The 1151867-nt window shown below is 36.8% G+C and overlaps 2 protein-coding genes and 1 non-coding gene across 3 annotated transcripts; 2 read left to right on the top strand and 1 right to left on the bottom strand.

The window, feature by feature from the left end:
* Positions 1-47657: 47657 nt before the first annotated feature.
* Positions 47658-47764, bottom strand: LOC118255467 (U6 spliceosomal RNA). Its single transcript, XR_004780949.1, has one exon. It is a non-coding gene; the product is annotated as a U6 spliceosomal RNA (small nuclear RNA).
* Positions 47765-270219: 222455 nt separating this feature from the next.
* LOC126913177 (uncharacterized) lies at positions 270220-785007 on the top strand. Its single transcript, XM_050708765.1, has 3 exons — positions 270220-270879; positions 700250-700581; positions 784615-785007. The coding sequence occupies exons 1-3, from the start codon at positions 270540-270542 to the stop codon at positions 785005-785007; spliced, it is 1065 nt and encodes a 354-aa protein (XP_050564722.1). The 5' UTR covers positions 270220-270539.
* Positions 785008-1014165: 229158 nt separating this feature from the next.
* LOC118255462 (cadherin-10) lies at positions 1014166-1067633 on the top strand. Its single transcript, XM_035561668.1, has 11 exons — positions 1014166-1014396; positions 1034554-1034848; positions 1042927-1043046; positions 1043693-1043860; positions 1047246-1047433; positions 1050373-1050626; positions 1053918-1054054; positions 1056269-1056390; positions 1064404-1064512; positions 1066023-1066274; positions 1067140-1067633. Exons 1-11 carry the CDS (start codon positions 1014166-1014168, stop codon positions 1067631-1067633), a joined length of 2370 nt encoding a protein of 789 aa, XP_035417561.1.
* Positions 1067634-1151867: the final 84234 nt, after the last annotated feature.

Genomic DNA, 1151867 nt, shown 5'->3' with positions numbered 1-1151867 from the left:
TTCTGACCAATGGGGAAATTTGGTCTTTTCCAAAGTAATGGCAGTGTCCTTTCCTCTGTGCCATGGCTGAAAGATTTCAGGCATGCTGTCTGATAGTGCCACAGTATTTGTTGTCACTGGTGCATGGCCAGCCCTGCTGTGTTTTACAGACAATTTTTTGCAGTGATACCAGTGAGGGCCAGATTTCACCCACTGCATTTTTCTTCCAGTCCATGACTTGATGGTGTACTTCCCAACACAAAAATCATTGCACACTACTATGACAAATCAAACACTATAATTTGTTAGAGGAAACAAAACCCTCATATTAGTGGCCTTCTTTATCTTGGTTTTCTGAAAATTCCTTTAAAAATGAAATAAAAATAAATTGTGCATTGCATCATTAATACTAACAGATGTATGAAGAGTTGATGTAATCTGACACAATTTACATATGTTTTGGGTTTATGGATGCCTTCATTAGGACCATGAAAGACTAGAAAATCTCCAATGCCACCATATAGTGTAAGATTTTTAAGTCCAAATGGAAAATTATTTTTAAATTGTTTAATAGAAGTTCTCACTTATAAATTGCAAATGTTGAGTATTTTTGTAAGGCAATTTTTCATAAAGTATACATGCTGACATGCCTTATAACTATGTTTAAGGAGATCTGGCAGTTAGTACTTTTCTCATTTCAACTCACTTTTAACTTATGTCCATAAGTCAGTTTATGAGAGAATGGTAGAATGACGTCCCAAGCTTGATGGGACCCACCAGGATCATCAAGAACAATCTTCTTACCTCACTTTTCACCCAGTAGGGCAACACACTGCCCGAATTTTGTAGTACAGGACCATTAGCACACACATGGAGGCAGAAGAGTGGAGTTTCAAAGCAGCTGGTTTGAAATTAAGAGATAAATCAGTTTGCAACAAAGTTGCACAGTACACACTTCATGTGTAATACATACATATTCTAAATATATTTTACTATATAATTAAATAGCAATTTATCCTGTGGGTCTTGTACAATATGCAGTTCTTTAAAGTATAACATACAACTTTTTTCAAGCCAGTACATTGAAGCATCCAGGTGTTGGATTACAGGAAAGTAATAGAAACATAGAATGGCTCGGGTTGGAAGGGACCTTAAAGATCAAGTAACTCTAACCGCTCTGCCATAAGCAGGGATGCCACCAACTAGATAAGGTTGGCCAAGGCCCCATCCAGTCTGGCCTTGAACACCTCCAGGGATGGGGCATCCACAACTTCTCTGGGCAGTCTGTTCCAGTGCCTCACTACCCTTACCGTGAAGAATTTCCTCTTAATGTCTAATCTAAATCTATCCTCTTTTAGTTTAAGACCATTCCCCCTGGTCCTATCATTATCTACCGAAGTGAAGTGTTCTTCTCCTTTTTTTTATACGACCCATTTAAGTATTGAAAGGCTGCAATGAGGTCTCCCCAGAGCCTTTTCTTCTCTAGGCTGAATACCCCCAGCTCTCTTAGCCTTTCTTCACAGGAGAGGTGCTCCAGCCCTCTAATCATTTTTGTGGCCCTCCTCTAGACAAACTCTAACAGATCCACACCTTTCTTGTGCTGGAGGCCCCAAACCTGGACATAGTACTCCAGGTGGGACCTCAAGAGGGCAGAGTAGAGGGGGACAATCACGTCCCTCGACCTGCTGGTCACAACTCTTTTGATGCAGCCCAGGATGATGTTGGCCTTCTGGCTGCAAGCTTGTACTGCTGGCTTATGTTTAGCCTTTCATCTTGCCAGAACCCCCAAGTCCTCCGCAGGGCTGCTGTCAATGAATTATTTTCCCAGTCTGTACTCTTGTCTGGGATTGCCCTGAGCCAGGTGCAATACCTGGAACTTGGACTTGTTGAACCTCATGCAGTTCACGCTGGCCCACTTCTCCAGCCTGTCCAGGTCCTTTGGATGGCATCTCTTCCTTCATTGGTATGAACCACACCACTCAGCTTGGTGTCATCTGCAAACTTGCTGAGGGTGCACTCAATCCCATCGTCTATGCTATTGATGAAGATATTGAAAAGCACCAGTAGCAAGACAGAACCCTGAGGGACACCACTCATCACCACTCTCCAGCAGGACATAGAACCATTGACCACTACTCAATGCCTGCCATGTCATGGCTATCCTGCCAAAGATGGAAACCCTGGATGAAGGAGATAAAAAAGATGCAAAAGATGTTGCAGGCCTGGATGACAAAAATCAAAAGCAAATATATAACATTCAACTCCAAACCTTCATTCTTCCAAACTCAATTACTTTTCTGATTCAATAAGGATTGCATGTAAATCAAAGTTTTGCTTCCCAGCAACGGTCCAATATGGAATACCATTAGAGGCAAATCTCTCAATCTGCAACACCATCATGGAATTACATCCAAATGATTTTATGGTTCCCTGCAATTCCATTTAGTGATGATAATGTTCTAAATATCCTAGTGAACCAGGACACTGCAGACCTGGGTGAGTGCACATGTAGAAATTAAAGTTCATTGATAGAGTGGTTTCCAGTTTTGAGAGGCACACAGTAAAGTGATTATCACATTATACTAAGCTGCTCCAGATTTTATTTTGTACTCCTTCCAGAGCAAATTATTCAGGACTCAGACAGAGCATTTAGCCATTGGTCCCATAGCACCATATCCTTTCCTTACAAAATGTGCTGAAAGTGCATGATGTCATGTAGAACCTGTACAAATTTCCTTAGATAGAAAACATACACTGTTTAAGAGTATAAATTTAGGCCTCACATGCTGCATAAGCCTTTCAGCCTATACAGTGCCTATCAACAGGTCTGAACAAAACAGTCATACCTTATCAAGTTCAAGAATAAACTGAAAAAAACTTTCATCTCTTACCAAGTTCAAGAACAAATTCATCTTCACCTGAGTTTCTTTTCCACTGCTACCTCTTCCCCATCTTTTGCCATTAACCCCAAGACTTTTGCCTACAGTCTCTGAGTATAAAAGCAGTGATTCACTGTTGCATATTGCCTTGTGCATCCACACACATTAGTGTTCCATGGACCCAGAATTAAGTCTACTATTTTTGTAGTATTAATTTGTTCATTGAATAAACTGCACAAGCAATCTTGGATGGGTCTTTGCTCTCCAGAATATTGTTGCTGGTGATGATTTCCTACTAATAGTTTGTTCAAGTAAGCAGTCAAACTTCCAGTCTCTGAATAGAGCAGGCTGAGAAAAGAAACGTTCTTTCTGCCTTCCTCCTGACATGGAAAAATTCCTTCAGCAGTTTAGCTCTTTTGGGTTGGTTTTGATATTGGGGACCTAGTATTTTTCATAAAAGATGCCTTATTGGACAATAATGGAATTATCTTAAATGTTTCAATTTCAATAAAAATAATTTTCAATATTCAATAAAATTCCATTTCAATAAAAAAAAAATATGAAAAACCAACTCATTCTCATTTCAAGACTGTAAAGAATGTTTATAGCTTTTCTCTCTCTCTTTTTTTTTTTTTTTTTTTTCCTGGGGTGTGAAGGATGTTCTGTCTTCTGCATAACTCTAACATCAGTAAGCTAATAATAAGCAGCCTCTATAAGTGAAAGGAGAGGAGAATTTGGTTCAATACCCATCCTGAACTGTTCTGGACCATCATTTTAATAGCCGTTAACAGATCTATCTACCATAAAGCTTTTAATTTCTTTTGATTCCATTCGAACCTTGAATAACTCCTATTTAATCATGATCTATGCTTCCTTTAAGTCTGCTACCTGATTTTCTAAAGAAACTATGAGATCAGTTGAACAGGTTTTTTTTAAATTCATTTGTTTTTTGAAGTTATTTGAATATCTTTACATACATAGTTTTGAATAGTTAATTTGAAAAAAAAAATCTGGAGGTTAAATGGCACTGGCAACTTGCTGAAGTTCTGAAGGTTATCATTTGATTTGCAGATGATTAAAGTAATGTTGTTTCAGTTTCCTGAAAAACTACATATGCTCATCAGAAGCTATAAAGCATCCTTGTGGTAACTAATTGCTTAAGAATGAAAAATTAATAGAAAATAGATATATATTTTTTTAATTTTTATTTTTACTTTCATACAACAAATGGAGTATTGTAGAAAGAGAGGGAAAAGAGGAGAATGTTCGCATACAAGTAGACAACATATCTCATAATGTAGACAACAGATCTCTTTTGAATTTGGGAGACATCAAAATATAACATGAAAGATATACAGATATCAGAACAATAATGTGAACGGAGTTACATGTACAGGAGAATGAAAGAGAAATTTGGAAGCAAAAATTGGAATAAAGCATTCTGATCACATTTCAAATAACACGAGCATCACAGAATGTAGCCAGACTGATAAAGGGCCATATAGCAATCTGTCAGAGATGTGACCAAGAACAGGAACTGTCTATACAGAAGCCTATGGGCCTACATTATGCTGTCAGTTTCAGTAGTGAGGAGAAGCAGAGAACTGTAAAAGGATACATTGGTAGATTGTTGTTGTTGGGTTTTGTTTGTTGTTTTTTTGTTTGCTTGTTTTTTAATCATTGTATCAACAGTGATGGCTTTCAAACCTTTCTCAAACTAATATTTATATCACTTGTATTCAAAAGACACATAATTCGCAAACTTGACTTTTATTTTTTAAACCAGTTTGTTCATATTATAAGAACTCTGTGTAGCATCCTCAATATAATTTGAGGTACTATTTCTAAGATGTAAATTTACATACATATTTTTGTTGCTAACAGACAATACAGTCCTAGAACAGTAAATAGCTTAGCAAAAACAGGTGTTCCAAATGTATTAACTGCCAGTGACTTCAATATCATATTTGCTCTGTTTTCTAGTAAAAATGTTGTTTTGATTCTTAGCAGTGTCTTAAAAACAGCATGGGAGCAGGAAGTCAAGCTGTGTCCCTTTTCTGCTCATGCATCACCCACAGTTCTGCAATTAGAACTTACAGAGGGAAAAGGGAAACAGAAGGAAGGAGAATAGTTTCAGGTATCAAAAAAATTTTAAAGTTAAAACTTCTTGCAATATCACATAAGTAATATAACAAGTAATCCAGCAAGTACCCCAGGTGTGAACTACAGGATGATTTCAAAAAAAAAACAAAACAAAACAAAACAACAACAACAACAAAACCACAACCAAACACCACTACCACCAAACAAACAAACAAACAAACAAAAGGCAGGATGAAGTGTCTTTTGAAAAAAATAATAATAAAAAAAAAGCAGTTTCCCATGATAGAGATGCACCATGCTAGGTATAGTCGACAACACATTTGTCTTCAAAACCACAGGGTTTTCCATTTAAAATTATAAATAGGGACGTATAGACTGACTATGATGAGATCGATATCCAAGCACTGACATCTTTTAGACAGGAGAATTATCTCCCTAGGACAAATGTAGAAGCTTGTTTACTTGATACAATTTAAATTAACTAAGAGAAGAACAAACACTAATATAGTAGAGAAGCATTATGCTAAAGCGTAAGGGATGGAAGGAGAACGAAGGGGTAATCACTAAAACAATAGTCCTTTTTTACAACAGCAGCATCTGCAATATTAAATAGTTGTACATATATCCCCTTTCTTTTGACACAGTATTGAGATACTGAACCTAGACCTGCAGAGCTTCTCCACTGGCAAACCTTTGTATATTTGCAAAATAACTCTATCAAGTTGTCTTTATATGGCAAAATCCTATTTTTTTTGGAAGAAGTTCTCATTTCCTAACACTGCTATATAAGCATAAGCCCTTTGGGGCATGGTAATGCCAAATTTACAATCCTGCTGTGCTTTTTATGCATGTGTTATCAAAAAGAAATGTTTATGCTAATACAGAAAAATGCTTGAATCAGCCCACACTGTGTCATTTACATGTTCCCATTTCTTAGGAATATATAATAAAATATATATACATATATATATAAAGGTGCTTCACCAGTCTTAATTTCAGCATTATACAGAAGAAACCAGAAGAAAATATTAAATATTTTTGTTGTATTTGAAAATTATTAAACATGACATTCAATGCATCAGCTGTTAACAGCATACATTTCTTGTGTTGCTTCTCAGGATGTAATCAAAGAAAAACAAATCACCAACATGTCAGATATGGAAATTTAAATCTCAGTAGCATATAAACATTTTGTATGCTATATTCATATATAAATATTAGCCTTCCCATGTGGAACTTTTCTTTATTCTTTCCCATTTATTGTATAATACAGCTCTGAAGTATATTTGATATACTGCCATTATCATAGTGGGATACACGCAGAACAAAAAAATGTTTATTAAAAAAAAATAAGAAAAAGAAAAGCAGGAAGAGTAATTTGCTGTTCTCTGTAGGAAATACCAGCTGGCAGTAGGCTTCTCAGACTGGTTCTCTGATTGGCTTCTATCTTTCCTGCCCCACTTCCTCTGCCACTCAGAAGGCTACCAAAACAGCACCCTCAGGCAGAACTGCCAACCTTCACAGCAAGCAAGGGTAGGTTTCTGCACACAAAGAAAGAGAGTCAGGGCTCTTTGTGTGCCCTGAATCACAGTCTGCTAAACATAAAGCTGAACCTAAAAGGTGTGCTTAGGAATATGGGTTAGTTCTTCACTATGGACCTTTGCACCTTGAAAACTGGGGGAAAAATGCAGGTTGTCATTTCAGTATATAAGCCCCAAGAGGCCATGAAGCTGATCTCACGCACAATTTTGTTGCTCTTATCTTGTACTGAAACCAAAATATTTCAGGGAAAAAAAAAAAAAAATCCTTGACTTTGAAGCCTACTTCATGTTTCATTTTGAGTACTTAGTAGCTTCAAGAAATTTACCAGTAGAACAACACTGAACATCTTAATTTTCATCAAATTTATTCCACCTAGAAAAAAGGTCACTAAAACTGACATGGCAGAATATAAAATTAAGCTCAATTATAAAAATTAAGCCTGACCTATTGGAAATGTTTTTTAAATTATCTCCATTAATTCTGGAAGTAAAAATTCTTGCAGAATATAAATCTTCTATTTGATTACTAAGCCATATCATAACAAGTTAAAAACGTGCTGTATAAAGAAGATTAGTAAATTTTGTTAAAAACACACATTTCTTCAAAAGTTTATTTTAATGAAGAACAGAACAAATAAAGCTATAGATAAATATTTGTGTTTTTTGTCGTTGTTGTTGCTGTTGTTGTTTTTGTTGTTGTTGTTGTCTGCTTCTTTTTATATTTAATACATCCTTAAGCATAACAAAGAAGATAATTGAAGTTTTCTTAATGCTATGCTTTTTTAACCTGGCCCTGAAAATGCTCTTCAAAGAAGCAACAAAATTAGTTCAACTGTATTATGTATTTCTAAACTTAATTCTTAGCAGTATAAGATTTTTAAATAGTTGTGATGAAAACTCTGGAGTAATTTGTCACAGAACATCACTGAATAACAGTACGATTTCTGTAGACTTGGTTAACTGGTTAAGAAGTAGACGTAGACATGTAGTAGTAGACATCTGTAGACATGGTTAACATGGTTAAGAAAAACAAGTGTTGAACTCTGCACTGCATGCTTGCAAACTTGCCATTGTCAAATACATTAATGAAACTGACATACAGAAAAATATAATCAAGGCCTGAAATCCCACCTTCAAACTGTATTGAATGTATTTAGGTTATTCCAATGAGCTGCTGTTTTAACTGAGTTTCAAGTCAAGTCTATCAACTTCTCAGCCCTTCTCCATTTTTTCTTTTTATTGTCTTATTTTTTCCCCGCACTTTTCTTACCGGAATCCATACTGGAATCTCTGGTATTGTACCCCAGTACCACTTCACAGTTGAACAAATGTTTAGATAACAAAGCTACCTCAGAAATACCCTGCAGAACCCACTGTGCCCACTCAGAGACATTTGGCAGAGTATGACTTTCCTTGATGCCAGCTCCCTATCTCAGTGGAAAGGGACGTACTTGCTGGTAGGGCTCTCCTGTCCGCCTGAAGCAGCTTGTGTGAACGTGAGGATACAAGCCAACAAGGCCACTAGATAGTACCATGCAACATAAACAAACAGAATATACTTGGCCAATTTACAGTTTGGTTACCTCTTTTCAGCTTGCTAGTTCAATACTGTTGCCTAACTCTGTGATTCTCGGGTCAGTTCAAGACAAGATTTTAGAGTTAATAATCAGTGGAAGACTGGTGTGAATGGGATATTCAAACTCATAGTCTACAAGACACTCAGATTTTCCATCATAAGACAGCATACTTTCACAATAAGATTATCACAACTAAACATTCATGGATAGCTTTGATGCAGAGAGCTTAACTTTTCACAGTACCTCATCTATGATAACTTATTTTGTGGGAAATTTATGTTAAAATATGTTGCAGTTTAGCCTGTATTCATCTGAATTGCAGGTTTCAGCATCTTTCATTGAAAAGATTTTTTTTTTTAGTTCAATAACGATATGTCAGAATACATGTTTTGGTTATGTCAGCTTTGGAGATCTGAAATGAATGTCTATTTTTACCCTTATTTCAAAGATAAATTGTGTCCATGCTTTGACTGAAAGACGATACTTCTCAATTCTCCTTATTAATCATACTTTCTATTTCATTTATCTGTATTAAAATATGTTAAGCTTTGTCATTAAGATTCCATCTAATTAATCAGTTATGCTCACAGAATAGCTAATAGTTTAGAAGCAATGTCAAAGGATATTGAAATGCAAATATCCATATGTCAACCATAGGCATGCTCTGAATCTTCACTAAATTATAGTTAAGATTTTGTTATTTTTCAGCTACAGTTAATTGTGCTACATACCTTGCTTATTCTTCGGGGGGGAGGGGGGGAGGGGGAAGGAGAAGAGAAAGTACAGTCTATATTTCTTGAGAAAAGTCTGAATCTAGGTTCTGTTTTTCTGTGAAGTCTTTCTGCACTAATCTCTAGAAAAGAGCAACATCCTTCTGCACACTCATCATGAGGACAAAACCCTCCAAGTCTTTATGCAGTATAGCTTTAGACTAGCTTTACTGTTAAAGGAAATCAAATTTTATTCTCTGGTGAAAAGGATAGTGACTCCCTGTACATTGGGAAAAGCTTGTAGATGTAAGGATGCACTAATAATTTTGTTAGTCTTTATTGGTTCAGCAATAATTCCCCCAGCCTCCCTAGTGATTTTGTACCACTGCCAAGAGTTGTTCACTCAGCCACTGATAATACTAACTCAGTGCTATCATAAATGTTACTGCCAGATACAGCTCATTCTAAAGAGCAGTATTACTAATAATTATATCCTTTCACAGCAAATCGATGTATCTAGTCAAAAAACAGAAAGCACATCTTGGTTTGCAACCATCATTTAAATACAGCTATGCTAAAACCATTGTTTTCCTTTCCATCTGCTAAAAAAAAAAAAAAAAAAAAAAAACTAAATAACTGCCTTTTATACAGTTATTTGACATTATCTGTGTATTCATTCACAATGATGCCAATCTTTTTCATGAAGTGATGCCTTAATAATAATTCTAATGCCAGCAATTAAAACCTTAACCTGCTATTCCTCTCATTAAAACATGTAACAGAAACAATTTAAAATTTATTATTGTAAAATGATATCAGAAACCTATTTAGTGTAGACAAGGAAACAGAGGAAGACTGTACAGTTAAGCATACAAAATGGAAGATCATGAGTCTAATCTTTTTATTTTATAGGCAGAAGTTTTATCAACACAAATTTACCAAAATTTGAAAGACAAAAATGAGTTAGATTTGTAGAAAAGTAACTGCGTGACAACTAGAATTGCTATGGAGATAGTTCAGAAGATGGGATTATTAACAGTGTCAAGTATTGAAATGAGGTTGAGGACTCTTCATTAGCCAAGAATAAGAGGACACTAACTACTTCAGGGAAAGTGGTTTCTATGGAAGCCACAGCAGAACCTACACTGAGATGGAGCTCTAAGAGAGAGCTTACTTCCACATTACATTGTTTTCTTCTTGACCTTCTCTGTCTTGTCCAGAATCAAATGTATATGCATTCTGGGAAGGGTATCTGCAGGGGAGGAAAGATATTCTTAAGTTAAAAATAAATAAATAAAAAGAAAGAGAAGAAGAGATAAGAAGGAGAAGTAAGGTGGGGGAGTAAAAGGATGCAAGCTCCTTATATCTGTCTGGAAGGTGAAGCTGTGGAGGAAAGGCAGGGAAAGAAATAAGCCACAAGCAGGCAGGATGTTTCATTTCTTTTTTTTTTTTCGAAGACTTGTAACCTAGATTTTGTAGTTCACAGTGTATACCTGTGGGAGATTCTGGTAAAACAACCCACATTGCTGTCCGAAGGTAGTCGTTTTATGACAGTATGAAAAACTAAAGGTCACAAAAGCCATATACATAAAATACATTAAATGCGTATTACCAATATGCAAAGCATGACACAAGGGAAGTCAATTCGCACCTGAGTATATAATTAGCAAAGTTACACATTTTTTATTTACAGTTTAATATTTACCCTTTAAAAGGCTATGAAAGTTTAGAATTGCTATGTCAAAAAATGCCTTTGGTTTCACGCTCAAGTTCTTTTGTGCACTGAATAAGGGTGTAGAATATATGTAGTGCTGGATTACTGGTAAATCACCATTCTCAGATATTGTGAAAACTTAAATTATGTTTTGCAGTTGAAGGGCACAGTCTGTATTTGCGGAGATCGATCACAATATGAAGTTTTGTTTCATTATCATTAATATTATTATTGGCTAGAAGAAGAAGAGGAAAAAAAAACAATAAAAATATGAAAGAAAATCTGCTACACTTCTGAAACCACAGATAAAAGACTTACTTTGTTGTTGCTTCTTCTGTTAAGTAACACATTAAAAATGACTAAAAAATATATACAGCAAAACAGGATCTAATTTTCTGGGCTACTCTGCTAAGTGGCAACAATTTTACTGATGTTTCTGATTAAACTACGACCAGTGTTGCTGACAGATGTAAAACTGAATAAAGACTTTAACATTGCACTTCATTTGTAGTTGTTTTTAATGAATTAAGCAGTTTTGCTTTAACAATAAATGAAAAAAATATATATATACCAGCACAGATTTGATTGAATTTTCATATTTATGTTAAGAGACATTCCACCATTAAATTGAACAGTCGGTAGGTTCAGATTTCATACAATTTTAAATCTAAAGATTTAAAGGATTTTAGAAACATATAATTACCCGGAAAACAATTTTGTCATAATCAATACGCAGTTTTGATTGTCCCTGTGAATATTAAATTCTCTCGGGTTTTGTTTAAAATCATTAATCTGGCAAAAATTTGTTGTTGACATTTAACAAAATTAATGATTTTGTTAAACAGCCGTCATCAATAGTACGTTTTTGAGCAAGCTCTTCCCTCTTTTTCTTACATACACATTATAAAGCCAGCAAACACAGACATTTATTTGGCTTTTTAGCAAAATACATTCTGAAAACTAAGAACAAAAGACATTGTGAAACTATTCTAAAACTAGATGTACATAGAAGCATCTGTACCACCTTGAAAAAATATATATATTTTAACAGAACTAGTTTGACTTCAGAGACAATACAAAGACAACTGCTGTTTAATTGGTTTTACTCCACCATTATCCTCTTTAATAAAATGAAGGCAAATCTACTATGTTAAAAATAAAACTATTTTAGATTGCTCTATTATATATATGATATCCTCTAACCATACAGTGACAGAGAACTCCATTAACTGATAAATACTGTGTAGGCAGTAATATCTATAATTTTATTTCATAAATAATAACAGCATATAGTCAATAATCCATATATTTTTGTGGATTTTTCTTTTGGTATTTTCTACTACAGTTTATTCATTCTATGATTTATTCCGTCTTAGGGTTTGAATTTTTGTTTTGAGGGGAGGGAGCTGGTTTTTGTTTGTTTGTTTGTTTGTTTGTTTTAAAACAATTTCTATGTTGTTTTATTGCCTCTGATATTTTGTAGGTATGGAACAAAAATATTTTCCCTATTTCCCAGAGAGCAAGCTATTTCTATTTTTTCAAACTATTATTTCAAACTATTTCTATTCTGTGGAATAGAAAAAGAAAATGAGTATCTAAATCATTTGTTGTATTTGTTAAGAGATTTGATTTTGAAGTCGAATTTCATCACCGTCCATACCTTTCTTCTAAATTCAGTTTTACCACAATTTCAGTATCATGTGCTCTTAATTTTAAGTTTTATTTATATGGAAGCTTCAACTTTGAATTTAATTATTCAACTTAAATATAATGGTTAAAAGCTACTCACTAAACCTTATACAATTGTATGGCTAACCAAATGCTTTTCAACATCCAGTCCCACTGAGCATTCTTCAACAAACCCTAATTTCTGAACATTATTACTGTGTTTGTAAGCATTCATAAAGGATAAAATGTATCCCATTGAAGCATGAGGACTCTGAATAATAGTGAATCTCATAACCAGCAGCTTAAGTAAGCACCTTTCTGTCTGCAGGTCATCATCAGACATTTACTTTGTTTTTTCAACAGTTATATCATGTACTTTGTTGTCAACTTTGCTTTTTGTTTTCCCTATGTTGACGAAAAAGAGAGAACACAGCGCTAGGGGGTGGGGTGGAGGATAGAGATTGGGAATCATTAACTGTGCCCAGCCTGCAATCACAACCAATTTATGCCTGATTCTAAGGGCCCGCAGAACATTGCTCCACATGCTACCCTACACCATGGGACACAAGATGATTTGCAGATCCTTATGATAAACCCAAGTCAGGACACTAATCATCAGTACTACAGCATGCCATAGGAAGAAAAAAGACATGAAGGGCACAAAGTCTTACATTCATGCAACAGTAACAAAATTAAATGATTTAGCACTGTTCCTGGTCTTTGACTGATTGCAGCTTACTGAAACAGAAGAATAATAAACAGAAAAGAACAAATGACATTTCAGACGTTTACATAAAGCCTTTCTCTTATTGAGGTACAGATGCATTCTGAATAGTAGTAGGTTAAAACTGTTTGTGCAGGTAAAAATGTGGAGAAAGTGTTCGTAAATATGCCTGAAGTGGGAACAATCAGAATCAAAATTCTGATTAATATTCAGGTACAATTTTTGCAGTATTGATTACCTTTAGTTGGCAGTTTAGCATTTTGTGTGCAGTTCTGTGCTCCACAGTATAAAAAAGATATTAAGATACTTCAAAGTGTCCAGAGGAGGGCAACAAAGCTAGTAAAAGGGCTGCAAATCATGTCCTATAAGAACAGGCTGAGGACATTTGGGTTGTCTCATCTGGAGAAGAGGAGGCTGAGAGGTGGCCTCATAGATCTCTGCAACCTCCTGAGGAGGGGAAGCACAGAGGGAGGCGTCAGTCTCTGCTCCTAGTCACCAAAGACAGGACAGGTGGGATTGGCAAAAAGCTGCATCAAGGGAAGTTCAGACTGGACAAGAGGAAAAAAGTCTTTACTATGAGGGTGGTCAAAAACTGCAACGGGCTTCCTAGGAAGGTGATTGATGCCCCGTACCTGTCAGTGTTCAAGAGGTGTTTCGACAATGCCCCCAATAATATGCTTTTTCTTTTTATTAGCTCTAAAGAGGTCAGGCAGTCAGACTAGATGATCTTTGTGGGCTCCTCCCAATTGAACTATTCTGTTCTATAGTGGTACCACAGAATGCACAAAAACACTGTATTGAAGAGCTGCTCAGCCAGGTAGCGGAGCTTTGGGAGGAGGTGAGCAGGCTCAGGAGCATCAGGGAGTCAGAGAGGGAAATTGACTGGTGGAGGTGTACTCTACCCTCTCTGAGACAGACTCACGAGCCTGCCATAGCACAAATGTCTCCTGCTACACAGAAGACAAAAGTTCCCTCCAGGCAGTAGGAGGAGACCTAGGCCAAGGGGTGGAATGGAGGCAGATTCCTGTTTGGGGTGGTAGGCGAGCCCTGTCCCTGCCCACCTCACCTTCCCAGCTACCCTTATATAACAGATATGAGGCTCTAGAACACGACAGTCAAAACAACGATGTAGACGAAAGCCCATCCCAGTTGGAAGGGGTGCCTAAGGCAAGGCAATCTAACCCCCACATCACTACATCTTCTGTCAAGAAAGAAGGGTTATTGTCATGGGGGACTCCCTTCTGAAAGGGACAGAGGGACCAATATGCCATCCAGACCCAACCCACAGGGAAGTCTGCTGCCTCCCTGGGGCTCGGGTGAGAGACTTCGCTAAGAAAGTCAAGTGCCTGGTATGGCCCACCGACTACTACCCGTTACTGGTCTTTCAGGCTGGTAACGACGAGGTAGCAACGAGAAGTCCAAGAGCGATCAAAAGGGACTTTAGGGCTTTGGGGCGACTACTTAAAGGATCAGGGGCACAGGTTGTGTTTGCCTCTGTCCTTCCAATAGGGGGGATCGATGCTGACAAACAGACTCATCACATTAACACATGGCTCAGGACTGGTGCAACCGGCAGAATTTCAGGTTTTTCGATCACGGGAAGGTCTACGCGACACCGGGCCTGCTGGCACCAGATGGAATGTGCCTCTCTCAGAGAGGGGTGAGGATTTTTGCTCACGAGTTGGCAGGGCTGATAGATAGGGCTTTAAACTAGAGTCGAAGGGGGAAAGGGATAGAACCAGGCACGCCGGTGATGAGCTAAGGGATGATGTGCTACAATCAGAGGGACTGTGTGCTAGTGAGGCCCTTCGGTCGGCTCCACAAGGTGCTGCGTGTAGGGAGGCGAATTTGAAGTGCTTCTACACAAACGCACGCAGTATGAAGAATAAAATGGATGAGCTGGAAGTCTTGGCCCAGTCCCGCAGCTACAACATCATCGGCATAAGCGAAACCTTGTGGGATGAGTCCTGTGGCTGGTGTGTTGCAATAGATGGTTACAGGCTCTTCAAGAGGGACAGGCAGGGTAGGCGAGGTGGCAGGGTGGCAATGTATGTGAAACATGGGCTGGACTGTGTGGAACTTCAAGTTGGAGATGGCAAAGTTGAGAGCCTCTGGGTAAGGATTAAGGGATGAACAAATGAAGGGGATGTTGTTGTGGGAGTCTATTACAGACCACCTGGCCAGGACGACAACGCCGATAAATTATTCTTTGCAGAACTAAGAGATGCTTCGAGATCAACTCCCCTTGTCCTAATGGGGGATTTTAACTTGCCAAACGTCAACTGGGATCACCACACGGCTGACACGAGCAAGTCCAGGAGGTTCATAAAGCACCTAGATGATAACTTCTTGGTGCAGGTGCTAAGAAAGCCAACTAGGAAAGGTGCCCTCCTAGATCTGCTGCTGGAGAACAGAGAGGGTCTCATGGGAGACATGGCAATTGGTGGCCGTCTCAGACATAGTGACCATGAAGTGGTTGAGTTTAGAATTTATGGTGACAGAAGGAAAACTGCCACCAAAACTTCAGCCCTGGATGTGGGGAAAGCAGACTTCAGGCTGCTCAGGGAACTAGTCAGCAAGGTCCCCTGGGAAACTGCTTTTGAAGGCATAGGCGTCCATCAGTGCCGGTTAATCTTTAAGCACTGCCTCCTAGTTTCCTCCTAGGAAAAAACCTATATTTTTTCCCCTAGTCTATATGCATTCTAATACAGTCTTAAATGGCTGTTTACATATTCCCTCCCCAGAAGACCCTCCCTAGCCTCCCATTCCATGCACAGTGTGGCAGACTTCATAAAGGGAGAGTTACTTCACAGTTTGCTGTACTGTCGTTACTTAATGTTTGTCACATAAATTATTTACTGCACACTGCAGACAAAACACTGAACACAGTTATCAATTTTCTCCCTATAGCTCTATTGAGAGAGAGATGGCACATCCATCTGATACCTTTATTCAAGAATTCTTCCAGAGTAGGAACCAATCCTATAGGGTACAATAGACAAATGATATATATTGCACATATTACACCCTTTTCTATCTATAGCATACTAATTGTAGTCTACTTCAGGTGTAGAAATGACCTTGTCAAGTGCCTTTGCGTAAGTACTGGCGAATACAGAAAAAAAATGCATTACTACAGGATGCTGCTGTGAATTTGTGCAATATGGCAGGTAGATTGTGTTTTAGTCATTCAGGGATACAAAATCATGAGCCCTGTAAAGAGAGAGAAAAAAAGGAACTTAGGTATTGCCAGATATTTTGCAAGGCTTCCCGACTGCAAAGGTGTTAAAGCCTATGATGACGAAGTCCATTCCCTAATATAAGGATATTTTTTCATGACTTACCTGAAACAATATTTGGGGGGAACGGGGGTGGAATGGTTCTGAGAGCACAGAACGGAATCCGCATTTCCTTTGACTCATACAAGTGCTGTAAAAAGTAGGTTACCAAAACTATATTCACTTCAGAGCTTTCTTCCCATCTCAGCAAACTTACTATTGTGTTTTTGTTTGTTTTTGTTTTGTTTTCATTTTTGGTTGTTTGTTTTTGTTTCAGTTTTTTTTTTCAACCTTTACTGACTTTTAATGAGAAAAATGAAGCATTCCCATTCAATCTACTGTTTCCATCTTCTCTCATCTTCCCTTTCTACCTCTGCAATAGTTTTGTGGTTAGAGCAAGAGGTAAAAGATACTGATTTGTTTCACTACCAGCAATTATCAGAAGCAGAGACCTCAACTGACCTTGCAGCCTGGGAAAATTCTCTATTAGCTTAAAAATATATATAAAAATATATATAAAAAACACCATTAGTTTTCTTTCAGGAAATAACTGGGTACTCTGTTCAGTTCTTTAAAAGAGAGTTTAACAGGTGCCTGCCTTCCCAAGAGAGGCAGAGGAAGCTGAAACTTCCTTACTAAATATTTACTGTAGCTGTGCAGTGTCTTCGTGCTGTGGTCGTCAGAGCTTCTGCACATGCAGTGCATGGTCAATGAACACAGGCACACCAAGCTCTCTGTGCATGAACAGATCTGGGGCATGCAGGAAATAAACATGGGATTTAACTGTTATTCACCAGAATGCTCAAAATGACTGCTTCTATGGGAAATCCGTTTTCCAAGAATCACTCAAAACAGAAAACAGGACGCTACCAAAGTGAAATAAAGGAGCTGACAACGTCTCAATAAAGTTCTGGGATAATAACCTAAATATCAGACCCCTAAAAATTGTGACATTTAACAGGAAGGTGTCCAAGTCCTTCATGAGATACTGTCCCAAAGTACGTACCCTCAAACTGTAATGCAGAGCTTTTGAACACCTGAGAAGCAGGACTACTGTCTCTGCTATAAAAAGTTCTTTATTCTTTGTAAGTGCTATTAAGTAGAGAGTCTCATTATTCAAAGCATATGATAGTTTTTATTTTTATTTCCATGACTACACACTAATGTAACAGTTATCACTATTGATTTTTTTCATTTATGTATGTTGGAAAAATATAAAAATTAAAAAATCTGGTGTATTCAGATAAGGCGACAGATTAATTGTTCAGTAAATAAATAAATAAATAAATAGACCATTCACTTGGCAGTTCCTTTACCCTAATCAGTGGTGGATACAAAGTCAAAAGGACAAAAGAGTAAAGTGTGCAAACACAAGTGGAGACTAACAGCCAAACCATGCACTTAAAATAGATTGTTCATTTGGAATGATTGAAATCATCATCACAGGATTCTGTCTGTAAAACTACAGCGGTTTTCTTGTATTTTTATGGCATGACATACATCAAAGAAATAACTGAGATTTCTTAGCATGCTTGTCGGGCAGGAAATTTTAGCACACATCTGAAAAGCTTATATGAATAAAACTGTTGGATTTGCCCTACTTCCTACCTCATTTAGTGTTATTACAGAACTACACGTTCCACAATATTTTAGCGATCCCCTCCCTTACCCCCAACATAATACATTTAATGTAGTGAACACTTAAGCTTTTGTTACTTTTTCCTTAAAAACAAAGGAAAATGTATGTAATAGCAAAACTTCCCTTCACATTTTCTGATTTTTTTTTTTCCAAATTGATTAGCATCCATTGGTGTCATATAACACTAGCTGGCATTATAGAACTCTGCAAATTGTCATGCAATTTATTGCACTAATAGAGTTCAAACATCCTCCATTATCTTTCACTCTCCATATGCAGTTAAAGGATATTACTTGCAGGAATTTGGCTTGATAAATGTTTCATGAGTGAAAGCCAAAGTCTCCTTATCCTTCCTAACCACTAGACTACCTTTCACCTAACAAGAGTTTGTTATTCTGGCTCTCACTGGTAGGAAGGCTGCTAATCTGCTGTCCCCTGGAGGGAGCAGGGGAAGAAAAACAGCCATCCAGGTTGTCTTCTTGCTGCAACAATGTTATGAACCTTTCAATTTGCCATATGCCAAGAGGAAAAGCTCTGAGCAGCTATTCAATACTTCTCCAAAACTGATTGTAATGTTTAATTCTCCCCACCCCCCCGTGATGCTGTTGCCTACAGCAACTAACCATTCTGATCTAGTGAAGCCAAAATTGGTTTCAGAATTCAAAACATTTCAATAGCTTTTGTTTCAGTATTGCATTTTGACTTTGCACGGTTAGCAAACTGAATAAATATTTAAGCCAGAACCCTATGTGGACACAGTAAACAAGCAAATGGTAAACTTGGGTCTGACAGGAATCTCTGTTGGTAATTAGGACATTCAGCAAGGAAAAGCACTTACCTAAACCCAAACACAAGTGAGCATATCTGGCATGGCTGCTTCATAACACTGGTCTAGCTGAAGACACACCTTGACACAGGGAGTATTTTCTTCCTTTGTTCTACTCATTTGTTTACAGACACCATCTCCTTTTTGTGCTAGAAGTCATCTTATTCCTATTTTTTGAGAAATACAGTGAGAAGTAAACAGGCTTGCTTATGCAGAGGCTTACTGGTCATTGCACACCTTTTCTACTGCAACGCTATTGCTTACAGACTTAAAACTTGACTAACTTTTAAAGGCAACAATAAGTATTTCCTCTGCATCCCCTGGCTTGGTCTGTAACAAGAAATATTCACTTTGAGTAGGAGTCTTCATTCCTTGTGAAAGTAACATGCTTGATAGCTTCAGTGGGAGTCTTAGTTGTAGAAAGAATTCAAGACAGAGCTTATAAATATGATGTGCAACTTTTCTGTGTGCTTCACAGGGCAGACAGAAATATAGATCTCCACATGCACATACCTATTTTAAGAGAATACTTAAAAGGATTATTGTGAGTTTAAACAAATTCAAAGTATTCAGTAATTGCTAAACAGTTTGTAAAATATGTTGGTATCATCCACAGGGATAAATACTGTATTTTTATATAAGATAAGGAGGGAAGGAGGGAGAGGAACTACACAGTAATGAAAGGTCTAACATTGTGAGACAATGCACCCCTGTTGGAAGACTTGAGTAGGTCATAAAGAGCTTCACGAACAACACAGTATATAGCAGTCACATATATAAGGTGCCTGGCCACCTTAATAAGCATAGTTACTCATCTGTATGCTCTGGTAATATTAAAAAATTGAAATATGACTCTTGAAGACAAATGAATTTTACCCTTCAGGAGTTTCAAACTGAGACAGTGGAGACAACCATTTTATGTATCCTTTGCATTTACTTAAAATTTCATATTGATTAAAAAAAAAATACTAGGTAAGCAGTCCTTTAGCTAACAGAGTTGGCTCCACAAAAGAACAATAAACATTTTTAGACTGTTCCTGGCTCCACATTATGGGCCAGGAAAGGAACCAGGCTCAAAAACAGCTATCATAGCCAAACTGGAAGGCCTGTCACCCTCAAACTGCAGTGCATGGTAACAGCCACTGTGCCACTTCATGTGCCAAAGGCAGAGGGAGAAGAGGCACCCCACCAACATCCCCTGTGTGCTTTGCAGAAAAAGCCCTGTTCTGACGAAAATGCAGCATGCAGGTGCAGGAGAGCTAGTATAGCAAGATGGAAAGTGCTAAGAAGCAGGAATGATAATGGTTTAGGGGGTGAGAGTGACTTTAACAGAAGAAAGACTTGCACATGGCACCATTTGTGGTTGAGATGGAATTAATTTTGTTGGGTCAAGAATTGAATATGTCTCTGGAGAAGAAGATAAGCTGGAGTTAAAATCGTTTTGACTGAGAAAAAAAGCACCAATGGTTATGGAAAAAAAACATGAAGATCTACAAAATGGAAGTGAAGCAGCAAGCAGAAATTACCTAAAATAAGCAATGGAGCAATTGACTGACTTTTTTTTTGGGGGGGGGTAGTTATATCCATCTGCTTGGACAATGAATGAAAAAATTGCAAACAGTTGCAAACACAAGAACATAAAAAGAAGTAAAGTTATTGTTTTCTGTCATATTAATGATATATATATTTATATTGGGGGTGGGGTGTGGAGAAGCTTTTTAAACTTAAAACGTGAACTAAATTTAACCTGACATCAACTCTTAAAGAGGGGTGGGATGAGGAGTGGAGAAGGAATGATCAAAAGGTACAATCTTAATGAATATCACCTAGAATGTTCTGGAAGATGTTGTAATTGCTTAGAAGTGGAGGGTACTTCAATCTTAGATTTGGAAGCTTACTTGCCATGGTAAAGCCAAAGGAACTCTTTGAGCTGTCAAGTACCACTGTTCAAGCCTCTTGCAATATGTTGTATGCAATATTTATAAAAGGCCCTTTAGAACAGGCCTAAATTTCACATATGGTTTTAGCCTAAAGGCAAAGAGTGTTCTGTTGTTTCTTTTAATGTCACACCACATCAAATGCAAGTTATAGGTACATATCAACATCTTGCATTGTATAATCCCACCATACTTCACTGAAATGTTAAGCTTTCAGCACTCTCGCCCACAATATGATAATTAGAGCCATTCAAGCACTAAAGCTGGCACATTTCTTTTCCACAGAATATCATGGGTTATTCAGACATTTCACACCCCACCTCCTTCTACAATTTTCTAAGTAGCACTCAGATAGATATTAAAGTGAAGATGGCAAATAGTGTGCGCCAGATAAGACTGTGAAAAGCATACCTTTATCCTTAGTTCTGTTCTTCACCTGTAACACAGAACACCAGACACTTGTTTGCTCTCCTCCCTCCCTTCTCCTTCCCCCACCATATGATAATGTAAGATATTCTTCTTTGATCTTTCCAAATATATTTCAAGCTCTTTTGAAGACAGTGTATATATAGTTTTTATAAACCCTTTTAAATTTTTTATAGTTTTAAAAGCTTCCTAAAGTATAAAGGGCTTTTAAAATTTAATATTCACACAGCCCATCCTCTCGTGTGCATCTTCAAGAAAGCTGTGAAAACCATGCTGAGTGCCCTTGTTCTTTGCGTTACCCTCCTGGAATTTCTTGGTTCCCTGCATGAGCAGTCATACAAATTTGGTTAGCATGGAACACCTTGAATATTTCTTGCTAGGAGCTCTCCTTCTGCTTGACTCTGATTTTAGGAAGAATCAAGGAAAGAATGTGTTCTTTCTATTTTTATGACAGCAGTTCCATGGTTTTATGGGATTTTTTCTTCCTTTCTTAAAAATAATAGTAATAACAATAATAATAATAAAAATGTATAGCTTTTATGAAGTGCTAACGAGTAGCTGGAATTGAAAAAATTCTAGGAAGTACTAAAAGCTTAAAGAAAATTTTACAAAGAGTAATTACAATAGCCCACTCTTAGCTTAGCTACCTATTTCAGTTCGAATTATATATTTAAGTGCTTTTAGTTACACACAACTGTATATTCACAGGGATTCATGTCCTACTAAAAAAGTCAGTCTTAAAATGTAAAAAAAAAAAAAATAATAAAATAATCTATGGTGTTTTTTTGATGTTCCCAAGGCTGGGGAACTGAGGTTAGGGAACAAATGAATTGGCAGTTATATGTTTTTTCAAAATTCAGGCAGATTCACCAATTAAAATTTTGTCATGATGCTTCAAAAATACATCAGTCATGCATCTGATATGAGCAGTTGTTCACAGCCCGGAATTCACAACCTACGCAGAACAGCACAGTGATGTTTCTCCCCTGCTCTGCAGCTAAAGGGACAGACATATGTGAAAGTTGCTATAATCACAGTACAGGTGAATTCTGTAACATCATTCCTACGTATTGATTTAGATCGAGGGAGCCACATCCAAATGAAATGTAGCTCAGTGGACTTGGATAACTGTATTTGAGATGAATGGAAACAATGGAGGCTTTCATGAATCCTGTGTTATGTTTTTATATTTCACTATTCAGTAAGGAGTTGTTATTATGATAATTAACAAAACTGAATTTAAAAGTTAGAAAGAAATCACTATGCAATGAAGAAACTAATGGCTGTGATAAGAGAATGGAGGGATGATTTGCTGTTTCTCTTAAGAACACCTTATTAGGGTCATTTAGTTATTCAGTAGAAGCACACAGAAAGCATACAAAGATTCAACATAAGAGCAACTGTTTCTGAACAGTATCTTCTCTATGCAATTAACAGAAATGCCACAGAGGTAAAGGGACTTTAAAAGAGAGTCTTAAGTACTTACACTCCAAGAGAAAATCATCATGCACTTTAAACAAATTTTAAAAAATGCTGAGATATATTTGCAATTTAATATTCAAAAGCAGTGCAGGACATTCATTTATAGCTGTAAATGGAGCATAAACTTTAATGGATGAACACGAGTAATAGGTAAAGGAAGTGACCAGGGGTGACCTTGTGCTACACTGTTATCAGGGAATGCTTCTGATACCATATGCGAAAGCTAGGTAACAGTCATTTCTTATTTTCATGGGATATGTCTGAAATGTTTTATGCCATACATTTATACCATTACTTTGCTCTTATGAATTGCTGTCTGCCTTTATGAGTCCTGACTCTCAACTCTGTACACAGATATTTTTAATGTAACTATTGCTCCATTACATGCAGGCCATGCCAACACCAGCAATAAGGAAAGTAGAAGTGGTAGGATTTTCCTTCTCAAGCTTGGCAGCATCAGAATTGCAGGCATGAGCTCTCTCTATTAAAATAGCTTCTCTTTTGTGCTGAGAATCCAAGCAGCATTTGTCACTAGAGTAACACAGAGACAGGAGCTGCTGCTTTGTTGCTGAACATTCAAAGGTATCTATTTTATTCTTGATAGCTCTAGCAACTCACACTAAAATCAATGAGGCTTAAACAGAGCCTCAGGATTTTGTTCTAAGACCAGTACCATTTCTTAACTGGCCCACAGAAGAGGTGGCTTCCTTTGTGTTCATTTCTTACAACAATTCTTAATAAAGTATTTGAGTCGGTCTTGATCAAATGATAAAGTTATAGACTATATTTTTTAAGCGTATTACCCCACAAAAACTAGTAAGTAGCTATTTACAGCCATAATTATTGCTTTTTAATTAAATGCTGTCTCCATTACATGGTATTAAGATGACCAGGACATATAATAATTTTAAGATGATTCTTTTTTTGTTGTTATTGTTTATTTTAATAAAAACAAAAAGAATAATACATTATTTAAAGGAAAAGTAAATTTATTTGAGTCCTGGAAGAATTACCTTGCTCCATGTAGGTTAGGAATTTTGTCCCTCATGAAGCTGTATAAACAAGACTGGACCCCAAGATCTATGAAGAATGAGAAATTAAAATTAGTTACTGATATAAGAGGATATTAGAACTCCATATTTTGCCTGTTTCCCCTATTCCTGATCCATATTTCCTTTTTAGGTCCAGCATAGGAAAACATAGGTGATAAATTTAAGTAAATGTTTATTAATTTAGAAGGTTTTATTCTTGTTTGTTTGTTTAGTTATATTATTCTCTAGGCCAATTCCTGAACTAATTTTTATTTACTTGTGGCCATTCGCCATGAGACTTGAATATATTTGAGACTGCCTCAAGAGAGGTACGAATAATAAACAAGCAGAGAATAGTACTGTGTAGAGGAGGGAAATAAATAAATAAGACAGAAGAGAGAAAAGGATCTAGAGAGAAAGAAAAAAAAAATTTAATTCTGAACCTACCGTGGGAGAAAATAAAAAGAATTCCTGTCAATTACTTATAGACAAGAGTGAAACATGGGAAATATTCTCTTAAGATGAACAAGAAGAACAAATGTTTTTCTTCATATGTCTACTCCTTAAAGGCAACATTTGCATACTTTGAGAATCATACTGAATAATTTTGTGATCTGTTTTCTAAGTCCATGCAAATACTTTGCAAGCCTGGCAGAAATTTTTCGTAAGGATTCAGCTGGCTCTGTTGTTGGCTTAGAACATTTCAGGCTTGTTCAAAATATATTGAATTCAATTTTCTCAGTGGGAAAAAAACATATATATATATATACACACACACATATACACACATACACACACACAATAAAGCCTGTATACTATCAGGAGGCTTTTTGCCCAAAAAGACAAGCAGCATTATATTTCAGGAATAGTTAGGGACATGATAAATTTACATAAGTCCATTGATCAAAATATGCAATCAATACAATTTGATCTTCACAAACTGACAGAAGAAAATTACTGGATGGAAATGGAGTAGTCAAAACTGATGCAAAGCTGGCAAAGACTGGAGCTGAGAAGGAGGACTTACAGAAATACGTACTATAAAAATAAAGATATATAGAAAAGGAAAGTATCTAGAATCTATAGCAAAGAAAGATGTAGAGTGGAAAAATTTGAAAAAAAAATCATTCAACAGATGAAGCTTGTTTCTTCTTCCTCATTCTTATTTCCCAGCACTTTAGCTTTAATTTTTCTTATTTTTTTTTATACCCAGAGGCAAGGAACAACATGGTCTTCCAGAGATAGACATGCCATGGCTTGTGGGAAGAACAGTGTTGTCAGTTGTCATGACAAATACTCAGCATTTTTAGCAAAAGTTAATTGCCAAAAATAATACCTGCTTTCTACTTCCTCCACCTAATCGCATTCAAAGTTTGGTTACAATTAAGAGTTCAAAACTTACTGACAGATTAGCTGTGAGCAGATAACCTTATTGCCTTAGGAAGCTATGTTTAAAACCCCTTTGGGCACACACACACACACAAAAAAAAAAAACACTGCACAGGACTTAACATTGTACAGTGCGGTTGAAATGATCTTCCTCTAATGTATATAAACAACAACACATACCAAACTTGCATATGCAAAGTATAAACAAGTAAAATGCTTAAGAGTTTATAATCAGGGCCATTGCATTATGTAGAAATCTTGACACAGGCTTTTTAAGGATACCTGGAACAGGAATTAAAAAATGAACAAAACCTGTGAGAAGATGAAATATAATAACTCTGTGGGAGACAAGGAGTACTTAAGGTTATATGGCAATTAACTTTACGATTTGCCGTTTCTCTTCTTCTATCTTCAATTGTGTGCCTACAATATTGGATGTTCATCTTCAAGTTATGTATCATTATAAGGATTGTATGATTTTTCTCCCCAGTATGTTTCATTTTCAATTGACAGACTGGTAAACTGAGGCAGCATTATTTGAATCTACATAAGGCTGTCTCACAGACTGCAAAGGGAGCTAAACACTCCGATCACAATTTTGTGCCGCACTATGTTGCGGGCTACCTTGACCAAAAGGCTTCATTAAAAAAGTAACAAGAAAAACAAGACATTTCACATCAAGACAGCACTTAGAACATAAATGTGAGGGGAAAATGATCAACAAAGAACAGATAGGTAGACTCTTCCAAGCCAGGAAGAACTGGCCTCCTTCCAACATGTTATTATCCCTTTCCAATGAAAGGGAGCTGTTTTACCTTTGCTCTCGGTGTCCTCAGCTGGTCTTCTAGTAATAACTGTGGCAATAAGCCACCGTCTCTCTCTCTCTCCATAGCAAGGAAACATCACTTGAAAACTCCTGTCCCCAGAAGGCTACAGTCCGAACATGCAAAAACAAAAGAAAATGAAAGACAACATAAAGAAACCTCAGATATTACACTCATATCATGCACCTTTGTCCCAGTATTGTATTTTCTTTTGCAGCCAATAGACCATCAGGGATAATTTCTATCCCATGCTATCTGCAAAATATATATATACATATTTATATTTATTTATTTATTTTTGTTATTATTATTATTATTTTTTAGGAAAGCTTGACCTTCTCTTTGATGTCCTTTCATGTATAGATGTCCAAATGGATCTTGCCCTGGAAAAAAGAGAGAGTTGGCCTATATCAGTTGCCGTAATGAAGCAGAAAGAAGAAAAAAAAAAAAGTCTTATTGAGCCCAAATGGTGGGAGGAGAGAGGATTTGTCTTCCCTTGTGAAAAAGGGGTTACACTAACAAAACTCAGCAAACAAGTGCACAAACTTTCTTCAAATTACCCTTCAAAGTACAAATCAGCACTGCATTTCAATCGGGAATGTATCTGCCACAAATTACATTAATGCCACTGCTTATTTCAGCTGCTCTAAAAAAATGAATTTTTCATCTCTGGGAAAGACTAGGATTAAAGTGGTTGTGTTTTGCTTTCACTGTTACAGAATTGCAGATAAGCATTGCTGCTGAAATTTTTCTCATGGAATAGAAATTACAAAACATTTAATTTGGAGCTATTAAAATACAGTAGTGTCAGAACACAATCCTAACGAAACTTAAATAGAATCAATTACTTAAAATAAAGCATTACCGTTTCCTCCATTGATGGGATAATTTGCAGAAAAGCCAGCACATATGCACCAAATAGAAACTCTCATGCTATTTACTCTCAGAAACGTAAGGGTAAGACCCCATGTGAATCAATTTACACGCACAAAGGGAAAACCCTGAGCATGCCCTGCATTTTGAAGTGCATACTGTTACTTGCCATCTAGGTAGGTTTCCAGCAGGCATTATCATGTACTATCCATCTCTTCTGACACCTTCATGTGATCAATATGAAACAGACAAACAGTCTGAAGCCCTTCCTGTAAAGTCCCCAACCTCATTTGTTGCAAGGGCAAATAGGATTTCCATCTTTTTGCAAGAGCAATACTGACAGTTGGAGCTGCATCTTGGGAGCATGGTGGGGCTGTGAATCCCAGAGTCATTATAGGTATAGCCACTTCTACTTTGTAAGCAAACGTTTGCTTACATACAATAACAGTATAGTTTTTAAAACTAACAACTAAAATACAGTTAGCCACTCTTTCTGGGATGGTGGTACTTGAAACAGGATAAGGGTAGAGCAGAGAGAAACATATGCTGCATTGCAGTGACCATTCCAAGCAATGTTTCACAGTGTAAACAGAACAATGCACAGTGTAATTTACCTACAGTTAATATATTTACTGGAAAAATAATGCTATATTTCATCTTATTATATAGGCTAGCTCTTCTCCCAAGGTATGTCACTGAATGCACACACATGCAGTGCAGGAATTGCACAGCATTTCAAATAAGCAGAAAGGACACCATGAGTCTGAACAGATGACATAAAAGTTTTGATAGAGATTTGGGAGAAAACAAACAAATACAGTATTTAACCTTTCACCCTTAGTGTATGGACAACCATATTACTACTGCCATTGACACGGAAAAATACACAGCTTTCATCTCAGTCTTGGAAGTGAATCTTCAAGTACATTATTGCACTTCAAATCAATATCGCACAGTTACTAAACCTTCATATGATGTAGCTTGAAGTGGAGTAAAAAGAAAGAGAGCAGCTTTAACAAGACTGAAAAGAAATTGTGTTTAACTCTACTTTGAACTGAATATTTTTGCAGTTGCTCCCTGATGATGAACTGTCATCCTTCAACTCATTATGCAAGGTCTGAATGTGAATCCAGTGGACAGAAATAGGAATAACAGACGTGTTGAATGCCGAGATGCCATAGCCACCGAGAGCCACAGGCAGCCCAACCCCAGCAGCAAGTTGAGAGGGAAGACTGGAGTGTAGCAGAGTAACAGTGTGATCACAAATTATATAAAACTGTGGCCACCAACACAAAGCAATTGTCAGGGGTGTGTAAACTGTGGTTTCAGTTAAAAATGGCTGCATATATGTCTGAATGAATTGGGGGAATGGAACTTTAAAATAAATAAATAAATAGAAAGGTTCAATACCCCTTGCTAAATGGAAAATGCCTTGAGAGAACTATTTATTCCTTTAAGTTCCATGGGAAGATAAACAAATGCAACTAACTGGAAAACAGAAATTTGGTTCTCAAAAATCATCCACAACTTGAAATCCCTTTTTTCTCCTTGTGAAACATAGAGGACAAACATACAAGAAAAACAGAAATACCCCTACACACTGAACACATCCACTTTCAGTATTCATTTGCACTGTTCTTTTTGTTATGGGGAAGGGGAAGAAAAAGAGGTTGAAAATGAGAAAACATTTTATTTCCACCCTAAAATCCCAAAATACATTAGGGAATTGGCAAACACAGATTAAAACTTTGAATACAGCAGAACTTGTTTTATCCACCCTAGTGCATGACTTAGCCCACATAGTATTGGATTACTTCAAGAGAATGAGTGAGTTTTTCCACTTCCTTTCTGACAGTATCTTCATTGTGAATGACATTGCCACAGATGGTGATATTTCTGTTTATGATCATATTTAACTAGAAAACTGATAATGTTAGAGTTAAAAGGCAATTGTTTGGCACAGAGCCAAAATTTTAACTCAGACAAAAGATTCAGGGCATTTGAAATGTGCTCAAGTTAATTTAAAAAAAAAAGAGAGAAAAGTGGTGTTTTTTACTATCATAAGACAATAACTTTGTTTCTCACAACACAACTACTTTTGCTACCTTCTGCTATGTCTCATAACACCCTTCTTTTTGTTAAATTCTTGTACTGTCGTTTAAATTGCAAATAAAAAACATATACTGCTTCTTTAAGTCTATTGCAGGTCTCAGGTGAGAAAAGGAAAGAGGGACAAAAGAGGAAACTCTTCTATGGGGCCATAAGGAGCTTTAGAAATAATGCTACATTTACTAGCAGAGAACCCCTCTCATTCTTCAACACCAAAGTGCATTGAGAAGTTGTCATTTCTGATTTCGTGTATGCTGTATATTTGCTGCATACTTGACAGAAGCTGTGGACTACATTTGGACCTGACTACAATATCAACAATTCTGAAAATTATACTGCAAGTCTCAAAATATTTGGGTTCTTCCTCAGAAGAACTCAGCTCACTGGACCAGAATGTTTACAAGAGAGTTTAATTTAAAACCAAAAAAAAAAAAAAAAAAAGTTTCTAGTCCTAATGTTTGCAGAGGAAAAGCTTCAAGACATGATTAGAAACTAGTATAAAACTTCCAAATAAGCAACTAGGAAAAAAAAAAAAGCATGTCAAAAAACATTTAACATTTTTTTAATAGTTTTCTATGTTGAGATTTTTATCATACCCTGCTTACTTTCAGCTCACTAGATATGTAACTACGCTTTAAATTTAGTGTGACAGCAATAGTCATTAAAAATGACTAATTTAGTTATTTGACTTTGATGTTCTTATTTTTGTAGGGACTTTTCCATTTGGCAGAATAGTTTCCCCCAAGTTAACATCAAAGGTGTGGAGGGCATTTTCAGTGAAGAAGTGCTAGGAGAGTCTGAAAGATACCATGTATTATCTTTCATCAGCCATTTTAGAATGTAGTTGTGTGCATATGTGTGTGGGGAGAGTCAATTAAATAATAGGTATTGTTGCTATTTCACAGATTAACATCTTATTCATGATGTGGGAAATGACCAATACTGCAGGCCCTCTCTAGTTATGGAAATCTGATGCTGCAAAAGATGGAGGAAAAGATGCCATATATTCAGTCAGCAAAATGTACCAATATTGTAGCAGAATGAAAGGTGCATTCTTTGAGACTGAACATAGAGTAAGCAGTTCAGCAATCTGATCCATCAACTTCTGTTTATGAGGAGTTATGTAAAATTGGAACGCTGTGAAAATCAAGGGGAATTAAGATATTTAAAATCTTACAGAATCGGGCTCTTATATTAGAACAGTTTTTACAGGTGGGCTTAATCAGCAGAAGACTGCCAGGACCTCTAAACACAGAGGTTGTCAGAGATTCATTGCTGGGTCAGCTTTCTTGACTCCTCATCTTAATCAAGAAAAAATGCCCCATACCATTTTGAATGACAAGTCTTTTTATAATCTTTGCTAACAGGGATTTATTGTGAAAGCAGAATAATGAATTGAACAATTCTGAAGTCAGTTGTAAGCACAAAGACCTGTAATTAGTGCTTCCAACATCTGACTCTAAAAAATTTAGTCATTGAGGTGGTATTCAAGCTTTCATGACTGAATTAAGATTAAACATATACAATGAGGTTGTTTTGCATGTAAGGCAAAAATTGAAGTTTCTTTAAAAAAATCTTTTTACTTGTAAAATGGAAGAAATAAAATGGAAGAAACCATAACACAATTTCTTATAGACTATCACTCTAGATTTTTCATAATGGATGTACAATTGGCCTCTACCCGCATGATAAAGACCTTCTGTGGCTATGTTGCCAGAAAGATACAGTAATGGCTTAACATCCCTAGCAAAATGAGTAATACAGAAAACAAACAGACACAAAAAATAAAGTATATATATATTTTTTTTTCAATAAAATAGTATTTTTTTCAGATTATGTAAATATTTTTTGCCATTATTACAGCCTCTATTTAGGACTATCATAAGGAACATCATCTTTTACACACATAAGTATGTATGCAACATCTGTATGCCAGCACAAGTTTAGAACAAACTGCATTAATGTTATTCTCTCATGATATCAAAATAAACAAAACAACAACCAAAAAACAAAATCACTAGGTCATAAATTATGTTCAGCTTGTGAAGTATGTTGATGCATGCAAAATTTCAGAAGTCTTTGAAAATGAGACGCATTAAGGTTTGGTATAGAACCAAGAATAAAACTGGCCTTGGGATAATGGTGATGAAGATATAGTATTTAAACGATCTTTACAAAAGACAAAGTAATAGAAGCATTATCAACCTAGTAAAAGAAACTAAACAGAACTGTTTGATAAGCAAAACCATTGTCTCTATTTTTTAGTGCAGCTGTCAGACAGAAGAGTCTAAGCATTACCACCTTTGATAACAGCAAAACAGGAGGCAATGACTGTCTCAGAGACAGATATCAAAACAAGAGGAGATGAACTAAAAATTTCCATGATAAACATGCTCTCCTTAGCCTTCTCACCTCCACTCTACTATGTGAAAACAATAAACAAGAAGTTTCTTCAAGGGGATTTCTTAATGTTTTTGTATGTATGGAAAACTCAAAAACAAGGTTTTCACCCACCTCCAAGAGCAGCCAAATACACATGAAAACTCCTTATGAATATTCTTCTAAAAGCTCATGACATCTGCCATTAACAAACAACTTCTCTATGGGCCCAACCACCAACTAGTTTGGAATCACAACCTAGAGTATTTGACTCATTAAACAGTTCACTGTACTCAGTAAAATGTAATATTTTTTAGAATCATAGAATCATTCAGGCTGGAAAAGACCTCTAAGATTATCTAGTCCAAGCTTTAACCTAGCACATTTCTGAAATTTGAACAACAAAAAAAGCCAACACAAAAATATTTAAAAGACTCCCTTTGCGAATTAACCAATAAATCCAAAGGAGGCGCATATAAGTACCCTGTAAGTTATCCAGCAGAAAGTCTAAAGAAAAAGCCTGAATAAGTAAATTTTATCAAGTAAAATTGTCAAGCTAGAGATTCAATTTCCAAAGTGATAGCCTGTAACACAGTCAAATTGCCCCTTCCACAAATTAATTTGACATTTTGAAATATAGCTACCATTTTTTGCTGACTACTGGTATCTTGATAAGACAGATTGAAATATTTTCTCATGTAATGGGATCCTGAACACAGTTCTACTGTATAGATCATATGCATCAACTCAGTTTCCTAACATCTAAAGGAAAAGAGCCATTCCATATTAATTTACATTTACTGAATTATTCAAAATATGCTCTAGATTATGGAATTGCATAGTATAAATATGAGGACACGTCTACTTTAATATTTACTTCTATATTGTCTAGAATACCATTTTACTGCAAAGAGCTCAGTATACTAATAAGCTAATAGATTTATGTGCCAATAACATTAACAAGAATCAACACAGAGTAGTACACTGCTTCAGAGAAAATAGTTCAGAAATCAGATGCAAAAATAAAATGAAGCTTCATAATATCTGACCCAAAAGAAATTAGCACTTTCTTTGTGATGGCATTCAAACTTCATGATTGAATATAACATATAGATATATACAATACATCATTTTTTATACTACATAAATATACTGATGCAGTTTTACCCACACCACCAAAAAAAACAACCAGCACCACCAACAAAAAAATCCTCACAAAACCACACCTAACAGACCTATGCTTGTCTTGCTTCTCATCGCCTTTACTCTGGGGAAGACAGGCAAGCTGTGAGACATTCCAACTACAGAGAAAGTGCAGGGAATGCTGGAAGCTGCCTGTGATACTCCTGAACTCATATCACCACATATTCTCTATAAAGTGAGATGAATCAACTCAGTGCAAGCAGAAGAAGGTAACCATAAGGCAGATGAAACTGGGTGAGATGACAGTGAAGAAATGTCCCCTCTGGGGAAACCAGGTGCTCATTCTGTCTCAAAATTCAGAGATAATATCTTTTAAAAATTTCTTTCACCCTAAGGCGCTTTTTCATATACACTGGAAAGTTCTCAATTGCTCATGTCTCAGGTAATTGCACTGAATCAAAAGATTCAGTGAAATGAGATCTCTCCCCACTCTTTGAAATATACAACCTTAATAGTAAAGTATTATATATTTATGTATAATATGTATTTTTAACTCAATTTTAACTGTGAATTTCTGTCACCTTGGAAAAGAAGTCTTCCCCAAAATGCTGCAGACATAATTTTATTCATTCAAAGTCTTCAGCTACTTCACACCAATGTGCTGAAGCATAAGCATGGTACATCATGAGCATGATGAATTTAAACTCAGGTCACCTAAATGAATGCAAGAACCTACATGTCAATCTCAAAACCAACAGGAAAAAAGAGCAGTTTTCCAGACAGCTGAATTATCAGCAAAATTTCTTCCTGGCTCACAGAATAAAACAAAGACTCCTTGACCAACATTCCTGTGTGATCTTCAATGTTCATTAAAGTGATGATACGGACTTGGGATATGACCTGGATCACACCTTTACGAAGGTTTTCACAGAACTGGTACACCTTAGGAAAAAGTGAGGCAGGATCAATGTCTTGTTTCATCTCCACATTCCTACATTCCTGCTTTTGAGGGCTCTCTTTATAACAAACTTTTTTTTTTTTTTCCCTAACCAAATATAATAGCTTTAACTTTTACTAAATAATTTCACTATAATTTCTAGAAACACCCTTTCAATCTCATCATGTTGCTGGGTTAGGTTTGGTAAATGCAATAAAACCAAAATCATGTATGCCAATTCTCTTCTCTACCTTTCATCTTTCCCTGCACCAGTGTCCTTGAGCTCTTCTGCATTTCTTTTTCCTTATTCTTCCAAATGTAAAGCAAGATGCTTTATTTTTTATTTAGCGGTCATGAAAACATAATTTCCTGTAACTGCATAGCAATGTATGAACATATACTTTAGCTAAGGCAAGGCAGCTATTTGGTCTGTGTTACTTGATTAATTCTTTATCACATAAGATGGACTAGGCACCTCCATAAGAGAAATATCTTGTAAAGCATATTATACTACACTTCTCTTGCTATATTAGTAAAGTATGTATGTTATACATCTTTGCTGCCAAGAACATCTTTGATATAACACAAACTATGCTGAATAGGAGAGACTAATGAAGTATGTTTGGACTGTGATTTGTACAGTAAGTTCCTTCAGGAATCACTCAAGAGTTTAAAATTGCTTTTCCTAATATAAAGGGGCTTATGGTACTGTCATGGGGTTAATGGCTTTTACTGGCAGGTAATGTCATGTCATTAAAATATTTCTGTATAAGTCCCACAGTTCATATGGGATTGCTTTATTTTAGGTTCATACAGCCTGAGGTTAATCTTTGATGATCCTCTTTTTCTATCTGCCTATACACACTCAAAATTCTGTCTGTGATTATTGCTAACTTTTTCAGAAAAAGAGAACAATCATACTTCCCAATTAATTATTTTAACCAAAAAAAAAACAAAAACAAAAACAAAAAAAAATCAAGAAAGGATAAGGACATACCATTGAAAGGAGAGAAATCTGTTTGTCTCAGTTTTCCATAGATTTCTGAACACACATCGCTATAAAATCTAAATAGCTCACAGATTTTAACAGGTGCTTCACAGCACCATTGTGAAGCCAAACAGTGATATTATTCCCATTTTACAGTTTGGGAACTAGAGCAAAGAGAAAATCTGTATGACTTTGACATACCACCACAACAGAATAGGAGAGAATTCAAGTCGTTATAGCCATTGGTAAGTGCCCACCCGGATATCTAGCAAACTAGTTATTTGCCTTACCACATAGAAGTAGGTGGAATCTTAAAGCAAATCCCACAGAATGCCAGGCAAGAAATGAAACCTCACACATACAATCGTTAATTTTACAATAAAAGCTTTCTGAAGAGGTGTTTTATTGCCAAGGCTCCACAACTTTTACAGAAAAGAGTGCGTAAACATATTACTTAAGCCAAAGAATAAACATGTACTTTACCACACATTCAGTTTCTCTCATACACCTACCTCCTTTTCTTTAAGTCTTCAGTACATAAACAGAACATACAGTGAAGACTGGGAAGCTTGCAGTTTTTAAGAGACATTGAGACCAGATCAAAAGCAGTCAGTTATGTATGCAGACATAAATCACCAACACCAACAAAAACCACAGGAACTGCTCTGTATCATAGGGCCCTAAAACCCTGCTAATAGACACTGAGGATAAAAGAAAAAAAAAATGTATCAGTTAAGGGAGGCTGCCTTTTTTTTAATCAGAGCTCATAATCCTAGACTTTTATTTTAATTTAAATTGCAATACTGCATACAATCAGCAACAGATCTTCCATCTACATGTCATCAGGAGCCCCTTGACATGGCTGTTGCAACCCTTAGTTTTCAAGAATAAGAACAACACTAAAAAGCTGCAAGTGATTCATCTTCCTACGTAACCTAGGATAATTTTAGTGTTCTGTCCATTACACTATGAACATTAAACTGTTTCTTCACTGACCACTAAATAAAATTTAGATTTTTAAATTTGATTTGGAGACTTGTAACTCCTAAAACTTGCACAAGTAATCCCTGTATGTTAAGACACAGACTCAGAAAAAAATATATTACTCTGTTTATCTCTTCTGTAAGTCAATGAGAGAAAGAATGAATATAGTGCTCTTGAACAAAATAAATGTTTCCTACCAAAAAAAAAAAAAGTAGAAAATCCAAATTTCTTCTGAGAGAAAAGGTTTGAGTGAAAACTTCTGTATTTTCTAATCTATTTTATATGAATGCTTCCACGTGCTAAAGTATTAAGTCTTAAACATTGAATGCTTTTTAATTTTGAAAATGGTATCAGTAATAACTACTGTTGAAATGACTGTGAACCTGATATATCTTTCTGTCTAGCATAACTCATTTTAGGTAACATTCAGCATAACATGGTCCATAAAGATATCCCCATTTTGAATTTAATACACTTTGTTCTAGAAAGGCACAAACAAACAGGGCAAAGAAGTCTGAAAGACAGCTGAGGAAAGAAAGCATTTTACTGAGGAGCTATCCTGACCCCTGGAGAAGAGCCCTTTATCTACAGGTTATTGTTTCACCCTTTACATCAGCAATAAAAGCCACAGCTTCTTCTTCCTCTTAGGCAACACTTACCCCCCCAAAAAAATTTGCACAAACAGTACATGAAAAGTTTAGTGCATCCAAGGTAAGCCCTCATCCAGGAGGCCTGAAAATGAGACAAATTTCTTGTGCTTTGTCTCTTACATCCCATGAACCTACAGAAAGCAAAGCCACAATCTGTTACTCCTTTGGGAGGAAGTTTAAAAGTCAACTTCAAACTTCAGTGGAAAGCACCTGTTGTGTTTTTGCTCTAAAACACTTACCACATGAAAACAGTTTCATTGGATTGATGTTTAAGGTGTAAGCACACCGAGTAGAAACAATTCATGGCCATGTTTATTTTTGCTTAAACTTCTGATTACTTTTGCTCAATACAAAATTGGACTGTATTGCTCCTTGTGACAACCTGTTCTGTTATTCTTAGTGTATTAATCTGATTCATTTTTTGAACAAACTAAATTTTCCATTTGTGCCAAATTAGTGGCAAGATTTACCCTCTTTTTTACACATCATTGGGAAACATTTTCTTTGCCCCAATTCTAAAAAAAGGCCTAAACTCCAAAACAGATTCTTCGTTATATGACACCTGTATAACTGTTCCCATGTTGCCATGGCAAACTCAGTCTCTGATACCTTTGAAATAATCAGGACTGAAGCTTATCATAAGGCCTGGCTGAATAATGCTTTAGAAACAATTTGATGAATTATGCTACAATAATCATTTTCATGAGCTTGGGGTTGCTGGATTTTTCATTTGTCGAAATGTGACAAACTATTCATTATTATACTACAAACAATTATGATAATGTCTTGTGCAATAATTTAGAATAGGGAGGAATTTAGAATATTTAGAATGTTTAGAATAAATAATTTAAAATAGATAATTTAGATAGATAATTTAAATAGATAATTTAGAATAGATAATAGATAATAATAGATAATAATTTAGAATAGAAAAGAAGACAAAGTAGTGCCAAGGGGTGGTGAGAGAGTTAAAAAAAAAAAAAAAAAAAGGTTTTAATTTGTATTTTGAGATTATATAACAAAATATTACTATAAAAAGACAAAAAGTGTGATGCTGAAAAAAATAAATTGAGGGCTATGTCTTCTCAAAAGCTCTGTAAGACTTACATACTCCATTCTAAAGGAGGTAAGTCAGGGAGAGCACATGTCTAGCTTCCTTACTTCGTCTTTGAAAACACCACCTGTACCTTAACCACAAAATCAATAGTTTCATTGCCATGCAGTCATGAATCTGACCAGAGTGCATTGATGTGATTTGACCTGTCCCTCTAGAAGCTCTGAATGTTCTCTTGTAAAATCATAAAATTTGATTACACAGTCTTTTTGTCTTTGGACTTTTTTATTTTTTTTCACTGTTGAACATTTACAGTCATGATTGGTTTTTACCACTGATTCTACGAAGATGATCTGGAGGTTGCAGGACCCATGCTTTGCATCAATGTAGTAAGCGACCTCTCCACAAGTTAAACTAGCCCTGGAAGTATAAGAACAATATGGGCTCAGCTGCCTTAATAATTCCTCAGGATATCTGGAAGATTTTGTAGCTCCAATCAATACCCACTGAAATTGAAATAAAGATACAGGTTCAATCCCTGGTTTTGAAATCAAGGAAGCAGTTTCATTCTGTCTGTTCACACTTCCTTGTGAAATCAAGGAAGCAGTTTCATTCTGTCTGTTCAACAGTTCTTCATCCGCAAGTGGGAGGGATATATCCCGATCATATGAGTTTACTGTTTGTTTCTTATTATACTACACCTAAAGCAACTGAACACTTTGAATGCTAGGTTTACATGGCTAATCTTACAATAGTATTAATGACATCATTTTCATTATTCAAATAACTCCGTTGGAGCAACTACAACTTCAGTTTTTGGAATTGTTAATCAAGAGCTTTTCACCAACATTAAATTAATGAAGAAAAAAGAATCTAAATATAACGAGAATCCTTACTCTCTTATTGAAGGTAACATGAATCTAGGCTGTTTTCTTTCACTAGGTCTACTGAAAGTAGCTCAAACATTTATCATCCACCCTGACAAATCTTAGAGGAAATCATAGGAATTCAAATATATATGCAGCCTTGTTTTTGAACACCCAAGATTGCCTTTTAAGAAAAGCAAAGAGAGGATATGCTTCAAATACTAAAGATTTACAGAGATTACTATACTAGCTTATTTATTACTCAACTAAAGATTTTTACCTGGTCTGCTGTAAGGGTTCAAAAAGGACTTAAAACCAAAGTTAATCTAAAATACAGACAACAAACTTGAGTGGAAGAAAAAGAGGTAGACTAAAGCATAAAAAGTATGTGGATGAAGAAAAATGATCAGGGAGGTTTATGCAATCAAAATCTCAGAAGAGAACCCTCCATTATATAGAGTATATATATATGCTCTAGTCAAAGTCAATGTTAATAATATCTGAAAACTTTAGCCTGGTTTTGAGGTTTTGATCTTCCTTTTCATTCCTGTTTTGGTATCATTTGTCTCACAAGACAATACCCTCTCTCTCTCTCCCCCTTCCCCCTCCCCCCTCCTCTCCCCCCCCCTCCCCCCCCCCCAAGTAGACAGCTAAGGGACCCTTTTGAGAGCAAATTTTGTAGTCAGTAGAGTGGGTCAGAAGATGTATGACAGGAATATTGAATGCCTATTTTATTGAATAATACAATCAAACAAAGCAGTAATGAAATGAAATAATATCAAGGAACAAGAATAGAGTCTTGGAGTTCACCCTTCTCCTTCAGCAGAGGAAAAGACTAATCTTCCTCACTTTGACTTAAAAAGTGAGGTAGGCTGGGCAAATTGTTGTCCCAAACGTACCAGACTGCATCAAAAGAAAGAAAGATGTTCAAAGTCACATTTTTGCTCTAGATATAGCTGAACCTTAATCCTGAATGTTACACTGCTTGGTTCTGCAGTTTAAATTTTTTCCATTGGCTTTTACTGATATGAAGTACAAAAAGAAAAATTACTCAGGCTTCACAATTCTTCCTAAGTTTTTACACATAGTCGCCATTTGCATATAAATGATTATTTTATCAATTACCATAAGTTTAGAAATCTTAAAAGCTTCCTTAGACCAAAAAAATAAAAATAAGTAAAAAAAATAAACACTATAAAGCTCAATAAAGACTGAAAATCTGAGTTAATAGCTGGACATCAAGACAAGATAGACAGTTAAAAAGATAAAGGTGTCTTTGATCTCAGTGTAATCTTTATACATTTACACTGAACCATTCAGGACATAGATGGTTTAGTACTGTGGGCCAACTTTTTAGCTGAATCACAGGTTTATTTCATGATTTAAAGAAAAAAAAAAATATTAGTTGTGTGTTGTAAGTTTCATATTTCTCTGGGATTTTTTTTTCAGCTTTATTCAATGAGTACTATTTTTTTTTCTTGTTTTGCATTTAAAGAGTCTTTCTGCTTTCTAGCTTTTTAAGATATTCATTCATAATTGCATATATTTTTTCCCATTTATGGTTGTGCTGTTGTTCATAGCTGGAGTGTGTTTTCTTCTTTGGCTAATATCTGTTTATCTGTTGCTCTTATGCTGGCTCATTGTTGATGAGATTTTCTTTCTCCCTTTCTTGTGGCCTATTTTCAGTGCAACATGCACTTGTTAAAAATTTACATATTTAGCAATCCTTATATTGCATAAATATTTATGAGTTAAATCCTCAAAAATGCTGTGGGCTTACGGAAAGAACATATGAAGGGGTGCTTTTTGCCAGTATCCTTACCATTCAGGCCAATTAATGCCAGAGAAGTGAAGAAAATGTGGAAGTTCTTCAAGCATTTCATTGTCTGGAACTGGGGAGCCTCAAAGACCCGAATAAGTTAAGGCCAACTTTTGCAATACCTAACTGGAGAATATATATTTTTCTTTCTAGGATTTCCCAAGGTTTCCTACTTGAATTTTTTTTTTTAATTATCTATGAAAAGGAAGAACATAATGAACCTGCAGAATTAGTCTTGGGAACAGATTATGCTGTGGGAAAGAGAAATGCAAATTCTTTCTAAGAAATATACTACTTTCCGAAATAAGAAATAGTGAATATTATGCAGCTATATAGAGCTTAGTGACATGGTTTAATGGTGGACTTGGCAGTCCTATGTTAAAGGTTGGCCTAGATGATCTTAGGGGTCTTTTCCAACCTAAATGATTCTATGATTTTATGATTCTAGTTCAAATTATTGGAGATGTCTAAGAACTGAATCCAAATTGCCCCTTCCCAAAGTAGTATCATAATTATAGATTACGTTTTGGTGTATGGGACACTACCATTCCCTTTTCTTAGATGCAGTTCCACTTTTCATGGAATACATGAATATTTTTGCCAAAGGTCAAACTCTATAACCTAATCAATAAGACATTTACCTAACTGGACATCTGAACTTTATGTCCTGCTTTAAAGAGGTAGTGAAGTATTCCTGAAAAAAAAATTCAACAAAATATATGGAAAGTATCCCAACTCCATATTACTCAAAAGCGTTCTAATTTAAGCTAAGAGGGTGGACATAAAAGATGTCTTCCACAACCTGAGTGAGTTTCCAAGCTACTAGACTAGTAGGTAAAATCCAGTAACTGATATAAAGCTGATGAAGTTCTAATAAAGTCTTCATTTCCTTTGCCTTTCCTTCTACTGAAATTGGGAGAAACAAAATGTGCAATCCTCACCTTAAATAAAACCTATTTTCTGTATAAGGCTAGTAAATATATATATATACTTTCTTTACAGTAGAAACATCCCCTTCCTGCCCAGAATTCTTCACTTATGAGCTCACTCTCACAGAAAACTATATCCATCCTGTAGTCCTAGTTAGAGGGACCAGAACTGAGTTTGGTTCAGCAATTGTCAAAGAGAGAGAGTTTTATAGATCGCTACTGCTCTTTGTCTCCGCAATGGTTAGGTTGTGTTCTTTGATGGTTAACAGCACATCAAACAACAGGTTTGACATGTTATACTCAGCATTCTGTCTATTTCTTCTGCTCATTTTCACTCCTTTACTGCTCTCTCATGCTGCAGTCACATTTCTCATACAGCCCAATCTACATGACTGTGAACACAACGTATTTTCATGTGCAGTAGTACACACTGATGCTGTGTCAGCTCTAAGCCCAAAAAAACAAGCATTAGAATATTAATTTATTTACACATGTTTCTGACCATTATTTCACAAGAAGAACATACATTGAAATAGCATACTCAGCTGAGAAGGGATTCCAGACAAAATGGGTATGCAACAGTCTACACCAAAAATTGAGTACTGAGTTGAGACAAATTTTTATTATTATTAATATTTTTTGTTTTGTTTTGTTTTCATTTTTGTTTTATTTTTCATTTTTGGAAGGAAAAGATGGGTAGAAAACTGAAAAAAAACCAAAACTTATCACATCTGTGTTGCTCTTCTTCCTTCTGTGTTCCTAGTGAAAGAAATTGAATGTCCCAGTACTATTTGTGGTGCTCAGGGCTCAGAGCTACTTTTTTATTCTTGTTCTGTGCTTCCTACTCACTGCCACTTTAGATGTTAATTCTGTACAATTTTTTAATAAAAAAAATCGTGTTCTCTATCAAACATAGCTGTTCAATACTGAATGCGCAAATTCAAAGAAATGAGTTAAATACCTTCACTTTTCGTCTCTCTAGAAGAGATGACTGTTAAATTGGCAGTGATAGAATGATGGCATATCATACGCATACATTTATTCAGTGAAAAGATCTGGCATACCATTTGGTGAGAAAGTAACTACAATCTATGTTAACACAATATGCATGGTATACCACTGATTGAACGCTGAGTTATGTTTGATGTCAGTCATTTCTGGATTTTTTTCCCCTTTACTGACTGCTTATATTACCAAACTGTTGGGGAGACAATAAAATAAAATAAAAATAAAAATAAAAAGATGATGGCAAGGATTTATTTATTAATTTATTTGACTGTTTTGTGGTTCTTTTCTTCAGATTACCTAATTGAAGTCAGGGAGAAACAGTGCTGTTAACAGTGGTAATAAGTTAAGTAGTACTGAAAAATTTGCTCTGGAGATTTTAAGAAAAAAAAAAAAAAGCATTCCTAAAAAGATATTGCCCCAGTGGAGGAGGCATTCCCACTGTGAGGCACTCTAATACCTTTTGTTTCCCAAGCACGATATGTGGCAAGGGCTTGTAGCTAGGACACATTGCAATAATTCTGTGTATCCTGGGACCAAGGCTGAAGGAGTAAATTTCAAGCTTTTTTTTTTTTTTTTTTTTTTTTTTTACAGTGAATATGCTTTTAAAATAAATAAAATAAAAAATTAAATGATGGAGAAAAAAAATATCACCAAAACCCAAAGCATCTGTCAGTTTATTTCAACTGGGTTCATACATATTTGTAACAGATGGGAACGTTTAATACTATGTACCTTTTCAAGTTTTATATTGCTTAGACCAGCCAAGTCTCTTTAGAGATTTCAAGGTTATAGTTACTTTCTTAAGTATTATCAATAACTTCGTGGCTAACTGACTCTCAGGGGATGTGCTGAGAGTAAATGTAGTAAAAGGTATGCATAGTGATCACTGAGCTAGTGGCATGGTTTATGGTAATATGCACAAAAAAAAAAAATCTGGTAATACTGGATTTTTTTTGTCCCTACATATAGATTTTTTTTTCCTCTAATTTTTTTTTTTTTTTTTTTTTTTTAGAAAATCATCCTTTGGAAACTAGGAAACTGTCTGAAACTCTGTACAAAATTCTTATTTCTTTATGTACTGTCAATAATGTGACTTTTAAGCAACCAGCCCCAACCTCCTACCACTTGGAAGGTCCTTCAAGAATCCCTGGCCCATTGTTGGTTTTCCCATATAATGATGTTTCTTGCATATCACCAAATTCCACATTCCTTAAGAGGATCTTACGGAACACAGCCACCTTTCTGTCTTTTTTTTTTTTTTCCCCCCTATAACTAGGCATTTTTCCAAATATCTAGCATCTAGCAATTTTTTATTTTTTACTTTTATTTTTTTTAACTTCCTGGAAAACAGCTACTGATCACATGTGCATATTTTCATAACATTGTTGAACATTTGTAGAACATACAGCAACACCAAATGTACTTTCGCACTTTCTTTTCACATATCATATAGCTCATCTATCCTGTGCAGAGAATCAGAGAACAGAAGTCCCAGTGCTGTGTCCAGGACAACCAAAATAAAATTCTTGAAATAAAATTCATAAGATAGGTTTGCTTCCTTTTCAACAATTAAAAATTACAAAGTCTTAAGTGCACATGAACCATCATTTGTGTAGTGTATGAATATGTATTTGAATTTCATTTGCTGTTGTGTCTGTAAAAGTGGTGGTATTTCTTATTATCCACAAAATAAAGGCCCACAAAGTTTACTGAAAGGCAGCACAAGAATCCATTTGTATCAACTTTATAAATTCAGATGATTTAGATAATAAAAGACTTCCTTCAGCTGATCAGTTAGTAGACAGAAATGGATCTGAAAAGGCTCATTATGAAAAAATCCCTTTAGCACAATATAACGTCAATACCAATGAAATATTCTTATCAAAGATCTACATTTCAAATAGTAACATCTCTTTGTGCTACACTTATAAAATACAGTAGCAACAACTATTATGATTTTTTAAAATATTATTTCCATACATTTCTTTTTTTATTTGTGATAACATTCTGCCTGACCCCTGTGTTTGGAATTCTATCACATTTCCTCTTGAAATTTGTAATAATCTAGGATGGCTTTTTGAGCAAGGAACCTAACAATTGACTGTGTAAATTCATAGCTCACTTACCTGTAAGTAAGTTTTAGGACAAGCCACAGAAAAGTAGGTGTATTTGCAAACAGTAGAACAATGTTGGTTCTTTTGTGTTTTGAGAAGTATGGATATGTCAGTAGTGGTTGATCAGTATGTTATCGATTCCGATTACTTCACTTATTCAGAAGAAAACAGCTAAAATGAAGAAAATCAAAAGCAGATAAAATAATAATAATAATAAAGCCTTTTACTTCATTCAGTACCTCTATTTGTGCAAAGTGATGATAAAAATTGTCAATTTCAGTGTGGGTGGGCACACAAATCATGATGACTTCATAGGCTACAAAGTGGTTGTCTGGCATTTTCCTTGTTTTTCAAAAATAATGATGGGGGTAACATAGGTGAGGGGGTAACATAGATATTATATTTGAAATTTTTGTTTATATCTGGATTTTATCCAACCATTCTTGTCAAAAGCTTGATTGTCTCAGCTAGTGCTCATCTAATTTAACCACAGTGTTAAAACTGTCAGTGGTACCCTTTGTGCAGTAATTGAATGGTGTTAAGGAGCTTCATGACCTTTGAAAATGCCAGCTCCCAACCAGGACCTGATGTAAAGTCTTTGCCCGCACACACATCCTTGTACAAGAAGTAACTGTTGCAGCTGTCACACTCAATTTTTTCTAATGTCAAACTCAGTTTGTTTTGTGTTTGGCATATTGAATTCTGTGCATACTGATAGATGACAAGTCTTTTATTTATTTTATTTAATGTTTTTTAGACAATCAAAACCTTAGTACTGAAAAGCTTTTTTTTTTTTTTTCCTAGATTGTGAAGGATAATGTCTTATTTCTGACTACCTCCTAAGGTTTATGTATCAGTGGTCATCCCCTGAAATGTCTGAGAGTTTCCACTTCCTATTAGAATGTTACTTCACCTGTAGAATTTTCAGTATTTATTTCACAACATGTAATAGAATAGGTTATCTGTTTCCTACAATGGTTTAAATTTTTTTTTATAATGAAATTCAAGAGGGCTTTTTTTATAGTGCAGAGGTGTTACAGTGAAAAAGGTATCTATCCAATCCTATTTTATTAGTATCATCTCCATATGATTCTCTGCATTACATACATTAATGCTTCCACTCAGAGAGTAAAAAAAAAAAAAAAGTTAAGAAAGAATATGTGGCACAGATAAAAGGAGGTGGTACTGTGCACCAGATTCTGAGCTCAGTCAGAATTTTTTTAGCTAGTTCTCAGGAAGAGTGAAGAAGGAGTCAATGCCTATTCTTAAACATCTGATTCCTCTGGCAAAAATTATAATTCACCCTTAAGAAAGAATGAAAGCAAACGTGCATTTAACAACTATATACATTAACAAGAGAAAGCTTCTGGCAGCAGAAGAGAGAGACTGGAATGGAGACAGAAATATATACAAACAGAGCTATAAGAACAGAGCTAGAGAAGAGCTACTCTTTTTCAAAATTATGTACATTATATATATATAACTATATTATATATATATAGGTCTAGCTTCTGCATCACAAATAGTGAAAATAATATTAATTAAAATCAAATTTAATTTCATTTTTCTAGTTTGTTGTTTGTTTTCTAGTTGAAATGATGAAATGATTTATTAACAATATTTCAAATCTATTTTCTTGCCAGGTCAGTAGATAATATTTGCACACAAGCATATTTTATCAGATTTTGGGTATTCAAAACAGATTCTTCCTCAGTCTCTTCACATGGACCTAAGTTATATTACCTAAAGTACTTTCATTCAGTTGAGAGGAGAGATCATAACCTTAGAATTAAGCCAATAGTTTGAAAATATTTCAAAGCCAGATGGTGGTGCATTATCAATTCATGCAAAAGAGCCAGAATTGGAATGAATACTTCATCGTGAACACCTTGTCATATGGGTTTAGAACACTTCCCCTGGAAAGCAGGAACTATGGGCTCAGATTCCCTGAGGAGAGGAGATAAGTTTCTGAGCTTTTGAGTAGATAGGAAAGAATGTCACAGAATTATCAGTTCGTTGCAAAGATCAAAGTATGGAGAAGAAATGTTTTTTCTTGAAAAGTATTATTCAGTAATTTTTTTTCCATACCTGTGATGAATGTTGGGACTACTGAAAACTTCTTTTCCAGAAATTGATTGTGTTTATGATTTCAGGAGTTTGTTTCATCATCTGATTTTGAAATGTTTGGTGATTTCTATTAGGAAAAACTCTAAAGCAGATCAGTACTAACATTTTTACATCAGGAATGAAATAGAGTATAAAACATTTTACTATAAAATAAAATACTAAATACAATCTCCTTCTAAAACCCTATATATTTGATAACCCAAGTGCAATTCATTGTGCAATTCATTGTAAAAGTAGATAAGGACGAGGAACTTTTCCCTTTCTTCTCCAACCTATTAGCTAAAATACTTAATGTGTGTGATGTTCAGCATTCTTAAATTCTTAAACTTAGGTCAAAGTCTTAAACTGAGGTCAAATAGGACCTCAGTTTGTCTTATGACCATGACCTAGAATTTCAACAGCATTTCACAAATCTCCAAAATACATTATAATCTATGTAAAAGTTTCTATTTTTTTTCCACCATACCTCTCATATATCTGTTCAATTCTAATCTTGAAAACTACAGTTCTTATGTATTCTTACTATCATATTGTTTTTTGTCTGTTTTGTCTAAGACTATTTTTGTCTAAAAAGATTATTATTCACTCTTTAAAAATAAATAGATTTGTGTTTTCCTTTCTTCCTTATTGACAGAGGTTGAGTCTTTGAATTATATTACCCATCAATGATCTATCCATGTTCATCTAAATTTTACTGACAGCAGTATTGTTTCTTAAAAGTATTAAAAACCTATATTGAGCTGTTCTGAAGACTGTCTTAAACAGAAATCATGAAGTCCTTTTCATCTTGAACAAAACCAACAAAGACTGCAAAGCATTTAGAGAAATGCTTTCAAGTCAAGAAATTATGTGACCTTTATCTAAGCAATCCATGCCACACTAGCAGTAACAGTTTTCTTTAGGCAAGCAGGTTTTTGGCTGAGATTTCTATTATGTTGTCCTCGGCTGGGTTAGATGTGCCTGATTAAAGTTTCCTTGAGGAACCAACTCATACATCTTCTAACTTCCACACATATTTTCTACATTACCTGGATGTTAGATATAGGTACAAATGTCATCTATATTTATCTGATCAGTTTCAAGCTAAATGACAACCTTTTTTTTTTTTTTTTTTTTTTAATTCTTATTATTTTGTCAGACTGACACTATACAGCCACATATCAGAGTATCTTAGTCATGATGTAAAAAAGCGTGTTATTCTGTGGTCAAAAGAAGGGAGAGCTCACTCTGGAACTCTGGAATTGTACACCATCCAAGAAAGTTGTTTGGCCCCAGATGGAAACTGAATCCTTTGTAATCAACACCTCCTCATTTCTTACGCTTGTATTTTTCATTATGCAACAAGGGTGTGGAAGAACCTTGCTAGCAGAGGTCTTCAACTGTACTAAATATGTGTTCGAAATAAAGCCAACACACAATGAGCTCAGGAACTGGAAAAAAATAAAAAAATAAAAATTGTTCAGCTAAAATCAGGGCAAATCTGAAGCACCATCAACACATGCAGGGTACAGAGCAGAGAGAGAGGGAATGATGCAAGGTCACTCACAGGCAGAAAGGCAAGGAGAAGAGACCTGGCTCTGAGGTTTTATTTATTGCATTTTCTGGCAAGGAAACTGCACATATGATGTACATAGAGGCTTGTGGTCTGTATTGATCTCACAGATAGGTAGGTGTACCAAAACCATCTATTACTATCACAGAATCACAGAATCATCTAGGTTGGAAGAGACCTCCAAGACCACCTAGTCCAACCTCTGACCTAACACTAACAAGTCCTCCACTAAACCATATCACTAAGTTCTACAACTAAACATCTAAATTTTAAAGACTTCCAGGGATGGTGACTCAACCACTTCCCTGGGCAGCCCATTCTCCAGAACCCTCACCGGCTTTGTTGCCCTTCTCTGGACTCGCTCAAGCACCTCGATGTCCTTCTTGTAGTGAGGGGCCCAAAATATGGAACACTTCATGAATTTGCATGTCATCCTTGTGCAGGGGCCATACTAATCTTCTCTGTATCGTTCCAATTTTAGTATATGTGCTGCCAAAGTGAGCACAAATGATAGCATGCATCCTAACTTTTCCCCTGGATTCTAGTACCTGATATTCCCCTAGATATTTCCCTAGTTTCTTCATTATAGCCATCAGGGCTCAAGAACAAATAAAAGCTTAAATCTCCACTGCAGGACTTGAACACTGAGAATATCATTTTGTTCATGTATTCTGACCTATTATGAACAAAATAACCTGTATAATTTTAATATTCTTAAGAACATGAATGTAGCTCAAATCCAGGAGTCCATAATGATGCATATCACTCTTATTTCCAGTAGGCAATTCTTTGAAATTATTTTATTTCACTTATGAAAAGCCAAAAAGAAAGTTAGCAGTTTTATACACAAAAATGTAAAATTGCAATATGAAAATCAGTGGTCCAAGGTACAGTAAAGTTTTTCATGGGTTAAAATCATTTTCTGTGCATTAACAAAACAAATCTGTGAATTAACAGTGCAGCAAAAATTATTTAAATCTGTGACTGTACAGGCCTGATCAAAAATCCACTAAAGTCAATCTAAAGGCACCAATTGACCTGAGTGGGTTTTGGGTTAGTCCCATTGTTTATATAGGTAATGCTCAAATAGTTTTGCTGCTAGTCTTTTGAAGGGTACTTTGCCTGTTATTTATCACAAAAGTTGATATATTAAAATTACTAGTTTCTGACATGGTAATTTAGTCTGTAAGATTTTATGAACAGTAAAATGTTGTATCACTGCTAATTCTTCACAAATGTCACATTTTAGTGTAAGATTTGCCTGGAATATAGTGCAAATGATGCTTTCTGGGCCTGAATTATTTCACTGTAAGATTTGGGCATTTAGTAAATCATAGAACTTAATTCTGCTTCTGTAGTTTTGCAAAAATGTTATTGTATTTCCTACAGCAGTGCTTGATTTCTTGTGTGCTGTACATTAAGCAACATCTCTGGGAAAAAGAAATATATATATGTATATATTTCTAAGGAAAGACTTTTATATTTCAGAGCATTTTAGAAATAAATTTGCATTCCCATATCACCTTAGTGACCATTTTCTGTAAAACACACTTGACAATCAAGAATGCCCTCTGAACACAGTCACATTGCACTGCTAGTGGTCTGAGAGCCACAGTGCTGAGTGGAAGTACAAATTACCTTTTTTAAGGGATTGTCCCTGTGGAGTTCATAGATAAACATCATACCACTGAGGATTTCTTCAGAGGTGACTACTGAGGCAAACCTGCTATTGAAGATTTAGTTTCCTTGAACTTGAATTTCCCTGATATATTGTTTCTTCCTCACAAGTTTAGAGTGGTACAATTTTACACCGATTCATACTTCAATCCCTGACTTACAGACCTGATCTAGATTTAAATGGTTCAAAATAAAATAAAATGAAAAACAAAACAAAACAAAATAAATAAATTAAAATAAAATAAAACAAATAAAATAAAATAAAATAAAATTTGTGGCCTTCTATCAGTACGTCAGGAAGTAGTATTAAACCCACTAAATGCAAGCTGTGTAATACTCAAATGGTGCTGGTTCTGGGGATCAAAGTCACATTAACTTGTGTAAGAATAATGGCTAGTATTAGGCTCCCTACTCCTGCTTTTTTTTTTTTTTTCAGTGGGCTTATGGGAAAAAATAAAAATAAAAAGAAATTCCAAAGTAACACCTCTAAACAGGACAGGGAGAAAACCTTTCTCAATGACAAATGACACACAGTATAATTGCCTCATGGTGCACATTTAAAATTCTAGATGAAACACAGACATTTTTGAATAATAAAGGACAAGTTTCTAACATTTATTGTACACTTTTTACACTTTTCCCGTAAAGTGTTTTTCCAGGATAAGGCAGCAATCCTGAGCAGGATACTAAGTAATTGTAACAGCTGAGCATCGTATAAATCATTGCAAAATGAGCAATTCTTGGCTGCCTCAGCAAAGTGTATTTCAAAATGGAGTTCCATACAATGGTTTGCACATCTGAGATCAAAACAATTCTTCCAACTCTACCTTGAAACAGACAGTTTCTTAAAACTCTCACCCATCCTTGAACAAACTAAAGGCCAATGTTAATCTGGCTTAATGAATATGAGATGCAGATGTAGCAGAAAAATAAACCAAGTGCACTAAAACAGGGACTGTAACTGTTTCAGAATAAGAAAATGTCACCAAGTTAAAATCATTAGTCACCTATCTGGTTATTATACCTTCAAATCTGTTAAAAATACATATAGATGGGCTGACTACAGTGATGATAAAGATGATTCTATTCTTTCCTTACCTTATCATCACCATGTTTACTATATCTGACCTTACACTCTCTGCTGAGAATTAATCTCGCTTCACTACAGAAAGTCATTTGGGGCCACTGATCTTCACAAAAGAGTGTTAATCAACAGCAAAGGTATACCACATTTATCAGTGTTCACATTGCACCGCAGAAAACATAGTCAGTCATTTGTGGTGTTATTTGTTGTTGTTGTTGTTGTTGTTGTTGCTGTTGGTTGTTTGTTTGTTTTATCAGTTACTTATTTGTATGTATTTTTCTGCGCACTTAAGACATGAAGTTTTAGGAGTTCTGAGCAAAATCATATTGTTTTGTTTTGGAATGACATAAGGTTGACTGAATTAGTATAATTAGTAGCATCCAACTCAAATTCTTAATTTATTTTGCATAGTCCATTATGGAGGAGGGTCACAATCAAGTTGTATTGCAGTTCTAAGGCATAACAATATTTGACAGAAAGCAACAAAGGATACACAAGGTTTGACTGAAAGTAGCTAAGAAACATAAAACCCATGTTTTTTGAACTTTCTTGGAAGTGTGGAAATTGCTTGGTTTCTGTAAAGGTAACAGAAGATGAATGTTTGTATGCATACTCAAAGTGCAAACCTTCTTATACTGATGTGCTTATGGTTGTTAGCTGGCATATTAGTGTGAAAGCACTGTCCAACATCCAAGCCAATTTCTTCACAAACAGCTGCACTGAGCAAGAAGAGGTAATACCGTCACTCATAATATTAATTTTCTGGTATAGAGAAACTGCTCATTATGTTTGAACAGAGCTCACCATATATTTAGAAGATTTTGCTGCTATAATGGGGGAGATGAGGAAGAGGATCAGGTAAGAGAGAGAACAGGGAAGAAGATAGAGGTAGGGAAGAAAATAAATAAATAAAAAAGCTGTCTCTCCCTCCCTCTCTCTCCATTAAAACAAACAAAAAAAAAAAGGAAAGGAAAGGAAGAAAAAAATAACTTCCAACACAGGTACTAATTAGTGTAAAGTCATGTCCATAATGTTAATCTACCTCAAAGCCTTACTTTGAAGGATGAACATGCAAAATTAAATGATACTGGTAGTCATCCATTTAAAACTTTATTTCTCTTTTAAACTTTTTTTTTTTTCTTAACATTTAAACTCACAAGTGTAGTTCCTGATTTTGAAATAAACAGTTTCAGATTGAAAATACTCTCTTGGAAGGCTGCCTGATGAAAAACACCAGCAGAATGGTATAGGTCAACACAAGTATGACCTATATTCAAACTGTGACTTAGGGATAAGTAGATCTTATCTCCCCTTACAATCTTAAGCAGCAGAGAGAAATCCAGCAAACTGGCTTCCTGGCTTTCCTATTTTAACTGAAAATAATTGTAAGAAAATCCAGAAATCTATAGCAATAACAGATGAATACATAACATTCCCAGTAAATACTCTACCCATTATTCAGAAAATGATTTCTCTTTCTGGAAAAGCCAGTCAAGTCAAAGTGTTTATACACCATTTTATATGCACACACAGAAGCAAATGCACACATGCACACTTCAGAGAGTAGATACAGGGTTATGGACAGTGCTTTGGATCTTTCTTTATCCTGAATTTAAAGTACAAATGGGAGCAAGCTAGAAAGCTCTTCCAGCCTTGGCTTTATCTCAAGTGACACGTGATATATATAAAACCTGTTAAGTAGGTTTCATTATGTTGAGGTGTTTTCTATTTCTTGCCAAAAATCATAATCTACTATATTTCTGCTACTTTTTTGTAACCAGTTCTTATTATTTATTCTAATGAATAAATGTATCTTTGTTAGTGTTTTATTTGAAGGCAGTTATAAATTTCCTGAAATATATATATTATACATTAAATATTGCACAACTCTGAGACTATGGAATTATCCATATATCAGCACCAAAAAAAATACTCCCCCTAATTTGAAAAGTAAATTAGATACTTTTTATTTATTTATTTATTTTGAGTTGGAAGGGGAAGAATAAAAGTATCCCAGTTTGTCAATTCTTTAAATGATTTTTATTCCTTCCATAAAGAATGAATAATATATCTTGACTGAATTAAAAATAATAATAATAATAAAAAAGTAAACAAAAAGAGGAAAAAAATGCTCACTAAAAGTGTTGGCAGGAATTTTACAGGAATGTACCAGAGAATATTATAGCTTCTGTAATAGTCTGTTTAACACGCACCACTGAATGTCAGCAATAAAATTCCTTTTGTCATTTACCACTACACTGGTCCCATGCAGTCTGAAGGATCTTTATGTGAACACATAATTGGTAAAGGGGATTAGAAGAAAGACCTTTTGTTTTATTAGGTGGTTTTGTTAACTATAGCATAGAAAAAAAAAAAAATATTTTGATACCTGGAAGTCTAAGGTCTCAATAGAATAGGATTTCTGTAGTTATATGAAAAACAGCTGAAAAGAATATGCATCTTTTAGTTGAAAATAGATACATCACCCTAAAATGGAGAAAAATAAGATATAATATCATTAATTATTTGTTTACAGAAAACCTTCAAAATCAGTTTGAAAGAACCAAAACAAAGAACATTCAAAAAAAAAAAAAAAAGGGGGTGGGGGTGGGGAAGGAGGACGTGGAATGGAAGAGAAAACACACATTAAGGACATGTATTTCCAAGCCTTTAGAAATGTATTCAATTGCTTATGGTGAAAACTAACTTTATGATACTGGTAGGAGTATAAAGCTGGGACATAGAAGTCATAACTGCAAATGTCAACCTTTAACCTTCTCAGCTGAAATGACTTCAGTGTAAGTATTCACTTGACTGATGCATAACCTGAAAGCTAAATGGGTTGAGATCATTCTGGCTCTGATGACCTAAAAGGGACATGCAGGTTTTGCTTCAACACTCATTTATTAGTAAAGCATTTTAATACACACGAAACTGTGAGTACTGAAATCTTCATCTCAAAAAGAATTTTTAAAATTCCCCAAGCTGGATGAGTTTCTATGGCTCATTTACTCTGCTCCCTAGTTCTGTGCGAAGAGAGACAAATAGGCAGAATTCATGCAGAACTGTGCTGTGCTATCAAGGAAAAAGTGACTCCCTGGGACAGGCAGAATACTTTCCTTTATGGTTTTAAAAGCCAAATGCATTTTTACAGTCAGTAAAGATCCCCCGCCATAGCATAGCCCCCATTAACCCCTCTACTTGGCAGAACACATGAGTGGGGGAGGAGGGCCTGGAGGGAAGATCAGAGTATGACCTAAAGCAAGTGAGATCATCTGCTTTCTTATCTGAGACTGTTCTGGTGTTGGCTTCATATGTTACTGATGCTTCTGGCTGCATTAAATTATACTGTTTGTTCCCTAACCTCTTAAGTGAAGCCAGTGGAATTAAGAGGCTGAAAAATGGATTCGTGGCAGCAGAGAGAAACCTTAGTTTATGGGTACAAGCCTGCAGGAACTCTGGTGTTATGGTGTCATATTCTGAGTAGCACCAATGTAGGGGCACCTGAGACCCCATACTAAAAGTCACCTACACATGTAACACATTTCTCCTGGGAGAGCATTTTTTTTTCTTTTTAAACAGTCTTTCAGGAACCAGTAGTGCAATTCTTATTCTAGAGGTCCAGCTGTATGTGAGCTGTATGTGAGCCCAGTTTTGATACAGGTTAAGCTTAGGTAACTTTGGCTCAGCCTTTTGAGGAACTGCTAAATTGTTAGAAAGAGCTGCGAAAAAGATCAGAGATATCAAGATAAGAAAGGTAAGACTGCAGAAAGACTGATTTGAGACAGCGATAGTTAGCAGTACAAGGATTTAACAGGATGGAACACTGACATAAGGAGGTATTAAAATCCTAAGGAAAAAAAGAAAAAAAAAACAGGGTTGTTATAAAATGGCATCTCTGCAGCACTGAGGATGAGCCCATTCCAAGCAGTAGTGGAAGTTGACCCTTACTATTGGATTGATGATTGTTTGGACAGCAAAGACTCATCTTTAATATTAATGACTACTGTAATAGCTCATTATCTCTAACTACCTGTTCTATGATTTTAACCATTAAATAATCACTCTGCAATTTAAGCTATGTATGTCCTGGTTGCAGAGGCACTTTGCTCATGTTAAATGTCTTCTGAGCAAAATGACTCAGAGAGGAAGTGTTACAGTGGTCTTACATAAGTCTAAGTTGACATAGCAAAGAGCAATGTCTATTCTGCCTTGGGACATTTAGTTTAGACATTAAGAGAAAAGTTCTACCTTCCATACTGGAACACTAATGAAGTGCTGGAACAGGCTATGCATAGAAGCTGCAGGATGTATTTTGAAGTTGACTGCCGCCTACCAACTTGCCGATCAGAATGAAAGCTTGGTAATGACACCGTTGGAACTAACCACTCCTGATCTGAAGCTCTTCTTCCAGCAGGCAGGATTTCACAGCATGTATATTAGATTTAGTCTTTCCATTCCACCCTCTTTTTTTATAATAGCGTCCTTCATGCCTTAATCCTTTCTGACTTTATTCTGTCCTTCCAAATCAAATAATGATACTAGAAGGTTGGCTTCAAAGCATACTGATTTCTAAACTGTTTTCTCAACACAGAAGCTTCACCTGAATGTCACAAACATTGTAACTCTGCAATTAAGAAAATTTGTATTTGTTTACTTATTTGAAAGTTGCCTGACAATAGTGAAAGCTATATATATATATGCACTGTGATCTTCTTTAAAATGGCAGCAGAAGAAAAAAATAAATAAAATTTAAAATTAAAAAAACAGCATTCTAGAATATTTATCATTCACAAGTCTGTCACAGAATTGAACATGTGAGCTTGATTCTGAAAGGCCTGACCTACAACATCAAGAGGCACAAATTTTCAAGATCACCCCACAAGGTAATAATACTGTTGTAAAGCCTACTCTCTACAATATCATTGATAACAAAGAGAAAACAACTTTATTACAATTTTAAACACTTCTCAATAGTTTGAACACTACATTGTTAGCAACCTTTCCGGAATATTTTATGTTGCATTTTTCTTTTCCAAATTACATGTGATTGACACTGTGATGCCTAATCCACCAGGTCTCAGACTGTTGATTTGAATTAAGAGTGAATTATGAAGAGACAATGGTTAACAGGATGCCAGTCTGTCATTTTTTCAGTAAGAAACAATTAACTTTTTTTCCCCCTAGTATTATATATCTTCCCTTTTGGAATTTCTCCAGTAACTGAGGGAATATTATGAGAAAAAATTCTTCCAGACGTGATTCACAATTCATAAGAAAGGTTTTCATACACTAATATCAAGTTAACTTTTATTACCATCACAATCATCTTTGGCCCAGAACAATAAACTGCATGGTCACTAGCACAATCCTTTTTTCTTTACAGTAGTTCAAATGCTCAAGTGCTCAGCAAGAGTTAAAAAGGCCCAGTTTTCATATTGTTATGAAATTTCAATATCATGCATCCCCTTGATTCAAAATAAATCCAGCCAGTAAGAATAAAGAATATCTAAAATCTCAGTTTCTTATGAAATATTAAACAGATTAAACAAGTTATAGAACTGTAAATCACAGTTACCTTTGTGATTCCATTTAAGTTTCAGCCATTCTCTGTTTGACAGAGGGCTTACTAATCTCATTAAATATGATAAGCATGTCACTCACAGGAGCATTTAGATGGTACACATCCTGAAAACCGAGTTTAGACTTCAGGATCAATTTTTAGTCAAACTGGAGTCTCCTTTGAACTGCATTTCACTGACTTTATTGAGTGGAGATTTTACAACAAATATGTTGTAGAACAAACATATAGCAAGCCAGTTTTAATAAAAAAATGTAGTTTATTATTTTGTGTTGTCCATATATATGCTCTAAGCAGTAACATAATGTTATTTTTAACAATCAGATTTCCGTCAAAATCCCAGAAGTTCAGTGGTAAATACTAAAGCCAACTTTGTAACTTATTTAACTAAATTTAAAATAGCAATGCGTACAGTTCTCTCATTTGAATCAGTTTCCCATTGTTACTTAAATATTTAACACAAGACTTTTTTTAAAACCATTATATAAATTTCCCTTAAATTCACTCTTCTTCCCCAAATTACATATATATGATATATGTATTTAAGACAGCGGTCTGAGCTCACAAACAAGATCAGAAAGGTTCAGTAAAATTTAACTACTTAGTTATGGATCTTGATAACTTAGTAAAATCCTGAGCAGGAGGATGACAGAAAACTTTCCCCACTTTCACACATACACACACACTTTGGAAATAAATAAATAAATAAATAAATAGACATAGCTAAGAAACAAGGCAAAATACTCTCAAAAGTTCAATCCAAGATCCATCCCTGAAATTTATGCTTCAGGCTGTGTGAAGAGAATAAATTTCAGCCAAACTCTCACCAGCACACAAAGCAGGGAATGGGTAAAAGAAAGCTCTAGTCACTTCTCATCCCAGAACACAGGGAGTGGCTTAAGCCACTACTTTTGCCTCCATCTGCTCCTGTTGGTGTAATCAGCACTTTGGTGTCATTTACTTGGAGGGAAGGATGGTCAAACAGAGGGCAGGAGAATGAGACAGACTGATACCCTGTACACCTACCCTTCCTTTGGCCTCTTGGAGTATCTTGTGATTCCTGCAGCTGAACACCACCTGGTCTAGATGACACATTGCAGGTGTTGCCCACTGGATAACCTAGGACTGATCTATGCTTGCAAGGAGCTGATTTTCAGTTGCTACAGCTGAAGTGTCCCTTAAAGTAGGAAGAGTGTTATTGATACAGTAAATGATTTGTGCACAATCTGCAATGCAACCCAATACACTGGAGATGAGCTTTTGAACGGAACATCTTACCAGCCTGTGATTACTTGAAAGAGCAAAAATAACCATGTTCATAATAAGAAGTCAAGGGAATTAGTTGTTGGCTCAAGTTAGTTGCTAGAGGATGGAAAGAGTGAAAATGCTTGTGTTAAGTTTACCCTGTGAAGTAGGACTTATCGATAATAAAGTAATTCTATTCTTTGCCCTACGCACACAGAAATGCTGCTGCAGAACTTAAACAAATATATAAAGCACTTTTCAGCAAATCATGCTAAGAGTCAAGAAAAGAAACGTCATGGATGTCCACTTCCATAAATCTTCCCTATGAGGATTCTGGAATATCTAAATCATCTATCAGTCATTCAGTGCAGGATCTTATATCGACGTTATTACACTAGTTCCTAAGTGTTTTTTGTTTGTTTGTTTGTTCGTTTTTGCTTTTTTTCTCAGATAAATGCTTAACATAAGCACATTTTCATGGTAAGGAACATAAAACTAACCAGAAGGGATAAATTATTTAATAAATGTGGAATTTACATTATAAGCAGGAAGCTTTGTCATCTCTGCAGCTTGGAAGACTACATTGTCTTTGTAGCTAACAGTCCCAGAAGGTAAAACCAACACTCAAGAGCAGAATGACTTAGGATGTGATGAACTCAAATGCTGTCCTACAAGTAATTTTGTTCACTCTTACTAAAAATATTCCATGTCGTGTCCCCTTCTTGATCCTCCCCTCCCCCCCCCTTCCTTTTTTTTTTTTTTGAACATGCATACAACAATCCCCTTCAGTACTGGAGGAAACCAAGGTATGTTTCTGTGCTGAACTGTACTGTCTCTTAAGGTACAGGGAGAATAAATGTAAAGATGAAAGAGAGTTACCCCCGTTGGGTAAAGCATACAATTAGCAGATGAAGTTGTAAAATGGCTGTTTAAAACTGTTTAAGAATCTGTCAGATTTCAATGCCCAAATTAAGAAATATAAACAAAAAAAAAATCAAAAAGAAAATCTACATGAGGAGAGTATTGCAGCAAAGAGAGGAAGAGGTCAACAAAGGAGCATGTTCCTGGGAAAAGGGCTGCCCCCTATGGCTGTGTGCTGCCATCATCCACACTGTTCTTTGACTTCATTCCTCCTGCTCAATGTGTCTCACAGGTGTATTTATAATCCCTGTGGCAGTCTTGTGTTTTGTCCCTGGTGTTAAAGAAACTTGTGCAGGTATAAAAAGGATGTCAACTGTATGTTAAAAAAAAAAAAAAAAAAAAAAAAAAAAAAAGGCCAAAAATAAGCAAGGGCTGAAAAGCCTTCAATCCCAAACTGCAGATGGTGCAATGAAGTTGGCTGAATACACAGTCATGCCCTATCAGCCTGCAGAACAAGCATTCCCACTTTCAGCACGCAGATACAAGGATGCTGAGGACACCTGCTTTGCCCTCCCCCTACCCCCCTTCCCCCTTTTTCCTTATTTATGGTCTTATATGTTCCTAATATACAAACCAAAAGAAAGCAGTATGCAAGACATAGGTGTCATATTTTCTTTAAATTCCTGTAAACCACAGTGGAAATATTTTGATATTTTAATCATATAATTAGAAAAAGAGCCAGAACAACTCTGTTCATTTAATCTGAAGAACTAAAATCCAAAGGACTGATTCAAGCACATTGAGGCGTATTGCATGGCAGACACTGTGCACACCAATACTGAGGCTCTTTGAGGTGCTGACTTGCAATAGAAACTCGGTGATGGTCACGGTTTCTGTCTGACAGTCTGTTCAGCACAACATAGTTAGATTAATCCCCATAGAAGACGACATCTCAGCTTCTTTTTCAGAACATTTCATAAAAAATAACTTTTCCCCTTTTAGTTCTACCCTTAATTTTTTGAAACTGTATGGGGTGCAGACATCCATGGGTGCGGATGGGTGGCTGCATTGTTGCTGCATGTGGCGATGCTGGGGCTGCCCCGTGCCAGCCCCAATGGCCCCACCACAGGGCACAGCTAGACCCAGCAGCCAAGATGGCGGCGCCTCACCTCAGGGACAGCCTGGGGAAGAGGGCACAGCACTGCCCGGCAGCCAGCAGAAAGAAAGGAAGAAAGGAGGAGAAACAGCCCTGCTGGCACCCAGGGGAGAGGAGGAGGGGGGCAGGAGAGGCTCCAGGCACCGGAGCAGAGATCCCTCTGTGGCCCCTGGGCAGGAGGCTGTGCTGGAGCAGGGCATGGTGTGAGGAGGAAGGGGCGGCAGAGAGGGGCTCTCAGGGACTGACCCCAGCCCTGTACCCACTCAGGGGCAGGAAGTGGAGGGGCAGGGGATGAAGGGATTCCCCCCCCCCTAAGCCTGGGAAAAAGGGGTAGGGGTGGGAAATATTGTTTTAATTTGTCTTTATTTCTCACTATTCAACTCTATTTTAATTGACAATAAATTTAATCAATTTTCCTTATGTTGGGTCCGTTTTGCCTGTGAATGCCACAGAATGCAATTGCAAACTCCTTTTATCCAGCCTTTTAAGTCCACTGAAACAATGTCAGAATTGCCACAACTAGCCAATAAATACCAGGAGCCACGCAAATGTTAAAAGGCATGGCTGAATTTATAAAAAGAAAAAAGAAAAAAGAAAAAAAAAAAACATGAAAGGGAAAACATTACAATTGGCCCAATTCCTGGGAACAGATATTGAACAGCTGTAATTCCTAGGCCCTGCTGATGACTTTTGGTCAGCTGAAGCACTGCCTACATCAGTTCTTAGGAATGATGCAGAAAACAATATTATCTTGTTTGGTTACTGGCCAGTCAGATGACAGGAGAGCTCTCAGGAGGCAGAATGGGAAGCGGATGAGAATATAGCCAAAGAAAAAAGCATGAGTGAAGGGTGAGCACGTAGTCTGAGGCAGTGAGAACAAGGAATGAATGCAATACGAAGGGAACGAGAAAGAAAAGTGTGGGCAAAGTGGTTGGAGAGGTTTTCCCTAAACATTACAGAAGCAGTGTTCCTGTTGACAGTCAGGAATGCTGCATCATGCACATTAGTAGTTGAGTTCCACAGGGAACAGAAAGTGAAAGGAAAGCCCGTCAGTATATCACAGTCCAGACATGACATTTCTGTAACTGAGGGCACACAAGGGAGCAATACTACTGGAAACATATTTCTACTACTTTCAGTATTGAAGGGGCCATATTCCATTTTGTATGTGACTGGTTAAAATAAGGAGAGGAAGGGAGAACTCTTGAGTTTAAGCTTGGCATGACTTTCAAAATCATCAATGAGATTAGTGCCAAGCTGTCTGACAATACTTTGTGATCACATCCCCCAAAACACATTCTTGAATATATATAACACTTTCAGACAAAATGTTTCCAAGGTTTTCAAGACTGCTACCAAAGAAAACAAAATAATCCTATTAAATGTTTTCTGTCTGCCCTTGTTGTTGTACAGCAAGAGAGTTCTCAAGCAATACCATTTTCTCCAAACTCTGTAATGAGCCATTACCAGCTTTTGTGCAGCTGCCACTGCTGTGACTGGCCTTCGTATGAAAAAGTCATTGACAATTTCTTATTTTACCCTGCATTTCCCAGGGTAAGAGCATTTACACAGAAAAGATTCTGAAGCTGGTCATCTTAGCTGTCACAGTTCATATTGGAAGCTGGCCTATTTGCAAGAAATGACTACGACATCTGAGGATCCATTACCAGTTTATGGAAACTTTGGGGAGTTAAGATAGCTGAACTCAGGCTTTGACTAAATCAGGAAAAAAAAAAAAAAAAAAAAATGGTACAGGGGCTGAGGAATTAATTGCTTTAAGTTCTGTTGAGACCTGAAGGTGGAGAATGAGCAGAAAGTGAATGAGTGCACTGTAAATCCGAAGTAACTCCAAGTATCTCAGTTAATTCCACACAGTCCTTCACTTTTCAGTATTACTCATCATGCCTTAACCATGCATTTGTTTTACTAGGCTGCTCCCTCCTTGTTATGCAATTGGACAACTGGTAATGTATTTTGAAAGACCTCTTGCCAACTTGCCTTAAGCTTCAAATTAGAAGTGACCCTGCTTTTTATCTACGATGCTCAGGTTTAGCGTTACTGTTCATGTTCACGTTACATTATTTGCATTAGGAGTGATGTCTGTCTTAGTAGAATTAGGGTATCTGATTGTAGAGAGACTGTGCAACAGCAGAGCAAAATTACCATCTGAAAATAAAATACAACTACAATTGGATTTGTGCTTATTATTTTAAAAAGAACATTTCAAGTATCTAAAAGTTACAACTCAGTAGGAATATAGCTTAATTTAAAATGCTAAGGCCCTGATTTGTTGCAATTACAGCAGCACATCAATTTGGCCTTTTATTTTTAAGAAAAACAACTGCAGCTCTTGAGGCTTTCAGCAGAGCTAGGAAATTTACGGGTAACCAAAAACTAATGGAGGGCTTGATCTTACATGGTTTTGGTTTGCAGGAGGGAACAGAAAGCCCCACTGCATAACCTCTCAATGTCCTGCCTATCAAAAATAAATAAATAAATAAATAAATCTACAACCAGAAGAGAGAAGCAGAAGCTAAGCACATTGTTTGTGATTTTTGCTTCTGTCTTTAAATTGTTAGGAGGAGCTGAGTTTATACAGTGATGAATGTTTAGACAAGCATAGTATTTCCAAAATGAACACTGCAAAGAAGTAGGAAGTTCAATATGTATGTTAACTGTAAATAAACCTGCTCCAGACTAGAAGCAGCCTAGCTGTAGAAGCACAGAGCATTGCTCAGGCAACCTTAGCTTGCTTCTCAAGTAGCTTAGCTCCTTCGTGGCAAGTCGGAAATGGGAACTGTAGAAGTATAGAGATATCATTCTTAGGAGACCAGCATTTGACCCATGTCTTTTTTCTTAGTTTAGTTATTGCTATCCCTCTCTTGCCCTGTGATTCAGAGAAAGGATCTATAAAATGGACTTATTTCTGTTTGGAAACAACACTGAAAAACAAAAAACGGCCATTTCTAATGCCATTTTCTTAACATAATACACAAAGACTCTCAGGTTAAAGTAATCTTGCCCAGGAGATGTATCTAATTTTTACCAATTCCATTTAATAGCAACAAAACACATATTAAATGGAACACTTACCCATGTCTTTTGCCTTTATTTCTATATGGTATATCAAATTAGTCATTAAGATTCTGAAGTGCTTAGACTGAACATATTTTTACTTTCACAAAATATATCAGGCAACAGCTTTGGTCTTTAGACAAGAGCAGTATCAATTTTTATTTCTTTCTAAACCTTCTGATGTTTATCTTGCCTGAGATACTCTAGTGTGCATTTTAGTTTTATGCTGCATACCAGTGTTTGAATGTCTCTGGTTGCGGAGGAGTGGTCAAAGACACTAGTTAACCTGCTCATACAGCCTGATCAAAGGTCATAAAACATTTGGTTCTCTTGTGAGTGATGATAAGAGGGGTCTTAAAAAAGAATGTAAGAATTCAAATGTAAGTTAACACTGTCCAAAGCAGCACCACTTTCCCAAAATTATGATCTCATTTACTAATGGCATGGCTAATAATTAAACATAAGAAAAATGAAATGTAGGATTTTATGGGAGATGAATACTCAAGCCTATAGTTAATATCCAAAACCATTTCAACAAGCAAATGGCCATATATAGAATATCAGTGACTGGAGTTAGTCAAAAGATCAAAATGTGAACTATGAATATTCCTCACATTCATGTTCTTCATGATGCATCCATCACTGTCTCAGGATGATAGAATTGTAGAACATCCCAAGTTGGAAGGGACCCACAAGGATCATCGAGTCCAACTCCAGGCTCCACAGAGGACCACCCAAAAATCAAACCATATGTCTGAGAATGTTGTCCAAATACTTCTTGAACTCTGGTGGGCTTGGTGACATGACCACTTCCGTGGGGAACCTCTTCCAGTGCCTGACCACCATCTTGGTGAATAACCTTCTCCTGATATCCAACCTGAACCTCCCCTGACACAACGTAATGCAATTCCCTCAGGTCCTATCTCTGGTCACCAGAGAGAAGAGATCAGTGTCTGCTTCTTTGCTCCCATTGTAAGGATTCTGTAGGCCATTATGAGGTCTCTCCTCAGTCCCTCTTCTTTAGGCTGATCAAACCAAGTGACCTCAGCCACTCCTCTAACGTCTTCCCCTCTAGACTCCGCTATCTTTGTAGCCCTCCTTTGGATGCCCTCTAATAGTTTTATATAGTTCTTATTTTGTGGTGCCCAGAGCTGCACACAGTACTCAAGGTGAGGCCATACCAGTGCAGAGCAGAGCGGGTCAATCCCTTCTCTCAGAATGTTAGCCTGATGCACCCCAAGATGTGGTTGGCCCTTTTGGTTGCCATGGCATACTGCTGGCTCATGTTGAACTTGCCATCAACCAAAAGCCCCAGAGCTCTTTCTGCAGGGCTGTTCTCCAGTCTCTTGTTCCCCAGTCTGTGAATATATCCAGGTTTGCCACATGCCAGGTACAGAATCCAACACTTGCTCTTGTTAAACTTGTTTGGTGATTGCCCAGATCTCTAATTTGTTAAGACCTCTTCAAGGCCTCTTTACCCTTGAGGGAGTAAACAGCTCCTCCCAATTTAGTGTTGTCTGCAAACTTACTTAGTATACCCTCAAGCCCTTCATCCAAGTAATTTATGAAAACATTGAAGAAAACTGGCCCTAAAATGGAGTCCTGGGGAACCCCAATAGTGACTTGCTGCCAGCCCAATGTAACCCCATTTGTTATAACCCTTTGATTTTGACCCATCAGCCAGTTGTTCACCCATTGTATTATATATTTATCTAGATGTGTGCTCGACTTTTTTTCCAGAAGGATATTGTGAGAAACAGTATCAAAAGCTTTGCTGAAATGCAAAATGATCACATCAGCTGGCTTCCACTCATCAGCTAGGTAGGTAATCTTGTCATAAAAGGAAAGTAAGTCATTAAACAAAACTTTCCCCTCATGAGCTTGTATTGGCTGCAAAGACTGCACTCTTTTGGATGTTTTTGAATAACTTGCAGAATAATCTCCATAATTTTGCCAGGGACTGAAGTTGAGACTGACAGACCTGTAATTACCAGGATCTTCTTTCTTGTCCTTCTTGAAAATTGGGATAATATTTGCCAGCTTTCAGTTGACTGGGACCACTCGAGATTCAGAAGACTGTTGAAAAATAATTGAGAGAGGTCTCATGATGACATCAGCCAGCACTTCTGAGAACTCTGGGATGAATCCCATTGGTCCCCATAGACTTATATCATGCTGGAGCAGCAAATTCCCCACAACTTTGCTAATCAAAGTCTTTATCAGGGAGTGTAGTGATAGGACAAGGGGTAATAACTGTAAAGTAAAAGAGGGTAGATTTAGGTTAGATATTCAGAAGAAATTGTTTACTCTGAGGGTAACAAGGCACTGGAACAGGTTGCCCAGAGAAGCTGTGGATGCCCCATCCCTGGAAGTATTTAAGGTAAGGTTGGATGGGGCTTTGAGCAACCTGGTCTAGTGTCCCTGCCCATGGCAGGGGGTTGGAATTAGATGATCTTTAATATCCCTTCCAACTCAGACCATTGTATAATAGTATGATTCTATAAAATATTTATTAAGTCAGAGTGTTCTGGCTAAAAGGATTTTCATAGGAAAACTGAGAAATTAAAGCAGGCTTCCACTGAGGTAGAGAGAGCAAGGAGAAAGGAAGAGATTGAAGAGAAGGGGAAAAAGAAGAATCATACTGTATGCTGGAAAATAAGTAGAAATGATATATAGAGAGATAAAGATGAGGGAAGGAGTTACATGAAGCAAGTAAAGAATAGGTGGAAAAATAGCAAAGTACGAGGATATGGAAATCAATGTAATTAAAATAATACAACATTGAAGAAGCAACATTGAAAGAGGTATGAACAAAGTATGTTTTTTCTCACAGTTTGTTTTTTCGTTTGTTTTTTTTTTTTTTGTTTTTTGTTTTTTCTCTCTGGGTGTTGATGTGAAGGAGTTCTGTAAGTGCAAGGAAAGATGACAGTAGGAATTACCAGTTTCTCAAAATAAATTTTTAAAGAGAAAAAAAGATGAAAGTCAAGACAGTGAATAGTTAATTATAACAGGAATCAGCCACATCAATGGAAATAAAGCCAGAGTGAGGAGGAGATTGAAAGAAAACAAGTCACAAGTATTGCTGTATCAAAGAACAGTGAGAAACCGAGTGTGATGGAAGCCCATCTCTTAAATGTGTAGGGGATGGTGTTTCAGAGAATACTGTTTCCATTTTGACAAGTGCCACGCTGGCATGCATCAGTAAAAGGAAAGACTACAAATTAAATGATGACTTTTTAAACTTTGATTAAAATATGTTATGGTAACCTGATTTTATTTTTGCTCAGCAACAGTTTTTAAAGTGTTACTTTAAAAAAAAGAGTAATTCAAAAGATGACTCAGTGGGAAACACAGAAAGAACTTAACTGGTGGTCTAGAAGGACCAAGTATTGGAGACATTATAAAGAGATTCATGTTTATCAAAGATGAGGTTAAGTGCGCAGCTACTGGAGCAAAGGAAAGCTAGAAGAAGACAGACCTAGGAAGTACACAGCTAACGATTCCACCACACAGAAAGTGGGCCAACCAGCCGTGTAGTAGGTTGAGTAGAGAATAAGAAAACACATGACAGTGCAGAGTCAGTATAAAGAAAGGGTGATGGAAGGAGGAAAAGGGTTAGTGCAGTACATTTTAAAAGAGATTGGAAAGTAATAACGTGAAATAAATCAAGTGAGCAGGAACAAGGCAAAAGAACTTCTCTAAGTGAACAAGGAGAGTCAAAACCAAAGAGCAATGATTGCCTTGTTTGTATTGAGGCTTTCTTAATGTGGTTTGTTTGGGTTTCAATAACTGGAACTTATCACAAGGATACAGGTTGGGTGGCATTTGAAATGCTTTGGACTTGCAGTCAGATATGGCTCCTGTTACAAATTCCGCCACACTTTCTGTGTGACTTTAAGCAAGTAATTTCATTGTTAGAGGGTCCATGTGAGATTCAATTATATTTTATGATATGCCATATGATTCTTAGTTCATGGATGAAGAATGCAATAATATTTATTGTATTTAGCTGTTTCACTGAGGCTGTGAAGGACTGTTTAACTGTTTTATTTGTTGCTTGGAAAAGCGTTCACTCATAAGTTTCGTAATATGTAAACAGAAGAAGCAGGTGGGAGAGGCTGGCAGTAGGCTTAGCCACATGGAACAATTATCACATTTTAAAGTGTAAACACAAGATAATTAAAGTCAGCTCAAATTTTACCAGACACTATAATTACTGGTTGGAAATAACAGATTATGTTCTTATCCATAAAAGGAAAAATAGGTAATCAACAATACAGACATTCCAAAGCAGATAATCTTAAAGAATCAAGGACTAAATTTTGTTCATATTTATATTACTGTGAATCAAACGATACTGAAGACAAAAGTAAAGGCCAGTTTTAGCTTGTCATTAATGAGCTAAAAAAACATCCTGTTCACCCTTCCCTCTCCTTACAGCCACAGAGTTCTTGGGATTTTTGCAAACCAGCAGTTAACTATCTTTTCCAATTCTTGAAGATGACTACCCAAATGAGAGATTTAGTATTAACTTCCACATGAATGGAGAAGATACTTCTACACTATCTTTGGCTGAAATGAGATAGTGGGAAGTTGACTGCATTTTCCATGTGTTTAACACACTCTTCTTAAATCAGTTTTTAATAATGTGAAGTAAAACAAAACAAACAAAAAAGAAACTTTTAAAAATGCACATCTTTACTTTGCAGATAAGAAATTATGTCATACATGTGTGACCTAAAAATTTCATTTTGCATGTCCTTGCATGTCCTCATAAATCTCATAAATATGTATTCATATCTAATATCTATTCAGCACTAAGTACTCCTGATTAAATTACTATTACCACAGATTTAGAACTCATTAAACAAGTGCAATAATTAGAGACTTTTTTTTATAAAAACCATAGCTTAAAAGTGACTTAATTTATATGGCAGAAATATTTAGGGGCTTGAGGTGGAAACCTACACAATGCAGATTTTTTAGAATTATCTTAATTTGACAGTTACTCATGTTTTCCTGCATCTACAGTATAATAAAATTTTAAAATTAATTAGTAAACATTCTAATAAGAAATGTATAATGATTAGGAATACATAATGATCTGTATCACAGAACAAATATTCATAATTTCATTCTTCAGTGTATATATTAAATGACTAATGTGATGTTGAAAGGCTGCTAGAAGTATATATACCTAGTCAAGGCAATACAGTCAGATTGACACCAAATACCTAGAAAACAGGGCTAAAGATGAAACAAGCCAAAATTCACTTTCATCCACATTTCTACAAATATACATGCATACAATAGGTGAAAATGTACTTTTGTGCAAATTTAACTAACACAAATTACAATCCTATTTCTGCCTGTGTAGATATTAAAGAAGAGAGAGGGTCAACATACATCTGGCTTTCTCCTTACAGGCTTTAACTTTTTGTGAAACACAGTGGCTAATATCATTATAAGGATTTTGCCTTGGATTAGTAACTATGTAGTTATTTAACATTAGTTAGTTAATAGCTAATAACAGATCATCCCTGTTTTCTATGATGTCAGGCTTACCTATTAGCTTGCTTCTGCTGGTGGAGTCGTCACATGGTTCACTACAAAATAAATCAATTCATCTGGCTTTTTGCAAATCAATACCAATTTATCAGAACCTTCTCTTAACTTTAAATACATGTTAAACCATTTGACAATCGAACTGTGCCCTGTAGACTGTTTGCATCTAGTTTGTTATGGCTTTTGGCTACTCGTTTCTTATGCTATGATTACTCATTGCATTGTACAATTCTGCTGCTTGGGCTGCTCAGTCAAGGAAGTAGAACTAAGAAATAAATGCTGATTTTTCTTTTTTTAATCATACCTAAAATTTCACCTGACTTCAGATTCAAAAAGACTTTTAAATAATTCATCCCTAATCATCTTAATATAGATGTGTATCAAACGCTATAGCTCTACAAATAACAGAATAACAAATCTTGTGCATAAAAATTATTTACTATTTCACTTCCCCTTAACTCATAATCCCTGATTTATCAGTGGTACAACTATACAAATGCTATTTAATAAACATATTTGTATAGTTATATAGTTTTGTGAGTTTATATAGGACTTTCTTCATCTGCTTAGCCAGTTGCAGCTAATGGCTGCAGCAGTCTTTGTTATCAAAGTGTTTAGAAACCACTCTCATACCAAGTAATTTTCTATCCCATCCTAAAATTAATTAGTACATAACAGCTTAGTTATGAGTGCTACTTATAGGACTGTCACAACTGAATGGTGCCAATCATGGAAGTCTGTTAAAAACATCTAAAACTGGATAGTAGTGTTGAAGACTAAAAACACTAGAATGCAGCTGACTTACAGAAATAGCTTCTTGTACAAAAATTGTGTGAATGTACAGGGATGGAGTTACACCCCTGCACGTACTATTGCAGTTAATACACATTCTTGGTATTTTTAATGTATCTCCATTTTATCACTGAATCTGCACAAATAGAATCCAAATGAAGAACAGCTAGTGCAGCAGAGTTTAGAAGAACTTTTATAAGTTGGAAGTGACGTATTTAAAGTGTATTTAAAGACTTCAGTATTTACTGAAATTTGTTTTCACGTAAAAAACCTTCCTGTTATAAATAAAATGTCAGTATGATTTTTGACTTTAGTTATTCAAACACAGTTGCATCCTTAAAGGCATTATTAAAAGAATTCAAGGTTGCTTGATACATATTTACCATAGCATACCCTTCAGAAGCTTTAACATTTTTTTTTTTTTTGAATTAGCTCAAATGTAATTTTTTGCTCTTAGAAAAAAAAAAAAAAGATGTGGCTTGGATGTTGCTCCCTTTCAGAGGATTTCAATTCCAGAAGCAGTTCATAGAAAGCAAATATTTTATAATTCCCTGAGCTGCTTTTTTTTTTTTTTTTTTTCCTGGGTGAAGAGGAAGTGTCTACAAGCACAGCTGAAATCAATAAGTTAGGGAAAAAATATATTAACATTAGTTTAATATCAGTTGTGTTGGGAGCTGACTCTCTTCTGCTGCTGATTGGAGGCTGAGTTAGAGCTGTCTGGATTCTGCAGCGATATTGGAGCTTTGGACATATGCTGGTCTTGCAGGAGCTAAGAGACTGTGTCTGACTTTCTTGGAGGGTCTTTCCTTTGCTGGGTTTTATGACCTTTCCAGGGATGTCCCTCTCCTATTTGGGTAGGATGCTAAGCATGGTCTTTTTGGAAGTGAGGCTTATGCCTGTGGCTGGTGCTGTTCTATATACGTGCAGTGCAGGCCATGGTCTCCTGGTGTGCCTTGGGGAGAGAGGCAGCACTGAGCTTAGGATCACAACTTCTTCCCCTGTTTGTAGGATGGAGAAGTTGAGGTGGGGGTTCAGCCAAGGTGTCCCCATGGGTAGAGGCAGATGGGATGGATCCTGCAGATTTTGTGAAGGAAAAAAGGAGAGAGCAGCTCCCAAGGAGGATGAGTCTTCAGTTGAGCAATAGCCCTGGATACAGTTGTGGAAGCAGGACCCTGCCAATATTGGAGGTATGATGGTAGGTGATCTGGAGCTGCTTCCCCTGTGCATGTCTGCCAGCTGTGTCCTGGAAGTAGATAATGCACAGACCTGCAGCTCCATCTCTGTCCAAGAAGTCTCCTGGTCTGAGGGGACACAGCGGACTGGGGAAAGTGCCACACACCCAGCTATGTCCAGGAGGCAGAAGAGGTGAGCACCTCATCATGTCCTGTGAGGAGGCAGAGGCACATGTGTAGAACTACAGGCAAGGGCTTTGGCCCAGCAAGTGCCCACACTGCCTGGGACCAGATACTTTCTTTTTGAAGTTGAGTGACATTTGTTTTCTTACAGTAACAAGAAACCTTCGCAAACCACCATGATTTTTCAAACATTACTGAAACTGACCTTGCAATGATATCAGCCAGCTCCCTTTGCATTTATGTTGCATCCCAGCAGATTCCATGGCCTTATGTAGGTCAAGTGTGTTTATATGTTCCTTAATGGTGCTCTGTCAAGAAAGATAGAAGGATGCAAAAATTTATTAGAAGCAAACTGCTTCATCGCACACAATTTCTAAAGCAATGTTTTAACTTTTTACCCCCAGAAAGATGTAAGTAGTTAAAACTGAGACTTTTTTTTTTCAACATGGAACTAATTTTTTTGTGGGTGTGCAGGTTTTCATTGTGCATGATATTTCCCACAGAAATCAGTAGTTGCTGGTGGATATTTTTATATCAAACTCTTTCTGTATATATTTAAATTTTTTATCTTTATCATCTGTTTTTAATAGAGTTGACAAAATGAAATATCTTTGGTTATTGCAATAGGAAACCAAATAAGAATAAAAAGGCTAGCTGAAATCTTATAAGCTGTAGATCAGAGAAATCAAATCATAAGAAAATGCATTTGTTTTTCAGGTTTTCACAAGTTAATTATTTTCATTTTTTTACCTATGTGAAAAAAAAATCCATATGATATATTAGATATTAAAGTAATAATTCTTTGAAGCACACCAGAAAAGGCAAAGAGAACAGTGTTACTTCTCATTTTCATCCCTAGTGTTACAGCCAACAGCTTCTGTGATTAATCACTAGACTATCAGCATTAAGGTGTGTTTGTAAGTATATGTCTTCAGCTAGCTGTGAATATATGATTAAAATTGATAGCTCAAATAGACAACTGGTCAGCATTAAGGCTAACATAACTTACTTTTGAGGATGGAGAGACTACAATGTACCTTACTAGAGTAAGGATGTTATATCAGGTGTAAGAGGTGACATAAGTGAAGTTGCAAAGTTAGTATTGTGTTAACATATGTTATACTGATATGCTTTTCCTAAATGAATCTATTGTGGACTGGAGTAAATAAGGTCATGTAAATATTACATGTACTTTACATTACATTCTGATGTTGTCTCAATGTAATGTCTATGTATATAAATGCATGTACACAACACAGCATATTTAAAATGTTCTTAGGCTTAGACTTCTAGAACAGGAAAAAATGAGGTTTGTAACTGAGTGTTGTTACTGTGTGTTTTTTGTTTGTTTGTTTGTTTGTTTTGTTTTGTTTCCCTCCTTACAGTTGACCTTGAAATGGCTTGCAGGTGACTAACAATCAAGTAGAGCAACTAAACAATAATTATGTTCTGGAAGGAACATTGGAAAATAGGATGTGACTGGTTGAAAGTAATGTTTAGAACAACTTCACTTTTTAGACAGAATGCTCCTCCCTCCCCCAGCCCCCCCTGCATTGTCTTTTTTTTTTTTTTTCTAGATGGAAGAATTTTTGAATGGGAGTACCAGTGCAGTTGTCTTATAGGAAAATAATTTCCTTGATAACATTTGAAATAATTAAAAAAAAAATCAAATATAAAATACACTAATAATAGTTCTCAGATTTACAGTACATTTTTAATGTGCTATGCTACATTATAACAAACTTTTCTGAAAGCCTTTCTTACAAGGAAGTGGCAGAGGAAAGAAGAGTAGACATCTAATGTAATTAATGCTATCATCGTTGAGTTTTGGCTCCTCAGTAATTTGTATCTTACATATTTTCTGTAATCAAAATGTTTCCATAATATTAAAATACTCCCCCCAATAGGGGGGTTAACTATTTTAGCTATAAAATACATTTAATATTAATATTTCACTTTCATGGAAGACTATATCAGGTAAGCAGAACAGCATAAGCTATATAAAATTAGTGCATATATATTATGATAGATGTATGCTGGCTTCAACAATTTTTTTTGAAAATACAGGTAATAGGTATCTGCTTTATTTATTTATTTATTTATTTGGAGTTACTGGGTGGGCAGTCCATTACCAGGTACATTGCAGATGGTACGCATCTTAAATGGATGGTACGCATCTTAAATGGAGCAGATGCTTGCAGATAGACCGTGACTACAATCACCAAGCTGAAAGTACACACTTGTCCAGCAGATCTAATGGGCATCATCAGCTGGGAAGAGTCCATGTTCAAATCAAGTTGTTCTGATAATCTCCATCTGAAGATAGGGAGGCTGGAAATAAACCTTTAAAAGCATCTCAGCAGTGATTCTAATGGATTTGTCATAGAAAATTTAGAGAGAGGTTAAAATTGGCTGTCACTCCACAGCATTTGAAAAGGGAAAGAGGTGCTTTGGAAGGATGATATGGTTTTGTTCAAAAATAACTCAGCTATTAGCTTTTTAAAAAGTTTGTCCGCAACACTTAACTTAATATTTATATAAAATCAATTTTGTAATATTTAAACTTTAGGACAGGAAACATTAGAAGGTGGCATGACTTGTTTTTTTTTAATCATTTCTGTGTTATATTATTTACTTGATTAATTTACACATCTTCAAAATGAAGGCATACAGGTAAAAGGAACAGCTATGACAATACTATACTTACTGGACACAATGTCTTTTTTTTTTTTTTTTTAAGGAAATGTAAAGGACTTAAACTAATAACAATAATGAAAGCCTTGAAATTGTATAAAAATTAATAGCATTGTTCAGCTTTGTATTTTTTTCAGTTGTACCAAAAAAGCCTGTCCCAGATTCATATTTTTTCTATTTTGTTAGATTTAAGAATAAAAAAAAAAAAAAAAACACTATGGAATGTAACAGAAAACAATTTTTCTACCAGAGGCATTCTGAAGTTTACTCTGTGACAGCTTTCCCAGCTGGGACTCCAGGTGGATCTACGTATGACATAACAGTAATAATGCAGGCTGCAGTTTCCCACATAAGCTCTGATCTTGAACACATATTTAAAGCCCAACTTTCTAAAGGATACATGTAAATACTTTGTTGTATTTCTCTTTAAATTTACACACAGGAAGAGCTACACTAATATTATATCCACAGGAATTATTTTTCTTGAATTCAGTAAAATAAATAAATAATAACGGTTTACTAAAGCATGGGTACAGTGGTTCTCTAACAAGCAATTCATAAATAAAAGATGGGTTTCTACGAAAGTCAAAGCAAATGAAAACGATCCTGCTATTGAAAACATTTTTTTTTTACTATTTCGAATGATCAGTTTCTTTCCCGCATTTCCCAAAGTTTCATTTACATAAAAACTTGCTCTTCTTTTTATTTCAAAATTTGGTTACACTTCTAACTTTATTGTCACTTTCATTAAGCTGATAAGTATTATTATCTTAAATAATAGCTGTCTTCTATCTAGAACCATAGGAAAAAAATGAGTATATATTTCTAAATGAAGTTACAGCGATTTTATTTTCCAAGCAATTATGTAGAAGCTAAAATAAATCATTCTTTCTACTACAAAAAGTTATAATAAATCATGTTCTCTGATTAAAGGAAAAAGTAAAGCAAATTAAGCCATAATTTATTCTAATATTTTGTCCTAGAGGGATGAAAGGAGCTTTCTTATGAAATCAGAAGGATCCCTACTGTAGATGCAATGTATTATCATGAGGAAGGAAAAAAAGAAAAAGGTAACAACATATAAAGCATTCATTTGTTCTAAGTACCAAATTGTGGCATAAGAATATGTCAAAACTTAATCAGCAAGTAGTGTTGCATTCAATGTTCATTGTGATCTGATGTTGATTGACATAAAATTTGGTTCTCTGCAGAGATCACTGTAATAGAGGAAGTGTGGTAGCAAGTTCCATTACGATATTAATGTATCTCCTTAAACACCAGTATTTATCTCAATGTTGCTTTAAAGTAGTTATTTCTCTTTAGTAATGATTTATGTGAACTCAAAAGTATCATATTGCAGAAGATTCATAGACTTGCAAGATACAATATTCAGGTCATTAAATCCTTGGTGGGATACTTTAAACACTAAAACATTTTGAAAAACATTTTTTATTTCATCCTTAGATGAGAAACTGAGTCAAAAGTTACTAACAATAACTAACATTTTTCTAAACTTTTCTAATGTTCCACAACTCAGATTCATTAAAGGTATTCCTACCTGAATTTGTCAGATTTACTCCTCTCTTCCTAATTTTTGTTGTTGTTTCAGTAGGTTAAGTATGCAGCCTCTCCCTCCACTGGACATAAATCTTGTTGGTGAACTGCACTGCTTGCTGTTAAGTTCAAAACGGAAAATATGTTTAATACTTTCCATGATGTAGACTGTACTTTCAAGGGATTATTCACATAGTACTCATTTCTTTTGCCCATTTTATGATCTTACATAAAGAGCATAAAATGCTCTTTATACCTTTTTTTTTTTTTTTTTTTTTTCTTCCCTGAGCTGGGAACTGATACAGTCAGTTCTGTTTCTCTTCACAAGTGCATTCATATTTGGTGAATAAAAAAAAACAGAATTTTGTAAGGACTCTTTTGATGTGTGATGAAAAATAGAATATTTTTTCAGTAACACCTCTGAGAAACAGTGTGCTTCATATAATCTCTTACTGGGCTAGGTTTTGTTTCCCTAGAGTATATTTATTTATACACAATTTTATATACAAATATGGAACAAATGAACAAATATGAACCTTGCATATGAGGGTACACTTCAAATGACAAGCAAATTTTCAGTGACAGGACTACTTCTGAGAAAAGATTTTGACCTTCTAAGTTATTAATCATTTTAAATACACCAAACCAAAGGCAAATTTCCTCTGACAATCAGATCCTATTAAGCTTTCTCAAAGACAATCTGTTTGACATTTTCTAAAATTCTGTTTTTTCAGTTTGTCATTTAGTGACACTGAGGCAGAAAATACCAATGGCAGTTGGGGAAGGTAAAGACTGTCAGGCAATAGGAAGAGAGAGCATATCTGTAGTGGTATAGCACCACGTAGATATTTCCAACCTTGTTTACAACTGTAGCAACGTATCTGCATAAGTGACTATAATTCAAGACCTAAACCAATGCTTGGGGCTGACCAGCCTTGGCATGGCTTTTGTCTCTCAGACTTCAGAGCTATAGGGAAGATATAAGAACTATAAAGCTATGCTGCTGTGCAAGTATGGGAAATTATGTAACTCTCCCAAAAAAATTCAACTTGAAAATCCACACCCCTATTTGACTCAAAAAGGGGCACAACCCTATTGTCACTTGTGTCAAGGCTGAAGTCTCCTGTGATGCAGCTGTAGCAGCCTGCTACAAGAATTCAGGTAGCTCGTGGAAGAATCTCGGACACAGAAATACACTGTGTCAAAATGACATGCCCTGAATTTCAATTTCTGGGCTATTTTGGAATACGTGAAACTTCCAAAATGCACACTGCAAAGTATAAAATCTGAAAGAACTGCAGATTGCAGTCAGCCATTAAATGTGCAATTCTCCATCACAGAAGTAAATCTACAATTCTATATTGGTATAAAGTTTTATTTACTGTTATAGTTAACAGCTGTCCTAATTAAAATGACAACTCTGCTGGTATTTTGTTCACATTAAAATTAATAGCAGCAGAATAAAATATGCCAAATAAAAGGTAGTGAATAAATAACACAGAACACAAAAGTGCACAACCATTCTTGGAACTGCAGTGAAGATCGAAATGGAATACAAAACTTTGCTCAGCAATCTGCCAGTCAGGCAAAGTCACTGAAAGACATTTGATTGAAGACATGCAGTGATCACCAGAAACCTTCTAGAACCTCTGTATTGCTCCAGTGACTTATTAAAAAAGCTATTGTTTTAATTTCTTTGCATACTTTTTAGTCTCTGACTGCTATCCTGTTTTCTCTTCCATTGGCTGCACAGGGCACTTGACAAGTTCAGACACAGAAGTAAGAAGATTAGGCTTCTAGTGCTTTTCCATGGAAGGTACAAGTCTGCAATACTTTATTCTCTTTTTCTCTTTCTTTTTTTCTCTTTCTTCTTTTCTTTTCTTTTCTTTTCTTTTCTTTTCTTTTCTTTTCTTTTCTTTTCTTTTCTTTTCTTTTCTTTTCTTTTCTTTTCTTTTCTTTTTTCTTTTCTTTTCTTTTCTTTTCTTTCTTTTTCTTTTTCTTTTTTTCTTTTTCTTTTTCTTTTTCTTTTTCTTTTTCTTTTTCTTTTTCTTTTTCTTTTTCTTTTTCTTTCTTTTTCTTTTTCTTTTTCTTTTTCTTTTTCTTTTTCTTTTTCTTTTTCTTTTTCTTTTTTTCTTTTTCTTTTTCTTTCTTTTTTTTTCTTTTTCTTTCTTCTTCTTTTTTCTTCTTTTTTTTTCTTTCTTTCTTTTTCTTCTTTTTCTTTTTCTTTTTTCCCTTTTCCTTTTCTTTTTCCTTTTCCTTTTCCTCTTTTTCTTTTTCTTTTTCTTTTTCTTTTTCTTTTTCTTTTTCTTTTTCTTTTTCTTTTTCTTTTTTTCTTTTTCTTCTTCTTTCTTTTTCTTTTTCTTTCTTCTTCTTCTTTTTTTTTCTTCTTCTTTTTCTTTCTTTCTTTTTCTTCTTTTTCTTTTTCTTTTTTCCCTTTTCCTTTTTTTTTCCTTTTTCTTTTCCTCTTTTTCTTTTTCTTTTCTTTTTCTTTTTCTTTTTCTTTTTCTTTTTCTTTTTCTTTTTCTTTTTCTTTTTCTTTTTCTTTTTCTTTTTCTTTTTCTTTTTCTTTTTCTTTTTCTTTCTTTCTTTTTCTTTTTCTTTTTCTTTTTCTTTTCTTTCTTTTTCTTTTTCTTTTTCTTTTTCTTTTTCTTTTTCTTTTTCTTTTTCTTTTTCTTTTTCTTTTTCTTTTTCTTTTTCTTTTTCTTTTTCTTTTTCTTCTTTTTTCCTTTCAGTGATGGTTTATGTCTTCATAGTTTGCTGAGTCAGCAGATGTAGTTCTACCATGAGTCACACATTATCCCAGAGTTTTTTAATCAACTGGTATGTAAATGTACCAGTACATTTGCAGTACAAATGTGGGTGCATTTTTAATACTATTTTTCTGACAGCCAGATTATGTTGGGGAGAGGTGGGAAAAGAGATAGATTGAGAGAGAGAGATGGAATACGATGAAAACAGCTGAGAGAAGATAGTTTATTAGACACCTTTTGTTTTCTTTATTCTATAGCATGGTATATGATAGAGTATTTGGAGGATCCTCCAAAGAGCATTTGGAGGATCAACAGAGAGAAACACCTAAAAGCTCAGATTTTAAGCTTATAGAATTGAATTTGGTGTTGTATTGAGTGACAGTAAGTTTCCAGCACAATAGTTTAACCAGAGAAGGGAATGGGAAACCATCAACTGATCAAGGTTATCATACTGGGTCTGGCTGGGATTGAGATAGCTTTCTTCACAGCAGCCCGTAGGCTGCTGTGTTTTATGTTGGTGACCAAAACAATGTTCATAAGACACCACACTTTTCGCTATTGCTGAACAGTGTTTATACAGCTTCAAGACCTTCTCTGTAGTAGTCTTGGGGTTAGCAAGAGTTTGGGAAGGGACACAGTCAGGACAGCTGACCCAAACTGACCAAAGCAATATTCTACACTCATTGATGCTCAGCAGTAAAAACTGGGGAGATTTTTTTCAAAGTAGCTGTTGCTTGACAAGAGGCTTGACATCAGTCAGCTGGTGGTGAGTGGTTGCATTCCTTACTTTTTCTTTCTTTTTTTTTTTTCTTTTACCATTCACTTACTTATCTCTCCTTAACTCAGTCCATGAAAGCTTTTTTTTTTTTTCCTTTTCATTCTCTCTACCATTCTGATGAAGAAGAGTGACTTGAGCAACTGGATGGGGGCTTACCTGGCAGATGGAGTCAACCCACCACAATTATTCAAATTATATGTGCCAAGAGTGAGAAGTCAAAATTACCAGGTTATAACAATCCCAACCCTGCCAATGCCTTCAATTTTTTCTTAATTTAGTCAGTAATCCTACCCTGCCTCTGTTTCCTACCTGCAAACTTATAATAGACATCAAGCCCATCTTCAAAGACTGCAAGGTTCAGGGAACTGGAGAGTGCTAGTCAGCCTTACCCCAGCAGTGCACCCCTATGACAAAGAAAAATAACTACATAGTGGAATGTCCTAGCAGGACCATGGGCAGCAGGTCAAAGAAAATGACCCTCTTCCCCTTTATCTGACCCTTATGAAACCAGGTGGAATATTATGCCCCATTTTAGGCTTCCATCTACAAGAAACACATTGACATCTTGATGCAAAATGACTAAGATGGTCAGGGCTGGAGCACCTGGGATGAAAGAGTGAGAGAACAGGGCTTGTCCAGACTCAAGAAGAGAGAACCATGGGAGCAACTCTTGTTATCTACAACTGCCAAAGCTGAAGACAGAGCCAGAGTAGCACATCCACTTTCTGGAGGTGCACTGTAATAGGGCAACAGGCAATAGACATCATCTGCAACATGAAAGATTCTGTCTAGAAATAATGTGGATAGTGAGGGTGGTCAAGCACTGAACCAGCTGCCCAGAAAGACTGGAGATATAAACTTGATTAGGTGATAATCCAAGTAGCTTGATTAATGGTGGCCCCACTGTATGTGGGGGATTGGACCACATGACTTCCAGAAGTCCCTTCTGATCTAAATTATTCTAGAATTCTAATAATATACATGAAACTCAAAATGGTGTAGTGGCATTAACAAAATACAATTAAATGTAGTATTGAAGGTAGTTAGGAATTTCTGAATGCAAGCTACAAGAAGAATTCCAGGAATAGCTGGAAATAGGAATCTTGAAAGCATGTACATGTCTTGAAAATGGACTAAACTACTTTCTTGAAGACTTAATTAAGGGTTTTAACTATGGGTTTAATGTAAGTTTAATTAAACTTTAATTTAATCTGAACTAGTTTACCATGATTTTGTCCTGAGAAACTTTACAAGTGAACACCCAGAATGTGTATACACTTGCACAACATACTATTTCTTAATATGGGCCCCATGTGTTTTCTTCAGACATAACATAAGAAACACGTTCTGAATAATTTGCCCCCATTCAGTAGCTTAAAAGTATACAAAGACTATTGGTAGATGTGAAAGTATAGGGTAGGGATATTCATTAACAAAAGTGCTACAGAAATAAATATGTTTTTTTTCTCTCATTACTTTCTATTCACAGTATTTCTTGCAGCCTTCAGAGAACTATCATCTCTTTTGACTGTTCTGTATCTAATTCTCCATCCTAACCCTGTGCCTTATCTCTTTCAAACAACAGAACTGTCATTACGTTTACTGAATTCACTGCTTGCATCTTGAAGTTGGAAAATCCCAACCATTCCTACTTCAGAATCATTTTCTACTGGGAAAAGTTACTCCCTTTCCCTTCTCTGCTAATTATTTTACCAGAGGAGTGTCAAACAAACAGAAAAACAAACAAACAAACAAACAAACAAACCCAACAACAACAAAGCAACAGAAAACACCAACAATAAAACCAAAACAATATCTTGAAGATATATCTTTGTATGCACCTTTGAGGAACCCCTTAATGACAGTTTATTCTATCTATGTAGTTACTTAAAACCAGTTCCTATGGGAAGAGATTATAAGACATTTCCTTTTCCTTGCCCGCCTCCCCCCCCCCTCTCCCCCCCCCACACATTTTTTTTCTGCTATAATGTTAATTGGGGAGTAAAAAGCACAATAAGTAATAAAACATCCATGAAATTATTTGATTTCTTTGTTCATCAAATAATGCTATGGTCATTTATGACAGTCATGTAAGTTTATATGTTTACCTTTGCAAATTCTTAAGCATCTTGCCTTTTTTCTAGCTTCCTAATAAACAGGAAAAAAAAATCTAACCAGCTGTTTATATTTACTAAGGCCAGAGGGTACCTCAGATGGGGCCCATGGACGTGGATGCATCTGACAATGTACATTCTTCCCATCATGAAAATAAAACACACCCATATGGCAAATGAGTACTTTAGGAAGGTATGTCTCACAGCAGGGAACATCTGTTTATACTTTTTTTTTTCAATGCATATAAAAATAAAATAATATATTCTAGAGAACATGCTCTGTTGCTTAGATAAACGTATCTGACTGGAGTTGAAAATTCTTTATGTGAAGCACTGATTAGAAGCACTAAAAATGCCTTGTTTATGAAAAGAATTGTAAATAAATAGTGATAATTGTATCAGCAGATATAACTAGTTTTATACTCGATATATTGGTATAGGAAGCAGCCAAGAATTTATAGCTAGTCTAATTATAACAATCTAAGCAAAACCTGACAAAGTTTTTATTAATCCAATTGCTATAGTGCTATCCTATCACTCATAGTCCAGACTGATAATGAAAAGCCTCTGTATAACAATAGCCTTAATTGTTATACAGAAAGTCCTTCCACAGTGAACCAACACTATGCCAAGCTCTTCACCTGGGGGCATTCTCTGTCAGTGGTGGGGAATGTTTCCTCTTCGGTCCTGAGCCCACTGAGGTTTATTTTCATACCCTTCCTAAACATGGCCCACACCAACGATGGTACCACACAGCCCCATCTCAGCCCTTGGAGGCAGGAGTCACCCATCCCCAGGCAGCAGGGTTGGCCAGCACCACCCAGACTAGGCCAATCCCACACCCCAGACCCTGCACCCTGCAGTGCCCTGTGGCTTCTCTAGGAGTGGTAGAAATAGTATTGACTGGGCTGCAGTAAGACTGAACAGCAAACAAAATTGAAAATCCTTCTGTTTTGAAACATAAAAAAATTTGCAAAATCAGATATTTATTAATATCTGTAGATAGACCCTCATGCAAAATACCTTTTTTATATACTTAAATTACACATTCATGAGAGAAATTCCATATACAATTTAACAATACCACTTTTCTATTAATCTGTAGAATATCATGAGTGCTACAGAAATTTTTCTCTCTATTTAGATCTACAAAATCCTAAAGGCAAGTTTATCAATTGTTTTGGTTTTATCCAAAATCCTTTAAAATTCCACAACTTTTGCAAAAGGAAAGTTTTCTGAATCTAAGCATTCTGGAGTTAGTGGATTATTGCTTTGCATTATACCAAACCTGTGCAGTCTATATTTTATTCCTATGTGTGCAAGATCTGAATTCAATTTTACAACAGCTGGGAAAAATTGTTACTTCATCAGGACAGTATATTTTTATGTTCCCTGAGATAGACAGAATAACTTCAATTAGAACACCTAAATCTGATTTATTGAGACCTGACTTTCTGAGGTTTAGAACTGTAGTGATATTTCACCTCACTAAACTTTGAATTATTTGGAACATCAAGAAATTCATTTTCTGAAATGTAACTGAAACTCAGAACCTGCCAACATGAGAAAAGTCTGCTACTTCAACTATTATTTGTACAAGGAAGTTAGTGTGTACTAGGCTACACTGACTTTTTACCAGCCAGAGGAAGGAACTATAGGTTTGTGGATATTTTTAATGATGGTTGTTCTCCACTATTTATATTGAAACAGAAATATATATATATAGTGTACATATATACTTAGCAAAATGTAGCACCCCTATATATATATGAAATCCCCAACAGATTTTTCTTCCATGAACTCTCCTAGTCTCCCTCCCTCTCTACAGTCAGGTGCTTTTTGGCGTCTAGAATGGGAGTCCCTTACCCCAATTACCTTCTGTATGCTAAAACATCTCCTAGCATATACATTATTAACAGGGACCATAAAGAAGTCTTAAGACCTCATGCAATTTGGACAGGACAATAAAATTGTGCTAACTGATCTTTAAATTCCAGTTTGTGGCAAGACAGAAAAAAATGAAGGTGCTTTGTATGAAGTCATTAGGCTAAAACATTGTACATTTTGTTTCCAGATTTGGCTGTAGACTTCTAGTTATTATTGGAGTAAATGTTTATTTTCTGATTCCACCAGTTCTCCCTCCATAAAAACGCTATGCATTTTGTTTGCTTTATCTGGAAACATTTTAGGCAGGTATTTGCTTTTAACTGTCTTCTGCAGTGCCTAGCAGTATGGAATTGTAAATTTTACCAAGTTTCTGTGGAACCATGCAAAACTAACAGCTTAGAAATATATCTGTTTTAAAGAAGAAGATGAGAGACCAAAATTTAGAATCAATGTAGCATTAGCATTCTTTTGCTGTTGTAAGACTTTCCACTTTTCAGAAGAGTAATTTAACTTTCTTTAAACAGAATCATAGGTAATGGTGAAATCCAGTAGGGAACACCCATTTATTAACTCATCAGGAAGGAAATTTTACTTCTATAAGACACAGAATTTTATCATGATAAATTGCAGTACTTTGATTAAGTCATTTTGCACTTTTATGACTGGTTTGTGCATAGTAAATCCTGTTGAAAAACAAAACAAATAAAAGTACTGCCTCTAAATTCTATATACTTTGAAGAAAAACACATCTCCACAGATTATTTTTTTTTAATATGAAACATCTCAAAATTATTTTTCCTGTAAAATTCAAAAGAAAAAACACAGTGAAACTGTTGTGGTTTAACCCAGCAGGCAGCTAAGAACCATGCAGCCATTCACTCACTCCCCGTCAGTGGGATGGGGCGAGAATTGGAAAAAATGTAAACCTTGAGATAAAGACAATTTAATCGGACAGAGAAATGAAGGGGAAATAATAATAATGATATAAGAATATCAATTTTTTTAAACCCTTTTTTTCTTCTCTTCTGATATTATCCCCTATCCCACTGTGTGTGTGTGTGTGTGTGTGTGTGTGAACAAGTGTCTGTGTGATGTTTAGCTGCTTGCCAGGTTAAACTACAACAACCACCTATCTGTCTTGAGCTGAATCATCACTCTTTGTGAGATCAAAACAGAGGTGGAAGAAAGTAGTACATAAAGGAGTATCCTTTATGCTCTCCTTTCTGACACTGCTTTTGCAGACCTCCATTCTACAAGCCCAAAGAGCTCCAGTTCCCCAGTCCTTCACTCAGGAAGACATGAATAAATATCAGCATGTTTAATGCATTCCATACCTAAAATTAAAGAAAAAAAAAAGAAAAAAAAAAAGATTATTGCATTTTTTAAGATTAGAAAGTGTATACAGTAAAAGCAGACATTATAAAGACAGATATTATTGCTCTTCTTCATGAGGTAGTCACAGTATTACTGTAGAGTAGCTGGGTATTTCCATTTTAAAGAACCTCAAATTATCAACTTGATCAGCAAATGCTATGATCTCAAGAGTGTTCTTTGCCTGTGGGCCTGAGCCATCTATCACAGGTGGATAAGTCTGCAGTTTGTGTTTCTGGAGAATGGTAGAGCTGTTAATGAGTTTGGAAGTGAAGACTAGAATAACTGTCTTGAAGCTTGTGACATTACAAACACAATACAGCTCTCTCAGTTTAACTAACAGGCCATACATATTGTTCATGTACAAAAGCACGGCACACATCAAATGTGTTCTAAAATCCCCAATGATTACAATAATATGCTAAGTACTTGTCAGCAAACTCAGACAAATTGCTGCTATGCATCACGTTTATTTGTTAAACCACAGTAGAAAGACAAGAGACTAACTTCCGGTGAACCCTCAGAGGTTGTTCAAAAGACTCTGGGCCACAATAAGCTATCAGTTATAGCTTCCTAAATATGGATACATTGATTTTCTTTAGAATAAAATCTAAATAAGCCAGATCAGAATCAGACCTTTCAAATATAAAGAGAAAATCTGAGATACAGAAAAGGGAAATATCCCCCTGAGGATAAACAACTGACTATCTATAATGAAAATCAGAAAGCTTTGTTGTTGGGTTGTGGAGAAAAGGATTCATTGTCTGTAGAAATACCATTCCTGTTCATTACACTTTCAACAATGCAATCACATTTATAAAAATTTGCTTACATGCTCACTAGTATAGTCCAACCCTCTGCAATTAATACACTAATTGTTTGATACAGATAGCTATAAAGTACTCTAATTACACAGATTGTTTGATGAGAAAAGGAAATGATTTCATTCTGCAGCAAATGTGAAAAAAGATGCTTAAATTGATGGCTTTGCTCAGTACAGAACATAATAGGCAAAAAACTGTTCACATTTTGAAAAGCAGGAAAGTACAAGAGTAATAAAAGCAGATGTTCACACAATTGTATGAAAGTGCCACAAAGTTCACACTGCAGTAGCTGCAGTAACTAGTCTGTGTTAGCTGTGCTGCAACCTGCCTGACGCTACTGCTATAATCGATTATAACAAGAGGTGTGTTCAATTTTCACGAGAGAACTGAGAAAGGTTCTCAGGTTTTCTTATGTCAGTAGCTCAGCAAAATATCCCTGGGAGCCTGTGGGACAGAGAACATACACATATTATGTCTTGTACAGTGCTTTACCAAGTTGCAGTCATTCAGGCTAGATGACATGTTTGTGGAAATATGACATAAAATTGAGATGAATTTTTAACAATTTGTCCAAATTTTTGAAATTTATTACTTTGGTATCAAAATAGACAAAACAGGAGTTTTGGTGGGAAGACTGGTTGGAGTTTTCCTTCCTTCCTTCCTTCCTTCCTTCCTTCCTTCCTTCCTTCCTTCCTTCCTTCCTCCCTCCCTCCCTCCCTCCCTCCCTTCCTTCCTTCCTTCCTTCCTTATTTGTTCATTCCTATCTATATTTAAAAGTCTTAATATAGTACTCAAAGAATTATTCTTATTTACATAATATAATAGAAAAAAATCATACTCTCTTCAGGATTGTTTCATGTAATATCACTTTCTCTATATTCTGTATTTTTAAAGCAAGTTCTGTGGACCTCCATTGACTTTTTAGAGGCTTCTATTTACCACCTTTTCTCCTGGAGAAGTTGGTCAGATCATAAGGGTCACAACCAAGGACAGCATGGCCCTTAAAGAAATTCTGCAACTGATGGGAGAAAATAAAGATGAAAGGGATGTTCTTTAGTAAGGTTAGCTTAGGGTTTCTGTGAATCTGCAGAGGGCGCCTATTGGAACTGAAGGATTACCGTTAATACTATCCTCTCTGCTGCTAGTTGTGCAAACAGTCTGTTAAATTTTTGTTTCTTGCTTTCAGTCCCTGTATTGAAAGCTAGCACAATAGAAGTGCAAACTCAGGACAAAAGCTAAGGCATTAAAGTAAAATAAAATATTTTGTATAGGTAAGTCATACACAGTCTACTAAAAGTATGAGCTGTTTATTATCCATATGGTTTATACAATTTCCTGCTCTGAATTGTGTAGGACACTGGGTTTACTGCAGTGTAATTCATATATTTTAAATGGATTTACTTCTGATTTATCAAATTGTAAATGGCAGGTGCTCTACTTTAATTGTAATATTTTAATGAACATACTGTATGAAGTAACATAGAGTTCATCTTTTGAACTTGATTTAATTCATTACAAATCAAAGAGAATAAATAAATAACTGACAAAGTATTATGTGTGTGATCTTGATTGTCTTTGCAGACAGACATAGATAATAATAATTCCGTGAGGAATGGTACTGAAGAGTTTTTTGTTTTTGGCAGCCTTCTATATTAGAAAAGAAATCTGACTCAATCTGTTAAATTTAAAATACCTGATAAAAGATTGGATAGTGAACATTTAACCCAAATGGGGCTGAGTGCCCTGTGGATCAGGTTGGAAAGCCCATTTTCGATAGAAGGAAAACTAATGAATTCCCAGCTTCTTAAAACAAACAAACAAACAGAAACAAACAAACAACAACAAAAAATGCAGATCATATTTAATATAGCATTTGTAGGTTAATTAGTCATATGCTTTATCTTAATTCTTTGAATCATAGAATCATTAAGGTTGGAAAAGACCTTCAAGATCATCTGGTCCAACCATCTCCCTACCACCAATATCACACACTAAACCATGCCCTAAGCACCACGTCCAACCTTTCTTTAAACAGTAAAGGTTGTCCTCAGAAAGATGCAATCTAGAGCTTTGGAAGCAAAGCTGATGGAAGGTAACACTTTCCCACGACTATAATGGAGATATTCTTAAATCCTTTTAGAATTACTTCTCTACTCTTCTCTCTTATTCAAAACTTAATATCCACTGGAAAGTCACATCAGAAGTTTGAAAATCAGATTGGATACAAAAAGTTTATGTTATTCCCTGCCATTTATTCTGGCCTGAAATTATCTGATTTTTATGCTTACATATTTAGAGTCAATTAATGTACTTGGAGCCATGAAATACTAACAATTTTCTGAAAAACTAAAAAGTTATTTTAGCTAATTAAGCAAGAATATCTTTCCCTCCTTTATGAAACTTTCAGGAAAATCATCAACCATTCACAATCAAAACAAACAACCAAACCAACCAACCAAAACTCAGAGTGCACAAAATCTTATTACAGATTTCTCACTTCAGTCTCTGAATGGCAATAAGAAAAAGATGCATCAACAAGTTTAACACCATAATCTGATCTAAGATAGTCTGCAAATTGTCCATCTGAGAAAACAAAACCATCCTGCACTGGCATCTTAACACTTGATTGGTATGGAAAGCTTTCCGTTAGTACCATTAGCAAATGCATGTTGCAGTAGAAATATTTTGTCATTTATCTTCTTGTATGGAGATTGCAGTAAATCAGAATTGCACACATTATCTTGAAGTTTTAAAATTATTTGGGCCAAGAAGTTCTCTGAAATGTTCACAAACATTTTTACACTGTAGAGACAGTAAGACCTAGAATCACAAAGTTATGTTTTATTTTATTAAACTAATCAACCAAATATATAAAGCCTCAAAGTAAAACATTTCTTTCTTCTGCCAAAAAAAAAAAAAAAACACTTTTCAAACATGGATTAACATGAACCACTTCATATTGTCAGAAAAGATTTTTTGTTTATTCAACGTTTCAGAGGACCAGAGTGTTCTCTTGCATGCAAGATATTTTTTGATGCAATTTAAAATTATCATCATCTGAAATGTCTGCCAGAGATAGATACTTTGGACACTGCTAATTGCTAAATCATGTGCAGCTGTACACATTCTTGATAGCCCTTATAGCTCACAAATCTGCTTCAACAGCCACAAATCTCAACCATTCCCTCTATTATAATCAGTCTTATCATGTTTTTATACACAAAACCAATGCTTGCAGGTTCAGATGCAAAAATGAAAAAAAAGCTTCTCTTTATTAGACTACATCTATTTTAAGATAAAATGATTTTCTTTTTCTTTTTTTTTTTTGTCTTGAAATTATAATAATAAGAAAAACACTAGGAAAAAAATAGATCAATCAATCTTTTTCTTCTGTGAAAAATAACAACCTCTTTGCAACCATTTCTAGAAAATGACAAGGAAGAAACTGCTTTGAAATGTCAAAGGACTTGAGATTTTTATAGATTGAGAAGAGCTAGATATTGTTTTGTGCTTCTTTGTATCCCGGTAGCAAAGGAGTAACTCAAATGACCATGAAATAATAGATTTAACCAATAGGAGATGTAGAAACAAAGACCTGTGACCAGGGGGGAAGGAAACTAATGGTGTGGTCTCCACTGAAATAATTTGTTGGTCTACTGGGATTTCTGCAGCTATAAAAGATGTGAGGAAGGTTAGGATCACTTAAGAGGTGGTCACCTGCATGGATCTGGGCATCTGCACTTTCAGAGTTGTTTAGAAAGTTTGAGAAATTTGAGAACTCATATCACTCATGAAGTCTTTTAGCTGTTCATCTTGTTTATCACACACAATCTGTAGGCTGATACCAAATTTTGAATTCCTGCCTTATTTTGTGAATTGAATGTGAAGTACTCAGAGATGAGTAAGGACTGTAGAGAAAATGAAGGTGGATCACCTGCTCCTTTATGGAAGACACTGGAAAATGGGAAATACGTGAAGCAGAGGAATGAAGACAAGCAAACAAACAAACAAACAAACAAACAAAAAAAGACCACCAGTCAACATCAGGATTGAGTGCTGTCATGAAAATCTGAATTTAACCTTTGTTTGTTTTACATTATCATGCCAAATCATTTAAATAGTCTTTCACACATGATTTGATAATGATGTTTGTACTTTCTGGGTGCTCACTTCCACATAACCAGATTCAGACTTTCGTGTTCTACAGATCATGTGAACACATGTGAACAAAGTAAAAAGATTTTTTTTTTTGATAGAAATGTCATCATTTACATATGTTTTATTTTATCATGGTTTTTAATTTGGTTTCACTTTGAATTGGACAGAAGTAATTTTTCAGTGAACTAGAAACTCCTTGGATACTGCAAATGCTCTGTGAAATTGAAGATCATGTCAGTTCTGTTGCTAATAACAGAGGTTAAGGTGACAAGAGCATCCACCAGGCCATGTGTTATGCACAACAGGTGTGCTATGCATATTAGTAGACAGGTAGGTATAGACAACTTTGTTTCAATGACACAAAATATTTTCCTTTTCCCATTGAGGGAAAGGCAATTTTCAGAAATCAGTTATGAAATCCATTGTTTTGTACTTCTTTGGGACTCCACCAGCAAAAGAGTGAAAGTCAATTTTGAGAAATCAAACTTCATTTTCTGGACATACATTTTAACATTCAGATTTGACATTGTTGACCTGAAGCCTTAACATAAAAATCATGTTTAGAACATGTTCTGCTATTATCCAAGTACAGCTGGTACTAAATACTGATCTTTTGCATTTAAATATAGCTTACAATGGTTTTGTCCTAAGGTACACAGTACCTTGCAGTAGTAGTTGCCATGCAGTAGTTTCTTGGCTAATTCTAAATAAGACAGACTGGTGCTAGAAGCAGAACAGCTACATTACAGCAATTTTCTACTTGTTCTAATTTACCACACTTCAGCATTTCACAATTGGGTCAATGAACAATAGTACAGGAAGAAGAATTCTTTAAGATGCCAGTGATTAGGTTGCAGTTTATTTCCATTAAGGAAGAAATTGAATGTGGAGTCAGGTGTTTTTGGAACTGTTTTTGTTTGTTATTTTCAATTCAATCCAATGTATTTGCAAAGAATTTAAAGTTCTTTTTCCTTGAACATGTCACAAAGGAAACAATATGAAGCAGCTTCTTTGCTCAGAGTTTCAGGAACCTTTTCAGTCAACACATATCCCCAAAACGTTTGCTCTCATACAACTGCACTCAGAAAAGAAAAATTAAAGAAGTCATTCATTTTAAAGGAATGATAGGGTCAAGTCTCTGGCTGGATTATTGAAGAGAACAAACACTCTTCAGGCGCATCAAAAGACATCATGAATCACAAAAGCAGTATGTTCCCTAAGATTTTTTTTTTTTGAAATATTGATTGCTTCCTACTATGCTATTCTGAAAAGAATGGCAGTTACCTTGTCTGAACGCAAACTACGGAAAAAAATACCATGTAAAAGGGGAAACATCACAGCTGAATTGCCTGACACAAGTCAGACCTTTGCCTTTCTCAATGAGAGAATTAGATCTGTGAAAAACCCTTGCAGAGACAGAATGTAAAGAATTACCTTTGCTTTTGTGTCATAAATACTGTTCTCTGTTGTGGCAGTGCAATTACAATATTGGATCATTACCGCATTTTGTCAACATTTTAACAAAACAAGTGGTTTGCATTGTTCCCACTTTATTCTAACATTGAAGCACATTTAGCAGAATAATAAAGTTCCAAGTGAAAAGGAAGAATTACTCAATTTCAATGATAAAAACACAACAGATTTTATACAAAATCTCTTTTTTTTTTCTTCTTCTTTCTACAATATTATGATTTCTTCACTTAGCTTTCTGGTTAATATATGAATAAACTGCAGTAATGGTAAGAACAGTGCTTTCTAGCTCCTTGGATCATTGATATGTTATGAGAAAGCTGAATATATTAAAAAAGAAAAAAAAAGCATATTGACAGGACTTATTCTTGTCACTAGCTTGGTATGTATTCTTGGCTAAATCCTTGGCTTAGAATGAAAATCTAAAAAGATCCTACATGATTTTCAAAAGTTGTTAAATTCTGATTTTTGGAGCCACTATTCTGTCTCTCAGTTAAACTAACTGCAATATGAAAAATAAAATAAAATCAGATGCTAGCTATCTTTGGCTAAAAACAAAAGCAAATAATGTAAGTAAAACCAGTAATCAAAATACTGCAAATACTGCATAACATTTTCACATTTTGAATGTTACTTTTCCTGTGACTTGAGTCATACAGGGCCAAATTCTCTCAACACCCTACATTCAACTTTTCCAGTAGGCATGCCTGTCAGGAAAATTCTGTTTTTGTGATCTTATTTATTTATTTATTTATTGGTATCGACATTGATATATTTCAAACCAGCCTACAGTGTCCATAGATTGGCAGCTCCTACATCATCCTGTATTGGATAAAGCAAAGGCTACACAGTGGAAGGAAAGGGTAGAGAGAAGTTTTAGGCAGTTTTTCTCTTCTTTTCCACTGTTGAAGAACTTCAAAGGGAACCACAAAGTAGGATCAAGAAACTGTTCCAAGCAGCCACCATCTATGAAACTGGCATTTCAGTACCTGCTAATCAGATAAAGTATTCTGAAGGAAAAGTGTACTTCCAAGAATGACTACGCAAAATGCATGGCATTAAGTGTAAAGTGCAATTAGTTACATGCAACAACGCATGTTGAAACAGTTCCGGGATCTCGCTGAAGAAAATCAGGGAGTGTTTCTGGCAATAAAGCTGGTTATAGAGTTGAAGAACAAATGTGTAATTCATTTGGCAATACATTTTCAGGTTCTTAAGTGCTTGATTCTATGCTGAATCATTGCTACACAAACAGGTAGGAAAATTTAAAAACATGGGGGAAAAAACAAAGAACAATCAAGAAACATTAAATCTGGATTTGGGCTTATGCTGCTCCTACTCAAGAATTTAAAACACTGTGTCAATGTAATTGTGCAAAAAGAAGTGTCCCTTGTTCCCCCAATAGTCTCATTTCCTAATCTTGTATTTGTCACTATCAGCATTCCACCATCTTCCTTAAGTTCTGCTTCTTTATAAGCCTGCATGTTTTCCTGCCAGCTGAATAAGTACCTTATTTTGCACAAACTATCCTGTATACTCTGATGAATACTGATTGTGTAATTTACGAGACCTCACCTGTTTTTTTCTGAGAAAAAAATACTTTAAAGCAATCATGTAAATGTTTTTACTTGTTACTTAACTATGGTGGGATAATGTAGCATTAAAAGAACAAAATACATCATGCTTATCTGTATAGCTAAAAAAAATAAAAATAAAATAGCTTAGCACTTATTTATTTAATATAAGCCATGATATATATACTCACAAATACGACTTTCAGTGCTAGTAACAATTTTTACTGCAGAGGTCAGAGCATTCATTCGGTAGTCTATAACAGTCTACTGCAGACTGGTTGAAAAACATATCCAAATGTTGGCATCCTACTAATAAAATACTCTTTATGCTGATATTGTGGGTGTTTGTCAAAGAATCTGAACAAACTCTTGTTGTCTTACTACTAAATCCTCTTTGCAGTATTGCACTCATATTCACCTGAGAACTCTGTCCTGACTTTTGCCTCCTTACTGAGAGGTAGACTGAGAAGGGGAGCATAAGAAATTACAGTGGTTGGTTTAGGAACAGCACCTTTGAAGGCCATGCATTTAAATAGAACATATTTGACCAAAAAAAATGATGTCTGCTAAGACAAACTATTTCTTTCAAATTAACTAGATGAAGACAAGCTCCAATGAGGTAGTAAAATCATTTAAAAGTCACCTGACTGAAACAGGAGATACAAAAGAAAGGGTACCTCTCTGATCATTGTCTGAGTATACACGTTGTTTTCTCTTTTAGCAGGAAAGAAAGTATATATTGACGAACATAACTGTGTGCTTTCCAACTTTTTTTTTTTCCAGAATATGGAGCTAATCAAGGAAGAAGTGAAACAGTTGGCTAGGCAAAGAATGAATGAAAGATTTATGTGTTACTTGAATAAGTAGCCACAGGGGAATTCTGCATTCCCTGAGAAATTCTTACCTGAACTAAGGAGTATAGATGAACATGTTGCAGGGAAAAGCTGATCTCTTTCTTGTGATGATAATAATTACAAAGATTTTAAAAAGCATTTATAATTGTTGCATGCAAGTCCAATTTCAGACTTCCACAAAGTGAACTGCATGCCAAAGCTCAAGATAGCTGTTGAGAGCACCTTTGACCTGGAGGACTACAGAAAATATGATTGCCCTACTTGGTCCACAAGATTAGTGCAAGAGTAGTGAGAAAACGCTTCTTTATTTGTGTTTCATCACCCAAAGATGTTGTGCATGTACGTATGTAAACATGGTTCAGTCGTCTGTTTTATATAAGCTCAGGTAACTAGTGAATTTGAATTTTCTTGGTTACATCCAGCTGTCCTCAAAACAAGATGCTATTTTCACACTTAAAAACCGGGACGTTGTACAGCAGACCTGGTTTAACAGGACAAGTAATTTGACTAGTCCTGTTCATTCACTTTCTCTTTGCCCCATTTGTACCCAGTTAAGCATGAGGAGGTTGCAACTTTGTCAGGGAAGTCCTGTCTTGCTAAGGTTTACACCAGAAAATAGTCCACAGACACAACTAATTTACTGCATTTTCAAATATCACTGCAGAAAACAGATCACAGGGTTTGGGGCATTATCTTTACATTTCTGCCTGATAAGTATTCTTGCTCCATTGACTTTCAAAAAGATTTTTCCAGCAAAAATGTGTAGCTGAGTGAATATCTTTAGCAGAAAGTACACAGGGAGGAAGAATATGAATTAGTATGAGAAACAAATTATATTTTCAAAGGTCTCAAAATAAACTGCAAATATGTTATCATCTCTGCAAGCTTCCTTGTGACAACTATTTTTACTCCTTTTAAAGAGAATGAAACAAAAGGACAAGGAAACTAAATGACTTGAAATTATCAGTGGCAAATCTGGAAGCAGAATATATTCAGTATGCTCTTGTCAATGAGTGAGACACTTGAACAAGTTTTCAAACTGAAGTTTAGCTAAAGGGCTTCTGAAATCCATTGTGTTTCCTAAACAGGAAAAATAGATTATTTGAGTGCCATGGATTTTAAGCGATGCATCTACTTGTGTGCTGAGTACACGGTGGTTTCCATGGTTCATATTTTTTTAACTTTCCTCTTTAACAGGCTTTGTAGGGCAGATATCAAAACAGGGATTCGGTATAGCTTAGTTGCTTCCATAGTGCTGGTTTGTGTCTATAGCAAATTCTGCCTAGTCACACAACATAAGAAATTTTAATGGTACATTGACCAAAAGTCAATTTTTTCACATTTCAGTTTTGGTGAATACATGTATCGACAATCAAGTGCACTCCTCCTACTACCTATACAGGAGTAGCCCAAGTTGTTGCTTCCTACTTGATAACAAAATCATACTGATGGTAGAGGACCTAATCTGACAAGATTCTAATGATTGGAAAAAAAATTATTAATAATAAAAAAAAAGTTAATCCCTTAAGTACCTTTGAGTGTCCAGGTCTAAATGACCTCAATTTCCTCTGACTTCAGTATGAATTGAAGCTTCACAGTCCCTCATAGAGTATTTAGCACTTGAATTATTATACAACCTCAGAAATTCTGGTCATTATGTTGATCTCCCTGGGTCAGAGATTACATTTTGTCATAAACCCAGCTGACTCAGCCTTTGCCTTGAATCACATTAATTGCTTTTGATGGGTCAAAGTCCATAACGTTGCAGCTCATTCTACAATACCTTTTGGCCATCCACATAAATCTCTGTCAGATAAATAACTAATTTCTTCAGTACATCATATTCTTTTATTCCTTCTATTCTACTTGTAATTGTCTCACTCATTTTTATCTGACAGTCCAGCAAATCATTTACTTCTAAATTCATGAAGTTTATTGAGCTTGTATTTATTTTTTGAAAAGAAATCCCCATGAAAATTTTACTGCCTACCTAATTCAAATGTAGCTAAGCTGTGAACACTAGAACATTTCAGAAATAGAATTGTCTTCTCCTTAGAACATGTGCTATTTTCTGCATAACTGGATGGGAGTGCACAGAGCTGGAGAGCATATACTGCCTGAAGCGAGGGGCTTCACTTTTTGCAGCATATCTGAAACAGGCTGCAGACTGCAGGTTGGGTGGTGCTCAGCTGGCTCACAGCTTGGTCCTTGCATCCTCTTTTTGTACGAAGGCAGTAATCAGCTACTTCTGTTGGCCAAGAGTACGGATCCTCACTGTTGGCGATAACAGAGGGCACCACGCACCAAGATGGAATATTCATCCTATGGGAAGTCTGCAGGAAGCTACAACAACTGTGCTCTGCTTGCCATGCTCTTTATAATTTGACCAAAATATCCAGATATTGTGTGCAAGCTAACAAAAAGAATATACATACATACTGTTCTTGTCTGAGTTGGCTGAGCAAAATAAGGGTTTTGAGATAAAAGATTGCATGGCTTCTGATTTCATTAATGGGGTTTCATTCTTTTCTTTTTCTTTTTATTTTTTTTATTTCCTCTGTGTGTGTGTGTGTGTGTGTGTGTGTGTGTGTCCACTTTTTTTATACCATAACTGTGGAAGCTCAATAATAGTTGAGACAACTAAGTTTGTGATCCTAATTGTCTTTGACAATCAGGAGGACAATGCTAATTCTTTCTTTTGAGCTAATGGACAGATGCCACAGAAAGTTATGTTGGCAGTGTATCATTTACCAAATAACACATATTTTATTTTATTTTTTCCTGAAGGGAAAACAATCCAGAGACTCAATAATATTTTTGCTTGAAATGCAAATCAAATCCTAGATTTATTGAGGGAACAGCATGAAGCACATTGTATTTAAAATAACTGATTGACTTCTAGCACTACAAATTAATCAAATTAATTAATATTTATGAATGAAATTAAGCATTATTTACAATAAACATTAATTAAGGTTAGTATTCTTGTGCTAGACTTCATGATAAAGTGTATTTTTGAAGTGTTTTTCAAGATACATTTTCCACTTTTCTAAAAACAAAGTTCAGATAGTGTAATTCTATAAACATAATCGTTTCACACATTCTGCTGCCTAATGGCTCAATTTTATTTCAAAGAACACAAATATTAAAATGAAAGAGGAATAAAATTTTCAATGACCACTTGAGTCATCAGTAGACAATTCTGAGACGAGGTTAAAGTATCTGAAAAAGTACTGCAGAGCAGCAAGGAATACACTTGAGTATCATTAACATAATGGGATATATTACCTGTTCTGTTGCCTGTGTATCATTATTAACATTGAGCTTATCAGGTGATGTTAGCCCATTTCAGCTCTTAAGAGGAGTTAAAGGCACAAAAGTTACAGTGGATCCGGAAGATGGATATAGCTTGAAGTTCACTTGTCCTTTGGCAAGTCTTTTGCCAAAACCATGTATCTGTAACTGTGGATGAAACTGAGCAAGAGAGCTTTCCATTTCATTTACAGACAAGATGACATTTCAGGGCAGGAGGTATTACAGCCTTTCTCTTTTCCTCCATTCAAGAAGGAAGTTCAAGGCAGATAGTGGTTGAGGCAGAAGAAGTCAATTTTCTGCCTTTTAAAAGACAGGCAGGTTTTGTTCAGGAAGAAAAGAAAAAACTAACAATGTTAGGGCTACTCAAGCTACCAGTAAGGTAACCTTGAAATCAAATATGCTCAAGAATCAGACAGTAGCTCTCGAAGATAAACCTCTTCATATTCTGTCTTTATTTTTCCTCTGGCACAACCAGCATCAGAACAATAGAAAAATCTCCTTCCTGCTTTGAAAGAAAGGGGTCTTACCAGTCTTCAGCTGTACTCATTAACATTTCAGATCTCAGTGATAGTCCCACTTATTTTACCTGATGTTGATTTTTCCTTTATTTTGTACCAATTGTACTGTGACAGGTGAATGGACAGACTTTGGAGGACAGCATTAAAAACATAAAGAGTATTTCTAGCCTAATGCAACTGGAGACTGGCTTCACGGTGTCCAGACCTTGATTAGAATTTCTTCTTCCTCTTTTATTCCATTCTTTTTCATAGAAGAACTACTCTGAATAACTAGTATTGGTGTAGTGTAGGTAATTAAAACTTGTAGAACTGATATTTCCTTACCATATTTTCTTGGTCTTTTTTTTTTGTTGTTGTTCTTATTTAATGGTCATTTTTGAATAATTGCTTTTATTCTCCCATGTTCACAAAGTTGTTACCTTGTGCTAGTGTTTAACAAAAGTACTATACACAGAAGTGTGTAGAGGTGAATGTTGTTGCTTCTTCTTTATCAAGTGCCCAAGTGCTTCTTGTGTGGTTGCAGCCCAGAAAGCTAACCATATGCTGGGCTTCATCAAAAATGCATGTCCTCCCAGGTCAAGGGAGATGCTCCACCCCTTCTGCTCTGCTCTCACCTGAAGCACTGCATTCAGCTCTGGGACCCCTAGCACAAGAAGAGCATGGAAGTATTAGAACAAGTCCAGACGAGTGCTACGAGGATGATCAGAGGGCTGGAGCACCTCTCCTATGTGGATAGGCTGAGGGAGTTGGGGTTGTTCAGCCTGGAAAAGAACAGGCTCCAGAGAGACCTTATGCCAGCCAATGCAAAAAGTACATTAGGAAGAGTCTGCAAATAACAGTATTCATACTGTATATATACTATATATATACTATATATATATAAGCCTATTATAAAGACTACCTAAAGCCAAGAAGGCAAGGAGAGACTGAAATATAAGCATACAGTAGTTCATCCTCTATTATGTATACACATGTCAAACTGTATACTAATTTTTATGTATTGGTGGAGTTAGCAGGAGAGCTGGAAGCTGTTTTGTGTTTCTGCTGGTCTCTCTTTAGTCTTCCAGTAGCCTTGATGTCCAGCACTCCTTATAGTGCATGAGCTCAGTCATTCACTCCCTACCCACCATACTTTTCTGTCCAGCTCAATCCCACACACCAAGCACAGGAATCTGAACAAGCTGCCACAGGGTGTATGACATAAAATGTAGGGGTTCTAGCTGCTGCTAGAGCTGTATTCTCCACAATGTTGTGGGTCCCAACACAGGAATATACTACCTTTATTTACCAGAAAGGAGAATGTATGTATGTTCAGGGCTAACAGTTTCTATTTCATGTAATAGGATTGCAGCCACCATCTCTCTTCACAGTCCATTCCCTTCCATTCACACAGGGACAGAGACCTTTCTTTGATGTTGGTAGTTTAGCCTGAAGATAATGAATCGATATGGAGTCTGCAACATGAAAGTAATTTTTCCAGGACTGCAGACTCAAAGTAAAAATGAGCCTCAAGTAAGACCTATGTACTTTACAACTCTTGTCTGGATAAGTGGGACTTAACTGGCATATATATAATGTCTGATTTTTTGGTGTAGGGATAAATTCTATTCTAACAGCAACTTTGTAAAGCAGGTTAAAAAGAAGTATTAGATTATACTCTGTTCCCCAATGTATGAATTTATTGCCTTGCCTATGTTTCAAGAATTACCTTGTGTTCCAAGTAAAATAAAAAGTCAGGAAAGGAGAAACAAGTCTAAATCATGGAAGGAAAGAGTTTTATCAAGCAGCTATAGGGGCTAGAAAATTTAGTCCCAGAATGCTTAATTGATGCTTTTGGGATGCTATTATTTATGATCTTAAAGTTTTGAACAGTAATACTGTGCTTAATTGGAGCACAAGCTGTGCACTGATTAAGTAGTTGTATCTTACCTTTTACATTCTGATTCTCAGGACTTTCCATTTGCAGCCTGTAGCAATTCACTTGTTAAACTGCAAACTAGGTGTGTTTTGTACAGTTGTGCTTAACAGCTTCTTGGAAAGCTTTTCTATCACTGTTCCTATCAATGATGCACATTTTTTGCATACTATTTAGTAAACTGTAATCTCTTATTAAAATGCTTTTGTTTCTTACAATGTCCAAGCACACCTGCATAATATTTTTCTGTTGAAATATTATAATCAAGCTGTGTTATTTGACCCTACATGAATAGCATCAATGACTGAATGTGCATTTTGTTTAGAACTGAAACTATAGATATTCATTCATATGCCCAGAAATACTAGATTCTACATTGTTCTGGTTTCCAACAGTCATGAACAGTCTTTAATGGGTCAAATTCACAGGCCTGTGATGTCAATTTACTGAAGACTTTTCATGTAATCAGTGAAAAAATGATTAGACTTTAAGTTCGGTCTAAAGAAATAAATTTAATAATTAGTGCTGGTTTAATAAAAGTTAGTCATTCTTTAACTATTCAGTTCCCTCACTGCTGTCCACATGCATGAAATCCACAAGATGCTAGTGAGACACGCAAAATATTACTCAATGCTTATGCCAGAGCTGAAAAAAAGTCAGGAAGGTTTTTGAAAATAATGGAAAGGTTATAAAAATACTGGTGAAAGTGAAACAAATAAACTGATGCAAAATTACTAGGCACTAGACCAAACAAAGGATTATTTTTGGTATTTTATTTGCTGCTAAAGACTGTATCTTGGAGAAGCCAATTTTTTATTGTGAAGTGGCTACAATCAAGATTAAATTGTTAATTTGGTCCTGTCATAAATATATCACAGACTCTCAGTTTGGAAATTAAAAGGATCACCTTTCTTGGACAGTGAGCCTTCACAAAATCCATTGCAAAAATAACACATTTTGGCATTCACAAGTTCATAATCACATGACTTTTAACATTGGTTTTGATAATCATGAGGAAAAAAATCTGACAGCAACTGTATGTATGAGTGTTTTCATTTGATGTTTTGCAGAGTGGAAGTGAGATGCCAAACCAGTTTGTACTGCATTTCAGTTGTTTATTCACTATATGGATTTCAGAGGTGGAAAACTAAAGTTACTAATTAACACATGCTTCTAGGTTTTTGTTGCTCTGTAAGCAGTTCTCTGATTCACTCTTCTTTTCTCTATGTATTTGTGGAAAATATTCTTAAAGGAAAACTGTGAGTGACGATGATTTTATGTTCAGACAACACATTTCATGAAAAAGAAAAACAAACAAAAAAAACTTTGTCAGCTAGGTACTATCAAAGTATAAATAAGTATTGTTTCATCAAGTAAAAGGTAGGAATATCTGGAATGATTCACAATAACTGATGCAGTATTTAGCATACAATATTTAAGGCAAAGAAATGTAAAACCTCTCATGCACTTGCAATAGGATTTATGTGTGAAAAATGAGGTAGACGGGTGGTATAATTCTATCTAATCAGGATTTGTGCAACAGGTCATGTTTGTTAGCCTTTCCCTTAACATTTCATTCATTTATTTATTCATTTATTTATTTTCAACCAAATCATCATGGAACACAACTAGACTTTTAAACTTTGCTTCTCATGAGGACAAAAATTTTCTCCTCAAGAAACTGGCTGCTCGTGGCTTGGAATGGCGTACACTTCGTTGGGTTAAAAACTGGCTGGATGGCCGGGCCCAAAGAGTTGTGGTGAATGGAGTCAAATCCAGTTGGAGGCCGGTTACTAGTGGAGTCCCCCAGGGCTCAGTACTAGGGCCTCTTTAATATCTTTATTGATGACCTGGACGAGGGGATCGAGTGCACCCTCAGTAAGTTTGCAGATGACACCAAGTTAGGTGCGTGTGTCGATCTGCTCGAGGGAAGGAAGGCTCTGCAGGAGGATCTGGATAGGCTGGACCGATGGGCTGAGGTCAACTGTATGAAGTTCAACAAGGCCAAGTGCCGGGTCCTGCACCTGGGGCGCAACAACCCCAAGCAGAGCTACAGGCTGGGAGATGAGTGGTTGGAAAGCTGCCTGGCCAAGAAGGACCTGGGAATACTGGTTGATAGTTGGCTGAATATGAGCAAGCAGTGTGCTCAGGTGGCCAAGAAGGCCAACAGCATCCTGGCTTGTATAAGAAGCAGTGTGGCCAGCAGGTCTAGGGAGGTGATTGTCCCCCTGTACTCGGCTCTGGTGAGGCCGCACCTCGAGTACTGTGTTCAGTTTTGGGCCCCTCACTACAAGAAGGACATGGAGGTGCTCGAGAGAGTCCACAGAAGGGCGACGAGGCTGGTGTGGGGTCTGGAGAACAAGTCTTACGAGGAGCGGCTGAGGGAGCTGGGGTTGTTCAGCCTGGAGAAGAGGAGGCTCAGGGGAGACCTCATCGCTCTCTATAGGTACCTTAAAGGAGGCTGTAGCGAGGTGGGGGTTGGTCTATTCTCCCACATGCCTGGTGGCAGGACGAGGGGGAATGGGCTAAAGTTGCACCAGGGGAGGTTTAGGTTGGATATTAGGAAGAACTTCTTTACTGAAAGGGTTGTTAGGCATTGGAATGGACTGCCCAGGGAAGTGGTTGAGTCGCCATCCCTGGAGGTCTTTAAAAGATGTTTAGATGTAGTCCTTAGTGATATGGTTTAGTGGAGGTCTTGTTGGTGTTAGGGCAGAGGTTGGACTAGATGATCTTGGAGGTCTCTTCCAACCTAGACGATTCTGTGATTCTGTGAAAAATCTCCACAAAGGGCAGTACCTTCTTAGGTTACTGTAAGCATTTTTTCACTATCAACCTTGGCCTGTTGCTATAGAATCTCCTGCAGAATTCTGGCAGAGTTGTAGCATTTGCAATAAACAGCTAAGTCATTTTAGAAATATACTTCTACAAAATAATATGAAGAGCGCTGGAATCTAGAAATTGGAATGTATCCATTTGCACTGTAACTGTATATATCCTCTGTTGTCAGCTGGTGAGGAGGGGTCTGGAGAACAAGTCTTATGAGGAGCAGCTGAGGAAGCTGGGATTGTTCAGCCTGGAGAAGAGGAGGCTCAGGGGTGACCTTATCGCTCTCTACAGGTACCTTAAAGGAGCCTGTAGCAAGGTGGGGATTGGTCTATTCTCCCACGTGCCCAGTGATAGGATGAAAGGTAATGGGCTAAGGTTGCGCCAGGGGAGGTTTAGGTTGGATATTAGGAAAAACTTCTTTACCGAAAGAGATTGTTAGGCACTGGAGTGGGCTGCCCAGGGAAGTGGTTGAGTCACCATCCCTGGAGGTCTTTAAAAGATGTTAAGATGTTGAACTTAGTGATATGGTTTAGTGGAGGACTTGTTAGTGTTAGGTCAGAGGTTGGACTAGGTGATCTTGGAGGTCTCTTCCAACCTAGATGATTCTGTGATTCTGTTATGTACATGTACCTTGCCATAGAAATGTTTATGGCATTTTTTAGTATCAAACCAAATATCCCTGTTCAGAGCAATAATCCTACGTAAAGTCCTAAGCATTGTTGATAGCATGTTGTGTAATTCCACTCACAGCGAACTAGAAAGCCAGACTAAGTTTTAACTGACAGAAAGAAAATGGAGTCACATTTTGTCCTTATTTATACAATATTGTTCTCAAATCTTGTTTATGAGTTTCAAAAATCACACACCTTTTGTGTTGAGCATGTGACTGACTTCACACCTTGGAAAACATCTTGTTCAAACTTCAGTTCAAGGACTAAAATCCATATGTGTTCTTCTGGCTAGAATGGTGAGCTAGAAATAACAAGATCTGCTGTGGACTCAGGCTGCACAGTGACTTTTGGGTCACTTTGAACATGCACATTCCCTGTCTATGAATCTATCAGAGGATTTTGTTTGTTTGTTTTACAAATACCTTCTCCTATTTCACAAACTTATTTTATCTAATTTGAATAAATAAGCTGTCTGAGATACATAGTGACTCTCAGCATGGATTAGGCAAATAGGGGGATTTTAATGTATCTGGTGGGATATCTAGTCACTATATAAATCAAAATAATTAACATCACAGTGATCTACTAACACTGTAAAAAGAAATAAAAATGTTACTTTAAATGCAAAGAGTGGCACAGAACATGTCTCGTGAAAAGACCACTGAAATAAAGAGGCTATTGTCAGTGAATGTTCAGGCAAGGGCATTTGAATGTTTGTCAATAACATTCCTCCATCTGCCCAATGGCTGAAGCAAACTTTGACATTGTAGATGTGCAGTAAAGCTTAATTGACTAAAATGTTTTAGACAGCTTCAGATGGAGAGCGATAGATATTATAGAGAAGTAATACTACTGTGTCTGATCCCAGGGTAAAACAAATATTAAACTGTAGCATTCTCTTTAATCTTTGAATATTAAGTTGTGATTTTGATGAGAACATATTTCTAACAAGTCATTGTAACTTCACATCTTATGGCAATCAGCAAGATAAAGCATTCAATTTGCATCACATTTATCTTTTTTGCTTTCTATTTTTGCATTTTCTATAAGCAGAAGCATTTTGTTGTATGGCACTTTGTTTTGCTTTGCAACATCACAGCTGTAACAGCCAAATATATAGAAACAATGAAGCCTCTTTTTCAAAGAATAAAGGAAACATCAGGAGAGATCTATAGTTCCACCCTAATGAACCAATTCAACACATGTTTATTCATCATGCTAACAGCTCACATGGGATTGCCAGAAACACTAGCGGTGAGAAGAAAATGGAGACTTTGATACTTTATTTTACTTTGTGCCATAGTGGGTTTCAAATTTTTGTGGCTAATGGGAGGTTAAATCAAGTAATTTTATACTGTATTAATAGTAATGAAATGAAAACTGACGATAAAAAGATGATATGGCAACAAACAAATAAACAAAACATGGAAAGAAAAACAATTCACAGAACCGTGTACTGCAAAAGATGATGGAAATGAAATTGCTTTATTTTGGCAGAAAAGGATTTTTAGTTACTTTGAGTTAGGCCCATTTTCAGTTATGCTGTGTTTTTTTTTTTTTAATGGTAAAAGATACAAATTCAGCACTCAGTAAAGGTGAGGCTGTGGAGGTATTTGTCCTTTGCAAAATCTGGTACATTACAAAACTTTCCATACTCTCCATTTAGACTCTGGGAAGTGTGGTGAATCTCAGATGTCCAGAAGTCCTGGTAATGTGGCCCTGTTCCCTACAGAGCAGGCTGCTTTAATGGCCTAGAAGCAGCTCCACATGGGATGAAAGCCTTAAACTGATCTCATTAACACATGGATACTTCATGTTTATTTCAGACTCTTTCATGTTTCCAGAGCATTGTGGATTATCCAATATTACTTGGGACTTCTCAGACTTCTTCCCATTATACAACTATTATTCAGTATTGACCATCAGCAGGTAAAGCTTGTTACTCCTGGTAAAACATCAGTCTGAGATTCAGTTCCATGAGGGTATATTATCTGAACGCATTCAGCTCAGCTCAGTTCTCAAACACTGATTTCCCACCATCATTCCTTTCTATATTGCTCCTTAGAGGAATATAGAAAACAGTCTTTGCACCAGCTTCAACTCAAAAAGCCCTGCAGGAGAATCTCTGTGCATGCATGGACCATGGTCTTGAAATACCCACATTTTCCTAGCTGCCATGAAGTCAGAGGCACACAGAAGGGAAATTATCCATAACTGCCACTATGGCTAAAAGAAGTGTGAAATCAGTAAAGTAAGCATTATCCTTTTTCCAAAAGAAATGCTTCAAGTTCTGTTGAGTAGTGCTCATGGGGTGTAATTTTAATTTCAGTACAGCCAAGACAACTTGTAATTACTAAAAATATCAATAGTTTTTTGAACTTGCCATGTAATGCTTCTAGATCAGTGGGTTCAGAGGGACCAGAGGTTTCTGCTTTCTGTACCACTAGTATCACAATGAGACACGTTGCATAACCCAGTTCCCCTTATCCCCACCAATATAGAAGTACAACAAAACCTTCTGTCCCATTTTTTGAACTCCCATCTTTGGAGTAAATAAGCCAAATCTATTCCACTGAGTGGCCCAGGAAGAAAGGATAATCTTATTCTCTCTCTCTTACTTTTTTTATTTTATTTTTTTTAAGGTCTCACCATCTTCTGCTGGTTTAAAATTGTAAGCAGACATCTTACGTTATATGTTATATCAATGTTATATCAAGGAAGTTCCCTAGAAGACAGAATAGAAACATACACTGAAACCTTCCTTGTACACTTTTTGAAAAATTCTTTACTGTCTGACATCTCTTGGTATCCAATGTCCTGAAGAATTTAATCCCAAAGCATCTTTTCTGGTTTCACCTTGGGTGAGTAGTGAAGAGGTGTGTGTACAAAATGTGTTAAAAAATAAGAATTTGTTGAACCACAGACTGGTCTCTTCTAGAGAAAATTTTGGGTGGTTTGAATTTGCAATCCACGCACGAAAGATGGATAAAAGAGATGGTGGCAATGCAAAAAAATGTCAAAAAGTAGTTATGAAAGCTTTATTTTCCCCTCTTCTGGTTTGGGTACTAGCCACTTTTGATAAGCCCCATGGTTTTGAAAACCCCCACAGGTTACTGATCACAGGATAGCTTAAATGAGATAACCCTTGCGGCAAGTTGTATGAAGTATGTGCTTCACTGTCAGACAAGACAGCATAAAGCTTTGTCTTGTTCTGATAAAAGTTCTATCCAATGGGAAACACAATTTTAGAAATGGATCTTAGGACACCATCATATTTAAAGACCTTTTTTCTGGCTTTCTCTCCTTTGAGACAGACTGACAGGCAAATTTGAAAGTGTGTCTTTTCCTCTGAGTTTTGGAAGGTTATCTTTTAGGCTGATTTTAGGTTCTGTGAAACACTGATAACAACCTGCCAAAGCTGATGTGTTTACATTGACTTTTCAGTCATACGTATCTTATGAACTGCGAGGGTCTTAAAATAAAATCATGATGGATTTCAGTAAATATCAATTTATTATAAATAATCAGAACTAAAAACTCACACAGAATTGGCATTCTGAAAGCTTTTTCTGCATATAAAGTCCTTACTCTACCTAGATGTTGAATTTTGTTCTGTTTAATTAAAAAATAAGAAAGTGTCTAGGTATTTCAGTTTGCTAGAATTTTGGCCTTTACTTTGTTAAAGAAGTCAGTGCCCTGAGCCTGGAGTGGGGAAGGGAACAGGGAAAGTGAACATGAAATAAAGAATAAAGAGCTCGGTGTTTTTCATATGTGCAGAGAATCTGTAACTGAACATTTACAACCCTTTCTAAAAAAGCTACTTATAGAAAATGCCATGTCTGACATCGGGCCTTACAATGCAAGGCCACAGATGTTCAGTAGTTATCTCAAATGTAAAACTGGATGCGAGTGAAATTTCAAGCACATACAAGGAAGATTCTGTACTAGCCTAAATGAAACTGCACATGCATAAGGAAATAGGAGCTAGTTAAATTTAAAGCTACATTTATACTTTTTTATCAGCCTAGTCTGCTTCCCCTGTGACCATATACCTTCAACAATCCTGATGCTCATCTCTGCTATACAAGCCTCTTCAGGGGGCTAAGTGGCACAAGACATTACTTGGACTGTCCGATGAGAATCCTTTATGCCAGCGCATTCCTTTAAAAACACCTAACATCACATGTTGGTAGAACTTTGTGGGTTGTTAGAAAGCAGATAAGTACATTTTTTCCCTATACTGCTTGTACTGCAGAAGTGCAGACAGAGTATTAAAGCTTCATTTTGACTGCTTTTTGTACTAACTTACATGGCATGCATATTTGATCTAGAAATATTTATTAGAAGCTTTGCACGCACATGTATAACAAATGTTTAAAATTGTACTGAACATCAATGCAAAGATTGTAGTTGAGAGAGTGTAGAGGGAAAGGACAGCTCTTCTTAAAGCAGGTTTGCCATATTGGCATTACTTGCTGGACGTACCTCCCATGAAGTTGTCCACAGTATCATTTCTAAACAAGGTCCTACAGGGATGTGCTGAGGAAAGACAAGATGTACAAAGGTCTTTTTTTCAGTTCTGCAAATCCACAAACAAATCAGAGTGGTTAAAAGAAAATCAAGCTACTCAAATAAGCACTTGAAAGGGTCGTGGATCAAGTGTACACTTAGCCTTTCCTTTATATATGGTTGTATTGGCAGCTTTGAGATCATACTCTTTTATAAGAATGCAAGTGCAAAGAGTCTCCTGGTGATACCAGACCAAGTTTACGAATTCCTCCTTTAATGTTTTTACCAGTTTCTCTGCCCTCCTTCTCATTGACTCTGTCATCTGAGTTTCTTTCAAAATGTCATCTTGATATTCTAATAATCCATTCCAGTTTTCTAATTGGTTCATTTTATATATATATATATACATATACATATATAACCTTCTCTTTCAGAAAGCTTCAAATCTGTGCTTTGATTTTTCATGTAGAAAACTCTTCCCGCAGCACTAAGACAGTTTTGGTGTTAACAATTTCTATAGATTGTGGCTAGGAACGATCATCTTTTTAGCATCACACTGGTATGACATCTCTATCATCTTGCTGAAATTGTATGTGCTCTCTTGTCTGTTTCTGTGACAACTGCTGAGTACGTTGGTATAAAGAAAGCTGAAATATGGGTTGAAGTTTCCATCACTATACTACATCTGCGAGAGCTGATAGATCTTAATGGCTTTGTCACATTCCTTCAAAGCAACTTTTTTTTTTCCTATCAAACAGTTCTTTGCCTAATTCAAAGAGCTCTTTCTTTTATAGCATAAAAAAGTGGTATCTTTCATAGATATTTCCTTTGTTTTTCTCTTTAAGTGTAGGAAATTTCCCATGGAATTTTCTTGACAACACAGTTTGGATTTTACAAGACCTCTGTAAGTAAATCACCTGCCTCTAAAACATCCATGTATTTATCCTGTGATCAGAAGTTCTTTTACTATGAAGCAAGTAATCTGCTAACATTAGTGCTCCATATTAAGGCAATTCACTTTCCATCTTCTTGAGATTCTTATTAATTTGGGGCTAGGTCAGAAGTTTCCTACTGGTTTTCAGTTACTTTTGTGCTTAACTGTTTTCTTCCGCTTTCATTTTCTCCTGTCTGCATTTTTTATAACTTTGTATTTCCGTAAGTCAATATATACATTATTTTTAATATTATATTTTGACTGGCTCTTGCAAGCCTGCTCAGGTAAGATTTCTGGCCTATTTTACAGGGTTAGGAGGAAGTATGGCAAATCTGGACATCTTGCATCTGAACTTAACCAAAACAGCACATATTCTGAGGCTGCCCATCGCTTACCATAACATAACTAATGTCTAGCCACCATCTGTGCCTGCAAAACGATTCTCAAAGACAAGAGAACATTACAATAATTTTGAAATCACTTGAAAATGAGAATTTAAGAGCAAGCTATATACAGTCACCCCTTCATTTTGGTAATAGTACTGATCCATCTTTAGATATGCAAAAATATTTTGAAAGCTTAAGAGATTTACCAGTTTACTTTTTTTTTTTCTTTTTCTCTTGCCACAGAAATAATACATTATAGCAATTGGCATGTTCCCACAATATCTCTACTTGATTGCTTTTCCTCATGTAACCCTACTGTTCCTTCCTCTGTGTAGCTGGGAATATTGCAATAACCATCCTCTTATTAAAAACATGTTCTCTTTACCAGATGTCTTCCCTCCTCACGCTATCAGTACAGACCTAAAGCTACAAGAAAGGGTGTGGGAGAAAAAGGCATGTGAGATTCCTCCTCAGTAGCTGTGACAGGTGCCTTGTCACATTGTCCTGGGGAACTGGTGACCTTGGACATGGGCAGCTGCCGGCACACTTGGTGCCAGCCTGTGCTGCATGCTGGCAGGTGTCACAGCAGACATGGCATCCTCACCCACCAGGAAACTTCTGGTGGCTGAACAGCTCACTACTACACTCTGCAACTTATAATGTCTCTGGGAACGCTAAACTCCACACAGATCGATGGGTACAATGCAGTCATCCCTCCTGGGAGACCACTGTGCACAGAGGATTTGCTGGCCTGAGGAGGTGCAGTGGGCCCAGGCTGGCCCACAGGCTGCGTGTGCTGCGCCTGGCCTGGGCCGCCGGCCAGGCTCCACCAACTCCTGGTACCAGAGGGGAGCTCCCCCATCACCACCTCGCCTCACCTCTATCCAGCAGTGCAGCAGGAGGCTCCCCTGTCAACATCCTTTCTGTTGGATAGTAGAAATGACAAACAGAGTTGCTTTCTTGTAAGAAAATTACATGCAATAGCTCAAATGACCAAAAAGGAGGACACTTCTCTGTGGACATGATGTATGCAGCATGCCACAGGGAAACCTGTGATTGACAATAAGAATGTTTGTTCATTATTTTGCTACATTAAGAAGGGAACAAAGGGAGTTGCTCAAACAGTGGTTGAAATGCTGAGACATCCCCCAGAAACAGGATGTCTCGGATACATGGCTAAGGGAACATTGTATAAATAGTAGATTGCTAAACCGATAACCTACTTCCCTGTCTTGAGGACTAACATAACCAAATAGAGATGAGAGAGAGAAATGAGGAAAACTACTACTACTGCCTTCATCTGTGCGACCACCAGAGGGACAGAGACGACTCCCTAGCAACAATTGATGCAGCCGCGTAGAAGAAAGCCACGTAACCCCAGAAGAGCCTGATGATAAAAGGGGACTGCAAAAGGGGGAAGTCGCGCGCCGTTTGGAGGAGCATGAGCTCCCCGGCCACCCAGCGCTGTTTTGCTTGCTATCGCTTACTCAATAAACTAATTGACTTAATTCAAATTCTCTCTGACTAAGAGTAATTTATAACAAATTTGGTGCCGTGACTCGGATAAAGGCAATTTGATTGGGAAGACTCATCGAAGGGGTTGCCCCGCCTATTTCGGCGGCCTTTGCCGGGATTATTCCCATTCGAAACCTTTACCGATGAACCCTAAATTTGGGCAGCAAGCAAATAAAGCCGGCAAAACCCCTAGGTAATCTTTGTGCACGAAGGCTGAACGAAGACCCACGGGGTGGGTAAGTATAGGCTGGTGATCCATTCGGTTGGGGTTGGTGATCCCGGAGTGCGCCTGTGTGAGACGTCCAATTGCGGACGAAGCGAGTGCGGACCCCTCAGTAGTGCGGTTCCCACATCCCGCGAGGGACTGGGCCACAACAAGGGGGAAGCGGCTGTGTGTGTGTGTGAAGGTGCTCGGGAAGATGAGACAGAAGAAGAGTAAGCCTTCTGGTCCCATGGGTGGGGGAATGCCTAGTGTTAGGTTGCCCCCTATTCCCCCGGAAAGCCCGCTGGGGTTAATGATTAAGAATTGGAGTGATTCCCCTTCTAGGCGGGGAAAGAATAAAGTAAAAATGATTCATTATTGTGTTGAAGTCTGGGGAGGTAAGCAAATTCGAGGTGACAACCTTTATTGGCCCATATTTGGATCATTTGAAGACTGGGTTTGCTAAGCCTTAAACGTTTATGTAAACACAAAGGAACCATTTTGTCTAGAGGAGAGTGAGTATGCGAGCTTTTGGATTGGCTCGGGGAATCGAGTTAACTTGTACCCTTTAAAAGAAAAAGGAGGGGAGGAAAAACGTAAGAAAAAGAACCGGGAATTGGAGGTCCCGACATCACCACCTCCCTATATCCTGCCCACAGTCCCTCCAGGGCCCTCTAACTCACAGTCCTCAGGGGAATCGGACAGTGAGGCTGATCCAGTTATCCAGGGACCAGTAACTAGAAGCCGAACGAGAAGACAAAAATCTGAGAGTGTGGGGGGGGCTTTATCCATTGAGAGAAATATCTATGGGAGGCCCGCAACCTGAAATGGGATATGTGGCGGTCCCCATTAATTCTGGGGATGTCCGCGATTTTAAAAAAGAAATGGGGAATTTATTGGAAGACCCCCTTGGGGTGGCAGAACGAGTAGATCAATTCCTGGGGCCCAACGTGTATACCTGGGAGGAGGTGCAATCCATATTGGGGATTTTATCTAGCTCGGAAGAGAGGAGAATGATTAGGAGAGCAGGGATGCGAATCTGGGATCAAGAGCACCAACAAGGTCCAGCTGCAGATATTAAATGGCCACTGCAGAGACCTAATTGGAATAATCAGGACCCCGTACACCGTGGTCACATGCAAGATTTAAGAACTATCATTATACAAGGAATTAGGGAATCAGTCCCGAGAGGTCAGAACATCAACAAAGCTTTTAGCGAACAACAGAAAAAGGATGAAACCCTGACGGAATGGCTAGAGAGGCTGCGTAAAAGCCTGCAGCTATATTCAGGGGTGGACCTGGGGACTCCTGTGGGAGAGGCCCTGCTGAAAACTCAATTCGTAGCGAAATCCTGGATGGATATTAGGAAGAAATTAGAGAAGATAGAAGATTGGCAGGATCGGGGTTTGGATGAATTGTTAAGAGAAGCGCAATAGGTGTTTGTTAGAAGGGAAGATGAGAAGGAGAGAAAGCAGGTGCGAATGATGGTGGCAGCGGTCAGGGAAGGACAGAAGAGAATTGAGTATAAAAAGGGGTCTGGAAGGGGTCATCGGCGGCCGGTGGGAGAAGACAGACCAACTGACCGAAGACTGAGGGATATGACCTGTTTTTATTGTAATAAGAAGGGTCACATGAAAAGGGAATGCCGACAGAGGATGCAAGACGAAAGGATGTTTAAGGAAGATTAGGGGTGTCAGGGGCTCTATTTGCTGGGGACCCAGAAAAAGACTGAGCCTTGACAAAATTAAAAGTAGGTCCTCAGCGAGAGGAGGTGGAGTTTCTTATAGATACAGGTGCTGAAAAATCTACGGTCCAAGTTCTGCCTCGGGGGTGTAAAATATCGAAGGAGAAGGTACAGGTAATTGGAGCAAAGGGGAACCGTTTGGGGTCCCCGTTATAAAAGAAGTGCTAATTGAATCACATTCGAAACTGGGAATAGGGTCTTTACTTTTAGTACCTGAGGCAGATTATAATTTGCTAGGTAGGGACTTGATAATAGAATTAGGTATAAGTCTGGAAGTAGTAGATAAGGAATTGAAGGTTAAATTGTGCCCTCTGAGAGTAGAGGATGAGCAAGATATAAATCTGGAAGTTTGGTATACCCCAGAAAGTGTAGGGAGATTAGATATTACACCTTTCAAGGTAACTATAACCAACCCAGGTGTGCCAATACGAATTAAACAATACCCCCTGTCTGAGGAAGGCAGACGAGGGTTAAAACCTGAGATCGAAAGATTGCTACAGCAGGGGTTGTTAGAACCCTGTATGTCCCCCTTTAATACTCCGATTTTGCCAGTGAAGAAAAAAAGATGGTAAATATCAATTGGTTCATGATTTAAGAGAAATTAATAAGAGAACAGTAACTAGATTTCCAGTGGTAGCCAACCCCCATACCCTGCTAAGTCATTTACATCCAGACGATCGATGGTATAGTGTGATAGACTTGAAGGATGCGTTTTGGGCGTGCCCCTTGGAAGAAACGAGCAGAGACTATTTTGCTTTCGAATGGGAAGATCCGGATACCCACCGAAAACAACAATTGCGGTGGACAGTACTTCCCCAGGGGTTTACCGAATCCCCCAATTTATTTGGACAAGCATTAGAACGAATTCTGCAAGATTATGACAGGGTTCTAATTAAAACATGGAAGGAAACGTCTTTAACGCCACAATGGGAAGGCCCCTATGTTGTTTTACTTACTACAGAGACGGTTATCCGGACGGCTGAGAGGGGGTGGACGCATGCCAGTCGTGTGAAAGGACTGATCCAGAAAAGCGAATGGAAAGTGGTCGCAGGCCCTGATGACTTAAAGCTCATGTTGAAACGAACCCAATAAGTATAATTTGACTGTCTATGTATCGTAAAAAGAGGGAGTGGGGACCTTGATCGGAGAAAGGTTGCGGTTACAGGGAAAAATCCCCTGAAGAACACCACTGCTGCCGAGAAGAACCTGCACCTTGTAGTTCGCTGCAACTGAACTGACAAGCAAGGCAGAGAGTGAAACAGTGGGGAATTACATGGTCAGGTAAAGAACTCCGAAAGATGGGCCCTAGCCACTTTTTGCGATACATAGTAATGGGTGCGATAGTCTCCCCTGTCTCTGGGTCTGAGCACCCTCACAAACCCTTTAAATGGAGCCTGATTAGATGGGAAGATCACCACGTTATTCAGCAGATAACCACTACTGGAGGCCCTAGCTTCAATGTCTCACTATGTGATCTGGTGACGTGGGGCCACGACGGGACAAGCATGTGTTCTAATCGATCGAGTTTTTATTTATGCCCAAGCTCTAACCCCGGAAAAAAACATACTGTAATTACCCAAATCAATACTATTGTGCTCACTGGGGATGTGAGACTATTGCCACAGATTGGGAGACTGGTGGAGATCTAAGGGTAGGATATGGGCTGTCAGGATGTAAACGCCTGAATAATGGCGGGCATACTTTGCAATTAGGTAGAAGGGCTAACCCAGGCTACTCAGGAAATTGTAGCTTTTTGTATATCAATGTAACTCAACCAGACAATCAAAGATGGGTTCTAGGACAACAGTGGGGAATCAGATTTTACGAAATTGGAGCTGACAGGGGAGGCATAGTTTATATAAAAAAGGAAGAGACTAAAAGTCCCCAACGGGTGGGACCTAATCAGGAGTTGTCGGGGAATGTTTTGGGGATTCGGCCTACACAAGCTTTTAGAATATTAACGCCTAATAACCCTGAACCACTGGAGACTGCTAGTAAATCTACGGATTCGGAGTACGAGGCAGGAAATGAGGGGATGACCGGAAATAACGTGGAGAATCATGAATGCTAGTTATCAATTGTTGAACCAAACAAACCCAGACGTGCCTAGACCTTGCTGGTTATGCCTTGATATAAGGCCCCCATATTACGATGCTATTGGGGATCTGGGAGAGACCACCCGTTCGAACGAAACTGACCCCCCACAATGCAATTGGGGAAGGGACATAGGAATAACGTTGACACAAGTAACCGGGAATGGCAGGTGTGTAGGTATGGTCCCTAGTAAGAAGCTCCATCTATGTAGTATTATAGAAAATGTTACACAATTAGACAAAGGGGAATGGTTAATACCAGCGAATAACACTAGATGGGTCTGTTCGTCGATGGGTGTTACTCCTTGCTTATCACTCAAGCTTTTTAACATATCTAAAGATTTCTGTGTACAGGTAATAATTGTACCAAGAATTCTGTACCATTCTGAGGAATATGTGTATACACAACACACGGTAGCGGATTATCACTTAAAAAAAAAGAGAACCAGTTACGGCTGTGACCCTGGCTACGTTGATAATTTTGGGAGGTACCGGGGTGGGTACTAGAGTTGCCTCTTTGGTTAGACAAAGCCAGGAGTTTACCTCCCTATGTGTGGCTGTAGATGACGAATCTAACTCGGATTGAACGATCCATTACTGCCTTAGAAAAGTCTGTAAGGTCATTATCGGAGGTTGTCTTACAAAATCACAGAGGGATAGATCTGGTATTTTTACAACAACGCGGACTGTGTGCAGCCTTAAAGGAAGAGTGTTGTGTATATGCAGACCACACTGGAGTAGTAAGAGATACAATGGCAAAACTTAGGGAAGGACTGGAAAAGAGAAAAAGAGAAAATTAAGCCAGACAGAATTGGTAAGAATCTTGGTTTAATTATTCACCTTGGCTTACAACCTTACTATCAACAATAGCAGGACCTCTACTGATGTTAGTGTTAGGGTTAATCCTTTGGACCATGTATTTTTAATAAGGTAATCGCAATTGTAAAAAGCCGTTTAGAGGCAGCGCATTTGATGCTTATCCGTGCTAAATATGAGCCTGTAAATACAGACGAGGACGCAGAAACTTTAATGCTCAGCCACCAGGCATACATAGAATTAATGAACAAAATAAGCAACTAAAAGAAAAAGGAGGGATTGTGATTGACAATAAGAATGTTTGTTCATTATTTTGCTACATTAAGAAGGGAACAAAGGGAGTTGCTCAAACAGTGGTTGAAATGCTGAGACATCCCCCAGAAACAGGATGTCTCGGATACATGGCTAAGGGAACATTGTATAAATAGTAGATTGCTAAACCGATAACCTACTTCCCTGTCTTGAGGACTAACATAACCAAATAGAGATGAGAGAGAGAAATGAGGAAAACTACTACTACTGCCTTCATCTGTGCGACCACCAGAGGGACAGAGACGACTCCCTAGCAACAATTGATGCAGCCGCGTAGAAGAAAGCCACGTAACCCCCGGAAGAGCCTGATGATAAAAGGGGACTGCAAAAGGGGGAAGTTGCGCGCCGTTTGGAGGAGCATGAGCTCCCCAGCCGCCCAGCGCTGTTTTGCTTGCTGATCGCTTACTCAATAAACTAATTGACTTAATTCAAATTCTCTCTGACTAAGAGTAATTTATAACAAAACCCATCTGTGGTCTGTTTCATGCTGCACAAACACAGGGTGCCCAGTATCTGAAGGGGTGTATGATTTACTTGATATCTATATTCCTCTTTTTTATTCTATTAAAAAAGCTTCTTTCTTAAGCTGTTTGCTGTCAGGCCTTTCTTACCAAGATCCAGAAAGCCATGCACCATCTCTCATCTCACCACCTCCCAGGTCAGAACAGTGGGACAGTAAGAAACCAGGATTTTCCTCGAGAAAGGATTCAAAAAACAAGACAAAGAAAATGTGCTGGGGTGAAACTGTAGGTTGGAGAATTTGGCCAACGATCATTATAAACCAGAAAATATCACCAAGCTTCAGCATCAAGCAAATATCAGCTTAACTTTCTACAAAACAGTTTTTACTCTTTGTGTTAATATAAAAGCTTTTAAAAAAAATGTGTTCAGAGTAGGATAAATTCTTTAATTTGGCAAAACATGGCTGGTAACTTGCAACACAGCCAAAGGTATAGGAACAGCTTTAACCCTTACAGGAGTGGCACTCAATTTATCTGCAAATGGAGACTAAAAATTGAGCTGAGAAGAAAATTACATTCAATGCAGAAGGATCAGAAGATTCAGTGTAAAAGGGGGAGAGCCTGAGACAGCTATCTCACCTGCTATTTGTCTGCAAGTCACAAACCAAGATATTACAGAACATTTCCAGTACTTGTTGCTACATGAACAGCAAGCTAATAGGCTTTAAAGAAGCTACCCATGCTTGCAAGACTAACTGAACATTGTCTTGGAACAGCATTAAAAAAAAAAAAAAAAGAGTTTTAACTGTTCACAGACTTACTGTAAGTCAGTTTCACAGACCTAATGGAAAATTATTGTTAAATCCTTGGCTTAAAAGTAAATCACAGGAGAAAGTGAAGGTTATCAGTACAGCTTCCCCATCACCACAGACTTTAAGAATCATGTCTTGGGGATGGGCAGTTACAATCATAAGGTAATACTAGCTGGAGTAGGAGTTGCTTTACAGATTCAAATCTTAGTGATGTACACAGTGATCAAGTAGAAAGCTAAAAATGATTCAGTGCTACCTGTAGTTTGGGATACTGTAATTAATGAATCTATTAATATTTTCAGATTTTTTTTTAAGGATCATACAAAATTACACATCAAGAAAGTTTTTTGAGTATCCCTTGACACCCCTCACCCCCTCGCCCCCTTTTTTTTTTCCTACATAAATCAACCAAGAGCCCAATGATTATTAAATTTTCTTTCAAAGTGTTAAAAAATGAGCATTTCTTAGAGTTGTATTTGGTAGTAGGTACACAAATAAGGAAAATTGTGAAATGATGTTGAAATTTTCAACAAATTAAACATATAAAAATATTTTTTCAGCATATTTAAAATTATTATCTTACATAAAATAACCTTCATTTACCACTTATTGGATGGGCATCTACTGTAGTCAAAAATGCCCACAAATAATATATGAGTTAATTTAGTTTGGTACAGAGAGTAGAAGTTTTGGAATACCTCCTTTCCCTTGACTTCTGGTGTTTGCAGAAATACTCCTACAAAACTTCAAGTACACATTTGTCATTTTACTATTAAATAATTTATTATAAACTAAAGATTTAAAAATAATACACCACAATTTATGTGCATTAGAAAAGAATATGTTAGTAAACTTAGTATTAGTATAACAATAAATAAATAAATATACTTCATAGCAGATTATTTTGTAAACAAGGGGATGTATTTAAGTCACAATTAAACCCAAGCAATTTAGGGAGGAAAAACCTGATAAATTTCTAGGAGTGACCTATATCACTAACAGCAAGATTTTCCTCTTAACTCTAAGTACCTACACAGACAATTAAGCAGAACTTCCAGCCCCACCATAATCACACCATCTGGAAACACCTATGAGCTTTTTCACAATGTGTATTTATTGCTGGTTTACACTCTCTGCTATGGGCCGTAAGATCTGCCATACCCTATTAAGTTCCGAACAGATCACCTTGGGATTGCTCTAATTTTCTCTGTTTGGTTGTTACACTAAACATTTGTAACTACTCAACTTAAATAGCCACTGCATTAATATGTACCCATGTTTTCAAAGAAGTACAATATTTCTATTCTGTGCATAAAAATTTGTAAAGTATCGTTTGTATACTTCTAATGCTACCTGTAAATTACTTTCTTATGCTATTAAAATTCCAAGCAGTGATGAGGAACTGATACCCATGCTTCAAAAATGCCTGATAATTTTCTAGCGATCTGTAAAAAAATGTTAACATTCTTTCAGTTGAATTTGTTATCTGAAGCATGGTAAGATAACCACATTTCCAGGAGATAGAACAGATGAGTAAAGGAAACTCAGTACACAGCAGTACCAACAGAAAACGTAGGCACATAAAAGATGACAACCCTCTTAGAAAATTGTTTTACAGATTTCTTTGCAGCAGGTCACAGCTGAAGCCCAAAAACAGTTGTGTCAACTTGCAAAGAAGAACATCCTTCAATCACACTTTTTCAATTCTGCCTAATAAAGTCAAGTCATTTTGCAAAACTAAAGCAGGTAAGTCCAAACTGATTGAGTTAATTTTGACAGAAACTCTGGTCACTAAAGTGTAAGATCTTTTACAGATGAGATCTGATAATATTTGCAGTAGTTTAAGACAATGCTGAATCTCTGTAAAAAAAAAAAATCATCTTACAGAAGAACTCAGCATACACTAACCCTGAAGCAATTTCTATTCTCAGCCCAGACTTTTGGCCCAAGTCATTTAATCAAAAATTAAAGCTAATTTGCTGAGCTAAACTGGAACAGCTGAAGCACCCCCACGTACTCCATTCTGCTGACTCTGCAGTAGAACAGTAACATCTGGAAAAGGGGCAATAATAAATGCCTGGGAGCTGCCTTAAAAAGCAGCAGTTGCTTGCTCAGTGAAGGTGAATCAAAGCTGTGAATAAATGGTATGCATTTTTTTTAACAACAAAATAAGGGTATTTATTTTTGTATGTCAATAGTTGCAAAACAGAGAAAATATTTAAAGTTATTTGATGTTTTCTGCTAATAAAACATAACTGAATATTCTAGTAAGATTTATTACAAAATATTAAAAATAAATAAAGCCCTTAAATAAATAAACCAACTAATTAGTCCAAAGCAATGTATCGCCAGCTTTGTCTCTCACCTTAGGATCTTTAATTAAAAAAGCCAAGTTCTCTTTATCACTTTACAGAGGAAGAAAAACTATCTCTAGTTTATCAGAAAAGCTCTTATCCAGCTCTAATTTCACTCAGCAGTAAACAAAGATTTAATCTTATTTTGATTACATACTGACTGCATACTGGAATAACATAGGGGCCATTTAAGGTTTCAGTCTTTATTTGTAGACATGGATTTTCACCTTAGTAGATCACTGGGGGACGTAAATTTTCTTAAAAGTCCTTTTCTGTAGACTGCTGGTAGGTTAAGATCCAGCAGGTTGGATGCATTCCTAATTAGGAAAACTATACTAACTGAAACTCTTCCAGAATGTCTCTCACAGGAAAATTTGGACAGAGCAGCCACAAGAGCATAACCACACCACTCCATAACATATAATCCCTTTCCATTTGTTAAGCAGAATAAATGTAAAAGGGGGATAGCAATAGCTAATATATTTTTTTTTCTGATTTATATCAGATAGCATTAATCCATTTCTTAAAACAAAACGCTAGGCAAAAAAACTGACCCCAGCAGGTCCAGCCCAGTTTAGACCACCTCAACATCTCCATGCTCTGGTTGGCAGCCCAGGGCAGTTTCACATCAGGTAATGCAACCTCCCCTCCACAAAGGGGCTGCTTTTTCAATTATTACTGTTTTTTTTATTATTATTATTTTATTTTTTTTCTTCAAATAGAGTGTCAACATAAACCACAAACAGCCCTGCTATCCAATGTAGTCCCAGCATAATCTCTGCGAGTTTCCTCATATCTAAGGCCAACTAGCAGCTCTTATTTGGATTACTATTGCCCTCTGGCCTCCCACCCCTGCTATATTACAGGAAAGTAAAGATGCTAACATTTATTTAACAAAGTTCATCCCTGCTACTTTCTTTTATTATTATTATTATTTGTATTTATTTATTTCCTCTACTTACTGGAGGAATACTAACCATGGGCCAATGTAGTCCATGCCCCATACAAGCATTGCTTTTGGATAGGCTTCACCTCTTGGCAATGTCATAAGCGTTTGTATTTTCCCATAATGTCTTGTAGTTACAGCTACCTGGAATTAATGAGGAAAGTATCAGAATCCAATTAAAAATGTCATTAAATGATTTTGAGAGAAAGAGAAGGAGAGCAGGAAATGTGAAGACAGAACTAAAAGTTTCCAGAAGAAAAAGAAACAAAGGCTGATTTGAAAAATATTTATGTTTTGCTTTGCAACATTCAGCAAAATGTCAGAAGGAATGGACATATCAAATAATAAAAGATGAGATCTTTTGATGATGACCTCTTGAACAAAATTGTGTGGAATGTAATTCCCTGAGACTTATTCACTAGAATTCTGCATGAACATTGAAGACCATGTTAATAAATCACTTTGGAAAGAAAGGTGGAATTATGTTTCCATGAAAATATGTAGCCTTCCTTTATGAAGTTTTCTTATGTTAGGAAAGGCACAAATGAAAATGCAGTTAGCCTCTCTTATTAACGCAGACATCACACTTAACATGATTGATTTTTTAATTTTGTGAATAAATAATAGGAACGTGCTTATGTGGCTTTCACATGGAAGAATTCATTTCAGATTACTACTGAAAAATGTACAGTCCTGCTTGTTGTCAAATCAACCTACACACATAATTATACTACTTAAAAAAAATAAAAATTGTCAGAGTAAAAATATTTCCTGTATTTTAACCGTCAGATATTTTCTTGAGAATAAACTATGCAAAAGAGATTCAGATAACCTGAATAGTGAAAATATGCATTAAAAAGAGGAAATTAAAAATGTCTCTTCAATGAATATAGATCTGTTTTCAAAGCAGTCTTAATGCATGCGTTTTTGTAAGAGCTAGCAGATTTTAAACTGGAACTGGATAGAGTTCATCAGTGAAATAACAGACATTTCATTGAGCTTAAAATGTATTTAAAGCACTTAGCTTTACTAATTTTCTGCTTATTGAGCCCTAATTTATGTCATTGTAAATCTGAAATAACTCTGTTGATGTCAAATGCTGTTACATAGGTTTCATATCAATTTAAACGATAGCAAAATCAATCCATAAGTTTGTTCTAGTTCTGCTTCATCATTAGTATGTTATGGGTGGGACTTAATAGATAATTTGTTGCAGAAAAGCAAATGATTTGAATTACAATGCATTCAGTTTCACAGCACTATTTCCATCTGCCTAGCTTCTCTGGAGGGTTAGTTCTGTTTGACATATCATTATATTTTTAGTTATAATCTTTTATTAACAGCAAGCAAATCTGTTGACAGTGCAAAACATTCTTTCATGAGCAGTAAAAGATAGACAAACACTACTTATAAAATAGAAGAAGTATATGACAGAGTTGAGGTAATACAAATTATAGGTTACGCTGAACATAAATACTGTCAGAAGCATTAGATCAAAGTCCTGTTTCTAATTAACTCATCCAATTCTAATGTTTCCCTAAGTAATATTGTTCTGTTGTTACATGTTGCTAGCATTATTTTTACTCCAACTCTCCTGTGTCTTTATTGCAGTAATCATATTCCTTTAGGGCTCAATTCTGCGGTCTTCACTCAATCTAAATTTCCAGTTTAGTCTAAGGGCAGGATTTGCTTGAACAAGGACAAAAGAATTTAGTCTCTAGGTTGTAGTTATATATGTATTCTCAAAGCCTAAATAAGTTTTATTTTAGCAGTCTAGAATTTAACATGGATCAGAATAGTCTTAAATTCTACCCCATTTTCTGGTTCTGAATTTTGTATGATATTATATTAGCTTCCTTTTTCCATTAACATTACCACCAATAAGATAGGTATAATAATGAGCATTAAGTTTCTCTGACAGTTAATTTGATTAAAGGCTCTGCATACCTATTGTAGGTCAGGTGTTGAGAGAAATCTCTCACACAGTATAAAGCTCAGATCACCCACTTAACATCTTCCTTATTATATGATTAGGAAGGGATTCCAGAGCAAAATCTACTTGGGTAATTTGGAGTCAATCAGGAAGTGCTTAAAAACTAGCAGTAAGTTGTAGCTGAAGGACAAGTTAGTCCACAGGAAACCGTGACATTTTGAGTGCAGAAAAGTGGCATGCAACTATCTTTGCTTCTCACTCTCCAGCCATACCACACAGACAACAATTACATTCTGCAGGCAAACAAATGTTATTAGTTTATTTTTCCAAGGTCTCATACATATTTCAAACTCTACTGCTTGGCACGTTTTATACAAGTCAAACAGCTACCCTGCATATCAGAAAAGTGTCATATCTCAACTTCTCAAAGTCAAACAGGATATAAAACAACGCACATTGTTCAGTCCCAAATATGCAACCAGGGGACAAATTAACCATCTGTAAGAATATAAGCAATTCTCTTGTCCCAACAGAATTGCGCCATCTACTTTGAACTCTCACAGAAAATGTTCTCTAAATAAACTGCATCTTGATAATAATAACTTCTAAATAATATTGGAAGGACTAAAACATATATTGATGTAGACAATATATGTGATTTTATATAACAGTTGGAGTTCAGATATAGATTTTATGCTGCTACAGAGCACAAATACAGATTCCCTGAGAGAGCATACAAAGCTTTCTAAAGGGATGGAAAACGTGAACTCTTGCCCCACATTACACTGCCCTGCAGGTTTCACAGCATCTGTCTTTAGATAACTCTTGCATCTGCCCTTAGCAAAACATTCCTTGTACATGAATCTAATGTATATTTATTGAGAGGAGTGTGCTGGAGAAAGGCCTGAGCTTTAAATCATGTGCACTATGATCTGAAATCTGGGTCACCAATGACTTCAAAAGCCATCACTGAAATGCCTTTTTTACCTTCATCTGCATTTATACAGTTGTACACTATTTTCTTTACGACCAAAACAAATAAAAATATTTTTTCTGACATATTCATTTACATCATATATTCCATTTTGCTAACCTGCTTTTCCTTCACATGGATCACTTCACTTTTCCTTCACATGCATCCCAGTTTTAACACCTCCATCCTGCCAACCCCCAACATCTTTAATTTGCTTAGATTTCTGTAATACAGCATTCTTGTTATTATTTATATATCTATATTACTACATGTATGCCTTCACTTCTGTGAAGTTAAACTCACAAGTTACAATTGAGTAAAAACTTTTTTTTTAATGTAATGAGCTAATGTAACTCTTTCCTCTAGGCACGTCATCAAAAATACCTGTGCCCTGACTTACCCATTTTGTAAGAAGGCTATTATGATGTTTCTAAAAATATTGTTTCTATAAACCTGAACATAAAATTATTTGATTAAAAAAAAGAACAAAAAGCTTTGATCAAGGAAAAGAAAATTGATCCCAACTGAATTAATTAGATAAGGATTAATATACTCTTTTCAATCTGTAATTTTCATTATGGGTTAACATCTCCGAAGATGTTAATTGAGTTGTGAAAGTTAACACTGCCTTCATAACAGTGGTCAGAGTTCAAATACAGCATTTTAATTTTTGGAGGTGAAAATATTTCTTATGTTTTGTTCTTCCTGTAAGAATAAAACTAATATTTTATAATCAAGCTGGATTATCCATGTGTGAGGATTATGTATCATATGGACAAAAGTGACTGTTTCATTAACAAAAACCTCCTAGTCAAGCATTAGGGGACGCTAATGAATATAAAGCAACCTCTATAATTTTCTAATGGATACATTTTTTTTCCAATCTGAGCACTCTATATATCCTTAATAACGATTTATTTTTCAAGGTTCTAGTCATGATATCACTCTCCATATCTGAGACCGGAAATAGCTGTTTGGAGATCATTAAGTCCTACGCTAACTTCTACCTCCAGCTTAATTATTGCAAACTATCTCTAGCTCACATAAAAGCCAATTAAGAGGCACCATGAGTAGCCATATTTGATATAAATAGTATCAATGGCTCACATTCTCTCAGCATGATTTGGTTTCAACACTTAAAGCATGAGTAACTATAGAAAAAAAATGTATTACTCCTGAGGTAGAATAAAGTTCTTAAAAGGGGACTTCTTCAGGCTGTAAAAGCTGGTAAGTTTATCTAGCCTTTATTAGTCTTTCTAAGTTGCAGGTAGCATACTCTCCACTCTAACAGCTAAAGATCTCTGTGAAACTCTGGTGAATCTGAAACACATGAATGCCTGTAACAGTGGTGCTAACCACTGGATAAGATGAGGCTGTTTTACTAAAAAAAAAAAAAAAAAATAAAAAAAAATAAAAAAAACACACCAACCAACGAAGCATACCAAAATAAACAAACAAATCAATAAATCAGAAGGATAGTTATTGAAATAACCACAAAAAGTATTTTTTCTACATGTTACCATAATGTTTAATGTCCTACTTGTTACTCAGTAAGATCAGACAACTTTGTGCTGTAACTGAATCCATATAGGTACACAAAGAGAACACTTTCTGCCATTTAGTTTCTGCCCTCCATTTCAAAGATGTCTACCTTTTTAGCATTTTTGCATTACTGGAGCTCCAAATTTTCTCCTAAGTAACCTGCCTGTGCAAAATCCTACAGCAGTCAGGACAGGAGGATCTTCAGAGGACTGAGCTAGGATTACCTGTCAAAAGTGCTAGCTTCAAATGTTCTTGGAACACTGTAATAAGATGTTTAAATCAAAACATTTATGCTTTCAAAGGTACCGTTTCCATAGATATAATGGTAAATCATGAAGAAGCAGTAGGCCAAGGGCTTTGCCTTTGCAAAGCAGTTCCTTTCAACCCACTGCATACACAGCAATATGCAGACAAACTCACATAAAAACAAAAGCCTTAAAGATTCTATAATAGTCTCTGTCAAGGAGTGAGGGAGGAGCTGACAGTGATGGGTGTACCCTTTTACTGTGCTCAGCATGCTCCTGAAGGCCACCTTAAGTCAAGGGATGTCCTCTCCTGTCCTGGCTAAGTCATCCTCACACATAGAGGGTAGTTCAGCTGCTGGAACTGAAATACTCTGTCCACTGAACACTGATGTTGCTGGGCGCAACTGCAGGTAAAAATGACAACATTATCTGTACATCAGCTGATGTTCCTTCTACAACTGAAAAATACCTCTATCCTGGACTGGAAAAGCAGCATCAAGCAGCTATAAGATACTCAATATCTGTGCTAAATTCAGATTTTTTTTCCCTTGAGAAATTATTGCATCTAGATTTATATAGAAAGAAAAAAGAAAAAAAGCTTGCTTATTGTCTTTCCCTCAACTATTAAGATGGTGATATGCAAGCTCTCTAGTCTATGTACATCTTTGTGATTTAAGGAGAGGATCCAAAGTCCAGTGAAGAAGAATTTTCTGCTTCTGAAGCACACGTACCCTCTGCATAAAAACTGCAACAAAAATGTAATTAAAAAGTAACCTAACATGGCTTCAACGATTCCAGTCTAATGAGAATTAATCCCTGATTTAAGTAAATTAACTCTCAGGTCTTAATTTGCTAAGATAAATAAGGAACACTGTAAGGGAATCTAAGAAAAGAATAGTGTGCTAGAATGTTTCAGCCTTCTAGGTGGCTTCATCCCCTAAATTTTTGACTAAAAAGGAAAAATATGTTTAATTTCCAGTATCTTCTGTATTGAATAACAAGGTGTTGGTTTTTTTTTGCAAAGTGAATAGCATCCAAAACACTGTATATGTGGGTGTTCATGCACATATGCATCTTTGTCCTACATTCCCAATTCGGTTGTCTTAGACTGGTCACATTAGATGTGAGTGAAATATTTTAAATAAATGAGTTAGGACCACTTCATATCATAACACACAGTAAGACAAGAGTCTACCATCTCATGGAAGCTCTGAATCACAGCAAGACACTCTAACAAGATGTAGTCGTGTTTGTCTGTAGCACTGAAAAATGCTATAGAAGGTTAGAAATTAACAATGCTGCTTCTGACTTCTGCTTAACATGTAAAAACATCCGGGATTTCTGAAGATGTGCCTGATTTCAGAGGATGTTCATAATTAATTGAGTATTCATTATTCCTAATTTACCATTATTTGTTCTGTTTCTCCATTTTCAGGGTCTGGTTTACTGTCATAAATGACATTTAACTTATCAACTATAGTTGGTGGTAATCAAAGCTATTTTTAAACCCCTTCATAGGCGAAAATCGTTTTTAAGAGTTACTAGCTGAAACCACACAAACAACATATGTATTAGAAGAAATAGAAACAGTTTGAAAATGACTGGCACATATGAAGAAAACAAACAAATAAAACTAATCAGATTTACATCTAAAATATGTGACAGATTATCTTCACTACAGTTTTGCCTATTTGGAACTACCAGTATCTGAACCATATGAGATAGAGAACAAAAACCAGAGTGACTTGATACTTGATAGCTTATACACATATACATCTAATAGAAGAATATTAATCTCCTGACATCATAGTCAACACATAAAATGCTCATACACAGTTGCAAAAATTGTTTTTAAATTAGTAGGGTACCTAAGGACACTGAGAATCAAGAAGGTATAGAAATAGCATACATACGATGGGTATTTAAGATCATGTTTAGAAAGAATGAAATATTTTGCTCTGTTTAATATAAAAGAAATGCACAAGTGATGTAAGTCTATCAGTAATTTATTTTATTATTATTTTGAATCAAGTTCTGTCCTTGAAGCGGTCTGTGGCTTCTCATTTTTCAGAGCTGGTCACAAGAGGGCAACATAGTTACATATGTATGGAGCAGTTCTGACATTCCACCCAATGGAAATCAGTAGTACAACCAAAAATAAGTATTAAAATTGCTTATTGATCACTGTTTCTAGAGGAGTAAATAGATTAAAATTTCAACAGGTAACCTTAACTTCTATACAGGTTTTACAGCACTATCTGCACAGAGTATAACATGGTATTTTCAAACAACATGTAGAAGTTGCATACAATTTTCACCACATTCTTAGAGGATGTGACTGCTGTCTTTGGAAAACCATACAACTTTTGCCAGATCTACACAAGCACAGAAAAAAAAAAAAAAAAAAAAAGTAAAGTAGAGAGTAGTCTGAAAATGCCAATGTTGTTGGAATTTTATCATCTCTGTTTTTCTGATGTCCTCTTTTAACTCTTTGATTGCATACTATTTTTATCTGTAGGAGCCCTGCCTCACTTGCAGAAACTAAAACAGGTAGTTTAGTGACTTGGGAATATGAGATGTTTGGGTAGAATATTGATAATGCATTCAACCTTATTTTCCTCATTATTTTCTTAATAAGATCAACAGTATCAACATAAACCCTTAAGTGAGACATAAAGAAATATTTTGTTTGAATATAAATATTCTCCTTGATAAGCACTGGAAAGCCTTCCAATAATTTCAAAGTAAGTTTTTATTCAGATCTAGCATCACATCTAGCTCTTATAGACAAAGCTTTGTATATCTGATACTCCGAAAAGACAATTTTATTTTCACAGTGCTGATTATCACCTTCAAGGTTATTCACTATGCTTCATATTAGATATAAGTCATAGAACACACAAAAGAGCCAACAGAATTCCCAGTATAGGTGCAATGCTTGATCAGCAATATTTTCATTATTAATTACCACAACAACATCTCAAATTGTGTATATGAAATCAACTGGAACAAGACTTCCAAGGACTCTTTGACAATGTCAGACAAAAATAAGTTACAATTACTATAGTATCAGATGTGAACAACCTTCTTGTTGTACTGCAGTCAATGGTAAACTCCCACAAACATCAGAAAGACCTGAAGTTCATTTTGTGACAGTCATCTATGAGCCACACAACTACCACTGCCATTTTAGATGTAAAGTAAAAACAATTAGTCTTTCTACAACATGCTTGTAAATGGACGCATATTCATTGTCTAGAGTGCCTGAATGCCTAACCTATATATTGAAAACTCTGTAAAGCCAAAGTCCAGACTTCCTAGAGAACAGACTTAAATATGCAGATACGTTACTTGCTTAATGCATTTCTGAAAAATATGTGTACACTTGTTTTTCACAGAAATTGAGTATTTTGTTAGGTTTTCATGTCAAAGTAAGCCTGCCACTCTTCCCTTGTACATTCCAAAATTTTAAAGTTGTTCTTTTATCTGGAGTTAAAGTAAGCTGGTAAGAGGAAAAAGAGAGGATACAAAGAAGATAAAAAATAAAATTAAAAAAAAACAAATTCCAGAAAGAAAATTATTCATAAACCAAATGCTATATTAAAAGGCAAAATCATAAACATAGAATAAACAAAAAGGGTATGAATATTTTAAGTTAACTGAAGTTTGATGATTTTTATTCTGTGGGAAACAAAAAAAAAAATCTTTTTTTTTTTTTTTTGGACATATTTTTCATTTCTAACCAAAGCAAAATTAGGCTCGGTGACTTCTCTTACATTATATTGTTTATGGAGGGACTTAACGAAATCCTAATTTAATGTGAAATTTGTTTTGAAAATGCGGTCTGTAACATTTAATCCCAGACTTTTAAATGTCAAGATCCTTCTCTATATCAAAATCTCATAGTGGGGAGGCAGAGACAAGGTGTTAGTCATATTTATTGATCATGTCCTCACAGTCTCTCGTTGCTTTTCTTCTTCCTACTTAAACTTTCATAGCACACAAGGCCCATGATCTGACTCTCTTAAAGCTGTCCTGAATGAGATCATCTTATTACGTTAACAGTTCTTCACAGATTTCAGCATCCTATCTCCTCTTCACTTCTTGTTGTTCATTGTGATCCAGATCCTTATGTCAGAATCTAGTCACACTTCTTTCTAGATCTTTAACCTCCACAAACACACACACCTTAATGTCTTGAGACTTCACAGAATCTATACTGCAGAGTTAATATATGTTATCTATTCTCAGATAATCTCATGAAGAGCAAGCCTAGGTTTTATGGAGAAGATATGCTGGACAGTTACTGAATTGATGCATAAAATAATTATGTTAACAGCTGAAGGGCTGTTAAACTACAGTCTTCGTAGACCACCTAAGATGAGCTAAAAATACTGCCACATTAATGGTAACTCAGGGGAAATACAGGCATGTCACACATGATCAGTCCTACTGACTGTCATGTATGTATCTACGAAATCTATACTTGACTTGTGTGGGGAAAAAAGTAGGTGATGCACAGAAGAATACAAGCAAACAAAAACACATGCCTTGGTGACTGCCATCTAAAGGAAGAGAAAAATCTGCTGAAGTCTTTTAAAACAAAATTCTTTATTAAGATGTAGGATGTAGAGAGAATTTAATCCCAAGGTAATGTAAAATTATACCTGTATAAAATTGTATGAAGAACAAAGCAAAGCAGTGGAACAACGTGAATTCCTCTATGGCTGCAGAGCAGAAAACTGAGGAGCTGATTTTTCTTAGTAGTTATAAGAAATAGTAATTGGAAGGAGCCACCGAGTGCAATAATCAGACCAAGCTTCACTGTTTGAACTGATATACCCTTTTAACCTACAAGAAATCTGTAGGTAGATGATCTCAAAGAGATCATTTCTAATGTTATTTCTGTAATTTTACCTGACTGTGTATCTCACAAAAAAAAAAAAAAAAATCACAGCAAAATATACAATAAGGTTTAAGAATGGTAGTGGGCTGTGAAAAATAAGTGCATGAGGTATTCAGTTTTCCATATACTGCAGAGATTTATTTTAATCCTTATATATTCATTTTCACTACTTCTGGGATAATTCTTTGTGCATTCCCCTGTGGAACACAAGCCATTCTCCAAGAAGAGGTCAGCTACCTGAAAACTCCCTCCACTTCCTTCTTCAATAAACCCAACATGAGTGAATAATTAAGGAGATTTCAACAAGCAAGCCTTTCCTATCTCCTACTGGTCAGGTCTTTTAAAGGTATTATTATCCCCTAATGACCTGTAAAATCTCAGAAAGAAAGGCAACACATAAAAGTCCAGCTGCTTTCTTTCTCTGCTTAGCTTCAGCATGATGGAAATCTGGAACCCTGACTGTATTATGGCCCTGTGTCAACTCCTCTGCTACTGTCACCCATGGTAGCTCTCTTTTCATGACAAGTTCCTCCTCCTCACTAGCTTTTGCTTTCTTACTGCCGGTGAAATTCACACACATTCTGTTGTACAGCTGCATTTCAGGCTGTCACTCAGGACCTCATCCAAAGTCCAGTGAATCTTCCCAAAATTTTATGATGTTTTGAATCTGATCTGGATGTCAAAAATAATAAAGGACTTGATTAACTGGCCTTTTATGTTTCCTGCTTTCACCTTATTCAAGACTATTTTGACACTCCCTTCAAAGTGCAAAAGAAATTCAAGAACCTTCTTCCCATGTGGCACGTTCACAAAAAAATGTGAATTCCTTTCAATAGAAAAACACAGCAGAAATTTCACTGTAGGAGTACTGTGAGGGATGAATAAGTGCTGTGGGCTGCACTAAATCCTGTGGAAAGTGCTAACCCAGTACCTAGTTAGAATACTTCCCTATGAAAGAGACTGTCCTACTCTCTCAGTCTTTAAATAACAAAGATAAATATAAAATAGGGAGAAGAAGAAATTCAGAAAGCTTTGAAACCGATGTCCATTTACTAATATTCTGACAAAGGGAAGACAAAAAATTCAGACCACCTGTGGTGGACTGACCTGGGCTGGCTGCCGATGTCCCACCCAGCTGCTCTCTCACTCCTCCCTCCTCAGCAGGACAGGGGGAGAAAATTAGATGGAAAACCTCATGGGCTGAGATAAAGCCTGAAGACTGCTCATCAGTTACATTTAGGTACAAACCAGACTCAACTAGGGGAAGATTAATTTAATTTGCTCCCAATTAAAAACAGAGTTGGATTGTGTGAAACAAAGACAAAAACTAAAACACCTTCCCACCACATCTTCCCAGCTCAGCTTCACTCCTCCACCCTCACTCCTCCACCCTCAGTGGAAGGGGCACTCACGCCTTTCCTCTGCTCCAGCACCGCCTCCTGCCCAGGGGCCACAGGGGGATCTTTGCTCAGCCCCTCCTGCCCTCCTCCTCCTCTCCCCCAGGTGCTGGCAGGGCTGTTTCTCCTCCTTTCCTCCTTTCTTTCTGCCGGCTGCCGGGCAGCGCTGTGCCCTCCTTTCTTCCCCAAGCTGTCCCTGAGGTGAAACGCCGCCATCTTGGCTGCTTCGCCCAGCCGTGCCCTGCCGTGGGGCCCCGGCCTACTGCACCCAGCAGCACCACAGCGACCCAGGGGCCTTGGGTGAAATACATACGCCACCTCCAACACATTAGTTCGGGAAAGTCATAAATTAAAAATAAGAGTGGACCAGAAGTTTTTTGATCAAATTATTTGACAGCATGTAGTCAGCTGTGGAAATTAAAAATTTACATTCAAAATGCAACCTATATAGTAGCTTAAAAAAAAAAAAATACCCTGCAAATGAAGCTTTCCAAATTGAACAATGCTCCTGGAAACTAAATCACTCTAGGAAGTTAATTTAAAAGAGAAGTCTGAAGCCAGCAAGGAGGAATGCATAGTTGCTAATGCAGTGTATAAGCTCTGGTATTTAAAAATGTGGGACATTTGTGTTTATTATTATTATTATTGTTGTTGTTGTTGTTGTTATTATTATTTTTAACCACAGTTTATTCAGCCTGTCATTTGTCGTTTCTTCTGTATGGAATAGTTGTTTGGCCATTCTGAAATATAAAATAACATGTTCAAAGTATTGGTAGGGCTGGTCCCATTTTAAAACATGTTTGTCTTGTAGTACATTTCTACTGAGAAAATTAATGGTATGCAAAAATAATTAACAACTGGATTTCACTCAGATTTTTGAGTGATGAGTTTTGTGGTAATTCTTTTAGAAAGTCTGAAATGCCAGCAAAATATTTGTGTGAGCAGGAAGCTTTTCCCACAAGGGACATAGCAGGGCAGAACCTCCTACTCAGAATTCACTAATCCAAAGAGCTGAGCCAAATACTAACCTGGTGTTGCTTCTGCAAGAATTTCTGTTCTACACAAGTTAAAAAGCTACCGTCTCCTTTCTTTTATCTCCTATCAATATACTCATTTTCAATAAAAGGAACAATTCAATAATTGGTATGAGAAATATCTTCTCAATGTTAGCAACCACCACATCATAGCAATAGGGATTTTCACTAACCTGAAGAATAATAGTCAGTCTTCAGAAGCATTTGAATCAGTAAGATTTATTTCTGTGCTGGAGTTAAAAATGTTTATCTGGCTACAAATAAGCCTTGATAATTTGATCTACCACATTCTGAGTCAGAAGTTCAGGATTTAGTCCAAATGGCTTTGGCAGGTTCCATACTTTATTATCTTGTACATGTACTTTGGATTGATTGGGGGAAATAGGCAAGAAAAAGTTTATTTTTCTTTTATTAGTTGTAACACACACAGACAACAGGTAGGTAGCTCCTCTAGCTATACTATTTGCTGTTGTTGCACTTTGGTAAAGACAACAGAATTCAATCACAAAATACTATAACTCTTCCTCATACGAAGGGGAAGAGGTGAGCAATGCCTGTCTGTAATTCCTCTGTCTTCAAGAGATTTTAAATCTATTCATTATCAGACTGAAGACATTCTGCATACGTCAACAAAAATAATAGTACCCATTGTCAGATGAACTGCATTTCCACAGCCTTTTTTTTTTTTTTGACGGAAAAGACAAGTAAATAACCCCCAATTTCTCTCTACTTTGCTTAATTTGTTTCTGCTATCTTGAAACAGACAATTATTGTGTTTGTAAATCAAAGCATAATGCTTCTCAACTTCATGACAATCTCAAATGGGCTGAACAATTTAGGGGACTACAAACTGCACACACATCTGCTGGTGATGAACAAAGATCTGGAAATATACAAAACTGGCAATCTTGAGATTCCCACATGCTTCCCTATCATAAACACTGTAGTCAGTGTTATGGTGATACAATAATAAAAAACACATCGAAGTTGAGAAGCAAGCTAATACCAAAACCTAAGACTTTCCTAAATAGGATTAAATCATTCAACCTCAGCAATGGGACTGCAGTACTGAGGAGAACCTTAAATCAGTTAAGTGAAGGGAAAGAAGACACATTTGAAGACACTGAGGATACTGTGGATTAAGAAGCGCTATAAGAGTAGATTGCATCCCTTGTAAAGTTGACACACTTCATGAGACCGGATTAGAGTATTCCAACATAAGGCAAACAGACACACGTAGGAAAATCTTCAGCAACAGTTAGGACATTTCTCATTAAGCCCTGGCACACCTGATGGAAAGCCTGGATTTGCTCTAATGCATGCTAGCAAGCCTTTGAACCAGTTCTTTCCCCTAATCCCCACTCCAAGGGGATAATCCTTTACATCTGGCATAACTCCAAGATTTATATGTCTGCAAATCAGCTTAGCTCCTTGATCAGTAAGTATGGGTGTAATTATGACTGCAAAAGTCCATGTCCATCTTTGCCTTTAGTGGCAAGATGTTAGTAAGGAATAACCCCACAGGCAAAAACTTCCTTAGACTACAGATTGTAATTCAGTATTTGGATAGATCCTTACTCCCCTCTTCCAAGGGATTTGTTCTTTGACTCCTGTGTTTAGCCTGAAAGTCACATTCTAGTCCTTAAAATCTTGCATTTAAGATCCATATGATACAACATTTTATTTTTGATTTATCTGACACAAAAAAAAAGGCAATTAAAGCAGAAATAAGAACTTTCAGTAGATGGAGACAGTTGCTGATATCAAGGAGAAATTTAATGGGTTTACTGGTTTTATGCCAATCTGTAGGCAAGAATTATTTACAGCACAATATTCATTCAGGCCTTCCAAATTTTGTTCAAGGAAAACAGACTTTGGATACAGCCAGCAAAAAATATTCCAAGTACTTTTGCAGTCAATTGAAGAATGAAGCTGCTTGACTAAAAGTGGAAAATGGAATATATTATCATATGATATTACTTCAAAAATTGAAAACTGTTGTTTGAAAACATTTTTCTTCTTTACAAGTGTCACTTCCTTTACATTTCAGTTGCACAGCAAAGATAAACTTTCCCCTCCTCTCCCCAAGAAAAAGAAAATAAAGGAAGGTGAAGAGTTTGGTATCAAGCTATCAACGAATCCATTCTAAATTAAAATTTTCTGGAAGGCAACTGCATGATCTTTCTATTAAAGATTTATGTTCTTGATAATCCTGTTAGTTCTGTATTCCATAGTAAATAATTTCATAATTGATAATTAATTATCCCAATTAATTATTAAATAATTAATATTAATTAATATTAAATAATTATCCTAACTATCCTTATAAACTATAAGGATACTCAATAACTTCTCCAGCACAGCATAGTTTAGATTCTTGTTTACTTCAATATGTTGATTGCAATTTATAAATGAAAGACAATGTAAAACTGCTAGAACAGGATGCACAATTTCTATAACAAGACAATTCTGAAAGTGTTAATCTATTTAGGACTTAATTTTTTAAAAAAATCAGTTTGATATGCACTGACATTAAAAAGATTTAGGAACTCTTCTGACAGAAATATCTAAATGCTTTATTACAGGAACTCCTATTTAATCTTTTGACTAAAATTGGGCCTTCCAAAACTAGTAAAAGCTTACAGTTTGGAATTTCCAACTCCAGTAAGCAAGAAAACGGGAAAAGTTTAGTTTTGTTATACTCTCCCACAGACAATATAATTATTGAAGGAGAGAAATATTTAACACCTTACTATTATTGTAAACAAAATTTTTATTATATCAATGATATGTTTGACTCACAAAACCCGTGCTCATATCCAGAGCCCTGTTGTCTTGTGAAAGTATTTTCTTACTTTGAAAAAGAACTGTAATGAAATACTAATCCAAATGCATGAAACTATATGTGGACATTTTTTAGATGGTGACTGATATTAAACAAAACAAGATTTAACTCTATTCTATGAATAATAGGAATTATTCATAATTTCTATTTACTGAAAAAATAGTATTTCATTCTTATTTATTTTGTCACAGGAATCTTAACTTTGGTAGCTAAAGATTAGGGGATATAATACATTAATTGAACGTATGTTTTCATGTTAGATACATGGAATAGGTAAGGAGAAGCAATACTTTATTAACTCAGCTTTTATAAGCAAACCTTGTGAAAGCAAATTTTAACCTAATGACCTGGTGCAAATACCCTGGAATTATGGAAGGCTAGCTATTGATTTTAATGGTTACCAAGTGATCACAGACTTCATGGAGACTTTGTTGAAGTCTCTGGTTGTGGAGTACCCATTAAAATCCTGACCATTAAATCTGTGATTTCACTGTGATAAATTAAAACTTAGGCTGGTTTACTAAAGTTGACTGATGTTTCTGTATTTTATACCTCAAACACATTCATCGTTTACTTTCAAGAATTCTCTATTTGTCAAATAAAGCAGGGTGCTTCAAGAACAGTGGGGAAGACAGACTAGCTTTGATCATATTTTGTTCTATGTGTGTGTTTGTTACAAAGCACTTCTGCTTACATTCTTTATGAGTCAGGGCCCTGAAAAATGGATTCAGCCTTTTCTCTGTTTTGTGCTGTGGGAATCCAGGAAATGTGCACAACAGATTTTCAACTGGGCAAGCTTTTCTGGGGTTTGTTGATTTTGCAGTTTGCTCTCAAATACAGCAGGAATTTTTGGCTGATGTTTTCAGAGTTGCCTAAGGGATTTTGATGACCAGTTCCTATTAAAATTAATGAGAACTGAGCATATAAATCTCATTGGTAATCTCACCCTTTATGTTATTAAAGCAATAAAATTTGGAGAAGAGTGACATGTAAAATAAAATTTATGTTGCATTAAAAAGGAAAGTCTTGATATCTATAAAACCATTCAGCAATCTCTTTCCCCTCTACCTTCACTGAAATCCTTTACACAAACTCCACAAAAGAACTTTTATCATAACTCTAGAGGGTCATACTTGGTCCTTGCTTTACATTAGTTGACTGATATTTATTTTGTATTCCAGTATATTTCTGATTCTGGCCTCTAATTTATTACAGGAACATGCCACAGTAATAATAGCAGGAGTGATAATAATAATAGTAATAGTAATAATAATAATGATAGCAAGAAGACTTTGAGTTTTTAAAAATTTAACTGATTATTTACATCTTTCACACTGCACTTTCATTGACTTATTGAGAGTTTCTGAGCACTAGGCATACCTGTGTTCTAAACATTTAGGAATCAGTCCTGCATGAGGTAGTCTTAGAAATAGAAAGTATGAATAAAACACTTGACACACTGGAGTGCTACCAGCAAAACCTTAGTTGCATGCTGAAGGAAAGATTCAGTGTTGATACCACAGAAGACTGAGAATTTAAGAGGTATACTGATAAAGCACAAATGTATTTAAAAGGTTTCTCAGGATTAGGATAGACCTGAAAACCTTTTTAGCGTCCACCTCAATAAGGCATTGACCAGATTGTAAAGTCATATAATATAAGAAATGGCTGGAAAATGAAATCCATTCTCATGAAATAAAATGAAACAAAACAACAACAGAATGAGAAAAAAAAAATCATCCAACTCTTACATGAAAAGTTGAAAACATCCAGAAAATCTTGGGGTTTCTTTTTGTCTGTCATTTATTTGATAGAAAGGATCTTCCTAATGTCACTTTCTCCAGTAGGAAGCAAAACTGACGTGAGTCTTCAAGAAAAGCAATCAAAAAACTAGCATTTCATTTTTTTGATGGGGTTGGCAAATTTTTGAGAACAGAGACATATTATGTGGAAAATTAATGAGACTAAAATTATTCAACAATGGAATGTATGTTCAAATACAGAGTAGTTCATACAACTTATTCCATACTTTTGTAAATCATTAATAAATACCATACTTAATAATTCTGTCTTGACTCTTACTTACATTTTGTTTTTGAGCTACTAGCACAGAGATTTTAGGATTATCTTTAAAAAACTATACGCTAAAAGGTTTAGAAAACTTCAGGTTCTCTGTGTCTACTTCTTCCTGTTCTCCCTTGTTTTTAAGAGAAGTTGTATGTTTGCTTTGCAGAAAAGTCCTCATGGACAATTTGAACATGAGTCAGCAGTCTGTCCTTGCATTGAAGAGGTTCAACCACACATACATGGGGAGGGGTTCATAGATTAAGCTGGAAGGGACCTGTGGTTGTGTGGCTCTCCCCAGGTTAGTCTGTGAAGTCAGGATAAACCAACGTTATGTTCTTAGAAGTGCGGTGAGTTGAGACAATCAGGCACTCCCTGACCATACACAGGACTCCTGTGGCCTGGATTTTAGCCTGATCTGGACAGTACCACAACTGCAAACTGGAAAGCACATGAGTTGTGTGGCTGGTAGAAAAATACCAGAATTGCCTAACATGAATCGTGGGCAATGGTAAAATACTGACTAAAAGTCCATCATCTCGTGATCCTGTAAATAGAAATCCTAAACGAGAACCCCTTGAGTTCTCCAGGATTGCAGCCTGCTGTGACCTAGAAACTCCACCTGAGCTGGGATGGCTCACAGGGCAGACTCCTGAAGGTTCAAAGATTGCCCATTGACAGATGGTGACAAAAAGGAAAGGGTGCGTAATTCACTAATAAGGAAAATCCTAGATATAAGGTTAGCCTACACAGTTGTGAGAACATACCCTGCAGTGAATCCTAATGACGCTTTGCATGCTTTGTTAAGTAGTAATCCAGATTGATTGAATTGATATGTGCATAACCTCTTCAGATGTAAACCACTAAGTCTGGGGCTGGGGATAGATCTAGCCGTACCTAGAGTTCAGTGTAGGAGTTTAGAATGCAAGAAGGCATCTGTTCTGCACCTTGTGATTCAACGGGAGGGTGTCCTGACAGTCTGCTTGACCCTGTCCTCTATGCAGTAGATATCCAAAGTGTACCTTGGATACTCTTGAATCTTGTTAAGTTGCTGTCTTATTTATGCTTAAACTTTGTTAGATCATTACATTATATCAATTATATCAATTTATCAAACTATCAGTTCATCAAAGGGGCAGGATTTGACTTTGCCCTTGTTGCATTTCATGAGGTTCCTATTGGCCTGTTCCTCCAGCTTCTCTAGATCTCACTGGATTGCAGTCCTGCCCTCCAGTGTATTGACTGGTCCCCCACTTGGTATCATCTCTAATCTTGATGAGAGTGCCCACCATCACTTCCACGAAGTCACAGATAAAGATTCTGAACAGAACCAGTTGCATGGCAGACTCCTGAAGTACTTCACTTCTTACCAGACTCCTCTTAGAGTCAAACCGATTAACCTCCACCACTCTCAGCCCAAACACACAACCCATATTTTACCCAACTAGTTGTTCACCCATCCAGATGGTTATATGCAAATTTGGATAGAAGAATATTATGGGAGATGGTGATGGAAGCCTTGCAAAGTCAAGGAAAGTGACACCCACTGCAATGGATTCTACAGTGGAGGGCCACTAAGATGGTCAGTGACTGGAAAACACAGCATAAAAGGACAGGCTTGAAAGAACTGTTTTTCTTCAGCTATAATAGTAAAAGTCTAAAGGATAATTTTATTGCTGGACAGCTCCAGAGTGGGGTTACGTGACAAGATGGAACCAGACTCTTCTTGGAGGTGCACAGTGAAAGCAGAAGAGGAAACAGGCCCAAGCTTCAACACAGGAAATTTCAACTAGAAAAAGGGAAAAGGCTTTTCACTGTCAGATGAGCAAATACTGGAAAAAGTGTCACAAGAGGATGTAGGACTTCCATCCTTGCAGGCATTCAAGACTCAGCTGGACAACATGACTTCTAGCAGTCTCTTCCAACCTAAGTAATTTAATGATTCTTTGATTTTTCTATCCCCAACAATTTCCCTAACACAAAATTATGAATAACATTTCAACAGTCCTGTAACTATTATGTAGCAGATCTCAACAGTCAAAATTATGTAAGTCACCTCTAATGTATTTTTTCATCTTTGTACCTTTCAAAGTTGATTGCATTCATCTTGGCCATCTGCTTATAAGAAAGCATTTAAAATAAAGACTAATAATAATAGATAGCATTCTTGACTGCTCTTGTATCATTTCCTACACATAATGAGGCGACTATTTCCTCAACCTTTTACTCACTCCAAGCATGCATACAAAATCCTCCTCTTGATATACTTTCTATGCCTTGTTTGTTGCATTACATTTTATGCTTCAGCTTTCTGATTCTGTCATTTCACAGTTGCATTCTTCCTTAGTTTTTATCCTCAGTAATTTGACGTAGTAGTCACATCTTGTGACATTCTTTCTTCAATCTCTGTCCATTGAAAAGCTTATAGATTGGTGAAGTTGATACATCTTGAAACTGACTTTTCCTTTATTTATGACCTTTCAGAAACTAAGTTTATAGATGAGTTTTTAACAGCAGTAAAGCGTCCAGTTTTGCTAAGGTATGCTTATACAATGTTTAGGACAGTTTCAGAAATATCTTTTTCTCTGAGTTCTAAGATTATTAAGCTAGCACACCAGTTTATAATTTTACAGGCAAATCCTGCATGTCTGTTCCTTTCTAAGAAATCCCAGTGGCTATGACATTGTCAAGCCTAGTAGAAATTATAAATGACAGCTCCATATCTTTTTTTTTTTTGTTACTGCATTTGTATATGTAACATAAGAATACTATTCACATTTCTCTCTCACTTCAGCACACAGTTTTTTTGGCATGAACTTCTCACCCTCTGAGATACTATTTTGTAGACATCTGCCAAATTAAAATGAATAGGCCTTTTTGCCTTTAGCAGTGCTACAGTGATATAAGCTTTCTGAGGCAAGAAGGAATAACAAAAAATCCTGGGAAACAATTTGTATATTTTAATGTTATTTTGGTGTTTTCTTTTACTCTGATAAAATTCCACATCTAGGTAGGCCAAGAAGTACATCTGCATCACTTTTGAATGAAAATCCAACAGCCAGTCCAAAACATTAAGATTGGATGAGATTATTAGAACACATGCTATAATCAGAGCGATAAGGTCGCCCCTGAGCCTCCTCTTTTCCAGGCTGAACAAGCCCAGCTCCCTCAGCGCTCCTCGTAAGACTTGTTCTCCAGACCCCTCACCAGCTTGGTCGCCTTCTCTGGACTCGCTCGAGCACCTCCATGTCCTTCCTGTAGCGAGGGGCCCAAAACTGAACACAGTACTCGAGGTGTGGCCTCACCAGAGCCGAGTACAGGGGGACAATCACCTCCCTAGACCTGCTGGCCACACTGCTTCTTATACAGGCCAGGATGCTGTTGGCCTTCTTGGCCACCTGAGCACACTGCTGGCTCATATTCAGCCGACTATCAACCAATACTCCCAGGTCCTTCTCGGCCAGGCAGCTTTCCAGCCACTCATCTCCCAGCCTGTAGCTCTGCTTGGGGTTGTTGCGCCCCAGGTGCAGGACCCGGCACTTGGCCTTGTTGAACTTCATACAGTTGACCTCAGCCTGCTGATATATCCTAAGACTTTTCACATCTTTACAATATGCTTTATTATAATGCTGCCCCATCATTCAACATGTTCTGTTTATGTACACAAATAATTTCTCAGATTTCAAGGTGCAGTCTGTACACTCAGATTTGCCCTACCTGAGTTTTGAGGTGTGCTTATCAAAGTGCCAAATTCAATCCAGTAGCATTGAACCCTCATCAACTTATTCTGAATCTCAACGTAGTTTATAAAGCTCAAACTTGACTCTTTACTTCCAGAATTCACACATCTGTGCAAATGTGAAAAGAAAAAAAAAAGAGGGGGGGGTCAGACATCCTCAGACTCTCATACTAGGAGAAAATCTTGTTATTTTTGTCTTCTCCTAATTTTTTTTTCTTTTTTCCTTGATAACAAAAGGAAATAGAGACATAGACCAGTCCCAAAATCTGCAAATTATATATAACACAGAATATGGAAATGGACAGTATGTGACTACCAGCATGTATCAATTTCAGCTGAAAATGAAAGAGAAAGGTTTAGTCAACAATAGACAACAATTTTTATTCTAGTAAAATGAGCCATAAGTATTCTGGCCAAAGGTCAGAATGTATTCTTGTTCACAAAACTGTTAAAATCAAACTTTCAAGTGTTGGCCTTCTGAAAAACGGTTATTAAATATTCAGGAAATGCTACAGTGGAAAACTTGGCAGGTAACTTTTGCTACTGTCACTGTCACAGTTGTTTCACAGAGTTTCTTAAGGAACCAGTTAGAGGCTGTGTTTTTTCTTTAATTAAGCAAAGAACACATATGAATGAAAACATACCACCTTTCCCAAACTGCTGAGATTTTAAAATAGATAAGGTAGAAAAATGTAGATTGGAAAGGAGTTTTTGAGATCAGCAATGCCCTGTTCAAAGCAGAATGAACTTCAAAGTCAAAAGATGCTTAATGCCGTGACCACTTGAGTTTGAAATATCTCCAAGGATGGATATCTGCTGGGCACTCGCACCAGTGTTTGATGACCTTCACAGTGAGAAACTTTTTTCTTATGTTGTTTAGACACTCAGGACGGAGTGTTTGTTAACAAAAATAGCAATAACAACAACAACATTTTGGATGTTAGCAAAAGGGAACACTTGCATATGAAATCAAATTTCTAGAACAGGATGATAAGTCACTGTCGTGCTGGCAACGGGAGTCCTTGCAGCGACATCTTCAGCTGGATCAGATGAGACTCCCTGAATCATTGTTCTACTGTTATAATAATACAGCTGTCCCATGGTCCTGCCCACCCACTCTGGCACATGCATAATTAATCACTATTTGTTATCTTAATGTCATACAAAATATCTACCAATAATAGACTGTCTTACCTAACCATTAGTTCAGGTAAAGTTTCTGTTGACTATCAACAACAGTCCAAATTGGATCATTTTTTCAGCAGCAACAACCTAAGAGAGTATCTAGAGGGAAGGGCCAAATTCTCCATCCAGATTGCTAACCAACTGAAATATACAAAATGGACTAAACACAGTAGGAGCTGTGGGGAACTTCTAGAGTTCCTGTAAGTCAGTTAAATACTTAATTGTGAATGTGTTCAGCCAACCATCTAGTTTCAAGTCAGCTTGTTCTCTCAAACCAGTTCATTATCTCATCTATGCAGATGACTAGTGAGACTGTCCATGATATTATGAAGGCTGGTGCATGCTCCTCTCTGCCACTTTCTGCTCCAAACAGAAGGAGGCCCAACAAAAGACAATTAAAATTGATGAAGAAATTTCACATTTCCTGTATTTATCGTCAGTGACCTGACTGCAAACAACCCCACTTCACCTCAAGAAGTTTGGCTACCCAGGCTCAGGGCCAGTGAACCTTGTGGCTTTGAGTCAAGATGAGACAAGTGAGTCCACCCTGTGAGAAGTGGGGACTTGGGACTTGGGACTATGCCTGTTTGTGGCCATGCAACTCACTCATCCTGCCCTGGCACCTGTCTTATCACAACAGTTTCACCTGGTGATTGCCAGCATATGACTGCCCCTGGGATCCTGGCCCTGGCCCTAGCCCAGCCCAGCTTGTGGGGGCTCAGCTTTCGTTAGGGTGAGTGGGACTGCATTCTGCCTGAGAGGGAAGGGAAAGGGCTCTGCCAGCCAGCAGGCACCCACACTGGCCCTGGGCAAATATACAGATGTATAATACTCAACTGATAACTCACTGTAGTCCAGAACATCTCTCTTCCTGTCCCCTAGCATCTATTTCTGTTCAGTTTTCCTGAAAATATTCAATTGGTGGTATGGGTACAGGGTTACAAGTTCTTCCAAAACTCTTCAATAAATATTAAAAAGATAAAACATGATTGTACTCCAAATATCTAGTGTTAAAAACAGCAACTGGTCCTGAACGCCCTTCCTTTTAAAGATGAGAAGAGGTTGTGCTTGTGAATCATTTATTCTAAATCTTTTACACACACCCTTCCAGAAATAAGATATATATAAAAAAGGGAAAATATATTAATAAAAAATTTACAAGATTTATCATAAGTGTTATAACTATTCAATGTTTTACCAGATCCTTCAGTTGTGCTGAAGAATCAGGCTACATTAGGACTATCTGTATTTTATTACATTTATCACAAAACTACAATAAATACCGCATATATTTCAATTGATTAATGAATCACAGATCTGTTATCTCATTCCTCCTTTTCCCCCCAGTTTACAGAAAGATACCTGTGTTTGGAAATTGTAAAATACGTTCAGTAGTAGAAATAGATCTGAATGTTCTCTGTTGTTCAGTCCTTGGAGATTTCCTGTCAATTTTCTCATATAAAATCAATCATTTCTTAGTCATTTATTAATGAGCAAACAACACCAGTTTTTAATACATTAACACCATTTATAGTTATTAGCAGCTTATTTAAGTGTTGACCTTGACCTTTTTTTTTGCTTTTGCTTCAAAACATTGCAGACCTTTCCAATTACCTCTAAAGTTATCAAAGTATTTCCATTTCTTGGCCACAGATAAGTGGAGTAACACTGCTTATTGCCACAGTGGGACTCCTTCAGACATTGTAGCCTATCTACAATTTGGTTTTAAATGATCTTAACTAGGGGATGAATGGATGGAGAGCAGCCCTGAGGAGAAGGACTTGGGGATATGGGTGGATGAAAAATTGGATATAAGCTGGCAGTGTGTGCTTGCAGCCTAGAAAGCCAATAACATCCTGAACTGCATAATAAAAAAAATAAAAAAAAGTGTGACCAGCAGGTCAGTAGAGGTGATTCTGCACCTCTACTCCACTCTCATCAGACTCTACCTGGAGTACTGTGGTCAGCTCTGGGGCCCCTATTGCAAGAGAGACATGGATGTGTCAGACTGGGTCCTGAGGAGGGCCACAAAAATGACTGGAGGGCTCTCATACAAAGAAAGGTTGAAATAACTGTTTGTTTAGCCCAGAGAAGAGAAGGCATCAAGGAGACCTTATTGCAGCCTTTCAATGCATAAAGGGGTCTTATAAGAAAGACACTAAGAGACTTTTAACAAGGGCATGTAGTGATAGGACAAGGGGTAACGGCTTTAAAGTAAAAGAAGGTAGATGTAGATTTAGATTAGATATACGGAAGAAATTCTTTATTGTGAAGGTGGTGAGGCACTGGAACAGTTTTCCTAAAGAAGTAGTGGATGCCCCATCCCCAGATGTCATGGTCAGTCTGGATGGGGCTGTGAGCAATCTGACTGAATGAAAGATGTTCCTGGCCATGGCAGAGGGCTTGAACTAGATGTTCTTTAAAGGTCCCTTCCAACCCAAACCATTCTGTGAGTCTGTGATTCTATGACCTTGAAGTTTTTGTTGTTGTTTTGTTGTGTTTGATTTTATGTGTACTTTACATAAAGGAAAAAAATGCCCAGGTCACACAAATAGAGCTGAGGATAGTCACCAGATCAGTGAAAATTACCTAAAGAAACAAATTTCACTTTCTATTAGATTTAGTAAACAAGAGCAAAAGAGAGGCAGTAAATTTACAGTAATTCCTTTTTTTCTGATTGTTACATGATTTACTAAGAAAGATGCTCCTGTTATATAGTAATCACGTTGTCATGGGATAAAGTGCTCGCTAATTTCATTTCTTAGTCAATGAAAAGCTGATCAATTCTAACTCTTGTAGAAGAAAAGATGAAGTTAAAAAAGAAGTGCAAGCAGTGGGCATAGTCCTACTGAGTGGCTCCCCACTGGAACCAATTAAATCCCAGCACAAATAGGCTATAATATACTCATTTTATTGGAATAAATCTTGCTTCTTACAAAGCAAGGCAGGGACTACTTAGATGCAGAACTAAAAGCAGAGAGTGATTTGGAGCATGCCAATATAATGGTATGTAAATATACCCCAATGTCCTGGTTTCAGTTAGGACAGAGTTAATTTTCCTCCTAGTAGCTGGTAGGGTGCTATGTTTTGGATTAGGATGAGAAGAGTGCTGATAACATGCTGATGTTTTAATTGTTGTAGAGCAGTGCTTACACCAAGCCAAGGACTTTTCAGCTTCTCGCTCTGTCCTGCTAGCGAGCAGGCTAGGGGTGCAGCAGGAGCTGGGAGGGGACAGACCCAGGACAGCTGACCCAAACTGGCCAAAGGGGTATTCCATACCATCTGACGTCATGCTGAACAATATATAGGGGTGGCTAGCCGGGGTGGGGGGCCGGCTGCTCGGGGATAGGCTGGGCATCGGTCAGCGGGTGGTGAGCAATTGCATTGTGCATCACTTGTTTCGTACACATTATTATTAGTAATATTATTATTATTATTATTATTATTATTATTATTATTGTTGTTGTTGTTGTTGTTATTATTATTTTCCTGTCTTAATAAACTGTCTTTATCTCAGCTCACAGGCTTCACTTTCCCGTTTCTCTCCCCCATCCCAGAGAGGGAGGGGGGAAGGTGAGCGAACGGCTGTGTGGTGTTTAGCTGCCGGCCGGGTTAAACCACAACAGTCCTTTTGGCGCCCAACGTGGGGCCCGAAGGGTTGAGATAACGACAGATTTGACCAGAGTGTGTTAAACTAAAATTGGTATAAGTATTGGACCTGCTTAATAGTTGCTAGTCACAATGTTGATTGCCTTCATCTCAAGTCTGCTGTGCCTGTTTCCCAAATTGAGTTTTATAGCACGTTACTTTCTGTATGTGCTCCCTGTCGCGCTGTTCATCCTTTCCGGGCCCTGGTTTAAGATTGTTATGGTACTGTGCGGTGTAACGATGGCTTATGAAATGATGAGATATCTGGTCATGACTCTAACCTGGTATTTGTACTCAGCACTGTCGTCTACTCTATACTTTGGAAACCATATCTCGGAAACTATTAGCAATTACACCTATTGCCTTTTTTCATCAGCGAGTCAATCTGTGGAGGGGACAGGGGAAGATATTTTTTCCTACCTGTTCACTCTCCCTTTCTCCTTCACCACCCTCTTATCCCCCGAGCTAGTTATGATAGTTCTCCAAGATGTTGAATATCCTTGGGATACTCAGACCAGCATGTTCTTGTTGTTATGTCTCCTGAATGCGCTTCAGGTTTTGTTTAAGGTTAAACAACTACTTAGGAATCTCATCCGGAAATCTGTCTTGAGGCAAGATAGTTGCAAGTGGCAGGGATTGTGGGAGGATATGGGCAGGTTTCTAGAGCAGCGGGCACCTCCAGTGTTTTGGACATTCACCTCTGAACAACTGCAAAATCCTAAAAAACCGGTAGAATGCTTGAAAAAAGGGTGTCATGACTCTGGCAGTTCCAAAGTGACACAAATCACTGTAGCATGCTGGGGTCTGGCTTGTGCCTATCGAGCTGCAATTGATGCTACTATCAACCTAGTGACAGACCCTGCAGCCGTTCCAGCTCCTGCAGCCACTCCAGCTCCCGCAGCCGCTCCAGCTCCACCTCCCGCAGCCGTTCCAGTTCCAGCTCCTGCAGCCGTTCCAGTTCCAGCTCCCGCAGCCGTTCCAGTTCCAGCTCCCACAGCCGTTCCAGTTCCAGCTCCCGCAGCCGTTCCAGTTCCAGCTCCCGCAGCCACTCCAGCTCCTGCAGCCGTTCCAGTTTCTGCTCCTGCAGCCACTCCAGCCCCTGCAGCCGCTCCAGCCCCTGCAGCTGCTCCAGCTCCTGCAGCCGCTCCCGCTCCTGTGGCTGGGTCAGAGAAATGAGCTGTAGCAGTGCAAGTTGCCCCTGCAGAGGGTATTCCTACCCCTGTGGCAGACCCTGTGGCTGGGTCAGAGAAACGAGCTGTAGCAGTGCAAGTTGCCCCTGTAGAAAAGGTGAAAAAATGGTATAGAGACTCAGGTCGTTTAGAATGCAGACAGTCTTCTGCTAGGTCTAGGTACGGAGAAGACAGGGCTGGGCCATCAAATGTGCAGGAGGATGAAGATGAAGATGAGGATGTCGAAAAATCAACAGTAACTACCCGAACCCTATACCAGCATGAGCTACGAGATGTGCGAAAAGATTTTGGTCGCTGCATAGGTGAGCAGCTTGTCACCTGGCTGCTCCTGTGCTGGGACACCAGAGCCAATTGTGTGGAATTAGAGGGCAGGGAAGCCAGGCGGCTGGGATCCCTTGCTAGAGACGCAGGCATTGACAAAGCAATTGGAGATGGAGCATGATCTCACAACCTCTGGAGGCATCTCCTGTTAGCTGTGAAGGAAAGGTATCCCTTTAAGGAAGAACTTGTATGTCTACCAGGCAAGTGGACCACCATGGAGAAGGGAATTCAGTACCTAAGGGAATTAGCCATACGGGAGGTGATTTATAAGGACCTAGACGATGCACAAATATCCACAGATCCAGATGAAGTCCAGTGTACTCGACCCACGTGGCGGAAGTTTGTACAGAATGCACCATCAACTTGGGCCAGCACATTGTCAATAATAACCTGGAAAAACGGTGAAGATCCCACAGTGGGTGACATGGCTAAACAACTCCGGGAGTATGAAGGAAATCTCTCCTCTTCCCTACAGGCCTGCGTCTCGGCTGTGGAGAAACTCTCTGAAGAGTTCCACCAACTTAAAGAGAATTTATCTTCCCCCCCACCTGAACAAACCAGTGGCCACCAACTAAAAGAGAATACTTTGGAGAAACTTTTTGAAGAGGTCCACCAACTTAAAGAGAGTTTATTTTCTTCCCCACCTGTACAAACCAGTGTCTCAGCTATTAGGGGTAAGTCTTCATCCGTGCAAAGACAATATGGTTGGTACACACCCCGCGCCAGCCTGTGGTTTTACCTACGTGACCATGGAGAGGACATGAGAAAATGGGATGGAAAATCTATCGCGACCCTAGAGGCATGGGTACGTGAGTTGCAAAAGAAAACAATCGGGAAAAAGGGGTTCTCTGAAAAGTTTGCTGCTCCAACTTCCAGCAGGCAGTCCTTTAAACACAGAAACGAAGATTCTGACCAGGACTAGAGGGGCCCTACCTCCAGCCAGGGGGAGGAAAGGGACAACCGAGTTTATTGGACTGTGTGGATTCAATGGCCTGGCACGTCTGACGCACAGAAGTATAAGGCTTTAGAAGACACCGGTGCACAATGTACTCTAATGCCATCAAGCTGTAAAGGGCCAGAGCCCATCTGTATTTATGGCGTGACAGGGGGATCCCAGCAGTTAACTGTATTGGAGGCTGAAGTGAGTCTAACCGGAAATGAGTGGCAAAAGCACCGTATTGTGACTGGCCCGGATGCTCCATGCATCCTTGGCATAGACTATCTTAGAAGAGGATATTTCAAGGACCCAAAAGGGTTCCGCTGGGCTTTTGGCATAGCTGCCTTAGAGACAGAGGACATTAAACAGTTGTCTGCCGTGCCCGGTCTCTCAGAGGACCCTTCTGTTGTGGGGTTGCTGAGGGTTGAAGAACAGCAAGTGCCAATCGCTACCACAACTGTGCACCGGCGGCAATATCGCACCAACCGAGACTCCCTGATTCCCATCCACGAGCTAATTCGTCAACTGGAGAGCCAAGGAGTGATCAGCAAGACCCATTCACCTTTTAATAGTCCCATATGGCCAGTGCGAAAGTCTAATGGTGAGTGGAGACTAACAGTGGACTATCGTGGCCTGAACGAAGTCACGCCACCACTGAGTGCTGCAGTGCCGGACATGCTAGAACTCCAGTACGAACTGGAATCAAAGGCAGCCAAGTGGTATGCCACAATTGATATTGCTAATGCATTTTTCTCCATCACTCTAGCAGCAGAGTGCAGGCCACAGTTTGCTTTCACTTGGAGGGGAGTCCAATATACTTGGAATCGGTTGCCCCAGGGGTGGAAACACAACCCTAGCATTTGCCATGGACTGATCCAGTCTGCACTGGAGCAGGGGGAAGCTCCTGAACACCTGCAGTACATCGATGACATCATTGTGTGGGGTGACGCTGCAGAGGAAGTTTTCGAGAAAGGGAAGAAAATAGTCCAAATCCTTCTGAAGGCCGGTTTTGCCATAAAACAAAACAAAGTTAAAGGACCTGCATGAGAGAGATCCAGTTTTTAGGAATAAAATGGCAAGATGGACATCATCAAATCCCAATGGATGTGATCAACAAAATAACAGCTATGTCTCCACCAACTAGCAAAAAAGAAACACAAACTTTCCTAGGTGGGGTTTTGGAGAATGCATATTCCAAATCACAGTCTGATTGTAAACCCGCTCTACCAAATAACCCGTAAGAAGAATGCTTTTGAATGGGGCCCTGAGCAACGACAAGCCTTTGAACAAATTAAGCAGGAAATAGTTCATGGCCCTTGGGCCAGTCCGAACAGGACCAGATGTAAAGAATGTGCTCTACACCGCAGCCGGGGAGAATGGTCCCACCTGGAGCCTCTGGCAGAAAGAACCTGGGGAAACTCGAGGTCGACCCCTGGGGTTTTGGAGTCGGGGATACAGAGGATCTGAGGCCCTCTACACTCCAACCGAAAAGGAGATATTAGCAGCATATGAAGGAGTTCGATCTGCTTCAGAAGTGGTCGGTACTGAAGCGCAGCTCCTCCTGGCACCCCGACTGCCAGTACTAAGCTGGATGTTCAAAGGAAGGGTCCCCTCTACACATCATGCAACTGATGCTACATGGAGCAAGTAGGTTGCACTGATTACTCAGCGGGCTCGAATAGGAAACCCCAGTCGCCCAGGAATCTTGGAAGTGATTATGGACTGGCCAGAAGGCAAGTACTTTGGGATATCATCAGAGGAGGAGGTGGTCCGTGCTGAAGAAGCCCCACTGTACAACAAGCTACCAGAAAATGAGAAGAAATATGCCCTGTTCACTGATGGGTCCTGTCGTATTGTGGGAAAGCATCGGAGATGGAAAGCTGCTGTATGGAGTCCTACACGACGAGTTGCAGAAGCTGCTGAGGGAGAAGGTGAATCGAGTCAGTTTGCAGAAGTGAAAGCCATTCAGCTGGCTTTAGATATTGCTGAACGAGAAAAGTGGCCAGTTCTCTATCTCTATACTGATTCATGGATGGTAGCAAATGCCCTGTGGGGGTGGTTACAGTAATGGAAGCAGAACAACTGGGAACGCAGGGGCAAACCCATCTGGGCTGCTGCATTGTGGCAAGATATTGCTGCCCGGGTAGAGAACCTGGTTGTAAAGGCACGCCATGTAGATGCTCATGTGCCCAAGAATCGGGCTACTGAAGAACATCAAAACAACCAGCAGGTGGATCACGCTGCTAAGATTGAAGTGGCTCAGGTGGACCTGGACTGGCAACATAAAGGTGAATTATTTATAGCCCGATGGGCCCATGACACCTCAGGCCATCAAGGTAGAGATGCAACATACAGATGGGCTCGTGATCGAGGGGTGGACCTGACCATGGACACTATAGCACAGGTTATTCATGATTGTGAAACATGTGCTGCAATCAAGCAATCCAAACGGTCCAAGCCTCTTTGGTATGGAGGACAATGGCTGAAATATAAATATGGAGAGGCCTGGCAGATTGATTACATCACACTCCCTCAAACCCGCAACGGCAAGCGCCACGTACTTACAATGGTGGAAGCAACCACCGGATGGCTGGAAACATATCCTGTGCCCCATGCCACCGCCCGGAACACTATCCTGGGCCTTGAAAAGCAAGTCCTATGGCGACATGGCACCCCAGAAAGAATTGAGTCAGACAATGGGACTCATTTCCGAAACAACCTTATAGACACTTGGGCCAAAGAACATGGTATTGAGTGGGTGTATCACATCCCCTATCATGCACCAGCCTCCGGGAAAGTTGAACGATACAATGGACTGTTAAAGACTACACTGAAAGCAATGGGTGCTGGGACATTCAAAAATTGGGAAACACATTTGGCAAAGGACACCTGGTTAGTCAATACTAGGGGATCTGCCAACCGAGCTGGACCTGCCCAATCAAACCTGTTACGCACTGTAGAAGGGGATAAAGTTCCTGTAGTGCACGTAAGAAACATGCTGGGTAAGACAGTCTGGGCTACTCCTGCCTCAGGAAAAGGCAAACCCATGCGTGGGATTGCTTTTGCTCAGGGACCTGGATGCACTTGGTGGGTAATGCAAAAGAATGGGGAGGTCCGGCGTGTACCTCAAGGGGATTTAATACTGGGTGAGAATAGCCCATGAGTTGAACTGTAGTATGTTAATTATTATATAATACTGTATGTCATCTCTACCATGATTGCTATATACCATAGATGAAAATGGTGATTAATTAGAATGTATTGGAAAGAGTGTAACCTGAGCATGACATAAATGGTGTGGAATAAGGGGTGGATATCTGTCCTGGTTTCAGTTAGGACAGAGTTAATTTTCCTCCTAGTAGCTGGTAGGGTGCTATGTTTTGGATTAGGATGAGAAGAGTGCTGATAACATGCTGATGTTTTAATTGTTGCAGAGCAGTGCTTACACCAAGCCAAGGACTTTTCAGCTTCTCGCTCTGTCCTGCTAGCGAGCAGGCTAGGGGTGCAGCAGGAGCTGGGAGGGGACAGACCCAGGACAGCTGACCCAAACTGGCCAAAGGGGTATTCCATACCATCTGACGTCATGCTGAACAATATATAGGGGTGGCTAGCTGGGGTGGGGGGCCGGCTGCTCGGGGATAGGCTGGGCATTGGTCAGCGGGTGGTGAGCAATTGCATTGTGCATCACTTGTTTCGTACACATTATTATTAGTAATACTATTATCATTATTATTATTATTATTGTTATTATTATTATTATTTTCCTGTCTTAATAAACTGTCTTTATCTCAACTCACAGACTTCACTTTCCCGTGTCTCTCCCCCATCCCAGAGGGGGAGGGGGGGGAGGGTGAGCAAACAGCTGTGTGGTGTTTAGCTGCCGGCCAGGTTAAACCACAACACCCAAGCACTGAATCTCTTTAATGAGACAATTTTCATAAAATTACTAGGATTACATTGAGTAGACACAAAGGAAAGCAACAAAAACAATATGAAAGCCTCATCGGAAAAATTCATATTTCTCGCTTCCCTTTAAAAATAAATAAATAAATAAAATAAAATAAAATAAAATAAAAGGAAATAAAAACTGCTCATTTAAATTTAACAAACATAACACATTAAAAATATATATACTTAAATGTTCAGTAATCATTGGTCTAGGCAAACCATGTACTCCCACAAATCATATTAGTCACATAAATCCTCACTTTTATCAACTGATATTTTTCATGAAGAAATCTTAACTGATAGTAACTGGGATAAATTGTATATGAATATATAGAGACACATTAAAAAAAAACACCTGGACACACTTGTAAATCAAATCCAATGATATTCCAGTGTGATATATGTCACACTAGGTAAAACAATTTAGTTCTTTGTTTCCCTCTGTTTCCCACTGTTTTCATTTAGGTATGGTATATTGACTATTTATTAATCATGAGATCAGATAAAGAAATAACAAAGTCTGATTGTATAAGTCATGTGGAAAATAATAAGTTTTAATTTGCTTGTGACCCCACAGCAAATTTCATTTTATTTTCATATTGTTTTTAGCTAGGGAGGTTTAACTGCATGTGATCTATCACTTTCAAATCCTTTCCAGTCAATACTTCTTTCCTTTTCCACTTTCAATCAGAAAATACCATTCATTAGAGCTCTTCATTGCTCTAAAACACAGAGAGAAATTTAGATGCATTCAGTTTTTGCCAAGATTCTCTGTTTAATATTGAAGACTGTATGTTTTTTAAACCTCTTAGATCTTTACTTCTAGTTTGTTTGTTTTGTTTTGTTTTGCTTTGTTTTAGATAAAACATATTCACTGGCATGGTTGAAGTTTACTAGTAGCTTAATGTTTTCTGGTGATTTTGAACCAGAAAGACCATGGTAATATGAGCAAGATCAAGACTCTATTTACTGTTCATGGCCTACACCTTAGTTGCCTAACCACAGCTGGCCCGTCTGACTTGCATTTACAGTTCTGTGCTAGGCCTGTGAAAGCTAACAAGACAGCCCTAAACAAAGGTTCTGCTGAGTTGCCTGTCCACACTGAAAGTCTGAGACTAACAGTTCACCTTTTTTGCCTTCTACTTCTCTTATTTTAGTCTTGAGGAGGATTGTATGATTTATTACTTTTTTCTTGGGATTTCAGAGCCTAATTTTCTTCAACAGGAAGAAATTCAGGAGTTGTGAGGTTATATAAACCATAAACTATATATGCCCATTGCCTAACTAGAAGGCATTTCTTACAGGTTTTTTTGTGTTTTTTTTTTTTCATTAGATAAGTCATGTATAAGTCATGTGAGGACCCCACAGAATGCAATGGTTTTCTGTGAGTTTCCTGGTTTACTGTAAAGCTGCTTTACGTCATAAAGGATATGAGCTCAGCTTCACCTGTTACATTCTGCTACATCTGTGTCACCTGAGTGGCCAGTTAGTATAGCATTTCTTTTTCTGGACTTTTATAATATGAAGTCCAGCCTTAAATCGATCATCCAAAACTGGATAAACTTAATATTGCATTGCAGTTCTTCTTCCCTTTCCTTCCATGAAGAGTAGTGAGGCAACAGTGACAGAAATATGGCAAGGAACTTGCAAAGAGAAGTAATTTATCATAATGATAATAATCATAAAGATTAACAGAGAAATACAGTGCAATATAAATTATTAAAATTGATATGATACTATGATATAGTATTTACCCAATACTAACTTGTTTGATTTGGCATTAAAAAGTTTGATTAAAAATGTCTACTCCAAAAATTCTTACATGTACCCAGAGTAGTAAATGGAGACTCTTCCTTCAGAGATATAAATGCTTTGTTAAATAGATTGTTCATGCTCACCTCACAGATTACATTTAGTAATAAACTCATGTGGAAGCAGTATAATTTCATCTATCTGAATTGTTACTGTATCTTCATTTTCTCTAGCTGTTTTGCATAATACCCATAAAAGTATTTAGAAATTATAATATACTGTTCAAGACTTCTACAGAACCCACAAATTTTTTTTTTTTTAAAGTTGCAAGGAACCTTTCACAATGTCAAATAATAAAATAGCTTTGAACTGTGCTTTCTTGCAGATTATATAGCTTGGAGAAAATGATTGCTTTTAAAAAAGTAAAATTCCTATCTAGAGGCTTGTATTGGGTTTTCATGGAAAGGTTTCAGTAGCAGGGGCTCTGCAGGGGTGGCCTCTGTGAGCAGAGACCAGCAGCTGCCCCATGTCAGATCAGAGCCAGCTCCAGCCAGCTCCAAAAGGGACTCACTGTTGGCCAGAGCCAAGCCAGGGAGCAACACTGGGTGGGCCTCTGGGAGAGCAGATTGAAGAAAGGGGGAAAAAGAGCTGCACAACAGCAGCAGGGAGAGAGGAGTGAGAAAATGGGAGAGAACCATCCCTGCAGACAGCAAGGTCAGTGCAGAAGGAGGGCAGGAGGTGCTCCAGGCACGGAGCAGCAGTTCCCCTGAGGCCTGTGGAGAGGCCCCTGGTGGAGCAGGCTGTCCCCCTGCAGCCCGTGGGTCCCATGGCAGAGCACGTCTCCATGCTGCAGCCCATGGAAGGCTCATGATTTCATGGTGGACAGCAGGTTCCCGGCAGGAACTGCAGCCTATGGGGAACCCATACCACACTAGAGCAGTCTTTTCCGGAAGGATTGCACCACATGGAAAGGACCCATGCTGGAGCAGTTTGCAAAGGACTGCTGCCTGTCGGGTGGCCATTGTTAGCAGGAGAGAGGTGTCCTGACGGAGGAGTGGCAGAGAGGGGTTGTTAGGGACTGGCCCCAGCCCGTGTGCCCCCTGTACTGTTCAGGGGCAGGAGGGAGAGGTGTAGGAGATGGAGGCCTGAGGCTGGGCCTGGGAAGAAGGTTTTTTAATTTTGTTTTTGTTTTCACAATCTTACTGTATTTTTAATTGCAATAAATTAAATTAATCTTCCCCATCCCTTTTGCCCCTGATAGTAACTGGTGAGTGGTCCCCCTGTCCCTATCTCGACCCATGAGCTTTTCCATCTTACTTTCTCTCCGTCCTGTTGTGGAGGGAAAGTGAGGGAGCGGCTGGGTGGGCTTCTGTCAGCCAGCACAGGTCAACCCACAACAAGGCTTACCTTTGCATCTAGTAGATGCAAGAATATGAGAAAATCAAAGTAGAGGAAGGAATTGTCCTAAAGCAATTGTCCTAAATCATTGTTCTTAAGCAATGATTTTCTTCTCTTATCCATTCCCTTCAAATGTTAAACTCTACTGCTTTAAAAAAAGAATAGAACCAGAGGTGTTTTGGACTGACTGGATGTCCTTTTAAAAATTAGCATACAATCATGACTAAGGAATTGCAAATATTTGTTTCACAAATAACTGGTTTGCTTCCTTAAAAAAAAAAAAAAAAAAAAAAAACAGAAACAAAAAAGTTCCTTCTCAATGTATAAACAGCTATTCACTTCCTCTGCTGTATATCTATATATCTGAATATTTATATATAGCAATAAGAATATGAGTCAAATTATTTCAGTGTTTAGGGAATGCAGTATATATGGGATCCTTTCTCCAATGTACTTACACCAAATGAATAAGAATAGTTCAAAGAAGTTGAAATGTTTTTGAAATCTTTCCGTTAGAAATAGTAGGAAAACAAACACAATAAACAAAAACCCTGTGAGCTGTACGCTCAGGGTTAAAATGGATGGAGCTAGAAGCTTAACCTAGTTACTCAAGTCCCAGATTAGCTCTCTGGCCATGACACTACTTTTGCTCTCCAGAAGACTGTAGCATTTGCATTGGGAGGAGTTTCCCAAGAGATGAAATTACCAGGTGACTGATAGAGTAAAGAAAACCATTAACAGAAATTTGCAGTGATCAGTCTGGGGAGCCGTCTCCCTCTGACACAATATCAAATAGCCATGAATAAGTGCAGGCTACTCAGTGAAGTGCTAATGTGTTTGAATTATTTGTCTTTTGGTGAAAAGGCTGTTTGTTTCTCCCTGTATCATATTACAGCTGCCTGAGAGAAAAATAATTCAATGAAAAAACTTTTACTTGATGAGTGTAACCCATTTGCTTCTGAATGAAAATTTGTCAAGAAAACAAACAAAAAAAAAGATATTGTCATCTCCTAGTGGATGGTAATGTATCCTTTATTCTCTTTCCCAGTCTATTTTCTGTTTTGAAACTGACCCTGTCATTTGTAATACATTGAATTTCTATAAACGGGTTCTATCTAGTGTTTTTTAAATGAAAGCTTTAGTATGCCATAAACTACTCCTTTCTCATCCTTATTAAGTGTTTCACGACTAAAACTTTTTAAACAGAGTATCTGTTGCTGCATGACACAATATGTAAATTAAATCTAGATCTAGAAAAAAAAAAAAAAAGACTATTAGTCCCATCAGTTGCTTGGTTGAACAACCCGTGCAATATTTAGATGATCTTTATAAAAATGCAAAATTGAAATTGCCTTATACTGGAGTCCACTCTTCACAAAAGTGTTCTCTAATAGTAACATAAAATTGCCATACCAGAAAGCATTAGCCTATATTCATTCCAGGATCATCACCAGACCAGGAAGCTTTAAGGAAATATTATTCCCAAACAAAGCACAATGAGATATGCAGGGAGACAGTGTACCTCCGCAGTGGCTGCTTATGCTGTCTCAATGTAAAGAATTTCAGGAACAAAACAGGTGGATCCAAGCAAAGTGTCTTAAACTGATACTCTCTACTTTGATAGATATTTTCATGGAAAAGAAAATTAGAAGGAAACCAGATTAATTAATAATGTTTCATCCAAAATAGACCATCAGGTGCACCAGGAATTTCTGACAAGAAGTACACTTTCTTTCTGAAAGTTGCACTGGCTCTGGGAATCCTGACAACTGGATACTATCTTTAGAAGTGCTGTAATTATTTTAACTTTTAATTTGTTATTGCACTGCTTAAAAACTGTCAGTTACACAGTTCTCCTAAACAGTCAAATAATCAATAACAAAACATCTGATGAAACCAATTACACACCACAAATAATGGATAAAATACAGTCAGTGGGCAATTCACATATACCCCCCAGACTGCAAACTGCTATCTAAACTATTCAGACTACAGTTATGCATAAAAATCACATTTAAGGCATGAAGCTCATTTGATAAACAATTGTCTAACAGAATAAAAAGGCGTAATTGCTTAGATAATTTATTTTCACAGGGAAACAATTCAACCAGTTCTAGAGAATATATCATCAACCTCCTAGAGCTTGACAGCCCACTAATTCTCCTGATAGCAATTCTGAAATCAAATGTCTTACCTACCACTACAAGCATATCTGAATAAAACAGTATGTTTTATAAAATTAGCAAAAGCTTTCTATCCACCTTATTTTGGGATAATAGAACTTTTTTTTCTTGATTTTGTTTGAGAAAACAAAACCTGTCAACAATGAGAAAAGGCAATTAAGGAAAATGTTCCTGAACCTGTGCTATTATGTCAACAGTATATAACACTTATAAATGAGTTTGTCAGGGGCCATTACACTCCTAAATCAGCAATATGCTTCCCTAAAGTTAACTCACTACTTTTGTCTCTGACAGCATCTGCAGTGACAACATGTCCTAAACTCTCTACATGTATACAGCACAGTCCAATGCTCAAGTAATTAATTGAACATAACCATATGTCCATTCACTGAATTCATGTTGTTATTACAGTCACTGCAACTGTTGGACAGTTTGTAGACCAATTATTATTATATATACTTTTTTAATGCAATAATAATTTGAAAGCACAATCATCCCTGTGAATCATAATGAATCTTACAGATAGCAGTTTTGAAAATATATAAGGTTCCTATGGACGTGCATGAAATGCATGGTGAATACAGCTGCAGCCCCTAGTGAGGGGGCTATCCTGCTATGTTCAATCAAGATGAGGAACATTTTTACATATTTCTTCAAAAAAGAGATATACAACATAAATACATGTTCTTTTGTAACAATAAAAATAATTAAGTTTCTCAAACAGCTCATGTCTTCTAGATACTATTAAAAATTGTAACTCAGTACACTCAACTTACTGTGCCAAATTATAACTGGCAGAACAGGAAAAACAAACAAACAAAAAGAAAACAAACAACAACAAAATTACCCTTAGGTTCCTGAAATTTACAGAATAATATTATCAGAGTAAGCTATTAGTGTTCATACTTCTGCCAAAGGTCAACTATCATACCTTTTAAAAAGGCTTACAGAAGCAAAACAAACAACAAACAAACAAACAAACAAAAAGCTATGCATTGAACCCTAAAAGTCAGTAACACCAGATCTTCCTAGGTCAAGGTCAAGGTTAGTGTAATAATAACCAACTAAATGTTTTTATCAATGCTCTCTTTTTATATCAAAGTAGATTTATGACAAACATCCCAAGTGCTTTTGTCTCCCACAGAGCAGGAAAAAAAGAGCTTCAGTACTCAAGTACTCTACTTTTATACCTTAGGCCGTATATTTCTTCCAGTTTTCACCTCCATGAGACAAAGCTATTAGTATGTGAAGGTGATCTAAGTAGTTCAGAGACATTGTTTTCTTATAGGGAAATTCATCATTCAAACTGGAAGTGAAAGAAGACTGTGGCAGAGCAAAGGATCCAAACTGCAGCACCAATTAAAGGTCCACTAGCTTGCCTAGTTTTAGCAGCTCTACCAAGTTCTCTTTGCCTAAAAAAAAAATAAAAATAAAAATCCTAGGAGAAACTACAGTCAATATGCTTGGATAAAGGCTGTTCTTCCAAATCAAAAGCTTTTCTTTTGCATAACTTACACCTTTCTCTCCCTGATCATCCCCCAGTTAATCAAGAGCAAGAGTAATGTCTACAACCCAGTACTTTACAGTGGAAGTATACAGTGACACCTGTTAGAAGCAATTCCCGATATATTGCAATATATTAACAGTAGTCAAGGTTGACCACCTCGGAGCCGGCCCAGCTGCAGCCGCAGCACCCAACCACGAGTTACAGGGGTATTTCTGGCCCTTGCTTCACCAGGGGTGGCCCGGAACAGCAGCATGACCAGGCCGCACCTGCCAGCTCTCCTGAGAGAGGCTAATGGGGAGTGGGCGCTGCCAGGGCAACAGCGTCTGCGCCCACACCCTCTGCCTAGAAAAAGACTCTGGGAGGGCGGCGACACGCGGTGCCCACCGCAAGCAGGGAGGGGCCATCACCACGTGTGCACTGGTGTGCAGCTGGCATGGCAGTGTGCAGGAGCTCTGCACCAACTCTTGGCAGTCTGCGAGATCACCCACATACCATGGTGTCCACCAGGCAGAAAGCTCACTCCAAAAAGGCTGTGGCAACCCAGACGAAGGGCCTTACCAGAGACGTGGCTGTTCAGGCCTCTGGCTGCAGGGAGTGCCTGAGCCTGCCACTGCTAGTGGAGGGCAGCAGGGAAACCACCAGTGCTCAGGTGGAAGGTCTGCTCACCATGGTTGCTGAGCTCAAGGAAGAGGTGGAGAGACTAAGGAATATCAGGGCATGTGAGCAGGAGATTGACTGGTGGAGTAACTCCCTGGCGCGCCAGAGGGAAGGGTGCTGGGGGTATGTCCCCAGAGGGTGGTGGAGCCCCTGCCCTGTTGCTATCGGGCAGAGGGAGGGGACCAAAATGACAAGTAGGGTTGGAAGTGAGTCCCACTTTGGCGTCACAGGCAACCCCCTTCCCTCCCTACCTCGCTTCCCCAGGTGCCCCTCTGTAATAGGTTTGAGGCACTGGATCTTGAAGGAGAGTTAGGTGAGGATGTGGTGGAAGGCCCGCCTATGAGGTCACATCAGAAGAGGCAGCTGACACCACACCTCAAGATTGCCACCAAAAAGAGAGAAAGAAGGGTAATTGTACTAGGAGATTCCCTTCTGAGAGGAACAGAGGGCCCTATATGAAGACTTGACCCTCACTGAAGGGAAGTCTGCAGTCTACCTGGAGCCCGGATCAGGGATATCAACAGGACATTCCCCAACCTGGTGCGCTAGACAGACTACTGCCCACTACTGATCTTCCAGATAGGTGGGGAGGAAGCTGCGTGCCGTAGTCTGAGGGGAATGAAGAAAGACTTCAAGGCCTTGGGAAGGTTGGTGAAAGAGTCTGGGGTGCAAGTCATTTTCTCTTCCCTCCTTCCATTCTGGGGTGATGACGTGGGACAGAATAGAAGGATCCAGCCCATAAATGATCGGCTCTGTGACTGGTGGTACAGGCTGGTTGGGTTCTTTGATAATGGCTGTTTTTTTAAGACACCGGGCCTGACAGTAATACGTGGGAAAGGTTTATCTCACAGGGGCAGAAGGGTTCTGGGACAGGAATTAGCAGGGCTCATTTGGAAAGCTTTAAACTAGATCCAAAGGGGGAGGGGGTTGTAGCCGGGCTTGCACCGGTGGGGCAGCACCCTAGCAGTGATGAAGACCGGGAAACCTCCCACTCCCCTAGGGTGAAATCGTCATGCTCATCTTGCACCCTGAAATGCCTGTACACCAATGCATGTAGCATGGGGAATAAGCCGGAGGAGTTAGAAATCCATGTTTGGTCAGGAGACTGTGATCTAGTGGCAATTACAGAGACATGGTGGGACAGCTCACATGACTGGAATGTCGTCATGGATGGGTATGTCCTTCTCAGGAAAGACAGGCCAGCAAGGCGAAGGTGGCAGAGTTGCTCTTTATGTGAAAGAGCAACTACATTTTATTGAGTACTGTCCAGGGGCAGATGAGGAGCAAGTTGAGAGTCTGTGGGTGAGAATTAAGGGGCAGGCTGGCATGGAGGATACTGTTATGGGTGTCTATTACAGGCCACCAGATCAGGATGAGGAAGTTGATGAGGCCTTCTATAGGCAGCTGATAGCAGCCTCACAAACATAGGCCCTGGTTATTGTGGGGGATTTTAACTACCCTGACATTTGCTGGAAGGCCTACTGAGCCAGCCATCCTCAGTCCAGTAGGTTCCTTCAGTGTAGTGATGATAACTTCCTGATGCAAAAGGTGGATGTGCCAACTAGGAGAGGAGCACTGCTGGATCTTGTCCTCACTAACAAGGAGGGGTTCGTTGAAGTGGTGAAGGTTGAGGGCAGCCTTGATTGCAGCGACCATGAGATGGTGGAGTTTAGAATCTCATGTGGCAGGAACAGAATACCAAGCAGACTCGCAACCCTAGACTTCAGTAGGGCCGACATTAGCCTTTTCAAGCATTTGCTAGGGAAAATCCCATGGGACAAGGTACTTGAAGGAAAAGCGTTCAAGGACTGCTTCTTCTCAGGTCAAGAACAGAGCATCCCAACAAGTAGGAAGTCAGGAAGGAGAGCCAGGAGACTTGCATGGTTAAACAGGGAATTGCTGGGCAAACTCAAGTGGAAGAGGAGAATCTACAGATCGTGGAAGGAGGGGCTGGCCACTTGGGAGGAATATAAGGCTGTTGTCAGAGGATGTAGGGAGGCAACTAGTAAAACTAAGGCCTCCCTAGAATTAAACCTTGCAAGAGGGGTCAGGGACAACAGAAAGGGCTTCTTCAAATACACTGCAGATAAAACTAACACTAGAGGCAATGTCAGCCCATGAGTAAATGAGGTGGGTGCCCTGCAGACAGAAGAGAAGGTGGAGTTACTGAATGCCTTCTTTGTCTCTGTCTATAATGCCAGAGGCTCTCCTGAGGAGCCCCATAACCCTGGGGCCCCAGACAAAGTCAGAAAAAAGGAGGTGTTTGCCTTAGTTGATGAAGGCTGAGTTAAGGACTGATTAAGCAAGATGGACATTTCCAAGTCCATTGGTCGTGATGGGATGCATCCGCAGGTGCTGAGGGACCTGGCGGAAGTCATTGCTAGACCACTCTCTCCTCTCTATCCTCTCTCCTATTTGGCACTTTGGGGCCTGTGTGCGGGCTCGTCTCCCCTTCTGACTGTGGGAGCCCTGCTGTGCCATCCGCCAGCCCTCCTGAAGAAGTGGCATCTTTTCTTGGTTTTGGCTGGGATATTGGTAATTTTCTTCACAGTGGCTGCTGTGGTGCTGTGGTGCTGTGTTTTGGATTTTGGATGAGAATAATGCTGATAATACCCCGATGGTTTAGTTGTGGCAGAGCAGTGCATACCCAGAGCCAAGGACTTTTCAGCTTCTCGTGCTGCCCTGCCAGCGAGGAGGCTGGGGTGCAGCAGGAGCTGGGAGGGGACAGAGCCCAGACAGGTGACTCAGACTGGCCGATGGGATATACACTGCTAGGCTACTCTCCATCATCTTTGGTAAGTCATGGGCATCAGGAAAGGTGCCTGAGCACTGGAGGAAAGCAAATGGCACTCCAGCCATCAAAAAGGGCAAGAAGGAGGACCCTGCTATCTATAGACCAGTCAGCCTTACGTCCATCACTGGTAAGGTGATGGAACAATTTATCCTTGGCATTGTCTTTAGACATATCGAGGATAAAAGGGTCATTAGGGGCAGTCAACATGGCTTCACCAAGGGAAAGAGTCCTGCATCTGGGCAAGAAGAACCCCAGACACCAGTATAAGTTGGGGACTGCCCTGCTGGAGTGCAGTGAAGGGGAGAGGGACCTGGGGGTCCTGGTGAACGGCCGGATGACCATGAGCCAGCACTGTGCCGTTGTGGCCAAGAAGGCTGATGGCATCCTGGGGTGTATGAGAAGGGGTGTGCTTAGTAGGTCGAGAGAGGTTTCTCCTCCCCCTCTACTCTGCCCTGGTGAGATCACGTCTAGAATATTACATCCCATTCTGGGCCCCTCAGTTCAAGAAAGACAGGGAACTGCTTGAGAGAGTCCAGCGCAGAGCCACAAGGATGATTAAGGCTGAGGGAGCTGGGTCTCTTTAGCTTGGAGAAGAGGAGACAGAGGGGTGACCTTATGAATGTTTATAAATATGTAAAGGGCGAGTGTCAGGAGGATGGAGCCAGGCTCTTTTTGGTAACATCCAATGATGGGACAAGGGGCAATGGGTGCAAGCTGGAATATAGGAGGTTCTGCTTAAATATGAGACAGAACTTTCCTTATGGTGCATCTGACAGAGCACTGGAACAGGCTGCCCAGAGGGGTTGTGGAGTCTCCTTCTCTGGAGACATTCAAAACCCGCCTGGACGTGTTCCTGTGTGACATGATTTAGGTGATCCTGCTCCGGCAGGGGGATTGGACTGGACGATCTTCCAAGGTCCCTTCCAGTCCCTAACATTCTGTGATTCTGTGATATTCCAGACCATATGGCATCTTGCTGAACAATAAATATGGGGGGATTTGGCCAGGGAGGTGGGGCTACTACTTGGGATCTGGCGCGTCGGTCAGCAGGAGGTGAACCATTGCATTGGGCATCACTTGCTTTGTATTTCCATTTTTTTTGTTCTTCTTCCTCTTCTTCTCCCTTCCTTTTCTGTCCTATCAGACTGTCTTTATCTCAACCCACGAGTTTTTACCTTCTTGTTTTCCAGTTCTCTCCCCTATCCCACTGTGGGGGGGTGGAGGGCAGTGCAGTGAGTGAACAGCTCTGTGGGGTTTAGCTGCCTGCCCGGTTCCACCATGATGGCTTCCGAAGCAGTGTCCGCTTTTGGAGTTCCTGATTAGCGTACTACCAACGTGCCTCTCAGTAGGGCACAATTCTTTGCCTTTAAACTTCTCTTGCAACTTTCCCCTCCTCTGGGCCAGCGCAACAGAGGGAGTCTGTTGGAGGGCCCCCAAGGTCCTCGGGGTCTGGAGGGGGGAGGCCATAAGGCTGAAGCTCCTTCCCATGGCAACACAGCCATGTTTGGCTACTGGTGTGGGCCACCGTCACAATGGCCATCACAGCGGCCTGCTTATGTCACAGTAGCCACCATCACCCTACCTTTCCTTCTGGGCCCTATAAAAACAGGAGCCTGGCAGCTGGCCCACCACTTGCCAGGCTTCAAGGCTTTCTAGTGCCAACCGTGCGTGAAAGCAACAGGAAGCAGAGCAGGGAGACGGGTGGCTGCCCATCTTGTAGGGAGGTGATGAGGAGACTGGCTCGGTTGTCAACATCCAAGAAGACGACGAGGCCATGCCATGGGCAGACAAAGCAGAACGAGAGGAGGAAGACTTGCTTTGTCACGAGAGCGATGGCCAACATTCATATCAGCAGTGGCATGCAGAGCATGGCTTTGAAGCCAGGAGTGAGCAGCACAAGGCTGCAATGTGTCCTTTAGCCAAAGAATGGTGTGGGACCACAGCATGCAAATCGTCGTGTGAATGACCAGGGGCACAGACTGCCAGACAGCAGGGAGGAGCCCATGGAGGTGGATCCACCACGAGATGAGGGAGAGCTTATGGAGGTGGATTCACAAGCAGAGGAGGCAGAACCCATGGAGGTTGATCCACCGCTGACAGAGCAGGCATGGAGCTACCCTGGCATGCCTTTGCTGTCCACCATAAGAGCACAGCAAGCTCGTCGCAGGAGTGCCCGACCAGCTCCCTACGTGGAGCGTAGCCTCCATACCCACCATTTACTTGGGCAGAACCACTGCTCTGGACGTCTTGTGGGCTCGCCTGCAAGACATTGCAGAAATAAATAATTCATTTGTTGATTGTTGAGGGTTGTGTGATCCCTTCTTTCCCAACCCCTGTCCCTCTTGAAGAATTGGCATCTCTTCTTTGTCGACCCCCAAGGGAGAGGGGAGGAGAAGATGTGGCTGCTGTACTGGTGTTACAGGAGTCCCTCAGAGGACCATCGTGGGCCTGAGGAGGGGGGATGCTGGGAGGTGTCTCAGTCTGTGGATGAGGAAGCTAAAGAGAGGGTGCTTGAAGATGGAGCCAGAGCCTCCATGGCAGTGCTGAAAGCATAGCAGCAGACTGAGCAAAGAAGTGAGAGGGGCAGCAGTTCCCCTGGAGAAGGAAAAGGCTTCAGGTCTGCCAGGAAGGAGTGCTGGAATTCAGTGTTGGGGTCCCTTTGAGATGTTTCATGAGGAGCTCATCCCAAGACAGGGCAATAAACAAGAAAACAACCACCACCATCACCACCTGGTAAAAATGCTCTCCTCTCCTATCTGGCACTTTGGGGACTGCGCATGGGCTTGTCTCCCGTTCTGGTTGTAGGAGCCCTGCTGATCCATCCTCCAGCCCTCATGAAGAAGTGGCATCTTGTCCTGGTTTTGGTTGGGATCTTGGTAATTTTCTTCACAGTGGCTGCTGTGGTGCTGTGTTTTGGATTTTGAATGAGAATAATGCTGATAACACCCCGATGGTTTAGTTGTGGCAGAGCAGCGCATACCCAGAGCCAAGGACTTTTCAGCTTCTCATGCTGCCTTGCCAGCGAGGAGGCTGGGGGGTGCAGCAGGAGCTGGGAGGGGACAGAGCCCAGACAGGTGACCCAGACTGGTCAAAGGGATATACACTGCTAGGCTACTCTCCATCATCTTTGGTAAGTCATGGGCATTGGGAGAGGTGCCTGAGGACCAGAGGAAAGCAAATGTCACTCCGGTCTTCAAAAAGGGCAAGAAGAAGAACCCTGTTAACTATAGACCGGTGAGCCTCACCTCCATCCCTGGTAAGGTGATGGAACAACTTGTCCTTGGCATTGTCTCTAGTCATATCAAGGATAAAAGGGTCATTAGGGGCAGTTAACATGGCTTCACCAAGGGAAGTCATGCTTGACCAAGCTGATAGCGTTTTATGAGGATATAACTGGGTAGATAGATGATGAAGGCAGCAGATGTGGTGTATCCTGATTTCAGTAAAGCCTTTGACACCATCTCCCACAGCATCCTCACAGCTAAACTGAGGAAGTATGGTCTGGATGATCGGGTAGTGAGATGGACTGTAAACTGGCTGAAGGGAAGAAGCCAGAGGGTTGTGGTTAATGGGATGGAGTCGAGTTGGTGTCCTGTATCTAGTGGAGTCCCTCAAAGGTCGGTACTGGGACCAGTATTTTTCACTGTATTCATCGATGACTTGGATGAGGGAATGGAGTGCACCATCAGCAAGTTTGCTGATGACACTAAACTGGGAGGAGTGGCTGACGTGCCTGAAGGCTGTGCTGCCATCCAGCAGGACCTCGGCAGGTTGGAGAATTGGGTGGGGAGAAACTTAATGAAATATAACGAGGGCAAGTGTAGAATCCTGCATCTGGGCAAGAAGAACCCCAGACATCAGTATAAGTTGGGGACTGCCCTGCTGGAGTGCAGTGAAGGGGAGAGGGACCTGGGGGTCCTGGTGAACGGCCGGATGACCATGAGCCAGCACTGTGCCCTTGTGGCCAAGAAGGCTGATGGCATCCTGGGGTGTATGAGAAGGGGTGTGCTTAGTAGGTCGAGAGAGGTTCTCCTCCCCCTCTACTCTGCCCTGGTGAGATCACGTCTAGAATATTACATCCCATTCTGGGCCCCTCAGTTCAAGGACAGGGAACTGCTTGAGAGAGTCCAGCACAGAGCCACGAGGATGATTAAGGGAGTGGAGCATCTCCCTTATGCAGAAAGGCTGAGGGAGCTGGGTCTCTTTAGCTTGGAGGAGACTGAGAGGTGACCTTAGGAATATTTATAAATATGTAAAGGGCAAGTGTCAGGAGGACGGAGCCAGGCTCTTCTCGGTGACATCCAATGATAGGACAAGGGGCAATGGGTGCAAGCTGGAACATAAGAGGTTCCACTTAAATATGAGACAAAACGTTTTTATGGTGAGGGTAACAGAGCACTGGAACAGGCTGCCCAGAGGGGTTGTGGAGTCTTCTTCTCTGGAGACATTCCAAACCCACCTGGATGCATTCCTGTGTGATATGACTTAGATATTCCTGCTCTAGCAGGGAGATTGGAGTAGAGGATCTTTCAAGGTCCCTCCCAATCCCTAATAATATTCTGTGAACTGGACTGCCTTTAGTGGCTGTTTTTACAGCCACAAGGCCAGCCATGAGGCCAGCCTTTTATTTATTTTATTTTATTTTATTTTATTTTATTTTGTTATTTTTTATTTTTATTTTTATTTTATTTATTTTATTTATTTTATTTTATTTTATTACTTTATTTATTTATTTTTCTTCTTTCAGGAAACAAGATATGAGCTCATCAAGTTCTCAACACTCATGCAGTACTAAGCAGGATACACACTGCACTCAGTTACAGCATTTTATTGTACAGGAAAAAAATGCCTTTTTCTATTATGTCAATCTAGTCAACATTGGATTAATGAGATAACTCACACAGGAATAAAAGAAAGAGGGTAAGAGACAGGCTTTTATTCACTTTCAGATGTGCCCAGGGTCAAATCTTTCCTGGATCAGAATAGTGTTTATCCAATTGGTCCTTCTTGGCTCAGGTGTTATATAAAAATGGTAACAATCACACAGCTATTATAATACCTTAAACCTAAAATATTACAATAGGCTTTATAATCTTAACATCAACACTAATTTTGACAGCATTTAACTCCTTCATCCCAACAGTTACCAGATTTAACTGCTTACTGTAGGAGGTCTGATAAAGGGAAGTTGCAGGAAGGTTACTGGTAGCAGATGGTAAAGTTTCTTTATTAAATTGTCTGCTAACAGGTTATTGTCCAGAAAGATCTTTTTAAACTGTGCTTAAAGAACCTGGAGTCAGCTCTTTCAAGAAAATTACTAAAAGTTTTCAAGAGCTTTTGAGGTGCAAGGATCCGATTTCTTATTATTTTACTACACTCCTTTGATTGAAAGACATAGATCAGGCAAACACCCTTCCCTTACCAGCAAAAAACCTGATCAAATCTAAAGTGAATATGAACTATGATTTTAAAATTACAATTTGTTCCAATCTCATGCTAGCCTTCATATGGGCACCCATCTATCTTAGGAAATACCCAACAGTTAGGCATTCACTGCTCACTTTCCTGATCCCAAAATCACATCTTTTCCTGCTTTTGACAATTTTCAGTCACACAGTAATAGTGTTTACAGGATTTCTTATCAGTTTTCCATGCATTAATTTTTCTATTCACTTTCAAGAAGGATAAATTTCTGTATAGGCAGAAACAACAGATACATGGAGTAAATATAACAGTCATTAAAAACCTAGTCTTCCACATTTTTACCTGCTCAGCTCTGTCTGGTGCTTAATAAACAAAACTTTTCTATGAGTAGACTGTTGAATAATAATTTTATTCATGAATGTTTGAGACATACTTTCACCTCCTCCAAAGACATGACAGAAAAAGGGCAGAAAAAAAAATAGAAATGTACTGTGAAGGAGACCACAGAGAAGAAAAAAAAAAAAAAAAAAACAATTATTATTTCAGCAAAATAAGTTCCTGTAGCTATAATGCTGCATTCAGGATATATCTCAAAAAAAAAAAATTTCCAAGTCATTATTTTTCCAGTTTCTTTCTAACAGTAATGCTAAGGAATCAATTTCCCTTTATTTTTCCTTGTCAAATCAAGTCAAAACCAAAGCTAGAACAAAATGATTTGGTAAATCCTATAACAAACATTGTTTATTTTGTTTAATTCTCCAATTCTCCCACTTCCCCCTGCCCCCCCCCCCAAAAAAAAAAAAAAATTAACAAAAAGGCTTCCAAACCCTTTAAATGTCTATTTATTTATTTTTTCTTAATTCTCAGGATTCTCTGGCAAAAATTATGTATATTTCTGAAACAGGTCATTTCAAGTCTTCAGAATTTTTGGTAAAAATACTGTTTATAAATTATTTTACTGAGATCTATGACATGACTGTAACAACGAGGTTATTTTAGGGTTTCCTATTTTACTACTTTTTTCTGGGCCCAACAAAAAGTAAGATCCAGCAGAAAATCTACTTAATATGCATGTAAGAAAAAACACCAGAGAAAGATGGTGGTAGTGGTGGTGGAAAAGATTCAGTCTTTCAAGAATTCAAGAAGGAATAACATTTGTCTACATATTTTAAATCTCTTTCATCATTTATTACTTCTCTACAACCCTGGGCTTCCTGTTTCCAATTGAACTAAAATAAGATATGTTGAAACACCCAGAAAAAAGTCTGTTTGGTTATTCTGCTTTCCTTAAGCAGACACAGGAGACAAGAGTAGTCTGTAGTGGAAAAAAAAAAATCTTAAAAGCTGTAGAAAAGGTCTATGTTCCAGAAAGTTTTACCAAAGTGAATAATGTATAGTTTGCTTCTGATTCTTTAGAGGTTAAAACTACAGCAGATTTTGCCTGCTATGACAGCTTTACAGGCTAAATTATAGTATACCCATGCAATCAGCAACATTCCAGCTTACAAGAAGAATAAAATTAGATACAGTGGGAGGAAACGTTCCAAAACCTAATGAAATTTCCAATATTATTATTTACTTTTTTTTTAAATTCAAACTATTATCACAGAAAGGACATAATGGCCCTGAGGGAACTGACAGCCTTACTGGCCCTGCCTGGGCTCCTCCAAACTACTACTACTACTACTACTACTACTACTACTAATACAACTACTACAGCAGGGCTGGGCTCCAGCTCCCCACAGCCCTGCCCTGCCCTGACCATGGCTCATTTCCATTCCTATCCCCATCCTCATCCCTGTCCCCATGGCCGTGAGTGCCATCTTAGTGCTCCCTGAACCTGTTTCCTCCCACCAGACCTGATCCTGACACCCATCTGCAGGATGACATCCACACCCAGTCTCAGCCCTGCCACATCCCCATGCCTGATGTTTGAGAGGAAGGGCGCCAACACTGACACCTGGGGAACACACTCGTGACTCGTCACCAGCTGGATTTAATTCTATTCACCACCACTCTTTGGGCCTGGCCATTCAGCCAGTTTTCAACCCAGCAAAGCGTATAACTGTCCATGCCATGGGCTGCCAGCTTCTCCAGAAGAATACTGTGGAAGACCATGGCTTTGTTGAAGTCTAGGTAGACTACGTCAACAGCCTTTCCCTCATTCATCAGGTGGGTTACTTGGTCATAGAAGGAGATGAGGTTGGTCAGGAAGGACTTGCCTTTCATGAACCCATGCTGACTGGGCCTGGTTCCCCTGGTTGTCCTGCATGTGCTGTGTGACTGCATCCAAGATGACTTTTCCCATCACCTTTCCTGGCACCGAGGCCAGAATCACAAACATCTTTATAGAAATAAATTAAGCCAAAAGCTTACTTGTTAATAATAATAATAATAATAATGAAGTAAAGTAAAAAATTCCTTGTATATTTTGTATAAAACTAATGTATCTTCAACTGACAATCTTCACAGTATTAATAAAACTGATTTGGCTTAAGTCCATTTAATTTTAATAAACTATTACATAAGCAACTTGTTAATTAATTGACAGATAAGAGAACCTCACAAAAAATATTGAACTAAATGTTTTTCTACAGAAATCCAGTTTTCTACTTGAAACATTTTATGCGGATATCTCAATTTTGATTAAATTTGACAGTAAAGGTAAATTTGTTTTGACGCTTTTGAAGTTGAACAGTTTTAATCTATTAGTGTTCCATTTCCATAGTGTTCAAATGTGAAATAATTGTTCAGATTATATGAATGGTAGTGCCTGAATGCTAAGTGATTAAAAATACAAATATATAGCAAGAGCAAGCAAAAAATTAACTGTTCTGATCTTCCCAGTGGCAAGAACTCCGTAATGTTTTTCAATGGTAAATTTGGCATTCTACTCTAGTTCAAAATGGGAAAATGGGAACGATATTCTTTGTTCTTTTTGGAATGGAAATTCTCATTCCAAATAATCAAAAATAAGACTTATGAATAATAGCCTAAACTTAGGAGTATTGCCAAATGCATTCTGAATAAAAGTTAGTTTTCTTTATACATGTATGCATATCAATATGCAAGCAGTCAACTTCTGTACAAATATATTTATTTAAAAAAGACATGCATATACACACAGAAGCATATGAAGTTTGTTGACTTCTATATAGATTTATAGAACTCTATGTAGATATATAGCCACCAGGAAACAAGGCGGGTGTTCTACAGTCAAAGGAAAAGAGAAAGTCCCTCTACCACCAAATTTATATTTGCTTTATCTTGGGTGTCAGAAACAGTGCAAACAGCATCAAAATCTTTGCATGGAATAATTTACTCTTTGTGTAAATTATCCACTTGTAGTGTTTTCAGTGCAAGGTAAACTACTTCCAATACAAGAGTTGTATACATAAGGCAAGTCACAGGAATACTTTGGCTTTCTTTGTGAAACCCATGGTTTGTCATTAGTGACTCTCTTAGCTTTTTTTTTTTTTTTTTTTTTTTTTTTTTTAGCTGGGAACATTTACAGCAGCAAATTGAAAGGGCAAGATCAAACTGATTCAGCATATAAAGCACATAGTGTACTCCATAGTGTACTCCATAGTGTACTCCATAGTGTACTCCAGTAGACCCCACACATACTTTATCATAGAATCATTAAGGTTGGAAAAGACCTCCAAGCTCATCTGGTCCAACCGACCCCCAACCACCAATGTCATCCACTAAACCTAAGTCCCTAAAGCACCAAGTCCAACCTTGAACGCCCCCATGGATGGTGACTCCACCACCTCCCTGGGCAACCCATTACAATATCTGACTACTCTTTCTGAGAAAAAATGTGTCCTAATTTCCAACCAGAACCTCACCTGGCGCAACTTGAGGCCATTCCCTCTAGTCCTACCACTAGTTATCTGCAAGAGGAGGCTGACCCCCAGCTCCCCACACCTCCCTTTCAGGTAGTTGTAGAGAGAATAAGGTCTCCCCTGAGCCTCCTCTTCCCCAGAGTAAACAACCCCAGTTTCTTCAGCCTCTCCTCATAAGACTTGTGTTCCAGGCCCTTCACCACCTTTGTAGCCCTTCTCTGGACATGTTGCAGGGCCTCGATGTCTTTCTTGTAGTGAGGGGCCCAAACACAGTACTTGAGGTGTGGCCTCACCAGAACTGAGTATGGGGATACGATAACCTTCCTGGTCCTGCTGGCTACACCATTCCTGATACAAGCCAGGATGCCATTGGCCTTCTTGGCCACCTGGGCACACTGCTGGATCATGTTCAGGCAGGCATCAACAAACACCCTCAGATCCTTTTTCTCTGCACAGCTTTCGAGCCACTCTGCCCCAAGCCTGTAGCGTAGCATGGGGTTGTTGTGACCAAAGTGCAGGGCCTGGCACTTAGCCGTGTTAAACCCCCATTAGTCTCTGCCCATCGACCCATCCTGTTCAGGTCCCTCTGCAGGGCCTTCCTACCTCCCTACCTATCCTGGCAGATCGACACTTCCCCCCAATTTGGTGTCATCTTCAAACTTACTGAGGGTGCACTTAATTCCCTTATCCAAATCATTGATAAAGATATTAAAGAGGATGGGCCCCAACACCAACCCCTGGGGAGCACCACTCCTGACTCGTCACCAGCTGGATTTAACTCCATCCTATTTAATCCTTCCTATTCTTATGTAAACCACTTCCTGCCTATATGTCTATATGTAAGTTTTGGACATCCTATCTCACCATAAATTTTGTATTTGTTTAATGCTTTACACATCTTGAATTTCAGTTCTGAAAACCACTGGATTTTTCGTGTCCCCAGGACAGAGATATAGACCTTTTAGAGGGAAGGAACCAAATGATAACCATTTCATATGTCCTTACCTCAACATCCTTTCCCATCATTTCATAAGCCTCTAATACCTCTCATCCTCCTAACAGGTAACTTATTATTATACTAGACTATCTATCCTTTATCTTTCACATTTAGCCTGTTACTAAGTCCTGCCACTTTTTTCTTTAAGACATCTCCAAAATCTAGCCTTTCCATTTAATTTGTGTCTTCAGAAAGAAGTAGTCATTCAGGAAATAACTGAGGCATAAAAAGGGTACTGACATGTCTATCATGTACTTCTCTTAGAACTTCAACTGTTCCCTTCTTCTGGCTGTAATTCACCTTCTTTCACCATTCTTTGACCCCTGCTCTGGAGGCTTTATCTTACTGTGTCCAATAGTAGTCAGTTATTACTTCAACATTCAAATCCTTTTAAAAGTGCTTTGGTGTCATGTTATATTACTTCCTTTCTAGGTTTAGGGAGGACACCTCCTGTTCTTTTAGGCAGAACTTCTTGTCTCTACAGGCCTTTAAACAATGAAGACAAAGTAAGTACAATTTTTAAAGTTGTATTTTTTTTCTGATATGAGTATTTTTCAGATTTTTTTTTTACTGCTGTTTATTGGTCACTAGAAACATTGACTATTTTAGCAATAAAATTAGTAGTAAAATAATACAAAAATAGATCAGTCTAATGTTCACTACATGTTCAACAGTTTTCACCTCTGATTATCCATTTCATATAATGTATACAGTGCAACCAGTGCCCTTTTACTAATCGTTATAAAAAGCACAAAATGTGTCCAGACAATGGGTCCAATTATACTATTTACTGTGTTCACATAGATTTAGAGTAGCTGTACTGACTTCAAAAGTTTGCATTGATCAAAAAAAGGAATATCTTTGTATGAACACCTCTGGAATAAAAAACATTCTGTATCGTGTATTTTGCAGAACTGCTGAGATGACTGTAAAGTCGGAAAAGGTATAGGTGATGTTATCTCGCTACTGGATCAGTATCCCTACTCTTAAACTGAAGTGGATTAAAGAGGATAGAGAAATAAGAAGATTCATGAAAATTTTTTGTGTTTGGAATGTGTGATACACCCTAGAGGTGAGAAGTTAGATAATCATGAATTTTTAATTGGAAAAATATCTTATATTGCTGCTCTTTTTTTAATGCTCAAAAAGTAATTTTTGGTCCAGTATTTGATGCGATGAACTAATGAAGCTGGGACAGAGCTAACTAAGGAGAGTCTTAGGTTGAAGTCTTCCCCAAAGGGGAAGAGAAGCCAACTTTTGTTATCCAGTTAGATAGATAGATGCATGTAAACATAATGACTACCATTTGCTCCTTTTCTTCCCTTACAAATTTCTGCATGTATAAGACAAAGGATTTTTGCAAGACAAAAAAGAACTGCTCCTAAATTGTTTAGGACCTCATGCTATATTTTCTGAAATAGAAGGGCAAAGGAACCATGAAGAAAGAGAAATACAGTTACCACTGAACTTTGTCAGAGAACAAAAAACAGCACTGGATTTTGTTTTGGGTGACTCTGTCACTCTGTTGGATGTACATATACTCCTCAGAATGGTAAAGAATCCTAGGTATAATTACTACCTGTACACAAAAATCATGTGAAGAGTTAAACAATTTTAAAGATAGACATGGTGTTACCCCTAAAGACGAACATACCCATCTAGTGTTCTTTGCAGAAATTAACCAGTTATGTGACTGATACCCATTTTCAGTAATATTACATAAATCCTTTTTCCCTTTTGGAACTGTCCCTACACATCTACCTTTTCCCGTAACCTGAGTTAGCGTTATCCCAACCTCCTGTCCCCAGCTACATTTGTAGGGACTAGTTTCATTCGAATACTCAGGGGTCCCCATATCCCCTATTGCTTCGTAGTACGGAGGCCTAATACTAACACATAGCCAACACCCTCTTGTTACGTCTGGGTTGGTTTGATTAAGCACTTGGAAACTAGCATTTATGACTTTTCACATGCCACTTATAGAGGCAACCATATCTCCCTCTGTAACACTAGGGAATTGGGTCAGAGAGGATGTTGTTTCGGTCACACTCATGCTTTTGCTAGATTGTGTGGGGTGGGACACCGTATAAAGTGGTCCCAAACTTCGGTTGGACCCCACGGGTCACGGTGCCTCTGGTAACCTATTTTTCTTAATTAGAATAAATCTTCCTCTGTCGCCCCCATGCTCATAATATCGTATTCCCCAAGTTCTTCCAAAAATCCATCCCTGATCCATAGGGTTAGTTACATTTATCCATAAAAATGTGCAATTTCCCCCAACGAGGGGAGCCCCACGAATCCCCCTTGTCACTCTGCGGTTTATACAGCCCTTAGGTCCAAATTGGACAGCTAAATATTTGTCTTTTTCCCCACCTGGATTCCATGCTGAGGCAATAGTCTCACATCCCCAGGAAGCGCAAAAATACTGAGCTGGGGCATTACAGTAACCTTTTCCTGGATGGGAGGCTGGACAAAGATAGAAATCTGATCGATTATTGCACGGTTCTACGGTTGTTATTTTGCAAAGGTCTGTCTTAAAACTGGGGGCACCAGCCGTAATGATTTGTTGTACCATAGTGGTGTCTTCCCCTCTTATCAGACTCCACTGGAAAGGCTGGTGTGGGTGGTGTTGAGTCGCTATGCAGGAGGTGATCACTGCGAGGACCCCTAAATACCAATAGGAATGGCCGAGACCCATTTTTCCCCACTAATTCACTCCTCTGCCTTGCTCGTCAGTTGGGTTGCAACCAACTACGAGGTCTTAGTTCTTCTCGGCAGCAGTAGTGTTCTTCAGGGGAGGGCCTTTGCCTTAACCCACAATACTTATCGGGTCCATCGCAAGGTGAGCTTCAGATCCTCAGTTCCCGGAGTAACCTCCCACTTTTCATCGCGGATGGGTCCCTTAATGCGGCTGGCGTGTGTCCATCCCTTTTCTGCAGTTCGAACAGCAGTTTCTGTAGTGAGCAGAACAACATAGGGACCTTCCCATTGTGGTGTCAGTGAAACTTCTTTCCATGTCTTTACCAGGACTTTATCTCCCAGTCGTATTTTATGTATTGTCATGTCCAGCGGGGGACGCTGTGCAACTAGGCCCTTTTTCTGCAGTTCCTTGCGCCTATTCATTAATTGTATTAGATAGGGTTTTAATTGGGCATCTTGCAAATGGGGGTGATCAGGGGGTACTTCCAAATCATAAGACATGCCATACAGCATTTCAAAGGGCGAGATTCCCAGATCGGTCCTGGGTTGGGTGCGTATATTTAGCAAAGCTAGTGGCAAGCATTTTATCCAGGAAGCCTTTGTTTCTAGCATCAGCTTAGTCAGTTGCCTTTTAATTTCCCCATTCATTCGTTCTACTTTTCCTGAACTTTGAGGATGCCAGGGAGTATGATATTCCCAATTGATTCCCAAAGCTTTCATAGTATCACGGGATATCTTAGATACAAAATGTGGTCCCCTGTCAGAGTCAATTGTTTCCACAATCCCATATCGGGGAATTATATTTTCTAACAATATTCTCACCACGGTTTGCACAGTAGCTCTTACCGCAGGAAATGCTTCAACAAAATTAGTGAAGTGGTCTATAATGACCAATAAATATTTATATCTTCCTGTTTTTGGAAGTTCAGTGAAGTCCAATTGAATTTTTGCAAAAGGTCGGTGAGCCAATTCCCGTCCACCGGGAACTCTTCTCCGCATGTGCTGAGCATTTACCCTCTGGCAAGTTATGCAGTCATTCACAATTCTTTTTGCTATGTTATATACCCCTATACACATGTAATTTGTAGCAAATTGATCTACCAACACCTGAGTACCCCAGTGTGTACGCTCATGTAGTCTCCGTAGCACCCTCAGAGCCATTGCTTTCGGTATTACCTTACGCCCATCGGTAAGGACCCATTCTCCTTTTTCAGTTTCCCTTATTCCCATCTGTTTCATTTTCTGCTTTTCTGCAGCAGTAAAGCAGAGCAATGGGAGCGGAATAGGCCCGTTCGACCACAGCGATTGAGCCGGTCCACGCTTGTAACAATTTTTATAAGGAGGTGTTTCTTTTTCAGAGCAGTTGCACTCTATTCCCTCGACTCCCCACTCACTCCAGCAATCATAGCAGGGGAATTTCTTTAAATCCTTCCCCCTGCCGCAACTCGGACAGTCCGTCCTCTTAGCTATTTCATATACACACATGAGTGCTGCTCGTTTTGCCTACTGGTCTGCCAAATTATTTCCCCTAATTTGAGGATTTGTTCCCTTCTGATGTCCCTTGACATGTACCACAGCAATGTTTTTTGGTTCCCTTACAGCTTGTAAAACTTGGATAATTAGTTCCTCGTGAATCAGTCCTTTTCCTTGAGAATTAATTAGTCCCCTTTCTTCCCATATTTTTCCAAATGTATGGATTATTCCATATGCATATTTTGAATCTGTATATATTGTTCCGCTTTTATTTTTTAACAACTTTAGAGCCCTTAACATAGCATACAACTCGCAGGCCTGTGCTGACCAACTCGGACTCAAAGGGCCTGATTCTATTACCTCGAATGTTTTTCCATTAACCAATGCGTATCCCGATTTTCTTTTACCTTCAGTTACCCTTGAGGATCCATCCACGTATATCTGCTCCCCTGAGGGTAATTCTACATCTTCTAAGTTAGGTCTTAATTTTACCTGTTCTTCTATATTTCTAAGACAATCATGTTCGAGCTTCTCTCTCGATTCACCATGAAGAAATTGAGCAGGGGTCTGTACTGAGGTTGTTTCTAGTGTTAATTTGGGTGAAGATATCAAAATTCCTTCATATTTCAGCAGCCTTGCATCTGTGATCCACTTTTCAGCTTTTTGTTGCAGCACTCCATGTATATTGTGGGGGGATATAACCCTGATTTCTCCCCCAAACGTAATCTTTTGAGCTTCCTCCACTAATAGGGCAGCTGCCACCACAACTTGCAAACAGCTAGGCCAACCTCTACTAAAGGGGTCTAGCAGTTTGGATAAATAGGCCACTGGTTTTTTACTGTCTGCCCACTCTTGGGCAAGCACACCGTAGGCAGTCCCTTCGGTGCTATTCACAAACAGGAAAAATGGTTTCTTTAACTCTGGAAAACTCAAAACTGGTGGATGCATAAGTTCTTCCTTTAATTTCTCTAATTGCTCCTCATCATCTTTTGTCCATTTGAGTAATCCGTCCTTATTCAGCTTATTGTACAAAAATTTAACCTTCCCACTATAATCTTCTATCCATTGTCTACAGTATCCGGTCAGCCCTAGCAATTGTCGTACCTGTTCTTTAGTAGTTGGAGCTTTTATTCCTAGAATTCCTTTAACCCTTTCAGGATCTAATTTCTTCGTCCCTTTATTTAATAAATGACCTAAGTATTTTACTTCCTCTTCTACAAACTGCAACTTTGACTTTGAAACCTTTAATCCTTGTGACCCCAGAAAATTCAGCAAGCTGATACTTGCTTGTCTTACAGTATCCTCATCTTTTCATGCTAGTAGCAGATCGTCCACATATTGAATCATTGTTGTGCCAGGTGTCCTGTTAAACTCTTGTAAAATTTGCTCCAGGGCCTGCCCAAACAGGTTTGGAGATTCCGTAAAACCCTGAGGCAAAACTGTCCACCTTAATTGTTGTTTTCTATGTGTATCTGGGTCTTCCCATTCGAATGCAAAATAGTCCCTAGATTTTTCGTCCAGGGGGCATGCCCAAAATGCATCTTTCAGATCGATTACGCTATACCATCGGTCGTCTGGATGCAGTTGGCTTAACAGGGTGTGTGGGTTTGCCACCACTGGGAACCTGGTAACGGTTCTTTTATTAATTTCCCTTAAGTCATGTACTAATCTATATTTACCGTCTTTCTTCTTTACTGGTAAGATGGGAGTGTTGAAAGAGGACATACAGGGCTCCAATAGCCCTTGCTGTAATAACCTTTGGATTTCGGGTTTTAACCCTCTCCTACCTTCTTCTGAAAGGGGGTATTGTTTCACCCTAACTGGTATTTCTGGTTTGTTTATGGTCACTTTGAAAGGTCTAATATTTAATTTTCCCACGCTCTCTGAGGTATACCAGACCCCAGGATCAATATTTGCTTTGTCTTCCACTCGAAGCGGGCACAGCTTAATTTCTAACCTTCTACTTATCACTTCTAACCCTATCCCTAACTCTATTATTAAGTCCCTACCTAACAAATATATTCGGCCTCTGGTACTAGGAGCAGAGATCCCTCACTCACTTTAGAATCAGATTCGATGGTTACTTCTTTTATAACAGGGACCCCAAAAGGCTCCCCCTTTGCTCCAATCACTTGTACTTTTTCTGCAGAGGCCCTACATCCAGTGGGTAAGGTTTGGACTGTTGATCTTTCAGCCCCTGTATCTATGAGGAATTCTACTTCCTCACGCTGGGGACCTACTTTCAGTTTTATCAAGGGCTCGCTTTTATCTCGGGTCCCCAGCAAATAGAGCCCCTGACACCCCTATTCACTCTTAAACATCTTCTCATCTTCCTTTCTTTGTCTGCACTCCCTTTTCATGTGACCCCTTTTATTACAGTAAAAGCAGATCACATTTCTTTGTTCCTGGCCACTCTTCTCTTCCTTTCTGAATTTTCCATTCGTGGGACCGAACCCTCGATTCGGACCGACTCCTCTCTGTCCCTCTCGTACCACGACTCCTCTCTGTCCCTCTCGTACCACTGCCACCATCATACGTACTCGTTTCTGCTCCTTCTCATCCTCCCTACGAACATATGCCTTCTGTGCTTCCCTCAGGAGTTCATCCAACCCTTTGTCCTGCCAATCCTCTATTTTTTCTAATTTTCTCCTAATGTCTATCCATGATTTTGCTACAAACTGGGCCTTGAGCAACGCCTCCCCAACCGGGGTTCCAGGATCTAAGCCACTGTATAACTGCAAGTTTTTTCGCAGTCTTTCTAACCATTCTGTCGGGGTTTCATCCTTCTTTTGTTGCTCATTGAAGGCTTTATTTATATTTTGTCCTGTAGGGACCGATTCCCGTATTCCTTGAATTATGATAGTTCTCAGGTCTTGCATATGACCTCTATGTACGGGATCTTGATTATTCCAATTTGGCGGCTGCACTGGCCATTTAATATCTGCAGCCGGGCCTTGTTGGTGCTGCTGATCCCAAATTTGCATACCAGCACGCCTAACCATTCCTCTCTCCTCTGATGTAAAGAGGATTCCCAGGATAGATTGTAATTCTTCCCAAGTATATATATTTGGACCCAAGAATTGATCCACTTTCTCGGCTACTCCCAGTAGGTCCTCTAATAAATTTCCCATCTCCTTCTTAAAATCTCTGACATCCCCTGAATTAAGGGGAACAGCCACATACCCCATTCCTGGCGGGGGTCCTCCCATTGCTATTTCCCGCAGGGGATATAATCCTTCCTTTAGGTCAGATTTTTGACTTCTTGTCCTGCTTCTTGTTACTGGCCCTTGTGCTTCATGATCTGATTCTGATTCTCCTGATACTGTTGACTCAGAGGGTCCATTAAGGACGGGGGCCATCGGTGCAGGCGGTGGAACATAGGGCGGGGGTGGTGCTGGAACTTCTAAATCTTTCCTCTTTTTATCCCGCCCTCCTTTTTCTTTTAGAGGGTATAATTGCGTCCTTGTATCTGAATTTATCCAGAGGTGCTCATACTCGCTTTCCTCCGGGCTAAAGGGCTCCTTGGAGTTTACGTAAATATTTAAGGCTTGGCATATCCAATCCTCGAAAGAGCCAAATGGGGGCCAGAAAACGCTGTCCCCTTTTATGGGCTTATTGCCCCATACTTCAATACAATAATAAATCATTTTAACTTTGCTCTTTCCCCGCCTAGAAGGGGAATCACTCCAATGTTTAATCATTACTCCTAACGGACTATCAGAGGGAATAGAGGGTATCCCTATACCACTAGATTCCCTTCCCATGAGGCCAGAAGGCTTACTTTTCTTCTGCCCCATCTTCCGGAACACCTTCACTCACACACACACAAAACGCTTCCCCCTTTTCGTGGCCCAGTCCCTCGCGGGATATGGGAACCGCACTACCGAGGGGTCCACACTCGCTTCGTCCGCACTTGGACGTCTCATATGTCGTGTTCCGGGATTCCCAACCCCAACCGAACGGATCACCGGCCTATACTTACCCACCCTGTGGGTCTTCGTTCGGTCTTCGTGCACAAAGATTGCTTGGGGTTACCGGTTTTTATTTGCTTGTGCCTAATTTTAGGATTCGTCAGTGAAGGACTCGAGTGAGGCTTTCCGTTCCAGGGGCCGCCGAAACCGGCGGGGCACCTCCCCCAAAAGGATCCCCAGTCAATCCGCCTTCATCCGAGTCACGGCACCAAAATTGTCATAAGTGAGACCACGCAATTTTCTGGTCTATCAAAAATATTTTATTAATTAAGTAAGCAGGCACAAGCAAAACAGCGCTGGGCGGCCAGGGAGTCTCCGCTCCGCAACGGCACGCAACTTTCCTTTTTTCGTGTCGCTGTTTTATAGCATCCAAGTTCCTGTTGAATCTCTTGAGGCTGCGCAGTCCATTGTTGGGGGGTCGTCGCTCCTCTCTCAGTGTTCATGCGTTATGCTCGTGCTCAGGAAAGGGGGTAGTGAAGCGATGCCTTGCGATCACAGAGTCTTTATTTCATCAAGGATGTTTGCCCAGCACCCCCTTCCCCACTATCTACTTTCTTAATCCTCCCCCTTAACAAGGCCATAAATTGTGAAACCTTATCTTCTCAGTATATTCTCTGCATTCCTTTTAGAGACAATGAACAAACACCCGCTAATTTATCACAGTCTTGAGAGGTGTCAGGTATCCATCCTCTATGTTCTCCTACACAGTGAAGGGCACTAGAAAGGCTACAGAATTAATTAATATTTTGTTTTGAATAGGTCAAAAAATAAATAAATAAATAAAACCACACAACTTCGTGATGGAACTCCTACTGCAAAACCATAAGTTCATACAAACACTAACTGCTACTACTCCTTTATATATTATATGCAGTAATATAACTTACACATTCAAATCAAAATATGTGTTAGTAGAAGTCAGTGCTTAGAGATACTATCTTTCTGTTTCCAATACTAAAGAAAACTTATATAATAATATTTATTAATATTTATTTATTATCAGATAATTCACTTGTTACATGGATTTTTCATCCTTTTAGACATAATGCTGTCTATGGCTATATCTTTTCTGCCAATTTCTACAGAACCTAGCAAATCTAATTTGCTAAGTATTTCTTTACAAATCATCTCAGAGAGACACGCCATGTACTTGTTTTTTAATTTTCTTCTACACCTGATTTCAAGTGTCATGTAGAGAGAGATAAGTGTGTAAAGAATGAGAGACCTCCACACCTTAGGTTGACATTTACAAGATTGTTCATAATATTTGCTGCTCTGCAAAGGGGAAGACAGGGCTGAACGTCTTTCTGTGATTTATTTATTTTTTTATTTTTTCAGGCAACATATTCACCCTGTACTTGAACATTCGAGCAGACCCAGATAATCATAGCAAATATGGCCAAGGAAAGACTAAAATACTGTTTTGCCACTTCCAATCATTTCTTCTTCTGGTGCCCAAGAAGGTACTAGTTGCCATAAGAGCCTGGAGACTGGGTATAGACAGAAGCTGCTTTCTGAGAATGCTCTGATATAACTATGGGATGAGGGGCAACAATTCCAGATAGATGTAAAGATCAGAGCAATCAAACCAAGGAAGCCTACACAGAAAACAAGATTCTACCTTAGTCAGCGAGGGACATTCTTGGGAGGGTGAGAAAAGGAGAACATCCTGAAGGTAAGTGTGTATATATATATATATATATACATATATATATGTACATATGTACATATATGTACATATATATATATATATATAAAAAAAGGCAAGATACAAAAATGTATAATATTAATTTATATTTGTACTTATATTTACATTCAGCATTTCTAACAGTGAAAGAAGTGTGAAATTAGTGAGGGTTTTTTGCCTTTTTTTTTTTTTTAGGCATACCATCCATATCAGGCACACATACTGATAAAGTAATGGATATTGATGGACTCTTGCTGTTGTACATTTTGGGACTTTCAGACTCCAAAAGATTGTATTTATTTGTGCAGCAAAGGCAGGACAATAAAAGGCTCCTGTTTCACAGGTAACCCTGAATAAGAACAGGATAGCTGCTAGCAGCATGGCTGTTTGTTCTTTGCAAGAATTTTGGGTGAGGCCAATTATGATGGGAGTAAATAGCAGGTGGTACCATTCTAAATTCTAATTGCTACTTGTAAAGTAGGTTATGTAAACTTCCTGGAAAGTATTTTGGTCAGAATTACTGTAATTATTGCTCTGATTCTTTATCTCGTTATAAAGAAGTCCTCAGAGACAGATTTGGCCCTATGCCTTTGGATTCTACTTCTTTTAAACACAGCCACAAATGCATCTTTCTTGCTCAATTGGCATTTATTGAGGTTTTGTTTCAAATTGTTGAGATGGTATTCCATTATTTCAACCTAAGTAATGGTCATTTTATTTGTTTCTTTGAAGAAAAGAAGCTTTTAGAGCAGCAATGTGGCCAATGATGCTTGTGAAGATGAAAATACATATAAATCTTTTAATGGGAAATGAGAATAAAAGTAAATTCCAAAATTTATTTTACTGGCAATGGAGTGGAGGAACCAAAGGAAAATGGATGTAGGTATCATGTTAGCAATGATCTGTTGGAATACGTGATTAAAGAAGTCTCTGGATAGAGATAGTTTACATCTCTAGTTTTATAACTATATTGATAAGAATGCCAAGAAAATATTAGAACAATATTATGCACTTTCATCTCTTGCAGGATTGTCTATGTGCCTTTCATTTTCTGTGTATTTCTCAGTTGCTTTGATTGTGCTGAAGGTGAAGAATCACATCCTACCTAAGCACATGGTGTCATATTTTTCAGGTTTTTGTCCCTTACAACATGATACCTGTTCTGTTTCCCTTAGCTCTTTTTCTTGTTTTTGTTGTTGCTATTGTTATGGTTGTTGACTGTTCTTTTGTATTTAGTGATTTAGACACAAATATTCATCAGTGTCATGAGAGCAGTTGTCCTTGAAGTGAAGCTAACAAAAAGACTAATCTTCCTGCCCCTAAGTTGCCTTGCAGTACATAAACATATCTCTCAGGTATTGACTCCTGGATGCCAGGCAATGTCTTGAAATGTCTCAACTTGATTTGAATGAAGATTCTTTCATTGGCCTTCCATATTTCCTTGGGGCTTTTTTTCTTGCCTACTAATCACTAATTTTAATGGCAGCCTAGTTATTCTATCACTGTCATTGCACTTTTTTTTTAACTAGGCATACTTTCTTCCTAGATGAACAATAAGTATCTCAACTATACTATCTAGCTATTTTTTCATTTAAGATTTCATTTAAGCTGAAATTTCTCCAGTTACAGGTAACCATTTGCAACGTGATATATTCAGTTATGATTATGTTAATCTATTGTATTTTGTTAATTTTCAAGTGTTCCTTGTACAAAAGCTTTTCTAATTTCAAACACAAATAATAGAAACAACAAACTGGGATCTAGAAGAAAAAGCATGTAGGAACCCTGGTGGGTTGACCTTGGCTAGGGGCCAGACACCCACGCAGCCAGTCTCACTCCCCTTCTTCACCAGGATAGGGGAAGAAAATACTATGAAAAAGTGTGTGTCAAAGACATACCAGTGAACATCACAGCCAAAACAGGCTCAGCTTTGGGAAGATTAACTTAATTTGTTGTCAGTTAAAAATAGAACGGTGGATGGTGGGAAACAGGTAGAAAATAAGACACCTTCCCATGTTCCCCCCCATTTTCTCAGGCTCAACTTCATATTCCCTCAACTCCTCTACCTCTTATCCTCCTGAATGGCACAGAGGGTTGGGGAATAGGGGTTGGATCCTTCCAACAGGCAGCAGCTTCCTTCATGGCACATCTTCCTGCTTGTGGTCTTCCAAGGGCTGTAGTATTGACATCTGTGCTCATGTAGTTTCTCCATGGGCTGCAGGGAAGTAGATGCTCCACAGTAAAAAGGCTGAAAATTAAAAAGGCAGAAAACATGATTCTGCTATCCTATAAAACCATATATCTCCATAACCTTAATCAAATCCATGACTACTTATGGTGGTATATGACAAGGCTTGAGGTCTTTTAAATTTTGGATTGACAAAGCTGGTTCTCAAATGCATACAGGATTATTAATCTAGTTTAAAGTTTCTGCAATAGAGTGAAGTATTAGTCCTGTAATCTGTTGCAAAGTTAAGAAGAATTGAATGAAAACAGAGTATCTGAAAGTATACATAGCATATAATATATTATTATAATCATATAGCAGTAATCCCAATGGAAAATTGACAAAAGTAAATTCAAGCACAGTCTCATCACAGAAACAATGAGGATGCTTCAGGGAATAATAGAACATTGTATTTTGCATAGGCAGTGTGCCTATTTGACAGGACCTGCTTATTTCCTGTTAAACACAAGTACATATGTGGGAATAAAATGTTGTTTTTGCAGAGTTACATTGTTTAAAGGTAAGGAATGGGGTATTGAGATATGCTTGCAGTGATAAGAAAACTTAGCAGGCGACCTTGTAAAATGCAGACAATCAGACTCCTTAGGACAAGTAGGTGAAAATCACGGTGTTAAGTCAAGTCAGATAAGTGAAGAAACATTACCACTTCAAACAGCAAAAAAAAGTCAAAAGAAATTTGAAATTTAACAGGCCAGCAACTGAAGGCCATGCATTGTCTGTGAAGCATCAGATAGATTGTGAACCTGGATTACCCACTCCAGTGGGGAAACAGGGGAGGGTTCTGTCATCAAAAAGTATATAAACTGTGTTTTGGAACCAGTAGGTGCGCTCCTGCTTGTGGGACGCCCGTCATTGCAATCGTGAATAAATTACTACTTCACTGAGATCCTCGCCTGAGCCTAAGTTATTGGCTACGGAGTGTTTCTCACAGGTATTATATGGTTTACAACAACCTAGAAATCTGACTTCAGGTGACACATATATATCTGCCTTAAACTTCAATAAAACTATTACGGGTATGATGAAAATACAGGAATCCAGATCCTGACATGCACTGTTTCCTAATATTTGCCAGAGCAGCACTGACTGTCCTTGCAGACTCCCCAAATGCCTGTGAGGAGCTTTTAATGATACATATAAATGCTCTCTTTGCCTTTGTGTGAGGAGAAGGAAACAAACAAAACACACAAGCGCAAGGCTTCAGGCTTGCGTTACACTTCCACAGCCCCTAAAGCCTTCTGCTGGATTCTTTTGCCAAGAAGCAGACACTATAGGCCATCCCAAGTGTTGCTAAACATCAGGCAACATGCAAGAACAGGAAAGGGAGATCAGCACCAAAACAACACCATTTTATGCATTGTTTCTTTACCAGATTATTCTTGTAATTCCCTACACTTAGGGGAAAAAAGAAGAAGAAAAGTTTTTATTTTATTTCAGGAGAAATACATTAAGTAAAATAAGCCCAATAACTTACCAAACTATACTACATTTCCATATTGATCCTCATATGAGAGATATTATCAGCTGTAATTTTGGTATTCATGAGCAAACAAAACCTCTTCTGCATCCGTATTTGCATTTAGTATTTCTTCCCACATGGAATTAATTTCTAGATTTAAAATGTACTACTTAACATGCTTATGTTTATATAGCATAGAAATAATAAGGAGAAAGCATCTGAATTTTATGTAGTGTGAGAAACACTCCGTAGCCAATAACTTAGGCTCAGGCGAGGATCTCAGTGAAGTAGTAATTTACTCGCGATTGCAATGGCGGGCGCCCCACAAGCAGGAGAGCGCGCCTACTAGTTCCAAAACACAGTTTATATACTTTTTGATGACAGGACCCTCCCCTGTTTCCCCACTGGAGTGGGTAATCCAGGTTCACAATCTATCTGATGCTTCACAGACAATGCCTGGCCTTCAGTTGCCGGCCTGTTTTTGAGGTGGTAATGTTTTCTCCCCTTATCTGGCTTGACTTAACATAATGATTTTCACCTGATTGCTCTGAGGAGTCTGGTTGTCTGCAGTTACGAGGTCACCTGCTGAGCTTTCTTATCACTGTAAGCATATCTCGATATCACATTCCTTCCTTCTAAACAGTGTAACACTGCAAAAACAACATTTCTATTCCCACAGTAGTCATGTTGCTTGGGAAATACCTTTTGTGCAATTTCTTCTCCTAAACCATTTTTATCGCTCCGTCTCCAAGTGTTGGGGAATGACAGAAAGGAAATATTAAAATTATTTCACATTTGTATAAGATATGTCTATTCTATTTTTCTTACCAAACCTCTTTTTCAAAAGAAGAAGACAGAACTCCTCCTGGAAAAAAAAAAAAAAAAATCTGGGTCACTGCAAACGCATCTCAGTCATTCATGTATCGTCTTTGTTGTAGTTAGTCAGGGTAAAGGAAAGAAGGAGGGAACAAGCCTATCAACTAACAAAAGCCAACAGCCAATTTAAAAGCTTGCAGCATTAAGGGACCAAAATTAATGACCACCTTTCCCAGGTAATTATTGTTCCATTGTATATTTCACTGCCTTCATAAGCTACAACTCCCTCCCTTTAAATGGAGGCTACTGAAATCAGTAACATGGTAGATCCATAACTTAGTTCCCAGTCAGTAAGTCACAGTGCCCTCAAGAAAGGAACTCCTTCATTTAAGTAGTCATCTATGTTCTCTGTGAAACGCAGTTACTCATAAATATGTAACTGACTGGTGTATTGTGCTATGTATCTTTCTGTGAGCACCTGGTCCACTGTGATAACCACTTATTTCTGTTGCCACCTGTGATAATTATAACTCTATAGCTTTAGTGGAAGAGATTTATGCTACAAAACTGAAAGTCCACTGTTTAGATGCAGACAGTGATGACTGAGGAGGCATAAATATACTTTCACAAAACAAAGACAAAAACAAAAGCCAGGATATGTGAATTTTAATCTGGAGCAGTGCATGTGAATACTCAGCTGTTAAAATAAGCAATCAAGATTTAAAAAATATAAAATCACAAAAATCAGAAACAGGTTTCTATTTATTAAGTTAACTCTGTCCCATTCTATTATGATGATGGGTTCTTCTTCTTCTTCAAAAAAAATCCAATCTTTCTAAAACCTTAGTTTTACTCTAGATTATATCCATTTACATTATATCCATAAAACAACAAAAACAAACAAAAAAAACCACCCACATTTTCTTTCTTAAGAGAAATAGTGCTAAATCTTTGCATTCATTTGGAAGCCTATGGGTTCTTAATTATTCTGTAAAGCAAACAACCAGGTGCCCTTGCAGCCTATCCATTTTGCTCTGTGCATGTGTAAGCTTCTCTGACAAATAAACAAATATACCCAGCTAGTTCTTTTTGTACTTAGCATACTAATAAGCAGTGAATCAAGATATCTTGGTTAAATCAAATTGCAAATGATCAGTGGCACCACATTTGTTTCATACTCAGTGTTCTATACAATTAATGCATTTTTCAGTTGTTTGCAATACTTCCACAATTTTGCATATCTGATAACAATAATTATATTGGGTTTGCTTTTTAACCATTGCACTTGCTTAATTATTTTTAGCTAGATAAAATTATATCCCTGCTACTATAACACTATAAAGTGACTACGACTAGATAAGTTAAGAGGTGACAGCTTACCATATAGGTGGGGGATAATTTGGAGGAGTTTGATCAGTATGCATAAATATAGCTATTTTTGCTTCTGTGGGGATTATTAAAATGCTTCAAAACTGCAGTAAAGTGCATTTAAGAATACCAAATTCACCAAAATATTGACAATACTAGTTAAGTCACACTCCATTCTGTGCACGGTGCTAGACAGAATAGACACAAGCTGCTATGATGAATTGTTTGATACATTTTAGATTAATCTCATATATATATATATATATATATATTTTAACATTATCTCCTTTCTTTGTGGTACTCTAAGCAATTGCTTTGTTTATCATTCCTGCTTATTTTGGTATTTCTCAGGATTTGGAACCAAAGGAGCAGATAAAAAGAAAACCCCAAATATCTTCAAACTCATATTTCAATAACCAGCAGACCTTGTTCAGGTACAAATTAAATCAATAAATGGTTGTAAATTTTCTAAAGAATTAAACTAGAAACTTTCCAAGACTCTTTTTAAAGATTGGTAAAGGCTGTTCCCTGAGAGGCTGGCAGAGAAACACCCAGCTTAGCCTTCATTCCTCACTGTCAAGTTTTTGAAGGATGAAATTTGTAATCAACATAAAATATAGACATCTCTGAACTGTCCCTTACTATATGTTCTTTACTTGGAAAATAGCAGGGAGCAAGAAAAAAAAAATGTAATACTGAAGTTGGAACCTTAAGAATGAAAATAGCAGAAAATATCTTGGAAAATCTACTCTCAAAAGTCATTGTGTACTGAAGGACTCCATAGTGGATGTTAGCCCTCATTCATTTCTAGAAGAAGGAAAGAGTGAATGAGGTTTTACAGGAAGAAGTGCATATCTTCCATGAGACCCATCCTTGTTTGTAAGAAATCTATGTAAAAATTTTAAGGTACTGCATGATCAGAAAAAATAAGCCATATCATGTCCAGTAGGACTATATTTGTGATGTTCAGTATGGCACTTTGTTTGCACTTGTTTGTGTGGAGAAACAGTAGGTCATATGTTCAGCAGTATTCAAGAAGCCCAGAGGAGCACAGGTTCGTGCTGTCCCCAGGTACAGGAGGGCTGTGTGCTGAGCATGCACAATGCATGGATGCACTGAGGCTGCTGGGTTCTGAGCACATCTGCCCTGCTCCTGTGGGTTTCGCTCCCAGGGCACAGGACCAACTTGGAAACTTTTTTTTTTTTTTTTAACAGATAGTAACATGGATAATTTGTAATATCTCTCCGTGACTCATTTATCTAGAAGTATAACTTAGAAAGGATAGATAAGACTATGACACATTCATACAAGAAGTAAATATAATTGGCCATAACAGCTGTAACATTTGGTTTCTGCTTGGCAAAGCACAGACAGTGCTGTCATCAGACAACTGGCCACAGATGGACAGCTTTTTTGTGAAAGAAAACATAGTGGTGGGTGGACAAAACAGCAGTTGTTGGATAAGGAACTCTTTTCAGTGACAGAGAGACTGGTTCAAATCTCTCCTCTAAATAACACTGAGGTTTGATTTTTAATTGTCTCCTGTGCTCCAACTGACTGTCCCAACCATTGCTTAGACCTAGAGGGCCTTCTTTTCTTTTTATATTGAAACGCGGGTTTTGTTTCTACATTTTCTATGACTTAAAATTGACCTGAAAATGGAATTGATTTAATGAAAAGAAAATTAATTATTTCTTCAAACAAAAATTCAAACCAAGTACTTTACTTCAGTGAAAACTCTGGGAAAATGTTTGATTTTGAGTTGATGAAAACTAGTAATTTATTTATTGTTCAATTTCCTGGTCTCACTATGGAACTGAGAACACACGTGCCTTCTTTATGTGGGAATAGAAATGTTGTTTTTGCAGTGTTACATTGTTTAGAAGGAAGGAATGTGATATCGAGATATGCTTACAGTGATAAGAAAGCTCAGCAGGTGACCTCGTAACTGCAGACAACCAGACTCCTTAGAGCAATCAGGTGAAAATCACTATGTTAAGTCAAGCCAGATAAGGGGAGAAAACATTACCACCTCAAAAACAGGCCGGCAACTGAAGGCCAGGCATTGTCTGTGAAGCATCAGATAGATTGTGAACCTGGATTACCCACTCCAGTGGGGAAACAGGGGAGGGTCCTGTCATCAAAAAGTATATAAACTGTGTTTTGGAACTAGTAGGCGCGCTCTCCTGCTTGTGGGGCGCCCGCCATTGCAATCGCGAATAAATTACTACTTCACTGAGATCCTCGCCTGAGCCTAAGTTATTGGCTACGGAGTGTTTCTCACATTTACCCTTCCTAATTTTCTGAGAAGTCTTAAACAAATTGATCAACACTAAACAATAGTTCCTCAAGATGACAGCACACCAGCCACACATTCCCGTGGTGTTTTTTTTTTTTTTTTCCTTTTATTGCAAACAAAGCAAAGAAAAAGTTGAGCCAAGTATTGCTCTGATTCAGTAACTGTAACTGAATCTAGGAAACACTGACTGAAGCAAAAATCTGAAAGTAAGAAAGAAAAAGCAGCAGCCATTGTCAAAAGCATGCCTTGTATATTGAAAAATTCTTCTGTACTTTTTAAGCACGTCCTCTTTCGAAGAGTGTAGGAGTTGTTGCTCTTGGACTTAGTACATATCTGTAGTTCACAAATCCTAGAGCATATGGACATAGTCTATACATCTGGAACCATAGTTCTCATTTTCCCTTTTCCCTTTCCCTTCTCAACCAGTGTATGTTCATTCACAGCCAGGAGTTTCACGTTTTTGTTTTACTTCTCTTTTTATTTCTCCTTTTTTCTTTTAAATTGCACAGTGAAAAACAATATAGCAACACAAATATAAAGGCTAATTACAATAGTGGTCTTCAAAAAGGATGAACTATTTTTATTAGAGATTCTTGGCAGCAAGAAGAGATGAAGAAAAGAAACAGTGGAGATAACAAGAGGTTAACGATCAGAATAATGCCAATCTCCGAAATTAATTCATTATTATTTGTTAGTACTATCTTTTTTAGAAGATACGCCTGCTTCTAAGGGCTACTATCACCATTTTTTTGTGAGGGTTGATCTAAGATAATGAGTTTTTTTCCATTGCACATGCTTTGTTGGTATATTGCAGATGACATTTAAAAGTGTCTTGGCCAAGAAAGCATTCATTTCTTACGTCTTAATCTAAATCTCACAGAGGAATAGCAGATTGTTTGTGATAGATACTCATCTTGACGTAAGTTCTATTAGTGGCATAAAACCTAATAGAAGAGCTGTGTCATGTAGGAGTTGTTCATAGAGCTTCTAGTTTTACCCCTTGCAGAAGTAAATTTGGTTCCATAATTTCATCTGAATTTCATGCAATATAGAGTCATGCACTATACAAAATACAGTGAAATATATATTTCTCATGAAATATATATCCACTGCCTACAGATAGTAGGTTCATGAGATAAGACTGATAAGAGGTACAATTTTTCCCATTTTGCTTTTTTTCTTAGAGTGGTTATAATACACAGATTAAGACAAAAGGAACACTGACAATGCCAATCAGAAGCAACATTAATAGCAGCAGCACCCTTGTACACTAATTTATCAAAGGTTTATGCTGCAACACTCTCCTGCAAGATTAACAGCTGTTGGTTTACTTTAATTACAGAATAACTGATCTGAAAGTCCCCATTTATGCATCTTCATTTAACCCTTCTTAACTAGTATAGCATTTTTTTCTTTTTGTATCACAACAGGCATTATTTTTTGATAAGACAAAGTTTTCTTCCTGTATCTACAACTTCAACCGGCATCATAACATTCATGCAGTAGTTTTGGAGTTATAAAATTCATTATTATAGATGTGTTACATGAAAGAGACAAAAACAAAACAAACAGCACAAGCACAGCCCTGGTTGATATAAAAAATTTTGATAATTCAGGTAACCGTTTCTAGGCAAGATCCATGAAAGAGCACAGGAACCTAAGTATCACCAAGCTGTCTTTGTAGACTCTTCTGTTAAAGCAACAGAGCAACCTCCTACTCCCTAGTGGAAAAGCTATCAAAAAGATCCTAGGAATACCTCTGTTTCAAGCCATGACCAGAACTGTCTATGTGTACTGCCATACACAAGCTGGGCATTCTTACTTAAAAAAAACTTAATTAAGAATTAAGCAGCCAGAGTACTTTTCAAAGAATTGATAATCACATGTAAAACTTTTTTTTTTTTTCTATAGAGCAGGAGGCAGCAGTGACAATTGCAGTGTTTTATAATTTTGTTACCATGCATTCAGAGGGCTCACCCAGCTTGTGCACTTGGTGAGTGAACTGAACTGTGATGCTTGATCAATCTGACGGGTATACCTCATTCTCCCCACGGGTCAAGCAATTATTGAACAGGCCTATGGTACCCTAAAAGCTATGCTTCTAAAACAACAAAAAAAGGGAATAGGGGTGTGACCCCCAGGAAAAGATAGCTAAAGCATGCTATGTTCTTAAATTTTTAAATCGATGGACGGAGGAAGGTCCTCGCATCTGTTCATGCAGGAGAAAAGGCAACAGACAGATCTGGGAGACAGACAGATCTGGGAGAAACTCAGTTAAAGAAAGGGCACAAGTCACGGTAAAAAATTTAAGCGCCAATCACTGGGAAGGGCCCTACACTCTAATAACTTGGGGCCGAGGTTGTGCTTGTGTTTTAACAGGAGCCGGTCCTAGATGGGTGTCAGCACGACGGGTCCGTCCGGCAGTCTCATCATCTGCCTTAACGTGATCCCAGCACTCTCCTCCGCGGTTTGAACTCCAGCTCAAACAAAAAACAACGTATGGGAGGGTCCCGCTGGCATATGCAGGACCCACAAACAAGGACTCCAGGAGTTGGAGGGGCAGCCAGAGCCCCTCCCAGGCTGGGCAGCACTCAGTGCCTGCCTCTCCTAGGGATGTGGTTACAAAGTTTGTTAAAGATCGAATTAGCATTAAAGATCGAATTAGCATTAGTTTTTCTCTGTTTTAGTTTGTGTTAATCGTCCTTTCTTAATTTGTGTTAATCGCGCTTTTTTGTGTTAATAAAGAAGGGAGAGATGTGGGAGTGTGGCCATGGGGTTTGACAAGCCCCATGGTTGGTGATAACATCGGGCTCTTAACGATGATGCCATCAGGAATGTAAAGAGTTTAGAGGGAACAAAGAAGGGTGATTCAGGAGACGCCATGCCGTCTCGGGTTGCTTGTTCTCCAGCCGTTAAGGCATGGAAGTTGCTGGGTGTTTGCTGTTGCCGGGCAAAGTTGTTGACCAATGAAGAGTTAGTGGAAAAGGACTGCTGTGGGGCAAATAGTATAAGAAGGGAGCCTGTCCTCAATATGGGGATGCAACAGGAATAATGAAGTTATGCCCTCGATATGAGAGATGAAGTTAGGCCCTCAGTAAGAGAGAAGGAAGTTATGTCATCAATAAAGAAGGAACAGTTACTGATCCTAAAAGAACCCTGGTGTCCATGGGGTTGTTTTGCAACAGTAGGTCTCTAAGTTTACTCCCTTTATCGGCTATGGAATAGATTGGTATTTTCTTAGAAGCAGTTTGTATGTGTTTCTTTTGCAAAGACAGCTTTCTACTAGAAATGGGTCAGATGAAACCCTCTACAAGGAGGGAAAAAAAAAAAAAAAAAGCAATCCCTCCCTTGGGACACAGACTTGAAAGATAGACTGGAAGAGGAAGAAATAGAAAAGATTGTCATAGTGTGACACTGAGTAGCAGGGAATAGGAAGCTAGGTCTCGAAGGAGACTGAAGGGACTAGACGGAGCATTCTGTCTGACCCAGTGAGTGAATTCTCTCTCCTTAAAAAGTTGTCTTGTTTACATTCTGCTAAAAACTGGCTTGTGATTAAACTTTTTTTTTTTTTTTTTAAATCTAGTTTGGGGAACACACAAGCCTAAGCAAATCCAAGTCCATACTGTGGATGACACAGGCTGCTATCAGACATACCTCTGATAGCTCCTCACCTACAGTACTGCTATTTTCACTTCCACTCTTATTTTCATGTGTTGTTTAGAATAACGCTAACAAATGAGGTCTTGACACCTCATTTCAGGTGGTGGATTTCTCAAAGGTGAAAAGAAAAGAAGGGGAAAAATACACCACTAGTACACACTAGAGAGGAAGAATCACCTTGCAACTACTGTGGTTTGACTTAAATGATGCTTGACTCAGAGAATAAGCAGTTATTGGCAGGGAAGCCAAGTTTTATGGTAAAAAGGTGAAAAAGATGACTGGCACAAATGGAACAGCTACTAATGTTCACCTGAGTACTTTGATTAATGGATGTGATTTGACACTGTTGTTTCTGCTATGTAGCTTCAGATACCACAAAAAAATCCTGTTGGCTTTGAGGGCATTTTGTGAATTAAGTATTACTCAACATGAGCCTGTAAAATAAATGCCAAACTTCCTGAATACCATTAATATTTAATAAAATGTATGTCATATTCTGATTGTTATTCAGATATATCATGAGCAATAATCCTTTTACTCTTACTACACCTATATAAAATCAACTGAAAGCTACAGCACCTGGCATATGCAATCAATCAGTTCGTTTTAAAATAGGGGGAGGGAACAGTAGCACTTATTCTTTTCTTACTAGTGTGAGAAACACTCCGTAGCCAATAACTTGGGCTCAGGCGAGGATCTCAGTGAAGTAGTAATTTATTCGCGATTGCAATGGCGGGCGCCCCACAAGCAGGAGAGCGCGCCTACTAGTTCCAAAACACAGTTTATATACTTTTTGATGACAGGACCCTCCCCTGTTTCCCCACTGGAGTGGGTAATCCAGGTTCACAATCTATCTGATGCTTCACAGACAATGCCTGGCCTTCAGTTGCCGGCCTGTTTTTGAGGTGGTAATGTTTTCTCCCCTTATCTGGCTTGACTTAACATAGTGATTTTCACCTGATTGCTCTAAGGAGTCTGGTTGTCTGCAGTTACGAGGTCACCTGCTGAGCTTTCTTATCACTGTAAGCATATCTCGATATCACATTCCTTCCTTCTAAACAGTGTAACACTGCAAAAACAACATTTCTATTCCCACAGTTCCCCCCTTTTCTCTTTTTATAATTTGTTGATTTTTGCAAAATTTTTCTCTAAGGTGTAATTTGGTAGATGTCTTCCTCTTCTTCACTTTGTTTGCTTTCCATTTCCTCCAATATCATCATCTTATCTGAGTAGGGTGGTGGATCCATGGTCATTTGTTTCAAAAGTGCAGTTTCAATTAACCGCTGGACAAGTCCCCTTACACAGGGGATAATGCAACAACCAATGGCTGTCAAAACTCCTGCTACTACAATCAAGGATGTAAATATGGACACTACCATCCCTTTCCATTTACCAAACCAAGATTCCAACCATCCTGTGATGGAAGTGTCTGCTCCTGAGTTTTCTGCCAATTCATTGGCAAGGGTGGTAAGCCCTTGCCATGCTCTAGTTACTGTGCAATCTGGGGCAGTATTGTGAGGGATAAAAGTACAACAACGGTTGCCCAGCATCACACACACACCACCTTTCTCCGCAAGAATCATATCTAATGCTATTCTGTTTTCCCAAGCCATTTTGCTGGTGGCATCTAGTTGTTCAGCGATTCCTCTTATCGCATCTCTTGTATAGTTTATGAATCTCTGCTGATTATAATAGATATAATTAATCCAATCCACATTTTTATTAATTGTTACCCACCAGAACAGTGACTCAAACCCTGCAGCAATTTGATTCCTGGCTTTATGTTCATCAGGAACTCCTCTAGGCACCCCTATAGAATCTATGTATACTCTATCATCAAATGATATTCCTAAGCCTCTTTTACTTCTTCTGGGTATTTGTGATGTTTCTCTTTCAAATGCCAGGGTGAAGGGTATAGCTAATTGAACAAGTGCACAAGTGCCTCCCCAGTTAGATGGTAGGGTGGACCGTAAGATCTTCCTTCTACAGTACCACCAGAGATCTGCTCTGGGGATCTCAAGTCTTGAGCAGTTTCCCATCAAGTCCTTGGTAGCATTCAAGGTCCTCGTGCACAAAGCAAATTCTCCCAGATGACGGGTAGCACTCACACCCTGCCGTGAGAGGCAAGCTGTATGGTTACCTGTAGCTGTAGAGAATGCAGGGGGAACCCTGATATTGCTGTCACGCAAGGAAGGGAACAGCAAAGAGAGAGACTTACAGGCCTCATTTCCCCAGGCAGCCTTTTCTTGGTACAATGCACTCATACATCGCATCCCCTGGGAATCCTTGGTCCACCTCAATGGGCAGGGCACTATCTGGGCAATCAGTCATCCCGAGGCACAAGCATAGCAATTGCTATGGTTGAGACTCTGGACAGTGTATTTGACCCATTCTATCCAGGCATTCACATCCCCATACCCTGTTTCAATCTCAAATGTTTGCCTAAGATCTTTTATTTCTTTAACTGTGACAACTGCCGCATTTCAAAGAGGTTCTCCTGTTTTCTCTCCTGTTTTCTCCTTGAGTTTCTCTCTTTCTCTGATGGCAAGAGAATATCGTTCCCTTACAACTATTCTCAATCTGGCTGTTGGGTCTCGCCCAGTTACATCTGCTCCGAGACCATAAGTATGGTTTGTGAGGTAATCAGCCTGACTAATTGTTATAGTTATTGGATTACATTGTAGATGCTGACAATTGGGCTGAACAGTTCCTTTAAATATGTTAATGTGTTTCTTTAACCTCATGAAGTAAACACTTGAGGTGGGTGTATGTGACCACCCTTTATGATTGGTCGTCCACCATACATCAGTCCATGCTGGGCAAGGGGGTCCTTCAAACATACTGCTAGTCTTAGGTTCAGGACAGAGATATTTGTGCTCTTTGCTCAATTGTCGTTGAGCATTTAAATCTCCACAAGTTAACACTTCACAAGCATCAAACATGATGGACTGTGGTTCATAACTCTGTCACATTCACCCATATTTTTATGGGGTATCCCGTCTTACTATTGTCTGGTCATACCTTTTCCAAGTTGCCAATTGACCAAGGCTTTCTCTGAGGCCTACAATCACTAAAAACAAAATTAATAATTGATTTTTCCCTGTCATTATTTTTAAACCTTAGGTTTCCAAATAATTATCAATACAAAGAATAAGATGTACACTACTACTATAACAAACCCCCCTTGGGAGCACTTCAATTCACTATAGGTCTGTCCTTTCTCTCAATCACAAGTCACACTCATTAGCTACCTGTGAAAATAAAAGGTTAGTTTACAATTGTAAGCTTTTATCCAGCTCAGAGTCCAGTATGAGATTTTTTTCTCTTCGATTTCAGCTTCCAACAAGTCTTCTGTAGGAACAGCTTCCCAGGTACTAGGGTCGACGGATGCCTTCACTCGAGTATAGTGAGTCCAACCTTTTTCCACAGTTCCTATGGCTGTTTCAGTGGTTAGTAGTACTTGGAAGTGTCCTTCCCATTCAGGCCAGAGTTGATCTTTTCCAGGTCTGAATCAGGACCCAATTTCCCACGGGTCCTGAGAGATGACAAAGAAGAGGACAACCCCAGAATACAGTTCTTAAGAAAACTCTCTTGTTTCGAATTGTGGTATCTCATCCCTTCTGCCCAGATAGGGTAATCCGAACAGCATCTCATACGGTGAAACTCCTATATCGTTTCTTGGTGCTGTTTGAACCTGTAGGAGTGCTAAAGGTAAGCATTTTATCCAAGGAAGTTGGGTTTCTAACACTAATTTAGTTAATTGCTTCTTTAATGTCTGGTTCATTCGCTTTACCTTCCCAGAAGAGGAGGGGTGCCAGGGGGTGTAAAAATCCCACTCAATCTCTAAGGCCTGCATTAACCCTTGCAGTACTTGTGAAGTGAAATGACTTCCTTGATCTGAATCAATGTTTTCAGCTATCCCATATCTAGGGACTATTTGCTCCAGTGATACCTTAGTCACCGTGTTTGCAGTGGCAGATACGGAGGGGAAAGCTTACACCCATCCAGTTACGTGGTCAATTAGGACAAACAAGTACTTAAGTCTCCCTGCTTTAGGTAACTCAGTAAAGTCTACCTGTATACTTTGGAAAGGTCGAATCCCTGGCTCCCGTCCCCCTCTAGGTGAGTTACGGATGACCTTTTTATTTGCCTTTTGACATATGGTACATCCTCTGCATATTTGCTTCACTAAAGTGTATATTCCTACGCAGACATACTTAGCACAACATCACACATTGCTTGCACCTCCCAATGACTGTCTTGATGTAAAACAGTTAATATTTGCCTCATTGGTGCTTTATTCAGCATTTCTCTCCCATCAGGGGGTATCCATTTTCCCTCAGACTTCGTGGCTCCTGATTCCTTAAAAAAATCTTTCTCTTAAAACTTTTTAGTTTTTTTTCTTAGTTTTCAACAATTCCGTGAATCCTCTCTGGATTTATTCTCTGTTTTCCCTCAGACATTATATGCCTTAAATACCTGACTTCTCTTTCTACATATTGTAATTTATTTTTCAATACTCCCAAGCCCTGCTTTCCCAGAAAGTTGAGTAGCTTGTTAGTAGCTTCCTTCACAACTGTTTTCTCCTGTCCTGACAATAAACGATCATCCACATATTTGTAACAGTAATTCCTCCTTTGGAGGTTATAATTGCTCCAAAATCTGTTCTAGAACTTTGCCCAAATAAATCAGTGGCCCTGTAAACCCCTGAGGTAAAACTGTCCATATGGATTGTTGCTTCCGCCCCGATTTCAGGGTCTTTCCAGTCAGAGGTAAATATATCTTTGCTCTCAGGGCCTGAGAGCACTCCATTAATAACACTGTTATTCCAGTCTAACAATTTACTATTTGAATGCCCAATTTCATCATCAAATCCCTTCCCAACAAGTTAGTCCCTGCCTTGGGTACATACAATAATTGCCCAGAGATCATTTTATCCCCTAGTCTCAGCTTGGTATCCCCCAAAGGTGGCACTGTTATCCCAGTCCCTTCTACCCCCATCACTTTTAGGATTTCATTAGTTAATTTAATCCCTGATACTTTACAGGCCAGTAATGACCTAGCTGCCCCAGTGTATTGGGTTTGATGGCAAGGTTCTGGGGGGGCTGCAGTGGCAGCCCCCACGAGAGGAGAATCCAGAAACCGCCCCGTGGCAGATAAGGGACAATTTCATCCGGCCCCAAAGGGGCCCACCGCTGCCCAGAGACAAGCCATGAGCAGCACAGTCCGTGCCTCTGTGAGAGCACATCCACGAAGACAAACAAACAAACAAAAAGCTGCTGCTCAACAGCAGCTGGGAGAGCGAGGAGAGAGAAACCTCCCCGCAGACACCAAAGTCAGCACAGAAAGAGGGGGTGGAGGCGCTCCAGGTGCCAGAGCCTGAAGCCCCCTGCGGCCTGTGGAGAGGCCCCTGGTGGAGCAGGCCCCCCGTCCCCCCCCCCCTTCTCGATACTTGGGAAACTGACCAAACACCACAGCAAATACACCAAAACTTCTAGACTGTTACTTAGACAATGCCTACATCCTCTTTCCCTGCTCATCCAACTTTCCAACTCATTCAAAAAACAGCTCTGTCAAACACTACATACCACACCTTTAACACCTTCAACAACCCCTTTTAACACTTCTTTTTATCTTTCTCCAGCCTGTACTTTCACCAAAGTCTCAGTCATTGGCCAACCTAATTCCATACCCTTCTCCCTCCAGGATGCTGAAACAACACATCAGTACAACATATTTCATCCCACTTTCCTTCTCTCCTCCTTCTTCCACTCCGGATATTCCTACCTGAAGTGGCCAGCCTGGCCACACTTAAAACATCCCATCAAAGCCTGTCCCTGCTAAGATTCAGGCCGCAACACGGGTAGCTTTCCTTGCCTGCCATTCCTTCATCTCTCTTCCTCTCCTTTCCATCCTGGCCCTGACTCCCCCTGAAGATTTTCTTCCTCTTTCTCCAACCCTCTGCCTGACTACCTGCTACACTGTCAATACCATTAGTTTCACTCTCTGCTTTTCCTTCTCATCTCCCCTCCTGACACACACCTTCAGGGCCTCCTGCAGGAGGGCCCCCCAGTGAATGTTCACTACATCCCCCCACCTTCTGGAGCATTTTCTGTGTATCTTGCCAGGCTTTAATTGCAAAATGAACTTTCAAGAGCCCTTGGGATACCGGGTCCTCAGGATTCATCCCCAAGTACTTTCTCATTCTGACCTCAAGTCTCTCATATGATTTCTGTGTTGCACACTATTATTATTCCAGCCAGGATCGGCAAGTGGTTATTTCTGCCCTGCCGGTATTACCCCTGGTCCTGGAGGATGAGCTCTTTCCCATTTTTGTATAGCAGCTCTCCTCCTGATCATTCCCATTTCTTTCCCTGTAAACAACATATTTATATACATAATTCCACCCCCCCCCCCAAGAGTATAAGTTAGGTCCTAGGAACTGGTCTAATAGTTCAGCTAGCCTGTTGGGGTCCTCAATTAAAGACTTCATCTCCTTAAAACTCCTAACCTCTCTGCTGGTAAGGAGGGGGGAAGTTCACTTAAGAGGATACACAGTGTTAGTACTGTTAGTATCAGGGAAGGCAAAATTCTCAGTACCTCTTCTACCTTGTTCTAATTCTTGCCAGAGCCTAGAGTACGCTCTTCTCTAGGGACAGTGTTAATTGCAGTCCCTGTCTCCCTTCCTGGAGCGACTGCTGCTGCCACCGGTGCAATATTAGGATTATAGGGAGCATAATTTGGCTCCTCCTCTGAAAAAAAAGGAATTTTATTGTTTACACATAAATTTAAAACCTGAATTTTCATCAGGCCCGTATTTTGGCCAAAATACTGCTGTTTCCTTAATTGGTTCTTTTGTCCAGACTAATACAAAATATTTAAACATTTTTTTTTTCTTTTATCATCTCCTCTAATTTTGAGATTATTTTTCCAATTTCTTATAATTCTTCAGGAAGAACTTTTGGTAGGCACTCCCCCAGAGATATCTCCCTGTCCCCTGGAACTCATATTTCCCATTTTTCCTATTCTGGAAAATGGGGGTGTACTGCCAAGCACTTCCCCGTGCAAGGGGTACCGCACACCTGTGAGTTTACCAGATTCCCTGGTGTACTTCCAAGCACTTCCCCGTGCAAGGATTACTGTACACCAAATTTCCCTGGTGTGCTGCCAAGCACTTCCCCGTGCAAGGACTACCGCACACCAAATTTCCCTGGTGTACTGCCAAGCACTTCCCTGTGCAAGGACTTACCATACACCAAATTTCCCGAGACTCTTCCTTTCTCTCCCTTATCTCACGCTTCGTCCGTCTCCGGCCGCGCCCCTCGCGGAGTTACGGAACCGCGGATCAGGACTCCACACTCGCTTCGTACAAAAGTACGTCTCAAGCACACATCACACAGAGTCTCACCCGACCCCCAAGGCAATACTTAATATTTCTTACCTTGGTCTGTGCACAGAGTTACCGGATCAATTCTTAAAACCCGGAGTGCCTACCTTCTTCCCTTCCCCACTACTTCATGGATCCTGCCTCTTTAATCAGTCTCGGGCCCTCTGTCAGCTCTCCGCAGAACCGCCACCGTCGATGCACAGGACCGCTGAAATCAGCGGGGCATGCCTTCCTGCTGCTGCGGCGGTGGGGCTCCCCGGTAGGTGACTGGCTCCCGGACGAGCCCCCAAATTGTGAGAAACACTCCGTAGCCAATAACTTAGGCTCAGGCGAGGATCTCAGTGAAGTAGTAATTTATTCGCGATTGCAATGGCGGGCGCCCCACAAGCAGGAGAGCGCGCCTACTAGTTCCAAAACACAGTTTATATACTTTTTGATGACAGGACCCTCCCCTGTTTCCCCACTGGAGTGGGTAATCCAGGTTCACAATCTATCTGATGCTTCACAGACAATGCCTGGCCTTCAGTTGCCGGCCTGTTTTTGAGGTGGTAATGTTTTCTCCCCTTATCTGGCTTGACTTAACATAGTGATTTTCACCTGATTGCTCTAAGGAGTCTGGTTGTCTGCAGTTACGAGGTCACCTGCTGAGCTTTCTTATCACTGTAAGCATATCTCGATATCACATTCCTTCCTTCTAAACAATGTAACACTGCAAAAACAACATTTCTATTCCCACAATTAGTAAATTTAAGCTTTGTGTTGCCACTGTTACAGTAACATCAGTTCTGAGCTACCTGTAGTTCTATATTATTCATGCAGAGATTTTATTTTGCAACGTCCTTAAGCATGCAAACTGCACTGTAGTTACATACACAGAGATACATCGCGATCTTCTTTTTTTTTTTTTTTGTTGGCCAGGCTAGAATTTCAGGTCAAAATCACAAATCTGTAACATTTAGCAGTTCATTGTCAAACAGATATAGCTCCAATTGCAGTGTCATTAAAAAAAAAAAAAGACAAGGCCCCCATATCCCAGATAGTTAATTTTAAGATTGAGCTCATTGACTCATGAAAGGGTTGGAATAATGTTGTTGCCTGTGATAGCACAATACTGAATTTGATGACCCTGGAGGTCTCTTACAGTCCTGTGTTCTGACAATGAAAAAAGCTGATAAGGAATAAAAATTGTATACATCAGGGAGATCTAGCTTCTAAATGTTATATGGGTTTCAGACAAAGAATTATATTGTATACTTAATGGAAATTACTGAAAATCCTCTTTGGGATTTTTCCATAAATAACAGAATAGAGAAAGGGAGCTTTGTTTATCTAAGTTTTAGTGTTTCAGGCTCAAAATTCAGAGACAAAAAGGAAGACAGAGAAGTGGGAGTGGGGTGAGTAAAGAGAGAAAGAAAAAAAATTTAAAATAACTCCTTTGATTGCACAAGTTCAATGACTTTTTACAAAAATATTTTTGATTATTATTTAGTTAAGTCTGCACTACAGGAAAACATGGGAGAGGAGTACAGAAATTTCAGTTTCATGACAGAGTCCTTGTTCAGTTGGAAGAAAAAAATTTTTAAAGTAAAATAGTATTCCTCTTGGAGACATAGCTGAAAGTTTCCGCTTCTCAGATGCATAGTTTGGCCACATCAGTTACACTGCTCCAAAATGATCACATCATCACATCTTTCAAGGTATATGAAAAAGCCTGATTCTATATTGTCTTGTACTAGTTTTCATTTATAAATACATTGCCAACTGGCTAAAAAAATAAACTCGTGCAGAGATTATTTATTGCATGTGGCTTCACTATATGAAGATGACCATACAGGACAAAAGAGAACTTATTCAAAATATTTCAAAACTTCTTAGTTTATTGGTGTCTTAAGTACTTACTCTCAGGCCTATGTCTGACATTTATACTTTATGCAAAATGTGACCAAATAAAAGTGACAGGATTCTGCAGCCAGTTCATACTGAGTGGCCCACGCAATTAATTACTGGAGTCAGGCAAGTTGATTTACAGGGGAAGCAAATCCCCACTTTGACACATAATCAATCATTTTCATGTTCAATTTTTGGATCAGCAATTGCAGTTATAAGAATTACAGGGCCTACTATAGCACATATACTTCTTGGGTTTTGCATCTCAGGCTTTGAGAAAGCCTAGCAAAAAATTACCAAATAAAGTGGAGTATGTTTATTTATCCCTTCCCCTTACTGTCAGAACACAATACTTAGCAGCAGAAAAATTATTTTACTTATTATTTTATCTACATAAGTATTAATCAGGGGGAGTTGAACCCTTAAAACCCCTGTCAAATAGCATTAGAAGCACTCTCTTTACTAGATACTAAAAACAGATCTTCCAGATACAGACATGCATACACGACTATCTGCCTTTTCAGTCACAGAGTCATAGAATGCTTTGGGTTGGAAGGGACCTTAAAGATCATCTAATTCCAAGCCCCTTCCACGGGCAGGGACACTTCCCACTAGTCCAGGTTGCTCAAAGCCCCATCCAACCTGGCCTTGAACACTTCCAGGGATGGGGCATCCACAGCTTCTCTGGGCAGCCTGTGCCACTGCCTCACCACTCCTTGAGTAAGGAATTACCTGCTAACAGCTAAACTAAATCTCCCCTCTTTTAGTTTAAAATTATTCCCCCTTGTCCTATCACTATCTGTCTGAGTAAAATGTCTCTCCATCCCCTCAAATCCCCCTTTAAGTATTGAGAGGCTACAGTGCGGTCATCCCTGAGCCTTCTCTTCCTCAAACTTAACATCCCCAGCTGTCTTACCTTTCTTTATAGGAGAGGTGCTCCAGCCCTCTGATCATCTCCGTGGCCCTCCTCTGGACCCACTCTAACAGGTCCTCATCCTTTTTGCACTGGGGACCTCAGACCCGAATGCGGTACTCTAACTTCAGTCTCTACTTTCTCCACCATGTCACAACTGCCTCCAGTCTAGGACTTTTAAAGGTAGCTATGTAGCACAGAACTCATTACATATAGGCCATATAAGCTTTTAGCTTCAACTACAGAGATTTTGTGGAATAGTGAGCTTTGCAAAGATTGTCTGAAATTATTTATTTATTTATTTATTTATTTTTCCCACAGATAACAGAAGGAGTTATTTTTAAGGGGAACAAAACATCGCTATCACCAAGATATATTTATTTGTGAAATTGTCTACTAAAGAGTTGAATGGGTATGAACAACTGATTTATTATGCTGTCTAAAGTTATCTGATATTTTTATGTATATAAAGAAATTCAGAGAATGTACAAAAACACCATTCAGGCTGCAGTCAACAGGAGATACCAGAGCAATGCTGAAAGTAGATATTTCAAGGTTTATTCTCACATATAGAAGATTTCCTAATCAGAGTTAGGGGCCACATATGTAGTAGGTTTACATGGCAAAGTTTTGGTAGCGGGGGGCTGCATGGGGTGGCCTCTCTGAGAAGAGTCCAGTAGCTGCCCCATGTTAGATAAGGGCCAGTTTCAGCTGGCTCCAAAGGGACCTGCTGCTGGACAGAGCCGAGCCAGTAAGCAATGTTGTTTGCACCTCTAGGAGAGCAGATTTAAGAAAGGGGAAAACAAAAACAAACAAACAAACAAAAACATGCTGTACAATAGCAGCTGGGAGAGAAAGGAGTGAGAACCATCCCTGCAGACCCCAAGGTCAGTGCAGAAGAGGGCAGGAGGTGCTCCAGGCACTGGAGCAGAAGTTCCCCTGTGGCCTGTGGAGAGGCCACAGTGGTGGAGCAGGCTGTCCCCCTGCAGCCCATGGGTCCCACATGGAGCAGATCTCCACACTGCAGCCGGTGGAGGAACCCCTGGTGGAGCAGGTGGATGTGGCCTGGAGGAGGCTGCAGACCATGGAGAGCCCCCACAGGAGCAGGCCCCAGGCCGGAGCTGCAGCCCGTGGAGAGGAGCCTACGCAGGAGCAGGGAGTCTGGTGGGAGCTGCTGCCCGTGGGGGGCCCGTGCTGGAGCAGTTTGCTCCTGACGGATCGACCCTGTGGTACGGACCTGTGTTTGGAGCAGTTCTTGAAGAGCTGCTATCTGTGGGAAAACCACACAGGATCAGTTCCAGAAGGACGGCATCCTGTGGGAGGGACCCCACGTGGAGCAGGGGCAGAGAATGTCTGTGAGGGAGCTGCGCATATGAAGCATTAGGGACTGACTGCAGCCGCCTTTCCCTTTTCCCCAGCTTGGAGGGAGGAGGTGGAAGAGGGTGGATAGAAGGAAGGTGGTTTTAGTTTGCTTTCTTTGTTTCTCACTGCTCTAGTCTGTTATTAACAGGCAATATTTTTTTCTAATCTCCCTACAGTGAATCTGTTTTGCCCATAACAATAATTGTTGAGTGATCTCCCTGTTCTTATCTCAACCCGTAAGCCCTTTTCATCATATTTTCTCCCCTTCCCTTTGAGGAGGGGGAATGAGAGAGTGGTTGTGGTGGAGCTTGGCTGCCCACCTGAGTAAAACCACTGCAACATATTATTTAACAGAGTTGCTGACAATATAAAATCAATTCAGTAGAAAAGGGACTGACATTGAATTTTTGTATGTGTGGTGCTTACTAGACTTTTTAACTGATTTTAAAACTGGAGTTTGCATTTGCAACATAGAGAATGTTACTTTTTTTTTTTTGTGGCCTTTTATATATATAATCAAATTTGGAAACTGGAAGTTATATGTTCTGTTGAAGTGGATGATCTGGGGTTTTTGGTTTAATTTATTTTCTATTGATTTTTCTAACTTGTGTTTGCTTTAATACTTTATTACAATGATTTTGTCACCAAATTCTATTCATGATTTGAAACTTTTTGACTACAAAAGAGTGTGTAACACTTTATAAATGAAATCACAAACTTAAGATATTTTTTATTGTTTGCTTTGAAGAGGTGTTTTACTAAGGTTCTGATAATTTGACTCTTATATATGTGGTTTTAGGTTATATTTATTATAAATGATGTTTTTATTCAGCGATTTTGAATTGCTGGGAAGAGGAGGAACAACAGATAAGAATATTCAGAACTTGCTATTGCTTATATCTGATGAAGATCAAATGCAAAGTACTACAAAGTTTTTCCATGTTGGTCTTGTAACAGTGGGCATCCTCCTTGTATTAGTATGCATGACTATAGAAAATGCAGGAAAGGAGAAAATTTGAATCCTTAGCTGGATAGGTCAGTTAATTATGAAAAAGCCTATTAAAATAGTCTGTGGATTACTAAGCAATAACAGTCTTAGAGATTACTAACCATCCATTTATTAGGAAGAGAAAAGGTAAGGAATGGAAGCATCCCGATCCTTCCATATGTGGAAGGATTAGGATACAAATGGTGATAATAAAGACAGAAGGAGTGAAAGACAATGAAAAAGACAAGTGAGAGCAGAAGAGCTTGGCAGAGAAGGTGAAAATAAGATGTGCATGGGAAAAAAATATGACAAAGACCCAGCAGGTCTCTGGTCAAAAGCAAAACGTATCAGACAAGCAGTGAGCCATTAGACTGCAAAGATACTGAAAGACATGAAAGGTCTAAAGTATATAAGTAACAGGAAAGTGATATTGTCAACGTGACGAGTTTTATTTCAATAAGACTTTTCCTGAACTCATTCATTTTGGAAAGAAACTGATTTTATACAATTAATTTCAAATCCAAAATTATTCATTTCCCAACTGCCTTAACAAAAAAGGAGAATTTTCAGTCTCATAAAGTGATGCTTTCAGGTGGCAAAAACACTTACCTGCTATAAAAATATTCACATATTTATGTTTCTTACCAAGAAATTCTAGACAGAGATCAAAGACCATATTTCAGATTTCCATTCAGTAACCCTTCATAAGAGCATGGACAATGCTAACCTTGCGTCTTGCCATCAGCTTTGCTGCAACACCATTGGATCTATGTAGTGAGCTTCCTTAGGGCTCAAACAAGGTTCATTTCAGTAGAGCTTAGAGATATAAGAGGAATGAAGAAAAATACAATTAAAATTAGGATCAAGTACTTTCATGACAATCCCTTACATTGACCAATATGTAAGTGGACTTTTAAAAAGTATAGAAAAGAAAAAAAAGTGCATCTACACACACATGTGTACTGCAGCATGTATATAAGAAAGCAGCAACATATGAATTGATATCAGCAAGTCTAAATGACAATGAAAACACTGTTTCTTGCTGTTTGGTTGTTATAGATAGATAATAATACAGTTTTGTTACCATAAAGGTGAGTGGTTTCTTCTTCTGCAATGGCCTTGCATGCCATAATGAATAGTCAGTTTTGAGTATTAGTCATGAAAGAGAAAAGATAAGCTATAGTAAAGGAACTGCACTGTGACAAAATGTTTATTTTATTTTTGTTTGTTTGTTTGTTTTGTTTATCTATTTATTTATTTTACAGAGTATTCCACAACCAAACCTTTATGGAGCAGCACCTTCAACAAGAGTTAGGTAGTGAAATACTGTTGAAAACAATATACCTACTCCATCGGTATAATTTCTATCATATTAGAAATAATGTGACAACATATATAGGCCTTCGGCACATCTAGAATTGGTCAGTTTCTAATACTTTTAAATGAATTAAAATCTTACTCTAATGCACTTCAATAACTGCAAATCTAATTTTTCTTTATATAAATATAACACATTGCTGTGGGTGCATTTGGAGCACTGTATAATTCTGGTTTCTATGTTATAAAAGAAAAAAAAAAGACATCATTACAGTAGAAAGAAAGACAACGAAAGTGTTGAAAGTTTTAGAAAACATGACCTATGGAGGGAGGTTAAGAGGACAGCATTTGTACAACCTACAGAGAAAACAAGCAAGTAGCGATAAAATAAATATAGAATCACTGAATCATAGAATATCCCGAGTTGGAAGGGACCCACAAGGATCATCGAGTCCAACTCCTGGCATCACACAGGTCTACCCAAAAAATCAGACCATATGAGTAAGAGCATAATCCAAACACTTCCTAAACTCCGACAGGCTTGGTGACATGACTATGTCCCAGGGGAGTATGAGTGCGCGACGACCCTCTCAGTGAAGAATCTTTTCCTGATATCCAGGAAATAATATCTAATATCTATAAGTACCTTCCAGGAATTACCAAAAAAAAAAAAGAGTTTTAGTTTAATTTGCCATTCTAAATAAAAGGAGAATTAATGCCCTGAAATTAAGAAAATGGAGGCCAAAAAATAAAAAGCACTTTATAACAATGAGGTCAATTAGAAAATGGAATAACCTGAAAAAGTAGCTATTATCATTGAAAATATTCAAGGCATGCCACAGAGAGAAATGCTGGGCGAACCTATAAAAAAATTCTAAGTGTAATCCTAAAAAGATGGGCCAGATGACCCAACAGGTCATTCTTAACCCTAATATCTATGATTTAAGGATAACACAAAATAATAAATCACCAGTAACAGAAATAGCAATGAATACTGGTAGGATTTTTTTTGGCTGTTCATAAGAAATACATTTATATGTAAATTGCAGGTTTTTAAAAGAAAATTGGTACTACAAACTTGGAGTCATTTCCCCATATCAGTTCCCTCAGGGTTTAGGAAGTACTGTGGATTTATTTTTTTTTTCCCTTTAAATCTAAATAAAGGTCTCAAAAGTACATTTATAGTTATTAGCTAGTGCCATACAGAGACTGAGAAATTAGTTAGGCTGAAGTTGTTTAAAAATAACATAGCATCAAGTATTCCTGCAAGTTTAAGGAGGTTTAATCTTGTGCAAAATGATCTATTAGCTAGCTCCATGCTCAAACTTACATTGCTTTTATTCTGAATGCAAGCAATTTTTCAGTTTGATATACAATACCATTAAGTACTTTTAAGTCCTCATTTAAGAACATTTATATATTAACATTCTGAGAACAATGTTTCCCAAAAGCATAAATATTTTGTCATTGATACTAGTCTATTTTCTTTTTTCTTATTTTCTTATTTTCCCCCCTCACTTTTTGAACCTTTCTAAGACAATCAGGAAAAGAAACCTCTCTACTTTGAGAAAGCAAATTGAAAGACAGCTTGGTGGGTTTAAAGGCAGCTTATTTTAAAATTAAGGTAAATAGATTCTGTTAATGGGAGATCTATGCTCTATCAATGTATAATTGCCATGCAAATTACAAAGAATTAGAAGTATGCTCCTTCAATGAAGGAAAATTTAAAATATGCCTGAACTGAAGTTACTTGGAATACAATTGTTAATAAATAAATAAATAAATAAAACATTTTATTAATTCACACAAAAGGCAGACCAGGACATGAAAAAAGGCCTCTGTGACACACTAGATCATAATTCAATATTATGTTTTCCCCGCCTGCTGCCCATTAAATCTGATGACAGTAGCACACACCATGAAAAAGTCATGAGATCAGCCCATAAAGCAAAGAGAAAACAACAGCAAAAACAACAACCCCCCTAAACTTAAAAAGGGTTGTTATAGACTCTTTTAGTTACCATTTTCTGATGTTTTTAGAGATCAGTTTTCAGTGTTGTTTTGCAAGTCTGAGAGATTCAAAGCCTTTTGAAAGTAATATGAAAGGCGAGAAATTTCTGTACATCAGCTGAATACAAAACTGGGCAGTTTTCAGCTGCTATTTTCTTTAAAAAAATACTAATCTCACCTCTTCAACACTAGGTGTGATGTTTGGCAAACTCATTCATTTGAGATTTTCTCAGATCCTTGCAGTCAAGTTGGGAATTATTCCAACTTAATGATAATATTTAATATATATTTTAAGCAGAAGATATTTGGGACTGCAGAATGAGAAGAAAAGCACTAATTATATACAATCATTAAACAACAGACATAATACATGAAACATAATCTAATCCTTGGAGATCACCATTATTTTTTTTCCCTTTAAATAATGACATAGCAGAACCAGTGTGATTTATTTATGTCTTCATTAATTGTGAATGAGGTAGTTCACAGCACACTTTCTGACAATTCCCCTACTCCTAACATGACGAGTTAAAAGAGCCAGTTGCATAATAAATTTAGATATATCCTCATGATTTTTTTCTTGTAAAATAGATTGATACTGATATATATATACTTAACAGCAGGCATTCATCATTTTAGATGCGCAGAACATGACATACATAGCTGACAGAAAATGTACAATAGTTCTTTCTCTCATATTATATACATTTTATTCCAGCAAATATTCTGCTAGATAATTCAATCATTTCCAAGATAAGTGTTTTAGAAAAGGGATGCTTTATAAACATCCCCACATTTTTTTAGTGTGAATATATCTGAAAATCCAAAGAAAACATGCAAACAAAACAAAACATAGACAAAAACAAACAAAAAAACACAAAGGAACAGTAGGTTGAGCCACAAAAGAGAGGTGTGAATATAAGACTTTATGTCAACATAATTAGAAGAAAGCATAACATAGCAATAACGAAAGGTCTGAATAGAAGACTTACCTAGTGACCAGATCTTACAGCTCCCAGTTGCAGCTGTAACTTTTTTGATTTTAGAGCTGCTGTTAGGATTTAAACTTTTGTTAGAGATCAGAACCTAGTCCACAGCAAACTTCACGTTCTGGAAAAAAAAAATAATTTTTTTAGAGAAAGTTCTATTTTGTGTGGTAGAGCTAAGGAATGGGATTGATTTATTTTCTAGACCATAAAGACAGTGCAAGGAAACAGTGCAGCTTCTCTAGAGCTGACACAGCAGATCAGGCTGTATATTGACTTCCTTATCTTTGAACAATAATTACATCTATTTTGGATTCATATCTTCTACATATTTCTCTGAGTATGTTTTACTGTTGTATTGACTGATAATATTCATGCAATTTTGCCTTGCAGATTTGAGATAACATATCCATTTCCTTAACATGCAATTTCTGTTGCTGTACTATTGCTCTCATTCTCAGTTCATGCACTGATTGATTTTTCTCACCAGGTGCTGATAAAAAGGCACTACAAGTACCTATTTGGGGGAAAAAAAAATATATTCTCATTGAAAAATGCAAGAAATATGTATTTCAAAAACATACATGTGAGTATTTTAGCCATCTACCCCTGTACTCCGTAGTATTTTATCCTGCTTTACCTCTAGGAGCTGCATGAAAGGAAACTGTTAAAGAATAATACTGTGTTAAATTAAATAAGACTGACTAGGTTCCTTGGGAAGCAATGGTGATGTCTCTGGTTTGGGATGTTTCTATCTGCCCCTGACTACTCAGTGGAAGTATGCCTGGAGTACTGGTAGGGAAATACTCATACTGAACCTACAAAAAGACACATGAATAAGCACAAGTAGGGTAGAGACATACAGCCAGAGACAGTGAATATGTAGCACCATGTTTGCCTGTGCTACCTTCTTTTCCTTGATAATGCATTTTTTCCCCAGTGATTTCATTCAATTTTGTTCTGAAGACCATTCCAGAGTTATCTTAATCAGGTCCTCAAAGTGGAAAGGCAAACAAATACTGGATTGATATGTTTGGGAAACAGGAAGGCTGGAGTCCAGAGAACCTTTCAATTTGTTGGAGAGTCCTTCCCGTAGAGAAGTGCAGTTTGCCAGGTCTCTTATTCTATGAGTGTATTCAAGAAAAGATTTAAAGAGTTTATACCACATTCACCTGCTAAACATGCTACTTATACAAATAAATACCTGTTAAAACATAATTAAAAATAAAAATGGAGGCTTTCCTTCAGGAAAAGACATTAAGGCAAGCTAATCTAAAATCGCAATTCTAAAGTATAATCCCTCCTACACTCATATATTTGTTTTGTCTATACTGACAGTTTCATAAGTATCTCAGTGAAACAGAAGACAGAGGAAGGAGCTGACAATTACTGTCAGTAATTGCCAATTATAAGCCTCTAGGAACTGTATGATGATATTGAAGCTCTCTGCAGTTTCTACACAAACTAACAGAGACTGTTTTTGTACCCAACAGCTTTCTTACCTGACTAATCGTAATTTCAGAATTATGGAAAGACAAAGAGATCAAATCTGGCTTTACTCACACAGTTAATTTCAGTTAACTCAATTAAATGAACAAAGTTGTTTAACTTCCAGTTGGGTAAATGTCCTCTTGCATTTCATTTTTTCCTGGAGAAATCACTTGAAAGATTAAATTCACCAGAAAGCAGTATTTCAGGAGATTTCTTCATCACAAACATGATTAATGTTATTTGAAATTTAAGAGGAACCGTTTGATTGTGACATATCTGAACACTAGTGTTTAAGAATTTAATTTTATCAGTCCCATGTTTCCAATTCCAATTCCAATCCAATTGTTTTCAAAGGGATTAAGCCTTTTCAACCTCTGCCTCCATTAGGAGACTACCAAATTTGTGAATTCCACTTATGCTGGGTTTTAACTGCTCATCTGCTCATGGCTCAGCCCTTAAATTAGCAGTTTTCAGAATTTATTTTTATTTCCAGTAAAGGTAAATACTTTTGAAACATTTTAATTTTTTAAGAAAACTACTCATAGAAATGCAATGGCTCTTTGTAGACAAAATTGTAAATCCCCAAAGCTCATGAGCAACTTTTTTCTTTGAATTTCACCCTCCCCACCCAGCCACCCCCCCCCCACCTCCTCCCCCGCCAGAAAAAGGAAGAAAAATAATTGAACCTCAAAATCCAAAAAACAATGCTAAAGAGATTTCAGGACTCTTTCAGTGCTGCCATTGCATGGGTAAATACTGTGCATTATGTTAGAAAACCTGCACTGAGAATTTTCTTCTTCTAACAGTTCTTTGTATTGTTAAGATATAAATAATTAAGTACTCCAAAGTAAGTAGTTACATTTAAGAAATGGCTACAGGCTACTCAGCCACAGACTGTCCATGACTATTTCTTTTCACACATACTTTTATTAAATATAGGCATGGTGATCATCTTCATTTACCAAATTCATTAGAAATATGGATCATTTATTCCTGAAATGATGCATAATCCTGATTAAATATATATATACACCTTTTCCATAAATGAAAATCATAGTAAGTAAAGATTCTGAAGTGAGGAGGTATACAGAAGCAGATCATATATGAACCGTAGTACCAATGACATTGTTCACAAGTAAAATCACAGAAGATGATACTTATAAAATCAGACATTTGTCCTATGCATTATTATAGTGTTCCTAAGGCACAGATTTTCTTGCCATGATCAGAAAGTAAAGAACTGTGTTTATTTTTCTTTATTTTATTATCTGGGAATAGAAAATGATTGTCAAAAGGTTATTTTTGCCCCTACATTTTCTTAAATATATATATATATATATATACTTTCAGTTAAAAGGAAAAAAAAAAAAAAGAAACCTTCAAAACAAACATCCACAAACTCCCAGCACTTACAGTTGAGAGAAAAGACAAAAAATAATATTAATCTGATACAATCCAGAGTTAAATGAAGCTACATTAAGATTAAGAATTAAGATCAGTCCTGTATGCAGTCTTGTGTAAATTCAGATCTTTGGTAACATTTCCTTTTACCTCACTGGAGCGGTCTCTTCATTATTTTCTCCAGGTTATGATTTTTGTGGTGAACTTCCTATATTTTTAGGATTGCCTCAATGTTTCAATACTTCTTTTAGAAATATTTATGCAACTTCTACAAATGCAAGGCTAGTGTGCATTCTCTTAACATTCAATACATTTGACAGTCAAAATGAAAAACGACTGAATATAGCTAAAATAAATAATAATAATAAAAATATTGAATACTTCATCTTATCTCACCAGTTACACCTTTGGCATGAAATTACTCCTTGGATGTGAAGTACTGTTAGGGCACTTTGCTTAACTAATAACAGTTTATTTGAAGTCTAAGCGGAAGAACTATATTGGATCTAATAAGCCAGGCGATAATGACTTGCAGCACTTATATTAAAATACCACACATTTTTGCAATTGTGGATTTCCATGATCTTTCAGAAAGTTTCTTCTCTAAAACATATTGAATAGTGTCACATAAGTAACCTGAATAAGTGCATATGATGAAGTTTTATGTGGGCTTTTTTATTATTGTGAGGTCATTTTATTTATTTCCTCCCCACTCCTCCTTTAACCACAGTCTATTTGCCAGCATCAGGTAAAGAATTCTATGCAACACTTAGACAGTGTTGTATTACTCTGAATTCTGATTAACCAAAGGGGTCAACTTGCATTAGAAACTGCATAAAACTCAGTCCATTAAATTGTCTGTTTCAAGCTCACAGTAATGGCTTATGGTTTTGATTACATTAATTAGTGCACCTACTACATTGCCAGGCTCAATGCTTATTGTAAAGAACACAGAGAGTTCTTCTGGCATAGAACTAGTTTGTAGGGAAGAAACAGTGGAGGATGGTAGACTTAAAATTAAATAGATTAATGTTATGACAGGTAAATTATTGTATCAAAAAGTTGGAATTCTATATCAACTACGGTAAAAAAAAATCATTGTTTTTTACATATTTAAATTTGTGATATCTTATTTTACTGCTTTAGGTCACATAAGGCACATTAGCTGTTCATAAGACAGTGCCCAAAAGAAAGTTTTTATCTTCATAAGAACATAAATATATGGAAAGTTTTTCTAGGCCCTGCTCTGGTCTAAAATTGTCTTTATTTCCACTGCAGCAGTTGATAGTACGAAACATATATCACTGGATCAAGCTGTTGATCTAACCAGATTGATAATAGAATCATAGAATCATCAAGGTTGGAAAAGACCTCCAAGATCGTCTGGTCCAACCATCACCCTACCACCAATATCACCCACTAAACCATGTCCCGAAGCACCATGTCCAACCTTTCCTTAAACACGCCCAGGGACGGTGACTCCACCACCTCCCTGGGCAACCCCTTCCAATGCCTGACTACTCTTCCTGAGACGAAATGTCTCGTAATTTCCAACCTAAACCTCCCCTGGCACAACTTGAGACCTTTCCCTCTAGTCCTATCACTGGTTCTATGGAACTGGTTAAACACTTCCAGGTAAACACTGGAAGAGATTCCCAGGGAAGGCTTTAGATACGCTGCTGCTGACAGTCTTTTAAAAGCCATTTAGACAAACATTTGTCGGGAAGGACATACCTTCGCATCTTTCTGTGACTGAAGGAGGCCATTCCCCACTTACAGGCAGGCTCCTACACAAAATAATAAATACTTAGCATTTTGGAGAATATCTAAATTATTCTCTATAACTCCTTTATTCAGTCAGTCAATGTTCAAATCAGACCAAGAAAAGGGCAAAAGTAGTAAATGTTCCTGATTCTAGAAGGCATGTGGAAAAATCTCAAAACAGACTGATCTGCCCCATGCTAGGACACCACAAATACAAAAGTATTGCACTTATGGGCCTATAGCCACTGATGAGGCAGTGATAGCCTTCTGCTTAGCACTGTGAAGGATGTCACACATGTTCCTGCATCATGCAGCATGGTCACAGATAGTCTTCTGCACGGGACCACTCATGGATCAGATGACAGCAGAGTCAGCTGCTGTGGGAAAAGGGGCTCTAATTCATTCCTTGCACAAGAAGCCCAGCCAGCAAGCTACTTCATTGATTAATCTGGTGTTAATAGTGAAATATATCTCAGAAGCCTTAAACTAGGAGCAACTCTTCCTGAAAGGAATAGAAAAAAAAGTGATATATATATATACATACATATATATAATTGTGAGAATTGTATTAATCTCACCAGTCACACATTCCAGGCTTTCATCAGGAAGAGGCACAGGGTCGGCTTCACCTCTCTTCTAGGAAGGTGCAATAACTCATCAGCCAAAAGTTGAATGAACCAATGGTACTAATATTGGCAGTAGTATTCCTGACATTAATCTCCCTCTATTATTTCTGGGCCTCCAATGTCTCTTTCCTTGTCTAAGCAACATCACCGTGTTATGTCTGTGTTAAGGCCCTGTGTCTTTTAGCTTCCCTGACCTCCTCATATCTAAGATGCATACATAACTTGAAAGAACAAAGAAGGAAAGCTGAAATTGCATCATCTAAGCTTCTCCCCATAACAAGTTCTCCCCATCCTTTAAAGTTCTTGGTATGACTTTCTGTCCTTGCCACAAAGGTAAAGGTCTACACATAGATGCTAAAGAGGTATGCCATTGAAGTAGCATGTCTTTTCCATCTTAGAATCATAGAATTATTAGGGTTGGAAAAAACCTCCAAGATCATCTGGTCCTTCACTGCCCTCCACACCTTTTCTACCTGTGAACTATAGCTGCCTTTCCTCCATTCAGAAGTATAATTTCAGTTAATGTTACTGCCTAGGTCAGGTGGCTAGTTACAGAGAATTCCTACATAATCCATAGGTGCAGAAACTTCCTAGAGCTGGTTCAGAGCAGACGATAGCTTGAGTACTCTGGTCTCTCACTGTAGAAAGTTAGTTCTCGCTGAACACATAGCCTCTTACATCACGACTATTTATGTTTTTTTTTTTTTTTTTTTTTTTTTCCCAGTCTTTCCTTCCCCTCCAGTTTTCAAAACTCATTCTTTAGTTAACATAACCAATATTTTATTGCTTCGTTGCTTAAGGTAAGAGTGAAGGTGAGGGTGACACTGCCACTGATTTTGTAATACCACCCTCACAGAAAAACAAACAAACAAACAAAAAACATACCATACACACAAACAAAACAAAAAAAAATTAAAAAAGATAGAGCCCTGGAAACAGGACTCCTTGCTCTTTAAAAAGAGTTTTTACCTTGCTTTGCGTAACTACCTGTTACAACATCAAAGTTCAGGACAGAAATTTTTTCTTTTTTCCTCTTCTAATGATTTTTGATTACATTTGCCCTTGGCAAAAGTTTCCAAACGATCAGTGCAGGACTGAAATGGGCAGCAGTTGTGTAAACTTGCTATGCAGTATGCCAAAGCAGCACTCGCAATGTCTGAAAGATTCAGGGCTGGAAAAATAATGAGAAAAAAAAAAGAAAGTATACATACAGCTGTACAGCTGGGCTAGCATAACCTGACCATACTAACAGGGTCATAAGTGCTCCACACTACATGAGGATGTTTAGTCACCAGAACTGAGGGGCATAGATCTCCCTAACCCTAGCTATTCCTACCCTAAACTCTTTGACAGTAAATTCATGCCAGAGAACAGTTTTTTGTTTTTGTTTTTGTTTTTTTTAGATTCCTTCAATTTTGGCTTCTCTATCCAAAGCAGTCATGAAGATATGTACCTTTCAAAGCATTGTTCTTATCATATGATATAAGCTTGCTCTGACTACAGGAGTATGTAAGAAATAGTTTTGCTTTTTTTTTTTTTTCTTTTTTTAGTTTCAAATCAGAAATAATATAGATCTAACATAAGTTTGGATAGGCTGCATTAAATTACATTGATTTTGCAAAGCTATAAGAAGATCTTAAATTAGAGTCTGTCAGGCTTACTAGTTTTTCTCAAAATTGCTCTGATATATTTTTTAGAATCAATAGCTTTGATCTAGGTAAGTAGAATACACAGATTTTAAAAAGTTAAGCAGAGTTCTAAAGTCCTAAAGAACTTTTTGTGTACAGAGAACAAACATCTGTAATTACACCTTGGGCAAAACAGACTGGGAGTTCTGGACTGTTGAGACAATTTCTCTTGGTAGATGAAATTAAAACCAGATGAAAAAATCTCAGAATGGAAGTTTTAAAAATGCAGTTTGGTATGTATTTTAAAGCTTTTTGTCAATTTCAAAAAAAAAAAAAAAGTTAGAAAATGATGAGAAAACATTTCATTTCAGCAAGATAGAATAAAAAAGAAAAAAATGCCTCTTTTTTAAACTTGCATATTAGGGAGTTTTACTGATTTTAACACATTAATACACCAACAGCCAAAATTGATACATTTCCAATATATTGGAAAAAAAAACACCACCACCAACAAAACACAATAAAAGTATATCAGAACAATGCAAACTAAAATGGTGTTTAACCTTATCCAAACAAATAATTCTACATTACACGAAATATACGTATACAAGATAATTAATTTCCTTGTCTTACTTCTCAACAAAAAATATTAAAACTATACCATAATATACTGTATATAAGGTAATTAATTTTGTTGTCTTTCTTCTCAACAAAAAGTATTAAAAATATAACATTTTCATATTTCTTTTTATTTCAGATTAAACAAAAATAACTATTAGAATTTCCCAGAGAATGGATGTTAAGTTAGCTGGTTTCAAGTTAGATGTTATCCAATATTTTAGATGGCAAATGTGTTTACTCTAAACTATGGAAATACATATATTCTACTCCATCTCATTTGTTGTCAGAAGGTTAACTACAACGATGAAACTGATACTCTTTTTTATGAAATTCTGAGAATGGAAATCTCTGTTTCTGTAAAGTGATGCAACTCCAGTAAAATCAAAGGATTGTTGCCCATCTGTATTTGTACTAGCAAAAGATATGATGTCCAAGTTTTTTTATATTTTGGTATAATATGGATACTTGGAAAGATTTACCATCATATAAAAAGGAGAGCCAGAAAGTTTATTTGTTCTTGTTAAGGCTAGGGTTATTGTTGTGGAACACATTTGCATAGTCATTAGTAGAGGTGATATAAGCATTATACCAATTACATCAAAAACCTTCTTTGATATCATTTCTCAAAGGCAATTTTATGTTGATGCTAAGAATCTGTGGAGCTCTGTTAATTTCAAGTATGTTCGTATTCACTATTAATAGCAATACAATAGACCACTAGCTTTTATTCAAAGTCAGATGTATATTATCTTTCCAAGTTCTGTTTCATAGATCTGTGAAGATTTCATATGTTGATAGAATATGAAATATAGAATGCCTGCCCTATCCAGATGGCATCTCAGTTTTTATTCTAGAAAAAATATATGTATATACTGACCTATAAAAATGTCCCATATATATTTCTCCTGTGGTATGAAAGAAACAAAAGAACACTTTTTCTGGTAGATATGATACCAGGCACCGTAGCAGATTTGATAAATGTCAATGTGCCATGGCAGCCAAAAGGGCCATCCACATCCTGAGGTGCATCAAGCATGGTATTGCTCCGTGGTCGAGGGAAGTGATTGTCCTGCTCTGCGCTGGTGCAACCTTGCCTTGAGTACTGTGTACAGTTTTGGGTGCCACAAGATAAGGACATAAAACTATTAGAGAGCATCTGAAGGAGGACTATGAAGATGGTGAAAGGTCTAGAGGGCAAGACATACTGAGGAATGGCTGAGGTCTCTCAGTTTGTTCAAACCAGAGCAGAGGAGGCTGAGGGGAGGCCTCATGGCAGCCTGCAGCTTCCTCATGAGGGGTGCAGAGGGGCAGGCGCTGAGCTCTGCTCTCTGGGAACAGCAACAGGACCAGAGGGAACGGCATGGAGCTGGGACAGGGGAGGGTCAGGCTGGGTGTTAGGGAAAGGTTCTTCACTGTGAGGGTGGTCAGGCACTGGGACAGGCTCCCCAGGGCAGTGGTCACGGCACCAAGCCTGCCAGAGTTCAAGAAGCATTTGGACAACGCTCTCAGACACAGGGTTTGATTTTTGGGTGGTCCTGTGTGGAGGCAGATGATTCTGTACTTGGGTGGGGGTAATCCCAAGCACAAATACAGGCTGGGTGCAGAATGGATTGAGAGCAGCACCCTTGAGAAAAAGGACCTGGGGGTGCGAGTTGATAGGAAGCTCAACATGAGCCAGCACTGTGCACCTGCAGCCCAGAAAGCCAACTGTATCCTGGGCTACATCCAGAGCAGCATGGCCAACAGGGTGAGGGAGGTGATTCTCCCCCCTCTGCTTTGCTTTGTGAGATCCCACCTGAGTCCTGTGTTCAGCTCTGGGGCCCCCAACACAAGAAGGACATGGATGTATTAGAACAAGTCCAGAGGAAGGCCACAAAGATGATCAGGGGGCTGGAGCACCTCTCTTATGAGGACAGACTGAGGGAGTTGGGGGTGTTCAGTGAAGGGAAAGCTCCAGAGAGACCTCATAGCAGCCTTTCAGTACCTAAAGGGAGCCTACAAGAAAACAGGAGAGGGGCTCTTTTTCATGATTTGTAGTGATAGTTTAGTAATGGTTTTAAAGTAAGAAAGGGCAGATTTAGATTAGATATAAGGAAGAAATTATTTACCATGAGGGTGGTGAGGCACTGGAACAAGTTGCCCAGAGAAGCTGTGGATGCCCCATCCCAGGAAGTGTTCGAGGCCAGAGTGGATGGAGCTTTGAGCAACCTGGTCTAGTGGGAGGGGTCCATGCCCATGGCAGGAGGTTCAAACTAGACAATCTTTAATGTCTCTTCCAATCCAAACCATTCTTTGACACTATGATTCTATGATCCCTGTGGGTCCCTTCCAACTCAGGATAGTCTATGATACTCTGACTGATAATCACATTAGAATTTGAAATCAAAGGGGAAATAGAAGCTTGGATGAAAAATAAAGGGTTTTGCCTTTTTGCTCACGTGGACAAGACTATAAGCAATATTTCTCCTGAATATCTGAATATCCTGAATATCCTGAATCTCCTCTGATCTTACATGTTCATAATTCAATAACTTATAACTTCAAGCAAGAGGCAATGATTTTGAGAGAGAAATCAAAATCAATCTTTCAGATCATACTCCAAAATGATTTTGTCTTTATACATTTCTCAGCTTAAAGAGTCTCTGATAAGGAAAATATTAACTAACTGAAAAAAAAAAAGTAATTCAGGTATTAAAACTACCATTCTTGTATATTTCCAAAATAACAGAACTCTGTCTACTTCTATCAGATACAGATGTGAAGTGAATAAACAGGTTCACTTTTTTTTTTCTTCATGCTAAAAGGATATCTTCTGAGTTAAATGGATGTAGATGCATATATATATATATTTATGTGTATATATATATTTAGATGAAGCAAGAGATTACATACATGGTCTGAAAGAGGTCAGAACCCAACTAAACAATCCACAAAAAAAATCAAATGCCCAGAATATACACACAGTACAATTACTTCATACTTTTACATATAGAAAAAACAAACAAACAACCAAACAAAAACCTACACTCATATACAGCAGCCTACATCCTTCCTACTCTGACAGTGAAATAAATTACCAAAATGCAAGTGAACAGGTATATTTAAATGACAAATAGATACTCTCTCTGAAACTCTAAGTAGTGTGAAATGAGAAGTCACAGCAGATTAAAAAACAAATGAGAAGCACAGTTTCAGATTGCCATCAAAGATAAGAAAGTTCTAAGAGAAGATAGTGTTCTCCCAAGCTGTTTCATGCTCTTAACACCCTTTTCCTCACAGTGGATAAAAGAATTGCAAGCACTGACTTCTGCAACACTATAGCAAGGAAGAGACAAAATGCAACTGACATTGACAAGGACAGGAAGTTTGACGACAGCTGGCATAGTTAGCTATGTATAAAGACAGCGCCATGATTTTGAAGGCTGGAGTCTGAGGCAATGCTCTAGCCTCCTTTTATTTCACTACTGAAATTAATGGCCACTTCTGAAATACTCATGCATCTGAATGTAGTTTGTTCACTGTACCTACAACATTCTTTTTTCTGACTTTGGCCACAAAGCAATCTGGCTTTTATTCTAACCTCTGGAGCCATGCTATACTTCCAAATATCAGTCGATTGGAAACTGCTTGCAGATCACATAAGTGTTTAATTGAAATGGTAAATCATGGGATGCAGAATTACAGATAAGGGGATGCAGAAGGACAGCAAGTTAAAAAAAAAAAAAAGTCTATCCAAACAAAATACTTTTTTTTTCCCACAACATAATAGCATTTTAAATACTTTTGTTCCTAGCCTCCTTCACCTGCCTTTGCTAACGTAAGACTAACACCCAGGAATAAGACCACTTTGAATGTCTCTCTCTCCTTTGGTTGTCTGAATAGTTTTCAAACAAAAGATTTAAAGTAGAAGCAGAAAAGATGTGGACGTTGGGTTATGTGATTAAAAGCTCAACCACACACATGAAGGTGCACAGAGGCACAGCATCAGGAAGGAGAACTCCAATAAACCTATCGGAGAAATGAACCCTGGCTTTTCCCACAGCTGTCCCAGGAGAACCTCAGCCCCAAGCATGACACCCATCACCATGGGTCAGTGCAGCACGTCTGGAGATCACCTTTCCTACTGAGGGGGATCACTGTCCACAAGTATGGGACATGTTATGGGATGCAGGGAAAGAACCTTCTAGGATTGCACAGGGTGTTATAGGCTGTTTAGGGGAAGAACCAAAGGTGAAGAAAGGGAGTGATCAAGGTGCTTTGGGGAGGAAAAAGGGGGTGGGAGAAATAGAAGGATAAGGGGATAAAAAGGGCTGTTCTGTGCCAGTGGGCAGGTTGAGTGTCTGAGCCCAGCTGCTGGAGGGATCCAAATTACATATACATGTGTGCATGTGCATATATGTGTGCATATGTTTCCCACTAATGGACCTTCCTTTTAACTGGCTGTTGAGGGGAACAGTATAAAGCCATTGACACACTGATGTTGGTCTGTGTGGCCAGATGTATAATGTTTGTGTTTTCTTATGTACCTATTGGGAATCCTTCCTTGGCTTTGCTACTACTTGGACCTGGGCAGGGAGCTGCAGCAGCCTCACCTCTAGCAGGCTATGAGATTCAGCAACTCCCTAACACTGGGAACCATAGTATGTGCTTAGGAGATATGAAAAGCGTACTAAAATCATAAGGAGAGGTGCATGTATGAATTTAGATAGAAGGACAGATAGACAAATTGAGAAAGAAAATATTTCTAAAATGGAATACCCAATTACTTTCTGTCATAACATGACAGACTTTTAGGATTTAATCTGTGATATGTTTAATTTCCTCATACCAGCAAATCAAGGATGAATATGTATTAGCCAAGTGACCTAAGGCCTAAGAAAGATCAATAGGTCACCTGGCTCTAGAATAATCTCTGGAAGGAAAGTAGCTCTGGAAGGAAACCCCAAACTGGTGCAAAGAAAGGGATTTGAATGAAAGGGACTTTGGGGCAAACCTTTATTTTAAGGGAATGTGTCAGCTGGCAGATTTAGGACACTAAAGTCCTAAGTAAACAAAATGCCACTTGTGAAATCTGTAGATAGCAGGCTGCATGGGGTCCAGTATTCTGTGTTATTCTTTAATAAAACAAACAAACAATCACTGAAAAGTGCCCTGCTTCCAACCATGGGAAGGAATGGGGAGACTGGTGGTGGCTGACTGATCTGTCTACTGCTCCTACTGCTTACAGTGTAGGCAAGGCTGGGGCTGCTTACAGCAATGTTGTACAAGGCAGAATCCAGCTACTCAACAGTTTCTCCACAATAAAAAATAAAGAAGACATTGAATTAGTATAATTTGGGAAAACAGATAATATCATGTCATACATTTATCTTTCTCTCTTTTCTTTTTGTTTCTCCCTCAACAACAGGTCATCATTATTTGACTGACTGGTTGTGAAGAGAGAGAAGAGAGCACTGAGCAGTCAATGTGGTCATGTCTTCATGACCACATGACCACATTTCAGATTTGGGGGTAGAACTCAGGCCAGTGTTTAACTACGACACTCTGAAATTGAAGCTTCTGTTGCTAATGAGGGCATGGTAAATCAACTATGTATATACAGGAATAACATCTGCATATATGAACATGTATAGGTAGTCCAAAACAGATAACTACCCTTAGGAAGAAAGATACATTACACATGCTCTCTGTGCATATACAGATATATAAATATATATAAAATACATGCCTTCTGTTTGATTAAGTTCTCATCTTGAAAATAATGTATTAATTCAAAAAGACAGTTACTTATGAAAGACCCATGACAGTACTTCAGCTTCTGTTTTCAGAACATACAATATTTGCTTGTGTCTCAGATATCCCTGAACACCTAATTAAATTAATATTTCCCTTTATCTTAGCATGGTAATCTTTCTACTAGGACTGCAGAGGTATTCTATCTCTAAGACAACTGGTCTTACTGAAGAATTGGAAATAAGAGACACTTATCATTGACTGGATTTTAAAATTTGCCTTCATTAGCCAGCTAAGCTGTGCATATTATGAAGTGAACAATAATAATTAAAGCCCTGAATTTCCATTCTGGAAGAAATTCTAGAATTTTTAAAAACATTTTAGCTTGCAAGAAAAACTGCAAGTGACAGAATTCCTCTTGGAAGGAAAACTTATTTCAGAGGGAAACGAAACAAAACAAAACAAAAAAAAAACACATATGTAGTCTGGCTTAGCTTTTCTGAAAACTAAACAAAGCCTGACCCAACTGGGACCCTGTAGTCTGCCTCTAGCTGTGGTAAAAGCCTAGCAAAGTATTGAAGAAGAAACATAAGAATGTTCACGTTCTTAAGAACATTGTTTCATGATATTACAACTGAGGTTTCTTTATACTGAATCATACCACAGGGACACCAGGTTTAATATTCAACTTCCAGCAGCTGGCATCTGCTGCTTTAGAGAAAGAGGAACAAAATAATTCTCCTAATTATCTGAATCATTATTCTTCTTACTTCATATACTATGTCTGCCTCCTAGGTCTTTTTTATACTGATCTCAATTTCCACCAGTTGTCTGGAAATCATTACCAAAATCTTGTCCTTTTCTTCAGGCCTTGTTCCTCCTCTTTCTTTGAGAACCAAACATGGCAGGTGAGCATATTTAATATCCTTTTGGTTGCACCCTTGACAGATTTATATTTATTCCTCAGCAAACTTACCCTTTGGATCTCTGCTCGTAATGCTCACATAGCCTTTTAAAACTCTCAAGACTTTCTCTCAGAAGTCTCAGGATGCTTTTTCTATTTGTTGCTTCTTTTGCTTATAAATTTAAGACTTAGATGTCAACATTTTGCTGCATTGGAGAATATTTCTAACTCTACAATATCCATGTTAAATATATTACTGTACATCCTGTTAAATACATTACTGTACATAGAGGTATCTTCAGTAAGTTTTCCATTAATGTAGGTGCTTGCATGTGTAGAATGTCTTCCTTTATCATCACCAGCACTGCTACAGCATTTCTTGACTAAACACTTAGGCACACACACTTTCCCATGTACTTTCTGTGGAGTAAGGCAATGTCTGGTACACTTAAAGAGGTCAAAAAATCATTCAGGGTAGCGTGTAACAGTGTGTTTATATCTTCAAACTGTACTGCTAATTAAAAAGTTCCAACAAAAACAGATTTGGAATGGAAGCTTTTCAAACAAGGAGCGTGGCTTTGCTCCTGCCAACCCAAAGATCCTGCTATACTCAATGCAATCCATGGTGATCTGAATATATTAATAAATAAATAAACAAATAAAATGTTACTTTCCATTCTGCTGATCAAACTGCTACTGAGCAGTTAGAAACTAGATTATCATATTTATCCACACCTTTAATCCTCTATCATACACTCTGATATAGTTTGGGAATAATTTCTAGATGAAAAATAGGACATTGGCCATACCTGTGAAAATTCCAATAGTACAGCTCCAGGGAAGGTTATTTGTCAAGTAATTCAACCACACTCTCAAAAGCCATTTACATCACCTGAGAATCTTCTAAATGTTATGGAGAAGAGTTCAAGATCCTTTATCTCATGATAAGAGGTGAGCATGTAAAATAAACACATTACATTTTGGAGGATCGAGGTATATAATGTTTTCAACCTCTTTTTTGTTTTGTTTTGTTTTTTGAATTAATAGATTATCAATGACTATTAAAAGGCCATTTTAATCAGCCTTCTGCCTTCAGCATTGAAAGATCCTTACACTTGGTTTTCTTAATAGCATGTACAGAAGGATGTGCATATCATGCTCTAATTCATCTTTACTACTGTGATCTCAAGCAAGGATGTACTCAGGATAACCTCTCCACTCCAGATAAATTTGATTGGCTGGTCATCCATCAGCAAAAAAATGTACATAACTTCAAGAAAAATGAAAAGCAAAAATGAGTATATAAATATATATTTAAATACACAGGATTTCAAGCACATTGTAAGTGCTGGCAGGTATTTTAGTAGAGAAAATTATGAATATTGTGAATTTTGAACAATACCATTGAGATTATAGGGAATGGAGAAATGAAATATTTTAAAAAATCTACAGAAAGCAGGAAAGCAAAAAGGATTTGGCCAAACAAGCACAGCAGGAATACTAACTTAAAATTTGAAAACTAAATGCTAAAAATAAAAGTACATGCTGGGTCTATTTTGAATTGGCAGGTGTTCAAAGTGTTTTACAGATTAGCTATTTTCCCTGGAACAGGTACAAAATTTTAGGTACAAAGCCTATATTATTAATATACTGTGAGAAGAATACCTCAGTTTGAATACCAAATTAGCATAATCTGCACTGGGTTTGAATCACACTGTGGATATTGCTGTTTATCAAAAAATGTAACACTAACAGTGGCTGCAGACTCTGTTACTCTAATAATTACAGTGAATTCTTCTAATGATAATGGTAATGGTAGCAATAGAAGCAGTAGCTTATATTTCTCATAGACTTTCACTGAGTCCTGAATAAAGTTAAAAAGAATCCTTTGTGTAAGTTATCAGACTATTTATCAGATAGCCAAATTTAGTAATACATTTGAAATTCTTCAGCAGAAACAAAAAACAGACTAGTTTAGCAAGTTTCTTGGGGGAAGAAACCAAACCAAACCAACCAACCAAAAAACAACAGAAGGAGTGTGTTTCTTTCTTTCCAATAAGATACATCAGGAGAGTCGAAGACCCTCATCTCAGTCCTGGTTACTGCCAAACTGCCTGTACTTTCCAGGGACACTGGGTTTCCTCACCATCTTGCCTCAGCTCCTCAATGGGATGCAGTGTATGTAGAGTGTGTCTGCAAGGCATTCTGCAGCAACCACACAGCCTCCTCCCAGCTGTGTCTTGTTTGTGTATTTCACAAAGTATTTTAGTCTGCTAAGAATTAGATTCAACTCTGCATTGTATTTACTTCATTTAGCTAGTTTTTAACGTGTTAGATAACCTTTCCTATCCTTCTGCCAGGTAGATTTGCTCTTGAGACATCAGCACTGTGGGTATTTATGGCAGAGCAGAAGCAAGATTTTTGCTTTAAATTTTGGTACCTGTTTGACCATTTTATATAAACAGATTTGTTTATCTCAATCAGAATTGTGTTCTAATTCATGTTTTACATTTCAATATCTGTGAAAAAATGTGCTTTGTCGGAAAACATCTGGAGACAGATTTTAAATGGATGTTAGTATATAAATGTTGAGAAAGATAAATACTGAGATCATCAGAAAATAGACCTAAACCAATCTTATATTTAACTCCTATTAATTTCATTGCCAATTGAGTTTTGAAACCTTCTGGAAATCCTATTAAGCGAATAACCACATCTTAATAAAATATTGTGTCCATTGACATCTACAAATTTTCATACAAAAGTTTTTGCAAATATTTTGTTATCTGAAAGACTATGTTTGGTACCAAAAAAGAGAGAAACGACATTTTACCCCCATCACATTTTAAATGAACAAAACCAAGTCAGAGTACCATTTTCAGTTGTGATCTCAATATTTGGTCCTGATGCCATTTCTTCTACCTCCATCATAACAAAGGATTGTTGTTTAACTTCAGTAAGTAGGAAAGCCTTCACTGAAGTCAAAATAGCTAGAGATTTTAAAATTTTTTTTCCTCCCTCCCTCCCTCCCTCCCTCCTTTCTCTCTTTGTTTCTTATTTTCTGAGGAGGTTCAGGTCATAAATGATAGATTCTTTATTACTTGTTCTGGTCTTTATCCTACTGACATGACCTACTTCCAACATCATTTAAAAATTACTGTTACAGTTCAAGGGCCCAGCTTTATTCTGCTCTGGATAACAGAGAATAGGATACAACATGTAAGAGCTTTGACAAAGACTTGTCTTGCAATTAAGATCACAGAAAGTGGGTCCTCTTACTGGTCATACCATTTCAAACCTTACATTTTTAAAATTATTTAAGTATTTTCATAAATAAAGCAGTGAGACTACAAAATCTGCTGTATAACTGTGCTGGAAACATTGGGTGAAACATGCAAAATTGATTTCCAAAGTATAGCAAAGCTTTTGCTCATGAATGAATTTGCTCCTCAGAGAATGAAAAGTAAGGAGAGAAAAACCTGGTTCATTAAGTTGTCTTACAGTCAAAAGTAGAAACATCTGCTAAAATTATGAGCAAACTGATGGTTAGACACTGTACAGGAAATGAAGACGTAGGTGTGCATTTCAATATGTTTTAAGTTTCATAGACTTACAGGAGGAATACTCTTTAAAATACTATTCTTAATGTATATATATATATATATATATATACACATTTGATCTGAAATACAGGCAAGGGAAGTTGTATGGGGTTCATCATAATAAACACTTCTAAATAGCCATATTTGTTAAGCTACTGTTCTGTTTACACTTGACTATTTGCTCTACAACATGTAGAAAGTTCAGGAAAGGAAAGGAAAGGAAAGTTCAGGAAAGGAAAGGAAAGTTCAGGAAAGTTCAGGAAGGGAAAGGAAAGTTCAGGAAAGGAAAGGAAAGGAAAGTTCAGGAAAGGAAAGGAAAGTTCAGGAAAGGAAAGTTCAGGAAAGGAAAGGAAAGGAAAGGAAAGTTCAGGAAAGTTCAGGAAAGGAAAGGAAAGTTCAGGAAAGGAAAGTTCAGGAAAGTTCAGGAAAGGAAAGGAAAGTTCAGGAAAGGAAAGTTCAGGAAAGGAAAGTTCAGGAAAGTTCAGGAAAGGAAAGGAAAGTTCAGGAAAGGAAAGTTCAGGAAAGGAAAGTTCAGGAAAGGAAAGGAAAGGAAAGGAAAGTTCAGGAAAGGAAAGGAAAGGAAAGGAAAGGAAAGGAAAGTTCAGGAAAGTTCAGGAAAGGAAAGGAAAGGAAAGGAAAGGAAAGGAAAGGAAAGGAAAGGAAAGGAAAGGAAAGGAAAGGAAAGGAAAGGAAAGGAAAGGAAAGGAAAGGAAAGGAAAGGAAAGGAAAGGAAAGGAAAGGAAAGGAAAGGAAAAGAAAGGAAAGGAAAGGAAAGGAAAGGAGCTTGGTCACTTTTAGCATGTTTAACAAACATTTTAATTTCCCTGTCAGAGAAGAAACAAAACAAACAAGCAAACAAACAAAAACACCTTAAAATAGATCCTAGAGAAAATATGTCCAAAAATGCAGGTAGAAACACTGGAAAACTATCATCATTTATGATGATATTAGCTATGAGTGAGTATTAGGTACTAGCTATGAGTGAGCCTGAGAAAAGGCAGGACATTTGCACGCCTTACAAGTTATCATTCCTTCAGCAAGAAAAAGCTACTTACTACAGAAAATATTATTTTCTAAGTTGTGGTGGTTTTACCAAGCTGGGCAGCTGAGCTCTACCACAACTACTCTCTTATTCCCTCTCAAAGTGAAAGAGGGCTCAAGGATTGAGATAAGGACAGGGAGATCAGTCTACAATTATTGTCACAGGCAAAACAAACTCAGCATAGGGAGAATAATGTAATTTATTACCCATTACTAACAAGCTAGACCAGTGAGAAACAAAACAAACTAACTAAATAAAAACACCTTCCCTCTATCTGCCCTATTCTATGTCCTCCCACTGAGCAGAGCAGGGGAATGGGGGCTGCAGTCAGTCCCTAACACTTCGTCTCCACAGCTCCTTCACGGTCACTCTCTACCCCTGCTCCACGTGGGGTCCCTCCCACGGGATGCCGTCCTTCCCGAACTGATCCTGTGTGGTTTTCCCACAGGTAGCAGCTCTTCAAGAACTGCTCCAAACACAGGTCCGTACCACAGGGTCAATCCGTCAGGAGCAAACTGCTCCAGCACGGGCCCCCCACGGGCAGCAGCTCCCACCAGACTCCCTGCTCCTGTGTAGGCTCCTCTCCACGGGCTGCAGCTCCAGCCCGGGGCCTGCTCCTGTGGGGGCTCTCCATGGTCCGCAGCCTCCTCCAGGCCACATCCACCTGCTCCACCAGGGGTTCCTCCACCGGCTGCAGTGTGGAGATCTGCTCCATGTGGGACCCATGGGCTGCAGGGGGACAGCCTGCTCCACCACTGTGGCCTCTCCACAGGCCACAGGGGAACTTCTGCTCCAGTGCCTGGAGCACCTCCTGCCCTCTTCTGCACTGACCTTGGGGTCTGCAGGGATGGTTCTCACTCCTTTCTCTCCCAGCTGCTGTTGCACAGCATTTTTTTTTCCCCTTTCTTAAATATGCTTTCCTAGAGGTGCAAACATCGCTTATTGGCTCAGCTCTGCCCAGCAGCAGGCCCCTTTGGAGCCAGCTGAAACTGACCCTTATCTAACTTGGGGCAGCTTCTGGATTCTTCTCACAGAGGCCACTTCTGTAGCACCCCACTACCAAAATCTTGCCATGTAAACCCAATACATAAGTATGGATAAAAACTTTGAAATTAGTAGGATTTCAGAAGTTGAAAACATAAACTACTAATGTAGTATATCATACTGAACTAGAATACAGGAAAAAAACCTCACAAACCTAAATCACATAACCTGCAGTTTCAGATTACCCAGTGGTAAGATTCTTCATAAGCATTATTTCTTCAAATGAAAACTGCTGTGGTGCTTATCACCTTGATTCCCTAAATTCTGCATACATATTACATACTTTGCTATGACATGGACTAACTAAAATGGTTAAATGACACAAGTTATGTCATCTTCTTTCTGGATAATATTACATTGCAGCATACACCTTTGCAAGGAATGGTCCAGCAATTCGTGCCACTAAGGGATTTGAAGGGTTAACATTGAGGCCTGGGTTTAGGTGATAAGAGAACAAAGGGATTTCTTCAGAGAAAAACTGCTGACTCTTGACGGATGTGCAGTAACTTCTGACATCTGGCCAAGAGACCACTAGATAAGGAGGAAGAATATCAGCCTCCCCGTCCGAGCGGCCTCCGAGAGACTAACAGAGACTGATAAGCAGGCGCACCTGGGAGGACTTCGGATTCGGGAAACCAATTATAATAACCCTGCCTCTTCTAGAAGTAGTAATGAATATGTATTAGCCTAGGAGCATAAAAACCAGCCGCCTTATGTAACAGGTGTGCGTCCTGGTGGAGCAGAGACTCCCGGCGTACCCAGCGCTGTTTGCTTGCCTGTATTTGTTTAATAAATTGTAAACTTTGATTGTAATCCTATTTGGGACTCAGTCATTTATAACACCTTTATAAAGGATTTGGTAGGGTCTACTGGGGATGCCTACAAAAGCAGTTAATCAGTGTCAGGTATTTTGCAAGTCGTTAAGTTTGCATCATAGAAGATGATTATTTATTAAATGTTCATGCAGAAAGCAACAAGTTCCAAAGGAAACTTGCCGAGGCGATCGGCTCCAGGGCAGACCGGTTCTGCAGCGGAGCGGCGTGATCAGGACAGGCAGAGCTTTTTTTCCGGCATCGAGGCCACTGGAGGGACCCGCCAAGACCCGGCAGCCCTCGTGAGGGAGGCTGACGAGGCGTAGGAGGAGCTGGCAGCGCCCCCTCCCCGGCCGTTCAAAAGCAGCCCCTAGGGCGAACGAGCGATCAGGAGCGTGGCAAACAGAGCAGGTAAACAGGGCGGGGTGCGGCAGTTCGGGCAGGGAGGGTAGAGCGTTCCCCCCTGCCCATACGAACAACTCTAACGGCTGTCGACTGCTAGCTAGGCTGCAATGGTCTACACCAGGCAGAGCGCTCTCACTAGAAAGTCTGTAACCACCCAGACTGACTGCCTGCTCAACAAAGCAGCAGTTCAGGTCTCTGGGTGCAGGGAGTGCCTGAGCCTGTTGCTGCCATCTGAGGGAGGCAGAGGCACTGTGTGTGTGAGGTGTGAGCAGGTGGATGATCTGGTCCGCCTGGTAGCAGAGCTCAGGGAGGAGGTGGATAGGTTGAGGGCTATCAGGGAGTGTGAGCGGGAGATAGACTGGTGGAGCGACTCCCTGCAGGGCCTGAAGGAGAGGTACCGGGGTGAGACACCCCAAATGGGGGTGGACCCCCTGACCTGTTGCTGTCAGGCAGAGGGAGGCGACCTAGGAGTTGAGGAGGAATGGAGACAGGTCCCTGCTCGACCTCGCAGGCAATGCCCCCACTTCCGGCCCCACCTTCCCAGGTGCCCTTACATAACAGATTTGAGGCCCTGGAGCTTGAGAGACCGGTGGGTGAGGATGAGGTAGAAAGCCTACCCAGGAGGATGCTTAGGGCGAGGAAGCCGACTCCACGCCTCAGGACTGCCTCCACCAAGAAAGACAGAAGGGTGATCATTGTAGGTGACTCCCTTCTCAGGGGAACAGAGGGCCCTATTTGTCGGCCTGACCTTAACTGTAGGGAAGTCTGCTGCCTCCCTGGGGCCAGGGTCAGGGATGCTGCCAGAAAGCTTCCCAACCTGGTCAGCCCCTCTGACTACTACCCTCTTTTGATAGTCCAGGCTGGCAGTGACAATAGCCTGAACGCTATCAGACGGGACTTTAGGGGACTGGGACGGTTAGTGGATGGAGCGGGAGTACAGGTGGTGTTTTCGTCTATCCCTACAGTGGCATGGGGGGGTGCAGAGAGGACACGGAAAGCCCACGTGATTAACACGTGGCTCAGAGGCTGGTGCCAACACAGAAATTTTTTTTTTGACCATGGGGCGCTTTACTCGGCACCCGGCCTGATGGCCGCAGACGGGTCCCTATCTCTAAGGGGAAAATGGATCCTAGCCCAGGAGCTGGCAGGGCTCATAGAGAGAGGGCTTTAAACTAGGTAAGAAGGGGGACGGGGCTGAAATAGGGCTTGTTGGAGCTGTGCCAGGGGGAACAATGGCAAGGCCTGGAGAGAAGGCAATGGCCCAACTGCAGTGCGTCTACACTAATGCATGCAGCATGGGTAACAAACGAGAGGAGCTGGAAGTCATCGTGCAGCAGGCAGGCTATGACTTGGTCGCCATCATGGAAGCGTGGTGGGACCACTCTCATGACTGGAGTGCTGTAATGTCTGGCTATAGGTTCTTCAGAAGGGACAGGCAGCACAGAAGGGGTGGTGGTGTGGCTCTCTATATTAGAGAGTGTTTTGATGTTGTGGAACTTGAGGCTGGGAATGATAAGGTTGAGTCCCTATGGGTTAGGATCAGCGGGAAGGCCAACAAGGCAAGCATCCTGGTGGGGGTCTGTATAGACCGCCGAACCAGGATGAGGAGATGGATGAGGAGTTCTACAGGCATCTGGCAGAAGTTACGAAATTGTCAGCGCTTTTTCTCATTGGGGACTTCAACTTCCCAGACATATCCTGGAAGCACAACACAGCCCAGAGAAAGCAGTCTAGGGGGTTTCTGGAGAGCGTGGGAGAGAGCTTCCTGACAGCTCGTTAGAGAGCCTACTAGGGGAGGTGTCCCGCTAGACCTTCTGTTCACAAACAGAGAAGGACTGGTGGGAGATGTGGTGGTGTTGTGGTTTAGCCCGGCTGGCAGCCAAACACCACACAGCCGTTCGCTCACCCTCCCCCCTCCCTCTCCAGGATGGGGGAGAGAAACAGGAAAGTGAAGTCTGTGAGTTGAGATAAAGACAGTTTATTAAGACAGGGAAAAGAATAACAATAATAATAATAATAATAGTAATAATGTGTACGAAATAAGTGATGCACAATGCAATTGCTCACCACCCGTTGACCGATGCCCAGCCTATCCCCGAGCAGCCGGCCCCCCCCTCCACCCCAGCTAGCCACCCCTATATATTGTTCAGCATGACGTCAGATGGTATGGAATACCCCTTTGGCCAGTTTGGGTCAGCTGTCCTGGGTCTGTCCCCTCCCAGCTCCTGCTGCATCCCTAGCCTGCTCGCTAGCAGGACAGAGAGAGGCTGAAAAGTCCTTGGCTTGGTGTAAGCACTGCTCTGCAACAATTAAAACATCAGCATGTTATCAGCGCTCTTCTCATTCTAATCCAAAACATAACACCCTGCCAGCTACTAGGAGGAAAATTAACTCTGTCCTAACTGAAACCAGGACAGATATCCACCCCTTATTCCATACCATTTATGTCATGCTCAGGTTACACTCTTTCCAATACCTTCTAATTAGTCACCATTTTCATCTATGATATATAGCAACCATGGTAGTGATGACATACAGTGTTATATGATAATTAACATACTACAATTCAACTCATGGGCTATTCTCACCCAGTATTAGGTCCCCTTGAGGTACACACCGAACCTCCCCATTCTTTTGCATTACCCACCAAGTGCATCCAGGTCCCTGGGCAAAAGCAATCCCACGAATGGGCTTGCCTTTTCCTGAGGCAGGAGTAGCCCAGACTGTCTTACCCAGCATGTTTCTTACGTGCACTACAGGAACTTTATCCCCTTCTACAGTGCGTAACAGGTTTGATTGGGCAGGTCCAGCTCGGTTGGCAGATCCCCTAGTATTGACTAACCAGGTGTCCTTTGCCAAATGTGTTTCCCAATTTTTGAATGTCCCAGCACCCATTGCTTTCAGTGTAGTCTTTAACAGTCCATTGTATCGTTCAACTTTCCCGGATGCTGGTGCATGACAGGGGATGTGATACACCCACTCAATACCATGTTCTTTGGCCCAAGTGTCTATAAGGTTGTTTCGGAAATGAGTCCCATTGTCTGACTCAATTCTTTCTGGGGTGCCATGTCGCCATAGGACTTGCTTTTCAAGGCCCAGGATAGTGTTCCGGGCGGTGGCATGGGGCACAGGATATGTTTCCAGCCATCCGGTGGTTGCTTCCACCATTGTAAGTACGTGGCGCTTGCCGTTGCGGGTTTGGGGGAGTGTGATGTAATCAATCTGCCAGGCCTCTCCATATTTGTATTTCAGCCATCGTCCTCCATACCAGAGAGGCTTTGACCATTTGGCTTGTTTAATTGCAGCACATGTTTCACAATCATGAATAACCTGTGCTATAGTGTCCATGGTCAGGTCCACCCCTCGATCACGAGCCCATCTGTATGTTGCATCTCTACCTTGATGGCCTGAGGTGTCATGGGCCCATCGGGCTATAAATAATTCACCTTTATGTTGCCAGTCCAGGTCCACCTGAGCCACTTCAATCTTAGCAGCCTGATCCACCTGCTGGTTGTTTTGATGTTCTTCAGTAGCCCGATTCTTGGGCACAGGAGCATCTACATGGCGTACCTTTACAACCAGGTTCTCTACCCGGGCAGCAATATCTTGCCACAATGCAGCAGCCCAGATGGGTTTGCCCCTGCGTTCCCAGTTGTTCTGCTTCCATTGCTGTAACCACCCCCACAGGGCATTTGCTACCATCCATGAATCAGTATAGAGATAGAGAACTGGCCACTTTTCTCGTTCAGCAATATCTAAGGCCAGCTGAACGGCTTTCACTTCTGCAAACTGACTCGATTCACCTTCTCCCTCAGCAGCTTCTGCAACTCGTCGTGTAGGACTCCATACAGCAGCTTTCCATCTCCGATGCTTTCCCACAATACGACAGGACCCATCAGTGAACAGGGCATATTTCTTCTCATTCTCTGGTAGCTTGTTGTACAGTGGGGCTTCTTCAGCACGGACCACCTCCTCCTCTGATGATATCCCAAAGTACTTGCCTTCTGGCCAGTCCATAATCACTTCCAGGATTCCTGGGCGACTGGGGTTTCCTATTCGAGCCCGCTGAGTAATCAGTGCAACCCACTTGCTCCATGTAGCATCAGTTGCATGATGTGTAGAGGGGACCCTTCCTTTGAACATCCAACCCAGTACCGGCAGTCGGGGTGCCAGGAGGAGCTGCGCTTCAGTACCGACCACTTCCGAAGCAGATCGAACTCCCTCATATGCTGCTAATATCTCCTTTTCGGTTGGAGTGTAGAGGGCCTCAGATCCTCTGTATCCCCGACTCCAAAACCCCAGGGGTCGACCTCGAGTTTCCCCAGGTTCTTTCTGCCAGAGGCTCCAGGTGGGACCATTCTCCCCGGCTGCGGTGTAGAGCACATTCTTTACAGTCTGGTCCTGTTCGGACTGGCCCAAGGGCTACTGCATGAACTATTTCCTCTTAATTTGTTCAAAGGCTTGTCGTTGCTCAGGGCCCCATTCAAAAGCATTCTTCTTACGAGTTACTTGGTAGAGCGGGTTTACAATCAGACTGTAATTCGGAATGTGCATTCTCCAAAACCCACGACACCTAGGAAAGTTTGTGTTTCCTTTTTGCTAGTTGGTGGAGACATAGCTGTTATTTTGTTGATCACATCCATTGGGATTTGATGACGTCCATCTTGCCATTTTATTCCTAAAAACTGGATCTCTCTCATGCAGGTCCTTTAACTTTGTCTTGTTTTATGGCAAAACCGGCCTTCAGAAGGATTTGGACTATTTTCTTCCCTTTCTCGAAAACTTCCTCTGCAGCGTCACCCCACACAATGATGTCATCGATGTACTGCAGGTGTTCAGGAGCTTCCCCCTGCTCCAGTGCAGACTGGATCAGTCCATGGCAAATGCTAGGGTTGTGTTTCCACCCCTGGGGCAAGCCGATTCCAAGTATATTGGACACCCCTCCAAGTGAAAGCAAACTGTGGCCTGCACTCTGCTGCTAGAGGGATGGAGAAAAATGCATTAGCAATATCAATTGTGGCATACCACTTGGCTGCGTTTGATTCCAGTTCAGTACTGGAGTTCTAGCATGTCCGGCACTGCAGCACTCAGTGGTGGCGTGACTTCGTTCAGGCCACGATAGTCCACTGTTAGTCTCCACTCACCATTAGACTTTCGCACTGGCCATATGGGACTATTAAAAGGTGAATGGGTCTTGCTGATCACTCCTTGGCTCTCCAGTTGACGAATTAGCTTGTGGATGGGAATCAGGGAGTCTCGGTTGGTGCGATATTGCCGCCGGTGCACAGTTGTGGTAGTGATTGGCACTTGCTGTTCTTCAACCCTCAGCAACCCCACAACAGAAGGGTCCTCTGAGAGACCGGGCACGGCAGACAACTGTTTAATGTCCTCTGTCCTCTAAGGCAGCTATGCCAAAAGCCCAGCGGAACCCTTTTGGGTCCTTGAAATATCCTCTTCTAAGATAGTCTATGCCAAGGATGCACGGAGCATCCGGGCCAGTCACAATACGGTGCTTTTGCCACTCATTTCCAGTTAGACTCACTTCAGCTTCCAATACAGTTAACTGCTGGGATCCCCCTGTCACGCCATAAATACAGATGGGCTCTGGCCCTTTACAGCTTGATGGCATTAGAGTACATTGTGCACCGGTGTCTACTAAAGCCTTATACTTCTGTGCGTCAGACGTGCCAGGCCATTGAATCCACACAGTCCAATAAACTCGATTGTCCCTTTCCTCCCCCTGGCTGGAGGTAGGGCCCCTCTAGTCCTGGTCAGAATCTTCGTTTCTGTGTTTAAAGGACTGCCTGCTAGAAGCTTGGAGCAGCAAACTTTTCAGAGAACCCCTTTTTCCCGATTGTTTTCTTTTGCAACTCACGTACCCATGCCTCTAGGGTCGCGATAGATTTTCCATCCCATTTTCTCATGTCCTCTCCATGGTCACGTAGGTAAAACCACAGGGCTGGCGCAGGGGTGTGTACCAACCATATTGTCTTTGCACGGATGAAGACTTACTTACCCCTAATAGCTGAGACACTGGTTTGTACAGGTGGGGAAGAAAATAAACTCTCTTTAAGTTGGTGGACCTCTTCAAAAAGTTTCTCCAAAGTATTCTCTTTTAGTTGGTGGCCACTGGTTTGTTCAGGTGGGGGGGAAGATAAATTCTCTTTAAGTTGGTGGAACTCTTCAGAGAGTTTCTCCACAGCCGAGACTGCAGGCCTGTAGGGAAGAGGAGAGATTTCCTTCATACTGCCGGAGTTGTTTAGCCATGTCACCCACTGTGGGATCTTCACCGTTTTTCCAGGTTATTATTGACAATGTGCTGGCCCAAGTTGATGGTGCATTCTGTACAAACTTCCGCCACGTGGGTCGAGTACACTGGACTTCATCTGGATCTATGGATGTTTGTGCGTCGTCTAGGTCCTTATAAATTACTTCCCGTACGGCTAATTCCCTCAGGTACTGAATTCCCTTCTCCATGGTGGTCCACTTGCCTGGTAGACATACAAGTTCTTCCTTGTAGGGATACCTTCCCTTCACAGCTAACAGGAGACGCCTCCAGAGGCTGTGAGATCGTGCTCCATCTCCAATTGCTTTGTCAATGCTTGCATCTCTAGCAAGGGATCCCAACCGCTTGGCTTCCCTGCCCTCTAATTCCACACCATTGGCTCCAGGTGTCCCAGCACCGGAGCAGCCAGGTGACAAGCTGTTCACCTATACAGCGACCAAAATCTTTTCGTACATCTCGTAGCTCACGCTGGTATAGGGTTCGGGTAGTTACTGTTGATTTTCTGACATCCTCATCCTCATCTTCATCCTCCTGCACACTTGATGGCCCAGCCTCGTCTTCTCCACGCCCAGACTTAGCAGAAGACTTTCTGCGTTCTAAACGACCTGAGTCTCTATACCATTTTTTCACCTTTTCTTCAGGGGCAACTTGCACTGCTACAGCTCGCCTCTCCGACCCAGCCACAGGGTCTGCCACAGGGGTTGGAATACCCTCTGCAGGGGCAACTTGCACTGCTACAGTTCGTTTCTCTGACCCAGCCACAGGGTCTGCCACAGGGGTTGGAGTACCTTCTGCAGGGGCAACTTGCACTGCTACAGTTCGTTTCTCTGACCCAGCCACAGGAGTGGGAACGGCTGCGGGAGCTGGAACAGCTGCAGGAGCTGGAACGGCTGCGGGAGCTGGTGCCGGGACGGCTGCGGGAGCTGGAGCTGTAACGGCTGTGGGAGCTGGAACGGCTGCGGGAGCTGGAGCCGGGACGGCTGCGGGAGCTGGAGCTGTAACGGCTGCAGGAGCTGGAACGGCTGCGGGAGCTGGAACGGCTGTACGGGAGCCGGAAGCCTGGAACGGCTGCGGGAGCTGGAACTGGAATGGCTGCGGGAGCTGGAACTGGAATGGCTGCGGGAGCTGGAACTGGAACGGCTGCAGGAGCTGGAGCAGGAACGGCTGCGGGAGCTGTCACTAGGTTGATAGTAGCATCAATTGCAGCTCGATAGGCACAAGCCAGACCCCAGCATGCCACAGTGATTTGTGTCACTTTGGAACTGCCAGAGTCATGACACCTTTTTTTCAAGCATTCTACCGTTTTTTTTGGATTTTGCAGTTGTTCAGGGGTGAATGTCCAAAATACTGGAGGTGCCCACTGCCCTAGAAACCTGCCCATATCCTACCACACTCCCTGCCACTCGCAAATATCCCGCGTCAAGACAGATCTCCAGGATGAGATTCCTAAGTAGTTGTTTAACCTTAAACAAAACCTGAAGCGCATTCAGGAGACATAACAACAAGAACATGCTGGTCTGAGTATCCCAAGGATATTCAACATCTTGGAGAGCTACCGTAACTAGCTCGGGGGATAAGAGGGTGGTGAAGGAGGAAGGGAGAGTGAACAGGTAGGAAAAAATATCTTCCCCTGTCCCCTCCACAGATTGACTCCCTGATGAAAAAAGGCAATAGGTGTAATTGCTAATAGTTTCTGAGATATGGTTTCCGAAGTATAGAGTCGACGACAGTGCTGAGTACAAATACCAGGTTAGAGTCATGACCAGATATCTCATCATTTCATAAGCCATCGTTACACCACACAGTACCATAACAATCTTAAACCAGGGCCCGGAGAGGATAAACAGCACGACAGGGAGCACATACAGAAAGTAACTTGCTATAAAACTCAATTTGGGAAACAGGTACAGCAGGACTTGAGATTAAGGCAATCAACATTGTGACTAGCAACTATTAAGCAGGTCCGAATACTTATACCAATTTTAGTTTAACACACTCTGGTCAAATCTGTCGTTATCTCAACCCTTCGGGCCCCACGTTGGGCGCCAAATGGACTGTTGTGGTTTAGCCCGGCTGGCAGCCAAACACCACACAGCCGTTCGCTCACCCTCCCCCCTCCCTCTCCAGGATGGGGGAGAGAAACAGGAAAGTGAAGTCTGTGAGTTGAGATAAAGACAGTTTATTAAGACAGGGAAAAGAATAACAATAATAATAATAATAATAATAATAATAATAATAGTAATAATGTGTACGAAATAAGTGATGCACAATGCAATTGCTCACCACCCGTTGACCGATGCCCAGCCTATCCCCGAGCAGCCGGCCCCCCCCTCCACCCCAGCTAGCCACCCCTATATATTGTTCAGCATGATGTCAGATGGTATGGAATACCCCTTTGGCCAGTTTGGGTCAGCTGTCCTGGGTCTGTCCCCTCCCAGCTCCTGCTGCATCCCTAGCCTGCTCGCTAGCAGGACAGAGAGAGGCTGAAAAGTCCTTGGCTTGGTGTAAGCACTGCTCTACAACAATTAAAACATCAGCATGTTATCAGCGCTCTTCTCATTCTAATCCAAAACATAGCACCCTGCCAGCTACTAGGAGGAAAATTAACTCTGTCCTAACTGAAACCAGGACAGGTGGTTGGGAGCTGTCTTGGGCAGAGTGACCATGAAATGGTTCAGTTCTCTATTCTTGGCGAAGTCAGGAAGGGGACCAGTAAAACCGCTGTCTTGGACTTCCGGAGGGCTGACTTTGAGCTGTTCAGGACACTGGTTGACAGAGTCCCTTGGGAGGAGGTTCTGAAGGGCAGAGGAGTCCAGGAAGGCTGGGCACTCTTCAAGAAGGAAATCTTAATGGCTCAGGAGCAGTCCGTCCCCACGTGCCCAAAGACGAGCCGGTGCGGAAGAAGACCGGCCTATCTGAACAGAGAGCTGTGGCTCGAGCTTAGGAGAAAAGAGGGTTTATAATCTTTGGAAAAGAGGGCGGGCAACTCAGGAGGACTATAAGGATGTTGCAAGGCTGTGCAGGGACAAAATTAGAAAGGCCAAAGCTCATCTGGAGCTCAATCTGGCTACTGCCGTTAAAGATAACAAAAAACGTTTTTACAAATACATCAACACAAAAAGGAGGACTAAGGAGAATCTCCATCCTTTACTGGATGCGGGGGGAAACTTAGTGATGAGAGATGAGGAAAAGGCTGAGGTGCTTAATGCCTTCTTTGCCTCAGTCTTTAGCGGCAAAACCGGTTGTTCTCTGGATACCCACTACCCTGAGCTGGTGGAAGGGGGCAGGGAGCAGGATGTGGCCCTCATAATCCATGAGGAAATGGTTGGCGACCTGCTACAGCACTTGGATGTACGCAAGTCGATGGGGCCGGATGGGATCCACCCGAGGGTACTGGGAGAACTGGCAGAGGAGCTGGCCAAGCCGCTTTCCATCATTTATCGGTAGTCCTGGCTATCAGGGGAGGTCGCAGTCAACTGGCGGCTAGCAAATGTGATGCCCATCTACAAGAAGGGCCGGAGGGTAGACCTGGGGAACTATAGGCCTGTTAGTTTGATCTCAGTGGCAGGGAAGCTCATGGAGCAGATTATCTTGCAGATTATCTTGATATATCACGCAGCACTTGCAGGGTAACCAGGCAATCAGGCCCAGTCAGCATGGGTTTATGAAAGGCAGGTCCTGCTTGACGAACCTGATCTCCTTCTATGACAAAGTGACGCGCTTAGTGGATGAGGGAAAGGCTGTGGATGTGGTCTACCTTGACTACAGTAAGGCTTTTGACACTATTTCTCACAACATTCTCCTCAAGAAGCTGGCTGCTCGTGGCTTGGACTGGCAAATGCTTCGTTGGGTTAAAAACTGGCTGGATGGCCGGGCCCAAAGAGTTGTGGTGAATGGAGTCAAATCCAGTTGGAGGCCGGTCACTAGTGGAGTCCCCCAGGGCTCAGTACTGGGGCCAGTCCTCTTTAATATCTTTATCGATGATCTGGATGAGGGAATCGAGTGCACCCTCAGTAAGTTTCCAGATGACACCAAGTTAGGTGTGTGTGTCAATCTGCTCGAGGGTAGGAAGGCTCTGCAGGAGGATCTGGATAGGCTGGACCGATGGGCTGAGGCCAGCTGTATGAAGTTCAACAAGGCCAAGTGCCGGGTCCTGCACCTGGGGCACAACAACCCCAAGCAGAGCTACAGGCTGGGAGATGAGTGGTTGGAAAGCTGCCTGGCCGAGAAGGACCTGGGAGTACTGGTTGATAGTTGGCTGAATATGAGCAAGCAGTGTGCTCAGGTGGCCAAGAAGGCCAACAGCATCCTGGCTTGTATAAGAAACAGCGTGGCCAGCAGGGCTAGGGAAGTGATTGTCCCCCTGTACTCGGCTCTGGTGAGGCCGCACTTCGAGTACTGTGTTCAGTTTTGGGCCCCTCGCTACAAGAAGGACATGGAGGTGCTCGAGAGAGTCCAGAGAAGGGCAATGAAGCTGGTGAGGGGTCTGGAGAACAAGTCTTATGGGAGCGGCTGAGGGAGCTGGGATTGTTCAGTTTGGAGAAGAGGAGGCTCAGGGGTGACCTTATCGCTCTCTACAGGTACCTTAAAGGAGGCTGTAGCGAGGTGGGGGTTGGTCTATTCTCCCACGTGCCTGGTGACAGGACGAGGGGGAATGGGCTAAAGGTGCACCAGGGGAGGTTTAGGTTGGATATTAGGAGGAACTTCTTTACCGAAAGGGTTGTTAGGCATTGGAATGGGCTGCCCAGGGAAGTGGTTGAGTCACCATCCCTGGAGGTCTTTAAGAGACGTCTAGATGTAGTCCTTAGTGATATGGTTTAGTGGAGGACTTGTTAGTGTTAGGTCAGAGGTTGGACTAGGTGATCTTGGAGGTCTCTTCCAACCTAGATGATTCTGTGATTCTGTGTGTTTCCCATTTAATGTTATCCATGTTTGCAGTTTTAAACACTATGTGCACATACGCTGTCAGATATGGCTGTCTTCTAGATCTAATACCGAGGATCTGAAGAAGAAGCAAAACTGTAGAAAATATTGCACATTTATACCTCTTTTTCTTGTAACTCCTGCATTTTCAGGTCTGCATTATTGCTTGTTCAGGAAGACTGAAGATTCAGTTTACACATTTGCTATCCCACTGAAAAGTACATTTTAGGGGTCATGATAGATTACTGTGATGGTTGAGAGGGTACATAGAACTTCAGATGAAATTTCAGCAAGCAAATACGTGACTCTGCATAAATCTATTTGATCATATGATGGGAATTTAGTGGGGTTTACACTTCTGCCGATGTTGCTCCTTGATTACAAAATCACAGCACCACCACAATGATTGTGGTGACTCTTCAAATAAACAGACATTTCTACAAATCCCTCGATGCCTTGAGGAATTATTAGGGAAAACAGAGCCTCATATAAACAAATTGGAAAGGGAATAGCTAAGAGAAAGAAAATTGTGAAAAGGCTTGTTTTCTTTCTAGAGAGATTTTGCTACATTTGTGTATTTTTAATTGTGGCTTTATAATTTGTAACAGGCCCTTACTCAGCCACAACACTGAGCTACAGTTGGCTCAACATTTACCTTGTCATAAGTTCTCAAACCCCAAAAGCTTTCACACACACCTCAAAAAAAAAAAAAGGGGGGGGGAGGGGAGGCAGAAGGGGGGAGCTTTTGCTTCCATCTAAAACCAATTAGTTTTTTAAGAAAGTTCAAAATAGCAAGGTCAGAACAGATATAAGAAAAATGTGTATATATCTTTTCTACTGCAACCATGAAAAGCAGTTTCTTGCTCTTAGACTTAGTCTAGGTTAACTCAATATCTCTCAGATATTGAGAGTTTACAGAAAATCCAGATTACATCTACATTACATAAATCTACATTACAGAAAATCCTTTCCAAAGTTCATTCTTCTTTTGATGTTTTACTTTTGTTGTGGTGTAACCTGACAGGTAAATAAGCACCACACAGCCATTTGCTCACTTCCCCTCCAGGTGGATTCAGGAAGAAGGATGGGAAAAAAAAGTAAAAGAAACCTCATGGGTTGAGATAAAGACAGTTTAACAGGAGAGAAAATACCATTCCCTTAGTCTATGGGCCATCCCTCAAAAATGTCTATTTAGTTTGTATAGTCCATGGTTTTGGGCTCCATCTGTCATAACCGTTCTTCAAGGCAGGAGGTGTGTGGTGTTGGATTGTTGCATGCTGAGGCCAGCCTGTTAGGAGCCTTGGAAGGCCCTGGCCCTGTGAGGAGCCTTCGAAGGCCCTGTGAGAAGCCTTCGAATTCCCTGGCCCCGTGAGGAGCCTTCAAAGGCCCTGTGATGTACTTTTACAGCCAGGTTTTCTACTTGGGTGACTTATCTTGCCACAGTGTGGCAGCCCAGAAGGGTTTGACTCTGCACTGCCAGTTGCTCTGCTTCCATTGCTGTAGCCACCCCCACAAGGCATTTGCCACCATCCATCCATGAGTTAGTATAGAGAGAGCACTGGCCATTTTTCTTGTTTATCAATATCTAAAGCCAGCTGGATGGCCTTCACCACACACAACACTTAGAAAATCTTGCATTTCCTTTGTGCTAGTTGGTGCAGGCATAGCTGTTAATTTGTTGATCACTTCCATTGGGATCTGATGACATCCATCTTGCCATTTTATTCCTAAAAACTGGATCTCCTATGCCAGTCCTTTGACTTTTATTCCCTATTTTTATTTCCCTTTTATTTCCCTATTTTTTCCCAGTTTTATTTCAAAACTGTCTTTCAGAAGGATTTGGACCGTTTTCCTCCCTTTCTCAAAAACTCCTGCTGTGTTGGCCCACACAATGCTGCCGTAAATGTCCTGCAGGTGTTCAGGAGCTTCCCCCTGTTCCAATGGAGCCTCGATCAGTCCATGGCAAATGGTAGGGCTGTGTTTCTACATTTTGGGGCAGTTGATTCCAGGTGTATTGGATGCCCCGCCAAGTGAAAGCAAACTGTGGACCTTACTCTGCTGCCAAAGGGATTGAAAAAAATGCTTTATTGATCTCACTTGTGGCATACCGCTAGGTTGCCTGTGACTCCAGTTTGTATTGAAGTTCCAGCATGTCTGGCACTGCAACACTCATCACTGGCGTGACTTCATTCAGGCCACCATTGTCCTCCATTAGTCTCCACTCTCCATTAGAATTTTGCACTGGCCATGTGGGACTATTAAAGGGTGAGTGTGTGAGAAATAAAGTTGTGTTTTTGCAGTGGAAAATTCCACTAACCTTGCATATTCAAAAGTGATTGTGCAGATATAACAGTGGCTTAACAGTGGGGAGTATGTTAAGCAGACAAAGGGAAAGTTCCACTGTCCCAAAATAAGGAAGATAGCTAAGAAGAACAAGACAAGAGGTGCAAAATCAGTAAAAAACAAAAAATCATGGGCCCTCTAGTCATGAGAGACGAAGGAAAAAAAAAAAAGAAAAGGAAAGGAGAAATTAACAGTTGGTCAAATAAAATTGTACATATATGGTATAGTAATAAGTGTTGAGTAGTCTGTGAACCTGTAGTATTCAGACAATGAGGAAACAGGGGAGGAATCAAGTTTTGCGTAATAGGGAATATAAGGTTATGATATACTTTTGCTGTGTACTCCTGCTTGCAGGACGCCCACCATTGCAATCGTGAATAAAAACGCTACTTCACTGAGATCCTCACCTGAGTCTGTGTTATTGGCTACAGATTGTTTCTCACAAACTGGAGGCTAGTCTGGGATCCAGTCACCTTCTGGGGAGTCCCCTTACCACTGCAGCAGGAAGACATGCTGATCACTCCTTGGCTCTCCGGTTGATGAACGAGCTCATGGATGGGAATTAGGGAATCTCCGATACTGAGATATTGCTGCTGGAGGTGCACTATTGTGGTAGCAATCGGTACCTACTGTTCTTTGACCCTCAGCTTTTGACTCTCAGTGCCTTTGCCACTCATTCCCAGCCAGGCTCAATTCAGCGTCCCATACAGTAAGCTGTTGGGATCCCCCTGTCACTCTAGAAATACAGTTGGGTTCTCCTCCTCTATAGCTAGATGACATTAGAGTACACTGTGCACCAGTGTCCACTAGAGCCTTATACTCCTGTGGGTCTGGTGTGCCAAGCCATTAAATCCACACAGTCCAATAAATTTGATTATTCCTTTCCTCCAACTGACTGGAGGCAGGGCCCCTGTAGTCGTGGTCATTACTCTGTCTGAGACACTGCCCAATGGAAACTGGAGCAACAACTGTCCTGGAAGAACACCCTTTTTCCATTGTTTTTTTCTTACAACTCGTGAAACCATTTCCTCACATCCTCTCAGTGGTCACAGGTAAAACCACAGGGTGGCATATTGTGTGTACCCACTATATCCTCTCTCTTGAGCAGAGGAACACTTACTCTTAATAGCTGAGGTACTGTTTTGTACAGATGGGGAGGAAGGATATATTTGGTTGATGAGAAGCTCAGCATGAGCTAGCAATGTGAGCTTGCAGCCCAGAAAGCCAAACATATCCTGGGCTGCATCAAAAGAAGCATGGCCAGCAGGTTGAGAGAGGTGATTCTCCCCATCTTAGGGAAGTGATTCTTTCCCATCATCCCAGGGGACTTATCAGAGTACAGTATTTGGCTGTTTCAGAGCCATGCTAAGGGCTTTTACTGAGACAGTCTCACAAAGTTGAACATTGAAAGTAGTTGCAGTCCAACATTTGCCTGTTTCAGAGACCTGCCAAGGACTTTCACTGAGAGTCTCACAAAGTTGAACTTATTTAATAAGGTGACAGATATAACAGATTTGGAGTTGTCGTTGTCATACACTTACTTCAACAGCACTAATATATGATAATAATGCAAGCAAAATGCTATCCCAAGTATTCCTTACCAAAGAGAGAAGGCACAGAGCTTACTGAGAAGTCTTGGTGGAGGAGAAAGAGCACAGCCCCTTGCAGGTTTCCAGTTTCTTCTTTTCTCCTCAGCTTTTCTTTTTCTTTTTGTTTTTTTCTTCCTCACTCTAATTTCATCTTCTTCTTTCTTCTCATTTATTTATTTATTTGTTTTACACTACCTCCTAACACTCTTTTATATCCTAACCTTATCTGTTCCCTCCACTGGGGTGATGTTTAGCATGATTCTGGAGAAGAGTTGAGTATTATATATCTTTAGCAGGTACTTCATTAGGCTCATTATCATATTTGGGGGCAAGAACTTTAATATTAAATTTAGACATAATTTACACAAAATGTTTCACTCAGGCACCATGGCCCTCAAAATTCTGTTCTGGCACCAAACAGGGATGTACCACCAACACAAGACTCCTTCCTTCAGCAACCTCTCATATCAAGCTTAAGGACCTCTGTCCACAAAGTTTGTATGAGAAATAGACAAGAACAAACTGCTCAATTCCCCTTTGCCCAAGACTGGTACTTAACAGTTAAGCTGACTGTTCTCCACAACTACCAGTTCTACCCTTCAACTACTAATTTTATGACCTTCTGAATAAACGCTATTCCACCTAAGCAAGACCAGCTGGATGCAAGGGAAGATACCAATTTGCCCCAAAGTTAATTATACTCAAACTACTCCCTTGCTTTAGAGAAATGTAAAGGAACTGAGATGAAACAAATCAACTACACTGTTCATTACATTATTATATTAATATTTGAAAATTCTTCACCACCCCTCCTTAACTATAACTGAACTCTGCAGAATATAAGTCAAGTTTGTTCTGCAGCTGTGGTTAAAATTTTACCATAGTACTGTTCAACCCCTGCTCTGTACATGAGCATTCATTATATCCTGTGCAATAGTCTAAGGATTACTCCAATTCACACCAGCGTCAATGACTCTCCTGCAATGAAATGCAGCTGTGGCTTAGCCTACAACGCAAACATTGTGATTATGTATTTTTCCTCTGTCAACACTCTTTACTTCTGCTGAACCAGGAAATTTAGAGGGGTTAAAGTCTCAGCATCAATTTTGATTTGAGAAAAGCACCTTTTCTCCATGATGTTTCCTGAGGCAAATAAATCAATGCGTTAGCCAAACTGTGCTAGCAACATGCTCACAACACTGTTATTCCAGAGGTGCTAACTGGGATGTTGTTTGCACTGGACTTTGCAAGGATTATTTAGCAAGGTAGTTCTTTAGGAAACAAAGAAAAAAATGCTTGGAAATGTTATATAAATATGGTTTTATTATAAGAATGTGAAAAGTGTCTCAAACAAAATAAAAGTAACCAAGTGGAAGTATTTAACAAATTAATGAAAGAGCTTTTAAAAAGATGCATGTAAACATAAGAGAAGACATCAGTTTTATTCTGATAGGGTCAAAAGTGAAGAGAATTTGCTTTATTAAAGGTGCAAACTGAAACTTTCAGGTTAAATAGTTCTCACCTGTCAAAAGAAAAGCAAACAAGAGAATAAAATAGATTTTAAAATATAAATAAATAAATACTTGAGGGAGTTTGACAGTGAAAACACCTGGCATTACACAAAATAAAAATAAAAATGGGTTCTCAAATTAAAAGACGGTGCTGCCGCACACCATCAAGCAGTGATCCCTGCTTACAGACCTTGCAGCTCCCCTCTGGGGCTGTGTCTTCTTATATTGGGCCCAGTGTAGGGGGTAAGTATGGGGAGGCTACCAAGTGATGGAAACCTGCAGTGATATGTGAAGTGCTGTGAACCCATGAGCCAAAAGGATGAGATTCTGAAAGAATCCAGAAATAAACCACATACAGGACAATACAGTGGCACTGCATCAAACCTTCAATTAGGTTCTCTTCTGCCCCAGTAGAAGACTTACTTTCCTCCTTGTATTTTAGTGGTATTAAAAAAAAAAAAAAAGCGCTAGTGACTTGAGCCAGCCATTCAACATCTCCCTCTCTACTTCTGGTTCATCTGTAACAGCTAACATGAGGTGGGAGAAAGAGGAACCATGACTGTAGCTTTTCTTCTTGTTCTCCAGCTTGAGTGAAGATGCAGCTCTTTCCTTGCTCATGAGCTGTGGCAGCAAAAACTCATGCAAAAAGTAAGATCTATGCCACTTAACCCCATGCATAGTTATAAGACTAAAAAAAACAAGAGCTTTCTTGGGGAGGGAACAGAAATAAGACTAATAACAGAAAATAAGAAATAAGAATAATAGCAGAGTTAGACTGGTTTGGGGATTCAGAAATTTTAAATCCTACACCAAATCATTCTTGTCCATTGTGAAGAAAACTTATTTTCACCCATGAATTCTTGATCAGAAAATTTACTATGGGTAGCTGACACATTGGCAAGTCCAATCTGGAAAAAAAAAAAAGTTTTTTTAATGTAATGGCATTTCAGTTTCTTGTCAAATCAGAAGAATGACTCACTGTGCATAAAGCCAAACCTGTACAAGTCCCTGTACAAGTCCCTGCAGGATTTGGGCCTAAAGTTATGAGAGAAGGATGAGATGGTACAATATTAAGGAGCTCTGCTTGCTCCTCTGACATGCTGTAAAGTTTGTTTTTCCCAAGAAGTAGAGAAATGCCTGGAGAATGCAATTCAGTGTTTCATTAACATACAATCTGAGCTCACAGCAATTAAGGAGAAGGTAGAAAATAGCATAATTCTCAACATTTTGACAGGACTTGTTTAGCTCATTTCTTCACATTTTGAAAAGGAAAATTACACTTTCATTTCAAAATTGCCATTGCCGCAGTTTCCGAGACTGATACCTACTGCCACTGTTCCTGTATATTGTTAGCAGTACTATAGCAGAAATGTTTCTGTCTGGTTTTATATCCTTGATTATCCAGGTCCTAAAAGCCATTTAGATGAGACTATCCTAGGTATGCATATAACTGAATTAGCGATTATTCATGCTTTTTTTTTTTTTTAATTTGTATAATTCTCTGTTAAACTGCCTTAATTTTAGCATTGGAAATATGCTTCCAATATACAGTAATGTAAATAATGTAGTAAGAAAAGACCACAGTAATGTGTCAAATTACTTCACGATATTCTGAGTCTTTTTTTTTTTTCCTATATTGGTCCTTTTTTCTATGAACTTGAACATAATTATTAAGAACTCTCTCCATATTGGCACACTTATAATTATAGGCAAGACAACTTGTATAACAAAATATTATTCTCCTACATTATGAAAATTATACAACAGAGCACTCAGTTAATGTTGCTGTAAAAGGAAACATTTGCTGAACGTGTAATGAGTCACGGCATCCTTTAAAAGTCTATGCAAGTTCTAGGAGTTAGTCATGAAAAAATATCCATTCTCTGCTTTCTTAGGTCTAGTTTATACTCTTGAGTCTCAAATTCAGGTCTCAGAAAGACTGATTAACATAGTCTGTACCAACTATTTGAAGAACTAATTGCAACTGATCAGGAGCTGGGAATTCTAATCCATGGGATACTTTAACTCATCAGTGTCTTTGATCTGATATTTTCTTCTATTCAGCTGATGACCATGGAGATAAGACAGCAATTAAAGACACTCAAAAGTTGGTTAATCCTGACAAATTTTATTATGTATGCATGCTACAGATTGGTATTTTTGCTCAAATAATGATAATGAGCAAAATATATAAAAGAAAGAGGAAAAAATGACAAAGTTGTCAGAAAAGATGAAAGTGGGATGTAGTGAGAGAACAAAAATTTGAAAGCTGGACAAAACATGTAAATGCCTCATAGGAAAACACTACAGAAATATATAATTGATCAGTCATACTGCTACTATGACCAGTTAAATTTTGTTATTTTTGAATAAAATATCTAATGTTGATAAAGGACAAAGAAAGCAGACATGCAGGTATCACAGAATATATCTTTAACCAGCACCTGTGGAATAGACTTTTATGTTCTTAATTCATACTCAATTACTTTTGCCATCCCTATACATACACACATCCCTGTAGTCTCTGCTTCACAGATACGAACTCCAGAAGCCAAGTGACTCCCTGAGGTCAGATCTGCAAACTGTCAGGGAGCTGAATACAGACCACCTGAACTTGGGGGAAGTGCACTACAGAAGCTACATCCTCAGTGGCTGTATGTGGTCATAGCTCAACTCACTTCAAGCTGTGAATTTGCCTTTACATTGTTTTTACTTCTGTTATGTTTTAGAAACTGATTCTAACTGGTATTAGGAGATTGAGAAATACTGAGGAAATTACTGGTTTAGAATAATAAGCTACCAGTCCCTAGGACATCTGTCTAAACAGGAAAGAGAGGAAAAATCTGATTGGTGCTGAAATCCAAAATCATAAAATGTTTTTAAAAATGGAATAAATAAGAACTATTCCAGTTTTCACTGCAATATTGAGTGCAATGAAGTTTGAGTTTATTTAGCAAACTAATCTGACAAAAAAGAAACAAGAAATGTCAGAAATTAAATATTGAAAATCATATACATTTTTAGATAAGTAGTTACTGGAAATAGTGCTATAACAGTTGCATAAGAAATCAATTAAATCAAGTTGGTATGCTCTGTATTATAGGCATAATGATTTCCCAAGGAATTTCCAGAAAATTACATGGGATAGAAAAGTCATTTTATGCTCACTGCCATAAAAATCGTAATATGCTGGGTTGCTTCACTTTGACATTATCGGAACTATTAGTTAGAAATGTATCTCAATAAATGTATTGCAAACCTCTTAAGGAATAACTCTCTGCTGCTTAAAGACTTACAAGTCTCTCTCTCCACAGGATATCAGGTAAAGAAAACAGACTAGTTTGAACCATCCATCTTCATTTGAAAGGTAACAAAACCAGATCTTTCTTTTAACACAGTAGTTGTCAGATTTGTCAAACATGTGAATATAAATGAGAAACTGTTAACCAAACAAGCAATATTTCCTTTTTATTCTGTAGCATACACCTGAAGTCTGTCAATTCTAATATCCCTGTCAGTAATTACAAAGGCCCTCAAGGCTATTTATTAGACGCCACATGATATGTTTTACAAAATAGCAGCTTTGGGGGATATTCATATTTTGCTTCAGAAAGGTAATAATTAGTTTTGCATAGTCTCATAACAGATCCTGTACAGGGTTCCTCATTTATACAAGGAGATAAAGAATGAAAGCTAAAAAATAAAGAATTTCTTCTTTCCAATGCTGTGTATAAAGAAAACAACTGGGTTGAATGCGAAGGTCTATTCTGAGTCTGCTTAATGTTTAGAATTTCATTAACATTTTATTGAACACTTCTTACACTTTAAATTGCATCTAACAAATTTATAATGCATTAGGTTATTTTATGCATAGCCCATGTAGTGCAAAAGGGACAATACTGTCCAGTTTTAGTGTTAATATAGAATGAAAAAGCAGTCTTCTTTCATTACGCATCCTGGGCAAAGGCCAAGTAAAAGCTATTTTTATGTTGCAATTGAGAGAAGCAATACTGTGAATGAAGGTACATCTGAGCAATCTCAATCCTTGAGAATCTACATTCTAAAAAATTTCCAGGATTAAAACCTTCAGTCTTTTGCTCTGCTTTCCACTGACCATGTTGAAGCCATGTGGGGGACACTAGTGACGTCAAGAGAGAAAGAAGAATTGGGACTTGCTGAGGTTGAATGATAGTGAACACTTTATATCAGTGGATTGTTTCTCCTCAAGGAAACGACAATCACAGTCTTATGATGAATTCATCCCCTTTCACCATCTCTCTTTCATCCCCAGGCAGAGCTTACCTGGCAGGCTCAGAATACCTAGGGTTTTATTTGCTTTTGAGCTGCCAATGTGTGGTGCTGACATGAATGGATGTCAGGAGGGGGCAGTGGATGGAAGCAAATCATAACCCTTTTAAGCACTACAAATAATTTTCCAAGCCTTTTTATCTTTAGACAAAATTAAAGCAATTATTAATGATACACCAATAAAAAAGGTCAAAAAATAGTCAGGTACACAGTTCCAGTTTTCAAAGATGGATGCCTTGGTGACTTCAAAGATCATGAGGTACTCTTAGAAATTAGGAGAAAGAAAATAATAGCATGAAAAATATGCTTGTGTTCACTTTGCCACACCAAAAATTAACTTGATGATCTTGAATCACAGTTCTGTGTGCTTTAGTTTTTCTCTTGTGAGCATATCCTTAACTCATAGAAGCATTATAAGAAAATACATTAATAATTTTCCTATAACCACTAGTTAAGTTGTTGAAAGTATGTCTGTATGGAAATGGAAATAAGGATGTAGATCAGTACCTGTGTGATTTCTACCGTATGAACACTTTTATGTTCTAGTAAGTGTTGATTAACTTTTTTGCTCAATAAATGTGAGTAAACTGCTATATCAAGAAATAGGATTTCAAAATCAGTTAATATTCCTGTAAAATATCTTTATTTATGATAGGTAGCTTGCTAGCCATGCCTTTGAAAAAAAAAATCAGGCCTGTGATTTCTTTAGTAGGAGAGAGATCCTCCATGCTCATGGTGTCATACGAACCTCTTACGAGTTATACAAAGACAAGACAAATAAGAGACTGTTGCACAGACTGTAGAAACTGTGTTTGGGAAAAAATCCTCTTCCTCTTGAATGAGAATATTCAAATCATCAGAGAGAATATTCAGGCCCTACTAAGTATTCTTAAGCTATGAAAGAAGGATAAATTACTGGATGCACATGATAGAATTAAATGATTCCTTAGAAATAAAATATATATTTTTTTTTCTATAGAGGAAAGAAAAAAGTAAGCATCATTTATTTAAACGTAAAATAGTCAGAAGTATATTACATAACTCTAAAAGTAATATTTTAATTTTCTAGAATATATACTGAGAGTAATAGCAGCAGTTTGCTGCTGCTGTTTGCAATTCGATAAATCCACTGTAACATGTTACATTAATTTTTATTTAAGGAGCAGGCGATCATCAGAAAAAGCATTTCAATTTCATTTATGACCCTCCATCAAACTGCACAGCTCTTTTACAAAGTCACCTTTCTATATGTGAACTCAAAGTGTAATTGTGCAAGTTAGTTCACTGGCAGTATATGAAGGGGAAAGAAAAAGGAAGACAGGGAGGTAGAAGGAGAAAGTGATATCAAAGTATAGAGGAGAAGAGGGAGAGATCTAACTTCATTTACTAAACAGATTACAGAGTACTGAGTGACAAATTAATAAAAACAAATATAATTAATAGATTCAGACCTGATGTGATTATTTATTACTACATAATCTCATATCTAAGTCTGCCCAAGATGTTACTAGAAAAACTTCAGGATTAAATACAGTAATCTTCTGTTGATTGCCCAACACCTACTTTAAAAGCAGAACACAGACTAGTAGTTGCATGTCTATTATTATCTAGGTATATATTTAAAAGAGGCTTAAAAACACTCTGTTCTTAAAAATATTGTGACAAAAAACAGCCAGAAACGCTTGATATTTGTGCAATATATGCTTATAAAAATAATTGCAAATGTTAAGTAAAGACTCTATCAGTAGTAGGTGGGAGGTTCTTGAATACTAGATTGTATAAAAACAAAACTAAACAAAACAAAGCAAGCAAACAAACAAACAAACAACAACAACAACAAAACAGTAAATTACCTGTCATAAAAAGGGACAAAGATGTTATGTTTATGTTAATCTGACAATGCCGGATCACTGTAAACCCTAAATTGTCAATGCAATCACTGCTGTTGGCTTCCTTATTTTCCCATATCTTGAACTGGAACGGGAAATATGCTTGTGTTTGTTTATGCATAGGAGCTTGTATGAGATCCGCTGTAGTTAACATATAGTGTTTGTCAATATTAGCCACAATTTGTAACATTTAACCTCTTCTGCAATGTTCACCCGAATTGAAATATGTATGTCTTGGCAACTGATGATGAAAGCTTTCTCAAGTACCTCAGAATTTCATTACTTCATAAAATCGTTCTTCAGAGCTGTTTAATACAGAGCTAAAAGCGCAAAAATTGATATACTTCTTAGTATGCTCAATTGCTGACATTTTCAATGAAAAAATGACAGCATCGATCTTCGCATCATCCTTCCATATCCTCAGAAAGGACACATAAATGTGTGTGTGCCAGTGAGCCCACAGACTGTTCCAGTCAGCTACCTGGTCTGAATGACTAGACATCCTCTAGGGTGCACTGTGGCATGTACCTATCCCATAACTTAGATGCAATATTACAGTAACAGAGTGCATAATCTTGTTATAATTTAATCTTTCTGTAATTTATGATAGGAAATTATTATTAAAAACAAGAGCTGCAAAACAGAGAATGCTAAAGACGTGAAGCTGTACTCTGACAGGCAGAAAGAACTGATGTTAATCTGATATGTAGAATACTACCTGCACCATATAATCTTCTTTTGATAAAATTATTATGATAAGTTTCTCAAACAACAAAATATTAAGAATATATACACATATATATGTTGATGGGTCAAACTTTCTCAAGGACTTCATTTTGGCCAATGAAAAAGTGCAAAAACCTATCATGAGCTCTTGCTGAACTGTTTCAATTGAATTTATGGGAAAGTGATGCTAGCTGAAAAACAAATAAATAAACAGTATATTAATAAAGAGAGAGCATAAAAAATAACTGAAACATAAAATTTCTAATAAAAGTATGAAAAGTGATGATTAAAATTATAATAACTTCATAGATTTAGTTTGTATATATAGAATTATAAAGAACAATTAATGTGCGCATCCCAAGTTTGGACTAAATATCACACTTATATGGTTAATGTTCAGTGTGTATAACAAGTACATAATTCATATACAAAAGTACAGGGTTAATATGGGTTTTAAAACCTTGTTACCATATTTCCTTGATATTTGAAATCTTAACTATGCAAACTTAATGTTACCTTAGAATAATTAAATAGATAAATAAATAAAGTGGTCAACAGTCAACAAGAGTCAACACACTTATGTGATTTATATATTTTATATCTATTGTATATGATATAGAAATTACTTACATTGATTATAATAAGTATACCTTTTCGTCTGTTACTCAGTCTTAATATCTGCTTGGCAATTGATGTAGTGAATTTAGTTAGAGAGACTGGGAGGATAGCATTCTTTTGAACAGACACCTGGCATGCATCAGTTGCTATGGTGATTACCCAGCTGTGCAAACAAGTAGAGGAAAAAATAATGATTCAATATTCCCATGATAAAAGAAACAGAATTTCTAATTGATAAACAGCAAAGTTATAGGAGGCAGTCTGTATTTTTAAACCACAAGGAAAAATGTAGCACTACCCTCCCTAAGTAGCACTAGAAGGCAACTGCAAGAGTTTCAGTTTGTGTTAGAGGAGTGAGTAATCTGCACCATCTAGTGCACTAGATTAGCATATGGTGCCCCGCTGTGCCAATGCCATTTCCCAGTCTGACTTGTAAAGGGGACAGGTCCTCTGAGAACACATCTGAGGATCAGATCAGCCTTCCTCTCTTCCTCTACCCCAGATTCTCAGCCTTGGTCTTATCATGACTGGGATATTACAAAGGAAATTGAAAAGAGAGAAGGGAAAGTTTTACTATTTCTCCTGCTCTGCAAGGACTATGTAAAACTGTTATGATTTTGTGTACAACCAGATTTTTAGTGTATGCATATGTCCAGCAGCAAACTGAACAAAAATAAATATTCCACTTACCAGTATTACACTGCAGTACTACCTCTATTTATGGTTCTCAGATGCCTATTTTGCTGCTCCTATGATGACATCTACAGCTGTCTCATGAGTTGTTGCATCACTTGCACAAATGCACAGAGAAGAAAAGGTCTTGAATATGAAATGAGATCTGTGAATCTTACCATTAAAGTATTTCACACTGTATCAGGACCTATTACAACAGCATACTTCTTGGGATTAAATCTAGGCTTGCCACTACAAAAGGCAAGATAACATTTTGCAAAGTGGGCATTGGAGCTAATTGGAACCTAATGATGTATAGTGAAAATAATTGCTTGCAAAATAAATTCTGTGAAGAAGACTGTTGTATTAAATGACATAGAAAGAATAACCCTAGCATTCTTTCTCCCTGGTTATTTTGAGATAAAGAAGGTGTGTATGCAAAAGCAACATTAATTGTACCACAGAGAAGAGTGCAGAGCCAGATAGGTATCCCTATGTTGAGCAACACCAGAAACCATCAGGGAAAGGAAGAAAGAGAAATTGAATGACTGTGGTTGAAAGTCTGAAGTTTCAAAACATCAAAACACCTCATTAACATTCCTTCCCCTGAACTCTATATAGTACTTCTTTTTTCCCTCTCTCTTTTCCACCACAGTAGTTTACTGATCTATCCTTGATTCTCAGATTCACTTTTCATAATAAAACCTGGAGAGATTCAATTAAAATGTGTCCTGCAATATTGCACAGCCATAATCTCTTATATGATATCTATTGCTAAAGTCACCTGTAATGGTTAACAGAAGCTTCCAGAAAGATAAAACTATCCATTATCTGCATGAACAATTACCTTATTGACAATATTCTGGTATCATCTAAGCCACATAGAGCACACTGACTGTCTTACTACATGCATTAACCTATATGACTCTCATATGAAAACCTCACTTCTTATTCTTGCAAATGACATAATTGTACAAGAAATACAGCAAGTAAATTAGGGATATAATATCTTACTATCTGAATGCTCAATTTTTAGCAAGTTCTTCAGCTGGAGATGCAAAGTGAGAGATTTCATATGTGTTGCATGCCACTGCCACACATATAAGTGGAGATTTCTAATTTCCCATTCTTTAGAAAGGTGTGATGAACGTATATTTCTGTCTTGGTTCCATCCTACCATTTGAAACAATCTAAAAGCCAGTTGTCCAAAAAAATCTCTCAAGGGTGGAAAATAAGACTGCTTATAACTAGCTTGGTAAGTTTGTTGAGTGAATGAATTTAAGTCATCCACTTCCCACAAGCAGATGATGACACCCACGTACAAACAGAGTTAAGTAAAATGAGACTTGAGATTCATTTAGGTCCATCCAAGGTCTCTTTTTACTCAGTAGTGTATACATATATATATAGTTAATATTATTAAAGAAAGGAAGGAAGATGTTAAGGAGAGGAGGTAGTGTACTAAGGAAGAATGGAGGAAGGAAGTGTTTGGTAGACTTTGATGTATGTGAGAAGCCTTTTCTGAAACCCTTCCCTTGAAACTTCATTTTGGAAACCCTTCTTCCAACAGCCAAACTGGGATACTTCAGGTTGAAGATGTGTTGATCTGCAACTTCTGTTCTTTATCCAAACCTTTTTACATTCAAGATTTTTCAAAGCCAAGATCTGGAGAAAATGCTAAATTATAGTTAAAATAGAAGGTAACCAATTCTTTAAAAAGTTAGCAGTATGACAGTGAATTTTTAGTTTTCTCTCTCCACACAGGTAAAGACTGTTAAAAGTCCTTAAAGCAATTTACTGGAAAGATGGAGGAAGGTATTTCTCTCAAAAAATCAGGAATTCATAATAACAGGAAGGGTTAATTTCACGGGGACATTGCAGTGACATTGACATGTTAGTTTATGTTTGTCACCATTCTGGCAATTGAAGAAATGCCTTCATTAAAAAAAAAAAAAAGAAGAAAAGGAAAAGAAAAGAAAAGAGAAATAAGAAAAGAGAAGAGGAGAAGAGAAGAGAAGAGAAGAGAAGAGAAGAGAAGAGAAGAGAAGAGAAGAGAAGAGAAAAAAAGAAAAAAGAAAAAAAAAGCAAAGCAAAGCAAAGAAAAGAAAAGAAAAAAGAAAAGCAAAGAAAAGCAAAGAAAAGAAAAGAGAAAAGCAAAGACAAAAGCAAAGCAAAGCAAAGTAAAGCAAAGAAAAGAAAATGACCAATTACAGATAACGGGCGACCCTAACTTTTATCTTAATCCTCAATTATTTTATGCATCAAAAGGCCACCATTTAGTGCCTATTTCCTGTTAAATTTGATCTGGTTCTTATCTCCTCAATGTATGTAATTGTTTTCTGTGCCCATTTTAAATGACTACTACTCTCTGAATCTTCTCCCACAAGAATAGCAATTATGCATTTGATTTTAGTAACTGGTATAGACCCATAAGTCTCCAGATACTTCCAAATAGTTGTACAGGGTTTTTAACTTTAAGTCTGTGGGTTGAAGAGAAGTATTTGAAAATTATTCTTGCTCAGGGACACACGGCTCATACATTTCGTTCTCAGAGGAGTAAGAAAGAGCCAGGGCTGAACCTTGCTTCTGTGATAGGATAAAGTTCGCTGGCAGCAGATGCAGGTAAGCTGTCAGGTACACAATAAGGACACAAACTCCCTAGTGTGGTGTTGAGATTCACTCTTGAAGGAATGACTGCTCTGCAAAGAGCAAATCTGTGGCAATGGCTAAGGCAAAGCTGGATAGAGTGCTATATGAATCCTCAAATCCTTCTCCCCACTTTGGGTATTTGGAATGCTACTTAAATCACAGAGCATCAGTAGCAAAAGTAGTTCCACCACTTAATGCAAAGAATAGGTTATTTTTTGTTTCTCCTGCTTTGTGCTGAAAGAATAGCTTACAGGAGGGACTAGCGCACATGCAGCTTCAGAAAAGCCACAGGATTTCACAGCACAGGATAGCAGGGACCAACAGGGACCAAAGCAGGAGCAGCCTTTTTTGCCTTTTTTTTTTTTCCCTAGTTTTCAGAGAGTGTTTGTATTGGTTTCAAGCTTAATAGCTGCTAGCCAGAATCTAATTCGAAGTATTTGTTCTCAAGAAAAGCTCAGGGCCAGTATTCAATTAGCAGTAGCCAGTGTGATGCCACTCTAAAACCGCTTTCAGGCTTTAGTGCAGACTTTTCATTTGAGGTACAACACGGGTTAACACTTTCTTTCTGCACAATGGCCTATATGAATATGTCAGTCTTTCATTTGTGTGCTTAGTAATAAATAAATAAATAAAAAATGAAGTGCTACATCCTGTGAGGTCAAGTAGCCTGCAGCTAGGTAGGTCATGGGAAGAGAAGATGACGGAGGAAACAACTGAAGAGATTGTGTAAAGGAGCACAATATGCAGGGAGCTAGAGTCTTATGTGAGAGAGGTAGGGGGAAATCGAAAATGAAAAAAAAAAAAAAAGGAAGAAAAATAAAGCACAAGGGAAACAAGGAATAAGGGAAGAATGAATGAAAGGAAGGGCAAAGAAAATAACTTGACTTCGGAAATCAAAAGGCAAACCATCTAGGATAAAGTAATAGCAAAGCAATTACTGAATGTTGTACCACCTATCTTTCAGATATGCCATTCTCTTTGATCTGTTATCAAAAATCTTCACTTCTGCTGTCTTGGTAGAGAATCCAGTTTTCCACTTGCTTGTCGTAGTTGTTGCTTTTTTTTTTTTTTTAAATAGCACTAGGAACAACAGGCCATATTTACTCCCATCACTATACAAACTCTACTCCGAGAATCAGATTTGGAATTAGGATGATTTAGCTACCATCATTTACCTATAGCATTAGCTACAGAAAACAGCTATTTAATTGAATTTCTTTTTAATTAATGAAATCATTCTTTCTCTGTGCATAAAAGAAGCTTTCTCTCCCTCCCAATAATCTCCATCAAAAGGAGTTAGTTACATGTATTTTAAGAAGTCAACTGAATTATCTCTCATTTCATTCAAAGGTTTGTAACTTTTAAAAGTGGAAATTACACTAGTTATCTGCTTACTTCGTGATGTTCATTGAAACAGTGTCCTCATATCACTTCAGATCTGCACAAAGACAAACTGTCAAAAACTTCATCTTTTTCCCAAAGCTGTATCTGAAACTTATTTTTACACATAGTTCTCTAGAATATATATTAATCAGGCCACAAAATTTTCTTTGAACCTTTTCTGCTGTTTATGTTTTAAGCACTGTTGGGTACTCCTAATTTTAATCATGAAGCTGTTGTCTTCATGTTAAGCTTACCTGACAGGAACCATCTTTAGTTTTTTGTGGGAGTGTGGCCATGGGGGTCGACAAGCCCCATGGTTGGTGATAACATCTGACTCTTAACGATGAGGCCATCAGGAATGTAAAGAGTTTAGAGGGAACAAAGAAGGGTGATTCAGGAGACGCCATGCCGTCTCGGGTTGCTTGTTCTCCAGCCGTTAAGGCATGGAAGTTGCTGGGTGTTTGCTGTTGCCGGGCTAAGTTGTTGACCAATGAAGAGTTAGTGGAAAAGGACTGTTGTGGGGTGAATGGTATAAGAAGGGAGCCTGTCCTCAATATGGGGATGCAACAGGAATAATGAAGTTATGCCCTCAATATGAGAGATGAAGTTAGGCCCTCAGTAAGAGAGAATGTAGTTATGTCATCAATAAAGTAGTAGTAGTTACTGATCCTAAAAGAACCCTGGTGTCGGTGTGGTCATTACACCACAGTTCTTGAAAACCATTTCAGTTAATTTGCTTCTCTGATTTGAACTCCACTTGTGCTAACCTGCTTGGTATTCTAAGTAACCTCTTGGGTTCTTCAGCAATTTATTTCTCCTGCTCCACCCCCCCCCCCCTTTTTTTTTTCCTTTTTTATATTTTACTTGAAATACTGTTTTTCTTTAAGCACCGAATTCTTTTATGGTCTTTTTTTTGTACCTTCAGATGATTTTCTATGTGTCCTTACAGAAACATAAGACTACTTTTCAGTGTAAATATTCCTTGTAGGTCTCACAGAAATATTTATAATCAAGCAAGTTTTAAAATATTTCCTCATTATTATTAACTCCTTCTGGTCATGTTCCTTGGACTATTTTTAAAGTGACAATCATTTCAATCAGGGCAACAACATGAAACACAGCTTACATCTAGAGGACCCATATGCTACAGTATTTTTAGCATGGATATAGTATGCCCAAAGGACACAAATGTGTCTATTGAAATTTCAGAACAAATTTCCTAGTGCTAGAGGAAACTATCAATTGCCTAGATTGTACCAATGTATTGTAGGACTTTTTAAAAGGTTGTTGAAATATAACATTTAAAATTTGTATATGATCATCTCAAAGTGTTTAAGATCATATGTATCTGGAAAATATTTAATATATTTGGACATGAATTTAGCAGGAAAGAGCAAGAATTCTCTGGTTTAAAATTATTATCGGCTAATAATTTTACCTTTTAAAAATAGTCTAGTTAGGAGCCTGTATCAATTTATTCTCTCTTTAGCTGATATACATGTTATAAATGAAGATACAACTCAATCTGAATTTAGTAATATTTATAAAAGGCAAGTAAACAGCGCTGGGTGCGCGGGGAGCCTACGCTCTACCAACACACACACACAACCGTCGAACTTTCTAAATATATAGAACATTGCTTTTACATATTCATAAGAAACCCGAGTACACCTATACATATGTACAATCAGAAAAGGTATCAATTGAAACATAAACATGGCAAAGTTTTCCGAATTCTGGAAAGTGTTTAACAAACAATCCTTTAAGTCTATTACTATTAATGTCCATGACTGGGGGAGCATAGTTGGAGTTGGTAATCCTGATTGAAGTGCTCCCGTATCTTCCATGACTTCATTAATTTTTCTCAGATCATATAACAGTCTCCATTTTCCATTCCTTTTCTTGATTACAAACACCGGAGAATTCCAGGACTAGTCGTGGGAACAATATGTCTCGCTTTAAGTTATTAAACAACTCGGCCTTCGGGCCTTATGTATCCTTTTCCTCCCGCATCGAAGGGAAACAGATCCGGCTCCTTTTCACGGCCTATAGGACCTGGATCAAAAGGAACGTCCAGGTCACCAGGGGGCATAACAGCAAAGGCCTGCGATGGCGGTAGCGGCGCGGGGGACCGATGGCGCAGCAGAAGGATCGGTGGAGGAGCCCGCAGTTTCCTCACTATCTGGCAAACCACACGTTTCTGATTGTGGTCGCACATGGCTCTTTAAGGCCTCAGAGATTGCTCAGCAGGTGCCGAGCAATCCCACCGCAACCTTGTCGTTTTTAGTAGCAGAGTCCCACACTTTGACCTCAATTTGGTCCCATGTTTCAGGATCATAAAATGTCTGATTGTTAATAAAGGGAATAAGCTGTAAGGTTACCCGGACAGTCTACGTTTTTAAGGACGTATGATTCCCCATAATGCGCAACTGCTTACCTTCGGCCAGCGAGGGGCAGTTGTGTGCACGGGTCCGCTTCTCTCAGCTTCAGCTTCCTTCCAGCTCCGGTGCGCCTATTTCCAGCGACTTTCTATACGAGCTTCTTTGAGCAGTTTGCTGAGTTTGGCCGAACCTATCTTCATTAGGCGATCAATGTCCCTGTTCCTGTCCTGGTCCCTGTTCTGTTAGCCTGTCCCTGTTCCTGTTGTTCATGTCCTTGTTTGTTTTCTTCATGTCCCTGGTTGTTTTCTTCAGGTCCCTGTTCGGGTGCTGTTTGTGGTGTAACGACCACACGGATACCAGGGTTCTTTTAAGATCAGTAACTGCTACTACTTTATTGATGACAGAACTTCATCATATCGTGTTGCACCCCATATTGAGGACAGGCTCCCTTCTTATACTATTCGCCCCACAGCAGTCCTTTTCCACTAACTTCATTGGTCAAACAACTTAGCCCGGCAACCAGCAAACCCCCAGCAACTTCCATGCCTTAACGGCTGGAGAACAAGCAACCCAAGCAACCCGAGACGGCATGGCGTCTCCTGGATCACCCTTCTTTGTTCCCTCTAAACTCTTTACATTCCTGATGGCCTCATCGTTAAGAGTCAGATGTTATCACCAACCATGGGGCTTGTCGACCCCCATGGCCACACTCCCAGATCTCCCCCTTCTTTATTAACATCAACCATCTTCTTGACACAAATTATTACTCCATATATCACATACATTTACCCCTATTTGAGGAAATATTACCTCCCTTTTAAGAGTACCCTCTTCCCTCTTCAAGAGGCTCACGTGAATATACAAAATTCCCTGTGACATTCAGTGCTTATCACTGATGGGATCCTGAGAGAGGCAGAAATACTTCTCTGTCCTACGTCATAACCTCTTTCTTACAGTATTGTTAGGAAAGTATAATTACAATATAATATTAATAATATATAACAATATAACATTAATGTCTAAAAGTGGTTAAAATTTCCAACTTCTCTCTCCTTATTCAACACTTATGAATAGTATGTCGTACCAAATGCTACTAAATCAAGATTTTGCACTCAGCTACCATACGCATAAGATAACAGATAAACAGAGATCTGCAACCTGCCTTCTTTATCCTTTGACTCTGCAAGCAAACATTAGAATTCTTGAATGCTCCAAATATCAGAATAGTTTCCCCCAACTCTGCACTTCACATACACGTAAGAAAAATGTTACATTGCCTTACACAAGGGTTTAGTTATTTAACACTTTTGAAAAATCATGCAACATTACTTGACATAGGGGAAGTGATAGGGGTAAGGAAATTTATTTAACGGTATCTTTCACACACTTACATTTGACTGTTTTTGAAGATAGTTTCACAACTGTTACATTTTCTTCCTCTCTAGTGCTGTGGTTTTGATTATAGTCCTTCAGTCTTCTGGAGAGAGAATATCGTGTCACTTTTTTCAGCTGGTGGTATTTTGATTTTTTCTATTATTCCTTCAATGAAAAAAATAAAAGCACTGTCCTTAATGCAACATGTCTATGCAATACTTCAAGACTGTTTTCCTCAATTTCCTTTAGACTGGAAGAAAACACTAATGCTAATATTCTCTCTCCCTACTCAACAGTATTTACAAAACGTCCATACTGCGGTGTCTTAGCAGCTTTTTCCTGAGTGCATTGGAGCTCTTGCCTATAATCTCTCTCCCCTCTCTAAGGCATCATAATGCTGGCCTTATTTTTATGCCATCAGTGACCATTTTGCTTTCCCTTCCCTTCCCTTTCTTTCTTTCTTTTTCTTGTTTTTTTTTTTTTTTTTCTTTTTTTCCAATTAAAGCCTGAATTGAGAGGCTTTTAATACTTCCTACTTAGTTGCTTTAAATAAAAACAAATGCTAAAACTGATGCATCAATGACATGCATTAATCATGACTAAAAGCTGTGGCCATGGCTACATGAATAAAACAAATATGTTGAGGTTTTCTGTGCTTCCCTTTTCTCTTTTCCTTCCTACAGACTCATTGATTGACTTTTTTTTTTTCCCCTTTCTTATTCTGTAGAGGTCACTTGGATTTCAGTTATGGTAAAGGCTTCAGTATTTCTTACTGCATGTACCTCGATTCATTTTTCCTTTGGCTCAACTTCTACTGAAAGAAGGTGTTCTTCTCTCCTTTATTGCAGATATGAGTTACAATAGAATATATTTGAATTAGTGACAAAAATAGGGTATGAGGGGGAAATAATCAGCAGTGTATCACTATTGCCCCATGATGAAGCTGTATGAAATGGTACTTCAGTACTTACCTGTGTGAAGACACATCTCTTCTACCTCCCTGAGCAAACACATTGTGCTATGCTATTTCAGTAAGGTAAAGAAAGGTATTTTCTTACTGATTAAATCAAAGAACGCAGAACTATTCCATGTTTTTTCCTCCTATATAGAAATTAGAATTCTGTCTTGTATTACCTCACCCAATACTTCACATCAATCATGTGTATGTGCAGAGGAAAATAAGATCCGGATAATCTTAGCATTGTGGCAAAAAGACTATTGCTTATATTTGGTATAGAAATCTTTTAGGTTTGCTAGAACGAGGAATGCAGTTTGAAAAGCACTGGAAATCTTTGACCTGTAGCTTTGTTTCTCAAGAATCAAATTCAGTCATACCAAAAAGATATGGGACAAACAGACATGTAATGCACTACCTCAAAACCATCCAAGCATGGGAAGAAAACGTATCTTCCAGGCCTCTGAAGAATACTAAATTTGAAAAATGAACGTAAACTTCCTCATACCTGGGAAATATAATGAGTTTCTTACTGAAAACCACTAAGGTTTTAGCCACCATATTGGTAGTAGGGACTCCTCTATGTTATATAACAAAAACAACAACAACAAAAATAATTTTAGAACTGTGAAACCTTTTAAAAGAGATTTTACAGTTCTTTCTTAGGGGACTTACTTGGAAGGTCAGACATTCCAGTTTCTGCCTCTGCCTAACTTGATGATCTGTACAGTTTAGTATCCACCTCATCCAACTAATCGTTTTGCATCCCAAAGCATCCTTTATTGACCAGAAATACCAGTATGAATTTTGGGAACTTCCAAATATGAAGTCATTGACAGTGATGTGTGCTTGCAAAAAAGTTTACTTATAATGAATTGGCATTTTCTGAGAGAAAAAACAAACAAACAAACAGCCAGAACATTCTGTCTGACAAATTCCACAGATCCTCCTGGTAGTACTATCCACACATGTTTTTTTTGGAGTGACCCGTGACTGTAAATGCAGGTTTGACTGGAAAGTATAAACAAGGACATTTCACTGAATTCAGTGTAGCAAAAACAATTTCTTGCAACTTCAAAATCAATTGGACTAACCAGGAGTGCATAATTACTGTTTGGAGAGATAAAACCAATCTTAATTTTGCTGTGTATATGATTTAAGTTACTGCTTGCATATGTGCCTAGACAGAGGACATAAACTGGGGCCTGACAGTTCCCACTATGGTACGAAATGGTATTATATGGGCATTAATTTTAATTTGCTATTAGGCTAGACAATCTAAAAGGAAGGAAAAGTGGTACACTTACATTTTCGTCTTTTATTTAGGGTTACTCTGATAAAGGTTTTGTAAATAGAAGTGCTGAATAGTTCAAATTCAAATAAGAGGTTTGCCACATGGATACATGCCTACTATTAACTGGAGTCAGGCTGTCAACAAAGCAACTCTTTGCTCACAGCAATGAGATTGATGGAATTATAGATCTCCGTCAAGTCTGACAGACTTGAATTACTGACCTAGAAAGGAAAATGTTTATATTCCTTTACTGATTCCCAAGGCCATTCCATCTTTCTTCATTATTATTATTATTAATATTATTTTTTCCTTCTTAAGTGTGGCTTAGTTTTAGATTCAATAGAACATATGGTTTATCAAAAGTTAGCCAACTTTTGATGAGTTTTATATTTATTTATTCAACAGCATTAATAGGGGTAGACACCACATAAAAGATATATATTAATGTGTGTTATTATCTTCTACAAAAGATATGCCTACAGAAACATCTACAGAAGGATGACCTAGAAGAGCAACACATAGCAGAATATTAAATATATTTAATAAGAAATTACATATTGTCCTGGTTTCAGGTAGGACAGAGTTAATTTTCCTCCTAGTAGCTGGCAGGGTGTTATGTTTTGGATTAGGATGAGAAGAGCGCTGATAACATGCTGATGTTTTAATTGTTGTAGAGCAATGCTTACACCAAGCCAAGGACTTCTCAGCTTCTCGCTCTGTCCTGCTAACGAGCAGGCTGGGGGTGCAGCAGGAGCTGGGAGGGGACAGACCCAGGACAGCTGACCCAAACTGGCCAAAGGGGTATTCCATACCATCTGACGTCATGCTGAACAATATATAGGGGTGGCTAGCCGGGGTGGGGGCGGGGGCGGCTGCTCGGGGATAGGCTGGGCATCGGTCAACGGGTGGTGAGCAATTGCATTGTGCATCACTTATTTTGTACACATTATTACTATTATTATTATTATTATTATTATTATTATTATTATTGTTATTATTTTTCCTGTCTTAATAAACTGTCGTTATCTCAACTCACAGGCTTCACTTTCCCGTTTCTCTCCCCCATCCCGGAGAGGGAGGGGGGAGGGTGAGCGAACGGCTGTGTGGTGTTTGGCTGCCAGCCGGGCTAAACCACAACAGTCAATTTGGCGCCCAACGTGGGGCACGAAGGGTTGAGATATCGACAGATTTGACCCGAGTGTGTTAAGCTAAAATTGATATAAGTATTCGACCTGCTTAATAGTTGCTAGTCACAATGTTGATTGCTTTCATCTCAGGTCTGCTGTACCTGTTTCCCAAATTGAGTTTTATAGCAAGTTACTTTCTGTATGTGCTCCCTGTCATGCTGTTTATCCTTTCCGGGCCCTGGTTCAAGATTGTTATGGTACTGTGCGGTGTAACGATGGCTTATGAAATGATGAGATATCTGGTCATGACTCTAACCTGGTATTTGTACTCAGCACTGTCGTCGACTCTATACTTCGGAAACCATATCTCAGAAACTATTAGCAATTACACCTATTGCCTTTTTTCATCAGGGAGTCAATCTCTGGAGGGGACAGGGGAAGATACTTTCTCCTACCTGTTCACTCTCCCTTCCTCCTTCACCACCCTCTTATCCCCCGAGCTAGTTACGGTAGCTCTCCAAGATGTTGAATATCCTTGGGATACTCAGACCAGCATGTTCTTGTTGTTATGTCTCCTGAATGCGCTTCAGGTTTTGTTTAAGGTTAAACAACTACTTAGGAATCTCATCCGGAGATCTGTCTTGAGGCGGGATATTTGCGAGTGGCAGGGAGTGTGGGAGGATATGGGCAGGTTTCTAGGGCAGTGGGCACCTCCAGTGTTTTGGACGTTCACCCCTGAACAACTGCAAAATCCTAAAAAACCGGTAGAATGCTTGAAAAAAAGGTGTCATGACTCTGGCAGTTCCGAAGTGACACAAATCACTGTGGCGTGCTGGGGTCTGGCCTGTGCCTATCGAGCTGCAATTGATGCTACTATCAACCTAGTGACAGCTCCCGCAGCCGTTCCAGCTCCAGCTCCCGCAGCCGTCCCGGTTCCGGCTCCCACAGCCGTTCCAGCTCCCGCAGCCGTTCCAGCTCCAGCTCCCACAGCCGTTCCAGCTCCAGCTCCCGCAGCCGTTCCAGCTCCAGCTCCCGCAGCCGTCCCGGTTTCGGCTCCTGCAGCCGTTCCAGCTCCCACAGCCGTTCCAGCTCCAGCTCCCACAGCCGTTCCAGCTCCAGCTCCCGCAGCCGTTCCAGCTCCAGCTCCCGCAGCCGTCCCGGTTCTGGCTCCTGCAGCTGTTCCAGCTCCCGCAGCCGTTCCAGCTCCAGCTCCCGCAGCCGTTCCAGCTCCCACAGCCGTTCCAGCTCCCATAGCCGTTCCAGCTCCAGCTCCCGCAGCCGTCCCGGCACCCACAGCCGTTCCAGCTCCCGCAGCCGTTCCAGCCCCTGCAGCTGCTCCAGCTCCTGCAGCCGCTCCCACTCCTGTGGCTGGGTCAGAGAAACGAACTGTAGCAGTGCAAGTTGCCCCTGCAGAGGGTACTCCAACCCCTGTGGCAGACCCTGTGGCTGGGTCGGAGAAACGAGCTGTAGCAGTGCAAGTTGCCCCTGCAGAGGGTATTCCAACCCCTGTGGCAGACTCTGTGGCTGGGTCGGAGAGGCGAGCTGTAGCAGTGCAAGTTGCCCCTGTAGAAAAGGTGAAAAAATGGTATAGAGACTCAGGTCGTTTAGAACGCAGAAAGTCTTCTGCTAAGTCTGGGCGTGGAGAAGACGAGGCTGGGCCATCAAGTGTGCAGGAGGATGAAGATGAGGATGAGGATGTCAGACAATCAACAGTAACTACCCGAACCCTATACCAGCGTGAGCTACGAGATGTGCGAAAAGATTTTGGTCGCTGTATAGGTGAACAGCTTGTCACCTGGCTGCTCCGGTGCTGGGACACTGGAGCCAATGGTGTGGAATTAGCGGGCAGGGAAGCCAAGCGGCTGGGATCCCTTGCTAGAGATGCAAGCATTGACAAAGCAATTGGAGATGGAACACGATCTCACAGCCTCTGGAGGCGTCTCCTGTTAGCTGTGAAGGGAAAGTATCCCTACAAGGAAGAACTTGTATGTCTACCAGTCAAGTGGACCACCATGGAGAAGGGAATCCAGTACCTGAGGGAATTAGCTGTACGGGAAGTAATTTATAAGGACCTAGACGACGCACAAACATCCACAGATCCAGATGAAGTCCAGTGTACTCGACCCATATGGCGGAAGTTTGTACAGAATGCACCATCAACATGGGCCAGCACATTGGCAATACTAACCTGGAAAGACGGTGAAGATCCCACAGTGGGTGACATGGCTAAACAACTCCGGGAGTATGAAGGAAATCTCTCCTCTTCCCTACAGGCCTGCATCTCGGCTGTGGAGAAACTCTCTGAAGAGTTCCACCAACTTAAAGAGAATTTATCTTCCCCCCCACCTGAACAAACCAGTGGCCACCAACTAAAAGAGAATACTTCGGAGAAACTTTTTGAAGAGGTCCACCAACTTAAAGAGAATTTATATTCCCCCCCACCTGAACAAACCAGTGGCCACCAACTAAAAGAGAATACTTTGGAGAAACTTTTTGAAGAGGTCCACCAACTTAAAGAGAGTGTATTTTCTTCCCCACCTGTACGAACCAGCGTCTCGGCTATTAGGGGTAAACGCGCATCCGTGCAAAGAAGACAATATGGTGGGTACACACCCCGCGCCACCCTGTGGTTCTACCTACGTGACCATGGAGAGGACATGAGAAAATGGGATGGAAAATCTACTGAGACCCTGGAGGCACGGGTACGTGAGTTGCAAAAGAAAACAATCGGGAGAAAGGGGTTCTCTGAAAAGTTTGCTGCTCCAACTTCTAGCAGGCAGTCTTTTAAACACAGAAACGAAGATTCTGACCAGGACTAGAGGGGCCCTGCCTCCAGCCAGGGGGAGGAAAGGGACAATCGAGTTTATTGGACTGTGTGGATTCGATGGCCTGGCACGTCTGACGCACAGAAGTATAAGGCTTTAGTAGACACCGGTGCACAATGTACTCTAATGCCATCAAGCTGTAAAGGGCCAGAGCCCATCTGTATTTATGGCGTGACAGGGGGATCCCAGCAGTTAACTGTATTGGAAGCTGAAGTGAGTCTAACTGGAAATGAGTGGCAAAAGCACCGTATTGTGACTGGCCCGGATGCTCCGTGCATCCTTGGCATAGACTATCTTAGAAGAGGATATTTCAAGGACCCAAAAGGGTTCCGCTGGGCTTTTGGCATAGCTGCCTTAGAGGCAGAGGACATTAAACAGTTGTCTACCTTGCCCGGTCTCTCAGAGGACCCTTCTGTTGTGGGGCTGCTGAGGGTTGAAGAACAGCAAGTGCCAATCACTACCACAACTGTGCACCGGCAGCAATATCGCACCAACCGAGACTCCCTGATTCCCATCCACGAGCTAATTCGTCAACTGGAGAGCCAAGGAGTGATCAGCAAGACCCATTCACCTTTTAATAGTCCCATATGGCCAGTGCGAAAGTCTAATGGTGAGTGGAGACTAACAGTGGACTATCGTGGCCTGAACGAAGTCACGCCACCACTGAGTGCTGCAGTGCCGGACATGCTAGAACTCCAGTACGAACTGGAATCAAAGGCAGCCAAGTGGTATGCCACAATTGATATTGCTAATGCATTTTTCTCCATCCCTCTAGCAGCAGAGTGCAGGCCACAGTTTGCTTTCACTTTGAGGGGTGTCCAATACACTTGGAATCGGCTGCCCCAGGGGTGGAAACATAGCCCTACCATTTGCCATGGACTGATCCAGTCTGCGCTGGAGCAGGGGGAGGCTCCTGAACACCTGCAGTACATCGATGACATCATTGTGTGGGGTGACACTGCAGAGGAAGTTTTCGAGAAAGGGAAGAAAATAGTCCAAATCCTTCTGAAGGCCGGTTTTGCCATAAAACAAAATAAAGTCAAAGGACCTGCACGAGAGATCCAGTTTTTAGGAATAAAATGGCAAGATGGACGTCGTCAAATCCCAATGGATGTGATCAACAAAATAACAGCTATGTCTCCACCAACTAGCAAAAAGGAAACACAAACTTTCCTAGGTGTCGTGGGGTTTTGGAGAATGCACATTCCGAATTACAGTCTGATTGTAAACCCGCTCTACCAAGTAACTCGTAAGAAGAATGCTTTTGAATGGGGCCCTGAGCAACGACAAGCCTTTGAACAAATTAAACAGGAAATAGTTCATGCAGTAGCCCTTGGGCCAGTCCGAACAGGACCAGACGTAAAGAATGTGCTCTACACCGCAGCCGGGGAGAATGGTCCCACCTGGAGCCTCTGGCAGAAAGAACCTGGGGAAACTCGAGGTCGACCCCTGGGGTTTTGGAGTCGGGGATACAGAGGATCTGAGGCCCGCTATACTCCAACCGAAAAGGAGATATTGGCAGCATATGAGGGAGTTCGATCTGCTTCGGAAGTGGTCGGTACTGAAGCGCAGCTCCTTCTGGCACCCCGACTGCCGGTACTGGGTTGGATGTTCAAAGGAAGGGTCCCCTCTACACATCATGCAACTGATGCTACATGGAGCAAGTGGGTTGCACTGATTACTCAGCGGGCTCGAATAGGAAACCCCAGTCGCCCAGGAATCCTGGAAGTGATTATGGACTGGCCAGAAGGCAAGTACTTTGGGATATCATCAGAGGAGGAGGTGGTCCGTGCTGAAGAAGCCCCACTGTACAACAAGCTACCAGAAAATGAGAAGAAATATGCCCTGTTCACTGATGGGTCCTGTCGTATTGTGGGAAAGCATCGGAGATGGAAAGCTGCTGTATGGAGTCCTACACGACGAGTTGCAGAAGCTGCTGAGGGAGAAGGTGAATTGAGTCAGTTTGCAGAAGTGAAAGCCGTTCAGCTGGCCTTAGATATTGCTGAACGAGAAAAGTGGCCAGTTCTCTATCTCTACACTGATTCATGGATGGTAGCAAATGCCCTGTGGGGGTGGCTACAGCAATGGAAGCAGAACAACTGGGAACGCCGGGGCAAACCCATCTGGGCTGCTGCATTGTGGCAAGATATTGCTGCCCGGGTAGAGAACCTGGTTGTAAAGGTACGCCATGTAGATGCTCATGTGCCCAAGAATCGGGCTACTGAAGAACATCAAAACAACCAGCAGGTGGATCAGGCTGCTAAGATTGAAGTGGCTCAGGTGGACCTGGACTGGCAACATAAAGGTGAATTATTTATAGCCCGATGGGCCCATGACACCTCAGGCCATCAAGGTAGAGATGCAACATACAGATGGGCTCGTGACCGAGGGGTGGACCTGACCACGGACACTATAGCACAGGTTATTCATGATTGTGAAACATGTGCTGCAATTAAACAAGCCAAATGGTCAAAGCCTCTCTGGTATGGAGGACGATGGCTGAAATACAAATATGGAGAGGTCTGGCAGATTGATTACATCACACTCCCCCAAACCCGCAACGACAAGCGCCACGTACTTACAATGGTGGAAGCAACCACCGGATGGCTGGAAACATATCCTGTGCCCCATGCCACCGCCCGGAACACTATCCTGGGCCTTGAAAAGCAAGTCCTATGGCGACATGGCACCCCAGAAAGAATTGAGTCAGACAATGGGACTCATTTCCGAAACAACCTTATAGACACTTGGGCCAAAGAACATGGTATTGAGTGGGTGTATCACATCCCTTATCATGCACCAGCCTCCGGGAAAGTTGAATGATACAATGGACTGTTAAAGACTACACTGAAAGCAATGGGTGCTGGGACATTCAAAAATTGGGAAACACATTTGGCAAAGGACACCTGGTTAGTCAATACTAGGGGATCTGCCAACCGAGCTGGACCTGCCCAATCAAACCTGTTACGCACTGTAGAAGGGGATAAAGTTCCTGTAGTGCACGTAAGAAACATGCTGGGTAAGACAGTCTGGGCTACTCCTGCCTCAGGAAAAGGCAAGCCCATTCGTGGGATTGCTTTTGCCCAGGGACCTGGATGCACTTGGTGGGTAATGCAAAAGAATGGGAAGGTTCGGTGTGTACCTCAAGGGGACCTAATACTGGGTGAGAATAGCCCATGAGTTGAATTGTAGTATGTTAATTATCATACAACACTGTATGTCATCACTACCATGGTTGCTATATATCATAGATGAAAATGGTGACTAATTAGAATGTATTGGAAAGAGTGTAACCTGAGCATGACATAAATGGTATGGAATAAGGGGTGGATATCTGTCCTGGTTTCAGGTAGGACAGAGTTAATTTTCCTCCTAGTAGCTGGCAGGGTGTTATGTTTTGGATTAGGATGAGAAGAGCGCTGATAACATGCTGATGTTTTAATTGTTGTAGAGCAATGCTTACACCAAGCCAAGGACTTTTCAGCTTCTCGCTCTGTCCTGCTAACGAGCAGGCTGGGGGTGCAGCAGGAGCTGGGAGGGGACAGACCCAGGACAGCTGACCCAAACTGGCCAAAGGGGTATTCCATACCATCTGACGTCATGCTGAACAATATATAGGGGTGGCTAGCCGGGGTGGGTGGGAGCCGGCTGCTCGGGGATAGGCTGGGCATCGGTCAACGGGTGGTGAGCAATTGCATTGTGCATCACTTATTTCGTACACATTATTACTATTATTATTATTATTATTATTATTATTATTGTTATTATTTTTCCTGTCTTAATAAACTGTCGTTATCTCAACTCACAGGCTTCACTTTCCCGTTTCTCTCCCCCATCCCGGAGAGGGAGGGGGGAGGGTGAGCGAACGGCTGTGTGGTGTTTGGCTGCCAGCCGGGCTAAACCACAACACATATCCGAAAATTTTAGAAAGCAAGCATAATGTGAACCTCCCATGGTAATACCTACTGAAGCCAACTGATGCCTACTGCTTCTTACTAAATTCCGCACAGTTTATGTCCATCTAATCGGGTTTTCTAGTGGTCAGTGAAGCTAATTCATTCTCTCTATCTTTAGTTACATTTGTGATATTCATGATGTCTTGCTCTATTCTCCCTTATTTTTGCAAACTAACAAAATATGAACTAAACTCTTGGAAAATTAGTAAAATTTGGGCAAAACCTCTTCATCAGATTTTTTTTATAGTTTATAGTTTAAAGTTTTAAAATAAGTATCAGCAAGTTTTAAAATAAATATAGCAAGGTTTACAAAAAAAAAAAAGACTAGTTGAGAATGTTTAATTTGGCAAATATTTGACAAATATATTCTAAAATGGGTAAAGTGACATATATACCTATATGTTTTGAAAATCCATCATTGGAGGGTGGTTAAAATAGAAAGCAAAAGAGTATTATGAAGAAAACCAAAATAGCAGTGATCTTTCATAATGGGGAACAGTATTAATTCACTAGAGATAAACAAATTATCTGCTTTTGCTTGAAATTCACGTTTTAGTAGTTGGTTAAAAATTTAAAGAAAAAACAAAAACAAACAAGCAAACAAACAAAAAAAACCAACTTGTTTTAGTAATATCACAATTATATGGCCAAGTAGTCCATTGGCATATTTTTTCTAGTTCACCAAAGGTGTTATGAATAACCTCACTAAAGGAGGTGGTTCTTTTACCAAGGAATATTCCATCTGCATGTACAGGCATAATAATGTTACTGATTTGTGGAAAATATTTAAACTTTATCCAGCTTATCTTTTTCACTTCCAATTGTATTAAAAATCATTTTTTTCTGATTACGACTAGTTAAAATAAACACAATATGTAGACTCTTTATAAATAAACACTCAAAATAGAAAAAACATTCTTTTTGTACCATGCATTAACATTTTACAAAGACGCTCCTGTTGTATGTAACTAAATATATATATATATATATATTCCAAACACAGATCCAGCTGTGTCTCCCTTCAACACTCTAGATGCCCACTCAGGCTGAGAATTCTTCTACCATGCCATTTGCTGTTTTTCTGAGTTCAAATTGATGGTAGAAGATGTGTTTGTGGGAATTCTCAATGCTTATTTTATGCCAGTGAAGCTCGACAAATAAAGGATTTCTGTGTTCTAGGAAATCCCACTTATAGAAAACATTTTCACCTTTAAACAGACATTTCTTTTAACAGAAGTATTTTTTTCATCTTAAAACATGGCTGGTTTTGCTACTTATTACTACTGTTTTCTTATTTTGTCCTATTTCGTCATTTAGAAATAAAACCAAAGTTATTTTGGAATGAAGTCTTGAGATGTGTCATTTAAAAAAACTTCAGATGAAAACAGTCAGAGTCTTTTGAAGAAGTTTAAACTGAACTATACCACCATCACTAAGCAGCAAAGATTCACCTAAAACTTAGGTGCTTAATCTATTTTACTCCTGTAATAAGGGGAAAGAGAGAGGCACCTCCAGAGACTGTAATCTGAAATAGGAGGGATGAGTTGCCTCTGGATGGGTTGAGTCACTTCACTGATTGTACACAGAGCCAAAGTACTTGCCTGGATAGTTGCTGAACTTGCGGGCGATTAACAATGAAAGCCTCAAACCTGTCTTTTTTCTGCCAAATTAAGTTTTGATACAACTTCCTTCTAGTTATCAGTAAACTGATTTGATTTTATATTCCCAAATTAATTTTATTTCACCAAACAGTCAAGACTGTTGCTCAAATATGTAATGGATGGTATCTCATTCTCAGTTTGTATGTTATGATGTTCGTACATTATCTCTGTATTCCTTTGTAAAGATAATGTCTGTGCTCCATGGAACAATTCCGTGGAAGGAAGAGATTACTTCTCTGGGAGCAGCCACACATGAGCCACAGCAGTGACATCCACACTGTTAGCTCTAGGAAAGGCATCAGGGAAGAAGCAGTCTCGGGGCACCTGTCACTTGTTTATCAGTGGTACCTAAACTCGTCTGCCATCTCTGAGGCAGGCCACAGAAATGATAGAAAGAGAAATTCTGCCAAGGCCAAAAGGGACCTGGACCAGAGTTTGCTGCAACTCAGAGCCACTGAACTGATAACAAAAAACTGGGAAGCAGGAATCCGGCTGAAAGACCTCAGCAGGAGAGTATCATATTAATTCTTGTCATTTCTATTCTATCTGACCAACCACTTGGGGCTTTCTTTGCTTAAAAGTTATGAAAAAGTTTTTCATTTACATTTTTTAAACTTTAAACTTTTGGAGAACTATCTACACAGGAAAGACCTGGACAAACTCAAAGCTCAGAATAACTTGGGGTCCAATCACAATAGACCCCCACAAAATAATTTCATTGCATTTCCTTAAGGAACTAAAGCTCTATTTACACTGATGTTCCTCTATTAGAAGTCCCCCCCCTCCACCCGCCCCCCCCCCCTTTTTTTTTTTAATGATCTAGAACATAAAAAATACAGGCAATGTAGTCCAAAGGCAGTAGTTTATTGACTTTGTGTTTTTAATTGTCGTTTTGGAAATAAGGAAAAGAGCTGGAAAAAAGATAGAAGTTAATATTTATTCGCTATGGTGGAGAGAGTACTTGAATGGTTTCTCAATTTGATCATAACCTTAGCAAAACTGACTCAAAGAGAGAAATGAAGAAATTTATATTTATACCTGATTAGATTGTGCAATCATATGCTGGTTTGAGCTATCAGTGAAGGTAAATAGAGCACTTCTGGAACGTTTAGTTACACACAGTTTGAATTCTATGAGATTTTTTTTTCTTTTCTTTTCTGAATGTCTAGCTACAGTCTACAATACTTTTAAAGTTATGCTTTAAAGTTATACAAGATTACAGGTCAAAAAGTTATGTATCTCTTCTCTAATAATAATAATAAATTAATAATAATTCTTTTTCCTTTTTTTTCCACTTTTTCTCATTCTACCACACACTTCCACACTTTACTGGGAGGCAGTTTATCTGTGAAAAATATTGAAAGTTTATATCTAAAATACATATTCATAATGCAAGATTTTAATAAATGTGACAGATATTTTTAAGCTGCCACTAACAAAACAAGTGAATTTAATTAAAAAAGAAGATGAAAGAGTGTGAATTGACATGAGCTTGTTTCATGCAGAGTGCCATAATAGATTCAAGAGCCACCAGAGTACAAGAAAAGGGGAGGGATGAGAACGGAAAGGAATTTTGCTGGAGGGAATCTTACTTGCTAGAATTGTAGAGCATGGGGAGGAAAACTAAAATAATATTAAAATAAGGTTCAGGAGCCTCTGTTGTAGATAAATGGTATAGATAAACTAGAGATTATTATTTTTTTATTTTTTTATTTTATTTTTAATTTTAATATTATTATATATTTTTTATTTATTTATTTTTTTTTTAAAGAAACACTAGCTGCCATGAATTTGCAACCATCTCCAGTTCCTTGTATTTTGTGTTGGCTTTTAACTCCACATCATAAAACACAGAATCCTCCCTTGGTTCATGTTTTTTTTTCTCTCTCTCTCTTTTTTTTTTTTCCTCATTTTCTCTCATGTAGAGAAAAGAGCCGAGCATCTGGTTTTGCAATTTGGAGTTGCGCCCTTGGCTCTCAATAAATTTCCGTATGATCCAACCCATTTGCACCTGTGCAAACTGGTAGTCTCTAGCCAACCCTATTTATTTTTTCAGTTGATTCTGCTAGATTTAGCTAAACTTTGAAAAATCATGTATAAAATTAAAGCAAAAATAAGTAGTCTAAATATTGACTTGTGGGTGTTTGTTGAATGCATGTCAATCCATAATTTTTCATCTATTTGCATTTTTGTAAACTTAAAAAAATAAAAACCAACACACACACACAAAAACAAACAAACAAACAAACAAACAAAACCTAACCAAATAGTTATAAGGGAACAATTGCATATTAATGATACATTCCTTTTTTCACAACCAAAAGATATGAATGTTGAGGGCATTAACCTTCTTAAACACTGAAGAGAGAACTTTTATAAGAAATAGGTAAGTCTCACAAAGCCTTTTACCCTCTACATTTAAAAGATTCTCTTGTGATCACAAATAAACACCACACCTTTGCTATACATTTCACAAAATTATAAAAATAGAACCATATAACCAAAACAATATTTTCTTTAATGCCAAAGCAATGCCTAAGACATTGCCATTCTTGCTTGAATTTAAAGACTAACAGGTGAGTCAGATATCGCAAGACAAAGTTTTGGATCATTAACATTAACAAAACAAATGTTACTGTTATCATAATTACACATCAAGAAGATTGTGGCTGCTACAAACTGCACTCAGGGCTTCGTTTTGGCTTGGATGTGTTTATAAACATTTCTTGAAAAGATTGTTTTTTAAAAGATCCACTTCCCATTTTCATTTTTAACCAAATTAAATGTGTATCTTTGTGTTTAGAAGCAAGCTACTGTAAATTGTACACAATCCATTAGTATCTATGCATCCATATCTACGGTAATTCTATATAAAACTTATTTACTTGCAGAAATGGTGTCTTGCAGCATACTGAAAATGGACTCAATCCAAAAATCAACACCATAAAAAGCAAAGATTTCCATCGTCTCTCTAAATTGGAAATCATTGGTCCATGGTGTGAAGTATACTTAAGAGCTTTTTCTTCAAACACTGCAAGACTAATAGCACACATTTTCTACAGCAAATACAAGTTTTCATTCTTTTTCTTCTTTTAGACACACAAATTCTCAATACATTTACTATGATGTACTTTGCAACCATGTGTTTTTAGCACTTCTTGTTCCATGTCTACGTCTTAAGTGGTCAGCTACTAAAATATTTGATTTTGATAAATCATTCAAGGAGCTTCCAGAAGTTTCAACATCTGCTTCTTACCTTTCAGCTTCCAAAAAGCTGCCTGGCCAGCCTAATAGCAATTTGTAGAACAGGGAAACTTAAAAAATGAAAACTAATCACTTCAACATGTTGCGAATCGTAAATTCCATGTTAATAATCATTTTCCCATGGGATGACAACAGCTGTCCCCAGATCTTTTATATCATAGAATGGCTTAGGTTGGAAGGGACCTTAAAGATCATCTAGATCATCTAAAGATCGTATTTTCAGTGATTCTAGTTTAACTGCCTGCCTTCTGACCACAAATAATCTTATTTTCCACTGTGAGTGACATAATCACAACTGTGTTGCTTGAAATAAGGCATTGGATTAAAGGCAAATGAGTTCATCTGAAAGGTCAAGACAAAGCTAAATGATGCTTAAGGCCCGCATCTACACTTAACTAAGCTGGTCAAGTCCCAGGAGAGACCTCAGACACAATCCTCTCACACTTTGCTGTTGTGGACAGGAAGATTTGGACACCAAATCTAGGGTTTAACACAGTTTGGCAAGGCTCTGGGAAAGTACTGTGAACGTCAGTAGAGGAGGAAAAAGCTTCAAGCATTTGGGAGGTAAAGAATTAAGTCTGATGAAACTTGGAAGGAGAGATGCAAATTTCAGGCTGATGTATGTATCTGAGATCCATAGAATAAGTTTTAACTTATTTTATGAGTTAAAGCTCATAACAAAAGAATAACACACACAAAATTAGAACTAAATTGTAAGCAATTATATGCCTAATTTTGCTGTTTCTGTTTTACAGATTGGACTTCATGAAAACAAACAAAAAGGGCAAGAACGAGGAGTGGAGAAAAAAATTTGAAAGATAGAGTAGGTTCTTCATAACATGTTAGTCTTTGGTTTTTTTTTTTTTAGATCAACTAATACAGTTGGAGAAAACATAAAAAATTATATGATGCCCAAAAGCCAAGACTTTTTTTCCCTTAATTTTATTAACTGTGTTAATTAATTAACTCTGTAATGAAAGATATTTTATTTCTTCTTTTTTCTTTTTTTTTCTATTGCATCGTTAGATCATTACACCTATGATAGTACAAATGATATGCAGAATTGTTACATGCTTTTGTCCATGAACATTACTGCAAATAGATTTGTTCGAAACAAAAGTTGTGTTGTATCATCTCCTTAGGGGGAATACCTGAGTTTGCATACGTATATTGATATGATATCTAAACTTCAAATGTTCTTTAATAAAGCTGCAGCCACGCAATCAGAGAGCAGTTGAGACTAGTGGTGGGGATCTGTAACAGACTGTGAATAATGAGCTTCAGACAGCTGAAGACATCTTCAAAGTGAACACATCAAACAACTTCTAGCCTAGCATATGTTTGTATCTAGTCTACAGGTAACAGCTGCAAAATAATAACTATCTGAATCTCCTTACATACAATTTACAGGAATAAAAGGGCTAAATAGTTGCCAGCTTCAGCTATGAAGAAACATTTAATGGACAAAAGCTAGTGGTTTTATAGTAAAGATTTCATTGACAGAGTCAGTGAATGGTCCAGAGATTTTATTTTATCTTTTAGCTGCAGTAGTTTTGTCTTACCAGACATCTCTTTTAAGACTACTCTTATTTGATAAATTAATAATAAAAATAAAATAATAAAAACTCTTGTCCTAGTTCATTTAATAAATCTGTTACTTTTCTGCCTCAGGATGCCCATTTTATATAAGTAGAATCTATACCTCCCAAATAAAAGACACTCATATAGAACAACTTCATAGAATGACGCACTGCAGCGCAACAGTTCTCGTATTAGTACCATGTCCTTCATCTTTTAAGTTGCCTTACAATCACATTTTTATGTCTTTATCTCCAACACCCTTGTAAATCTTTCAGTTCCTCTCCTGTAGCTTACTTCACAGCTGCCCCAGATGGACAAGTGACAGCATATGCTGTGGCTGATTGCAGCCTGCATGTGCTCCTGCTACCCAGCGTGCTGATAGACTTAACAGCTGGACAAACAAAACTGATAATTGCTGATCTCATGAAACTTGCTGGATTTTAATTATCGTCATGACCTTTAATCTTCTGTAAATTTGGCTGAAATTGATAAATACATTGGAAACTTCTTGGAGGACAGACCATATTATTACAGCATTGCCTTGTTTCTAAAAGAAATCCAGAGAAATACTTCTGAAGTGACTTAAGTCAAGTGCTGAAGTGACAGCAAGTCAGAAAATTAAGGATTAAAGTCACAATATTTTTTGAGTCATGAGAGGGATGTTGGTGCCAAAGTTCATCACAAATGCAAGTAAAATCTTGCAAGATAGATAGATAGATAGATAGATAGATAGTCTTTGGTACTGTGAACAACACAGGAAAAAATAAGACTAATGATAAACAAGTACATGGAAAGAGAAGCCAAAATGACTTTAGTATGAGGTTAGGACTCACAATCACAGTGACTGGTACTCAAATTCCCTGCTAACTCAGTCCATCGCTGGGACTACTGGAATCCAGCTGTTTGAGAAATGATGTATGATTGGGATATAAGTATAAGGAACAGATGGCAAAAGGAGAAGCAGATAGCAGCAGACCTTTAATTCATAGGAATTTTTATAGTCAAGAGTTCTGTGGAAGGTTCTTTTGGTAGGTTTTGCTTTAAGGTGTGGAAAAAATACAGCAAAAATAGAAAAGCACATACTAAGCCAAAGTAAATTGCTACCTGACTCAATGAGAGGAAAAATAGCTAAAATGTGTCCATAAACTATTTGTCAAATAATACCAAATAATGAACACACCTGTAAAAATCAAAGATGAGTAGAAAATTTGTAATGAACATTGGGTTATAGCTGTTGGAAAAAAAGTCTGCAAGATTAGTTCATCCATCTATAATTCTGAAAGGGATGAGAGAAAATCAATAGTCAAAATATTTAAATTATAATATTACTGAAAGATAGTTTTTAAAGGTGATAAAAATCAGCATATGGCATTTTTATTGAAGGTAGCTTGACTGCACCTGTTTCACCAGCTTTGAAACTACCACACTAAAAGTAACAGTCACCTCAAAGCCCTTAGAATGTCAAGATTTCCCTCCTATTTCTGTCGTGTCCCTCATTCTCAGTCTTTGTGACACATTCAAAAGTCTATGTCACACATTTTGAATCTTCAGATTTAGAATACAGCTTCCCAGAAATCAACACAAGAGGAATCTTTATCTGTCTTTCATTAATTCTCAGAAGACTTATTGGTGAGAATCTCTTTGCGGTCTATGTTGGTCTTACCCCCTTGGGAGACAAGCAAGCATGCTGGCCTCGAATCAGGGACATAAAAATACAGCAAAGATGTACTTCTCTGATCATTTAATGTGGCTCAGAAGGAGGTGTTCTTTCACACTGTCTAACAAATATCAAAGTAAGCTTGGCAGGAACATATTTTTCAGTAGCAGACAAATGAAAAGTATGCTCTGGCTGAGACAAGTGCTATTAATTATTCTGGCTTACTAATTCTCTTGCCTTCTCAAAAGAATGGGTAAATACTTAGGCTATTCAAAGAGCTCCAGTGAGAGGATTTTAAGTACAATACTTCTTACAGAACAGTTTAAATGTACGTTCAAGAGGGGAAGAAGAAAAAAAAAAAAAAAAAGAGAGAGATTTGTCCCACTGTTAATTTACAAAGTTCAGTGATTCTTCCTTGTAGGGCTAACATGATGCAAGATAAAATCATGTGTTATATAAAATAAGGTAAATGAATACACTTAGATGTAAATACAAACCAGCTTGAACACTGCACTTTAAGGAATGCAGACTGTTGAACTTCTCCTGGAATGTGGACACCAGAATCAGAAATACTACAACTAGCTGGTGAGATGTAGAAAGGCTTAACTGGGACATGTTTCTTCCTGTTATGACTCATAAGAAGGTTGAAAAGTTTGTAATGAAACTAACCTCAGATCTGTAGCAATATACCATGTGCCTGTTAAACAAAGGATTATAAAAAAGAAAGATGTAGCTAAAGGTGACAAACAACACTGTATTTTCACTTGTAAGGGAATCTCAGACAGAAGAAGATGCATATACTTGATAGAAACCTCTGAAGAGAGCAATGGATTTTCTTCCTACAGGCCAAGAATCTATATTTCCATCTAACAAAAAGTAAATAAGCCAAGTGATCATAACCAACAGAAATATTAAATAAAAACAATGAAATCAGTATCAGTGTCAAATTAACATAACTATAAATTGAGGTATAAAATCTGTTTAATATTTTGGGAGGATATCAATCCTGCATTAAAAAAAAAGAAAAATCCAAATAAATTAAAAGGAAACAAGTGTTCTTAGTGGATTAATATTTTTTTTCTAGATTTTCAGCTTTGAACTTTTTTTTTTTTCTCTTTTTTTTCCTCTCTCTCTTTTTTTTTTCTTTTTTTTCTTTTTTTTTTCTTTTTTTTTCTTTTTTTTTTTTCCCTTGGGTACAGGGAAATTTAATACATTTTTGCAGCATGTTAACTAAATCGTTAGTGGACATTCTAAACCTACACCCTTGATGTTTTATTTTGCAATGTGAAAGCACTGTGTACCAGCTTTCTACTGCGAGAATTAGGACACTGCAATCAAGTAGTGAATATATTTTCTCTGTGTTTCAGCTTTTTAAAGTCTATGCAGAAATAAGACAGCCTTGTTTTCTTGTATTCCTTATCATATTTGGATGAGACAAAACGACTGTGTTCCCTTTGGCTGTCTTTATGTAGATTGATTTCTTGTCACTTTATATTCATGATGTAACCCAATTTAGTGCGTGTTTTTATCAGATGTCTAAGAGGTGCAGGGAAGCAGATCACTGTCTAGGTCATTTGTGTAAGAAGCACCTTAACGTACAGAACAGTTATCTGGAGGGTAAAATAAAATATTAATAATTTCAGAGCTAGATCTAAATTAAACAGTCTTTTTATTGTTGTTTCACAACAAAATATAACAATATATATATATTTAATGCTACAGAAATTCTTCTTACTTTTGTTAAACTCTTTGTCGTGAAAAGTTTTTCAAACATGAATTGATGCTTGCATCTATGGTGGTTGGGATGAAATTAATAGTGAGTTAACATATAACCAAAAGGGAAAGATCCCTTGCCAATTCTCGCTATGTAAATTCCTGAAATTCTTCTTTAGTTTTGCTGCTATCAGAAGATACAAACCTCCTCATACTTTATTTCCCATGAGCCTCTCCTTTTTGATCTGTTCCTCCCTTGACCCTTTTTTTTTTTTTTAAATATTGGTTGTGATCAATCATATTAAGTTGGTGGAACAAACATATAATATTCTAATTAGAACATGTTTTGCCCTGATTTTGCTGATGGCAAAAATAAAAAAATAATAATAAAAAAAAATCTATCTACCTCACTTTATTTACATAGTAAATAAGTAGCAGTAGTTATAGTAGAATGGATATTGATATTTTAAAGTGAAATAAAGGAAATTAATTAAGGAAATTCAATATTAGTTTCTCTGTAAGTGTCATAATGATCATCCACATATTCTATGTGATATATATCTATATTTACTTTTTCATCTGTTTTAGCATTTCTAATTGACTTCTGAAAGCACTCAGTTTGAACTGAATTTTACTTTCATTGAAATTGATTTCTCTCATTACATTATCAGAAGATCATTATCAATCCATCAGAAACCTCAAGATCTCTATCTAAAATGAAAGGCAGAAGACTATGCACTATATACCACTCTTGGAGAACAAAACAGACAAACAAAAAAACAAAGCAACAACAACAAAATTCTTATACAGTGCTAGGAGAGCTCCAGAAGATGTCCACTGAGCTCCAGAAGATGTCCAGTGACAGACTGTCTGAGCTGCATGGCACCATTTCATTAAGAGAGAGCCATTTTCAATATTCTTGGAACTTTAACCTTGATGATATATTACTTCTATCTTCATATCTGTGGACAGTAGAGATAGAATGTTACTCTATTGGAAAGGTGCAATTTGGAGAAAGCACATCAGAAATGATGATCAGGTGCTGCATCTTCTGGAGTACCAGTATTAATTTTGTCTGTTTTCTTGATTTATTAATTGCTTACTTCAGTGTGAAATACATACAAAATAATGCAATGTGGGACCATTTAAAACTAAATATTATGACAATTTCAACTTATTCATTTAATGCATATTTTAGTCTCACAAAATTCAGTTATATTAAAAATGCTATGAACAAAACAAAAATAATGCAAGTGCCCAAATACAATAATATGTTAATATGATGCAATGCTCGTATTTCCTTTTTTTTTTTTTTAATGATTTATTTTTTATTTTTATTATGGAATCTCATTACATATGGGTGTTAACACTAGTATCCCCTACAAATCAACCATGAGATTTTTCATTAGTTTTTACTGCCTCCGTACCTATTCTAAGCACCAACATTACACAAATACTATGTGAATCTCATTTACTTTCAAAAGACCATTTCAGTATTGCTTGTGTTCTTTTTGGAAAGGACATGTGAGCTTGATCTGACTGTACACAGGATTAGTTGGAAGCTTTGCTGTTCAGTTCGTGATGGACTTAACTCAAGGTAGCAGTGTTAAGCCTGCTTCTCATTTGCATTTATTAGTTTCTGTTTGCTGCTATGCTAACTACCTTTCATGAAGCTACCTTTCAACATGGACTCAGTCAGAGCAAGCGTGTGATTTTTTGTCTTATTTTCCCAAAATATTGTATAGACAGTATTCTAAGCCACATGGGCAACAAATTAAACCCTTTCAAATCCCCTAACTTCTGGTGATCTGGAAGCTCCAAAGCTAATGAGGAAATAATCAGAGATCTTATTTAAACCAATTCATCCTGGACTTAGTTATTTCTAAGCTTTATGTTTTGCATTTAAAAAATATTAATGAGATCAACGTCTTATTTAAACAAAAGCACTATAAGATCATGGCAGTCTTAGCTGAGACTGTAAAATAGTAATGGCTTTGTAAGGTTTTATTTTAACAATGTAAATCATTTAACCTTTTTTTTTTTTTTTCCAAACCAAAATTTGTTACTTAATCAAACCTAAAATAGAAGGAAGGCCTGCTGTAGAAAACTGAATATCCTCATGTTAAGGTGTTCTGTTTTTTTAAATTCTTAAAAATAGTGTCAACTGACCCCAAAAGGTAGTTCACCAGGTAACTGAAATCATTCCAACAAAGCCAACTATCTGACTTCTTTAAAAACTTTGTCAGAGGAGGACTACATCTATTTGAAGACATGCTTTCAGATCAAAAGATTTTCAGAGAGAGGAAATGGAAGCCAAAATAATAGTTCCCATCAAGCAAGGAGGAAAGTGATTTTCTCCTCACCTCAGGAAGGAGATCTGTCCTATAGTAATAGATGATAATTTAGAATATAACTTACTCATGGCAATGTTTACCCATATGTCATTGTGCAAAGAAAAGGTGCAATTTGGTCCAGTAACAGATCTAACCTCAAAATCAGTAGGTGTGTTGACAGGAAGTCAGACAAGCACAAAAATGTCATCAGTTATATTATCTGCAGTTCCAGAACTAGCAGGGTCCCTGCCAGCTTCAGAGTTATCCTGTCTGCTCTACTGTATGCTATGGACGAGCTTAAAATCTACATTTGCCATTTAATAAGATTTTAAACATAAGTTTCACGATTGCTGCTGTTTTTCTGGAAGATCCTAAGGCAAATGTTCAAAACCCACATGAAGATATCAGCTTGCATATTAAAAATTATGCTTGTAATTCTTCAACTCAAAAAGCTTCAAAATTTCACTGAAGATGTACCCTAAAGGACACGAAATCTAAGGGAAATACAAATGCAAACCTCCAAGGCCCTTCTTTTGCCTCTCTCTCTCTCTCTTTTTTTTTTTTTTTTTTAATTTAAGTACTATTGATTGAAGATTATAATATCTTGAGATGTTTTTGGTTTCCAAGTACTGAAATAAAAATCCTAGTAAAGAGAGGAAAAACCAGCCAGGACAGAAGCAACATACTGTATATGCTTCTCCCACACATGACATGTCTATGGGACAACATAGAATATTTCTGGGAATATGCAACTCCCAAAGGATGACCTATCTTTACAACAACAAACACATGATATGTGTCTTTATTACAGTCTAACTTTTAAGAAGTCAGCAACAAATCTAAATGACACGGTTCTCCAAGCACAAGATCTACATTTCTGCAAACTACTTTTAGCATCCATTACACCTATTAATACTGGTACCAATAGATCATATTCTGAACATGCCTCTTAATATACATTTCATTAAAAAATCATTATTTTTTTATTATATGGCTGTGCCAAAGATGCACCATGAAAAGTATCTAACAATACTTTTAGCAGTAAAATTTTTCATTAAGAAGTCTGTTATTTAAAGGTTCAAAGTGCCTCCTCAGAGGTATAGAATGCTCTTGACTTTGCTAAATTCACTGGAAATTGAGGATACTCATCACTTTGTATGATGTTTTTAGCACTTACCAGGAGTGGAAATATAGCAAACAATTTTCTGACTAATTATATGCTGTTTTGTACATACTCTAGCAATGATACTTTCAAGGGTTGTCTTTACACATACTCAAAAAAGAGCAGTGTTGCAGTTCAGCCAATCAGTTTTATTTTTTTTTATTTAGTTTTGGTTTGACATAGCTCAAATACAGCACTGTTTTGTATATAAAAATGTGCTTCAAAACATAGGTGACATGGAATACAATGGCAAAAATCAGAAACCTTAGCTATCCTGAACTGATATTGCCCCAAAACACCTTCAGCCTTCCAAGTTTCAGTCTCTTATCAAGTTATATATTTGTCAGTCAAGTTTGAAAAGAAAAACACAAAACACACAAACAAAAAACAATAAAACAACAGCAACAAAACACAACAAACCAACCAAATTAAAAAAGGAACAAGAAACCAACCAACCAACAGTCCTTCTGATGACATCACAGCACCATTGACTGTGGTTCTTCACAGTCGTTGCTTGAGCAGTACACAAGATTTTTCAGTCCATTTTTCATAAGCTTTGTAGCTTTACACAAGCCACACAAGCCACCTCATCCTTTGGAAATGCTTAAATCCTGGTCCATCTTTTTTTTTTTTTTTTTTCTGAGGAGATTTGTGATGGAACCTCCAGTCATTCACAGCATATATGGTTCCCAAAAGACTTGAGAAAGACTTAAAAAAAAAAAAAAAAGAGAGAGAGAAAAGGACAAAAAAAAAAAAGTGTGTGGGGAGCACCAAGGTTTCAGTGAAGTATGAACAAAAATGCTTAACTTGGAGAATGATCAGAAAAAAAAAATCAAAATGATCAGGTAACTGAATAAAAATAAGAAGTTTTTAAGCAACTTTCATTCTACCCTATGTCCTTTCAGGCAGTTCATTGATTACAGGCTTATTTTCAAGTCAGTGGCTTTCTGAGATGCGTGAAACCTTGCAAGTACATTTTGGTCCTCCATGCAACACACTCTGGTTTCAAAACATCTCCTTGTGAGCATATGTATTTGATCCCCAGGAAAGCAACAATCTTCTCCATCCCTCTAACAGAGAGAAATTGCACACTCCACTTAGAAGACTGTGATATGCAAACCCTAGAAAAGTGAATAATGTCACCCAGTAAAAAGACATGCCTGCATGACTCAGTGCAAACAGTCATGAGCTCATGCTTCCAAGGTGTTTTTGTCATGGGAGCACAGGTCCATCTCTAGGCTAATAAATCCTTCCTCTCAGCAAAGTTTCTCCTCTCATGAGTTTGAGAATGTAGCTGCAGAACTTCTAATAGAGAATTTCCTTGCTTCAACCCAGGACGATATACAGACTGCACCTGCTACACTCTTTCTGCAAAAAGCAAAGTAAGCTTAGCCTTTCTTACTCTGAAATTGAATACCTCTTGGAGACTATAATGCGTTCAACTGATGCAGGTGTCTTCACTCTCTTAATGACAACAGAAGCAGTAGAAATATTAATATTTTCTCAGTATTATTTTATGTTTTCACATTCTTTATGAAATTTTGATCTAAATGTAATCCATCAGGGTCAAATAGTCTAGCAGACCAGCAGCAAGGAGTGTAAAATTACAGAAGAGAAAGAGAAAGTATGGTGGAAGTCTATAACTTCCTGATCTGTACCAAGGCTCATCACACTCAGTTTTTATTTTCATTACCCTATCAGTCACATATCATTATGCTCATTTGCTCAACTCTAACTCTTGATCAAAATAAGGCCACAATGCTCCTGTGTCAGGAGTCAAGGAAATTTTTTTTTTCCTTTTAGCTCACTCATTTATAATTACATTAAGAATCTTCCCGAAGAATCATTGTGCATATTTTCTCTCTTTTTAAGGAAGAAAATTAATAACCTTTCTTCATGGACCAGATGTTCAGGTGACATAAATCTTGGTAGCATGACTGACTCTAAACATATCTAGCTCCAGAGAAGGACCTGCTCTCATCCCTCAGTTTGAGTTTTTCCCACTCTATACATCTTCTGAATTTCATATCAGTTTGGCATATAGCATTCATCAAACATTAATGGTGATTTGATGTAAGATTAAACACTATTAGAACAACCAAATACCCTATCCTTGTTCAGAATTACTTGTTTGTTCAATCTGTCATTTTACTTCCAAGTCCCTTAATATACTCTACTGTCATAGCATCAGCTGATTTCCTCTGAAATGTAAAAATCTTTACAGTAATCTTTAAAAGCTTTCTTATAATTTCCTCTATTTGGATAAGCAATTTATACTTATTAATCCCTAGCAGATACTGTCATATTCTGACAGGCCTATTCAGATAGAACTGAGGAGCTAAAATTACATCTGCTGTATTTCCTTCTGTGGGCCAGATTCTTCTTTCAGTAACAATTCAAGTGTTCCAGACAAATAACATTGCTTTCACCTCCACTTTCAGGACTTTCAGGAAAACTTTCTGTGGTTTTTTGAACACTTTTTTACATAAGGTGTCGCAATGTGACTATGTTAATTCTTCAGATTTTTCTTGTGCTGCTTGTTTACTGCCTTTCATTTAAATGCTTAATTTATATATATATAGTGCATTTACAAAAAGTAAGAACCTAAGTAGAGTGTTGCATGACTTTTGATTTTGCACTTTTCCCTACCAGTACGATGTTCAATATAGTGTCACTTCCTCATTCTCAAAACAGCTTGCAGAAATTAAAATTACAGTAAAAATGAGTCCTACCCAGTGTAATTCCAGAGGAGGGACAATCTTAAAATGGACATTAACATTGTTGATTTTGGAGAAGGTATTCAAACGTGCTGGCAGGCAGCAGTATAAAAATAGCAAGATGAGTGGGATGCACATTTTCCAATGAATACATAATGTTTTCCATTGGTGAGATGAGTTAAATTAATAGTCATTGCAAAATTATTTTTTATGCTTCTTCATAACAGGAGAGCAGATAATATTAAACTGTTATAATTAATATTTTTAATACATTAATTTTCTCTCTTGCCCTGCAGCCAGTTCTCTTACTGTCTTTGCAGTATTTATGCTATAGCAAGGGCTTTTCATTTTTACTGTATAGGGCCAGACAACAATTTTGTCTTTGACAGCATGAATGAGGGCTAATTGTTCCTAACCACCTCACCTTTACAATTTTCAAAAGTGAACTAACCTGTCCTTCTTGAGAATCTTTAAAGAATTGTGATTTTTAGCAGACAAATGTTAAACCCTTTTTTGAAAACCAGGTTCTCAGTTACCTCAAAATTTGCCTTCCAGAAACAAAAGTATTGCAAACCACTTTTCATTTTGGAAAATGTAGGCTGCAACTCATGGGAAATGCCATTAAAAGGAGCTATTCATACACTGTCCATAAAATCAATGTGTAAAAAATGGAAAGTCTTGTTCTGTACAAGAATGAAAAAAAGGTAATACATTAAACAGTTAAACTTCCCTTCTGTATCCCTGCTGTGTGAGATGGTTTCTTATCTTTATCTGAGGACTATCCGATACATGCTGTTTTGTACTGGGAGTTTGAAAAAAAAAGGTTGAGTTGAATGTAAGAGATGGAAGTCTGACAAAGAATAAAGACATATTTCTGACTTCATTGAACATGACTTATACCATGCTTCTATCTTAAGTGATGTAAAAGTTCACCAGTGACAAATATTTCTTTCAATGTATTTATATGGACATCCCAAAGCTGTCCAACGTCCAATTATTTTTCACTGTTATTTTTGTAAGGCAAAGTGATCTATTCAGAAAAGAATTATGCCCCAGTACAAGGCTGAATGTAGTTTGTTTTTACTTTTTTTTTTTTTTAATGTATTCTTTTTAACTGAGCACTTAAACTAAATTGGCATTCTGAAACATGGCTTAGTCATCCTGTGACTCTTCTGCCACACAAGGATAGTAGGCAAATGCATGACAAAAGGGAGTTAATTAAACATTATGTAGAGTCATCTATAAACTAATAAGAAATAGGATTTATAACCTAAAAAGATGATATTTCAAAAATTTTGGTGTACAGAGGAGTAAAATTCAGAGGAATTGAAAGCTTACAGTACTTGCATATAACTAATGCCATGTTCTCTGCAGTATCATTGCTGTATATGCTATCGCTTTTTCAACATTCATATATATTTCATAAAGATTTAAAACTTAGTCACTGAGCAACCTCACATTAGTACTAAAAAAGGAAATAAAGATCTTAAAAAGGGAAGAAAAAACACAAAGACATATACAGATGCCCACAAATATTTTTTTTAAGATTAAAGAAATGTTTAAATACTGTACTGACACCATCAGCATGGGACCCCTTGCAAAAACAAGCAAACAAACAAACAAAGACAACAGACAATGTTGGTGACAGGTGGTGCATCCTGGTATCAGCAAGTCAGATTTCGCCTGTGGAAACCAAGGAAAATAAACTGTTGCTTGGTCATTTTCTTATCCTGAGGCACAAGGAAGACAACTGTAGTATCGCTCTCCTGACCTCTCAAGATAGTAAGAAATTATCCCAGTTAATTTTCTTTATTGAACTTAACTGCTCTTTCCCTGGAAAAATATCAACAGATGAACGACCAAGACTTTTCTCAAAGGAAATTCGATCTAGCTCTTGAATCTGCTCAAATAACCTATCAAAAGGCTGAATTGAAATTAGAAGATGACTGTATTTTATCACCCGAGAATGGTTTACAAGGCTAGATCTGAGGTTTTAAATAATTAATCAGAGGTCTATTTAAACTTCATAAAAGCATATGTTTCAGATGTAATTGATAAAAACCTACCCCTTTTCCAATTCTTTTCCCCAGTAAATTCTGGGAAAAAAAAATAAATCCTTCCTCTCCTCCTATTTTAATTTTGTATTTGGACATCTTGTAAGATTCTAGACAGGCAAGAAATGAAAACTATATAAGGCTTACATTTTTGGTTTAAATATCAAAACATGGATTTCTAGAATACCTTTAATCAAGGTGAAATTACATTTTCATTAGCAGGCAACAGCTAGCTCTTGAAAACATACCACAGAAGTTTTTTTATCAGGTAGACTCCTCTTGTTCCAAGTACATAATGATAACAAAACAAATATATTTATTATTGCTAACACAAGGAAAACTCTCTTTAACATGTTTTACTCTATTTCCCCTCACGTTCCTTATATTATTTAAACACATACCATTCACAGGATGAGGCTGACTTTACATCTTCATTACAATGTGTCTTTCTAGACAGTAGTCATGGATAAGTTTCTTTGGCTTTCATGAAAAGGAGCTACACATTTTCTGTAACATTTAACTTTCTTCTTCAGATCAGAGTCCTACAGAATTAGGTATAATAATTGTCCATACTAGGTAGCTGATGAGTAATTCCCAAAGAATAAAATGTCACCTAAGGACCAAAGTGTCTTAAACACATAACAGTAAGTATGTCTTTGTACATAAGTAGAATTGCACAATCATAGAACTGCAACATTGGAAGAGACCCTGAAGATCTTTTAGTCCAAGCCTCTGCTCAAAGCTGGGCCAACTACAACAGATTGCTCAGTGTTGTGTCCAGCCAGATTTCAATAACTGGAGACTCCACAAACTCTCTGAGTCCCTGTTCCCATGTTTGACTACCTTCAGAATGGAAAAGTCTTTCATTATATCTAAATGGAATTTCCCATATTGCAACTTATGTGTGTTGACTCTTCCTATCACTGTGCATCTCCAAGAATAATTTGTTTCTACACTCTCCCTTTAGATATTTGTAGACAATAATAATGTCTCATCTCACCTTTCTCTTCTCAAGGCTGAACAAATCCATCTATCTCAGAATTCTCATGCGTCATATTTTCTAGTCCAAAGACCATCTTGGTGGAACTCAAGTGGGATTTGCTCAATGTCGTAATTGTACTGGGAAGCCTCAAGATGGAGACTACTCCACATTCTGTCTCACATGAACCAAACAGAGAGAAAGAATCACCTTTCTTTACCTGGTGGCTATGGTATTCAGAGGGCAAACTGATGTGCAGTTAGATTTCACCACCAAAGAACGCTGCTCAACTTATTGTCAACAAGAGACTGCAAATCTCTGCAAAGAGATCTTCTCTGCAAAGGTGCTTTCTAGCCAGTCAACTGCTAGACTGTACTGTTGGATGGGGTTATTCCAACCTAGATGCAGGGCCTCATGCTTTCCCTTGCTAAATTCCTCGATGTTCTTGTCAGTCCATTTCTTGAGCCTGTTTAGGTCCCTCTGAATAACAGCCTTGTCCTCCAGTAAATTGACTAATCTCCCCGATTTGTTATTGTTATTGTTCACAGTGCAGAATGTGTTCTATCTCTATGTCCAGGTCATTAATAAAAAACATGAACACAGTATTAGTACTGATGCACTGATTCCCAATGGACATTACTAGCTACTAGCCACCAGCTGGACTTTGTACTGCTGACCACAATCTTTTGACAGCACAGGTCCTGACAAGTTTTCTACACACCTCATCATCCACTTCTCCAGTTCATATCTCACCAATTTGATGAAAAGAATGTTATAGGAGACTATCAGTGGGTTACTAAAGGCTTTCCATATATCAGCTGCTCTCCTCTTACCCACAGAGCCGACCATCTTGTCATACAAAAGAGCTGATGATTTGCCATTGGTAAATTCATGCTGACTGTTCTGAATCATCTTCGTGTCCATCACATGACTACAAATAGCTTCCAGGAGAATTTCCTCCACAACACTCCTAAGGACTGAGAAACAGTTGTCTGGCTTGTAGTTGCCACAGATGCTCCATCTTGCATTTCTTGAAGATATGTATAACAGTTTCCAAGTCATCAGAAACCTCCTCCAGTTGCTCTGACTTTTAGAAGACAGTGGTAGCCAAGCAATGATGTTCTTCAGTTCTGGGTGCATCCTACCTGGTTCTACTGACTTATGTATATACATTTATTTAAGCACTCTTTAATTCTGTCTTACACTACTGTGGATAATGTTGCAGAAGTATTGCTTCATTGTCCTACTTTGTGTTTGTAAGGTCAAGGACCTGACAGGATGGAGAGCAAGCCTTACGAGATGAAAAATGATGAAAAAATAAAAATAAAATAAAATAATAAAATAAAATAAAATAAAATAAATAAAAAATCCTACTGGTAGCTTCACTACCATGAAACTGTTTTCACATATAAGCAGAACAATGTTTACTTTGATTTCAAATTGTTACAAATGCCTTAAAAAGATTTAATTGATCTTTTACTGAGTACAGGAGATGCTGCTGTATTTGCTAGGCTGAATCACAGGCAGATGTGAGCCAAGAAATAATGGAAAATGTGAATAGCAAGCAAAAACCATTATTCTTTATAAGTTAAATGGAGAGGTTTCCTAGCATGACTAAATATACTCAAACACTATACTCATTCAGCATATTTATGTAAATAAAGCAATATTCATCTGCTATCATATTTCCATTGCCAATCAAAACAAGAAAAAATGTTAAACAGAAGCATGGATAATCACTGATAAGAACTTATATAATAATAGGGAACTAATTAGCCCTTTTCAGATTTGAGTTCACAGTTTCACATATTGGCATAATATTGTTAATGATTCAGAAGAACTGTACTCCATTTCATGGGGTATCTAGCATTAGTATATTTTATGTTTAAAAAAAAATCTGGAATAGAGTGTTTATTTATTTATTTATTTTTAAGAGAGAAACTTGTAAGTGCTAATGGTTTCAAAGAGATGCCATTTTTTGTGCTTTTTTTTTTTTTTTCATACTGAATAGACCATTCTATGACTCTGTGATTCTGTAGTTCAAAAAATAAGATTTCAAAGGTTCCCCTGCAACTTAGACTCCAGGTTCATGGAATAATGTTCCACCGGCAAATTGCTCACCACAAAAGAGAAGAGTTTTAGTCTTTGCCTTCCGTATTGTTACAATAGAAGACAGAATGACAGAATAAACCAAGATATTCATAACATACCTACATGACACAGCATAAATAGGCAAGTGGGCTAACAGTAAAATGACCATTTTTCCTCTCCTGTAGCAATAAAAACTTGGAAGGTGGTAAACATCCTCCTTTCAGAGGTCTCCTTGAAAGTCTCACAGGGATCTAAGTAGTTCTTCTCTTCAGAAGATCCAGTAGTGAACAAAGACATATTTCCTCTGCCTAATGGATTGAATTCATAAGGACTGGATGGATAAAGAGTTTGACAGAAGAGCTCCTGTGAAGGGTACATTCTTTATTTGCTTTAATAACAGCTGTACTTAATCTTTTGCTTTAAGAGGAGATGCATTTCATTTTTATCTTTTTACAGATTTTGTTTATTATATTTTATAGTCTCTTGAGTTTGATATAGTATGTTTCAATTGACTCAGCTTCATAGCAAAATAGGTTGAAAGTTCTGCTCAGTCATAATGCTGGAATACATGACATCCCATTTAGATGGTTCTCTCTACCAAAATAAATAAACAAACAAATAAATAAATAAACAAATAAATAAATAAATAAATTGTCGTTAACCATGATATTAATTTCAATTTTATTTCATTGTAGAGGCAAGCTTTTAAAAGTGTTTGTTTGTTTGTTTTTCAATGTCAGCAATTAATTATTATTACAGCAATATTTTCGTATCAATATTCATAGAAGCAGTGATTCATAAATATGGCACTTGTTTTTATGGAGTCACTTTTCAGAACAGAATTGTATTTCATTCTGATAAAGAGAACTCAAGGACGGTGATCTACTAATTATGCTTGAGTGATGATTTGACTGTCATTTGTATTGATACCCCGCTTGAACTTAGACAAATAACTTACACTCTTTGTCCTTCAGACTAATCACTTTAAAGATATGTATAATAATTCATAACAGTTCTACAAAGGTTTTGTAAACTTTAATTCATGTTTGTAAAGCACTTTGATGTCATTGCAAGAGCAATCGTAATCATCATAAAAGTGCAATGTATTTTTAGCTAAAGTACACACATTTTCACAGGACATACTTTCATAAAAAGTATGCTTGATGAAATGCTAACCATTGACATTCAATAAATCAGGAAGTGTATATGAATATTTAGTGACAAAAATGTACTCACAAAGAGAAATCTTTGAGGTTGTCTATCTATCACTGTGCAGAGAATATCCAGTCAAGTTTTAAATCAACAAATAGTCAACATGATAGAATATGTACCTTAGTAAAATGATACCTATCTTTTGGAGGAAGAAAAGAAACAGAATTGATTAAGCATTTTTCAGTACATTCACTTTAATATACCCACATACTTTTCAATCATATTAACTAAAGCTGAACTTAAAAGTATAGCTACATGTGCACAAATTATTTAAGGAAAGATGACTTTTAAGTCTTTAGCATGAAATCAGTCAGTTTAATGAAAGAAGACCAGGTAACAAAATACTATTCTTTTTATTACTTTTTAACCTTGTTAGCTTTTCTAAAGATCTAATATGCTGAACTTTCAAAAACCAGCTACTCAATTTCAGAAGATCGTAAGATTTTCTTTTGGCAGACATTGTAAATCAGGCTGCCAGCAACAAAATCTAAATAAGCTCAATAATCTTATAGGCATTATCAGTTGTCAGGCATTCTATACTTAATTGAGCTCAAATCCTTTATAAAACTGAGACCAGCAATGTGTCCAACACAGCAAAATATAGCCCAATATTTAATTAAGCCTGGATTTAATTAGGCAAATACACTACATATGAAAAATAATTTGACCACTGTGGCTTCAAAAGTATTTGATTCATTAGAAGGTGGTTTGTAAGCCTGAGGAATATTCCAGGCTCTTTCTCTCTTATTCAGAAGTCAAAAAGAGCTTCTATCTGCTGTCACAGACAGCAAAATTATATCTTCAAAGATTTTCCAAATGACAAACATTTTCCAGATGACAAACGTTGCAGAGTTAGTGACACATCCTCAAATACAAAAGAGAACTGCCTTCCGCCAGAATAAAGCAATGCTAAGATGATGATCAGGAGAGGTACTGTGATACTTCTGTGGTAAAGGTGAAAGGAAAAATGTTTGGCTGGTGGCCAACAGCATTGGCAAAGAAAATAGAATTGCTTTTTTACATAAATTCCTTCTGTAATTGAGTTTGGGCTTGTAACATTGTCTAACCACTTCTGACAACCCACCAAAATTGAAATGGCAAGATCTTATAATAAATTGTCACAAAATGTGACAGCTACTCTCGGTATGCATAATTTACCCCTCTTGTTTTCCAATTTTCCTAAACAGTTGAGATGGTCCTGATCATGTCCATAAATAAATAAATAAACAAGACAAGAAGAGCCAAGAAAAAGTCACAACTTTTTCATAACACAAAGAAGTATAGAATCAAAAGTTGCAGGCAAGTCACTGCCTATCACCCTCAATATTGCTTTTGTGTACCTGGGAATCCTATTAAAAGACTATTAAAACGTGCCATAGGCTATCCAATAAAAGAAGTCATGGCTGGAGAACTGTGTTTGGAATTACCATCCAGTAATCAAGCAATTTCAGTATCTACTACAGAGGCAATTTCCAGAAGCAACGCTTAGCAGTAAGTGTCTAAATATTCTCTCAGTCAGTCTTCAGTTCAAAGCATGAAAGCAGGGCTAATTTTTCTTGTATGTTCTGTTTGTTGTTAACTGAAAACAGAAATGCATCCATTTTCATCCATGATTTTGATACTGTTGCTCATACAGAACTCTCCCATCTACAGGAAACTACAATAATGAGAAGAAGGAACACCTTCCACTGATTTGGATTCTTCTTTTCAGGCTGAACCAAATGGCATCAAGCAAAAATGTTCCTTTCAATCTGCAAATCTTATTCAAAACAGCTTTTTTTACACAGCTTTTTATCATGACCCTTGGAGCTGTTTTATTTTCCTTACTACTTTGCTTCATCCCAGAGAACTTTCCTAGTTGCTACTCATCATTTTCTGCCTGTTCTTTACTTGAAGATTTAAAAAAGCGGGCTCACTGATGCACAGCCTGTCACCTTCAAGAACTTAGAAAAATAGATTGGAGCACAGGGCACGTGCTAGAAACATGATTTTTAAGTATCACAATCGCAAAGACACCAGTTATTAGCTAGTCATCTTGAAATTATACATAAATCAAATTAGGCTAACATAATACAAACAAAAATCAATTTACAACTTCTAAAATAAACAACACAGTTATGAAACTTCTAAGAGTTGAAGGTGAGAGTATTTACACAATTATAATTCCAGACTTTTATCATTTTGCATACTTCTTGTTTTCTATTTACAGATAGCGCTTCTGGTCATTTTTTTTTTCTTCCCTCAAATCCTCTAATTTTCTTCCACATACTCACTTAGCATTTATTAACTCAAGCAAGAGGAGAACACGTGTTTCTGTCTTAGATAAGGGAAAGATACTTTCCAAGTTGATTCACTGCATAAAATAAAGCACAAAATTTACCTGCCAACTGAACCTTATATTTCATATTTACATGTATTTTTGGCGTGAGTTTAACAAAACACAGTAAGTAGGGCTGGAGAAGGTAGAGAGGGCAACTGAAATTATGAAACGGGACAAAGCAGTTGCCATACAAGAAGACACTGAAAAGATTCAGATTCTTCAATCAGTGAATGAGAAGGCTGAGTGGAGATATGACTGAGGCTGACAAAATCAGGAGTGCAATGGACAACGAGAGTACAGAGCTGTCAGCAAATCTCAATAAAATTGCTGAGCAATTGATTTAAATCAGTTAAGAGGAAGGGTGGTTTTTTTTGTTTTGTTTTGTTTTAGAGTAATGAGTAGCTTTGGATCAGTAACTGGCTGCTACAGAAGATAGTACTATTAGGTTAAAAAAGTAAGACAAAGTCATGCAGAGCAGGTCTATAAAAAGTACTGAACAGAATAGGCAACAATTCTAATTCAACACTTGTGGGTGGTTGGGTGTCACAGGGAAAATACTGCTTTGTGCATGTTGTTTAAACCAAGTCAGGTTGAAAGCCATTTATTGATTTACTAATAACATGTAATTAACCAGCAATCACTGAACTATATAGTCAAAATCAATCACAGCAATACAACAGATAAACCATAACACTAGTTGCCTACAAAATGCTTTTACATTCCTTACTGGAGACACTAGGCTAGAATTTTGTACATCTCTTTAGCAGAAGAGTGAACTGATTAAAGAAAATTCACAGCTGAATGTTCTAACTTGATTATTTAAATTTTCTGTATTGGGAGAATCTGCAGTGTCATAAGCAGTTTATCAAAAGTGAAAAGTTTATGAAAAGTTGCAATAAGGTCATCCCTGAGCCTTCCCTTCTTCAGGCTGAACATCGCCATCTCTCTCAGTCTTTCTTCACAGAAGATGTGCTCCAGTCCTCAGATCATCTTTGTGGCCCTCCTCTGGACCCACTCTAGAAGATCAACATCCTTCTTGTGCTAGGGACACCAGACCTGGACGCAGCACTCCAAATTGGGCCTCAAAAGGGCAGAGTAGAGGGAGACAATCACCTCCCTCGACCTGCTGAACACCCCTCTTTTGATGCAGCCCAGGATGTAGTTGGCCTTCTGGGCTGCAAGCTTGCACTGCTAGCTCATGTCAAGCTTTTGATCTCTTAGAACTACCAAGTCTTTCTCTGCAGGGCTGCTCTCAATGAGTTCTTCTCCCAGTCTGTCCTCATGTCTGGGATTGCCCTGACCCAGGTGCAGCACCTTGTTGAACCTCATTAGGTTCACATGGGCCCGCTTCTCAAGCTTGTCCAGGTCCCTTTGGATGGCATCCCTTCCTTCTGTTGTATCAACTGCACCTCTCAGATTAGTGTAATCTGCAAACTTGCTGAGGGTGCACTCGATCCCATTGTCTATGTCATTGATAGAGATATTAAACAGTAGACAGACCCCTGAGGGACACTAATTGTTACCAGCCTCCACCTGGACATAGAGCCACCAACCAAAACTCTCTGGGTGAGACCTTCAAGCCAATTCCTTATCCACTGAATGGTCCACCCTTCAGATCCATATCTCTCCAATCTGTCGACCAGGATGTCACGTGGGACTGTGTCAAAGATCTTACAAAAAAGTCCAGGCAGATGATATCAGTTGGTCTCCCCTTATCAACTGATGCAGTCACTCCATCACAGAAGGCCACCAGGTTGGTCAAGCACAATTTGCCCTTGGTGAAGCCATGATGGCTGTATCAGATCACATCCTTGTGTTGCATGTGCCTTAAAGTTGCTTCCAGGTGGATCTGGTCCATGATCTTGACAGGCACAGAGGCTCCCTGGTCTGTAGTTCCCCAGGTACTCCCTTCTACCCTTTGTAAAAATAGGAGTGAATTTTCCATTTTTCCAGTCACCGGAAGACTTCACCTGATTGCCATGATTTTTCAAATGTGATGGAAAGTGGCTTGGCAACTCCATCATCCACTTCCCTCAGGACTCTGGGATGCATGTCAGTGGGCCCCATAAACTTGTACCTGTTCAGTTTCATCAGGTGACTTTGAACCTCCTCTTCGCTTACAGTGGAAGGGACTTTGTTCTCCCATCCCTCACCTAGAGGTTCAGGGGCCCGAGAGACATGGGAAGCCTAAGTGGCAGTGAAGATTGAGGCAAAAAATTTGTTGAGTACCTCAGCCTTCTCCATGTCTGACATTACCAGTTCTCCCTTCTTGTTTATCAGAGTGGGAACACTCTCATAGTCCTTTCTTTTCTGGCCAGAAACAGAAGGCCAGAAACCAGGTCAGAAAATAATTGCTTGGAAGATGTGTTACTGAATTTAGACTGATCCACAAGAGAAGAAAAGGCACAAAGTAAGTCAAAATACTCTGCAAAGTGCAAAAATGTACAGAGAAAAAAAAAGGTCATGATCTATTAAAACTTTGCAGAAATGCAAGGAGCATTTGGAAAGCACTGAAACAACGACATAAACATACCTCCTTTGAAAGATCTGATAATCACGGCAGTGGAAGGAAAAGCAATTCATTCTGATGAATTGCATGAGAAAAGAGGGAAAAGTGATCAAGAGAAATGCTCTGTAGACTTATCAGCAAAAGCAAAACCAATGGACCTTTCTTTGGAGACCACTAAAGTCATATACAAATGTTTGAACACTAGTGTGCAGATAAATATTACCTATGAAGATTCTGTAAAATGTGAGAAAGAAATCACAGTACACAGGGAAAGCTGAGTTGAATTGTGAATAATAATATGGAATTAATTCCTATTTAGAAGCAGTATGATCTAGAAAGTTAAGGATAAAATGGAATTTTTTAGGTTTGTTGTAGCTGATTGGAAAGAAAAAGTTGATACTGAATTTTAAAACATAGTAACATTTATGTTTACTTCCGAGGATGCTGTGTTTTACAGGGGAATCAAAAAAATAAAAGGAGAGCCTGTGGCCACAAATAAATATGAAGATAAATATAAAAGGTGGAAAAAAAAATCATGACATTCGTGAAAAGTCAGCTTTAGACAAATGAAAGTACAGGAAATACATGTTAGAGCACGTTGGGGTCCAGCAGCTCCCTGGGGCAGGGAGCTAAATGGGCCAGGCAGGTCATGGCAGGCAGGGCCTCTCCCAGTGACCCACTTAGGGGCAGGGCACTGGGGGCAACGGGGCAGCCCCGGGGATAACTGGGCAGAGCCTGGGGCTAGGGCCACGGCAAGGCCAGGCCATGGGCCTGTGGGTGGGCCCAGCTGGGTGGGGGACATGGGTGGGCAAGGCAGGGCTGTGGGGAGCTGGAGCCCAGCCCTACTGCGGCCTCAGTGGGGCAGAGGCAGGTGGCCCTGGGGCTTCCATGTGGCTGGGGCCTGGGCAGGGTAGCATAGCCCCCAGGGGCTGACATGGGGGCTAGGGATGTGGGGTCCGGACCAAAAGTTACGGATTTTCCAGTGTGAGATTCTGCTGAAGGCATTTTCAGGCAAATGGAGACTGCATGCTAGGAAATGTACCCAGGGCATTTACAAGCTGATTGCAAGAATATGGAGTCTAGAACAATTCCATACGTTGCTGTGCTGAATTTGGGTTTAGCATGTCCAGTAAGGACATGAACCAATTCCACCTGAATGTAACTAGCAGTTTGAGAATGAGTTTCTGAATTTAGTCAAAACTTTTAGGAAAAACAGAGTTGACCTGAATGCATATAAAAACTCAGACAAAAGGAAGAGCGGGTTAATGGTAAAACAGAGCTAAGCCCACGAAATCTGAAGATGAAAGTTCACAGAAATGAAAGTCTTTTGTGAGCTCAGACTACTATACTTGTGGGATTAACTGTTGCTTTTATGCCACATGAAACTTCTTGCAGGAAGCATTTTCAGCATATTACGTGAAAAAGGGGATTAGAGCAGCAACTTGCAGAGGTAACAACCAGGTGTCCTTTGGACATAGGGTTTTCCAGGTTTACGACAATGACAAGACAGCAACAATTATGGTAGAGAATGAAGTGCTGCTTGAGAAGTCAATACGAATATCAAAATCTATACAAAACTTAAATGTATTGAGAATGGTTAAAACAGCTTGTGAAGTTGAATGTGCTTTATCACTGTAAAATAAGTTGCACTATAATTTTCAACTTGTAAAAAGGGATGTAAGTAAGACTTTGGCTTTTAAAAGTTTTCATAACTAGGAGACTGGCAAACATTACTACGATAAAAATGTAAGTGCCAACAACAAGAGTGACTTTTTTATACAGATATAATAAATATTTTCTCTAATCCTCCTTATGATCACTTTCTTTAAGGATCTTAACTATTATACCATACACTTCAATAAACATTCAATAAATCCAACCTTCTTTTCCTTTTTTCCTCTTCATAGAATTAAAACCAAAAATGGAATTTGCTTGTCTTACTTATGACTTGTGACTTGTGTCTTAGTGTATTTCAAAGATATTGGGATAACTGAGACATCCATACTGTCTGGCAGATGTTACGTAGGACCTATGGAAGACCAGTGGCTTTCAGGAGGAGGAGCGGCAAGTGTAGAAGGATAAGCTAGCTTGCCTGAAATGTACCAGACATCCATGTGTAGGAAACTGATGGTCACACCATCCTAACTAAAAATGCTTCCCCCACTCTTACTATTTGTCACTATCTAATAAATAACTAAAAACAAGGAATCCAACTATTTTCTACATTTAAAATAACCCACTCAGTTTTCTTTATTTTATCTTTTCATCTTGAGTGTCCCAAAATAAAGCTGAAAGTGAGCTTTCAGTTAGCAAGAAGAAAAAAAAAAAAAAGAAAGAAAGAAAGAAAAAAGAGAGAGAGAGAGAGGGAGAGAGAGAGATGGCACTGATAATTGAAAACCACATAATAATTTCATAACAACTCAAACTTCAGGCTATAGTAAGTAGAAGGCAGTAAGTAGGATCATACCAAATTTGCTCGGTAACGTTTTAACTTCTCCCATGCCTCAAGGGAAAAATCTGAAAATGTATTTACCCTGAATTTTAAGTCAAACATCAGTAAATTAATTTTTAATATAAAATTAGTATTGCTCTTTCGAATGAGACACTCCTAGAAATCCATTGCATTAAATACTATCAAGCTGACTTTTTCTAAAATACTCCTGAGAGTGTGTACTGTGTATCTTTTTATTTATTTTATTACATATATATATATATATATTTTTTTTTTTTTTCATGGAGAAATTAAGTAGAAAATAAGCAGCAAGGACTTGGCATGAAAAATTACGCAGAAAGAGGGTGAGCAGCAAAACAGTTTCTGTTTGCAGTTTTGGCACTTTTTCTTCCTTCTGCAGAACACTCCAGCTCCAAACAAACAATCATGTAGGAATAACAAAGACAACCCCATCTCTGATTGTTCTGCCACTTGTACAGGAGTCTCCTCTCCTCCTGGGTCAAAACATCTTAATGTTAGCATGAATGGAAACAGTGTATTAACCCACAAGGACCTGGTGGAGGGCAGCCGATGCTGAATGACAATCCCAGAGCTTGGGAAAAGAGCAGGGCAACTCCCCAGAGCACTGCCACTCTCTGTGCCATGGAGAGGCCCCTTCTCTCTTTGGCGGCCCCATTGATGCTGCTTATAGTCGCTTTTTGTCACATCAGGTGGCTATTAGGACATTAGTACTGCTCACAAAACGAATATATTGTCACTGCTGCCTGATGATACATGTCCAGGTGTGGTGGCGATGAGGCAGGTGCTGCAGCAGGCCAGGCAGCCAGGGCAGGGCTGAGGCCGAGGGCCAGGACTCTGAGGGAGCTTCTGACTGTGGGGGGAGGCCCCTGCCCTGGCCTCTCCTGGCTCCCTTTTTTTTTTTTTTTTTTTTTTTTAAATTGGTTCCCAGTTGCAGTTTGACAGTTACTCACTATTGTTTAAAGTTATGTTTTTCCCTGGCCCAGTAAATAATGAGTATAGAAAAAGGCCTACTGTTTGCTAGGTAGTGATGACCAAGGTTAGTTTTGTCCATGCTTGGGGACAAACAGACTGCATAATATTCACCTGCTCCCTAGGCCCTGCACTGGTGACAAGTTCCTGGCAATGGAAAAATAATACCACATGACATTTCCTTTAATAAATACCTTTCAAAACCTATTCCTTGTATGAGACCTTAAAAATACACTGTTGATATGTCCTGGCAGCACTGTTGCCGCCCGTCATGTTTTGTTTCACTGTGGAGCCTGGGAGTGTGTTTAAGCACTTGGATGAAAGTGCCAGGCACGGTCCAAGGACACTATGCGACAGCCCCTGCATGAAAGAAACTCTAATCTGAATAAACACACCAAAGGAAACTGGGCACGCAGACTGACATTCATTAAAGGCATAGGAAACTCTCCCCAGCTTTACCAAGCAAGTCACAATAAATTAAGAAAGGTAGAGTCTCCTAATGCTGAGTATGCGACCAAAACCCTTCTAATTCTTCTTCTCCCTTTCTAGTCCCTCATGTCTCTCGTCTACCATACAGAGCATTTTATTTTTAATGCAGTACTTCCACACTTTAGCAAGTGCACTGAGAAAAGTAGAAGAAGCATATTAAAATTGAAATTATGTTGTGGCAGGGCAGAATCTTAAAGCAGCAGAGACAGTGCATCGCACTGCCATAGCCTTTTAAAAGCACAAAAGGAAAGGATTTGTCAATAAGGATGATCTTAGGATTTGTAATTCATCCAAATAATGACTACCATAATTAAAACTTTAACCACATATCTTAGTGCATCACTAGCATCACTGTGTTAGCAAGTTTGTTATTACTATGACTAATCTTTAATTTCACTTGTGATAGATCTCAGGGTTCCAGCTATGAGGGTCCGTTAAACAAAGCATCAACAGACTTCCAAAATGAAATGCTGTGTTTCCTGAGGTATTTAAAACTTGAGACATGGCATTAAAAGTTCCCTCTTAAGAAATATTTATAGATGTTTTGCAATAGACGACAAAAAGAAAAAAAATATAGAAAATATAGTATTTTAAAAATTATTACAAACTCTTAACATTCTAGGCTAAGAATAATCTTTTAAAAAGGATTGTACACTTGCACATATATGTCTATTAAAATACACACATACTTACCTGCCCTTGTGCAAATATTTATTTATTCTCCTTTTTGATTTTTTTTTCTTGACATTGTGCTATAGGATTTTTTTTTTCAAAATTATCTTAATATGCCTGTTATTTGCTCTGTCACAGAAAAATAATGCAGTTTTTCCAAATTCCAAACTAAATTATAGTCTGCTACAATGTGTTGGATAGTGCCAAGTGGGTATAGCAAATTAGATGATCTATCCCCTTGAGTCTGAATCATTTTGGTCATTTTGAAAGTTACTTGAAGCAAAGGAAATGCTGTGCAGATTTCTGAAAACAATTGTAAAAAAAGTAAAATGAAAAATTCCACATCATGTACAAACAATGTTATGGAAGTTTCCAGTGCCTTAAAACTGAACCTCTTTTTGAAGGTATTTTTTCACCATTTGTTATCTCACTTTACCCCCACTTTCAGTAGTTTTATGCTTCTGGGATCTATAAAGGAGACATTCCTGCTTATGTATGGAGAGAAAGAGATTTTTATGAATATCAAACAAGCATAATTTATGCAGAAGCTCTATTAAAAACTCTGTTTGGCACTTTTACTTGCATTAGTAATACAAGAACTCCATTAAAATGAATCTTACAAAAATGTGTTGGACCCCAATTCTCTCAACTCATTCCCATAGTTAATCTTAGTTTTCATCGCCCAAGGACTGTTAATGTATTAGTATTAACAATATATTCTTTATTACCTTGCATTCAGTTTCTTACATGTTCTCTTGTGTGAATATATTTACATTTATTTATACACACATATACTTGCAAATGCATTGACTGAAATCTTGGGCCCTCTGAAAGCAATTGTAAAAATCCTACTGTCTAAAGAAAGAATCAGAATCTTGTTCTATGATTCCTGTATGACAGCTTCAGTACTTTTAGCCTCAGAACAGCAGTTTAACCTCTTACAGGTTTATAGGTAGCCATTATAATCCTCAGATTCCCTCCTTGCATACAACCATGCTGACTAAAATTTGGTTACATTGGTTCAACTTATTTTTATTCTTTTATTATTATTCTCTCTGCATTTCCATTTATTTACTACTATGTTGCATACATTATACTATGTTACATATTCTGCACTGGCTTTATTCACAGGAAACATACTTTAATTTTTATCAGTTCATGTTTTTAATTTTTATCAGTTCATATTGTGGAGAGGCATGTAAAAGAATCTTTTTTTTTTTTTTGTCTTTTTAGCTTACACAAGCTGTTGCTAACAAGTTTCTAGAATGATATAGGAAACTATGCTAACTGATTAAATACCAGCTCTGCTCCAAGTTAAAAACAATTAGACCATCAGTATATTTTACTATCATATGAAATAAGATGTATCTTATCTTATCTTATCTTATCTTATCTTATCTTATCTTATCTTATCTTACCTTACCTTACCTTACCTTACCTTATCTTACCTTATCTTACCTTATCTTATCTATATTATGTCTTAGCAGTAGTTAGATCTTGTCAATTATCCTATTATCCGTAAGGTCGGATGCATTACTGAGTTGATGGAATTCCTATCATTTAAATTTATTACCAAAAAATACTTAAAACAAAATGGAATCAAAGAAAAAGAAGATGTAAATGTCACTTCAGAATATAATTTGGAAACCTTGAAATAGCCTAAGGGTGGATTTAGGAAATATACATATTTGGTTAGATACTGAACAATTCCCACAACATATGATTCATAAATCAAAGGAAATAGATGAAGCAGATGCTGAACTGAATGATTTCCTCTATTACACCCCTACTGTTTACTAGTGCAAGCTAGGAACACAGTTTATCTCTGTGGCAGTTCTAGTTCTGATATTAATCTGTATCTTCAACTTCTCAAGCTTAGAATATTTCTTTCTATTTTTATAATGAAATTGTGACATTATTCACAAATTAATTACTTACTAATTATGATCATAATTATGCATTAAAGATTCAGCTCTGTTATTGGTAGCTGTATTTATTTGCAGTCAAAGCAGTTACTTTGAAACATACTTCAGGGTGCGTGCATAATATTGAAAAGACAAAATTTATTTTCTCTTAAACTCCTGCTTGTCCTTTTTTTTTTTTTTTTTTTTTTTTTCTGGGTAAGCAAAGTCTTTCTCAAAATAGTCACTGCATTACTCATTTACTTATTTTTGAAGTGTACATACAAGGGTAAAAAAGCAGAAAGCAAAAAGGGTTGTTTTCTGCTAAGCAATGAATTATTCAAGCAGTTAATGATGGAAACAATGATTTCATTGAAGCCACAGCTCCCCACGGCAACACTTGGAAAAAAAAATGCACTGAAACAGAGCCATCCTTTAAGTTAAGAATCATAGCAGGTGCAAGCTTGTTGTCTGAGGGTTGTCACTACTAGCTGAATGGACCGTGTCTCAGCTTTGGCTGGCATGAGTAGGCAAAACTGTTCATTCATGCCCCAGAAAGGGTGATGGTGAAATGAGTTAATCTATGTATCAAAAGGCCCAGGAGCTGGATTTGGTTCTGCTGATACAGCCATAGGGAAAAGAATGCCAAAGCATGTATGTGCAATCGTTTCTAAAACACTTACGTGAAAGGCTGTCAACAGTGAAAGACATACAAAAACAGAATCCACACAGCCTTTAAGGACTATTTGTATTATTTTTATGATACAACATCCATGTGTTGCTAATGCTGTTGGAAGAACTAAGTGACTTGCACAGATTATATTTCTTCCTTATAATTACTTTTAAGTAAGAGAACATGCACCCATGAATCCTATTCATTCTTTTTGCAAAGTGTTATAGTTCCTGCAAGAAGAGTGCCCCTGAAAAGGCAACATCCAGCTGACTAGGGCACTTTTCTGACACAAGATGTGTAATTTTGTCTCATGTTGACGATTACTCTAAATTGAACTCCCCTGTGTTGAGAGAATGTTGTCTAGAGTATTGCCTCAATTAACCGTTGTCCAAATTTTCAAAAGAAACCTCACCTCAGCAGAAGATGTCAGCACAGAATCTTTCTCTGACAGAGATGAGCTCAAAGTTCTGGGGATCAGGTCTCAAGAGCACTAGTATTTAAGCTAAAACCTCTCATGGACATCCGGTTAGATAGTTTAGTGCAATCCTGTTGTGAATTCTGTTCTGAACTGATCAAGTGGGAGTGTTTAAATCAACTAACTTCAGCATTTAACTTAGTCAATGTAAATCAGACATACTTAATGAAGAGAGCTAACTCCTTCACAGAATAATTAGGAGCTCCAAAGGTTTCTTGTTCTTTGCTTTACTGCTTGTGTTTCAGAAAAGCTTATCTCTTACAACTGATAATAATGAAGAAGCCTAACTTGGTGGCTTAATTATGTGACTACTACCTAGCATTTCTGATTTAATATAGGAAAATTACTCTGTTTTGTTTCAGGAGTCTACATTGTCACTGCAATGACAAATATCACGGCTGTATGATATGGATCTATGGCTCTATGGATCATGGCTCTGTATGGATCTATTGCTTGATGCCAGGAATTGAGTCTTATCTTAATAATACTTTTGACTCTTTTTTTTTTTTTTTAATTAACAAATTAGGTCACAGTATTATTCCTAAGATATCCTATCCATTAGCCAGACTTACAGCTCTTTCTTTATCTGCTTGTAGAATCTTCTTAGATACATTCTTAAGACATATACCTTGGAGTTCTCCCAGATGTTTGCATCAGTACATAAACTTTGGTTTGTACAGAACTCAACTGCTGTGGTACCCTGTAAATGGAACCTACATAAACACTGAATTGATACTAAAACTGGAACATCAGCTTTCTGCTAAATGCTTAACTGATTTAAAGATACTTGTAGTGCACAGGCTTATAAAATTGAAACAGCTATGGCCTACACATTGAAATATTGATTGCAGTACTGTTTACATTTACCTGTGGTGTCATGGCTAAGGCTTCTGGATGTCCTCATAGTGTGAATTGATCATGAACACATAGTGATAAAATCTCTTCTTGGAGCCTAAAGCTCTTTCTTTTCCAAAACGCAGAAAAATTGAAAATATTCAGAGATTTCAGTCCTTATAAGCAGCTGCAATTAATGTAATTTGTGTAACTCCAAAGGTTTAAAGCAACCCTAAAGCTGCTTGAAAATTATCCAGTAAAGTATGGCTAAATAAGTTTTGTTATACTTGGAGATTACCCTCTCGTGTGCTTGACCTGATGGCCCCTCAGGACAATAAAAATTTAGAATAAACATATATACAGCAAGTTTCATTTTTTCTCACATTTGCTGAAGTTCTTGATCAATGCACCTGAAAACTTTCTAAGTAAGACTCCACTTACTATTTACCCTACCTGCTCCATTATACGAAGTTTCCAACTTTATTCTTTACGTAGTAGAGGGTATACTTTTTTGGGTGACCTTTTGTTCTGGGTCTGGATGGAATGGAGTTAATTCTCTTCCTAGCAGTCCATATGGCACTGTGTTTTGCATTTGTAGCTACGCTGTTGATAGCATAGGAGTGTTTTAGCTATTGCTGAACAGCGCTTGCACAGCTTCAAGGCCTTTCTATTTTTCAAAGTCTGCCCTTCCACTAAGTAGACTAGGGGCATGCAGGAGGTAGCACACAACCAGAAAAGATGACCCAAACTCACCAAAGGGATGTTCCATGCCATATAACATCTTGCACAGCAATAAAATGAAAGGGAGGGTTTTATTTGGGAAGGTTGCCATTGCTCAGAGACTGGCTCAGCATTGGTCTGCTTTTGGGATGTGGTGAGTGACTGCCTTCACATCATTTGCTTTTTATTTTTTATTCATCCCGTCCCCTCCCCTCCCCTCCCCTTCCTTCCCCTCCCCTTCCCTCCCCTCATTATAGTTCCCTCTGAGGCAGTACAGGTAAAATGTACTACAGAAAAAAAAAATAATCATCTGCATATAAGGAACATTTCTAACATCTTCCTGTAGCTTCCCTATAGAAAGTAGAAAGTGTTCCATTGATTAGGACATTTAATACCTAACTGGCTTTAACAAGAAAATATCCTAGCAGTGAAATCTTTGGCAGTTTGACAAAGTGAATTTATATTTATGTTTCTGTGACAGTTCTGTTTCTGTAGTTCTACGGAATCATTGAAAACCATGACATGATGGGAGAGGAGACAGCACCATCATTGCTGTTGGAGCTGTTAAGCACAGACCCTGTTGCTGCTTTAGTTGATTATAGCCTGCAAGGAAAATTTTATCAGAATAAAAATGATAATAACCAGAACAAACAAACTTTTTAGACCTTTTAGGCCAATCAGTTACATTGATCATAACTAAAATGAGCTGATGGAAGTGCTGACCAAGTTGCTTTCCATCATTTACCAGCAGTCCTGGCTATCAGGGGAAGTCCCAGGCGATTGGCAGCTAGCAAATGTGACGCCCATCTACAAGAAGGGCCAAAGGGAGGATCTGGGAAACTACAACCCTGTCAGGTCTGACCTCGGTGCTGGGGAAGCTCACAGAGCAGATTATCTTGAATGCCATCATGTAACACTTAGAGGACAACCAGATGATCAGGCCCAGTCAGCATGAGTTTATCAAAGGCAGGTCTTGCTTGATGAACCTGATCTCCTTCTACGACAAGGTAACACACTCAGTGGATGAGCGAAAGGCTGTGGATGTGGTCTACCTAGACTTTAGTAAGGCTTTTGACACTGTTTCCCACAGCACTCTCCTGAAGAAGCTGGCTACTGAAGACTTGGTAAGGTGTACGCTTTTTTGGGTTAAGAACTGGCTGGGTAGCCGGGCCCAAAGAGTCATGGTAAATGAAGTTAAATCCAGCTGGAGGCTGATTACTAGTGGTGTCCCCCAGGGCTCAGTACTGGGACCAGTTCTCTTCAATATCTTTATCAATGATCTGGATGAGGGGATCAAGTGCACCCTCAGTAGCTTTGCAGGGTGTTGATCTGCTCAAGGGTGGGAAGGCTCTGCAGAGGGATCTGGATAGGCTGGATAGATGGGCTGAGACCACTGTATGAAGTTCAGCAAGGCTAAGTGCCGGGTCCTGCACTTGGGGCACAATGATCCCATGCAATGCTGCAGGCTTGGGGCAGAGTGGCTGGAAAGCTGCCTGGCGGAAGGGGACCTGGGGGTATTGATTGATAGCTGGCTGAATATGAGCCAGCAGTGTGCTCAGGTGGCCAGGAAGGCCACAGCATCCTGGCTTGTATCAGAAATAGTGGAAGCGATTGTCCCTCTCTACTCAGCACTGGTGGGGCTGCACCTCGAATACTGTGTTCAGTTTTGGGTCTCTCACTACATGAATAACATCGAGGTGCTGGAGCATGTCCAGAGAAAGGCAACAAAGCTGGTGAAGGGTCTAGAGAACAAGTCTTAGGAGCAATGTCTGAGGGAGCTGGGGTTGTTTAGCCTAGAGAAAAGGAGGCTCAGGGAGGCCTTACCATGGTGTACAATTACCATAAAGGAGGTTGTAATGAAATGGGGATTGTGCTCTTCTCAGAAGCACCAAATGATAAGATGATGGGAAATGATGGCAGGTTCACCAGGGGAGGTTTTACTGAAAGGGTTGTGTGGTATTGGAATAGGCTGCCCAGGGAAGTGGTTGAGTCACCATCCCTCAAGGTATTCAAGAAACATATAGATTTAGAACTTAGTAGCATGGTATAGTGATGGAATTTAGTACTAGGTTAAAAGTTGGACTGAATGATCTTAGAGGTCTTTTCCAACCTGAATGTTTCTACGATTCTATGATCCTATGAAACACGTTGACCGTCTTGAAAGGAGTAGTACTGTTAACTTGAGTTTTTGACACAAAATCTAGCTCTTTTTTTTTTTTTTTCTTTCTGTCTCCTTAATAATGGCCTCTGAAAATTCATTTGGATGCCATATCTTTTTTCCCCCTTAAACTCTCTCTTCATGATTGAGGTCTTCACTTTACATTATATTGGATTATGTTCACAATATATTTCAGAATCCTTCAAAATGAGAATTGTTACAAGATAGCTATTGTTTATCCCAGTCTTAATGGCTGTACTATTACTGGAAAAGAACATGATTGGAGTGTTTTATTGGAATAGACAATGTTACAGTTAAAGAATAAAATAATTCAGCAGCTGTTTCTTAACTATCCATTGTGCATTTTTTAAACATACATATAAATCCCTTTTATTATTTTCACTGGTTGTAATCTATTTATTAGTAGCTCATTCTCAACATTTTTTAATGTTTCCTTCATAGTTTTCCAAGATTCATGTTTTTTTTTTTTTTTAATCTGAATGCATTCTGTTCAGCACTAATAGCTACTACACAGAATTAAAGGGAAAAACAAAACAAACAAACAAACACCTCTCAAGATACTCAGTTCCTCAGCATATGCACATACAAAGATTGTTCTAAACCTTTCTGTCTCACTGTAAGTTACCATATATTCCGCTACTGAGAGAATACCAAATCTATTATTGAGAAATAACATTTCCCATATCTCAGTGGAATATGTTTGGTTTATTATTATAGGAAAGATTTTTTCTTTATTTATTGATGGACAAGAGGGTGTTTCTTTTAGATTTATGTCTGTTCTCTGACTTTTTTTTTTATGTATATACCTTGTCTTCCGTATTAGCTACTGAATCCATCATATGGTTTCTTTCAATTGACAAGTGCCTCTTTTTTTTTTTTTTCTCATGCATCATATCCAATATAATAAGGTTACCCCCAAACAGTGATTTAAAATATGTATAACCTATGCAGCTACCTACAAATCTTGTCTGTGTCCCTCAAATCTAAAGGAATGGGAGGATGCTGTAAGCTCCAACAAGACAGTAACATTTCAGATAGACACTATCATACTCTTCAATAATGTTCTACAGAACATTACATTTAGCTAAAATTATCACAGGGCTATTATCTTAAACAATGTACAGTTAAATCTAATTGAGAACTCTATTTTGAGAATATGGAGCAGGTATCAAATACATCAGATAAATATATATTCTTAAAAAAAAAAAAGCAAGAACAAGCATTGTTAAAATTTGATTTGATATCTGTATAATGATCAAACTGAGTTCTGACAATGCTCAGATGTTGTGTCTATGAACATGACCATGGGCTCAGGCCCATCCTGACATGGGTAACATGTCATGAATGCTCTGGTGTGAATTTTCTGCACTTCCCCTAATGAATTCTCAGCAGAACTATAATTCTACTGGAATGTTCAGATTTCTGTCATACCTGTTATACATTTTTAATTATGTACGTTAGAAAAATAGAGTATATAGAGCTCAATAAGTATGAATTTTGTGCTAAAAAATAGGAGTGAGTGAAAGATATTGAAAACAAGATTAGAGGCTTACATGGCCAAGCAATAAGTTCAAAATAGTTTTATCTTGGTTGCACATTGGATAACTGGGAGAAAGGAATGGTACAGAGTTAGAACAGAAAATAGTCAGAGCATGAGGGAGAGACCAATGTATGTTCCAGGATTTTTACAGTTTGAAACTGATGTAAGAAATGGGATTTCAAAACATTACTAAGGATGAAATAATGAGATCTGGGAAGGCTTAGGGAAAGAAAAGCAGATAGCAAAAGATAACCATAAGATTGTGAGGAGAATGACAAGGTGACTGATTATTTGTGTGAAATGATAGAAAAGTGGCAAGTAAGAAGATTTTGGAAGCAAGATTCAAGATAAAAGAGCAGAGTAGCAGCAGGATTTCCCCAAGGATACATTACGGGCAGGGAGAAACAGAATACTGGACAGACTAGATGGTGAAAGCTAAAGAAGTATAATAGAGACTTGTTGGCACAGAAGATTGTAACACTGGAAGGATGAAATAATGTGTTTTGAAATGGAAGAACAGGGACAAAACTCTTCAGTCAACACCTTGAGAGAAGGTGAATGGAAAAAGGGTCCCTAGAAGATGTAATCAAAGGGTAATCATCAAAACAGAAGATGAACAACATACCAAGAATTCTAAGAAGAGAAGCTACCCAGACAAAGTGGATTGCAAAAGATAAAAAATCAAGAGTGTGTGTCTATGTCTGGAGAACAGATTCTTTGAGTTTCTGAAAAAGAGATTATTAGAAACTCTTGTAGGGACAATGTTATTGATAAATCTGTTTCAAGCTGGAGGGGATGGTACAGAAAAATCAAAGACAGCGAGAAACAGATGTCTCCAAAATATGATATGTCTTGTAAGAAAAAATATATGAACCTAAAACATTTACTGACTAGACTGATGAAAAAATCAATAAAGCAGGTGGTCATTTTGAAATGAGAAGTCTTGACTCTTTTGTAAGCATCTAACTTTAATGCCTGAATTTAGAAAGAGTCCACTTGAATACATAACAAAAATAGAAGGCTCACTTACCTGTAGGTTTTCTTTTATAACACCTTGCAGCCACTATCCTGATATTATTGACAGACCTCCCCAAAGCATCTTAACAACAGAGTATGAGGAGGTCATTGTAACAGTGGGCAACAGAATGGAAAAGAAAGACAAAGGTAATTGGAATAAATCATGTGAACAGAGTGAGATAGATTTGACCCACCCTGCCAAAGCAAAGTACAATGAGCTGCAATACTATGCAAGAGGCAAAGCTGGCTAAGTCAGATCTGATGTTTAAAACAAAACAAAACAAAACAAAACAAAACAAAGCAAAACAGTTAAGGAGAACAAGATAACAAAGTGGGGGAAAAAATAGACAGGGAGAGATAAAATCAAAATGTGGTCATGATCCAAGAAAAATTTAAAGTTTAAGGGAGAACAAGAAAATCACAGAGAATAAGAACACTCACAACCCCCAGTCAGTTAAAAAGAGGAAAAGAAATTAAACTAGTAAGAAAATATATTACTTATTTTCAAGTAGGGTCTTGAGTACATACAAGGTTAAAATATAGATCACAATTATATATTTTTTTGGTAAAAACATAACATTTTAGAAATATGTATATATATGTAATATTCTATATCAGTCCCTCTGAAATATTCTTTTGCAGATGATGTACCAGTATGAATGGTAAAAATACAGAAAAGTATCTCCCTTGTCAGGGGACATAATTCATGTCATCATTGCATTCAGTTGTAGTATAACCCTAAGTAAATAATCTTTGCTGACTATGATCTATGATGCAAATTTTGGTGCCTTCCACCATCTTTTCTTTTCCCTGAGCTGCAATAAACAGCTTTTGTCCTGTACAAGGCTTTGCATACTCTGAAGGCATAGACAAGGTAAAGCTTCAGCTTCCTTATTTTGCCTCTCAGTCAAATGCCTCTTAGTCAAATGCAGCCACACTCTGAAACATAAGAAGATTACATAGGATAATAATCTCATGAAGTCTGTGCCACAAAAGGTATAGGTTGTACAGTGAATCAGAATTCAGGAACTGTTTTCTGTTCCATAAGAGTTTTGTTGTGTAGCATTTGGGAATTATTTATTTTCTTTTACATTTTATTTTATCATTTGTTTTCCATGTTCAGTCATACCTATGACTGCGACTCATACCTATGACGCGACCGGCTCCGGGGCAGACGCGTGCTGCAGCGGAGCGCGGGATCGGGACAGGCAGGGCTATTTTTCGGGCATCGAGCCTACGTGAGGGAGCCGCCAGGCACCGGCAGCCCTCGTGAGGGAGGCTGACGAGGCGTAGGCGGAGCCAGCAGCGTCAGCGACAGCTCCTCCCCCCGGCCGTTCAAAGGCAGCCCTTAGGAAGCGCGAGCGACCAGGAGCGCAGCGACCAGGGCCGGCAAACAGGGAGTGACGCGGCAGTTAGCGAGGCAGTTAGGGCGGGCAGGGCGGGCAGGAAGGGCGGAGCGCTCACACCCGCCCATAGGGACACCTCCTCTAACGGCACTCTCCCGTCAGCTGGGCTGCAATGGTCTCCACCAGGCACGGTGCTTTCTCTAGGAAGTCAGTACACACCCAGACCGACTGCCCGTCCAAACATGCGGCAGTTCAGGTCTCCGGATGCGGGGAGTGTCTGAGCCTCTTGCTGCCATCGGCGGGAGGCAGAGGGACTGCTTGCGTGAGGTGCGAGCAGGTGGACGACCTGGTCCGCATGATGGCGGAACTCAAGGAGGAGGTGCAGAGGTTGAGGGATATCAGGGAGTGCGAGCGGGAGATAGACTGGTGGAGTGACTCCCTGCAGGACCGGAGGGAGAGGGACCGGGGTGAGACGCCCCAAAGGGGAGTGGACCCCCTGCCCTGTTGCCATCGGGCAGAGGGAGGGGACCTGCGAGTTGAGGAGGAATGGAGACAGGTCCCTGCTTGACCTCGCAGGAGATGCCCTCCCCTTCCAGCGCTGCCTTCCCAGGTGCCCTTGAACAATAGGTTTGAGGCCCTGGAGCTTGAGAGACCGGTGGGTGAGGACGAGGTAGGAAGCCTACCCAGGAGGATGCCTGAGGTGAGGAAGTTGACTCCACGCCTCAGGACTGCCTCCACCAAGAAAGAAAGAAGGGTGATTGTTGTGGGCGACTCCCTCCTCAGGGGAACGGAGGGCCCTATTTGTCGGCCTGACCCCACACATAGGGAAGTCTGCTGCCTCCCTGGGGCCAGGGTCAGAGACGTTACCAGGAAGCTTCCAAACCTGGTTCGCCCCTCTGACTACTACCCGCTTTTGATAGTCCAGGCTGGCAGTGATGATCTTGAAAAGAGAAGCCTGAAGGCTATCAAACAGGACTATAGGGGGCTGGGACGATTGGTGGAGGGAGCGGGAGTGCAGGTGGTGTTTTCGTCTATCCCTACGGGGGAAGGGAGAGGCACGGAGAGGACATGGAAAGCTCACGTGGTTAATAGGTGGCTCAGAGGCTGGTGCCAGCACAGAAATTTTGGGTTTTTTCACCATGGGGAGCTTTACTCGGCACCTGGCCTGATGGCCCCAGACGGGTCCCTATCTCCAAGGGGAAAACGGATCCTAGGCCAGGAGCTGGCGGGGCTCATAGAGAGAGCCTTAAACTAGTCAAGAAGGGGGACGGGACTCAAACAAGGCTTGTTGGAGCCGTGCCGGGGGAAACAATGGCTAGGCTGGGGAAGAAGGCGATGGCCCAGCTGAAGTGCATCTACACTAATGCACGCAGCATGGGTAACAAACAGGAGGAGCTGGAAGCCATCGTGCAGCAGGAAGGCTACGACTTGGTTGCCATCACGGAGACGTGGTGGGACCGCTCCCACGACTGGAGTGCTGCAATGCCTGGCTATCGGCTCTTCAGGAGGGACAGGCAGCACAGAGGGGGTGGTGGCGTGGCTCTCTACATTAGAGAATCTTTTGATGTTGTGGAACTCCAGGCTGGGAATGATAAGGTTGAATCCCTGTGGGTTAGGATCCGCGGGAAGGCCGGCAAGGCTAGCGTCCTGGTCGGGGTCTGTTATAGACCGCCGAACCAGGATGAGGAGACGGATGAGGAGTTTTATAGGCAACTGACAGAAGTTGCAAAATCATCGGCGCTTGTCCTCGTGGGGGACTTCAACTTCCCGGATATATCCTGGAAACACAACACGGCACAGAGAAAGCAGTCTAGGAGGTTTCTGGAGAGCGTGGGAGATAGCTTCCTGACGCAGCTGGTCAGTGAACCTACCAGGGGTGGTGCCCCGCTAGACCTTCTCTTCACAAACAGAGAAGGACTGGTGGGAGATGTGGTGGTCGGAAACTGTCTTGGACAGAGTGACCACGAAATGGTAGAGTTCTCTATTCTTGGTGAGGCCAGGAAGGGGACCAGTAAAACTGCTGTCTTGGACTTCCGGAGGGCTGACTTTGAGCTGCTCAGGACGCTGGTTGGCTGAGTCCCTTGGGAGGCGGTTCTGAAGGGCAGAGGAGTCCAGGAAGGCTGGGCGCTCCTCAAGAAGGAAATCTTAACGGCACAGGAGCGGTCCGTCCCCACATGCCCAAAGACGAGCCGGCGTGGAAGAAGACCGGCCTGGCTCAACAGAGAGTTGCGGCTTGTGCTTAGCAGAAAAAAGAGGGTTTATAATCTTTGGAAAAAAGGGCGGGCCACTGAGGAGGACTACAAGGATGTAGCGAGGCTGTGCAGGGAGAAAATTAGAAAGGCCAAAGCTCATCTGGAGCTCAACCTGGCTACTGCCGTTAAAGACAACAAAAAATCCTTTTACAAATATATCAACGCGAAACGGAGGACTAAGGAGAATCTCCATCCTCTACTGGATGCAAGGGGAAACCTAGTTACCAAGGATGAGGAAAAGGCTGAGGTGCTTAATGCCGCCTTTGCCTCAGTCTTTAGCGGCAATACCGGTTGTTCTCTGGATACCCAGTGCCCTGAGCTGGCGGAAGGGGATGGGGAGCAGGATGTGGCCTTCGCTATTCATGAGGAAATGGTTGGCGACCTGCTAAGGAGCTTGGATGTGCGCAAGTCGATGGGGCCGGATGGGATGCACCCGAGGGTACTGAAAGAACTGGCGGAGGAGCTGGCTGAGCCGCTTTCCATCATTTATCGGCAGTCCTGGCTATTGGGGGAGGTCCCAGTTGACTGGCGGCTAGCCAATGTGACGCCCATCTATAAGAAGGGCCGGAGGGCAGACCCAGGGAACTATAGGCCTGTCAGTTTGACCTCAGTGCCAGGAAAGCTCATGGAGCAGATTATCTTGAGGGTCATCACGCGGCACTTGCAGGGCAAGCAGGCGATCAGGCCCAGTCAGCATGGGTTTATGAAAGGCAGGTCCTGCTTGACGAACCTGATCTCCTTCTATGACAAAGTGACGCGCTTGGTGGATGAGGGAAGGGCTGTGGATGTGGTTTACCTTGACCTCAGTAAGGCTTTTGACACCGTTCCCCACAACATTCTCCTCAAGAAACTGGCTGCTCGGGGCTTGGACTGGCGTACGCTTCGCTGGGTTAGAAACTGGCTGGATAGCCGGGCCCAGAGAGTTGTGGTGAATGGAGTCAAATCTGGTTGGAGGCTGGTCACAAGTGGTGTCCCCCAGGGCTCGGTACTGGGGCCAGTCCTCTTTAATATCTTTATCGATGATCTGGATGAGGGCGTCCAGTGCACCCTCAGTAAGTTTGCAGATGACACCAAGCTAAGTGCGTGTGTCGATCTGCTCGAGGGCAGGAAGGCTCTGCAAGAGGATCTGGATAGGCTGGAGCGATGGGCTGAGGTCAACTGTATGAAGTTCAACAAGGCCAAGTGCCGGGTCCTGCACCTGGGGCGCAACAACCCCAAGCAGAGCTACAGGCTGGGAGATGAGTGGCTGGAAAGCTGCCTGGCCGAGAAGGACCTGGGAGTATTGGTTGATAGTCGGCTGAATATGAGCCAGCAGTGTGCTCAGGTGGCCAAGAAGGCCAACAGCATCCTGGCCTGTATAAGAAGCAGTGTGGCCAGCAGGTCTAGGGAAGTGATTGTCCCCCTGTACTCGGCTCTGGTGAGGCCGCACCTTGAGTACTGTGTTCAGTTTTGGGCCCCTCGCTACAGGAAGGACATGGACATGCTCGATCGAGTCCAGAGAAGGGCGACCAAGCTGGTGAGGGGTCTGGAGAACAAGTCTTACGAGGAGCGGCTGAGGGAGCTGGGGTTGTTCAGCCTGGAGAAGAGGAGGCTCAGGGGCGACCTTATCGCTCTCTACAGTTACCTTAAAGGAAGCTGTAGCGAGGTGGGGGTTGGTCTGTTCTCCCACATGCCTGGTGACAGGACGAGGGGGAATGGGCGAAAGTTGCGACAGGGGAGTTTTAGGTTGGATGTTATGAAGTACTTCTTTACCGAAAGGGTTATTAAGCATTGGAACGGGCTGCCCAGGGAGGTGGTGGAGTCACCATCCCTGGAGGTCTTTAAAAGACGTTTAGATGTAGAGCTTAGCGATATGGTTTAGTGGAGTACTTAGTGTTATGTCGGAGGTTGGACTCGATGATCTTGAGGTCTCTTCGAACCTAGAAATCTGTGTCTGTGTCTGTGTCTATTTATAGTGCAAATAGGGGTCAGGGACTCTCTGTTATATGTTTTTAGAGTTCCTAATAAAATGGGTTCCCAGTATAACTTCGGGTTGCTGGGTGTTACTTTATTATCAGTAACCACTATGAGAACTACTGATAAGGTTCTGACATGATAAAGTGTAAATCTGAATTCTGATTCAATACCAAACCCAATCCTTCTGTTCACTGTCGATATTTTGCTGCCATTTCAGCTATTCTTTACTTCAAGGAACATCATGGAAATTAGCTTTTTCCTAAGAAAAAAAGAATAAAATATTAATAATACTTCTGTATACAGATAATTTACAGCTATCAAGATGTAATGGTTCTCTGTTCAATTTTCAGACTTCTAGAGATAAAAAGTTAAATGGGTAAGGTTTCGTTTGGTTTTATTTCCTGGTAATATCTGTGAGAAAAAGAAAGGGTCACCCCAGGCCACCTGGAAAATAGAGCCTTAGATGTTTGTTTTATTAGTCTGTTGCCTGATTATAAGCAACTAGTTCAATACTTATAAACTGAGTATCCATAAGAGGTGTATTTCTGTATAGTTGAGTAAAAAACTATTTTCATGTTTGTAATACACAACAATGTATGCTTGCCCTCAAGCTTCTTATGCTTCTTCCACTGTGATGGGGGGGGGTGGAGGGGTGGGATTGGAGGAGGGGAATATAATGCTTTTTGGATCCATTCTTAGGAGAAGCATGTTGTGGGATCAGGTTGGTATGGGTTATGGTTTTCAGTGGCTGAAGAATTTGGTCCATGTACTTTAACTGATGTCTACCGTAGTCTTTGAGTTTAAGTAGACATGGCAACAAGTGTCTACATATGCTAACCTGAAGGCTTTTCTTTTTCCCCCGTGACTAGTGGAAAGTTTCCTCCAGCTGACAAATCCTTACAGCTTCTGGCATCCAAAAAATCCTTGTTAAGTTGTGTTAAATATAACAAATTAATCTGGAAAAAGGAAGGATATAAAGAAGGAAATATTTCCCATTGTCACTGTCAGAGCTAAAATACTGACTTTTCATTTCGAATACTACTTTTTAGTACTTTTAAGTACTTTTAAGTACTACTTTTACTTTAGGGAATCCATTTTTTTTTTTTTTTTTAATATATATATATATAGAAATAGACTAAGAAAACCATGTCAAACTAAAACCAAACCAAACCAAGTAACCTATGACAAATAGGGGACCTGCAGTCGGTGCTGGCCATGGCTACCACAGCCCCTGGTGCCAGGCTAGAGGAGGGGTCAGGAGCTGCCAGGAAGGGGGATGCAGGAAGATACAGGGGGATGTCCCCATTACATGATTTACACATAACAAAATAGCAATGAATTGCTTCTAATTTGGAGGATGTGGAGGGTGTTGGAAAGAAGCATTTCCATTAGATTTTTTTTTCACCCTCTCCCCATCCATCTGCTGGAGATGTATTCACACATGAAAAAAGAGATGCCTTTCACCCCTCATCAGGTACAGACCATTGAAATAGTGTCTAGATAATAAAACTGGTGGAGCATTCTTGACAAGAACTGGCAGACTGATTGTTAATTTAATTAGGCTTAGGCACTATTCAAATTTCTTTAACCATAGGTGCAGCATAATGATACATCTCCATTGCTGTCCTGTTGCTTGATGAAAAGAGGACAGAAGAAATTGCATAAAAGAATAACATTTCTAAAGGACTGTATCAAGGAGAGGTATTGAAGCATAACATAAACATAGGCTGATAGGAGGACTGAGTAAATAAAATCCCATAATCTTACGCTATACTTCAGTGGTCCAAAGCACATTTTATTTAGCTTTCATGTATTTTCTTCATTATTAAGAATCAAAGCCAAATCTATCTCTGGTGTAAGCATTTTTTATTATTATGGAGGCTGTGCTCTCTTTCAAATTAAGATCTGAAAGTTGTTCTTTTTAAAATATGTTCAACCTGAAAAATTGTGTGACTAAAAGATCTTCCATTTAAAAGCTTCAAGATGCAGATGCAGATGTGACATTTCAATTGCTACATCTGTAGCCATTTCATTTAAAACTCCTCTTACTATAACACACGTGAGAGTTAAACAGAGATTTATCTGGTGCAATCTTCTTAAAGAATTCTTTGTAGTATTGCCTTAAGCTATAATGCTGTATTACTGTAATTCTGTTGAGGTAGTTTTGTGTTACTTTTTAATGATAATATTTGTGATTTTTCTGACGAAATTATTCTGATTTAAATTATGCAACCGCAGTTATTACATTTATATGAGAGGAATAAGGAAGCAGTGAGCAGCGTAAGGAGCAACAAGTTGTTTTGACTGATTTTACAATCAGCAAATATGTTTTGAGAACAAACCCTTTTTGTGTGCATCTCCATTTTAGCCAAAAAACTAAGAATCAATTGATAATAGTAATAGCAATAATAAAAATAAAACACACACACACAAAAGCATACTGAATGTAATTGATTCTATAATACCTCAAGATTTATCAATAATTTTCAACTAAGTGTATTTGAATTCATTTAATTAAATGGTTTTGTGTTTTCAAAAAGTCAAATTCTTCACTTGATTTTATGCCCACCAGAAAGCAGCTTTCTATATTATCAGCTGACAAAGTGAATATTGATTGATATTGAAGATTAACCAATATATGAGAATATCAACTAATTGGATTGCTAACAGTTAATTAATAGCTAATTCATAATAAGAAAATTGATTAACTGTTTTACCAGACTTCCTTGTGCTCTGTAGAGCCGGCATGCCTTAACAAACATGCAGTATAAATTGCTTTCTCCAAGGGTTGCCAAAGACTTCTATGTGGTCATTTAATTTGATTTGACTAATACATCCCACTCCAAATCTATAAACATGTTTGTAGAGATAGTGATGTTGACCTCGCTTTCTGGCTCCAAACCTATATAAAATTCAGCATGAAAAAAGCAGCACTTTCACTACAGCCAATCAATGGTGTCCTAGCTACAGGTGTATGGATTGTGAGATTTTTTATCTTCTCAAGAGTTAATAGAACAAGCTCTTTTTTTGGTAAGCAGACTTTTTTTTTTTTTAATTATTATTATTTTTTCCTCTCTTCTTGGAGAACCTTATGGATTTATTGGTTTCTTCTGAAGGAGTAAAATTGGCTTTACATTTGAAAACTGTATAAAGGAATAAAAGAAAACTAGATATCCAGTAATTGCAAAGCGCAGGTATACTACCTTCTTGTGATACAATGTAGAAGCAATGATGCATATCAGTGACAAGAACATAATTGGCTTAATGGCACAATGCCAGACCCAAGCTAATTGTAACTCTATTCTTCTCTTACAGAGAGTTTGCATCTCTGAACTCTCATAGATTTCACATGGTGTTTGCTTTTGGCCTAAGGTCTTTAGCTTTGACCTGCCTTTTGCTCTAGAATTATGCGATTACTTTCTTCCCTGCTTAGATTCTGAACTGTAGCCACCTAAAGCAAAGGCAGCCATTGTTAGTCAACCAGATTTCTCCAAGAAAGGTGCTGCTTCTTAAAAACAAAGAAACAAGCAACAACAACAACAAAACAAAAAAAAAACACATCAGTTTATAACTTCAGAAAATAATCTTAATATATATATATATATAAATATATATATATATAATCCTTCTTTCAGGTTTACTCTTTCTGATCTCTTGAAAAGAACAGCTTTCATATTTCAGAGCCCTAGGCAGTCTGTATTGCCATAGTAGATAGCACTATGCTACCTGGAATGTATCTAGAACTTCCATTTGGAGCAGGAATTTTGCTTGTAATTTACCGGGTTTCCTCCCTACCCCGGCCCACCACATCGCTATACCAAAATTATTATTTTGTATGATTTGAATTATCAGATGTTATTTAACAGAAATGGATATTCATGACATGGATTCAATAACAAATGAGTGATTAAAGGTAAAAATTCTATGTATTTGCTGTGTAAAAAACCAAAATGGTAACTTCTACACTGAATACTGATTCCATTATAGCTTATTTGTCTAGGCAGAAAAGATTTTTTCCCTGCAGCTCTTAATGAAAACAAGTATGTTTATTTTTCTATCATAGAACCAATTTACCATGAAAAAAATCAGAGTTCAAAAGTGAATTGTTTCTCAGGGACATACAATGGAGCACACAGACACCACTTCTTATTCTCTTGGGGCAAAGAAACTGTAAATTAGATCTTAACAGGCCAGATTCAGGCAATATAAAATCGTATAACAAAGCATAGCATTATAAGAGAAGAAAAAATCTGATCATAGGTAGTGTGAAAATAGTAGTTAGTGGTAGTTAATATTGAAGTAAATTCAGATTTGTTGTGGTCATTTATGGACAAACGCTATTGTGTGACTTGTACGGTGTGTACACATTTGGGCTTATTAAGTAATAAACGAGGAATAAGGTTTAATGGAATAATGTTCTCTGGAGATTGAGGATCACAAAGTCTGACATAAAGTCCTCAAAAAAGGAAAGAGCTGTTACACTGAGAGGTGTATCATGCATTTTCAAACACCATTTACAAATAAAATTTGCACCCTGGAACCATCAGCACAGGTGCATTTATTTAGATACATAACAGGGTGCAACAAGGGCCAGCTGCTTTCTAAGAGATTGGGAGCTGTGAGCTGAGGGTGACCAAGGGCAGGCGACACTGACACCAGTGGGCACCCACCATCCTTCAGGGTCTGAACACAATGGGCAGAAACAGGTGCTGGTAACAGGTTGCATTGACAACCCCAGGTGTGCATGTAGTGAACCAGTGTCAGTGTCCATCCATTACCAGGAGAAGGAGCCAGGGACATAGTTGGAGACATGGCTACAGGTGTGAGCCTGAGGTCCACTCTGGGTATATAGGGCTGGGAAGTGGCACTGCTATGGTGTCACTTGGGCAGGGGCTGAGGGCCTAAGCTGAGATGGGGCTTCTGGGTCCATGTGGGGTGGGTGAGGACCCAGGAGAGGCTGAGCAGGGACAAAAATGTCTGGAAGTGCCCTCAGAGCCCTGAAAATATGTAAGTCTGTCTTCCTATGTGAATATTCCTAACAGCAATAATATTTTAAGAATGATTACTAAGCACCTAAATTAATGGGTAAACTGATTAATCAACCAAGGGAGATGATTGGTGGTGGTTGCCCTCCTCAGAGGTATCTTACTCATTATATTTTTTATTTTTATTTTTGAAACTTGTTTCCATTTTTATAGTAGTTTGTTGTACTACAAAAAAAGGACTAATAAATAAATAAATCAAGGAACAATACCCCCAACAGCATAGAAGAAAACAAAACCCTCATGCCCATGATCATGAAGTAACAAACAGTAGCTTCAGGGATGGGTATGTTGTGCAGGTGTGTAAGTCATTATGGCACATATGCAGCTTGACTGTTTTAAAAATGTAAGACAAGTAGGTAACAGGTCTTCCTTACACAAGTCAGAAAGAAGCTGTTCCTCAAACCTTGATAGCACAAAGGGTCTGTTTGTGTCTTGGTTTTACTATCTACTACTTTTGGAATTTTCAAATTACTGTTCTCCGAAACCTTTCTGCATGTAGAAACTGGTTTAGCCATTCAGGTCTATTTTTCAATACTATAGCTCTAAAAATTAGTTCTTTCTCATCACTGGAAACATTTTTTGCCCTATAGAATACTTTGAAATGTAGAAGCATTGTAGGGTTTCTTTCAGCTCTGCTCCCAGTGTAAGTACTGGAAATTCTGACAAAGATCATGGTCTATCCAGTCTCCAGCTGTGATGAAAATGTTGATGGAGATTTGTAGCTGCTCAGACTTGCCCCAGAAGAACTAGGCTACACTAGACTGTTCTCCTTAAACTGTGACACACAAAATGGCTTAAAGTAGAGGGAATTTTAAGCACTATGTGTTCCTTAAGAAATGTATACTCTTTCTGGCTGATAAAGTAAAGGGAATAACCTTTTCTCTCATTCTTTCCTCACTTTGTAAACTTTCTGATGTATGGATGTGAAGGAGTGACAAGCAGATATAGTGATGCATTAATGTTATGGTGCTATAATGATTTCAAAAAAATTGCTGGTTTATTATTATTATTATTTATTTTTTAAAATATTGTATTTTATTGTTTAATCACTAATAACCGGCATGCCATTATCACTTATGGATACAATCTTTGCATCGTATGGGAGGACACTGAAGTTCCTGAGTAATAGCCAAACATGTCTTATGGTGCTCATTACTCTGCAGTAGTGAAATCACCAACCAGCAATTGAAAAAGAGAAATAATCACATCAAGAATAAAGTATCCCAGGGAGAGAATTAATGTCACAATAATTACATGGTTCACAGTGGAGGATATGTGGTTATTAGCAGTTCTAGAGAAACTAATTAAGCAAGTCAAAATTCTTTTTAAACCAGTTTAATCAAGAGAAAAGGTGTTCCCTTGGCTCTTAACAACTAACTAACATGCAAGGATTGAGAATTCATGGGTACATCAAAAAGAAAGGAAAGCTGGTAATTGCACTGCACTGATAACTGCTACCTACAATTGAAAAAGTGCTAGCTAATGAAAAAATAATTCATGAAATGAATCTTTGGCAAAACACAGCAAAGCAAGACTAATTAGAGCATCAGTACTTTGTTACATAGTCCTTCTTTATCATGAATGACTACATTGAACCCTTCTCTTATACTAACAAAGTAATTTTGAGGCAACCTCTTTGCCTTGCCTAATTCAGACAGAGATATCAAGATACAGTAGGGGAGAACATCATGGAATGGAGAGGAAAAAGGCACTTCCAGCTCATACCGGTCACCAGAACCACATTCAAAAGGAATCATTTTGAAGTGAAACCTTCATGTTGTGTTGTGTGTCCATCCCCCTGCCCTGCTCTGCAACACACACATGCATACATACTGGTGATTTGCTACTGGGACTAGAAAAACACTGGCCTGACTCATGAATAACTGTTTGAATGCCAGCATTGTCTGTGCTTCATTGTGATTCAGGAGGGATAACAGAGTAGCTAGATTTTCCTTTCACCCCAGCCTCTCAGCACATAAGATGAGATTGTGCCTCTGGAGACAATGTGGTTCTCAGTTATCTTATTCTGCCTATTGTGAAACCATAGTGTGTCTGGAATCATAACTTCAGTTTGCTTCATTTTAAAGGTGGGCTGTAGTTTGCCTAGTATGCAAGTTTGCTGTTAAATTCCTTTAAAATAACCTTGTGATAAGTGTTGTACAATAAAATAAATCTGCTACTGTGAGAAACGATATTCTAGAAAGAAATATAGATATCACTACAATTTGTTTTGTTATTCTGCTTTCATAATGTCACCCAGTGTCCTGTTAAGTCATAACAATTCAGCTCTGGAATTCATTGCAAAATCCTTGTGGTATTAATACCTTAAGTGATTGTTTCCAAGTGGAATTGTGGCTTTTGTGCTTGCTGAATTTCAAAACTCTCCAAATGAGAACTGGTCATTGCCAAAGAGTAAACACAAAAAGAGTTCTATGTGTTAAGAATATCTTTAAGATCATGCAATCTTTGTCAATTCAGGAATTATATACAATGAAATTTAACTGAACTGGTGTACTTCTAGAATATTTATATGTATTCTTACATATATTTTAAAATGCATGAAAATGTCAGGATGTTATACAGCATTAATAATTTTTTTTCAGTGCTTAGCAGTGAAAAATGGTAAATCAGAAAGATTGGTTGGAAGCTAGATAGGTTTTAGTGCATAGGTGAAATAGAATAGTGAGTATGGAGGAATGATGAAATGGACCTGAAGTTATAAAGAAGTTACTAGACAATTATACTTATTTTTAAACAAAGGTCAGACACGGAAGGAAAATATGACAGAGCATTTTGTGCTTCAAACAAGCCATGTGCATATGTAATGGAGTTGTTCAGAAATTAACAGTGACTGTTGTGTTATTAAGCTACATAAGACAACAGATATTCACCAACAGATATTCTGCAGTGTGTTCATGTTATCTGACTTTAAATATCTAAAAACTAATGGTCTAGTCTAATCCAGTTTTCCAGTTTCTCCCTAAAATCAATGGTAAGAGGATAATGATTCATTGCATTCTTCCATATGCTTATGTTCTCCTGTGGAAACCCACTACTTTACTGACCACAGAGGGAGCTAAAGGCTCGGTCAAGTGGCTCTAGCTAAGTGACAAGTATTCAAATAAAAAGCAAATGAAATGAGAAAGGCATTAAAAAATAAAACAAAAACAAAACAACAACAACAAAAAAAAACAAAAAAAACAACCAACCAAAAACAAAATAACAATAACAATCAGTACCTAGAAAATACCCAAATCTACATAACAAATAATGGAAGAAAAAAATATACAGATTGATATTGTTTTAATATATATATATGATTTTTTGAAAAATGAATATTTAAAAAAGTGTCTCAGAAATGTATAACTACATATTTTACTGCAAAACTTGCACAATGGGACTGTAGGTTTCAGTTATATTTTCAGTGCATTCATACATATTTGAAAATGTATTTCTTGCTGTATGTTTTTATATTGACAGTCAACTAATCTTTCTGTAATTCCTTTCAGTACTTAAAGGGGTCTTATGAAAAAGATGGAGGGCAACTCTTTAGATATGCAGATAGTGATAGTGATAGGACAAGGGGGTGCAGCTTTAAACTGCAAGAGGAGATAAGAGATTTAGATTAGATATTGGAAGGAAATTTTTTACCCAGAGTGTGGTGAAGCACTGGAACAGGTTGCCCAGAGAAGCTGTGGATGCCCCTTCCCTGAAGGTATTTAGGGCCAGGTTGGGTGGTGTTTTGAGCTACCTGGTCTAGTGGAAAGAACCGCCCCCCCCCCCCCCCCCCCCGCCCCCCCCCATGGCAGGGGGTTTAAACTAGGTCCCTTCCAATCCAAGCTGTTCTACGGTTCTATGGTTCTACAATTTTATGATTCTTTTCAAATGTCTCATCTTATTTCCTTTCTTTCTGTCCTTGTTCTACAAAGGTCCAACCTGCTCTACTGTAGTTAAAAGGAATTTTTCCACTTGCTTCAAAACAATGTGGATCAATGCCATGCATCTAATTTCTTTTGGAAAAATGAATTTGAATCACGAAAAAGTTATTTCAAGTACGTTTTTATATATTCAGTTGCATAACAAATATCAACATAAACAAACCTTCTATTATTTATCTCAGATGCATATTCTAATAGAATTTATCTTTTAAAATTATTGATTAATACATTACTGATGAAACAGTTCCTGCAGTTGAAGGACCAACGGATGAAATAGCTGGTGATAATTTAATCATTTTACCTAGCCATTTTAGATGCTTTTGCTACCTTTTATTTAGGAATTTGTATTTGTAATTAGTTACTGATCAATATTTCTAATGTAGTTTACAGCAGACACTGAAAATTAAGTGTGCCTAGCATTGAGAAAACTGATCTACTCTTCTATTTCTCTGTGTTATAAAAGTATCTCTTCCACTGTGAAAGTATTAGTGGAGGTAAGGGTTTGTATTTTTGTCTCATTATTTAGAAATATGCATGTATGATCATGGTAAGTGCTGACAATAAAGACTTTCTAACAGGCAGGCAATTTTTGGACATGTAGATTGATAATGGTGAATTCAAGCAGAATTACTCTAAGCAGCCTGATTTTTTTTAATTTTTATTTTATTTATTTATTATATATATTTTTTGGTCACCAAATCTTAAATACCGATAAAAATGCTTCTCAAGAGGTAAGAAGTCTGGAAATTTCTATTATTCACAATCTTCCCACATTTATTATAGCAAGTTTCCAAATAATATTTGTTTACACGGAACAGAAATTTCTTATGAGGAAGAGTTTTATAATAAACTCCATAATCAGCTTATTTCTTTTTAAGGTAGGAAAGTATTTTAATACCTTATTCAATTTGTAGATTAAAAGGACTAAGGGTTCAAAGTTGGATTATGGTGTGTTAAAAAGTAGGTGACCATTTTTGCCATTAGTGCATAGGATTTAGGATGAATTGTCATTTTGAAATAAAATGTCAAGGGAATTAAAAGGTTTAACAAAATCCTGAGTACAACCTAGAAGATTAGAAAAGCTACTCTGTTTCTATTTAACAGACCCATATAAAATTTAGTAGTCATCCAAAAATATTTTAAAAATTCAAGACATTGGATATTATAAAACCACTTGATTTTAGTCTTCATATTAAATACATTTAAAATAATATATATTTTTTAACATTTTAATAACTATTTTAGCAATCATGTTCTTTTTTTTTAATGCAACAAATGACCTCTGTAAAGTCAAAATTCACTAAATAAATATTTAACAAAACCTTATTTTCACATTCTTGAAAACATGAATAAATTTCACACTTCACAGCTCTCTCAGACCAAATGAGGTTCCAAAGAGGCCAATGTTTGTTCATAGCTAACATATTGATGTTATTAACAATTTTTAGCTTTAAAATAAATGTAGCTAGCCAAAAAAGTCCCTCCATCATCTTCATCCTAATCATACCATATGTCTACAAGAAATAACTTTATTATGACAGTGCATAATTAGCTGTAGAGGAAATTCATGAAAGAGATAGGATGTTCTTACAAATTCTGAAACCTGTGTACAGTTGTTATTGTTATTAATTATTATTATTAATTTGCAAGCAGCATGTTGTTATAAACTGGATACGCTGATTTTTTTTTCCCAGTGATGATATATTAATATACATCAATTACACAGTTCTTTATAATCAAAGAAAATCCCTACCTATACCCTATACTTCCTAACTCCTTTTCCATATAGACCAGCAATGTTTCAAGATGTTTGTTATTTATTGATTTTGTGTGATTCTGTGATTTTCTGGAGAGCAGAAGTGTAGAGCAGACAATATACTGAGAAGAAAAAGAAACTGCTGAACTGGAGAAAATAGCTTTCCTACTTTTTCTGAAGCCTTTTTCCAGTAACATTTACTCCTGTAGTGCTCAGGAATAATCTTGAGAGAAAAAGGATGTGTATAATGTTTGTATACTTTTGCTGAGTCTCCGGGAGAAAAAGAGAGTTTATGTCCAGTGGAAGAAGGGACAGGCCACTCAAGGAGAGTACAAGGAAGTTGCCAGCATATGTAGAGAGAAAATCAGAAAGGCTGAATCCCAGCATGAGCTCAGCCTGGCCACTGTGGTAAAGGATAACTAAAAATGTTTTTACAAATATATTAATGGTCAGAGGAGACCCAAGGAGAATCTCCATCCTTTACTTGATGGAAGGGGGAATATGACTACTGAGGATAAGGAAAAGGCTGAGGTTCTTAATGCCTTCTTTGCATCTGTCTTTACTAGTCAGACCACTTATCCTCTGGGTACTCAGCCTCCCGATCTGGAAGTCTAGCACAGGGAGCAGAAGAAACCTCCCACAACTCAGGTGGAAATAGAGACATGCTACTCCACCTGGACTGTTATAAGTCCATGGAGCCAGATGGGATCTACCCGAGGGTGCTGAGGGAGCTGGCGGATGTGATTGCTGAGTTGCTTTCCATCATCTATCAGCAGTCATGGTCATCCAGAGAGGTCCTAGATGACTGGAGACTTGCTAATGTGATGTCCATCTATAAGAAGGGTTGTAAGGGGAACTACAGGCCTGTTAGCCTGACCTTGGTATCAGGAAACATGATGGAACAGGTCATCTTGGATGCAATCACACAGCATATGCAGGACAGCCAGAGGATCAGGCCCAGTCAGCGTGGGTTCATGAAAGGCAAGTCCTTCCTGACCAACCTCATCTCCTTCTATGACCAGGTAACCCACCTGGTAGATGAGGGAAAGGCTGTTGATGTAGTCTACCTAGACTTCAACAAAACCTTTGACATGGTCTTCCACAGTATTCTCCTGGAGAAACTGGCAGCCAATGGCTTGGACAGTTATATGCTTTGCTGGATTAAAAACTGGATGGATGGCTGGGCCCAGAGAGCAGTGGTGAATGGAGTGAAATCCAGCTGGCAACCAGTCATGAGTGGTGTTCCCCAGGGGTCAGTGTTGGGGCCCATCCTGTTTAATATCTTTATTGATGATTTGGATGAGGGAATTGAGTACACCCTTAGTATGTATGCAGATGACACCAAGTTGGGGGGAAGTGTCGATCTGCTGCAGGATAGGAAGGCCCTCCAGAAGGACCTGGGCAGGTTGGATTGATGAGCACAGGTCAATGGGATGAGGTTCAACATGGTTAAGTGCCAGGTCCTGCATTTTGGTCACAACAACACTAAGCAACGCTACAGGCTTGTGGCAGAGTGACCGGAAAGCTGTGCAGAGGAAAAGGATCTGTGGATGTTGGTCACCTGAACATGAGCCAGCAGTGTGCCCAGGTGGCCAAGAAGGCCAATGGCATCCTGACTTGTATTAGGAATAGTGTAGCCAGCTGGACCAGGGAGGTGATCGATCCCCTGTACTCTGCTCTGGTGAGGCCGCACCTCGAGTACTGTGTTCAGTTTTGGGCCCCTCAGTACAAGGACATCAGCACCCTGAAGTGTGTGTCCAGAGAAGGGCTACGAAGCTGGCGAAGGGCCTGGAACACAAGTCTTATGAGGAGCGCCTGAGGGAACTGGGGTTGTTCAATCTGGCGAAGAAGAGTTTCAGGGAGACTTTATTGCTCTCTACAACTACCTGAAAGGAAATTGTGGGGAGCTAGGGGTCAGCCTCTCAGCCTCTTCTCACAGATAACTAGTGGTAGGACTAGAGGGAATGGCCTCAAGTTGCGCCGGGGAGGTTCAGGTTGGAAATTAGGAGAAATTTCTTCTCAGAAAGAGTAGTCAGGCATTGGAATGGGTTGCCCATGGAGGTGGTGGAGTCACCGTCCCTGGGGGTGTTTAAGGAAAGGATAGATGTAGTGCTTAGGGACATGGTTTAGTGGGTGATATTAGTAGTAGGTGGATGGTTGGACCAGACGATCTTGGAGGTCTTTTTCAACCTTAATGATTTTATGCAATTGGCTGATGGTCAGGGATCAAAGGGTTGTGGTAAATGGGGCCACATCAGGCTGGTGGATGGTCACTAGTGGGGTCCCCCAAGGCTCCATTTTAGGGCCAATCCCCTTCAATGATTTTATAAATGATTTGGATGTAGGACTAGAAGGTGTTTTGAGCAAATTTACCGATTACACTAAATCTGGAGGAGCTGTGGACTCTGTTGAGGATGGAAAGGCCTTGCAGAGAGATCTGGACAGATTGGAGAGCTTGGTGATCACCAACCACATGAAGTTTAACAAGAGCAAGTGCCAGGTCCTGCACCTGGGGTGGGGCAACCCTGACTATACGTACAGACTGGGCGATGAGACGCTGGAAAGCAGCCCCCCAGAGAGGGATCTGGGGGTTGTGGTTGACAGCAAGTTGAATATGAGCCAGCAGTGTGCCCTGGCAGCCAGGAGGGCCAACCGTATCCTGGGGTGCATCAAGCACGGCATCGCTAGTCGGTCGAGGGAAGCGATTGTCCTGCTCTACTCTGCCCTGGTGCGGCCTCACCTCGAGTACTGTGTGCAGTTCTGGGCACCACAGTACAAAAAGGATGTAAAACTGTTGGAGAGTGTCCAGAGGAGGGCAACGAAGATGGTGAAGGGCCTAGAGGGGAAGACGGATGAGGAGCGGCTGAGGTCACTTGGCCTGTTCAGCCTGGAAAACAGGAGGCTGAGGGGAGACCTTATCATGGTCTACAGCTTCCTCATGAGAGGGAGTGAAGGCAAAGGCACCAATCTATTCTCCTTAGTCACCATTGATAGGACCTGCAGGAATGGTGTCAAGCTGAGGCAGGGGAGGTTTAGGCTAGACATCAGGAAGAGGTTCTTCACCAAGAGGGTGGTTGCACACTGGAACAAGCTCCCCAGGGAAGTAGTAACTGCACCAAGCCTGTCTGAATTTAAGAAGAGATTGGACTGTGCACTTAGTCACATGGTCTAAACTTTTGGGTAGACCTGTGTGGTGCCAGGAGTTGGACTTGATGATCCTTATAGGTCCCTTCCAACTCGGGATATTCTATGATTCTATGGTAATTCTGAAAGTGTCTCTGTTATTCCTTTACTGATAGATAACAAGATAAAGTAAGTGAACTGTATTCTAAAAGTCTATCAAAAGTTTCCAGAAAGTTATTAAAATTTAAGTGATAAACTCTTGGAAAGGAGAATGAAGAATCTCTACCTTAGTGTTTGAGACTAGTTTTGAATGAAGCATGTAGCAAACTTGCTGCTTTGGCATCTGTTTTATTCTGATGCGTGGATGGGGTGCAGAGGAAAGAAAATCCCTTTGCTTGCAACGGAAAATTTGTAGCCCACAGACATGAATCTCTTTACATTTGTGAATACAGCATATCCTTTATTTGCAAATAAATTCCTCAAGCTAAGAGCTATCAGAAAAAGCAGACCAGACTTTCTCATCAAAGAAAAATATAGTTATCATCAAGCAAATAACTCTACAATGGAAAACAGAGCATGAGAGAGAGAAGACAAATTCACACAAAAGATTTCAGTCATAAGTTGAATAGAGAGAGACATGGCTTAGACTGTTTGGAAATGTTGAACATATTTGATTGAATAGAGCTGAGGGAAGACTGAAAAATGAAACACAAAAACTCAAACAATGAGAAAACAAAAACAAAACAGGGTGGCACAAGCAGGACAAAGGAAGAATAGAATAACTGAAGGTGTTTTTGAAGAGACAATTGAAATTATAATTTTGAGAGTAAAGAGAGGCATGATATGATGAAAGTAGGAGTCTGACCTATTAGCAAATCTTATTAACTTTTATTTTTTAAATTTTAAAAGATTATGGAAGCAGGATTATATTATGGAAAAAAATGAAATAAAGAAAAAAAAGAAACAGGAAAAAAAAATGTATAATATCTCTTTATTGCCAACACTGCCATGGTTGAAGAACACAGCTTCCAAGTGTGATGCCTGCTAGAAAAAATCTCTCAAGTAATTCTGAGTATAAAGAATAGCTTAAGGATGGAGTTGATACGTCATTAGGTTTTATTCATGCACATTTTGTTACTACTAATGAGAGTTCTGAAAATGAAAGAAGTGTAGGGGGAGTGAAAGTAAGCTTGTGGGCAAGGCTTTCAGCTGGGATATATCATCCATGGTCAACTTCTAAGTGCTAAATACTCCCTCTGGGTCTGTTAACATTCTTTGCCTTTGGAATATGAAAGTAAAAATGAATGCATATCTCCAGGATATTAATGTGATAGATGCAATGATGTTTGTGAGGTTCTTATTTAGTCTATTCAGTCCTATAAAAGGAAGAGGTTTTTTGCTTGTTTTTTTTTTTTTTTTTAATGCTAATGAGGCAAATGTATTTTATATGAATTATCAAGTAGCAAAAAAAATTTTTTTTTAATGGGTTATTTCAGTTTCTGCCTTACTTCTCTCCTTTCAAAATATGAAAGTATCCTTGAGCATTTTAAAATATAGGAAAAACTGCTTTATAGAATTTATGGATAATTTGCCAATAAAAAAAATAAAATACTGATGATCATGCTTACATGGAAAGAATCAACTGAACAAATGCAGTTTGGAAAACCATAGATAGGAAATAGGTAATGAAAAAAAGATTGAGAGTTAGAATGGATCAAAAATAACGTATGCAAGTCTACATAATATTAGACCTCCCAAAGGTCAGTGAAATTCTTGTTTGTCCCATACTTTAGAAAAGAAATCAAGAAAATTATTAAGTATTCTTTTCATCTAGGACATAGACAGTTCCCTGACTTTTCTGAGTGGTGGTTATTGACCTAGTCCCAGCACTACAGTGGAAGAGCAGGACACCATTTAAACACCTGTCATGACCCTATATTAGTCTGTGTGTCTGCCATCTCATGAACTGCTTTATTTTTTGAGTTGTTTTAGTTCTTGTTTGTTTGTTTGCTTTTTAGCTCACATTTTGATAAAGAGATCTCTCTCTTTTCCCAGTCTCTTTGTCAGTGATGAGATAAACTTTTTCATTAAATAAATAGCTTAGTTATAGCTCTTAACCGGGTGTCATTTGTAGTGCCCAATAACATCCAGAATGCTGCTGCACAATTTATTCTAGTAGATTGTTGCCATTTTGACATCAGTCCTTATTTTCTGTCTTTTCTGATTCCTTTTCTTCAGTTACATAAAATATAAACTAGTAATCTTTACTGTCTCTGAACATGACATTAGCCAAACAAAAAGAAAAAACCACTAACAACAACAACAATAAAGAAATCCTTGACAGTCACTATCATGCTGTTGTGATAAGACTACTGCTTAACACACTGACAATATTAGCTCATAATTTCCTTTAACTCTTTGTCTGTTTGCTTATATCCATCTTGTTGCATTTGACCCACACTTAATTTGAAGGCTCTTTGGAGCCTTTTGAAGATCATTGAAGTTCAGCCATAGGCACTGCAGCAATAAATTAATAACTGTTATTAATATTAATCTATAGAATCACACAGATAGTATAGCATGAGCCTATAAGTGAAGGATTCACACCTAAATGGGATTACAACAGTTTTAATACTGCTGATAAAGGGACAATGATTTTATAAAAGCTGTGAAGATTTTATATGTGAAGATTTCTTAGAAATGTACATAAAATTAAATTCCAGACTTTTCACCCTCTCTTCTTCTTCTTTTTTGACTTATCTCAGCAGTGTTGTTGGAAATAAAAGATAATCTTAAAATTAAGGTACTTAAGCATGTGATAAACTTCAAGACAGGCTAAGCACATGCCTAAGCATGTTTCATGGGCAACAAAGACATGTAAACACAATGAGGACTACACAAGCACACAGAAATACATACAGGCACAGATGTTTTATTGTTAAAACAAATGTCTGAAATACCTCCATTTTGAGATATTTAACATTGATAAAATTAACTAAAATATATCAAATACTACATGTGATGTTGCTTAGCCATTTGATTGAAATTTGCAAATCTATGCTCCAAAACTGGTGAAGCTATGTCTTAACAACTTTTAGCCCCTCTGCCAGTCTGGCCCTTGAGAAGTAATGATCTTTACAATGAAAATATGCAGTCTAAGCGCATTTGATGAAAGCTTTTTGCTCATCTGAACATAATATTTTATATTTGGTGCCTGAAACTGTATAGAGCCCTTTTTCTATTTGTGGCTTCTTCTAAATAAAGAGAATAATTATCATTACAAATGAAGGAACTATTCAGTCATCAAGCTGTTCTTCATAAATATTTTCATTTCATAGGGATAACAATTCTCTACTGAATAGAAATCTTCAATGATCCTTCAATTAAGTCGAATACTGTAACTAGGAAAAGTTCCATTTTTATGCAAGAAGACAGGATTGCAATAACTTCTTCATTATTGATTACACTGTGTTATCTGGAGAGTTTGTTCTGTGAAACTGGAGTGTACCAGTATTATTTTTTTCCACTTGTTTCCATGGCTGACACAATATCATTGTGGTTCAAATAGCTGTGCTCCCTCTTCCTCTAATATGTCTTAAATGTTTGAAGATTTGGAATGGATTTGGTATTATACAACTTCTTATCTGTCAAAAGCTCATGTTTTAGAGAAAAGGATTTTTAATTACAATATAGAGCTGATGATTTTGACTTTTAATATTTGGCTAGAGTAAAAGACAGAGGAAGAATACTTTCAGAGGCATACTTTCTAAACAATGAACTAGGTGTTGAAAAAGTGATGAATATTCTTAACACCACCTGAAGACACTAAGAGGTATGACTGCTTAACCCCATAGGAAGAACCATCAATCATCACCTGAATTCTCTATTCTCATCCTTCTCTTTCTATTGCTTACCAAGTTACTGCTCAGTGAATGCCTGATATTCTGTTAGCAATTCTTAGCTCACATCTTCAAAAATAATTAGAATAATACCTCTCTTACTTCCTTAGAATATTGTAGAACAAGAAAACATGCATTAAAAATAAACAACCATATTCTGAGAAAATAAATTAAAAACAATAATTTCTTACCCTATTAAGTTCAGAAAATAATTGTTCCCTGCATTTATAGGAAGTTCCAACTTAATATAGGCCTTCAATAAATTAATCAAAATATTTTTTCACTGTTCTATTGTATTACATTTTACTACTGTTCCAGCTAGCCTACTATCTTCAAGATAGTTTATGAGCTTAGTAGCCCTTTAATTTTTCTTGATAGGAAAAAAAAAATAAAATCTATGTAATAAAGACATTTGAAGTGGGCTGTAAAATTATTGTGAGGAACTGCATAGACTTCAGACACTCTGTTTCCTGATTATATGACATAGTACTATCCTTGTTTTGCTACAGGACAGAAATAGCAAAGATAACAGCATTTATTCCCAGCTTTATTAAAAAGAATGATTTTCTTTATAAGTGGAAAAAGACTGGAATCATCAAATCTTCGCTGGGATTTGACAATTTAAAATTGTTGAGAACATTGTAATTTGTTTTCCTTTCCTGCTTCTATTATTTATTTATTCATTTATTTATTTATTTTATTTATGTGAAGAACTTACATATCCATCATTAAGATGATGAGAATGTAGTGTGTAAAGACAGAACCCATGTTCAGCAGACGGCTAATATGTAGAAATATAAACTAAAGAGGGTACTTCATGATGAAGAGAGAGCATCAGTGTTCCAAAGCCAAGCACAACTGGATTGTAATAAATATATTTTACAGATAACATACTTCCTAACAAGAATTAAAGAAGTGTACAGTAATAGTACTCTTTTTTTTTTTTTCTGAAAGCATAGCTGAAAAATCTAACCATAAACAATTTTGCCATATATTTAAAAATCAATTCATAATTAAAATGGTCAAGAATACTTAATGAGTATTTTATTTAATACTTAATAATCAGAAAAATACTTAATAATCAGAAACAGCATAAGAGAACAAATCAAATATTAAAGAACACATAGAGGATGGGTTCACTTAGTAGTAAATTCTCCAGAGTAATCGTGAAACAGAAAGAAGTGTACCCTTTGGGTTCTCTGTGAAAACAATTTACCTCATTATATTTGTATAATTGCTGCTAATTATCTGTGAATATTTAATGTAACAAAGCCTGACTTAATAATCAGAACTATTAGCTTTCTTCACTTTATGCCATTTCAGGAGCTTTGAAAATAACAAACAAACCTGAAAATCAATTTGTTCTATAGTTTACAATCATAGAAACATGGAACAGTTTGGGTTGGAAGGGACCTTCACGATCATGTAATTCCTCTAACTTCTCTGGGCAACCTGTTCCAGTGTCTCACAACCATCTGAGTAAAGAATTTATTCCTAATGTCTAATCTTAATCTACCCTTCTTTAGTTTAAAAACATTACACTTTGTTTTATCACTACACACACTGGTAAAGAGCCCCTCTCCAGCTTTCCTGGAGGAACTCCTTTAGATACCGGAAGGATGCTATGAGGTCTCCCCAGAGCCTTCTCTTCTCCAGGCTGAACAGCCCCAACTCCCTCAGCCTGTCTTCGTAGGAGAGGTGCTCCATCCCCCTGTTCATCCTCGTGGCCCTCCTCTGGAGATGTTCTAATACTTCCCTGTCCTTCTTATGCTGGGGGCCCCAGAACTGAACACAGGTCTCCAGGTTGGGTCTCACAAGAGCAGAGCAGAGGTGGAGAATCACCTCCCTCAACCTGCTGGCCCCATGTCTTTTGATGCAGTCCAGGATACAGTTGGCTTTCTGGGCTGCAGGCACACAGTGCTGGCTCATGTTGAGCTTCTCATCAACCAACACCCTCAGGTCCTTCTCATCAGGGCTGCTCTCGATCTATTCTCTGCCCAGCCTGTATTTGTGCTTACGAATGCCCTGGCCCAGATGCAGAACCTTGCATTTGACCTTGTTGTACTTCATGAGGTTCACACAAGGCCATCTCTCAAGCCTGTCAAGGTCCCTCTGGATGGCATCCCTTCCCTCCAGTGTGTCAACTGCACCACACAGCTTGGTGTCATTGGCAAACTTGCTGAGGGTGCACTCAATTCCACTGTCCATGTCACTCACAAAGATGTTAAACAGTACCAGTTCCAAAATCAAATGTTTGTCTCAAAACATAAAAACATATATAGATACTGTTCTTATACTTGAGAGGAATATATTGGCATTGCTATGTCATTGTTACAGATAATATAGTGAAAGGGAAATATGCCACTGTAACATTAGGAACTCGGGTAGCTGCTGTTTAACATTAGTAAATTTGGTGAAGTCTCAGGCAATACTATGAGCTCCGTGTGACTCAAACCTGGTATGTAGTGGTCATTGTGCAACACCAAGTGGTGGTGTGTTGGGATCTGGGTGGTGTGGATCGAAGGAGGGGGGACATGCTGTCCAAAGATGGCACCAGATGCGACATATCCAGGAAACAACAGAAGATATCCTACCCACAACAACAACAACAACAACAACAACAAAATGCCAATCTGAAGGAACATAACGTGCATGTGTCAAAAACTGATTGGACTATAGATGACAAAATGAAGATTATACTGTATAAGAACACAGGTGTTGAGTGGAGATCCTCCCTGGAGGCCCCCAGTTTGAGCTGATATACGAGTACAATTAAATTCTCATTGCTTTAAATAAGAGTCAACTCTTTGAGTGAATTCTGGATGCCTGAGGAAATCCATTCTGCTAGGTGAAACAACAGGATCCCTTAACAATACTTTAATTCAGAACATATAGAAATGTAAATTATTTTCCTGATTCTAAAGGCCTAAACCCAGATGTCTAAAATGAAACCTCTGACTTAACCTTATTTTCATCTTTGCTTAGCTTATTTAAAAAAAAAAAAAAAAGACAGTTAACCTGAAGCCTTTCGAATATTTGATACTGAAATAAAAAGGAAAAAAAATCCTAAAATACCTACACACATCCCTCTCACTCAAGAAAACACTGGTATTTGTACATGGCCTACTTGCTGTGAAATGTCTTTGACACTAAAAAAGTACTTCTTCAAAAATCTATCATGAATCACATTTATAATTCCAGACCTATAAATAAATATTGAGAAAAAATAGACCTATGGTCATCTAAGAAGGCCCTAAATTATTGATAACCTACTATCAATGTCTAAGGGAAAAAGAAATATTACTGATTTCTTTCTTATTGAAGAGATACAACATAGATGTTATTTACTTGATCTCGTGTTCAGCATCCAATCACTAAACCCCAAATTTATACGAATTAAACAGCTTTTTTTTTTTTTTTTTAAACAGAGAAGTTAATTAATGATGAAACAAAAAACAAAGGGAACATGCATCCTTTTATCCTTTTACAGTACTTTAGCTCATTGTATCAAGTTGCGATATTTTTAACTTCCTCAAATACATACTCTAATTTAGTCAGAAATAAGAGGTATTCCTATAATCAAGACTACATCATATAGGACAATCATTATTGACTAAAGCTGAATGAAACATTTGGAATTTAGGAAGGTCACTGTAGTTTTTGTTTGCTTGTTTGTTTGTTTGTTTATTTGTTTTTTATCTGGGTGGAAGAATGCCATTTTTGCAATGTGAAATTTTCCAAAGAAATTTCTAAATAAAAATATTGATGTTTTAAAAGTTATTTCGTTTTCACATAAGATTTTTTTTTTTACTTCAAAACTTGTATTATCTTGTGTTCATACTTTGATACTAACCATTTTAAAACCATTACACTGTTCATTTATTTATTTATTTATCTTTTTTTTTTTTTTCACTACACACCCTGGCAAAGACTCCCTCTGCAGCTTTCTTGTAGGCCCCTTTTTGGTACTGGAAGGAAGCTATAAGGTTTCCCCAGAGCCTTCTCTTCTCCAGGCTGAACAACCCCAGCTCTCAGCTTGTCTTCATAGGACATGTGTTTCAGCCCTGTGACCATTTTTGTAGTAGTTCCATGTCTCTTTTGTGCTGTGGGTCCCCCTTCTGCCTTGCATCATGGCTATAGATACTATTTCAGTGTTAACAGAACTGTTGACACGCTTACTGTCCTTCCCATACCATGTCTCATTCTGGTGATCTCAAGTTTAGTTTCTGTCCTTGTTTTGTTTGCAGTGGAAATATTGAACCATAGTGTTCCCATGTCAGGAGCACATCTTCAGAATGAAAAGGTAGATATAGATTATTTATTATACAATTATCTGTTTCCTGGTTTTCATTTTTCACATTCTAATTTTTATGTTCTCACCTAAATAGCCTTTCAGCCATCCTTCCCCTTCACTTCTTCTCAGTGGGGGGAATCATATTCACAAATACAAGTTAAATTGTCATTGCTTACCAGATTTTCAGACAGGTACCTACATATGCATAATATATACATATATACGAAATAATTTTCCAATCCAGTCAAGAAGCCCCCCATAGACATGTTCAGATCTTCATTCCAGAACCCCAAGTAAAGATCCAGATCAGAACCCCAAGTAAAATTCTTATTTATTTATTTGTTTGTTTGTCATTTATTATTTAATACTGTCTTCAAAGCATGCAACAATGGCTGAACTCGTAGAGTTTTAAAACCTAGTATCGTCTCTGGGCTTTATTTTACCACCCTCAGCCTCCAACCATCTGTCTCACTCCATCTGCTTTCTTGTCTTCTACTTAGTTTGAAAATTCTTTGGATGGGGATTGTCTTCTTGGCTTGCATTTGTACTTAGGGATCCTGGCCTCTAATAGGGCTTCTAAGTATTATGGTAATATAAAGAATAGAAAGCAACAACCCCAGTTGTCAGTCAAGAAAGTATCTTGTAACACAGTTTGACCATACATAAGGCACAGAACAGTTAAAGCATCTGTAAGACTATTAATGGGGCAATTTTTAATGTCTTAAATTTACATACTCTAATGGTAATATTCAAATGTCTGCAAATAAGCAGTAAGCATTGTTATAACTGACTGCTCTAACACTGTAATTCTGGTAGTAGGGCAATGTGTGTAAAATCTACACCAGTTTTCTGAGATTTTAAATGTGTTAACTTCCTTAAGTTATGAGCAGCTGATTGTTCTAGAAATTTTGTTTATATGAATATTGATAATGTAGTTTGTAGGAATATACTACACTAATAACCTGAGCTAATCTTTTGAAAAAAAAAAAAAGTCTGAAATTTGCTTTATATTTACCTTACTCTACCTACCTTGCAGGCTGATTATAAAATTTCTTCTATTTTGGAAAAACAAAAACAAAAAACTATTAACCATTAGGAAAATCACAGGATCACAGAACTGTAGGGGTTGGAAGGGACCTCAAGAAATCTTCGGGTCCAACCCCCCTGCCAAAGCAGGTTCCCTAGAGCAAGTTGCCCAGGTAGGCGTCCAGACATGCCTTGAATATCTCCAGAGAAGGAGACTCCACAACCTCCCTGGGCAGCCTGTTCCAGTGCTCCGTCACCCTCATCGTGAAGAAGTTCTTTCGCATATTGGTGTGGAACTTCCTGTGCTCCATTTTGTGGCCATTGCTCCTTGTCCTGTCCCCACAAACCACTGAAAAGAGGTTGGCCAAATCCCACTGTCTCCCACACTTAAGGTATTTGTAAACATTGATAAGATCCCCTCTCAGTCTTCTCTTCTGGAGGCTGAACGCATCCAGGTCTCTCAGTGTCTCCAGGCCCCGTATCATCTTTGTGGCCCTCTGCTGCACTCTTTCCAGGAGAACCCTGTCTTTTTTGTACCAGGGAGCCCAGAACTGGACACACTACTCCAGGTGAGGCCTGATCAGGGCAGAGAAGAGGGGGAAGATCACCTCCCTTGACCTGCTGGCCATGCTCCTTTTAAAGCACGCCAGGATTCCATTGGCATTCTGTTGATGGACTCACATGACATTACGATAATCATTGCTGTAACCTTGCATCTACAAAAATGATGATGTATAACTTAGTTTTCTCTCCTAACAGAAATATCCATATATAAAACTGGTTAAAAATCCCTGAATCCAACCCTCATGTGTTAAATGAATAAAATTCACATTTATTTTACAGACTTTTACTGTTGGGAAAAAAAAAAACAAACAAGTAATATATATTCACATAAATATAAAATATAATTTCAATTGATATTGTGTTGAAATAGTACATGCAAAGCCAGCAGTTATATCAGTTCAGTAATCAGAGTATACCAGGACATTAGCTTTCTGAAAAAAAATAAAATAAAAATTGAGCCCCCTCAAAAGTTGTGCTAAATCTGCTGTGGTTGGTGAAATGCCTTTTGTCTTTTGTGTTGGACATTTGACTTACACCAATTGCCTCTTGCTTTTACAGAAACCTGGTGCAATGATTAAAATGACAGTAAATAACAGCAAACAAATTACTCAGTCCTAATTTCAAATAAAGTAGCCTGTGACTACTTTGTGACTTCTAATTCTCTGTGTTAAAGTAGGGAAGGCTGAAGACCAAAAGATTTTAAAAAAATGGTGATATAATGAAATCCTAACCACAGTTGAGTGTACTTCAAATACATACGACATTATAAATGAGTTCAAGTGAATTGGCTTTGTTATCTTTCAATTTACACAAGTCATGTGTTTTGTTTATTTACAATTTTCTTGGTTTAATAAATGTCATGTCAAAACACTTTAGTAGACTGTAAAAAAATACTTACAGACTTCTGAATGTCAGCAGTATTACAGTAGTTATCACTGAAGTGATGTACAGCATTGAAAAAATATCTTATTTAAGAATTTATTATTTAAATTCTGCACTTGAAAAGCATGATCAAGTAACTGCATAACAGTCAAAGAAAGCAGAGAATACACTTCATTGTGTAGAACAGTTAATTTTTCTTCTTTACTCTGGAACCCTTCTTGTCACATAAAACTGTGAGGGCAGAGCTGAAGTTCAGTAACATAAGGCTTAGTAAAAAATAAAATACATTTCAGTATAACTTTTAAAGTAGCAAAATACAAATTAATTAGGATGCAATGTTGCCAAATTAATTTTGCAGACTGTGTTTCAGAAGAGCTCAACAATTTTATGTGAACTGAGTTTTAGGTACCCAGCTTGAAGTAAACATGAAATTTACAGTCGTCATTTGTACAGAAACAGCATAAAAGAGGCACAGACCCATACATTCATCGTACCAGATTCTGTATAGCACAGAAGCAAATGAAGAGTTTTCACTGAAAGGTGAAATAGTTTAAAATATCCTCACCTTGAAAAACTCAGGTACAAGGTGTTCGACCACCTGTAATAACTTCAGATATTGTATTGGGTTTACGTGGCAAGGTTTTGGTAGCAGCGGGGAGCTGCAGGTGTGGCCTCTGTCAGAACAGTCCAGCAGCTGTCCCATGTTAGATAAAGGCCAGTTTCAGCTGTCTCCAAAGGCACCTACTGCTGCCCAGAGCCAGACCAATAAGTGATGTTGTTTACACCTCTGTGAGAGCATATTTAATAAAGGAAAACAAACAAACAACCACCACCAACAACAAAACTGCTGCACAAGAGCAGCTGGGAGAATGTGGAGCGAGAACCATCCCTGCAGACAGCAAGGTCAGTGCAGAAGGAGGGCAGGAAGTGCTCCACGCACTGGAGCAGAAGTTCCCCTGCAGCCTGTGGAGAGGCCCCTGGTGGGGCAGGCTGTCCCCCTGCAGCCCATGGGTCCCACATGGGGCAGATCTCCATGTTGCAGCCCGTGGGGGAGCCCCCAGTGGAGCAGGTGGATGTGGCCTGGAGGAGGCTGCGGACTATGGAGAGCCCCCGCAGGAGCAGGCCCTGGGCTGGAGCTGCAGCCCATGGAGAGGAGGCCATGCAGGAGCAGGGGGTCTGGGGGGATCTGCCGCCTGTGGGGTATCCATGCTGGAGCAGTTTCCTCCTAACAAATGGACCCTGTGGTACGGAGCCATGTGGGAGCAGTTCTTGAAGAGCTGCTGCCTGTGGGAAGCCCCCACAGGATCAGTTTGGGAAGGACAGCATTCTGTGGGAGGGACCCCACGTGGAGCAGGGGCATAGAGTGACTGTCAAAGACCGGCGGAGACGAAGTGTTTAGGGACTGACCGCAGCCCCCATTCCCCATTCCCCTGCACCGCTCAGGGGGAGGACATAGAAGAGAGTGAATGGCGGGAAGATGTTTTTAGTTTGCTTTTAGCTCTCACTGCTCTAGTCTGTTATTAATAGGCAACAAATTATACTTATCTCCCTTCTTTGAGGCTGTTTTGCCTGTGACAATAATTGTAGACTGATCTCCCTGTCCTTATCTCAACCCTTGAGCTCTTTTCCTTGGTATCTTCTGCCCTGCTTCTTTTGAGGAGGGGGCATGAGAGAGTAGTTGTGGAGGAGTTAAACTGTCCTTCAGGGTGAAACCACCACAACCATGAATCCAATTGTTTGCCTTAATACAGTATGGTGGCTACACACATTCAGAAGTCTGAAATATGTAATGGTTGGGATTACAATTTGATGCATACAGGTATCTTTATGAGATATTTTTATTTCAGGTATGGTGAAGTTCCTTCTAATCTGCTCGAGTTATGACAGAACTTTTAAAGAAGGAATTGGTTGTTTCTGCTGGCCGTAGTTTCTTCACTACTTTTCATTGACATCCTTGGCTGCTAAGAGCACAAAATGTATATCAGCGGACATTTTCAAGAGATGAAATTCATCAGACTCTCAGTCTCTACTCCTTTTTCAGTCATTTATAATTAACAGTGAAAATTGATAACTTTACTTTCAAATTTCTTAGCACCTCCAGCTAACAACACAGTTTAAAAACTAGATTTGTGATTGCTAGATTATAGTTTTGCCAGGCCACTTGATTTTTCTTTAAGCAACAGTCACATGGGGAGAATCTCTTTACACCAAGCTTTCTTCCCCTGTTTTTTATATTATAAAATCATGTATGTTCTAATTTCTTCCTATTCTGCTTGGGTAAACTATTAGTTTATCCTGTTACCTACAACGCTTCTGAAATCTGAATCCAAAAAATTCTATATTTATTGGAATCCAGGGTGAGCTAGACATCACAGACACTTGAAATGAAAGTTCATGCAAAAATATCAAAGCCTGTTGTCATGTGCTGCGGTTAAGCTAATTTAAGGAAGATTTGCAAAAAAAATTTGAATTTTTTTTAGTTATTAATGTTACTGAATATTAGAGGAGGCATACTGGGGGAGACACTGAAAAGCTCTGTACAGGTAACAGAGAAAGATAAAAGATTGGGATTTAAATGTATACCATAGAAATATAAGAACTAATGATTATTAAAAATTGAGATAACCAAAAATAAAGATAACTTTTTTTTTTTTTTGTAGCAAAAGACACAGCTTTTGGAATTTACTGTTACAAGACATTAGAGTTCTATTGCTTAAAAGGCTCATAAAACAATACTTTTATGCTGTACAGTTCTGAAACATCCTAATAGATAGCAACCCAAGCAAAATACCCTATCAGAACAAATTTCCACAGTGTTTACAAGCAAAAAGTTAGGCACCACAAAGAAAAGAAATTGGACAGTTACAATATGTTTTCACAGTTAAGAAGAGATCCCATAAATGCTTACAGTTAAGAAGTTCACTGTAACTGAGCTTTTTCTCTTATGATTGCTTTTTTAGGTAGATGGAAAGGAAAAATTCACACTGTGCCAAAGCCAGTAGGACTTTGGTCATTGTCTCTAGTGGAGGCAGACTTTCATCTTCATTGTTTTCACTAAAGGCTTTCATGAAAACTAAATCACAATGGTAATGAAAGACTGAAAATGTAATGAGATTTTTTTTCCAATTTTCCATAAATTATCACATGATTATTATAAAGATCATTACATTTCAGTAATATTTTCTTCTCTTTTTTTTTTTTTTAATTAACAGACATCATACATGTAATCATGCCACATAGTACTCAGACAGTACCATTCAACTAAATACAGATGATATACATACTTATTCATCTGTTTGAATACCTGATGTTAGCCAGTTTAAATACTCTCCATGATGCTTCATTCCAGTAAGAGACTGCTTTCTTTATGAACTTTAGACTGTTTTCCTAAAGAAACAAAGGGTTGTTAAACAGAATTTTCTTACATGGGGGATGAAAGCATCAACCATATACTGTCATATTGTCTTTTTTTTTTTCCTTTTTAGTTAGTCTTATAGAACAAGAACTCCAAAACAGACTTCAAAGCAACAACATTTTTGAAGATAACTGTATATGGTGTTTATAGGTAAGAAAAATAACAATCAGCTACTACATACATTAATTAGAATGAACAAATCCTTGAAATCAGAATTCCTGGAATGAGATAACAGGTTTCAGGAACAATGAATAATCTGTTTGATAATTCCAGCATATCAGTCATCTTTAGTCTTTCCTCTTATATAGAAATAGGAAATCTATGTCAATTTTTAATTGGTGAAAAATCAACTGAACTAATTCAGAAATTATGAAGGTATTTTGTCATGTGTCTTTAGAGGGAAGGAGGAAGTTAAAAGAGATTAAATTTTCTTACAGAATTCTTACAGCACCTGTTTGTAGAAAACAAATAATTGTAAAAGTTAAAGGTTAAGTGTCATAGATTTTCTCCTCCAATCTATTTAAACTAATATATGTATATATGTATAAAAAGCACAGTTCTTTTTCAAAGTTTAAAGAGGGTATTCCACTTAAAGTTGTTATAATAACATGAACTGTTTAGGGATTTTTTAAATGCAGCTAGGACATTTACCTTTGCTACATAAAAGACCACAATAGTTTTATTCTACCTTCTCAGTTTTCCCCAAATTAAACTTATCTATCAGTTACTGGCTCTGAATGTACATCCAGTGTATAGATAAAGTCTTTACCTTAAAAGGACCCTTATTTTGTTAAATGCTTTTGGCTGTACTTGTTGAGTTCCTGCCAAATTATTGACATAGATCCCAGTCAAACAAAGAATTTAAACCCATGCTTAAGGGTAAACATATAGTCTTACCTAATTAATATTCTGTATGAATGCATCAGACTTTCAACCTTCAGTCTTAGTACAGTTGGAAATCACAATTGGATCAGTAGGAATTATGCTTTCAGTAACAAAAATATCAGTCCTGAGGGATGAAGGTTTAACATTATCCTAGTAACAAAGAAAAGGAAACCTTTGAACACATGATAGAAATATGTTTTATTCCTGCAAGAAATCTTTTCTTTAATATGAGAAAGTTGATTCAAATACTCTGAAATCCTATCTCTACTGCACTCAGCCATCCTCTGACATTAATTTTAGTGGAACAAGAGCATAATTCTTTTTAGAATAAGAATCTTAGTTACAGAATGATTCTGGTATAGGTCTGCTATATACTACAGAACACATAAAAGCCAAATATATCACTAAGTTACATAAATGGGTGGCTATCATTCTGTCTTATATAATTACTTCTGAAGATCAAAAAGAAGTTTCTCAGAAGCTTCTTTGTTTCAGAGTTATTTCCTTTCATAGTTTTCAGTTTTGTTTCAGGAAATATGGACATTATTTTTTCACATCGAATTCTGATGAGTTTATGGTTACCCAGAATGCATACTCTGATCTTTCACGATCACCAATAAAAGTGTAACTCATATTTTCTAGATGACCTAGGATTTAGGTTGCCCTACATGCTAGATCAGTTGTCCTTAAAATATTATCTGAAATTAGGCTTTGTCATGAAAAAGGGTGCTGAATAGCAAAGTAGACTTCAAGATTTTCTTAGTTCTGTTCTGTTTTGATACTGAGCAAGCCTGGATAATTCATCTCTGTATTCAACCCTTCTTGCAAAAGGTAAGAGGTGTAATTTATTCACAAGGGTTTGGTTATAACATTGTTTTATAAAATACTACAAGGGGAGAACACTCTGTTGTAAATTTAAGCATTCCAAAGTGCTATATATACAAAACATTAGATAAAAGTTGAGCTGGCAGCCAGCTCTGTTGTACAGATTTATCTTAAATTCCCACGAGTGTACCGCAACTAGGTACACATTTTTTATTTGTCTTACAAGAATTATTAAAAGAGGCTTTTGGTCAATAAACAGTAAGGAAGCGTTATTACCAAGCAGACACACTTAATGATTTTTTTCTTGGTGCTAGGCACCAGGTAAAGTTATTACAATAAGTATCTCACAACTTTCTTTTTCTCTGTCCATTTAATGAGTACCTAATAAAGATAACATGAACTATTGATAGCTGTTTATTAAAATAAATATCCCAGAAGTTGTTCACCATAGAAGATAAAAGCCTGATATAAACTTCAACGAACTAACGCAAAGAACTTCTTTAGAAAGTTGCATGGCCATTACAATTTTAGGAAGAGGGCTATTAAAATTTTGGATCCCGAAGGCTGGGAAAGCAACCTCTCCTAAATGCAATTGAATTTTAAAAAGTTTTCTGAAAGTTCAGTGTAGATTTAATATGAAATATTTCAAGCCTCCATGGACATAAAAAATGATCATTAATATTTGAACTAAGAATATTTTTTGTCAGTAGAAAAAATTATCAACATTCAAAGAAAATAAAATGACTGATAAGTTCAAACTAGTTTTCATTGAAATCATGTTATTTTATCATCACAAGTCAGAGCAATTACTGTATTTCTGTACTTTTTTTTTTTTTTGGATGATTTATCTTACAGTGATTAGCTTTTTTTTATTATTATTTTGCTTGGAATCTGGTATTTAGAGGTAGGCATCCTTAAGTGCTCTTAATTTTTAATATGCCACATACTAAGCACTTAAAATCTTCAAGCTCTAAAAATTGAGTTATTTGAAAAGAGCTGTCAATACATAGCATCAAATTTAACTCTACCTATTCAAGTATAAACATATAAATTTAACAAGGAAATAAATAAGAACTCCTACCAGCTGAGAAAAAAAATATAATATAAAAATTAAAGTCACTCACTGGAATTGGAAAGCAACACCAAATCCCACATGTTGTTACCAAACTATAATTGAGCATTTAAATTTATTGGCTATATCAGAAGAACTTGCATGTTTATACGTCCATTTGTACAGGCTACACAGTATTGGTATGAAAACCAAAAAGAGCTAAATCCTAAATAAATTTCAGGGATTGAAACCGTGTCTGTTCCATAGTAGTTATGCATTAAGAAAAAGTGAATGTTTTTAGTGGTGAAGATTAACATGGAAAGAAAAAAATTCCCCTATAGACTATTATTTTTAACATTTATTTTGAAATCAATTTTTGCCCCATCCATTCTTTGACCTTGTCAGGTCTAATAGCTTTTAACTTTTATTTATACTCTTTTCTCTCATTTTCCGTGCTAAAAAAAAGTTACCATCTGTTTGAATCAAAAATATTTTCATTCTTAAAGCATCTTCTCCCACAACATATGATCTTCAATTTCTAATGTGAATTGGAATACTTGAAGAATGTTGTCAACGATCATGCTGCCAATCTGACTGAATCAGCCTTGACATTTAGACAATTAAACTTTACACTTTAAAGAAAAATATAAATAGCACTTACTTTGTTGCAACTTTTGGTAAGGCTCACTAGGATAACGAAATGTAGATTTTGCTATATTTGGGGAAAATAAAAATGTAATATCATGTAATAGTAAAAAATGCAATCTTATAGCACATTTATTAAATTAACTTTGTAATACTTTTTTTTTTTTTTTTTTTTTTTTAAAGTTAGGTATATCTTTTCAGTTTTTGAGTTTTTCTTTTTTTCCCCTATATCTAAATACATTTGGAGATCTCTGGAAGTATTTCACAGTATAAAAGCTGTTAAGGACATGGAGTCTATGCCAAATTATATTGTCTATTTTTTGCCCTTTAATCACTGATTATAAAGTATTCAGTCTTTAATTACCTTTCACAGATGTATTGATTTTATATTTTTTCAGCACTTACAGAACTTCTAAAATATATTTTGCCATTAGAAATCAAAAACTTTTAGGGATTCTGTTTGAAAGGAAGGGGAGAGGATAGAAATTTCAAAGGTGGATGGAGAGTCTTTAATGAGATGATGTGTGAGAACATTCTCACTTTTGAGAGAATGTTCTAAGGAAAACTGGTTTTAACTGGAAGAAATTAGGAACCTTTGGAGCCTACAGTGTTACGCCTCTGTGTAATATATTCTGCAATGGCTTTTTTTGATTGAACATTAAACAGTTTAGTCCTGCATAGTACAATGTGTCTTAACTCCTTCATATTTAAAGTTCTTCAGTAAGGTTAGTTGGAAGTTTTCCATCAGAGTTATTATGTAGTGGAAAATTATCTTTTGACCATATAATTGTCTTTCTAAAACAAACAAACGAACAAACAAAATCAAAACAAAACATTTGCTTTTCAGATTTTTTTTGGGGGGGGGGTTGTTTGTTTTTTATTTTCTTTAAAAGCCAAATGGCCAAACCTTGATGAAGCCCAAATGTCAAAGATAAGAGAAATAATGATTACCTAGCAACTCTGTTCTTTGCAGAGTTTTCATGTATATTACATCATGTATAAACATCTCATCATTTGGATCTGCAACAGGATGGAAATTCAATGGGCCTTCCACAACTCAGTATGAAGAAAGAAATATAAAAGAGCCTCACTTAAAATAAATGACCGAATATCTTTGTGTGAATTGTTAATTGCTGATGAAGAGAAATGCAACATTCCTCACTCAGAGTGGGAAGAAAGAACTATCTAGTCAACTGATAATTTCTCTGCAAAACCTTCCTACCAGTTGAACAACAGAATTGGTATAACTGACTTGATGAAGCTGTTTTTCCTGTTTAAGCCCAAACTTTGGATGGTTCCATCACTTATTTTCTGTAGTCCCACAAGGAACATTTGGAGCCTCTGATTTAGATTCTAAGAAGAGTGCCATTTCGCTTCTGAAAGTGTAAACGTCATTGGATATTCAGCAAAGATCCTATGAACACCCCCTGAGAAAGAACATATATTTTTGTCAAGTTTAGCATATATACTTGTAGTAGCCTTGAATGGGACCGTGGAAAAACAATACAAAGTTAGTTTATATTGTTTGAGACAATAAATTCAGTTCTGTGACTGAGTCATAGATCCTTTCCTGAGATAGTGCACTAGCCCTGACGCACTTCACACAGAGCCCTGACACAACATCTCAATTTATCGCAATGCTTTAATTTCCTTACATTACTGGAAGCCTTGTACAATGTCCTGAGCATTGCAGTAGCATGCTATTTAATAACTGAAGTATGATTACAGTACTTCTGCATATACATACAAAGGCTTTCTATAAATGTAAACAGATAAAAGTGAAAAGAAAAAGGAAAAAATAAATCACAAATATGCACAGAAGTCAGACCTGGAATAGAGTAAAAAATGTCAGAAAACATACTTTTATTTCCATTTGGCAAGTACAAATTGGTCTTAGATTTCTGTAACTGGGACACAGAATACATGTATTTTGTGAGAAAATAAAAGCTTGTGTCCATGACTAGTATAATGACTATTTGCTCACATTCTTTAAAACTGAATCTCATCAGTTTTAAGATTATACTAATTTTGGCACAACTGTCAAGCAAGAACACATCATTTCAAAGAACATTTTAAAAACTCAAGTGCAGTTTAGATTAGGAAATCTTTATTTATTTTGTCAGTATTTACCCTAATTGAGAGTATCAACAGTCTTTATTATTTTCTTTTTTTTTCTGGAGTAGAACAAATACTCCAAAAAAAATAAATAAAATAAAATAAAATAAAATAAAAGAATTTTAAAAAGTAATGCAGATAATGACAAGATACTTTATCCCATGGTGAGGATAACAACCAAGATGAGACTTATGTAGGATGAAATTTGCATTCCAGTCAGTGTTCATACTGTATAATCAAGCACTGTGTGCAGCTAAATGAGTCTGTTGTCTTGCTATAATGAATATCTACATCCATCCTAACAGTTAATGAGGAATAAATGACTTATTATCAATGAATGGCAGTATCTAAATAGCCCTGCAACAAAAACAGAATATTAATATGTGTAGCTAAAATAGATCTTAAATGATAATGAACTTACTCAGACTATTAATTATTTTAAAAGCCTCTAGTATGGTTTACTACTTCTGGATGGAAGCTCAGCTGGTTCCAAGTGCCTTTATAAGTTTCTAGACGGAGTTAACAAATAACCCTCTGAAACTGTATCTCAGAACTCAATGGAAAAGGGCATTTATGAAGGGCTGCCATGAAACACAAGGGCTGCCATGAAACACAAGGGCTGCCATGAAAGACCAGACTATGGTTCCCTCTAGCTCAGCATTTTATTCCCATTAGAAATTAGGACTACTTAATCACATGAAGTAGATAGAGTTGTCTCTATAGCTGATTATGTATTAACCAGCTCAATGGGGAAGATTTTTCCTAATCTTCATCAGCTGAGGGTGAGCATGTGCCTTGAGGCACAAAGACTTATGCCTCTTACTTTCTTATTTTTTTAAACATTTTATAGTACAATAGAATGACCTCGTTGCCACACGCACATCAAATTCATTTCTGAATAATTTTAAGTTATCCATCTCAGTGACACCACCTTCAAACCATGAAACTGTAGGTATTGCAGAAAGTCGGCGTGATGTTCAAGTACTGCTATCAGTGAGTAGATGAGATGATGGCTTGTCTACATAGACTAACAAATTCTGGATGAAGATCTAGGTGTGGATCTATATCCAAGTTCTCAGCTGTTATTTACATATAGGAAGGTATTCCCAAATCCTGGCTTGATTCCAAATAAATAAATAAATAAAAGAACGGTAGAGTAGTTATCTCCAGAACACAGTGCTAGACACATTCTCAGAGTCTTCCAGTGAGCACAGGAAATGAACATGGGAATATGGTTTAAGAAGCATAATACTGGGGTGGGAACCATGTTTATAGGCATTTTCGATTGATTTTCCCCTTGCCCCTACATACTATGAGAGCAGTATGTTTTAAAACTGTTATTTTTCTAGACGAAAAGACAACTTCAACTCTAATGCAGTAAGAGAAATTTTATACAACAACACAAGGAAAACATTCCATCACTGTAAATTTGTATAAGTACACAGATAAACAATGTGAATTACTATCTAACTAACAGGACTCTTTGTAATCTGATCTAAATACACAATATTAGGTATCTATGTAGCTAATTAATAAGTATGTTTGAGTGTTATACTGGACTTGACAGAATCAATATCTGAATAACAAACAATGAATCTAACTAGTTGCCATGAGAGATTCTGAGGATGTTTGTATAATACATTTTTGTTACATTTTTTTTTCCTGATTCAGAGAAACTATCAAACAATGGTGAGCATACAAAAGAATTAGATGTGTACTGTATCCCACTATGTACTTTTTCTTGCCTTCATTTCACCTGATATTCAGTCTTCTGTACACTGTGCTGTTTTAATACGCATGCTCACAGATAGAAAGTACTTCATATCATTAAGACCAACCTGAAGCCTAAACCAAGGTTATTTCAGTCGCTGTACATTAACTACAGAAACTGAGTTTTAGCTGAGCTCTGTGTTCAGTCTGGTGCCTGTTAGGGGAAAAAAAATAATCTCTGTTACTGATTTTCTATGATCTGTTTAAAGATTTTGCATTTCTGTGACACTTTTTGTTAGGTTGACAAATACAATCTTATTTTTGCATATTTCCCTTTTCTCCTTAACTGAGCTAAAACAAACTAGTAATTCTACATAGTACTTAACCATTTAAATACAATTGTGTAATGGTTTCACTCAGCTGGGCAGCTGAGCTTCACCACAAACGCTCTCTCTCCCCTGGTCAAAAGGAAAGGGGAAGAACATACCAGGGAAAAGGGCTCAAGGGCTGAAACAAGGACAGGGAGGTCATTCACCAATTACCATCGTGGGCAAAACTGACTCAAAGTAGGGAGATCAATATAATTTATTGTCTATTAATATCAGACTAGAGCAGTGAGAAACTAAAAGCAAACTAAAAACACCTTCCCCCCATCCACCTTCTTCCACCTCCTCCCCTGAGCGGCACAGGGCAATGGGGAATGGGGGCTAACATCAGTCCATAATGCTTTGTCTCTGTTGCTCCTTCACGGTCACTCTCTGCCCCTGCTCCACGTGGGGTCCCTCCCACGGGTTGCTGTCCTTCCCGAAGGACAGCATCCCTGGACATCATGTCCTGGGCTTCCCACAGGCAGCATCTCTTCAAGAACTGCTCCCATATGGGTCCATACCACGGGGTCCATCCATCAGGAGCAAGCTGCTCCAACATGGATACCCCACGGGCGGCAGATCTCCCCAGACCCCTTGCTCCTGCGTGGGCTCCTCTCCACAGGCTGCAGCTCCGGCCCGGGGCCTGTTCCTGTGGGGGCAGCCTCCTCCTGTGGCCTCCAGGCGACATCCACCTGCTCCACCGGGGGCACCTCTGCAGGCTGCAGCGTGGAGATCTGCTCTGCTGTGGGACCCATGGGCTGCAGGGGGACAGCCTGCCCCACCAGGGGCCTCTCCACAGGCCGCAGGGGAACTTTTGCTCCTGTGCCTGGAGCATCTCCTGCCCTCCTTCTGCACTGACCTTGGTGTCTGCAAGGATGGTTCTCACTCCTCATTCTCCCAGCTGCTATTGTGCAGCAGTGTTTTTCCCTTTATTAAATCTGCTCTTACAGATGCAACCAGTATTGCTCACTGGCTCAGCTCTGGCCAGTGGTGCATGCCTTTTGGAGCCATCTGAAACTGGCCCTTATCTAACATGGGACAGCTGCTGGACTCTTCTCCACAGAGGCCACCCCTGAAGGTCCCCTCTGCTACCAAAACCTAGCCACGTAAACCCAATACAAATTGTCAAACCAGTACGGTGAATTAAAAGACACCTGGACACCTGTAGTCAAGCTATTTGTTTGAGTAATTTCTGTTGCACTAGAAAAAAAATCTTATAGGGAGAAAGGAAATAGCTGATGTGTAAATCCAATAATTTATTAGTACAACTGAAATCTTAACTGTCTAACCAAAGACTTATAACTTTAAATCTTAGTATTTCAGAAAAAAAAAGTATACATTTATATTTTTTATATATTCTCATTAACACATTTTTAAAAAATATATAATATTACTCACATATAGTATGTTCATTTCTACATAAACAGAAAAAAAAAAAGATACAGTTTAAATTGTTTTACATGTTTCGAACAACCTGTTTCTATTCCTGGTGTTAAGCTTACTTTTGTCCTTCCCCTCTAGGCCCAGATATTGTTGTCTTCTGTCTGATGGGTGGCTTCTGTTGGTGGCTTCTGTCTGACTGAGTTATTACTGACTATCTGTGAGTTATTTATGGTTTTGGAGACTCTGAGACTTTCACCCTGTCTCTTTGCCTTGTGCCCATACTGCTCTGTACAGCGCTTCTTGCTTTGCTCTTCTCAGGGCCTCTCTGATCATACTGGGCCTGTATTTCTTTATGCCAGATAGAGTCATAAATATCTCATTCTACACCGAATGACATCTTATTGCTACTTTATATATGAATACTATGGTTATACTATACAAAAATAAACAGAAATAAAGGGAATGAGACTGCTGTTGCAGTTAAATTAAGTAAAACAGCTCCAGGAAGGCCAAATCAAGTTCAGTCAGAGCAAGGCTGACAAGCTTCAGTTAGGAGGCTTGGCAAACTCAATACAAGGCCCATGGCCTATTGCTAGGAGTGTTAATAACATACCACAGGACTAAGGGCTTTATTTCTACAGATTTAAGAACAGATGCCTTACTCCAGGATACTTAGAGGCCTCAAATCATCTTCATTTTCTTTTTAATTTAGAAAGGATATCCCAAAAACAGAGAAGGTGGAGAAGTGACCAAGTTATGCAATAGTTTAGTCAAAGACTAACCCAGTTCTAGTTCACCAGAAACACCCCAAAACACCCAGTGAGAAACTCCTTAGATACATTGCTGCTGAACTATTATTCAGGCAAGATTTTCTTTGAAACACCAAGGACTATGACAATTGTTATAAAAGAAAATAAGCATCCAAATATATTTTCCTAGGAGATGAGGTGTTGAAGATTTTCTCCAAAAACGGTGTTTATGTTCACAAAGTATTCTGCACACAAGAAAGTTTCATTTTAAGTAAAACACCACTGTAGAAAATATAAGTACGTAAAAATGAAAAGTTTCTCTCTCTTAAATAACGAATTTGAGTTGAAGAGAAAATTGGAATGAGAATAGTTGAAATCCCAGTTTTCTACTGAATCTTATCCTAAATGACAACAGTTTAAGATGCTCTGAAAACAAACAAACAAACAAAAAAAAAACCACCATGCAATAAGAAATCTGAAATTGGGAAGCTAGAGTTTGTTCAGTTGTATGTACCATACAATGAATGCTTTCTGAAAAGATCCATTACTTTTTCATGACTAGCGGGACAAATTTACTTCACTTACACAAAAAATGTTTCCCCTTTGACCTGTGCAAAAACTTGAGAATTCTCAAGATAAAACAAGAAGTGGAAGCATTGCTAGTAGGATAAGCACTCTGCCTTATACTCAGATTTTTTTTTTTACTTTTTATTTTTTAAATGGTAGGTATTATAATGGTTCAAATAGCCCTTAACGTAGAAAGCATCGTTTATGGTGTAATAAATCAGATTCAAATTTTAGAATGCATTTGTTTGACATTAAGACTAAACAAACTGAAAACATTTGATATTGATGTTTTCCAAATTTCCCACATTATAAATTCTCTTTACACCTTGTGTTGATTAGAATGAAAGGGTATATTATAATGATAGCAAGGGAAAATGTCATGGTCAAAACAAACTGCAAGTGCAGGAGTGCTATGAATGTGACCTGGAAACAATTTTCAAGGGAAATGTTTAAGTATCTTACATAAAAATTGATTTAAGCGTAAAGATATGCTTTTACTTCCATTTAAGCAAAAGAAAGAATATGAAGTATTGGTTTTCATATATAAAGTGTTCAAGATACTCTGTCCATTTATTAGTTGAAGGTAAACCATACCTCTGACATTTCCTGGGTAAGGTCACCTTGATGTTACTGAAACATTAAGGAGAAAAAGCTTGGTTCAATAATAACTTTATGCAATCATCTCTCTGTTATTTAAGATTAATAAACATATTACTTATGATTTATAGGAGCACTAGGAAATCTAACTTGCTTAAGTAAAGATATAGATCTCAAGGGTTTTTTTTTTATTCTTAGTTTTATAATGAAATCAATTTAAAAGTTTAATTTTCATATCTGGTTGTAACTTACTATAAATCAGTCATTCTTTTCCACATTATTCTAAACAGAGTTTATTTCATAACTTTTTTTCAAAGAAATCACTTGAAAGGTATAAAAACATTCAGTGAACCATACATGAATACATAAAGTTGAATTTACTCTTTATCTCAGTTGCACATTTGTATGATGTTGTATGTCAATAGATTTGCAGTGAGATGAAAATTTTAGTGTTGCTTTTCATATCATCATGCATTAAAAATTGTATCAGGTCGTTACAACTATTCTACTATGATTGAAACCTTCCCTAGCTCCTTTCATTTTGCAAGTTTCTGCTGTGGGCAGCACATGGTACACCATGTGAATACAGAGCAATACATTTGGTATCAATATAGTTTTTCACACTTCTGGTAGCAAACCAGGACCCACCATAAATTGAAATATGCTTAATTGACAGAATATATCAATTTTCTAAATTGTTGAAGGACAATGCATTAAGCTTGGCAAATTATGTCTTACTTATATGGAACTGAAGTCATTAAGATCTTTTGTGAGGAAGAACCTTGGTGAACTCGTCCATACAACTGTTCACAAAAGTTCAGTCAGTTCTGTATTTATGGGAAGGTGGATGGTAACCTTTTGATCAAATCCTCTCAGCCATAGGAGTCTGAGAGGACAAAATAGTTACCAATACGTAGTATCATAAGCCTTATCAGATTATACTACATAATTATGCATCATTCATAATAATCATAGAGCATATATTGACTATACTGAAAAAGGAGAAATGAGGGTCTATGAATTTTGGATGCATTACAGGATGGGAGCAAAAAAAACTTTAAAATGGTCTTGCTTTTTAAAGGAAGGCAAAAGAAGCTGTACTCCTAAGAGTAAATTTTCTAAAGGACTTAACTGAAGTAGAAAATTAAGTTGCTGATTGCCAGTGAAGCAAACTTGGAAGTGAGTGAATTGCTTTGCAAAATTGGATGTACATGTATTTAATAAAATATGTGCCAATGTTAATATTGTTGAACTATTGAACAAATAGCAAAAGCTATCTGAAGTAAATAAACTGCATAGACTGCCTGTAAAATCTGTAATAAGCAAAAGAACGTTAACAATGTGCCAAAGCCTGGATTCCATAACATTACTTCTTTTCCTGCATGTCCTTCTCTACCTCTCAAAAAGCAAGAGCAAAAAGCAAGAGCAAAAATCCTCATTCCAGAAATACTTTTGATTCTGATAAACTGGAAAATTGACAAAATCTGATGTTTGACAAGGTGTTTCAGTGGCCATTGTTTCTGATATCTGGTTATTCAGGAGTCACTTCAATTCCAGAAAAGTTAAATAATAAGATATATTTCCAAATAGCTGTACTCATATAAAAATATAGATACACACTCCTTACATCTGAGAAACTGACTTTTATTTTTTAATATGTGGAAATATAGTACTGAACTCTTTCTTTGAAAGGAAAATGAAAATATGTCATTTGGAGTCAAATATTCTGTTTTTCAAATTTTTTTCTTTGGAAGACAGTTTGACACAATATCAGAGAATCAGTTATATATACATTTTTATAAATATCTGTTAAAATATTGCCAAATGCACTTTAATTTTGATTTAATCTAAAGCAGTTCATCATAACTCAGTGAGCGAAGTTATATTTATAATATCATATCATATTTATCATAAGTCAGGAAAGCATGTCCAAGTGGGTACTTTTAGCCTCTATTTCTGAATTAGAAAAAAATAAAATAAAGTTAAACACACCTGTGATGATACCTTGAGTAAGCCAGAGTTTTTAGGTAGGTCTAATGTTGCTGTTTTGATTAAAGCAAATATAATAGCAGACACATGAAAAGTTTACAAAGTCTAGCGATAGGCTTCAATAAAACACAGAATCAAAAATGCAGCTTTATAAAGTGCTGCAGCCCTGCTAAGGTGGGTGACAAAAATATAAGTAACAAAGTTTCTTAAGGAAACTTCACCAGTCCTTTCTGACCTTACAGGACCAGTTCTCTCCTGCAGCCTGGCTCTTGGCTTAGAACTTCCACGTAGTGCCCATAGCAGATATCTTCCTCAATGACACCTTTGAGTCTTGCCCACACAACTGATTGTTGCTTGTCTCAAGGGGATCATAGCAGTTGTTGCCACTTGTTTGAGTTTTTAGCTTTTTAGTCTCTCCCATGATGGTTTTACCCAGCAGCACACACATATATATATATGGATGTATTGCAATGGATTTTTTTTTAATTCATTGTTTTCAAAGTTAAACCTAATGTCTATACTGTAAAATGAGGGAGGAAAATGAGTGATGGTAACACATATTTACGTTCATCGGTGTCACAATTCTTTCATGACAGTATACTCTGAGTATCTAGTTAAACTTGATTTACTAATTGTCTGTTTGCATTTTAACTCCTTCCCTCATACTCTATGAGACCATTGGATCTACCTGCTTCAAGAAATGACCCAGTTCATTGTTTTGGCAGATATATATATTACCAAGTATTCTGTTCTGTTACTAAACTGTAATATAGTAAATATTAACATTTAATTTCTCCAGACATCAGTGTCATTATAAATGTGTAACGCCTCCTCTAGTCATCCACAAATATCACCTCGGCATTTCTGTTGACTTTTTTCATTAACAAAACAATTCTCACCAGTAAAGTCAGATTTCTTTGTAGAAGAGCTTTTCATAAATATATCAATAATAACCTAACTTGTAAGACAGATACAAGTATTATCATTAGAATAACTGTAATTGTGGTTGCTTATTAGTTTGTTGTTGTTTAGCAATAAATTATAACTCTTCTTGATACAAAACACATGACCGATTGACCTGAATGATTGCATTTCATACAATAGATTATTCATAAACTGGCTACTTATTCAAAAATGTAATCACTTGGGATTGAATATCATGTCTAAATACAGCATTCCAGTAAAGACTGGAAATTGCATCTAGTACATCTGAAGGATATGTTGGGGGATGTTCGCTTATGATCATATATCACAGGGTGATGTAGTCACACAAGGTTCTGCTTTCACAAAAGAAATGTTTTTTCACAGAACTGCAGGAAAAATTCTGAAACACTTCACAGTTTAAAATTTTGGTAATCTAACTCAAAACATATATATAAGAAAGAATTTAAATGTAAGAAATGCCTTCTAAATGTAATGGGTTGTCACCATTATTTACTAAATATTTAATACTTAACTATAAAAGAGGAATATAAATTGTAAAGAAATATCATACAAGAAATTTACACAGAGGAGATCAGTGAAAGTGCATCTGGTTACCAAGCCACATGAATTCTTTATGCTTATGAATTCTACATGCTTCTAGGAATCAGGTTTACAGATGACAATATATATGTGTCTACCCATATGTTAAAATCATAGAATCATAGAATATCCCGAGTTGGAAGGGACCAACAAGGATCATTGAGTCCAACTCCTGGGTCCCCAAAAGACCACCCAAAAAATCAGACCACGTGTCTGAGGGTGTTGTTCAAGTGCTTCTTGAACTCCAGCAGGCTTGGTGCAATGACTACTTCCCTGGAAAGCCTGTTCCAGTGCCTGGTCACCTTCTCATTGGAGAACATTTTCCTGATATTCAGCTGAACCTCCCCGTCACAGCTTCAAGCCATTTCAATCCCCCCCCCCCTTTTTTTTTCCCCACAAAGTAAAAAACTGAAGTGTAAAAAAAAATAAAGTAAATCAGGATTATTTACAGGAAAAATATAAGAAGTTGAGAAATATGCCATTACTAATTATTAATATTGTTTAATAGATATTGTAGAATATTATTAATGGTTGCATTGGATGATTCTGTTTTCCCTTTTAATCACTTGGGTATTGTCAAATGGCTTGTTCCACCATAATATATTGAAGTAGAATCATAGATTTGCCCAACATAAATCCTAAGCTCAGAACTAATTTAAACGGTATTGCAGTTAGTCTTTTCACATAATTGCATTTGCTGCACTTTGTTAGTTGGTATTGTTATTATAGAATCATAGAATGGTTTGGGTTGGAAGGAACCTTAAAGATAATTTAATTCCAACCCTCCTAACAGACAGTAGACCAAGTTGCTCAAAGCTCCATCGAATCTGGCCTTGAACACTTTTCAAGTCATGTACAACTTCTCTGAGCAACCTGTTCCTGTGCCATTGCTCCTTGTACTGCACAACCCTGGTACTCCAGCCCTTTGATCATCTTTGTGGCCCTCCTCTGGACTCATTCTAATACTTCCATGTCTTTCTTGTGCTGGGGGCCCCAGAACTGAACACAGGACTCCAGGTGGGGTTCCACGAGAGCAGAGTATAAGGGGGGATCTCCCTCACCTTGCAGGCCCCATGTCTTTTGATACAGCCCAGGATACAGTTGGCTTTCTGGCCCGCAAGCGCACATTTGCTGGCTCATGTTGAGCTTCTCATCAACCAGTACCCTCAGGGGTGCTCTCGGTCCATTCTTTGCCCAGACTGTATTTGTGTTTAGGAATGCCCTGGCCCAGATGCAGGACCTTGCTCTTGACCTTGTTGAACTTCATGAGGTTCACACAGGGCCTCCTCTCAAGCCTGTCAAGGACCCTCTGGATTGCATCTTTTCCCTCCAGTGTGTCAGCTGCTCCACACAGCTGAGGGTCCACTCAATCCCACTGTCCATGTCACTTGCAAAGATGTTAAACAGTGCTGGTCGCAAAGCAAACAGTGCCAATCCCAATACCCAGTACAATTGTAACTAAAACAAGTTAAAAGGGTAAATGGTAATAGCGATGTATACATATAAAATCAATCCAAGCTCACCAACCAGCCAAACAAAAACACTACATCAGCCAATCTTAAATAGGACTGAGACTCTTATCTTTACCTAGTTAGGACTAAGGGAACAGGATTCACAGTGTAAATCTGTAAATGTAAAAAGTTTACCATTGATGTTGTTGGAAAAGTTCACATTCACACTGTGAAACAGTGGGTTCAATTTCATTTGTTTGGTTTACTCTCTTTATAAAATTCACTGAAGCTGTTTCCCCAAATGCCACCTCATTATTTTCTGTTTCACCATAGAGAATTTTGAGGTACTTTACATGAATGCTTTATAGAAATAAGTTGACTTGACTTTTGCATAGAAAAAATGGGAAAAACCTTTCAACTGTCTCAGATTTTTTTTTTCCATTAAAATGTTATCATGGTAGTTTTTCAACTCTCTGATGCTCTCCAGTATCTGCTGTAAAGAAGAAAAAACAATGTTAGCTAATAAATAGAGTTCGCTTTTATTTTTGTGTTACTTTTGCAGTAGTTGCTTTTTACTTTAATTCCACCCACACTTTTCCAGATGGTGCTTATGCATAAAGTACACATTCAGTTTACACCAGTTTCAGAGGAAATTAATAACTAATATTAGTGAGATTTGTTAAGATGTATGAAATGTTAATCAAATTCATACAGCACATTGGTTATTTATAATCTTTTAAATTTACCATTTTTATTTCAAACAATATTTCAAATTTACTAGCTTTGTCTCTTCTGCTTTTGTTGTGTTTTTTTTTTGGTCTTGGGGTTCTTTGGTGGAGAAAGGGTGTTGCTTTCTTTTGTAAAACAGTCAAGGAATGCTTGAAGCTAATGGTTTTCATCTATGCCTTCTGCTTCAGCACCTTCCAGTTAATCATTAATCCTTAAGCAGTGATCTGAACCTAGATCACTATTGCTTAAAAAGTTATAAAGGATGTTAATGAAATATAAGAAATATCTAGGTTACCCCTGGACATAATAGCTCCTGGAATAGATGGAGAATAGTGCTTGACTCATATTACTGTAACTCATATTTATGAATGAAAAAGGGTTAAGGAGTCTGCCTGCCTGCATAACAGGCAACGTCATCATAAGTATCTGCGAAAATATTTATTTCTGTGATATCTGTTGATGTAATTATTATTAGAGAAGGAAAACAATAGTTACAAGTGATATCTATGTATTAAAAGCTTCAGCTAAGTAAGGAGGGGTGCAGATGAAAAAAGGTGAAATAGTAAGTCAAATCTGTCAAGTTTGTGTCAGAAATAAAGGACTGTACCAGGTTCTTCAGATATTTAAATTTGTCAACAACACCACAGCATTGAGGAAATCTCCTTAGGCCAGTAACAGCTTTGTTTGCTCCCTGCTGCATGACATCTTCCCCTAAATTTTCAGAACATAGACATTTGGTTTAATGACTCCCACTACAGTCAAAAGAAACTGCCGCAGATCTGAAAGCCAGTTTTGAAAGTATTTCCCTAGAAATTACTGAGTGTATTTTATAAATACTACATACCAAAATGAAGAACAGATCATTACTAAAACCATAACTTTAACAGTGAAATGTTGACTATTTATTATAATCTGTTCCAAAGTATAACTAAGAGAGCAAATACCTGCTTCAATTCCTGGTCCAGGCCATGGCTCACAGAAGAAAATGTTTGCCTTGAACAACCATAATTGAGATATGACCTCCAGTATAGTGTATAAACTATTTCATATATCACAGAATAGTCACCTTGTATTACTTTACTGCGTATGCTGGTAAAAAGTTATCCATTACTTTCAGGTTTCTTTTTTTTTTTTCTCAGTACATAACCAAAAAATTCTGTGTAGCCTATTTTGGTGTCAACATTATTGACTGCAGCAGAGTTGAGGACAGGAAAGAACACATATACATGTATATACACTTCTCCTTATACTGCAGACATCATGATACATGAAGATGGGAACAGACAAGTTTTGCCCACACTGAACGGAAGGAAAAAAAAAAAAAGACTCACAATTGATGCATTTATTACAGAAATTCAAGACAAATGGAAGCTTGAAGTGCTACGGGAGACAGAAGATATGCCGTTCTTCTGACAGCGCTATTGTCAACTGAGGAGCACATCTATCGTTGAAATATTTCTAAGAATTTGACTACAGATGTATTTGATATAAAAAAAAAAAAGTCCAGAAGGGGATGATGCAAGATGTTTATAGTTGCTCACATTCAGAAAAAGTGTTTTCTTAAATTGAAATACGAGTATTAAAAATCAGAAGAATAAGTAGGAGCTGAACCATTACAAGAATTAAACAATGTCAAGTGGCTACAAACCATTCTGGAAAAATGGGAAGATCCTGTTGCCTGGATGTACACATCAGACTTTTCCTGGTTATTCAGGAAGTGTTTAAGATGCCTAAGCATGCAGATGGATCTAGATCCATTTGCGTGACTCGAGGCTTGAGGTTTCCAGGCGATGAGTCTCAACACTGTGGACTCCATCGCTTCTTGTAATGAAATGACGTATAGCCGTGACTTGGGACAGCTAAGACCTAAGAGTTGCTATTTCTTTCCCTTTATGAAAGATTCAGTGTCATGACTGTGAGAAACTTGCCTGCCTCATTAAGATGGAATTAATCTAGGTGTATGCACATCTTTAAATGTCTGAAAACAGTTGAAAATTGAATCTCCCTAACTTGGGCTATGACTGATTTACCTTCTGTAAATCATTGTTACATACTTATATCCACAGTAAAATTAGTAATCTATGAATGCCACAGATGGTCATTGCTGTCAAACTCCATAGTTTCAAAATCAACAGAAGTATAAAACCAAAATATAAACTTATCTATTCTTAATATCACTATCTTTAGGATGCAATGAAGAGCAAGGTGTTTGTGCCAAATGACAATGCAGTGTCCTATATTTTTCTTTATTGTTCTTGTGTCTAACCTTTTTTTCCAGGGTGACTTGGTTTTCCCAGGAAAGCTTTTTCAAATAGCACCACCACACTTTATTTATCTTTGGAAAAAAAAAAAAAAAGAAAAAGAAAAAGAAAAAAAAAAAGAGAGAGAGAAGGAGAAAAAGGGAAGGGAATGACGAACTTTCAAGTTATTTGATTTTTATTCCAAAAGTTCATACTCCTGACTCTAAGTGAATTGCGTAGTTTCAGATTAGGTTACATTTTTGTCACTTAGTGTTATGTTATTCTGGCCTGATGTAGTGTGATGTGATCAAAACAAACATGAATTAATCAGATATCTGCATTTAGCTTTTTGTAATCTGACAGCTATTCTAACTTTATTAAGAGCTAATCTACAGAAGCATTGTGTCTAAGCCACTTGGTAGATGTTAAAAAAATGTTAACCAGAACTGAATAATTATTTTGAAGTTTTATAAACTGAGTTAAAAATACTATTTTATGAAGCCAAAGCTGTTTCTTGTTAAAGCCTATGCATATTTTCTCAGGAAAAGTAATCAAAAAATGGATTAATTGCATTCACTGTCACATAAATTTTGAAATCAGAAGAGGCTTAACAGTAACATTTTCTGCTGTAACATTTTGTAGCTGAAAGAAATAAAAAAGCAAGTGTTGGAGACTGAGATAGAAGTATTTGGTTCTTCTAAAACTAATACTATAAAATGAAGACTAGGAATTTGTTCTTCCAAGAAATGTTCACATTAAACCAAATAATAAACCAAAGATATTTAAGGCTTGGTTTAGTAAAATAATAATAATAATAATAATAATAATAATAATAGAAAATATAGTTACTGGAGAACTAGACAATGCCTGCCCACTCAAATGCAGATTAATTAATGATAATCACATTTAGGCCTACATTTTGTTTCATTCAGTAGGTAGCAATGGGATGTGTTCTTCCTTCATGCTTTAGACAAATGAAGAAGGAAGCAGGGAGCTATGTGACTGAGTAAAGGTGAAACAAATTGCTGTCCAGAGCAATTGCTTCCTCTGCCCAGAATATGTTTGGATTTAACTAACAGAACAACAGAGCATATTGCTTTCCCATGTACTGCACTTCTCAGGCTTGAGGAGTCTTGCCCTTCACAGTTCAGATTAACAACTTTTCTTTGATTGAAGGTAAGATACTATACTGATCTTATGGCTTCTCTTTTTTTCTTTTTTCTTGGAAGTATCCATGAACTATATATATTTAACTAGGCATACACACATGTGTATGAATGTTTGTATTTTTTTTTCTCTGTGCTTTTAAATAAGTGTAAGAAGAGCAGTACTGGTTTGACTGGTTGTTCACTGAAAACAAATGAAAGAGTGACAATTATACTATTTAAATAAATCACAACATTCCCTAGTTGGTGAACAAAATGTCTAAGTACAATGTGGATCTTGAAATGGTCAATTTCCTTCAAAAAATGAGGACCCAATTACAATACAGAGAGGCTGCCACTTTTACAAATGAACCGTTAATGAATTTGGTGGCTTTAAATACAGGCTGCAACTGTGCAATAAGATTCTTGCCATTCAGATAACTGTGTGTTCGGTAGCACTACTGGAATGAATATCTCCAAAACTCCAAGCATTAAACCTATTTTTTCCTTCTTTTCTCTTCAGAGTATGCATCCATAATTCTGCCAAATTGAACTGCATGCAGAAACAAGTAATTACAAACTGTTCATAATTTAGTTTATATATGTGAAACATAGACCTGAAACTAAAATGTTCTAATCAAAACATTACATTCTGAGCAAGCAACAAATTAGTTTGATTAGTTATTGTGCAAATACTTGGCCTAAGAAGCCAACTGTTAATAAAACAATTGGAGAAAAGAAAAAAACAAACAACAAACAAACAAAAAAAAAACCACGGAGATTCTGAACAGCCATAATACTAACCTGCTTTTACGTTTTCTCAGTGTAGTCCCAATGTGACATTGCAGAAACTGCACAGTAACAGTGTAGTATGAATATGTAAATATGCCAAATATGCTTTAAGCTCCAGTCTGGCATCTTGATAAAACAGAAGGTTATTATATGCTCTGAAGCTGAGCATTAAGCTCTCCACATTTACTAACATTAATCCAAACTACTCCATGAACTGCAGCTTGAAAGATGTTCAATTAAAACTCATTCTGCCTGGTATAAATTACTATTATTATGTTGTGAAAGGAATCCTGGAAATATCTGCTAACTTGTTATATGTGCACTGCCCTTATTTTCACCTCACCTCCCAGACAGTGACTTCAGAAAATTGCCTTTAGTTATTTAAAATTCTGTCATGAACTGGTTTAAGAAAAACAATGAAGAGCAGAGTACATGCATACAATTTTTGAGAACTCAGCACTGTAGGCTACTGAATAATAACCACTGGCAATAGCTGTATTTTGAACATGTACTATTTATTCCAATGTGGGAAAGTTTACTTACACATATATACATACATTTTTTCTTAGATTAATATTCATTGCTGCAGTCCCTTGATTTTTCTTAAATTATATTAAGAACAATCAGATGCAAAGTGACTTAGAGCTCTCAAGTCAGAAAAATACTTTTTTCACGTATTGCTTTGATGAGAGAAAAACAACCTAGGCAATGTTTCAGTTCTCTCTCTTATTTAGCACATCTAAGACACATTTGAAAGCATTGATTTTGAAAGAAAAAATATTGTAATTATGAATAAAACCAGGTGTCACTACATTTTATTCCATTAAAAAATATTCTAAAATTCCTGAATTTCCAAATTAGAAAGGCCCTTAAAATATGCCCAAAAGATATACAGATAGCTTCAATAGTATCCTCTTGTACTTAATGGCAAGTGCATGCCGACTAACCTTCACTAAGATATGGCTGACTCCTGGGAGATTTGTACAGCCGAAGATAGAACATTAGAATGAACACAACAAAAAACTTGGCAGTATTTTCAATGCCACCACTCTGTGAACTCAAACTGATAGCTATGAAATCAAATGGATTTTGAAAAAGCATGCTAAGACAGCAGATTCTTGTGTGCTGCACTGGATCCTCCCTATTGTCAAGAGGTATGTGAGTGCCTGTGAGGCCTGCACCATCATTGTTCTCCATTCCCTGACAGTACGTGCAGTCTTCCCAGTGCAGCTAGTCTGCTGGGGAAAGCCTGAGCAGAGGGTCTCCGCCCCCTAGACACTTGGGTAACTGGCTAGTGAAGTGCTCATTTAACAGAGTTATTGAGAGCCCAAGGATGCCACTGCAGGAGAGCTTTAGCTCAGATTCTGTTGTGTTTTTGCAGTGAACCTCCAGTAATCTCTGTGTTGCAAGAAGATGCAGTTGAGGAGTACCGTTCCTGCACTCACCTTGCTAACAGGAAAAGTCACACTGAACCAGACTATATTTGTTCCAAAATAAACCCTACCAAGAGAAAACTGTAAGCATCCAGTTCTTAATGCCAACCATTTCACCTGACAGATTCACACTTTTTGAGCCACTTTATTTTATCATACAGGCATAGTCTGAAAACTTTTAAGCATTTTAGGACATTTAGTGTTGCTGACAGGCTACTTGATAATCATTTTAATATTAATTTGTATGTGTCCTTATATATAATCATTTTTAAAGAGATGAGCAATGCACTATAGTCTGTAATCACTTTTCATCTGGGCACAAATTTTGTTACAGTTTGGTAGACTGACTTCAGACTAATTGAAATATGACTCACTTAAAACATGAAATTGCCAAGCTGCAAATTATGTAAATTACCATTTTAATGCAGAAGTTGATACATCTGGATTACATATGAATGAACTTGTTGAGTTTATTTCCCTAACTGACTTCTGTCACCTTGCGGTATTTAGTGCCATGCATACTAAATGATTAGCAAGCAAAATGATTATTTCCAGAAAATCTGACTAATGCAAGTTATCAAAAAGTACAGTTCTTAAAAATAAATAAATAAATAAATAGACCCCACAAACTTGCCCGCTAGCCCTCTGGATCTCCCCATTAGAGATATTACATTTTACATTTTAATTACTTCAAAGAAAATTATTTGCAGGAATCATATCATTGGCTAAGAGAGAAAAGTAAGAGAACATAGATCAAATTTTGCAAAATACCAGGTTAACAAAGATAAAATCTTATTTTTCAGATCTGGGTCTTGTTGTCAACTGGCACTATCTGGTTCACAAGATGTTTGGAACATTAAAGAACAACCACACTGCAATTATTTTCTTTGCTTTGATAAATGTACTCATATATCATCTAGCAGTCAGACAGAGGAGCTAGGTCATGAAAAATATTAATGGCTTGATTTTTTTTGAGTATGATTTGTTCAGCAAGGAGGAAAAGAATACCACATAAGCAAAATCTTTCTTCATAAATAGGAAAAAAATGTCATTAGGTCATTCATCATCAGCTAGCAATAGTCCTTATATAATGTCCTTTATTCCTTTACTCAAACCTTCCTCTTTTAATACAAGATTGTGTCCATTAATCTTAACCAATTAAAGTAGTGTCAGACAAATATGCTTTGTATGAGACAGATCTTTTCTAACTTAATTACACTGGATAATATTCTGAAATAAATCTAAGGAACCATTTGAGTCATGTTCTGTACTTTAAAAACATCAGCAAATTTCATTCTTTTGTATAAATTGATCTTAAAATGAAATTGTATAAACTGAAATTAAGTACCGAAAGTCTAGATTCTTTTACACCAAAAATAATAACAATAATAATAATAACAAATGCACTGGCATCACAAAGAACTGTGTTATGATCATCTGTCCCTTGCAAAGGAGAGTGGAATTGAAATTTGGTGGATTAAAACAAGTTCATAGAGAAGGAGGCCTAAATGATTGATAAAATAGTGAAAAGATTTAAATTATTGATCTCTTTTGGTTCCTTCAAAAAGATATGCAAAGGAAAAGTAAACTGCTGGAGATAACCAAAGTGGGAAGGAAAACTGTACTACCATGACTATTACTCTTAACATTTCCTGCAACATCAGGATCTCATCTGGCAGCACTGATCTGGTTGACAGCTGCCCTGGGCAGACCCAGCCAGAGTTGGAAACTGGTGATACTAGAGCTGATATCACTACTAACAGCAATGGATTCGACCTATATGTGATACTTGTGTTTTCCTCAAGTTTCATTTTATTTCCCCTTTATTCCATCCTCTTTTTTCTCTTTCTAATTTTTTCTTTTATTCTGTAGTTCAACAAGTAGTTTGCAAAGTGTGCATAAAATTCTCCGCTGCTTGTATCCTCTAAATTAAGTGAGATTGTTTCAGTAATTTAGGTAAAATGTAAACCACCCTTATCTTAATCTTAATAGTTAGTGAGCTAACCATATCCACCTTATTATTTTCTATAGAATAGATAGTAATTTTAGTATCTTGATTAGACAGAATTAAACAATTTGCTGCATAAGAGAACTATCTCTCATCTGGCCATTGGAGGCAGACATTATTAATATAGCACCTTTTACAAGATGGAAGAAAGAGAAGTACATGCCATTGCTGCTAAGCACCAGCCTCAGTAACACAAACCCTATAGTATTACTAGAACGTAGCTGCAAGGAAATCTCCCACCATTGGCAACTTTGAAAAAGACGACATATAGAAGAGGGTTTGTTCTTTTTATATTAACTCATGTACTGTATGTATTTTATATTTGAATAAATGTCTAATTGAATTCTTTTGTTTGAAATAGAACCAAGTTGTGCATGCAATACACAAGCAGAATAAATGTTAAGAGATGTAACCAAAATCTAATACCCCCCCAAAAATAGAACATAAAGAAATGTTACTCATGGGGATGACTTTGTATCCAAATTTGAGAGCTTTCTGTAGTTAACTATCATAGTGAAAAACTGCTCAGTTCATGTAGTTTAAACCAATTCACAAAGTGGTTCACTGATTTATTAGTGATGTAATTAACCAGCAACGAGTGAATTACATTCAGGATCGATATCAATAATGCAACACATGAACCATGATCCTACCCACTTACAAAGTTTAATGAACAGCTGAAAGACCTAATCTCTTTCCCCACTCACACACAGGGTTATGGGCACAGCTCCCCCAAAAGCCATGTGGTTTACCTGCACATCCCCTCACCTGGTAGGGCAGATTTCCCGGCTGAACACAGCTCCTGTGGGTGCTTTGTGGGTGCTTTGGCTGCATATGTATGCCTGCTATTTTCTACAGTCCACTAATCCATGGACCGTTGAGAAAGCACCTCTGAATTGTTTTCACACGTGCACCATAAGATGTGGTTCCCCACTTGCTGCACCCCACACTCACTGCCCTAGTTAGGTGCAGGCTACTCCCCTGGCTGTGATAGCAATGCTTATGAGGTGACTACTGGCAGCATCAAACCAGGGGCTGACTGTTTCATGTCCAAGATGTCTCCTCCCTGATAGAATTTTTTACTCTTTATTATTTTTTCAAGCTGTCTGTGTTTCAGAAAAGAGAAATATGGAACACTGGAACAAGTTGTCCAGGGGGGTTGTAGAGTCTCCTCTGGAGATGTTCAAAACCAGCCTGGACACATTCCTGTGTGACATGATATAGGTGTTCCTGCTCTGGCAGGGCGATTGGACTAGATGATCTTTCAAGGTCTCTTCCAATCCCTAACATTCTGTGATTCATAAGTCTCTATGTAATTTCCCGGTTACTGTTTAATCTCTTTTATGGTTTCATTTCTGTTTAGCGTTAGGAGATAATGACCAACCCTAATTCCAGACAGTTTTGTGTATATGATTCACCAATAATGTTCACAGTCACATTCCTGTCTTGAAAGGTGTTTTTATTTTTGCCATTTACCAATGGTTGGCCTTGAAATCTTCTCAGTGGTGACTCTCCTTGAGCAAATTTGGGCAGGAAACCAAATGAAGTTTAACAAGAGCAAGTGTAGAGTCTTGCACAACCACATGTATCAGTACAGGCTGTGGGATGACCTGCTGGAGAGGAGCTCTGCGGAGAAGGACCTGGGGGTCCTGGTGGATGACAGGTTGGTCATGAGCCAGCAGGGTGCCCTGGTGGCCAAGAAGGCCAATGGAATCCTGGCATGCTTTAAAAGGAGCGTGGCCAGCAGGTCAAGGGAGGTGATCCTCCCCCTCTTCTCTGCCCTGATCAGGCCTCACCTAGAGTAGTGTGTCCAGTTCTGGGCTCCCTGGTACAAAAAAGACAGGGATCTCCTGGAAAGAGTGCAGCAGAGGGCCACAAAGATGATACGGGGCCTGGAGACGCTGAGAGACCTGGATGCGTTCAGCCTCCAGAAGAGAAGACTGAGAGGGGATCTTATCAATGTTTACAAATACCTTAAGTGTGGGAGACAGTGGGATTTGGCCAACCTCTTTTCAGTGGTTTGTGGGGACAGGACAAGGAGCAATGGCCACAAAATGGAGCACAGGAAGTTCCACACCAATATGCGAAAGAACGTCTTCACGATGAGGGTGACGGAGCACTGGAACAGGCTGCCCAGGGAGGTTGTGGAGTCTCCTTCTCTGGAGATATTCAAGGCATGTCTGGACGCCTATCTGGGCAACTTGCTCTAGGGAACCTGCTTTGGCAGGGGGGTTGGACCCGATGATCTCTTGAGGTCCCTTCCAACCCCTACAATTCTATGATTCTGTGATTCTGTGATTATCAAACAGACAAATAATGGAAGTTGTTCCTCATTATTTTAGGAAAGACTGAAAATGTAAACACCCAAATAGGTCAGTGTGGATAGCTAATAAAAATGAGAAGTTTGCTTTACTTTGTGTACCTGTGCAATAATAAAATATAATAATAATAAAACTATAGATAATTAAAAAAAAGATTAATAAATTTCTAGAACTTTTTTACTTCTCAAATTGCAAATAATTTTTACTTTAAATTCTCTGAAAAAAAATTAATTGCTAGAGCATAAATGCTTGTTATATTCCAAAAGCGTTACACTGTATGTTACTCAAATGACTAGTACCACTGAAATTATTATATATCCAGAGATGAAATTACTTATACTTTATTCTTCTTAAGTAATGCATTTAAAAAGAAAAGGATTGCTGTCTGAAATATTGATCGTGATTCGTTGCATAACTAGAAATAGAGGAAAGAATGAAAAGAAACTAAATGAAAACCAAAGGAGATCTCCTCTTTGTTCTTTGTTTGGCTTCATGACCATTCCTATATTGTGTTTTCAGGGTGTTTCAAATGCAAATGGGAGATTAAGGCAGCCCTAACCCCTGTCTCATCCAAATTATAAAGTTTAGAACCCTTCTTGTTCTTCCTCCTTTTCTGTGTTTATTAGATGGAGCCCAACAAACTCAATGTATTCTGACAACAACTGGATTTGGCATTGTGGAGCCTATAGGGATGCTATGAATGGCCAGTGTCACAGCAAGGGAGTGAACCATGAGTTAAAATCACCTTACCTCCTGTGGTGGTTTAACAACAATGGGCAGCTCTACAACACCAAACTGTTCTCTCACTCCTCATCCTCAAAGGAACTGGGGGAGAAAAATATCATCAAAAAGCTCATAGGTTGAGATAACGACATGGAAATCACTCCCCAGTTGCCATCAAGGGTAAAACAGATTCAGCATAAGGGAGGTTAATGTAATTTATTACCTATTAATAACAGACTACAGCAGTGAGAACTAAGAGCAGACTAAAAACACCAGACTAAACACCAGACTAAAACCACCAGACTAAACACACCAATGTCCATCCACCATCTTCCCCCAAGTGGTGCAAGGGAACAGAGCATGTGGGTTGTGGTCAGTCCGTATTACTTCATCTCTGCCACTTACTCCTTCATGGTCACTCTCTCCCACTCCTCAAGCATGGAGTCCCTCCCATGGGATGCTGTCCCTCCTAAGCTGATCCTACCTGGCCTTCTCATAGTCTGCAGTCCATCAAGAACTGCTCCAATATGGTTCTATACCACAGGGCCATCCTTCAAGAGCAAACTGCTCCAGTTACTGGAGCAGTAGCTCCCCTCAAACCTTCTGCTCCATTGGGTGCTCCCTTCCACAGGCTGCAGTTCCAGCCTATAGTTTATTCCACCATGGGCTCCTCTACAGGCTTCAGCCTGCTTCAGGCCAGATCCACTGTGGGCAGCATGAATACCTGCTCCAGCATGGTACTTGCATGGGCTGCAGGGGGACAGCCAGTTCTACTATGGTCTTCTCCACAGGCTGCAGGGGAACTGGCTCTACTCCAGTGCCTGGAGCACCTCTTCCCCACCTTCTTCACTGACATTGTTTTCAGGGTTGTTTCTCTCTGCATTTTCTCACCCCTCTCTCCCAGCTTGTTGCACAGCAGTTTTTTCTCCTTTTCTAAATACGTTCTCACAGTGGTACAATGAGCGTCACTAATTAGATCAGCTTTGGCCAGAAAAGGGTCCCGTTTAGAACTGACTGGAACTGGCCCTTACCTAACCTGTGACAGCTGCTGGACTCCTCACAGAGGCCACTCCTGTAGCCCACTGGCTACCAAAACCTTCCCAGGTAAGCCTAATCCACACCCATTGTGACTAATTTCCCAATAAATCAGTACTTGTACTTGCCTGAAAAAAGGACAGCTTTGTGCTCAGTTGTTTTTTTCAGTGCTTATGAATGTTGCCAAGGCTGATAACTTAATGGAGGATAAACTGTTTTGGCATAAAACATTCTGTCAGCACATTTTTCTCAGACTTCTAGATTATGAAGAGTATATTTTTAATCTTTGAATAAATAATCAAAATCAATCTGGAGTGAAAAAAAAGAAATATACAGAGATGTTTTAAAATCCTTATGCTCAAAAATTGGAAAATGTTCTTTGTTTTAATGTTTTACTTTATGGCGCTTCATGGAGATAAAGTTGTGGTCAACTGGGACTCAAACACATTTCAAAAAATCATAACATGGAGTCACACTTTCCTGAGCACAAAACCACAAGTGTCAATAGTTTTGCAATATATAGTATATCATATTTTTCTCAATTAATTTCTTAAAGGTACTGTGATATGTATTGTTATTATTCAGAACTGTATTGCTGTATTAAAATGCAATGTATTTTGCTTTTTATTTGCATTTGGGAAACACAGCACCTTTCTTTTGTACTGAGGTCAATGTCATGCTACTACTTTTTTCAAATCATTTTTTTTGTCTCATATTCTGTTAAAATTCATCTCTCTGGTTATAGATAAGAGGGGTTCTACTGTTACAAAAGAATTTACTACATTAATCTTTACAGTATTAAACTTACACAAACGTTGTTGTGTTTAGCTACGAATACAGTATTTGAAAAGCTGACTTACTTATCAGTGGAACCATACCTTAATTTCAAGAGATTTTTCACAGAAACAGTGAAGCTATACATGCTGACAAACCAAGTAAATAATTAGTGAAAATCTGATTTTAACAAGAATTTCATTGACCTATGTAGGGTAGATAAAGTGTTCCTTGGTCAGTCGTGAGGCACTGACTCTTGCCTATCTCAGTGGTTATTTATAGCTGGCTAAGGGTATAATATTGAGATATTTATTGATATGTCCAAGGAAAGCAGATACAGAAAGGAAATAGCAGCTTGGAAATTACACTGTATCAGCAAAAAGTCTTAGTAATTATTACAGCATACATTTGTGAGAGCTTTCTGAAAACTGTTTCTTAAAGATTATGACTATCATTCTGAATTGCAGCAATAACACAGTAATTTCTCTATAAGTAGATCGGGGTTGGAACCTGTAATGACAGCCTTGCTTTTAATAGTTTTGAAATTTGGCTAAATTTGACTTGGATCGGTATAAACACTTTTCATTTGTTTGTTTGCTTTTGGAATCAGTGGAACATTCTACAGCTGCGTAAACACATAGAGTTTATTCTAAAGAAACCTGCCTATGAATATATCTGCTAGATTAGGAATAAAGCATGGAAATTAACTATGCCTTATAGTTTTGTCCAAAGTGTACCTCTATATTTGTGTACTTAAAATTATTAACTTGATTGCCTGGCACTTTCTAGTAAAGAGTTCTATTGGTAATACACTAAAATCCTGCTGTTTTATAGGTGTACAGACCCTTTAAGCTTAATGAGCATTGTCAATGTCAAATGAAAATACGCTTCCTGGCCAACCAAATCATCCCTTGCTGTCCTTAGAGTTATATCTTGGAAGGACACATTGTGTATCTACTCCTGCCAAACAATAGAAACGCTAATTGCTTTGCTTCAGTTTATGTGAGATGATAATGAGTTTTTACTTTGATGTTAATTGTGGTTCTTCAGTGACTGAGTTGTCTTAGCAAGATTAAAGATTGACTGAAACAAAACATAGCCCCTTTTAAAACATAGCAAACGATTTGTTATGGGGCATTCATGTTAGTTAATGATGAAAATTGTGTTAGAATGTCAGAAAAAAAAAATCAAGATTTTAGGAGGTTCCAACACAATATGTGCTTTTTATGTCTCTTCTTCAAAGTTTCCCTCTTTGTATTACTTCATACTGACCGGTGGCACCTGTTTAATAATCAAACCCTTTGTGTATGGATGCAAACCAAATGGTTGAATAACTTTGTTGAAAGATAAGAGCAAAGCTTCATTTTTGTTATTACAAATCAAATGCATTTTCAGGATATCAGAATACTTACATTTATTTTTTGGTGTTATGGGTCAGGTTTAGTTTAGAAAAGAAATCAGAATTCAGTAAAGGTTTACTGCACATGGGATCCGCAATGTCATGACTGTTTAAAAGCGATCAATTAGCAAGTAATCAATTCAACTTAAAAGTAATCAATTCAGCAATGTTATAGAAGCTGAAATTCCTAAGAATTAAATTTAATTATGGGAATTAATACTTAACTATGCATCAGCTGTACTGTATGCATCAGACAGTGGAATTGTCCAGGATGGACTTGGTAAACCACTGTTCCTCCTGTTCAACCATTCCAGTTCCATCCTGGAATTGTCTGGTATGGACTTGGTAAACCACTATTCCTCCTGTTCAACAACTATGCCAAGTGTTGCTTGTTTTCTTTAAGTGTAAATCTAAGGTAAATTCACACGCTTTGATAAAATTACTCTACCTTTACTTGGAAGTGACTAAGGGTAAGATTTGGAAAACCTCGCATTGTCATAATCATATGCAGTTCATTTTAATAAAAGACTATTTTTCTCAAAGGATCTAATGTGGTTTCAAATCTCATACAAAATCATAATATTCATAAGGTGATACACCCATTATAAAATGCAAGTATTTTCTTGATAGTTTACCAGGAAACAGCTGAAGATGCAGTTAGTCTAATAGCTGTGAAATCCATGTTATACTCATTAAAGATGATTTGCAAGCTGTAGCACAGCCAAGACTTCAAGGATTTTCAGAGTGAAAGCCTTGCACTGCACAGATTATGGTCCTAATTTGTGTAGGATTAGCTAATAGGGGATTCACCATTTATTTATTTATTTATTTACAAATTCTGCTTGTGTTCAGGCTAGCAGTTTCTATCTCAGAGATCAATAATGAAAATCATGATTGCAATGATTAAGCCATAATCTGATAATTGCTAATGTAATGTCATGTATGTTCAAGGAGAAAAATGTTTGCCTTTCATAAATGAATGAAAAAATAAGATAGTTGCAGACACAAGGGCATCCCTTTAGCTTTAGCTGACTTAAGAAACTCTTAGGAAACGCCTATATTTGTTGAAGCATCTGCCAGTATGTTTTATGGCCAACACTTTCACTTACACTGAATCTAAATCTAACTTCCTAACAAGGCACTAACATCTTTGTCTATTTGCTTATCACCCTTAAAGATTGTAAAATCCCATCAATTTTTTTGACCTGAATAAATCAGACAAAGAATTCTTTCAGTCATCCTACTCAGAAAGTTCTTCATCTGACAGATAACATACCTGCTCTGCCAAATGTTTGCTTCATTTCTCAGCTATGTAAACTATCTAATATTTTTTCTCGGTAATTTCAAGGGTATAAGATTGTTCAGGATTCAAATAAAAATCAAAAAGCAAATTGTATTTAGGTATCTACTTTCTACATTATTTAGATGTCTGTGGACTTTTAATAGTATCTATAGAATCTGTGTGTACATGGTTAGAAGGTAACAGGACCACTTTTTCCTATTTTCCTATTTTAAAATCAGTTTCTGGATTTTTTTTCCATATAATTAGTCTTTCTAAGTAATAAATACAATATTTTTTTCTAACATCTTCATTGGTTTCTAGATTACTGGGTTACTGCCAAGATATTCAAATCATGTCAAAGTTTTTTTGGCTTTTTGGTTTAGTTTTTGATAGCAAGGATTAGTTTTAGAGGTACAGTGCTTTTGGGGTGGGGATTGCTATTAACTTTATACTGCTTGCCTTATTGATAATAACTTTAGTTTTTACTATATTTTAGTTAAGCAATTGCTTTGAAAAACTATGGCATTGCTAGGATTTCAACTGCTTAATATTCCTTTCCTGAGTCTTGATTTGTCTAAATTGCATCATCACATTATGCTTCTTCTCATAACAAATATACTATCCATGCTAAACAGTAGAAGTGAAAGACTGAATCATATGACGTCTTTATTGATACAGTCACTAAGCCTGCACTTTTTTTTTTTTTGTGTGTATGCTGCATTTTGATATAAAGCTATGATCTTAATTATGCTTTTTGGCAAGTGATAATATTTCAGAAAATTCAGGAGTGTATTGTGGTGGAAGCAATAAAATATTTGTTAGTTTCATTACATATTTCTAATTCAAACAAAATTTCACACCCAGAAAACAGATCTACAGCTGTATTACATTTCATAAAAAGACTTTGCTATATAAAAATGTCTACTAGGATTTTAGAAAGTTCCTTAAGGAATGGCTTTACCATTCTTTGGACTTGATTTTACCTTTAACTTGAGTTCCTGGCAGTTATTCTTTTTACTTTTGAGTAATGGAAGAGGGCAGCTTAATCATTGCAACCTATTGCAAATGAGATTTGTCTACAATGATTTATTTACACAAGTTGTACACAGGTAAAGATAAACATATACTGTGCTTTAACATCAACATCTCATTTTCATGCTTAGCTGATGAACTTGCTACTGTTGCAGATTCTTTGTCTAACATGGAAATGTCAAAGTTATATATATATATGTATGCACACCTCATGTTAACAGCAGTATTTAAGAAAGATCAACTGAAGTTTCAAATTCTAACAGAGAGTACATGAGCCATACAACTGGAAGATACATCAAGCCTAGACTGTAAACTTTTTGCAGCTTTTCACTTGCACAGTCCCAGACCCCTGAACATCATCCTACAACTCATCTTTGCTTCCCCTTCATAGTTGCTGGCATCATTCAGTGCGAGCAAGAACATGCAATTTTAAGGAAGAAAATATGTTATTATCTGCTTTATGATGCTGATTTATTTGGCATGATAAACTAAGCTAAACTCTGTGATCTGTTTCTTGGGTTTGGCTTGTATCCATTAGCACTACAGATGTTCAAGTGCAGAGGAAGAGATTAAATGTTTTAGGCTTTCTTAGAATATGAACATTTTCTGATTCTATGAAAGCAGGAAAAGGATATGAAAATGTATCAAAGTGAATGATTTTACTGTGGTAAACAAGTGCATTGTTGAAACAATAGCTCTTTGATGTGAAACATAGTCCCACAGCTATAATACTCTGATGACATACTAATGACTAATTTAGGGATCATAAAAATTTCCTAAATTTTTCAAAGTGTTCTTGTCAATAGGTGCCCTCCTTCAGGAGAAAATGAAAAAGAAAATGGAAAAAAAAAAAAAAAAGAAATCTCCAAGCAAATTTTTTAAAGCATGAGCATTGGAGTAAATTGGAACGCCCTCACAAAGCTTTCCCTTTATTGCCCTTTATTGCCCTTGCAAATACAAACATAAAAGTCTAGCTTTTACTAAACTAGTACAACGAAACAGTGCTTAATGTTAAAGAAAGGACAGAAGGTCAAGAAAATGATGAGTGTATAAGGAGCAAGATTATATGAGTGTATAAGGAGCAAGATTATGGACAGCATAGTAAAGAGAAACTCAAAAAAGACATTGTAGAATGTTATGTAAAATCAAATCCCTTTCAGAGTACAAACTGCTGCAATAAATTTTAAACAAAAATATTTTGTAGCTTTGACCCAACAAAGCAGGATATCTTTAAGTGAATATGGTTCCACAGGAAAACAAAAATGTTTTGCTGAATCAGGACACCAGTAGAGAACAAATGAAGCAGGACAGAATATGCTTTGTCTAGAAGTTCGGTGACTTGGAATGGGAAGAACTGATTCAATAACTGAATAAAATAAAAAAATAAATATTCTTTTCAAACTCCTTTCATATGACCACTTAAAGCCTGGGCAATGGTGAAACATTTCCCTAGTTGCTGCCTGCATTTTCAGACATTTTATGATGGCAAATAAATAACTACCATTCTCTTATTTGTAGGAGGGCATCAGAAAATCATATGACTTAAAGAAAAATATTCTTCTGCTTCTTTCACCATTCAGGCAAACATGACTTTGGGTATAGATGTGTGGTTTCTGCTGCTAGTTTGTCATGTTGCTCTGTATGGCTGCTGGAGGTTACTGAAGCTAGTCAACATCCAGATATCCTTAAGTGCATTATGCTCCTGTATTATGTTCATTTATCACTTTTCTCAGGTGACAAGTGATAGGACATGAGGAAACAGTCTGAAGTTGCACCAGGGGAGGGTTAGATTGGTCATTAGAAAGAATTTCTTCATGGAGGAGGTCATCAAACATTGGAAGGGGCTGCCCTGGGAACTGGTGGAGTCCCCATCACTGGAGGCATTTAATGTGGATATGGAACTGACATGGTTATTGATTGTATTTGGTAGGTCAGGTTGATGGGTGGATTTGATGATCTTGAAGGTCTTTTCCAATCTGTGATTCTATAAATGTATCTTGAGGTTCTTCCATAGTATATTTAGAAATTAAATTAGTAGTGGTGTGTGTAAGTATGTGCATATATGTATACACATATGGCTTTATTGTACATATTATGTTTATACATATTGGATATATAGGTACATAGCACACAAATAATTGTATAAAAAAGCTTCTACATATATATTGTACAATTGTATAAAAAACTTCTATATTCTCTCTCTCTGTTAAAAAATAAAAATAAACAAAGAATGACAACAACTATGTAGGACTTCCCAGTAGTATGGAGATAACATCCTAGAAAAAAATATATAACTGAATATGTATAAGCACTGAACTCCCACAGGTCATCATATACTAGTAAAAGCTGCCCTAGCAGAGAAGTTGTTCTTCCAGTTAAAAGATGTTACAATCTGTTGTCTTTTTTTTTTTCTTTTTTTTCCAGTTTTAATGAGTTAATTGTTTCAAGTATGAATAAGTCATGTTCAGCCATTCTTCTGTCATTAGCACACTGTTTAAGTGATAGATTCTTTCTCTATTCTTTATGATGTTGTTTTGTTCTTTTTTTGTTTGTTTGTTTGTTTTAATAAATAAATAGACTTACCAGTTAATGCAGTTATACATTATAGAGAAATACTGAGATATCCTGAATCTTGAATAAACACTAGTAATGTAAAATGCCATGAAAGATAAGATAGCATATTAAAGTTTCTGGTTCACAATGTAGGAGGGAAAATCCTTAACTACAAAAAAAGGAAAATATTAATTAACAATAAGAGATAGTAAACCAAGATGTACATTAAAAGTAATATCTGAATACATTTTGATGCAAAATAATAACACATGAGAGTTTCATCTTGTTTTTTCATCTATATTAATCATTGCTAACTATCAATGAACCAGTGCAAATCCAAAATTTTTTTGTGATGTTATGTGCCAAGATGTGGTGAAATTGAAATTTGTTCAGGAGATGTGTAAGTAGCTTCATTATTTAAGGAGCAAAATTGATACAGCTTTTAATAAAGTCTTAGTTGCAAAATGTTATGGACATGAAACTAATGAGCACAAAGAATATTGGCTGTATTCTCTCTGAGCTTGCCATGTTATCTTTCATGATCTTTGATATTAGTGGTCTAGTTCACAATATGATCTATTCATTTGTTACTTTCTTAATTGTTCTTGTATTCCATTTCCTTTTCTGCTAAAACCATCACAGGAATGATTTTCTCTCATTTTCTCTTGATTTTCTCTTTCATTCTTTTTACTTTCTCTTCTTTCTCTTGTCACCATTCTGTCCATTTCCTTTCCAACTACAAAAACATATAAAGAGATATGCATTTATTATTCTCCTGCTGTTGTTGTTGGTGGTTTTTTTTTTTTCTCTTTTCCATTTTTATCTCTTTTGCTTTATTAATATGAGTCCTGTAGACAGACTAGAGATGTTGTCATTAGCTATATTTGAAATCTGGTTAACAGAATGTAGACAATCTAACCTAGTTTTGTATTTCATTGAAATAATTTTGTCCTGGATTGTTAGAAACTATTCTGGCCTGAGATAGGTTTAAATCGAATTAAGGACAATACTGTGTTCTGAACTTGTCAAATTCAGCTGGTTTAAATCCGCGTGTTATGCTGAGTCTGCAGACAAGTTAAATGCAGACTGGGCTTTAGACTTGAGTCTCAAGCATAGGCCAGGCACATGACCTTAGCTTTCATCCATCATAAATCTGAGAAAAAGGAAAAGGAAAAAAATCTGAGAATCTGAATAAATCTGAGAAAAAGTTACAAAGGAGAGGGACTAGGAATAAAATTCTGAAATTACATTACTAGAACACAGGGTTGATCACATCAGCAGGGAACTGTGTGAAAAATTTATTAATGAGAACTGTGGAGGAGGAGAGGTCACAATGGACAACTAGATTTAGAAGTCATCTGTAAAGATTTTTCTTTTAGGAAGTAGATGATTTCAACTACCTTTGAGCAGTTGGCCTGAAAAGCAACTTGACTCTTGAGAAGCAGAATTGGTGAGGAATTGTGTGGGTTTTTGTTCTATGTTTTAATGAGGAGAGCTACTTTTGACAGTATAGCTCAGCTACCAAAAAAAAAAAAAAAAAAAAAAAAGAAACTCTGTTAGGCTTGCCAGCATTAAAAGTACCAGTGAAATAATTGCTCCATTTCCAGTAGACACTTCACTTTCTAATTAACCAGTAGTGATTTTTATTAAAAATGAATCATATTATGGCTACTGTGATCTGGTCTCCTACTGTTAGTGAGACAGGTGGTACATTTTTTAATATTATAAATATAAATAAGAGTATTAATACCATTAGGAATTAAAGTGGCTAATATCAAGTATATTTATGATGTTTTTTTTCTGGAATATGTTTTTAAAAGTCTGTATTTTGGATACTGGAAATAATGCATTTTGATGGTTACATTCTAGTATAAAATCCCTTCTTTTCCAAAGCAGGAATGGGTGCCTGAGACGCATCCTTCTAGTTCAAATGGTTATCTTTCAAAATATTGCTTTACAGAGTTTTTCTACTTTTCACAGAGGCTTGAAAGGAAGAACAATATGTGAAGAAAAAAAAAAAAGATAGCTATGCGCTTGATTATGGCATGTGAAAACATAAGAAGCTTTGTAAGACTGTGGCACAAATAACTTTTTGTGCTTAGGCAATTTATTGCTTTTTCAAACAGGTTAATAGATGTCAAAGTGGATCATTACTTAAAACTAAAGGTCATTTTCAATTTTGAATTCAAAAAGCTTGTTGATTTTTTTTTTCCCTATATGAAGGATTTAAATTCCAGATTTATCATAATTCCCAATATCCTAATATATTTTGTGTACCTAAAGGCATTCAAATAGTCTTTAGGAGAAAAAAAGAAGTGAGCCTCAGCAAAGATGTTTTCATAGAATTTAATTCTGGTAGCAGACACAAAAGTTGGGAACTTGCTTATCAACCTTCTGTTCCAAGTTTAACTTAGCTATTGTGCTTTGATAATGAGATGTACATTTATGTTTATTGCTGAGAGTTTTGATGACTCAGAGTGTAGTGCAAGTACTACAAATTAATGAGAGCAGTTTAATGCATATTTATGTCCTCCAATGCTATGACAGATTTGACAGAAAGGTCTGTTTGAAACAGACCTTGTACTGTGTACGAGGTCTGGCAGGGATGAAGTGGTTTTTTTTTTTTTTTTTTTTTTTTTTTTGAATAGCAGCTTGTATGGTGCTATGTTTTAGACAAGACTGGAACAGTTCTACTCACATACCAATGCTTTGGTTATCGTTGAACCAGACTAGCACAGCATCAAGGCCTTCTCTGTTTCTCCGTCTCTCCAGCAAGTACGTGCAGATGGGCAAGAGGTCAGGAGGAGACACAGCCAAGACAGCTGATCCCATTTGACCACAAAAATATTCCATACAATATGATGCCCTGGTTAGCGATAAACCTGAGGGTAGGAGATAAAGGAGTTGAGTTTTTCCAAAATAGCTCTTGCGTGGAGACTGAATGGGCCTCTCAGTCCTCTGGTGGTAAGTGATTTTTGCGTCACTCCCCCCTAATCCCCCTTCCCAATTCTTTACTTCACTTACAATGCTGTCTTACTTTGTCCCATGAAATTTTGTCCTTTTGTCTCTCTGCCCTACCCTACTTTGAGGGGAGTGAGCACCTGTGTGGTACTTAGCTGCCTACCAAGGTTAATCCATGACAGACTGGAAGTCATATTATTGTAGTGCTGCATCCGAGGTAGTAGTAAACTCTAGTGTGAGCCTTTCAAACCTGAGTTAGCATTGCTGCACTGTGCTGTGTACATATATCAGCTCCAAGCCAAATGTGGCTGAAACTCCATCAACTCCATCACAGTTCGTTGTGTGTGGGAAATTTGCTTTTTAATTCTTTGATAAATACTCAGTGAAGTTTGTCCTTAAGGCATGACTGAAACTCATGGAAAGGTGTTAAAGAACTTGGGTGACTCAAGTGGCTTATTGCTTATCCTTATGGAAAGTGGGCTGATGAGCAGTGCAATAGAAGGCTTACTTGGGTTTCAGATTGTAACTCCGGGTGATTTAATTAACCTTTTCAAAACGGATTATCACATCTAGACTGGATGTTTCTGTGTGCCAATTGCAACGGAAGTAGAGGAAACTCCCAACAGAAGTCCAACGTAACTTTACAGAGATCACATAGTCTACATTAAATCTTCTCTTCTCTCATTCAATAAGCAAACACTAGCTGATACAAGAATTTAAGCCATTAATGAAGGTTAAACTCATCCCATATTGAATAATTAGCAAGAAAAAATAATTAGTTTAAGACCTTTAACACTGGGGTCAAATGTGTAAAGCCAAATTCATGTCCTAAAAAAATAATTATACACTTAGAGTGAAGGTAGAAATTATAATTGGAGTCTGTGTCCTGGTTAATTAGATAATTAGTGTGTACCAGCGTCATTGCAGATTGTGGAAATGTGTGCATACAGTAATGCAGAAGAACAGTTTGAAATTTAACAATACTATTTCATATCCATGTGCTGTTTAAACAATAAAGACAATACTATATTTGAGGTGAATTTGAAGGCTTGTGACTTTGGGTGCTAGTTAATGAGTTAGCCTTCATAGGGTTGTATTTCTGGTTTATCACATTCTTAGTAGCATCGTACTTCATTAAATGATCTTTCAGAATACATTTACCAAGACCAATGTTTGGAAGTTCATGAGAAAATTCTAGTCATCTTTTCTAATATGTTGAAATCTACATATCTCGTGGTCATGAGGAAACAGAGACATACTATTTAAAGTACATGGGTGGCAAACATTGTCATAATGTGACTCATATGAAAATGTCATGACATTAAAAACCAAATACATATATATATACATGAATTAGTGGAATCAGTATCCTGAACTGACACGGTCTATATTTAAAAACCAGTTCCTGATCTATGTTTTAATTTTACACTATTTGCTTTATCTTGCTGAACAGTATATTATGTTGCCCTGCATAGTTTGGAATAATAAGCATAGTTTAGAACATGACCATTATAGAAGAACAGATACAGACATATTGGTAGCTTGACAGAAACTTCACTGGTTAACTATTAAAAAATCAGGACACAAAGTATGCAGAAAAAGTGGATTAGGTTATATGGAGCTGTCCTCTACGTTAAAGAAAGCTTAGAACTGAATCAGTTTAGTGAACTCAAGCTGTCAATGAATAGCATGAAATCCATATATAAGAAGAATACATATGAAGGAGAATTGTTACAGTACTGGGTTTATATCAACAGCTTTCTATCCAAGAAGGTGATACTGTCTGCAACACAATGAAGGGGATCAAAAAGGTCATGAAAGCAGGAAATGTGATAGTAATAGCAAACTTTAAATATTATTCTGTAGAGCTGGCAAATATCACACCAGGCTGTGATGCCAAGATGACATTTTAAGATACAATCTGTGACAGCACGATGTAGCAGCTGGTTAGGGAGTTCACAACAGGAGAAGCTATCCTTGACTTGGTTCTTTATAGTTTCCAGGAGGTGATTGTCAATGCTACAAAGAGACACTTCATTACTTTAAGTAAATCTGGAGCAATAAAGCATCCCAAATCCAATGTACTTCTGTCTATCTTTAAAAGAACTAACTACATGAAAAAATGAAGTTGTTTGTTGAAAAGAAAGAGCTGAGAGAAGAAATTATTCTTTCAGTCTGCAGAGAAATTATTTTAAAACTCCATATTAGAAGCTATAAAACTACCATTAAATTTCAGGACCCAGAAATTACCTGAAGTGTTCCTAGTCTTGGTGGATGATTAATGTAGTAAATGATATAAGAAACATTTAGATGAATTAAGGAAAATATTCCTCCCCTCCCCTCCCCTCCCCTCCCCTCCCTTCCCTTCCCCTCCCCTCCCCTTCCTTCCCCTTCCATCCCCTTCCCTCCCCTTCCCGTCCTTCTTCATCACGAAATCCTTCATTATGGGAGTCTTCAAAGGTTGTGCTGAAGTGATGTGTTTACATAACAGATTATGAAACAAATAGACAAAAATGACAAAAATGATTAGTTACAAATAGCCAAGCAGCTTATATTTACCCAATAATTTTAATGGAAATTTAGATTAAATAGACAAACTGCTAATTATGCCATGAAATTTCACACGTAGAGCAACCTTTGCTCTATGGATTGAAATGTGTCAAAATACCTTGTTCTAAAGAAAAGATAAAGGAGAATTCTAGGAAACTACTATTAAGTAAGTCTTACAAATATATATGGGAAATTAATCATACACTGCAACAATGAATGTCATTAGTGAACCCAAGCTAGTATGAAATATTGGGGAAGACTTAACAGAACATATGTAAAAAAAGTAATGCCTTAGGTTTTTGTTTTTGTTGTTGTTTTTTGCATGTTTGTTTGCTTTTAATTTTTTGAAGACATGCAGATAAATGTGATCTTGGTAGAATATACACAAGGTTTGTTTACCAAAATTTCTTAAGGAAATTATGCAGGAATTACATTAAGGAGAAAGAAAAAAAATTAACTTGTGTGGATCAGTAATTGACTAAAAGATTAGAATCAGATGCAAAGTGTGAAAAAAAATCAAAATAGGTAAAAATCTCTGTTTAGACAAAAGATGTTCAATAGAGTATAAGTAATCTGAAAATTGTTCTGAATAGTAGGTGATAGAGTTCATTGATAGTTCTATACAGTAAGAAGGATATCCCACTGTGAAGGATTATGGAAGGAGTAACTGCATAATCATGTGAAAGATAAAACTCAGAGTAGATTAAATGCAAAATGATGCACATGGAGAAAATTTCACATAAATCTGATGGTCTCTGAACTGACCCTTGTCTTTAGGAGTTAAGTCTTGGTGTTACAACAGATTGTTTCAGAAAATAAATAAATAAGTAAATAAATAAAAAATGAAAAGACTGAAAGTAAGGAAAGAAGGGTGACCAAAGATGTGAGGTAATAACTAGTAACTTCTAAATACACAGAAACAGTAGGAAATTTATTGTTTTATGTGTATGTTTGCATATATTTTGCAACCAGAAGTATGTGAAGTTTGCAAGGCTCTGAAGGGACCAAAACCCGTATATCCGTAGTAATGCATTGAAATTATATCCCTTATCTTCCAGTAGCAAAATCTCAAAACACGGTCAGATGGACCATATATACTCCTGCAAAATACCATGTAGATATAAACCATATGATTCCCTAGAGGTTCTGAAGAGATGTGTAGACAAGGCACTGACAGACATGGGTTAGTGACAGAATTTGATATGTCAGGTTTATGTTTGAACTTAGAATCATAGAATCATTTAGGTTGGAAAAGACCTCTAAGATCATCTACTCCAACCTTTAACCTAGCACTGCCAAGTCCAGCATTAAATGATGTTACTAAATTCTACATCTACAAGTTGTTCGGAGACCTCAGGGGATGGTGACTCAACTACCTCCCCGGGCAGCCTGTTCCAATACTTTACAACACTTTCAGTGAATAATTTTTTCCTAATATCAAAGTTAAACCTCCCCTAGTGCAACTTAAGGCCATTTCCTCCAGTCTTATCACTTGGTGCTTGGTAGAAGAGGCCTCACCATACCTCACCACACTACTCCTTTAAACTAATTGAAGATTGCAATAAGGTCTCTCCTTGAGTCTCCTTTTCTCTAGGTTAAACAACCCCAGCTCCCTCAGCCGCTCCTCACAAGACTTGTTCTCTAGACCCTTCACCAGCTTCGTTACACTTCTTTGGACACACTCCAGCAATGTCCTTCTTGTAGTGAGGGGCCTAAAACCGAGAACAGTATTCGAGGTGCAGCCTCACCAGAGCTGAGTACAGAGGGACAATCACATCTCTAGTCCTAGGAAGAGGGTGTATGGGAAGGAAGGTGTTTTTAGTTTGCTTTTGAGTTTCTCACTTCTCTAATTTGTTAGTAATAGGTAATAAATTACATGAATCTCCCTATGATGAATCTGTTTTGCTTGTGACAGTACTTGTTGATAGATCTCCTTGTCCTTATCTCAACCCTTGAGCCCTTTCCCTTTGAGGAGGGGGAGTGAGAGACTGGTTGTGGTGGAGCTTAGCTACCCAGCTGAGTAAAACCACCACACTGCTTTAACTGAAGCAAGTAAGAATTGAATGCAACTCACAGCAGTGCATGTACACTTTCTGTATTTCTAGTTTTCTAGGATTTAAATATTTTTGTAAGATTCGTGTTCAGAAATATTTGATTTGCAAACTGATTGGAGGACTGATTTTGTATTTAAGAGTACATTTCAAAATTTGGGTATTTGATGGTTTAGGGAAAATTAAATTAGGGTATGTAACAGCTGTACCATATGCAGTTTTTGGCTGCACTTTCTGAACTTGTCACATGTTTTTGTCATCTGTATCTTCTAAGACCTGATTAAGGAGTCTAGGAGGAAAGATCCTAGTCTCCTTCTGTCACTGTTATTTGCTGAGGAGGTACATCCTGAAGGTCTGGTTCATTTATGATTGCATTAGCACCTCTGATCTTTATGTGGTGCCTACAAGTTTTCTTCTTCAGAGATGCAAATAGCTTAAATTCTCTGACTAGTCAATGTTTTCTAACCTAGATTCAAGTCAGTTCTTGAAGGAAAGGAGAATGAGCCTCATCTGTATATCGAGTTGTCAGCTGTATATGCTCCTTAGTATTTGTATTTTTTAGTTATGTTAGCCTTTCTAAAGAAAAGAATCTAACAAAATCACAAAGCTAAACAGAAAGGTAACCCCACAATGAGGCTTGTACAAGACTCAAATTTATACTGCACCTCTAGGACCATCATGGGACACAGCATATTCTGAAATTGAAGATGTGGAAGATTTCTTTAATCCTTGAATATGAAAAAACTCTTATTTATCAAAACAGGTGACTATTACTTTCAAATGATACTAGCTTGGTTGTCAGGTTTGCTATGGAAATCGAACAAACGGCTGGAAAACATAAATATGTTTTTATGGGACATGCACCATATGCAACTGGCATATAGCATCTTATGTTGTATCTTATGATCGTTGTTCTCTTCTGTATTTTATTAGTTTTGCTATTAGTTTGCTATAAAGCTATAAGCTTTTTATTGCTTATCTCACTGTGTTGAAAACATCAATCATGGATCATTACTTGAGAAAAAAACAGTGGGGCTAAAATTAAGTGAAAGTCCTCAAATCTTTCCCCTGCCCTCACACCGATCAAGGCAAGAAGGGTAATGATAACACCATTCATCTAGTCTATGGCTTTGGTAGGCATTTGGTCTACACCCGTAGGCGGAGAGTAGCTAGTCAGTCAGCTCCTGTTCAGGTTTTGCCCTAATACACAGCTAGGAGGTAAGGCCTGGTGTATGCTGGGACCAGCACCATTGGGTTAAAGGAAGAGCATTGTGCACACTGGTGCCATCTCCTGCAGCTGTTATCACCTATAGCCAACATCTCATGCAGCTTTGCAAAGGTCACTGCCTGGCAGGTTCACCAGAGTCCACTGGATGATGAAAGTGGGATGTTATTTTTTGCACTTAGCATAGAACTGAAAGTCAATGCATTCAAAGTCAGATAAAAAAATAAAAATGAAATTAAAAATGCATCTGTTGCCACCGTCTCCTGGATAGATTAATACCAGGTCACTAAATTCACAGAAGATAACTAGATGAGGACAGATTTTACAGAAAGCTAACACCAGAATGAATTTAATTTTGTACTGTAAAAGCTAAAGTAGTGGAGTTTGTGTCAGTAGAGCTGTATACTATAGGTTATGAAGTGAATTGGAGAACATTCTTCAGATAGTCTGTGTGGGCAGAAGACAGCGTGCCTGATCTAACAGAGCTGCCCCACCTTTATATTCTTCCCTTCTGTGATTAATGGTCATTGATCTGACTGCATACAACTGTTTTTGTTTTGTTTTGTTTTGTTTTGTTTTTTTCATATCAGTATTATAAAAAACAATTGGATTGCTGTCAACTCCTGAATATCTGTACAGTGGATCATCTCTTGTTGCATTTTTCTTGCTTGAATATTGCACTTTGTTGGCCTTTTGGGGAATGTTTTCCTCTCTTTTTTTAATTCCTGAGAAATGTTTAAGTGACATTTATTATCCCAGGACCAATGTGTTTAAGATAGCACCTGGACAGAAATTATGTTAATAGAGCTACTTTTCTGTCACTGTCGCAGGGTATACTCACCTTAACATGAACTTGTGTAATCACATTCTTTGCATGTGACCTATCTTTCTGTTGACACTATTTTCAAGGTGTTTTTAGTAGGTACTATGTGATGAGGTTGGCTGGGAAGCTTGGAAAAAAAATAAATTCTGTCAAAACCCTGGCAGAATAGTTCACTGCATTGAGATTTCTGACTCAAAGGGCACATGCATAAAACACAAGGTATGTGACAATGAGGAGAGGGCAACAAAATCCTACATTACTCTTTGGAATTAACGTAAGAGGTTTTTCAATGAGATTTCATGGACTTCAGCTGATAAATATCAGATTTGCATCAATCAGCAATTAACCTATATACTGTTTGAAAGTGGTCACTCTCAAAATATTAACAGAGAAAAACTGAATATGTTTTTGTCCTTAATCGACAGTGCAGTGTTTTGTGATTGCGAAATGGATATATCTGAAGTCTTTTTTTGTTGTTGTTTTCTTGTTTCAGAAAATAGGTTGCAGGTGCATTCTCCCATTTAGTATGTCTCTCTCTGTGTATCACTTTTCCAATTACATTAATATCTACAAATGTCATACTAGCATTACTAAAATGATAGCCTTCAGTTTGATTTGAGAATGGTGTAAGGCAAGGCCTAGACATAATCATACCAATCTTAGTGGAACAGCTTAAAATAAGCACCTCTTGAGAACCCTCGAGGAGTGGTTGAAATTGCTCTATAAAAACACAACAGACATGGAAAATAATTGAGAAAACAGCTCCCGAGAATAGTGACTGTTTAGAGGAACAGGTATTTTTTTCATCATGAATCATTTTGTAGGGAAGTCAGGGCTTGCAGATGTTAAAAAGTCTCCACGCTATGTTGTAACTTCTGGTTTTGAACTACCAGGATGCAACATCATTCATCACCATTATTCTCGGTAGAGTTATCACTGCACAGTAGTCCAAAAAATAAATATATATATATATATATATATACCTTTTAGAAAGTTAAAGTTGTAAACAGGGAATCCTCCCTAACTTTTATCAATGGAATTTTTTATCCAAAAGATTAATTAGCCTGCTAGTATTTCTAAATGTATGTTCATGTACATATTACAGCAATATTCAGTTTCCTGGTTTGCATGCTCTTCTTATAGTCATTCTCTCATGAGAAATTGCTCATGTCTTCCAAGGAAACACAAGACAGATCAACTCCCCTCCAAAAATAAAAGCTTCTGTTCTAATACAAGAGGAAAGTTTGGCCAGTTATTCCTTTTATTCTCATGATTAATTTGGAAAAGCAGCAGCAAACTCATCCAATTGTACCCTAACTTGCACCATTATTTCTGCTTCTGTACCTATGTACAAGTAGTATTTTGTCTTTTACTTAACAGATTTATTGTTTCACTTTTCTATTTATCAGAATAAAGCTTTACAAAAATGAAATGCCATAATATATTTTGTTTGCTTCTAGTTTGACTAAAAGCTTCCTGAGGTGACTAGAGCTTGCTTCCTATCCCTGAACTAGTTTACTCATTTCTGATTTAAGTACTTGGTGAATTGTTTCAATTGTGTTCAAACACTATCAAAACAGGCTTTGAATACTGTTTCGATGTCATTTTGCACTGAAGCCAAAATATGTTATAGCACATTTCTTATTTTTTTTCCCAGCCTTTAATCGTCAGTAAATTACATGGAAAGTTATCCTTTTCTTAGTGTCTGAAGCAAGTGAGCAAGACTAGATAGCAGTTAAAGGCAAGAAATGACTGAAAGGAGGTGAAGAGAAACTACTAAAAAGTTTAGGTGGAGAAAAGGATACTATTGTAAATGAGAAGTGATAAAGAAGAAAATGGATCCTGGACAGCATTAAGATTAAAAAATGAAATTATAAAAACTGTAATCCTGTTCTGGAAAATGTCATACACTGGTGCAAATCAGAGCTAACTTGTGAAATTAACATCTTGACCAGTACAAATAATTCAAAAGGACGTAAAACTGAAGTCACTAGAGGCAAAAATGTGTATTCCTCTCTAAGTGCTCCCTTTCCACACAGTTGGCTCAAAGTGGCACAGGGAAAAGGGCTAGGTGATGTTAGTGATGGGAAAAGGAGGATTTTATGTCAGGTGCTTACAGTTAAATCCTCTTGGCCTCTCTGTCCTTTGAGCTGCTGGGTAAGGCAGCCATACATTCTCAGAGGATTCCCTTATGATGGCTACTGCCTTAAGGCAAGATAAAGTCTTTTTTTCCACTGCGGTAGCACAAAAGGGAATTGTAAGCACTCAAGGATAAAGTCTTTGGTTTCAGCAAGAACAAACAATTTTGGCAGGTTCCCAGCACAGGTTTCCAAATATACTGAAATTCAGTCCCCTATTAAAAATAATTTTTACAGCTTGTAAAGAACCCTTTTACATCTTACTATAGGTATCCCTTTTTTTAATGTCCAGCTTTGTTCTACAGTAGCTTCATAAGAAGAAAGATAAATGTTGCAGTGAGTCAGCTTCCATTTAACATTATATTGCTTAGTGTGGGGCAGTAGTTTAATCTTTCTCTTTTTGTCATTTTTATAGTTTGCACAGATGTATCTTTAGTGACTGGAGTCATGGTGGATTGAAAGGAGAGAATTTTGTTGAAAGTTATTTCTTTAAAACAATAAACAGAGTTGGAGAATGAAAATGAAAAAAAAAAAAAAAAAAAACAACTTTAAGTAACATCATGATAATTTATAACATCTGCACATCCCATGTCTTTCTGAGCAACATTTATGTCGCTTCTTTGAAATTGAGCACAACCATACAGCAAAGCAAGTTTCACTGTGGAACGTGAATGAGGTAAATAAAAAGGTAAGAGGATGTTTAGCCCTCTTTCTTTCATCTGAAATTTGCAGAACTTCACTTGGAGTCTAGTTTTAACGCTCCTATTTGACTGCTCCTACCAACAAATAAGTCCTTTTCCAAATATAGCTTCCAACACCTGCTTTAGTAAAGTAGACCGTATAAAAAAAATAAAATGACACGAGTGATACCTAGACTATATAGGTAAAATTTTTGACTATCAACCAGGCTTTCTTTTTAACACATCTTTTTCAGCACAAACTTAGCATGTCTGTTTCATTCTGTCTAGGTATCTGCTGTGAGCTTTTTTTTTTTTTTTTTTTAAATTGTATAGGAATTTATCACTCAACCCAGAGAGACAAAATAGTAATAATTACTTGTCTTTATAGGCAACCTCTCAATATATTCCCACCTAATACAAAAACTAATCAGGATTTCCTGATACTTGTCAATTTTGTGTGAGATCTGAGAAGGGCTTGTTTTCATAAATTTGTCTACTAGGTTTATATAGAGTCACTAGCTTTATAGGAGCATTGAAATTGGTGGATTTTATTTTTATTCTTACATGTATCGCATTGGCCCAGATGTTAAAATGGGACAGTATTACATCTGAACTTCAGTTGGTGGATGATGGTACTAAACTCACAGTGTAAATGAAAAAAAATGGATGTTAATGCTGCAAAAGCTTGAGTCTCTCTCAGTGAAGGTCAATGAGACATACTTTTTAACATCATGAGAAAAGGGATAGTTCTCTATTCAAACCTACTATGTGCTTAAAAGAGAAACAGTAACTGTGAATTTTGTAATTCCTGGCCTTGTATTTTTGTATTTTAAGTATCCTGGGTATAATCAGAAGGATGTATCTCTAAACCAAGGTGCTTTTTTGTTTGTTTGATTTGGTTTGTGTTTTTTACAGTGTAAAATGGTTTACACTTTTTTGCATACAATTTTCATATGAAATGAAAGCATGCCATAGAAGTCTAAAATAAGATTTGTGAGATGCTGAATAGCAAAACTGAAAACTTAAGTTAAATAGGGAAGGAAGGTTATATGATGGATATTACTAAAAAAAATAAAATGTTAAATATTTTCCATAAGAGAGATAAAATAATAATAATAATAATATACAGATCCGGTGTGTGTGAAAACGATGCAATGCACAATTGCAATAATGAGAAAATCTCAGGAATACAGTGTTACAAGCAAGTCTGACTAGACTGAAATACTATAGTTGATCTTTGTTTTACCTTTCTACATAAATAATTCTGTTAATGGTATAGCTTTCACTTTTCAGAACATTTCCTGAGAAAATTAGTTGGTATAATCATAACAGACTTTACAAAATCAATAGTAGTATGGTAATATGTAATAATTTGAGTAAAAATTTCTGAAGAAATCTTTTACATTACATTTACATTACAGACACAGACACAGACACAGATTTCTAGGTTGGAAGAGACCTCAAGATCATCGAGTCCAACCTCCGACCTAACACTAAGTACTCCACTAAACCATATCACTAAGCTCTACATCTAAACGTCTTTTAAAGACCTCCAGGGATGGCGACTCCACCACCTCCCTGGGCAGCCCGTTCCAATGCTTAATAACCCTTTCGGTAAAGAAGTACTTCCTAACATCCAACCTAAAACTCCCCTGTCGCAACTTTCGCCCATTCCCCCTCGTCCTGTCACCAGGCACGTGGGAGAACAGACCAACCCCCACCTCACTACAGCTTCCTTTAAGGTAACTGTAGAGAGCGATAAGGTCGCCCCTGAGCCTCCTCTTCTCCAGGCTGAACAAGCCCAGCTCCCTCAGCCGCTCCTCGTAAGACTTGTTCTCCAGACCCCTCATCAGCTTGGTCGCCCTTCTCTGGACTCGCTCGAGCACGTCCATGTCCTTCCTGTAGCGAGGGGCCCAAAACTGAACACAGTACTCAAGGTGCGGCCTCACCAGAGCCGAGTACAGGGGGACAATCACCTCCCTAGACCTGCTGGCCACACTGCTTCTTATACAGGCCAGGATGCTGTTGGCCTTCTTGGCCACCTGAGCACACTGCTGGCTCATATTCAGCCGACTATCAACCAATACTCCCAGGTCCTTCTCGGCCAGGCAGCTTTCCAGCCACTCATCTCCCAGCCCGTAGCTCTGCTTGGGGTTGTTGCGCCCCAGGTGCAGGACCCGGCACTTGGCCTTGTTGAACTTCATACAGTTGACCTCAGCCCATCGCTCCAGCCTATCCAGATCCTCCTGCAGAGCCTTCCTGCCCTCGAGCAGATCGACACACGCACTTAGCTTGGTGTCATCTGCAAATGACATAACTAATCTGCAAATTACATAACTAATGAAGCTACCTTTTTTTTTAGATTGCTATTATCGTTTTAGAAAAAGGAAATGTTTACTGACTAATCCACTTCCGATCAATTATATAAGTTTTTTGATCTACCCTTGTTTTATATTCATGTAGGCCAAAAAACTTTAGGTTTAATTGTTTAATGGTATTAAGCAACTTCACTAAGTCAAGATAAGTGAGGAATTATCTTTACAAGAAATATATAGAACGGTGTGTAATATTCATTTCCAGCTCATAACTAGCTTGCTTGCCTGGGGAAAAGAATGCATAAATATTTAAAAAGTTGGATGAGAACAAAGATTATATCTAACTAGAGTAAGTAAACTTCATTTCTGAGTGAAGATTTAATATTATTATAGATAGGAATAGCAGAATAGTATGATTCTGCTATAACACCCTTATTAGTTTTTGCAGTTACTGTACTCGATTAAATTAAATGGGTCCATAGTACGTGCAGATATGCACATATTTCCAAAAGAAGAGATATTTCAAAATCCCTTTTAACACTTTGCCTGATGAAGGCTGTTTGAATCCGCAGGTGGTGAGAAGTAAATATTATCAAATCATTTTTTATAAATATTAAATATATATTATAGAATTTTTATATATCTAATATTTATGATAAAATTATAATATAATCTAATAAAATAAATTATTTATAATATTTTTATAATTCAAAAATAATCTGCTGCATCAAGAATTCTGCAGTTTCATTTCTGAAAATTTGTTTGCATATATGTCCTTTTTTCCTTCTCCCTGACTTTTTTTTTTTTTTTGGCATGATACTGCATGCATGGAAATAGGATCTTTATAGGAGGAGGTAGTTACAGCTATGACTCACAGGACTTCTATAAACTGTTATGTGAGAAGATAACTTTATTAACAAGAAGTAAATAGTTTTGGCTTGCTGAGTCATTTATGGTGATCTCTCCAATGTGAACTCTCCAATTACTTTCACATTCATGGAAGAGAACTGAATTTGTTAAAGTAACAAAGTAAGATATTGCCTTTGCTCCAAGGTATGCACAGTGCTTGGCAATGCTCCGTCTCCTAAAAAGAGATTAATGTTCTGATGTTTTCAAAACTGAGAACATGTAGAGAGGAAAACTGATTTATCTTTCTAAAATATGGTATAATTTATGTTTATCTTAAACCTATAATACTTCTAGTCTTAGCAAATTCCAGGAATCTATTTTGCTGCAGAAGGAAGCATATAGTTTTCAAGTTTGTTGATAAAACTTTAGGTAAATGAATAATGTGTAATTAAAAAAAAATAAAAATCCCTGAAAAACAAACAAAACAAAACAAACAAACAAAAAAACACCTCCTCGATCATTTAGTTCCTAAAATTTCCTAATTTGAGCTTGCTTTAAGATTGTTTTATCTGGGACTGAAAATGCCAACAGCTTTACCAAACTTTTTATATATGCTACATACAGTTTTATAAAATTTAAGTTTAGGAATATAATGCTTGTGAGCACTGTTGTTTGATAATATATAGGTACTATTTGGATTTTTGTCGTTGTTGTTTCCTTGTTGTGTTCTTCACATTTTGTGATTATTCTGTTTCAAAGACTGACATATTTTTCTTATCCCAATTAATAATGCAAAAAGTAACTAGTCAGTCTGTTGAAATAATCATTTTATTCACTGAGAAATTAAGTATGGCAATTAAATAGAGAAAGTTATTCTTAAACTGTTGCCATTTAGGCTAAAATCTTGTATTTACATTATTTAGACAGGGAAAATCTTCTCTCTGGACATGCTGTGTGATATATGGGAATTATGTACAGACAGGATATCACTTATTTCATTTTTCATAAAGATACTGTTTTTGTTGTTGTTGTTTGAAAGGTTATATATTCCTACTGGTTGTTATGCAACAGGAGCCATCACAGCTCCTCTTACATACTACATATAATTATTAGTCTAACTTCCCATAATGGCTAATTTGTAAGACAGTGAAGTTAGTAGAGTTTCCATTTCCCTTCCTTGGGTTTCAGAACTTACAAAACACATTTAAAAGTGGATGAGCTCTTCACATTGGTCTTTGTAATGAAAAAGTTTTAAAAAAAATTTCAAAAGTGAAAATTAATTTGTACTTATTGACACTCAGATATTATGGTTAGATGTTTATTAGAGACACTTAAAAAAGATAGAAGTAAAAGAAAACAAACAGCTTCCCTTTCAAAATGTGATATCATTTTTCCCATGGTAGTTGTAGATGCTTGTTACAGTATACCTAAGAACAGGATCAAAGGCTTGTGAAGCTGTGTTCCTCAGCCTGTTTGAACCAAACATGTGTAATGTCTGTCTGATACACCTGCAAAGTAAAGACATCAGATGAAGTAGGCACAAAGACTACAACTGAAGAATGTCAGAAAGCCAGCTGGAATGTGATCAGACAGAGAAAATAATCTGTCCCACACTGTTAAACTTTAAATACTGAAGTCTGCTTTAACTTATCCTCTCTTTGCAGCTGCTGAAAAAGCATAATGCTTAGGAAGTGTGCTGTTTTGGCATCCTGACTTGTGAAGGTCACACCCCTTGATTGCACTATTATTTGTATCAGCATAAATGATCTTTGGAAGGTCCATAAGCCTCTTAAGCCATGCTTCAAAATCTTCAGTGCAACTTAATGATGCACAGGGCTCCTGTTCTTCCTGTGTCTCTGGACAGGGGATGGCAATGCAGGGGTGGAGAGGAAGGGATAGGTTCTGGCTGCAGCCACTGGTTCTGATGCCAGCAGACCCCTGCTGCAGAATTCCATGTATTTGAGATAAGGCCCTTTACGCCACACTAGCTAACCCTTCACACAGTTTATCCCTTGTGTATAAACAATCATACTAGGCTAGGGTAAAGGTCTCTTGTGTCTCTTTGTGGCCTATGGCAGATGATTAGAAAGCAGCAAAGACCTTCCCACTGACCCCATTGTCTGGCTGATGGTGTTTCTGAGACTTCCTGCTCCTGAGGCTGCATCCACAGCACCATGCTTAGTACACCTAGGCAGACATTTCGTCAATGAATTTGTGTAATCACTTTTGAACTGTTGGTATTCACATTCTGTAACAATGAATGTCATTGTAAACTGCTAGGAAAAATGGAGAATAAATGTAGCCTATTTGTTTTCTGCAAGACATCTGACTTCATCCATGCTTTGTATATCATCCTTCACTCATAGTTTGTCTAAACTAAAGATTGGGGATGTTTAATTTTAGTCAAATGGAAACTTCCCGCACATTTGATCGGCTCTGTAACTACATTTACAGTTGTTCTTTATAAGTCTTTGAGCTATAGGCAGTTTCAAAGATGTGGACCCAATAGTTTCAAATGAAATAACAAAATGCTTTTCCTTCCCTTCCCTTCCCTTCCTTTCCCTTCCCTTCCCTTCCCTTCCCTTCCCTTCCCTTCCCTTCCCTTCCCTTCCCTTCCCTTCCCTTCCCTTCCCTTCCCTTCCCTTCCCTTCCCTTCCCTTCCCTTCCCTTCCCTTCCCTTCCCTTCCCTTCCCTTCCCTTCCCTTCCCTTCCCTTCCCTTCCCTTCCCTTCCCTTCCCTTCCCTTCCCTTCCCTTCCCTTCCCTTCCCTTCCCTTCCCTTCTCTTCCCTTCCCTTCCCTTCCCTTCTGTTTCTAATAATCCAATTTTATTTGATTTCTTTGACCTCTTCTGAACAGCAATCTGATATTTTCGTAGAATCATCCATAATTATACAAAGCCCTCTATCCTGAATGTTAATTTTTAGAGCTCATCACTGTGTATTTGTAGTTGTAATATTTTTTCTCTTCATGTGCATTACTACACATTTATCAATTTTGTATTTCATATGCCATTTTCATCACACAATTTTTCATAACTGTAGGATCCTTCTGAGGTTCTTTGTAGTCTGTTTTAATTTATTGTCAGCTGACAGTCTTCACCTCCCTATTTCCTCTTTTTTGTCATTATTTGTAAGTAGTTTGAATTTCATTGTGAACAGCACAGTTGCCTGATAAGCTCTGTAGGAAATTTTTGTTCTAATAAACTTACTCCTTTGCAGCTTTGCTTTCCTATTTTTCCTATTCTTTCCTGAAAACCCTGCTATTATTCTATGATACAACTACTCTCCTCTTGCAATGACAATTTACTTCAAGAATCCTTGTTAACTTTTCCAATAAAAGTTTATCAGAAATCCAAGCAGTCTATATCATCCCAATAAATGTTGTCATAGGACTTGAGTAGATTTCAAGGAACTGTGACTTCCTTCAGTGAAAGTTGTTGGGAAAGTTGAATCTTTCCTATGCCATCACTTTTCAATTTACATAGTTCCATTGTTGGCTTTTTTCTATCACCTTATTCAGTGCAGAAATCAGTGTTGCTGGTCTGTAGTCTTATGTTGTGCAATCTTGGTCTCTTCAAACAATGGATTATGTATGACAAGCAGTAATCTGATCCATATTTTATCTCTTTTAGATTTTTGGGTTGACTTGAATTTTGTTTCCATATATTTTATTTTTTCTCTTATTATTCTGTTCATTTAATTGCTTTATCCTGAAAACTATTCTACTGACACTTCAATTTAAAACATTTTATCAAAGTTTTGGGGGGGGAAAGAAATCAAAATTTTCCTAAACTCATTTATACTTTCTGACCTAAATCTCCATGAATTGATGTGAATCATCAGCCTAAGAACTACTCTGCAGATATAATTATAGAATATTTGGGTTAAAAGTGAAACATTTGAAATACAAATGCATTGAGACTTTCAGGTATTTATCAGCATATCTGACTGAATCAAATACTTTAACACATTTTGTTTGTTTGTTTGTTTGTTTGTTTCCTATTTGCTTATAAGGTGTAACCTTGGGTTGTAAAGTTTGCAGGGTTGCTGTGGTATCCTATAAGTATAGTTAATGCATGAGATCATTTTTGCATTCTTATCACAGTTTCAAAGGTATTCAAGCAATGCTATTCAGAAATACAGGGCAGATTTAGAGTATGACTTGCAGAAGATACTACTCTACCTTCTATATAATTAATACTTGTGACACTACATTTCTTCTGCCTCTCTTTGCTCCCTTCTGTTAACACATTTTTTATGTTCTTTTTCTTAGAATTTAGCTTATCAAAAATATTATCCCATTTTCAAATGACTGGCTTTCTGGAAGTAGAGTATATAATCAACTCCTAATGTTATCACACATATTTGATCATTATAATTGCCTTGTTGGGACCAAATATTACCTTTTGTTTTGCAAGAGAAATTACAAATCTGATCAAAGGTTTATTACTAATGTTGTCCTTGACCCACATAACTACCCTTCAACCTTTCTATAAGAACCAAATCACAAAAATTCTCTATTCATAGAGAGAGCATCAAAGAAAGGCCAGCTACACTATATACTGCCTTCCACATTACACTGTCTGTGGACATCAGCTTTACTTTTTATGCAGTTACACTTTTATCTGTTCCTAATGGCTCTGACCTATTTGTCACTTTCACATAACAAAAAAAATAGTCCACTGGGACTCAATCTCCTTATTCATTTGTGTCCTTAGCAGATGCTTAAATAGAACTGGAGATTTTAATATCTCCTATATCCATCTGATTAACTTAACATAAAAATAAAGATAATAATAAAAAAATAGAAGGTAGCAAAGACCATGATATGCATGGTTAAATGGCAGATGTCTGGCATGACCCATCAACCTATGTTTGCTAATCCTGGTTGTTATTACTGCACAGCTTTTCTCTGGTGTGGAGGTGTGGGTTTTTTTTGTTTGTTTTGTGTCTTTTTTTTCGCACTTTTTTTTTGTCATTGAAGATTACGTCAACAAGTTGGTCAGTCAGTACATGTGTTATTGTTCCAAACTGCAAAAGATATGTCCAACATTCATAGCAATAGTGATAGCAATAGTGATTTTTTCCCAAATAATTCTTTTTTTTTTTTTTTTTTTGGGGGGGGTGTGTGTGCTATATTCATACCATAATTTTGGTCATTAATCTCCAGTACTAGAGATTTTAAATCAAGTCCCCGTTCTGACAAAACAAATCATTTTTTTTTCTTCAACAAATCATTATTCAACAAATCATTTCACTTTGTTTTGCCTCAGTTGCCCATTGTCAAAAACCAGCAGTATTTCCTAACTCTCAGCATGATAATGAAGTCTTTGCTGATATGTTATTTATTGATGTGATTCAGAGATACTCGTAAACATTTTCATATACAGAGATTCTCATCAGTATTTGAAACATTTTAATTATCACCATTTTGTTAGCCTCACAGCCAGATGATATTTTTTCTAAGTATTTATCAAAATATGTTTTTGACAGTTGTTGCAACATTGCTATTATAGCCAAGAAATATCAAAAAATCATTGTCAAAGAAGGATGTGTTATTACTTTTACATGATTTCCAAAAAAAAAAAAAAAAAAAAAAAAAGGAAAATGATTCTGAAGATGAAATAATCAAAAATTCAAAAGTAGTATTGTTTAATAAGAAAAAATGTTCTTTTGCATTTTTCCTTCTATATTCTCAGAAAGAAAAATATTTTTTCTATTGAATGAAAATCAGTAAACGTTTGTCCATCTTAAACATGATTTCCATACCACCGTGCTTCCTTTCCTTCTTTTAAAGTCCACCATAGTGTATTTCTCGTTCTACTTTCCTTCTCTGTTTCCCTGCTGGCACTTGTATCCTGGAGGAATTTCTATTCCACACTCCTCCTTTACATTTTTGATCAGATTCCACTTGCTATATGCTGCCTTCTCCAAAGTCTAGCCTGATCTAAATTTCCATGAGTAAAAAGCCTTAATGTTTTTGTCTAAATTTAAGAGAAATCATGCACCTCTACAATTAAAACCTAAAACCACATGCAAAGTATCCCTGTGTGTAAAGGCAAAGTAAAACACATCGACTTTTTTTTTTTTTTTTTTAATCTGCAATGTATTGGTAAACGATAGCCACTTTATTGCTGCTACATTGGCCTGGAATCCCTTTGTCTTTAATGACGTAATTGTCATAGGGTGGGGGTGAGGGGAAGCTGTCGTTAAACTACAGACATGGTATTTCTGAACTGTTGCTGCCTTATGATTGTTCCTGACCTACTACTACAGATTATCTGGAACAGGTAGAGAGACAAGCAATGTAGGCCACAAGTGGAAAAGAAGCAGAGAGAATTTAACTCTTTCTAAACAAAATTATTAATGTATTCTCTGTCCTCTGCAGCTCTGGTTACCCAAATGGCTTTGCTAAAGTCTTTGAAATTAGCCAGTCCCTAAGTGACATCCGTTTAGGGATTAGCTAGTCATGTAAGGATCAGTGTCTAAGTATGGGCTTGTTCCCTCTTCAACCCATCTGTCATTTTTCTGAGATAATACATTAATTTCCATGGCAACAGCTTGTAATGTTACCAATAGGATTATTATGACTTTGCTGCAGGATCAAGCAAAAAGAAGTTGGACTGGTCTGGAATAAACTCTTATCCAAGCACAGGAAGTCTGAAATAATTGGAAAGCTGTTACAAAAACCATAGTTAAGTCTCCTTTGCTATCTGTTACATTAAAATAAGTGGCAAAAAATAAGTTAAATGTAGTGAGAACTGTCACCATTTGTAAACATTAAGTCCACTTGATTGGCTTTATTCCAGGTTTTGCTAGAGTCCAGGAGATGAACAACCCTGGCCTAAATCCATTGCTGCTTTTTAAATAATTAAAAAATTGCAGTCTGTTATCCCAATATTAACACATTATGCAAAGTTCTAAATATAGATGATTTTAGCAATATAACAGAAAAATAAAAACATTTTAATTTCAACACAATTTACCCCACCCATGGAGGTGTTCAAGGCCAGGCTGGATGGGGCCTTGGCCAACTTTTTCTGGTGGGTGGCATCCCTGCCTATGGCATGGGGGTTGGAGTTAGATGATCTTTAAGGTCTCTTCCAACCTGAGCCATTCCATGATTCTATGGTGTGAAACACATGCATTAAAAGTATATTACAACTTCTTGATATTTTAACAAAATTAATTTTAACAGAATTCTTCCCTTCCCTTCCCTTCCCTTCCCTTCCCTTCCCTTCCCTTCCCTTCCCTTCCCTTCCCTTCCCTTCCCTTCCCTTCCCTTCCCTTCCCTTCCCTTCCCTTCCCTTCCCTTCCCTTCCCTTCCCTTCCCTTCCCTTCCCTTCCCTTCCCTTCCCTTCCCTTCCCTTCCCTTCCATCACTCTACATCCTTCATTTAATGTTGTGGGTTAGGTGACCCAGACTTGCAGGGAAAAATGAGCTGTTGGGACCTTCTTAGAAATTCAAGATCTTTTGGAAGTCTTAAGTGAAATCCTGCAAAAAAATGTTATTTATGGACGGAATTTAGATAAAGTTATTTGGTCTATTAAGCTTCATATACTGGCTTAATTGCTGAATTCCCAAATAATTTAATAATATCATTCTAATTCATTGATTGAAATCTACACATTAGTGGCAGGGTATTTAGTGAGACACTGGCTTTGGCTCCCAAATAAACAAGTTTCAAAAATAAACTTCATACTGAATTAATAGCAGGAGATTGCTTTTTGTTTGTGGTGGAATCTTTGTCTATGTCTCCTTTTATTATTGTCATTATTGTTTGCCGTTGCTGTTGCTATTTCCATGTTTTTATTACTACTTTCCATGAGCTGAATTAGCATATGTACTGGATAGTATATATACTAGTTAAACACTGTCAAGAACTAACCAACCTGACAGCTGTCTACAATAAGATGACTGATTTGGTGGATGAGGGGAGAGCAGCAGATGCTGTTTACATTGATTTTAGTAAGATTTTTGACACTGCTCCAGTAACATTCTGATAGGCAAAGTAATGAAATAAGGGATAGATAAACAGGCAGGCGGGTGGACTGAAATTGACAGAAGTGCCATGCTCACAGGACTGTGATGAGTAGTACAAGGTCCAGCTGGAGACCTGTCTCTAGTGCAGAACCCCAGAGGCTCATGCTGTTTAACATCTTCATTAAAGTCTTGGATAATGGGACAGAAGATGCAAACTGGGAGGGAATGGTTGATAGACCAGTGTCACAGAAGGAATGGTGCATTTCACTTGTAAGAGAGAAGCAGCAATATGTTTTATTGAAAGGAAAATGCCAAGTAGTGCCCCTGGGGAGGGAATAAACCCACACAGGGGAATGACCAGCTGGAAAGCAACTTGGCAGGACAGGTCTGGGGGATCCTGGCAAGCACTAAGCTGAGGATGTGCATTGGCAAAGAAGATCAATGACTGCATTAGGCAGAGCGCTGACAGCTGGTCAAGGGATGTGGTTCTTCCTCTCTGCTCAGTCCTGGTGAAACACATCTGGGATTTCAGGTCCAGGTCGGGGCTTCCCTTGAACAAGAGAGACATGGATTTACTGAAGCAAGTTCAGGAACAGGAAAGAGCCACAAAGATTATTAAGCAACTGGACAATATGACATTGAAGGAGACTCTGAGACAACTGGGACTATAAGTCTGCAGAAGACTGTCTCTTCTAAAACTATAAATATCAGTAATAACCCTTACTTCTACATCAGCAAATCTCATGAGATTTAACACCCAAACCATTTTTTTTATGCTATCCCTAACATCAGTACCCAATGAGGGTCTGGAAATCGAAACAAATGTCCAAACCTTGAGGGCCACCATCTTTCTTGTACTGACTACTGCCCATTTCGCTCCACCTTACATCACTAGCAGTTAGAATAGGGATTAACCTAGATCACAGACCTTCCTGCTCTGAATCTATTGCTCTTTCTCTTTTTAATTTTCTGCCTGTTGCCTAGGTATTATGTACAATTCCAGTACTTAGTAAACTATTCCCAACACCTATTTTTTTCCAATAAATTTGCATCCTTTATAAAGTCCAGGTTCATAACTACGTATGGATATTTTCTGAAACTTGTAACATCTTCTTTGCTACAGTTGTGAATATTTCCTTTGAGTTTATTCCACACCTCCAGATCTTCTTGTGAGTGTGTCTGATTGCCTGCTGTCCTGTTCCCTACTGAGATCTGTTCTCTCTCCACTTCAGTTTCTAAGATCAAAGTCCCAAAGCTCTATAGCTTATTGTGGAAAGCTTGACTTCTAAATACATATGTTTCTTTGTGACTTTTCAACCTGTTCCTCTCCTAACAGGATTTCCAATATAATTTCCCCATCTGTTACTTCTCTTCAGGGGATAAGAAATTATTTCACTTTGTCAATCTTCTATTCCACAGCAAAGAAGATTCACTGAAATAGTAAGTCCATGGGGACAAATTTGTTATCTATATCATGGCCTATTCTAGCATAGCCTGTTGCCCAAGATTTGTTAAAGAATTACTGTCTGTGGGAATTCTAGATTAAAGTAGTCTTCTAGATTAAAATAAAAGCAGTTATGTAGTAGCACCACAAAGAAGATTTAATTATGTAGTTTGTAAACCAAATCACAGGGATGATTAGGAGAAGGAAGGTGAGTAGGAAGAAGGTGAGACAAAAAGGTTTCAAGTAAGAATCAACTGATTCACTCTTTAGATATCAACTTCAGAGGGAAGATTTTCAGTCACTTATTTGGTAATTGCTGTAATTACTTTATCCCTTCAGTCTCATGCACTGATGTTAACTTCAGGTTTCTTATGGGAATATACTACAAGTACTCTTCCATATAAAATTTGAAATATTTGGAAATACTTAATACAGTACACTTCTTTCAGTAGAATAATGTTTAGGTAGTGGCCACAGATCATTCACATGGAGTGGCCACAGCTCATTCACATTGGACCTGGTGACCTGGTATATATTAACATCTTTCTCCCTTCTCCCCCCCCTGCCGCCCCCCTCCCCCCTCCCCCCCTTCACCTTCATCCCTTCAGGATAGTTTTCTTCTAATAAAAAAGCAACAGTAAGCAAACTTTGCAATTTCCTTAGGTTCAGCCAGTCAAGCTGTTACTGCTGATGCTGAAGTGGCTGCTAAACTAAAGATCATCACTCATCTTTTCCTCTTACTTTGTACCCCATTCTCTGATCATGGTATATGTCAAAACCTTTGTCCTTGTCAGATCTTTACTTTGGATCCGGCTGCCCATGTAAGTGCAGCTGCTACCTTGGCTCATGTCCATCTTTCCGTGGTATTCACAGTAAATGACCCTATGGCTGCAAGCCACAGATACTCAGAGAAGACTGCTGCTTTCACCACTCAAAATACCACTACCAGGATGCACCGTGATTTCCGTGGTTTTCACACAGCCATCTGGGAGTTTTTGATTTCACAGCCATGGCAGCCATTCCCAGCAGAAACATCTGCTCCTGGGTTCCCTGATATGTTGCCATCTGACGATGTGGTTGTCAGGATTCTCTGTCTTGCTATCCTTGCCAGGAGATCAGCTCTAGGTTCCCTCCAACATTTTAGCTGAAGCTGCAGCCCTCTTCTGCCAGTATATCGACCAGGGAAACCTTGGCAATCAGCCCCATACTATTGCTCCTATGATCTGCAGCTGCTTTATCCTTTCATCTTCTGCTGAGAAATGTCCTGTCCACCCTTCTTACTGCACCTTGTCATTAGATGTCTGGCTTTACCTGCTAGGTTTCCATTGTCCTTTTTTGTCTTTTTTTTTTTTTTCCTAGCTTTTTGTGCCAGACTCTCTAGCCTTCCACAGGGACTGTATCTCCTTTCAGCCTTCCACAAAGTGAGCTAAAATGCTGAGTGTGAATAGTCTTCCCTTCCTCAAAGATTTTTTTCATCTGTATATATGTTCCTTCTGGTGTTTCTTCTCAGTTATCACTGTTCTCTTTTCCAAATCCAGAACAGAGGTCTGTCCAGATAGTCTTTGTTGATAAATCTTCCAGTTTTCTTAACCCATTCTCACTTGTGCCCTCAATTTGGGAAAGTAATAGATCTGAGAGTAGACCTGTCCATATCTTTTGCATAGGTCAACCAAATATTCTTACTGGACCACAAGATGATTATCTCTGTATCACTGCAGCAAATATTTTGCTGAGGTTTAGGTACTCTTACAAAGATTGTGTCAAGGTGTTTTGGAATTGCATCAGTTGAAATCAGCACAAAATAAGAAAGCAGTAAATAAAAAGTTAGTTGATAAAATAGAATCTCATCTCTACCAAAATATCGTCAATTAAAACTTAACATTTCTTTTTCTTGTAGGGAATATTTTCAAGGATTCACACCGCTAATACTGTCACTCTTTTCTGCTAAATGCTCTGCAAACAATCCCAAGGAGGCTTATCACTAGTTGATGTACTGACATTTATCTAACACATTAAATACTTTATATTCTGCAAGAGTTTAAGCTTATTTCTGGATCAATATTTTGCTAGTATTTTGAATATAACAAAAAGATAGAATATAAGATTGTTGATGTGTCAGTGTCTGTGCACTGAACAAAGTAAAAACAAAGGTAATGTCAGCATACTGTAGATCTTTTCCACATAAGAAATTTTGAGTAATGTTATACACTTCACTTACCGAAATGAACTTAACATTCTGCATACCAAATATCATCTCACCCATTCTGGCCTTATGTAAGAGAACAATGTTTTGCTTCAGCATGTGTATAAAAGTGTCTTTATGCCAATCACTGAATTAATGAGATTTACAAACAAATTTCTTCCTCTGCTTCTCCTTCATTGGATTTAAACACGCACACATAGGTATTTCGCCTGTACACAACAACAGATGAGAAGGGGACATTTGTGAGACTGTGTGATATTTTGAGTTATTGTCAATGTTTATTTAAAGGTTAAATATTTTAATATCTAACACCAGTGCCCCCCATCTTCCCCTCCCCCCCCCCCCCAAGCCAATTTTTCAAAAGTTCTTGGCACATCAGATTTCTATGGAAACTAAGTGGATTGTTATAGAATCATAGAATCATAGAATATCCTGAGTTGGAAGGGACCCATAAGGATCATTGAGTCCAACTCTGGGCACCACACAGGTCTACCCAAAATTTTAGACCATGTGACTAAGTGCACAGTCCAAATGCTTCTTAAATTCAGACAGGCTTGGTGCAGTGATATTGCTGAGTGTTTTAGATTGAGTCCATTTTTATTCGGAAGCTTCCCTGCACAGTTAAATCTTACATTTCCCCTTCAAAGTTTTGAATCTCCTTAAAGTTACATATCCAAAAATACATTATTTTTCTCTTTATACCAGAGCAAATCTACTGATTTCAACATAACAATCCATGCATAACAATCTAGTTTCCCTACATTTTTTGTGAGTTAATAAAAGGTAGTTTAAGAATGATAATGAGAATTCTTATGTCCTTTTTCCTTGAATATATATACAGACTGGGGGACAAGAGGCTGGAGAGCCACTCATTGAAAGGGTCCAGGCTGGTGGGGTGGGGTGGGTAGGGGTTAGTCAATGGCAAGTTGATTATGAGTCATCAATGTGTCCTGGCAACCAAAAGGGCCAACCATATTCTGGGGTGCATCAAGAACAGCAAACAGCATTGCTAGCCAGTTGAGGGATGTGATTGTCCTGCTCTACTCTGCACTGCTGCAGTCTCACCTAGATCACTGCTTTGGGCACCACAATATAAGAAGGACATAAAACTATTAGTGTCTGAAAGAGGGCTACAAAGATGTCTAGAGGGCAAGATGTATGAGGAGTGGCTGAAGTCAGTTGAATTGTTCAGCCTAGAGAACAGGAAATGGGAGACCTCACAATGGCCTACAGTTTCCTCACGAGGGGAGCAGAAGGGCAGGCACTGAGCTCTGCTCTCTGCTGACAGTGACAGGACCCAATGGAATGGCATGGAGCTGCAACAGGGGACATTCAGTCTGGATGTTATGAAAAGGTTCTTCACTGAGTGAAGGGTGGTTGGTCTGCTGGGAACAGGCTCCCCAGGGCAGTGGTCACACAACAAGCTTGACGAAGTTCTGGAAGTGTTTGGACAATGTTCTCAGACATGGGGTCTGATTTTTGGGTGATCCTGTGTGGAGCCAGGAGTTGGACTCAATGATTCTTGTGGGTCTTTTCCAACTGAGGGTATTCTATGATTCTATTCTATGTTTAGTTAGGTAATGTCTCAAATGTCTCAGAAGGTTACCTAACCACCACTAATCAAATAAGATCACTTTAGTAATATAATTGATAATTAAAAGAATAAATACTATTAACTTCTACAATATAAATGCTATTTTTATCACTATAGATGAACGTTTTTGCACAAGGAAACCTAAGAAATCCAATGATTCACACCTGTAAAAATGAATAAGGTTAAGACGAATAGTACTTCCCAAAAGAGAGGATGTTCTTTTAGAAATCTGGGTGTAGTCAATCTGTGTCAAAGGATTTCACTAAATTAAACATAGCTATGTAAATTTAAATTATATATATATATTAATATAAAACATATATATGTATGAAACTGTGGGTAAATCTGGTACATTTTGGTGCATGCCATATTAACAGTAATAAATATTGGTGGTGGCATTAAGTATATTAGTTTACCTTAAAAAAAGCATAGGAAGAAAAAAGACAGTCACTGTGTAGGATATCTATTGCCGTCTTGTAGACTACTCCAGCAGTACTGTCAGCTCAGTCAGTGCAAAGCAGAATGCATCAGCTCCTGATTTTTTTTTTTACTTCAATGAAAAATACTCAAGTACATAATGAGGCTGCCCTATAAACAGCAATATCTCTCCTCCTTTTTCCTATGATCAGTTTTGATACTGCATAACATATGGAAATTGAGATTCCTATACTGTAGAATAAGTATTAAGTTAAAAAACTTCTTAAGAAGCTCAGCTCGGGGCTTAAGACTGTAGCAGAAAAAGAAAAGCACAAATGGATTCAGGAAAATGAATTTATGTTTCTTAGGAAAATCACTGCTAATCCTTCAGCTTTTCTTTAGCCCCATGTCTTAAGACCTGACCAAGTATCTTAAAAAATAAAATTAAAAAAAAATCCCAAATTATACTTTACTTCTGTATGCAGATAAATCCCACATAAAAGCAACATCCATTATAACTGCTTAAAATATTCTTTGTTCCTCAGTGACCTTATAATATATGACAAGATATATTGAGCTATAATATTTTGTTTGCAATCCACACATTTGGCTGCTGTTTTGTAAATATGATGTTCAAACATTATATTTTAATGATATTTTAAAGCCCATAATGAAACTTTGCATCAGTATTTAACATATTATTTTGTTAAAGTTACATAAACTGTCTTCTAGATGGTTATTCAAAACTGGAGAAATACAAGCTGATCTGATGTTTTGAACTAATTGTTTTTGTTTCTTGTTTTCAATTTGTGCATGATGTACTTTGGCTTTGGTAACCTTAGTGCTTCTATGTCAGCTAACTCTAAGTGCATTTATAGGATAAGATAAATACTATGCCTTTACAAGAAATGTGGATGTTTTTATTAGGAACTGATAACTCCTAAGTGCTATACAAATGTACACACAGATACAGCTACATCACTTAAGCACTGAAAGCTACTAATGGCCTAATCTAGTACTAAACTCAAAGTCAAGTAGAAAATGGCTATAGTAAGTAGCATGCCATGCCTGCCACCAGGGAAGATCACTAGAGATTTTATTGTTGTTGTTGTTTACAATTCCTTCTGTATTTCTTATACTCAGTGTAACTCATTTGTTGAACTTGGATAATATTGTGGGTACAGGCTGCTGTTAACACCTTCTGCAAGTGCATCTCTGTACTATTAAATTTTATATATAGATTTTTGTCTGGACACTGAAAAGACCAATAGACTTCTGCAAAGTCCACTAAAATGAATGGGGGGATTCCTTGTGGTTTCATTGAGAATTAAAAGCTTTAAAAGAGGCAAAAGCAAACCAACCAAACACACACAAAAAACCCATAATATTCCGTTTGTTTTTCTTTATGTCTCTACCTATGCTAGCAAGACTATGGGAAGCCTATAAGGTCCAAAGAAGTGCAACAGAGCTGGTGAAGGGTCTAGAGAACCAGTCTTAGGAGGGGTGGCTGAGGGAGCTGGGTTATTTAGCCTAGAGAAAAGGAGGCTCAGGGGAGAACTTATTGCTCTCTATAACTACCTCAAAGAAGGTAGTGAGGTCAGTCTCTTTTCCCAAGCAACAAGCGATAGGACAAGACGGAATGGTCTCAAGTTGCACCAGGGTAGGTTTAGGGGTTTAGGTTGGATATTAGGAAACATTTCTTCACTGAAAATGTTGTGAAGCATTGGAACAGACTGCCCAGGGAAGCAGTTCAGCCACTATAACTGGAGGTATTCAAAAGACCTGTAGAGGTAGTGTTTAGGGACATGGCTTAGTGGTAGATTTGGCAGGGCTAGATTAATGGTTGGACTTGGTGATCTTGGAGGTCTTTTCCAACCTAAATGTTTCTATGATTCTCTGATTCTAAGGTCTTTGTTTCAAAGAAGAGATCTTATATGTTCATGAACCCAACAGAAGTCCTGTAAGGGCAGTTTTTCTGGCTTACTTGTGCTTTTTGAAAGAATCATCATTTGTAAGGTCATCTACTTGGGGTTACACTAAAGATCTGTCTAGTCCAGCCATCTGTCTCTAACAGCCGAAAGCAGATGTCTGAACAGTATAAGAACAGGAAAAACATATGTGTTACTTTAATAGTCTTTTGATGCTTATCTTCTCTCAGTTCAGGAAGTTCCCTTGTCGGATATGCTTTCTGTAATAACTCTTCATGGATTTTCTTCCATGAATTTCTCATGTTTGAGTCCATATAAAATCTTAGCATCCATGTTATCATCCAAGGAATTCAACAGAACATTTACCCTGGCATTCAAAAATCATTTATTGAAGATTTTCACTGTTTGTTTGTTTGTTTGTTTTTCACTTTTTGAAAATAATAATAATAATAATAATTTACTCTTCTCTTTTGTTTACATTAAAAAAAAAAAGTTCCCCTGCAGCCCGTGGAGAGTACCATGGTGGAATAGACTGTCCCAGCGCAGCCCATAGTGTACCACACTGAAGCAGATATCCATGTTGCAGCCCATGGTGGAGCAGGTATGGAGCCCCATGGGAGCAGACTCCAGAATGGAGCTGCAGCCCATGGAGACAACCCCATGATGGAGGAGAAGGTCTGGCGGGAGTGGCCACCCATGAGACACCCATTCTGGATTAGTTCATTCCTGATGAATGGATCCCATTGTATGGACCCTTATTGGAGCAGTTCTTGAAGAACTGCAGTCTGTGTGAAGCCCACACAGGACCAGTTCGGGAAGGATTGCAGACCATGGGAGAGATTTCTTGCTGGCTCACTGGAAGAGAGCAACCATGAATGAGCAGCAGATGATGAAGTGTTATGGACTGACCACAAACCTCATTCCTTGTTTCCCTACACCACTCAGGGGGAAGAGGTAGAAGAGGGTGGATGGGGGGAAGGTGTTTTTAGTTTGCTTTTTGTTTCTCACTGCTCTAGTCTGTTATTAATATGCAATAAATTATATTAAACTCCCTACTTTGAGTCTGTTTTGCCCATGCTGGTAATTAGTGAGTGATCTCCCTGTCCTTATCTCAACACTTGAGCTCTTTTCCATAGTATTTTCTCCCACTCTTCTGTTGAGAGAGAGTGAGAGAATAGTGTGGTGTTTAGCTGCTCATTGGCGTGAAACCATCACAGGTGTCAACTACAAACTTGCTGAGGGCGTACATAATCCAAATATTTATGTTACTGGTGAAGATACTAGCAGTATTGGTCCCAGTATAGGTTCTTGATGGACATCACGCATTACTGGTTTCCATTTGGACATTGAACCATTGACTGTAACTCTTTTGTTTTTCATATTACTTGATATGTTATATGCAGATACCAATGCAGCTTTAAGATAATCAGTGCTACTAATTTACTTTTGCTTCTGAGATCTGGAACTACTGGAAGAATACTGTCTGGCTCTAGCAACCCATTACAGTTCATCTTGTGTAGCTCAAAAACGTTTTCAAGGTTAAATTGAACCTAGTTCTTGTAATGAGTCTTACACAAAGAAAAATATAAGGTTGAAATCTCCTTTTTTTCTTCTGCATTGTACAAAAATATGCTCAAAAAGAACTGATATTCCCCTTCTGTGTTCTCTTTTGCTATGAGTAATGTGTGTTTTTGTTGTTGTTGTTTTTCTCATTTGATTTTTTTTTAATTTTTTTTTTCTTTGTTTGTTTGCTTATTTCACTGTTATGCCTTGATCATCTGGGGACACTCTAGAAGGCTTCTTTCCCTTAATGTATGGGAATATGGCAGGCTGACCTTAGCCAGCAGCCAGATGCCCACCCTGCTGCTGTCTCACTCTCCCTCCTCAACAGAACTAGGAGATAAAATAGCATGAAAAAACTCACAAAATGGTATAAAGACAGGGAGATCACCTAGCATCATGCGTAAAATAGACTTGACCTATGGAAAATTAATTTAATTTATTGCCAGTTAAAATGCAGTTAGGTGTTAAGAAACAAAGAAGAAATCTAAAAAGCACCACCACTATTCTATATTTTTTTCCCCAGGCTGCTTCGCTCCTTCATTCCCAGCTTCTCTACCTCTCCTTTCCATTCAACAGTTCAAGTGTTTCAATGACCTGTGTAAAGTTCATGCAGCAAGTGCAGTGGAAAACAGAAAAGACTTTGGTTTCCAACAAATTACTAAACTTTTTCTTTCTTTTTTTTTCTTTTTTTTCTTTTTTTTTTTTTCTGTACAATCCCACTTTATTAGATATAACAATTGTTTGTTTTGCTTACATGTTTCTTGTCAGAATCTTTTAGTACATATTTTTCTATCCACCGGTGGAACCTAAATTCACCTTATTCTGAGACAGGAACCTCAACAGCAACTACTAGCATAAAATGGTAAAATAATTAGAAGAAGGTGACTGAAAATCTCAATGATATCTCTAATTATCATGTATCCTTAAAAGAATCACATTCCTCCATCTACAGAACAGGAAAAGAACCTGTGGCTTGTGAACATTTACAAAGGTAATAGCATAACTTGCATTTAGCACAATGAGCACCGAACACTTGCAGAATAGCATGACTTATGTACAAGATAAACTTAAACAGAGATTTGTCCAAGATATTCGCATACACATTTAAAGAATTTATAGCTTTTTCATGCAAGTACCAAGAAAAAAAATAAAGGCAGAAAAAAGCTTTTTTTTTTTTTTCCTTTTTTTTTTTTAAACTACTTGATTGATTATGAATTATTTGCTTTATACAGCTGTTTTTCCACACTGCAAGGAGGAAATGCAAGGTGATTTTAATGATTGATAATGCTTCTTGTCACTTCAGCACAGTAGTTTAAGAGTAAAACTCTGTAGAGTCAGCCACTGCATGGGAAAACAATTCAATGCATTAAGATGCTGCAATGCCAGCTACCATATATCATCAGCTGTTCTAGTGGTAGCAAATCGGTAGACATGAACATCAAGGACAGCTTGTATTTCAAAGGAGTCAGCAGGAGACAACTTAACTGCTTTACCATTGTTAACTGTCGTCAGTATTGTGACATGTTGCTCTCTGTTTCTCAGTGATGTGGTAATGAAGAGCATAAAAGTAACTGAATAAACACAAGAACTAACATGACACCTTTGTCTAGTAGTTTTACACCTACAAAAATAAATAAATAAATAAATAAAAAGAACACTGGACATGGGCTGCATTTGTTTAACTGTCCAGACTATCATTTATGAACAGTTACTAAAATCAGTTCATAAATTACATTTTGAATTCACCCTGAATTTCACACGCTGCTCCCCAGTGGATGGTGTCCTGGAAATCATGGAATCATAGAACCATTAAGGTTGGAAAAGACCTCCAAGATCATGTGGTCTAACCGTCCCCCTGCTGCTGATTTTACCCCCTAAATTAGGTCCCTAAGTACCACATCCAACCTTTCCTTAAATACCCCCAGGGACAGTGACTCCACCGCCACTCCCTGGGCAACCTGGCAAGATGATACTTGCACCACTGATGGTCTGTAATTCGTTCTTTTTGGTGGCTCTTTGTTTTTTATTCTTCAGGTCTTCAATGTGTTTGTTAGTTTGGAGAATTAAACAGGAAAGTGTTTGCAAAAGGTGTTCTTAATGTTGGTGTTCATGGCTTTTTGGTTACTGCATGTTCTACATTTTTGTGAGGTGTACCTGTCACCCTATCAAAAGTGTGCTAGGACTTTTTTCATTATTATTATTTTTAATAAAAGTAAGCTTTCTTCTGCAGAATTTCCACCATTGCCAAAGCATATCCTGTATTAGTGGTAATAGGCCCTACAACAATGGGAAGGTAATGAATATAGAAAAATTCTTGCACATTATGTTAGAACTGTAAAATTATAAGTGTGAATTAAGGTTTTGTGTCAGGTTAGTAGTGGTCTACTTCCACCGTAACAGCCTGTCATAAAAGAAAGCTTTTTCAAAGCCTACAGAGAAAGGTAAAAAAGCTGTTATATCACTCAAAAGTTAACTAATTCAAAATTTCAGTGTATATTTTCATGAATTTCCTTTTCTTTTAGTCTCAGAGACACTTTTAAAGGAAGAAATATATTATCAGTCTTAGTAGAAAGAAACATATCTTTTCAACATATCTTTTTTTTTGTGTGTGTGTGTGGGGGAGAAAAGTCAGATCGATATCTTTTGTTCCTGTTGAAGATGGAGTTTAATCTTATTCCCTTATTCCCTTTAAGGAAAAAAATAAAATTAAAATAAAATAAAATTAAATTAAATTAAATTAAATTAAATTAAAGAAATTACAGCTTTTGTATCTCACAATTTCCTACTTGCAAGTAGCTTCTGGAAAACTACAGACACACCAATTGCTCACTAATTTTTATAAAACTCCATCTGTTTAAGACTCTTGCTTTTAGCTTGTCTGTTCACAGACTTCTGACTGTATTGCATAAGTGGAATTATCCTGGCCAGCTAATTTTATACGTAAAATTCACAGAATTCAAATATATAACTACATTTTTTTAGAAGTAGAAAGGAAAACAGCAATATATTTTAAGAGCTGCAGGCTGAGTCACAGACACTGTAATTGAAGTAAGTTGACCTTGATAAAGACATTCATGATCTTGATAAAGGAGCCAACAGATTTCCATATGCAGGTTGTCTAATTTCAAAATCAGGAACATAAAGTTCATGATGCAGGACCAGCAAGCCTCAGATCCATAGGGCTGCTAGGAGCAGGGAAAATAACGTCAGAAGCTTGCTCTACCTGCCTGAGCTCTCTGACACCAAGACAGGCAGAAAGGTATAACAATCTCCCTCTTTAAAATCAGAAAATCTAAACTTATTTTCTTTAAGTCTTAAGACATATATTTTCTCATAGTTCTAGGATCTTTTGATATTCCCAATTGCTTTGTTAAAAAACATCCAGTCTATAACAACTTTTCTGCCTTTATTTTTTGCTTATTCCACATCATAGGCCAAAGTATACTAGAAAACTTATAAAATAAGCTTTTGCCAGACAATTACCATACTAGGTTGTACTTATCAGAATAATCCAGTCAGATATCAAAACTCTGAAAATTATTTGGAAGGTAAAGTTCCAATAAGACACTGATTCACTCTTCAGCAACATACTGGCAATGATGGGTTACTATACTGTACATTATATCAATTTCAGACATACCGTGGTTTTTTGTTTTTTTTTTTTGTTAGCTACACAAGAAAACAGAAGACCATTCTCTTCATTTTTACTTTATTTTATTTTTATTTTTTTCAAAACTGGAACACAAAATGCATATATTGTTAAGATCCTCTAACCTATAAGAATTAGTTAATTCCTGACATTCATTTCTTATGTAATTTAGGTAAGTAGTAGCAGGATATACGTATTAGCTGCAGGTAAAGGTCTTATCAACAAAAAACAGTTTATAAGTCAAAATAAGATTTGCACAGGTGAAATTCCTTTGATAAAATGCCTTTGTTGAGGAAAATATATTATAAGCCATTAGTTATATTACAGAATTGCAGAATCACAGAATATTAGAGATTGGAAGAGACCTTGAAAGATCATCTAGTCCAATACCCCTGCTGGAGCAGGAACACCTAGATCAGGTCACACAGGAACACGTCCAGGTGGGTTGTGAATGTCTCCAGAGAAGGAGATACCACAATCTCTCTGAGCAGCCTGATATTGAGAAGTTAATTCTTCCTCGTTGGTCTTATGAAACCATTCAAATTTGTTTTCACTTCAACAGTAGCAATTTAGATTGCAAGATGTTTGTTCAGCTTGTTTTAAGGTTCCTGAATTCCAGTGATGGATTCACTTCTTTTTCTGATTTATGTTATCTACTAAATATTGTGTACATTTAACTATACATTAATATTCTTTCCAGCAACAAATTTTGAAGGATGTTACAAGGAGCTCAGGCTTTCAGAACTTTAACGTAGGAGTACTGTATTTAAATGCATCAGTATGCCCTACCTAAAAGCTAGTCTGCATATGACAAGGGAGATAAACTTAAAAATGCCAAAGATATTACAACTCAGTCTTCCTGGGAAATTACTGGCAAAGTTTTATTAGCTAGAATTTAACCATATGTCTCCAAATCATGATTACTACACTTGTACTTTGTCTATGCTGAATAGACGAAATAAAGAACAAAATCACAATTAGTTTCAAAGGGACCTGTTCAACTCCTCTGGCCACAGCACAAAGATGTCATGGTTAGTTATGGTTTGTAATGAGTTCATGGAAAACAGAATAAATGACAGACTAAAGTGAGAGACTGGATAAATGAAGTCTTTTACCAGCCAAATTGTACAAATACCCTTAAATCCTAGCAAAGTAAAGAGATAAGCAGGAAACAGGTTCTTGGTAATAACTAGCTAACTAACTAACTAAATAAAACCCACCTGAATTTAGACACATATAAACCTCAAACAATACAAATATGGAGAGTTTGCATTCTCCAGTAGGTTTCTGTGATAGATGTAAAGCATAAATTTTGATATATATATATTTTTTTCTGATTCTATATTGCTTAACTCATAAACTCTTTCAGTTTCTTATATACACTACACAGATATGTGCACTTATTGTCACTTTCTTAATTATCTAGTCTCTGGGGAAACTAAACACTCAGAAGCAAATTGGAAACTGCCCAGTACTATTGGATAAGAGGGGGGTCATTTCAAAACACTAACAGCCCGTTATTTTCACTAGGTATTACTCTGGAACCCAATAACAATTGTGAATTCTGCCACCAATAACTTTTTATAGCTGATTAAAACATGGGATAAACATGGTCTTGTTTGAATATCTCCATAGTCCTTTGAATGTTTTGTCTGGCTTTAAAGATTTGAATAAATGAATCAGTCTTGAAGAGGCATGACTGGGAGAATATATATATGTATTTAATATTCTTCATTCCAAGTCTAATTTCTAGGAAAATTAAAATGGGTCCATGAGGTAAATCATAAATGTATATATTAATACTTTGACTTAAGAATGTAAGTTCATAATAAAAACTTCAATATTAACCTGTCACTGATGTATTAAGAAACAATTTGTCACAATTTAAAAAAAAAAAAAAAAGCTTTTGAAAGCAACAGGTGTTCCTCTCTTCTGTAACTATCAAAAGCAATCTATTCATATGAAATTGTTTTCTAACAATATGTGTAATTAAGAGCCTGAAAGTAGAAACTGTTGGGTTTCTGAACAAGGAAACCTCCTGGTGACAGTTTTGAAACCTTATTAATGAAAAACAGATTCAAGGAAGAAATTTCAACACAAAATCTGTATTTAAAATATTTTGGCACTAAGTTAAGCACAGTCTGCAAAGAAGATGGTAAACTAAAGAGCAATAGATCAGGCTCTTAGAGCAACTCTAAGTTTTGTGGAAATGCACCTACATATTTGAAAGGTCTATGGGTATCTTTAATGTCACCAGTACCACATGCACTAAAATTAGTACTCTAAAATGTAATGGATATGACAGCTGCTTGGTGGTTTTTTTATTTTATTTCTATTCTATTTATTCTCTATTTTATTTTTTTCTTTTTTTTTGGGGGGGGTGTCTTGGTGGGGTGTGTCTGTGTGAACGTAATTTAATTTAGCAGCTTGCTGTAATGAAAGGCAAAGAATTAATTTATTCAAGATTTTTTTTTTCAGGAAATATACACAGCTAAATGTTTTTGTTTGTTCCATCTTTATTTAGTTTCAAAGAATAGAAAGCTGATGCAAACTGAAAGGACTAATAGAAAGCTACTTGTGTTAGCATCAGTTTGTATTAAAAACACAAAAGAACAAAACTGATATTATACTTCATGATAGTGTATTCTATAAATGGTTCTTTTTAAGATAATTCACATATTAGGGTTACAATTCTGTGCAGAAAACAGATATGTAACACAAATGTATAGAAAAAAAAATGGCTGTAGGCATAGGCAAAGTGGGGATGCAATCAATGTACCTGACCCCAATATGTGATTTATCTCTGCCAATGTTCTGGAAAGCAGACAGGTGGTGGCTGCTGGTGTCGGAGCAGTTGTTGCTCACAACCTCCCATCTGCCAGGCAGCAGGAGCAGGAGCAAGCAGCTGAGCTCCCTGCAGCTCCCCCGTGGCTCTATGTTCCTGCTCCAGCCTTTCTCAGCTTCTCACCCATGGAGCTGCAAAATTTAATTTTGCCTGTGTTGTTGAGAGGCCTTGAGCCAGCTCTGGGAATCATTCTGAGTAACTTGAAGGGAAAAGTTATTGAGGCAGAAAAGCTACTGGTCACTATGAAAGCTCCCTCTCTTTTTTTCTCAGTTATATTAAATTGTAAGGTTTCCGTATGAGGTTTGTACATCTATATTTTCTGCACATACACACTCATACACAACCCTTCTGAACTTCTATCAGAGAAGTTGTATAAAAGGAACCCATAACAATTACTGTTTCTGAGACACAATGAAGTTCTACTCTTTCTGTTATTTCATGTTGTTGTAACCTTTACTCTCAAATCTGGAGTCGTTATTGCTTTAGTATTGCAGACCTTAGGATTATCTCTAAGAGGTCAGCTGATGTTGGAAAAGAATAGATGATCTAAATCACATCCAATCTCTTGACCTTCTGACAGTCACTCTTTAAATACAGAAATGTTTCTTAATTCATATTCATAAGCTTCTCACCCTCATTCTAAAGTCAGATTATCTCAGCAGCCAGAAAGGGAATATGTGAGTCCTGTTAGATGACTTGCTTTAATATTAAATGTCATCCAAAACAGCTTTATTAAGAAGCTATTCAATTTGTCTAGATAGCAAATGAAACAGTTTGAGATATTGCTACACTTTTCTAGCTAGGTATACCCAAGCTGGCACACAGAATATAGTTACAGGAGGAAAAAAACAAACAAACAAACAAACAAACAAACAGATTTTAGACCTCTTCTCTTTTATCCTCTATGCTGCCCTTTCTAGGAGTAAAAATTGTTAAACAAATAAATAAACACTACAAAATAAAATGTGGTTTTACCTGATGTAGGAGTGAAGAGGAGGGATGGACAAGTATTTTCAGCTCTTATCACTCCTGAAAGAGTTGAATATGTGATGTATGCTGTAGATTTCCTTGCCAAAGTAGGCTAGGCAAGGAAACCAGCTCCCTAAAAAAAGTTAATTGTGACGTTTCAGTACTTAAAGGGGACATAAAAAAAGATGGAGAGCGACTCTTTGCTCAAACAGATAATGACAGTACACGGGGGGAATGGTTTTAAAATAAAAGAGGGGAGATTTAGATTAGAGGTTAAGAGGAAATTCTTCACTCAGAGGGTGGTGAGGCACTGGCGCAGGTTGCCCAGAGAGGTTGCGGATGCCCCATCCCTGGAGATGTTCAAGGCCAGGTTAGACGAGGCCCTGAGCAACCTGGTCTAGTGGGTGGCAACCCTGCCTATGGAAAGGGGTTTGGAACTAGATGATCTTTGAGGTCCCTTCCAACCTGAGCTATTGTATGACTGTATGATTCTATGATTAACAGCGCTAACTCCTGGGAGAGCCCAGGAAACAGGTGAAGAGCTGAGCTGAGTACAGAGGGCTTCATCAAAATCATACAAGTGGGACACTAATGGACAAGTTAATTAACAGTGAGTTTTAAAAAAGTAGCAAAAGAAACAGATGGGCATGGAACTAGTGCTCTACAGGGAGGGAGCCAGGAAAGGCTTCATTGTGGTCCTGGAAATACAGGCGAACCAATTCACCCCCCTGAGAGTCTGTGTTCTTATCCTTCCTTCTGCCACATAACCCTGTACTTTTACTTCCTTATTCCGTGAAGTATTATGAGACACTTCCCATCCAGCAACTCTGTGTGATCAATTGTTTAGAAAACACATGGAATATGAGAACTAAAGTAGACTACAAAGAGTCTACAGAGGAAAAGACAGAAATTAAATATTAAATCTTCAAATACATAAGAGAGCTGCAAAAGGTGATCATCCGTTCTCCATGCTCACTGTTAATAGGATGAGAATAGTAGACTAGAACTGGAACAATGTAAATTTAGTCTACACAGTGGAAAAAATGTCTAATGGTAAAGGTAATTATGGACTTTTTCAAAACTAGTGAGAAAAATATCTGCTATTAAAGTTGATAGTAAAAATGGAGTTGCACTATAACAGACTGTGTAGACCATGCCATCCATGTACACCATTATCACTTCTTTTGCTACATTTCTATGACTCCCATCTGAATAAAAAATAGGTTTAATTTTCATTGTGTACATAGAAAGGTTTGTATGAAGAGCTACTCAGATTTTTTAGAGAATGGGGGGGAGGGGGGAAGGGGGAGTAAATAATTAATACCTTGTAACGTTGTCAACCTAGCTTCTAAAGTTCATAAACTATAGAAAAGTTACACAATAGCAGCTTTATATAGTTTTGAAATATAAATGTCTGTTCAAATCATGGAGTCTTTTTAAAACAGATCACTGTTTTATTGTATTAAAAAGTCACAACAAACAGATGATGTTTTGAGGGGAGGCAAGTGAGAAGTGTCTATTTCTACTAAGCCCCTTTTCCCTCAACAATTTCTTATCTCACTTTTGTTTTCTAGACTGAAGAGAAAATCATTAAAAAATATCTCTTTTAATGGGATATTAAGGTGACAGATGCTGGTCTATAACTTAAAATAAAACATTAAGAAATACTTTGTCCCCAGTTAGAATCCTACTGTTTTGATTAAAATTTTGTAACATTCAGAAATATTAGGCCCATTTCAAAACAACGTATGACGTACAAGTTAAAAATCACAGATGTTTTCCTGAAGGTCTGTTTACCCTTAAGAAGATTTCTTTCTTCATGTTTTTGTACGTTCATGTAAAACATAGGAGGAATAGACATCTTAGGTTGCAGGCTAGTGGTGTAGTGGACGATTGATTCATCCCAGTAAGATAATTCCTAACTTCTCTCACATGGTATTTCCTGGAATAAACTAATAACATTGTTTGAGTTCTGCTATGAGTTTCCAACACTGAAATTTTAAAGAGTTTCCAACACTGTTCTGTCAACAGAGGAAATTAGCTGTAGCCCTTACCTAGATAATTTCCTACCATCTGGCAATATAGACCTTGATGACAATGGCGCTGCACATAAAATGCAACTTTTTGGTATCAACATTTAAAGTGATGGTGAAAAAAAAACAAATATTACAATTGCAGTATTACGTCTGTGCAAACAAATACTGTTTGGTTGAGAAAATCATTTTCAAGCAATTGCTTGGTTGGATATTCTTGTTGTAAGACAGGAAATGTAAAGAAAGTCTTAGAAACAAAGCAATACAATCAGATGCTCTCACATTTCTCAGTGTGAGAGTCTATTAGCAGCTCTTCAAATCTGTTCATAAATAACTTCAAGTTAAGTTTAAATGTAGTCAGGTAGTTAACCTGACAGTTAAAATGAAATCATGGTAGTTAACCATGCTCCTCAGCCTAAATATTCACAAGTTTGGGGTGATTTAAGAACATTGAAATATGTGTTACAACACAAATCCTTGTCTCATTGATTTTAAACTACTTAGATAATTTTTCAACTCTTTACTTTCATGCAGCTACAGCTCAGAATATTTAAATCACTTTTTTTTTTTTTTTGACAGTTTCCTGCTCCTGAAGGGAAAAAGGTACATGCAACAAAGCTGTTAAACTTGTCACCTTAAATGAACTGAAGATGAGAACTGATATATAAAAATATCTGCAGCACATGCATATCACAGTATTGCCATAGAAGAAATTCTTCCATCTCAGCCTGCAGATTGGTTGGATTCATGAGGAACAGAAAAATACATAGCGATATGCTGATTATCATATGTTCACTTTTAGAGTGACTGAATAAGGTTATATTGGTGAGAAATTAAATCTGATATTGAATTTGAGGTGTATAGATAAGTGGGAGTTTCTCTCTGTAGTATCTTGTGGTGGTTTTACTGTGCTAGGCAGCTGAATACCACAACCGCTCTCTCACTCCCCCTCCTTAGATGAGGAGGGGAAGAAGTAAAGGAAAGAACAACTCATGGGTTGAGATAAGGATGATTTAATTAAAGGAAAAAAAATGATTATTAAGGAAAGATTATTATTAATTAAACAATTTAACTAAACAATTTAACTAAACAATTAACAATTTAACTAAAGGGGAAAAAAGGAAAGGGGAAAAGGGAGGGGGGGAAAGGGAAAACTAAACAAAACAAGTAAAGGCTATGTGGAAGTGCAGAGGAAAGAAATTACTCTCTACTTCCCACAAATGAGCGATGTTTGACCACGTCCTTGAAGCAGGGCCTCAACGCACGTAGCCAGTGTTCGGGAGGAGGACAGACGTTTTCACAACGAGAGCCCACCCCACCCCTCTTCCTCCTTTTCCCACCTTTTATTGCTGAGTGTGACATCATATGGTATGGAATATCCCTTTGGTTGGTTTAGGTCAGCTGCCCTGGTGATGTTTCTTTTCTCACATCTTTGCCCACCCCTAGGGGAGTTAGAGAGAGTCCTGATGCTGTGCCAGCACTGCTCAATAGCAGACACAACACTGGTGTGATACCATTGCTGTTTTAGCTACAAGTGCAGAGCACAGCACTGTATGGGCCGTTGCAGGGAAAGTTAACATCCCAGCCCGACCCAGTACATATCTGCTCCATGAAGTTGCCAGAGCCTCATCAACTAGCAGTTATAAACACTGAGAACTGGTTTTTTTTGTTTGTTTGTTTGCTTGGTTTTTCTCTCCCCAGCTTTTATATTAATATCTATTTTTTTTTTCATTATTGTTTAACTAGATTTTAAGTGTTTTCAGGGCAATTCCTGCTTTGTCACTTGCAGGGAATGATTTCAAATCGGCATCTCAACAATAAAAGCAATTTCATTAACGTTTAAACTAGAATATTTTTCTTACATGAAAGTTTACATGTGAACATTTTTTGAATATGGTTGAATTCAGTCTCGAAAGAATATTTAAAAGAAATACTTTTTGAACAGTATGCTTTGTATTTTTCAGCCAGTTCTAGTGTTCCCTCAACCACAGAACACAAAGAATTAAATCAGGTACATTGCTCACATGTGAGCCTACTTATTTGCTCTTCAGTCCTAGAAAAAAAATGAAGGTATGGAGTAGATCTGGCATTTTTAGATCAGAAATTTCATCTTATTTAATTTTCTTCTCTTATGTCATTGTAAACAATGGGGTACAAGAAGTTTGCTCTACTTTAGACCAAGAAGTAGACGTGTTAAGTCATTTCTTGTAGCTTTCCTCAATATGTTGTTCCTTCTAGAAATCCGTAAAGCAATATTGAAGTGCTAGACATGCCTTTTTGAATGAATGAATACATTCAAATTGCACTTGGGACTTTTGCACTTTTCTTTAAAACATTTTTGCTGAAGAAATCTAAGAAAAGGAATCTGTGCTGACTATCTTGAATAAGATGGCCATCTACTTTAACTTTTGCAAAATGAAAACTAATAGAAAATTATAAAAACACTTTCATGGGATTCTGTAACAAATATTAACATCTTAGTCTTCCCAGATACATCCTAAAGTTCTGTGTTGAACAGAATGATTAGTTGTCAGACAAAAAATGTATTGCCAACATTTCAGATATTCAGACTTGATTCTGATTTGTAGCATCCGCAGTTAACTGTGATGACATGTTCCACATAAAGTTCTAATAGGCAGGGAAAATATTTTTATTTATTTTTCTTTTGGACAAAATACAGCATTTAAAATTGCTGAAAAACAATCACTTGAATATCAAATGAAAATCACTTTTCTCTTAAATTCAGCTCAAAATTTATACCCCACTGAAGTGCCAACCTAAATATGCCTATTGGCAGATTATAAAAATACAACACCCACTTTATCTTTAGCATGGTTATCAAATGTCATATTTTTTTCTCACTCTAAAAAAGCTTAGCTACAGAAAACAATAACAAAAACAAAACAACCATGACCAAGTATTAAAAATAAATAAATCAGAACCTCCACATAAAATATTAAATGGTATGTCTGAATTTCTGCCTTCTGACATAATAATCGTGATTTTTTTTCTCTCTCTCTTTTTTTTTTTTTAATTGTTTATTCAGGAAATAAGCAAAAATAGTTTCTTAATTCTTTTCTTTACAATTCTCTTATAGGATAATGGAATTTCTCAATATATAATACAATAATAAAGCCTGCCCTGTACTTAAAAAGATATTTATCTCCTTAAGTCAGTGGGCCTTAGGCTGTCAGATTTACATGCTTTTAATTTTTCTGTCTAGCCAAATATCACAGAATTACATGATCTAACAAGAAAAATAAAGTTCAGTTGAATCTGAGTCAGATTTAGTCAATGTCCTCATTTGTTGATAATAAAAGTACTAAGCAATGTCTGTATCATGCAAGAAAGTATTTAAGGAAAAATGAGCTATTGAAACTGTCCTTCCCCCCCCCTTTTTTTTTCTTTTTCTTTTCCTTTTTTTTCTTTTCCTTTTTCTTTTCCTTTTCCTATTCCTTTTCCTATTCCTTTTCCTTTTCCTTTTCCTTTTCCTTTTCCTTTTCCTTTTCCTTTTCCTTTTCCTTTTCCTTTTCCTTTTCCATTTTTTTTCTTTTTCCTTTTCTTTTTCTTTTTCTTTTTCTTTTTCTTTTTCTTTTTCTTTTTCTTTTTCTTTTTCTTTTTCTTTTTCTTTTTCTTTTTCTTTTTCTATTTCTATTTCTATTTCTATTTCTTTTTCTTTCTTTTCCTTTTCCTTTTCCTTTTCCTTTTCCTTTTCCTTTTCCTTTTCCTTTTCCTTTTCCTTTTCCTATTCCTTTTCCTTTTCCTTTTCCTTGTTCTTTGTCTTTGTCTTTGTCTTTGTCTTTGTCTTTTTCCTTTTCTTTTTCTTTTTCTTTTTCTTTTTCTTTTTCTTTTTCTTTTTCTTTTTCTTTTCCTTTTTCTTTTTCTTTTCCTTTTCCTTTTCCTTTTCCTTTTCCTTTTCCTTTTCCTTTTCCTTTTCCTTTTCCTTTTTCTTCTTTTTTCTTTTTTTTTCTTTTTTTTTTCTTTTTTTTCTTTTTCTTTTTTTTTCTTTTTCATTTTCTTTTTCTTTTTCTTTTTCTTTTTCTTTTTTTTTTTTCTTTTTCTTTTCCTTTTCCTTTTTCTTTTTCTTTTTCTTTTTTTTCTTTTTTTCTTTTTTCTTTTTCTTTTTTTTCTTTTTTTCTCTTTTTCTTTTTCTTTTTCTTTTTCTTTTTCTTTTTCTTTTTCTTTTTCTTTTTCTTTTTCTTTTTCTTTTTCTTTTTCTTTTTCTTTTCCTTTTCCTTTTCCTTTTCTTTTTCCTTGTTCTTTTTCTTTGTCTTTGTCTTTGTCTTTGTCTTTGTCTTTGTCTTTTCCTTTTCCTTTTCCTTTTCTTTTTCCTTGTTCTTTTTCTTTGTCTTTGTCTTTGTCTTTGTCTTTTCCTTTTCCTTTTCCTTTTCCTTTTCCTTTTCCTTTTCCTTTTCCTAACTGTCTTGGAAGACAAGACAGTTGACCTATTCTAAGCATACAGGAAGGTGTGCTTGAAAAGAAAATGGGATGGTTTGCATTATGGATTAGACATCTTATTTAGTTATGTGCTCAGAGCAGTAAAAGGGTATTCTTTAAAAGCACTTTACGAAATGCTAGAGCCAGTTTATTGATTTGATAATAAGTCAAGATAGAAGGGAACTAAGAGTAGGAAAAATAATTTAAGGCAGTCCGTACACAAGATTGTACGAAAAAGGTCTACAGACATTTGCAACCTGGGTTTTGTTTCTCTTAGGACTTTACACCCTACATGTGACAGTCTTACCATATAGATGGTTACTCTGGCAATGTTGCTGTGTTAGGAACTGATAGATAACCATTTGAGAACACCCTGAAAAATGAACCAGTGGCAGACCTGAAACTAGCGGGAATTTTTCAGAAGGTTTCAGACACCTACATCAATACCTTGCACAGTACATTTTGTTGTGTTGTTATTCTTATCCTCAGTACATTGCAGGAGGAGGACGTTTGTATAACTTGCTGAAGTTTCTATTGCTTCTACTGCTGTTGGTTATTACATTCTGAGCATAGGGCTTTTTAAATTGTGAAGGGCTAAGCTGCTTCATACAGCATTTTTTTCTTACAAAATAACTTATTTTGTAATAGGCTTGGATATAAACTATTACATGGACATAGTCTTTGAATTAAACTAAAAAATACTGTCTTCTTACATTTTATATTTGATGATAAAAGGATTTTTTTTGATGTGCCATGCTAGTACACTGTCCTTGACCCAGTGTACACTGCAACTATGCTATGCCATGACCTACAAGATCAATGAAAATAAAGGTTTTTGGAGTTTGTTCTGAGTAATATAGCACCATAATTTAAAACAAAGTGAAACACTATTTGAGCACAATCTATTCTTCACTGGTTACAAGAGTTCACCTACAGAAAGTTTTTCAAAGTAGGGAAGTCAAATGTGACCAGGTGTTTAGGACAGTGGAACTGATGAAGCCTTACTTTTCCCAGATGCATCTTTGTCTAAAGTCTTACATACAGTATTCCAGTAGACAGAGTATATAGCCTAGTTCTCCTCTGGGAAAGAAAGAATTTAGTTGCTTCCTAAGAAAATATTGAATTTTTGAATTGCTCACTGGCAGCAGTAATTTACATATTTGTCCTCCACCTAGTTAGAGAAATATGAGACTTCTTTCAAACACTTGCGAAAATGACTGATATGCTCAAATGTATATATAGTGCTATGAAGATTAGATTATTGGCAAGAAGACTAATGCACAACATAGTCACCTGGTATTTGAAATGTGCATGTAGTAGCCCCTGGAATGCCCACACCACCTCCAATGGAACTGAACGGAACCTTCAGATTTTTGTATGTATGTTCATGTATAAATACATATACAAGTAATTCTACACACGTTGAAAAGACAAGATGAAAATATTTTGTGAATATTTTTTTCTTGAAGTCTGTCTGTTCAAGCTTAAAGAAGAGAAAAGCCACACATTTTTTAAAACAACTTTTTATTTGCAATTAAAAAAAAAAAAAAGTGTGTGTCACCTTCCTGCTAATAGATGCCATAAGTTAATTAATCTTTGATGATACAAATTCAAACACAAGGCAAAGGTACACTGAAATTTACTTGCTGTGTGTGTTTGCCTGCCATATTAATTAAGAGAATAATTTTCAGTCTTTTATTCTTTCTACTGTGGGTGAAAAATATGTTCAGACATCCTAAAAAAATATAAGCACATGTTGTATGTAACTTAAAGAAGGATGACTGCCCTGCATTACAACAGTAGAATGGATAATTCTTGCATAGGGTCCAATGCCGAAGAAACATGCCAGCTGGCAGGATATGAGGGTCTGATGTATTTGCTATTAAATTTATCACACAGGAGTCTTTCATTTCACTTCTCTGAAACAAAAAACAAACAGCAACTCTTTCCATAGAATCATACTAAAAATAAAATAACAAAAAATAATAAAAAATACATAATTGCTACATGCAAATAGTAATTATGTTAATAATGAATAACTTAGAAGGAGACTGATAATGTTCTGAAGGATTTAAAAGTCTTTGTATCATGCCAGGCCACGTTGGGTGATTTTGTGATGTTTACTGTGACAGTTTCAATAAACAGTTCTTCTCAGTAAACTTGAGTATAATGAGCAAACAAACAATCTTGCAGTAGAATAAACTAAATATAGAACGCCACCTGATTCTGAAAAAAAAATCATCTTAAAACATTATAATTGATAAAAAATATTTTATAAGATTAGAGAGAATTATGAAATCAATTTGTCATTTTTCAAAAAACAAGAACATTTATATTTTTCATTGGGCAATAGGCATGAAGTGATTCACCTCATTATCAGATGCTGACTGTGGCTGTCCAAGTATAAATGTCCCCAAGAAGGAGGAATAAAAATATAGCGCATAACCTCATGTCCCCTCACAGTACCATCTAAAGTTGGGACCTAAACCAAGATTTTTAAAAATATCAAAAATATGTAAGAATCTTAGCTGACTTTCATGAAAAATTCCATTCACTTAGACCCTTAAATACTTCACTATCTTTGCATTGGATCCTATGCAAGAATTATTCATTCTACTACTGTAATGCAGAGTAATCATCCTTCTTTAAGTTACCTACATCATGTGCTTATATTATTTAGAAGATGATATTACATATTATATATTTATATTATATATATGTTTATATAATAATATATAAAATGTAATATTATATATGTAATATATATTACATGTTGGTGATTCTATCTTCTGATTTAAAAATTATACTCTAATTAGAGACGATTGAAGTAACGAACTGGAAATAGGACCAATGTCTGTGGCCAGTCTGAAGTTGGCTTTAAAGCTTAGTTGAAATATATACTTTTTTTTTCTAATGTTGTTGTAAATTTAGTTTGCTGAGAAACTCTAGTGTACACTTGCTCTTAGAGTATTTCAAATCTTTTGGCATTTTCAACAAAACTATAATGATTAATAAGTATATCTCAATCCACTGTGTATTTCAAATGATATTTTAATAGCCTATTTTTCACTGTTCTTAACAGAAAACAAGTTTTTAAAGTATTTGTGTTGTATGTGAGACTGTCATTTAAAGAACAGCTCAGTGGAGTTACATCTTTTACACTGAATTTCTCATATTGGCAACATTTTCCTTTATTTGTAAATGAATCCAGTGAAGCAAAGCCAGCTGCAAAAGCAATGTCTTAATGTGTAATAATGGAAAATAAAACCATCATCCCATACTTCTTCCCTTCCCCAAATTACAAAACTTACATTAACATAGCCAATTTATTACATCTGAAAGCATCATTATGTAAATGCACTGGATATCTGTTATAAAAGCATTTACTATAGAATATTATGGAAACAGGATATTATTTTTATTTATTTATTTATTTATTAAGACTGTTAACTCTATAGACTGAAAGTCAGTGAGAGCTCATCTTGTTAGACATTATTTTGACTACAAAAAATGATCTGATATTTTAAAATTGACAGTACAAATACAACTGTTGATTGTAGACATTTAAAAATAATACTATTCTAGGAGAAAAATTCAGAAGCTAGTTTTCAGAAGTTTCTTTGCAATCCAGGGATCTGGGCAGATACGACAAATAAAAGGAAATATGAAGACACTAGACCTGACTAGAAGCAGCTCTTGTTAAAGGATATTGTAAATATTTCCATTGTCAATGCAAAAGCCAGAAGAATTAGTAGATGAGTTGCACAAATGCACGTATAGATGACAGGTACAGCTCTGTTATGCCAGAAACCTGAAGATCATCTGAAATGGCAAGACTACACAGTTGCTTGAGAACTGCTGCCCTTCATCTGTAGGTAAATGTTTGAGTTGATGGGAACTAAATTAATTGGTTAATAGTTTGCTATCACAGGTCAGAAATCTAAGCTGGTTTAGTTAAATAAAACAGAACATTGCCAAATTTTGTTCTACTTTGTGTCTGAAACTGTGCAAGTTGAAAGACAACCAGAACTATTGGCATATTGTCTGTAAGAATTGATTTAAAAGGATACAGCAAATTATGTTGTATTAGCCTGATGAGATGTCAAGAAGCAGTGAACAAACTGAGGTGAAATGGGCATTGTGTTTTTGTGTATGCAGGCAGACATATACAAACACAGACACAAATATTGGCCCAGAAAAGTGTAAATTCAGATGTGATCAAACAAACAAAACAAAACAAAAAAAAGAACACTCTTGGATTTCCTTTAGCTACATTTCTAAACATACATATACTTTCAAACACCCAATGATGAGAGGAATACAAGCTGTTTTGCCATACCATCATTTTATTATATTCAGTTAATGGTCAAAAGCAAAGGAAAAACTACTTGCATAAGCATAATTTTACTAATGATATTCATCTATTTTTATTTCCATTAGGGCTATTTGGTTTTTACATTGTTAGAAAACCTGTAACTTTCACAAGTTAAAAGTCCAGGAGAATACCAAGGGTACCTAAGTATTAGGAAAATGTTCTTTACCGAGAGGGTGGTTGGGCACTGGAACAAGCTCCCCAGGAAAGCGGTCGAAGCACTGAGCCTTCAGGAGTTTAGACAACACTCTCAGACATATGGTCTGATTTCTGAGTGGTCCTGTGCGGAGCCAGGAGTTGGACTCCATGACCCTTGTGGGTTCTTTCCAACTTGGGATATTCCGTGATTCTATGATTCAGTTTGAAGTACTGATCTTTCACTTGGATTTGACTTTTCACCAGACTGCCCTTTTGTAGGTTTGAGGGCTCGTTCATTACCTGAGTTAGGTGATGGTTTCCATTAAAATACTTCCACTATACATTGGGATGCTCCAGCTACATAATTAATATTTTACTGAATAGTTCCACAATGCAGCATCATATTCTGTGATAGTCAGTAAATGTTAAACTCTACTAGAAGCTTTCACATTTCAGACTTACCATACAATAAATGATCAGCTCACTTGAGCACATAAGTTCAGACACTTTTGAAGCTCGAGAGTATTTCTGTAGTTAATTGATATAATCTCTGCAGGGAGGATATTTTTGAAAAGCAGTACTAGATTACATATGGTTACTTTTCAAATTGAGGAAAAAGCAGTGTTATATACTGACAGGAAAATGTATCTGGCAGTCACTTATTTTTGGAGTTTATTAGAAGGCACAGTTCAGACATCCTAATAAATAGCCATTCTAATCAGAAAATTAGTCTCCTTTATGGAAATGGAATTATCTGAGTGCGTGAAACAGTATTCATAGGCTACGAACATAGAGATAATACTGCTCTGATTTTTTTGACCTTTAAAAGCAAGGGACAAGTTCATTTTTATAGAATACAATAATCCTAAACCATATTCTGCTAAAATCTGTCTAGAGTCACTGGCTCCCCTACAAATATCTGTGTTAGAACCAATGTAGGTTTCCAAGTAAGTATCTGAAATTTTCTGACCTTAACACTCTAAACAACAGATCACCAGACACCCCAACTGCTCCCTGTAAGTAGGGACTCAGGACACTGTAGGCCTTTGCTCTTCCAACTGGCAAAGACAGCTCATTTATTCAAAAGAGAACACAGTCCTTATTTATTCCCTAAGGATATCTGGATGTCTGCAAGCTCCCAGAAAGTGCTCTACACTGCTTCTCTCTGAACACTTTTTGTTTGTTTTGTTTGTAAATTTTTGTTTAGCTTGCTTGTCTCTTTTTTTTTTTTTCCTTGTGGCTGAGTATAATTTACAAAATATGTTTCACTGTGGTTATATATATCTGTACATGCATGTTGCTTGTTTTGTAGTTTTTAGACTTGTTTGACTGCAAGTAACATATAAATCTTGTGTCAAGATTTCTTTGGTTGAAAGATTTCTTTTATTTAAGATGAAGTGATTTAGAAAGATGTAAAATGCTTTAAATAAAAGAGCATATTTTAAAATAAGTATTACTTAATAGCCTGATCATTGGCCTTCAAAGCACGTACAATTTTTTAGGCTTGCTTGGTGGCAATTTAAAAATATTTTTTTCTATACATATTAAAGTAACAAATATTTTAGCATAGAAATCTGCTTTCAGCTTTCACTGTGCAGCTGCTTTTTTATCAGTTTTTTTTTTTTTTCATGATCTGTAACTCAAGAAAACATCTTGGCAGATTTAACTTCATAATTTGCAGGAAATATACACATTTGGATGCTACTCTGCAACAAATCCATTACCACTGCACAGACTATAATCTGCATAAAACATACAAACCTTCATAGCTAGGATTAGCTCTCGATAATCCCCTCTTTACTTCTCTCCACCAGCTTTCCCTTCTTTACTGCATCCAGCATAAATGACTTGCTTTCATATTTTAAGTCCTTCTGGCCTTTCTCTGCCCAGCCTTTCATCTCTTTTATGGTGCCAACACACTGTCTCCCACCTACAATTTTCCTAGCAGTGTCTCTATACATGATATGGTGATATGAAATTGTTTTTCAGCAAACATCTTGCTTTCTTCTCTCAAGCCATTGGACAACACATTGTTTTAATTCTGACCCCCATAGCGGCAAAATCACTATTTTTCTTCAAATCCCTTAAACTATTATCGGTTTTACAGCCCATAATCCTAATTCACCACATCAGTAAATCAGGTGATATTACTCAGGTGTACCCCACACATCATTTCACTCATCTTGGATATCTCTAATTCTACTTCAGCTACCACTATAGTATATAGCTATGTTTTTTTCCTGACACATCTCATTTTGCATAGTTGATTGCTGAAGAGCTAGTTCTCATTAAAACTAGATGAAGAATATTTCCATTTCCTGTTTTTAAAATGTTAAGATTCTGATATAACAGGTTTTTAATGTGTTTGGGAAAGTTTCAAATATCCTGAATTTCATCATATACTCTAATGTCAGAGTGAGTACTGGGAGTCTGGTGCTAGATTCATAAATAACATGTTGCTCTAGAGGCTCTGGATGACTTTTCTGAAAAACAACAACAACAACAACAAAAACAACAACAACAACAAACTTACTGACATGGAGAAATTCCATCTTGGAGTATAAGTTACGTATTAAAACCATTTATCTTCTTTCTGAATGTCTAAAAATACACTTTCACTTGACAACTGGCATCCTAATGAAATTAGGGACATTAGTTTATTCAGACCACAGACTCTGAAGAGTGAGAGTGATAACTACCCACACTACTCTTTCTATTTATCAACAGCCCTGAAATTAAGTCAAAAACTTTATGTAAGAGGGAAAAAAAAAAAAAAAGATGATCTAGTTTAAGTGAAACAGGTGTTGTCTTCTATTTAAGCCAGCATGTTAGAAATCAAATATGAACTTTATATAGTGCATCTTCCCCTTCTTTCAATACAGAAAATTATTCCCTGAATCCTAAACAATTACCATGGTTGATGTTTGCCTGTTTTTACTAGGCATCAGATACTCAGACATACATCAGCCAGACATGATACAGACTTCATGTCAAACAGGCATGTCATGCCAATTTAGGCCTTTTTAGCGTCAAAAAAAGTGACAACTTTCATCTCTCCAGTAGAATACAATCATGCAATTTCTCAGTACCACGTCACTGAAGTATAAATTAGCTATGCTTTTGGTTTTTGAGAATAGGAGAAAATTGTCTCAGTCTCCCTGTGATACAGGTGCTGTCTATTGTAGGGCTAGTAGAAAAGGTTAGAAACATCCACTTCCATTTTTTGAGACTCGTGCCATTTTTCAACCTCAATTCTCATGTAACAAACAGTAAGATGAAATGATAAAATGATATTTCACAGCAAAATTTTGAACTAATAAAAAGCTATGTTCATCTGGAAATGTTGCCATCAATCCATGCTTTTCAGTGTGGAGAAAAATAATTATGCTGGATTGGCTTTTTGAGGCTTCAAAATTGAATCCTAAATATGTTTTATATTTATAACTGTTATCAATTAGCTGGATTTTAAAAATGGAATGCTAATAGTGAATAAAAGGTGGAATTAGCCTTTCCCTGGTAGTTACACAGAAATGAAAACGTATAAATCTCCTGTGATTTTACTTGTGCAAAGTGATAACATATCTGATAGGCCATAAATAGCTAAGAAGGGATAGAGTGATAGTTCTGTGATTCTATGATTCTAATTTCTTAAGTTCTATCAGTTTCCAGGTAGTGACTGCTGGTCTGAACACTTAGACTAGTACAAATAGTTATGTATATATTTGGATGGCAGAAGTATTTCACAATTTTGTAAGACAGGAGGAAGAATAAAGGTACCAGTATCTATATGTACTAGTATATATGTACAGAGGCAAAATGGATTTTCCTTCACATATTTTGATGTTTCATAAAAATGTATTGTTGTCTGAAAAACTGGACCAGGTTTAGGTACAGCCATGAAAAGATGGCTGGACAGGTGTTAACATGGACAGGCAGCACAATATCATTCTAGAAATAAATAATATTTTGCTTCATCTATCTGAGGTGCTTTCAGAAAGATTACTGAATTCTTAGGCTTTTCCTCACTGGGACACCAGTAATCTTGAAATGCTTAGTCCTGGATTAATTCTCAAGCTTGTCAGCTTTACTGGGGAGTCTTACATTGTCCTTGATTAGCACTTCAATTTTGTTACCAAGTCCCAAAGCCATATTTTCCACCTCATTGACTTTTCACTACTGAGTGTTCATCTACCCTGCAAATCTATTTAATATTTTCTTAAATGCCCACACTGACTCCCATTAGCCATCTATCTATTCATTCTATGCATTCATCTATGCATTCAGGTGTATGCCATAGTTGCAGAACTGGAACTTCAGCATACTAGCTTCCAGTGAGCCAAGTTTCGCTCTCAGTAACATGCATAAATCCAGAATAACATCATGAGTACTGGAAAGGGTGGTTTCTTACCCAACTTCTTATCTTTTCTTGTACCATGGGTCTAGCGATTTTAATCTTTAGGTCAGTTCAGAAAGCAAACGTAATTGAATTCACACTACTTATTTAGAAAATAGCAAGGGTCTTCAGAGTCTTCAGAAGCAAAAACTAGTATCAATTCCCAATCACTGAACTTCAAGTTTGTATAGGTGAATTTTAGCTTTTCTTCATCACAAGCCCAGAAGTCCCCACAGTTCACAAACATAGAAGGACATATGTTAAGATTCTCTTCTTGTGTTTTTGGTTTGTTTGTTTGTTTGTTTTGGCTTAGTGTAACTTTATTTATTTATTTTACATTTTGTACGAACTTTCCTATTGCTGATTTTTAAATGTCAATTAAATTAATGGCTATGGAAAAATCATCCAGCTGTTCTACCAAATGATCTCTGGGCTTTATTTTGTAGAGTACTGTACAAGAAAACCTGCAAGAAAAAGTCAGTGGGATATGTGGAACCTCATCACTTTGGGAAAAACAGGACAGAAGTCATCTGATTATTCTTAACAGATGAATTATACAAAATTCAAACCTCATTTTAAACTGTTTTGTAATTATTTCTCTATCTATTCTATTAAACAAAAAACTATATTTAAATTTCTTATAACTTGTGTTCATTGTATATGCTTGCTTTTTCTATTGCAGTAAGAGCAAACACCCATACTTTGAGCCTGGGGAGAATAAGAGGAATAGGAACTGGAAAATGCTATTAGAGGTAACGAAATTTATTTATTATTGCAATTAGCCTAGTAAGTGGATGCTAACACATTCAGTTGATGGAAGTAGTAAGTTCTCAGAGTTAGGAATTTAATTTTAGTATTTAAGACCTTATACAATTTTTGATTCTCTTCTGGTATGAAAGCTTGCTTTGAAATTTCTCTTCATTAAAACAGCAACTACAAAATGACACACGTTATGTGCATTTTAACTGCATTAACTTATACCAGATTTAAGATCAACTTCTGACTATATAGCATTAATTGTGTTTTTATGGTCATTCAAAACTACATGTTTTTCTTACTTTAATTTTCTTGGTTAACAGATATTAGTCACAGACCTGTAGTGCTTGCGCTCAGAGATCATAGATATATGTTGGTGTGTTTCTTATTTAATCATGTGAATATAAAGGTTATGGCCAGGCATTTTTTTCAATTGTAGGCTCTTTTAATGCATTGTCTTGGCATGGTTGCTCCATCCAATATATAAAACTACACACAGTGTGATTGAATGAACTTTAAAAATTCTGTGCCGTGCCATTTAAGAGATATATAGACTCTCGTCTGTCAAGGCCAAAGAATGTACTGTATGTGACTCAAACCTTTGCTGTCTAGCTAAAGTACTTCAAAATCATTTCCTTCTATTTAACTGAAAATTGTCCTAAAGTTTTCTGAAAGGAAAATGTTTTCATGAATATTAATTAGTAACATATTAATTATATTACTTAGCATCAAAATTTGAAATTAGAGCAGTGTATAGGCAGTGCTGTTAAAGTATTCTGGAGCACTGTATCCATATTGCACTTGAATAGGCAATTACCTATGATGAAAATTAATCTGAAAAAAAATACTTTTGGCAGGGTTCATATTTGGAAATTCTCAGCCTGAAGGAATCAAAAGTTGGGCCTAAAATGTATATCAGCAAGGTTTATCACCAATCATGAAAACAGATGAGAAGCCTTGAAAATTGTATAGTGAGGAAAATTGGCATAGAAGGCCTCTGAAGTGTATCCTGAACGTCAGTTTGAGCAATGTTAACAAATTTGTTCATTCAACCCTTTTCTGCTATGACTCAAATGTATTGAAAGAGCCTTGGAGGAATATATTTTGAGAAAATAGAAGTAAAATGGTTAAACAGAGTGTGAACATTTATCAGGTAGCATTTCTTGAAAACTAACTATCTTTCAGATACATTGTGAGGAGGAAAAGTCTGTACATTGCTATCAAGTTCTTTCAAACTTTTAGTATTGCACCCAAATATGAGCCTTAAAGCATTTGGGGAAAAAAAAATGAAGAGGGGAGACCTTAGGTCATCAAATACAGAGCACACCAATGTTCATCACATTAGATGACTTTTTTATTGGAAATAAAGCAATGAAACCTCACAGTGCTGGCCTGTAAAATGAGAATCCGCAAAGATAGAGTTTTTCTTGCTGTTGTTTTGTTTTGTTTTGTTGCTGCTGTTGTTTGTTGTTGTTGTTGTTGTTTTTATTGTTAAACTAGAAATAATAGCTTTGCTCTCAGAACAGGAAGGAAACAGACAGTTCCCTAAAGAAGGCAGTAGGTCTGTCAGTAAGCTGGAACTCTCTTACTTGCAGTGATGAAGCTTCTTGGAAGATCCTTTTCAGTCTGTGCTTGGAAGGTCTAGAAGTCCAAATCTGTTATCCACTGGATGATTGTTCATACAAGCTCATAATGAGATAGTCCTTGCCAAACAAACAAACAAACAAACAAAATGCCTTACAGATTAAGTTCTTTAAACACAGAACCAAAAGAAAAACAGGAGCACATACTGAAAATATTTATTTCTTGACAAGAGGAAGACAAAACAATTTAAAAATGGACCATAACATATTTGTAAATGGCCTTATGTCTATGACAATATACTGATAAAAGAGGATAAAAATAAGTAATCCTGTAGGTTTCTTTTTATCATATGTCTTTACAAAAGTCCTGATGCGGATTGATCTGCAAACTAAACCAATACCTCCTGAGACTTGTCCATGACTTTTCTGCCTGAGATGCTATAGTAACTGTAAAACACAGGAACCAAATTCTAAACTGTTCTTTGAGTTCCTCCTTGAGTGGATTTTCAAGGATGTTGAAATATACCCATTTCTCTGGCGGTAGCTACATTTCTTCATTTGGATTATTGACCACTATACTGCAAATTGTGATTGAAAGTGATGCTTTCATCTGACTGGCAAATCTTTACTATAGATTTCTCAAAAAAAAACCCTAAAAAATACCAAAACTACAGAAATAATGAAATAATGTGCCAGTATCTTATAAGCAATATATATAAACGAAGTCCCAGACAGATTTTAGTAAACAATTAAACAGTTAACGATTAAAACCATTAAAATTTGGGCCCAAAGTTAGATTGCTCAGAACAACAATATAATATAAATAAAATAATAATTAGAAAACCTCAGCTACAACATTTGATGTTTATTGAAGTTTCTTCAGACCCTTCAATAACTTTACAGCATATTATCAAGTGCTTGGACTGGACTTTTCTCAGAAAAGAAATGGCTCACGTGACCTGTTACAATAATACTTGCTAGACTTCCTTTTAATTACTATTCACCTAATTTACACATAAAAAAAAAAGAAAGATAAAATAATTTTCTCCAACCACCACCTCTCTTACATCCTGCCATTAAAACCACATTATTCAATTAGTACATATGCATAGGTTAATATTTCATATTTTCAATGTGAGCTTAAGTGTAAGGAAAAGGCTAGCTGGAGTCAACCTACGTTTTGTACACAGCTTACTAGAATGGGTCTTGCATATATATGTATTTGTTTATTTATTTGTTTTGAATCATCATCATGTTTGTGCTATGACCATGCAAGAGCACTAGAACCAGTGTCCTATTGCATAGTTCTGGTGCAGCAGACACCTTGCAAAAAAATCTTTTAAAAAGTTATTTTAAGCAGTTCTCTGACTCATATTCTGCCACGATAAATAGAAAAGCAGAGGAAAGATGGTATTCTGTGGTAGTTTGTATGCACTGATAGCTTTTTTCTGGCTTCTGCATCCTGTCATCCTTGCACAGTGCTTTGCTTCAAGGGTTGCTTCTGTCTTGGTGGTACATATGAAATTATTGGAGAAAACAGTTAAAATAAATAGTTCAAAATATGCTCAAGTGCTGTGGAAAAACATGATTCTGTGCATGGCAACATGCAATGTCAACAAATTTAATAAGAACTGAGAATGTTATTTAATGGTGGCAACTTAGATCGTTCAAAAAAATGAGGAATTTCTTACTACACACAGTGCAGTTGCATTAAGCCAAGTAATCAATTGTCTGCTATTTAAGTGACTTCTGCAAGACCATTCAATATGAGCACACTTTTAAAGACAAGAAAGAGTGGATTCTTGAGTTTTTTCGTGTTGCCCTTTACCTCCATTTCTCAGCCTTAATCCTATTTGAGCCTCTACAATAGCCAAGACGAGACATGTTTAACTTCCCAGGTCTGCCACAGAGTCCAGAACATTTCAGTTTCATCATAAAGATTGTTTTAGGACAATATTATATATTATAACTCCATGAATTCTTATCTGACAGCCTGATTTCTAAAAACTGCTACTCCCATTAGCTGTAGGAGAGCTGGTCCACCATCTAGGCCAATTGAAAAGGAACCCCACTGGTATGTCTTGGAACTGGTACGTTTTTCCATTTTCTATGGAAAGATAAGCGTATTTTGAAAGTCTGTGGTTAAGCAGCAGATCCTGGGATGTTTCCCTCTTAACTTCCAAACTTGTCTGAAGTTTGCTTGTCAGCCAGCAAAGCCCAAAGGCCCCTGTACATCTGCACAAAACAAAAACAAAAAACAAACAAAACCAACCAACCAACCAAAACAAAAACAAACAAAACAAAACAAACAAAAAGAAACACACAACACTTGGACAGTTGGTTAGAATTTACTCTTCAGTTCCCATGATCTGCACAGCTCCTGTGCAATTCACTTTTGTAAGTCAGGAGTGAATGTTTGTGGCTGTGCTTCTCTCACCGTCATTCCAGAGACGTTGAGTAAAACACAATAAACCTATTATTTAAACAACCCAGGACCTTGCAATACCATAAAGTAACTGGGTGTTGCTCAGCACAAGTCTCTCAGACAGGTACAGATGGAGGTGAGATGTGCTTGTTCATGCTTGAAGCCGGCAGGCAGTGAGTCAGTCTGTGTGGGGAAACAGACATGTTGTGCCCTACCAAAGCACCTAAATTAGCATGCCCCCTCTTCCAGTTTATACATCAGAAATAACATAGATCCCCCATGAAATATAGACAGTTTGTATTCAGTTATGAGACTTTAGTCCCATTTTTTGTCTTTAGTTTACTACGCAATGCCCAAAACAATAAATTTATACTGCATCTGTCTAAATAATTTGTTAAATGTATAAAATATATATTAGCCTTTAGGGCAGGAAATTTGTAAACCTGCTTTACCTGCAGTATCCTTCCTAGCAGCCAAGAATGAGATGCGTAGGAATGAAATATTAAAGTAAGACTGAATTAAAAGGAAAAATCAGTTTATGACTGGTACAGTAAATAAAACTTATAGTATAGTGGAATGGAAAGTCTGTACCTAAAGGGGGAACTTAATTACAAAACAACTAAAACAACAACAACAACAATAATAAATCATAAAATCCTAAGGAAACCAATCCCTTTGGTCACCAAGAAAAGGATATAACATAACCTGAAGTAAAAACACTTTATCATAAGTCTGAACCTTGTTCTTATTGTAAGCAACTGGGATTTTATCACTACTTTCAATCATAATTGCAGTTTAATGTTATACAATCTCAGCCATTTTTTTTTTTTTTTTTTTTTTTTTTAACGATCAGCTTAATTTTTGGTTCTCATAGCCAAGAGGATACAGGGTCTTTTTGGTCACCCCACCACCTTACATAGAAGCTTAGAAATCCTGAGTCAAAGGATACAAAATTTCTTACAAAGCCTCAATTAAAAGCAGACTGTGTATGGCCAGAATTACTGTATCTACAACTAACCCTAAAAGAGAAAGAAATCAAACACCAGTTCTCCCACAGCTCTGTATTCCAGAGGGATTTTATATGCAGTCCAGTTCTTTATTTTTACATGCCATGAGCTTGAATTTGGTTATGCTAGTTTGAATGTCAAATATTTATAAAGTGGGGAATACGACTGTCAGTTTAATTTGTTTCACTATCATGCTGAACACTTAGATGATGAGATCTGTGTATGTATGAAATACAGCAGGCTTCCCCACCCTCTAGTCCAAAGCAAAAGTGGAAGATAAAACACTACAAAACAAAATAAAACAAAACAGCACTGAATGTATGTAACAAACACACACACACACACATAAATCCACAAGAAAATTACTTAGGAAATGAAAAAAATCCAGGATCTAGTAATTTTGGACATATGTTTTCCATATGTTTTCTGCTTATGTCTTAAATGCAGTTTATACATACTCATATATTGTTACTCATTACCAAGTAACCAAAAGAAAGTAATAATATTTAAAGAGGCAAAATAAACCAGATTTCCATTCTCAGCTTTAAGATTCTCTGTCCTTCAAATTTTTCTGCTCTTAGTGAATATCTACATAGAATATGGTATCAATGAAACACTTTTTTTTGATTGTTTTTGTTTTCCTTTTTAAAAACATTTTATATAAGCAAGGAAGAATTTCAATAATTTCCTTATTATAAATTGGTATAAGCAATCTAAGTTGCTTTTATGAATGATTTTGCAAAACTAAGGTACTTGCTATCCATTATATGTTGTAATGGCAAAGGGTTATTTGTGCAACTGGTAGTTACATACTTTAATTTCATGCAGTTAATTGCATTCCTTTTTCTTGTTATTCTTTTAGTATTGCATTTACAGCACTCCTTGCAGTGGTGAATTGTGACAATCACATTTTGATTTGCAGAAAAGACTGTTCAATAGCATGCTATACTAAACCAAGCAGGGATTTACAGGAATCTATCACACATACTTATTGTTGGTCTGTATTTTTCAGCCTGCAAGTAGATTTTGAAGATGGCAGCCAAAAATCTATTGGGATTTTCTGGAGCAAAAAGCAAGAGTGAGGTAAAGAAACAAATGAGAAAGGGCCATCCTTATATCCCAGTGCTGAGACAGTTAATTCATGGAGCATCTTGAAGGTATGGCAGTGTGGATCAGCACTCTAAATAACATTTCTGTTTGTTGCAAAATGCTTGTTTTCTGATCTGCTGCTTTTTCTGACACACCTAGCATTCTAGCCCATAAGAGTTTGTTTGCTTCCTTCTTTACCTATAATTGTGCTAGAGTTTCTATTTTGTGACTTGTCAAGAAAATGGAAAATAAGTACAAGGCTAGAAAAATGTGAAGGAATGAAAACTGGAGGAAAGTCTGAATCCAAAAGGACATAAGGCCAAAGAGAAGATGAATTAAAAGATAACAGCAATGTGTGAGGGAAAGAAAGAATGAGAGGAGCATGGAGCGAACATGGAGCATGGGAGAACAAGCCAGAACAAATAATCAGTATCACTGAATTCTTGGAGATGCTCTCAAGCATACAGATGTAGCCTGGTTATATTTAGCTAATTCCTTTAACTGGGCATGTCAAAAAAAATAATAAAATAAAATAAAATAAAATAAAATAAAATAAAATAAAATAAAATAGAGAAGTTTAGAAGATATGATGATTTGTATGTGACTTTTAGTGGAAGTGGATTTTTAATTTTCTGTCTCAAAAGCCCTGAATAGCAGCTCTTGAAATACAAACACTTTTCAGAAGACCTAAGGTTTTGACCTTTAGACGGCAAAGTTAGTCCGGTCAGAATGAATGTTATATCTTCATCCTTCTTAACTCTACTGTTCCCAGATACTGCAGGAACTACAAACAGTGGCTGGTGATATTGTGTGTCTTCCATTCTGTAGCATTTGAAACCAATCTGTGTGTGAATAAAGGACAGAATCAAGATTTAAGTAAGTTTCTTTGCATCTTCCTGATTTTACTCAGATGAAGCTTCAACAAAAACCTTTGGATGGAAATTAAAGCTAAAAGTAATATTTTAAAGGAAAAAGAAAAAGCAAACCCGAGGCACTAAAACTTCATCTGGATGTGCAGGAATAATTCTCACTGGTTTCAGAGATGGTCTGAACATTAAGAAAGTGAAAGATTTATTTCTACTTGCTGTCTTGCCCACCTCTTTATTAGGACTTTAATGAGCAACAGCTTTAGTGGATCTCCTTCTTTGACTCTTACTAGTATGCCAAGACAGGCCATTCTCAAAAGTTATTTCTTTCTAAATGAAATGTATAAGCTATTAACTACATGAAACAATAAGATTTTTAAAACAAACGGTTCTGGTAGTTATTAGAGGACAAGTAGTTTTTAGAAGATAAGTGTTTGTACCTATCTAAAAGAAAATGTCAGCTTGTCATTTATTAGGTGGAAGATGTTGTAATAGTTCATTCATCTGTAGAAGAACATAATATAGGCAAATGTCAAGATTATCTGTATTCCTCCCTAGGAAAAACATTTAGTACTTCAGTCAGGACACTTAGACTTCTTATAGAATATGAATGATATACTTCAGCAACTAACTGCAAAGTGAATGTGCTCCAAAGAAAAACTTGAAGAGGATCAATATTCACTGACCTTAGTAAAAGAGAAAAGGACAAATTATATTTCATTCCTTTCACTGTTAATACACACACAGAGAATGTGAATTTTATCAAAATGAAGAAACAGATTCAAAACCAAATCTCTTCTACAAACATGCTATCAATTAAAACAAAACAAACAAACAAACAAACAAAAAACCAACAACGACAAAAAAAAAAAGAGATATATCTTCATGTTAGGCATAAATAGAATCAATTCTGGGGAAAAAAAAATAAAACATGAAAAAATTTCTTTGTATTCCTCAAAAGTTTTATTTTGCTTATTCTATCATTATTTTAGTTTATTAATGAATAACGTTTCTGTTGGAACAAAGTCCTTTATCTCTTTTGAACATTCCACACATCATTTCCTGTCTTTTTTTCAGTTTTGGTTCCTAATGGTCATGGCTGCTACTAGTGTGTTGTTCTCTACTGAATCAATTTAAAAAATCAACACAGAACAATATGAATGGTTCTTGTTTCAAAAGCCATAAAATATCAAGTTTAAATAAATAAGGAGCTGACCACGTGGGATAATTTCTCACAGTTTGCTTCTTGTTATTTTTTGCTTTTTCCCTTGGCTGCAGCCACCTGTTAACAATTTGGCACTAAATCTCTGAAATTTTAGCAATTACTAATTGCTTTCTCTGGCATATCTATGCAATAACAGCATAAGTGTCAGAAATCATAGAAATAATAAAATATTATGTCAGTCTATTACTCTGCTGTATTCATATCCCTGAATACTTCTAGACTGACAAAGAGTTTAATTTGCCTCAAAATAATACTTACTTGTCCTCATATTTTTTTCAAACAATCAAGAAGTTTTGGTCTCTTTCTATTAAAAAACTCCCCCTGAAATCTTTCCAACTACTGAAAGCTTCTTTTGTCATTTTGGAGAAAGAGTAAGAGTGGTGAGAAGACATCTGACTGTAAACATACTAAATTTCTGTAGCTTTTTATTTAAATTAAGAAAAAATGAAATTGTTAGCAAGCACGTAATTTCTTAACTTAGCTATATAGCCTATTTAACCCAGCATGCTAAAAGACATGTTGTTTATATGTCATGTGATGTTTCTGCTTATAAGGATGCTTAAAGGATGGAGAAAGAAGACAACTGTTTCTCACTGCTGAAGATGTTGTGGATAACCTTCCCCCTGCAGAGCAACTCATGTCAGAGAGCACTACACTGCAGAATCAAATTCAGGAATAAGTTTTGTTGTTGACATCAGTGCAAATTGTATTGACATTATATGAAGAAATAATGTATCGGCTTGGAAAAGCCTATATACATATATTTTTGAGATTATAGTGGAGCAAAGACTCAAGTTCATTATTTACAACTTCCTTAGCTAAATAATGTCATGGTATGTATGCATTTAACAACTGACAAAGAAATCTTATCCTAAAAACTCACTAAATCACTTTCAAATGCAGGTTTTCTTTCTATTACTTTCCAGACCCCTAAATAATTAAGAATACTAATAATCCAATGGCATTTTACTTTGGTTGCCTACACATAGGACTAAAAAGTTCTACATCAGTACATACAGAAGCCAGTTTCTGTTTATACTAAATGTAAGAATTTGCATAAAGTCTTTAGAGACCTGAATTTCATGAGATTGAAAACTGTGATAGAAACTTTGAAGTTTAACACCATATTTGGTAAGAACAATTTCAAATAAACCTCCCCAGGAGTATTTTCTTAGTAAAAACCACAATTTCCTTAAAACTCACTCTGGAGAACAAGATATAATAAAAACAAGCAAACACAAAATAATGAATAGATGTGCCCACTCCATCACTTTGTTAACTAACTGAGCATTTAACATTTTCTTCCAGTGTTTCTCTCCTATTATTAGAAGCTCTCTTTTAAAAAGATTAAAAAATAGTCTAAGTTGTCCAGGTTAGAAGCCTTAACTTTTTTTTTTTTTTTTTGTGAAACACCTTGCAAAGTTGTGGTTTTCTGTATAATAATAATAATAATAAAAAAATCTAATGGTATTTTTGCACTCTTGCTTGGTGAATTATTTTTTCCTCAATACATTATTACATGAATATAACAAAATCAATAAAAAGCCAATAGTCTGAGGATAAACAATTTAAATGTCTCTTTTTTATACTACAAATATATTCCTGTTTGAATTTAACCAGTTTCCTAAAAAATAATTATACTGAATTTCACTACAGTACACTGAAAATAAAATAAAATAAAATAAAATAAAATAAAATAAAATAAAATAAAATGAAATAATAAAATAAAATATTAGGAGGATACAGCAATTCTTTGTATCACTGAGCTTGGCAATGGATGTGAAGAATAACAAGAAGGGATTCTATAAGTACCTTGGCCAGAAAAGAAAGGCCAAGGACAGTGTACACACTCTGATAAATGAGAAGGATGAACTACTAACAACAGACATGGAGAAGGCTGACATACTCAACAACTTCATTGTCTCAGTCTTCAATGCCTGTCAGGCTTCCCACATCTCTCGAGTCCGTGAACCTGAAGAGGAAGGCTGGGGGAGTAAAATCCCTCTCACTGTAAGCAAAGAGCAGGTTCAAGACCACTTAATGAAATTGAAAAATTGAACGATATGGGGCCTGGTGACATGCATCCCAGCATCCTGAGGGAACTGGATCATGTAGCTGTCAACCCACTCTCCACCACATTTGAAATGGCAAGGCAGTCAGGCAAAGTCTTCTGGTGACTGGAAAAAGGGAAACATCACTTGCATTTTAAAAAGGGTAGAAAGGAGGACCTGGGGAGCTACAGACTGGGGAACCTCACCACTGTGCCTGGGAAGACCGTGGAAAATATCCTCCTGGAAGCAATGTCAGGGCACATGCAGGATAAAGAAGTGATCCCAGACAGCCAGCATGGCTTCACCAAGGGCAAATTGTGCCTGACTAATCTGGTGACCTTCTATGATGGAGTGACTGCATCAGTTGACAAGGGAAGACCGACCAATGTCATCTACCTGGACTACTGTAAGGCCTTTGACATGGTCTCATATGACATCCTGATCTCCACATTGGAGAGAGATGGATTTGAAGGGTGGACTATTCAGTGGATATTATCTTGAAGGCCACATGCAGAGAGTTCTGGTCAATGGCTCTATGTTTAGGTGGAGGCCAGCGAAGAGTGCTGTCCCTCAGGGGTCTGTCTGCTGTTTAATATCTTTATCAATGACATAGATGATAGGACTGAGTGTGCCCTCAGCAAGTTTGCAGATGACACCAAGCTGAGAGGTGCAGTTGGTGTAACAGAAGGAAGATAGGCCAACCAGAGGGACCTGGACAAGATTGAGAAGTGGGCCCATGTGAACCTAATAAGGTTCAATAAGTCCAATTACAAGGTGCTGAACTGGAATCAGGGCAATCCCAGACAAGAGTCTTTCCTGCAGAGAAGGACTTTGGGATTCTGGTGGACAAAACGCTCAATATGAGCCAGCAATGTGCACTTGCAGCCCAGGAGGCCAACTGCATTCTGGGCTGCATCAAAAGAGGAGTGGCCAGCAGGTCGAGGGAGGTGATTGTCCTCCTCTACTTTGCCCTCGTGAGGCTCCACTTGGAGTAATGCATCCAATCTGGGGCCCCCAGCACAACAAGGATGTGGGCCTGTTAGAGCAGGTCCCAAGGAGGACCATGAAGATGATCAGAGGGCTGTAGCACCTCTCCTGTGACGAAAGGCTGAGAGAGCTGGGGATGTTCAGCCTGAAGAAGAGAAGGCTCCATGGAGAATTCATTGTGGCCTCTCAATACTAAAAGGAGACTTATAAAAAAAGACGGGGAGCAGCATTTTACTCAGGCAGATAATAATAGGATAAGGGGGAATGATTTAAAAAAAAAGTCAGAAAAAAGTGGGAAGATTTAGATTAGATATTAGCAGGAAATTTTTCACTCTGAAGGTGGTGAGGCACTGGAACAGGTTGCCCAGAGAAGCTGTGAATACCCCATCCCTGGAGGTGATCAAGGCCAGGTTGCATGAGGCTGTGGCCAACCTAATCTAGTGGATAGCATCTAGTGGACTATCTAGTGGGTAGCATCCCTGCCCATGGCAGGGCAAGATGATATTTAAGGTTCCTTCCAACCCAAGCCATTCTATGATTCTATAATGATTCTATGATAATAACAAATGAAAACTTTTTGTAGGTCTATATTTTTAATTTCCAGAAAAGCAAAATCCAGGTGCTGAGTGGTTTGAAAACTTACCGACAGCATTTTATTGTTATGTTATAGATCCTAGAAAATGCACATGCTGACAAAACATTAACCAAAGTAGTTTAACTGACACTGCTCTCTAATATATTCTTCCATTTATTTATCAGTGTCATATCTATATTTTTCTATTTAATATTCTAGATTTTTTATTTACTCAAAGATGTGAATTGCTAATATTGATGGGTAAGAAACTAGTGGAACTTAAATAAGTGACTTAATCATGCAAATATTCATAATTTTTATTGGGATGCCAAATACATTAAATAGCAGCTCACCTTTCTTTGATCTGTGTCTGCAGAGGAGGCAGTAAAAAAAATAAATAAAAAAAATCTGTCACTAAGTATTTCAGTTTAGCTATATGGATCTCTGACATATCAAAAGGTACAATAAAATCTGAAAGTTTACCTAGGAGCATAATATGCCTCTGTCACCTTATATTAATATGAAAAAGTTTAAACTATAATTTATGTATACTCTTGTACTTTATTATTCAGTCATCTTGTTCTTAAAAATTCTCATAGCGAAATTGGTGCAATATTTCTTGTTTTAAAGGTGTTTCTCAGTATGTTTCCTCTCTAAACCAAAAATAAATCTATAAAGAAGTGGACATGTATTAGTGTATTATTTGTATTAGTGTATTATTTATGGCATTCTTTCACAAGTAGGACTTTTCATGATGAGGACCTGGGCAGCCTGATCTAGTGAGTTGCATCCCTGCCCATGACAGGGGGTTTGGAATTAAATTATATTTAAGGTCCCTTCTAATTCAAGCCATTCTATGATTCTATGAATAAATGTTGTATTATATATTTAGAGTAAGTAAACTTTGTGTTTCATTATGAACTTCCAAATGGCTAAGTAAGGAGTCCAAATAATAATAATTTTACACACTATTATCATTATATACCAAATATTTCATAATATTTAATATTTGGTTACTATAAACTTTATATTTAATATTCTATATTAAATTATAATTATTAGGTAATGCACAAACAAGAAGTTAATCTTAAGGTTTTTTTTTTCTTTTTTCTTTTTTTTTCCCCCCTTAGAATCATAGATTTGTGGGATGGGGTTGCAGCCACAAATTACAAAATCACGAAGTACAATTAAAGTACAATTAAGTCCTAGTCCCTGAATGGGATTCCTTGATTCTTGATAAAATAAAGATAGCTGGGAGAAGTTGCTGTGGAAAAAAAAAAAAAAAAAAAAGAAACTTAAGCATTATCATAATTACTATTCTTTCTGGTATATAAACATCTTTTTTAAACCTTAGTACATCACTGTAAAAAGTGTTTTCTTCATACCATTTTCTGAACTTCTGTATAATACAACAATTTCTTAGCTGTGAATTTAAATTAATATTACATTCATTGTGGGAAAGAAAGCTGTGAAGCAAATAGCAAAATTTATCTTGCGAGTTATATCCTATACTGTAGATAGTTTACTTTACAAATAAGATCACTTTCAACTCCAGGATGATCAGGACATGTAGCATCATGCTTTCAGTATATAGCACCATGTTGCAGTAGAGGGTTGGAAAACAAGGGAATTTTTCTGGCCTTAAAAGATGTTTTTGTATCATGAAAACTTATGCGCACTGTGGGATTTTTTTTTTCCTTGATTTACGTCTGTTTCTTCATGAGATCACAAATGTATGGCTCTCCTTATATATCCATGTATTCACCCAGAATGTTTTCTCACATTCTAACATCCTCTTCTTAGACCCTGCAAAATGTAGTCTTTCCTGTTTGTATCCTGCTGCAAACAGAATTTTCTAAGCCTCTTTGTGTGATTCCTGTTCACTTCTTGCAATTGGATCTGCATTTCTTTTACTATTCTTGCATGTTATGTGTTTTCTGTCCATTTTCACTCTTTATCTGCATTTATGTTGTAAGACCTCGAACATAATCATAAGCTTAATTTACACAGCCCTTTTGTTCTTTCTGATTAAGATTTTTGTCCAAACATGGCTTAATATCTAGGCGAGGACTCTTCAAATATGGCATTATAAATAATTTTGTTAGCTGTTGTTTTCAAAATCCCATAAAGGCTTCAGAACTTGACTTAAGACATGCCAAACAAGATAAAACATAAAACATAACACACTGCAGGAAAATGGCCTACAGGAATATGTTTCCATTTACTTCTTCCAGTAGGAAACCTGTGTCACAGTGTCAAGCACTGTTCTTCTAAGTTAATAGAAGGGACACGTGGCCAAACCACTCTGGTAAGATGTAGACGATCCACACATTTGCAAGTGAACCTTGGCTCTCTTCACATTTCTTTTCCATTATTTCAAATTAACATCCATTCAGCCCAAAGGGCCTGAAAAACAACTATCTATTCACCAGACTAAATGCATATGGATAGTACCTAGAAATAAATAATAATAATAAAGCTGTAGTTCATTTTTAGATATGCTATTCATCTTCATAGCTTACATGCTGAAGGGTGAATCAAAACATTGAAGTGTTGCAGTCCAGCTGTATTTCCAATAAATCATTTTTTACTCTATGAAGACTAGTTTCTGTGGGCCAGTTTAGTTTTAGAGCAAAATGTTAATCTCTCTCCTTTGAGGGATGAAGACATGATTGGGCATGTTCCTGAGCCTTTTGACCAGGTTGCTTCAAATTTAAATGTGGAGGAGCAATGGATGTTCTCTGGAGGTCCCTTTCAACCTCAATTATTCTGTGATTACATGGAGTACATCTGACAACTCATTTTTGTGTTCTCAGTAGGAACTAAAATTTTGTGTCTTCTACCATTTGCTGTCACAATGTTAGCAACTCTAGATTTTTCTTCACTGTTTTGTAGTTGGTGGGTTTCTGAGTTAAATGAATTAAGAGATTACAGGCACCACTCTACACCACTGTCTTGATGAAGTTATAGTTAAATGAGATTATAGAAGCTTGTCTTCTTTCTTCGACTTTTCAAGACAATTATAATACTCTTCAAAGACTTTCAAAAGCAGTTTCCAAGTCTTTCTTCATATTTTGTTTACTTCTCTTTGAAAAGTCTGCAACTGCATTATTTTCTATTCAAATTTCACTTTGTAGGATTTCATCAAAACAACACAGAGAGCTCTTCCCTGTTGTTCATCATCAAGTAAAATAAATGCCAAGCAAGCTGCCTCAATATTAATGTATACAGCAAGACTTGGAGAGTTCTTTCACAAAGGAGGCAAAAAGGACATTAAATTAGAAATGCCATTATCACATATGTCTATATTTCAAACAATTAAAGCACTGGCAACTGTTGATAACTAGAAACTGAAATGAACTCTTGCTAACAGTTTCTGCTGGAAGCAAATAAATACCAAGAAGAACTACAAAGCAGGTGTATAAAATGTTAATGCAAGCTGAAAAGTGTACACAGATTTTATTTGGCCATGGTCAGGCATCTAAACACTATGGTTACTTTTCAGATTTCGGTGGTGTTTTCAACTACCACTTTGTTTGGAAATGTGCTATTATATACTATATATTCTAAACTTAAATATATGTCAGTAGTCTATGCTTTCAAAGAGAATATCACCTGCTAGAATATATATCACATGCCATAACTTCTCATTCATATTAGAGAACTCCAATGGATACATAACTGCATGGTATTTGACTTTCTGTGCATTCGATACTGCTTCAACAGTATCTAACAAAGGTGTTACTTTTTTCCCACCTTTCAACAACCTGTATAAAATTTAGACAGACTTACGAAGTATGCTGACTTCAATTTTAAATAAATGTAAGCTGAAAATTCCAGATATTGACTGAAACTTTTAGCAGTGTCTGAAATTCTGTCTTCACTCATCATGTGATAGAAACAAATTACTCTTTTTTTTTTAAACCAGATCTGAACCTTCACTTGGTTTATTTGATTACAGTTTAGTTCATCTATTTTTCATTATTTTTTAATCATAATGTCTTCTTCAAGAAGGAAATTGGTAATGTTTTCTTACTTTGAAACTCTTTGATTCCATTTAGTTGAATTTTGGGGCAGAAGCTGAAACAGCTTTGCAACTTATAAGGTGATGATACTAGGTTACCAGGTAATTTTCTGAAAGTCTTGAAGTCCTAGTAAGCACTGATCATTTTTCTGAGCATTCCATGAAGTTAAATTGTAAATCAAAAATTGTGAATATCTCTCATTAGGTTCTTAGTTGCTAAAAGGCTACCCATTAACAACAGAACCATCATAAAAGTTTATATTTCTAGCTACAAAAAGAATTAAACTATTAACTTATTTTTTAACTAGCGGAGATATTCCGAGAGGTTATCCTATAAGGCATGTGCTTACACAATGTGAAATTCAGACCTCCAGGACTTTGTTTTGCAGTTTCAGTCACTGTTGTCATTAGTTTTACTTGTCTTTGATAATGTGGAATCACTGAAGCTGACATCAAAGACATCGTTATTTTCCCCTCAGGAGACTATACCAAAAACAGGGTACTAGAAAGCAAAAGCACAGAATCAGTGATATATTCCCTGAGACAGTGGAAATATTCTAAATAAATATATGTCTAAAGGGTACTATAGGCAGTTAAGTGAGTGAATTATACATTTGAAATTTTCTTCACTAAAATAAAATATGCTGTTGATAACTTTCAGGTGCAACTAAAAAAGCACACCTATGGTATTTTAGACCTATTGACAGGCACTTGTAGTTGTGTGTAAAGTGTTCTCCCTTTACACTGATTACTGCAGACCTATATGTATTTTTTCACTCTTGACTGTTATTTTTCTTCTTTTTGACTTCTTATAGAAAGTTGGAATGGAAGTTCTACATTTATTTTTCATTTGTTTTGCAATGAACCTTGAAATTTTCAGAATTTTCCAGAAAATGAAATTGAAGGGAAAACATCTTGAATAGCTAATATCCCATTTAATTTTGATGTCTATTTTTTTTTTTTTGAGTCCAGTAATGAGTGGAGTACCCCACGGATTAATCCTGAGCACATTCCAGTTTAACATCTTCATTAACAATCTTGACGATGGTGTAGAGCACACCCCCAGTAAATTCACAGATGACACAAAGCTGGGGGTACTGTGCACTTAGTCACGTGGTCTGAATTTTTGGGTAGACCTGTGTGGTGCCAGGAGTTGGATTTGATGATCCTTATGGGTCCCTTCCAACTCGGATATTCTATGATTTTATGATTCTATGGGGGTAGTGGCTGACTCACCAGAAGGCAATGCTGCCATCCAGAAGGAACTTAACAGACTGGATAGATGGGCTAACAAGAATCTCATGAAGTTCAAAGAGAAATGCAAAGTCCTGCAACTGGGAAGAAACAACCTCAGGCATCTCTACATGCTGGGGACCACATAACTGGAAAGCAGCTCTGAAGAAAAGGACCTAGGACTCCTGGCGAGCACGAAGTTGAACATGAATCAACAATATGACCTTGCCACTAAGAAGGTTAATGGTATTCTTGGCAGTTTTAGACGAGGCATTGCCAGCAGGTCAAGGGAGGTGATCTTTTGTCTCTACTCAGCATTGGTGAGGCTGCACCTGGAGTACTGTGTCCAGTTCTTGGCCTTCCAGTACAAGAGAGATGTGGACATACAGGAAAGAGTCTAATGGGGGACCACCAAGCTGATCAAGGGACTAGAACATCTCTCTTACAAGGAGATTGAAAGAGTTGGGATTTTTCATTCTGGAGGAGTCTCGGGGGGATCTTGTCAATGTCTATAAATACTTGAAGGCAAGGTGCAAAGATGGAGCCAGGATCTCTTTGGTAGTGCCCAGTGGCAGGACAAGAGGCAATGGGCACAATCTGGAACACAGGAGGTCCTGTCTGAATATCAGGAAGAACTTCTTTATTGTGTGAGTGATGGAGCAGTGGCTCAGGTTGCCTAGACAAGTGATGGAGTCTCCCTCCTTGAACATATTCAAAAGACATCTAGACATGGTCCTGGGCAACCTGGGTGTCCCTGCTTGAGCAGGAGGTTTGGACTACATGACCTCCAGAGGTCCATTCCAACCTCAGCCATTCCATGAGTCTGTGATTTATCATATTATAGTACATAAAAACTTAAAGACAAAATGCACGTCAGTCTAATATCAACTTATTTAATTCTAGAAATAATAAATATCTTCTTTTTCTGTGAAACATTTGAGTGCAATCAGCACAGTTTTCAGAGACTGCACTTACCATTTTTCCCCTAATACGTGCACAGAAGTAAGTATACTGGGATTACATCCCATGTATCCCTTGAATGTTCATATTTGTTAGGTATAAAATATTTCGTTAATAGAAGTAAATATTATGTAGTATTGCTTAATAGTATTTCTGGGTCATGAAGTACCATCTGAGTGATATCTAAAATTACATGCTTAGGACTATTTTCCTACAAAAACTAACCTCAGTATAAATTAGAATGTCTTTGCAGGAGCTACTTACTACATTGTGTCTGAACAGTTAAACTGTTTTTGTTACAGCATCTAACTTCAAAATACAAGCTATTTTTCAGAGGACACACCTAGATGTAGAGCCAAGTTTACTTATAATTTTGGTTTGTTCTTGGTGTCTGTATGCAGATTTTATGTTGGCAGGATATTGAAATATGCACTAATCCCATCAGATTGCAAATATAAGAGGGAAAAAGCTGCTCTGTTCTTACAAATATGTTACTATCTACAATCAAAGACAAAATACTGTCAAAGTGAAACCCAGCATTTCTACTTTTTATTTTGTTCCTGTTCTATTAAGCTTGCAAAAGAAAATTCAAATGCCACTGCAGAGCTACTGAATGATAGGGTGTGAAAATTTATTTGGCAGTCAATAATGTAATGGCAGAGTCATATTAAAATATTATAAGGTATCATTTTCCTTCTGTGAGATGGCAGGGAGGCACTGCAAACATGGAGATGACCAGAAGAAAGACCATAAATGGAGGCTTTTGTGCATATTATGGCTGTTAAACAGGGGCCAGAGATTGAACTGAATAACAACAAAAGTGTTTATGTCCGCATATAATTATTTTTAAAGCATGTGGAAAAGGACCTGTTTTTGGGGGGGATTTCTGTGACAGAAAATAATATATGTACATCTAATAATACAATAGATCTTCTTCTTGGAAAGAAGATCTATAAAATAGATGGTGGTTGTTTTGTTTTGTTTTGTTTTGTTTTTGCATATGATGGCTAATTTCTGCCAGTGATTGTCACTACCAACATTAGTAGGAGCTACTTCTCTGCTGCTTCAGAGGAATTCTTAGAGTCCATGTAACTACTTGTGTCCTAAGGGAATGATCTGAATTACCTATATGAACAACATGAAAATAAATGTTTTTGACACTTGATTACTCTTCCTGTTATGTGTTTAGTCTTTACTGAGTTAAGTAATTCCTGACTATATTTTAGAGGTAATTTTGTATGAATGGGAAGGGAAAAAAAAATGTATCTTTCCCCATTTTTCCTGTGTTGATGGATTTTCAAACACAATTCTGAATACCAAAAGTTTTAGTTATTGCATTAGATGATTCTTCAATGTTCTTGACATACCTGTGTAGTGTCAGAATAGCAGAAACATGTTTCTTCAGTTCAAATAAACTAACACATTCATATAAGAGCTCTCTAAATGATATGGAGGCTTTTACTGCTTGCTAGCATGGTTAATGTTTATCAATGCTGTATTATGCTTTTAGGAGTGCAGTAATATTGCCCTTAGCTTGCTTTTAAACTAGCCTAAGTTTTCTCATATATCTTTGGAGTTTCAAGGACTAGGGCTATGATAAATTATTTAGATGCAGTACTCATCAAAGAGCTGAGATACATAGTTATTCAGACAACTACCTGACAAAGAAAATTTGTTGACAGGATTTCCTTTTTATTCAGTGCCATCTGAGTGTTAACTTTTAAAGTCAAACATTAGGATAGTGTGTGAGGAAAAAGACAAAAAATCTTGTATTAAATAAATGAATGAAATATTGGAAAAACTAGATGCATGTTGGCTTCAACTTCTGTTCCCCACTGCTTGTTTAACTTGATTATCCATGTAATTTTTTCCTGGGAATCTCACAAATTGTATTAAAACTAACCACCTTCTTACCTCTTCTTCTCTCAGTTGCTACTAAATTTATGACTTTCACTGAGTAATGGAAAAACATTTAATAATGAAATTTGTTGTGACTTTAATTAATTAATTGAGAAGGTTTAAAAAAAATTTTGAGATCTATATGAATTCATTTTTGCATATATTTCTTCTTATCTACAGAATTCACTTGTTTCTTTAAAAACTTACCTATATTACCAATACAATTGAAGATACACTGTCATGTGCTTTTAAATTCTATGTGCAAGAATTGCAAGTGTTGCAATTGGATTATAGTCATCTGAAAGTCACATTCCCCTCCAGAAAACATCCCTAGAGTTCTTGTAACATATTATATCAACAAAGTTAATCACCATGTTGTAATTAAATTGATAGGGAGATTCCGAGATCAAATGCAGTGCATTATAAATAGCTACCAAGTTTACGGGATTAGCTTATTTTTCACTGCAGCTTTGTTACAGGTTCATGTACATCCACTTTTATTATTACTATTATTTTTATTTATTTATTGACACCCTAGGTATGAACTGATCTCCTAGAAAGCTTAAGCTTAGGAATCTCCAAAATTCTGTCCCCGCTTTTATGAAATTGAAGTTAAAGATTAAAGAAAAATCATTCCTTCAGGAAAGCTTTTGTTAGAAAATATTGTATTACCATCAGGGGAATGTCTGTAGGCAGAGTGGAAAACAACTTTATTGTTAGTAGGAAACTTGGTGAGGAGCACTGCTCTTTTTTTCCTCCCAGAAATCTGAATGTATAGAGGAAGTTTTCTAGCCCTTTCTTCTATTTTCATTCCATTACCTTCTCATCAAAAATCTGAAATAATGCCGAGGAAGTGGAAATAAGGACTAAGGTCTTTCAGTCCTGCATTGAGATCTCTGCCCTTTTAGATGCACAAAGGAGTGCCCTTTCTGCTTGTTCTGATTTTGGTATGATTAATTTTAAATTATTATCTGCACATGGTCCATTCCAAGCAAGGAATGTAGCAGGGTAGCTCACTCCCTGAGGCAGCATGGACTTGAGATTTTTTCCACCACAGTTTGAATACAAGCTAAAAGTAATCCTTGATAAACACTCCACATGCTAAATCCTTATGCAAAAAGTGGAGCCATGGACTCCCAAGACTTTTTTTTTTTTTTTTTTCCAAATAAAATCATGACCTGTCTTCGCCTTAGAGAAGTATGTTAAGACTTAGGTAGAGCAGGCATATTTTCAGTCCCAGGCAGTGTGGGCAATTCAAGTAGGAGTTGGTACAGAGAAAAAGAAGGCAGCCACAGTCACATCCAGAGCCCAATGGGATATATTCAGGGATTTTACAATGACATATAACTAAATGGTCTTACACATGACCAACTTTCAGCAAAATAGATGATAATTTTGAGTATGAGGATGGTTAAAATTTTAGGCAGCTAAGTAAATCTCTGAGTAAAAAATGTAAGTGCCATAACAAATTAAAAAATATATAAATCACTCAGTCTTAAATTCATCTTGAGATTCCATGTCAAAATATTTTGTATACTGCTCTTAATGTCTCTTCAATTTTGTAACACTATGGAGAGAGAAGAGGGAGAAGAAAACACAAACATTTACATCAGGGAACACTGATAAAAGTGAATCAATATTCTCTTTAGGGGCTCATCAATCGGAAAGAAGCGGGACATTTTCTGGGGGGTAGACTCTTCCATTTTTTCCTTTTATTAACTTTCTTCAAGTCTACATGGCTAACTACAACTGCCATGTGATTTTTTTTATGAAAGTTGCAAATCTCTTTTGTTCTCTAAGAGTAGTTTCTCTAACACAACTGAGCAGATGTAAGGAATGACATAGGTACTTTTTAAGACGAAGAAAAAAAAAATGATTTTTTGGGGGGGGGAGAAAAAAAAACTTTATAATAGAAAGTATTCAGTGTATTCTATAGGCAAGCATCATGACATATATGTACATTTTATTACTTTAAATTTACGTTATAACTTAAGAGATTTTGCTTTAGCCATATCATAGTAGCAAGAAAGAGCTACAATTTTTAAATTAAAAATACTGCTCTCTGGACCAGGAATAGACCTATAATTTTAATTGTCAAGATATTTCAGTTTGAAAATATAAAATTAAATAGAGTTAGATCTTAAAGAACGTTCTTGATTCTCCAAAAATTGGATAGACTCATAAAAGAAATTAATATTAGAACAGTTTTCTTTTAAGCTCATCTTGCCTCTGGACTGCCACTGAGGTGAGTTAAAAATATAAGCTTTTGGTTATAATATAAGATTTTGCAATGCATGTTTTATCTACCTTGATGTTAAGGATTTTTCTACAAGGCTTTTAAAGCCTTTAGCATTTTGCTTTGGGAGAACAGCTTTCAACTGTAAGGAAGATAAATTCTCCTAGTAGTTTTGTCTCTCCCTAGTGGTCTACTTGCTGGAGGTCTTTAAGTTTGCTGTTCTGTAGAGATTTAGATTTAAAGTGGGGAAAAAAAAAAAAAAAAAAAGAAAAAAAAAAGAAAAAAAAAGATGATATTTATCTGAAATAAAAATTGATACAAACTTTTAGAGGACTATGACTAAGATATAATATTAATTGTCTGTATCCACGCTTCTGATTTTGTCTTCTTGATACATTGTTTAGTAAAGTGTAGACATAGAATATTGGGTGTATTATTGTGTTGGTGGTGTATGTTAGTTTTTCAATTACAGTTGTTTATGGATTTCTTTAAAATAGTTTGTTTTGTTCCAGAAATCCATATTAAATTATTTTCTCAAAATAGCATAATACTCTTGGTTGTTTTTTTGCTTGCAAAGTATGCTTGACAAAACCCTTCACGTGGATTTAATCTAAAGGAAGAAAGACTTGAAGGACTTGTGATCATTCACTTAAAGGAAACAGATTCTGAGAGAGCACGAAAGAATGTTTGACCCTGACCTTTATTCTGCAGGATGTAGATTATATTTCTGTACCGATTTAGACCAGTAGTCTTTTATATAGCATCACTTTTCCCTAATCTACATTTTATTTAAAAGAAGATATTGTAGTTAGTCTAAATCAATCAGTTATTGGAAATCAGTAATTTAATTCCTAACCACTTGCTTCTGTGATATGGGAAGCCAGGTAATTTTGACTGTATGATGAGATGTATTGACATTTTCAAATGCAAACATACTCATTCCAGGCTAACTTCTGATCTTGATTATACTATTCTACAAACACAGAAGTAGCTCCATAAGAGTTTGTAATTTGTAATGCCATAACTAAGACAGTCTGCTCCAGTGTCGTTTGTTGTGTATGTTTATCAACATCCTTGTTGTTGTCAACTTTGTTTTCATTGTTTCCCATCTCAAACTCATTGTTCTGAAAGTCTAATATTGACTCCTGATCCCTTGGCTCAGATCCCATCTCTGTTAAAGCTTTGTCCGGTTGAGTGCAAAACGCTTGTATCTCTTTACAACAATCACTTAGATGACTTATTAGGTGTATCATGCTGGTACTAAAAAGACTTTATACCTTATAGTCACAGCATTTTGTGATCTGGGCATGACTCCTTCTCATCCATACATCATATTTTAGATCCTAGAGGAATGTTTTCTGCCAGAAACAATATTTAATCCCATTATTAAATTAATCTATGAGCTTTTCTTTTTTCTAATATGAGGCTCCTTTCTTGGTCTGCTCTTTTTGGTGTAATGATTTTTAATTTGATTAACAACTTGGCAGGATAGAATAGATATTGAGCTCCTGTATATGGAAAACCATTAAAAACAAATATGGAAGGAGGCAGTGATAATGCTGGTTTGCGTAAGGCATTTTTTTTAGCTTCTTTTTATGACTATCCAATTTTTAAATAATTTTACTACCCTTGCCACTTTGCAGTATCCCTCTATTCCTCACCTATACAACTGTGTTAAGGTGTTATTCTCTTCTTTTCATTGTTGTTGCTTCTAGAAGTGCTTGTTGTACATTCAGCTTCCATCTCTGCTTTCCTGCTGGTGTCGACAGGAAATTGTATAACTTCAGTTGTTGCGTTTTTACTGTGACCACATGTAATATCAGTGATAGAAAGAAGAAAGAGGACAGATATTGCTTTCCTAATGTTAGCCTGTGTCAAAACTACAGAAAATTATAGTTCTGGCACATGTCAGGAAACTACATGATTGACCCCAACAAGCTTGCCTCCTGGAAAATGTGAAAGAAGCTTCATCTCCTCCATTCCACCTGGTTCTGCTCACAGCACAACTTTTTTATGTAACATTGTAGCTCAACTCTCTGTTAGTGCTTTTCATTGGTTGGTAAAGAGTCTTTCCAATTTCTAAATGTTCCTGAAGTACACTAGTTTTCACTTCATTTTTTAAAGACGTTATGATGTCTGTTTTCAGTAAAATTCTTCCTGTCAGGACTGGCTTGTCCCCAGATGACTAATTCTATTTTTATGCAGATACTATGGGCATTTCTTTTTTCTACAACAGGTTTTTCTTTTCTTTTCTTTTCTTTTCTTTTCTTTTCTTTTCTTTTCTTTTCTTTTCTTTTCTTTTCTGCCCTGCCCTGCCCTGCCCTGCCCTGCCCTGCCCTGCCCTGCCCTGCCCTGCCCTGCCCTTTTTTCTTTTCTTTTCTTTTCTTTTCTTTTCTTTTCTTTTCTTTTCTTTTCTTTTCTTTTCTTTTCTTTTCTTTTCTTTTCTTTTCTTTTCTTTTCTTTTCTTTTTCTCCCCTCCCCTCCTCTCCTCTCCCCTCCTCTCCCCTCCTCAGTGGGTTTGCACACTGCTTAACACACAAGTACTCTTATTTTTTATACTCTTATTTTTTAGACAGTGCAACAGGTAGGAGTGGAAATAGGATTACAGAATCATAGAATCATAGAATTGTAGGGGTTGCAAGGGAACTCAAGAGATCAGGTCCAACCCCCCTGCCAAAGCAGGTTCCCTAGAGCAGATTGCCCAGGTAGGTGTCCAGATGAGCCTTGAATATCTCCAGAGAAGGAGACTCCACAACCTCCCTGGGCAGCCTGTTCCAGTGCTCCGTCACCCTCACCGTGAAGTTTTTTTGCATGTTCGTGCGGAACTTCCTGTGCTCTTACTTCCAAGAATTATAACAAAGTGCAGTGGTATTTAAAGCTTATACACCCAGAATGTTCTCTAATAAATTCTCTCAAAGTTAGAAATTATTTGCACTTTAACTACTGTATGGTCCCACAAAATAATGTCATTTGGTTGGCTGAAGCAAACTTAAAATATATAGCTCTCTTGCTGATGATTATATGCCTTGGTCCTGATGGTCTCAGAATTCAATTTTTGATATGGGAGCTTTCTATTTCTACATCAGTGCAGCTATGATTCTCAATCAAATGCTATGGATTCATTAGGCTGACAGCTTAAGAAGAATTGTATCATTCCATCTGTTTAGGAAATATTAAAAAGAAAAAAAAAAGGGGTTAGACATTGACTCACCTGTAAAGTTCATAGCCCATTTGGTAGCCCTTGAAAAAGAAGAAGTTTAGCTTAGATCTGGGAGAAAAAGGGAAAAGGGAAAATGTTCTTTCTCAGTTTTCAAAACATTTTTTGCTCCTTCAGAAAGGACAGAGAGATGTGGGGCCAGATTCATCAAGTTGGATAGCAGGTTGCTCCAGAGGAAGATGAGGAGCTGATACAACTGCCTCACATGTAGTGTGGTCATAGGAAATACTGAAAAACACACTAATGAAGTTTTAAAAACTGAAGAATTGGGAAGGTGGCAGCCCCTGAAATTGTATTTGAGGGGCAGGGAATTACATCTTTTGCACTGCTGTAAAATGAAACTGTACTGTTCCCTAAGAGATATGTAACTTCTGTGATGAAACCGAGGGGGCTCAATAGGACTCAAAGATGTATTTAAAGAAATTAATGAGAAAGGGACTGCATCATTAGAGAAATTCTTATACAGAATTGATCAATATCTGACAGAATTCATACCAAATGTTCAGTTAATCTCTTATTTTTTAGAATACATTCTATGAAGTTATGAGAAATATTTTGTATCCTTTAGATGATCTTTATTATCGAAAATAACCTAGATGTCTACATCGTTTGCTCAGAGCTGCTTGAAATGCTGTTCATATTTTTTTAATGTTTCTTTTTCCTAATGCAAATTTGAAATAGCTTTTTTCTTTGTGACATTAATATTACCTTTATCCATCAAAAAAACAAAAATAAAAATACCAGATTTTTTTTTTAATATTGTCAAACAACATAAAAATAGGAGTGAATCTGAGGAGTCTTTGGTCCAGTATATTACTAATATCTTTGTATGCTTGTTCTGATGTTGTCAAAAATAATACATGATTGTCTATCCTTTATTCATTTTACTGTGTTTTGTGGTCTCTCTCAATTATTTCATCTCCAGATGCTAAAACATGAGGTGTTTTACATCTGTGATACACTTTGAGTAATGATTTAATATTCTTTGTTAGATGCAGAAAGTTCATCCTATACTTCCTTGGAATGTTGACAGTAACCACTTTGCTCTCATGTGACCTAAACCATCAATAAATAAAAATGACCTTTTCTGCTCAGCTAAGATGTAATGAAAGCAAAATATTCAGTCTACAAACACTCAGACAAAATCCTATGATCTACAATATGCCTTGCGCTTGTAATTTTCATGACAGAATAGATTTGTTATGAGACTTTTTATGTGCAAAGAGGAAACTTGTTTCTCAGAAGTCATCTATTCCTCTATCCCATCTGTAAAAGATACACTAAGCTCCCAGTAAATCAACCAGACAACAGATTTCATGGGTTAGTCAGGGTGAAAATGGCAATTTTAACACTTTATTGTAAATTAATGGTGAAAATATTTTAACACAAAAAACTATATACTAAAAGCTCCTTGATGCTTACTGGAAATAAATTTGTATTGAATAGTAATGAAATTCTGCCTAAAAAAAAATATATTTATATTTTAAAATATGAACAAAGTAATGGCAAGTCAAGATAACCTTAAAACAATCTTTTCATAAGCAAGTAATACATGCATGAAGGTCTGCTTCTGTAGTGTTTCAAAGATTATTACCATATTAAATCAGATATTACTGCCTCAGGAAAGAGCATGTTAGTATTATCTATGACTTTTTAAACTAAGTGTCAACCTGATTTACATGGTATACAGATTTATAGTAATTCCAGTTTATCTAGGACTTTATCCTGTTTCCATTAAAGGCAGCTTAATCTCTTATGGGAAGCTTAAAGGAATCTGTGTGAAGTTGCAAGTACTAGGATAAAGCTACAAGGTAGAAAATAAATAAATAAATAAAAATATTAAGTCAGAATAAATCTGAAACACATGCTTAACTCTCTGATGAAGTCCCAGTGCATACTCAAATACTCGAAGTATTCATTATTTGTGATAAGGTACTGTGATAACCACCTGTTTCTTCTGTTCTCCTTACCAGGCTTTACACCACATAGCTTCACTTGGACTTCGCAAAATGTACAGAGCCCCCCATAACATTCAAAGATAACTCTGGAGGAAGCACAAAAGAGACAGTTATCTCTTCATCTCAGCAGTGGTATTACTTACCCCATCTTTCCTTGTTTTTGCTCTGATGAACAAAGTCACACCTCCACCACTATATCTATTCAAAAAGGTTGAAATGAAAATATATAACTTCAATGCAGAAATCAGGAAAAGTCTATAATATATGAAAAAAAAACAATAAGTTTAAGAAGATATTAGTTACTGTGGGAGGGGAAAGGTATGTTCAATACAGCCTTACAAGGATAAGGGAAACTAATAAGCATGAAAAAAGGATGTTTTAATGTTTTAGTACAATAACCTTATTTTCATATTTGTATTTTATCTGGCACACAGATAAAATATAGGTTTTTATACATTTTTACATCTTTTAATTAAAGCACCATAAATTTTCTATGATTTTAACTTAAATTTCTTACTTGTAAACTCTCTTTAGTGTTTTGTTTCTTTTTCTTGTTTTGTGAATTAGCTGTCTCTGTCAAGATTGTCAGAGAGAGTAGTGAGATATGTTCAAAAGGGATAATAAGAGGGATAATTCATAACTCAGTTGAGCCAATGAAGCTCATGACTTATGTCTCTAAACAACTATTTGTTCAGGAATAAAGATGATTTAATACATTGCAAAAACTTTATAATCAGATTATTTATGATAACTTTCGTAATGGAGAACAACAGAGAACTGTTAAAAAAGTAATACATACATTTTAAATATTCTTTTTTTTTTTCTTTTTCAGATTTTCCTTACCTAATCTCTTAATCATCATCTTTTATTTTCATTGTTTCAAATGCTAAATATACACTAAAAGAGTGATATAATTACTAAATTATTTTTAAATTTAAATAAAAGTTTTAAATTAAAATAAAATATTAGTTTTATTAGTTTTTTAATATTAGTTTTTATTTATATTTATTTATATTTATATTTATATTTATTAGTTTTTATTTATATTTATATTTATTAGTTTTTTAATATTAGTTTTAAATTAAAATAAAAAAGCATAATACCCCAAATATATAGGCATTTTGTAGAGGGATTTTATGAAGTCAATAGTTGAGTATTTTCTTTACATTTTAATGCTGTGCCCATTTCCATGCAATTTATAGATGCATTAGAGAGTCTTTAAAATTGCATAAGACTATGAGAGACAGAACTCAAAATTAATATGATGTCATTATATCATGAGATTAGTGTTAGAGATGAACAAGAATACTCTCAAATAAGACCACAATTAAGTGTTATGTTTTCAATTTATTTTACAGGATTAGTTGTAACACAAAATCTGTCTGTTAAAAATTTTCATCATATAATCTCAGTCTTAAACATATACTCCTTCAAAACGATTTCCTAAATATGTCCACAAAATCTAATTGTTTAAATCAAAGCAAATGAAAACTACTGCAAATATATTACAAAATAATCTGAGTGACAGACCAGAACAAGTATTAAGAAGAATTTTGTGCAGTTCCCCAACTGCATAATAGTTACTGTGAAACAAAACATATTTGTGGATTTAGTATCATAAATAGTGCATCCATACATCTTCCTGCAAAACTTGCTGTGTTTATGACAAAGAAACCAGTTTGGTTGCACTGATAACTTGGGGGAATCTGTTAAAGGAACTGTTTATTTTATTTTATTTTATTTTTTAGAACCCTTTCTACCTTCGACCTTCCTTAGATTTAGATTTTTGTTTCATTTGCTACTCCTATTCCCCATCAAAGTACTACTTCAGATAAGCACTGGAAAATTTAGGTGATGACTCTCGCAGCAGTCTAATATAAAGGCAATCTAAAATGAAGTTCAAAGGCTGTTACGTTGTGTCATTTGTGTTTCCACTCTTCTTGGGAAAATGTTGTTGGGACTCTGACTTTCAGCTTACCCTTGCGTTTATACTGGTGGTATTCCAGAAGGCTATTCTGGTTATCAAAGATTTCTCAGAAAGAAACCTCCAGCATTTTCACAGCCTTCTTTATATTATTTAAGAATTAAGCATAATAAGACTTCCATCTTCTGGAAGAGAACAAAGATCTCTGCCTGCCTGTCCTGTTCCTGTTGGTGCAGAAGACTACATGCCTTGGCACAGTGCTTTAGCTATTACTAAAGACATGGAAATTTGGTATGCTTAAACGAAATACATGTAAGAAAATGGAAATAATGAAATACCCAAATAGCATGACTGACTTGTCCTAATTAAATAACAGCAATAGAATAAAAAGTTATGAAAGCTTTTTCAAAATCATATCTGTTGCTTCCTCCTTAATGCTAAGCAACTAACTTGACTGAAGACCTTGAACCATTGCTATAATCTATGATACTATACCAATATAGGTCACATTGGAATGCTTCCAGTCTTCTGTCTCTTATTTTTTAATTCATTTTTATTATAAAACTAATACGTGAGAACCCACAGATGCTAAAGCAATTTTAACAAATGTTCATGCATTTATACCAAAAATTTCACATAATCTGTCAAATTATATATTCCATGAGGTTGGTTTTTTTTTTTTTTTTTTAAATAAAATGTCTGTCTTTATTAAAAGTGCATTAAAATGAATGAGGGTGGAAGATGATGTTCACTGAGCAATTAGGCTGATTTAAACGTGCCTGACAAGACTCTAGAAAAAAAAAATAAAAAAATAGCAGCTTAGTGTAGTATTGCATACATATATAATAACGGATTTAAATACACACTAAAATGCATTTAGAAAACAACTACATGTACTGAAAGAAACAGTAACAGTTGATATCCTTTAACAAATATGCATAAGATGGGAACAAAAGCAGGTTAGCACATATTAAGTGAAGCTGTGTCAGTGTTAAATATCTTGCTACAACACATGATTTTTTAAATGAACTTAATACAACTGTAAAGGCAAATATTCTACTGCATAATGAAGCAAAATGAACTTGTAAAATATCATTACAATAGTCGTAAATGGTATTACTGTCAGTACTGTGCCACTAATTATGTCCAGATAGTAATGATTATTTTACCTGTGCAATGAGTGTGTTTCTAGTGTGCTAATCAGTTAAAGCATTAGTTATGAAAATCAAGATATAAAATTATAAAACAAAGAATTAGCCCGCATTTTAATCATATTGAAGAATTTACTTGGCTTTTGGAATACGTTGTCCAAGAATTCAATGGTAAATGTTCCTTCTATTTGGTCACTAACTACATCACTGATTTAGGATATATAAAGCAAGATAGCTTTACAAAATACAGAAGAATTGCAACAGAATGACATTGCTAATACTGATGTTAAGCTTTTAGATATGCAACATGTATATCATGTAACTTAAGCCAGCTAATATAAAATGGTTTCAAATTTCTGAACACAGACACAATTGTGTCATTAATATAATGTTTTAACATTGTCATGTCCAATCTGCATTTGAAATCATAGGATCATAGAATCATTAAAGTTAGAAAAGACCTCCAAGATGATCTGGTCCAGCCATCACCCTACTACATGTCACCCATAAACCATGTACCTAAGCACAAAGTCCAACCTTTCACTGAGTATGTTCAATGAAATGTTCACTGAGTATTTTGTATTTGCTCATAAAGAAAAATAGAATTCCAGATTTCAGGTCCTCTGCTGTCTGTATTTGATAAGATCAACATAAGAGCTGAATTTGTTTCTCTGGTTTATATTCCAATATAATATGTCTGAGATATTACACACTTTAAAAACAGATAAAATAAGAACTTGTTATTAAGTATAATTAATATTAATATTAAATATATTTACTTTGCAAGTGGATAGCATTACAAAGTAAGTGAAGTAAGCATGTCTTTATGAAAAACTATTTTTGTGAAGTTATGATTAATTATAAGATCTGATTTTAATTTGATTCCTATTGCTAACATAGGATTAAACTATGCAAACACACGGTGATATGTTTAGATATGCCCACATGATAAACTCCATTTCCCCAGCTCTACAGATTTTGGCCCATTTTTTTGTAAAACAAAGGACTCCAAGAAGCATGTCTGTGGATGTCTGTCTTAGAAAATCCCATGTTTAAAAATAAGTGTTATTAGGACATTGTATAAAAGGACTAAACTTGATCTAATTTTAAAAAGACAGACCATAATTAATATTTTCCTAAATTATTTTACAAGTAAATAAATTGTCCATTCTTTAGAGGTTCGTGTAACATGAAATCTTGTTATGGACTTAAAAATAAAATGGATTTCCCCAAACTCCTTGAATGAAGCAAATATTGACTAGGGATTTAAATTCTCCTCCTTGCAGGCAGTTTGTCCAAGACCTTTTGTGATACTCTTAACAGGCTTATAAAAATTTGCCCAATCACAGCACACAGGTGCAGCCCAACCAAATGCTTGGATGAAAAACATCAGTCTGTTCTTTCTGTGACTGCTGGAATATTACTGTAACTTCACCTTTTAATTTGCACAGGCTAATTAGAGAAGAGTTGTTACTGCAAGTTTCTTCACGCAGGTTGGGCAAGTCAACATGATATTCTTTTTTTTATTATTATTATTTATTGAGTAGAAGGTGATTCAAAATACATTTTCACTGTCACTGCCAAACAATACAGTTTTGGAGACCTTTTTTCCTTTTTTTCCTTTTTTTTTTTTTTTTCTCATTACATACGTCTTAAATTATCTAATGGTTTGCTTGCTTTCACAGAAAAATTCTTAGCATGCATTCGGAGAGAGAGATATTTTTTAAAACCAACAGTGTAATAAATCAGCATGACTGAGTGTTTTTCCTTATGGTATTCACTGGTTCAGCATGAAACACAACACATTACTTAAATTGTATTCATTAAAGAGTCTGCACATAAAATATTTAAAGTAAGAACAGAGAGCCCTCAACAGAAGTTAAATAGCCCTAGGGGAGAGGAACTATTGCTTGAGTCTAGTCAGTCTATCAATCTTAGAAATATTAACACCCCAGAAGAATTTAGTATGCCTATCAAACAAAATTCTATAAAGTTGTATTAAAAAGCAAAACAATGCCAGTCTTGCATATATTATATTTTGTTTATTGAACAGATTGTTTTGAAAAATAAGTAAGTAAACAGGAAAGAAAAAAAAAAAACAAAAACATTTGTAGGTCTTTATAAAGATTGTAAAGAACCTTATTTGCCCGCTAACATGGACATATAATAAGCCCACATATAATGCTTTAAATGAGAAACAAACAAGATGTAGCCTAGAAAAATAACCTAAAATTATATCTATATGCTGATTTTTTTGTTGTTTTTGTTTTCGTTTTTGTTTCCTAGTACATATTCCGTCTGGGTTAGAAACCCTCCTCTCCGCTCCCCTCCCCTCCTACTGCCACTTCTTTAGAAGCCCAGTAGGTGTTTTTCATTCTTTTAATTTGTAACAAATACTGATCAACATACTCGCTTTTCAGACAGTCTCGGTTTAGTCTCTAGTTGAGTCTGTCTACCATTTTAGTATGTCTTGTCAGTAAATTAATTAGAAAAAGCTGATGAACACTTGCTATTTTACCTCTATTTGTCCCTAAATCATGGAGGTTCCATAAGAAAGCAAAACTTTTTGAAAGATCTAGAAACACAGGTATCTGTAAACCCGCTATTATTAATAAAGAAAATATATTATTCGAATTAATGGAAATAAAACCTGTGTTCATTAACAGTAGTTGAAAGAATAATTCTTTCTCATTATGTTCTAAAACTTTTTGGATTTTAGTTGTCCACTTTTCACTTGCTGAACAACAGTCAGAAAATTATACCAAATATTTTCTATATAAAGGCCTTGCTAATGAAAACAGACTTAGTCATAAACCTAAATTTAAGTACATGGTGAAGTGTTTTGCTAATAGAATTATATATGTGTTTTAGGCAGCTTAGCAAGACACTTCTTCAGAACAGAATTTTAATACAAATGAAATAAAGTATCAAAAATTTTGTACGAGTATGATTTTACCTTTACTAACATATACTGGAGGTAACTTCATTGAATTTACAACCACTATGTGGGAAATCAGAATCCAGTAAGAAGACTATACAGAGAGGAAACTTTCAAAGGAAAACTGGAAAAATTAAGAGCTTTGCTTACCTTATTTTCATGTTTCTGGTAGATAAGTTTTGCTCCTTCTTGATAAAGAGTTGGACTTTGGTCAACCCTCAATCCAGTGCATCTGCATTCTGCAGTGCATCTGCAAGCATTCAGGATCTAGTAAATAAAATGGATAATCCGCCTTTTAAGTACAGTATATTTCCAAAATGTCCCTATTGCTATTTACTTTCATTGTAAGATGAAATGAATTCCTTAACCAGCATGTGATTTCCAAAGTCTGAAGTGTCCCAGTAATGTACATCAGATGGATTTTCAAAACTGAAAGTATCAACAGCTATCTGTCCCAAAATTTTCTTCACTGGTGTTTCTCATGCTAAAAAAGTGAATATCATCTTTACAACAAATGAGTAAACAAAAGGACAAGCATATATTTCAAAATATTTTCAGAAATAGATTCCAAATTGATGATGGTTATAATAATATATTTTTGTCAGAACCTACCCAATACCACTAATAAAGTGACTGAAAACCAGTGACTGAAAACCTCTAAGGGAATGTGGATGGTAGTAATGTGAACATAGAACATGTATGAATACTGTATGAGAAGATAAACTAAAATTTCTCTTTAAAGAAGAGGAGTAAATATTTGTATAGGTTACTACATAATACCTACATACACAATCTGATAGCTGCACTGCTGAGCAGATAAGACTTTATTGTTTCTTGTGAAATATTTTACATTACTTCCTCAGGGAAAAAAAGAATAAAAATCTTTTTTGATTTCATCTCAAAGTGCTTCACTGTTTTTCATTTTCACAGAAATTCTTAGCAAATTGAACATCCTTTAAAGAGTCCTATTTCTACCCTTGCTCCCAAGAACCCAGAACCCCTGCCCTTTTATACCTCCTAGACAACTTTATCAATTGTATCATTCTCATGAAAACACTACTTGTCCTCCATTGCATTGTTTCCAAGGTTTCTTAAAAAAATCATTTATCTGTTATGTATTTTCTACCTCACTGCACTGCTTCAATATGTCTCCTCATACTGCAACAGAAACAAGTGTTGCCTCTTTCTTCCTTCTGTGTAAAAGGAAAGAGGACAGCATCAGAATTTAATACAGGTAATAAAAATAAAATAAAATGTTGTTTTTAAAGTCTATGTAGACATAACCTCATCTCAGATACAATTCAGGCCACCCCCACATCTTTTAAGCACCAAAATTAAAGGAATCTTTCTTTGCATTTATCTTATTTGCCTAATACAACATAACAAAATGCATACTATATTTTAATCCTGTATATAGTTCTACTCCTTTGATGCAATTAATTCTCCCCAATAATGGATTTATTCAATCTGTTTAATAAACTGATTCCTTATCTTTCAAATTCTTCAGAAAAACAACTATCTTTTTGGTCTATAACTGTACAGTACAATTTCTGTATACACTTTATGATTCTTATATCTTAAAGGCATGACTCTGATATGCCTATTAAAAACTTTTTCAAATCCTGTATCATCCCTTTGTTGATTTGAATTGTCACATGCATTTTGCTAAATTTTTATCACTTTTTCAATGAAACCCTTTTGATAAAAGTTCCTGTTAAGAATTGAAAAAAATCTAGTTTGTCAATTTTCAGTGAAAACATAATTTGATATGTATTTTAAATGGAAATAATTTGATAAGTAAGGATTGTTTCCATCAAATTTTTGCAGAAACAAGAATGTTTATAACAAGATTCTTTTATATTTTCTATGAAAATATTTCAGTTTGTTTTTCATATAAAATATATATACATATAAATAGATACATAGCTTTCACAATGGTTTTCTCTACTTTGAAATCTGAGGTATGACAAACCTAAGGAAGCCATCAGAAAAGAGATGTGTATGTCTGTTTCATAAGTATTAAAGTGATTGTCACATAATAAACTCTTAATTATTTTAAGAAATTTCGTACGTCACAGTATATATTTTAAAGGGATAATTAGAAGAATAGCTAGCAAAGCCAACTGTATATACCCTATAATATCATAACATTTTTTCCCCCGGTGTGGTGAACAACATGGTTAACTGGTCATTCTTTTTAAGTCCCCAAAATGAACATTAATATACTTACCAAAAGCAAGAGGTGCTGAGACTCGAGAAGCTTTGGGAATTTGTCCTGTCTACTTGCTTATGAAGGTATGGTTAGTAGAGAAATGAATATTACCTTTCCTACTGTAGAACATCATTCCACTTGTTTTTCATTAGGCCTCAGGAAGTAATGTATTGGTTAAAAGAATAGAATGTATTCCAAGAAAGGAGTAAGAATTCAATAGTAAGAAGGCCATACTTAAGGCTAGTACCAAAGGAAAAATAAAACTAAGTCCTGTGTTACTACAAGAATTACTACTGTGTTATTACTACACTTTGGACATCTATCTTTGATACCAACACCAAAGTATTTTCAAACTGTCCTGTCCCATTTATGTAGCAGAGTAAGATACCTGAAATCAGAAACCTGGCTAATTTTTACCCTTGGTAATATCATCCTTCTGTCCAACTGTCTGTCCATCAGTCTAAGGGAAAGAGGGATAGCCCTGTCTACATTAGTGATCAACATCTAGTATTACTTTAATTCATTTTTTCAGGTTCTCCCAGAGCTTGCAGACAAATTTGGTGGAAAATATTCACTACCTCTAGCTTATCTCAGCATTACAACATTTTGGCAGGTCAACATGAATTTCTTACTCTGTATGTACCAAACATATACGAAATGAAAAGTACACACATCCAGTAGTAATATGTGCTATCACCAGAAGAATGTAAGTTTAGACAAGTATAACATCGATCCCCAAATATAACCAACACTTGAAGATTTAAGCATTAACATTATTCATCAAAAAACATGTTCACTAGAACACCTGGAAAGTGTACCTCTGGAGAGTCTTTATTAGGTTTTCCCTAGTCTCCCAGATAAATGATAATCTGTGATAACAGCAGATTTTGGGAATTTAATTATTGTTTATAAAACCTTTATTCTCTCTCAAACCTACAGTTGTTTATTTAATTTAGAAAATTATCTTGTTCTAAAATTTCCAGGGATAAACATCCTTCATGGAACAAAGAATGTTTACAACCAATATGGTGAATTTAGAAAATAGGTTAGCATTATATTTAATAGCTGTTGTGAGGCTTATTTGAACATTATGCTGAGACAATGTGACATTTTCTAAGTCTTACATAATACATTCTTAGGAAAATATTATTTTTTACAAAGCAATACAGTTTAAAAATAAGAAGTGGCTTCACTGTGAAGAAAAAATGATCAGGAGCTGGAGCATTAGAATGCCCGTAAGCTGAAAGATGGTGTTCAAGCAAATATATCAGGCATTTCTATGGATTATTCCTGAAAGACATCTGTGTGTAATCAGTTTTTTTGTGACTAGAATAGTGCTAATGCATTCCTCTGCCCTCTCATCTGTCATTACCCTCAGCCTCACAAAGTTTCCAGCCATGCAATCCTTTCTGTTACTTTCATCTACTTTTCTTCCTCCCAGTTCACCACGATTTGTTAGATCTTGTCTTTTTTCCTTCCACATCCACATAAGCTGCTTGTTCATCCACTCCAAAGCCAAAAATCTGTCCAAGTACTTCTTATCTTTTTATTACTGATTGTTACAGTCTATTCCTAGCTGAACTCACTGCTACACATCTTCCCTCCTTTCAATCCATTTTAATGCTACTGGCTGTCACTTTCTTATTGCTGTTTTGATCAGATTTGGTTTTTCCTTATACTTTCTTTAAGACTCCCTCACAGAGACTGTGTCATGTTCAGGCTCCTCAGTTTCTATTTTTCAAGCTTTGAGTAATTTATAGCTCCACTCTAATTCTTCAGCATTGTCTCTTTTTACCTATTCTGTGACTGTGCATACAACATGTTTCCCTTTATTTTTTGATTCCAGGACTTCGCCTTTTCCTTTGCTGCTCATTCTGCCTTGAGCTGGTCTACTGAGAATTCATCTTTTTTTTTTTTTTTCTTTTAAAAGGAAATTGCCTTCTCAAATACAAAGTACAGATGTAAAGTCTTTCAGAGAAATGTTGGTTGTTGCTAGTAATAAAATATAGCAAAGACAGACCAACCTGAGAGCCAGCTACAATGAGGTTACTAGTGGATGAGGGGAGAGCAGCAGATTTTATTTTGACTTTAGTAAGGATTTTCTCACTGTCTCCAATAACATTTTGATAGCCAAAGTAATGAAATAAGGACTAGATAAACAGACAGGCAGGTGAACTGAAAATGACTAAAGTGTCAGGCTCAGAGGACTGCGATGAGTGGTACAAAGTCCAGCTGGAGGCCAGTCTCTTATGGAACCCCCCAGAGGCCAATACTGAGGCTCATGCTATTTAACATCTTCATTAACACTTTAGACAATAGGACAGAGTGCATCCTCAGCAGTATTGCAGATGATACAAAACTAGGAGGATTCATTGATAGACCAGATGGATGTGCTGCCATTCAAAGGACCTTGACAGGCTGGAGAAAGGGGTTAAAAGGCACCTCATCGAGTTCAGCCCATGGGGGAGGAATAACCCCAGGCAACAGTACACACAGGGGGATGACCCCTGTGAAAGAAACTTGGCAGGACAGATCTGGGGGTCCTGGTAGACACCAAGCTGAGGATGCACCATAGAGGCAAAGAAGGACAATGGCTGCATTATGCAGAGCCCTGAGAGCAAGTCAAGGTGGGTGATCCTTCTTCTCTGCTCAGCCCTGGTGAGACACACCTGGAGTTTTGGATCCAGGTCTGGGCTTCACCAGTACAAGACAGTCTTACTGGAGCAAGTTCAACAAAGTGTCACAAAGATTATTTGGTGACTAGAGGCTATTTGGTGACTTTCCTGTGAGGAGAGTTTGAGAGAGCTGGGACTGTTCAGCCTGCAGAAGGCACTGGGGATCTCATCAATACATGTAAATACCTGATAGGAAAGAGTAAAGAAGACAGAGCCAGGATCTTCTCAGTGTTGTCCAGTGACGGGACAAGAGACAATGGGGATAAACTGAAAGATGACATTCTATTTACCCATAAGGAAACACTTTTTTATTGTGGGCATGATCAAACATTGGAGCAGATTGCTCAGTGGAGTTGTGGAGTCTCCATCCTTGGAGATTTTTAACATTCCACTGGGCAATCTGCTCTAGCTGGTCTCCAATCTCAATCATCCTTTGTCATTCTGTGTGAAATTTGCTGTTGTTTGTCCTACACCTGCTTCATGATATTTTTTGTTTAGTAGGCTATTCTTACTTTCCCCAACTGCCTGCTAACTATTAAGTTTAAAAGTTATTTTGCAAGAATAATCAATACAAACTAGATTCCTAGCTAGCTAATTTTGAAAGAATTGCCCCATATCCCTGAAACGTAAGCTCTCAGTGTGTTGTGATTGCTGTATCAGTTAATAATAACAGCAATTCTTCCTGGCAAGAGCAAACAAGCCATAATGTTGGCTTCTGTTTCTTCTCTAGGCTTTTCTGGCACAGTTGCGGTTTCTAACATCCAAGTAATCAAGCATTAGTAAAACTGTCAGACACCTGTTAAACTTTAGGCCCTTTGTCATTATATTTGTTTATTTGCAAATCTGTGTTGTTTTTGCCAATATGAGCTGACTAAGCTGCTGTAGTTTTAGATGAACAGTCTTCAGGTCTGATCCTGCTTTTAACTTAAGCATTAAATCCTTCTGTATAATTGAGAGCTGTCCTGAGATGCCTTGGTCTATTACCTACGGGGAAGAAAATAATGTCTCAAAAAGTATGGCAGACCAGATTCAAAGCTAAAATCTCATTTGTGAAGGTAAAAACAGAGGAAAACAATTATAATTTTCACATGCACTGGGAAAAATGTTCATGGAGCTCCTTTACAGATTGTCGTCCAGTCTTGCAATGGTAAGAGCAAAACGAAAGTGTGAAAGAAAGGTTAACTAACCTTTCTCTAGCACACCTTCATCTCCAAGTTCCTGGCCATTTAGACCAGCTGCAATTTCTGTTCTGATTGCAGCAGTGAAGATTCTGAGGAACCCCAATGTGCCAAGAGCCACTGGAGACTCTGACATTCAATCTGGCAAATCAAGAACTAAAATTGAGCAATGTAATTTATTCCAAATTTTACTATGATTCTACAGTACCAGAAAGTAAGGAGCAAGTGTTCAATCAGATATTACTGTAACACAGCAATAGATAATAATCCATTTCATACAAAGGTAGCCATGGAAAATACATACAAGTTTACTGCTCACTTTATAATATCTTAATTCCTACTTGGATTTGCTCCTATTTGGACTCTCTCCCTTATCCAGCTCTGTTTGATTATAACTCTGTCAGCAATGAAACTTCAGAGACAGATTTTCATTAAAAACCAATAGTCCAACTATTTTAAATTTAAAGATCCATTATATATATATTTTAATAGAATCATCTAGGTTGGAAGAGACCTACAAGATCACCTAGTCCAACCTCTGACCTAACACTAACAAGTCCTCCACTAAACTATATCACTAAGCTCTACATCTAAACGTCTTTTAAAGACCTCCAGGGATGGTGACTCCACCACTTCCCTGGGCAGCCCATTCCAGTGCCTAACAACCCCTTCTGTAAAGAAGTTCTTCCTAATATCCAACCTAAACCTCCCCTGGCGCAACCTTAGCCCATTCCCCCTCGTCCTGTGACCAGGCACGTGGGAGAATAGACCAACACCCACCTCACTATAGCCTCCTTTCAGGTATCTTTAGAGTGCGATAAGGTCTCCCCTGAGCCTCCTCTTCTCCAGGCTAAACAACCTCAGCTCCCTCAGCCGCTCCTCATAAGACTTGTTCTCCAGACCTCTCACCAGCTTCGTTGCCCTTCTCTGGACTCGCTCGAGCACCTCCATGTCCTTCTTGTAGAGAGGGACACAAAACTGAACACAGTACTCGAGGTGCGGCCTCACCAGAGCCGAGTACAGGGGGACAATCACCTCCCTAGACCTGCTGCCCACACTGTTTCTTATACAAGCCAGGATGCTGTTGGCCTTCTTGGCCACCTGAGCACACTGCTGGCTCATATTCAGCCGACTATCAACCAATACTCCCAGGTCCTTCTCTGCCAGGCAGCTTTCCAACTACTCATCTCCCAGCCTGTAGCGCTGCTTGGGGTTGTTGTGCCCCAGGTGCAGGACCCGGCACTTGGCCTTGTTGAACTTCACACAGCTGGCCTCAGACCATCGGTCCAGCCTATCCAGATCCTCCTGCAGAGCCTTCCTACCCTTGAGCCGATCGACACACGCACCTACCTTGGTGTCGTCTGTAAACTTACTGGGGGTGCACTCGATCCCCTCATCCAGATCATCGATAAAGATATTAAAGAGAACTTGCCCTGGCCCTAGTACTGAGCCCTGGGGTACTACACTAGTGATCGGCCCCCAGCTGCATTTAACTCCATTCACCACGACTCTTTGGGCCCAGCTATCCAGCCAGTTTCTAACCCAACGAAATGTACGCCAGTCCAAGCCAAGAGCAGCCAGTTTCTCGAGGAGAATGCTGTGGGAAATGGTGTCAAAAGCCTTACTGAAGTCAAGGTAGACCACATCCACAGCCTTTCCCTCATCCACTAAGCGCGTCACTTTGTCATAGAAGGAGATCCGGTTCGTCAAGCAGGACCTGCCTTTCATAAACCCATGCTGACTGGACCTGATAGCCTGGTGGCCCTGCAAGTGCCATGTGATGACACTCAAGATAATCTGCCCCATGAGCTTCCCTGGCACTGACGTCAGACTGACAGGCCTATAGTTTCCTGGGTCTACCCTCCAGCCCCTTGTGTAGATGGGCGTCACGTTTGCTAGCCACCAGTCGACTGGGACCTCCCCTGATAGCCAGGACTGCTGATAAATGATGGAAAGAGGCTGGCTAGCTCTTCCGCCAGTTCTCTCAGTACCCTTGGGTGGATCCCATCTGGCCCCATCGACTTGTGTACATCCAAGTGCTGTAGCAGGTCGCCAACCATTTCCTCATGGATTATGAGGGCCACATTCTGCTCCCTGCCTCCTTCCACCAGCTCAGGGGTTGGGTACCCAGAGAACAACTGGTCTTGCCGCTAAAGACTGAGGCAAAGAAGGCATTAAGCACCTCAGCCTTTTCCTCATCTCTTGTCATTAAGTTCCCCCCCCCCGCATCCAGTAAAGGATGGAGATTCTCCTTAGTCTTCCTTTTAGTGTTTATGTATTTATAAAAATATTTTTTGTTATCTTTAACAGCAATAGCTAGATTGAGCTCCAGATGAGCTTTGGCCTTTCTAATTTTGTCCCCGCACATCCTTACAACATCCTTATACTCCTCCTGAGTGGCCCGCCCTCTTTTCCAAAGGTCATAAATCCTCTTTTTCTTCCTGAGCTCTAGCCACAGCTCTCTGTTCAGCCAGGCCGGTCTTTTTCCGCGCTGGCTTGTCTTTGGGCACATGGGGACAGTCTGCTCCTGTGCCTTTAAGACTTCCTTCTTGAAGAGTGCCCAGCCTTCCTGGACTCCTCTGCCCTTCAGGACTGCCTCCCATGGGACTCTGCCAACCAGTGTCCTGAACAGCTCAAAGTTTGCCCTCCGGAAGTCCAAGACAGCAGCTTTACTGGTCCCCCTCCTGACTTCCCCAAGAACAGAGAACTCTACCATTTCGTGGTCACTCTGCCCAAGGCAGCTCCCAACCACCACATCTCCCACCAGTCCTTCTCTATTTGTGAACAGAAGGTCTAGCGGGGCACCTCCCCTCGTAGGCTCTCTAACCAGCTGTGTCAGGAAGCTATCTTCCATGCTCTCCAGAAACCTCCTAGACTGCTTCCTCTGAGCTGTATTGTATTTCCCCCACAAGTCAAAGTCCCCCATGAGAACAAGTGCTGGTGATTGAGGAACCTCTGCCAGCTGCTTGTAGAACGCCTTATCCATCTCCTCATCCTGGTTTGGCAGTCTATAACAGACCCCCACCAGGATGCTTGCCTTGTTGGCCTTCCTGCTGATCCTAACCCATAGGGACTCAACTTTATCATTCCCAGTCTCGAGTTCCACAACATCAAAACACTCTCTAATATAGAGAGCCACACCACCACCCCTTCTGTGCTGCCTGTCCCTTCAGAAGAGCCTATAGCCAGTCATTGCAGCACTCCAGTCATGGGAGTGGTCCCACCATGTTTCAGTGATGGCAACCAAGTCATAGCCAGCCTGCTGCATGATGGCTTCCAGCTCCTCCTGTTTGTTGCCCATGCTGCGTGCATTAGTGTAGACGCACTGCGGTTGGGTCATTGCCCCCTCCCCCGGCCCTGACATTGTTCGCCCAGGCTCATCTGTAAGAAGCCTCATTTCATCTCCAACCCCCTTCTTACCTAGTTTAAAGCCCTCTCAATGAGCCCTGCCAGCTCCTGGGCTAGAATCCATTTTCCCCTTAGAGATAGGTGGGAACCGTCTGTAGCTATCAGACCAGGTAACGAGCAAAGCCTCCCGTGGTCAAAAAAACACAAAATTTCTTTGTTGGCACCAGCCTCTAAGCCACGTGTTTATCAGGTGGGCTTTCCGAGTCCTCTCTGTACCCCTCCCTGCCACTGTAGGGATGGAGGAAAGCATGACCTGTACTCCCGCTCCATCTACTAATCATCCCAGTCCCCTAAAGTCCCGTTTGATAGCCTTCAGGCTTCTCTCAGCAACTTTATCACTGCCAGCCTGGACTGTCAAAAGAGGATAGTAGTTAGAGGGGCGAACCAGGTTAGGAAGCTTTCTGGTAATGTCCCTGACCCGGGCCCCAGGGAGGCAGCAGACTTCCCTACAGTTAGGGTCAGGCCGACAAATAGGGCCCTCTGTTCCCCTGAGAACAGAGTCGCCTACAACAATTACCCTTCTTTCTTTCTTAGTGGAGGCAGTCTTGAGGCGTGGAGTCGACTTCCTCGCCCTAGGCATCCTCCTGGGTAGACTTTTCACCTCATCCTCACCCACCAGTCTCTCAAGCTCCAGGGCCTCAAACCTGTCGTGTATGGGCACCTGGGGAGGCAGGGCCGGTAGGGAGGGGGGTTGCCTGCGACGTCAAGCAGGGACCTGTTTCCATTCCTCTTCGTCTCCTAGGTCCCCTCCCTCTGCCTGACAGCAACAGGTCAGGGGGTCCACCCCTGTTTGGGGTGTCTCACCCCAGTGCCTTGCCTTCAGGCCTGACAGGGAGTTGCTCCACCTGTCTATCTCCCGCTCACACTCCCTGATGGCCCTCAACCTCTCCACCTCCTCCTTGAGCTCTGCCACCAGGCTGAGCAGGTCATCCACCTGCTCACACCTCACACACAGGGTGTCTCTGCTGCCCTCAGATGTCAGCAACAGGCTCAGGCACTCCCTGCATCCAGAGACCTGAACTGCCGCATTTTTGAGCGGGCGCTCAGTCTGGTTGGCCACAGACTTTCTAGAAAGAGCTTTCTGTCTAGTGTAGACATTGGCGGTTTATCTACAGGTAGGCAGCCGGTAGGTGAGCTGCTCTCTTGAGCGGGGAGGGACGCTCTGCCCTCTCCAAGCGCAAACTGCCCATGCGCACTGCCGCCCCCACCCTGACTGCCGTGGCCTGCCCTGTTTGCCCATCCTGGTCGCCGCGCTCCCTAGGGGCTGCCTCTGAACGGAGGCAGGGATCGGACCTGCTGCTGGCTCCGCCCACGCCTCGCCGCCCGCTCTTGCAAGGGTTGCCAGGCCGTTGCAGCACATTTGGCTGCCTCGACGCAGGAAAAGACCCCTCACATGCCGAGATTGCCCCGGAGCCGATCACCTCGGTGAGTGTCTGTAACATCCAATTATTATATACCCCTTCAAAAGCATTAGTTAGATGACTTGTATTAATGTCGGTGCTGGAATTTCTTTCACAGTATCCTGTACATCTTGGAAGTAAAAGTTGTAATCAAGCTTTTTAGCTTTTTACTCTTCATAATGAGATTACAGTTTTAAAACCTAAATATTTTTAAGATATAGAAAGTTGTATGTGTGTATCTCAGTTGTTTTCTTAAGTCTCCTAAACTGGAAAACATAGTTCTTCAATTTTATATTATTAGTCTTACAAAAGAGGGTTAGTATTTCCCCAGTGCAAATAAAAAACAAAATTGCCACAGTATATCAGAATCAGTGTCCTATATAGCGTAAGAAGGCTAAGTTTACATAACAGCGTGAAAGGACCTTTGTCTTGTTACACATAATAGGCTACTGCAACCTTTAGGCATCCACTTTAAAATCTTAGCTTTCTGTTTTATTATTTATTATGAAAAACTACGGATAAGTACAGGATGTACTGTATTTTCAGATCAAAACCATAAGTGTAAAATAATTTCACATATAACAGTACATATTAAAATATTTAAAAAAATATTCTGTCAATCATTTGGAGATAAAATAAAGACTATTTCAAATATATACTTGACAGACATAGATAGTGTCTGATATATTTTGATTTCATGCCAGTAAATGCAGAAGGTAATAATGATAACATTTCTTACAAGTACAGGGACAATCTCTTGAGGATTGCTTTCCCATAGATTAATATTTTTCTAATCATGTAATGGAAGTATCAACAGGTCTACATATGCAGGATCATTTACTGTACAAAGACAAGTCTTTATAAAAGCATACAAACAAAATCCCACCATGTAGGCTAGATCTAAACCAAGTGGCCTAATTTTTACAGGTCTTGAGCATTTGATTCTTCCTCTGAAATGAGCCAGTGCCAACATTTACAGAAGTCATACTAGTTGCTGCCTAATTTTAGGCACATATTTGAGAACATTGGCTTTCATGTTTTTCAAGCAACAGAATGCAGGCTGAACTTCTAACCTACGTTTTTTTAGCCCTGGCAGCTACAGTCAGCATACAAATGACACTGTGATACTTGAGCAAGTATATAGGCAGTCAGGACATCATCTGTAAACATCATGTTTATTTGTCAGAGGTAGGATCCAAGGCAAAGAAAGTCAGAACAGATGTGTTGGTCTTGTGCTCATGTTTAAAGTTGGTATTTATTCTTCTTTCACCTTAGAGCTACGCTGCAAAAGCAGGGCAAATGCCTGAAATGTACTCAGGAATATAGTGTTATTCGATTGGAGGAATGGGAAAGCAGAATAGTAACATTTTCTACTTTTATAGATTTATCTGGGACATGTTTAGGCAAGATAAAAAATGATACTTTCCAAAAGCAATTATTTGTAAAAATGATATTGCAGTAAAGAGTTACTACTACTGTGAAGAAAAACAGTGTGCAAGAACTTCTCCCTAATGTTTCCAGAAGAGGAGGGGATACTCATATTCTAAATAAAGGGTTTAAAACTCATAAGATGCACATTGTTTAACTTTTAAAGTTTAAAGAAAAGATAATAAATTTAGCTTCAGGTACTGCAAAAGATTTATCAGGCTACTGCTTTTAAATCACTTCTTGCTAAAATGGGATTATGTCTATACATAAATATGGGAGAAATAATTGTGAAAAGGATTTTGGGCTTCATAATTTTTGTTTGTATTTGTTTGACTGTTACTTTTTGCAGAATATGCTGATGATAATCTGTTTTGATCAGACATTTATTACATGTAATATGTTTCTGTGCCCCAAGTAGATTAGAATCATATTCATGCAATTTCAGGGACACTATGTTTACAATTATGAGTGCAGTATTAATTTTATTCCGTGTACAGGAAGTTTTGTTTAGAGTATTCATGCAACTCAGAGCACTCTTCATTCTCCAGAAGAATATTTTGGAAAATGTTGTAAAGAAATCATATAGTGGAAACTTTATAATAGATTTGCTAACATACAGGGAAAGTAAATTGTGGAACAATAAATTCTCTGCTGGTTATTTTTATCCTTCCTAATTAAATGGTAATGATTTACAGACATAGAATCATAGAATATCTCAACTGGGAAGGGACCCAAAAAATTAATTGAGTCCAACTCCTGAATTTTTACATGACTTTTTATGTCAAACCAATATTTCAAAAGATCTACCATCACACAGAGACCACTTACCAAAATGATCCTAAAAAAAATTGTATCCTCTTGAATTCCCATTGGCCTCTTTTCAAAAGTCTTGATGAATTCAAAACTGGATGAAATTAAGGAGAGGTGTTGGCTATTAAGAGCCCTTATATTGAAGCTACTTATATTGTCTATCCTTACATGGAAATAAAAACATCTTTTATCAAAACCAGCTCAAAGTAAGCTGATGTCTGTAAGAAAAGAAGGGCTAGGTACTCTATTGTACAACAGACGTGTTACTTAGAGCTGCTGAGTACTAAGGGCATAAAAAAATTCTCAGTGTTAATTTTGTAGGGCATCAGGATTTCCCAGCTTGCCACAGGCAAGGAAAAAAACTCTGGAGCAGATTTTTTTCTTTGTAAAAAAAAAAATCTTAGAGAAGAAAAAAGCAGCATTCCATTGCATGTATATTTACTTTCCTTAGCACAGAGGTGACGAGGTGACTATTAAATTTTGGTAACTGTTCTAACAGACTATATGAGATTGTTAAAAATCCTACCATTTACCCACAACCCCTTGACAGGAATATTAACATATATTCTTACAGAGAATAGGACAGTACCTGCACATATACTACTAACTTATTTCTTAAAAACATATTTTAGAATATTTAAGGTAAAATTTTATTACATTTGTTATTAAAATGAAATGCACAACATGTAAACTGTTAATAACGTCAGTCTCTACAGCTAAAATAGTTTATGCCACAGCATGTGTCATTCCGGGAAATGATGGACATAATAATTTGTCATGTTTATAACCTGTCACTGCATGACTTGTCAGCCCATCAAATACAAAAAGTAGGGGCATTCAAGAAACATTGAGGAGGTGGTGGGTGTTAGTTTCTTTTTATGGGTTAATGTTAGTTCCATTGCTGTCATTATGGACTAGATAGTAGAACATTTCTGATGCTGAATAGAGGCTGTAGTGAGTGATGTGGAATTTAATATACCGGTATAATGACCTTGTTCAAAAAGTAAGATGTTATGCCTATATGAAGAGAGTTGCATATATGTATGCATGTGTTAAGAATATCTTATTTTAAAACATTTTTAATACAAATTATTTTTGCTAATGCCCATTATGGATTTAGATCACACCATCTATATTCAAACAACGCATTATAGTATATTCTGCAAATTACTTACTGGAGCAGCTTCACACCAATAAAGTGGCAGAACTGACTCAGTAAAATGAATTAGGTAAATCCAAAATATAATTTGGAAACAAAGCATAAACATACATGGCTCTTCTTCTTTTTAATTTTTCACATTTTCCAAGTCCTTAGCCATGCTGAATAAAATTTATCTTATGATTGGGTAGGCTAAAAACAAAACAAAAAGCATTAAAGCCACGCGCTAAAAGAGTTTTTTGTGGTTGCTTTTATTTATTTATTTATTTTCCCATTATGTACCACCTTAATATGAGCTATTACTAGTTATTCTAGGGTCATGTGTAAAAAGCTTGATATTTATGCATTTCCTTTTGACATTATCAGGGTTAATTACATGATAACCTCCCCATTCCTGGAACATGTAAGGGGCAATAAGGTCACTTGGGCTCATAACCACAGAAACTTCACAAGGTAGTGTTTACTGCTACGTGAAATGCTCCAGCACCCATCATGCAAGTAACAGGAAAGAGAAAGAAAACCAGAAAATCAGTCTTTAAAGCACATTACAGTGGACTATAGAGAGGGATAAGAAAGGTATCTGTATAAATATCTTCAAGTGCAACATTACTTTGGCAGTCCAGTCCAGTAGCTAAGGTCAAAGACTACGTTTGACAGGGCTGTACTCAAAGAGAAGTGTATCTCATTTGGGTAATCCCTATCTAAAGAACAAAAAGATATCACTAATGCCACTTTCAGAAGGCTTTATATTCAAAAATGAAAATGCTTCAAGTATTAAATTTCAAAATAATTAAGTCAGTACTAAGGCAAGGTAGGGAAGTTAAGAATTGATTTAATCTTTTAAGTAACTGGATACTGAGGAATGATTCATCACTGCAGCAGCTACATTGCACACTAACCTATGATGTGATGACAGAATTAGAAAACAGGAATTTGCATCCCCAAGTTACTGCTATCATCCCTGATTTATTTTATTTTAATTTAATTTATTTTTATTTAGTTTTTACAAATACACCTTACAGCATGACTTAAGTGTTTTATCATGAATAATTGATATGTTGTAATTTTTACGTTCAAAAACGAGGAAGTGGGAAATCTTGTAGAAGAGATAATACAAAGTGAGAAAGATTTTATTAAATTCAGATTTTGTAACAAAATGTGTAAGGAGGAAAATGAGCAAGGGAAAATATGCCTGAAAAACAGGATCATTTTTGAGGGAGAAGTAGTAGCTGTAAGGGGAAAGGGCAAAATATAGTCACTCTATCACAACTCTAGCCAGAGCTTTCTAAAGGAGTTGGAATGCAGTTATCATCTGCATCTGAAGGAGTGGCTGAGGCATATAGAAGTTGAAAGTATTGCTGAAATGGGAACTCCATTTTTAACACAGAAAATATTATAGAAATGTCATGAACGACTAAGGAATTCACAGATCTCCTAAAATGCCAAGATGATTAGGAATTTTAACCCTTGTACCTTGACTCCCTCTCATAACATAGAGTAGTGTGTGCTTTCTATTCAGAAATGTTACTGAAAAATCTGAAAATAAATCTCTCTGTATTCAGGTAAAGACTAAAATGATACGCAGTAGAGAATATAAGTCCTCGTAGATGATTTTCACAGCATTCTAGGTACCTGCTTAATTTGCTTAACTGACAGGGTGGTTACAAGCTGCTCTAAGAGAGCTCTGTCTGTAAGAAGAAATTAGGGAGATTTGCACATGCTAAGGAAATTGGATGTAAAAATTTAGTTAGGGAATACTCATAAGCAATGAAAGAACTAAGGTGTACCTGGGTGACATCTGTTTATATATTACAAAATGAAAATAAATACTTAAAATTCAAGCACTTTTTTTTCTTTGCTTTTACCCACCTGTTTTATTGATATTAAGCAATGTACAAATGCTTGCTTTAGTTTAGGTGAGAAAATCTTGACAGGTGTGTTAATATACTGTTTTTGGAAGACCTAAGAGCAAATCAGAATTTTAGATTTTCTTCTTATTATGTAGAAGCGTGGTGGGTGATGTTAACAGGTTTTGAGGTTTGCTTTTTTGTTGTTGTTTTGTTTTGTTTGTTTTGTTTTGTTTTTTCTTTTTACCTGAAATCTGGTAGTGTTGTGGTTTAGCTCCAGCAGGCAGCTTAGCATCACACAGCCATTTGTTCACTCCCCCAAAGTGGGGTGGGGGAAAGAATCAGAAAAAATGTTAAACTTGCAGGTGGAGATAAACAGAGTTTAATAGGACTGAAAAGGAGGGGAAAATAATAATAATAATATAAATACAAAGCAAATGATACACAGCACAATTGCTCACCACCCAACAACCAATGCCCAGCCAGTCCCTTGCAGTGCCTCCCCTCCTTCCAGCCCCTGCCAGCCAGCCTTCTCAGTTTTACTGTTCATCCTGACCCCACATGGAACGGAACATCCCTTTGGCCAGTTTGGGTCACCTCTTCTGGTTCTGTTCTCTCCCAGCTTCTTGTGCACCCCTAGCCTTCTTGTTGGCAGAGCAGTATGAGAAACAGAAAAGTCCTTAGCTATGTGTAAGCACAGCTCTGCAGAAACTAAAACATCAGTGTATTTTAGGGATTGTGATTTCAAGGGATATGGGCCTCGCAAAGAGCAAAGTCAGGACCCTGAACGTCAGAAGAGCCAAATTCCAGCTGTTCAAAGAATTAGTGGATTAGATTCCATGGGACACAGTCCTTAGGGACAGAGGATCTGATCAGAGCTGGCAACTCTTTAAGGATATTTTCCTTGTAGCAAGAGCTCTCTATTCCCATATGTAATAAATCAAGCAGGGAAGGTAGGAAACCAGTATGATTGAACAAGGTCCTACAGGTCAAACTTAGGCAAAAGAAGGAAATGCACAGATGATGGAAACAAGGCCATGTGCCCTGGGAAGAGTACAGAAATGCTGTCTGGATGTGCAAGGGTGGGATCAGAAAAGACAAGGCACTGACAGAACTAAATTTGGCAAGGGATGCGAAGAATAACAAGAAGGGGTTCTACAGGTACATAGGCTGCAAATGAAAGACTGAGGAGAGTGTAGCACCTCTGACAAATGAAGATGGAGAACTGGTAACAACAGATGTGGAGAAGGCAGAGGTGCTTAACAATTTCTTTGCCTCATTCTTCACTAGTGGTCAGGCTTTCCACATCTCTGGAGTCCCTAAACCTCTAGGTGGGAGCTGGGGGAGCAGACTCCCTTCCACTGTAAGCAAAGAGCAAGTTCGGGACCTCCTGTTGCAACTTAACAACTACAAGTCTATGGGCCCTGATGGCATGAATCCCAGGGTCCTGAAAGAATTGGCTGAGGTAGTTAAGAAGCGTCTCTCCATCATATTTGGAATGTCCTGGCAGTCAGGTGTAGTCTTCCAAAGACTGAAAAAAGGGAAAATTCACTCCCATTTTTAAAAAGGGTAGAAAGGAGGACCTGGGGAATTACAGACTGGTGAGCCTCACCCCTGTGCCTGGGAAGATCATGGAACGAAACCTCCTGGAGGCAATGTTAAGGGACATGCAGGACAAGGAGGTGATCCGGGACAGCTACCATGGCTTCACCAAGGGTAAATTGTGCCTGACCAATCTGCTGGCCTTCTGTGATGCAGTGACTGTATGAGTCGACAAGGGAAGACCAACCGATATCATCTACTTGGATTCTGTAAGTCTTTTGACACGGTCTCACACGACATCCTAATCTCTATATTGGAAAGATATGGATTTGAAGGGTGGACCATCCAGTGTATAAGGAATTGGCTTGATGGCTGCACCCAGAGTGTAGTTGTCAATGGTTCTGTGTCCCAGTGGAGACTGGTGATAAGCGATTTCCCTCAGGGATCTGTCTCAGGACCAGTGCTTTTCAATATCTTCATCAATGACACAGACAATGGGATTGAGTGCACCCTCAGCAAGTTTGCAAATGACAAAAAGATGAATTATGCAGTTGATACAACAGAAGGAAGGGGTGCCATTGAAAGGAACCTGGACAGGCAGGAGCAGTGGGCCCACTAGAACCTAATGAGGATCAACAAGTCAAAGTGCAAGCTGCTGCAGCTGGGTCAGGGCAAACCCAGACATGAGTACAGACTGGGAGAAGAACTCATTGAGAGCAGCCCTCTGGAGAGAGACTTGGGGGTTCTGGTGGACAAAAAGCTCAACGTGAGCCAGCAGTGTGCACTTGCAGCCCAGAAGGCCAACTGTGTCCTGGGCTGCATCAACAGAAGGGTGGGCAGCAGGTGGAGGGAGGTGATTGTCTCCCTCTACTCTGCCCTGGTGAGGCCCCACCTGGAGCACTGTGTCCATGTTTGGGGGTCCCAGTGCAAGAAAGATGTGGACCTGTTAGAGGGAGTCCAGAGGAGGGCTACAAAGATGATCAGAGGGCTGGAGCAACTCTCCTATGAAGATAGGCTGAGAGAGCTGGGGCTGTTCAGCCTGGAGAAGAGAAGGCCCTGGGGGGACCTCATTGCAGCCTTTCAATACTTAAAGGGGTCTTATAAAAAGGATGGAGAATGACTCTTTACTCGGGTAGATAGGAGAAGGAGGAATGGTCTTAAACTAAAAGAGGATAGATTTAGACTAGACATTAGGTTGAATTTCTTCACGGTAAGGGTAGGTAATGAGTCAGTGGAACAGATTGTCGTGAGAAGTTGTGGATGTCCCATCCCTGGAGGTGGTCAAGGCCAGGTTGTATGGAGCCTTGGCCAGCCTGGTCTAGTGGGTGGCATCCCTGTCTATGGCAGGGAAGTTGGAGTTAGATGATCTTTAATGTCCATTCCAACCTGAGCCATTCCATGATTCTATGATCAGCATAATTTTCTTCCTAAATCCAAAACAAGACAACATACCAGCCACTACGAAGAAAATTAGCTCTATTTCAGCCACAACCTGGATGCTAAGCTTTATTTGTACATTATATTTTAAAGGAGACATCTCCATCTTCCATCTAATCAGCTTAATATATATATATATATAAAGTATATGTAATCTGAATTGCTATGCAAGAATATTCAGATATTATTGTGTCAGCTTGGAAATTGATTGGCCTGTACGTATGTTATTGAAGCTTGTCAATACTTCTGTTACTCTTACAGGTCCTGAGTTTTGTATACAATAAGTAAATCATAGAACTGTAGAATCGTAGAATGGTTTGGAAGGGACCTTAAAGATCATCTAATTCCAGCCCTCCTGCCATAGGCAGGGACACCTCCCACTAGACCAGGTTGCTCGAAGCCCCATCCAACGTTGCTTTGAACATTTCCAGGGATGGGGCATCCATAGCTTCTCTGGGCAGCCTGTGCCAGTGCCTCACCACTCTCTGAGTAAAAAATATCTTCCAAATCTCTAATCCAAATCTAACCTCTTTTAGTTTAAAGTCATTTACTCCTTGTCCTATCACTACTCTCAGTAACAAAGAGTCCCTCCCCAGCTTTTCCTTTCCCCAGCTTTTCCCCTTTAGGTACTGGAAGGCCACTATAGGGTCTCCCCAGACCCTTCTCTTCTCCAGGCTGAACAATGCCAACTCCCTCAGCCTTTTTTCATAGGAGAGGTGCTCCAGCCCCTTGATCATCTTCATGACTCTCCTCTGGACCTGCTCTAACAGGTTCCTGTCTTTCTTATGCTGGGGTCCCCAGAGCTCAACACAGTGCTCCAGGTGGGAACTCAAAAGAGCAGAGTAGAAAGAGAATCACCTCCCTCGATGGGCTGGTCATGCTTCTTTTGATACATCTCAGGATATGGGCTTCCTCATAAGGGTGACTTAGCAGTTCTAATTTTATGTTGTGTTTAAGAAATATATAGCTTAAAAACAAATACATTTGTACATTATGTAACTTGCACTGTTTTTGTTTGTTTGTTTTTTTCAAACCAGTATACTGTAGTTACTGGCTTACAAATTTTTATATAGATATCTCAAATGGTTTGTTCATACACAACAATCTAGAAATTGTTTCCTCTCAAATCGTCTTTCTCTTACTTCCAACCCCAATACTCCATGCAATTATGTTCTGCTAGCAAAAAGTACAAATTCAAAAACTCACCCTGCTTTGTCTAAAGAGGAATTGAGGACAAAGCCATCTGCTTTATTTTCACTTACGAAAAAAGTCCCTCAGATACTCTATCTATGAAAACTTACAGAAACTTCATTGATCTAGAGAGCTTTCAGACTAGCTGAACAGAAGCTGAAGATCATGGCCCAGAAAATAAGCAAATGGAAAATATTTGTTTTTGTGTCAGTTTTTTGTAGTATTTATATAGAAGTTATTTGCAATTGTTATCCTCCTGGGATCTTCCCATTTTGTATTCACCTTGTAAGTTCCCTATGTGATCTAATAGAATGATGTCATATTAACCATTAACCATGCAAATAATAGTATGTATTAAAAAAAAAAAAAAGAAAAAAAGAAAGAAAGAAGGAGGGGAGTGGGGTGAAATCAGGTGGGGATGTAATAACTGTGGAGTACCACCATGCATCACGGAGGGACAATCCAGGTGGAATGTCCTTGAGCACTGCTTTCACAAAGAGTGGCACAGGCAACTCTCAGCAGGCCAGCCTGGTTTGATCGCTGGAAGGAGGCCAAGAAGCTACCATCTCTCAGGGCTTAAAACATCCAGTACTGGAATTAGCTCATGGTACAGAAAAAGAGGTGTGACCAGGTTCCTAAAAGTCTCAGGATAGTTGTAGTTATGCCTATATTTCCAAGTAAATGCAAATGGAAATCTGCTCTGAAACAAGTGTATGTTAAAGGAGGTAATGGTGAAGGCTATAATTCTATGCAAATAATCTTTATTATTATTATTATTATTTCCCTTTTATGTTGAATTAGAATTTGCCTGGTCTTCTGAACAAAAAGTTTCCACCATGGTATGACTGGAAGCTCTTTAGCCAATGTTTCAAATTATCTTGTGCCCATTAAGGGTTGGGGATGATTGGTATATGTCTGGGGCTTCTAGTCTACTTTCCTCCCAAAGTAATCTAGTTTTGTGAGCACCAGAATTTTGAGAGTAAACCCAGCTTCTGGCAAGGAAAGAATAATCAGGAAATTTGCTTCAAAATTGTGTTAGTATTGCAAACCAAATTTCTGTTGTAGAGCCAACCAGTATCTCAGGTTCTAGAGAGAGAAATTTGCCATGACCCACCCAGCCTTCCTGGCAATTCCACTGGGTGGGTAAAAGGTTGAAATGGCCATATGTGAACCAACACAGAGGTTAAACAGAAGAGTTGAAATGTGATGAAAACAAGAAAAAATGAAGCTAATACAATGAAGCTTCAAGAGGTTTAGCAGGTGACATAGATGGAAGGCAAGCAGGAGAGGCTCTTTCAATTGTAGCACGCTAAGCATGACAGCAGGTACTCTCTTGTATCTGTGACTGTATGTTGCATATCACTTAAAGGAATTTTATATAAGAAGTTTCCTCACTGTCTTGGCTTCTAAATAGTTGAGAAATATCACAGCAGTCAAATTAAAAGGCTTATTTATTTGTCCTCTACCACCTGCAGCAGCTTATCTGAATGTTTTCTAACCTATTTGAAAATATGCCAGGTTGGGTTAAATAGAATCATAGAATCATAGAGTCATAGAATCATAGAATCGTTTAGGTTGGAAAAGACCTTGAAGATCATCAAGTCCAACCATTAACCTGACTTATCAAGTCCCATCACCAGACTACATCCACACATCTCTTAAACTCATCCAGGGATGGAGATTTCACCACTTCCCTGGGAAGCCCATTCCAATGTTTGACCACCCTTTAAACTGTACATTATTTCTAGTCTGAATATATTCATCATTTTTTTTTTTTTTGGGGGGGGGAGGTGGAGGCAGCAGAAAGGGAGGTCAGAATGGATGGTAATCTCTAGCAAAGATATTCATTGCAAACAGCTGGATGCAGGCTGGAAAAAGAAACTCTACCACTGTGGGAATAAGCTACATGAAAATACCCGAAGCATTAAGTTTATCATAAATATCAAAGCCCACTGAGTTAATGTTTCTGTAAGTTTTCACAAGTACCTTTTGATCCTTTTGTTCTCAGTATACTACCTGAGTTTTCAATATGTGTCTCTGAATAATTAAGCAATCATTGTCAATTCTGACTTTTTGAAGCTATCCACCACATAACTGAAAAATAAAATTTCCAGTATTGTTATCCATCTTTCTGTAGTATTAAAAAAGTTTCTTTTGATGCTTTTCTAAATAAGATTGTACATGCCCTCACACACACACACACACACACACACACAGTATTGCTACAGAAAGGGAACAGGGGATTCATGGATTCAGATACTGTTAATTCTGTTTCCCTTCCTTTTTTTTTTTTTTTTCCATGAATTGAAGGCATTCTACCATATAACAGACTAATTAAAGTCTATTTGCTAACAATGAGGAAGAAAATGTTATTGAATTTTGCTTGACTGTTTTAAGACCTAGTAAAAACACTCTATGAAAAAAAAAATCTTTACATCTGAGAAGGTTGTTCACGTATTTCATAATAAACAAAACAGGAAAATGGATGTGATATTATTCACAACTAGATTTGCCAAATACTGTACAAGCGTAAATTGAATGGCCCTTTTAGAAAATAAGGAGCTCAATTCTTCCTTTAGTAACACAATGGAAAATCAGTTCTAACTTAATCTGTTTATTTCAGTTGAATCACTTCAGGGAAAACCTAGGATAACTGAAGCAGCATTTAGATCACTGTTACCATCTTCAATATTAAAGTCAATTCCTGGTTTCCTGACTTACCTAAAAATAACATATAAGGTGATAAAAATATTTCTTTTTTTATTCAGGCATGTGCACTAGTGGAGAACATACTCTACCTCCTCCCAGAATCTGACCTGGAGTCACGAAGACCATCAAGGATCCACTCTTATTGAAGAAAAAGATAAAGCTCCTAAAGGTTTTTTTAAGATTCCAGGTCAATGTGTCATCACCAGGACATCTCTGTGTTTGTAACTGATTCTATATTAATTGTATTTTTTTAGTCCACAATAACTTAAGTGAAGTTAACTTTAACAGTACGTTAGAGACTATGAAAGGGAAACTACTACATTGACATTTCCCAGAGTTCTGATTACAAAAATACTTATGGAAAATTTATCATTGTTAAAAGCAATCAGGTCATGAGTTAAAAAAAAAATAAAAATCAGCTCACTTAACCTCATAAAAGCGTTAACTTGGCTCTTGTTTGTTCCAGACAGTGCATTTCTAGACACTAGCAAAACAATAACAGAATCACAGAAAGGTTGAGTTTGGAAGGAACCTTTGGAGGTCATCCTGTACTCACCCCTGCTCAAGCAGGATCTAGAGCAGGTTGCCCAGGGCCATATAAAATTGGAAACAAAGCCTACCAGAACTAGGAATTCTACTAGGACTAGGAGTCCTACTAGCACTAGGAGTCCCGACTATTTCATCGAGGTCTGGCAGCACAGAGAAAACCAGGCTGGAGTATCTTCTCAGAGTGAAAATAGTAATAATATTTTTTATCCATTTACTTTAAAATGTTTGTTGATGGATGCAACAGTGTTATGGAAAACAGTTGTAAGCATCCCCTCTGACTATAGACATATTTAGCTGCCACTTGGAACAAAATGAAAGAAAAACAGTAATAGACAATAATTAGTCTTTTAGTTATTTTTGAATCAAAGTATAAAATGGGATTGAATAAAAAGTATTTGGGACTTTCCGTTATCTTGCCTCTCCGCAAGAATAAAATAAATACAGCTCTGTTCCACTATAATTCTTTATGCAAACCTCTTCTACAACTTCTATCAAATTCTTTCGTGCTAAGAAATCTTTCCTTCACTCTTGATTCAAACTGCTAAGGTGCCAGTATTCAGAAAAGTCAGTTTTACAGAACATTAGAAAGAACTATATTTTCCTCTGACAACAAGCAGACTAACATGGAAAAAGAACCAGTGCCTCTCCATATTTTGCAAGAAATAATGGAGGGAGAATTGCATTTTAAAATCATCCCTCTCTCAAAAACAAACTAATGAGTTGTAATTAGACTAAGTTCTTTAAAGCTTTCCCATTTTAATACTTTCTTAGGTTTTCTTTAAAACTAGCTACATCTAAGAACAATGAAAGATTTCCTTTTTTTTTTTTTCCTTTTTCTTTTTCTGAATAATAGACTCCTCATTCAGACAGTAAAGAATCAGTGTTGACAAACCCTTAATTATCAGAGCCTTCATGGTATTTTTAAAGCCCAATTTGCTGTTTTTTTTTACAGCTAATTGCAGCTGTCCTCCCCACTACCCCTTCCCCCCCCCTCCCCCCACCCCCACTCCCCCCCCGTTTTGTTTTTTTTTCAACATGGTGAAAAGAACAGTCACAAAGTTATCTAGGATGCTAGTCAAGGAACTGCATCCTTGAGAATCAGCATAATTTGGAGAAGTGAATTAAAAGCCAAAAGTATCTGTGCCTGGCTCCTAATTGCCTCTACCTGTTACTCATCCCGTGATCTTGGCTGAGCTTTTTTCACCTTTCTACCTCAAGATTTTGCTTCTGTAAAATATGCGTAACATTTTCTCATTGCTGTTTTTGGGACAGAGAATGCTTATGTTGTGATGCCTACACAATGCTTTGAATATGCAGTATGTTATATAAATAGCATATATTTTTAGTTTCAAAGAACTTCAGTAGTTAGAACATTTTAAACATAACTCTGAATTAAAAGAGCTTCCCAGTGACAGGCTCATCAGCTGAACCTGTCACTTACAAAGCTGCACTACTGTAGATTTAGAAAATGAAAGAAACTATTAAGGGTCCTACAGTACTCATAGTCAATGGATGAGAATTTCTCTACAGCGGGCAAATGGGGAAAGGGACAAAGTGTAAGTGAACTCCTTGAGATTTGTAAGCTACTTTTAAACACCAAATTCTTACCATGGCATGATGCTTATACAGGACTTTCTTAGGCACACTGGCTAGAGAAAAATAATTTCTGGATATCACAATGAAATTTGTTTCAACCAAACTCAACACAGTAGGATAGTGAATAAGGCTCTTAGACTATGATGGAAGAAAAATGGAATTTAACTTTAGATTTGCCATAAGCCTATTAGAGGACCCTTATTTCACTACTTGATGGTATTATTTTTTCCCTAGTCAGTATATTGGGGCTGCTGTTATTTATATCCATTAAACAAACAAAACAGTTTGTGATATAGAAAGAAAGCAAGGTATATAAAATATTTCAAAAATAAAAACATGCCTTCTGCCATGTTTACAAAAAGAGCACTTACTTGTAGATTATATTTCTGTTTATCGGGTAACATGCCTCTTAAGGACAGGCAAAGATGAGTAATGCAAATAGACTTCATATTCATAGGCAATTAATACCATATTTTCTCATTTGATATCAAACTTCTCTTCACGAGAAGGAAAAAGAATGGAAGGAAAAAGAGAGGAAGGGAGAAGGAGACACCTATTGAATGAATTCTAAACATCAGCATTAAATTATACCTGCAGGCCAAGTTCAAGTGTAATCTGCAAAGAGCTGGAGTGCAGCACAACAGTTTTGGAAAAGTAAACTAACTGGAAGAGATAAATGCAAACTTGTGAGTTCTGTTACATGAGAAAAAAAAATAGATCTTTTACCAAAGGACTTCTTTTAATTGTGGGAAATGTACTCATTTAACAGTGTTTAACTTGAAGTGTAAGACTAACTCTTCCCAAGTAACAGTTGTGCTTAGGAGCCAAAGGGTCATTAGTCTATTTGTGGCTGATTTCCTACCACTTCTGGAAATAAATTCACCTTCTTCACCAACTAGGACAAAATTATTATTATTATTATTATTATTATTATTATTATCCTTATCTGTCTTTCAAATCCTCTCTCTCTCTTTTCTTCTCTGTCAGTGTCAATAATATTACCATCCTAATCATTATTGCAGTTGCAGATGAAGTATGTGTAGCTAGGATAAATTTCTTCTTAATTGTTTCTTACCTGTGCTACACATGCAAAATATGCAACAAATACATTACAAAGCATGTAATTATTACTACGTAATATAGACAATGTAAATTATTCCTATGCATAGTATTAAGTACTCACGACAGGATTTCAAGAAATAGGCTAATGACTGTAAACAAGTTACAGGAGAATCTCTCTATGTCTGTTGTACAACAGGCATTTGGTTGAAAAAACAAAGGTATGCTTAATGATATATATATGTATAAAGACAGCAACACATTCTGACTACTATTATTTAGATGTTTCTGTCCTAAAACCAACCAAACAAAGCCTCTATCCTTTGAAGTTTCAAGTAGAATAAAAATAATATTTCTTAAAATAGAATCCCAAACTATGAGGCGTTTTGTTTTCAATGTAATTAATAATTTCTACTTTATCAGTCACAAAAATCTTGTCATTACCCAAGAAAACAAACAAGCAAACAAAAATGTTTTCTTGTTTGTCTGTTTTAAGAGAGGTGTTTTATTTGTTTGTTTGTTTGTTTGTTTAATTTCAAACTTCCTTGTCCTAAGAACTGAAATCAAAATTCAGTGCTCAGAGAGACTATCACAGGGTTTTCACAAGGCAGATTCACTGCAGTGTGAAACCTGATTCTTTTCAGTATACCAGTTTGTGTTTTATAAAAGTATATATTGAATGCCTTTTCAGGTAAGAAAAGGTAAGTATTGTGTTAAGAACTCTGTTGGCCAATTCGAGGACATGAGACTTTATGACCATATAAGGTCACATTTGTAACCTTGAATGATTTTCATTTTCAATTTGTGAAAGAGGGCATTGGTTATTACCACACAAGACTTCTGCAGAAGAAATTGTCATTTAAACGGCTGTTCCTGCATTTTGGGTATCATTTTCACTCCCTCCTCCTTCCATAATGAAAATTTAAAAGACAATAATATAATAGTCTGTTTCCATAAGTACTACTGGTCAGCATGATGTATATTAACTGCACAACTTGTGTTCATTTTATGAGGCTTCTTTCTTAATCAACAGATTAAGAAAAGATATAGAAGGAAGATATAAACATATCTTCCTTCCCCGTTGCCTCAAATCAGTAAAAATAATAAACAAGTAAATCTAATTATACATTGGTATTCTGTCCACATCTAAATTTTGTAAAGGTCAGATTTTCCATAAAAAGGGATTATAATCAGTGCAGGACTAGCACTGGCTAGTCCACTGGCTAGCACTTAAAGGAAGAATAAATAAAGAAAAGAAATAAAGAAAAAAAAAAGCATGAAAATAAAGGTCATTTTCCCAGTTTCATCCTGAATACCTTCCAAAATTTACAGTGCAGAAAAAATCAGGGAACTCTCAATTTTTTTAAGTTATGCTTTGGAAAGAGTTTTCTTCATCTACTCTTTCTTATATACAGGGTTGACTTTTATGGAGAACAATGTAGAAGAAAATCTATGACCTTTAGGAGTGTATATAAAGAAATTGATATTTTTTAGTTTTGTAAGCATCTGAATGCTTTGGGAGTCTGTTGAGATAATTAAATGCTGATTTCAAAACATATAAAAATAATTATATTTAGGTATCTGGCATAGCTTGCACTGGTCTTCACCTTTTTGACAGTTCCTGTAATAGTTCAGGGTCAAGCTTCAAAATTGGCTGTGAGTCAATATTTACTCCAAAGAGTATTCAAGGATGTTGATCATTTGGCAAAACTGTATGTAAATTTATGTTCATGCATGGAGTCCACTGGTCTCCACAAGGGGAAGCTGATTAAACTAAGAGGCCTGTCTTAATCAGAAGTATAGAGATCACATGAAATATGAGTTTTAGGTGACATCTGACAACAAAGATAGCATTTCCTCACTTTTCTGCATGGACACACCAAAGCTGCAAAATGAAAACAGTACTTAAGATTAGGTTTTACAAAAGCACAAAAGTAAATAGCTAGAAAATGATTACACTCTATTTAGAGATATTCGGATTTTCTGAGTGAAGATTTTTAAAAGGAAAAAAAAAAAAAGTGAAGAAGTCTTCTACTTGCTTGTTGAATTCTTACCTGGATGCTGTCAAAAAGTATCCTCTTATCCAGTAGCTTTGAAACATGAAGAAGCAAGCTGCATGCTCCATACAGAAGGTCCTCTGTGAAGACCTGCAGACTAAATGTAGCCAACTGCTCTCTGGGGTCAATCAATCTTCCCATCCTCTAGAAGTTGCCACACAACCCTAAGCCTCAAAGTTAGGACAAGAACATGGCAGGCAACTTCCCTTCTCTTTAAACCACCATACGTTTTTCAGCTGGAGTGTACAACACTATTTATAACATCCATCACTTGCAGCTGAAGCATCCACCACTGGCCCTGGTTTTCCCTTTTTTTTCCCATTCCCTTTTGAAGTGGAATACTTGTGATACACCTCAATAACAGAAGTTTGAGGAGGTATGACCTCATCTCACAAAGGGCCAGGTTTCATCAGAAATGAGAAAAATAGTGACAAAGTGTTCTCAAGGAGAAAGAGGAAGAAGCAAGTCTGGACCATCCATTTACGTAGATGCAGCTGCTTAAAGTCAGGTAGTCCCCAAGGCATTATTCACAGCACATCCTAGAGATAGACTTCTAGCCAGAGGATGTAGAGGATAAACCCATGTGTAAACTAGTGTTATTTCTTATTCTGTATGGGATGTGGCAATTGAACTGGAAAGAACTTTTGTTGTTATTTTGTTTTGTTTATTTTGGATTTTGCACTTGGACACATGTAGGTGGGTAGAGAGGTCCATCAAACTCCTTGCAGTCTCCTTGTAACTCTCCCTAGGAAACAAAGCAGAATTCATCCCAGGTATGTATACACATCATATGTAGATCCTGGAAACTAAGCTACTAAACTAATGCAAGTAAGTTTGCAGATGACACCAAGTTAGGTGCGTGTGTCGATCTGCCCGAGGGAAGGGAGGCTCTGCAGGAGGATCTGGATAGGCTGGACTAATGGGCTGAGGTCAACTGCATGAATTTCAACAAGGCCAAGTGCCGGGTCCTGCACCTGGGGCGCAACAACCCCAAGCAGCGCTACAGGCTGGGAGATGAGTGGCTGGAAAGCTGCCTGGCAGAGAAGGACCTGGGAGTATTGGTTGATAGGCAGCTGAATATGAGTCAGCAGTGTGCTCAGGTGGCCAAGAAGGCCAACAGCATCGTGGCTTGTATAAGAAACAGTGTGGGCAGCAGGTCTAGGGAGGTGATTGTCCCCCTGTACTCAGCTCTGGTGAGGCCGCACCTTGAGTACTGTGTTCAGTTTTGGGCCCCTCTCTACAAGAAGGACATGGAGGTGCTCAAGAGAGTCCAGAGAAGGGCGACAAAGCTGGTGTGGGGTCTGGAGAACAAATCTTACGAGGAGCGGCTGAGGGAGCTGGGGTTGTTTAGCCTGGAGAAGAGGAGGCTCAGGGGAGACCTCATCGCTCTCTACAGTTACCTTAAAGGAGGCTATAGAAAGGTAGGGGTTGGTCTATTCTCCCACGTGCCTGGTGACAGGACGAGGGGGAATGGGCTAAAGTTGCACCAGGGGAGGTTTAGGTTGGATATTAGGAAGAACTTCTTTACTGAAAGGGTTGTTAGGCATTGGAATGGGCTGCCCAGGGAAGTGGTTGAGTCGCCATCCCTGGAGGTCTTTAAAAGACGTTTAGATGTAGTCCTTAGTGATATGGTTTAGTGGAGGTCTTGTTAGTGTTAGGACAGAGGTTGGACTAGATGATCTTGGAGGTCTCTTCCAACCTAGACAATTCTGTGATTTCTGTGATTTTTGTGAACAAAGGGGTGTTTATCAGAAGTCAGGTGGCAGTAAGCTCATAGGGTCACACAGTCCCTAGAGCACTAGAGAAGTAGGAGGAGAAAAAGAACAGTATTGTTAGAGGATCTATTATATAAGATGTCTTGATGATATATTTTTTTTTTCTTTATGTGCAAGTTTGACTCTGAGAATATGTAAATGCCAAATAAGAGATTTCAGGTGTGGGCTTTCTAACTGATCTATAGCTGTCTGACATGGATAAGCTCCATGTTGGAGCAAATAGCACTTGATAGTGTGCCTGTTGCTCAAGAGTCAGTGTCACCTGTTCTCAGAGTTAGGAGAATGGATGCTTTCTTCTCAAGTCACTACAGGCCCTTTCTCATTTGGAAATGTATTTCAATTGTATATCAATAATCTGTGTTGATATGGTGGACTAGCAGTGGCCCTTCATAGCTAGTTTCAGCTGCTACCAGTATATACCACAGGTTCTTAACAGAGACTCTATCCCACACAAATCAACTATATGTCTATTGTAAATGGTCTCTCTAAACAAAGGCCTGATAGATATAATGAAGTAGATACATATGGGTTTTAGGTATAATGAAAGTAGTCAGCTCTTTGAAGATCAGGTTTACAACCACCATATAGTAGGTTGGAAATGATGGTGGATCTTAATGTATGTACAGTAAATAATGTATACATTGCAATATAGCATATTGAACCCAACAGTGGCCTCAGCTCACATGGAAGGTCTTTAGATGTTACCAAAATAATAGGTCAGTTCATTTGCAGCTTGAGCAGCAAAAGCCAGAGTTCTTCTCCCTCTCCTTCATACCATTTGTCTATGCTTACAGTGAGGACATACAGGCTTGGAAAGTTTACAATACTTCTATATTCCAGTGAGTTACCCTAAATAAAGTATTCTCCTATTTGTAATTTTTTAGTCACTATGCTTATGATTTTTTTTTCAGCATTTGATCAGGCATACTGAAGAGCAAGGGAAAGACTCTCAGTTAAGGCAAAAATGTCACAGCCAACCTGGAGGTGTTATAAGATGTACTTATCTGTGTATTTAAATTAACACGACCATAACACAGCTCGTCCAAACTAAGAGACAGTATAATCTTTCTTAACATGGTAAATATAACTGGAAAAATCTCTAGTATCTCAGCTAACAAATATAACCAAAACAAAATGAAAACTATTCAGGAGCCACCTCTAACCACTGGGATAATGCAATTTCTGCAACTGACTGAGCACAAAAAAGATTTCCAAAAGATTTCCAGATACCACAATACATCTTTGCCTAACCCAAACAACCACATACTTGTTTACATCAGAGTTAACTTGCAGCATTCTGTTACCGGATTCCCAAGGAAGAAATATTATTCTCAAGCCATACTGATATGCTATAACTTTGATTTCTTGTACATATCAGTAGCCTGGAAAATGAAGTTCTGACATAAAATGCACAAAGTAAAACTGCAGTTCGCCAAGTAAAACAAACCAAACCAAACCAACCAACCAACCAACCAACCAACAACAACAACAACAACAACAAAAGTGCTATTTGTCAACACAGGAGAAAATGAAAATATTTGTGAAGAAGGAAATACCTTTCCCTTCTCTGGGTTATTGCAATTAGTGAAGATGTGAAAGCACAACTTCTTCAACACTGCAAAAATATTAGTTTTTACACTTCAACACTGTCCTCAGGAACTAACAAAGAACAAGTCTGACTGAAAATTTTACTTTAGCAAGCTGTTAGTGTTCTGTACTATCTATAAACTGTGCTTGCTCTAAGTAGCAGCATATGTTCTGATAACCACAAGGTATTGGAAATCTATATTTAAAAATGAATACTTGCAGAAACAACATAAAGCTTTCCATAGTTTGGGCAATTTAATCTTAAACTGCATACTGACAGTGATCAGGAATTTCTCGCTATACTCTTGCAGTGTTTAATTTCATGCTAAAACAGTTTAGAACTTGACATTTTACAAATTTAAAGGAAAACCTTTCTAAGCCAGTGTTAACCTGACTGAAACCGGCACTACTGCGTAGAGAGTCAATGTAATCGTGATCCAGATTTTTAGCATTCTGTTCAGGAAATGTTTACTCCATGAACAAAAATAGCTGAAAATATATTTTGTGTTCATAGTCTGTGTTAGAAGTCTATTTTAGAATTAGATATTGAGAATATTTCTTACCTCCAGAAACTTCAAGAGAAAAGAGTTTATGGAGTAAGTTAGTTTCAAAAGATATCTAAGTTCCTCACTACATTTATTGTTAAAGCACTTTTTATTATCTTCATAGAAGCAATGTTATTGTATATAACTACAGTATAGATATTTTATGCTAGATACTTACTGTCATGATAGAGAACCACACAAGCATATCTTGGAAGTATATTTTGATAACATTTCTATAAAAGTAGTGGTAATAATAAAACATGCTCTGTTACATACTGCCAGCCATTTCTGTATCAAGAATGAAATATATATAATGAAAGAAGATAGAAAGTGTATTTAAAGTGCAGCTACAAGGCTTAAGATTATTATTATTTTATTTTTCAAGGAAATTTCAGATAGAATACCTAGCCAGTCCTGCTGGGTAGTTTCTCTCTCTTTCCTGTGTGTTAAAAGAATCACATCTATCTTCAAGAAGGTGAAGTCATTGGGCAGTTTTTATTAACAGACTAAAGAAGGCAACCTGACATATCAGAAGAAATACAAGTACTATTTTTCTGCAATCATTTAAAGAAATCAGGGTAAATCACTGGTAATGGTTAGTAGTAAAAGAAGGGGTACAGAATAGTAACAAGATTGAAATTCTTACTGAGCTGTCTATGCTATATTCCTGTCTCCAGGACTACCTTCTCCTCTGCACAGCTAGTATATGTGCGACAGAGAAATACTAGAGAAGAAAAAATAAATGAACAAATAAATAAAAGACATTAAACTTGTTAATAATGTGTTTGCAGAATACTGTACATTAAACTACTAGCTGGGTGAGCCAGATATTTCTATCTGGTCTGTAGATATTTCTATAGAATCAAGGATTTGTGCAGATGCTCATAAAACAACAGTACTGGACAATTCTCTAGAGTAAAATACAGTAGGACCTTACCTGACAGTTTCATTCTGCAAGCTACATGTTATGATGGATTATGATGTTTCTTCCATGGGAAACTGCATTATCTGCCCAATGCTTAATATGCTATTCCTGTCTTTGAAATATTTATAGCATGAAAACATTTACCCTTCTTTTTCCTTTCCAGCATATGCTAATTGAAAAAACAAACAAACAAACAAACAAACAAACAAAAAACACAAACAGACTTTGTTTGGGGTTTAAAATTGCTTTCAACTATAACTTTCATTGACATATATACTGCAACTATACTACCTGAGCAAAACATGCTTAGCTGTCACAGAAATCTTTGAAATAACAGCTCTATATAAGAAAATAGTTATTAGAATAGAAAATGATCTTTTACATTATTTAATTACTAAAATAAAACTTCCTTAATAACAAGTGTCTGATGCTGACAGCTTGCAGCATTTTCAAGTTTTGTCTCATAGGCTGTACAATGTTAACTCTCCTGTAGGCTTAGCATATGCCTTACTGTGGATTAAAACATCCAGAAATACCTGAGCTCCACCTCAAATCTGAGCAAAGGTTAATCATGGAGCTATAAACACGGCATTACCAAGAACATAACAGTGCCTTTACTGGCAACTTGATTCAATAACTGTTAGCCTGAGGATACATGAAAAATATTTTTAGTGACAATGCATTTGTATTAATTTGGAAATACAATAAGTGTATGAATGCTCTCATTTCAGGCTTTTCTCTATAAAAATTTTGGCCAGAATTCAGGATATTACTGGGGCCACCTATTAATTTTCATTCTTGGTAAAACTGCTGCATACTTCTAATTCTCCAAAATACAGAAGTTTCTGGTGTTTAAATGACAAAGCTAATCTTGACAAGACATCTGCATAATCAGCTAATGAAGAAATTTCTGTGCTTGATAACAGGTGTAGGCGGATAATAGAAGAACCCACTTCTACATTTTCTTGATAGTTGGAAATGGAAAAACTAAGTGTGGTCCATAGATAAGATAGGAGAAGAAGATCTGTTAGAAAAGTGAAACTTCATCCATGCAAGTAGCAATGAAACTTTCATACTCCGAAGAGTGGGCCATGCTCCTATTCAAGTTTGCATAGTTGCTTTCTGCTTTGCTTAGTGTCCTTGAAGCAAAGGTAATTGTTTTTTTCCTCTCCTGTGAGCATAGTGTGGGATATGACTGCTCTCACCCCATAGGGGTATGCATCACACAGTAATTGTATTGGCAAATCAGAATCAAATCGTGTTAAGAAATCCAAGACTAGTAGCAGGCTTCATCTATTTAAAAAGCTATGGCATTCATATCTATCCAAATACAGAACTTTCCTTGACGTGGAATATCACGGAAACAATTCAAATACAACAGTAGGGTGATAAATTGAGTTTATATAACATTCTAGTAATCTTATAAAAAAGGGGGAAGATGCACATTTTCAGGACATGTTATTACATCTTTGATGGAGAGAACTGATATTTAACTGCTGTATCTGTCAAGTTCTGTTTCATGACCAAATATTCTAAAGGGATTATGTTCTTTTAGAACATAATGTCATGTGTCTTATTTTCCAACATTTTTTTTTCATCAGTAATGCTGCAATTATTACTTTTTTTCCCCCCATCCTTATTGTGTATGTAGCATTCTGCTGTTGGTGGGGGAGGGCAGTGAGGGTGGAGGTAGGAAGGCAGGCAAGGGGCAGCATGGAGAGAAGAGAAAATCATTTTATGTTCTCCTTAACCATCTGTATGTCATAGTAGCTCTTTCTTAATCCCTGACTTGATGGATATATGAAAGGTCTTTATTTTATGTGTTTATTTATTTGTTTCTAAAGTATTGTTCTGTGTTCATTGTGGATGAAATAAAGAAAGATTTAATTTGTAAAAGTATCTAGGTTCAAAATACATGCTGTAAGAACATGTCACTTACAATGAAGAGGATGAGTACAGCATTGCTATGGTTTAGAACACGAAATCTCACTTTGGGATTATTATTTCCAGAAACAAAATTAGAGAAACTTCACCTCAGTGTGGTGAGAGAGATTTTGGAATTTACAAAGATGCATGTGAAAAAATCCATGACAACTTATCTCAAATTTGATGTTTTAAGTTTGCTCTTAATGTTAATTATAAGGTGCTGAATAAAGTTTATAACTTTCATTAACAATTTAATTCTGAAAAATACTCAGCAGAACTCGAGATTGTTCATATTCTGATCCTACCACTTTGAGTGAAAAACTCTGTTGCTTACTACTACTCTAGTTCAAGCTTTAAGTATAAAGCAAACATTCTACATTAAAGAAAAATAAAATAAAACAACTACAACAAAAAACATAAATTAAGTAATATTTGTGTGAACTTCTAAATCCATATTTTCATTTGAGTCACTGGTACTACAAAAGTATATATATCTCCCCTCAAGCGTAATATGAGAGCTTTTATTTTTTCCATCAGAAGAGTGACATTTTCATTCAAGACACATTGAATTTTCATATATGCTAAAATAAATATAAATAACATGAGTCTTTTGCCATTGCGATTATCTGCCTCAAGTAAACAATTCCACTATAGTGAATTCAACATGCTATCATTTTGGTTTAGTAGAACTTCATGCAGATTCTATCATCTTATATAACTGCACACAGAGCTGAGATGCAGAATTTTAATTTTGGTATGTGTTTCTATCAGGAAGTGAATCTACTGTAGACTAATTCTTCCCTGCCATGTGATCAAAGTTAAATACCATTAATATTATCCAGTATTGTGACCTTAAGTTCATCTCATCAAAACTATATAAGAAAAACATGTTGCTAAAGAACAATGAACAAGTTATTTCCATGATTAGGACTGTTCTTGTTACCTTTAATAGTGCCACTAAAAACTGTGAAAATTAATAGTAAAATAGATGACTGAAGTCATCTACTTGGACAGGGACAGACACCTTTTCACGTCTGGAGGATACTGAGAAACTTTAATCAAGTCAAGATTCTCACCAAATTAAAGTAGTAGTAGTAGTAGTAGTAGTAGTAGTAGTAATGATAATAATAATGATAATGATAATGATGATGATGATAATAATAATAATAAAAATAATAATAATAATAAATCTCTATTAGGGGTCTCTGAAGATTTCCAACCTCTTTGGTCATGTAACTAAATGCTTAAATGTCTGTGACTTCTTTCAGAAAAAAATGTACAATGGATAAAGGAATACTTGAAAGACAACTCTATTGAAAAATAGATACCTGCACTTACTGTATTAGTTGATTTAATTACAGATGATGGGCCACAAAGATCACATTTCAAGGACAGTCATAGAATGTCAATTAGAAATCAAATTTGTTTAGGACACATGAGTGCAGGAAGGGAAGGCAAGGCAAGGCAAGGCAAGGCTAGGCTCCAAATAGTTCTCAAATTTTACTCTTCAAAGAAGATCCGTACACTTGACAAAATTTGCTGTACAGAAATGAAGTGCCTTCAGGTGTCAAAATTTGTGGAGGAAAGGGTTTGTAAGGAATTACCCAAATCAGAGAGCAAGTCAGGGTTCATTCATTCATAAACATTCATTGTTTAAATACTTGAACTATCTCTGAATAAAAAGACAGCATGGTCTTTCAAGTATAGCACAGGCTATCTTCTTAGGACTAATCTGGTTTCTAAGTGAAGGTCTGTATTGTGGTATAAAGCTGTATTTTTAGCTGAAAAACAAAGGTTACAAAACTGTTGTATATGTACTCTACTTCCAGATCATCTCAAAATACTTGTGCAATACCAAAGAAGTAAATAGCTCTGTAAGTCAGTTTTTTTGTAAATCTACAGAAAGGATTTCAAGGCTACTGAAGTTGCTTTTTCAAGGTTGCTTTAGAGGCAGGTAAAGAAAGGACCTGAAGGATGATGAAATTCCTTGCATCCATCATAAAAAACTCCCACTGCAGTGCTGACCATAAATGTTAGGCAGACTGCCTGATAACCTGATCTACTGGGCAACCTGCTTTTGTGGGTGTTACCTCTGCCCATGGCAGGGGGGTTAGAAGTAGACAATCTTTAAGGTCCTTTCCAACTTAAGCCATTCCATGATTCTGTGATTCTGTGATTTTATGATTCTATGATAATGCTGGCTAATGTAGTGCTAATACATAATAGACACCGTGCAGTCTTTCTGAGAATCACCAATCTAACTGAAATTTCCATCTTCTGAGGAATAAATGAATTTAAGAAGTCAAAGCAAAGTACCCAGCACATTTATTGTATTTGTTTTCAATTAGGAACACCGTCACTGGGCCCTACAAGGAAGGAACCATGTTTTCATGTTTCCAACACCAAGTTTTTTTCCCTGTAGCCCATTTCATGAAGCCTACTTACCATGCAAACACAGAGGAATAGAAGGAACTGCCTGCCACATTCACTGTGAGTGCTAGCCAAACAACTGCATTTGTCAGTACTTGTCAGACATCCACACGCTGACATCCAGGCAGAACACTGCTAAAGATGACCTCCTTGTGTCACAAATTCTTTGGTTATGTTGCATTCCTCCTTGCAGGTGCTTCAGCCAAGTCTTTTCATGGGAAAGCTGTTTTTATTTTTCATTCTAATCTGGTGTTCCCTCTTGTACTCATGTCTGTATCCAACCTCACTGTGGTAGAAAGACAACTCTGATGTACATGAGTGTAAATGTTTTAAAAGATCAGGACCTCGTTTTCAATATTGAGATACATTTCATACAAAATATCAACAACAACAACAACAAATTGATGCAGACCTCCTGTATATCTTTGCTGCATATAACTAGGAACAAATCTGTATTTCTGTGTTCATCTCAAAATCCATGCCTAAAGGATTATATGGCAACATTTTCACATTTTTTTTCTTAAAGTTCCTTAGTACCAGTATAGCTCAACATTGTCAGTATAGAAACATAAAACCTGAAGTGAATTAGTATTTTTATCATGACCCAAGAACTTTATGTAAAAGAAACTATAGAGTATAGTATTTATAGACCAAATCTCAGATGCGGTTCCCAGTTTGCCAACAACCATCATTTTTTTTTTTCCTATTCAGCCCAGCTGAATTTAAACTATTGACAGAAACAATTTCTGCCAGGAAAGTGGAAAAGTCAATAAGGGATGATATTGAATCTGTTTTTCTGCATTTATTTTTGCTGTGTAATCCACATCTTATGTTCAGCAAAATGCTGCTAAAACTAAATAAGAAAAATAAACCAAAATGTAGTGTTTTTTTTTTCTCCTGCTATTTTCTTTTACATTTGTATACGTACTATAAAGCTGGAGGTAGAATCTGAAATGTTAAGCAGTATATTTGTTTGCAACTCGTGAACAGCCTGAGGGGAACACAAAAACATTAAGATGTATTTGTATTAAAAAAAGAGTGATTTTTGCAAGGCTGAGAAAGAAATCTATCACAGTACCATAGTCAAATCATATACCATAGTCAAAGGATAGTTTGACATTAGGACATTATCCTTGACAAAGGATAGTAATAGGCATTACTGGAGCAATTTTTAAAAAAAATCATAATAATCGTTCAAGACATTTGCCACGGTGCCATTCTTTGCAGTTAAGGTGGTAACATGATAGGATCCCATGAAGAAAAAAAAAAAAGGGGGGGGGGAGGAGGAAAACAAACAACACGAAAAACAGTAGCTCAGAATTTGGTTGTTACAAAAGTGAAAATGGAAACTATTGATACAGGAAGCAGTAGAACAACCTAGAGGGGTAATGTGACAGATATCTTTCCCTTCCTAGAATATGCAGTCATTTTTACTACAAGGAATATACAACTACAGCCATAAAAGGAAAAGTCCTTTTCTTTTACCTGCCACATTGCAAGCCATGAAGCTGCATTTGTACCAGAGCACCTGAAAAACATGAAGTGTTATATTTTTAATGAATTGTTCAATGCTGAGCTTGCCATTAAATGGGAACATCTAAAAGTTCGCTAGCTCAATAAGAAATCACCCTTTCAATAAATCAATAAATTGAAAATTTGAGTAGCTGGTTGTTTTTTTTGTTTGTTTGTTTGTTTTGTTTGTTTGTTTTTTTTTTCCAACAAAGAAAATATCTGTAATCTTTTAATTTATGGGTCAACTTCAGCTAAGTGCAAGTATATAATAAATTGTACAAGTATACCACCAGCATGATAAAAAGAACAGGAGGTAAGAGGCTAGAAAGAAAATAATAATAATAATAAAAGAAAAAAAAAGCACAAGAATATAAAACAAGATGCATTATTGTATTTTGCAAACTGTATTTTATATTTTGTATTTTACATGCTGAGACTTTAATAAATTTCTTTATTTCTTTATTTTACAAGAGTTAACACAATGTAGTTGAAGAACATACTGGACATTCTTTATTTGTCTAGGAAAGTAGTAGAAATAATTTTGATAGCTTTGTAATAGACAAAGTAGGATCTTATGCAACAGTACATAGATTAAAAGTAATCTCTTCACTTGTTATTGTTAGTATTCCACTTGGAAATCTCTCGCTGGACATAAGGTAATAAGGAGAAGAGCCATTTTTCAATATTATTTCTGTTTGATTTATAGTATTTTCAGTGGAAATAATGCAATTTGTATTTTAGCCAGGACAGCTTATTTCTGAGAATTGTATGTCCAAGATCTTTTACAGAATTAACCAATATTGAAACACCACAGTTTAAACACTGTTGCCTCTACTAAATTGTTCCTGTAGTTTACATTTACACAGTGTTTATTTCTGAGAATTTTGGGACTGTACATTATGTTGTGTAAATTAACTTTGGTCCCTTCCATCAGTGGAGTAAAACAAACTTACATCAGCTGAAGAAGTGACTTTCAACAAAGGCAAACAGTAAAATAAAATATAAATATAAATATAAATAAAAACAACAAAAAATGATTGCAACCAGTTGTGGAATTAAAAATTAAAAGGCTAAATAAAGAAACATAGTTTGAAAATTATGAATTGAAGAAAAATAAAGTGGTGCTGGGAAAGCTTTCAACTGAGATTAAAAGATACAGGAAAGCAATTTAGAATATTAAGAGTAGTGCTAGCTGAAAGATAAATCTAAGTCTTCCATCTCACAATAGATAACAATATTTTATATATATATATTTATTGTAAATCCGTAAAAAAATAAAAAAATAACATTTATCAAATGAAAAGTTCTGGATAACTTTGATTGAGATACAGATATAAATGAGATTTTTATATAAGTTTTTTTTTTTTTTACAAACAACTTTTTTTGTACATTCTTCAACTTAAAGATTTCAATTGGCTGATCCAAAAACTGTGTGTTCAATGATGCACAATAGTCTTTACCTGCCTGTGAAAAATCTCTCAGTGCCTTAAGAGGTTTACTTCAGCCTTGGAACAACTCCAGCAGAGGAGTTCCTTCAGAAAGGAATCCAGCAGGGTTTGGACTACAATTCCCTACTGACTTAGTATCTGTAAAGTCATAGAGAAAGCTCTTATTTCAGGAAAACATTTCCATTCAGGAATTCTGATTTTTTTTTCTGATTATGATTCAGAATTATGCAGATGCAAAATAACCTAACTAATTATAGGCATAATAACTCATTTGTTTTTCCAAAGAAAATAGCTACTGGATCCATCCTGTATGGATATATGTTTTCTGCTGGAAAATTTGATTTGTAATCCAAAAATATTTTGTCAAAAGACTATGATATTATACATGTATATGTATATACATTTACACTATACAGATAAACATAGAGTGAGATACAGCTAGGTATCTTCAGCTGTATCTATCTATATCTATGTCTATAGACTTCTACAGCTAAGGTACAGCTAATCAAATGGAGGGACTACAGGTGGAGTTAGCAGTCAGTAAAAGTGGATTTAAATTTATACCTGTAAGAAAAAAAAAAAAGGGGGGGGGGGGTGGTTCTTCTCTGCTGTCCCACTCCCTGCACACCTTCTCTTTTCTGTGTCAGGTCTAGAAAGTATGTGGCCACCTGGCCATTAGAGCAGTCCTGATCAGAATGAGGACTAATAATTTGTTCAGTATAATTTTCACCCATATCAGTGACACAGTATACTTCAGCCAGTGGCCATGTGTTTGCTAGAATTGACTGAAGAGAATTATTAAGAATGTGACCAAGGATGGAGTGGAAACACAGGCCATTTCAGAGGCAAACATCTGATAGGCATAAGCTAGCGGTGAAACTGCACCTCAGGCACAAGTGAGCAGAGCAAAGACTGCAAATTCCATTCCATTAAATATGTATATATATATGAGTCTAATTTAGGATTGCTGTTCTAATCTAAATGTTAAGTCATTTGAGATAACCCCATCAAATATAAATATAAAAATACATATATATATACCCATACATACATATATTGCCAAATTGACAATTTGGAATAGATATGCATCTTTAATTTGGTTGTTTTTTCTCTCCAAATTGGAGTTTTCCTCTTTCTCCTACTACTGCTTCTGTTCTCATACAAGAGATCCTTCCACTTGTAACAACACTGCTGTTTATGGAGCATTAGTTGCTAGTGAGGAACGGAAGTTACAAAACAGATTACAAGCTGTATACATACATAACATCAATAAAGAGTGTAAATTCTGCTTTCAAAGCAAATTAAGTGTGAATTTAAACATTTGCAAAACAATGAAATTTGGAATGTGTGTGATAAATATAGTCAAGGTCTGTTACCATTCACAAATCTACATCTGCTTTTAAAATGTTAAGACAAAACAGGTGGTCATCCTTTGGCTATGACAATTCTAATAACATTACCTAATTAAAAGATACCACTGTGCTTTTGTGGTTCAAATGCTTAGTCTACAATGGCATAAATACTATAGTTCTATAACTTTGTGTTACACTTTGCTGACTGTATTGGGTTTACATGGCAATGTTGGGGGGGGTCGGGGGGGTGTTGCAGGGGTGGCCTCTGTGAGAAGAATCCAGCAGCTGCCCCATGTTATATAAGGACCAGTTTCAGCTGGCTCCAAAGGGATGCAACCCTAGCCAGAGCTGAGCCAATAAGCAATGTTGTTTGCACCTCTGTGAGAGCATATTTAAGAAAGGGGTAAAAAAACCTGCTGCATAACAGAAACTGTGAGAGCAAGGAATGAGAAACAGCCTTGCAGACCCCAAGGTCAGTGCAGAAGGAGGGCAGGAGGTGCTCCAGGCACCAGACCAAAGTTCCTGTGTGGCTTGTGGAGAGGAGCAGAACCTCGATGCAGACCATTCAATTTAAAATACATGCTCTTAATATTTAACTAGTTAATAACCACTTCTAAATCTGTATCTTCTATCATATGAAGTTTTCACAGTTTCACTAGCACGCATTCTGTGCTAAAAGAACATGGGTGCAACTGATATTGATGATGGCTATCATCAGTCCAGGTCTTTACTGAAACATCCTTCTTTAAAAAAAGGCAAAAAATAGTTCCTTATTTCATTATGCAATATGATAGTCTTAATTTCCTTGGTACATCATGGAATGTATGCCACAATTTTAACCTTTTAAATTGCTGAATAGTTGAGGAGCATGTCTGCCTCTAACTTTCACTTATAGACTTTTGCACTGTGCCAAGATGTCTTCTGCTGTATAGATTTTAAAAAGCTAAGTGACTTTAAGAATTACCCCAAGAACTCAATTCATTAGATGTCTTGTTTAGAACAAAACATCACTGAGAAACATAAATTTCTCTTTTAATTTGTATGACAATGATGCCTGTGTTGCATTTAGGGGGTGAAATTTTACAATATTTAGACATTCCCTTTGTCATTGTAATATTCCCACCTCAGTGCCACTAAAGATGATTTTTTTCCTGGCTTCATTATAAGATTCATAAACTTGTTCTGTATCTCTTAGGAGCTGAAAACTACTTTGCAAAATCTCAGATGATATTACAAAGAATCCAGGTGACGGTTTGGGTCCACATACTCTCTGAGGCTCTTGTGGGGTTTTCCCCCTAAGTAACTGTCAATTTGTTAGGTGATCTGCAGTAATGATGTTGAGTCTTCTCACTGTGGGTACTGCATATGGGTTGATACATGCTTGCTTATTATCTTGAAAAGGCTGAGGGGGGTTACTGAAAGTTACTGAATCATAGAATCATAGAGTGGTTTGGACTGAAAGGGACCTTAAAGATCACCTAGTTCCAACCCCTCTGCCATGGACAGGGACACCTCCCACTAGACCAGGTTGCTAAAAGTCCCATCCAACCTGGCCTTGAACACTTCCAGGGATGGGGTATCCATAGCTTCTCCGGCCAACCTGCTCCAGTGCCTCCCTACCTTCATAATAAGGAATTTTTTCCTAATGTCTAATCTCAATCTACCTTCTTTTAGTTTAGCTGTTACCCCTTGTCCTGTCACTACACTTCCTGACAAATAGTATCTCCCCAACTTTCCTGTAGGCCTCCTTTAGGTACTGGAAAAGGGGTCTATAATCTTCTATAAGGAGCCTAATCTTCTCCAAGTTAAAGAACCACAACTATCTCAGCCTGTCTTCATAGGAGAGTTGTTCCATCCCTCTTACCTTCTTCATGGCTGTCCTCTGGACCTACTCTAACAAGCCCACATTTCTCTTGTGCTGGGGTATCCAGAGCTGAATGCAACAGTTGGGGTCCCACAGGAGCAGAGTAGAGGGGGAGAATCGCCTTCTTCAACTTGCTAGCCATACGTCTTTCAATGCAATCCTCAATATGACTGGCTTTCTAGGTTACAAGTGCATGCTGTTGGATCATATTGGTTTTTTTGTCCACCAATACCAAGTCCTTATACACAGTGCTGCTCTCTATCCACTCATTACCTAGCCTGTGTTCATGTTTGAGATTGTCCTAACCTTGGTGCAGGACCTTGCATTTGGCCTTTTTGAACTTCATAAGGTTTGCATGGGACCCATCTATCAAGACCCTTTGTCAGGGTCCCTCTGGATGGCATCCCTTCCCTCTAACATGTTAAACACACCACTCATCTTGGTGTCACCCACAAACTCGCTGAGTGAGCACTCCATCCCACCATCCATGTCAATGACAAAGATGTTAAATAATACCAGTCCCAATTCAGACCCCTGTGGAATGTCACTTGTCACTGGTCTCCACCAGGACACAGAGCTGTTGACCACAACTCTTTGAACATGACCATTCAGCCAATTCCTTACCCAACAAGTGGTCCTTCTATCAAATATGTGTCTCTCCATTTTAGCTACAAGGATGTTGTGGAGAACAATATCAAATGCTTTGCACACGTCCAGGCAGATGATGTAATTACGCTTCTCTTATCCACCATTGCTGTAACACAATCGTAGAAGGCCACCAAATTTGTCAGGCACAATTCCTTTAGTGAAGCCATGTTGGCTGTCACCAATCACCCCTCTGCTCTCCATGTGCCTTATTAAAATTTCCAGGGGGATCTACTCTGTCATCTTGTCAGGCACAGAGATGAGACTGACTGGCCTGTAGTTCTCCAGGTCTTTTTTTTTTTTTTTCTTAAAAATGGGGTTATGTTTCCCCTTTTCCAGTCAGTGGGAGCTTCACCAGACTGCCATGACTTCTCAGATATGATTGGTAGTGGCCTAGCAACTTTATCTGCCTGTTTCCTCAGGACCCTCAGATGCATCTCATCAGGTCCAACAGACTTGTGCATGTTCGGGTTCCTTAGGTGGTCTTGAACCTGATCCTCTCCTAATGTGGGTGGTTCTTCATTCTCCCAGACCCTGACTTTGGGTTCTGTGAATTAGGTGGCTAAAGCTCTTGCTGGTGAAGACTGAGGCAAAAAAGTCATAGAGTACTTGAGTCTTCTCCATGTCCCAGGTATACAGATCTCCCTTTTCCTTCTGGAGAGGGCCCACATTTTCTCTGGTCTTTCTTCTATCTCTGATGTACTTATCGAAACCTTGTCTGTTGCCCTTGATGTTTCTGATCAGATTCAATCCTATCTGGGCTTTAGCTTTCCTAACTTCAGCCCTGGCTGCTTTCACAATGTCTCTATATTTCTCCCAGGTTACATGACCTTGCTTCCAAGCCTCTGTAGGCTTCCTTTTTGAGTTTGAGTTTGGCTCCTTGTTCATCCATGCGGTCCTCCTGTTGTTTTTGCCTGTCTTTCTCTTTGTTTGAGATGTATCACTCTTTAGCTTGGAGGAGGTTACCCTTGAATATTAACTGGCTTTCTTGTGCCCCTCTTTCCTCCAGGGCTTTATCCCACAATACTCTACCAAGCAGGTCCTTGAAGAGGCCAAAGTCTGCTCTCCTGAAGTCCAGGGTTTTGAGATTGCTCTGTGCCCTAAGGATCACTTGCCCTAAGGATCTAGAACTCCACGATTTCATGTACACTGCAGCCAAGGCTGCCTTTGACCTTTACATTCTTAACAAGCCCCTCCTTGTTGGTGAGAAAAAGGTCCAGCATAGCACCTCTCCTCATTGGCTCCTCTGTCATATGCAGAAGGAAGTTAACATCAACACATTCTAAGACCATCTCTTTGGATTGCTTATGCCCTGCTCCATTGTCCCTCCAACAGATATCAGGGTAGTTGAAGTCCCCCATGAGGACAAGGGCTTGCGAATGTGAGGATGCTTCTATCTGTCTGGAGAGGCCCTCAGCTGTTCAGTCTTCCTGCTCGAGTGGCTTGTAAGAGCCTCCCACTATGATGTCACTTAGTCTGGTTTTCCCTTTAATTCCTAATCCAGAACTTGGTCTTCTGTATGATCTTCAGTTCTGGCTAAAACACTGGGACCCTTTTTGTCTGAAAAAAAAAGATAAGAGAGTCAGGTTGCTGTTTCCTAGCCTCCCAACTCGCAAGACATTGCGAAGAGATGGAAGAAGGTTTGTGGAGGTTGGAAAGTAAGGGAGTGATGAGAGGGCAGAAAAGGTGGTTCTAGAGTCAGAGTTGAATGCGGACATGGGGGTTAAGAGAGGAAGGATTCACTTTGATATATTCCTAAATCAGGTAGACTATAACTGTATGTTACAGTCAGGATATCAGTTAATGAATGCTAGTCTTGATTTATTTATTTATTTATTTATTTATTTATTTATTTATTTTTCTGGAAGGTTTTACTTTAGCTGAAAAGGAAATTCAGTCTGCACCTGTCTCTTATTCTCTTCTCTTTGATATTAATTCTAATTTGATTGTAACTTAATCTTTTTTATAATGCCCAGCACAGAAGGCTACACAATATTACATTTTCTTATTCTGTTTATTGTAATAATTTTGTGTACAGTGTTGATGAAATATCCATAAATGGAAGGAAGGAAGGAAGGAAGGAAGGAAGGAAGGAAGGAAGGAAGGAAGGAAGGAAGTTAAATAAATGTGTCTCCCAGACTAACATTGTTGCAAGACAAGGTCAGATGAAAGTAAGAGAAGATCAGTTGTGATACCAGAAGTATTTCTGCAAATCAGAAAGTTTTTATTTTGCACCCTGAAAAAGGAGTTACCGTTGCTACAGTGACTGCTCTAAGAATAGACCTCATTCTGCTGCTCTTCCACAGCTTAAGGGAACGACTCCTTCATTTTAACAGTACATGAAGAATTCATCAGCCAAATTCACCCATGCACAAGAAGGAGCAGACCCATCTTCTTCCAATTTTAGATCCCGACTTTAAAGTCAGTGGGAGTTAGAAGTCTAAATACATTTGCATACCTGGGATCAAATCCAGAATTTGCTTATTCAGGTGACTCACTTTATAAAACACCTTGTGATTTTCAAAACTACTGTAATTAAAATATCTATAAAATATTTAAATACCTATCATTCTGGTGTTGATTTTTTTTTTTAAAGACATTTAAAAAGAAACTATAACAATTTGAGATTCTGGCAAACTTCTGTTTTGTGTTAATAAATAAAGTCTTAGATAATATTAATATATATGAATATTTCTCTAGTATTTTTTCAGATCACATTGAAAAACAAACAAACAAAAACATACATAATATGCCACTGCATGTAGGTATTGCAGTTTTACACCAGCTCAATTTACGATTCAATCAACATGAGCCACACTGGAGGCTGTGCTAAGCATAGCCTTTCTGGATTCATTACAGTGGCTGCTCATTCAAAAACAAGGCTTCACTTGCCAGTAGTCATTCTCTCTAAATCTTTGCAAGCCTACTGAGGATGCAGCTCTGCTAATAAGCTGCACTGGGGCCTTGCTCTTGCAGCTATACTATTTTATTGTACACCATCCACCTCAAACATTGCCAAGCTGCTTAGTTTTTAAGTCAATAGTCGAGTAAATGACACATTTTCATACTATACATACCAGTAACCCAAATGGGAAAAGTGAGTATGTGTGTGTCATGCACAACTCAAGAAGGGGAATAACATGAGTGTCTGTACTGCTTGCCGAGCTTTCATCTCCATGCTGATTTTCCCTTTCTCAGTGTAAAAGCAGATTTGTCTCTTATCCTGAGCACAACATAATCTTCTCACTTATGTTTGTGATTCTTTCAAGGCCTCTGCTATATGCAGCCATTAAAAACCATTTAATTGTTGCATTATCCCTTCATTAATCATCACATTAAAAGTCTAACTGGAAATAAGATTGTGGCTAATAAAAAGGAAACTCCTTTTAATTACCCCCATTCCTGTGTTGGAGAGAGATGAAAATATAACTGAATCCCACTGCTTTTTTAAAACTTACGCAGATGGTGATGGCTCCTCCTCCATACAGACACCTAACTGGAAGGCAAACCTGTACTTTCACTTCAAAGCTTGCCTGCAGCAGCAAAAACAGAAGGAACTATTTCCCCAATTGTAGCCATAAAACATGTTATTTCTGATCCTCTAAAAGACTGATTGATTTGCTTTGCCCCTCAGAAAAGATAAGCTATTTCCTGAATAACAAACCTTAGAACAACCAGCCTTCATTGTATATGTTGTTGCGGTAACACTCAGCAATTCCAGGATCCCAGGATCACAAATCAACCTGATCTTTGAGGTAGATCTGACAGCATCTTTTTCCTATACAAAGGATAACAATTAAACAAACAAACAACAACAAAAAGTTATAAAACATTTGTAACAAAACCATAAATGTTTTTAAATATTCTTATTAAAAATAAAAAAAAATAAAAATTGTTTTTAAACTCACCTGTAGCGGACAAAACATATTAAGAGAAGTCTTCTCTCACACTTTGTGTCATCGTAATGGGGGCCCTTTTCATCAGTCTTGTTCTCAGTAGGGCAACATTCAGCCTCCTCCTCACTAGCAAGAAGAAACCCTTCACAGCCACTTCTATGAAATGGCATGTTGTAATCTTGTTTTCCCACTCCTCTTTGATGTTCTTCAGGCTTTTGAACTGCAGGCTCCCATGTTTACCACATCAGTCCTTCTCTGCCTACCCAAAGGGAATGCTCAGCTGCCATTGGAGTGGAAACCTTCTCCTCTCCCCACAAGGGCGTCCACTCAACCCACATTTTGAGAGACAGGAAAGGGCAAAGCAAGCAAATTTCTCCCTCTTATCAAGTCACAGATTTTTAAAGTAACAATATATTGAAGCAAACAAAACAGTCAGTCTTTTACAGACAGAGAGGGCACAGGGAGGAATGAACATTTGGATCCCTTTGATTAAATCACATACATCTCCATTTACACACTCATGGTCCTGCTACAGATTGTGTATCTGAGCTTATAGCTGTTTTTGCTGACCTCTGCTTAAGGGAAATATAAGTAGCGCAGTCACAGAAACTTCCCAGAGACAACAGTGGGAATGTTAGGACAATAAACTAAACATGCTGCACTTAAAAACCTAGCTACTGAAAGATAGATGTCATAGGAAAATTAAAGATGTTTCTTTAGATGATAGACCCATGAGGTTGTGCTATGATTACAAGACTTGCTTACACAAGAGAGAATTTCTCCATGAGGATCCCATACATTTTTATTGTGATGGAATTTCCACTTCAAAAAAGACTGCTGCTTGTCAAAATCTTTCATGATAATATGAACATATATTCCTTTTTTCTGATAAGTCGCTTCAAATCTTAATTGTTGTTAGATATGTACATTCTTTCAAGTCTAAAACAGCTTCATCTTAACTGCACTTGGCTGCAGAGTAAAGGGCTCTCCATCATCAGAAATCATTTTCAAATTTGTGTAGTTGTAAATTACGATAAAATCCAACAAAACCTTCTCTTTAGTAAACTATAATGTGTCACATTCTTTTAGTGAGACAGTAATTTCATTTCATTGATTTTACATCTTCTTTGCTACTTTCATCTTTCTAAATTTAAAGTACTGTTTTTAAAACTTAATACACTCCTTGCATGAGAAACCAGCCTGTCTTACCAGTATATATAGGATCTGTTGATCCCCTGCTTAGATAACATAGAAATACTTTTATCTCAGACACAATGAATTGTTGGAAGGTTAAGTTCAAGTTGTATTCATCTGATATTAATCATTATTCTTTTCAGCATCATTACTTCCAACTATACAGATTCTCACAATGTAATTATTACAAAAGTTACTTTTTCCTATAGCAGCCCTTTGATTTTTTTGTTGTTGTTTTTGAATTTTTGTTGTTTTGTGCCACTGCAACAATTATAAGTCATCTAAAAATTTTATTAGTAATGATTTTCCATTTTTTCCCCAACCTACCAATAAAAGTATTAAATTACTCAGCTAAGAACAAATCCATTCTGCTTGACAATTCCCCATTTAACTTGACTTTTGATAAGTAAGAGTTATACTGGTTTAAAATCTTTCTTTATGTACTTTATTTATTTTTCATAACATCTGGGATAGAGGAAAGTAGAGAGAGGGGAGGAGTAATGAAAATGTTGCAGGATATAAAATCAGATACTTCCAGCAACAAGGAAATCCAAAAAGAAATCATTATTTTTCTCCATGAAGTCAAAATTTCACTCCTTAAATTTTTTATAATCTTGAAACATATAGTAGATTGGATGGACTTATATCTAGGCAATAATCTTATTTAGTGTTAATCATTTCTTCTTTATCGTCCTTTCCATGCATTCTCAAATCATTTTAAGCTGTCTACTTTACCTGTCCCTTTAAGATGTTAAAATATTTGAACCCTTATACATCTGGTCACCCTAAATGTCTATCCTATTCCACAGAATTTATAGTAGGAAATATTTACCAAAATCCTATCTGAAGACTTTGAAAATAAAGTATTAGAGAAAAAGAGAAAAAGGATATCTCATTCTTTCTCTCTTTCTACATATATATTTACTAGTTTCTACTTGAATCTTTCTGATAACAATTGGTTATTTAAGCATCTAAACCATTGCTTTAGAAAAGCTTACTGTAGCTGTAAGTTGACTGACAGGTATAGAAAGGAAATAAAACTATTAGAGAGTGTTCAAAGTAGAACTCTGAAGATGGTGAAGGGTCTAAAGGGCAAGACATATGAGGAGGTCTCTTGGTTCATTCAGACCAGAGAAGAGGAGACTGAGGGGAGGCCTCCTGGTGGCCTGCAGCTTCCTCATAAGGGGAGCGGAGGGGCAGGCACTGAGCTCTGCTCTCTGGGGACAGCGACAGAACCCGAGGGAACAGCATGGAGCTGGGACAGGGGAGGGTCAGCCTGGGTGATAGGAAAAGGTTCTTCACTGAGAGGGTGGTCGAGCACTGGGACAGGCTCCACAGGCAGTGGCCATGGCACCGAACCTGACAGAGTTCAAGAAGCATCTGGACAATTCTCTCAGAATAGGGTCTGATTTTTGGGTGGTCCTGTTGGATTAGATGGAGTTGGACTCCCAGGAGTTGGACTCAATGACCCTTGTGGGTACCCATTCCAACTCAGAGTAGCCTATGATTCTATGTATTACAGTTTAATTGCAACTGCTAAAAAAAAAAAAAAAAAAAAAAAAACCTGCTAAAATCCTAATTATACCAAATTATTACCTCACGCTTTTGTTTTTTTGTTGCTTCACATGATGGGCAAAAGTAATTCTTTAGATATTGCCATTATACTACTGCTTATTACAGGACAGAGAAGATTTCTTATTTTCTTATCTATCTATCTATCTATCTATTTATTTTACTAGAGAGCAACATCTGTATTGATCCTTCCTGATCTTATCTCCTGTGCCATGATTCTAAATGAGATATGGGTAAGGTTTAATGGCACTGGTATCCACTGCTGCTAGTGAATAAATTGGTGTACGCTCAAACAGAGTACATGGTTCTCAGTTACAGAAACAATCTATGTTAATTTGTCCTTAGACTTATCATCACTCAGTTTATACTCAACCTTTGTTTACATCAACAATAATTTCTGTATAACTTTGAAAAGATTCTTAGCTGAATATGATTTTGGGTGTCTATCATAAGTTTTCTCTAGTTGAAAGCAACATCAAAACAAAAAGTGATCATTGCATTGAAGGATGAGCAATAATCTTTTCTGCAGCTGATGTGCAATATGCTTCCAAGATTCACTTAATTCTATGTGATTTTTCTCACAACAGAAAATTGTTGTTAGTTTCCTTGATACATAGAAGCTAAGAAATCATACTCCTTTCACCCACCCCTCAAACATAAAGCAGCGAGGAAAAGAGTGATAAAGAAGTGCATGAATCTCTGTAGTGTATACAGACAAAATGGAAACTCCTAGAGTAATTTCTGTCATATATCTAACCAAATACATGATATTATCTGTTATTAAAATAAAATAAACTAAAAAAAAAGGCTCCTTGTTTCACTTACTCTTTGGAAAGACTGAATGGCAGATTAGCTGAAATAATTTACATATTTCACCTCCAAGGGTCAAAAGTTAGCTAGCATGATGTTCAGTTTTGTGCAGTCAACAGAGAATAAGCAGTAAGAATAGGAGAAACAAAATTGTAGTGATCTTCTGTATAAAAACTAACATAGCTGAATGATTTACTGATCATGATTAATGAGTGTCTCAATCTGTATATGAAAAGGGAGAAAAAAAATCACTGATGTTGACAAAATGCATTTCTGCTAGTCAGGCAATACTCCATGCCACCGGAGACAGGGTTTTCACACTTCACAGTTAAACTTGCCAGTCTTGATTATATATTCTGATGAACACAGTGGGAACACACAATAACCCCTGCTGTCTGACATTAAGTTCACAAAGCCATGGAAAGAGTAGCATAGAACAGAATAAGACAGAAACATCATTAGGAAGTCTTACAGAAAGATGTAAACCTGAAAATGAAAGATCTTTTCTCACTACGGTATGATATTCTTCAAAACTAATTGTCCACATGAGACTGATTTAGCATATATACACTGAAGTGAAGTACAACCTGTCTCCTCTCTACAGAGGATTTGGACAGTTCTATAGATGTTACTGGTATACTAAGTAACTATATTTCATTTTCATGAAGTTATATTTGGTCCTTTTTAAGGGTTTATAAAGCATTTATGTAGAATATGCAGCTTTCCAAGGACCTCACAGCCTTCCTGTGTATTCATATAAAGCCAGTTAACATCCATTCACTTTTATGTCCTGGAGAACATGAATATCGATGTTTCTATAATGAATATTAAAGCCATATCTCTGTTCAAGAATTATATAGGTTTGTAGTTATATAACAGTAATTCATTCAACAAACAGTAAGGAATTATAAAGTATGACTACTATTTAAAGAAATATATAACAATAATAAATATATAGATCAGATTTATGTGTATGAGTGTATGTATGCATATGTATATTTATGCATATATGGAATATACATCTGGAATCAGTCTTTCAGATGCCAACTCACTCTGTAGAGATCCTTTATATTTTCCATTAATTTCTGTTATTTTTCTTATATATATAAAAAAAAAAAAGTATTCAGCTCAAATTCTCAAATTCACAGAAAAAAAAAAAGATGCTTAACAGAGGTCTTACTTGATATTTCACAAAATATAATGATATAAAATTGCAATGTTGCAACCACTGTTACTTAGTATTCATATCACAGAAGCAATAAAGGTCTCATGATTTTTGAGAACTACTTGAGTGAGCAAGTTTTCGTAATTAATCTTTCCTGCCTGATTGCATTTCAGTTCCACACCTTCCATTTTCAGTTATCAAGCCACAGTGAGCAGAACTTCTACTTCACAACCAAGTACAATCATAACATAGTAGAGTGAAACAATAATATAGACTCAAACTGAGATTATATTGTCATAAATTGTTAAAATTATAAAATGATTCAAATTTTCACTCAAATCTTGCTATACAAGAATGAGTATTTGATTTGCTAAAACTTTGCCAACTAAAAAAAAAAAAAAAAAACAATTGAAAATATGAACAAATCTTGGAGATTTACGAGAAAAGAAAAATTGGCTCAAACCTCATAACTCAAGACATCTAAACAAAACTCAGTATAGCAGCGAGGAGTATGAAGCAGAAGGGCTTTATGTAAATGTGAACTGAATGGACCACATTACACATCCCACTTCGTTTCCGTGTATCTAGTTAGGTGGTATTTAAATGTATCTTTCTTTTGCAGATTTCTTTTGCTAGTTTTTTACTCAATGAGGGACTAAACAATGATTCTAGAAGGGTAAAGAGCATCACACTCCAACATTTCTGCTTTAAGAAAAGTATTAATCAACAATGGATTTAGGAAAAAAAAAAAAAAAAGTGTGTCCAGTACAGAATTAACACTTCACAGCTGACTATATCTGAATTATTGAAATGAAGAAATACCTCATTAGCATAGTTAATGTTAAGCATATGAAAAATACAGGTGGAGTTGAACAAATTCATTTTTACACACTTCTTGTCTTTCAGACAATATATCTGCTTTTACTTTATATATATATATATATACTTTATATATATATATATACATATACACAGGCATGGGCACACGCCTTTAATTATATAGGTATGATACAAATAATCCACAATTACTGTCCTAGAAAACAGTTCTATTATTGTTTAAAGAAATGGGTTACTTTAAATATTAATTTTCCACAATCACTTAGTGATAGTTTATTCAAGAAAGTCTCCTATACTCGCTTATTCTTTTCTATACATCAGAGGTTTTCTGCAGAGAAATGTTAAAGCTTCTATTGATGCTTTATACAAAATATAGAGAACCAGATCTATGTGCAGCCTTCCCTTTGTACTGTCTGTTCTCTCAAGCTGTGCTTGAATATTCTTTGAAATGCCTCCAGCATGCCTAAAATTTGAAAAGTCATTAGCAGGTGATTAGTACCTATTTAGGCCTAAATTACATGTTCACAAAACATCTCATATAATGTTTGAAAAAATCACTATTGCTTGTTCCCTTGATTTCATCCTTCACAATAGTTAATGCTTTTTCTTTCTTTAACAGACCCATAACTCCTAGAGTCATGTTATTACATGAAAATCTTGATATTTATTAGCAATGGGGTAGAAAATCATATTTTCAGTTCTAATTGATATCAAGAGAAACTTGGAATTTAAGAAGTAAATACTCTAAAAGACTCTTTATATGCAACTGCTTGGGATTAATAATGAAGGTATAGTTTTCAAGATTTAAATCATGATTTTAGCTCCTATCTATCAAGTGTGAGAACACTTTAAAAGACTCAAAAGACAAGATGAAACTATCCAGTTACAAGGAAATTCGTAGATTTTTAAGAAGCGCTAAACAGGTATTTTGTTCAATGTATATTAGGGAAAGAGAAAAACAAAACAGAATAATCCCAGGTGTATTGCATTGTAGACCTTCCTCTCTACTATGGTGATAAATCTCATGGTGTTAATAAGAGGAAATAATCCTGAAGTAGCACTAATGAAGGGGAAAATGGGAAGCATACTGATTTATTTAGGGATTTAACGTATCTACATAGTACTGTGAGGCTATATTAGACAACAAAATCCAATGCATACAAGCAGAAGTTTTAGATAAAGGTTCGAAGCAGTAGCATAGTATAGTGAGTACACACCAGGAAAATTTATGTAGAAATATAGTAAATTGTATATGCTATCAAAAGACTTTGCAGAGATTATTTTTAAGGCTACACTGAAGATGTTATTAGTGAAATATCAGACTAAAATAATAAAATTGAAAGGATAAGCACAAGGATAAGAAAAAACACACATCTGGGTATAGAATCATAGCCTATCCTGAGCTGGAAGGGACCAACAAGGATCATCGAGTCATTGGGAGTCCAACTCCATTAAATCCAACAGGACCACCCAAAAAATTAGACTATGTGTCTGAGAGCATTGTCCAAATGCTTCTTGAACTCCGTCAGCCTCAATGCAATGACAACTTCCCTGGGGAATCAGTTCCAAGTGCCCAACCACCCTCTCAGTGAAGAACCTTTTCCTAATATCCAGCCTGAACCATCCCTGACACAGCTTCACACTATTATTTGAAGTCCTATCACTAGTCACCAGAGAGAAAAGCTCAGTGCCTGCCCCTCTGCTCCCCTTATGAGGAAGCTGCAGGCCACCAGGAGGCCTCCCCTCAGTCTCCTCTTCTCTGGTCTGAACAAACCAAGAGACCTCAGCCATTCCTCATATATCTTGCCCTCCAGACCCTTTATCATCTTCATAATCCTCCTTTGGATACTCTCTAATAGTTCTATATCCTTTTTATACTGTGGTGCCCAAAACTGCACACAGTTCTCAGGATGATGCCTCACCAGCACAGAGCAGAGCGGGACAATCTTTTCCCTTAAGTGACTAGCAATGCCATACTTGATGCACCCCAGGATATGGTTGGCCTTGCTGGCTGCCAGGGCACACTGCTGGCTCATGTTCACCTTGCTGTTGAACAACACCCCCAGTTCCCTTTCTGTGGGGCTAACCTCCAGCCTCTTGTCCCTCAGTCTGTACGTATAGCCAGGGTTGCCCTTGCCCAGGTGCAGAATCTGGTACTTGCTCTTATTAAACTTCATATTGTTGGTGATAGCCCAGCTCTCTAATTTGTCAAGATCTTTCTGCAAGGCCTCTCTACCCTTAAGGGATTCAACAGCTCCTCCCAAATTAGTGTCATCCATGAACTTAGCATACCTTCAAGTCCTGTATCCAAGTCACTTTCAAAAACATTAATGAGAGCTGACCCTAAAATGGAGTCCTGGGGAATCCCACTTGTGACAGGCTGACAGCCTGATGCAACCCCATTTACTGTAACCCTTTAAGCCCAACCCACCAGCCAAATGTTCACACATTGCATTATGTTTTTATCTAGCTGTAAGCTTGACATTTTGTCCAGAAAGTTACTGTGAGAAACAGTTCTGAAGGCTTTATTGAATTGCAAGATCATACCCATTGCCTTTCCTTGGTCAACTAGATGGGTGACCTTGTCATGAAAGGAAATCAAGTTTTTTAAGCAGGGCCTTCTCATTATGAACCCATGTTGGCTCTGACTAATGACTGCATTGCTCTTCAGGTGTTTTTCAGTAACTACCAGAATAATTTTCTCCATATTTTTACCAGGCACAGAAGTGAAACTGACAAGAGTGTAATTAGCAGGGTCTTCTTCCTTGTCCTTCTTTAAAATTGGAATAATATTTGCCAGCTTCCAGACAGTCTGGACCTCTCCAGATTCAAAAGACCATTGAAAAATTATTGAGAGGTCTTGTGATGACATCTTCCAGCTCTTTGAGTGCCCTGGGACGAATCCCATTGGGCTCCATCAACTTATATACATCCAGGTGGAGCAGCAAATCCCACACAAGTTCAGGGTTGGCTGAGAGTTTATCATTACTACAGTCACAATCCTCCAGCTCATGGTACCTGGGGTCTCAGAGCCCATCAACAGTGTTGCAGACAGAGGAAAAGAAGGCATTAAATGTCTTCGCTTTGTCTATGTCCTTGCTCGTGAGGTGACCATATTCTTCAAGTAATGGACCAATGTTTTCTCTGGTCTTCCTTTTTCTGTTAATACATATTTAAAACAAACAAACAAACAAACAAAAACAAAAAAAACCTTATTGTCCCCCACAATTCTGGCTAGTTTCAACTCTAATTGAGCTTTGGCTGCATGAATTTTCTTGCTATAAAGGTGAACAGCATCCCTGTAGTCCTCCCATGTTGCCTGACCTCGCTTCCAATGGCCATGCACTTTCTTTTTCCACCTAAGCTCTAGAAGAAGATCCCTGGTCAGTCAAGCCAACCTTCTGTCCTGCCTACTTGACTTAAAAAAAAAAAAAAAAAAAAAACAATCACAAACTGTACATCATTACAGAAGTAACTTGGAAAAACCTGCAAACAAAATCCTATTTTACACTAATAAACACTTCTGTGTTCCTTAAAGAAAAGTTTCAGGATTACAACTGGTATTCCTGAATTTGATTCCAATTTCATTTCTTTCTACCAGAAGAATCTAAGCAGTACAATTGATTCTCAGGTTGGAGACAGTGCTAGGAAGTTGAATTGCAGAGCTTCATATGGACACTGCAGAAAAAAAGAGGGAAAAGAAGAGAGAAGGTGAAGAATCCCAAGTAACTAAGTTGTTAGCTATGGTTCTTATCCTAAATCATTTTATTTATCAGAAAGGAAGATGAGAAAGCCAAAAAGAGAATAAAATTAACAAACAAACAAACAAACAAACAAAAACTAAAATGCTAATAAATTAAGTCCTATCCAAATTAATAAGCATTGACTGATGAAAGGACAAAAGTCAAACCTATGAGAGGAGGAACTGTCTTAGCAGAATTTTAATGCTCAGAACTTGCAATGCAGAATGTGGGTCCACAGGGGAGTTAAAGGTACATGCTTGTCCATGCAGCCATAAAGTTCTTCTGGGGCTGGGAGCTCCCTAGGGCTAGAAGAAGAGGGGACTCCTCTGAGTGTCTCAGGGCAGGATCTGATAGATAGGGCCCATCCTGTACTTCAGTAAGTATTCCTAACAGTAATTGGTAAAGACCAAGGAGGCAAGGTTCTATGTAGCTGAAGTCAGTACCCAAATATTTGCACACTTTGAAGTTATCAGGATCAGACCTTGACCGCTATTTTTTTTTCTTTTTTTTTCTTTCTTTCTTTTTTTTTTCTTTTCTTTGAGAAAGGCATTTGACTATAAACTCTATTAGCATTAAGCAGCCCTAAAGGTTGATTGCACAGCTGAGATTAAGTGACTGTTCATACTTCTACTGATATAAAATAATTTTCTTCAGTAATTGCATTCAAGTGTATTTACACCTGGGTGCATTCAGAATGTTTTTAATTGTCTTTGGTATGTTTTACTTTAAGATTGGAAAGCAAATGTGCTGAACTGTGAGGTTGTTTTATGCATTAAAATTTGATAGTAACTAATTCTTTCATTCTTTGCCTCAAGTGCAATACACTTAATTGGTTCCTAACCACTGAATTGCAATCATGGTTTATGCCTTAGCTAGCAGTCTTTAAAGGTTTGATCTAAATTCATTTGCAACATTCAGAGCACACCATTGCATCAGCGACTATTATGAGGAGACAGAGTGTCCTTTCACTTCTACTGTTTGTTAGTGCTACAGTAAGATATGTTTCCTTTTACCTTAGGGTTCACTCAGTCACTGATGATCTGTCATAGGCCCTTGCCTTTTCTTGCTGCATAGCCTTCAATATTATTATTATTATTATTATTATTATTATTATTATTAATTTATTTTTTTTAAGAATGAGGCTTTTTTGAGCCCTAAATCTTTAAAGCTTGGTGCACGTGGGACAGTGAGAGGAGCATTAATGTCCTAGTGTTTCAGAGTGGAGAGCACTGAATCCCTGTATTTATGTCTTTTATTACCTAGAGCTTTTGTCTAATAATCTTCTTGTCATTGTTTCATTTTGTTTTATATGATAATAAAAGAAAAATGTTTCTTTGGGGTTAATTTTCCAGTCATGGAATAGATGACAACTGACATGAACAGATGCATACATAAACTAACTGAATTTATTTATAGTTTGATAAGTACTGCCAATTACACAACCAATTCATTTTCATTACTAATATTCATATGTGCCCTTCTCTATGGTGTACTGATTTATTCTATTCTAGGGACCACTGGAACAAACATTTTCATCTTTAAAATAGCAGTAAGACTACAGCAGGTCTCTAAAGTGTCTTAGCAAGCAGTATTTTGCTTGTTGAATATTTTACCTCTATTTACAAAAGCAGTCAAGAGCATGTAAAATCTCATCAGAATCTGTATTTGGCTCTGTTTGATAATCAAACCGTACATCTTGCATTACAGTCAACAGAACTTCAGTTTATGTGGAAGTTTCCCAAATCAGGGCCTCAGTGGTTCTATTTTTGGTACATATACAAAAGGACAGGAGATGTAAATAATAGATATTGCAGTGACCAAGTGTCTGTTAACTCCTCTTGAAGAAACTTTATCTAAGGTCCTGAAGACTAAGCTTATAGTCATCGTATTTAATTGTTCTTACACAAGCACAGATAAGTTCCTTCGTTTTATTCTGAGTTAGAGTTTCTGGATGACTATGTTTTCTCATACTTCAAAATGTGTCTGCCATTAGTTGCAACACATAGGCTTCCCAGCTAATCATCATAATAGTATCTTGTTTCAATGGAGCAAGACAGAAGATGAGTCTCTGAGATCACCCAAGCAAACTAGTGTAGAAAGAGTTGAGAAGACTCTGACCAGCATAACCGTGAGCTCCACGAAGAATAACTATCTTTCTTTACAATATTACAAGGGAGCATGGTGGGCAGCATGGGGGGAGGGAGGAGCGGAAAAGCATCTCTAGTATTACTGTTTATTTTGGGTGATTCTGTGTCAGGATTCTGTCAGCTTCATTAATATCCTCCAAAATTATTTTAAAACATCTACTGAAAGACTCTTATTGTAATGCTCTGTACGTAGCCTAGGAGTTACACTCCTGAAAGCCTCTAAGTGCTTAAACAACATGCATCAATACATCTCTAAGTCCCATAGCAAAAACTGTACACATTACACCTTAAACTGTTAATTGAGTTATAATACACCTGTATTAGGACTGCTCTTTCTGATTAGGCTATTCTACTTTAACTCTACCCACAGTATTGAACCTACTATAATACTCAGAATCTTGATTTCCACTTCAGCTAGATAAAACAGCTTGAAAAACTTATGTTAGAAATTATCTGGATGGAAATGTAGACAGATTTTTTTCTCTGAATATTTTGCCTGTGATGGAAATAAATGTATCAGATAGTTTTCAATAAAACAAAACAAATCATCACCTTAGATAAATATAGCTGACTTTAAGTTTAGTTGTTATTATCCAATAAGTTTTTGTCAAATGAAGTCTAGAATATATGGTACATATGTGCAGCTGACTTTCTCAGGAACTAAATACTGAAGTGTTCTTCTCCAAGCAAATTTGTACTGGTATAAAAACATACATCCCCTGCTATGTTGAAGAGAGAAAGAATCCCATATGTGGGAATACATAGGAAGAAGCTTTGTGATTTCTCTGGTCCATAGAAAAACAATACATAGGGTGGTTGACCTTTACTGGCTGGCAGATGCCCACCCAGCCTCTCTCATGCTCCCATCTCAGCAGGATGGGGGAGAACATACAACAGAGAAACACATGAGTCAAGATAAAGACAGGGAAAGCACTTACCAGTTGCTCTTGCTTTCATAGGCAAAACTGATTATACTTGGGGAAAATTAATTTATTGCTAATTAAACTAGGTCTGGGTATTGAGAAACAAAGACAAAATATAAAACACTAAAACATCTTCCTTCCATTCCCCCCTCTTTCTCCTCCTCCTCATTATTATTATTTATTATTATTATTATCCTCCTCCTTATTCTCCTTCTTCTACACACCTATCTGTCTGTACACCTAACCTGCACACCGATCGACAGGTGTTTCTCAAAGATGTATTCAAATACTGGACATATTTGATGGAGCTCAAGCTATGACCTCTCAGCCATATGTTCATTCCTTCTTTCTCAGGTCATTATTGCTGAAAAGAACAGGTTATATTTTACTTGGAAAGGAATTTACAAAGTTTAAACTGAGCTGATAACTGAATATGTACTGCCTACAATTTTTCTCAATACACATTAATGGTGTCTCATCATTTCTTTTTGTAATTGTCATTATTGGTATACGTCATGTAGATTTACCTAAACAAGATACTTCCAATCCACTGAGATGAAAGGAAAAGTTAAGGAAAATAATTTATTGTATAGCAATTAAAAAGAAATAATTAATAAAATAAATTACATTAATAATACATCTGATAAGAATCAGGAAGTAGCAAATGTGGACCAATACAATTTTGAACTTACACATCACTTCCACTGAAATCAAACCAAAACTGGAAAAAATGAAATTTGTATATAATGTATCTATGGTACTTCTGAAGATGTCTTTCAGTTGAGTGACAACCCTCCCTGTACACCAAATCTTGTAGGATTAGCCATATCCTGCGATGAGAAACCCCTGTAGAATACTAAAGACTAACATGAAGAGAGACAGATTTGCAAATAGAAATCCCATAGTACATATTTGTTTTATATAGCCTTGGTTGACACTAATTACTCGGCCGACTATCTGATTGGAAAAGTCTCTTTTCCTTTCTGAAACTACAGACTTACTGTAAAATAAAAATGTGAAAGCTAAAATTAATACAGCTGAATGTTTGTTTAGCCAAGACATTATGCATGACAAACCAATCATCCACCCTGATTCTGAAGCTTTAGAAAAGATTTTTTGTTCACTTTTCTTTCTCTTTCTGATCTTGAGATATAGCTGAAAAGAAAAAAAAAAGGAAAAAAAAAAGATGATATTTTCTAGTTGTTTTACTGCACTAGAAGGGTTACATTTATCTGAAGCAGCCTTTGCTTTTCATTTAACATACATAAGTACTTGGTTTTTAATAGGACATTCTTTTGTTTGTTTTGAGAAAGGAAAAAAAGAAAAAAAAGGAGTGTGACTACTTGTACTTCTCCAACTTAATCAATCAAAATGCCGTTCTTAATTTCAAGCGATCTTTCTTTCAAACCCAGAAATAACTCCCCTAGTGATTCCCTTTGTTGTTCCTGAACTTACATATATAGATTCCAACATCTGTCAAAGAGCTGGTCTGGAGATAGACAGTAAACAGATGAACTGAAGTGCTAAAACCAACGAATACTATAAGAATTCCTTGCTGACTAATGTTAGTTGCTGACTAATATTTCAGAGAATAACAGAAATCTTCAAATTTTTTTCATATGCCACAAAGTTCTAGAAAAAAAATGACAGTGAAAAACATATTTCTTCCCTGACCATTTCAAGTTCTAAGGAGAGCTAAATTCAAACCTATAAAGTCAAAAAGAATTTGAGCAAGTTGGAAGAAAACCAAACCCCACAAATATGTAGCAGTTCAGCAAATATAATGTGTGCAATTATCTGAGCTAGTATTTCTGATGAAACTGGAAAAAAATGTTGGTAAGAACCCATCCTGTTAGTACATTTTCAGAATACACAATTTTTTTGATAAAGCATTTGACATAATAATTACATTTTTTTGACATGCCTTGACTGGATATTCCCTTTAGATCTGCAGAAGACACCTTATGAGCCATATCGTCCTCTTGCAGCAGAAAACAAAATGATAAAAAAACTTGATGTCTTCATATTTAGTAACTTTCAAGGCCAAATATGTAATAAATTAGGAGAGACAGAGTATCAGATTCAAAATCTGAGTTTAATAGATGTCTCAGTTCAAAGGCATCTAAGCATAAGACATCAGGTATCAGATAATTGTGTTATCAGGAAATAAAGATTTGGGACATGAAAACATTTAAGTACCTTCAGATATTGATATTACTTACCTTTTACATGCCTTTGAGCAATTAGAATTTCTATTTTATAATATAAACACAAAACTGCTGCAACCTATATGTAAACAAAGAGTTCCTACAAAACATTTATCTATAAACATTAATGCTGTCATTAGAAATGGAAGTGCAACATCAAACACATTTTTTCTGCAGATATATCCTAACAAATAGTGTTTGTTCAGTATTCCAAGCATCAGTATAGCACAGCTCTGCATACCAACCCTTTTCAGCTGTGTTCTGTGTATAAGCAAACATACCGTACAAATTTCTTTAATATATAACCACACATGCATGTATCTAACCAATGTTTCCAAAATTTTAACTTCATTTCTATGATTCTTTATCATGCATGAAAGTGAATGTCAAAGAAAACATTGAATAAACTCTATAGTTATGTGACCTTTTTTTCTTGTTTGGTACATCTCACTGAACACAAGTACTACACTTACAGGAAAACAATCTCATTTATATCACCTACAAGCAGGACTTAGGATGTTGCCTTAATCAGACTAGATTCTTTAAAAGACTGGCTTGCAGCAATATATAACTCTCAAAAAATGTGAATGTCTAATTAAAAAAAACAAAAAGGAAAAAGATGAAAGTACTACAGTATTTGTACATCAAAGACTTTATCGTCCTTTGAAAAGAAACTACACTTCTCACAAACTTTTTTTTTTTCATGCAGGTGTATTGTTCCTATTCTTATTATAATTGTAGAAATTATACAATTATAATAGTCATATTATTATATTTTTTATTATAAATGTACATCTGAACCCGAATCTATTTTAACAGCTTGTATGTTTTTAATAGGTTGCGTGCTTCACAACCAGTGCATTACTCTGTGCTTTTCTTGAATTAACTGTCAAAACAAATAAAAGCTAAAAAAATATAAAACATGTTTGGTGGGGAGGTGGTTTCATAGGAACTTCAAAATGACATAGATTGTGTTTATAGCTGGACATATTTCATAGTGGTGGGATAGATATTTCATTCCTGTAAGGTTACTAGCTTTTAAACGAAGCAAAAAGTGGGATTTTGTTGGGATGAAAGGTTGTTGGGTTTTCTTTTTTCTTTTTTTTTCCCTTTTTTTAAAAATTTTGTTTGCTTTTTTCTCTTGCTGTTTTTTACCTGCCCCTTTGATTGGGGGGGAGGGGAGGGAGGAGGGATTTTTTTTTTCTGGTGGTGTTTTTTGTTGTTGTTGTTGACTTGCTTGTTTTTTTTGTTTCACATACAATAGGTAGCAGATCTGTGGAACTTCTTCCTAAGAGAATGCAGTGTATGGAAATAAGTTTCTACTTCTTTCTATGGAAGAAGTTTCACACTGCTATTAGCAATTCACCTGTTTTGTCCTAAAATTCCTAGAAAGCCTGTTGTGCTTGCCAGGTGAGTGTCTCCCAGTCTTAGTGGCTGCATAGTGTTAATTCTACTTATTCGTAACTTTTATTTCATTTTCAGATTCTCTCACCTTTTATGCAGCGTCATCGTCATGTCCAGGAACATCTTTTATATGGGCTATCCACAGACTTACAGATTCTAGAAGGCTTCTTCTTCCTCATTTCTCAGGAGTCTACTTCTGATTCCTTAACTTAGCTTTTCATCAAATTATTTTTCAGCCTAACTATTCTAACCTATCAATTTCACAGTCCTTTTCTTTGTTCACGTACAACTTGTCTTTTTGCAAGATGCTTCCTACTACTACCAACCTTTTCCTTTGCTGTCTAGCCGTGCTGACCTCCTTTCACACTTTCTCAAGCATTTCATAATAGGTGGTATGAACTGGCACTGTGTTACCAGTATGAACTTCTTCAGTAGTTTCCGCATTGCCTGCAAGTACGTAATTCCCTTCAGATTTTTAATAAGCTTGTTCATTTTCATCTAGTTCTCCTTATTAAAGTTTAGCAGTGATTTTTTTTTGGCTGTTGATATTCATGTAGAGATGCTGAATGAAAGTACCTTATGGTTGCTGTTACATATGGTGCTTCCACAGTGAGACTTTGAATGAGATCCTGCACATTACTGAGCCAAATAAAAGGTTGCTTTTCTTCCTGTGGCCTTGCAAGCCAGCCATTCTATTAAAAATTACTGGTATCACCTAAAAATATCATCTTCATTTCATGTTGTGACTCAGCATTTGTCTACAGAGTAATTGAGGTCACCTATTTATTTCTTAGTCTCTCTGACCTTTCAGCATGCAGTACTTATCTCTCTAGTTGTTTGGGTGGCAATAGAGACAGACTGCTATACCCTTCTTATTTAGGCCTAGGAATTCATTTTGTGAAGATTCCAGTACTTGAAGTGGTAATTTTGGTAATTTTATTAATTTAGCTTAATACTAAGAACTCCTAAATGTATACTATTTCACCAACAGCATGATTTATGCTACATTTCCTATATATTTTGTAGCCTGATTTTATATTGTTCCATTATTAACATTTTCCTTCCATCAGGTTTCTGATTTCAGCATTGCCTTCATTTAGGGCAAAACACTTTTCCTACCTTAGTTCTTAAGCTTCTAGCATTTGTATTAAAGCAGGTGTATCACACTTCCTGTCTCAAATAATTTTTAATAGCAATTATTTTCTACCTGCCTATTTGATTATTTCTATTCTCTGCCCCGTCTTTCTCCTTAAGGTAATTATTATGACTTCCCTTTTAGAACAGCCTCACTGACTGTGTATTATATGACTGTGTAATTCTTTGCATAGAAGTTAATTCACAATTGCTTTTACAAACTGTTTCTTTGCTGGGATTCCCACAATTTCTGATGAATCTCACACCTTCCTCTTTATACTTACTACATTTCTGACAAGAATAGGTCTTACTCTGCCTTTCTCCTTGGTCTCATTTTAAAGAACAGCACAATTAAAGGAAACTTAAAGAGAGAGATTTCACACTGAAATAGATGATAGGTCTGTCCAGCTGGTCACAGCAGGTCAGTTTCATAGGTATCTAAGTTCCACTGATTGTATTGATTTTATAGATTCTAATGACTCTACTGATGACAAAATGTGCTTAGATACATATTAACAGGTGGATGCTTATATATAGGCACCAAAAAAAGAACAATCTATTTCTTTTCCCAACTTCCATTATGTCCCTGAGATTTCTTCTGAAGAGAACATATGGAGAAGATTATTCTGGGAGTTTTTGAAAAACACCTGAAGTACAAGGCAGACATTGGTAACAGCCAACATGAGTTCACAAGGGGAAGGTCATGTATAACAAACTTCATTTCCTTTCATGACAAGATCACCCATCTAGTTGATCAAAGGAAGCCAGTTGATGCAATCTTTCTGTATTTCAATAAAGCTTTTGATACTGTCTCTCGCAGTATCCTTCTGGAAAAACTGACCAGAAGACAGTTAAATACAAGCATAATAAGGCAGGTGAACAATTCGCTGAAGGGTAGGGCCCAAAGGGTTCATGTAAATGGGGTTACATTGAAATGGTGACCTCTCACTAGTGTGGTTCCCCAGGGCTCCATTTTAGGGTCAGATCTCTTTAATGTTTTCATAAATTATTTGGATGTAGGACCTGAAGGTTTTTTGAGCAAGTTCACAGACGATACCAAATTGGATGGAGTTGTTGACTCCATTGAGAGTGGTGTGGCCTTGCAGAGAGATCTAGACAAATTAGAGAGCTGGGCAATCACCAGCAATATGAAGAGTGAAAGCTGGATTCTGCTTCTAGGAAAGGGCAATCCTGGCTATATGTACAGACTGGGAGACAAGAGGTTGGAGATCAGCCCCACAGAAAAGGATATGGGGGTTCTGGTCAACAGCAGGCTGAACATGAGCCAGCAGTGTGCCCTGGCATCTAGGAAGGCCAACCTGGGGTGCATCAAGCATGACATAGTGTACTGGGTCTGGCTGGGATGGAGTTAACTTTCCCTGCAGCAGCCCATACAGTACTATGCTCTGCACTTTTAGATACAACAGCACTGGTATCACACCAGTGTTTTGTCTACTGCTGAGCAATACTGGCACAACATCAGAACTCCCTCTAACTCCCCTAGAGCCAGAAGATAGGGGGTAGGCAAGAGGTGAGGAAGAAACATTACCAGGGCAGCTGACCTAAACCAACCAAAGGGGTATTCCATACCATATGATGTCACACTCAGCAATAAAAGGTGGAAAAAGGAAGAAGAGAGGAGCGGTGAGCTCTCGCTGTGAAAATGTTTGTCCTCCCGAACACTGGCTACGTGCATTGAGGCCCTGCTTCAAGGACATGGTCAAGCATCATTTGTTGGTGGGAAGTAGAGTGTGATTTCTTTCCTCTGCACTTCTACACGGCCTTTTTTGTTTGTTTGTTTGTTTTTGTTTTTCCTCCCCTTTTCCACTTTTCTTTTTCCCTTTAGTACTATTCTTTAATTAATAATAATTTTCCCTTAATAAATACTTTTCCTTTAATTAAATTATCCTTATCTCAACCCATGAGTTGTTTCTTCCTTTTTCTTCTTCCCCAGGCTCCCCAGGGAAGTGGGCACTGAGCCTGACAGAGTTCAAGAAGTGTTTGGACAATGCTCTCAGACACATAGTCTAATTTTTTTGGGTGGTCCTCTGGGGACCCAGGAGTTGGACTGAATGATCCTTCTGGGTCCCTTCCTACCCAGGATATGCTATGATTCTATTATAACAAAGACTGAGAAAAAGAAAACAAATGGATAGTGTACTATGATTGTAAAATCATGGAGATTCTGGAGAGTTTATATTTAGAAAAGGTGAGAAAGATGGTTTGCAAATACATTTTCATTATTGTTAACTGTTTTGCAAATTTTAGCTAAGAAAGACACAAAAAGGCATGGAGAATGGAACAGAAGTTCATCACAGGAGGTATACTGCAAGTTACTTTGGGAGGTTATTACTCGATCAAAACCAGGAGTAGGACAGATTTATTTTTTGCTCCAAAATTTAGAGGTGGGAATTGTCCTCTAACAAACAAATGCTAAATAATTTTATCCAGATCTAAGATCACTTCCTTACTGATGTCAAGAGCACTGCAGATTCATTTCATATATAAGACACAGTCTTTATATCAACACATCATGCTAAAGAATTCTGATAGTATAATTGTAGATGGTTTCCATAGATACATTACAGAAGACTGGCATATTATGGTAAATATTGAATTACATTGAGGATGCTCTGAGGTGTAAATTTTCAGATGACAACATTGATTTTAAAGATTTGCAGGAAGGAAGGACAAAGAGAAGTTTTTGTTTGTTTGTTTGTTTTATAATATGTGGAAACATATTACAACAAAATAATAAACTCATAGATGAAATAATATGTTGAGCAGGTTATAGAAATAAAATGTTACCACTTGCAGAACATTTTTGCCCCTCTGAACTGAAAGAGTCCCACGTCCTCACTGTCCCACTAAACTGACATGCCTGTGTTTCCCATTACAGAAACCGGAGAAAACAAAATTATTTGCTTTGGTTTAGCACAAAGAGATCTGCAGTGAAAAGAATAACCCAACGACCAGTATACCTCTAGATGTCATTTGCTTTCTGACCTAAAGGTGTTTCAACAGAAGGAAGGAAAATATGTGTACATGACAACATCTTTTCTATATAGTTTAGCTTTTGCATCTTTCCAACCCTTTTCTTTTGAATGATTATTGTAATACTGTTATTGTTAACTGTTTTTCCATACTTTTCCTAATCAAATTTATATTTGATTCTGAACCAGATTTCAAATAAAACTGCATTGGAGATGCTATAACATTTATTAATACTATAAAAGGGCTTTCATGGGTGCCCTTTATGTCTAAAAGCTCAAAGTTATTGCATGGAAAGAAGAACTACAGACAAATATCAACATACATATACATGCACAACTTAAACTTTTGAACAGAAGAAAAAGAATTACGACCTAAATTTCACTTCATCCAAAGCTTTTAAGGGTAAGAATGGATCTGTAAAAAAAATAAAAATAAAAAATAAATTATCCACAATTTAAATTGTAAATCTTCAAAGGATGATTTGAATTTAAATTTCTGTTTAAAAACAAAACAAACAAAAAAAATTAAACAAAAAATTCTTTTCCATTAGACAAATGTTATTCTATCTGCTTTCTACAGAAAAGAACATTTTAAAGTAATGGTATGATACTTTAGATTAGGGGATTTTGAACTACTCAGCACAGATGGGGACTAGCATCCTCCCAAATACCTATGTTCCTTTGAATTCAAAATTTTGACCTAACACTGGCTTACATCAATTATCCAAGAAAGAACCTGAACTGGAACACAGAACTCATTTCTTTCAAGATCAATCTGTGACAAAACATAAAAAGAACTCTGAAATGCATTTATATCTTCAATATAGCTTCATTATAGTTAAAGAGAGAGGAAAAAAAAAAAGAGAGAAAAAAAGAAAAAAGGTTTATTAATTTGGAAATAGTGTTTACTCTTAAATTCTCATCACATAATGTAATCAGACCACCTGATTTTTTTTTTATATACATAGAAGAAAGTTAAAATTAATTATTTAGAAACATGATGTGCTATATGAACACACAACCCTCCTTGCAATGTGTTCCTCCAACAAAAATTATATCTAGTATAGAATGGTATGTAATAAATGTTTATCACCAATACCGATACCTTTTGTCACACTTTGGAAAGCGCTGAACTGTTCAGCATTTGCATTAGTGCAGTGTTTGTGTCTATAGATGGCAAAAGGCCTGAAACATATTAAATGGGACATCACTCACTCACTGCATAACCCTACATAAAATCCTATTTCTACCTGAAAACATACCAGATAAACAAATACTGAAGAAACTCTGCCATTATCACTTCTTAGTACTAATTGATTGTTCAGTAAAAGTTATGATAAGAGGTTACAGCAGATAATATGCTGTACCTCCGTGAATAGTATGGAATCAACAGCTACTTGTCAATAGAAAGGAATTTTTTCAAAGTCAATTTTATTTCTGAATTTAATTAAAATCTTTCTTAATTGCTTATTAAAAGGTTGCATCAGAAAGAATGACTGCATTTTGTGGATAATCACCAACAGCCAGAATCCAACTCCTATTGCTTTGAGTGAAAGCTGAAGGTAAGAAAATGCTTAATCCCCAGAGGTGATCATGCAAAGGCCAGCATCCTGGCTCAATTACAGATGATCAGATTATATAATAGTTTCATAGAAACAGAAGTAAAATCTCCAACTTTTTTTTTTCGTAATCTAGATAATGTTGCTATTGTTGCTTCTCTCTCCACCTTTAAAAATTATATATTTCAAACAAAACTGGGAGAAAAAACACAAATCTCTTTTTTTTTTTTTTTTTTTTCCAGATCTGCTTCATGGGATCTCACATTTGATAATCCTTCCTGCTAGCTTTGAGGCTCAAATTTCATTTATTTTGTAGATTTGCCCTTCAAATTGATTCTAATGTACACACTCACTGTGAAGACTAAGCCTATTGGGAGGAAAGAAACTGCTGGTGAGCTTTAAGCTACAACACTTGCTGGTTCTAAACCAGGGAAAGGAGTTTGCTGTAGGTCTGTTAATGAATATTATATTATAATTTTTTAAATAATCCATTTTCTTCCCTATTCATTCAGTCTTCTACTCATACTATTGTTCATGTGTGTTCCTGTTAATTTAGGCAATGCATATACTTTAGGAGAATACGCTTCATGTTGAAAGAGATATTAAATAAAAATAGCAAGTCCCAGACTGTACACTTCAATGTGGAAGTAGTTCATGAAGTTTAACTATTGGTTTGAATCATTGATTTCTTGCTTAGATTAACCAACTTCTCCATAATCACTTGTAAAACTAATACATTATAATTAGAGGATGAGATAAGTAATGGAGATCGGTGTCATCAAATAATTATGCTTCTCAGTTTGAAATATATTAAAGTAATATATTTCCCACCTAATGGGTGACAAAAGAGATAATTTATAATAATATATTCTCATTTGCACATTCTCTTACGTGTCTGAAAGGAACAAATTCTTTTCTATTTAATCAGTTTATCCAGATAATCTGTAACTGCAGCATGCAGTAGGAAGCCATCCAGTAAGAAGCATCTTATTCCAAAACTCCATTTTCTACTAGATGATTGTAGTTTTCAATATGTGTGGAATGCCAACCACAGAAAGACTGGTTTTCCTTCTTGCTGATTTATTATCCCGTGTTGTCTTCTTGATTCACTTTTCCTACTGATTGTCAGAGATGTGTCACTACTAGATAAAAACAAACAAACAAAGAAACAAACAAACAAACAAAAAACTAATAGGACAAATGTCTGGCACAATGTAACTCTAATTCTTATTGGTGCTCTTTGACAGCCCTGGAAAACAAATGCAACAATCCATATATTCCTAGTCATAATCACATATTGCTATTGATCTTGTCTATCAAAGAATTAACAGTGCTGCACACTTTTAAGTGGTTGTTGAATTTATATATTTAGTACATGTATAAGATACAAAAATAAAATAGATGCTGCTATGCTTAAAGGAGCATCCTATAGAAAGCTCACTTGTTTAATAAAATATTGGATCCGTTAAAAAAACTCAAAGAACTCACAGATTTTTCTCAAGATTTCAAAATGAAACCCGTAGAACTCATCAATTTTAAAAGGGAGCTTATATGTAAAAGCTGATAACAACGGACAAGCCAAGATTTCCTTGATAAATTAGTTAATGGATGGAAAATATAGATATAAAAGAGTGAAATGAGCAAAAAATCCTAAAATTTAGAAAACAGTTATTATCCGTCAAGCAGGATTGATGATATTTTCATTTATTTTAACTGCTCATTTTATACTTTTATATTTTAAAGGTCTTTCTCAATTTCCCATTTTTCCCAATATCTCCTATGTTCCTGTCACATTTTCAAACGGAAGGGAGTAAACAAAAGAAGATGAGAAATTAAAGGCGAAACAGAAAAGTCTGTTTAATTTCAAAATGTATTAAAAAAAAAAAAGTACAAATGTACAAGAAAAAAAAAACAAACAAACAAACAAAGAAAACCAGCAAAACAAAACAAAATCCTTTCCCCACAGAAGTCTGAGCAAAATGGAACATTTCTTAGAGTCTTTATTTCTTTTCCACAAAAGTGCCTCAACAGTGCATTGTTGCAACAATCAGTTGTTGTTTTTCTTTTCGCATTTGTTTAAATATCTTGGAGTTCAGTCAGTTGGAATTCATAACTATGTTCCAATCCACTGAAATAAATAATATTTTTTTTTTTACTATTTCATGAAAATACACTCAATTCAAGCTCAATCTTGAGTTTACTTCTAAGAAAGTTGTTACTTAGTAACTTGACCAAATGAGCACATCACAAATAGTATAGTACAATCATAATAATCAACTATTATTTTATTAAACAATGCTACTATAAAATTAATAGATCATCAATATATAAATATATATTTTATACATAGATTATCAATATACATAGATTATCAATATATAAATAGATAGATCAATATATCAACAGATATAAAATATAATTGGTCAGATTGTATAGTGAACCAAGTTATGGTACTATATTCTTTAAATTTTTACACATCCATAAGGAGAGATTACATTTCTGATTAAAATCTGAAAGTAATTAATTAGAAAATAACAAGTTCAAAATTTTCAAAGAATCATGTACTAAGATTCTGGTAATTCATTATGTTGTGTTTTTAATTAGCATAACTATTGATAGTCTATATTTATCTGTTCTGTACATGAAGATAACAATTTAGGGTGATAGTTTAAAGTATAAATGTTGTGCTAGATTTGAAAAAACAGAGGCTTCACTCAATTTGGGATGAAATCAGGTCTGGTCTTTTACATGAAATAGAAGAGAAATGCCAGGGAAAAAAAAAAAAAAAAGAAAAAAAAAGCCTGTCTACTGAATACTAATTTTATACCATGAAATGCCAAACACACACACACACACACACACACAAAAAGAAAAAAGGAAAAAAAAAGCACAAATAGAAAGACACTTCAAGGTGAATAAAACAATGATGTCCTATACTAGCAATAGGTCAGTGACTGATGTTAGTAATGGCTCTTTAATAGTGGACTAGTAAAACTAGAAAAAGCAAGCATAAGAAGGACCTGTTTTGTTTGGTTCTTTACAAGTCTTCATCAGTCTTAAATGAAAAGGTCAGTTTAAATCAGACAGTTAATGCAATTAATATCAGAGACACAGGATAAGATCTCTACTTTGATAGAAAAAGAAAGGTCAGAGATTTTTTATGAAAGCTTCCAATTTACTGGAGTACTCTCTAAATATGCTCTTTATTTATGAAAGGTTTATCTTACTTCATTGTAGTATTTATTGAGATTGCATCTGAACATTTTGTGAAAGCAATCAATATAAAAACATCAAAGTTATCTGCTGGACCCCCAAAAAATCTGTTCTAGATGCATGCAGATCTGGCTGAAGCAATCTTAGATTTGCTAACAGTTACCTCTAGTTGCGCATCACATTGAAAGACAGCACAAAAATAAACTTGGGTCTTCATGAAAAAATAAAAGGAGAACAGTAAGTTAGTCATATTACTCAGAGAAATACTGAAGCAAATCAGACCATCTGCATGCAAGAAAACAGCAATCACCATGGATTGAAAAGAACGTTATGTATATTTTTACTTTTCTCTATGTGTTAACATGTATTATGAGCAGAATAGAAGCAACAGCTGAAAAATTTAGGATGTAATAAAACTTTGACATTCATTTCCATTCTGTTTTCCTAAGCAGGCTAGGAAAGTAAGCCTGATTAGATTAATTTATTCTTAAGTGGGCATAGACTTGATTAATAAGAGTGAAATTAGTTCTTTTTCACTGTCCAGATAAAAAGATACACAGAGCAGGGTTTCACTGGTGTCTGATCTAGGTCTATCAGTATTGTTCCTAGAAATAACCTCACTGAAATGAACAGAAACTAGATTTAGGAAGTCAAAACTGAACTCAGTAGTATTCCCAGGCTAAATTTGATTTAGCCAATTCAGATACCCTCAGTGGACATACACACATTTACACGTAGGGAGCAGTTCTTCATAAAAAGATCTGTGGTTATAATGGTTCTCTAGTTGGATAGGACTCAACAGTGTCACACATGCATTATATATACATGTATATATATATACATGAATGCATAAACAGGAAATAAAGAGAGAAATTAGTCAATAGTTTGGTTGACATACAGTTACAATTTTTATATGCCACCTCAAGAAATTAGTAATCTCTTGAGTGCAGAAGAAAAAGATAAATACAGAACTAGAAATTATGATCTACAAGGAAGGATTAAGAAAATATTTCAATGTTTAATCTAAAGAGAAGACAGGTGTTAGGGATACAGTAGCTGTTCTCAGACACATAAGGGAATAATCCACCGTGAAAGTGGATAAATAAAAATAAAATGTGTTTATGCTTCAAAAGGAAGGATTTAGGTTAGATACCAGGAGAAGCTTTCTAGTTTTCTAGTTATAAAAATAGTAAAATATTGGAATAGATTGTCTGAAGAGTCAGCAATATTTAAGATCTTGCAAGAGAACATTTGTGAAAATGATTTAAGTATAATTCATCCTTCTTTGAGGTAGGCAGAATGATATAGATGATCTATACAGAGGTTTGATTCTATAACAGTGGAAAACATTAGTAAAATTCATAATGATAGTATAAGGAGTATCATCAACCTCTCTGCCAGAACCATTACTTTCTAACTTCTATCAAAGCTTCTCTCCCTAACAATTTTCATCTCCCATTATTTCATTTAAATCTACAAAGGCCATAAACATAGTATTGCTACATAGTACTGGTGATAGGCATTTAAAGATGAAACAACAGAATTATTAAAAATAAACAGATAACCCAGTAAACATCAGGTTGGATGGTTGTATTAAATCTTTTATAACTGTAGTATGAGTTAAAAACAAAACTAAATATCAGGTTAGTATATCCAGGACAAAAACAAGCTTGGCCTATCCTTTATATGGGATAAGCAAAATATAACCTGTATAATACAGAATAGGAAAATCTTCCTCTCAGAGATGTCTACCCAAATGCTTAATCAAGTCCTTGTGAACTACATCAGTACACATGAAACTTAAAAGTGCAGCTTCAATCTCATCAAACTTAGAAAAGACAATTAGCTTAAATGCAGCTCTGAGAATATAAATCATATCTTTTGAACTGGAGAAGTCTTAACACGAGTGACACAGCATACAAACAACCTGGAACACCTCCTTTCATGGCATTTCTTGGGCAGAGATACATGGAGACTGGAAAAACAAACAAACAAACAAAACCCTTCATCTTCAGAGTAATTTCTCAGTCCTGCTTTACTAATTTGAGAGAAGACACAATTAAAACCATTAGTCAACAACACAGCTTTTCCCTTTCTATTTTGACTACTACTGTGCTACAAATCCAGGGGAGTAATAAGTGTAGTAATTTCTCTCAGTGAAAGAAAAAATATATGTTTTGACTAGAAACATACCTTGCATCTGTCTACAGGATTTGTAAAAACAATGCATAATTCTAAACCAGCCACTGAAAAAGACCAAATACATTTCTCTCTATCATGAGAGCACCCTGCAGTGAGCTTCAAGCAACAAGATGCACAGGTTTTGTCACTCAATGTTCAAAGCAGGGCTCTTAGCAAGGGTGGTCTACTTGATTTCAAATACAACGGTGATAAACCTGAAAACAACAACAACAACAAAAAAAACCAACTAGTTCAAGAGAATCTGAAAAAAATAATAATGAAGTATTGCATAGTTAAGTTGATGGGTTCTTTCATCTGAAATTTCAATGTAATCATTTTAGAAGAAAAGCTACAGTTTTACCCGTCATTAGAATGTGTAAACTGCAGCAAAATAAGACTAGGAAAATTCTAACATACAAGAACATTTTTCCTGTACGTCCATGGACAATTTTACTTGGGGTAAGTATAGAAAAAATACCTTTCTTCTATTTGAAACATCTCTTATGCAAATGCTCCAATCTCAGCTGCATGGTCTTTCTGTAATTAATGAATAACATGTAACTAACTATTTCAAAGTAATTGATCACAGAAATGATGTGCTATCTAAAACATGATCTACTGAAATTATATTACATGTAAAGAATAATATTCATATTATGTTATTATTATCATACTATAAAGATAACAGTCCACTCAGAATTGGAAAAGCAGTTGCTCTTGGTGCCAAACTGAAGAGATTGAATCAATCAGGCTGAAATAGAGAGAATAAAGCATAACATTGCTTTAAATCCTAATTTCTACAGTTTCCTATTACAAGTAGACAACAGAATAAATATTATTTCAATCTTGAAATTGGAAAAAAAAAGTCGATTGGATTCCTGTTTAAAATAAAGGCACTGCTGTTACAATAGTAGATATTACAATGTAATATAAAGGTCTGTACATAAACAAGAATCTACTGTCTTTCAAAAGTAAACCTGTAGAAATAAAGTGCAGCTGCACTTTCTAGGTGATGATGAATAAAATATTTTTTTTTTCATAATATACAATCCATTGCCAAAAAGTTGTTTTTGAGCTAGGAAAAAAAAAAAAAAGTAAAAAGCAGCATGAGTACGGTGAGAACAATATTTTTGTTCCTAATAACTTAAAATAATAAGTTCATAAGAAATAAGAAAAAGCAAAAAATTGCTTCTTACAGAGTTCAAGAGTTGTACTTGAGGACAGAACTTGGGTTTCTTTAACCACTGGAAAACACACAAACAAACAATAAGAACATTTGCAGAAAGAAATTTTTAAAAAGATTAAATATGCAGCATGCAGATTTCTCTCACATCTGTTTATTTATTTTCATTTTAATCTCTAAACCCCATTACATGTTGAAGATAAAATTCACCCATCTGTTTTAATATAAATGATTCAGTTCTTTGTAACAATTGTATGCAAACTGAAAAACATAAATTGCTTAGCATATTGGAAATTAAAGCTCTACATTATAGGCAGTTAAAATTATTTTGAGCTTCTAATTCTGCTATTGACTCTTCTAGAAATATGCATTTTTCATCAAATAAAATCTAAAAAATCAATTAAACATACCAAAATCACTGTCTATGCTAGCCTAATATAATACATAGTCAAAGATGTAAAACTGTTTCAGACAGAAACAAAAAATCAACTTCTAACATGACGTTTCTACATGGGAATACAGATAATAGTTTATAGTTTTATACGATTTTTAAGCAGGACTACTGAAAAACATCTTCATCCTTTTTTTCTTCCTGTTCATCTGTTCATAAATTAATCCCACTTTAATCCCTTAATCACTGACCTTTGGTGTTGTCATGATAAAAACTGATCATGTCAAGCTGAAGACCTGACAATTAATGATTCTGAAAGAGCTTTAACTTAAATTAATTTAGTATCAAATAGCAGGCATCCGGACTGATTTTTTGATCACGCATATTTTACCTTTTTTTTTTCTTTTCTAAATCATATCTCCAGTTATTGCCAGTACACATGCCCAATATATGGAGTAAATATATGGAGTAACATTGTTTCATGCTGCTGACATTGATACTTCAATCACAGTGATCACACAGGACTCTGCCAATGTGAATCGCCAGTTATAAATTAACTTCCACACAATAACATTCAGACCTAGATGACAGCCTTTCTAAAAATTGCTTGACAAACTTTCTCTGACTACTGTGTAACTTTTTAGGTTATATACCACATAACTTCAGAGCCTTCTGAGAAGAGAGATTTTTTTTCTAATGCTAATGTTGGAAGTTAATAAGTGAAGTGACCCTCTCAAGAAGTGATGACCTAGTTGTCAAAAGATTATGTCAAAAAGATAAAAAAAAAAGTCAAAAAAAAAAAGTCAAAAGTTGTCAAAAGATATGTTTATAAGAATGAAGGTACAAAACACCTGCAGAAGACAATTCAGGTTGGAAAAAATATTTTAATCAAAAGAGAAAATATCCATAGAATGTTCCCTGAGTTTTAGATACAGCTCTTTCTTGTACAAGGTTTCTGAAATTTATAACCATGGCCCTGGAATTCAAAAAGATGAAGTATTTCAAAATATTTTGGTATGAGTAAGGTTCTTTGAAAGTCTCAGTTCCTAATTAAAGTTTTACAAAAGAAACACTCAGCAGAAGTTTACCCCTTTGTAAACTTTATCCTCTTATATAGTGGAGAACATCTTGTCCTCCTTTGTAGAGTAACTTGAGAGACTAGTGCTACTTAAGTACTTCCACCCCAAACATTATTTTGCTGGTGCTAAGACTGAAACATGTCTATGAAATGTGCAGCTTTCAGTTTACATATTCTTACTGTCTACTCTCTGTCTCTCTACTTTATGCTTATATATACATATATAAAAGCACATATTCAAGAATCTGCTAAGATACCTATATCCTAATGATCAAAACCCCTAGTTTTCTTGTGTAGGACGTTATAGAGTCATTTCATTATCATTAAGGATTTTACAATTTTGTACATGTAAAAATTAACAGTAGCTGTTTTTGCGGAAACCTGTTAAGTGGAGAGTGATAGCCATGAGATTTTTCTTTCTAAACATATCCAGAGAAAATAATCTTTGGGAGAAAACGAAGACAGAAAAAGATTCATTTCTGAGTATTTTATGTTTTGTGCATTATGAGCATTTTAAGAATGTCTTAAATTTAAGCAGCATGTACAAATAAAGGGAATATTTGGATAAAACTCTGCTCATCCAATTCAGTGCTCTCAGACACACAAATCTGTTCATAACCTGACTCTAACACTAATTTTGTAGCAATAGTAAAACAAAACAAAAAATGTATTTCTTATCCCAAAGCACAGTTAATATCTCTTCCTAAAATACAATTAATTACCCTGAACAACCAAAGAGCAAAAAATTAAAAGGCTTGCTCATGTTTTCTAGTTCAACAGCTTCTTGTAGCTATAAGTTCTACAGTCTAATGGTGCAATTACATGGGCAAGTGTACTTTCTATCCATGTAGTATTTCCAGTACATTCTGATTGTAGCAAAACACTGTCTCTTAAGAAGCACAGATAGTTTAAACTCCAGAAATATATATATATATATATAAACACAAAAACAAAAACAACAAAAAACTAACAGCCTAACAGCAAAAGAAGGTTTACTTCCCAAAAACCATGAGGATTTGCTTTTTTTTTGTTTGCTCTTTGTTTGTTTTTAAATGACCCTCCAGCTTTTCTCAAATGAAAAGGTTCTCAATTATTAATTAATTGTTGGTTAAATAAAGTTTAAGTTGTTATTATTATTTTCTCTGTTTTGCAGTGTGACTTCTGTGGGAAGTTCAGGCATGTAATATGTAACTTAAAATTAATGAAAATTCGGAAGCATTGCTCGTTATAACTGTACTGATGTCATTTCCCGTTTAGATCAAGGATAACATAAATCTATTAAACCAAGGACTGAGCAGTTAATTTTTGATCATTCCAATAGTTCCATAAAATACTTTTTCTTTCCCACTTTGCATAATTTCTGTTTACCACAGATAAGATTTCTATCCTATATTAAGTTCCAATATGGTGATTTTGAATAAATATATTTAGAACTTTAGAACTATTTAGAACTTTAAATGATTCTTTGACTATAACTTTACTGATATCATATTAGAAGATTAATTATAATGCTTTCTGCTATTAATTAGTTGATGAATAATTTGGAAAATGGAAGGCAATGATACTGAGAAATATCAATACATATAGCCTTTACAGATGAAATAGTTTACTCTCAAAGAAAAACAAGGAGGAAAATAAATCCTTACTGGTAGGAGTCATTTAGGATAACATTGACCAGGACTGGAGATTAATAAATGTGGAGGACAAGAGAGGGTAACTTAATACACTATACTTTGTATATTCAATCTAAACATAATGCTGTCAAAACTAATCTCCATTTTCTCATACCAAGGAGTACTAGTGAGATGTATTGCAGTGATGAAAAAAAACAATCCATGTACAATGAAACATATAGATATTGTTAATTCTTTATAAAAAGAAAACTTACTAATCCATTTAATCATGATATGAAGTTGGCATTCCAGTCTGATTGTCTGGAACCAATGGAAAAAGCAGCTCAACAGCAAGAGTTTGCCTTTTGGCTGGGACCTGGACACCTCAGGTTAGAATAATGAAAAGCAGAGAATTCATAAACTAATTCTTGTCAGAAAAAATTGAATTCACTAAGCAACAGATGTCATCCAGGCCGTACTGAAAGAAAAAGGAAGCAGATAATGGAAAGATGTTCGATGATAACTCCAAACTAGTACAAGGAGTGTAACAGAGATAAAGTGGGAGATGGATGTCAGACAGATAAAGCAGAACTCAAAATTCAAATCTATGGGCAGCAACAGAGCTGTTCATGCTTGGCCAACCATCACTAGCTGAGCTACAGTCAACTATCTGGAGAAAAAAGTAATTAGAAAGATTATCATCTGAAAGAGTTTGCAAGCCTCACTAAGTTTGTACAAAGCAAAAAAAAAAAAAAATCTGACAATATTGCAGGAAAAAAATATTAGACTAACACACTTTTATCTAACAGGATATAAAATAAATCTACACAAAAACACAGACATTGATGAAGACTTTTCTTAGTCTACTTAATGGGAGTTTTTTTGAACTTAGAACCAAGCTCTAGAGATGTCCAGAAAATTAGTACCAAGTCCTTTTCTTCCAGCTTTGTACAGTTAGAGTTATTTGTCTGCATTTTCTATATGTCAGTACAAAACACTGTTAGGGAAACAGTTCAGTCATAGAAAATGAAGTTATTTACCCTTAAATCAAGTAACTTTTTATAGGATAAGGTTGCAGAAATATGTATTTTTTTCAGAAAAAAAATTACTATTTTTATTACATTTAATATCATGTGAACATCAATAATTCTTGCAGAAATATGTAAGTAAATTGCCAATAAAAATATTAAAAGGCAAAAAAAAAAGGTCCTTTCAAACTATTAATCCTACACTGTTTCCAATTCAGCTCTTATTTTCTGAATAGCACATTCTCCTTGTTGACTTGTCTAGGCCACAGAATAATTTTTAGTAATACAAAAGTTCTCATTGAGCTCATCAAGTGCTAGGCCATTTAGCAGCTATGCACCTCATCTTCATTATATCCTAATATGAAATACATTGACACAAAATAGCCATTTTTGACTGAACTTAATGTTGATCTGTTCTACAGAGCTTTTAATTAAATGGAATTTAATTTGATGAGTATTGTGCTGCACTGTGGGATTCTTGTAAGTAGGCAGTTACATAAGTGTGATTTGTTTTTTTATATTGAATTTCTATTGAAATAACCCTGTTATTCACTCCAAGTGATGAATCAGTACAGACAGTAAAATGCATGAGCTATGGCTGAACACATATCTGAAGCAGCAGAAGCTGCTGTTAATTGGTGCTGTCACGGAAAGTGGGAATCTTTTTCTCTTTAATTTATGCTTGTATTGGTAGCATTTATGTTAGTTGCTTTTATGCTGTGTCTATAATATCTATTTCTCATTTCTTTCTTAAAGAAAACAACTCTGAAAGTTACTTTTAGATTCTTAAACACTAACTTAATAGTCACAACAGCTATACTCATTTTTCCAGTTCACAAATATTAGCATAGATTAACATTTATGTATTTTTCAAGAAAGCTGTTTTACTTTTTTTTTTAAATGTAGATGTCCATACAATTCTCATTTATATCAAAGAGACATAAACCTAAGTTTCAGTGCTCTTCTGAGTGGGAATGATTTCCTAAACTGACACCTTTAATTTCCAAGAATTCACTACTATGGTTATTGATGTTAGAGGGAAAAGAAAAGCATCTTTCTCTTTTACTTAAAGGAAAATACTTTTAGAATCAAAACTTTCTCATTGTATTATGTTGCGTGTTTACTGAATTAAAGGCTTTTTCAGTGGTGTCCAGTGACAGAACAAGAGGCAATGGTCACAAATTGAAACACAGGAGGTTCAGTCTGGACATCAGGAAACACTTCTTTACTGTGCAGGTGATGAAGCAACAGAACTGATTGCTCAGAGACAATGTGAAGTCTCCCTCTCTGAAGATAGACACAGACACAGACACAGATTTCTAGGTTGGAAGAGACCTCAAGATCATCGAGTCCAACCTCCGACCTAACACTAACAAGACCTCCACTAAACCATATCACTAAGGACTACATCTAAACGTCTTTTAAAGACCTCCAGGGATGGTGACTCAACCACCTCCCTGGGCAGCCCGTTCCAATGCTTAATAACCCTTTCGGTAAAGAAGTACTTCCTAACATCCAACCTAAAACTCCCCTGTCGCAACGTTCGCCCATTCCCCCTCGTCCTGTCACCAGGCACGTGGGAGAACAGACCAACCCCCACCTCGCTACAGCCTCCTTTAAGGTAACTGTAGAGAGCGATAAGGTCGCCCCTGAGCCTCCTCTTCTCCAGGCTGAACAAGCCCAGCTCCCTCAGCCGCTCCTCGTAAGACTTGTTCTCCAGACCCCTCACCAGCTTGGTCGCCCTTCTCTGGACTCGCTCGAGCACATCCATGTCCTTCCTGTAGCGAGGGGCCCAAAACTGAACACAGTACTCAAGGTGCGGCCTCACCAGAGCCGAGTACGGGGGACAATCACTTCCCTAGACCTGCTGGCCACACTGCTTCTTATACAGGCCAGGATGCTGTTGGCCTTCTTGGCCACCTGAGCACACTGCTGGCTCATATTCAGCCGACTATCAACCAATACTCCCAGGTCCTTCTCGGCCAGGCAGCTTTCCAGCCACTCATCTCCCAGCCCGTAGCTCTGCTTGGGGTTGTTGCGCCCCAGGTGCAGGACCCGGCACTTGGCCTTGTTGAACTTCATACAGTTGACCTCAGCCCATCGCTCCAGCCTATCCAGATCCTCCTGCAGAGCCTTCCTGCCCTCGAGCAGATCGACACACGCACTTAGCTTGGTGTCATCTGCAAACTTACTGAGGGTGCACTGGACGCCCTCATCCAGATCATCGATAAAGATATTAAAGAGGACCGGCCCCAGTACCGAGCCCTGGGGGACACCACTTGTGACCAGCCTCCAACCAGATTTGACTCCATTCACCACAACTCTCTGGGCCCGGCTATCCAGCCAGTTTCTAACCCAGCGAAGCGTACGCCAGTCCAAGCCCCGAGCAGCCAGTTTCTTGAGGAGAATGTTGTGGGGAACGGTGTCAAAAGCCTTACTGAGGTCAAGGTAAACCACATCCACAGCCCTTCCCTCATCCACCAAGCGCGTCACTTTGTCATAGAAGGAGATCAGGTTCGTCAAGCAGGACCTGCCTTTCATAAACCCATGCTGACTGGGCCTGATCGCCTGCTTGCCCTGCAAGTGCCGCGTGATGACCCTCAAGATAATCTGCTCCATGAGCTTTCCTGGCACTGAGGTCAAACTGACAGGCCTATAGTTCCCCGGGTCTGCCCTCTGGCCCTTCTTATAGATGGGCGTCACATTGGCTAGCCGCCAGTCAACTGGGACCTCCCCCGATAGCCAGGACTGCCAATAAATGATGGAAAGCGGCTTGGCCAGCTCCTCCGCCAGTTCTTTCAGTACCCTCGGGTGCATCCCATCCGGCCCCATCGACTTGCGCACATCCAAGTGCTGTAGCAGGTCGCCAACCATTTCCTCATGAATAGCGAAGGCCACATCCTGCTCCCCATCCCCTTCCACCAGCTCAGGGCACTGGGTATCCAGAGAACAACCGGTATTGCCGCTAAAGACTGAGGCAAAGGCGGCATTAAGCACCTCAGCCTTTTCCTCATCCTTAGTAACTAGGTTTCCCCTCGCATCCAGTAAAGGATGGAGATTCTCCTTAGTCCTCCGTTTCGCGTTGATATATTTGTAAAAGGACTTTTTGTTGTCTTTAACGGCAGTAGCCATGTTGAGCTCCAGATGAGCTTTGGCCTTTCTAATTTTCTCCCTGCACAGCCTCGCTACATCCTTGTAGTCCTCCTCAGTGGCCCGCCCTTTTTTCCAAAGATTATAAACCCTCTTTTTTCTGCTAAGCACAAGCCGCAACTCTCTGTTGAGCCAGGCCGGTCTTCTTCCACGCCGGCTCGTCTTTGGGCACGTGGGGATGGACCGCTCCTGTGCCGTTAAGATTTCCTTCTTGAGGAGCGCCCAGCCTTCCTGGACTCCTCTGCCCTTCAGAACCGCCTCCCAAGGGACTCGGCCAACCAGCGTCCTGAGCAGCTCAAAGTCAGCCCTCCGGAAAGATATTCTGGACATGGTCCTGGTGGCCTTGCATGACCAGGGGGATGTGACTAGATGACCTCCAGATGTTCCTTCCAAGCTCAACACATGAGTCTATGAAAAGTTCCCTCTTGGAGAATAAAACATTCATCAGCACTTCTATTGGCTAATTAAGCTCCCTAAGAAGTGTTATTCTAGCTTTGAGAGAGATAAAGAAAATGTGAATAAAAATCTACAAATATAAAAAATGCATTGTAAATACCGCGTTTTTACATAACTAAGTACAGACATACAAAATAAACTAGAAATCTATAAGATATTCTTCTCCTTGTATGCTCTCCATGTGGCAAAATAATAGCCACAGACATGTACAGACCACAGGAGAAAAGAAACATGCAGAATCAAAGCTAATCATACTCTTCTGCAGCAGCATATTGGGAAAACCATAAACATTAAGACTCACATTTTCTTGAAGGGGCACTTTTCCAGTTGTTTTCACAGGACTAGTCAAAAAAATAAAATTTCCTTTAATTTCATAATTTGTGAGAGTTGGACTTATTCTAAAAGCAGAGAAGGGAAATGCCAAAAGTAGTCATTTTGAGATTTAAAGCCAATCAGACACAAGACAAAGGAAATGGACACTAAATATGATGACTAACATGCCAAATTCACACACACACACACACACACAAAGTGAAAAAGAAATCTGGAACCTTGCATTATATTCTGTATTAGCTAATTTGGATAAACTGTCCTTAGTTCTTTAGGTGTGTGTAAATACTAAGCCTGTATTTGTATATGTAAATATCAGTAATGTTCTTTATATTGTATATACAAATATTAATAATGTTTTTTACTATATCCTGTGTTCTCTTAAGTGGAGGATATTATTCCTATTCCTATTATATTCCTATTCCTAGAGACTTAAATCACCGTAATGCTCTAAGTGACTATGGTCAATCATTAAATATTACATGAGAAAATATCTTGGTAATTGTAGACTTCCTGCATGAATTAGCAATGGCATACCACCAACCAAATCACTGACAGTAATCAAAAATTGTATCCTGAGAATACAGAATTTGTATGTTGTAAATGGGAAGGAAATAATGATGAGGATATCTCAGCAAGACATCTGCAGGATATTGAAGTCTGTAAAATTAAGATGTTTAATAAGTAAGATAGCAATCAATAAATCACAATATTGATTAAGGAATTACTAGACATAGGACAAATTAAAAAACTACGCACAATAGCCAGATTGTATCTCCCAATAATGCTTTAATCTTTCAAATATATGTGTAATTTCCAATACAATAACTCGTTTTTCCTTTTTTTTTTTTTGTTTCTCAGTGTTTCCCCAGTTAGTTCTATTTTTTTTTTTTAACTAAATCATTACATTTTTTTTTCTCATCCTTCATTCATACATATAAAAGTTTAACTTTTTTTGTTTTGGTTGAAACCTCCTCAGTCATGATATTCAAGTAGGTAAAAGCTGTTTAAAACACTTTGCCCTCCCAGACAAATTCATTCTCTCTGGGGTGCAATGATTCACTGAAAAGAATTGACAACACCTTTAACAATAAATAGAGGCTAAACTTGTAATATGTTTTCTTGAGTTCTCGGTGTCTGTCCCAATCACTACTTGTTTTTCCAAAGAATCATCTGAACTTTTACAAAAAATAAAAAAAATAAAAAAATAAATCTATTGTAAGCCCCAAATTATATAACTATTCCCAGGATCTTCCTACCTAAAGATATAGACAATCTTTCACTGAAATAGTAAGTGAAGAAGTAGTGTTTCTCTACAAAGTTTGTCAGCATAAAATATACGTGCTGCCAAACATCATGAAAAAAAAGTACAAATAAAAACAAAACCTGCTAGCTTCCAAGCTACCTAAATTTCTAATAGCATTCAGTTAACAAGATGTTGACATGGTTTCCACAAGAGTCTCATAAACCAGCCATAATTAAAATTTTAACAAAACAGCAAAATTAAGGAAAATCTCAGAAGGTCATTTAGATCTACCTGCTAACTAAGTAACATACAAACAGGAGTAAATTCATCTACATCATACCACAAGATATAATATGTATAAAGCAATTTAACATATCTAATTGTGATTCACTACTGTAATTACTTGCATGTCTTGATTCATTATTTTCATGTGTCTTTATATAGGTGTAAATAGCATATTAATAATATTAAGATTACTTCATTGCAGAGCAGTGGAGGATTGGACCTATGCAGCATCTAACGGAAACATAACAAACATCAGGTTTTTATTCCTTTTTTGTTTATCATGCCAAATTTAGTCTCTGCCTAAAAGACAGTGTAATATTTCTGTATCTTATCCATTTTTCGCTGCCTTCCATTCTTCAGTTATGATTTTCTAGAATTCAGTTGTTTCTTCAATTCATCTTCATTATTAATTTTCTTTAAATCCTTCTTTTGTTTCTGTCCTGTTTTATTTTATTCTTGCTTTTCTTTCATGTAGATTTGTCAATATTTTTCCACTAGCTCTCCTCTTCTCAAAAATCTATTTTTTATTGTGTGTGAGTGAAGGTTTATTTTTATTATTCTTGACAAGTTTAAATTGTTGTCAGTAAGTAGAGGCATTTTTATATCTTGCTATTTGACCTGTTGCTGCAGGCATATCTCAAGACGACTGGAAATTGTGCCATTGTCATGTATATCACCAGTGATAGGACCCACAGGAACGGTGTTAAGCTGAGGCAGGGGAAGTTTAGGCTGGACATCAGGAAGAGGTTCTTCACCAAGAGGATGGTCGCACACTGGAACAGGCTGCCCAGTGAAGTAGTCACTACACCAAGCCTGTCTGAATTTAAGAAGCGATTGGACTGTGCACTTAGTCACATGGTCTAAACTTTTGGGTAGACCTGTGCGGTGCCAGGAGTTGGACTTGATGATCCTTATGGGTCCCTTCCAACTCGAGATATTCTATGATTCTATGATTCTATATTTTCTTCTATAAAGAGAGAAAAGAATAACTTGTTCTGCCTACTACTTGTAACACATTCTGTATGCAAATTAAAGAATATTTAACAAAATTTCTGCACCAAAAGAGCCCTAACGAGAAATCTAATATTTGTACAATTCAGTCTAGTGCAATAAACAGTTATTTTGATAACCATCCAAAGTTTAGATGCTAGATTCAACCACACTGAATCAAACCTTTGAATCATTTGAAGACATGAAAGACCAACATTTTACAAAAGGAAGAAACCATTCCATTGAAGAATGGTAAATATGTGAGAACTTTAGCCTAAATTTAGGTTAGACAACATCTTCATTAGTATTTTCTGATCATAGCAAATACTACACTGAAAAAGCATGGCATTATGGATTGCAGTGTGGATCTGCTTTTAAATAACTAAAGCAATAACTAAAACAATACAATAATGTAAGACTTTTTGTTTTATAATGAAATATAGACTTATCTGTCTACCCAAGAGAGGGCTCTGTCTGATATGACTTAAATATCAGCGTATAAGTAATTGAAAAACTATACACCTAAGGCTATTTTAACATTAGGAAATCATGCAGTTCAGTGGTTGCAGATCTGTGGAGAGACATCCACACTATACTCATTATGGCAGATTTATTTCAGGATAACTTTCATGCTGTTCCATTGAGTGAACGCCACCTAGCAGCTGGAAAACATTAAACATGTTAAAGGCTGACAGGAGCATTGCTGCCTCCTCCAGCAGCTCCAGCCCAGGACCTCCTGACTGGCCCTGGAGCCAAGCCTGTGCCCAGGGACCCCGGTGTCTCTGCCCAGGCCAAGGGACATGGATGCCACTTTCTCCTCTACAGGTCAGGAAGACATTTATTAATATGTTTAATTGGCAGCCTAATGATGTCCGTATTTTAAGGAACCACTGTGCTTTGCTCCAGCTTGTGTAAGTTAAGGGTGACACTACTGAATCTAGGAGAGTGGAAGTTCCAAAACAAAACAACTAAGGCAAGTGCCTCAGGTACACAGAATGAGTTTCCAAAGATAGCACAAACCTTGTCACAGAACCCCTACTTACCAGGCTGCCAGGCAGAAGCTTTGAACAGCAGACAGGCAACAGCATTACTGTGATCAAAAGATGGTATTAAATATGTCATCATTAATTAATTAATTTGCTAGTGGATAAAACAGTGACAAATAATCAACTCTGCAAAGGGTATGGATGGATTAGTGCACAGAATATTAAACTATAGATACAGTCAATCGGAATACAATGCATATATATATATTAGTGACAAAGAGCTATCAAATATTTCTGGTCAGGCAATAGTAAGGCTTTGTCTGCATTGACTCTTATGGAAAAGACTAAATACTTAGCCTAGTTGTGTCTTGGTTCTCTCATGCAGCAAAGTTAGGTTTGTTTTGTCACAGGAGTAAAATGAAACAAATTAAGGAGATGATACCTCCTGTATCTTTGCCTGCGTAGTTTAATACTAGATAATTCATTCTTAGTATATCATAGTCCAAGATATATATATATATATAACTGATTTTCTTCTCTGTCATAAAAACTGGAAGATATACTTTTTTTTATATTTTCTTGAATTTCTCCAACAAGCTAATAAATAGAACAACTCAGATTTTTCATTCTACTAGGTAAGACCTGAACCATATTTGTAAGATAAAATTATGTACATATTTTTCTGTGTGTATGTACTTGGGTGAACATTTATTTATTCATGACTATATTTAGTTTTTTTCTCAAGAACTTTCAAAATTACCGGAAGGTATATTGTTTGTACTGCTGCTTTTTTAATGTGATCAGAAAATCTTGCAAGATCACCCTGGTCAAGTAAACAGTATCTGGAGTAATCCTTCAAAGTCTAGATGCTAGCACAGACATATTCAGTCAAATATTGTAGCCATATTGATTAGTACCTATTAATTTTTAAGCTTCTTCTAAACTGTCTCAAAAAGGTTGAATTGCTTGTGTCAGTTGATATCAGGCATGGCTGACAATTGTATTAGCATATTAGTTATCTTTAAAAGGTAAAGAAGTAGACTAATTATAAGAATAAAGAAGTGTAAAGAACCTTTCAATCACGGGCCAGTCAAGAATCTGCTATTCTATACCCGAGCCCATAAGTGATAGTGTCCAGAGTGGAGAGAGAGAACTGAGAGAGATCCCAGATCCACAGCCCTCAATGCACTGCGTGGCTGGTATGCTGACCCACTCAGCCTTCTTCCTGACCCACACCATCTCCTCTGCAGGACAAGAAAATCAAGCAACTCATAAAACTGCATAATTCTGTGATTAAAATATTTTGGTATTCAGTCTCTGCATAGTCGTTTAGTCTTAAGTCTTAACAGTGCCCTGAGGGGATGCAATCATTTCCTTATTTTCATGTCTAATTTATACAAAGAAATCACCAGTAGAACATTCATCAAAAGTTACCACTCAATATTATCCGGGATTCCTTCTGCAGTTGCGTTGTGAAATGTGAGAAATCTGCAAAATGTTATAAGACTTGTCTGAAAGCAGTAAGTTTGAGAAATGCCATAGTTTTCACACAAGTGAAAATGACAGGGAAATTAAAGATCTTAGAGAAAAAAAAATAATAAAAAATAAATAAAAATCCATGTGATGCCTTAATGTAAAACACAGTTTAGTGATGAAATATTTTTCTTTAAGTTTCTTCACTCACTAGCATGGAGGCCACTTATTTCATCTTCTGATACTGCTCTTTTTCTGAAGTTATAAGTACCTCTTGTACAACATCGTGAAAATAAGTTAAAGGATATCAGTTTGAAGAAAAAAAGATTGTTTACATTTAGTGAAAATACTTTCAAGAAAGTAGTCTAAGCTTTTTTTTTTTTTGCTGTCTCAGTACTGGAGAAAAAGGTCCACACCTATGTAAAGTAAATTTACCTTCAAAATCTGCAACATATAAAGAATCCTAAAGAGGATAAGGACTACTTAATTTCTGGTTCATTTCTGCTGCTAGTAGCTTTAGTCTACAGGGAAACAGAGCCTCTCCTTACCTGTGCCAGTCTTTCCTAAGTCTTTCCTTTCTCAGCTAACACTCCAGTTATCTTAGCTGTCCTGTCCTTTTCTTTTTTTTTTTTTTCTCATTCCACTTAAATCAAACCACTATTTTCTGCCTTCTTTATTCCATGTTATGAATGACCTGTATGGATCATGACATTGTTAATGTTCTAATTGATAAAAACCAGACAGGATTGTTTGTTGGGAATACTAGCCTATGGAAAATTTGAATAACATCTTGAGATCAAACTTTTTAGGAAACAGCCACTCTGCCATGGTATCAGGTTTTGCCACATGATAGTTAGCTATTGCCTTAAGGAGGAATCACCTGATTAGACAAATTGTTTCATATTGTTTGATAAAGCTATGAATCTCAAGTTTGGTGTATTTTGGTAAAAATGTGGCTCTTCTTTTTCTACCAGCAAGGTCAGAATATATCTTACTGTTGAAACAGGAAATCTCTGTTTCAAAAATGTCTAATGAAAGCAATGTTTTCAGAGTAAGCCTAACTACAAAGAGCATGACAAAATGACTTCATCTTTTTTGAGTGGTGTCATGGTTTTAGCTGGGGTAGAGTTATTTTTCTTTATATAATGCCGTGTTTTGGATTTTTGATGAAAATAATGGTGAAAACACACCGATGTTTTAGTTGTTGCAGAGCAGTGCTTATAAAGAGCCAAGGACTTTCTTGCTTCACACGCTGCCTTTCCAGGAAGGAGTCTGGGGGTGCACAAGGATCTGGGAGGGGACACAGCCAGGATAGCTGACCCAGGGTGGCGAAAGGGATGTCCCATACCATGTGGCGTCAGACTCAGCAATAACAGCTGGGGAACAGAAGGAGGAAGGGAGGGATGTTCAGGAAGATGGTGTTTTTCTTCCCTGGATACTGTAATGTGTGATGCGCTCTGCTTTCCTGGAAGTGGCTGAACACCTGCCTGCCAATGGGAAGTAGCAAATGAATTCCTTGTTTTGCTTTGCTTGTATTTGCAGCTCTTGCTTTACCTAGTAAGCTGTCTTTATCTTAACACTCAAGTTCTCACACTTTTCCCTCTATGATTCTCTCCTTCTTCCCACCTAGGGAGAGTGAGTGAGTGGCAGTGCGGTGCTGAGCTCCCTGCTGGACTAAACCACAACAAATAGTCAGTTCTGTCACTGAAGTCTTATTGCTTATCTTTGGAAATCTCCTCTTCATATATGTTTTTGTCTCTGTTGCCAGTCTTCCAAACTAGCTCCTTAGAAGTTTTATGCATTCCCACACAAAGTGAAAGAAGTGAAGTGGAGGATAGAGAAATGGGGATCACAGACTTCATAAACCCAGCTCAGACCCTGTACTGCTATCCATAGACAAAATACTTATTTGTGCATGTTGAAATGTCTGAACTCTGAGAAAGATCTGACAAAAGAGATGGCCCACACAATACTGGGCTCACTCATTCCTGTTCTGTGTCTGTTTGCTCCTTTCACAGAATCACAGAATCGTCTAGGTTGGAAGAGACCTCCAAGATCACCTAGTCCAACCTCTGACCTAACACTAACAAGTCCTCCACTAAACCACATCACTAAGCTCTACATCTAAACATCTTTTAAAGACCTCCAGGGATGGTGACTCAACCACTTCCCTGGGCAGCCCATTCCAATGCCTAACAACCCTTTCCGTAAAGAAGTTCTTCCTAATATCCAACCTAAACCTCCCCTGGTGCAACTTTAGCCCATTCCACTCGTCCTGTGACCAGGCACATGGGAGAACAGACCAACCCCTACCTCGCTACAGCCTCCTTTAAGGTAACTGTAGAGAGCGATAAGGTCACCCCTGAGCCTCCTCTTCTCCAAACTGAACAATCCCAGCTCCCTCAGCCACTCCTCATAAGACTTGTTCTCCAGACCTCTCACCAGCTTCGTTGCCCTTCTCTGGACTCGCTTGAGCACCTCCATGTCCTTCTTGTAGTGAGGGGCCCAAAACTGAACACAGTACTCGAGGTGCGGCCTCACCAGAGCCGAGTACAGGGGCACAATCACTTCCCTAGCCCTGCTGCCCACACTGTTTCTTATACAAGCCAGGATGCTGTTGGCCTTCTTGGCCACCTGAGCACACTGGTGGCTCATATTCAGCCGACTATCAACCAATACTCCCAGGTCCTTCTCGGCCAGGCAGCTTTCCAACCACTCATCTCCCAGCCTGTAGCTCTGCTTGGGGTTGTTGCGCCCCAGGTGCAGGACCCGGCACTTGGCCTTGTTGAACTTCATACAGCTGGCCTCAGACCATCGGTCCAGCCTATCCAGATCCTCCTGCAGAGCCTTCCTATCCTCAAGCAGATCGACACACGCACCTACCTTGGTGTCGTCTGTAAACTTACTGAGGGTGCACTCGATTCCCTCATCCAGATCATCGATAAAGATATTAAAGAGAACTGGCCCCAGTACTGAGCCCTGGGGGACTCCACTAGTGACCGGCCTCCAACTGGATTTAACTCCATTCACCACAACTCTCTGGGCCCAGCTATCCAGCCAGTTTCTAACCCAACGAAATGTACGCCAGTCCAAGCCAAGAGCAGCCAGTTTCTTGAGGAGAATGTTGTGGGGAACGGTGTCAAAAGCCTTACTGAGGTCAAGGTAGACCACATCCACAGCCTTTCCCTCATCCACTAAGCGCGTCACTTTGTCATAGAAGGAGATCAGGTTCGTCAAGCAGGACCTGCCTTTCATAAACCCATGCTGACTGGACCTGATAGCCTGGTGGCCCTGCAAGTGCCATGTGATGACACTCAAGATAATCTGCCCCATGAGCTTCCCTGGCACTGACGTCAGACTGACAGGCCTATAGTTTCCTGGGTCTACCCTCCAGCCCCTTGTGTAGATGGGCGTCACGTTTGCTAGCCACCAGTCGACTGGGACCTCCCCTGATAGCCAGGACTGCTGATAAATGATGGAAAGAGGCTGGCTAGCTCTTCCGCCAGTTCTCTCAGTACCCTTGGGTGGATCCCATCTGGCCCCATCGACTTGTGTACATCCAAGTGCTGTAGCAGGTCGCCAACCATTTCCTCATGGATTATGAGGGCCACATTCTGCTCCCTGCCTCCTTCCACCAGCTCAGGGGCTGGGTACCCAGAGAACAACTGGTCTTGCCGCTAAAGACTGAGGCAAAGAAGGCATTAAGCACCTCAGCCTTTTCCTCATCTCTTGTCATTAAGTTCCCCCCCCCGCATCCAGTAAAGGATGGAGATTCTCCTTAGTCTTCCTTTTAGTGTTTATGTATTTATAAAAATATTTTTTGTTATCTTTAACAGCAATAGCTAGATTGAGCTCCAGATGAGCTTTGGCCTTTCTAATTTTGTCCCCGCACATCCTTACAACATCCTTATACTCCTCCTGAGTGGCCCGCCCTCTTTTCCAAAGGTCATAAATCCTCTTTTTCTTCCTGAGCTCTAGCCACAGCTCTCTGTTCAGCCAGGCCGGTCTTTTTCCGCGCTGGCTTGTCTTTGGGCACATGGGGACAGTCTGCTCCTGTGCCTTTAAGACTTCCTTCTTGAAGAGTGCCCAGCCTTCCTGGACTCCTCTGCCCTTCAGGACTGCCTCCCATGGGACTCTGCCAACCAGTGTCCTGAACAGCTCAAAGTTTGCCCTCCGGAAGTCCAAGACAGCAGCTTTACTGGTCCCCCTCCTGACTTCCCCAAGAACAGAGAACTCTACCATTTCGTGGTCACTCTGCCCAAGGCAGCTCCCAACCACCACATCTCCCACCAGTCCTTCTCTATTTGTGAACAGAAGGTCTAGCGGGGCACCTCCCCTCGTAGGCTCTCTAACCAGCTGTGTCAGGAAGCTATCTTCCATGCTCTCCAGAAACCTCCTAGACTGCTTCCTCTGAGCTGTATTGTATTTCCCCCACAAGTCAAAGTCCCCCATGAGAACAAGTGCTGGTGATTGAGGAACCTCTGCCAGCTGCTTGTAGAACGCCTTATCCATCTCCTCATCCTGGTTTGGCAGTCTATAACAGACCCCCCACCAGGATGCTTGCCTTGTTGGCCTTCCTGCTGATCCTAACCCATAGGGACTCAACTTTATCATTCCCAGTCTCGAGTTCCACAACATCAAAACACTCTCTAATATAGAGAGCCACACCACCACCCCTTCTGTGCTGCCTGTCCCTTCAGAAGAGCCTATAGCCAGTCATTGCAGCACTCCAGTCATGGGAGTGGTCCCACCATGTTTCAGTGATGGCAACCAAGTCATAGCCAGCCTGCTGCATGATGGCTTCCAGCTCCTCCTGTTTGTTGCCCATGCTGCGTGCATTAGTGTAGACGCACTGCGGTTGGGTCATTGCCCCCTCCCCCGGCCCTGACATTGTTCGCCCAGGCTCATCTGTAAGAAGCCTCATTTCATCTCCAACCCCCTTCTTACCTAGTTTAAAGCCCTCTCAATGAGCCCTGCCAGCTCCTGGGCTAGAATCCATTTTCCCCTTAGAGATAGGTGGGAACCGTCTGTAGCTATCAGACCAGGTAACGAGCAAAGCCTCCCGTGGTCAAAAAAACACAAAATTTCTTTGTTGGCACCAGCCTCTAAGCCACGTGTTTATCAGGTGGGCTTTCCGAGTCCTCTCTGTACCCCTCCCTGCCACTGTAGGGATGGAGGAAAGCATGACCTGTACTCCCGCTCCATCTACTAATCATCCCAGTCCCCTAAAGTCCCGTTTGATAGCCTTCAGGCTTCTCTCAGCAACTTTATCACTGCCAGCCTGGACTGTCAAAAGAGGATAGTAGTTAGAGGGGCGAACCAGGTTAGGAAGCTTTCTGGTAATGTCCCTGACCCGGGCCCCAGGGAGGCAGCAGACTTCCCTACAGTTAGGGTCAGGCCGACAAATAGGGCCCTCTGTTCCCCTGAGAACAGAGTCGCCTACAACAATTACCCTTCTTTCTTTCTTAGTGGAGGCAGTCTTGAGGCGTGGAGTCGACTTCCTCGCCCTAGGCATCCTCCTGGGTAGACTTTTCACCTCATCCTCACCCACCAGTCTCTCAAGCTCCAGGGCCTCAAACCTGTCGTGTATGGGCACCTGGGGAGGCAGGGCCGGTAGGGAGGGGGGTTGCCTGCGACGTCAAGCAGGGACCTGTTTCCATTCCTCTTCGTCTCCTAGGTCCCCTCCCTCTGCCTGACAGCAACAGGTCAGGGGGTCCACCCCTGTTTGGGGTGTCTCACCCCAGTGCCTTGCCTTCAGGCCTGACAGGGAGTTGCTCCACCTGTCTATCTCCCGCTCACACTCCCTGATGGCCCTCAACCTCTCCACCTCCTCCTTAAGCTCTGCCACCAGGCTGAGCAGGTCACCCACCTGCTCACACCTCACACACATGGTGTCTCTGCTGCCCTCAGAGCGCAGCAACAGGCTCATGCACTCCCTGCATCCAGAGACCTGAACTGCCGCATTTTTGAGCAGGCACTCAGTCTGGTTGGCCACAGACTTTCTAGAAAGAGCTCTCTGCCTACTGGTGACCATGGCGGTTTACCTACAGGCAGGCAGCCAGTAGATGAGTTGTTCTTGTGAGTGGGGCGGAACGCTCTGCTCTGCCCTGCCCTGCCCTGCCTCTCCCTGTTTGCCCGTCCTGGTCGCTTGTGGTCCCTAGGGGCTGCCTTTGAACAGCCGGGGAGGGGGCGCTGCTGGCTCCGCCCATGCCTCGCCAGCCTCCCTCGCGAGGGCTGCCTCCAGTGGTCTCGATGCCACAAAAAAGGGCTGCCCGCCTTGATCCACCGCTCTGCTGCAGAACACGTCTGTCCCACAACTGGTCACCTCAGCGTTTCCTTTTCACAAACTCATGAAGGTCACTATACTCATGGTTTGTACAAATCTTTGCTTAGCCAAACTCTCCTCTATCTTTTGAGCACAGCAATAATTCAAAACAACCACTTAAGCTATTCTAAGAGATAGCAAACTCATTTCAACCTATTTCTGGTTTCTCCACAGATAAGAGAAATGAATGTGTAAAAGTGTAAGGAGGAGGAATAAGAGGGTAAAGAAGTTTGGCAGCAGACAAAAGGAAATTTTAGCATAACATAGAGAAATTAGAAGAATTTTCTCCATGCATTACAAAAAGCTTTCAGTTGTTAAAAAAAATAAATAAAATAAAAATAAAAATATAATAAAAAAAACACTATAAAGTCAACTATATGGGGATATCAATCATTTTATTCTTTTTATATTAATAAAACATTTCAGGAGAAAACCTAAAACTTAAGAGTTAAAAATATATCTGTCATTTAAGTATTATAAACCATAAAACTAGTAAAATACAAGAAACTCCAGGAGGCTAGCAGATCAGTGACGTGCATAGTAATTATGCTGAAGTGTTTTTCAAAACATTCAGAGTAGCTTTGTATTCATGCTAAGCAGAGAAACTGAACCAGGTAAACAAATCAACTAATTCACAATTTCCTTGATCAGACAAAGCTCTTTGAAGGTTGAAAAGTGACTACTTTACTATTTCTTTAATAATCATTTATTAAAGAGCTACATTGGCCTGCTTCTCTATATGTCCTCTAGAATAAATAACATGATCAGATGTGTATGATGGGCTTACAAATCTTTGATATTATACAGACATGTTCCACCTTCCCATTAGAATGTCAGAAATGAATCAGAAGGGAAGACTAGAGCTTACTATACTTGCTGGCATGGATGAAAAACTAAACAACTCCACACAATGGAGGAACAAAAAAAAACGCAACAAAACAAACAAACAAAAACCTCTATTAATTACCAACCACTACTATGCAATAACTGTATGATAACTGGAGATGTATCTGCTCTAATTCAGTAAATGAATATAAACAAAACCAATTAGAAATCAAAACCAACAACAATAACAAAAATTCATGCAGATACACAGCTGAGAGCCTTATTGGTAAGCAGAAGTTCAGAATTTTTTCTACAATCACTTTCTAAGCTTAAAGAGCATTTCCATTATGTATCGGAATTTTCTACATCTCTCTCCCCAGAGAATGAAAGAAAGCAATAATAATATAACCTCAGGTATTGGGATAAAAAATCAAGGGGTGTCCCAGATCCCCAGGAAGGACATCTGTGTCCTTCCTCACCAGATGCCTCCTCTTGAATGAAAGCTTCCTATTAAGCATTAATAGGTTTAATGATCACAGTGACAGTCAGGATAATGGAATTCTTGTAGGACTCATGTTTCACTGATTCAGGTTTTTCAGTTTTTGTCCTGTGGAAAAATCGCGAAATGGGCCACTCTAGAATTTGTCTGCAAAAGCAAAACTCCTCATCTATCCATCAGATGGAACTTGAATTGTGATTCACTAAGAATTTATTGCATTGGACAATTCCCTAAATAAAGTTTCATAGGAAAATATTAAGTAGCCACTCTGGTTGAAAAAGTTGGTTGAAAAAGTGCAAATGTGAGAACAGCTCAATACAGAGAGCATACAGTTTAGAAAAATGAGCCAGTGTTTAGAACAGTTTTGTAGAATTTTATAGGGAGAGTTAGATTAACTGAATTTGATGTCTAATCAAGTTACTCTTGTCCACATAAACATGTGGAAACAAAGTGCCTTCAGGTAATTCAATTGGCATGCAGCATAGTTGTAACTTCAAAAACTTTTTTCTATAATTTTTCAGTTCAGATTACCTGAAGCTGATCTGCGTTAGGAAGCTGGCTGACTGTTTTGAATCACCTTGGTTATCTTTTGAATCATCCTGAAAGAAAGAACCTGCAACAACCTGCATCCAGCCTATCAGGGAAGTACAGATGATAAATGGTGTATTTTATCCTGGAAAATACCATGATTGAGTATATCTCCATAACTGTATATACAAAGGTACAGTCCAGATGACTTAGTGAAAAATGATAAAGGTGAAGCAATTGTCATTATTATGACCTTTTCTCTGAGTTCAACAAAAGAGTTTCATATATACATCGCCCTGGATGACCCACTGTGCCCAATTAAAACAAATGTGATATCATCTGAATATCTCAGTTTAGCCTAAGAAAATATCTTTAACCACTAATGTATTCAGAAACAGAATTCTATCTTTCAGAATATACCTCCCACATTTTAACAATTAACACAAATGAAAACACTCCTTAGTGGTGATGACATTTGGAATTTGGTTTAGTTGTCAAGCCATTTCTAAACTTTCTTTCTTTGATGCTCTTGGTGTCAGAACAGCAAGATATTCTATTAGGTAGGACATGGTGAGGAATAATAGTAATTGAGGAAGGGCGAGAAGTTTATATTATTGAGTTCATCTGTGAGACATAAAGTCATACAACCCCAGGCCTCATTCCTTTCACTGTTCACTGAATTAATTGTGCAACACACTTATCTATAAACATTAATATACCTGAAGGGTTCTCTATAGAATTCTTGATGGTCTTCTTTACATTATGGCTTTTTTTTTTTTACGGAGTTTGTTTTTGTTTACTATATTTAGCAAATGCATAATTTGCTAAAAATGCACTTATTCATTAAAATAATTATTTATATGATGTCACAGAAAGTCAGCCATTTCAAATTATTTTGGCCAATTCTGTAAAGGAATAGGCAGGAAATGAACAAATACAGTTCAGCAATTATTTTTCTACTATAGAATATTAAAAAATCTGATTTTTCCATAAGGCATTCTGACAGCATTTTGACAAGCACCATTACTAATAATATTTTTCTCATAGGAGTCAATAAGTACTCATTAGAGAAATGTAAGAAGATTCCGGACGGGGGTATCAGGAATGTTACCTTCCCAAAGGTCATCTGAGGGCTCCTCAGAGAAAGTAATGTTCCTGATACCCCGTCCGGAATCTTCTTCTTGAGTCCCTCTAGGAGTAACTGCGCCTGCCACTTCCCTAAAATGCCTGTATACCAATGCGCGAAGCATGGGAAATAAACAGGATGAGCTTGAGATCTGTGTATGGTTGTGGGGCCACAATCTCATTGTAATCCCAGAGATGTGGTGGGACAGCTTGCATGACTAGAATGCTGTCATGGAGGGCTACGTCCTCTTTAGGAAAGACAGGCTGTGGAAAGTAAGGGGGAGGAGTTGTCCTTTATGTGAGGGAGCAATTAGAATGTACCCAGCTCCACCTGGGGGAGGGTGAGGAACAAGTGGACAGCTTGTGGGTGAGAATTAAGGGGTGGGCTGGTATAGGTGACACTGTTGGGGGGGGGGGGGGGGGGGGGGGAGGGAGGGAGAGGGAGAAGGAGGGGGAAGGAGGGGGAAGGAGGGGGAAGGAGGGGGAAGGGTGCTACAGGTTGCCAGATCAGGAGGAGGAGGAGGAGGAGGTCGATTAGGCCTTCTACAAGCAGCTGGAAGTAGCCTCCTGATCCCAGGTGCTGGTTTTCATGGGGGACTTCAATTATCCAGACATCTGTTGGGAAACGAACTCGGCCAGGCATATGCAGTCCAAATGGTTCCTTCAATGTGTCGAAGATAATTTTCTGACACAGGTGGTGGAGGAGCTGACGAGGCAGGGGGTTGCTTCTGGACCTTGTTCTTACCAACAGGGATGGGCTTGTTAGGGATGTGAAGGTTGGGAGCAGCTTGGGATGCAGCAACCATGAGATGGTGGAGTTCAAGATGGAACTTGGTGGGAGAAGTAAGGCAAAAAGTAGGATTGCTACCCTGGATTTTTGGAGAGCCCAACTTCGACCTCTTCCGAGGCCTACTTGGGGGTATCTCATGGGCTAGATTGCTAGAAGGCAAGGGTGCTTGTAAGAGCTGGGCAGCATTTAAACAGCACTTCTTCCAAGGTCAGGATCGGTGCATCCCGAAGAGTAGGAAATCAGGGAAGGGGGGGGAGGAGACCTGCATGGATGAGCAAGGAGCTCATTGACAAGATCAAAAGGAAGAAGGTCTATGAAATGTGGAAAAAGGGCCTGTCCTTTTGGGAGGAGTATAGGAGTGTTTTCAGGGCCTGCAGGGACATGATGAGGAAGGCTAAAGCCCACCTGTAGATGAAGCTTGTAAAAGAGATAAAGGATAATAAGAAGAGTTTTTTTTAAGTATGTAAACAGTAAAAGGAAGACTAGAGATAATGTGGGTCTCCTGCTGTACGAGGGGGGTGTACCGGTAACAGGGGATGCTGAGAAGGTGGAGGTACTGAATGCCTTCTTTGCTTCAGTCTTTGCTTCAAAGACTCCCCTCCGGGAATCCTGGAGAAAGAGTCTGGAAAATGGTGATCTCCTCCTGGTTGACGAGGGAGTGGTTCGGGAGCGTCTGAGTGGGATTAACACACACAAATCCATGGGTCCCGATGGGATGCATCCATGTGTGCTGAGGGAGCTGGCAGAGGTGTTTGCCGAACCACTCTCTATCATCTTTGAAAGGTCCTGGAGAACAGGAGAGGTGCCTGAAGAGTGGAGGATAGCCAATGTCCCCCTGGTCTTCAAGAAGGGCAAGAAGAAGGATCTGGGAAACTACAGGCCAGTCAGCCTCACCTCTGTCCCTGGAAAGGTGTTGGAACAGCTTGTTCTGGATGCCATCTCCAAACAATTGGAAGAGAAGAAGGTTATGAGGACTAGTCAGCATGGATTCACCAAGGGGAAATCATGTTCAACAAACCTTCTAGCCTTCTATGATGGCATCACCAGCTGGGTAGATGGGGAGAGAGCAGTGGATGTCATCTACCTTGACTTTAGTAAGGCTTTTGATACTGTCTCCCATGACATCCTGCTAACAAAGCTGAGAAAGTGTGGGATAGACGAGTGGACAGTAAGGTGGGTTGAGAACTGGCTGACTGGCCGAGCTCAGAGGGTGGTGATAAGTGGCACAGAGTCTAGCTGGAGACCTGTGACTAGCGGTGTTCCCTGGGGGTTGGTGCTGGGTCCGGTCTTGTTCAACATCTTCATCGACGACCTTGATGAGGGAATAGTGTCCACCCTCAGCAAGTATGCCAATGATACAAAGCTGGGAGGAGTGGCCGACACGCCAGAAGGCTGTGCTGCCATTCGGCAAGACCTGGACAGGCTGGAGAGCTGGGCAGGAAGAAACCAAATAAAGTTTAACAAGAGCAAGTGTAGAGTCCTGCACCTGGGAAGGAACAACTATGTCTCAGTACAGGCTGGGGGATGATCTGCTGGAGAGGAGCTCTGAGAAGAAGGACCTGGGGGTCCTGGTGGACAACAGGCTGACCATGAGCCAGCAGGGTGCCCTGGTGGCCAAGAAGGCCAATGGGATCCTGGTGTACATAAAAAGGAACATGGGCAGCAGGTCAAGGGAGGTGATCTTCCCCCTCTACTCTGCCCTAGTAAGGCCTCACCTGGAGTACTGTGTCCAGTTCTGGGCTCCCCGGCACAAAGAAAGACAAGGATCTTCTGAAAAGAGTCCAGTGGAGGGCCACAAAGATGATATGGGGCCTGGAGCATATTCTCTATGAGGAAAGGCTGAGAGACCAAGGTCTGTTCAGCCTTGAGAAGAGAAGACTGAGAGGGGATCTTATCAATGTTAACAAATATCTTAAGTGTGGGAGACAGTGGGATTTGGCCAACCTCTTTTCAGTGGTTTGTGGGGACAGGACAAGGGGCAATGGCCACAAAATGTATCACAGGAAGTTCCGTACCAACATGTGAAACAACTTCCTCATGGTGAGGGTGATGGAGCACTGGAACAGGCTGCCCAGGGAGGTCGTTGAGCCTCCTTCTCCGGAGATATTCAAGACCAGTCTGGACGCCTACCTGGGCAACCTGCTCTAGGGAATCTGCTTTGGCAGGGGGGTTGAACCTGACGATCTCTTGAGTTCCCTTCCAACCCCTACAATTCTGTGATTCTGTAAATGTCAAGTAATTGTTTCTGTTTAGCCTTATTTTTCTTTTGTTTACAATAGTGCCCTTACCGCTGTTATATAAAAATTCTATTCTATTGTAAACAGAAAAAAAGCTTATCTAAAACTTACTGATAATCTCTGGTTAAAATCTGTCCTAAGCATTTCCTCTTTAATGCTTCTTTTAGGGTGTCTATATATGTATCAAATTTCTAATATTCTATCGATATCCTTACGAACTTACAACTTTAGCAAGCCAATATAGTTATATTAATATTGTTTTAATTATATATAGCACTAATTCTACATCTCTTTTGGAAACATTTCTTCTATGTTACCAAATCACTTTTATTAACATAAAATTTTTGTGTAGTCTTTTGTCAGTGAGGCAAAGAAGAAAAGAAAGAAGAGACTAAAGAAATAGAAGAAAAAGCAAAACACTGAAAAACTCTACTTGAGAAGAGCAAATGTTCTTTTTCTTGATGTATGGTTTATACTTCTTAGGAGTAGGCACCCATTTAAATTGGAATGACTTTCTCTGGACTGATCATAGGTAAAGGAACCAAGACACAGATGACAAAAACACAGAAAATGAATCTCTTTCATTCCCTTGCTCCCCCTCCTGCTACCCATCCACCTGAGGGATGGGTAAAAATGAATGAATAAATAAATAAATAAATAAATAAATTTGTTTACGCTGAAATAAAACTTATGTTTTTCAAGGGTCTCATAAAACAAAATCCGAACCCGTTCAGGTTACAGGAAGTTTTTATTGTTGTGGGAAAAAAAAAAAAAGTAAAAAAGTGCTTGGAATTATAATCTGGAAAATACCTTTGAAATTTGGCATTTCCAAATAATGATCCCTCAAAATGATTAACAAATAAAAGTGTTTTTTTTTTTTTATTAACTTTTACATGTATAGAGGAAGAACTGTAGCTTTCATAATTCAGAAAATTACTTTTCTAATCTCCAAATGTTTTTTACAAATGGTGCCCAAAAGAAAGACAAAACTGTTGGGAAAAAATCTCATATTTCATTGGGATTTTTTGTGTAATGTGCTGACCTAGTGATCAGGTTCTTGGCTGATCCAGGAAATCACAAAGTCAGAAAATTTTTCCATCTGTGAGACTCAACTTGTGTCTTGATATACACGTAGAAGTGTTGTTCCTGAACAAAGAAAGACACGCATTTTGAAAACGTCATATTCCCAAACAGCGTCTTGAATTAAAATATTACATCTGATGTAAATAAATAAATAAATAATTTCAGTTTCATATTGATTAGAAATGTAGTATAATACTGTACTCAATTGACCAATACATGGTATCCATAATTTTTAATATCATGGTGTAACATTAAAATCTATTGTAAGAAAATCCATATTCTCAAAAAACAGTGTGATATATAATACAATAAGTATTTCAGATTGGCTTTTATTTTACTATATTTTATTATTCTAAGTTTATGAGTTAAAATATTACACAATGAATGCACATAATAAATCTCTGGAGGCTAATATTAATTTGTATAAAATAAACTGACTTTGCATTAAGGAAAATATGAATGGAAGTCTTTAAAAACTCTTTACATACACAGTTCTTTAGTAAGTATATTATATGTCCCTGTATGTATCTTAATCAGAAAATAAATAAATAAAAACAATCATATCACAGCTGCAAAGCAGAAACTTGTTTCTTATCTTATTCACTACTGTTTCATGTTTTTAGTTTTCAGTCTTGCCACTAACTCAAATTGTATTTCAGAGAATATTTAACTTTCCAGTAATAGCTACATACAAGGCTTGGCTGATTTTGTCTTCCATGCTACATAGCCATATAAACGTTGGTGAAATTAATAAGACAGTCTATCAAATGAAAGTGGTAGCATTTTCCACCTACTTTGCACTCACCGTGTACAAGTTTAAGTGATTATAAAGGTACTGGTCTATAAAGAATCTGGTTGCTAGTCTTTAAAATCAACATTTTTATCAATATAAATTAATCTGTAATCACCACTTCTGAGGCTATGTAAGTCATCTCATCTGCCAGAGATGTGTGAATACTTAATGTGCAATAGGAAGTAGTGAAGCATCTATAATTAAGCAAAAGGTCAAAGCTGTATGAAATCTAAATTATCTTCAGTCTCTGGGATCAGAATTAAAGCACAGAAAATAAAGTGAAAGTTTCACATCCAAGATGTCATAACTGATGAATTTATAATACGTATTGAAGTGACCACCAGTGAGTTCAGAATGAGCAGTTTCAATACTTTATGAAGACCACTGTTTATGTAGGACTTAATGTGCATAGGGCCTAGATGCAAGTGGTTTCACTGATTTTACCAATATAACACTTCACTGGTGTCCAGAAGAAATTTAAGAAAAGAGATTTTCAGTCAGTCAATAATGAGGTTTCATGTCTTTGTATTTCAGTCAACGGTTATTAGCACACAGACAGCTGTGCTTGCAATATGTGCATGTAGCCAGTACTGATTAATTTGTGGCTCTTCAGATTTAAACTGCAATCATCACAGTTGCCTTTTCAACTTGAAGTCAACTGCAGGGGGACGGAAATATTTTCCTTAAAACTGGAAAAAGTGCTGTATTTCATACCACTGAGGGGAATACAATAATGTTATGGATTTGGACTTTAGACAAATATAAAGAGGCATCTCTTGAATGTCATTATCACACAACAAATCATTTAATTTTGCAGATCAGAAAGCCTCATGATCTTTCTGATGAGAGGATAAAACCCATCCATGTGATAAAAATGCCTATGAGAAGTTTACCACATGGACCCACCAAGAAAAATTCCTTCCTCTGAACAACTTCCCTTTCTATTCCATTGAATCTTCACCTCTGCTGTCTTTAGAAGCCTAAGACAAGACACTACCTTGTGCAGTTGGCATGCAGGTTGAACCCTCCAATATAAAGGAAGTATTTAGTCCAGACCTTACACTTCCTAGAAAAACCTAATCACTGACTAAATGGACAAACAAGACACCAGTATTGCCATAAGTCCTGATTTCTAAGGGAACAACAACAACAAAAACAAACCCTTCTCCTTCCTTTAAAGGTTGCAGGAGCTAAATCAATGCATGTACCCAAAGTGGAGCTTTCTAACTAGTGACTAGGTGTAAATATTTCCTGGCAGCCTCAGAGAAAGAATCATTTTCAAACATACTCCTTTACAATGTTTACAGTGAGGCAGTCAACCTCTAGTCCCTGTTAGATGCAGACAGACTAGGTACGATACACAGGACTCCCAATTCTACATACAAATTACCAAGTCTTATTGTAAGTTGCCTGCCCACAACCATCACAGAAGAGAGCATAGTATTCAATCCCAGGCCAGTATCTGTGATGTCATTGTTAGTATGTAAACCTCACTCTGCAGACTAGAAAGTCATGTTCTAGATGAGACATTCCTTTAATATATATTGTCACTATAAATCTATATAAAGCTGTGTTGTGGTTTAGCCCAGCTGGCAGCCAAACACCACACAGCCGTTCGCTCACCGGGATGGGGGAGAGAAACGGGAAAGTGAAGTCTGTGAGTTGAGATAAAGACAGTTTATTAAGACAGGAATAATAATAACAATAATAATAATAATAATAATAGTATTAATAATAATAATGTGTACGAAATAAGTGATGCACAATGCAATTGCTCACCACCCGTTGACCGATGCCCAGCCTATCCCCGAGCAGCCGGCCCCCCCCTCCACCCCGGCTAGCCACCCCTATATATTGTTCAGCATGACGTCAGATGGTATGGAATACCCCTTTGGCCAGTTTGGGTCAGCTGTCCTGGGTCTGTCCCCTCCCAGCTCCTGCTGCATCCCTAGCCTGCTCGCTAGCAGGACAGAGCGAGAAGCTGAAAAGTCCTTGGCTTGGTGTAAGCACTGCTCTACAACAATTAAAACATCAGCATGTTATCAGCGCTCTTCTCATCCTAATCCAAACATAGCACCCTGCCAGCTACTAGGAGGAAAATTAACTCTGTCCTACCTGAAACCAGGACAAGCTGGTAAAATTACCTTTAAAGACTCTTTAATAAAGACTCTTAAAAATATAAATGTCTGTTGTGGTTTAACCATGCTGGCAGCTAAGCACCACAAAGCTGTCCCCTCTCTGGGATGGTGGAGAGAATCAGAAAAAATGAAGCCTGTGGGCTGAGATAAAGACAGTCTACTAGGACAGAAAAAAAATGATGATAATGATAATGATAATAATAATAATAATAATAATAATAGTACTACTACTAATAATGTGTACAAAACGAGTGATGCACAATGCAATTGCTCACTACCCGCTGACTGATGCCCAGACTATCCCCGAGCAACCAGTCCCCCCACCTCGGCCAGCCACCCCAAATAATTGTTCAACATGACATCAGATGGTATGGAATACCCCTTTGGCCAGTTTGGGTCAGCTGTCCTGTCTCTGTCCCCTCCCAGCTCCTGCTGCACCCCCAGCCCGCTCACTGGCAGGACAGAGTAAGAAGCTGAAAAGTCCTTGGCTTAGTGTAAGCACTGCTCTGCAACAATTAAAACATTAGCATAATATCAACATTACTCTCATCCTAAATCCAAAACGCAGCACCATAACAGCTACTAGGAGGAAAATTAACTCTATCCTAGATGGAACCAGGACAATATATCCACCCCCATTCCATACCATTTATGTCATGCTCGGGTTCTAATACAGAATCACAGAATCACAGAATCGTGTAGGTTGGAAGAGACCTCCAAGATCATCTAGTCCAACCTCTGTCCTAACACTAACAAGACCTCCACTAAACCATATCACTAAGGACTACATCTAGACGTCTCTTAAAGACCTCCAGGGATGGCGACTCAACCACTTCCCTGGGCAGCCCATTCCAATGCCTAACAACCCTGTCAGTAAAGAAGCTCTTCCTAATATCCAACCTAAACCTCCCCTGGCGCAACTTTAGCCCATTCCCCCTCGTCCTGTGACCAGGCACGTGGGAGAATAGACCAACCCCCACCTCTCTACAGCCTCCTTTAAGGTACCTATAGAGAGCGATGAGCCCTGCATAATACATTCCAATTAGTCACCGCTTTTAATATATGTATATAAAATGTCCACTGAGTTTGTGTAGTCCATGACTGACTTTGGGCTCCATCTGCCACAGCAGTCTTTCAGGGCAGAAGAGATGTGTGTGATGTTGGATCGTCACATGTTGAAGCCCATTCTCGTTCCATCACACCACTGTGCTTGTCCAATTCTATCAAAATTAATTTGTCATTATCTGCATGGTTGTTACTGTGATACCATTAATAGGACATTGACATATAGCAATCATGGTAGTGATGACATACAGTATTATATAATAATTAACATAATACAATTCAACTCATGGGCTATTCTCACCCAATATTAAATCCCCTTGAGGTGCACATCGAACCTCCCCATTCCTTTGCATTACCCACCAAGTGCATCCAGGTCCCTGCGCAAAAGCAATCCCACAAATGGGTTTGCCTTTGCCTGAGGCAGGAGTAGCCCAGAGTTTCTTCCCCAGCATGTTTCTTACATGTACTGAAGGGACTTTATCCCCTTCTACAGTATGTAACATGTTTGATTGGGTAGGTCCGGCTTGGTTGGCAGATCCCTGAGTATTGATTAACCAGGTGGCCTTTGCCAAATGTGTATCCCAATGTTTGAATGTCCCAGCACCCATTGCCTTCAGTATAGTCTTTAACAATCCATTGTATCACTCAACTTTCCTGGAGGCTGGTGCATGATAGAGGATATGATATACGCACTCAATCCCATGCTTTTTGGCCCAAGTGTCTATAAGGTTGTTTCGGAAATGTTTCCCATTGTCTGACTGTTGCTATGGTGCCATGTTGCCATAGGACTTGCTTTTCAAGGCCCAAGACAGTGTTCCAGGCAGTGGTACGGGGCACAGGATATGTTTCCAGCCATCCAGTGGTTGCTTCCACCATTGTAAGTACGTGGCGCTTTCTGTGATGTAATCAATCTGCCAGGCCTCCCCATACTTATATTTCAGCCATCGTCCTCTACACCAAAGAGGCTTTAACCACTTGGCTTGCTTGATTGCAGCACACGTTTCACAATCACGAATAACCTGTGCAATAGTGTCTATGGTCAGGTCCACCCCTTGGTCACGAGCCCATCTGTATGTTGCATCTCTGCCTTGATGGTCTGAGGTGTTATGGGTGAAATAATTCAGCCCAGGGTGAAATAATTCAACCTTATGTTGCCAGTCCAGGTCCACCTGAGCCACTTCAATCTTAGCAGTCTGATCCACCTGCTGGTTGTTTTGATGTTCTTTAGTGGCCCGATTCTTTGGTACGTGAGCATCTACATGGCACACTTTTACAATCAGGTTCTCTACCCCAGCAGCAATATCTTGCCACAATGCAGCAGCCCAGATGGGTTTGCCTCTGCATTGCCAGTTGCTCTGCTTCCATTGCTGCAACCAACCACACAGGGCATTTGCTACCATCCATGAATCAGTATAGAGATAGAGAACTGGCCACTTTTCTCATTCAGCAATATCTAAGGCCAGCTGAATGGCTTTCACTTCTGCAAACTGACTTGATTCAACTTCTCCCTCAGCAGCTTCTGCAACTTGTTGTGTAGGACTCCATACAGCAGCCTTCTACCTACGATGCTTTCCCACAATAAAACAAGACCCATAAGTGAACAGGACATATTGATTCTCACTTTCTGGTAGCTTGTCATACAGTAGGGCTTCTTCAGCACAGGCCACCTCCTTTTCTGCTGATATCCCAAAATATTTGCTTTCTGGCCAGTCCATAATCACTTCCAAGATTCCTGGGCGACTGGGGTTTCCTATTCGAGCCCGCTGAGTAATCAGTGCAACCCACTTGTTCCATGTAGCATCAATTGCATGATGTGTAGAGGGGATCCTTCCTTTGAACATCCAGTCCAATACTGGCTGTCAGGGTGCCAGGGGGAGCTGTGCTTCAGTACTGACCACTTCCGAAGCAGATCAAACTCCTTCATATGTTGCCAATATCTCTTTTTTGGTTGGAGTGTAGAGGGCCTCAGATCCTCTGTATCCCCGACTCCAAAACCCCAGGGGTTGACCTCGAGTTTCCCTGGGCTCTTTCTGCCAGAGGCTCCAGGTGGGGCCATTCTTCCAGGCTGCAGTGTAGAGCACATTCTTTTCATCTTGTCCTTTTTGGACTGACACAAGGGATACTGCATGAACTATCTCATGTTTAATTTGTTCAAAGGCTTGTCGTTACTTGGAACCCCATTTGAAATCATTCTTCTTAAGGGTTACTTGGTAGAGCGGGTTTACAATCAGACTGTAATTCGGAATGTGCATTCTCCAAAACCCCATGACACCTAGGAAAGTTTGTGTTTCTTTTTTGTGAGTTGGTGGAGACATAGCTGTTATTTTGTTGATCACATCCATTGGGATTTGATGACGTCCATCTTGCCATTTCATTCCTAAAAACTGGATCTCTCGTGCAGGTCCTTTAACTTTATTTTGTTTTATGGCAAAACCGGCCTTCAGAAGGATTTGGACTATTTTCTTCCCTTTCTCGAAAACTTCCTCTGCAGCGTCACCCCACACAATGATATCATCGATGTACTGCAGTTGTTTAGGAGCTTCCCCCTGTTCCAGCGCAGACTGGATCAGTCCATGGCAAATGGTAGGGCTATGTTTCCACCCCTGGGGCAGTCAGTTCCAGGTGTATTGGACACCCCTCCAAGTGAAAGCAAACTCTGGCCTGCACTCTGCTGCTAAAGGGATGGAGAAAAATGCATTAGTGATATCAGTTGAGGCGTACCACTTGGCTGCCTTTGATTCCAGTTCATACTGGAGCTGTAGCATGTCCAGCACTGCAGCACTCAGTGCCACAATAGTCCGCTGTTAGTCTCCACTTGCCATTAGGCTTTCACACTGGCTGTGTGGGACTCTTAAAGGGTGAGTGAGTCTTGCTGATCACTCCTTGCATCTCCAGTCCATCAATCAGCTTACAGGTGGGAATCAGGGAGTCTCGGTGTGATATTGCTGCTGGTGCACAGTTGTGGTAGCGATTGGCACCTGCTGTTCTTTGACCCTCAGCAACCCCACAACAGAAGGGTCCTCCAAGTGGCTGGGCAAGGTAGACAGCTGCTTAATCTTCTCCGTACTTAAGGCGGCTATGCCAAAAGCCCACCGGTACCCTTTTGGGTCCTTGAAGTACCCTCTCCTGAGGTAACCTACGCCAAGGATGTACGGAGCCTCCAGGCCAGTCACAATGGGATGCTTTTGCCACTCTTTGCCAGTTAGGCTCACTTCAGCCTCCAATAAAGTTAGCTGTTGGGATCCCCTCCAGAAATACAGATGGGTTCTGCCCCTTAATAACTTGATGGCATTAGGGTACAGTGTGCGCTGGTGTCCGCTAGAGCCTTACATTCCTGTGGGTCTGATGTGCCAGGTCATCCAATCCACACTGTCCAATAAACCCGATTGTCCCTTTCCTCCACCTGGCTGGAGACAGGATCACTCTGGTCCTAGTCATAGTATTCATTATTGTGTAGAACCACAGGGTGGCACGTGGTGTGTACCCACTACATCCCCTTTCCTGGGCAGAGGGATGCTTACTCCTAAAAGCTGACGTTCATACAGGTGGAAAGTGTAGGACATATCCTTTTTGAATTGCTGGAACTCCCGGGACAGTGTCTCTATAGCACTTTCTTTGAGTTTGTAGAACTCTTGGGAAAGTTCCTCCACAGCCAAGATGCAGGCCCATGAAAAGGAAGAGAGACTCATTGTACTGATGAAGTTGGCCAGCCAATTCATCCACCACATGTTCCTCTCCGTCTTTCCATGTCATTGCTGCCGATGAGTTGGCATATGATGACGGTGTACTCCATACAAACTCCCGCAACTTGGGTCTCATGCACTTGATTTCATCTGGATCTTTGGATATTTGTTTGTTGTCTATGTCATCATAAATCACCTCCAGCACAGCTAATTCCCCCAGGTACTGGATATCCCTCTCCATGGAGGTTCACTTGCCTGGGTGACATACAACATTGTCCTTGAAGGGATACCTTTCCTTCACGCCTGACCGGAGTCACCTCCAGAGGGTGAAAACTTGTATCTCTGTTCCAATTTCTTTGTCTTACCTAGAAAGGGATCCCAACTGCTTGCCTTCCTTGCGCTCTAATTCCAGGCTATTGTCCCCATTATTCCAGCCTTGGAGCAGCCAGGTGATAATGAGCTTGCCTGGATGACAGCTGAAATTTTTTGCATGTCTCACAACTCACCCAGGGATAGGGATTGGTTGATTATTGCCACTTTTATGATATATTCCTCTTCCTCCTCCTGTTACCACAATGGCCCTCATTTAGAGTAGCCTGCCTCTTCTTCTTCCTCCTTCCCCTTCTCAATAGGAGTTTTTTCCCCTACTAAATGATCTAACTTTTGCATCCATTGTTCAGTCTTGCATGTAGGGGTGACTGACAGCAACACGGGTTGGTTCTCTGGCCCTGCTGCAGTGCCTGCTGCAGGGGCTGGCGTAGCCGTGGGGCCCATCACAGGGGTTGGAGTGGCTTCAGGGTCTGTTGCGGGAGTGGCTACAGTGCCTGTCATTTTGTTGTTGGATCCAGAAACCTTCTCTTCCCCTTGAGGATGCTGAATAGGGTGGTAAACAGGGCTTGGCAGGCATGGGCCAGGCCCCAGCAGTGATTCATGTCTCTCTGGAATTGCAAAGGTGACGGCATTTTTTTTTTTTAATATTTTAACTTTTTTTTCCAGGATTTTGCACTTATCCAGGGGCGAAGTTCCAAAATATTGGAGGTGCCCACTGTTCTAGGTACTTGCCCATATCCTCCATCACACCCTGCTACTCATAACTATTCTGCCTTGGGGCAGATATATGGGTAGTTTTCTTAAATAGTTGTTTAACTATGAATGAAACTTGAAACACATTCAGGAAACATAGCAACAGGAAAACGCAGGTTTGAACATCCAAAGGATATTGAAAGTTCTCCAGGGCTATTGTGGCAAGCGTGAAAGAGGAACGTGAAGGAGAAAGGAAAGGTGAAGGAGAGGGGGACAGTATCCCCCCCTTATCACCCCTATAGGTTGGCTCCCTGAGGACAAAAGGTAGACAGTGTAGTTATTAATGGAAAGATGGTTCCTGAAGTACGGAGATGACAGCAATGCGGAATACAAACACCGCATTAGTCTCACAACTGGTCATTCTATCATATCATAGGCCAGTGTTACACAGTACAGTAAAACGATAACTGTTAACCAGCCCACAGAAGCGATCAACAGCATGACAGGGAACATAGCAACTAAGGATTATATAACACCATTCTGAAAACACACACAACAGCGCCTAAAGAAAATAAATCAACATTGTGACCAGAAATATTAAACTAAAGTAATGCTTTTAAAAAAATTGGCCAGAACTCTCATTAAAACAACTCTTTGCGCACAGTCTTGGGAAACAAAAAGCAGTGTTGTGATAGAACTGGGCAGGCAGCTAGGCACTGAGTAGCTGTTCACTCAATCCATTGCCCCCTAGCTCCAACAGTGGGATGGGAGAGAGTAAAAAAAGTAAAATTTTATGGGTCGAGATACAGACAGTTTAATAGGACAGAAAAGGGAGAATAATATTAAAAATGAAAAAAAAAAAAAAAAAGAAAGAAAAACAGAAAATACAAAGCAAGTGATGCCCAATGCAATTGTTCATTCTCACAAGAGAAGGATCCTCTGAGAGACCAGGCACAGTAGACAACTGTTTAATGTCCTCTGTCTCTAAGTCAGCTATGCCCCTTCCTGCTGTCCTGGCTCTGTCCCCTCCCAGCTCCAGCTGCACCCGCAGCCTGCCCACTGGCAAGACAGAGCGAGAAGCTGAAAAGTCCTTGGCTTAGTGTAAGCACTGTTCTGCAACAATTAAAACATCAGCATGATATCAACATTACTCTCATTCTAAATCCAAAACACAGCACCATACGAGCTACTAGGAGGAAAATTAACTCTAATCTACCTGAAAGCAAGACAATGTCATCTCCACTTTTTTTTTTTTCCCACAGAATCAAAGAAGAACAGCATTTAAATTAATTTATCATCTTTAATTTTATGTATGTGTGGATATGTAGCCAGGTTAGTACACTCCTGAACTTCATGAATACCTCACTATGCCTTCTAAACCTACGCAAAATCTTTAACGTGCATCAAACTTGAATCCAGGAGTTTCAGCTCTGAGAATATTTTACCATTACAAAAGAAATCTCTGTTGTAGTCTACATGTCAGTATCAAGACCTAAAAAACCTTTACAGCTCAATTTCTATGCAGAAGTATCCTCTAGTTGTGTGATTCATGGGAAAATCAATCCAGAGGTTAAACATATGTAAACAAACTTGTGTATCAATTTTCCCAAACTACCAGTGCAACCTTATCAATAACTTACCTGCCAACACTGTTCCAGAAATTCCTTTTGTAGTGTGACAACAGATGTAAAACAAGACTGACAGATTTTTTTTTTCCCCCTTATTTAGGAGAAAAAACTCTGTGAAGAATGAAAAGGTTACCCACTTCCAAAACCTCCATTATGTGTACAGACCCAAAGGTCTCTGATGATGAATAGCTCATTATTTGATCTCATTACCCTGGCATGTACATCCACTGAGTGACTGGAAAAGGTACTTCCCACACGCATTCCAGAGTATCTATTGGAAATTAGCATATTCTTCCATATAATACATGTACATAGTTGAAGCCGTATAAGAACATAGTATGAAAAACAGAGTCAAAAACTCACAGAATTAATTCCTTGAAATGACAGCAAAGAGCAGCAGAGATTCTTTTCTTACTTAGTCAAATTCACACATACTGCCTGGGCTGTGCTTGAAGTATGAATGTATGAAATTGTACATGTCCTCTAGTTAAGAAGTTGTTCATGCTATAAAAATTACCTGCCACATAAACAGGTTCAGGTCATAATAAGCAACAAGATGGAAATGCAAATTTAACATGTTTAAAGGTGTAAAGCATGCTCAAAGCTGTATAGTATGTGCCAGAACACAGCCCAGTTGTAAACTTTCACATTTTGATCTCATAAGGTCAGTATATATTTAGGAATACATTTCAGCAGTCAGACTGCTAAAAGCAAATACATTCATCTTTCAGTTCTCTTCTGAGATATTATGATGGCATTTCCTCATCTTTTTTATTATTATTGTTTTTTAAATAAATATCAAAGGATTCTTTCTCTTTTCTGTTCTCTTCTGCACACAAAATGTATTCCTTAGATTCTTCTGTAACCAGTTAACCCCTGTGATGTTTCTCAATCCAGTTACACAGGACTTACAAGACCCTTGTCCTTATACATTGTCCCTCCAGAATATATGTAGAGAAGCTCTCCTTCCTCAATTCACTCTTATATAAATCAAAGAGATTCTTACACTTAGTCAAGCCACAGAGGAAAACAAAACAAAACAAAATAAAATAAAATAAAATAAAATAAAATAAAAAATAAAAATGTGCATCTATTCTTACACATGAACTTTGACACTCGAACTCATTGACATTAAATGAATAATTAGTAACATCAAATATCACGACATTAAATATGTAAAGGAACATATTACTTTAAATGTTATTAGACTAAAACATAGAAAGAAGATGTAGTTATTTCAAGACTGCACACGCACGCATAAGCATGTTGTGTAAGTAGTGCACAATGAAGAAATAATAAGATTCAGCAAAAAGACAGTTGCAGGCAATGCATTTTCATATGGCAGCAAACAGCAAACATTTGCTGTTTTGCCCAACTTGAATTGTAGTAAAAGGCTCTAACGATAATTACCATTTTTTTCTATTTCTAGTAAAATGGCACTGATTTTCTCTGTGTATAGAAAATCAGCTTGCTACAAATTTTGAATTATACTTTCAGTTACATAATGGTCTATTTTCTATGTAAAAATTTGGTAATTATCACTAAACGTCTATTCATTAAAAGAAAAATGCTTTTTCATTATAGGTTAAAAATGAAAAAATATATATGTCATTAGCTTCAGTTAGTCACCAAGCTGTTTATTAATAAAAGGCCTTACAATAGCAAAATAAAGCAATCCCTGACACAGTGCCACTCCATCCCACTTCTGAGTCACAGTGTCACAACTGCAGAAAGAGGTACCCTGTCTGTATTGAAACAGCTTTCTACTCCTCTCTCTGACTCCACCACTCATTCGTAGTTCTGCTTCTCTTGTCTTTTCTTATCCCAGTCACACTGACCATGCTTTGCAGAGTGGAACGCTATCAAATTTGACATCACTGCAGGTCCCTTAACAGAGCAGAATATCAGCAAGAAAATGATTGTGTATAGTTTGTGAATTGAATATATTCCTGCAGGCTCAGTTCTGAAGTGAAATTATCATGTTTAACTCTCTCTGTCCACTGACTAAAACGTAAGAACCATTTTAAGTAGCTGGAGGGCTAGCTAAGAGCTCCACTTGTAAAGCACCAGAGTGCATGTGCATACTCAAAAATGTGTCAGGATTACTAACAAAAAAAAACAGAAGTTTTAATAATGGAATTAAAGTCCACAGGAAAGAAGCCAGTGCTTTCTTTCATGGGAGAAAAATCACAAATATTGTCAACTTGTAAAGCAATTCACTTGAACCACTGATGAAAATAAGGTTATTTTATTATAAGGCTCAACTAAATATAAGGCTTCTCTTTAAACATATATGCTTCCTGAATTTATTCCCTTGATTTTTTCAGCATAGAAAGTGATCTAGAGCATATACATCTAAAAGATCATCTGTCTCTGAGCTTCCTTTACCAGTACGTCCATCACAAAAGAAAAATCAAGAACAACTTTATCTGCCTCAGCTTTGCTTACTACCTGTTCTCTGCCCCTTTTTGCTTTTTTTGCTTCAAGCAGCACAATAAAATTATTATTTTATTTAGCAAATATTTTTGAAAGTGTTTGCAAAAAAAGAAAAAATAATAATGAATTTATTTTAGGAACATCTGAGTAAGAGGATGATTATATTAGCCCCTTTTTACTGAATGGCATCTGAATGTGGACATGCTAAAACCCAAGGAGACATATATGATGTACTGATGTTTGCAGGAAAAACAGTCTTATCTGGGGTTATTTTACTTTGTTTAATTACTGACAATTCGACAAAACTTTTGATTATCCGTTTGGATATTGAAGGGAACAAACAAACAGACAACAACAAGAACAACAACAAAACAAAAGCAAACAATTAAATGAACACTTCCCTGGTTCAACTTTAGGCAAGCACCTCTCCTCCCCTCTTCCTAGTCTCAGCATCCCTTTGCTTTTGTTGAGGGTTATGGTCAGTCCCTCTAGCTCCTTCAGGGATGTGACAATCAAGGCAGGGTCATAACAGCTTCCGCAAGCCACTCTTCATCTCTCACTCCTTTTCTGATGTTGCAGCATGGGTTGCCCCCAGCCACAGTCCCTCCAGGGTGACTCTGTCCCAGAGCCACAGACCCTCTGAAACACACCTCCTCTGTTATGGAGTTTCTCCGCCCAGAACGAGTTACCAGCCTTGTTCCCAGCAACGTCCCCTTCCACCATGACACTGCCAGCCATGCCTAGTGCACACAGGCACCTGGAGATCCACACTGGAGTTCCATGTACTTTGCACAGTACAGGAATCTGCACTAGAAGACCAACAACATCATCACTGAAATGGGGACCAAGACAAAACAAAAATTTTAAATCTACTTATTAGAGCTTAACTGATTTTGCAAGAACATCTGTAGACATGAAAATTTGAGTCACAGGGCCCAAGGCCATGGATAATCATAAACATTTTCTTCACATCAAGATCTGAAAACTTTCTGAAAAATGTATGTCCTCAAAATAAAATACCCAAAGCAGAAAATGTCTGTCATTTGAGTTGAAGCATTAAAATAATGTAAGGAGTTATAAAACCCATAAAAATGAATTGCAACAAAATAACTGCTTTAAAATAATCTAACATGGGATTTAATTTAGGAGAAATTCCCTCGCCATTGATTGTTAGGTGTTTCTATGCTGCAGTGGTGAAAGAGTAACATGAAAAGATAAAAGTATAAAAAATTACAGCAGGCAACTTCAAAGGATTATAAAACACTATATTTTTATCCTTTTCATCTTATCATGTTAAATTGAACAAATTCTGGAAATTCTGGAGTCCAGAAAAATTTAAGCAGCGTTCGTCATGTATGTTGTAGTTTAACTCCAGTAAGCAGCTAAGCAGCACACAAACTCTCTCTCTTCTTTCACCCACTCAGCTGGATGGAGGAAAGAGAAACAGGAAGGCAAAAGTCATGAAACTCTTGAAATAAAGTCAGTTAGGGAAGGAAGGAAGGAAGGAAGGAAGGAAGGAAGGAAGGAAGGAAGGAAGGAAGGAAGGAACCAAACAACAACAACAACAACAAAAACGCAAATGATAAAAAAGAAAGTGATGCACAATGCTCAACATGAGCTGATTGATGCCCAGCCAGTCCCTGAGCAATGGCAGCCCCCCCAGCCAACTTACCCAGTTTTATTGCTGAGCATGATGCCATATGGTAGGGGACATCCCTTTGGCCAGTTTGGGTCAGCTGTCCTGGCTGTGTCCCCTCCCAGCTTCTGGTGCAACCCCAGCCTCCTCAATGTCAGGGCAGCATAACAGGCAGAATAGTCCTGCTCAGCAACAACTAAAATATTGGTGTGTTATCAGCACTGTTTTCATTACAAATCCAAAATTTAGAATTATATGGTCTACCATGAAGAAAATGAACTTTATCCCAACCAAAACACAGTGTAAAATAAGAAGTTAAAATTCACATTCACATAAAATTCCTATTCACATTTATATTTTCTGGCAGTCCTGATCCAGAAATTAGGAATTTTTTCCTTTTTTTTTTTTTTTTTTTCTTTAATGGGGTGGGGTGAGCACAAGAGAACCATGTCACTTAGTGATATGTAATATCTTTTTTTGTTTGTTTGTTTGTTTTTAATTACTAGCCAGGATGGCTGAAATGGTGGAGAGCCATGTCTCATCTGCAACACATACATACCTCACAGCCCTACTGACATAAACCATCAATGTCCTCAATAGTTGCATAATCCCAACCCATCCTTCTCAGTTCCCTCCGTATCTCTTGCAAATAGGTTTTCTATCAGCCTCTGGTCTCCCACCCCAAATCTGTTACAAGGGTGTGAAGTTAGCAGCAGTTACACAGAAAGATTTGTTTATTGCTTCTTTGCTCTTCCTGCCCAGAACAGGTTAATCTAGTCTGTTAGAGCTGGGCAGATGTTATCAAGATCTGAGCATTGCTTTCACATTGCTTTTTCCATTTGTCAGCTTGTGTACCGATTTCTTCCAAACATTACAAAATCAAGCAGGACCACTATTCGTGATTTTTCATCATCTTTTGTGATAATGACTCTACTACCTTAGAGTTCTAGTTAATTTCCACATATAAATTTACTATGCAGGTGAAAGATTAAATCCAGTTTTCTTGATAAACAGTTGGAAGCACTGCCTGATATCTAATGTGGGAGTGTTTGCACAATTAAGCACAAAGCAGCAAATGTTAAAAATAATAAATAAGGTTGAATATGACTGTATCATCCCAGGAAACAGGAACTAATAAATTATACATATGCTGCTCTTCAAATAATATTGTATTTAAAAAAAAAATTATTGCAGCATTAGAATATATTTGCTAAACAAGAAATATCGAATAGCAAAATATGTCAAAGATTAATATATATATATATAATAAATTGAGTTCCAAAATAATTTTCTGTAGTTAAACAACCCAACTCTGAACTGTTTAAATGTAATAAACTACTGTGGAATAACATGCCATAGTATGTTAGCTCATCCACAGTAATACATAAATAACCTCTACTGTAAGGTCAGATTCATCTCATATATCTTGTCACTTCACTGTTATCAAGAGAAAAAGGAGGCACACAAAATTACCATGGATCAGTTGATTCATGGTAACCAGTTACTTTCTGGTTACATGCACCTGTATTTGAGTCCTTAGTTGTCTGAAAAATTCAGTCTGAATCTGCTTTTTTTTTTCTTTTTTTTTTTATTATGTAATATTGCCATACAGTGTTTAATTAGAAAAATCTTTTTTTCATTTAACAAGATGGCAAAATGATACAAACGTCAATCATGCACTCTGCTCATTATCTGGAATGCAATATACAGGATCTATTAAAAAGATTTACTCAAAATATGGTAGGTTTACCATAACATTCTATTGTTAAAATATAATAGCAAAAGAGTAAAAATAAAGAACTTTGTATTAATGCAAATTTTCCTCTGCCATAATCACCTCTGTCACATTTCTTTATTCTGCTCTTTTTCTTCTGAAATTTCTCCCCAAAACAATATCTTCCTCAAACATAATATCATCCTAGATTATATTACAGCAAATTTCAACTCTCAATAGATATCATAAAAAGCAGCAATTTCCATAGCATTTGTCTGAAGTTAAAATATAAGAAGTCATTCAAACCTTACGTAAGTCCATCAAAAATTTGTATGAGACTTCATCAGAAAGTGTGCTTTGGATTCAGACCAAGCATCCTGGAATAGTGTCAAGTAAGAGGCAGAAGCTAACAACAATAGGTCTTGTAACAACAAATCAGTATTTCTCAGTAGAGAAATAACTCAGTAAAAGAACTTTAGTTATCACTAAGAACTGACAACTAATTGTCTGCAGGCTTTCTGCCCATTTACTGCTGTTACCAAAAAGGCTGATGTACTGCATTTAGAGTTTATTGGCTGCTAAGAGGAGGATTCAGTTCCTTACTTCCCTGCCTAATGGACTGAAGATCCATACATCACAATTTGTGTTGCATTCTTTCAAAGTACATGTATTTTTAATATATCAGTGCCTCAACATGGTGATTTGAGGCTCACTCATGTCTTTTTGGGACGAAATCTTCTGTATTTGTGAGCTCCTGGATTTGACATAGGGACTAAATGAAATGGATAGTTACTCATTTCTGAGTTCTTTCTGATAAGCCAGTCAAATGATATGGTAATGTTCACAACATAATAAGCAATTTTACGGCAATGCATACTAATAAGAAATTAATCCTTCTTGAAAGGGTTAGCCTCTCTGTATCTAACACTGATTCTAGTATTGTTTTCTCCACTTTTTGAATGAATAATTCAACAGAGGGAAAATCATGTGAAAGGGCAAGCACAAGCTGATTTATGCAATTCTTTCTCTGACCATGTTACTTTTTAAGTATATATGCCAACTATCTTTAGTTTTATTGTTTCCAGAAGATATGAAATTACATACAAAACATTGACCAAGTTAAAAAAAAGACATCATACACTCCTCATTAAAAGGAAGTAGCCTGTTTCAGAAAAGGAGGATAAAAATACAAAGATTTGGAATTCTGTTTGGTATGCTGGAAAAAAATAATAATAATTAAAAAAAAAAAAACTATTAACTATCTGTTTCACCTAACAGACATATTTTGAAATCCACTTAACTGGGATATATCTGAGAGAATCTATTGAACATCATGATAGTGGATGGCAGCAAATTTTCAGCTCACAGAAAATTAATATAAATGTTGCTTAAAAGAAGAGCACTTGCCCTAGGACAAGTGATTAAGTGGTCCTTAATTTACTGAATGGAAGTGAAACTCTTAGATCTGACCTACTGACTAAGTTGCCAAATTAAGAAGAGAAGAGAGATGAAGGAATATAAATGAAATGCAATAAATCTGTCTATTTCCATATATCCCTGCCAGGAAAAAATAAAAAATAAATTTAAAAAAATCACATATTTCAAATCCTTTTCAGATTCACCACTTGGATGCACACAAAACCACAAGGCCAAACTGAATTCACCCAATGGTTCTGAAGGAAGGGCAGAAGGGCTTGCCAAACCACTTTCAATAACTTACCAACTGTCCTGGCTAAACATGGAGATCCCAGTTGACAGGAGGTCGTCCAACGTAACACCCATCAAAAAGAAGGATAAGAAAGAGGATACAGGGAATTACAGAGCTGTCAGTCTGACCTCAGTGCCAGGGAAGGTCATGGAGCAGATCATCTTGGATACTATCACACAGCATGTACAGGACAAAGAGGTGATCAGTCAGCATGGGTTTATGAAAAGCACATCCTGTCTGACAAACCTGATCTCCTTCTATGACTAGAAGACCTGCTAAGTGGACAAGAGAAAGGCTGTGGATGTTGTTTACTTGAACTTTAGCAAAGCATTTGATCCAGCCTTCACCTGGAGAATCTTGGTGTTGATGACTTGGATGGATGTCCTGTTCACTGGGTAAAAATATGTCTGGATGGCTAGGCCCGAAGGGTCACTGTGAATGAAGTTTAATCTGTTTGGCAGCTGGTCACAAGTAGTGTTCCCCGAAGTGTAGTACTGAGGTCAATTTTAATATCTTCATCAATGATATTGATGAGGGGCTTGAGTGCACCATCAGTAAGTTTGCAGATGACACTAAGTTGGGTGGGATTGTTGATCTGCTTGAGATAGGAAGGATCTGCAGAGGGATCTGGATAGGCTGGATTGATGGTCTGCCACATACAATCACATGAAATTCAGCAAGGCTAAGTGCTGTTGGACCACAACAACCCCATACAGTGGTACAGGCTTGAGGAAGTGTGGCTAGAAAGCTGCCCAAGAGAAAAGGAGCTAGAGGTACTGGTGGACAACCAGCTGAACATGAGCCAGTATTATGCCCAGGTGGCCAAGAAGTCCAATGGTATCCTGGCTTGTGTTAGAAATAGAGTGGCCAGCAGGACTAGGGAAGTGATTCTCCCTCTGTACTCAGCTCTGGTGACACCAAACTTTGAGTCCTGTGTTCAGTTTTGGGCTCTTCACTACAAGAAGGCTATTGACTTGCTCAAGCATGAGCAGAGAAGAGCAACAAAACTGGTGAAGGGACTAGATAACAAGACATATGAGGAGCAGCTGAAGGGACTGGGGCTGTTTAGCGTGGAGAAAAGGAGGCTGAGGGGAAACTTTGTCATTCTTTACAACTACGTGAAAAGAGATTGCACCAAGCACAGCGTTGGTTTCTTTTCTCAGATGACAGATGATAATGAGACAATGGCCAAAGGAGGTTTAGATTTGATATAAGGAAGAATTTATTCATGGAAAGGGTGGTTAAGCATTTGAACAGTCTGCTGAGGGAGGTGGTGGAGTTTCCATCCTGGAGGTATTTAGGATATAAGTGGATGTGGCACTAAGGGACATAGGAGTGGACTTGCATGTAGTGTTAGGTGGATGGTTAGACTTAGTGAACTTGAAGATCTTTTCCAACCTAAATAATTCTATGATCTTTTCAGAAATTGGATATTAGCATCAAGAAACAAACAAAATAACATCAAAAACAAAACACATTTTAAAACTCTAAAACAGATATATTGAGGTGAGAAGCCTTTTATTTTGGAAATAGTATGGATAGTTGATGTTGGAAGATTAGAGTAAACTGTAAAACTAACTTAAAAAAAAAAAAACAAAAAACGAAACACTACAACACAACAGGGAGAAGAGAAAGTCTAAGAGCAAAACTCAGAAACAAATGCAATAAAATTATGCTCCTAATACTGAAAGGAGTTCTTGGCTTCTTAAAAAAAAAATAATAATAATAATAAAATATTGGAATGAGGAAGGAGAAAACTTTGATGTCATTTAGAGGTTTCTGTGTGTGTGCTATTTTTTTTTTTAATAATAATAATAAAAAAAATTAATTCTACAAACCTTGCCATGCTTTGGAGTAACCTCTCTGATCTCAATCCAAGTCTGTGACAGGAAAACCCATTCAAAAGATCAGGCCAATCTTTTTCATATAACTTCACACAGAAAAATATATTCTTATTTTTAGATATTAATAAAATTCACAGTAATATCATATATCCCACAAGTCAGAAATTGCCTCCCTCCCACCAAAGCTTAATAAAATAAACCTAGCCCAGATGAAAGACAAAAGCTTCAACATTCTGTAGGGGAAAGTAGGAACAGTCAAAGAAATTACCAGTGCACCAGGACAAGAAAAAATATGACCTGCTAGCAGCACTGGAGAAAGAGGTAAGAAGCACAATCCTTTCAAAATCCAGATTTCTCAATTGCCCTGTGCACTGCAATAGTATATCCCCACCAGACACTGGAGAGATTTCTCAGTACGAGTCAGTATTCACCACAGTGCACTGATTATCTTGAGTCAGACAATATTTTGATCTTTTAAAGACAAAGAGGAAAAAAAAAATCAAACAAACAAGCAAACTAACAAACAAAACAACCTCAAAAGACAGATGATATGTATGTAGTAGCAAACATACATAGATGTAGACATAAAGAAGGGCCAACTGGTCCCAGCAAGAATAAATTACAGAGAAACAAACATTAATACAAGAAAGTTACTACTACTCATAGATTTCCTCAGACATGGTGATGAAACCGCAGGCTTCTCTGTCTCTTAGTTATAGGCAACACGAACACTAACCTTCTGCCTGCCAACTCTCCATGGCTTAGAAGTATCATTTTACTAAGAAGTGATATTTTTAAACTGTTTTAAGTATGCCTTCAGCTCCAAGATTGCTTCCTGTGGTTGCACAGGAAGTGTGTATGCATGTGTGTATGCATGTGTAAACAGTCCCTCATGCCCTTAAAGTTCCTTTCTGAACATTATTAGTATTTTCTGAAGCTAAAGAACTATTTAAAAATAAAATTATTATTGAAATTCTTGAGATTCATGAATGGAGAGCTTAAAAACAGTTAATTAATAAAATATTATAGAGAAATATTATATTTCTGAAATATATTTTCTCATATATTTTTAATATGAGAAAAAATAAAGTAATTAGCAATAGCCCCCAGTATTCCATAGTATTTCAGCTGAAATTTTGAGGGTTTTGTTTACTTCTTTTTTAGGATTTAGGTAATATAAACACAATAATATGATGACTACTGCAAATATATTTTTATTTTTGTCCTAGTCCTTTGCATTCTGATCAGAAAATTGAGTATTTTGTTCTTTCTTTGAACTGCCAGTCTCCATTCTAAATCACAGAGCTGAAGCTACTTTAGTCTTTTATTTCTAGTTAGTAACAAACACTTCCAAGAACAGATAAGCATTTAGAAACAGCAAGAAATTGACATTTTCTCCTTAATTCCTTAAGAAAGGCCATCCTATTCCACAACAAATGTCTGAGAAACTGAACTAATAAACATTTTGTAAGCAAATGATTACAGTACACAGAAATATATCAGTTACATTGTATATGAATACTCAGCAGTCTTAAATATAGCCAACATCTTATTTCAGATCAGAGTAAGCTTTTTCAAATGTAAAAGTTAAAGTTTGGCCATTTTTTCAGAAAACTTCAGAAGATTTTTTAATGCAGAGATCTAATGGAGATTTATTTTTTCATACTTTTTAAAATAATATTTAATGGAAACATATCTTCATCTTTTTTTTTTTCCTGAAGTTGCTGCAAACTTTATTATTTGCCTCTGTTTTCACATTTATATTTCCGATATGGAAATGTGTAGCCCATCAGCTTGTTGACATCAATGAATTTATTTCTAATAAACTGATGGAAAAAAGTCCTGAATTTAAATAACGTATTCTATATCTGTTACTATACACCAGGCACAATAAAATGCCAAATCAAATGTCAGGGTTATGGTCTTAATAGCACTTAAAGACCTAAGATCCTTAAGACATAACTAAACTTTAGGGGTTAAAACCACTGCTAGCATCTCTAGTTTCTCAACTCTACTAAAGCAGAACATTTGTACCTGACACACACACACAAAAAAATCTAACACTCAGCATCCAATGCTTCCTTTGTTTTGCATAGGAAAAGCATATAAGGGAACTCAAGATTCTAAATCTCATCTAGCTTATTTCTCCCTCATGTAGGAACAATGAATGCTACAACTGATAATAACTGCTGCCTGTGTTTCTTAGCACATCACAAAGTCTTTCAAAGGCAAGTAGTCAAGAAGGCTGTCTAAAAACTCAAAACACAGAAAATAGGAGGAACGAAGTCAGAATCAGGCTTATAAATATTTTATGAAATAGATGAAAGTCTGGGGAATGTACAAGAAAAAAAATACTTCAGAAATTACAAAAATATCTGATATAAGATGACCAGTATTTGTGAGAAAAGTAAACCAAAATCTAATTGGAGTATACTGGCATGATCACAGGAGAAAATACTTAATGTAAAGTTAAAATGAGTAATGAGTAATGAGTAATGGCTGAGCAATGGCTGAGCAAAGGCAAAATAGAGAAAAAAATAAATTGAGAAAAGAAAAAATTTTCATTTATGTGGCCAAAAACCAGAAGTAGCAGGGGAAATGAGGACTGGTACATTTCTTGAAGTTTTAAAATAAAGAATTCATTTTTTAAAAGGAATTGTTATATTCACTGCAAACTATTGGCCTTAATACTATATCGTGCAGACAAACTGTTCCCTCTGGTCTTAACATGCATGAGTCTATAAGCTTTAGCACTCATGCTTTCCATCACCATTGTATCATCTTTCTGCCCCTAAGGTGTATGAAAGAAAACAATCTTTAAACTGTAAAGTCAGGAAAAGCAAATTAAATTCAGTGCTCACGCATGTGATGTAGGACCACAGATAAAGAGGAATATATCCATGCGTACTCTCAAACTATTTTATTAAGTGTACAATACATCCATTTTTGAACCTACCATTTTTGCCATACAAAACATGCTATGCATGCTAGGGTTAAATTTTAATAATGGATGTCTGTGAGTATGGACAGTTTATGGATTCTTTATTAACATATTAAATTCACCAACTGTACTTTACAACATAGATTAAATCCAAAAGCACAGAACATTTATTTTCAAGTATATAAGGTAATAAAGATGAACTTAAACTTTCAAGCACCATCCACTGTACATTTACACTGTACAAGGATATATTTTCTGTTGCTTTAAGGTCCTTGACTTTCTCTGTTTATTTTTTACCCTATGATTTATGTAGTGTTTTTGCCGGAAGAGGTGGTATATAATTCTACTTGCATTCTCAACCTCATTACTAATAATGGATTCTTTTTCAGTTTCATCACTAAAAACAGTTCATTATCTGCAAAGACAAAATTGTCTTCGTATACATTTTTAGGTAATTGATTCCATCTATTTACATGCTGAAGTGAAGCTCACTCACTCAAATTGGGAATGCAAAGTTTGCTTCCCCTCCCCCTTTCTGCCATACAACAACAGCCATTTTCACAGATAATATAAAAATATTCAGTGATAAAACAAGTTTAGTTACTAGCCAATGATGTTGTTCTTTTCAGAAAGAGACCTTCTTAATGGTATAGCTTGGCTAAACAAAATAGCACAGTTTTATAAAATAAATCTTTCGAAACATCACTGGAAATAAATATTCTATTTATTAATATTTGCAATTATTAATATCTTCATTCTTTCTCTTTCATTATTCTCCCCTAAGAACACTTGATCCTTTAGCAGCACAGAACACAATTAAATTTTACAATACTGCTATTTGCTGAGTACGACTGAAGTCTATTTGTCTCAGTCAAGGGGGTAAGGAGAGGAGGACAGAACAGAACTTTTGATAAAGTAGGATTTTATTACTATAATATTTTATTATTATTATTATTATTATTATTTATTATTACAGGATTTTATTATTTTCTGTTTTTAATTTTGATTTATTTACTATATGGAATGGAAAAAGGGGCATGCAAGTTTTTTTTCATTTTGTACTTGTTTTTAGGCTTACAAATTACACAGATTTGTTAAATGAACTTTGTAAGTGATTTACATTTGAGCATTTCTGAATGTGTATTCAGTGATTCATCACTGAATCTATATGCATAATAAAACATCCATATTACTTTATAGACAACATGGTTAGAAGTCTGATAAACGTAAGAAGTGTCTGATCTTAACTAGTCTAGTACAGTTATATACTACATAGGTAGCATAAACTAGAGAAAAATTTCACTTCATTATAAAGCATTTTAAAAAATCTTAAAAGTAGTCCTATTTTCATTACTAAATCTATGGAGCAAAATTCTTCTTTAATTTTCAATATTTCTCAAATAAGTGGTCTCCATGATCCTTTAATGTATATTTTTGTTTGGTGATCCAAAACCAAGAAAAAAAATATTTTTTTATTCTGCCCTCAAACTTTTATGAACATACTTATTGCCTGAAATCACCATATTTTACAATATCCTCAGAATAAAAGAAAAATTAAATCTCTGTCTTTATCTTGATCCATAAAATTTTCCATACTGTTTTGTCTTCCTGTTCTTTTTGAGAGAGTCAACCCAGCACACTGTGCTAGAAATTGAAATTCATTCCCTCTGGTACAAAGCTTACATTCAGCTTGGCACCTCATTAGTGGGTTTTGGTACAGAAGCTATACATTATGTGGGCTTAGTCATGTCCTATACAATACTTAGTATTTCAGTAATAATGTCAATCTTCACACACTACAGTGACTCCTAAATTACCATTTCAGTTCTTCTGATCCACATTTGTCCATTTAACTCCATAAGCTGTCTAGTTATATTAAAACAATATGTACCAACTTCCAAGAAGATTAAGATGAGGCTCCATAAATGTTGTTTTATACAAATGAACAGCTTTCAACCATGTATTCCTGTAGAAATTTTGATGATATTTTTAAAGTAGATTGAATAATTTTAGGTTACTTTTCATCATCAGTTATGAAAGTTTGCATTTGGTATGAAACCGTTATGAGATACAGTATAATCTGAGGTAATTTCAGTACTAAAGGCATAACAGTCACAATCACAAGCAGCCTGTATCATTTTAAAACAATCGCTGTCAGAACATTTTTTTATTTTCTTCTGAGGAAACAAGGCCTATGAAGATGCCTAGTTACAATCAGTAGTTCCAATTACAATGAAGTAATTAGCATTTTTGTAATCCATAACATTTGTGTCACTCTTTCACAAGAGAAAGGCAAATACCTAGCTTTTCAGAAAGAAAAGTCGTGTGGTTTCTTTGCAAAGAAAAACCTAAATATTACTTGAACAAAATTAAATCAATAAGAAATTAAGTAAACGGAGCTTGTTGACCTGTCTCACTATGCATAACCGTATAAATGGACTACTTAAAGGTTTTAAAAAGCATATATATATATATATATTTCTTTCTTTTCCTTTCTTTTCCCCAGTGCACTAGCTGTGTACAGCTACTTCTGAATAATTCTCAATTAAATAAAGAAAAATTTGGGAACACGCACACAAAACAGGAATGGGTTAGAGACAGAAGAGCAGATAAAAGAGCAAGAATGAAAGAAAGGAAGAGAGATGAGGAAAAAAGGAGAGGTAGAAAAACAAAAGCCTGAGGACCAAAAATTGGTTTGGAAGCATATGCTAAATAATTCCTGCTTTTATTCTATTCCTGCATATTTCAAATGTTACCAGCAACTTTCTTTAACTTCCTCTCTCAAAGCAAGTTTCCAGTACCTAAAAACTCTGAAGAAAAGTCTAGATAGTTCAGTTACTGTTACAAAACGAAAACAAAGATTACTCTGAGGAATGTTAATTATCTTATAAAGGAACCTAATCTACCAGTTTTCACTTTCTTTGTTAACTTTTAATATAGATGTTCTGGGATATTTATTTATTATTATTTTTTGCCTTTCAAAACTTCAACAAAACATCTTCATGAAAACGTATATTCTTTTCTTTCAAAGAATATTTACATTCCTTTTTGTCTTCTGTATTTAGATACAGTTCCCTAAAATGTCTATTAATACCTGCATCAAGCAGCAAAGACAAATGTAATGCAAACTGCAAGTAGAACATGACTGAGGGATACTAAACTGTGATGATAATTTGTGAAGACAAGTAGTCAAAATAAGTCAAAATAAAAGCATGAGAGAACGTAGGAAAATTGAGATAAACTACACAGGAATAAAGGGAAAATGGTAAAGTTTTGCAATGTGAATGCTGATATTGTAAATTTCAAGGGATTGATAAAATTAATCGTTCGGAATTGCTGAAGATATACCTGCTTCAAACTAAATGCTAGGGAAAATAAGCACACAAAGTTAGAACAATGTTTAGATGACAGGAAGTGGGAATCAATCCGGTCTCACAGCTGAATTCCTGGAAGACCAGTTGATGCCTAGTGTTAGAACAGGATTAATTTAAAGCATCTGCAGATTAACGCATTTCTTTGTTCTCCCAAGGAAATGTGTACCTCAACCAACATTGTCTAAGGAGACAACAGTTTAAAATTTGTTTATCTAAAGTTTTAATATATGAAAAATGGTATTTATTTTATTTTTCTGTGAAAGTCAGGAATTGAAATGACTATTAGCAGCTAATATACTTAAATAATTATTTATTTCATCACCAAGTGCTTAAGTTCTTTGATTATCACTGTTCTTCAAATCAAAGGTGTTGCTGCAGTATACTAACTTTAGTTCAGGGTCTTCTGTAGAAAGATTGCTTAATAGAAATGCAAGTATCCTATGGAAAACTATTAACTGATAGGTAACTATTTGGCAAGACATAATATGTTGTTAGCATCAGATATACAAAAAATATCTACAGACATCAAACTAATTGCTGTCCCTGTGCTAATTACTGTCCCACAGATTAAGCTAAAATATTTTATTTGATTCATGTAGTGTTTTATAAGAAAGTATTTCAATAATTATCATGCATTAACCTCTTCAATATTATACTTTTATTTCACAGAATCACAGAATCATCTAGGTTGGAAGAGACCTCCAAGATCACCTAGTCCAACCTCTGACCTAACACTAACAAGTCCTCCACTAAACCACATCACTAAGCTCTACATCTAAACATCTTTTAAAGACCTCCAGGGATGGTGACTCAACCACTTCCCTGGGCAGCCCATTCCAATGCCTAACAACCCTTTCCGTAAAGAAGTTCTTCCTAATATCCAACCTAAACCTCCCCTGGTGCAACTTTAGCCCATTCCACTCGTCCTGTGACCAGGCACATGGGAGAACAGACCAACCCCTACCTCGCTACAGCCTCCTTTAAGGTATCTTTAGAGTGCGATAAGGTCACCCCTGAGCCTCCTCTTCTCCAAACTGAACAATCCCAGCTCCCTCAGCCGCTCCTCATAAGACTTGTTCTCCAGACCTCTCACCAGCTTCATTGCCCTTCTCTGGACTCGCTCGAGCACCTCCATGTCCTTCTTGTAGAGAGGGGCCCAAAACTGAACACAGTACTCGAGGTGTGGCCTCACCAGAGCCGAGTACAGGGGCACAATCACTTCCCTAGCCCTGCTGCCCACACTGTTTCTTATACAAGTCAGGATGCTGTTGGCCTTCTTGGCCACCTGAGCACACTGCTGGCTCATATTCAGCCGACTATCAACCAATACTCCCAGGTCCTTCTCGGCCAGGCAGCTTTCCAACCACTCATCTCCCAGCCTGTAGCTCTGCTTGGGGTTGTTGCGCCCCAGGTGCAGGACCCGGCACTTGGCCTTGTTGAACTTCATACAGCTGGCCTCAGACCATCGGTCCAGCCTATCCAGATCCTCCTGCAGAGCCTTCCTATCCTCAAGCAGATCGACACACGCACCTACCTTGGTGTCGTCTGTAAACTTACTGAGGGTGCACTCGATTCCCTCATCCAGATCATCGATAAAGATATTAAAGAGAACTGGCCCCAGTACTGAGCCCTGGGGGACTCCACTAGTGACCGGCCTCCAACTGGATTTAACTCCATTCACCACGACTCTTTGGGCCCGGCTATCCAGCCAGTTTCTAACCCAACGAAATGTATGCCAGTCCAAGCCAAGAGCAGCCAGTTTCTCGAGGAGAATGCTGTGGGAAATGGTGTCAAAAGCCTTACTGAAGTCAAGGTAGACCACATCCACAGCCTTTCCCTCATCCACTAAGCGCGTCACTTTGTCATAGAAGGAGATCAGGTTCGTCAAGCAGGACCTGCCTTTCATAAACCCATGCTGACTGGGCCTGATTGCCTGATTGCCCTGCATTTGATATATATCCTTTTATTTGGTCACAGGCATTTATTATTTTTATCCCACTGTTGATAAAGTTTTAATGGAAGTCATACCCACAATTGAACATTTTGCTAGATATTTTGCTTGTGATAATAGAGATTGACAAGAAGAAAGGAAAAATGCCTACTGGGATCAACAGCTGTTAGATATTGAAGAAATAACATGAACAAGTTTTCCATATGATTTAATCTTATGTACTCTGTAGAATTTTTTGAATATGCTAGACATTAAGACAGAACAAGAAAAATAAAATTAAGAAAGTTTAGTTAAAAATTTGTATTTTTATCAAAAAGGTAAGTTGATTTTTATTGTGAAGTTAATGCCTGGTAAAATCTTGACTTTCCAAAAGGAAAAAAAATAGTAATAAAGGGGCAACAACAACAACAACAACAACAACAACAAAACCAACAATACAAAATAACCAATAGTGGAAATCAGAATCAAAAGCTAATATCCTAAAAACTTGTTACAAATTCAGAATTGATTAAAAGATTTATTTAAAAAAAAAAAAAAGAAAGAAAAACAACAACAACAAAAACACTTTCCTATTTTCAAACCGGTCCAGCTAGAGTGTCTTGCATAGGGGGAAAAAAAAAAAAAAAAAAGCATGGAAGTCCGTAAATTAATGTCTGGGATTTGGTCCAATAAAAAATTGAAAGAGTACATTTACCTCTGTCAGTCTGTCAGTCCTCCTCTGGAAAGCATAGATCAGTATTTTTGATAATCTAGTTGGCTGGAATTCAAATCCATCCTGAGTGATGTTCTCAGCTGTAGCCAGGCAAAATCACCTCCTATTGTGGAGGCAGCAAGAAGAGAATGGCTGACATCTTTGTTAACATCCGTAAGACTTGAAAGTCATCTGTTCCTCTCCAAGTATTTTTTATGAAATACAAGGCGAGTATTACTTAAACCATACATTACATAGGGCTTTTTTTTTCTTTTTTTTTTTTTTTTTCACTGTACACTACAAGGGAAGGAATTGCAGATTATTTCATATACAACTGAAGGCAATGAAACTGAGATCTGAGAATGCAATGGAACTGAGGTTTAGAATTGAGATCTAAAACTTAGATCTCACAAATCCACACGCACAAAAAAATATTCCTAGACCTAAGGACACTTACTGCAAAGTATTACAAACTAAACTGTCCTCAGCACATGACATAACAATTGAAAATTCAGACAGTGAGCTATGGTCAGACTGGTGCTATGCTTTTCTAACCTGTAATGACATCCAAAGCAGCACTGATGCAAAACTCTAGCTTTTAATCACATGGGCCCCATTTCTGCATTTGGCTGTAACCAAAGCTCTTATGGAAATACAAAAAGGAGTCAGATCTGAATTAGAAACCAAAAGACACAATTTAGGTATAAAGGTACTGTGCAATTTACATGCGATGCAGTATATCAAAAACAGGTATATGATAAAAATGAACTATTTTGCGTATGTTTGAGCAAATGATTGCAAACGTTTAATAATGAGGTGTGTGTATGAGAACTAGAATAGCAACATTTGTGCAGTATTCTACACAAAGTAATGTGTCTTGCTGTGCATATTTCTCTCTAATTTATTACTCACAATTCATTTGTTTTAAAGCAATACTAACGGGTATATTACTGCTTTTATCAAAGCTCTTTTCACTATTTATCTCCAGTAAAATAGAATTACATTTGAATTTCACATGAAATTTAAAGAACAGAGAATATGCTTCTTGGTGGCTTCCTCTATTCCCTCATTCCTCTTTCACTAAAGTAACTCTCTCTCTCCTTCCCCTCTCCTCCACCCCCTGCTCCCACTTCTTTTTCTCATTACTTGGTTTCTGCATGATCAGCTTTCTCTTTCATTTCCCTTTTCCCCCTCATCTCTATTCAGCTTCATCAGTTTTTGTGGAAGCCTGTACTCTGGGTTTCCTTTTGCATCACATCATTCACTAGGTCTGGTTTTGCAGTAAAGAGGTCAGCTAGATTGCCTGCAGTGAAAGACAAGGTTTCAGAGGGTAAAGGTGAATAATAAAAAAGAGTGTCAGATTTAGCAGCTTTTCATTAAAAAAAAAAAAAAAAAGTCAGCACAGAACTCAGCTTTTCAGTTTGATATACCCAACACATAGGCTTGATCAAAGAAGATCCCACAACTTACTAGCAAGTCTCCTTAAGAAAGTTTCAGTAATCATGGAACAATTTCTCTTTTTAACCTCAGGATGTAAAAAGCAAAGCTAGTTTTCTCCCTAATGAGGATGGGAGCTGCTGGATTAAACGATTAATTTACTACTTAAGCCTCACTGACATTTTATCACTATGCATCTTGACAACTTTCTCTGTGAACTTAACATCACCTTCACAAGCTCCCTCTGGAGACCATCATTATCATGATAGGAAGCAAAAAGTGAATAGCAACAACAGAAAAATTAACATTAAAATTTCCACTTGATCCAACATGGTCTAACCACCACCCAAGCCAATCTTTTCATGAATGCCTAAGCACTTCAGAACAAAGCACTGAAACATGATGTTCTCAATCCTTTTCTTGTTATGGTTTTAAACAGTTTTTTTTCTATAAACCAAGAAACAAACTTTTAATTTATAGTGTAAAATGCTTTCCCATCCCATTTTCCTTTGGACTTACCCACATCACAGAAATAATATAGATGGCAAAAAGTCAAAGAAGTATTAAAAAGGAAGTTAAAGAGACTCTATGTCATTGTTTTGTGAGGATTTCCTTCTCTTCCATTAGTACAATTAGTGTCCTAAATCTGACTTCAACTTGCTATTAAACCTGTTATAAAAATGATTGGCATGTTCTGTAAAGAAATAATAGATGTTTATGAATTTCATTATTTTGTTCACAAACCACATTATGACCAAGAGATTGCTTGCTTCAGTTCCTGCTATACAAAATGGAATGGTACGAAACTTGAATTAGCGACTATTTATGCCTTGGACTCAACCCATCCCTTCAAACACTATAACAAAATGACAATTATTAAAGTTGGAGTAACATAACACACTTGTATTTTTTGCATTAGCATTCAGCAACAGAAACTTCATTCTAATTGTTTATCAAAATCACAGCTTGGCAAACAGACATGCAGCTTTTATTCAGAAGTAAAGATGCTACAGTTTAATATCTTCAGTTCGTTATCAAAAATCACATCCAGGTGTGAAAACAACTATACAATGAGTTTATCTGAAATAAATAGGCCAATATGGAGCTATAATAGATACAGACAAATCAAGAAAAATATAAATGAGTTTGCAATAAAAAAAAAATCCTCACGTTTCAAAGCAAATTCAATATAGTAGAGAACAAATTAAAAAAAAATGTTTGATGAAACTAAACCAAGAATTTAGAAAATAGAAGATTAGAAGACTTTGTGTAGTAAAACTGAAATAAAGAGGCAGATTGGAGAAGGGTGGAGAAAATACTTTCACTGGTATAGACCAGAAATAAAAAAAAAGCAAATTGTTAATTGTACAATGTTCTTAAAATGCCCAGAAATGCAGATACTGACATCTTATTCATCTACTTCCAGATGTTAGTACCTTATTATTATATTTTATTTTTTCACTAAGGTATTTATTTTTGCACCAAGGCATGGAAATGAAGAAAATGAATAGTTTTCCATTCAGTGATCTAGGTTTTCAGGGGAGGGGGGAGAAAAGTCTCCTTGTACAGGTTTAAATCCAAGCAGCCTTGTAGGCAGAATTGATTTTCAGATAAAACAAGTATTTCCTGGAATGAACACTGCATTGATGAATGTAATGTTTCGCCTTCCTGTTTAGGTGACCTGGAAGCACTGAACATACAAACTCATAATGTAGACTTTCAGAGATCCCAAAAGCATTCTGTATGATTCAATATTTATTGTGTTTTACTTTTTATTTACCTTTCCTTTGCCTTTTCACTTCGCAAATTTTGTTCAAAAGATTTAGATTTCTACTAAAAGTTTTATTTTTCTCTGTGGCAGATATTAAAATGTTCTGAAAGGTCCAAGCATAATCGGAGCAAAACCAAGAGGAAAAGTTAATTTGGGGGGTTTCCATTTTACCTAACTGATCTATCATAAGATCATAAGTCTTTTAGCCAATTTAGAATGTGTAACATCTGGAATATTATATACAACCACATTAAAAATATTCTGTACTGTGGTGCCTGTTGTATCTTTTTCAAGCTTGTGTAAGTATAAAGCAAATATACATAAAAGAATAACACATACCTGAAGGCTAAAAAAAAGACTATTCTGAGTATTCCAACTTGATTCCTAAAAAAAAAAAAAGTAAAAAAAATAAAAAATTGTGACAAAAAAAATAAATAAAGCATTAAAACATTGTCACTCAGAAGTCAGTAGCAAAAATCCTAATGAGGTCACTATGAACTAGAACTGACCTCAGAAAACCTCTAAAACATAATTACTTCACATTTAAAGCTGTTAATGGCTGTGAGATGGTGCTATAATACTATACCTGGCAGAACATTTGGCAATAGGGTCTCTTAATCAGGATTTTCTAACCTAAAAAAAAATAAATAAATAAAAATTACTTAGACAAAGCTCAACTGTATTACCTACCAGTAATTCATCCTTCTCAAAAAAATCCTGTACTCTCAGTTGACTAGAGAGATGAAATACATGAGAAATATTAATTCAAACACATTTTACACAACATTTTACACTGAGTAGATATTATGGATCTTTTCCTTTATTATACTGGGGAAGAAAGATGACTTTCAGCATCAGAAGAAAAACAGTTTTAAAAATAGATGATACCTAAATAACAAGACAAAACTGAAGAGATGTAGATAAAGAAAACACATTACCTATCTGTGCACTGTTTTTGTTACCTATGACTAAGATATTTTTGCCTCATCCTTATTTGGGATAATACGTAATAAGACCATAAAGACAATTGGAGTTCAGACTGGTCTTTTCTATGCCTACTGCACATCTGAGCTAACATGGATATGGATGTTCTGGGAGTCCAGTCTTCAGTGCAATCCCAAGTCCTAAGCTAGCATGACAGTTCACTATTTGGGTACCCATATTTGTCTAAGAAGGGTTCTGTTATTAAAAATAAAAATTAAAAAAAATTCTGCAATGACAACTAAGGCTCAAGAAAGGAGACTACAATGCTACAATGTGTTGGCCAAGGAAGAAGTTTCTTTTGTAACACAAATGTGACATCTGGCAATATTTTACATTTTACATCATTCCATAGTTACAATAGTGGAGATGTGTTTCAATCTGAAGGTTGCTAACAAAATGCTGAGACTGTTGTGATGTTTGATATATTTATAACCTGAACTATGAAGTTCCCTGTATGAAATACAGATAAGGTGTGGCATACAAGATATTCTATTGGCTACATGACACTGCAAGACTGTCTAAAAAAACCTGGAAGAATCCTCCCCCTCACATAAGCAGGATTTAAACATATAATCCACTGGCAAAGTATGAACACAATGGAAAAGCACCACAAGCTACCCTGGTGTACAAAAATAGATCACAAAATTGAAAGTAATATTTAAAATGTGTGTTCATGTATGAATGTGTATAAATTTATGCATATTTAAGATGTACATCTTATGAAAATAATCTTTATTATTATTTTTTTATTATTATTTAATGGAAAGATACCCAAAGGATAGCTATAGAATAACAATGAGAAGCATTAAATTAAGTTTTGAAAACACATAAGATATCGTCCAGTGTTTGATTTCAGGGTTGGATGAGATTTTTAAGTTAAAAACTTCTGCTGAGTTTTCTATGACTCTGTTCCTGAGCAGATAATTTATGGAAAGATGAGCTAAATAGGAAATGCTTTTGTTAAAGTAAGTGTGGAAACCTAATTCTGCGACAAACAGAATTAACAAATACATCTGAAATCTAGTGCCTGAGCTGCTAAGTCAGACACTGTGAGATTAAAAGCATTTCCACATTTATGTTGTGTTTCCAATCATATGAGCAGAAATAGAAAAAAAAATACAGTTCTGTGGATACACTTTTTATACAAGCAAATTATTTGTCACTTCTAACATGGTCTTCTACCTCATCCATGGTAGGGACAATTAGCAATGTGTTTCATCCTTTTGATTGTAACACCTTTCCTGCCTCTCTCAAATTTATCAGCCGATGAAATTATATTCTGCTTTCTCAAAGTGAATGTTTTCCCTTGTCATGAGTTTTATGAAAATTCTCAAATAAATCATGGTCAGTAGCAAATCTGAGCTGTTATTTTTCACAAAGCAGTATGATAGTCATGTTGTCATTTTTTTTTTTAACTTTTCTTTATTTCTAAGCAAGTATGGAAGCAACATTTCTGAAGTTGCCTTCTTTCCATTTTGGAAAAGTGCTGTATTAGTTTTGGTGTTTTAGTTTGTTTAGTTAGTTAGTTAGTTTGTTTTGTTTCACTTCTGCTCAATATAAAAATAAAAATTAGAACTTCAAAGTTGTAGGCAGGAGAAAATAAGAAACTTCTTCCTCTTTCTCCTGTCTGTACTTTATATACAGTGATTAAGAGACGTGTAAAGGAAGCAGCAGCCTAGGCATGCAACTGCAAGGAGCATACCTAAATCATAGTCATTTATCTATCTAGGAATAATTGTGCTTCAAATTATTAATTGAAGCAGTAATATAAGCTTTTTGCTCATGATTCACATCAACACTCCAAAGTTATTAATTAATCTAATTCTTCAGTTCCTAGGTTGAGGATATTATATAAACATTCTGATCAGGTTAAAAAGAGTAATCATAGCTTAGTCACCCACATATCCATCACAATTATTTCACCATAAGATCATACTCACCTCTGCCAAGATCCCTTCCCTAGTCTGGCACCAGCACACAGGTCCCAGGGAAATATTTTTACCTTATACCAACAAAACAAAGACTAACAGAAAATTATGCAAAATTACATAATTATTTTTATCTGTAATATTAATTATAATGTATAACAATATAACATATTCATATTAATTGTATAATTACATTAAGTACATTAAACTTATAACTATATTATAATTTATCTTATACTGATTAATACTTGTGGATTTAAATGCATCACTTTCAAATTTATGGATTTATTTCAGTTGTTTTCAGCATTAAAGATTTTACATATGTTTGCATATTCCAATGGGTAAACTGCCATCCTTTTCTGAGAAAAAATGAATACTTTTTTATTTCCTTATGTTTTTTATTGCCAAGCACTCTGAATTTTTAAATTCTTAAATGATCCTTAATTAAAAGTGAGTTTCATATAAATTCTTACATGCATGACATAGTTCACAGAAACAACTAGAAAAAGAAATTTGTTCGCAGTGACAGAATCTAATATTTTAACTTTTAACTAATTATCAAGTTAGAAGATCTCAATTTCATGGGCTAAAATTTATAAGAACAACGACAAAAAATAATAATAAAAAGAAAACATAGTAAATAGTTTCAGAAGAAATAAAATTAATTAATCTGCTTCAAAACTTCATTTGGAAATACAGTAAGTCACAATAATGAACCTGTTCTGTTGAAAGTATTAATTCAGAAAGCTTAGATGCATTAAAAATTTCAGGAAACCAGTACTTTGAGAAAAATCTGAAAACCCTTGAGTGAGAGAAAATATACAGAACAACTACTAAAGAGAGAAGTCCTACAACATTGTTATGGGGCAAGTATCGTCATGGTTGCCTGGATTGCGTAAGATATGGCACTACAGTAGGAAAATGTTACATGACATTCAAGAAGGTGAACAGAACCTTTCTTGGGCTGTGTATACTCTCTATATTTTGACAGCTGTTAATTATCCCACTTTTTTTGCCTTTAATCTTGAGTAAATTTGATACTGCAGTAAGCAAGTGACCTTTCTTATCCACAGACAGCTTCTGAGGAAAGAGCCTTAATTGCCGTTTCCATACAGATTTGTACTACGCTATCATAATTTCCATGTTCACACAACAAATACCCTACCTTTTACACACTAATAGCATATAAAGGTTAAGGTAAAATATAATGAAGGTACCAATAGGGTGCCTTCTTTTTAAGTCAGGTTACTGATAGGATACTGATTACAATAGCTAGTGTTTTTTCCTCTTTTGCAAATGTTAAGATAGGTATATATTGGTATGTGGTGTATGCATATAGGTCAAAATTACAACTTTGATGCCGTATCTGCAATGTCCTGTCAGAATACCTGACACATCAGAAGCATGAGAAACAGAGAAAAATATTTATTTTTTCTCTCTTGAGCATCCTACAAAATTTCTATTAAATGGGTTTATAGTCCAAATTCACTGGATTGACCATTCTGTAAATTACTCAAATATTTGAATGTCTCTTAAGAGTCTCCTTTTGCTATCAATAGTTTCTATCTTCCTCCTGACAGATTTTGCTAAAGTACTGTGATGGTATTTCTTTGTATTTATACAGGGTTCTTAGTTACACCTACAGCCATTCTTTAGCCTATGAGAACGTGATTCTCTGACATTTGCTTAAAAATATAAATAAATAAATAAATAAATAAATGATTGAATATAAAGAGGAATAAAGTATTTGCTCCCCCAGTAAATTCCTTTCTTGCTATTTTTGTATCATAATTTAAACAAAGAAAAAAAAAAAAAGAAAGGATTTCTGCATTTTCTAGAGGCTCACTTTCCCCTTTCACTGCACATTGTGACACAGAAATCAATGATGCAATCTGGGATAAGTGCAGTCAGAAGATATTATTTGCATCTTCACTGCCATATTCAAATTATCAAAGAACTTTCTACATAAAAACATCACACCAAAATGTACTAGAATGTCAGTTATTGCATGTTTTCTATTTAGTCATTTTATCAGTTCATTACAAAGTGAAAACGAGAGATTTTCATTTTGTGATGAACTCTTTGGGTGGAATGATGCAAACTACATTTCTAGTGATGGATGGACAAGAGCAACAAAAGATTTCAGACAAAGAAAAGAATATAGGGGAACATGTGCTTTAGAAATCATGCTTGGCTTTGAAACGTACAGCTTTTCTTCAGCTTCCATTGTAGCTAGTTTTCATGAAAAATATGAAAGACTTTTAACCATTTCTTAGGAGTCATATATCTGTCACTCTCCAGCTTGTACTTTCATAGTTTTCTACACCAACACTTAGTAGAAACTCTTTAAGGAAAACCTTATTAAATGTAATATCCAAATGAAGGCAATGCCTAATTCTGCCACTACATTTTCTGTCCTCTGTATGCTCCATTGAATCAAATTGATGCATGCATTGGACAAAGTGTACTGTGTGTTTTTGCATTTTGTCCCCCTTCATTCTCATCAGACAGGGAGCTGAAGCACCTATAGCTGTGTCGCTTCCTGGAAATGCATTATGTCCTAACTGGAAACAGGACTATGATTTACTTCAACCCCAGCAAAACTTCTCCCCAGAATCTGCAGATGGAGTTCCAGACTGGTCATGATTTGAAATAGTCCCACAGCCCAGGACACATACCAGTTTATTACAAGGGCTGTTGAATATCTAAAGCCCATTGCTGAATTTAGTTGTTTCAATTTGCAGCTGTAATAATGTGCAACACGATGCAGAACGTAGCTTATCAGATGAATACAGCCCATAAGATGTCACTTGCTGTTTTCACTTCTTAAAACTTTCAGTGTAGGCAGTGGCACTTGCCGTTCTTCACTGTTTTTCCTTCCTTTCTGCTCCATTTCTCCAAAAGAGCTGAAAATAGCAGCAAACTTTCTGAAACTGAACTTACTGTTCTTCAAATTCATACTTTTAAATACTGCTATTTCTCCCCATTTATTGCCACAGTGCTTCTAAAAAACAAGGTCTGTCTACTGTCAAACATTAACTGTCTAAAGCTATCTTTATGTTTTAAAAAGAGGGCAGAGAATATATATATTCTAAAAGAATATCAAGACAATATATTTTATGTCCTTCTTCACTGAAAAGGAACTCCTACTCCTTTCATGAAGCAATGGATGACTTATGTCAAAATGTGTGTACGTGTACCAGGTCTGACAAATGCGTTCATCCAAGGAAAGTAAAGTATATAAAGGAAGCCAACGCTGGAGAAAATTATCCCTTGGTAGAGAATACATTCAGGACCAGGTGAATGAAAAAGGGCTTTGACGACACCTGTCATCTTCAGTGGTGCTGCAGTTCTTTAAAACTATGTTGTTTAAAACTATGAACATTTTATTATAACTTTTTAATTTTTCTTCTTTTAGTGGAAATGTTATTCTTTAAAAATACAACTCCAGGATTTTGAGGATAGGAAGTAGGTAACACAAGTAGCATCACTATTTTCAAGCACCACGTGGCGACACCAAATAACTTCAGTAAATGACTTTCCATGTGAGGGAAAGGCAGTAATCTAGATGTTTTAATTAGAATTGCTAATTTTTATCACTCATATCATATACACATAAAAGAAAGTTTTCTTTCACATTCATGAAGATGATTTGCACCCAACAATTCCTCCAGGTGTTCTACTCGGTATCGATACCTTTTTTTCTCTCTCTCTCTTCCACTCTTTTTTAATGTGGGATACTAGGCCAAATGCTAGGCCAGAAAAATAGTTGGTATCTTACTTCTGAAAGTCAATGAGCGGACTGATACTCTTCAGCCAGAACCAGGCTGAAAAGAGTAGTAATAATTTACTCTCAGCAGAACTCCATTCTGACTTTGTGTAGTTTTCCTAATATGTGGCAATTACAAAACATGGCTTTCAGCTTCACGTTATAAACATTGTGCTACAAAACTATTTTATGATACAGGTTACTATTTAACAAGAAGAAATTAGCAAACTAAATTAAATTAAGTTGTTAAAATAAGAAAAAAGTTTCAGCATAACAGCAACATATAACATTTTTCCTCAGAAAGAAAATGCATCATTTGCCTTTCAGATATTGTATGTGTAGCCAAGATTTTATTTGTCACTCCAGTGATGAATTAACTGCCTTAAAATAAGAAGTAGAAATAGAAAAGAAGTAGTAATAGAAAAACAACCTAACACGTTAAACTTGTATTTTCTAGAAACTCATTTGAAGTAAGTAGGCAAAATCTCACCCTTTAGCTAAAACAAATTTTTCTGTTGCAACTATTATAAAGAATGATGTAATTTTAATCAGCTTTCTTCCAAAGGAAAGATTGCAACATCCAGTGTGAAGAGTGCACGTCAGATTGCAACTTCCCGTTGAAACCTATAATGAACTGATGCAGAAACTAGATACTTAGAAAATAAAATAACAAAAAGATAAGAAATTGTTGTTGGAAAAAAAAATTGCTTACAAACATGCTCTACTTTAACCTTAACATTATGTGACATACTATTCTTACTTTAATTGGGCTTAATGACTTCTGGTAACTGTTTCAAAAATAACATTTGAGCATAGTATCAAAAAAATAATTAGGACCTATTCTATAGAGCAGGTTTTGGAGCATGTGCTGAAATACAGCTCCCTCCCTCCCCCCCCCCCCCCCCCCGAAATATACTGCAGCATTGCCTTGAACTTATTAATGTTCAAAATAATAACAAATGACGGTAAGACAACTCAATTGGTGGCTTATATTATGTTTCTGTAGCATTAATTGTATGTACAAAATCAAGTGACTTAAATCAAACTTTCTGGGGAGTTACTCAATCCCAAAATCACAAATCTGCCTTAAAGCACTACTGAGACTGAACAAACCATTCCAGCTGAACTTTAAAGTTGTGGTGTTTTTTTAATACATAGCAGCAAAACATAGTTTTGGTTGTAGAATTTATTTTTAGATTAAGGGAAAAGAATAAGAAAACATATATCAACCCTTCATAAAGCAGGGATATAAAGGGTATGCATGCATTTGCTAGCAGGACAAACCACTCCTGAGAGCAAATAAGCTGCTTTGTAAGCAACATACAATGAACAAAGCCATTACAAGCTTCATACTGTCAGACTACAGCTATGAATGCAAATGTATAATTTTATTTTATCCCTTGATCAGAGGCTGCTTGTCCTTGGGACCTGTGGCAATTGCATGCATAATATACAGGTAGATACTTGCCACTGGAAGGTATTTGAAAGAGGATTCAGGTTTCTCAATATGCATTCAAGAAGCGGCTAATTAGTCACCATGAATTAAACACGCTTAAATGAATGTAAATCATTTTGACATTCCAAAGCCTATTGCTTAGGTGGGGAAAATAGTGTTGATTTTTCTTTCAGAGTGTCTTGAAAATGGATTCAACCATTGTTGAAAACTCTCATCTAAGTGAGTAATTGTTATCTTTGTTTTTCTTTACTATTTTATGGTAACAATAAGTTTTTGTTTTTCCTTTTTCCCCACATTAGGCATGCTAGGTGTTACTTTTGGTTTTCCTGTTCAACTGTTTTTGTTGTTGTTGTTTTGTTTTGTTTTGTTTTTGATGTGATTATAATCAAGACTACCTTTGCTGTCAGTAACATCAGTTTGCCAAATTTTTCTAATCTCAATGCTGTTGTGTAAAATCAGTTTATGAATATTTCAAGAAAAAGGGAGAAAGGGAGAAAGTTTGAGCTGTTCACTTGTCTATGTATGCATATGAAGTAGAAGATAATTGTGTGAATGAACCAATTCATTCTCTGAGTGGTTGTTTAGGAACAAATACTTTTTGTGATTTTATTTTTTTTTTATTTTTTTTGAAATAGAATGTTACATCCTTCTCTTTCAAACCTTTATTCATGTAGTGATAAGGAAAATGAATACCCAAGTATGTGATGAAATCATTAAGCAGGTTTCAGGACAGTTATAGACTAAGAGCAGCCAGTCTATCTGTTATTATCCTGTAAATGCCCTGAAACAAGTTTCAAAATTTTGTGGTATGCTTTTCAGGTATGCTGACACCAAAAGGTAACAAATGCAATATGAAACTGATGTACAAAAATGTTTGCACTTCCTGTGTTCAAAATATGCAGCCAATCTAAAAGCAAAACATGAAATTTGTTCTTTGCATGTCAGGATTTAGAAGCTTTTGACACAGAGGTAACAGAAAGCAAATGATACATCAGTCAATGACACATCAATGCACCCATGACTGGGGGCTGCAAAATACAACTAATCCATATCTATTTCCTGTTGTATCAAAGTCTGACTGCAGCTGAACTGCGAATGTGAAATAGGCTGCTGCAACACTCAGTAAAAAGTCTATTACTCTTTCTAGGAGGCCATTAATGTAGTCTCAATTAACCTGAATTAGAGGAATTTTCCTTCACGTAATGGATAAAATTCAAAACTAGCTGGACTCACACTGCACAGCTGCAACATTATGGAAATTTCCTTTTCTCAGTTCCTTGTAAACAAATCCTGTGAATAGCTAATGACAGCCACAGCAACCATTGTGTCAAGCCAGCTCTCTCCCAACTTTGCCAAGGGGTACTCCAGGTCAGTAAGAGTGTGTAACTCTCACTTTCACTGGTCTTATTACTCTGTCACCATGCCAGACAAAGTTACTGGGGTGCAGGTGTTGCTGTGGGGCAGAGAAGAGGTAGTAAGAGTTCGGCTTGAACCACCATCCTGTCCTCGGCTCAGTGCCCTCAATCACACATCCCCAGGGCAATGCAGCAGGTACTGACAGCCTCCCTGGCAGAGATGCAGTAAGCTGGACAGAAACTGTGACACTGTGAGATTCATTCAGAAGCAAAATTTACAGTATGAGTATTTTCTGCAACCAGCTCCAAAACGGAAACCGCTCCTGTGGGGGCATTAGAATTAAGAGTGGGGAAATGAGAAAAAGGATGGGAGTGAGAGAGTTCACACTCTTCCAAACATTGTCACAAATTGGTTTTAAATGATTTCTCAAGTCAGCTTTCACGCTTCACAGTTATTCAAATCTTATCTGTCTATAAAGGATTGATTTTGCTCTTTAACAGTGAAAGCTAAAAATTCACTTTCTTGAAATTTGAGTTCTTGCATCACTTCACAAAACACGTACTGACATGTAACATGGGTTTGTCAGTCAATAGACTGGTGGTATCTATCCACTACATGTCAAACATAAGTGGTTTATGGAAGAAAGAAGTATACAGCTCAATTCTCATACATAAACAAAAGAGGGCAATCCAGGGTCAATCTTTGCAAATCAGACAACATATGCACACACACATACACATACATTTAATTATTCATTATGAAAGTGATTGAAGAAAACTGGATGTCATGTGCTATGCTATGCAGCTGATAAAAATGGATTACATTTATCTTCCCCTTGTTCATCGAGAAGTCCAGATATTTTTAAACACCTATAAAGAAAAAAAAAAATGCTCCTCCTGGCATGAAATGAAATCCTCCAGTCTGCTCCTACACAGATGATACTTAAGTATGTGTAACAATGTCTGTACACACCTCATTCTCTCCTTCAAATCAACTATGGATTACTGCAATTGCCATGTTATTCCAACCAAAGACAACAGACTTATGACAGAATTTGAAACTTGTTGCTCCATCAAGCATGGTTCAAGCCAGACCATCAAAAGAGTTGATTCTCCTGCTATATTTAGTGTTTGTGGTGTGTCACCTTGAATATTGTGTGCAGTTCCGGTCTCCACAATACAAAAAGGATGATAAGGTCCTTGTAAGCATCCAGAGGCAGACAACAAATCTGGCAAAAGGGCTGGAAGCCATGTCCTGTGAGAAGCTGAGGACACTTGGGTTGTCTTGTTTGGAGAAGAGGATTCTGACAGGCAGCCCCATGGCTCTCTGCAATTCCCTGAGGAGGGGAAGCACAGAGGGAGTCACCGGTCTCTGCTCCTGGTCACCGATGACAGGTGGGAATGAGACAAAGCTGCACAAGTGGAGGGTCAGACTGGACATAGCAAAAATGTCTTTGCCATGAAGGTGGGTCAAACTATGGAACAGGCTTCCTGCAGAGGTGATTGGTGCCCCATGCCTCTCAGTATTCTAGAGGCATTTGGACAATGCCCTGAATAATCTGCTTTAACTTGTGGTTAGCCTTGCAGTAGTCAGGCAGTTTGACTAGATGATTTTAGAAGGTGACTTCCAACTGGACCATTCTATGCTATGTTATCAAAGTGAAGTAGTGATATTTCCCAAACTTCAAGATGATGTCAGGGCCCAGAAATGTCATTGTCTTGAACTGCTGTATTCCTCTCTACCACCCCCATAGAAGGCTGAACAATTTCTTTAGCCAACCTGTATTTTAAAAATTTAAGTATTCAGACTAGGAAAAAAAATATGTCATAGAACAAATACTTTTACGATCATTCTGCAAACTGTCCAAATAAATATTTATGTATTTATTTATGTATTTATTAGCTAAGGTTGTTAAACTGTAATAGAATTATTTCTTACCAAACTAAAAATAAAGGTGTTTTCATTGCTTTTGGACAGGTTTATATTAGAAATCATTCAATCAGTTATAATATATACATATTTATAAAAAATAGCTTGACCTGAGCTACTTACAGCTCAATCTGTTCTACAGAATTACATTTAAAAATATAATAGTAATAATAATCAGTTGGCTTTTAACCTTTAAACAAGCAAGTCTGGCAATGCTTCAGAAATTTGTATCACACCTACATGGCAAAACATACAGTCATCTTTTGAATGTAATTACCTCTGTCTATGATTGAAAACAAGATACTCCAAATTCTTTAAAAATTTCAACAGCTGAGACTTTTGGACTGGTATTACCTTGCATTCTCATTGATAGTCCTTATTTTGCAGCGAACAACTCAGGATACCTGTATGGAAATCTTCCCTTTGTGGACACACAAAACATATAGGAAGTTCTTACCTTCCGTTTCTCCTTCGAAGTTGTAGTATTAGTAAATACTGAGCAAAAATGTATTTTATTACAACAGAAAATTATGAAGAGAGTCAATGGATCCTGTTGATGTTGTGTCATAGATACTCTTTTGGTCATTCAGGCTGTTTGGTTTTACTGTACCAAGAAATTGCTCATTCTTTCCCCAGATGACGAGTGCTGACGCTCTGTTTTGGGTCACGGGTTATTGCTTGTGTGAAGGGCCTCACCTGAAACTAGATGACAAGTTTCTTCTTTCTCCTAAAGGCAGTTCCCAATTTTTCAGTTTCCTTATGACTTCCAGTGGGCATAAGAGCAAGTCTTACTATTATGCGCTATAATTAAATCAACTGGAAACTGTATGGCTCACTATGAAATGGTTGTGTAAATATAAATTTGCTAAAATCACATATTTTTCACGTATTGTTCACATATAATCACATATTGATTGAGGTTCAGGGCCATCGTAATGTTTCCTCCTTAAGAGGAGGAGCTTCATTAACATACACAGGGTCAGCATTCCTCAGCATAGGCACCATTGTTTCTATCGAAGTGCTTACACCTCAGCTTTAGCAGCATTCTTATATCCTCAGGTATATCAGTAGTAACTGTAATTGTAATTTTATAATTGTTGTTGCTGAAAGGGAGTAATGCCATATGAAATTGGCCACAGTTTTGTGCAGCTCAGACTGCTGTTTAATGTGGAGCATGCTTTACAGCCACCTTTTATTCAGTTACACAGAGCTCATCTCTTCCCATTTATTTATGTGTCAGCTACAGATATAGAGTTCAAAAATAATTAGTATTATGGAATTATTTGGAGTGAGCTTTCAAAAAAAGTCTTATTCAGATCGAGTCATAGTAGCAGTAAGCACTTTTGATGATAACATCTTTTAAGATGTGTTAAAGGATCATACAATCAGTTCTCAGTAAACTACAAACTGTGCAGGGTGACAGCATCAGAAAACTGGAACAGTGTAATAAGACATATCCTGTATTTTTAGAGAACAGACAAGATTTCTTGAGCTAACAGTAAGGAAAAAAAAAAAAAAAAAAAAAAAGCCTATAGTCTTTTTGTCTTGAAAGACCAAACAGAAGAAAGAAGTCAGCCAACAGCAAAAATATCCAAAACAAAAATAGCTCAGTTAGTTTATACAAGTGGCTTTAGTCAATTTAGCTGATTCTGTCTGGAACAGAATTGGGAGTATTCATGAAATTCACCCAGAAAAAACAAACAAACAAACAAAAAAACATTGAAAGAGCTGATGAGAACCAATGAGCAACTGAAGACAGAAATGCAAAGAGAATAAGATCTGTCTACAGCCTCTATCTCAGCAGACAATAAAAGTCTAAGTATGTTAGTGACTAAGGATCAATACTGGTTTCCACTGCTTAGCCTCATTTTAGTATGAACTTGGCATTTACCATCTAAGTTACAGACATGATTATTTGTCTCTTCACATAGGACAGTAATTTGACAATGGTGACTGTTTATTTAGTTATTCTTAACGTGGCAACCCTACTTGCCAGGAAGTCCTGCAGACCAAAGATGAAGCATATCCATGTTTAAAAACAAACAAACAAACAAACAAAAATCAGTGCTACTGCTCATAAGATCTCTTAAGCAAGCAAATCAATTATCTTAGTCTTCATGAGCATAACATATGTGAGCCTCTAATAAGGCCAGAAATACATGCCAAGGAAAAATAGTCAGGTTTAGTATCATCCTCTGCAATGTGGAAAGTCACTAAGCCAGTCCTATTATGCAACAGGGAGATGCATCAAGACTTAAAGGGCTGACTAAGTTACCTGGATTTTCTTTCATATAAATTTTACAGTAAAATTATTTCTTTTTTGATAATTTTTAGTGGGGACATATACCTATGAATTTCTACAGACATTCTGAACCATATCTGAGTATATTATTAGCCCTTCATACAAAAAAGAAGTTAGAATCAAATGTTCTGCTTCAGGGTTTCATTCGGATACTCTGTTACAACCATATATATGAAAAAGAAGAAAGGTAAAAAGAGCAGGCTATGTGATAAACTATTAATGGGAAACTGAACACAATTTTACCCCCTCAGAACTGCCCAGCGTGATTTTTAAAAATGTAAAGCCAACACTGAACACAACAAAAATTCCATAATGCAACTTGACTAAAATTGATGAGAGAGAATGACTTTTCTAGATTAAAGAGAAAAAAAAAAAAAAAAAGAGGTTCTGAGTAAGGCCAAAATAAGAGTGACAAGCTACAAGCATCCTCTTTGAAAGCACCTCTTTCCACTGACTTCATCACTGCCATAGCAAAAAGCTGTAGAAAGGCCATGGCCTTAGGCAGAACTGTGTCCTTCAGTTTTATTGTAGGCAATATACCTTCACACTAATGGAAACTATTTTTATTTTGTCACATTAGACTTAAGTTTCAGTATACTGAGAATGTCAGCAATCTTAGCAATAAGTCCACTGAAATCCTGAAACTATGACGCTTACCAAGTTTTCTACCAATATAATTAATCTTACAAACTCCTTAAAAATAAAAACAATCTCTTGAGATTATTGAGTTTGATGAAAAATAAATAAATAAGTAAATAAATAAATTCTTCATCAGAATTCTGTGGTGATATATAGGATAAACAAATATAGTCCATCAACTCTCACAGCTTAAAACCATTCTAAATAAAAATAAAAATACAGTAAACATATGAAGGGTTAAAACAGGCTTACTGGTTTAGGAGGCAGATCCTTGCCTCAGTATAGGAGGACCATGAACAAAATGTAATCTATTGGTATAGACTTTAGTCAGTTTATAGAGCACTGAGCAAGTTCTCTCCCCTAGAATGAAGATCACAAATAGACAGAGCATTGTTGCAAATATATAGGCAAAAAGTATTTTTTGCACTAAAAGCAATGATCAATTTCAAAATATTTCATTTTCAAACAAAACAGTATTTTAACTGAGCACATTATGTAGTTTTATTTGGAAAAAAAAAAAAAAAAACTTTGATATTTTCTTGCGAGGCACATATAACTTCTTAGACTGTGGTTCTGAAATTAGTTCTAAAAGTAGCAGTTTCTATCTGAGTTGCAGACAGAGTTAATGGGTGTAGTTGAGCCTTAAAGGAGCTTTCATGAATTCCAGATACACCTGAGCTCTGAAAACAGAGCCAAAGCCAACCTGTATAAAAGGGGCTCCCAAACATTCTGGGGCATACCTAGAAGATATTATTATTCAGGCCAAACCATTTATTGGGAAAAAGACAGATGGAAACAGACTATTGGAAGGAAGGGAGGAAGGGCGGAAAGGCGGAAGGAAGGAAGGAAGGAAGGAAGGAAGGAAGGAAGGAAGGAAGGAAGGAAGGAAGTTGCACTGTGCCCTTCCCTCATCCAGTGTGCATAACACCTCCTCCATGATTGCCACAATTCCTACTATACTTCCCTGCCTTAAAGCTGGATTACAGCTGTAATACAGGTGTGGGTAGCTACACTACACGTCTGGTTTTACAGAAGACAGCTGGAGGTCAGTTGAAATTGAATAAAGTTGTAACTATGTTGTAGCTGCTTAATGGAAGGAAGGAAGGAAGGAAGGAGGGAGGGAGGGAGGGAGGGAAGGAAGGAAGGAAGGAAGGAAGGAAGGAAGGAAGGAAGGAAGGAAGGAAGGAAGGAAGGAAGGAAGGAAAGGAGGAAGGAGGGAAGAAAAACAGTCTGCAAGTTTATTCCTATGAAATCCACCAATCCAAATATATATGAAAGAGGGAGCAAGGTTCGGTTTCAACACCAGAAAGGTTGCACACTAACTTCTGGTCACATTCGTCCTTCATAGAAGTTGAGACATAATGGACAAAATCAATGTGTCTCAGCATTCAGAGATTAGGAAGGATTTGAAAATCTAGCAGTTGTAGGGTGGGGGAGGAAGATGAGGAGGAAGAGAGTGATCAAAAACATATTTTGACTTTATCACTGAAAGTCACTATAGAAAAACAATTATTGTATCTGATAACCTTATTAAAAGCATTTTTAAAATGACTGTGCTTTGAGTCAGACTTCTAAGACATATATATGTAAATCTATATTATGCCATATCTTTATTTTTAAACAGAATCAATGTGACGAATAATTTCCAAGTGTCAGTCTTTATTTAGTTACCATATTCCACACATAATATTCCACTTTTTTTCTCATTACATGACAGTAATCTAACAGAACATAACTCACTTTCTTCTTAGTCAACGTCTTACACGATGTTATACAAAAATAGCCAATAAAAACAACCCAAACCAGAAAATTAGTGCAAAGAAGCAGTAATGATCCATAACTCTCATTAGCTACTACCACTGAAGAAAATTAACAGTAGCAGTTTGCATGTAATGTAAATTACATACAATTCATTGGGGGGGGGGGGGGGGGGGGGAGGGGGGTGGTGGTGCAGGACACAGAACCACGACAGCTGACCCAAACTGGACAAAAGGATGTTCCTTACCATATGGCACCATGCTGAACAATAAAAATTGGGGAGTTGGCCAGGGGAGGGGGGGAGGGTACTGGCTGGACATCGGTCAGCAGGGTGTGAGCAATTACACTGTGAATTACTTGCTTTGTATATTTTTATATTATTATTATTATTATTATAGTAGTAGTAGTAGTAGTATCCCTTCCTTTTCTGTCCTATTAAACTGTCTTTATCTCAACCCACTAGTTTTTACGTTTCTTTTGATATTCTTCCCTTTCCCACTATGGGGGAATGTAGGGAGCAAAAGACAATGCAGTCTTAGCTGCCTGCCAGATTAAGACATAAAACAGTTTTATCTGCTGCAGAGAAAATGTCTTCCAAGGTGAGTCCATGTAGTGTGAAGCAACCACGGAGTGGAGTGCTCAGCCTATCTTTCTGACCCTCCAGCAGTATTGTTAGAACTACAGACAGGAAGACTGTGCAGAATGAAGTCCTGCAACAGCAAGCCTGTGGGTTTTCAAAATGGTATAGTAAGTGCCTTGATCCACTTACATAATCTCTCTTAACTTGCAATTAGCAGGCAAAGTCCTTGAACAGATAATGTGAACAGGAGGGAGTTTCACCCATAATAAGTATGAGAAATATTTCAGCCTGAAAAAAATGAAAATGGAAATTATTATTTGATTTAATATTTTATTGGAAGTAAGAAAAGGCAGGTTACCATATTTTGAAATCACTCTGTGTGCAACTTTTCACTCGACTCTTTTATATTCAGTTCTGTGACCAAGAAGCTAAATTACGGAATGGAACAGAATGTAATGACATGTTGAGCTTAGACATATTGTAAAGATATCTATGACTTGGCAGCATACAATTAGAACTTCAAAAATAAAATAGCACAAAAGCACATACAGTTTATGCATTTTAATTTTCTATTTTATGTCACAGTGGATATGTTTTGTGATCTCAACTGAAGAGTTAATTACAGCTCTTCTATTACTCCACAACTGCTACCAAAGAGAGCTGCAATAGCATTCAGCAGTATTCAAAAAGTATGGGAGGAGGTAAGAAGGTCTTCAGTATTTCTGGGGAATTTCTATGAATAGGGGAGATGGGAATAGTGGCTCTTAAACTGTGAGTTAAACTTTCCCTTCCATCTGAGGGCATAGAACCCCAGAACTTGCTAAGTTCCAGCAAGAGTCACAGACCAAGGTGCCCTGCACTGCAGCAAGTATTTCCACTAATGTTTATCTGATGTTCAGAATTCAGTCATTTGCCCAAGAAAAATTCTCCATGGCTTGGTTTACTTTCAAGATGTTTTGACATGATGCTGCTTACTATTAAATATATATATTTATATATCAGAGAATGACTTAACTCTTCTACTTAAAGTACTAAAGTACTTGCCCTTATATATATATATATATATATTGAATATATATATATATAGTGAATTAAGTGGCAATGACAAGTTAGAATGATTACAACCTATAACTTCAGGAAAATGAAAGCTCACAAATGAGCTTAAACTATATTTAACATATATAAATAAGCCAAAAGTGGAAACCTTGCATTAATTTCTTAACTTGTTTAATTTTTTTTAGTAAAAAAAAAAAAATCAAGTTCATCATCCAAATTCCTCCCTACACTGGCACTGTACATTTTCAAGGAAACAAAATTTGAAACTACATTTTGCTACTGGCAGATGTGTACCTACAATTCTTCAGCAATGATGATTCAGGCTTAACTAAACATCTACAAAATAAAATGGATACAGTACAATGTACAGGGCTGCAGTGGGTAATTAGAGAAAAATCTCCTCTGAGGAAGAAACAAGAGTCTTTGTACAAGGAGCAGAGAAGAATGCAGTTGTTTTTATCTTTTCCCCCCTTCCTCCCCAAGGTCAGACTGGAGAAAGACAAGACTTCTGCCTACTTCTTGATGTGTTCCTGGCTAATCCCATGCAGAAAGTGGAGAAGTCACAAACAACAAGTCAAATGGCATTTTCTCATAATCAGAATTAAACTTTGTGGAAGGAGTGGATTTAAAAATAATAATAATAAAATAAAAATAAATAAAAAGAGGAAAATAAAAAGGGAAAAGAAAAAACCCTTCTAATAAATGTAATTTGCATCTCCCACATAAAATCAAAACACCTCCACTAAGGTCTGTATATAGGGTAATATTTAGATAATAACAGGGATGGTTATTTAACAGGATTTCTGTTAATCAGTTTTTGTTGTTGTTGTTATTGTTGTTTTTTCCAGGCTTGGGTTTTCTACAAGTAAATATAGCATTGTCTCTCCATACCTCTTTTCCACTATTACCTTTTTGGTTCTGATATTATAATTAGGGCTCTATCTCAGTTGTCTTGCAGACATAGAATATGGCAGCTTTTTTTTAGTAGAATCAGGCTCTTCATCATACACTGAAAATCCTTTTCAGATATACAGATACCAGGGACCATTACAAATCGATCAGGACATGAATAAGCTCAACAGTCCCTTCTGATGGCAACAGTTGATGAAGTATAGAAGAACAGAGCATTTGCCAAGCATCCTATTTATTCTTATGTACTTCATGTCACAGGTTGTTTGTTCTAAAGGGATTAAATATTAGCTGTCTGATCTATTTATATTGGGGTCTGATCCTGCCACATTTAGAGTCACCCTATGAAATATCACTAGACCTGAAAGCATAAGCATTAATCACCATCAAGTCATTATATTTTGTTTGCTAAATAATTATAACAGCTTGAAGGTATTCTGAAATTTGTAAGAAGTCATCTCTACCTCACACTTGTTAACTGTTAAGCTATTCTAACAGCTGTTACATACTTTTCCTCCATCATTTTTTTTAGTTATTTTAGTTAATCTGTACCTAAATTATTTATAAGAGATGGGGAAAAAAAAAAAACACTATTTCAGAAACAAAAAATGGCATAGCTAGCAAAGCAGCAAAACTGAGCAAAAGGGAACACACAGGATATATGCCAAGAGCCAGACAGTATTTTCCGCCTGCTTTGTATTATAGCTCATGGTGTTTTTTAAGTATTGTTGCATGTGGCAGTGAATTTTCTGCCTTCCCCTAGTGCAAAAAAAATCATACTCATAGCAACACCTGTGTAGTAATGAAAGGATGCCTCCTAATACCTATGTATTAGGGAAAAACAACATTTCCAGAGATGAATGAATGAGTCTCTTTCAGAAGACTCTCTATTACCATGCCAAGCTTCTTCTCCTCAGCAGGACAACATACTTTGAATCACAAGTGTGTTGTGACAGAATCCTGTACTTGGTGGTATATGGTATAGCAGTACATAAAACAGGAATTAATGACTCATACTGTGATGGTGTATGTGGAGATTCTTGAAATGGAAAGAAACATTAACTCCCCGCCCTGTGAAGCTCATGTTGCAAACGCAAATGTGGGAATGTTTGTGTGTGCTGTGGGTATTTCTGTTTTGTGGGGGAGACATGGCAAGTGATATTTTCTAAATTGTCATCAAAAATAACACTGTCAGTCTTTTAAGATCAATCTACCTTTGAACCATTAATATTTGATTTGATGATGTGTTAAAAAAAAATAAATCTATTCACATATAGAACTTATTTGTAAACTGAACTTTCAGTTCATTGTTAATATGTACACACAAAAAAAGTCTAAATTATATGTCTTGCTGTTGCATGTAATATAAGGAACAAAACTGCAGAAAGACACTTTATTAATGCAATAAAAAACAAAGAAACAAAAAACTGAAACAGACACCATATAGTGATGCAAATGAATTCTCTTCGCAGTATATTATCAAAATCACAAGAACTAAAACATATCTATAGGTCACCCAGAAAGACATTATACTACCAATTCTATAATACCCTTCTGTAGATTCATCCTCTTCTGATGGTCCTTTGAAGAAACACCTTCTGGTTGTGTGTTTCCTTTTCTATAAGAAAACTATTCCCAGCATCAGTTAGACTTAATTGTGAGGGCAAAATACATGGATGGTGAAACCCTGCCCCTTAACTCACTAAGCTCCCGGGATCCTGTGATCCTTAACCCAGCTTTAAAGAAGAGCAGAATTGCAGAAGTCACCTAGTGCACTGCATGGTTGTCCTGGTTTCAGTTAGGACAGAGTTAATTTTCCTCCTAGTAGCTGGCAGGGTGCTATGTTTTGGATTAGGATGAGAAGAGCGCTGATAACATGCTGATGTTTTAATTGTTGTAGAGCAGTGCTTACACCAAGCCAAGGACTTTTCAGCTTCTCGCTCTGTCCTGCTAGCGAGCAGGCTAGGGATGCAGCAGGAGCTGGGAGGGGACAGACCCAGGACAGCTGACCCAAACTGGCCAAAGGGGTATTCCATACCATCTGACGTCATGCTGAACAATATATAGGGGTGGCTAGCCGGGGTGGAGGTGGGGCTGCCTGCTCGGGGATAGGCTGGGCATCGGTCAACGGGTGGTGAGCAATTGCATTGTGCATCACTTATTTCGTACACATTATTACTATTACTACTATTATTATTATTATTATTATTATTATTATTATTGTTATTATTTTTCCTGTCTTAATAAACTGTCTTTATCTCAACTCACAGGCTTCACTTTCCCGTTTCTCTCCCCCATCCCGGAGAGGGAGGGGGGAGGGTGAGCAAACGTCTGTGTGGTGTTTGGCTGCCAGCCGGGCTAAACCACAACAGTCCATTTGGCGCCCAACGTGGGGCCCAAAGGGTTGAGATAACGACAGATTTGGCCAGAGTGTGTTAAACTAAAATTGGTATAAGTATTGGACCTGCTTAATAGTTGCTAGTCACAATGTTGATTGCCTTCATCTCAAGTCTGCTGTGCCTGTTTCCCAAATTGAGTTTTATAGCACGTTACTTTCTGTATGTGCTCCCTGTCGTGCTGTTTATCCTTTCCGGGCCCTGGTTTAAGATTGTTATGGTACTGTGTGGTGTAACGATGGCTTATGAAATGATGAGATTTCTGGTCATGACTCTAACCTGGTATTTGTACTCAGCACTGTCATCGACTCTATACTTCGGAAACCATATCTCAGAAACTATTAGCAATTACACCTATTGCCTTTTTCATCAGGGAGTCAATCTGTGGAGGGGACAGGGGAAGATATTTTTTCCTACCTGTTCACTCTCCCTTCCTCCTTCACCACCCTCTTATCCCCCGAGCTAGTTACGGTAGCTCTCCAAGATGTTGAATATCCTTGGGATACTCAGACCAGCATGTTCCTGTTGTTATGTCTCCTGAATGCGCTTCAGGTTTTGTTTAAGGTTAAACAACTACTTAGGAATCTCATCTGGAGATCTGTCCTGAGGCAGGATAGTTGCGAGTGGCAGGGAGTGTGGGAGGATATGGGTAGGTTTCTAGAGCAGTGGGCACCTCCAGTGTTTTGGACGTTCACCCCTGAACAACTGCAAAATCCTAAAAAACCGGTAGAATGCTTGAAAAAAAGGTGTCATGACTCTGGCAGTTCCAAAGTGACACAAATCACTGTGGCGTGCTGGGGTCTGGCTTGTGCCTATCGAGCTGCAATTGATGCTACTATCAACCTAGTGACAGACCCTGCGGCTCTTCCAGTCCCAGCTCCTGCAGCTGTTCCAGTTCCGGCTCCTGTAGCCGTTCCAGCTCCAGCTCCCGCAGCCATTCCAGCTCCAGCTCCTGCAGCCGTTCCAGTTCCAGCTCCTGCAGCCGTTCCAGTTCCAGCTCCCGCAGCCGTTCCAGCTCCAGCTCCCGCAGCCGTTCCAGCCCCTGCAGCTGCTCCAGCTCCCACAGCCATTCCAGCTCCAGCTTCCGCAGCTGTTCCAGCCCCTGCAGCTGCTCCAGCTCCCGCAGCCATTCCAGCCCCTGCAGCTGCTCCAGCTCCTGCAGCCGCTCCCACTCCTGTGGCTGGGTCAGAGAAACGAACTGTAGCAGTGCAAGTTGTCCCTGCAGAGGGTATTCCAACCCCTGTGGCAGACCCTGTGGCTGGGTCAGAGAAACGAACTGTAGCAGCGCAAGTTGCCCCTGCAGAGGGTATTCCAACCCCTGTGGCAGACCCTGTGGCTGGGTCAGAGAAACGAACTGTAGCAGTGCAAGTTGCCCCTGCAGAGGGTATTCCAACCCCTGTGGCAGACCCTGTAGCTGGGTCAGAGAAGCGAGTTGTAGCAGTGCAAGTTGCCCCTGTAGACAAGGTGAAAAAATGGTATAGAGACTCAGGTCGTTTAGAACGCAGACAGTCTTCTGCTAAGTCTGGGTATGGAGAAGACGGGGCTGGGCCATCAAATGTGCAGGAGGATGAAGATGAGGATGAGGATGTCAGAAAATCAACAGTAACTACCCGAACCCTATACCAGCGTGAGCTACGAGATGTGCGAAAAGATTTTGATCGCTGTATAGGTGAGCAGCTTGTCACCTGGCTGCTCCTGTGCTGGGACACCAGAGCCAATTGTGTGGAATTAGTCGGCAGGGAAGCCAGGCAGCTGGGATCCCTTGCTAGAGATGCAAACATTGACAAAGCAATTGGAGATGGAGCACGATCTCACAGCCTCTGGAGGCGTCTCCTGTCAGCTGTGAAGGAAAGGTATCCCTTTAAGGAAGAACTTGTATGTCTACCAGGCAAGTGGACCACCATGGAGAAGGGAATTCAGTACCTGAGGGAATTAGCTGTACGGGAAGTAATTTATAAGGACCTAGACGACGCACAAATATCCACAGATCCAGATGAAGTCCGGTGTACTCGACCCCTGTGGTGGAAGTTTGTACGGAATGCACCATCATCATGGATCAGCTCATTGGCAATAATAACCTGGAAAGATGGTGAAGACCCCACAGTGGGTGAAATGGCTAAACAACTCCAGCAGTATGAAGCAAATCTCTCCTCTTCCCTACAGGCCTGCGTCTCGGCTGTGGAGAAACTCTCTGAAGAGTTCCACCAACTTAAAGAGAATTTATCTTCCCCCCCACCTGAATGAACCAGTGGCCACCAACTAAAAGAGAATACTTTGGAGAAACTTTTTGAAGAGGTCCACCAACTTAAAGAGAGTTTATTTTCTTCCCCACCTGTACAAACCAGTGTCTCAGCTATTAGGGATAAACGTTCATCCGTGCAAAGAAGACAATATGGTGGGTACACACCCCGCGCCACCCTGTGGTTTTACCTACGTGACCATGGAGAGGACATGAGAAAATGGGATGGAAAATCTACTGAGACCCTAGAGGCACGGGTACGTGAGTTGCAAAAGAAAACAATCGGGAAAAAGGGGTTCTCTGAAAAGTTTGCTGCTCCAACTTCCAGCAGGCAGTCCTTTAAATACAGAAACGAAGATTCTGACCAGGACTAGAGGGGCCCTGCCTCCAGCCAGGGGGAGGAAAGGGACAATCCAGTTTATTGGACTGTGTGGATTCAATGGCCTGGCACGTCTGACGCACAGAAGTATAAGGCTTTAGTAGACACCGGTGCACAATGTACTCTAATGCCATCAAGCTGTAAAGGGCCAGAGCCCATCTGTATTTATGGCGTGACAGGGGGATCCCAGCAGTTAACTGTATTGGAGGCTGAAGTGAGTCTAACCGGAAATGAGTGGCAACTCATTTATCTCAACTCACAGGCTTCACTTTCCCGTTTCTCTCCCCCATCCCAGAGAGGGAGGGGGGAGGGTGAGCGAACGGCTGTGTGGTGTTTAGCTGCCAGCCGGGCTAAACCACAACAATGGTTCACTCCCTTTAGGGACTCCTGTCCACAACATTTTGAGGGAAAAAAATGTTTTCAGGTCAACTGTAAAGAGAGAAAATAAGTCATTTGCTGAAGACAAGCCTGCAGTGAAAGATATAGCCAACATTAGAACTAGGCCATTCTCTTCCAGAAGTCAGAAGAAATTGCTAAGGCTAAATGTCTTGGTTACTTCTAATCAGCCCAACAGTGTTTTGGCAGCAGAATTTCAACTCCATAAGGAGTTCCATGATTTAAATATTTTTTTCTTTCTGAACCAAATTGAAATATCACACATCCTTGATTTATTAAAAAATATTTAAGGAAAAGTATAATCTTAGAAAATGAGGCAAGAAGAGGCATCAGGAGACTGTTCTTTCACCATGCCAGTAGACAAATGCTGGTTATATCAAGATCATTCATGTCATATATGTCTCACTTGTTCTTTAAAATGTCCATCCATGGGACATTACAACATCTCTGAGCAATCTTTTGCATTTCATTATTGTTTTGATAATAAAATGATTTGTACTTACATGTCGAACTTACACTTGATATATTTGAAAATTTTTTTTTCTTCTAAATAAAATATCCAAAGTACGGGAATTACCAAAGTTTAAACATCGATGGAATAATGCTTTCCAAATAAAAATAATACTTTTCTTGTTATGATTTCCAGATGTTGTACTGTGTGCTCAAAGAAAGACCTCTTGCTAAGGACTGTACTGTTTAACTTCCCAGCATAATTACAAATTCAGAATTATTCTTTGTCATACAAAAATTTGCGTTAAGCATTAGGAGATCAAAGAATCATTATTAATAACAAGAATCTGTTATGTAATTTATTATTATTATTATTATTATTATTATTATTTATTATTATTACTATTATTGAATGCATTTCACTTTATCTATTTTAGAATGGAGTTTTTTTTTTTTTTTTTTTTTTTTTTCTGGAAGTGTCATTTCGTTCCGTTGGCCATAGATGAGAAACTAGTTCTGATAGCTGTTATAAGCATTTACATTTTCAAGAGACAAGCTCTACTCTACTCACTACTGTTGTTGGATATTATTTCACGAAGTACCTACTCTACTATTTTTCAGGAACAACATCAGTGTTTCAGATGAACTCACTGACTGAACTAGTATTGCTGCACATCACACCTAGGTATTTTGCCACCAACCTCAATGTGCCTCTTGCTGTGTGAAGTCCTTTCGAGCAGTAACTCCCCGGCCAGCTTGAGCAGTATTACAGAAGAAAGAGTTCTCAGTGTCACAGCAGGTGAGGCAACTAACAGAGAGTTCAGTCCTTAGTCTCTAGTTCTTACTGAATTTTAAAAGAGTTCTTATTTCAAGCCTTTCTTTAAAGAGCTATGAAAAGTTTCCTACATATAAGTATATATCCATGAGGGGGAGAATGGGTGGTGTTCAAAAAAACAATAATTACAGGTTAGGTTTCTTGTATGACTGATAGTTATAAGGTCCTGTTTAAGACTCTAATAAAAATAAAATAATAATTTAAAAAAATCAAAACAAAAGAAGATACAAGTGTTTTTTTTGGTCTACTATGTTTTGAAATGTACATATGTTTCTACACACAGCTTCTCTGAGAACTCAGATGTCTCATAACTCTCTTGTCATGTCTGATTAAACAGGTTTTTATAGGATTTCGATTATATTTTACACACAAGCTCTGTATTCCACAATGACTTTCCCTCACTGTTTATTTTTCCATTAAGCAGTCTCAAGTGGGCTTTCTTGGCACTTCCTAGCTCTGTCAGGTAATCTTTGCTTAAAGATTCTGCTCCCTTGGTTCAAATAGGCAGACTGGCCTTTATTATTCTAAATTATTCAGTGTTTCTGCTACTGCTGAGTGATACTTGTAGATCTGTTGGCAAGAAATTCTGGAAGAGGGCTTTAATAGGCTTTCAGATGTTCAGGTAGGCTTCCAAACTCCTGATGATAGGCATCACACACATCTCAGCCTCTAACCTCATGGCCTGATTCGGTACTTTTATGCACCCAGGACTCCAGCAAGATGGTATTCCAGTTCCTGGAATCAGGCACCTGTGCAAAACAGCTCTGATGCATTACAAATCATCAGGACTCCATTGATTTTACTAGCATTTCTGAGTGCTCTTAGGTGTCTTCTTCCTGCTTGCCTGCTGCCCCACCTTGATTTTTTTCCTGCAGTTCGGGTCTGATTTTTTTTTTTTTTCAGTTCTATTTATACTATGAATTTGCTTTACAATGGTGAAACTAAGCCTGATTTAGAACCTGGTTGAAGAATCTGCCCAGAAGAATTTTAGTTGGCAAGATTCCAAACTGTTCAGAGAATAAAAAATGTTTTTTTTTTTTTTTTTTAAAAACTAACTAGTAAATATTTCTCAAAAAAAAAAAAGTTAAAAGGTTCTTTTACAATTAAAAACAAATGGGGTCTGGGTGGGGAGAGTGGGGGAAATTTGTTTGGGAAGTGTTACTTGTTTGTTTTAAAGAAAATAAACTTTAAAATTATAGTAAAAAAGAAAAAAAGGTAATTACACACACACACACACCAAAAAAAAAACATAATCAGGGGGAAAGAGTTTTATTATTTTGAGCATATACTCACTAGAATAAATATAACTCTCTGCAGTTCACATGTTCCCTGGTTTGAAATATAATGTAACTTTCAGCAGCTGTAGCTAGAATGAGAAGCAACAGATAAATCATCAAGAGACAAATGACAAATAGTGGTATATGAAAATGGCTTTTCAACTTAGCAGATATATCAATTATAATAACAAAATCATTGCAATTTAGCGATAATAAAAGTAATATGACACATTAGCTGAGCCAGATTTTCAAAGAGCTTTTTTTTTAAAATATTATTTAAACATTTAATTTATAACTCTCTTTTTGTAAGGAGTGCATAAAAAGAATGCAAGCAGTTTATAAATACATATTACTTTCTCCTGTTAACATGCAGTTCTCTCCATGTTTTGATTTATTTTATTCAGACAATTTATTAACTAATGCAGCAAGTGAATTCACAGCAATTAATGATAGAGAAAACATAGGGGACTCATACAGGCCTTTCCTACATCTGCACATTTGCCACAGTACAATCCCCTGTAGTTTGCCCACTCCAGCTTACATGGTTCCAAGTTTTATCATTTTGATGGAACTGATTACGCGTTTTTCCTTCCTTATTCGTGCACAGGTTCTATTTTTAATTTGTCAAATACAATGTTTTCAGATATTTGCAAGTGGTGACAGAAAGAAAGGAAGAAAAACATGGATGGGGTACAGAGGCAGAATAATCATATTTGAACAGGTGCACAACACGGAGGTTTTCCAGACATCTGGTTGGATTCAATTGCACTCCAAGTCTATTAAACCCTGATGCCTCCCGATTAAATGAGAATACATTATACTAATACATATTTGTCTGCCTTGGCATCATTAGGCCTCTACTTCTGTCTTGGATTTGGCAAATTCTGACTAGGATGAAGATTTTTTAATGCTCTTTGATTAAAATTGAGCTTCGGTAAAAATAATCTCTCTCTTTAACACAAAAATGGTCTATCGAGAGAAACATTCAATGCACAATTCACTTTCTTAAACTAGCTCTGGACAGGAACTGTTGCAACTGATAGAATGACTTAACTAAGTAATAGCAAAAGGTACTTAATAGTTTGCCAAGAGTTTGCCTTTAGAAAGGTATTTACTTTTTTGGGAGGAGTGATATAAAAAACTTATCTGGTATTATGAATATATTTTTATACCCCTACAGCTCAACATCATAGGTGAGAAAGTGGTATAAGGAGGAGGTATAAACTAAACCATTATGGAGCTGCGAACTAAAGCATCAGATGGACCAAGATACACAAGATCACACAAATTTTATGCTAAACCAGGAATTCAGCATATGTTGTTTTGTTGGCGATTTTTTTCCTTATGAATTATACACTATTTTTTCCCTTACAACTCTTAAAAAAATGCAAATTGAAAATTCATACCCAAATTATTATGGGTGACAGCTGAAAGATCAAATCCTTCTATCTATCTATACAGAAAGTGACACTTTATATACATTCACTAACCTCAGACAATATAATCCTGGGATAATAGAATCACTTAGTTTGGAAAAGACCTCTAAGATTATAAGTCCAACCACTAACCTAGCACAGCCAAGTGTACCACTAAACCATGTCCCTAAGCACCGCATCTACACATCTTTAGAATACCTTCAGGGTACTCAGCTACTTCCCTAGGTAGTTCCAATGCTTCACAACCCTTTCAGTGAAGAAATTTTTCTTAATATCCAAGCTAACCCTCCCCTGATGCAACTTGAGGCCATTTCCAACATTCATGAGATGTATAGTTATGCACTGCTACTTCTTTAGCTTTGTTGAATGATCTTAATATTTTTGACAACATATCAATACTATTTTCTCTAAGCTTCAGATTTCTACAGTAAACCTCTCTTTTTACATCACTCATAGTAACAATATAATATATATTATAACATAGTGAGCACCTACACTATAATATCAGTTAAAGCTCACATAAAACCTAAAGCTTTTTCCTAAATCTTTTTGTTGTTGTTGTTGTTTGGTCCATGTTTTTCATTCAAACTTTAATACATTTTATTTCGGTATAAGCATAATATTTTCCCTAAGCATCTTCATGTTATTTCCGTATTTTTTTCCGCTTTATTCTAATGCAAGTCGTTACAAAGTCAGCCACATGTTCAGTCTTCATTATTATTCAGTAGCTGTTCAAGTTAGTATTTTAAGCAAAAGCAATTTTGCAGAAGGTATGATGTTCCAGATCTATTTTAGTTGAAGTTAAGTTTTACAGAATTAGATAGCAGTATACTGAATTTGTATACAAAATCCTTTACTAATCTATCGTTTTTGACGTTAACAAAAGTTGTACAAGCATAATAATTTTGAAGTATTTCCTTACAATATTAGAATGCTTTTGTAGCCACTTATTATGTTTTTCAGACATCTTGTTCTCAGGATACAATGCTCCACTATCAGTAAAACATGTAACATCCCCACTCGCTACGTTTTTTCTAATGATGTTCTTTGATTACACTGATACCAGGATAAACTTTGGAATGCACAAAATATATTTTGTCTATATAAAATATAAAACAATAGCATTTATTGTCTCCCAGAATATCAGAACCTTCACTACTGTGGGCCTTAATACTATCACCCCTTGTACAATCACTACTTTGTATACAAGTTTGGAAAGAGAGAAGCATTTTTACTAGACAGAACGATCCAGGTCAGAGGAATCAGGAGAACCTTTTGTTTCCTTTTTAATAATTATATCTATGACTGGATAATTGCACTGGTTATATTCCATGGAAAGCCATTTTTTTTGGAACAGGTACCGTTTGTTTTTTAAGCCTTTTATTTTACCTTCCCTCCAGCTACTCCTTCAATTACCAAGAGTTTTCCTTAACACAGTAACACAATCCCTCTCGACCACAAAACTCTATTATCATATGTCTCTTTTCATAGGTCTAACCCAAACCCACTTGAGATCTACATTTTCCCTATCCCACCCAGCAAGAAGCAACCCAGCCAACCTTCCACATAAATTACCTGGTTGGGTAACTGTGATTGTTAGGTGGAAATCCCATGACATAAAAACATTTTCTTCATTGCCTTCATCTAATTATGACACTACCTATTTTGAACACTTCCCCATCCATGTTATGAAAAGCACACTAATGACAATAATCCATGAACTCAGAAACCAAGCTCATGTTGTCATTTGATTAGAACTATTGGTGAAATTGAATAAACAGAGGTTGGAGAAATAAATAAGGATTTTTGAAGAATGAGGTCCATGTACATGACTTATTTCAACAGACAAATCTCTCTGCTCTGGAACATCAACTTTTCCTGTCTGGATAAGAGAAGTCTAAAAGTTCAACCTATGAATTTGATGCATTTGAGTAAATAACAGTGATTAGACCACTTACTGATGTATCAAAACTCTAAGCGCTCATTTTAGGCCCTGTATTTCTTTCCACCAATGTCAACAGTAAACCTTCTTTTCATTTAGAGGTTTTTCTTTCTTTTCATTCTTTTTTTTTTTTTAATAACTTGTACTTACATGTCTCTTAACAACTATGGACATATTCAAATTCTTAGAAAACTTCAGATACATATCCCTGGGTATTTTTATATTTGCTAGGTCTTTTCAAGATTACAGGTATTTATATAAGAATCAGATATTTGAAACTTCAGGGAAAAAAGTGAGGTTTTAAAAATAAACTCTTTTGTTTGGAGATCAAAATGCTTGTATCAAACAGAATATGAGCTGTACATTTGAAATCTTCGTCAGGCCTGAATACGTTGTTTTCCCACACATTTCAGTGCAGAATTTTGACACTCCAAGTGACTTCTGTCTACCCTGAGAAGGGATGTATAAAGTCATTTAAATATGCTGAAGTATAACTTATAAAGCTATTGCATAAACATATTTCAGGTCTTATCAAGCTCTGCACACAGATCTTAGTTATTTTTGTTGTTTGAGACACACTGCCAACATTAATCTGCAAATATCTCTCAAAGACACCAAAAATTGACATACAACAGAACAGATGCATCAGCATGTCTTTGGATAAATTTATTATGCATCCAGAACTGTTATTTCACTCTTCATGATTGTATTGTCATTTACTCATCCAGTTTCTACAATGATTTAAAGAATGCCTAGCAATAAATGTCATTAGAAAGCAGAGCTTTTAGGTCCCAAATTAATGAAATGTCTACAGTTATATTTGTAGTGCTATTTCAAGCTATTCTTCTCTTTTGATGCTCATTGCACATATATAACTGCAGGAACAAAACATTACTTTTAAAGTTCAACATCAGTCATACATTTCAGAAAGATGAGAAAAAGTCAATGCACATGTTATGTTTCTATTTAGATATATGTTTTATTAGCATCTTCTTCCCTCACAAATAGTGGATTCAATATTGTGAAATTGCTGGGGAAAAAAATAATATTTTATAATTACAAAAACACTTGGCTTGATTGCTGAAATCTAAATTATTTTAACTTCCCCAGAATTAATCAAAATTAATGACAAAAATTTGACAAAAGATTCAAAATTAAATGGAAAACTTCAAGCTTTCTCAACATCACTAAGATTCATGGGAAATTAAGACCTGTACAACAGAAAGTTAATACAGAACTGTGAGCCAAGTGATAAATATTGCTTTCACAGCAAGTTCAAGAAATAAATTCTTATCAAATTAATAAAATAAGAGAATTCCAAATTTTCAATTCAGCTGAAAAAGTTTCCCAGCATCATCTGTACATATGCAGATGTCAGTAATAAGGCTGGAGATGTCAGTAGCTGATTAGACAATCCAACAGTCAATGTAATACGTTTCTCACATTCAAAATCATAAAGATCTTTGTACACTTCTCCCAAGGAAAGATTTATAAATTAACATGAAATTCTCCACACAAAGATATTGGAACCTGTAATTACTGACATGGATATTCAAGTCACCTCTTTTGGATATCAGAGTATAAAAAAAGCAAACAAAAAGAAAACAAAAGTAAAAGCGGTCAGTATGTCAAGACTAGAAATAAACCTCAACAAAAATACACAGGTTAAAAAGTATCAAGAAAGTTGGTGATAAAAGACAACAACAAGGACATTCCAGAAGCATCCTCAAACAACAGAAAATCAACTAAGATACATTATTTTTTTTCTGTTTAATGTCAAATATGACCACAACAATGACTGTTTTCTGTTGAATGAAGCCAAAAGTTTAGATAAGTAAGGCCATATGGAGCTAAGGGAAAGGAATTGAATAAACCAAAACCAAACAAGAACCAAAATTAATTCTGCAAAAAATATCATGGATAAAATAAAAACAAAACAACCTTAAAAAGCCTGTAGAGAAACAGAGCAGATTAAATACTTAAATAGAAGTGTATGCAATTACAATACAACATGAAATACTTTACCTCTAGAGAAAAAGTGTTTTGAAGAATCATTTTAGACAAACTAAGAAATTGTTAGCAAGAAAATAAAGCAAGTATCTCACTAGGACTCAGATAATCATATACAAAACAAATCTTACAAGTAAAGTAGGTAGGCAACTATGGTACAAGTGGACAGGAGCAAAAATTACTTAAGATAAACTTCATGTATTTCAATACATCATTTCACCACTTCTATATCACCTCAGAACAATTTATCTCACAAATCTACAATTCAAAATTAATTTCCTTCATGATGGAGGAGCTGAAAAGATCAAAAAGACAAATCTCAGCACCTTCATGAAGGCAAACACCATAAACGCATTTAAGGTTAAATGCTGAGTACTAGCATTCATGGAGAAATCAAAAATGTCTTTCCTCAAAGATATACAGAAAAGGAGGAGTCAAGATGTCAAAGGTGTCAGCAGAGAAGTTAGGACCCTGGAGAGGCTTCTCTGCTAAAAAAGGAAAGCCACTGAGGAGACAGAGGAAACAGACTTTATTATTAAAGGTGTTACTAAAGGCTCAGTCGAGTGCCATTCAGAGGGCATCATTTTTCCCCCCTGACCTTCAATGAAAACAAGAAACCTCCTTGTACTTGAACTCAGGAAAAAACAAAGACTTGTCCAAGAGTTATAAGGCTATAACAAGCTTGTTCATCTGTAGTCAACATTCCTCAAACCAGGAAGGATTCTAGGTTAAGTTATAAAATTTTTGTTCCATCTCTAACAGGGGTATGTATCTACCTATTTTTATCTATCTATATCTATATCATCTATATCTATATCCATATCCATATCTATCCATATCCATATCCATATCTATATCCATATCTTTATCTTTATCTATCTATCCATCTATATCTATCTATCTATCTGTATCAATCTATCTATAACTATATCATCTATCTATCTATCTATCTTAAAAAGGGATGGTTAACAAAATTTGCTTTTTGTTGTTGAGACTCCATAGCCTGAGATTAGTATACAAATGAAGTTATACACAGTGTACGAAATTTACATAGAAATGCATTTGGTGGATTGCAGAAAGCTGACATTTGAAATGCTCACGATTTCTCAAGACTTGCATGTTGCTTACAATTTCAACAGCATTTATTTCCCTATGATCCACATAGGGAACAGCAAGCTTTACTTCCATTTCACTTTGAAAATTTCCAAGAATTAATATGCAGTAAGTGTCCACACACAAAAATAAATAAATAAATAAATAAAAGAGAAGATTTATGTATGTATCAAAATAGGTTATACTCCAACCACATTTTTTATAAATATATGAAGATGCATTTCAATTTTTTAAAAACATTAAAATTATTAGTGTGGTATGAAGAAGTGGAAGAAATAGGAACTATATTAGTGTGGAAGAAAATGTCAAAATTATTAGTGTGGTATGAAGAGTTTTTCATCTTCTGATGAATGCTGATTTTTATAATCTGAAACACAGTCCTCCAGCTCTTTCTTCCTTCTTTCTTAGAAGCTCTTCAAGATCAGAAAGGATAATGATCTTCACTGAGTGGTGGGAATGGGCATCTGTGTATGTCAGTTTAACTGACCTACTTGAAAATCTTACTGGTCTCTAGTATATCGCTTGTGTTACTTATGTAAAGAGTGAGTTTAACTGTTGCTAAGATCAAGTGACAAGCACCAAGTCACAGATGTTCACTGAACAGATGGGAAAGAGTATAGTATTTGAATATTTCATTATTAGTGAGACAGGTCACGTAACAAGCCATAAATCATCTGTTTACAGGCACTTTATCTGATGTAAAAGATGACCCTTTTGTTTTTGTTTTAGTTTTTACACCTTGAAAGTTTTCATCACTGACAAAGTCAGCCATCTCCATACTGAAAATATCATTAGTGTGTAAATAATATCTCAGACAGACAGGACATAACATGATGCCTGATGCTTACTTTATTTTTCAAAGACACACCCTTACATAAACCATATATTTACTAATATTTCTCATATATCATGTAACTAGTATATGATAATATATGTCAGTGGAATAAAAAAAGTGGTTTTTTTTTGTTTGTTTGTTTTTCAGAGTACAAGGGGACGCGGGTATCCTACAATACCATCTCCAAAAAAGATATACGCCTTCTTATTAAAGCAATTTAGTATTATACAAGAAAATACTTTCTTTAATTTTTAGAGAAAACAATAAAACTGATTCCTATTAAATTTTATAAGACTTTTGTACGAGTTTAACAAAAAGTAACTGAGGTTGCCAGTTAATTATCAGGTAGTTAGTGAGCTGCAGCAAAATAAAGATGGACTGTAAACAATGAGACTGGGCAGCAAGATATAAATTTGGCAGGAGGAAAAATTTCACTTTCAACAAGGACAAAGACTGGAAAAAAAAAAAAAAACACAAGGAGTACCATCATGTATTGTGAAACATTTTTGTTTATTCTTGGTGCTCCTTTAACATGCTTACTATGTCTAATCCTTTTCTAATCCTCACCTAGAAGGTAAAGTTAATTGCATTAGGTAATTGCAAATTGACTGATTTCTATTTTCACAATATGTGGCTTCATCATCTCCTTCACGTTGAACAATCTTGTCTTGCTTATCCTTACTTACATTCATGGGAAGGATAGTAGTAGCATAACATTGCATTATATGTGGTTCTCTTTCCCAGAGGCATACATATCCATTTATATTTTTACTATTGCCTGGGGTTAATAGTGAGAAAAGTTATTTATGATTTTTTGTACTATTGCTGTTTTAAGTATTTGAAAGAAAAATAATGTTCGTATACCACAGAAAACACATACAAAGGAAAAATTAACAACATACATACTATAAAATAAGGAAAATAATGCACATGGGCTGTTATCCAAGTTTCATTTGTATAACAACAAAAGACTGAATTTGAAACAGAAATGGATTTTAAAACAGAAAAGCTACAAGCCATGGACACTACATTTAAGCATACAAATCATTTCCAAAAATTAATTAACAGTGATAAATCAGTTGAGCTCTGTCTGTCATTACACCAAGGGTTTATACTTTGATATGTGTTTTATTTTCATTTCACTTTTTAAATATTTACTCACCATTTTTATCATCTAAAAAGTGACTGTGAAAAATGCCAAATTTTTACTTCAACTCTGCTCAACCTAAAAGTCTACAACTGTAAATAACCTAGCTTTCCAAAGACCATTTCCTCCATGGCACATCTATAGATCTGAGGTATCTCTGGATCAATCATTAAGTGCATGGAAGACAGAGAGTAAGGAATGTTACAATAAAAATGCAATGATGAAAATTTTGAGTGAAAAAACTAGGAATGGGATACAGTGCCATTTTGAGAGCCTTGAAGTGTGCAAAATGTTTCCTCTTCATAGGGAATCACAAGCATAACAAGGCATACTTTGCACACCCCTAACCCTACTAAATACTAGGGTCCTGATAAAAACTACGAAGATCTACAATGACTACATTGTAGACTACAATGTCATAATTGCTTAGCTTGATTTCCAAGAACAATTTTGAATGGTTGGTTAATTTTAAGAAAATCCAAAATTAAGTTCCCAGAAGTTTTGTTAAAATAGTTGGACAAGATGCTGGATTTTCAAAACATATTTTCCCTTCTGCTTTTGTTAATTTATTTCTAAGTCTGACATAATTTTTTTTCATATTATCACCAAAGTATTTCAGGATGTGAGTCGTGTGGAGAACAAAAGTGAATTCAAAACTGAAAAGGAACCATTTTTCCTAATAACTTAAAATTCTGAACCCTGACAGACATCCTCAATTAATTTAGAAAGATAAATCCACTTCACATTAAGGACCACAATTTTGACTCCATAATCCTCTGAGTTATAGGCCATTTATTAGCTTTTTTTTTTTTTTTTTTTTTTTTTAGGAGGAGGAAATACATAAGGAAAGACATGCAGGGTCTTTCTGCATGCTTAGAAAGCAATGCTGACGGACATTACCTAGAGCTCTAGTGATCAGTCTCCAACTGTAATCCTTGTACTTTGACCTTATGTACAAGAAATCATTAAAAAACAAGAGAAAAATATTTGGGAAATAAATTGACGGATGAGCTTCACTTGGCACGTAACATAAGAGTTATAGAATACTTTCCCCAAGTACTCTAATAGTCTAAGGATTCTCCATGGAAATGTATCCATTTACCAATTTGTCTCTGTAAAATATTAGGTTTTATAAATATCTGGCAGTCATATGAAAAGGATCTAATGCCTTGGTTTGGAGTTAGCAGAAGTCTTATTTCTCATAGGAAAGGAAAAAGTATCTCACATCTTAAAGGTATTCCACTGAAAAGAATGCACTGACAGAACAAAAAGTGATTTCCTCTTTGTCTTTTAGGGTACACAGAATGTGTCATATTTGCATCCAACATATTGTTATTGCTGACATCATGCCCCAGTTGGCTCACCGTCATATCTAGGATAAAAGCATGTCACAATACAAGGTTTTTGACTGTTCTGGTCAAATGTCAAAATTGCTTAGACTATAAACAGCAATAATGCTGAGTGAAAAATTAATAAGGCAAGATGAAGAAGTTTATTTTGTATATCTTATGAAACAACTGGATGTTTTTCTTATTATCATTATCTCTTAGATATATCTTCTGTAACAGACAATTGAACAGCTTCTTCATTGTCAGTAAAATTCGAATGAGTGTGTCTCCTCAGGGAATTTCAACACCCAAATTTCGTTACTGAGAGAAGGGTTGCCTGTGTCTCAGCATGGTCTTCAGAAAAAAAAGAACACTAAGATCTGACATCAAGGATATTGCATTTTGCCTTTTTAATAAGATAGAACATTTAATGACAAAATCGGAGTGATCAAAGCATGCTATAAAATTAAGTACTGTTATAAGGATATAAAAGGCACTGTAATGTATTTGCTGTTCTGTGGGTCAGAAGAGCAAGGCAAGAGCAACCAGAGATGATTAAAACACTGGAAACATCTTTGAATGACAAAGATTTTTAGCTTCCTGCATACAACAAGATAGCTTCTCCCACCATCAGTCTTTCCTACTACATTTGTATCAAAGCTGTGCCTTTGGTGCCAGCAGTTTCCTGCAAGGCAGCTTGGTTTCCATATTTTCCAACACTGAAGAGTTACATTTTGATTTGGTAATCCATTTTAAAGTGGGTATAGAAGCTTTTTACCATTTAAAATTAAAAACAAACAAACAAACAAAACTGACAACGAAAGATCACAAAACAGAAAATATATTGGATTTTAAAATCAAAACACACACAAATTTTACTAAATCTACGCACCTTATCCATAAATTTCAAATAAAATCTTATGGAATGCTAGATTAAGTACTGGAGAGAAGGAAAATATCCTACATGGACTTTTGACCAAGCTGTCTAGTCAAATGCAGCAGATAAAAAAAAATAAAAAAATTCTACAGACATATACAATTTCCATAACTCCACTTATTTGCCTATGCAAATATTTCTGGGGAATGGTGCTGGAACTGATAAACCACATGAAATGGAAAAGCTTCAAACTTTTGGTTACAGGTGGCCAACCAAACTCTGTAATCAGTTTATCAGAGTATAAATAAGTGTGTGAATTAAACAATGGAATTATTGTCATCCTTAATTTCCCTGTGAAGATTTTACTTCCTTTCAACCAAATGGGTTAAGACTCACAAGCTTGTGGTTCTATGCAGTTTAAAAACATTTATTCTGATAATGAAGATAAGGTCTCTTGACAATATTAATGTTGAATCAGGATGAATCTACAACAAAATCTCTTTTTGAGATTTGCTCAACTGCAAAATACTATGTTTTTCTAAACTAAACTATCATCTAGAGAAACCTTAATGACAAATAACGTAAATTCAAGAATAATCTAAAATTATAATGATTTCCCTTTCAATTTTCTTAGAAAGTTTTTTTTTTTTCTGGAAATTTGGAAAAAAATAGCCTTATCCTTTTGAAAATTTTTAGCTCATATTTTTCAGTAAAAGTTGTTTGAATTAAATAGGACTTTGCAGCACCAACTGTTGAAATTTTAACATATGAATTCAACAAACTAAGCAATAAATTACAAGCCACTATTTTCTGTCCTTCAGTTTCTTGCCTGTGAGTTTTGCCTAAATCACTTTTTATATGAAATACTACTAATAACATTATATCAATCAAGATTTCAAGACAAACAATATAAATAGCTACTAACCTCAATGATATTCATTCCAATGATATTCATCAGCTTAGCTCATCAATCATAGCAAGCACTCAAAGCTTATGCAAATACAAATATCTTCATAATTGATTAATATGTTTCTGGCGAAGATTCCTCTCAGCAATTCCATCTCCTTTCACTAACTCAGTATGCCTGTATTTACTGTGATTAATATCATACTGAATACCAACATGTGCTCAAACCATAAATACAACATTGATATAAAAGAGGTTACTTATTTCCACAAAGTTAAATCTACAAATTGAATACACTCTGTTTAGGATTCTTTTGATTTTATCTGTTTCTTTCTTCTACAGTCCTTAATTTACAAATAAATAAATAAATATAATTATAAATAAATATAATTATATTAATCATTCTATAACAGTAAACACAAAATCTGAGGCCCACTGGATGGTATGCTTCAGTTTTATTTCCTTGATAATTTTTTTTCTTTTCTTTGCTGGACTTTTTTTCATTTTTTTTTTAAATCTTTGACTTTCCCTTTAAATATTTAATTTATATTCAAACATTTTATTTTAATTTTCTTTTAAGAAACAGTCATAATTGATACTGAATAATATTTATCCTTTTAACATTTTGAAATTACATATTTCTGTTCACTATTATGTAAAACTATGCAATCAGAAGTAATTTAGAATTTAAATCCATTTCTAATGAAAAGTTTAAGTTGCAAAAAGTACACAAAGCACAATATTTTCTTGTACTTGTGGACAGCTCAGAGGAAAGGCAGAAAACAATAATTGGAGGTTAAAGATCTCAATCCTGTTAAAAACACACAAACAAACAAACGGTATTTACAGCGAGAACAGAACTTGTCAAACATTGTCCCATCAAACCCTGGATTTGCTTTACATTTACCCTGTTTCTTTTGGTGTCTCCAGAGTATTAACTGAAAATGCTTGCAGAAACCATGCAGAAAATAAGTAAAATGTATATTCTTGTACAAAAGTATGAAATTAGTCCTTCCCACACACCAAAAAGGCTTCACCTGCAATCATTTCTAACTGTGATTATGTGACTATAGCACATATAAACCCACAATAAGCACAGGTTAATGAGTCGTGAGCGTACTGACTTCAGTTTAATACTGCAGGTTTGGATCCATCCTTAAAATAACTATGATCTTGTTTTCAAGTCTGACTTGTGTATGTAAAAGCTCTTCCTTATGCCTTGACATAGAGATATCTGCAGTTTAAATAATTCATAGTACTGTACCTAATTTGTTAGATAAACTCAAGAGCAACAGAAATAATAGCTGATGTACTCTTCTAATACTTACACTGTTGTACCTGGTTTTGTAAAGCATTATCGCTGCCAGATACATTAATCTGTAACTGTATAATAAAGGTGACATTACGATGTGCATGTGTTGCTAAACTGGAATGTATCCACTGATAGTAGGTCAAAATTTATGAAAACTGGTGAAAATTCTCATGAAGACAAAATTAATTTGCCATACGGTAAGTAGTTGAATAGCAGTCATTTTGAAACATACCTATATAACTTAAAATATGATTATAATATAGTGTTACACTCTCTTCCTCTACAATAACTGCTAACAGGAAAATATTATGCAAGAGTAGCAACTCACCTAAATTCACTTGGACTCACTTTTCTTGGGGAACAGTAAAATCAGATTAGTACATCATGCTTTAAATACAGTATTCCCTGCCTGTCTCTCCATTGCTCCCATTTGAGTTTTTTTCTTTCTTTTTTTAAATTTATTTTGCATAGACTACTTAAAAGCTTTCATGCAAAAGTACATATTATGCATTTTCAAAACAATATCAGAAACAAGACCATTAATCCTTGCAATGACATATTGTATTGGGTTTATGTGGCAATGTTTTGGTAGCTGCGGGGAGCTGCAGGGGTGGCCTCTGTGAGGAGTCCAGCGGCTGCCACATGTTAGATAAGGGCCAGTTTCAGCCGGCTCCAAAAGGGAAGCACTGCCTGCCAGAGCCAAGCCAGGGAGCAATGCTGGTTGGGCCTCAGGGAGAGTGGATTTAAGGAAGGGTGAAAACAAAAACAAGAACAAACAAACACAAACAAAACAAACAAAAAAAATAACTGCTGCACAACAGCAGCTGGGAGAGTGAGGAATGAGAAACAGCCTTGCAGCCTTGCAGACCCCAAGGTTAGGGAAGAAGGAGGGCAGGAGGTGCTCCAGGCACGCAGCAGAAGCTTCCCTGCGGCCTGTGGAGAGACCCCTGGTGGAGCAGGTGGATGTGGCCTGGAGGAGGCTGCGGCGCATGGAGAGCCCCCACAGGAGCAGGCCCTAGGCCGGAGCTGCAGCTTGTGGAGAGGAGCTCACGGAGGAGCAGGGGGTCTGGGATGGGGTTGCCACCTGTGGGGGACCCATGCTGGAGCAGTTTGCTCCTGACGGATGGACCCTGTGGTACGGAGCCATGTGGAAGCAGTTCTTGAAGAGCTGCTGCCTGTGGGCAGCCCCCGCAGGCTCAGTTCAGGAAGGATGGCATCCCGTGGGAGGGACCCCACGTGGAGCAGGAGTAGAGAGTGACCATGAAGGAGTGGTGGAGACAAAGCATTGGGAATGACCACAGCCCCCATTCCCTGTTGCCCTGTGCCACTCAGGGAGAGGACATAGAAGAGGGTGGATGGGGGGAAGAGTGTTTTTAGTTTTAGTTTCTCACTGCTCTAGCTTGTTTGTTGCAGGTAATAAATCACATTGATTTCCCTATGCTGTGTCTGTTTTGCCCATGACAATAATTGTTGAGTGATCTTCCTGCCCTTATCTCAACCCTTGTGTCCTTTTCATTGTATTTTCTCCCCCCTTTTATGGGTGACCCGTTCGGTGACAAACTGGAGCTGATTGATATGGCGGTGCACTAAGGGTTAAGAAGAAGGTTACTCAGAGGCATAGAGTGGTAACCAGCCTACAATAAGAGAAAGTGGGAACCAATAAGAAGGAGTTGTTAGGCTCGGACAGGCCTATAGAGGGCTATGCGTGATCAAAAGGAATGCACCAATCAGAAGTCTGTAACTATGTTTGCCAGCCACGTGCAGCGCGTGTAGGGGCTCAGAAATATATAAGATCTGGCATTGGGACAATAAAAGGTCTCCATTTCTCGACTATCTTGGAGTCCGTGCCGTCCGTGCCTTCACCCTTTCCCTCTGAGAAGGGGGAGTGACAGAGCAGTTGTGGTGGAGTTCAGCTGCCCAGCTGGATAAAATCACCATACATACATACGATAGCCTGTATTAATGTGAAATTAAATGGAATACTCTGAAGCTTCTGCTGAAATTAAATGAACTTGTGGGAAGGAAGAGTAGCAATGGTAGGAGTGGTATGTTTAGGACCTTTTCTGACTTCTACAAAAAAAAAGCAGAAGATTGGCAACTGCACTGAGGAACGCTTGAGTGGACTTTTCTTGAAGAAAGTCCAATAGAAGTACTGTAACAGTCAATGGTGATCTTGGAGATCTCTTCCAAACTAGATGATTCTGTGATTCTGTGATATTCAACCTGCAATGGAAAGTCACTGCTTGCATTCACACTGGCAAGGACTGGCACTATTTTTACCTACTAACATTTATGTCAATATACCTGGGGGTGAAAATACTCTTGGTAAGAGTTTGTCTTTGCTTTACTTTAAGGAGTCTTAAAGTTCTGGATGGCTTTTCTATTAATAATATGATAAGTGAAAGTGCATAAATTATGGAAGAAAATGTGGTTATTTCAAGGCTAATGTACAAGATCAATGAATATGTGGTTATGCATATTTAAGCAACATGGTCAACAATAATGGGCAGTAATAGGCTTCAGAACAATATAATCCAGGATGTTCTGATGGGTAGGAGGGGAGGGAGGAAACAAGGGAGGATTTATAAACTTCTGGCAGTGGCAAAAAGGGAGAATATTTAACCCATTAATATTACCGACTTTTAAAAGAAACAGGTAGAGATGAAAGACTGACTATAATTTCTGTAGATAGATGAGGAAAACTTGTTTTCCTGACATCTCTCGGAACTGGTCAGACTTCCCTGGATTTCATTTACAAACTCATTTCTAATATGTTGACACACAGTCTATTTCTGTTCATGCTCTTAGTTAAACACACGCTTAGCTAGGTTTCTCTTAGCAGTTCAGTCTTCAGTAAGGCAATAAATCATTAATCTGAATGTTCTTAACTTTGATTGGGCAGGATGTTTTTTCACATTATGTTTTGTAGGGTTCCTTCCTTACCATTACTTTCTTTAAATATATATATATATATATATTTATTTAAATTTCTCAGACTTCCCACAGAAAGAAAAGGGAAGAACAAGATGGGTAAGGACCTTTTACTGTTAAGCACATATTAAATACAGTCATGCTCAAAGCAAATAAATTACTGCAATTTGTTGAGTGGGATATAGTAGAATTAAAAGCAAATTCAGTTTAAACTCTTACATGTTCAACTTGTTCAGGTTATCCAACAATTAAATTCAACCATCTTTATAGTCAGTGGAATCCCATTCCACAGTTGATTTACTCACTAATATTGGAAAACAAAACAAAACAAAACAAAAACTGATTTGTTCTGGATATAGAACTTGAATATTTGAAGTCAAATTTAATTTTTGGCTGAAGATTTTCATTAGTGTATACATTTGCTTTAAGTATTTTTTTATACTACTGTTTCATTTCATGGTATTGACTTCAGGGCCCATACCTAAGAAGAGAACAAAATTTTGTTCTCTATTAAGGAGAACAAATATATATATATATATATATATATTAATAAAAATGGTTGTTACAGAAATAACTTACCTTCCTCTAAAATTATTTTGTAGTTGAAAATTGGATCTAGCTGACTCTAGAACTGAAGCTAACCAAAATCAAAAATCTCTGAAACAAACTCCTTTTGACCTCAAGCTAAAAATCCTGCCAACTGGCAAGCAGGAAAACTTTGCTTAACTGGACATGTCTAAATTACTCAGAAATCTATTGAGAGAAAAAGAGAGAGAGAAAGAAAGAAAACAAACAAACAAGCAAACAAACAAACAAATTCTTCTACTTGAACTGGGAAGCCTTCACAGCTCCAGAGTGCTACTTTCTAGATCAGCATGAACAGAGTTTTAAAGAGCAGAGATGGACGCATGCAAAAGACTTTTCACTGAATCATTAAGAAGATCATTTAAATGAACTATACCCAAGAATTAATTGCTGACTTGGGTTTCATATCCATTCTATCTGTGTGCTTAATTCAGTATGGGCCAGTAGCATGAACTCTTCACATGGAAATTGAAGATGTCCAAAATTAAGGCAGTCTTTCCATTATCTTTATGGGTACAATCTAAAGGCATTTGGGACAGGAGGAGAAAATAATTGTCTACTTATACTGCCAACTTTTCCAGGGGTTACATGCTGTTATCAAAGCGTTTTACAAGCTTCTCCCTAGGGAAAATATTACAAGCTTATCCTTCTCAAGTGCACAATACCATAAAACTTTCAAAGAGATCAGTCCCTCTCTTGAATTTTTGTTTAAAATTGAGAAAACAATGTGTTCCTCGTTTTAGTAGTATTTCATTGCACTGTAAAGCTCTGTCAGTCAGTTGTAATAGAAACTACTAGGATGGCAAAAGGAGGATTATCATGTCTTGATTATGATCTGTGCAAGCAGCAGGGGTAAAGGAAACCTTAAAAAGCTAATGTCCTATTTTCTTCCAAATATATCGGTGTCTCTTAAAAATAAAATAAAGCAAAACAGAAAGCTTTTTAAAGATAATTTTACATCTGGGTCATAACTGATCTAAGTTTTCCATAAATGCATGAAATTTTATGTTATATAAGACAGCATACTACAAGCTTTATAAGAACAACAGAATCATTTACAAAAACAAGAGAGGAAATGAGACCTGCATTTTTTAAGCTAATGCATTTTGTTTATTGTAATTTGAAGGCATCTTGAGGGAGTGCTTTTGCATTATAGAAAATTTATTCTAGATTTGTTGAGATTACAAAAAGCTTTATGCTGTTTGTAAATATTTAACTCTTGACAATGATTACTGGCCTTTATCTAAAGTACTCTGAGGACACAAGATTCTGAAGCTCATGTTACAGGTGGTTGGAAAATTAAGAGCAATACACTGTTGGTATTATGTCCTAGTCATCCCAAATACATAAACATGCTGTGGTGCAATATCACAATCTTACAAGTAAATTATTCTCATTTCCTTCAGAATGAAACAAACAAACAAACAAACAAAAAAAAACAACTTAAAGTATTATAATAAATAAAACAAACAAACCAACAAAAAGATCACAGTGAGTATCGTTCGTGAATCAAGTCTTTGTTATAATATGCTGTATTATATATTTTTAATTACCAACCTTTCAAAGCAAGAACAACCACCTCTTATGCTTGATATAGGACTTAGTAGTAAGACCTGGTCTGAATAATAATTAAGTTTTCAAGTAACATTCTAGTATAAATAACTAGTGTGTTATGCTTCAAGAGTATGCTGAAACTGAAAGTAGTTGGTAGTGAGAGAGAGAGAGAGATGTCCTAAATTTCTGATTCCCACAAGAAAATACCCTTTCAAAAGAAATTAGAGAGCCTGTGTTTGTTAATATTTGTGAGTGATGTTACAGAAAATTCTACACTAAGGTAGAAAAGTGTTTGTCTGTTGTTTGCAAAAATATGATGTTTTGCATATTCTATATAACTACATAAAAATAATGAAACATCTAAGGGATACAAGGAAAATGAAGAAAATATAAAATTTGACTTTAATTTACTGAGCTGTCCATTATTTTGGCAGATTAGTAGCACCCTGAAACACAATGATGCTAAATTTGCAAAGCTGAAACTAGTGAAGATCCAGTCTATAAAAATGTCATAGTAGAGGAAAAGATTCCTGAATTTCATATTCAAGGAGGTAAGAGAAATGTGGAAATCTTTGCTATTAAAAAAATGTGTATTTTCATCAGACCAATATTTGCAGTCCAGATTAAGTTTTAAGCATTTGCTTCACCTACTGTCCAGGTATTCATTAAAAAAATTCCCATGAATTGTTATCAAGCATTAAATGATTTCTCTAGGGGAAACAAAGAAAAGAAAAAAAAAATTGAAAAGAAGCTTCCCAAAAGTTTTACTTCCCATGTGAACAATTCTGGCATCCAAATTCTGAGGCAAATACAGCAAGATTACACAATTCCTGCATAATTAATGAGAAATTTATTCTCCCACCATGTATGCATTAGAAAGGAGAAGGCACTGAAGAAAAACTCAAGAAACTGAAGATGAGAAGCAACAGGCAGTTTAGAGTATCTAGTAAGGAATAGCTCTCCTAGTACCCTGTGATATTGGTTATGCTGAAAAACAATGGTTTATATTGAAAAACCACAGTTTATGTCAGCATGTTGGAAAAGTCATCCCAAAGTAAGCATGTCAGATACTTCAAACAGATAAAAACAAATTTCTAATGGTTTTGAGTGTAGTCTGCAACCCACATGTATAATTGTATTGGATTTTCATTACTCAGAAAATGAAAAAAAAAAAAAAAAAGCAAAACACATACATACATGGTGACTAAAGCCTAAAGAGCAAATTTAGGACACTGAATGCATTTAGAGAAAATCTGTATCTAGTTATGATTAAATTAACTAGAAAATCAGTTCCCCACCTGGCTATATCTATCACAATTTCAAGAAAGTATCCTCTCTGTCTTGTACCTAAAGAAGAACAATAACCTTGGCTTTGAGTACAATACTTTAAGTGGCGCCTTAGGCAAGAAGGGGAGTCATCACAGGGACACCAGACTTCCTGGTACTATGAGATTTATTTAACTGCAATACACATACATATACATGTATGTATATACACGTACATATTCGTAGTTGTGAATTATACATACACATACATGTACATACATATACCATATACATGACTACCTTGAGGGCCCCAAGTATGCCCCTTCTTTTGGGGGGGCAGGGAGGGGGCTTGGCTGCTGGGCTCAGGGCCTGCACTGACCCTGTGAGGTGTGAGAGGGCCCCCAGCAGTGCCATGGGGAAGCCACTGCCAGGCCTGACCCCAGACTCTGGAGGCTGGTCCTGGCCCAGGCTCTGCTGTGGGACCTGGCCAGAGTGAGTCATGGACTGCCTGGGCCTGGGATGACTTTTCCAACACCCTGACATAAACCATTGTTTTTCATCTGTGCCTGTCCCCAGGGAGGTGCCCAGGGCCCAGAGCTGGCACTGACCCCAGTGCCCTCCACATCAGACCCTGCCTGGCCCTCCTGTGGACACACCGTGCTCCAGGCCCTGGGGAGGTACCAGCCCATACAGCACCCTGATGTCTTGAAGATAGGCAGCACTTTCCAAAATTAGGATTAGTTAGGTGCTGAAGGAGATAGGAGGAATAGAAATGTTTTTGTTTTTCTCAATCAAATTTATGTATGAATATATGGAACAAGATAAGGATGGAGGACAGAAAAAAAAATCTAGGTTTTGTTGGTTTTGGTGGTGGTGTTTTTTGTTGATGGTGTTGTTAGGTTTGTTGTTGTTGCTAGGGAATTTTGTTTTGTTTTGTTTTTAATATAGCTGTAGCTATTACTGTAGTTAAAATACCTATAGCTACACCTGCAAAAGAAGGGAACCTGAAGTTTAGCAGTAATAGCTACAAAACAAATCCTGGAGAAGTCAAAAATTCAACACATCCCTTTAACAGATATAATAACAAATATACAGCACCCTGTCTGCCATTTTCCCCCCACTCTCATTATCCATTTCATAGGTTGATACAGCTCCTCAGCAAATAGCCCAGACTAGATGTAATTACAGATGTCACTGGGACAATAATGACAATCAGTGCTTGGAATCTGGGTCCTTGGGACATGAGCCTTCCTGTAGGCTGCTGTTGTCAAAAGACCATGATGTCACTCTTCTTTTTGCCTTAACATCCACTGTCTCAAACTAACTATGATTTTAACAAGGACACAGCATGTCTAAACAAGTCTTATTACTGTCAACAGTAGCACGTAAGACTTGACATACAACGTATATCATGCATATCCATTCCAAAGAAAGAGGAAAATAGTAATGCTGAATGGGTATTAAATTCAAGCAGGAGACCAGAAAAGGAAGTAGTAGGGGAAGCAAAAGCCTTGATTTCAAGGAGTATTAATGACATAGTTCAGGGATAGGTCCCATGCTCGTAATTCAAGTTTTTATAGAATAACCATAATGAGAAAAAGAGTTGTTAAACATATAAAGTTACAATTCATTAGCCTTGTGTAAAAGGGAATCTAGTGAATAAGGTTTCCTCTTTTTACTCTTTTGCATATGTGCAGTTTACTTTTTGTGTAGCTGTTCTCATGTTTAATAATTGAACATGTCTGTTCTAGACAAGCCATGAATGAGCAATGGGAAAAGCCTTTCTACTCTCCATGATTAATTTGGCTGCTCACAAAAAGAAGGTATTTCCTCCCTCACTCACACTGAAGTAATTGATTTATACCAGTAGAATAAGCAGGAAGACAAGCTGTTATTTCATCTGATAACTCCACCTTTAAAGTCCTTCAAGGTAATTTTCATCTGCTACCTGATTTACTTCATCAGAGAGTACCTCCAAAACCAATCAAACACCCTCTGTCAAATTTTGTGTATAGTAAGCCTATAGACAACAGGATTTTTACTAATATCTAATATTTTAAAAAATATACGTGAAAGAAAAATGAAGCACTGAGGCTGCAACAGAAGGTAGTTGCCCTCAGCTTAGGGTTTTCAGTTGCAAAACTCTGCAAGATGAGGTTCTAAAGAAACATATAACTTAGACATAACATTTCATAAAACTTCTTTAAAGTGATTCAGTCTTCAGTGACATCTTCATGGTAACTCGTACTTTAATAAAGACAGCCCAATGCCATAGAGACACACTGCAACTCATGCCAGCTGTAGTGTTGATGGAATAATATGACCATTTTTAGAAAATCGTGCTACAGATAAGAACGAGTTCACAAAGAACAAGAGAAAAGGAAAAAAAAAAAGGCTAAAAGACAGCTCAATTGCTGTTACCTTCCCTTCCTACGCTAATTAAAATAAAAGAATTTGGGCTTATCTTTGTTTTTCTCTTTCAGTTCACATTCAAGAAATCTTTTCAAGATCTGTGGTCAGGAAAAGAAAACCAACAAAACATTTAATGGTTGATCTTTTGAATAGGAAAAAGTTTTAGAAGGACTGCAGATGTATTATGGAAAATACGTAGTCAGAGTATGCTAAGTATGGAATGGTGAGTACTGTGATTTACCCTTTCATCTGAGCAAAATTAAACACCTTGTAATGAAATCTGCTCCTTAATGTAATCCTGCTGAAGTCAGTTGATATCATGTCAAAAATAAATAAATAAATAAATAAATAAATAAACTTTGAAAAGGGTAGTGGATAAATGGATTTAGGGGTCCATGCCTCAATTGTTTCAAAATCAACAAAACTCCTGTAATATAAAATTAAAGTATTGCAGGGAACTGTCAGGAAAAAGACCTAGAAAGAGCTGTGAAGAAGAGAAAGTCTTAAAGACTCTCAAATCATAGAATCATAGGATATCCCGAGTTGGAAAGGACCCACAAAGATCATTGAATCCATCTCCTGGCTTCACACAGGTCTATCAGAAATTCTGACCATATGACTGAGAGCATAGTCCAAACACTTCTGAACTAAATCAGGCTTAGTGCCGTGACTACGTCCCTGGGGAGCCTGTTCCAGTGTGCGACCACCTTCTTGGTGAAGAACCTTTTCCTGATATCCAACCTGAACCTCCCCTGCTGCAGCTTGACTCCATTCCTTCGGGTCCTATCGTTGGTCACCAAACAGAATAGATCAGCGCCTGCCCCTCTGCTCCCCCTCATGAGGAAGCTGTAGACTGCGATGAGGTTTCCCCTCAGCCACCCCTTTTCCAGACTGAACAAACCAAGTAACCTCGGCTGCTCCTCATAGGTCTTCCCCTCTAGACCCTTCACCATCTTTGTCGCCCTCCTCTGGACACTCTCCAATAGTTTCACGTTCTGTTTGTACTATGGTGCCCAGAACTGCACACAGTACTCGAGGTGAGGCCGCACCAGCGCAGAGTAGACTGGGACAATCACTTCCCTCGACTGACTAGCGATGCCATGCTTGATGCACCCCAGGATACGGTTGGCCCTCCTGGCTGCCAGGGCACACTGCTGGCTCATATTCAGCTTGCTATCAACCACAACCCCCAAATCCCTCTCTGGGGGCTGCTCTCCAGCATCTCGTCCCCTAGTCTGTACATAGAAATGAAAAGCTTCCAGAAAAAAAAAAAAAAAAAAAAAAAAGGAAATTAAAAGAAATTAAAGAAGAAAAATTAAATTAAATTCCTTTTAAATTTCTTTAAATTAAAGAAATAAAATAAATACAATTTCTGTCTAACCAAAGGAGAAGGTTGATGGCTGTCTCTGTTGAGCATTGCCAACTTTTAAGTGTAGCTATTTTTCCTTCTGAAAACAGGATTTTTTCATATATAATAGGTATGGCCAACAACCAATATTTTAAATCAATAATGGCACATGGCACAGCATGTTTTTTTTTTGTTGTTGTTTGTTTGTTTTTGTTTTTGTTTTGTTAGAACTGTGATTATTAGTTATGGTTTGCTATCTTAAAAGATGCTAAAGTTAGGAGAATAGAGATTTATTGAGCAAATCAGGTTAAAGAACAGATTTTGTTGAATTAGCCTTTGAGCATTATTTTTCTAATTAAATAATTAGTTTATTTTATTTTCTATAGTAATTTGAGAGTATTACCTGAAAAAAAAAAAGGAAATCCCCCCTAAAATTTTGTTGAATCAGCCTTTAAGCATTATTTTTAATTAAATAATTAGACCATTTTATTTACTAAAGTAATTTGAAAGTACTGCCTGAAAAAAGAAATACCCCCTAAAGTTAATTCCTCCTAAATACATCTCAAAAGTAGTATTTTTGTGCTTTATAAAGTGTATATTAATAAAGAGGTCCAGAGAAAAATAACTTTATATATTTCCTTGTCTTTGTGTATCAAAGGCTTTAGCTGCCTACCTAAATAAGAATGGAAGTCACATCACAGTATATCTTTTCTATGAAGTAGCTCTGTAACTGTCAAGTTTTATACACACATGCTTAACATACAGATGTGAGTCAGGGAAAAAGCTGCATTTGCAAGCAAAAGCTGCAGTCTTGAAAAATTAAAATCAAATTCAGAAGCAATGCTTTTGCCACTTGTGTCTTGATCATATACTTTTGTCAGAATATTATTTCACATAATAATCTGGTACATACTTCTGTCTTTTCTGAAATATAATTGTCATAATTATGATTACCTGATGGAACTATACTAAACTGTCTCTCCACATGATATACTACGCACAAGTGCACAGAATTGCAGCTGACCAATTAAAGCTGTGAGATACCCAAACTGGGCCAGATTTTCCTTGCCTTTGTCAATGGGGTGTACTAATCTGAATGCTACTAATTCCTTCTCCCCGGTGATACTGAGTCAGTGCTGAACGACACCAGAAATGGCCAGATCCATAATGAAAATTAGCATTTACAAGGCTATGTTGGTCAAAATCAGAAGCCTACTTTTTCTATGATAATGTGATTTAGTCCTGATCACTATTGTATTGAAGTTACTTCAGCAATGAAATAAGCAGTTATGAGGCATGTGGGCGGGAATGATGTAGATGGAAAGAGGAATGCAATGGAGTTTTATTGGAGCAGAATAAAGAACATGGAATGTACTATGATAAAATGTAAAAATCTCAATAAAGTGGATTTTTACAATTTTGGTATTTCAGGGTGAATTTTTTGGATGGTTGTGGGGTTTTGTTTGTTTGGTTGGATGGTTGGTTGGTTTTTGTTTGTTGTTTTTTGAAGGGATGAACGACACGGACTCCTGATGGCTCTTGAACAGAAGAACCTTTATTGCCATTTTTCACTACTACATATACTTTCCCTGTAGCCCCACGCGCTGTCCATGCACCTGAATCTGTCATACAATTGGTTAGAGACCCTGAGACGCGCCTTGAGCCAGCCAGCAATTGGCCACTGCCCAAAGCTCATCTTTAACACTGTAGCCAATTTACTTTATCTCGACCTTGCTCAAGTTTTTGGTTCTACTGCTGTTTTCCTCATTATCTCTAATTCAGGGACGTGTGAAACAGCACAAAGCTCCCTGTGAATTCCTTTCACACAGTTTTTCATTCAGAATATTTGTTCGAGGCTGGACATTTATGGTTTCTTTCTGATCAGGCAAAGCTTTCCTTTTCTAGCCTAATGCCTTCGAAATTGGCTTTCCACTTCGCGAAGTATGACTGCTCTGGAAAAACAAAACAAAACAAAACAACAACAAAAACAAACAAACAAACAAAAAAAAAACACTCCTGCCTAAACATTTGCTGGTTTTACAGCTGCTCAGAAGGCTGTTTCAAACTTTTACATGTTGAAGGAATCCTGACAAGAAATATGTCTACAATACTGAAGTACTGAAGCTGCAGTCTTTAATAACTGAATGGTACTATCTCCACAAGCAGTAATGGACTAAATACCCGTGTGTCTGAAACCAAATGTAGTAACAGATCACAGCTTGTAAATATGATTACTGGACTAACCCACTTTTATTTGCAAAACTCTTGAATGAAAATGGAACAGACTTATTCATTAACAACCATGAAAAGTGACATTTCAGAAAATTCCTACCTTTGTTTTTGTGAAGAAATAAAAAGTTGTGACAGCACGTTAAATGATTGATTAAAGGCAGTGATTTACATTCCTTTTATATTTTCCCCTTGCATACTTTGATCAAAAATGTTACTTTTCATTTTGATAAGTTGGAGTGCATTTATATACTCACACTCTCAGAACAAAGATGCAATTGTACACTCTGAAAAAACAGCAAACCTAAAGGGGGAAAGATACTAGCCATTTGACCTGGGAATATTCCTGCAGCTTCCTTCCACTTTCATTTCCTTTTCATAGCAACTAGGCAAATGGCTCTAAACTTCAGAAGTGAGAAATCCTTAAAAGAATTTATTAGAAAGATATTCCTGAGGCCCTGTCTTTGGTTGCACCCAGAGTCCACAGACTTTGTCCTTAAATTTTTAACAGCATGCATAGAATTTCTTCTGTGAGACTTCAGCTTAGACTTTCAATACACCTCAAGTGGTATGGGGTGCAAATGACCTGAGTTCCTACAAAGAACACACTGCAACTCACCTTTCAGTTAATCTTCTGTTAATGTCTCAAAAGAGAAAGCAAATACATTGCCTAGGAGGAGATGTTTCACTTTGCAAAATTGGCATATCCACTGCTGTGCCATCATCATAACACTGCATGACCCTTTCAAGTGACTAACACAGATGTGTTTCTTGAAAGCTTTTGAGACTGACCTTTACAGCTTCTGTTTTTTTGTTTTGTTTTGTTTCTTTGTTTGTTTTTTAACAGTCAGACATATTATGTTTCCCAATGTGACAATTATCTGTAGTTCTACAAAAAGAGGGCTCCAATTCCTAGGAAAAACTTTAGGATTTGTAGCAATCAAATAATAAATTTTTCATTCAAAACATGCTTTTAATTATATTTGCCTAGAGTGTTGCTCTCCTGACAAGTCCACAGATGAGAGTACGAGAGTCTGGTATTATTTTCTCCAGCCCATTCCCTCCCTTTCATAAAAGGAAAACCTTTTGGACCAATTACTTTCCTGCAGGATAATTCTCAGATATTCTAAGCCTGCTGGGTTAACAGCAAATAATTACATGCGGATTCCCAAGAAACCCATCACATTTTTTTTTTCTTGGCAATACATTTCAACATAATCAGTATAATGATTAAAATGGGGGGGGGGGGGGGGGGATATGATAAGAAAGCATGTACTATAAACTCATAGCTACAAGTTGATGTATTACAGAAAAGCAAATGTTGGGTTATGTTGGGTTTACAGATTTGGATGACTATGTATGAATCCATACAACTGTCAAACACAAGAAGAACATAAATGACCAAAAATGTCAAGTCAGTCCTGAAGATTCCACTTTTTAAAGGCAATTCTTTATCTATCTTGAGGACTAGATAAAGAAGAAGGGAAATGCATCAAAAATAAATAAATAAATAAATAAATAAATAAAAATCCAAACCTGATATTACTGAGATCAATATTTTACATGGAGATATATGAAAAGATAAAAAATACAGGGACATATGTAGTTACTAACTAGTTATCAGCTTCCAATTCCAGTCTAATTTAAAATGCCCTATCTATTTAAATAAGATTTTGGTTTTTAGCCCTTTGTTTAACCTTAAAACACAGTTTAAAACTATCACTTCTGGAGAGAAAAAATGACACATTTTCCTTAGTTTGAGAGACTCGATAACATTATACAGAATCTCCTAAGTCTGTAATGTTCAAAAGCAGAATGATCTATTTCAGAGCAAAAAATTAAACTACAGTTAAGCTGTTAAAGGACAATGATAAACAGGATATGCTATTAAATGCATATATAGAACGGAATTTAAACTTGTTGAGAAAGGAAAACCTGTTAAATCAGAAAACTGAGATTACATAAAATTTACTTTTTATGTCATCCAACAGCTTTACTCAAGACAAAACAAAAGCTTCAGCTCTGAATGCCAATAAAACATGATATTAATTGACACAAACAGTATAGAAACAGTAAATCAGCATTTGTGGAATTTTAGCCCTAATTGCATCTATGTTTAGGCATAAGTATATAGCAATGAAAAGCTGACAGGAAAAGATTTAAATCAAAAAGAACCATAACACAGTTTCTGTTCAAAGCACTGATAATTTTCCACCTTCCAAAGCGATACAAAGTTTGTCTTTTAACCATCCTTCTACATCCTTTTTCTTTACCCCAATACAATACAGAAATGGAAACTATGTTAACAACAGCATTTTCAAAGACGTTTAAGTGTTAAGTTCCCACAGGGCTACAGACAACAAAAAAATCTTGATTGGAAGCCTTGATGAAAAGTTTTTTTTAATGACTAACTCCTCAACCATTCCTGCCAGGAATTATTATTTATGCTTTCTAATGAACAGGGTAGAAAAGAAAAGAAAAAAAAAAAGAAAAAAAAAGTAAAAAAAAAGTGAATGAAATGTAAAAGGAACATGAGTTGTATATTATAGATATATACAAAAATATTTAACTAGCTCCATATACACAAGTATATTTTCACACACTTATTAAACCCTCTTAAGCTGTGCTTTAAATTCTTTCCACATCAAAATTTCAAAATGTGAACTTTATTTTGGCATATAAATGGTATCCATGCTGTAAAATTACACCCGTCTCCACGTTTTATTACTTAGCACTTTATAATAAATAATTACTCAAAAAAAAGATTTCTATTACTAACTCTTGTTCATTTTGCTAGTTTAAAGAGGCTTTCATTTTTAATTTCAAAACACAGAACCAAGTTGAAATTCCTCACTGAGAATGGCATGGCATATAAACAGTGTTACTAAACAGTCCTTTTAGACCTATGCTCTTTCTTCACTGTTCCTTTTAACTGAAGACAGAAAGTATCAAAAAAGCATGTGGAATTCCACAGCAGTAGTGCTAGCTGAAGATACTTTTTGACTCATTTACATATGTTTCACAGCACAATATTCTCTATTGCTTTACACCTAATGCAGTCATTGCAGAGTCAGACACCATCACACCTATACCTTGCTTTTACTTTGCACAGATAAAGGACTTAGGAAGATACATGGTGATTAAGGATCATACCACTGGGCCCAATTATCTATTGTTCTATAGTACTTTTTCATGAATCTGAAAATATGAAGTATATTTAAATATAAAGTATATTTTTAAACTAGGCCTGACACTGCTGAGGAATATCCCAAATATAAAAGGGTTATACTCAAAAGAATTGCAGCTACATCTTTGCCCCCATTTCCTCAGTCTTACTTCATGGGAAAAAAGGGTAGAGGCAAGAATAGCTGACAAACTGTCAAATTCTAACTTTTCTTACTTTTTAAACATCAGATTTACTTTCTATTTTTAATCTGCATGTATATGATTTTTACTTTATTTCAGGTGTACTGTGTTCAGGTTAGATGATCAGGAGGACCTGAAGGAGACAAAAGGCTCCTGGGTAATAATAAAAATACGGTTTATGTGCAAGATTACAGGTTTCAACAGTAGCAGGGAATGAGTATGGAACTGGAAGTGATTTTGATGCACTAGCTGTGTTGGCTACGCATTGGCTATGGTGAAACAAACAAACAAAAAAAAAAGTGTAAATATTTGAAAAAAAAATCACGTGTAACAATTTCAACAGTATGTATCTTTAACTTATGATTAAAAAATACAGTTCATTAGAATAGATGGGGTTGGAGGGGCAAGGAGACAACTGAATGGAAAACAGCAAAACATGAAGTAATCATAACATAGACATTGGATTTTATTCAACACCAAGGTGAGCAGGGAGGATGAGAAGTTACTGTTGTGAGGCAGCATCATCATGAACTGCATCCCATGATGGTATAATGTAATATAATATAGCTGGTGCAATTCAAAAGGCAAAGAATTCAAGGACAAGCCAAAAGTTATTCCTAATAAGATACTTCCAGCAGGATTTAAAACTGCATTAAAATAGGGAAAACAAGTCTATGAACACAATTATGTACATAAATGTGAAGACTTGCTGTTCAACATATGAAGACATATCTGTCAAATTTTGTGAGCTGTCAGTTTGTCCTTTAGGTCAGATATAGTCACTGTTTAAGATTTTCTATCCCACATGGAAGTTATTTAATTAAGCTTCCTTTTCTTAAAAATAAAATAAAATAAAATAAAAAATTGTTGATCATTTTTACTAAATAAAAAATGCCATAGCATACAATATATGTTTTCTCCTTCTGTATTTACACACTTAAAGTAAAATTTGTACCATTTTGGTGTTTTTTTTTTTTTTTTTTTTTAACCTTACCCATGTGGCAAGAACATTTTTTGAATCCAAAGAAGAACTAGGTATGCAGGATGCAGTAATGCAGATTCACTTTATTGCAATCCATTCCTTGCAGTTCAGTACAAAAACAAAAACCATCAGGATTAAATGTTTTGCTCTTTTTGACTTAAGAGAACATAATACATATATATCACAGATTCAAGAACATTTTCAATACAATATCATAACATGTCAACAGATAAATATGAAATTTAAAAGCAAAATTAAAGCCTCTGCTGAGTTGATGACTTCTGCATCATCTGTAAGTTTACGTATTCAATTCGTGTTGTTCATATTTAATTAATATTCAGGCTCAGTTCTAGTTCAGTCTCTCTCAGCTGACAGGCACAACTTCCACTTTCTTTTGAACATCTCAGACTTTAATAAGGAAATTAATAAGTCCATTTGATTCAAAATTTAAATTTGTATTACCTTTACATCCTAACTCTGAAGGACAAATCATTAGTGTTGAAGTAATTGAAGTTTAAATTTTATAAGAAGGTAAAGGGTGAAAAGAAAAAATGTTTTAGTATGAAATCAATTCCATTTTTAACCACTGGGGGAAAAAAAAAAAAAAAAAAAAAACAACCTAAGAATGGTGTAGAAAAAAAATATCCTTCTTTAAGAGAAGTGCAATCCATTCATTAAAATTCAAATCAGACTTTCCCATGCCCTAAAAATTACACACAATAATGTTTTCTTTGCTGAAAAAAGGTTTTGGTATTAAAGGATATTTGGTATTAATGGTAGTTCGCCTTTGCAATTATTACTTATTTACATAGCTGTAAAACTGTAGAGCTGGAAGAGGCCCTAAGATTCAATTAGTCCATTCCTTTCTGAGTGAGTGTTTTACCATTATTTTTGTCATTTCTCAAAAAAGACTATCTAGTTCAATTTTAAGAAAAACACAACAGAGGACAACCCTTTTTACAATCTGTTCCATTGTGATATCCATACGTGGGAAGCTTTTGCAATGGCAAAACTGAATCTTCCTTCCCAAAGTTTAAGCACGTTAGTTCATATTTCATTCTTTGCAGACATAGAAAATAGGTTACACCTAATGCCTGTTTGCAAATCTACAAGGTATTACATGGTTGCCTTCTTCCTCTCAGGAGCTGTGATTCCACTTTTCTTCAACAGTCATACTTCCTAAGCCTTGTATAATTTTCCTGTTTCCTGAATTCATGCTAAATATACTAACTTCTACGGTGCAACACTTCAAACCATATCTAATGCTCTTATATTTGTCTATAAATAGGCTCTGCATGTGTTTAAATACATTTATATTGCTTTTGTGTATTTAAGTCAATAAAAGTTTCCCACTAGTGGTCATGCCAAACCTTTAAAGGATCAGAGGTTACATACAGTCAGTTTTTTAATCTTGTAAAAACTTAAATTGTCACCTGTGGCTATCAAAGGATTTAGGTTAGTGGGGGTTTCTTCTTTTGTTCATTTTTCTTAGTATTCCTAGTATGAATTTCAGAAATTTTTTCATCAGGGCATGTTGCAAAAGGTGTTAAAAAAAAAAAAAAAAGACCCAAAACAATCTAAAGAGATCTAAGGGATTCAGATGTAATAATTCTTTTTTCAGTGTATCATCATAGTTAAGGTGAACAATGGATGACATTATTAATGTAAAACTTCTTATTTTATTAATAATTTTATTAAAAAGTTCAGATAACTTTAAATCTATTTTATTGCCCTGATTCTTACTAATTGCTTCATTTGTCCACATGGAAAAAAAAAAATCTTCTTTAAGGATGCTTTGTAATTAAACATTACGTAATTTCAAATGCAAGTGCCATTAAATTAATAGGAAGCATATTTAAATCCTGTAAGTTTACTGTGGAATTAAGTAGCATTATTGTATCAGTTACACAAACTGTGGAGGTAGGATATAGCATACCAACTTTTCAGTTCACTCTAATAACACCAGTAAATTTTGGAATTCTGCTCTATCGGCTGCTTCTTTTACAATCTCTTTGTGATAACTTTATTTCAGCTATAGAAGATTCTCATTGAAAACAGTCAAAGACACCACAGGAAAGACATGAAAAAAATGACACAATGATAGAATCTCGTGTCAGCAAAGATGATTGACCAACTCTAGTTAGTAATTTCATTTTAACAGAAAATTTATATTTTAAATGATATCTTGTAGCTTTTTCTTTCTGACTCTATCTACTTCCTTCACCTAGTTTAGTGTTCACCTTAAAATAGTGCTTATTTTGCCTCTCATAAAATTAAATATTTTCAGTTCTCTAGAGGTCATTATATTATCATGTGATAAGTAATCTTGCAAAAGTTTTTTTCATTACCTATGACACATCTTTAATCAAGAACTTATATATGAGTTTGCATTCTGTGTATTAGAAATATATCAGTTTAGCTGAACTTAATATCTTTGCTCAATATTTTACTGTTTGGTAGCCTAAACTAATTTACAATTACTCTGTTTAGCATTTTGCATTAGACCAGAAAGTGTTTAAAAATAAAATATGTACATTTTACTAATAATGCATGCTAAAAGTAACATTCCACAAAAATATATAAAATCATTTTATCTGTGTATAAATGCAGGTACTTGTGATTCTCACCACATTTTTCTACATTTGTCAATGTTACATCTGTTCCTGTTAGATTTTCATGGTTAAATTGAGACTTAACATAACTACACAGAAACCAAAGATAACATTCAAAAGACCATTTTATTCCTGCCTATATGATGATATAAACTGAAAACAGTCCAAAGGTGTAATATTTAAATCTAGATTTAAAAATAAATCTAATTCATTAAAAGGATCGTCAAGTTGCAGTGTGTCTCATAACAAAGGCAGATTATTACCTTTGAGAGCTTGAATCCCAACTGAAATTCTACCTTGCAACCTTACATAGATACAATTCTTTAGCTTCAATATGACATTACAATTCAGGACTAGTTTGTATCACAATATTTTACTCTATGGGTTATGTTAAAAAACAGAAGTTGTTTTAAAGGAAAACAGCATCTTCTGGTAGGAAGTGAGGCTGTAGACTGGAATTAAGTTTCAAAACTTCAGATTGACATCTCAAATGTACAACATACTATAAAAAGAATCCAAAATACAACTTTTGACTTAAAATGAGACATGGTCCTTAGCGATTAGAATGAACCAGATGGAAACAGCTATTAGAAATTAGAAGTCTTTGCAGTTGTCAGAGTGCATAAATACACTCTTGCTAGAGGCATTAAGTGGCACAAACCACCTTTTGTTCTTCATATTAGCAAAGGACAGGCAATGAATGACAGCTTTTGCAATACTCAGTTTTCTTTGATGGAGGGGAAAGAATAGGAGAAAATGCAGAATTTGTAACATTGTAAGTATAATAATAATGGTTGCTCCAGCTGTGAGTGGAAAGAGCAAAGCTTCTGCAAGTTGTTGTAGTCATATGAAGAAGAATCACACTTAAAAATAAAACATACCAGAGCATTTAGAAAATGGGGATTCGAGTGTCTGGAACTATAAGGAATAATAGGGTCAAGCTATCATATTTTTGACTCCTATGTGACTTGCATAATTTACAACATTCAACCATCAGTACCACACAAAACAAAACTCTACAGTAACTCATTTTTATAGTTTACTAGCTGATTTTCAAATTTGTATTTGATGTTTTCTTCCAATTCTCTCTAGAAGACACTTTGGTAAAAGAACAAAAAAACAAACAAAAAAAAACCCTTATAAAAACCCCATATTGGCTAATAATTTTCAAAACTAAGAAATAAAACAGTGTAATGAAAGAAAACATCAGGGCAACAAAAGTGATTGAGGATGGAGGTCATATGATTCATAATAGTAATAAATAATAATAGTACTATTAAAATTGTCATGTGCACAATAAGTTTCTACTCCTTCTCCTGATGTTAGGTTCACACTTTCCCTGCTCACACCAGTCCCAAGATGGACCCTTGAGGGATATTACTTGTCACCGGCCTCCACCTGGACATAGAGCCATCGACCATAGCTCTGGCTGCAGCCATCCAGCCAATTCTACCCATCAATTCCAAATCTCTCCAATTTAGAGATCAGGCTGTCATGTGTGACATGTCAAAGGCCTTACAGAAGTCCAGGTAGATGACATCGTTTTCTCTTTCCTTGTTGACTGATGCAGTCACTCCATATTGCTCAGCCCTGCCTTCCCTGCTTGATTTCATACACACAGGGACGGAGAGGTACAGGTAACTACACTAGCACCCATATCTTCTCCCTTTTTGACTATAAGAGTGTTACAGCAATTGCTTAAGCACTACTGACTTCAACAGAAGACCTTCAGAAGGCACCATTACATCCTCTTAGAATATATTCTCCAAGACAGATTTGAAGTTTTGTCTGACACTAGATCATAATGATTACAGCAGAATGCCACTATATTAAAAGGATCTATAATGGTATATTCAACATCAGAAATTCTTCAGTTGAATTGGTTTGTAACATATAAATGCATTTTCTTAGAATGTTCTTACAACAAAGACAATACGGCTGTTTATTCAGAATGTCAGACATCGAAAAGCCTGAAGACAATAAACAAAACCATGAAAAGAGCAAATATCAGGGTTTCTAAGAAGAGAATTTATAGGAAGCAACTTTCAAGAGTCCTGAATTGCTACCAATTAAGATATCACTCCACAAAAAAATTGTCTTCCACACATTTTTAATGATTTTATAGAATCCATTCCTACTTCAGAAGGCATGGTGTAACACTCTATAGGAGAATACAAAACATAAATCACTGTGCAGAAAGATTAAAAATTGCCAGCTTTAGTTACCAGGATAACTAATCAAGTTTACTGTGCTTAATCTATAGCTTTATAGTCTTTCTTATGGTAAAATTATACCTGCAGAATAAATGAGTATCAGAAATATATAAAAGAAAACATGTTCTTCAGACTTATATAAAAATCATTTTGGAGTTTCAGAAAATGAATTCACATGAAGTAGAGCCAATAAACGAATCTAAAGCTGTTCTAGATATCTGTGTTATATACCTTGAATGTGCATAGAAAAAAAAAAAAAAAGGTAAATCAGATAATTCATTAAATTTATGATCCTTCTGGTTAGAGAAACCACTTTTTAAATTTATCACCTCAGAGCAATCCCAGTGGAAAAAAAAAAAAAAAAATTGGAGTAGAATGTGGCATGGGTCACACGTTATCTGATGTACCATCTACCACAGTATCCACGCAGACAAAATAGATAAAAAGGACGAATGTCACTAAGCACACATATAAATATAAGGCTACCAAAAAATGTTTCTTACAGTGCTTGTAAATAAAACGTTCATACCTGTTCCCTTAGGAAATTTAAAGAAAGTAACTTATTATTGATAAAAAATGAAATAATAATAATAATAATTAATAATAATAATAATAATAAATAAATCCAGTGTCTGCCAAGTCAAGTTAATGTAACTGTATATATAAATTAATTTAGGGCAAGCTAAGCTCTCAAGCAAGCCTCTTCCAGCTATTCCTTCCCTTGCAATAGAATTAGAAAATAACAAACATTGATTATGCTCTTCTTTACATGACTGTACATCAGGAGCCATTGAAATCAACATATTTACTTCTGATTTATAAATATAAACTGTGTGCACGGTATACAATACTTCTAACAGAGACCTATACTTCATTCTCTTCAGGGGATAAACATCAATTGATTAAAACTTTTGGTTGCAAAATATAGCTAACTTTTTCCTACAGTTTATATAACATTTTTTCTTCTCAGTTTTATGTTAGCTTATATAATTTAAAAAAATATTTTCACAGTATCAAACTGTTAAAACTGTGAGACCTGAAATACAAATATATATATATATATTTTTTTTTTTTTGGAGGAAAGGAAACTGACTATGCAGCCAACATGAGTAATTACACTAATCTGTTTCTATTTATATAGGTAGAATTCTTACAGAAAAGAGATAAAAGAACTTCTGACTTTTCAAAACAGCAAAGGTTCACATAATGGTATGAATATGTACTCAGTGCAGTGATTATAACTCAGTGGTCACCCACAGGAGCAAATAGTTGCAGCACTGACAAGCTAGAGTAAGGATGAAAGCAGACTATGTGCTCAAGCCCTGGTTGTTCTTTTTTTAAAAAACAGAGCAGCCCAATGGTGCTGCTTTAAGGTACATTTGCTGACAAGGAATTTAGCAGAGCTTTAGCAGTTTGTATATGGAAAATATGAGAGGCAATGTCCACATCAGCTTTCCTAAAATCATTAAGATGGCACCAGAGACGATCTCTTCTTTAACGGAAGAGGCAGAGTGAGCTGAAGCTATTCTGTGCAATCACAACTGAATCCCTCAATCTGTCTGTATATAATAAATAAATAAATACATACATACATACATACATCAGTCTTTAATATGGAGGTAATCAATTTTCACTTTACTTGTTACATTCTTGGCTTCAGCAGCAGTTCTGCATTACTTGAACCTTTGTCATATCAAAAATTAATTCAGGTAAAGAAGAGATACTTGCATGATGCAGGAGGAGCAAATCTTTCATGAAAGTACTTCCATTCTAGAGTCATACTTCTCACTGAACTGTCTCAAATAGAATGATAAGATAAATAATAAACTTGTACTGGAATTTCATTTCTTCTCACCATCACTGAAGCTAATTCTCTGTGTAGACATAGGCCTGACACCAAGACTATTAGAAGAAACATTACAGAAGTGGAAAATAAAATTATTCAATTAGAAGCCAGAAAACTCAGACATTTCACATAAAGCTGAAATTGGATACTGAGACATATTGCAGTGACAGTTACTTAGCAGTTAAAAGCTGTTGGGAGGCCTCTGTTTAGAAGCCTGGGAGACTTCACTGAACACAAATTTATATCCAATTATTGGCATTGCTGTTTCAGTCACCATGGAGCAGGATAGTCTGGAAAGTACAGAGAATTGTTAAACATCAGAAGAATTGTGTAGGTATTTGTGTCTGAACCCATCCTGATGGTATTCCATTAGGAATGTTAATATCAAGTTTCTGATTGAAGCTTGAGCTGAGTATTTTTGTGATTTTAAAACACATCCAAAAGATATTATAGCTTGATCCCAAAACTAGGAAGAACATTTTTGGCCTTTCATTAAAAAAAAGGTCACATATTTAATGTAGTTCTGTCATGGTTTTGACTGAGACAGCATTAATGTCCTTTGTAGAGGTTCACACAATACTTGTTTGGATTTCTGAAGAAAATAGTAGTGATAACGATTAAAAACATCATCAGTATATTTTTAGTTGTTGCAGAGCAGTGTTTGTACAGAGCCAAGGACTTTACAGCTTCTTGTTCTACCCTGCCAGCAAGGAGGCTGGGGGTATACCAGGAGCTGGGAGATGACACAGCCAGGAGAGCTGGCCCAGGCTGGCCCAAGAGATATCTCATACCACGTGGGGTCAAGTTCAACAATTAAAGTTGGGGAACATAAGAAGGAAGGGGGTGCGGGAAGTTTGGGGTGATGGTGTTTGTCTTCCCAAGAAACTGTTAAGCATGATGAGCCCTGCTTTCCTGGACATGGCTGAACACCTGCCTGCTGATGGGAAGTAGCAAATGAATTCCTTGTTTTGCTTTGCTTATGCATGGCTTTTGCATTACCTAGTAAGCTGCCTTTATCTCAACCCATGTGTTCTCACACTTTTACCTTTCTGATTCCCTCCCCCACTCTCCCACCTGGGGAGAGTGAGCAAGTGGCTGGGTGGCACTTAGCTGCCAGGCAGGGCTAAACAACAACATCTTCAGGTTATATACACTAGCACCACTGTCTTAATGTAGATAGTCCTCTTTTCTAGAGCTGGCACTGTAAAAGCAAAGGAAGCACTACTGAATTAGAATAGAAGCTATCTTTTTTTCCACATTCACCAGTCTTCCATGTGAAGACTAGAAATTTTGTTTCACTTTCATTTGAGAAATGATTTAGTGGTGCCAAAACTCAGGTTAGATGGAAAAGTCTACCATCTTCATTTTCCTAATTTGATAAGGGATTTGGATTCTTCTTTTTTTGTTGTTGTTGTTGTTATTTATTTTTTTTTTAGCAAACTGTCATAGCTACCTGATATCAAAAATGCAGTTACAATAATGACATCATGCTGCTACTGTTAATTACAAAAATAAAGCTACTGCAATAAAGCCCATGTTAGAGAAATATCCATTAGATACAAGAACATGTTTTTGGCAAGACCAATGTTTCCTCTGTTCCTGTACGTTTGATTTTCAATACCTTTGTCAATCATGTTGGAAAAGCCAAAAGCACATAGGAAAGGATTAGTTCATGTGTTTTGCAGGTTTGTTTGTTTGTTTATTGATGTTGTTGTTGTTTGGGGGAGGGGGGGGTGCATTTTTTGTTCTCTTTTTTTTTTCTTTATTGGATGTTGCTGCAAAACACACCATTACATTATTCTTGGTTCATGTACATGAATCCTTCAATTTCTTTATGTAAAAGTCCATAACAACTACTAGTAGTTAAAAAAAAAAGAAGTCAAAATTAAGTAAAGACATTATATTATTATTAATTATTATTATTATTATTTCAATCGGAGGTCAGTTCTTTACAACACAGGACAACAAGAATACTCTAAGAATACTCTTCCCCCCAAATAGTTGTGTCAAAAATTGACACAACTCTTATAAATCCTGAAGGAAAACTTCACAATTAGGAATGCCTATGCACAGCTATGCTATTTCTCCCAATTTGTCTGACAATCACTATGACAGTGACAATCACTAATGATAGATGAACAAATGCAAAGCAAGAGGAAAAGCAGAATAAACAAGTGCACCTGGAGGATATCAAAAATGTGGCTGAGCAATGCCCAATATCAGGAGACCACAGCATATTGCCAGACACATTTTCAAGACTAAGGCATCAAATACCTTAAGTGAGTACAACTTCAATTCTGCAAAGAAAAAAGTAAATGCTCATGGAAAGGGTCACAACTATTTACAGTGCAGACCAAGTCCACCTTTGTTAAAAAACAATATAAATTTATATTACCTGGTTGTATATGGAAGAGATTAATTTCACGTCATTTATGTACAGTTAGAAAAAAAAAAAAGCTTTGATAAGTCAGGCAAAAATGATAAATAATAAAATCTAAGATTAAAAATAAATCAGATTGTGTAATATATATGTCTATACAGTTCCTTCTGACCCTGGAATCGTCTCCCATTCTTTTCTTCTAATTTGTCAGGAGAGTCAGCCCCAGTATTTCATGTTTTATTGAAGTTATGCAGTAAGGGAAAAGAAACTATTGAATCATTCATCTGAACCTCAACGTAATGAGGGTAGCAACTGGCATGCACAAAGAGCAGAACATGCAATCAATACATGAGCTGGCAGGTTGATTGAATTAAAAAATAATAAACCAAAATATATTAATTTTTACATTTAGTTAATATATATAACATGTATAAATATATTTGGCATTTAATTACTAAAATGAACAAAGATAAAATATATTAAACAGTTTAAAAATGCAAACAATTTGCAAGAAGATGTTGTTTGTTGATTATTCACAATGAACCCTTAGAAATCTGCCAATCCTACAATACAGTTACACACAGCACCTTTACATATGAAAAATGTAAAAGTTTGAGGGCCTGGGATTGTTTTTTTTTTTTTTTTTTTCCTTTTCTTTTTGAGAACAGCACTTGTCAATTAGAAAGAATGGGAAAGACTTTCAAGTAGGAGGAATTACAGCTTTCAACATCTACATGCAAAGACAGACACAATTGCTTATAATAAGACAGTGACAGCAAAGATTCCTTTGCTAAGCAACTCTGAGCAGCCTGTTTTAAGGAACAATGACATGCCACATTGAATTGAAGGACAAGCAAAAACAGAGTTTCTTAAAAGTAAATGGTTATTGGGATGAGTTCAGTTGATAAAAGAATGACTGCATACAATACTTTAACAGAATAGTGTACACAAATACAGATTCTTGACTGAATTCCTTCACTCAGTCCTGGTGGGAGTAACTGATAATGAATGTATTTTGAGTCATGTGTACATATTATTTAAACCCAGGCAAGTAAAAACTGTTAAAAAGGAAAACAAAAACAAACAAACAATAATAATAATAGTAATAATGATAATAAAAACACACACAAAGAAGAGCAGTATTTCAGCTGCCCATGACATATTTCTATTCATACTTCTGTGCCAAAAGAAACAGGTCTTCAATATGAAGCCAGTGACTGTGCAAAGCATGCTCAAGTGTTGGGTGTATCTACCAATTTGACGGGGAGTCCAAATGACAGCTAATTCTTTTGTTTGATGTCAGACATGCACCATAAAGTGGTGTTCAAAACAGTTTTATGTCCATTGGAGTGGCTCAGAAGGTACTAAAAGGCTTAATAAAAACTTCTGTGTAATGAGGGATAAAGAGAAAACTAGAAGGCTTTTCTCAGATTCAACTGACCTCTTCCAGTAAGACACACAGATTGTTATAAAAGGATCTAAGTAGACCAAAAAGGAACCTTTGCACTTTCTGAGATTGAGTAAAAAGACTTTTCTGCATCTATGATTTCTAAAACCATTTTGACAGTCAGCATTCACATTTCGAATGCCATTTGAAATGAACAACTCCATCAAGATTTTCCAGTTACACCTCCCTGTATCCCACAATTTGAACATGAGAGCAATTTCTGTTTTCCAGGATACAGATTAGGTATAGCACACTTCATATACACACTGCACAAACTTGCTACAGGATATCAGTGTAGAATAGCTGAATAAAATTACTCATAGGAAAAAAAAAAAAGTTTTAATCTAGAAAACATCATGAAAGAAATACTTTGGATTAGCCCACATTCAGTTGCTTCTTTTGTCTCCTCTTTGTCCCAACAACACTTGCTCCAGCACATGATGGAACCCCCATCAGAAATCTTCTGAGATCTTAGTTTAAAGAGGGGCTGAAGGAAATATTAGGAAGTGTTATATCAAGTGCAATTGAAAGCAGTAACAGCCTTTTAAAATCCCTGTATATTAGTCCAATAATCATAGTAAATTTCCAAATGGATTTGCCACATGAGCAAAGGTAAATAAATACACAAACAGATGAAATTCCAGTAAGGAGACATAATTCACTATGGCTCGTTGTCAAGAACATTCTGCTGTGTTACAGCATTCAGATGATGATTTTGGCCACTTCAGCAAAGAGTTGAAACACCTAAAAATGAAATTCTGTTTCACTAGCTAGAATGTTTTATTAAAATTTTTCACAAAACTGTTTCCTAAATATATTTGTAGTTCCAGTAAAACATTATATTTACTCAGTGAAAAATTGTTATTAGTTATTAGAAATAACAAAAAAAATCTCAAATTGCATTTACCCTGTTTTCAGGAATGAAACTATTTTTTCACTTTTTAATATCCTTTTAGTTATTACTGTCACAATTACTATTGTATTAATTACCATTAGTATGATATGGATATAGCCTTCTCTCACAGACCTGAAACAAATACTTCATTTCATATTGGCTTTTCAAAAGAGATGAATGAAACCCTTCCATACCTCCCACATAACTCGCTACCCAGTAAAGGCATTTCATATTGATTTATTTGAATATTTCAAGTACATGTAATCTGGATAAGATTAAAATAAGGGCAAATTAGACTCCAGATCATATTCAACACGCTAAAATATTTTTATTTACACTTGAAACCCTAACATTTGAAACTGAAGTATTATTAATGAGATCAATGGTTTCTGTATCAAAATGCAAATTGGATCTTTGCTTCACCGTTTTTTTTTTTCCAGCATGTCCATTCTAAACACTATGTAAGATAATATCTGGGATAGAAGAACATGTTAGGAGTCAAGAACTACAATTAATTTCCAGAATAATTTCCCTACTAGTTACCCATACAATTCAAGCTATTTTCTGCTTCCACGTTCAAAGAAGAGTAATGGAATAAACCATATTTGCATTCCTCAGCCATCATCATGGTTTCATCCAGGGACCATAACAACTTGATGCTTTCTGAATCTTTTTGGTCCACAAAGTAAGAATCTATTTCTTTAAACTATTTTCTTTGAAGTATCGGAGTGAAAATGCAGCAGCAACAAATTTTGCTTCTATATGCAAAGATCTGGCACTTTGTTGTGGTTTAACCCGGCCGGCAGCTAAACACCACACAGCCGTTCGCTCACCCTCCCCCCTCCCTCTCTGGGATGGGGGAGAGACACAGGAAAGTGAAGCCTGTGAGCTGAGATAAAGACAGTTTATTAAGACAGGAAAATAATAACAACGATAGTAGTATTACTAATAATGTGTACGAAACAAGTGATGCACAATGCAATTGCTCACCACCTGTTGACTGATGCCCAGCCTATCCCTGAGCAGCCGGCCCCCCACCCCGGCTAGCCACCCCTATATATTGTTCAGCATGACGTCAGATGGTATGGAATACCCCTTTGGCCAGTTTGGGTCAGCTGTCCTGGGTCTGTCCCCTCCCAGCTCCTGCTGCACCCCTAGCCTGCTCGCTAGCAGGACAGAGCGAGAAGCTGAAAAGTCCTTGGCTTGGTGTAAGCGCTGCTCTACAACAATTAAAACATCAGCATGTTATCAGCGCTCTTCTCATCCTAATCCAAAACATAGCACCCTACCAGCTACTAGGAGGAAAATTAACTCTGTCCTAACTGAAACCAGGACACTTTTATGGTGTGATCAGTTTCTGGACTCTGCTTCCTTTGGAGACAGTGCAAATACAATGAAATAAAGCTGCAGTGGTAAATAAATAAAATTTATCATTGGCTATAAGTACTTGGAAATATTTAAATATTTACTTAACATATGTGATAGTCCTTCAGCTGTATTAACTATTTTATGTCCAAGAGGAGTAAAAGGAGGTAATATTTTAACAGCGCTATTAGTACATTTTTATAGCTTTCCAACCAGTCTGTCATGAGCAATACATGCAGTATTACAAAGTTTCAAAGGATAACTCAAAAAATTCATTACACCTGAAAATTTATTTCATGGTGGCTCAATCAAAAAGTTTGAAGTTACTAGTGAATAATGTCCATTAACATGAAATATATGATTAGGGTGGTGATGCTTGAACAAGGTGTGTTTGGGTTTGGTGTGGTGTGTTTCTAGTTTTGTTTTGTTTTGCTTTGCTTTGAGATAGGACTGATGTCCTGAGAAAGCTGATATTATCTTTTCACTAGTTTGGAAGCGTATTCCTTTCAGCAGACCGTAGGTATTGTACAATGGAAAAGGAATTAACAAGGAAGATAGACTCAGAGAAATGTTAGTGGACGGAAGGCATAATGAAGAGATAGAAAGGGAAATGAATCATAATGATTCTTCCGCAGGTAATATCTTCTACTGCAGTCTAATATCCCATTTCATGTTTCAAGAGTTCTTATGGAATATGGTGAATCGTGTCTAATGAATAGTGATGAAATTCACCTCAGTAATGACCTTAGCAAGTGAAACTGATTTTTAAGGAGAATAGTTATTTTGAGAGATTGATTAAATTGATTCAAATTGCAACTGGTTACATACTAATTTGGTTCACATTTTCTTGCAAGTAGTGGGAATTGAACCAGTTTTAAGAACTGTAATGGTATCAACTAATTTTGGTTCTTCTTTGTTCATTTCTAGACAATTCTCTATAAAAGTGATAACTTAAGAGGCTTCTTTAAACTGTACTATATAGAAAGCTTGGGTTTTGTTAAACAGTTATTCTGAGGGGTTTCCCCTTGACCCGTTCCTGTTTTTGAAATATCAGAAAAGTTTTATTTTCCCTTGTCCCATCACCATAGGATTGGTTGGGAATCTAAGTACGGAGGGATGCTCAGATATCTCAGATTCTTAAAAACAACAGAAAAAAAAAGACTGAAAATAAAATATTTTTTCAAATATAACTGTCCCTACCAACTCAAAATTTTTAATCAAATAAAGATTCAGTATATTTTTACCTGAATATATATATATATATATATATATGTATATATATATATATTTTTGAGTAAAGCTTGCATTGCATCCATATTCATCAGATCTCTCATGACTGGTTTTGTTCTGAGGTTTTTCCTGGCGTACAAATACAGTATGTAATCCAGGTTTTATAACCTTCCCTATAGTGTTTGGGAGGCTAGATAAATTCAGCAAACTTCCCACTCTCAGAAGGTGTAATATTTTAATGTTATTAGTTCGCCAATAAAAAATATTTTCTGGAGAAAAACAACAAATAGCACAAAATCAATCTTCCTTTATACCATATATAAAATATCCACTATTTCAAATATGCTCATATACTATAAGGACTCAAAATATAATAAATATATTTTTTCTCTCTCTAAAACCATTCATCCACATTTCAGTAAAATCAGTCATTTCAGTGGGTCAAGTCCATACTATGATTCTTCCTTTCATGAACGACAGAAAGTCCGTGTCTTTGTAGGATTGATTTCTGATTAGCAAGGAATTAAAGCTTTAAAACATGCTGGATTTGTCAATAATTTAGCTACAAAAGATAAATGAATTGTGTTTTACCTTCAACAGACAGCTAAAAGTGCACCTAGGAAATTTCATCTACAGAAATTCAGCTAACATACCAGTGATTCTGGTCCTGTTGCCAAGAAACGGCTCTCTTCTGTTTCTCTTGGTGCTAATCTCTACTTTTAGCACTGTTCCTTTATTCTCATTAGTCATACAATGTTTCTCTTAAATGTTAGAGTGAGCGCTGAACATTTTGCCAATTCGTGTATCTGGCAATCCTGAAAATGTGTGTGCTATCTGTGTCGCAGCCCGTGCATTGACTGCCAGGTTACAGCAAGTAGAAACTGAAGTGCACTAATGCATATATGTCTTTATAGATGTATCTGCATTTTAAATAATTTGTTAAGAAATGAAAATTCTTTAAACATGGAACAATTTAGTTTTCCAAAAAGAAATGTTAAAAGCATTGCAGTAACTGAAATAATTATAGGACAGCTGGAATATTGCTTTTAAAAGTACTTAACTCTGCACAAAATGTGCATTAGTAAGTAAACAAGCCATTTTTAATTCCACATCTGAAAAGAATGCAATCTCTTTTGCATTAAATAAGAAAATTAATAACCTATTAATATAATAGATATTTCAGAAATACATAAGGATATTTGCTAAAAGATGTCAGTTAGCAAAGTATCAGCAAAGCAAATGGGTTTTTTTGTTGTTGTTGTTAAAAAAAAAAAAAAAGGAAAGAAAGAAAAAAGAAAAAAGAAAAAAGTGCAATTAAAAATCCAAAACAGAAAGACACATCAAATGACTACTCAACTGACAATCTTGGGTTTAGCGAACTACTATTTACTTATGCATGACTCTTCATTCAATAACCTGATGGAGCAAAACACTCTAGATTTTACGAGCATGTTCTATGAAAGTATAGATGGAAATATAAAAGTCTTAACACCTGCTTCTTAAATTTTCATTACAAGCTGTAGATAATCCACATGCTTCAGATTGCCATATTGGAGCATGAGGCATCAATACATCCTTTAATTTGAACAAACAGAGCTGCAGTTTTTAATAGAAGTTTAAGTATCTTCAATCAAAAATATTTCATGAAGAATTTTGTGCACTTATTCAGCTCCTTAGATCAGAATTGAAATGTAAACATCCATACAAAATGAAAATCAGCACTGCCAATATCAGTTCTGTGTGAACCTCATGCTGCACTTTTATTCGAGTCCTGGTTATTCTCAGTTCTCACTTTTAAGAGAATTCATGAGTGCAGAGAAAAGCTTACTAATGTAAATGCTTGTTGCTCAGAAATGAACAAAATAAATTACAATTTATAATCCAAATCTTTGAAGTTCCCAAGAATGATAGCAAACAACATATCCATGATCTAGAGAACTGTTAAGACTACATTTCTGGTAATCTTCTAGAAAACAATGCCATACTGATTTTCCTTACTCTTCTTTATGCCTTTTCAAAGAAAAACAGTGTTCCAGTTGTGAATATCCATCATGATAAGTTTTCAAAAACAGCAGTTCAAAAGACACAATGTAAAGACACATTGTCTCCCTTTATCTTGTTTAGTTTTCTAATCAGTGAGCATTGTAAATTATATCATAGTCCATCCATGAGCCACAGTATCTACTTTTGTTAAAGCAGATGGGAGGTGTTAGGGGTGGGGGGTGTTTACTCATTAGGTGTTTGCTTCCAGAAGAGAAGACCAAGTAAATCTTTAAATGCAGCAACAGTTGTAATGAAATCTAAATTAAAAGTAAAAAAGAACAATTAACAGTTCTCCATATATTAATGAAGTAATTGAAAACACTTCACTACCTGACAGGCAAATTCATTGTTATCTATTCTCGTTCATCTACCAAGATTGTTGTTCTGACTACCAGGTCACTAGCATTAGCCATTATAACTTGTTTGGTGCCTGCCAAATTTCCCTGCTGTAGCACAGCTTAAAACCCTGAGAATATTAATTATTCATACACATGAATAGTCAAAGAATAGTTCCTCAGTATTTCTTTTGATCATTCAAATAAAGTGGATTCACCACATCCCTAATGCAAAACAATCTTAGGAACATCAAATGGCAATCAGTGCTCAACTGTTCACATCTACTAACAGAACGCAGATGACAGGAAATGCCATCCAGCAGCTCCAGTTCTCTGGGTACTGTAATTTGAATCACAGAATAATTCTGATTGAAATGGACCTCAGGAGATCTGTAGTCAAGCCTCCTGATCAAAACAAGAGATCAGAACAGGTTGCTCAGAGCTTTTATCCAGTTGGGTCTTGAATACCTCCAAGGGTGGCCTCTCCGGACAGTCTATTCCACTGCTTGGCTGTCCTCGGGGTTCTCTAATATGCTGAATGAAACTCTTGTTTCAACTAATCTCAAGATAGATTATGATCCATAAACCACTTCCCACTGACCCCAACCCAGTGTTTAGCCACCCAGAGATAGTGTCAAAAGCTTTTCTGAAGTTGAGGTAGATAAAATTCATTGCTAACTCTCATCTACAAATCCCTACAAATCCATATTTTGTTATAGACAACAATCAGGTTGGTTAGGCAAACTGTTGTTGCCAAACAAGAGTGAAACAAGGCAAAGAAAGCATTGCATACCTCAGCCTTATCTTCCTCATCTTGCCAGCTAAATAATCCTTCAACATCCTACACACATTTTTCTTATTCAGCCTTTTACTGTTAGTGTAGGAGATGCTCATCTTGTTGCCCTTGAATTTACTTTCAAGTGTCAGCAATTTGGGAGCTTTGGCTTTCCTGACACTGTTCCTACATACTCTTGGCAAGGTTTCTAAATTCCTCCTCCACAGCCTATCCCTGTTTCTAACTTTCTGCATATAAGTTCTTATAGCACAGGAGCTTCATCATGAGTTCCCTGCTTAGACAGGCTAGAGTTCTGGTGTTTCTATTTATCTTTCTGACTGTCAAAATGGGCCATTTTTATGTCCCTGAAGATCTGCCAATTTCCCTCATTTTCTTTACCCTTCAGAGCTGTCTCCTATTCAGCTCTATCCAATCCTTGAACAAGCTGCAGTCTGCTTGTCTGATGTTCAGCATAAATGCTCTGCTACTCTCTTTTGCCACCCTCCTCAATATCCTTGACTTCCCTGTTTCATGGTCACTACAGACAAAGCTGCCATTGATTGCCCCACCAAAACAGTGAATAGCAGACCCAGCTGTGCATTACCTCTAGTTGGTCTATGCACTACTTGTATCAAAAAGCAGCACCAATACCCTCTAGAAGGTTCCATTGTGCTACCCTTCTAAAAGATGTGAGGGAGGTTCAAGCCCTCCGGAAGCATCAGTCTGTAATCCCTAGACTTCTCAACTCATTTAAAGAAGGATTTGGCCGCTTATTCACCATGATCTGATGGTCTATAATAAAATTCCATGATGTTGGCAACTCTCAAAAGCTTCTCCTTGTTTCCTGAACACCAAGCACTTAACCAATCCGCTGTCTATTCCAAGGAAGAGTCCATACATCCAAGTTTCTGTTTATCAGAACCAGGGCAACCTTCTCCTGATTAGCTTGTTTCCATTCACTGAAGTACTTTATTTGTGGAAGCTGTCCTACCAGATCTGTTATGTCACCAACATTGTAGTTTACTGACCTTTTGCTCCTACTGCTTGTTTCCTAGGCTGCATGAAGTTTTGTACATACATTTAAGGTTGGTGACATATCACCATATATTTCCTTAGGTGTCTCTTGTTGCATATTACTCCACCCATCATTACCACACCTAATTGTGGGTTGTGTTCTCCCTCTGCCATCATTCATTGTTTAAAGCTGTCCTCACCATGTTGGTCAATCTACTGACAAAGACACTCTTGCCCCACTTTGGTTGATCCTGTCTCTGCCCAGCAATCCTGGATCCTCAAAGAGCCAGAACCCTGTTGACAACAACTTTAAAAATAGACTCACAGGATCCATCTGCTTCTCCCCAAACCTTTCCCTAAACTGGCAGGATTGAGGATGCACCAAGAGTCCCCCCTTGTCTCTGACTCTCAGAGCAGCACAGGCACTCCTGATACACCCAAGATCTCCTTGTAACAGCATATTTGGTGTCCATGTGAGCTGGGACACCCCACAGGTCACGAGCCCCAGCCTTGCCTCTTGCCACTTAGCTGAGCAGGATCTTTTTTCTGCCACCAAAAGGTGCAGTTGGGGGTTCAGTCTCAGCTCTGTAGGGCCTCCTGTCAAATCATTCACCTTCTCTCATGCTTCAGCATCTGCTCACCACCAACCCTAACACATCTGCTCACCTCCACCTTAACCTGACAGCAGCCCCTCAACCAGCACACACCTTTCACAGGCAAGGACAGCCCCTCTTTCTCCTCCATCCATGCAGAGGGGCCCCAGGCACAGTGGAGCTGCATCCTCCCTCTGGACCTGCTCTGGGTCCAGATCTCTGTTTTGCCAGGACAGTTGCTCCAGTATCCTGTGGTGTGGCACCACCATTGCTGAGCAATTCCACTACCTTCAGCAGAGTTTCTGCCTTTCCTCTGCATGAATTCAGTTATTTGCACTCAGAGATGTGCCCCAGACCTGTCAGTTATATAGCTGTTTTCCTAGCAAGGTTTGAAGAGGTACTTGATGCTCCCTGACCCCTAATCTGAAGTCAGCGCAAGACAAAGAGGTATGATTTCACTGAAGTTCAGGAGGCTACAAGCCCTAAGAAAATGGGATCTTATGCTCAGAAAATGCATAAAGTAAAACACTAAATAGCACTCTCTAACCATGCCCATACTACTCTTTTGCTGCTTATAAGCATTCAGCTGCCAAACCTGAAATAAGTATGCATCCCAGGTTATCATCTTTTATAAGTGATTAAACTGTCTGGTACTATTGCTTTTTATATAAAAGGTGTGCGATAAAGGCCCCTGTTGAGCTCAAAGATAAATTAAAATGTGTATCACATTATATTTGTATTAGAATCTTTTGTACATTTTGCTTGAGAGGGACAGCTATCTCTCTGTAAGGAATGTGTAATTGAAAGGGATGCATCTCAACAGGCCTGCCACGATGAAATTGGAAGGTTATTTATAGTGAAGAATAAATGACTACATGGTGTGGCAGTGGCAAAATATTACTGAGAATTAGAGAAAGAAAGCATGAAGTTCTGAAGATGAAAGATAAAAATGAATAAAGAAATTTACAGCAGATAAAATACAAGAGGCCAGAAAAAAAAAAAAAAAAAAAAAGTATAGTTATTGTGAATAAAATGGTAACTGTAGGAAAAGTGCAAAGATGACAACTAGACGCTGAAGTGCTGAGGATATCAGCCATAGATTTTTCTGAATAGATTGCCAACTCCTACACAGTTTTTCATGGGACAACAATTCAAAAAGGACAGTCAAGCTGCTTTCTTTTCAAAAGGTTAACCTCTAAAAAGAGTCAAAAGTTGCTAAGATAAATTAGTATAATGCCTTTGCCATATTTCAAGGGGTCTGTCTTTACTAAGTTAAGTACTATTAAGTAGAAGTACTATTATGTAGAAGTACTATTAAGGTGAAAAAGAGATCATCCAAATTACCTTTTTCTATCTGTGTCATGAATTGTGGTCTCCCAGCTGGGAGCAGCCCTCAGTTTGTGGGCTCCACTGCTGTTCCTAATAACACCTTGGAAGCTGGAAAAATCTGAATGGGTTTTGCCTCCTGAAAATGTCCATAAAGCTCTGCTACACACTTGCCACCTCACATTTGCCACCAACAAATTGAGGAAAATGACCCCATAGGAAAAGGGAACTGGATCTTAAACTGGATCTTAAAACTCTTTCATTCCCCTCACATGCATCTGCCCAGGCTCACAAGCATGAGGACATCCATCTCCAAAAGCTCCTGCTGGGATTCCCTGTGATGGGACAGATGGTGGCCACCCTAGTCCAGCTTGTATTTTCCAGTTTCTTCTTAGGTTGTTTATCATGCTGCATTTGGATATGCCTTCTGAACCCTTGAAGTACTGACAGTGATCACGATCTTCTTTCCATCTTGTCCTACCTTACAGAGTATTTTAATTTCTCTTTTTTCCTTCTTAAGGACAGAGGGGATAGTCAGTGCTCCAAGTGCATCCTTTCCTTTTCCCCATTATCTTAGGTTAGCTTGTCTCTGAAGTCTGTCATTGACTTTCACCAGCTGGAGGCTGTCCTGTGCTTTTCCCATGAGTGTTCCAATGTTACGTGCCAACCCACTGTGATCTTGACGACCTGCTTCTCTAGATGTTGTCTCCACCTGCCATTATTAACCCTTCGTCCCTTCCTTCTCCTGCTCCTACACCCAGAAATTTCCTTTCTGTTTCCATTCAGAGAAAATTTTACATTTTTATTACAAATCTGTGCATTACACAGAAAAATTCATTTGATAAAAAAATCAGTGATGCAGCACCTGACTATAGATATATGTAGCAGAATAACATCCGGCTATATTTAAAAAACTAATAAAATAGAAGTGAAGAGGACTAAAAACTACAAACAAGAAGCATCTTCATCACTGCAAATCTCTTCCCCCCTTTTCACTGAATGACTAATTTTGATATAATATTCAAATATAAGAAAATGAAAGTAATACAAATTAGTAATAAGTGAGATTTTAACATATAACAAAAGGAGATAGATTTACAGTGCTTCAAAACATTCAAACGTTGCCAAATATTATGGCTGATGATTCATGTTAGGATGCAAGCAGGCCACCATTCCTAGCCTGTCTGGTGTTGAAATATGAAATCCTTAAATGGATCTGACAGATACCAACATAAAGGAAAGCATTTATCAGTACAGTGAGGGGTTATTAAACATTCTTTGTTCATTTACCATTACTAAAGAAAGATTTTTTTACATTAACAACAACAAAAACAAAAAATAGGATACACCTTAACATACAAGGGCATGTTAAAAGAAAATGAGAACTGGGAACTCTACTTTCTTGATTTGCTATGTAATACTAGCTATGAGACACCTTTAATTTTGTAGCAGGCAGGAATTAAAAACAATAGCGCCTCAAGTGTGAAACCTACATTTGGTAAATATGAAGTTTCTTGATGAGTTTAGAAGAGTTTTACAAAAGCTGTTTCCAAAAAACAAACGTTCTCTTACGCGTATGAAAGTGTTTGTTCACTGTCAAAAAATAAACATGAGATTGAATGCTGACCTAAGGAACAGATGCTGTAGATCTCAGTGATATGAAGGTGCTTCTCTTCTGGATGGAACTGTTTGAATCACCTTTTACTATTGCTTATCTTGCCATGCTAGCTTTTCATGTGTAGCATCATAAGGCTGTAGCATCTGGTATTTTCTCTTGCACAGAGCCAAAGCCAAGAACAAACTGTGGTTTATAGATATGTACCTTTTAACCTTGAACGGGTTCTGTAACCATGAGTTGGAAGAACCTAGATGCATTTCACAGCTAGAAATTTCTGAGAACACAGTGAAGAGGTTTCACCTGACATCTGTTTTCTGGCTACTGACTGCCACAGATATTGCTGTCATTTGGCTGTTTCCTTCATCTTGCAGGGGATTTCAGTGAAACATTAGAAATGACAGAAGGAGTCAGCTGGAGTCTAGCTAAGTTAAGATATAGAATCAGCTGCATCTGTTAGTAGTACCTTTGGAACAAAGTCTTGATTTCTAGCTTAAACTTCACAAAATATAAATTGCTTGTAGATACAACTGCAGGAAAACAAACAAACAAACAAACAAAAAACTATTTAAATTCAAGGTCAGACTAAAGAGAAATATACATCTGGGAGTCAGACTTTCTTGGACCAGTTCGTAATGACATTGCCTTATGTACAAGTGACATAACAGCTAGAAAAAATCCATAAAATCAATTTCTAGAAATTCAAAAGCACAAACTAGTGTTTTTTGTTTGTTTGTTTGCTTGCTTTTCCTAATAGGAGATGTAGAAATAGGGCCAAAACACATACATGTGTTGAAACTCCAAATGTACCAGGAACCAACTGTAAGGTTTTCCACTCAAAGACTAGTCAATGCTCTGAACGGTATCCAAAAGTCTATGTGGTGCCTGGAAATAATTAGATAACTCAAAGGTATTCAGCAATTCCAGAATACAGTGCCATTAAAATAAGAAACAGCATAGAAGGAAAAAACATCTCCAGAATCACCTCATTATCTCCACTTGAGATTCATATTTCAAACTCTGGTCCCAGAGTTAGGTACTAACGTCCTCTTTACTTTCTTTAAATTTAGAAAAAGCTTGTTAATACATTCCCCAAATACACAAAACACCTATGCACATCCCCCCTCTCAAACTGTGAGGATTCATAGCTGCATCTTCCCTCTCACTGAACAGCACCTTGGTTAACATCTAGCTGTAAGCTACTCTTCATTCTTTCTCTGATATTCTTTGGTTGCTAATTGCACTAGCATGTTTAATACAAAAGAAAGTTCACTGATTCACTCTGGCAAGATCTTGCACTTTTCAGTGGTGAAGGTGCCTATTTAGGCATTCAAAAAATGCTTGGTAAAAGCTCAGGAATTTAAATTCTTATGGGATGAGAAAATGACTTTGAAGAAATTTCTCAGATTTGAGCAAAATTTTGAAGTCTAAGGTTTCTTACCTTTATCCAACTTATGTCCCCAAATATAAAATGGAGATGTCACTACTACCTAATGTCTACATCATATTACTTTTGGCAAAGTGTATGCATTAAATATCATGAAGAGGAGCATGAATGCAGGGCAATGTGAGTTCTATGATTTAACTCAGATAGGGAAGCAAGTCTCCCATCAATTTTCTTGCCTTCACACTTCTTCCCTGCCTCACAAATTGGATTGATTCATTCAGTCTGTATATCTTTTCTGTTTTTTTTTTTTTTATTGACATTCCCACACAAATAAATAGTAGTTTCTTCCCTCTTTTCTGCAATTTAATTTAAATGGTTTTCTCTTTTCCCATTCAGTGGTAATCATTCATCCAATAAAGTGCAGTACAACCATCCTCTCTCCTTTACATCTAATATTTCTATATGTAGGAGATACCTTGTCTATCAGAGGCTAAAACTATTTCAAGTTTATTATCTTTTATGATATATTTTATGTGCAAGTCTGTATGAATTTAAAGGGGGAAAAGGCTTTAAAATATGTACACTAATGAAAATCTAAGCAAAAAAAATGTATGTTAACTTATTAGATTTCTGAACAACTTTATCTAGGACCTAACATGAAATGCATAAAATGTTAAAGTTATAAACATTTGAAAAAAAAAACAGCTGATGAAGACTTCATAGCCACCATGACAGAGAGAAACTATATTGACTGAGTGTTATGCCAGCTCAGTGTATGGAGAAATAGCCCTGAACTAGGTGCTCAAATAATAAGTCATAACACCTACATCTAGGAAAACAGAAATTATGAAGCAGAAAAAAAAATAAAAAAGGGATAAACTCATCTGTCCCAGAGTTATCACAGCTCCCACTTAAATGTCTGCATCTTAAAAACATAACTTAAAAAACAAAGTACTTATTTTCATCTGTCAAAAAACACAGTACTTATTTTCATCTGTCAATCAGACTTTTCATCTGTCAATTATACCCGAGCAACTGACAGTAAGACTGAATCTACAATGTGTATGTACAATGTGCTCATCAACCTGAAACACAGCTTGCATAGGGTGAAAAAAAAATCTCAGAAAAACAAAGACAATGTTATGTCAGATAGCACTGCTGACCTTTTCCTGTAGCAATATGTTTTAACTCACTATACCTGTAAGTTACTAGTAATGGATGAGAATGTCAGTCTAAGCAAGATGGATCACAGATAGAGTGATTTTATTACATTGTCAATAAAGTTTACTTGAGAAGACGTGTATAAAAACAGAAGTACTACAGGAATATTATAGTTATAAATACACCTGGAAAATAGGTTTTCCTCATGGGACACGTATATTTTATACATTGTGGTATATAATAGATGACAGTTATCAGGTTCTTTATTTGGGGGAATACAGCGATCAGCATTAAATGATATTTGTAAGTTTGTTTGGACATGAATGAGAAAACAAAAAGAGACCCAAATGTCTACAGTAGCTGCAAAACTTAAGGTCTGGAACTTCAATATTTTTAAATGCAACAACTCAGATTCAAAAATATATTTCACTTCATGTGGATATTTACATTTGAAAGTGGATTTCCTTCTCCCTGATAATTTGCTATGAAGATTTCATAGGTAGATAATTCACAATATGTTGTGACAAACTGTATAATGATCATATTTCTGCTATAAGAAAATATATATGGAAGATCTTGACTATTGGGAAAGAAAGTATTAATTTATATAATTTATCTAGAACACAATATTATAAAAACTTGTGCTAATTGAGATTGTAAATACATATGGTTTTCTAGAGTACTTGTTCTCACCTTTTTTTTTTTAATTAAAAGTTTTCTGTAAGATCAGCCTCATTGTTGAATCACTCAGAATTCATAGATGAAAGAGAGCGTTGACACCTTTTTCGTTTCAGTTTTGCATTATTCTTCATCTCTTCCTCCTACTTCGTACTTCAGATATTATGGGGCCCTCAAGCTAATATAACTAGTTATCATAATATTATACTAATGGCTGGTATTTACTTGGTATGTTAAGGAAGCAAATTTCATCAATATCCCCTTCTTATTTCTTCATTCTATACAATCAATTTTTCCTTTAGAGCTTCATAATAGTATACAGAAAAAAAAAAAAGAAAAGAAAAGAAAAGAAAAAGAAATACACAAAATACATAGCTAAAAATGAAATAATTTTAGGAATAAAAGTTTATATTCACCCTTTTTATTTTCCGTGATTTATTGCATTCTTTACTGCATTAAATCATTTTTTATTACTGACAACTTCAGCAATTTTTTGGCCCTCAAATCAGTTTTCCTTCATTTTTTGAAATTTCTGGGAGATACAAATAATCAGGAATCATTTCTATTTCAATTCAAATGGAACATTACCCATTATTCCTCTATTGTAAATACCTCAAACATCTTATTTGCTATGAAATCCTGAAGTTCTCAGTGTCTAAAATAAGTCCTGTCAAGAATGTGAAAAGGTAAGTTTCTTCCTAATCATTCAGAGTTATCTGCAAGTTCTAAATATACAATTCATACCAAAATATATATATATATATAATATATATATAATTATATATATATATATTTTCATGTGTAATAATATATATATAATAAATATATAATATATAATACCAGATAATTTGTGATAGCTTATTAGTTCATGAAATACCGAGAGCACATAAAGTAAATTATCTTACTTCTTAGAAAAAACGTTAGTCCTATCCTTTATGCTATGATTTTAATGCCAGACACAGTTTAAAAGCTATGTCAGCAACCTGGAAAAGAGGCATCAACTGAAGAATATTTTCCAAGGTAATTGCAGACCAGCTGCACTAGGTATCTAGATCAGTGAACCCTCAAGCTCAGAAAGAGCAAAACCTTTCTTTTACATACTTAAATGATACTTATGATAATGTAAGCATACTCTGGTGACAAATAAGACTGAAAATTGATGCAAACATTATTCACCAGAAAAAAAATAGAGAGACAAAGATAAAACATTTAAAAACAAACATACTTTTGTGAGCTTTGTTTTCAATACAGACAAATCTCACAGACTCAAAAACTGAGAAAATTAGGGAAAATAGAATTCTCTGATCTCATTCTTAGCTGTTTATAACTCATCACATTAAATGTCAATTCTTCTATAAGACCTTACTTAGTTATAGCAGCATTTCAGACTGATTTTCTCTTATTTCCATGCCAAGCAATTGCTTTCCTAGAAAAAGTTAGGGGTATTTTCAAGGTTTTATCAACTGTTTTTGCTGAAAATCCAGGATTTTTTTTGCAGTTGTTTCTCTTCACAGCCTCTCCAACCTCATTCATGGCAAGCTGGCTTCATGGAAAGTGTCTATTTCATCAGAAACATGAACATGAAGAAAAAGCATGAAAGGCACAAAGGAAAAGCATGAAATAAAACACTTGATATCATATGCAGCTGCTTCAGTGTCGTTCCCCCCCCCCCGCCCCCTTTTTTTTTTATGAGGTTATGGCATCTGGATTGTATTTTCCAGTTTATGTGAAGATAGTGGGACTTACAATACACTAACACTCAGCAAGAGGAAAAACAGTTTATCACAGCTTTAACTCCATGAATCCAGCTGCTAGAAAAGAAGTGGGGCCTGAGACGAATGCTTCAAGTCACTACAAAAATATTTCTAATGTCAATATTTGTTTTTGAACAGAAACATTTTTTTGAGTGAAAAATCTTAAATAACATCTAAAAACTCTTATTTTCTCAGCTTTTTCCCATTTAATAATCCCTGCTTTACATACAAGAGTAAAGCTAGGTTTGTCCCATTTTGCAAGGGTGGTAGACCCAAAAGACCTATCAAAGGTATTGACATGAATGAAATCTTTATAGGTACCTTGATTATGAGAGGGTGACAAATTATGTTATCCTGACCCAAAGTGCAGTCTTGCTGTGTACTGACTGTGTCAGCAATGAGGAAAAAACAATATGTCATTGTGCTATAAATAAATAAATACATAAATAGAAAACAGAGTATGCAACTTGATTATTCTTCAAACATAGCGGTGTTTTAACATGACTAATATAAATGTTTATTGTTCTTCATCCCTAAAAAGAGGCCTGAATTCAAACACAACTACCCCCCCCCCCCAAGACAATTAAGACAACAACAAAACAAAACTCAGAAAAGCAAAGAAGAATAACTAGATGCAGCCGCAACACATGAGATTCTTAGCTGAATTGTACTTATGTATTTCTGGAAGACCACTGTTGGTAGGGGAGGGAAGAATGAATTACCATCCTAAGAACAAAGCCTGTTTTTGCAGCCCGACATTAAATTTTTTGACTCAGTCTTCTTCTTTTGAGGAATTATTTGTGAGGAACAAGATAAAACCTATTTGAAAAACAAGCTCAAAGTGATCATAAAGTGTTTATAGAGTGTAACAGGCTTTATAAGACAGCTATTAGATGAACTTATTTAGTATATGCTTTTTTTATTTAAAAAATGTTTTGATTTTGCACTACTTTTTAGTGCAAAGCTGTTTTCACTATATCACATATACATGTTTTGTACCATATAACACTCCTAGAATTGCCAACTCAGCTAGAGAAGTGAAATACAGTCTACATTTTTAGGGGGAAAAAATCTTTATCCAAGGACATATGATGAAATCATCCACAAAATTTAAAAAATAAAAATTAAAAAATCATAATAGCTAAACAGTGTAAAACAATACAGAACAACACCACTCACTGGGCTGCATTAAATGTTATACTTTACTCCTATAGAGCAAAACTAACAATGAAAGAAAGCAAAGATTATAATTGTTTATTGATCACAAGAAGATATCAAAACTGAAAGACTCAATGTTCATTGTATTGAAGTGTCTCACTGCAATTAAATTAGGACAGTGTTTTGTTTATTTTGCCTATGGTTTAGTTTATTTTCCACAGACCTATGAAATTTCAAGCATTAAGATATATTAAAATATTTAGATAAAGATAGTATTCATCCTATCTGTTTTTTTGAACCATTTCTCAATTACCCAGTAGAACAAGGGTAAGGAACAGTTTACAGTGGCAAATAATAAGAAAGATTTTTTTTTCCAGTTTGAAACTATGTTTATAAATTGTCAATGAATCCATGGGAATATACTATAGCATTCATTTCCCTTTTGACAGTGATACATGCTAGTTCTCAGCTATTTGAAATAATCTTTTTTCAGCACTAATATCAGGTTTAAATTTCAATTTAGAAATGTTATTTCTTTATTCTAGTGTTGCTATACGTAAGCAGTTTTATTTTTCTACTGTCACTTATCTCATGTTAATTAAGCATAATCAAACCTACTGAAGTAAAAAGGCTTCAAATGAAAGCCAGCTTGTTTATAAGATTCTCTTAAAATATTCCCCTAATTAATATGAATTTATTCAGTATTCCTTTTATGTTTCAAGGCAGAGCAGTATATTACTTTAGCCAATCAGTTCTTAATTTATTATCCATACACAACTGAAAAACAAGATTTGCAACACATGGTGTGGAGTTGTGCTTTGTGATGAGGTGGAAGAGGTGTTAATTGATTCTGACTGACACAAAAGCTAAAGTGATTCAGATGTGCTGCTTTAGATAGTCCCTGAGGCCGCATAGATGAGGAAGAGCTTCCTTCAGTCAGCTGCTGCAGCCCTGTGAATGTGAATATATCATGCAGGTACTTGCACTTTCAGAACAGCGAAATGTATGTCAGAAATACCAAACTAATTTTAGATGTAATTAAGAATGGATAAATGAGGTTTTCTGGATGCAATCATAGCAGCTGACAATGCAAGTTCTCCCAGTCTACAGCACCTGTACCCTTTCAGCTTCTTCACTTCCACTCAGATATTGTTGCCTCTTTAAGACTACACCTGCATTAACAAGTAATTTCATACAAAGGGAACAGATTGGTGGATCGAAGCTATAGATAGTGAGGATCTTCATATGAAAAGAGCCTTAGGAAATATTAGGTCTAATTCCCTGACAATTCATCTTCCTTTTTCCCATGTTTAATGCTATCTAAAATAGCCAGTCCTGCTGGAAGAGTGTATTTTCTTCCCCAACTGAAGGGCCCACTGTGAGCATCACACTGTCCTTTCATTTGTTTTTCCTCACGAAGGTATCAGTTAGAGCCTCTGCCATCACTGTATAAATCTCACATACAAAATGTTTCTGTTCTTGTTTGTGCTATTTTCTAGGTGACACAGTGGTGACACAGCTGCCCATTCCTCGCAGGGATGCTTTCCTTGGTCTCCAGAGAAACGTTACATTGTACCTTCATTTATGTTTCACCTGGAGTTTCTATGACTTGATGAAATGACAGTATTTAAGTGTTCCAGCACCTTATAATCCTTCTTTGCACACAGAAGTGTTCACAAACAACAACAACAAAAAATAACTTAAACCACTTAAACCACTCAATAAGCTAAAGAGTAGCTAAGTATACCTTGTTTTCTCATGAGTTAAGGATAGCTGAACTATATGCTTTATGCATAAACTACTAGTTACATAGCCCTATACTATGTATATACTATGTATGCTATACTATCCATTCCCCATACTTACACATTTCTTTTCCTTCTGCTTTTTTCCTGGATTGACTCAGAACTTAAAACACAAATGCAGCTCCTGTGCTACTGAACAGCTCTCTGTCCTTGTTCTGTCCTAGTTGTCTGTTTCCAGGTACAGGTGATAAGCATACCAAACAAATACAATAACTTGACTTGTTTCTAGGATTTTCCAAGTGGCCCTGATCTCTTTGTATGCATTGTGATACAAGGAGTCCACTAAAAAGAATATTTTCATTCTCGATTTTTTCTTCTCCCACAAGCAATAACATGTAGACATTTCAACTTTATAATAAGGCAGAAATCAGGAAATATGGTACTGGTAAGGACTTTATATTTTCTAATGAGCTAGAAAGACTTTGAGCAATGTGACAGATTGTTAGACTGGTTTGATCTCAGTTTGCCTGTTGTATCTTGTTAGAAAAGTGAATGGGTTATACTGACCCTTAGAAGAGAGACTGCTTTCCTGGTAAACAGCTGAGTGTGGGAGAGAAGGACCCAAAGGATCTACAGGAGCAACCTGTGCAATAGGAGCAGTGAGAGAGTCAAACACAAGTAGAGAGTATGGTGGGGAGCAGGGAACAGCCACAGCCAGCTTTCAGAGAGAATGAACAAAGGTATTCATAGGGACCAGAAGCAACTGGCCAAACTTTCTTGCAACTCAAAAAGTCAGTAAGAACCCTTGCCTGGAACCAAAGACCGTTCTGACTTATTCATTTAAAATGTTAAGTATGGTAGTTTTCATTTTAATTCAACCTGAACTTTTTAATATAGGTAATATATTTCGTGCCTTCTTTTGGTATGTATCTGTAATGAAAAATTCTCAACGGATTCACTGCTGCATCCAGCACAGTAAAGTGAATACCTAACATGAAATAAAGATGCTCTCTGATCTTTGTTATATAACTTCCAGCAGATTTTTTTGTTTTGTTTTGTTTTGTTTTGGGGATCTCATATCATAGAAGATATCCAAACATCAAGGAAAAGAAATTATTACCTTGCCACCTGGGCGAGAATAACCTTAAATTCCTTTCTCAACTGAGAATAGCCCCTTGAAAAGCAAGGTTGGATATATATAAACACACATCGCAGGCTCAAGAAATTACTATCACAAATGTAGACATTTATGTGCAATTTATTTCTATTACATATATAAGTCACCCCTATAGCTATGCTGTTCACAAACAGTCAGTTGGGCAATTATTGTCTCAGATATCCATGCCTGCAAATGTACCTAGAATTTTGTAGAGCACATATAATTCAAAAATAAATTCTAAAAAGAACCAAAGGCAAGATTATTTTTGGTAATAACATATTTCTGTCCTCACAACTAATATCAGAGCAGGTGCCCTGAGGCCAAAATATTTGTTCACATGCCTTCTAAAAAAGAGCTTGGAAAAAAAGTATGAATTGGCCTAGTTGGTGACATTCTCTGTTAAAAAAATAAATAAATAAAAAGAAGTTTATTTAGTAGTTTATGTGCTTCATAGAACTAAAATCAAACTGTGGCAGTAAAAGTGACTGAAATAAAAAAGAAAAGGATTGCAAAAATGTCAAGTTTTCACTGATACAGGACATTTAAAGAACTTTATTTCTAATATTTTCATTGTCAAGAAATACAACATAATGTAAATATTATTAGGTCACAAAGAGTTACCCATTACTCCTCCTGAGTTGCCTCAGACTGCTGTCCTGGTTTCAGGTAGGACAGAGTTAATTTCCCTCCTAGTAGCTGGCAGGGTGCTATGTTTTGGATTAGGATGAGAAGAGCGCTGATAACATGCTGATGTTTTAATTGTTGTAGAGCAATGCTTACACCAAGCCAAGGACTTTTCAGCTTCTCGCTCTGTCCTGCTAGCGAGCAGGCTGGGGGTGCAGCAGGAGCTGGGAGGGGACAGACCCAGGACAGCTGACCCAAACTGGCCAAAGGGGTATTCCATACCATCTGACGTCATGCTGAACAATATATAGGGGTGGCTAGCCGGGGTGGGGGGGCCGGCTGCTCGGGGATAGGCTGGGCATCGGTCAACGGGTGGTGAGCAATTGCATTGTGCATCACTTTGTACACATTATTACTATTATTATTATTATTATTATTATTATTGTTATTATTTTCCCTGTCTTAATAAACTGTCCTTATCTCAACTCACAGGCTTCACTTTCCCGTTTCTCTCCCCCATCCCGGAGAGGGAGGGGGGAGGGTGAGCGAACGGCTGTGTGGTGTTTGGCTGCCAGCCGGGCTAAACCACAACAGTCCATTTGGCGCCCAACGTGGGGCCCAAAGGGTTGAGATATCGACAGATTTGACCCGAGTGTGTTAAACTAAAATTGGTATAAGTATTCGACCTGCTTAATAGTTGCTAGTCACAATGTTGATTGCTTTCATCTCAAGTCTGCTATACCTGTTTCCCAAATTGAGTTTTATAGCAAGTTACTTTCTGTATGTGCTCCCTGTCATGCTGTTTATCCTTTCCGGGCCCTGGTTCAAGATTGTTATGGTACTGTGTGGTGTAACGATGGCTTATGAAATGATGAAATATCTGGTCATGACTCTAACCTGGTATTTGTACTCAGCACTGTCGTCGACTCTATACTTCGGAAACCATATCTCGGAAACTATTAGCAATTACACCTATTGCCTTTTTTCATCAGGGAGTCAATCTCTGGAGGGGACAGGGGAAGATATTTTCTCCTACCTGTTCACTCTCCCTTCCTCCTTCACCACCCTCTTATCCCCCGAGCTAGTTACGGTAGCTCTCCAAGATGTTGAATATCCTTGGGATACTCAGACCAGCATGTTCTTGTTGTTATGTCTCCTGAATGCGCTTCAGGTTTTGTTTAAGGTTAAACAACTACTTAGGAATCTCATCCGGAGATCTGTCTTGAGGCGGGATATTTGCGAGTGGCAGGGAGTGTGGGAGGATATGGGCAGGTTTCTAGGGCAGTGGGCACCTCCAGTGTTTTGGACGTTCACCCCTGAACAACTGCAAAATCCTAAAAAACTGGTAGAATGCTTGAAAAAAAGGTGTCATGACTCCGGCAGTTCCGAAGTGACACAAATCGCTGTGGCGTGCTGGGGTCTGGCCTGTGCCTATCGAGCTGCAATTGATGCTACTATCAACCTAGTGACAGCTCCCGCAGCCGTTCCAGCTCCAGCTCCCGCAGCCGTCCCGGTTCCAGCTCCCACAGCCGTTCCAGCTCCAGCTCCCGCAGCCGTCCCGGTTTCGGCTCCTGCAGCCGTTCCAGCTCCCGCAGCCGTTCCAGCTCCAGCTCCCACAGCCGTTCCAGCTCCAGCTCCCGCAGCCGTTCCAGCTCCAGCTCCCGCAGCCGTCCCGGTTCCAGCTCCCACAGCCGTTCCAGCTCCCGCAGCCGTTCCAGCTCCAGCTCCCGCAGCCGTCCCGGTTTCGGCTCCTGCAGCCGTTCCAGCTCCCGCAGCCGTTCCAGCTCCAGCTCCCGCAGCCGTTCCAGCTCCAGCTCCCGCAGCCGTTCCAGCTCCAGCTCCTGCAGCCGTTCCAGCTCCCGCAGCCGTTCCAGCTCCAGCTCCCGCAGCCGTTCCAGCTCCAGCTCCCGCAGCCGTTCCAGCTCCCGTAGCCGTTCCAGCTCCAGCTCCTGCAGCCGTCCCGGCACCCACAGCCGTTCCAGCTCCCGCAGCCGTTCCCACTCCTGTGGCTGGGTCAGAGAAACGAACTGTAGCAGTGCAAGTTGCCCCTGCAGAGGGTACTCCAACCCCTGTGGCAGACCCTGTGGCTGGGTCGGAGAAACGAACTGTAGCAGTGCAAGTTGCCCCTGCAGAGGGTATTCCAACCCTTGTGGCAGACCCTGTGGCTGGGTCGGAGAGGCGAGCTGTAGCAGTGCAAGTTGCCCCTGTAGAAAAGGTGAAAAAATGGTATAGAGACTCAGGTCGTTTAGAACGCAGAAAGTCTTCTGCTAAGTCTGGGCGTGGAGAAGACGAGGCTGGGCCATCAAGTGTGCAGGAGGATGAAGATGAGGATGAGGATGTTGAAAAATCAACAGTAACTACCCGAACCCTATACCAGCGTGAGCTACGAGATGTGCGAAAAGATTTTGGTCGCTGTATAGGTGAACAGCTTGTCACCTGGCTGCTCCGGTGCTGGGACACTGGAGCCAATGGTGTGGCATTAGAGGGCAGGGAAGCCAAGCGGTTGGGATCCCTTGCTAGAGATGCAAGCATTGACAAAGCAATTGGAGATGGAGCACGATCTCACAGCCTCTGGAGGCGTCTCCTGTTAGCTGTGAAGGGAAGGTATCCCTACAAGGAAGAACTTGTATGTCTACCAGTCAAGTGGACCACCATGGAGAAGGGAATCCAGTACCTGAGGGAATTAGCCGTACGGGAAGTAATTTATAAGGACCTAGACGACGCACAAACATCCACAGATCCAGATGACGTCCAGTGTACTCGACCCATATGGCGGAAGTTTGTACATAATGCACCATCAACATGGGCCAGCACATTGGCAATAATATCCTGGAAAGACGGTGAAGATCCCACAGTGGGTGACATGGCTAAACAACTCCGGCAGTACGAAGGAAATCTCTCCTCTTCCCTACAGGCCTGCGTCTCGGCTGTGGAGAAACTCTCTGAAGAGTTCCACCAACTTAAAGAGAATTTATCTTCCCCCCCACCTGAACAAACCAGTGGCCACCAACTAAAAGAGAATACTTTGGAGAAACTTTTTGAAGAGGTCCACCAACTTAAAGAGAATTTATATTCCCCCCCACCTGAACGAACCAGTGGCCACCAACTAAAGGAGAATACTTTGGAGAAACTTTTTGAAGAGGTCCACCAACTTAAAGAGAGTGTATTTTCTTCCCCACCTGTACGAACCAGCGTCTCGGCTATTAGGGGTAAACGCGCATCCGTGCAAAGAAGACAATATGGCGGGTACACACCCCGCGCCACCCTGTGGTTCTACCTACGTGACCATGGAGAGGACATGAGAAAATGGGATGGAAAATCTACTGAGACCCTAGAGGCACGGGTACGTGAGTTACAAAAGAAAACAATCGGGAGAAAGGGGTTCTCTGAAAAGTTTGCTGCTCCAACTTCTAGCAGGCAGTCTTTTAAACACAGAAACGAAGATTCTGACCAGGACTAGAGGGGCCCTGCCTCCAGCCAGGGGGAGGAAAGGGACAACCGAGTTTATTGGACTGTGTGGATTCGATGGCCTGGCACGTCTGACGCACAGAAGTATAAGGCTTTAGTAGACACCGGTGCACAATGTACTCTAATGCCATCAAGCTGTAAAGGGCCAGAGCCCATCTGTATTTATGGCGTGACAGGGGGATCCCAGCAGTTAACTGTATTGGAAGCTGAAGTGAGTCTAACTGGAAATGAGTGGCAAAAGCACCGTATTGTGACTGGCCCGGATGCTCCGTGCATCCTTGGCATAGACTATCTTAGAAGAGGATATTTCAAGGACCCAAAAGGGTTCCGCTGGGCTTTTGGCATAGCTGCCTTAGAGACAGAGGACATTAAACAGTTGTCTACCTTGCCCGGTCTCTCAGAGGACCCTTCTGTTGTGGGGCTGCTGAGGGTTGAAGAACAGCAAGTGCCAATCGCTACCACAACTGTGCACCGGCGGCAATATCGCACCAACCGAGACTCCCTGATTCCCATCCACGAGCTAATTCGTCAACTGGAGAGCCAAGGAGTGATCAGCAAGACCCATTCACCTTTTAATAGTCCCATATGGCCAGTGCGAAAGTCTAATGGTGAGTGGAGACTAACAGTGGACTATCGTGGCCTGAACGAAGTCACGCCACCACTGAGTGCTGCAGTGCCGGACATGCTAGAACTCCAGTACGAACTGGAATCAAAGGCAGCCAAGTGGTATGCCACAATTGATATTGCTAATGCATTTTTCTCCATCCCTCTAGCAGCAGAGTGCAGGCCACAGTTTGCTTTCACTTGGAGGGGAGTCCAATATACGTGGAATCGGCTGCCCCAGGGGTGGAAACATAGCCCTACCATTTGCCATGGACTGATCCAGTCTGCGCTGGAGCAGGGGGAGGCTCCTGAACACCTGCAGTACATCGATGACATCATTGTGTGGGGTGACACGGCAGAGGAAGTTTTCGAGAAAGGGAAGAAAATAGTCCAAATCCTTCTGAAGGCCGGTTTTGCCATAAAACAAAATAAAGTCAAAGGACCTGCACGAGAGATCCAGTTTTTAGGAATAAAATGGCAAGATGGACGTCGTCAAATCCCAATGGATGTGATCAACAAAATAACAGCTATGTCTCCACCAACTAGCAAAAAGGAAACACAAACTTTCCTAGGTGTCGTGGGGTTTTGGAGAATGCATATTCCAAATTACAGTCTGATTGTAAACCCGCTCTACCAAGTAACTCGTAAGAAGAATGCTTTTGAATGGGGCCCTGAGCAACGACAAGCCTTTGAACAAATTAAGCAGGAAATAGTTCATGCAGTAGCCCTTGGGCCAGTCCGAACAGGACCAGACGTAAAGAATGTGCTCTACACCGCAGCCGGGGAGAATGGTCCCACCTGGAGCCTCTGGCAGAAAGAACCTGGGGAAACTCGAGGTCGACCCCTGGGGTTTTGGAGTCGGGGATACAGAGGATCTGAGGCCCGCTATACTCCAACCGAAAAGGAGATATTGGCAGCATATGAGGGAGTTCGATCTGCTTCGGAAGTGATCGGTACTGAAGCGCAGCTCCTTCTGGCACCCCGACTGCCGGTACTGGGTTGGATGTTCAAAGGAAGGGTCCCCTCTACACATCATGCAACTGATGCTACATGGAGCAAGTGGGTTGCACTGATTACTCAGCGGGCTCGAATAGGAAACCCCAGTCGCCCAGGAATCCTGGAAGTGATTATGGACTGGCCAGAAGGCAAGTACTTTGGGATATCAGCAGAGGAGGAGGTGGTCCGTGCTGAAGAAGCCCCACTGTACAACAAGCTACCAGAAAATGAGAAGAAATACGCCCTGTTCACTGATGGGTCCTGTCGTATGGTGGGAAAGCATCGGAGATGGAAAGCTGCCGTATGGAGTCCTACACGACGAGTTGCAGAAGCTGCTGAGGGAGAAGGTGAATCGAGTCAGTTTGCAGAAGTGAAAGCTGTTCAGCTGGCCTTAGATATTGCTGAACGAGAAAAGTGGCCAGTTCTCTATCTCTACACTGATTCATGGATGGTAGCAAATGCCCTGTGGGGGTGGCTACAGCAATGGAAGCAGAACAACTGGGAACGCCGGGGCAAACCCATCTGGGCTGCTGCATTGTGGCAAGATATTGCTGCCCGGGTAGAGAACCTGGTTGTAAAGGTACGCCATGTAGATGCTCATGTGCCCAAGAATCGGGCTACTGAAGAACATCAAAACAACCAGCAGGTGGATCAGGCTGCTAAGATTGAAGTGGCTCAGGTGGACCTGGACTGGCAACATAAAGGTGAATTATTTATAGCCCGATGGGCCCATGACACCTCAGGCCATCAAGGTAGAGATGCAACATACAGATGGGCTCGTGACCGAGGGGTGGACCTGACCATGGACACTATAGCACAGGTTATTCATGATTGTGAAACATGTGCTGCAATTAAACAAGCCAAACGGTCAAAGCCTCTCTGGTATGGAGGACGATGGCTGAAATACAAATATGGAGAGGCCTGGCAGATTGATTACATCACACTCCCCCAAACCCGCAACGGCAAGCGCCACGTACTTACAATGGTGGAAGCAACCACCGGATGGCTGGAAACATATCCTGTGCCCCATGCCACCGCCCGGAACACTATCCTGGGCCTTGAAAAGCAAGTCCTATGGCGACATGGCACCCCAGAAAGAATTGAGTCAGACAATGGGACTCATTTCCGAAACAACCTTATAGACACTTGGGCCAAAGAACATGGTATTGAGTGGGTGTATCACATCCCTTATCATGCACCAGCCTCCGGGAAAGTTGAACGATACAATGGACTGTTAAAGACTACACTGAAAGCGATGGGTGCTGGGACATTCAAAAATTGGGAAACACATTTGGCAAAGGCCACCTGGTTAGTCAATACTAGAGGATCTGCCAACCGAGCTGGACCTGCCCAATCAAACCTGTTACGCACTGTAGAAGGGGGTAAAGTTCCTGTAGTGCACGTAAGAAACATGCTGGGTAAGACAGTCTGGGCTACTCCTGCCTCAGGAAAAGGCAAGCCCATTCGTGGGATTGCTTTTGCCCAGGGACCTGGATGCACTTGGTGGGTAATGCAAAAGAATGGGGAGGTTCGGTGTGTACCTCAAGGGGACCTAATACTGGGTGAGAATAGCCCATGAGTTGAATTGTAGTATGTTAATTATCATATAACACTGTATGTCATCACTACCATGGTTGCTATATATCATAGATGAAAATGGTGACTAATTAGAAGGTATTGGAAAGAGTGTAACCTGAGCATGACATAAATGGTATGGAATAAGGGGTGGATATCTGTCCTGGTTTCAGGTAGGACAGAGTTAATTTCCCTCCTAGTAGCTGGCAGGGTGCTATGTTTTGGATTAGGATGAGAAGAGCGCTGATAACATGCTGATGTTTTAATTGTTGTAGAGCAATGCTTACACCAAGCCAAGGACTTTTCAGCTTCTCGCTCTGTCCTGCTAGCGAGCAGGCTGGGGGTGCAGCAGGAGCTGGGAGGGGACAGACCCAGGACAGCTGACCCAAACTGGCCAAAGGGGTATTCCATACCATCTGACGTCATGCTGAACAATATATAGGGGTGGCTAGCCGGGGTGGGGGGGCCGGCTGCTCGGGGATAGGCTGGGCATCGGTCAACGGGTGGTGAGCAATTGCATTGTGCATCACTTTGTACACATTATTACTATTATTATTATTATTATTATTATTATTATTGTTATTATTTTCCCTGTCTTAATAAACTGTCCTTATCTCAACTCACAGGCTTCACTTTCCCGTTTCTCTCCCCCATCCCGGAGAGGGAGGGGGGAGGGTGAGCGAACGGCTGTGTGGTGTTTGGCTGCCAGCCGGGCTAAACCACAACAACTGCAAAGATGGATATACTCATAAAAGTGAACTTGAATAAGCTTGGAAATTCAGTACTAAGTAGTTCTTTTAGTAGGTAAGACTAAGGAAAAAGGAAATTTGTGAAAAGCTGTCAATTCCTCAGAAATAATATTGAGCAGAAAGTCAGAAAAAAAAATATAGAAAAGTTAGTAAGAAATCAGCTTGGCTAAACCATGAGTTCTCCATTGGCCTTAAATAAAAGAAGGAAATATTCAGAAACTGAATATTAGGACAGATTACTGATGACAAAAATAAAGCCTATGCATGGAAGAAAAACAAAAAACAAACAAACAAAAAAAAACACTAAAAGGTCAAGACACAAATGAGATGCAATTAGCAAAAGGCATAAGAATGACAAGAAATCACTTTCTAAGTAAAGAGGAAGACCAAAGAAAGCATTGTTCTGCTCTTAATCAAGAAGAAAAGTTATGCACAGATAACACAAAGAAGTCTGCAGCTTTTAATGACTTTTTTTGCATCAGTCTGCAGTAAAAACATCCATTAAGGAGAAGTGCCTAGCATAATTAATACCAGCAACAAAGAGGGAAGATCTCATCATGGAAAAGGAAAGACATAAGTTGCAGAGTACTTAGATAAGTTAAATCTATGTGATCTGATGAACTTCAACCTACGATACAGGTTGATGCAATTAAAGAACTCTTAGTGGTTATCTTTGAGAACTCTTGGAAAAATAGCTACTGTATTAAACACTTTGAAAGAAACTGTACATAACAGAAAAAAGAATCTGGAGAAGTTTGATTTTATTCCTCAGAATATATATATATATATGTTTAAAGCAAGCTACTTGTAAAAAGGGTGAAGAAAACAAGAAGAATGAGAGTCAATGTACATTTGTCAGGAACAAATTATATCAAAGCATTGCTTTCCTTTTCTGACCAGGAAATAGGCTTTTGAATAGGCGAGTATTAATAGATGTCACATGTAAGCTACAAAGCAAGGAGAAAGCAGTGCTACACAGGCCAATTCTGGAGTTTACAGTATTATATTACTCACAAAAGCTTGAAAAACAGGAATTCATGCATATATGATTTAGCTGCTATGCAAAAGAAAGCTAAATGTGAGGTACATGTATTACTTAAGAGCTACTTTACATATCCAGTAGAATCCTTGTATCTGTGACAAAGTGAGTAACCAAATCAAGCAGCTGAGTATGGACAAGAATCAAACTAAGATACACTTAGTCTGACTTACATCAGTCAAAGAAAATATATCACACAATGAAGAAACAAAAATTTGTCCATGCCATATAGGACGGTCAGAGTTAAAGGAAGATTGTATTGCCTGACATTAATAAAAATTCACTTTGTGTTGGTGGATGGATAAAAGATTGAACGAACTAAGAAATTCATGTTAGACACGAGTGAAATGACAATAACCAGGAGGGGAACACATGACAATATAATAGGAATAACCAAATATTTCAAAAGGAAAATTAAATTTGGCCAGGAAAACTGTTTCCTGAAAGGAGTATATTTGAAGTAGATTTTGAAACAGACAGCTGAGGCCAGCATCTAAACAATAACACCATTGATAGTTGAAAACGTCCAAGAGCCTATAGGTGGAGTGCATGAGCTTCCAAAGTACCTGGGTGGCCCAGATGTCACTGAATAGTCAGTGATATTCATTAGCCTCAAATTCAGAAAAGAATAGAAAACTTAAGACATCATGGTGACTTTAGATGCTATCTCATATGACATCCCCATAAGGAAACCACAGAAAAAGAGTAAAGAGAGAACTACTCTAATATTCAAACCGGACTGGATAATTTTGCTGGAGAAGAGCTGGTCCACTGATAAAAAGGTGTCTGCCTTGACTCTGATTCATTTCTGGGTTATCATTATATACCTGGATCCTGGAACAAACAGGAATACAGAAATAAGAGTAGATTAGATAGTGGAAGTACAAAATACAGGTATAACCAGCTGTACTGATGAACAGAACACATGAAGAATACACGGTTCTTAAACAAACAAACAAAAAACACACACACACACACAAAAAAAAAAAAAAAACACAAAACAAAACAAAACAAAAAAACAGGGATTAATCAGCTATTAGCTCTTATTCCTGGCTTTTAAAATACAGACAGAATGAAAATTTATAGGATTTATATGCAGTGCTGTCTCTCACAGCCTGCTGCATCCTTGCTTCCAGCCCAGTCAGTGAGTAAATCACAACAAATCATGCCTAACCACCTATGCTCCCTCTCCAACACCTCTGAAACTTTCCTGTCTGCTCCCTGTTCTCAGCAGCTCAGGTTCTCTTCCACTCTCAGACTCATACAGACTTCAAGCGACTTTCTCACTCCCTTCTTCTGCTTGCCACAGCATACAGTTTCCATGAGCATGCCAGACTCAGCTGCTCCCTGGGAAGTAGGCCTCTTCTGTCACCAGATATGTATCTGAGTTAATCCTTCTCCTGCAAGGCACATAACATGCAAAATAAGAAGACAAAGATACCATCTGTCCTGTTCTTGTAAGCACTCATCAGAAATAATCTGTTCTCCATTGCAGATATGGAGAAGAGAAGAAATAGTCTTAAATTTCAACAGGAAGGATTCAGGTTAGAGACAAGGCATTGGAACAGATAGTTTGGGAAAACTGGAGGCTTTCTCATCAAAAATACTTTTAAAAAGTGTTAGCCATTCACCTATCTGCAATGACATCAGTATAGTTCACCCACAGAGTATAAGCACAGGCAATAAGATCCCCTCTATTCTTTTAATCCAAACTTTATTCAAATGTATTTTGATATTGCATGACTTATCACATTGTTGATTTCAATGGATGTTAAAACTGGAGTTCAATTTTGCATATTCATCATTGCTGGGTGTTGTGGTTTAGCCCGGCTGGCAGCCAAACACCACACAGCCGTTCGCTCACCCTCCCCCCTCCCTCTCCGGGATGGGGGAGAGAAACGGGAAAGTGAAGCCTGTGAGTTGAGATAAGGACAGTTTATTAAGACAGAGAAAATAATAACAATAATAATAATAATAATAATAATAATAATAATAGTAATAATGTGTACAAAGTGATGCACAATGCAATTGCTCACCACCCGCTGACCGATGCCCAGCCTATCCCCGAGCAGCCGGCCCCCCCACCCCGGCTAGCCACCCCTATATATTGTTCAGCATGACGTCAGATGGTATGGAATACCCCTTTGGCCAGTTTGGGTCAGCTGTCCTGGGTCTGTCCCCTCCCAGCTCCTGCTGCACCCCCAGCCTGCTCGCTAGCAGGACAGAGCGAGAAGCTGAAAAGTCCTTGGCTTGGTGTAAGCATTGCTCTACAACAATTAAAACATCAGCATGTTATCAGCGCTCTTCTCATCCTAATCCAAAACATAGCACCCTGCCAGCTACTAGGAGGAAAATTAACTCTGTCCTACCTGAAACCAGGACACTGGGTGAACCTGAATATCACACAAATTTGGGAGTGACCTGAAAGTATACGAGCAAGAAAAAACTTCTTTAAAAATATGTATTGCTTGACTAAGAACTATATGAAACATAATGCTTTCAAAGAAGTTTTGCTTTGAAGTTTTGACTCTGCTTGACTCTTACACCCAGGGCTATGCCCTAAACTTGTTAAACCCAATGTGATATGGAACCACCAGTCTGTGTAGGATATTAGACAATGTTTAAATTCATTGCTTAAAGGATAGAGAAGAGGGAAAATGCAACGTCCACATTGGTTTTTCTTTGTGACAGGTATTTCTCTTCCTAAAGCTGAAAATGACGTGATTCAAAAATTAGATATTGGTGTAGTAGCCTTTGAAAGAATTAAGATTGTATTTAAGGTTTTTATATATTTGGACTAAATATATACTACTACTACTGGACAAAGATATATAGTCAAATAAGAAATCACTAAATTTCATACTATGAGAAGGCAGCTGAAAGATTTTGTTTTAACTTTTTCTAGAGAAACAATCTTTGAGTTCTGGTGTGTGTTTTTTCTATTTCCCCATTGCCTTTATTTTCAGCTGAGAACAGTAAAGGATACAAGGTGTTGAGCAGCAATTGAAATCTACCTTCAGCTATTTCATTATTAGTCAGTTGTCACCATTTCTTCTAAATGATACTTTTAACTTGTTCCTGAATTTATCCATTTTTTATCATTTATAGCAGGCTCAATGTTTAGAGGAAAAAACAAAAACAAAAACAAACAAACAAACAAACAAAATAATATTTTGGCATTCCTATGGCAGTTTTACTGCACCCTTCCATATGACATGCAATCTGTATTTTACATGAAGAAAAAATCACTGTTGTGTCCACAGTGCACTGGACTCGTTTTTCCACCGCAGGCACGTGGGTGGGTTCAATATATGTGTAAAGAATATTACAAACAAGGTTTGTGCCATCCACTTACTTCTCATTACACCCAGAATGACATTTGCGACACTTTTCAGAGGAAAAAAAAAAAAGAGGAAAAAAAAAAAAAGTAAAAGAATGATTATCAGATTGATAAACTACACTGTACAACTACAACACACAGGAAAGCAATCCTCTCGTCATATGCAAACCAGACTTGTATGCTGTTCAGACAGCAAATTTGACAATATCAGTTTAGGAACAGATGCAACAGAACTTTAAGTCCATACATGCATGGAAATTTAATATGTTGCTGGGCACGCCTGCATGACCTAGACGTATGGAGACTTCAGGATTTTTCACCTGCTTTGATGGAGGACTAGAAGTGAATGGAATGAAATTGGATCCCATTGTATTTACAGCTGTTTGCCACTTGCACAATTTGAATGTGTTTGGAAACAACTTGCAAAGAGACTCTTACATGGGCGCACAAAACAGCAGTAAGGTCAGCATTCATATTGCATTTTCAGGTTCCACCCAGGATAAGAGAGGGAACTGTTACCTGTGCAGGGCTGAAAGGAAGTTTTCTGAGAAGACAGTATGAAATGGAATAATATTTTGGTAAACTGGTAATTTTTTTTTTTTATGTGAACATGGGCCCAGTCTTATAGGGTAGGCACAGATGTCACAGTGACAGAATTACAACAAGGGGAAGGAAGTAGCTATAGCAAATTAGGCAGTGCACATAACTGAGTCTTTCCCAATCTCTCTCTGTTGTTCTTGAGTTCTTTCTCTGCTGTACAGAAGTGTCAAGCACTAAAATCCTCTTCTGGATGATTTTCTTGAAGTGGGGCTAAAATTATGTTTGAGAATTTTAGAAGGTCGTGGGACCACTCAGAAGCTCCCTTTAAATAGCAAATAAGTCAGGACATAGGCATGACCATCTCTGCTTTGGACTTTCACTCTGCTGCTAAATTTCCTTCAGATGGATACTGACTGTCATCCCAGTTGTAAAACTGTACATGAGCAGGTTCCTTATATCTCAATGTCTGTTGCACAGCTTATAATCTGTTGTTTCCTGGTATATGATTCCAGTAGAAGATACAGGTTCTATTTATACATCAATTTATCTAACCTTTGCTTCCACAGATGTCACTGAGAAAAAGGCAAGAGCAATGTTATAAAGAATTTATCTGTAGTAAAGTCCAGGAAATGATTTTTCACAGCAGGGAATGGGCAGTTTTGTGTTCTTTAAATCTTTCCAAAAGATTCATTAGGACATATGTTTAAATGTATGAGAGATTTGAGGCTGTACTTCAGCCTTTTTATTTCCTATATTAAACAATTTTAAAAGTTAATTTATCCAAATATACTAGATCCTGGAAAAAATATAATATCTCAAACTTATTCAACTGAGAAATGCCTATAGCTTCCTCAGCCACCCAGTGTGAAATAAATAAATAAATAAATAAATAAATAAAATTATTTATAGAAGTCACTAAATGCAACCTGGGTTCTCAGCAAGACTACTTCATACACGGTTCAATGGACTTTCTGGATTAGAAGGGTGTTCTGGTGTTCAGGTGCCTATTCCTTTATGAACTAAATTCTCATGTGTTTTTTGAGCTTATATAATGCTTGACAATTCTCAGGACATTGCCCCTGGGAAAGAGGAGAGAGCAGCTTCAGGGTAGGTATTTCTGGTTTATGCCAGTCACTATCACCCTGTAATATAACGCACCAGGATAATTCACACAACCTGGGGGTCACTCCTTCCTAATTGTCAAGCAGGAGTTCACCATGCAGGGATGGAAAGCTAGTTTTAGGCTATGTAGGTTATTCTTGCAGATGGCATACTGGTCCCTCCATCCTTATATGTTAATGAAAGAACCTTTTGATGGATAGAAAATAGGTGTGCTGAGCCACATGGCAGGAAGAACTGCATGTCAGGCATGATATGTGCACTCTTCAGACAGATATTTGAATTTTCAGGCTCTGCTTATACACCCAACAGCATTTCTTCTGTGCTACCATCTTAGATAATACCACAATTAAAATTCTAGTTTATTATTTTTAATGAAGAGATGGTAATTAGGATTCACAGTTAGATATCAGTTCATAGTGAAGCCCAAAGGCAAGACAAAGGCAATTCTGCTGTACTCTGGGAAAAAAAAGTACATTGCAGCAGGTCCTTCTCTGTAACACTGTGAAAAACCTCAGCAGACTGGCATGACCACAATGAGGAGAAGGAGAAATGTCAAAGCTTTGTTCATTTCTCCGTAGTATTCACAAAAGCAGAAGAAAAAATAGAGCAGTTCCTAGAGAGGCCTTCTCTCTGTCTGAAGAGAAGACCTCTAAGTAAAGTAGACAGGTATGAGACATAGGAATAATTCCTTTCATCCCATTTACTCCACAGCACTAATGCATAGGATTAACCAGTCTTTCACAAAACTAACAACCATGTTGCATACTACAGTCTTAACAGTCATTTACATTTGGACTGGAAATTGTTCACAATTTAAAGCTTACTAGAATTTTTAAACAATTTAAAGAGAATACTGACACAAAAATGAAAGTTATTTTTCATTATTTATAATAGTTCAATATTTACGATTTTTTTTTAATAATCATTTTTTGTTCAGATGCTGAAATAGATATTTCAAAGGGCCACATCCTGAGACAGAACAGATGTTTTGCTGAATTCACCCCAACATGATTTTTCAGATCAGAGGCTATTGTTAAACACAAAGTTAGGCTTGCCATTCTTCACATTCTCTGATGATTCATGGATAAAAGCATCACTTGTTTGGATCTCTTCTAAGACAGAATATCTTTAAAGGACTTTCACAGAGGCTACTTTGTGAAACTGGAACCTTCCCAAGATGCCTGATCTTGACTAATGGCCAAGATGAAGCTGTGCTTGAATTTCAAATGACTTCACAGCCTCCTCCTCAGCCTGCTTTAAGGGTCCACTCATGTAGTCTCTTTGCCCACAGAGTTCCCATCGATCTTAAAGAAATGACACATATAAGGAACTTAGATATTTTTTCCTGGATATACACAGGACCATTTCTCCTACTCCTACACAGTGTACCCATGAATAAGCACAACACATTAGCAATGCAGTGTAAAAGAAGTCTTTATCAAGTCATTTTCTTGTCTCAGATTGGAACATTTCCTCTTGCTCCATACAAAGATGACAAAGTAACAAGAAGCAAAGTGATGTCATATGATTTGCAGAGATTAATGGTACGATTGTTCTAAAATTATCCTACAGAAACACCACTCATCATATTAGAATTTCATCGGCAAGGTTTCTAAAGAAAATCCCATGGAGTCCTTTTATTTGATTCTTTTCATTATTATGATCCAAACTAGTATGTATTTGGATAAGACCAGATATCATGGGCACACCTTTATTAGTGGTTAAGTGTATCAAATGAATTATTCACTAGGAATATTTGCTCAAACCTAGTAAATATAACAGGAAACTGCTCCTTAAATCCTGCACCTTAGATCTTAGAAGTTCTTTCTCTGAATAAAAAGAAGACATGGAAATAAAGAGAACACAGTAAGATGAAATAAAACTAAAGACATAGAAATGATGATTTATCAGAAAGACAAAGAAAAATATACTTTTTATGTTGTGGTTATGTGAATAAATAATTCTTAAGCATGTTCTGGTTATGAACCAAATAATGGGTTAACAGTTGAATAAGAGCCAAATTCTATCAAAAATATCAAGTGATAATGACTTTCCATTGGGCTTACAGTACTTAATTGGGAATCTGTTTATCTAGAAATGTATCTCACACTTCCAGGAATAATAATTGTGCTGGTGGAAGGAATGAGGCTGTTAAGCTCCTTCACATTCTTGAGAGATGAGATTTTCTTTTGTTTTGTTTCTTCAGCTGAGGGTGTTAAAATAAGTCCATAGTCATTTGTAGAGAATAAAATTTGGTGTCACATGAGTACGGAAATATGTAAGTTTAACCAGACCCGCGTATTATCTTAGCTCTAAATTCTGTCTGCTAATTACATGCAAAAATTCTGTGTTGCAGAAGCTTTGTTGAGTTTACTATAAAGCTACAGTGATAACCAATGACACAAACTAAAGATTTGTATTGCAGGAGAAACTAATGCTAATAACTGAGAGGTGTTTGATTTTTCCTCTAAAAAGATGACTAATATTAACAGCAGAGCATTTGTTGCTATAGCAGAGGATCTGATTCTCTTTCATATTTTATCTAACAGAAGGTCAATATCTATAATTTTAGCATTTTTAGAACAATATATAGTTTTATAAGATCCACAGGTTAAATTCCTCTGAAATATTCCTTTCCTACTGAAGAAAAAAAAAAAAAAAAAAGCAAGACATTTACAAAGAGAGAGAAAAAAATGTATGAATATGAGAGAGAGATCACCGAATGCCTTTGGAGTTATTTCTATTTTTATGTTTCATGTTCAATGCCAGAGTAGCTTGGATCTTATATCCAAGAATATGTTACACTGTTCTTGCATTTTAAAACAAGCATTGCCCTGATTTGTAAAATAGGAGATCAGAAAGAATAATTAAATTAAGAAATGTCTTTTATAGTATGTGCAGGACTTTGTTCTGAGGAGGAATTTCTTGATATGCAACCTAATAGTTACAAAACAGTTATAAAACTGTTTGTGTCAACCTTGGATGATGATGTGATCTTGCTCTGTGTAAAACTCTCAAAGGTTCTCTCAAATTTACAGCCTCGGATTGTACACTACACTCTTAACGGTGTTCTGTCTGAAAGAAAATGTTTTGAGCTTAGACATTATTAAGTCAAAAAATATGTGAAAATTCTCTGTGTTTTTGCAACACTGCAGAAAAAAAGAAAAAAAAGTGATGAATCATAAGCTAATGATGGGAAAAATATGTTTTAACTGAACAAATGTTTTGGAGCCTAACAATAGGGACCTGCAATGGGAAAAAGAAAGGATGGACATGCTATAAAGGTGGAAAGAATATTAAGTAGAAGAAAACCTTCTACCTATCTTTAATTCAGATTCTCAAAAATGATGAAACTTCATCAACAAATTATAGTATTTTCATGACTCAGTGTTACAACTAAGGACTGAAGGAGTTTGGGATTGCAGAAAATTAACTAGTTCATAGTCTAGTGGTAGCCTTATGAAAAGCAGCAACACAGGTGACTTCCTTTTTTGCTATGTGAGGGATGAGTTGCTACAAAACAATACAGGTTTTCTTCAAAGGAATATGAGCAGATAGGAGAGCTAATATCATAAGTTGAAAAGCTACTTCACATCTGGGTATAACAAGAGTCCTGAAATCAGCCAGTGCATCTATTATCTGGTAAAAATAGAGCAGTATAACATTAATCACTTTCTTGGGATGTGATGAAGAGACTCTGCTGTCTCATGACACCTAACTTGTCAGAATCTATGTATTTGCTTTCAGAAACAGGAACAGAATATGACAAGGTTAGTTCCTAGAAGTTGGGTTATCTGGAAGCTGGAAACAGAAGGTGGATTTTGTATAACCTGATAGGTTCTGTTCAGATAAGAGGTTACATGTGGAAACAGATCATTAGTGTTGGATGAAGGCAATATTGTTGACATCCAGACAAAAACCTCTTACTAGCTTAGTGATTCATAGAACAAGAGTTGCAGTTCTAAAGGATGGGGAGGGAGCCACAATTTTAGAGTAGTGGATCTCTTCCCCCCCATTAACTAGAGGTAGTAAATCCTCATCAGTCAACAGACATTCAGTTTCATTAAAGGCTCTCCGTTACTATAATAAACAATTCAGTCAAAGATTTTTCCCACTGGAACAATAAAGCAGAATGTTATAGGAAAGAACAAAAACACAAACTGTAACTCCTCAGTGAATGTTAAGGAGAAAGGTTATGCAGAAACACAAAATCTGATAAACACATCAAATGTGTTAACATCCTAACACAAGAAGCTCTTTGCTGCCAAGTCTTCATTTACCTTACTTCTTCCCTCTGTTTCACACACGAGTTGAATGAAGTTTTTAATGATGGAAATGCCTGAAGAAGTGAAGTGGTACATAATGCTGTTCCAGCTATATGAAAGAATGTCTCTGAAGACCAAGCCAGCATTAATATGTGGTACGTATAAATCAAAAATAACGATATCCAAACTCTTCAGAAGGGGACTAGCAATCTTAATAGCATTGGACATTCCTTAAGGCAACATAAAATATACAAATCATGACTTTTTCATTAGTGAAGTATTTCCTCCCAAGGGCATCATAAAAGAAAGTTTATTACATTTGATTAGTGGGATGCAGAGGGAGACTCTTCCGAAATCTAATTTCTCTATAAAATGTACTTGATAAATAGTAATTTTTAAATCTTCCAAGCTGTCAATCCACACTGATTTTGTTTTCATAAAGGACTTAAGAGGGTTTGAATTTTCCTTGAACTAATAGCTCCTTTAAGGTCTTTGGAGAGTGAGGAGTGAATTTAACCAACTCCCAGTGTGATCTAAATGATGAACAACTTCTAGGACACCTGAGACAAGTGAACTTTCCCTCACTGCATGCCAGGTCTGATGTACAGCATCATCACTTTTGTGAAGTGAAATCCAGCTGCCAAGAGGCTATCCTGTAATTACTTGAAGTTCTGTAAAATAGTGGCTACTATTGCCTGCACAGATCTGGTAACTTTTGGCTGCTCATTTGTAGTCTTAGACTGTTCACAAAATTCTTGGCCATGTGGCAATTGTGCAGGAAAAGAAAAAAAGAAAGCAAAAGAGTTTCAGCTGCATTTTTTGTGGTTTTAATTAACAGAATTTTTGTTAAGCAGTTCAATGTTTGTAAATATTGGTTATCATCACTGTGTATTTCTTTCAAAATGTTTTTTCAGCTCAAGTGAGCTAACTTGAATCCTTCACCAGTGTTTTTTAAACTAATGCTGTAAAACTATGAAAAGTGTTATTTTCATTGACTAGAATTTATACAAGACATTTTTATTTCATCTTGAAGAATCAGAAAGAAAAAAAAAAAAAGTTAAGATGAAATCACTTTCCAGACAAAATTATGCCAATGGATCTTCTCATCAATTACAAACAATAAAATAAAACTCCTCTGTCTTTGCACAAAAATAAATAAATAAATAAATAAATAAATAAAAAAAAAATAAAAATAAAATAAATAAATAAATAAAAATAAATCTGTATTTGGTCACAACTGCAGATTCCCTCAAAGTATAACTAGATTGATGAATTTAAAACTCTAGTTTAAAAATATGAAAGATTTATACTGATCTTCTCTGGTACCATGGCACCATATGTACTTTTTCAAATAGTAAAAATCAACAGTATGATATTTTAAGTGCACTACATGAAATCTAACAGAATTGTTCACAGAACTTGCATGAAAGCAGAGTGACATACTGTGGGTGGTGGGAACTATAAGTATTTGCTGACTTCTAGAACTGTTTTTGCTGCTAAAGGAACCAAGCACGGAAATCTAAAAGTATTTATTGAAACCCCCCCAGCTCACATATTTATATAACATCAGTTTATTGATTTCATAAGAATTTCACAAAAAGGTGTCAAATATATTTTCGTGTATGCATGTGACAAAAGCTCCAATATCTTTATTCTAGGAAGCTCATGCTTCCCAAGCTCACTTTAAGTTTTCATTGTATTTAATGTCAGCTTTAATTTAATTTAATTTAAACACCAATATTCTGTCTCCCCATTAGTGACCACCCTAAATGTTTCATTTATCTTTGTTTGGGGGTTAATAAATTGCTGAAAGGAAACCACAACTAGTATAGAGTGTATGCAAATTTGTTATCTATAAGTTTTGCATGCTTCTAACTTCATTCCTTGATATTTCGGGAAACTGTGATCCAAGGAATGCCTTAAGATGTCCTGCATTTTTCCTGTGTCCTAATGTAATCCTGAAACTTCGGTGCTTAAACTTAAGTGATAGCAGTGGTCCTTGGGTGTCCAAGTGAAAGGCCAGGTAAAGCAGACACTTTGCAAAGCCATTTGGAAAAAAAGATTCCTCATGCTGGTAACTATCAGGGTTGGATTCAGTGACCTAGAGGGTGCTTGTCAATCCCTCAGCTAAACAGAGACACTGCAGTGTATTTTTCAAGATAATAAAATGTGAAATGTTCACCATATGAATTAAACAACTATCAGCTATTTTAATTTTACAGTTCACATTCTCTAACGTTGAGTTCAGAAATCCATGGCAATGCTAACTACTTGGGACATCAAATGCCATATTAAAAAGTACTTCATTCTTTCATAGTTCAACCGAGCAAGGAACCATGTAGACTAACTTAAATCCCTTTCCAACAGTTTACTACAGTTTTGATGTACTAACCTTTGTTCTGAGTTCTTTTTTTTTTTTTTTTTTTTTTTTCTGATTATTACAGTTGTCATAAGCTACTGCAGTAGTCCTTTTTCTTTGCCTTATTTCTGGGCTTTCAAATACCAGGTGCATATTAGATATATTTTTTAAAACTATTTTAGCTTCCTCAATATTTTTTACCCGTAGAAAAAAGATCAGTTCTCTTTTAGGTGTTTGCAAACACAAATAGGAAAGCTTTTTAACCATTATTTATTTTTTTATGTTATTATTACAATATTTTCTCAGTAAATAGTTGAAATATTTTCAGTGAAGAGAGCGCTTTTAGCAATACACATGAATATTAAAGGAAGAAACAGATTTAAAAGTGGAAGACAAGACTAAAATATGGACAAATAATTTGAATTGTATATCATTATGCAAAGATTCAGACTTTTTTCATTTTTTTCCTTTTTTTAAGACAGTATAGCTACTTAACTTCTATGTAGGCTGGTGTATATTTAGGTATTTGGAATATAGTCACTGGTGCATAGGAGAAGCACAGAATGGGGCTGAATAAAAAATGTCTTAAGGCTAGCATTGTTCAAAAGTACACATTTCTCCCTTAATAAAAGCCTTCCTGATAAACAACCACCCGATGTTTTACCAATGTGACTTCAGGATAACTAGGTTCAAGTACATCATATCTTCAAGAACAGTAAGGCAGAAAGCCCGCATTTGTTTATGCAAAACCACTTCCATACTCCTTGTACATCTTTACGTTGCCAGAAAAACTAAACAACTGACCAAGAAGACTTGTCAGTGCAAAAGACCACCCTGTGTGTTTAATGGTTTTGTTTTTCTGAATTCTATAAACCTGTAGAAATGTTCATTTCTGCATGGGTTTTCTTTAATTAATTGGCTGTTCTACAGGCCTGAAAACAGAGCTGATATCCAAGACACTCTGAATCCTAATTTTGGCTCTTGCAGACTGAATACCTTTGAGTAGGCTTGTTGAATTACAATGTTTAAAACAGGGCACATTATTTTCACAGGAACGTTATGGACACTACTAATGCTTATAACTATACTTTGAAGGCACATGATGCTGTAAGTTTGAGTTATTGTTGCCTAAAGCTTCTTTTATTTCTAGCTATTACACTTGCATTATATGTCTGTAGCTGGCTTGTCATACTTATTCGATGCATAAGCACAACAAATATGTTCCACCATCAGCTCAGACACAAATAGATGCATACTTTCATGGTTTTTAATCTGTTTGAAATTACAGGGAGCGTTATTATCATGTAATTACATTTAGCATTCTGGTTAGGCTGCATTACATTTCATGCTGAAATGCCTTACTTGGTTCACTCCAGTATAAGTATGGGCTGCTGTTGAGAGGATTGGTCTTGTACCAAGATTGTTGTTGTGTCTGTATTAGCAGTTATGCATGTAACAAGCCAGATGAATAAGCTAAATTATTAATTCTGAGAGAAGTCAGTTTCCTGACCTGAGTAGCTGTATAAATTGCTGCTGATCAGACACAGAAATGCCAGAAATGCCAGGCTAGAGGAAGAAGAAGAAAGGTGGGACTGTGCTTTTTGATAAAATTCAAATTTATGTTGAAAGTAAATAGATGTTCTTAGTGTAATCCCTCCTACAATTAAGTAGTGGGACACATTCCAAAACTGACCAGACCAACCTACTCAAATTACTCTGTCTTCATATTTGTATCTGCATATCTTATAAAATCTTGAAATTTCAAGTGCCTGTTGATGTTTTAGATTTTTTTCTGTCTGTGTACTATGTGTATATGATTACCACCTTGAATGAAGGAATGTCACATTTATGTATATGCCTTTTCTGGGATATTTGCAACCTAAATGACTGTATTGTCACATGTCTGTTTGTGCTTGTTCCCATATATATGTAAATATAAATTTTGTACCTTTCCTGACTATACTTCTGTGGTATTCATTGATCATTCCATGCAAAAGCTTTAAGAGAGATCTGTTTGACTGTGTAACCTGCTGTGCAAAACATAAGAGCTGTATAGACTCTTTAGGAAGTTTAGCAATTAAAAGCACAGTCCCCATATCGCATCTTACCTTCACCAAAAAAACAAAACAAAACAAAAAAAGCTTGTTACCACTTAGTAACAGTATCACTTACAGAAATCTAACATTAATACAGCACACACTTTCAAATACTTAAAACCAACACAGTAAATAAACTAATGATTTTCAATTAATCTTAGAAGTGCCCCATGCTGTTAATTGGACCAGTTAGTTTAGCACAATGCCATCAGGCAAGTACCTATTACACATGCCATTTCACATACTCAAAGTGCCATTGCTGAAGAAATTGTTTTATTTATATCACCTATCATAGCAATTCAAAAACAATTTCCTGAAGTATTTTACTTCTGGAACTTAAGAGAGTTCAAGATTGCTGTTATGTCTCCCAAATCCAGGTACTTTGAAATAGAAGAATACTTATACTGTTAGAGTTCTTCTGGCTTTCTTTTTTGGCTTTTTCCTTTAGAGGGATTTGGAGTTATTATTATTTATTTAAATAGGAAAGGATAATAAAATAATTAACCTTTTAAAAAGCTATTTTTTTCTTTTTTTTTTCTTTTTTTTGTGTGGAAGGTTTCTGTTACTTTTTGTGAGTTGCCTATTTAAAAATAGAATTTTACAATCTGGTTTCTCAAAATAAATAAATAAACAGTAGCGAGAGGAAGGTTTTTTTTGTTGTTGTTGTTTGTTTGTTTGTTTGTTTTCCATTTTTTTTTCTGTCTGTTAAAGCCAAGTCATACAGCACCTGACAGTATTGCTAATGATACTCATACTGTTTTTTTTCCCTTCTACGCTAGGATATGAAATAGTTCACCTAAGTTGACATTGAACAGGATAGGATTGAAAATGGTTTCAGACCAAAAGAAACAGCAGAAACATTACTTTGCATAGGCCTGATAAGCAGTAATATTGACCATGTAGTGAATTACACAAACCATAAACCTTTGAATGTAAAGCATAAAGAAGTATTAGAAAATATGTTCCTTAAAGTTCTTGATCCTCAGGAAAGTTGTATGAAAAAACATCAGAATTCCCTGGATAAGTATTTCCTTTTCAGTGTGGACAAGGAGTCTATTATATTGCCCTGAACTAACAAAAAAGAAACTTCCACCTCTGAAGTTTGCATGGCCACTTGTACCTTTTTTTTTTTTTCCCTTGGCTTTGTTTTGTTTTGTTTAATTTTCTTCTTTTCATCTGTTTCCCAGCATTTGTGAAAAAGAGTTAGCAAAGAGCTGCATGCCAGTTACCATTAACTTGGAAGCTGAATTTATTTCTAGAAAAGAACGCCATGTCTTATAGACAATATCAAGTCCACAATTTTGTTAATCAATGTATTCTACATTTCTTCAGTGTTGTACAGAGGCATGTGCAGAAGTTATGGTATATGTGATTGTGTTATAGCACTCTTTTATAGATAAATGACTCTTGTCTACACAATATTTGCAAACTACCCGGTTTTCTGTCAAAAAGACAGTTTTGAAACTTTTTTTTTCTTTTGTCATCTTTTAAAAAACTAACAGCTACATATTGCTTTTATCGTATATCTCTTTCACCATGTTGCTGATTTTTGACAGAAAACAAATCCTTTTTTTGTAGTAAGATCTTCAATGTTACATCAGATTTGTGAGAGAAACTATCAAAACAAAATTTGCTAAAATATGTTGATGGCGTATGGCATCATCTTAAATCCCTTATATAATGGATCTTGTAATTTTCATCTTGAAAACAAGAAGACCATAAACATCCTTTCACCAAAGCTGTAAATTCCCAAAGATTTGCCATCAAACTTTTAAGAATTATAGTACACTTCAATACACAGTTGTTACGTTTTAAAAAGAAAGCAGCTACTTATAATTACCTGAGAAATTCTTTTCAAATATTTATTCTAAAGCTTTGAACTGTTCAAGAGTCCCACACGTTTGTAACTAACTACAGTTAGTACCTCACTTATTAAATTTGTTCCAAAAGTAAAAGCAGGATGACCTTTTAGAAGTCCTAGGAACAGCCCATTTTCCTGCACTCTGGCAAGACTGGTTTTCTTCCAACTTGCCAGAAAGTAAAGTATTCATTCTAATGGCTGGGTGAGTGAACAGTGTTGAACTCTATTCAGATCTGTGATAAAAGATAACATAAAAAAGAAATATCTTCATGGCATTTTACCTTAAAAGTATTGCAACTATCTCTTTTAAGTACTATGTAACTAGTACCAAACCTCATCTTTTCTACACAAGTCAAACGGAATCTGAAGTGGAGTTTGAAATTTCTCTTAATAAATCTATTTTAGTAGTGCCTGTCAGCCTGTCTCCCAAAATATTAATTCCTTCTGCTTCTTAAGAGACTTTTCCATACAGTCCATATTACTTTTTCTTTCTTTTTTTCCCTCACTTCATTCACTGTTCTTAGAAACAGTGTATTTAGATCTGAAGTTATGTGTCATTTTTTCCTTCTTCCTTACCCCCTCTTCTGGTCAAGGCCTTGATCTTCAGCTGAAAAAAAAAAAATTACATATATATTTTTCATTTCTCACTTCTCCCTTGCAGACAGTGGAAAAAATATTTATACATATGTACTTAAAATGGTTGCAATGATTTTTACATCTGGGTCTAAGATACCATCATGAGTCTTCCAGTTGACACAAAGCCTTTCATATATAAACAAAATCATTATGTCTTCTGCAATAAAAGAAAACGACTGGTAAAATATGTCTCAAATTTATGTTGATTTGCTCACTAGTAAAAAATGTAACAAAAATTTGTAGAAATTAAATGTGATGCATAACATCTATTTGCTGAAGCGATGGAGGCCTGAAAAAATAATAATAATAATAGTAATTTAAAAAAAAAAAAAACACAGAAGGGCTTAATAGATGACCTTAGAGGTTCAGGGCTTGTAGTAGGGTAAAAAAAAGAAATAAAAAAATAAAATAAAAAAGTCAAGATGTTGTGCACTTACTGAGTTTTTATGCAAAAATCTGCCCGGAGATTTGCACTTAATATATGAACTTTTTCTAGGAGAATAATGCAAGTGGCAAGGCAGACCAAACCGATAAAAATGCTAAGCGTGCAAAAAGAAAGACTCAGCACAGTAAGAAAACAGAAAGAACTGTACCTCTATTGTAGAAAACTAATCTACAGTAAGATAAGGAAGAGCTTCAAAATGACTGAATTTTCTGATTAAATCACAAAGGTGGCAAAGGAGAACATTAAACTAGATTAAGCTAGTCTGCAAAACCAATAGTAATAAGATCAATAAATTTAAGTTAAAAAGGAATGTGGAATCTACCTGTTAAACTGATTATGGTGATAGCCCATGCAGGAATAAATGTTGCCCATTTCCTGGGATTTACTGACATTCAAGATCCATATTCAGCTACTTTTAAAGTTGAGCGGGGACAAAGATAGCTTGTATTTATTAGGACTTGAAAGAGTCCAAACCTGAACTGAAACACTTCTTAATTTTTTTTCTTGAACTATAGGGATAATACTATTGAACTATTTGACATGAGGATATACTAGTTAGTATTTGTACATTGCCTTAGAAATTCCAGAGAATTATCTTCAATATAATAGCAAGAATTATCTTCAGTAAAATTCAATAATGTTGAATAGAAGTAAAAGTGAAACACCAAGTCTTTCATCAGTAGGAAACAAACAAACAAACAAACAAAAAACCATAGCAGTAACTTACCAGGAAGCAAGTATAATATTATAGAAAACTTATGAGAATCAAATATCAGTGAGATTCAAATCTATCAGCCTTATCAGTGATAGACTGAAGAAAATCAGATTTAAAGACAGCAGCAAAATCCAGTGTTTTTATTCTTTCTGAAGTTTAAAGCTTTGTCACACAGACTCAAAACTTCAAGATTATTTTATGATAATGAAATCAGATAGCTAATTTTTAAATTATATAATGAAAAAGTAATGTATAAATAGCATTTTTCATTATCTAATTCCTCAGTCTTCCATCACAAATGACAAATATTCTATCCGAAACCTTTTTACCCATTAGCAATTCTCTCTACTTGTACTGTAATATAAATAAAGCTGCAAAGAACTGAAATGACACAGGGGAATACTGAGAAAAGCTAAATGAGCATGGAAATATATACTGCTTTTAAGCATATCTGAGGGAGGTCTATAGTGTTTCCATGGTTATATTCTGCTCTTCCATTTCTTAGGGAGATTCAGTAAATGAGTTACAGTTATATTAATAGAATATGAGCACAAACTATTAGAATTACGTATTGTGGTACTGTGGTCTACAAGGAGAGAAAACACAAAGGAGAGGAAAGGAAAAGGAAGTTCTGAGAAATCTGAATAATCCAAAGTAATACTTGTGTTTGAGATGATTTTGCTAAACTCTACCATTTTGCTTGTATAAAGGTCAGTCCTAATAACTGATTATTGTCTCAGAATTGTCAACAGATATCAGACAATGAGATGAGGAAATTTACAAGATTTAGTAACTATAGGTACATTATTTGCATGAATAACAGGACAGTAATTCATCAAGAATGAACAAGATAATTAACTTATTTTTTTATGTTCTCTTTCATTAAGTTTCTGTCAGAATCTGTGTTTTAAAGCATAATTAGTTTTGCAGGACATGGAAGAAGAAGAAAAAAAATCTTTTATCGTGAACAAAATAAACTTACCAAGATTTTTAGGAAGGAAAGGCTGGGAAATATAAGAGGGTGAGTAAATGAGGTCCTTCACTGTGAACTGGTCTGCTGAGGGTTTACAAACTATGATCAGAGGTAAAGCAACAGTGCAGTGTTCTGGTGCAGATCCATTGCAAACCACCTGACCAAGAGGAGGGATTGGATGAGGCTTTTTGTACATGACTAGTAGAAGTCTCTTGATCTCAAGACCTGAGTCTCATGGGGAATTTCAACCATGCAATTATCTGATGGTGAGAAGACACAGCACTGTCCAAGCAATTTAAGGGGTTACTAGATTAAGCTGGTGATAATTTCACAAAGAGTGGAAGAAATCAACCACTCTAATGCTCCCCTTGTGCTGGTGCTTGCAAATAGGGACAATATAACCATCAACTGATTGAGTTTAGGATCTTAAGGAAGGATCTGGGAAGGTAAGCAGTACAATTAACAGCCTGGACTTAGCTTGGTTTATTTAAGGAATTGCTGAGCAGAATACCCTGAGTAATTGCCATGAAGTAGAAAGGTGCCTATGAGACATGGTTTATCTAAGAGACAGAGAGAATTTATAAACAAGCTATTGTAACCGTCAGGGAGGCCAGGGATTTCACTAGAAGGCCCACCTTGCTAGATAAAGGCCTTCACAAAGAACTAAATTGCAAAAAGAAAAAAGCATAAAGGAAGTGGAGACAATGATGGGCAAGGATGAGGGAACCTTAAAGTATTGCTTGTACACTTGTGCATGAAATCAGAAAAGCCAGAGACTAGATGACGTTAAAATGAGCTAGTCATAACATGTAACAACTAGGAAATCTTCAAGATGGGCACAGAAAAAGAAAAATCAGGGAAGAGATCTGTTTGTAAATACAGGAGAAAAGCTAGTGGTGGACAATTTGGAAAAGGCTAACAAAGTCCATGACTTACTTACTTCCAACTTCATAAATGATACCTGGGCACATATGGGAAAGCAACAGTTTATGGATGCATTCAAATCCATGGCATCACATGGGGTTCACCTTAAAGTGCTGAAAAAGTTTTCTGATGTGATAGTGAGGCTTCTGTTTAGCATCTACAAAAAAAATTATCAAGTGGAAGGGGTCCCACATAACCAGACAGAGGATGATATTGTACTCACTTATTTTTAAGGAATACAAAAGGAAAGATCCAGGGCCACGCCAGCAAGTCACCTTCAGTGTAGTCCTTGGAGAAATCACAGAGTACATTCTCTTGGCGTTTACTTCCAAGCATGTGAAGTAAAAGAAGGCAATCAAGAAGATTCTTTGTGGTTTTACTAGGGACAAACCATGTTTGACTAACCTTATTGCCTTTTGTGAAAACAGCTGTGTGAATAAGAAAAGGATTTAATAACATTTACCCTAGTATGGTTTCTGTCTCCTTAGTCTGTGAAAAAGAAGGAAATATATTTTTAATGTCTACGATTTTTTGGAGTTTCCTATTCTGTATAACATCTGAACAGTTCAAGGCATATTTGTGGAAAAAGAAATAACTCTACCCATCCTTCTATGATATTTCAACCTTTTTGCTTGGTTTTCTTTCAAGTGAAACTCTTTTCATAACTGAATCAATTATTTGAAAATGAACTTAAATGTCGAATTTGATATGTTGATAACTATTCACAAACCATTTGCAAAATTCTAAATATTCGTATATATTTATGTCTAAAAAATATGTGCCAATTTGCATAATACTGTAAAACCTTGCTATTTTTAAAATCAGACCGCTGCATAATTCCAATTGCAAGTACTCCAAATAAATTAAATCAGACTACTAATGTAAATAAAGTTACTCTTTTCTCTGTATGTAAGATGAAACTTTAAATCAAAGCAGAAAAAGAAAAAAGATTAGACTGAAATAAATAAATTAATGTGCTGAGGACCTGAGGGACACTAAGATAAAAATAACCAACTGAACCTTCAAATAACATTATTAAAATAAGTGACTTTAATGTTTACTTAGAGATAAATGTTTACTTTTAATTATCTAAGAATAAATTCATACATCTTTATGGCTTAAAATGTATAGCAATTGATAAATATATATTAATTGAATTAAAGGATTTTTTGTTTTGTTTTGTTATAAATACAATATCTTGAAGAAGCTGACTGAATATGCATGGGCTTTTCTGTTTCATGGGTCCTTAGAATTAAGTACCATAAACATCTGACTGACCAATATGAAAGACTTAAAATAAAAATTTGGAAAATAAAATGTGAAATTGCAATTAAGGGAACACTGATTATTTAATAAAACAGCAGAGGCATATGACATTCATTTTAACCATTCTTACCATATCCTTTTGTTATTTTTTTTTTAATCTTCTGTGATTTAAAATGCTGTCCCATTCAGAAAGAACAGCTGTTAAGCAGGCATTGTCTTAATCAGACAGACAAGACAGTATCCCCTCTGGTTTACTGAATCCCTCCCCTCTACAGTGGGCACCATGCCAGCCACTGTGCCCCAACCAGTTGAGAAAGGCCAGGCGGAGGGCTAGGGTTCTGAGGAGGCTCCCAACTGCAGCGGGGGGCCCTCACCCTAGCCTCTCCTGGCTCCCTCCCAGCAGACACAGCCTGGGTCCTCTCATAGCACCCAGCCAGGCTGGGCTGGGCAGGGCCTATCCGTTCACCAAGGTTACTGACAAGACACTGAATGTGACTTTTGCCATCACTAGCAGAAGCCCCAGGGCCCTGTGGTGCCTTGGGGTTGCAGAGTCTGTGGGGCCTGGGCCTGGACCTGGTCCGGGAGACTGACTGCCTCGGCTGCCCATGGCCAAGTGTCTCTTGGCTCCCCAAACAAGAGGGTCGAACGAGAGACCACCTGCCTTCTTGGATCATAAATATATACAACTTCAACAGAAGTTACCACAGCTCCAAATCAGATCACGACTACATAACCGCAGATAACTGAGGAGAATTTCCCAGAAGAGTATTTCCATGATTTATATCTGTTTCCTGGTCAGTGACATGTAATAAAGAAGACCAGAATTTGTCTTCTCCAGACTCCACATTCCTTTTTTCCTCAGTTCTTTTCCTATTTATACTTCTTTTCCTCAATTTATAGCAACTCCTCAGAAATCAGTAAAGGAACTGTGATGCATGTTAGGAGAATGAAATAGTTCAGTGAAAAAATTGTTGCACGTTCTTGTGTTAATGCAGAAATATTACGTCTTCTTGAGGTCATCTGAAACTGGTAGTTAATCACAGAATCATAGAGTTATTTAGGTTGGAAAAGACCTCTAAGATCATCAAGTCCAGCTGTTAGCCTATCACTGCCAAGTGACTAAACTATGTCCCTAAGCACCATGTCTGCACATTTTTTGTAGGCCTCCAGGAATGGTGACTCAACTGCCTCTCTGGGCAGCCTGTTCCAATGCCTCACAACCCTGTCAGTGAAGAAAGTTTTCCTAATATCCAACCTAAACCTCCCCTGGCACAACTTGAAGACATTTTCTCTTGTTCTATCACTAGTTGCTTGGGAGAAGAGACTGAATCCCAACCCACTACAATCTCCTTTGAGGTAGTTGTAGAGAGTGATAAGGTCTCCCCAAGCCTCCTTTTCTCTAAGCCAAATAATGCCACTTCCCTCAACCACTCCTCACCAAACTTTTTTCTAGACCATTCACCAGCCTCATGGTCCTTCTTTGGACACACTCCAGCACCTCGATGTCTTTCTTGTAGTGAGGGGCCCTAAACTGAACACAGTATTTGAGGTGCAGCCTCACCAGAGCCAAGTATAGGGGGATGATCCCCTCCCTAGTCCTGCTGGCCACACTATTTCTGATACAAGCCAGGATGCTGTTGGCCTTCCTGGCCACCTGGGCACACTGCTGGCTCATATTCAGCCAACTATTGACTAATACCCCCAGATCCCTTTCCGCCAGGCAGCTTTCCAGCCACTTTTCCTCAAACCTGTAGTATTGGATGGGGTTGTTGTGCCCCAAGTGCGGGACCTGGCACTTGGCCTTGTTGAACTTCATGCAGTTGGCCTTGGCCCATTGGTCCAGCCTATCCAGATCCCTCTGCAGAGCCTTCCTACCCTTGAGCAGATCAACTCTCCCACCCAACTTGGTGTCATCTGCAAACTTACTGAGGGTGCACTCAATCACCTCATACAGATCACTGATAAATATATTGAAGACAACTGGCCCCAGCACTGAGACCTGGGGGATACTACTAGTAACCTGCCTCCAATTGGATTTAGCTCCATTCACCACAACCCTTTGGGCCCAGCCATCCAGCCAGTTTTTTTTTCCAGCAAAGCATATGCTCATCAAAGCTATGAACAGTCAGTTTCTCCAGAAGAGTGCTGTGGGAAACAGTGTCAAAATCTTTACTAAAGTCTATGCAGATAGCATCCAAATAAAATCCAGCATAAGTAAGAAACTATGGATGTATTTTCAGTACTTGGGTGTTATTAAACTATAATGCATGAAACACATTATTGCTGTCATGATCAGAAAGACACCAGACAGTAATACTTTTTCCTCTGTTTATGTATCCTCTTTTTGGAGTTTCTGCTGAGATGTGTTTAACAGACTGCCTTGACAGAGTAATAATTTGAATTTATTTTTTTTTTTTTTCTGGAAAGTTTTTGTTTTGCAAGGATATCTCACGATGTGTACAAAGGAGAAGGGAATTGTATCTTCCTTCACATCTCTATATTTTTCTTGCAACTGAAGCTGTTCTAAGGTTTTTGAGCTACCAAGCTGTTTTAGTGATAATCTGTCATGGTGAAGACTCTTAAAGACAGACTTTAAAGGATCAAGCTATGGAAGGATACTGCATTGCTTTCACCTCCTAACTGTGCTATAGTAAAATAGACTATCAGTGCCTCAGGGCTACAAAAATGTAATGCCCAAGGCATTCATGTATAACATTAAGTACACATTGCCATGAATTTTGTGTTTATTCTAAGAAATCCATTTATTTATCATCAGCTATGCTGCCCTTCAGAAAGATGGGAAGAAAAGCAGCTTGTAGACAAATCTATTAACAGCAGTGATGTAAAACTTTTCAAAAACTTTATACAAATATGCAATCTTTCATGGTTAATATTAATTCATTTGCAGATATTTTAGTATTTTAATATTAAAAGGGTTTTAGGAAAATATTTGTGCTAAAAAGAATTTATGCTAGGAAAAAAACCCGTATGTTCAGAAATGTATGTCATCTTTGCTATGTTATTAGACAGTAAATGAAGCTACTGCTTTGCTTCATGCTATCAATCTTTTCCATTCCAATTTGCACTTACATTATTAATTGCATACAGAAAACTTTATGAAGGTGTTAATGATGCACAGCTTGCTCCCTATGAATAATCCTTCTAGATGTCTTCTACATGGAAAGGAGAAAAGAATGTGTGTTGGCATGAAAACAGTGTTTCCACCACTGTTAAAGATTTACATAGAATCTGATTGTTGCTAAAATTAATAAGCCTTATCTGAATTTTATCTACAACGAGGGAAACCTACATGTAAAATGGTCACTGTAGAATAAGACTTCTGGAATTGATTGGAAAAGTCAGGAAACACAAATTTGTGACTACTGAATGGTGTTATATCATAAGCGTTTTAGACCTGTAACTGAACTCCCCAAAGCTGGTATCATATAATGAGATCATTCTTCCATTTGAAAAAAATGTAGACTTATCATGCAGATAGGGAATAAAGGACAATGTCCTTTGGAAGAAGTGGTACTACCAAACTCCAGCATCCAAAAGAAAAGGAACATCTTTCTCATACAGAGACCAACTCACTAGGATACTCATCTGAGTCTCAGTAGACCCCATTCCATAGCTGTGCAGGTCAGCCGATGGAAAACCACCATCAAAGAACATAACGTGGAATAGTTTGAATGATCACCATTTCAAAGTGCATGTCATCTTAGTCTTTTGATTATAAACTGCTTTGCAAGGGAAGAATTCAGCAGAGTGTTATTCCTTCCTTATGCCTCACTTCTTTCCAATCTCTTTTTCACCTGTATGCTTCAATCTGTGGGCTTCAAAATCCTATCTGGCATTTATAAAAGGGCTTTGGATATCAAGAAAAAGAAAGAGAGAATATAGTAAATTGGTGTGAGGAAGTACACCAAGGGAAGTGTTACTGTAGGTTTGACTGTTCTTGTACTTGCTGCTTAACATCTGATCCTACTCACTGTCAGGTAGCAGTCGATAAATGAAATGGACCTTTGGTCTGCTCCAGAACAGCCGTCTTTTGTTCCTACACTACATTTCCAAATATCAGAGTCAAATCTAGATTCATAAGTAATTTGCAGTTTAGCACAAAACAAATAATGAAAATCAGATGAATTCCCTTGAAATCAGGAATTTCATTAGAAAGAATATGTAATAGTGACCTGTAGATCAGAATCGGTATCACAGAATTACTAAGGTTGGAGTGGTCCTCTGGCAATCACCTAGTCAAAGTCCCTTACTCAAAGCAAGGTCATAAGCATCCATTTATGCACTGATCACAACCCTTTGAACCTGGCAGTTCAGCCAGCTTTCAGTCCACCTCAGCATCTATTTATCTACTCCAAACCTCATCAGACTGTATGTGAAGACTTTTGGGGAAACAATGTGGAAAAGCTTGCTAAATTCAAGACAGACAAGATCCACTGCCCTCCCCTTGTCCACCACACCATTCATTTCATCATAAGAGGCTACCAGGCTGTATGATTTTCCCTTCACAGATCCATGTTGATTACTCCCCATCACCTCCTGGTCCTTCATGTGTCTGGAAATGACTTCAGAAGATTTACTCCCCCACCCTCAAGCAGCCTGATCCAGGTCAGGCTGACTAGCCTTTAATTTTCCAAATCCAAACATTTACACAAAACTCTGTAAAGAAAAGCTGCTTAGCTGTGCACTGTAGTCGTAAATATGAACTATATATATCAGCATCTCTGTTATTATAAAGCATGTGTATTGTTTCTTTCAGAAGTCATGTTTTAGAGGTCTTACATAGTTATAGTTGGAACCAAAATATTCAGGAACTGCATGCTCTGCCAGATAAGACAGACATAAAGAGAAGACTGATGAAAAGACCATTGGGGAAGTAAGCTTTAAAAAGACAAATACGTGAACTAGACATGGTGAATTTTCCTTGTTGTTCTAAAAACTGTGTGAGGCGTTTCATTGAGAGTTGTTAAATGTTAGTTGATTCAGGAGGAAAAGGCTTAATTTTAGTCTCTTTAGCATTTTGACAGAAAGAATGGTACAGAGCTCTGTGGCCATAAAATTACAGTCAGGTGAAGAAGCAACCCATGACACCTCTGCAGATCCAAACAGAGGCTTGAGTGAGACTCTTTTATGGACTAAAATGTAACTAAGTAAGCCAAAGCATGTACTTAAGCTGACTGTGTTGCTTTATTGAGCTGCAGCCTGAATCAATATTATAGATTGACTTAGTATTCTTGGTATTTTCCCCAATTCTTATCTTTAAGTGTGAGTGTTAAACTGAAAGATTAGAGATTTGTTTCCAAAACCAACAATTGTTACTGTTTCAATTTAGTACACAATAGAAAATGTCTTCTGATAGAGTTAGGAGATTCCCCGCCCTCCCCAGAGCAAGGAAATAATTGTTTAAACTCTTTAACTGACTTAAGTTCCAGGAGGAGTGTAGCTCCTTAGTGTCTGGTTTATTAGCTATTGGAGTTTCTGTATTTGAGGTGGACATATCCACATAATCAATGTTTGTTGTCTGGGTGGAGTCTGTGGTGTTTAATGGTGAAGCTCTGCAACGGAGGCTGATTTAAATCCACACTGTCATTGGGGTTTGAATTCTTGTATCAAACGACCCTACATATTACCTCTCCTCTTGTTCCATCAACAGCCTATAAGGGACTTCATATTGACCATACTAGCCCTTTAAAAGATGCTTTAAAAATAAGTAAGATAATAAGCCAGATAATTTTTTGAATCGCTTCCCTTTCAACCTGAAAAGGTACTAGGCTTGACTGAAAGGACAGCACGGAGAAGTGTGGCTGAAAAAGTGAGGGACTATATTGCTGTTGGAGACCAATTTATATAAATTAAGGCCAAATCCTGGGATGTGCAGGCCTACACTGCAATTTCTTGCATAGTCTGAACACTCATAAAAATCTCTCATGAATATATTCTTAAAATACAGTACAACTTAATAATCTTTATGTTTTACCTTTTATGAAAACAGAGAATAGGTTCAAGAGCTACTATGGAAGAGATATATAGTAAGAAGATTTGCTAAACCATTGATGTCTAAACTAATTTTAATCTGTATGAATTAATCTAAATAAATACCTGATATTTCAAAAGGTATATATTGATATTTAAACCTTTGTTCATATAAGATTAGAAGTACAGAAGCACTCAAATTTTCTTAAACATTTTAATATCAAAGTATTCTTAGATGTGCGTAAATATGAGTGGCGAAATGTCATTTATGTCCTTTTTCTGAAAACAAATATATTTTGGAAGGAAATTGTATTGGTTACCCTTTTGAATTAAATACAGTAGAATATATTTCAAAGTAGAAGTTAAATGATAGAAGACTTACACTACCAAATAATTGTCTATTGTTTCCTTTTAACCCACTCGTGCACTCTGCAAAGGAAGTCAAAGACTTGAAAGCAACATTTTGATCTCTTAACGAAATTAAGTCAGAAGATACTAAATGAACTTTTTAATCACTAATTGTCAAAATAATTCTAGTTGGGAAAATAGCAATCTCACCTGCTGAGGGAACAAAACAGAAGATTTATCCCAAGGAAGTATTTTTCTTAACACTTAGAAAAATCTTGTCATCAGAACAAATGATCAAGATTGGGCAGAGGGAGGGAGGCTTAGTTTTCTTAATGCATATTTAAGTAACAATTTGACATTTTCAGCAAATTCTGGATACACTTGTGTTTGCATAGTAAAAAAGTATTCAGTACGGTAATCTTATGGGTTTATAATTAGTAAGTTATTTAGTACGAGCATCATATGGTTACACTGAAAGAACTCTTTTGTGGGAAAAAAGGAGTACATTTCACATAACTGCAATTTCCTTCTATCAACAAAACACACGATTCAGCTTTGTGCAGCAATAACAAGTATGAAACAGTGAGATCTTTCAGTCTGTCAAATTGTTGTTAATTACAGAATGTTGTTAAAGGAAAACATACTATGCACAGCAGAATAAGCATAACAAAGGGACATTTATAGGCCAATCCAGCTGTCATTGAAATGAGCAGGAATTTTGCTGTTAACTTCAATGAGTAGAATCAGCTTTTTAACTCAAACTGGTCCTGTCATGAGGATGAAATATCAGTCCTCTCTTACTAGAATGACTAACGATTCAAGTTAACTGCTGAGGATCCTATTCAGTTTAAAAATGCTCTATTCTTAGACAAACAGTGCCCACCACTTGCCCATTCATATAAAGATAAAGAGAAGCTTTAAGAAGAATTGTAAGAAAATATATAAATATCTTATTTCAGTATTTGTATAATATTACAACAAAACCAAAGTTGTTAATTTCTACCTGAAAACTTAATTCCCTTTTCAGCTATCAGCCAGCAATTTCTCTCAAGGTGCTCATGCTCTGGCTGAAGCTGTTCTGTAGCTTGCATTCTTTCCAACAGAAGCAAACTTCAGAGAACTACACCTTGTTTTGGTCACAATATTATTTAGTGTGTATTCAGTATTTGGTCACAATACTCATATTTTATTGGTTGTATTAAAGAAACAAGTGCAATATCAATAGTTGCCTTTCAAGATATCGTATCTGCCCTTGATGTTTGAAAATAGAAATTGAGACATGCTTTTCTGATTTCCTTTCTAACTTATGCACGACTTTATATTCTGACCTTCATCTTAGTGGAGGCTGCCAATAGAATATTCTTGAGCTTCTTTCAAAATAGATGGCTCAGAAGATTAAAGAGGGATCCTGAAATGCCATTTTTACCCTTTGTTTATGTCTTCTCTCAAGAAACTAACTGAATTGTAGTCATAAATTTATGCCATAACATTTTACAAACTTCACATAATTTAGACGCTTTTCAGAATCCTGCAGTAATTATTTTTTTTTAGTTCCTTTTTCTCCAGTAGCATGACTTACAATATAAATCTTTTCATGGTTCTGTAAAAATTTACAACTTAGAAATTTAAACCCTTGTACCTAACATTAGTTCTGATAGTCTGCATTTCAGTCTATTTTGATTTCTGTAGGAACCACACATGACATATTAATGGAAAAAGTAATTCATTAAGTACATGTGGTAACAAATTTTCCCCTTTGAGATATATTTGAGATATTTTGAGATACTTGAGATATTTTGGAGGAAATTCTTCACTGAGAGGGTGGTGAGGCATTGGAACAGGTTGCCCAGAGAAGCTGTGGATGCCCTATCCCCAGAGGTATTCAAGACCAGGTTGGACGAGGCTCTGGGTAACCTGGTCTAGTGAGTGACATCCTTGCCCATGGCAGGGGGTTGGAACTAGATGATCTTTAAGGTCCCTTCCAAACCAAACCATTCTATATTTCTATTCTATGATATTTTTGAAATGGAACTGAGTACTAATGGAGAAAACTGATGATGGTCAATTAGTAATTTCTTTAATTAATATAAATTTTCAATTAATAATTTTTTAATAAAATTTCCTTTACACTATATCTTAAATAGATATCCTAAACCTGTTATTAGGATCATCATTACATAAATAAGCACTAACTTAACAAAATAACCTGGATTACTTTTGCTTTGGATCATAATGAAATGAAGAAAAAAACATTTTCCTTCATTTTACTGGAGAGCACAAGTGACTTTATAAGTTTTCTATCTGACAAAAAAAAAAAAAAAAAGTGTTCTGAACAAGACCAGAACAAGAATAAGTTATCATGATTACATACCAAATTTCTCAGTTTACTTAACAGAATATTCTACATTAAGATATGAAGTAGGAAGTTCATGTGCATTGAGAAAACTGGTTGGGTCTCCAAAAAGGAGGAGTGCTGGTAGCCCAAATTTAATTACATGACTAGTGGGACTAGAACTGTCTGGGGTTAGCTGTAGAAATACACCTAGAAATTTGTAGCTGTATTAGCATTTTCTAAGTGGCTAAACGACACTGTTTACCTGTTGTATTATTGATAGTCATCCTGAATGTATAGTTCAGTGATCGCAGAATCACAGAAACACAGAATATCCTGAGTTGGAAGGGACCCATTGAGTCCAACTCCTGGCTCCACACAGGACCACCCAAAAATAAAACCATATGTATTAGAGTGACTGCCAGTTAATTATGTGCTGTTAAATAAACTACATGAACTGAGCAGTTGTACTGGGTCAGTCTGGGATGTTAACTTTCCCTGCAGCAGCCCATACAGTGCTGTGCTCTGCACTCGTAGCTAAAACAGCAATGGTATCACACCAGTGTTGTGTCTGCTGCTGAGCAGTGCTGGCACAGCATCAGGACTCTCCCTAACTCCCCTAGGGATGGGCAAAGATGTGAGAAAAGAAACATCACCAGGGCAGCTGACCTAAACCAACCAAAGGGATATTCCATACCATATGATGTCACACTCAGCAATAAAAGGTGGAAAAAGGAGGAAGAGGGGAGGGGTGGGCTGTCATTGTGAAAATGTCTGTCCTCCTCCCGAACACCGGCTATGTGCGTTGAGGCCCTGCTTCAAGGACGTGGTCAAGCATCGCTCATTTGTGGGAAGTAGAGAGTAATTTCTTTCCTCTGCACTTCCACATAGCCTTTACTTGTTTTGTTTAGTTTTCCCTTTCCCCCTCCCTTTTCCCCTTTCCTTTTTTCCCCTTTAGTTAAATTGTTAATTGTTTAGTTAAATTGTTTAGTTAAATTGTTTAATTAATAATAATCTTTTCTTAATAATTATTTTTTTTCCTTTAATTAAATCATCCTTATCTCAACCCATGAGTTGTTCTTTCCTTTACTTCTTCCCCTCCTCATCTAAGGAGGGGGAGGGAGAGAGCGGTTGTGGTGTTCAGCTGCCTAGCACGGTAAAACCACCACAGCAGTTCTTGTTTTTTGTGTTTTTTGTTGTTGTTGTTGTTGTTGTTTGCTTGTTTGTTTTTGTTTTTGCTTTAGTTTGGTTTGTTGATTTTTTTCCAGGCTGTTACATAGTATCCACAAAATGTGAACATTACAGCCAACCACTAGGTATCCTATTATTCATTCTGACAGATAAAGCAACAAATATTTCATAGATTTATTTTGTATGTGCAATTTTTCATAAGTTTTCCTCAATAAACATTCAATAAACAAACAGAATATTTATGCTGGTAAACCTGAAATCTAAGCCTATAAACCCAAGGGCTACAGACTAATCACTAACAAGTCTCAGTACAATTCTTTGCATTGCGAGACAGAAACACTATCAGTGAAGTGAAGCGTTATCAAGAGACAGAGATACTGATATGAGCACTAAGTATTTTTCATCAAGAATCTTCAAACCCTGAAGGAAAAAAAATAAAGAAATCCAGGAGACTTAAATGTTTCTTAAATTGTGAGCCCCTCAGCTACAACTAAAACACTTCTCCTTTATGCATATTGGCTATTGAAATCTGCGTAGTGTAAGATTTTGAAGAAAATTTGGAGCCAGTGCCTAACTTCCTTGTTACCACATCAGTGTATTCAGTTCAGTCTTTCCAGTTTCACTTCACTTAGTTAAAAGTTTATTATAATTTATAATTACAATAACATTATAATTATATATAATGGTAACATATATAATATATAATATAATCATGATAATATTATTGTATCTCTTTTGAGTAAATGTCCTAACTCCTTCTGGGAATAGTTGATTATAATTAAGAGGTTCCAGGTTTTATGCAGAAGACTGTAGAATTACATAACATCTGACAATATAAATTTGTTGTATTGCTAATTTTTCCTTCTGTGGAACTCGGTGTGAGAAAATAACTGGGATAAGAACACATGGGAAAGAAAGAAGAGAAAGAGAGAAAGAGGGAAGAAAGAAAGAGAAAGGGAGAAAGAGAAAGAGAGAAAGAACCACAGAATCACAGAATCATCTAGGTTGGAAGAGACCTCCAAGATCACCTAGTTCAACCTCTGACCTAACACTAACAAGTCCTCCACTAAACCCTATCACTAAGCTCTACATCTAAACGTCTTTTGAAGACCTCCAGGGATGGTGACAGAACCACTTCCTTGGGCAGCCCATTCCAATGCCTAACAACCCCTTCTGTAAAGAAGTTCTTCCTAATATCCAATCTAAACCTCCCCTGGCGCAACTTTAGCCCATTCCCCCTCGTCCTGTCACCAGGCACGTGGGAGAACAGACCAATCCCCACCTCGCTACAGCCTCCTTTAAGGTACCTATAGAGAGCGATAAGGTCGCCCCTGAGCCTCCTCTTCTCCAGGCTGACCAACCCCAGCTCCCTCAGCCGCTCCTCGTAAGACTTGTTCTCCAGACCCCTCACCAGCTTCATTGCCCTTCTCTGGACTCGCTCGAGCACCTCCATGTCCTTCTTGTAGCGAGGGGCCAAAACTGAACACAGTACTCAAGGTGCGGCCTCACCAGAGGGGGACAATCACTTCCCTAGCCCTGCTGGCCACACTGTTTCTTATACAAGCCAGGATGCTGTTGGCCCTCTTGGCCACCTGAGCACACTGCTGGCTCATATTCAGCCAACTATCAACCAGTACTCCCAGGTCCTTCTCTGCCAGGTGGCTTTCTAACCACTCATCTCCCAGCCTGTAGCGCTGCTTGGGGTTGTTGCGCCCCAGGTGCAGGACCCGGCACTTGGCCTTGTTGAACTGCATACAGTTGACCTCAGCCCATTGGTCCAGCCTATCCAGATCCTCCTGCAGAGCCTTCCTTCCCTCGAGCAGATCGACACACGCACCTAACTTGGTGTTGTCTGCAAACTTACTGAGGGTGCACTCGATTCCCTCATCCAGATCATCAACAAAGATATTAAAGAGAACTGGCCCTAGTACTGAGCCCTGGGGGACTCCACTAGTGACCGGCCTCCAACTGGATTTAACTCCATTCACCACGACTCTTTGGGCCTGGCTATGCAGCCAGTTTTTAACCCAACGAAACATACGCCAGTCCAAGCCAAGAGCAGCTAGTTTCTTGAGGAGAATGCTGTGGGAAATGGTGTCAAAAGCCTTACTGAGGTCAAGGTAGACCACATCCACAGCCTTTCCCTCATCCACTAAGCCTGTCACTTTGTCATAGAAGGAGATCAGGTTCATCAAGCAGGACCTGCCTTTCATAAACCCATGCTGACTGGACCTGATAGCCTGGTGGCCCTGCAAGTGCCATGTGATGACACTCAAGATAATCTGCCCCATGAGCTTCCCTGGCACTGAGGTCAAACTAACAGGCCTATAGTTTCCCGGGTCTACCTTCCAGCCCTTCTTGTAGATGGGCATCACATTTGCTAGCCGCCAGTCGACTGGGACCTCCCCTGATAGCCAGGACTGCTGATAAATGATGGAAAGCAGCTTGGCCAGTTCTTCCGCCAGTTCTCTCAGTACCCTCAGGTGGATCCCATCCGGCCCCATCGACTTGCATACATCTAATTGCTGTAGCAGGTCGCCAACCATTTCCTTGTGGATTGTGAGGTCCACATTCTGCTCCCTGCCCCCTTCCACCAGCTCAGGGTACTGGGTATCTAGAGAGCAACTGGTCTTGCCACTAAAGACTGAGGCAAAGAAGGCATTAAGCACCTCAGCCTTTTCCTCATCTCTCATCACTAAGTTTCCCCCCACATCCAGTAAAGGATGGAGATTCTTCTTAGTCCTCCTTTTCGTGTTAACGTATTTATAAAAACATTTTCTGTTGTCTTTAACAGCAATAGCCAGATTGAGCTCCAGATGAGTTTTGGCCTTTCTAATTTTGTCCCTGCACATCCTTACAGCATCCTTATAGTCCTGCTGAGTGGCCCACCCTCTTTTCCAAAGATCATAAACCCTCTCTTTTTTTCCTAAGCTCTAGCCACAACTCTCTGTTCTGCAACACCGGTCATCTGCGCCAGCTCGTCTTTGGGCATGTGGGAACAGACTGCTCCTGAGCCTTTAAGATTTCCTTCTTGAGGAGTGCCCAGCCTTCCTGGACTCCTCTGCCTTTCGGAACTGCCTCCCAAGGGACTCTGCCAATCAGTATCCTGAACAGCTAAAAGTCTGCCCTCCGGAAGTCCAAGAAAGAAAAAGAGAAAGACAGAGAAAGAAAAACAGAGAGACAGAAAGAGAGACAGAAAGAAAGAGAGAAGGAGAGAAAGAGAGAAAGAGAGAGAGAGAGAAAGAGAGAGACAAAGAGAGAAAGGGAGAAAGGGAGAAAGAAAGACAGAAAGAGAGAAAGAAAGAGAGAGAAAGGGAGAAAGGGAGAAAGGGAGAAAGAGAGAAAGAGAGAGAGAGAGAAAGAGAAAGAAAGAAAAAGAAAGAAAAAGAAAGAGAGAAAGAAAGAAAGAAAGAGAGAGAGAGAGAAAGAAAGAAAGAAAGAAAGGAAGGAAGGAGGGAGGGAGGGAAGAAAGGAAGGAAGGAAGGAAGGAAGGAAGGAAGGAAGGAAGGAAGGATAGTGTTCAGTCAATATCAGACAGGTACATACCTTTATTCTTTTGTTCTGGATTAGAAAGTTCCTCAGGTGGCAGTTGTGATATTCCTTTTACCCCATGCTAGTTATTAAGGAATTAAAGAATATTGAAATTCTGTGTAGAAAACCCATGTGTTTACAGGATTTTTTTCTCAGATGTGTATTTTGTGATAATTTAAATTCAAACTCATTCTATACTACACTACACTACACTACATTCTACAGCAGATTTTGTTTTTTTTTTTTTCTAACCCAGCTCAACCAAGTGTTTCAATACAACATTTCTAATATCAGACGGTAGCAAATGATAGTATCACTGAGAGCAATCGAGTGATAAGTAGGAAAAGCAATCATGTTTGGTCAGATGGAAGTTGTACCAGTGCAAGATAAAATGGGATAAGCAGACAGAACTGATTTGTTTAGAAAATGAGTTATAATTACCATAAATACCAAGCTTCTTTGTAAGTTAATAAAAATAATCAGGGTTTCTGTCTTCTGGAACCAGTTGTTTTCTTGTCGTCCAATTCAAAACAGTACATAGTATGTGAAATCACCTGTTTGTGTACATTGGTCCATTGATGTGCTTAGGTCTTATAAGAGTTAAGACACACCGAAGCATTCTTGGTGTGCAAGAACAATTTCTATAATACAGTGCATAAAAGATTCTGAAAAAAAATAACAATAACAAAAAACAAACAAACAAACAAAAAACACGTAACTCATGTATTCCTTTTAATTCAGTTTATATAAAAAAAACATGGCATGGTTGATGATAACTGAATTCTTTCTGAAAGTAAACCAGAAAGGGCTTTGGGGCCTACACACTCATTCTGCAAAACAATATACAAAGTCCCAGGACTGTATAATTATAACCAGTAGAGTAACACATTTTAGTGCAATTGGGTTTTCAACTCACTGTAGAAATCCCAGAATTAATAGATTGTTTTTAACTATTAAAGCCTATGAAGACAATTCATTGTACTGAGGAGCCGATACTTTAATTACAATGAATTTAGCTGGTTGCATCCTTCGGTGGTCAGTGTACCTTCTGGCTTGATATATTTTTGAATTCCAAAGACACTTCTCTTGTTTGCTGTCCTTGATAAATAACAATACACAAGCTACATGAGTTATTGACATACCTGTTTTGACAACTTAAATATGAAAACTTAAAAAAAAAAAATTGTCATCATCTCAGATTGTAATCCCTTTAATTCCTTCAGTTTATATGTCTATGCAGACAGAATGTTTGTCACAAAATGGCAGAAACAAACTCAATCTGTTTTATATCTAATTTTTTTTCTGTAGCACTCTCAGGATTTCAAGATGTGAAAATCAGCTACAGTTCACTACATTTTGTATTTTTTAGTTATGGAAATTACCCAAAAGCTTGAATCTCATTCTGATAAAAAATTGTATGACCATGTCTTATAATTTGACAGAGAGCATCAGTGAACATTCAACTTTCTAACTGTCCATTAGCCAAATGTGATAGTCTTTCCCCCTCAATCCTCAAATGTCCAGGAAGAAATGCAGCTGCATAAACACGAAGCATAAGCTACATGATAGGGATTTTCAAAGGGCCAGGTATGCTGTTATCATTCTGCTTTGTCATTGTGCTAGAGGTTATCCTCCAATTAAATTAACAAGCAACCAACATTTTTATTGTTCTTCTTTCAACCTTTCAGTCAAAGAAGTACATAATGATTCTTTTCAACACATGCTGTCAATAATGCAATAAAACTAATATTGTTTGAAGAAACTCTGTTAACCTCTACCTTTAGCAACCCTCACTGTCAGAATCTGCCCCTCTGGTTATACATTTCATCACTCAGAAGAGATTATATGGACTTCTCCTTCGGATAATACCCTACCAATATTTGTTACAATATTTGTCTTATTTTGTGTTGTGTTCTCTGTTGATTTTGTCACTGTAGTAGAAGAATCATCACGAGTCAGTCTACTGAGAGAAATAAGTCATTTGTCAGAATGACAACGGTTCGATGGCTGGAGTGAGGACAGAAATATCTATGAGAATTGCAGGCATTGAAACAATAGAAATCACAGTTCTATAGAGAAGCAATTACAGTAAAGACTCTTGAGGTATTACCTGAGCTGAGAAAGTACACAGTGAAGAAGTATTTAAAATATTCAGTACAAATATCAATTTCCTTAGGTATACAAAATAAATAAATAAATAAATAAAAATAAAATATCCAAATTTAATCCAATAGTTCAGATTCTGTATAGCAAGTCATTTACTGCAACATATATAGACATAAGGCTAGCTTCTTTTCTCAGGTATAAAAAGCAGAGGCTCAAACCTGTGACCTTTTGAAAGCTGTAACTCTGCTGGCAGAGACTGCAACAGGGAGGCACAAGAGAACTGATGGCAAAACAGTTTAGGAACTCTTATTTAAACCTGTCCAACCTATGTAGAATTATGTCAGAACAACGGTATTCACAGAATAATTCGTTTTTGGATTATGCAGCTGCACTTTACCACTCTCACAGAAGTATGTGGGGCTTTTGCCCCACTTCACGCACACCAGACAAATCACACTTTGTCAGACTTACCATATGTACTCCTCCAGAAAGAGCCATTTACAGAAATATTGAGAGTGACCTTCTCTTTGTGTGGAGGTCCTGAATCACATAAACCAGATATTGCTGAAGTCTGAGAGCAGTGTAATTTCATTCTGCTCCCTGCACTGTGAAATATAGAACCATTGGTGTCATGAAATCGAAGTATAAAAATGAAAGTCCTTACTGATAGAAGCATGTGCAGTTTATATTAAATTAAGAAGGATGGAAACAGATCTGTGGCTTTTGAAGTACATGAAAAACTACAGCACCGCTGAAGACACCAGCAGGTCAGGGGTGTAAATGGAAATAACTACTTTAGGGACAGGTTGTTCAGGACCCATATTGAAAACCTGTATGTCACATATTTTCACAAAATCAATTTATTTCCAGCAACTTGGGAGCTTTAGGGTTTATGAAATATACTTATAGCCCAACTGTCAGCAAAGAACAAGTTTTCTAAAAGTAGAAAATCTATTGAAGTCTGTGCCCCTTCAAAACAAACAAAACAAAACAACAAAAACAAAAAAGGAGAAACAAATAAGCAAAACTCCAAACTATTTCCTTCCATAGAAGTTTAATGGATCTTTTGTGATACTTCCTTCTGCTAGTAAACATATATATACATATAATATGTGTGTTCTTGTGTGTGTATAGATAGAATAAAAAGCACACACATTTCTGTGATCATATGGGGTAAAATATTGATATGAATTAATGAAAGACATTTTACTTCTTCTCACTAATAAGTGACATTTTTTAGAGAAGAATCTGAGACATTTAATAACATTTAATAAAAAGCCTAACTGTAGCTAACAAATTTTGGTATATAAAATGTATTTTAAAATGAAATTTAATATATCCAAGTATATTCTAAAACAATTAAAAATTAAAAATAAATAAGAGCTAGTTTTAAGAAGGATATGTTAAATATCATAGAGTTGAAATTGCCTAAAAGTAATTCAGCAAACTATATTATGAAATATATATCTAAGTACAGGCAAAACCATTAAGAACTGTGGGAGAAAATCTGTTCTTAGCCATTCTGTTTGAGAGTTTTACTAATAATAGTGACAAGAACAGTTTTGTGACTTCATTGGAAGTGTGCACAGATATATTCAACATTATCATAGAACAGTCCTTTATTATTTCTTAATATCTGCTGTGATTCAAAAGACTGAATTGGGTAGGAAATACTGGCTAAGCTTTGCATAGATTTTTTTACAAACAGACTGATCTCCCCAAGTAGCATTTTACTTTGAGACAAAAGTCACAACCTGAAGTGAACAAACCACAAGTGAAGTTGGAGTATGCTCCCTCTTACTATCCAAAAAGCAATTAGAATCGTCTGATATTTCAACACATACATCTACTTTTTTGCAGTATTTTTTTTTTTTAACAGGGGAAGATCAAGGAATAGTCTTGCTGCAGCCTGGTAGCACAAAGGTCTGTGTAATTAGGACCTTCAGAAGGAAGAAGTTGCCAAACAGCTCTTTGCTTTTGATGGTCTCTTAGGGCTGTCTGCAGAAAATGGAAATAGCTTTTAGCTACAACATTTGGGGCACAGTGCAGCATCTGAATTGAAGGTCTTAAAAATAGATTATAAAGCCCCCTTTATGCCTGCCCCTTGCCTGTCTTGCTTGCTTCCTCTTCACTGTTCAAAGCACTCAGCACTTAAAGAAGACAGTCAGTAAGTGCAGACTTTAAGATTCAGAATCTGTATAAGAGCTCTCATTTACTGGTGGAGGCTGGGGTGCATTTATGTACCTCTGAATGATGCTTCACATCAGGCAGATCAGAAAATCTATTATTTTTTTTCATCCTAGACTATCATATATTCTGTATGGGAATTATATTTCTAAGGGAACCTCCTGTAGGAAACCCTGTTCTCTGCCTTTGATGGTATATCAGATCCTCAGTTTCAAATGTTGTCCAAAGTGGGACAGGAAAGTGAACACAAGATCAAGAACTGTCTTGAAGCAAAGCTACATTTCTGAAAATGTCAAGAGAAAAGAAAACTCATCAGCTCCTGCAATGTATATTCTTACTCTTTTCTGGAACAGCCATCGCGAACACTCAATCTTCTGTCTCACCTCACACAGAAATGATTAGCATTTTATGAATCAATATCCTGGATAAATGATATCAATGGGCAAGTGAGTATCAAATGCCTTACCTGACACACAGAAAATATGTATTTCTATAGCTGCTGTGCTTGGGACATACAAACACTTTCTAATGAATATTTATGTATGTAAAACTGTGTACACACGCACATACACACATACATACACATGTGCTTATAGTTCTTAAGCCTGTTCTACACATGAATACCCTGAAACACTGACCTGAAAATTAATTTATAAATGTAATTAATTTCATATTACTTATTAGCAGTCTCAAAATAGTGCAAAGAGTATTCTCACACCCCTCCCCTTAACATCAAGGAAGTCACAGCAGTTGCAGGATAAAACACATCACTAAGTTGTGCCAGGAATATTTTCTCTGTGAAAGTATATTTTCAGAGAGGAAAGAGTGTTTTCTACTTCTTGCCTCTTTTTTTGTTGTTAAAATTCTGCTCTTTACACTATTGAAACAAGTTTCCTTTGTCAAGAGTCACTGGTTTTAGGTTTCCATTGAAGAAACAAATATAAACTTCAAATATACATCCATCACATTGATCTGGAGAAATCTTCAACAAAAATCATAAAACATCTTTTCTTATATACTAGTGAAAAAATATGCCTCCTTCTCTAATAAGAACTATGCTGAAACTCAGACAAGTGGGCTAAAGGTGTATTCTCATAAACATTATAATTTTATGTATTTTTGTGCATGCTTCACAATGACATAAATACTTCTCTTCACATTTAAATATTTTCAAAGCATTTTGTCAGTGAAAAATATTCTTTCTTGTTAATTTTTTATTCTCACTAAAATAATTGCAAGAGAATTTTCCCAAAAATGCATTTATTTAAATATTAAATAAAAATAGCCTTTTCCAATCCAACATTCACATTAAATATAAGAAAATAAAATTCTAATAGCTTTTGAAGAGCTGAAGATCAGTAAGATTCAAGACTCACTGCTAATCAGCTATGGGAAATATAGTTTGGTATATACACAGGGTATGACTGTTTTTAGAAGTGTTATGGTTTAGAAAGCAGAAGTAAACTGGAATGTTTATTTTAAAAGATCAGAGGAAATAATATAAACTTGAAAGTATGGCATACAATAATTGGAGACATCATTTGTGTGAAAAACTTTTAACAATATGGATTTATTCAAATGCTGGTTAAAAGAGTTACAGGCGTAAGATGGCAAAACTTTTAAATAAACCCCTGTATGAAAGAAAATTATTTATTTTAAGGCAAAGAATATATAAAGCCCAACACACAAATCTCCATGTAATATTTGCTTTCTTTTTGATGCTACTACACTATTATTGTTTTTCTCTTGTTTTCTTTGTCTTCATATTTTGCATTTGTCACTTGTATTTCTACATATTATTATGGGGAAAAAGAAATTACAGCAGTGTTTTTATTGTTTACAACAATAGCTAATTGTCCTTTTCTAGAAAATGTCACTACTAAAGTCGCTAGCTGAAAAATTTGCATTCATTCCTGGCTAGCAGATTTGCATGTTTCTTTGTGAGAAAGAAACTACATCTCCCATAAGGCAGTGGAAAATAAAAGAGAAAATAGAGTTTAGTGTTGAAATTCAATTTTTAAAAAGAGATGTCTTAGTTCCTTTCAAAGACAAAATACACTTAGATAGGTTGGACTGATCCACAATAGAATTGTTTGTTTGTTTTTCTTTATATCCAAATAATCTCATCACCTAATAAAAAATAAATAAAGTGAACTGTTCTGTTTTAAACCAACATGAAAATTGAAACATATATATATGTTTTGTAATACATAAACTATTAATTGCAGTGTTTTGTAAATATGCTTAAGAAGGCATTCAGATTTTACACAGCCTAATCAGACAGGCTCTGGGGCATAACCAGAATCTGAAATATCACGAGGTGTCCCTTAACCCTAGGAATCTGAAGAAGTGAACTAAGGATGAAAGTGATGACAATACAACCCCCCAATTTTTTTATCCATCATCATTGAAAAGAGCAACCAAATCACATTTTGTGACTGGTTGATGAAATAGAGATCACAGGTCACAAAGATGACATAGTAACTGTCAAAAAAGTCAGAGGATATTAGATTATCTATAGCCCTATAAAGAAAAAATCATTTATCTTTGATAAATTGCCTATTCCTTTTGTAATGAGTTAATGGCCACAAACTCATAGAAACATACTTAGAGGTTACATTTTTTTTTAATCAAGGTTGATTACATCAATTATGTAATCCTTTCTTTTTTCTTTCTAATGTTGACACATTTTCTGTCATGACAGTAGCTCACTTATTTCCACAGTTCCACACTCTCTGCATGGGTTATAATGGTGGGAGTAGCAGTTTTCTTTAGTAATACAGTCCACAATGTTATGATCTGACAGTACGATACCTGCCTAATGTGAGCATGCTGTCATTTCTTTTGATCCCAAGTTGTCTTACTAGCTTCTAGCATCTTTCTGGGTGTTAGAAATTAATTCTGAGGAATGCAAGAGATTTTCAGTAGCCAACATCACGTTAATTCATAGCGTATTCTGTGCTTTCAGTCAAAAAAGGCAGACAGAAGCTACTTTAGATGTGCACTTGAGAACTCCACTGACTTTGCATTGGGGTAATACGCAGAGCTTGTGGCTTTAATTCAGATTGAAAGAAAAAAATTGAATTTTCCACTGACATATGACATATAGCACAGTCTGACTATGTATTTAACTGATGTGATCACAGAGCTGATCTAAAGCCTAAGTGCAAAATCAGGAACTGTACTGTGGCTGGCTGTTATCAGGTTAACTTTCTTCATAGCAGCTTGTATGATGCTGTGTTTTGGATTTGTGACTAAAACAGTGTTGATAGCATACCAGTGTTTTATTGCTGAACAGTGTTTGCACAGCTTCCATTTCCCAGTCTGGCCCCACAGTGAGTTGGCTTGGGGTGGGCAAAGGGATGGGAGGGAACACAGCTGGGACAGGGATGTTCCATGCCATATGGCATTATGTTCAGCAATAAAAACTGAGCGGTAATCTTTCCAGAGCACCTATGGCTCGGGGAGTGGTTGGGCATCCGTCTGCTTGTTAGATATGGTGAGTGACTGCTTTTGTATCACTTTCTTTCTTTTTTTCTTTTTCTTTTTCTTTTTCTTTTTCTTTTTCTTTTTCTTTTTCTTTTTCTTTTTCTTTTTCTTCTTTTTCTTTTTCTTTTTCTTTTTCTTTTTCTTTTTCTTTTTCTTTTTTTTCTTTCTTTTTCTTTCTTTTTCTTTTTCTTTTTCTTTTTCTTTCTTTCTTTTTTCTTTTTCTTTTTCTTTTTCTTTTTCTTTTTCTTTTTCTTTTTCTTTTTCTTTTTCTTTTTCTTTTTCTTTTTCTTTTTTTTTTTTTCTTTTTTTTCTTTCTCTTTCTCTTCCTCTTTCTCTCTCTTTTTATTCCTTCCTTCATTTATTGAACTCTTTTAATCTCAACTCATGAGCTTTTCTTGCTTCTGCTCTTCTGACTCTCCTCTAGGGTGGGGAGGGGAGAACAAGAAGTTGGGTGGGTATTTAGTTTATGGTCAGGGTCCACCCACCACAGAAACTATAGAGTGATTTCTCATTTTACATAACTTTCCAGTACAGGTTGTTCACATTTTAGTATTAACACAACAGAATTGTAAATTTACATATTGGCATTATCACATTCCAGACAATAATTAAAACTTCAAATAGAAAATACCTTAAACTGAAAACCTGGTCTAAGCCACAAACACGAGTTACACCAACATTCAATATAAAGAATTGCATTACGGGTCTAAATACAGTAAACCTACAATTATCTGTCCTTTCCTCTTTCCATTGAAAATGATCCTTTTTTACACTTTCTTTTAAATGATATTCCCTTCACTTTTCCCGTACCTTCTGTTTCAGTGCTGTTTTCAGTGATGTACCTGTGTACACAAATATGGAATTTGCATCACTGAAATATAAGGCAGGAATGAAATGTCAATATTCTCTTTGTAACTGATGTTTTATTCCTACCATGTGTTTCAATGGGTAGAGTAAATGTCAAATAAACAACAATTACACAATGAATACATTATATTTTATATATTTGGTGACTAAACAAGACAAAAAATATTCACTGAAGATATATTTTCATTGAAAGTATGACCCCCCCGAAAAAAAATAAAAAAAATCTATACAAGCAAGAATATATTTAGTCTTAGTTAAAGGACTGTTAAATTTCACTTTGAATAAATTCAAGCCTAAATTCATTCAGTGTGACATTTAAGAAAGAAGGGATTGCTTAACCGAAGAACAAGGAAGTGAGGCAGGAATTTTAATTTTTCTACATGGATTTTTAGTGCTGAAGGAAGACACTTAATTCACAATACTGGCAGCTAAAATCCTTTGCATTATCTATGGACTTGGTATGCATTGCTAACTCAGCTAATCTCCTATACAGCTCACAGCAATTTTGGTTAAATTTTGACCTCTGGAATCGTTCTTGGAGCAGAAAGGAAGCTGCCTATGTCTGTCCATTTTATGGCTTTCATGGTGATACAGAAAAAAAGAGATTTGTTAACATGATCTTCTGTGGATGTGTCTACTAACAAGTAGGATGAAACACCTGTGTCTCCTTGCATCTGCCACAAATAGTCACTCACTTTATCTTAGTCACTGGATATGAACATGAGAGAAAACTGCTTCTGCAACAACCAAGCTACTGGATCCATCATACTGAAAACTCTAAATAAACAGATAGTGAGGAAATATACGTGAGTTCTAGACAGCTTGAAATGAACTAAAAGTTTTCTTCAGATATACAACGAAAAAGCAATGGACATTTTACTGTGGCACTTATTTTTGTAAATGGTGAAAATAGGAAGGTAAAACAACCAACTATCCCTTAAAATAAGGTTAATATAAGCCTAGATCATTAATCAAATTTGATTCCGCTAGTTTAATACACAAAATTGGCTTTAAAGAGCCATGTTACTCTCTGGAATGAACTACTTAATTTTAACATTTTACATTTCTGCCTTTAAATTATGGTGTTGGCTTTTTTTGGTTGGTTGGTTGGTTGGTTGGTCGGTTGGTCGGCTGGTTATTTTTGGTTAGTTGGTTCATTGATTGGTTTCTATTTCTCTTAGGCAAGTCCATGGAGACAATCCTCTAGAGATCAGCATTTTAAGCTTTTATTAATGACAGCTTCTACTAGGACACAAATCTTTTAGACCACATTTGTGAAAGAAGGCTCACAAAATCAAGAAACAAACTAGGGATTTTTAGCGGTACTTGCAGAACAAGATGAGAAGATAACTGTTGTAATATTGATATCCATTTAAGGTGATGTTGTCTACAATATTTCCTAATATTGGAAATTCTCTGTCCCAACTGTATGTCCATGTTCAAGTAATCAAAATGTTTTCAGTTTTAGCTAAGCAATGTGATAAATTGCCCTTACATGCATGTAAACCACAATTGATCATCTTTAGCCCCTGTTCATCAACTCTACTGACAATTTTAAAATATATTAAGTATCTACCCCAATTTATAGTTTTGACAAAGTAAACAAACAAAAAACAAAATAAACAGAAACAAAACAAAACAACAACAACAAAAAAACACCATGGAACAAATGTATCTTTTTGACCTTTCCAAAACTTCAATATTCTCCATATTGGTGATAAAAATTTATATGACTGTGCCAAGCTGTATTCATTTTTATAGCAACAATGGACTTAGGATACAGTAGTTTTCCTGAACATAGCTGAAAATAGGTGTTTGTACACTTGGGAATGGTATATTCCAGCTCCTCATCACGATGGGGAGACATGTCATTGTTACATTGTCCTGGAGAGCCTGTAATTATTGTGTTTCAAAGCCATTGTGCTCATTATGTAAGAACATATTTTCTTTTTTGTTGTTATTACCTTGCTGATAATAAATGTTGAATTACTGGTACTAATGTCTTGTCTATTCTTGAAGCCAGTAGAAGCTCTTGTAGTGTAAACCAGTTTCTGGGAGTGTAAGGTAGAGATTTTATATCAGCATTGTTTTTTATAAAGATTTTCTTAAATCCAGGTGAAAAATACTCATACTAGAGTACCTGATGTTACATGGTTGTATGTAAATAATGTTGGTATTCTTGGGAAGACTTTTGTAATTTACATGAGATTACTCTCTGTGAGTAGTAAAATTAAGTTTAATTCATGACCATAACTCTGAGAAAAGCCTAATTCAAAACCACCTTTTTCAAACATCCATAGTTTTAGAGCTTGGAATCTGACTGTTAGTATCCTTCACTGGTAAAAGTAAGTATTCTTTTCACATTAAAGTGTTTGTTTGTGCATGAGTGAAAACTGTCATAAGATTCTTTTAAAAATATTACCAGAATTTGATTTTGCCTCTTTGGTCACATCTTTTGATGACAGCATTTTTACCATTTCATTTAATTTGAATTTGCATTTTCACAATTTCATTTAATTTGAATTTCTTGAAGAATGAAGACATCATGTGCACTATAATCTTTACAATTCATTTGACAATTATATTTTTAGACAATATGTGAAATAAATATTTGAAATATGATGAAAGCTGTACTTCCACACCCTAATTTTGTTCTGCTGAAAAAAATTGGATGGTTACTTCCAACCAATTGGATGGCTGGAGTAAGACATTGATTGATGATTTTACGTCTTTCATTTCATCCTAACAACACTTGTACAGTATATACCAAATTTTAGACAGGATATATATGGAGCAGCTTTCTCTACATCTTAACTCTAGTGAGTTTTCAAAGCCCTCATGAGCATCTATTTTAGTATTGTAATTATGATTTATCAAAGTGATGGATACAAATGAAACTGCTGGGTAATGCTGAGCCCTGCAATTTTGTGAGTGATATTATAATGATGGATAGTGCTATTATTTAAGTGGAAAGGTTTGTGTGTTGGATGTCTCCACACCATTGGTATATGTAATGATTGTGCCACTGACACAGATATACATCATTTGTCATGACTGGAACAGGTAAACTCTGTCAAGAGTTTCATATTAAGAACGTGCATTATAGGGCATTTGAATTAAGACATTAAACTACATGATCTGCCCCATTTTATCTCCAATAATTTCCATGGTTTAGGCTCCGTATTAGCATTAGGTTAGGTGAAAGAGTTCAGAGAGTATGTGAATATTTGTGTACATCAAATTCTTGTTTTATAACAGTTGCAGTTCACACCTACTCTCTTGCTCCATTCTGTTTCACTGTGCACTCAGTTTTCATATTCAAAATAGATGTCAGTAAAAAATAGCATATTTTGTTTGGTTCGTGGCCCAATCAATACACTTAGATTTCTGCCCGTAGCTGTCACAACATAACTCAAAATGGAATCCATTTCACTGAGTCTAGTTTCTCATCTTTGCTCTAAAACTTTCTCATAGCCTCATTGCTTTCCTGCTTATACCTGAATGAATGCATACAATAACTCTTTCTTCTCAATATGTTCAGAAACATATTTTGCAAAATGTTTAAATTTCCTCTGCCTGACACCTTATGCAAAAGGTGTAAACTGTAGGTGTAACCACAAAAGGTGTAACTGCTACTGTTCTGATAGAGTGTATCATTCATGAAATATGAAGATGCATATCTTCAGTTTAGTCCAGCACAATTCTCTACTGTATTGCAAACCTGGAAAAGAGGGAAGAGGCTATAAATATTAAATACGTAATGGAGGACAGGGGGGGCTAGCATGATGGGGAAACACGGTTTTATATAAATAGGAGGATGTTAAAAAGTTTTAGAAGAGTACTTAACAGTCAGGTCTACTAAAATGTTGCTGGAGATCTTCCCAGATTTGTGAATAGTTGCATGTAGAGCTTTCTGAAAGATAGATAGGTATCATTTATAACGTAGTTGGCACGGCAAACCTTTCCTAGCAGCAAAATAATTAACTGTATATTTGTTAAATCTAACGACAAAGTAAATGGTCAAAAGTAATTTTTCTAGGAAAATCTGTTTCTCGACAGCATTTTTGCATGCTTATCACATTTTACTTATGCCAAAAATATTTTATCTTTTATTATAGAATGAATCATAGAATGGCTCAAGTTGGAAGGGACCTTAAAGATCCTCTAGTTCCAATCTCCCTGCCATGGGCAGGAATGCCACCCACTAGATCAGGTTGCCCAGAGTCCCATCCAAAGTAATCTTCAATACCTCCAGGGATGGGGCATCAACAACTTCTCTGGGAAACCTCTAAATCTCCCCTCTCTTAGTTTTAAACCATTGTAGTGGGTTTAAGTGGCACGGTTTTGGTAGCGGGGGGGCCATAGGGGTGGCTTGTGCGAGAAGAATCCAGAAGCTGCCCCATGTTAGATAAGGGCCCCACCGCTGGCCAGAGCTGGGCCAATAAGTGATGTTGTTTGTGCCTCTGTGAGAGTAGATTTAAGACAGGGAAAAAAAAAATGCTGGGGAACAGCAGCTGGGAGAGAGAGAGGAGTGAGAAACAGCCTTGCAGGCGCCAAGGTCAGTGAAGAAGGAGGGGGAAAGGTGCTCCAGGCGCTGGAGCAGAAGTTCCCTGTGGCCTGTGGTGACGGACATGGTGGAGCAGGCTGTCCCCCTGCAGCCCATGGAGTACCACTGTGGAGCAGATCTCCACACTGCAGCCCATGGAGGAGCCCCTGGTGAAACAAGTGGATGTGGCCTGGGGGAGGCTGCGGCACATGGAGAGCCCCCCACAGGAGCAGGCCCCGGGCTGGAGCTGCAGCCTGTGGAGGGGAGCCCACACAGGAGTAGGGGGTCTGGGGGGAGCTGCCGCCCGTGGGGGACCCGTGCTGGAGCAATTTGCTCCTGGGGGATGGACCCCATGGTACGGACCCATATCTGGAGCAGTTCTTGAAAAGCTGCTGCCTGTGGGAAGCCCCGCAGGATCAGTTCGGGAAGGACAGCATCCCATGGTAGGGACCCCACTTTGGAGCAGGGGACGAGAGTGACCAAGAAGGAGCGGTGGAGACAAAGTGCTATAGACTGACTGCGGCCCCCATTCCCCCATTCCCCTGCACCGCTCAGTGGGAAGTGGGTAGCTCCTGCACCGCTCAGTGAGAAGCACCACTCACCCCCACCACCGGAAGTGGGTGGATGGGGGGAAGGCATTTTTGGTTTCTTTCCTTTGTTTCTCACTTCTCTAGCTTGTTAGTAACAGGCAATAAATCTTACTGTCTCCCTACTCTGAGTCTGTTTTGCCTGTCACAATAATTGTTGAGTGATCTCCCCGTCTTTATCTCAACCCTTGAGCCCTTTGCATCGTATTTTCTCCCCCTTCCTTTTTGAGGAGGGGGAGTGAGAGAGCAGCCATTGTGGAACTCGGCTGCCCACCCAAGTAAAACCACCACAACCATTCCCCCTTTTTCTGTCATTATCTGTCTGAGCAAAAAGTTGCTCTCCATCTTTTTTATAAGCCCCCTTTAAGTACTGAAAAGTTGCAATATGGTCACCCTGGAGCCTTCTCTTCTTTAGGCCAAACATTCTGAGCTCTCTCAGCCTTTCTTCACAGGAGAGGTGCTCCAGACCTCTGATCATCTTTGTGGCCCTCATCTAGACCCATTCTAATAGACCCACATCCTTCTTGTGCTGGGGACCCCAAACCTGGATGCAGTACTGCAAGTGGGGCCTCACAAGGGCAGAGCAGAGGGGGACAATTACCTCCCTCGACCTCACATCTGTTGATGCAGCCCAAGACACAGTTGCCCTTCTGGGCTGTAAGCCCATGAGTTCTTCTCCCAGTCTGTCCTCACGTCTGGATTGCCCCGACCCAGGTGCAGCACCTTGCACTTCGACTTGTTGAACCCCGTTAGGTTCACATGGGCCCACTTCTCAAGCTTGTCCGAGTCCCTTTGGATGGCATCCCTTCCTTCTGTTGTATCGACTGCACCACTCATCTTTGTGTCATCTGCAAACTTGCTGAGGGTGCACTCAATCCCACTATGTCATTGATAAAGATAGTAAACAGCACTGGTCCCAGCACAGACCCTTGAGGAACACCACCCAACACCAGCCTCCACCTGGACATAGAGCCATCGACCACAACTCTCTGGGTGTGACCTTCAAGCCAGTTCCTTATCCACTCATTTGTCCACACTTCAAATCCATATCTCATCAATTTGGAGATCAGGATGTCATGTGGGACTGTATCAAAGTCCTTACAGAAGGCCAGGTAGGTAACATTGGTCCGTCTTCCCTTGTCAACTGATGCATCCACTCCATTATAGAAGGCCAACAGATCGGTCAGGCATGATTTGCCCTAGATGAAGCCGTGCTGGCTGTCTTGGATCACCTCCTTGTCCTGCATGTGCCTTAACATTACTTTCAGAAGGATCTGTTCTACAGTCTTCCCAGGCACAGAGGTGAGGCTCACCAGTATTTATTTCCCCAGGTCCTCCTTTCTACCCTTTTCAAAAATGGAAGTGAATTTTCCAATTTTCCCTTTTTCCAGTCATTGAAAGACTTCAACTGACTGACAGGACTTTCAAATATTGTGGAGAGAGGCTTTACAGCCACATTAGCCAGTTCCCTCAGGACTGTGGAAGGCATGCCTCGGGGCCCCATACACTTGTATCTGTTCAGTTTCATCAGGTGCTCTAAACCTGTTCTTCGCTTACAGTCGGAGGGACTTTGCTCCCCCAGCCCTCATCTTCAGGTTCAGGACTCGAGAGATGTGGGAAGCCTGAATGGCATTGAAGACTGAGGTAATGAAATTGTTGAGTATGTCAGCCTTCTCCATATCTGATATTAACATTTCTCCCTTGTTCATCAAATCTCTCTTTTGCTTGGCTTTTCTTTTCTGGCCAACGTACCTATAGAATCCCTTCTTGTTATTCTTCGCATCCCTTGCCAAGCTCAGCTCCATCTGTGTCTTGGTTTTCCTGATCCCATCCTTGTACATCCTGACATCATCCCTGTACCATTCCCAGACCACTTGTCCCTGCTTCCACTGCCCGTGCATTTTCTTTTTGCACCTCAGTTTGACCAACAGGTCCTTGCTCAGCCATCCCAGTTGTCTGCCCTCCCTGCCCGCTTTCTTACACAGGGGATGGAGAGTTCTTGTGCTCTATGGAAAACATCCTTAAAGAGGATTTTTTTTATTTTTATTTATTTATTTGTAATAGGAATGGGACAATCTTCCTTTCATTAATTAATCTTTGCAATGGATCACATAACTGGGATCATATACCGTACTAGACAGATACGTCAGTCTGTTCAAAGCAGGGAAAAGGATGAGATACTGTTGGACTGACTCAACTGATATCTAAAAATAGCTAAAGTCACTCATCAATAAGTAACCTTTTTGTAAGAATTATATAGAGCAACTAACCTATTATATGCTTCAACTAATGTAAATAATTACTAAATAATTATATGCTTGTCTATCATCAAAGCCCACTGTTACTACCTAAACAAAACCTGCCCTTTTATTATCCATATTTGATCCAGATTACTTCCTGAACTTATCTCATCAACCTGTAGCTGTTTCCTACATTTATTACTCATTTCTTCTCCCTTACGAAGAGCAACATTTATGTATTACTTATGCCAAGATTTTTTTCCTTCAGTTTGCTTCTAGAAAATATTACCACATTTCTACTTCAGATGACCTTCCAGCTGTTTTCCAGTTATGGTAAAAATGAAATATATGCCCCTAAGATACCTTTTTGTTTTCTCTTATTTTCTCTCCCTTCTTTTTCACACATGCTTCATTAGTATTCATTGCTTACTGTTAAAAATCATGCATAGACATGCAAAAGTGTTCGTCTTGATGACCACATTTCTTGCACTTTTTTGCTAGTTTATACTGGAATCATGCTAGTTTGTTTTCCACAATATTCAGTACTACTTAACTAATCACAAGGTTTCCTACAGAAAAAAAATATATATAAAAATATAAATAATGTATTTATATATTATTAAGTGTGAGAAAATGAAGTAATGAAGTGTCTTTGGTTAAAAGTGTATAGCAGTGTCATTCTTGTTTGTGATACCATACAGCCTCCAAAATCCTTGAAAAAGCTCTGTATTTCATCAGGGAAGGATCAACCTTCCCCACATTCCAGGGGCATCATCTGATCTTGTCTTTCCAAAGAAATATAATACAAAAATAAAATATTTAAATGAAAAAGGCAACTGTCCATTCCAAGTTGTTACTCTCCTTATTTCAAAAATTCTGTTGCTCAGACTTTGTTCCTTATCTGCAGTATATATAAATTGTGTGCAAATGTATATAGAGTCCTGTAAGGTCGTTTAATTTGTGTTATTTTACATTTTTTACACAAATTGAACAGTACTTTCAAATTGTTAATTTCTTAACTAGACTCAGTGATTAAATAGTTCACATCTGCACAGGTTTCCACACTTTCCCACAGCCTAAAATAGTGAAGAAATAAAACACACAAAACCTCAGTTTTGACATACCTTTTTTTCCTGTATGCTTAGATGGTTGCTTTGGGCATTCATACCACTTCTCCCACTTCTCCTGTAGCCCAGAAATATAAACCATGATTTTCAGAATTTGAATGCCTTCGAGGTTTTTGTTTGTTTGTTTGTTTGTTTGTTTTCATTTCCAGCACAGTCTCTTCATACAGTTGATTAGCCTGTAGGTTTTTCTGGGCACTGTACTATGTCCTGGGCCCAGGACTACTTCCACTAGAAGACTATCCCATTCATTTTTGACAGTATCAGCCTGTTAGCTAGACATATAATAGCAAAAAAATACCCTAGGATGCCTATTAGCCCTCAGAGTAAAGACACAGAGTTGACGTGTTAATTTTGCCTGCCAGTTTGCATCAGTTTATAATGTACGGATATGATACATTGTGGTGACATAAAGACAAGCATTGGATCTTTCTATCAATAGACACTTAATTTGCTTTCTTAACAGTTTAACTGAACAGATCCTCCTTCTTCAGCGTGACAATGTGTGCACACACTCACTAAAGAACATATTAGCAAAGCACAGAAAAAATGGGATACAGGAACATGTCTCTTATTTCAGTTCACATGAGATTCTGTTAGGGGCTTCCTAGCAAGAACAACATTGCAGGACATGACCTCTTACATTAACTCTCCTATATTCTGTTTGGTGGTTGAGCTTTACAAATGTATCATTGGTTCTTAAAGATGCATACTTTTGAAACATACTTTTTAAAATACAGCTACAAGTACATGTCCAGCTATATACATGGCAGCTAACCTTCTTTGGCATTTTTGCAACATCATTATCATTACATTTATAAGAACGTCTTTAGATTTGGCCTACTGTGATGTTTTGGCAAAGAGCAGAGTGCCTGTGTTGTGGGATCTGTTGTCCTTACAACAGGTAGACAAATCCCATCATAGGTACCACAATTCACATAACTTTCTCAGCTAGAGGCAGAACTGCACCTTCCAAAGGAGGCTGCAGCAGGATATACAATTGGCCAGCAATAGTATACGTTCTGTTTTCTGTGCTGTATACTCAGCATCTCCTGACTGATCTTTGCTGATCAGAAACCGACATTAATTGTAAAGGAGGAGGTTTATTTTGTGGATGGTGCCAGGCTAAAACAGTCAGTTTTGTTGTTGTTGTTGTTGCTGTTTTTCCTGACCTTTATTTTAATATTAATTAAAATAGGAAAGGATAGTGAAATATTGGATAAAAGGATAGTGAAATAGTGAAAGGATTGGGCTGTCTTTTGTTGTTGTTGTTGTTTGTTCTGTTTTGTTTTTCACTGAATGGCTTTCCTAGCTTGGAATCCACTAGCATCATTTTCCCTTGAGCACAAAACTTTTATGAAGTCCAGCCAAACTCACTATGTCATTGTCTCAAGTCTCTGACAGTTTACAACATTGTCTCTAGACTTTTTTCTCTTTGATGTAATTATAAGAACCTATCATATTACCACTAAGGCCTTTGACTGTGAATAATTTTATTTGGTTTGTAACCTTTATTTGTCTTGTGTTTGCAAGCTTTTAATGGACTGTATACTCTTGTTTTCTTGTCTGTTCTTATTTTTCATTTCCAGTCTCGTTTATCTCCCGACATCTACTTACTTCAGTGCCTCCTTTTTCCTATTTATTCTCTTCATTCTTCTGCAGAATATTCCCTCCCTTTTGTTCTATGTTAATGCATTAAATACTGTGACAGTGTGGATTTGGGGGATTTACTGCAAGTAATCTGGGGTGGGGGGGGTGGGGGGGGGGAGGGGAGGGTATGTCAAAAAAAAGATATGAATTATAATCAGTCACTTTATTTTCATATCTCAGTTTCTTCAGAGTGAAGAATTAGGGATTCAGTCACCAAACATTCCCATCCATTGCCCATTGTTCAGTTAGGGCCAGACTTATAGGCATGGCTGAAATTGAACAGCACATGAACCTCACTAAAATTAATTCTGTGAGCAGCAATGATGGCATAATGCAGCTAATATTTCTCAGCCATCCAAAACATGTTTCCTCGAATTCTAGTTATCACACAGTGCCTCTTCCTGGGACATATTTCCCCATCCTTTTAAAAGAGCATAGTTTAAAACAGCTGCCACAAAAATACTTATTGTAAGACCAAGTTCCTTGTCCTATACAATTATGCTCTTTAAGCTGTAGCATAACCATTCTGATAACGAAAATAAAAATTTAGAACAATAGTAGTAGTGGCAATATTTTATCAAGAACTAAAATATTTTAATTATTTTAAAATTTCATGTATGTAGTATGCCATAAAATATATAAATAAAATATTAATAAAATATTACATAATATAGACTTCTGTATCTCTATTTAGCAACAGAGACATTTGAGCTAAGTGGCAATTATTGAAATATAGAGTGAAATATAAACTGATTGGTGTGTTTCTTCCAACAGCATGAATGCATTTATATTTTCAAATTGCCATCTGTATAGCATTAACCATATTAAATACTGAATAATTCTGAAAATTAGGCTATTTTTAGTATCTAAATATATGCAAAGGATTGTGCAATGAAAAAAATTCATTGAAAAAAGAAACCTCTTTAAAATGGAGTATAAGTATTTAATTTTGACTATTTTAAGAATGTTAGCAATGGTTCTCCAAATGTATAGACATTCTGAGCTGGGTAGAATGTAATGGACAAGAAACTCTCTTGTTCAGAATCCATCTTCCATATTAGACACAAATGCAAGATGTCTCCATTCTAGTTGAATTATTTGCTACTGGGTTATAAAGGTGAGCTTAGCAGTACCATCAGCCATATCAGTGAAGGAATATGACTGTTTAGCTCTTTTAGATGGCAGACATAACTACGACTAGCTAGATTCTTCCAAGAAGAATAGGTTTTCCAACTTCAGAGCTAGTCCCTGGTGTTCTTTTTCTCAGTACTCACTGGGTCACAGTCTTTAACAGAGGATTATTATTATTATTATTATTTCTTCCCCTGTTGTGGTCAAATTGTTAAACACTATACCTGACACCAACATAAAAAATAGTGCAATATGGCTGCAAAAAATCATGACTGACTAGAAAAAAACAGGGGCAGGGTACTTATGATTTTTTGGATCATTTCAGCCAAGTAATATTTTTAACCAATTTACTCCAACATTTGTGATATTTTCCAAATAATTTATGCATAAATTGTAGCTTGGATCAAACCAATAAATATCTAGAGATCCCAACTCTACCTTAAATTTTGGGAACAGTATTTTGTTAGCTTTGTGAACATTCCTAAGCTGCTGCCACATTTCCTCTCCCTTTTCTTCTCATGTATGATATTTCATTCCACAGAACACTGATGGCTTTCCTTGTAAAGAAGGCCAGAAAGGATTGCAGATTAGTTCCTCCCAGAAGTTACAGATTGTCAGTAAATAAATAGATCCTGGAGTCCTGGAATAAGTCTCAAAAGATCATCCCGCTTATCCCATTGTCTCAAGGAATACTCATCTGCAAACTAGTGAATTCTGACAGATGTTTGCATAGCCTGTTCTTACTGCTTCCAAGATTTTCCAGATGCCTAACCCGTAATAACCTGTAGCCTCCCTCTGTAAATCTGCAATTCACCATGAATACAGAGAAAATATTCTTGCAGATTTAAAAACTATTATCACCCCATTGATCCTCAAATACTCACTTTTGGTTAGCTTACTCAGTCTTCTGGGTAAAACACATTTTCTGCATTTATTTGGATTCTTTCTAGTCGCTGTCCTTTGGACAACACCAAAGCAACTCATACTTTTCTAAAATCTAATCTAATCTACTTCTGAAGAGTATATACTTCTTCTTTATGCTTTCCCATGTGGTTGTTGCCTTTTCTAACAATACCATGATACCTCTTTGGGTTGAGATCCACTGTAGCTCCTGGCTGCTACCTAACCAGCTGATGTCTCATATATGTATGCAGCTACTTAATCCTACTAACATATGGTACTTTGTACTTTTCCCTCTTGAATTTCATCCTAGGTTTTTCACTCCGTTGCTTCAATTTGTCAAGATAGTTTGAATTTTGTTCTTGTCCTTCAATGTACTTGCTGTCTTTCCTTCCTCGGTATTGTTTGCAAATTTAATTAGCACACCCTCTATTGTCAATTTCCCCTTCTAGCCCCAATCCTGTGGATTCCACTCCACATGCCTGAAAGCAGAAAGTAAACACTAAAAATATTTCTAAATTATCTCCTGTGGCCAATTATATTCCTAGCATGATATTAATGCATATTGAGGTCAAAGATGGAGAATATAAATGAACAACTTAGGCACTTAAATTATGTTATAGCATTACACAGAGGGCACTTATAAATACTGGATAATATTAGAAATTTATAATGCAACCTTATACCAGTACAACAAGTAAGACTGCATTACATTATCTCTATTTCTGAACTTATTAAGAATCAAGTTATATTCTAAACAAACATTCATACAAATTTATGTCCTTTCATCATTGTTTTAAATTGTTTAGTGTGAGTTTAAGATATAACTTTCTATCATTTAGTTCCAGGAGAACATTCAGTATTTATCATGTCACACTTTCCATAAGAGTGAGTAAGTGAATAAAAAAATAAATTTTCTAAATTGATGGAAATGGCAAAGAAATTTAGAAATAAGTAGACATTTTTATTATTAGAAGGTATCTATCTTTCAACTGTTTGTTTACATCACAACCATATTGATACTCTAAATACGATGATTTTATTTATTTATTTATTTTTACTTGCTGTTTATTTCAGTTCTCACATGAATCCCATATGCTTTAAAATTGCAAATATATGTGCATATAATCAGAGATAGCTCTAGTATCAGTATCTTCTGTCTGAGAGTAGCCAGGGCCCTACTCACAGAGAAATATAGGAGAATTAGAGTAGTGGTAACTAATGGAGTCATCTGATCTTAAAGAAAACTTTTTCTTCCCCATCAGTTTGAGGGTGGTATTTCTTTGAAGCATAAGGGATTATAGCTCTTTCTAATTTTATCTAAAAGAACTGTGGATGTCCTCATCCATATAAATGTCTAATCCTTTTCTCAAATCCTAATAAGATCTTGGCTTTCACGATAAGCAGTGATGATCTATTCCAAAGCATTTATGCACTTCTTATTTGTCATTTCTCATGGCAGAACACCATTGACTGTCATTTTACAGCAAACGAAAAGATTCTTCTCTATTTTATCCTACCTGCTTAAAGCCTGTCTAATGATCCTTGTCAGTTTTTATCCGAGGGGACTTCATTGCTTAAGTGAAACATCATATAACCCAGACACTGAACAACAATCCTGTGCTCCATAAAACCAGGCCCTTCTTTCTTCTGACACCTTTCTAGTACAATTCAGTTCCTGGTCTTTGCCTAGTTTGCCATGCCATAAGAACGATCTTTAACAGCAAATATAATGATGCAACAATTATGACTGTCCTATCTAGTCTACCCAAAGGTAAGGAATGTTATCCAGCTTTTATGAATAATTTCTTATTATAGGAAAATAATACTACAGTTTAATAAAATTATCTTTGGATATCCTTCAATACATCTTGCTAGTTCTTCATACCTCTTTTTTTCTTCATAGATGATCTAGCGCTCCATTATAGATAAAAGTATAGTCTATGAGATTTTCATCAACCATATGATGAAATGTGATTTGGTAGATTTATTTAGCCATGTAATTCCTTTCATTTGTCATTACAAGAATTTTAAGTAGCTATGTGCCGAGTAACTTTGGAGGACATCCAGACGACAAGCTGTTTCACCATATTTTATTCAAGATGTTTGAACTTCATAACCATAAAAAATAATAAAATGAAATAAAATAAAAATAACCCACACACTGGAGAAAATTTTGCAGGAGAACTTTTTATATTGCCTCCACTATTTCCTTCTTTTCATTTGCCAATATGCAAATAGAGTCATAAGAGCCTTTACTACAAGGAAATACCTGTATTTAAACAATAAACACAACTGGAAAAGGGAGATCAGTATAAAAAATAAAAAAATAAATTAAAAAAAAAAAACACATTTTTCTAAACCTCAGAAAATTTGTTTTAATAGAGAAACATGTAAATGTTTTCAAGCATGTAACCCTTCCTATTTAGAAATGAACTGCATTCATCTGAAGTCATAGAAACAGCAGTGGATAGAATCATAATGAATGTGCATGAACCACCACAAGAAAGTGTACATTAGATGCAACGTGGTGTCTCAGCTCCTGCCTTGACAAAGTATTGCAACAAAGAGCCACAGCCTTCAGAACGTGGTATTACCAATGACCTCGGCAAATTCACAGATATCCCAGAGGGGAAACGAAGTAATCAGTTGATTGTCACAGAAACTGAGTGAGTCATCATCTTTCCGTCTTCAATAAAGAAGGATGAAATGAAGTACTTGCACAGTGGCTCTGATGGATATGACAGGAAAATGACATTCTGATTAATAAAAAAATATCAGGTCTATTGAAGTAACTACTGAACACCTCTTTCAGAAAATGCTAACAAAAAATCCTCCAAAATGCTAACATTTGTTATGAGCATCCAAGAAGGTACTTGGAAGAGTAATTTTCCCTACTGTGCGATTTCCAACTCCTTCAAATTACTTCAGGTGTTCCAGTCTACTTTTTAGCCCAACCACACAGCAACAACAACAATGTATGTATTTTTTAATTTATAAACATAGGCTTCTATACAAAGTTATTTCACTTTTTGTGCAAAGGGGATAACTTTCACTATTTCCACCTTCAACAACTCACTGTGGCTAATCTTATTTCCAAATAGTCATACTCAGTAACCACAGTTCTGTACGTTTTCCTATTTATGACTTCATTTCAAAGATTCATTCATTCCATTTATTTCCACCACTATCTTTAAATTTCTGTAGCATACTAACTGAATTGAAGCTCATTTCAAAATTAACTACTGTGTTTAAAACCTTAGCAAAAGCCATGAAAAATTTAATGTAGATTAAAATTTTAAATATATTTCTGTACATGTATATGGTTATAAGCTGCACCACATTAAAGACCTTCACAGAAACCACTTCAATTTATATTATTTTTTAATGCCATCAGATATTAAAAATATAATTATCTTTATAATTCAAAACTATCATTTTTAGGGTTTATAGATCCTGTTTAACAGAATTTTGCAATTTTATTCCAAGGAAATGAGATGGACTTCATGGACTCCAGTTTTTGTTTGTTTTGTTTCATTTCTTTCAAGGCTTTAGTAAACATTGTTTGAGTGAAAACTTTTCCATTGTTACATAGTACACAATTTCATAAATATGAGTATGTAAGTATGTACAATCATGGATATCTTCAAATAAAAAGAAATTCATAATCTCTAAGTGAGAAAATGTAAAGTTGTTTATGTTTGTTAATGTTTAGTTTTATGGAATCTTCGGAGGTAGAATAGAAGGCCAGAATGTAGATAAGGAATGGCATCAGCAACTACAATGACACTGCTTCACTAAATGTACCACATCCTTAAACCAAGAATAGAGAAACATTTATTTTTTTCTTCTCATGGACTAAAAACTGGGGAGATATCCATTTTATCACTGCTTAGTCAACTGAAATATTCTTTCTTGTTAGACTCTGTGCAATGCTTTAACTTAAACTTGATATCCACATATTAAAAAAAAAAAAAAGAAAAAGCGTATAATGTTGGTTTTGAATATTTTTAAAAATGGCTAAAGTAGCAGTTAAATAATGAAGACAGTCAGAAGGCAGGCTTTCAGACTCAAAAGGACAAAAATAGGTGAAAGAGGAATATTACATCTCTCTTTCATACTTACTGCCTGTCACAGCACAGCTCTTACCTTAAATTGTTCTGGCTTATTTTCCTGTCATTATGATGCGTATCCTCCAGAAACACCAGAAAAGCTTTGCCAGGGTACTGACGGCATCTAAAGACTGCCAAATCAGTGTGAACGTACAGTTGGCAATGGTGGCTGTCCTACAGCATCTCCTGCAAAGGATGAAAATGTGCCATTGAGTTTTCCAGATGAGGATGTCTGATGAAAATCTCCTTCCTTCTATCTTGTATGCCATCTCTCTATGCCATATCACTATTCAAGTTGTCATTTTTCCTACTTTGGATCAACAGAAGAGATGTGTATCAAAACATGACTTTATTTGTATACACTAATCGCTATGTGTGCCCCATAGTTGCCATTATGCCATACTCTGCTCTGCAAGAAAAGGAATACCAGAGCTTTGTTGGCCTCACAGAATGGGAAAACTGTTTCCACTACTGTAAGTAACTACTGAAAAACAGCAGTCACAGAAGTCCCTTCTACATCCCAAAGCTGAAAAATTGCAGAAAGCAATCTGTAGTAAGTACTCATTGTAAGCTACGAAAAGGCATAAAAACTAGGTTGTAAATGCCAAGGAATAGAAAAAGGCTGAAATACTTTGATAATGTGTGTGTGCATGTGTGCACATATGAATGAAGCAGCAACAAGCAGATAGACAGTAAGCTATGATACTATTTCAGGTTTTAAGCTCTGACTTTGATCTATTGCCTTGTCTGGAATAAACAGTTTATTCATATGAACATCACTGCGGCTTAAGATAATCATTTCAGAAATAAATAAAATAAAATAAAATAAATAAAATGAAATAAAATAAAATAAAATAAAATAAAATATTTTTTCAACAGCTATAGGAAAAGAAAAAGAGAACAAAGAACATGCATGTACATAGACCCTGTGCTTGCTTAAAAGATGCTAGCTTGGGTAAGGTGAAAAACAGATCTTCTAGTCAGCTTCTTCAAGGAGTTACCTTCTTTATGAGACAGAAACCTCAAGAGAAGATGATGTAATGATGATGTAAATTCTTTTTCCTCCTTTGCTGAAGAGTTTTCCCAAAAGTACACGATGCAGCATCTGCCCTATTATCCACCCTTATGTGTTCAGAAGCATTTTTACATGACACTAAATCCACTAAAGAAATGGGCTTAGAGTCTGAGTACAGGCTTCATGGCTATCATTTCTTATGGTGCGAGATGTGTAACAGGGAAATTACAGGAGTTTTTCCTTCTACAACTAGACAGGATTTACAGAGCATAAATGAGTATAATCCCATAGTTCTGATTTTTCTTCCTTCTACAGATAAGCACATACAGCTATGTTCTTGGTCTCTCTGCATTCTAATGATATAACAATTAAGCAAAATAGGCATAGAATCAGAATGCTTTTTTCACTGAGTCATCATCTTAGTGACATACGCAGACTGAAATTAAGCTTTCAAAGAACTCAGTGTGACCATGCTATTATTATTAAATCTTTCGCAACTCTTGCTATTTTCATTGTCTAGACTTCAATCTTTTTTGTCCTTAGTCAACTTTCACGGAATCACAGAATTGTAGGGGTTGGAAGGGACCTCGAGAGATCATTGGGTCCAACCCCCCTGCCAAAGCAGGTTCCTTAGAGCAGGCTGCCCAGGTAGGCGTCCAGATGGGCCTTGAATATCTCCAGAGAAGGAGACTCCACAACCTCCCTGAGCAGCCTATTCCAGTGCTCCGTCACCCTCACAGTGAAGAAGTTCTTTCGCATGTAACTTTGACTGAAGGCATTGAGATAAAGTCAATTTTCTTCCATTTATCTCATAATATATGGAATAGTTTTAAAGCACAAGTTATGTGTAGCCAATTGATTGTAAAACATTTTTGAAGCATAAAAGGTAATTTTAAAGGGAAATATTGATTAACATCAATTTTATTTAGCTATATTTCAGCATAAAAATACTGAGGTCGATATGTCTTATCCTTTCTTTGGGCTGTATTGCTGGGCTAAGAATAAAGTGTAGAGGCTTTCCACAAAGCCTGAATCTCTGGGTGCAAAGAGAATCTTAATATGACTGCTTCTACAGCTCAAGTAAAACTCTGTTGACAATGATATGTGGTCACAAACTGAACAGCCTGGATATGTCCGTAGGTATCCTTTTTGCCTACCTTTTAATATGTAGTACAGGGATTCACAGTCCAAATAATTAAGCTGTATACCATTTACCTCCAACACTAAACCCCCATTTTGACACTTTTATGTCCTCTGCCTCCCCAGTGCTTTCACTATAAATTTTACTTTGACAGCTGAGGGCACTTAGTCTAACCTTCTCTTGAGCACTCATCTCTCCAGTTACCTGTATCTAGCTCCCATATAACTGTCAGCTCCTGCCTTATAAGCATTTGTAGTATGGATAGGATTGCTTGTGCTGCATAGTAATCTTAAACTGGAAAGGAGGCTTTTCACTGGTTGCCCTGAAAGCCTGACCACCTCTTTTTGTCATGAGTCTCCTGTTACAGAATTATTTTTCCTTCCTTACACACCTTCTTTTTCTATCAGCGTAGCACTTTTTTTCAGTGCAACACACTGTCTTTAACCCCCACCCCCCACTGCCATTAAAATATTTCTGATTCCCAAAATCCTTCCTCCCATGCCCTTTACTCACCCTTTTTTGCTTGCTTGAAGAGAATTATATGTACCTAAAGTCTTTCTAGAGATTGCCAAATGCAGGATTAGTAATCGTGAATCTCTGCTGTCTCTCAGTTGCCTAACCAGTGAGTACTGGCTTACCCCATCATATACTGATAGCTGAACAACCAAAATAGAATGACCACTATTCTCCTGGCCCTTTGGTTGGTTTTCAGTTTATTGATGGTTTTTGAAGTAAGAAGAGTCAGGCTAGCCAAAAAAATTCCTTAACTATTGTTCAAAGCTTGTGGACTCTATGTTTCACATCACATACATCTGATGAAGAACGTAATGCTCCCCTCTGATGGCATTCTTCTTATTGTTCCCCCAATTATCTTTCATTTGCAAGCAGACCAATTTTCTTTCATTTATCCATTCCTCACATTTCTTTCACTAACCCACTGGGCAGCATGAAGGAGGCTGGAGTAGATCCAAAAATGTTTTAGTATCTGTAAATACTGAACTGCAATGCTAACCCTTAGCTAACCCAGGAAGCTAAGTAAAACCCCTAAAATTAAATTAAGTATACAAGCTCCCTATACACTGTTAGACAAAAGTTAAGCTTCAGAGCATGAAGTACAACAGCTAGCAAGCTGAGTAGGAAACACAGCTAGATAAGGCAACTGAAGGATAGGAGTATATCTTAAACTTACTCCTCCCACTACTTAGATTTTCAGTTTTCTTTGTAAAGTCAAGTAAATTCTTTATTTCAAGGACTTTAACTTTGGAAAGAAAGAGCTATTGTACATTTTCTGAAAAGAGGAAAAAAAAATGAAGGAGCTGGCCATGACAGTAATGCTAATCTCGTTCATTGTTTTGCAGTCAAGTGTTTAGATCATTTACCTGGATGGCTTAGGAAGAAATCTGTCCTTCCTCTGCCAATGTAAAAAAGCTATTCTTGCGCAGAGTTATTTAATCCTAGCTTCTAAAGGGCTATGCTCTTAACTGAATAGGCATACTCCTTCCTCCAGTTAAAGCTGTGCTATAGCGCTGTGTTATGTTTCTGTATGTATTTATTAAATGAGAAGGTGAAGATTCATTAGAACACAGGGAGAGCAGGAGTAATTGTGTCTTCAACCTAGTGATTAAGGTGCTCACATGGGAGGGGGAAAGGAGAGTCTGGTTCCAGACCCAGCTCTACTCTCATTATGTGCACTAAATTAAACACACCTTGAATTCCTTGACTCTGAGACAAAATGACAAGGCATGTACTACATTCATATTACTAAGCCAGGTCTCTTTTTCTGCACAGCTGCTCTCCAGCTGGGTGGCCATCAGCATGTACCAGTGCCTGGGCTTTTTCCTCCCCCAGTGCAGGACTTTGCACTTCTCCTGATGAACTTCATGAGGCTCCTGTCAGACCATTTCTTCAGTCTGTCCAGGTCCCTCTGGTCCCTCCCACAACCTTCTGGTTTATCCACCACTCCTCCCCATTTTGTGTCATCAAGAAAACTTGCTGAGAGTAAGCTCCACCCCATCATCCACCACACGCATGCTGTGGATAGACCCAGTATTGGACCCAGTACTGACCCCTGGGGTACACCACTAGCCTCCAACTAGACTTTGCACCCATGATCACCACCCTCTGGGCTTGTCTGTTCAGAAAGTTTTCAATCCACCTCATTGTCTCCCCATCCAGCCCATACATCAACAGCTTGTTTATGAGTATCTTATGATGATAGATTCCAATGCTGCCATTGTTTGATTTATTACTACTAATTAAGATGTAGCATTTAAGTATTTTATCTAATGATTGTTTCTGATAAAATTCATAAAACAGTCTCTGGACTATATCAGGCTGGATTGTGTAAGATAACTGCAACAGATTTTATTTAATAGTGGAAAGGAGCAAATATACACTTAAATAAAAATACCATTAAGCTAAGAAAGAAAATTGTGCTGATTAAATAAGGTTGCAATTAAGATTAAATCAATAGTTTCAAATTATCCCATCACCCAAAGTACTGAAACAGGTAATCAAAACAAGTTATGACACTAAAAGATATTATTACTTTGTGGCCTCAACTTAGAAAATTTAGAGTAGCCTGACTCATTTTTTGTTATATCCCAATGTTATAACTACTGAAACCCACTGGTTTAGGTGATGAAGAGAAAAAAATATCTACAGATTGCCAGTGTCACTTCTTATTTTGGGTTTACACCATCCTTATTTGCTCAAGGCAGAAATAATTATATCTTCTTTATTTTGTAAGAGTCTAGGCTGCCCTTCCAATCTTAGAGTAGTTCTTTATTTTCCTTCCACTCACAGAGGAATGCAGATAGCACACTTAACCTAAGTGTGGCTGTTAGTTTTATGTGATACCAATGTTTTTAAAAGCACTATTTTAACTCAGAGAGAGCTACTGAATTTTAGTGACACTTAGGTGCTTGTCTTGCAGATACTGGGATGACCCACACCTGTTCACTCACATAGCAAGCCTAGCAAGAGAAAAGTCACAATAGCAGAAGATTAAATCAAAGAACAAAAAACTTTTTAGGTTCTGTGGCAGTTGATGTTTACGTCTTAAAATGCAGGTGAGTTCTTCCATCAGTGTTTGTATAGCTGAGACAGCTGACTGAAGTGTTTTACTTCCTGCCCCAACACCTTTCTAGAGACAAACGTGGATTCAGCAGTTGTTATAAGAGAAAGAATGGGAGGAAGGGGGAAGGGGGGCACTTTTGCCATATGTTGTAGTGATTTTTCCCTGTTTATTCTCCCTTAGTAATAATATTTCATGACCAATTAAGTTAATTGAAATATTAAATGAGAAACAAGTCATCATTTTAAGAGATCACCTAAATTTGTAACAAGGAAGCACCTTTTGATACCACTGCAAAATATGTTTCTACTCAGAGTTCCATATTATCATGTTCTTTCTTGGATACACCAATTGGCTACCTTCTGCAACGTACAAGACTAAGCAAACAAATTTTGGAGATATGCTTTTTTGTGTGTGTTATTTTCTTTGTGGCTTAATTGTTGTATTATAGTGTGGGAAGTCATAGATCTTAACAAGCTAACTTATTACATTTGATATCCAAACTTTTAAAGTAAAATCAGGAAATATGGTTGGAAGGGACTTATTTACCATTGCACTAAGTGCCTGGAAATAATTGAATTTTTATAATTTAAATTGTTAAGAGCTTCTAAAACCAGTTCTGTTGTTGTTGATTTACTTTTCTACACGGAATTGATGTCAGACTGCCAGGATAATTGGCCTTTCCCTTTCTTTCCTTTCAAGTGCCTTCAAATTTCACACAAACATTGTAGTTCTACCTGACATCACTGATTTATATTAATGGGCCCAATGGGGACATCTACCATATTATTTAATAATCTTGTCCAATCTCAGATGCATCATAATTTTATATTGTTATTTCAAAAAGACAGTACACCATTAAGTTCTACTTTCTTAATTCTCCAACCTGCTTTGAAAACATGGAATTGCTGACAATGATTGCTTAATCATTTGCTTAGAATTATTAAGTAACAATTCATGGCAATCACTCTTTTGTACTTCAGAAATATCAAATGCATCCTTTCTAGCTTTCCACTCTGCAAAAGACAAGCTTACTTGTGACTGATTTTCTATATTTCTTTTTCCTGACTTCCACATCTGTTCCTTCATAAACAGCTATAAAACTGTAAAAATAAATAAAACTTCCTTTTTTTCCAAAACTCCCATACATTTTATTCTTTTCCCTGATGAATAATGAGACTGTTCTTGGAGGTAAACTCACTCAATTAGAGGGAAAGATTTAGTTCAAAATGATTGAAATAAAATTTTATTAAAAAAAAAAAAGTCTTAACTAGCAAAAATGTTTACATGTGTTTACTTGGAGGTGTAATGTTGACTTTAGAGGTGAGCATATGAAAGGGCACATCAAAAAGAAATCGTGTACAGAAATATAGGCAATTTTTCAAGTCAAAGTTAGTCTAAAGGTACTAATTTCAGTACCATTAGGTTATCCCTTAGAGTGGAATGGAGTAGAGAGAACAACATCAGGAAAAAGAGAACAGGAAACTGAAATTTAAGGACATGGTAAGGGAGAGCAAAAATAGTAAGCAACACAAAATGATTATGTAGACAGTACTGAAAAAGCCTTTTTTTTCTTTTGTTTAAATATAGTTACTGTTCTACAAATCATCCTTGCATCCATGTAGCTGCTTTTTGGTTGTTGTTGTTGTTGTTGTTGTTCTTGTTGTTTGTTTGTTTGTTTGTTTGTTTCCTAGAATCGAGCATTAGGAAGACAGCTTTGGTTTTAATGGACATTTTTCTTTTTACTTAGTGTACTCTACAGTTTCAAGAGCATTATCTCTTGAGTGCAAGGACTTTCTGCTGTTTTTATAGGAAAAGTTGACAGGTAATTTTACAGCCTATGCTTATTTCTGGTGGAAAAAAGATGAAAAGTAAGTGAATTTTATCATTGCTGAGAATGGATAGTCTTAGCCTTCTCCCTGTTCATATCAGCCTGAGACAACTTTTTTTTTTTTTGTTAAAGATTTTCATTGCCCATGTATTTACACCTGAAATATACTCACGTCATCCCTAATAATATAGATGTTTACATCCATTGTAATACTGAACACATTATGCACAGTCTTCCAAGAGGCTTTAAAAACAGACTGCATTTAGGGGTGTCAAAAGTGATGTCAAATAATCTCAGTAATTTACAAACAAGATCAGTTTTAATCATTAAGTTTATTTAATGTTTAACTTGGTGAAGTATCCTATATACTACGTAATAATTCAAAATTTCACCCAACACCCAAAATATGTATAAAGTAACAATCAAATCACGATTTTTCATGTGTGCTTTCACATCCTTCAGACTAGAGTATTTATGAGAAATTTCAAGTTACATGAACACAGTATTTACATTTCTTATTCTTTTTTTACATAATAATTTATTTTTGATCATTATACCCTGTATTTGATCAGAAATTATACTCTTATACTTATTATATTTTTTGATCAGAAAGGTGAAGCTTTTTCTGATCAAAGGTAATAATATCTAATACTATAATCTCTGCCTGTAAGGGCTTGATCCCTTATCTAGACCTGATTATTACTCTATGACTTGATCAGGGACATATTGCCTTCATCATACTAGTACATGAGTCATCAAACTCGTAGTTCTGTAAATAGGGCACTCACTATAAATCAAAGGACTCAGAAAAATCCCATCATAAAAATATGTGACAATGTGAAATGTAAATTAGTAACACGATAAGGCAGTGAGGAAAATAGTGAAAGTAAACTCTAAAGCAATTCGGAAATCTTTAAAAGGAAAAAAAAGTAGTGATACAGAGAAGCACATTTAAATTAAACTTTGGATGAAGGCTCACTGGATAGTATTTTTCTTCATTACTAATTCCTGTGTCCTACTTTCCTCTGATCATTTAATTGAATACAGTGAGCAACAGTTCTCAGCTTGTTTTGGTCCATTTAACTATGACAACATGTGCTAGACCAAGATTTAAAGGCCTTGTTAGAGATGAATACAAGTGAGGCTTGCTTTGCAGTAAAGTGGGTCAGAATTCCAAAATAGGAAGGCTTCAGCATATACTGATTTTGAGTTAAAGAAACAGATTGTTCATTAGTTCTGTTAATTTCTTGACCTGAACATTTTTATAAACATTCACTTTTCATAAAATCTATCAGTTAGGCATGGGTGATATCATTGTACAGAAGCTGTCTGGATTTTTTAATCAAAACAATTATTTATATCTTTTTTTTTTAATCAGAAACTTTTCAATGTTTTATTTGGAAATAAGTTGCAAGATACCTTCATTTTTTTCCTTTTAAACTATAAAAAATATATTGAGAGACAGAAAAACAGAAAGAAAAAAAATGACAAGATATTGCCTGTTCTATGACAGGATAATGAAACCACTTCATTTTCAAAAGGTATCACAGACAGGAGATGTATGCGCAATTTATGAGGATTTGAGCAGAATTTGTAAATGAAGCTTAACAGGCTATTTGCCTCACTTAATGTACAAAGCATATAGATTACACTTTCAAAACCTTCTAGAGGTTTGACAGAAAACTGACAAGTAATAAAAGTCAATGCTTTCATCGGAGCTTAGGCTCCATGAAAACCAATGTCACCTGCAGCCAGGTCTTGGAAGTAAACAAATACCTTTCAAGGGTAATGAACACCAACACAATATATAAACATGTCATGTCATACACAAACACATATGCACATATTCTAGAGACTACTTGTATTGAACATTTTGCAGAAGGTGCTCAGCACCTTGCTGGTGTGCAACCCTGGTAGCAGTGCTGAAGTCATCAAATGCAAGAGGATTAGATGACTCCTGTCCTTCTACAGAAAACATCACCATCCATCATGTAATAATGTGCCAACTGTTGCATTTGCACATTTCTTTCATATAACTCTTGAAAGAAAAAATACATAATCAGAAGATGAACATTATTTACTGACATTTACTGATATCATCTACCTGGACTTGTGCAAAGCATTTGACACTGTCCCACATGATATCCTTGTTTCTAAATTGGAGAGAGATGGATTTGATGGATGGACCACACAGTGGGTAAGGAATTGGCTGGATGGTCACGCTTAAAGAGTTGAAGTCAACAGCTCAATATCCAAGTGGAGATCAATACTGAGTGGTGTTTCTCACGTGTCGGTATTGGGAACAGCGCTCTTTGTCAGTGACATGGACAGTGGATTGAGTGCACCCTCAGCTAGTTTGCCAATGACAAGAAGCTGTGTGGTGCAGTCAACATGCTGGAGGGAAGGGATGCCATCCAAAGGAGCCTGGACAGGCTTGAGAAGGGGGCCTGTGCAAACCTCATGAAGTGTAGTGATAAGACAATGAGTTATGGTTCTAAACTAAAAAGGGTAGGTTTAGATTAGCTGATAGGAAGAAATTCTTTACTATGAGTGGTGAGGCAGTGGAACAGGTTGCCTGGAGGTGTTCAAGGCCAGGTTGGATGGGGCTTTGAGCAACGGCAGGGAGGTTGGAACAAGATGATCTTTAAGGTCCCTTCCAGCCCAAACCGTTATGTGATTCTATGAACACAGCATTAATACAGCAATAATATTTTTTTCACTTAAGATCACACCAGTATGAATAAACCTTTCCATTCCCTAAAAAAATTCATAGGCCAGGTATTTAGTAAGTGTAAAAAAGAGCTTTCAAGCACTAGAATTTTCTCTCACAAACAAACACAGGAGGATGAGCAGAAGCTACTTGTGGTTTAACCCAGACATCAGCTAAGCACCACACAGCTGTTTGCTCCCTCCCCACCCCCAGCGGGATGGGGGACAGAAATGAAAAAAAAAAAAAAAAAAAAAAAAAAAGCTGTGGGTTTAGATAAAGACAGTTTAATATGACAGAGAAGTAAGAGAAATAATAATAATAGTAATAATAATATGTACAAAGCAATTGATGCTCATTGCAATTGCTCACCATCTGCTGACCAATGCCCATGCCATCCCCAAGCAGTGGTCCTCCCCGACTCCAGCCAGCCACCCCATGTAATTGTTCATGACACCACATGGTATGGAATATCCCTTTGGCCAGTTTGGGTCCGCTGACCCGGTTCTCCAACCAACTCGTGCACCCTCAGTCCCCTGGCTGGCAGGGTAGCACGAGAAGCTAAGAAGTCCTTAACTTAGTGTAAGCACTGCTATGCAACAATTAAAACATCAACATTATTCTCATCCTAAACCCTAAACACCATACCAGCTACGCTACTATGAGAAAAATTAACTCTGTCCTAGACAAAACCACTAGACTATTTCATTGCCTTTTTTTTTTTTTTTTTTTTTTTTTTGTGCAACAGTATTATGTAAATGGATCTCTGGCAGATCAAGGGAGTCTCAGCCGAGGATTAAAAATATGCAGTCCTCATTTGCTGTTGAACTACCACCAAAGTTTTTCTTTCAGTGAAAGAGCACAACAGCAACAAGGACATGGGAGGACAAGAGATCAGCAAGGCAGTGATTGAGATAAGAATGGGAAAAATTAATAACTTGGGAGAGAAAAATGGAAAACTCATGAACCCCCGTCATGAGGGGGCCCATGTAGAGACACTCATGACAGTGTGAGAGAAAAAAAAAAAAAAAAAGTGAAGGGCATCCAAAGAACAAGTCCAAAAGAAGATAGTAAGGACAAGTATCCTGAAGAAAACAGGGATGAAAGAGGGTCTGTAGTCACATGGAAAACAGGAGAGACATCTTAAGATTAATGAGGAAGCTCTTATTTTTAAAATTAGTTGCCTGTGCTTATACGCACAGTCTTACAGTCTACAATTCTTCAACACCCTAGCAAGGTGCTGCTTTCCTTAGTTGAATTAATCAGCTGCATATCATTTCTCCACTATGCTTAAAAAAAATAAATAAAATAAAATAAAATAAAATAAAATAAATAAAATAAAAATAAAAAATTTCTCTGATCTATGAATGATTGACTAAGTGAGATGACAAAACTTTATTGATTTACTTAGTAACTTTCAAGTGTGATTATTTAAGAAGAGATCAAAAAGCATATTAAAAGTAGTCAATATTTTAATGCCAAAAAAAAAGCTACCAAATATTTTCATACCAAATGCCAAGCATTCTATGGAGAACATGTAGTGGAGAAGTTTCTTGGCAGGCTTATTCAACCCCTTATTTTATTTTTATCACATTTATGTTTTGGTATTTGTTTTGTGTATTTATTTTATGTATTGGCTTCAGGAGAATCCTCTTTTAATTTGGCTTACAAATTAATTTCTCAATGAAATAATCACCATCAAACCAGTTCTGGTTAGAACCCTCACTATAACATTTTTTTTATTATTATTATTTTATTTTTAATGATCATATCAAAAAAAATCCAATAGTAAATATTCTAAACAGACTGTACTTAATGGCAATTTCAACATCATTTCATTTATCATGTAAGCATGAAGGATCATGTACTATGTTACCTTCTCTATTCAATATTTCTGCCCTTCCATCAAGACATCTGTCTTCTTCAGATAAGCTGTTGCTATTTCTTCCCACTGATGTAGGCCTACAAAAAATATAGTAAATTCCATAGCAATAGCTATTATTGTTATTTTAATTATTAGGCAAATTCCAATGCACATTTTAATTGCCTTCAGCCCCTGCAGCACTATACCCCATAATGTTAAACAACAAAGTAGCAACCAAGGGTCTGAATCTCAGCTGTCGCAATGACTAGTCTTAATACCTCGAGTGACTTTGTATATGCCTTTAAGTTCAAATATATCCTGAATGACCAAATATCTAAATTCTGAGACTTCCTGCCTCCAAACAGACCTGTTTGTGTGGTACAATAAGGTTATGCAGCAGAAAAATACAAGTAAAAGCAGCAGTAACATTGTTAATGACATGATCATTCAAGGCTTTCAAATGTGGGACTGCAGTGAGATTTATTAGAACAAATGATGTATTTAGAAGTAACAGAGAAGCTTCCTGGAATTTAAATTCTTCTTTAGGATCTCTAGATATGTACACCATGGAAACGTTACCTAAATCTTATCTCTCGCTGTCCCATTTGCTAAGCAACATCTCCTTTCTAATGGGTAACACAATCACAGGTGGCTTCTCTGAGTGTAGCAATGCCTTCAAGTCTGCTTGCTTAGCGATTTTAGTTATTTGGTTAGATATCTAATATGACAAAGTTTTGTGAAATGAATGAAGTCAGTAAGAGACAGAGACATGTAACACAGCTCAGGGTACAAACTTGGTCCTACACCTCACTCACTACCTGACTGTAAAGCCCAATAATGTAGTACTGTCACTGCTAGTAAGAGGCCACAAGTTCTCTTTGAGCTTGTAGGGCCTCAGTACAGAGGCTTGTCAGACCCACTCTGACTAAACTTTGCTTGACCTGCCTGTAGCTTTGTTTTATTTGATTTAGCTGTGACAGCAAATTCTCTAATTCACCAAGTGTCTACGGCTAATTTGCTTTACTTTTGTTTATCTTTCTATGCTGCAATTGAAGCATTAAATAGCAGTAACAAGCAGGTATTCTATCTAACAATATTTTGAATGCAACACTATATTTGGGGATTGAAGTTCATAAAAAATCCATATTGGAAAGAAAATCGGCTCCTCTTTTAAGCTTCCTTGAGGGTTAAAAAATCCCATTTTTAATGGAATATTGGTAATGATGGCACTGTTTGCATTAGAAGGTATGGCATTAAATAAAGTATGTATAGCATTTGATAAAGCATGTAAATCTTTAATTGACACCCTAATGCGTGTAAGAAAGACTTCCAAGAAAATTTAAAGTGTTCGTTGAAATGTGTACTTGTAGCTACTTATAATTTCCCTGTATTTTATTTTTTTTCTCTCAAAAAGTTGCATTTCTGCATTATTCACAGCATCCCTGACAAAGAAATCTATAGGTCCCTTCAAATGGAGTTCCTGGATGGATTTTACAGTTGGCTGACAATTCAGCCTCTGTAATATACTTCAAATACAAAAACAAACGTAACAAAACTACAAACAAACATTAATGAATATTTCCCTCTGCTGTAGTTATGCTTATGTTTAGCCTAATTTTGAGGTTGTATATCAGATTTACATCCTCAGTACATGTCCCTTATCATGTATTTTAAGTGTTATGCTTCTGCTTATGGTCAAAAGCCTCCACAAACAACTTCAAATATTTTTATAAAACACACAGATGTACTGTTAGCATTTTTCAGTTTTTATCTTTAAGATTATTTAGGATGTAAGACAATCTGTTTAACACTTTTGTGAACTATGTTTCAATTTGGGAAACCAAATAAAACAACATGAGTGAATTTTCCAAAGAATCAAAGAACTGCAGAGAGATAATATTTGTATTCCAAAGTTTCTTGATCTTGCCAGATGAATAGCATCCCACACAGAAAATAAAAAGAAAGTGGGCACAGCAACTTTACAATTGTCTGTGAAAGTTAATTCTTCCTGTACAAAACAAGGCCAAAAAAAGATGAATGCAGAACGCAGCATTATGTTGATATAAGTACATACATGTACACACAAGAGGGAGGGGATAAATTAAGGTCAATCACATTGTGTTGCATTTCTTAATGTATGAACAATTGCTATCAGAAGAGAAAGACTGGATGCTTCTTGAATTCACTAGAATTTAAAAATAGAAAAATGCAATAAGCAATCCATCTTTACCTTGTTTTTAATACGTCAGTACAATATAAATTAGCATGAATCTTTAATGAGCAACCTACCAGAGTAAAAATTATAGCTGGTAGTACAGGAATTTGCCAGCCCTGGGAGAGAATGAGAAATGTTTTGTGTCTGGGAAACAGTATGGGATTAGGCTGTAGTGGCACGCTCTCATTTTTCTTCACCAGCCAGGAGCCAGTCGCACATTTTGCATCCACAAACTGTAGGTAGTGATGTGCAGTCCTGCATATGCAGAAGTCTTCATGTGTACGTGTTATTTCAGGACAAAAGTTCTTCTTCCTACAGGACTGCTCCAACTGGTCTCACTCTTCATGGATATTTAGTATATCAAGTTAACCAATCCCTTACAGCTTGACAAATGAAAGAAAAAAATGCAAATAATATTCAACAATATTTCATGAGGAAAATATTCATTCTCTGGAGGTCTTTTCCTGCATGCTAGATTTCAAGTGTCTGTAGCAAGTTATAAATACTGTAAATGTCCATAAAACCATAAGAAAATTAGATGTCATTTACAGTGATAAATATTAGTCACACAAGTGCAACTGGCTTGCCATTTTACATAACATATCCACACAGCTCTATCTCATGCAGGTACCATAGCTGTTCTGTGAGCTAGTAAAGGCTGATTTAGATATGCAGTTACGTGGAGTCATCTCTAATTCCTCTCAAATATTTGAATTTAATCCCAGTTTACATATAGATATAGTTGGTTGGGGTTTTGTCAAAATATATTTTTACAGTCTCCAACAGAAACCAGAGTTTTGGAGTTTCTTTTGCAATGTGATTATGAGAGATGATATGTCCAGGTGCCACAGTTGCAGCTGCTAGAAACTACACATATAAGCATCCATGTCTCTTACCACCACTTTCCTTTTTTCACTTCAACTTAATATTTTGCTTCATATTATTTTTTCTAGTATGTTATGAATTTTCTACCCAGGCTCAAATTGTTCAGCAAAGAAATCCAAGTCAGAAAGAAGTATCTAGGGCTGTGGAGAAGCATTTATGTCACTACAAATAAACGATGAGAGTGTTTCAATGACATTCTTCTGGAAAAAGGATCACCAAAATATCTCCTTTTTCATCTTGTCTCCATGAGCAATTAAAACATCTCATACTTCGCTGTTGTTCTGACACTTGCACATGATATAATGCACCTAGGATGTGGTAGGAGCTAAGACTTGCATATGAATGTGATTTTTTAGGTTTTGGAAATTCATACACTTTTGAGAAGGTTTTAAATGTTCTTTCACCATATATATATATTATTTATATATTACATATATGAGGAATACATGAGGTAATATAAAGTCAGAATTTTTTGTTGTTTTTATCATTCATTGGTAACCACTGAAGTTTATATAACAAAATAATAATGAATAATAATAATAAACAGAGTGGCTACTATTACCAATGAATGCTGGGCAAGGGGAAAAATATATATTGTGAAATATCAGGAGGATATCTGCAACGAAGGTTAATTCCCTTCAGTATTATCTGAACCTTGCAAATGAAAATAACAGTGGATGTAGTTACAATACTAGTCATAATGGAAAGCATACCTATTAGATATTTTTTAAAAGAACATTTACAATTGCTTGTTTTAGTATCTGAAACACAGTATCAATTTTACTTGAATCCTGTTTTTCTATGTAGTCTACTCAATAACAAGATGTGTATATTTAATGGATTTATAGGTGTGTTGACAGGTCACAGGATCATCTAAATTCCTATGCATTTAATAATATTCCATGCTATACTAACAACTTTAAACCCCATTTGCCCAAAGTACTCTGACATATGTGTTTTTTGAGTAGTATTGCTGTTGAGGAATGTGATATTATGTGACTATGGAACTGTAAATCATTTCTACATTTTTCCCCCCTTCTTTTCTCACTCTGACATATAAAAGCTGAGCAAAATTTCAGAGGAATGATCACCAGTGGAAACTTGACAATTTATTCATTTTGGATTCCTTCCCAAGATTTCTAATACCTATTATTTGTATTGAAGTTATCTAAAATGATTCCCTTTCCTCTGTTAAACCAAAACCTGGGACATACAAAATTACTGTACCTGACTTTTCAATGGAAAAGAACAAGAAAATAACGATGGAAGGTAAAGTTCAGGAGTGGAGCATTGGATCCTGTTCTGGGCTGCCCAATACAAGACAGACATGGACATTCTGGAGTGAATCCAGAAAAGGGCAACAAAGACAATTAAGAAATTGGAGTATGTGTCATACAAGGAGGGGCTGAAAGAGCTGTAACTGTTCACCCTGCAGAAGAGAAGGCCTCAGGGAATCTTATCAATGTGTATAAATACCTGATGGGAGGGAGTTAAGAAGATGGAGCAAGGCTCTTCATAATGACGTTCAGTGACAAGAAAAGAGGCATTGGTCAAAAACTAAAATACAGAAAGTTTCATAAAAACAAAGTTTTTTGTCAGCTTGTTTGTTTTTTACTGTGAAGGATGGACTAAACAATCCCAAAAGGAATCTTCCAACATAAGTCATTTTCTGAATTTGTGATTCTATGATGAAAATAAACCCAAATCTGGTATCACATATGATTAGTGGAATTTCAGAATTTCATTCAGAACCAAATCATCTGATTTCCAAATAAAATGAAAGAGCAAATCTTTGACAGATTTTCCATAATTAGATGGTAAGAAATACCATCAAATTATGTAAATGTAAATTCGGCTACTTAGGGCTTAGGGTTGAGTTTTATAATCTCACATGAACCATGAAATATCAGTGTCATATGAACTGAAATATCAGCTTAGACTTACTCATTTTTTTCTCTGACCTAAAATTAAAGTATACTGTAACATTTCCTAGCCTATTACTGAAATGTCATTCTTGGAGACATATTTAAGTCCTACACTAAAAAAAATGTTTTGTGACTTGTCCTGGTTTCAGTTAGGACAGAGTTAATTTTCCTCCTAGTAGCTGGCAGGGTGCTATGTTTTGGATTAGGATGAGAAGAGCGCTGATGACATGCTGATGTTTTAATTGTTGTAGAGCAGTGCTTACACCAAGCCAAGGACTTTTCAGCTTCTCGCTCTGTCCTGCTAGCGAGCAGGCTAGGGGTGCAGCAGGAGCTGGGAGGGGACAGACCCAGGACAGCTGACCCAAACTGGCCAAAGGGGTATTCCGTACAATCTGACGTCATGCTGAACAATATATAGGGGTGGCTAGCTGGGGGGGGGGGGGGGGGGGGGGCTGGCTGCTCGGGGATAGGCTGGGCATCGGTCAACGGGTGGTGAGCAATTGCATTGTGCATCACTTGTTTCGTACACATTATTATTAGTAATACCATTATCATTATTATTATTATTATTATTATTGTTATTGTTATTGTTATTATTATTTTCCTGTCTTAATAAACTGTCTTTATCTCAACTCACAGGCTTCACTTTCCCATTTCTCTCCCCCATCCCAGAGAGGGAGGGGGGGAGGGTGAGCGAACAGCTGTGTGGTGTTTAGCTGCCAGCTGGGCTAAACCACAACAGACTCTACATTATTGGTATGTATAAGGCTCATAAAAGGATGCTAGAGAGGAGAGATACTGAGATTTCTTTTTCTGTGGAAAATAAATATAGCACTTGCAGTTCTAAATTACTATAGCTCAAGTAATATTGCAATACAATGTGGACAGCAGAGTAAAAGAAAATTGGAGAATAAATTATTACAACCCACCAAAAGATATGTTCACAATAAAATGCTTATATTCTGCAAAATTTGTTTTCAACTGATGTTTCATTTTTAGCACCTTCTAAATTATAGATTTCATATATTTGCAATACTTAAATTGTAAATCTTATCCATACTGCACCCCATAAGGGAGCAAGCTGGTTTATAAATATTTTTTTTCTTTTTTTCTTTTTTTTTCTTTCCAACTTAGGTAAGGTGCACTGTCAGTCAAGAGTTATTTTATTATTAAGTTTATTATTATTATGTTTTTTTTCAATTATAGTAAGGAAATCTAAATTGCAGTGTCTAGTGGGGTTTCTTGACACAGAAGATACACAAAGGTAAACAAGAGAAAATACAAACAAACTAAAAACAATGAAACATAAAAAAGTTGCTCTGCAGCACTCTTCTTGACAAAGGAACAGATAAAGATTCTCCCAAGAACCAGCCTCCAAATTAAATTGTGTTCTTGAATTTCCCAATTTGACATCTCTGAATCTTCTTCAGCTTCATATATAGTAGAACCACAGCATTTCCACAATCAAATCATCCTTCATATCCTGTGAGACCAGCCAACTTGTTAAATATGTTCATTACCAGCAAATTCTAGCTAGTTTCTTAAGATTACTTCATAATTGATGTATCTATTACTGAAAGTTTTGAAAGCAAAATATTTACTGGGCAAGAGCTGATACTTTGGCATATTTGAAAGTGTTATAGATGCTAAGTACACAACTCTGCTTTGTTGTCTTAAAAATTAATTTCTTCATACTGTTCTAGTTGTTTGTAATGAGAAATCACACTGTGATAACTGACAATTTTCCTTTTGCCCCTTGCCAAGAAAAGAAGAAAGAGTTGCAACTCTAAGGGCAAACAATTCAATAAGCTCTCAAAAACAAGAACAGGCAACCAAACAAAAATAAAACAAACAAACAAACAAACAAAAAACACAGCTATTCTGAACTCTGAAAAGAAACTAGGTCACATGAATGGAAGCATAAGGATCCCAAATCAGCGGAAAGTGCAGAGACAAAAAGCCTCTGGTCAATCCTTCAGAATCTCCTTAGGGTTCAAGATTTTGAAAGCTGGAATTACTAAACCTTCAATAATCCCTTATGAAAGAAAACCACCAGGAGATGGGTCCAGCATGATAATGTGTTAGTATCTTTATAACCTTTTCATTTTTTTCGTATGCCAATATCATCCATCCATTCCCACCTGTGGGCCTCCTAGAGCCTGGATCCATAGTGGAGTGATGAATGTAAGACAGGTGAATACTGAGAGGATAAAGTCATGACTACTCTAGAGACAGATGTGCTCCGTAGAAAATGTCCTGCATCTGTGCTCCCCCGACTTCCACAAAAGGGTGATCAAACGCAAGCTGTCCATTGCAACACTTCAGATTGGCCCCAGGGACAGTCTAGCTCTTTGCCTAGGCCAAAATATTCTTCAGCAGGGCAGTACTTAATATATACCAAAACTGTGCCAAGGTTTGGTTTACCAGTCTATTATAGCTACCAGTTTAATCACATTCTAGTACCTCAGAATATTTAATTTATTTTAATACAGACACAGCCTTAAAGCTTAGTTTTAGAGTGCAAGTGCATAACAGGGACACAAATTGACAGAAGACACATTTGTCAACATGTGATTGAACATCAGAACAAAGAATTCAGGGACATTAGAGTCAGATGTAAGGAGCATTAAAGACTGCATGCAGGGCTTATAAATCACACAAGGCTCAATTAAATTAAAACAATCTGTTTCTTGAAAATGGAAATATAATTAGGTCACCACAGTAACCTGAACTCCTCCCTCTGCTTCCTTCACAAATGACTTCTTACTGTTGGTTACTGCTCTGAATTAACATTTCAGTTACAACCAGATTATAACCAGACATTAAAAGATAAGATTAAATATGTCACATACTGTTCATTTCAATGGAAGAGGCAGAGATGAAGAACTCTTTCATCAAATTACCAACAGTATGCAGTGGTTTTGTGGAGAATTAAAAAACCTCCTCATTTTAGTCATTACATTTAGTCATTTCTCACACAGCAAAATGAGTGCCTGTTCTGCAGCCATCTTAAATAACATATAGTGTCCAAAATCTACCTGTGTAACCTTTTTATCTTAACAAGCTAATCAAAGCATGAAATCATAGTGAGATGAACTCATTAAAAGGTAATCATTTCTTCTTTCATTTATAATACAAGTACTTGCAGTGCTGTGTATATATCAACTTGCTTCCAATCGACTGCACCTCTTTAACTTACAAATTCAGTACCTTAGGAAAGAAGCTTGTACTGTCAACAATTTTGTTTATCTGTACCAAGATAACTGGTAGAAAGACACCATACTATAGCAATTATACTAGAGAACATTTCATTCTGGAAATCAGCATCTGCATGATTCAGGCCTGACTGTCAAATATACATATCAGCACTCACAAATAAATCATTTTAATAGCTGGCTAATATATTTTATTTTTTTTAATGATAATACATGTTCATATCTGAATAAAACATTGATCCCCGAAAATAAAATAACTTAAACAAAAATGCTCAAAATTACTTTCGGTATGGTGGACTAAAACAACACAATGAGAACATACAAACCTCTCTGACTGCAGGGCAAATGTATACATTTTCTTCTGGTTTATATACATATCTACTGGAAAGCAATAAGACTCTACATTCAGGCACAGCATGGATTTTAAAGGTGCTAAGACACCTTGGCTCCCAATTATTTCGGATTCTGTTTTGGATCAGCCTGATATATACAAGAAAAAAAGCTTAGTGTCATCCCTACAGTATAGTTTTAGAGCTACATACATAATAATTATTCTTAAATTTATTAACAGACTGTGGCAATGCAGTGCATACACACAAGATCTTTTTATGCACAGCATAATGTAGAAGATGATAGGTAAACAGAGAAAGTTATATACGGTGAACTTTGCCCTTCTAAAAATCAAGGGCCTCAACTGGGATTTTAAATCACAGATTGTTGAAAAACAAATAGAAAAATAAAACAAGTCAGTCCAAATACATAGGCAATCTTGTTTTTAAGATATACGACACATCAGCTAAAGTGCAAAGAAAATAGCAGACTTCTATTACGTTCAAATGACTGAGTAATAAGCAATCAATCAGTCATTTAGGTAAGCTACGTAACACTTGATAGAGGTCAGATACATATGGAGCTGTTTTTATGTACTGCCAAATACATTGCTGCTTTGGGCAAAATCAGCCAAAGTGTACAAATCATGACCCATTTTAGGCAATGTGACAATAGTATTTAGTTATTTTAGTTCCAGAGTGCATATAAACAAAAACAGCTGCATTTTCCTTCAAACCTATTGTAATTTTTTACATGATAAAAGAACTTCAGTTGTTTCTGCTTAAAGAATAACTAGTTAGATGGTATGTATGAGCTAGGTATAGTTGTTTTTTCTTTTTTTCCAGTATCCATCTAGAGTTGTGTTCAAGGAAAGCTTTAGATCAAATTAATCCAAGGGGAAAGCTCACCATGAGGTTCAGGTTTATTTCTAATTCCTGATGTTTAGAAAATAATAAAGTGCTTCTAAATAAACTGCTTCTACCCTTTCCTACTGTGAACAATAGTAGTTGCCAGAGCAATAGCAAAAGTAGAGCAAGAGACATTTGAAAAAAAGCACCAGCTTCCTCAATTGCTTCTGCCGACCTCAGAGAAGAGATGCAGGTTTGTAATAGTAAGATGAATGTCAACAAGAGCTGAAAGCAGCTTCAAAAGAAAGAGTCAAGGAGCAATTCATGGCCCAAATGGCTTGCAATTACTTCTGCTAGTCAACACGTACAGAAAGGTTGCCTGTCAGCTCCCTAGAAATTGCTTCAGTGCTATTCATTTTTCTTTCTCCACCTTGTATAACCCATTTTCCATTCTTTTCTTCACCTGACACTAGCAGGACTAAGAAGAGGCAAAACAAACTAACAAACAAGCCCCCAAAATCTTCCTGTTTCTGCCCCCGAAGTGTAAAAGAAATAAAAATAAAAAAAATGCCACCACTATTATTTTCTGTTAGACAGCAGAAAGGGAGAGTATGAAAAGGGAAGAATCAGTTTTTCCAACTGGCTACTGTGATGTATATAGGGGTCAATATAATATTTTAGTATTTTAAAACAAAATAAATCCAAGAAGGGTGAGCACAAAAAAATAAAGAACATAAAATAGAGAGTAGTAGGTCCAGCATGAAAGACTGATGCTCCAAGAATGCAGAAGAGAGCACCAGACACAACAGTGATGGATTAAGCTGAGGAAAAAAAAAAAGTTTGATAAAACACTTATGTTAAATGTTTAAGTTAAACGGATAAATAGAGGAAAAGAACAAATAATGGCAATGTGATAAAAAGGGAACACAGTGGAGAAAAGAAGCAAAGACAAGTAAAAAGTGAGTTGCAGTTCAGACAGCGAGTAGAGTCAAGGCAGGCTTGTTAAACACTACAACTATCTCACTGGAAGTACATTTGTTAGAGTTTTAAGTTAACGTAAGACAAAGAATTGGAACAAACTATTTATGAAGGCTGATCTTAAAATCTAGGCATCTTCCCTATTCCAGTATACAGTAATTACAAGTAGTAGAAAACGGCAAACATCAGTTTTAAGCTAGGGTTGAAAAGTTCCTAAAAAAGGCTAAATCTAATGCTGAGGCTGTGCCAATTCTGATTATTCATCTTGTGAAATTTTTATTAAAAAAAAAAGAAATGGCTGTAGGTTCCATCAGCTGAAATATCAAAGGTGATTTCCACCCATAACTAAAATTATATGTAAATTTGAGCAACTGATGTCATCTACCTGAACTTGTACAAAGCATTTGACACCCTCCTACACAATGTCCTTGTCTCCAAATTGTAGGGACATGGATTTAACAAATGGACCACTCAGTGGGTAAGGAATTGGCTGGATGGTCACACTCAGAAGAGTTGCAATCAATGGCTCCATGAGACCAGTGATGAGTGGTGTTCCTCAGGGTCAGTATTGGAAATATTTAACATCGTTATCAATGACATGGACAGTAGGATTGAGTGCACCCTCAGCAAATTTGTGGGCAACACCAAGCTGTATGGTACAGTCAACATGCTGGAGGGAAGGGAAGCCATAAGGAGGAACCTAGACAGTCTTGAGGGGTGGGCCCATGCCAACGTCATGAAGTTCAACAAGACTAAGTGCAAGATCCTGCACCAAAGGAAGCAAGGCCAGCAGGTCAAGGGAGGTGATTCTACTCTACTCTTGCGAGACCCCACCTGAAGCACTGCATTCAACTCTGGCACTCCCAACATAAAACATAGAACTGTTAGAGAGAGTCCAGACAAGGGCCATGAAGATGATCAAAGGGCTGGAGCACCTCTCCTACAAAGACAGGCTGAGGGAGTTGGGGTTGTTCAGCTTGGAGAAGAGAAGGCTCCAGGGAGACCTTATAGCGGCCTTCCAGTACCTAAAGAGGGCCTGCAGGAAAGCTGGGGAGGGACTCTTTGTAAGGGAGTGTAGTGATAGGACAGGAGATAATGGTTTTAAACTAAAAGAGGGTAGATTTAGATTAGACATTAGGAATAAATTCTTTACTGTGAGAGTCATGAGGCACTGGAAGAGGTTGCCCAGAGAAGTTGTGAATGCCCCATCCCTGGAAGTTTGGAACTATATGATCTCTGAAGTTCCTTCCAATCCAAACTATTCTATGACTCTGACATGCAGTTAATATAATCAGATTGATCCATTACAAATGAGTACATGGCTAGCTAAAACCAAGCAGTTCCCTGACTAGCATTTCCCTAGGCAGTATTTATCCTAGCAGCAGCCTGTGGTATCAGGTGAATTATTTTTTTTACTGTCATTCCTGTCTTCACCATCCCAGAACATATGTTTCCAAGCACTTGCCATTCCCATTTTTCACTCACTTACAATTCTATTTTTGCTGAGAGGTAATATAGCACTGTCTTCCTATGCCTTACCCTGCCACAGAGAACATTTCTGCCTCTAGTCAATGTCACCTCCTAGTGAAAACAAAACCTTGTGCTCAGCTGTGTCTTTGCAGAACTCTGTAAGTGACAAGTCAGGCTGGAGCTGGTGCTCGTTGAAAAAGCAGGTAAATGGAGCATATGGTTATGCCCAAAAGCAGTGCGTAATGGCTTTTTCACTAGTTAATTCAGATCCCTTCAGATCCGTTCTTGCATGCCTATGGAAATCTATCACTGTGTGCCTTGTAGGTGCTGCCATTGATTTCCTGGGTGCTCTGAAATGGCAACGGAGGCTGAAGCAGGGAGTTTAAGCACTCATTACTGCTACAGTACTACTGCTAAATTTCAGTACAATCAATGAAGCAAAATAGTGCAAGACTTCACTGGTTTTGACGATAAAGAACATACTCAATTCCTAGGAACAATTCAAATAAAAATTACCATGACACCTTTAGAGTAAATATTACTTCCAAATAGCAACCACCGGATATATTCTGTTTGTCACTGTAAGTAGGTTCAATTAAAAAGTTCATTCTATAGGCAGATTACATCAAACAAAGATCAGGTCATTGATTGGTAAGACTTGGGTTAAACCCTAAGGAAGCAAATGTTTGCTTATGCTAGTTATTAAAAGCAGGAACAAAGAAATGAGAATAAACTAGAAGGTATGATAGTACATAACAGGTCACTATCAACAACATATTTTTTAGAAATAGCTTTCTTTCTGTGGGTGCTAAGCCTATTTCTTCAATAAAAAAAAATAGCCATAAACAATGGAACCATGGTATAAATATAGAAATATTCATTAAATGGGTGAAACTCATATGTGCTTTCTTGTACGTAAGATTAATGCAAACGTCTGAAGTAATGATAGCCTGTTGTGGCTTAGCCCCAGCAGGCAGCTCAGCACCACCCAGCCGCTCACTCATTTTCCCCAGGTAGGAAGGGGGAGAGCATCAGAAAGGTAAAAATGTGAGAACTCATGGGTTGAGATAAAGGCAGCTTACTAGATAAAGCAAAAGCTGCACGCACAAGCAAAGCAAAACAGGGAATTCATTCACTTCCCATCAGCAAGCCAGTGTTCAGCCACATCCAGAAAAGCAGGGCTTATCACATTGGGAAGACAAATGCCATCACTCTGAATGTCACCCATTCCTCCTTTACCCCAGCTGTTATTGCTGAGCATGATGCCACATGGCATGAGACACCCCTTTCGCCAGCCTGGGCCAGCTGTCTCAACAGTGTCCCCTCCCAGCTCCTGGTGCACCCCCAGCTTCCTCCTGGCAGAGCAGTATGAGGAGCTGAAAAGGCCTTGTCTCTGTATGAGCTCTGCTCTGAGACAACTAAAACATCACTATGTCATCACCACTATTTCCACCAAAAATCCAAAACACAGCCATCATACAAGCATCTGCGAAGAAAACTAACTCTATCCCAGACAAAGACATGACATAGCCTTTTTGAAAATCCACTTGAACTACCAGAAAAGAAAGCCAATCACAACTGTGCAATGAAATAAATGTGAGCTGCTTTAAATATCTTTGTAGTGACAGCCATAAAGCTTCTAGGCAGTTAGTTGCATTTGCTAATATAGGAAACTCATATTAGTAGATATTTTGTAATTTGTGAAACCAGCCTCTTGAATCAATTGTTCCAAAAACACAGGTGTTCACAAGAGAATTAATGACAAATTACCTCTGGCATTAGTATCATTTAGCAATCCCAGTAATACCATTTTCACAAGTACGATGGCTGACTCTTCTTTCTGTAAAAGAGATGACATTAAGGGAAATGACATCATAAAAATAGTTTCTTCACAGAGAATGATTAATTCTTCTTAGTGATGGAGGTTAAACATTTATTTTGGGACCTCACACTTCCTTTTGTCCAATCAGTAGTGTAGTCACCAGTCTCTTCCTTTCTACCCCTAAGCTTAAGTCATATGCATGTACAATCACAGGCATATTTCTAACTACAGATGATCATGGCATTAGAGACTCCCCTGAGGCAGGGGTGATGTGTGTGAATTGTGCTGCCTGGTGGAGTCAGGCTGATATCACCAGTTAGGACACTTCAGTAAATTCTGGATTCCTTTGTCAAATTTAAATGAAATGACAAAATGCTCATTAGTTCCAAGTGAGGCAAGATGAGGTCCTCATTTTTTGTTTTTATTTTTTGAGAATAGTAAAATCCTTAAGCCAGTTAAAATCTAACCCCAATGGTTGCTCAGTATTTGGCTTCTCATTTTATTAACATTCTGTAATAAACGTCCAAGGAAGTATTTATATTTGCCTAAGGTTCACTTTATTTGGAATCCTTTTTCATACTGGAGTTGACCTTCACAAATTCTGCTCCATAAGGAATGACCTTTATTTTAGTCTCCTGTGTAAAGAAGTGACTATGTTATCTGATGCTTTTCATTCTGCAAGTTGCTAAACCAAAAATATAGCAATAATTTTAAATATCTGCTATAAATATCAAATTTTTTTAGTATTCCAAACAAAATAAAATCTAACATTTCTAAAATTCAAAGTTCCAAAAGTATTTTTTTCATTGTTTATTTAACACCCTCAAAGAAAAAACAAACAGAAAAAAAAGAAAAAAAAGCTTTTGTTATCCTCAGACATTTCTCACATTTACCAGAAATATGAGCACATTTGGACTGAAGAGTTTCATGAACATAAATTCAACTTAAGTAATTTACTGTTCCATTAAAATGTTAAACGTTTGATAGCATTTCACTGTAAACATATTCAGAAGCCAAAGAAACTCAAAAAAATTTACTTTGAGAAATGTGCACATGTTGCTGTTGAGTCAAATGCTGGCACTAGTAACACAAGCACATATTTAGAGCATGTTCTTTAAAAAAATATCCTTTTAGAAATGTTACAGTTCTGTAATAAGAAAAAAATAACAGACACATGCTGAACAAAAGTAGTTCTGAGTTGATATAGGGAAAAACTTTTTCAGCCTGTGGACAATGATGAGTTGGAAGAGGTTGACCAGAGACTAAAGCCTCCATCCTTTTCAATGTTTTCAAGACTCAACCAGAAAAAGTCCTGGGCAACCTGGTCTAACCCCTTAGCTGAACCTGCTTTGAGAAGATATGACTAAAGACCTCCCAAGGTACCTTCTAGACTGAGTTACCCTTTGAATCTAAGAAAATTGTTCCTATTACCCAGTTTTGTCTAGTGGTGAGAAACCATCATCAAGTATAAAGATTAATTTTATATTGTTACTCAGATGAGCTCTACTCAATAATTAAATATCTTTGCAATAGGAAATTGGTTGGCTACTGCATTACATGTGTCTGCATATGTATCTTTGTTAGTATAAATACATAACAATTTCAGAATGCTTATATTTGAGACTGAAATGAACTAATAGCTTCTCCAAAATATTTTGAAGCCATCATTAAAGTAGGGCCGACTTTGGCCTTTTCAAGCATTTGCTAGGGGAAATCCCATGGGACAAGGCACTTGAAGGAAAATGAGCCCAAGATAGCTGGTTAGTGTTCAAGGACCGCTTCCTCTGAGCTCAGGAACAGAGCATCCCAACAGGTAGGAAGTCAGGAAGGAGAGCCGGGAGACCTGCATGGTTAAACAGGGAATTGGTGGGCAAACTCAAGTGGAAGAGGAGAGTCTACAGATCATGGAAGGAGGGGCTGGCCACTTGGGAGGAATATAAAGCTGTTGTCAGATGATGTAGGGAGGCAACTAGGAAAGCTAAGGCCTCCCTAGAATTAAACCTTGCAAGAGGGGTCAGGGACAACAGAAAGGGCTTCTTCAAATACACTGCGGATAAAACTAACACTAGAGGCACTGTAGGCCCACTAATGCATGAGGTGGGTGCCCTGGTTACAGAAGATAAAGGGAAGGTGGAGTTACTGAATGCCTTCTTTGTCTCTGACTATAATGCCAGAGGCTCTCCTGAGGAGCCCCATAACCCTGGGGCCCCAGACAAAGTCGGAAAAAAGGAGGTGTTTGCCTTAGTTGATGAAGGCTGGGTTAAGGACCGATTAAGCAAGATGGATATTTCCAAGTCCATTGGTCGTGATGGGATGCATCCGCAGGTGCTGAGGGACCTGGCGGAAGTCATTGCTAGACCACTCTCCATCATCTTTGGTAAATCATGTGCATTGGGAGAGGTGCCTGAGGACTGGAGGAAAGCAAATGGCACTCTGGCCTTCAATAAGGGCAAGAAGGAGGACCCAGTTAACTATAGGCTGGTCAGCCTCACCTCCATCCCTGGTAAGGTGATGGAACAACTTATCTTTGGTGTTGTCTCTAGTCACATCAAGGATGAGAGGGTCATTATGGGCAGTCAACATGGCTTCACCAAGGGGAAGTCATGCTTGAACAACCTGATAGCCTTTTATGAGGATATAACCGGGTGGATAGATGAAGGAAAGGCAGTGGGCATTGTGTATCTTGATTTCCTTAAAGCCTTTGACACTGTCTCCGACAGCATCCTCACAGCTAAACAGAGAAAGTATGGTCTGGACAATCGGGTAGTGAGGTGGACTGTAAACTGGCTGAAGGGAAGAAGCCAGAGGGTTGTGGTTGATGGGACGGAGTCGAGTTGGAGTCCTGTATCTAGTGGAGTCCCTCAAGGGTCGGTACTGGACCAGTGTTGTTCAATATTTTCATCGATGACTTGGATGAGGGAATGGAGTGCACCATCAGCAAGTTTGCTGATGACACTAAACTGGGAGGAGTGGCTGACATGCCTGAAGGCTGTGCTGCCATCCAGCAGGACCTTGACAGGTTGGAGAATTGGGCAGGGAGACACTTAATGAAATATAACGAGGGCAAGTGTAGAGTCCTGTAAGAACAACCCCAGACACCAGTATAAGTTGGGGACTGCCCTGCTGGAGAGCAGTGAAGGGGAGAGGGACCTGGGGGTCCTGGTGAACGGCCGGATGTCCATTTGCCAGCACTGTGCCCTTGTGGCCAAGAAGACCGATGGCATCCTGGGGTGTATCAGAAGGGGTGTGCTTAGTAGGTCGAGAGAGGTTCTCCTCCCCCTCTGCTCTGCCCTGGTGAGACCACGTCTAGAGTATTGCGTCCCATTCTGGGCCCCTCAGTTCAAGAAGGACAGGGAACTGCTTGAGAGAGTTCAGTGCAGAGCCACGAGGATGATTAAGGGAGTGGAGCATCTACCTTACGAGGAAAGGCTGAGGGAGCTGGGTCTCTTTAGCTTGGAGAAGAGGAGACTGAGGGGTGACCTTATTAACATTTATAAATATGTAAAGGCTGAGTGTCAGGAGGATGGAGCCAGGCTCTTCTCGGTGACATCCAATGATAGGACAAGGGGCAATGGGTGCAAGCGGAACATAGGAGGTTCCACTTAAATATGAGACAAAACTTTTTATGGTGAGAGTGCCAGAGCACTGGAACAGCCTGCCCAGGGGGGTTGTGGAGTCTCCTTCTCTGGAGACATTCCAAACCCGCCTGGACACATTCGTGTGTGACATGATTTAGGTGTTCCTGCTCTGGCAGGGGGATTGGACTAGAGGATCTTTCAAGGTCCCTTCCAATCTCTAACATTCTGTGATTCTGTGTAACCAAAGACCAGAGAACATGCAGCATGGGGAAAAAGCATTACTTTGGGTGAACTGTAATAGCTATTATTCTGTAGTTGGACACCGAACAACAGTTCTCTCTGGTATTTATTTTATCTACACTTGGTTAGTTTACATTACAGTCATGCATCATGGCCACTACATAAACTAAAAATACATATTGTTCAAACATTCTTAAGTATATATAGATTTTGTGTAGCATCTACATCTACATTCGTGTTTTGTACACATACTTAAAGTGTTGATGAACACATTATAGTGAGTCTTAGAAGTTATTTTTATGTAGGCTTACCTCTACAATAAAAGCATTAACTTCTCTAACCTATATTGGTATATATAGTATGTGTAAAATATCTTCCCTTTTCTGTTTCCGAACCTTAAGATGATAAGAACAAGCTTACCACTGTTACTGCTTATTCAGCCTATGTTGCCTTTATACCTCAGCCACCTCAGGTCATCAGTTCTATGAAAGTATGACTCTCAAACTGCAGTCTTCTGAGAACGCTAACAGGAAGCAGTCTCTTTCCTTTTGTCAGATATGTCCAAAGTAGTTTATTTTTAATACTGTGTTAAATCCTGTCTCTTTGATACTGGTTTTGTTTTGTTTGTTTTTCTCTTTGTCTGATTTTCAGTATCTTCTTTGTTTCATTTCTGGTAACATCTTACAAGCTGACCACAATATCCAAATGATTTCATTCAAAGGACAGAGATGTCCATGCATCAAGCCACTTGAAATTATTTTTAAGAATTATTATCACTAAAAAGAGGTATCTAAATTTTGAATTAACCAAGTTTAGAAATGGAAGATTACCTAGAAGAAAGTACATTAATACTGCATTCTGTTTAAACATTTTTCAGTGCCTTAACCTTTCTAATTTACAAGTGTTGGACACCCAGCAGTTCAGATAATACAAGGTTTCATAGACACTGGATGTAGAACAGCCAAAGCACAAATTTGGAAGGAACAGAGCCTAAGGCCTGAGAACTGATGTTAAGTAACAACCTTAGATGTTATCAAAACGCATGTAAAAATTAGAGATATCTACTAACCAGTGCTTCATAATACCAATTTTCCTTATTTTCCTAAGGACAATAGGAACAAAAGGAAATGTTCCCTGTACATCTCCCATTTTTTTCAGACTATTGAGACTTACATAAGGATGGAGGAACTCAAACCAATCAAAAAGAGCTCCTACCAATAGCTGAGTAGATGAAAGTTTTAAACTTCTTTTGAAAAACAAGATTTTTGATTCCTGATGGATTAATTCTGGTCAGCAAAGAACGCCATAAATGAATTCTGTTAAACAGCCCTTTATAATAAATAAATAAGTAAAAATCAATGACAAATATCATCTTAGAACAACCAAGTCAATGTTCATAATCTCAATAATAGGACAAAACCAGACATATGCATTGTAGTGGTATTTCTTAATTTTGGGAAATATCATAAATGGATCTACTTGCAATGAATTTTTTTACTGTGTCTGCACAAATGTTAGCAAAAGATCAGCACTTTAAAACAAGAATCCATTTCTCCTGAACTGGGTGTCATATTGAAAAGAAATACAGGGTTATTTTTATTAATGTTCAGTTTCCAAAACATTCACTTGTTTACATCAGAGGAAGAGAAAATAGCACAGGGAAAGATGCAGCAATACCTATTCATGAGGTAAGATGGCATTAAGTATTGGCAAGAAGTTGTAATTACTAAATGTGTTGGTGTCACACAATGCTGTGGAGGACAGGCGGGATCCTTGGCAGAATAAGGACTAGCCACAGGGTTATAGAGTTTCACTATTACATGAAGTGTTAGCCAGTTGCACAGCTTACCGATATCTACACCTCCTAGCACTCAGCACAGCTTGCAGCCACACAGGATATCCGAGCTCCATGTCACATGGAGCTCCCAGCCACTGGGACCCACTGCAGTTCATCCCAAACTCTGGTCACCCAGCTCATGACACAAAAGCCCGGACCTAAGGAAAAGCCATGGGTCATTCATGCAGCCCCAAGGAAACCCCACGGGTCACTCACACAACTCTTCAGAGTTTAATCTAATAGCATCCCCATTAACTGGCATCCCCACACCCTCACACATCCTGGCACCAGAGAGAAGGAGAGAAAAGAGGAGAGGGTGGTACATGAGCATCCTGCTTATATATCATGAAAGTTTGCCGTATGGTGTTTGCTGTACGTTTGTTGGTGATGCTAACTGTATCACCAGGGTCAGGAGTAGCAAGTGTTGGTCGTTGTTGGATGCTACAGCAAATGTGTTTGACAACACTACACTCTAAAGAGGAAATTTGTCACTATTTATAAAGGTAGCATTTATACTATTTGTTGATTTACCTCCCAATACACACACAGACAAAAAACAAAAACAAAAACAAAAAAATCCCAACTGGGTTTCAAAACATTTTTTACTCTCAAGGAAGTAGAACTGTATCTTATTTTTCAAAGCCTTGAATTGTGTCCCCACTGTTGGGACAGCAGTAATAAGTAGTGTAAAAAAAGCTTTATGAATTCATTTGATTTTTTTTATCCTTTTGGAGATGTTTCCTTTGGACTTTACCAGTGGAAAAAAAATATTCCTTGCAGAATATAAATATGCTATTTGATTTTTGTGTATGTCAGTACATAAATATATTTTTTAATCATTACTGTCAATACCTACAATGTAGCCTTACATATCAAAACCATAAGTTTATTAGAATTATTACTATATTCCCCTATTAGAAAGACTGAACTATCTTGCCCTGAATGCACAAGCATCCCACAGTTTGAATATACACTTTAAGGATGAATACCGTCTGAATATTTTAGACTATGGGAAGTAGTGCTCTTTTAGTTTTACTGATCTCAAACATGTAATGAGTGAAAGTTGTACAGACTTGTTTTGCTTTCAATGTTACCACTAGTCCTTGAATTGCATACAGAGCTGAAGACACCTGAGGTGTTTTTTTCATCACAGGTAATGGTGTCAAAGACTGGTGACTCTGCTTTGCAGAAAAACACATTTTCTTGGTATACTTTGATTTATTAAAGTCTCATTCAAATTTGTCATAAAGTAGCAGTCACTTGTTTAATAAATAGAATTGGAGATACATTGCCAAAATTTAAGCATTTGTCAAAGTTTGTTTCATTTCAATAAACTTTGCATGAATATCAATCAGTGTTTGGAATTATCTGCAAACTGACATACTTATTTGGTGGCTGTACAGTGTGTGTTTTAAAATACACAACCAGGCCCAAAGATCCCAGGGCTTCTAAATTACTGACATTAGGTCAGATATCTGGGTGTCATCCACATTGCTTTACTTTTCATGAAGTGGTTTGCTTTATATAGGAATGAAATAAAATTCTGAAATATGAAAACCTTGAAAATGTTTTGATTGAATGAAACATGAAATTGGTTATTTTTTTATTCCTCAGCTCTAATTGAGTCGATTTCCCATCTTTTCTCTTTTTTTAAGTCTATTTGAGCACTGTCCACACTGTATTTTGTATTTTATCTTCAGTATTTTCCTGCAGAAACTGTAGATGGTATTGAAATATTTTGGTATCCTTTACTAGTTTCTATTGTCACCACTAACATAACTCTAAAGAAATAGTTGAAACCTGATCTGTCTGGAGTCAAAGCTGCTTTTGATTTCTTCATTCTATGTGTTACGCATGAACTAGTCCATAAATGTATCATGAAAAATGTTCTTAAATATTCTGTTGGTTTACAAAATATATCCAATGATACAGAAACTATTTCAGTTTCTTCTTCATCCCATATATCAAAAACATAGTTCACATTCTTTCATTCCTTTGTAAACACAGTCACTGGAACGCATCTGTGATACACTTGGGTGGAATAAGTGCTAAAGACTTCTGAAATGCTTACAAAAGCAAGCCACATAAGTAAATACTACATACTAAAATAGTAGTAAAAATAATAAATCTACATACTTTGTCATACCTGGACAGATATTTAGATGTTACTAGAAAGGCTAAACCAAAATTTATACCAAAGAAATGTGTTCAAAAAATTTCATCTCGCTTCACACATTTTTTAGTCGTTATTATCTCTTAATGAATGTAAAACTCTTAAGTCCTATGTCTCCAGATTTTAACTATACCCATAGATATTAATTCAAAATCTGTAGGACTCAAAGATTATCTGTACATTTCTAACGAAGCTGTGATGTGTCTCATCCAGCTAATGTTTGTCTGTGCAATATAAGTTAAGAACTGTGGCACTGATTCCGGTATCTGTAATACAAATTGACAGAAACGGAATACTTGGTAGAGAAAGAAGCCTAACTTACTGTGTCTGGAATATCATCACTAGCATTTCTATCTAGATTTCTGTCTAGATCAGTATTCAGATATATATCATACCTTTCTTTACAGTTCAGGTACTCTTGCAAGAAGAAAACAACAGCTTATATTTCACTTCATTACCCAATCAAACCCCAAGGAATCTCTACAACGTAGATTTCATTTTATTTCCTTCAGATGATTTCACTTGTCTGGGGAATTTTCCTTAGAATTTACAAAAACCCAGGGGGTTGTCTTGCTGAAAGACCACATCAAGGCAGAAAATTCATACATTAAGTAACTATCAGCATTTACCCTTTCAGCATGTAACAATACAGTAAAGGAACTTCATAAATTGTCTCTAAGTAGCAGTAGAGAATTGACATAATTTTAGAGAATAATCACAGAATAACAGAATGCTTTGGATTGGAAGGTACCTCAAAGACTATCTAATTCAACCGCCATACCCACCTCCCTCCCGCCATGGACAGGGACACATTCTACCAGACCAGGTTGCTCAAAGCCCCATCCAACTTGGCCTTGAACACCTCCAGGGATGGGGCATCCACAGCTTCTCTTGGCAACCATTTCTAGTGGTTCACCACTCATGCTCAAGAGATTTTTTTCCTCATGTCTAATCTAAATCTACCCTCTTTTAGCTTAAAACCATTACCCCTTGTCCTATCACAACGTTCCCTGATAGAGACTCTCTCCACATTCTTCCTGTAGGCCCCCTTCATATATTGGAAGGCTGCTATAAGATCTCCCTGGAGCCTTCTCTTCTCCAGGCTGAACAATTCCAACTCCCTCAGCCTGTCTTTGTAGCATAGGTGCTCCAGCCCTTTGTTCATCTTCATGGCCCTCCTCTGGACTCATTCTAATATGTCCATGTCCTTCTTGTGCTGGGGGCCCCAGAGCTCCAGCTAGGGTCTCACAAGAGCAGAGTAGAGGGGAAGAATCACTTTCCTCCACCTGCTGGCCATGCTTCTTTTCATGCAGCCCAGGATACAGTTGGCTGCAAGTGCACATTGCTGGTTCATGTTGTGCTTCTCATCAGCCAACACCCCCAGGTCCTTCTCAGGGCTGCCCTCAATCCGTTCTCTGCCCAGCCTGTATTTGTGCTTGGGATTGCCCCAGCCCAGATGCAGGACCTTGCACTTAGCCTTGTTGAACCTCATGGGGTTCACACAGACCCACCTCTCAAGCCTGTCCATCTGGCAGGCATCTCTTCCCTCCAGCATGCTGACCACACCACACAGCTTGGTATCATCCACAAACTTGCTGAGGGAGCACTCAGTCCAACTGTCCATGTCACCAACAAAGATGTTAAACAGCGCCAGTACTGACCCCTGAGTAATGCCAGTCATTACTGATCTCCACTTGGACATTGAGCTTCAACTCTCTGAGTGTGACCATCCAGCCAACTCCTTACCCACTGAGTGGTCCATCCATCAAATCCATGTCTCTCCAATTTAGAGATAAGGATATCACACGGAACAGTGTCAAATGCTTTGCACAAGTCCAGGTAGATGATGTCAGCTGGTTTTCCCCTATCCACCAATGCTGTAACCCCACTGTAGAAGGCCACCAGATTTGTCAGGCAAGATGTCAGAAATATGGTATGATTATTTTGTATTTTAAAAGTTGATGACATTTCTTTTTCATGGCCTAACTGTTTCTGACAACTGCAAGGCAGATGCTCTTCATTAATGTGGGAGTAACCAAAGGTGCTATTTCAACAGTCAATGTTTTCCAAGCTTCCAGGGCATTAAACCATGCCCTATGAGACATATTCTCTTGGCTTAGCTACATTTTCTGGTCATTTTAACTTCTCACAGAGTCCTCTGTAATCAGAGTAATCATAGCAGCTGATGCATGAAAAGCTCATGCTCAAAATATCTTTAGTAGATTTTAATTTCTTCACCTACAATTTATCTTTGTTGTGGTTTAGCCCGGCTGGCAGCTAAACACCACACAGCCGTTCGCTCACCCTCCCCCCTCCCTCTCTGCGATGGGGGAGAGAAACGGGAAAGTGAAGCCTGTGAGTTGAGATGAAGACAGTTTATTAAGACAGGAAAATAATAATAACAATAATAATAATAAAAATAATAGTATTAATAATAATAATTATGTGTACGAAATAAGTGATGCACAATGCAACTGCTCACCACCCGTTGACTGATGCCCAGCTTATCCCCGAGCAGCCACCCCACCCCCCACCCCGGCTAGCCACCCCTATATATTGTTCAGCATGACGTCAGATGGTATGGAATACCCCTTTGGCCAGTTTGGGTCAGCTGTCCTGGGTCTGTCCCCTCCCAGCTCCTGCTGCACCCCTAGCCTGCTCGCTAGCAGGACAGAGTGAGAAGCTGAAAAGTCCTTGGCTTGGTGTAAGCACTGCTCTACAACAATTAAAACATCAGCATGTTATCAGCGCTCTTCTCATCCTAATCCAAAACATAGCACCCTGCCAGCTACTAGGAGGAAAATTAACTCTGTCCTAACTGAAACCAGGACAATCTTAAAAAGAGAAGGAGCAGCAAGGCTAAGAAGCTCTCTTGCTGTTTTTTGTAGAATATCCATGTTTGTTGGACTACTATTTAAAAAACCTCTAATGAACAATGAACCTAGAACTTCATTAAATCATTCAGCACTGAAAAATAATTTAAAGTGAATAATTTAAAACCCTGAAAAACATAACAGTTCCCTTCAGATCAACATCCAAAACACTGATGTTTTTCCACATGCATACACCAAAGAAAAGCTGTTTGTTGTTGTTGCTGTTGTTGTTTTCAGAAAAGCTGCATTTTCTCATTATAATTCATTATAAATATCATAACAAGATTTCTGCTCTCGTAATTTTAAACATATTTCTCATCCTTAGCGTCTATACAGGAATAGTTATAGCTATTTGTATTAAATAAAATAAATTTACAAAATAAAATAAAATAAAATAAAATCTTACTTTTTTATATCGCTTTATAGTTTTGTTTGATATTCTGCACAGCACATTAATGACATTTTTTTTCTTGAATTTTTAATTAAAGGTAGGATGGGAGATGAGATAGTAGCAGCTGAATAGGAAGCTGAATTTAGCTGAAACTGGTTATTCTCAAAAGCAAAAAACACAGTGGATCCATTAAGTGAAAAGGAGGTGGGTGGTGGTAGGGGGGGAACAAAAGAGGTTCATACGCTTTTTTTAAACAAAACTAAACTTTTGATACCTTTCTTATTGATAAAATATACCTGCTCAGATTGAGGCTTTAGATATTCTCAGCATATCTAGTTCTTAGAAGAGCTATTTCCCCAAACATATTTTCAAATAAAATTTAAAGCAATTTCTTTTTGTAGTATTTTCTGGGCAGGAAAGTGAAAATGAAACATCAGTAGTAAACAAATTTTGCAAAATATAAACACTTTATTGTGAACAGTTTTTTGTTGTTGTTGTTGTTGTTGTTTTGATGGGTTGTAATAATTCTCTAAGTTGATTTTACTCTGCTGTCCACATTGTACTGCAATATTACTTGAACTGTAGTAATTTACAATGCGAGTTACAGAACATTTTTAGTTCAGCTCTAGATGATTTTGCAGCTTCCAGGACAGTGAGGGTTCATGGCTGGCTGTTCTGAAGTGCTTTTGATTTTTCGTCATGGTTGCTTGCTGCAGTTTACATAATCAACTAAAGCAAGTGGTCCTGAATTACTCTTTCTGGTCATGTTTATATAAGAATGAAAATACAACAGGTGAAAAAAGTGAGGTTAGGATTTTCGGAAATGTTCTTTACTCATTAAAAAGTCAACATCCTGCTTGATCGTTATCCAGTTTAAATCATATTTTCATGGAATAATTGAGTTTGGAAGGGATTGCTGCTGATCATGGGGTACAACCTCCTGCTTAAAGCAGGGCAAAGTCAAAGACAGGTCAGGTCATTCAGAGCCTTACCCAAGTGAACTTTGAAAATCTGTAAGGATGGCACCAGCCTGTTCCAGTGCTGAATCACTCTCATGGTGAAGATTCTTCCTCTCTACCTACCTAACTGGAATTTCCCTTTCTGCAACTTGTGACCATTTTTTTCTTGTTTTCTGGTGCAAACTCCTGAGAAGAGTCTAGCTTTGTCTTCTTTATAACCCCCTGCTCTTTTCAGGTAGTAGAAAATTATAAACAGATTCTCCTAAAGCACTTTTTCTGCGAGCTAAAGTACAGCTTTTTCAGCCCTCCTTCATAACCTATGTGCTTCAGCTTCTGTACATGCTCCGAGTGGACTTACTCCTGGGAAAGGGCCTTAAAATTGGACATAGTGTGTCAGATGTATTTTCATGTGTGCCAAGAAGACAGGAATGACTTCCCTTCAGCCAGCTACAGGCTTACTATACAGCCCAGTTAATACTCATCACCACAACAGCACATGGCTCACTCAGGTTCAACCTGTCCACTGAGACCTTTATTTTTTCTGCAGAGATGCTACCTACACCCATTGGATGTCCTGCTTCTAGTACTTCTTCATGTCAGTATTTGCTTTTGTCCTTATTGATCTTTCTGACATTACTGTTGGACTCTTCCTCCAGGTATTGGTTTTCATCCTTCATTACTACATTCTTGACAACCTTAATAGCACATTCAACATCAACAACAACAACAAAAATGTATTTTTGCCTTAGTGTCCAAAACTAGATAAAAAGCTATTTGTGGAGATGGAAAAAGCTGTTTTTCATGTATATTGAGATTATGATTTCTAGGTGTTTTTTGTTGTTGTTGTTGTTGTTTAATGTGTTAAGTTTAGGACAAGAGGGCAATGTAACAGTGTAACATTTTTCATTTTTCCTACTAAATAATGGTAGTTCTGTATCACTCAGGTGTTTGGAAAGTTAATTAATTCCCATGGAGATGGAATGTAGGCCTCTGATGCTAATCAAAACTATACTTAACAACTTCAGTTAATCACGTTATGATTACACAAATTATCAATTTTATATCTGTTATTAATATCTAAATAGACATGTGAAGTGTTTCATTCCCTAGGGGTGATATGTAACTCACTGAATAAACCCCTACTATGGGGTAGGAAGCCTACAAAATGCTCAGTGTGGACAGCCTAGGGTGATGTGCCCATGAAGCTCAGAAAATAATGCAGGGTGACTGACCATAGCTGTTGCAAAGAAGATACCTTCCCTTAACACATAAGGGAAAAGTGGGTGGCCTTTATTTCAGATAAGCAGCTATCAGTAGTTGACTGGATCATCTGGTGGTATAAATGTTTCTCCACTAGTTAAATACAAAAGTGTGAACGTCTCCTTGAGTTGGCCAGACAAGCATGGGGGCAGTGAATGCATGGCTCAGCCCAACAAGTAAAATAAAACTAAGCTACTAGCAAAAATAAATAAATAAATAAATAAATAAATAAAAATTCAAATAGCAGCAGGCTTGTGCTGTTTTCAACCCATGTATTCCTTCGTGGTGTTGTGACAGTGATCACATAGAGACTGGTAATGAGAATTACATCTGTACTGTGATCCAACCGTATATTGCAATATTGTGTTTATATACTGATTTCAGTTTATTGCTGTATCACTTTTTAAAATCAAAATTCTACGTAACATCAAATAACTTCCAATAAGTAAATTTGATATTAAACAAGTGGAATATTTCCACATGTAATACCTCAAAGAATCTGGTCAGAGAGTATTGGACACAGACCAAAAGGTGAAAAGAATGTTCTCCTATGCAATCCTGACTGTAGTAATGAGCTTTTTCACTTTTCCTGAAACCTTTCTCCTGACAGGTTTTGAAGTAGTTCAACATCTGTATTTCTATATATACTGCTGCTTATATTTCAGTCTATCAAAGTTTCTCATTAACATTCATTAACAGAAAAGTCATGTTTGGGAATCTTGAAAGTACTGATACTACAAAAATGTTGAGTGGTTTCAAGGACAATGAGAGTTAAAAAAAAATAAATCCTTCAGGTAAAGATAGGAGTGTTTTCCTAAATTTATGCATTCATCTTTGCCTTTGGAAAATTTACTAGTATCAAGAAAAGTTGCTTCATTGAAAATCAATATTTTACTAGTTCCATAGAAATTAGAAGGTTGATTTACAGTTTCTGAAAAGAGAAGCTCAACACATCTTTTTTTAATAGTAGAATTCTTAGATATAGCAGAGAACAAGGAACAACAGAATAGACCACTCTGAGAAAAAGGAAGAAAAAGCCTGGGGTTATATTGGTACTCTGATTATGTGGTGTTGGCCAGAGCCAACATTTAATTAACAACAGCCTTAATTAAGACACAGGTCTCTTAACAGCACAAGTAATTTCTGTTATTTATATCCTCCTCTACTAAAAGCAGAACATTAAAAAAGTTGACATGGACATAGAAAGCAAAAGCCACCTAAGTCTGGCTTCCATTTCAAGGTGCTCCACCTATGCTTGGGGGTTTTAACAGCTTTGAAGCTACTGTTTGATAAAGAACTCATCACTTTCTCCACGCTGGCTCTCCAAATTGGATCTCCACAAGATGGATACACAATGGTTTTTTTGTTTGTTTGTTTTTTGTTTTAACCAAAAATAGTAAATTTCAGTTCTACTAAACAGGTTGAAATGCCGTATTGTTTAAATGAGTCATGAGTCTTATCTTCAATTCAATCGCTATTAAGTAGCTGAGTTTATCCAAGTTTACTGCTTTTGGGGCCATAAGGATCCAGCCATTTTTAGATATGTGAAATAAATAGCAGATAACAATTTTTACATTAAATATCTTCTTTTTAAACTACCAGAAACAACATAATACTACATTAATTCACAGGGTTCCTCAATGCCTTCTCACTAACTTAAGGCTGCATTTTCTCTGTCTTTTTTTTAAGATGCAATTCAGAACACATCTTAAATCTTTATATGTTATGTTCAACCTGCAAGAAGCATTTTATGGATTTAAACAATATGATGGGCTTTTTGCTACATAGTTCTTATGCACAGCTTACTGTTGCACTGTGCACAGTAAATATATAAATAATTTACTTGCTTTAGTCTATATAAATGATTTGTTTGCTTAATGTGTTGGAAATAATTTGATATATTATAGTTACTGTTGTTGTCGCCACATTACTACAATAAGCAAGATCTATATCTCATTTGGTCTTCTGGAAACAATTTTTAAGTAAATGCAGGTGTTTGCCTCTTTATTTTTTATGCTATTTTACAAGTTGTAAAATATGTAACATAGTTGTTTGCGTATGCTATAAAAAAGACTTTAGAAAGACATATTTTTGACTAACTAAACAGTCTGTCTTGTTTATGCTATCATTTCAGTTACACTATGTAATTCATACTCTCAGCAACATACAGCATATAAGACAAATGTAATCCATACAAAAGGTATAAAAATGACCGTAAAAAAAAATCTGACCTCAAAACAATATAATCAAGCTTTTATATAATCTTTTGTCATCTTCATGCATCCAATTTAGAACCTCTAGAATGAGATAGGCACACTGTCCTATTTCATATAAGCAACATCACAGAATGTTTTCTTTCCTACTAAGAATACAAAACTCACTTCCACATCAAAAGTATGGAGACATAGATATTTCTTATAATTATGAACAGTCTATTGGCCTAACAACACTCTTTATGCCAGAAAGATCAGACTACCTACCCTGCTACAAGTTAGAATTAGGTAGCTTGTGTGTGTGTCTGTGCGTGTGTCTGTGTGTGTAGTCATCAGCATAATGAAGTGATAAGAAATATTCCCATCTCGTGAGAGGTCAATATGGTGTTACTCCCTCTTTCTGTGGGAAACAAAGATTCATAGACACAAATGACTTCCAAAACTGGCAAACATAGCTCCTCACACCAACAAGCTAAATGCGCCACTTGTTCAGGGGCAGGAGGTGGAGGGGTCAGGGATGGGGGGGTGAGGTTCAGTGTGGGAAGAAGAATATGTGTGTTGAGGGGAAGATGTTATTTTTATTTCTGTTTCTCACTTTTCAACCCACCACATCACTTCTCTATGAACATTTTCCATTAATTTTATGTAATCATTTTAAGAGAACTTGAACAGCGGAGTACATAGCATTGCTTGTCACTTTATTTGTTCAAATCATTGCTGCTTTTCTATTCAGTAGACACTTTAAGATTTCAGGTCTGAAGCAAAAATGACCTCAGGTCCTCAAGTTATTCACCCATTAAAAAAAAAAAAGCAACTGTGATCACCTATTAAAAGCTATGTCCTAGGGGATTTATCTCTGTAGCAACACAATTTTCCAAAGATACATTCAGATGTGTTAAATGTTACACACTCTATTCCTGTGTTTCTCTGCTTCATTAAGAACACAGCTTCCAAAGAGTGTAACAGCTAAAGTATTAATGACAGACAATCTACAGCTTCCTAAGCAAATAATTTGTCTGTGGGAACATATATGAATTAGTCTGTCAGGAAGACAAAAAGTAAGAACAGGTCTTTCAAAGCTTTTAAATTTTTAAAGAAATTTTTTACCAACTGTAACACCTGGTATCAACTTTATTGAGGCACGACATAAAGATTTAGCATTGGCAGAAGATCCAAGGGAGACTCAGAGCAACCAGAGGTTAATTTAATTGCTGTAAGGAATGTGGCCATAAACACTACTGCTTAATTATAATCCATTAGCAAAAAATAAATAAATAAATAAAAATGGTGTAGCATCTTGCAAATGAGTTTTCTATTTCTTACAGCTTAAGTTCAGATGCAATTTCTTGTTACTTACATAAGGAGAACATGACTAGCATTGTTCTATAATAAGTTAGTAAATCAAACCTATAGCCTTGCTGTTTTATTATTGTACTATATGAGTCTTAGAACAGCAATTTACTTTTTGTCCCACTGTCTTCCAGGTTCTCTGAATTTTAGACAGTAAATAGCTGGGATTTGTAATATGAAGCCTGCAAGCTAGCTGCACTTTAGAAGGCTTTTATATTCAAATTCCAATGAATTCTACATGAGCAGAGAGACAGGGAACCTAAGCAGCCTTTCTTCCGCTCCACAGAACTGGGCACTTCTAGATCTCATCAAATTAAGTGCAGGTAAGAGAAATGGAGAAATAAATTCTAGATGAATCCAACACAAGGGAAAAGATAGCTAGGATGCAGTATGGGCAAAGGAGTGAATCAGCCCAAAAGAGAATCTTAATGTGTTTCCAGCTGCTGGGTTTGATGAGCACCCTTGCTTTTTCACCACCATTGCCTTTCATGGCTGGTCCTTGAAATTTTTGTTCGCATATAGAGCTCAGCGGACAGCAACAGAAAGAGGGAAAGAGAAAAGACAAGTAGGAAGTAACTGATGAGTTCAATGAGCAGGAGCAGAAGGCACCCTTTACCAGTGTCTCAATGTTTAGCTACTACTCTAAACACTACTATACTTGAGTGATGCTGAACTGCCTTTGAACTTTGCCCATCGCCTTTCTCAAATGACTTCAAAGCAGAATGTATTTCAAGACTACTTTAACACCATGTGGATTTTGAAGCATTTAGAATGTTTCTCCTTTTTAAGCAAAATTATCTAAATAATAAAATAGCTGGTGCTAAAACTGTGTCCAATTTACATAATTTTCACATATCTTCCTGCTTTGTGATAGCTTAAGAACAGCCATACAGGGGCAGAATAAAGTTTCATGTTGCCCTGTGGAGGAGTATCCCTCCAGTAAAGGGATAAATAGTGCCTGAGGAAATATAAAATAGGGCAGTCATAAAAAGGTTGTACCACACCCTATCCATACTGCTCCAAACATCAGCTATTTTCAGCATGGGGGACTTTCTTAGATGGACATAGAATCATAGAATATCCCGAGTTGGAAGGGACCCATAAGGATCATCAAGTCCAACTCCTGGCACCACACAGGTCTACCCAAAATTTTAGACCATGTGACTAAGTGCACAGGCCAAACGCTTCTTAAATTCAGACAGGCTTGGTGCAGTGACTACTTCACTGGGCAGCCTGTTCCAGTGTGCAACCACCCTCTCGGTGAAGAACCTCTTCCTGATGTCCAGCCTAAACTTCCCCTGCCTCAGCTTCACACTGTTCCCATGGGTCCTGTCACTGGTGATAACGGAGAATAGGTCACCTGCCTCTCCACTCCCCCTTGTGAGCAAGTTGTAGACTGCGATGTGGTCCCCCCTCAGCCTCCTCTTCTCCAGGCTGAACAGGCCCAGTGACCTCAGCCGCTCCTCATACGTCTTACCCTCTAGGCCCTTCACCATGTTCGTCGCCCTCCTCTGGACACTCTCCAACAGTTTAATGTCCTTTTTGTACTGTGGAGCCCAGAACTGCACACAGTACTCGAGGTGAGGCCGCACCAGCGCAGAGTAGAGCGGGACAATCACTTCCCTTGACCGACTAGCAATGCCATGCTTGATGCACCCCATGATACGGTTGGCCCTCCTGGCTGCCAGGGCACACTGCTGGCTCATATTCATATTCAATATATAGTTCCATATATGCTATATATAGCATATAGACATAGACAGTTCCATATATGCTATTACTGCTATAGATTTCCATTTACTTGCCCTGTCTCTGCTTGAATTCTAATGGGCCATGAACTGTTTTCTGCCTCTGTATTAAAAATAGATTTTGGCCTATTATTTTCTTCTGGGTGCACACACCCTTCAGCAGCAGTATATGTGCATCTTGTTTCTCTTAGCAGAGCTCAAAATGAATATGCTTTTGTTTTCTAGTATGTAGCATTGTGAGTGTGACACTCACAAAAAGACAAATTTTAAGAGAATATACTGTTTAAATGTTGATACATCTGCACTTGGAGAGTTAGCTTAATATCTGTAAGAAACCACTGTTATGGATGTTATGGACTTATATAGAAGTATAAACAGTATTAGCAATTGCAAAAATACATCCCGACTGGCAACAGTCAGAAAATTTTTGCTCTCCTCTCTTCTTCAGTCAAAAATTCTGAAGTCAGAATGAAGATGCATTGTACAAAATGAGTCTTCTTCTGAATGAAGTGTAGAAACACTGTAAATCTTTACTTATAGCACCTGCTTAAACATTCACTACTGGCTAGGATACTGAAGTAAATGAACCTGAACATATTAAGATTTTCTGATACAGTTTCAACTATCTTCATTACCTAGGGAAGCTTTCAGCAGGAGGCTGGACGTCATAAACTCCAGATATCCCTTTAAACCTAAATTAGTCTATGATTCTAGATGTTTAAATAAGAAAAAATATATAAAGAAGACTTCAAATGCTGATCTGTTAAGACACTATGCCATGTTCAAAATTGCCAGGTTTTATTCAGACTAACTAGTCTTGACATTAGGTTATGAAATTGAATATGTAGGTACTGTAGAAGAAAAGCTTTGTTTTCAAGTCCTTATTACTCTAATTAAATGAGACATGTAAATAGCTATAGTGTAAGCAGGGCACAGAGTGGTGAACTGAATTAATCAAGTGTTCAAAAGTAGAGCCCATAAACAGAATGCCAGACAGTGCTTCAAACAAGGTTTCAAGCTGAATTTCTCAAAAGAAAAGAGCATCCAGATGTCAGGGAAACCTGTGAAGTGAAATTTTAGACTACGGTCTACAGATTTTTAAAATATAGGTTTATTTATTTTCTTCTCCATATAAGAGAAGATTTCAAATTTTAAGAATGAAATGCTTCACTGCATGGAAAAGCCACAATAAAATAAAGAATAAAAAAATAAAAATAAAGAAAAGTGAACTGACGTAAATTGCACAAAACCAGGATAAGTTTCCCCTGGTTATTTGCATATTTATTTGTAAATTTACACTTGTTTGTGAAAACATACTAAGCATAAGCATTCAGCTAGCCTTAATAAATAGTGCATCTGCAATATTCAGCATTACTTTTTATTAAAATGTGTATAGCTTGTTACGGGATATTCATCTCCACATTGGCTAAGCATTTTGAAAAAGAATAATGGATGAATAATCAGCAATAGTGCATACTAACAAGTAGAAAAGCATCTGCAGTACACTAACTGCTGTAGGATCATAGCTATGCTTTAAATACTATTAGTTGTCCAAATATTACTTGTTAGAATGAAATTTAACCCAACTCTGTTGCATGTCACTGCTTTCCCAGCTAAAACCTTTTCTTCGAAAGATTATATGCAATTTAAATCTCACACAAATTAATCTAAATCTCACACAAATTGTGTGTTTGCTGTCAATAATGGTGAGAATCAAATGTGTAGCAAATACTGTTTGTAAACATTGTTACGTCATTCAGTTACCAATTGCATTAATTATCTTGTTCTTCCTTTTCATTTAAGTTCCTCACTACTTTTGTACCACTGCTTCTGAAATACTCATTTCTTCAATAAGAAACATAGGTCTCTGGTCCTTGCTGGAGATTTATTTGCTTACATCCCTTCCTCTGCAATTTGAAATTTTCTTCAGCTTTATTTTAGTTCAAAATCAGAATTTCTTTTAGTAGGGTTAATTAATTTATCAGTTGGTCAAGTTACTACTATATCCCCGGAATCTTTTACTAGCTTTGCTCCTTTATCTACTGCAGAGAACTTCACTGTGAATGACAAGTTTTTGGATGTTACTTGTTAAATGCAGGAAACAGCTATTTATGTGGGTTTAAAAAAAAAAAAAAAAAAAGGGTTGATTTTGCTTGCTTGCCATCTGAAAGTCCAAATGAACATGGCTTCAAGGCTCTCCTCTCCTAGAAAACCTTACTGTACATGCATATGTCAACAAATCACTAAAGGAATTTTACATGGTGTTTACTTATGTTAATCTAAAGATAATAAATAAGCAATGTGCATTTTATTTTTATTTTTTTTTAGTGTTAATCACAGATAAATCAGTGAAAAATCAAAATGCTCATTTTCTTCTTTTCAGTTACATCTGCAAGGAAAGATGGGAATGAATACTGGAAATTTGGACATTTGTAATTCAAGAGGAATGAAGTTTTGAGGAATGGAGTTTTAAAAAGAATCTCTGAGCCCAATGACTTTTCTTCAAAAGCTGCTGTTTTGCCAGGTAAAAGAGATTACGAGTTAATTAAGCATTCTGAACCTGGGAGTCCTTGATGTGATGCTAATAATTCCTTTTTTTTTTTCCTAACTGCAAAAGTAGATCTGTTCTGTCTACAATATTTACCTTGTAAATTTATGTCATTATGAGCTCAGTTTGTAACTTTCTTGTTGCTTAGAATGAGTATAGTATAAATCAAACTCTTATTCAAATTACGTTTGATGGATTTCATGTTAGTTATTAGAACTTATAATACAGTTTCTCCTAGAGCAGCTGATCTGTAGCTTAGAGCAGCAAGTTCTTGTAATTTCTTATGCAACATTTTATGAAAGTGAGTAAACTATAGCTAACAGACTTGGCATCTACTGTCATATTTCACTTTTCAACCATCCTAGCAGAAAAAAAAAAAAAAAAAAAAACGTGCAGATGAGCTGTGAAAGACACAAATCAAAAGCAACCACTGGATAAAGCTGCAGACTTAGATTTCTTTTTCCATTAAATTTAATGAAAAAAAAAAAAAAAGAAAATCTAAAAGAAGTGAGGGAAGCTACGCTACTGCTTGTGCAACATAAGGTTTCCACGAAACTTACCGTAAAATTGTGTCATAAAAATTAATTACATGTTATACATATTGTGAATGGTAAAGAAGTATGGTGTAAGCCTACAGATTTTCTGTGTAATTTATTTTACTTAGGATTTTCTGTCTAAATGCATCATGGCCCCGAGGGCACAACCAGGCCCTCCTGTCCCAGGTCCAGGCCCCACAGCAGCCCCTGGGCCACCGGCCCTAGCCCCACTGAGGCTGCAGCAGGACTGGGCTCCAGCTCCCCACAGCCCTGCCCTGCCCACAGCCAGCCAGGCCCACACATGGGCCCAAGGCCTGTCCTGGCCTACAACCCTGGCTCCAGGGAGGTGCCCAGTACCCGGGGCTGGGGCTGCCCCAGTGCCCTGCTCCTGGCTGTGGCACTGGGACGGGCCCTGCCTGCCGGGCCCTGCCCTCACTTTCACATTCCCAGTGCTTGGCCCCAGGGAACTGCTGGCCCCCTGCTGTGCCCTGGCATATAGTTCTACCTGCAATTCCTGACTTCTGGTTTGAACACAGAATTAGGCACAACTTGTCATATGTTTTCTCAGAGAAGAGTGACATGTGACAATTGTTTAGGGATTTGCAAGAGTCAGCCTCAGTGTTACCTTCTGAACTGAACTCCATAAATTGCCATCTTTGAAGGACACCAGAAGAAACAGTAGGCTTCTCTAAAGTGAACTGCAGGATTGGAGCTTGAAAAACAAACAACAATTAAAATGTAAATAAATAAACAAATTAGGGTCACGACTGTCTAATATAACCATATGAATGATAATTCAATAAATGTAGCATTTTTCATTCACCTCTGCTGAAGTCATTTAGTAGGCTGACAAAGTATATTAGTATCATAAGGTGATTTTAACAAGTTTGTATCTCTTGAGAAGCTCTGTGTGACAATGCTTTGTGTTTTGAGGAAATACCTCCATCTCCCACAGATGTAAATGAAAACAAAAAATTCTATGCACAGGGTATAGATCAGAAACTGTTTTTCCACAGGCAAAGAAATATGATGGGGATGAGAAGGATGGTGTGAAAGCCAGGTTCTGCAATTTATTGAACAATTAATAAAGTGTTTTTGTTTGCTTGTTTGTTTTTAATTTATTGAAATTCATAAAGTTATCTGAGATATATGCCTGAAGGACCATGAAAAAGCATTTGTATCATGTGTCAATGGTACTATCTATCTTTAAGCTTACCTGCCACTCATGGAAGCAATGACTACATCTCTTCCTAAACTGGAATATGAGCAGTCTGTAAGATAATGTCTTACATGAATTTTATACAGGTGTGAAAAGGATCCCTTGAACATAAACTCCAACTTGGTTCACCCAAGTGGAAGTAATCTAATTCCAGTACACATCACGATTTTAAATTAATAAAAAAAAAAAAAAAAAAATAATAATCCTTAATGTTCAACTAGCCTGTTTTTCCCATCTGCATAGAAACATCTGTGAACAGAATTTTTAAAAGCTTGTATTTTCATTAGTATGTGAACTTTGACTGGCTTATAATCTAAAATATGATTCCTGAAATCAAAATCCAGACAACTTGAACGTGTACAATTAATATGAAGTTTACAAGTTATGCTTACATAAACGTGTAAAATAAAACAAACAAAAAACAACACAAACTCACGTTCTTAATAAGCACATTTCAAGACAGCATGAACTTTACTTAAGTTCTGCACAGTGGTTCTATTTGTTATACATTTTATCAATATTCATTCATAATATTATTTTTTATTATTTTATTGTATATTAATATTTAATATAATTAAAAAAGGAAAAACAGTCCTGATTGTTCATCAAAACAAAATTGTGTTGAACATTTAACAACTGCATTATATAACTTTCAATCCTTTTTACTTCATACTGGCCCTAGCCTTGTGCCATGGATATTGTACAGTACCTAAACTCTTGATGAATACCCGGCTTTAATTTAACCAAAATTGAATCTGCTTTGTGTACTGAATTCACTCTGCAGTCCATTCAAAGCTTTTTAAGGTGGTCTATCATGAAACTCCTTCAAAAGTTCACTTCCAATAGAAACTAAAACAGTACTGTAAAAACACCCTTAAAAAGCTAACATCTCAGATATCAGTAATAGCAATAATAAAAATAAAAATAAAATGCACTGGCAGTATATAAACCAATATTAAAATTTTTTTTGATCTTGCAGAGCTGAAAAAGTAAGCGTATTTCTATATTTCTGATGCTATGGGATCAAGATACATAAACTTGAACTACGAAATAAAGGTAATAAAAAGAAAAATTAGATTCTCAGTTAAAACAACACAGTTACCAAAACTAAGAAAAGATTAGGAGTGTGAATATGGAACATTAAGCAATAAATAAAAATGATACACTTGACAACTGTTGTGAGAATCAAATTAATGTTTTGTCAATGGATGTAATAAGGAGAAAAGGACCAATATTAATAATTAATAATTATTATTAAAGAGGTAAAATTCTATAATAAATGTAAAATGAGAATAGACAAAACACTAAAGAAATATTCTGTAAACATCACTAATTCCATCTATCTCTGTTATATGGCAATTCCAATGATGGATATCAATGTATATATTTCCAAAGCTACCCCCCAAACTGTGACACTTCTACTCACAGAACCACTGCACATGCAATAGTTTTATTCACATGGATACGTAAGTATATTATATATACTTTAATTTGTAAAGATTGCAATGGAATTAGCATTTTAGTTTGGCAAAGAAGTGTGCTTTCAAAGTGATTATTACCTTTATGGAGCTTTGGTCATATCATAGACATAACTTGGAGGATATGAACTGAAGTGAAATTAATCCAGAAGGTGAAATAGGAGCACACCTAGGCAAACCTTGGTTTGTCGTGCACCAAGACATTTGGTGTTTTCATTCAGACTGGATCTAATCCAGAGGATAACTCTCCAAAACGACCATAGTGGGGACACATGCTTTTCCGTACCAATGCTTCATCTAATAGCTCCAATCCCACTGACCTGCATTACTTTTGAACACACACAAAGGGTACTAGACAGCTGAGACAGTACTAATTTTTTTTTTTTTTCCCCTCAGAACTTGCAGTAACACAGGCTATATTTGCAAACTTGTAACTTTTGAGCATTCAATGGGAAACAACTTCCCAAGATTAAACAAGAGATAGAATGCAATAAATTTTATTATTTTTTGGAAATTAAAAATGTTTATAGAAAAAGTGGTTATCATGCTTCATGAAGCAAATTAGATTAATGGTTTCAAGTAAATTTTAGCATCTACTTTAAACTTAGAAGAGTAAGATATTATATATAGGAAGTTTAGGGCAAAATATTGCTACCAAAGTGAAGTAAAAAGAACAAATATTGCAAATACCGATTCAATTGTACAGTTTTTAGCTATATAAACTTTGAAATAATAACATTAATTTGTACCTGAAAATAAAGTGAATGAGATGAAATAAGGAAAAAAAAATAATAAGGAAATAGACAGAAGATAATTCAATGAGAAAAACATGATGTTTATGTTATGACATTTTAGAGGGTTTGCATTATTGATGATGCAAGATGCTACAAATGTCGCGGGGAAACTTTTCCTTCTCATTTTGCAAATGAAATATCTCAGGAGAAAAAAAAAAAACAAAAAAAAACCTTTGTTGCTGTTGAAAGCCTGGCAATATTTTCCTTAGTAATATTTAGCAATTCACAAATTACAGGGTGGCAGCCATTACAGCTATGATAATCACAAAAAATGTAGGAAGCTGTTGTCAGTAACTAACGAAACAGTCATAGTTAATGAGTATGCTTTTCTGATAGCAAGTCTAAACAGTGACTGTTGCCCCATTCATATTAAAATTACAATAAAAACATTCTGGAATATCTGTGAGAGGCCAAATGCATTAATGACTGAAGTAAGTAAAATGTTACAGCTTCAGAAAGGATAGCAGTGAAAGTAAATGATTAAAAATCACACCAATGGACAAAAAAAAAAAAAAAAAAGGAATTAGTTTAAAAAAATCTAAATTAAGTTCTTACTCTACTGTTCATAGACTAGCTGTTTTATCTCTATTTTTATAAGCTTTTCTGCTTCAGTGGTATCATTTAACTAAGTAGAGGTAATGTGATTTGCCACCAGTGTATTTTTGGCTGGCTTTCAATGTCTACATCCTCCTGGATAGCTTAATTTGTAGTCTGTAGTCCAATTCTGTGAAGATTGACCTGATTTTCTTGCACCCTGCTACAGAATAGTCCAGAGATCCAGACCTACATTCTCCCAGGAAGGCATGAATGCATGATGCAATTCAGATCTGGATGCAAATACACTATCATGATTAATTCCACAACAACAGAGGTGCAGAATTCTGGGGCCTCAGACCTCTGACACTCATTACTATTCCCAAGTAGATAGGTTGTTTGAGGAGACAAGGATCGACAATTTTACCAATTCACTAGCTGTATAATTACAAGAATGCATTAATATATCATCAAGCGCAATATTCCTCATACCAGAGGAATTCAGAAATTAGGATTTACCACAGTCCTGGGGCTCCAGAAATGGCAATTATTACTTAATTACTTAATTATTACTGCAATCAAAGAAAATTTGTCCTTTGATGATGGACAAGGCTATGACCTTAACACATAGATTGTATCTGGCAGTTAAAAATCTATGATTTTTTCAAAATATTTTTTACACAGCAGATAATGCAAGGTTACCCTACTGAAATATATATTCCTCCTAATGTATAGGGAGTTAGTACAAAAAGCGCATGGCTTCTCACTAGTATTATTTTGACAGTAGCTTTCAGAATTTCTACCTTTGCATCAAGTAAGCAAAGTATTTATTCTCAATTCAGATATCACAGATAGTATGTTAGTGTCCCATGTACAGAACTTAGTACAGTAGTGTGATGCTTAAATAGAAGGTAGCTAAGAAAAAAAAAAAAAGTTATTAGCTAAGCCTAATTAGTTTCCCCTAGGATATATCAATAAAGTGAGCTTAAAATTCTCACTGCTGTTCTGGGTTAATCTAAGAGCAACATCATTGTATTCTCAATGATGTTCATAACCACGATAAAATAATTCTATTTCTTAGGCAAAGAAAAGTTGAAAAAATAGGTTTATCCATTTATTTAGTCAGGTAATAGCAAATTAAATATTAATCAAATGTATATCAAAAATCACAGGTAATATCAAACAACAGTGAAAAATCTGCAAACGTTCATGATGTTAAGAGATGAATTGGTCTTACATATCAAAGGAGCGTATCATAGAAACAGTAAGAAAAAGAGTCTACAGGAGTAATTCAAAGTATTCTATTGCCAAGATTCTTGATCTTTCATTGTTATAATGCCCCATTTTTTTTTTCAGTCAAACAGACTTGAAGTAAATGAATTCATGTGGGTTGAATTAATAACACTCAATAAAAACTTTATAATACATAATTAAAATATTATTTAATAATTAACAACCCAATTATTAAAATAATAATCTGCTTGAAGACGTTATGCCTCTTGCAGACTATGGTAGCAGAAATAATTCAACATTGAAATAAAATGGGACTTAACCCTACTGTGCGGAAAAATATTTGCTTATAGAAGAATCAGATCATATGGTTGACACTTTGTGCTTCAGATTCTATAAATTTTTATCAACAGTTTGCTGTTATGGTGCTTAAATTGATGAAAAAAATGGCCTCAAGATATGGAAAACTCTGCATTCTGTACCACATACATTTGGTGGCTTCCTATAGATCATTATCAGTAGTCTACTTGTACATGCATAATGGCATATCACATTGCAAAGAATAATGCCCCATTTCTTGTGGAGGACAGATTTGTCACATTTTAAAGTCCAATACTTAATTTATGTTCAGTAAATTCATGAACTTTCAGACTAGACATAAAGGAGGCCTTAAAAAACATTATAGATATCTCTATGGTATCCACTCTCTGCTGACTGGATACTAACGTGTCTGAGTTACATCTACCACTACACACAATCACAAATAGATTTTGTGCTGAGAACTTCCCAGTGTTTAAAAATGAAAATCAAGAGATAATCAGATGCATGAAAATTGGATCACATACTATTTTCTCACTGACCTTCTCTTACAGAATGGTTAGAGGCAAGACAAGAATAGAATGAGATCAATTACAAGAGGTTGAAGATTTATCTTTTTAACAGAAGTTGAAAATAATATGCCTATGAGCTGCTAGTATTTGAACTTTCTCAGGAAAATACTGAAAATTCAGGTGACTTAAAATCATCTATGTTTGTTCTCCATCACAAAGCTACATAAAAAATATTAGAGTGGATGTTATTTCTATTACTGTATCATGACTCCAAAGGGACTGTCCCTGAGACATGAAAAACTAGAAGATGTTCTTTTAAACAACTGAAAATGCATCTTAGTTTAGAATCACAGAATGGCTTGGTGACCTTAAAGTTCCAACCCCCCCACTATGGGCAGGACCATCTTCTGCTAGATCAGGTTGCCCAAAGCCCCATCCAATCTGGCCTCGAACACTTCCAGGGATGGGGCATCCCAGCTTCTCTGGCCAACCTGTGTCCGTACCTCACCACCCTCTGAGTGAAGAATTTCTTCCCAATATCTAACCTAAACCTACCTTCTTTCAGCTTAAAACCATTACCCCCTGCCCTACATGTGCTTGTGAAAAGTCTCTCTACTTATAAGCTCCCTTTGTAGGAACTAGAAGGCCTCTAAAAGGTCTCCCCAGAGCCTTCTCTTCACTACGCTGAACAACCCCAGCTCTCACAGCATTATTTGAAGGAGAGCTGCTCCAGCCCTCTGATCATTTATTTTTGTGGCCCTCCTCTGAACCCACTCTAACAGGACCATGTCTTGTGCTGGTGGCCCCAGAGCTGGATGAAGTACACTAGGTAGAGTCTCACAAGGCTAGTTAGGGAACTATATGGGAATCAAAAGGTTCAACTTAAGGAGGTTTTGTTTCTAGGGCTAAAGAACGGAACGGAAAGGAAAGGGAAAAAGATTATTCTTTCAATTGTCTTACCCTTTGAAAGTATCCAGTCACCTTCAGGATCTGTATTAATAGTGTTTGCATCAAATTCCTTCCCCAAAAAAATCTATCATCAGGTCATCAAAAATCTTCATAACATATTAAGCCATGATAGGTAAAAATCAGGTGTAGAGAAACAATAATAAGACACCTATTAACAGGTCATTAATGTCATCATAATTATGATCATTATTGTAATCTGATCTATTGTTCTTGAGATATATCATCTCACTAAATTAAAATAAGAGAGAAAAAAAGAAAAAAGCAGGTTCCCAAGACCAGTTATCAGTATATGTACATCATTGCATTTAAAAAGTAAAGAGAAACGACCATTCTTTATCTCTACCCAGAGATGTTTGCATGCATGAAGAAAGCAAGCACGTGATCAAGTGTGTAACAGAAAAACCTCAGGGCTCATTAAATTTGTAGTCATTTGTGATGTTCAGCTTAGACTCTCACTGTTTGGATTCCAGAACCTGTAAGAGATTCATATAAACATAAAATAAGAGGCTAAAGCACCAAAATTGTGTTTAATATGCAAGGAGTTAATTAAAAGGGATGCATAGTGCATTACATTCATAGCAAAATCACACCATAGAATAAGTAGCGGAGAAAAGAGATCAGATGGGTGATCACTGTAGTTAGTGTTTTGTTCTGATGACCCTGGTCAGATAAGTCTATCTGTTTGCCATAAGATGAATAACTGCTAATTTTGCAGATTTCTTCTCTGAATAGTCATTATACTTTTTAAAATTCTTTCTATGGAACACCAGCTTCAGATATACTATTTAAGGGAAGGATTCTCCTTGTAAACTTACTTATCTACAAAACGAATAGAACAAGAATGGGAAGAGAGCACTCAAACTCTCTTAGAAACTCAAACAATTGTATGTAGGCTTATATGCAAAGCTTCACTGACTTGAAATAATTTGAAGGAAAAGACGTCTTTCCCACTTTGCTCAGTACTACTAACATTACAACAAAATCTCTCAACCACCAACACTTCAGTTTACAGCTTGTATGTCATGCCCTCATTGTCAGTGAAACCTAGCAGCCTCTGCTCATCTTTTTCTTGCATATACTATTCTGAAATTAAAGAGCTGACTAAGAATAACTCATACTGCCATAAGAAGAGTCCTTAATCAGTGAAACAATGTTATAAACCCAAATATATGAAATTTGAACATAATAAACCTGTTTTATTATCTATGAGAAAATATACTCTTCTGTAGCTCAGAAAAAAAAAATCAGTTATCAAAACCCTTTGCATATTCAGCTATAAATCCAGATAACCTGTGGTCCTACCTAATTCAGATGCAATACCCTCAATAAAGCTGATGAGACAACCGTAACACATTTTAAAAGCTTCCATACTTGTTTGCTGCTCCCTGTTTTCTGTTACAAAGAAACATTTCTGTTAAGAAACACTTCTAATAAAATAAAAAATAACCATAGCAAAGCTATGACAATAAGGAAAGAAATGGGAGAAGGAATAAGTTCAGATTTATTTCTGAGTATTTTTTATGAAGTTTAACAGTGTTAATATCAAGCCCATGCACTTCATTTTTTCTGGTAAATATTTGTACAAGGGTCAACATCCATCACCACAAGTATTAAGTCCTTCAACACTGAATTATATGTACACGTTAATGGAAAAATCACAATGTAAAAGGAAGAGCTACAATTCTAACCTTGAACACATACATAAAAAGCATTCATTGAACTCATTTGAACTCTAAATTGATTTTTACTAAACATCACTCAAGGCTAAGTGAATTTTAGTTAAAAAGTTACTATGGTATCATCTGTCCCTCTAACAAGGATGTCAAAAATAGCCTCTGGTCTACTTCCAACTGAGCCCTTATCTTTTGCAGCAACCCATCTGCTGTAACATCAATGAAAACGGATTTTTTTTTCTGAGTATATTTCAAATACATTGACAATTATTTTAGGTATTGTAATATGCGTGTGTATTAAATCCGCTTATAACTTAACGTTTGTAAGTGAAATACAGACAACAAAAAGAATCTTTTTGCTATGGTCCATGAAGTTCATTTAGGGAAGATTTGTAGAACAAAGTCATTTTAAGAGTTCCTTTTCTTTGATATCTGACGCTGTGAATAGAGTGACTAGTTTCTCTAAGTGTAAATTAAAAGGGAGGTAAAGAAATCTCCTGGAGGTATTGAGTCAGACTTAGACCAACCATACGCATATGGGAATTGGGAATTATGTGCATTTTCATTTCAGCTAAAATTTATATTTGTAATATTTATTCTATGGTTTGTAAACACAACAAAGAAACGCATGCCCAGCGACAAGACAAGAGATAACAAGCACATTGTCTGAACATAAGGAAACACTCTTTTTAGTACAAGGGGCTGACTGAGCACTGAAGCGGATTGCTCCCAGACATTGTGGAGATGTTTAAAAGCCAACTGGACATGATCCTGGGCAAGCCTCTACATTGTCTTGCTTGAGCAGGGCTTTTAGACAAGATGACCTCCAGAGGTCCCTTTCAAACTCAGCCATTCCATGACTATGCAAATGAAGGGAATGAATTAGGGGATTCAGGTAAAGCAAGAAAAAGGAAAAATGGAGGGGATCACAGCATACCTGTCAGCTACAGTCACTGGTCTGGAAGATCAGCAATGTAGGGATTAATTTCACTTTTTTTCCCAGCTTCCTGAGTATTTTTTAATGAAATTTGCTCCTCTGCTCTTCAGAATTTTAATGTATAAAAGAAAGAATATTTATCTGTCTTACTAGCCTGTTGATTAATTCATACACCTGGAGGTATTTTACAGCAGCATCTAAAGAACTACTAAATTTGCTACTAATAAAATGAGTATGATGTAGTGGTAGTAAAACTGAAACAGAAGTGAAAACAAGATAGCAGCAGTGGGAGCAAAAGAATATTTTGAAGATTTGGCTGTACAGCTGAAGGTCTTAGTTTCTTTCTGCAGTGCTAACCAGAAGCATAACATAGAATCATAATATGATTTGGGTTGGAAGTGACCTTAAAGATGATCTAGTTCCAAACCCCCTGTCACAGGCAGGGACACCTCCCACCAGAAGAGGTTGCTCAAAGCCCCATCCAACCTGGCCTTGAACACTTCCAGGGATGGGGCATCCACAGCTTCTCTGGGCAACCTGTTCCTGTCCCCCATCAACATAAGTCATTCATGGTCACACATAAATGAAAACAGATTTGGTAAGAGATTTGTGTTTTATATTAAGATGAAGCATGGGTACATAATAACAATAGCATAAAATATCATCTGTTGCTCTTAGTTAGGAGTGACAATTTCACCTTCAAAGATGATCAGACTACTGGCTGGTTGTCAAGTTAAATGAACAGATGATGGGTAGTATCTTTTGGAAGTACTTTTTTGGAGTAGTCTTTTTATGAGTACTTTTACCTATTTGTTGCTCCCCCACCTTTTTTTTTTTTTTTCAGAATCAGAAAAATGAAGGACCACAAAAAGAAAAACAGCTCATTGTTAAATATCTTCATATTCAGGAAAAAAAATGTCTATACCACTTTTCCAGTGTAATTTTGCTGCAGGGTTTTTCAATGTCAGAGTTGTTTTATTAACTAAAAAAGACATTTGAGTCCAATATTTCTGAAGTGATCCAGGGCAACTGCCCATTATTCATAGAAAACACAATGCAATTCAAATTAGCTTAGCCTGTCTCTCACTGAGTGAACTCTGAGAGCTACTGACTGAGGACAATAGGACTGCTCAGACAAGAAAACAGACCAGAAGTGATAAATAAAGGAAAAAAATTAATAAAGCCATTCTAGTGGAGCAACAGCATTAAAAAATAATAATAATATAATAATAATAATAAAAATAGTTTCTCAGTTTAAGATGAGAAGCTCCAGGGGCAGAATACTTCATTGGGGTGAGGAATGGGAGCACAGGTAGGGCGGAACACTTCAAAGCAAAGGAAATCTGTCATGCCATAGCTGCAGATGCTTAATGAAGCCTCTGGTACCAAGAATGGTCCTGGCAAGATATTTTACCTCCCCATTTGTAAAACATGGATGATTACTTCCCTTGTCATTTGTTGCTATCAAAAAAGTGTTCATATAAGGATAATCCACCTGCATTTATTTCTGAAACAGTCATCCTCCCAATATTTTGACTTTATGAATTATTTCAAAAATACAGAAGGAAAATTCTGACCTAAACTTCAAATGAAACAATTTAGAAAACATTCTTTACAAATAAGATAAAAGACAAGCTGGGTAACAACAACTTGCTTGATAATATGCTTTAACCACTATTGCATTCAAAAATATAATCTTAATTATATACTTAATGTAATGTGGCAGGGCCAGACTGCTAGGGACAAAGATGAAACATGATGTTGAAAATCTGCACAGTTTGTGCTTGCTTGCTACTGTTATACAGTGCTTACTGTAGTCTAGTATATCCAGTTAAGCTTCATACTCTGAGGGAACACTTATCATCTCTTCCAGTGCCCAGTCAACTGTATTACAATAGAAAAGGGCAATACTGAATAGTGGATTACTCCAGCTGCATAGGTATTAATGAGCCACGTTTGCCTTATGTTCAGACGCGCAGATTTCTTATTATGACATTGTTAAAAATTTGGCCTTCTATCCTTGAAATTGCAACCATGTATAGGAAGCTAACATATAACTGGTGAACTAGGGATAAAGGACATCAAATTACATAACATCAAATTTGAGTACTTGTGTGCGTGTAAACATGCATAGCTCACAAATTACAGATACACAAAAGTTCTCAAGAAGACTCCTATCACATTTTTAATAACTTGAGAGATTTAATGATATAAGATTTGACTGCCTTGGTTTCTGGGAACTATATACCATGGTGGCAAAAAGTGGAAAAGTCATAAAATATAAACTTGTAAGTGATGAGTTTTATATTGGAAGAGGAAATACATATATAGATTGTAGCACTCAGAAAAATATCTCCCTAGTTGCTGCTGTTTTCAGTAACTACATTTGTGAATGACCCACTCTGTCACTATTACTTCATAAAGAAGTAGAATCACAGTAGGCCCAAAACTTTTCCAGTCTTTTTGTTTGTTTGTTTGTTTTGAACCTGACAAAATTTGATTACACTACACTTGGTGGACGAGCTGTTGTCACACAATTTCTTCTGTGTGTTTGGTTATTAAAAACAGAAAATAAATGTTAAAGCTTATATTGTTAAAAGTGTGATGCTTTCTATTTTTATTTTTTGCTTTGTTCTGCTGGGTTGCTTTTTTTTTTTTTTTAAACTTTCCCAAAAACGTCAAGAGAAAAATACACAGGAAGTTTGAAAATACACAGAATATCCCTCATATTTTCCCCAGTTCCCCATGACAGCCCTATTTCTAAATTGGAGAGAGATGGATTTGAAGTCTGGACCATTCAGTAGATAAAAATTGACTGGATAGCTGCAGCCAGATAGTTGTGGTTCACAGCTCTACATCCAGGTGGAGGCTGGTGATGAGTGATGTCCCTCAGGGGGACATCTTGCGACCGGTGCCATTTAGTATCTTTGTCATAGACAGTGGGATCGAGTGCACCCTCAGCAAGTTTGAAGATGACACCAAGCTGAGTGGTGCACTCGACAGAAGGAAGGGATGCCATCCAAAGGGACCTGGACAAGCTTAAGAAGAAGTAGGCCCACATGAACCGCATGAAGTTGAACAAGTCCAAGTGCAAGGTGCTCTACCTGGGTCAGGGCAATCCCAGACATGAGGACAGACTGGATGAACAACTCATTGAGAGCAACCCTACGGAGAAGGACTTGGAGGTTCAGGTAGACAAGAAGATCAACATAGGCCAGCAGTTTGGGCCCAGAAGGCCAACTGCATCCTGGACTGTTGGCAAGGCCAATGTAGGTCGACAGATGTGACTGTCCCCCTCTGCTCTGCACTTGTAAGGCTCCACTTGGAGTGCTGTATCCAGGTCTGAGGCCCCCAGCACAAGAAGAACCTGTTAGAGCAGTTCCAGAGGAGGGCCATGAAAATGATCAGAGGGCTGGAGCACCTCTCCTATGAAGGATGGCTGAGAGACCTGAAAATGTTCAGCCCAGAGAAGAGAAGGCTCCAGGCCGATCTCATTGTGGACTTTCAGTATTTTAAGGGGGCTTGTAAAAAAGATGGAGAACAACATTTTGCTCAGGCAGATAATGATAGGACAATAGGGAATGGTTTTAAACAAGAAGAAGGAAGATTTAGACTAAACGTAAGGAGGAAAAAACTTCACTCAGAGGGTGGTGGGGCACTGGAGCAGGTTGCCCACAATCATACAACAGAATTGCACAACCATTAGGGCTGGAAAAGACCTCCAAGATAGTCTGGTATAACCATCCCTCTACCACCACTATCACCCACTAAACAATGTCCCTAAGCACCATATCCAACTTTTCCTTTAACTCCCCCAGGGACAGTGACTCCACCGCCTCCCTGGGCAACCCATCCCAATGCCTTACTAATCATTCTAAGAAATTTCTCCTAATTTACAACCTGATTTGGAAGATGAGGATGCCCCAACCCTGGAGGTGTTAAGACCAAGTTGGACGAGGCCCTGGGCAACCTGATCTAGTGGGTGGCATCCCTACCCATTTTAGGAGGGTTGGTACTAGGTGATCTTTAAGATCCCTTCCAGCCCAAGCCATTCTATGATTCTATGATCTTGTTAACAAAAAATTCTCAACCAGCAACTCTCTTCTTTTGTCCCTTTCCCCACTGTTTAGGAAACTCCCTCAATATCCACCTATTTAAAACTATGCAGTTAACTGGGCAATGACAAACCATGTAACTTTACAGAGGTAGAATAATACTCTATTTTTCTATTTATTACTTGTTGTAGCCCACATAGTAGATGTTCACAGTAAATACATTCATTTCTCCATCAAAACTCCTGAAAAGCAGGACTGGGTTCTTCATTGCACCCTAGCAGTTTCTGAATTCAACTTAACTGGTTGGCAAAGCTAAAAGCAAAATCTTATAATGTTTAATGCCAAATGGGGAGTGACATCTTTTCTCATATTGCCAGAGGTAGAGATTTCTGTCTGTTCTTGTAGCATGTCAACTGCAAGAGTGATCTGCAATTAAGGTACAACTCTAACACTGTGGTGTAATCCTTCCCCTCATATTCTCTCTCTTGAGATGTGCTTTGTGCACATTGCCTGGCACAAATGGACACTATTCCTGATTGTGCTATCAAAATTAATAATAGGAAACAAAATGCCACTGAATTAAGCAGCATTACATACTAATAATTAATACATTAATGTAAATAAACACAGTAAAGACTGCATCCTAGCATGATTAATCTCTTGGACATTGACTACTTCTGGCAGGTGAATTACAGTGACTGTGTATAAAAGGTATATTTAACATATTTGATTTTTTTTTTTAATAATTATCGTACCAAATTTCATACTTGATATTCCCAAAATATCTTTTTCAGGCTGGACTGGCTGATATAGGTGCTCTTATGTTGAGATTTTAAGTATTTCACTGTGTGCGTAGATGACAGCTATTTAATACATTAAGAACTCACATTTCTAAAATTTTCTGTTGCTTAAATATACCTTTGCATGTTATTGTATGTGCTATGCCTTTTACAAAGCAGATTCTAAATGAAAGAAGACTTTCTCCTCTTTCTGTCTCCAACTATCAAGTCCTTTAAGTTTTCCTCAGAAGTTGTTTTTTTTTTTTTCCTCTAGACTTCTATTGATGCTCACAGCTCTTCTCTGGATTTTCTTCATTGGAGAGACATTCTTGAACAGTAGGCATTGTAAACTACTATCTGTGCTGAGCACTATTTGTATCTGACATCACAGACCTCTCCTATAATACCAACTACATGCTCAGATTACTTATCTAGTAGGCTCTTCTGTTCTTGAAGTTTTAAATACAGTAATACTGACAGAGACGCTGCCATGGATCAGAAATGGTACTAAGACAACCACCAGAAAAACAGTCATTACCACTTAGCTGCTCTCATGCTTTTGATAGAGAACTGCTTTGAAAGCTTATCATGTTTCCTGAACTTCAGTTCATTTTATGCATGTTTTGTGCCTTCATTTCAGTTTACCCTCTAAGGAGTAGTGCTTAGCTGAATACCTATTTGTTATTTTTGTACTGATAGTTGGTTATGTTGACGTGCCAGAGTGGCAAACTGAGTGTAAGTGATTTCTCAAGAACAGGGTAGGCAGCTTCTGAAGAACAAGACATTGCACAGAACAACAGATACAGATGTTTGGGGGAGTGTGGTATGGCCAACTGCTGGTTGAGAAGAGGGGAAGCCTGGGAGCAGTAACAGGCCTCTTTCACTTTCCACCTTCAGGACATTATAAACTTTCTTTCCTCAGCAGAGAGCAAAAAATTAAGTAGACGTCTCCACTGAGGTATACTACCGTCAAATTGCCAGAGAAACACAAAAACTGTGTTTTTGTGTTCAGTTACACAAAACTGTACCAGAAAGCCCAGTAATCAAAACATGCTGGCTGAACTTGGGCTTTACAGAAAAATCCTTTTGCTTAGCAAAATATTTGTGATTCTTGATAGCTCCACGCTTTGCTTTGAAAACAGGCTGTTTGGTACTCAGTAAACAAGATTTAAAGCCCCTTTTCATATAGCCTTTGGACGTAACTTTAAGTGTTCATGTTTAAGTATAGTGAATATTTTTGCAAGGACAAGAAAAAGATGCAAATTAGAGCATCTTGGATGATCCTATGGATGTAACCAAGGCTGCATAATTTTTTTGCATCAGTCATTCTATTTCAAGTGAAATGCTATAGCATTTCTTTGTAAAAGTGCTTAATTTTGAATATATTATTTTCTATTTGGTCAGCATTGTTTTGTTTTCTGGGATTTGACATAAAAGTACCTGAGAAGATAATTAAGCCTTTTCTTCAATGTCTGAAACTGCAGCTATGCTGAGGGACACAGGACAGTGACAAAATCAGTGTTCTTTAATTCTGCGTATTGGTAAGGAGGTTTGGGGGGAAAAAAAACAAACAGTGAACCTGAGTATTGGTAATGGGAAAAATGTGACTGTTGATAACAAATATATACATTAAAGACTGGGCATACTACAAGCCACAAGGCAAAATCTGTTTTTACATTCCTCCAACTACTAATTTTGAAATTTAATATAAAACTATAGGGATTGAACTAATGATTTTAAACAAACAAACAAAAAAAAAGATTAAAAAAACAAGACATATAAACTTAAAAGCTGCAAGACTCCCAGGGCAAATTCAGTGTTATCCTACACAGGAAAATTGAAAATAGTAAACACTGGCAAACAATGTTATTTTCATCTCTGCAGCTAAATGAAATATTTTGTTTCATTACAAATAAAATTTCCTGTCAAAAATCATTTTAGGCTAAGTTTTTCATCCCATTTTCCTTACAATCAGTGCTTAGTTTCACTCCCACAGGTGCAGAACTAAGGACACTGCACAGTTAAGCACTGTAAAGCCAGATCTGAAGAAGCAAGGAGATTTCATATTGAATAAAGAATAGAGGGTGGTATCTAGAAAACAGCAGCATTAAGTTCTAGCTCTCATTCCAAAGGAATTGAAATAGGTAATCCCTCCACTGGCCGTGACTATTTTCCTTTACTGAAATTGTATCACTTCAAGAACATTGCTAATATTTTTGAGCCTTGAACCCATTGCCCCAAGCCTTACCAGAGAATAACATACATCATGCTGTCTGAAAGGTAACTTCCTACTTTATTTTTAAAAATAACTTTACATCTGATACTTATAAGGAATTACTTCATTTTTCATTGTGAAAAGACATTTAGTTAAGGGAACTGTGATGCTACCAGCCTCTATTACCTACCCTAGAATGCTTACTAAAAATGCCTTATTTTTATTAATATATTTTAAATTTAAATATTTCATTTAGAGTTGTCAGTGCTCGTACCAAAATAATAAAATAATTGTGTATTAGAGATAAATAATAATGATTAATAATGGATAAATAATAATGAAGATGAAAGACAGCAGTATTTTCAGTTGAGAGACACCGCGTTCAGAAAAAAAAAATCACAATATGTAGTACATTATGTTGTTGACAAAATATTTTATCTTCATTTCCTCAGGTTTCTTTCTGTCTTAATGATAAGTATAAGTTACTGCCTAACTGGTTACCTACCTCAAAAATGCTGAAATTTTCAACACTACTAGTGTTTTTGGGGAGAACTGATGGATTTTTGATTACTTATTATAGTTATCCTGATTTTGTTTTCATGTAATTGTTAACAGGATCAACTCACAGGTACAGATAATAATAGTGACAAAGTATAGATATTTGAAAGTTTTAGCCATGGAATCCGACTTCCCATTTTTACTAAAGCTGCTCAATATTAATAAAGTTGGAATAGGCCAAATTATTCCTTATCTAGCTTGCAATTCATTATTAACCATCCTTTTCCCGTTAAAGTAACTTCTTGTGCAGCACCATACCAAGAACTACCTTACTTTTATTTTTTTAGAAAGTAAATTATCCTGTTAAGTTCTTCTAACATAGATTTTTGCCTTTAGTGATTCATTTTACCTCATTTTTATTCAGTTCTGTCACCTCTGTTATTAGGTTTTCCTCTAAAATCTCTTAATTGAGATGAAAAGTGTCTATTGAACAGATCTGTTCTGCCTATTCTTTTTTAAATGTAGGTACAATATTTGTTATTAATCATTCCTAAGGCCTGATGTTTGACTTGATAGATGTATGAATAAGCTTACGAAACTTGCAATTCCACGTGCCAGCTGCTTCTGGTATGGTAATGCTACAATCATCCTAATTTGAGCACATTACAGCACAGGGAGTCACAACCGCAATCCGAGAGTGTTTCACCATCACATCCCTATCCTTCACATGCTTCTCTTGATAGTTATGTGATAAAGACAGACTTATTGCACTTCACTTTGATTATGCAGCAATGCACATGTGTGGCACAACTGTACATGGGTTAAACTGTACCTGAAGATGTAGCTCCCTGAATGCTTCATCTACTACAGACAAGGAAATTTCCATGTTCATGGTTTCATTTTCATTCTCCATATTGTCTTTGCTAACACCATGTTTCAGAGTCCTTAACAAAGACTTGTACAAAGCATTTATCTTTCTTTCAAGATAAACGTAGATTTTTTCTATTTCTACTAGAATAACCCCTCCTTCCCTTACTTCTTTAAGAGTTATTTTTTTTATCTAAGTAACTCCTTGATGACTGTCAATATGCTTTGAAAAGTTTAATTTATTGTAACTGTTTGTTTCCTATTTCTCTTCCCCCCCCCCCCCCCCCCCCCCCCCCTTTTAAATTATGGGTTTGGTGGTTCTGTTCATTTTCTGGACAGCTTTTTGTTGTTGTTGTTTGTTTTCTTCATTCCTTTGGTCTTATATTCAGCTTACCTGGCAACAGACTATCACAGGAATATGACACAGCTGCTTGGTTTTTAGTCTGCAAGAGACTCCAGCCTGAATAAAAATTTTCCAATATAAGAAGTCCACAAAATGGCAGGTGATTGTGAGGCAAACTACACATCACCAACAGTTCAAACATTTTGTTGAAACATTACCTATATAGAAAAAATGTTGTGTGCTAGACTTCTTTTCTGCATCTGGAAATGCAGAATTCCTGTTTCTAACTGATGAAACTCTAACTCATGTCTCACCATCTTGAAAAGATCCTGCCTACCAGTTATCAAACACCGTATCTGTGAGAACAGCAGCAACCATTTGAAACGGCTTTTTAACCAATTGTAGCTGTGGTTCTTCAGGGAACTGTCATCAGTTCAGAATTCCCAACAAGTTTTGAACCCCTCAAATAATAATACAAACTTATAATAAGGTCTGCATAATAGATCCTCGCTATGCTAATTCTTGCCTCTTGTATGCACAGCTTTAACACAGCTATTTGGAGGTTTCTGATACGCTGTTGAGAAATGCATACACACAGATGAATGTACAAGCACTTGCAACATGTCTAAGAAATACTTTTCTTTCATAAGCAACTGTTCTTTAGGGACTTTCAAAGCATTGCCCTGAAATTTTGAAAACCATGTTCAGAAACGCAGTAAGGTTCTTATTCTAAAGTTGTTGTAGTTAACTCTAGCCAGCAGCCAAACAACTACCCAGCTTCTCACTCCCTCCCCTTTCCATGGGATAGAGAGAAAATAGAAGGGTGAAGATAAGACTCATGAATCAAGATAATGATCATTTAATAGGAAAAGAAAAAGTGTGTGTGTGAAGCAAAAACAATTCATCCACTACTTCCCATCAGCAGGTGGACGTCCAGCCATGTCCTAGGAAGCAGCAACATAGCAAAGTTGCTTGGGAAGACAAACAACGTAACTATGAATATTCCTCCTTCTTCCGCTTTTCAATGATCTCTTATTGCTGAGCACGGCATCACCATATGTTATAGAATATCCCTTTGGTCCACTGGGGTCACTTGTCCTGGCTGTGTGCCCTCCCAGCCTCTTGCCCAACCCAGCCTCCTCACTGGAGTCACAGAGTAGGAAAAAGAGAAAGTCTGGACACTGTACAAGCACTATTCAGTAACAGCCAAAACACCGGGGTGTTATCAACACTGTTTTAGCCACAGCTACAAAGTACAGACTAATTCCAATGAGTGTTAAGAGTTATGGAGTCCTAAGCTCCCTTTAGAAAAATCCACTGTGTGTCATTCCATAATGAGAAATACAATGCAACAGCATGTATTAAGCACAGTCTGACACACCTAGTGATTTTTAATGAAATCTCTGCTGTGACATCTGTACAATAGTACCACTGCTTATTGTTTTTCACTCTGATGCTGTGAAGTTACAATTCAGTGAACTTCCACTTATCAACACATTTCTGTACAGACTTACATTGACCAAACAACCTCAGCACACTAAGTTTAGCTAAATTATCTGAAAGAATGCTTGTTTACTTTATGACATTGCGACTATTTAAGGAAGCTTATAGGAAAAAATCTAGAAAGCTGAGTTTCCTTGTTTGAGGGAAAGTATAAATTCAACGTCATCATTTCTTTTCCTTGTTCAACTTTGAAACTCTGGCCTTCTCTGATGTGGTTTTATTGATTCATCTGAGCATTTCTATCAGTCTGAAGTGTTTCGTTCATGAAATATCTTCATTTTTTTTTAACCTTTCAGATCTGTAGCAAAGAGTGTTTCTGTAGGACAAACATGGCTGCAAAGTAAATTTAAAACTCAACAAAACCTTGAGATTTATTCCACGCTGTTAATAAAGAAAACCTTTTTTTTTTTTAATCAAAATTCAGCAAGCTGTATGGCATCAATACAATTATGTCCATTCACAATGTGAACTGCTCTAAGAAATCTTTAAAATATCCCAATTAAAGAGAGTCAGACAATTATAAAAATAAGACCACAATTGCATCTTTCCCTCCTCTCAACTTTTTCCTCTGTCTCCCTTTCTCCCTTCCTTCCCCCCAATCCCCCAAGTCAAGTGGATTTACCAGAGCAACATTAAAAGGTCTAGCTGATGTCTTATTCTCTACAGAGCTTTGATGAACATCAAAGTATAAAAGCCTTTACCAACTGTAAAAAAAGCTTTAGGAGAAAACATAAGTGATTAATAGCAATCACATCCTATGCATTAAAGGATCCAGGAAAAACTAACAAAACAGATCTAGTTCTTTCCTCAATGATATTTTTTCATCTCCTCTCAAGCATTCTACTTTCTGCTGTTGACTGAAGAGACAAAATGATATGACAAGAAAAAGATGGATAAATATTTATCCATATGGTATGAAAGTGCCCATTATAAGCATAACTCGAACAAGTTTTTAAACTTTAACTATGTATTGGATTAAAAAAACCAAACACAATATTAATCCCACACAATAGCACAGTAATTTCTTCCCAGAGCTGTCTAAACAATGCTAGAATATCAGCAACAACTAAAAAGCAAGATACCTATATTCTGTTATCACTTTTTTTTTTTAAATTTCCAATAATGCAATCACATCAGTGAAGCAAGCATCTGAAAATGACAGACTAAACTACACATTTGTGTTACTGATGCTACATAGAGGACATCGCTTTGCTTTTTTGAGCAAATGCCCTCTTAGCAAAACTGTAGTGTAAAGCAGCCAGGTCTACTCTACTCTCAAGTGGACAAGAGGACTTAGGTAAGACTACTTACACTGAACTTCACACTAAATTAAACACACAGATCCACTAGTTCTGACACACATGAAGCTCTTATAGCTCTTAATGCCATGAACTGTAGATATAGCTGATTTGGCTTTTCATAAACGTTAAACTGCTTAATTAGCTTCAATTTAGAGCTAGATCAAACCCACATACCTCCATCACTTTCTCTTTCAGCCAACCTAATTGCCTGAAAGTCTTTCCAGCACTGACAGCATCATCAGTCTGCTGCTTTCCAGATTACAAAAAGAATAACACAAATGAAAAACTGCAAAGTTGAAGGACAGAGGGAGACTGAAGAGACCTAGGAGCAGAAGAAATGGACAGACCTCAAGAGATCATAGAAGAATTTGATTCCAACTTGGAAAAACAGTAGTAGTCCTTCAGTTATCTATGCAAGGTAACACCTACCAGAGACAAATAAAAACGGTTTCCATTTAAGAAATAAAATGTATATATAGGTATGTGAGACCAGCTGCACTACATACAAGGATACTAAAGGAGATGGACAATACCATTGCAAGGTAGTTCTCCATCATCTTTAAAAGGCCATGGTGATTAGGGAACCTCCCTAATCTGTAATCAACAGCTCAATATCTGAATAGGTGTCAGCTGTGGGTGCATTTATCTTATCACAGGGGCCCGGTACTGTTTAATGTCTTTGATAACAACCTTGATAAAAGGAGAATGCATGGTTGTTAGACAGATATGATGCCTCAATGCCCTGCAAGCTAGAAAGCCATCTAAAGCTGAAGTATGGCTATGAAGGCCTTAGAAAGGCTTACTGCTTTTATGCTCAGGATGATTTTCTCTATGGTTGCACACTATTTAATCTGAATCTCTAAGTACCCAAGCCAAGTTAGCATGTCTTCAAAAACAACAAAAATCCTATGCCTGAAAGAGATACCACTAAAAAGAGGTGTCTATGTTTTAACTTATCTAAATTTGGAAGTGGAAGAAATATTCTGGAATAAAACGTCATACGCATAGTAATGCATTGTGTTTATGTTCACAGTTTTTCAGTGCCTTTGCCTTCCTAATCCATGAGTGCTGGGAGGCATTCACTGGGACATGTAGCAGTTCAGATAACATCAGGTTTTGTGGACACTGTAGAACAGCCAAAGAGCACAGATTTAGAAGAAATAGAGACTAAGGCCTGAAAACCTGAGTTTAAATAATAACTATAGATGTTAGGGAAATGCATGTAAAACTTTTACAAGCCAGTGTCTCATAGTAACAATTTTCCTGATTTTTCCTGGGATGATAGGGACAGGAGGAAATGCTCTTGAAAAACATGAGGAAAGGCTAACAACTCTCGAAGCTCAGAGACTAAAAACATGATGAGGTATGTAGCTTCTGAACTAAGTCTGAGAGTAGGAAACTGTGCTTTGGAAAAATGTTAATTTTTACTCTTTTTTTGGGGTGCCAAACTTGTGATTTTGCATGTTGATGATTTCTGGCCTGTATTTTTTAGGTTTAAATGTGTGAAGTTTTTGTTGGAGAAGTTCTCACCTTGATTTCCTTTTAGGAAAGATTCAATAGAATGATTTCTTTTATTTAAGAGCAAGACTACATTCATGTTTTCAGCTATTTCTGCAAACTAGTTGCACTTTTTTTTTTCTGTTTGAAAGAAAATATTTCTAGCTATTTTTTTTTCTAGGAAACTAAGCTTTTGCATTATGCCTTTTTCTGGTAGTCTCTGTATGCTGCCTCTGTGTCCTTCCATTGCCTAATGCGGTACAGGGACTTCAATCCAGTGTGAGCATACTGGAACATTTATGTGTCTCTTTATACGGTGTATAGGGCAGTGATGTCAGAAATACTGATCCCAAGAACAAGATGGTTTTAAACAGCATGGTGCAGCACCTCTCCTGGCTTTCCCAAGCAAATGCTATGATAACACTCATTCCACTTTCACAACAAGCTCATTCAGATGATGGTATCTGAAGATAACTATTCTACTTTGCAAAGATACCTTTATTCTTCACAGATTTGAGGAAAAAAAAAAAAAAAGGTTATTGCAAGAAAGAGTGAGCAAGGATGCAATAGACTTCTTACCCTTCACACAAACTGAATTCAGATTTACAATTCAGTTTGCAATTTTGGTTATAGCAGTAAGCTTCTATATTGCAGGTATATGTTTGAAAGATGGCAGAATATCCAACTAAAAGCAAGAAAGGCTTGTTGAGATTTCATGGGGGGCAGGGCAAGCAACTTCACTGGCTTGTTCTCACACACCACGACCCTTCCACCCTTCTTCCCATCTCCCACTGACTTCTGTGAATCCCTTCTGCTTCTTTTGCCAATACCTTTGCTTTATTTAGTCCACAGTGGCATTTATTAAGTTCAAGAATATGATCTGACACCCCAAAACACTCTGCAACAAAGCAAATCCAAATTAGACTCTCACCAATAAGCAACAAGTGCAGCTATCTTGTCTGTCTGTGATAGGAGGTAAATCTTAGAGATTAACCACCCATAGGTAAGAAATGTAGCTGTCACTCATTCAAAATTGTACCCCATCCTTTTTTTCCTTGGCACGGGTGTGATACGGCTGGTATTTATGCACCAGCTGCTTCTGGAAACATCTGCAGGCAGTAGAGCAGAAGGTAGAAGGTATTTTAATTGTAGCTGATCTGCAGAGAAAAGCTGTTTACTTAACTTTTATTTTTGTGGATTGAAGGTTAAATTTAGCAGTACCTCAGGTTAATCATAGGTAATTATGTTGTACATCTGCCCCCAAGCATGTCTCTGAACTGTCATTTTCAAAGTTTGCTTGTTTTCTGGTGATAGAGTAGGTGTTCAAAAACATACGTTTTCAGAAATTTTTAAACCAGTCAGCACAATTTAAGTCAGACAGACCGACAAGTCGAACATTTATATTTGATAACTGACACTGAAAGGCTAATCTTTGCTTAAATATTTTACTTAAATCCAACATACCATATCATTAAAACGTAAGTGGTTAATTGTTTAATCAGTTAAAAGTTATGAAAATAATGGGAAGATGTTATAAAGGCAACAATAAATATTTGCAGTTATAACCTTCACTCATAGCATGTATCTCAGTGTGATGTTCTTTAAAGTACTGCTTCAGTTTCAGAAACTCTACCCCTGGACAGTTTACAATCTCTCAGCAGTTTATTTTACACAGCTTTTCCTGAGCACAACAGGTACACTCTCTTGATGGCAAATTTCTTGCAATGATTAGACAAAATACTTACAATGTCTTTGACAAAAATAAAACATAAATATACATCATAATAGAATTTTCTCATGTACCTTCAAGGGTTTTCCTCATTCCTGAAGATCTGGGGAGAGGAAAAAGAAGGAAGCAGAGGGGACTTCCAAACAAAGTGAGGAATGTGACTGCTTGCTCTGACCATAATGGGATTTGAGCTACATATGGGACAGGGGAACGAAAACTAAAATAATATTAAAAAAGATTAAATCTATTTATTTTTCAATGGTGGTAAAAAATAAATAAATAAATAAAAATAGCAATTTATTGTGGAAAAAAATGCACTATTAAAGTTTGACTTTTCAAAGAACATTCTGGACAGATTGGAGAGCTGGGTGATCACCAACCGCATGAAGTTTAACAAGAGCAAGTGCCGGGTCCTGCACCTGGGACGGGGCAACCCTGGCTATACATACAGACTAGGTGATGAGATGCTGGAGACCAGCCCCGCAGAGAGGGATCTGGGGGTTGTGGTTGACAGCAAGTGGAATATGAGCCAGCAGTGTGCCCTGGCAGCCAGGAAGGCCAACCGTATCCTGGGGTGCATCAAGCACGGCATTTCTAGTCGGTCGAGGGAAGTGATTGTCCTGCTCTACTCTGCGCTGGTGCGACCTCACCTCGAGTACTGTGTGCAGTTCTGGGCACCACAGTACAAAAAGGATGTAAAACTGTTGGAGAGTGTCCAGAGGAGGGTGACAAAGATGGCGAAGGGCCTAGAGGGGAAGACATATGAGGAGCGGCTGAGGTCACTTGGCCTGTTCAGCCTGGAAAAGAGGAGGCTGAGGGGGGACCTCATCACAGTCTACAGCTTCCTCACAAGGGGGAGTGGAGGGGCAGGCGCCGACCTATTCTCCTTAATCACCAGTGATAGGACCTGTGGGAATGGGGTCAAGCTGAGGCAGGGGAGGTTTAGGCTAGACATCAGGAAGAGGTTCTTCACTGTGAGGGTGGTCACGCACTGGAACAGGCTCCCCAGGGAAGTAGTCACTGCACCAAACCTGGTGGATTTTAAGAAGCGTTTGGCCTGTGCACTTAGTCACATGGTCTAAAATTTTGGGTAGACCTGTGTGGTGCCAGGAGTTGGACTTGATGATCCTCATGGGTCCCTTCCAACTCGGGATATTCTATGATTCTGATTTCTTCCATGCAATTTTTTTATGTCAAAATACTGAATGCCTATCTACATATTTAGTTATCTCTGTATTTAATATCCTTCTCCATCTTTTTTATTAATGTTTATCTTACATAGTCTTCTACAAATTATATTCTAAGGCAATGTCCCTATTACATGAGTTGAACCTTTGTATAACAATAGAATAAAACCACACTTTTATGTCAGTTGCAATCGTCAGTTCATCTCTTGTTACTCAGAATATATTCCCTTCATTTCCTCAAAACCTGAGTACCAGATATCAAAACTATGGAAAACAGAGTTACCACATTCATCCTTTTGACAGTGCATGTGTAAGATAAAATCTTTATAAAATTTGTGTTTTGAGGCTGTATTTTAAATGGCCTGAAAAAGTGATTTCCTGCATGAAAAGAGAAGTCATGTTCAATAAAGGAATTACATATCCAAAAGGAAAAGACAAATAATAAAGTTATTGGGAAAAAAAAAAAAGCGAGAACAATTTAGATACATTTGTAATTAATAAACAGGGAAGGATTTTTCTTTGTTATCTTCTCAAGTTGCAGTTATGAAGACATTGAGCTCTATGATGATAACGGAATTCCAATGAAGTTATGTCAACAGGAGAATCGCTATCCTGACTTATATAAAGAATGACAGTTCTTTCCAATACTTAATTTTCTCACTGACAAAGCTTTAAAAAAGCACTTGGATTAAATAGCTAAATTAACTAATTAAAATCTGTGTTGCACTTAGAGAAAAAAATTGTGTGTACTGAGCCTCATAAACTCCCATGAATGGTAGAGCTCCTGTAATTATAACCCTCACTGAGCACATAATCTTAAAACAAATCTAAAAATATCATGTTGAATACTGTATTGTGTTTAATCATTTCATCATGAAAAATTATTTGTGAAACAATTAATTTTGGATTCATTACCATTTCCTCAATATACATGGAAAGTTAGGTGTTTTTTTTTTTCACTATATATCATCGTGTATTAGTTCAGTAAGATTTTATTATTTAGAAATCAGTATCTGTATACCTGAAACATTGTTTCATCAGAATACAAGTCAAGTAAAAAGATTAAAACCTGTTGGAACCAAAAATATATATATAAATAAATAAATATATCCTTTAATTTAAACTATCCTTGCCTGTGTAAGTAAATTCAAATGAGAACAAATTTAACCTTTTGTCTTCCTGTATAACTTAGTTGTTTGAAAACCAGTTAAAGGTTCATAAACAGCAAATGAATATTAGTATTAAAAATAAACTGAATTTTCATTGAGTTTATCATTTTTAGGCTAATGATACAGAAATTAATTTCATATCTGACTTAGGATGGAATATGGAATGGTCTTTAATCAAATTTTATTTTTCTATTGCCTGCAGACTTGTAATGCAATGCCCCATATAATACAGTTTCATTGTCCACACTGTTTATTTTATTCTGCTTCTGTTTCAGTTTTAGCTACACCAGCTCAAATAGATCAGCCACCCACTCAGATTAAGACATTCTCAGCAGTTAATCATAACTGGACTCAACAGAGATCCAGCTGTCCAGAACTTCTCAACTAACAGTCTCCCAGCCTATACACATCTTCTTAAACACTCACTTGGAGCACGCAGGTAGCAAGAAAAATTTGGACAGTTTTTTTCATTTCAGTTCCCATTTTTTACTTTGGGGTGGTGAAGGAAGAGGTTGCTTTTTTTTTTTTTTCTTTTTTTTTTTTCACTTAACATTGCTGAATGGTGTAAAAGGACTGGGATTTTAGATTTTTAGAATTAGGTATAATTCAATATTTATGGACTCATTTATGCATATAAATAGAAACTCACATGAAAATCAACAAAGAATAAAATACATGCCTCAGAGTCATTTTTAAAATAATAATTTTTCAAAAGTAAAAATTTCATGGAGATGAACACAGACATTTGATTTTGCCAAGTAATCTTTTCTAGGCATATTCATGGTAGATAGACAGCAATAACATTTGAGAATATGCTTACAGCATGATATAAAAGCTACTTTTGTATGCTGCTTCAAGCCTTTTCTGAAATTATGACCTGAGAGCTAGAAATCCCAGTCCTGTCAGGAAAATCCCAGTCCTACCAGATGCAACTGACCTAATGTTACTGACTGCAGACAGAACCAAACAGATGTAACAGTTATCCAAGGCAAATAAGCTGTCCTGGACACCAGGATTAGGCGAGTCACAGTAGCAGAAAGCGTAGTTTACATGAACCTCCCCCCAGTTCAGTGATGCAGCTGTAGTGTTCCTGGTCTCTGGTCCATTTAGAACTGGCTTGACTACCCCTGTTCTATGCTGCTACAGACACCCTCACAGTTAAGATTTTCTCATTTTTACTGGTAAGCTAACCCATAATTGGTCTCATTGATTTCAGAGTCTATTTACTCATGAGGGCTTCTGTAGAAGGATAGCTGAATCTCCCATAGCTGTTTAAACTGATTCGCTCCCTTCTTCCTACATTATTTCTACAGTGTAATTGTAATTACTGTTAATGGAGTTGCACCCATAAAAAGCTTGCATAAAGAGCTTAAGGTATTTAAATATCTCAACAGAACTGTAACACTCAAAAAACAGGAACTGTAGAACCATGTATGATTCCATGTTTATTAATGTCTATTTTCATTAAAAACACTCTTCTAAATGCCGAAAATACATTCTCAGAAGAAAAGAAAGATGAACTTCAGCGAATTGAAAGTAATTTGGGATGCTACGTACCACAGATTCCTACTCTTCTTTCATACTCTAAAGATGTTCAGAACATTTCTTTTCTGCCACTGTTGTTTAAAAGTTATACAAACAAATAAAAGAAACTGATTATGTGACTAAGTTTACATGGAAAGTGGTTCATTTACCTGTAGATAAAATGGTATCAACTGCAAAAGGGGAATGAGGGCAATTAAACTTGAGCTTAAAACCCACAGTCTTAAATACTACTAGGAAGAATAGAAATGTGTATTTGAAGTGCATTATTTCTTCAGGCTAAGGATCCCCTTCAGTATGTCTGATTTATCTTAACTATATGTTACCAAAGATTTTAGGCAGAAAAAACAATTCACACGTCTCTGTGTGGAAGTTCACAATAGCACTGCATCAAAATAGGAAAATAAAAGTTTTTTCAATTTCATTTTGTTCTCTTTATTTTGGAGGATACTATGGATGGTCAAAACATTGCTTTGAAACATCAGAAGAACTTACAAATTTAATATTTGGGGGGGAAAAAGAAAAAAAAAAAAGCAGATAAAACATTTAGATTGTTCCAAAACTTTTAAATAGATAATATCCCTTCAAGAAGAGACAAAGTAAGGAGGTTCTCTTTGTGACTAAATTAAGAAACAAACAGCTGCACAAGATTCACAGGTATCTTATGCAATACATCCTCAAACAATAGATTTCTTATTTAGTACAAAAGAGAGAAGCCAAAAATTTCCTTTCTCTTTTTCCAAAAAACAGCAGGAATATGTTTAGAAAAAAAAAAAAAAAAGGAAAGAAAACAAACAGTAAAGAACAATTAGCAACCTAGTTAAGAGTGTCCCACTACATGTGAACATGAACTTGAAATCACAGCTTCAAGGGAAAAAAAAAAAAAGTTAAAAACAAAAATATTGCATCAGCATCTGCCAGTTGTAATATCAACATAATTGAAGGCAGGAATACGATGGATACACCTATCCAATAGAACATATGCAAAGATTAAACCTCCATACTGCCTGAGGGTCAAGTGAGGTTTGTTTGTTTGTTTATTTGTTTTTTTCTCATGGAGTTGAATGGGAAGTAATAAAATCACTTTTAGTACCTCTTCTGTACCCACTCCCCACCACCCAGCAGTCCAAGCTGGCAAGTTACTACTTCTCTAAAGGCAAAACATATCCCAGTGCAGCCCCAACAACCAGAGATAAAAATATGACATATTTCAAAAGAGCTATGCATATTTCATGGGCAAAAAGTTCTCTCCTTATAGACAGCAGGCACAAACGTAACAAGCATTTGTTGACTGTATTAATAGCTATCTCCCTGAATACATACCTATTGTCAGAAGGCATTGTTTGAACTAACTGTATGTGTTTGGTTATATGAAATGGCGTATGTCTGAACCCAGAAGGTTGTACAGAGAACAATGCCCTGTCATGTGATATGACATATGTATGTATCCAGGCTATAGAGCTGCCACATTAATAAGAGCATTTTAGGTGTAACAGATGAGCTCTCTATTTATATGATACCTTTAAAAGAACATTTTCTGCTTCTTTAAACTTGCTTTTAATAAGGAGAAAAAAACGTGAGTAGAAAACAAGTTGCCTTCTTCCTCCACTCTGTATATTTTAAAAAGTCTACCAGCATAAGAAAATGTATGTGATACTTAACATGACTGAATGTAATTCAACAACTTACTAATTACAGTTTCCTAAGAGATGCCATTTACATGATCCTCTGCTATTTTCTGAAGTGATGCAATTAAAAAGTTCAGTATCTTGTAGAAACTTCACATAACACAGGAGCCGTGTGAGCTAATCTGATGCAATTCCATCATGACCATGGAAATATATAGTAGAATAACCAAAATGTTATTAAAGCATTGCAGAGAATATTTATTCAGTGAGCAATGAGTCAGAGAAAAGTGAAAGTTCTGGATTTAAATATGTATGCTTTCTTCCATCTTTCTTTGAAATGAACAGTTATTCAAGAAAGCATATCTATTAACAGTAAAGTGTAATTTACAAGTAACAAAATCATGGGGAACTACTTGTAGTGCTTATTAGAAACAGCAAACCCCAGCAAGCATTTACAGTGGCCAGCTGTAAAGTACTAAACACATATAATCCAATCTTGCTACACAATTATGTAATTTTAACTTTGCTAATTAAATATTTATTCTGAAAAGAGCAGGAAAGCATCTGCTGTTATGCCTACTCTGTAGGATCACTTTAAAACTTCATTTACCAAGGATTCACAGTATCTGCTGTGGCTGGAGAGGGAGTACTCTCTCCCACTCACTGGCCACCCTTGCACGGGACCTTCTTCAAGCACAGCACTTCACAGACTGTTAAGTCTTAGTGGTGTACTGGCCAGGCACATTTTTGGACACAGACTGTGGATGTGCTGCCCCTGATGGTGCAGAGACATCAAGGTGATGTCAGAGTTGGTTACTGCTGGATACTCACACACCTAAGTCTTATTGGAGATTTTAAAAAGAATTGTGAAATCAATTTTTCATGACAGTCTGGTATATCTCAAATAAAATGCATCTCTGAGTAAAGTACTATAAGAAGAACACAAGAGAGAAGAAGAAAAGAAATGAGTATAAAACTAATGCTGTTGGGGCTGAGTTTTTGATTTCCTTCTATCATTTTTTGCTATGCATTTTCTCAAGCTCACAACTAGAATGTGTAAGTTTCCAATTTGGGGGAAGACAAGTTTCAACACCTGTAGCAAATTTGACTCTATTAAGGCATTAAAACTTGGATATCCTGAAATTAAGATATTTGTGGTCCCATATACCTTATGAGCATCCAGGTCTTCTTCCAGAACAAATTCATTGATTTAAAACACATCATTCAATACTGTAAATTGTTCCAGTTGGTTAATTATTGTAATTGTTTTAAGTTTGTGCTTCAATTCCCATTTGAATGAAGCCTCCAGTTGAATGCAGCTTCAGATGTGTCCACCTACTGCATCTTCTTTATCTTTGCACAATAAAGCAGAGGGGAGGTGAAGGGAGGGGAAGGGGAAAAGAGAGGGGAGGGGAGTGAAACTATTAAGAAACTCCGAGCAAAGAGGCACTACACTGTATTTTCTATCTGATGCTGAAACAAAAGATGCGAGAGCAAAAAGTAAAAGCAAGATGGGATCTGAGTGCTTTGGAAAACTGATAAAACTCTTCAACGTGTGCTCCTCAGGTCACACAATAGACTGTTATAGACCTTTAAATTTCTGTCCCTTGCAAGAGAGATGAACCTCATTCTTTTTACTACCAGAGATTTGTTCTCTGCTTGAAGAAGCCCATATGGCACCACCCTATCTTCAAAAGTGAGGGCAGGATATACAGCTGACAGTCATCCTCACGGAAGAAAAAGCCACCTTCCTTCCCTAAGGCACTTCATATTGTCAGGAAAGGAAATACGGACAGAGAAGAAGGGGAATACTTGAAACAGATATAATCGCTCAAATTATCTACATTCTCTTTCAGTATTTGTCAGCACCTCTGATTCATATAGTTTAAGAATAAACATTTTAAAAGGATTTAAATTTGAGATTAAAATATACAATTACATGGGACAAAGGTGATCAGAACCAAAGGATCATCATTAAAAGTGAGATTCTGTCTGGTTTCTTCTTGATATAGGAATTCCCCATTTGCAACAGAACATTTCCAAATTCTACTTAGATGGTGGGACACAGCTTTTGTATATCCTGGACCTCATTACTTTTGTTCATGAGACAGGAAGATAATCCTTTATCCCTTATCTTTTCCCCTTGACCCTGCTTATTTTATCAGTGATTTCATCACTACTAAAATTGAGATGAAAATGTTTTATTATGGTCTATAATACTAAGCTCTTATTAAAATTTTATGGCTGTTTTCATGCAGATGAATAGCTGTACTGCTTTGTCAATAGGTACATGAAACTAACCATAAGTTTCAAGGAGCAGGAGGTATTTCTAGTCTCTTGCCATCAAAGGTTTACCTTACATATTGGTAGGGAAAACAAAATGAAAGCCTGAGCCAGTAAATAACTTGTATCTTCATATTTTTTGAATCAAATACGTTGCCCAAGGACAATTTATTTATGCTTATGCTAAATTTTGAATAGTGGCACAAATTCAAGGTTAGCTACCTGCATGTCATTATGGAATAAGCCATGAGGCATATCTCGGTTATAAGGTTGCTAAATACGTTATTTGTAATCTCCTGATAACAAGTTAAATGAAAATGTAAAATGTTACATAAAAATAAATTTACATTAATATATTCACAGTAGCATTCTTTCCTTTGTTTTTCTCAGGTTGTCCTTTGTCATTAAAGAGAAGCACGAGCTATTAAGTTGAAGGCTGAGGTACATTCAATGAAGGGCAAAGCTCCAGCACATTGTGAACAACATCTCAGTAAACAAAACTCTTGATGAAAGAATTCTGGAAGTCACAGGTTGGGGTATGAAAAATAGGCCCACTTACTAAGCGTGTATTTCAAAGGAGCTTGAATATGTTATGAATACCTTACTTAAATAATATGTTTTTCCTATTAAAAAAAAAAACTATTCAAGATAATTTTTAGGAAATTTTACATTTCTAAAATGTTTTTGTGGACATCTTAATAAATTTTCAGATTCTTCCATTATTCCACAGCAAAATGAAGCCAAATAAAGTAATATTAAACAAACAAAACACACACACACACTTAATTTGTTGCTCATCAAACAACTCAACCCAGATACATTCCCATATGTAGGATTTGAACGTCAGAGGACTGCTGTACCAATATATTAATTAGAGGAAGTTAATCTCAATAGTCAAACATATAATACTGAAAGTTACTACCTACTGAGAACTCAAGTAGAAATTTCTTAAAATCACAGCACACTCTATGTTACACTAGAGTGTTCCTTTAAAGGTTACTTCCTAGCTAGCAAATGTATAATTGCTCCATCTGCCAACCCTACAGCATTGCAGTACTGTCAGAAGTGCCATATGTGGAAAAGTCAGACTGTTGGCCTGTTTATCTAATATATATATTCCATAGAACCTGTGTAATAAAATGTTAACATCTCTCTACAGATCTGAACATACATCAGGAATGTTTGTTTTTTTGATTCCCTGTTAAATAAGTGTAGGTGATTTGGAACAGCTAGAATGAGATCATGAACTCTACTACTGTATCCCAGGAAAATCAGTTTGTTCTGTTAACCATTGTAGACCTGAATTTTCTGAAGAGATCTATACACTAAAGAAATATAACTGTATGTTCATACTTCTAAAGCAACATGAATTTTGGCCAAAATAATATCTGAAACCTCTGGTCTTTTTATTTCTATCATGTATACATCTGGGTATAAAAGTTTAAATTTCTGAAGCTAATATTTTAAACTATCAATTGAGAAAAAGCTAAATTAGTCTGAAAAGTCTGGAGTAAAAAGAAATGCTGAATTCTACTTGCTCTTGTTTAATAGAGGATGGGCAAATAGGTTTTGTTTGTGCTTGTCTTTTTAGTGCCTAAATATATTTTTGTGTAGAAGAGAACAGAAGCCAATTAATAACTGCAGGCATATTTCTTAGACTTTACACCTAGATTTACTGTAGGTCAAGTTACTATACATTTTACAGTAGGCTGGGTTACTAAAACGAAATGGTATTGGGAGGAAAAAGGCGTTTTGATTCCAGACTTTACTTTGGGTAATAAATAAATAAATGCAGATTTGATAAAGTTTCCAGATCTTCTACTCTAAGTAGCTGCTTTTCCTGTGATTACGGTGACTCTTCAAATTGAACCCTTACAGAAACATGATGTCATTTATTGACAGCCTGTAATGCTGCTTTATAAGGTTATAATTCAACAAAGCAATTCACTCTACACAAATATTATCTTCCTTTAAAAGAAGGTTTATAACCCAAGGCAGCAAGTTAATACATATCTGCCCTGCTAATATATTTACAAGCCATTTCAACTACTTTGGTCGTGCATGAGAGAGTTATCTGAATACTAACTTTGTTTAGAATGGCATTATGAAAAATGCTCAGTAGGAATCAAAGCACTTCTAAAAGACATTGGAAACAGAATCAAACTAAACTCACACAAGACTGTCTCCAAAGTAGGTAAAAAAGAGCACTCAAGTGTTCAAAGGTCCCTTTCTTACTTACATTAATTCACTCTTTTAAGTCTTTATGAGCTGCTGTGAGTAGTTATGAATCAACAGCTGATATACCAGCAAGAATAAAAGCCCACCCCTCCCCTGTAACTCCTAGGCTCCATCGCAAAATACCCATCTGCTGTCCACGCTAGTAGTTATCCCCTGGAGCCTCTGAGAAACCAACTTAAGGACAGCCAATTTTCTGCTCACAGTTCTTAGGTGTTGTTTTTCTGGTGAACACCTATCACATAGCTGTTGAATTGCCAAATGGCTTCAATGAGGAATGCATTACAGTATCACATGGTGCTAAGCCGAGATGCACAAAACAAAGGAACAAGACTTGCTGGGTTTGTTTAACATTTTTTCACGTCTAGTGTAACAGGAGTGTCTTCTACCAAGAAACACTGCATTCCAATTTCATTTAAGAAAAATTTGTGAGCAATTTTCATAGATTGACATTTCATAATTTATACATAAAAGCTCTCTATATAAATGCATGCATGCACCCACACATAGACAGGATCAGCCTCAGTTCTTTGACAGATAGGGAAAATCATTTCTCCACTCTTGATTATTTGAAGCGGTACCCCTCACTTCTGCTTCTTTGGGCACCTGTCCATTTTCTCAGTAGGATAGATACACTCTTTCAGTATGTTTTAGTACTGAGGGTGATTTAAGTTGCACATATAGGAAGAAGAAAGCATTTTCAGAACTCACTGAGTTCATGGTTTTCATAGTTCATTTTCTATTCCAGGTAGTATTTATCAAAGGGTAGACGGACTGATTTTATTTTCCCCCAGGGTGTATTAGGGAACCATGAGTTACTATTACTCACAGTCTAGGAATAATAAAAGTTGAAATACATGAAGGGAATCACCTCCACCCCTCACCTATTTTCTGATCAGCTCCTTAATTCCTTACCAATGCAGGTAGAAATATATTTTTTCAATGTACAACTAATATAACTCCAACAGCAAATGTGTGATTTAGAGAACAGCTTTGATTCTGAAGTCAGGGAAGCAAACAGGAACCTCTGAGTAATACATATGAAGTGACACAATGCCATTGTAGAAATCACAAAATCATCAACCGAAACATTTTACACTGTAGAAATCATGAAAATCAATGGTGAGATAAACAGAGAGAGCTATATTGCTATGAAGACCAAAATTTCCCCCAAATAATACAAAAATTTCTCACTTAAATACAAGAAAAGAATAGAGCTTTGGATGACATCAGAACAGTCTCTTTACCACCTCCTTTATTCCTACTGGATTTTGGTTTGTTTGTTTCTCCAACAGATATATCCAGTGCCTTTTCCCTCTCTTCCTAAACCATGTACTTTCCTTTAGGTTGTGGCTCCTTAAATTCTCATTTCTCCTGACATCTTTCCTTCCAATCTAGATGTTCATAAAATACCCAAATGACAAAAAGAAAAGCAACTGCATGGAAGAAAACTTGGGGAATACGATGAAGAGAAAGTTATTCTTGAGCACTTCACAATTTTATAGTATCTCCTATATGATGAACATAAGCAGACTGTTAAAGACTCATAAAACACAGCCAAAATAAAACATTTATCTGTGACATTATGAGGAGGCATACCACATCTAAATCTGAAACAGCACAGTGGCAGGAGGTGATACAGACTTATTCCTCAGCTTGCACACAATTTATATTTGCTTCATCCCTCTGGCCAAACTCATACCCTTCCTGACTGGTTCTATTTGCTTCTCCAGAACAAAGCTTTCTTATTGTCAAACCTTGTAAGTGTCTCAAACAGCTGTTAAATTTTCTGTGAGCTTCAATTCCCACCTCCTTCTGTTGTGTGCACTTTCAGGCAAATTCTTCTGGATAAGAGAGAAGGAATTAGAGAACGTTGCCAGTTTTGATACCTCTACCTATTTTCTGCTGAAGTGGGTCCTCGAGAATAGAGCTGGGTTTTTTTTTTGTTTGGTTGACTGGTTTACAAGAAAGGGCAAGGAAAAGCAGGCTGAACATATTGCTCTTTTACCTTCCTTCCTCATATTGTTATGAGAAAATAAGGAGAAACAAGACAGGCTCACAGCCACCAACCTGCTTTCAAACTACACGAGAAACTGTTTTCCTCTCTAAAAATGCATGCAAAACCTTCCTGTTCTTTTTGCTTGTCCCCTACATACACTTCCCACCTTACCTGGAAATAAGGTCAGTAATGAGGTCTTTCTTCTTTCTTTTCTGTTCAGAAAAAGAGGGGAAAGAAGCAGCACCCAGCTGTAGGGCAGAGATTAGCCCTAGTTTTCAGCAGAAACAGGTTAATGGACAACATAGATAGATGCCTTCTGTGGATCAAGGATAGCTGATACATACTTTTAACCATAAAGGTGGTCCTGACTTAATTGCATAAATATCTGGCCATAAAGTGCAATACCGGATACTCCAAGAGCCCTTCTCTCCTGAAACCAAAGCATAGAAACATCCCTTCTTCCTCAGGCCACTCCCAAAGAAGACCTGGCAGAGTTCCCAGTTAAAAAAAACGTTTATCCTTCCAAAGAGACTGTGTAAGGCTAATTTTCACACTGCCTCTCTCAGACAGAAGTACTGATCTACTTTCCTACCATAGTATCACAATCATTAAAACGTGTCTTAAGTCAGTGCGATAAAAGTTCTGCATCCAGCAGGAACACCTGTTACTTTTGTTACCTTTGTCCAGCAATGTCAGGGTGCAACACAAATCTGCATGGAAAAGGCTGCCATACCAAATGGGCCTTTCTCTTCAGCTTTTAACTTCAAATTTCTCCTCATTCTTTTATTAATCAGAAAGCAATATTGCTTTCAGAAATAAAGTAAGCGTAAGTAATTAAAAGAAAACCCATTCTGAAGAAATTCACACTCAATACTCTCTCAAAATGCACAATTTTTATGTGTGGCATGCAAAACATTTCTATTTTCAATTCAAAATATTTCTTTTTTTTCAATAAAAGGTTTTTGAAAAACAGTACTAATTTAAGACTAAAATAAGGACTACAGAAGCTTAACACTGACAAAGTAAAAAGGAGAACAATGTGATCAGCAGCACTTAAGTAAAATGGGTACTTTAACCTTGTTCTTGTTTGTCTAAATTTAATTTTTATGACTTCACCTGTTCTCTTCCTTGTCTCTGAAGAAAAAAAACTGTCCTCCTGGCAATAGGGAACTTGTAATAAATTCCTGATAATGTAAATATGCAGTGACCGTTCTTCAGAAGAAGTAAATATATACAGGAGTTTAATATAAGTGGTCTATCATATTATCTAGTGCTGTCTCCTCCCTCACAAGATTTTATTACACAATATAAAGTCATCATGAAGTCAAAAACATTCACAAGTTAGAAAATGCTAGAATATGGTTTGTCTGCAAAGCAGTAATTTAATCCCACTGTGGGTATCATTATGGTAATTCTTTAGATATATAATTACACAGTGCTTTTTTCCATATCATCATACATCGTTCCTGCTGAGTATGGGCTGTGCTTGGTTAATGAACAGCTAGTAACATTCCGCTCCATTTTGATGTGCAGGTTCAGTTACTGCATGGTATCCAATACCTGCTCTGAACACAGAATTATTGGGTTCTTCGTGAACTTTTCTACAAGGATAATCAACATAGTGGAAGCACATTTAATATATTTAAATTTGCAATACTATTGTTAATTGTGAGTAATACTGTGATTATACAGATCAGACTACAAAATAAAAGAATTTTCCATATTTACATAGCCAATATAAGAGTGACAGAATCTAACTTCCCAGATTGCTTTGTATTTTGTAGCTTTGTGTATTTAAAATGCATGGATTTCTGTTGCAATTTTCAATTCCTCCAAACTGAGCAGCCAGCAAATGAGAAATATACAACTAATAATTGCCTTTGTGTTAAATGACTTATTGAATGTCACACAGCCTCTTTTACAGTGGAGTAGACAGAACTCCAGAGCAGTAATGAACTATCTTAACTACCCGGTTTTCTTTTTCCTCCTGGCTACACTTGCATCTATGTAAGACAGTTACCTACCAGAGCTCCCTGTGAACACCCTGATAAGCAGGAGCTATGAAACCATGCCTCTCAGGATTGCCTAGCTGCACCCTATGAAAAGCTGCTTCCTCAGTATCACCATCAGGGAATGGGAGCTAGGACTGATGTGCAGCTCTAACTTACTTAGTACACCAGGATACTTCTGGTTATTCTGGTTAAGGATGGTAAATCTTTTCCTTAAACAATGGAAGGATATTTTTTTTTTCAGTAAAATTATATTCAGCTGCTTTTTCTGATGTTGGAAGCTAGTTTAGCTACTATGATCCCAATATTGCTTGTGAATGGTCTGTACCCAGTAAACATGTTACAGTGAATTTCCACAGGAAACCCCAATGTAAGCAATGTTGATTTCCAAAAGGAAGTTATTAGATGAAAAGCCAGTACAAAATCAAGCAGCAAGGAAGGGTGAAAAGCCGTCTGGCTTGGCATAATCCTTTTATCAGTTTTGATAATGCTTCTTTGAAGGTGGAAAAAAGAATAAGCCAGGTAACAGATTCAGATTAAAGTAATTTACATAGAGAAAACAGCTCTTCAAAAATCTCTGAATTTCAGTGATTAAATTACAATTTATTTAAAAAGGAAATTACCATTTCTGATTCTTTCCCTTTGAATTTCATTGTAATATATATAAGATTTTATTAAACAAAGAAATGGGAACAATCATGGCTTTTAAACTGAACCCAAACCATTTTCCTCAAATTTGAATTGAACTGAAAAACTGTTCTGAAGTATATATTGAAATTTGGCTTCAAGAGATCAGATTATTTTCTCTTTACTCATTCAGAATACAGGTTTAACTAAAAACAAACAAACAAACAAAAAAAACCTTATTAGGGATCTATTCAGCAAAGCGCTCACTTGCAGCTGCTCAGGACTTCAGGACAGCAACAAGTAGCAGCCTCTTTCTCTGCCTTGTACCATCTTTGCATTGCCACATGTACAGTACACAAACTTGTTTCGGTCTCATGGCACTACTGTACACTGCTCTGCATGTCAGAGCATGGACTTGTTTGGAGTGTCAGATTTTGTACCTGCCTGATACTAGCTCTGGCTAAAGAGCTACACAACTCAGCAGATCCCAAAAGGAGAGAACTGCACATCTTTCAGGTTTGCATCTCCACAGTAAACTATCTGTTGCTGCAGCAGCATTCTTCTTCCCATGGGTTTATGTCACTATGCAAATGTATAGGTGCTGCTACACCTCTCTGTATGTTATGTGCAGAATTAGAAGAAAGGGAGTGGAGAATACTTCTCATCAGTCCATAACTTAAGCTGCACTGAGAAAACTCCTGTTGCCAGGGAAGGACAGCATCATAGTGTCTTTCAACCTTATTATCTGTATGTGCCAGTGCTAGGGTACTGGGACAGAAATTGAAATGACATGCTAGAAATGCAAATGATGTGTAAGCTCTTACATAAAAAAAACAAAAATGGCAGATAAAATATTTCAACCAGCTGCCCCATACTGTCAGAAGATCCTCCACATAAAATGTGGTCTTTTCAGAATTTGTTAAAGAACTGGTGCTGGCTGAACCAAATCAACTTGACCTGTAACAGAGCTAAAATTGTACTGGTATGGTTGTCTGATTTATGCAGATCATTATTTCAGCTCTTCCTTGTAGAAAATATCAATATAAAATTAATACAAAATCTTCTCATATTATACTCACAATAAAATAAAGAGCATTTTCTCCACTGCAAGTTGAAACAAAGCTGAACATTAAAACAAGAACAAAAACAAAAAACAGCACTCTATGTTCCAGTTTGGAAAGAATGCTTTAAGTAGCTGTGATGCTTTTATTTCAGCAACATGCCAAATAATAAGTCTACAACAAGAGAAAACAAAAAAAAAAAAGCTCCTGGACATGTACAGTTTTGCCATTCCTGAGGTGCTTCAATTTTACTTCTTTAGTGACTGATAGCACTCACAAACTGAAACTTTTTATTCATTCATTGATATGAGAAGACAATGACAGGCAAATGGCTCCTTATTACAGCTCCCAAAGTGCACACAGCACAGTCAGATCATGATAAAATTACACGAAGTGACTTCCATCTAGTTGTTCCTACTCATGTTTTCAATATTTTTTTAAAAAATAAAGAAATATTTAATGTTACTCAAACCTTTACCGTGCAGGATACTCTCCTCATCTAGATCAGTTATATTACTAATTGCAGTGATAGTCCCATGTAGCAATCACATATGTAAAATACAAAATCTGAAGAAAAATCTGAAGAAAATAGTAGTTTCTTAGAAAAATAAGGCAAAAGTGAAAGTCAAGGAAATAATTTCTGTCTTGCACTGTTAGACAAATAATGCAAGCCTTTAAAAATGTTAATCTGAATTTAAAAAGAATTTCCAAGACTGAATCAGAATAAAATAAAACATATTTAATAAAACGTACAGCTGTATAAACTAAACTAGCAGGTAGAAGATATAGCATATTTGTGTATTTCTGCTGAACTATTCAGCAAAACAAACAAAAAACCACACTGCATTATGTTTCAGAAGATGCATTTGTTTTCATAAGTAATACACCATGGTGGGCTTTTTTATTATTTTTTATTATTTTTTTTTTAAGTGAGTTTACAGGAAATTCTTGCTTAGGTCTTTGACGTTATTCTGCATATTTGTGAAAACTATTTCATAGTTCACTTAATTGGAGAAATTTTTAAATCCATTAAAATCCATTAAACAGTACTGAATGTCAGATTAAACAGTACTGAATGTCAGAAGAGCTTCAAGTGTTTGCTCCTTGATTTAGAGATGGGATTTTCAATACTGCAAGTGAATTAGAAACACAAGCTTTCATTAATGTTTTTTTAAAACTCTACCCAAGCTTCTGCTCCTTACGAAACATGCTATTAAACTTTTCCAAAATTACAGAGTAGGAAACTGGTCCAAAGTGTCTAGTACAAAGTCAGAGCCATCATCAAATCTCATCCAGCGTATCCTCCTACAAAAGGCAGCACAACATATAGCTGAACGTTAGAATATACTGTTAGTCGAAGTAAAAATTGAAGTCTAATAGTTCCAAACAGTTAATGTTTGTGATGGCCCCAGACAAGCCCTTGCTAATTAAGTTAAAATTGCAATAGCAAAAATCTCCTCACCATCCTACTGTTACCTCTCTTTCCCAGTGTTAATGCTCACCCCTTGGGAATCCTTCTGGGTCCTCAGGTGGACAGCTTCACTCTCCCTCAGGACAATGGGAGGTGGACTACAAGCTTTCAGCATTCTCAGAGCTTCAGTGAGGTCACAGAATCACAGAATTGTAGGGGTTGGAAGGGAACTCAAGAGATCATCGGGTCCAACCCCCCTGCCAAAGCAGGTTCCCTAGAGCAGGTTGGCCAGGTAGGCATCCAGACAGGCCTTGAATATCTCCAGAGAAGAAGATTCCACAACCTCCCTGGGCAGCCTGTTCCAGTGCTCCGTCACCCTCACCGTGAAGAAGTTCTTTTGCATATTGGTGTGGAACTTCCTGTGCTCCATTTTGTGGCCATTGCCCCTTGTCCTGTCCCCACAAACCACTGAAAAGAGGTTGGCCAAATCCCTCTGTCTCCCACACTTAAGATATTTATAAACATTAATAAGATCCCATGAGTCTTCTTTTCTCAAGGCTGAACAGACCGAGGTCTCAGTCTTTACTCACAGGGGAGATGCTCCAGGCCCCATATCATATTTGTGGCCTTCCACTGGACTCTTTCCAGGAGATAAGCTTGATGCTCCTGGAGGGGGTCCCTTCCTCCTCAGTTTGGGTACACTTAGGTGTATTTTTGTAGCCTTCCTCAACACGGCGCACACCACTGACAGTATCACACAGCCCCAGCTCACCCTGGCTAAGTCAAAGTCACAGCATGTGACTAAGTCACTGTCACAGTATGTGCATACCATACTTCAGTATACTATATACATTCCATGGAATCCCATAATCCTAGACTGGCTGAGGTTGGAAGAGACCTCTTGAGGTCACCTGGTCCAGCCTCCTTGGTATCTGGGGTGGCCAGTGACACCTGGACCAGGACCAGAACCAGGGCAGTCCTGCAGGCACCAGAACCTGCACGCCCAGGGCACCATGGGGCTTCTGCTAGTGTGGTGGTATTACCCAGCTGGGCAGCTGAACTCCACCACAACTGCTCACTCACTCCTCGTCCTCAAAGGGTAAATACTATGAAATGAAAAAAAGGGCTCAAGGGTTGAAACAAGGACAAGGAGATTGCTCAACAATTATCATCAAGGGCAAAACAAACTCAGCACAAGGAGATTAAAATAACATTGCCTATTACTAACAGACGAGAACAGTGAGAAACCAAAAGCAAACTAAAAACACTTTAGCCCTGTCCACCCTCTTCTACGTCCTCCCTCCGTGCGGCACAGGGGAACAGGGAATGGGGGCTGCAGTCAGTCCCTAACGCTTCATCTCTGCCTCTCCTTCACGGTCACTCTCTGCCCCTGCTCCATGTGGGGTCCCTCCCACAGGATGCCAGCCTTCTTAAACTGAGCCTGCGGGGGCTGCTTACAGGCAGCAGCTCTTCAAGAACTGCTCCCACATGGCTCCATACCACGGGGTCCATCTGTCAGGAGCAGACTGCTCCAGCACAGGTCCCCCACGAGCGGCAGCTCCCCCCAGACCCCCTGCTTCTGCATGGGCTCCTCTCCACGGGCTGCAGCTCCGGCCCGGGGCCTGCTCCTGCGGGGGCTCTCCATGGGCTGCAGCCTCCTCCAGGCCACATCCACCTGCTCCACCGGGGGCTCCTCCACAGGCTGCAGTATGGAGATCTGCTCCATGTGGGACCCATGGGCTGCAGGGGGACAGCCTGCTCCACCAGGGGCCTCTTCCCAGACCACAGGGGAACTGCTGCTGCATGCCTGGAGCACCTCCTGCCCTCCTTCTGCACTGCCCTTGGGGTCTGCAGGGATGGTTTTCACTCCTTGCTCTACCAGCTGCTGTTGTGCACCAGGTGTTTTTTATTATTTGTTTGTTTGTTTTCCCTCTCCTTTCTTAAATCTGCACTTGCAGGGGTGCAAACAACATTGCTTATTGGCTCAGCTCTGGCCAGCAGCAGGTCCCTTTGGGGCCAGCTGGAACTGGCTCTTATCTAACTTGGGGCAGCTGCTGGACTCTTCTCACAGAGGCCACCCCTGCAGCCGCCTGCTACCAAAACCTTGCCATGTAAACCAACACATATAGTGACAGCAAAAATCACATTTACTGGGCTACACATCTGGTACAAGAATGAGGGAACATCAGATGAAATTGGTAGAAGTTTCAAAATAAACAAAAAGTAGCTTTTTCTTCAGAGGACACATCTCCTGGGAGATATGGATAATAAGAATTAGTAAGGTTTCCAAAAATGGTTAGTTCCATGATTCAAATTCATGAGAATAAAAGCAAACTGCTAAGTCTAGAAAGAAAAGGCACCACTTGGAAATCAGAAATTAAGCTACAAATTAATGGAAGCTGGGATAGTGTCAGTGTATTCACACTGTGCTGCTCTTTACTCTTAACTAAGCAACTGCTGCAGACAGCATGTCAGAAACATGGTTGTTTGGCAAAACCTGGATCTGACCTATATCACTTCTTGTCCGCTATTATCATTTGGAGATATAAGAATTTAACATGTTCCGTAATAAAGCTTCTAGTATAATAAAATAATTGACAGTGTATTCAAAATATATTTCTTATAGGTGCTGTTCATAGTTCTTCCCCTTACATGTCTGGATTCACAAAGTTACATAAAAGCAAAATCTTATCCCAAACTGCAAGTGTCCAGGCTAATACAGTGGTCAAGTACCTAATGAGACAAAACTGCTGGGAGCAATAGGATTACTATGTGGTCTATAATAAGCTTAACAGAACAGAAGAATTCTGTGTACAATGAGTCACTCACGCTACTTACCCCAGCTTTGCATATTAAATTTCCATTAACTAATGGGGAAGAACAATGAAGTCCATATACTTTAAATTCTGGGAACAACAAACAAAAGCTTTGCTCAATTTACGCCATTGAAATCAAGAACATTACATTGCTGAGAAATTGAGCACAAGTAGGACCAGAGTTGGGACAAATATTTTAATGTTACTCTGAGTTTCCAAAAGGGAATTTAAGTTAGATTAACTGTATTCCTGTTACAGAATATGCAGCTTGTGTGCATATTAATTGACCTATAATATTTCAGATTTATGAAGACTTCCACTTGTCCTAGACATGCAGAGAGAAATACAAGATAAAAGGATTGTGGTTTAATTAGGTTTCAGTGTATTAATTCATCTGAGAGCTATCTGGCAGTAACTCATACAGTGGAGGTCATGATTCATTTTTATTTCTATCTGGCCAAGAGATTGTCATGAGTTCCTTTCGTCCACCTGCTCACCAGACAAATAACCATTTAATATGAAGACCTGTCATCACAAGGCACCTCCATTTAGTCATTTGCCTAACAGTCAGGTGAATTTAACAGTCAGGTAGTTAGCTGTTTCCCTGATAACATGGGCAAAAAATATATTCACTACCTAATAAAACAAAGCACAGCCATTAGTCCTTGGAAAATTCAGGTAATAGTTGTGTTATTTCAATACGAATTAATTCTGTCTTTATCCTGCAATTCATACACTTTTTGGATTGTCAACACCCCCAAAATTTAATTGTTCCCCATCTTACCTGATTGCTTACCACTTTACCTTTTGCTGCAGCATTTCAGAGCACTTTAGTCAGGAAGAATTATTTCTCCCTCTCTTGTATCTCTTTGTCTTATAATGACTACAGGCATGTTATGTGATGTGGCCAGCACAGGCCTGTTGCACGCACTAAACAGATACATACTAAGCAAGATCCAAGTAAAATTTACTGTCTTGAACCCAGATGGAAGTACACAAAATTGTGTAACTGGTGACGAGGTGTAAATATTCTATGATGTTTTTATATGGTTCTGGAGCATAGCGAAGCTGTAACTGCTAAAAGGAAAACAGAGACTTACAGTGCAGTTGCATGAACAAAGGAAAATATATGCAAGAGAAAATCTGCAGGCAGGAGAAAAGACCTTATAGTGGCCTTCCAGTTCTTACAGGGGGCCTACAAGAAAGCTGGAGAGGGACTCTTTATCAGAGAGTGTACTGGCATAAAAAGGGGTAATGGCTTTAAACTAAAAGAAGGTATATTTAGATTAGATATAAGGAAGAAATTCTTTACTATAGAGGTGGTGAGGCATTGGAATAGGTTGCCCAGAGAAGCTGTGGATGCCCCATCCCTGTAAGTGTTCAAGACCAAGCTGGACAGGGCTTTAACAACCTGGTCTAGTGCAAGTGTCCCAGCCCACAGCAGGGGAGCTGGAACTAGATGATCTTTAAGGTTCTCTTCCAACCCAAACTATTTTGTAATTCTATAAAATTGCTCAGAAAAGTAATTTTGCAGAACAAGCAAGAAGGGTGCATGGCAGAATTAGGATAATCCCGCAGAAGAAACAGGAAAGACTACAGAATCTTACAACTACAACAAAGTCTAGCTCAGAAGGGACCTGTCAAGAGCATCTGATCCAATTATTTTATAAGCAGGGTCTTAGATTATTTTATACAGGGATCTGTCAAGCTAAGTCTTAATTATTTGCAACAAGAAAGATACTGCCACTTTTCCGGACAACCTATACCATTGTTTAACTCTTCCCACAGTGAAGATATTTTTTTTTTCTTATATCCATAGAAAGTTTCCCCTCCAGCAGCTTGTGCTCACATCTTCTTGCCCCATCAACTTATTCCTGTGAAGAAAACACATCCGCCTTCTCTGTAACTACCTTTTAGGTACTGGAAGTCTGGGATAACTCCTTCCACACGAACATGTCTTCTCTTCTCTAGGATGAACAAATTCTTTTTACTTTCCCTTGTATTTTAACTTTTCCAACCCTCCTATCATCTTGATAGGTGTCTTTGGTGATTCACAAACCCTCTCCAGCTTTACGATGTCTCTTGATCTGGGGGAGACCAAAACCAGATACAGTCAAAAAGCATCAAGTAGAATGAAGTAATTACATCCCTTTATCTGCTGGCTATACTCTTGTTGATCTAACCCAGGATACAATTAGCTTTCATTGCCGCAAGGGTGCTTTGATAACATGTTTAACTTCTGGTCCACCAAGACCCCCAGGTCTTTTTCTTTCTGTAGGCATACCACAGTTGTTCAGACCCCAGCCCTTACTGCTGCTTGGGATTATTCCATCTTTGTTAAACATGATGCAGTTCTTGCTTACCCAGTCTTCCAGCCCATCAAGGTGTCTTTCAATGGTGGCTTTTCCTTCTAGAATATCTACCTTGTCTCCTAGTTTGCTGATCCATATAGCTGACATACAGGTGTGGTTCATTCAACCCCTTCATCCAGGTCCTTTAAAAAGATATTGAATAGTATCAAACCCCTACAGAACTCCACTCATGACCAGCTGCCAGTCTGATGGAACCAGAAAAATACTGCAGAATAAAAGAAGCCAGAATAAGTCTGCATTCCAAAAATAGGATGTCAAAGGCAGATGAAGTCACCCCCTTTTCTTGTGCGGGTGGGGCTGAAACATCACCAAGGAACGACAGTGAAAAAAGGATGCAGCCCTCCTTCAGGCATTTCTATCTTGGCTTCCCTTATTAACAGACTCTTAAGACCAATCAGCTTGACCTTGACAACGCAGGACCACAGATATCAGTTCAAACTACAGTACCTCAAGTTATCTGGTATTGTGTGATGACAGACAATTTATGTTAAGTGTCTAACAAACCATTGCTTTGTATATGTAGTGATAATGATTGATAGTGATTAAGAACAGAACACTGGAAATGTGTATCCAATCCATTAAAGAGTTGTTCTGAAGTTTGAAACTGTTTTGTTAGTTTTAAACAATTTCATCAGTGACATCTACTTTCTTAACGGATATGCAGATCTTAATGTTCAGTTGCAACTGTGGTAAAACACAACTGTGCAGTGTAGTTATGCTGCAGGGGAACTGTGAGAGGCAGGCCTTTTTAGCAGAATAATTTCCAAGCAGCCTAAGAAGCGGATCTGTGTCATTTTTCTACTTAATTACAGTACAGATAGAAATGCTATAATTGCTCTTTGCAGATGGAGTCCCATAATTTCCCTGAGACAATTTTCACATTATTCCCAGACCATTCAACATTCTTTTTGTCACACTTCATGATGTAAGATTTAGTTCATGAATGAGAACCAAACATAAACCCACTAAACTCGGTCTACCTGCCTGAGGATCCATTGCCTACAGGTTGAAATAGTATTTATAGGGAAGATTAGGTCTTTAGGTCTTCATCTCTGTTTTAACAGATTCCTTCAGCTGTGCTTAGTCTGATGTGTGTCATCATCGATGTATTGGTAAAATGTGTGATATAGTGCCTGCACATGTTCACCCATTCATACAGTTCTACTTATGTTCATGATCCTGAAGTAAAAGACAGACAAGAGCATTAATTTTAATACATATAAAATAAATAAAACATTGAGTAGATATTTCCCTAGAGTTTATGAATTTGGATGCTAATGCCAATGGATATTGTTGTTTGGAATTTTATTTTAGGGGGTGCTGTGTTTCTAGCTAACCTGAATGTAAACAAATAAAATCTCACTTCACCATACCAGTTTCAACAGTACGTGCTCTTCTCTAATATTAAAATAAATTTTCATTTCCCTTTCCTATTTAAAAGGGGAAACTATCAGTACTAGTAGCCTCAGCATATCATTAAGTGAATTGGTCCTAGCCTCGTCAGTCATATATTAGCAATTCTGTCAACTTAGACTGCACTCACTCCTTTTGCCACCTATGAGTGGTTTTAATAGTTAAAACATTAGTTATTCTCCAATTATGATAAATTTTTGCATTCCAGAACAGATATCTTAACAAAGCTATATATAGTATCAGATGTTCTATGTTAATCACAGGAATACGTTAAAATACCTGCCTCCACGTACCACAGTAAACAGAAGCAGGCTATCTACCATATAAAGTTCAAAGAAGAGGTGAGACATCATATTTATTCTGAGATGCTGTGAGATGGGAGCATGCATACAAGGATGCGTGTGCGATTTGTGGAGAAGCTAATACACAGAAAAGTCATATTGCAGTTTGATATCCAACAACAGCCATACTTTTCCCTTGTAACATTCTACTACAAAAAATACAAATCCTAAGACCTCCTCCCCTAGCAGGTTGAAGAGAACTGAACGTAGAACTGATAAAAATTCTTTTACTATACATTCATTCATCACAAGTAATTAATTGCCTTCTCTGTCAATCCTTTGATGTGCACGCATGAGTGTATGTGTGTGCCTGTATATTTGTGAGCTCTCCACCTATCACTGTCTGAAAGTATTCTATTATGTAAGTACAAATTCTCTGCAGCCACAGGTTTCTATCACTTCTTCAGCTTATCTATGCTGTGACCTTGAACAAAATACAATGCCAGGCTTCTACTTAATAGAAATGGAGAAGGTGCTCAAGATTTACCCCAAGTAATGGGGATATGTCTGGGAAACCCCAAAGCAAACTTCATTCTCCAGGTTGCTGTTTCTTGAGCTTGTTCATACTGGCCATCTGTCCCTATACTATGCTAACAGACCTGCTCTTTCCTTTCAGCACCACGGTTGAAAGTTCATGCAATTGCAAAAGACTTTTGTTGTCTCCAAATACCTGGCTGTACCATATGGCTGCATATATATGAAAAAATATCTCACTTCTTTAGGATAACCTTCCCCAAAGGCAGTGTTCTCTCTGTCGTACCTATTTTAGACTAAATCAATCTCCCCTATCTGGGGCTATCCTACGAAGAAGTATCCCCATTCTAATATGCTCATTCGTCTACAGTGTCTTTATTTCTAAACACTCTAGTGAAAGATTATTTTCCACTTTGGTGATGAACACATTAATAGATGATGGGAACAAACTTTTTTGGATAAAGCTTTCTCAATTTTACTGCATGTTAAGATAAAGTGATGGGAAAGACAGACATCACAGAAAAGAGAGAGGAAAAACAGAAAAAAGCAATGTTAACTATGTTAAAATAAGTAGTGTTCTAATGCGAGGAAAAGCCAAATCAGGAGTATTAATCTTGTAGCACTCCAAAGAAGGAAGGGGGAGGGGGGGAGGGCGTCAACAAATCACTAACAACCTTTTTGCTAATGCACATTTCAGTAGCTTTTCAATTATTTTTAATCCTTCTCCTAATTAGAAGTCCCTGGATTTATTGAGATATGGTAATTTGTCATTTTTTGTTCTTAAATATAAACACACAGTCTACATCTAATAAGGAACATAAGGATCCTTGTCTGAATTCACATCTCCCCAGGTAAACATAGCATCAAACACCAGATAGAGGAGAAGAAGCAGGAAAGCCACTCTGATTCTCCTCTAGAACTGAGATTTTGTCATGCAACAACATACACCAGACAAATCCAGACAGATGAAGTCTGTAGTGCAGCAAGCCAACCACAGATTCTGTAAGGAGATATACTTTGACTTAAATCAGAAGTAAAACTTGCAAGACAACATATTTTCTGGCCTCTACATGCTATTCAGGGTCTCCAAAACCTTAAACCTGGTATACAGCTTCCATGTTCCCCTCCCTGCTAACCACCAAATGAGAGAGACACTGCCACGTGCTTCTAATTCACTTGCACATTCCAAATCGGCAAGATGCTTGAACTGACACCAGAAATGCCTGAGTCACCTCATTGATCTTAGCACTCATGCTCACATATAGGTATACTTTTAAGTGCCTTGTTGAGTCAGGACCTTAAAGTGCATTTAAGAAGCTCATGAACCCTGTTAGCACTGGAAGTTAATATTAAATGCATCAATAAATGGTGAAAGATAAGATGGCTCCTTAATACCACATTACAGAGCAAAATATTTCTGTAAATTAACTCAGCCTTCAGAATGGGTGGACTGCAAGAAAATTATGTTAAATAGCCAAATATTATATAAAATCAAATTCATTCTGGGAATTCGCCCTGTCAGGCATGTATTTCTCCAGTAAAATGGGTGTATTTTTATTGAGACTAACATTTAAAATATTGCCCACTAATGTGGTATCATTGCTCATGCAGAATCCAATTTCTATTTATTCTATTTATTCTGTACAGAGGTTACAAGAGGTGTCTATTTACTGAAGCCAGTTCAATAACTGAATGCAGAAATGTGTATATTTACATTTACTCACAGTAATCTATCATTTAGCTGTTTGTACTGCACAGACCCGTTATTGAAATATATTGCTTTTTCTCCATAATTTTCTCCCGTCTTGTTTCATGTAGACTTTCTATTACATTTCTTGTACCAGCCACCTCCACCCCTCTAATTGCTTCTCTTACCAACAATCTCAGTGTTTAAAATGCAGTAGACTCTTTTACATAAAGATCTGCTGAGAGGTTCCGTTTTTCTTTTACATTTTGTCAAAAATCCATAGATAAGAATACAGGGGCAGGCCAGAGGCAGGCTATGTAAAAGACTGACATAGTTGACACAAGAAATATATTTTTAAGTGTAAATGTTAAGAGCAGTGCTTTGTACCAGTGGAAGGTTATTACAGGAGCTCTTTGCTCACTCGGGTCAGAATCCAGTAAGTACCAAATCAGAAACTCACCAGGGAGGTTTTAAGGCTCCCTGGAGTGCCTGACCTCATACAGAAAACAAGAGGAAATCTGTTATCAGGATACACTCACAGAAGTAACCACTTAAATCACAGCCTGCACACATTCTTCCTGGAACTAAAAATGACTTTCACGAAGAGTAACCAAACAACCAAACACTCACCACCTTAAGTGCTGACAGACGTGAAACATTTTAGTAGGTGCAAACATGTTGCACTCTACTAATTTGTTTTTTAAATGCTAGTTTGTTTTATAAATGTTCCCCAGAACTATTTTAAAGCCAGTATAAACTTATAACCAAGTATAACCAGAAGCTATACATTGAGAAAAAAAATATATGTTGCATTTAGCATTTCAACTGGCCTTCTGATAATACTGGAACATTTTCCATATAGAATTCAATATATTAAATATAGTTTCCCAAATGCTGCTGGTACATTTAAGATAAGTATTTACAATACTTCCCCGCATGTAAAGGCAGGTAGGGTATTCTCACAGGCTCTATTATTTATTGTTACTCAGTCACATGGTAACATGAAATGAAAAGCAAAGGTGATCAGAACAACGAATGGAATAAAATAATTCAACTCACTTCTGAAGCCATAATGTAAGGCTGCAAATTTCGGTAGCTGGTTAAAAGCAGAAATTCCTTTTAACCTTTATTTTGTGCCATCATTTCCTTTACTGACTTCCACTGTTCAGGTAAGGTTTTGCCATTTTTGTTGCATCTTTTTCCAAAAATCATAAACTGAATTAATAAGAAACAATATTCTATTCATCACATATACACATAGGTGGTAGGTGAAATTTTTGTATTACATGCAGACAAGGTGAATCAACTGCACTATATAGACTGTTTCATTGAAGAACTCCTAGTAACTGTGTAAAGGTTAAATTTCTCATACAACAAATGACATTCAACTTGCACTTTTCCTGCATATTGGGACCAGTATTACTATTGCTGGAATTAGTTATGTTTACAAAGGTGAGACCCACCTCTGCCTGGGAAGGGAAAGTATTTAGCTGCATAAGTACAGTTCATATAGGTTAATATGGAATTTCGTTCATATGGTTATGGTGTGATGAAAACAGATCTGTTGTTTTACAATGTTGTCCATGACAAAGGGAAGAACTCAAAGAAACGTTGAACTCTGACACATTTTTCTATGACTGCTCACTGTTTACGTTTATCCAAAACAGACCTGACTCCAACCTTGCTCAAGCTGCTGTAAATTAGGAAAAATTCTATTTAACTGAGTTACATTGACATGGAATCACCTAATCCCATGGCTCTTTTAGGATAAAATGCTATTATTTCATATTTCTAAATTCATCTTCACAAAAAGGCAGGGAAACAGCTAATAAAGAGAAAATTCCGAGTGCATTTTATATAAAATATTTCTGGGTTGGCAATTGACATTTCGATCTTTTTAAGAAGTTGTTTTGGCTTTGGTAACATTATCATACAGGCTCCAGATAAATGGATATTTTACTGTCACAAATTGCTAGCATAGTAATGAACTGCCAGGCTGGTCTTAACATATTCCCATTTGGCTTTCCTTTAGCTATTAAATTTACTAATTGCTTTCTTGTACTGTGGGTTACCAGCTTTGAGTATGTGTTGATTAAAGATCAGCATGCCCAGTAGTCGATCACCTGCTTTGTAATTATACCTCTAAGGCTTCGTAGCTGATTGAACAGTCTGGTTCTGAATATTACAAGTGGTTTTATTTTCACCTTCCTGGAACATGACTCTCAAGAATTGAATGGACATCCAGAGCCAGATGTAGTTTGCTTCTGGCAACAAGGAGTGGAGGAGTAGTTTTAGCAAGAAACAAAATTCTATGTGCAGGGAAATTATGCTCAACAACATAGTAAATATAGGAATTTACATCTCCAAGGTCAGTGTCAGCCTGTCTTAGACTCCTTGCATAATTGTCTGATGAAAGCTATGGGTTCTGATGATAAAGTCCTTTTTCTACCATCTGCATAATTTCATGAATTTGCTAGCCCCTTTCTAGCCTGAAGCTGCTTTTCTACCCAATTGTCAATGCATCAGCATTCTTTCTCAAATTTTGATTATTCTTTAAGTGATTCCCCAGTGAACTCCACATATGCTGTAGAGGCAGAAGGCTGGAATCTTTCTGAACAGTGTTCATCCAAGTCCAGTCTGTTTTCTGTATACCAGCTGGCATTCACTAGCCAAGGGTATAACAGGGAAAACAGGAATAACTTGCAACTGCCTATTAAGATATCATTATTCAGTCTGCTTAAAATCAAAGCTCCAGGAATTTCTTCCTGTCAGTGCAGTTTTTTACTTTTGGCTTTTTTTTTTTTTTTTTGCTGCTTAAAGAGAATTCATGAGTTCGTGATCTACTATTTGTAAGAATACAAATAATGCAACAAATATGTCAAGTTGTGAAGCTACAGACACTTTATCAAAAAGCAAATATGTATTTCACACCAAAGTATGAAGTAAATCAGAATTCCGTTGTCATTTCCAAAGAAAGTAAAGAAAACTCTACTCATACTGCCACTGGAGGCATAAAATCCATACAGAAGTCCTAAATAAGACAGGACAAGTTCCTTACCAGTCTGAAACTCAGCAGCCAATTCCATGCTCACTCTAAAAATGGATTCAGGACAAATGTCAGCCTCGCAGCACAGATGACTTCCTAAATGTCTGTGACAGTTTGCCAGATATTGCTCATGTTCCATGAACTGCTGGCTGAAATCAGTGTCAGGCAGATATCACTATCATAAATACTCAGGAAATACTATTATTAAACTAGCAGAGACTGAAACTAAAAAACAAACAAACAAAACACATATATTCTGATTTATAGAAAAAATATTTTGAAATCTATTATCCTTTCTTCTTCTGGCATTTACATATTTAACAATAGTATAAGAAAATGAAGATGAACTTTTCACAGAATTTGAGTCAGTATCCGAAAACAGCATACAAACATGAAAAAAGACTTAAAATGATAATTTCTTTATTTTTCAATATTTTTGTTGTCACTATGTACCATATTTATTTCATTGTCATATATTTATCATATATCATCAGTGTTTCTTTAGTGTCAAATACTGATGCACTGACTATGTTTCAGGTGCATCTCCATTAACTTTTGAGGCTCAATTAAAATTTGCAATATTACTATGCTAAGCGGCTTATGAAGAATCAACAACAAAAAAATACAATCTTTAGGTACTGAAAAGCTGATTTTTTTTTCTATGTAATCATGTCTCCTGCACAGCTGAGGCATCTCCTTTATCAACTAATGGGAAATAATGAAATGATTCCCTGATGACAGTGGATCTTTGTTGAAAGTTTTTAAAATGTATTGTTCAAGTGTTTTCAGCAGTTAGCCAGCTTGTGGTCTCTCTTGTGGCTGTCAGCTGAGAGACCCAAGTATATGACAAAGTGACAAGAGAAGTTAGCATCCCCATTAGGCACAAAACCAAGACCAAAACAAATTGACTAGTAAACTGTTGAACCTGTCTCTGGCTATGAACTCATGACAATCAGGTAGCTTCCAAGGTGTAACACTTGTGAAAAATCCACATTATTCTTCAAAAATGTAACTGCATTGATTTAAATTATTATGTTAGTTTATACCCTATGCATGTTGGTTTTTATATTATAAATCATGCAGGTAGAGAAGGTTTGCCTACTTCACTGATGTGTTTAACTTCATCACTGGATTTTAGCAGAACATTCAAATACAGCTTTTTTCTTTTTTTGAAAGTTTTTAAATTATAATTCTACTAAAAGCTAGTGCCTGTAAGGTGAGAAAACAGTATTTTAGACAAGTGATTCATTAAATCTTACCTTCAAGGAGATGATCTTGCTCTAATAAATCAGTAATACACATATAGTGTATTTAAGACAACAGTGGGATTCAAGTAGCAAAACTGAAAGAAAATAACGTGTGCAAAAAGATTAGCCACCTTATCTAGAATTTAGATTACCTGGTGAAAAATGTAATATGAAGTAATACTGTTCTGTAACTATTACATGCAAAAATTGTCTTACAATACAAAATATTTGGTGGAATATCAAGCTTAACATAATAACATAATATTTTCCATTTTTATTCTGATAATTTAATAAATGATAGAAAAAGCTGGAAGAGACTTCTTTAGACCACCCTACGAAGTTGTCATATCTAGACCGATTTAAGGTATAAAATAGGGAATATAAATTCTCTGAATTAATTTCAGCTGCAGATGAAAAAAATTTCAATCTGAATTTTGAATCCAGAGTAAACGAGTGTATCAGAATCCCTGAGAAATTCCTTCAGTGGTCAACTATCTTTAATATTTAGAATCTGCATCTAATTAACAATAAAAAAATTTCCAACCTATAAAATCCCTGTGTATAGAGGTACTATTAAGTTGTGTTGTTGCGTTAAGTTGTGCAATACTGTTCAAGTAAGTGAAGTTAATTTAGTTTTACTACAATGTATATGGTATGCTGTTTTTATATATTAGAAGCTATTTCCTTTCTCCTTGAAGTTAGTTAATTGCACTTTTTCCAGTTTGCACATCTGGGTATCACAGGCAAATTGTTAATAATTTCCCTTATATTTTATATTTTCAGCATACATACTATGTATTTAATTCTACATATTCTATAATTGCATTGTACAATTTCAGTTATAGGTATCAGTGTAATCCTAATTTAAAGCATACATATAAATTATTGAGATTGTGAAGAAAAGTTCCGAACATTAAAAGTAGCTTTGCACATACAAGACTTTGGTTCTAGGAATTGCTACGGCCACTTTACATTGCACATCAGCTAATTCCTAGCCAATTTGTTGCACCACCCCCATCCCCGATGCAGGTGATATTAGCAACAGTTCTTCTGTAGTCATTTTTTTTAACAGATGAGGAATACAAAATAGTTGGTGATCATTCCTGATTCAAAAATGGAATACAGTATCAATAGCTAGAATTGGGGTAATATGACTCACAAATTCATAACACTCTATCTCATACTCTGCTACTGTTAAAGAAGTGAACTGTTTATAAACATCATTCAGTTTTGGCCCCTCACTACAAGAAGGACATCAAGGCCCTGGAGTGTGTCCAGAGAAGGGCTACAAAGCTGGTGAAGGGCCTGGAATGCAAGTCCTATGGGGAGCAGCTGAAGGAACTGGGGTTGTTTAGTCTGGAGAAGAGGAGGCTCAGGAGAGACCTTATTGCTCTGCAACTACCTGAAAGGAAGGTAGGGAGCTGGAGGTTGGCTTGTTCTCTCAGAAAACTAGCAATAGGACAAGAGGAAATGGCCTCACGTTGTGCCAGGGGAGGTTTAGGTTAGAAATTAGGAGACATTTCTTCTCAGAAAGAGTAGTCAGGCACTGGAATGGGTTGCCCAGGGAGGTGGTGGAATCACTGTCCCTGGGGGTGTTCAAGGAAAGGTTGGACGTGGTGTTCAGGGACATGGTTTAGTGGGTGACATTGGTAGCAGGGTGACGGTTGGACCAGATGATCCAGAAGGTCTTTTCCAACCTTAATGATTCTATGACCATGAGGAAGGAACCAGGAATCCTTTGATCAAAACTTAAAACTTGGGTACGCTGGGAAAATCTCACCAAACCATATGCAATCTACCTGTGATCATTGGTATTGGAGACAAAAAAGGCTAAGATGTTTGTCTCTAATTAGTAAGATTTTTCGTTTTAATGGATTTAGACTGCTGATGATTACCTAGCAAGTATTAAACAAAAAAAATAAGACGACTTACATCCCCTGCTATGATCAGTTGATAATTCTGTTTATGAGTTTAAAACAGGAGACTCACACTTTCACAGCTGTCTTTCCATCAAAAGATGGACTTTTGGAAAATATACACGATGTATATTATATGCCATACATGATGTATATTATATGCCCCCCTGTGACATCAGAAAAAAAAAGAGACTGGAAAGGGAGGAACATGCCATTTGTAGCTGTTTTCCATTTAAGTGTATTTTACCTCTTCTGCCTTTCAAATACTTAAAGAATAACTCAATCCTCTGATGTAATGATGCTCACATAATAAGATACGTACCTGTGCTCAATAAATACTAAGAATGTCCAGTGTACTAATGAAATCAGCAAGGTTCAGTAGTTTTTTGCTGTATAGGATGAAATCTCCCTCCTTGAGATGTAACCTATGCAGAGTGTCCAATTACCTGTCGGCAAAGGTGTATTTACCTTTCAAAATTTCAGTTCACTTGCAATGCTATGTAACCCACTGCCTGACAGTTTCTGTTAGATCTGCCATGGAAACAATTCACATTTAGATCAGGTCCTAAACTTTACTAAATAGAAAACAACTGTTTTTCCACTCTATTAAATTATCACTGTAAACAGGATTTTGGCAGCAGGTTATCACAGAGTTTCAAAATACTTTTTCTACAATCCATGTTTAAATTTAAAGTGACACACAAGCAATGATTCTTAGCTACATAGTAAGAAAAGCTACAGATTTTCTTACCATATGAGATATATTTGTAGGTTCACAGATGGCCAATGAATATTTCTAAAGAAATTTAATACAGCGTACCAAAAAAGTTTGAAACCTGACTGCTGAAAGTTAAGATTCTGTAGTGATATTTACTTCTGGAAACCAATAAATACATCCTTTTTCACAATACTGCTGAACATGTGAAATTTGAATTGAAGAAAAATGAGTTATAAGTGTTGAGCACTTTGGGAAACCAGACTTAAAATACCTTTTTCAGTAAGTAGGCACAACACGTAGTGCACTACAATTAAATATGGATGAGCCTAACTTTAAGCACATGGCTTTAAAAATCTTTGGCTGACATTTTCTAACAAAAATATATGATTCACATATTTAAAATTATTTAGATTGAAGCGAAAATGAGGAGATAGCATTTACATATTTCTAATAGCCTCAAAAATTATTTGTTGGCTGTTATGTTTTCAAAGCTTAGTCTAAATAAGTTAGTGTCCTCCAACAGGTGTACAACCAAGTTTTCTTGGGTCCAGAACATTCTGTTTATTTTTGCTCTGTAGATACACATGCATGTAATTTATTTTTTTTTCTGGGAATGTCTTTTATGACTATTTTCATTGGAGTTATTTTTTTCACAAAACCAGATGTATCTAGCCTTGAGAAATCTCGTCAGATGTATGAGGGGAACTCTTTTGCAGGAATGGCCAATTAAGAGGTAAAGTTCGACTAAGGACATGAGTTCAGTGGGATATGACAGCTCATGAGAAGGTGGCACAGGATCTTGACAACTAATGCAGGGGCTAAGGACACAGCATGAAGTGCAAGGCAGAAGTGAGAGCGACAGGACTAAGCCGCAGCAGCTCCTGGGGGCTGTGCAATTAAGCTGGAGAGGAAGTTCTGCCTAGCATTGCACTATTTGTGACAAGGCAGAGGCTGAGTGAAATCATTTACATTGTTCCTCACAATCATTTGCATCCCTCCTTGCTGATGTTTGCTTTCACTGACCCAAGCAAAGCTGCAACAGTCTCCTAACCTCCAGAGCAGGTAGGTACCCTGAGATACACAGATCTCCATGCCAGGCAGTTATCCGCTGGGCTCCTCTCATCTCTGTAGTCTGTGCCTTCCACCACAACATCCTTTAGACCATAAGCCACATCTGGAAGCCCCAAATCCATGAGAATTTATTCAGTTAGGTGGTCTCTAGAGGTCAGCCCTACCCAGCATTTGCCAGGAATCACACCTGCCTAGCATAGCCTCTGCTCCGCTGTTGATTAAAATATCCTCCCTGGCAGAAAAAGGTGAGATGTCAAAAGGTGAATATGAAGACAATGAAAGCAGATCATCAGGAAGTTTTTACAGAACTGGTCTCCACAGGGAGGTGGCATGAACAGGGAGTTCAGGAACAGAGCAGCAGGAAGATGGGTGTTTGTAAGTGAGGGCCTGATTCTCTGGAATAATGCAAGAAGTACCAGCAATGGACTGGACTGGGAGAAGCTCTGCATCAGGAGGGCCGGGGACTGGTGGTCTGAATTGGAGACCTAGCTTATATATCCACACTACAGACCTCCCTACTTGGAGGCAGGGTTCAAAGAAGAGAACTTCCAGTGGCAGACAAGATTCAAGAGAGAGGTTACTGCAAGAACTCAATATGTAAAAGTTCATGGGACCAGATGAACTACATGAAGCTATATCTCAGGGTGCTGAGAGAAAAGGCTGACTCTTACCAAGTCTGCTATCCACTTTGAAAAGTCATGAAGATGCAGCAGGTGTCCCCACTGTTTGGAGAAAAAAAAATCTTGCAAACACCTTCAGAAACCCAGGGAACATGTCATTTAGCCTCACCTAGGCCCCTTGGAAAATCCTGGAACAAGTCCTCTGGGAACACATTTCCAAGCACAAGAAGAAGGTAGTGACTGGGAACAGTGAACATTATTTTACAAAGGCTAAATCATGCCTGACCAACCTGATTGCCTCCTGGGATGCTATCACAGACCGATGTCCCTGGACAGGGGGCTGAAGTGGGGTCCGCTGCTGGGCAGGGACCATAAGAACTAACAGCACCCTCAAGACCCTGACATCTTTCCCTCAGTCTGCTCTACTGAGCAAGATGAAATACTACACTGTATCAAAGCCTTACATTCCAAATATAGTTATTTTCTCTTTAATTTTGCAATACAGTTCCAGCTTCTACTGCTTACTCATTTAATCTTTTGCCTTGTTTCTGACATAATGACAAAACTTATGAAACCCTGTGTGTCAGCATCTCCAAATAACGAAACAAAATCAAAAGGTACTCACCAGTTCAATTCTAGTCCAACAGATAGCTATTTAGTAGTTATATAGTTCCACCTTGCTTATCCACTACTAACCAGGAAACCAACTTTGTAGCACGGTCTACAAGCAGAGTTCTCTGAGATCCCTTCTACAGGCAAAACTCAATGCCAGCTTTGGATGAAAGGGATCTTGACAATTTTTTTTTTTCTATTGATGTTTGCACAGATTATAACTAGATCAGATTAACTTCACATGAGACAAGTTTTTGTATTGGGTTTGTATTGTATTTTAACTGGCTATTTGTACATTCTGATTTTAGTTACCTTTTACTCCTTCACCTTTTCCGTATCACTGTAAAAAAAAAAAAAAAGGACTATAATATTTAAAATGAAAGCAAAGTATGTAACAAAGAACTAAATGCTGTTTAAAAAAAATAAATAAAATAATGGTGTCCTTTCGGAAAATAGCAAAAATTGTGCTGGCAAACAGGATCTATGTTGTGTGCATGAAAAACCATTTTGCCAGCTGGAACAATGAAAATGTTTACAGTACGTTCACAATATGATTTATTGGAGTTTACAGCTCTGGGATGGGTATGTTCTCTAAGGTACTAGATTGCCTGGAGCCTACAAATTTCTCCATGTTCTTAAATCATTTCCAAGCAACTTTTAAAGTATATTACGTATATTTGCTAAGCCTTCTTGTTCTCTGACAGCCAGAACCACACGTACAATCTGTGGGATCTATGCAAACAGATGGATGGTAAAAAAAAAAAAAAAAAAAAAAAAAGCTTGCCCAAGTGAATTCACCCCAAATGCATAACCAATGACTTGTAGATACCATTTCTACAGTAAGCAGCAATGCATTAACACTTTGATATTACTGGAGGTAATGTCTATTTTTCAGTTTTTTGTTTGTTTTTAATGCACAATACATCCAGAAATAGTACATTTATTTTGGTCAAGATATAGTACATTTATTTTTGGTCAATGCTTTAAAAGACTGATTAAGAGACCATGAAGTTCATGGTATGATGTACAGCCCAGATTCCCAATAAATGAAAGTGCATACATAACATAATTCTTGCCCCAAACAATCTATCTTCCCTAAACAGCATGGGTGAAAAGAGGATCTACAGCATTTTGAAAGAAAATTCCGAGGTCAAGTCTACACAGGAGGAAGGGAGTAGACAGACATTACTTTGAAATAAGATTTATTATCTGGGCAAAATAGTGCACAAGTATAAATATACCGTCTTGAAAACAAGGCTTCCTCAACTACAAACATGAACAGAGTTAATCCATGTTTGCTTATGTATGGCAGTATAACCTAATGCAAGGTTTTGAAGTGTTTGTGTTAAACATGAGACTTTTTGCACAACAACTGTTTTTTCAAGCTACTGTAATGGGGAAAATCACATCTACTCCAGTTTTTAATACACATGAATAGGTATTAATAACTCTCAATTCATAACAAAAGTATTTCATTAATGACCAAAATATTTCTGTAATCGGAGAGGCAGTCATTCCAAAACATGAAGAACTGTTTGACTAATTATAGATCATAAACAAATATAAAAATGTTAATTGCAAATATTTGCCGTATATGATGTGTTTGTTATACTTGGTTTTTCTGTTGCATAACATCCACTTTTTTGTATAAAATATAGTTATGTATTCCTAATGTTGTTATATTTGCAATAAATATAAATGACAGGTGCTGCACAGGCAAGAGTGGGACTTGTGATGGCATAGCCAAAAAGAAATTTTCTTTGGCATGCCCTCAAAGGGCAGAATTCCTGCATATGTCACGGCTTGAGTCACTGCACCATGCAGGCTGACCACCATGATAGACTGTGGCGTGGCGTTCTCCCCTTAACCCCCAGCTCCAAATCCTGCTGAACAAGTGATTACACCACAGACTCACACGACCAGAGATAAAAGGGAGCAAAGAATGCAAGCACTGCACCTACAAAGACTAAAAACATTCTAGCAACTAACAAAATAATTACAAAGGGGAAAATCCTGAATCCTTTTTTGTGATTGGAACATGAGCTGAGCACAAGCTCCTCACGAGTACCAGACTCATGTTTAACTGATTTGAAAGGACTAAGCACAGGGCATAAGGAAAAGAACACATGAAGAAGCCCCATATGCTCGGTGTGGATGTGGACACACTGTCAGCTGGCCTGCAGACTGATAATCCACCTGTCAGCAGGGACACCCCTGACGCTACCTGCCAGGGAAGATGTGATTCAAGCCAGCACAGCTCGAGCATGGTGTGCACATGATTTTGGCTCAAGCATGTTGTGCACATCATTAGATTAATGTAGCATTTTACTCTGCTGATGGGCTACAGCGTAATAATCTCACTAACCTTCATCAAGCAGTTTTCCAAAATCTTCTAAGAAAACAGCACTTAAAAAAAAAGACATTCATCGAGTAGGTATAAATCTAGAAACAAGGAATGCAAGCCATAATTGTACATATGGCTGTACAGGGTAAATGCTAGTTAAGTGGATCACTTCTCGTGTAATCCAGACAGTTTTGCTGAACTATCTTTATTACATTTTATTCCACTCACTTTTATGGCATATATAAATCTCTCCAGTGATGATTTTTATATTTATTTCCATATCCCCCATTTAAAATAATAAATAGCACTAGTATCAGGCCCTGCAGAACCTATTCAAAATACTCTCATTTGATTATGGTTTTCTTCAGCTGACACTTGTAGAGATTTGACAATAACAAGTTATTAATTAATTTAGTAATGGCCAATGCATTATCTAGTCATTATCAAAGGTTATCCTAGAAGCAGTATCCTAGACGCAGAAAAAGTCATGTTCTCTTTTTGTTATAGGTGAAACATGAGCCATTCTTACACAAATCACTATACAGTTAACTATAATTCTTTTTCACATGTTTACAATTTGAAGTAGTCTATACTTCATAATGCACAATGCCTGAAACAATGCATACAAAAACAAGGGCACAGAAGATGTACACATTATCTTATAATGGCAAAATGCTTCTATTAAGGAGTAATCTTCTAATTATGAAAGTAACCTGGGACTTGCTGTGATAGGATTTGAATTCTTCAAAAGCACCAGTACCTTTGTTTGCCCCTCTTCTTCCCTGTCATCTGAGGAGCTGAATTTATATTGCAGAAGCTTGAAAAGCAATTATAAGTAACAGTTTACAGAATTAGGTCTTTCATTATTTCTCATCAGTTATATTTGCTCTAGAGTAATTGGTAACCGTGAAACTGTTTTTTTTTTATACTTCATTTAAAGGCTGTAAGTCACCATACCTAAGAACCTGAAGAATAAGGCACGTTTCTAATGTATTAATATACTTGTTTCACTTTTAGTTCCTGTGTCGTTTTATTTATCACAATTGTCATAACTTTGCAGCTATATAGACATTTTTAGTTACATTGAAACAGTTGTTATAAACCTGCCCTAGTAACCCTATTTAGTTTCCATATGATACAAAGATACGTGAGCATTTAGTTCTTGATTTTAAATATAGAACATGCATTTTATATGACTGTCATCTAGTAATTCTTCCTTTTTTAGTTCCTTAAGCAAGTGAGTGCAGCATGAATAAAATTCAAGATTCTAGTAATTTCTGTATGTATTTACATTTTCATTTCTGTCAGTTACATTTAGTCAAATATGCCCTACAGTAAGTCAAATTGTCCTCAAGCAGAGATTTGATGTGAAATCCAACTCATGACTCTCCTGGACACCAAAGCTGGTTAAATCTTCACACACTTCACACATTCTGTTTGTTTTTTTTTTTTTTGTCCCCCCCCCCACCCCCCGGAGAAGCTACCTTCTCTTCTGTATGCAATATAGCCATGGGCTGGCATTATAGAACAGAATGAGGAAGTTACCCTAGGAAATATGGGTAACAGAGTCAGAGCCCCTGTTGTTTATGCATTCATGTACAGTTCTCTGTTGTCAGTGCCAGGAGATAGATGCCTTTAAGCATACAGATCAGCCTGAGCATTAGGGATTCTTGAATACTTGAAATCCGAAGTTATACTTTCCTAAATAAAAATCACATTTTTTCCACCAGAGTCTATGTAATTTATTTTTTGCCCCAGTATCGTCTAGCATTTTAGTCTACTGTTACACCGTTAACATAATGAGGGCATTCCTTTCCCATGAAACTTCTAGAAACTACAGTAACAAGAACAGTTACATTTTTTTCCCCCTAAAGTTTGCTAAATATATAGCTGAAATAGATTTTGTTAATATGCACGATAACCAATATTCTAGGTACTTGCACTGAAGCGCAAGTATTTAATTTTAGGAAAATTACAAATAATAGGTACAGTGGAAGTACACTGCCTTCTTAAAAAGTTGAATACCAACTGTGTATGTGTCACTGCACTTTAATATACATTACAACATTTAAAATAAGCATTAAATATTGGAATTCATTACATATTACTAATATATTGGGTACATTAAGATTGCTGCTTGGATGTAATAGTTCTTGACATCTCAGCCAACTCAAGCTTAGATGGATCATTATACTGTTTATAAAAGTGCTATGTCTTACAGCTCATAAACACATATTATCTGTTAAAATAAATGCCACAGGTCTTCCAACTACTGATTTCATCTTTTTCCCCTAAAAATGTATCATCATTATCCTTTCTGATTCCTTTACTTACATCCATCAAAAATACCACAGAAAAAAAGGCATTTTGGGGACATGCAATCTATTTTCAACGTCTCATCACATACTTACAATACAGTACATCAAATGATGTCTTTTAAAAAGTGTGGTGGGTTGACCTGGACTGGCTGCCAAAGTCTCACCCAGCTGCTCTTTCGCTCCCCCTCCTCTGCAGGACAGGGGTAGAAAATTAGATGGAAAACCTCATGGGCTGAGAATAGAGACAGCACTCACCGCTTACCATCCCAGGCAAAACACACTCAGCCTGGGGAAAAGTACTTTAATTTATAGCCAGTTAAAAATAGACCTGAATGGTGAGAACAGAGACCAAAAAAAAAAAAAAAAAAAGTAAAGCACCTTCATCCCACATACTGCCATTTTACCAGGCTCAACTTCACTCCTCCACTCTCAGTCCCCTGCCTCCTCCCCACCGAGCAGCGCAAAGGCACTCACACCTTTTCTCCGCTCCAGCGCCGCCTGCTGCCCAGGGGCCGTAGGGGGATCTCTGCTTCGGCACCTGGAGCCCCTCCTGCCGTCCTCCCCACCCCCCCCCACCGTGCCGGCAGGGCTATTTCTCCCCCTTTCTTTTTCTCCCTTTCTTTCTCTCCTTCTTTCTGCCGACTGCCGAACAGCTCTGTGCCCTCATTTCTTCCCCAGGCTGTCCCTGAGGCGAGGTGCCGCCATCTTGGCTGCTGGGCCCAGGCGTGCCCTGCGGTGGGGCTGTTGGCAGCAACAACACAGCCACCCATCCCGTGCAAAAAGTTACAAAAAAAAAGTCAATATATATAGTGTGTGGGTTATAATGAATGCTAAGCTGCAGTTTCAAAATTCAAAGGAAAAAATATTTCTGTAGAAATCTTCTCAATGGTTTGCATCCTGACAGTCCCTGGACCCAGTTCTCCCTTCACACCTCTTTTTCTCCATCTTTTCACATGTATCTCCTTCCTTTTTTCTTCTTTTCCTCATTTACAACATTGTTAGAACAGAAATAACTTGTATTGGTTGAGATACATGCTGTTTTGATAGATAATATTTTGTTATTTAAAAAGTATTGTTAATGTCTAGCTCTCTTTATTGTTTTATATATATATATATTTGAAATAAGAAGAGAAAAATAAACCTTCTTTTTAAAAGAAAGAACCTTATTAAATACTATTCCAGAATGGCTTTAGCAAATCTTTGCATTTTAAATCTTTTTGACAGGCTCTTAAAATAATCTGGTTATTGGTAGGGTATAATTATATCAGTCTACCATCAATTTTCACTTACAGTGCTGCAGTTCACTAGAATTAAATGGATTATATGTGATCATTAAGAACTGCTAAATTTAATGCCATATTGGGAGGTAAATTACCTTACTCATATTTTAAGCCTTGGTGAGTGCCTTAGAGATGGTGCAAGTCAAACTATTCAAACACGGCATGGGAGACAGCTGTTTGTTTGTGCCTGCAGAAATCACCACCTTGTTTGACTTCACTTGGGCCTCTGCACTGCCTGTGAAAGTTTCCAGACTCTTATTCTTTGGGGTTATTTTCTAATTTTAATGCTCTTGTATTATTATTATTTTTGATTCATGAGAAAGGTGAAAAGGCATATCAAAGGCAAAGGTGTTGTAATGCTTTTCTTTAGTATTTTCAGATTGGAGATGCTACACTATATTAGTAAGAATGGTCGTTGCAGTGTAGCAGTCATTGCCATCCATTTTCAGACAGACACTTTATTCCATTCAGAATGTATGTTGTTTGGAAAGAGATGGCATTTTCTACTTCTATTGCTTCATAGCAGAAAACAGAGCTTTCTGTTGTTTTGTTTTGTTTTGTTTTGGGGGGGGCATAGGGACTGGAGAGGGACAAACATCCCAGCTTCAGAAGCAAAACTCCCCTTGATTTTATACTTGTTAAAATTAACCTATCACATCTACGGTGATGCTTTGCGCAAGCATAAATGATTATGAAAATAATGTTTATCTATACACAGACTTTCTTTACAAAAACATGATTAATTACAACTTTGTTGTGCATTTTAGTATAAGTTCCACCAGCTTTGTAAAATCCTTTAACCTACCTATGAAAATTATCGAAGTAGAAAGACTGGGAAATGCAACAACAGAAGGAAACAGTTTTCAAAAAAAAAAAATAATTGAAAACAAGATAGAATAAATAACAGGTCATTTGGGGAGGAAAATTTCTATAGGAAAATCAATCAGCATTTTAGGATTAACATTCGAAAAACCTCCCCATATTACCTGCATTTTCATCTTAGACTTGTGTTCTTATATCAATGTGATTCAGAATTGCAATTCAGTCCTAAAACTTGGAAGGCAAAACTGAATCTGAATTAGTTGCTGATAGGAACCCTATTCATTTTACATTTGAGTTTATCCTTGTTTCTAATCTACTAATGTAGGAGGATTATTTCATTAAATTAAAAAGAAATTTATATGTTATGTATACATGCTATGCATGCAATTAGGGATGGTTTAATATTTGGAAAATGCTTGTTGATACTTTAACATCTTAATGTTATACAAATTATAACAATTTCGGGTTGATTCTTAACGGCCTGGGTCTTAATGCTAGCAGGGCTTTCAGGCCGCTTTTCAGTACTCTTCAATGCTCATACTGAATAAGTGGCTTTGATGAAATATAATGAATTCTCATAGTGGGTATTAAGTAGGCATAGTGACTTTAATTATCAATTTTATAGCATATAATTCAATGTGATATACTTAAAAGTTAGTTAGCTAATTGATATTAACTGGGGATACTGAAATAAATGATGAAATAACATGTAGACTTCAAAAAAAAAAAATCAACCTGGCTTGTAATATTCTCTGAAAAAAAATAATATATATATGTATGTATATATATATGTTTGCTAATTACAAGCTACACAAGACATCTAAATAGCTCCAGCATTCAAAACTTATGCTATATTTTTTATTATTTTTAATATAAATGTAACTTATGTTTCAGCTTAAAAAGTGACTGCAAGGAAAATGTTATGTTTTTTGGTGTCTCTTTGAACTGTGTCGAGAAAATGGAAAGGACATGGATGCACTGAGTAGACAGAAAAGGTAGACAAACCTAGGAATAGTGCCTGGTGGTGGCAGTTTGTATATGCTTCTCACATATGTTTGCTTTGACAGAAGTTTAAATAAAATACTGTGGTTTAGCACACCATTCTGTCTGAGATCACAGTCAGTATCATTCGTAAGACCTTATTACAAATCTGCACATAAACAGGAGACATCTTTGTTGGATCGAGAGGGAAAAGGAACAAAATAAATAAATAAATTCCAGAAATGGAAAACAGAATGGTTGTGATTATACAGGCTCCATGTGTCACCAGGCACAAACCAGACCTACTTTTCAGAACAAGTGCATGTATGTGAATGCACATGCAGGCTCACAGTCATGTTATATAACTTAAATTTGAGATATGTCACCTTGTGAAACTTTGTTGTGACTTTTTTTATATTTCCATTATTGATTATCATCTGCTAAATACACTGTCACTATGGTTACTTCCTACTGCTGCTTGTTTAATAGCTAAATAATTTGTTTATATTTCATAGTTCTTTCATTTCAGCCCCAGAGAGGATTTCAGGTTTGAACCAATCTGTCTCCCATCAGCACTGTTAATCCTTAAAACTGGATGTGGGTGCCCTTTAACAGCCCTCCAAAATTCTTAATGTTAGCAGTGAGAGAGAGATCTGACACAGGTCTTTCTACCACAGGAGCAGGTCTAGTGTGAAATTTGTAGCCTGAGGCTAGGCAGTTTTAGAACACCTTGCTCTCTGGACAAGCCACTGTTGCATATTTACCTTGATTTCTTTCATGTTTCCCTTGGATAAAAGGATTTCTCAAAGTTGACAGGAAATGTTTTCCTTACATTTTGCAAGTTGTTAGATGGCTGCTCAGGTGGCAAACTTCCTGATAATATTAATAGTTAAAATAGTTAAAACTTCAGTTTTACTAATTACTTGATAGACAGATGAGAATTGGCAGCAGTGCATGAGCCTATAGCTCTCCAAAGGAGTTTAATAAACACACCCTCACTGACTGCTAGGACAGTTTAACAATACTGAACAGGAAGGAGAAACAGTAATGAGTACACATTTACTATTTGTGAAAATACCAGTGTACACAACATAATTTGAAATCCTTTTTGTCTTCCCCTCGTTGGCTACAAGTTTCATAGTAAACCTCATCTCCTTCTGAACTTTCTGAAGCCTCTGAACTTTAGAAATCAGCAGCAATCTGTTAGCCTGACAATTAGCAGAAGACCAAAATCAATGGGTGACAAATAGCTGTTACTTGTAGAGGGAATTATCGTGCAGCTCTGATTTTTAGCAAAATCTCCTGCACATCTCTAATGTAGCTCCACATGGGATTACAATGTCATTTCAGAAAGTGGATTTGGCATGTCAGAGGCCCAGGCTGTGACCCATGATAACATCTCATCATGAGCAGACCAGAAGTGGACTATTAATGTTATTACTGTCCAGCACCAAGGTCAAAATAGAACATCAGAAATTTATTTATTTATTTATTTATTTTCCCAGCTTTGTACTTGATTTCTTTTAGTTGAAGGCTTACAGAGATTCAGAAATGTTCATACCTTCAATTTTTCTGCATGACTTCAGCTTCTATACATTCATAGACAAAAACTATGAAGGCCTGGCATTTTTACTTATGCAGTTACTTTAAAATTGTCTAATGATGCTGAGTGGAACTACTGGTAAAGAGGACAGCCTGTTTATTTATTCATAACAAAATTATTCTTCTGCTTTGAAATCGGGTATATTGCACTTTTCTCTGATAGCTTACTGTTTACTCTAACAAATGTCTGCTTTTTTCCCATTTCATCTTCTATTTTGAAAATGTACTAAAATGTTTTCTGAAATTAACATCTCATTAGAACCTTGGCAGGTAAAAAAGTAAAGTGTTGCTACAGTTCTGTTCTAATAGCATAATGCAAAGTACTGCTATAGGTCAGAAAATAAAAATGGGCAGTTTAATCCACCGGTATTATGATTCTGAAGTGGCAGATTTTGAAATGTTCTAATTATCTTGCCCATATGTTTAAATGTTCACTGGCTTAAGGCCAGAAAGGAATACATTATAGCTGAAACACTGCTAAATAGAATGCACTGAATATTCTTCATATAAAACCTGAGCCACTGATAGTGATAATTTAAATTCCATCTCTGTCAACTGACAGCCCATCAAAATTATTTAGAAGTAGAGTCTGTCTACCTCTGTGGAACTGAAGAACACATTAAAATAAAAATACTTCACTACCACTTGAGAAGTCTATATAAAGTCTAGTGAGATCTGCCATTCCTAGAATCAGGAATTTCCCCATACTATTACTAATATACAGATTTCCCCATAGCTACTGATAATTCCAAATAGGAGAAAAATACAGGCAAATATCTGTTGGATAGAAGATCTTTGTTTTATGAATATGCTATATTCTTTAGGTATGCAGAAGCATAAAAACATGCAAATTAACACAGGACACAAATTAACACAAGGGTCCCAAGTTGCACCAGGAGAGGTTTAGATTGGACATTAGGAAGAACCTTTTCATGGAGAGAGTGGTTAAGCATTGGAAGGGGGTGCCCGGGGAAGTGGTGGAGTCCCCCCATCCCTGGAGGGGAAGAAATGTGTGGGTGTGGGACTAAGGGACAAGGTTTAGCAATGGGATTCAGTAGGTCAGGTTGATGGTTGGACTTAGTGATCTTGAAGGTCTTTTCCAACCTAGATCTATTGTTACAATGTGAATCACTTCTATCGAAATGCAAGCAAGATTTTCTTGAAAAACAACATAATATAAAGTTTAAGTCAGTAGCAGTGTTATTTCTTTTGTTTGAAACTGTACTAACTAGATCTCATGAGGATTGGAATTTTTTAGATTGTGTTATTTGTGCACTTTTTCCTCCAGCAATTGCCATTACTGCAAGAATGAGATTTCTAATTCAACAAACACTGTAAAAAGTGAACAGTATAGTGCAACTTTGACCTTTTCGGTGTTCTTTGTTTTAATGGCTGTTCATGTACCCTGCTTTTACAGCTCTTAGAAACCGAGGATAAAAGAGAAGATGGTCAACCAATCACATTACATTTTAAAAGTTAGAGTGCATTTCAAGGCTTTATGAGGTATTCATGTTCTATATACTCGTTTTAAAGAAAATGAAAAATTGCAGAAAATCTTGGTTAAAAAAAAAAAAACAACTGTTTTTTTTTGGAAAAGGTTCATTGCAAGTAATTTCCAAACTAAAGCATACTTTCTTGCAAGAAACATATTTATTGTGATGAAAATATTAACGTAATGCATTTGTTTGAAGAAGTAATGCATACTGAGATGAAGCTGAAAAGAAGTGTTGAAGGTTACAAAACATGAAACGGCAAAGTGAATCTCAGAAGCCTCATGTCATGGTGGTTGAAAAAGCCCTTTTAAGAGTGGCCTTGCTGTCAGTTTGAAATACAGTTAAACTTGCCTTGTATTTATGGCATTACTCTGTTACTACAATGTAAGGAAGAACATTTTACTACTATGTTGTTGTTTTTTTTTTTTTTAATTAAGAGACTAGTAACAGAACAAGCATTACTTTTGAGAATGCAATTCATTTCATCCTAAGGTAGATATTTAAAATAAATCAGATTAATTATACTTTGAAAGTGCCTGTTTTTACTCATTGACTGAAAAGGTAGTTCAGATGATTAGCCTGGACAAAAATGCCAATATTTCATGTTTTAAAATTAGGCAGGATGAATCCTGATTTTTAATATAAAAGCTTAGAAATTTAGAACATAGTTCATCAAACCTATCTATATTTCCACTCATACATTTTACCATAAAAATGATTTGGTTTGTTTTTCCCATTACTTTCACTGGAGGAGTGTTTCAGAACCTCACTACTCTAGTGCATATGAGAATTTCTTCTCATGTTTTGCCTATGCTTTTTTTGTTAACCAATCTTCCCCCTATGTTATGCACTGTTTTCCCCAAATGAAATATGAACACATGAAAACTTTTGTTCAGGTCAGTACTTTTTGCTATTTCAGTTTCTAATGCTTAAACATACACTGAAGTTATTCAACAATTCTGATGTCACTGTCTTAGGATATAATTAACAAATATTTTTTGTTGGTATAAATTCTTTTCAGTATTCTTTAATTTTGGTTTCTCCTCCCTGCCCCAGCCACCCCTTCATCCCCATTCTAATAAGTAGTATCATCTGGATAATATCATCCAAGATGATCTGAATTAAAATTCACCATGTTTCATCCACCTTTGCTCTCAGAAACTTTCCAGATTTTGCAACAAACTAGGCATCTGGTGCTTCCAGTTCCCATGCTTCTAACAAGGCACACTATCCAGGGATGATTCTTTGATTCAATGGGTTAAGCGCTCTCCCTGAGTGAACATGTAAATTCCTTGTTACCTGAAGTGAAAATCTGTTTTGTTTTTTGTTTGTTTGTTTGTTTTAAGAATGTATTTCCCATTTAATGAAAATTCTGTGAATTAGTTGCCTTGTGTCCTCATACCATAGCCAATAATCTCAATTTAAATCCTGTCAATGTATGATTCATCTCCAGTGCAGGGCAAAGACCCCAGTAAGATATGGGGTGGCTTTATGAACTTTATCACCTACCTAACAAAATTTTAATTGTTGTGTGTAGAAATTTCTTTTCTAGGAAGGTTAAGTTTGGAAGATTATAAGATTCTTCTTTGGAACACTATGATATGAACTAAAGCTGCTTGATAAAAAATATCTACTCAGGATTATATACTTCTCCTGAAACATTTTTAATTGAATTCTCTTATTTGCCATTTTGAAACAATGCTGTAGTGCCATAAACATTTATTATCAAAGGCTCTTAAGGTCATCTGCAATATTCACTTTGCACTAACAGACCATGTTTCCACATCAGAATTTAAACTTCTTTCTGTCAAAAACATTGACCTGTCTCTAGAACCACTGTCAAAATGATCCATGCATTGCCTTGTCTCAAGTGTTTCTGGTGGCATTAACTGACTTGTGTTATAATCTGAAGGGAAACAAATAAGACCCTGACACATAACATTTCTGTAATTAAATACGTATCAGTAAGAAATAGATAGAAGTATATTTTATGTATTTTTAACTACTACTACATATCATGAACTTCCAATGATCCTATGACAAGAACATATGCCACGCAGGATGAAAATATGCTATGATTGTCAAGAAAATACATATGAGAAAACTTAGTAAGCAGCCATCTCCTCAAGAATATCAATTGAACAGTCATATGCTTATAGCAGAAGCCTTGAAAGTGCTGGCTCAGGATGACACTAGAGGTTCTTAAGGTGTAAACAAAGATTATGACCAATCAAGCAATGCAAATGAAACTGGAGAGGAACAAGATTTAAAACTGGTCACTCATATTCTATACTGTACTGCTATGTGCACTTATTATTATTAATGGTAAGTGGAATTTCAGCATTTGGCTAAGATTTTGTTGTCTGTGTTTGATCAGTCTTTGAGGAGGGGCTATTAAGACTGGGTGCAACAGTTCATCTCTGTGGCAGTTTAAGACTACACATGAATCAGTTATCTACAGTACAGTAATTCTCTTCAAAATTCCAGACAAGGAGATAAAAAATGCATATCCAAGATACAGTCAAGAATATATTGAGTTTCTTTAAATAAGATGCAGATTTTTTGACATCTTTTCATTATGTCCTATCATCATAAGTGAATAATACTGCAGCCCGGTAATTATGATTTTGCCATCACTAGCAGAAGCCCTTCAACTCTGCAGTGCCACAGAGGGTATGGGGCCTGGTGGCACTGGCCACCCCAGCTGACTGGGGGTGAGTTACTCTTACTTCCCAGGGTGAGCTGGGACTGTGCAATATCACTGGTGGTATGGGCCATGATGAGGAAAGGTATCAAAACACACCTAACCGGGCCCAAAACTGAGGAGGAAGGGACTCTGTCCATGAGCATCAGTCTCCTCCCACTGAAGTCCTGCAAATGCCAAAAGCTAGTAATTCTCGTGCCACTGTCCTGAGGGAGGACAACTATAATGTCTTCTCTGTACTAGTTTGGATTATGGTTACTATGGCAACTAGACTAATGATAACTGCTTATTTTATTTTGTTTAGATTGATTAGATTTGCTAACAAATATTTGACTCCATATAGAAGGTTTGTTCCCTTTTTGCTCACAAGTTAAGTGTAACATTCATAAGTCACACATATTTATCAAAATAAGAAAAAACAACCTTCACCAGCAATATTCTGTCCCGATCGTATAGTAATGGTCTCTTACCCCAGCCCACTAAATGTCCTTTTTGGAGCCTTCAGCTATCATTGATTTAAATTGTCAGGGAATGATGAAAAGATTGTATATCTTCTCTTAACATTTTTTTTTTTCAGAACCACAGGTAATATGAGAGAAATACATGGTTTTAATGGAAAATATTGCAAGTATCATGTATAAGAAATGCATATACATATATTGTATATATAATCCCAATTATAATATTTCAAAGTGCTACAATTACATTGCAGTTAATAACCATTATCACCTTGGGAATTTCTCTTGTAAGGATTACAGAATTTCTGTGTAATGGACATAGAAATAACCAGTTTATTCTGGAAGAAGGCCATGAAGTAAGGTAAGGTAAGGAAGGAAAAAAACAGTATAACATCACATTACATAAAATAAATTAGAACACAACACAATGGAAAATAAGGTTGTCAGCTACCAGAGTTGCAGCTTTCACTTGACATGAATGTCTACCTCATTTCCTATAATATGATGAGATTTCAAAAAAAGTGTGGAATTCTCATTAATCATTTGAAGAATTATAACCGCTTTATACCTGCAGTAGAGTCAAACAGACATGATGTTGCCCATATGCTCAGAAAAGATGGGGGAGATGAAATGGAGAAAAAAAATCTTATGCTTGGCCTTCCTTGAAAAGTAAATATACAGGTCTGTGGGAAAAAACAATAATATATATATACACATATATATATAATAATCAAATAAATATATGCATTATATATATATATATGTATATATATAAACAAAACACCACCATGTAAAAACAAAACAAAGCAAAGGTATTCTACAACTGTGTTATAATGTGTGAGCTCTTTTGTCTAAAACCAGGCTGGACTGCTGCAATTTCAATGGAATATAAGGTCAGATAACTGTTTTATTCAATTCTAAGTAGAAACCCAGCTTTCTTGTTTCTCTCCTTTATCTTAATGTGATTGTAGCACAGATCAGAACTCTCAAAAGATCAGTACAGTTCCCTGAAAGGAGAGCTAAAAAGAACCATCTGCCCCAGTCTCTGTTTTCCCTCTGAAATTCATTGACAATTACTAATATCACAGGTTCTTTGAGTTAAGCTTCAGACTTGGTTTGAGATAAGAAATTTACCTCTGTTTTCGTTGCTACAATACTTTATGTCAAAGTAAGTCAAAGATGGTGAGTTATACTTTGATATTCCTGTAACATCAACTTAGAGCCAAAATTGGCTTTAAGAAAAGTTATGGACCTACATTTGAAACTTATTGGAACTGAGCTTCTTTGCCAGTTCCATTAAGTTCTTTAAATAAGGTCCATAATTAAAGTCAAAGACATGTCTACACATACTTTCAGAGAGTGCCAGTTATTTCTCCTTCCGTGAGCCAGTGGTTACATTATAGATTTGCACTGTTCAGAATTATTGTATTAGAGGTGGTCATGTATCTATTGACTTTATGTCTTCCGAACTGAAGGCTATTACGGTTATTAAAGTGTAGTGGAAGAAATGAAAGCAGTTTGACTAGTCTTTCAGGACTTATACCTGTGTTATCTCGCACCTTTTACAACATATATCCATAGAATGTAAAGTGCCTCTCAGCTGGATTGTAACTGTTACTGGCAGCCTTCACAAAGTACATTCAAGAACTAAGTGGAAGAGGGGCATGTTCTGCATCTTTGGCTTTGTCCTGTATATTTCTGCTTTAGATATCTAAATATAATATAATAATTTATTTTAGATACTTCAGAAACCAGAGAATATGTCTAGAGGGCTGCAAAGATAATGAAATAAAAACCACTTTAAACTTGTTAAACACTGAAGATTTAATACTTACTTTTAACTCATCTTAACAAATATTTTTAATTAATAAATAATGACAAATATTTTTCAGACACAATGGCATTTTGAGTGCTCAGCTTTTGAATGATACCCAAACTCAGCATTTGAAACTCTGGTTGTGCCTACTGACTCTGAAAGCTCAGTGAATATTTTATAGCTGACAGTTATAGTTGGCCAACACATTAAAATGACAACACGAGTTTATCTATGATCAATGCCATTGAGATTACTCTGCATACTTTTTCTTTAGGCTGGAAATTAGCCAGTTTTGTCTTTTACGATTATGGCTGAACTGCAAGAGTGACAAGCAAGCTTTGGTATGCCACTAAAACCAAGGAAGGATTTGTGTGTATGTGTGTGTTATATGAATGTCTGCAAGAAACAGTGCAATCTTGGTCTTGTTGTTGTTGTTGTTGTTTGGTTTGGTTGGTTGGTTGGTTGTTTTTTGTTGTTGTTGTTGTTGTTGTTTTATATAAGAAATGTAATGGGGCTTACGTTTAGTATAGGGAAATAATTGAATGTATGTCATTCGTTCCTTTGCAGCTAGAATTTTATGGCAAAAACTGATATATAATGCCTTTCATTCTGCAGCTAGGTGATTTGTTTTGATGGTGGTGGCTGCTTGGTTTTCTGCACACTTAAGTGGAAAACCTGTAACCTGAATTCTGTCCAGGATATATCCATGATGTCTTTAATATGTGTTTATTTGACAACAGTATCTTTCAAATTGTTCAGCATGTATGTTGGTGTATATTTATGATATGGAATGTCATTTTTATTCTTTTTCAGAGTGCGAAGTACGTTTGGTTACTACTTTATGTAATCATTAGACAACGGTGTTGAAAAATAACCACAAAGAAACTTTTAGGGAAGATTTTTAACCTCATTGCTCTTGAGCAAATTAGGTTAAGTTAGTGACAGCACATCAAAATAAGCCATCAGAGAATGTTTGATGATGTCTGTCTCCTTTTCTGAGTAAAAGGAAGTTTGACAGTCACATAGATTGCAAAAGTATCACTAGCACCCAACTTAGAAATTATCCTTTTTTCAGTCAAATTTATCTAAGAATGTTATTTTAGCAAAACTAAGTTTAATGGGAATCAATTTTGCATTTCTTAAAATTCCCTTACTCTAACTCACTGACAACTATTACAGCAAACCATGTAATAGGATATTTACCATTGATGAGTAACATATTTTTCAAAATTCATACAAAAATCAAATTTGTAAGCATGAAAGCAATTCAAATACAAAGTCTTTTAGAGGTTATAATGTGAAGAGTGAGGCAGTGGCTCCCTGGGACTGGGAGCAGAGGGTGTCCTGCAGTGGGCCAAGACAGTGCCCACAGGCAGGGCCCGTCCCAGTGCCCCACCAGGAGCAGGACACCTGGGGCACCAGGCAGCCCCAGCCCCAGGCAAGGGGCCCCTCCATGGGGATGGGGCCCAGCCATGGGCCCAGCTGGGTGGGGGGCATACCCAGGTAGGGCAGGGCTGTGGGGAGCTGGAGCCCGGCCCTGCTGTGGCCTTGCTGGGGCAGGGTCTGGCAGCCTTGGGGCTGCTGTGGGGCCTTGGCCTGGGCCTGGGCCTGGGCATGGGCCCAGGCCTGGGCAGAGACTGGCGGGGCTGGTGGCACCCTTAGAGAAGAAGCTATTGTCTTTCGTGGTACCATAGACAGAAAACACATGACTGGAAAATGAAACAGAAGTATAAATGCTCTTGAGTCCTGCTTTGCTTCTATTTTCTTCTTTGTTATCATTTGACCAGCTGATCTTGAAGGTCTTTTCCAACCTTAATGATTCTATGATTCTGTGATCCTGTCTGGCTTCTCATTCAGGTCCTTCTCTGAACTGTGTGTGCATCTGCGCAGTTCTCCATATGAGTGTCTGCGAGTTCTCCATATGAGTCCTACAAAAAACAGAGCCGTTGGTTTTGACAAAGTCAACAGAGTTAGTGGTATTTAAGAATTATTTGAAGTAAGAAGGTTTTCTCTCCTTTGGCATAAAGAACTTTAGTTTCCCATTTCATTCTTCACATATGGAGCTCAACAAAGAACAAGGCTGGAAAATGCTCAGCTTTCTCCAATGGCTGTTATAGATTGCCCACAACCATATAAAATATGTTCAAAATTCCTAACATTTTCCTTATCCTATCATATGTGATTCTAGGTGTCCATGATTAGAGTATTATTTTATATTAAATAAGCCAATAGTATTAACATCATCCCACTATGCACTTATGTTTTTTTCAGTGGAGATATACTTCATACTTTGCTTTATAAAGAAAAGTACAGCAAACTGGAATACACTGTAAATCAATCTTGTTTTCCTGATATTTACATATATATATATATATTAGATAAAAGCTGCTGTTGTATATAGCTAGCAATGCTCTATATGCATTATTTTTTTTAAAATGTATTCCACCCTGAACACGTCTAAGGAATTTGTGAAGCTCAGCCTAATTTCCCTACATATCTCTCACATTGTCTCCATGGTTTGGACAGCTGCACGCTCCAAACTGTCTATGATGCACCACAGAACATTAAAAAAAGTAAATACTGGAAAAAATATCTGGTAAGAACCTTTTTTTTTTTCTTTTTTTTCTTTTTTTTTGATGTTCATCACAAACCTTACATCATTAGGAACCTCTCACCTGAAAGTCCACGATGACTGTGAATTCATGAAAATCTAGCATACAGTTAGCTAGGTAACAGGTGAAACAATTCAATATGCCAGAAAGAACAGAAACAGAACTTTGTGCTGGACCATTAATTCAGGAGGTACTTCTAAATTAGGTTATCACTTTCTGATTTGCCTACCACACATGCAGCATTATTTATGATTTGGAAACTGTTACATAATTAGAGACATGATTATCATTTGTAATCTGCAGATATTTTCAGTCTTAGTAAAGAATAGTTTATTACATATTAAAATTCATAACCTCATACATTTCTTCAAAGTACACTTGCAAGAACATAATTGTATTATCTGCCAGAAATATCTCCCACCAAATTTATAAACTCTTGATAAAAAAATGTATGCCAGACTGTATTCATTTTTTGATTCAAAATTGGGCATCAATTGCTTTCCCATATTGAAACCAGAATTCATTTGCCAAATTCCCATTTGGACAAATTAGTTCTGCATAGGATATGATAAGATATCACTTAGATTAATGTATCTCCAGCACATTACCGATAATGATGGTCAAATTAATTCATTAAAACTTTGACCATCATTAGAAATAATGTGCTCAAGAAACATTAATTAACCAGATACTTCATATCATATTCTATACAGCATTGAATGTAAATTATATGAAGTAATTCTATAAGAACTTCAAAACAATAATTGGTTCATATTATTGCTTAATTAAAAGTAATTAAACAGTATTAGATAATTAGACTAATATTTTGTTACATAGAGGTTACTGTCGCTTACACATGGTATGAGGAGGACATACCAGATAGATATTGGTAAAGTAGAACAGATATGAATGCACTTTAACATTAATACTTTTTTATATTCTGGATGAAAACATTTGATACTCCAGGGAACAAATACAAACAGAGTTCTAAAATGGAGTAAAATGAAGTACAGATCAATAAAGTAATTCAGGCTGTCATCAGAAATCAAGATATAATGTACTTCAATGTGCAATTCTACAAGAAATATAAGATATATAGAATTAGCATTTCTGGATTTGAATTATGCTGGTGTGGCACCTGCTGTGTTCTTACTAACAACTTTAAACAAATCAATAGAACTTGTTTCTCAAGGAATTTAATTAGGTGTTTTTTTTGCAGTTATTACACCTATGAAAATGTAGCTTGAGGAAAACCAAATCATTATCTTTCCTTGTAAACTAAAATGACTCAAAACGGTGTATCAGTTCAGAAACCTAAATTTGCTTGTGTAATAACATATTTTCTCTTCACATTCATCACAACTGGTTTAGCTTAGAATGAAAGCTTTGATAATTGCCTTACTTTAAGCAGTATAACTTTCAACAAAGCCAGTAATGACATCTTTGATTTGAACTAAAGAAATTTTGATGTTTGACACACACACAAAAAAAATACCTTTATGTTGGTTAGAGTTTCGCAACATTTATTTTCATTATATTGTTACCTATAAATGAGAAATACTGATATGAAGCTTCTAGTTTCAAGTGACTGAACTATAGTCATCTTTCAAAACAAAAGCTTAACAGTCATGAGATTTAGGCAATCTATACCAAAAACACAGGAATTATTATTCTATCAGTGTTTTGTTTGCCTGGGCAGATAGTATCTCACACTTGCAAGAGATGGTAGCTTCCTTTTTGCAGTCATCTTCTCATGGCAGTGCTGGCAAGTTAAAAGGAGTGAGTGGTACTGTTTGTGTAGCTTTGCAGAAGCTGCAAAACTACAAAAGTTTTTGCACTCCAACTGCTAACCCTCTTTGCTAATTCATCTATGCATAATAAGGCATACAGGGTTTGAATAAAACAAGTAAACTCAATCAACATGCAAAAGAAAAAAAAAAACATTGTATTTTTATATCACATTCTCTTGGGAAAAAAATAAAAGCGAAAGAAGCACGGAATTATTTTCCTATTTTATGTATAAATAAGTTTATCGTTGTCTGAAAGAATAACATTTATCCCATAGAAACCAAAAGGCCTGCAGTATATTTTTTGATGTGATTCCAAGCTCTAATAATAGCAGCAATATTTTTATAATAAAATAATAATTTAATACTTTTACATGATCATATGGTTGCTAAAACAACCAGTTTTTAGAGATACAATTTTTTCAAAGGTTTTCTAGTAAAACCTCCTACCCTCTCAAATTCATGCTCAGTTTTGTCAGGTAGGTTCTGAAACATATCTATATTATGAGATAGATAGTTGAAGATATTAAGATAATTTTAGAAAAATGCATACCAATGCAAATAACATACCAAGATAAAGCTTATTTCTCCAGTAGTATTGAACTAGCAACTTGACCCAAATACTAGAAATGCATTCACCCAGTGTATGACAAAGCTTTTATGGAAGTTATTTATGTTTCTTTCTTAGTTTCAGATTAGTCCTATGGAGCTATTCAGTCCATTCAAACTTACCTTTTAAAGCAATGTGAGATTTTCAGCTATTTTAGCTCAAGTCTATCTTAATTCTTAAAAGTTGCATAATCAATTTTTCTGGTCTGCTCAGCAACTTTGTTTAACCAGAGATCAGATCAATGCTGCATTAGGTAACTGTCCTGTCCTTGCATGTACAGTAGGCTGTTTTATAATGAAGCAGCCTGATAATGGAAATATGGCTTTTAAAGTAATTTCTCTACAAAGCTTTCTTAAGCAGCTAATCTTTATTCTAAAACAAAAATAGGTCGTGAATTTTTGGAAAACTACTCTTTCAGAGGCCTGATCTAGCTAACAACAAGTGTATGTTAAATACATAAAATTCTAGATTATGGTTATTCTGGAGAATGAGAAGCATTATCCTCTTTAAGCATCAAATTGAAAAGCCCTTTATTTGCTGATGTGAGTTATTTCTTTTAAAGATCAAATGCACAATGTGACAGAACAGGGCAACCTTTTAAAGCTGCTCTATAGTATTATGGAGTATTATAGAATATTTAAATTCTCAGAGCTATTTTTAAAATCCTGTAGATAATATATCACTTTTCATTCATTTCTACTTATAAATTATTCATTTGAATTATGGATTAATAAATCAGTAATTGAAACTAATAAAAGTATAAAATAATTGTCATTTTTAGGAATGGAATGCAATGGAAAGTTTGAAGAATATAAACTACCTCAATTTAGAAGCAAATCTAATGTCCTGGAATGTGGGGGGGTAGGGGGGTTACAGGAAAAATAATCTTAATTCAGATGGAAAAACAAAGCATCTGATGATTCTGGATTAATAGGTATCTCATTCCTGAAATGCTGTAACCAGAGATGTCTTGACATGGTATGGGCTGGACAAGACAGCCTCCAGAGGTCTCTTCCAACATCAGTGATTCAGCGATTCTTTGCTGATAAAGACGCATAAACACTACTTGTAATTGGCTCCAAATGCCAGACGCACTACATTTTTTAGTTGAGGTTGTTAATGATCATCCATTACAGTGGGTCACCCACCCATGAACAGTGGATACTAATACTCCTCTGGTTATACTTCCATCTTTTCTATACAATCAATAAGTGATTAATGTTAAAAAATAAAATAAATAAAATAAATGAAATAAAATAAAATAATAAAGAATAAAATAAAATAAAATAAAATAAAACAAAATAAAACCTCAGTCCTAAACCTGACCTTTTTGAAAGAATACTAATAAATATTTTTCTTTGGCTTTTATTCCACAAAAATATATTTGCATATGCTCTTAGCTGCAAAATAGCATAAGCTATTCAGACTCATCCAGTAGTATTCTGAATTTATTTTGATCCATGTGTTGTTTATTTTGATCTGTACTTCAGATTCTTTAGTCCAATTCCGTAGTGAATAATCCAAATTAAAATTAAGCAAGCAATCACTCTGCTATGTAATTGAAGCTGATAAGGTTTTCCAGAAGAAATTTCTAATAAATTCACAGAAAGATGGGACAAAGGGAATACACAGTTTTATTTCAGCTTGTTCTCAAAAGTCACCATTTATTTTGGTGGAAAATATTCTTTAATATTTCTGCATACCAGAACAGTGCAATTACAGAAATTTAATTCATTCAAAGATCAAGATAATGTTTAGCCATTTGTCTCAAACTACTGGAGGTATATATTAATAGTTTGGAAAGGCAAATAAAAAGTTAGCATTCACTAAGTAAGTAAATATCTTCCAGTAAGAGTATTATAACTCTTCATATTCTTTTAAAATTATACCAATATCAACTGTATAAATAGTTAACTGCAAAATTAGCTTTATGATTAGAAGATGATTGCATCTGTAGCCATTGCAACCCAATCAGAAAGTGATTATTTATATCAGTCATCAGCTTGGCTGACATCATCGAAAGTCTTGAACACTTTTTGAATGTCAAAGAAGTATAACTTATTACTGACAAGTCGGGAATTTATTATTTTTAATAGTATATAGTACTAGGTTGATATCTGTTCTAACAGACTCAGGTAGTTTTCCTTTCCAAGACCCTTTTAAATGCTCTTTTTCTTATTTTTCCTACATTAACCCATGCCCAATGTATTCAGAACCATCAACAGTTACAATATTTGCTGCTCCAAAACTGCACTATATACATACCATGTCAGAACTTTATGAGGGCATTCTTGAAAATTTTGTTTTCCCACTGCTCTACTTCAGGTTTGTATCTCATTAGTTTTTCCTCTATTCAAGATACAGAAATTTCCAAAACTCTTCTGTAGCCATCCCACTATATTTCAATCTATGAACTTATTTCATTTTCAGCTCCCTGAGCTGTATTATCAGGGACAGGGTATTTAATTAGTTGAAGTGAGGCAGGTATTTTTGCTTCATTCTCTAGCTATTTCTTCTGGCACAGAAATTTATTGCAGTGCTTCTTTCACTACCCTTCCAGATAATAACCTTCTTACAGTTTGGACATCAGTGCTGTTAACCCAAAGATAAAGCAGATTAAATACACTTTATAATGGTTCCTATAACACTTCCTAAGGATACTTTACTGTGTCCGTACCTTAATATAAGCAATAGTGATTACTATAATACAATGGTCATAGACTTATAGACCGAATTAGTTTGGAAGGGACCTCTGGTCATCTAGTTCATCAGAGACTTGTACAGAGCAAGTCTAACCACATCAGATTGCTCATGGCTATGCCTGGACATGTCTTGAACATCCTAAAGAATGGAGACTCCACAGCCTGTCTGGGCACCTGTTTCAGAGTTTGACCACAGTCACAGTATAGATACTTTTCCTGATATCTAATCAGAATTTTTGATATTCCAACTTGTTGCCTTCACCTCTTGTCCTATCCTGCACCTCCAACAGGGATCTGGTTCCTTCAAGTCTGTATTTTCTGACAGGGTAGTTGCAGATGGCAATAAGGCTTGCCCTTGACCTTCTCTCTCCCAGCTGAACAAATCAGTTTCCTTAGCCTCTACTCATGTGTCCTGTGCTCCATCCCCCAGCTATCTTGGTAGTCTCCCATTGGACTCACTCCAGTGTCAGTATCTCTACTACTGGGGAGCCCTAAACTGAACGGAGCACTACAGGTGCAGTCTCACAAGTGCAAAACACAGAGGAAGGATCACATCCCTCACTCTGCTGGCTACACTCTTACTAACACAGCCTAGGATGTGGCTGGCCTTATTTGTTGCAAGAGCATATTGCTGGCTTCTGTTCAACTTGTCCTCTAGTACACTTAAAATATGCATCTTTGCTCTTGTCTCACTTCTGGCATTTCTCAGTCTGTCATTTGGGGAAAAATAAAGGAAGCTACAATTGAAAAGTCTTTTTCTAATAAGTGTATATTTCAAATGTCTGTGCAAATATACCTTATTTGTAAAAGGGTCTGACGTGATATCTCCCTGTTAATGCCACTTACATCTCCAGCCTTTGTAACATGAAAAAATAAACCAAACATGTCAATTATAAAATTTTATTGTGTTCTGCAATAAAGAATTTTGCTTTACAATGCAATACAGTTACAGATGAAATGCTATTTTTAATGAAATTAAATATATTTTTAAACTTTTCAAAAAGATGGGAAATATCTGGTCTTTTCACTATAAATTGTGATCTTGCTTATTTGCTACATAATAAGAAATTCACATTTGAATATTGATTATTTTAGGAATCTGTTCTATCTTTAACTATGTAGTCATTCTAACTAAGTCATTTAACTAAGTGTCATTCATTGTACGGCCATTCTGCTCATTTCTTCAAGTTTTAATGAAAGTCATTCTGTGATATTTATCCTCATTGTATATGAAACGAAGCAAGGGTGGACATTGTATTAAGTGGCTTCAGAAAAAAGTTGTGGCCTGTTTTTGTAGAAGAATAATTCAGCTATAATATTCAGTCAGTTCAGCAGAGAGGGATTTCTTAGAATTATTGAGTAGAGTATGGGAAAGGTGTTGTCTGTAAACCTGACAGCCTTATGTTGACTGAATAGCATCATACAAAGGCTGTATGTGATCTATATAAGAAAAAGTACTGAATGAATCAAGTCAGCATCCTCCCTGCCTCCTATAATAGATACAAAGCTCATGAAATGTCTTGAAATCTTATGCATCATTCAGTAAATAAGTTCGGCAACAGCATGGGGATGACCAAACTGGCAGTCATTATCACATTAAGGAAAACTTTAATTCATTTTGACAGGGAAGAGGGTAAAATATCTGGTTCTTAAAGATGTAGAATAAATTACAGTTGTAGACCAGTTTTAATTTTGGTATTCTTGGACATTCAGTTTCTTAATACTGCAATTGTAATAATATTCTTCTAACACCAGTGCATACTATTTTGCTTTGGACTGAGGAAGTATTAGTTATTTTTTGATCCCAGTAAGAAAGAAACGACAAACAAAGCACTTACCTAATCTTATAAGGATGGTAATTATCTTAAAGGTGGTAGCAGTCCATATACCTCTTTGATGCTGGTAACCCCATCTGCTGCAGCTTTGAATGAGACTTTCTTTGTGAATCACAGCAAGCTGCACAGATCCCAGCCATAGTGTATTTCATCAGCATCACTGTCCTTCACATCTTTATACTATTCACCCAAGTGAACAATGCTATAAATCTTCTACCTGTATTGTACTGAACTTTCTGCAGGTACACCAAGGTTCACTGAGAATGTTGTGCTCTTAAACATCTCCATAGGAATGAGCTCTTAGAAGCAGAACATACAGGTGATACTTTCAAAGACAGTGAACCATAATGTCACAGTTTTTGCTCAGGTTATATAGCAGTCACTCATACTGACATATGGGTCCCTGAAATCAAGGCATTATATGGTGAAATTCTGCCTAGATTCTGTTTGAAATCACTATTTCCTTGTTACACAGACTTCCATACTGGCCCGCTATAAACTTATGTCATGACATACAGAGCAGTAAAAGCCAAATAAATGATTATCTATACCCTGTATTTCTCTCTTTAGCACTTACAACATTTTTGGAATGGAGCATTTGCTAAACTGAACCAACAGACCTATTTATTGCTTCAGAACATTTTGGAGTCCATGTGGAATTTACCAGGATTCATCAGGAAAAGAAAAAAAAAATGCCAGCTTTACTTGTTCAAGTAACTCTTTTCTGGGAACACTAACATCTTCATTTCCCTCATCAGCTTCTTCATTGATATTTAATAAGTTCCTTGGGCAGAAACTACGTTTTAAAATCAGAATACATGTTTGTCTTATATCACTCATTAAGGGACAATCAAGGTAGTTGAAATGTGTATAAAGCTCCTTATTGTATGATGCATGAGTAAAGTTAACTCAGAACTGGAAGTTCATAGCTTATATCTTATAATAGACTCAGAATGGTTTGGGTTGGAAGACCAACTTGTTCCAATCCCCCTGCCATGGGCAGGGACACCTCCCACCAGACCAGGTTGCTCAAAGCCCCATCTAACCTGCCCTTAACACTTACAGAGGTGGGGCATCCACAGCTTCTCTGGGTAACCAATTCCAGTGCCTTACCACCCTCGTGATAAAGAATCTAATCTAAATCTACCCTCTTCCAGTTTAAAGCCAAATTTAGGTTTAACTGCTTCCTAATAATCAGGGAAAATGCAGAGAGGTACAGCTGGTACTTACTTCAGGAAAAAATGATGCACCTTAAAGCTCTGGCTGCCAGGATTCCATCATAGCATTAAGAACTTGTACTAATGCGTCAAAAGCATGGAATAAATGAGACAGTGATATCACAAATATTTGAGCACTATAACTATACTGTGTGTACTGTTGATTAGAGGCAGTCTCTGCTGTTGAATAACATCTCACGTCAAAGAAAGTATCATCACATGCTGAAATAAAAATAGGTTTGAAAAACAAATTGTCCTTCATCCCATAGGCTTATTATAAAGCAAAGTTACTCAGTGACCATTTATAAAAAATAGCAACTTTTTTTTTTTTTAACATAGAGACTTGTTAGCAAAATTACTAATCTTTGTATAAAGTGAGAACATATTTTATTTTCACGCAAATGCAGAAAAGTTGTGGTTGAAGAAAAAACTGTAGGGAGAGCATAGTTTATAAATAGTTCTACAATACGTGTATAATTCAATTACTAAGAACATATGAGAAAGTAAACAGATAAAGTTACAAGTAATAGTCTTTATTTGTTTAACAAATAACTAATAACTAATTTTCTACTTGGATGGGAGTAAATTAGCTGTTTTGAAATGCATTCTTATCAGTTGTTCATACTCTGGAGCACATACCAACACAAATGAACCGCCAGAGAAATATTTTGTACATTAAAACCTTCAGCAGTTGGATGCTACTGTGATTGGAAGAGCATATAAAAATCTGCTTAATAGGCAGCAGAGATGAAGAAAAGAACATGAGCAGGAATCCAATTAGACCAACTTGCAGTGTCCAAGAAAAGCAAGGTTTTTCTAAGCCACAAATGCAGGGAGAACTCTTAAAAAGGGCCACAGGTTGTAAAGTGATATATTGTGGATCTGGGAATTTTGAATGCACCATTCTTTCAACACATTCAACTTAAATGTGCAAAGACAGTAAATTTACATTTCATTATCATGAAACTCTTAAAAGATTAAGAAGCTTCCAAAAGAGTAGCAGGCATATTATCAAATCCTATACAAACCTCTTGACTTGTTTAGGTGTCATGAGAGAGCAGAACATGAGATAATACTCAGATTGTTTCCCCTCAAAGCTCTGACCAATGACTTTTAATTAAAATGTTTAGAAATTTAAAGGAGGTACTATTATTTTTTCTTAATAATGAGAGTATACTTAAATTTAAAAGGAAACAGAATTCTATCAGCATAGTGCTTTTTTTTCCTGTAGGGGTGCACTGTCAACATTGAAGTAAGCACAAAATATGGACGCATCTTAAGCAGAAGCATGTACAAAAAAATATTTTGCATTTTGTTTCAAGTCTGTCTCTGAACTTTATTCCTTCATATTATTATGTCTGTTGTTGCTGAGTTCTGGATTGCCTAGAATTTTGTACAGTCATACAGATTTAATGGAAGCATCAACATCCACAAAATTATCAGATAAGCTGTATCCTCTGTTCATTACATACATTAATTCATAATTCATCATTTATAAGTGATATTAAGATTCTAAATACAAGTGAGACTCATTTTTGCTCTGATTTTTTTCCTAAAGTAAAACTTAACTTTTTGAACTGTACATATATAAAGAGATATGTAAAAATGTCAATTTTGATCCATTTTACTGTGTGTATGTTTTAGAGTGATTGACAGACACATAAATACTCAACTGAGAAGGTGGTCGTTGTGGCTTGTGTTTATCTGCTAGCATTTTCAAGGCTTCCATCACACACTATTGTTAAAATATTTTCCTCTGGGAGGATAAACAACTGATGTTATATTACCTGGCTGAATTGGAAACTCACGTTCTTTCAGTTCAGCATTCCATTTTCCTGAATATTTCCAATCCTTGGAAGTTCTGTCATGAATACAACAGAAGTCAATGTCTTTTCTATAAACTGCTTCTTTCAATCCTTCCATCAATAAGTGACCAAAATGAACTTTACAATCAGAAGCTCAAGAGATCTACTGTTTAGGGCAAAGTGTCCATTTAGTAGTTTTCAAACTCTTGTTCCTCAGAGGAAGTAAGAAATAAATATTTACCTAGTGTGTACTGCCCAACAATCAAACTCATGCTTGTGAACAGGCTGCATATGCCTGCTCCTTGTGTGGATATACAGGTCTCATCAAGAGGCCAAAAATCTAAAAATCTAAGATTGCAGGTGATAAAGGAGAACACAAAAGTTAGACTGTGTCTTCTCCTTTAGAAAAGCTGGAGTATCCCAAGTCTTTTTATTTTATTTTATTTTATTTTATTTTATTATTTTATTTTATTTTTATTTTATTTTATTCTAATAAATCACATCAATAGGAGTGCAGCATCATAAGAAGACCTCCCTTAAGAATCTTTAATGATGTCAGCCTAGATAAGGGAAAGAGAAACATCATGGAACATCATTAACATTTTACATTGCTTTCCATTAAGCTTGCAGAAGTTGCAATGTAGGTTCTCTCCACACAGCTCCAGGTGGAGCAAAAAAACTCAGAACTTATTCTGGAGATTAGTAGTAGGTATTAGAAAAGAGAAAAAAATCCAAACACTTTTTTTTTTTTTTAAAGGAGAACTTGTTACAAACAGAGTAATTGACCCTATGTGGAAAGTATAACCTATGCTTGGACAAATCTGATTTTGTAAAATGCAAGTATGTCTTGCTTGTTTAAATTCCAACACAAATCAATCCTATTCGTGCATCCAAGTAGAATAACCAAACACATGACAATAAATATTTGCTTAGACAATTAATGTGAACTAAAAAATACATTTGTTCTTCCTCCTCACAGCCTTTTCTCTTTTACTATTGCTTATTATTTACTCCTTTCAGTCAGTTATATATGACTGATATATATATATATATGACAGATATATGACTGGTTTATGGAGATTCAGTGTTTTGGTTAAAACTCTATATTATCCTTATGAACAGGCAGAAACTTACAATCTGGGAACAGTGACTTGTTTTTCTTTGTCATTTTGCTCTAACATATTCTTGTGCTTTCGTCTGATATTTTCATGCTTACTACTAAAAAGGAATAATTTTGAGGAACATATTTTCCTTCTGCTGAAAACTCATGAAAATTAGTCATATTGACTTTACCTTCCTTCAGTATACTCTGTGTTTCTTATATGTGCAATCTGCTGCTCCTGGAAACAAAAAGCCCATGGTAGTTCTGGAAAAGCTTCTATGTCTATGACTCTTTCTTTGACTATCCTTTTACCCTTTCTAATTTTTATCTATCATAGAAACATTGAATCATAGAATCATAGAATGGTTTGGGTCAGAAAAGACTTTAAAAGTCACCTGGTTCCAACCCCCTGCCATGGGCAGGGATGCCACCCACTAGACAAGGTTTCCCAGGTCCCCATCCAACCTGGCCTTGAATTCTTCCAGGGATGGGGCATCTAAACCTTCTCTGGGTAACCTGTTCCAGTGCCTCACCACTCTCTGAGTAAAGAATTTCCCCCTAACATCTAATCTAAATTTCCTCTCTTTTAGATTGAAACCATGCCCTCTTGTCCTGTCATTATCTGCCTGAGTAAAAAGTCAGTCTCCATCTTTTTTTTTTTAAGTCCACTTCAAGTACTGAAAGGTCCCCAGAGCCTTCCCTTTTCCAGGCTGAACAACCACAGATCTCTCAGCCTTCCTTCATAGGAAAACTCTACTCTAGTCTCTGTATATCAGGTTTTGTGGTCTCATTCTAATGATTTTGCTTAGCTTAGATATTCCTTTAAAAAGGGATATAAGCTTGGGCTTTTGCAACAGCTCGTTAGCTTTCATGTTGCATTTAACATCTTATATTTAGAATGCTACTTAAATATAGGCATGTCTTACATTGAGTGTAACTTGTTAGTTTTCTGACAATAGCTATACAAGTTACACTGCTATTATTTCATCTGAGTCTTATAAAAAATAAAGGAGGATCTGATAAACACTGAAACTTAACAGTATATATATTATTTCCCTATCTGTTTAGAAATTAAGTATTGCTGTTTTATATGAAAACAGAAACATGACTATATACTTAAAAATGCATGTATCTACTGAATCTCTTTCTGAGGCAGCTTGTTGTACATTCACAAGCAGCAATTATTTAAAACTATTTAGAAATTATATCCTACCATATAAAGTATTCCAATGAAATTGGCTGCCATAGTTTCAGATGTATGAGGCTTTTTCTGTTGCAAACCATTAAGTATAATAAAAATGTTCTCTTAAGCCTTTTGATTTATGTGTTTATATCTCTCACATTCCTATTTTTTTGACTATTTTAAGTGACATAATATGTATTAACATATTCTATAAAGGAACATATTTGTTTGTTTATGCACCCCTTAGCTTTATTGTAAATGAAATATTATGGTGCCAGAGAGCTAGCTAAGTGATGAGTTTTGTTCTCTCTAAAGAAAAGCTGACCGTAGTCTACTGCTACACTACCTTTTTCATTGTAAACTTTTAACTTGGTTATGGTAAGACAATAATTATAAAAATTTTACACATATATCAAATTAAGATAATTATAATGATTTTTGTCTGCCTCCAAATTCCACCCATAAGAAAGGATTTTTAGTCACTTACTACTGATTCAGGACTTTCTAACCATTTTTAGGGTGATAACTGCAGTGATCCTCTCCTAAGTCATTCTTAATGCAGTTCAAAAAGTGCATTTTAAAATTGCTTACATCAGCTATTGGATTGTGTGAAATCTGTGCTTCTTAATTAATTTAATTAAATGTTGTTAGTCACTTCCCATGCCTGCTTCCACAGTCTAAATTAGTTTCCATTTGCTTTGTATGTGACATTGTACCATGAAGATTGTGTAGACTCGATCTATCTCTTTTCAAAACAAAAACAAAATCCCATAAGTTCAAACTTCATTGTTCATGTCTCAGAACTCTACGTTAATATATCAAACAGAATAAAAAGAATAAAAAGGGTCCAGAATTTTCTTTCCCCAAAGACCAAGGAAAAAGCTATGGGAATGGATTTATTTTTTTTCATTACGGTTACACCGAATTCTATCCTCATAACAGGGAGAAAATTATATTAAAATCTTAAACTACACTGCTGTACATCTGAGTAACTAAATGAACTGTCATAGAGTTATTCCCAAATTACACCAACATCAAGAATTTCGTGTATGGATTATCTGCTATATTTATTATTATGCTAACTTTTGTCTGAGTGTGCTCAGCAACTGTTAGGCTTTACATTACTGACATTAGACTTTCAATGAGAACGCCACATTTTCATCTACAGTTGCTTTGTATTTCCAGTTATGTGAAAAACAATTCTTCTAATACTAAACACATTGTTCAGTAAAATATTTCAATTAGCCAAGGTCAGCATGCTTTCGATAACATTTCAGTGAAAGAAAGAATTGTGAGCGTTGCACAGAAGTTAGAATATCATATGAAGACATGAAAGGTACTGTATCCATCATGTATTCCACAACTATGAATTATAGTTTCATGAAGCACAACACACCTATCTCCAGAAAGAAAATTCTCTTATACTTATTTATTCTCCCACATGCCCGGTGATGGGACGAGGGGGAATGGTCTAAAGTTGCGCCAGGGAAGGTTTGGGTTGGATATTAGGAAAAACTTCTTTACTGAAAGGATTGTGAGGCATTGGAATAGGCTGCCCAGGGATGTGGTTGAGTCACCATCCCTGGAGGTCTTTAAAAAACGTTTAGATGTTGAGCTTAGTGATATGGTTTAGTGGAGGACTTGTTAGTGTTAGGTCAGAGGTTGGACTAGGTGATTTTGGAGGTCTCTTCCAACCTAGATGATTCTGTGATTATTTAACATATATAATTTATATATTTATGTAATGTATGTAAAAATGTATGTAATAGTTAACATATGTTTTTGTAGCTTTTTCCACAATGGTGATATATTTCTGAAAATTGAACAGAGTTGAGAGAGTTGAACAGACCAAGGATATCACGTCAACAGTTTCTGTTTACTTTACATAATTTGCAATGTTCTAAACACTTGGATTTCTCTTCCATAGGTATTCGTTTTCCCCTTTCCATTTCTTGTTGTTGTTGTTGCAACAAGACACAGTCTTTTAATTTAGAAGAAAACGTTTCAGTAAAAAAAAAAAAAAGTATTAAAGAAAAATCAGAAAAATCACAAAGCTGCTTCATGATATTTTTTCAATAAAAAGACAGCTGCAGGTGTTTCCAAAGACCTATTACAGATCTTTGAATTTTTTACAAGAAAAAAACATCTTGAGTCACCAGCATTGTAAGATGTCCCTGCCTTGTAATGAAATAAACCTTCTATTTTTATTTTTGAATTTGAAGAAGATCTGGTGGATAGTATGAATCCAAGGATATATCATGAATTTCATAAGGCTTTCAGACAGTTTTTTATGGTGCTTTCATAAAATATGGAAAAATGTTTGATAAAAATATGCAAGGTATAAATATAGCTGTAAAGCTGAAGTTAAAGATTACATTAAAAAGATGAAACAGAACATTTCTGAAGATGATATGAGGCTGGATTCAAGCACATTAGATGATGATACAATTTTAAATTAATTTAATTTTAGAAAATTTGTGTGAAATCAATAAAATGAAATGTATTGAAAATAAATGGGAAATACTATACTTCAGAGGAGAAATCAATACAAAATAAAGGCTTCTGAAACAGCAACAATGCAGGAAAGACTTGGAAAATTATAAAGTAAAACTTTCACATCTCATAGTATTAAGGTCAAGACTGGAGCACAGCACTCTAACTGCTTAGGATAAAGCTTTGATTTATATATGCTTTTTTTTTTCTGCAGAGATGGACAGAATAATTTGGGATTTGTAAGTGTTGCTTTAAGGTCCTTGTTTAGATAAAACACTGAGAAGGGAGAAGGAAAAAGGGAAAGAGAAAGGGAAAGGAAAAAGAGGAAAAGGAAAAGGAAAAAAGGAAAAGGAAAAGGAAAAGGAAAACGAAAAGGAAAAGGAAAAGGAAAAGGAAAAGGAAAAGGAAAAGGAAAAGGAAGAGGAAGAGGAAAAGGAAAAAAGGAAAAGGAAAAGGAAAAGGAAAAGGAAAAGGAAAAGGAAAAGGAAAAGGAAAAGGAAAAGGAAAAGGAAAAGGAAAAGGAAAAGGAAAAGGAAAAGGAAAGGTTCCCAGTTCCTCTAGTGTTTATGAAAAGCTGCTAAACACAGCTAATACAGAAAATGTTTGAGAAACTCTCTGTAAATCAGAAATAAAAATAGCTTTTTTCATGGATTTCATATCTTCAGAGTTCTGAAGGAGACAGAAGTCCAAATGTACTCTGTTAATGGAGGAAAAATTCTTATTTTCCCCCATTGTTAACTTGTAGTCTAGACAAAAAAAAAAAAAAAAAAAAAAAAGATATGAGAGAAACTAGGTATTACAGCACAGGAAAAAAAAAAGGCAGGAACAAACTGATTATACACAAATGTTATTAGATATAATTATTGTGTCAGTAAGAAATCGCACATTTTCTCAGTACAAAAGGTTGTGAATCAGCTAGTAAAACAAATCAGTGCACAGGCACAGAAGCTGAAGAAGTGAACCACTACTGAAAGACTGTTTTTATTGATGGAGACTTCTTTAATAAAACTCAAACCTTTTATGTACTGTAACACCATACTTGAATACACTGTGGGCAGGCTTCATGTATTTTAAAAGATGAACACAACTGATATCAGTCTATGGATGTTGCTCCACAGACACCACACATTTTCACAGCTAACTGAGAAAGTCTCTTTAAACAGTTTTTTTCATATTTTGTTTAAATAGCTATAGATTTGCTGACGGATGTGTTGACTTTAATTTGGAAAATTGTACCAAGTAGTCAAGATACTGATGTCATTATTCTGGGAGAAGTTCTTTGTCCCAGTCGACTTTTTTTATGCTGGTATTGTAGTACAAAAGGAATAAAACTAATTTGCAAACCTCCCCTCAACGTGGAAAACTACTAACTGACTACAACACTGCTTTCTCTATCAGGAAGATCATCAAGAGCAAATTTCAGAGTAGAATATAATAATGTGTTCTCAGGCTAATTTCAGTAGGAGACCCCCTGTTCAGCTGGGGAGACCCCAGTCAGCTGATATAAACTAATGCGTGACCCAGAGTCTGAACGGTATTACAGCAGTTAGTTAATGATCTGTAAAAGGAGGGATGAAGATAAGGGGAAGATAGCCAGGAGTATTAATTGGTAGCAATTTAACTCTACCTTTGAAAAGCAGAATAATATCAGCTATTTGTGTGATGAACTTTCACATGAACAACTCCTGATTGAAAAAAAAATACATATTTCAAATTATTTTTTGCTTACTTCTTGTATCTTCATACTCATTCTTTAATTTTTAATGTTGACAAAGAGGGTTGGAGCTTAGCCAGTGGTCTAAAGTTTTAAGAAAGCCAGGACTCTACATCGTGGTACCCAGAGTGGTTTAAGGCATGCAGTGAAATTTGGATGTAGCCTCAGTTGACCCTGCTGGTTAACATGGAGATCATAGCTGTTTCAATTTAATTCAAAGAGGAACTAACTTGCCACATTTGGCACATTTGGTTCTGATAGAGTCAGTTGCAAATTTCTAAGCAAGTTTAGCAATACTTAAATTCATATGAAAGTATTTTTTTTCTAGATTATCCTTCAATTCTGTGGCAGAGAAGTCTGAAAGTTTTGCAGTAGCCATTTTCATTCTACTAAAACTGAATAATTTATCATAACATATCAATCTGGTTATCATTCTCATGTTTTTTATACCAGTAAAAATTCTGCTAATTTCACGGGAATTGGTCACTGTTTATATGGGGATAAATGAGACTAGAATCAGTACTTATGTATGCAAAACATAATTAGAAATCAATCCACATAAGCTTAGAAAACATCTAAGAAGTCTGGATATGTGAAAAAGAGTAACATTAAAATAGTATGTAAATCTAGCATCATTCTATGTTCCCTTGTGTCAAGCATGCAGAATTATGGAACATGTAATCTTACAGGAATTCAAACACATTAATTACTAAATAAATACAAAAAGAAATAGGTTGCAATAGCTTTATTTTACTAAAAATCACACATTCTTTTCTATATGCAGTCAGAAGTACAATTCTTGTTTATTACAATCTGTAGCCATGTACTGTATATCATACTTAATTCTGGGTTATTAAATTCCTGAAGCATGCAATACAACAAACTTAATAGATTTTATGCAAATCATTATATAACAAAATAAGAACAGATGGTCCTCATCACATCAGAATCTTTCTATAACAGTTTCATATTTTGTTTAAATTAAACAAAACATAAAGGTACCTCTGTGGCAGCCTACTTATTTTAATTTATTCTACCCCACTGTTTTTCTTGCTATTTTCCTATTCCTTTGTACAGCATTAAAATAAAATATTTGCACTAATGTTCCTTAGATATTTAGTGGTTTACTATTTCTGAACTGTGCTGTGGACCTATACAGATACTTGTTTATTCCTATTTTTCCATCAGAAGGTAATCTATTGCTATCAATAGAGTACATAATTCATCTCATGCAATTGCCTAGAGGAGAGAAAGCGAGCTTTACACTGGGAATTTTAAGCTAGTATCTTTTAAGCTCTATCACTATACAACTCTATAACATTTCCCTTAAAACTCACTCATTTTGTATTCTCCCTGCCACCAGCAGTGTTAGAAGATGAATGATAGAACAAATTAAGCTAAAAGAAGTTAAGAAAACAAAACAAAAATGATCAGAAATAAAGAACTAAGAAAAATAAAAAACAATGCAACTTTCTTCTGTCCTGAGAGTTTTTAACAGCTTATCCAAAGGTGGTCTCTCTTACTACCATGTAGAACAATTATCTTACAATCATCTGTGTCTATGGCAGCAAATGTTCCAAAACCATCTGATATATATCCTTGACTTTGATCTTACACAATAAATTATTATTTTTGTAATAATTAATGAAGCAGAAAAAAGGCTATAACAACTATTGCAAAAATATTATTGTCAGTCCTGTTTTGAAAAAAGATACACAATATTACAGGATAATCTTTTGGGGATGTATTGACTTACACTGTCATATACTACAAGTTTTCTTTGGGTAACAAAAAAAAAAAAAAAGTCTTCCTTTCACTGTATTTGTCAATTCTAGAAACCCCTATTTTTATGAGACCCTCTGTAAGCTTACTTGCTCTATCTTTTCCATGATTCTGAAAAGGAAAACATGATTCAGAAACTAAAATACTGGGCAGTATACTGCCCACTGGAAGTGATTCAGCAAGTGCAAAGGCTGTAAGGAACATAACTGAAATTCGGTAATTCTCAATTCTTTTCTATCTTCCTTTCTTCTCTCCTTTCTTTCTTCCTTTTCTTCTCTAAATTCCCTAGCTAAAGATAATACTACTGCAAGATATATGATGATCTAATAATTGTAGAAAGAAGAAAACCATGTTCCCACCCTTGTCTCTAGTGTCTCTAGCCACAGGGAAACTCTGTTAATGGTCTCATCACCTAAACCAAAATTGTCTAATTTTCTAGCACAACTTGGATGCAGCTACTTACCTGAGTTTTCATATCATATTAGAATTTTGACGGAAACTGTTACATGTATTCTGTAATTATTGTTGTACTCTTTTTCTCCATTGCAGCATAATTCAAGGATATTTTCCCAATAGGTACCCTTCAACATCTCAGATTTTCTAAATCCTGCTAGAAAGTGGGAAAAGCCACTACCAACAGAATTAGTTGGTACAACTACAGAATTTAAATGTCTTTGTTTTCAGGGAACATAAGTATTCTCTGCTTTTCTTAATACAATAGAAAAATTATGAATAATTTCAGGGAAATCAGAAATACCAGGAACTAATTGTGCTCTAAATTCTCTTGAGAGTGCATTCTGTTTGCTGTGTCTTGGTCTTGACAGAGATACTACAGTCCTATTCCAAGGGTATGTTCATGGTTAATAACAAACTAAGCACTGAGTCAACACAAAAATAATAGTACTGGCTCTTCTATTACAGGAGAGCAAGGTCTGAAATGGAGAAAAACACATTACCAAATTTTTTCCTTTCTGAGTAGGATAACTATCCCTCAAAGTAGGAGGATCAAAAAGAGAAAAGATGTGGTCTATCTAGATGTAAAAAATTCTTATGTTTGTTGTTGTTGTTGTTGTTTTCTGCTCCTAATTTCAGAAGTCTCTTAAATCTGCCCTCAATCCAGTTAGTTGCCAGAAGATGTCCTCTCTGCTGACATAATACTTTTTCCTTCCTTCCATCCATCCATCCATCCATCCATCCATCCATCCATCCATCCATCCATCCAAGCATCTTTAATCTATCCATCTGTCCTTAATGCCATATTTTCCAGCTTTTCCACGACAGCTGTGTCAATTCTATTAATGATATTCCATTGTAAAACAACGATGTAGTATAAAATATATTAGAGTTATCCAAAATAATATTTATTATGTAAAAGATTAATGGGTTGCTTTTATATATTGTGCATAGGTGATGTTTGTAACTAATTAGAATCCCACAAACTTTATATCCTGTTAATGATATAAATGATATAAAATGTTTCTATTTTTTTTCTGTCAAAAACATCCTTTTTTTTTTGATGTTATTACAGTGTTTTGAGCTAGAACAGAAAAATGGGTACATTTTACAGTGAGAAATATCATGCTTAAGGACAGGGCAAGTTTTGCTGAAGCTCGTAGAAGTAAAATCTGACATCCATTTGGACTAAATAAAGGAATAGCCTTATGTCCTTCTGCTTAAACATAGCTGGCTATGCACCACCTCAAAACTCACCTGTAAAAAAGATCAGCAATGTCAACGTTATTAATAAAGTTATTTAACTGTTAGCTAGAGATAAGCATGTTTATAGTTGCTGACTTGGATCCTATATGTTTCTTCTACATAGGAGAAAAGGACAGGCATTTCCTTATAACGTACTAGCCACAAAGAACAAGACTTACAAAATATATATATAAAAAAGAAGTTTGAATAGACATGTTGGCCTTTAAAAAAAAAAAAAAAGAAAAAGAAAAAGTATTATATTCATAGACAAAATATCATCTGTTATTTAATTTCTGTTCTCTGCAGGGAAAAAGAAACTGAAAAAAAAAATCCTTTATCAATTTGTTTAACAACTTGAAAAGAGAAGTAAAAGTCCTACAGAGTTTAAAACGTTTATATGTAACATTAGTTACATATAACTTGATAAAATACATATTTTTGAAATAAATACAGTACATAAATACATAAATTTGAAGAAGATTGATTTCCTCCAGAAAGAAGGAGGCGTTAATAGTCAGAAACTAACATTCTTCTTCACTACTGAAAACAAAACACATTTTTTCCTAGGGTTTTCCTATACCTTCCAGAGATGGTGCCAAACTTCTGCATGACTTCTGCGTAAGTAGATTCACTGTGGGAACTTCTGAAGAATCTGCCTTGTTTGTTTCACTCTACAACAATTATTTCACATTTTCCATTGAGTACCTGAAATACTCTTCTTAAACTTAAGTATATAATAGTTAGAATTTAATATATTACCTCACAATTTCTCTGCTTCTTTTCCTTTAATTACTATCATCTATTCTTTTTACATATATCAAGTTTTAATACTTGATATGCAAATATATGTATGTAAGAAAGTAAGGAAGCAGACAAGATATGTGTATAACAATAAGCAAGTCACATCATAGACAGGTGGAAATCTTGTTTCATGCTGTTCATTCATTTTTCATCATCTGTTAGATCCTGCTTCTTGATCTAAGAGTCTGTCTTTTTCATATCCATACTGTCACACTTCTGTGTTTTTTTGTTCACAGATTTCCAGGACATTTTCCAGTAATTAATGAAAGCATGCATAACAGGCATGCTTGCCTGTTATAGGAAATGAATTTTCTTATTCTGAGATTTCATATTTTCTGGGCAAAATTATTCCTTTCAACAGAAAATCTTTAAAATTTGTGGTCTAAGCCCTAAGATTTGATGTATTGTTTTTGCTTCAGGTACCTTGGGCAACTAAACCCAATCTCTTGGGTTTCCATGATAAGACTGGAAATCTCCAAGAAAAAGCTTTCCCCCTGAGATTCAACCATGTTTTTCATGTTCTTGTAGTGAACTCCACAATACTCCGAGAACTACATTTGTTGTGGTATCTTTGAATACATACTTCAGGAAGTACAAAGATTTGTGGGAATGAAAGCATATTAAAGTAAACTTTTACAAGTTTAGAAATGGATTAGTCATTGGTTTTGTGTTCAGATTTTAGATATTGTAGTTTTCGGAAATAAGCAGCTGATGTAATTTCTGACAATGGTTAGCATAGTCCACTGCAAAAGTTATGAGAAAATATATTAGAATGGAAACTGAAATACTGAGACTGGAAACATAAGAAAAACAAATAAACAAAGAAAAACATTCAGAAAGTCAAGCCCTGAATACTGTGCTTATAGCAGATTCTTATTTTTCCTTATTTTTTTTACATGAATTTACACATGAAGACAAAAATGAAAAATAAGATAAACAAAAACCTTGTAACTGGCAAACTCTCTTAGTGATGATATCTATTTCTATCTTCAACTTTCTAGGCTCTAACAAATATGTTTTTCTTTATTTTGGATGATAAGATGGCTACATGTACAATATTAGACTTGTAAAATATTTTTACTCAAATACACACCTATTTTTTATACAAGTTAATGTTACATAATTGTATTGAGACCTGCTTTTTCAGGGTTTAAATTAATCTCTTCTTTTTTCTTTTTTTTTTCTTTTTTTTTTTCCCCAGTTCTGTCTTTTGTTTTTAAAACAGAATGATATATATCTGTTTTTTTAAGTTTATCAATTTTATGTAATGTGTTTTAAAATATTCAGAAATTCATATATATCTTAGAGGAGAGTCTCCATTTATGTCAGTTTCTTTAAATCCATCTGACAGTATTTTATTCAGCCTTTAATTCATTCTACCAATAATAATTTTATTATATAAAGGAAAGTCTTCTTAACCTATTGGTTTCAGACAAGTGAACCTGTGAAAGATTCTGGTAAATTCTGAGTATACTAGATTACTATTAAATTTTGTTTCTGTTTTCCCAGTTGAAAATGTCTTCTACAAATCCTTAGAAGTTTATATTTTCCTTCTATTCAACATTTTAGTCTGCATATCCACTTAGGTTTTCACATGGTCAAAGCATTCTTTGACCATGAAGTTCAAAACATGAGGTTGAGATAATGGTAACAACAAAGATGAGAGATAGGCAGATAGAAACATACTGCATTGAAACCAATAAAATTTCCTTGTTCCAATGCTCAGGCTGTCCATTGTGGTCACAGCTCAGGATTAGTTGTGCACTTCTGCACCTCAGTTTGGCCAAGCTACATTCAATGAATTCTTTATTAGTCTAATTCTTTATTATCTCTTGGGATTAATCACCTTTACTTTGTAATTATTTTTTATTACAAATATATTGTCTGCCTAGATTCCAATGTAATGTATCTTTTTAAGGAATACACAGCAGTTTGTGCATAGTTTGCATTAGTAGGTACATACATAATATATACACAAAGATGCGCAAACAGAAGCCTTTGCTTTAAACAATATGTATGTTGTTCATAGTGTTTTACAGTTCTAAATCTTTGAAAGTAGTCACATGAACCATTGTAAGTGCCATGCTAGAACAAATTCTCTTGTTTCTTTGTGTGGTCATGACATTCAACTGCATTCAGCTCCCTTAGGAGCCTTTACATATTTTGTTCACAAGTGAAAACTTTTGCGGAGTCTCAGATTACTAAGTCAATCACAGAATCACAAAATGACAGAATCACAGAATCACAGAATCACAGAATGGGTGGGGTTGGAAGGGACCTCTGAAGATCGTCGAGTCCATCTCCCCTGCCAAGCAGGATCACCTAGAGCATGCTACTCAGGATGGCATCCAGGCAGGTTTTGAATATCTCCAGAGATGGAGACTCCACAACCTCTCTGGGCAACCTGTTCCAGTGCTCTGTCACCCTCACAGTAAAGAAGTGTCCCCTCATACTGAGCCAGAACCTCCTGTGCTTCAGTTTGTGCCCATTGACTCTCGTCCTGTCACTGGGCACAACAGAAAAGAGACCAGCTCCATCCCCTCGACACCCTCCCCTCAGATATATATATACATTAATGAAGTCTCTAGTAACATTCACTCTGAACATTTACAGGTTACTTAAAACAAACCCCCCCCCCCCCCCCAAAAAAAAAAAAAAGTATTTCTTATAAGTCAGAGTCAAAGGTAATATAAAGTATTCATGTAAGCTAGAAAGAAGAAAAGGGTAAATTTCTCTAGAATCTTTTATACTCATTTCTTTTGTCAAGGCTTCAGATTGTTAATGGTGTGATATCTATATATGTTAATGTAACTCAAGAGGTCTGTGAGCATTTCTATGAGTGTTTTTTTTTTGTGTGTGTGTGTTTTTTCTTTTTCTTGAGCAGTTTTCTATTCTGATTCACCTTCTCCAACAGACTTAAACCTATTCTTCTTTCCTTCTGTATGTATATTCATAAAGGTAAATGAAGCTAGACTCAGTGAGAAGGATAGAGCTGGCACTATATGGCATTCTCCAAGATTTTCTTTCCAGCTGCATTACTGGCAACAGAAGTTCATGGGTAAGTCCTGTAGTTTTTAAAAGACCACTTAGTCATTCTGTGCCAGTGGCATGTGTCAACTATCTTCATATGTAAGTTATGGAGGCTTGCACAAAACACATAAAGTTACTAAAAATGTAGCCTCTGAAGTCTTATCATGTCTCTGTTAGGAATACACTGACTGAAATGGTTCAAAGTTTAGAAACTGGTTCAAAGGTTCAAAGATTAGAAACTGGCTGGGTAACCGGGCCCAAAGAGTCGTGGTGAATGGAGTTAAATCCAGTTGGAGGCCGGTCACTAGTGGAGTCTCCCAGGGCTCAGTACTAGGGCCAGTTCTCTTTAATATCTTTATCGATGATCTGGATGAGGGGATCTAGTGCACTCTCAGTAAGTTTGCAGACAACACCAAGTTAGGTGCGTGTGTCGATCTGTTCGAGGGTAGGAAGGCTCTTCAGGAGGATCTGGATAGGCTGGACCGATGGGCTGAGGTCAACTGTATGAAGTTCAACAAGGCCAAGTGCCAGGTCCTGCACCTGGGGCGCAACAACCCCAGGCAGAGCTACAGGCTGGGAGATGAGTGGTTAGAAAGCTGCCTGGCAGAGAAGGACCTGGGAGTATTGGTTGATAGTCGGCTGAATATGAGCCAGCAGTGTGCTCAGGTGGCCAAGAAGGCCAACAGCATCCTGGCTTGTATAAGAAGCAGCATGGCCAGCAGGGCTAGGGAAGTGATTGTCCCCCTGTTCTCGGCTCTGGTGAGGCCACACCTCGAGTACTGTGTTCAGTTTCGGGCCCCTTGCTACATGAAGGCCATCAAGGTGCTCGAGTGAGTCCAGAGAAGGGCAACAAAGCTGGTGAGAAGTCTGGAGAACAAGTCTTATGAGGAGCGGCTGAGGGAGCTAGGATTGTTCAGCCTGGAGAAGAGGAGGCTCAGGGGCGACCTTATCGCTCTCTACAGTTACCTTAAGGGAGGCTGTAGTGAGGTGGGGGTTGGTCTATTTTCCCACGTGTCTGATAACAGGACGAGGGGGAATGGGCTAAAGTTGTGCTGGGGAGGTTTAGGTTGGCTATTAGGAAGAACGTCTTTACTGAAAGGGTTGTTAGGCATTGGAATAGGCTGCCCAGGGAAGTGGTTGAGTCACCATCCCTGGAGGTCTTTAGAAGACGTTTAGATGTTGAGCTTAGTGATATGGTTTAGTGGAGGACTTGTTAGTGTTAGGTCAGAGGCTGGACTAGGTGATTTTGGAGGTCTCTTCCAACCTAGATGATTCTGTGATTCTGTGAAAGTTTTATAATTTGAACAAATTTTACAGTTTCAGTACAGAATTAAGGTGTCAGTGAAAAGCACGTATGACTTCTAATCTGCCAAAACCTTGCTTCAGAGAGAATTCTTCTTAAGAATTAATTAATTACAGTCCAATTATATTATATTACTTGTTATAATATCACAAATGACAGCTATATTTGATGGAATGTATCATATGTACTTCCCTTCTACGTATTTAATAGCAATAGTAACACATTCATACGAGACACAACATGGAACATTTACCAAGGAAAATTTCATTCTGTGTAGCTACAGTTTGGCATGGCTACATGCAATTAGAAATATGCCATTTCCATGAGAAGCACCAGGCCACCTTAAGTAGTGATTATATTGACAGATTAATCTGTGATGGTAGAATTATAGATGCTTATATGACAAATAAATAGCAAGAGATGATTGAAAATAACAACAAAAAAAATAGAAAACAAAGAAAACAAAAGAGTTGATTTACAATATATTTTTCTCAAAAGCCAGAGCAGATGATCATAAACAAAGAAAAACTAGACTGAAATAAAAATTATAGTAATATAAGGGAGAAGCAAAAAGGAATAAAAGACAATGGCAAAAAAAAAAATAATAAAAAAATACGAAGGAACTACTGGAAGAACTCAGTGTTAAACACACTGAAATGTAAATGGAATATCAGGCAACAGATAGCAAAACTCATCTTTATTTTGGACCCATTAAGAGAGAATATGTAAGATAAAAAGGTTCTTCTTTATGCATGTTAAAACAAATGATACTTTACTTTGATTTTATTTATTTATTTGTTTATTTATTATTTGAGTCAGCAGTCCAAAATTGTTAAAAGTTTTGAAGAGAAATGTTCTGTCTTTGAGTGAGCATACCAGAGAGAGCAAAATTTTCCAGTCTACTAATTTGTGTTTAATTATAACATAAACAGAATAAACTGCTACTGAACACTGTGTCCAGAACCAGAACTCTCCTTTCTGCACTGAGTTTTATTTTATTTATTTATTTTTTCTCCAGGCTACACAACCTGCCTGTAAAAAAAAAAAAAAAAAAAAAAAGTCTTTTGATTCTGATTTTTTTTTTTTCTCTGATGCCTGTCTGCTGCAACTTATGTGTTCCTCTCAGGAATCTCAATTGAAAATTAGTGTACACTGAAATAAATCCAGTTGCTCTCAGGGAGGCTGCATCCCCTTTATTCCTCCTTCCAGAAGATTGCTTCTGCTTTGTAATGCAATAGGAAAGACAAGGTGACAAGCAACACTTTTTTAAACTGAAGATCAGTCACATAGAAAACACACGGTAAGCTAAAAACAAGCCAGTTGTTCATTTCTACAAGTCTGAACTAATTTAAATCTGGGAGTTATAACAAAACAAAAATCGTAGTAACACCATCAGGTTTTCAGTCAGTGAAGAGCCCATTGGGCTTTAAGTAAACTTGATTGAAGGAGAAAAAGTTAATGCAAATAAACTTTGCTGCCTAAAACTGAAGTTAAATACAGTCTTGCAGATGTAATATCTCATGACCTGCTGAGACAGGTTTTAAGTTAACCTCTCTGTTGTAATGATGCAGTAGTAGGCCTATGAATGTTAATTAAGAGACCTTGTTAATGAAACTATTAATGAATTTAGTCTTTACGCAAATTCTTGTAAAGTATGTATTTTACTAGAAGAAGTCCTTTGTCATAGCAATTTGTTTGTGGTCTACCAGCTGGTTCCTCCTATCCTAATTATGCATGCAGCATTGCCACTTTATGGCTATACCCTGACATATTCCATCCTCTCTTTCCTTATTTAACCTTATTAAGGACAGTGCAGTGCTCAGTATAATGAGCAAAAATTCTGAAAGATTCTTTAAAAAAGAGAAGCAATTAACAAGAAAACAACAAAAGTGAAAAAGATGATTGGAAACAGAAGCAGAAACATAAAAGCAGGGAAGACTTAAAGTTAATAGCTTATGGTAAGATTTTGCATTTCCTACGGTAGCTGATACTTTACAGAACTTTGGCAGTCTTACAAGATATTTTACTCAGTGTGAAAACTGTTAAATTTCTGAATAAATACTTCATGGCATGATTCTTTTTCCAAAGCTGTGGTTAGAGGCACAAAACTTTTATTTTTACCATAATCACTTTAATTAGGTTCAATTCTGAATGCAAAATTGTTCCCTGTTCATTGCAACCATGTAGCCCTGTAGCATAGTATTGCAATTGTTAGCAGCTAGCCATGAGATTTGTACTGAATTAGCAAGGCCTTGAGATCAAGGTGTGATGGGTCAGCTCTGTCTGAAGTTTTCTTAATCTGCCCGTGGCTTTGTTTTACTTAGTTTAGCTGTGACAATAATTTCTCTAGTTGACCTGCTATCTAAGGGTCATTTGCTTTTTTGTATTCTAGTGTGATACTACCATAGGCTTGTACAGATAACAGTAACAAGCAGGTACAAGCAGGTAGAATGACGTTTGTGATGAACATAATGATGAAGTATGGAGAAATACAGACCTGGTACTATACAATAGCAAAGGTTTTGAGAACAGACACAGTGAGGAGTAGAGGAGTACAGGCCTTGGATAGAGAGAGATAGGGCAGAGGGTTGGCACTGGGAATCCCACAGAAATATACACCCCTTCCACGGTCAGTTTAAGAAATGTAAACATGGAGCTGGACAAAACTGCTTTGGAGGGTAAAATAGAGAACAAACAAATTATTTTGAACAAATAAATTGTATTTAATTGCATTGATTTTGGCTAGGGTAGTGCAGAATTTCTTCATAGAGGCTAGTATAGTTCTGTGTTTGGGGTTTGTGATGAAAACGATACTGATAACACACCAATGTTTTAGTTGTTGCTGAGCCATGCTTACACAGTCAAGTAAAATAAATTAAATTAAATTAAATTAAATTAAATTAAAAAGTGAAGTAAAGTGAAGTAAAGTAAAGTAAAGTAAAGTCTAGTACAGTACAGTACAGTCAAGTCAAAATCAAGTCAAGTCATTATTTCTCACACTGCCCTGCCAGCCAGTGGGCTGGGGACACAGCCAAGACAGCTGACGTAAACAGAGCAAGCAGATGTCCTGTACCATATGACCTCATGCTCAGCAATGAAAGCTGGGGGAAAGAGGGTGGTGGTGGTTGAGTGATGGCATTTGTCTTCCCAAGTAACCACCGTGCATAATGAGCCCTGCTTTACTGCAAATAGCTGACCACTTGCTTGCCAACTGGAAGTAATGAATGAATTCCTTATTTGGCTTTGCTTTTGTTTTACTTATTAAGCAAAAGGAATAAGACTTTTGCTTTACCTATTATCTTTTCTTATTATCTCTTATATTTGTCTTTATCTCAACCCATGAGTTTTCTCACTTTCACCTTTCCAATTCTCTCCCTCATCCCACTTGAGGAGACTGAGTGGTTCCATGGGCCTGGCTGCATACCAGGGTTAATTTACCATGCTAAGTATACATAAAAGGCACCTGAATGCAACATGGGGCTCCAAACTGATGAAGAAAGGGAAAGGTGTAAAGGAATGTTAGCAAACACATAAAAATGACCACAAGTGGATCCTGTAATGAGGAAGAAGAAACTAGCAGTATGAATATCATATTCCTCCTGGAGAAGGACTCCAGATGCTGACTAATCACCCTACACTCTCCAAGCACCATCACCATCAGAGTGAGACCACTGAGCACCACCAGGAGTAAAGGAAGGGTGAGCATAACACCAAGAAAAAGTGTAGAAGCTACGGATTGTGTGATGTATAACTTAAACTACATTAGTAATCTCTCTTCTTCTCTAACAGTAGACCAGTAATGATTAGACTAAAGATTTCAATTAAGCAAACAAAAATTTATTGTTTTTACTTATATATAAGATCTGCTTCCTTTTTGTCCATGAACAATATTTTTATTATTTTGAATGTAACACCTTCAGGAATATGTTATGGTCAGGATTCCCCGAAAAAGTGTCCTACGAGTATGTTACAAGATATAAGTAAATACAAATTGTACTAAAAAGCAGACTCCAGATTTATTTATTTTTTCTCTTCTGTCACAGAGGCAATGTAGAAGTCACCAATATTTGCTGCTATTTGAAAATTGTTAAGACTCTCTTGGACAGCTAGATACCACTCAAATTAGTAATGATGTAAATTAAAATACACATAAAATTTCCCAGTTTTTACTTGTCTGTCTATCAAAGGGGTTGCTGAGATATCATGAATATTAAAACTCAAGACTTGTGATGCCAAACTTCTTGAAAACAGAATTTCTGCTCCAGGAAAAGAGAGATTCTGGATTCTGAAAAAAAAAAAAAAAAAAAGTGACATTTTTGAATTAAAAATTAGTTGTTGTTTTTTTTTCTGCAAAAGGGAAATCAGGAAAAAGTGTAAAAAGGTTTAAAAATAAAATTGAGGTTGAAAATACAGACTCTGAATTCACAGTTCAGACATAAGCCCCAGGGTTTCTAGCCCTGTTGCAGAGCAATATGGAGGCAAATGGCGATGCTGGAAGCTGGAATCCCAAAAATCTGTGAGGGTTAGGAGCCAAGGCTCCAATGTAGGCTGGCAGGAACACCAACTGTCTCTGTCTCATCAGAAATTCAGCATGCATAATACATTGTCATTCTTCCCCCACCACTCCAAAGTCACCTAATAATTTTCTGAATGTAACCTGTGACACTCAAAAACCTCCAGGCAAACCTACCACGTGGGAAACTGGAATGATATGAACTAATGCCTTGGTTGTGTTACAGTATTTTGTTGTTTTTTCACAAATGGAAACTTAACCCTGGTGATTAAGAAAGTTTTATTGCTGTTCATTTATCTATTATAAGATTTATAAAATATCACTTTGCTGGTGTCAGGTTAATACTGAATTAGTATCTGCCAGATGTACTTGAAAATGTATGTAGAATGTATGCAGAATTTTAAACTAAGTATCAAATTGGTTTAACACCTCTGTTTCCTAGGAAAATCTTCTTATTTGTGATTGAGAGTATTTGTTAAACCCTGATCTAAGAAGTGGTTGTGATGGGCTTTGAAGGATGATACAGGCTTTTATGTACTATAGGATCAAAGGGAGTAATAGCGAAGAGAGAACCTGTCTTATGGATGGCATTTTCTGCTAACAATAGTAAACTGTCTTCCAGGTTTCACCTTCAATTAAGTATTTTATCTGCTATATATCTACTTTTTCTTCACATTTCACAGTATACTTACTAGTCTGTCTCAAAAGAATATGAATAGAGTAGCTGAGGGAGATGACAATGTCATACCAGTTACATGTACTAGATTGCCTGAACAAGTCTAAGACATCAACCCCATGGAATTGCTGAGGCCAAACTCTGCACAGACCAAACATGAACAATGTACATGCCATCATTTCTTTTGGAATATGTTGGTTTTTTGTAAGTCTAGATGCAGACAGCATAGGAATTCCCAACACATACCACAGGAAAATAAGAGGATTTTGCAACTGATGCTGCATTTATATCTTCAACATGGGAGAGCACTACTTTGAATCAAAAGTGGGAACAAGAGAGAGAAAATCATTTGTTAAGCAATCACATCATGGGATTTAGGATTTCTCCTTCAGCTCCAGACAGAAAGTTCTAAGCAGAAACAGGGATTTTCATTGCACGCTACCTCTGAAGTTTCCCAGAAATGCTGTGCCAGAAATGACCCTGTTATGTCCACTGCAGTGGTGCAGGCAGCTTCTGTCATGTGTACAGCAGAAAGCATTTTGCACTGCAAAATATACAGTGCAAGTTTTGCACTGGGATTGTTAATGAGAGCTGGTAACTATAGGCACTCTGGCAAATCTCTGTCTACTGTAAACAAAATTTCCATATATTGAGATGGAATTTCACTGGAATGAGACTGTCCCCTAAAGCAGATAGAGTAGTTTGTTGCTGGGTTTAAATGGTTTACAACCAGAAGTGTAGTTTTCATTTCAGGAGTGCAAGGGAAAGCATGTGACCATTGCCAGCAGAAGAGGGCAGTTTCTGCATTCTTACAGGAATGAGGTTTGTGCCTTGGACCCCTATGTATAAAGGAAGTAAAGGGTCTCAAACCAATGATCTGGACAATCTTATCTTCTGGATTTATCAACCGTTGTTAAAAATAGAAAATAAAGAGAGAAGCAAGGCAAGGAATGTAGTCTGAGCATAAAACAGACTTGACATTAGCCACCACTTTGGGAGAAGTCTGTAAGGAAGACATAACAAAATGAGAAATAAAAAGTTAAAAATAGGGTATTTGAATGTTAGAAGGAAATATAATAAGATTACTAAATAAGCAACCACGTCTGGAGTAAATTACGATATAATTGAAGAATCATAAACTGTGAAGAAAGATATGGTAATAGAAATTGTTACAGGATAAATTAGATAACAGTGCAGTACTTTCAACAGCCATAGAGAACTACACTTTTTACAGTTATACTGTTCTTCAACTGATGACTCAGTAGCGTAAATCATTTAAACAAGCATTTAATAATCAAACATTTGGTTAGCTGGTGGCATTATTTGTGTTTGTTTTTTTTTTTTCTATTTAGTTAAAAGAGCAACAAATAGTTCATGAAACAAGCATAAGAATTAACCTTGTATTATATGTGTATCACAGATTCATCATGATACACAGTTTGAACTTTCCAGCCTAATTCATTCCTTTATCATTTTTACAGTTTTACCTACCAGTGGTGCATCTGTTTCAGTGATGCATACAGATCAAGCTCATTACCTAGTACTTCTCAAAAATCCAAACTTAAAAAAAGCATACCACAGATTTATATTCTATTACAGAGGATTCTTTATATTGTATTATAGAGAATACTACACTGAGATACTTTTCTCAAATTATATATGTGGCAAAATCTCAGCAATTTCACAGTTCCTTTTTCATTTTTTTTTTCTTTCTTTCTTCCTGCAAAGATTAAGGTTATTGTATTGCCAGTATATATATATTTGGTTTCTAGAAACAAATAAAACTAAACAAAATACCAAGCAATGCTTTGATGCAGTGTTTTAAGTGCATTTATTGTAGCAGCATCCGTCACAAACCTATCTATGACCTCACCCTGAGCATTTTCAGCTGCCTGTTTTCCTCTCTCTTCACTTTCCACTGTCATCACTGCAGCCACGGAGGGAGAAGGAAGGGGGCACCAGGTCATGCAACAGGAATGGAGATGGTGCTCCCTGTGCTGGTTTCAGGCCCAACAGCCCCTGAAGAGAGGGTCCAGCCTGGGGTCTTGCTCCCACCTTCTGTCCCTGCCTGACAGGTCTGTGGGTCACAGAGATGATCAATGGGTGGTGTTCAAAACTGGGGGCATGGGCATGAGAGAAGTCTACAGAGTTATGGGAAAGCAGAGAGGAGATCAGCATCCCCTGGAGTAGTTAATTGCCACGAGAATTAATATTTTCTTTTTTCTGTTGCACTGGACCCAAAGAGAAGGGGGCAGGACCCTGTCTTTCTTGCATGGCTGGGAACCCCTTTTCTCCCCCACCCCAACACCTCTGTGCCAGGGGCAGAGCAGGGACACATCAGGAGATGGGGTGGCTCTATTGACCTGATTGCTCCCAGCCCCAATATGGTAACCCCACTTCTTCCTGGCCCCTCTGGAGGCAAGCAGTTGCCATCTGAGTCTCCTCAGCAGTGCACCTTCTTGGCACGAAGCAACTCTGATGGCTTGCCTGTTCCCTGTGGTGACCTGGGGCTGGCAGCAATCACACATGCGTCTGACATGAGGAGTGTAACAGAAACAGCAGGTCTGAACAAGAGAATGGAAAGGGAGTAAATGACATCCTGGCAGAGGGGGAAATTTAATGGTAAGGAAGATTACTTGAAGGGAGTGGCAAGGAAACACACATACCTACACCAGTGCTGTATAGCAAAGGCAGGCACAGCTGACAAGCATCAGGGCATGACATCTGGGTGAGGTTTGTAGCCTCTCTTCCATAAGCTCACCCTGTGGCAGCCCAGGTAAAGCTCAGTGATGGACACTTTGCCACTGGACCAAAAAATTATAGAGTTGGTTGTCTTGCTGGCCAGCATACCCCACTGGTTTCTGGATACAGCATTTGAAAACTGTTTTATTATCAGCCACACCATTTGAGGAGGTATAATTCTTCAAAAACAGATTGCAGGGAGAGTATCCGAATATTTGCATGCAATTCTAAATAAGCAATAGCCATCTCATGCCTTAGACTTGCCTGACATCTTATCACAATGGCAAATGCTAGCAACTTGAAAACTCAAGGCTTAGAGGAAAGATTTCTTTGTAAAACTACAGTGAATTTGACTGTATATATTACTAACACATCCTCCAGCTGGGAAAATAGATGGTTGCATACTTTAATTTTCATTGTTCAACAACTGTCTTGTTGTAGACCATATTTCCAAAAGGATCTGAGCACTCTTCTTTGAAATAAGGTAGCTAAACAGACTATATATAACATTTTAAAAAGGGGTTATTTTCCTCTCCCCTCTCATATGTATGTATATACATATGTATGTATATGTATGTATATGTATATGTTCAATGTATGTATATATTAAAACTATACTTTAGCTGTCTGCTCATCATGCTAAAGTGTAAGGTGGTGAGGTGAATAAATAGTTCTGCAGCTTTTTTTCTCTCTGACATTCACTTTATTTCAAAATAATTTAATCCTATGGGACAATGTAATCGACATTCTAACATGGAAACAAAATTCTAATTTGGTGTTTCTAGATAAAATAAGATACACTTTTCAATTATGTGGTATGTCTGTTTCATTATGAGGAATGTGCAAGCAAGAGTGATTCCCCTCAAAGGTATTTGAGAAATACAGCTTCCATGTCCAAAAACTTTCATCAAATTTTATATGTCTGATGGTTTTTACTGTATAAGGAATCATATTAATGGCATATATTATCACACTGTAGAGCAAGAATGTCTCATTATGTTAATTCCAGGGTCATCTCCAAACAAGTTCTCCGGCTGTATGTGAAGCTTTTAAACCTCTGCTGCACATACCCTGACGCAACTGCAAAGGTTTCACCTGACGTACTTCTTACATGTTAAAAACAGTAAGAAGTTTCGTGTATTATGTTTCATGACATAATAGCAATGCAATATGTAATATAAATCATTTGTGGTCTGCATTTAGAGGGAAGGAACTATATGCTGTTGGTAAAAAAAGGTAAATGACAATGAGAATTTATGGCCAAAGCTATATGCTGAGTGCGCTATGGGGTGCTGGAAGTTGCACGTTCAGCCAGGGAAACTCCAGTTGTTTTAATAAAACAAAATCTCTACTTTTAACAGGGTTTATTATTGCTGCTTTTTTACAGGAGGCAACTGGGATGTGATTTCTGATGTTCTGCTCACAGTCCTTTATGTCTTGGATTATTGTGAATAATAATCTTCATGTTAAAGCTTCTCCCACAGATGGCTTTTTAAACTGAAAACTCAGTGGGTTTTTCATTACAATGGAATATAGAGAACTGGAATTAAATTTTATTTAGTGATACAGTGCTATTGCCTTCTCTTAAAGCTGTTAATATTTTTCATGACTGTCTGAATAGTCCTTTCATATCTGGAAGTGAAGAGATTTTTTAAACAGTGCTGTTGACAAATCTGATGAAATACATTCTGCTTCACTAATTTATGATATACACATATATTTCAACCATAGTAATGTATTTATATTAAATTTATATTTGTATGTATGCTGGATTCTAACTGCTTTCAACTGAGCCTTTGTATGCAGTAGAAGGACATTTTTTGGTTTTGTTTTGTAACACTAGCTACAAGGCAAATATTAATTCTAAGATAAAAGTGCATTCAGTGTTCCTCCCTAATGGTCATGTGTACTTTTTGTATCACTGCGACAGTTAGGATTGAATCTTCTCTATTTTGTAAAGTGGGTAGATGTGGTTGGCGACCTCTTTGCAAAATAAATAAATAAATAAATAATAAATAAATAAATAAAATTCCCCCAAATCAGTAAGTGATAGCAATAACATCTCCTTAGTTGATGTAAGTGTTCATATGGTAATTTTCAGGGCCTGTATTGCTGAATTGGAAGATTCTTGAGGAGATAATGATAGGAGTTCACCTATGTAAGTAGGAAGTCTGAAAATTAGGTGTTACAGTGCCCAGAAAGGAGGATGCCAAAGCATTTTTTTGGATCTAGGCCTGTTTTTCAAAGGAAATAATGTGATTTGAGAATGTGACCTATCCAGTTGCAGGAATCTGTTCATGATATGCACTTAGCCCTTGTCTTTTTCATAATTGTACGGAATATTGTGTTCAGAAATCACACTGAATGAGTATTGGATGGCTGGGGAATGTGAACTGTGAAATAATATTTAGGAATTCTGATAAAGATTTTATATGCAGTATCAGAATGAGATGCATTCTACTTCCTTCAGATAATATCATTGTTTCGATTTTACAAAAGACCATGTTTGCTGTAAACAACAAAGTTATGCTATAATTAATCTAATGCTTCAGTTGCGTTAAATATTACTGTACTTTCACACATAATGAAAAGGTCTGTCAAAAATCTTTACTTTCGTAGACATACTGGTTATACTCATTTATCTGTAAGCAGTCAGTCTTTTCGCAGTTTTACTTTTGTCCTTCTTTCTCTGGCTCTGAGACCTTTCTCTCACATAGATTGCATGAGTATGTGATTATCGAGTACTTTTATTCAAGCAACAACATTTTAGAAGTGTTGATTATCTAAGACAGTTTATAAGGATGAAAATGAAGTACCATCCCCATTTGCTGTTGATTAAACCGCAGAACAGAAAAGTGAAATTACCTTCTTCAATATCCTAATTTAAGTGTGTGGCAGAAAAAAGAGAGCATGGAATTCCTTCTGCCATTACTGTCTTCTTGGCAGTGAAATACATACCCTTCGTGGATTATATTTCCCAGTAATTTTGATCTAATTGCCCCTAAGATGCTATTACTGGGTAAAACCTTAGGCCAGAAAGTGACCTATTGAAATATTAAACAAACATATATATGTTAAAAAAATATGTAGACTCACATTCAGACAGAAATAATAATGTGTTATTAAATAGTCATCTCCCCAGTTAGGACAAAATTGAGAGAATGTCCTGGGACTGTGATGAAGTCTATCTGGCTTCATTAAAAAAAATTAGTATAATTAGTATGCATTCCTTGACATGTTAAAACCTTAATGCATGACATGCGTATTTTAGGAGTGGTCAGACATACATTGCTCTTGACAATTGCTTACTTTAGGCAATTTATTTCTTACTTTTACATTGCCACACCTCACTTGTAACTTCAAATAGCTTGTTTGCCATTTTGCTTAAAATCATTTCTGCTGTCACATTAGTTTCAGTATTTTCTTCTGCTTTACACTTATTATAATATTACACAAGAATACGTTATGTGCTTGTTAGTTGCTTTAGCACCTGTAGAACAACAAAAAACAAAACCAAAAGCATTTAAATATATTACTGTATTTAATTTTAGCATTGCTACTATCCCTCAGGTCAATTGCTGTTATGCTGTGATTGAATCAAATTCTAAGGGAAAAGAGCAGAGTCCAGGGATTATCTTTGTTGAATGAACATGTTCAGATACAGTTCTGAAATCAGTGAACTGGAAAGATGTCTGCCCATGCTGGGAACACAACTTAGCTGTATGGTAATAAACACACAGGGAAGGTGTCATGCAAACAAAGCCATAGCCTGCAGCATCAAATGACAGTTCTCTGAACTAGTCTCGTGTCCTTGAGCTTAAATTTGGATATGCTTCAAATCTTTCTAATAAAGTGGTTGATAGTGCACTGTGAAGTTAGCAGATTGATGCCTCTCTGTTTTTGCCGGCTAAAAATGACAAGAAATGATGTGGAAAAAAAAAAAAAAAGGCATTAAAAAAATAAATGTTCAGTCTGCCCAATTTTTCCCCTTTGGAAACAAAAATGTTGCAAAAGTTATAGTATTCCATAGAAATGTCAGCACTGCAATCTGTCTGCAGAAGTCTGCATAATTGGGAGAACTTTCACTAAACACAATGCAGAAACAGAATGAAGTAAAAGGTCATGTGTTATTATTCACTGTGTAGTGCAAGAGGGAAGAGCAATTAAAAAAGCCAGAGGGAAAGGCAAAAGCAAGCAGCAGTGCACCTAAAGCTCTTAGCAAAATTTTAGAAGTGACAGAGTGGGAGGATACCATATGCATTAGTCCCTAAGGCTAGCATCTTTAATTTCTGGATAAGATGAATCAAGGTAAAAACAAGATTCACAGAGTAAGTTATCAGCAAAAGTAGCAATGAAGATTCCTCCAACTAATTAGGAAAAAAGCTATTGTTCAACAAAAATGCAGTAGGAGAAGACTAAAAAGCTATAATAAATCATTCAACCTCCCCCCTCACACACAAACCCACACACCACCACCACCACCACGTACAAACCCTTTCTCCTATCTATGTTATTGTGGATAGGAAAAAGTTATTTTGCAAAATGACAGTGTGTGACCAGGTTCACCAGTATTTATGTGTTTGTGAATTCCTGGACCACACCTGTTTTCACTTTTTAAATAGAACTTAAGAAGCTTGGGACTTTGTTTATCCCTATTTTCACTTTTATTTAATTTACAGTAGTTAACAATTTTCCATCCTGGAAAAGGATTTTCCCCCTGTCAGGGGAATCCATTTCTAAAACCTGTTGTGAACAGGCATGCAACTGCCTTTTTATATAAACTCATTTTCATTTCTCACTTTTAATTTTTTTTATCCGGTGGGACAAAGATAGGAATACCTGGAAACCATTTTTTTTTTAATGATCATTAAGAATTGGAGTTATTAACTAAATACAACTCAGAATTTTTGGGGGGAAGGCTGGCTCAGGGAGAAGCAAAGTTTTCTGAAGTTCATTTACTCTGGAGTTTCAAGAATGTACTGTAACTATTTCAGATGTGAAGCACTATTATGTACAAAACAGTGTTGTGGGCAAGAAGGAAACATACTTTTTTGGTAAAGCCAAAAATTTATTGCTAGTATAACTGCAATCTTAACAATCTAATCAAGAAAATCTTTATTTTTTTTTAATTATTACAGGAAAGAACAAAAAAAAAAGAAGAAGTCTAGTTTTACAGAAGATCTCATCACTCACAATATATTTAACATTGACATACTCTTTTATTATTATTTTTTCCTGGTGCTATATTCAACCACTGGGTCCTTGGGTTGACAGCTTCAGTCTGGTTGCAGTGTACAGCAAGTTATCAGCACCTGGAGAAGTATGATGCTGGTGATTCTTTCTCACTTGGTGTCACTTTTGTATTTTTGTTAATGTATTTACCCATCCCTTGCACTTTCATCATTTGTTTGCAAGTCTGTGTTACATCTAAATGTACTATACATGGTAGATTTTATGTGTCTTACATAGTTTTTCCGTTTTCTTACCCCAAAGCTAGTTATTCTCAGGTCTAGGTCTATTTTTTTATTATTTTTATTTTTTAAACTCACTGAGTTTTCATAGCCCTGGGGTCTCCACTGCCTCTCTTTACACCCCATGCCTGCACTCCTTTCCGTGGCAAGCTGTGTTCCCACTTTCAAGGCCCCAACTATCACCAGTGTATTCCTGTACACTACCTCACTCTCTTAGAGTCATAAATGCTTCGTTCTACACAAAAGCACTTGCTACTCCTATTTGTATAAAGGTATGGTTATGTTATGTGAAAATAAAAAGAAATAAATCATAAAATAAATCAGGCATAGCTACCTTGTCATTAGAAGAAAAAAGGAAAAAAAAATTCTCTTTGGGTAAGCCAAGTAAAAACAAAGTTCCAGGAGGGTCAACACAAGTTGAGATGAAACAAGTCTGACAAACCTCTGTTTTGCAAACTCAGTGCAAAGGCTGTGGCCTATAACTATCAGTGTTAATATTGTGTGCATTAGGCTAGAACATACTTGGTTCACTTTGCATTTCAAATACTCTGAGTGATCCACAGAGGGTATAGCAATAATTATGTCAGCTCATCATGCGTACCCTTTGTCTTGAGTCAATTCCATAGCAAGACAGTAGATCTTTAGTTTATGCCTGGCTCCTTAGCTGGCCATGAAAGGATGAAAAGTTCTTGTACTCTTCCAGTTGTCAGCCAGCTAGGTCAGGGATCAAGCATATACTGTGACTAGAAGCAGAACATGAAATCATCAGGCTTCAGTTTTTGTTTTTATTTAAAATAATAACAAGCATTAGCCACCAGGTTTAGGCTTTTTACCCATACATTATAATATAAAGGCTAATATTCAAATATACAATAATTTACTGTACTGTAGTTAGTCTAAAATTTTAATTTAAGCTTAATATAGATTTAATGGAAAAATTCCACACTGAGTGGATTATTTTTTCATTAATTTGAATGTTAGTCCCAGTAGCTGCAATTAGAGCATGTTTTCTTTAATCATTCATTAACATATCTGTTATGTTGCAGTTTAATGATACAAATACAATTACTGAATTCTTAAAAAATCATTATAGATCCTCACCTTTAATTGGTACTGAAAAAATCTTTTGCACTGCCTTCTTACTAATAGTATATATGGGGAGTAAGACAGCAAGTTGCAATGGTATTAAATTTCTTAAACTATAATTAGATACCCTGTTAATCAGCTAAATAACTCCAAAACAACCTTTCAAGTAAGTACACAATTGCAATATTGTATTTAATTTTCCTTATTGCTTTAGCTTCAGAAAATCTAAATGAAATAATATGAGAAAAAAATACCATCCACAGTAAATTAAAATGAACAAAAAAGTTCCTGTTTGTCCAGTGACATATCAAGCCATATGTGAAATGTGAGAGTGACATTTTGTATGGTTTTCAGTAAATTGGGTTGTGTTGATTAATATTCCTCACTGCTCCTTGTAGCAAGTTATTTATGGTGTGATGAGATCGGGTACCTACTACAGTGATTCCTCTGTGCTACAGTACTTGATTCTTAATCTTTTTCAATGCATTTTATTGCCTGATTTTTTTTTCTTCTACCCAGCGGCAAGGTGGATATACTCTCTTTGGTTATCCAATTTTTTATGTGTAAAACACTTTCCAAATAAATAACCTCACATATTTTAAACTCTGCAGAAGTGGAAATGGTAAATATAAAGCTTAAACAATCAGGACTAAAGCATGATGATATGTGTCTCATGCATAATAAACCTCACTGTAATGACTAAATCAATTATTATATTTGCATTTTAATCAACATTGAATAAAATCAATAAAATATGAGAGAAAATACTATTACATAGAAATTCTGTGCATACTTCAATGAGGCTATACATAGTGATATTCATTACAAAATTAATTCTTCTTGTATAGTCAGATTTTATTCACAAATGTTTCCATAGAAAAAGACAGGCATAATGTAGTGAAAAAGAACTACTAAATAAACAACACTACTTACAGAAAAAAATAACACAGAGCAAAATCATTACATCAGTCCACCCAAAGGCAAAAAGAGTCATCCACTGACTATGATAGTTATAGTACATTGTTTATTCCTGAACTGCATGGGAGAGGATTCTCAGCTGGAACTGTTTCATATGTCAGAAAAGTCCTAAAAAAAAAATGCAATGTAACTGTGCATTGAAAGCACCAACAGGACGATTATGAAAGACTTACATAAGCTCTGCTTTAAATAATTGAACCTTTTAGTTTAGAACTAAGGTCCCATACCTAATAACATTGCTTATAAAATAGAAACCTCCTATTGCTCCCGTTAGGCAATTATGCCCCAGAACTGGGAACTATGACTTTGCGTAATATGACACCTACTTTTCAGTCACTGAAGTGACTGAAGTCAACTTCCAAAGTTAGATGTCTACATGCAAAATGAAGGAGGATTTTCTGCAAAGCATGAAAAAGTTATACGATGGATATTTTTTAAAAAACCTTCCCAAATCAGTGAACAAGAACTGCTGTTAATTTGGCTAGTATTGCATTAAAGGAAATGCCAGGCTCAGTGGTTTCTCTGAAATCGTTCCTTTCAAGAACAGGAGTTCTAAGAACAACTTAGATTCAATGGTAGAGAATTAAACTATCAGTCTAACTTGAGATTGGAAGTGAAAGAGGGACTACCTGTTATTGAATTTATATCATGGCAGACAAAATAAACTTCACAATTTTGGGGACTATATGGAAAGTACACATGAAGGTGAAGTGGTTTCCAGATATTAAATGCTGTAGTCTAGTAGCTGGAATCAGCCATCATATTAATATTGGGACCCCAGACTGTATATTAAATTAAAGAATTGGTGGGTAAAATGCCTATCTGCACTACAGAAAATCATGTCCCTGGTTGAGAAGAATATTGCATCAATGACTTTGTGTCCCTCTATTAAAGAACTGACAATGCATATTTTGAGCATGTTCCACAACCATATTTAAAAGAAGCCTAAATCCGTTAGTGAATCTGTGGTAAAATAGGAGAAAATTGATAATTAATGATGTTGATATCCTAGTTGGATAATGGAAGAGGATCAGAGAATAGATTACAGGAACACAGACAAGATGCAAAAGAAAATAGAAAGAGTTATGGTATATTTGTGGATTGAGGTAGGGAATGAGTATGTCAGGAGTGGTATAATGGTAGCTCTTAATGACAGGAGATGGGTAATTGTGTGGTTGAGCTGCACAGATGACTAGATAACATATTGACTGATTCAATTATACTTGCATAATTTACTTCTATATGAAAATATTTGGGTGTCTAATAGGAACAAATTAAGTTGAGAAGTAAATAAATACATGTCGCTACTCACTGATACTGCAATAATCTCAGGTATCTGTCTACTTTTCAGGGAGTTCAACATAAGTTCATGTGTAGCACTAAACATAAACAACAGGAAACTTTATGTTCATGTAACTTCTAAATTAGGACCTCTGGGCTTTATAGTCATTTTACCTTTTCCTTGAATCTGACATAAAAGTGCTTGCATGGAATTGATCCTGGTTTGTAATACTGTATACAAATAGTGCACAACTAGGTATAATGGCAAATTCATTATGAATTTATATAATTCTTCATGTTATATATTACCCTAACACTACCAATGAATAAAGACTGATAACCTCACCTCCATGCTTCTGCTGAAATTGAATGTCCTGTGAGCCTGTTTTATTAAAACAATAAAAATAAAAATAAAAATCTGGAAGCCAGAGACTATAAAAAATAAAATAACAGATTTCTAATACCTAATAGAACAGGAAGAAACACATTCTGAAAGCCTGACTAATTTATGTAATGTTACATTTTGTGTTCCATGCACTGTCACCTACTTAGGTATCATTAATTTTAAGCTCTATATTCTTTTTTTCCTTTTAATTCAAGTAGAATTGGTGGAAGTTCAGTTTATAATTTTCTTAAAAAAAAAAAAAGTGCCTTTAACAATAAAAAGAGTAAATGAAATAAAAATGGACCTCTAAATGGAATGGTGTAGCGAAGAGATTTTTCCAAACTCTTTCTTTTTTAAATGATTGCTGTTTTATCATAAATAAATCTACTCTGTACCAGTATGTAAATCAGATGCAGCAACTTAATTCTTGTCCTTCCATTCAGAGGAAACCAAGAGCTGCAGTTTGTCAGGATCATTAAGTATGTAATGAACTGTTCAAACACAAAAGGAGTGAGTCAGATTATTGTAATATACTAGTTAATGATGCCTTCAAATTAGCAATTGCCAGAGACCATGTCTTTTTGATTTATATAAAAAACAAAAGCTTAGGTGTTGTATTACATTTGTATACACTACTTCCCATATATGTTGGTATCCACAGGAAAATTAAAGACCTAGACAGTAAACTGCAGTGTTGATATAAAATACCACTTATATTATAAGGCCACATTGTGTAGCATAGACAATAATGTTGTCACATTTACTGAGTGATTTACCTATCAACATTAGCACTCCAACAGATGGGCGAGTGTCAAAATTACTGTCATATTTTTGTATTTATTTTCAGTTGATCTGTGTTATTAATTTATTCATTTTTCTCTTCTCTTTTATCCAATCACCATATTATGTCACTACTGTGAAATTCAGGAAAGGCAAAAACTATCTTTAGCAGAAGATTTGGGATATCATTCATGTATCTTAGAGCTTGGCAAAACCAGAAGCAGTAGCTTTCTACCACTAAATTTCTTTCAAACAGGACATGCAGCATTTGCTATCATAATAAAATAATAGTCATAATAAAAATAATCATAAAAAAATAATTATAATTTTTTTTTTTCTGAGAATCCTGTTCAGTTATAATCATAATATAAGAACAAAGCTAGGCATCTGTTTCATTTATGACATTAATGCCATGTAAATCTACTCATAGCAGTAAACAATTTACCTCAGAGTCAGAGCACTCACAGGAAAATAAATAAATAAATAAATAAATAAGGTAACAAACCCCTAAAATATTTATATAGCATTGTGGTTTTTTGGCATGTGGAGTAAGAGGTTTTGTAGACATGTCTTTGCATTTTATCTGAGATTCTTGTTTTTGTTATCCAGGGATAATATTACTATAAAACTTTTTTTTTTTTTTTCCTCTAAAATGAGCATCATAAAACAAAATGGTGAAGAATTAATGAAGAGGAGTGAAGGAAGACAATATGCTCTGAGAACTTTATGAGCATTTATTTGAAGATAGCACATTACAGTGCATTGAATATTGAATTTATTTATATGAATACCAATGATAAATTCACATACTGTCATGTGTTTTACTTGGCTTTTATTTTGGAGATGATACATTATTTATTGGAATGTGTTTTTTTTTTTTTTTTCCATTTTTAAAGTGAGATACTATGAATGAAAATAACAGGAATAAAATTTAGACTAAGTCTAAAACCTCATTTTAAAATTATTTTTTCATGCATTAAAAATATTATTATATTGAAGTACATTAACCTTCCAACTGCAGAAGTTTATCTCACTGAACGCAGAAGATATCTCAGATGACAGTGTTACATATTTTTTCCCTTTTTTCCTTTTTAAAGTCATATTAATGGCTCAATAGTTTTTGTTCTTGCTCATATTATGAATATGAGTAGAAAATAAAAATTTCAGTAATTTAATTTGATACAGAATGCATGTTTTGAAGTCATACCTATGATCTTGTATCTAATAGCAGTGTGAGAGTCATTATACATTTCATTTGAACAGTAGCACATTTCTGAGGCAAAGGTTGGCTTTGGGCAACTGTATTTGGGGTGGTAACCACTTGAATGTTGCTTAGAGTTTGCAGTAGTGGAAGCAGTGCTGTTTCTTGTTCAATGCTATACAAAGTTTCTTGTTTTCATCTCTAAAGGTGAATACGGATATGATACTGTCAATTTAAAATGCCTCAGACAGTCATTTTACGACACAAGTAGTAAGTGACCACGTTTATATGTAAAGCAGAAAATTACAGTACATTTGTGGCAAAACTGAGAATTCTGTCAAATCTCTCTGCCTAAAACGTAAAAATGTGCATATTATTACTTCATTTATATTGGTAAAATACAGATCTTATTATAAGAAACATGTAAGTGTAATGAATCATAAATTTTAATAAGTATGATACTTGAGGGATTGCTGGAGGCAAAGAAAGAAGTCTTTCCACTGATATGTCATTACTGGCCAGTTTCTGATTAATGACTATCAGTTCAGTGCTTTAAAAAATCCCAAGAAAAATTAATGATTCCAAGCAGCAAGAGGGGAAAAACTAATCCATAAAGAACACTTGAAATACAGAGCTATGAAAAATACTTTTTTTTTTTTTTTAATGTATTTGGCATTGTGTTATATCATTATGTTTTTCCTGATGTAGTTTTGCGAGTTATCTGCCAGTCATAATAGATTAAACATTGAATTGTTGTGTGCTGTAGCCAAGAGGTTTTAGATGGTTGTATTACCCACTTACTGCGTAGTATTAAGGTTATCCTAAGCAAAAGCCAGTAGAAACTTGAAACTACAATACACAGTAGCATTGTTTATGATCTTCTAGATAAGAGAAGAGAGTATCCCCTGGGTTTTAAGTTATTTTCAATGTGTGACAAACACATATAGGCTTAACATAGGTAGATCAAACAAGCAATTGGAAATCAGTAGAATAACCAAAACTTCAGAAAACTCTAACAGTTTTGCCCATGGTATTAAACATAGGTGCCTTAGGAATACAAGTCACTCCTACAACAGTAAGAACATATTTAAAATGCACTCTGTGGTAAAAAGCTTAGTTTTGTGAAATATACTAGACAGAGGAAAGAAGTGTATCCTTTCTTTTCCCATTTGAATATTAAATTTGAGATACTCTGGAATACTGTTTGAGGAAAGCAGACTGCATGAATATATACTGCGTAAAAGAAATAAAAAACAAGTATATTTGAATATTCTCAGCACATGGTTTTGGTACTGTAGAATATCAGAATAAAACCCATTTGAAAAGTAAATATAGTTTTGTATTTAAAATCAAAATTTATTTAAAGAATTATCTGGTAACATTCATGTCAGTTCAGGTGTTCTGACTGCAGACGGGAATGCAGACTCTTGAACACTTAATGTTTACTAAGCAGCATGAAAGTAAAAATAGCTGAATAAAAGGCATAGGTAGAGCTGAGGCACTTGAATCCAATAATACACTTATGCAATTGTTTTCTGAATCGTGTTCAGTCTCACTAGGGGATGTCATAATTTACTGTCAAGCTTTCAGGAAACAATGTTTGTCTGATGAATACAACCAGGATAGCCAGGACTGGATACGTTTATTTTTTTCTCCACTCTGGTTTGTGACTAAACCAGAATCCATTAGCTAAGGATTTGCTCATTTAAAGGATTAGAGAATCTTGATCCAACAGACATGCATAAAACTCTTTAGAAGCACAGTCTGTCAGTATGGCAATGAGTTAGAGACTTTTCTTTTTAAACCAAAGCTACGTGAGGATTCGGTATGGGTGCCAGTGCTTCTTTTACTATTATTATTATTATTTTGATCTTCTATGATGATATAAGTAACTGAAAATGTAAATCTCAGGCTCAGTTTGTTTCAGCTTGACTGGACATTAAACACAGATAAGAGATACTAGGTACATTCATTCTTTCTTTCTTTCTCTCTTCCTTAAAGAAACTGCATTCTTTTCCTATACCACTTTATAAACAATGATGGAAAGTGTCTTCATGCCAAACAAGCTACCTACTGAGGAAGACAGTTTGGCAGAATGAATATTTAGAATGCTTTGTTTTCACAGAGAAACCAGAAGAACACATTAGGTGTCTGCTTGAGGATCCTAACTACTAAGCACAGAAGTATCAGCTCCTTCTTCCTGCAATTGTATTTTGCTAGAAAACAGCTTTTCACAGTTCTATGAAAGAACTGTTACTGAAGAGGCTTCCAAATCCTGGATAGAGCTGATTAAGCCTCAGAGAAAATCTACGTCAGACAAAATGATACGTCTTTATGCTTACAGTCTTCCTTTTACCTATGCTAAATGGCTCCCTGTTCAACCTCAGGATTTCTAGGGCTGCCATTTTAAGCAGCTCTCTCTAAAGGCTGTGTAAAATTTGAGGGACTTTGCTCAAGAGGCAGCTTATGCCATTAAGCAAAATAGCATAGCTCATAAAACTTTTGTGTGTGTGTGTGTGTGTGTGTCTACTCACACTAACCATGTTATTCTTGCACTTACAGTGAAACTGGCTAGCTTAATAAGTTTTGCTATAGAAAATACATATACTCTACTCCAAGACTCTCCTGCATGTAGATGTACTTGCTACGGTTTCTGTTGTGATTATTTCATTTTTGCAGTCATCTGTGATGCAGATTTAGCACAGCCTATTGTTGAGAAGTAGCTCATGGCTTTGCTTCTTGGTTCAAGACTATTGTTCTTATTGTCATAGAACATTTTTCTTATGATAAACAAAGGCAATGTGTTGCTATTTGATTTGTGGGTGTCAGTTTTTGGGGGGATAACAAGCTTTTTCTTTTAATTTCAGCTGATTACAGAAGTGCTAAACCATTTGATTGTCTTATGTTGGTTACAGAGATAAAGAAAAATATGTATGGTTTCCTGCATGTTTTCTCGCTTTACAAAAGAAGGATTTTTTTTTTGTCTTTCTTTATTCATTTGGTGTGTCAAAGGGTTAAAATCAGAGCAACTTAATGGATTTGTGCCTTACTTTATTTCCATTGAAGTCAACAGAAAAAAAAAAATAATAAAATCCTGTGGGAGTTCAAAGATAGAAGAATCAAGTTATTGTAAGGGATTGTTTCCATCATTTTTGTAATCTAAATGATTACTTAATAAAAATGTAAGAGGGAGTATTAATAAATCCTAGTCTATGTTTTTCCCTTAGGGCCATACTCCAGATATTAGATAATAAACAACAGAGGGAGAGTAGGTAGACAAGCTTCTCTGTCACAATCCATAAAAGATTGATTCCTACCTACTTGTCTTTTTTTTTCCCTAATTTTTCTAAGAACTTTATTTTGCTGAAATAGTCCACTGAAACATTCTTACTGCGAAAGGGTATGTCTAACAGCTGAAGAAAGGAGAGCAGTTAAGGTGTAATTTCCTTTTTCCTCCTCCTCTTCCAATTCCTTCTCATTTCTGGTGATTCATTGATCTGGGTTTTCCTGACTAAATATGTTCTATAGAACTATTTTTCTATAAGTTGTATATATTTATGTGTGTGTGTGCTTTTACAGCCTTAATAAGGCATTTACAGAGTGATTGAGCTTGTTGCAATGACATTTGGGGAGAGTACTGTGAGATATGAGGCAACTAATACCAAACCTCTTACTGTACATTAGGTATTGTTTGGTCATTCATTTAAGGCATAATGGTACAACCATTCATTTCAATTGCAATCTTAATTTGTGCACCATGGCCATACATTCCCATCACCAGATTGGTTGTGTCAGTACAACTATAGTCTGTCCTTGTGTTGAGGTAGATTGGTGAGATGAGAGTTCACCATACAGTTGTGGCTTCACATAATTTGGTGTGGTACTGGGACCAAATCATCAGATATTTAAGCTAACAGTGTCACTGGGGAGGGTGCAAAGGAAAAGCTTGTGAAAATTAAGCTATAGTGTTGGCTAGTCCTGTTAACTAGGCTTTCATTTAGTTACTTTATGGTCCCTTGACTGTGTTGTCTTTGCCGGTTTGTGCAAAATGAGGGCTTCTAGTTGTAACCGTGCCTATAAAGTTTCCCAATGGCTTAATTTCTTTTTAAGTAACATCACTTGTGGGACTACTTTGAGGAACTCAGAGCCATGTTTATCTTTTTCCTTCAAAGAGATGACACAGGAAAAACACGATGAGATGGAGTTAATATCAGATTTTAAAATGAACTTAGAAAGAAGGTGAATATAATTTCAAAGAAATTACAAAAATAGTGCGAACAGTTTCTTCTTAGCTAATTTTGGGGTTTCATTTTTGAGTTATGAATTCTGTTAGCTCTGTATTAGCTCTGAAAGAAAATATATGAATGCAGATAAATAGACATATTTTTCAAAAAAAAAAAAACAGTCCAGGGATATATAACTCAAGGTTAGCCAAGTTATAGTCTTGTATTGCTAAATTTCTAGTCCTCAGCAGAGATATCTGTCACTTTCCAGCTATGTAACAAGCTTGATCATAGTGACCTTCCAAATAAAGAGGTCTCCTTTACTTTAGGAAAAGCTAAGGTGAACTGGGCTGTTGTAAAAGTGTAAGATTGAAAAAATAAAAAAATAAAAAAAAAAAAAAGAACTTGTGTTGCAGTTTCACCCATCTAGTCGATCAAGGAAAACCAGCTGATGTGATCTTTTTGGATTTCAGTAAAGCTTTTGCCACAGTTTCCTATAGGATCCTACTAGACAAAATGTCCAGCATACAGCTGAACAAAAACATCATACAATGGGTGAGCAATTGGCTGACAGGCAGGGCTCAAAGGGCTGTGGTAAATGGGGCTGCATCAGGCTGGTGGACGGTCACCAGTGGGGTCCCCCAAGGCTCCATTTTAGGGCCAGTCCTCTTCAATGTTTTTATAAATGATTTGGATGTAGGACTAGAAGGTGTTCTGAGCAAATTTGCTGATGACACTAAACTTGGAGGAGTTGTTGACTGTCGAGGGTGGAAAGACCTTGCAGAGAGGTCTGGACAGATTGGGGAGCTGGGCAATCACCAACCACATGAAGTTTAACAAGAGCAAGTGCCGGGTCCTGCACCTGGGACATGGCAACCCTGGCTATACATACAGACTGGGTGATGAGATGCTGGAGAGCAGCCCCGCAGAGAGGGATCTGGGGGTTGTGGTTGACAGCAAGCTGAATATGAGCCAGCAGTGTGCCCTGGCAGCCAGGAGGGCCAACCGTATCCTGGGGTGCATCAAGCACGGCATTGCTAGTCGGTCGAGGGAAGTGATTGTCCTGCTCTGCACTGGTGCGGCCTCACCTCAAGTACTGTGTGCAGTTCTGGGCACCACAGTACAAAAAGGACGTGAAACTGTTGGAGAGTGTCCAGAGGAAGGCTACAAAGATGGTGAAGGGCCTAGAGGGGAAGTCATATGAGGAGCGGCTGAGGTCACTTGGCCTGTTCAGCCTGGAAAAGAGGAGGCTGAGGGGAGACCTCATCGCGGTCACAGCTTCCTCACAAGGGGGAGTGGAAGGAAAGGCACTGATCTATTCTCTTTAGTGACCAGTTATAGGACCTGCGGGAATGGTGTCAAACTGTGATAGGGGAGGTTCAGGCTGGATATCAGGAAGAGGTTCTTCACCGAAAGGGTTGTCGCACACTGGAACAGGCTCCCCAGGGAAGTAGTCACTGCACCAAGCCTGTCTGAATTTAAGAAGCAATTGGACTGTGCACTTAGTCACATGGTCTAAACTCTTGGGCAGACCTGTGTGGTGCCAGGAGTTGGACTTGATGATCCTTATGGGTCCCTTCCAACTCGGGATATTCTGTGATTCTATGAACCTCTTCCACCATTCTCTTCACATGTTGAAGAAAAGTATGCTTTAAAACAATTTACGTCCTAATGTGGATAGGCAGTAAGAGTATGATTTGAGGCTTTTCTTTTTTATTTCAATAAAACAGTTCTAATAATGTTGCATAATCTAAATTCCAGTAGTTTAGTCTCAAGGAAGAGAAGAAAAAAAAATACATTGAGCTGAGAGGGTGTGTTTTATCTTCTGAAGAATCTGTTGTTTTCTGTTGTCAAAGGCTGAGGCTTATTACTGGTAGTATGAAGCTGCATCAATAAGAGTTTGAAAATACACAGGAAAAAATCTATGTACACTTTCTTTTAAAGTTTTAAACTGTAATTCTAAAAAATTGTATGTGGTGCTTTTCATTTCTGCGACCAATGGATTTAGCTGGCATAAAACCCAAGTTGGAATCTGGCTAGGATACTGAAACTAGCATTATGTAACTTATCATAATCAGCATTTCCACCACAATGTTTTTACATTTTGGGGTTTTCAGTGTTATTTTCTTGCATATTTGATATTTTCAAGATGTTTCTCCAGGGTTTTCATAAAATAAAATGTTTTGATGAATTTTGTCTGGATAAATGCACTGTGCCTTTAGTAGATGCTTGCATAAGAGTTTGTAATACTTCACCCTCATAATTGATCTGGTACTTGCAAACCATAGAAAATGCCTCAAAGGGAAACATTATAGAAGCAATCTTGAACTCTGTCTTAATACGTTTATAAGTGAGGTTTTGCACATCTGCTTTCCTCTCAACTGGTCTTGACAAATATTTTTAAGACTCTGAACCTCACAGCTGATAAAAGTGTTAGGGAGACACAAACAGGAAATGAGAACAACAAAGAGAAGAGATAGAATATAAATGGAAAATACAGTGACATGAAAGGTGATAATAGCAGAAAAATAAGAGGGAAATAAGACTGTAGAGACTCCTTTTTCTGATATTGATGTTTTATTGTCCCTCAATAGACTTTTCATATAATAAGAATATTAAAAAAAAAAAAAAGAGAGAGAGAAATACCAAGTGTTACTTACATGCCTAGCACAATATAACCTGCCCCATAGACAGATTATCTCAATGTCATAATAAAATAATTGAACTCCAGTGGAAGAAGTTACATTTCTTTGCTTCATGATGTCGCTAAGTTTTGTGATACTTCTCTTTAATACTTTTTCACTCTAAGTATTCATGCAGGTTCAATTCCAGAAGTTCCTGTGTGTATTACAACAGCAATAAATCTCACAAAATACTTTTCATTTTAACTGATTGGAAGAAGAAAAAAGATAACAGTAGCTGAAGCTGCTTAATGTCCTTCCAACATAGTAAGGGTGAGTCTTTAATAACAATGAGAGCATAAATTATTAACACAATACAACTTGATAGGTATGGAGAAAAAAACATTTGATTTTGTTCTCCTTTAGATAGTGTTAAATGTATTGGATTTATACTTACATAAAAGAAATGTCTATCTATGCTGAGGCGTCCTTGACATAATTTTAAAATGTCACAGATACCGTATCTACTCACACAACAGCCACTCCGCCTGACTTAATAACAAGCAAGAGGTACTATAATTTATGATAGATACTTACTCTGAGAATGTGCTCATTTTTGAGAGAAAAATCTCAGTCTGACAGTTGGGAATATACACTATATGCAAGCAGATTAGTCATACTTATATATTACCATAAAGCAAAGGAAAATAAGTTTGAGTAGGTAATGAAATGTAAATTTGTATATTTGACTTGTCTTATATGCAAATTTTAATGGAGTATTTTTTCTTTATCGGTTTGAAGGATTGTATGTGGGACAGGCCAAAGCTTTTTCTCCTAAGAGATGCTATAAGGCATGGGTAGTGAAGAAACAGTTGCATTTTAAAATCTTTTAATACTGTTCTCTGTGTTCATGGGTAGGAGTACCTGGTTCGTTCAGGGTTTGACTTAGAAGGCCAAGGAGAAGATAAACAGGGATTATGCAGTTTTCCATTATATGGAAATGCTTCCACCTGGGGAAGAGAATTACTGATGATCCCAGGAAATTGGTGTATAAAATGTCATGAGAAATTTGGGAAATACAATAGTATCTGTTTCAGCTCAGATCACAGGCTATTCTAGGCTGCTGCAGATTCTACAGGCTAAACTACAGATTCTACAGGCTAAGCTACAGACTCTATAGAGTCTATAGAAATGCTATTACTTATCTGATTCATGCAGAAGACAAATCAGGAAGTTTTAGCAGGTCAAACACGATTTAAGATTCTTAGAAAATGTGAAAATGATATAATTGAATCTTCTTCCGAAAAAACAAATAAACAAACACAACAACAACAATAAAAACACCAAAGTTACTATTTCTTCTATTTGACTGAGTTTGTATATTTAAATATTACTTGAACTGTTTAACATTCTTGAGATTGTTTTTTGTTTTATTATTGTTGATGGGCAAAATTTGTTAATACACTTCCATAATAAAAGGCCTATTGAAGTATGAATTCATGCAAAGACAAAAATTGAGTGAATATTTTCAAATTTGCTAATCAAAAATGTTTGTGATGGTGTAGTCAGATCTCCATCACTGTCTAATGGAAGTAGCTAACTGTATTAATCCAATTTCATTTTCATTACTACACATAACTGCTGCCTTTCCAAAAAAGTATATTATTACTTGCAATATTTATTCACAGAACGAAAATAGCAAATTTTTGCATGTGATCCAAGTTGGAGAGAAAACAGAGTTCTTTCATGCAAAACTGCACAGAAAATATTTGATTAAGTGATACAGTAAGTGTCCATTTGGACAGATGCTCTACTGATTTCATCTGTGAAGAAACATTTTATAAGTAATGTTAAGTGGTACCATTTCTACAATTTGTATTACACTCTTGGAAATGTTGTACTATCTCCTAACATATGAAAAGACTAAGTGGGAAGAGGAAAATTAGCTCTCTAATATATAATAAGGACTTGTGAATGAGCAAGCAACTGAGTATAAAAAAGTCCACATTGTTAAGAGGCACTACAATGGTATTTACATCAGCAAAGTAATTTTTTTAGTTTAGTGAGGTCGTATGTAAATCACACATACAATGTATTGAGCCAGAATAGTACTAATTCTTCATAGTACTTTCATCAGTGGTCCTCTTTCATGAAAGCAAAATCTGAACTTTTCCTGAAATGAGAATTGTTGAAAAAAATCATAATACTAATGAACACTTAAAACATAAACATGTTATATAGTAAACTGTGTATTATCATGTTAGGTGATTTTTATCATGCTTTATCATATTAGGCAGTTTTATTCACAATAATACAGGAACTCGAATGAAAGCACTCTGCTGGCAAACAGCACAATATATTGCTGCCCTCTTCACTGGGATACTGGGAAAATATTTTTAAAATGTAGACTATGGAAAAAATAGAAATGGAAAATTAGGTCTCTTTATACTGCAAATTATTTTTAATAGTGATCAACTTACAAAGAATGCAAGATTTTTCCTCAGAAACTTGGTAGTCCTGATAAAAAGCAAATACAGAACCTCAGTTTCTGTATGCATGTTTAGATCATCCAGAGAGCTCTGCAGTCCTCCAGAAGTCTAGAGTTATCCCTGCTACTCCTACAGTATTAGTGCTTTCTCATGTGAGATGTACACAGCTTCACGAACACAGATTCCCTTTGAATGTGATTCTCCCCCTCCCCCCCAGTCCCTCAGAAAATCTGTCAGATCACACAGCTGGATACAACAGCTCATGATCCAGTACAACGGTAGGTACCCTGCACTGTAGAAACTTCTTCAAGATGGCTTCCTGAAGGAACAGTCTTGCTGTCTCTACAAGAAGCAGGATTTCTCTGGTGACTTTTTTTTTCAGTCTTTTTAACAGGACAAAATTTAAAACTATAAGAAGACATATACTCTCCATTGAAAATAGAAATCCTGGATGGAGATCATTAACTTTCTTAATTAATAGGATATTTGGACAAGTAGATAATAATGTATTTAGAAAGATAATTGCACTTAAATCTCCTGCAGCTTCTATATAGTGCATGGGTAACTGTCTGCACTATCTACTATCTTTCTGTGAAGAAACCTATCTCTCTCCTATGCCTTTTCCAGGCTGACATTCTTATCCTTCATTTTGTAATGGATGATAATGTGAGAACAGGATGTGAGATGACAAAATGTACTCAACATCTGGAAAGGGCTTTCTGACAGCATCTAAGTTGGCTAAGGCATGATGTGATTCATCAGCAATAATTTTACTGTGGATTGGATTAGGAATGATTTCTTAAGTGATAAACTGGGCTTGAGTAAATGGCTGTCTCCTATGAGAGCCTTTTTCATTGTTCTTAATAGAGTAGAATGTTGTGAACTCATTTGAACTTTGCTTATGGAAATTTGGTGGTTTTCCTAGATAGCAACTCCTAGAGTTGTAAGGTTTCAAGGAAATCTCAAGGTTTTTCTGATCTATTGCTCTGTACTTACAAGTACTTACAAGTACAGATATATATTGATTTGTTCATATTTATTTATTTATTTATTTATTTTTACTCAGTGATGAAATATAATAGAATGTAATAGAATGATACATTTGGACAAACTACCAAGATACTAAAGGAAATAATTCTTTCTTTTTTTTTTTTTCTTTTTTTTTTTTTTTTAAGAAAATTAAATGTTACACTCTTTTTCTTGCCTATAAAAGGCCCAGGAGCACAATGCATGTTTCATACAGAAAAGTTGATGTAGGAATTACTAGACAAATATGAAGTTGAAATATTACTTGGCTAGTCCTGTCTAGATAATTTTAACTCAGACCAACAGAAAAGAGTCTTAGATATTAATATAGCCATTAACTCTTTAGTTAATTAGTCTATACAGGAATGTGCTTTCCAACAAATAAAGAGAAAGATAAAAGGCCATAGAAATCATAAACAAAACCACATAAAACCATCTCAAAAGGTCATAGAAATCATAAACAAAACCACATAAAACTATCTCAGTTTATCAAAATACTCATATTTTCATTGACTTCAATCCTTTTAGTAGAAATATTTTTTGGATAAACTGAAATGTTTTAATGTTTTCTTATCTCATTTTGTATTAAATCCTCATAAAATACTGAAATCAACTATAGTTTGTCTAGTCTGACATGGATGGTAGTGACATTCTCATTCCTTTAGAATTACTACAGGGAGGGTATATACCAAAGCTATCTGAAGCCAAATTTAGACAAATTTGGAAATATATTGTATTACTGACACTGAAGTCTACACCTCGGAGAGAAATATTCTGGTTTTATGCTTAGAATGATGTTTTCTCTTTCTCTTCTTGCACTGCAGTGCATATGTACATTTATTATTTACTTATGTGAAAGGGAGGAGGGTAATTACATAAAATAACCTTAACAAAAATCTTTACATCACACAAAAACAAGTTTGGAAAATAATTATTTTATTGAAAGCTTAACAAATAAAAAAGGTAAGCACAGAAATAAGAACCTCATTTCATTTGATAAAAGCATTAACTACAATTTTTTAAGCTGATTAGCTGTTAGTTACAAGTGTTTAAATAAGCAAAATCAACAAAATATACAGGTAAAGTATAGGCTGAATAAATAAATCATACTGATCTTTAGTAGAGTCTGTGTATTTTCATTCAGATTGACTTTTATTTTCTTTATACAGTACCCTGATATTAATTCTACAGCTCACTGTAGTAAGGAAAGTAAGAAAATACACAGCACTCAACAAAATCAAGGACAAACATCTACAACAGGATGAACTGTTATGTACATAACGTACCAAGGAAAAAGTCTGAGCTTTTTTGTAAAAGTTAAGAAACTTTAAATGAAAGAAAATTTTAATTTAAAAATGTTTTAAAATATTTAAAATCTTTTTTTTTTTTTTTTTTTACCTAAATAATCTTTAACTATCACAAAAACTAAACTGAAGATTATCTGAATACAAATTATTTATGTTGACTTTCATGGTACGTTTTCAGTAGGATTTTTTGTTTGTTTTCATTTGTTTTTAGGATTAGACTTATCTTTTTGTCCCAACTCCTTTAAAAATAAGTTCTAACTGACTTGTTTTCAATGTTGTCTTATGTTTTCACTTTCATGAGATGCCTTAGCTATGAATTTAAATCTTTTTTCTTGTGACATGAACTGAAATAAGGAGCTTGCATTTCAAAAGTGATTCATTTCAATTGACACATGATCTTTTTAGGATAATCAAAGTCTGCCGTATTCATTTATACTGTAGTATACAGCATACTTTTGTTGTTGAGGTTTATAGCATATAACTGGTGATTGTTCATGTTTTCCTAGCTATTATGTAAATAAGACTTACTACAAGCATAACTGTGTGGCAAGAAGCCATTTTTTTCTGTGGATTGGCCGACTAGAACTTATAATGCAAAAAGACTGTTACCTGGGAAATGGTAACTCAGTCTTTGAAGTGCTGAAAATCTAGTGTTTTTCTCTAAGTCAGAGCTGGGAGACCAAAAAGTATATTTTGCTTTATTTTAAGCATTGATTACACAGGAAAGATACCAGTGTTTGTGTCTTAATATTTTCTTTAAATCCTCCAAGTATTCCTCTAGCCCACAGTACTCGATGGATCTGTGGTAGTTTTTTGATTTTTGAGGCAATCACATAGGGGTGATAGGCCTGATTTTCCTATGAATTTCCTTGGCCAGATGAGGATCAGTGTGTCTAAAACTGGTGTCTCTTCATTTGGGACTCTTCATTTAAGTGAATATGGAAAAAAAATACAGTTTTTAAATCTGAAATTAAACTGATTTTCTACATCTGTGTTATTTTATTCTATTTGAAATTTCTTAAAGCCTATAATACTGCTTTGCATTCAACAACATGCAACACTTCTGCAGCCTCAGTTGCAAAATATATCTGCAGTGTGAATTGGTAATGGGGTATTCAATCAACCTAAAACAAATTCTTTCTACACAGAATATATTATAAGTAGGAAAAGTACTCTGAAGTCTAATTTCAACTGTAACTTTTTGCTTCAGATCTGTTTTGAACTATGTTTACTACAACTGTTTTTGTACTGGTTTATGTAGTTGGTAAAGGTAACTGGTACTGTCTAGCACTTCTGCAGAATTTGTTAATACAGAAGGAAAAAACAAATCAAATTCTGCTTCTTGATTTGAGAGGTCACTTGATGATAATTGTGTTGAAGGTCTATTTATTTAGTACTAATGATACTCTGTAGATTTGCAATTATTCTAAGACATACTTTGCAGGTTACTGAGCATGACTTTTTTATATTAAAAGAGCAATACATAGATGCATTATTCACTAGAGAATATTCCATAAAATCCTGCAATATAACTGTCTCTTATTTGAGGCAGGATAATATTTAATTATTCAGATTTCTCTTAAACATGTGTGAAAACATTACCTATACCACATATTTAGTGTAGCAATTATGCATTGATATTTCAGCTGAAAAATGAGCCATGTCATTCCTAGGAGTCTTCTGAGATTAAAAAACTTAACTATCTGTATGCAGCTTCGAAATTGTGTAGAGAAAAGTGTTTTAACTATTGTACTGTGAAGTTATTTTCAGAGTGAGCAACCAAGTAATGATGGTATGTGAACAACATAATATACGTAGCAATTTTACTTTTAAAGTATTTTTGTTGTGGATTTCCTGTATGTTGCAGTTTACTTCATTCCCTCCAGCCTCCAAAACTTATAAATTTAGCACAGACTGGCAGCATACTTCAGACTGAAAATATTTGTTAGGGCAAAGTGGTGATTACATTTATATCAGCTAGCTCAGAACATGTTTCTCTGAACATGAAAGGTCAGTTTCATCTTCTGACTGAAGAGACCTGATCCACTACAGTGTCTAGCATAGCATAACAAGTTATCACTATTTCACCAATTTTACCTTTACTTTTATTACAAATGTATGGGAAAAATAAGATATACAAAACACCTCTGTAGGGGATTGTGTGGAATATTTGTTGCAGTTCAGCCTAAATGACTTCTTTACCCTCACCAATAAATAAATAAAATAAAATAAAATAAAATAAAATAAAATAAAAAATCTGTCTTGGTAAAAAATAAAAATAAATCATTATTAATGTATAGACATTCTTGATCTTTAAAATCATTCTTTTAAATAAAACAGATTCTTGATTCTTCTGTGAATTTTCAAAATGTAGATAAGTTAAAATTCTGAGAATACAAATGTCTGCTAAGGAACTTAATGAATTTGTGTTCAAATTCTGTATAGTTGGAAATGTGGTGCATGATGCAGAAAATGGGATCTTGTGAAATTATAAAAATGAAAGATCAGAACAGCTATATACATTGGAAAACAAGCTAGAAACAAAGGAAAAACATATGTAAAAGCCCCTGAGATTTCATTTGTTCAAATGGTATGGATCCTTATATGTTTCTTTGAATCTGAAGAGCTTTGCAATACCCAACCCTGGTAAGGGAGTACTTAAATCTCCAAACTTAATGTATTTACTTAAGTATTAAATTATACTCTAATTGAAAAGCAATCTTTAAAGAACTTGAAGCTTGTGCTGCATATTTTGATCAGTTTCGGCTCCATTGCTTTAGACATAAGGGTGTCTTCTCTTCCCTTGGACACTACTCTTGTGCGTGTGTTAGTATGTGCTAATAGATCTTAGGAATACAGCATCTACACAGCTAAAGACTGGTGCAGTCTATGGCAATTGCAGGGGTTGGATTTGTGCTTCTGGTGCTGTTTCTTTCATTTTTGCATCTACTCTTTCTGCACAAGCACTTGCCATCGTGCCTTTCCTTGGTGTTAGCAGCAGCCTACATACCTCTCTGTGCAATAGGGAAAGAGGTGCAAGAGGAGGAAGTGTCAGGACACAGCAAAAGTTCAGGGATATAGCCACTGTCTAGAAGGACTCTACTACCTACTGACCCATCCACTCAGCAGCAACAATGTGCTGTCATTGCCAAGCTATAAGTAGCTACTATGTAAGCAAGTATTCCACATCTCTTTCAGGCAAAAGGCATCATGTCAGCCCGTAATGGGTCTCCAGTGTAGGAAACACTAGACAGTGCTGGGCTAGTCTGTGTCTCATTAATCAGTTTTTGTTTTTTTTTTATTGGTTATCAGAATGCACTCATCTCCTCCAGAACACTTTAAAATCTAGACAGCATGCCAAATAATGCATAAATGTGGCTAATGCAAGAGACATTTTAGGCTGCACAGTTAGAAACTCAGAATTCACAGTTTCAGGCACACCTTTAGTTTGGTTAAGCCTAAGTGCCTTTATTTTTCAAGGAAGATCTAGGATGCAGAGGACTAAGACAAGATGACACATGAATGGTATCTTTAAGAAATGGGTCCCTTTTTTATTTCTACTGCAGAGGAAGTACTGCAGTAGAAGACACTCAGTTAAAAGGATAAAAGGAATAATGTATTTATAGAGGAACTGAATTGAAGGTATTGAAGGACATGATTCAAACTTGATTTATCCTTCCTGTTCAGTATATTAACTATACACTGAAAGGAGAGCTTCTGTAGGAAATTTCACCATGTCACTTAAAAACTGTAAAATGGCTTGCCGGTATGTAAGAAGCTTGACTGAACGTAGAAAGATAGTGATGACATGGGTATCTCTAGCTTTTGAAGGCTTTGTTTTGCAAGATATGATAGACTCCTGGTATGGAAATAAGATTTAGTATTTCTATTTTATTAGTAACTGACCTTTCACCTTTGAACTGTTTCAAGTTTCAAGGCAAGCAGAAACAGATGTTAATTGCTACTTGAAAGTAGAAGAACTAATAATTTAATAAGGATAGATATGGAAGAGTATCAGAGAGATGGAAGAGTCTCTAGGTATTTTTCTTTTCATTCAGTTTTCCCAAAGCCACCTGTCTCTGCAGCATCATGGCATTCAGAGCTATCCCCAGAAGTTCCTGTACCACTGAGGTGAGGGGTCTCCATGTCTTTTCTTTCCCTCTGAATCAGGAAAAACAGCAATAGCTGTAGAGATCCAATCAGCTGCTTTTTTCTCTCTCCATTAGGCTCCAAGCTACAACCTACAACATATTAGCTTTACATTTCATTTTTTTTTTTAGTATGACCAGTAATATTCAACATATATTCAGAATAATCTCTTTATTATGTTCCCACAATATTTGATAATATATAAACCAGTATGTGTTTCTATTCTGTGGATAACACAGAATAGTCATATAAATTACTCAAGCAGATCTATGTTGAGCTTCAGTTAGAAACAAAGACTATTCAATATTCTCTTTCTCGCACTTTCATATCTATGGCCAAGTTGTCAAGATTTTAACCTTCTAGTGGTCAACAGCAAACTGACTTTAACAGCTTTCTCTTTGAGCACAGGCACAAGTGTTCTATGCTCATGAAATAACAAAAAGCCTGGCTTTTGTGGATGATTTAAGAGTACCTGACAAATCAAAATAATAAAAGAAGTATGAAATATATAGGTATCTTGAGTGGGCTTGTACTCTCATGGAAAAAAATGTTACATTATAGTACATGTTCTGTATCCTGGTTTAGAAACATTGGTCCTCACTATGGTTCATATTTAACAGCCTAGAAAGTTTAATATGAACTCTCTTCATATAGAATCATAGAATCATATAACTCATTTTATAACCAGGACACCCATATTCTGGTTCTACTCATAAAAAAAAGACAATTGTTATTCACTCTAATTCTTAATAGTTCTAATCCTATCCTACATAAAAGCCAGTCAACAAGATTTTATGAGAAATTTTCACTGCCTTCCAAATATTGAAATATTTAGATATCTTAGCATGTTCCTTTAAAAAATAATAATTAAAATACATATAAATTTACAGAAAAAAAGACTTTTGCCTATGGGTAGGATAAAGGTAATAGAGGTTTAACTGAAGAAACAAATCAGTGACTCTCTTTTTTCTCATACAGTTAAATGCATAATATAAACGTACACAAATTAACTTTCCATACTATGCAAAAAAAAAAAAATAAATCACAAGTCTGACAGCAATTACTTTAGACTTTCTGTCAATATGGCAAGATATCCCTGCATTAGCTTGCTACCAGGCAAAATAGATGACATAATGGCTGAAATCATCAGTTTTGTGGTAAGACTCTCAAAGCAAGATCTTAATTTCTTGTACATAAGAACTGGCATGCCTCCAGAGGAAAACAACAACTACAGAAGTCTCAAACATGAAATGCTAACACTCTTAAAATAGAACTACTCAATTTTTACATCTAGTAAATGGAAAAAGTAATATTTACCATTTCATCCCAAACCTTTTGTCTTGGACCACTTCTTTTATATATCCAAGGATCATCTATCATTGCAGCCAACCCTTCTGAAAATGTGCAATATAATTTAAGAAAAAATGACCACTAGCAGAGTCAGTTGTTTCATACAACAATTCAAAAAAACAAAACAAAACAGTAGAATGCCCTAAAAATGTGCAGAGGGAATTCTGAAGAGAAAAACCTATGAACCAACCAAACAAACAAATAATAAGAGTGTCATGCCTGTTTTACGAGTCCGAAAAGATGCCAGGTCTTCCAGCCATGTAGGGTACTGCATATTAAAAAAATGAGAGCAGCAAGTGTGATGTTTCTGTAGGAGCATGCTAAATGGTTTTTACAAGCTTCTGTACAAAAAGGGTATGGATGGGAATTATTTTTATTCCGTTCCCTTATCTAAAATTTTATTTACAAGTAATTTCATCTACTGTTGCCAACTCTTCCTGCACTTCTCAACTTACATATTTCATTTAATAAATAAATAAAAAATTACAGCATATTTCAGCAAAGATAGTGTCAAAACAATAGTACCGGTAAAGTTGTAAGTGCACTTATAGATCATTTTAGAGAAAAAGAGTTCAAGTGTGTATTGTGCTTTAGCAGCCAGTATCGGATGCAGATGAAAAATACTAGCCAACATAAGTAGAAGAGTGGAAATTGTCCTGAATACGTATTGCCTGTTCTGTGGAAGTACTAATACTTTCAGAAATTTTATCATAAAAAATGTCATAAGTTTAATTACAGGACCTTGAGGAGAAAAAAATCTGAACAGTTTTGCATGGAGATTCATCATTAGAAATGTAGGAAATGCAGTTTCCAACTGTTTTTAACTGCAGTTCTTCAAAGTGTGAGAAAAAGAATCAGACTACTGAGAATTGAACTTTCTGGGCTGTTAAGAGTGGCCTGAAACCAAGATCAGATGGGACAGAAAAGTGACAAGAGAGAATTGAAAGTATCTATGAGGTGAGCCAAGAAAAAGGGTTTTGTTGTTGTCATGTTTTTTTCCAGAACTGTGGAAACTTGAAGGTAGGATGGAAAAAGGACACAAAAACATTGAGAAGATTTTTTTTTCCTTTCATTGGATAAGGTGAGGAAGGGCTTGTGATTAAATTAAATGGGAAGAAAAAGTGAGAAGAAGAAAAATAATTAATGAGGGAAATACTGATTCACAGTGGCGGCAGCAGTATTTTAGAAAGAGGGGAATTTAAACAGGGGCATTTAAACATTTAAAGAGGCATTTAAAGAGGGGCATTTAAACAGGGGAAGAAAGTGAACTTCTTCATGCTGGCAGCAGAAGTCAAAATTACTGATGAAGAGATTTAGTATCTTTATGAAGGGGATAAGGACGGATAACGCTGCAAAACAGAAATTAGACTTTGCAACTCTCTCAAACTAAAATGTCACTAGAATACTTAGAATAATCTGACATGCATAAATTCCCCTGATGTTCAGGTAATTCCCTGTCTTAGCATTTTCAACCGGTTTGATCCTTTAACTTTTAAAAGAGAAAAACTAATGTTCAGTAACATAGTGGGGCAACAAGATCAATATTACCAATGTCACTGTGACATTTGATTATGTAAAGTCTTGCCTGCCGTATCCTGAGAAAATGCTGGATTCTTATTGCTAGAACTTAATTAATTCCTACCTTTCTAATTTGATTACCTTTGCAAATTCAACTTCCATTTTAATTGTGGGTAGTGTTTCAGAAGCTAAATACGGCTTGGATTTTCAGAACCTAGGAGATTTGTATAGTTTAGTCTCGGTGTTTTCACAATGTGCTTGTGGGCTGTATCTTTTTTTTTTTTTTTTTTTTTTAACTTGTCGAACTTAACTGTGGGAAGAAACATCTAATTTCTATTAGGGCTTGAAGGCTAAATAGATTAGATAGTGACATTACACTAAAAAAAGTTTTTTAACTTTTTTCTGCAATGAAATAATATCAAGGAAATCAGTTTTAATTTCAGGCTTCCTTTCTGTGGCAAAATTGTAGTTGCCATGTTGTCTTGTCTACTGGCTATCTTATCTAACCAATTAAAAGATGTTTTTTTGGTCATCAATTTTGGAAAATTTTTTTGCAAGCTACAATCAAAATGATAAAATGATAAATAATTTATTATTAATTATAAAGGTTTTTCTTTTTGCTATGAACAGAAAAAAAAATATTGTATTGAGTCTCTGTGTACTTCTTCCAGAAAACACAATAGCTTGTAGTTTAGAAAGAAGCACATAAGCCAAATTTTCATATGGGAAGGTGTGTTGGGACCATGTGGGGAGAGGCTATGTCCAAGGTCATAAGATGAACTAACAGCCATTACCCACAACAACTAAACTTAGGTCTTATTATTACCTAAAGGTTTGGATTTACGTGGCCAAAATTCCTGAAGCTTAAAGAGACTTTGGGTGTTTCAATATTAGATGTTCATAATGTTCATAACTATCACAATTCACAAAGCTTAAAACCACGAGATGCCATCATATATTTTGCTTGATTTATAGAAATTTTCAGTTCACCTTTGTGCTATGCAGGAGTCTAAAGCTTTAATTCATCAACGTAATTCATGCTGTTACAATAATTTTCATTATTCATTATTGTTAAAAAAAAAAAAAAACATATTAGCCTTCATTTTAGCCTTAAAAGGCAAATTGTAGTTTAAAAACAGTTCCACTTGAATCTGCTATTGAGAGAAACTATTAAATCATTTTATCTTTTTTTTTTTTTTCCAAAGTGGGTTAGAAATAGTAGAAATGCTGAAGGTTTAAATCAGTTCAAAGAAATTGTAGATAAATTAGCACTAGTAACAGTGAGAGTTTCCTGCGGTGCATGTCTAACTTAAACAAGGAAGGTGGTAGACATTATGTCTTTTGAAAATTCACTTAGTTACACAGAAAAAAATATATAAAATTCAGTCTAATTTTTCTTAAACTAACTCTTATTACAACTCTGAATGATATCTCACTAAACGATGATCTACCACAGAAAAATGTGATCTGGAAGTGCAGTTAAGCGTCTCTTGTAAACTGAAACATACGATGTTGGTAAAATTGCTGAAAAAAAAAAATCAGCAGTTGTGCTGAAGTAATTTGAGACAAAAGTTCATAAGGAATCTCAAATACACCTGAAAAGCAAACCAGGAAGAAGTTAAAGCTCTTTCCTTCAGGGCTCTTAAGCTTTTGAATATCTTGAAATGTCACTGACCTTGAAACTAGTAATGCATTTATTATTACTTCATTATATCCTATTTTCCAGAAAAATACATTTACAGATGTAGAATCTATTGTAGGCATTTCTTAATGATATTTCAATTGAAGTTTTACATCTACAAACAAGACAAGAATTTTTCATTGTATAAAAAATCTGAGTGGTATTTGTTGTTGTTCCCAAATCTGGAGCTTCTTAGAGGTCACAAGTGTGCTGACCATCCACTGATTCACTTCATATAATTATTTCTAGCATTATTTTTCACAGCGAGGGTGACAGAACACTAGAACAGGCTGCCAGGGGGGGCTGTGGAGTCTCCTTCTCTGGAGACATTAAAAACCCACCTGGACGAGTTCCTGTGTGACCTGATCTAGGTGTTCCTTCTCCGGCAGGGGGATTGGACTAGAGGATCTTTCTAGGTCCCTTCCAATCCCTAACATTCTGTGATTCTGTGATAATTCCAAAACTGGCCTATAGAATTCCTAAAAGTTAATGTGAAACTCGTTGGTTAGTAAGACCTCCAGAGGTCTACCAGTCCAACCCCTCACAGCACATCCATATAGATCAGTTTGCAGAGGGCCTTGTCCACAAGGGCTTTCAGGGATGGAGACTGCAGAGCATCCCTGGACACCTTTTCCAGCAGGAGGGGCAAAAAAATTCCTTTTCTCTAACTGGAGTTTCCCAGGTTTATAACCTGTGCCTGTTACCTCTTGTCCTACTGCTGTCCACTTCCACAAAATGTCTGGCTGTCTTCCATGTATCCTCCCATATGGGTTGGGGGCACCCAAGGCTGCAGATGGGTGTCTGCATTGTTGCTACCCCGTGCTGGCCCCAATGGCTCCACTGCAGGGCACGGCTGGGCCCAGCAGCCAAGATGGCAGTGCCTTGCCTCAGGGACAGCCTGGGGAAGAAAGGAGGGCACAGCGCTCCTGGCAGCTGGCAGAAAGAAAGAGAGAAAGGGGGAGAAACAGCCCTGCCGGCACCCAGGGGAGAACGGGAGGAGGGCAGGAGGGGCTCCAGGCGCCAGAGCAGAGATCCCCCTGCGGCCCCTGGGCAGGAGGTGGTGCTGGAGCAGGGATTTCCCTCCCTCAGCCCCCGGGCAGGCCCCACGCTGGAGCAGGGCACGGTGTGAGGAGGAAGGGGCGGCAGAGAGGGGCTCTTGGGGACTGGCCCCAGCCCCGGGCCCCAGCCCCTGTGCTGCTTGCTCGGGGGCAGGAGGTTGAGGGTTTGGGGATGGAGGTGTGAGGCTGGGCATTGTACGAAGGGCAGGTAGCAGGAAGGAGTTTTAATGCTGTCTTTGTTTCTCAGTATCCAAACCTATTTTAATTGGCAGTAAATTAAATTAATTTTCCCCAGGTTGAGTTTGTTGGGTTACTGTTACCTGTAACGGTAACTGATAAGTGAGCTCTATGTCCTTATCTAAACCCATGAGCTTCTCCACCTCATTTTCTGCTTTCCTGTTGTGAAAGGAGGAATGAGAGAGCAGCTGGGTGGATGTCTGGCCCCTAGCCAATGTCAACCCACCACCCCTCCATTTATGGTAGATGTACACAGCAATTAAATCCTCATTTTAAGGCCAAACAAGTCTTTTCCTCGTATATGTGGTTCTTCAGCTGCTTAGTTGCTCTGGTGGTCCTCTGCTGGACTCACTCTAGTAAGCATTATCTTTCTTGTACTGGGGAGCCCAAAACTGGATTCAGTTTCTCAATGTTGTCATGTAAGTGCCTGTTGTTACTGAAATGGGACATGTGGTTCTGTTAATGTTAGTCTCCTAACTTTAAAAACAAATATTGTCATTTATGCAAAACACCTTTGCAATTGGATGTCTTTTGTCACAAAATAAACAGAGATGGAAAAAAATTGAAATAGCACTCATATTTGGGTAGCCAGAAAAAAAAAAAAAAAAGAGTACAACAACATGAAATAAGGAATTCATAAATTATGAAGGTCATAAGTGATCACTGATATCAGCTAAAATAACAGTGTAATGGAACTTTAACACTGTCTTTAGCCTTTAATAAACCTTAACCTATTAATCTACTTTTCTAAACGCCATTCAAAGTGAATACAAAAATTGAAGAGCTATATAGACTTTACCAATATCTTTGGTAGTTTTTGGATTGCCTAGATAAATTAACCACTTTGGAAAAAAAAATAATAATAATAACAGGCATTAGATCTTGTACACATATCTGACTATGCTAGAACTTTTTTTTTTTTTAATCCCTGGAACTACTTTGATCTTTTCTTTCTGCAGACAAATTAATCTTAGGGTAATAAAGTACATAGAAAATGTGAGAGAAAAAAGTTTGCAGAAAGTTCTTATGTAACACTGTCAGCATGACATTTCAGATATTTAAAGTCCTTAATTTAAGGACACTGGTTGGCTGGCACAATAGTATTCATAGTCATTTTAGGAAAATTGAAAAATGGTGACCAGGCAGAAAAATATTACTGTATTTCTGTAATGTTAAAGTATTTCCATTTCTAAAGAATATTGCATCTGTTGAAAATTAAAAAATCAGCAGCAAAGCATAAATGTGTCTCTCAGAGCAACAAAAATCAGAACAGCTGTCAGAAGATTTTACAGGAAATAATGTACCTTTTCAATGGGATTTGTTAACTGCTTGTACTACTTTGCATACCAGTGGACCAGTAGAGCAGTTTCCCTGTGTGCTTTTCTTATTTATTTTTAATAGATAAGGAATAGCAGAAGAGAAAAATTTCCATCTTAGTGAATTACTAGTAATATTATCTACTAGTAATAGCATTATCTAATTCCCTACAGGAGGAGGAAACCTCTCTTAAAGAGCAGTTTCCCCCTTCTGTAAGGAAGTAGATAATTCCTGTGCATATTTTTTCCATTTTCCATATTTAAAATGATTTCTGAAATATATATTGGTAAGAACTGGAGATTTTTAGTAAATTCTAAAAGAAATCAGTTGCTGTAAACTTAGAAATATTAAAAATACTTCTCTTGATTCTCCTCTCTTACTCTCAGCTTTCCCTAGGTTACGTCATACACTTCTGGCTTTGAACTTACTACATAGTGATTGTGAAAACAAATGTGTCATTGATATTTTTTATTTAAATGGTTCCCATCCAACTCCTTGTCTCACACACTTAGACTGATCTGAAATGCTTACTTTCTTTTTACATATTTTAGGCTTATTATTAAAGCTAGAAATACTGAACACTGTAGTGCATTTAGTTAGCTAATAAAAGATTACAGTTTGAATTAGAAAACATATCTTCAAATTACCCTTATAAAATGGTTTAAGATAACTACATTAGGTACTAAATTTTGGAGATTTGATACACACTTAGCAAAAAAAGAAATAAAAGAAAATCCCACGATTTCTTCTATTTGTTAATGTTCCTCCCTTTGCTTTCAAGTAATTACTTTTCAGTTTCCACAGTTTTTAGTTCTCTCTTTTTTTTGTTTGTTTCTGTTTCTGTTCTCATCCTGCCTAGTGTTCTTACTTGACTTCCTGTGAAGGATGGATTTGCTTGTTCAGTGGTTACAGTAGATGTGCATCTGCATTGCCTTGTGTTGAAACAAGAGCGAACAGGAATCCTGCTGGCCTCACTGCTATTGTGGCTTCTGCCTTAGGTAGGTGGTCCTCCCTTGGAAGCTCAGTTTGAGGCAGGCACAAAATGAAAATCACATCCAGTCCTCAGAGAGTGGGTTTGTGAACAAAGCTTTGACATGGTTGCTGTAACTGACTCTTTGTAAGGAGCCAGTAGATGCCATCTGCTGGGAGCTCCTTACAGATTGCTTGATTTGGCAACAAGGAAAAAAAACAGGGCCTTGTTTTTGCAAAGATGCTCAAGTCTCAGAATCTGTTTTCCAAACCTTTTATTTGTCTCACTCAGCAGAGTGGAATCGTCTTGATTTAAATAAGTTCCATTATTTCAGGCTACATTTTAATAAAATTGTACAAAAGATTGAAGATTTTGGGGTATCTCTTGATAGGAAAAAAATGATAAAGGGAGGTTCACCTCAAATCCATGCATGATGAGGGTTGCCAATGCAAGTCCCTTAATCTATGCATGTGCATCACCAAGATTATCATTGTGCTGCATCAGCCAAACATTTGGAACTGTGAATTCTAAAAGAAATTTTAGTTTGTTGCTTGAATTTGCAGTAAAACTATATCCTTCATTAGAAAAATGAATGCCTGATTGAACGGGCTTGAATTATGGCTCAAAGCTGTGTAAGGGTTTGGATGATTTTCTTCCCGTCTTCATAGTATATATCTTCCAAATTTTTGCAAGTTTGATCCAAGGCAGATTTCTACTATTTTCCTCTTCCTTTCAAAAGAAAATAAACATTATTGCTTTATTTCTTTTTTCATATGCCGTTAGGCATTTTGATATCTTTCTTCTTTCCGATTTTTAATTTTTCATTGTTTTTTTGACATTGACTTGTATTTAAAGCAAAACAAAAATTGTCTATGCTAACGCTTCTTTACATTTGTCTTTAGTACTTTGGATATTCTTGCAAGATGTTGCTTTGGAAAAGAAGACATAACCACTTCTAATTTTTATGTGGTGCAACATATAAAAGCATACTAGTTAAACAGCATTATTTAATGTGTCTCGCCAAATGCACAAGGATAACAAGATGATTAAATATTCTAAGGCTGATTAAATATTAAGCTAAGGCTGATTTTTTTTTTTAATGAAGAATTTAAAAGTTTCTAGCAAGAGGTTTTTCATTGAATACAGAAAGTCTGGGAGTATATAAAACAAAAGATGGTGGAGTGATAATGGAAGAAGCCTTAGTAAGATACATTAATGCATGTATGCATTGTGAAAGAATACATAAAATAAATATGAGGTGAAAACCATGAGACTAGAAGTGAATAAGACCAAGAGGAATGCTGGAAAGCTTAAAGGATTAAAATTGATCAGAAACTCTTCTGTCTATAGGGAGGAGGAAATTGTAGAGGGGGCAGGAAATGAGAAGTTCTTACTGTTCTTACTTCAGTTTCTTCTTGGAAAAGATCCAGTGTTCAGTCAAAGAAAGGAGAATTGGAGATTTGTGAAAGGACTTGTAGAGACTGCAGGAATAGCACTCACCTTAACTAGAGGAATAGAGGTCGGTCAATGGCTAAAGAAAGAGAAAAACATAAAAAGCATTTTAGACATGGGCTATCCACCCATGCAATGGTGGGAGGATGTTGGGGTGGCAGACAGTAGTTTGGAATGCAAGGGTGCAGAGAAGAATTCAGAGTGGTCTGAAACTTGGAGAGGTTAATTTTTTCTGTTTCCTTCCTAGTTAATGCCAGCTCCTATCAGTTTCACAATGGCATCTCTTTGGAATGGTTGGTATAATTCAGAGAATTACCTTCTACAAAGCAAAGTAGTAGGGTTAATGTTAAGAAAACATTTTTAGGGAGCTGTACAACCATTCTGGGTTGGTAGTTCTTTCACACTGAGTCTCCTGTTGCCAGACTGGGACAAAAATTAAGGTGAAATACAACTCAGTATCTAACTAAATGATGAAAAGCCTAGGAGACCAAGAGTCAAATCAAGACAATAAATGAATAATTTTCCAATAGGCTTATATACCCTCTGTCACCTATCTAGTAACCTTAGGAGTAATGGATATCAAATTCCCATTGTGATGTATTTTCTTTATTATTTTAAGCAATGTACAGTAGCTCTGATGTTCCCAGATATTTCTATTTTTAAAAAGGAAGAATGAGGGAAGAGAAGGTGCTGGTAAGAGTGCAAATATTTTTTGATTATAGGGAGAGAGATTCTGTATTATTAAATATATGAAAAATATATAAAATATATAAAAACATATATATTAATACTTAATACTTAATTAATAATTAATATATTTATTATATTAATTATTAACTAAATTTATTAATCAATAAAATAAATTATATAAAATATATAACATATATTGCTTGTATCTGTATGACTCGATCGTTTTTTTTTTTCTCTAAATTCTAGAATATGTTTCTCAAGAGATTTTAAATACTCTAGAGTGCACTGGTAGTTTGGAAAAAAAAAAAAAAAGCTGAACACTGACAGCAACCTTTCCAACTTGAAGAGAATGTAAAAAGTCTTGCTGTCCTAGTAAAAAAAGCTACCATTTCCACAGACAGAGAGATGATGGCTTTTGGCAAATTATGTCCCACTCAAAGAATTTTGCCTTTGACCAAATTAAACCAAGTTTTGGCTGTGATTGAGATGAAATATCCTTTTGATCTTCTTTAATAATGTACCCAAGGTTCAAATGTCATCTTTCTTTCATTGCACCTTTCTTTTCATTGCACATTAATGCCACTTTAATATCAAGCCCTCTATCCAGTGCAGATGAACACAAATGTACAAATCCAGGCAATGCTTAGCAACAGGTAATGGCTGGTGGTGTATGCAAGTGTCCAAGCCTCTTTAGCTTTTATTTATATTTGACTAGAGTTATATATTTATTAAAAATTTGAATGGGAAAAATAATTAACGTGCCAATATTATCTCTTTGAAGCTGTCTCCTGAGCAGCCAAATCTTTTATTTTTTCATTCATTCTTGAGTCGATACCTGTTAATTGCATTTTGTAGATATACATTTTTCCATATAAAGTGCTATATTTCTTTCTGGAATAAGTCCCCCCCCCCCCTTTTTTTTTTTATAATTATTTTGAAATTGTGAAACTAGATTGACAAATAGGTGCTACCTCAGTACTTTATGTCGGTTCTTCTAGTGGCATTAAAGCTTTTCTTAGCTAAAGTCTCAGTCTACTAAGGTAGTCTGAGATAAATATTCAAGATCTCTTCACTTGTTAACGCTCCTTAATCAAACTTGATCATCTGCAGAGGGAGAGAATACAGTCCTGTCTTTTGGTCATTCAATCAGTTTGAAATGTAACTTCAGAGATGAAATATAATAAAATGTTAATAGGCTAAAAATGGTATATGATTTGTGTGATAACTCAGTTTCAGAGAGTCAATAAACTGAAGCCCTTCTAGATTTTATATTGACATAAACAATGCAAAATAAGAAATGGTATTTAAAAAGATCACATACATTATTTCATTTTTTTATTTTTTTTTAAGAAGAACTCTTAATTGGTGAAAGATGTATGAGTTTGCAGGAGCCTAATTTCCAGTGCATTTGTTCATTCTGGTTGGTTGAATTTTTAAGCTAAATTACACTGGAGATTTAGTGTTCATTCATCCTTTATAAGACACAAGAAAACCCTCATTCAGGGGAGATGTAACAAACATTATAACACCAAGAAAGATTTGGGCAGCATCTCCTGCGGCATAATACAAGGTATACACTCACACTGCCATTGGCTATTATTCACCTCCTTCTATCCTTTTTTTTTAGATGCACAGAATAACATTTTGTCCTGGAATAAGAACGATTCAGTATTAATTGCTTTTTTTCCATAACCTGTGTATCTCCAATTCCTGTAGGATTTTGTTTCTTTATTTGTTTATCTGCAGATCATGCAGATTCCCACCCCATCCCCACCAAAATGTGCTGACATTAATAGGGATGTTTATTATATGTATTGTAATATAACATTTTTCTACATATTTCATAGGTCATACATGTGTTTATGTGCACATATATAGTCCTTTTATTTTACGTATATCATAGAATCATAGAATAGTTTGGATTGGAAGGGACCTTAATGATCACCTAATTCCAACCCTCCTGCTATGGGCAGGGACACCTCCCACTAAATGAGGTTGCTCAAAGCCCTATCCAATGTGGCCTTTAAAACACATTTGTTTTTAATGTATCATGACATAAAACCTTTCTAATAGCTTGTACATTACTGCCATTTCCTCTATAATCTCCCAAAATAATAATCATTACACAATATGAGGTATGTATATGTATCTAAATGACTTCAAAAGAGTAGAGGAATGCCTTGAAAAAGGATGGCAAATCTCCTCTGAAAAGTTTATTAGGAAAAATTATATATGTGGCTAGCCATGTTTTATTTGATTAAAGAAGTGTAGCTTAATCAGAATCTTTAACTTCCACCCTGTCATTCACCTAAAAGATTTACTGCAGTCAAAAGTGTGTCTTTTTGGTTGAGGAAAAGCTGTGTTTTCATCTCAAGATGACAGTGCATCTCAAGATGCATTATACTGAGTCCTTATATTCAGTTCCTTACTGTATCCTAGTTTGGCTGTTTTTAAGCTAGGAATTAGTTACCGCTGTGTACAAAATGACCCTGGTCCAAGACTTGTTTAATTCCACACTTTTTCAGTAAACTGGTAAGAAAAGGATAAAACCAAAATAAAATAAATATATTTTCCTAGTCACTTTTGCATATAATTTCATACTCTTCCCTTCTTAAGAGAAAAGAGAGAGAGAGAGAGAGAAACATGCTATACTTCCTCTTAGCCAAGAAATAAGAAGAGTTACAGTATCTATATAGCTTTTTTGTAGATCACACTGGTGTTAACCAAATACTTTGCTTATTAATTGACATTTGTCACCTTACTTTGTAATGGAAGAAGAAGCTTTGGGGCATATGTAACCTAACCCTAACCTACAGGTACCCTGTTTGGCTGACAAGTAACTTAAGGCTCTGGGAATAGTAATCAGATAATTCTCACGGAAAATGTCACAATTATATTACTTTAACCCAAATAATTTTATAAGCTCTTTTGCCATGTGGAAACTCTCTAGATTGTGAATCTCATGAAAAAGTAGCAGTAACTATAAGTAGAAAAACCTCTGCTTTTGTCCTGAATGGTTCATTCGCTCATACACAAAAATAAGCCTGTGTTCCCTGGTTATTATTGATTTTCTTATGCATTGCTGGAGAGAGATGGAATGATTTGCGCACAGTTGCTTATATTAGAAATATTCTGTTTTTTGAACTCAGTGTGTGATTTAGGTGAACAGATTTCCTAAATATAGTTAGCATATCAAAGTTTAACCCTCACATATTTTAACAAATACACCTAATGTAATGCAGTTTCCTTCTTTATCATTCTTTGTTCTTCCCTCTTCTTTTCCACAGGTAGACATAAATCTGGAAGTTTTGAAGCAGAGGGTGGATGGTGGTACTTCAAAAATGAGCTAATCCATGGAATAGAACTGCTCATATTCAAGGTAAGTGGATAATAGTCTTTTTTTTTTTTTTTTTAAGGATTAGCTTGCATCTGGTTTTGTGAAGCTCTCTTCATAGACGAAGAATGTTAAAGGCTGACTGCTAGCTTGAAAGTAATACTAAATACAAATATCAGAGTTTACAAATAAGGCTTAGATCAGTACAGTTTAAAATCATTAAAATATGTTATGTAAATTAAGAATATAATTAAGTACTGTTTCATTATGCTTTCCATTACAGTATATTCAAAGTAACATTTTAAAATATTCCAAGGAAAGCACAGGGTTTTATTTTAAAAAATTGTACTGAGTTTATATGTCAAGATTTTGGTAGCCAGGGGGCTGGCTGCAGGGGTGGCCTCTGTGAGCAGAGCCCAGAAGCTGCCCCATGTCAGATCAGAACCAGCTCCAGCTGGCTCCAAAAGGGACCCGCTGCTGGCCAGAGCTGAGCCAGGGAATGACACTGGCCTTTGGGAGAGCAGACTTAAAGAAGAGAAAATACTGCTTTGCCACATCAGCAGGGAGAGAGGAGTGAGACCCAGCCCTGCAGACCCCAAGGTGAGTGCAGAAGGAGGGCAGGAGGTGCTCCAGGCACACAGCAGCAGTTCCCCTGCAGCCTGTGAAGAGGCCCCTGGTGGAGAAGGCTGTCGCCCTGCAGCCCATGGGTCCCACATGGAGCAGATCTCCACGCTGCAGCCAGTGGAGGAGCCCCCAGTGGAGCAGGTGGATGTGGCCTGGAGGAGGCTTCAGCCCATGGAGAGCCCCCACAGGAGCAGGCCCCGGGCCGGAGCTGCAGCCTGTGGAGAGGAGCCCATGCAGGAGCAGGGGGTCTGGGGGGAGCTGCCGCTCATGGGGCACCTGTGCTGGAGCAGTTTGCTCCTGACAGATGGACCCCGCGGTATGGAGCCATGCTGGAGCAGTTCTTGAAGAGCTGCTGCCTGTGGGCAGTCCCCGTAGGCTCAGTTTAAGAAGGCTGGCATCCCGTGGGAGGGACCCCACGTGGGGCAGAGAGCAACCGTGAAGGAGAGGCAGAGATGAAGAGTTAGGGACTGGCTGCACCCCCATTCCCTGTTCCCCTCTCAGGGGGAGGAGGTGGAGGAGGGTGGATTGGGGGAAGGTGTTTGGTTTGCTTTTAGTTTCTTACTGCTTTAGTCTACTAGAGATAGGCAATAAATTATATTAATCTCCCTATGCTGAGTTTGTGTTGCCCATGATGATAATTTTTGAGTGATCTCCCTGTCTTTATCTCAACCCTTGAGCTCTTTGTGTCGTATTTTCTCCCCTTTTCCCTCTGAGAAGGGGGAGTGAGAGGGCAGTTGTGGTGGAGTTCAGCTGCCCAGCTGGGTAAAACCACCAAAAAAAAAATGCCAACTTAGATATGCATAGTAAACCAAATAGTGAAAGAAAGCAGATCTTGATATGGCTATTCACTTACGTGTATACTCTCAGCATATCAGTAAGAAAGTCAGTAGGTACATGACCTAAATGTAGTATCTCTGTCATATGACAGAGATTAGCCTACAAGGGTAACTCCATAGCAATACCTGTCATCTTTTAATAAAACACAATGTTCTTGCATCTCTCAGTTGTTATTTGCTCAGAATCTGAAGGGACACATTTAACATACCTAGAAAGTCAAAGATACTGATTCTAAAAGGACAGAAAGAAGACTCTAATCACAGTGTTGCTTTTGATATTCTGGGCATTTTAAGGAGATTAATTTCTGTCCTTTATATCCACAAAGACTGAAAGTGAGAAATAGGGATTTAAATCCAAAATGGCTTTGAAATAATGCATGCTGTTATGAAGTAACATAATTGTACTTTGACTGCATGATGTGAAAATTAGACCAACAGGGCATATTGCCTTGTCTGGGAAACCTGACTTTCTGTTAGCATGACCCAGAAAGAACGCCATTTTGAGAAAAGCAGCATGTCTGTAATGAAGATAACAGTTGTCTTATTTGGGATTTCTTTTTGCATTATTGGTATGCCTTACATAGAAGGTTCATCTAATCCTAACTTTGCAGTGACCTCAGATCTGTAGGCTACTATGCTTTGGAGGTGGTTTTTTTTATTTTTATTTTTATTTTTTGCCAATATTTCCTACCTATGCTTCTTTACTCAGTGAAAAGTTCACTGCTGCTCTCTGCAGGCATTGTTCCATCTCTGACTGAATCTGGAGTAAAGAATTCTTCTAGAAACATTCCTGTGTTCCGGGGAAAATCTTTTGACATTTCAGTGGGGGTCATGACCTTTCAGATCTGTCAAATTTACTGCAAATCCTAGACCTGTTCTTCTAGATCCAAATAAATCCAAACTGTCAAAACATGCTTATAAAAATATTATGCACTTTAATACCCTTTATAGAAAGCATATAGTCTTTGTAAATCTTTGTATTACTATTATTGTGAATATCCAGTTGCTTTGTAATAACATGGTATGAACATCAGCATGACACTTCTTACAGTTCTTGGGAAAGCCAATGAATAAAAAACAAATAACGTGGTTATTTTGTAATATTTACTGACGTTATTTCGTGTTCTTTAATGACAAATGAAGCAATATTTCCCATTATATTTCTGCCAATGTTTTTACCTTTCAATTTCCATAAATTTAGAAAATATTTTGTGGAAGGTAATTAGGAATTTATAGATACGTGTAGCTTGTAAGAAAAATTTAATTGGTTAAAAGCTATTCTCACCCAATCAGGAAAACAAACAAACAAACAAAAAAACACAGTATCATGTAGTTTTCCAGTCAAAATTAGCTGGCATTGCCTCAGTTTCAGTGACAGAAGAAAATGCCAGCTGAGAAGGTGAATGATTAAGTATGTAGAAGAAATGCAAGGAAACTGTAAGCTTTGCATGAACAATTTGCAAATTGAAGGTGAAATTTATTCATTCTGTAATTAATTTCTCCACTGTAGTGATGAACAGAGATAAGTGATTGGCCAAAATTCACAAAAAGGGTTGATGACAGAGGTGCAACAGAGGTGATTATCTCTAGATTTTGCCCTGTGCAGTTCTGTTAGGCTAGACAGCCTTTACAATTTACCAGCTATTGTATAATACTTATAGTGGGAATTTTCTGTTATTATCAGCTTCTTCCTACTCACATTTTTTTTCCAGCAAGAAAGACATTAACAGTGAGAGTGATGTCTCATGCATCATCTTCTAGCTTTCACAGTTTAGTGCTAATTCTTTTTTTTTTTTTTTAATTCTTTTAAGTTATACTAGCCTTAGAAAAAATCAGGAGGGTTCTTTTCTTCACAGTTAAAACTAGGAAGCTGTCACGCTTTGAGTGTACTGTACTTTCTATTCAACTGCCCTGCGACCTACATTTGAAGAAATTTCCCATCTTATTTTCTTTACTTAAAAGCAAACACTAATCAAACCCACAGTACATTAAAAATGTTATACAATGATATTCTCTTCTTCAGGGTTTTGTTCTTTTGTCCTCATCTCTTGATTACCAATTCAGCATATGGCGTTTATGACAAAATGATTATTAAAAACTATTTGCTAGCTCCTAAAAAACTGTGCTAATAGTCTCCCGTAGGCCTTCATTATACCTTATAACTTCATGTTATGCTGCACAGTAGTGTAATTAAAAAAATGTCAGAACTTGGAACTCTTGAATCCTTGCTTTCTTGGGGATGAGAATGTAGCACAATAAATGACCTAATGAGAGAGTGTACCCAAGCCTCTTGGCTGCTGTCCAGTTTGCAGATAAGCTATAAAAGGCTGTTGGCTGTTTTAGGTCTTCTTTGCTTAGGTTATTTTTATTTATTTATTTATTTACTTATTTATTTACTGTCCTGGGGCTGAAATTTTATAGTCTTTTAGAAAGCTGTATGCAAAATTCATTTCATGCTACATTGTGACATTTTTGAACCAAAGGAGAAAGCATTAAATGACTGAAGTGTGAATCACTGTTTGGAGGTTTATGTTACTATTCTTACCATATTGTGATGAAATGGTGAAGGGTCAGAGCTTGAAGGTAAATTCACTTCCTAGAACTTTAAGGCCACTTCCTGATTCCTGCATAAATACCTCATTAAAGAGGAAAACGTTTCTAGAAAGGTACATGTTGTATTTTATTTTGATTTTGTGTGTGTGTGTGTATCAGTGTATTTTTCAAAAGCTAAGAAACAGTTGTAAGTATCACTCTATGTATATAAAGCCCAGAAAATGCTGGAATTTAACATCTACTTTTCGAATTATATCAAAGTAACAATTCCTGAGCTTCAAGTGATAACAAAAAGAAAACAGTTCAAAACATGTAACAAAACACAAAATAACACTTTTATCTTTGGATATGCCTGAAAACATACAATTTATATGAAAAAGCATAAAGTTGCACATAAATGTAAGTTAACATACAGTCATCTCAAAGCATAGTTTAAATCAAAGCAAGATTTTTCCCTTGTCCTGTTGAGACTAATCTGTGTAAACCAGCAAGGAAGCAACAAGCTGTGTGTTTTACCTTTCACTCTATTTAGGTACAACCAAACACAACAGTTGCTTTTTTTCTTTTTTGTTTTCCCAAAAATTTTTGCTCATCAGATTTCATAGGCAGTTTTCTGTGCCAACATTTGTTCATCCATTTTTATTTTGGCATCAGATGCTATGCTGTCACCTAAGCAAAATCTCTTTTCCCTTTCTGTTGAGTCTGCCAACAAGGTTGCTACTCTAATTAGTAACAATAAGGATTTTTATGTGTGCATATTTATGATGTGGGTACTTATCCATTGGGCAGCTGTCCAATGCAATATAGTGATTTTATGTAAACCACTAACTGGACATTAGGCGACGATGATTTCTCATCTTAAATACAAAGCAAATTGTAGTATAAGGCACCTGCATTATTCTGTTTTCTGTTATATTTTTTGCTTATTCTGATGATGTCCGTTTCCAAAATTAGACTTGCTTGTAGTTATCATGTGATTTGAGTTGCGCTTTAACATGCTGTTATCTGGATAAAAGTTGTCTTTTGACAATTAACCTGTTTCTTTTTCAGAAAGCTTAATGATGAAAGGCATGCATACTATGTAGATGCTGATCTTTTAGATGGACTCAGTAAAAGACAGACTGGCTTGAAAATGAGACATTATTTCAGTGACACTTCAGTAGGATACTCTCAATTACAGAAAGATCAGATTTCAAGGTTTGAGAAGAGGCAACTGTGCCATCAAAATCTGGATTGGAACATTCGTTGACTTCAGGTAATTTGCCCCTGGGGTTAGAGTTGAGCACGTCAGCACTCTGAAGTCTTTTCTGCTGGGTTACAAAAGTCATTTTACTGCAGCCTGCAGTTCTGTGTCTCTTCGGCATCCCACTCAAATACTAAGAGCATGAACTCAAATTCAGGGTGTTATTTCATAACCAAATCCCTGAAAGTCTCCTGACTGATCTGTCTCTAGAATTGTATTTGGAACAGAGGAGCTGGTGATTATTTGACTGTTTCCCAAGGTGGGGTGGGGGGGTGTGGGGGTTTACAGACGGAAGGACAGACGTGGAACAGGTGAATTTAAAGGTTAAAAAACAAGCAGTTCTGTTCTGCAGATATTGATGACAGTTTGGCAAACTCTAGTGGGTATTTTAGTTTTGATTTTTTTTTCTCTCTTCTTCCTTTCCTACTATTCCTGTAGCAAAGATGTTTGCTTCCCTGAGGAAGACATGCTACTATGAAAAACAAAGGATGATTTATGCCAATTGCAGCCACATTATTTTAGCATGAATGCAGACTTCTGGTGAATTATCTGGCACCAATTTGTTGTTGTTGTTGTTTGGCTTTTTTCCTTAATTCAGAGTAAATCGTACAAATGAGAGATTTAGCTTTGCAGTTGGGGACTTATGGTAAACTTCAGTGTTAACCTGAGGCACACTTTTTTACTCTGTTGCTTTGTTTCCTTTACAACAAGAATACAAAAACTGCCTCAAACTGCTGTTTGCTATCAGTCTTTTAACATCAAACTATGCAGAATATCATTTTATTGTTTTAGAATGTGACTAATGTCTCCCCGCTTTTGTTTTCCTTTACTTCTAATATAAAATATAACAGTAAAACTGTGTATGTCTTCTCCTTATAGTGTTCACTCTCACTCCAAGTTTTCTGACTTTAGGATACTTAGTTATAGCTTATCAATATGTTTGGTTCTTTCGGTTTGTTTTGAGCATGTCCCTAAGTCCATCCAAATTCTAACGTGATGTAGCTGTGTTATATACATATTGAAATGCAGCATACCTTTGGGGTTTTTTAGTTGATTGGTTGGCTTTATTTTTCTGGGCAGGGCTGTGGTTTTCTCTTTTTTTCTCTCTTTCCTTCTTTCTTTCTTTCTTACTTATGAAGTCTACATATGTAATTTCTGGTATTATTTAGATTGAAAAAGTATGCTTTATTTGATTTTGTTCTCTGCAAAAATATAAATTCTTTCAAGCCTGAGAACTGATCTAAAGCTGCTTATCTGTTTAGTAGCTTAGCTGTTCTTAAAATATCACCATCACATTTGCCAAATGCAAAATTGATACATCTAATCTATGTTCTTCCAAATATGTTATCAAGGGAGGAGGGGTTTTTGTGTATTTATTCATTTCCTTGAAATTGCATAGGCATGGACATTCTTATTTAAGTGAAATGGGATGGCACTAAGCCTCCTGATATATAGATAACAACATTGGTATATAATAGTAAAATTACAACCGTGCTGCTAAAGCAAACATCAGAATAAAACCTGTGTATAAAAACGTTATTTACCTGTGAATGCAGAGAAACATATTGATGTTAGAAAGGAATCAAACAGGTTGTTGGGATTATTTGTACCATTTCCATTGCCACTGTTACTGGACGGAAACTAAGAAAAGGAAAGACCAAAGAAAAGGAAGAACTAATAACTTTCACATTACTATTATCGTGGACATCTTTCATAGAAGGGTTGTTTACGCAGTATCATAATTTATATCTGTAAGTAAACTTCAGCAGTGTTTAAGCCAATACTAACAGAAAAATAACAAACAACTGACTGATGTGAAAAGGGGAAAGACAAAGAATAGTTCTAGTGAAATTAAGTAAAGATATTTTCTCTTGTATTTATTTTCATAGCATTATACAGAAATAATACCTTTTGTCCAAATCAGATTACATCTATTCTAGCAATTTTTTTCTGCTTGGTTGTATTAATACAGCATTATTTCTTTTTTAAAAATATATATTTCTGTTCATACTGCTACAAAATATGTTAGGGTACTTGAAGAATGCTACCAATAATACAGTAATCTTTATGGATGTTTTAGATCTTTTTCATAATCATTGGATGAAACATAGACAAGTTTGTACACAATATGACTGTTTTATTGACGTCCTTCTTAGTAGTTTCAGCTTATGTGCATGTAGTCTTTCGCAGAAATTATGTTCTATTATACCATGTTTATGGATGTTTTCTAGGTAACTATAAACTTCTTTTCTTTTACTGTACTAATACTTACTTTTAGCCTCAGAACATTTGAACATTGTTACAGGACTCAATGATTTATTAAAATAAAACAATTTTAGCAGATAACAGTATATGTGCACTCTGGAATAACAGCAATGAATGAAAAAATGAGTAGTTCATTCCCTGGAGACTCCTTCTATGGAAGAACCATGATCATCCTTTGATAAGAAAGCTTACGGCTTACAATAATTGGGGGGGGGGGGGGGAAAAGAGTTAAAATCAGATGCCAGAAAGTCATAGATCTCAAATAACGGTATTGTTTTTATCCATCATGACAGATTAAAAGAGATTTATAATAGAATTCAGGACACTTCCTGGCATACACATTGCCAAGATTGCCTGGAGAATTAGAGCAAGTTGTGTTATTGTCAGAGCAGGAGGTCCAGCTGATATGAACATCACTGAGTGGAACAGAGTGGTGACACTGCTTTTAGAAGAGTGACATTTTGGACTGGGTAGTGCTCTGCTTGATGTTTTTTGATTATTTTTTTTTATTATTTTTTGCTTACTGCACATACTCCAAAATATTTTGCTTGTCCTTCCTTCATGAACAGTCTTTTGTTCCTAGTACTATCTGTGTGTTCCTTCACAGCACTTAGACTGCCTAACATGGGAGCCTCTGTTCCCTTATTGCTATCACCTCTCTCCACTATTTATCTCTATTGCTTCCCTGCTTTTTTACTTAGACACCGTTTTTTTGTTGTGATGTCCATCTTTTCATGTCTTCTTGGAAACAATGTCTCTGTGTGGGATCTGTTGTCTTATTTTTGTCTCCACAGTACCTAGTGCATTCATGATCACTTAATGAATAAATAATAAAAATTTCAAATATGGATGCACACAGTCACTGTAAGAAAATAAAACAAACAAAAATAACCTAGTACATTTTCAGATTCATGCATGCAGAAATTAGGAAATACTAAACCTATTTACCCTGCAGTTGACACACCATTGTGCATAAGCATCGTGATATTTTGCTACATTATTTTATTGATGGCACATAATTAGCAGTTTTTTCTTATTTAACAACAATTCTGCTTTAGCATTATTCAATATACAGTTTATGGCCTTGTTTGAATCCCACTTTTAAATCCTGCTTTTTAATAACATCCTTAAACACTTCTATAGTGCTCAACAGTACAACAGCTGAACTAAGTATTAGTTGATCTCCTCAATGCGTTTCTGAAGTGGGGGCATGATGCTGACCCTTTTCCACAAAATAGAATTTGAGGCATAGAGAGAGACCACACTCAGAAGTACAAGCTGACTGAGTTCACCAAATACAAGACATGGAGCACCAGCCCTCACTTTCACCATTTTTTGCCCTTATAATAGCAGAGTGTGTGCTGCAGCTGTGTGTTTAGCACTTCTTTATAACAGAGCCAGCTCTTTAGTAAGAAACTTAGAAATCAGAGACCGTAATAGGGAAAAAAACCTATGAAAGAAATCTGGTTCAAGTAACGTGCTCAGCATCATGCAAGGATAAGTGACAGAGAATTAGATATAATCTAGTTCAAAGGGGAATGTTTTCACTGTGAGAATTTGTATTTTCCCCTCCATTCAGTTTTGTTCACGACACATTTTCTGGCTTCTGCAACATAAAAGGCAATCTTTTCTAGACAACTTTTGCCTTGCCATGGCTTAACCAGAGGCTAATCCATCTTGTGCGGTGAGGAGGGGTGCTTTAGGGAGTGTATGAAGGAAAACGGAGAGGAATTAGAACAAACGTGATAATTGAATTGGTATCTTTAGTTGTAAAATTATAAATAGATAAACAATTCTGGCATTTGTTAATTACAGAGTACTTGTTTTTTATTGTTGGGCTTCTGTGTGTGACTTTACAGAGGTTAAAAAATACATCAAACATGGAATAAAAACAAGCAGAAATGGGATCGCCAGGTTCCACACAGCTCATTGCTAGGTTTGGAGTCTTTAAAAATACCACGCTGATCTCTATTTCCTGAGATCAGTTACTGATGAAGTAACTACTATGCTTAAACTCTGCCTTGAGTGCAGAGAATGCTAGTAGGTTTGACAGCCACTTCCTGATGTGATACTTCAGAAAATGGGGTCTAATTCCTTTTTTTTTTTCTTTCTTTCTCATCTTTCTTACACTTCATCATCTTCCTACAAATGCAACTGTTGTTGCATTGTTGGCATCTCAGCCAAGTTTGCAACTAGAAAAGAAAATAAAAGAAACCTGGTCTAGTGGGAGGTGTCCCTGCCCATGGCAGGGGGGTTGGAACAAGATGGTCTTTAAGGCCCCTTCCAACCCAAAGCATTCTACTATTCTATCACAGTAGACCCATTATTTTCAGAGGATAAAGTTGCCCACCTTGAAGACAGAGATGACATAAATCTATAATGCTCTGTTTCTCTCTTTCCAATGTTTTACTTGGCTTTTTTTTTCCCTTTTCTTTTTTCCTCCCCACCCCAGGTTTCCTTGTTCAATTTGCATGGATTTGTGTCCTAACCCCTATTCTGCCACTGTTTCTGCCACTGTTTCTTCTTTCTTGGTTCTTTATTAGAAATATACCTTTTTTTTTTTTCCTTGCTGGCCAATAAGAATGCATCCTCCAGCCTCCGCTCCTTCTGCTCCTAACACTCTTCCTTTATCTTAATGCTCATTGACCTAATCTGTCCCCATTGGTAAGCTTCTCTGACTCAAAGGCCAGCTGTACCCTGTGGAGTTCCACATTCTGCCTTCAAAGCATGAAGGTTGCTTTACTCCTGTGAGAAAATTCCAGCAGTATAATTTTTCCTCATTCCTGAAATCTCAGTATTATTTTGGCTGAAATGTTTTTAAATCATTTCTGCCTGGGGCGAACCATCGGCATAGAAAATTTAGTCCTAAATAATTTGTTTGGTAAATTTATAAGCAACTATAAAAGGGCTCTTCTAATGGGAAGTATTAGGCAGTTTTATAAATGGGCTATGATGCCACCTTGTATTAAAGTTACTGCTGCATATAGCTAGATGAAAAAAGTGGATGAATGATTGTTTTGCCTGACATATTCCTATACTATCACTATCAAAAATGCTGACTTTTAAATAGTTGACCATACCCCCCAAAAAAATGGAGTTAGTGAGTACATGTGGCTTTTCTAGTGTTCAACAGTAAATAGCAAAGTTAGCCCAATTTAAGGAAGTAAGTGTGACTAGCAGAAACTATGCGTGAATAAATTCATATATCTCTAGGATAAGATTAGTACAGTTTAGTCGAACAAAACACTAATGGAAATATACCAAAACTCTCTGTAGGGTAGGGTGTAAGTGCACACTTGGTGATGGTGATTCTGGAGTTCTTGTTCCTGAATAATTCCACTAGACCGTTGTTTTCTGTTTTTACTTCAGAATTTGTTGCAGCACTCTGTGTGTGTGTGCACGTGCGTGCATGTCTAAATTTTTTTATATATACACCAACTGTCCTCTATTTCCCACTTTTTGTTTACAACTTAAATATCAGAAGACAAAATGTTAAAAGGAACTAAAGCTTTTAACTTTATTTTCAACACTTGATATGTTGTTCATTATCCAAAAAGTAATCCAACTTTAAAGAGATACTTCCCAGCCATGTATATTGATTTCCACATATTTGTGACTCTTTTCACTATAATTTAATTCATCTGTAGTACTAAGCTGAAAGTGCAGCTGCTATTCTGAGACAGTCTTCAGCTTTCTGCTGCATGGACCTGGTACTTTTAGGAGGCAGAAACATAGATCTTACAGCCAGAAAAGATGGTTCCTTATACTTCATCTTCAGATCAAGGTAAGATGATTTGCCCAAAAGAAGAGAGCTTTATGCTCCCTCTTTTTCATAAATAAATGGGTGAACTTGTAAGACAGTGCAGATGTCTCAATATTGTCAGTTCCACATGGATCACTGGGAACTGTGAATGTAGTGTAATGTCAAATGCTGGCAGAGAGAAGGAAGCTTGACTTAGATTCTACACTCTCCTCCTTTCCTGTGAAAGGACTGAGAATTAAGCTCTTTGGAAAGCAGGAGCAGATGGACATATGGCAATTCTAACTTTCATATTGGTAGAGCAATGGGAAAGAGGGAAAGAAAGCAATGGAAAAATGTTTACTGTTTGCACTGTGTATTTCTGTGCCCAAGTACAGCCAAAGCCTTAGAACATCATTGTCTTTCTTTGAAAGATAAAAAAATCTATGATGGTAGATAAGTTTGTCAAAACCAAATCGTTTTATATGCGGTAGTAGGGTGACTTATTTTTCCCTTGACATTTTGCTGCTTTACTTCTGTCTATGGCGATGATGTGTTCATGTGCTAGTGTAGCATATTACTTAAATGCTCATTTGCTCATCTACCAAATGGTTGCATTCAGGTGATGGGTCATTTCTGATACTAGTTGCTTATATTAGAGATTGATACTAGGCAAGATAAGATCTTTGTTGTTGTTGTTTTTGTTGGTTTTTCTTTGGACTGATAAGTAGCAGTTGAAAACAAGCAAATAAACAAGCGGCCTAATAACAGCTAGTGATCTATCTATTCTTGTATTAGATTTTCTAATGATGAAATAGTTTTTATTGATACTTGCATCCTCACTCAGAAATACAACATTTTTCAGATTCTGTTTAAGGGATTTTACTTTTTTATTATTATTATTATTTTAGGAGGCCTTTTTTTTTTTTTTTTTTAAACCAAAGAAAGTCCTTTATGACACTTTCTGCATAGAGCAATACTGACATCCATTGGCTTAATCTTATAAACTTATGTGCCTATTTGTTAAATCTCTTCTAAGTAATGTACGGGGAACTCTCAACAGTATCACAATGATATGATCCAAGGAGGATTGTGCTGAGTCCAGTTTGCTGTATTAGAAATGTGTAACCAGCACAGATTAACTCGATGGAAAGGAATATGTCTGCAAATTGCCAAGTCCAAATACAGTGGCTGAAATAAAATAAATATAGGCATTGCAAGTATCAACTGTGGGGGAAAAAAAAAAAAAAAGTGGGGGATTTGTAGTGATGCTGACATTTTTTTTCAGATGACCTCTGGAAATGGGAAAATATCTTGTATTATGTGAACCTGTCTTGTTTTATATTAATCATAAAACTGGTGAAGCAGGAGAAAAAAATGTTTCTAATCTAATAGCACAAGCAGCTCAGTGAAGAAAATAGCTACCCTCTGTGGCTGCATCTGAGCCCTCTGAGCTTGTAATTTAATTTGGCACCACGCTAATTTATATGTATATATATCTTATAAACATCGCCGTAAGATCACTGGTGGTATAGAAAAGTGGTGATATTTAATCAAGAAAAATACACCGCAAAAAGTGATGGTGTTCCCAGCATTACCGCGACGAGCTAAGTAGCTGAGGCTGATTACCTTAGACTTCAAAAACAGAGAACCATTCTGTCAGCGAAGGGAGGGCGACGGGCTTTCACAAAAAAGCTCTCCGTTGCTGTACCCTCCCACTGCATTCAGTTGCAAATCACTGTGTGCTTGGAAAAGCCTGCGCTTCCCCAGTCCGCAGCCTTCCCAGGGTAAGTGCTGCGGCTCCAGCAGCAGCGCCTCTCCGCGCTCCCTTCCTCCGAGTGTGCCTGCGTGTGTCCGTGTGTCTGGGGTGTCTGTGCGGGTGCGTGTGTGGTGGCAGTGTGTCTTTTCCTTTTTTTTTTTTTTTTTTTTTTTCCTTTTTTTCTAATCGGGAGCTCTGAATGAAAGCCAGGCAGAGGGAGAGCTCCCCCTTAGCTTTGGGTCCCTGCTGTCCAGAGTTAAGTGATGCTGGGAGAAAAAGCCTGAGTTAGATCCAAGTGGGATCAGTCTTAGAAAATAACAGCAGAAAACAAACAAGAAAAGGACTCTAATAGCTCATTCTTCAGTTTTCTTTGGGGTGGACGCTACTTCACTTTCTCAGAAGCAGAATAAAAGGTAGGAGCCTTTCTTACTTGCATTTCCGTAAGCCCCTTGTAGTTGCTGTTGTTATTGTTATTAGAGCATGAACAGCATGGTATTTAATGTAATGCATAAAATTGCTCTACTGTATGCAACTCTTTACATTTCATAAATATGCCTCAGGAGTAATGAAACAAGGGGTAGGAAACAGATGCTGTGTATTTTGTCCTCGAAGTAAACCGGTATCATATGTATTGAAGATTGAAATGCTCAGCATTTTATAATTTTTTTTCTTTTATTTTTCTCTACCAGTATCAGGCTGTCTTTGGAGCAGCAGTTGCAATCTGTATTCAGTTCTTGCAAATATAATGGGGACAACAACAATACTACTTGAATTGAAAAAAGCCCAATGTTTCATAGTGTAACTGTTATGAGCATAACATGAAACATACACATACGTGCCCACACTTTCTCTATGCCAGTGCAAGTCTGTTACAGCTTTCAATGCTATTGGTTTTGCCCTGAATTGAATTTCAAAATAATTATATGCACTTAGAGCAAATGTTTCTTTATGAAGGAAATCCCTATGGAGAGGGATGGTGGGTGGATACAGGCAATATTTCAAATATAGGTACAGAGCTATATACACACCAATGGGGAAAATATTGCCAGGTTTGACATTTCAGTAAGGGGGGGGAAAGAGAAGAGAGGGAGGGAGAAAAAATTTAGTCTGCACCTGTGTGAGCATTTATTGTCACTGCTGCAATAAAATCCATATTTGATGTAGTGTTAAATTAATGCAGCACAATACAAATCTAAATCCATGTTCCCACTAACTATTGGTGGCATTGTCAGCTGCATGAGAAATTTGCAGTAGACTAATACCATACATGATACTAATTGCAGCCATAAAAATCTAACAGTCCTTCAGCTTAAGAGAATGCATCTGCACGTGCAATCGGTGACAAATAGCAACCAGCATTTTAAAAAACTGACCTATCATCTCTGTTGCTTCCACACAAATGGAGCTGTTTCCTATAATCTTCATCTTTCATTTCAGTAAAAGCTTCTGTATTACCCCAACTACATATCCACTGCTTTGAAGGTATTTTTTGAATTATACAACTTGTTGTTTGTATGTGTGTATATGTGTGGTGTGAGGAAACAGGTTTGTTAAGAATTATGGTTTTTTGTTGTTGTTTTTGTTTCCTTTTTTTTTTTTTTCTTTTACGCTAGTAGGCTTTGCATTTACATGGCAGTGTTACCGGAGGGGGAGAACATGAGTGGGAGACTAGAATGTACTTCCGAATCCCTAAATTATTTTTAAATATGCCATGTACCAGGAATATCATGAGTCTGATACATGCATTTATTGAGATTTTCTAGTTAGTCAAACTTTTGTATTAATTGGTTACTTTTTGAATGTTATACTGGCCTTTGCTATTTTTGAGGAGAAGAAAGAATGAACTAACTTAGGGAACTGGGAAAGACGAATAAAAAAGACAAGCTATCTTTCCCTGAGTTGAAAACCAGCTTTTTACAGTCAATGTGGGCTTGCATCAGGAGAGGAATAGTTCTTGGATTATAAACTGGTAATCTAGTTTGTGTCTGGAAGGGGTCTTCTCAAATTTTTATATACTTTACTTTCTTAAACAATAATATGAATGAAAAGGTCATTTCTGTAGCAGTTTTCTGTTAATTTTAGTTAAGCATGAAGATATAGCTATCTTTGTGTGCTGCCAAGATGATTTTATATTATGATTTATATTATGATTTTATATAGGAACTTTGTAATGTTTGAGTGTTGATTATAATACAGATATTTAAACTTGAGACTGCTGCTAAGGATTTTATTTTTGTTTCTTTACATAGCATTGGAAAATATCTTGATTGCGTGCATTGCCAGCAATTTATATTTATAATTCTGTAACAGTTAATGTCAAAGAAAATGGCAAGATCCGTCTTTGAAGGACTGTATGTAGGAACTTATATACTCTGTGAAATGGTCTTGTTGGTTTTGCATTAGAGCAAATGAGTGTAGATCTACTAAAACTTCATATTTGCTTGTTCTCAGTAGACAAAGGATCTGTGAAGAAACTGGTGAAATACTAAAATATGCTCACAGTAGACACTGTGGTTTCTGTTCTTTTCTGTGCTTAGACTTTATTGAAAAATGCATTCAAATAATGCCATGTCAAAGCAAGTGAGCTCGTCATTAATTAAATGTAGAGAGATACTCATAATATGCACATGCATATGTGCACACCAGTATACAAATTTCGGCTAAGTGATATCAGTTCTAATTTTTCTTTGTTAAATAATTCATTGTAAAAGGCAGAAAAGGTTAATTTGAGAATGATATCTACCTCTATTTCTTAGAAAGTAATTTCCTGATCTCAACATGATTTCTCAAGGAAAAAAAAGGACTAAGACAGAGCCTTCCTCATCTGGGTAGTTCTCTGCAGATAACATAGTTTCTATGTCTGTTAACCGTATTCACAGGCAGGTTGCAGGTGAAAATTAACTACCTTTGAAGTAGAATAATTTTATATACACCACTAGGTTGCAGCACTAGTGCAAAGGGTCAAATTAAGATTGAATATTGTTGAATTGAAGCAATGGGGTGAAGTTTCTGACTATAATCATAGTAATATTTTGAATTAATTCATTATTATCACTTGAAACCAAGTTTGTAAACACCAACACATCTTAATTGTATTTCACAATATATTATTGCTCATACGTTGGAAAAATCTGATACCCAGTTAATTATTTGATATTACATAAGAGACATAAATGGAAGGGAAAGACAGAGTAAATAAAATATGAGTTTAAGAAACATTTCATGAATTTCTTATAATCGACATACACATATATTCTGTATTAATGTTATTATTTATTAAGGGATATTTAATGACATATTAGTTGATGTATCATTTATAGTAAGAGAAGAATATTGAAATTCACATACAAAACTTCTTGTCAACGGTTTAAGAATGCCACAGTAAAATAGTATGAAGGGTGATTTCACTGTACATATGGAAACCATAGAACATTGTAAATTGTTCTGAATAATATGCAGCTATCAATGAAAGCATGTTCAAACTCAAGGTACACTTCACTGAAACCTTCATTGACCATACTTTATGACACACACACACTGCACATCCTGCAGCCTCAAATCTACTAATGTGGACACTTGCTTTTTCACAAAACATGCTTTCTCTACTGTCCAACTTCTGGCAAAACTTGAATGCAAGAAACAATGAAGAACAGTATTCTGAATTCTGTCTTGGACTAAATGTTGCCCAAAACTCTATTCAGGCCAAAAGGAACTCCTCTGTTAAATGTTGTTTGTTTTTCCCTTCCTGGATTTACACCTCTTCTTATTTGAGTCCTTGGCATGATGACTTGCCTAACTTGCCCATGTCTGTGAGTTAGAACCTCTACAATAGAGCAATAGGAAGTAATCCTCATCTCTGGGAAGCTGAGTGTGTTACAGTCATCAGGATGTATTGCTGCACATAGGAAAAAATCAGCCAGATCCAAGCACTGTGTTTATTTATTTATTTTTTTTCTTTTCTTTTCTTTTTTCTTTTTTTCTCTATTGTGTTTTGATCTGGTGGCCAGCCAGAACACCACCCAACCAAAGAGCTATTGAGCTTATACATTCTGTTTGCTGGCTTATTGGTTGAGTTTTTAGTATGTTGAGGATTTGCCAAAAATCTGCCAGCTGAGGCTTTTAATGCCTTTCTTTGTACATGCAGTCTTCCTGATTATTAAACATCAGAGCCAGTTACATCAAATGTGTGTGTGTGTGTGTGTGTGTGTGCAGGGGAAAGGCAAAACAGGGAATATCTTTGCTTTGTACAGGGATTTCATTCTAGCAAGCAGAATACTGTACAGTTTCTCTCAATTTATATCAGCCTTTTATTACTTCACTTTTCCTGTAAGCTCCTACTATCACTTCTTGCCTCTACTAACTTATATGAAATAAAGGTTTATCAGCTTGTTGATAAAGGAGTGTGTGCAGTAGGAGACATAAAGCTCTAGCAGTATCTCAGAGGTGTTCCCCAGCTTGTACTGTCATACGGCATCTGATCTGGGATATAAACTCAAGTTGGAAGTGTGCAGTACTATGTCTTTACCAACAGGCTGCATCAAGGGAACACAAAGATATAATGAAAAACTATATGGCAGTTTTCCCTTTTAATGCTGTCCCCACATGCACATCATTCTTAACATGATGTTTTTCTCTTTTAAACTTTATTATGGCAACTCTTAATGGTAACTCAAAGTGAACTTTGAAACATGTATCAAACAGTAGGAAATCATGTAAGGCAGAGAAAGCAAGTGTATGTGTGTTTATGCAAAGCCAATCATTCAAAAAACATGCATTGAAAATAGATATTTTCAGAATCCCATTGGTCAAAAGCTAGAACTGACCTCTTCTGTTTTACAATAATAATTAAAAAAAACCCTTTCTGAAATACGTTCTCATGAAGAATTATGTATTATGTGATATATATTTCTGTACATATGTGTATGGTCTATGATTTTTCTGCTGATACGCCATCATCTGCCACATTACAGATTGGTTTTATTGTATTATCCTATTTCAGTGTACTACATTACAACATAAAGATCATGATGTACCATCACTTAGCCTGATCAGATCATGATCCTTAAAAAAGAATGCAATCCTCATGAAACCTGCAGTGCTACAATACCTGATTTTTAAGACGTAAAGAATATACAAATGTAATTTACTGCATTATGAGCAAAACTCAAAATGAAACAGGACTGGTATTCCTCCCCTGGCCTCCATATTAACATAAAATAAAAATAGATACTGAACTGTTATTTTGGGCTTGTCAATCACACTATAGTAGTTCATACGATATTTACACCAGTTTAATGGATGAAAAGGTTATCTTATTAGTTGTTGCGCTATCCTAATATTAGCACAAATAAAACATTTGTATGCCTGTGTCTAGGAAACTTGTAGTTGCTGTACTGCAATGACCATCCTGTCATTGGTTCCTGTATGTAATACAAGTGTACAGCTGATTTTTACTTCTGCTGGAATAGAGAGAGTATTGAATGTATTTTTTTTCTTGAATATGTTTCATATTATAGACATGAGACAGAAACTGCACAAAAGCTTTTTCTTTTGAAATGAGGGTGAGAAAAGAGGTAGGAATGAAAAGTATTTGTAATTGTTTGGAGACAATATTCAGGACAGATAAGGTTTATTTTGCTTCTAAGGTTTCTTTCTTCTAAGAAAAAACATCCCTTAAATGTATACATTTCTTTTTCTTACAAACAGTCACCTGTTATTTTCCTGATGCCTTTTTCTATGGTAAGTAGAACTGGGACCATAAATGCATACAAGGTCCAAGATGTGGGACTCAGTCGACATCAGTAGCATTGCTGTGCATACAGTGTTAGCATCCTTGCCTGTGATCTCTGTCATGGGGCAGTGGATTCTCCAGGGCTGGGGGTCCTGTAACCTTGCAAAGGTCTTTGTACTGGTACAACTACCACAGATGAAGTCTCCTAAAGAGGGGTCTAAACAGCCCTTTGAAAGCAGCTGTGGGCAGCAGGGAGAGAGAGACCCCTTCCTCCATCACAACACTGAGATTTTCCTGGCTCCGTCTACTTGGTTTAATGGGCACATCATATTTTTTCTTGTTATGGCTATCATTCTCAGAATATTCTTTTAAAAATATTGTCCATCACTAGGCCTTAAAATGCTGTCTGATGTAGTCATGACAGACTTATGAGCTTCAATTATGAGTCAGGACTGTAGTGTATAATAATATCTACAAGTTCCTGCTTTCTCAGTGAAGAACTGTCCTGTTTCTTCCATATATCTTTCTACGCCTTGGGTAGAGATAAAGAGGGGCCTACACTTCTTTAAGTCTTGGTTGAAATCTGTGGATAGTGTTACAACAATTAATTTGAAATAAAAGATGGCTTCTTTCTATCCTCAGGGTGTTGTTGTATAAAAGGACACCTGTTTATATTTTTTAAAATATATTCATTTAAAGTCATGTTTTCATGTTTTACTTGTCCCTGGAGAAATATCTGAGCCTCAAAACAGCAGACGAAGTGTGAAAATAAAAGTTTATATTTGGGTCCCTCCCTGTTTTCTTGGTATATCCCTTAAAGATTTCCAATGTGTCATCAGTAAATTAGTTAAAAGTAGATTTAGATGTCATCAATTTCTATACATCATAAAAATTATAAGTAATCCATTCACTGAAGGTGCTAATGAGATAAATAAGATTTAAACCTTAAAATAGCGTTTTATTTTTTATGTTGGGTCTACTCACAAGATAACCTGCATTTTCAGTAGAAGATTGACAGTTGTTAGGAATAATTGCAAAACAACACAAATAGAAAGAAAAAAAAAAAAAGAAAAAACAACAGAATGTGTTTGAAAGAATAACCCCCAAACATGACAAATTGAAATAAGAAAATAAAAATATTTCAGGTCTTATTTTCTACCTGTAAGAATATATTGTAATTACAAATTATGTGAATAGACTTTAAAAACAAAACAAAACATCATGTTATAGATCATATTCTGATTATCAGTGTAGATGTTTTCTAAATTCTTGTATATTTTTATTAAGGGGAGGGCTGTTATATGTAAGTACTGTTATACATGATTTTTTCTTTTTCATTATAATCTTGATCTGCAAAGTAAGCTGTTTAGAGCTACTGTCCTGCTCTCATGAGTATCTCTTAAAAAATCAAAACAAAACTAACTAATTAAGCTAACTAACTGTTGGGCTATCTAATAATGAATTCTAGTTAAATATATAATATTAACCAAAACAAAGCAGTATTATATTAACATCATAGAATCTATGCAATCACTGCCATAGAATATGGTGAAATTCAGCTCAGATCAACAGCATTTAGCCATTTAAAAACAGTTTTTAATTAAAACAGTACTTTATTAAATGGTAAGTAATAGTGTAGACCTAATGTTCTGTATGAGTTACTAGGGTCTACCCAGTAATTTTGCAGCTGTATGAAACATTTTGCTCTCTTTTAAGATTAGTGAAGTAAGGAGTGTCATTATTACATGAAAGATAGTTCAAGATCTGGTTAAGCATATTATAACCAAGTTCGCTAAATATGTTACTGCTACCGCCTTCCCAAGAGCATCTTTTAAACACTATTTCTGTCTCCTACTTCTAGTTTCTCTTTGGGATAGTGACCACAGCCTTGTGGCAGAAATATGTAGTGTCCATAAAAAGTAGGACAGAAGTGTGATTTTTTTCCTCTTGTTGGATGAAGTTTTTCTGCCATTAGCATGCCGAGATGTGCTCTTTCCCTTGAGTAAGAGTTTGGTGCCTGTGGTCAAGACAGCACTGAAGCTGACACCTTGATTAAAACAGGTGAATCGAGCCCCAGGCGTATAAAGTACATTTGGTTCTCTCCATGACTTAATACTTGGGCACATTTTATTGACAGTTTTTGATTAAGAACTTGCAAGCTTTTGTGTTATCTGTTACTAGATCCATTTTTTTCTGGTAGTTACATCTGCGAATGGCAGATACACAGATATAGATAGATGGATTTTCCTTTGTAATATTGTTCTTTTATAAATGATACAATTTTTTTCTTGTTTACAATTTAATTCTTTCAAATTTCTCTTCTTAAGTGGTCTTTAATGAAGTAGTACCCAGATTTGAATAATTAATTTGAGAAAATCTTTCTTAAGGTGGAAATGTATTACTTTTAAAATTTATTTATAATATTTAGAAACTTTAATGGAATAACAGTCATTCTGATGATGAAAAGAAATCAATCTCTTTTCTAAAATTAAAGTATGTGTGTGATACATATGTACAGAATGGAAAATGGAGAAAAAATCATGCATCCCTTCTTCCTCTTCCTGTCCTTGACAAGCAAGGCATCTGAACCCATAACACGTGTGTTATTTGTGAATATATTTTAATTGTGATGTGGTTTCCTCTACCTTTCTATTTGAGCTCAGAAAAATGAGAATTACAAAAGAATGATGAATTAAGACATAGTTTATTATAGTAATAATACCATTAAAGTTTTGATGAGCATAAATCTTCAAGTTAATTCAGGAATTTATAATGTGAATGAGACAGGTCACTGGGCTTGAGCTGCTCTAAATTGGATACCTAAAATATTGTGACGAAGAAGGAGAAATCAATTATTTAAATTCTGAAATCCATAGTTGTTCAAGAAGTTACAGTATATTTTCAATTTGTTGTATTTAGGTGTTTAAATTACACTTGATATGCTTAGAACAGAAATTACAAAAAGCCATCAAGGAGCGAGTTTGTTAGGTTTTCAATTCTAACAACAGCCGCTTATCTGGAGTTAAATACAAATAAAGCTCAAAGTAGTTCGGCCTTCTAAGTTACAGGATGAAAACAAACAAACGAACAAACAGCTGTGTTAACATGAGAGCCACATCTTGCTACATTTTGGGTTATGTATATTCAGGAAAGGAAATACCCACCTTTTCTCTCCTCCATGGCTGCAGCCATCAAGATCCAAGCAGCAAGTACCTGCACATAAAGTCTGAGCTGTTTTGCCAAATGGACAGCCTGCAAAAGTCAGGTCTAATGGGATAATGTCAGGCCAGGTGGATGAATCCCACAGCTCCCAGTTAGATGGTTCCAGCTCAGTCTCTGGAAGAGCACCCAAACAGTCTTGTCGTACAGGAGTGTATGACTATGGCATCATTTTAGTGTTGTGTCTGGTTCCTTGTTACTCCTCTGTGTATGCTCACTGGAGTCCATTTATAACTCTAGCTAAAATCCCCCTCCCCCCCCCCCTTGTTTTTTTTAATTTAAAAAAAGGCACACAAGTAAAATCATGCTACTTCAGCACTAAAAGATTTCTGGAGTAGTTCAGAAGCTATTTTGTTATCATTAGAGTAGATTAAAACTGGACTATTGGATAGCAAGCAGAACAATAACATAAAAAATGTGTCATAATGGCTTGATGACTGCAAGAAAAAAAGATTGTTTTTGAGAATGAAATTCTATTTAAGTAAACAGAATTCATCTTAATGATTCCAATGTGTAGTCAAGCACTGACTTCTCCAGAGTAGCCTATTAATACTTTAAAATATATGAGCTAAAATGAAGTGATATATGGAAAAATAGTTTGAAGTTAGCTAAATACATTTCTGTACAATCAGAAGTACTAGCAACAAAGCTCAAGATAATACTGACACAAAAATAATTCTTTTTATAATGTTGGTATTGTTCAGGGTCAGTTTCTAAAGGAAACAATTACAATGACTTACAGCAGTTTGCTGATGAATTAGTACTTCTGTGTTGTGAGATGCTTGGTTTCTTTCTGGCTGAAGTGTTCTGTGAACACTTTTTAATATGGTTCTTTCTTTGTTTTGTTTGTTTGTTTTCTTTACATAAGTAAAATCTATTACACAAAATAATCACCAGTGAAATAATCACCAATGAAGTAACTATGGTTTGAAATGTTTCCTCCCACACAAGCCTTTAGGTTTTTATCTTGTTTTGTGTTTACACTGTTATTGCACTCTGACCTGTTCCTATCATATAATAGGATACAGTAATCCCATTATATGTCCTATAATAGAATCATAATCATATAATAATCCTTTGTGAAGGATGGGGTTTTGTAGTGGAAACTGAAAAGCATTCATCTGACAATGAGATATCTGATACAATAGAAATATTGTTTCTTCACTATCTCTCGCATTATAGCTCATTATATCTCCCACATGTAGCTTTTTTAAGAGCTCGCTATATTTGAGATTAACTTTTTTTTTTTTTTTTTTTTTTCTTAATTGCAACTGGGAGGCAAAATGGAGTGGAGAAAAAGACATTCTTAATGAAGAAATTGTTGAACTTTCATAAGGTTTTCTTTAGGGGAAACTATAAGTTGTTGATAGGTTTGGATTTGTTTTTTCTTGTCTGTTTAGTTTTTATTCATACATTTGAATATGTTCTCACTTCCCTGTCTGGAAAAGGAAATATATCATTCTAAATTCTCATTCCTTATTCTTCAGAATTTGTAGGAAACTTAAGCTTTAGTAAAACATTCTTTTTCTCAATATTCATTAACCCCATGGTAAGTCTCCACATTTCAGCAGTTTTTCAAAGTAAGCAGAATGGTGTTTGTTACTTACTACTGCAAGTAAAATGTTGATGACTTTTCTTGTGCAATTCCCTGAAAAGTTTCTTCCAGTTTTTTCAGATGGGAATCTTAAGAATGCAGATATTTTTAATCTTTTGGTGCCATCTTGTGGCAAGACGATAATTATATGAAAACTAGTTGCTCTTTTCCAGCTTACACTTCTATGCCTACCAGCAAAATACTTTGCTTTAGTGATAGATATGTATTAATTTTTATACTAAATGTAAAATATCAAATCAAGTCATGCACAGGAAAAAATCTTTTTGGTTGTTTCTTTTCTTGATCTTTTCATGTACATTACTACAAATATTGATTTGTGAGACTTGAGAAATCTCACAAAAATTGACTATAGTTACCACATAGAAATAGATTTTTAGTCCTTAATGCATTAGAACTCTGTAGAATGCTTAAATGCTTTACTAGTTCAAGGCAATTGTCAATAGATTTTTATTGTATTAGTTCATTAGATCTCTGTAGAATACTTTAATACTTAGCTAGCTCAAGGCAATGATCACTTTAGCATCCTGAAATGTTTAGCAAAAGCCAGTATCCATGCTAGCATTCTTATTTTTCATTTTATTTTCTGGTTTAGGTTTGGGAAAATTCATACCAGCCTGCATGCAATAAAAGCAATAACAGCACAGGAATGCTGTTTATTTTCCTGGTATTCTCACTGCAGTTCAGCAAGATCAGTGTTTTTGGTTTTGAGCTAAATGAATACTAGTTTAATACCTGTGTTTTTGAAGGTAATGCTTGTAGATGTTTGCAATCAGTACAGATAACATTCTCACTCAATCTCATAAAGAGTTTTCTGTGTGGTAGTCCATATTTGCTTACTTAGTTGTCTCTGAGTTCCAGTCATGCTGAAAGTCTCCAGATGCAAAAATATTCTTTGTCAGTAGATGGAAAGGAAATCAAGATGTCAGTCCTGCTTTCATGTAAGCCAGTGATTCTCATTCTTTCAAAAGAAAGGATGATTTTCTCTCTCTTCCTTCTCTCTTCCTTCTCTCTTCCTTCTCTCTTCCTTCTCTCTTCCTTCTCTCTTCCTTCTCTCTTCCTTCTCTCTTCCTTCTCTCTTCCTTCTCTCTTCCTTCTCTCTTCCTTCTCTCTTCCTTCTCTCTTCCTTCTCTCTTCCCTTTTTTTTTTCTTTTTTTTTTCTTTTTTTCTTTCCTGAAAGACATTTATTTAGTCTGGTCCAAACAATGTCCAAATATCTTGATGTCTTTGAAGATCAGTTGCTGGTTATAACTTAGTGAGATATTATAATACCCTTTTTTCCACTTAAGGGGTCTGAAAGCATATAAGAATTATAAGTTCTCATATCTTAGGGCTACAAAACACTTTGAAACTTTGAATTTCAGTCCAGTACTATAGCCACAAATATTAAAGAATAAATAAAATAAAAATCTTACAAGTGCTTCTTTTTGTTATTTTCCTATCTTTCAGAATAGAATTTACTCATCCAGATTAATCCTGGCTGAAGGAGGACATACTATCAAAATGAGTACCAAATGAGAACACTTTTCAGGTTCTGATATTTAAAATGGAAGTAGTGTTCCAATTGGATATTCTTACATTGGAAGATGCTTCCATCACTTTCTGTACACAAAGGCAATACTGTTTCATTGTGCATGCTTTGTAAACTTATACAGAGAATAAAAATATGATAGAAATGCTAATACAAGATACGTTTTCCAGTAATTACTGGGTGTATATTAAAATGTTGTTCACTACAATGTGTTTTGTAATAGGCAGTCACTAGCTGATGTACAGTTGTATGCTGCACCAGCTAGTGAGAGTGATAAATCAGTCAGTTGTTGAAGGGTTCCTTTTGGATGGTTAGAGACTGTGATTTTTCTGATTAGGGTTAGCTGGGTTAGCCAGAGATAAAACTCTTGCCTGTCAGCTAGGCCAGAGGGAAGAATCATAACATTAATGCAATAGGATACAGGATCTCAACAGTTTTGTGTATGATCAAGAGCTGTGTCCATTCAAATTTTTCCTCCTCACACCAGTAAAATTCTCTTGAAAATTAGCTCACTTGAATGCTTCACTCTTTCCGTATTTTGTGGTGTTTTGTATAGTATGCTTTACACAAAAGATTAAAGTGGTAAGTGACCTACTGAAAGGAAGAATTGCAATTGCTTTTTCCAGTGCATTTACTTGGCATGAATGTCCTTATGAGAGAGACAGACCTAAGTCTAGGGTATAGACTTTTTGATAAAAATGTTATTGATAAATGTTTTAATAAAAACGTTATTGATATTGATAAAAAATAATATTTGCATAAAATAATATTTAACAATATAAAATTATTATTGTTAAGACATTAATAATAATAATATAAAAATAATAATTGCACAAATAATGCAAATATTGTGACATATAGAGTATGCCAATATTAATTACATTGAAATCTACACTATTATTTGTATTTTTGTACCTTTTGCAATGCATATAAAACCAGTTTCAATATGTTTCTATTTCTGGCTTTCTAGATCTGACAGAGACAATGTCTAGGCCTGGAAGAGATTTTTCATTTTGTAGCATCAGAAATATGTAGTCAGTATATCACAGAACAGTATTTTTTTGTCATTTCAGGGTAACTTGTCTATAAGAATGAGATCTTTAAAAGCTTTCTAGAAAGTTACTTACCAAAATTTCAGTTTCTCAACATCTTATTCTGGATGAATCATTTTCATTTGTGTATGTGCGGTACTGTAATTTTCTTGAGGTTATATTTAATGCCAACCAAGGGCAGAATATCTCTAAGAACTTTCAAGAGGGGAAAAGTATGCTATGCTATGTATATTAAAGGTCTTTTCTTTTTTAAATTTGATTTTTTAAAAAATGTGTTTACCTATAAAAACTGGAGGTGAGGCAGGACATCATACTTCAACAAACATGGAGTGAAATAGGCAACGAATCAAGCACAGATGCAGAACAACAATGTAGCACATCATAAGTTATCAAAGAGAAGGTCCCCAGTGAAAGCGGTTGTGTATATGCAGCACAAAAAGATGAAACTGGTAAGCCAAAAGATGTTGTGAAGCAACAGAGAGAGAATTGCTTGGAATAATTGGTATGTATACCTGAAGGACTTCACGAAATTAAATGGATGCTTAGTTGAACAGAATTCTGAAATTTGAAGAAAAGATGTTATAAAGATTGCATCTCTTAATCCATCTAGGACAGGAGGAAATGGCCTCAAGTTGCACCAAAGGAGGTTTAGGTTGGAAATTAGGAGAAATTTCTTCTCAGAAAAAGCAGTCAGGCATTGGAATGGGTTGCCCAGGGAGATGGTGGAGTCACCTACTTGTGGGTGTTTAAGGAAAGGTTGGACGTGGTACTTAGGGACATGGTGTAGGGGGTAATGTTGGTGGTGGGGGAACGGTTGGACCAGATGATCTTGGAAGTCTTTTCCAATGTTAGTGATTCTGTGATCTGAGAATGCACAGCACCAGCCTTCAAAAACTGAAGTGTTATGGAAGATTTCATATGCAAAAAAAAACACAATGTTCAGTGACAGAATAAATGATAGTTTGACCAAGGATTTAAGCAGAGATAAAGTTGACATAAGGTTAGGAGAATTTACTGCTAGATTGGCTAAGAAGGATGTAAAATAAAGGCAAGGGATAAAAAGATGATGTAGATGGTTAGGAAAATGTTTTGGAAAGATGAAATAATTCAAAGTATCATTGTCTTCACTGAAGTTAAGGAGCAAATAGGAAACTGTCAATTAAAGTGATTATTTCCATTTGTGGAGCTTCTAGAGGTGAAAAGAGAACAGAAGTTGTTAATGATTTTGTGACCATAGTCTAGAACTTCTGGTAATCTGTCTAGTACCATTCAGAATCTGTTTTTGAAAGAAGCAGAATTGCTAGAATTTCTTCATCACAATTGCTAAATCCCTTGCATGTCCCTTCTGCAAATTGCACCTGTTGAATCGTAGATTTTTATATTTCAATCCCAGTGTGCTTCATTTAGGTAGGTGGGTAAGTAAATACATTATTTATGCTGGGAACTGTTATGTCCTGTGTATAAAGGGGATACTGAAAAGTGTCTGCCACAGAACTTGTCTAGATGATCAAAAGGAACGAATGTTTTTTAAAACTGTTTCTGAGGTTAGTCTGTCAGATAAGATTGATTGCTGATCTGTGGAACTTGTATATTTAGTGTGTTCTTCTTCTGACTGTCAAAATTATTTATGTCTAGTGTGACTACCAGCTGTGCTACCAATGTGCACCTAGGCTGTGGCAGCAAAGGAAGAAAATTCATCCTCCTGTACAACTGCAGTAATATATAACTGACATGTTTCAGGGTCTGACTGCTTAGAGAAATTCTAACCAAGATAACAAGGCCACAAAAGCACAAGATCCTAACAACTGTGAGTGCTGCCCTTATGTAGAAGATAGAGGTGTGCCATCTTTTCAGACACCTGCAATAGCAGTCTGAATGAGTTTGTTACTACGTCTTTGCCCTTCAGAGATTACAGTAGTTAAGGCAAAGCAAGGAAGTGCCATTTAAATTGAAAAGAGAAGTGTTAAAACAGGAGCAGTGATACTGATATTTTGGTTGGAAGAGCTTTCCTTTACCAAAGTAAACTTGGCTGTTTCCTCACAAAGGTGAACAGAGAAGCCAAGTACCTCTCCTATGAGGAAGAGCTGAGAGTGTCGGGTCTGTTCAGTCTGAAGAAGAGGAGGCTCGGGGGGATCTTATCATTGTGCATAAATACCTAAAGGGAGAGTTCAAAGAAGATGGAGCCAGGCTTTTTTCAGTGGTGCCCAGTGACAGGAAAAGAGGTAGTGGGCACAAACTGCAACACAGGAGGAGGTTGGACCAGATGACCTCCAGAGGTCCCTTCCAACCTCAATCATTCTGTGATTCTGGAAATCTGTGATATATACACTACCTGCAGATGAAGCACTTGCTTCCTTCACTACCTTCTACAGTGTTGAAGTAATCTAGACTGGCTTTCAGGTATGAATATGCAGCACTAAAAAAAAATAAAAAATTATCAGTTGGACTGATATAACAGAGTCTACATGCTTCTGAAAGAAAATTGTATCTTTCTGAAATGTACTTATATACATGTCTTTTGACGTAGAACAAACTGAAATGCTTACATGGAGTTAGCTGTTATTTTTGCGTATTATAAAGAGAATGCAGGAGACCAAGGACAAAATAAATTTTATTTCATTAAAAATGGGAGCAGAAGCCCTGCTGTAGCAATTTTAAAACTTTATTTTCCTAATTTAACAATAATTCAGTAATAGCCTCACAAGATCTTGGTGCAGGAAAGAAAATTTTCAGAGAAATTACAACCTTGTGCCTCTAGAATTTTAGCTTTCTCCAACAGCATTCAATAAAGTTCTCTTCAGGTAAAGGTAAAAAATAAAAAAAAATCTCGGTAGATAATCCAGTAGTTTTATGGTAGTCTTAGACCAAGCTACAGCTATTTCTAGATGCTCAAATAGTTTGTGACAGCTGATTTACATGAGTGGTAACTGACCAGTTCTTGAGCTTTCTCCTGGTCGGTACACATTCCTGTCCATGAGATTGTTTTGCAATGTTTACACTTTGAAAAGACCAAGTCTTTCTTATTAAAAAATAAATAAGTAAAAATAAAAAGCCCTGAAGGGGGATAAATAAGTGTTAATTTACACTGCCTCTTTCTGTGCTTTTTGGTACTTTCTCTGAAAGGCATTTTGTTTAACAACAACAGTCAGGTGCTGTTGTCGATTAGGCCATACTTGAAATAGTAAGAACTTGTTCACATGTAAGAACCATGTGTGTAAAGAACCAGAAGATGCAGGGATAGGAAGCACTGCAGAAGCTCCTCATTGTCAGCAAATTTCTGATGCTCTCTCCCTAATTAATGGAAGAAAAGAGCTTGCCTGTGGGCCTGTGAGGAGGATTAAAAGCCACCTCCTACTATGTATTACAATCTTGGAGGATGTACTGAACTGCAGAAGTTGTGACTTTATGCATGGGAAACCCCAGCATTTTGTGTATGACTTAAGCCTGCGCTTAATTTCCATTGTGTTTGACAGGATTTGATCATATATATAAACGTAAGTACATTTAAATTGTTTTTAACACTGTGTAGATACAGATCCATGTGCTTTGGCCAACATAGTCCTTAATGAAGGCTGTGCCTTGTTCTGAGACCTTCGTTATCTAGCAGAAAATTAGAATAAAATGGCTCTGTATTTCTGGTATTAACTGGGTGTTAACCATCAACCTTATCTGTTTGTGTCTCAGTCTCTGCTTAGTGCTGTTATTAGTGGTGTTAGTCAAGTGGTGTTATGTTCAGGACTTCTAAGTTTTTCAGACATTTTACTGGTTTCCACCTAGATTTTAGTAGAAGGACATTTTTAATCCCTCACATAATTCTCAGATTGCAGTATTTTATTTTTTTTTTCACAACCTTTTAATGATCTCCAATAAGTATTTGTCAGGTAGTTGGTTTAATTGATTTAAAGACCAAGGTGAGCATTCTGTCTCCATAAGGAAGTGCACAGGACAGTTGGAATGAATGAATCTATATATAGAATGTGTGTGACCAGAACTACTTCTGGAAGAGAAGCACAAAATGAGAACATATGCTGAGCTGATCATTCTTACTTCCCAGGAAGTGTTGCACTTTTGCTTCAGTGTGCACCAAACAGAAATTTTCATATCCAAAACAATATATAGAATTATATATTGGATAAATTATCTACATGCTCTCTCACTTAAAAGGCTACGTTGCTGTAAGTCAAACACCACCAAATATTTTAGAATTATTAAATCTTCAATGTAAGACTGACATAAAATTATGAGGGAAATCAAGCCACAAGCTTTCATTTCTTTGCTTTTATTTTTGACCATTTTACCCCTAGGACTTTCATGTTTGTTGTGTTATGCTTTATGTATTTCTGTTCATAGATTGCCAAAATTATATGCATACATCAAATAGTTGCTCAACTGTTCTGTTGAACAGAACTTGTTTCTCAGAACCTGATCACCTGCTTTCTTTCTGTGCAGGTGTTCCTTTTTTGTGTGTGTGTTCCTTTTTACGTATCCTGTTCTTTGCTTACAACATACCTATGGTATTTGCTTCTCACTTTGTTTTTCCTACCAGTCACAGATGTGTGACTTTCATCTGTATGATGTAACATTATGATATTTTGGATACCTTCACAAATAATTTTCTTTGTGTTTTTATTTATTTATTTATTTATTTTTATTTTCATTCTCTTACTGGTTTTTAAACATGGATTTTATGGTATGATTTGCAGCTTTTCTACATTTTAAGAATATTAAATGTTATCAACAGTGTTCATGCTGTAGAGCTGTAGTTCCTGGATAATTTTCAGTATATAATAGATACTATTTATGAACATGTATTTAATGATAAAGTAAAGCCAGTTTTTATCATATATCACTAATCGGCTATTAATAGCTTAATAAAGTACTGTGGCTTTTTCGTTTGTTTGGTTTGGTTTGTTTGTTTGTTTTTCAGTTGCAACAATGGTTATGCTTAGGTACTGCCCTTTCATCTATTCATCCACTCTCTGGTTGATTGCAGAACAGAGAGAACCTTGGGGTCACTGAAGAGCTTTAGGCCTTCTTGTTGTCCAGAGAACACTTTATGATTAATGAATACTAAAACAAATAAACAAAAACCCACCAATAACAAAAAACATACTCAAACCACATCCATTCTACTTCATTTGAAGTGCTGTTAAATTCTAGAAATTTTCTGACCTTGCAGATGGTCAGGCAGTACACAAAGATTATTTATTGAAATGTAAGTAAGTTATAATTCCATAACCATTTTGTTTTGAATCTGAACTGAATTAACAATCAGTATTCATTCTAGAGAGGGAGCACTGCTATTATGATGGTATACCAAGTAAAATCTAAAATCAAGTTTTCCTTGACTATTCATGGTCATCAAATAATACAGTTATGAATGCACAGACATTGAGAATGGCGTTCTGGTTTGCTTTCACTTTGGAATTTGTTCTACTAGTTGGGTTGCTCTAGATACAATCACTGGGATCCCTTCTTTGTAAAGACACCCTGGTGGGACTCGTCTATCCTGCTCAATATCCCTCCATCTGCCTTGAAACCCTGCGCTATGAGAATTGCTTGTGAAAGGGTTGAGGAAAAGTGCTTGTAGGGGAAGGGAAGAAACAGGAAACCTGGATTCCCTACTGGGAGCTAGTAAGTAAGTAATTTCCCAATTTAACCAAATTTTATTTTTTTTTATCGTTTTAGATTTTTTCTCTAAATTAAAAATTAATTATTTGTCGTCCCCCCCCCCCCCCCCAATTACTTTGGAAATATAACATTTTGTGTGTGATGATAAATGACATATCACATTAGAGCTAAGTGTGGTTCGAAATGGCTGAAATATCTAAAAGAATCAGACATCATATTGGAGACAGGTCATCCTTAATAGCTATGTGATTGTAGCTTTCATGCTATTTTCCTCTTTCAGACAGCATCTCTTCTGCATGCTTGGAATCATTCCATCTTCCTCTCCTTGAAGACACAGCGGGTATATAAGCATTAACCATTGTGCGTTCTGGCCCTTGGGCTATGTTTCCCATTTCCAGTGATGTTAAAAGGTACTTCTGAAAATCCGGTATTCTATAGTGACAACCCTGAAAAAGCAAACATAGAGTGAGCTGCTACTGAACAAAATATGAGTAGGCATTTAGTTTTTCAAATTATGTTTAATCCCCAGAGGGCTGTAGAAGACAGCTACAAATATTGCTTATTTTATGTTGCATGTAGGTTAACAGACTTTTTATTTTTTTATTTCTCAGAATAGGATCTGAGTAATTAAGATTGTCTCCAAAAATTTGTTTTTCATGCTTTGTTCACAGTTACTGTGTGGAAGTGAAATATATTTGAAAGTAAATGTCATACATAAAGGCTTTTTAAACTTTTTCCAGTGTAAATAAAATGAAGTTCTGGGTTGGTCTTCTGGGTATAGCACTTACAAGATTACGGATGGATAGAGGTGGAAAGGGAATTTAATCTCCAAGACAGTCTTAAGAGATGTATTGTACTATGCAAATGTGTGCTAGGTCTGTCTGTAAACGTAATTATCATTAAAGTACCAAAAGAAAAAAAAATCATTCACTAGGCTGGACTTTTTTTTTTTTTATCCTACCTCTCAGCTACAAATCATCTAAACCATTACTTCTTGTCATGTTCAGTACATATGGATAACAGATTATTCCCCGTCTCTTTGCAGAAGCCTTTTACATATTTGAAAGTTGTAACTTGCTCTCCCTTCTCACAAGCTTTTCTGGTAAGACCTATAGGCACCAGTTTGTTCAACTGAATGACAGTGGTCATGACACTTCCTCTTTCACCCTGGCTTGTCCACACCTGTCTTGAGGTGCAGTGTTCACAAATGATCTTACCATTTTAGCTGAGCCTTTCTCATTGTTGCCTAAGTAGTGAAGATATACCTCATTTTTCTTATAGGTAGCAATCTTCTTCATATATATATATATAATTTTTTTCTTAACAGAAGATACTGTTAGATCATATTCAGTGATACAACCTGTACAACCTGTATATTCAGTGATCCATTTGCCTCACTAGCATTAAGATGGTTGGCATTTAACAATTTTTCTCTGTCCACAAGGCGTGATAATTATTCAATTATAGAAAGAATTTAAGGTGGAATTGGAGTGGAAAATAAGTTTTTGAATAGAGAATCTCTAATTGTTCTGAAACTGCTTCAGACAATTCTTGTTCTAATAGCAAATTCATCAGGCTCAGCACTTTAAAAACCTGTAATTTGCAGTGGCTAGTATGTGTCCCTTGAGCCATGCCTGATTCCCATGCTGATGTGGTTTCATTTTATCAACACAGGAATGCACTGACAGACAGTTGATGGTTTTCCTGACTGTCTTGCGACTGAATGAAGAGTCCCATCACCTGATATAATTGGTTTGCCCTGTGCACAGCTGCACACCTTGTCCATCACCATTCTGTCTTCTTCAGGAGGAGTTCATGTCACTTCCCACCTAACAGACATTTCTGGATTTTTCTATTGCTTCTTGATATTTGGTTCTTACACAGATGACAGGATTGCAGAGGCTGGCTATTTTCTTCAAAGTTCCCCAATTCATCTTTATTCTGACATTTTCCTGTTTAATGTTGAGATCATACCATCTTGCTGCCAATATTAACTAGCTACATGGTCTAAATTTACCATTAGAAGTAACGCTGCTGAGAGAAGACATTGCACTCTCCAGCTTCCTCCATTCTATCTGTAAAATCTCTACTTCTCCACTGATTATTGAACTGATGTTTTTAATCTTCCTCCTGTTGCTAATGCTCTTACAGAATTATTTTAGATGTGGCTGACTTCTCATTTTGCAGCTTGACCATGTCCATTTTACCTCTTTCTTTGCCTGTTTCTCCCTTATGCTTATATTTAGCAAGATGATGTATTTAATATTATGAAATTCCTTATGTTTTGAATGAAAAGATAGTGGCCTAACCAAAGTTTGTTCTTCATTGCATTTCCAGTCCTACTTTTGGACTAGAGAAGCTTTTGTTAGTGCCATGTAGTCTCTTTCAAGAGCTGCCTCCTCCTTTGTTCTTCCTGCCTATCCTGCATATATTATCATAATCTTCCAGGCCTACAGGATACTTCAGTATTTCTCTATTATGCTTATACGATTTTTAGCTTCTAAAACAGAACCCTTCACAATTTTCTAGGTTTGCTCTCTGTGCTTTTTGTATTACTGTAGGGATGTCAAGAATGTTTGATATATCACTAATGTAGTATTTTTTTCATCCTTCCTGACTTGCTGTCATGTGTTCATCTTCTTTGACCATGGAGGATAACCTGGACTGATTTCCAGGTATTTACTTTTTGTACCTGAATTACCTGTTTCCGTTTAGCATCCTCTTGTTTCGTCTTACTTTAAAATCCTCTTTCCTAATTTAGTAACTCAATCTTCTTTCTTTGTTTCCCTCCATGTCCCATAAGAAAGAACTCATCTTCACCTAATAGCTCACTGAAAAATGTCCCCTAAGCGGGGAAGCCAAAACAGTCAAGATGACATCATTAGTCATTAATTTATTTCCAGAATATTACGTTTCTATAAAACTGATGTTTCCTTCCTAATGAGAGGGTTCTCTGAAACATAATGAATAAAAGCAGCTTGCTAAAAAAAAAAAAAAAAGACAGTAAGAGGTCATTACAGATGACGATCATTACAGATGATCGTCCACGTACTGTGGACGATACTTGCATACCTTCACGTAGATAAGCATTTGTAGCAGATCTCAGCAGTTTACATAAGAGGTTTTGGGGGAAGGAATATTTCCAACTCAATTTTGGAACAGTTTGTAGAACAGGAACTGGGAAAACTCTGAGATACAGAGGCTTTGAAGAGGCTGCTGTCCAACTGTAGACCAGAAGCAGGGGCACACGTGCAGTATCTTTCAGGACTAAGGATGGAAAGAATAGTGGCAGTGCTGCTGCTGTGGCCCAGGAGCTGCCTGACATTACTTGGTGCTGACCTCACTGTCTGCCAGGTGCTATTTGATGTCTTCCCTCACAAGTTGCCAAAAAGGTGCAAAGTTTTCAATGGTATGACTTTCATCATCATATTCAGTATGTGACCATTTTTTAAACATCTGTCCCTGTCTTTTAGATCTGATGAGTTGCTTTATTTTTCTTTTCACTGTCATCCAGTAGCATTGTTACATTGAGTAATGTGATGAAGTACTGGAAATGGTAAGGTTTGTTCATAGGCACAGGAAAACTTTACACTTGATTTCTTCAATCTTCACTCATATAACAATTATTAGAGATGATATATCTATTTTACTGTATAACAATATTTAAAGGAGAGGGAGGAATTCATTGCTTGACATTTTATCTAAAGCTTTGCTAATGTGTATATATATATATATATAATACCATTGTAGTTCTGTGCTTCTGATCACTTCAAGAAAAAATCCTTGTAGGTTTTTTTTTTTTTTTAATATGCTAACATATACTTTAAATATATATCACATTGTGCTCTGAGTGACATCAGTGAATATCTTCACCAAGTACACTTCAGTCACTGAAGTAGCTGTCTTTTTGTTGCTGAAACTGAGAACAGATCCTTGACATCCCTGTAGTAACATAATGCTTTTATTGACATCAAATTCTTATGCTAGCCTGCCTTTCTCCAACAAGTGTTTGGAAGAGGACTAAAAGAAATACCAGGAATAAAATGAAAATGTTAGGAAAAGAAGGGAGCACTGTCAACATACCAATGAAAATCTGTGTTCAAATTATAGGGTACAGTAAATAACTTATTGTGACTGGCATTGTATGGAAACTGGTGCAAAAGTGAACCAAAGGAGCCATAAGAGAAAACAACGACGTCAAAAGCAGTTGATGGGATATATTACCATTTAATTGATGTGACCTTTACAGCCTGTTAAGAATCACTTTTACTTCCAATTTGGAAACTGGGGGTTTTTTGGACCTTGATGAACATTCTTCTCCTACATTCATCTGAAGTCCTAAGCTTTTTGCAATTGCTTCTTTTACCATAAAGCAAGCTACAAATAGGCAGCTTTAAATTCAGCATTGCTTCTCCATGTTGATGCTAGCATTGGGTCCATGCATTGTTCTTGGCAGGTATAAAAAAATAATGCTTGGAGCAGTATGACGAAGATTCAGCCTGCCATAAGCCTTCCAGAAGTGAGAAGCTGGGTGCTGTTCTGTAAATATATCAGGCAGATTGGACAAAACTTTAGCGACTAGTTAAGTCATAGTATGCCTTAGAAGGAAATGGATTTGCTTCCTCAGCAGTGATTTTCGTCACAGAAAGTCAGCATTTCTTATATCAACACCTCCCAGAATATTTTTTTCCAGAAGGTATCTGGGTATGTTGTATCTGTATGTGTACTTTTGTATGTGTTTCTTCGTAGATTTTTTTTTTCTCAGCCAGCATTTAGTTGATAGTGTTAGTAGAAGACCTGAGAGTCAGATTTTTCTGATGACCTTGCAACTCAAGTATGTAAAGGACTGTCGGTGACAAGCAGTTCTGTGTACTTCTACAGTGCTTCCCTCTCTGCAAGTGTTCTGAATGATGGTAAAAATGTTGGTAAATGGACAGGTCTGGTTCCTGTTTTTCATTCTAAACATGGAGTAAATAAATTTTATGTAAAATGTCTTAGCTGTGGAATTTTGCAACATATTATATATTGTCACACATATGCTACTTATCTCATATAAATATTTACCACATAAAGAGATGTGTATTTCAGTTACATTATTTGCTAAAATTAAGGAACTGATTCCTTCTTTGACAGACTTGAAGGAGTCTGCCTTTAAGTAGCCAAATTCCTGATGTCCTAAGAATTCATCTTTGTTCAAGGCAGTTTTCTCAGGGAACTAGATGATGTTTACATAATTATGTATTCACGTAGGAGGAAAGAATGAGATGGAAGTCTGTTTATCACAGAGAAGCCACTTTGTTTGAGTACATGGTTGACTCTTGGAATTAGAGAATTATTTTTCTGCAGTCTCTGCATGGTTATCTATTTGGGTTCTTTACATGAGAGATTTCTCTTCACTTGCTGTTATAGACCTTTGGTAAGCTTACAGAAGAATGTTCTGTAGAGAAAAAATGTGTACATATTACCTAAGACGTTACCACACGTTTAGAAATTGCACTGAAACGTTAAATATAGAATCATAGAATATCCCGAGTTGGAAGGGACCCATAAGGATCATCAAGTCCAACTCCTGGACTCCAAACTCCTATAATACAGCAAGGTAGGAATCATCCCCTGTAACACTTTAAAGCTTTTTGTAGAAAAAAAATGCTTTGTGGTCAGTAAGCTTCTAAAATCAATATATCATTAATTATTGATAATTTGTATCATTTGAAAAAAAGACAGTTTAAAATAAACTTGATGTTAAATAAATAGCTGTGCACATTCTGATGAAGCAGTCTCTAACTCTAAACAGAAACAAAAGCTAGAGACTAGATAAAAATTGACAAAGAATTGCAATAATTTATGTATTTAATTTAATGTACTATTTGATTTCCAATGACTATTTCCAAACTGTCATTTATTCACCTTAGCTTCAAAATACCAAAAATAAAATGCAATAAAATAAAACAAAGGAGGGAGGTAATTAGAAAATTTTATAACTACTGCATGGATAATAAAACAATTTCTTCACATGTAAAACCACAGAATTCATGGTAGATCAGGTATATTGATTTAAATCAACGATTTTCCCTGGGCTAAATGTAATCCTACATTAGAATGTCAGGAAAAAAAAAAAGTATTGCTTTTCTAACTCTATTTTCTAACTCTATTTGTAAAAATATATATATTTTTAGCTAAAACTATTCATTGTTTCACAAAAGAAAGAGTTAGATAAACCTATGTCATATGACTCCATTTTCCTTTGACCATGACAAAGTTATCTTGCAATTGTAGTGCAGCATCCTAAGTTGTCTTGCAGTCTGTTTTAGTTGTTTGTTTGCTAGCTAAATGGTTAAAACAATATACAGTATACAGTGTTTGCATTTTGTTTTCTGGTTGATATGGGTGTGGCTGGAAAATCATTTGAGCAAAACAGTAGTAAGACTCAATGCCATTTTGGATAAGGTGTGGACAGGCATAGATTCTATGTAGTAGAGACACTTACAGCTTTTCATTTCTAGTCTAGAGATTGTTGTTACGGAACAGATAATTTGCCTGGATGTGATGAAGAAGGACTGGTTATTATTGGCAGGATAGTTGTTCAGGATAGTTGTTATTGGTTGTTACTTTACTCATGTCCAATTGCCATGGAAGAGGAATTTGTGACTATAGTGATACAGGGGAAAAAAAGAACAAATGAAGCACAGCTGAACAAGCTGATCAGAGGGGACTTATGAGAGAAGCAGAAGTAGTTTTACTTGAAACAGAATATTGAACAGAATTATTAATCAGATGTAAACACTGAGAAGAATTCCGTAATGTGCTGCCTGCAGAAAATTTCTAAGATGGAAAAGGAAGAAAATATTCATATATACAAAGCAGTGGTCTGTACTTATTTTGGAACTGGGAATAAAACAAGGTCAAGATAAAAAAGAAAAGCTGGAGGAGTACAGCTACAATTAGATATTTTGACAAATTTTAGTATTACACAGATTTCTTTCTCTTGTTTAAGTTGGTTTTGGTAATGGCAGAACACAGCCATTTTAATTTGATGAAATGTTTTGGGGTTACAAAACTAGAGCACGTCAGACTGTAATAGTTTTATAGTAAGTGCTGTCTGATAGATGGTTGAATGGCTTATAAAGTTTTAAGTTATCCAGGTCTGGGCACAGTTAATTGTTCATTTTATTTCTATGTATGTTATGTATCTACAAACCGGTACAAGGATACTTACTCAGCAATGGATATATAGCAATGGAAATATTGCATACTAAAGAGACAGGAAAATACCTGTTTTAAAGGGAAGCTAACAGAAAACAAAAACCATTCAAGATGCTGTTTAGGTTTTTAATTTTTGTTCTCCTTTCTTTTGAGCAAAAAGGATGAAAATTCTTCAGCAGATGCTGGTTTCAAGTAATACATGGATAGACACTAGTTCCTGTATATTACCTGCAAATTGCTAGTTCACAATATTCCAGTGTTCCAGTTTTGATGTCTGATTAGACAAAAAAACAGACAGCATGTTTTGTAAGAACAGAAGGATAAATTCTGTTTGCCAAAGTAATCCTCACCTGTCTCACACTCAAATTACCATTTTTTAATATATCAAATGCCCACAATAAAAGTAGAAAATTCATTTAGTATTTGAATTATCACTAATATAGAAATTTGTATGAAATTTCTGAATTATCTGCAAATGACATTGAATCCTCATTCGTTTAACTACAGAATGGTGCAAAAGAAAGTTGAATTTACTGCACAGATATTACTCTGCTGTTCAGTAAAAAAAAAAAAAAGATAAAAAATGGAAGCCAAGAAAGGTTATATTCTGCTACCTACTATCAAACAGTTTAATGCAGTCTGTTGTATGATTGCTTCATATCTATCATTGCTTCATATCCCCAGTGACCAACAAAGAGAAGAAAAAAAGAAGTCTTTTCACTCAGAAGGATCATGAACAACCTAACCTGTTCAGGTGTTCCCAGTTTAGAGTGCTTCACTTTTCAAGTCCCTAAACAGAACAACAAGAGTAGCCTGAAATTCATGGCCAGTTGGAGTTATTTGTGATTAATACATGGTAAATTAGGTCTTGCAAGTCTTTTTTTTTTTTTTTTTTCTTTTCAAAAATGTGTTAGCACCTTGGAAAATATTGATGAAAACACCAGTTTATTCTTATTCTTATTCTTATTCTTATTCTTATTCTTATTCTTATTCTTATTCTTATTCTTATTCTTATTCTTATTCTTATTTATTTTGTGTTGTTCCTAGGAAAATTAACTGGTGTTAGAAAGTAGAAAGCAAGAGAAGTGAGATTTTGCCAGAATGCAGATTAGCAGCAACTATAATACATTACCTGGCTACATGGGTTTGATTTTTCTTCCTCAGAGGCTGTCTTGAATGAAATGACTACTAGGTGGCTGCCACTCTCTACCTTTTTTTTTTTTTTTTCAATGTTTCATCAACTATTAAAACTCTACATAGCGTTGAATAATTTCAGTGTGAGGGACTATGAGAGATCCTCAGACCTGGTGATCAGAACAAACTCCTGGAGATGAATGAACTGAGTTAACATCTCTATCTGATTAGCTGCCATATGTATGAAATTTGTGAATGATTTTGGAGTTAATGAAGTCATACTTTGGAGAGAAAATATACTGGGCTCCTTTCTTGCATTAATAAATTTTTAAGATCGTATCTTACAACGTATAACACCTAGTAGGCTTAATGCCATAAGACAATGCTTTTTTTTTTTTTAAACACACTCTTGGCCAACTGCCAAGCCAATACATTCAAAACTTGAATTCAAGGCCTCAGATTGAGTGGACTTTTCTTAAGGATCTGTCTGTCGTCTTTCCCACTTCAAGGCAGTATGGGCAGACCACCAGAAAACATCTCAGGTCAATGCCAAGGTCTGGGAAGTTTCCCAGTCTCTTTTTCTCTTCCCTTCACAGCTCTTTTAAGAACAAGCTTAAATTTAATTACACGGTATTATGCCAGGCTTTCTTTAGTCCAATCACTGAAATGCTGACTTTCACTTGCACCGGAAGATCTTTCCTTCCCAAGGTAAAACATGGGAAGGAAAACATGCACACATACAAATATGGGATGAGCATTCCTTTTAAATTGTACCACAAGTCAGAGCTATTTTCTTGCTTGCTGTCTTACACCTCTGCTTGCAAATGTCATTAGTCTGGAATATCTTCTTTATGTTGTATACGAAGGATGTTACTGCTTCACTACTTGCTGCTAAGCAAGGTTTGGGAGGAGATTAGGGAATGGAGGGTGCTCATTCTCTGCAGTCTTCTTTCTCTCACACTCCACTTTGTCCTGTTTGTCAGCATGGGCCTTGTTTAGCTATCCGTTCTCCAGTGACAACTGCCCATGCAGGAATCACAAATGGATTCCTGAAATTGTCTTAGATCTCACATCTTTTGAAGATAAGCGCTGCTCATGCTTACCCACAAAATTCCACTCAATATTTCATTTGACTCTTAGGTTTCTTTACTTGGGGCAGTGAAGCAGAGAGATAAATCCTTCCCATGTACCAAAAGCCATTGAAGTAATTTCAGTTTTGAGTAGCTTCTTTAGAGAGAACAATGTCTCTCCTGTATGTCTCTTTATCAGTTCCTGACACATCATGATTCACTCTCTTATTATTTATCAGTCCTTGGTATTCATGTTTAAATAGGTTACCACCTTCCTCTTTTCATATATAGTCTGACAAATTTTAATGACAGCCACCATGATGTGTTACATTTATTTTATACATATTTGAAAGTGATACATGGACACTTTCTGGTCTGTACAGCCTCTCTCATATAATAGCATAGATACCCTCTGTAAAACACGGTTAGTCTTGTTACAGACTATGGACATGCTGCTTATTATTCCACTGTCTCGTTGCTCATCAGGCCACACTCAATTACACCAATGCTCTATTATTTAAGTTATATATCTACAATAATTTAAGTGTATTTATAGCTCTTCAGAGCATAGCTTTATCTTACAGAGAGGTACTTAGTATTTTTTCTTTGTCTACACACACACATACCTCATTGAGCAGCTGAATGATTTAACTTGGCTAATACTATGTTCATTACAATTCATAAACTTGATGACCTCATCAAACAGACTTGAAACAGGATGCATAACTACAGGCTACATAATAGAAGTCTCTCCAAAGAGGATAAATGAAAGACCATTCGGTATCGTACCTTGAAACTTCAGAAGATGCAGTTTGCCTCCCTGCCCATCACATACTTGCTCTGCAGTCTCAGGTGATCACTTAGTCTGTGTTCATCTGAGTTTCTTCTTCACAGAGACTAAAATAAAATAATAATATTTTATTATTGTCTTCTGTTGAATAATAGGAAAGAGTATATTCTTTCTCTGCTTCTTGGATGATGCAATAATGAATGCCATAAGGACTGTTAGTGTTCATAAGGACTTGCTGAAACTGTAATGATACAAGGACTTACAGATGAAGTGTAGCGTTTTGAAAAAAGAGCAATGTATTTTATGAGCCTCTCTGGATGCATTTGGAAAAAGATTACATTCTTTCAGACATAGATGACCTTTTTTAGATCTGAAATAGAAACAATGGACTCAAAGACTAAACGCAAGTTGAAGACTATTTAATTTTAATTAGATAGCTATCAATTACATCTACTCTGAAAAGAGACATATATATGAATATATAGTTGCCACCAGTGATATAGACTGATTTGAAAAGAGTGCTGAGAAAACTAAGAAAAAAAATATTTAGCTCTCAAAGGAAAGAGATAGGTAAATAACCGTTGGACATACAGTGGTTAGAAGGGAAGGGAGAAAGACTATGAAGTTCAATATTATCAGAAACTCATTTGAATCCACTGTTTGTGGTTTCCAGCTGAATTTTGAAGTATAGTTCCAGGCATATATTTGAAAGATACTTTGTTGGTTTCCTTTGAAAATTGGAAGTGAAAGATCAAAGATGGAATGACTGTTTGGCGAGGGAAAAAAAAGGGGGGGGGGGGGATGTTTCCTGCGGAAGCTGGGTGTAGCCCTTCATCAATTGTTTATGCAAGCTCATTCCAGTGCATAGGGCTGCTGATTTCCACCAGAAAAACATGCAGCACAGTGTGTCAAGCACGTTACATTAAGGAAAAAGAATTCAGTGTTCTGTTTCTGCAGAAGTGTGTTCTTACTGGGAAGAGTTCCTCTTCACATTGCTGAGGTGGGTGTTACAAGTGTTCTTCAGCACATTGATTTTTTTTTTCCCTGAAAGAGTAATATTTTAGGTGTGTGTTTTATCAAGCAGAGTTCTACATGTATGACATCTGTACTGGAAGAGTGGGCTCAAACCTAGCATCTTTCACCACAAATTCAATAACTCTCTTTAGGCTCTCTCTGGTCTACTCCAATCTTATTATCATTTTCCCAGGTTCTATGGTCAACCACAAAACCATCAAACAATTGTGCATAGAAAAAACAGCAGACTAACATGTCTATTCCTGTATAACCAGCAACCATGAAAGACATGTCAAAAAAGCTGCACTATGTAAAGTTGTTTTAAATATCATCAGATTTGCTCAGAGAGTATTCCTGAAATCCACAACTTTATCTGACTTTTCCAACAATGCTTGCTGGTCCAATTGAAACATACATTGGCCTAACAAACACTTACCTTGAAGACTGAGACGGTAGCAGAGATTGTATAAAGCATAGAACTATACAGATACTGCAGAAGACATTCAGAACAGTCTTGATACAAGTGTGGTACCCAAGGTCATACAGCAGAGTCAGTAGGTGCATAAGGAATATTTAGTGACTGGGAAGAGCTGTCTGAGTGTCAGTATAATTACAATGCAGGTGGAGTTTTAAAGTAGATAGAAGCATTCCAAAGGTAAAATTTCCTCACTGCTGAAGTTTCTAATTGACCCATGTCATCCAGCGGTTCATCATGCCCATATAGGATGCCATGCTGTAAGAGAGATGTGCTACTTAAGAGTAGATATCTGTTTTTGAAATTAGTCAAGACACATCCCTTTCTCTTTCAGATATGGAAAGAATGGTGTATTTTTATTATGTGAATTACAGGTCTATAGTTAATGATGGTGCCAAACTAATTTTGGAAAGATGTTGGTTTGAGCTTGTTGTATACTGTTTTAAAGAAAGGACCATTTGGGGCAAAAATATAGGATGTGATCTCCTAATTAGCTGGTATCATCATGCATACATCATACAGCCAAAAGCTTCGCATTGCATAGGCAACACCAATGAATACCTGATCTACAGTACTTCATTTTGTTGATGTTGTACATCATACATATATATCATCATACATATATACATCATACATAAATATATCTTCATACTGTAGATGGTATGATGTTAGGCACAGTTTATTATACAATATACATATACGTAGTATATTCTTAACAGAGGTTTCTCATAGGTTAACACTTGATACAATTTAAAAACTAGTTATAAAGCAGGCTTTGTAATTCTAGTGTACTAATGATGATTAAATTATAATTGTATCCAACCAGAGCAAATCAGTATCAGAAAAGGTATTACTATTCCTTTTTTTTCATTATTTCAGATCATCCCTGCCCCAAAAAACCCTCAGCCATCCCACAAAGTGATTTTTAATTTATTATGTAAACTGAGAAGAATACCAAGAGCCATAGTAGCACTTTTTAATATGTTAAAATAATTATAATGGAATTGAACACAAGATGAAACTCCAAGAAGTTTGTTTTCTATGAATTTTCAAATGCATTGTAATTATAAACCTTCTTGTCATTTGAGGTATATTTTGTAGTGCCATATAATAACATTTCTGGTATTTGTGAATACTAAGCTGCATTTTTCAACACTAATGTTTCTATTCTAATAAATTTGAGATATAACAATGATATGACTGAACTAGTTTTCCTAAAGTGTTTTCCTTTTGTACATTTCAACTGTGAGTTTCCTTGAGAAGTGGTTGTTTCCATTTCTTCCTGTCTGCTAAGAAAGAATGTAATCCTCCTGCTATCATCTAATTAGGAAGAATAGGACTGTCCATGCTGCAGGCACAGGCACTAACAAGTTTGAGGAGCCACTGAGTAGACATCAATGAACACTTTATTAAATTACACAGTTTTCTAAGCAGGCACGGTATCTCAATGCCCCAATTCTTTATGCTTTAGTGAACTGCCTCTGCTCTCTGAAGCTGTAACGTTTCAGCCTGAGCTGAAGATATAAACTCCTGATGAGATTATGGTGAGTTTTTAGATATTTGGCATGCTTCTGTGCTTATTCTATTTCTCTAATAAGGCTGATAGTTTGCGGGCAGGTGAAAGCAGTGGACAGCAAAGACTAGGAAATTTAAAATCCCACCTGCCCTGAAGGAAAATGATGTCTTTTTTTGTAACCATTTAGCATTACTCATTACAACTTGCCCTGTTTGGGAAAACCCTTCAGGATAGGGAGAAAGAATATTAAGTTCCCAAGTCTAGATATTCAGTGGTCTCTCAGTTTTGGCTCTTAACAACATTCAGACAGAATGTGCTGATCTTTTCATTTCCAAAGAAATCATGGCCTATGAAAGATGTATTGAACTGAATAAGAAAAAGCAAATATGGTGTTAACAAGGTCCACACAAATACCCTTCAGTGTATGCTCTTGTGTCCAAATTACAATGTTATTATGTCCTCCTCTCCACCAACACCCTCTTCTCCCCTTCCCCTAGCATACATGCTAAATATCAGAACAGTAATTTTTAAATTGAGAGGTGCATGTTTTATTAAAGAAAGAAAGAAAGAAAGAGAAAAGGAAGTGTAATCAAATACTAAAACCTTCAACTGCTTTTTGTTTTTTGTTGGATGGATGGATGGATAGATAGATAGATAGATAGATGAAGAAGAGGACCACCTTTATAAAAGGACTCGACTAATAATGGAATATGGATGTTTTAAAAGGCAGCATGGCCATGGGCTAAACACAATGGGGGTAATCATTTAGGAAGTACATGGAATGAAGTCAGGGAGAAGTAGGAGAGAGCTAAATTCACGTTCAAACTGGAAGAATATAGCATACAATTGATGGGATAAATGCAACTCCAAAATCTTATGAAGGAAGACTCAGGGGATTGGCACAGTCCTTACCTAAATGGCAGGGAATTGAGGGAACTGTGTGGCTAGGGCTGTTCATTTTATGTGGAAAAGCATGATACGCTGTCTGGAAAGCAAGAGAATTTAAGTTGTTTCAAACCACAATAGTACATCTACAGCTGGTTTTGAGATGAAATCAGATAAATGGAAAAGGATGGGGTTGAGCAGATCAGGAATGAATAATATGTATTCATATTTTAGAGAATAGGGTAACCACTGGTGACAGTAAAAAGACATAATGAGAAATAATGACATGGAAAAATAGGGGATGGAGTTCTACAGGACAGAGCTAAAAAAGGGGACTATGAGAAATCCTCTGCTCACACCAGCTGCATGCAACCCATTCCTGAAAGCAATCTGCTCAGCTTGCTCTTCTGAACCTTCAGTCCCACCTCATTTCAGCTGCTGACTACATCTGCTAATAGATAGGAAGTTTTTCTCAATGCCTAACCTAAGTCATTCATACTGTAACTGAAATCATTTGCTTATACTATCTGTGGTGGACATTTAGAGTAATTTCTTATTTTCAACAGTGTTTCTGATTTTGAGAACTACAGTCTTACCATCTTCTCCATCTTTTTATGAATATTAGGCAAATAGATGTAGTTATCCTGTCCTCAAAAATAACATTTTATTTTTGTTCTGAACACTGTTGCCAGCCTGATTTCTAACTATTTACATATTGGAGCTGTGATGCTCAAACCTTGACACAACATTTGAAATGAGGATCAGTGGAGAGGAAGGATTATTTCATAATTTAAAGTAGTATTCCTGTTCATATATCTATTTTCCCTATGTGAGTTTTGTTTCATGTTTTAGAAGATGAGTGATAAAAAAATACACAATACTGAGATTGTTTGGACCTATTATACTCCAATGCCTCAATTATATTCTCCAGAACTGTGGATATTCAGTTTCTTCCTAGACAATCTATTATGACTTTTCCATTTATTTTTAAAAAAATCATATCCTGCATATTTTAGATACCTTCTTTAGTTTTGGGTGGAATACTCTGAATTTTAATTTTTTATTTTTTTTTCCCCAGTGGTCATCATAAATATTGTAAATAATCTCTCTACTTTTCATCCTGAAAAAATACTGAATAGTTACCAAGATATATGAAAGTTCACTCAGTCTGTATAGTCAGATAGGAAAGAGGCATCTAGAAAGGAGAACAGTAGAAATAAAATGTTATGGGTGCCTGACAGGGGTCAGAAATGATAGATTTAACTCACTTTTGCATGTCCACAAGTCACCTACATTTTGTCACCACTGCATGCAAAACTTCCCTCCCAAAATTTTAAGGAGAAAAGCAAATTTACACGTCAATGCATAAGTAGTGAATTACTGCAGTGTGCTACTCTTGATGTCTTGCTGTGAGAAAAAATGATGTCATCATATAGGGAGAGCAAAGAATTATTGTCAGATATCCAAGTGATGTAATTAATATGGAAGAGACTCACTAATAGACAAAATTGTACTGCAAGAAAACTTACTAACATCTACTGCCTTTTCTCTGTGCATGCCCAATGTCCTGCTGTGTCCTAAGACTGAGGGTTTCTGTCTTCCTCAACAAGAACAGGGAAGGGTTGCAGCTGGAGGCCATTTACTGCCCTGCCAGTAGATAAAACTGAATTTTAACCTTCCACTTCAAAATTAGTATAATGCACACTAGTTTTGTTTGTTTGCTTGTTTGTTTTAATAACAATTAGGATTTGTATTATACATATATGCTTAAAAATAAGACATAAGTTATGTGTCTATGAAATCTCTCTTGTCTAAAATATTGCTTAACTTTTGTAGGAAAAGTTATAGTGTTCAGTATTTCCTCTTTATTTGTTTCTTCTGCTTGTTTTTCAGTCTTTCTCTCTATGAACTATGAAAGTAACATTAGAAACTCTCATTTGAGTGAAGTAGCTTTGAAGATAGGAAAATAGGATTGCTATTACTAATTAAATTGCATAATTCCTGAAAGGTTAGCTGCTTTTTTTTCTGAGTTTAGCATCAGACCATGCATACTCTAATTCAAATTCCTAAGTGGATCAAGTGTTGCAGGACTTCATAAAGAGGATTGAATTCTAAAGGTCAAAGGTACAGCTGACTACTTTGCAAATTCATGTTATAATTTAATAACTGCAAGTGTGGTCACTGCAGTGTGTAAGTGTTATGCTGGAGGCTACAAAATGAGCAGCTTATTGACAATTTACCGATTATCTCCTTAGTTCAGAACTAGGCAATTACATTATGAACAGCTTCAGGCAATTTCATTGGAACAGAATAGATAAAGCAAGGAACATAAATCTATAATAAAATGAATGAGATTAGAATCCATTAAAAATTGATCATTTGAAAGAGCTCATTTGTTGGCTTCAAGTAGTCTTAAAAAAAAACTTTATAAAAATGTTGTCTTTTTCCCTTAAGGGATAAATTACACTTGTAAGTTACACTTACAGACAAGTATTTTGTTGTGTTTTGAAAAAGAGCCTCTTGCAAAGGTATCTGTTTCAAGTACATGCTTCTACAGCATTAGATCTTTCTTCCCCGTGTTAATAAAGAAATGGCAAAGAAAGTTAAAACTAAGTTAGCTGAGTTTGGGGCTCTTCTGAGGCTTATTTAGAAATTGAGCTTTTTCTGCATTTAGCTGTCATTCTGCTTTCATTTCTACTAGTTTAAGTAATTCAGATTATTTCAAAACCTAGCCATAGTTTTGAATTTGTTTATGACATCTTAAACTGGGAGTCAGATTTCTACTGGAATAGAGAGAGGCATCTTACCAAGAGGAAACCAAAATGGTAGCAATATGTCTTACGCCTGATAGCTGTAGCCATTTTGAAAGAGGATATGCAGCCTGTGGTGGTAGCTCTGTACTGGTGACTGGAGAGGAAGCAAAGGCCTTGAGACATTGGACAGAAAATAAAAAATGTTTCTCACTCTGAATGTGCATGAGGAACAGCTCTATTGGTGTCACCTCTGTAGAACAAAAACAAAACAAAAACAGAGTATGCAGCATCTTCCACTATAAAAAAAATAAGGATTGTTCTCCTCATAAAATTCCAATGTAATTTAACCTAATTTAATTTGTCATGAAGCATCTCCCGTTCCAAAATTGTTTTCCTTTGGTATGATGTAGAAATAAAGTGCTGAAAGACAAGATTGGAGATGTTGGCTAGATTATGCCTCCCAAATGAAACAGAAATAGAGAAATCAGAAATGGAAATGCATACGTGTTTTCAAGCAAACTATCTGAATTGTTCCAGGCTTTGACCAAAGCTAAATCTGGAACAAAAATGAAAGATGGCAGCTATCCCACGGAAAATCTGGTGATGGTTGGAGTTGCCCTTCACAGGAGAGGGAAGCTCACTAAAATTTCTTTGATTAAAAGACATTAGACAAGCTTTTGATCCATATTACAGTTTTTATTTTAAATGTAATTCTGCTGACTCCAAAAGCAGCTACACATTAATGCAGAAAGACTAACAAAGAGAGGAAGTCATTTACTACAGAAATGTAGATTTCTCAGCTGAAAAAGATCAATGGCTAGGAACAACCAGTAAATAGAAGTCTAACTGATAAGAAGACTGTTTTTCATAGTGCATCAGTTAAGGGTACTAATGGCCCATCTTATGTATCCATTAAATCTCATGAGTTTCAAATGGTATGAAGTATGTTTTAGTATCATTAGGGGGTTTGCATGGCTGACCAAGCAAAATACAGTATTTTACAAATTTTGAGAAAATTACATCTGAAATGACAGGAATTTTGACAATGACACAAAAAAAAATGACAGTTGAAGTTGCATTAAAATGTTTTTGCCTGAGTTCTGAGAGATACAGAAGTGATTAATGTGTGAAAAATGAGAACTGCTTAATTATTTTAAAATTAGTAGCTGAAAGCTAAATGTGAAATGATTTATAGTTTTGCTGATGTTACATCTCTTACATACTGGAGATTGTTCGAAAAAATAAAAATAAAAATAAAAATAAACCCAAAACAGAAACACACATAAACAAGAGTAGAAAAGGGCAGTGTTCCTCTGTATATATTTAATATAATTTAAAGGGTTGTTACACAGAAATATGGAATCGTGGCACCCATTTCATAGGTTTTAGCAAGCTCTAAGTTTATGGTCTTTTTCTTTTTCTTTCTTTCTTTTCTATTTTGGGAAAAATTGGAGAAGTGTAATTTGGAAGAAGAATTGGAGAGAGTTTTACGGAGGACTACTAGAGAAATAGTATCATTTAAAGATATTTAATGCTATTTAAAACTTTCACTTCTGTTAAAAAAAAAAAACTTGAAGCCAGCAAACCTTACATTACAGCTGAGTTCTCAGACCCTCTTTTAAGATACGAATTTCACCAATATTTAGGCTTTTTTCCAATTAGTTTTTCAGGAAATTGTAAAACATATGATAAATTTGACTGCCCCGGTTCTGGCAGCATAGCACGCAACTCAAATGTGTAAAGTATTACAGAACTGGGATTTCTGTTTTCTTTACTTATATATTAAAAGGTTTCCTTCAAACATTTCCTTTATTCCTGCGCTTTTATTTAATGACTTTTTGGCTATTCATTGCTGTTAGTGAAGTCTGGGTTTTCTTGTTTGCTACGTTATTTTTAAAGGTAAATGTTATTGCTTTAGTGTAGATGACTATCAAACATTTAGGGCAGGAAGCTGAACTCTAACAGGATTCTCAAAGGAGGGAAAAAACCTTACTGGTACATACATCCATTAAGCAGCCATGCTTGCCAAGTCCGTGTACATTAGCGACTTCTGTAACTTTAACAAATTTCATCTGAGCTTTCATTCTGCTGACCTAATTTAACAAGAAGGAAATTCAATAACAACCCGTAATATTGAAGCATTATTTCCCAAGAGGAATTTAACAACACTTCTACATCAAATAATAATGTGTGAATAGTGGATTATATATAGTGATGGCAATAAGAAGGGGAAAAACTAACCAAAAAAAAAAAAAAAAAAGAGAGAGAGAGAGAAAGAAAGAAACTATTGAACTACTGTATCTCCTTTTCAAACAAACCAATAGCTTTCCAGTTTTTACAGAAACTAATAAAATCCTGAAAAGTTAATTTCAAGTTTGAAATTTCTGTGGTCTTTGCGAAGAAACTTTTATAAGTATCTGAGAATAAATCGTAGCCTTCCTTTCTCACTGAGTATACCTTTGATTCAAAAGAATATAAATATGAGTTGTGACAAATAATTTTTGGTGTGGAAGACCACAACTTCAGTATGTACATGCTGATATAATTTGATATATGTTATTAATGGCTTATTTTAGAACACATTATTTTGAGTAGTATTCAAAGTTCACAAATAAAGCAAATTTAATCATTTTTTAAGAGAAAGGAAGAAGGGGTAAATAAAAGGATACACAATGTGGTGTTTATTTAGATAAATAGAAATGAATGCCTGTGGACAGTCTTGGGACTGAAATCCTTGAAAGCTGTGGCTGTGATAAATTCTTTAGTCTTCCAAATGTTGGAGGAGAAGTGAAAATGTTCTCCTGAGAGAATTTAATTCTGAAGATAAAAGGTGGTTCATGAACTGAATCTGTTCAGTTATTAGTTTAGTACACATGCACACATTCTTTTATCTGTAAGAAACCACTATATTTTATAGGCTTTGCACTCTAAACTTCTGACATACTATTGTAAACTCTTTAAATCAACACAGACTTACTGGAAATATCTTATGTAGTACATCAATATCAAAACCAAACACAGAATGTCTGAAAGTTTTACATTGTTCTATTTGGAAAAATAAAATAAAACTATTTAAGATGATAGTCAACTATAGTATAGTGTTATTAAAACCAGAGGACACATGGGACTGCTGTGTGCAATGTTACTGATCTACTGAAATAAGAAAAGAGGAGAAAAGAGAACCCATGCTCTTTACCACTTGAACTTTTCTGCCACATGTGGAAGAGTATACAAGGAACTGTAATCCCAATCCATACATTTTTTTCTGTGGACATTTTAAAAAAATGATCAAAAGCTGATTAAAATTTCCAGAAACTATATCCTATTAAGAAGACAAACTATAGGTTTTCATGATTTAGTGAAGGAAGAAATCACCAGATGATCTCACTAGCAAAATTTGCTACACTTTGAATGCTAGGATTGAAGTAAAGAAAAGAGAACCTGGCAAAATTTGTCTTGATGAAATGACATATCATGGATCTGTTAGAAGAAGAAAAACCTTAAGCAAAGCAAAGAAAAAAGTGGAGACAAACCAAAGATGATTTAGGAGATTGCCTTCTTTCTGCTAAATCACTTGCCACGATGAGATTCATTTCACTATTTTGCAAAATTAAAATTATTCAGTATACTTGCAAAACAGGTCCTCATTTTTAAAATACATCCCAAGTTTTAAGGCTAAGTTTGCATCTCTCCATATTTTAAGCTCTTCTCAAGAACTTTTTATATTTAAAAGTTTGCTTCTTGTCATCTTGTATTTCTTCTGATGCATATGATGTTCTCTTTTGCCATTTAAAACACTCTGGAGAACTGGTGTTTTACCATTTCCTCATTTCTGAAACTACTTTCTGTTGGCTTTTCAGTCCTCTTGATAGTAAGATTAATAAAACACTGGAATTCTTGTAAATCAAATCAGGTGGAAAACACTTGAAGTAAAGACTGCAGTATTTAATGTGTATGTTCCACCAGTATTAATCCCCCAGCCTATATAAAATAACATCTTTGAAAGTTTCTAAATTATAAGGTTTTAATGGGAAAATACTTGATCATCCGAGTGCACACTTGTTCTTTCTTAGGAAGGGCTTTGAAAGCAGCTACCTAACATATTTGCAATGTTCTCCCTTTGCAAGACAGCCTTTATATTCCTAACCAGGTTGCTTTCTATGTCATAATGCTTTGCATTTGCAGGGTAGCAGGGATGCTGGACACTAGGGAGTAAATGTATTTCAACTTACATTGTCTCTTCTCTGCTTTCAGGATCTGGCTACTATGTACAGTTCAGAGATGAGCTGCTGGAAACTTCTTGGCTGCATCACCAACTAAAAACATAAAAAGCAAGTCAGGAAAAACAAAACCGTAGACTCCATTGCTGACCAGCTTGAAGAGTATCAGCAGTGGAGAACTATGCCAATACAGCAAGTCCTGTTACTTCTGTTGCTCTGGATGTGGCTGCTACATCCCTGCCGCACAGAAATGCTGTTCAGAAGGACTCCTGATCTCAGACACAGAAGTTCTGTGGGACGTGCATCAGGCAGCGATGGAAAAGCCCTTCACCGCCAGAAACGCGGCTGGATGTGGAACCAGTTTTTCCTTTTAGAGGAATACACGGGATCTGATTACCAGTATGTAGGCAAGGTAGGTTCTTATTAAGATTTCTGCATTATTGTCAAGTTTACTTATCTTTCTAGGGAGCTCTATTTTCTATGTTTTATTCTCATGCATAAGAAGCAGATTTCCAGGCAATATATACCACTGTTAGCACTCTTAGAATCACTAAAAGTAAAGTTGCTAAAGTTATTCAGAAATATTTGAATGAAACAAATGAAGACATTTCTGACAAATTTGTTTTCTTTAGCACATCTTTCCTCCCAGCAGCCTTCTCAGTTTCTCTTCTATGTCAAAAAATATTTTATAACTTATTATAACATCATTTTTCAACTATTTCTTTGAATATTTCATGTTTCATACAAGATAATACATCCATTTTCTGTGCTTTTGTTTGAAGAATGCAACCTATTTTAAAGAAAAAATATTCCCCCTCTTCAGCTCTCCCTGCAAGAAATTGCAGTGAGTAAAATTCATTAACAACCATGTGATAGAAATGAGGTGGTTAAGAAGCAAAGTACAACAGAAGTCAGCCAAACTGCTTGTACGCCTGAGGAATACACTGAATGTATACTGTCTGGAAGTGTCCTTTAAATTGTTTTTAGTCAACAGTTATGTTTTGCCATGCAATTTATTGAAAAATATATAAAGTGTAATGCCACAGTAATATTCAAACAGGTACAATAAAGTAATGAATTAATTCAGAATGGTAATGTGCTTGAAAGCAGAAGTTAGTGGCAGCAATCATGGGTACCAGTTAGTAACACTGGCTGGTGATAAACACAGAAATGTAATGTTCTATAATCAAGATTTTCATATCAGCATGTTTTTTAACCTGTAAAATACTGCAGAGAAGTGCCCACTTGTTGAAAATGACAAAATCACAGGATAGCTGAGGCTGTAAAAGAGCTTTGGAGATCATCTAGCCCAACTCCCCTGCTCAACGCAAGGCCAGCTACAACTTGCTTGGTGCTGTGTCCAGTTGGGTTTTAAATATCTGCAAAGATGGAGACTCCAGAGTATCTCTGGAGTATCTGAGAGTATCACAGGTTTGTTCAAGTGTTTGACCACCCACACAGAAAAAAAGTTTTCTCTTATATTTCACAGGAATTTTTCTTGTTTCAGTTTGTGCCCATTGCCTCTTGTCCTGTCACTAGCACCACTGAAATCCTGGCTCTTCATCCTCACTTCCTCACATCAGATATTTATACACATTAATAAGGTCCCCCTGGGCCTTCCCTTCTCCAGGGTGAACAGCCCCTCAGTGGCTCCTCATAAAAAAGATGCTCCGAGCCATTAATCATCTTTGTGGCCCTTCACTGGGCTCTCCCCAGTAGCTCCATATCTCTCTTCCCCAAAGGGGGATCACCTCAATCAACCTGCTGGCAACACTCTTCCTCATGCAGCCAAGGATGCTGTTGGCCTTCTTTGTTATGAGGGCACATTGCCGGCTCATGGTCACCTTGCTCCAATGTCCATCTCTGGAAAAATGCTTTCCAGATGGTTGGTCCCCAGCATGTACCTCTCCTGGTGCATGACTTGGCATTTCCCTTTATTGAATATCATGAAGGTTCTGTCAGCCCATTTTTCCAGCCTATTAAGGTCTCTCTGAATGGCAGCACACCCATCTGGTTTAATAATCACTCATCACAGTTTTGTGCCATCTGCAAACTTACTGAAGGGGCATTCTGTGCCATCAACTAAGGTTGTTTAGCCAATAAGTTTCTGGATGTTTCCTTTTATCCGATTTTCTCCAAAGCCAAAATGATTTGGAAAGGTGGATGACATAAAATGACACCTAACTGTTAATTTCTCTGCAATATGTTTTGAGGTGGTGTTTGGAAGTCATATGAGATAGGAAGGAGCACAAGTTAGAAATAAATTATTTGTGACCAATGAGGAGAGAATGTCATGAACAGGTTTCAGTCAACAATAAGTACTAAGTATGATTTTTAAAACTGAGAATAATAGATGACAAACACGTCAGTGAAAGGATCAGCACAAACTGCAAACTGAGGCTACCAGATTCATCTGGATTTATGAATTTACATCTGCTTGCTTTCTGAGTTCATGAATGATATATTTTTTCTTAGGTTTCTTACCCTGCATCAATATATCTGTCAAGGGAGCTTGAAAACTGTTGAATATCACATTATTCTCGAAACCAGTGTCTAAAATTCAGAATAGAATTTATGTATTCATTTATGCACTTGTTAAGTCAGCTTGAGAAGTTTCTACTGGAATAATGTTATGGAAATGGGGTTCACTGAATGAATGGGATATGTAATCCAGTAAATGTTGAAGAGTTCCTTAAGTCATCCATGCCTGTGAAACAGTACCATAGTCTCAGCAGCAAAGTACTTACTGACTGGTTCTGGACATTCACTCATTGCTTCAGGTCAGTATTTATTATTTTAAGAAAGAAGGATGGTGTAGGGGTGTAACATTGGCTGGCTGTCATGTGCCCACCAAGCCAATCTCTCACTCCTGATGAGGAGGACCTCATCAGGGGAAGGGAGGAAAATATGATGAAAAAACTCATGGGTCAAAGTAAAGACAGAAAGATCACTTACCATCTGGTCACAGGCCAAGCTTAGGGGAGATTAGTTTAATTTATTGCCAATTAATAACAGAGTAAAATAGTGAGAACTAAAACTAGAAACGCCTTTCCCCATCACCACCCCCTTCTTCCCAGGCTCAACTTCGCTTCCAATTCTTCTACCTGCTCACCTCTGAGTGACACAAGGGAGGGGAGAATGGGGGTTGTAGACAGTCTATACCGTTTTGTCTCTGCTGCTCCTTCCTTCTCACTGTCTTCCCTTGCTCCAGCGTGGCTCCTTCCCTTAGGATGCGATCCCTCCACAAACTGCTCCGGTGTGGGTCCTTCCCATGGGCCACAGCTCTTCAAGAACTGTTCAAGTATGTGTCTGTACCATGGGGTCCATCCTTCAGGAACAGACTGCTCCAGCATGAGTCCTCCATGGGCAGCAGCTCCCACCAGAACTCCTGCTCCACCATGGGTTACTCTCCACAGGCTGCACTTCCTGCTATGAGCCTGCTCCTGCAGGGGCCCTCCACCAGCTGCAGCCTCCCTCTGGGCATATCCATCTGCTGAGGCATGGGGTCCTCCATGGGCTGCTGCGTGGAGATCTGCTCCCACACGGTTCTCCACTGGCTTCAGGGGGACAGCCTGCTTTACTGTGGTCTCTCCACAGGCTGCAGGAGAATCTGTTCTGGCACCCGGAACACCTCTCCCCTTCCTTACTGACATAGGTGTCTGCAGGGTTATTTCTCTCATTTTTTCTCACTCCTCTTGTACAGCATTTTCCACCCTTTCTTAAATATTTTCTCTAAGATGTGCCACCAGTGTCCCTGACAGGCTCAGCAATGGCCAGCAGTGGGTTCATTTCTGAGCTGGCTGGAAGTGGCTCTGTCTGACATGGAAGCAGCCCATGGTCTCTTCTCACAGAGGTCACCCCTGCAGCACCACCAGCTATGAAAATCTTGACACGTAAACCCAGTACAGATGGTCATCCTTTCCTTCATGTAATACATAGCATCCTGGAGGTAAATGAGCTGCATAAATGAAGTGTGATCTGCTTTATCTGGAATTCTACTGCCAAGGTGAAATAGGACATCTTTTTGTGTAACAGATTTAATTTGGGATTTTTGGTGTGACTAGTAGATGCAAAAAGCAAGTTGTTCACAGCTCTGTATCTTCAAAAACTTTGTCTCATTGAAGATACTGCAGTGTAGTGAAACTGACACCTGAGGGGCATCAACATTTAGGATGTTGATATATACATAATATATATATATGTTATATATATAATATATATGTTATATATAATATATAAATATGTTGATATATACAGAACCTAACACAGCCTGTGAAGGTTTCTAGTGGAAGGTGTCCTTGCCCATGGCGGGGGTGGAATTAGATGATCTTTAGGGTCGCTCCCAACCCAAACCATTCTATGGTTCTATGATTTTATAACAAGAATATGAGAGATTGCTATGGGGGATACATTGGTGGGCTTCTAAACAGACTGGCAAATGAGGTATTGGAGGAGATAGAGCAAACTTCAGTCTGAGAGAAAGAAAGTAAGGTGTGGGGGGGTGGATATACGGAAAAATAGCAAAATGAAACAAAAAAATCCTACAAAATTGAAAACAGGCTGACTAAGCAGTGGTTCCATTCAAACACTAGCTTAGCAGAGAAAATCTGGTTTAGCAGAACTGAAAGACAGGGTGTCCTTTATGTTTATTACTGTATGAGTTGGACACGAGGGAAAGAGCTCAGAGCATAATGTCTATGTAGGTGCTGCTGGGGAAAAACTGTTGTTTAACAGTTCTAATCTAGTTATAATCAAAGGGATATGCCTTTTTTTACCAACCAGTATGGTGAAAAGAGAGTAAGCACTGTCGTTCCAGGTTTGTATCTGCATCACATCCTCACTGGCAATGAAGTCTGTGGCAGTTGCCAGTTCTAGACTCACATCACTTACACACAGGTAGCTAATTGCCAGAAGACCTTGTGTCACACAGCAAGTGATGCCCCAGTAAACAACATGAATCGTCATTCCAGGGAGACAGAAATCATTCTTTGTGCCTACAAGACTCCAAGTATGGAAGCAATGCAAACTACATGAAAAAGAATTGTAAGACACAAAATTTCTTCAGTAGAAACTTCTATGTCTTAGGCAAATGCACATTATGGTGCAGACAGACAATTGGTTGAAAAGCACTAAGCTTGATACAGGACCTTTTTTGTTTTTTTATTTTTTTTTGATGGTTACAGTTTTATATATATCTAGTTTGCATCATTTTAGAAATCATGATAACTGGGAGAGTTACAGTGAATAAAATAGGATATCATCTCTAAAAGTTCTTCTCTAAAGGGTTGAGGTTGCTCAGCTTTCAAGCAAATACTAGTTTTATAGTCTGTTTTTATTTCTCCTTGGCCTCTATGGGACCGTAACTATTAGAACGCTTGACACTATTAATGATCTTTAATTGGAAGTGAAAGCAAGGAAGCTGTAATTGTTCCTGAAAACAAAATGAAATGGTATTTTGGGGGACAGTTAGAATACAGGCTTTGTTATAATTACTCTTTTTTTTTCTTTTTTTTTTTGTTCCCTTAAGGAAAACAAATTTTAAAGTTTGAATTGCCATTTTTCTAGGAGGTGCAAACTAGAAGAAGCTGCTCATTTGAAATAGGCCTTGAAATATTAAATTCTGCTGTACAGAGTTATTAATTTGTTGAAAATTAAATGAGCTTTCTAGGTTTTCCTCACCAAAATGACCCTTAACAGGCATTTAAAAGGTTTCTATGTCAAGCATGTCTTTCACATGCAATTACTGGTATATTTAACTTCTGAGTTCAAGCACTGTACTGTATTTCCTATCTGTTGTCCTATGTCACTGGTTCTTACTGCTTAATTCATGAGGAATCATGTGTGGAAAAGGATAACTGTGATGGGCTGCTTTTGGTCAGACCCTGAGAGTCCACCTCTGCCGCCCCTTCCTCCTCACACCATGCCCTGCTCCAGCGTGGGGCCTGCCCAGCGGCTGAGGGAGGGAAATCCCTGCTCCAGGGGGATCTCTGTTGTGGCAGCTAGAGCCCCTCCTGCCCTCCCCCTTCTCTCCCCTGGGTGCCGGCAGGGCTGTTTCTCCCCCTTTCTTTCTTTCTTTCTGCCGGCTGCCGGGCAGCGCTGTGCCCTCCTTTCTTCCCCAGGCTGTCCCTGAGGCGAGGCGCCGCCATCTTGGCTGCTGGGCCCAGCCATGACCTGCGGTGGGGCCCTTGGGGCCGGCACAGGGCAGCCCTGGCATGGCCTGGTGCTGTGGCAGCAACGCAGACATGCACCTGCACCCATGGGCACCCACACCCCGTACAGTAACATACTTAGCTCATATGTGTTCAAACAGTTTTTTTTTTTGTTTGTTTGTTTGTTTTAATTTCCTTTTCCATGTATCAACAGATAGAATATTGTAGAATCATGTAGCATACATGATCACTCTAATTCGAACCTGTTACAAGTGTCTCACAAATAACACATTCAAAACAGTTGGGTGGGGCATCGGGGAATGTCTTCATGAATATTTCTGTGTCAATCTGATTGCTTTCCTGTGCCTTCCCAATCTGCAAATACATTTCAAGTTTACTAAGAAACTAATGCAAATATGAATAGGGACTAGTAGCTGAATATTGCTTTTTCTTTTTCTGTACAGCAGCTGACAGCTAGATCTAATGGTCTGTGCTACAGGGTATGACAGCAAATGCAAGCCACTGGGGAGGAAGTGAGTGGTTTTAGTGAAAACCTGGTAGTTTTGATGAGACAGTAAAGATTATTCAACTTCTCCACTTTTTTCTTTGATATTTGAGTGCAAACAATTTATAAATATACTCAAATTTTATTTTTAAATAAGAATAAAAGCAGGCACATGTCCATAATGAAATAGAAGAGTTCAGTTGGAAGGGACCCTCAGAGATGTTCTAGTCCAACTAGATCTGGTCCATTAGTAATAATAATATAGATTCAGAACCTGGCAACTCAAACTGTGATACAGTTTGTCAGAGAGACTTCATCTGTAATAGTGCATGGTTTTGAAGAGCACTCTATAAGCTACAGAGAAGGCAGAGTTTCTTTTCTGAGTGCAGGACGCATCTTCCAAGTGCAGTAGAGATGGCAGTTACAGTGTAAATACTCCATTGAATAAAGGGTTCTGGTTTGAATTTAGTGACAAGTGATAACAAAGCTGAGAGGTCAGTATGGTTCTACTAATCTTTGGAGTATGTTTCCTGCCATTGCCTTTCTGAGTCTCTGAGAAAATTGTTTTTAAATGTTTGGGTTTTTGGTTTGTTTGTTTGTTTTGTTTTGTTTGTTTTGTTTGTTGTTTGTTTGTTTGTTTTTCTTCCTTATACTCCCAATAGCAGTGATCTGCCATTGTGAATCTAATTTCTAAAAAAAGATGATTCACCTCTGTGCAAGCACAAAGTGTTGATCAGTTTTCAGTAATATTTAGAGGGGAGATAGTCAAAGTTATGGACATCCTTCCAGCAGGTGTAAAATCACCAATAAGATGCGTTTTGCTACTTTCATGGCAAAGACTCTCATAGCTCTCTTGGGTTGTTTCCAAACTCAGAGGTTGTATGGGTTTATGCATTGCCTTCAAAATAGCATCAAGCTTTAAAATATAGTAAAAAAAAAATTAAAAAAATAAAAAAAAGACAAAACAAAAACAAAACAAAACAAAAACAAAGGAAAATAGTTTGGTCTGAACTCTCCAGTTCCTTTCAGTTCAATTTCTCTTTCAATTCTAAAATTGTACCTGCTTTTCACAGTCAGATATTCCAAAAATGAAAGAACTGATTAAACTGCAATGATTTACATTCAAAGCCATAGCTCAGGAGAAGTAGAGTCCACTTCATCAGAGTACATTCATTCACTCAAAGAATTAAAAAAAAAACAAACAAACATAATAGAAAAAGGAACTTTAGGAATGTTTAACCTACACCTTGTTTGAAATGATAATTGTATACATAGCTAATAGTTTCGACAGCAATTTGGAAGGCTGATGCTTTATGGGACTTTTTGTCTTTTTTTTTTTTTAATCAGATGCAGATGACCTTTTAAATATCCTATACACACAGAAAACAAGGATGAGCCAGGGTAATACTGAGGGAAAATCGGCGACTTGCAACAAAACACCCATGAGGGAGAGAGTTCTAAGAAATTAAAAGTTGATGTTTACCCTTTTAAAATGCATTCCTGGAAGCATTGCCTTATATTTATGAGTGTTTTTCTCTTTGAAGATAACTAAAAATAAGCTTAACCAAAAAGGCTGTAATGGCAAGTTTTATCAAACCCTCCAATGCCTTCTGTTTTGAGGCAATATGTAGTCAATGTATCTGAAGTCTCTGGTGAACAGAGCAGTATCTGTTCTCAGGAGTAAACAAACATCATTTTCCAACCCATTATTAATTTTCCTGTTCTTCCTCAAATTAAGTTATTTATTTTCTGAATCTTTTCACGGCTATTTATTAGAAGATGTTAAAGCAGGACTTGGGGAAACAATTGCCCTCTAGTTTGACAATATTTCGGTCTGTAGCAATTTTAAATGTGCAACCATAGATGAGTCTATATACTCTTCAAGACTGAAAAGAGAAGCTGTTTTAATTGAAAAGATGCAATTCACAGACCACCCAGTTGGCTGAAACGTGGGTGCAAGGTACCTTACATGTCTGAACACAACTAACAGCTTAGAAAGACATTAATGTATAATTGTTGTGGCATGCTAAAAGGCATATTGAAACATACAACATAAAACATACAACAAGCATACAACAAACATACAACAAGCATCTTGATGGAAAAGATGAGCTGAAATAAAACCCCTCATGTTCTGGGATACTGTACTTCTGAAAACTATGTAGTTACAGATGCTACTGCCTGGAATTTAAGACTCAAATGGCTGGGCCCACACAATTTCTGTGGGGGAAAAAAATATCAAAATACTTCCACTATTACTCAAAAATTAAAGAAAACCTCAGTGCTCAGTTGCAGTTCTGTTGATTTATTTTGTTCACCTTTTCCTAGATGAAGAGAAGACTTTTCTCCTTCATATTGGCTCTTTCCATTTTTGACCTTTCTGTCGTAGATCTGTGTTTTCAGTACATTTTCGCTACCTGGATTTAGCATTATTGTTTTGCAGGCAGTACAGACCCATGATGTCTGGGGGGTCATTTTTATTTAGGCAAAAAGGTAGGTGCTGTCCCTGCTTTTTTATTTTTTTATTTTTTTATTTTTATTTTATTCCTTTGATCCTGCCTTTCCTTTTAACTTCACTACCTGTATATCTCAAAGCAGTGGTGGGAAGACATGAACATATTACAATTCCTCTTGATGTAAAGCATGGGGTAAGCATACTGTCTTTCATTGCCAATATTTGGCTGAAGGATGGTTGTGCTTTCTTAAAAATTCTCAAGCAAATGGAACTTATTAAGACAACAAGGCTGGAAGTAGAGGTTGGATTTGGTGGATTTAAATATTTTAGGGTAAAACTGTAGTGGTAAAAACAAAACAAAACAAAACAAACAAACAAAAAAAACACAACCCACCTACTTCATAGAAGAACTTGGAAGATTGCCATTGTGATTCTAGACGCCCTAGTACAAGAGGGACATAGAACTACTGGAGCAAGTACAGAGGAGGGCTACTAAGATGATTAGAGGACTGGAGAACCTGTCGTATGAGGACAGGCTGAGAGAACTGGGTCTGTTTAGCCTGGAAAAGAGAATACTGAGGAGACGTCACTAATATATGTAAATATATGATGGGAGGGTGTTGAGAGGATAGAGCTGGTCTCTTTTCAGTTGTGCCCAGTGACAGGATGAGAGGCAACGGGCACAAACTGAAGTACAGGAAATTCCAGCTGATTATTTGGTAAAATGGGCACGTAATAGACTAGAAATGATTATAAAATGATTTATAATATTTTTTCTCTCCCTTATCCAAAAACATCCATGGAAAGAAGTGACCTCTCTTTCCTTCCATTTACTTTAGAAATTGTTTTGTGTTCCTAAAAAGTTCCTTTTCTAAAAAGTTTTAGTATGGCTTTTTTTTTTTTTTTTAATTACTAATATGTTATCATAAATAGAGGAATAAATTATACTAGACATGCAGAGCCATAAAATAGTAATAAAGATTTCTTCCTGCTATAGTAAGAAACACATTTTTTTAATGAGAACTTTCATGTATCCTTTTCTGAGGTATGGCATTTGATGTAAAATACACATAAATTAAAATTTCTGAGTCTCTATTTACTACCTTTAAGAAGTAAAAATATTTAAGAAATATTATTTGGGAGTGAACATAATGATTAACAACTGTTACTACCTAGGCAATCATGGTTATAAATTATCTAGTTTAGTATTAAATGATTAAAATGGTGTTTATGTTTAAAATTTTGACTGTGAGAAAAATGACTAATGCAATTGTGTGTAAGAGTTGAAGTAAACAGGGAGAATAAATGAGAGAAGTTCCAATAATGTTTATAATTTAAAAAGCAGAAATTTAAAGAAATGTCATTAAATGATCTACTTTGAGGAAGGAAAACGAAAGGATGGGTAGAATAATGCAGTGTTCCAGGGCATGTTACAAAAATTTAGGTAAGCTTCTAATGAAGAGGAGGTAATTGAAATGCTAAATTAATATGAGAAATAGAATATATGAGCTGCAGAAGTGGCTTAAATTGGTATAACCAAGTAGCATATAAATACTTAAGGACAGAGTTGGGAAAGATACGGGACTTCAGTAAATTTATATCAATTTATTTACTTGTAAAATATCACACTGACCACTCCTTTTGATCTTTAAAAATAATCTGTCACTTGTAAGAACTACTGTTCATTAATATTGCTACATTTTCACATGGTGGTGCAACTAAAGATGCTAGCTCCACACAGGATTCCTCAGAGGATTTAGAAATACCTTAGCAATCAGCAGGATGTCTTAGGTCATTCAGAAATGATAATGAGTCTTCTATATAAATAATGCAGTTGGAAGATTAGGAAACTGATTGCTTAATTATCTCTTTAGTTAGGTCAGGTTATGTGGCAGACCATTCTCTATGTGTCAGGAGTAGCACATTTGCTAATAAAAGCCCAGTAAAATAAATGTACTGGCTAGAAGACCATAGAGCAGTGTGATGCTGAAAGTTGCTGCATGGGATTAAACCAGGTTTATCGTTTAAGAATAATGGTAGAGATTTCGGTATTACTAATGTATTTGCTAGGAAGGGATAATGACATGCTATATAAAACATAGTCATTGAAGGAGCAAGGAATACTATTTCAGGTGCCATGTAAGACTGCATATCATAAAAGATAATTAGGAAGTTTACTAGGAATAGTGTGGAATTTTTTTTACTGCAAAGAGAAGAAAGCAGGAAGTATCTTGCACAGGGCAAGAACTAAACCTTCATGAAACGGTGTAATTTGGAAAAAAAAAATGCAAAAGCTCTCTGTGATTCTATAGACAAAACAAAAAGAACAGAAGCTTTGGTATAAGTAACCAAAGCAAAGAGATTTAAAATAAATAAATCCCACAACATAACCAATATCAGTATATTTTACAGGAAAACAGGAAAAGGGAGATAGAGTGGTACTGATGTTTTACAAATGCCAGAAAATGTATGGAAATCTTGACTGGGCCTATCAGCCAGTTACCAAAGTTGGAAATAATTTTAAATCAGTGAATTAGGACACACAATACATTACTGAATACAGCAATTAACATTGCAAGGAAAAGCAATTATTATGGAGTAGTGTTTGTAGCACTGTAGATCAGGATAGGCTTTCTATATCCAGTACAAGTAGATGACGAATATAGTTCACTGGGCTGATGATATAGTCTTGTATATAACATAATGTATGACTCTTGCCAAGATTTATATCGAGATCTGGTTATGTTGGTATCTTACAGTCTGATAGAAGAATATAAGTTGCTGGTTTGGTATTTATTTTCATTATTTTATTATTTAATTATTTTAAAATTTAATTTAAATTTAAACTATAACTACCAGCCTATTCTTATTACAAACATGATTAAATTAAGTTACATTTACTTATGTAACTGTAACATAATTGCACGTAATGTTTTAAACAGTATCTTTACTTAGTAATGGATATATAGTTAGGATTTTCTTGAAAGCATTATTCTCTAGAGTAATTGATTTCATAACTTAATGAAATAAATTACTTAAATTTGATGGACAAATAAAAATGTGAGTTGCAGTTAAGATTTTATGCGTGTTCTGCCTCTCTTATCTTGCAGATCTACCTGCAGTACCTTGAGTACCACTGTAATGTTACAAAATATGTATACATCTCTCCTGGACTGTGCATCTATTACATTAGTTGCCCCACTGACCTCAGGATTGATCCAAGACATCTTTTTTTCTCATTGTTTTTAATCCTTTATTAGATATAGCATCAGTCCAGATTCATCAGTAGCTTCCTGAGGCAATAAGAAGCCTCTGAAAAATATGTCTACTTTCTCTCCCCTCTTCTCCCTTCCTTGGGATAAAATGTAACCATAATACTATATAATCATGGAAATCAATGTATTGTAAATTATTAAAATATCCCTTTATTATTATTATTATTATTTAATTCTAATATATATTTCCGCTCTTTCCCCTTCGCTCCCTTTAGATAACATTTGCTGTTTTGGGGTTTGGCAGACATTGTCATTCAGTTCTCTGTGAAGAAAAACGGATTTGCTGTTGCCCCAAGTATACATCTTCCAAAGACACATATACTGTACAGTATTCATGAGGAGAAAATGCAGACATAATAAAGGCAGCAAATCTTCACTGTTCTCACCAATTTGTATGTTATAGTGATTTCAGCTGGAAACAAAGTATTTAATGTGTTTTTATATGGCTTACAGCAGTAGGCAAAAGGAATTCAGCATCAATCTCTTAATGAAGTTCTGCATTTAAAAAAAAAAGCAAAAAAACTTTTTTCTTTATATATAGTACAAATTGTGCATTATTATTAAGATATAAAAAGTATATCTTAATTTTATCTTATTATAAATATAAGATAAGATAATATTATAATAAGATAATATTATAATAAGATAAATAATATTAAATATAATAAGATAAATAAGTTTATATAAATATAAGCTATATCTTATTATATCTTATCATTATATTAAGATATAAAAATTGCAGTTGTTTTAATGCTTATTTGGTTAATACCTGGGCTACTTTAGGAAGACATATATAAGCTGTAATAAAAAGATCCTTGTTAACATAAAGAAATGACCTAAAATTGCATCTTAATTGTGTCTTTGATTGTTGTCATCAATGCAGAGAGCATGAGGATTAGTAATGAAAAAATTCCCCCCCCCCCAAAAAAAAAAAAAAAAAAAGGAAAAAAAAAGCAGTTCCACATTCAATAAAGCTATGTGCTGTTTTAGCATATTAGACTTCCTAGGTCATTCCATGGTGGAATAAAGAGATCATTCTGGAAGCTGTCTAATTTTTTATACAATATTATGTACCGTCCAGAATCAGTCAAACAAACAATATAAAACATACAGAATATATATTAAAGTCTGAGGAAAGTTGTATTTGACATATTTCCATCCCAAGACAACAGTTTAATTTACAGATATTACTCATTGAGGTAGGAATATAGGCTTGAGCAATCAATATCAAGATGAGTAGGAGACAAAGGTTTCTTAATTTGGTATACATCCTTAATTAATGTGAACCTGAAATAGCATAGGTTGTTTGTTTTTTTTTTTCCTTTACCTAAACAATTCCCTTTTGCCTATTAATATGCAATCACCTACCAGAGGTGTTAGGCCACACTACCAGAAAGTAAGGGCATTTCAGTTCCAGTGCCAGTTCTATACTTTCTATCCGCATCTAACGTAGAGGCTGTATTTATTACATTAAAATTGGAAGAAAACATGCATATTGGTTCATGCAAGAAGCCTTTGGTGTATAAAATTCAATTAGTCTCAAGTTCATGGTAGCTCAAAACTTGTGGATCTTCTGGAGTGGAAGCTGTGACAGACTAATGAAACTGAAACTTCCTTGTTCTAGCTCTCTGAACATCAGCTAAAGACCTTGGCTTGAGGAAGGAGTTTGATTATTGGCATGCTGATTCAGAGAATCTACATAAGTCCCTCAGTTTCTCATATGATGCACTGCAGAAAGGGAAACTACCTTTCTCAGCTGAAATCCTAGAAGTTGTTATCAGTGACAAGCCCGTCTACCTTCTCCAGACTGTGATTCCTCTATTTAGAATAAGTTACAGTAGTGTGCAAAAGATGCAAGTCTAGTGATGAAGAAATACCATTCCTGTATGATTAGTCTGGAATCTGAGAATCTTGCAGATGACATCACTTGGTTGTGATGTCAAACAAAAATCTTGAACAGCAAGTAACAATTGCAATCTCTCTCTGTAGAAATAACAATAATGACGTTTATCTTCTTTGGATAATGACTCAAGTCAGTGTAAGCTAAAAATGCACTGCAGTCTGGAGTTTTTCATTACTGTTTGTTGCTTCTTCTCAACAAGCAAAAGAATTTCAGGTCTCTCCTCATCTTGCATTATTATGCTTCCATTTTAGTTTACTCTCCCTTTATCTTTCCTGGTCTCACAAAAAATAAAAAATAAAATAAAAAATAAAATGAAATATGCCTTTTTCCTTTCCACCTTTCTCCTCTTTTAAATAACACATAATAGCACACAACTTGCAAACTGACAATATGACTAAGTGAGAAAATGAAATGTATGAGATGTCTCGTTAAAACTTAGTGGAAAATCTTGCATCACTGAAGAGAGTAGCTTTAAATATTTCCTTAAGGATGAATTGAAATAAGTGAACCTCTTTCGTGAGTAAAATTTGGCTCAAAGCCATGATAGTTAAATCTGGCAACTAGGAGAATATTGCACAGGATGTATGAGCTGGTGAAAGTCTGAAGGTCTTTTAGAATAATTGCAGTTAATGTTAAATAACTGCATAATTTAATAGCTCAGTTCATGAAGCTTAAAATCAGTATCCCCACTGTGGGAATTCTATGCCAATTATTCTCTGCTGATTTCAGATCAAATATGCCCACTGTTGAAATTATTTTTGGAGAGACTATTATTATTATTCTAGGAAGCATCCAGTAATATTATAATATGTACTGCAGAAAACTTGGAGTGAAATAGTGAATACTTCCATGAGTGTATTTTGGCATCATATGACTAATACGATTACTTAGAAAAAAGTTAATAGGTCACACTCTAGCCCTAAAATTGGTCCTCATAATAAGGGAAAAATCAGAATTTAGTTGAATAAAACCTAAACGATCAATTAATTCAGGAGCATACCAAGTTCTCATTGTTATTGTGATACTTGGATTAAATGAAATGTTGACAAATATTTTTGCAGAAGGAAGTAGGAAAAATGTTTTCTAGATTATAAAAATAAAAAGGACATTATTTTAATGTAGCGGAGTAAAAATGTGTTTAGCAAGGTGATAATAGAGCAGTCTGTCATTTCATGAAGACTTCAAAAAAAGTGCAAACTGTTTTGGAAAGTCTTCTATATATAATAGTGTATTAAAACCACGTAGAGAAATTACTTGAACTGTATTAATTCCTACAGTAAGAATTCAAACTAAAGACTGGTTTGTTAGTACAGTCATATTCAGGTCTTTAGTTATCTGAATACCAATCACTGAAAATTCATAGAGCGACTTCTGAATCTGAATTTCAAATACAAATAGATGTTACAATATTGAAGCCTTTATCTGGCTGTCATAAGTCATTTCAAGTTCCAGAAGTTGTTTATATGGTAAAATGGCTCTGGTGAACCTGAACTGCTCTGTTTTCACAGTAGCAGCTTCTGGGTTTTCAGACAAAAATAGGGTTAACTCTTTGTATATTAGAAAAATGTTCACAAAATTTATATTCAGTTACAAGATTTCAGACTTGGCTAGCATTCAGAGGGGAAAAAATAAATCACTCTTGGAATTGGCAACTTTGATTTGCATCGTTGGAAGACAATTAAGATAGAATTCCCACACTGTAATTTTCAAGTCATTTTTAGAGGAGAATTATTATGTTGTTCACCTAAAGTCTTCTGAAGGATCTTTACATATCTAAAAATATATTGAGCTAAATTTGATTCTGGAATCTTTTCATTAACTAATTGTATTTATGGCTGCATATACCTTAAAGAACAATGAAGCATATCTGAATTAATAATGTTTTTATTTTAATTGAAGCTTAAAATTTTCCATCTTTAAATTTATTTTTCTCTGTGTCTTGGATTGGTAACAATTTCTTTTTAAAGTATTCACGGAACATTCTACTTTGTCACCCTTCCCATTCTAATTATTATCTTCTCCTTAGCAATACCTGTCTTTTTGATTTTTATGAAATCCTTCTCAACTTAAAAGCCTGTTTAACAGTTTAAATAGGTGACCAAATATGCAAAATTGTGTTTCATAGTAATTGCAATTACTCTGTGATGAAACAGGGCTATATACATTTAAACCAACAGGTATTCTGATTTTCTGCACGGTGAGGAAAAATGTATATAAAATATATATACTGCTGACAGCTGAAAATGGAAGTATTTCTGTTGAAAAGAAATTCACTGAAACAAGAGTTTGCAAAATATCAGTGACAGATATAAAAACAAAACTGCATCTTCTCAGCTGGGCTGACATGAAACACAGATGCCCGTTAGCCAAAATAAATGTTGGAAACACTTTTTACTAAAAGTAGGCAAGAAATACTTAACAAAAGTGTTTTTTTTTTGTTGTTGTTGTTTTGTTTTGGTTGGTTGGTTTTTGTTTTTAATACTAGAATAAACTGGCAAAACCTTGCAGTGAAAATTAACACACTGCTTATGCATTTCAGAGCTCGGTAAAGGTTCAGTTTTCAAGGCTGTCAAGTACACAGGGCTGTCTGTAGCCATGTTGATTCATCTAACAACATCTGGATTGAATTATGAACTAAGAAAATGAAATGAGAAGTATTCTCTTTCCTTGCTTATATAGAATATGCGTTTTTGCCTTTTTAATTATTTCCTGAAGACTTGTTCATAGCAAAGTTTCTGTTTTTTTTTTTTTTCCTTATCTCCCAAGATCTTCTGAAATGTCCTTTTGAATTTGAAGTTGTTCTAGGATAGCTGTGAACTGTTATGTGCATACATAGAACTGAAAATATATTACCTGTTCCAAGTGGAATGATTAACAATTTTTAGGAAATGTAAAGTGTTATATAGCTTAAAGCATTCTTCTAAATGATGCGAGGATATTCCTTATGAAGTATTCCTTCTGAAGTGCAGCTATCAGCTCCCCAAAAGCCTGTATGTGTATGTCTCAAAATATGTTCAGCAATTTTTGTAGCCTTCTGGCTAATATAATCTATTTTTAAAAATCTATAAAGTTTGAATTTGAGGGAGAGAAGAGATTAATGATATTCTAAATGGCATATAAATAACATTTTTCACTTCCAAATAAACTTGGTAAGAATTTTTGACATACACAGAGCAACAGGAGAAGTGAGAGAAAATCTTGAGTATTTATGCTGCCTTGCATATTAGTCAAATAATGTGATAAAAGATCTTACACCCTTAATTAGATCTAAATATAGTTTTTCAAAAGCTTTACTTTTTGTTGTGGAGAGGTTTTCGTCTGTCTTCAGATTTAATTCTGTTCACTACACTGTGTCTGTGCGCCTAGTGCAAGACAACATTCCCAGGCACCACAAAGGAGTTATCTGAATTGCTAAATTATTAAACAAGTCCTTGGCATGCTTTTGCTAAATATCACTTTCCCCAACAATTTTCACCTTTCAAAGGTGGTTCACAATTGACTTGTGAGTCACCTTTGGCCAGATACTGTTCATTGGGACAGTTTGCTATTATTCTGGAGATAGAAAATTTGTTAGAAATATGTTGCCAGACTGCTAACTGGCTTCTGAATTTTCGGAGAACGGGCACTTTAGCCTCAATCTGCTATTACATAACCATTTAGTTTGAGTTTGTAAGAGTTTATATTATCAGCCCTGAGTTTGGAAAGAATATGAGAATATTTTAATGCTCCCGTTAAAAAATAAAAACAAAAATAATAATAATAATAAGTTAATATTTTGCCCCAATCTTTCTTACTCAAGTAGACATTTATTTTTTATTTCTGGTGCGGTTATCTGAGGAAGAGCAGTCTTCTGTAACTGTCCTTCACCACTCTTCACTAAAAATACTGTATCTAGTGGTTATTGGCCACCAGTGAGCTCTTGGTAGCAAAACATTTTTCAGGAAAAAGTGGTATCCTAGGAAGCCCTGGAGAAGAAAACACTTAGTAGGCTTTTGAGAACTAGTTACACTAAAAGACATTATAAAATGGGCCACAGCCTGCAAGACTGTCTAGTCCCTAAAAGAAATGTGACTTAAAAGGGTGAAAAGTCTCAACTGTAATGGACTGACGGAAAAGAGCACAAGGGATTAATGTTCAGTATAAAAATTCATTTCCCAGAAGAGGGATTGAGAATGGCTTGAAACCTTCAGTTTGAAGTTTGTGAGAGAAATGGAAGGAAAAGAAAGAACAGGACTTGCTTGCTAAATATTTTTCTTATACTTTCCTACTCATAATGTTTGGTGGAGCCTCCTGTTTATTTCCTGTGGAATGAAATGAAGAAACTAATATGAAAATATGCATTTTGTAAAGTAAATATACATGTAATGCTTACATGTGATGTAAGCAAAGCTTAATTTGTCATTCTCTGAAAAATATTCACAGTGTTTCTCAGAGTTTATTTCAGAATTGAAAGAAAATATTATATAGAAAATCAAAGTTCAGAATGATGGTAGTTTTCTAAATTTCTGCCATTAAGGTTTTAATCCAAGATCCTGCATGAGCTCTGTTGCCCATATTGCAGGAGTCTGGGAAGCATTCTGTGTATGAAAATGTTTCACAGCAGGGAAGTTTACTGTTTGACTTGAGCTTAACCCACCACACCATAGTGTTTTATTTCAGTACAAAAGGCAAGGAAAGCCACATTCAAAAACATAATAGTATAATATTCGACCCCTGGTAATGACTTAAAATAGATACTATGGAAAGCAATATAAGGGCACCAAAAAAGAGAAATATTTCCATGATACATGTCAGTGGGGATATTTGTATCAAGCTAAGTGTGTGATGTTTTTCATGAACTGAAAATGAAACTTTCATGAGCTTGAATTAACAAAAACCCTTCACATGATTAAATATGATCTTGGTGTAATTCTAAGTGATGTTGTTAATGTGTATTCAAATAACTATGTTTCAAAAGGAACTAGTTCTGTCAGACTTCTTGGAATATTCTGATATATTTGAGTCTGATTTTTAAAAAACAGTCTTTATATTTGCATTTTAGTTTTGTGCTCTAAAATATATATTAAAATAATGCAAACAAATTAGAAAGTTTTAGAGCTATCTGTTTCTTCTGCATATATATATTTGTACTAATACATGTGCACTTATGAATGCTTTTCTGGATTTACAAAATAAAACTCACTAAATTGTTGTCAACAATGATTACATCACATGCGACTTTAACTCGAAACTAATCATGTTTATCATTTCTATATGGAAGTGTAGGTTTATGAGCAGGTAGTTAATCTACACAGGTAGCTTCTTGTTTATAAAATCAGGAATATTCAAAATATTCTTAAAATTAATCAAAGTTTCTACTTGATATGACCCTTCTGCTGAACCCAAAAATAAAATACAGATTTCATGGTGACAACAAATCTGAATACCAGAGTCTTTCTGTTAGGTGTGAAATCAATGATATTGAAAGGAACTTTGCAACAAAGTGATGAGAGTAATTATAGTAAGTGTCTCCAAAAGATCAAATAAGCCAACTACATTAATGTACTGAACAAAGCAATGTAATAGATTTGTTGTTGTTGTTTTTATAGATGTACTGAAATCAGTTAGTACAAGTTATTAATAGGTGAAGCTATGCTTTACATAACTTAGATAATGGTTATAAAATCAATACTGAATGCTTAGTAAATCTGATTCTTTTCTTTAGGTTATTTACATTAGTTGATGGGATGAAAATGATAATGACTATAAATGAAATATTCTCCAGTTTAGGAGAAATACAAATAATATGAAATATAAAATTTAAAATCAGTATGACATGTATCCAGTTGTTCAATTTTCCTTAATTGTCGTGTACCCTGCCATGTTCTTTATCTGCTTAGTGAATTTACAACTAGCACAGCAGGTTGTGAATTTTTTAATAGGATCTCTTCAAGGAAGGAAAAGGTCAATATTAACATAAAAATCTTCCTTAAGAACTGTGGTGCAAAGGTTTCTTAGCAGAAAACAGGTGTTGCTGCAAAACTGAAATCTGCCACAACAGTCAAATGAAAAGATTCTTGGAGCTAAGTTAGGAAACAAATGTCTCAGTATAACACCATGACTGCTAGTCAGTGGTGACTGAAAATTACTTTGTTTTGTTGGGATTAAACTTGGTTGCTGCATTCAAAATGATTTAATATATAATAATGATAACAAAAACCAAACCAAACCAAAACAAAAAAACAGCTTTTGATTACTTCTAAATAAAATGTTTTATTTTTTTTCCTTTGTTTTTCACTTCAGCTTCATTCTGACCAGGATAAGGGAGATGGATCCCTCAAATACATTTTATCTGGAGATGGGGCTGGTACTCTTTTTATAATTGATGAGAAAACAGGTGACATTCATGCCACTCGGAGAATTGACAGGGAAGAAAAAGCCTTTTACACCTTGCGTGCCCAAGCTATTAACAGAAGAACTCTGAGACCAGTGGAACCCGAATCTGAGTTCGTCATCAAAATCCATGACATTAATGACAATGAACCAACGTTTCCAGAAGAAATTTACACTGCTAGTGTTCCTGAAATGTCAGTAGTGGGTGAGTGCTTTATACTGAGGCATAAGTGCCTGCTCAAAATACATTATTTGATGGATATTTTCCCCATCCTCTGAAAATTCGGTCATGATGGGAATTCTGCTTCATGGAATAAATACCTTTCTTTTTGATTTGCTTGTTCAAATACTAGAATTTCATCCAGAAACAGATTTTGTGATATGAGATTATTTCTACTTAGAATATTTAAAACATTAACTTACAGTCATTTGGAATATAAATAGTATATAATGGTGAATCACTCTCCTCCTTAAGAATTATTAGAATAAGATTGATAAATACACTACATGGAAATCTGTCTCGTCTTTCACTCTTTCCGTGGCTGAGGAGAGTTATTTGTTTGCTCATGTACTGTTGATGCACTGCCTGCAGGTAGATACACTCTTGATTCTCCTCTTCGCATTCGGTTTTTGAATATATGAACAAATTCTCTTGTACTTTCAGTGTTCCTCCCTTAACATATCCATGAATGGCCTCTTCAGGAGCCTTAAACAGCTTTTTGAGTTCATCTTGCTTCTGTTTGTACTGTACTTTCAGTTCCCAGGGATGAGCCTTGAACATTATTCTTATTGCTGATTGTATTGACAAGGATTGAGTAGATAGAAGGCAGAATGCTTAGCTAGAACTTTATATTAGGAAAACCCCTGCCATTCCTTGATATATATCATCCCTGAGCCTTCCAAGGCTTTTTCTTCACTATGACGCTGTATCTGTGAAACACTGAACATTTGTGAAAAACTGAATTAGCGTGCAATTTGCAATAGTAGCTTTTTTTTTCATATATCATAGAACTTAATCATCTTTTAGAACAGAAACTTATGAAAAATGTATAGAAAAAGAAACATCAAAATTATATTTGTATTGACAAAATAACTTCTCCACATCAAAAGGTAGGAAGAAAAGGTTAGGAAGAAGATCTTGGATTCCTGGATTGCTGTAGTTTGCTCTCTCCAGATTAATTCTGTTGAGTTCCAGTATTACCATTACTTACCCAGTATTGTTGACTGTGGGCTAAGAGATTATCAGACTTGTTGATGTAAGGAATGCAGAGAGAAACTTCAGTCTTGGATTGAATTGTACTGTTGCTTTGTATGTGTCTCCTGCTATGGTACTCACTTTTGTGAGCATATAAAAACATAAAATCTTTCTATAAAAGTCTGAAAACATTAAGCAGAGTTTAGGATATGAATATTATCTCAAGCATATGTACCAGAAAGAGATATTACAAAGCCAAATTACTGTGTTTTTTGGCTGGTCAAGTAAATAGGAGGTATATCGTTCAGTAAAAAGTACCGTGCTAATATTGTCTGGCATAGTCAACATAGCACTGCATTGTGCTATATAGAATTATCCACTAAAAACATAGCTATATATTTATAGAACGTCTTGCACTCCTGCTGCCATCATGTGGGAAGGCTGGAGCACCAGGCAGGCGCATACACTTAAGCGAACGTGTACGTAAAATCACAAACTTTGTTCTTCAAAGTTTTAATTTATTTAAACCAATTATATAATTGGTTTATTTTTTTTTAAATCGGCTATATAGATTGGTTTAGAAAGATTTATATATATTTTTATATATATATATAATTGCTTAGTGGTAACATGAAAATGTGGTGAATAAATGAAAAAGCATGTCTCTTTCAGTATCAAAGGTGAAAGAGGACCTGCTGTAGATAGATTGTGACATTGATCAGAAGTAATGTCTTTTATTTAGGGAGATAACTTTTTTTGTTTTGTTCATTTGTTCCAATTCTTGTAGATGTTATCATTGTCTTTTATATCCTCTAGTCATCTTCTCCATATTTTCACCATAAACGCGATGTTTTATGTATTGTGGTTATTTGTTCTTTGTTTTCTTTGTTACACTCTAAATCCAGGCTAGTCTGTAATATGATTAGTAACTTGCAACTTGTATTTATGCCTTTGGGGCCTCTTGTACATTATTCTGGAACTGGATTCTCAAGACCTCTGTTACCACCTGGTGCTTGAACTCTCAGTCCCAATACAGAATATGACTGTTTCAAATTGATTGGCTTAATCCTATCTAAGAAGTGTCAAAAACAGTAAACTATTTTGCAGTTTTGCTGCTGAGTTGTGCATACATTTGGACACACCAGTACCACAAGCACAGTGCTGAGATGTTCGTATTAACTCTATATGCATTCATGTGAATACCAGAAAGAAGACAACTATGGCAGCATATCACACCATGTAAGATTATTCATATGCTTCTGCTTTTAGAGCTATACTATATAACATAGCTAGTAGCTAGTGTTCAGAACTAGTGGGTTCCTCCTCACACATTTTAACAGTTTTCAGCAAGATTGCATGAGTCATTCATTTCATGTCTCTGTTAATTACTTACTGAATAAACTGGTAAATGTTTAATCAGCAGTATTTCTTTACCAATTCATATATGAAAACTGTTACTGCCTAATGTCCTGCTTTCTTTACCAAATTACACAAAAGAAGTGCACAAGTAGCAAAATATGCAAGCATCAGCTTGAAATAATTGAAATCTGTGGCATCCCTTGAAGTGCAAGGCTTGCTCCATGCTAAAATACCCTGTATTATAAGGTACAAAAGGGGAGTAGTACCTTATAATACTACTAAGCCTGTATCTGCTCCCTCTGCCCCCCATTCAAGGTATCAAACTGTGACATAGCTGTATGCAAGTCTTTCAGACAAGAGACAGCGGTTGTGATTTCTGCCTCAGGCTGTAGTATTAGCTTGATGGATACCTGAGAATAGGCCTATTTTTATTATCAATTACAATGTCTTGACAAAGGCCCATAAGTTCTTTCCTGTCTTGTTCATCTTTCTTCGACTGCTCATTAATCATAGTAAAGGCAGAGATAAATGGGCCAACTTCGGGATCTCACATTTAGGTCAATAGCCTGGAAGACATCTTGCTCTCCTGAAGTCTTTGTACAGATTTCCAAATATTTTCTCCTCTTTTACTTTTTTTCTGTCCTTAATCTCAAAGTTTATGACTCAGAATATTCTGGCTTTGACCAAAATCTTCTGTTCTCCCCATTGTATTATTTACTTGTCTCTTCTTGCTCATCCAAAGGCTTCTTTTCAGAACTGTGTAGATGAGTCTGTTTTAATCTCTAGAGCTTTTCCTCTGGATTTTTTTTTTCATTGATATATTTTAGACAAGCTTTCAGAAGTTTCTGCTATTTAGGCTTTTTTTTTTTTCCCTATCACCACATCATTTCTGTTATTTAGTGATGCTTCTCTGTTCATCTGTTGTAGCCTAGATATTCTCTAATCATTCTTGATCCTTATTCCATCCTGTATCTTCAGTGCTAAGTAACTTTTCCTATGAATTATCGTCTCAGAAGCACTTTGAGCAACTATTAGCTGTCATGCTCCCTAACTGGTATTTTCTGCTTCTGAATTAGCGTTATCAATGTACACTTCAATGTAACCTCCCTCTGGGTTTACATGCGATCTACAGGTTGGGCGTCCCACAGTTAGCTTGTCATCCCTACCTGTGGTTATCTTTGTCTTTCTCTTCAGACAGCATTTAGAGCTACTATTGCTTGGCTTTCTCCCCAGGCTTTTTGTTCAGTCCCTCATTAGTGCTGTTCCAAAAATTCCCAGTGCTTAATCCTTTCCTCTGCCATAGCATTTATTTTATTACACTTCTTTATTGTTTCCTGTTAACAAAGATTTTCTTTACTTTTTTCATAATTATCTCACTAAACCTTTTGCATCTCATTTTTATTTTCATAATGTCAATCATGATAGATTTTGAAAAAACATGATTATATTACATTTTTATATATTTTACACATGCACTTTGATTTCACTTTGCATATAAATTGTGCCTCATAAAGAGAAAAAAAAATATATATATATATTTTTTTTTCTTAAAAAGGACCATCTTAAAAGAATTAGAAGCATCCACTGACATACTTTTCCCCAGCTTATTTTCTTCTAAGTTACAGGAGTACCATGTAACTAAAGAGCTTTCTACATAGATTTCTCTGAATATGGAGCTCTTTCCTGTTATTCTGCTGTATTAAATAGTTTATTTCCGGGGAGAACATATCTCATTATTTCCTCTCTTTCCTACTAGAAAGAGCAGAAAATTCCTGTTAATTCAACTTGTTATTTTAATGTATAATTTACTATGGAGGACACTTGTTGTAGTTAAATATCACATAACTCACTTGGGAGTGAGGAAATACAGGTTACAAATTCAGCTCCATAACAGATACTCTGTTTTTTCCCCAGTTAATTATCTTCAGTGATTCTTGTCTATTACTTCTATATCTTAAATGCTCTGTGAGGTTAAAGGCATTAATACTTGTATGATGCTTGAAGATGTTTGCAAGGAAAGCATTAAAAAGAGCCAAGTACATTAATTACTATTATAGTATGAGACCTTAGGGAAATTCAAAGGTTATAATTAAAATTATGTTCAAATATGTCTTTTGAGAACTACAGTAATCTGACAAATGGATGTTTATTTCTAGGCCTAGTTCACCACCACATGATTCTAGTTAATTGTATAATGAAACTCACAAGTATATGAGGAGGAAGTTAATTCACAGTCTTTTTCATGATCTTACTAATTCCATACATAGCTGGTGCCACATTCTCCAGTAGATTGTCACTGTGTCCTTTATGCCCCCCCTATAGACTTCAGATTAGGCTTTAGATCCTGAAGGTCAAAGACTTCATCAGAAGCAACCTGTGCCCATGTAAAAGATAGAGAGCAAGGCCTGGACTGAGTAGTGCAGACTAAGTCACACCCACACTGTGGTTTGTAAACCCCAACATCAACAGTCAAAATCAGTGCCTTGGGTACTAGTTAGTTCACCCCAGGTTTCAGACTGCTTCAAGGAATATATTAGCAGTATTGAGGATCAGTGGTCTTCAGTGACTTCAGTGAACTGAAGCAAAACAAGAATTTTGATAGTTTGACAGCTGATGTGCACAATGTAACTTTAATGACACAGCTGAGGGTTTTCTTTCTTTTTTTCCTTTTTTTTTCTTTTTTTTTTTCTGTCTTTCAGAACTCCTAATCTGCTTTACTTGATGTGCATTGTCCACTTCCATAGCCCGCAGTTATTTTTTGCTGATACTAGCTGAGAAGAGAGGATTTGAAATTTATTTTGATTCAAATGGTAGCTTGCTGTGTTAAACATGCTATTTTTACTTCAGAATAAAGCCTTTCTGAAAATCTCCCATTGTCCCAACATATCAACTAGTATGTCCCAACATATCAACTAGTATACAACTCTATCCCACTCATCCTTTCTTTCTTCTGTCCCTTATCCACCAAGCAGCAGTTCTCAGTTTTATTTAGCTGTAATAAAGAGGCTATTCCACAATTGGAAAAGGAAATACAAATATGAGGAGTTTTTTTTTTTTTTTCTGACTGGAGGGGTGAGAAGAGACAAAGTCTTATAGTAGTGTAAATAGTGGACTTGTTACAGATGTGGCCTTCATTTAGGATAACTTAGCTTGAAATGATTTAAAAACTAAAAATACTTTTTAATATAAAAAGTAGTATAAAACTGAAAGATACACAAGTCCTGAAGACCTGGTATGCTTTTATTTATTTTTATTAGTTAAATTTATTTAATAAACAAAGAGGAAGCAAAGAAGCTTTACTCAGACATCAGAAATACATTTGGTATTTTTCCTGTAAAGAGGACAGGGCTACAAAAATTTGAAACAAAAAGCATGATACAGGGTAATGTTCTTGAAATACATTGAGATGGGCTGCAGGTCAGAAATAAACAGTTGCAAAAAATGGAAGAATACTGGGAAGAGGCTAAGTAGCATTGCACTATTCATTTATAGTGTATTTTCAAATATGAGTGCTGCAGAAAATAGTTTGTGTCAAAACAGAGAAATGTGCAGGTAAAGCAGAATCAACATGGTTGGTAATTTCAAACGGATCTCTGCATGTCAGTTGTCTGGAGTGACTAGCCTATTGGGAGACTGAGCAAAGAGGACACACAGTGATGTGACCGCAGCCCAGAATAAATGATGCGTGGCACTGGTCATACTGTTTGCTGGAAGGGCTCCCGGTCTAATATGCTCTTCCTGATTGTTTCTTTGCATGGTTTCTGTCAGGTTTCATGTAGGAATCACTGATCCCTCTGTGGATGCATAGAAAGCATGTCCCTCTGCCTCCGTGAATAAGGGCTACGACCAAAGTGGTGACTTCTGTACCCTGAATGGCAGGCAGAAATGCAGCTGTGCCCTTGCTGTTTTCCCGCCACTACCAGCCTGGTGGCTGGCCAGCAAAAGCCAAGGAGCTGAAGCAACAGTAAAAGCATAGTTTATCCTTTCTGCTTCGGAGTGATGAGGTATACATTACCCTGAGCACAGCCTATGGAGTAAATCACTGTTGTGACAGTGATTTGAATTAGGGACCCCAAGTGTATTCCCACAGACTGTGATGGGAACTGGATATAATCTCTTTTTGGAAGCAGTGTCTGATATATTTTATTGGGTGTGTATGTGGGTGTGTACATGTGATTACTCTAGAGAGTAATCTAGAGAACAGGACAGCTGATATGATTTGTTTCTTGCTTCATGTATGTGTGTTAAAATAGCGTGAAGTAATATATTGTATATGCATTTTGACATTCATAATTGAGGGGGAACTATTAGAGACATTATTACATCGCAAAAGGAAATTTTATTCCATTTATTTATTTTAAAGTTGCTAAAGATGCTCTTCAGTTTTCTTCCAAATGATACATTGAAGTAGATTGTTTGTTTTTTTTTTTAAATAAAAATGAAATAAAAATATGATACAATTTACTTCCTATTAATAACTGTATATATAACTATCTATATATTTGACCATATAAATGAAATATAAAAATCAGAACAAAAAATAACAAAGTTGCATTAATAGCTCCAAAATATCACCTTTCATGTTTGCAACATAATCTTTTCTCATTAATACATGTGCTGTTATGATAGGCGTCATAGAATCAAAGGATCATAGAACAGCTTGGGTTGGAAGGGAGCTTAAAGATCATCTAGTTCCAATCCCCCTGCCATGGGCAGGGATTCCACCTACTAGATCAGGATGTCCAGGGCCTCATCCAACCTGGTCCTGAACACCTCCAGGGATGGGGCATCCACAGCTTCTGGGCCTTCTGGGCTGCAAGCTCGCATTGCTGGCTCATGTCAAGCTTTTCATCCATCAGAACACCCAGGTCCTTCTCTGCAGGGCTGTTCTCGATGAGTTCTTTTCCCAGTCTGTCCTCATGGCTGGGATTGCGCTGACCAAGGTGCAGCACCCTGCACTTAGACTTACTGAACCTCATTAGGTTCACGTGGACCCAATTCTTAAGCTCATCCAGGTCCCTTTGGATGGCATCCCTTCCTTCTGTTGTATTGACTGCACGTCTCAGCTTGGTGTTGTCTGCAAACTTGCTGAGGGTGCGCTAAATCCCACTGTCTATGTCACTGATAAAGATATTAAACAGCACCAGTCCCAAAACAGACCCCTGAGGGACACCACTTGTCAGTGGCCTCCACCTGGACATGGATCCATTGACCACAACTCTCCGAGTGCAACCTTTGAGCCAATTCCTTATCCACTGAATGGTCCACCCTTGTAATACATATTTCTCCAATTCTGAGATTTTTTTATATCACATTGGCTGTATTGTATGAAAACATGACAAAACAGAACAAAAACTGTTGTGGGTAATTAAAAGCAGAGATGTACTGCAATAAAAACAAGTAAGTCCTCTGAAGAGAAGTGAGTACATAAGTATGAATGCATGATAGCAGGGTAGGGATAAAATTCAGCTCAACCACTGCTATTGTTTACCTTTACTGACTAGGCCTTAATCATTGTGGAATTATGGAAGTTTAGGTTCAATTTGTGTAGAACGAGACCCTGAAACAGGGAAGAGAGTATCTAAAGTTCACCATAGGATAATAAACATGCTTGAAAAATCCAATCAACGTTAGCTGAAACTTTCTTTGGGTTCTGCTCAATCAGAAATTAATGTTGTTGGACCTCCATTTAGTACTATCTGAAACTAAATTGACTTTGGATGCTTCAGGTACTTCTGTGGTGCAAGTCACAGCTACTGATGCCGATGACCCTTCCTATGGAAACAGTGCCAGAGTCATTTACAGCATACTTCAGGGGCAGCCATATTTCTCCGTGGAACCAGAAACAGGTCAGGAAATTGTCATTATTTCCATTTACCGTAAACTTGTTCTTTCATTTTAAAAATCTCAGATCACCTAAAAAAAAAATAAAAGCTAACTGAAAATAAATAATATTTCTTGCTTTTTCCCTCATAATTTATAGTTCTTATACTAAATAAAAATAAAAACTAAGAGTTATTACAGCTAACACTATGAAGTAAAAGTATTGTTGCAGTGGTACAATTGAAATAGCTAAGACAGTGTAAAGTTCTAAGTAAGAATATTTTGGTGAAGGCAAGATGAAAGGTTTGTGTCCTAGAAAATGTTGTTCTTTTATTCTTAGTGGTTCTACTTAGACTAATAAAAGGTGTTCTTTCCACCCACAAATCTTGTCTTGCATAAATATCTTGAATCATTTTTATCATGAAATGTAAACTGGAAAGGGAGCTGTGATGAAGAACTAAGATTTTTTAAAACAAACAGATTGTTTGTTATGAAGACTATTTATAAAGCTCATGAACAAATTTTTGTACTTTAAAGCATGAAATGAATACTTTAGGAATACATTTCACAGACTAATACCAAAAAAAATGTAAATAAATAAAAGATGCAGCAGATAGCCTCACATCAAAAATAAAGGCACGATTAACAATTTTTGTTTGTTCTTTATTTAAGGCATCATCAGGACTGCTTTGCCAAACATGAACAGAGAGAACAGGGAGCAGTACCAAGTTGTTATCCAGGCAAAGGACATGGGAGGCCAGATGGGTGGATTATCAGGGACCACCACTGTGAACATCACTTTGACTGATGTCAACGACAATCCACCTCGATTCCCCCAGAGTAAGCTGCATTTAATAGTTGTCCTGCACTCTAAGAGCTTCAAACCAAAGAGTTTAGCAATCACCATCTGGTTTAATTTAGAGTAAATCTAGATTACAGGGCACACATGAACAGCAACAAAAAAAGGCTTATGTACTGACTTATTCACTATTATTAAAGCAGAATATTAAATGTTACAGTATTTGTTTGTTAGGAAAACAGTTACATGATCAACTGTAACTACAGAAGACCTGGGATACCGTCCAGTACTATGGGAGGCAGTTGGAGGTGAAATAATAAGAGCATTAGAGCAATGTATTTCTTTCCCCTTACCTATTGCTTAATTCCTAGACACTCCCCCATTGGAAAATAAAACATGTAGTAATTGTAGGTATGCAGAAATGTTTGAACGTTTTTATCTGCTTAAACATTTAATCATGAAGAACTTGGAAAACAAATTACTTGAAGGAAAACAAGCAGATTTGTATTTTTCCAGTTACTGCTACAAAATCTGATAGATAGAAGATTTCCCAAAGTGAAATAAATGGCATTTAACCTTTTTTTTTGATTGCTTATGTTTACCAAAGGTAAACAAAAATACAGGTTTTCTTCTGAATCCACAAAACTGGAGTACAACGCCACTAAATCCAGTAGTTACTGATGATCAGCCTTCGGGCTCATAATAACAGAACCAGTTTCAAATGATTCTGATTTAAGCATGTTCTTTATAGCACAAATGGAGTACATAATTTTGTTCAATGTAATTTTGTTGTTAATATATATGCATTTAGCTAAGATGTTTATCAGCATGTGATTTCATATACTCAAAACAGAAAAATCATGAGCAATTGAGTATTTACAGTTTGAGCATTTCCCCACAGGCCCTATTCTGGACAGAATTTATTGTTAATTTGTCATTTTAAGTCCCTTTGTAATTTCACATTGTTTTGATTTATTACATTTTTAGTTTACATTTATATATGTAGGATTATGGTAATTCCAGTGCTGTGTAGGCGAGGAATGCTGTTTTACTGCTCTCTGGAGCAATTTAGGAAGACTTTTCAAAGATGTTGCATGTTCAAAGCTTTATGGAAAAGCTAATTTTAACAGTTATACTTAGGACAGCATATAAGCTATGCACTGTTATGCTCTTCTTTTCATTTCCTTTTTTTTTCTTGTTTCTTAAACACCGTGTGAAATTAATAACTAGAATGGCTTATTCAACTTTTTCAACTTTCTAGACTGTTTTTATACGATTTACATGGCAGTCCAACATCATATTCATTGGATTGAGATGGTGATCTGCTGTTCCAGAAATATCTGTGCATTTTTCTGTTGTCAGTGTAAATCAGATAGGACCTTTGCTTTAAAGAAATTTTGTCTTACTTAACCATAAAATTAAAATAGTCTTTCAGATGATAGATTTCTGGTTATTTTTATTCTTTATTTCCCCTGCCTTATTAGTACTTGAGGTTATGAATTCTTAGCACTTTCTAGATAAATAAATGAGTTGGGTATTGCAGTGGGAATCAAAACAGGGTCCACAAGGCACAGCTTGGGGTTGTGGTTTAAAGCACTCAAAAAAAATTAAATAAAATAAATAAAATAAAATAATCAGAGAATAGTTGACACACCATAAAACTAATTATAATGTATAAATTTTAACTGAAAAAAAAAAAGTAGTCTTTCAACATAGTCTCACATAGTACTGAAAAATACTAAATGGGAGCAGAGGCTACTTTTTCTTTTTTTAACATTAACAGATTACAGAAAGATTATATACTAATGTAGCAAAGTACACAGATTTAGGTTTTAGAGAAAGGTAATGAAAAATGTCAGAGCAAATGCAAGATAAATCACTTGATCGAAACACCAAAATGTAACTGCATGAAAATAAATTCATTATAAATAGAATATGGAGTGTATATGGTCATAAAGTATTAATTCTGCTGCTGTATATCAGTTTTATATGAAAAACTGATGAAATACTATTGTAAGAAATTCAATTTTACTCTTTTTCCTTTGAGATTTAATAAATAAGCTATATGTGTTTATTTTTTTTAATTTTTGCTTTTTTTTTTTTTTTTTTTAGGTTTGCAAACTACAAAATAATGGCACAGAAAAATAGTTCTGCAGAATGAGAGAAACTCTTAAACTTCCTAGTGAATAATGGGGCATTGTTTTTTTTTTCACTGTGTCTCCTTAAAACCAAAAACAATCCCTCTGTCATTCTCTAGTTGCCTGACAACATACTCTGTTAAAAGACACTGATAATCCCCACCAGTGTTTTCCTGAATATATGATAAGGTCATGTTGCTACTGCTCTCTCCCCATGATTCTTTCTGATCACACAAAACTATTAACTTCCTTTATGAACTTTTCTGTACTTCTTATCTGTAACTAGGTATGTATGTGCTGCCTTTTGGGTAGCCTATTCCTTTTTCCTGTTGATGGTACTGGCCTTTATCACTTCCACTTTTGTATTACTGTTAACTGAATTGTCTTTCTAACTCACTTTACTTAGCTCATGAGGTGTTTAAGTAAAACAACTAATCTAAAAACACTTAAATAAGGGCAGAAAAGAAAATGTTTTTCAGTAGAGCTTAGATGACTTAGCATTTGTCATTGGAATGGCAGCTGTATCTGTATTCATTTTAAAATCTTTTTTTGAGAATTCTTCTTAGTGCATTATGTGTCACACACCTTTTGCTACCCTACGTTCTGATGGATGGGATCAGAGATCTCAATCCTTATTTACAGTTTAACAGGATGGCTAACACATAGAATACTAAAATGTAGAGTAGGATATTTACTTTAATTCATTGCAGCATTTCTGAATGAGGACAGTTTTACTCCTGTGTTTTTTATCTGCGCTATGAAACCACAATAAACAGATGCAACTGAGCCAGAAGAAGGACAAAACCAAAATTGCAGTGTTCATGAGTCTTAATCAAGCATGAATTACTGCTTTAACAAGTGTAGGCACAGTTTCTGCTTGTGGATTTTCAAGAACCTTTCCCTTTATTTATTTAATATTGTATCTGACTATTTAATTTTGAAGACTGAAATTTCAATCTGCTTCTTATAGTTGGATGGAGAATTTAGGGGAAAGTACAGATAGATATAGTTGATCCTTCTTTGGGATAGGAATACAGAAGGGCTTTTAAATCCTCTTTTTCTACGATTTTGTTTTTCTACAATTTTGTTTTCACTCTTCTACCTAAACTTTTTTTCATGCATAGTTCTCTGCCTCATACTTTGCCCACCCCATCTGTATTAAAAGGGAAAATCTCTAGAATAAAAGATACACAAAAATATGTAATCAGCTATTGTGTGACACAGACATTACTTAATGCTTGTGTAGTGGCTTGTGGGGATCCTGAGTGGCTCTTTGTTTCTTTGGCAGGTACCATCCACCTCCGCATTCCTGAGTCCTCCCCAGTTGGGACAGCCATTGGCAGCGTCAAAGCCACTGATGCAGACACTGGAAAAAATGCAGAAGTAGAGTACAGAATTATAGATGGTGATGGGACAGATATGTTTGAAATTGTGACACAGAAGGACACTCAGGAAGGCATCATAACTGTGCGAAAGGTGTCTATTCAAAAAAATTCACTAAGTGATTTTGTTGTCAATGTTACGGTACAAATGTTCATTGTAAAAACATGCTTGGATCATGTGATGGCAATTCTAACTGCTTAGCACTTGCAAGCAGCCCCCATTGGTGACTGAACAATACTATTTCCTTTCAAGATGAACTAGAAATAACAGGTGGCAGCAATATCTCCAAGATACAGAGTAGGTTTAAAGCATTAACAAATTGTGCAAAAAATGGACCATCCCCAATGTTAGTATCTCTGTGACTTCAAATAAAGATTTAATTAGTATTCATGCAACCTGTTTTCTTCAGCAAACAATGCACAGTTCACTCATTACAGAGAGACTTGGGCATTCCTTATTTAGATTTTCATCCACACAGAGTCAAATTAGGAGACCAATGATTGACAAAACACAAATACACTCATGTAAGCTGTCACAAGCTATATTATTTTGTTCGTATTTCCAGGAGGTCAGCTGGTACAGACATAAGCAGTGCATAATGATGGTGTTCTTGTTTCAGAGCTAGCTTTAGTTCTGCCCTGTTTTTCATCTCAAAGCACTTTCAAAGGTTTAAGATCTCAAAGTCTGAAATGCCATTCTCCTACTCCTCAACATTTTCCCTTCCAGAAGTCCCCCAGTCCTTTTCTTTGGGATTGTGAGCATTTCTAAAGAGTCTAGGGAGCATTTCTAACACAAACTATTGCTTATATTAGCTTTTTAAATAAATCACCCTAAGCATAGCATAACAAATTAAACACTACTATACCACTACCTCTTTCTCTGCATCTCTTCATAATGGCAACCAAGGTAAAGATAAATTCTGCAAAGATGACATTGAGTTCCTTTTTGACCTCTATATTCTTCATTGTTCATAGTCAGCATTGTAGTTTATCTGGGAAGGTATGGAAACACCAAGTTAGGGGCCAGATATTCTTCCTTTTCATAGAAGTTTGCAAAGGCATCTCTCAAGCTATTCTCTTCTTGCTTGCTTGAGGTTTTCCATGCAGACTTCTATTATATTAAATCAATATAGTCTTGAAAAAAAACAGTCTAATAACTAGATCAAGCATAAAAAATTCATGTTATAAGACAGCAGCTCCAAAAGTGTCACCAATAAGTAATAATGAACAAGATCCTCTCATTTTATTAGCAACCTGACACACTCTAAAATTTTCAGGATGCTTTCTCATTGATAAATAAGTAGCTTATCATTCAGATCTCACAGACTAGCTAGTATTGACTAGCAAGGAAGAAGATACCATGCTCAGTTTGTTCTTTTATGAAATTATTCATCATTTATTTATTATTTAGCCACTTCGATTGTGATTTCTGTTTTCAATGGTGAATAACTACAAGTAACTGGTGTTCTTTTACTGAGCCCTTCAGTTACTGTCTCAATGTAACACCATCTGCAAAAGAACTTACAAGCTTTTCTACATATGTTTCCAAAGATAAAATAATTGCTTGAGTTCATTGTTGCTTTGCCACAATCTCATATTTGTGGGCAATACTTTTGTTCAGTACTGGCAATGTGTTGGGATACCCTTATAATCCACACATTTCATATCAATGTTTTGTGGTGTAGCCTGAAGAGATGTCCAAACTGTATTTGAATGTACTAGTAGCACGGTAGATATATCTGTGTGATGCACCATCTGACAAATTAAGCCTGCTAATTACAAAAAAGTAGGACTAACATGGCTTCTTTGCCTGTAGGCTTGAAGATAGCATCCGTTAATAGCAGCATGCTGCACTTCATAGACACACCAATAGTCTCATATAGCAACACTGTTCAGAGAGTTTCAGATAGTTCAGATAGCACCACTGTGTTGCAATTCCTGGCTATATTCATAGATATTCTCCCTTCTGCTCTGACTGCTTTTTAAAACAAGTGTGAGAGTAGAATTCATTGTCTGGACTGCATCCTTCTGCTCTTAAACAGACAATTTAAACTTCTAGGCAGGCATTCTGGCATCTTTCATGAACAAGAATTTGTATTTAAAAGCAGCAGAGAAAAATAAAAAAAGGCATGTCTTCTACCACTCGTTTTGATGAATGAAAATGACTAGTTCAATAGCTCCCTGAGATTTGGGCGGAATTAAAGATGTCCTCTTTGTGTTAGAAAGGTAAATTCTCAGCCTGCTCATCTCCTCGGTATCATTAATTAGCTAACACTTTACATCTATGACAGTTAGAAACATTTGAAGAAATAGAGGTTCTTTTGTACCCACTAAGGTTTCTAATTATAACCCTGAACCTTTCCTCTTTCTATTTTAAAAAGGAAATGCTGACAAAAATGTCAAATCTATTTTGAAAAAAGAAAATCTCTGATGTTTGATCGATGAAATTAAATGAAAAGGAACAAGATTAAGCTCTTACTACATGTAGAGAATTTTGACAGTTCCCCCTCCCTTAAAAATAATGAGCAAACAAATAAACACAAACACATTGCTGATATTGAAGGCCAGCTACATTTGTTTGACAATAAGGATACTCAAGCAGTTTTGAGTACCCAGGCATTTATAGTATTTCCTGAAAAAGTATTAGTATTATGCACCTTGTTCTGCAATTTCAATATGTCCAGTCTGTATTTCAAATATTTTAAATACTTTCACGATTATTTCATATCCTTATGCTTGTGAAAGAGCTACAAAGCTAACCAGATAATCAGTAAATTTGCACTGAATATCTTTTTGTGATTGGTGCTATGTTAATTCAGGTAATATGTAGGAACAGAATCTCCCCCTAAAGACACTGGAAATTTCCTACTAGAGAAATTGGTCTTTCTGTGGAAAATTTGAACCACAATAGGGTTCCCAGAACCCAGAACAAGATCTGACAAGACTTGAGTCCTTCTCATTTTCCATTATGTATATAGGTCAACATCTGTTCATACATAATGTAATTTAATAGTTTATCATCTTCATTTTTAGCCACTGGACTATGAGACGAGAAGGCTTTATACATTGAAAGTAGAAGCTGAGAATACCCATGTGGATCCACGCTTCTATTATCTTGGGCCTTTTAAAGATACAACTATCGTGAAAATCTCTGTAGAAGATGTAGATGAACCTCCTGTCTTCAGCAGATCTTCTTACCTTTTTGAGGTGCACGAAGATATCGAGTTGGGGACAATAATAGGAACGGTAATGGCACGGGATCCTGATTCAGCTTCAAGCCCCATAAGGTAATACACCATTCTCTTCATATGCATCATTTGATAAAGAAATTAAGAGAAATAGTAAGAAGGTGATTATGTTTTTTCTCCTATTTACTAGTGTACAAGTGATAGACGGTGTTGAGAATAGTGCTATCTGTAAGCCTCAGAACACCTCAGGGAACAGCCATTCACTTTACACAAGACATAAGAAATGCTTTTTAGTATGTCAAATCTCAGAAAACTTATAAAATTACACACTGATTTCAATTAAGCTCTTCAGGACTACCTGTTACTTCAGAATATGAAAAAGTGCCAAACCAGTCTTGGGGCCAGGAAGGGGACAGAGCTTTAAATTCTTCCTTCCATCACTCCTGGAAAGTAGGCAGATCCAATCTCATTCTGCTCTGGTTGGAGCTTCCTGCTGCCACTGTGATAGCTACACGGGATAAAATTATCTTGATGTGTGCTCAAATACCCTAAGAAATTAGACATTAAAGAGTAATATTAAAAAAAAAAAAATCTTCTATGTATATATTGCTTGATGCATTTAGCTAGATGATATCTAGCTGAATGTATTAAATGACACTGTTTTCTTTTGCTTTTGTTATGCTACAGTGCATAAAATTTAAGAAACAGGTAAGACAAAGATGGCCAAGTTGGTTATGTCTGTCTGAAATACCCAACAAAGTACAAAAAATACATTTTAGCAAAAGAACTTTATTTACTGACTTTGAAGTCAATTGCCACATGCTTCTTAATGAGGCCCAGGTGGTAAAACTGGATTAGGAATTGAAACTGAATCTAATTTTCTCCTATGGTTATTTGTGTGCATAGAAAAGATAGCAGATGAAAACACCAAGCCTCTAAAATTTAAGACTATATAAATGACTTAACATTGCATCTTTATCCACTCTGCTTGCATGAGACAACTGGCAATTTTACCAGTTATGTTTTCATAGTCACGACTGGAAAAAGAACAAACTTGGTGTTTTTCCTCATTTTGTGTCTGACACACATGATTAATTGAAGGGCTGTGGCAGGTATTTCTCTCATCAGTATAATTTACACAGACTAGCAATTTAAAGACTATTTTATATACTTTTTCTGTGTCCAGTTGACATTTCTGTCATAATTGTGAAGAGGCAGGTATAGCAAATAAAAAGGGCAAAGAAATTTCTAGAAAACAACAACAACAGCAACAATAACAACAACAACAACAGCAAAAAACAAGGAGGTTATTTAGACTTAGTTCATTAAAAAATAATAAAAAAAAATCGAGTTATGCATGATAATTTGCTTCACACAGAGTTCAGTCATTTTTTTTTATCTTTCATTTAATGCTACCTAGCTGAAGACACGTACTTTAAAACAATTTGTACCCTATAGATCAAATTCTTCTCTTCAGTATTGGCTCTATCCCTCAACTTCCAAAGAAACATTACATACTCACTAAAATAATAATTAGCTAGAATACATTTTCATAAGCTTTTAGTTCTTACAACATCAATATTAAATACAAAGAAAAATGCGTTCACCCCAGAAGTGAACAGGTAACATTTAAACTAAATTATTTTGAAGTTGTCATGTTATTTTGAAATTTGAGCAATTTGTATCATTCTTTAATACTGCTGTTAAACAAACAACAACAACAACAAAATCACAGCTTCAGGTTGTAGAATTGGCTCTGATTTTTAACTTTTTTTTTCTTTTTAACTGTTGCTTTTCAAATATTAACTTCTTTGTATTAAAATTCTAGATAAGTTAGAATTCCTACTGTGCCTGCAGCTTCTTGTTGCAATATTTCTCAATTTCTGTTCAATAAATATGGAGGGGTTTTTTTGAAACTAATAATTTCATTAGCATTTGCCGACCAAATATGAAATGGTATAGAATTTTTAATGAGACAATGTGGCATAGATTTTGTTAGACAGAGAAGTGATTATTGCCTGTTGAAAAACTGTTAGATTGCTATCTAAATAAGCTATTTTCCTCACTAAAGTTCTTCCATGGATGAAGTAAAATCACTTATTTATCATATGGGCCAAATAGTCCTAAATATAAATTCTCTGAAAAATAAATTTGTTCAGGTAACTTATAACTTAGTTGTTATATATAAATAGGCAAGAAAAAACATTTAAGCAAGTCTTTCCTGCAGTTTCAAATGTCTTGTTTTTTGGCTGTTCTAACTTTTTTGGGATTGTTTTTTGTATTCATTTTGGTGTTAGCTTGTTTGTTGCTTCATTGTTTTTATATATTTATTTTATTGTGAATTGAACAAACAAAACCCACCAAAATGTTACAGATGTTATTTTTATATTACGACATTTTTTTCATTTGGCTCAATCCAGTTAAATACTGTAAGTAAAAATAGATACACTCTATGAAATGTTTAGGTCAGTCATAAAAGTTCATAAAAACATGAACGTAAACAATTGTTTCTATCAAATTGTACAAGTACAGTAGATTTTTTGATAAATTGACCCAATTCTGCCAAAAGTAGACAAATGTTCTGTACCTCACAAAATATTACACTTAACTCCACATCAAAGGTTTGATCCTAGCTTTGAAGGTCGTGCTGATTATTAGAAAAAATGATGGAAAGAATAATTTGCAGATTGTAGTTTAACATTTCTGCCATTTTATGTTAGTAGAACTTTTGCCCATGGAATTGTAGCATCTATAGCACCATAGAAAGTCCTTTGACATCAGCATGGTCATAAAAGTGAAATTTCTGCATATGAACTTATTTTTTATATATTTTTTTAAATTTAATCTCCAGTAAATTAGCATATCCTAAAGTATATAAGTGTATAAGTAAAGTATAAGGAGAGCTTATAACACTACTTTTGAAAAGCTCAGAAATTAGCTGTCTGTCTCAGTCTGAAGGAACAGTACATCAAAGAGAATTCTCCTTTATGGATTAAAGCAATCCTTGAATTATTATATTGAAATTCTGACTTATTTTTTATGATTCTCATACAGGTGTATAAAATTTCAGATGATCAAATACTACGCTGCTATATCATATTTATGAAATTCTTTCAATTTTTATTCCTCATTCTACAGAATTAATCTTAAGAATTTTTAGAAAGGTGCATATGCAATTTCAATTTTAGAAACAATCATTAAAATAACTATCAATGATCAGTGGGGGAAAAAAAAAAGAAGCACCAAATTTACAGAAACTAAATATTTGTTTTATAAAAAGCAACCTTTTTAATGTAATGTATATAACCTGAAAAGTGTATTGACTTGCTGTGAAACATGCTTTCTTCCATTTTCTATCCTTTTAACAATAATTTCTTTCTTTCTGTGCAGGTTCTCTCTGGATCGTCACACAGACCTTGACAGGATATTCAATATTCACTCTGGAAATGGGTCCATCTATACTTCTAAGCCACTTGACCGTGAGATATCACAATGGCACAATCTTAGTGTTATAGCAGCTGAGATCAGTAAGCCAATTTTTTTTTTCATTCAGTTTTCCTTAGCCTGCAAAGTTACAGCTGTAGCTCCATGCAAAAAAAAATAATATATATATAGTAAAAAATAATAATTTCCTTCCTCCCACCCAATTCTGTAAGATATTCTTGGAAATTAAATTGGGGGTAGCTAACAGCAGCTATCTCCACGTTGCTTTTTTCCCCATCTTCTTCCTTCAATGACCTTTAATATCCAAACTACTTCTGAAATGTCACCCAATTAAGTAATAACACTGGAGTGATTTTATTTCCTTTCTTTCCTTTGAGGAAAATGACAGATTTTGATGTTACAGTAGCAGAGTTCAAAATGGTAATCTATGCTTATGTCTCTTTAGGTTTCTTCATTTCCTTAGAAATAATCTTGTTATCTCTTCCTTTGGTATCTACCCCTACAGCTCTTGGAATCTTACAAGTTAGTTAGGTTCCTCTTGACCCCTAAGTTGTAACATTTCTTGGACTGTTTACATCATCTTTTTGTAGATATTTTCATGTTGAAAGTAAAGAGGAAAGCAAAGATCCCACTACATGGTTGAGATTAACTCCAATCCCTCTGCCAGAAAATTTTCTAAGGGACAAAAATCTGATGTTTGAAATCAGCTAGTGAAGGTCATGTGTTTTCAAAGACACTGATTTTTAGGGTTAATTCTAAATCACTCAGAGAAGCAGAAGTTGCTGATCAGCACAACTGGCAGGAACTACACTGCAGAGAACTAAATGGAACATCATGTCCAGGCAATTAACCAATCTTAGCCTGCCCGGTACTATTTTTGTAGTCGGAGCCCAAGTGTCTCCTGCAGTAGGCTGGTTGTATTGAGCACACCCAGTAGCTGTATTTTTTTATTTTTTTTCTTGCAGTGCATGTTCATGAGCTTGCACTCCTTCACAGTGTTGTCCACTGTTGTAAAAATACTTATCAGAAGCATTTATATACTGAAGAAACCTATTATCATTTTATACCTATATCATATCACAGTGTTCAACTTATTTCCTGCCAGGATTTATCTGGAACAGCTAGGCTTCTCTAAAGAGGTACATTTGTTTTAGAGAAAGAATGGAAGGGGGAGAATAGTTTTTAAATATTTAAAAATATTACCTGTGAAACATGAGACAACAGGAGAGCAGTGATAAGAATGGAATGCACTTGGAAAGCTAGTATAAAAATACAACAGGCTGTGAAAAAAAAAAATGTCCCAAACCTGCCACTTTAAACATTTCAGCATGTCAAAAAGATCCACATCACATTTCAGCAAAGACATTATAAATCACCTGTGAACTTAATGTCAGCTACTCCTGAATATTTACTGTTTTCTTTGCTTCAGCTTACAATGAAATAAATAAATAAATAAAAAATTTTGAGTCATCCCTATTGTTATTTATCCTATTCCATTATGGTAACAAAATCATATAAATTTTAGCTACCAGCCAGCAGAATTCAAAGAAATGGCTGTACTTCTTTACTCCCAGGCATTATTCTTGCTAGATCTGCAAGTGGGAACAATGAACTTCTATTAACTGAAATTAACTGAATTAACCTATAGTAAGTAATGAGAGGGCAGTCTAAATAATACTAGGGCTTGGGCATCTTGGGAGGTAGAGGGAGTAACTATTGTTGGTTTTGAACCTAAGGTCTGAAAATCTACATTTGTATTTTTAAGGCAATTTAAACATAAAAAACTCTAATTCTAATCACTTCTGATTTTTATTGGGACATTTATATTGGCTTTATCAGAATTTCTCCCTGCTTAATAAAGGCACAGGAAAGCTTTAATCATATGTCTCTTCTGTGTAAAACAAATCAGATCGCAAATCATTTTAAAATTACAAATCAAAACCTTACATCAGAATGATACCCTTGAGCCCACCAAATTAACAATTTTGTCATTATAGTAATGGGCATACTTTTCATATGCTATATTTTCATAGAACATTAGCAGTGGCAGCCCCTATTTTCATGTAAAAAAAAAAATTTAATTGCTCACTAGATAACAACACATTGTTCTTTTTTTACTCTAAGCAAGACATCTCCTTACTTTTCAGCAGACCTGATTCTTACCTGGTACCAGTTTATATGCTACATTTTGATCAATTCCAAGCCTAATTTTAAATGTCCATTGCTCATTAAATTTGGAAGATAGAATAATTTTAGTAGGAAAATAAGCTCATTATTCTTCTATTTTCTCTTGTCAGACAACCCCAAAGATACTACTCGTGTTCCTGTCTATGTAAGAATTTTGGATGTTAATGACAATGCCCCACAGTTTGCTGTATTCTATGATACCTTTGTCTGTGAAAATGCAAGAGCTGGACAGGTATGCCTTTGATACTTTCCACTATCCAACTTTGCTATGACACTCAATTGTAGATCATACTTGCGTGGTGCTTGGGATAAATTATGTCCAAATTATCTTTTGAAATGTTGAAAATGAAAGTAACAAGTAGCTCTGTAGGTGAGGCTTAGAGTGAAATACATTACAACAATTACAACAAGTGAAATGTATTACAACAGCATCAGTGTGTGAATTACCACTTTCATCAACCTAACTCTTTACTATTGTTAAATCCTAATTAGATAAGCCCAAGAGACATGGACATAATTAGCTTTGCCATTACCTTCACAGAGAAAGCAAGATGTTATATTTATCTACTAAAAAGCTGATTTATTTTCAGTAACTTACAAGTGGCAAACCTCAGATATATTTCAGTTCATTCTGATGGTGATTACAGCCTACATCTGTCACCTTTGTTTTTCTTTTTCTTTTTCAGTTGTAGTATTTGTCTTATTATCCCACCAAAAACTTTTGAAAATAAAATATAAACCATACATTTTTCATCTGGGAACATATGATTTTGTTTTGCTTCTTACAGGCTACAGAAAGCATACTTTAATTTATGTGAAATGACTGCAGTGCTTAATATCCAGTCCCTAATAGGCAGCTGCTTATTAGAACCGTTAAAAAACGGTTTTCCTGTTACAGCACAGCATGTCCCAGAGCACAGTCAGCCAGTAATAAATCCTCTAAAACAATCACAATAGAACCTCAGTGTAAGCATTTCAGCACCTTTGAATAGAACGTGGAAGAAGTGCCAGCTTGTCTTAACTGTTTCAGACCTACAGGTATCACATTCAGGTTGCATCACAAGTTTTGCATTCAGGTTGCCATTTGTCTTTCTAAAGCAACAGTTGGAAATTATAACAAGGGACTTAAGGTTCAAATTTATAATATATTAAATACTTAACAATATTGAGTAATATTTGCCTCCTAGTAGATTTTTAAGATAATTAAAGCTGATGGATGAATGGAAATTTCTGACTAAAAATCTAGAATTTCTGACAGTTGTAGTGTCTACTATGAATGCTAAAATAACATTTTAATGAATTCAAATATAAGATATGGACTGAGAACTGAAAATGTAGAAAAGTGAATTTTCTTTTGCAGTTTCACCAGCATCTCTGGTTGAAAAAAAAAAATTAACAGAGAAGTCTTATTCTGTTTGAAGTTTTAGAATCTGTTTTGTTCAGGTTTAATAATGATAGAGAACACAAGCAGCGTATTTTCTATATAACAGTTGTATTTTCAGGTAAACGTACTTTGAGATATCCTTTTCTTTCTGAGCTACCTAAAATATTTAAGTTAATATAATTTTAAAATAAATGTAAAACTTATTTCTGCATTAAAACTCAATTTCTGTTTATACTCAGAAATGGCTGTCAGACAAAAAAAAAAAATAGACTAAGTATTTATAACTAATAAGTAAGAAGCTAAATAAGTGTACATACCCATACCCATTTATTTGAAGTGTTATAATGCTCAGCAGTATCTCCCTTGTCAGAAGGAAGTGCCATGTATTATATATTATATAATTATAACTTATATATATTATATAATTATAACCATTTTTAAACAATCTGAGTTGCAACTGAGTCTTTAAAAAAATCAATTCACAGGAAGAGAAAAGAAAAATATAATGCAGGATAACACGAATAATCTATTTGAATGTAATTATATTCTTGCTAACTGGAAGATCATTAATAAGACGTTATTTTGGAATTCAGTCTGTCTTGAGGGATTGAATATAATTAATCTATACTAAATAATGTTTGGTTCCTTCCATGTGTGTTATTTTTCTTTCCTGTTTGTTTTTCTTTTTCCTCTCTCTCTTTTTTTTTTTTTTTTTTGCATCTGTGTATGTGTGTCTTTGGCTCTTCACAATCTTCTCCTACTCTGGTTATTTTAATTCATATATACACGTGTCTTGGGGATTATATATATATATTTAAAATGTAAAAATATTGAGTAACAAACATACACCCCATGCCATAGGCCTTGAAGTAACAGACCTGTACAGACTCAGATGCCCAGCACCATTCTGGTCCTTTCAAAAACCATGCCCTTTCTCCGAAGGACTATCTGCCTGAGCCAGCAGTAGCAGATAGGAAAACAGCATGGCTCCCCACAGCTTTCAAAGCCTCAGAAGTAATGAGGAAAGCTATGTTTTCATCTTTTTGGGTCCCCAAGAATGCTTGCTTAGTTTTACCAAATCTATACATATCTACTCCCTTTTTAATTTGTCCGGATGTTATATAAATCAGTCTAGCTCATCATAGATTCTCTTTCAATGATATTTTAAAATATGTCTGATTTATTCTTTTTTGTTTGTTTGTTTTTCCTGAATCTTCATCATAAATTATATAATCATGCTAGGTTTCTTTCACCGATGTTCTCTTTATGTTGCCCCTCTTCTTATCAACTCATTTGACCCATACATAAAAAAGTTTTTTTTAATCAGGTATATTTACCCCAACATAGTCTTGCTTAAACATGGCTTTTGTTACCTCTATATTTCCAACAATTTCCTTATTGTATTCAACAGATGTCTTTCTATTCATTATTCCTCTTATTGAACAAGTAATTAAAACGTATATCTATTTAAAAACTAAATTATTTCCTAATTCATTTTTTAGTAATTTAATTACTTCTCATTTTCTTTATATGTTTTTCTATAGAAGTTTCTTATATCCTTTGATATAAGGATATAAGTATTAGTTTATCTTTCATTTTTGCATCTCCCTCCTTTCTTAAGTCATACTACAATTTGTGGTCAATTTACTTCAATATTTTTTTCTTTCTTCTTCTGTCTCTTTTAATCTACTTTTACTTCAGCCTCTTCAGTATATTTCCTTATATTTCATGTATTCCAGTGATTTTAGTGGTACTAGAATTTTCTTTTTGCACCATTTTATTCAATAACTCTCAAAGTTTTACTCTGGCTTACTCCAGTAAAATAAAGTTTTTGTAATGGAAATCAACATAGGGTTTCCAAACAGCTGTGGGTTTTTTTTGGTTTTGTTTTTTCTTAATAACAAATATTTTATTTTATTTGCACAGAATTTAAAAGCAAATGTATAGTGTGTTTCAGAAAAAAAAAAAAAAAAAAGATCATTTACATTTTCTGAGGACCTAAGCACAAAGGCAAATTGTTTTGGAAAAAACAACCTACACAGCAAATTTGTTTCTACTGTTTTATCTATTTTTTTAGTGGCTAGCAACCCTCTTTGACTACTTTAAGGCCCTAATATTTCTGGCTGGTTTCAGCTGGCGTAACGTTCTTGGCTTCCCTGCTGTTGTCACTGCTTTGTCACTCCATACTGTGGGAGTAGTGGAGGTATCCCACAGCTGATCAGTACAAAGGGAAAACCACGCTGTATGAAATGTAGGGTATTTCACATTAATACTAATGACATCAGGAAATCATATATGAAAACGTGATATAATGCATTCAAATTCCATTTATTTGTTTTGTTTAAGGTAAACCACAACCACCCCCTCTCTCCCCCCACCCCATACCATGAAAGTTAAACAGAACAAAGGACAAACAGTAACATTTGTGTTTTGATGCACTGCCTGGAGCAATGGAATACTCACCAACCAGGCTTGCCCCTCACCACATCTACAACACAAAATAAAAATAAATTTATGTGACTATCACATTCATATTATACCACATAAGAACCCCCTTAGATTATTAATATTGTTTTGTGTCAGTACACTTACCAATGCAGTTGCTCTGTCTATAAAGGCTACGAAAAATAATTTTATTACCATTCCAAGGAAACAAAAATTCCCCAGATTTCCATTTTTTTGAAATAGCTATGATAGCATTTAAACTTCCTCAGATTAGCTATTTCCTGGTAGGCGCTCTCTTTCTGAAATTCTGGTATGTTAAATCAGTTTATCATGAAAAGTCAGGGTGATAGTAAAACTTGATCATATTTATTTTCTCCTTTACTTTCTCCTTCTCCTAACTAAACAGCATTTCTAATGAGACATGAGTATGTGGATGGATATTGTTGTTTGTTTAATATCATTAAAAATAAACATAGTATGAAATGGTATAGACAAATATAAAACTGAGGACTAAAGCCTTTAATGTTACAGTATTGGTTAGTTTTCCTATGAAATAACAAAAATGTATGTTAGCAGTGGCAGATATGCTGTAAGACATATTATCTATATTTACAATGTAACTCTGGGCGGTAGATGAACTATAAGGCAGAGTTTGCTCTCTACCATTTCAAAGGAGAATGCTGCTGGGAAACTAATGTACATCTTGATTACAAATAAACAGGTGTACTCAGTGAGGAATGTCTTTTTGTTCTTCAAGTGGATTTGCATATATTTAATAGTTACCCTGCAATCATTTACTGCCCACAGTTTTCAGAGTCAGGCAAACAACAGCTAAAAATGATTATATTGAAGGCTGTATCAGTCCTTGAAGCTTCAAGAATGAGTCTATCTTTGGTAAAACATAGATAGTATTCCAAGTGGCTGCCTAGCAACTGTGCAGAAAGGAAAGCTCATGCAACACAGCTCCCATGGTTACTTACACTCTTAATTACTTCCATCAGTTCTGTGCCCACAAACAATGGGATAACAACCAGATGGAAATTGTTGAGTTACTGGATTTACCTGCAGCAGACGGTGGTAAAGTGTGCTTAAAGTGTTTAGATTTGTGGAAAAAAAAAATAAAAAAAAAAAGTGTGAACAAAGACCCATTTTCATAAGATCCATAAATTGCCCCCAAGATGGCTGAGATTGAAATACTGGAGGAACAAGACATGGACCAGAAAATACAATACACTGAAAGTCTGGAAGATAACATGTCTTATGAACCACTTTCACCTTGCAATCACTTGGACTAGGTTAGAAAAAGAAGAGTCAAACACAAAGAACTATCAGATACAAATGGTATGGGTTGGAAGGGTTTGACACCAATCCAAGTCTTGATTAGACAAGTCTTAGAGAAGAGGAAGAACCTTTAGAGTCTAAATGGCTAATCTGGAAAAAATCTGAAAACACAATTTCCTGTGACACACTGGGGTTATCAGTGTCTCCTCTCCTTCGTTTTGACCAGAACCTGTGAAATAAAGGAATGGAGGAAGCAAATACACAAGATCTATCATGAAAACAACAAATAGTAATGCAGCTGAGTGAGATTCCCGACCTCACCCCACTCTCAAACAGAAGTTGTGATAACTCTTTTTGTTCAACAGTCAACAAGTCAAACATCCTATTTAGGTCATGGGACCTCATCTTCCACCCAAACTTCCAATGCTGCTATAATTGTCTGCAAGAGAGATGGAGTAGGCAAGCAAAGAAATCACCAAAACGATCTGTATCACTGATTGTGGCCTACACATCTGTATTTTGAGTACTTCTCAGCAATATAGGAGGAATCTGCTGTTTCCCTTGCTCATTTGTATGTTGAGGCCATGTATTGTCTGAAGCCTGCTTCACATATAGGCCTTGAAAGAGCATATGCAGTGCTTCAGAAAGTTGACAGGAAGATGCTGCTCCCTCCAAAGACCACAGGCCCTGATCTAAATAAACATCATCCACATTGGTGAAAAGTGTGTGTTCCTTGTGCTGACATACACCAGGATCTCAGGTGCACCAGAGATACTGCAAGGAGAACTTTCCAGTCTTGCACAGGAGATGATGAGTGCTTGTTTTATGTGTATATGCATTTATTTGAAAAGGAGCTAGTAAAGCACTTCCAGTGTAAATTATCAGTAATATCTTCATCTGCAAGGATTGTTAAAAGCTTAGGTTCAAATTGAGAACAATAGCAAAACAAATAATGCTGTTACTTGTGATGTACTTGCGACATGCTATAAATGTGATAATGCACATAAACACATTGTTTCAATAAGACTGTCCTTAAAACTTTGCCTTTTAAAGATACATATCAGCAACTAACAGGAAACTGCATAATATTTAGTCAGCCAAATATTTGTCAGCATTTCCAAATTATCTGTACATTTTCATATCTGAACGATGCTTGCAACCAAAAAAAAAAAAAGCAGAAGATTTTTTTTTTCTTCCTAATATAAGCTTGCAAAATGCATTATATTGTCAAACATGATCAGTATTCAATTCAGAACTTCGATTGCTACAAGAAATGATGGATGGGAAAGTTAATAGGTGACTTTTTTTGCAGTTTGTTCTGCTAAGGGTTTTGGACACTGGTTGATATTGTTGTAGTAGGTTAATAACCTATGTAAATTACATATATAAAATAATTAGGCAATAAAAAAATGTAAATACTTATTCTAAATTATGGGTATGGACAATCAGAAGTATATAACTGGATTAGCATCATCTTAACACCAACAACTGACTGTGTTCATGGTCTCCACTTGTGAAGTAAAATGGACTAGTTTTTTCTTGACTTAAGAAATATGTTTAATTTTGCAAAAATCTCTAAAGATTTATTTGCCAATTACTTATAAACTCACTAAATAATTTAAAGATTCATTCTTTAAAAGCAAATACTATGCTACACTTGTATTATCTGTTTTGCTCATCCAGTAAGATATCGGAGTTTTATGTGATTAAACAAATTTAGAGAAAGACAAAACTCTACAAGAGAAAGAACATAAAGTGCTGTATTAAAATAACTCCAATCCTTGCCTCATGAAGAAATTTGTTGCTGTATTCTGGATGTGCAAGAAAGAAATGGGGAGTTAATCGTGCATTTGTTAAACTGGAGAATAGTGCAATCATTGATATTAAAGATGATCGGTCCTGACAAAATCTGAAAAATGGCTGTATCTGGAAGAAGGGGAAAAGGAAAACCAAAGAGTTTAACAAGTATGCCACAGGGAAGGAATAGTGTCAAAAATTAGAAGTTATTGCATGCTCGAAAAAACACTGCAATTTAAAATGATGGAGCAGAGATGAAGAATAAAAAAAGATCTAGGCTAAAGATTAATCTATTTTTGGCAAGTTAAACTTAAGAAAATAACTGAACATTCTCTCTCTCACACACACACACAAAATAGCCATAGGTATTGTTTTTATTGCTAAGGTGTAAAACAAAACAAAACACCACACAAAGCACTGAAACAAAGCAATGAAGATGTCAAAAAATGTGTTTTATTTGGTAAGTGGCACCTTGATAGCCTTAGGTCTAGAAATGTCAGTGGAAAAAAAGCCAAACATTTATTTACCTGACAGATAAACAAACATTGATGAAAGTTTTACTATTACTAGCAAACAAAAAAAAAATTGTAGGGATTGCAGAAAGCACTCAATTCAAGTATCAAACAGATCTGATGCAGCTCATTCAGAGAACAATGACACCAGATTTCAGACCCCAGTCTGAGGTGCTGAATCTGTACGGTATTATGTATTATGTGTTTCACAAGTAGAAATATATCCATATAATTTAACTGGCATTTTTAGTTTCAAGAATCTTATTTGTATCTTTTGCTTTACTAAGAATCAGAAAAATATTGCTTTAGAAACAAATGTTCTTATTTTGAAATTTAATTTGAAACTTTAACTTCCTTACCAAAAGCATCTAATAAAATATAATATCTGATAAAATAACATTTTTATCAACTATATATATATGTATATATACATATATTTATCCTCTGAATTCCTCTTTTAGGTGTTGATTTGATCATAGTTTTGTTCTTTATGTAGTTACAAAAACATATAAATATGTATTAAAAAAAAAGAAACAGACGAGGACTAAGTTATAAACTGACCATTTTACATGTGTACATGTAACACCATATGAAATATGTATGGGCTCTCTTGTTGGAAAACTTGTATGATACATTTTTTCAACATTTGTTCAGTTAATATGTCCTGCAGTTTAAGTATTAAGTCAATATGTACATAGTTTGAATACAAAGTTTTCTTAACTCTTCTAGTCTTAAAATAATCACAGTTGTATAAAAAAACTAGATGTATGTTTGTTTGTTTGTTTTGTTGATGTTTGTTTGCTTGCTTGCTTTTTCTTCCCTGTAGCTTATTCAGACCATAAGTGCAGTAGACAAAGATGACCCTCTCGGGGGACAAAAATTTTTCTTCAGTTTAGCTGCTGTTAACCCTAACTTCACTGTTCAGGATAATGAAGGTAAAATTTATGCCTGGCCAAGGAAATTTTATCTTTACTATCTCGTATACATTCCTATAATATCTTGAATTTTTTTTTATATCTATCAATACATAGAGAAGCTCTTTAGGCTACTGCTAATAATAATAATTCTGCATGAATATTTGTGGTTTGGGAATTCTATATTTTCATCTATGCAGGGAAGGCAAAAGTTAGTTTGGTAAAAAATAGAATTAAACAAGTTATAAAGAAAATCAGTGAAAGTGTTGGTTTGGGGTGAGTAACCAAACAAAGGGAGGAGAAAAAAAAGCTTCAAAAATGACTTCACCTCACAAGGTTAGATGTTTCACTTTAGCCTTCTGTCTGATTCCGATTCCCCTGGTTTTCTGTTTTGCTTCTTTGTGATGATGAATGAAAATGATGACTCAAAGCACCAGTTTGTATGCAGTAAAGAAGAACTTTGTATTTTCCTTCATGGAGGCCATGAAAAAAAAAATCAATTAATTTTTTAAACAAATATTACATCCTGGTGATTATGTCCTGAGCATGTAGAGGTATTGACCATGGTGTTTCTTTTCTATCCGAAATTACTTTCTTCCTTTTGCATGAGTTATTTTAATTCAGCCTGACATTGGCTGGCGAGATAGCTAACCATTTACCTCAAGAAATCCACGTGTGATGGAAATGATATCTTCCTTCTAATGTCCATGTTTTCCCCCTTTTGGACTAAAAACTCCAAAACTGTAGTGTTGACTTACATTTTCGTAAACATAAAGTGGCTTTGACAATAGAACGGTCTCTTCCTGTTGCTCATTTCTTGCCAGTACTTTTTTCTTTCCTTCACTGCCCTCACATTGAATAGATCTGATGCTCAAGTGTGCTATGTAGAATCAAGATTCGTTTGCCACAAATACAATTTATTAAATTCACATTTCAAAACTGAGCAGGAATATCATCTTTCGCTTTTCTGAATTCCTGAAAAAAAATTTCCAACAGAAATTCTACGCCACATGCTAAGGTACATAATTCATTGTTCTACAGCATGTTGAAAGTGTTTTAGTGTGGAAAATCTCATCCTGCATTTACAGATAGCATTCCCCTGGGTGCTGTCACAGAAGATCCATGGAAAGAATCTTTCAGAACAGAGTGCTTGTTAAACAGCGTGAAGTGGAAGGTTATTTTTTCTCCGTTGGCCACTTCACTTCAGGGCTTTAGCCATGGAATGGAACTGTGTTGTGCACTGCATGCATTAATCTATAAAACATTTTAAGCTTTGAGAAATCCTCTTTTCAAATCACACTCAGAGGTGCTGCAGAGGCACAGAGGAGCAGGCCAGCTGTACATAAAAAATCATAAATAGCTTTCTGATTAAATGTGAATGTCATTGGAAAAGAGAGGGATCACTACGATATGAGGAAAAGCCCATTTCAAAATACTGCCAGTGACGTAAAATATCATAGCTTGCATGTACTATGTGTGACACACTTTCTATATTCCTATACAATACAACAGTGTATTTTAATCAATCTAGATAACACTGCCAGAATTTTGACGAGAAGGAATGGCTTTAGTCGACACGAAATAAGTACGTACCTTCTACCAGTGGTGATATCAGACAATGACTACCCGATCCAGAGCAGCACTGGCACGCTGACCATACGCGTATGTGCCTGTGACAGCCGGGGAAACATGCAGTCCTGCAACGCAGAGGCCCTGCTCCTCCCTGCTGGCCTCAGCACAGGGGCACTGATTGCCATTCTCCTCTGCATCATCATCCTGCTCGGTAAGAAAAAGAAATGTGTATTTCCCCCCATGAGCAAATGTGTCAGGCCTGACACATTTTACAAAGCTATGCAGGTTGGTAGCATTAATGACCAGGGGTTTTGCTTCTTTTGCAAGAAACATTCAAATGCGAATTAAAAGAAAAAAAAGGCAAAAACTGTTTGCCTGGAAATTGGACACAGTAAAAATGAAATCAAGTTCCAGAGTGTTAAATGTATCAGTGTGCAACCAGCAGCATTTTTATTCTTTTGTTGTCTTTAAAAAAGAGGATCAGGCAGAAGGAATAACATAATCAAAAATTGCTTTCTTTCATTTTAACTTATTTGTTTTGAGAGAGAGAGAAAATATTGTTTTATTTAAATAAATACCTAAAGTCAACGTGCAGTATATATTTCACACAGAATATGCTAGTGAATAGTTTTACTATATTAAATCACTGTTTATCCAAAGGTTTCTGTGTGGCAACAAAAAAATTGCAAATTTTGTAAACACACTATTTTGTGGTTTTTAGAATATCACTTACTGATCGGCTGGAAAACAGTTTGAACAGTATACTCCAAGCTTAAAAAAAATAAAAAAATTTCAGAATAAACCTGGCTATTTTAACACTCATCAAAGTTATTAAAAGAGCACTAGACAAAGCTCATGGTTCTGTAAAGCAGCACACACAATGTTTGCATAAAAAAAAGCACATTTTGATACAGCCCTTACTGTGTTACTGTAATAAAGACAGTGAAGTTTATCCGTTTATCAGGCGGAAATGAACTGGTGAAATGTTGCTGAAGTAAAGCTGTTGTATCTGATGGATCTGCTACTAAGAACTTGTTATTTGAGATCTTTACCCATTCTTTCCTTCTCCCTTTAAGTTATAGTGGTGCTGTTTGCTGCTCTGAAGAGGCAACGAAAGAAGGAGCCTTTGATCCTGTCTAAAGAGGACATCAGAGACAACATTGTGAGTTATAATGATGAAGGTGGTGGAGAGGAAGACACCCAAGCCTTTGATATTGGCACACTGAGGAATCCTGCAGCTATCGAAGATAAGAAGCTTCGACGAGATATTATCCCTGAAACACTATTTGTACCACGGAGGACTCCTTCAGCACCAGATAACACAGACGTCCGAGATTTCATTAACCAAAGGCTAAAAGAGCACGATACTGATCCTTCTGCACCACCGTATGACTCGCTTGCAACTTATGCCTATGAGGGAAATGATTCAATAGCTGAATCCTTGAGCTCCTTAGAGTCAGGTACTACTGAAGGAGACCAAAACTATGATTACCTCCGAGAATGGGGCCCTCGGTTTAATAAGCTAGCTGAAATGTATGGTGGAGGAGAAAGTGACAAAGACACTTCTTAACCTACAGTAGGCTACATTTTTGGTTCCTTTGAGTGGAAGTAATTTTACAGACACCTTCTGCACTCAACAGTATTTAACATTCAGGAAAATTTTCCTGCCACTCAGCACAACGGTTTCCTTTTAAAATTTGTTTCCAGTTTGTCCATTAACGTCATTCATTCTTTCTAGTAGGATGCCACTTGGAATATATACAGCATTTTATTTAATCACCTTCCAAGAGCCAAAGCTATGGAAATTCAGTGTTGTCCATTTTAGTAATTAAAATAAAAAATACCCTACTTTCAGAAATTTGAACAGGGTGATAATCCCTTAAGCAACCTCATGTACAAGCCGCTTCTGTTAGGTACATGTTCTACCCTTGCAAGTGCAGCTTTTAAGATGGCAAAGAAGAAAAAACCCAGTATGTCCTGTTCTGTACATTAAAATTTAAACAAATTGTACACGTGGTGTTAATAAGTGTAATATTCAGCTGGTTTAAAAAAAAAAAAAAGTTTGTGCAACTTCATTTCATCAAATTCTATCTGCCAATGTTTTATATTTATATTTTTGTATTTATTTTTAAGAAATAAACCAGTTTTTACAACTATGTTGATGCTTGCCTGCCTGTTCTGGCCATCGATTCCAGGCTTGAAGAAAGCATGACATTTCTCCAGTGACAGCACAGCCAAGTGCCAATATCTCTGTGCTGCATGCATATAACACAGCTAGAAGTGCATGTGCTCACAGGGAGAGGATCAAGTCATAGATCTATTTGCTTGCTTGAAAATGCTACTTCCTAAAGTTGTCGTGTGTAGGAGAAAATTTGTTTTGTTATCTTATTATAGAGAGATGAATTATTATTTTGTCTCAACATGAATTACACAATTCTAAAAACACACTGATATAACTAATCCATCAAAAGCAAGAATTAATTCTGAAAACTGAGATTATTTGTTCTATCGTCCTCCATTTTGAATCACAATTCCATCATTAGAGGTGATCTGTAACTGCAACAAAGTATAAAAAGATGTTTAAGCTGCTATATTTAAGCACCAACCCTTTTTGTTCCCAAGGCAAATCACTTGATGACAAATCACTGCATGTTATTGCAACTATCTGAGGGTAAAGTAATCTCTTTTAAAACTGCCAGGCTGAAGACTGACAAAGTGCCAGTAAAACTAGCACACACTGCCACCCAATTTACTGAGTTTTCTGATGGCTTGGAAAAGTCTAGTAAAAAGAAAACTGAGCAACTAGCCAACCGGAACAGAAATCATAGCCTAGCTATCACAAAACAAAGTATGTATCACAAGACATTTTAGGATGTCTCTTTCTTCCCACAGTCTTCAGATTACACAAATCCATTTAGCAAACAAGCACTCTGGGATTTATAAACATTTCTGAGAGGAAATAATTTCAGAGAAAAAGTAGGATGTCAGGTTCTATGTTAACTTTTTTACTGTGGAAGAAACACATCTGAAGGACAATCTCTCCTTCTCTAACTCCCTTAACTTCTTACTGGCATAAAATCAACAGATATTGAAAATTCATTAGTCCTTCAAAAAGTGCATTGCTGCATTCTTATTACACCAGATATTTCTTCTCCTAAATGGAGAGATTAAACCCAATGAAGTTGAAAGCTGAATACAGTGCCATTATGCAAGCTACTTTGGTGCAATGAAGACCGAATTTTTATTGACTTGATATCAAATGAAAGTATTTGTTCCATTAAGAAACTTTGAAGATTATGGATTTTTCTTCATTTCACTCAATAGTACCTTCATTAGCAAAGGAATTTTGATATTCCTTAATAGAAAAATAATTCTGAGAATATTAAGAAGCATCTTAGATATTCAGTATTATAAAGTTTTTTGAAAGGCCGTATGAACATTTTTTTTTATGATTATGATCTTTTTTATGATTATTTACTGAAATGGATCTAATTTTTTCTTCCTTCCCAACTTTCATTTGTCCTTCAACAGCATGTACTAATAGGAAATAAACACATAAAATTAATCCATTTAACATGTATATAGCCAAAAGGCTCTCTTCCAATACTGTTCTCTGTCTGCAACAACACTGAGATCAGTGACACCCTGTAAATTTAACTATGTACTAGGACAGAAGATAAAGGTGGTAATACAGCTGCTTGCCATCGCCATCCTTTTGCTAAAAAAAGATTTGGGTTACACAAGTCCAGACAACACTTTTACATGCAATTCAGTAAGGTTCTCTGTTTTATTCCTGAAAACAAAACAAAACAAAAAAACAATGCACCCCCCACCCACCTTCCTTCTTAAATATATCAGCAAATATCAAATAAGACTCTATTATTTTGATTTGAATTGCAGTATTTATTTCTGAATCTTGATGATATTTTTTTTCTCTGACACTACCTTTAAGGAGGTTATTTTACAATGATTGAGCAGAATTTAAAGCTAGTATTTAAAATTTAATCCTCCTTGGCCTATTAAATAAAATAGTGGTATACCTTGTGGAAACATATAACAACATATAAATATACTACTAAAAATATATAAATAGTATAAATGAAAATTACTTTTACCCCTTGCCATATCCTTGGAGTTTTATTTCCCAATACATTTTAGAATTAAAAAGAAAAAAAAATCAATTTCAGCACTATACATGTTACTGTACAAATAACATTTCAGTTTACAAATATCTACTGTGTTACTGTACAAATACTGCATCCCAGTGAAAATTTCCTTAGGAGCATGCAGTCATCCATGTGGACAAATGATAAAAAAATACTCAGGAAGTCATAATTCATAATTCTTTGTCATATTCAATTTATTTTAGGAACTGGATCATCAGCTGAGTCTGGTCTTTAATATTGCACTCAAACACAGAATAGTCCATACATAATGTGTTCTCCATGCCATAAATGAGTCACAGCAGCTTAGTAAAACCTAGGGCCTTAGAATAAGAGATGAAAGCCATGACATGGAAAAGGAGAAGAAAGGAATCAAGGACACTATCTCAATGTCTCTTATTCCATTGAATGGTGAAGAATTGGAAAGTGAAACTCCCAAATGACTTGAAAAATGTAGAGAAAATTTAAGAGAGGATACCTCCTTCCCAATCAGTACCTGATAAACCTAGTCACATGCGTGCCTGAAATATAGCAAAATGTAACAACGTGATAAACAAGACTCTGGTACTGTTTAGTCCAAATTAATTCTCTATACATTCTTATGATAAAAATGGTACAAGACCAGACAACAAAGTGAAAATTCAATACTGCATTTCAGGTGGAACATCTGAATGACTTACAAGACAAATCTAATGAATGTTTAAAAATTCAGAAACTTCAAAACTATTGTAACCACTGAATCCCCAGGGAACAGTGAGTTCTTAGTGCCTGTTCTACCAAATATTAAATACATACATACATACATACATATGTAAACTATGAATATTGAGAAAGGAGGGCTGTACAAGATCTTATGTTAAACTGATGTATGAACAATAACAGATAAAATAATATTTCACAGGACCTTCAGGGAAATGGTTGTTGGTAAGAACTGCTTAAGCAGATTAAATAGGGAATAAAAATAAAAATAAAACCACCCAAATCATCAAAATTGTCACATTGGGTATCATCAAACCAACAAATCCACCACTTGCCACCCCTGGGTATGCAGCTGTTTTTTACTCATTCACTGTCAGACAGTAACATTTTCACCAATGCTACTTCAACAGCATATAAAAATACTATTCCTAGACTGGAGGGAAAAAAAAAAAAAGTTTTGCTCCCTGTCAAACTATTTATCAATAACATTGCCATCTATCAAAAGTGTATACCCTTCATTTCTTTCACTCATTGCCCAGTGTGATTCCCTCGAATCAGTTTTTCCCACAACGGTTTTTGACATTATTCTTATGCAACCTGTTACACAAAGTTGCAAGAAAAATAACCAAATCTGCTACATTATTCTCCTCCAAACCTCTTATAATTTGTTCCTATTGGAGTAATTACAAAAATATCTGTTAAGGGCTACAGAGCTTCTCACTATGCTAATCAAAATCATTGCCCCCATGTTTTACTTTTCAGACTGGTATGCCATTATTGTAGCAGAAACCAAATTATTTGAGTGTTCCTCTAAGCTTCCAACATTTGGGAAAAAAGTAAGTACTTTCTTTTGCCCCATCACTAATTCCTCAAAAGAAAAATCAATTATTATTTTTTTAGGAAGACTAGTTAGTGACATGTATGTAGTATAAGCATATCAACAAGAGTTTAGGCTTCCTTACTTTTCTTCAAATTAGAAAACTACAGATCTGACTACAAAAAGTTACTAGGAGCTTTCAAGCACTGCATTATTTTATCAGGCTCTCTTGAACATTACCAAAATTACCCAAAACTAATCTCTTCACAGAAAGGTGAGCAGATAAATGTTCAAGCTAAAACAATTTCACTTATAAGTGTCATCTGTTATGTCCAACATATTATGGAAATAATAAACATAGAGAGATAATAGCAAATATAAGAAGATACATGAATGTGATTTTTTCCTAAAAAATGTCATGGGCTTGTCTACTATCTTTACAGTTTTATTGAGGCCTATTCAATCTCTACTCTAATATGGTTGAAGTGGCTGAGAAATCACATTACACATAATTGAATGTACATTTACATTTAATGTAAAAAATAGTAGCAATATCAGAATCTCTAAGTACAATAAGCCTGACAGGACTTATTTAATTCTTTGTTCTTCTGTTTTCTCTTCTTTACAATTATCCAAATTTCCAAGTTATGCAAATGTCTCCTTTTTCAAAACAAAATTTTCAACACAAACATTTAATTTTTAAGAAATCTTCATTGGTTTTAAGTTGACATCAGCCTAAATAAACAATTAAAAAAATAAAATAGCTCTTTGAAAATATAATTGACAATTGACTCTTTCTTGATTTTTGGCTACAAACCAGAAATTTTGGACAGGTTAACTTTGAGTCTTATCTGGTAGATTGTGACATCCTTATAATCTCATATATATAAGCATATACATATTGAACGTATACTTGGCAAAATACTACTGAGCATTTCCATTAATGTTTGCACAACAACATGTTGATTATCAGTTAAGTATGGAAGAAAGCTTTTTTTTTTTCTTCTAAAAATAATTACAAATATGTTTAAATACAGTGCATGAAATACTCTCAGCAAACCTCCTGTATATCTGTCTTTTTTAGGGAAACAGAGCAAACTCTAATTACATAATATTCATCAAAATGCCAGTGAAACCCAACAGTTTAATCCAAAGAGTATATTTTATGTTCTAAACATAATGTTCCAAATCCAAATTACAGGATGAAAAAGTTGTGTGATTTGCAGCTGTACGGTTAAAAATAAATAAGTAAAAATACAGCAAACCCATATCCAAGAAGTGAGTTAATCGATGACTCATGCAAAGTTTTGGAAGTCACAGAAGTGTTGACAAACTTTAATTTACAGAGGAACTTTGGTATATTTAACAATGGTGCATAAAGATTGGCTCTGTTGTAATACGTCTCTATGATTCATCACTGCCTCCTGAATTTCATCATTACAAAGAAGCAATGAACATTTGTGATTTTGGGCTGGTTTCCAGATAGTGTGGTAATCTGCTTGATCACAGGGACAAAAGCTGTCTCTGAACCATTTTTTAAAGTGAAAGGCACATGCAGTACATCACCTTCACTTGCTATGAATCAAGACAGTCACATGTGGAGGAGGGAATTCCAGATTACACAGTCTGTTTAGTTTTCCAAAAGGTGTTTGACAAGATCTGTTATCAAAACTCCTAAAGAATTAAGCTGTCATATTCTTCACCTGGGCAAAAGATAGAAAATCAATGATAGGAGTGAACATTAGGAGTATTAGTGGAGGTCACCCACCCGTGGAATCCTTCATGATTTGATCTTTTGATCTGGAAAAGGAGATGAATAAAGGGGCAACAGAGTTTATCTGTCATTATAATTAAGACCTGTAAATAAAAGGGCAGTCATAAGAACTGCAGGGACACGTTGGCAACATGTGAAAACGTGAATATATACAGGAGAAAGGGAAGGAGCTACTGTTCACTGTGTTTTTCAATAGAAGAAATAGAAGCCATTCCATCTGCCCCCCAGAACAAATCCCACCCTATAATTCTGAATGCAAATGGATTTGTGATCCTTGACATTCTTAATTTTTGTATCTGCAACTGCTGCTGAATGATCATGGGATAATTTTCCAGAAAATGCTTTAACAACAGTATCCAGAAGAGAAGTAAGAACGCAATAAGCTGTAATGATAGAAAAACTTTGTCTTACTTGTCAAACCCAGTTAATCTCACCTTGCCTTCACTACAGTTGCACTTTAACATAAATTGGCCCAGAACATGAATTTATTCTATGAAAATGTATTGTCTACATATTCAAGACTTTGCTGGCATAAAAGCTGTACAGTCATTAGGTTTAATGTGACTATATTTAAAATGCCATTTAAATTATTTGTCTGGATAAAAGTCCATCAGACACCCTGGAGGATAGTTAATTTATCTGCCATTGGCAGCACTTTATTTAGTAACAGAAGTTGGTGAAACTTATTCATAACTTAGAGGGTGATGAAAACTGTATTATTAGAAAGCACCTTGCCCATCTTCTCCCCTTCAAATTTTCCAGGTTTGAGAAGTATGGTTTTGCTTGCTATTCTTTATTGATACATTCCAGGCAGAATAGACAAAAAGAAAACATTATTTTGAATGTGAATATTCTATGTATGTTCTCATATCTTTATGTTCTTTACTTAAATATGCATATACTTATATATATATATATATATATATATATATATAGGCATGGGAAACAAATGTTATTATTCATATTAACAAGAAACTGTTTTGGAAATGTCACAGCAACCTTTCTAGATGACACTTCCAGAAGAGAAACTTTAGACAGGTACTATGCACAATTATGCCAAAGATATATACCTTTCTGTATCATCATCTCAAAAACAGTGACCTAAGCAGCCTTGGTATAAATGAGGCTGGAAGATAAAGGGGGAAAAAAAAAAAAAAAAAAAAAAGGCATGAAGGTTGTCTTCTGGCCTTTAATTATTCTGTCTGAAAAACAATTCTTGTAAAAAGAGACTCCATTAAGAGACTCCATTACTCAGCTAAGGGCTCAGTCTGGCCTTCTTCCATATTAGTGCACTATTGAGCGAGGAAGATAACTTCTTCCTTAACACAAATTTCCATATATTCCAAGTATTCTCATAGCTCCTACATTGTCAGCTATGCTAGTTCATATTGCTCATATTGCAAGTTTTCCTTGGTTATGCATTGGATAGACTGCACTGGGAATGATTCAAGGCTACTGCATGACAACCTTTCTGTGCAGTCTTACCTCTTTTTGTACAGTTTGCAGAACAAATATTCTAACCACACTGCATTCTTCCCAGACAAGCAGATTTCTACTTCTACTACAGAGTCTTAATATAAAAAATAAAATAAAACAAAACAAAACAAAACAAAATAAAATAAAAATAAAAATAAAAATAAAACAAAATAAAATAAATAAAATAAATAAAATTAATTTAAATAAAACAAAACAAAATAAAATAAAATGTGTTGGTAACCATTACCAATATAATTTTGATTTACTGACTTCCAAACTTGTGTAAAATCATTCCTGATAAGCAAAACCATCAACCCTTAAGACTGAGAATGCAGAAGGACATATCTCAACTAAATGAGATTTTCTTGCTTTAATAATTATTCCTCAACTTCTCATTTGTAAAATACAGATTAAGAAAAAACAATCAAACAAAGGCAAACAAACAAATAAACAAAACACACTACCTTAGGCTTTGGAGATTTTTCTGACTAAATTGTGAGACACTCATCTTCTATAGTGATGAGCACCACAGGAATGACTGAAAAGTCTGCTTGACATCCCACTCTAAGCAGAACAAAGCAAATGAAATGTATGGACGCCCATTGGTCAAGGACAATAGTTACTTATGAAGTGCATGATGGCTATTCTTCACATTCAGTGAAGCAGAAACTGGAACAAAAATACCACGACTATGTATTTAAGAATTAACTCAATTAGCATTCTTAAAAAAATGAATTTATTTCAAATTTGATAAAAACTGCCTTCTTTCTTTGTTCCCTGCCTAGCAGATGCGGTTCTACCAGGTATGTATGTCCTAAAAAACAGAAGCTTCTATAAAAACACAGAGTAAAACTTCAGAATGTTTTTCTGCCATATACCAGGGGAAAAACAAAACAAAACCAAACAACAACAACAAACCTTCACAAATAAAACACTAACAAAATCAGAAAGGAAAGTTATGTGAACATATTCTGACATCTCAGTCAAATATTATTTTCAATCAAGAATTTTAAAAAAAAATATATATATATAAAATTCACACAAAATATGTAATAAGCACCATCAACATGCATTGACATGACCATTATCTCTAAACATTCCTAAATTGCTGACTAGGAAAGTGTCACTCAAAACACCTCCTGTTCTTATTTTCTCTTTTCTATCATTACTGGACAGAGGTAGATCATTGATGTAATTGACACTGACATAATCCAACACAGCAGATTTTAAGTTTCTGCATAGAAAGACTATAACTAAAAGAATAAAGACTGGGAAGTCAGAAGTGGGTTTTCTGAATCACCCTTATATAATACATTCATTTCTACTGTATAAAGGTCTTCCTAGGCAAGGCCAGTGATTTGGGGCCTCCCTTGAAGAACAGCTAAGCACAAGTTTGATTATTATGCTGCTGTGGATCGATCCTGGCCATCTGCTAGACACCCAGCTACTCACCCACTCACCCTCTGCAACAGGACAGGGAATGAAATGAATGGTTGAATCTTGTGGGTTTAGAAAAGGCAGGGAGAACACTTACCAATAACTGCTGCAGACAAAACAGACTTAACTTGGGGAAAATTAATCTAACTTATTGTCAGTTAAAATACATTTTGGTTATGAGAAACAAAGACAAAAACTATAACATGTACCCACCCCTCCCACCCCCCTTTCTTTTCCCCACGCCAAATCTCACTCCTCCATTCCCAACTGCCCTACGAGCAGCACAGGAGCTGTCCATAACAGCTCCTCTCTGCCAATTCTTCCTCTTTACACTGGGCCCCCTCCATTTCTAACTTCAAATGAGGAAGTACAAATTCTTTTTAGTTTTAGTTAAATTCTGAACAATTTATTCGCTTTTCCACAGTGCAGCTGACATATACTATCATAAAAAGTCATCTTCCTGAATTTTCTACCAGCCAGGTAGACAACTTCTTGCCCCTTACACCTGCCTTTTAGTGTTTCCTTTGTTTTAAGGTAGTGGAGTACTTGTGGGGAAGGAGGAAGAGGAAAGGCTGTCACAAAAGGCAGTTTGGATACAAGATTCATAACCAGCGTTATGTAGCAAGGTGTTGAGTGGAAGAATGCCTTTTTGTTTTCTTAGTATCCATTAATTTATTCTCACTGAGCTAAGTAGAAGACAGATATAAAGCTGAATTCTAGGGGTATGCTCCCAGTAATTCACTGTAGCGTCTTCTGGAGCTCTATAGCTCATCCTTGACTTAGATTTGATACTTGTTAGGAGAAAGGAGTGAAATACACCTTGGGATAAGTTAATTAAACTATGAACGCTTGTTGTCATATTATTCATAGGCATGTCCTGACTAATAGGACTTCCCTATACTCTCAAAGACTGTAACAATAACATTAAATTTGTAATGCAAAATTACTCATATAAAAGTGATATACCTTGGGTTCAGGATATAACATAATTCTTGTAGATAGAAAACATGTTTTCAAACAGAAAGTGTGTATTTTAGTTAAAAGAACAAACAAGCTTCAGAGTATCTGCCTTCAAGGTTCAAATCTGCATAGTTCCAGACTATAAAGCTGATTGATTGTTCATCATTACAAAAGGGTGCTAGTGCTTTAATCATTAAGGAAAGCATGTGCTACAAAACAAGCAAGGCCCATCTATTTCTCAAGTATGCTTTAACATAATTAACATGAATGGCAGTAAGCTTTGTGGAAGACAGCTAAAACAGATTTGAGGGTAACTTTAAAGACCTATAATGGGAAGAGAAGGGGAAATCTTCCTCAAAGTTTTGAAGAAGAAAAACAACTCACACAGCTAACAAGAAAATACATTGTCTGAATAGTAAACCTTCAGCCTTGTAATTATTTGTCACCTCTCTCCATTTCAATGAAGACAAAACATTTCTATGATTACATCCATTAATTTAATTAATTTCACTAAAAGCAATGCTAATCAACATGTATATGTGTATACAGTCTCTGTAAGCACACTGAAAATAACTCCTCCCAGTCATTTTCAGGTTTTTATAAATTTCTAAGCCACTTAATGCACAAACATTTATCTTACATGAGTTATTAAGAGGAAAACAATTCATTTTCAAAAGAAAAATGTCAGGCAGAAGAGGGAAGCAGTCTCGTTTTTGTCTACCATCCAAACACCCCAAAACTGTGAAATGAATGAAAATCAATTCACGCTGCAACTGGATTAATTCAGTCTTATTTATAAAGTAATGGAAGCTGAACAATAAGTTCCACTGATTCTTGAGCAGTGTTAGTAGAAGACAAATAGTAAAATAATATAACAACAGAATATTGGTGCATTACTTGCGAAAATGGCAAACATTTCCTTCTATCAACAGTTAGGTTTTATTTCTTCCATGTTAGCAGTAGATGTACCTTAAATAGTTGAGAGGTTCAGATCAGTTCTGATAAGCACAAAAGTCAGATGATTACATTCACACCCTACTTGAATGTTTTTAGGCCCTAGTACACCTTAGTTCCGTGATGTTACAGTAAGTAGAGCACTAAGTCTAGCAATGGAGTTTGATTTACCATAAGATGACATCCATGTAATTTCAGCAGCATCCAATTAGAGTTAATTAAAATCACCTACTGATTTCTGAATTTTCCATGTCTCTCATAGCTATAGTGAGTTTTGTCATGCACCATCACGGACACAGAGAGAACAGGGAAAGATAAAAATATAAATAAATAAAAACTTCCCATTCAAATATTTTGTACCTGAGAAACAAGAAAGTACAAGGTAAAAATCAACTTGTTTATTCATTCTAAAAGTCTACCAGTCCCTCATATGTCCCTCGGATGCAGATTTCTTAATGCTCTTCTTAAGCCCAGCTGGTCATAAACTAATCTGTGCTTGTCCTGGTTTCAGTTAGGACAGAGTTAATTTTCCTCCTAGTAGCTGGTAGGGTACTGTTTTGGATTAGGATGAGAAGAGTGCTGATAGCATGCTGATGTTTTAATTGTTGTAGAGCAGTGCTTACACCAAGCCAAGGACTTTTCAGCTTCTCGCTCTGTCCTGCCAGCGGGCAGGCTAGGGGTGCAGCAGGAGCTGGGAGGGGACAGACCCAGGACAGCTGACCCAAACTGGCCAAAGGGGTATTCCATACCATCTGACGTCATGCTGAACAATATATAGGGGTGGCTAGCCGGGGTGGGGGGCCGGCTGCTCGGGGATAGGCTGGGCATCGGTCAGCAGGTGGTGAGCAATTGCATTGTGCATCACTTGTTTTGTACACATTATTATTAGTAATACCATTATCATTATTATTATTATTATTGTTGTTGTTATTATTATTTTCCTGTCTTAATAAACTGTCTTTATCTCAACTCACAGGCTTCACTTTCCCGTTTCTCTCCCCCATCCCGGAGAGGGAGGAGGGAGGGTGAGTGAACGGCTGTGTGGTGTTTAGCTGCCGGCCGGGTTAAACCACAACAGTGCTCTGAGCATGAAAAGAATGAAATTTGAAAAGACACTGTAATAGATTCTACTACTATATTCTGGTGTAATTCCAGATGGAAATGCCATTAACTTTAATGGTATCTACATCAGATGGATAAGGAGAAAAACAGGAAAGAAACATGAAAAACAGAAAAGACAGTGGAACTCCGAAGTCTGTCATGATTCATAAAAGCAACCAGAAACAGTAGAGGTGTTTTTTACTGATTAGTCCAAAAAAATATATATATATATACATATATATATGTAAAAGATTGAAAATCACCTATATTTCTGCATGGCATTATTAGCATTGAAGATCACCCATATCTCTGACTGGCATTACTAGGTGTCAGCAAAAATGTTGCTCTCAATATTTCATAATTTCTTTGAGAACCAAATCTGTATGTTAATACCACACCACATTTATCAAATGATTTTAATATAATTGATTACAGGTTGCTTATCCAGAAGACCTGTGAAAGATGGCAAGAAATACAAAGACATGGTCCATTTTGCAATCTTCTTTGTTAAGTGCTTTTCCTAAAATATATGCATTTTGATAATGTCACCTAGGCCACTAAGGAGAGGTTCAAGACATGCCAAAATTCTTCTGCCTTTCAGTGAAAAGCTCAGTATTTCTAATGTCTATGGAAGATATCATCTCTTTTGCTGAATATGCAAAGATTGGCATATTTCAGTCATATGTTCTCGAGTATACTCAAATGCTGAGATGCTAAATTTAAACACTACCAACAGTGATCCATTGCTTTCTTGTTAAATCTTGAAGAACATAAAAATATATCATGACATTCAGCAAACAAGTGCTATTTTTACAACATGAAAAAAAAAAAATCTGTTAAATGTTAAGTATTAGGATATTGCCAAGAACTTGCATCAAACTGAACTCCTGACTCCCATATTAAATGCACATGATGAACAAAACAAATTTATACAAATGCATACTTTATACAAAGTATACGGATATCTAATAAAAGCTTTCAGAAATATATGTCATAACATTTCCAGCATACATGGTATGTATAGCATGCTGTAGTCTCTACAGCAGAGCCCAGCAGCTGCCCCATGCCATATCAGAGCCAGCTCCAGCCGGTACCAAAAGGGACACACTGCTGGCCAGAGCTGAGCCAGGGAGCAACTGGGCCTCTGGGAGAGCAGATTGAAGAAAGGGGCAGCAGGGAGAGAGGAGTGAAAAAATGTGAGAGAGGCAGCCCTGCAGACCCCAAGGTCAGTGCAGAAGGAGGGCAGGAGGTGCTCCAGGCACACAGCAGCAGTTCCCCTGCGGCCTGTGGAGAGGCCCCTGGTGGAGCAGGCTGTCCCCCTGCAGCCCATGGGTCCCACGGCAGAGCAGATCTTCACACTGCAGTCCATTCAACTATGGCATTGTAAGCAGTCATGTTAAGCAACAATGCTGCCAAACTGCTTTCACCTCAATATTTTGGGCTCAATCACACTATGAGAGCATTAATTTATTCTAAATAAATGATTAGATTGCTGGAATAATAGTTTTTTCAACTGTATTGTCTTACTTAAAGTGTACTCAAGTACTAGGTGTCCTATAGTAGCATTATCAATGCAATCCATAGAATACTAGGAAGAATTAGAAAAAGGATAAACTTAAGGCCTTTCTTACGTGATTTTGTTTACTAACGAAATATCTGTAAGAATGCTCTTAAAAAAAAAAAAAACTTTTTTGGAGTTCATGTTAAAATAATATTATCTTCATAACAAAAGGTCTAATATCCCACTCTCACACTGCATCCCTCACTGAAACTCTCTGAAAAACTTCTTAATACATTTCACACAGACTGCAAGTATAGCGACAACTTATGACTCTTTAGTATCTCTTCTGAGATGAAGTCTCATAACTGTTTTAGCTCATTTTCAACTGGCAATGGCATCCTGTTCAGGACTCTTAGACATTCCCGGTCAATCATAACTTATGTCTGATGCCTGAGGCTATAACCATTCTAGCCATCTTTCCATGGAAAACCCATTTGGAAGTCCCATTTATGGTAAAAAGATCTGCTTTGTTTTTCAAATAGCAAGATATGAAAATACAATGTTATTGAAAGCTTTCCTGAAACCATATCCCTTTTCTTATTACATGTGAGCCATTCTTTATTATGGTATTCACAGTATAAAAAGGCCATATCATTTCTCTATGGAAGCTAGATCAACTGTTGCAGAAGGCTATGAAACATATTTTTCAGGCTGAGACAAGATGTAATTTTGTACAGAATATCATCTAGCATAAAATGCTTTCTAAAACATGGCAATTGAACACCTGATTTAGCCAATTCTGGCCAATTCTGGCATCATAACAACTATAGCAGTGAAACAGATCTCATTTTCCTCCATGCAAATTTTAAAGAGAGCAAAAGTACAATAAAGCTAATTCAGATTTTAAAGGGACTAAATTAAATTTTGGCACACTATTTTTAAGTAAACTTTTTTTTTAATATCCTCTTTTTTTTTTTGGTAAAATTTTAGGTAATAGAGGGAAAATAGCCAGGAGTTTCCTTTGAAAAGCACAAATCCTAATGTCCTTCAACCCTTTTGAAAAGATGTTTCACAGCTCATTTCTGTGAATGTTATGCCCTATGAACTGCTTCTTACTTTTCATGTTAATTCATTATCTCAGACATTTTTCATAGTTTACTCTGCTTCTTTTTTTATTGGCAATGTGTGAGGGTTTGCACTATAAAGTGAATGGCATCAATTTGTGAGGGAGAACCTTTTCTTTATTAAAGTCAATTCAAGACCTTAATTCTGACTTTCTCAGCAACACAATGGTATGCAACCTGTTGTGCAAGGCTTGACTATCTATAAACAGTTTTGATTTTGTCCTGGTTATTTACTAGATTTTCACTAAGAACTGAACAGATGTGATGAAGGAGGCATCTACTAATGTACAATGCTAGCCTAGAGGAAAAATGGCACATATAGCATAGTACAAACTGTTACTTCCAAACTTATTTTTGCCAAACCACAATACTCTTGTGGAAGGCTTTGATTTACGCGTGATTAAACATAATGCCACCCAAACAGATGGACAAGGAATGTAGGTAATCAGAGGACATACATGCACATCTGTCATTGGGTGGGGTTTGATTTGGGGTTTATTTATTTAGTTAGTTAGTTAGTTGTTGTTTTTATTTTCAGGGGGTTTTGGAGCAACATTTTCAGCCAGGAATTTTAAAATTGACTCAGTATTATTTATGCATAAAATATATGTTCTAAGACACTAAATTATAGACAGTTTATGTATATTTTATATATATATATATATATATATAGCTAACATTGCCAACTGCCAATGTTTGGAAAAGATGTTTGAAAAGCTTTGCACTCTAGTTAAATAAAACTTCAGTTTTGATTAGGACTGAAAAAGACCCATCTTTCTTGACAGTTCTTGTTTTTTTGTTTGTTTGTTTGCTTTGTTTGTGTGTTTGTTTTTACAGGGTGAGTCATTACTGATCACTTTTGATAAATGCACACCATGTACAAGTATGAAACATAGTTACCTCAGCAATTAAACAGACTTCTTTAGGGTCAAATATGGCTAAACTTCCATTCCTGTAACTTCTTCCTTGCATTTTTGAATGTTGTTACTCTCCCATAGAATATCAGAAAGATCAAACACTAAATATGTATTTTTTCAAACTTGAAAAAATGAATAAATTATAACAACAATTATAACAACATAATAAATTATGACCAAAAATACATTAATTATTTAACACAGAAGGGAAATAAACCATTACAATAGCTCTAACGCTAAGAAGGTACTCACATGGAAAGATTTTAACAACTTCATATGAATATCAGAAACGTGCTTCCTTAAAAAAAAAAAAGAAAAAAGAAAAAAAATACTCAAGAGATAGCATGGTAAATAGATCAGATTAAATTGTGCTACAAGGCTGTTCTTTGGTTGGAAATGCTGTTGGTCTTTACATCTTCATTAATTGTTTTTTAAGCTTTCTGTACCTGTGGCATAGAAATGCCTGTCTAAAAATAAAAAATCTTACATGGTGTTCCCAAGATTCCATGAACACATCCTTTCCACACAGAGAAAAAAACTCAGCACTCCAAAATATGTACAGCCTCATCAGTACAGTGTGGAGGTCAAGCTAATCCACTTTGCCTCTTGCCCTTGTGCTAGCCATTGCCATCAGGATCCTTTCACAGTGCCATTCCTCTCTGGCTTACTCCAGTGGAAATGAGTATGAAAAATGCACACACTTCCATGTCTGCAAAATTCCTGGCAGACAGATTAATAAGGAAGTGGCCAGTCAACTGCTTGAATACTTCTGTACCAAGAGATACATACAACTATTCTTTGACTCCAGGGACTGACATCCAGCCAAGATGTATTCAAACTTTTCGAATTGCAGGTGTGAGTCCCATCTCTCTAATCCTGTTTTCACACCTTGCTGCTTTTCCAAGTGTAAGCAACATGTCAGCAAAGAGAGACAGAACTGCACTTTCCTATTTAAGGCCAAAAAAAATGAATGTCAAATGTACATTTTGCATAGATTGTAATAAGTATGGTAGTAACTTGCAGTGCTCTTCAGTATCTTCTGGGATCAGGCCTCAGAACTGGCTTAGTAAATTTTCAGCTGACAGTGACATCCTACTTAAGGCTCCTAGAGACAATTCTGACCAGTTATGCCTTATAAGCTTTCTCACCTCATTTTATGTTGCTTCTGTTAACTTTCTCAGCTTTCCTGCTTACCTTTGGAAAATGCCTAGTTCTTAATCTGACCGTGCATGCAGCAGCCTCTTCAAAATTAAACAAATGCCAATTTAAGAATCTTAAAAATGTCCCTGGAAAGCATGAAATAAAGCATCAATAGCTGTTTTAAACTTTGTAATAATGTGCCAAACCAAAGCCATGCAGATGCCTGCAGCATTAATACGTGACTGATTGCTGCTACTGCACAAACTTTTGACAGCTACCCTTTCCACTTTCTCCATATATGCAGTCATCTCTGGCTATAAAAACGCTTAAAATTTGGGTTTAGCTAACTGTGTCTCAACAGCACTATTAGATAAAAATAAGCTAGCAAATATATATATATATTTTTTTTTTCACTAAAAAACTGCATCAGGCAGTTGCAAATGGTTGTTGATAAACACAGTAGTTTTAACACATTCTGTCATATCTGTTTGATCCAGAGAGCTGGATCTACAAACAACTAGGCACAGAGTGACTGTGCTCCTTAAGTTGGTGGGTTACAATACATGGCTCCAGACCCCACATGTAATCACATGTAATTGCATTCTCTTAAATACCTTACCACAGCTTGTATTTAAAAGCTGCTACTACCCAAGATTGCTCAAGATCTGGAAACCTACTCAAATATTCTTGTTTGGATTTTGAATAAGACAGAATAAGAAAGAGAGTGTCTGCTCCTCTTTCTCCTTCGCTGCAGCCTCCTCCACCAAAACACTCTCACTTTTAGTCTCACTGTAGACGATACAGACAGATACAGATGAAAACCATAACTAGGGAAAACAATAAAAATGAGTTTGTTTGTTTTTTAACACAGGCACTGAGCTCTTCAAGTACATTATGACACTATCATCGCACAGCTGGAGGTGTAAATGCTTTTTGTGCTAAATGAGTCCAAGTGAGCTTGTGGAGACATTAACCTTTCAGGAGAATGACAGTGATGATTAACATAGGCAAGATGTCAATTTAAATATCTTTGTATCTTATCAAGACAGAAAAGCAAAGTACTGAATTAGTTGGTGGGTGGATTTCTTTTGTCTAATATAGTCAGAGGTGCATTTACAAGAGGTTTTGAAACTCACAGGAAGAACAAACAAGAAGGCCTGAAACATAACACAAATATTTATTTATTTATATAAAGTATTGAAATCACATGTCACAGGGACAAGGCTAAATGATACATTTGAGAAAATTTAGTAGCTTGTTGACACCAAAAACAAAGGTTTCACTCCTCACAAGGTTCTCCTGTTCCCCTGAATTTCTGTATCATTCTGCCACCTACTTCATGCCAACTTCAGCACTTGTTAAATTGAGTGTAGAGGAATTTACCAAAAGATGAATAAATTCATCTCAGCAATCCAGCAGATTTATTTTATTTTATTTTATTTTATTTTATTTTATTTTATTTTGTGGAGGGGGCAAAATCAGCTTTCTTTCAGTTGTATTGACTCAAAAAAAGATCAGAGGATCATTAGAGCTGTTGCAGAGGAAGCAACAGAAGCGCATGCTTTCTTCTGTTGGAGGGAATCTTGAGCAGCAGCAAGTTTGCCTCTGAGGACAGTCATATTAAGATTATTCAGATGAACTGAAGATATAGAATCATAGAATCGTAACATGATAGAATATCTCGAGTTGGAAGGGGCCCATAAGGATCATCAAGTCCAACTCCTGGCACCGCACAGGTCTACCCAAAAGTTTAGACCATGTGACTAAGTGCACAGTCCAATCGCTTCTTAAATTCAGACAGGCTTGGTGCAGTAACTACTTCACTGGGGAGCCTGTTCCAGTGTGCAACCACCCTCTCGGTGAAGAACCTCTTCCTGATATAACCTGGTAGTTTAGCGTAAGGTGTAATGCACAACTATCTAGTATGTTTGAGATATGCATAATAGTCGAAATGTTACTGGCTTCTCAAGAAGAATCTTAAAATGAATGATGAACACAATATTTGTTTTTTCATCATTTTCAGTATTATATTTTTCTCTCCATATGTACATATGAGAAAAGTTTTCAGAAAAATGTTTAAGTATGAATTAAACAGATGAATTGGAATGACAGAGTAGAAGAAGGCAGTCATGATTAGGATGCTTTGAATTAGTCCAAGTTCAACCAAGAATAGGCCAGACAATTTTTAGATTACTGCATCTGCATAAAGCCTCAAAAAATAATCATAACCCCATGTAAGTCTGGTAGGGACAACTCTCAATTTGATATGTAGAAAACAAGCATATTAACTCCATACAACTTTTGTTTTTAAATTATTGTGTAATGACCAGTTTTACTTTATTTTTAAGCCCTGTCTTTCTATATATAGAACATATTTATCTTTTATGTACATATGTACATAAGCATGTATAAAAGAACCAAATTCTTTTTCATATAAAATGTCTTCTGTGTGTTGATGGCAAAATTCCTTTAGAAACTACTTTTTCAGGACTAATACCCCTTCCTTTCTTCTCCACTGACTGCAGGTCTTCACTAAAACACAGCAGTCCTTTCCATGCCACGTAGAGCCAAGAACAGCCATTAGATTATTACATGACAAAGAACATTCAGCTTTTTACATAATGCCAGTAGTTTAAAATTAGCAGCATCAAAATATTTCCTTGAAGCATTAATCTTACTATGAACAATATCTAATTAGAAGAGCTAAAAGAGCTTTGAATTTTCATCTGATTGATATGTATTAGTTGAGTGAGAATTAATTTTAATTTCCTTTTTAAATACATGAAATCTTCTTAGCAATATGAGACTGCAGTTTAGTCTTCAAATCTTTAATTGCTTGAAGCTAAATGTGCCAGAGTGTATCTCCCTCAAGCTGTTCTTTGAAATGATATCTAAAGGCTTAGGATGTGATTTTGCTTCTCCTTACATTAGTGTATATCAGGATTTATTCCACTGATGTTCATAAAAAACATCAGTATAAAACTGTTGCAGGAGAAGCAAGTTCCTTTGCATTCTATCTTTTTCCATTTTGTGAACTAGTTGCTGAATTTTCTTCTTCATCGAGATTATTCTAACACTGTATAAAACAATTTCTATAACTTAAGGAAAAATAGAAAATGAGTAAGTTCAATTTTAGAGTCAGTGGCAGTCTGAAACATGGAACCATAGACTGGTTTGGGTTGGAAGGGACCTTAAAGATCACTCACTTCCAACCCCCCTGCCATGGGCAGGGACACCTTCCACTAGAGCAGGTTGCCCAAAGCCCCAACCAGCCTGGCCTTGAACACCTCTAGAGATAGGGCATCCACAACTTCCCTGGGTGACTTGTTCCAGTACCTCACCACTCTCTGAGTATAGAATTTCCTTCTAACATCTAATCTAAATCTCCCCTCTTTTAGTTTAAACCATTCCCATTGTGATATCATTATCTGCCTGAGTAAAAAGACACTCTCCATATTTTTATAAGCCCCCTTTAGGTACTGAAAAGCCGCAATGAGGTCTCCCCAGAGCCTTCTCTTCTCCAGGCTGAACAAACACAGCTCTCTCAGCCTTTCTTCATAGGAGAGATGCTCCTGCCCTCTGATCATCTTTGTGGCCCTCCTCTGGGCCTGCTCTAATAGGTCCACATCTTCTTTGTGCTGGAGACCACAGACCTGGATGCAGCACCCCAAGCGGGGCCTCAGGAGGGCAGAGCAGAGGGAGACAATCACCTCTCTCCAACTGCTGGCCTCACCTTTAGTGATGCAGCCCAGCATGCAGTTCTGGGCTGCAAGCACACACTGCTGGCTTCTCTTGAGCTTTTTGTCCACCAGAACCCCCAAGTTCTTCTCTGCAGGGCTGCTCTCAATGAGTTTTTCACGCAGTCTGTCCTCATGTCTGGGATTGCCCCCACCTAGGTGCAGCCCCTTGCACTTAGGCTTGTCGAACCTCATTAGGTTCACATGGGACCACTTCTTCAGCCTGTCCAGTTCTCTTTGGATGACATCCCTTCCTTCAGTTGCATCACCTGCATCACTCAGCTTGGTGTCATCTGCCAACTTGCTGAGGGTGTACTCAGTGTCACTGATGAAGATATTAAACAGCGCCAGTCCCAAGACAGACCCCTGAAGGACACCACTCAATACTAGCCTCCACCTGGACATTGACTACAACTCTCTGAGTTCAGCCTTTGAGCCAACTCCTTATACACTCAATGGTCCACCCATCAAATTTATCTCTCTCCAGTTTGGAGGTAAGCTGTCATGTCACGTGGGACCATGTCAAATGCCTTAGAGAAGTCCAGGTAGATGACATCAGTTGCTCTTCTCTTGTCAGCTGATGCAGTTGCTCTGTCGTAGAAAGCCACCAGATTAGTCAGGCATGATTTGCCCTTGGTGAAGCTGTGATGATTGTCTCAGATCACCTCTTTGTCTTGCATGTGCCTTGACGTTGCTTCCAGGAGGATCTGTTCAATGATCTTGCCAGGCACAGAGGCTCACTGGTCTGTAGTTCCCCAGGTCCTCCTTTCTACCCTCTTTAAAAATGGGAGTGAATTTTCCCTTTTTCCAGTCACCAGGGACTTTATCTGACTGCCATGTTTTTTTCAAATGTGATGGAAAGTGACTTGGCAACTCCATCATCCAGTTCCCTCAGGACCCTGGAAGGCATGTCACCGGGCCCCATAGGCTTGTATCTGTTCAGTTTCATGAGGTGATCTCGAACCTGCTCTTCTCTTACCATAGGAGGGACTTTGATCCCTCAGCCCTCGCCTAGAGGTTCAGGGACTTGAGAGATGTGGGAAGCCTAAATGGCAGTGAAGACTGAGGCAAAGAAGTTGCTGAGTACCCCAGCCTTCTCCGTGTCTGTCGTTACCAGTTCACCCTTCTCATTTACCAGAGGGGGAACACTCTCCTTGGCCTTTCTTTTCTGGGCAATGTACCTACAGCATCCTTTCTTGTTATTCTTTGCATCCCTTGCCAAGTTCAGCTCCATCTGTGCCTTCTTTCCTGATCCCATCCCTGCACATCCAGGGATATACAGCATCCCTGTACTCTTCCCAGGCCACATGACCCTGCTTCCACTGCCTGTGCATTTTCTTCTTTCACCTCAGCTTGACCAGCAGGTCCTTGCTCATCCATCCCAGTTTCCTGCCTTCCCTCCTTGATTTCTTACACATGGGGATGGAGAGCTCTTTTGCTCTAAGAAAAGCATCCTTAAAGAGTTCTGTTCAGCTCCTTTGTCCCTAAGGACAGTATTCCAGGGAATCTCATCCACTAGGTCTTTAAACAGCTGGAATTTCTCTCTTTGGAAGTTCAGGGTCCTGACTTTGCTCTTTGCCAGGCCCATATTCCTTGAGATCGCAAACCTAAACAAGGCATGGTCACTGCAGCCCAGACTTCCTCCAGTCTTAAACTCTTGGTGAGCACTAGGGCTAGTAATGCTTCTCCTCTGGTTGAATGTCAAATACCAGCTTTCCCAGCAAACATCCAGGTGGTTGAAAACCCCCATCAGGATGTGTGTGCACACAATGCTTCTTGCAGCTGAAGCAGGAAGGCTTCAGCAACAGGCTCCCCTTGATCAGGTGGCCTGTAGTAGACCACAGCCACAAGGTGTCCTTTATTTGTCCAGTTCTTTTACCCAAAAGCTCTCAACCTGTCTGTGGTTGTTTCTCAGTCATCTCTTTGCAATCAATCCATTCCTTAACATAGAGGTCAACACCCCCGTGCTTTGTTCCCTGCCTATTTCTTCCAAAAAGCTTGTAGCCCTCTATTACAGTGTTCCAGTTGTGTGATTTGTCCCATCACATTTCTGTGATAGCAATTAAGTCATACTTTTCTAATTGCACCATGGTTTCCAACTCCTCCTGCTAGTTTTCCCATGCTGCATATGTTGCTGTACATCAGACGGGCTATTGGTCACATTGTCTTCTCAGAGAAGCCCTTCCTAATTCCTTTGGGACAACTCACAAGTATTGTCTGAAGACCTCCATTGACTCATAATTCATTGCAATTTTTCACTGTTGAAATTCTTCACTCAGAGGGTGGTGAGGCACTGGCACAGGTTGTCCAGAGAAGCTGTGGATGCCCCATCCCTGGAGGTGTTCAAGGCCAGGCTGGATGGGGCTTTGAGCAACCTGGTCTAGTCAGAGGTGTCCCTGCCCATAGCAGGGCACTAGATGTACTAGTGCCCTAGGTGTAGTAGGTGTACTAGATGATTTTTAAAGGTCCTTTCCAACCCAAACCATTTTATGATTCTGTGAATAAAAGAACATGCATTCGGACCAATAGAACAGATAATTAAATAAGAAAATGAACTTTACAGGGAAAAAATAAATCTTTAAGTAAGTATCATGTCTGATTCTTTGACTCCATTTAGAAGGAAAAAGATGTTAACACCAAGCTCCAGATTAATCATCTTCAGTTTCCCTAGTGTAATGAAATATTGAAATTAAAAAGATAGCAAATCTATTCAAATATGTGTCTGAAACTACAGGCTTACTCAAAAGCCTGACAAAAGCCTGTGAAATACCACATAACTCGATGTTATTATTTTGAATGATGGTTAACTGAAGTAATGAGACAAGCAAGCCAAATACCAAAACACCACAAAAACTAGACTTTTCATGTGTATTATTTCAGGCTAGATTGTCCATTTGCTTGATGATAAGTGTAAGTTTCACATTAAAAAAAAGGGGGGGGGGAAGAGAGAGGAGAGGAGAGGAGAGGAGAGGAGAGGAGAGGAGAGGAGAGGAGAGGAGAGGAGAGGAGAGGAGAGGAGAGGAGAGGAGAGGAGAGGAGAGGAGAGGAGAGGAGAGGAGAGGAGAGGAGAGGAGAGGAGAGGAGAGGAGAGGAGAGGAGGGGAGGGGAGGGGAGGGGAGGGGAGGGGAAGGGGAAGGGGAGAGGAAGGGGAAGGGGAAGGGGAAGGGGAAGGGGAAGGGGAAGGGGAAGGGGAAGGGGAAGGGGAAGGGGAAGGGGAAGGGGAAGGGGAAGGGGAAGGGGAAGGGGAAGGGGAAGGGGAAGGGAAAGAAGAAAGGGAAAGGGAAAGAAGAAAGGGAAAGGGAAAGAAGAAAGGGAAAGGGAAAGGGAAAGGGAAAGGGAAAGGGAAAGGGAAAGGGAAAGGGAAAGGGAAAGGGAAAGGGAAAGGGAAAGGGAAAGGGAAAGGGAAAGGGAAAGGGAAAGGGAAAGGGAAAGGGAAAGGGAAAGGAAACCATTTTTTTTTCACTTATGAGACAGATTATAAATATGACAGTTCCAATACAAATGGAGGAGTTCTCCAGAGGCAAATGCCTCTGGAGAGTTAAGGTTTAGAGTTAAGGTTGTAACTGCTCCTCTTTTCCCACCTCCATTCCACACTCCTTATGTTGGCTACAAGAGAAGGGACAAGCTCACAGGACTGATTAGTCTGCCACATGTTCACAGGGTGGCTCCAAGTGACATTATACACACACTACAGGAAAAGACATCTTAAGGCAGTTCTGCACCAGTTCTGTCACAATAAGATAAATGTAACACTATTGCCCCTAGGGATTGTATGTATTTCATGGTACCTGAATGATTAATATAAGCTGATTAGGTAGCACAAAGCAGTCTGAGTAAAATGTGAGAGAAAAAGTAGACTAAGCTTGTGTCTTACTTTGAAAGATCTTAGTCTCTTTAAAATTAGATACATTTATTATTTTCTAGGACAATTTCTGTAGCTATACATTCATAAAATGAATACCATCCCTTCTCTTACAAAACTACATTTCATACAGTTTGCACATGTCAAGATATTAGTATATATGAGTGGGAAGATTACAGTCTCCTTAGCATTATTACCAAATTAATATTTTAGATCAAAAATCCAACATTCACTGACTCAGTCTATCAGGTACTATCAGGCAGCTCACAATTATCTCTAAGTTCTTTCCAACTCTTTTTGTTGTTGTTGTTGTTGTTGTTCCTTTCCCTCCAACCTATAGAAGTATAGAACGTGAAGTCAGGCCAAAATGTTACCTCTTCTTCTTCCCTGTGGGATATACTTTTTGATTTCTCTTCTTTTCCATGTATCTTCCAAAACTTTACAATGAAAAGATCCATGTCCTTGTGCAAAATCAGCTGACACTGCAAGTACAGTGTCGGGTAAGAGGTTGAAGTTTGGACTAGATGATCTCAGAGGCCTTTTGCAACCTGAATGATTCTATGATACTGCAGGCCTTGGATGTATAGCACCTACTAAAATTAGTCTAGGTATGTGATATCTGAATACTTGAAGTCTTCCCAGTAACCATTTGCTAGTGAAAAGGCTGTCCAAAGTCAAAGTTGTTGCTTCAGCAAGGATACGTGTAACTTGATACTCTTAGCTAAGCCAGCACTGGAGAGCTACTCAAAGTGGTAAACTGTGCCACTTTACCCAGAAAAATTGCCACCAAGCAAAAATATAAAAATATGTATAAAAATGTGCTATCAAAAGTTAATGTAAAAATTAAATTCTGAGGTACCATATGGGCAAGCAACTCTAATCACAGACTCTAGGAGTTTGCGTACTTAATGAAGTGATTTGGTACTGACCTATTTACAATCACACATTGTAATCTTTAATAAAATTAATGACTCTCATCATTCATTGCAAATTATCTGTCTCTTTTATTACAGATACATAAGTTCCCTTTTAATGTATCTAATAAATTAAAATTATATTTCTGAAGAACAACAATGAAAGAAACTCTGTGGTATCTTTGCCAAAGATTGCTATTCACTAGATTTGCATACTAATATTTAGCTTTCATTGTCTTAAAGGAAATATGATACATGTTACCCAAGAAAAACTATTTATACTAAAAATGATTCTGCATTGTAATCTACAAAAAATGAATTCAAAGTGTTTTATTTGTTGATGGGCAGAAGGATATCATCAAATTAACGATATTCTGTAAATCATGCCAAGTTCCATATGTGAAAGATGCAATATAAGAGTTATTACCCTTTCTAATTCTTTTCATTGTAATAGAGCAAACCTTTTATTATTCCAGTACTGTAAAATAAAGATATTCATCAAATTATATAGGTCACTGAACTGATATATCTTAAGAAATAGTAAAATAAGTTTGGTTGTTTGGTTGTTTGCTTTCATGGAAAAAAAAAAAAAAGACAAGACAAAGGTGTAGAAAGAGAAAGGATAAACAAAAAAGAAAATGTGATCAGTAGGCTCTTCACATGCATAAAATTGCTTAGGATTTGACTTTTCATTCCAAGGACATACAAAAATCAGGCTAAGTGAAATTTGGAAATGTAAAAAGAAAAATATAGAATGTTGTTCTGTTTTTTTTTTTTTTTTTTTAATCTAAAATTCTTTCTGGAACTCATTTACTAGTACTTAAGACGCCTTATGAACTTCAAATTTTGTCTTAATACTTTAAAATACTGATTTTTAACCACAGTATTTTTGACACATGCAAATATTAATTTTTAATATTAGCACAGGATTTTCTAGCTCAATGCTTACAAAATGTTCCAGTCTGCTAATTAACAGGGTACAGTGTGTACTGAAAATCAGCAAGCAAATAATTCCAATGAAACTTTTATGCAGACTACAACCTCATATTTCAGAAACTTTGAAAAGTGCTTATCTATGGAGGGAGGAATTGAGTCACTTAGACTATTTAGTTTAGTAAAGGTAGGTGTATGCACATGTAAACTGTGTGCTTGAAGATCTGAGACCCAGGTCCCTTAGTGTCCACTTAGTAGCAATAAACATAAACATGCACGCATATTTTCAATATTCCATACATTGGTTAATTGATATTATTTTGTTTTTTGATTGTAGCTTCTTGAAATAAGGATTCTCCTTTGCTGTAGGTCTAAGTACACAGCTATACATGCAAAAGGGAATAACAGAACTAATATAGCTTGCAAAGACATAAGACTGCATTAATCAACTTTCCATTTGCTTATCACTGGCTATAGACTGATGTTTTAAGTGAACAGTACACATAAACACACACATAATACACATAAACACACACACAGAAGCAAGGCTGGTGTATGCAAATCCCCTGCTAGTACCTTGCAAATCATCTGTCCAATTTCTTCCACATCTACAGAATGCAAATTTTTTTCTAAAGATATTGTTTCTACAGCTTTCATAGAATCATAGAATCATTAAGGTTGGAAGAGACCTTCAAGATCATCTTGTCCAACCGTCACCCTACTACCAATATCACCCACTAAACCATGTCCCTAAGCACCACATCCAACCTTTCCTTGAACACCCACAGTGTCGCCATCACCTCCCTGGGCAACTCATTCCACTGCCTGACTGCTCTTTCTGAGAAGAAATGTCTCCTAATTTCTAACCTAAAGCTCCCCTGGCGCAACTTGAGGCCATTCCCTCTAGTCCTATCACTAGTTACCTATGAGAAGAGGCCAACCCCCAGCTTCCCACACCTTCCTTTCAGGTAGTTGTAGAGAGCAATAAGGTCTCCCCTGAGCCTCTTCTCTCCAGACTAATCATTAAAATAAACATCCAGGCAGAGAGTTAAATATATATATATATGTGTATATATATTAATTCTCCAATCTGTAGCAAAAAAACATCAGTGAATCCAGAGAGCTCTATACAATGAAGAGTCAAATCCATCAGGAAAAAAAAGATAAAAATGTTTCAATGGTTCTACTATGCAGAGATTTCCTGTTTTAATTTCCAAATCAAAAAGAAAAAAAAAAATGTGTTTATGCACTAGGTAGAAAGCAGAAAGTTGAAATTAATGAGATATAAGATTTAGATAAGATTTAGATATTTATTTAGATAAGATTAAGATATAAGATTTAGATAAGTAAAATTTTCATTAGCTCAATATTGTTGTAGAGGTCCAATGTCATAAAATCAAAACTTGGTGGAAAGCGGTGAAATTTTCCGTAATATTTTCTTCTCATTTCCCTTATTTTTCTGCATTTATCTGCTCAAACATTTTCAGTGTTAATGCAAGTTCCAGGCAAGAGGAATTAATGGAAGAGCTTAGATGAATTATACAGCCTGGCAATAACAACTACAATCCATTAAATAGGTATATAAATGCTCTCACTGATCAATTAATCTAGATCCAAAGTATATTTACATAAGCATAGCATGCATCTTTGTACAGGTTTTATTTTTTGTTGGATATTGGAGATTCTTTCAAACTATTCTTCACATTACATAAAAGTGTATGTCTGCTGTATTTATTGACCAATACTTTCTTTTTATTGTAACATTACGGTAAATGTAGTGTGTATACAAAAGATACTAAGGCTGTATATTAAAATGACATCTTTACACACTTTTATTAATATTAAAATAGATTAATGGTTATTGCTATATTAATGAGATATATAGATCATCTTCCTAATGGTTATTGTAATACTAATAAGATATATACCACACTTTTGTAATGGTTACTGCATTTTAATATATAGAAGACTTTTATAAGACGGAGGAGTGGAGGAGTATTAAATACTTTCCTGGCTACAGAACAAGCTGTTGCAATGCACACTGCAAGGCACAGTGGAGAGATGTCAGTGATTACTCTAGGTATAATAAAGGGCAGCAATATAGCAACATTATAGATATTGAATGTTTGTACTGCAAGATAGCTTAGGCTATTAATCTTAAAATAATTTCCTTTAAAAGTATCCATGTTTTACTCATAATAAAAATAAATACAGTAACATTTTGTCCAGTCTCAAATGCAGCACTAATTTCTTTTCTATCAAGAAGCACAAAGACAGAATGGGTTTAGAGGAGAAAAAAAAAAAAAAAAAAAAAAAAGGAGCAGGCATTTCAAAACAAGATTCATGGAGAGTGATGAATGAGAAGAAAATAAAAGCAACCAAAAGAACAATCCCACAAATCCAAATTATTCAGTTAACAATCTAAAATTAGATTGTTGAAAAAACATCTCCTGGTTATATAAAGTGCATTGTTTTCTTATAGTTCAGGAAAATTCAGTCTCCAGCTTTCCAAGAATGAAGTAAAAGTCATTCTTTGCTAATGAGTTATCTGTACTATGGCAGCTTTTAAAGGTTTCTAGCAGAGCTACAGCATCAACACAACAGAACTCATTAGTGAAATTGTTATGAAAAGAGAGAGTGTAGACATACAAATATCTGGTAAGTATTAATATTAAGATGGAAATCTTTAAACAAATTAGTGTTTTTCAAGATGCTTACAGTTGAGTTTTGAAGATTCTTTATACTAGATTTATCTGTCCAAATGGCTTAAATATCAAAGTCCACAAAAATACACAAAAAAAGAAACACTTCACACAACTTTTATTTCAGTGCCTTATTCTTCAAAGGGAAAGGCAAATTTAGGTGTGTAAATTAGGAGCTTGTTTGTTGAGAGAAAGACACCCCTCTGGAAGACAGCACAGAAATTTGATATTGGCTCCTTCACCTTGGGATAGGAATCTAAAGATTATCTGAAGATCCAAACAAGGCCTTTGGTATTTTTTATTTAACAGCTCATTTCTTCATTTATTTCTGCATTATGAAAATGATGTACAAAGACAGTGTCAGACAGTGTCCAATGCAAAGGAATAACATATGACATACCATGCACTTGGAAATCCTAAAATGACGGACTTGACACCATAGGTCTTCATACTCTTTTTCTTTTACTGTTCACAGCCCCTGACCTTTTGCAAATTTTTCAGGCTGTGAATTAGCTTGTAGTCATTGCTCAATCTCCTCAGGTATCTACCTTTTTTTAAGAGCTGAGACACTGTCTTCTCTGTTCTACAGCATCAGACCAGGCTTGCTACAAGCTACGTGCCTTAATATTGCAAGAAATTTGAGTGCAACTTTTCTCCCCAAGTTCAGGCTCTGATGGTTGATACTGTGAGAGGCTGAAAAACCCAGGTAGGCCTGCAGAACTCCTGTCCTTCCCAGAAAGAATCCTTTTTGCAACACTACTTCATTAAAACTGGTAATAGAGTGTCAACTAGTGTGAAGTCTTCTTCCTGACTTTATTCCTTCTGAGCAGATGGGTGGCATCTGTGGCTCTAGAGGCTAAACAGGTGACTATCTGGTGACTACATAGTTATAAGCTTTTTTCTTGCTCAAAAATAGTTAATTTTCCACACAGCACATCCTACATGCTTTCCTTTCTAAAATTTATTTTCTAAAGGAAAGAAAAAAGGTAATAATTCCCATAAGGATAGCTCATATCCTGCAACGGAGTTGCAAAATGAGTATTCAAGACAGGATCTGTTCAAGGCCATCCTCCAATTGAACCTTTTTCTCCAGTAACTAGAAGACCAGTTTGCTGATGGAAGTACATTTATTCTCATTACATACATTCAACAAATGTAGAACAATGACAGATAGAAATGAAATGAGTCAAAAACTGAGACAAAACCATCAGAATGGGAATAAAATTGAGGTATTCAGAGTTTCCCTAAATATCTAATTCATATGCCTTCTTCACCAATACATATGTGGAATAGTTTGACTTCAACACAAATATATAGTATTTGTAGGCAAATACTATAAATCCAATAAAAGCACAATAAGCTTCTTACTCTATTTTTTATTCATTTCCCTTTATACATATTAATACAGTATTTTGCTTCCCCTTGTGTTAACCTCTGATTAAGTACACAAAGAATTACAATATAGGATTATATAGAAAACCACGCAGGTTGCAGAAATATTAGTTCTATAAGATCCTTTCAACCCACTCAAAAATTCTAAGTAGATGAGACTGGACTGTAACAGTGTATTTTCAGTACCCTACAACTTTATTTATCCTCATAGACACAATAGCACTACACTAGAAAACAGTAGGTATGAACCTCAGACCTCTAGTAACTGCAAGACCAAATTTCTACTAGTTGTACCACACTTCATTTAAGAATCACTTTTGATATGGTTTTGGTTTCTCTCTTGTTGAGGATTATAAAATGTATTACGTAGCTTTATAGCCAGATTGATAATAAAGTCAATGTGAAGTGATGTCCCCAGCACTGTTTTCATCGCCTTGTTCTTATTTTAAGTATTGAAACCTCAGATAATTTATATTCCTCTTCCTCTTTCCTCTTTATATCACAAACAGTACTTCAAGGTTATATATATTTTTAGCTTACAGCAGTATTAGTTAAATGGACGCAATATAAAAACTTTCTTATCCATTCTTTTTAATGAAAAATAATCAGAAAATATATTAAAGACAACTGTTCAGTGTTTCTGTAACAGTTCAATGCACAGCAGTCTCTCTTGGGAATAATTCACCAATTCAAGAACCTTAATTGCTAAATAACACAACTGTAGAATGAACATAACAGCAGTTTATTTAACAGTAACCAGTCCTATAAATTATGTCATGACAAAGACTGAAAGAAACATCCTACCTGTAAGCTCTGTTTCCTCTATCTAATTTCCTCTGACTTTGCTCTGCCCTTCTGCACACCCAAAAGGAAGAATCTTACATTTCAAAGATAAAGTGCATTCTGAAAATTAGGTCATTTTACAGCATCTACTATTGGCTATTAACATAATAAATATCATGACATTACTAATCACTACTGAAAATCTTGGTTGGAGGCCCAGGATCATAAAATCATACACATGAAATTGAAGCCATTTGCCTTTTTAAAGCTCCATTGCAACAGACTTCAAATTTCAGAGAAGCTCCACTCTGTATTTTTCTTAACAATAAACAATATGTTCCAAGGGCAAATTAAATAATGAAGCTTAATTTGCTAGAGAAGTCAAGTGTACTTACAGTTCTCTTCCTCATTTTGTAGAGACTTTGTCCCTCCAACTTATTTTTGATATTTCTTTCACCGCTCACTTTTATCACTGCACCCACATTTTTTTTTCCTCATCTACTTATGATTTCCTGTTCAAGAGACACAAAGTAACAGGCCAGGTATAGTTTTCCAGGTCATACATGGGTCCTTCTATTTGTCTTCCAGGTTAATTCTAAGACTTTAATGTCTTTGAGAAATTTTGTTATAAGTGGTGAATGGGTTCAAAAGCTACCAATGGAAAGTGAAAGGTAGAAGGCAAACACTGTGGTCTTGTAGCTTTAGAAAACTGTCAAAGACTTCTGATGGCAGAGCTCTCCCACCAAAGGTTAATCTGGAACATTCTTAACAGAACATAGAACAAACTGTAGAAGTTAATTATCTATCTCTTTATTAAAAACATCCAGTTTCTGGATCCAATTTGCTCTGCTTATCTTTCAGACATACAGAGCCCATCCAAATAACTTCTATTCTACAATGATTTCTACCTTAACTAAACTTGTTATATTTCACAAACAGCATTCTCGAACCTCATACAATCTTTTAAAATGGAATAACTTGGGTGAAGGGAGGGTCCCTCCAATTTTCATGACTCCTGGTGACAGGAAGTCAAGAGAGCAACAGGAAAACTCTCAGCTGTTTTTCATACACCTGTCCATTTAGTAATAAGACTCACAGAATATCAGTAAATTAAAACATTTTCCTTACATTTATTTATCCACATCAGTAAAATAAGTCACTTTTTAGACTCTATTTATTATTGTCATCAAAGCCAATGAGTAACCTCAATTCATGGTTTCCTAAATCTTTTGCCTCAAAACTAGCTCTACATCAGTTATGCCCTATATTTGGTTCAAAGTACCCCTGCTCCCCAAAAACTCTTATAAATGTTCTGGGAAGAGAACAAGTGATGGAAATCCTGCTCTTGTTTACTCAGTTACAACAAATGTCTGACTACTTGTAATGATTTCCCAGATGCTTTCATTTCCTTCAGAGGGACAATAAAACAAACTGAAATAAAGATTTTGGCATTCACATATATGGATAAATGCATTACTGAAATTAAAAACAATGTTACCAATATTTGTATAAATTGGTTCAAGTAATGAGCACCATTACAGAGAAAAAATAATAATGTCACAGCAGAAATATAAAGTAATCTGAATGAAATGGAGCTGGACTAAAGTAGAAAATAGATTCAGAATTATCATATTCAAGTCCGACCATAAATGTTGGAGAATGAGAACAAGAAGCACTCCTGCATCCTATTTAGCTACAAGATCAATTCTTTAAATACTAAGTAGCATTATTTCAATGATGTTTTAAAATGTAAAGGATGATAGGAAAATAAGCAAAATGAATTAACATACCAAAATCAAGTATGGAATATACTCAAAAGTTTTAGTGTAGATCGGCTATGAATGATACGTTTTAAAAAGAAAAATGACCATATTTAATCAATCTTCCAGAATTACACATTGCATCCTATGTTATTTTTCTTTTGCAGCTTAGTTTTACTGTGCCAGATATAGAGTCAAATAACTAAAGGGCATTCACAGATTATAGTTGGAGCTACGAGGGGGTAGGGCAACAGAAGTAAGAAAGCAAAAGCAAGTAAATTTTCACACTCCTACAAAGCTCCTTGACAGAGGCTATGTTGAAATGATTTGGTTATAAAGGGATCGTGAACATGACTGGAATGTTAGTATCCTGAAAGTTCACTGCAAATTACCTCCTGAGATTATAAAATTACCCTAACTTCTCAAGGAATGTTATTTAAAATAATTTTAATTTTAATAATTAAATTAAATTACATTAATATTAAATTAAATTAAATTAAATTAATAAATTAATTAAATAATTAAAATAATTTTAATTTTAATTTATCAAAGGCCAATGGGCCCAAAAGTTCAGCAAATGAAAAGTCTCTCCATAAAAATAACCAGATTGTTCAAAGAGCAAAATAATTGTGAATATCAGAATTCTACTTTCAAATCAAGGATGGCAGGACTGTTAGTTGTTCCTTGTCTGCATTATTCTATCTATCTTTCATTGTCTAAATCTGAACACCATGTTTCTAACTAAGCAATAGTGTTATTCTTTGTCTATAGGACTTCTAACTAAATATTTTCTTAGAGTTTACTCTGATATATGAATGATAAATACTGCTTTGCCCAAAATACATATTGAGCAGAAAAAGGAGATCTCATTCTTACATGAACTGCATAGACAGGAGTTATTTTTGATGAAAAAAGGTTATTTGAGGTACACAACATTGGGTGTTCCATGGGCATGGAGGCTGTAGCAGTGGTTATAATAGTGGATTCTACATTAAATGTATATTATTAAGTTATGTGATTATCCTTTTTGAAGACCTTTTTGAAAAATTCTAGCCTTTTTTAACAAAATTTTGAAATTTGAAAATTAATAATATATCAAACAAAAATCTCACTTCACAGCTTTTGCTACTGAACAATGAATAATAGGAAGTAGCTGAGAAACTCTACTACTTCAATAAATGAATTATATCACATCTCTTTAATCAGCGTACTGCTTGGTTACTTTAAACACAGTATTCAATAGCTAAGACTGGATTCTCTCTGTTGCAGAGGTGTCTACAAAAACAATTTTAACCTCAATATGCACCTTTCAGACTAACCATCTTTGAGTTTCACTGTTGCATGGGTGTAGGAACCTAGTTATTATTTTGAATAGTATTTACGTAAAGAAGGACAAGAGAAAAAATTATTTGGTAAGAAAATAATGAGAATATTATCTTTTTTTATTCCAAATTAGTAGTTGATAATAGAATAATGAGCATTAATAAACCTAAGAACATATTAAAAATTAATCAGGAGAACAGCTGCCGTTGATCATAACAGAAATATCTTAATGATACATATATATTATAAAAAAAAAACCCTAAAGCCATTTTTTCTTTTTTATTTCAAAAAGAGAACTTAAAAAAAAGTATAGGGAATATTTCTAAAATATATTATAGTCCAATATATATGTATTTTGTGAAGATGTTGGAGTGAAGTTTTAGGGACTAAGTTACCATTGCAATCATTTTGTCTGGCTTTCTGAATAGATTTGTTTCTGAATGATATGGTAAGCTCCCTACATGAATTGAACTGAATTACAGAAGAAAAAAAAATAAATAAACTACCAAAAAAAAAAAAAATCACAGCAAATTGTTTTCCATTGTGCTACTGGAATTCTAAAGGAATTTCTGAAAGGAAATCTCTATTAAGGAGATTCTAGCAAGACCAAGGCAGTGGAAGCCATGGGATATTATTCAGCAGAACATCAAGTTATAATTTCTATGTATTTGTTGACAGAAAATTAGGGCTCATACAGATAACTTGTGAAGTAGTAGAACGGGGGGTTTGGTTGGTTTTCTCAGATGAGATTTCATTCATTGCACTCTTATAGGTAGTGTCACAGAATGATCACAAAGGCATTCACATGAACAGAATAATTCAGGTTATTAGACATATTAACAATGTACAGACACCGGGATGTCTGCTGTTATATGACATTCTCTGGTCTTCTAATTCTACATGTTCTTGGAAGGTATTCGGAATATTAATACATTAAAGGTTATAATTTGGGAGTAAACTCATTATCTCTCTAGAAGCACTCAGACTTCATGATATAATGTCTTTCTCTGATTCTTTCAACCATACGATGAAACTTGTATTCATTAACATTTGACCATGGGAGTCCCACCACCAGTCCCACCCATTAACGTGTGGTATATTAAAACCAATCATAACACTAAGATGCAAGCCTTCTCTTAATTGCCACATAAGGACTATGCCTTACCTACTTCCTAATACATCTGTACTATTCCATTGTTTTTAAGTAGGATATCATTCTACATAAATCTTTTTTTTTTCTTCACTACAGAGGAGACATGTAAACCATGTATAACAGTGCTATATTACTCTATTAAATGCCAGTGTTTTAGTTCATTATTTGGAGAAATTTATGAATTAAAAAAACATTAGACATTCTTTCCCCACCTGCGCCCCCTTTTCCCCCTCCCCCCAACCCCTCACCCCCTTAATACAATACCAAAATCTTTTCCTTCCTTTAGGGTATGAGATTAGGAAGATGATTCAAACCTGATATGGAGTATAAATCAACTTTCTATGAATATGAAGATTTTATAGCAGGCATTCACAAACTAAAAAGACTGGCATTTGTATAATAATACATGCATAATTTCCCCCTTACATGTCACATCCTTGAGATGAAAGTAATTTTAAAACACAAGGTCAGAGAAATATCTGCCAATGTCACTAAAAAACTAAAGCAAAAAGGCTAAGAACAATCACAGAAAGCAATTTACCCTTTTTCTAGTCTGCATGACATTTAATGTCTAATATTCATTTTCCCACAAAATCAGGGAACGAGGTAACAATTCCTTCTGTAATATAAAGATAAATTCTGGTTAGAGAAACTTTTTCACTGATTTAATGACTTCCATAGTTCATTGGCCAACAAAACAGTTGGAACCATTCTTGCAGGACTGCAATATCTTCTCTATCTGATAGATGGTACGACCAGAACAACCTCAGTCACAGCAGGAAAGACATTGAACAAATTGTCAGCATGATTTACATACAAGTTGCCAACAGCGTCTGGGTTGCTGTGTAGAAGAATGATGGGGAACAGATGCTTCTAGAAATGTTCCCATCTGCCGTATCTGAATATACATCCCTTGTGAAACAGTAGGTTTCGATGGCTACAAGAGATCACCCTGCTCTGATTTTTCAACTTTATTCCTCCTTCCCATAACATAAAATCTCTCCCAAAGTGTAACATAACCAACATATAAATACTGCTGAGTTATTACTGAGTTGTGTTCACTCTTACGACTGCTACAGAAAACTGTAGAAGAGTATCCAAAGATAACCACTCAAAGAACCAAAGTGGTCATTAGTGACTAGGGTATTTTCAATGGTCTGCACCAGATTTTCAAGAGTAAATGTGCTTTTGACCTTTTAACTAAATTCTTCCTTAAACTTATTAATATGTAGCAAGTAGATAATTAGCATCCCTAACAAATTTCAAACTCTGAAATGTCTAAAAGGAAGGGGAAGAGAATTTTAAGAGAAAAAAACATTTTAATGATAGCTCATTTTCCTCTCTTCAGAAGAACTTTATGTATTTCCCCAAATTAATTACTCTGTACAATATAAGTATTGCTTTAGGTGAAAAATTTCAAACTCTCTTGTATGTACATATACTCATATATATGCATATGCATATATAATGTATACACACAGAGAAAGAAAGCAAATACAGGTCACAAAAACTGTACTGCTATCATAACTTCTATTTGCCAGTCATAGAGAGAATGGTGAAAAATGCGATGGTGAAAAAAACATACATCACCATCTTTTTGTAGTATGGTCTGTTATATCTGTACTGCAGTTCTAATAATTGCTTAATGCTTCTCTAAGGAGTTAATTAACATTACCTACTGCCATATACAGAACCCACTGAAATGTTTATTTTTTTTAACGTAAATTGCAAAGCAAAAAGTCTTACAATAAAAATTATATAGTATTAAGGAAAGAAACACCTGAAACGAAGCATTTCTGAAAATATTATTTGCAAGTAATAACTCTATGAAACTAGTTAGATTGTAGGTTTTCTTTGGCAGCAGAGCTGATATTGAAAACTCCCATCTCCAGCTATCTGTTCCTGCCCAATCAATTCTGGTTAAAAACTGTTTATAAAGCCCTGTCCATAAAGTTGTTAAACATAGAGGGGTGGGGGAAATTATATGTTATTAAAAGCTATTGAAGTGCAAAATGAAACATTTTCAGTGGAAGGACCTTTACTGGGAACAGAAGATGAAAAAAGTGAGTAGGCATCACAAAAGCTAATTGTCATTAACTGAGAAAGAATAGATTTTGGATAAGAAGATCGAAAGGTTCTACAGATGATGATAAAACTAGAAAACACTTCTCTAATACGTCATCTTGCTTGACAGAAGTTTTATTTTCTTAGTAAGATTTTTGTTACTCACAGTGGAAGTACAAATATGAGAAATTTTCCCCTACTTCTACAGAATATGAGAGCAGGATTCACTATTTCATTTTTAACTTATCCTAGAGAACTAAGTTTTCTCTCACAGGCTTATGAGTCAACATTGAACTAAAAGAAACAGTGCTGTGAAATAATACTGATGTCTACTAGAATATTTTTAGATGTTGCCTGTAAAATAGACACAGTTTCAGCTGCGAGAATGTTAATGCCATAGAGCTCTCAGTTTATTAAGGGGGTTACTCTACACTCTGTCCTGGGTCTGGCTGGGATGGAGTTGACTTCCTTCATAGCAGCCCATATGGTGCTGTGCTTTGCAATTGTGGCTAACGCTATGCTGATAACACAGCACAATCTTTTGGCTCGACAGTGCTTGCAGAGCATCAAGGCTTTCTGTCCTGCCCCTCCTATCACCCCACCACCACCACCCGCCTCCCCCCCACCCTCCCATCGCAAGTAGGATGGGGTTGGGCAAGAGACTGGGAGGAGACACAGCTGGGACAGCTGACCTACACTGACCAAAGGGATGTCCTACATCATATGATGTCATGCTCAGCAATAAAAGATCAGGCCAGGGTCAAACCACCACAAATTCTGATCAGAATAGGGAAAAATTAGAACTTAAAGTTTTATTCCTCTGAATTTCTATTTTCTGTATCTTCAACTGCAAAGCATGGGAGTTTTGCTTATTAAATCTACAACCACAAATGCCTATTTTTATTATACCTAATTATTTATCCCTGAGGCTATATGAAATGACTCCTTAAGCTAAATTAAACAACTGATGCACATACAAGCCATAGGCTACATCCATGCACTAAAATGAAAAAAGAAAAAAAAAAAAGGGGGGCTTGTGTATCAGATTAGGAAGAGTTGCGTATGTTTCACATTTCATGCAGGTTCCAAGGATACACAGAACATTTGTACTCAATTTTGATCGAACCTGGCACCTAAAACAAATGGAATCACTCGTTTTTATAGTAAAACTGGGATGGCAAAGAGTATCCTCAGCTATAAATTGGATTTTACAGTTGCAGATGATGGAAAAATGGAGATGAGTGGATAATAGATTGTCACTTCCTTCCAAAGATTATTTCATCTCCCCCTGTCAGCTGCATTTCCTGCTAAAATATCTCTTGCTCACTTATTATACACTTAATTTGACTTCTCACTGTATGATGAATCAACACAAATTACACTTTTTCTAGCTATACCACTGTTTATGATCTGCCAGAATATTATTCCAGGATTGAGGTGACTGTTGCACTCACTCAGCTGATGACATGTCTGGTGCATATTGGTCTACAGATCCCGGACTAACAGGAAGTATAACAAAGGGATAGACAAGGAGGAGAGCTGACAGTGAAAAGAGCTGCAAGTGGGAATAGGAAATGTGTGTGTGTTGGGAGTGGGGAAAGGGGGGTGGAATAAGTTATCTGGAGGAAAGAAAACATAAATCAGTAGTATGGGACAGTAAGAAGTGCCTTTAAAATGCTGAAATAAGTAAATCAGCCTTTCAACACATGTATTACCACGTTGACTCAGCCAAACTGAGAATCCACCTACAATTACCTGGAAACCTAGTGAACAAAGGTACAAGGCTAATGGGATAGTTATGACTGAGTAGCCATTTGATGGGTTACTAGTAAGGGATGCAACATGTTTATTTTCTTCTGTCTGATAGAAGTATGAGAACCTTTCATGGCAAACGTCCTCCTGCTCAGCAGCCTGTGCACTGGTGTTGACACTGCTGAGGAGGTCTCACCCCCATCTGTGGTTCTGGATGTAGAGGGTCTTCCTCAGCTGTTCAGCTGCTGAACATGACTGGAAATAAAACAGCTCCACTTCCATTCCTTTCTGCCTTTCTCCTTACTCTATCTGTTTGATGAGAAACCTGACTGGAATCATTGCTGAAACTAATCAATTTGACAACACTCTCCCTTTGACAAACTAGTTTTCCTTAAATGTAGTCAGCTTGTGGGTTAGAAAACCTACAGGGCAGCAGCATTTAAAGCAACTGCCTTCTGCTGCTAGCTCTGAACAAGCCCCTTTCTGAGCTGCTTCCGAAGACTGAGCTGAAAAAAAATATCACAGAAGCGAAAGGCCCCATATGCAAACTGGAAATACCACTCCCATACAGATACATCCAAAACACTAATAAACTTAATCAGAATTCATAAACAGAATTCTGATTTTTTATTTCACAGATGTTCAACTGATATCAAAAAATATGTGAAATGCAGACACGAAAGACACAGAAGACTGCAAAAATTTGTCAAATCCATGAAACTGCTGAGACAGTTTAAACAGGCATTTCATTACATCTTGATATCCCTTCCTCTGTCAAAAATATACTGCTTGTTTTTTTTGTTGTTTTGTTTTGTTTTTTTTTTCAGCTTTTTAAAATAGGAGCTAGAATAAATCTTTTGTGACGTTTTTGAATATGTGGAATGGAAACATTTCCTACATCTCAATTTACAGATGAAGTAAACCATAATGCACAAAATATTTTAATGTATTGTTAAATTGCTCATTTACCTCCATTTACTAGACAAAGAAAACATTTTAAAAGATAGAATAGTATGTAACATTATTAAGTCAAAAAGCATAACTTCCTACATTTCCTTTTATATGCAGTTTTAAAATCTGTTGTGCCTTATTAGTGACCTATCCAATGGACCAACGACTGAGGTGGGTAAGGAGGGCTGCACATCCGCATATACATATCATTATGTAACAAGTCTTTTGTTCACTACATTGAGCAGTACAAGGAGATTTATTTATTTTTATTTTCAGTAAGTCTATTTCAAGTTTGACTGGTGAACTTGAAACTAAAGACAAGTACATGATTCATTTACATTTCAATCCAACGCAGGGGTGGGGTGGTGAAACTTCTTTCAGAAACTATAACATCAATAGTAACAGTGCATAGAAATTAGATAAACATGGCAGAGAGATCAGGAAAATGTACAGAATGTTACTAAATCCCCCAAAAGATGTAGTCCCTTCTCCAAAATCCCACTGTCAATTGTCAATCTCTTAACACAACCAAAAAAGGATGTTTATCTATCACTACCTTGAAGTAGGTAATAATTTTATAACAAATGTATACTTTTTTTTTTTTCTGCTGCATACTATTTTGTAGTTTAGGATTTGTTTTATTTTATTTTGCAAAATAATATCTGAGATACACTCTTTTTAAATCAGTCTGCATTAAGCATGTATGATGGGGACAGTAGTAGTGTTCAGAGTAAATGCTGAAATGTACTTTAAATTAATACTATTTAGTTTTCAAAAAAAAGTATTTATCAGTAATTTTCCTCAAGACTTTAGGAGCTTCCAGTTGTATCAGATCAAACATTGTGAAACCATCCTCTACAATCTTTATGTATACCATCCCTAGGAAAAGACATCTACCATCAATCCATGCCTCTGAAACTTTTTTTCTTACAGTGCTTACCATATTTCAAGTTCAAACAATGAAACATTCTCTTTTCTAGCCTTAACATTATTTTGAACTAATAATGAGTGAGATACAATGCTGATGCATGAATTTCATTTTCCAACTTCATTGCATTTAGGATTTTACCATTCCATTATATCCTCCTACAGTTCCCTTTATTCCTGCCAAAAGAATGTAAATTATCCATATTTCTGTTTCAGGGTCCTTCAACTAAGCCTGAAAATTTTGTTGGATGTCAGAGTTAAGGTTTCCATACCAAATTTGAGCAATTAATGACATTTTTCTTTCACTTAGAGATAATATTATCAAAAAAATGCTGTTGTACTCTTCCTGTTCTGTTTCTTCATAGCTTATTAAATATGTGCTCTAAATGATATGGCAAAGTCAGTCATCTTCCTTTGTATAGCTGTTCTTAAAGCACCCTTTTAAATTTGCTGGTTGTTCTACTAACGAGCAGAAAACAAACAAACAAACAAACAAACACCCCAAGCAATATAAAACTGTGAGGTACCAACTATTCATTTACAGTCATGCTGAACAATACTTTTAACTTATGCTCTCTGGCCATTTTACTTGTTTAGATTGCCATATCATTAGAGAGCGTTGTTTTGTTTTTTGCTGACTAGTTCCATTTCCTACTGTACCACCATCAAATTAAAACCTGGATTCCCAAAGATCTTACCACTTTTATGTTAGTTACTATAATTTCAGTAATATTTGTTAAACATAATATTTAACATTCTGTTATCCATAGAAAATTTAGCTTGTGTAGCCACACCAACTAGCAACACAGTATTTTGTCATATGTGCAAGTTCAGTTGTACAAACAGAATCTCTTAAAACTGCTTTATCCTGGAGTGTTCCTATGTAATTTACCGTATGGGGGAAAAAAAAAAAAAAAAAAGTGAATTATGTGGATTATGTGGATTATGCTTTTTTATATCAACAGGCATATTTTAGCACCTCTCAAGAACAATCCACACAATAAGAAAATGCCATAACACTATTCACAATTATGTTCTTGCACTGTATTCAAGGGTAAAGAAATGATACAGTCCACTCAGGTTGAGTAGACTTCACACAGAACTTTGATATCACAAAAAACAGCTAAAGCAGAACAGGGGCTAGAATACTGTAGTTGGTATCATAACAATTAAGTAATTTTAATTCAGTGTTGCTCGATAAGAATTTATAGCGAACTGTGAACATTATTACACTGAATAAAAATTGTGTATGAAAGAAGAATTTTTTTTATTTTTTTTTTTTTTTACAATATGAGATATGCAGCTCTCAGTGACCAAGAATATAGACTGTAGAATGTGCTATAGACAACTCTATAGCAATTTGAGCCAACGGATATTGCTATAAAGCTGGCTTAAATAACACATCTATAAAAGACTGACTGAATGTGTAATTAGGTACCATAATCAGCCAACTTCAAAATGGATTTGAAATGGCTGAACTCTCAAAAAGAACACGGGTACACATAAGCAGTAGGCCAATGAAAGCTGTACAAAAACAATATGAAAGAATGTGGAAATCTTGAGAAGTAGGTTCCGAAGTCATTGCATCAATTGTGTGCATCTTTCAAATTCTAAGATTTCTACAATGATGTGAAAAAAATATATATATAATCTGGGATTCATGAAATAAAATCCACTGTACCAATATAGATATAAAACCTAAAGAGATCTCTTTAAATTACTTTTAAAAATAGATTAAAAAAAAAAAAAAAAGACACTGGACATGAGTCCATTTAGTAACAAGATTCAGCCTTTTTACCAGGTTTACAATTCATAAATTTTAATATTCATATAATCCAGCTCAGAACAAAAGCAATTTTCATCTTTATTGAATAGGATCCATAAAGAGCAGATAGAACCATTCAAAAGACAAAGCAGTGATATCAGTGAAATGACCTATAAGATCAATTTATTCTCCAATTGTCAAGCAAAATGAAGCATTCCTGGTAATAGATCTATGTGTTATTAAACAGCAGGAAAGAACCAGAGACATTATCTGTTTTGGAGGCTGTCTGTATTGCACATGCCTAATTCTATTTTCTAGACTATAAAGATGATGAGATAATGAACACAATGAACAGTAGAATTCATTTGATACTATAAGTTATGTTTATTGATGTGGAATTAATAAGAACATGTATTCCTTAGAGGTTCTGCAGACTAATATTCTGTATGTCCAAGGTTGTCCAGGGACTTTGGATTCATTCAGAATTCATTTACAACACATGAAGTATTTGACTATGAAGCCAGCTTAAGAACTTCCCTGTGTCTTTCACCCACTGTTGCCCATTCTTTCTGCACATACAATTCACTCTCTCCTCTGTTTTGTCAGTGCAAGTTTCTGAGGGACTACACTCTAGGAAAATATCCAGGTAAGACAGCCCAGTACATGAATACTCATCTGAATATTGATGACCTAAATGTCTGGCAAAACCCTACTTCAGAATATATAATTGGGTTATTGCATAAAGTTGTCTCCAGTCATTGTGAATATAAGCAACCAGTTCTACTTCAAAGTCATCAGGTATGTTCTGGCAGAAACATTCATTGTAATTCCTTGGTGAAACTACTGCTTCTCATTAAATACACACTTCATAATATATGTTTTCATTAAAATCTGCTCATGTATCAAGTAGTACTCTGAAGAAATGAGTTTCAAAGATGAATGATACACAGATAGTATCTATTCTTCTGCTCTTTAGCACTGTTGTTAAGTGGATTTTAGGTTTCACAGGAAGTGTGTGCAATAGTAAAGGCTGGAATTTTCCTACGTTCCAAATGTGAATCTTAAATGGAAGATGAAACCATGCATAATTTCTTTTCTATATCTAATCTTTTCTAATAACGAGTTATTAGAAAAAACTCCCCCCATTATCAGGAATATATATATGATTTTAATATATAGCCCCTACTTTCTCTGCTGTATGTTAAACGCATTCCCTTTCCTCTATGCTGTATAGCAAAATGGACTATTCTTACCTTTCCCCCAGCCATCTTTAGGCATTTAAAACCTTGTTGTTCTGTTCCTGAGCAAGTCATCTAGGCATCAGGCTAAGAAACTCAAATTAGTTCATGCTTACCTCAATTTTCATAATTTCTAACTTTATAGTTCTTTTCCATTTTAAGTGCAAATAGATTTGTACTCTTTATTGAAATCAAGAGATCAACAATGCAAATCGTATTCTCTCAGAAGAAGATGAAGTTATTCACCCCTTGGATTAGGATTTGAAATCCAATTCTAATACAATATCCTAAAATAATTCTGTGTTGATTAAAACTACTTCTTTGTCAGCATATGTTTTCATCCAAAAAGCAGCAAGGTCATGAACCATTTAATAATTAATCTAAATTTACTTTCAAAAATATAACCTTCATAATTTTTTTTCTTTTTTTTTTTCTTTTTTTTTAAACAAACAAAACATGCCTGATAGAATTAAGGTTAGTTCCCAAGCTTAAAATTTAAAAAAAAATAGCAAGCAGTAGCACTTTGAAATATGATTTTGACTAAATCTTATCTGCATAGCAATGTCTTTGGAATCAGTTTGATGGTTGTCACAGTTCCACATCTGCAGAAGGACGAAATATTAGTAGGGGCTCATCATCAGTCTATTCCCTTCATATTTAATGAATGCATTTTTAACATGTAGGTATATTAATTATATTATAATTTAATCACAAAATATTTGTCAAAATGAAACTGTTGTATGTTACATGGTACAGTACACTTATAACCACCATATTTAGAAGTAATTCTCTATTGAGCCTGGATACTCATAAGTTAATGATCACAATAGTATTTATGCGGTACACACGCTCTCCAAATCTTATTATGAGCCTAATTGTGTCTCAAAGACTTAAAAGACAGTTCATATTTCAGATTTACATGTGCAAATAAATCATGGTGTTTCTGAAAAAGAAGGTCAAATGTTGCAGGTAAAGTAAACTATTATGGAGTATATTCTACATATCTACCTCTGCAAACATAAATGTCAAAGAGATTTGTGGTAGTTTTGCCCTTTTTATTAACAAAACCATTGACTTGGTTTTGGCTTTTAAATAATTTCCATACTTTCAATGCAGTTGCTTGTTTTCAATAGAAGTTTTCTCTTGCTTAACGTTTACAGTTTGTGGACTATTTATTCAAACTACAAGTAATATCTGCTTATTCCCACACCTCATATCTGAATTTATACTAAACCATTTTGGAAGGTAAAATTTTGCAGTGGTAATAGAAGCAGTATAGTCATTTCAGTTTTGCTTTTGTATGTTGTATTCATCTCCCCAGACAATGTAATTCACTCGCAACTGCTTGCTTTTCTAAGTTTGCCTTTTTCCATGGCTGATAATGTCACTAAAGGACTGGTAAGAACATATTTGTAGTTACTGAGCATAGCACTGAACATTGTCTGTTTCATTTAATTAATAGAATTTTTGGACTTGCTTTTGAGTAATGTCATTTTAAAACAATTTCCACCCTTCAGCTACTGTCTGTAAAAGAAGCAATTGTTGCATGTGACCTTATCAAGACTTATGTTTTATTTTGAAAGACCGTATTGAACCTTACAGATAATTGAACAAGACATAAAAAATAGTTTGTTGACAAGAATTACATGAACATGAAATAATAAATCACACACAAAAGAAATGTTTTAATTTCTAAGAACCAATACAATTAGAAGGCAAATTTTTGTGATAAATGATTGTACTTCCCTCCCTTTCACTGGAAAGCACTAAGCTTCATCAAAATAATAGTTAATAATAAGTATGTATTTGCCATCCTCCTTGCAATGTTTTTCTTCAGATAATCTAGCTGCCTTCTGTGACATATTGTTTAAAAATACACATTGAATATAGAAGTAAGAGGGAAAGAAGGATATTAGAGTTGCATCAACATAAGTTCATGCATGACATTAAGTTCTCTAAGGCAGAAATCTGACCATTCCGTTAGTGACTATGAGACTGAAGGTATCATTACGTTCTGCTGAGAGCTAACAAACTACCAGCTGAGAGAGCAGAAGCCTGTGAGTGAAGCTCACAGTTGAAGGAGTACAAATAATGTAACAGATTATCCTCTGTTCACAGTAGACATTGTAATGACCACATTCTAACTGAGAAGAGAGGATTCAGAGAAAACTGTGTAGTCACAATTCAAATAAATAGATTAAATCTACTAGTAGGCATTGAAAGCATTATTTTATCTTTAATATACTAAAGGTAAATCTTTTGAGTATTAAGTGTCATTAAATGAAATGAAAATGACACTTCTCCTTTAACTGACCTTTAAACCATTACACTAGTTATGAAAAAATCTAAAAACCATAGTGTTAGTTTGGAAAATATCATTTGGGCCTTTAGCTAAATAGCAATTTGACAGATGATTAATATGCCTCCAAGAGCTGTCTTAAGCATCTGTATCATGTAATTGGAAGATGAGGACACAGTCTTTCCCTCTCCCTTTACATCCTTTACTCTGCTTCCAATAGGGGAACATAACTATAAGTTTAAATATTATACCAAGTAATCATTTGTTTTTTCGTGAAATTTCCAACCACAAAAATATTTAGAAGTGCTTCGTTGTAGTCTTGAGCTTGTCTATTTGTGCCCTATAGCACAGTAGGATACATTACAGTTAGCCATAGCTCATAGCTTTTTTTTTTTTTTTCCCCCAAATGTGATGCAGATAATAAAATATTAAAGAAAAATCTGAGAGCTCTATAATAGAGCTGAATTACAGCTGGAGGAGAAACATTTAAGATCTGAAGCCCTTTTTAGACTACACCATAAGTGACATTTAGAAGAATATTTTCAAGAGTGTTTGTGGGATATAGGAGCTTTTAGATTCAAGCTGTTGTGGCCAATATCTCTGAAAATCTTTAAAGTGAAGTTGTATATTCTGTTCCAACCTTTGATTTTAAAAGAGAAACAAAACAAACAACAAAAAAAGCAACCTTGATATGTAAAAACCTTTGTGTATTTTTAGTGAGTGATCATAGCTGTGGTGGAAGATTGCATGTATGCCGCTGCCAGTCAGAAAATATCTTTACAGTTTAAGGTGGCAAAACATACAGTTTAAGTTTTTATTCGCTGGAAGCTGCTTCTTATTCTAAACTAGGACTTCAGATTACTTTGCTCTCAGTAATAAAATACTCGTGTAGTCACCTAGACTCACACATTTTGAAGTCAATATTAATTTAGTTAGCTTTCAAATAAGGGCCTGAGTTTTTATTTTCATTTGGTCTAGAAGAGTTAAAAGATCAATGTTCACCCTGAAACCTTATGCTGTTTAAGGGATTCCTAGATGATATGCACACTATTTTTCACATTTGGACAGCTAAAGGAAAATATATTGTACTTGCTGTATTAGTATATGCTGAAATGAAAGCAAAACAGATTTTTTTCTTGTCTGTGAATTAAAACAGTAGAAGCAACGCAATATTGTCACTTACTGATACGTATCATGCAGTCTGGATATGGCATCTGCATGAACTAATTAGACTGTGCAATTTCCATCAATATACTCCTCATTCATCAAAATACATTTGAATATCTTAGTCCATTAGAATGAAATTATATTTTCTTTTGATTATTCAAGAATTCCAATGACATTGACATTCTGTTAAACGAGAGCTGGAGAGTATTTCATATTCTATTATTATTGTTACTAGTAAGAAGATAAAAAATACCATATTACTTACTGACAATTTTCAGGTATTTTATCACTTAGGCAATGTTTAAGAACATTAAGTAAAGTAACTAAATACAATGGCAACTAAAATTAATAGTAAAGAGGAATCTACAGCAGTGATTGAAATTCTAACAAACACAGATGCTGCCCAAGCTGTTATTCCACTTCAGGAAATATTCGTATGAAATAGTACATGAGGACTATATTACTGGATTTGGTGAAAAACTATTTTTCCACATAATTTCTTTCAATATTTGATTTAAATATTCTGTTTTTCATGTTATATTTTGACATCATTGATATCAAATGATGTTGGCAAAGGGGCCAACATAATTTTAAACTGAGATGGACAGATGACTCAATTTTAATAGACTATAATTCAGAATTATTTTAACATTCACAAAAAATGTTGTTTTCTTTTTTTTCTTGTTTGTTTGTTTGACTTGAACTTCTTTATAGCCTTAGAAGAGGTGATTTGTTTAAGAAAGGATGTTATCCCTTTGCATCTTTAATAAACAAGGGAGGATCACAATACTCATGAAAACCCTCATGAAGGTGTATGATCCTCAATAAAGTGTGGCAGGATAGAACAATTTTGTTTATTATGTTGTGTAGGAGATTTCTTTATAACTTTAAAAAGTTAAAAGTTCACATTATTTCATTTTCCAGTTCCTCAAGGACAAGTATACTTCGTTTCTCTCCTACTGCCCAATCTGACAGACTCATGCTCTGTCCCGACAACACTACTATATTTTCCTTCCCTCCAGACTTTTCTTCCAGGCTTTCCCACTTCCATGCATATCCATTGCCTTTTTCTGCTGTGAGACACTTCTATTAAATTTTGTATTTCATCTCTCTAAAATAATTTTACTATCTTCTTCCTCTCCTTGAAACATGGCATTTTTCCTTCCCCACCTAACCTCATTTTCTCTTCCCTTTCCATTCAAAACCTCACACTTTTCTTCACAAATGTCTCCCTTTGATCACCTCACTGTGATTTTCTACAGTGACTCAAATCCCTTTGCTGCTTTACATAGCAGCTCTCATGAATTTTATTTTTTATTTTTTTAATGAAAGAATAGAGTACTTTTTTCTCTTGCTCCACAGACCTTAAGTAACTGCAATAAAAGACCTAAACTAGAAAGATGTTGAACTGGCTGGACACTGGAGCCTGTCAAAAGAGAAAAGAAAATGTACTAGCATGTGGGAAAATAAATAAATAAATAAACTAATTAATTAATAACAAAAACAGTTAAGGCACCGTGGTACTCAAGAACTCAATAGGGCCAGCAGAGCTTGCCCACTCTAAAGAGAAAAATTCTCCAACATACTGTCCCGCAACTGTATTTATGGCCAAATGAAATATGGCTCTCATCAATTCAATAAATATCCCCCAATTTACTTTTAAAGCAAAAGAAAAAATAAAAAAACATTTGAAATTACAAGAACAACAACAAAGAAGAACCAGGGACTGACAATTGTTAAATATGAAATATTTCATCAATAATTCCACCATTAATAATCCAACAGACAAATAAAACCCCAGAACTGTTTTGTCTGATACTGTAAAAGAGACAAACCCAAGAAATTATTATTTTCTCTTTCAGATGGTCTGAAACTGAGATAGCTGTGATAAGCAAGTATTCAGGATTTCAGATGTTCATTCAGAGATTTAGGCAACTAATTCTTTAGTAGTTTATTGTATTTTCTATTTTTGATTGTTGAAGGAGCATTGCCTATTTTCTCTTTTCAGGAGATATATTTATGAATAAAAACATCTGATTTTAATTGCAAAGACTGGATCATAAGCAAGAGGACTTTTCACCTGGTAGCTACAGTTAGGTCAATTGCAACAAGACATTAATACTTTTATTTTATTTTATTTTATTTTTACTTTTGTCGTTGTTGCTGTTATGTATATGAGCCTTTGAAACACAAATAACAAGATAAACTACGGGATGATTATATTCATCAGGAACTTAGTGTGTACACCCAATTTCTGTATTCTACAGCCTAATATTTCTTTGAAAGACCTTGATCAAAAACAGTACAGGTGCCTGCATAGGAACACATATCCTGCCTTATCAAGAACCACTCATTGAAAATTTATTTTATTGTGTGTTGAATTTACTACCATTGCATTACGGCTTATCAGTATTCAGGACCACATTTCACAGTGTGTTGAAGAATAGAAAAATCTAATCAGAGATGGAGTAGTAAGTAAGCAGAAGAAAAATGCTTTTCAGTCTATTCTAGATACAGTTCTCTTTTCCCCCTTCCTGTAATTATCATCTTTCAATAATATTTTAATAATAGTTGAAAATAAATTTCTGAACAACAATTATTACTACTTTATAGCATGATACATCTGCATAGTATTTACACAGCATTAAAATCTCAAGAACCTCAAAAGAAGCTAATCAACTTTTATAATGTTATTCATAGATGCAGTTCTGATGAAATTCAGCAGGGTAGTCATGTGAAAAAGGCTTGTGGGATTCAGTGCCAAATTAAGACATATAGTTGCAAATGCTGAGGCTCAATGTGCAGGTGCCTCAGCTGAGGCAGAGAGGCCAACATATACTGAGTACTAACCATTAAAAGTTTTATGCTTTAATTTACACTCTCAGATTCTTGCAAGTTTTATTTTAATTTCATGAAATTATGTGTTATTCTGACAAACCAAAAGCTTGGCAAAGGTACAGATATTGTCTTATACCTATATACACAGAAAACCTGATGTTCCAATGCAGTTTTTACCTCTCTGCTTGGCACATTAAAAAAGATCTGTAGAGTCCTTCTCACCTGAGACAAGTAGAAAGTTCTTCTAGACAAGAAAGACCCAAAGTCATTGATTTCTAAGAAAATTATCTCCCTGATTTCAGGAAAAAAAAAAAAAAAAAAAAAAAACTTGCATTTATAGTGGCTGTAAAGAAACCCTATAAAGACATGAAATGAGGAGATGTTACCGCTGCAGCTGCTCTCAAAACCTAAGAGCACTGGAAGCACTACATATTTTTAGTGTCTATATGAACTCTGATTTGTCTTCCCCCTAAGAAATGAAGGACTGTAATGAGCATCACAAAACCTATTGATGTCTTGCTTAGTCTGGAGTCATCCCACTGAGACTGAATTTACAGGGTAGGCACACTTCTTCCTCATCCTCAATCTGGAAGACCCAGGTCCAGGCAGCCTTTCAGTTTAGGGGCACCACTCCTGTCTCTGGACAAGAAAGAGCTAAAATATCAAGTTGAATTGGCCATGCAAACAGGTTTCTATGGGAAATGAAGAACCATGATAGACAAAAACAAAGAAAACAACATCTGTCAGAAGGAGATAAAGTAATGGGGCAACTGCTGTGACTGTGCAGAGATTCTGCCCAGGGACAGCAAGTCCAAGGAGGATCTGGGAGGTGAGAAATGCTTAGGAGACATCCATGTTCAAATAATCATTACCAAGAAGTCATAAAATATGCTAGGGCATGAAAAGAAATTATTGAAATTGTGCATATCAGAGGCTGAATATAAAAGCTATTCACTTAAAGAAGAGATTAATTACAAGTTAGGATGTGCAGTGTGCAAACAGCTAAGGTTAGGGTAGATGAGGTAAGAGGTTAAGCAGAATTGATACAAGATAAATATGACCAATTCAGACGGACTGTGTAATGAACTAATGGCAAGATGTACTAAGTACAACATGAAGTACTTAAATGATACAAATTGCAAGGAAGGACAAGATTATGTTATTGGCTATTGAATTTATTGCTTTGATTAAGACCATCTTTTGGCAGTTATAAGCTACAAGAATACCTACAAACCTATAAATACTGCCTACTGATATTTTGAAGCAGTGAAAAAGCATTTACAGGCATCTCTTAGATGTTGTTTTATCACAGAAAAAAATCAACAAATTCTTTTTTTTTTTTTTTTACTATTATTTTTAATTTCATGTATCTGGAGAAATCATTAAGTCCTCAATCTCAGTATTTTCAAATACAGTTGTGCATTTTTCTAATTCCTAAAAGACCACCTAGACTAATTCCCTTTGCTGTTTCCAAAGCAAGTTTTTGTTAGCAGACAGAAGTAAACAGAATGAAACAAACTACAATCAAACATATTGGCCCAATGAAACTGGACTTTAGTATCAAAAAAAAAAGCAACTGAATTTGTCTTCTAGACAGTTAACAGGCTAGCCTGTAAAGGAAACCATCAACACAAGTCTCCACAAGACATTAAAAGAAAGGAACACTGCTTCGTACTTTCAAAAGGAGTATTTCAAATTCAAAAGGTCATTATGCAGTAAAGCTAAGAATGTTTAGCACCCTCTTTAGAAGAAGCTATAATATTTATTTGTATTATATGAATATTTAGCTTTGTAGAGTAACCTGTAGCAACTGTATGAAGATATTTTGATTTCTTCCTGAATATATTTACCCTTCCATAAGTACTTTCTTCATTCAGATGCATGTACATTTTTCCTTTTAACATCAGCTAATATTTGCAGACATAAATCATGCAGCATAGGAAAACATCTTTTTTTTTTATTTGTAAAGAAGATACACTACCACCAAACATTTAAAGATTTTACCTTTCCTCCTCCTCTCCCAAGATTAGAAAAATAATAAAAATTTCCCACTACTCCCTTATTACATAAAGCTCACAGGTATCTTACACCAATGCTGTTCTCTTCAAGTGAGATAAACATTTATTGTTGTTTTCCTTCTGACTTATTGCTTAAACTTCCATATACAAGCCACATTTCTTAAACACTATTTAGTAGGTATTTGCGTAGAGAGGGAGGGGGCAGAATTCTCTGTAGGGTGGTGGTGCAGAGTTCTGATACAGCTTCGGTGTGAAAAGAAGTGCTATTGAAACAGTACCATACAACTGAACAGCAGCCATTAGAAGACAAAAGTTACTCTGTCGATTACCAGTGGTGAGTTTTATCCACTGCTCTAAGGTTAATTACACTGTCTTTGATGAAATGTCTACAAAATTTTCTAAAGGACATGTTATTATCCAAAAACTCAAAATCTATTTCTCCTGCTGAAATGTCAATAACCTTTCAGGCCCTGTATTATTTTTACAAAAACAGATATAACATTGCTTTTAAAGGAGCTATTGCTTAACAATTCAAGCAAACTATACTTTATTGTTGTGCATTCTAACAACAACAAAGTTAAAAAAAATAAGGTAGCTTTTTTTTTTTCCTTTCTGCATTCTAATTCAGTTAAACTTGCTATGTTTGAATTGAAAAAGAAATCAGAGAAACATTGATAGTTTCCATAAGCCTTTTGTTTTATATTCCAAGATGTCTCTTAAAGTAACAGTTTTCTAAGTTTGAGAAAAGTGACAGTTCTAGCAAGAGAAAAAAATATAATAAGAAACAATCTGGAAGAGACTAGCTTTTGAAAAGGTAGTAATTGCAAATGTGTTATTGAAATAACAATGGGATGTTAATTTCAAAAATCAGGTTTACCCATTTCTTTGCATTGAAATATAGGTCAGTGTAGCAAGAGAACTTCTACAATGGAAAAAATATATATGTTGAAGAGAACTGCATGGATCACAGGTTTAGTAATGGGATTTGGAGCCTTTCACTTTGAGGTAAAGGGTTCAAATTCAGCCCAATTTAGAAATGGCCAAAAGTTAATAGCAAGTAAAGGCCTTTTGTGACTTGTGCGTGAAATGATATAACAATATCAATTCTTTCTACTGGATGAGTGTTTATACTAAAAAACTTGTTGTATCAATATTTCACCCCAGTTTTTCACCATCTTGACTGTGGGATTCTCTACTGGCATTCGATTCAATAGATTAGTCATTACTGAATGTGAGATCATAGTTATTAAAATGAGACAATTGAGACAATTACAACAGAAATACACTAGATGAGCACAAGGCATTCAAATAAAGCCCCCAGACTGTATCCAGGCAGGTTTGCATGAAGAATGAAACTCAAAATCACTGGTCAAAACAGAATATGACCGCATATACTGACTGTAATTTCAACATTCCTTTTTTTGAAAAGTAGTTAGATTTTTAACATGGAAAGAGGAGAGTAAATTCTGAGTATCACATTTCATTAAAAATCCACTGAAAAGGAATAAGGAACAAGGTATGAAATGATTCACTTTTTGGAGTTGCCTAGCTTTACCTATTCATTATGGAAGAACCAAAAGATAAACCCACTTCTCTTTCATGCACTTAAAGCAAACACTTGGAGTTATTAAGGACAAAGTGCATCAGCCTTAAATATAATTTAGAGTCCTGATTTCAAGAATAAGCAGTTGACAGCATTGTTCTCAATAAAAACTACATTTTTATTATTCAAATTAGGTACAGGACAGATCACTTTTTCAATGTCCTTTTAACAATTAACATTAAAACTTCTTGAGACATAGGAAATACACTAACCATAAAATTATAGAAGTTTGCTTCTTTCTTGAAAATTCTGGCTAGTTGGAAGCTTTATGTGTGAAGTCCGTACAAACTCAGAAGGAAAATGCACCTTAAATTATCAATACAATTTTCACTCAATCTGTCAGTTGTGGATCTTTTTTCTTTAATAAGTTGTCTTAAATATCTTGCAGGCTGTGTTATTCCTCTTTGATGTTACATCAGGTGAGAAAGATTAAAGTCTGTCTTGAATTTATCACCAATGATATTTCTGTGACTTTGGTCCATCAATCCTTTGTGATGGGAAGATGTCAGAACAAAGTCATCACAAATTATGTAATGTCACTCCACCTAAACCACAATGCCAAATAAGCTGATGAAGCATACTGCTGTGGAGTCTATATCCTTCCATAGGTTACATTTATAGGTTCATGCCTCTGATTTATAATTCTCCTGAGATGATGAAACTCACAAGGATCAAACCATTTTGGACTAATTGTTACATATCTTGCATGATAGATTGATCCTTTAATATACTGAATAATCTCAATTTCTAAAGTATAATTCCCTTCTTTGCTCTTTCAGAATTCATTAAGGAAGTTGTAGAAACAGGCCCCCCAAATAAAAATACAGCTGAAATATATTTATAGGAGCTGCAGGAAGCAGCTGCTGGATATTTTCATTTCCAGAATTTTCCAGAAATCCTTCTCCTTTACTATGAAGAAAAGACTGGAAAACTCTCTTTGTGACAAATGACATTCAACTTAATTGCAAATCTGCAACCTAAAGTGAGGTGATAAATCCCAGTGGAATTTTTCTTACATTTTCAACTCATTTTCTAATGTTTAATTTTTTTTAAATTGATTTTGTCAAAATTTTAGAAAATTATTTTGTAGAGCTATTTGAAATTACTCTGCTTTCATTGATGCCTACAGTCCCAGAAACTCTAGAACTGTTATTTGAATAATAGTCATAACGATCTTTTAGGATTATTATTTGAAATGCACAATACAGAATTTCAGCCTGCACTTGAGAATTGCATAGGTCTCTCTTCATACATTAGTTGAGCCTTCATGTACTACTTTTTTTTGTTGTTTTTTATTTGTTTTTGTCCATTTGCAGTGAATATACTTATTCATCTTTCCACAGTGAGAATTTTTTAACACAATTCTGACATGCAAACCAAACTTATTTGACAGAAGTACACATGCAGTTTAGAGTCTAACACTGGTGGCAGTTCTTCACAGTGATTTTAGTCAATATACCACCACCACGGCAAATAAACTAGACCAATTTGCTTGAGAGATTGTGAGTGTTAAAAAGTTACAAATGTTCCAGTTTTAGTTTAAAAGTTGTTGCTTATTTTATGTTAAATTATTTTGTATGTATACCCATCAAAATGCTATATAATTACTACACAATTAATATGTATTATAAACAGCTACTATCATGCCATTTTTATCTCATTCCCCAACCCCACCCCACCCCACCCACCCCTTTTAACAGGATGTCTTTTATTCTACTATAGTTATTGAAAAAAAATCCACTTATAAGAACATCCTCCAAAGACAAAATGTAGGGACTAGATCATACCAAATCATCAGCACTCTAAAGTCTGGTAACCATTCTGCCTATTACCAACCAAAAACTGTTAAGAAGCTCCCACATGTATGTATACACATTTATGTATAAAATATGCTTGCCAATTCACATGTTCCAATGATATTGCATTTGACTACTCCCTCACACTGGATAGATGATACATTGATAGGTTGATCGAAGATTGCTCATTAACCATCCTTTACAAAGTTACTGATTGAACAATAACCTTAAAAGATCTTGCTTGCCATGAATAGCGGGAGATATGTAGACTTTTTCTTGTCACTTCCGTACACCTATCTCCATTAAAAATTATCATCTTATTTATAGTCTTAATAGTTATCTAAACTTGATTTGCATTGAGAATGATTTTAAGTTGATTGGCTAACTTTAATATGTATGCCAATCCTGAAGGTGTAATAATCCTTAAGAAAAGTCTACCAGAATATATTCATAGCACTTGTCGCACAATATACTATGCCAGGATAAAGAGAACAGATAATATGTTAACATCATTTATGCAGTGAAAAATAGTTTTAGAACCATTACACAGGGATTGAGGAAAAGGAGGGTCTGCCAGTGGCCACAGTTCATCTTAAAAACTCTCCTAGCAAAGACAAGACAGTGGGTACTATATTTCAGTTCCAAATACCCTATAGCAATTTGTGATTCTCATTATTAACATATTTACTAGTAAAATCCCAAACATAATTGAAAGCCCTTAAAAAATTCCTCCCCTCACCCCTTTTTTAAGGGAAGAAGAAAAATAAAGCAAACACAAAACAGCACATATATTGCTCAAAGCTTAATATAAAGTAAACGTACAAGTCTGTAAAAGATTGACAATAGGAACTTTTTTTTCCCCTCCTAATACTATATACATTTTTGTTTCATACCTTCTCATGGTTCTTCATGGAGGTATTCTGCCCATTAGTTTACAAAAATGATCATGCATTTGGAACACCAGTCCCAACACCAAGACAGAATGATGACAGTCAATGTCAGCAACCCTCATGTTATCACAAACATTTTATTTTAGATAAAATTGTATCTCTGGAAAAAAAATAAAAGAAATTACTATTCTGCTTCATCCATTATGCTGGTATCTTGGTCTTCAGCTTCTGGGGAATACTCCCCTAGAATTGAAAGAAAGTGGAAATGTCAAAACTGTCCTTTCCTCATTGTATCAATGCCAAAATTCAAATAACGTTTTAGATTAGAAGCTTCCTCCACTGTGGGCTGGAAGAAGGAAGCGTCTCTGAAGGTGTACAGAAAGCACATCTGCAGACATCTGTGTGTGTGCTGGAAAAAGAAAAAAAAATTGGTCTGCTTTTAAAATGTTGGGGAAGTTTGGCAGTGAAGAGAACAAATTATGGAATAAGTGTTCTATGTCTGCACTTTTTATGGGCATGCTGTTAAAATTTTAGTTGTCATTTAAAATAATTAACGGGGCAGTTTAAAATCCAAATGGTGAACAAAGCAAGCAAACAAATCTCTAAATTTGGTCCTCAAAACACCAATTGGGAAATAGCTGTAGATAGACGGCTGTTATCGTAGAGGTGAAATAATAGCTTTCCCCACACAGCACTGATTCCACCTCCGAGCTCTCTGTTCCACTGCACAACAAAACAGACCAAATTTTTCAAAGGCTTATAGATTTGTCAATGCTTGTGCCTCAATGAACTAGAGAGATCACATACTTTTTTATTGTATTACACAACATTAGAGCATGCAGTTTTCTAGTAGTAGCAAAAGTAACTTCTACAGAGATGCAGAGTGGCAGAATGACATCCTGCATCATTGGAAGAAGGCCCCAGGACACAAAGCAACTTGGGATAGATCAGAGAAAACAAGATGAAGAATATAGTTAAAGGTGTTCATGTGCTTGGACATAAAGAAGAAAGAGACTAAAAAAACTGGAGACTACAAAAATAAGGACAGGGAATTTCCAATGGCATTTGTTTAGCCTAGTGATAGCTTATAACAGACTCCTACAAACTGGTCATACATAGTGCCTGATTTCTCAAAAGAGTGTTTGATGCCTTTCCAATAAAAATCTGGAAGAAACAACGGGAGAAGGAGGATGGGAGAAGAGAGATTCTAACAGAGAAGATTTTATAAGCCATTATTCATTACCTTTTCTTCATGAAACAAACTACCTATCAGAGCTGCCAAGAAAAAGAAAAACCTTCCGGGGACAGGGAGAACTTCTATTTCAAAATGAGCAATCAAATTATCAGAGTGTCTCCACTGGAAAGCTTCAGTGGATGACTAACTGCTGCCTTCTGCTCATTACTTCTCTCAAAAGATGAATTGAGGTCCTTTGTATTCTCCGGTAACTGAAGTTTCCGTTTTGCCTTTTCTATTTTTAAGAAGTAGTTACAGATGAAGAGAAAATGTGCTGCAGTAATAGAGCCACATCAGGAAATATCCTCCTCAGCTGCTGTTCAGAAACATTTGAAATGCCTTCTAATAGAATGCTGCTTGTCCCATAACATTTGTAAGTGACTGTGCTTCTAATGCAAATTTCTTCATTACATTGAATTGCATTAAATTTTGTAAGTACTCTGCTGCACATATCCCCTAAAAACAATTTGCTGAGAAAATAAAATGATGTGGTATGATGATATGCATCCATTAGATAATACCTGGAAATAGCTTTATAAACATATTTCATTTTAGTTGCTACTTAATGATTTAGTTTTAGTGGGTAGCTTATGGATTCAGCCATTTCAGTGCAATGAACTAGAATCATCTTCAGAGCTGGAAACTTTATTAGTTTGATTATTATGCCAAAAATGACAAGCACATGTAAATTTATAAAACAAGAAAAAAGTTACAGTCCATTGACTGTGCCCTTTTTCAGCCTTTAAAGGCACTAACTAGATGTACATCTCAGCATTGTTAACATCAGTTCTCTTCCCAGGGAGTGCCTTATTAATATTTTTTGGTAGCAGATAATAATAGGCAGATACTTTCCGAAAATGCCAAAGTACTAATTTTGGTATGAGACAACACAATTTAGGCCAAGATCACTCATGCTCATTAAAAGCACCTTTACAACCTACTGAAAAATCAGAGGTGTTAGAAAGGGATGGCAAAATCCCAATACCCCTAAACAATCCTGGTTGTCTAAATTCACTAGCACTACAAACAGACAAAGTGGTCTTCACGGATTATTTGGAACTATCATGCATTTCTGCTCAACCTAGCATGCCAGCAACAAAACTGCACCTCACATACAATTCTACATAAAGCCACTGGAGAGAAATATATTCACTGAATTTAATTCTAGGCAATATTTTGCTCTTAGACAATTCTCAACAATGTCAGCACTTTCAAGCTCAAACCTAATGCCCAATTCAACTGTCTAACATTTGCATGTGGTCAAGAAGAGATGGAAAACCATTGCAACCCCTGACTGCATGGCAGAGATCACACTAATCCAGTCATAGATAAAACAAACAAACAAACAAAAACATAGGCTCCAAATCACAGCAGTTTAAACAGAAATAATACAGTGGCAGATAATTTTCCTATGTCTACCAAAATCCTCTCTTCAGTTTATAAACTGACTGATGAGACTCCTTTTTCTGCTGCAGAAGAGCTCTTAAGAGTCCTAGGTAATGGGAACATCAGCTGTCCTAAAAACAAAACAAAAAAAATTGATCTTTAAAAAGAAAGAACAAAAAGCAAACCAACATTATATTAGTATCATCAACTAAATTAAACTAAACAAACAAACAACACATTCATTCACCTTCTCTTTGTGCAGGCCTTTGGGAACCGGAATATTTTTGCAATGACATTACTTCAATGATGCTCTGAGCATGTATCTGGTCAATATCATGTGAACATATCATTTCTTTCAGAGCTGCTACACACTTCCATGCTCACTATGTCTCAGAATGTTGTCTTTTCCTCACCTCCCTCCTGTGCCTAACTCCTGACTACAACTCTTGTTTACCAGCCAAATCTCTGAAAACACTATAAAATAGGCAGTGGAGCTGAAGTGGGGCCAGAAACTGCAAAGTAAGAATAATATTACACATTAACTGATTAGCATCAATTTCCATATTAATTCCCTTATTACTGTAGAGCACCTAACTTGTTTCAGTGCAGCACAGCAACTCATATGAAACTGCTCATGCAATTTTTATACAAGAAGCTTTCTGGAATTGACTTATTTTCCTATAGCTAGGCAGTACAAAACCCTTTAGAGCACTTTTCTTGGAAAACAGAAGCATGTTTATTTTAACAAATAAAATGTTTTGTGTTTTGACACAGTATATACAGTTGAATGTTTGGGTTCTTTCACATGTAGATTTTTTTTTCATTCAGTTACTGTGAGGCATAATTCTTTAAAATAATTGAATAAAAGCCTGGCTGCAGAGAGCCAGTCACGGGGGGACAATCACTGCCTCGAAGTTCATGGCAAGTTCTCAAATATTGCTAGAATTCAAAGAGTTAGCAAAAAAGCTGGTGACTCTAGCAGCTCTCTTTTGATGAGCAAGTGGAGCTAAGCTGTTAATGGGAAAAATCTCCTGTATGAGGTTTTATACATCTGTGACAGGTACATGACAGGTAACACAATGATAATGAGATGTAATACCTTTTGTGAGGCACAGAAGTATTGTCATCATGAATGCAGGTGAAAGTGCTGTTCTATGGTGGCACAGCAGTAAAGAATTCCAAAGCAGAAGCTCCTTTCATTACCCCCATGCTCTTATGTATTCAGAAATACTACCCTATATAAAGGACAGTGATGAATTCATTTTATTTATTTATTTATTCTGTAGAGTCATTGTTAAAGTACATCCCATTGTAAGGTTCAGTTTAGTAAATCAACACATCCCAAAAGAAGCTATACAATGTTTTAAAGTGAACTAAAACAAGCCCTGTACACAAATGCAGTAAGGCTATCTTATGGAATAGTTGAGTGCTTCTGTTCATACACCTGGATATTCTAAAAAATCTCTCAGTCTGCCCTAAAGGTCAGGAAATAATTCTGTCAGGAAAGAGAGATCAAAGACAAACTTGCAGTGACAGGGACACTGCACATGTTTCACACTAGTATACAAGAGACAGTTCCTCTTTTCCTCCATTTTCTTGGGTTAGTGCTTGTTTGTACGAATCGAAGTGCTTAAACTTATCTTCTGCTATAGGACAGCATACAAAAGTAGTCTTTAAGAGAGAACTGTCGCTAGACAAAATGACAGATATTGTGTCACTTAGAACTGAGTTATTTTTTCCCTGGCTGGGCATTACCATCAACACCTAGAAATCTTATCTGAGAAAAAAACTTTGCTGGAGAAACTGAGAAAGTACGAGCATTTCATTTTACTTTCACAATTTGTTAATTTTCACGGCTTTTTAGGAGTGAACAAGATAATATTAGCCAGAAATCTGTCAATTCCTATACCTTTGTTCACTCCTTGCTTTTTGGTAATTGTATTTATGGAAACTTGTTTCAGAGGAAAACCTACAAAAAATAAACAACACTTTAGTAAAAGATAATATTGAGAAAAGGCAGTTTCACAATTGGAGGCAACATACAAACTGAGTACTGAATGATACAATGAGATTGTGGAAATGTTGTTTTGTTCCCTGAAAACCATTAAGTATATTTTCTCTGAACATTTTGCTGCTTCTTCATTTCTCTGCCCTCTAAAGGGCAGTCTGCAGTTCTTCTTGAATACTGCACAAAAGCCTGTTTATACTTCAAAGTATAATCTTTAGAATCCTAACAGTTACTCTTCAAGAGTCTGTTCACAGCATCATTAGCTTCCTATACCAACAAAAAGATCCAGATTTTAGCGATTACAGGAACTACAGCTTTGGCTATCAGTAATGAATGGAAAATTATATGGGGCACAAAAGTACAAAAGAATTTGTGTGAGATATTATTGCATGAAGGGATGGCAACTACAATCAATATCCATTCTAGTAATCTTACAGTCATATTGTACTTCTGCAGCTGAAGAGATTCTAGAAAATAAGTTCCCTAGCTTCTGTCTTTGAAAAAAAAAATAATATGAATATTATGTCTAATTCAAAGAGCACTGCTAATTATGTGACTGATTTTTCATTACTATGTGTGGAATGAATATTGCTTAATACCAATTTTGAAATACTGACAATATATAACTTAAATTATCAGTGTCATTTCATATTCACAAATAATGTATTAAGAATGAGTTAGAAAGTGATGCCACAGAAGTTTCAGAAGGTAAATCTGAATTCCAAGTTTCATTTTATTCTCCTTTGGAAAAAAAAAATGCAGTTGTTCTGGATCCTGAGCTTTGCCTTACAAACTACTTTTTCCTGACACACGCACTTTTTCAGACAAACCTAGTAAAGCATAAGAAATGTGGCAAGTTAAAGAGTACATTTTCACTTTACAAAAAGAATACTAATATTGCTTTAGTAATTAAGTAGCTTTTGTTATTATTATTGTAAATATACATTTAGACTAGACAAAATTGTGACAATTCATAAGAAATAATCATTTCACATTGTTTTGCCCTGTCATTCTTTAGGATGCATTTGCTACAAATTGGTTCATCTGAAGATTGTCATAAATGCCTTATCTATCTTTCAGAAGTTAATAAGCAGATAAACAGCTTCACAAAGCCATAGAAAACTAGGATTTCCTCTAAGTTTTCCTGTGACTGTAACTTACATACTCATTTTAAAATAAATCAAGATGTTCCTGACCTATTTAATTCAGAAACTTTTTGGAAGAGACTTTTAAGATCTTGTCCTACAAGAGGTTTAATTCTGACCTTATCTACTGATTATATATGGAGATTGGGGCCCAGAAAGTAGGGGGAACTTGTGGGGATCTGAAGACCAGTTTCTTAGCATGGAGGAGGACATATACACATATATCCAGGATGGTGAAAAAAGGTAGCAGGATGAAGCTAGTGCCTAAACTGCATATTTTATCCTGAAAGACTTATATTTACTAATATGTCCACAACAAAGCTTACCAAAAACTGCCATCTAGAGGCAAACAATCACACTCTGCTCATATACAAAGAAAATCTTTAAGGCTACAAAAATGTTGCACAACTGCAGTAGTTTCTCTATCCTCCGTGAAGACAAATGCACACCCACATAGGTTAAGCACTGTATTTTCTCTTTGATTTACAATTTCCACATAAGTCTAATTCTACTTTTCCTGTTTCAGTTCAATAAATCTTGCTGTCCTGTGCAACCTCTTAACAGTGACTGATGAAACAGGCAGTGTAACATCCCAAGAGTATAACATGTAACAGTCAGATGGGTACTGTAGTTAAAACCAATACTGAAATACAGAAGACATACAGTGTATAGTGCACTGTTCGAATCTGGGCAAGTAGTTTTGCATGCTTAACCTTGCACTTCTGGTTTTCCTTAAGCCCCCGATGTCAATCATAATCTAAGAGAGAATGTCATGTTTAGTCCACCAAATATGATTTCAGTTTAATGTGATTGTACTATTCCTTGCATTGAAGAATTTTATAAACAAATTATCATTTTGACAGCAGCATTAAAATGTTTTGAAATGTGCTGTCTTTGCTGTTGAAGCAATTTGGAAACCCTTGCATGAAAATGTTTTTGCATATTCAAAATAATTGGACTTTGTATGTTTCTAAATGTTGAAGTAACCTTCAATATTGTACTGAATATGCATCTTCATCTACTTTTGTATATGAGTTTCACAAAAAGAATACCACATTATTTGGTGATTCTAAAAACATTCAGAAAAAAAAATCATCCATGTCTCCTACCTCCTTTTTATTTTTCCCTTTTGCTGACATCTCACTTCAAAAACTGTGGGTTTTGTCCTTCTCAGGATGCAGTAAGGTAATAACTATGATTGCATCCCAGGGTCTGACAGGGTTTGTTCAACAATTTTATGGACTTTTGGTAATGTTTTTGCAGTTCCAGCAGCAACTTCTCCAAGCTGGTTGTTGCAAGAGAGGAGAGTAGCTGCCCTAGTGGAAGTAGCTCATAAACTGTCTTGTCCACATGAGAAGCAAGGCCTGAATTTGTGCACATGCTGTTTAGCTGACTGTCTCCTAAAGCATCAATTAACTGTCAATTAGATAAAGTACAAATGTTCTAAATAATTCAGAATGCAGCTGTTTGCCTAGAAATTAGCAGTAGATGCAGTATGAAAATGCTCAACTATTTTAAATGGTGGTAGTATGGATTATTTTTATGTAATGCTTCTCATTAACTACCAAGAATATAAATACAATGTCTTTGACATATGCATCACGTTCCAATAACTATCAAAGATTAAAGTCTTCTGGATACGGGAATAGAACACCGTACAAAATAACAGAAACAGCCAGACACTTTTTATTCCAGTGCTTTTAAATTCAGAACACACTCAGAGAAACTGCCTATTGCTAAACCTAAGCCGGATTTACTAATAATTAGTAGTAAGATAAAGTGCTACACTACAAAGCAGAAGAAGACTGGAAATAGACACCTTTTTTGTTTCATACCTTTATCCTCAGAATACCCAAATAAGACACAAAACCTTTTCACTAAAGTTCTGAATTCAAACTGAAGATACAACTGATACTGTTGTTTTCATTTACAGGTAGAGTCTAAGATAAATTGCTTTTTAATAATATACCACTTAAGGTTCTGCTTTTGTTGTTGTTGTTTTATCAGTGATGTAGCTATGGACCAAAACTCAAAGTTTGAACACCAGACAGCCAAAGCTTCTGGATGCAGGCTTTTGACTCAGAATGTAATGAGAATACAGATCAACTGCATACAGTAAGACAAAACTGAGACAATGAGTTTTTGTATGGTTTGGTTCAAGATGTGCTAAAGAAAAGGTATTTGAACCACAGGTCAGAGTGAGGGCAAGCAAAAGACACCACAGTAGTCTGTAGCCTCATTGCTTCCACTCCTGCTCCTAGTAACCCACATTCTCAGCACCTCTTGACAACTCTCTTGATCACAACAGTAATTACAGTCTTAACCTCAGTGGTAAATTTGTACTTTACGACAAAAATACTGATACACAAACCCAACAGGCAACTCCTGTTTGAATAATGCTTATACCCTTGCACCTATAATTGGAATTAAAACTTACACATAGAAATGTTTAAAAAAAAAAAAAAAGCACATAGCAGATGGTATATTTGTATCTATTTCTTCACTTTCCAAGATACAGTTTATGTTCTTCTAATAAAGCTCAAAAGGATGAGGTGGATTTCAAACAGAACACATCCATCACAGGAGAAAGAGGAGCTGCATAATAGCTGGAATCCTGGGGGCTGCAGGCAGACTCCAGTTCCAACAGCTGGCTGGCAAAATGAGTACCACGACCTCCTTTTCCCTTACCAGCTCTGGTCTCTTCCCAGCATATTCTGCCTGCTCCAATGATCTAATTCAATACTCTGTCCCTAATGTAGCATGCACCATTGATCTTGTTTTATCACAACCTAATGAGCACGGTACTCCACAATTCAGCCTCACATGACTCCCTTCTGTATGTGGGCATTTTGCTTCTTCATTTGCCTTCCAAGGAAATGTCAAGGTAAATTCAACCATGGTGAACAGCAGATCTGTTTTTTTTGTGTGTGTAGTATCTGAAAAGAATATTGCTATCTTGTCTATCACATATTTTGTTTTTATGCTTTTTCATTATTCCAACTGTTTTCCAGTAGCAGTATATATTCATTCTTCAGTCTTTACCACTGCAAAATTTCCTTGGTGTTTTGCAATTCAGTTCTATTAGTTTCCCTTTAACTTTTTTTTTTTTTTTCAGTATTAATTGCTCCTCTGTTTCAGATTTCAGCTCTTACCTCTCTTTCCTCTCACTTTTCTTCCAATCTGACCCTGGTTTATTTCATCTGCATCTAATATGATCTTTTTAACTACTATTTGCCATCTGAATTTTCTTCTGTTTCCTAGCTTTCATTATAAGAACCCTATTCTTTTTTCTCTCAGTATGATTGACCCTCTTCTTCTTTTCTCAAAGAAGATATCAGAACTTAGAACTTACTTAGAACTCAATTTTAGTAAAATTTTCTCATGCCACTATTGAAAACATTAAAAGTCTTACCCTAGGAAGTTAGTAAAGCCACTAAAGATTATGTGATCAATATATTTCGCACTTTCAGCTTGTGTTTGTCCTTGTTATGCAATGCTAGTTGCAAGAGCAAGGGATCTGCATTCATCTACTTAATCCATTTAATACAAGGCTAACATCTTGTCAGTATTCAGATAACAGCTAACAGAGACATAAAGGAACTGATTATAAGAGATTTTTAAGTAGAACGTCAGCTCAGCAAGTGCAAATTGTAGTCCTCTACCTTTTTATACAATTATTCCTTTTCTAACTTGCTCAAGCTTCAAGGATCTTTCAGAATTTTCTAGGTGAGCCATTGAATATTAGAGCTACTATATTAAAAGATAAGCATCCCTCCCCCAAACATACTACATTTATAAATTTGTGTTACTATCTATACTCCAACTGTATAACAATACGATAAAATAAAAGCGTATTCTTCTCAACAACTGTATTCTTCTCAGCAACACACAAATTAACATACAAAGTTAAAAACTATTAAAAAAATTAAATGATTTTATTTTTTTTAAAGATGATATATATGATATGCCCCAAATATTTTTCAAGAACTAGCAAATTCATCCTGTGCAGAAAACTTGACAATGAGAGCCTTAATTTGTAAGATGTTATTCTACCTTCCCTACAATACCAAGTTCAGGCAACCGAACTGTCTCAAAACCAGCAATAAGTTATGCAGCTGGATGACCTTTCGCTGTTCCTGTGCAGCAGCAGTTAGTTGCCGGAGGGTTTGGTCTGCCAGTTCCCCAGATAGTTTTAGTATGCTATGACTTCTTGCATCAAATGGCAGATGAATTAATTACGGTTTGTCGAGTTTTGATTTGGAGATTTGCAAGTTCATCATAGGTGAGGGGTTATCCAGTTTTTTCCCTTGTGTATAATCACATTAAATATACTAAAATGAGTTTTCATAAGCCAAGGTCCACACTATAGGACTCTCTAGCATAACTGCTATTAACTTAAAACAGAAGGATTTTCCTAAATGCTGGATCACATGAGTGCCAAAAAAACCTAGCTCATACATCCAAAACATCCCATCCCAACATAAGAGAGAAAGATGATCTTTGCAGCCTGTCCTGGTGGAACAGAACCTAAGGCTTTCTCACAGAGAAAAAAGCACAAGCATCAACCTTCCTCTTCCCCCAGAGGAACAAAATCCCCCGTTACTCAGCTCCCAAGAGGAAGGAACATATACAGAAGAACTTGACTGACAGTTGTCCCTATTCTTGATCCCAACCCTCTCCCTCCATCCCTCCCATCATTTTCTTACATACTAAAATCCTCCTCTCTTCTTTCTGGTGAGCCAGGCCTCCGCAAGCCCCTAAGCCTCCTCTTACAACTGTCTTCAACACCTCTTACTCACATCAGTTCCCCATCCCTTTTACCTAATCCTAACTGCTTTCTGCACAACCACTTCCATGTAATATTACTTCTGCTAAAAAAAAATTTCACGCCTTTTCTGAACTTCCTACTAAACTCAGATCTTTTTCTCCTCAGTCCACAGTCAAACAAAGAGAGACTCTTTGACACAGACTGTGAAAAGAAATTCACACAGCCAGGATTACATGCCAATGGAAAATGCCTGAGTGTTGTCAATTTGCCACACATTGGTAATTGCATAACCCAGTTCGTGGCAAACAAGCCTTCTATACAGCAGAAGAAACTTAGGAGAACAGAGAAAAATATCTTTAAGAAGAAATGTAATGTTCTCTTTCGCTCAGAATATTTCTGAGAAATATTATGATCAACATTTTGAAATGAGCAAAACCTCACTAGCCATATATTTGTTTGTTTGCTTTTGTTTTTAACTGTGCTGTTGCTTTAGTAGCATATGAAGTCAAATTTTCAACAGCATGTATCACAAGTGATATATTAGGAGCAATATATATATATATATATTTGTGCATTAGTGCTTCTTCATTTTATTACAGGATCAGACATGAAAAAAATCTCTCCTCTTTGATTTTTTTTCCTCCTCCTCAATAATCACAAAAGTTGCAGTTTCTGCAGTAAGAGAATATGCCAGCAGAGACAGCCTACCCTAAGATCCCTGCCAGAACATCTGAGAAGGGAGTTCTTGCTTTCCCTCCCTGGCACCTGCCAGTTATGTGTAACATGTCTGCAATCAAGCTGACAAAGGACTGAACACATGTTCTGGGGCCAGACTTGATCCTGCATTGGAAATGGAACCAGTCCTCGAGGAGCTCACTCTTCTCCTACTACAAGAGTCAGAAGAACCAGCAGTGCAGATAATGAAGATAAAAACAGACAGGAAAAGAACAGGTTTTTGGTGGTGGTGGTGGTGATTTTTTTTCCCCCTCTAATCTCACAGATGATCTTTTATTCTGCTCATCTGGAAATATTTGATCAAGGCAGATACAATTTCAGAACTTGAATTTCAGGTGTCAATGATTGGTGTTACTTTTTGTAGATGTTACAAAGTCAAATTGGTTTTGAGATGATGTCTGGCCCCAAACATTTTGCATTTTGTTACATGTAAGAGATTCTTCACGACAATTCATTGATATTCTTCTAGCCCTGGCCATTAAACAAATTACTCAGCCTGACAGGCAATTACATAGATACATAGTTCTCTCTAGACGAATGCTTTCAAATTTGTAAGTTTTGACAGATGCTGTAAGAATAAGCTAAGTAAATTAAACATGTATGTTAATATTGCCACCCCTTTTAAGCCTATTGGAATGATTTCTCATCCCTGCCTCTTTGTATAGAAATCTGCTTACGTTTTCTCAGGTATTTCTATTGTACAATTTCTCATGCTTTTAAAAATATATATATTTGTATAAATTTTGTACTATTTACATTTTTTAAAATAGGTTAATAGATGATTGGTAAATGTAATTAAGTTCAATTTATAGGAAAATGCACACATATATTTAAAATGAAAAATATAAATTTGTTGTTAATGATAACCAATTATAAATTTCAAAAATTCAGAAAAATATTTCTTAAATTGCATGCTCTTCTTTGCCTTCATATTCATCAATCTTATTCATACAGATCAGATAAGTGTATAATTTATAAAAAGCAAAAGACAAGATTGGAAAGATTACAGCAATGTACAAACGATAACAAACAAAAACACACACAGAAAAGGAGAAAATCCACTGCATATCAGAAATCAAATTTAATATTCAACCACATACGACTATTAACAGCTCAGGACACAATGATAACAACTGATGGGAACTTAACTGAAATGTTGAGCTTCACTTTAAATTACTGTCAAGAGGGTTGGTTTTATTTTTCTTTTTCCATTTAGTTGGAAAGCCAACCATTTCAATTTCAATTTAATGAACATTTGAATAAAATGTTCAAGCTTTTAAATTTCACCTTTTCAAATTGTTTTAACATAGACTACCTCATGTGAAATACCACCTTGCTCTAATAAATAATAATAAATGAAGTAAAATATTGTGAAAAGATAATCAAAACAGAGCATTGACATTAATGAAATGAAGTAAGAATTCAAAAAAGGTGATTTTTTTTTTTCTTATGAAAATTTAATTGGGAGCTATATCCTTGTGATTATTAATGTCTAACTAATTTACTATTGAGTTGTTTTTTATACGTATGCGATGTGCTACACACAATGAGCCTTCCTCTCAATTTATGGTCAAATATCTTACTTATGTTCTAGACAAAGATTTATAAGAGAGACTAGAAAGCATTAATAACATGTATAAAGTAATTATTTTTTTATAGAACACAAAGAAATGTATAGCCTCCATTGCCACTTATCTCTAATATATGATGGCTTCTTTGAAATGCTTTTTCTGTATTACGTTTGCCATAGACGCACCAGTAATGATAAAGATGAAAATTCAACTCTAATGAAATCTGCTAAAGTATAATTAATAAAGTACATAAGGATCTACTGACAGAGATTAACATCTTTGATATATGAAAATCACAGAAAAGCACTGATAGGCTAAATAACTTTATAGTGGTTAACAAAATTTTAGTGCTTATAAGGGGTAACAGAGAATAGTACTGATGAATAATCAGTGCTATAAAATAAAAGAAGAAATTACACTTGCTTCCTCCCATTGGTCCATTGAGTTATGTTATTTCATATGTGGGAATATGTGTATTGGGAGAAAAAGGTAAGTTTATAAACTTTCCACAGACATTCCTTGCAGTCACACTTCTGAGGCACCAGGAGTGGCATGAAGTGCTAGATGCAGCAGTGAGCTTTTTGTATTTGCCTGCTTAGCAGAAAACTGGAAAGAACTTTATCCCACGTGTAAGCCTGCAGCAGCTTTACTTGGGTGACCATGACACAGAATAAAACAATCCAAACAAGACAATGGAAAAGGACTTTGAACTGACTTTTGGTTTGCATAACAAGACTCTGCCTTATTTTATGATTATGCCATGGCAACAATGATCCTTTTGCACCACAAGCAAGTTTGGCAAAGTTTAGAAAAGGCTACTTTCTTGTACTTTCAATAGGCTAATTGTAACGTGGTTTAGGTTTTGCTTTACTGTTTTAATTCCCTGATCAAGTAGTATGACACGTATGTAGGAAAACAAAGGAACTTCATCCCAACTCCCAGTCTTGCCCAATATTCAATTTTACTCCTTTTCTTCACTACAGCTTTCCTGTCTCAGAGCTTCTCTCATGCATCTTCCACAAGTCCATTTTTGTTCATATTATCCAAATGTCACATTATACAAAGGAAAAGATGGTATATCTGGTTTAGAAATCATTACCAAGCATTTTTTGTTCCCTAGAAAACTGTTTGCACTAGTTCCTCAAACACAATGCCATGTTCAGGGCATTTTGAAAGCCCTTTATGCTTGAGGTCTTAGCTTCTTGAAAGATCCATTCTCCTCCTTTTACAATTTCTTTGCTCCACTGGGGAATAATAATAATTAAAAAAAAAAAAAAGTGTATTTCCTGTCATCTGTAAATCAATGACAGAAGTACATACACCCACAAAGCAGTAGATTTCTCCTCTGGAAAGATATACTGTATCAGATATTCTTAAGCATTTCAGGTCTGGATTCTGTACAAACTTCTTAATCGAATTCATAGAATATGTTTGTTTTACCTGACCAGTGATCAGAAAACTGTGTAGGATGGAGAGCTGACAGAAGGGATAAACTACGTAAAATTTAAGATGAATAAAATAACTTCTTTCCAGATAATGTATTCTACAAGCTCCAAGCACTGGTTAAATTTCTGTTAAAGTTATAATCAGCTTTGAAACTAGTTAAGCTAAAATGAGAGCATTTGGTAGTCTTTTAATTATTTCAAGATGATGCAGACTATAATAAAGTAGATGTATTTCAACCCTAGACAATTCTACGTGGAATTTTCATGGATAAATTCACATAATCATGGACATAACAAGCATACCAAAATTGAAGATTCAAGAATAAAATAATTTTCATAACGGGATTAGAGATGGAAAAAAAAAAAAAGAGGGAAGGGAGGATTGTTATAGATAATACCACTGGCTTGCCCCTATTCAAATTCTGCTGCATTTGCCTAAAATGAAACTGTCAGATATTTAGGTCATTATTTTCCCTGTTTGGCAACATTGTCACTTCATAGGCCATAAAATTGGGGGGGGGGGGGGGGGGTGAGAAAAGGAGGGGGGCAGTGTTTATAGAAAATAAAAATGCAGGTTGTAAGAAAACAACTGTTATTACTGGTAGAAAGGTGTTAGTCTTCCTCCAGAGATAAAGTCTCAGGGAAGAGAACACAGACCAAATTCACATACATTCATCATCCATACATCAGTGTGAAGACCTCATTCATAATCTCTTTAAAATAGCTGTTCCTTATCTTTTTCACACCATAATCCACTTCTAGGATCTCAGATCAGCAATGACTGCTTTAAAAAATACCCTACACCATTAGTCAATTCTTTGTGCTCTGTGTTCAACAGTACCTATCTTCAACTGTTCCTCTCATTTTTATTTTTTTTCTGATTCAATAACTGCTGTAGCATATCTTAATTTGTTTAAAATCCTTACTGTATATAATACATATATATGTGTGTGTGTGTGTATTTTATAACCCTTCCCTTTCTCCAAATAAAAGATCCCTTGTAAAGGCACACAAAGGTAACTGTCACTTTGCAATCCTTGAAAGATTTCACTTTTCTGTTGAAACTAGAAGTCTTAATTTGAAGATTTATTTTAATGGCTCTGGCGTGGTAATTGCTCTACAGATAATACTTGATTGAGCTACATGTGCTAGTATGCCATAAGAGATCTTCTCAAAATTTCAAACAATTATATTAGTATTCACTTCCTTTCCACATTCTGGATTTATACCAGGTTGCAATTGCATAAACCTAGTTGCATACTAGGACTTTTAAATCTTCGCTGTGATGAAAGGTTTATTTCCCCTTTCCTCACTTGAACAGTATACTACTACAATTTTGATTCAGAGAGAGAGGAGTGGCAACTGCTGGATCTCTCTCAGGAGTAATATTGAAACCTCCTAGAATTGCTCAAGTCAACAATCAGATCAGCATCTTTACAAAAATTTGAGACAACTGAGCTTCTTTGAAACTGTACAGTTATGTGAGTAAATAGATTATGTATTCAAACTACTGGTCAATTGAGACAGAAGATTTTTCATTCACTTTTTTCTCCCCACAAACATGACAAGAGATTTATGGCTAGACATGTTTCACCTAATTAGTGTCTTTACAGAGCTACATGCACATGAAGGGATAGCTTAAATGCAACAGATAAAAATTACAAAGAAGTGACAGATTAAAATTGAAAATTAGAAACATTTAAATAGTGCAAGATCTTCTCATCTTAGATAAGCAAAGCAAAACTTCACAAAACTTTCCTTCATTGTTATTTTTGAGAGATCTAAGGAAAAGTACTGAGATAAAAACTACTTATAGAGAGACAGTTATAGTTCACACATTAAAGAGAATATTAAACCAAGTAGTTTTCTTTCTACCATAAATCCAAAGCTATGCTTTTGGAAAATTACATGCAAGAAAATAAAACAAAAACATAAAACAAACAAACAAACAAACAAAAGCATAAAAAGATGAATACTGATAGTAGCAGGAATATGATGAAGAATATAATCATATACTACAAATGCTAGATCTTCAAGCTGGTAACATAAAATTGCATTGGTTATGGGAGAACAAATCCAGCTCTGAGAGAACACATGAAATTAGATGATAGAGATGGCCCTATGGAGCAATGCATGAACTAGTGAACTAGTCTTAAGAGGCACGCAATGACTAGTGTAAAAGTAGTGGTTAGTAGTTTCCAGGGAGCTGAGATGCAGACATAACTGCTCTGACCATGACAGGCATTAGGTCCTAACATGAAAATTCAAATTAAGATCCCAAAATGTAGCAAATGTAGTAAGCCCAAATTTTAAATTCCAGAATTAATCCCTTATTTTCAAGGAGGAAGGGAAAGGGAAACTGAGTTTTCCTCCAGTTAACCTGTCCTCTCCATAAAAACAATACCCACCAATGATGGTGAGCACAGTCAGAAAATGTAGTCTTCACTGTAATATTTACCAGAGTTTCTACCTGATGTTCTCTAATGTGTCATTGGGCTAATGGCAAGGACTTTTCTCAAGACTAAGTCTCTAAAGCAGTCTTTCACCTGGTTATCCTTAGAAAGGACATGAAAACAGTTTATGACTTATAAGGTTCTTTATATCTTCAGCTCCAATTTTTGTCACCCGATGATACTGCTACAAAAGGGACGGATTTTTCTGCACCGGTCTCCCAAGAAACAGGTAAAAGGTATAATCTCAGGGCATGTGTACTTTTGTTTCTTGCAAAGCTTAAATATTCTCCAACTGGGAAAAAAAATAATACTATTCACCAATGTGTCCACCTTATTCATATTACAATCACTGTTTTTCTACTTTCATATGAAGTTTGGGAGCTGTGTTTATCTCAGTCACTTTGCATTGTTAGTGCAGGAAAAATACTTTGTTGTCCACAGCTCTTCATATCTTCACTTCCTTTCTGAAATTCAGTGTAATAATGTGCTTCATGAGTATCTTTTCTGTGTTAAATTTGGTATTGCGGTTTTGCTTCCTGGGAAACAGAAGGAAACCAACAAAATGGCAATGTAGAGCAAGTAGGAGAACATGATGATAAAAAGAGAAAATAAAGCTGAAAAAGCAAATACAAGATCATGCTTCTGTCTTGTGCATCATCAGAGCAGAATTTGTGTTAAAAATATTAATTAATTAAACTGATCGTTATTACAGTGTAAACAGCATAGGTTCATATATGATACAAAGGGTTGCTGAAAATTAGATAAAAAGTCTCAAAGTCTCAATTGATGCAATCTGAAATCAACAAAGGGCAAACTTTCTCCTTCACATGCAAATAAATATGATGAGATAACAGATCAAAATGAGTGAAATAAAACTGCATTTTATGTACACATTTGATTTAGATGAGAGTGAGAATTGAAACTGCATATGAAAGGGAAAAAAAATCTTTATCTTACAGATAGGCAAGGTAACTTACAATGTCCAGTATCAAAGGTTTTTTTCAGAAGCTTAATCAGGCTCTGGGTTTTACCTGATATCGGAAGCTTACACTTCTACATATCTACAATGTTTTCTTAAGAAATAGCTAAATTTAGCCAGTATGGAAAGAACAACTTTGACGTATAAATTTTTGTTAAATATAGTGCGTTAAAAAAAAATCTCCAAACTTAAAATGGTATTAGGTGTCAACTACTCTCTCTAAATGTATATATAAACATATGTAAAATGTCACTTATAATCTACAAAAGAAAACAAAAATTAAATGGAAATGTTTTATGCATTATCATAAATGAATGATTCCATTTAGAATCAGTCACAAATTAGAGTCTACTGTAGCAATTCCTAACTGAAACATAAGCTATTTCACTGCCTTCTGTTCAATGATAAAGGTGAACTACTTTACTATTATGTTTCTGAATACTGTACCACGATATCACGTATCAAGTTAGCACACAGCCCAAAGGTGCATCTGATCCATTAAGATCTACTGCATCTACTGTGGTGGTCAGTCCTGAAAACCAGGGAATGCTATTTATGTTCTGTCAAACCAAAAGGAAGAATAATATTAGTGCAGGTATAGTATTTTTATCAATCCAATACCTGCATCTTCTCAGTCATTTGGAGATGAGTTAAAGGTTGTCTATTGGAAATAGCCAGTTTGGATAGATGGGATTTTTTAGTAATCAAGTACAGGAAATTTCATGTACATGAAAACTGTACATATGTTGATATTGTTTCATATCCTAGTTTCTCTTTTAGCAAATATTTGCCAGATCTAAACCATGACATTCCCACATCAAAGTAAATATTTATACAAAAAGAATGATGCCATCAAAATCAATCACATGCATGATTTAGGGTGCATGCAGGCATACATACATATATGCACATAAAAGTATCTGAACAGCATAAAAAGATTGTAAAAAAACTCTTTATAAAATCCAAATTTCCAGTAATGTGAAAAGGAAATTTCTCTCAGATTAGTCATTTAAAAGTACTCACCCTGTAATGGGTAGACAGATACTGCTTTTAGGGTTTGATTAAACTTCATGTCATTCTAATATAGCATGACATCAACTTTAAATGTAGGAAACAGCATTCAAACCTGGCATTCACTATGAGTTATTTGAAATATTTTAAGATATGGTTCTCCCCTAAGACTTCATGGCAATTGTATGTTCTAGTCATCAGATCATCACAGCCAGTTATACTACAATCAAGATATTTTATCTGATTTTATTATCATTATTTCAAGAATTATTTTGATCCTGAACATAAAATCAAGTGGTCCTTCACTCTGTGTGAGACAAAACTCAAAGTCAACTGTAAATACAGGTGAGATCATTTAGGAAGCAAAATCTGTGGGTAGTAGCCAGAACACTGCATTTAACATAATTTTCATAAAAGCCAAAATATATGATTATAAATCTTTTCAGAAAACTGAAATTAATTTCAGAACCAACTTCCAAATTCATAGTAGACACATAAAGAAGAGCATAAAATGTACATTAGTAGAAAAAGAGCACACTATTTGCCTTGAGAGTCAGATTAAGTAAAATGGGTCTTCAATGTTGTTAAATTTGGGAATGTTTCAAAAGAGAGTATGCAGGAGCTAGTCTACTGAGTAACTGAAACCTCTGTGCATGAGTTTCATAAAGCAAAAATTATATCATACAAAGGTGTTCATAAATACAGGTGGTAATAAAATTTCAGTTGAATTTTCTTCATTGTAGAAGAGCTACAACTGATATATTCTTTTATATTCCTTTTTGGTTTGCTGGCATTACTTTTTAAAAGTGATTTCAATCTGCATAGTCATAGCAAAATCAAATGAGACTGTTCAGTTTCCAGGAATTTTCTTTAAAAACAGTAAGCTGTGAATAATGGTGTTTGCATCTACAGTGGTGCTAGCAGATACCAAGTAATTATATACAAACACCTAAAAGGTAATGTTTATGCAATGTAAAAATGTTACTGGATAAACAGAACCCTCTTCCTACAAAATTATTCATGTCTTTTGTTTTCTTTGAGGGTTGATAGGTAGCAGGGGAGGGAGAAATGCTACTAAAAATTCTGCTGCTTCCTATCTGAATATAATTTACTCTTATTAAGCCATTCCAAAACTACACTAATTTATCATAAGCAGAAGTCATCCCTGCATGTATATTATTCCGGAGAGTTTGTAATTCCATATATGTCTGGAGCATGTATTTTTGTTCTTGAATAATTAAACATCCTAACTCTTTGATTGGAGAAAACAGTATCATAAAGGGAAGGAAAGAAGGGGAACAGGCTTTTCTAAAAACAAAAAAACTACTAATTGGCAAAGGAAAATGTAAGGCTGTTCAGAATCGTAAACGTTAAAAGTATTTAGACATAGGATTTGGGATTTGAATATTTTATTCTGCTTAATCAAAACCGTATTTTTTCTAGCTATCTGGGGATTTGTTCCTGACATGACAGTCTTGAGCCTGCTGAATGGTACATATGTCCATATATAATAAAAAAAACACATTATATAAATCCCAATGCAGAATGTGAATACTTAATTCAAAAGAACCACTGCTATCACCTGCATAATGAGTATCAGTCTATAGTAAAATCCCTGATGCCTTTTTTTTTTTTTTAAATCAAGGAAATGCAATCTGAACATCATGTCAGAACTAATGGCAACACACTCATATTATTAGTTTTAAGATCAGCTGCAAGCCTTAAGCAATGCAATTCTACTCAGCTCTCCATTACCTGTTGTGGTTTTTTGTTTTGTTTTGTTTTAATAATCAAAATTAGCTGGCAGCAGACACTATCACTGACAATTGTTGAAAATAAATCAAATTAGGATAGATTCTTTAATTAATGAATTAATTCTAACTGATTTCAATGTGATATTGTCATGAGATCTACCAACTCATTGAAGGACTGTTTATTAGAAATGCCATGGACGCAGAAACAATAAATGAATCATACTAGTAAATCAAACTGCAGTAGCTCGACAATAAAAGCCTGGTGTTTGGGAAAGTAACACTGAGAACACTGCCAAATCTTTTTTTCAGGAACATCTCAAATTTTAAAAAATAAAATAAAATAAAAATGTAACAAACAACTTTTTAACAAAATCTATAGGCTGCTCCAACTTGAGGAAATGGTCACTAACGGCGGAATAATACTCTCACTGACGTAATGCTGGTTCTTCAACATGTAGCAGTAGTCAATCCTGTTGTAGGTGTACATACATTTTGCACGCATGAACTCTCAAACTTTGCCCATTAGGGCTGTTCATACACACTGCAAATATTTATGCTTTTTTTCTTGAGTGCACGCAAACTCAGCTATGAAAAAAAAAGATGCTGTGAATTCTGAAGAGAGATGGTAGAGTCAAAGATGTACCAGACAGCACTCATTATGACCACAGCCTCCTTCCTTCTATCATGCAACTAATTTGGAGAATTTGCCGGCTTTACCATACCTAAAATTAAGGTATGGGGTTTTGGATATGAGTTTTTCACAACTTTTCAGGATCCAGCTGCCCTGATTGAAAGAAATCAATCTTGGGTCCCCTACTGAACGAGGGGGTGTCCTGGTAATGGGGGACGCTGAGAAGGCGGAGATACTGAATGCCTTCTTTGCTTTGGTCTTTGCTTCAAAGACTACCCCCCCAGGACTCCTGGACCCTGGAGGGAGGAGAAAGAGTCTGGGAAGTGGAGATCTCCCCCCTGGTTGACGAGGGAGTGGTTCTGGAGCGTCTGAGTGGGATCAACGCACGCAAATCCATGGGTCCCAATGGGATGCATCCACGTGTGCTGATGGAGTTAGTGGAGGTGATTGCCGAACCACTCTCTATCATCTTTGTTATCTACCTTGACTTTAGCAAGGCTTTTGATACTGTCTCCCACAACATCCTGCTAACAAAGCTGAGAAAGTGTGGGATAGACAAGTGGACAGTAAGGTGGGTTGAGAACTGGCTGACTGGCCGAGCTCAGAGGGTGGTGATAAGTGGCACAGAGTCCAGCTGGAGACCTGTGACTAGCGGTGTTCCCCAGGGGTCGGTGCTGGGGCCAGTCCTGTTCAACATCTTCATCAACAACCTTGATGAGGGAAAAGTGTCCACCTTCAGCAAGTATGCCTATGATACAAAGCTGGGAGGAGTGGTCGACACGCCAGAAGGCTGTGCTGCCATGCAGCGAGACCTGGACAGGCTGGAGAGCTGGGCAGGAAGTAACCAAATGAGGTTTAACAAGAGCAAGCATCGAATCCTGCACCTGGGAAGGAAGAACTGCATGTATCAGTACAGGCTGGGGCATGACCTGCTGGAGAGGAGCTGTGCGGAGAAGGACCTGGGGGTCCTAGTGGATGACAGGTTGGCCATGAGCCAGCAGTGTGCCCTGGTGGCCAAGAAGGCCAATGGGATCCTGGCGTGCATTAAAAGGAACGTGGCCAGCAGGTCAAGGGAGGTGATCCTCCCCCTCTACTCTGCCCTGGTCAGGCCTCACCTGGAGTACCGTGTCCAGTTCTGGGCTCCCCGGTACAAAGAAAGACAGGGATCTCCTGGAAAGAGTCCAGTGGAAGGCCACAAAGATGATATGGGGCCTGGAGCATCTCCCCTGTGATGAAAGGCTGAGAGACCTGGGTCTGTTCTGCCTCGAGAAGAGAAGACTGAGAGGGGATCTTAATGTTTACAAGTATCTTAAGTGTGGGAGACAGTGGGATTTGGCCAACCTCTTTTCAGTGGTTTGTCGGAACAGGGTAAGGGGCAATGGCCACAAAATGGATCACAGGAAGTTCTGCACCACCATGCGAAAGAAATTCTTCACAGTGAGGGTGATGGAGCACTGGAACAGGCTGCCGAGGGAGGTTGTGGAGTCCCCTTCTCTGGAGATATTTAAGGCCTGTCTGGACACCTACTTGGGCAACCTGCTCTAGGGAACCTGCTTTGGCAGGGGGGCTGGACCCGATGATCTCTTGAGGTCCCTTCCAACCCCTACAATTCTGTGATTCTGTGATATCTATATAATGGTTCTGCTGTAACTGCTCAAAGATCATCCATTTTAATGGCTGAGTTGATAACTAATGAAAGGATCCTTTTATATCATACTTTGGATGAGAAGGTGCAGAAGAATTGCTGGAATTAGATATCATTTTAACATCAAATCAGGAAGGCAAGGGAGAAGGGTAGATCATGGACCATCCAGAAACAAACAACCAAACAGGCTGAGCACTGAAACTGTTGCTACCCTTATTCCATTTTGCTGATATAGTTGTCGCAGGAAAAGGGTAGTGCCTGCTCCATTTTTTTTTTTTTATATTCTCACATGGAAGCACTAGCTACATGTGCATGTCAAATATACAAACAATTTTGAATTTCTAGACAAGGCATGCACATTGTCAAAAATGACATACTTAAGTAGATAGAATAAATGCAGAAATAAGGAAACAATGACATTTATCTGTGAAATACATATGCTACCTTGCTTGGAGGAAACAAGTAGGAAAAAGTAATCTTTTTCTGAAAAAATGAAAAGCAGTAATAGTGAAAAAAAATGAAATAACGGTAGACAAGAAACTGGACATGAATTTCCCATAAAATACATCAAAGAAAAATTGGCTGCTATATTTCTTATGTACTTATAAAGTTATCTTTAAAGCACACCTTCATTCAGTACAGAATTCGCTGCCCATTTATTGTCTTTCCTAATTTTACCTTACACAAATATAATTTACTGTAATGTTATCCTCTAAGAATGGAGATCTTCATGGAATATGTACAAATCTAGGTAAATAACTGAAGATTTGGGGATTTTTGCTTTGTAAGAAAATTTTCACTTCTTTCATCTCTATCTTTGAGTATTCTGCTATCTTCTTCTGCTATATTCTAGACTTTGAAGGGTTATTTGAAAATCTTAGTTTCCCCATCACTTTTCTCTTCACTAACAAGAGGCTATATTTTTCATCTGATATCCCAGAAAGCCCTTGGCTCTTGTAAAATCTCAATACAAACCCATATTGCCTTTGAATAATGGCACCATTATGTAAGATTATTTATTCAGCAATGAATTTGGAGATCAAGAATACAGTCTTATGATCATGATGATTAATAAAATTGTAAAGGGGTAAATGTAATTTGTACTTGAACAAATATTACCTTGCCTGCACTATTTGATGAGCCTTGTTAATAAGATATAAAGCAGCCAATTTTCCCAGACTGGCTTTAAGTAAAAGGTACCCTTTCATCCACTTTTGTAAATTTGTGTCTGTAATCTTTCCCTCTACTTTTCTTCATTTCATGAAATAAATATATGGCTAGAAGGAGGGGGGGAAAAAAAAGTGCCTATCCTGAAAGGCATTTCTACCATAATAAGACCACACTAATCAGTGGAATGAATTAACATTGATTCTTAAAATAGGCAATGGCTCAGGAAAAGAATTACAAATGTTTGATCAAATCACATTGCTCATAGCACTTTATAAAGGCATATTCATATGCATAACCATGAAAAGTTTATACTTTTACATTACAATCTGGGAAAGAAATGGCACAGTTGTTCATTATTATTTTGTAGATTTATTCTGTTGGCAATGCATTTTGGAAGAGTTAACTAGCTGACAGCTATTACATCAAAATTTGCATTTGACCTATAAAAAATGAAAAATATCCCTTACCTCCTTACATGCATAGCTTTTGTGAATGCACTGAATTCTATTGAATAAGGACTGATGGTTTTCAGGATTCCATTTGTGTCCTAAATTGCTAAAAATCAGTCTTAATTTCAAAAATGCTACTTCATGCCATTTAAATCCTGCTGTATATCCACAAACTGGAAGCCTTTATAGATTTTCTGTTGTTCTAGGTTATGCACACACTTTTCTGAAATGTAATTCGTCCTCCACCCAAAACAGATGAGTACAGACCAACATGTGAGGCCTCCTTAAACTACAAGAGATTTCATTCATGTTATTTCAACTGTCCCAGTACAGACTGAAACTAAACCTCAAATTCAGTATCATTTACTAATAAAACTTTTATCTGAACCAAAATTCCAGATTTACAAAGAAAAAGATGCCTGCTTTAACTTTTAGTTCCTGCAAAAATGTCTGCAATTTGCAGTTCAGGTTTAATGACAGATTATAATTACAGTTCAACTTTAAATCATTTGTTCACAAGCCATACAAAGAGCCATTCTGAAGGTTTTATTTATGACATAGCTAAAGAACACTTCTTTTTAAGCTATTCTCAGGACTTCAGGAAAGAAATTTAATTCATGACTCCAAAATCCCTCCAAATGAAGGAAATCAAAGTCACAATTCTAATTGCAACTCTTAATTAAGTTGTCAGACAGCGTTATTTGTACTGTTGAACTTGGTAGTTTTTTGTTTTTTTTTTTTTAGGAAAGATGTCTTCCTTTTTTTTCTTCCATCCACAAGTTCCTCCATTCCCAACTCCATTCCCAGTACCTTCTATGCAATTCTCTTAGTCTGCACTTATACTGTAGCCTTGCTGCTTATTGTATCACTAACCTCCTCTGTGTCTGGAGCATCAACAGCTCATCAATCCCCACCTCCCTCCCCTCTTGAGAGAAGGCTCCAGGCTGACTCAGAAGAAAGCAGTCAGGACAAGTCAAACAGGCAGCCTGCCTCCTACCTAGGTCCATTGGTGCCCCTTTAAGCATAATATACCATACAACACCTTGGCAGAATTAAATAAACAAAACAACCCCAACCACACTCACCAGCCTTTCATGCAGGTTTGTGTCAGGCCTTCCCAGCACTCATCAGCCAGAAAAATTAGTATTATTTCAGAATTCTATTTTACAAGTCAGAATGAGTATGCTGAGTAACAATCCAACAGAAGGACCCAGACTTCCCTGTTCTTCGCTGCTAACTACAAAGGAGGAATCTGAATTATCTCACTGGGTTGGGCATCTCTATTAAACATCTTGCAGAGCGCATCCAAAAGTTCTTTTCAAATGACTATGAAGCTAATCACTATAGTATGCGTTTCACTGCAATCTGTTGCCTTAATCAGTTTCTTCTCCTAAAAATGCTTAAATATTATTTTAAGCACCTGTTATTATATTCTCAGTTATTCCATCTGGCTCAACACATTCATTTGTGTGAAAACAAAGTTACATCTAAATCACCTAAAAGATTGTATGATGCTATGTCCTAGGTGAAGAACCAAAGCTTACGTAAAGTGCCTGGCTTCTGCAAGAAATGTCATTCAAAGCCAGGGAATTCACTTTAAAAGCATCATGGTAGATGGAATGAACAGTTCAACATTGGTAAAAAACATGTTCCTCCTTCTTTCAGCACATGAGACTAATATAGATTTTGCATAAAATATTTTTAGAGCTTTTAAATAGGATAGTTTGTACTGGAAGATGTCATATTTGAGCTTGTTTGTCATCATGGCAACAAAACCCAGAAGAAAAAAGAAAAAAAAAAAGACATACAATAAAAATTCCTATTGTAGGGAAGGAATAAAGAGAAGATTGTTGCTGTTATTCTTGGATGTGCTTACATTCAGTGCTGTTAAGCCATCATGTAAAGAATCCAGTCTGCAGTCTTCATGTTTTCAGCTATTTATCTACAAATCATGAAAAAGCTTTGTTATCAGAAAAGCTGAAGAGAGAACAAATCTCCCTCAAATATGTTCCTAAATACTCCATGAGTTGTAAACTCAAGGCAGGTGTGGTCCTATATATAAATGGGGAGAGATCAAGGAGCTCTGACGCAGTGCTGGATCAAAGCTCCTTCTTCACACCTTTCTTTCCAGGTAACATCCCAAAGGCAAAAATGCTCATGGACTTCAGCATGATGAACACCACAGCAAGGTGTTAGAACCAGCCCTTTTTCCATCAAATGAAATCTGTAAAAATCTTATGTAATTTCTGAGAATTATTAAATTATTTCAGTTTAATAATAGGGGAGCTACAGCATATATCACTGATATGCCTTTGGCTTAAACTAACACAACTTCAGACCAGAGGACATATAGTAAAAATAATAATTCCAGAAAATACAAGGCCCTACAAGAAAGACAACCCAGGCCATTCACAAAAACTGATACCATGCCCATACAATACTAGCCATACAGTTTGCAGTGCTAAGCTTCCACATTTCATTGGAAGTATTCTATCATTTAAGTCATTATGCGTATTTTTTCCTTCTGTTCCAAGGGAGCCATGAGATCTGCTCATCAATTTATTCTATCTGATTATTTAGGACTGGAACCTTTACCATATATCCTGCATGTAATTACAACCCTTAGGAATATGCTCATTTTAATTGGTATGGCCTTAACACTAAAAATAAAACTAGAGTAAATTTCAAATAAGCTTCATCTTATTTTATTTAAATTACTCTTTCAGGACTGGCATTTTATACTTCTAGATATGCGTGGATTTACTTTTATCTTTATGCAGACTAGAAATATTATTTTCTGTATTTAAGTGTCATAGTTCTACTTGCATGTCAAGTATCTTATACTTAAATATTGAACCCCATTCTTGTATGGTTTTCCTTAGTTCCAAGATAGATTTTGAAAACTTTGACATGCACAATAAAATCCTATCCACATATGGGAAACTTTTGTTTGACTATAGTTGTACAATGACGCCACTATAGGCAACTTTACAGGTTACGTATCTGCAATAGATTTGGGTAAGTAATGAAATTTAAGAACAGTTAGGCATATTAAAGCTGTCTTGATGTATCTGACTGGTAATACCTTTGTAGGGAAACTTCTACACCACATGGACCAGTTGACAGAGCATTTTTTCATAGATATTTAACCTCTGAGCAAGCCAAATATTCACTACAATAACAATCTCCATGTCTGACTAATAGAAAAATTCCCTCATTCTTTCCCTGCAAGGCAACTGTTGTCTTTCATAAGAGAAGCAGCAGCTGTAGCTGGAAGGATTCTTCATAGCCTGAAGAACTGAAGATGATAGCCTGATATTGTTTCTCTACTTCATTTGCACCTCTCCCAGCAGGTGTTATCTCCTTTTCATTTCTAACTTTAGAGATTCCCTACAATTTCTAGTAGTCAGACCCAAGCATGTTCACACACAAGTTCTTCTCTTTGCTGACCTTCAGAAATTCATTTTTTTCCCCAACTGTCCTTTCTGCC

Source organism: Cygnus atratus, chromosome 2 (genome assembly GCF_013377495.2).
Source record: "Cygnus atratus isolate AKBS03 ecotype Queensland, Australia chromosome 2, CAtr_DNAZoo_HiC_assembly, whole genome shotgun sequence".
Lineage (NCBI taxonomy): Eukaryota > Metazoa > Chordata > Aves > Anseriformes > Anatidae > Cygnus > Cygnus atratus.
This window is presented reverse-complemented; position numbering and strand designations above follow the sequence as displayed.

Coding starts and splice junctions, on each gene's coding strand:
- LOC126913177 (XM_050708765.1), top strand. CDS start 270,540: ATGTTCAAAGGAAGGGTCCCCTCTACACATCATGCAACTGATGCTACA. Junction 270,880..700,249: donor AGAAGCTGCTGAGGGAGAAG/GTGAATTGAGTC, acceptor CTGAGGGAGAAG/GTGAATCGAGTCAGTTTGCA. Junction 700,582..784,614: donor CTAAGATTGAAGTGGCTCAG/GTGGACCTGGAC, acceptor TCCAAATTGTAG/GGACATGGATTTAACAAATG.
- LOC118255462 (XM_035561668.1), top strand. CDS start 1,014,166: ATGCCAATACAGCAAGTCCTGTTACTTCTGTTGCTCTGGATGTGGCTG. Junction 1,034,849..1,042,926: donor TCCTGAAATGTCAGTAGTGG/GTGAGTGCTTTA, acceptor TGGATGCTTCAG/GTACTTCTGTGGTGCAAGTC. Junction 1,066,275..1,067,139: donor CTGCATCATCATCCTGCTCG/GTAAGAAAAAGA, acceptor TCTCCCTTTAAG/TTATAGTGGTGCTGTTTGCT.